This window comes from Astyanax mexicanus, chromosome 18 (genome assembly GCF_023375975.1).
Source record: "Astyanax mexicanus isolate ESR-SI-001 chromosome 18, AstMex3_surface, whole genome shotgun sequence".
Taxonomy (NCBI): domain Eukaryota; kingdom Metazoa; phylum Chordata; class Actinopteri; order Characiformes; family Acestrorhamphidae; genus Astyanax; species Astyanax mexicanus.
Window position 1 is genome coordinate 35,291,921 of NC_064425.1, and position 1,137,423 is coordinate 36,429,343.

Consider the following 1,137,423-nt stretch of genomic DNA (forward strand, 5'->3'; position numbering starts at 1 on the left):
AGGAAATACAGAAATTACAGCTCATGAGGAAAATAAATATAACCTAACTTTATACTTGCCTGTTGCATCACTGGCCCATTTAATACAAGACTTAAGAACAACTCACTTATGAAAAATTAAATTTATTTAAAAGAAAAAGAAATACTCTCAAGGTTTTCATCAAATCTTAGCAAATCAGATCTGCTTTTCATGGCGGGGGTGCAGATTTAGGCACTACTATGGTGGACGTAACCCCCTCCCCCCAGGAAAAGCACCCCCTATCAGGAGAGGCTGCAGGTGACATTTGTTTATTCCTAATTTCTTGTGAATCAGTGTAGATTAGAACAGCATCTTGGGTGTTATTCGCTTCCAGGGATTCGGATCTTTAGCTTGACCCTGGGTTTCACTGCTCTGTTAGTGCTTTTTAATGTTTGTATTTGTGAGTCTTATAGTATGTGTGCGTGTCTCTAAGTGTGTCTAAAACGCTTATTGTTGTATTCCACTATAATGAATTTAATCAATACTTTTGCTTCCGTGGCATTACTGTTGATTTGGAAAAAATGCCGGCATTGCAGATACCGGCCGACCTGGGTGAAGCGAGCTTGAGGACTGTACGGCTGTCTAGGATTACATATTCTCAGGATTTACTGCTCTCCGTCAGAAACTTTCAAAACAGTCAAATGTGAGATCTCTCACCACTAAGTTGGAATATGCGCCTGAAATATGAAGAAGATTTTTGTTGCAGACTCATCTGCCTCACAGAAACGTGGCTAACTCAGGATCGGGAGGTGGATTTTGAAGGATAGGCACAAGATAAAATCCCAAAAGTCCATTGGTGGCTGACTGTGCATCTTGGTTGACAAAAGGTGGGTGACACTACACAGTTTTTGAGCAGACATGCACGAAGGACTATGAGATATTAGTGATTTCGTTTCGACCCTTTAATTTACCTCGTGAATTTGGACAGTTAACTATAATTCTGGTATATGTGCCGGGTCCCAATAATAATGAAGCAGCCAAGCGCATATCGGACAGTTATAATAGTGCGCTCCCACAATCAGCTGTGAGAGTGTATATTTTGGGGAATTTTAATACAATATCCATGACAACGCACCTCCCGTCCTTGCAGCAAAATGTTAACTGTCCAACGCGTTTATCTCTCACACTTGATCTGTGTTATGGTAACACCGAGGATGCATACAAGGTAGTACACAGGAAATTTGGCAGTGTTAAATCAACACTGTTAGTGTTAAATTAACACCTATTAGTGTTAAACTTTACACTCTCAGTGTTGATTTAACACTAAAAGTGTTGATTTAACACTGCCAAATGCCCTGTGTATGCAGACCACCCATTGGAAGATCAGATCATAATCCGATTTATTTGTTGCCGAAAGGCGTGAAAAGAGAGGCGCCTATTGTAAAGACTATTTAAGTCTGGAACAAGGAAAGGGAGTAACAGCTGAGGGGTTTTGAAACTATGAATTGGCAGGTGTTTTTTGATGCGTGTGAAAACCCCCATGAACTAACAGACTGTATTACTTCATACATAAAGTTCTGTGAAGAGTCTGTAATTGAGACAAATCAAATCAAATTCTTTCCCAATAATAAGCCCTGGTTCACTAAAGACCTGAAAGGGTGTCCCAATGTCAGAAAACTTTCATCAGGGGGGATACTGAAGAAGTTAAGAACATAAGGAAAGAACCTAAAATGGCTAAAAGGATTTTTTTTTGAGAGACAATTTTTCATTGAGAATCCAAGACTAGTTTGGGAGGGAACACAATTATGGGCAGGACCCAAAAGAGATATAATGATGATATTGCAGCCACTCAGTCTGTCTCGAATGATTGTAATTAGTTTTATGGCAGATTTGATACTGCAGTTTTTAAGTATCAGAGTAATGCCATATGCGCCAAAGTACCCAAGCATTCTACGATTCACGGGTACTTCCCTCTCACATATTGGGTTATACAAAGCACCTGGTCCAGATGGCCCGTGTTCTTAGAGCTATCAAAAAAAAAGTTTTATAAAGGGGCATTTGTTCCCAATGCCATCAAACAATTACACTAAGTTGTACCTGGTTTGTACGTGTCTATTGTTTATAGCATTGTTATTGTTATTTACTGATATGTTGTTTGTTTTGTTTTATGGGTGTGTTTGTTATTGAATTGTTCTTTGTATGTTGAAACCTTACTTAGTTACTACATTTACAGCTCATATGATTAAATGTTTAGTAGTGTATTTGTAAATGTACCTGTATATATGTGTATGTTTAGAGTAATTCCTTGATATTTGTGATACTGTGTTGTTGTATGGTGTAGTTGAGCTGGTTAACAGTGTTGTATGTAGAAATTTCCGGAGTCAGTTGGATTGCAGTGACAGGTCGTTGCCTTTACCTTCTTTGCCCAGAAGGTGGTGCTAACTCCCTATTGTTTAGCTTAGAGTATGCAGTGTGTAGGGAACGCTCTGCAGTGGAATTATACTGTTTTTTCTACTGGAACATTTGTGTTCTAATTGGGCTTATTGTAATATATATTATGTGTTTCTTTTGCTATTGCACACTCATAGTAATACTACTGCTAATTGTCAAATCCATAAAACCATTTAAACCATCTTATGCCTCTCTGTCTTCTATGTCCTGACTGACATATGGGAATGTTTGCTGCTAATCCAAACCGTACTAGCCCTCCTAGTGAGATCTCCCTCACACTTTTAATAAAAGGACAGTATACCTCTGTATTTGCACTATTGTTCTGGTTCTGTTTATACTGGTACTGTCATGTCCTCTGTAATCCCCCATCATACCTAACTGGTACACTCTTATATTGCACTATTGTCTTGTGCCTCTTGTCTGACCTATGTCTATATCTGTGACCTTGTTTAGTGTGCATTTCATTCTTATATCATTTCTAATTTTATTTAGTTGTACTTTAGTCAACTATTGCTTTATGCTTTTTAGCTGTAACTAAGAAAAGTAACACAATTTCAATTCTCTGTATGTTCTGTACATATGCAGTATTGATAAAACTACTTGACCTGACTTGATGACACAAAATCTTTAATATTTTTTCAGTTATGTTTAATAAAAAGGAAATAATTCAAAGCTCGTGAAATTTTCTTTTTACTCTCTAACAAAAAAGTGCCTAAAAAAGCACCAAATTGCCATGGATGCAGTGTTGCTTCTCGTTTAAACACTCACTTTTAAACTGCAAGGATGTGGGTTTGATCACAACCTCTAGTATCTGTGACAATGTGGAACTTCTTTGTGAAAGGAAATTAATAAACTGTTTAGAACTACTAAGAAGTATTTGGACCCTGATAATTGCTGCTTGTGGCTATATCTACATTATACAACAACATCTATAGATATACATCTATAACTGTTAAAACCTTTGCCAGTCAATAAAAAAATAATCTTACCTGCTTTTTAATTTTTTTTCTCGATGAAATACAGAACAACTTCCTTATGGTCTAGAAGCTGGGAGAAGTTTCTTTCTAAATTTCTTCTTCTGGTATTTTACACTCCAGCCCAGTGTTCTTCTTTACTGTCTTATATGAAGTGTCTCATTGTCCCAACACAGTGAAAAAATAAAACATCAATATAATATTTTTGCCGGGTGGTTAACTTTCCTCAGAAGTGTCCCCAGGGGTGATGTTTGTTCTACAGAACACTTTCCACTGCAAATGTTTTGCGACGTTAGGTCTCACCACAACTTCCTCCCAAGTAAAACTGAAATCATTCTCTGAGAAAAACAATACTACAGGTTTCCAAACAACACTACATGTTCCTCTAAGTGTTTCTATAAAATTTGTAACTCTTTCACAAACTGTGTTACATATATATCATTATTAGCCATTCTTCAGCAGCACTTCTGAATATGATCCACTCCACCATGCTAATTAGTGCTAATCACTGCAGTGCTGAGAATAATAATCCACTAACCAAATAATAATAACAGTTGCTCTGTGGTGAGTTTCTCTCCTGTGGGGTTCTGAGTATTAAAGAACAGGGTGAAAAGAGCACAATAATAAAGTATTGTGGCGTGAGGAGGCGGGGGAGTTGTGGGTCCGCCCCACGCCAGAGCGCAAAGCCATGCCTGTCTCAGCTGGCCCGCATGAGGGCTGATTGAGCCGCCAGTTGAGACAGGCATATACACTCAGCCTCCACCATCATTTGAGGACTCTCACTGAGGAGCTGGGGGCTGAGGCTGCGCGGACTCGTATTTAGCCTTTAAAGTAAAAACTAAGTAATTCTACGGACTCTAGAGCCCCATTGGGCGGGCTATGTTTCTTTAAGTTTATTCTGGGTGTGGTGGAGGGCATTTTCAAGCCAATAAAGGTATGATTTGAGTTCATTTAATCCCCGTGTCTGTGTATCTCTGTGAGCTTCCTCCTTTCGGGTCACAGTGGACACGCCCCTAACCCCAGGGGCCTACCACAGTGGTGGAGAATGCGTGACCTGGTTGGAAGGAAGCCGCGGAGTGGAGCACGACACGGGGCTGTGGTGGACTCAAGTCGTGCCTTTGTTTGGCTGCCCGAAGCTAAAAAAAATAAATAAATAAAAAAAAATAAAATAAAATAAAATTGCCTCGCCGGAGGAAAAAAGGGAGCCCCGTCCCCGGCTACTCACCGCTGTTCTGCGAGGACGCCGGGGAATTCCCCTTCGCCTCCCTACTCCTCGAGCCAGAGCCTTCCCCCAGCTTCTCTCCATCGCTCTGCAGCGGTGACGCTGGGGATTTCCCCTTCCCCTCTCTCCTGCCGGAGTGGCTCCGTCAGCGGTGGGACACCGGCCCAGACTTCTGCTGCTGCTGCGTCTTCCCGGAGGAGGAGGACGAGTTCTGCGCCTCTCTGCCCGGGCTAAAGTCCGACTCCGCCCCGCCTCTCCCGCGAAACTCTTCGGCGGCCAAGTCGGAGTCGTGGAGGGGGGAGAACGGCCCTGACAAGAGCGAGGCCAATCCAGCCCCGGCGCTACCGAGAGCCGCCGCTCCACAAGCCCCGGCGCTACCGAGAGCCGCCGCTCCACAAGCCCAGGTGCTACCGAGAGCCGCCGCTCCACAAGCCCCGGCGCTACCGAGAGCCGCCGCTCCACAAGCCCCGGCACTACCGAGAGCCGCCGCTCCACAAGCCGCCGCTCCACAAGCCGCCGCTCCACAAGCCGCCGCTCCACAAGCCCCAGCGCTACCGAGAGCCGCCGCTCCGCAAGCCCCGGCGCTACCGAGAGCCGCCGCTCTGCAAGCCCAGGTGCTACTGAGAGCCGCCGCTCCACCTGTCCCGGTGCCGAGAGCAGCCGCTCCACCTGTCCCGGTGCCGAGAGCAGCCGCTCCACCTGTCCCGGTGCCGAGAGCAGCCGCTCCACCTGTCCCGGTGCTGCCGAGAGCCGCCGCACCTCCCGCCACGGCGCTGCCGAGAGCCGCCACACCTCCCGCCACGGCGCTACCGAGAGCCGCCGCACCTCCCGCCACGGCGCTGCAGAGAGCCGCCGCACCTCCCGCCACGGCACTGTCGAGAGCCGCCGCTGCGCGAGGCTGGGGGACGGAGGCTGGGAGGTGGGCTGCCATCTCCACGGGTCTCTCTCTGGAGGGGAGGGCCCAAGCGAACGAACTGCATCCCCCGCTCTCCTCACCCCGCCTCTCTTCGTTCGCTCCAGTCACCAGGTCACGACTCACCTTCGACCCTGGTGGCTGGAAGCTTAGGGGGAGGGACTGTGGCGTGAGGAGGCGGGGGAGTTGTGGGTCCGCCCCACGCCAGAGCGCAAAGCCATGCCTGTCTCAGCTGGCCCGCATGAGGGCTGATTGAGCCGCCAGTTGAGACAGGCATATATACTCAGCCTCCGCCATCATTTGAGGACTCTCACTGAGGAGCTGGGGGCTGAGGCTGCGCAGACTCGTATTTAGCCTTTAAAGTAAAAACTAAGTAATTCTACGGACTCTAGAGCCCCATTGGGCGGGCTATGTTTCTTTAAGTTTATTCTGGGTGTGGTGGAGGGTATTTTCAAGCCAATAAAGGTATGATTTGAGTTCATTTAATCCCCGTGTCTGTGTATCTCTGTGAGCTTCCTCCTTTCGTGTCACAGTGGTCACGCCCCTAACCCCAGGGGCCTACCACAGTATACAGATAAACAGATACAGAACTACAGTCTGTAACTAGAAAAGGCAAAGTTTGTGAACAAACTTTAAGTTGGCTTGGAAAAGTACGTTAATAACGTTGAAAAGTTAAAATGGTTAAATGGCTAAATGTTAGTCCAAAAAGTTTTTGCTAACATGGTGGAAAGCTAACAATTGTCTTGTAAAGTAAAGTGTTGATAAGTGTTTGCTAAGTGGTTGCTAGGCAGTTGCTAACGCATTCCACATGGTTGTTAAGTGGTTGCTAGGCAGTTTCTAATAATTTCCAGGTGGTTGCTAAGGTGTTGTTAGGCAGTTGCCAACATTTCTAAAGTGGTTGCTAAGTGGTTCCTAGGCAGTTGCTATCATTTCTAAAGTGGTTGCTAAGTGGTTGCTAGGCAGTTGCTAACATATTTTACATGGTTGCTAAATGGTTGCTAGGCAGTTGCTAACGTTTTCCAGGTGGTTGCTAAGGTGTTGCTAACTGGTTGCTAGGCATTTGCCATCATTTCTTAAGTGCTTGCTAAGTGGTTGCTAGGCAGTTGCTAACGTTTTCCAGGTGTTTGCTAAGGTGTAGCTAAGTGGTTGCTAGGCAGTTGCTATCATTTTTAAAGTAGTTGCTAGGCTGTTGCCAACATATTCCACATGGTTGCTAAGTGGTTGCTAGACAGTTGCTATCATTTCTAAAGTGGTTGCTAAGCGGTTGCTAGTCAGTTGCTAACATTTTCCAGGTGGTTGCTAAGGTGTTGCTAACTGGTTGCTAGGCAGTTGCTAACGTTTTCCAGGTGGTTGCTAAGCTGTTGCTATTTGGTTGCTAGGCAGTTGCTATCATTTCTAGAGTGGTTGCTAAGCAGTTGCTAACGTTTTCCAAGTGGTTGCTAAGGTGTAGCTAACTGGTTGCTAGGCAGTTGCTATCATTTTTAAAGTAGTTGCTTGGCAGTTGCCAACACATTCCACATGGTTGCTAAGTGGTTGCTAGACAGTTTGCTATAATTTCTAAAGTGGTTGCTAAATGGTTGCTAGGCAGTTGCTAACATTTTCCAGGTGGTTGCTAAGGTGTAGCTAACTGGTTGCTAGGCAGTTGCTATTATTTTTAAAGTAGTTGCTAGGCAGTTGCTAACAAATTCCACATGGTTGCTAAGTGGTTGCTAGACAGTTGCTATCATTTCTAAAGTGGTTGCTAAGTGGTTGCTAGGCAGTTGCTAACGTTTTCCAGGTGGTTGCTAAGGTGTAGCTAACTGGTTGCTAGGCAGTTGCTAACGTACTCTACATGGTTGCTAAATAGTTGCTAAGTGGTTGCTAGGCAGTTGCTAACGTTTTCCAGGTGGTTGCTAAGGTTTTGCTAACTCGTTGCTAGGCATTTGCCATCATTTCTAAAGTGGTTGCTAAATTGTTGCTAGGCAGTTGCTAACAATTTCCAGGTGGTTGCTAAGGTGTTGCTAACTGGTTGCTAGGCAGTTTCTATTATTTTTAAAGTAGTTGCTAGGCAGTTGCTAACGTATTCCACATGGTTGCTAAGTGGTTGCTAGACAGTTGCTATCATTCCTAAAGTGGTTGCTAAATGGTTGCTAGGCAGTTGCTAACATTTTCCAGGTGGTTGCTAAGGTGTTGCTAACTGGTTGCTAGGCAGTTGCTATTATTTTTAAAGTGGTTGCTAGCCAGTTGCTAACGTATTCCACATGGTTGCTTAGTGGTTGCTAGACAGTTGCTATCATTTCTAAAGTGGTTGCTAGGCAGTTGCTAACGTTTTCCAGGTGGTTGCTAAGGTATAGCTAACTGGTTGCTAGGCAGTTGCTATCATTTCTAAAGTGGTTGCTAAGCAGATGCTAGGCAGTTGCTAACGTTTTCCAGGTGGTTGCTAAGGTGTTGCTAACTGGTTGCTAGGCAGTTGCTAACGTATTCCACATGGTTGCTACGTGGTTGCTAGGCAGTTTCTAATATTTTCCAGGTGGTTGCTAAGGTGTTGCTAGGCAGTTGCCATCATTTCTAAAGTGGGTGCTAAGTGGTTGCTAGGCAGTTGCTAACGTTTTCCAGGTGGTTGCTAAGGTGGTTGCTAAGCAGTTAATAGGTGGTTGCAAAGCCCTGGCTGGGGTGCCGGGGTGTCCAAACTTTTGACTGATAGCTGCTCCATACAGCAGCTCCTCCATACACACACAGTACTGGAGGAGCAGGGGAGAGAAGGGGTTCCGTGCGCAGAGCTGCTGGTCTGTGAGTTAGAACTCTGGGCCCCCCATTAATTTCTATGGGGCAAATTCGTACGTTAGCTAATGCTAGTGGGAGGGTAACAGAACTGAGCAGGGTTAGCTAATGCTAGCAGGAGGGTAACAGAACTGAGCAGGGTTAGCTAATGTTAGCGGGAGGATAATAAAACTGAGCTGAGTTAGCTAATTCCTAGTGGGAGGGTAACAGAACTGAGTAGAGTTAGCTAATGCTAGTGGGAGGGTAACAGAACTTGAGCAGAGTTAGCTAATGCTAGCAGAAGGGTAACAGAACGGAGTAGAGTTAGCTAATGCTAGAAGGAGGGTAATAAAACTGAGCTGGGTTAGCTAATGCTAGTGGGAGGGTAATAAAACTGAGCTGGGTTAGCTAATGCTAGTGGGAGGGTATAGGAACTGAGTAGAGTTAACTAATGGTAGTGGGAGGGTAACAGAACTGAGCTGGGTTAGCTAATGCTAGCAAAGGGGTAACAGAACTGAGCAGGGTTAGCTTATGCTAGTGGGAGGGTGATAAAACTGAGCTGGGTTAGCTAATGCTAGTGGGAGGGTAACAGAACTGAGCAGGGTTAGCTAATGATAGCAAAAGGGTAACAGAACTGAGCAGGGTTAGCTAATGCTAGTGGGAGGGTATAGGAACTGAGTAGAGCTAACTAATGCTAGTGGGAGGGTAACAGAACTGAGCTGGGTTAGCTAATGCTAGAAAATGGGTAACAGAACTGAGCAGGGTTAGCTAATGCTAGTGGGAGGGTAATAAAAGAGCTAATGCTAGTGGGAGGGTAACAGAACTGAGCTGGATTAGCTAATGCTAGCAAAAGTGTAACAGAACTGAGCAGGGTTAGCTTATGCTAGTGGGAGGGTAATAAAACTGAGCTGGGTTAGGTCATGCTAGTGGGAGGGTAACAGAACTGAGCAGGGTTAGCAAATGCTAGTGGGAGGGTAACAGAACTGAGCAGGTTTAACTAATGCTAGTGGAAGGGTAACAGAAATGAGCAGAGTTAGCTAATGCTAGTGGGAGGGTAATAAAACTGAGCTGGGTTAGCTAATGCTAGTGGAAGGGTAACAGAACTGAGCAGGGTTAGCTAATGCTAGTGGGAGGGTATAGGAACTGAGTAGAGCTAACTAATGCTAGTGGGAGGGTAACAGAACTGAGCTGGGTTAGCTATTGCTAGTGGGAGGGTAATAAAACTGAGCTGGGTTAGGTCATGCTAGTGGGAGGGTAACAGAACTGAGCAGGGTTAGCAAATGCTAGTGGGAGGGTAACAGAACTGAGCTGGGTTAGCTATTGCTAGTGGGAGGGTAATAAAACTGAGCTGGGTTAACTAATGCTAGTGGAAGTGTAACACAAATGAGCAGAGTTAGCTAACGCTAGTGGGAGGGTAATAAAACTGAGCTGGGTTAACTAATGCTAGTGGAAGTGTAACAGTAATGAGCAGAGTTAGCTAACGCTAGTGGGAGGGTAATAAAACTGTGCTGGGATAGCTAATGTTAGGCGGAGGCTAACAGAACTGAGCTGAGTTAGCTATTGCTAGTGGGAGGGTAATAAAACTGAGCTGGGTTAACTAATGCTAGTGGAAGTGTAACAGAAATGAGCAGAGTTAGCTAACGCTAGTGGGAGGGTAATAAAACTGAGCTGGGTTAGCTAATGCTAGTGGGAGGGTATAGGAACTGAGTAGAGCTAACTAATGCTAGTGGGAGGGTAACAGAACTGAGCTGGGTTGGCTAATGCTAGAAAATGGGTAACAGAACTGAGCAGGGTTAGCTAATGCTAGTGGGAGGGTAATAAAAGAGCTAATGCTAGTAGGAGGGTAACAGAACTGAACTGGATTAGCTAATGCTACCAAAAGTGTAACAGAACTGAGCAGGGTTAGCTTATGCTAGTGGGAGGGTAATAAAACTGAGCTGGGTTAGGTCATGCTAGTGGGAGGGTAACAGAACTGAGCAGGGTTAGCAAATGCTAGTGGGAGGGTAACAGAACTGAGCAGGTTTAGCTAATGATAGCGGGAGGGTAATAAAACTGAGCTGTGTTAGCTAATGCTAGTGGAAGGGTAACAGAAATGAGCAGAGTTAGCTAATGCTAGTGGGAGGGTAACAGAAATGAGCTAGGTTAGCTATTGGTCTAGAACAGAACTGAGTAGAGTTAGCTAATGCTAGAAGGAGGGTAATAAAACTGAGCTGGGTTAGCTAATGCTAGTGGAAGGGTAACAGAACTGAGCAGGGTTAGCTAATGCTAGTGGGAGGGTAAGAGAACTGAGCAGGTTTAGCAAATGCTTGTGGGAGGGGAACAGAACTGAGCTGGGTTAGCTAATGCTAGCAGAAGGGTAACAGAACTGAGTAGAGTTAGCTAATGCTAGAAGGAGGGTAATAAAACTGAGCTGGGTTAGCTAATGCTAGTGGGAGGGTAATGGAACTGAGTAGAGTTAGCTAATGCTAGTGGGAGAGTAACAGAACTGAGCAGGGTTAGCTAATGCCAGCAAAAGGGTAACAGAACTAAGCAGGGTTAGCTAATGCTACTGGGAAGGTAACAGAACTTAGCAGGGTTAGCTGATGCTAGTGGAAGGGTAACAGAACTGCGCAGGTTTAGCTAATGCTAGTGGGAGGGTAACAGAACTGAGCTGGGTTAGCTAATGCTAGTGGGAGGGTAATAAAACTGAACAGGGTTAGCTAATGCTACTGGGAGGGTAATAAAACTGAGCAGGGTTAGCTAATGCTAATGGGAGGGTAACAGACCTGAGCTGGGTTAGCTAATGCTACCGGGAGGGTAATAAAACTGAGCAGGGTTAGCTAATGCTAACAAAAGGGTAACAGACCTGAGCAGGGTTAGCTAATGCTAGTGCGAGGGTAGAAAAACTGAGCAGGGTTAGCTAATGCTAGTGGGAGGGTAACAGAACTGAGCAGGGTTAGCTAATGCTACTGGGAGGGTAATAAAACTGAGCTGGGTTAGCTAATGCTACTGGGAGGGTAATAAAACTGAGAAGGGTTAGCTAATGCTAGTGGGAGGGTAACAGACCTGAGCTGGGTTAGCTAATGCTACCGGGAGGGTAATGGAACTGAGTAGAGTTAGCAAATGCTAGTGGGAGAGTAACAGAGCTGAGCAGGTTTAGCTAATGCTAGCGGGAGAGTAATAAAACTGAGCTGGGTTAACTAATGCTAGTGGAAGGAGAACAGAAATGAGCAGAGTTATCTAATGCTAGTGGGAGGGTAACAGAAATGAGCTAGGTTAGCTAATGCTAGAACAGAACTGAGTAGACTTAGCTAATGCTAGAAGGAGGGTAATAAAACTGGACAGGGTTAGCTAATGCTAGTGGGAGTGTAACAGAACTGCACTAGGTTAGCTAATGCTAGTGGGAGGGTAAGAGAACTGAGTAGAGTTCAGTTAGTGGAAGGGTAACAGAAATGAGCAGAGTTAGCTAATGCTATTGGGAGGGTAACAGAACTGAGCAGGGTTAGCTAATGCTAACAAAAGGGTAACAGACCTGAGCAGGGTTAGCTAATGCTAGTGCGAGGGTAGAAAAACTGAGCAGGGTTAGCTAATGCTAGTGGGAGGGTAACAGAACTGAGCAGGGTTAGCTAATGCTACTGGGAGGGTAATAAAACTGAGCTGGGTTAGCTAATGCTACTGGGAGGATAATAAAACTGAGCAGGGTTAGCTAATGCTAGTGGGAGGGTAACAGACCTGAGCTGGGTTAGCTAATGCTACCGGGAGGGTAATAAAACTGAGCAGGGTTAGCTAATGCTAGTGGGAGGGTAACAGAACTGAGCTGGGTTAGCTAATGCTAACAATAGGGTAACAGACCTGAGCAGGGTTAACTAATGCTAGTGGAAGGGGAACGGAAATGAGCAGAGTTATCTAATGCTAGTGGGAGGGTAACAGAAATGAGCTAGGTTAGCTAATGCTAGAACAGAACTGAGTAGATTTAGCTAATGCTAGAAGGAGGGTAATAAAACTGGACAGGGTTAGCTAATGCTAGTGGGAGTGTAACAGAACTGCACTAGGTTAGCTAATGCTAGTGGGAGGGTAAGAGAATTGAGTAGAGTTAGCTAATGCTAGCAAAAGGGTAACAGTACTGAGCAGGGTTAGCTTATGCTAGTGGGAGGGTAATAAAACTGAGCTGGGTTAGCTAATGCTAGTGGGAGGATAACAGAACTGAGCAGGGTTAGCAAATGCTAGTGGGAGGGTAACAGAGCTGAGCAGGTTTAGCTAATGCTAGCGGGAGAGTAATAAAACTGAGCTGGGTTAACTAATGCTAGTGGAAGGAGAACAGATATGAGCAGAGTTATCTAATGCTAGTGGTAGGGTAACAGAAATGAGCTAGGTTAGCTAATGCTAGAACAGAACTGAGTAGACTTAGCTAATGCTAGAAGGAGGGTAATAAAACTGGACAGGTTTAGCTAATGCTAGTGGGAGTGTAACAGAACTGCACTAGGTTAGCTAATGCTAGTGGGAGGGTAAGAGAACTGAGTAGAGTTCAGTTAGTGGAAGGGTAACAGAAATGAGCAGAGTTAGCTAATGCTATTGGGAGGGTAACAGAACTGAGCTAGGTTAGCTAATGCTAGAAGGAGGGTAATAAAACTGAGGTGGGTTAGCTAATGTTCGTGGGAGGGTAAACAGAACTGAGCAGGGTTAGCTAATGCTAGTGGGAGGGTAATAAAACTGAGGTGGGTTAGCTAATGTTCGTGGGAGGGTAAACAGAACTGAGCAGGGTTAGCTAATGCTAGCAGGAGGATAATAAAATTGAGCAGGGTTAGCTAATGCTAGTGGGAGGGTAACAGAACTGAGCAGGGTTAGCTAATGCTAGGGGGAGGGTAACAGAACTGAGCGGAGTTAGCTGTTACATTACATTACATTTGGCAGACGCTTTTGTCCAAAGCGACTTACAATAGTCAAGTACAATGTAAAATAAGTTTAAAGGGTAACAGAACTGAGCTGGGTTAGCTAATGCTAGTGGGAGGGTAACAGAACTGAGCAGGGTTAGCTAATGCTAGCAGGAGGATAATAAAACTGAGCAGGGTTAGCTAATGCTAGTGGGAGGGTAACAGAAATGAGCTGGGTTAGCTAATGCTAGTGGGAGGGTAACAGAACTGAGCAGGGTTAGCAAATGCTAGTGGGAGGGTAACAGAACTGAGCAGGGTTAGCTAATACTAGCTGGAGAGAAGTAAAACTGAGCAGGGTTAGCTGATGCTAGTGGGAGTGTAACAGAACTGAGCAGGGTTAGCTAATGCTAAGGGGAGGGTAACAGAACTGAGCTGAGTTAGCTATTGCTAGTGGGAGGTTAACAGAAGTGAGCAGGGTTAGCTAATGCTAGTGGGAAGGTAACAGAACTTATGCTAGTGGAAGGATAACAGAACTGAGCAAGGTTAGCTAATGCTAGTGGGAGGGTAACTGAACTGAGCTGGGTTAGCGAATGCTAGCAAAGGGGTAACAGAACTGAGCAGGGTTAGCTAATGCTAGTGGGAGGGTAATAAAACTAAACAGGGTTAGCTAATGCTAGTGGCAGGTTAATAAATCTCAGCTGGGTTATCTAATGCTAGTGGGAGGGTAATAAAACTAAACAGGGTTAGCTAATGCTAGTGGCAGGGTAATAAATCTGATCTGGGTTAGCTAATGCTAGTGGAAGGGTAACAGAAATGAGCTGAGTTAGCTATTGCTAGTGGGAGGTTAACAGAACTGAGCAGGGTTAGCTAATTCTAGTGGGAAGGTAACAGAACTTAGCAGTGTTAGCTAATGCTAGTGGAAGGGTAACAGAACTGAGCAGGGTTAGCTAATGCTAGTGGGAGGGTAACAAACTGAGTAGAGTTAGCTAATCCTAGTGGAAGGGTAACAGAACTGAGCTGGGTTAGCTAATGCTAGGGGGAGGGTAACAGAACTGAGCTGAGTTAGCTATTACATTACATTACATTACATTTGGCAGACGCTTTTGTCCAAAGCGACTTACAATAGTCAAGTACAATGTAAAATAAGTTTAAAGGGTAACAGAACTGAGCTGGGTTAGCTAATGCTAGTGGGAGGGTAACAGAACTGAGCAGGGTTAGCTAATGCTAGCGGGAGGATAATAAAACTGAGCAGGGTTAGCTAATGCTAGTGGGATGGTAACAGAACTGAGCAGGGTTAGCTAATGCTAGGGGGAGGGTAACAGAACTGAGCTGAGTTAGCTATTGCTAGTGGGAGGTTAACAGAACTGAGCAGGGTTACCTAATGCTAGTGGGAAGGTAACAGAACTTAGCAGTGTTAGCTAATGCTAGTGGAAGGGTAACAGAACTGAGCAGGGTTAGCTAATGCTAGTGGAAGGGTAACAGAACTGAGCAGGGTTAGCTAATGCTAGTGGGAGGGTAACGGAACTGAGTAGAATTAGCTAATGCTAGTGGGAGGTTAACAGAACTGAGCTAGGTTAGCTAATGCTAGAAGGAGGATAATAAAACTGAGCTGGGATAGCTAATGTTCGTGGGAGGGTAACAGAACTGAGCAGGGTTAGCTAATGCTAGTGGGAGGGTAACAGAACTGAGCAGGGTTAGCTAATGCTAGCGGGAGGATAATAAAACTGAGCAGGGTTAGCTAATGCTAGAGGGAGGGTAACAGAACTGAGCAGGGTTAGCTAATGCTAGGGGCAGGGTAACAGAACTGAGCTGAGTTAGCTTTTGCTAGTGTGAGGTTAACAGAACTGAGCAGGGTTACCTAATGCTAGTGGGAAGGTAACAGAACTTAGCAATGTTAGCTAGTGCTAGTGGGAGGGTAACAGAACTGAGCTGGGTTAGCTAATGCTAGCAAAGGGGTAACAGAACTGAACAGGGTTAGCTAATGCTAGTGGGAGGGTAATAAATCTGAGCTGCGTTAGCTATTGCTAGTGGGAAGGTAACAGAACTTAGCAGGGTTAGCTAATGCTAGTGGAAGGGTAACAGAACTGAGCTGGGTTCGCTAATGCTAACAAGAGGGTAACAGAGGGAACTGATTAGAGTTAGCTAATGCTAGTGGGAGGGTAACAGAACTGAGCTGGGTTAGCTAATGCTAGCAAAGGGGTAACAGAACTGAGCAGGGTTAGCTAATGCTAGTGGGAGTGTAATAAAACTAAACAGGGTTAGCTAATGCTAGTGGCAGCATAATAAATCTGAGCTGGGTTAGCTAATGCTAGTGGAAGGGTAACAGAACTGAGCAGGGTTAGCTAATGCTAGTGGCAGGGTAACAGAACCGAGCAGGGTTAGCTAATGCTAGTGGGAGGGTAATAAAACTGAACAAGGTTAGCTGAAGCTAGTGGGAGGGTAATAAATCTGAGCTGGGTTAGCTAATGCTAGTGGAAGGGTAACAGAAATGAGCAGGGTTAGCTAATGCTAGGGAGGGTAACAGAACTGAGCAGGGTTAGCTAATGCTAGTGGGAGGGTAACAGACCTGAGCAGAGTTAGCTAATGCTAGTGGGAGGGTAACAGAACTGAGCAGGGTTAGCTAATGCTAGTGGGAGGGTAATAGAACTAAGTAGAGTTAGCTAATGCTATTGGGAAGGTAACAGAACGGAGCAGGGTTAGCTAATGCTAGTGGAAGGGTAACAGAACTGAGCTGGGTTAGCTAATGCTAACAAGAGGGTAACAGAACTGAGCAGGATTAGCTAATGCTAGTGGGAGGGTAACAGAACTGAGCACGGTTAGCTAATTCTAAGGGGAGGGTAACAGAACTGAGCTGAGTTAGCTATTGCTAGTGGGAGATTAACAGAACTGAGCAGGGTTAGCTAATGCTAGTGGGAAAGTAACAGAACTTAGCAGTGTTAGCTAATGCTAGTGGAAGGGTAACAGAACTGAGCAGGGTTAGCTAATGCTAGCTGGAGGGAACTAAAACTGAGCTGGGTTAACTAATGCTAGTGGAAGGGGAACGGAAATGAGCAGAGTTATCTAATGCTAGTGGGAGGGTAACAGAAATGAGCTAGGTTAGCTAATGCTAGAACAGAACTGAGTAGACTTAGCTAATGCTAGAAGGAGGGTAATAAAACTGGACAGGGTTAGCTAATGCTAGTGGGAGTGTAACAGAACTGCACTAGGTTAGCTAATGCTAGTGGGAGGGTAAGAGAATTGAGTAGAGTTAGCTAATGCTAGCAAAAGGGTAACAGTACTGAGCAGGGTTAGCTTATGCTAGTGGGAGGGTAATAAAACTGAGCTGGGTTAGCTAATGCTAGTGGGAGGATAACAGAACTGAGCAGGGTTAGCAAATGCTAGTGGGAGGGTAACAGCGCTGAGCAGGTTTAGCTAATGCTAGCGGGAGAGTAATAAAACTGAGCTGGGTTAACTAATGCTAGTGGAAGGAGAACAGATATGAGCAGAGTTATCTAATGCTAGTCGGAGGGTAACAGAAATGAGCTAGGTTAGCTAATGCTAGAACAGAACTGAGTAGACTTAGCTAATGCTAGAAGGAGGGTAATAAAACTGGACAGGGTTAGCTAATGCTAGTGGGAGTGTAATAGAACTGCACTAGGTTAGCTAATGCTAGTGGGAGGGTAAGAGAACTGAGTAGAGTTCAGTTAGTGGAAGGGTAACAGAAATGAGCAGAGTTAGCTAATGCTATTGGGAGGGTAACAGAACTGAGCTAGGTTAGCTAATGCTAGAAGGAGCGTAATAAAACTGAGGTGGGTTAGCTAATGTTTGTGGGAGGGTAAACAGAACTGAGCAGGGTTAGCTAATGCTAGTGGGAGGGTAACAGAACTGAGCAGGGTTAGCTAATGCTAGCGGGAGGATAATAAAACTGAGCAGGGTTAGCTAATGCTAGTGGGAGGGTAACAGAACTGAGCAGGGTTAGCTAATGCTAGGGGGAGGGTAACAGAACTGAGCGGAGTTAGCTATTACATTACATTACATTTGGCAGACGCTTTTGTCCAAAGCGACTTACAATAGTCAAGTACAATGTAAAATAAGTTTAAAGGGTAACAGAACTGAGCTGGGTTAGCTAATGCTAGCAAAGGGGTAACAGAACTGAACAGGGTTAGCTAATGCTAGTGGGAGGGTAACAGAACTGAGCAGGGTTAGCTAATGCTAGGGGGAGGGTAATAGAACTGAGCTGAGTTAGCTATTGCTAGTGGGAGGTTAACAGAACTGAGCAGGGTTACCTAATGCTAGTGGGAAGGTAACAGAACTTAGCAGTGTTAGCTAATGTTCGTGGGAGGGTAACAGAACTGAGCAGGGTTAGCTAATGCTAGTGGGAGGGTAACAGAACTGAGCAGGGTTAGCTAATGCTAGCGGGAGGATAATAAAACTGAGCAGGGTTAACTAATGCTAGAGGGAGGGTAACAGAACTGAGCAGGGTTAGCTAATGCTAGGGGGAGGGTAACAGAACTGAGCTGAGTTAGCTTTTGCTAGTGTGAGGTTAACAGAACTGAGCAGGGTTACCTAATGCTAGTGGGAGGGTAACAGAACTTAGCAATGTTAGCTAGTGCTAGTGGGAGGGTAACAGAACTGAGCTGGGTTAGCTAATACTAGCAAAGGGGTAACAGAACTGAACAGGGTTAGCTAATGCTAGTGGGAGGGTAATAAATCTGAGCTGCGTTAGCTATTGCTAGTGGGAAGGTAACAGAACTTAGCAGGGTTAGCTAATGCTAGTGGAAGGGTAACAGAACTGAGCTGGGTTCGCTAATGCTAACAAGAGGGTAACAGAACTGAGCAGGATTAGCTAATGCTAGTGGGAGGGTAGAAAAACTGAGCTGGGTTAGCTAATGCTTGTGGGAGGGTAACAGAACTGAGCAGGGTTAGCAAATGCTAGTGGGAGGGTTTCAAAACTGAGCAGGGTTAGCTAATGCTAGTGGGAGGGTAACAGAACTGAGCAGGGTTAGCTAATGCTAGGGGGAGGGTAACGGAACTGATTAGAGTTAGCTAATGCTAGTGGGAGGGTAACAGAACTGAGCTGGGTTAGCTAATGCTAGCAAAGGGGTAACAGAACTGAGCAGGGTTAGCTAATGCTAGTGGGAGGGTAATAAAACTAAACAGGGTTAGCTAATGCTAGTGGCAGCGTAATAAATCTGAGCTGGGTTAGCTAATGCTAGTGGAAGGGTAACAGAACTGAGCAGGGTTAGCTAATGCTAGTGGGAGGGTAACAGAACCGAGCAAGGTTAGCTAATGCTAGTGGGAGGGTAATAAAACTGAACAAGGTTAGCTGAATCTAGTGGGAGGGTAATAAATCTGAGCTGGGTTAGCTAATGCTAGTGGAAGGGTAACAGAAATGAGCAGGGTTAGCTAATGCTAGGGAGGGTAACAGAACTGAGCAGGGTTAGCTAATGCTAGTGGGAGGGTAACAGACCTGAGCAGAGTTAGCTAATGCTAGTGGGAGGGTAACAGAACTGAGCAGGGTTAGCTAATGCTAGTGGGAGGGTAATAGAACTAAGTAGAGTTAGCTAATGCTAGTGGGAAGGTAACAGAACGGAGCAGGGTTAGCTAATGCTAGTGGAAGGGTAACAGAACTGAGCTGGGTTAGCTAATGCTAACAAGAGGGTAACAGAACTGAGCAGGATTAGCTAATGCTAGTGGGAGGGTAACAGAACTGAGCACGGTTAGCTAATTCTAGGGGGAGGGTAACAGAACTGAGCTGAGTTAGCTATTGCTAGTGGGAGATTAACAGAACTGAGCAGGGTTAGCAAATGCTAGTGGGAAGGTAACAGAACTTAGCAGTGTTAGCTTATGCTAGTGGAAGGGTAACAGAACTGAGCAGGGTTAGCTAATGCTAGCTGGAGGGAACTAAAACTGAGCAGGGTTAGCTAATGCTAGTGGGAGGGTAACAGAACTGAGCAGGGTTAGCTAATTCTAGGGGGAGGGTAACAGAACTGAGCTGAGTTAGCTATTGCTAGTGGGAGGTTAACAGAACTGAGCAGGGTTAGCTAATGCTAGTGGGAAGGTAACAGAACTTAGCAGTGTTCGCTAATGCTAGTGGAAGGGTAACAGAAGTGAGCAGGGTTAGCTAATGCTAGTGGGAGGGTAACAGAACTGAGCTGAGTTAGCTATTACATTACATTACATTACATTTGGCAGACGCTTTTGTCCAAAGCGACTTACAATAGTCAAGTACAATGTAAAATAAGTTTAAAGGGTAACAGAACTGAGCTGGGTTAGCTAATGCTAGCAAAGGGGTAACAGAACTGAACAGGGTTAGCTAATGCTAGTGGGAGGGTAACAGAACTGAGCAGGGTTAGCTAATGCTAGGGGGAGGGTAATAGAACTGAGCTGAGTTAGCTATTGCTAGTGGGAGGTTAACAGAACTGAGCAGGGTTACCTAATGCTAGTAGGAAGGTAACAGAACTTAGCAGTGTTAGCTAATGCTAGTGGAAGGGTAACAGAACTGAGCAGGGTTAGCTAATGCTAGTGGAAGGGTAACAGAACTGAGCAGGGTTAGCTAATGCTAGTGGGAGGGTAACGGAACTGAGTAGAATTAGCTAATGCTAGTGGGAGGTTAACAGAACTGAGCTAGGTTAGCTAATGCTAGAAGGAGGATAATAAAACTGAGCTGGGATAGCTAATGTTCGTGGGAGGGTAACAGAACTGAGCAGGGTTAGCTAATGCTAGTGGGAGGGTAACAGAACTGAGCAGGGTTAGCTAATGCTAGCGGGAGGATAATAAAACTGAGCAGGGTTAGCTAATGCTAGAGGGAGGGTAACAGAACTGAGCAGGGTTAGCTAATGCTAGGGGGAGGGTAACAGAACTGAGCTGAGTTAGCTTTTGCTAGTGTGAGGTTAACAGAACTGAGCAGGGTTACCTAATGCTAGTGGGAGGGTAACAGAACTTAGCAATGTTAGCTAGTGCTAGTGGGAGGGTAACAGAACTGAGCTGGGTTAGCTAATACTAGCAAAGGGGTAACAGAACTGAACAGGGTTAGCTAATGCTAGTGGGAGGGTAATAAATCTGAGCTGCGTTAGCTATTGCTAGTGGGAAGGTAACAGAACTTAGCAGGGTTAGCTAATGCTAGTGGAAGGGTAACAGAACTGAGCTGGGTTCGCTAATGCTAACAAGAGGGTAACAGAACTGAGCAGGATTAGCTAATGCTAGTGGGAGGGCAGAAAAACTGAGCTGGGTTAGCTAATGCTTGTGGGAGGGTAACAGAACTGAGCAGGGTTAGCAAATGCTAGTGGGAGGGTTTCAAAACTGAGCAGGGTTAGCTAATGCTAGTGGGAGGGTAACAGAACTGAGCAGGGTTAGCTAATGCTAGGGGGAGGGTAACGGAACTGATTAGAGTTAGCTAATGCTAGTGGGAGGGTAACAGAACTGAGCTGGGTTAGCTAATGCTAGCAAAGGGGTAACAGAACTGAGCAGGGTTAGCTAATGCTAGTGGGAGGGTAATAAAACTAAACAGGGTTAGCTAATGCTAGTGGCAGCGTAATAAATCTGAGCTGGGTTAGCTAATGCTAGTGGAAGGGTAACAGAACTGAGCAGGGTTAGCTAATGCTAGTGGGAGGGTAACAGAACCGAGCAGGGTTAGCTAATGCTAGTGGGAGGGTAATAAAACTGAACAAGGTTAGCTGAAGCTAGTGGGAGGGTAATAAATCTGAGCTGGGTTAGCTAATGCTAGTGGAAGGGTAACAGAAATGAGCAGGGTTAGCTAATGCTAGGGAGGGTAACAGAACTGAGCAGGGTTAGCTAATGCTAGTGGGAGGGTAACAGACCTGAGCAGAGTTAGCTAATGCTAGTGGGAGGGTAACAGAACTGAGCAGGGTTAGCTAATGCTAGTGGGAGGGTAATAGAACTAAGTAGAGTTAGCTAATGCTAGTGGGAAGGTAACAGAACGGAGCAGGGTTAGCTAATGCTAGTGGAAGGGTAACAGAACTGAGCTGGGTTAGCTAATGCTAACAAGAGGGTAACAGAACTGAGCAGGATTAGCTAATGCTAGTGGGAGGGTAACAGAACTGAGCACGGTTAGCTAATTCTAGGGGGAGGGTAACAGAACTGAGCTGAGTTAGCTATTGCTAGTGGGAGATTAACAGAACTGAGCAGGGTTAGCAAAGGCTAGTGGGAAGGTAACAGAACTTAGCAGTGTTAGCTTATGCTAGTGGAAGGGTAACAGAACTGAGCAGGGTTAGCTAATGCTAGCTGGAGGGAACTAAAACTGAGCAGGGTTAGCTAATGCTAGTGGGAGGGTAACAGAACTGAGCAGGGTTAGCTAATTCTAGGGGGAGGGTAACAGAACTGAGCTGAGTTAGCTATTGCTAGTGGGAGGTTAACAGAACTGAGCAGGGTTAGCTAATGCTAGTGGGAAGGTAACAGAACTTAGCAGTGTTCGCTAATGCTAGTGGAAGGGTAACAGAAGTGAGCAGGGTTAGCTAATGCTAGTGGGAGGGTAACGGAACTGATTAGAGTTAGCTAATGCTAGTGGGAGGGTAACAGAACTGAGCTGGGTTAGCTAATGCTAGCAAAGGGGTAACAGAACTGAGCAGGGTTAGCTAATGCTAGTGGGAGGGTAATAAAACTAAACAGGGTTAGCTAATGCTAGTGGCAGGGTAATAAATCTGAGCTGGGTTAGCTAATGCTAGTGGACGGGTAACAGAAATGAACAGAGTTAGCTAATGCTATTGGGAGGGTAACAGAACTGAGCCAGGTTAGCTAATGCTAGAAGGAGGGTAATAAAACTGAGGTGGGTTAGCTAATGTTCGTGGGAGGGTAACAGAACTGAGCAGGGTTAGCTAATGCTAGTGGGAGGGTAACAGAACTGAGCAGGGTTAGCTAATGCTAGCGGGAGGATAATAAAACTGAGCAGGGTTAGCTAATGCTAGTGGGAGGGTAACAGAACTGAGCAGGGTTAGCTAATGCTAGGGGGAGGGTAACAGAACTGAGCTGAGTTAGCTATTACATTACATTACATTTGGCAGACGCTTTTGTCCAAAGCGACTTACAATAGTCAAGTACAATGTAAAATAAGTTTAAAGGGTAACAGAACTGAGCTGGGTTAGCTAATGCTAGTGGGAGGGTAACAGAACTGAGCTGGGTTCGCTAATGCTAACAAGAGGGTAACAGAACTGAGCAGGATTAGCTAATGCTAGTGGGAGGGCAGAAAAACTGAGCTGGGTTAGCTAATGCTTGTGGGAGGGTAACAGAACTGAGCAGGGTTAGCAAATGCTAGTGGGAGGGTTTCAAAACTGAGCAGGGTTAGCTAATGCTAGTGGGAGGGTAACAGAACTGAGCAGGGTTAGCTAATGCTAGGGGGAGGGTAACGGAACTGATTAGAGTTAGCTAATGCTAGTGGGAGGGTAACAGAACTGAGCTGGGTTAGCTAATGCTAGCAAAGGGGTAACAGAACTGAGCAGGGTTAGCTAATGCTAGTGGGAGGGTAATAAAACTAAACAGGGTTAGCTAATGCTAGTGGCAGCGTAATAAATCTGAGCTGGGTTAGCTAATGCTAGTGGAAGGGTAACAGAACTGAGCAGGGTTAGCTAATGCTAGTGGGAGGGTAACAGAACCGAGCAGGGTTAGCTAATGCTAGTGGGAGGGTAATAAAACTGAACAAGGTTAGCTGAAGCTAGTGGGAGGGTAATAAATCTGAGCTGGGTTAGCTAATGCTAGTGGAAGGGTAACAGAAATGAGCAGGGTTAGCTAATGCTAGGGAGGGTAACAGAACTGAGCAGGGTTAGCTAATGCTAGTGGGAGGGTAACAGACCTGAGCAGAGTTAGCTAATGCTAGTGGGAGGGTAACAGAACTGAGCAGGGTTAGCTAATGCTAGTGGGAGGGTAATAGAACTAAGTAGAGTTAGCTAATGCTAGTGGGAAGGTAACAGAACGGAGCAGGGTTAGCTAATGCTAGTGGAAGGGTAACAGAACTGAGCTGGGTTAGCTAATGCTAACAAGAGGGTAACAGAACTGAGCAGGATTAGCTAATGCTAGTGGGAGGGTAACAGAACTGAGCACGGTTAGCTAATTCTAGGGGGAGGGTAACAGAACTGAGCTGAGTTAGCTATTGCTAGTGGGAGATTAACAGAACTGAGCAGGGTTAGCAAATGCTAGTGGGAAGGTAACAGAACTTAGCAGTGTTAGCTTATGCTAGTGGAAGGGTAACAGAACTGAGCAGGGTTAGCTAATGCTAGCTGGAGGGAACTAAAACTGAGCAGGGTTAGCTAATGCTAGTGGGAGGGTAACAGAACTGAGCAGGGTTAGCTAATTCTAGGGGGAGGGTAACAGAACTGAGCTGAGTTAGCTATTGCTAGTGGGAGGTTAACAGAACTGAGCAGGGTTAGCTAATGCTAGTGGGAAGGTAACAGAACTTAGCAGTGTTCGCTAATGCTAGTGGAAGGGTAACAGAAGTGAGCAGGGTTAGCTAATGCTAGTGGGAGGGTAACGGAACTGAGCTGGGTTAGCTAATGCTAGCAAAGGGGTAACAGAACTGAGCAGGGTTAGCTAATGCTAGTGGGAGGGTAACAGAACTGAGCTGGGTTAGCTAATGCTAGCAAAGGGGTAACAGAACTGAGCAGGGTTAGCTAATGCTAGTGGGAGGGTAATAAAACTAAACAGGGTTAGCTAATGCTAGTGGCAGGGTAATAAATCTGAGCTGGGTTAGCTAATGCTAGTGGACGGGTAACAGAAATGAACAGAGTTAGCTAATGCTATTGGGAGGGTAACAGAACTGAGCCAGGTTAGCTAATGCTAGAAGGAGGGTAATAAAACTGAGGTGGGTTAGCTAATGTTCGTGGGAGGGTAACAGAACTGAGCAGGGTTAGCTAATGCTAGTGGGAGGGTAACAGAACTGAGCAGGGTTAGCTAATGCTAGCGGGAGGATAATAAAACTGAGCAGGGTTAGCTAATGCTAGTGGGAGGGTAACAGAACTGAGCAGGGTTAGCTAATGCTAGGGGGAGGGTAACAGAACTGAGCTGAGTTAGCTATTACATTACATTACATTTGGCAGACGCTTTTGTCCAAAGCGACTTACAATAGTCAAGTACAATGTAAAATAAGTTTAAAGGGTAACAGAACTGAGCTGGGTTAGCTAATGCTAGTGGGAGGGTAACAGAACTGAGCAGGGTTAGCTAATGCTAGCGGGAGGATAATACAACTGAGCAGGGTTAGCTAATGCTAGCTGGAGGGAAGTAAAACTGAGCAGGGTTAGCTAATGCTAGTGGGACTGTAACAGAACTGAGCAGGGTTAGCTAATGCTAGGGGGAGGGTAACAGAACTGAGCTGAGTTAGCTATTGCTAGTGGGAGGTTAACAGAAGTGAGCAGGGTTAGCTAATGCTAGTGGGAAGGTAACAGAACTTATGCTAGTGGAAGGATAACAGAACTGAGCAGGGTTAGCTAATGCTAGTGGGAGGGTAACTGAACTGAGCTGGGTTAGCGAACGCTAGCAAAGGGGTAACAGAACTGAGCAGGGTTAGCTAATGCTAGTGGGAGGGTAATAAAACTAAAGAGGGTTAGCTAATGCTAGTGGCAGGTTAATAAATCTGAGCTCGGTTAGCTAATGCTAGTGGGAGGGTAATAAAACTAAACAGGGTTAGCTAATGCTAGTAGCAGGGTAATAAATCTGAGCTGGGTTAGCTAATGCTAGTGGAAGGGTAACAGAAATGAGCTGAGTAAGCTATTACATTACATTACATTTGGCAGACGCTTTTGTCCAAAGCGACTTACAATAGTCAAGTACAATGTAAAATAAGTTTAAAGGGTAACAGAACTGAGCTGGGTTAGCTAATGCTAGTGGGAGGGTAACAGAACTGAGCAGGGTTAGCTAATGCTAGCGGGAGGATAATAAAACTGAGCAGGGTTAGCTAATGCTAGTGGGAGGGTAACAGAAATGAGCTGGGTTAGCTAATGCTAGTGGGAGGGTAACAGAACTGAGCAGGGTTAGCAAATGCTAGTGGGAGGGTAACAGAACTGAGCAGGGTTAGCTAATGCTAGCTGGAGAGAAGTAAAACTGAGCAGGGTTAGCTAATGCTAGTGGGAGTGTAACAGAACTGAGCAGGGTTAGCTAATGCTAGGGGGAGGGTAACAGAACTGAGCTGAGTTAGCTATTGCTAGTGGGAGGTTAACAGAAGTGCGCAGGGTTAGCTAATGCTAGTGGGAAGGTAACAGAACTTATGCTAGTGGAAGGATAACAGAACTGAGCAGGGTTAGCTAATGCTAGTGGGAGGGTAACTGAACTGAGCTGGGTTAGCGAATGCTAGCAAAGGGGTAACAGAACTGAGGAGGGTTAGCTAATGCTAGCAAAGGGGTAACAGAACTGAGCAGGGTTAGCTAATGCTAGTGGGAGGGTAATAAAACTAAACAGGGTTAGCTAATGCTAGTGGCAGGTTAATAAATCTGAGCTCGGTTAGCTAATGCTAGTGGGAGGGTAATAAAACTAAACAGGGTTAGCTAATGCTAGTGGCAGGGTAATAAATCTGAGCTGGGTTAGCTAATGCTAGTGGAAGGGTAACAGAAATGAGCTGAGTTAGCTATTGCTAATGGGAGGTTAACAGAACTGAGCAGGGTTAGCTAATTCTAGTGGGAAGGTAACAGAACTTAGCAGTGTTAGCTAATGCTAGTGGAAGGGTAACAGAACTGAGCAGGGTTAGCTAATGCTAGTGGGAGGGTAACGGAACTGAGTAGAGTTAGCTAATCCTAGTGGGAGGGTAACAGAACTGAGTTGGGTTAACTAATGATAGCAAAGGGGTAACAGAACTGAACAGGGTTAGCTAATGCTATTGGGAGGGTAACAGAACTTAGCAGGGTTAGCTAATGCTAGTGGAAGGGTAACAGAACTGAGCTGGGTTAGCTAATGCTAGGGGGAGGGTAAAAGAACTGAGCTGAGTTAGCTATTACATTACATTACATTACATTTGGCAGACGCTTTTGTCCAAAGCGACTTACAATAGTCAAGTACAATGTAAAATAAGTTTAAAGGGTAACAGAACTAAGCTGGGTTAGCTAATGCTAGCAAAGGGGTAACAGAACTGAACAGGGTTAGCTAATGCTAGTGGGAGGGTAACAGAACTGAGCAGGGTTAGCTAATGCTAGGGGGAGGGTAACAGAACTGAGCTGAGTTAGCTATTGCTAGTGGGAGGGTAACGGAACTTAGCAGTGTTAGCTAATGCTAGTGGAAGGGTAACAGAACTGAGCAGGGTTAGCTAATGCTAGTGGAAGGGTAACAGAACTGAGCAGGGTTAGCTAATGCTAGTGGGAGGGTAACGGAACTGAGTAGAATTAGCTAATGCTAGTGGGAGGTTAACAGAACTGAGCTAGGTTAGCTAATGCTAGAAGGAGGATAATAAAACTGAGCTGGGTTAGCTAATGTTCGTGGGAGGGTAACAGAACTGAGCAGGGTTAGCTAATGCTAGTGGGAGGGTAACAGAACTGAGCAGGGTTAGCTAATGCTAGCGGGAGGATAATAAAACTGAGCAGGGTTAGCTAATGCTAGAGGGAGGGTAACAGAACTGAGCAGGGTTAGCTAATGCTAGGGGGAGGGTAACAGAACTGAGCTGAGTTAGCTTTTGCTAGTGTGAGGTTAACAGAACTGAGCAGGGTTACCTAATGCTAGTGGGAAGGTAACAGAACTTAGCAATGTTAGCTAGTGCTAGTGGGAGGGTAACAGAACTGAGCTGGGTTAGCTAATGCTAGCAAAGGGGTAACAGAACAGAACAGGGTTAGCTAATGCTAGTGGGAGGGTAATAAATCTGAGCTGCGTTATCTATTGCTAGTGGGAAGGTAACAGAACTTAGCAGGGTTAGCTAATGCTAGTGGAAGGGTAATAGAACTGAGCTGGGTTAGCTAATGCTAAGAAGAGGGTAACAGAACTGAGCAGGGTTAGCTAATGCTAGGGAGGGTAACAGAACTGAGCAGGGTTAGCTAATGCTAGTGGGAGGGCAACAGACCTGAGCAGAGTTAGCTAATGCTAGTGGGAGGGTAACAGAACTGAGCAGGGTTAGCTAATGCTAGTGGGAGGGTAATAGAACTAAGTAGAGTTAGCTAATGCTAGTGGGAAGGTAACAGAACGGAGCAGGGTTAGCTAATGCTAGTGGAAGGGTAACAGAACTGAGCTGGGTTAGCTAATGCTAACAAGAGGGTAACAGAACTGAGCAGGATTAGCTAATGCTAGTGGGAGGGTAACAGAACTGAGCACGGTTAGCTAATTCTAGGGGGAGGGTAACAGAACTGAGTGTAAGGGGCCGCCCGCGCCGTGGTCTTCCCACCACTAGAGGGAGGCCACGCTCTAAGCCAAGTGGTAATCAGCGCGATTAACAACAGCTGGTGTCACTACCTTATAAGGGCTTCCTTCCGGTTCCTCGGCGCAGAGTCTTGAGTATTCCTGTCAGAAAGCAAGACCACGCCGGTTTTCCTAGCGATCTCCTTAGAGTGGCCAAGTGGCTCTCTTTTTCTCTTCACCTCTATGAGAACAGTGTATACTGGGCTCAGTTCACAGAGGTTCTCTTTATTCCTTCTTTTTCTCTTCACCTCTATGGGAACAGTGTATACTGGGCTCAGTTCACAGAGGTTCTCTTTATTTCTTTCGGAGCTACCTGCTTCGCTTTAATCACTCCACCTCGTTGGTCGTGTCACCACGAGGCTGTCTTTCTTCTTTTCTTTCTCTCACTTTCGTCACAAAAAAAAAAAAAAAAAAAAAACTTTCTGTCGTTTCTAGCGACCAGAGGGGGAAACCTTTTCCCTTCTAACTTCGCTTACCTTTTTATCTAGCCTTTATTGGTTGGTTCTCACAGTTTACAAATCATTAATCCTGCTATAATTATTATTATTATTTTTTTTCACTTCGTTTACTTTGCTCGCGCTCCGCTTGCCGCGAGTCATTTAGTTCTTTCCAGCGCTGACGTCATCGGCTCGTCCCCGGTGGCGCAGTGTGTAGGCCGGGGTCTCTGCGCCTCAGAGCCCATTCTCGCGGGTGTTCAAACCCCGCTCTCCGCGATTTTTATTTTAACTTTTTCAAACCTTATACTGTCGCTTTGTATCTTCATTTCGCCACAGTAAAACAGTTCTTTCTACTCTTACACTTTAGTTTGTTTAATTATTCGGTGTTCTATACCCTGCCCCCAGTGTTAAAGCACCTACAGTCACTAATCACTCATATCCCTCTATAGTGTTGTGGTTTACTCATTGGCCCTTCGCACAAACGGTCTGGGTTCAAACCCAGCTCAATGCAATTCTCCCATATTTGCTTTTGAGTTCATCCTGGTGCTATATTTCACCAGGTTAAATACAATCTGAGACAGCTATCTGGATCTTACCTTTAGGGTAGCTGTCTCATTACACTGAGCAGGGTTAGCTAATGCTAGTGGAAGGGTAACAGAACTGAGCAGGGTTAGCTAATGCTAGTGGGAGGGTAACGGAACTGAGTAGAATTAGCTAATGCTAGTGGGAGGTTAACAGAACTGAGCTAGGTTAGCTAATGCTAGAAGGAGGATAATAAAACTGAGCTGGGTTAGCTAATGTTCGTGGTAGGGTAACAGAACTGAGCAGGGTTAGCTAATGCTAGTGGGAGGGTAACAGAACTGAGCAGGGTTAGCTAATGCTAGCGGGAGGATAATAAAACTGAGGGTAACAGAACTGGGAGGTTAACAGAACTGAGCAGGGTTACCTAATGCTAGTGGGAAGGTAACAGAACTTAGCAATGTTAGCTAATGCTAGAGGGAGGGTAACAGAACTGAGCAGGGTTAGCTAATGCTAGGGGGAGGGTAACAGAACTGAGCTGAGTTAGCTTTTGCTAGTGGGAGGTTAACAGAACTGAGCAGGGTTACCTAATGCTAGTGGGAAGGTAACAGAACTTAGCAATGTTAGCTAATGCTAGTGGGAGGGTAACAGAACTGAGCTGGGTTAGCTAATGCTAGCAAAGGGGTAACAGAACTGAACAGGGTTAACTAATGCTAGTGGGAGGGTAATAAATCTGAGCTGTGTTAGCTATTGCTAGTGGGAAGGTAACAGAACTTAGCATGGTTAGCTAATGCTAGTGGAAGGGTAACAGAACTGAGCTGGGTTAGCTAATGCTAACAAGAGGGTAACAGAACTGAGCAGGATTAGCTAATGCTAGTGGGAGGGTAGAAAAACTGAGCTGGGTTAGCTAATGCTTGTGGGAGGGTAACAGAACTGAGCAGGGTTAGCAAATGCTAGTGGGAGGGTTTCAAAACTGAGCAGGGTTAGCTAATGCTAGTGGGAGGGTAACAGAACTGAGCAGGGTTAGCTAATGCTAGTGGGAGGGTAACGGAACTGATTAGAGTTAGCTAATGCTAGTGGGAGGGTAACAGAACTGAGCTGGGTTAGCTAATGCTAGCAAAGGGGTAACAGAACTGAGCAGGGTTAGCTAATGCTAGTGGGAGGGTAATAAAACTAAACAGGGTTAGCTAATGCTAGTGGCAGGGTAATAAATCTGAGCTGGGTTAGCTAATGCTAGTGGAAGGGTAACAGAACTGAGCAGGGTTAGCTAATGCTAGTGGGAGGGTAACAGAACTGAGCAGGGTTAGCTAATGCTAGTGGGAGGGTAACAGAACCGAGCAGGGTTAGCTAATGCTAGTGGGAGGGTAATAAAACTGAACAAGGTTAGCTGAAGCTATTGGGAGGGTAATAAATCTGAGCTGGGTTAGCTAATGCTAGTGGAAGGGTAACAGAACTGAGCAGGGTTAGCTAATGCTAGTGGGAGGGTAATAAAACTGAGCAGGGTTAGCTAGTGCTAGTGGGAGGGTAACAGAACTGAGCTGGGTTAGCTAATGCTAGTAAAAGGGTAACATAACTGAGCTAGGTTAGCTAATGCTAGTAGGAGGGTAACGGAACTGAGTAGAGTTAGCTAATGCTAGCAAAAGGGTAACAGTACTGAGCAGGGTTAGCTTATGCTAGTGGGAAGGTAACAGAACTTAGCAAGGTTAGCTAATGCTAGTGGAAGGGTAACAGAACTGAGCAGGGTTAGCTAATGCTAGTGGAAGGGTAACAGAACTGAGCAGGGTTAGCTAATGCTAGTGGGAGGGTAACAGAACTGAGCTGGGTTAGCTAATGCCATCAAAAGGGTAACAGAACTGAGCAGGGTTAGCTAATGCTAGTGGGAGGGTAATAAAACTGAACAGGGTTAGCTAATGCTACCGGGAGGGTAATAAAACTGAGCAGGGTTAGCTAGTGCTAGTGGGAGGGTAACAGAACTGAGCAGGGTTAGCTAATGCTAGTGGGAGGGTAACAGACCTGAGCTGGGTTAGCTAATGCTACCGGGAGGGTAATAAAACTGAGAAGGGTTAGCTAATGTTAACAAAAGGGTAACAGACCTGAGCAGGGTTAGCTAATGCTAGTGCGAGGGTAGAAAAACTGAGCAGGGTTAGCTAATGCTAGTGGGAGGGTAACAGAACTGAGCAGGGTTAGCTAATGCTACTGGGAGGGTAATAAAACTGAGCTGGGTTAGCTAATGCTACTGGGAGGGTAATAAAACTGAGCAGGGTTAGCTAATGCTAGTGGGAGGGTAACAGACCTGAGCTGGGTTAGCTAATGCTACCGGGAGGGTAATAAAACTGAGCAGGGTTAGCTAATGCTACTGGGAGGGTAATAAAACTGAGCAGGGTTAGCTAATGCTACCGGGAGGGTAATAAAACTGAGCAGGGTTAGCTAATGCTACTGGGAGGGTAATAAAACTGAGCTGGGTTAACTAATGCTAGTGGAAGGGGAACAGAAATGAGCAGAGTTATCTAATCCTAGTGGGAGGGTAACAGAAATGAGCTAGGTTAGCTAATGCTAGAACAGAACTGAGTAGACTTAGCTAATGCTAGAAGGAGGGTAATAAAACTGGACAGGGTTAGCTAATGCTAGTGGGAGTGTAACAGAACTGCACTAGGTTAGCTAATGCTAGTGGGAGGGTAAGAGAACTGAGTAGAGTTCAGTTAGTGGAAGGGTAACAGAAATGAGCAGAGTTAGCTAATGCTATTGGGAGGGTAACAGAACTGAGCTAGGTTAGCTAATGCTAGAAGGAGGGTAATAAAACTGAGGTGGGTTAGCTAATGTTCGTGGGAGGGTAAACAGAACTGAGCAGGGTTAGCTAATGCTAGTGGGAGGGTAACAGAACTGAGCAGGGTTAGCTAATGCTAGCGGGAAGATAATAAAACTGAGCAGGGTTAGCTAATGCTAGTGGGAGGGTAACAGAACTGAGCAGGGTTAGCTAATGCTAGGGGGAGGGTAAAAGAACTGAGCTGAGTTAGCTATTACATTACATTACATTTGGCAGACGCTTTTGTCCAAAGCGACTTACAATAGTCAAGTACAAAGTAAAATAAGTTTAAAGGGTAACAGAACTGAGCTGGGTTAGCTAATGCTAGTGGGAGGGTAACAGAAATGAGCTGGGTTAGCTAATGCTAGTGGGAGGGTAACAGAACTGAGCAGGGTTAGCAAATGCTAGTGGGAGGGTAACAGAACTGAGCAGGGTTAGCTAATGCTAGGGGGAGGGTAACAGAACTGAGCTGAGTTAGCTATTGCTAGTGGGAGGTTAACAGAAGTGAGCATGGTTAGCTAATGCTAGTGGGAAGGTAACAGAACTTATGCTAGTGGAAGGATAACAGAACTGAGCAGGGTTAGCTAATGCTAGTGGGAGGGTAATAAATCTAAACAGGGTTAGCTTATGCTAGTGGCAGGTTAATAAATCTGAGCTGGGTTAGCTAATGCTAGTGGGAGGGTAATAAAACTAAACAGGGTTAGCTAATGCTAGTGGCAGGGTAATAAATCTGAGCTGGGTTAGCTAATGCTAGTGGGAGGTTAACAGAACTGAGCAGGGTTAGCTAATTCTAGTGGGAAGGTAACAGAACTTAGCAGTGTTAGCTAATGCTAGTGGAAGGGTAACAGAACTGAGCAGGGTTAGCTAATGCTAGTGGGAGGGTAACGGAACTGAGTAGAGTTAGCTAATGCTAGCAAAAGGGTAACAGTACTGAGCAGGGTTAGCTTATGCTAGTGGGAGGGTAATAAAACTGAGCTGGGTTAGCTAATGCTAGTGGGAGGATAACAGAACTGAGCAGGGTTAGCAAATGCTAGTGGGAGGGTAACAGAGCTGAGCAGGTTTAGCTAATGCTATCGGGAGAGTAATAAAACTGAGCAGGGTTAGCTAGTGCTAGTGGGAGGGTAACAGAACTGAGCTGGGTTAGCTAATGCTAGTAAAAGGGTAACATAACTGAGCTAGGTTAGCTAATGCTAGTAGGAGGGTAACAGAACTGAGTAGAGTTAGCTAATGCTAGCGGGAGGGTAATAAAACTGAACAGGTTTAGCTAATGCTATTGGGAGGGAAATAAATCTGAGCTGGGTTAGCTATTGCTAGTGGGAAGGTAACAGAACTTAGCAAGGTTAGCTAATGCTAGTGGAAGGGTAACAGAACTGAGCAGGGTTAGCTAATGCTAGTGGGAGGGTAACAGAACTGAGCTGGGTTAGCTAATGCCATCAAAAGGGTAACAGAACTGAGCAGGGTTAGCTAATGCTAGCTGGAGAGAAGTAAAACTGAGCAGGGTTAGCTGATGCTAGTGGGAGTGTAAGAGAACTGAGCAGGGTTAGCTAATGCTAGGGGGAGGGTAACAGAACTGAGCTGAGTTAGCTATTGCTAGTGGGAGGTTAACAGAAGTGAGCAGGGTTAGCTAATGCTAGTGGGAAGGTAACAGAACTTATGCTAGTGGAAGGATAACAGAACTGAGCAGGGTTAGCTAATGCTAGTGGGAGGGTAATAAATCTAAACAGGGTTAGCTTATGCTAGTGGCAGGTTAATAAATCTGAGCTGGGTTAGCTAATGCTAGTGGGAGGGTAATAAATCTGAGCTGGGTTAGCTAATGCTAGTGGGAGGTTAACAGAACTGAGCAGGGTTAGCTAATTCTAGTGGGAAGGTAACAGAACTTAGCAGTGTTAGCTAATGCTAGTGGAAGGGTAACAGAACTGAGCAGGGTTAGCTAATGCTAGTGGGAGGGTAACGGAACTGAGTAGAGTTAGCTAATGCTAGCAAAAGGGTAACAGTACTGAGCAGGGTTAGCTTATGCTAGTGGGAGGGTAATAAAACTGAGCTGGGTTAGCTAATGCTAGTGGGAGGATAACAGAACTGAGCAGGGTTAGCAAATGCTAGTGGGAGGGTAACAGAGCTGAGCAGGTTTAGCTAATGCTATCGGGAGAGTAATAAAACTGAGCTGGGTTAACTAATGCTAGTGGAAGGAGAACAGAAATGAGCAGAGTTATCTAATGCTAGTGGGAGGGTAACAGAAATGAGCTAGGTTAGCTAATGCTAGAACAGAACTGAGTAGACTTAGCTAATGCTAGAAGGAGGGTAATAAAACTGGACAGGGTTAGCTAATGCTAGTGGGAGTGTAACAGAACTGCACTAGGTTAGCTAATGCTAGTGGGAGGGTAAGAGAACTGAGTAGAGTTCAGTTAGTGGAAGGGTAACAGAAATGAGCAGAGTTAGCTAATGCTATTGGGAGGGTAACAGAACTGAGTTAGGTTAGCTAATGCTAGAAGGAGGGTAATAAAACAGAGGTGGGTTAGCTAATGTTCGTGGGAGGGTAAACAGAACTGAGCAGGGTTAGCTAATGCTAGTGGGAGGGTAACAGAACTGAGCAGGGTTAGCTAATGCTAGCGGGAGGATAATAAAACTGAGCAGGGTTAGCTAATGCTAGTGGGAGGGTAACAGAACTGAGCAGGGTTAGCTAATGCAAGGGGGAGGGTAACAGAACTGAGCTGAGTTAGCTATTACATTACATTACATTTGGCAGACGCTTTTGTCCAAAGCGACTTACAATAGTCAAGTACAATGTAAAATAAGTTTAAAGGGTAACAGAACTGAGCTGGGTTAGCTAATGCTAGTGGGAGGGTAACAGAACTGAGCAGGGTTAGCTAATGCTAGCGGGAGGATAATAAAACTGAGCAGGGTTAGCTAATGCTAGTGGGAGGGTAACAGAAATGAGCTGGGTTAGCTAATGCTAGTGGGAGGGTAACAGAACTGAGCAGGGTTAGCAAATGCTAGTGGGAGGGTAACAGAACTGAGCAGGGTTAGCTAATGCTAGCTGGAGAGAAGTAAAACTGAGCAGGGTTAGCTGATGCTAGTGGGAGTGTAACAGAACTGAGCAGGGTTAGCTAATGCTAGGGGGAGGGTAACAGAACTGAGCTGAGTTAGCTATTGCTAGTGGGAGGTTAACAGAAGTGAGCAGGGTTAGCTAATGCTAGTGGGAAGGTAACAGAACTTATGCTAGTGGAAGGATAACAGAACTGAGCAGGGTTAGCTAATGCTAGTGGGAGGGTAATAAAACTAAACAGGGTTAGCTTATGCTAGTGGCAGGTTAATAAATCTGAGCTGGGTTAGCTAATGCTAGTGGGAGGGTAATAAAACTAAACAGGGTTAGCTAATGCTAGTGGCAGGGTAATAAATCTGAGCTGGGTTAGCTAATTCTAGTGGAAGGGTAACAGAAATGAGCTGAGTTAGCTATTGCTAGTGGGAGGTTAACAGAACTGAGCAGGGTTAGCTAATTCTAGTGGGAAGGTAACAGAACTTAGCAGTGTTAGCTAATGCTAGTGGAAGGGTAACAGAACTGAGCAGGGTTAGCTAATGCTAGTGGGAGGGTAACGGAACTGAGTAGAGTTAGCTAATCCTAGTGGGAGGGTAACAGAACTGAGCTGGGTTAGCTAATGCTAGGGGGAGGGTAACAAAACTGAGCTGGGTTAGCTAATGCTAGGGGAAGGGCAACAGAACTGAGCTGAGTTAGCTATTACATTACATTACATTACATTTGGCAGACGCTTTTGTCCAAAGCGACTTACAATAGTCAAGTACAATGTAAAATAAGTTTAAAGGGTAACAGAACTGAGCTGGGTTAGCTAATGCTAGCAAAAGGGTAACAGAACTGAACAGGGTTAGCTAATGCTAATGGGAGGGTAACAGAACTGAGCAGGGTTAGCTAATGCTAGGGGGAGGGTAACAGAACTGAGCTGAGTTAGCTATTGCTAGTGGGAGGTTAACAGAACTGAGCAGGGTTACCTAATGCTAGTGGGAAGGTAACAGAACTTAGCAGTGTTAGCTAATGCTAGTGGAAGGGTAACAGAACTGAGCAGGGTTAGCTAATGCTAGTGGAAGGGTAACAGAACTGAGCAGGGTTAGCTAATGCTAGTGGGAGGGTAACGGAACTGAGTAGAATTAGCTAATGCTAGTGGGAGGTTAACAGAACTGAGCTAGGTTAGCTAATGCTAGAAGGAGGATAATAAAACTGAGCTGGGTTAGCTAATGTTCGTGGGAGGGTAACAGAACTGAGCAGGGTTAGCTAATGCTAGTGGGAGGGTAACAGAACTGAGCAGGGTTAGCTAATGCTAGCGGGAGGATAATAAAACTGAGCAGGGTTAGCTAATGCTAGAGGGAGGGTAACAGAACTGAGCAGGGTTAGCTAATGCTAGGGGGAGGGTAACAGAACTGAGCTGAGTTAGCTTTTGCTAGTGTGAGGTTAACAGAACTGAGCAGGGTTACCTAATGCTAGTGGGAAGGTAACAGAACTTAGCAATGTTAGCTAGTGCTAGTGGGAGGGTAACAGAACTGAGCTGGGTTAGCTAGTGCTAGCAAAGGGGTAACAGAACTGAACAGGGTTAGCTTATGCTAGTGGGAGGGTAATAAATCTGAGCTGCGTTAGCTATTGCTAGTGGGAAGGTAACAGAACTTAGCAGGGTTAGCTAATGCTAGTGGAAGGGTAACAGAACTGAGCTGGGTTAGCTAATGCTAACAAGAGGGTAAAAGAACTGAGCAGGATTAGCTAATGCTAGTGGGAGGGTAGAAAAACTGAGCTGGGTTAGCTAATGCTAGTGGGAGGGTAACAGAACTGAGCTGGGTTAGCTAATGCTAGCAAAGGGGTAACAGAACTGAGCAGGGTTAGCAAATGCTAGTGGGAGGGTTTCAAAACTGAGCAGGGTTAGCTAATGCTATTGGGAGGGTAACAGAACTGAGCAGGGTTAGCTAATGCTATTGGGAGGGTAACAGAACTGAGCTGGGTTAGCTAATCCTAGCAAAGGGGTAACAGAACTGAGCAGGGTTAGCTAATGCTAGTGGGAGGGTAATAAAACTAAACAGGGTTAGCTAATGCTAGTGGCAGGGTAATAAATCTGAGCTGGGTTAACTAATGCTAGTGGAAGGGTAACAGAACTGAGCAGGGTTAGCTAATGCTAGTGGGAGGGTAACAGAACTGAGCAGGGTTAGCTAATGCTAGTGGGAGGGTAACAGAACCGAGCAGGGTTAGCTAATGCTAGTGGGAGGGTAATAAAACTGAACAAGGTTAGCTGAAGCTAGTGGTAGGGTAATAAATCTGAGCTGGATTAGCTAATGCTAGTGGAAGGGTAACAGAACTGAGCAGGGTTAGCTAATGCTAGGGAGGGTAACAGAACTGAGCAGGGTTAGCTAATGCTAGTGGGAGGGTAACAGAACTGAGCAGGGTTAGCTAATGCTAGTGGGAGGGTAATAGAACTAAGTAGAGTTAGCTAATGCTGGTGGGAAGGTAACAGAACGGAGCAGGGTTAGCTAATGCTAACAAGAGGGTAACAGAACTGAGCTGGGTTAGCTAATGCTAACAAGAGGGTAACAGAACTGAGCAGGATTAGCTAATGCTAGTGGGAGGGTAACAGAACTGAGCACGGTTAGCTAATTCTAGGGGGAGGGTAACAGAACTGAGCTGAGTTAGCTATTGCTAGTGGGAGATTAACAGAACTGAGCAGGGTTAGCTAATGCTAGTGGGAAGGTAACAGAACTTAGCAGTGTTAGCTAATGCTAGTGGAAGGGTAACAGAACTGAGCAGGGTTAGCTAATGGTAGTGGAAGGGTAACAGAACTGAGCAGGGTTAGCTAATGCTAGTGGGAGGGTAACGGAACTGAGTAGAATTAGCTAATGCTAGTGGGAGGTTAACAGAACTGAGCTAGGTTAGCTAATGCTAGAAGGAGGATAATAAAACTGAGCTGGGTTAGCTAATGTTCGTGGGAGGGTAACAGAACTGAGCAGGGTTAGCTAATGCTAGTGGGAGGGTAACAGAACTTAGCAATGTTAGCTAGTGCTAGTGGGAGGGTAACAGAACTGAGCTGGGTTAGCTAATGCTAACAAGAGGGTAACAGAACTGAGCAGGATTAGCTAATGCTAGTGGGAGGGTAGAAAAACTGAGCTGGGTTAGCTAATGCTAGTGGGAGGGTAACAGAACTGAGCTGGGTTAGCTAATGCTAGCAAAGGGGTAACAGAACTGAGCAGGGTTAGCAAATGCTAGTGGGAGGGTTTCAAAACTGAGCAGGGTTAGCAAATGCTAGTGGGAGGGTTTCAAAACTGAGCAGGGTTAGCTAATACTAGTGGGAGGGTAACAGAACTGAGCAGGGTTAGCTAATGCTAGTGGGAGGGTAATAAAACTAAACAGGGTTAGCTAATGCTAGTGGCAGGGTAATAAATCTGAGCTGGGTTAACTAATGCTAGTGGAAGGGTAACAGAACTGAGCAGGGTTAGCTAATGCTAGTGGGAGGGTAACAGAACTGAGCAGGGTTAGCTAATGCTAGTGGGAGGGTAACAGAACCGAGCAGGGTTAGCTAATGCTAGTGGTAGGGTAATAAAACTGAACAAGGTTAGCTGAAGCTAGTGGGAGGGTAATAAATCTGAGCTGGGTTAGCTAATGCTAGTGGAAGGGTAACAGAACTGAGCAGGGTTAGCTAATGCTAGGGAGGGTAACAGAACTGAGCAGGATTAGCTAATGCTAACAATAGGGTAACAGAACTGAGCTGGGTTAGCTAATGCTAACAAGAGGGTAACAGAACTGAGCAGGATTAGCTAATGCTAGTGGGAGGGTAACAGAACTGAGCACGGTTAGCTAATTCTAGGGGGAGGGTAACAGAACTGAGCTGAGTTAGCTATTGCTAGTGGGAGATTAACAGAACTGAGCAGGGTTAGCTAATGCTAGTGGGAAGGTAACAGAACTTAGCAGTGTTAGCTAATGCTAGTGGAAGGGTAACAGAACTGAGCAGGGTTAGCTAATGCTAGCTGGAGGGAACTAAAACTGAGCAGGGTTAGCTAATGCTAGTGGGAGGGTAACAGAACTGAGCAGGGTTAGCTAATTCTAGGGGGAGGGTAACAGAACTGAGCTGAGTTAGCTATTGCTAATGGGAGGTTAACAGAACTGAGCAGGGTTAGCTAATGCTAGCGGGAGGATAATAAAACTGAGCAGGGTTAGCTAATGCTAGTGGGAGGGTAACAGAACTGAGCAGGGTTAGCTAATTCTAGGGGGAGGGTAACAGAACTGAGCTGAGTTAGCTATTGCTAATGGGAGGTTAACAGAACTGAGCAGGGTTAGCTAATGCTAGCGGGAGGATAATAAAACTGAGCAGGGTTAGCTAATGCTAGTGGGAGTGTAACAGAACTGAGCAGGGTTAGCTAATGCTAGAGGGAGGGTAACAGAACTGAGCTGAGTTAGCTATTGCTAGTGGGAGGTTAACAGAAGTGAGCATGGTTAGCTAATGCTATTGGGAAGGTAACAGAACTTATGCTAGTGGAAGGATAACAGAACTGAGCAGGGTTAGCTAATGCTAGTGGGAGGGTAACTGAACTGAGCTGGGTTAGCGAATGCTAGCAAAGGGGTAACAGAACTGAGGAGGGTTAGCTAATGCTAGTGGGAGGGTAATAAAACTAAACAGGGTTAGCTAATGCTAGTGGCAGGTTAATAAATCTGAGCTGGGTTAGCTAATGCAAGTGGAAGGGTAACAGAAATGAGCAGAGTTAGCTAATGCTAGTGGGAGGGTAACAGAACTGAGCTAGGTTAGCTAATGCTAGAAGGAGGGTAATAAAACTGAGCTGGGTTAGCTAATGTTCTTGGGAGGGTAACAGAACTGAGCAGGGTTAGCTAATGCTAGTGGGAGGGTAACAGAACTGAGCAGGGTTAGCTAATGCTAGCGGGAGGATAATAAAACTGAGCAGGGTTAGCTAATGCTAGTGGGAGGGTAACAGAAATGAGCTGGGTTAGCTAATGCTAACAAAAGGGTAACAGAACTGAGCAGGGTTAGCTAATGCTAGTGGGAGGGTAATAAAACTGAGATGGGTTAGCTAATGCTATTGGGAGGGTAACAGAACTGAGCTAGGTTAGCTAATGCTAGAAGGAGGGTAATAAAGCTGAGGTGGGTTAGCTAATGTTCATGGGAGGGTAACAGAACTGAGCAGGGTTAGCTAATGCTAGTGGGAGGGTAACAGACCTGAGCAGGGTTAGCTAATGCTAGCGGGAGGATAATAAAACTGAGCAGGGTTAGCTAATGCTAGTGGGAGGGTAACAGAACTGAGCAGGGTTAGCTAATGCTAGAGGGAGGGTAACAGAACTGAGCTGAGTTAGCTATTGCTAGTGGGAGGTTAACAGAACTGAGCAGGGTTAGCTAATTCTAGTGGGAAGGTAACAGAACTTAGCAGTGTTAGCTAATGCTAGTGGAAGGGTAACAGAACTGAGCAGGGTTAGCTAATGCTAGTGGGAGGGTAACGGAACTGAGAGTTAGCTAATCCTAGTGGGAGGGTAACAGAACTGAGTTGGGTTAACTAATGATAGCAAAGGGGTAACAGAACTGAACAGGGTTAGCTAATGCTAGTGGGAGGGTAACAGAACTTAGCAGGGTTAGCTAATGCTAGTGGGAGGGTAAAAGAACTGAGCAGGGTTAGCTAATGCTAGGGGGAGGGTAACAGAACTGAGCTGAGTTAGCTATTACATTACATTACATTACATTACATTTGGCAGACGCTTTTGTCCAAAGCGACTTACAATAGTCAAGTACAATGTAAAATAAGTTTAAAGGGTAACAGAACTGAGCTGGGTTAGCTAATGCTAGCAAAGGGGTAACAACTGAACAGGGTTAGCTAATGCTATTGGGAGGGTAACAGAACTGAGCAGGGTTAGCTAATGCTAGGGGGAGGGTAACAGAACTGAGCAGGGTTAGCTAATGCTAGTGGGAGGGTAACGGAACTGAGTAGAATTAGCTAATGCTAGTGGGAGGTTAACAGAACTGAGCTAGGTTAGCTAATGCTAGAAGGAGGATAATAAAACTGAGCTGGGTTAGCTAATGTTCGTGGGAGGGTCACAGAACTGAGCAGGGTTAGCTAATGCTAGTGGGAGGGTAACAGAACTGAGCAGGGTTAGCTCATGCTAGCAGGAGGATAATAAAACTGAGCAGGGTTAGCTAATGCTAGAGGGAGGGTAACAGAACTGAGCAGGGTTAGCTAATGCTAAGGGGAGGGTAACAGAACTGAGCTGAGTTAGCTTTTGCTAGTGGGAGGTTAACAGAACTGAGCAGGGTTACCTAATGCTAGTGGGAAGGTAACAGAACTTAGCAATGTTAGCTAATGCTAGTGGGAGGGTAACAGAACTGAGCTGGGTTAGCTAATGCTAGCAAAGGGGTAACAGAACTGAACAGGGTTAGCTAATGCTAGTGGAAGGGTAATAAATCTGAGCTGCGTTAGCTATTGCTAGTGGGAAGGTAACAGAACTTAGCAGGGTTAGCTAATGCTAGTGGAAGGGTAACAGAACTGAGCTGGGTTAGCTAATGCTAACAAGAGGGTAACAGAACTGAGCAGGATTAGCTAATGCTAGTGGGAGGGTAGAAAAACTGAGCAGGGTTAGCTAATGCTAGTGGGAGGGTTTCAAAACTGAGCAGGGTTAGCTAATGCTAGTGGGAGGGTAACAGAACTGAGCAGGGTTAGCTAATGCTAGTGGGAGGGTAACGGAACTGATTAGAGTTAGCTAATGCTAGTGGGAGGGTAATAAAACTAAACAGGGTTAGCTAATGCTAGTGGCAGGGTAATAAATCTGAGCTGGGTTAGCTAATGCTAGTGGGAGGGTAATAAAACTAAACAGGGTTAGCTAATGCTAGTGGCAGGGTAATAAATCTGAGCTGGGTTAGCTAATGCTAGTGGAAGGGTAACAGAACTGAGCAGGGTTAGCTAATGCTAGTGGGAGGGTAACAGAACTGAGCAGGGTTAGCTAATGCTAGTGGGAGGGTAACAGAACCAAGCAGGGTTAGCTAATGCTAGTGGGAGGGTAATAAAACTGAACAAGGTTAGCTGAAGCTAGTGGGAGGGTAATAAATCTGAGCTGGGTCAGCTAATGCTAGTGGAAGGGTAACAGAACTGAGCAGGGTTAGCTAATGCTAGGGAGGGTAACAGAACTGAGCAGTTTAAGCTAATGCTAGTGGGAGGGTGACAGAACCGTGCAGGGTTAGCTAATGCTAGTGGGAGGGTAACAGACCTGAGCAGAGTTAGCTAATGCTAGTGGGAGGGTAACAGAACTGAGCAGGGTTAGCTAATGCTAGTGGGAGGGTAATAGAACTAAGTAGAGTTAGCGAATGCTAGTGGGAGGGTAACAGAACGGAGCAGGGTTAGCTAATGCTAGTGGGAGGGTAATAAAACTGAGCTGGGTTAGCTCATGCTAGTAAAAGGGTAACAGAACTGAGCTAGGTTAGCTAATGCTAGTAGGAGGGTAACAGAACTGAGTAGAGTTAGCTAATGCTAGCGGGAGTGTAATAAAACTGAGCTGGGTTCGCTAATGCAAGTGGGAGAGTAACAGAACTGAGCAGGGCTAGCTAATGCTAGTGGGAGGTTAACAGAATTGAGCAGGTTTAGCTAATGCTAGCGGAAGTGTAATAAAACTGAGCTGGGTTAGCTAATGCTAGTGGAAGGGTAACAGAAATGACCAGAGTTAGCTAATGCTAGTGGTAGAGTAACAGAACTGAGCTGGGTTAGCTAATGCCAGCAAAAGGGTAACAGAACTGAGCAGGGTTAGCTAATGCTAGTGGGAGGGTAATACAACTGAACAGGGTTAGCTAATGCTACCGGGAGGGTAATAAAACTGAGCAGGGTTAGCTAGTGCTAGTGGGAGGGTAACAGAACTGAGCTGGGTTAGCTAATGCTAGTAAAAGGGTAACATAACTGAGCTAGGTTAGCTAATGCTAGTAGGAGGGTAACAGAACTGAGTAGAGTTAGCTAATGCTAGCGGCAGGGTAATAAAACTGAACAGGTTTAGCTAATGCTATTGGGAGGGTAATAAATCTGAGCTGGGTTAGCTATTGCTAGTTGGAAGGTAACAGAACTTAGCAGGGTTAGCTAATGCTAGTGGAAGGGTAACAGAACTGAGCAGGGTTAGCTAATGCTAGTGGGAGGGTAATGGAACTGAGTAGAGTTAGCTAATGCTAGTGGGCGAGTAACAGAACTGAGCTGGGTTAGCTAATGCCAGCAAAAGGGTAACAGAACTGAGCAGGGTTAGCTAATGCTAGTGGGAGGGTAATAAAACTGAACAGGGTTAGCTAATGCTACCGGGAGGGTAATAAAACTGAGCAGGGTTAGCTAATGCTAGTGGGAGGGTAACAGAACTGAGCTGGGTTAGCTAATGCTAACAAAAGGGTAACAGAACTGATCAGGATTAGCTAATTCTAGTGGGAGGGTAGAAAAACTGAGCTGGGTTAGCTAATGCTTGTGGAGGGTAACAGAACTGAGCAGGGTTAGCAAATGCTAGTGGGAGGGTAACAAAACTGAGCAGGGTTAGCTAATGCTAGTGGGAGGGTAACAGAACTGAGCAGGGTTAGCAAATGCTAGTGGGAGGGTAACAGAACTGAGCAGGGTTAGCTAATGCCAGCTGGAGGGAGGTAAAACTGAGCAGGGTTAGCTAATGCTAGTGGGAGTGTAACAGAACTGAGCTTGGTTAGCTAATGCTAGAAGGAGGATAATAAAACTGAGCTGGGTTAGCTAATGCTAGTGGATGGGTAACAGAACTGAGCAGGGTTAGCTAATGCTAGTGGGAGGGTAACAGAACCGAGCAGGGTTAGCAAATACTAGTGGGAGGGTAACAGAACTGAGCAGGGTTCACTAATGCTAGTGGGAGGGTAACAGAACTGAGCAGGGCTAGCTAATGCTAGTGGGAGGGTAATAAATCTGAGCTGGGTTAGCTAATGCTAGTGGAAGGGTAACAGAACTGAGCAGGGTTAGCTAATGCTAGGGAGGGTAACAGAACTGAGCAGGGTTAGCTAATGCTAGTGGGAGGGTAACAGAACCAAGCAGGGTTAGCTAATGCTAGTGGGAGGGTAACAGAACTGAGCAGAGTTAGCTAATGCTAGTGGGAGGGTAACAGAACTGAGCAGGGTTAGCTATTGCTAGTGGGAGGGTAACAGAACTGAGCTAGGTTAGCTAATGCTAGTAGGAGGGTAACAGAACTGAGTAGAGTTAGCTAATGCTAGCGGGAGGGTAATAAAACTGAGCTGGGTTCGCTAATGCAAGTGGGAGAGTAACAGAACTGAGCAGGGCTAGCTAATGCTAGTGGCAGGGTAACATAATTGAGCAGGGTTAGCTAATGCTAGTGGGAGAGTAACAGAACTGAGCAGGATTAGCTAATGCTAGTGGGAGGGTAATAGAACTAAGTAGAGTTAGCTAATGCTAGTGGGAGGGTAACAGAACTGAGCAGGGTTAGCTAATGCTAGTGGGAGGGTAATAAATCTGAGCTGGGTTAGCTAATGCTAGTGAAAGGTTAACAGAACTGAGCTAGGTTAGCTAATGCTAGTAGGGGGTAACAGAACTGAGTAGAGTTAGCTAATGCTAGCGGAAGGGTAACAGAACTGAGCAGAGTTAGCTAATGCTAGTGCGAGGGTAACAGAACTGAGCAGAGTTTGCTAATGCTAGTGGAAGTGTAACATAACTGAGCTAGGTTAGCTAATGCTAGTGGGAGGGTAACAGAACTGAGTAGGGCTAGCTAATGCTAGTGGGAGGGTAATAAATCTGAGCTGGGTTAGCTAATGCTAGTGGGAGGGTAACAGAACTGAGTAGAGTTAGCTAATGCTAGTGGGAGGGTAACAGAACTGAGTAGAGTTAGCTAATGCTAGTGGGAGGGTAAACAGCTTTATCAAGTTCACCTATGATACAACCGTGCTGGGTCTCATCACCAAAGGCGACGAGTCAGCATACAGAGAGGAGGTGCAGCAGCTGACAGACTGGTGTATAGTCAACAACCTTCACCTGAATGTGGACAAGACAAAGGAAATGGTTGTTGACTTCAGGAGAGCACAACACACCCACTCTCCACTCAACATCGACGGGTCCTCTGTGGAGATTGTTAAGAGCACCAAGTTCCTTGGTGTCCAGTTAGCAGATAACCTCACCTGGACCCTGAACACCAGCTGTACAGCCAAGAAAGCCCAGCAGCGTCTCTACTTCCTCCGGAAGCTGAGAAAGGCCCGTCTCCCTCCACCCATCCTCACACTCTTCTATAGAGGGACCAGTGAGAGCATCATCAGCAGCTGCATCACTGCCTGGTTTGGGACCTGCACCGTCTCTGACCGCAAGACCCTCCAGCGTATTGTGAGGACAGCTGAGAGGATCATCGGCGTCTCTCTCCCCTGCATCACGGACACTTACACCACCCGCAGCATCCGCAAAGCAACCAGCATTGTGAATGACCCCACCCATCCTTCACACGAACTGTTCTCTCTCCTGCCTTCGGGAAGAAGGTACCGCAGCATCCGGTCCAGCACGACCAGATTCTGCAACAGCTTCTATCCCCAAGCCATCAGACTCCTCAACTGCAGAGACTGAACTGATGGTTTTTCTGTACATGCACACACTGTCACTCTTACCGCACTTACCCCAGAAAATGAAAAGCACTAAAAAACCCTACTACCTCACTGGTCTCTTTTGCACACTGCCTAATTTGCACACTGTCTTGATATTTATTTATTATTCTTTGTCTGTATTGTGTTGTACTGTCTGTCTGCACTTTTGTACTGTTGCACTTTTGTTCTGTCTACACTGTGTTTATGTGCCCCATGGTCCCTGGAGGAACGTTGTTTCGTTTCACTGTGTACTCTGTATATGACTTTGACTTTAATGCTAGCGGGAGGGTAACAGAACTGATCAGAGTTAGCTAATGCTAGTGGGAGGGTAATAAAACTGAGCTGGGTTAGCTAATGCTAGTGGGAGGGTAACAGAACTGAGCAGGGTTAGCTAATGCTAGTGGGAGGGTAACAGAATTGAGCAGGGTTAGGTAATGCTAGGGGGAGGGTAATAAAACTGAGCTGAGTTAGCTAATGCTAGGGGGAGGGTAACAGAACTGAGCAGAGTTAGCTAATGCTAGTGGGAGGGTAACAGAACTGAGCAGGGTTAGCTAATGCTAGCGGGAGGGTAATAAAACTGAGCTGGGTTAGCTAATGCTAGTGGGAGGGTAACAGAACTGAGCTGGGTTAGCTAATGCTAGCAGGAGGGTAACAGAACTGAGCAGGGTTAGCTAATGCTAGCAGGAGGGTAACAGAACTAAGCAGAGTCAGCTAATGCTAGTGGGAGGGTAACAGAACTGAGCAGGGTTAGGTAATGCTAGTGGGACGGTAACAGAACTGAGCAGGGTTAGCTAATGCTAGCGGAAAGGTAATGAAACTGAGCAGGTAATAAAGCAGAGGAATACATTATTTTCTTGTTCTGTTTTGTTTTCTTTATCTAGTTTTAGTTATTAGTTTGTTTCCTTTCATTAGCCTACTTGTTTGTTTATGTTTTCTTATTTCACTCGTTTGATCTGGTTTGTTTATTTGGTCCTTGTTTGTTTATTTGTTATTTATTTAATACATTTCCATCCTTACCTGCTATTATGTCCGCCTTTTCGTCTTCCTGCCTGGCAGTTTGTGACAGACCTTAAAATGGACGTAGCGGGTAATCCGTGGGCTGGGTCCAGGATAGCTATCTGCCGTACCCCCTCTGGGACCAGGGCCCAGGAGTCCCCAAGGCATCAAGGCTGCATGAAGCCTCAGGCTAGGTGCTCTAAGGGGTCCCGCCTGCCAGAAGAGGAGCCCTTTTTGAGGGATGATTTTCTTTGGTGGGGTGTGTGGGGGGGGAGGGGGGGGGGGGAGGGCGCGATAAGGGTTGGCGCAGTGAGCCTCGCTCTTCAAGGACCAGAGCGCGATGCGTGGAACTACTTGGGGTGCGTACCAGAACAGTGTTTGGCCCTAGGCCCCGTCCTACCAAGGCCCCCAAAACTGTGCCCAGGCTGGCCCTATGGACTTCCCCTCAGACTTTTACCAGTTCTGACCACTCATCTGTATTTATACCCGTCTCTCCCTGTCCTGGTTTCTGCCCTGTCACTTTGTTTGTGTCTGTCCCTGTTAATGTTTTGTTCCTGTTCCCATGTCCGGTCCTGCACAGTCTCCGTCTCCTGTCCAGTTCCCCGTCCAGTCTCCATTCTCTGTCCAGTCCCCGTTCCCTGTCCAGTCTCCCGTCCAGGGTCTATTCTCGCCCCATTTCCAGTCTCCTGTCCAGTTCCCTGTCTCTTCCCTTGTTTTTCTTGGCCCCTCCCCGCTGCCAGCCCCCGGGGTTCATTTTTACACGCCTCTGGAGCTACGCATTTAGGGGTGGGCTTCTGTCACATCCTTGCCCTGTTTTCCCTGTGTTTCTGGTCTCCCTGTGGTTTCCCCTGTAATTTTCCAGTCACGTGTGTGTAATTTGTAGCTCCGCCCCCTAGCCCCAGGTGTTTCTACTTCCCATGTGTATTTCCTGTCTATTTATAGCCCTGTGTTTCAGTCTGTATAGCTCAGTTTTTGCACGTTGTTTATCCAGTGGCGGCTGGTGCTAAAAAAACTGAGGGGGGCGCAAACAAACCAATGTAAAAAAAAAAAAAAAAAACATAAAACGGATCTTAAAAAATAGCACTATTTGAACATGAATTTTGCCCTTCTTTCCTTCTGGCCTGCAAATTTCTCAATTACATTCTTATTAAAATCAGTCATCTCTGTGACCAGTGTTTTCTCCATTGACAACATGGCCAATGCATTCAGCCTGTCCTGAGTCATTGAGTTTCTCAGAAAAGTCTTAATTCTTTTCAGAGTCGAAAAGCACCTTTCAGCTTCTGCTGTGGTCATGGGTGTGGTGATGAGTATCTTCAGGAGTGTGACAGTTTCTGAAAAGACTTCTTCTAGGTTATTTTCCATAAACAGCTGGAGTAGGCCCACAGCACCACAACATGCTTTGAACTCTTCCTTGCTGTAGATGAGACTAAGCTCTGTCTTCAGCTTACCTCCATTAAGCACTGGATAGGCTTTTAAAGTGTTGCTCAGTGCATCTTCAGGAAATGCTGTGTTGTATTGTTCAAACCTGTCCCCCTGCAGGAGTGTGGCACTAACAAGGTGGTTTGTGAAGGAAAAGCGCTCCCTGGTGTGTCCCAGTATGATATCACAGACCTTGAGAGAGAAGGATAAACATGAAGATTATAAAGTGATTATACAAAATCATACTTTTCATTCTAAACACGAAATGTTAATGTACAAGTCATACAAAGAACGAACACATTTTATTAATAAACTAACTTTTGATTTTAATCAACTTTACTGCCATTTTTTAAGACTGTGTTATGAAATGTTTACAGCATTTTTGGGGGACACAATTATACAAAATCCAAATGTTGTAAGAATTAGTTTTTTCCCTTCATTACCCATACATTGCAGTACAACGTATATAATAAAATATCTTTGACAGATATTACATCAACATACCCTAATCACTCATGCATAACAACACATAAACAAATTTAATTCTAACTATAAAGCACACCTTCCTACTAGACTAAATACCACTACTATAAACCAGCATAACAGTGATTTTCCACAACAACTCACTTCTGCAGCAATCCTTTCGTGGTCTTCTACACTGAGTGTCCGACGCCTCTTTACTGGCTGACTGCTACCTACACTGCTTTGTCCAACCATAGAGTGAAGAGAATTTCTGCCAAAGAGAAAGACTTAAACTATTATAACAATGAAGAAAAATAAGAAGAGAAAGAAGAAAAAAATAAGAAGAGAAAGAACAAAAAGAATAAACTATTTCAACTATTACCTGATCTTTTGAATGTCCTCTTGGAACTGCTGGATGCTCTTCTGGATACAGACTGAATCTATGACCTTCTTCTGGAGTTTGGCATAGAGGAGGTCCACATGAGGCATGATATGGTGGAAAAGTTGCAGAAAGAACTTAAAATCCTGATCCTCCAGGAGCATGGCAAATGCTCCAGCCTCTCTGACGGTAATGGGGTCAAAGTCACCAGAGTCTTGTATGCATTCAAAACAGCGGATAAGGTCCTCTCTGTGATCAAACACAGTATTGATGACACGGCTGTGAAAGTTCCATCTGATGTTACTGGATGCTGGTAGTCTGTGGGCCACAACTTTATCAAGAACACTTGTGCGCTTGGATGATCTGGAAAAAAAGCTGGTAAATCCATTAAGGTTAGAAAAAAATATTCTTACTTTGGTTATGTGAGAAGTAGCCTGTTGCATTATTAGATTCAGCTGATGTGCATAGCAGTGGATGTAGTGGGCATTTGGGTACACATCTTGTATCTTCTTCTGAACACCTGCAGTGGCACCTCGCATCACGCTGGCTCCATCATATGCCTGGCAGATGAGCTTAGCCTTTTGATCCTCAGGAAGAATAGTTGAAAGACGTTCTTTTAGGGCTGTAGCAATGGAATCAGCTGTAGCCGACTGCAGAGGGACAAATTCAAAAAACCTTTCCTGAACAGTGTTTTTGGCATCGATATAACGTAGTACAAGCACAAGTTGGCACTGCGTGGCAATATCCACTGTCTCGTCTGCCTGGATTGAAAGAAAATCACTGCTCTGGGCTTCTTTGATAATATGCTCCCTCAAAACAGAAAACATACAGTCCAGCAGTTCATTCTGCACGGTTTTCGAAGTTCCCTTAAACACAGTAGCATTCTCAAGGTGTTCTTTTAGCACTCCATCAAGAGAAGCAACAAAATCCACCAACCCACGAAAGATGCCGGGATTATCCGAGCTTTTACTTTCATCATGGCCACGCAAGGCCAGTTCAAATGCTCCACAAAATTTAACACAATCTATTATTCTAGAGAGAATGTGCCGATTTTTTGTCACCTCTTCATTGTGCCTTCTAACAGCAATCCTGTAGCCTTCATCTAGTTGTTGAGCAATGCTAAGTTTCCCCAAAAAACTTAGCTTCATAGCATTGTCTAAGTGGCTGCGGCTGTTTTCGTGCCGTTTGCATTTTTCTGAAAGATGTTTTAAGTCTCTTACTCCAGTAGTTGTCCACAATTCCTCCGTGCCAGAACTTTTAAATAGCAAACACGGAAAGCAGTAAAAGGCATTGCTTACATCACATCCAGCTAGCCAACTCCGCTTGTCGTAGGAAGAGCTGGAAAAAGCCCGGGTGTAGGATCGTCCTCGATCACTTGCCTGTTGCTGAATATGTAAATTGGGACGATCCGGTCCAAGCTCAAAACCGAATTTTCTCTCATGATGCTGCTCCAGCCTGCAAATGTTGTTTAACGTGAATCGAGATAACGAACCGCAGCTGAACTAATGAGTTGATTTGGGAATTATCCAATCACACGATGTTTTAAAAAAATAAGCCAATGCTGACACACTACGCATTAGAATGGGTGTGTCCGGGACGCAGAGCGCTGCGCCCTGTGGAAAACCTAAAATAACCAATTAAAAATCAGCCTCAGATCACCTGCTTGCCAAAAGTTGACGTGCCTACATACACTCTTATTAGACCGGCGCCCTGCACATAGGAAGTGTGCACAATGTGAGCAATTAAATGCAATGATATATTTATTTTTTTAATAAAATCTAACATGTCCATTAGACACACAGTATGAATAAACACATTTATAACTATTTTGCAGTTCATAATTATTTCATTTTAATATCTAAACATTTTTAAGGGGGCGGCGCCCCAGCGCCCCCTATTGGCCAGCCGCCACTGTGTTTATCTCTGTTTATTTCTTGTTTGTCCTTATTTCTTATTTCTAGTTACATTCCTGGTTTGTTTGTTTGTTTCTTGTTTGTTTATTTGTGATGATTTCCATCACAAAATTGTCAGCTTTCGTAATGCATTGCTCTCTGAGGACCCAAAGATCACAACAGACGTGTTTTTTTCATGTCTTGCATGTATATTTCTCCAATCTCCAAATCTGTACGTGGTGACCAATGACACATTAGCAAGAAACGGCAGAGCCAGTCAATGAGCTTGAGGGTGGTCTAAAAGGAAACTGGCTTCCGCTTGAGCGGTCGTTTTCTGCTTGGTCCTAGCGCTTGATCTGTCTCTATTTAATATAGCGTCACATTAGTTTTTAACCATAAAAACTGCATGGGACAAAAACTGGCTTATGAAAAAGTGAAGGTGACATTTCCTCCCTGCCCCGTCCCCAAATTACATCCTTGGACTATTTTTTTTTTATTTAAGCCATTCAGAGGTGGACTTGTTTGTGTTTGCTTTGGATCATTATCCTGCTGCAGAACCAAGGTACACCTGAGCTTGAGTTCATAAACAGATGGCCGGATATTCTTTTTCTTGTGTTAATTTTATGCCAGATGTAACGGAACACACCTTTCAAAAAGCTCCACTTTTGTCATGTCAGTCCAAAGAACATTTACCTAGTCCTGGGAATCATTAAGATGTTTTCTTTTTTGTTCAGCATTGTTTTTTGCTTTGGAACTCTCTTTTTCGACAAGTCTTTAGCTTATTATTTAATTTTTTTAATTTACCTTAACTGAGTCAAGTGAGACCTGCAGTTCTTTAAATGTTGTTCTGGGTTGTTTTGTGACCTCCTGGATGAGTTGTTGATGCCCTTTTGGAATAATTTTGGTCGGCCACTCCTGGGAAGGTTCACCAGTGTTCCATGTTTTCCCCATTTGTGAATAAGAGCCCTCACTGAACTCAGCAAGTGTGATTAGTCGCAGTTAATTTATGGGGGAAAACACTTTTTCACACAGGGCTAGATTGGTTTGGATTGTTTTGCCATTAATAAATAAAATCATCATTTAAAAAGTTCAGATTTACTCAGGTTATCTTTGTTTGAAAATCTGAAAAATGTGTGACAAAAATGCAGAAACAAAAGAAATGTGTAAGGGGACAAATACCTTTTTATGCCACTGTATACTGTATACTCTACTGCATACAACCATATTCTGTTCTTCTGTAGTGCTCTGTTCTCTTCCGCTCTGGCCCAGCAGTTACTGGTCAAACTGATGTGGTTTTAGTGGCAACTTCCTCTTTTCATGAAACCCATCTCCTGGCGCACACACACAGGCATATTATACAGACACTATATTTGTCGGGTTTGTCATGCTGGAGGAAACACGCTTTGATGGGTGGACATAAGTTGCTAGTGCTAAGACTTTGTTCACAAAGTTATCGGGGTAATTGGACTGATCAATCAGACAGAACTAGCCCTGCTAATGAAAACTGGAATGAGGAGTGATGCTGTTATGTATGAGTAGTTACTTTTTTCATTGCTTGTAAATGCAGTTTTTATGTAGTTACATTGCAACACATACGCTACATTGAAAGAAGGATCTGCTGACCCCGCTCAGTTATTTTACGCTGACAGAGTCGCTGTCGTTTCCAGTCTCTTCCACTGTGTTATAATATCACTGACAATTGGCTGTGGAATATTTAGTAGTGAAGAAATTTCACGACTGGACTTGTTGCACAGGTGCTGCATCCTATTACGGTACCCCAGTACTGGAGTTCACTGAGCTCCTGAGAGACACCCATTCTTTCACTAATGGTTGCAGATGCAGTCTGCATGACTAGCTGCTGCTTTTATACACGTGCGATCATGGAAGTGATTAGAACAGCTGAGTTCAGTGATTTGGGTAGGTAAGCAAACACTTGCCAATATAGTAAATATAATACACACATGCAGATAAAAATAATTTAAAACATTTCCTTTCACTAAAACCCACTTTTTGTGAAATACTATAGATCTCTCTGAGTTGTATAAGGGCGTTTTCACACCAGCACTATTTAGTCCGGTTAAAACAAACTCTGGTCCGTTTGTAACTTTAGTGCACACAAACACAAGCCGTCAATTAGTATTCATGGCCTTGCCCACCTTGTTTTGCAACCGCCCACAGGCAGCACTGAAGCATATGACACTGCAAAGACTGTTATAAGGGTTAAAATTTTACATTTTAAAATTTTGTTTCGTCTCACTGCCTCACAGTGCTGTTAGGCGATATGTTTTCATGTATAAATATTCATGAGCAAGAAAACCGAAATCCTATCGTTTCACCCCACCCACTAACGTTCGCGTTCGCATACATGGCATAATGGCTGCTTCACATATTCAGCATCTGTATGATGTGTCCTTTCTTCATTCTGTCCTGTAGTGGAAGGCTCCCTTTACACACGCTGCACAAAGGCTAGTATGTTCTCACAACATATACGCAAACAGCAAGTATGTTTCTACCCTAAACAGTTTGCCATTGTCGCGGAGCAGTGGAGAAAGCAGTGCAGTTACACACTAGGGTTGTGCCGATGGACGATATCATCCAAAAAGCAGACATCATAGGCAGCTTTTCTAAACCACTGTTTATTACATGTGCTGGGACAACATGAACCACATCAGCTTTACTAATGTTAAACATGTGTACAAAATATACTTCATAGCAATAATCAGGTCAAAGTCATGCTTAGTTACATCCCCATCATTACATCCCTTGATGCATCAGGGAGTTTGGCTAGTCTGTTATTTAAAACCCACAGGAAAAACCCAGTTAGGTCACCATTAACAAAACTGTTCAAAAACATTACAGGTGAACAAAATGAATCACTGTATTTTTTCTTCTAATTTTAAATTCAACCCCCCAGTTTGCAACGTCAGGATCTACTTATTTATCCATACGTAAAACTGAGCAAAATTGAGCAAGTGAAGAAATGTAATCTTTTAATAAAATTAAGTGAAAGTTTTCCATGCTCTGACAAAATGCTCACCATCAATATGAAGTGATTAAGAGAGTAATGAATTAAATGAAAGAGTTGACATAATAATAAAAAAAACTGCATGATTTTATCTTTTCTCATATCTTTAAGCGCCATGCATTACTATTAACTGCTGGGTATTATAATTAGGGGTGGGAATCACAGGGCACCTTACAAAATCTCAGACAATTCTCTACGATACTTCACAGCATCTGTGTTACTGAAGAGGATAAAAATAATAGAGAATAATCAAATACCAGGAATTATGGATTCATTGGTGTCAGTTTCACAGAATTTAACAACCAATATTCTTCACCACAGGTTAACCCTATTCATTTGTTTATAGCGCCACCACATGGAGTAATGAATCAGTAACTTTAGTAAGTCTACAGGGGGCGAGTCTTAGGGATTTAAGAGCTTGTTTCAATATGAATATGTTTTAGTAAAAATATCCATATTTTATGCAAGTATTAATAATGTATCGCAAAAAAGACACAATATATCATGCTATTGATATGTTGTCCCACCCTTAATTTTAAACTAAGGAAAGATCAGTCATATAGGAATCTCTTGATATGTAACAATTATCCATTTTATTTCTACCTTTACTGCATTATTCTCTGTCTCTCTCTCATTTTATATGGCAGGGGTGTGATCCTGTCGTCTGTCTTCAGTGACTATATACAGATGTAGAGGGCACTGTTCCAAAATACAACCATACAAAAGCTACACAAAACATTTCCTAAAACAGTTAAGTATCTCCCACCCCACCAACCAAGTCCCCCCTCCTCCTCAGAGGATGCTGACTCGCTCTGTTAAGCCCTGCATTTCCGCTGCCACCTGGTCATCATCGTATGGAGAGAGTGCAGCGCGTAGGTTGGCTGGGTAGGATAACGTGTGCTCTTGAGCAAACATCTGCCAGCGAACATCGTCGCTCTCGTGTGTAATGTACCGTTCCCCGAGCTTAGACTCCAGTTCCCGCAGATCAAGCCAAGTCTGATAGTCCTGAGGAGAAAACACAATAATACATATTAATAAAAGAACACAAATGGAAAATAGAATGACTTGACTACCATACATCCACTAACAAAGTCCTTAGATAAAGCAACTATATGAGCAATGCTGTTTAATATCAGGTCCTAACTATTCTATTCTATTTAAATACTGAAAATACAGAAAATTTTAAAATATAGAAAATATTTTAAAAAACGCACAGTGTTATCAAGTTTAAATATGAAGGTTTAGAACTGTAAAGTAGGACTGTAAAGCTTCTACCAGTAAAGTAAACTGGTGCGTGTCAGTAACTGACTGAACGTAAAGCTTTTCCAAGTTAAGTATACTGGTGCATGTCATTTTTTTTTTTTACTTTTTTGAACGTCAGCTGTTCAACAACAATTTGTTCAATCGCAATTTATTACAGCAAATTAAATGCTTTTTAAAAGATGATTTTTGTAACTGATTGACGGCCGTAGACGTTTTTCATGTTTTTTTTATGTTATTTAATTGCTGGTAATTAAAATGTGCGTGTTTGCATTTAATCAATAATGTCTGTACTAGTCATGTGCATGTGTGTGCTAGTACCTGTAAATATGAATGACTGAGACTTTTGTCCACACTGTAACGTTTTCTCATCTTCACTTGAAGCAAGTTATTAATGAGGTCAGTAGCTGCAGTAAAACAGAAAAATCAGACATTTGTACAGATCAGATGAATAAGAAGATAAAAATAAGAATTTTCATCACAGGGAAATTAATAAGTGCCTTCACAGATTTTAGTGAATCAGAGTGAGGAGATGATACTGTTCTGTGTATATATATATATATATATATATATATATATATATATATATATATATATATATATATATATATACACTGCTCAAAAAAATAAAGGGAACACTCAAATAACACATCCTAGATCTGAATGAATGAAATATTCTCATTGAATACTTTGTTCTGTACAAAGTTGAATGTGCTGACAACAAAATCACACAAAAATCATCAATGGAAATAAAATTTATTAACCAATGGAGGCCTGGATTTGGAGCCACACACAAAATTAAAGTGAAAAAACACACTACAGGCTGATCCAACTTTAATGTAATGTCCTTAAAACAAGTCAAAATGAGGCTCAGTATTGTGTGTGGCCTACACGTGCCTGTATGACCTCCCTACAACGCCTGGGCATGCTCCTGATGAGGTGGCGGATGGTCTCCTGAGGGATCTCCTCCCAGACCTGGACTAAAGCATCCGCCAACTTCTGGACAGGCTGTGGTGCAACGTGACGTTGGTGGATGGAGCGAGACATGATGTCCCAGATGTGCTCAATCGGATTCAGGTCTGGGGAACGGGCGGGCCAGTCCATAGCTTCAATGCCTTCATCTTGCAGGAACTGCTGACACACTCCAGCCACATGAGGTCTAGCATTGTCCTGCATTAGGAGGAACCCAGGGCCAACCGCACCAGCATATGGTCTCACAAGGGGTCTGAGGATCTCATCTCGGTACCTAATGGCAGTCAGGCTACCTCTGGTGAGCACATGGAGGACTGTGCGGCTCTCCAAAGAAATGCCACCCCACACCATTACTGACCCACTGCCAAACCGGTCATGCTGAAGGATGTTGCAGGCAGCAGACCGCTCTCCATGGCGTCTCCAGACTCTGTCACGTCTGTCATGTGCTCAGTGTGAACCTGCTTTCATCTGTGAAGAGCACAAGGCGCCAGTGGCGAATTTGCCAATCCTGGTGTTCTCTGGCAAATGCCAAGCGTCCTGCACGGTGTTGGGCTGTGAGCACAACCCCCATCTGTGGACGTCGGGCCCTCATACCATCCTCATGGAGTCGGTTTCTAACCGTTTGTGCAGACACATGCACATTTGTGGCCTGCTGGAGGTCATTTTGCAGGGCTCTGGCAGTGCTCCTCCTGTTCCTTCTTGCACAAAGGCGGAGGTAGCGGTCCTGCTGCTCGGTTGTTGCCCTCCTACGGCCTCCTCCACGTCTCCTGGTGTACTGGCCTGTCTCCTGGTAGCGCCTCCAGCCTCTAGACACTACGCTGACAGACACAGCAAACCTTCTTGCCACAGCTCGCATTGATGTGCCATCCTGGATGAGCTGAACTACCTGAGCCACTTGTGTGGGTTGTAGAGTCCGTCTCATGCTACCACGAGTGTGAAAGAACCACCAACATTCAAAACTGACCAAAACATCAGCCAGACAGCATAGGTTCTGAGACGTGGTCTGTGGTCCCCACCTGCAGAACCACTCCTTTATTGAGTGTGTCTTGCTAATTGCCAATAATTTCCACCTGTTGTCTATTCCATTTGCACAACAGCAGGTGAAATTGATTGTCAATCAGTGTTGCTTCCTAAGTGGACAGTTTAATTTCACAGAAGTTTGATTTACTTGGAGTTATATTGTGTTATTTGAGTGTTCCCTTTATTTTTTTGAGCAGTGTATATACATACACATACACATAATCATATCCAAACAATCCAATTTATTCCAGCGTCCTGCTGCCCAGGGAATGGATCTGTCTACAGCACAGGACATGGAAACATATATAAAAAGAATAATAATAATAATCCTTCCTTTGCACCCTGTGCTGTAGACAGACAGTCCCCTCACACACAGTGTGTGAAGCACATGTACCATAAAAGCCTCTATTCCTGTATCTCCAGTGTGGAGCATGAGCTTAAACATTCGGAATGGTAATGGTATCAGATACAGGAGTTCACATGGCAATTTTAAGATTATTTAAAGTATTATCCACCTTGCTCAATGTGATAGAAATTGAGTTTTCAGAATGGCCTTAATCCCAGACTACTCCATTTCAAATGAGGTGTGTACATTTACGTATTCAATCCTGATAGAGATATTTGTTAAATAGTATTAGTAGATTATTAACGGATCAGGCTGCATGTAAACTTAGCTCGTGTACCGTCAGGAGAGATCTGTTTCCAGGGGTTGGGTGGGTACATGAAGGCAGCGTTGTGGATCTGGTCATTGATATCTTCATCCTCATTAAAGGGGAAGGTCCCACTCAAACTGACATACATAATGACCCCAACTGACCACATGTCCAAAGAGCGGTTGTAACCCTGATTCAGCAACACCTCTGGAGCCAAGTAGGCTGGCGTGCCCACCACAGAGCGCCGGAATGACTTTTCACCAATAATCCGCGCAAAGCCAAAGTCACACAGCTTCACCTGAATAAATAAAATAAGAAGAAAAAATAATTGATTGTTGTACACATGCTGGCACTATGGATGGGTCTTACAATCTTATAATAATAATAATAATAAACCTGTAGAAAGAAGGCTGCGTCAATAACATTCCACTAACCAATAATATATCCCTTATATTACTATAGATTTCCCCTTTCAGTGTAAACAGAGGTTGCTGTGGTGCAGTTGATACCACCACCATCTGACAGTGAGCTACCATGACTGAACGCACAAATAAGAGTCCAAAGCTCTGCATTGGCCCACCTCTATAATAGAAAGAACCTTGTACGTTGCTCTGGATATAAGTGTCAGCTAAACACCGTAAATGTAAATTTAATGTAAACTCCATGGTGTTGATCTTTAAAGGGCCACTAAACCCCCTGGTTTCAGCTGACTCCACCCCAGCTCAGTTTTGAAAAAAGGGTTGTTGCAGGGAGGGAGAGCCGAGTGGACTGGGCTGCCGTTTTTCAGCTAATGAGGGGCTGTGCTGAGAGTTACCGCAGCAGCAGCCTGTGGGGTTTATATAGCTAGCTTATGCTAGCTAGCTCAGCGCTGTTTACCTACACATATATACACACACACACACACACACACTACAGGGTATATAAACCCCAAAGGCTACTGCTGCTGCGTTAACTCTCAGCACTGCCCCGGTATTTCCCCCGGTAAATAACGCTAACGCTAGCTAGAGAGAGTTACTGCAGCAGCAGCCTGTGGGGTTTATATAGCTAGCTAGCTCAGCGCTGTTCACCGGGAGATATAACGGGGCTGTGCTGAGAGTAACCACAGCAGCAGGAGCCTGTTGGGTTAATATAGCTAGCTAGCTCAAAGATGTTCACTGGGTAAAAATACTAGGGCCGTGCCGAGCTACCGCGTTAGCAGCAGCCTGTGGGGTTTATATAGTTAGCGTTATATAGTCGACTGCTCTGCATATATTATACGAACAAAAGCACGTATTAACATCATCCTCACGCCTATAGCACAGTTGAACCTGTGAGGGTGCTGCAGGAGCAGAAATAACCATTACAAAAGTGTTTTTAAAGGTAATGAAAGGTTTCTAATTTTTAAGCAGGTCTGGCATGTTTTAATACTTCAAAGAAACACATTTCAACTATTAATGGAAAAAATATGGATTAGGGTTTAGTGGCTCTTTAATTTGTTAATTCATTTACCCATTCATCACCTCACCTATAAAAATGACATTATTACAGTTGAAGTGGAGGCTCAGCAGTTATAGCACTGGGCAATAAGGCTGAAAAGATTAGTTGAAATAATCAACAACATTGACTAACAACTGGCCTCCAGAAGCTTAAACTAGCCCAATGCACAGAATACATTTATCCCCAAAACTGTGGGTTCAGGTTAGTGATGGGACGATACACTTTTTTCAGCTCTGATCTGATATCGATATAAAACTGATATGAAACTGCAGATACTGATACAAATACCATTTACAATACTTTTAGCGTATTAATAGTACTATGATTAAGGTTACATAATGAGGCTGAAACAGACCACACAAGCCTTTGAAGAGTATACACAAGTGCATTTAATGTAAAGTTTTTGACATACTTTTTATGCAAATACACAATAATTTCCTTTCAAATTAAATGTTTTCATTTTTATTATTATTATTTTAAATATTAAATTCAGGGCATTTGCAACAGTTGCACAGGAGATTTTATTTAGACAGGTAGAATAACCGGCGGTGCTAACTGTATTTCCGAGCTGAATTAATCACTGTTTCTTAATAACTGATTGATTTCTTAGTGCTGGTTAGGGTTGGTGATATCTGTGGTTTGATATTAGATGTGGATTATGGCTGTAGTTCACTCAAAATAGTTATTTATTACATTCAGAATGCATTTGCTAGCTCGGGTAACAGACTGCAGATCTTAATAGAGATGGCTAACGGCTAACTGGCGATGCTACCTGTATTTCCGAACTGAATAAACGATAAATGTTTTTTAATAACAGATGGGTGTGTTTGTCCTGGTTAGTGTTTGTAGACCCTGTGGTTTTATAGGATATGTGGATTGTGACTATAGTTCACTCCAGTCTGTAGTTAATAACTTTACAACACCAGAATACAGCTGCTGTCAGTTCAGTGTTATCTTGGCTAACATACTGCTGGTGTTAATGTTTACCTCTCGGACGCTGACTTTACCCTTCTGTTGGTCGGCGTTTCCAAAGTTAAAACTCTCCAGATAATTGACTTTTTTTGTAGACAAACAGCTAAAGTTTATTCAGTCAGCTGCAGACTGAAGATGCTGGGGGTTCAGGGTAAACTGTGGAACTGGAATCCGGATCAGTGATGCGTTTTGTGTTAATGTTAACGGCGGGTTTATTGTCCAGCTCAAGCTGTGGACTGGAATATGGATCGGTAAGTGGATTGGCAGCGCTCGCCCGATATCCGATTCGTCCAATTACGTCAATATTGGCCCCGATACCAATATTGTATCGGATCGGTCCCATCTCTAGTTCAGGTATGTGCAAATCAGTCTTGACAGAACATTATGATGTATCTAGAAGTGGAATAAATATTAAAATTTTCATTTGTGATATTTTATCGAAAACTTACTAAAGCTACTGCTTTATTACTCCCCATGGTGGCACTATAATTATATGAATAGTGTAAATCTGCAGTGAAGAATATTGGTTAGTAAATTCTGTAAAACTACACCAATAAATCTATAATTCCTAGTATTTAATTACTTAGGAGTATTTTATCATCCTCAGTAACACAGATGCTGTGAAGCATGGCAGCACTATAGCCGATGAGGCATTTTTACTAATTTTACAGTTTTTAACAGTTGTATCCAAGTTTTATTTTTATAGTGTTTCCTATAAAAAATATATAATAAAATATCTGCAGAAATGTGAGCGGTGTTGTTGGATACTGTATGTGATTTTTATCATGAATACTGTTTCGGGATGGTTTGTGAAATATAAAGATCAAAATCAAATATAAAATGAGAATGTTAAACACAGGCTTTCAATGCAATGGACATTAAAGAAAAAAATATAGAGATTTTATATTAGTGTTTAGTCACTGCGTCACTGCATCCAGCTTCAATCTGCAGTTAATCAGGGTCCTTATATAAGGATATAAGGGGCAACAGGTAGGCATAGCATTGGCCCAGTCATATGGACAGCTTATTTACAGTAAGCTGTAAATTATATGTGATTATATATTTCATTATTATGATTTGTTCACTTTCAGCATATTACATATGCATTTTAATTAGTGGTGTCAATCAATTAAAAAATTGTCAAACAACAGAATTATGATTAATCACGATTAAATCACACTTTCTCTTCTTCTTAAGACTAAGCTTTTACCAGTGGGTTTTTAAATCTAAATTAAAGAATTAGTGTTAGATTGGCTAAATGAAACTATACTTATATTAATGGTATTACTCACATACATATTGTATTATTCACAACCATATTTACAATGATGGCAGTTGTTGCTGTTAATTGTAAACCAACCAATTATTAGGTTTAGCGGTGTTTTTACACAGGCCATGTAGGTTTTTTTTTTTCCCTTAATATTAAAAACCTTTATTTAAAAACTGCATTTTGTCTTTGACTAATATTTTAAATACATATATAAACCCAATACAATAGAGATTTTTTTCCAGCTTGAATTTAAGAACACTGTAAGGTATATTGAAATATAATAAAGATGCCGTTTGGATCTGAAATGTTGCATTTACCTGTGGAAATGGTTCTGCAGAGGCCAGCAGAACGTTTTCAGGTTTCAGGTCACAGTGCACAATGTTCTTAAAGTGCAGATGCCTTAAGGCAGCTAAAATCTGCAGAACAGAGCAGCAGAAAAAAAACAGGAAGAAGAAAAAAAGTTAGTCAGTTAGCATAACCACAAAGCCACATCATCTGGCTGTACTTCATATTTTACCCAGCAGGGTTCATTAGAGAGTTCTGCACGAACAGCATGGCTATAGATCATCCACCCTGAACGTCTGACCTGTGTGATGAGGAACTTGGTGAGTCTCTCAGGGAGCCGGCCCTTCTCACTGGACAGGATCATCTCCAGCATGTCTCCATGCAGCTTCTCCATCACCACAAACACCTTCTCCGGAGTTTCAAACATACACTCCAGATTCACTATGCCCAGGTGGCGCAGACTCTAACATCACACACACACACACACAATATGACACGTACACAGACATGATGAGACTCAAACACAGACACACAAATCCAATGAGAATCACAAACACAGACACAGAGAAACACGCATGCAGAGATGCAGAGACACAGACACAAACCCAGACCGGCACACAGGTACAAACACAAAAAAAAAGACATACACACCAAACATCATTATGAAAACATAATATACTGGCTTTGAGAGAGATTGTGGCTCTCTAGCTCCCCCTGGCTGTGTACCTGCAGTATAGCCACCTCATTCCTAAGCTGACTTTCCTGTTTGGTGGGAAAGCGGAGTTTGTCGATCACTTTCACTGCTACATCCCGTCCAGTTTTCCTGTGTTTACCTAACAGAGAAAAAAATCCATTTTGAAATATGCTCGCATTTGTACACAATATACAACCGCTAATAAAAAAAAAGAGTATACACTTTAAAACCTTCTCACCCCCATACACCACTCCAAACTGGCCAGAACCCAGAACCTCATCAGCAAATATCTGATATACCATGCCTATGTCCTGCAGGAAAGAGCTTCAGTATTACTTATTTCAGTATCCTGCTTTTACAATAGTTGTAATTAAAAGCATCATTCAAGCATTATAAGAAGCATTATTAGTCTACCTATGGTCTCATGTTCAAAATAGAAACAGAACATAAGAATGAATACTTGTATTTTATAGATGAACTGCACTAACCACATTCTCCTGAATCTGACTGTTGGACACAGAGATGCTGACCGATGCCTGTCCTGCAAAATAAAAACATCAAAAACAATCAGTGCAATCCACACTTAACTCACACTTCTAACTTCCAGTCACGCTTCAAAATACAGACAATCAGATTAATAAAAATGAAGCCCAGAATTGTAGTGTAATATTGTTAATGAGAAGTTTAATTGGACGCACTGTGAGGACAGTTTCCTTCAGCTGGTGGATTATCCTGGAAGATCACAGGCATAAGGGCCTGCCGTATAGCGTTCTCCCAGGATTTGGCAACTTCCCAGCCTACTCCACTATTTGGCGCCACACTGTTGGAAGAAACGTTGCCTGGTGTGCCGGATGATTGGAAGGGGAAAGGGTTAAGATTCTCTCCCACAAAGTAGCGCATGGTACCCGTTACCATCTCAAAGCAGTGCGGATTGGCCCCTGTGGGCACCAGCGTGAAATCTTCTGCTGGACGCACTTCTAAAATCTCAGAAAGAGGAATTTCCTGCAGAAGGCAGAAGATGTGGGTTGTCAGCAGCAACTTAACACACACATTTCAAAAGTATCTTAAGTAAAAAATCTATAGTATGTAAAATATATTGCATACTGTCATTTATGAATGTAGCATATTGCATCATATATAATGTACAATGATGCAGTAATTTCATGATTTCATGAGTAATTTTCATGAAAAAAATCCATATGTGAAAATAGCAGACAATGATTTTTTGTGAAGCTTTTTTTTATGCCATTGTTTATGGTTGCAGTTTGTATGCATGCACTAAATCTTTTTATTGTTAAATTAAAATATTTTTGTGTTAAATTATTTATTTTGTTGCATTTAATTATTATTTTATACAAAATCTATATACTAACAAGAATCTTCGTAACCTACATTTGTTTACAAAATTGCCAAAGGATTAAACACTTTTTTCTTCTACTGGATGTTGGAAGATGTATTATATGCTTACAAAATAAAACTTTTTTTAATATGTATTTTGTTACAGTAGTATATTCTTGAAATTAATTAAATATTTTTCAGCGTTTTGTCATATTGCCAAGAATATCGTTACCATAAAAACTACCATGCAATATCGTGATAAAAATGTGTCCATATAAGCCACCCCTACTGTCATCCTTTATTTGTCTTGGTTTTTAGAAAAAAAAAACTATTAATTTTTTTTCTTTTATTTGGACAATTACAGGACAAAAGACCCACCCAAAGGCTCAGAAAACCCCCAATGATTAAAATATTTTATACAAATGTATAAAAAAAGTATTTACCTTGTAGTATTTGTTGGTTGTGTCATTCTGGAATAAGATAATGCACTTGCAGTCCAGACGCCAATAGTGTCGCTTCCTCTGTTGAGGGCAAGAGGTCAGGAGGTCAACAAGTAGTCAGTGTATGGCTTATTGAGGAAAAGAGGAGCACCAGCCCATAAAAGAGGAGGAGCATGGGCTCAAGCTGAAAGAGGACAAGCTGAAAAGACATGGGAAGAGAAAGAAACAGAAGCAAATAGGCAAACAGAAATTCAGAGGGTTTAAGGTTCAATGTTAATCAGAGCATTATTTCAGACAATTACTTAATTACTCTTCCCCACATGATTAACAACATACTGCAGGTTGGCATAAATGTTGACACATTATTCAAACATTTAATAGTCTGTGTATGACCTTATTGTCATATTTTAGATAGTGTTTTCATTTTTGTCTTATGTCTACAGTGTTATTTACGAAAACACAGATCATTTCTATCTTGGTATGGAAACTGGCCATGTTCAATTTTAGCTGTAAAAACGAATACCAGCGTATGCAGTTAGAAATGCAAATGAGAAGGAAGCACTAAGAGGAAGAATACAAGAACTGGAACACTATAAAAAATTAAAATGCAGTGTTTTTTTTGTAAACATGAGGAATGAATATGCACGTCCTTCCCCAAGCCTGACCCGATGACCCAATTAAAACTGAGGAAACTGAGCAAAATCTGTTCAGAATGATGTTGAAGACCTATTATTTAAAAAAATAAATTGTATTAAGAACAGATTTCCAAAAGATTAAAACACCAACAATGAGAAATATGACCCACAAAAATGATGTCTGAATGACCTTCCTCTAATCTAATATAATTTAACATGGTTTAAGAATATAAAATACTTTTTTTTTTATAAACAAAAAAACTTTTTATAAAAATTTTAATATTTAGCATATAGCCGGTCCAAAAACACAAACAAACGGCTATGCCCTGCACACTCATTAAACCAAAATAACAATACCAATAACTTATAATTAATAATTTATTTATGATTAATTAATAATTATTATAATTAATAAATATATAATTAACAATGTTTAAGAATATAAAATATTTTCTGAACAAACTATTTTTTTAAGCATATAGCCTAATTTTATAGCCTTTATTTTAAGCTTATAGCACTCTGCGCTTAACACACTCTACGAAGCCGACACACGTGTTGTTTCTATCAACAATTAACTTGAATTAGCTCCATACCTCTGACTGTGCTTCGCATTGGACCAAATTTAGCTCACCTTATGTAATGTTTCTCCTCACTTCAGAGGGCTCCGATTTGTTGGCTATTTAGCTACACACAGCTCTGCAAGACAAGTGCGTAATGCGGAGTGGAGGAGCGCATGTGTGAGTTGGGGTGGGGAATCGGGTCAGGCTTGTGCTGATAATCTAAACTCTACTGCTGTGGAAGCTCGAATGATGCGCTGAAAATCATTTATTTTTATTTTTGCAAATCCTGAAGACATCGCGAATAGAAAGCCTCCTGCCTGCTGACCGGCAACGGAAAGCGGAGACGCCTCTGTTTACCAGCTGCAACTATAAAATAAAATATACTTAAAATGTGCACAGTAACTATTAGTTCCTAGCTATATTTTTCTGACATTTATAAGGATTTATATTAATGCTTTCTACACGGACTTACTCCTAGATTAACAAAGCAGATGTTTTGCCGTTGAAAGGTTGAAGATGAAAGGACAATTTAAACAAATAGAACATTTGTTTAAAACAATAAACTTAGGTTCCTTACTGTATTTAATCTTTTTGCAACAAAGTGACAGTGCTACAATAATGAATGGCTAATTTCTAGCATGGTTAACTAATCCTGAATTCCCTTCTAAAAGGAAGACATTGTTAAAACTGGAAAACACTCATCAATGTAACACAGCCACAAGGTCAAGAGTGGAACGTTAGATATAATTATGTACAAAAAATTATGCTTTTTAACTGTACCGCGGAGTTCACCTACTGTCGTGCGAAGCTTTATAACTGTAATGTTGAGTTCACCTACTGTCGTGCGAAGCTTTATAACTGTAATGTTGAGTTCACCTACTGTCGCGCGGAGCTTTTTAAGTGTACCGCGGAGTTCACCTACTGTCGCGCGGAGCTTTATAACTGTAATGTTGAGTTCACCTACTGTCGCGCGGAGCTTTTTAACTGTACCGCGGAGCTTTTTAACTGTACCGCGGAGCTCACCTACTGTCGCGCGGAGCTTTATAACTGTAATGCTGAGTTCACCTACTGTCGCGCGGAGCTTTATAACTGTAATGTTGAGTTCACCTACTGTCGCGCGGAGCTTTATAACTGTAATGTTGAGTTCACCTACTGTCGCGCGGAGCTTTTTAACTGTACCGCGGAGTTCATCTACTGTCGCGCGGAGCTTTTTAACTGTACCGCGGAGTTCATCTACTGCCGCGCGGAGCTTTTTAACTGTACTGCGGAACTCACCTACTGTCCCGCGGAGATTTTTAACTGTACCGCGGAGCTCACCTACTGTCGCGCGGAGTTCATCTACTGCCGCGCGGAGCTTTTTAACTGTACTGCGGAACTCACCTACTGTCCCGCGGAGATTTTTAACTGTACCGCGGAGCTCACCTACTGTCGCGCGGAGCTCACCTACTGTCGCGCGGAGCTCACCTACTGTCGCGCGGAGCTCACCTACTGTCGCGCGGAGCTTTTTAACTGTACCGCGGAGCTTTTTTTTTTTTTTTTACAGAGCCACACTACACCGGATATCTGGCGCGGCGCCGGAGCGCTATCACCCCTGAATATTATACATAGTAGAACGCCGCAGTTGTTTAGTAGTCCAGCAGTGCTGTATGACAAGACAAGCTGCTTAATTGTCTCATCTTAGCAATGATTTTATTACTGCACTTCACCTGTCAGACCTCAAATTCTTCTCCTCATTGCTAAAACTGAAACCTAGTGCAACTTAAAGCTGAGCTAAAGGCTGTTGCCATGTGTATCGGCCAGACATGACTCTTCCTGTACCAGTCTTTTTTATTTTCCAAGAGTCTTTTGAAGATGTAGGAACCAGTACTCTATGGGCAGCACAGTGGCTTAGTGGTAAGCACGTTTGTCTCCCAACACAGAGGTTTTGGGTTCAAGCCCCTATCTGGGTGGAGTTTCCCTGTGTTTGTGTGGGTTTTGTTTGTCCGGTTTCCTCAGTCCAAAAAGAGATCAGGAAAATAGGATACTCTACATTGCCCAGAAAACTGTTATACTCTAAATAGATTTGTATTTGTAAATATAGGTATGTGTATTGTATAGGAATGTTTGTGTATAAAATGTATGCCCAGATATGGATTGGCACTCTCTGGTTGAGAATGCGCTGTGTGCTATTGGCTGCCATTTCTCACAGTTGTGTGGTGAGTGCTGTGTGTAAAATGTGTAAATTGTAAAGTGCCTTTGGGTTTCTAGAAAGGTGCTTTATAAGTGTAACTTCCTTTATTTATTCAATCATTTATTAATACTGACCACTCTCTGGATTCACCTGTAATTTATGTAACTTGTACATTGACTAGGCGCAGAGTTCTTTTTGTAGTTATTATGATAAAAGTGTGTGTGTGTGTGTAAATGCTGCAGTAGAGAGTAACAGCAGTAACACCATCTGTTCCAGCACTGCTTTACTACAAACAAAGGACATTCTCTTTTTTTAACATCTATTTCCAAAGCTCAGCTTATTTACATTACTACAAACCAATTAAATGTTTCCTACCAACCCCCCACTCCAAATATACAATATGCCTATTTTTGGTTTACTGTTGTAGCATGTAAGTTCAGCCAGTTCTGTAAGATTATAGGAGATTATAGGACCTGAAGATCTTAAATGTCAAAAATAAGCAGGAAAAATAGGGGTGTTATAAATTTTTAACTCATAGTTTATAGTGATTTTAAGAGAAAATGGATTGTAAGACAATAACTACAGTTATTGCAGAGAAAGCAGGACAAGTGAAGAGTGTACCAGCGTATCCTTGTTGCTGTAATGCACCATCCATCCTTCTTTAATGGCTGTACTGGAGCGGCGTGTGGTCTGCCTCACTGACTGCACCACTCTCATCAGGGGGATATTAGCACTGCAGAAACGTCAGTGAAACACAGGCAATGAGTGTATTTACTATCATGTGCAAAAATTACAACCCCCTGTGAAACATATGTCTAACATACGTAAACATCTGGACTTTTAATCTTCTTTCAAACCATATTCACAGATAGAGGTTATATCTCTAGTATGAGTGAATGCCCTGTGAGACGGTTTTTGTGCTCTTGTTTCAGGCTGTTCTAATTTGGTGGAGAAGTGGGATTTCGGCACTTTTTCATGAATATTCATGACATGTAAACAGGCTTTCCGAAGAGGCTTCCCTTCTCAGACAGTGCCATGCAGACAGAGTTGATGCAGAATGCAGCGTATAGTCTGAGCCCTGCATGCTGACCTCCCACTTCTTCAACCTCTGCAGCAATGCTGACAGTACTCATGTGTGTATTTTTTAAAGCCAACCTCTGTAAATTATGCTGAACACATGGAACTTCTTTTAGGTGGATTCTGGCAAGGATTGTTCTAAGTGGAGTCAGTCCTGGAAAACTACTGTAAAACCTCAGAGCGTTGTCTTGCTATGAGCTGGCATGTTGAATATCTAGTGGCCAGTATAAGCGAATTGAACCCAAAACACTAAATTTAACAGCTCTGCTCCCCATCCAAACCTGAAACCTTGTAACACTAATAATAACTAAAATGACACTGAGGAGGGAAAATGTCTAATTAGACACAATATAGCCATGTTTTCCTTTTGTATCCAGGAGTTTAGACATGAATAGCTCCATGTTACACTGTATCAAAGTGTCATATCACTGAACTAAACACTGATCTATAGAGCAGACACACCCACTCTAACCTGAAGTGACCAATCGGCTCCTTCATACAGGTGTAAGATTAGGCCCAACACCGTTACAACCCAGATTTCTAGAAAATGAAAAAGTAAAACTCAAACTCACTTTTTGTTGACTTATTTAAGCACTTTAGATGCACTTTTCCGTAGAGCACACAGTATTTTTGTGTGCTTTGTTTTTAGGCTTTAATGCTATAAAATGCTGCTAGAACTTAGTGCTGTTATCAAGGAAAATACGGACGATAGGATTCGATAAACTTTATTTTCTATTTCCCGTTTAAGTAGCGCTGTGAACAGGCGCAGCACGAGATCAGGCAGCGCGCTGAACTGCATGCTCAGCCAAACGTCCCCACCCCCAGCCCCTCGCTCTGATCCTCACACAGCTGATCCACACAGTTTACTCCATAAACATCATTTATAGGATAAGTTTAGCTGCTCTACAGTGGAAAACTCAACTCCTAAATATGATGCATGGAGTCTCCTCACCAAGATATTTAGAGAGGTGAGCTTGTTCAGATTTCTGAAGGTAACGCTGCTGCTCTGTTTGCTAGGTTAGGTTAGGTTAGCTTGTCTGATACGTCTCCGGTTCAGAGTTAGCGATGTTTACGGTGTAAAAGAGATCTGTGCAATGTCATCATTAGCTAAGGTTCCTTCACTGCTTTTTACACTCTAATTAACTAGTGGGTAACGCACGTTAGCCATGTTAATCCACTTTCCGTGTAAATTAACGTTAACTTCGGCGTGATTGGTTAGCATATAAACACACAGAGAAGCAGCACTTTCCGTTTTTTCCTAACCCTCACTGTTTCTGTTAGAAAACCCTGAGGGCAGAATTCTCCTCAGTCTCTGTGTTTTTAGTTTTTAACAGATTGAGAGTCTGTTGTTCTGGATATTGTACTAAATACAGTAGATTATATAATCTGTGTAGCTGCATTTGAACGGAGATAAACATTGCTGTTACTGAACTGGATGAGTTTTAAATACACTTTTTAAGTAATGTAAGTCTAGTCTACTGAAAGCCAGTAATGTTAGTATAAATCTGTACTGCAGTAGAATTGTATCATTTCAGAAACTTGACTTTATTTGTCCCATCTCCATTACAGGTCACTTGCTTTAAAATATTTAAATGTTAGCATAATTTAAATGCAACAAAACGTAAAGGCTACTATTTTATTAAACATTAGCAGTAAATAATCTCAAAATAACAACAAATACAAAATAGAAAAACACTAAAACATATGTAATACATACTTCTTATATGACCAAAATGTATTAGACTAAAACTAGACTAAAATGTGACTAAGACTAATAATATCGGATAGACTAAAATGTAACTAAAACTATTATACATTTTAGTCAAAAGACTAAGACTAAACGGTATTAAAATCACCTGTCAAAATGAACACTGTGATATACTCTTGTATTTTGCTTTATGTAGTTGTCTGTGGACCTGTGTGGATGTATAATGACTTTTAAAATTAATTTAAAAGCTGTCTGAGCACCTTGTGCCCACCTGGCAAGTTGTGAACATCCTAGTGTCTGTCCACAAGGCTCTGAGCCTGCTAGAGATTTTGGCCATAACTCCCTTATTCTGTCACTTATGAGTAAAAAGAAACCTTTAAATGTAACAGAAAGTGATTTGATTTATATCGTGATACATATCGATATCGGCTGATATATCTATATCTTGATAAGATTTTTTTTCCATATCGCCCAGCCCTACTAGAACTACTAGGCTACTGTAATATACAGGATATGGCACTGAATGATAAAAGTGCCTGTGTGAAATCTGGAACATGTAATTTTGTCTCAGAAGTGTGTTTCTGTTATTACCTTAATGGATAAAAATAATATCTAGAGATATTTATTGTATATCGCCATTCAGCTAAAAAATAAGATATTAGTTTTTATTCAAATCGCCCAGTCCAACCCAGGAGAGTCCATAACACAACAAGTGTATTACAACATACACATGGTTGTGATTCTCACACACTTTCACACTTCAGTCTCAGAAATGAGATTGAAAAGGTTGGAATTTATTGACACCGGGGAAAAAAAGTCTTATTTTAAAGATCGATCTGGGGGTTAAATAAATCTTTATTAGATCATTTAAATGATGATTGATTTAACTGAAAATCTATTTTTTAAACCCAAACCTAGTAAATGACTAACTGACCTCTGGTCTCCACTGGCTCCATCGGGGCTGTTGTCAGGAGAAAAGGAGCCGGGGATGCTGCAGGTCTCGTCAGAGTCGTCCATCAGCGAGGACTTCTCAGAGTCAGTGTACTCACTGCTGTAGTCCATCGGCACCTCTGGGTCTGCATTTGGACTTAAAACATCTGCTAAAAAATTTAAATCACAGATTACTGCACTTCACCACTCTAATTCTTCTCTTCACTGCTAAAGGTGTAGATACAGTACTCACCGCTCTCTGACTTTACCTGTAATTTCTTTAAAGAAAAGACTTGGTACAGAGTTTTCGGTGTCTTTTTCTAGTTATTATGATGAAAGTGTGAATGTGCTGTTTGTGTGTGTGTGTGTGTAAATGCTGCAGTAGAGAGTAAGAGCAGTAACACCATCTGTTTCAGCGCTGCTTTACTACAGACAAAGGCTTTGTAATTCTACGCAAACTAAAAAAGCACCTGGTCCTGACGGCTTTCCCGGAATTAAAAAAAAAATTTCTTCCTGTTATTACTTAAATAATCTTTCATGAACAAAACAGCTTTATTAAAGGTCGGCACCTGTTTTTTTAATTCCGCACCCTCTTATATACTATTTTTACGGATCATTCCTTCTCTTTTCCGGAAGTGAGAATCTTGTTAGATGCTGAGAAAGCATTTGATTATGTTGAGTGGGGTTATCTATTTGAAGTTTTGCGCATATAAAATTTTTTGGATTCAATTGCTATATTCTTCCCCTATGGCTAGAATTCAAACCAATCAGGTCCGTTCTACATATTTTCCATTGTTACACGGTACGAGGCAGGGGTGCCCGCTGTACCCCTTGCTGTTCGCTCTTGCGATTGAACCCCGCTCCATTGCACTGAAATCTCTTTCATCTTTTTGTGGAATTTCTCGATCTAGTATGGAACTGAAATTCTCTTTGTATGCAGACAACTTACTTACATATGGTACAGAATGGCTCCTAGTGTGAGGAAATCTTTGTTACAGAGATTTAGATTTGATGGAGTTTATTACTGGTCAGCCCACATTCAGAAGACTCATCATCTCATCATTATCTCCTCCCTTCATATCTGGACTCAATTTAGGCACCACTTTAAATTTGTTTGGCCTTCTATATTATTGTCTCTATTAAATAAACTTTTATTTTGACCCGCATTGAGTGACCCTGCTTTTCTTACCTGGCATAGCAGAGGTATTACATTTTTTCACATTTTTTATAAAGATGAGATTTTTTGCAGCTTTGCTCAGTTAACATCTGAATTCAATCTTCCCTCTTCCCTGTTGTTGAGATTTTTAAAATATCAAATAAATACTAAATTTGTGCTGGGTCCCTTTATTTAATTTTATACATTTGTTTTGTCTATTATTCCTGTGCTTTTATACTAGATATTGTTAATGTTATCTTTTTTCACTCATTGGATTTGTCTTCTTTCTCTGCCAGCCTGTTTTCTTTTTGTTTCTAACCTCTTTTCTCACTCCCTCAATAAAAGAATATAAAAAAGTTAGTTAATTTACATTTTTAACATTCATTTATGAAGTTTATTTTCATTTCCACAGATGAGCTGTAAGTTGTTGTTTCTCTGACAGTTTACTGCTAACGTTTGTTAATTTCAAAGCTGAAATGCCAAAAATAAACAAAAAAAAGTATTCTAAACCTTTTGACCAGGAGTGTACATTAAACTATTGTTTTTTTGTATTTAATTTGAAATGGGTTTAAAAAGATAAAAAAGTTCACAAATCTTCCATTACCTCCAATAGTTTCCCCGAGACAGTCATGAGGCACTTTGTACACACAGCGTTTGTGACAGTTGAATTTGCAGTCTGAAGGTGGAAAACACAGAAGAGACCAGTTACTCTTAAAATACAGCATAAAATATCACATGCAGTATGCTGTTGAGGAAAAATACTAAAATAAATGTAACATATATCATATAAAACAATGAATAATCTTAATGACAGGTCAATACATTGCAATAGTATTGCATGATATCTGCAGGTATAGGGAAATTAAATTCAACAATTGTAAGATCTCATTGTGCTAAAATTCTTTTTTCCTGTTCTTTGTGAATTACTATATGTCTCTGAGTTCTATATGCATGCTGCATATGAAACTGTTTCTCAGCCTCCACTGTCTGTAGTAGCTAGTAAAAGAAAAGCTTTAGAAATATGAGTTCATTAAAGAGGCAGCGCTGAACCCAGCCTACAGCATTAGGAGCTATAGCTATGGTGGAGCTTACAGCTCTGTTCAAAGAGCTAATTAACATTAGCTATCTTGTGTAACTGTAGGTTTAATTCATATCTCGGGTTGATTCTACGTTTTACCGTGACCTTAAATATGTACTAGGGAAGCACAGCTTGACAAGGCAGCTCAACTCAACAGCACACTGGTCAAAGCGGGTGCTATTCGGGTCAAAATTTATGATATAGAGGGAACTCTGGGGCTTCGCGTGGAGAAACTGCCCAAGCACCGAATCATAAAGTCTGAGGTAAGAGTTACATTGGCTTTAGATTACTTGCACTGCCATGGGGTAAGTGGCTTCGCTGACATTGGGGTTATTCGCATATTGATATACAGTATTATAATAGTTTATAATGTTTAGAGTGAATAAAGGAACAGTTATAATAAACTGGTGTAGTGTTGTAAGATATATACAGTATTATAATAGTTTATAATGTTTAGAGTGAATAAAGGAGCAGTTATAATAAACTGGTGTAGTGTTGTAAGATATATACAGTATTATAATAGTTTATAATGTTTAGAGTGCATAAAGGAGCAGTTAAAATAAAGTAAAACCTCAATTATTAGTGTTTAGATGAGAATGACTCTGATTGAGTGATTGCTGTTGCTTGGGTTTGGATATGTATTCCACTTGTTAAGCTAGCAATTGCGTAGCTACATCAGTAACAGAAAATCACACAGCACAGCTTCTACTAACTAACAGCTGCACTGCCAACATCAGTGCTGAGGATAAAACTTGTTTCTAAGGAATGATGCTGGAGTGACAGAAGAGCTAAATGTGGTTGGTTCTGCAGTTTTTGGACTTGTAGCTGTCATCCCTAAAACGAATTCCATTACCCCTAAATGCAAAAGCAAAAAGCTGTTTTTGTTGTGTGTTTGAAGTGTCTATAATTACCAAATTAAACAGAATTTGACCCACAAATAATAATCAAATTCCTATCCACTTAGTGTGCACTGTTACTGTCTGATGTTTTCTTACTTTAGTAAGCTAAAGCTGCAGGAGAAGTGCTAGACTAGACTGTTTGTATGTGTATTAGCTAATGAATATTACAGAATTACAAAATATGATGAGACAGGTAATATCCCACTCCCGATACTGGGTTGTTTTTCTAAAGAAACAAAAGTTCAGGTTCAGAGAGAAAAAGGTTAAAGGAAAAAATAATTATGGGATTTCAATGCAGAAAAACTGTTTTTTCTTTTGTAAAATCAATGAAAAAGTAATATGCAAGTAATATTTTTTATCTCAGGTTACAAAGAATTGAATGTTATGTTAAATTTAATTTCCATGGTGCCAAATAAATGTGGAGTAAAAGTGCATGGAGCCACAGCAATTAATACATAAATAAAAACATTTATCAAAAAGAGCCCAACCTTTACACTGCAGGCCCTGGCGGAACAGACCCCGGAGCAGCCGCTTGCAGTACTGGCAGACGGTGGGTCGAGTGTAGGAGTGAACTGCAAATGTGTGCGGCACCTTCACTTTACTCATCAAGATCTTATCCAGGTGAACTGGTCGACCTGTGTAAAATCGGCGTGCTTCACTGGGGGTTCGGGGCTGCAGAGCAAACACAAATTATGGGCAGTTCAGTGAGTCAAGACAGCAGTTAAAAAAGTACAAAATACAAGCATCCTGCTATAAATGAACATGAGGCTGGTAACTGTACCAACCTCATGCATTTACTTAAACCTATTTAAGCAGAGACATTACTTTTAGATGGCTGCTCAGATCTGCTCTCACACTCACACGCAGACACACGCACAACCAGTTTAAAGTTTGACTCTTCTCGTTTAATGTTTTCTTTCCTTTTATGTTTTTTTGTTTTTTTGTGAGCTGCTGAATTATTTCAAGAACAAAAAAAAGTGTTTATACTTTAGATTCTTCTAAGTAACACATTTATCTTTGAGGACAGATCTGCACTCTAGGTATTTTAATCTCAGTGTCTTCAGGAGGGAGAGTTTTCTCGTCATCTTGAAGAAGTTTCTGGAGGTGCTGAACAATAGTTGCTGCTTTTCCTTCATGCTGTAAAGCTCCAGCTCATCCAAAGTTCATCAGGTTTAGATCAGGGGATTGTGGAGGACAAACTCCACAATGTTTAAATGTTACAATGCAGAAAATCAATTAAATTAAGAAATTGAATGAGTATGTCCAAACTTTTCACATTTACTATACACTAGGGATGCAACAGTTCTCGTTCGACCGTTCGGTTCGATACATCCGGATGAACCGCGATATTTCGGTGCACGCATTAACAGAGCGAACAAACGCTCTCCCGCTGTAACTTACATGGTGTTGAATGCCCCCGCATAAACGCTCCCGCAGTGAAGCAGCACATGGTTGGGGGAGGGGCTGCTGAGCGCAACGTGAAGACACTCAGCAGAGCGTTAAAGCAGAGCCCCGCCCGACCACTTTAATTTGAGTTAATTCCCTGTTAAGAAAGCTGTCTCTGTCTGGTTCTGGTCTTTATCTGTCTCGCTGGTGATAAAACTTTGTTTTATTTGTGGTTATTGATTGGACACTGTATTCTGTGGGTGATAGTCAGGACTGCTTAGGATCCGGGGGAGACTTTTTTTATATACTTCTCTCGGCATGTCTCTCCACAACCATGCAGCAACCAATCAAAATTCTTTCTGAATTTTCCAGCAGCAAATCAGCTCTGAAGGCAGAAGCTGAAGATTTGAGTGCAAATTAAACAAAGCTTTCTCAGCTGCGTGATCAGGGCCAGTGAAGGCGCAGTCAGATTATAAATCCTTTGTTAGGGACTATTTTCGCTTCAGCGCTGAGGTAAAAGACAGTCAGCAGCACAGTGTGCGAGCATTTCTTTGCATATTACTGCACTTTATTCAATTTGAAAATCGGACCCAGCTCACCCCATGAACTGTCATTATGAGCCCAATTTATACCCCACGTTGTTTTAGTAAGCAGACTGTAGTTAAAACCGTGTAGTGCAGCACAGAAAAAGCATCAGAATATTATTTAATAAACCCATAGGTGTGGCTAGAGACAGTGTACTCAGGTGACAGTGACAGTATGTTTTAAAAAGGGGGAAATTACTTTTTCACACAGGGTCATGTAGGTTTGGATTTTCTCCCTTAATAATAAACACCTTCATTTAAAAATAGCATTTTGTGTTTAGCTGTGTTGTCTTTGACGAATATTTAAATTGTTTTGATGTTCTGAAACACTTAAGTGTGACAAACATGCAGAAAATCAGGAAATCAGGAAGGGGCAAACACTTTTTTACACCTGTACCTTATTTTTATATGGTAAAAAATCATTTGATTTGTGAAACCAGGATACTTTCTAAGTTTCAAAGAGGTCCTTTCAAATCTGATTGAGCTGGTTATGTCATGCCAACATTTAAAAACAGTGGTTTTATTTTATTAATTATGTGGAATATTTAAACATTTTATATTCCAAAAATAATTTCTGAATTTACTTTTAAATGTTACTTTACTTTTTAAAAAGTTGCAATTGCATTATTTTGCTATCATAAAATAAGAGAGGATAATTTTTTTATCCCACAATGAGGGAATTTGCATACTATTTCACATGGTCACCTTACAAACACAAATGTATTTTATTCAGACTTTATGTGATAATCAAAACAAAGGGGAATTGTGAAGGGGAATGAAAACGATACATGGTTTCAAAATAAAAATCTGCCCCCCTGAAACTCTTAAACGCTAAATATAATCAGTGCAACCAACTGCCTTCAGAAGTAATTTAACTATTTAATAGAGTCCAGTTGTGTGTAATTTACTCTCAATCTAAATACACCTGATTTAAAAAGAGCTCAGTGGTTTGTTAGAGAACACTACTAAACAAAGCATCATGAAGACCAGAAACTCACCAGACAGGTCAGAGATAAAGTTGTTAAGAAGTTTGAGCATCCCAAGGAGCACGGTTTAATACATCATCCAAAAATGGGAAAGTATTTTACACCGGCAAACCTACCAAGACATGGCCGTCCAGCCAAACTGAGAGATCGAGCAAGGGCAGCACTGGTCAGAGAAGCAGCCAAGAGGCCCATGGAGGAGCTGCTTAAATCCACAGCTCAGGTGGGAGAATCAATCCACATTAAATTATAATTTGTGCATTTAACAAATCTGGCCTTTATGTAAGAGCGGCAAGAAAAACATTGTTAAAAGAAAGACATTTGCAGTTTATCACAAGCCATGTGGAAAAAGGTGATATGGTCAGATGAGACCAAAACTGAACTTTTTGCCTAAATGCAAAGCACTATGTGTGGCAGAGACATAATCACCCTGAACACACCATCTGCACTGTAAAACATGGGGGTGGCAGCATCATGCTGTAGAGATGATTGTCTTCAGTAGGGACAGAGAAGCTGGTCAAAGCTGATGAGAGGTTGGATGGAGCTGAATATAGGTCAATACTGGAAGAAAACCTGTTGGAGGCAGCAAAAGACTTCAGGCTGGGAAGGAGATTCAATGCAACAGACAGCCGAACAAACGGAGCGGACGGCGAGCCATCATGGTTTATTCCAACATGATCTTAAATAAAATACCTTACCTTAAATATTACTACGGCAACATTTTAAGCCGCTGGACACTGTTATTTGAGGATTATGATTTCACACAAGGTAACGATCAGAGATTACTCCATGATCATCTTGGAGTTTCACTAACTTTAATTCAGAGCTCAGCTTGTGTGAGTTTTAAACCCTTTTAGTTTAGCCCTTCACATCAAACCAACGCAAGCGCATGTTTATAATGAGGAAATGTCTAACTCGTGTTTCATTACTTAGAGCGCTAAATAGTCTCTCCTTATATAGTGCAACACTAATCAAGAAGTAGGAAGCCATTTCAGTCAGGGCCTCAGACTCTAGATGCACAAAGCCGGTAGAGACAAGACCCAAAAGATTTGCAGCTGTTATTGAAAAGAAAGGTGGCTCTACTAAGTATCGATATATTTGATATTATTATTTAATAAAAAATTTGAAACCCATGCATTACTTGCTCTATCACTTAAAATCTCAATAAAACATACAGTCATGGCCGAAAGTGTTGGCACCCCTGATTTTTTCCAGAAAATAAAGTATTTCCCCCAGAACATTATTGCAATTACACAGGTTTTGTTATACACAGGTTTATATCCTTTGTGTGTATTGGAACATCACAAAAAAACAGAGGAAAAAAAGGCAAATTTGACATAATTTTATACAAAACTCCAAAAATGGACCAGACAAAATTATTGGCACCTTTTCAAAATTGAGGTAAATAATTTTGTTTCAAGCATATGATGTTCATTCAAACTCATCTGTGATATAATAACAGGTGTGGGCAATAAAGAAAATCACACCTGAAACCAGATAAAAAGGAGAGAAGTTGACTCAGTCTTTGCATTGTGTGTCTGTGTGAGCCACACTAAGCATGGAGAACAGAAAGAGGAGAAGAGAACTGTCTGAGGACTTGAGAACCAAAATTGTGGAAACATATCAACAATCTCAAGGTTACAAGTCCATCTCCAGAGATCTTGATGTTCCTTTGTCCACAGTGCGCATTATAATCAAGAAGTTTACAACCCCTAGCTAACCTCCCTGGACGTGGACGGAGGAGAAAATTTGATAAAAGGTTGCAACGCAGGATAGTCCGGATGGTGGATAAGCAGCCCCAATCAAGTTCCAAAGAAATTCAAGCTGTACTGCAGGATCAGGGTGCATCAGTGTCAGCTCCAACTATCCGTCGACATTTGAATGAAATGAAACGCTATGGCAGGAGACCCAGGAGGACCCCACTGCTAAAAAAGCTAGACTATAGTTTGCCAAAATGTATGTAAGTAAGCCAAAATCCTTCTGGAAAAAAATCTTGTGGACAGAGGAGACCAAGATAGAGCTTTTTGGTAAAGCTGTCTACTGTTTACCGAAAACAGAATGAGGCCTACACAGTACACACTACAGTACCTACAGTCAAATATGGTGGAGGTTCAAAGATGTTTTGGGGTTGTTTTGCTGTCTCTGGAACTGGGTGCCTTGATTGTGTTCAGGGCATCATGAAATCTGAAGATTACCAAAAGATTTTGTATGACAATGTAGGTCCCAGTGTCAGAAAGCTGGGTATGCGTCCTAGGTCATGGGGTCAGCAGGACAATGACCCCAAACATACTTCAAAAAGCACCCAGAAATGGATGGAAACAAAGCGCTGGAGAGTTCTAAAGTGGCCAGCATTGAGTCCAGATCTAATTCCCATTGAACACCTGTGGAGAGATCTTTAAATTGCTGTTAGGAGAAGGCACCCTTCAAATATGAGAGACTTGGAGCTGTTTGCAAAAGAAGAGTGGTCCAAAATTCCAGTTGAGAGGTGGAGGAAGCTTGTTGATGGTTATAGGAAGCAACTGATTCCAGTTATTTTTTTAAAAGATGTGCAACCAAATATTACGTTGAGGGTGCCAATAATTCTGTTCGGCCCATTTTTGGAGTTTTTTGTAAAATTATGTCAAATTTCCTCTGTTTTTTTTTTGTTGTGTTGTTCCAATACACACAAAGGAAATACACATGTGTATAACAAAACATGTGTAAATGCAATAATTTTCTGGGAGAAATACTTAATTTTCTGGAAAAAAAAAATCAGGGGTGCCAACACTTTTAGACATAAATGTATTTAGGTTTGTGTTTGTAAGGTGACAAAATCTGGTAAAAGTTAAAGTGGTTGGAATACGTTGGCAAGTCACTATTAATATCACATTTAGACTTTAAATTTACAATAAATGTGTGTAAATAAGTGGGCCCTACCATCTGTGTGTGGGAGCGAATCAGCTGTGTTTCCTCCGAGGTTGTGCTGGAGCTAATAGTACTGAGGGATTCTGAGGTGGACAGGCGAAGAGACTGGCTGCTGGTCAGTGATGTAGTGGACAGTCGTCTCTTTCTGGCCCCGGTGCAGTTATTAGGAATGCTGAAAGCACAGCGCTTGTGATAGTTAAGCCCACAACCTGATGAAAGGAGACAGAGAGCAAAAATAAACACTATACTTACACTAATAAAATCATGCATTGCAATCAGTAAAAATCACTGAGTATTAAGCATTGTCAAATAGTAAGTGATCCACCCCATCAGATTTTCATTAAGTTGAGAAACTAATGGTTATGGATAATGAAACGAAAAGCACACAGCAAAATCCACAGTGTTAAAACCACATTAAAAATGTTTAGATTAAATTATTTAATTAGCAGGCAAAAGATTCTAATTGTCTAATAATGATGAAACATTGTTTATTGCATTCAATTGCATTAAAAACGACTGAACTGGTTCTTTCATTTATATCCAATAATCTTAAAACTGGTCTTAAAGTAACAAATAGAGCATGAATAAAACTGTGTCTACATGTCTTAGATACTTTGCATTTCTATTTTTTTACATCATTTACTTAAACTTTTATCCCATTTTCTTGTTTAATTGGAATATTAATTACTTAATCTCATTTATCCCATTATTAGTAATGTTCCCAACACTAGGAAGATGAGGACAAGCACATACCTCCTTTGACAAATGTGAGACTCTTTTTCAACTGCTGCTGATGCAGCATCAATAGGCATCACTATACACTGGGAAATCCATTGCTTATTGCATTGTTTGAAAAGTTTGATCTCAAAACTGGTTGGAAAGAAGCAAATGGATCATAAGTGGACAAAACAACCAAAAACGCTTTTGGCAAACCCAATCATGCTTCACTTTAATAGATTTAAATGTGACATTAATATACGGCATGTGAAATTGAGTCAAGAAACCCAACCTAAAAAAAAATATGGCCGTGACTAGCCAACCAGTTTTCAGAATTGATTATCATTCTACTCAATGTGCTTGAACCTGCGAATTGCCACTTGCAGCTATTTTTATTTTAATTCAAGGATTCAAGGAGATTTTATTGTCATTCGCATCACATGTGGTGCATAAGGTGGAATGAAATTGTGATCTCACAATCCAGTTTACACCCAAGAGCTGTTATTAAAATAGATATATAGATAAAATAAGATAACAAAATAAAAGAGTACAATAAAAATAGAACATACAAAATAGATACTAGACAGGTAGCAGCAACATGAAGTCCAGAGTGCAAGTGTGTTATAGCAGCATGATATGGAATTAGAGCAGTAACAGATAAAGTGTCTCAGTGCGGTTTGAGGTGACAGTGTTTGTAAACAGTAATTTGTCCTTGTGTGTCAGTGCAGTGTGTTGTTAGGTGGAGTTTAAAAGTCTTACAGCTTCTGGAATGAAGCTGTTTCTCAGTCTGGTTGTTTTGCACTTGATGTTCCGCAGCCTCCGGCCTGAGGGGAGCAGGACAAAAAGTGCGTGTGCTGGGTGGGTGGGATCCTTCCTGATGCAGGTGGCCCTTTTCCTGCATCTGGAGGTGTACATGTCCGTGGTACTAGGGAGGCTGACTCCAACAATCCTCTGTGCAGCGTCACCACCCTCTGCAGAGCTTTCCTGTCTGCAGCAGAGCAGCTTTCATGCCACACGTTGATCCTGGAGCACACGACACTCTCCACCATACATCTGTAGAAGGAGGTGAGGACTACGCTCCAATATTTTGTGTTTTTAATTTCTGTTGTATTTGTGTATGTAATCAGTTTTTTGGATGATCTGTTCAAACTACATGTAATGAAAGTAATGATAACAGTGACAATTAATTTAGTTTCACACAGTAAAAATATACTTAGAAGTATGAAAGATCTACAACAAAACATTTTACATTCATTACAATCTCTACTCATATTAAAAGCTCTGTTTTGCTGTTAGCACTGTGTGAATGTTGCTGCTGTTGGGTTTACTTGTGGAGGAGTGTAAGGACTGGAAGACGGGCTCCACCAACAAGAGAGAGACGAACACATCCGAGGTAAGTGCAAAATCCCAAGTGATTTTATTTCAGTTCTCAGCACGCAGAAAAAAATGTTAAAGAAAAACTGTACAAAAAATGAAAAGAAAGGAGTTTTAAAAGTAATGAGGGCTACCTGACTTCACATCAGCCAGTAAAGGGCCTGGCCTGCTGCACAAAAACCCTACCTCCCTCTAACAATGCCATTTTCAAATACCAAGAGGAGCCTCAAGTTTAGTCACGCCTCCCCTTTTAAGACTGTAGCCCCACCCACCAAACAATTAGCGGTTACCATTACTAGGGGGTGACTAAAACAAACATATAAACATACAGAAACAACACTAATTTATACACACTACTGATATCAGTTATTTACAGTAGGGCTGGGGCGACGCGTCGACATAATCGACGTCATCGATTACGAAAATACATCGATTTGCATAACGCGCGTCGGCGCGTCGTAAACATGGCGGTGCCTGTGGAGAGCATGGACTCCGGAGAGCGATCTCCAGCTACAAAAAAACGCCAGCGGGCATCTAAAGTTTGGGAGCATTTCACGCAAAAGGGCAACAATGTGGTCCTCTGCCATATGTGCAAAATGGGGATGGTCTATCACAGTAGCACAACTGCTATGCAGGAGCACTTGAAGCGCAAACATCCAGGAGCACTATGTCAACAGAGTCACACAGTAAGTTACCGTTTACATCAGGGTCTCCGCGGGTGTCCTTAAAAAGACTTAAGGCTGTCTACCAAAGGTTTTAAACCTGCCACAGGCAGAAATTATACATTTTTGGTTTATATTTGTGCATGGCATTTCGCAGTTTCCAGAAACAGTAGCATTATTCATAAGTTCAGGTGTTTAGCTAAGCTAGCTGCCTTAAGTTATTTTAGCTAGAGCCGTCGGCGCTGCGGTGTTACACCGTTTTCTGTCACCGTCGGAATTTTGTGACCAGTGCTCACGGTTATGAGCGTTCATTGGCAAAACGGAAGCTTTCTATACCTACACCTTACCCTCAGCCCTAAACTTAACTGTTTTGGCCAGTCGGGGTAAACATTAGAAACGAACACGTTTCGAATCGGCCAGTGCACCGGTCTGCTGAGAACTACTTGCCAGTGGTCACAAAATCTAGCGGTCACAGAAAACAACACACGGAGGTGGTGTATGGGAGCTTATCCATTTTTAGCGTAATAGATCTAAACAACGTGTTGTACATGTAAGTGATTATAAGTGTGGGGTTTGGTTTAGTAGGCTTGTGTTGTTGTTGTGGTTGTTGTTATTATATATAAATATAGTAATTTATCGTTTGCTTTAAAACGTAAAATAATAGTTATTTAAATATGTTTCTCAATAAATAGATTAGTCGACTAATCGAAAAAAATAATCGTTAGAATAATCGTTTAAAAAATAATCGTTAGGGACAGCCCTAATTTACAGACATGTCTCATATTCAAAATAATACACTTTACCAGTAAGTATCTACACAACATATAATTACATTTCCCTTTTTCTCCCGCACAGGTTTTACGGAGCAGCAGTCTCACCCCCCTCCCCACTAGTGAAATGAGTGCCCTTCGATCACCCAGGAGAGAGCTGGCAGACCACGAGTCCCCTAAGGAAAGTTATCAGGTAAGTATTACAGGTTACAATCAAATATAAATGCAGTGTTCATACTAAGGTTATAGAAAGTGCTGGTGATGGGTCTAGCCTATTGACATAATCACACACAGTTTTACTGTTGCCACTTTTGAAGCTCTCCAGTTGACTGATATGGGGATCCACCAACCACAATTATTTCCTTTACGGTCTTTCCCCACTATGTCATGTCAAACTTTCTCCTCTTGCGGTGTTACCGGCAAGCTGATTGGCTCCATGTTGAAAGGCAGGACTGTATTCATAAACAGACTATGCTAAGCAATAGGAAAACTCGGTCATATTTCAACCAGCAGACAGTCTACAGCGCATCATTTCTTATTGGCCCCAGGATGGTGTTAGTCTGAAGCCCTGGTGTGAAATTCAACTACTTGAACATTGTGAATTTCACTGTACAAGACTATAGGAATAAGATGAAGACATATCCTCACCATCACATTTCAGCCCTTGTCTCACCAGACCGAACAGCATCTCACCACAGTGGTCACAAAAGGCAGGGGCGCGGTAAGAGTGCACATTTAGAGCATGTGGACGAATCTGGAAATCCTCAACAGTGGCAGCCGCTGTAGAAAACAAGCAGACAATAGTCAAATTCACTTAATTTCCCTTCCCGTATAAGTTTACACAGTGCAACACACTTATATCAACACTGCATGAATAATGCTCTTCAAGCTTGAGCCATAACTAGAGCTGGGTATGGTTTAAAATCTTTGATACTGATAAGCAAATTAAACTTTTTTCGATACCTATTTCTTAATTGTAAAAAAAAAAAAAAAAAAAAAAAAAACACAATAAGCAATAATTATTATTTAAATGTAAATAATAGAATCAGCATTGGATTGGCAAAATAATTTTACTTATTTCTTTAAATTCTGGTAGTTCTCTGTATGTTTGGAAGGCAACAGTAATAATAGTGTAGTGTGGAATAATCGCGGCAAACTAGAGCCTTTTTTTACTGTATTATGATATTCCAGGGTAGAGAGAGAAAGAGAAAGACTTTAGCCCAATTTGAATGAAATGTGTGGATTATTCTTTAGAAGTAGAGTCAGAGTTATACCACTTTGATATGTTTACCTCACTGTGTGTATTTCTGTGTTTCAGAGCACCTCCGCAGTGTTTTTACCTGACTGTGTGCTCTCCAAGTTTTGCCCATTTATGTGTGTTTCATGCACACATCAAGTATTGAAAATAAGTACAGATTTTTAGGTCTTCTTAGGTACTCAGCAATCGATTGATATATCAGCTGGCCGGTTGTATGATAGGTTGATGCATGAAATGATTGACAGTATCCTTGCCCATTCGCCACGCCCATTGGCTGATATCTGGGGACACTGTCACTACCCGATTTGTGGCCCCTGCAAGATTAGTGCTGCGCATGTGCATGCATGCGCACTGCAAAATGAGCAGGCCACAGATTAGGTAGGCAATGCCAAGTTGTGCGTCTGCCCACACTGTCGCAAACAGCTTGTACAACTTGGTGTTAAAATTAATTATTTTAAGTTTTACAGAGCTCTGAAAGAGTACATTCTAAATGGAGCATTCACACTAATCTGCAACAAAAGAATGCGCAAGGAAATGCAGCATGTGTGTGTGTTGGGGTGTGTGTGTGTTGGTGGAGGGTGGGGGTGTGTGTTGAGAGGGATTGGGGGGATGGTTCGCACTCATGCTCTCTCTAAGAATAAAATAAATTACTATTTTGGTAACTGTGTTGTACCTCATTTTTAATGGTTAGTAACATATTGATACAGGACCACATTTAGAGACATGGTATTAGGTTCCCATTTCTATACATGAATCACAGACTAGAGTTTTGGCAAATGTATGAGTTTGCTAATAAAAATGTACCATGCAGAATTAAAGTGAGGAAGTAACTGGTGTTAGTTGTTTGACACATCCAAAACCAGGTCCAGGTAGCTGTTATTTCTGATACTTTGTTAGCTTAAGAAATCCTACAAATGGTCAAAAATCACACTACCACCCCCCTAGGATGAGTATAACACAAACAGGTTTGTTATAATGGTAAACTAAATACATTTCTAAAATGTATCATACAGCCTGTAATATTAAATTGATGTAATACTAAATTTATATATCAACTGCTCAACGACAAAGAAAAAAAATTCTGGTTGATGTTTGTATTTTATCTCCCAGTCTAGATTACAGAAAGATAAACTGCAAGTTAGATAAGGCCTTGGCAAATAAATGTGTTCTGGCTCTATTTATTTATTTATTCATTCATTCATGGTAAGCATTATAAATTGACACTTGAGTATGTAGATGTTAATGTTATCTCTGAAGGTGTAATAAATTGTGAAGTAGTTTACAGACTTGTTTTTTTTCTTAAAAAATAAGGCTTATACATTTTAACAAATTATTTTGTTTGATTTTCGTATTATAATTAGTTTGAACACCCATCAGTCTATCTAGAATTCAGAAAACTAAAGTTAAGCTTGAGCAGCGAACTCACAGTGCCAAAAACTGTTGACGAATGCGCACAACTGCTTGTGTAACAGCCGTGTCTACCCATTCTGTGCCCCTGATCAGTTTGCAGTGCACATGCGCAGCACAAATCGGGCAGGGGGTTCAGGTCGGGTAGTGACACGTACAATGCATGGCTCTGGGCAGTCTTTTGAGTTGTACTGCAGTAAAGCGATTAGAGCTCCCTCTAGTGTCCTTTCCACTATTCCTATTGACACACAGCAGACACAGACACAACTCTTTAGCCTGGAGAGATCAGCTTCATAGACCACTGAAGTCGTGTGTCATTCTGCAGTCCTCGTACGGCTTCCGTGTCTAAGCGTTTTTTCCCCATGAGGAAAATGAATGGGGTTTTCAAAAACCCGCCTCTGTCACATTCTGTGGTAAATAAATCTGTTCAGACGCCTGTATGTTTTATTCTGTGTACATTTTACTCCTGAACATCACTGGATCCTCTGAATTACGAGATTGTTTAAGAGTCGTAAAGACGAAAATTCAAACGTTAAGCTAATGCTACAGCGGAGTGAACTCACCTCCCGGCGCCGCTGCAGAGATTAGCAGGGGACTGTTTTCGGCGCAACACCAGCAAACTCCGGCCATAAGTTAGGAGCTTATTACACACAGCTGGTCCAACTAATAAACTATATGCCCTTACTGAGAAGAGCTGAGAGAGTCACAGCATAAAACAGTAAACACTAAAACAGGTCAGTGATAACCAGCTGTAACACGTTTTTAACATTTACTGTCATTACTCAACTACTCACACAGTCAGCTCTGCGCTAGCTAACACTAACTAGCTACTTTAGCTCAGCTGGACTAACACTAACTCAACTACTCACACAGGCAGCTCTGCGCTAGCTAACATTAATCGGCTATTTAGCTCAGTTCGACTAACGCTAACGCAACTACTCACACGGGCAACTCTGTGTTAGCTAACACTAACCAGCTACTTTAGATCAGCTCAGGAAACGCTAGCTCACCTACTCACGCAGTCAGCTCTTTGCTAGCTAACACTAACCAGCTACTTTAGATCAGCTCAGGAAACGCTAGCTCACCTACTCACGCAGTCAGCTCTTTGCTAGCTAACACTAACCAGCTACTTTAGATCAGCTCAGGAAACGCTAGCTCACCTACTCACGCAGTCAGCTCTTTGCTAGCTAACACTAACCAGCTACTTTAGTTTAGCTTGGCCAACACCATCTTAGCCACTCACACAGGCAACTTTGTGCTAGCTAACCGTAACCAGCTACTTTAGCTCAGCTCGGGTAACGCTAGCTCAACTACTCACGCAGTCAGCTCTTTGCTAGCTAACGCTAACCAGCTACTTTAGCTCAGCTCGGGTAACACTAGCTCAACTACTCACACTTTCAGCTCTTTGCTATCTAACACTAACCGGCTACTTTAGCTCAGCTCGGGTAACGCTAACTCAGGTACAGGAGAACAGCAGCTGTTCTTCAGAAACACTCCTGTTTATGATTTTAAAACTCTAGAACAGAGTTTGCTGGGGGGTTACTAGTTAATAGTTACATTCTGTTTTCATCCCACAACGCTACTGCCATGTTTTTGAAGGCATTGTTAATGTTTTGGTTAGAGTGTAATGTAATGTAATGTGTGTGTCAGGGATTGGTGCTGTAATGAGTAAATGGTAAATTCTGTATTTAGGTAGGTGCTTTGTAATAAGTTAAAGGTCTCATTTCACTAAAATCCATTTTTTCCTGTTGTTTGTGAATTACTATAGGTCTCTATGAGTTGTAGATGTACAGATGAAGAGCATAGGGCGCCAATGGCGAATCTGCCAATCCGGGTGTTCTCTGGCAAATGCCAATCACCCTGCACAGTGTTGGGCTCTAAGAACAAGCCCTACTTGTGGATGTCGGGCCCTCATACCACCCTCATGGAGTCTGTTTCTGTCAGTTTAAACAAAAACATGAATATTAGCGGCCTGCTTGAGGTCAATTTTCACTGCTCCTCCTGTTTCTCCTTGCACAGAGGAGGTAGCAGTCCTGCTGCTGGGTTGCTGCCATCCTACGGCCCCCTTCATGTCTCCTGGTGTACAGGCCTGTCTCCTGGTATCTGCTCCATGCTTTGGACACTGTGCTGACAGACACAGAAAACCTTCTTGCCACAGCTTCTTGACACCGCCTCATGCTATCTCTATGGTAAGAGAACTAAAAAAAAATGCAAAAAAGACAAAAACCTCAGCCAGAAAGGATGAGAACAGAGAAAAGGTCTGTGGTCTCCACCTGCAGAACCACTCCTTTATAGGGGTTGTCTTGCTAATTGCCTCTCATTTCTACCTGCTGCCTGTTCCATTTGCACAACAGCAGGTGAAATTGATTCACAATCAGTGTTTCTTCCTAACTGGACAGGTTGATTTCACAGAAGTGTGGTTGACTTGGAGAGGCATTGAGTTGTTTAAGTGTTCCCTTTATATTTTTGAGCAGTTATTTTTCGCAAAAAACGACTCACATGGCATTCATTCATACTAGAGACCACAACTAGACATTTTAAAATTAATTTAAAAATGATGGAATGAGACCTTTAAACATGATTAAATAATTTATCGTATTTCTATTGTATTATTTATTATCACATTTAACAGCTACACTTTCCTGGACATCAAGATGTACTGTTCAGAGGGTGCCGTGGAAGCTGTCTGAGAAATAGATTGAAATAACTGAAAATAACTTTTTGTGTGAGTATTTTACACATATTCTGTGTTTGTTTTTAATAAAATGTAAAAGATTCTGTTTCCTCTTCTTACACTGCACGCTTTCCAAGTGTAAAGGTGTCAAAAATATTCAATGTTTTGAAATTGAAGTCAGAAGTATATAAAAGTCGCCCTCCTTACCAACAACAAAATAACGTTATATTTGAGGGAATACATGTACTTGTTACTCTTCACTACCGATTACATAGAAGTTTATACAAACAAGGTATTTTCTAAATATTCCATTGCTTGTGTGGCTATCCACCTAAATGTATTAAACCTGTATGAACATTTATAAGTTGTCTGACCAGAGGACCCCCCCCCCCCCCCCTTTTAGGTTTGGTTTTGTATGTTCAATGTTTTGTCTAGAACAAGACTGGTTGTACAAATTAAGTCACTATAAAGTGAGTCTAGATCAGGATAGAAGTTGTTAATAATCCAATACCACAACCAACATGGTTGTGATGGTTATGATATGGGAATGAACAGCTATCAGGCTCTCTGGCTGAAAATGTGTGGGATACTATTGGTCATTCTATTAACACTCCACTCCTACCGCACAATCTGCAGGAACTTTGTGATGTTACTTTGTGACTCCATTAGGAACGTCTACAACTCACTTCGTGCTGAGACATCTGGCATGTTGTAGTCTGGCATGACTCTTTCTGCATGTGTAGCTCAATAAATATTCCCATATCAGTCTAAATTTATAATATTTTTTTGTTCCTGGTAACTTTTATCTTCCTTCGAAATAGCATTACATCCCTAAACTTCCTTCTGGGTGCATCTATTTTAATGATGAGTGTATTTCTAACATTCATTATTACTGTTTATAGAGGTTAAATAAGATGATAATGATTCTTACCAGACAGCACCACTTCCACTAGATCTCCCTCCTGGATATCAGCTGCAGACTTCACCAGTTGTAAGATGTTGTTGGTGCTCGTGTCATGTTTGAAAAGCAGGATTTTGTCATAAATACCATAAAAGCCGCACTCAGGAAACTGCAAGACAGAAAGAGAAAGATTTCCATAGATTAGCATATTATTCTGCATCGCATATACACTTGAGATGGGCCGATCAGCATTTTCGGGGACAAATGAGGGTCCTCTTTCAGCTCAATCTGCTCTATCTGCTTGAAATTTAAGCTGACCCAAAAAGCTACAGAACGTTGAAGCAATATATATTTTTTCAATCACTAATACATTGCGCTGTCACAGTTTCGTGGAAGAAAATAGCCCTTTTCCGTGCTGTACTGTTTATTTACAACATTAAAACAGATTTCGTTCTTTCCAACTATTTGTGAATTTAGTTAAAAGCTCTGTTTTATTGCTGTAATGCTACTTACTAAAAATGTGGAGATTAAATCAGGTCCGCGCTCTTAATGACAGTATATGAGGGCGGGTAGAGGCAGGCTGGATATTTTGCCCAATCTAAGCTCTAGCTGAAGCGTTAGATTAACGTTACTGTTGTTTTTATTAAAATATTGTATTATTTTATAAATATTAACAGTAAATGAGATTTTAAGCAGTAAGCTGACTCCAAAAAAAGGCTGAGGCGGCTGATGTTGGGATACACCTTCCTGTGGTATTGACATATAAATACAAAAAATTCTGGTGTCTAATAAATATTTACACATAACTTATCTCTCTCCTGAAAAGCGTTTATTTTGGTCAGTAACACTCTTTTGTTTATTTTCTATAAGCGTAAATTACCAGTGTTTGCTTAGGCGTGGATGTAATTAAGGTAATCTGTATCAGGTTTGCCTGGCACCTGTGTGGCAGTAATGTGACATTTGGCCCCGGCCATGATCGGTATCGGTGATCGGCCGATCGAGATGAAACACGATCGGCGATCAATATCGGCCCCCAAAACACTGATCGGTCCATACTGATGATAAACTCTCGCTTATGTTATCTGACTTTAAAAGGACACAGGGAGAACACAGGGCTATATTCTGACAGGGATGTCTACAGCACAAGAAACTGTTCTTGGTCCCTTTTCCCATTCCTCTACTCTGCAGACTTCAATTCTTAGAGAACTCTGCTATTGTTGGCCTCATCACAGATGGAGATCAAAGGGAGTACAAAGAACTGACTCAGGACTTTGCTAGAGGAACTGTCTGTAGATCAATGCAGGAACACCTAAAAATCTGGTGGTCAATTTCTGCAGATTCAAACATTCTCCTCTTAGGTGGCCATAAAAATCCAGGGAATGGACACGGAGATAGTGAGGTCCCACAAGTATCTGGGTTTTTACCTCAACAAACTGGACTAGATTGACAACAAACAAAAGGCATAGCAGGTTAAATCTCCTGAAAAGACTCTGGTCCTTTAACGTGCAGGGGGCACTCCTGAGGACATTTTTTGCTCCCGTGGTCACATCAGCCATCTTTTATGAAGTGGTCTGTTGGAGCAGCAGCATCTCCACTGCTGACAGGAAGAGACTGAACAAGATCATAAGAAATCCAGCTCTATAATAATAATACATTTTATTTTTATAGCACTTTTCAGGAAACTCAAAGACGCTTTACATAGCTCTGTCCTGGGGTGTCGTCTTGACCCAGTTATGGTGATGGAGGACAGGGGAAGTTTACATGCTGGAGAACCTGTCCCACCCTCTGCACCACTCTGACAGCACCGGGCAGCTCCTTCTGTGCCTGGCTGCTGCTGTACCTGTGGTGGGTGAAGGAGGTCCTTCCTTCAGACTGCTGTCAGACTGTATAACACACAAATGTCAGTACACAGCAGTTTATACTACTACATGCAATAAAATCATGTGCAATAGCTAAATTTACCATGTGTAGAATAATCTGTTTACTATCACAATGTGCAATATCACGCTTCCTCAATCTTGATCATCTTTTTAATTAGTTATTTGTATTAATTGGGATTAATAAAATCTGAACATGGAACAGATTTGTTAGATGATTATGATTGATTCAAACATTTCACAAACCCATGGCACAGGTAGAACGATGTGCAAACCAGTACAAACCAGCAGAGGTATATTCAGTGTGTTGGGGGGAATTCCAGCAGCAGGGTGTTTCTGTAACTGATACAGTTGAGTGCCCTGGAGTTCAGGCTGACAGCTGTAGGACTGTGCTGGTGTTAAGATACACACGCCTCAGAGTCAACAGAGCAGAACACTGAGAACTTTATACAGCAGGAGTGCAGGACTCTGAGGAGGTCATGCAGCACAACACTGACTACATCACTGGATGCAGCATCACACACCAAGAGCTAAAATATGTTATAAAGAAATATGTTGATGAAACCCTAACCAAGCTGATAGGGACAACAGTCTTAAAAAAGCTGAATGCAACAGCCGGCTTTTGGTAGGGGCCACACATCCCCTTTAAGTCCCATTGACCACATTTAAGCAGCTGACCCAGTTGCTGAGTGGGCCTGAAGTTACCGTGTGCCACACCGACAACATACTTGTCTTGCGTCCACTCGAGAACAACATGACCAACGGCTATACAGATTGTTGGAGAGGAGGGGCTCACTCTCAACAATGAGAAGTGTCAGTTTGCAGTGGAGAAGGTCATGTTCCTGGGCCACATTGTTATTGTACAGGGTATAGAAGCAGACCCAGGAAAAATTATAGCCATTATAGAGATGCCTCTACCTAAAGATGTTGCTGACATAAAAAAGCCACCACGCATTCTGAGATTTAGACTGGGACTCCTTTGCTTCAAGTATAAAGTTGAATATGTTCCAGGAAAGAACTTAATTACTGAAGCCATGCTTTCCCCATCTCCAGTACAGGCGATGTCCACCACAGAGGAAAAGCAGCTGGAAGAGGATGTCTGAGTGTCCATCTACCACACAGTTGGACAGTTGCCAGGACCTGCTGGTTGTGAATGAAGTAATGGTGAAAGGCGAAAGACTAGTAAATCCTGAAACAAGGCAGGATGAATTGCTAAAGGCAATGCTAGAGCCCAACATTCCATATAATGGCCTGGACTTTTCAAACAAATCAAGCTGAATGTAAAAAAAAAAGCATAAGCTGTGCACAGAAGGCTTAAATTGCAACAGAGCCACTGCTGAAAACTAAATTGCAGAACAGGCCACGTCAGCGCATAGCAGCTGATCTGTTCCAATGGAACCGTCACGTGACACTTGTGGTTACTGACTACCTCACACGTTATATAGAATTGGCAAACCTGACCTCCACTACCACAGAGTCAGTAACCGACAAGCTAAAGTCTAGATTTGCCCGCCACGGAGTCCCGAAGACACTACTCATTGACAATGGGCATCAGTTCTCTGCAGCTGAATTCACTGCCAGATACTATGACTTTACTTACATGACCAGCAGCCCCCACTATCCACAAAGTAGTTAGTTGCAAAGCTAAGAGGGCTGTAAGGACTGTGAAATCTCTCTTGAAAAATGGGAAGGGGACACAAAAAGCTCTCATGGTCTACAGAAGTGCCACCTTAGCCAATGGATAATTCCCTGAACAGCTACTAAATGGCTGCAACATCAGGACCCTCTTGCCAAACAGTCAGAAAAAGATTTGGCCAGAATGGCTCGACCTCTGCCATTTTAGGAAGAAGGATCACGATTTAAAAGAGTAACAGGCTTTCTGGTACAACAAAAGACACAAAACAAAGCCAAAACATTGAATAAAAAACAAACCAGCCTCCTATCTGTTTGAATGAGGAGAGACCAAAATACTGAAGGTCTGGTTATCATTTCAACTGAAAATTGTATATTACTATACTATACTATACTATTACTATACTATACTATACTATTACTATTGTATATTAAAATCTGATAAAAACCTCAGGAACAGTTTTTAGTGGTGGCTTCAGAATGCACAAAATACTTTTTTCTGGTTACTGTGCCTACACAGATCTCCTAATTAAGGGGTGTCTTTCACGATATGAGTTCATTGTGATACATTAACCACGATAACCACATGATACTGTGATATTCAACATATTACAAAACTATTCTCTATGACACGCCACAGCATCTGTGTGACTGAAGAGGATAAAATACTCCTACATGATTAAAAACAGAAATTATCAATTTATTGGAGTCAGTTTCACAAAATGTAACAACCGATATTCTTCACTCTATGGTTACCCAGAGATTGTAAAAAAGATGGACGCCATCTCGCCGAACCCATTTATTTAATTAAAATGAAGCCAAAATCTTCCGCCATGTTGGCGATCCTGAAACCCGAGTCTGCGCAGTAGAGACCAGAGGAGGGAGAAAGACTGTGGAGAGACAGCCTACTCATTTAAATAACCCCACCCCTGAGGGCTGCCTCCACAGAGCTCACACAGTCTATGGTCCCACCCATACAGTCATTTGTCCCACCCCGGCTAGGTGTAACCCAGCCCGAATTCTGTGAGGATATGAAATGTAACATTATAAGCAGAGGTTACACTAGCTGTTGAATTTAAATAATGGAGGTAGAATTACAGTATATTGGAAAAAAACGTAGTTGAAAGTTGTCTGTTTTGCCATTGAAACCTATGGGGATGAAACCGAACAGCAGGGGGCGCCCGACCTGTGGGGGCTTCACTTGTGAGAGACAATGCTCTGTCCAGCTATATACAGTCTATAGGTGAGTCCCAAATCAGGGGCTGCATCCTTTAAAGGACTCATTTGAAGGCCGATTACGTCACAGCGGCGCGACTAGACTGTCCCATTTCAAAGACTCCTTCGAATGCAGCCGACGAATGCAGCATTTTTTCCCCGGAAACAAAGGATGCACCGAGTGTATCCTTCACAGCCAACAGTTTCCCAAGATTCATTGCGTTATTTCAGTGCGAAAAGGGCGGAGTCAGCAGAGGAGTCGGCTGTATTATGTAGTATATTTAGTATTATGTAGTTTATAGATATATAAATAGATATATAAAGATTATTTATATATCATTTATATTATTTAGTTATATGTATATATAACTTTATATATATAAGTATAAGTTATATATAGCTGATATACATATAAGTATTATTTAGTTTATATATGTAGTATCATGTTTATCTTCTTTGTTAATAGTTTATAGATAGTATATAAATACTTATATATTTATTAACATAAACTAAATAATATATCTATGTGTGTATGTATTAATGTATAACTTAGTTTATTTATAAGTATTGTTTATATATATATATATATATATATATATATATATATATATATAAACTACATAATACTATATATAAACTAAATAATACTTTATTCTAATTTATTCTCTTTTTTCCAATTTCATTTCAAAAGCCCTTTTATTTGTTTATTCTCAGTTCCACCCGTTCACATTTAAAATATTTAAGTAACTCCACAGTTAATTAACCTGGACTTAATTAATTTGGTATTTTGTGATCTGAAGCAAAACGAGAATCAAAATCTCTGGCTGATTTCTCAGCTCAGACTTTGGTTGTGGTGGGTAGAATCTCAGGAACACAGGAAACAGGAAATACTGCGTAGGGTAGACTGTCCCATTTCAGTACTGCCATCGCAGCCTACCCGTCCTTCAAAGGACACACCTTCGCAGGCCGCATCCTGCAAAGGATGCAACCCCTGAATTGTATGTATTTACTCTATTCATTTAATAATAGTGCCACAATGCGTTAAAGCAGAGCAGGAGGAGCAGTGAGTGTCTTTGCTCCACGAGGCAACACTGTGTATTTTTTTTCTGCCGGTGTGTTTCTCCCTCCCCCGCCCCGCCCAACCACTTTAATTTGAGTTAATTCCCTGTTATGAAAATAAAAAGTTTGAGTTTATCCAGCTGTCTCTGTCTGGTTCTGGTCTTTATCTGTCTCGCTGGTGATAAAACTTTGTTTTATTTGTGGTTATTGATTGGACACTGTATTCTGTGGGTGATAGTCAGGACTGCTTAGGATCCGGGGGAGACTTTTTTTATATACTTCTCTCGGCATGTCTCTCCACAACCATGCAGCAACCAATCAGATTTTTTTCTGAATTTCCCAGCAGCAATTCAGCTCTAAAGGCAGAAGCTGAAGATTTGACTGCGAATTAAACAAAGCTTTCTCAGCTGCGTGATCAGGGCCAGTGAACGCGAAACGGAGAAAAGGACTTTTAAAGAAGCGCAATCAGATTATAAATCCGCTGTTTGGGACTATTTTGGTTTCAGTGTTGAGTTTGATTAACAAGGTAAAGGTCAGCAGCACAGTGTGCAAACGTTTCTTTGCATATTCCTGCACTTTATTTATTTTGGCCTGTTTTTGACTAATGGTAGGAATAAGTGTTTTTTAATAATAATAAATAATAATACATTTTGTGATTTTAATTAATCTGTGCCTTTTTCTATTTAATATTGGCTCTGCAAGTGTGAGTAGGAGCACATTGTTGATTTGAAATAGAAAGGGCTAAAAAACATACTGCATGTTGGAGCTAGATAATATTAATATATCGAAACCGAACTGAAACCGTGGCCCAAGAACCGCAATATGAACCGAACCGTGTCCACACTGCACCAGTTTCTCTCCTCTCTTTCCTTTCCAAAGTCCTTGAACGTGCTGTCTACAACCAACTATCTCTCTTTCTCACTGAGAACAATCGTCAGAACCCAAACCAGTCTGGCTTCAAACCTGCACATTCTACTGAAACTGCCCTCATTGCAGTTACAGAGAAGCTTCATGCAGCAAAAGCTACCAACCTGTCATCTGTCCTGATTCTTCTTGATCTCTCCTCTGCTTTCGACACGGTCAACCACAAGATTTTCCTTTCCATCCTCCCCAGTCTTAGAATCATGGTTTGCATCTTACCTGGAGGACCGTTCCTACCAGGTAACGTGGCAAGGGGCAACATCTGCTCCATGCAGACTCTCCACTGGGGTTCCACAAGGCTCGGTGCTTGGTCCTCTTGTTTTCTCACTCTATACTCGCACTCTGGGTAAAATAATATCTTCTCATGGATTCTCATACCACTGCTATGCTGATGAGACTCAACTAAACCCTGTTCCTCCTTCCGACACTCAGGTTTTATCCCACATCTCAGCATGTCTTAGTGATGTCTCGTCGTGGAGGAGTTCTCATCATCTAAAACTCTACCCCAGCAGAACTGACCTGTTTATCCCAGGAACTACGAGCCTTCATCACAATCTCTCCATCTCTTTCGAGAACTCACTGGTCACTCCATCGACAGAAGCACAAAGCCTTGGTGTAGTGATGGATGACCAGTTATCATCCTCGAACCTTACTGCAAATCTGACTCGGTCATGCAGATTTCTCCTGTACAACATCTGAAGAATTCGACCGTTTCTGTCTCAGGAAGCCACTCAGCTGCTTGTGCCATCTCTCTTGTCATTTCAAAACATGACTACTTCAACACTCTACTGGCCAGTCTTCCACTGCGAGCCACCAAACCAATACAATTAATTCAGAATACAGCAGCATGATTCGTCTTCAATCTTCCGAAGTTCAGTCATGTGACTCCTTTGCTGCGTTCCCTCCACTGGCTTTCTGTTGCCGCCAGCATCCGATTCAAAACCCTAACTCTGGCCTACAAAGCCAAAAATGGATCAGCTCCCTCATACTTGATGGCAATGGTCAAAGCCAGATCTGCACCAAGAGCTCTTAGAGCTTCCAGTACGGCTCGGCTCGAACCTCCATCCCTCAAAACACACAGAGAACAGACATCCAGACTCTTCTCTGTGCTGGCACAGAACAGCAGTCACTCGCCGTCTTCAAGCGTCGACTAAAGACTCATCTTCTCATCCCTGAACTAATCCCAAAAAAAAAGGGTTCCTAGGGTTCTAAACATGATCAAGCTCGGTGTATCTCTTGATCCTAGTCTACAAACTAGCTTTGGATATTTAGTCGCTCTGGATAAGGGCATCTGCTAAATACCTTAAATGTGAATGTAAATGTACCGTTGCATCCCTAGTCTATACCATTATTGACCCCTGTAAATGCTTACCTAAAATGTTCCTGTGCAAGTCTACACTGCAGGCCAACTGCACCCTGGGAAACCATATCTCTGCTTCTGCTGGCTCTGCCAACAGACTGCAGAACATTTCTAAGAGAGCTTTGTATTGCTAAGGATCAGATTTCTCGCTCAGTCTTTCTTGGGCGGCTGCACCTATTATTGCTGTAATGAATTATAGAGGTCTCCCATTGTTTCTTTCTTTTATCTTTTGTTACATTCTCTCTTATCTGACCCAACTTCAGTCTGCTAATAGGTTCACATGCAGAAGCCTACTCTAACAGGCAGAGATGTTAACACAGAATCACACCAACAGTGTCACATATGTTATTATTATTAAATGTTAGTGCTGGGCGAATACAGCCTAAAAAATAATCTTGGATTTTTTCACAAACAATTAGATTTTTGTTTCTAATTCAATAAAAAAAATTTTCCTCTACTAAAAATCTAACTACAGATGACAATGAAAGGGTTAAAAACTAGGTATACCTGCAAAAAAAGTTAAAATAAAATATATGTATTGATTTGGTGTTCAGATGCTTTGGGTTGAATCAACTCAATGGTTCTAAATCAATGATTCAAAACCAGAGGTGGAAAGTAACGAACTACATTTACTTACGTTACTGTAATTGAGTAGATTTTATGAGTAATTTGTCTTTTTTTTTTTTTAATACAGTAATATGAAAAAGTTTGGGCACCCTTATTAATATTAATCATTTTTAGTTCTAAATATTTGGGTGTTTGCAACAGCCATTTCAGTTTGATATATCTAATAACTGATGGACACAGTAATATTTCAGGATTGAAATTAGGTTTATTGTACAGAAAATGTGCAATATGCATTAAACCAAAATTTGACCGGTGCAAAATCAATCATTTTATTGATTTGAATACTCCTAACTACTTTTTACTGACTTACTGAAGCACAACATTGGTTTGGTAACCTCATTGAGCTTTGAACTTCATAGCCAGGTGTATCCAATCATGAGAAAAGGAATTTAAGGTGGCCAATTGCAAGATGGATTTTTAATTTCTAGATCTGGATTACCCACCTTTAGTTACGTGTTAGTTCAGCTCATCCTTAAAGAATCATTCTAGGTTTCAAGCTTAGGTTAGGCAACACTGGCATCAAAGCAAAAGCTTCTACTTTATCGTCTTAACGTGCCCTGGCCCACCCGCGGGCCAGAAAAATGTCATAATTAATATCCGTCTGTGTTTATGAATAATTATAGGCTCAATATATACAATACACAATGTGCCATATATTGAAGCTTAGAATCTCTGGTTTTCAGTTGTCTAGCTTATTTAGCTGTATTTCCTTTCAGAAAATAAACATTTACAGCGAAATATGCCTATTTATTAAAGATATTACTTATAATTTGCATATTTGCTTTTTACCTACATCCGTAGTTGATCCAATGCGGACATGTTATACATCATTCCAACTCCTAGGATTACAGAACTGCTAACCATTTCACTGTTCCTAAATTAGAGCCTAAAGAGTGTGTTAGACTGTTGTATACAGTTTTACAGCAGCTTGTGTAATTAATCCCCCTGCATTACTAGAGGTAAACAGACACACGCACAAACAGCCCCCACCAGCCCTTACCTCTCCCTGCTGCTTCAATATCGCTCCAAATAAGTAAATCCATCAGTCCATTCGCCAATAATCCTCATTTTTGTCAAAGCAGTGCTCATAATATCGAATTTAAGGCCTTACTAATGCACATGCGCAGAATCAACGGAGTCTTTTCTGAAGAAAGACGTGAATCAGCGTTAGGCGGAGACAGAGCTGGGGAGGGGTCTGTAACCCGACACTGTCACTGAGCAGATATATAAAATACAGAAACACATTCTTTACTGCAAAATACGTTTTAAAATTAGTGTTTTTTGTTCTTATAAAGTTTCCAGTCCTTTGGAGAAAGAAAGGAATATCCCAGGAGCAGATCAATATAATATCTATCCAGTGAAAGAGAGCAGTTTATAATTTTACATGGTGAATGTAAACACCTTGTAGCTAAATAAAGAACTGTAAAAACACTTATATAAACACACGTATAAATATTTCTTTTTAAAATTAAAAATAATTTTTCTTTTATTTTGAATATTGCATGTTCAAGTGTATATTTTTTAGTGTTTTCAGTTCAATTTGTAATATTAATTGATAAAACTAAAATTCTCTAAATATTTTAATATTAGTGTAAAAAGCTTTAAAATGTGGGTATGTATTTTCAGGCTGAAATTAGGCTTGGAGCTTAAGAAGTTATAAAAAAAAAAGGTTTTGTTGACTATTTTTATGTTTAGTTTACTGCATAACTCTGTGAATTCATGTAATTGATTTGATAGCTTTAATATTAATCTGCAACACATGTAGAAAAAAAAGAGAATTGAATGTGTCAAAACTTTTGACTGGTACTTTATATTATTACTATATGCAATATTTGTAAGTTCATTGTGCAAAGTTACGGCCTACAGCTGGTTGGTAAAGCATGTAGTAGGAACAGGTATGATGCTGTCAGTGTGAGTCTGTCTGTAAAAGATTTTCATAACATCCCTCAGAATCTCTGAAGACCTTTTTTAGCACCATTTCAGTTCATATAGTCATCTAGTCATTGGGGTTTAGTGCACTATAGGCCCCTGTAGTGCGGCCTAGGCTTCTATTTATAAGGTCATTTTCCCTTTTCATTACTTTTATTCTTATAATTTAAATAGTTTTAAAAGCAGTAATTTTATACTTTTATTTAAGTAAAAGGTTTGACAAAAGGTTCTACAAAAGTATTTTAAACCCCAGTATCTATACTTTTACTTGAGTAATGAACGTGAATACTTTCGACACCCTTGCTACTAACGTGCATTAACCTAAATTAATAGTATATTAAATTCACTGAAAGCTGTATGAAATGCGTCTGTCAGCGCAATTGAGGCAAATATTACCTAAATACATAGTTTACATAGATCCCTTTTAGACATTAAACAACGCTGAACTAAACTGGAGACATATCAAACTGCCAAGGTTAGCTAACAAGTTAGTTAGCTGAGCTGCGCTACGTTACTTTTCTCAGCAATGTTTATTTTGGTTAGTGGGAGACACGCTGTGTAAATCAGCTGTGTAGCCTGGGGTCAGTGTGCGCGGCTTGAGGGAACCGGTGTTCTGTCGAGTTATGCTACCCATCGATATGTGCTTCTTCACGACACTGCGCATGCGTCGACCAACATTCTTTTTTGTATGATTTCATGTTTTTAATGATATTCTGATGAAGTTTTTATTGGGAACATTAAACAATCTGCTTGAATGTTTAAAAAACATGTAAATAGCAGTTAAAGCACAGCAATGGCAAGTAAAAAAAAAAAAATTAACTGTAAATATATAAAAATACGGTTTATAGTCACCTATACATAATTTATGACTTCTTACATCAAAAAATTAAAAGTAACTATGTAACTTTTACTCCAAGTACATTTTAAATTGAGTACTTTTTTACTTTTACTCAAATAGATTTTTAGATGGGTTCTTTTACTTTTACTTGAGTAGAATTTTAGCAAAGTAAAGGTACTTTTACTCAATTACAAATTTTCTGTACTTTTTCCACCTCTGTTCAAAACATTGTTGTCAAGCCCATATCACGCGCAGACCTCGTGTCTATACACAGCCACAGAGTTACTCACACACGAACACTGTTCCACTTCAGAACGCGAGTTTTTGAGTGAAAATTGAGAAACGAGTCACAGAACAAACATTGAAAGAGAGATTATTATTGTTTTCCACAATTAATCACCAGAGAGCCATGAGTCTGCAAAAGGGGTGTCATGATTTCGATATTTAATTGAAATTGATCGAAATTATATCATGGTCTCGAGCCTTTAAGTCAAAAAGAGGATCGAAGATCCCTCCCTCTAAGCTACGCAAGCACGCGCGCACGCTAGGCAAATGGCGCAGCACACTGTAGCTCAAAGAGCAGCCCTTTCTACAGAGAATGTGGGCATTCTCTTCTTCTTAAAGAAAAACTTGAAAATATAAAAGTAACAGTTGTTTTGTCTAGCCTCAAATATGTTAATAGTTTTGGTATATTAAGGAGCATCTTTCTCTCAGATAAAGTTAATAATATATCTTTGTTAAAGAAAAAAACTTGTTATTCTCAGGGACCGAGACTTATTTTTCATGTTTAACTGTTATAGTAGGTTAGAGTTCAGTTTGTTAAAGCTCTAATTGTTCTATTATTTTGTACATGACTGTTCCTGTATTTTTTTATTATTTATTTTGTTATGTTGCACATTGCTATTTTAATAGTGCACACTGCTGCTAAGAAAAAAAGCCACTAGATGGCATTACATATATATCTTAATTAAATTATTTAAATTTGACCATTAGTGCCTAATGTGGTGTATTACAGATCACTTGTATCACTTTGTATCACTTATATTAAGCCCACCTTTTGAAAAAAGATATTGTAAATTTAATTAATCAAAGCAATGACTGACCATAGACTAATCTAAAACTGGCATAGGCCTCTCTGCTGTAAAAAAAAAAAAAAGAAAAAAGAAAATCGGGAATTGAATTGAATTGTGACCCTCAAATCAGGAACAAAATTGAATCGAGGATTTAGAGAATTGTGACACCCCTAGTCTGCAGTTTTTAGAAACAGCTGGATTTATTTCAAGCTAAATATAGGCTTTATCCCACTGGTACCGGTAAACAAGGTAAGATGTATAAACACTTCAGAAATTAGTAGCGTTTTCAGATATTTTAGGTTAAAAAGACAAAATGTCTGTATTTTGACGGCATCCTTGGGGATGCCCTCCACCAACACCCAAATACAACTCAACACAAAACTACTCTGACCCAAGTGGGTACCTTTTGGTCTTCCTCTGACCTGTAGCATCTCTCTGAGTCAAGTCTAAGGCTGAGTATTTATGCCGGTCCCGGCTGACTGCTCAATCAGTCCTGATTCAGACCAGCTGTGACTGGCAGAGGCTGCGTATCACGACTCCTCCGCCTCCAACCGTTAGAGGTTAGATCGGGCCCAAAAATTCCGACCCGACCCAGCCCGAGCCCGTGCACGTTCTGCCCGAGCCCGACTCGACCCGCCCCATAAACTGGCTGTTTTCGGGATGTTTGAATGAGCGAAATATGATCAGAATTATGTTAATTAACACTGTAACATAGAAGCATAGAACTATTATTTAATTAAAATGATTTTTAAGAACAGCTAAACACAGTTCTGCAAGTCAAACGCGGAGGAGTTCACATGCGAGAGAGAGAGAGAGAGAAACACAGAGAGAGAGAGAGAGAGAGAGAGAGAGAGAGAGATTTGTGTGTTCTGGTGTGAGCTACTCACAGGTAAAGGTTCTCTTTTATCTCCTCACGCTCATATTCTAGTCCCATACATAACTCTGCAGCTCCCTCAGTGTTTTCTGTCGTATTTTGCGGCTAGCGCGAGCGCTTACAACTAACACCGCGGACCGCGAGGTGCCGCCGCGCTTGTGCTGAATCCGCTGCTGAATCCGACTCCCTGCTGAATCCGACTCCCGCTTTGCGGACAGAATCGGCACAACACCTCCACACCACCCCCCCCCCATCCAGCCCCCCCCCCCCCCCCCCCCCCCCCGCTGTACAACTGCAGGAGTGAAAACAGCACTTATAAATAAATTAGTTTAGTTTCACTTTCAGTTTTCGTTTAGTTTCGTTATTTTATTTCAAAATAAAAATATAATTAAAAAACAGACGCCTACATCTAAGACTATTTTCTGGAGCCCGACCCGACTCAGCCCGAGGAATGTGGTGGGAAATCTCGGCCCGAACCGTGTCGGGCCTCGGGTCAGGTCGGGTTCGGGCAGAGAATCTAAGCTCTACCAACCGTAACTGTATGTAAAATCGTGATTACTCCATTAAAAAAAATCACTTAAAAAAAAAACTGTAATTGGAATTAATTAAATTTACTTCGAAAATTGCCCAGCACTATTACCTGTAGATTAAATGTGTATTAGATTAGAAATGTAAACTGACAAATATTTGTGGGGCCAACATGGAACTAGGAATGGGAGAAAATAATATATCAGGGTATTCAAGATAGTCCTGTCAATGTTAAAACATGCAATTAATCTGTAAACTTCTGTAAACATGTTTACTTTTAATGCAAATTAATTATATTTATATTATATTTATTAAAAATAAAGTTTGTCCATTTTGGCCCCTACATTTTCATAGAGCTCTGTGACATAAGCAATTCTTTCAGTATTTAGATGTAAACAGGGTGCTGAAGGTAGTTTTTTATTTATAGCGAAATATTGGATTAAATATGGAGTAAATATTGATAATCTTTGCGTTCCCCATTTTCTCTCACACAAACGCACAAACAGACACGGACACGCACACACAGACACAAACACGCAGAGACATGCAGGGTCAATCCCATTATTTCTACTGCAGACTGAAATTATTCGGGTTTTACATTAAAAGATAAAAATGGGACAAAACAATTTAGCTTTTGTTTCCAGGTATATACATGTGGATCTGATATACAGTTCAGAAGATATGAGCAATGATTCTGATTGAATTTATTTTTCACAGCTCTCTGGTTTTCATATTGGTTACTCCTCTAACTATAAATGCACAGTCTGCACAGGCAAAAGCCAACTCTGAAACTGAATGTTATTTATTGTTTGAATAATGAATGTATCAGAACACACCTGGTCAACAAAACACCTGACAATCACATGTTAAATACTTTTGATCACAAGAAAAATGTGTGGGTCCAGACATAAGGTGCTATCTTCTGAACTGTGTCAGATCCAGATGTAAATACTGAAAATAAAAACAGATTGATCTTTTGTCTCATAATCTTTTAATGTCAAGCAGAAATAAAGAGATTGGTCTTACTGTTCCAACACAATTAAAGGGAAACAATCTCTATTTAAAGTTTAAAAGAAACTCTAAATCTAAAAAAAAAAAACTCAGTGATTGTCTTATATTCCTTCTTTGATTTTACATTTAAATATATCCTTTTTTAAAGTTTCAGTGTTAAAAAGAAAAATGTGATTTTTTTTTATCGATCAACAATAAAAATATGGTGTTTACACTGATTGTGCAGAGACTCGTGCCAATCCAGAATAAATTCACAAGGTCACACCCACCCACATGACACACACACACACAGACTAAGGACTTATATTTGACATGTAGGCTATGTGATGTGCTGGACGGAATGTATCAGTATAAAACAGTATATTACACAAAGGACCAGCCATTATTTTTGATTGTTTTAGTTTGTAAAAGAAAAAAAAAAGAAAAAAAAAAAGAAAAATAAATAAATAAAAGCAGTAGTAATAATTTAAGGACTTGATGATTAGATTTGCCTTCCTACAAATGAAATGTTGGCAGTGTCATTCAGATTATATCATTATAATTAACAGCCTAATAATTTGCCATGTTTATAATACAGTAAATGCTTTGAATTCCTTAGACATAGCTGAGCAGTATTTACAGCAGACTGTACAGCAGCAGACGATAGAACTCCTGACCAAGCACACATGAACATTTAGGCATCCTGTTCAACTCAAGTCAATTTTCATCTTAAAAACAAAAAAAAACTGTATTTTTTTAAAATGTACATTGAAAGTCCCATTACATTTAAATGCACAAATGTGAAAAAAATCTTATATTTTTTTGTTTCCTTTACTATTATCATAATGAACATTAATTATTTCAATAACTTTTACATTCACTGAGCTAGGTTATTTAACACTTAAAATGATTAAACCATGCATGTTTAATAAATATGATGAAAACAATCACTGTACACTGGACATGGATTTGGTCTAAATATTTAGTAGGTTTTATTCAATAATAAATATCTGTAATTAAACAGTGGGAAACTAAAAGACATGCAAACTCTTAATTAAAGTGAACAAATCAATCTTTTTGTTTCATAAAAAAAATATTATTTAAAAAATAATTATTAAATGACTTATTCTGTGACACAGAATTAATATTCTTTCTGTGAACTGTAGAGCCTTATATTCATTAGATTTTATGTTAAAGAAATTATACATTAACTGTGTGTGCTTGTGTTGTGGAGCACAGGTAAAATTAAAATATGACCGAGTGGCTAATCGTCTGAAAACTCTGCACTCTGATTTGTACTAATTTTCTACAGTTGCAATTTCTTTGTGAAAAGCTCAACAAAAGGCAGCAGAAAAATGCAGCATCCACACAGATTTCTACAGGCACGTCACACGAATAAAATACGCATAAAATCTAGATAAGCCAAGAATCAGACGTAGGCTGTTGGGTTGGGCGGTATGAAGGTGTTTCGGTATACCACGGTATTTTAAATATGGTGGCGGTATTGTAAAATAGTGACGGTATATTAACCACATGAAGTGACGTGCCAAACCTGAACTTTCATATTCTAATCCCATACAGAATTCTGCAGTTTCCTCCAAATCACTCTGCTGTCAGAATATAAATTGTGTGTGTTTTCCGACAAGACAAACCACTCAAACAGGCAGATGAGCTCTTCAAACCCAATTAAAAAAATCACACAGTGTCTGTCTGGCTTAAAATAATTAGATACAGCTATTACATTAGTAAATCAACTTTTATTGAAAAGACCAGTGAGTAGTTCTGTATGCTAAATAAGATAGAAGGCAGCAACAAGCTAAGAAGCTAATAAGCTAATAACAGCATTTAATAAAAACTGAAAATTAGATATGTAATAGGAAAATAACCAACTAAACTAAGCTCAAAATGCTAAAAGAAATATAATCTATCAAATTCCAAAGATCAAAACGAAATAGTGAACAAAAAATAGTGAAATAGTGGAATAGTGAGAGAAAAAAAACGCAAATATCCCAAAGTAAATAAACTGCGTCTGGGCAACGAAACCAATCAAAGAAATAACAAACAAACAAAAATAAATAAATAAATGAACAAAAACAACAATTCAAGAGCCATTAAAGTTGTCCTAATCTCAAAGCAGTAGTTTAACAGACAGAATATAAAGCTTTACCAGGGCTATGAGACGCAACACCTATGGAACAGAATATTAAACCATCTTGCAACACAAAAATCCATATAGGAACACTCTAGCAACCATTAAGCTAAAAAAAGAAATGAAGCTAGTGAATACTGAGCAGCAGTCTATTTACGTTCTGGTTGAACTACCATTCTGAGCTTTCTTTAAGATGTTATCATCATCATAATCATCATCTAGAGTTGCACGGTGTACCGAAGGTTCGATTCTTTTTCGATACTACGTCATCACAAACGATTCGGTTCTTTAGCGTTCGATGCTTTCGATACTGTATATAGCCCAGTCACTAGCTTCAAATGAGTCAAATTAGTAGGCGCGATTTGATTCAGTTCATAAGAAAACTGATTCACACCGCAGCAGTCGGTGTGGCAGGATTCAAACTTAGTGTTCTGAACAAATGAATCGATTCACGCGCAAGCCAGCAGAGCAGCAGCGAGTGTAGAATGGCGACGGCTAAAATAACAGATGTCTCTCGTCCGCGACTTGTGGACAAAACGGGCGCGGGGAGTGAAGTGTGGGAAAATAGTCTGAGATGTAGGCATCTGTTTTTATTGATATTTTTATTTTTAAATAAAATAACGAAAACTGAAAGTGAAACTAAACTACTTTATTAGCGCTGTTTTCACTCCCGCAGTTGTACAGCGGGGGGTGTTGTGCCGATTCTGTCCGCGAAGCGGGAGTCGGATTCAGTAGCGGATTCGGCACAAGGGCGGCGGCACCTCGCGCTCCGCGGTGTTAGTTGTAAGCGCTCGCGCTAGCCGCAAAATACGACAGAAAACACTGAGGGAGCTGCAGAATTATGTATGGGACTAGAATATGAGCACGAGGAGATCAAAGAGAACCTTTACCTGTGAGTAGCTCACATCAGAACACGCAAATCTCTCTCTCTCTCACTCTCTCTCTCTTTCTCTCTCTCTCTCTGTGTCTCTTTCTCTCTGTCTCTCTTTCTCTCTCTCTCTCTCGCACGTGAACGCCTCCGCGTTTGACCTGCAGCACTGTGTTTAGCTGTTCTTAAAAATCATTTTAATTAAATAATAGTTCTATGCTTCTATGTTACAGTGTTATTTAACATAATTCTGATCATATTTCGCTCATTTAGCAGACAAGCACCCTGATCTCAACAAAGAGCTGAGAAGTCGACAGGTTAGTGGAGTTAGTCAAGATACACTCTGTCTGTAGCTTTACTAAGATTTACTAGCGACTGCTAGTAAATCACGTTAACACGGAGAGGAGTGTGCAGGAGTTTTGTTTTGGACCCGTGGTTTTCTCTATTTCTCCATTATCCCATTGGCTGTGAAACATGAACTCAAGATGTTCACGTTTTCGCGTTTCCATCGCAAATCTGTGGTCAGGCACGTAGCCTGCTTGATCGTTACACTGAACATGGGCTTATTAAAAACGGTAAACGGTTGATTAATAAAACGGAGCAGTGAGTGTTAAAATGAACATAACATTGTAATGTTCTTCTGTCTCTTTATTTTCCTTATTCAGAACTTAACTTCTGCCCGCCCGTCAGGTTCACATAGTCAGGCTACCATTACCTCTGGTTTTAGTTTTAGTTTTTAGGAAGTGTTTAGATAATTATGTTATAGTTAAGGTTATAATAACGAAACTTGTTTTTTGTACAAATGTTTCATTTTAGAATAAAAACGTTTGCACCGATTGTTCAGTGTTCAATCCAGTTCAGTCAAAAATAAACATTTTATGTTCAGATATTTTTATTGTTTTTTTTTCTTCCAAGTATCGTTTTGGTATCGAGAATCGTGATACTACAGTTGGTATCGGTATCGAAGTCAAAATTTTGGTATCGTGACAACCCTATCATCATCATTTCCGTGCTGGACTTTATCCACTTAACACAGCCCACATATATTAACTCCAATTCCACACAAACTCCTAAACTTCCTACCCCAATGTCCCACACTCCTACCCCTCCTCCTCTACTGTTGCCTCCACCTTCCACCTTAGTTGTAAGTCTCATGAGTGTCTGATAACAGCAGTGTTCTCAAAAGCAAAACCACTGAACCTGGATACGGGAGTCTGCAAGCTGTGCCTTAAAAGTCTCTCTCTACTGTGTGTAGGTTTAGCTTTACCTTCTAGACGTGTAATTTCAGCCTCACTTAGCTGCAACATGGCCACACAGATGGAGGTTTAGCAGTTAGCCTGTTAGTGGTTAGCTAATGTTATCAGTACTCAGGTCAGTTAGTCAGAATCAGCTGTACTGAGCTGGCTGATACTCTGTGTCTTTGTATTGGAGGCTAGTTTAGCAAATGAGCTACAGAACCAACACCACAGAAAAAATATCTGTATCTGTCTAGTCACTCTATCAATCTCGTCTGAACATTTATAAGTGGAATTACAACATGTTCAGTGTTCACTTAGTCTGTAAATAAATTGAATTTTGGTTTTGATTACTTTTCAGTTTAAAAATACCCCAGAATTTTATAGTATTGTAGCTATTAAAAAGCAGGACTTTCACAGTTTATGGATATGTTTTCCTTTTCTGCTGTTACAAAACTTTAAAACAGAAAAAAGAAACAATAATAAAGAAAATCCAAATAGAAAAAACGAAGTAAAGCAATTCCATTACAGTCTAAAGGAAATAGAATTTGACTTCTCCCCCTGTGCTGCAGTGTGTAAAGCGAAACAGCAAAGGTTAAAACTTCACTCTGCCAGCGGCTCAGATGGTTGAAGATGTGTTACCAATGCCAACAATGGTGTAAGACGTCAGCGAGTAATGCTCATTAGCACTAAACTGCTCAGCCTGATGTGGGAATTTTCCCCATTTGTGTTTGAGCATGATGGAACAAATGAGCAGCGGGTTATTTATAGCAGGCACGACGTCACGGTGTGGAAGGGAAGAAGAAGATGACAGGCATTCCAAACATTTCTAAGCCCATTTCTCATTTCTAAGAGTTGAGAGCTGAGCCTCACATTCACCATCATATGCTCGGTCAGGGGGCAGGGCTTTAAATACAGATGCAGTTTACATACACATATACAGGTGCAGCTAAAAAAAATCTATCATTTTAGTAATTCAGTTCAAAATGTGAAACTCATTATAAAGATGTACAGTGGTATGAAAAAAGTTTGTGCACCCCTGATCATTTTCCTGATTTCTCTTCATAAATAATTGGTTTTTCAGATCAACAATTTCAGTTAAATATATCATATAGCAGATGATCACAGTGCTATTTGAGAAATAAAATAAAGTTTATAGAATTTACAGAAAGTGTGCAATAATTCTTTACATAAAATTAAGCAGGTGTATAAATGTGGGCACCCTTTTCGAGCCCAAAGGCATATCACAGAAGCGGCATGTCTCCAATAGGCATGCTGAGGCACAGTCCACACAAATAGGCCCAGCGATTCAAACTTATCAGCCACCAATATTAGGTTAAGAGTTGTTATTATTAAAATAAAAGCTAAAGTGTATATATTTTCCAGTAAATATAGGGTATTTTAAGCTGAATGTAAGTTGTCTGAAAATAGGGGACCCTTGTAATTCTGCAGGTTTTGCCGCTGGGGGAGCCAAAGTAAACAAAACTTTATTTCATTAAAAAACATTTTCTTTCAAAGTAAAACGAGTGCTGGACTTTAATTCTACACAGACATTTATTTGGGTTAGTAAAGCTCTTAAGTTTATTTACAGTACGCTTAGATTTCTACCATTTTGACTAAAATGGCCGATAATGCAGAGCTTACAGCGCAGCTACAAACAGAGCAGCTATGAAACTATTTTAACACTCGGAGTGTTTATAACTAAACAGATTTTATTTTCTCGTCCTGTTTAAACAGTGATAATGGAACTGTGGTATAATCACAATAATACACTCGAGGTTCGTGCTATAACGTAATTTCGGCCTGCAGCCTCGTGCCTAAGACTGCATCACAGCAGTCCCAATATTACATGTTATAGCACTCCCTCTCGTGTATTATTGCTTAATTGTACCGTTTTTTATTACAAAATATCAAGATCCTTTTTTTGTACCAGCCAGAGAGCTAAAGAAATGCTTTTGAAAGTTTTTAATGCTGTATTAACCACTCCTTAGGATTAAACCTATTATAAATAAATGAATCTTTTGAAAATAACTCTCTTTTTCTCACTTAACATTATCTATCATGCTGTTGAATCAATCTTTAACATAATTTCAGCTCTCATAGTACTATTATCATTTAACCAGTCTAGTCATAGTGTTTTTTTTTTTTTTTACAGCAGTGTGTGTGGAACTGATCTGATCTAGCTGAATTTATCACATCTCTCTGAGGCAGCAGAGATTATTATTATTTGTATAATGGTCATGTTTAAGGTTAGAACAATAATTCAATATCAATGTTTTTATGACAGAAATATTGCAGTATTATGTTTTATTTTTGTTACCACATTTGCAATATTTCACTACCACTAAAAATCCACCAGCTATCTGTTAACTGTTGTTATTGTGGGTTTCATAATAAAAGTCATTAATATGGGTTCTCAAGCCCTCATATTTATGAAAACATGTATAATAAATCTAATAAATAAATTGTTTTTTAAGTCTCTTTTGAACATGTTTTATTTGCTTTTTAGTAAGCAATTCATTGATCAAAAAGTCCAAATATCTATATTCTTTTCATATTTTATTTAATTTTTAAACAGGGCCGGTATATTTTATTATTACAGTGGTCTCAACGCCGTTAGACTGGAATATCACTGTGCTGTAGGTCCTGTGTGCGAGCAGACTTAAGGTCCAAATACTGTTATATAAAGAGAAAGAGAATTAAACCCTTTAACAAGCACAGACCGATCCGCTAAGTGTAGAGGTGCACTGTTTAAATAGAGCAGAAAAGCTGCTTTTTAGTTGTTGTTGGGCCTTAGAACATGAATACCACAACAATCAATAATTATTCAAATTATTCAGTTTAATATAGAAAAATACATACCATGCTGTTACTGCATACAGATGACTGGGTCAATAGTTCTTGTTCAAAAAATGCCTGGATGGAATATTACTGCTCTCATATTTTAATCTTTACTAGTTAATTGTGCTGTTTTAATTTTAATTTAAAAAATAGATAAAATCAAATCAGAGTACATTCACCCTCTGTACACCATATATTACGAAACACCAGATCAATAAACAACAACAGATATCAGTCCATCACACAACACACACACACAGATTTGACTACAGTGTTTTAAAGCTAAAAAAGGTCAGGGAGGTCAGTCAGATTTCAAGGTATTGATTTGCTTTATAATTTAATTTTGATTGTAAAATTAAGTTTAAATCATCCAACTGTTATCAAACCCCAGAACCTACTAATCTAACCAGCACAGCACCATCCATCTGTTATCAAACCCCAGAACCTACTAATCTAACCAGCACAGCACCATCCATCTGTTATCAAACCCCAGAACCTACTAATCTAACCAGCACAGCACCATCCATCTGTTATCAAACCCCAGAACCTACTAATCTAACCAGCACAGCACCATCCATCTGTTATCAAACCCCAGAACCTACTAATCTAACCAGCACAGCACCATCCATCTGTTATCAAACCCCAGAACCTACTAATCTAACCAACACAGCACCATCCATCTGTTATCAAACCCCAGAACCTACTAATCTAACCAGCACAGCTCCATCCATCTGTTATCAAACCCCATAACCTACTAATCTAACCAGCACAGCGTCATCCATCTGTTATCAAACCCCAGAACCTACTAATCTAACCAGCACAGCACCATCCATCTGTTATCAAACCCCAGAACCTACTAATCTAACCATCACAGCACAATTCATCTGTTATCAAACCCCAGAACCTACTAATCTAACCATCACAGCACAATTCATCTGTTATCAAACCCCAGAACCTACTAATCTAACCAGCACAGCACCATCCATCTGTTATCAAACCCCAGAACCTACTAATCTAACCATCACAGCTCCATCCATCTGTTATCAAACCCCAGAACCTACTAATCTAACCAGCACAGCTCCATCCATCTGTTATCAAACCCCAGAACCTATTAATCTAAACAGCACAGCACCATCCATCTGTTATCAAACCCTACAACCTACTTGTCTAACCAGCACAGCACCATCCATCTGTTATCAACCCCGAGAACCTACTAATCTAAACAGTACAGCGCCATCTATCTGTTATAAAACCCCAGAACCTACTAATCTAACCAGCACAGCACCATCCATCTGTTATCAAACCCCAGAACCTACTAATCTAACCATTACAGCACAATTCATCTGTTATCAAACCCCAGAACCTACTAATCTAACCAGCACAGCACAATTCATCTGTTATCAAACCCCAGAACCTACAAATCTAACCAGCACAGCTCCATCCATCTGTTATCAAACCCCAGAACCTACTAATCTAACCAGCACAGCTCCATCCATCTGTTATCAAACCCCAGAACCTACTAATCTAAACAGCACAGCACCATCCATCTGTTATCAAACCCTACAACCTACTTGTCTAACCAGCACAGCACCATCCATCTGTTATCAACCCCGAGAACCTACTAATCTAAACAGTACAGCGCCATCTATCTGTTATCAAACCCCAGAACCTACTAATCTAACCAGCACAGCACCATCCATCTGTTATCAAACCCCAGAACCTACTAATCTAACCATTACAGCACAATTCATCTGTTATCAAACCCCAGAACCTACTAATCTAACCAGCACAGCACCATCCATCTGTTATCAAACCCCAGAACCTACTAATCTAACCAGTACAGCACCATCCATCTGTTATCAAACCCCAGAACCTACTAATCTAACCAGCACAGCACCATCCATCTGTTATCAAACCCCATAACCTACTTATCTAACCAGCACAGCACCATCCATCTGTTATCAAACCGCATAACCTACTTATCTAACCAGCACAGCACCATCCATCTGTTATCAAACCCCAGAACCTACTTATCTAACAGTACAGCGCCATCCATCTGTTATCAAACCCCAGAACCTACTAATCTAACCAGCACAGCACCATCCATCTGTTATCAAACCCCAGAACCTACTTATCTAACCAGCACAGCACCATCCATCTGTTATCAAACCCCAGAACCTACTAATCTAACCAGCACAGCACCATCCATCTGTTATCAAACCCCAGAACCTACTAATCTAACCAGCACAGCACCATCCATCTGTTATCAAACCCCAGAACCTACTAATCTAACCAGCACAGCACCATCCATCTGTTATCAAACCCCAGAACCTACTAATCTAACCATCACAGCACAATTCATCTGTTATCAAACCCCAGAACCTACAAATCTAACCAGCACAGCTCCATCCATCTGTTATCAAACCCCACAACCTACTAATCTAACCAGCACAGCACCATCCATCTGTTATCAACCCCGAGAACCTACATTTACATTTACATTTATGGTATTTAGCAGACGCCCTTATCCAGAGCGACTTACAACAGTGCTTCAAAGTTACTTAAGATATCCAAAGCTAGTTTGTAGACTAGGATCAAGAGATACATAGAACTTAATCATGTTAAGAACCCTAGGAACCTTTTTTTTTTTTTTTTTTTTTTTTTTTTTAGTTTAGGAACTCTTTGAAAAGATGTGTCTTCAGTCGACGTTTGAAGACCGTGAGTGACTCTGCTGTTCTGACATCCAGTGGAAGTTCATTCCACCACCTTGGTGCCAGCACAGAGAAGAGTCTGGATGCCTGTTTTCTGTGTGTTTTGAGTGATGGAGGTTCGAGCCGAGCCGTACTGGAAGCTCTAAGAGCTCTTGGTGCAGATCTGGCTTTGACCATCGCCATCAGGTATGAAGGTGCTGGTCCGTTTTTTGCCTTGTAGGCCAGCGTCAGGGTTTTGAATCGGATGCGGGCAGCAACAGGAAGCCAGTGGAGGGAACGCATCAAAGGAGTCACATGACTGAACTTCGGAAGATTGAAGACGAGTCGTGCTGCCGCGTTCTGAATTAACTGTAGTGGTTTGATGGCTCGCAGTGGAAGACCAGCCAGTAGAGAGTTGCAGTAGTCAAGTCTTGAGATGACAAGAGACTGCACAAGCACCTGAGTGGCATCCTGAGACAGAAACGGTCGAATTCTTCGGATGTTGTACAGGAGAAATCTGCATGAACCTACTAATCTAAACAGTACAGCGCCATCCATCTGTTATCAAACCCCAGAACCTACTAATCTAACCAGCACAGCACCATCCATCTGTTATCAAACCCCAGAACCTACTAATCTAACCATTACAGCACAATTCATCTGTTATCAAACCCCAGAACCTACTAATCTAACCAGCACAGCACCATCCATCTGTTATCAAACCCCAGAACCTACTAATCTAACCAGTACAGCACCATCCATCTGTTATCAAACCCCAGAACCTACTAATCTAACCAGCACAGCACCATCCATCTGTTATCAAACCCCATAACCTACTTATCTAACCAGCACAGCACCATCCATCTGTTATCAAACCGCATAACCTACTTATCTAACCAGCACAGCACCATCCATCTGTTATCAAACCCCAGAACCTACTTATCTAACAGTACAGCGCCATCCATCTGTTATCAAACCCCAGAACCTACTAATCTAACCAGCACAGCACCATCCATCTGTTATCAAACCCCAGAACCTACTTATCTAACCAGTACAGCACCATCCATCTGTTATCAAACCCCAGAACCTACTAATCTAACCAGCACAGCACCATCCATCTGTTATCAAACCCCAGAACCTACTAATCTAACCAGCACAGCACCATCCATCTGTTATCAAACCCCAGAACCTACTAATCTAACCAGCACAGCACCATCCATCTGTTATCAAACCCCATAACCTACTAATTTCACCAGCACAGCTCCATCCATCTGTTATCAAACCCCAGAACCTACTAATCTAACCAGCACAGCTCCATCCATCTGTTATCAAACCCCAGAACCTACTAATCTAACCAGCACAGCACCATCCATCTGTTATCAAACCCCAGAACCTACTAATCTAACCAACACAGCACCATCCATCTGTTATCAAACCCCAGAACCTACTAATCTAACCAGCACAGCGTCATCCATCTGTTATCAAACCCCAGAACCTACTAATCTAACCAGCACAGCACCATCCATCTGTTATCAAACCCCAGAACCTACTAATCTAACCATCACAGCACAATTCATCTGTTATCAAACCCCAGAACCTACAAATCTAACCAGCACAGCTCCATCCATCTGTTATCAAACCCCAGAACCTACTAATCTAACCAGCACAGCTCCATCCATCTGTTATCAAACCCCAGAACCTATTAATCTAAACAGCACAGCACCATCCATCTGTTATCAACCCCGAGAACCTACTAATCTAAACAGTACAGCGCCATCCATCTGTTATCAAACCCCAGAACCTACTAATCTAACCAGCACAGCACCATCCATCTGTTATCAAACCCCAGAACCTACTAATCTAACCATTACAGCACAATTCATCTGTTATCAAACCCCAGAACCTACTAATCTAACCAGCACAGCACCATCCATCTGTTATCAAACCCCAGAACCTACTAATCTAACCAGTACAGCACCATCCATCTGTTATCAAACCCCAGAACCTACTAATCTAACCAGCACAGCACCATCCATCTGTTATCAAACCCCATAACCTACTTATCTAACCAGCACAGCACCATCCATCTGTTATCAAACCGCATAACCTACTTATCTAACCAGCACAGCACCATCCATCTGTTATCAAACCCCAGAACCTACTTATCTAACAGTACAGCGCCATCCATCTGTTATCAAACCCCAGAACCTACTAATCTAACCAGCACAGCACCACCCATCTGTTATCAAACCCCAGAACCTACTAATCTAACCAGCACAGCACCATCCATCTGTTATCAAACCCCAGAACCTACTAATCTAACCAGCACAGCACCATCCATCTGTTATCAAACCCCAGAACCTACTAATCTAACCATAACAGCTCCATCCATCTGTTATCAAACCCCAGAACCTACTAATCTAACCAGCACAGCTCCATCCATCTGTTATCAAACCACAGAACCTATTAATCTAAACAGCACAGCACCATCCATCTGTTATCAAACCCCAGAACCTATTTGTCTAACCAGCACTGCACCATCCATCTGTTATCCACCCCGAGAACCTACTAATCTAAACAGTACAGCGCCATCCATCTGTTATCAAACCCCAGAACCTACTAATCTAACCAGCACAGCACCATCCATCTGTTATCAAACCCCAGAACCTACTAATCTAACCATTACAGCACAATTCATCTGTTATCAAACCCCAGAACCTACTAATCTAACCAGCACAGCACCATCCATCTGTTATCAAACCCCAGAACCTACTAATCTAACCAGGACAGCACCATCCATCTGTTATCAAACCCCAGAACCTACTAATCTAACCAGCACAGCACCGTCCATCTGTTATCAAACCCCATAACCTACTTATCTAACCAGCACAGCACCATCCATCTGTTATCAAACCGCATAACCTACTTATCTAACCAGCACAGCACCATCCATCTGTTATCAAACCCCAGAACCTACTTATCTAACAGTACAGCGCCATCCATCTGTTATCAAACCCCAGAACCTACTAATCTAACCAGCACAGCACCATCCATCTGTTATCAAACCCCAGAACCTACTTATCTAACCAGTACAGCACCATCCATCTGTTATCAAACCCCAGAACCTACTAATCTAACCAGCACAGCACCATCCATCTGTTATCAAACCCCAGAACCTACTAATCTAACCAGCACAGCACCATCCATCTGTTATCAAACCCCAGAACCTACTAATCTAACCAGCACAGCACCATCCATCTGTTATCAAACCCCATAACCTACTAATTTCACCAGCACAGCTCCATCCATCTGTTATCAAACCCCAGAACCTACTAATCTAACCAGCACAGCTCCATCCATCTGTTATCAAACCCCAGAACCTACTAATCTAACCAGCACAGCACCATCCATCTGTTATCAAACCCCAGAACCTACTAATCTAACCAACACAGCACCATCCATCTGTTATCAAACCCCAGAACCTACTAATCTAACCAGCACAGCTCCATCCATCTGTTATCAAACCCCATAACCTACTAATCTAACCAGCACAGCATCATCCATCTGTTATCAAACCCCAGAACCTACTAATCTAACCAGCACAGCACCATCCATCTGTTATCAAACCCCAGAACCTACTAATCTAACCATCACAGCACAATTCATCTGTTATCAAACCCCAGAACCTACAAATCTAACCAGCACAGCTCCATCCATCTGTTATCAAACCCCAGAACCTACTAATCTAACCAGCACAGCTCCATCCATCTGTTATCAAACCCCAGAACCTATTAATCTAAACAGCACAGCACCATCCATCTGTTATCAAACCCTACAACCTACTTGTCTAACCAGCACAGCACCATCCATCTGTTATCAACCCCGAGAACCTACTAATCTAAACAGTACAGCGCCATCCATCTGTTATCAAACCCCAGGACCTACTATCTAACCAGCACAGCACCATCCATCTGTTATCAAACCCCAGAACCTACTAATCTAACCATTACAGCACAATTCATCTGTTATCAAACCCCAGAACCTACTAATCTAACCAGCACAGCACCATCCATCTGTTATCAAACCCCAGAACCTACTAATCTAACCAGTACAGCACCATCCATCTGTTATCAAACCCCAGAACCTACTAATCTAACCAGCACAGCACCATCCATCTGTTATCAAACCCCATAACCTACTAATCTAACCAGCACAGCACCATCCATCTGTTATCAAACCCCATAACCTACTTATCTAACCAGCACAGCACCATCCATCTGTTATCAAACCGCATAACCTACTTATCTAACCAGCACAGCACCATCCATCTGTTATCAAACCCCAGAACCTACTTATCTAACAGTACAGCGCCATCCATCTGTTATCAAACCCCAGAACCTACTAATCTAACCAGCACAGCACCATCCATCTGTTATCAAACCCCAGAACCTACTTATCTAACCAGTACAGCACCATCCATCTGTTATCAAACCCCAGAACCTACTAATCTAACCAGCACAGCACCATCCATCTGTTATCAAACCCCAGAACCTACTAATCTAACCAGCACAGCACCATCCATCTGTTATCAAACCCCAGAACCTACTAATCTAACCAGCACAGCACCATCCATCTGTTATCAAACCCCATAACCTACTAATTTCACCAGCACAGCTCCATCCATCTGTTATCAAACCCCAGAACCTACTAATCTAACCAGCACAGCTCCATCCATCTGTTATCAAACCCCAGAACCTACTAATCTAACCAGCACAGCACCATCCATCTGTTATCAAACCCCAGAACCTACTAATCTAACCAACACAGCACCATCCATCTGTTATCAAACCCCAGAACCTACTAATCTAACCAGCACAGCTCCATCCATCTGTTATCAAACCCCATAACCTACTAATCTAACCAGCACAGCGTCATCCATCTGTTATCAAACCCCAGAACCTACTAATCTAACCAGCACAGCACCATCCATCTGTTATCAAACCCCAGAACCTACTAATCTAACCAACACAGCACCATCCATCTGTTATCAAACCCCAGAACCTACTAATCTAACCAGCACAGCGTCATCCATCTGTTATCAAACCCCAGAACCTACTAATCTAACCAGCACAGCACCATCCATCTGTTATCAAACCCCAGAACCTACTAATCTAACCATCACAGCACAATTCATCTGTTATCAAACCCCAGAACCTACAAATCTAACCAGCACAGCTCCATCCATCTGTTATCAAACCCCAGAACCTACTAATCTAACCAGCACAGCTCCATCCATCTGTTATCAAACCCCAGAACCTATTAATCTAAACAGCACAGCACCATCCATCTGTTATCAACCCCGAGAACCTACTAATCTAAACAGTACAGCGCCATCCATCTGTTATCAAACCCCAGAACCTACTAATCTAACCAGCACAGCACCATCCATCTGTTATCAAACCCCAGAACCTACTAATCTAACCATTACAGCACAATTCATCTGTTATCAAACCGCAGAACCTACTAATCTAACCAGCACAGCACCATCCATCTGTTATCAAACCCCAGAACCTACTAATCTAACCAGTACAGCACCATCCATCTGTTATCAAACCCCAGAACCTACTAATCTAACCAGCACAGCACCATCCATCTGTTATCAAACCCCATAACCTACTTATCTAACCAGCACAGCACCATCCATCTGTTATCAAACCGCATAACCTACTTATCTAACCAGCACAGCACCATCCATCTGTTATCAAACCCCAGAACCTACTTATCTAACAGTACAGCGCCATCCATCTGTTATCAAACCCCAGAACCTACTAATCTAACCAGCACAGCACCATCCATCTGTTATCAAACCCCAGAACCTACTAATCTAACCAGCACAGCACCATCCATCTGTTATCAAACCCCAGAACCTACTAATCTAACCAGCACAGCACCATCCATCTGTTATCAAACCCCAGAACCTACTAATCTAACCATAACAGCTCCATCCATCTGTTATCAAACCCCAGAACCTACTAATCTAACCAGCACAGCTCCATCCATCTGTTATCAAACCCCAGAACCTATTAATCTAACCAGCACAGCACCATCCATCTGTTATCAAACCCCACAACCTACTTGTCTAACCAGCACTGCACCATCCATCTGTTATCCACCCCGAGAACCTACTAATCTAAACAGTACAGCGCCATCCATCTGTTATCAAACCCCAGAACCTACTAATCTAACCAGCACAGCACCATCCATCTGTTATCAAACCCCAGAACCTACTAATCTAACCAGCACAGCACCGTCCATCTGTTATCAAACCCCATAACCTACTTATCTAACCAGCACAGCACCATCCAGCTGTTATCAAACCGCATAACCTACTTATCTAACCAGCACAGCACCATCCATCTGTTATCAAACCCCAGAACCTACTTATCTAACAGTACAGCGCCATCCATCTGTTATCAAACCCCAGAACCTACTAATCTAACCAGCACAGCACCATCCATCTGTTATCAAACCCCAGAACCTACTTATCTAACCAGTACAGCACCATCCATCTGTTATCAAACCCCAGAACCTACTAATCTAACCAGCACAGCACCATCCATCTGTTATCAAACCCCAGAACCTACTAATCTAACCAGCACAGCACCATACATCTGTTATCAAACCCCAGAACCTACTAATCTAACCAGCACAGCACCATCCATCTGTTATCAAACCCCATAACCTACTAATTTCACCAGCACAGCTCCATCCATCTGTTATCAAACCCCAGAACCTACTAATCTAACCAGCACAGCTCCATCCATCTGTTATCAAACCCCAGAACCTACTAATCTAACCAGCACAGCACCATCCATCTGTTATCAAACCCCAGAACCTACTAATCTAACCAACACAGCACCATCCATCTGTTATCAAACCCCAGAACCTACTAATCTAACCAGCACAGCTCCATCCATCTGTTATCAAACCCCATAACCTACTAATCTAACCAGCACAGCGTCATCCATCTGTTATCAAACCCCAGAACCTACTAATCTAACCAGCACAGCACCATCCATCTGTTATCAAACCCCAGAACCTACTAATCTAACCATCACAGCACAATTCATCTGTTATCAAACCCCAGAACCTACAAATCTAACCAGCACAGCTCCATCCATCTGTTATCAAACCCCAGAACCTACTAATCTAACCAGCACAGCTCCATCCATCTGTTATCAAACCCCAGAACCTATTAATCTAAACAGCACAGCACCATCCATCTGTTATCAAACCCTACAACCTACTTGTCTAACCAGCACAGCACCATCCATCTGTTATCAACCCCGAGAACCTACTAATCTAAACAGTACAGCGCCATCCATCTGTTATCAAACCCCAGAACCTACTAATCTAACCAGCACAGCACCATCCATCTGTTATCAAACCCCAGAACCTACTAATCTAACCATTACAGCACAATTCATCTGTTATCAAACCCCAGAACCTACTAATCTAACCAGCACAGCACCATCCATCTGTTATCAAAGCCCAGAACCTACTAATCTAACCAGTACAGCACCATCCATCTGTTATCAAACCCCAGAACCTACTAATCTAACCAGCACAGCACCATCCATCTGTTATCAAACCCCATAACCTACTAATCTAACCAGCACAGCACCATCCATCTGTTATCAAACCCCATAACCTACTTATCTAACCAGCACAGCACCATCCATCTGTTATCAAACCGCATAACCTACTTATCTAACCAGCACAGCACCATCCATCTGTTATCAAACCCCAGAACCTACTTATCTAACAGTACAGCGCCATCCATCTGTTATCAAACCCCAGAACCTACTAATCTAACCAGCACAGCACCATCCATCTGTTATCAAACCCCAGAACCTACTAATCTAACCATTACAGCACAATTCATCTGTTATCAAACCCCAGAACCTACTAATCTAACCAGCACAGCACCATCCATCTGTTATCAAACCCCAGAACCTACTAATCTAACCAGGACAGCACCATCCATCTGTTATCAAACCCCAGAACCTACTAATCTAACCAGCACAGCACCGTCCATCTGTTATCAAACCCCATAACCTACTTATCTAACCAGCACAGCACCATCCATCTGTTATCAAACCGCATAACCTACTTATCTAACCAGCACAGCACCATCCATCTGTTATCAAACCCCAGAACCTACTTATCTAACAGTACAGCGCCATCCATCTGTTATCAAACCCCAGAACCTACTAATCTAACCAGCACAGCACCATCCATCTGTTATCAAACCCCAGAACCTACTTATCTAACCAGTACAGCACCATCCATCTGTTATCAAACCCCAGAACCTACTAATCTAACCAGCACAGCACCATCCATCTGTTATCAAACCCCAGAACCTACTAATCTAACCAGCACAGCACCATCCATCTGTTATCAAACCCCAGAACCTACTAATCTAACCAGCACAGCACCATCCATCTGTTATCAAACCCCATAACCTACTAATTTCACCAGCACAGCTCCATCCATCTGTTATCAAACCCCAGAACCTACTAATCTAACCAGCACAGCTCCATCCATCTGTTATCATCTGTTATCAAACCCCAGAACCTACTAATCTAACCAACACAGCACCATCCATCTGTTATCAAACCCCAGAACCTACTAATCTAACCAGCACAGCTCCATCCATCTGTTATCAAACCCCATAACCTACTAATCTAACCAGCACAGCGTCATCCATCTGTTATCAAACCCCAGAACCTACTAATCTAACCAGCACAGCACCATCCATCTGTTATCAAACCCCAGAACCTACTAATCTAACCATCACAGCACAATTCATCTGTTATCAAACCCCAGAACCTACAAATCTAACCAGCACAGCTCCATCCATCTGTTATCAAACCCCAGAACCTACTAATCTAACCAGCACAGCTCCATCCATCTGTTATCAAACCCCAGAACCTATTAATCTAAACAGCACAGCACCATCCATCTGTTATCAAACCCTACAACCTACTTGTCTAACCAGCACAGCACCATCCATCTGTAATCACCCCCGAGAACCTACTAATCTAAACAGTACAGCGCCATCCATCTGTTATCAAACCCCAGAACCTACTAATCTAACCAGCACAGCACCATCCATCTGTTATCAAACCCCAGAACCTACTAATCTAACCATTACAGCACAATTCATCTGTTATCAAACCCCAGAACCTACTAATCTAACCAGCACAGCACCATCCATCTGTTATCAAACCCCAGAACCTACTAATCTAACCAGTACAGCACCATCCATCTGTTATCAAACCCCAGAACCTACTAATCTAACCAGCACAGCTCCATCCATCTGTTATCAAACCCCATAACCTACTAATCTAACCAGCACAGCGTCATCCATCTGTTATCAAACCCCAGAACCTACTAATCTAACCAGCACAGCACCATCCATCTGTTATCAAACCCCAGAACCTACTAATCTAACCAACACAGCACCATCCATCTGTTATCAAACCCCAGAACCTACTAATCTAACCAGCACAGCGTCATCCATCTGTTATCAAACCCCAGAACCTACTAATCTAACCAGCACAGCACCATCCATCTGTTATCAAACCCCAGAACCTACTAATCTAACCATCACAGCACAATTCATCTGTTATCAAACCCCAGAACCTACAAATCTAACCAGCACAGCTCCATCCATCTGTTATCAAACCCCAGAACCTACTAATCTAACCAGCACAGCTCCATCCATCTGTTATCAAACCCCAGAACCTATTAATCTAAACAGCACAGCACCATCCATCTGTTATCAACCCCGAGAACCTACTAATCTAAACAGTACAGCGCCATCCATCTGTTATCAAACCCCAGAACCTACTAATCTAACCAGCACAGCACCATCCATCTGTTATCAAACCCCAGAACCTACTAATCTAACCATTACAGCACAATTCATCTGTTATCAAACCCCAGAACCTACTAATCTAACCAGCACAGCACCATCCATCTGTTATCAAACCCCAGAACCTACTAATCTAACCAGTACAGCACCATCCATCTGTTATCAAACCCCAGAACCTACTAATCTAACCAGCACAGCACCATCCATCTGTTATCAAACCCCAGAACCTACTAATCTAACCAGCACAGCACCATACATCTGTTATCAAACCCCAGAACCTACTAATCTAACCAGCACAGCACCATCCATCTGTTATCAAACCCCATAACCTACTAATTTCACCAGCACAGCTCCATCCATCTGTTATCAAACCCCAGAACCTACTTATCTAACCAGTACAGCACCATCCATCTGTTATCAAACCCCAGAACCTACTAATCTAACCAGCACAGCACCATCCATCTGTTATCAAACCCCAGAACCTACTAATCTAACCAGCACAGCACCATCCATCTGTTATCAAACCCCAGAACCTACTAATCTAACCAGCACAGCACCATCCATCTGTTATCAAACCCCATAACCTACTAATTTCACCAGCACAGCTCCATCCATCTGTTATCAAACCCCAGAACCTACTAATCTAACCAGCACAGCTCCATCCATCTGTTATCAAACCCCAGAACCTACTAATCTAACCAGCACAGCACCATCCATCTGTTATCAAACCCCAGAACCTACTAATCTAACCAACACAGCACCATCCATCTGTTATCAAACCCCAGAACCTACTAATCTAACCAGCACAGCGTCATCCATCTGTTATCAAACCCCAGAACCTACTAATCTAACCAGCACAGCACCATCCATCTGTTATCAAACCCCAGAACCTACTAATCTAACCAGCACAGCACCATCCATCTGTTATCAAACCCCAGAACCTACTAATCTAACCATCACAGCACAATTCATCTGTTATCAAACCCCAGAACCTACAAATCTAACCAGCACAGCTCCATCCATCTGTTATCAAACCCCAGAACCTACTAATCTAACCAGCACAGCTCCATCCATCTGTTATCAAACCCCAGAACCTATTAATCTAAACAGCACAGCACCATCCATCTGTTATCAAACCCTACAACCTACTTGTCTAACCAGCACAGCACCATCCATCTGTTATCAACCCCGAGAACCTACTAATCTAAACAGTACAGCGCCATCCATCTGTTATCAAACCCCAGAACCTACTAATCTAACCAGCACAGCACCATCCATCTGTTATCAAACCCCAGAACCTACTAATCTAACCATTACAGCACAATTCATCTGTTATCAAACCCCAGAACCTACTAATCTAACCAGCACAGCACCATCCATCTGTTATCAAACCCCAGAACCTACTAATCTAACCAGTACAGCACCATCCATCTGTTATCAAACCCCAGAACCTACTAATCTAACCAGCACAGCACCATCCATCTGTTATCAAACCCCATAACCTACTTATCTAACCAGCACAGCACCATCCATCTGTTATCAAACCGCATAACCTACTTATCTAACCAGCACAGCACCATCCATCTGTTATCAAACCCCAGAACCTACTAATCTAACCAGCACAGCACCATCCATCTGTTATCAAACCCAAGAACCTACTTATCTAACCAGCACAGCACCATCCATCTGTTATCAAACCCCAGAACCTACTAATCTAACCAGCACAGCACCATCCATCTGTTATCAAACCCCAGAACCTACTAATCTAACCAGCACAGCACCATCCATCTGTTATCAAACCCCAGAACCTACTAATCTAACCATTACAGCACAATTCATCTGTTATCAAACCCCAGAACCTACTAATCTAACCAGCACAGCACCATCCATCTGTTATCAAACCCCAGAACCTACTAATCTAACCAGTACAGCACCATCCATCTGTTATCAAACCCCAGAACCTACTAATCTAACCAGCACAGCACCATCCATCTGTTATCAAACCCCATAACCTACTTATCTAACCAGCACAGCTCCATCCATCTGTTATCAAACCCCAGAACCTACTAATCTAACCAGCACAGCTCCATCCATCTGTTATCAAACCCCAGAACCTACTAATCTAACCAGCACATCACCATCCATCTGTTATCAAACCCCAGAACCTACTAATCTCACCAGCACATCACCATCCATCTGTTATCAAACCCCAGAACCTACTAATCTAACCATCACAGCTCCATCCATCTGTTATCAAACCCCAGAACCTACTAATCTAACCAGCACAGCTCCATCCATCTGTTATCAAACCCCAGAGCCTACTTATCTAACCAGCACAGCACCATCCGCCTGATATCCAACATCAGCTGTTAATTCAGCTCAGAAAACAGTCTGCATCCCCAATTAGCTGTTAGCATAAATTATCAATTACTTTGTTTTCTCATCTGTTTTTGAGTTTCTTCAGATTGGGGCATCATGTGTTGATATTTGAGATCGTTTAGCTGATTCATGTTGTCAGAAAGGTTCTATATTTAAGTGATTTCTTGATTCTACAGGTCTGGCAGTAGTCAGGACAGGTTGTAGTTTTTGGAACTCAGCTTTCCAAAAAGTGTGTGTGTGTATAGATTAGTTTGGATAGCTTTTCCCTTTATAAATCATCATTTAAAAAGTGCTTTTTATATTTACTCAGATTACTGATATTAAAGTTCCCACAAGCTGGAAATGGGTGAATAAGAGTCTTTCTTCAGTTATAGTACACTAGTATTCCTATTTCATTCTGAAAGGAACAACAACTGCTTTACATTTTGAATAAATATTACACAGTATAAAAATATAAAAATTTCTGTACCAATGACCAACTGTCTTTTAAATGCCTTAATACCTAAAATCCAGGACTAGACAGAGATCTGAACTAGTCCTGTGTGTGCTACCTGTGACAAACAAAGAAGCCCATTCTACTGAAGGGAGTGGTAATATGAGAGGAGAGGGAGAAGAGTGGAGAGACTGCAGAGGAGGAAGGAAAAATAAGGGCAGTGAGACGCATTCACTCACTCTACTGAACTGGGCTTTTGTAAGCAGGCCAGCTGAGGCAGGACAACAGGTAAACTGAGAAGAATGATTCAGTTATTCCCAGACCCCACAGGCCTATTCACTACCTCCCTTTATACAGAGAGAGAGAGAGAGAGTTTGAGTTTACAAACCCTTTATTGAAAAATCAGTTAGACAGAGACATGATCACACGCTAGTGTAAAAACTAAAAATTACATCACCAGGAAAAGAACAATTCACCTTCCTCCAGTAACACAAAACCTCCAGTGACACACCATTTTCTCTCAAACTCAGACTCATTTTGAGTATTTTGATAAAACAGATACTCAACCCTTACCCGAGACTCCACCAGAGCTTTAAACAGTGTAACAACATTAAAATCCTTCCCATCTACTTTCAGTCTGAAAGATTTCCAAATGGCCAGTTTAGCCTGTCCCAGCAAAAAGTTCACAAAAGTACATTTAAAACTGAGAGATTTTGTGTATTTGCACCCAAATATGAAAAGGACCTTAGAGAAAATCAACCCCATCTCCCGGAGGACCATGCTTAGCAAATCAATAAGTGGTGCTAGTCTGGAACATTCAGTAAAGATTTTGTGTATTTGCACCCAAATATGAAAAGGACCTTAGAGAAAATCAACCCCATCTCCCGGAGGACCATGCTTAGCAAATCAATAAGTGGTGCTAGTCTGGAACATTCAGTAAAGGAATGAAACACAGTGTCAGGGGACTGACAAAATAAACAGAGTGGAGACACAGCTGGAGTCATTTTGGACACACACACATTGGTAGGTAAAATACAATGCAAAATTCGCCACTGAAGGTCTCCAGAGCGCTTAGGCAGAGGGGCCTTGTACAGGAGCCGCCATGATGGTCTCAGATCATCAGGGACTGATAGATGGGTTCTCCATTTGGAGTCCACCCTCCCCTGCAGCTCAGTATAAAAATCAGATTTAACACAGCTCTGGTACAGGACCCTCTTATCAGCACTAGAAAGAGACACATTCAGCACACCATCAGTAGACAGAAGACTACCCTCCCCAGTCTCTACACCCCTAAAAACATTTGGCGTAATGTCCAACTCTGGAAAACCCTGGTGGTCAGGCTCACCAGACAAGGCAGAAGATATGAAAGCTCGGTACGGTTGAGAAAACGAGGCTCTTATTGTAGTCAATAAAAAATAAACCATACGTTCAGATTTCAACCCCACTTTAGCTTTAATTTCAGTGGCAGAAAGCCAATGCCCTGCAGCCAGATCAACAATATCTGCAACCTTTACTACTTTTGCTCGGATAAAAGCAGCAACAGTAGAGCTCAGGCAATTTAAATTACAGTCAAAATATGGGTTAGAGAATAGAGGCTCATCTAACCCAAAATGAGCCTCGTCTTCCCTTTCTGCTGTAAACGAGCCCCATGCACTGAGCACAGACCCATAAAAACCTGACACAGATAACCGTTTCACATCATCATACGACATCAAAAACAGCTGCTTATCAAGACCCAGCCCACCAATGGTCCTAAGTAATGCCAGACCAAAACGAACCCATGGGGTAGATTCATCTTGGTACAGTAGTTTCTTAACAGTGTATAGTCTCATGGCCTTTACTTTATCCAAAATCTGAATAAACCCCTGACCTCCCTCATTCAGAGGCAGATACAGAACTCCAGGTGAAAGCCAGTGAAAACCGTTCCAAAAGAAGTCAGTACAGGCTTTCTGGATGCTCTGCACCAGGGCACGAGGAGGATTCAACACTGTCAAACGGTGCCACAGCATGGAAGCTATGAGGTTGTTAATCACTAACACCCTTCCCCGGTAGGACAGCTCAGAAAGCACCCACTTCCAGCGCTGTAGCCTACCTACAGCTTTGTCTTCCAGTCCATCCCAGTTTTTTTCCATAAAGGTCTCCGTTCCAAAGTAAATTCCCAGTAGTTTTAAACCATCTGAGCGCCACGAACACTGCTTTGGAAGGGAAGGAACGTCCTGCTCCCTCCACCGGCCCACAAGAAGCGCAGAGGTTTTAGACCAGTTTATTCTTGCCGACGCAGCGGCTTGGAAAAGTTGAAGGCAATGCTCCATACTAGTAATATCCTCATTGGATTTTACAAACACAGTGACATCGTCCGCGTAAGCACTAAGTTTCACTGTTGCTGCATCTGTGTTACTGGGTACCTGAGATGCTATTCCACTGAGCTGCTTCCTCAAAGCCACCAGCAGAGGTTCAATTGCCAGTGAGTATAGCAGGCCAGACAGCCCACAACCCTGTCGAATACCGCGCTTAACACTGAATGGCCGTGTAAGACGACCGTTTATTTTCAGCAGACTATAAACATCAGTATAAAGCAGTCTAATCCATGAAATAAAATTTGGGCCGAACCCAAAAGCCTCAAGGGTGTCTAAAAGATAGGAATGATCCACTCTATCGAACGCTTTTTCTTGGTCAAGCGATATTGCTCCAAGACTCAGCTCCTCCACCTCAGCGTATTTAAACAAGTCTCTTAATAAAAACAGATTGTCAAAAATAGAGCGGTCAGGAATACAGTACGACTGGTCCTTATGGACAATTGTTCCGATACAGGACTTGAGTCTGTTAGTTAAAGCTTTAGATAGAATCTTATAATCAAGTCCAAGTAAAGAGACAGGACGCCAGTTTTTCAGACAGCTGAGATCTCCCTTCTTGGGCAGCAGTGTCACTACAGCCCTCCGACAGCTGAGCGGAAGAAAACCCAAATCCATGCTTTCCAGAAAAACAGAGTGCAGGTCCGGACCTAACAAAGGCCAGAAAGCTTCATAAAACTCCGCGGTTAGGCCATCTAGTCCAGGAGCCCTGCCCTCAGACTGCCCATATACAGAGGCAGTAAGCTCAGCAAAAGACAGCAAACCTTCCAGAGATGAGCTGTGATGACTAGATAGACGAGTCAGGTCACTCAGCAAAGAGTCCCTAGCTGCCTGGTCACAGGGCTCAGTGGTGTAGAGGTCCTGATAAAACAGCAATGCATGTCTCATTATTTGTTGTTTATCCACAGTCACTCTCCCATCTGGCAAACGTAGCGAAGTGAGGGCCCTTTTCTCTACAGCTTTTTTCTCCAGACTGAAGAAGAAGGTGGTCGGAGCATCCATGTGATTGAGCTTTATGAAACGCGCCCGCACCAGGGCCCCGCGGCCTCTCTCCTCTAGCAGGTTTCTCAGCAACACCTTCTTTTGCTCAATGTATTGAGCATCACCCGGATCAATCAGGCCATCCACTCCACAACTGGACTTCTGAATTTCCCGTTCAAGAAGTTCCACCTTGCACTTGAGACGACTTGTACTGTGGGCAGTATATTGTTGGCAAAAACTTTTTATTTGGGATTTGCCAATGTCCCACCATTGACCAAGAGATGAAAACTGACTTTTTTTCTCTCTCCACACCTCCCAGAAAAAAGTGAAAGAGTGCACAAACAACTGGTCTTGAATTAAACTGTTATTAAAATGCCAGTAAGATCGTTGTTCTGTTATAGAGGAAAGAGATACAGTAACCGAAATGAAGTGATGATCAGAAAGTGGGAAAGGAAGAATAGAAGAACAAGAAAATCTGCCTCTATCATTTTTACGCACATAAATCCGATCCAGCCGGGCCCCAGAGATCACATTCATATTTACCCGTAACCAAGAATACTGTCTGGCCATTGGAAAAGCCTCCCTCCAGATATCTATTAGGTCATGAAAGTCAACCACAGTCTTAAGGGCAGCTGCTGAACGTGGATGCGGTTCACTGTGATTTCTGTCTAGATCAGGAGTAAGAGTGCAATTAAAATCACCAGCAACCACTGTAATTCTCTCCTCAGAAACAGCCTTAACAGACTCAAGGAGTGTTCCAAAAAACTGAACACGGTCTACACCTACATTAGGTGCATAAACATTAAAAAATGTGAAAGGGAGCCCTTTAATAACCACATCCAATCTCAGCAACCTGCCAGCAATAACCTCAAGCATAGTGGCACCGAGTACCTGAACAGCAGCTGTAATTAAAATACCTACACCAGCACTATTGTAGGATCCATGACTAAAAAAAGCCTGACCTTTCCACTCATTTATCCACTGTGGGTGATTTACATGATCAGAGTGTGTTTCTTGTAAAAAGAGAACGCCCACTTTCTTTAATACTGCATATTCAAACAGAGTAGCTCTTTTCTCAGCATCACGGCAGCCATTAATATTTAAAGAGCCAAGTTTAAAACAAGCCATGGTGCTAAGGAAACAACAAGAAATGCAGAAAAGCCAGAAGCTATAAACAAACCCATAAACATGATTATCTATTGCGGGGCAGTTTTCCCCTAACATTGCTCATGATTTTCTTCAGCCTATATCGTTTTGGCTGATCCAATTCATCCAAAGTTGCCTTTCTCATAGCAACAGCGCAAGAAGCCAAAAACAAAGGTAAGTCCGGAAAAAAGTGTTCAATTTTCGGTTTACGATGGCCTTTAGTGTTATCTAAAAACTGGTTGATCTGGGAAAGTGAATACAGTGCAGTCCGAGAATTAGGAGTAAATTCTACTGAAACCTGAGAATCAGCCCCATCACATTCGTCTGCTACACTATCTAACTCCTCACAGTCCATATCAGATTCATCAACTACTGACCTGACGTCCGGGTCGGCGGGAGGTACAGCGTACTGATCCAGCTCTGGTCCTTCTCCGCGGGCAACACTCTCCTGTGTCCCCTCCATCCGATCAGTGGCAAAAGCACCGAGACCACTCTCAGCTCCACCGGCCCGTACCTGATCCTCTGCAGGCCGCCCAACACTGCGCGCGCCACGGACAGGCCCCACTCCAGCCCCGCTCTCGCGCACCTGAGCAGCCGGAGCAGCGCGCTCAGTTCCCGGTTCAGTGTGCACTCCGCCCGCTGATACGGGCTCTGCCGGCCCGACTACAGCCTCGCTCTCGCGCACCTGAGCAACCGGAGCAGCGTGCTCGGTGCGCGCGCCGCCCCCTGACACGGGCTCAGCCGGCCCGGCTTCAGCCCCGCTCTCGCGCACCTGAGCAGCCGGAGCAGCGCGCTCAGTTCCCGGTTCAGTGTGCGCGCCGCCCGCTGATACGGGCTCTGCCGGCCCGGCTTCAGCCTCGCTCGCGCGCACCTGCAGAGCCGGAGCAGCGCGCTCAGTTTCCAAATCAATGCGCGCGCCGCCCGCTGACACGGGCTCCGCCGGCCTGGCTCTAGCCCCGCTCTCGCGCACCTGAGCAGCCAAAGCAGCGCGCCCAGTGCCGGGCTCGGCCTGCGCCTCGGCAGCAGCGTCGGCATCTCCCCCCGCGCCGGTCACCCCCGGATCGCCCGGCCGAGCTTCAGAATCATGATTAGCATTGCGAGGACACATCTGTCTAATATGACCGAATTCACCACACGAAAAACAGCGCATAGATTCAGAGCTAATAAAAATAGTGCAGCTCCTTCCCTCCACTGTCACAGCCACCGAAACATTTAAAGGGTCAGAGCGCGCGTTTAATATCATAGACGCCTGGCGTCTAAACGACGTGACATGTCTAAATTCCGCGGTCTTACAACCGAGAGGAATCATTTTAACAGATCCAATCACTTTTCCATATCTCTCAAGTATGTTTCTTAAAAGCTCATCAGAAGCGACGGGTGGGACATTAGACATTACAACACGTTTGGATGGACTGGATAAAGCCAAAACCTGGACAAACTCGTCTTTAATAACGAGACCTTTCTCAACCAGTTTATCCACCATTTCAACTTCTGACAGAAACACCACAATTGCTTTATTCATTCTGGAAGCCGATTTTATATTTTTAGCTCCCACTTCCTTACTGACAGCAATTAAACAGTCCTCTACTGATACAGAGGGGTCCGGGAAACATTTACAACCGTGTCTAAAAGTCAGGCGAGGAGGTCCACCCCCGGCCGACGCCATAACGGCGCTAACACTAACACACACTACCCGAATAACAGCCCTAACAGTGAGATCAGTGAATAAAGAAACGATGGAAAGGTTAGAAAACTCACTCAACCGGCAAACAGCCCGCTACTCGCTCACACACTCCGCAGCCACTCACACACTCACTTCCGCTCACGTGAGAGAGAGAGAGAGAGAGAGAGAGAGAGAGAGAGAGAGAAAGAGAGAGAGAGAGAAAGAGAGAGAGACAGAGAGAAAGAGAGAGAGAAAGAGAGAGAGACAGAGAGAAAGAGAAAGAGAGAGACAGAGAGAAATAGAAAGAAAGAGAGAGAGAGAAAGAGAGACAAAGAGAGAGAGAGAGACAGAGACAAAGAGAGAGAGAGAGAAAGAGAGAGACCTCGAAGCATGTGTGTTACTGAAGGGAATTAAATAAAATTTCAGAAATTACAGATTTATTTGTGTCAGTTTCACAGAATTTCATAACAGTATGCTTCACTGCAGGTTTTCTTTCCCTATTAATTTCATTATAGCGCCACCAAGTCTAATTGGGGTGCGAGTCTAAGGGAGTGTAGAACACCTATGTTTCAAGAGATAATAATATTTGATGTCAACCATCAATAATGTATTACAAGCAAAAATTATATCAATAACAAAAACATTAAACTGAGTGAAAAGAAGGAGAGAGAAGTTGTTCACAATCCAAAACATAGCATTTTAAACATGGTGGAGATATTGCTTTAAATGGAAATGTATGGTCACCAGTAAAACCAGTTCACTGATATATACTGATTATATGACTGTAACAGAAGAAGCAAGAGGCATAACATGTATAAAATGTAACTCTCTGATGATATTTAGTCAAATGCTGCCGAATTAACAGGATGTAGCTTCACACTGGAAATGAATAATGACGCAAACATTCAACGAAAGCAACTAAAGAGCATCTTAAAGTAACAAAATCCTCACCGGACCTAATCCCAACTTGCCATTGTTTCCAATACAGATCAAAAAACTCTTACAGATATACTTATAGGTTCCTTTGTAGGGCTGTCCCTAACGATTATTTTTTAAACGATTATTCTAACGATTATTTTTTTCGATTAGTCGACTAATCTATTCATTGAGAAACATATTTAAATAATTATTTTACGTTTTAAAGCAAACGATAAATTACTATATTTATATATAATAACAACAACAACAACAACAACACAAGCCTACTAAACCAAACCCCACACTTATAATCACTTACATGTACAGCACGTTGTTTAGATCTATAACGCTAAAAATGGATAAGCTCCCATACACCACAACCGTGTGTTGCACTGTTTTCTGTGACCGCTAGATTTTGTGACCACTGGCAAGTAGTTCTCAGCAGACCGGTGCACTGGCCGATTCGAAACGTGTTCGTTTCTAATGTTTACCCCGACTGGGTAAAACGTTTCAGTTTAGGGCTGAGGGTAAGGTGTAGGTATAGAAAGCTTCCGTTTTGCCAATGAACGCTCATAACCGTGAGCACTGGTCACAAAATTCCGACGGTGACAGAAAACGGTGTGACACCGCAGCGCCGACGGCGCTAGCTAAAATAACTTAAGGCAGCTAGCTTAGCTAAACACCTGAACTTATGAATAATGCTACTGTTTCTGGAAACTGCGAAATGCCATGCACAAATATAAACCAAAAATGTATAATTTCTGCCTGTGGCAGGTTTAAAACCTTTGGTAGACAGCCTTAAGTCTTTTTAAGGACACCCGCGGAGACCCTGATGTAAACGGTAACTTACTGTGTGACTCTGTTGACATAGTGCTCCTGGATGTTTGCGCTTCAAGTGCTCCTTTTGCACGTATGCAAAAGAACTGTGTTTAGCTGTTCTTAAAAATCATTTTAATTAAATAATTGTTCTATGCTTCTATGTTACCGTGTTAATTAACATAATTCTGATCATATTTCGCTCATTAAAACAGCCCGAAAACAGCCAGTTGGAATTTTTGGGCCCGATCTAACCTCTAATGCTCTCCACAGGCGCCGCCATGTTTACGACGCGCCGACGCACGTTATGCAAATCGATGTATTTTTGTAATCGATGACGTCGATTATGTCGACGCGTCGCCCCAGCCCTATTCCTTTGTCTAATTAACACTGAGACTACATAACAAATGGCAGTATTTCTACACCTCATTCACAACATAATCTAAATCACAATAATAGACAAACACAGTCTCTGTTTAGCTTCAGTTGGGGGACAGATGATCTTAAGTGTTCCTGCAAAAAATCGTTGTTACTTTTGGAATTGTTTTTTCCGTTGATGTTCCGTTTGACCCTGAGGCAGCAAAGCAGCCCCAAACCATGATGCCCCCCTCCTCCATGTTTCACAGTTGGCATGAGGTTTTGATGATGGTGTGCTGTGCCTTTTTTCTCCACACAGTGTTGTGTGTTCCTTCCAAAACAACTCAATTTTGGTTTTATCTATGCACAGTATATTTAGCCAGTACTGCTGTGGAACATACAGGTGCTCTTTTGCAAATTTCAAACATGCAGAAATGTTTTTTTTGGACAGCAGTGGCTTCCTCCGTGGTGTCCTCCCATGAACACTTGTCTACAAAAATGTTAGCATGTGCCAGAGATTTCTGTAGCTTTTCTTTAGCTGACACTAAAGGATTCTTCCTCACCTCATTGATCATTCTGCGCTGTACTCTTTCAGTCATCTTCACAGGACAACCACACCTAGGGAGAGTACCAACAGTGCTGAACTTTCTCCATTTGTAGACCTTCTGTCTTACTGTGCACACATGAAAATTTATGCACACACACAGCGGTCTAAGCGGTCACAGCGGTCTAAAACGTTGCCACTTTGATCAGTGGTTCGAATTCCAGTCATGTAGCTTGCCATCGGCTACCGGAACCCTGAGGGAGCCCAACTCTCTGGGTGGGTAGATGGTACTCTCTCCTCACATCACTTTAAAGGGTGAAGTCAATCAGCACGAGGCATCTGTGAGCTGATGTATCAGAACAGAGTCGCTACGCTTTCCTCCAAGCGCGCTGTGATGCTACTCGGCGATGCTGCATCAGCAGCAGTTCAAAAAGAGGCGGTGGCTGACTTCACGTGTATCGTAGGAGGCATGTGCTAGTCTTCTCCCTCCTGGTGTTGGGGCATTATTAGTGATAGGGGGAGTCCTAATGAGTGGTTGCATAATTGGTCGTGTAAACTGAGGAGAAAATGAGATAAAAAAAAAAAATATCACCCAGCCCTACTTTAAAATTCTGTTTAAATCTTTCCACTATTGTAGCATAAACAATTATAATCCCAACACAACGTCATCCATTTCTATTAAAATCATAACATTCTTTTTACTGCTCTCGAGCCACACAAACAGATTTCCTTATCTGCAGTTCTGCACACTGCTCTGTATCACAATTAAAAACCATGCATGAGTGGCCATTCTGAACAGTCAGCAGTTATTCCAGTAGTCAAATAGAGTAGCGATTTAACCGGAAATCTGCTTCAGACATGCAAAGTGCATTGTACACATGCAAATGAGGAAGAGCTAAAGTGTGCTTCACTAAAACACGGACAGTGAGCTGCAACGTTACTGCGCCTAACTCTCTCTGCTATCAGACCGCAACCACACACAAACTATACAGCAGCATCCTTTAAAATCCTGAATCCAATTTTAATGAGTCCAATCATTTACATGAATTGAATTCATGGTTTAGACCTGAAGGCCGAAGTTATACTGTATAAGCAGCATATTTGTGATTATCTGCATCACTGTGCTGTTGCTGTTCCAGCACTGTAGATGTCAATTCAAAAATCATATATTTAAACTACAGTCACTTAAAAAAAAATCAAGAATATCCCACTGAAAATAAAATTGTTACATTTTATTTGGCAATTATTGCATATGATATGATACTAAAAATGAACTTTATATATCCAGGATTGAAGTAAAATAAATAATACTGGACAGATATAGACTCTGTCTAGTAGATTTTTAAAGACAGCAAACAGCAACAGCAAAAAAAATGCTATACCCCGACGGCTGTAAGATGATATCACCATATTTCATGGTATTTTGGCGATAACGATATTCAACGATATGCAGCTGGTTCAAATTCCGGTCATGCAGCTTGCCATCAGCTGCCAGAGCCCGGTGAAAGCACAACTGAGATAGAGAGAGAGAGAGAGAGGGTGAGGGAGGGAGAGAAATAGGGAGAGGGAGAGAGAGGGAGGGAGGGAGGGAGAGAGAGAGAGAGAGAGAGAGAGAGATAGGGTGAGGGAGGGAGAGAAATAGGGAGAGGGAGAGAGGGAGGGAGGGAGAGAGAGAGAGAGATAGGGTGAGGGAGGGAGAGAAATAGGGAGAGGGAGAGAGAGGGAGGGAGGGAGAGAGAGAGATAGGGTGAGGGAGGGAGAGAAATAGGGAGAGGGAGAGAGAGGGAGGGAGGGAGAGAGAGAGAGAGATAGGGTGAGGGAGGGAGAGAAATAGGGAGAGGGAGAGAGAGGGAGGGAGAGAGAGAGAGAGAGAGAGATAGGGTGAGGGAGGGAGAGAAATAGGGAGAGGGAGAGAGAGGGAGGGAGGGAGAGAGAGGGAGGGAGGGAGGGAGGGGGAGAGAGAGAGAGAGAGAGAGAGAGAGAGGGAGGGAGGGAGATACCTAACCCACAAATCTTGCAGTCTAGACTGAAGTCCACTGTAAAAAGAATACAATGGCAGGTTTGTATTGACCATTAAATCCAAATCATGCTAGACGTTAGCCAAAGCACACAAACAAACAAGTTTATATTTAAGCCATTTCTGCCAGGTTGGTCAATAACCCTGGATAACATGATGTTGAGTGTAGATTTGGATTAGTTGGTATGTCTAAATATAAGTCTAAATATGCTGTGCCCGCCAAATAATTAAACATAGCCGTTAATGTCATCTAAACCGCAGGAAACAAAAGTAGGTACACCCTTAAGTGAAAATTGCCAAAATGCAAAGTGTCTATCTGTTGTGTGACTATCATTATTGTCCAGCACTTTAAAGGGATAGTTCGGTATTTTTGACATGAGTCTGTATGGCATCATCATAACCAGTGTCGTGCATCCACACTGACTTACCCCCCACAGCGTCCTGTGAGCCGAGTTCTTGTCCAGTTTAGGTCAAAGCGAAAGTAGTCCGGCATGTTTGCTGGGGTCAGGAAAATAACTCCTTTTTCTTCCCAAAGCAGTACGTGTTCAAAAGAGTGATTTATTTACATCACAAAAAACTAACCCTGCAAAAGTCACGCCTCGTAAATCACTTGGGTCCTACTTTCTCTCATTTCGTATCAGTGCGCGTCATTCTGACAGCGAGCTGCGCACGCGTCCACTTGTTCTGTGTTTTGGCAGTGCTTAGCAGCTGTGTTCAGACTAGCAACGCAAACGAGCTAACTTTAGGGAGAAGTCTATTGGCTTTTATAAGCTTTGTAAACACACATATATATATATAGCTAGGTGTGTGTGTGTGTGTGTGTGTGTTAAAATGGTGCGGACTTGTGACTATCCAGGCTGTAACAACAAAGATGTGGCTGATTCTCCACAGAGTTTTCATCCTTTTCCTGTGACTGATGTTGCTCTGAGGAAACTTTGGGTACTAGCGCTGGGCATCCATGTGGACACAAAAGTGGAAAAAATAAAAAAGCTTCGTGTTTGCAGTGCGCACTTCAGCGATGATGACTTTTTATCCACATGTCCTGGACAACGACAGATGAAGAAACGGATTCTGAAGAAATCTGCTGTCCCTGCACCCCAGGTAAATAAAACTGTAGCCTACCAATGTTCTCTACAGCATTCGCTCATAGCGTAAAAAAAGTTCTCAACACACCAGCATTCAGGAGTGCAGGGAAGTCACTGTTGTTTGTGATGCAAGCAGCTGCCCCGCTGACATCCTCATCAATGGATAGGTCTTGCATCTCGGGCATAACTAAGTCCCACTCGTGGCAACAGTAGCATTCCACCTCGGTCTGCATTATTTCGCACTTGAAACAAGTGCACCAGGATTTGTCGGCCACCCTGGGTATCGCAGCAGCAGCAGTGGCTCCAGTTTCATCTTCCACCACTTCTCTGTCCACCCTCTCTCTTTCTGCCCGATCTAATTCCATTTGGCGAAGTTCAACATCTGTATACTCGGGTTCATAAAGATATCCCCGTGGCTCTGAGCGGTGATCAATGTTTTCCTCGTCACTCTCGTAGTCAGACATGTTCTCGAGGCGAGAAGTAAACAAAGCGACCCAAACACGTAGGCTAGCTGTCAGGTTGCAGCGCTGCGCGCATTGATATGGAACGAGAGAAAGTAGGACCCAAGTGATTTACGAGGCGTGACTTTTGCAGGGTTAGTTTTTTGTGATGTAAATAAATCACTCTTTTGAACACGTACTGCTTTGGGAAGAAAAAGGAGTTATTTTCCTGACCCCAGCAAACATGCCGGACTACTTTCGCTTTGACCTAAACTGGACAAGAACTCGGCTCACAGGACGCTGTGGGGGGTAAGTCAGTGTGGATGCACGACACTGGTTATGATGATGCCATACAGACTCATGTCAAAAATACCGAACTATCCCTTTAACTCACACCTTAACTCTCTTGGGCATGGGCTTACTAGAGTTTCACAGGTTGCCACTGGAATCCTCTTCTTCTCCTCCATGACAAGATTACAGAGCTGGTGGATGTTAGAGACCTAGCAAACAAGTTTATCTTGATCTTGTTAGACCACAGGACATGGATCCAGTGACCCATGCTCTTGAGCTGCTCGTCTTCGACAAACTGTTTCAGGCTGTCTTGTGCACCAGCCTCAGAAGAGGCTCCCTCCTTGAAGACTGCCAAGCAGACAGAGCTGATGAAGTGTGTGGCATATGGTCAGAGCTCTGCAGGATGATCTCCCAATTCTTTAAGATCTGGAAATTTCGCTAAACACATACACTCAACTTCTTTGGTGTACCCTGGGGAGGCCTGTTCTGAGAGGAACCCATCTTGGAAAACTGTAGTATGATTTTGGTCATCATGCTGTATCTCAGTTTTAGTTTGCTGGCAGACTATCTTTGTGAAGAGCGACTATTCTGTTTCTTCCATCTAGTTGTCTTCCCATGAAGTGGTAAATATAATGAATATGTAGTTAGCAGTGCGAGACAATTGTACCTAAATCACCAAATTTAACAGCCATGCAACCCATTCACCCCTGAGGCCTTATAACACTAACGAGTCACATGCAGTTTAGACATAAATGGCGAGTTAAGTTACTGTAAGTTGGTTTGGTGGATGTGATCTTAAAAAGCAGAAATAAATGTAATGTTATGTAAATTTAAAAATTTATAAATTCATATCTAGTCATTACAGTCGAATTCGAATCACTTTTATTATAGTTTTCTCTGTGTTGAGATGAAGTTAAACCATCCTATAATATTTCATTGGTAAAAAAACTGCTCAGCAAGAAAAAAATGTGTGTTGTTTCGGCTACAGTCCTAATATTAAAGTACTAGTAGCATTAAATATCAGTCGCTCACCAATGTTTTTTGTTGTTTGGACTAAAATGTTTTAACCAATTTGACTATTGACTACGGCAAGCAGTAGAATGGATCTGCTGCATCAGCAAACTGCTATGGTGCTGGGAAAACAACCGAACGCAATGGGGTTCAAAATACAGAAATTCTGCTACTGTAAGCGGAGTTTAGAATGTTTCAATTAAAATATCTATATTTGATGCCACATTCAATCAATAATATATCATAGGGTATCACAATATCGATACTTTGTCCCACCCCTAATTTAGACTAGTATGTTGTTACATTTATATGCATTTAGAGTTAAATCCATGGGATTTAATAACAACTTTATATTATTAATCCATTATCATGGACATCGGGGTACTGATCCAGTGATCTGACAGATCTCAGGATCTGAGAGGTGCAGATGGATTGAGCTTCCGTACTGATATCACAAGCACAGCTAACAGGAGCACAGCTAACAGGTGTGGCTGTACCTTCAGCACAGACTATAGCAAGACATTATACGAGTGCAAGCAAAACCCTTCATGCACAAGCACTCATTATTTCATTACGTCTGACAGTCTGATATGTGATGAACCCCTATCATCATATAAAACGCACTACTGCTGCAATATCTGCTCATACACACCCAATTCTACCAAAATTAATACACTGTTATAATTTACATAATGAACTAAAACAGTTATGTTTTTTATTCACATTCAAATGGACAGAATAAAATAAGGCTTGCTGAGCTTCATTCTGGAGGAGAGAAAAGGCGTCAGGTTCCCCCTTCAGTCACACATTGTGCAATTCAGATTAAACTACTTACCATCACTGTTGACAGTACCCACTAATAAAAGTCTAAATAAATGCTGAATTAATTAATGCCGATGTTGAGTTTAGGCTTTTAATCACTGTTCTCATTTTTATCTGATTCAAAGTGAACGCAGGGTTGATCGGTGGGTCACTCCGGTTTAGTTTCACTCTGGTTTCATTATTTCCTTGTAAAAAAAGCGTAATAAGCGGAGGTTTTCAGCTGGAGTTAAAGTTTAGGAACTAGCAGTAGCCTCAGCCATAGATTAGGACACACAGTTGTTATTTTTTGTAATAAAAATGAACGTGTGTTCTTGTCCATGTCCTTTAGTCAACAGTTAGGCTACTAATCAAAAATCCTAGTTTATGGATTAGTGAACAGGGTCCCACGAGCTCTGATGCTCTGCACAAAGAAGCTGCTGTAATACAGGCTTGTACTGGGCTTGTTCATTTCGTTGTATGCTGATGTTGTACATTTACATCCACAAAATGCACCAGAATCTACCATTTTAAGAAATGTTTGATAATAATGATCATCAGGGTTATACACAGGTTGTTTATGTATCTGTTATAAAAGGTGTGTCGAATACATGGCACCCTATCCCTGCCCACCTGCCCGGCATGGAAAAAGTTTCGGCTAAGGAATTTTCCTAATTTAGCTAAATTTAGGTTTTTATTATCAGAACCTGAGCAGACTGACTTTTCTTTAGGTTTGAACTCACCTTTTGGTCCACAATGGAGCAGGCCACCTGTTTGACATAGGCCAGGTCAGCGGTCTGGGGGAGCAGCACGGACTCTCTGGTCAGCCCGATCTGGATGATGAAGGAAACCCCGCCTGGAGTCGGGGGCACCGCGGGCACACTGGCAGCGCCGCCGGGACCCTGGTGCAGCCCTATCTCCGCCGTCGAGGAGCCCGGGATATGAGCCGCTGGCAGTGAGACAGAGGCAGCATGCTGGATCAGAACAGCCCCGGGGAGGACAGACCCACCCGGTGGGAAGAAAACCTGGGACAGGGGTCCTGGGGGCATATCAGGGCTACCATTGGCCATCCTGGGCACCTACAGCCAGTTACACCCAGTAAATCCCAGCACTCCCAGTCCCCCGCGGAGCTGCTGCTGTTGTTCTGTAGGAGAACAGGAAAAACGCTCCCTCTCCAGGAAGTGCTACTTCTCTCCTCTTCCGCTCTCTAAACTAAACACACCGCGGAGCGCCTTTTAGTTCAGAGAGCCGCCCGTCCACTACTGTTACCCCTAACACTACTACACTATGGTACTACTACCATATTACATATTACATATTACCATATTACTGCTATACTATAGCTTCAGCAACCCTCCAGCTCCGCAACCTTCCTCCTCCGAACTTCAGGAGGAATCCCTCCGCCGAGAGAACCGGCCGGGCGCGCGGGTACAGGGGACGACGAGCAGCACGCGGCCGGCGAGATAAGGAAGGTGAAGATGATGGTGCTGATGATGAAGGTGAAGATGAAGGATGGGTTCTGATCGGTTTGCGAGTGGAACGATGTTTGGTGATCGAGTCGAATTGAGCTGACATGGGTGTGCTTTGCCACAGTGACTTAAAGCCACGCCCTCTCGCCCTGTCCCCACCCTAAAACTTTCTAAACCTACCAAAGCACAGACGGAAGTGACGTAAAGCAAAGACCCCTCAGCCAATCAGATGGAGGAGGAGGCAGGCCTACCATCTCCTCCCGCACACTGTAGACGCGTTTTCCATGTTTTCTTTCTCCTCCTACCCTAAACCACGCAATGCTCCATAGAGCGACACAGAGCTGCACAATAATCCTTAAATCTACACAAAGTTTCACAGTGCTACACTAAGGGTAGAGCTACAAATATGTAAAAAGAGCTACAATATGCTCCAAATGCCTACACAATGTTACACAGAGCTAAACAGTACTACATTGAAGTACACAAAGCTACAAAGAGGTAAACAGTGCTACACAGTGCTCCGATGAGTTACACTATTCTACACAGGGCTTCACAGCGCTAAACACTGATCCTTAAATCTACCGAATGCTACACAGTGTTTCACAGTACTCTACATAGCTGTACAATGCTACACAGAGGTACACAGAGCTACACTGTGGTACACATAGCCATTGGTGTAGAAACTGGGGATGTCCCACCAATATCAGAAACTGGTGGATTTTTCCACCAAAAAAATGATACCGCAGAACTGGGGCGTCGCCAGGAGCGAATTGTTTAGCTCAACTCAGCTGTGCTATTAATAAGGAGGCAGACCATGGACCTCTATGTGAATGGGATATATATAGCCGGTTCAGGGAGAATGTCTCCCTCTCAGGAGAAACAGCCAATCAGCTTGCTGGTTTTGCAGAGAGTGGAGGAGAGTGGGGAGGCCCTCTTCCCTCCTGTGGAGTTTTGTTTTGTTTTGTTTAAGATTTAGCAGCGAGGTGCAGCGATCTGACATTAAAAAATATTTGGATATACGGCGATTTTTCTAAAAGAAAGGTTATGGAGCTAACCATGCAAACTGTGATGAGATTATTACTGACAGCTGGTTAAAAATACACAAATCAAAACCCACAGATCAAACCAACTGTGAGCTTAATAAATCACAACTTGTGATAGTCACTGTGACTTGTAGACTAGGATTGCAGAATTACTGTAAACTATAATGAAAGAAAATTCTTTTAGCTATCTTAACTAGTTAGCTAGAAGCTGGATGTAGTGGATCGCCAGAATTTAGTACAGTACTTTATGTTGGTAGTTTAAAGCAGTTTCTTAACCCTGATCACTGCCCTAAAATTGTGTGTTTTAACCGGATCCAGTTGATCAGCTAATAAACAATCCTTTATTGGGTTTACCTGTTAAAATACCTTAGATTTACTGATGGAATATATCTGGTCCTTTAGTAAAAGCTTGTCATACTAACAGACTCGGAGGGTTTGGGTTATCTAACGTTTATATTAACTTCTGCCAAAAATCTCTATGAAACATAAGGTTACATTCATTTACGTAAAAGACCACCATCATAAGAAGTACTTTTAGTCGAAAAAATAAAAAAGAGTGGTGTAAATGTAAATATACAAATATACAACAGAATTGACATGCCAATATATAATAATAATAATAATCATCATCACATCTGTTATATTATTTTAAACAGTTGTTTTTCATATATATGTATATAATTCAGACATTGCACGCAAACATTTTTTTTACAACAGTAAATGTAAAGTGGAGTAACATGTTTAGGTTTTAAAGTGACCTTTACTTGGATGAAACTTTATTTGTGATTTAAAAGTAATTCCACAAATGTTGCTCTAATTCACTTTAGGGTGGGCTATGATTCATATTAGCAGATGTGCAATTTTTTTGGTGACACAGTGGCAAGAAAAAACTCCCTTCAAGAGGAAGAAAACTTGGAAGGAACCAAGACTCAGTCAGAGGAACCCATCCTACTCGGGTTGACCCACTCAGTACAATCAAATAACAAACAAATAACAGAACAAAACAACAGAACAGAGAATTAATGTCAGCTATTAATTATAACGTAACAGGTACTAAATTGTGAATATAAAAATGTGATGGGCACAAACTATAGAACTATGGCTAATATAGAAACAGATACTGAGTGTGTTAACGTTGATCAGTGCAGGGTTGCAGAGCGGGAGTAAAACACAGCGGGCAGTGGAGAGCCAGGCTGGGAACAACCGGAATAGCATCTCCATACATGTAGAAGAGATAGATGGAGAAAACAGAAAGAAAAGAAAAAGAAAAAATCAGGCGTTAGAAAGGTTGTGTAATAATTCTGATGATTAGAAGGACAGGGCTGATTCCAGAAAGCTGGAACCACAAATGGACACATCCAGGCAGACCGGCCAGGCATCTCAGCACATGTGAGAGAGATAGAGAGAGAGAGAGAGGTTAGAATGGTTTTATAAAACTCTGCTGGAGTGGGACGGCACTTGGAGGCAGCAGCTCAGGACATGGGGAGATAAAGAGAAAGCAGATGATTAGGACTGTGTTTATATTTGCTGGATAAGCTTTAAGAGGAATAGTTAAAAGGGCAACAGTAAGAGAAAAATTACAGAAACTGTGATGAGACATTATTCAAAAGCTTGAGCAAAAAGAAACGTGTTGAGTCTAGATTTAAAGATTAAGAGTGTGTCTAAGTCCCGTATATTAATAGGGAGGTTGTTCCAAAGTTGGGGAGCTTTATAAAAGAAAGCTCTTCCTCCTTCATAGTTTTTTCTAATACGTGGAACCAGTAGCAGGCCAGCGGCTTGGGAGCGGAGGGAGCATGGCGGATTGTAAGGTGTAAGAAGTTCCTCTAGATAATGCGGGGCCAGACCATTAAGGGATTTATACGTCAGGAGAAGTATTTTATAATCTATAAGAAATTTAACAGGTAGCCAGTGTAGGGATGAAAGAATAGATGAAATGTGATCAAACGTTCTATCTCTAGTAAGAACTCCCGCGGCTGCATTCTGAACTAGCTGGAGTTTATGGAGTAATTTATGTGGACTTCAAACAAGGCATTGCAGTAGTTCAGCCTCGAGGTAATGAATGCATGTACCTGCTTCTCAGTATCTTCCAGAGGAGGTATACTGCGGATTTTAGCTATATTTCTTAAATGAAAAAATGCAGTTTTGACTATGCTACATATGTGAGCATCAAACGAGAGAACTGGGTCAAAGATGACCCCAAGGTTTCTCACAGTTTTACCAGGTATAATTAAGTGACCGTCTATGTCTACAGTACTATTTTTTTTATCAATATTAGGACCTAATAGAAGGATCTCAGTTTTATCAGAACTAAGTAAGAGAGTGTTGTGTGTCATCCAATTTGTAATCTCTTTAATACAGTCTGTTATTTAATTTATACAGAGCTCCTCGTTGGGTTTGGCAGATATGTAAAGTTGCGTGTCATCAGCATAGCAGTGAAAGTTAATACCATGCCTACGGATAATTTTACCCAGAGGTAACATATAAAGAGTAAAGAGTAATTGACCTAGTATTGATCCTTGAGGGACACCATATTTTACTCTAGACTGATAAGAGCATTCATTATTTAAATAAACACACTGGAATTGATCTCTCAGATAAGATCTGAACCAGGTAGGGCAGATTCTTTAATTCCTATAAGATTTTCTAACCTATAAAGCAGAATAGCGTGATCTATGGTGTCGAAGGCAGCACTAAGATCCAGCAGTACAAGGATGGCAGTACTGCCCCCATCAAGAGCTGAAAGTAAATCATTAGTTACTCTAAGTAAAGCAGTTTCAGTGCTATGGTTTTGCCTAAACCCAGATTGAAAAAACTCATGAATACTATTCCTTTGTAGATACATGCGCAGCTGCTTAAACACAATTTTTTCTAGAATTTTGGCTACAAAGGGAAGATTAGAAATTGGTCTATAATTAGCAAGCTCGCAGGGGTCCAGATTTGGCTTTTTGATAATGGGCTTAATGAACGCCAATTTAAGAGAACTGGGTACGTAGCCAATGCTAAGGGATGAATTGACTATATTAAGTAATGATTTACCCACCTTTAGCAGTGCTGGTTTAAGTAATTGTGTGGGTACTGGATCTAATATACATGATGTTGATTTTTTTAATCCCTACTTTGTTTTATTTTTGTCTGTGCTATGCGGTCCAGGTTAGAGCGGAGCACAGTTTGTAGATTTTCTGTTATGTGCTCAAGATCATGTTCATGGGACGGAAGGGAGATAGTTAAGTCAGGAAGGTTATTTATAAATGCATTAGCAATTGAGGTTGTTATTTTACACTTGCTGATATAGTGGGGCTGGAGGAGGATATTTTGATTAAGAACTATTTCAAACATAATTAAATATTGAGTCATGTTGAGAAAGAGTTACTGTATTCTGTATACCAGTCCCACAGCCAGCAGTGGAGGCGGCTGAACGGCTGGCTCCCATGGCGGTAGGTGGGCATTGGACCAGAGATGAGGAGGCAGGCGCGGGTCAGCCTGCTAGTGGTGTCTAAAAGTGTGCGGAAGTGCTTCTTCATTGTTTCTGCTTCCGAAGTATGTGCCACTCATCAAACTTGGGAAAACATCAACAAAGACTGTTAAGGTGTGGCCAGAGGGGGCCATTTCTTTACTACAGCGTCAGTTTGAGAACACTGACTGGAGTATGTTCTCCTCTCAAGCCACCACTGAGGGGACATGTCATTGGTACCCACATGCAGGACGACAGTGCCGGGGTCCCCGCGATGCCGAAGCACCGCAGGAAGACGGCGGGTGACGTCCAGGACCCGAGCTCCTGGAAAACATGACACTGCTGCATTACCCTTAGCTTTAGACACCTTTAAATGCCTGACAATAGAATACCGAACAATGAGGGTACTGCCCTTATCTGTTTTCCTCAGGGCTGGGGGAGGTAAAGGAGGCGACAACAATGCACTGAGGACCTAAAACCATTTTGCGGACGCAAAATCCAGCTAAGAAGGTAGGGGGGAAACCCGCTTTCCTCAATCGTGCTGGCGCTCCCAGGCCTTCTGCCGGTGGAGCTCCGACTGCCTCTTGAGCAGGTGCTGGATCTGCCGAGTTCCTTGCTGAGCGTCTGGAAAGCACGGTCCGCCACGGTCGCCATTACCTTGAGGTAGGCACAAAACACAAAAACAGCAGCAAAAGAGTAATAACACGAATGGAATAGCTACCTAAGGGATTTTATAGGTTTGGAAAGGTTGTAAAGAGTAAATAGTATAAAACGTAAATAAACGGCTAACTGGTTACACCATTGTACAAAGTGCTTCACAGAATTACACCATTCTACACAGCACTCCACAGAGCAAAACAGTGATCCACAAAGCTACACAATGCTACAAAGTGCTCCATAGAGGTACACAATTCTACAAAAGGGTAAACAGTGATATAAAGAGGTACACAGAGCTACACAGTGCTTCAAATACCTACACAGTGCTACACATAGCTGCACAATGCTACACACAGTGTTGGGCACGTTACTTTGAAAAAGTAATTAGTTATAGTTACTCGTTACTTCTCCAAAAAAGTAACTGAGTTACTAACGGAGTTACTCCACTATAAAAGTAACTAGTTACCAGTAAAAGTAACTATTGCGTTACTTTTATTATTCGCCCTAAAAAAAGGAAATCAATTATGTAATAACTATTATTATTAGAAAAATAACAAACGAAAATAAACTCAAAATGTTGACAAAAATATAATCTAACGAATTTCAAAAATAAAAAAACGAAATTCTCCACACAAGCAAAGAAAATTACTAAAACTTGTAATACTGAAAAAAACGAAAAAAAACGGAAAAACGCGTCTGGGGATGAAATTAAACAAACCAAGCCACACTCAAAGGAAATATGTATATATAAACAAAACAAAAGAATGGACAAAAACAACAATCTAATGTTCGTTAAAATGGTATTAATATAACAGCTTCACCAAAAGAGAATAGAGCTTAGATCGTGCCCAAAAAATCCGACCCGACCCAGCCGAGCCCATGCACGTTCTGCCCGAGCCCGACCAAACCCGAACCATAAACTGTCTGTTTTCGGGCTGATTGAATGAGAGAAATATAATCAGAATTATGTTTATTAACACTGTAACATAGAAGCATAGAACTATTATTTAATTAACATGATTTTTAAGAACAGCTACACACAGCGCTGAAAGTCAAACGAGGAGGCATTCACGTGCGCCCAGAGCTACGTGATTACATTTTTCATTTTTATTATAGTTTAATTTTATTTTGTTTTACTTTTTTCTGTTCAGTAAGTTTTTAGGGTGGGCTTGCTAGTTTTTATTATTCACACATCTCATCAGAGAGATCAATCTAATAAACGTGAGAGAGAGAGAGAGAGAGAGAGAGAGAGAGAGAGAAAGAGAAAGAGAAAGAGAGAGAGAAAGAGAGAGAGAGAGAGAGAAAGAGAAAGAGAGAGAGAGAGAAAGAGAGAGAGAAAGAGAGAGAGATTTGAGTTACTCACAGGTAAATGTTCTCACACACTGAATCTCCTGTTTCTCTTTCATCTGCCTCGTGCTCATATTGTAATCCCATACATAGTTCTGCAGTTTCTCAGTGTTTTCTGTCGTATTTTGCGGGTTAACCAGGGCAAAGCGAAGTTAAAACAAAAAAAAATCGGCTAAAGTAACGTGCAGTAAGGGGGTGTCGGAAATGGTAATGGCGTTATAGTTACAGTCAGAGTAATTAGTTAGATTACTCCTTACTGAAAAAAATAACGCCGTTAGTTTTAACGCCGTTACTCCCAACACTGGCTACACAGTACTACACAAAGACACATAGAGGTACACAGTGCTACACAAAGGTTCACATTGCTCCACTATCCTACACAGAGCTACACAATGCTCCACAGTGCTCCACAGAGCGAAACAGTGATCTGCAAAGCTACACAATGCTCCACAGTGCTCCACAGTACTTAACACAGATACAAAGTGCTCCGCATACAGTGGGTACGTAAAGTATTCAGACCTTTTTAAATGTCACTCTTTGTTTCATTGCAGCCATTTGATAAAATGAAAAAAGTTCATTTTATTTCTCATTAATGTACACTCAGCACCGTATCTTGACAGAAAAAAACAAAACAAAAATGTAGACTTTTGCAAATTTATAAAAAAAATAAATAAAAACTGAAATATCACATGGTCATAAGAATTCAGACCCTTCACAGTATTGGGAAGCACACTTTTGAGCGAGTAAAGCCAAGTCTTCTTGGGAATGATGCAACACCTTTTTCACACCTGGATCTGTTATTTTAGCTGTGTGCTTAGGGTCATTTTCTACTTGGAAGGTCCAGAGCACTCTGAAATGGGTTTCTTCCAGGATATCTCTGTACTTAATAATCAATGGCAAATAATAATATTAATCAATGGCAAAAGATGGCGACGTGTGCTCAATGCGAGGCTCAGTGTCTCCGTGTCTCAGTGTCTCTCTTTCGCTTTTTAGTAGTTCTTAGTCTACTGGGTTTCCATGTTTTTTATTACAAACTGCCAGGCGAGCATCTCATACAGCCGGCAGTTTCTGTTGGACATTGGTCCTACCTACATTAATAGAATTTTAACAATCTGGAGCTCCCTCCAGAAATCGCGAGAGTACCGTGGACTACTAAATGTGACTAAACGGACTGCATTGAAACTGGACGTCAGTGCTCTATTAATCTGGAGTATCTGATGATCAAGCTACGTTCATTTTATTTCCAGAGAGAGTACTTAGCTGTTATTGTTACCGCTGTTTACATCCCTCCTGATGCTAAAGCTAAGTTAGCTATAAAGGAGCTGAGTTTGGCAATTAGAAATCAGCAAACTGCACACCCAGATGGACTATTTATTGTGGCGGGGGACTTTAATCACTCCAGTTTGAGATCTGTGCTGCCAAAATTTAATCAGAATGTTTCCTGTTCAAAATTTTGGATCATGTTTACACAAACACTGTAGATGCATATGAGGCTGTACCCCTTTCACATCTGGGACAGTCTGATCATCTTTCATTGTTTCTGCTCCCAAAGTATGTGCCACTCATCAAACATGGGAAAACATCAACAAAGACTGTTAAGGTGTGGCCAGAGGGGGCCATTTCTTTACTACAGCGTCAGTTTGAGAACACTGACTGGAGAATGTTCTCCTCTCAAGCCACCACAGACGCACATGCAGATTGGACACATGCACCTCAGCCGTCATGAGTTACATCAACTCATGTATTGACAATGTCACTTTTGTCAGGTGTCTGAAGAGCTTTCCTAATCAGAAACTGTGGATGAATGCAGAGTTTTGCCTACTGCTAAAGGCACGTGACACTGCTTTCAGAAGTGGTGATGCTGAGGTCTACAGCCTAACCAGGGCAAACCTGAAAAAAGATATTAGGAAAGCCAAACACACCTACAAACTGTCTGTTGAAGAGCACTTTTACAACTCTGAACCTCGTCGCATGTGGAAGGGCATTCAGACAATCAAGGACCTCCCCCCCTGACCCCCCCTAGCCAGCAGTGTTTCTTTACCCGAGGAGCTTAACCAGTTCTGTGCTTGTTTTGACCAGAGGAAAGGCCAACACGGCACATGGAGAGGACTTCCTCACAACGGAAGCCCCCTCACACTCTCCTTAGCAGATGTTTGTGCAGTACTGAGCAAAGTACATGCACACAGAGCAGCTGGCCCAGATGGTGTACCGGAGCATGTCCTTAGGGCATGTGCTGGTCAGTTAGCACAGATCTTCACTGACCTCTTCAATCAGTCACTGGCCCAGGCTACTGTTCCCGCATGCTGGAAGGAATCCACAATCATACCGGTGCCAAAGCGCTCATTTGCAGCATGTCTGACTTCCGCCCCGTCGCACTTACCCCTATTGTGATGAAGTGTTTTGAGAAACTGGTTCTCATTCACCTAAAGGCTGTGCTCCCACCATCTCTAGACCCCCACCAGTTGGCCTACTGCGCAAACAGGTCGACTGAGGATGCTATTTCCACTGCTCTTCACACTGACCTTACTCACCTGGATGAAAGGAACACCTACATCCGCATGCTGTTCACTGACAGTCATCCCTTCTAGGCTGGTCACCAAGCTCAGTGAACTGGGAAACAGCACCCCCATGTGCAACTGGGTCTTGGACTTCCTGACCGACAGAACCCAGTCCTTGAGATGGGGCAATCATATGTCTGCCACCATCACCCTGAACACTGGTGTGCCGCAGGGCTGCGTGCTGAGCCCTCTGCTCTTCTCCCTGTTAACCCATGACTGTGTTCCTTTGCACACATGCAACACCATTATCAAGTTTGCGGATGACACCACAGTGGTCGGCCATATCAGAAACAACAATGAATCGGCCTACAGGGAGGAGATCCAGCACCTGGATATTTTACTAGGTCTTTAACTAGAACTGTGCCTTTGATCTTCCATTTCCTCACTCTGTTCCCAAAGTGGAAACTGCAGCTTAAATCTCTGAGCTTTTTGTATTCTTCCCCTAAACCATGATCTTGAACAATCTTTGTTTTCAGGTTGTTTGAGAGTTGTGTGTTTTGAAGCTCTTATGTTGCCACTCTTCAGAGAAGATGCAAAGAGGAGAAAAATGTACAATTGTCCACCTTAACCCTTTCTCATAATTGGATTTACCTGTGTATGTAGGTGAAGGGTCAATGAGCTTACCAAACGAATTTTGTGTTCCAGCAATTAGTGCTAAACGTATTTAAATAAAAAAATGACAAGGGCGCCCAAATTTATACACCTGGCTTATGTTGTTTAAAGAATTATTGCCCTCTTTCTGTAAATCCTGTTATATGATATATTTAACTGGAATTGCTGAACTGAACAACCAATGATTTATAAAGAAAAACCTGAAAATGATCAGGGTGCCCAAACTGGCCTTTAAGGTCCAAGAATTACTTCATTTTAAAATATCTTTATCACTTCCATAAAAAACAGTATATACATTGCACACTTACAGAGATACCAAAATACTTTTTGGAAGTGTGTGTTTTCCTAAGATTTACGGCTGTCCCTGGTAACGTTTTGGGTTTATTTTGTCCTGGTGAAAGTGCTCGCCTTTCTCCTCTAAATAAGATCCCATGTGCTCTGTGAATTTATCAGAGTACCTTTTTTGCTCTTGTCTTTGTAGCCACAGATGTCTGCAACCTCTTAATGCCATCTAAATGAACTTTAGCTGTGTACACATGCTAACTTACTCCGCAAAACATGAAAATAATGGTTAGTCTGATATACTGTTATCATTATTAGAAAGGCCAGATTAGACTTTACCAATAAACATGTACAGAATTCTGTCCAGTTCTGTAAGTGTGTTCTTTGGACAGATGAAACTAAGATCGGCCTGTACTGGAATGATGGGAAGAAGGAAGTATGGAGAAGGTTTGAAACGGATCAAAACAATGCTCACCACAGCCTCTGTTAAACATGGTGGTGGACAAGCATTGAATTGAATATATCTACTTTTTTTGTTCAACCCTTTGAATTAAACCTGTAAATCTATCAGTCTATCCGGTGTGATCGCATGCAAAGCCCAAATCATAAAGATTGTGTAAATGTCCAAATATTTATGGGTCTAAGGTAATTTGCATTTATACTGCCATGTGCACTTCTGGACAGTCCCAGAAAGTTCTATACAATTTTTACAAAACTTCTTTGTACCTCTTACAGTTCCAGAAGCTTCTCAAAGTCTATACTCAAAGTCAAAGTGTTTTTTATTGTCATTTCAGCTATACACAGAGTACACAGTGAAACGAAACAACGTTCCTCCAGGGACCATGGTGCACATAAACACAGTGTAGACAGAACAATAGTGCAACAGTACAAAAGTGCAGACAGACAATACAACACAATACAGACAAAGAATAATAAATAACAAGACAGTGTGCAAATTTTGTAGTGTGCAAAAAAGACCAGTGAGTTAGTAATTACCTCTATTACACAGTGTGCAATAGAGTCCAGTGAGGTAGTAGGGTTTTTAGTGCTTTCCATTTTCTGGGGTAAGTGGGGTAAGAGTGTGTGTGCATGTACAGAAAAACCATCAGTTCAGTCTCTGCAGTTGAGGAGTCTGATGGCTTGGGGGTAGAAGCTGTTGCAGAATCTGGTCGTGCTGGACCGGATGCTGCGGTACCTTCTTCCCGAAGGCAGGAGGGAGAACAGTTCGTGTGAGGGATGGGTGGTGTAGCGCCCCCTGGGGGTCGGCTGCAGGTATAAATTTAATCCCAAAGGATATAGAGAGAAAATGGACCAGTCTAGGTTCGCTCGTGAAGCAGAAAGGATAAAGACACACAATCTGACTTTAGAAATTTTCAGTAAATGTATTGACACTGTTAAAATAGAGGCAACTGATGTAGAAAGGTAAATAAAACAGTAGATAAAACAAAACAGAAAAATAGAAGCAAGGTTTACAAATAAACAAATCAGGTAGTTACTCCCAAAAGTAAACAATCAGTATATAAAACAATATATTCACAAAAATATAATTGGTTTTCCCTTTGTGGTATGTCTCAAGCTCTATTATATTCTAAAGGTTTCCTATTTTATAACTCAGTCCTGTGGAATAATTTTAGTACTTTAAGGATTACTATTATTTTAGGTTTAGTATTATTTAGTTACTATTAATGGTTATCTTTCTTTTAGGTTTTGGTTTGACAATTAAGGTAAGTATAATTATTACGGTAAGTATAATTATTACGGTAAGTATAATTATTAAGGTAAGTATAATTATTAATTAGGGAATTAGGATAAGTATAATTATTAGAGTAAGTATAATTATTGATTAGAGGATTAAGGTAAGTATTCACTTGTCTATTTCAATTGGTTAAGAGGTGAGTATTGAACCTGTAGGTATAATTCTGGAATGTCACACACCAAGGTACCTTTTCTCCCAACACAATATAAAACCCAATAATTCACAAATTCCCCGAAAAATAAAATAAAATAACAAAACAGTGCAAAATTCAGTATCAGCTTATTAGAATTAAACCCACAGTATTTACGATGTAAATCAATTCAGTTCAATTCACATTAGATGTGACTGGACGAAGCAAAGTCTGTTCTTTAAGTGTTTCAGTCCGTCCAAGAATCAGTTTATCGGTTTCTGTTCCTTATGCAGGTAACGCAGTGTAACTCACTTGGAACGAGGAGGAAAGAAAAAAAAAGGTCCAACCGTAAAAAAACAGAAGGGATACTCAAGATTTAAGGCTCAGGTACGAAGTTCCTCTGGGCTGAGGCTCGCCATCGCGTCTCCTACTCAACTGGGCTCTCGTGACCAGGCGGCAGATTCTTATCAGCAGTGTATCCCAATCAAAACTGGCCTGTTCATATAAAACAGGGCTTTTAGTACTTAATATTTTACATTTTCTTAACTATTTACATTACCCTAAGGTTCACATTACTATAATTACAAATATAACATTCACAGATTCTGGATAAATACAATCTCATATTACACCAGTACAACGTTACATCACAGTGGTAAACTCTCATCTAAACAGCAATTTAATACACTCAAAATAATCAGAACTAACTTAACCCACTGTTATCTTATTAGCTAAGCAATTATACCTTTAGTTACTAATATAATTTTAGTTAATACACCAGTTTTTGGCAACCAGCGGCGAAAACTCGGTTCCGCGCATGAGATGACTCCAAAAGTCCAATCCACTCGGCAGATTGGCAAGGCTAAACTAGCGTATTAGTTTCCCAGCTTTAACAAAAGCGGCTAATAGCTCCTGATCTGCGATATTCACTTGTTAGATCCAAAATTCTAAACGGCTCGCTCCGTCTCCTGGCTCAACCGCTGCGCCGCGATCCGGCTGGCTCAGCTTCCAACTCGTAAGTGCGAGCGATCTTTGTCACGTAGCTCTGGACTAATCTGCTTACTAACTTGTGATTGGTTGTATTTTTCCGCAGTGGGTGGCTCTGGACTAACTTACTTGATAACTTTTTAATTGGTCATATTTTTCCGCAGTGGGTGGTTAACTTGCTTTTTACTGGTGAGGTTGTGGCGTAGTGGGCGGTTCTTTGTACCGTCGCTGCCTTTCTAATAATACCATTATTTTATATTATATATATATTTTCTTTTTACGTTTCCTTATTTTTATTAGGTTATTTTCAGAGATAAGAACTTTTTTCTTTTTTTGAAATATCTAATTTTATTATTTCTATAATAATTCATTATCTTATGTTTAACTTATTAAATTCTTATAATCAGTGGTAATTATTAGGAATACTTTAACCTGGGTTACATCCTCCCGCCTTAAACGGTATGCACGTCCCTGTGCATGCAAAGGGCATTTCTAGAAGGTGAGAATGAATTTACATAGGGGGCATCTGTGAGAGATTCAGTAAGGGCAGTGCTTAAGCCTTGGAATAGAGATTGCACTATGGAGACCAGGGGGTTTCCTAGTTCGGGGTATGTTAGCCTCTTAGCCTTTTCTCTGTGTCTTGTGGAATGCCTTACTGGGACCTCAACTTCATCATCTTCAGATGCATACTGGGACTGTGAATCTTGAATCTGAACATTCTCTTCCATGTTTCCTACAGGTTCAAGTGTTTCCTGTTTGGCAGTTGGGGTTACTACAGGTTCTGCAGGTGAGTAGATAGCATCTTGGGATCTTCCAGGTAAGTTTTTCTTTTCAGGGGATTCTTCAGAGGAGTTGTCTTTCTTAGGAGTTCTCTCAGGTAAGTTTTCAGGACTTTTCTCAGGTGAGTATTCCGCAGCTTTCTCAGGTGTGTTTTCAGGAAATTTTTCAGGTAAGTCTTTAGCAGTTTTCTCATGTAAGTTCTTGGCAGTCATCTCAGGTGAATTTTCAGGAAATTTCTCAGGTAAGTCTTTAGCAGTTTTCTCATGTAAGTTCTCGGCAGTCATCTCAGGTGAATTTTCAGGAAATTTCTCAGGTAAGTCTGCAACAGTCGGCTGACTCGGTATCAGTTTAGACTGGAGTTCAGGTGTAGGTATAGTTACCAGGTTCCTGCTTTCGTGGAAACGAATGACTTCCACTGGTTCAGATACTAAGGGACCTTTGTAGTAGTGAACAGGATATTCGTCCAAATCCGAACAGGGCTCTGATTCACTTCCTTGCAAAACTGTGCGTGTTTTGGGCCTCCTTGCTTTGGCTTTAGGGGGTTCTTCATCAGGTATTGACAGAAAGTTGCAGGGTCGTAGTAAATCCCTGTGTAGTGTACGCAATGGGCCCTCTTTGTTTTCTGGCTTGACCTTGTACACAGGAAGCTCTCCAGCGCGTTCTACAATAACATGGACAGTGGACTCCCATCTGTCTGCCAGTTTGTGTTTACCTCTCAACTTCACATTTCTGACTAGTACTCGGTCATCTTTTTCTAGGATAGATTCAGTTACCCTTCGATCAAACCTGGTCTTGTTTCTCCCAGCCAACTTTGCTGCATTTTCCATAGCTAACTTGTAGCTTTCTTCTAGCTGTGTCTTTAAATGGTGTACATACTGAGAGTGGGATTTTCCTTGTCGTTGGCCTGAGGTAACATCAAATGCAAGGTCAATTGGCAATCGAGGCTTCCTTCCAAACATGAGCTCATAGGGGGTAAATCCTGTGCTGTCATGCTTTGTGCAGTTATAGGCGTGCACTAAAGGTTTCACAAAGTCATGCCAATGTGACTTCTGTTCCTCTCTCAGGGTTCCGATCATGCTCAGCAAAGTCCTATTGAAGCGTTCCACAGGGTTTCCCCTTGGGTGATACGGTGTGGTACGAACTTTCCGTGTGCCTATAACATCACACAGCTCTTTGATGGTCTTCGACTCAAAGTCAGGGCCTTGGTCACTGTGTAGTCTTTCTGGGATTCCATAATGAACTATAAAGTTCTCCCATAGACATTTGGCAACTGTTCTAGCTTTCTGGTTGGGAGTCGGTACAGCCACTGCGTACTTAGTAAAGTAATCAGTGATGACTAAGACATCTTTAGTGTTACTCCGATCAGGCTCAATGGATAGAAAGTCCATGCAGACCAACTCTAAAGGTCTGGTGGCCTGAATATTTACTAAGGGGGCTGCTCTCTCTAATGGTGCTTTGCGGAGGACACAGCGACGACAGGTTCGGATCTTGTTTTCGATGTCATTTGCCATTCTTGGCCAATAGAACCGTGACCTTACTAGATCGAGGGTGCGTTCTACACCTAAGTGACCCATGTCATCGTGTAGACTTGTCATGACCATTTCTCTCCAATCTTCTGGAAGAACTAGCTGGTGCTGTACCTCATGTCCTTCTTGTCGTTTCCTGTACAGTATTCCGTTTCTCAGAAGCAATTTGTTCCATTCTCTGCACATAAGATGTAGTTGTGGCATCTCCTTCTTGGCAGAAGGAGAGGGTACCCCTCCCCCTTCTAGAGAGGAGATCACTTCCCGAATAACAGAATCAGATTTCTGTTTTTCACGTACTTCTATCTCAGACAATTTTGAAATGACGTGGAATCCTTTGAAATATTCCCCTTGTACAAAACCATCAGGCAGGGAATCTGGATGTGATGCCAGGGATTCCACCAATGGAACACTGGAAATTTGGGATGCAGAGTCAGATGGCTGGCGCACAAGACGGGCTTCACAAATGGCTTGAACTACTTCAGGGCCAACTTTGGTGTGATGAGCAAACTCAGGTAAGTGCTGCAATGTGAATTGGCGGATCCTGTCTTGCTCTTTTTGTGAGGCAGGGTCGTCTATACCAGTGTCATGAGGAAGTCGTGAAAGAGCATCTGCGTCCAGGTTGTGCTTTCCCAGGCGGTACTGGAGTTTGAATGAAAAGGTGGATAAGGCTGATAACCATCTATAGCTTGTGGCATCTAGTTTTGCTCAGGTAAGGATATATGTTAGGGGGTTACTGTCAGTGATGACTGTAAATGAGTTGCCATAAAGATAATCACTGAATTTTTCAGTTACTGCCCACTTAAGAGCTAAAAATTCAAGTTTATGGGCAGGGTAACGGGATTCGCTATGGGAAAGTCCACGGCTGGCGAAAGCAATTGCTCTTATCTGACCATTCTGCTCTTGGTAAAGTGCAGCTCCAAGACCTGTGGTGCTTGCATCAGTGTGCAAAATGTATGGGAGCTTAGGGTTAGCATAGGCCAGGACAGGGGCAGAAGTAAGCTTGTTGATGATGGTGTCGAATGCTTCTTGGCAGCTCTCTGTCCAGCGGCTTCCAAATGGCTCTTTAGGCTTGAAATAATGAGTCTTTACATCGTGAGCTTTGCACTTCTTCCTGGTAGGGCCGTACCCAGCGGTTAAGTCATTCAGGGGCTTTACGATCTTTGAAAAATCTTGAATAAATCTTCTATAGTACCCCGCAAATCCTAAAAATGAACGGAGCTCTTTAAGATTCTTTGGATTTGGCCAGTTTTTGAGGGCTTCAATCTTTTCTGGGTCAGTTTCAACACCATTCCTAGACACAATATGTCCGAGATATCTGACTGACGTCTGAAAGAACCTGCACTTCTCTGGGGACAGCTTCAATCCGTATTCTTTCAATCGCTGGAGGACTCTCAGCAGGCGATGTTCATGCTCCTCCAGCGTTTCAGAGAATACTATGAGGTCATCCAGAAAGACAATGACTTCCTTCAGGTTTAGGTCAGACATGCACTTTTCCATTAATCTTTGGAACGTGCTAGGAGCATTTGTGATCCCTTGCGGGAGTTTGTTAAATTCCCAGAATCCTAAGGGGCACACAAAGGCAGTCTTGTGTTTGTCTGCTTCATTTAGTTCAATTTGGTAATAACCGGATTTTAGGTCAAGTACTGAAAACCACTGTGATCCAGTCAGCACTGAGAATGTTTCCTCAAGGTTGGGTAGGGCATAAGCATCCTTTACTGTTTGTAAATTCAGCTTGCGGTAGTCAACACAAAGCCTTACGTCGCCATTCTTCTTACGGACCACAACAATTGGCGATGAGAAGGAAGACTCAGATTCCCTAATTACTCCAGCTTCTAGCAACTCTTCCAAATGCCGCCGCACAGCATTGATGTCCTGTGGGTGTATAGGACGGGCTCTTTGCTTAAAAGGAGTCTCATCACTCAGCCTAATGTGGTGACTCACTTTGCAGGAGTGACCAAAATCAAGGTCGTGTTGGGCAAACACTTCAGGTATGGCGTTAAGTTTACTGGTTATTCTTTCCTTCCATTCTGCAGGGATAGGGGAATCAGCGAAATCAAATTGCACTCCTGACATTGGAACTGGTGATGGTGGATTTGAGGCTGAACTTCTTGTGGAAGGAGCACTGGTAAGTATCTGTTGCACAGCATGCAGTTCGGCTATGACTCTCTTAGGAGTGAGTATTATGTCATGATCCGATTCGTTTTTTAGCAGCACTGGTAATTTTGTTTGGAGTTTGTTGGGCAAATTATGTAGACTACTGGTGACTATAAGACCTCCAGGAAGGGATGTTGTGGGTTGCTGTAAAACAAACAGCTTTTCTGGGCCTCTTGAGGTCACTAAGCCATCCAACACCAAGCTTTGACGTGCTAAGATGACTTGCGGTTCATCACTGTAGAGTCTTACGTTGCTCACCTTGCTGTCTTCAGTCTGCTTGTGTCTAACTTCAAGGGTTCTCTGCACCATCTTGTACCCATGATGCTGTGGTTGGTACTTTGCTGAACTCCCTTCACAGTAGCTGTCATAGAGAGCATCTAATGTGTTGGTGCCTATTAACAAGGGGGACTGAGTTGATCCACATGTGTCAGAAACCACTAGTGCTAAAGTGGGGACTTCAATAGAAGTGCCTAGGAAATCTTTAGGAAAAGTGATATTTAACTCAATGTAGCCAGAATAAGGCACAGGTTGTCCGTTGGCAGCTTCCACCTCCAGTAGGTCGTTAAGAGGTTTACAGTCTACGTGCGGCAAGTGGGTTTCATAAAATGACTGAGGGATGGTGGTTACCTGGGACCCTGTGTCAAGAAGACAGTTGTAACTTTGGCCATCGATAGTCACATGGGAGGTACATTTCGTTCCCACTAATCTATGCGGCAGTTGTTCATGGCATGTAGCATGGGCAGCTTTGTTGTTGATCTGCATCTTGTTGGAGTAGGGACTTCTTCTTGGTCCAGTCTCTGTCCGTCCCTTAACGGAGACTGAGGTCAGTTTAAAGGAGGTTGGGAGTCATGCTCAAGTTCCCAAGCTTGCTGCTTGTCTCGCAGTTGCTTTCTTTTAACAGCCACCAAGGATGGGTTTGGATCAGCATTGCACGAAGTAGCGATATGCCCATCTTCACCGCAACAAAAGCAGTACCAGGGCCTTGGCTTTCCACTGAGTGGTTTGGAGGAACTAGCCTGAGTTTCACGTGACACAGCTTTGGAAACCTGTTTGGTCTTTTCTCCAGAGTTCACCACCTTTGACCTTTGTGAGTGTGAAGCTTGCAGATGGGTGATTTGACTTTGAAGCTGAACAATTTGTTTCTTTAAATCAGATGCATCTTCTGGTGGATCAGGACTCTTTTGGGACTTTAAGGTTTTGATTTGCCCCTGAAGTTCACCCATTTGTTTCTTTAACCTTTTCACCATAGCTGTCAACGAGCCTTCTTTTTCTTCTGCATCACGAATTTCAGCCTGAATTGCATGAGAACCAACACGATGCCTGACGTTACCTAGGTGCTTCTTCATTCGTTGTTCTTTTGCTGTGTGCTTTTCTTCTTCAATGCGAAGTAGAAGTAGCAATTCTGGGAATGCTGGGGGTCTGTTTTTCTTCTGTTCTAACTGAAGATCTGCTAATAATCCGTTGTCCCAACAACCACGACAGAATTGACGCAGCAGGTGCTTGTCAGTCTCAGTAGCAGGTATGACTCCTTGTTTTGTGACTCTACTCATCACAGCATGCAGCCTCTGCAAATACTCAGAGGGCCTCTCACTAGCATCTTGCAAGGTGTTCAGAAACTTGGCAAAAAGTTCATCACCCTCCTCCACTGTAGCAAAAGCAGAATCTAACAGGTCAAGATAGGCCTTTGGAGTAGCCAAAGGGCCTAAGTGTTTCACCAGGTTTGCAGCTGGGGGCAGAAGACTGTCAAGGATCTTGCGAGATCTGTGTAGATCGGACAGAGAGGGATCTTTTAACAAAAGCTCAACGTTGTTGCGCCAAGTGTCATAATCTACCTCGCTATTGTGATGTGGAGTCTTTCCTGAGAATGTTCGAAGCCTTGCTGATGCATGTGCGTGTGATGCGGCTTCTTCACTTCTGACAATGTGCTCAACAACAACACGTTGCACTGCAGGCGGGTTTACGTCACTCAACGAGATGACTGGATCAGTTGTGGGAAACCTTCTGGAATCAGCCATTGTGGCACTTGGGTGAGTCTGAGAAGGGTGTGCCTGACTGAATGCTGGAACATCGCTGACGCTTGTGGTCTCAACATCTCCCTGACTGGTGTGATCACTTGCTTCGTTGGCAAGAATGGACTCGTGGCACAAGGAAAGATGTTCTTGTAGAAGCTCAGAGAATGATTTGTTGCTCTGTGCAGCAAGTCTTCGGAGTTCGTCTAAGAAACTGTGTGTGGCACTTCCAGCGGCTGGGGGCACATATACTTTTGCTAGGGCCTTCAAGTGATAAACATCTCTACTTGGGCTCGTATGAGTATATGGAAGGAGTGGCCTAAGTGTGTCCATTGCAAAGGAACTCTTGAATTCAACGATCACATGTTTGTGGAATGTTGAATTATCAATACGAAGAACCCTGCTAATAGGACCATGTTGCTCTAGGTAGTTGGTCAGATCTGAATCTGCTTCAGTTTCAGTTAAACCGCTAACGAGGACTGAGTTAGCTATGTTAACTGTTTCACGCTCTACTATTTCCATGTTGACGGTTTCTGTTTTATCAGCTTAATTGACAAAGTACTCTAATTTGAATAATTATAGTAAGTTGGGTGGAAGCTTTTATTTAAGTGTCTTTTAGTGTTAACTGCTCCTGGCTGGCTCGCCAAGTTCTGTAGCGCCCCCTGGGGGTCGGCTGCAGGTATAAATTTAATCCCAAAGGATATAGAGAGAAAATGGACCAGACTAGGTTCGCTCGTGAAGCAGAAAGGATAAAGACACACAATCTGACTTTAGAAATTTTCAGTAAATGTATTGACACTGTTAAAATAGAGGCAACTGATGTAGAAAGGTAAATAAAAGAGTAGATAAAACAAAACAGAAAAATAGAAGCAAGGTTTACAAATAAACAAATCAGGTAGTTACTCCCAAAAGTAAACAATCAGTATATAAAACAATATATTCACAAATATATAATTGGTTTTCCCTTTGTGGTATGTCTCAAGCTCTATTATATTCTAAAGGTTTCCAACCGTAAAAAAACAGAAGGGATACTCAAGATTTAAGGCTCAGGTACGAAGTTCCTCTGGGCTGAGGCTCGCCATCGCGTCTCCTACTCAACTGGGCTCTCGTGACCAGGCGGCAGATTCTTATCAGCAGTGTATCCCAATCAAAACTGGCCTGTTCATATAAAACAGGGCTTTTAGTACTTAATATTTTACATTTTCTTAACTATTTACATTACCCTAAGGTTCACATTACTATAATTACAAATATAACATTCACAGATTCTGGATAAATACAATCTCATATTACACCAGTACAACGTTACATCACAGTGGTAAACTCTCATCTAAACAGCAATTTAATACACTCAAAATAATCAGAACTAACTTAACCCACTGTTATCTTATTAGCTAAGCAATTATACATTTAGTTACTAATATAATTTTAGTTAATACACCAGTTTTTAAAACAAAACTCACCAAATCCGATCCGGAATCGTTTAGTTTCAGACTATCTGGCAACCAGCGGCGAAAACTCGGTTCCGCGCATGAGATGACTCCAAAAGTCCAATCCACTCGGCAGATTGGCAAGGCTAAACTAGCGTATTAGTTTCCCAGCTTTAACAAAAGCGGCTAATAGCTCCTGATCTGCGATATTCACTTGTTAGATCCAAAATTCTAAACGGCTCGCTCCGTCTCCTGGCTCAACCGCTGCGCCGCGATCCGGCTGGCTCAGCTTCCAACTCGTAAGTGCGAGCGATCTTTGTCACGTAGCTCTGGACTAATCTGCTTACTAACTTGTGATTGGTTGTATTTTTCCGCAGTGGGTGGCTCTGGACTAACTTACTTGATAACTTTTTAATTGGTCATATTTTTCCGCAGTGGGTGGTTAACTTGCTTTTTACTGGTGAGGTTGTGGCGTAGTGGGCGGTTCTTTGTACCGTCGCTGCCTTTCTAATAATACCATTATTTTATATTATATATATATTTTCTTTTTACGTTTCCTTATTTTTATTAGGTTATTTTCAGAGATAAGAACTTTTTTCTTTTTTTGAAATATCTAATTTTATTATTTCTATAATAATTCATTATCTTATGTTTAACTTATTAAATTCTTATAATCAGTGGTAATTATTAGGAATACTTTAACCTGGGTTACAGTGGGGTCATTCACAATGCTGGTTGCTTTGCGGATGCTGTGGGTGGTGTAAATGTCCGTGATGGAGGGGAGAGAGACGCCGATGATCCTCTCAGCTGTCCTCACAATACGCTGGAGGGTCTTGCGGTCAGAGACGGTGCAGGTCCCAAACCAGGCAGTGATGCAGCTGCTCAGGATGCTCTCAATGGTCCCTCTATAGAAGAGTGTGAGGATGGGTGGAGGGAGACTGGCCTTTCTCAGCTTCCGGAGGAAGTAGAGACGCTGCTGGGCTTTCTTGGCTGTAGAGCTGGTGTTCAGGGTCCAGGTGAGGTTATCTGCTAAGTGGACACCAAGGAACTTGGTGCTCTTAACAATCTCCACAGAGGACCCGTCGATGTTGAGTGGAGAGTGGGTGTGTTGTGCTCTCCTGAAGTCAACAACCATTTCCTTTGTCTTGTCCACATTGACTTGTCCACATGACTCGTCGCCTTTGGTGATGAGACCCAGCACGGTTGTATCATCGGCGAACTTGATAAAGCTGTTAGAACTGTGTTTTGCAGCACAGTCATGAGTCAGCAGGGTGAACAGCAGAGGACTCAGGACACTGCCCTGGGGGGCCCCAGTGTTCAGTGTGATGGTGCTGCCCCCGAACCGGACTGACTGGGGTCTCCCCGTCAGAAAGTCCAGGATCCAGTTGCAGAGGGGGGTGTTGAGGCCGAGCGAGCTTAGCTTCCTGATGAGGTTCTGTGGGATGATGGTGTTGAATGCTGAACTGAAGTCTATAAACAGCATTCTGACGTAAGTGTCCTTCTTCTCCAGGTGGGTGAGGGAGAGATGAAGGGTGGTGGTGATTTCATCGTCCGTGGAGCGATTGGGACGATACGCAAACTGCAGGGGGTCCAGTGAAGAGGGCAGTTGTGTCTTGATGTTCCTCATCAGTGTTGGGCACGTTACTTTGAAAAAGTAATTAGTTATAGTTACTCGTTACTTCTCCAAAAAAGTAACTGAGTTACTAACGGAGTTACTCCACTATAAAAGTAATTAGTTACCAGTAAAAGTAACTATCGCGTGAAAATCAATTATGCATTTACTATTATTATTAGAAAAATAACAAACGAAAATTAACCCAAAATGTTGACAAAAATATAGTCTAACGAATTTCAAAAAAACAAAACGAAATTCTCCACAGAACCAAAGAAAATTACTAAAACTTGTAATACTGAAAAACATGAAAAACGCATCTGGGGATGAAATTAAACAAACCAAGCCACACTCAAAGGAAATATGTATATATAAACAAAACAAAATAATGGACAAAAACAACAATTTAATGCCCGTTAAAATGGTATTAATATAACAGCTTCACCAAAAGGGAATAGAGCTTAGATCGGGCGCAAAAAATCCGACCCGACCCAGCCGGAGCCCGTGCACGTTCTGCCCGAGCCTGAACCATGAACTGTCATTATGAGCCGGACCCGATCCGCCCCATAAACTGTCTGTTTTCGGGCTGATTGAATGAGCGAAATATAATCAGAATTATGTTAATTTACACTGTAACATAAAAGCATAGAACTATTATTTAATTTAAATGTTTTTTTAAGAACAGCTACACACAATGCTGCAAGTCAAACGCGGAGGCGTTCACGTGCGCCCAGAGCTACGTGATTACATTTTTCATTATTATTATAGTTTAATTTTATTTTGTTTTTAATTTTTCTGTTCAGTAAGTTTTTAGGGTGGGCTTGCTAGCGCGAGCGCTTTACACAAGAACTAAAGGACCACGAGGTGCCGCGCGCTCGGCACAACACCCCGCTGTACAACTCCGCTGTACAACAGCGCTTATAAATAAATTAAACACGAAAATGAGGATATTCTATCTGTAATTTCAGTTCGTTTTAGTTAGTTTTATAAACACAAAATACAGTTCAAGATAGTTATGTTTTTTCCTTTTAATTACCGTTTTTATTAGATTCAGTTAACACAAATGTTTTTTTCACTTTCAGTTTTCGCTATTTCGTTCGCTGTAGTGAACAATAATAATTGGTTACTTAGCAACATTGTGATTATCACATCAGAGCTTTATATAAAATAAAAAATAGGAGCTAATAGGAGCTTTCTCTAAAAGAGGAAGCAGCAGCACCACAAAAACCGGAGCAGCTAAAAAGAGTTTAACGTCCTTAATTCAGAACTTGGGCTGTCCACGGCAATCACTGAATTAATTAGAGCAGCAAATCGTCACAATTGTGCCTCACTTCACCACGCCAAATCACAGGCACAGCGGCCAGAAGCTCAAGTTCACCGGACAGAGGATCGGTTAACCAGGGCAAAGCGAAGTAAAAAAAAGTGCGGCCAAAGTAACGTGCAGTAACGGGGTGTCGGAAATGGTAACGGCGTTATAGTTACAGTCAGAGTAATTAGTTAGATTACTCGTTACTGAAAAAAGTAACGGCGTTAGTAACGCCGTTAGTTTTAACGCCGTTACTCCCAACACTGTTCCTCATGACTAGCCTCTCGAAGCACTTCATGATGATGGGTGTAAGTACAACGGGACGGTAGTCATTGAGGCAGGACACTGTGGACTTCTTCGGCACGGGAACGAAGGTGGTGGACTTGAGGCACGTTGGGACAGTGGCGCTGCACAGGGAGATGTTGAAGATGTCCGTGAGAACATCTGTCAGCTGGTCTGCGCACTCCCTGAGCACTCTGCCGGGGATGTTGTCTGGTCCTGCAGCTTTTCGTGGGTTGACTCTGCGCAGAGTGTTCCTCACATCCACTGCAGTCAGGCACAACACCTGCTCGTCCGGCTTGGGCATGGTCTTTCTCGCCATCGTGTTGTTTTGTGCCTCAAACCGAGCATAAAAGTTGTTCAGGGCTTCAGGGAGGGAGGCATCATGTTCACAGGACGGTGGCATTGTCCTGTAGTTGGTGATTGCCTGGATGCCCTGCCACATACGCCGCGTGTCACCCGTGTCCTTGAAGTGGCTGTGGATTCTCTGGGCGTGTGCGCGCTTTGCCTCTCTGATGGCTCTTGACAGGTCGGCTCTCGCTTTCCTCAGGGCCTCCTTGTCACCCACTCTGAAGGCGGAGTCGCGGGTCCTCAGCAGCGCACGTACCTCAGCAGTCATCCAAGGCTTCTGGTTTGGGCGTGTAGTGATGGTCTTGGAGACAGTGACATCATCAATACACTTGCTGATGTAGCCAGTGACTGATGCTGCATACTCCTCCAAATCAACAGAATCGCCTTCAGTAGCAGCCTCCCTAAACATGTCCCATGCAGTGCACTCAAAACAGTCCTGAAGGGCAGAGATGGAGCCTGCCGGCCAGGTTTTCACCTGCTTCTGAACTGGTCTGGAGCGTCTGATGAGTGGTGTGTATGTTGGAGTCAGCCAAACACACATGTGGTCCGAGAAAGCAAGGTGGGGGCGGGGCTCCGCCCGGTACGCGCTGGGGATGTTTGTGTAAACAAGATCCAGCGCACTCGCTCCTCTCGTTGCAAAGTCCACATGTTGATGGAATTTAGGGAGCACTGACTTGAGATTTGCGTGGTTGAAATCTCCGGCGATAATAAACAGTCCGTCTGGGTGTTTGTTCTGCAGATCGCTGATAGTCCGATAGAGTTCACACAGAGCCTCTTTAGCATTAGCACCAATGCTAGTGCTGGGTGGGATGTAGACAGCAGCTATTAGCACGGCGGAGAACTCCCGTACTAAATAAAAAGGTCTGCACTTGACTATCAGGAACTCCACCGGCGGAGAGCAGTGTTTGGCGACAGTCACAGCGTTGTTACACCATTCCGTGTTGATGTAAACACACACGCCTCCACCGCGGGTCTTGCCGGATAGAGCCGCGCTCCTATCCGCTCTGAACGCGGTTAGCCCGGCTAGCTGAATGGCGCTGTCCGGAATGTTGTCGTTCAGCCACGATTCCACAAAATGGCACTTCCGCTGGGCTCCGGTGTCAGGAAACACCGCAGGCTGGCGGCCTGGGTCTCTTAGCAGGCTAGGCTCAAGTAGCGTCTGCAGAACCTCATCTGGTAGCGTGTTTTCTGGCTGATTTCTCCACTGTAGCAGGGTCTGGCGGTGGTAGAACATGTGCACGGGTGTTCCAATGCACATATTTGCAGGAAATAAACGGAAAAAACGAAAATAGTAACACAAAAGCACAATTTAACGGACCCGGAGCGGCCGCTGCGTGTTAACGCGCCGCCATCTTGGGTGGGATCAGCACTGAATATTTCACAAATATTTGTATGAATACATTACAAATATGTGCTGCTCAAAAGCTTTATGGGGAATAATAACCCTTTTTATTCATTTAAATTGGGAAAACACACTTAATACATGGGAACAAAAAAGTATATGTAAAAGTGTTACTTAGTATTATCGACAGCCAGAGATTGCTTAAAGAACCATCATGTCTATGTTACCTTTTGTTTCTCATTTTGTTGCTAGAGGAAGATCAGCACTTACTGAAATTTCGATTCCAGAAAAAAGCTTTGAATATGTTTTATTGTAATAATAAAGTGACGCACCACATTTACCTGACATAACATTTTGACCAATATTTACTTTCACACTCTCTATACACAACATCTCTATCAGCTTCAGTCAGGATCTTCACAAAGCCATTAATTTGGTTTCTTTTCAGGAATAGATTTGCTTCCTGATATTGATAATATATTGTTTATTGATTATATATACTAGGGTGACCAAACATCCGTATTTCCCGCGACATGTCCATATTTCACATCCTGTCCCGGGCGTCCCGGGTTTTTTTCAGAAAGTGAGGAAATGTCCTGGTTTTTAAATTACCTTCATCATTGGACCAGAGAGCAGTAGACAGCGTGACTATCAGCGTGGAGTCTCTCTCCCTCCCCACCCTTCCGGTGCAGTCTCACAGTAAGAGCACCCCCCCCCCCCCAACCCCCCCAGCAGGTACAAATGAGAGGCAATTAGCAAGACAACCCCTATAAAGGAGTGGTTCTGCAGGTGGAGACCACAGACCTTTTCTCTGTTCGCATCCTTTCTGGCTGAGGTTTTGGTCACTTTTGCATTTAGTTAGTTCTCTCACCATAGAGGTAGCATGAGGTGGTATCTACAACCCATAGAAGTGTTTAGGTAGTGCAGCTTATCCAGAGCATGGAGCAGATACCAGGAGACAGGCCTGTACACCAGGAGACATGAAGGGGGCCGTAGGATGGCAACAACCCAGCAGCAGGACTGCTACCTCCTCTGTGCAAGGAGGAACAGGAGGAGCAGAGCAAACTGACCTCAAGCAAGCCGCTAATATTCATGTTTTTGTTCAATTTGACAGAAACAGAGTCCATGAGGGTGGTATGAGGGCCCGACCTCCACAAGTGGGGCTTGTTCTTACAGCCCAACACTGTGCAGGGTGATGAAAACTAAATTTGGCAGATTTGCCATTGGCGGCCTGTGCTCTTCACAGATGAGAGCAGGCTTACACTGAGCACATGTGACGGAGTCAAGAGACGCCATGGAGAACATTCTGCTGCTGCAACATCCTACAGCATGACTGGTTTGGTAGTGGGTCAGTAATGGTGTGGGGAGGCATTTCTTTAGAGGGCGGCACAGACCTCCATGTGCTCGCCAGAGGTACCCAGACTGCCATTAGGTACCGGGATGAGACACTCAGACCCATTGTGAGACCATATGCTGCTGCAGTGAGCCCTGGGTTCCTTATGATGCAGGACAATGCTAGGCCTCATGTGGCTGAATTGTGTCACAGTTCCTGCAGGATGAAGGCTATGCTATGGATACTATGGACCGGCCCGCCCGTTCCCCAGATCTGGTGTTGTAGGGAGGTCATACAGGCACGTGAAGGCCACACACACTACTGGGCCTCATTTTAACTTATCTTGAGGAATTTCCACTGAAGTTGGATCAGCCTGTCATTTGCAGTTTGAGTCTGAGTATTATTCCAAATCCAGATCTCCATGGGATAATAATTTTGATTTACATTGATAATTTTATATTATTTTGTTCTCAACACATTCCACAATGTAATATATATATAGAGAAATAAGGAATATTTTATTCATAGGATTTTAGGATGTGTTATTTTAGTGTTCCCTTTATTTTTTGAGCAGTGTATATACATATGATATGATATATGATAGGATTATAGGATATATTGGAGAAACCTGCCTTTGATGCTCTCCTGAAACTGATGTCCTTAATTTTTGGCAGGCCAGTTGCTCTTATTTGTTCCTTCCCATAATAGGGCAATTACTTTTGCAAAGTTTAATTGCTGGGTTATTCTGTGAAAGAATAAATACTTTTCTCTATGGTTCCCTTTAACATCTAGTTTATTTAGACAAATAAGCCCAAATATTGACCTTTTCAGCAAATATGCTTAAAATCTGTAAAAATCTAATAACAAAGGACACATCATCGTTCTGCATAATATGTACAAAATCTTTATTTTTTTCTCCAAATAACAAAACACCTGCACACAAATGAAAATTAAAGAACAGTAAATGTATGTAAATTTAATTTTAATTTAAAGCTAGAATGCAGTTTAAAAATGTGTAACAAAACAAAATAAATAAAAGGCAGGTCTTGGAGTTAGAGCATAATGTTTAAATGCAGTTTAATATGATTTACAATATATCACACAGTGATAAATTGCGATTAAGAAAACTCAGGAATAATCAGTCCTTTTACCATGACTTTTTCATATCAAACAACCAGTTTATTCAACAGTCCCCTCCCCCAAACAAGCAGCTCCTAAGCCTAGAAAATGATAATTTATGACACTATTGTATACGTACACTTCAATCATTGGAATCACAATAACGAAAACTTTTGGAGAAAAATTCAAGAGCTGTGGCAGCTTTTCTTTATTTATCAAATAATTTCCCCATAGTATGCAGTGTTGTTACTTTGATATTAAATGTCAGTATGAGTTTCAAATGTGAAATTTCCCACAGACTCGTGCCATCTGGGGTCTGCTAGAGATAATCTAGATAATTAGTTTAATTGGAAACTAAATAATCCTTTTTAGGTTCAGGTGTAGTGTAGAATGATGCTAATCATTAGCGTGCATTGAAGTTTCTCCCAGTAAAGCCAGTTCATGTGTTGATTTATTGAGCAGCTAACTCATCATTTAGCACAAATGGCATCAGGTCAGATTCATCCTGATGCTAACCACGAGTAAAACGTGTGGCACAATAATAAAATTTAAGTCACACTGCAGGGTTTTACCCTCACCATCTAATGACCAGGGGGGTATTCCAGAAAGCTGGTTCAACAAACTCCAAACCTAACCCTGAACTCCGAGTTGACTTACCTCACCGCGTCATACTCCGAGTTTTCAGTCCACAGCAGCTGATCAGAGTTAGGTTACTCAACTCTGATTAGGTTAACCCCAGCTGAAGCGCGTTCAAGGGAGTCAGTTTGGGCAAAAATAGCTGACAGAGTCAACTAGTCAAACATAGTCCACAGTGGTCTGACTTGTACACAACTACCTAACATTGTTACTTTTATCAAGCTTAGTTGCCCTACAGTTGATTGTGGTTTTGTAGCTAATAGGAAAAAGGCTGAGGTAAGAAAAACAGGAGGGATGACACCATCGCCACCTTTTACCCAGGCAGAGGAGCTGGCACTTTCACAGAACAGTGGAGGCCCATCACTCATGGAATCATTAATGGAGGAGAAAATAAGTTTGTGTAATGTGTTAAATATTAGTCCCTTTTTTTAAGTAGTAAATTTATGATCAGTACTTGTATATTAATGCTGTGGAAGCATTTTGTGTTTACATAATCCCCTTCATTTAAGGCAGGTGCTTTAATTGGAACGTGGGTTCCATCCATGCATCCAATGACTCTTGGAAATCCTAAAATATTATTTTAATAATATAATTATTTATTTATTTAATAAATATAATTTTGCAGAGCTACTTATCTTCCACTTCCCATTTTTCTGATAATTTTGTAATTTTTGTTATAAAGACAACCCTGCAATTCTGTGGAATTCCTCTTTAATGTTCATTAAAGGCTTATGCCCAGGAACACCACAAAACTGGACAACAACTGTTTTAAAGTTAGGCATACTTTAAAAGGCTGATCCACGATGTGGGATATTTTAAATGTTTGGCTTTAAAATATTGTTTAGGTATAACATTGACTGCGAGGAAAAACGGTAACGTTCAAGGAGAAACTAAAAAACACGTCTAATCTGGGTCTAATTACTCGTTCAGGACGGAGAGCTCTGTGAATAATTTGCGCTTCAATATCAACTGGATCCGTTTGCATGAGAAAAGTGGCCGTAACCCTGAGTTCGGAGTAAGCTAACCTGCCAGCGAGCAGGTTAGCTTCAGAGCGTAAGTTGCTATAGTAACTGACTCAGGTTCTCTCTAAGCTTGGTTTCTGGAACGGAAAACTCTGAGTTTCCGTTAACTCTGAGTTTACTTACCCGGTTTTGTCACTTAACCTGCTTTCTGGAATACCCCCCAGCACTGAGCACCTGTCTGAGTGCCAAACAGAGTGAAATCCTTACAGGCCGAGCAATAGTATTAGAGCAGTAACATGAAAAAAGCCGAAGCACTGTTTGGTAAAATACAGCAACAAACAGTGACAAAAATAAATATACATGTTTGGTAAATAATAAAAGTATCATATGGTCTCCAATCTAAAAACAGTCACTTTGACAAGAAGAACAATGTAGGCAAAACATCCCCATAAAAATGGAATGAAAATTTTTAAACATTTAAAACAAACTGCATGTTTACTCTGAGTTTAAGCTTATTTTTTATTCTAACAGAGTAAAAGAATAGCATCTCTTTAATCTAATTTATTGTGATGAACCGTGCAGAGTTTGCTTGCTGTAAAATCATTCTGGAGTAAAACAATTTGTTTCAACTCTTATTTGTGATGTCGGTCTTGCAGTGTTTACTCCACAGATTTAACTAACATTAATAAGGTTTTATTGCGTGTACAGCATGGAGAGTAGACAGTAAATCTTTACAAACACTGAAAAAACATTTACAGCTGGGTTCACCTGTTATCTTCATTAATAAAAGAGTACACTGAGGTGATGTCTACTGTTAACATTGTGATAAATCTGACAGTGTGCTTTATGAATCTGGCCATACCATCCATGGTCAACTTTATGTTTAGTTTTTTTTTTTTTTGTCTGGGAAAGGTACAGTACCAACCTGAATCCTTTAGCTAACTTCACATCAAAAGGATCTACTTTTTCAACCTTGGCTGAGTTAAAATATTGGGAATGCGCTCATCAGTCACACTGGTCAATAACTCGTGCATTGGAGTGTTTAATCATAAACAGCTAACTGTTAAAATTAGAGTGCTGAAAATAGATAATAAATCCATTCTGAGGAAAATGCCTTACCCTGTTCCATTACCAATATGCATTTGGCACTTCCCTTACAGTTTGGTTTCCTCCCTCAAACTGATCTTCAAACATAATAAAAATCAAAATACTTCTTACATCACTTTTGAAATTTCACTCGATCGGCTATCGTTCTGAAGTCATAGGAAACTGTCTACTGGATGGTACAACTTAGCAACGGCAGGCTAAGGCCAGGAACGAATACTTTTCACCCGCTTACACCAACAGTTCCCTGATTCAGAAGAGCTTAGCACCAAGATTTGGGAGACAGTGGGTTATGTACAGGGCATACTGGGATAGTGTCACATTATTTACAAAACACATTTCTTGCACTAACCCAGCCAACAACAGTCTGCAATATAACGTTCCTTACATATACTTACTGAAAAAAGACAGTGATTCATCCGCCAACAGACCACTGCCTGTAAATGTGACCAGTGTGAATATGAATCATTCATAGCATACACTCAACAGACATAGCTAACACAAAACTTACAGAACTGTACAGAGAACGCTGGAATTCTAAGGCTTTCTGTGTGCAGATGTGAGGCCAAAGTTAAAGCTATGAGATTTGCTGTACTGCTGACAAAGTGGCAACTGAAGACTGTAGAAAGTCCTTCACAGCAGTCTTTGGAATGAAATGCATCATTTGCCCACAGCACTGGACAAGACAGCTGTCTTTGTCATTTGTGGAAATATAAAGATCTTCAAAATGTACACTGACTGAAGTACGAGCTGAGAGTGGAGTCTGGGTGGTAGTTCCAACCCCCACCCCAAAAAAAACAAAACAAAACACTGAAATAGTTGTGTGTTGGTGTGAGGGTGTCTTCATCCATCAGCAGAATGGAAGTCCCTCTATACACACAGAATGTGAACTAGTGCTTGTGCGGATAAGTAAGTAGCAAAACTTCTGCATTAATAACTGCTTCTACCAGCAGAGGACAATTCCTACAGCAGTGTGTGAGGCATTAAAAGAAAGAAAATGAATAGGAGCAATGGAGTGCCATGTTTATCGCACAGGCAGAGTTGTGCTGTATTTTCTGTGCATGCGTGTGTGTGTGTGTTATAGATGTGTGTGGGATTATAAGCATGTTTCACACTTTAAGCCCAAATGTAGAACAGAAGGTGTGTCCCCTGAAAAAGAGAACAGGAAGAGAAAGAGAGAAAAATGAGGAATTGGATATGAAGGTGGGAGAAGGTAATGAAATAAGCAATAAAGGCTGATGTAGAACTCTGACTGTACTCTGGGCTCATTTCCCAGATCTAGATTAAACCTAGTATACAAAGAAAAGTAATTTCTTAGACATGCAAACTAACTCTGTTTACAATCCATGCAGTTCATTTCAAAACATATTCTTCTTAAGAATTTGGGTAATTTAGGTATTACTATGTTTGTGTTAACACAGTCAGACAATAAACAGCTAACTTTTTTATTTATTGGTTTATTTATTATTGCTTTATTTATTTAGGTTTATTTATTATATAGTGAATGTTACTACCACTTGTTAAAGCAGTTGAATTTAACGTGTGAATGGAGGGCTGGAGGTGGACTTTACCACCAAGATAGAGACATATATATCCAAGGTAAGTGCCAAATCCCCAGTGTTCTTTATTAAATGCTCACAGCATCCATAAACATAGATAAATACTCTACAAAACAAAAAATAAAAAAAATAAAGGTAGTGAGGTCTTTCTGACTTGACAGCAGTGAGTGAAAGGTTACAGCTGCCCTGCTGTCAAAAACGTAACCTCCCTCTACACAGCCATTAGCAAAGAAAAAAAGGCACAGGACTCTTTATTCCTCCCAGCTGTCAGGCCTACATACATCAAAAACATGTTTTTTAAATTCATAATCTAGTTTTTTTTAGTACATACACAGTGCATCCGAAAAGTTTTCACAGCGCTTCACTTTTTCCACATTTAGTTATGTTACAGCCTTATTCCAAATTGTATTATATTAATCACTTTCCTCAGAAATCTACACAAAATAAAACTCTTGAGAGTTCTAAAAATGTATTAAAAACAATTAAAAAAAGAAAAAAAAAAGAAATTACATTTACACAAGTATTCACCATGAAGCTCAAAATTGAGCTCAGGTACATCCTGTTTCCACTGATCATCCTTGAGATGTTTCTACAGCTTAAATGGAATCCACCTGTGGTAAATCCAGTAAATTGGAAAGGCACACACCTGTCTATATAAGGTCCTACAGTTGACTGCATGTCTGAGTGCAAAAACAAAGCATGAAATCAAAGGAATTGTCTGTAGACCTCAGAGACTAAATTGTCTCGAGGCACAAATCTGGGGAAGGATACAGAAAAAATGCTGCTTTGAAGGTCCCAGTGGCGTCCATCATTTGCAAATGGAAGAAGTTTGGAACCACCAGGACTCTTCCTAGAGCCGACCGACAGTCTAAATTGAGCGATTGGGGGAGAATTGAACATCTCTGGAGAGATCTGAAAATGGCTGTGCACAGACATCTCCCATCCAACCTGATGGAGCTTCAGAGGTACTGCAAAGAAGAACGGGGAAAACTGACTAAAGAGAGGTGTGCCAAGCTGTGGCGTCATATTAAAAAAGACTTGAGGCTGCTGCCAAGGGTGGTTCTACAAAGTATTAAACAAAGGCTGTGAATAATAATGTAAATATGATTTCTTTGTTTTTTTTATTTTAATACATTTTCAGAACTCAAGAAAACTTTTTTCACATGGTCATAATTGGGTATTTTGTGTAGAATAAAAAAAGAGATTAATATAATGCAATTTGGAATAAGGCTGTAACGTAACAAAATGTGGAAAAAGTGAAGCGCTGTGAATACTTTTTGGATGCACAGTATGTAATTAAATGTTGAGTTTTCACTTGTTAATTTTTTTACTGTTTGAGGTATACTCCGTTTAAAGATCCAACATTATACAAAGTTTACTTTATGCCTAAATCCAAAGAAAAAACAAACCAAAAAATGGAGGTTTTAGATCTGACGGTGGAGGTTTTAGTTCTGAAGGTGAAGGTTTTGATCTGAAGATGGAGGTTTTAGTTCTGACGGTGGAGGTTTTAGTTCTGACATTGGAGACTTTAGATCTGACGGTGGAGGTTATAGATCTGACGGTGGAGACTTTAGTTCTGACGGTGGAGGTTTTAGTTCTGACGTTGGAGGTTTTAGTTCTGACGTTGGAGGTTTTAGATCTGACGGTGGAGACTTTAGATGTGACAGTGGACGTTTTAGATCTGACGATGGAGGTTTTACATTTGATAGTGAAGATTTTAGATCTGACGGGGGAGGTTTTAGATCTGACGGTGGAAATTTTAGATCCAACGATGAAGGTTTTAGATCTGACGGTGGAGGTTTTAGATCTGATAGTGGAGATTTTAGATCTGACGGTAGAGATTTTAGATCTGACGGTAGAGACTTTAGTTCTGACGGTGGAGATTTTAGATCTGACGGTGGAGACTTTAGTTCTGACGGTGGAGACTTTAGATCTGACGATGGAAATTTTAGATCTGACGATGGAAATTTTAGATCTGACGGTGGAGGTTTTAGATCTGACGGTGGAGGTTTTAGATCTGACGGTGGAGGTTTTAGATCTGACGGTGGAGGTTTTAGATCTGACGAAGGAGGTTTTAGATCTGACGAAGGAGGTTTTAGATCTGACGGTGGAGACTTTAGATCTGACGATAGAGATTTTAGATCTGACGGTGGAGATTTTAGATCTGACGGTGGAGGTTTTAGAACTGACGGTGCAGATTTTAGATCTGACGGTGGAGACTTTAGATCTGACGGTGGAGGTTTTAGATCTGACAGTGGAGGTTTTAGATCTGACTGTGGAGATTTTAGATCTGACGGTGGAGACTTTAGATCTGACGGTGGAGGTTTTAGATCTGACAGTGGAGGTTTTAGATCTGACTGTGGAGGTTTTAGATCTGACGGTGGAGGTTTTAGATCTGACGATGGAGGTTTTAGATCTTATAGTGAAGATTTTAGATCTGACGGTGGAGGTTTTAGATCTGACGATGGAGGTTTTAGATCTGACGATGGAGGTTTTAGATCTGACAGTGGAGGTTTTAGATCTGACAGTGGAGGTTTTAGATCTGACGGTGGAGGTTTTAGATTTGATAGTGAAGATTTTAGATCTGACGGTGGAGGTTTTAGATCTGACGGTGGAAATTTTAGATCCGACGATGGAGGTTTTAGATCTGACGGTGGAGGTTTTAGATCTGATGGTGGAAATTTTAGATCCGACGATGGAGGTTTTAGATCTGACTGTGGAGATTTTAGATCTGACGGTGGAGATTTTAGATCTGACGGTGGAGGTTTTAGGTCTGACGATGGAGGTTTTAGATCTGACGATGGAAATTTTAGATCTGACGGTGGAGACTTTGGATCTGATGGTGGAGGTTTTAGATCTGACAGTGGACGTTTTAGATCTGACGATGGAGGTTTTAGATTTGATAGTGAAGATTTTAGATCTGACGGTGGAGGTTTTAGATCTGACGGTGGAAATTTTAGATCCGACGATGGAGGTTTTAGATCTGACGGTGGAGGTTTTAGATCTGATAGTGGAGATTTTAGATCTGATGGTAGAGACTTTAGTTCTGACGGTGGAGATTTTAGATCTGACAGTGGAGACTTTAGTTCTGACGGTGGAGACTTTAGATCTGACGGTGGAGACATTAGATCTGACGATGGAAATTTTAGATCTGACGGTGGAGGTTTTAGATCTGATGGTGGAGGTTTTAGTTCTGACGGTGGAGACTTTAGATCTGACGGTGGAGACATTAGATCTGACGATGGAAATTTTAGATCTGACGGTGGAGGTTTTAGATCTGACGGTGGAGGTTTTAGATCTGACGGTGGAGGTTTTAGATCTGACGGTGGAGGTTTTAGATCTGACGATGGAAATTTTAGATCTGACGGTGGAGGTTTTAGATCTGACGATGGAGGTTTTAGATTTGATAGTGAAGATTTTAGATCTGACGGTGGAGGTTTTAGATCTGACGGTGGAAATTTTAGATCCGACGATGGAGGTTTTAGATCTGACGGTGGAGGTTTTAGATCTGATAGTGGAGATTTTAGATCTGATGGTAGAGACTTTAGTTCTGACGGTGGAGATTTTAGATCTGACAGTGGAGACTTTAGTTCTGACGGTGGAGACTTTAGATCTGACGGTGGAGACATTAGATCTGACGATGGAAATTTTAGATCTGACGGTGGAGGTTTTAGATCTGACGGTGGAGGTTTTAGTTCTGACGGTGGAGACTTTAGATCTGACGGTGGAGACATTAGATCTGACGATGGAAATTTTAGATCTGACGGTGGAGGTTTTAGATCTGACGGTGGAGGTTTTAGATCTGACGGTGGAGGTTTTAGATCTGACGGTGGAGGTTTTAGATCTGACGATGGAAATTTTAGATCTGACGGTGGAGGTTTTAGATCTGACGATGGAGGTTTTACATTTGATAGTGAAGATTTTAGATCTGACGGGGGAGGTTTTAGATCTGACGGTGGAAATTTTAGATCCAACGATGAAGGTTTTAGATCTGACGGTGGAGGTTTTAGATCTGATAGTGGAGATTTTAGATCTGACGGTAGAGATTTTAGATCTGACGGTAGAGACTTTAGTTCTGACGGTGGAGATTTTAGATCTGACGGTGGAGACTTTAGTTCTGACGGTGGAGACTTTAGATCTGACGATGGAAATTTTAGATCTGACGATGGAAATTTTAGATCTGACGGTGGAGGTTTTAGATCTGACGGTGGAGGTTTTAGATCTGACGGTGGAGGTTTTAGATCTGACGGTGGAGGTTTTAGATCTGATGAAGGAGGTTTTAGATCTGACGAAGGAGGTTTTAGATCTGACGGTGGAGACTTTAGATCTGACGATAGAGATTTTAGATCTGACGGTGGAGATTTTAGATCTGACGGTGGAGGTTTTAGAACTGACGGTGCAGATTTTAGATCTGACGGTGGAGACTTTAGATCTGACGGTGGAGGTTTTAGATCTGACAGTGGAGGTTTTAGATCTGACTGTGGAGATTTTAGATCTGACGGTGGAGACTTTAGATCTGACGGTGGAGGTTTTAGATCTGACAGTGGAGGTTTTAGATCTGACTGTGGAGGTTTTAGATCTGACGGTGGAGGTTTTAGATCTGACGATGGAGGTTTTAGATCTTATAGTGAAGATTTTAGATCTGACGGTGGAGGTTTTAGATCTGACGATGGAGGTTTTAGATCTGACGATGGAGGTTTTAGATCTGACAGTGGAGGTTTTAGATCTGACAGTGGAGGTTTTAGATCTGACGGTGGAGGTTTTAGATTTGATAGTTAAGTTTTTAGATCTGACGGTGGAGGTTTTAGATCTGATGGTGGAAATTTTAGATCCGACGATGGAGGTTTTAGATCTGACTGTGGAGATTTTAGATCTGACGGTGGAGATTTTAGATCTGACGGTGGAGGTTTTAGGTCTGACGATGGAGGTTTTAGATCTGACGATGGAAATTTTAGATCTGACGGTGGAGACTTTGGATCTGATGGTGGAGGTTTTAGATCTGACGATGGAGGTTTTAGATCTGACGGTGGAGACTTTAGATGTGACAGTGGACGTTTTAGATCTGACGATGGAGGTTTTAGATTTGATAGTGAAGATTTTAGATCTGACGGTGGAGGTTTTAGATCTGACGGTGGAAATTTTAGATCCGACGATGGAGGTTTTAGATCTGACGGTGGAGGTTTTAGATCTGATAGTGGAGATTTTAGATCTGACGGTAGAGACTTTAGTTCTGACGGTGGAGATTTTAGATCTGACGGTGGAGACTTTAGTTCTGACTGTGGAGACTTTAGATCTGACGGTGGAGACTTTAGATCTGACGATGGAAATTTTAGATCTGACGGTGGAGGTTTTAGATCTGACGGTGGAGGTTTTAGTTCTGACGGTGGAGACTTTAGATCTGACGGTGGAGACATTAGATCTGACGATGGAAATTTTAGATCTGACGGTGGAGGTTTTAGATCTGACGGTGGAGGTTTTAGATCTGACGGTGGAGGTTTTAGATCTGACAGTGGAGGTTTTAGATCTGACGGTGGAGGTTTTAGATCTGACGATGGAAATTTTAGATCTGACGGTGGAGGTTTTAGATCTGACGGTGGAGGTTTTAGATCTGACGGTGGAGGTTTTAGATCTGACGGTGGAGGTTTTAGATCTGATGGTGGAGGTTTTAGATCTGATGGTGGAGACTTTAGATCTGACGGTGGAGGTTTTAGATCTGACGAAGGAGGTTTTAGATCCGATAGTGAAGATTTTAGATCTGACGGTGGAGACTTTAGATCTGACGATGGAGGTTTTAGATCTGACGATGGAAATTTTAGATCTGACGGTGGAGGTTTTAGATCTGACGGTGGAGGTTTTAGATCTGACGGTGGAGGTTTTAGATCTGACGGTGGAGGTTTTAGATCTGATGGTGGAGACTTTAGATCTGACGGTGGAGATTTTAGATCTGACGGTGGAGACGTTAGATCTGACGGTGGAGACGTTAGATCTGACGGTGGAGACGTTAGATCTGACTGTGGAGGTTTTAGATCTGAAGGTGGAGGTTTTAGATCTGACGATGGAAATTTTAGATCTGACGGTGGAGGTTTTAGATCTGACGGTGGAGGTTTTAGATCTGACGGTGGAGGTTTTAGATCTGATGGTGGAGACTTTAGATCTGACGGTGGAGATTTTAGATCTGACGGTGGAGACGTTAGATCTGACGGTGGAGACGTTAGATCTGACGGTGGAGACGTTAGATCTGACGGTGGAGACGTTAGATCTGACTGTGGAGGTTTTAGATCTGAAGGTGGAGGTTTTAGATTTGACGATGGAGGTTTTACATCTGACGATGGAGGTCTTAGATCCGATAGTGAAGATTTTAGATCTGACGGTGGAGGTTTTAGATCTGACGATGGAGGTTTTAGATCTGACGATGGAGGTTTTAGATTTGATAGTGAAGATTTTAGATCTGACGGTGGAGGTTTTACATCTGACGATGGAGGTTTTAGATCTGACAGTGGAGGTTTTAGATCTGACGATGGAGGTTTTAGATCTGACAGTGGAGGTTTTAGATCTGACAGTGGAGGTTTTAGATCTGACAGTGGAGGTTTTAGATCTGACAGTGGAGGTTTTAGATCTGACTGTGGAGGTTTTAGATCTGACAGTGGAGGTTTTAGATCTGACAGTGGAGGTTTTAGATCTGACAGTGGAGGTTTTAGATCTGACAGTGGAGGTTTTAGATCTGACTGTGGAGGTTTTAGATCTGACTGTGGAGGTTTTAGATCTGACGGTGGAGGTTTTAGATCTGACGGTGGAGGTTTTGGAACTGACGGTGCAGATTTTAGATCTGACGGTGGAGACTTTAGATCTGACGGTGGAGACTTTAGATCTGACGGTGGAGACTTTAGATCTGACGGTGGAGGTTTTAGATCTGACGATGGAAATTTTAGATCTGACGATGGAGGTTTTAGATCTGACGGTGGAGATTTTAGATCTGACGGTGGAGACTTTAGTTCTGACGGTGGAGGTTTTAGATCTGACGGTGGAGGTTTTAGATCTGACGATGGAAATTTTAGATCTGACGGTGGAGGTTTTAGATCTGACGGTGGAGGTTTTAGATCTGACGGTGGAGGTTTTAGATCTGACGGTGGAGGTTTTAGATCTGACGAAGGAGGTTTTAGATCCGATAGTGAAGATTTTAGATCCGACGGTGGAGGTTTTAGATCTGACGATGGAGGTTTTACATCTGACGATGGAGGTCTTAGATCCGATGGTGAAGATTTTAGATCTGACGGTGGAGGTTTTAGATCTGACGATGGAGGTTTTAGATCTGACGATGGAAATTTTAGATCTGACGATGGAAATTTTAGATCTGACGATGGAAATTTTAGATCTGACGATGGAGGTTTTAGATCTGACGGTGGAGATTTTAGATCTGACGGTGGAGACTTTAGTTCTGACGGTGGAGGTTTTAGATCTGACGGTGGAGGTTTTAGATCTGACGATGGAAATTTTAGATCTGACGGTGGAGGTTTTAGATCTGACGGTGGAGGTTTTAGATCTGACGGTGGAGGTTTTAGATCTGACGGTGGAGGTTTTAGATTTGATAGTGAAGATTTTAGATCTGACGGTGGAGGTTTTAGATCTGAAGGTGGAGGTTTTAGATCTGACGATGGAGGTCTTAGATCAAATAGTGAAGATTTTAGATCCGATAGTGAAGATTTTAGATCTGACTGTGGAGGTTTTAGATCTGACGGTGGAGGTTTTAGATCTGACGGTGGAGGTTTTAGATCTGACGATGGAAATTTTAGAGCTGACGATGGAGGTTTTAGATATGACAGTGGAGGTTTTAGATCTGACGGTGGAGGTTTTAGATCTGACGGTGGAGGTTTTAGATCTGACGGTGGAGGTTTTAGAACTGACGGTGCAGATTTTAGATCTGACGGTGGAGACTTTAGATCTGACGGTGGAGACTTTAGATCTGACGCTGGAGACTTTAGATCTGACGATGGAAATTTTAGATCTGACGATGGAGGTTTTAGATCTGACGATGGAGGTTTTAGATCCGATAGTGAAGATTTTAGATCTGACGGTGGAGACTTTAGATCTGACGATGGAGGTTTTAGATCTGATAGTGAAGATGTTAGATCTGACGGTGGAGATTTTAGATCGGACGGTGGAGACTTTAGATCTGACGGTGGAGACTTTAGATCTGACGGTGGAGACTTTAGATCTGACGGTGGAAATTTTAGATCTGACAATGGAGATTTTAGATCTGACGATGGAAATTTTAGATCTGACGGTGGAAATTTTAGATCTGACGGTGGAAATTTTAGATCTGACGGTGGAGGTTTTATATCTGACGGTGGAGGTTTTAGATCTGACGGTGGAGACTTTAGATCTGACGGTGGAGGTTTTAGATCTGACGGTGAAGATTTTAGATCTGAGGGTGGAGGTTTTAGATCTGACCGTGGAGACGTTAGATCTGACCGTGGAGGTTTTAGATCTGATGGTGGAGGTTTTTGATCTGACGATGGAGGTTTTAGATCTGATAGTGAAGATTTTGGATCTGAGGGTGGAGGTTTTAGATCTGACGGTGGAGACTTTAGATCTGACGGTGGAGACTTTAGATCTGACGGTGGAAATTTTAGATCTGGCGATGAAAATTTTAGATCTGACGGTGGAGGTTTTAGATCTGACGGTGGAGGTTTTAGATCTGACGATGGAGGTTTTAGATCTGACGGTGGAGGTTTTAGATCTGACGATGGGGGTTTTAGATTTGATAGTGAAGATTTTAGATCTGACGGTGGAGGTTTTAGATCTGACGGTGGAAATTTTAGATCCGACGATGGAGGTTTTAGATCTGACGATGGAGGTTTTAGATCTGACGGTGGAGGTTTTAGATCTGACGATGGAGGTTTTAGATCTGACGATGGAGGTTTTAAATCTGATGGTGGAGGTTTTAGATCTGACGATGGAGGTTTTAGATGTGACGATGGAGGTTTTAAATCTGACGGTGGAGGTTTTAGATCTGACGGTGGAAATTTTAGATCTGGCGATGAAAATTTTAGATCTGACGGTGGAGGTTTTAGATCTGACGGTGGAGGTTTTAGATCTGACGGTGGAGGTTTTAGATCTGACGGTGGAGGTTTAAGATCTGACGATGGGGGTTTTAGATTTGATAGTGAAGATTTTAGATCTGACGGTGGAGGTTTTAGATCTGACGGTGGAAATTTTAGATCCGACGATGGAGGTTTTAGATCTGACGGTGGAGGTTTTAGATCTGACGGTGGAGATTTTAGATCTGACGGTGGAGACTTTAGATCTGACGGTGGAGACTTTAGATCTGACGGTGGAGACTTTAGATCTGACGGTGGAGACTTTAGATCTGACGATGGAAATTTTAGATCTGACGGTGGAGACTTTAGATCTGACGGTGGAGACTTTAGATCTGACGGTGGAGACTTTAGATCTGACGATGGAAATTTTAGATCTGACGGTGGAGGGTTTAGATCTGACGGTGGAGGGTTTAGATCCGATAGTGAAGATTTTAGATCTGACGGTGGAGATTTTAGATCTGACGATGGAGGTTTTAGATCTGACGGTGGAGGTTTTAGATCTGACGATGGAGGTTTTAGATCTGACGATGGAGGTTTTAAATCTGATGGTGGAGGTTTTAGATCTGACGATGGAGGTTTTAGATGTGACGATGGAGGTTTTAAATCTGACGGTGGAGGTTTTAGATCTGACGGTGGAGATTTTAGATCTGACGATGGAGGTTTTAGAACTGACGGTGCAGATTTTAGATCTGACGGTGGAGACTTTAGATCTGACGGTGGAGGTTTTAGATCTGACAGTGGAGGTTTTAGATCTGACTGTGGAGATTTTAGATCTGACAGTGGAGACTTTAGATCTGACGGTGGAGGTTTTAGATCTGACAGTGGAGGTTTTAGATCTGACTGTGGAGGTTTTAGATCTGACGGTGGAGGTTTTAGATCTGACGATGGAGGTTTTAGATCTTATAGTGAAGATTTTAGATCTGACGGTGGAGGTTTTAGATCTGACGATGGAGGTTTTAGATCTGACGATGGAGGTTTTAGATCTGACGGTGGAGGTTTTAGATCTGACGATGGAGGTTTTAGATCTGACGATGGAGGTTTTAAATCTGATGGTGGAGGTTTTAGATCTGACGATGGAGGTTTTAGATGTGACGATGGAGGTTTTAAATCTGACGGTGGAGGTTTTAGATCTGACGGTGGAGATTTTAGATCTGACGATGGAGGTTTTAGAACTGACGGTGCAGATTTTAGATCTGACGGTGGAGACTTTAGATCTGACGGTGGAGGTTTTAGATCTGACAGTGGAGGTTTTAGATCTGACTGTGGAGATTTTAGATCTGACAGTGGAGACTTTAGATCTGACGGTGGAGGTTTTAGATCTGACAGTGGAGGTTTTAGATCTGACTGTGGAGGTTTTAGATCTGACGGTGGAGGTTTTAGATCTGACGATGGAGGTTTTAGATCTTATAGTGAAGATTTTAGATCTGACGGTGGAGGTTTTAGATCTGACGATGGAGGTTTTAGATCTGACGATGGAGGTTTTAGATCTGACAGTGGAGGTTTTAGATCTGACAGTGGAGGTTTTAGATCTGACGGTGGAGGTTTTAGATTTGATAGTTAAGTTTTTAGATCTGACGGTGGAGGTTTTAGATCTGATGGTGGAAATTTTAGATCCGACGATGGAGGTTTTAGATCTGACTGTGGAGATTTTAGATCTGACGGTGGAGATTTTAGATCTGACGGTGGAGGTTTTAGGTCTGACGATGGAGGTTTTAGATCTGACGATGGAAATTTTAGATCTGACGGTGGAGACTTTGGATCTGATGGTGGAGGTTTTAGATCTGACGATGGAGGTTTTAGATCTGACGGTGGAGACATTAGATGTGACAGTGGACGTTTTAGATCTGACGATGGAGGTTTTAGATTTGATAGTGAAGATTTTAGATCTGACGGTGGAGGTTTTAGATCTGACGGTGGAAATTTTAGATCCGACGATGGAGGTTTTAGATCTGACGGTGGAGGTTTTAGATCTGATAGTGGAGATTTTAGATCTGACGGTAGAGACTTTAGTTCTGACGGTGGAGATTTTAGATCTGACGGTGGAGACTTTAGTTCTGACGGTGGAGACTTTAGATCTGACGGTGGAGACATTAGATCTGACGATGGAAATTTTAGATCTGACGGTGGAGGTTTTAGATCTGACGGTGGAGGTTTTAGTTCTGACGGTGGAGACTTTAGATCTGACGGTGGAGACATTAGATCTGACGATGGAAATTTTAGATCTGACGGTGGAGGTTTTAGATCTGACGGTGGAGGTTTTAGATCTGACGGTGGAGGTTTTAGATCTGACGGTGGAGGTTTTAGATCTGACGGTGGAGGTTTTAGATCTGACGATGGAAATTTTAGATCTGACGGTGGAGGTTTTAGATCTGACGGTGGAGGTTTTAGATCTGACGGTGGAGGTTTTAGATCTGATGGTGGAGGTTTTAGATCTGATGGTGGAGACTTTAGATCTGACGGTGGAGGTTTTAGATCTGACGAAGGAGGTTTTAGATCCGATAGTGAAGATTTTAGATCTGACGGTGGAGACTTTAGATCTGACGATGGAGGTTTTAGATCTGACGATGGAAATTTTAGATCTGACGGTGGAGGTTTTAGATCTGACGGTGGAGGTTTTAGATCTGACGGTGGAGGTTTTAGATCTGACGGTGGAGGTTTTAGATCTGATGGTGGAGACTTTAGATCTGACGGTGGAGACGTTAGATCTGACGGTGGAGACGTTAGATCTGACGGTGGAGACGTTAGATCTGACTGTGGAGGTTTTAGATCTGAAGGTGGAGGTTTTAGATCTGACGATGGAAATTTTAGATCTGACGGTGGAGGTTTTAGATCTGACGGTGGAGGTTTTAGATCTGACGGTGGAGGTTTTAGATCTGATGGTGGAGGTTTTAGATCTGATGGTGGAGACTTTAGATCTGACGGTGGAGATTTTAGATCTGACGGTGGAGACGTTAGATCTGACGGTGGAGACGTTAGATCTGACGGTGGAGACGTTAGATCTGACTGTGGAGGTTTTAGATCTGAAGGTGGAGGTTTTAGATTTGGCGATGGAGGTTTTACATCTGACGATGGAGGTCTTAGATCCGATAGTGAAGATTTTAGATCTGACGGTGGAGGTTTTAGATCTGACAGTGGAGGTTTTAGATCTGACGATGGAGGTTTTAGATCTGACAGTGGAGGTTTTAGATCTGACAGTGGAGGTTTTAGATCTGACAGTGGAGGTTTTAGATCTGACAGTGGAGGTTTTAGATCTGACTGTGGAGGTTTTAGATCTGACTGTGGAGGTTTTAGATCTGACGGTGGAGGTTTTAGATCTGACGGTGGAGGTTTTGGAACTGACGGTGCAGATTTTAGATCTGACGGTGGAGACTTTAGATCTGACGGTGGAGACTTTAGATCTGACGGTGGAGGTTTTAGATCTGACGATGGAAATTTTAGATCTGACGATGGAGGTTTTAGATCTGACGGTGGAGATTTTAGATCTGACGGTGGAGATTTTAGATCTGACGGTGGAGATTTTAGATCTGACGGTGGAGACTTTAGTTCTGACGGTGGAGGTTTTAGATCTGACGGTGGAGGTTTTAGATCTGACGATGGAAATTTTAGATCTGACGGTGGAGGTTTTAGATCTGACGGTGGAGGTTTTAGATCTGACGGTGGAGGTTTTAGATCTGACGGTGGAGGTTTTAGATCTGACGAAGGAGGTTTTAGATCCGATAGTGAAGATTTTAGATCCGACGGTGGAGGTTTTAGATCTGACGGTGGAGGTTTTAGATCTGACGGTGGAGGTTTTAGATCTGACGATGGAAATTTTAGATCTGACGATGGAGGTTTTAGATCTGACGGTGGAGGTTTTAGATCTGACGGTGGAGGTTTTAGATCTGACGGTGGAGACTTTAGATCTGACGGTGGAGACGTTAGATCTGACGGAGACTTTGGATCTGACGGTGGAGGTTTTAGATCTGACGGTGGAGGTTTTAGATCTGACGATGGAAATTTTAGATCTGACGATGGAGGTTTTAGATCTGACGGTGGAGATTTTAGATCTGACGGTGGAGACTTTAGTTCTGACGGTGGAGGTTTTAGATCTGACGGTGGAGGTTTTAGATCTGACGATGGAAATTTTAGATCTGACGGTGGAGGTTTTAGATCTGTCGGTGGAGGTTTTAGATCTGACGGTGGAGGTTTTAGATCTGACGGTGGAGGTTTTAAATCTGACGGTGGAGGTTTTAGATCTGACGATGGAGGTTTTAGATCTGACGATGGAGGTTTTAGATCCGATAGTGAAGATTTTAGATCTGACGGTGGAGGTTTTAGATCTGACGGTGGAGGTTTTAGATCTGACGATGGAGGTTTTAGATCTGACGATGGAAATTTTAGATCTGACGATGGAGGTTTTAGATCTGACGGTGGAGGTTTTAGATCTGACGGTGGAGACTTTAGATCTGACGGTGGAGACGTTAGATCTGACGGTGGAGACGTTAGATCTGACGGTGGAGACGTTAGATCTGACTGTGGAGGTTTTAGATCTGAAGGTGGAGGTTTTAGATCTGACGATGGAGGTTTTACATCTGACGATGGAGGTCTTAGATCCGATGGTGAAGATTTTAGATCTGACGGTGGAGGTTTTAGATCTGACGATGGAGGTTTTAGATCTGACGATGGAAATTTTAGATCTGACGATGGAAATTTTAGATCTGACGATGGAAATTTTAGATCTGACGATGGAGGTTTTAGATCTGACGGTGGAGATTTTAGATCTGACGGTGGAGACTTTAGTTCTGACGGTGGAGGTTTTAGATCTGACGGTGGAGGTTTTAGATCTGACGATGGAAATTTTAGATCTGACGGTGGAGGTTTTAGATCTGACGGTGGAGGTTTTAGATCTGACGGTGGAGGTTTTAGATCTGACGGTGGAGGTTTTATATTTGATAGTGAAGATTTTAGATCTGACGGTGGAGGTTTTAGATCTGAAGGTGGAGGTTTTAGATCTGACGATGGAGGTCTTAGATCCGATAGTGAAGATTTTAGATCCGATAGTGAAGATTTTAGATCTGACTGTGGAGGTTTTAGATCTGACGGTGGAGGTTTTAGATCTGACGGTGGAGGTTTTAGATCTGACGATGGAAATTTTAGAGCTGACGATGGAGGTTTTAGACATGACAGTGGAGGTTTTAGATCTGACGGTGAAGGTTTTAGATCTGACGGTGGAGGTTTTAGATCTGACGGTGGAGGTTTTAGAACTGACGGTGCAGATTTTAGATCTGACGGTGGAGACTTTAGATCTGACGGTGGAGACTTTAGATCTGACGCTGGAGACTTTAGATCTGACGATGGAAATTTTAGATCTGACGATGGAGGTTTTAGATCTGACGATGGAGGTTTTAGATCCGATAGTGAAGATTTTAGATCTGACGGTGGAGACTTTAGATCTGACGATGGAGGTTTTAGATCTGATAGTGAAGATGTTAGATCTGACGGTGGAGATTTTAGATCGGACGGTGGAGACTTTAGATCTGACGGTGGAGACTTTAGATCTGACGGTGGAGACTTTAGATCTGACGGTGGAAATTTTAGATCTGACAATGGAGATTTTAGATCTGACGATGGAAATTTTAGATCTGACGGTGGAAATTTTAGATCTGACGGTGGAAATTTTAGATCTGACGGTGGAGGTTTTAGATCTGACGGTGGAGGTTTTAGATCTGACGGTGGAGGTTTTAGATCTGACGGTGGAGGTTTTAGATCTGACAGTGGAGACTTTAGATCTGACGGTGGAGGTTTTAGATCTGACGGTGAAGATTTTAGATCTGAGGGTGGAGGTTTTAGATCTGACCGTGGAGACGTTAGATCTGACCGTGGAGGTTTTAGATCTGATGGTGGAGGTTTTTGATCTGACGATGGAGGTTTTAGATCTGATGGTGAAGATTTTGGATCTGAGGGTGGAGGTTTTAGATCTGACGGTGGAGACTTTAGATCTGACGGTGGAGACTTTAGATCTGACGGTGGAAATTTTAGATCTGGCGATGAAAATTTTAGATCTGACGGTGGAGGTTTTAGATCTGACGGTGGAGGTTTTAGATCTGACGATGGAGGTTTTAGATCTGACGGTGGAGGTTTTAGATCTGACGATTGGGGTTTTAGATTTGATAGTGAAGATTTTAGATCTGACGGTGGAGGTTTTAGATCTGACGGTGGAAATTTTAGATCCGACGATGGAGGTTTTAGATCTGACGATGGAGGTTTTAGATCTGACGGTGGAGGTTTTAGATCTGACGATGGAGGTTTTAGATCTTACGATGGAGGTTTTAAATCTGATGGTGGAGGTTTTAGATCTGACGATGGAGGTTTTAGATGTGACGATGGAGGTTTTAAATCTGACGGTGGAGGTTTTAGATCTGACGGTGGAGACTTTAGATCTGACGGTGGAGACTTTAGATCTGACGGTGGAGACTTTAGATCTGACGGTGGAGACTTTAGATCTGACGGTGGAGACTTTAGATCTGACGATGGAAATTTTAGATCTGACGGTGGAGGGTTTAGATCTGACGGTGGAGGGTTTAGATCCGATAGTGAAGATTTTAGATCTGACGGTGGAGATTTTAGATCTGACGATGGAGGTTTTAGATCTGACGGTGGAGGTTTTAGATCTGACGATGGAGGTTTTAGATCTGACGATGGAGGTTTTAAATCTGATGGTGGAGGTTTTAGATCTGACGATGGAGGTTTTAGATGTGACGATGGAGGTTTTAAATCTGACGGTGGAGGTTTTAGATCTGACGGTGGAGATTTTAGATCTGACGATGGAGGTTTTAGATCCGATAGTGAAGATTTTAGATCTGACGATGGAGGTTTTAGATCCGATAGTGAAGATTTTAGATCTGACGGTGGAGATTTTAGATCTGACGGTGGAGATTTTAGATCTGACAGTGGAGATTTTAGATCTGACGGTGGAGATTTTAGATCTGACGGTGGAGACTTTGGATCTGATGGTGGAGGTTTTAGATCTGACGATGGAGGTTTTAGATCTGACGGTGGAGGTTTTAGATCTGACGATGGAGGTTTTAGATCTGACGGTGGAGGTTTTAGATCTGATAGTGAAGATTTCAGATCTGACGGTGGAGGTTTTATATCTGACGATGGAGGTTTTAGATCCGATAGTGAAGATTTTAGATCTGACGGTGGAGATTTTAGATCTGACGGTGGAGGTTTTAGATCTGACGGTGGAGGTTTTAGATCTGACGATGGAGGTTTTAAATCAGACGATGGTGGTTTTAGATCCGATAGTGAAGATTTCAGATCTGACAGTGGAGGTTTTAGATCTGACGGTGGAGATTTTAGATCTGACAATGGAGGTTTTAGATCCGATAGTGAAGATTTTAGATCTGACGATGGAGGTTTTAGATCCGATAGTGAAGATTTTAGATCTGACGGTGAAGGTTTTAGATCCGATAGTGAAGATTTTAGATCTGACGATGGAGGTTTTAGATCCGATAGTGAAGATTTTAGATCTGACGGTGGAGATTTTAGATCTGACGGTGGAGATTTTAGATCTGACGGTGGAGACTTTGGATCTGACGGTGGAGGTTTTAGATCTGACGATGGAGGTTTTAGATCTGACGGTGGAGGTTTTAGATCTGACGATGGAGGTTTTAGATCCGATAGTGAAGATTTCAGATCTGACGATGGAGGTTTTAGATCCGATAGTGAAGATTTTAGATCTGACGATGGAGGTTTTAGATCCAATAGTGGAGATTTTAGATCTGACGATGGAGGTTTTAGATCCGATAGTGAAGATTTTAGATCTGATGATGGAGGTTTTAGATCCGATAGTGAAGATTTTAGATCTGACGGTGGAGGTTTTAGATCTGACGGTGGAGACTTTGGATCTGACGGTGGAGGTTTTAGATCTGACGGTGGAGACTTTGGATCTGTCGGTGGAGGTTTTAGATCTGACGATGCAGGTTTTAGATCTGACGGTGGAGGTTTTAGATGTGACAGTGGAGGTTTTATATCTGACGATGGAGGTTTTAGATCCGATAGTGAAGATTTCAGATCTGACGGTGGAGGTTTTAGATCTGACGGTGGAGATTTTAGATCTGACGATGGAGGTTTTAGATCCGATAGTGAAGATTTCAGATCTGACGGTGGAGACGTTAGATCTGACGGTGGAGACGTTAGATCTGACTGTGGAGGTTTTAGATCTGAAGGTGGAGGTTTTAGATCTGAAGGTGGAGGTTTTAGATCTGACGATGGAAATTTTAGATCTGACGGTGGCGGTTTTAGAACTGACGGTGCAGATTTTAGATCTGACGGTGGAGACTTTAGATCTGACGCTGGAGACTTTAGATCTGAAGATGGAGGTTTTAGATCTGACGATGGAAATTTTAGATCTGACGATGGAGGTTTTAGATCTGACGATGGAGGTTTTAGATCCGATAGTGAAGATTTTAGATCTGACGGTGGAGACTTTAGATCTGACGATGGAGGTTTTACATCTGATAGTGAAGATTTTAGATCTGACGATGGAGGTTTTAGATCCGATAGTGAAGATTTCAGATCTGACGGTGGAGGTTTTAGATCTGACGGTGGAGATTTTAGATCGGACGTTGGAGACTTTAGATCTGACGGTGGAGACTTTAGATCTGACGGTGGAGACTTTAGATCTGACGGTGGAGACTTTAGATCTGACGGTGGAGACTTTAGATCTGACGGTGGAAATTTTAGATCTGACGATGGAGATTTTAGATCTGACGATGGAGATTTTAGATCTGACGGTGGAAGTTTTAGATCTGACCGTGGAGGTTTTAGATCTGACCGTGGAGATTTTGGATCTGACGGTGGAGATTTTAGATCTGACGGTGGAGACTTTGGATCTGACGGTGGAGGTTTTAGATTTGACGATGGAGGTTTTAGATCTGACGATGGAGGTTTTAGATCTGACGGTGGAGGTTTTAGATCTGACGATGGAGGTTTTAGATCTGACGGTGGAGGTTTTAGATCCGATAGTGAAGATTTCAGATCTGACGGTGGAGGTTTTATATCTGACGATGGAGGTTTTAGATCCGATAGTGAAGATTTCAGAACTGACGGTGGAGGTTTTAGATCTGACGGTGGAGATTTTAGATCTGACGATGGAGGTTTTAGATCCAATAGTGGAGATTTTAGATCTGACGATGGAGGTTTTAGATCCGATAGTGAAGATTTTAGATCTGATGATGGAGGTTTTAGATTCGATAGTGAAGATTTTAGATCTGACGGTGGAGGTTTTAGATCTGACGGTGGAGACTTTGGATCTGACGGTGGAGGTTTTAGATCTGACGATGGAGGTTTTAGATCTGACGGTGGAGGTTTTAGATGTGACAGTGGAGGTTTTATATCTGACGATGGAGGTTTTAGATCCGATAGTGAAGATTTCAGATCTGACGGTGGAGGTTTTAGATCTGACGGTGGAGATTTTAGATCTGTCGATGGAGGTTTTAGATCCGATAGTGAAGATTTCAGATCTGACGGTGGAGATTTTAGATCTGACGGTGGAGACGTTAGATCTGACTGTGGAGGTTTTAGATCTGAAGGTGGAGGTTTTAGATCTGACTGTGGAGACTTTAGTTCTGACGGTGGAGACTTTAGATCTAACGATGGAGGTTTTAGAACTGACGGTGCAGATTTTAGATCTGACGGTGGAGACTTTAGATCTGACGGTGGAGACTTTAGATCTGACGCTGGAGACTTTAGATCTGACGATGGAGGTTTTAGATCTGACGATGGAAATTTTAGATCTGACGATGGAGACTTTAGATCTGACGATGGAGGTTTTAGATCTGATAGTGAAGATTTTAGATCTGACGGTGGAGATTTTAGATCTGACGGTGGAGACTTTGGATCTGACGGTGGAGGTTTTAGATCTGACGATGGAGGTTTTAGATTTGACGATGGAGGTTTTAGATCTGACGATGGAGGTTTTAGATCTGACGGTGGAGGTTTTAGATCTGACGATGGAGGTTGTAGATCTGACGGTGGAGGTTTTAGATCCGATAGTGAAGATTTCAGATCTGACGGTGGAGGTTTTATATCTGACGATGGAGGTTTTAGATCCGATAGTGAAGATTTCAGAACTGACGGTGGAGGTTTTAGATCTGACGGTGGAGATTTTAGATCTGACGATGGAGGTTTTAGATCCAATAGTGGAGATTTTAGATCTGACGATGGAGGTTTTAGATCCGATAGTGAAGATTTTAGATCTGATGATGGAGGTTTTAGATCCGATAGTGAAGATTTTAGATCTGACGGTGGAGGTTTTAGATCTGACGGTGGAGACTTTGGATCTGACGGTGGAGGTTTTAGATCTGACGATGGAGGTTTTAGATCTGACGGTGGAGGTTTTAGATGTGACAGTGGAGGTTTTATATCTGACGATGGAGGTTTTAGATCCGATAGTGAAGATTTCAGATCTGACGGTGGAGGTTTTAGATCTGACGGTGGAGGTTTTAGATCTGACGGTGGAGATTTTAGATCTGACGATGGAGGTTTTAGATCCGATAGTGAAGATTTCAGATCTGACGGTGGAGATTTTAGATCTGACGGTGGAGACGTTAGATCTGACTGTGGAGGTTTTAGATCTGAAGGTGGAGGTTTTAGATCTGACTGTGGAGACTTTAGTTCTGACGGTGGAGACTTTAGTTCTGACGGTGGAGACTTTAGATCTAACGATGGAGGTTTTAGAACTGACGGTGCAGATTTTAGATCTGACGGTGGAGACTTTAGATCTGACGCTGGAGACTTTAGATCTGACGATGGAGGTTTTAGATCTGACGATGGAAATTTTAGATCTGACGATGGAGACTTTAGATCTGACGATGGAGGTTTTAGATCCGATAGTGAAGATTTTAGATCGGACGGTGGAGATTTTAGATCTGACGGTGGAGACTTTAGATCTGACGGTGGAGACTTTAGATCTGACGGTGGAGACTTTAGATCTGACGGTGGAGACTTTAGATCTGACGGTGGAAATTTTAGATCTGACGATGGAGATTTTAGATCTGACGATGGAAATTTTAGATCTGACGGTGGAAATTTTAGATCTGACGGTGGAGGTTTTAGATCTGACCGTGGAGACGTTAGATCTGACTGTGGAGGTTTTAGATCTGATGGTGGAGGTTTTAGATCTGACGATGGAGGTTTTAGATCTGATAGTGAAGATTTTAGATCTGAGGGTGGAGGTTTTAGATCTGACGGTGGAGACTTTAGATCTGATGGTGGAGACTTTAGATCTGACGGTGGAAATTTTAGATCTGACGATGAAAATTTTAGATCTGACGATGAAAATTTTAGATCTGACGGTGGAGGTTTTAGATCTGACGGTGGAGGTTTTAGATCTGACGATGGAGGTTTTAGATCTGACGGTGGAGGTTTTAGATCTGACGGTGGAGGTTTAAGATCTGACGATGGGGGTTTTAGATTTGATAGTGAAGATTTTAGATCTGACGGTGGAGGTTTTAGATCTGACGGTGGAAATTTTTGATCCGACAATGGAGGTTTTAGATCTGATGGTGGAGGTTTTAGATCTGACGGTGGAGAATTTAGATCTGACGGTGGAGACTTTAGATCTGAAGGTGGAGACTTTAGATCTGAAGGTGGAGACTTTAGATCTGACGGTGGAGGTTTTAGATCTGACGATGGAGGTTTTAGATCTGACGATGGAAATTTTAGATCTGACGATGGAAATTTTAGATCTGACGGTGGAGGTTTTAGATCTGACGGTGGAGGTTTTAGATCTGACGGTGGAGACTTTAGATCTGACGGTGGAGACTTTAGATCTGACGGTGGAGACTTTAGATCTGACGGTGGAGACTTTAGATCTGACGGTGGAGACTTTAGATCTGACGGTGGATGTTTTAGATCTGACGGTGGAGGTTTTAGATATGACGATGGAGGTTTTAGATCTGACGGTGGGGGTTTTAGATTTGATAGTGAAGATTTTAGATTTGATAGTGAAGATTTTAGATCTGACGGTGGAGGTTTTAGATCTGACGGTGGAAATTTTAGATCCGACGATGGAGGTTTTAGATCTGATGGTTGAGGTTTTAGATCTGACGGTGGAGATTTTAGATCTGACGGTGGAGACTTTAGATCTGAAGGTGGAGACTTTAGATCTGACGGTGGAGGTTTTAGATCTGACGATGGAGGTTTTAGATCTGACGATGGAAATTTTAGATCTGACGGTGGAGGTTTTAGATCTGACGATAGAGTTTTTAGATCTGACGATGGAGGTTTTAAATCTGACTGTGGAGGTTTTAGATCTGACGATGAAGGTTTTAGATCCGATAGTGAAGATTTTAGATCTGATGGTGGAGATTTTAGATCTAACGGTGGAGATTTTAGATCTGACGATGGAGTTTTTAGATCTGACGATGGAGGTTTTAGATCTGACGGTGGAGGTTTTAGATCTGACGATGGAGGTTTTAGATCTGACGGTGGAGGTTTTAGATCCGATAGTGAAGATTTCAGATCTGACGGTGGAGGTTTTATATCTGACGATAGAGGTTTTAGATCCGATAGTGAAGATTTCAGATCTGACGGTGGAGGTTTTAGATCTGACGGTGGAGATTTTAGATCTGACGATGGAGGTTTTAGATCCGATAGTGAAGATTTTAGATCTGACGATGGAGGTTTTAGATCCGATAGTGAAGATTTTAGATCTGACGATGGAGATTTTAGATCCGATAGTGAAGATTTTAGATCTGACGGTGGAGGTTTTAGATCCGATAGTGAAGATTTTAGATCTGACGATGGAGGTTTTAGATCCGATAGTGAAGATTTTAGGTCTGACGGTGGAGGTTTTAGATCTGACGGTGGAGATTTTAGATCTGACGGTGGAGATTTTAGATCTGACGGTGGAGACTTTGGATCTGACGGTGGAGGTTTTAGATCTGACGGTGGAGGTTTTAGATCTGACGGTGGAGGTTTTAGATCTGACGGTGGAGGTTTTAGATCTGACGGTGGAGGTTTTAGATCCGATATTGAAGATTTCAGATCTGACGGTGGAGGTTTTATATCTGACGATGGAGGTTTTAGATCCGATAGTGAAGATTTCAGATCTGACGGTGGAGGTTTTTTGATCTGACGGTGGAGATTTTAGATCTGACGATGGAGGTTTTAGATCCGATAGTGAAGATTTTAGATCTGACGATGGAGGTTTTAGATCCGATAGTGAAGATTTTAGATCTGACGATGGAGGTTTTAGATCCGATAGTGAAGATTTTAGATCTGACGGTGGAGGTTTTAGATCCGATAGTGAAGATTTTAGATCTGATGATGGAGGTTTTAGATCCGATAGTGAAGATTTTAGATCTGACGGTGGAGGTTTGAGATCTGACGGTGGAGATTTTAGATCTGACGGTGGAGACTTTGGATCTGACGGTGGAGGTTTTAGATCTGACGATGGAGGTTTTAGATCTGACGGTGGAGGTTTTAGATGTGACAGTGGAGGTTTTATATCTGACGATGGAGGTTTTAGATCCGATAGTGAAGATTTCAGATCTGACGGTGGAGGTTTTAGATCTGACGGTGGAGATTTTAGATCTGACGATGGAGGTTTTAGATCCGATAGTGAAGATTTCAGATCTGACGGTGGAGGTTTTAGATCTGATGGTGGAGGTTTTAGATCCGATAGTGAAGATTTTAGATCTGACGTTGGAGATTTTAGATCTGACGGTGGAGGTTTTAGATCTGACGGTGGAGATTTCAGATCTGACGGTGGAGACTTTAGATGTGACAGTGGAGGTTTTATATCTGACGATGGAGGTTTTAGATCCGATATTGAAGATTTTAGATCTGACGGTGGAGGTTTTAGATCTGACGGTGGAGGTTTTAGATCTGACGGTGGAGATTTTAGATCTGACGGTGGAGGTTTTAGATCTGACGGTGGAGGTTTTAGATCTGACGGTGGAGATTTTAGATCTGACGGTGGAGGTTTTAGATCTGACGGTGGAGGTTTTAGATCTGACGGTGGAGATTTTAGATCTGACGGTGGAGGTTTTAGATCTGACGGTGGAGGTTTTAGATCTGACGGTGGAGGTTTTAGATCTGACGGTGGAGACTTTGGATCTGACAGTGAATCTCTTAATAATATCATTATTAAAGTACCCCCCTCACTTAAATATCAAATCATCATAGTAAAGTAGGCATTACTTATAGATTTACATAAATAAAAATATAAAAAATGATTTACCTTTTTACCTTTTAATCAAATTTAAATAATTATCTCATAGCCAAGGACTGATTAGGCCAGCATATAATCATTAAATTAATAGATATTTAAATTAAACCGGTAAAAAAAAATATATTTGGAAAGAACCTACTGACTTTAATCTTGATACTTTTTATTTAATAAAAGGCTATTCATTTAAAAAATAGCACTTTTCTAAGTGGGACATGCTTTATCCACATTCTCAAGAATCAGGGACACACACACAACCCACACACCACACACATATATATAATACCTATGAGAACAATCCATGTCAGACGAAAATCTTGGCGAGTGCATCAGCTCCAGCGCTGGCAATAAAGGGCTGTGAAGGGTGGAACGCAACATCATGGATGGCCTCGTCATGTTTTTTCCTATGAGCCGTTATTTCTTGCACACATGTTCGATTATCCAGCATCCACAAGCGAACTGAACAGTCGTGACCTGAAGGGTGAATAAACATACTGTTTCAACAAAACTGCAGAATAACAGTTACAGTGAGGAAAATAAGTATTTTAACACCCTGCGACTTTGTTCTCCCACTTAGAAATCATGGAGGGGTCTGAATTTTTTATTTTAGGTGCATGTTCACAGTGAGAGTCCTAATCTAAAAAAAATAATCTGGAAATCACAATGATTGATTTTTAAAATAATTTGTGCATAAACTGCTGCAAATAAGTGTTTGAACACCTGCCAATCAACAAGAATTCTGGCCCTCAAAAACCTGTTAGTCTGCCTCTAAAAAGTCTACCTCCTCTCCACTTATACCTCTAAATTAGAAGCACCTGTTTGAGGTTGTTAAGCTGCATAAAATACACCTGTCCACCCAACATAATCAGTAAGACTCCAACTACTGACCTGGCTAAGACCAAAGAGCTGTCCAAAGACACCAGAGACAAAATTGTAGCCCTCCACAAAGCGGGAAAGGGCTACGGGGCAACTGCCAAGCAGCTTAGTGAAAAAAGATCAACTGTTGGAGTAATTGTTAGAAAATGGAAGAAGCTTAACATGACTGTCAATCTCCCTCGGTTACTGTGGGTAATACACTAAGACGACATAGTTTCAAGCTATGCATGGCTCAAATCAGCACACGTCCAGGCCTGTCTTAAGTTTGCCCATGATCATTTTGAAGATCCAGAGGAGTCATGGGAGAAAGTTCTGTGATGACCAAAATAGAACTTTAATAAACAATAAATAAACAACAATAAATCAACCTTTATTTTCACTCGGTAAATACATTGAGGGTAACCCTCATTTTCAATGTAGCCGAGCTTACATAAAGAAACAGGGATTGAGAATTAAGCTTAAATTATTATTTATTTAGGAAAAATTAAAATAATTCGATATAAAAGCATATGCAAACAGGCTAAAATGTAGAGCAATAAAACAAAAAGATAAATACTTAGAATAATAACATTTAAGCACAGAAAAAAATAGTAATAAAACATAAAAAGCAGTAACAAAACAAATAAAAAGCTGAAATTAATAAAATAAATAAAATAAAAGGGCTAAAATGTAAAACATAAAATTAGATAAATAAAAAAACAAAATTATTAAATAAATAATAAGGTAAAAGAAAAACTCAACTAAAACAGTGTCAGGCTGAAGGTGGTTAGAAACTAGGAGTTTAAAATGATTGAGTTTTAGAGTTTCCTGTAGTGAATTCCAGCTCACTGGTGCTCTGTAGCTAAAAGCAGATTTTCCCAGTTCAGTAAAAACTCTAGAAATCTGACAGGTGATCCAGTCACTGAAGCAGGTCTGATAATTACTGGTGTTTATAGAAATCATGGATGAGATATAAGATGGCGTGTGGCCGGAGAGTGAATTATAAATATATATATAAGCCAGTGTGTTTCCCGTCGAGCTGCTAGTGACGACCAACCTACTTTTTGGTACAGTCTGCAGTGGTGAGTAGTGCAAGGGTCACCAGTAATGAACTTTAGAGCAGAATGATAGACTGAGTCCAGAGGTTTCAGGGCACTGGCGGACGCCTGCCTATAAATTACATCAGCATAGTCCAATACTGACAGTAAAGTCGCCTACACCACTCTTTTTCGCGCAAACATAGGCAGACAAGATTTATTGTGATAAAGAAAACCCAGTCTCTGTCTGCACTTGATAACTAATTATTTTTTTTTAAGTTTTAATGAGTTTTAAATGAGAGTTTAAAACTCATTAAAATGAGATACGCTGTGACTCACTCAATGTTGGATCCTGTCAGGGGTCTAATAGTCAAGGTGTTAAAATTAATATTTGGAGATCTGGAGAACAGCATAAACTTATGGTTACTCAGAATCACACATTGTTTTCTATCTAAAAGGTAATTTTGGGCCCTGATAACTGGCAATGGTAAAGGTAATCTTTTTCTAAAAGGTAATCTTTTGCAGGTGTGCCAGAAGAAGACTGTGGTCAACAGTGTCAAAAGCTTTTGTTAAGTTGCAGATATGGTACTGTGCCTTTCTCTAAAACCAGACTGGAAATTAAACAAGATAGAGTTTTCACTTAGAAATTATTTGAGTTGTCTGTTTACTAAAGATTCTAAAATTTTTGCTAAACATGAAAGTTTTGAGATGGGTCTATAATTATTTATATCTGCCACCTCTCCACCTTTATGCAGAGGAATAACATTAGCTGTTTTCCAGATACTGGGAATTCTGCCAGATGAAATAGAAAGGTTAAAAATATACGTAATATGCTCTAAAATAACTGAGGTTGCAAGACGCAAGAAGTAGGGATCCAAACCATCCGCACCCGCCATTTTCCCAGGGTTAATAGTAGCAAGAGCATTAGACACTATACATGGGGAGATGGTTTGGAGTGTGAAAACACCATGGTTCTGGTTAGCAGTAGAGGTAAGGTCACACTCAATCATAGGCATGTTTATGTTTGCATTCTTAAATATATGACCAGCTGTACAAAAAAGTACGTTAAAAACATGACAGAGCTCTTTCTGGTCAGATATTTCGAGGTCATCAACTAGGATTTTGGATGGTATACTGGAAGTATTGTTTTTGAGTGAGTTTACTGTTTTCCAGAATTTTTTGGTGCTGGAGGAGTTAGTAAACAGGCTGAGATAATAATTGGATTTGCCATTTCTAATTGCAGAAGTACATTTATTTCTCAGTTGTTTAAAAGCTAGCCAGTTCTCTTCAGTCTTTGTGCGTCTTTCAACACTGCAAGCTTTATTTCTCTGTTTGAGCAATGAGGAGATTTCACCGGTAAACCAGGGACTCAACCTATCTTTAAACCTCAGCCTTTTATAGGGGGCATGTTCATTTACAACTGCTAAGAATGATTTACAAACGTGATCTAGAGCTATATCTACATCTGAGATACTGAGAGTAAGGTGAATATCACTCATTGCTATATCAGAGAGAAAAACTTGTTCATTAAAGTGTTTAAAATTTCTTCTAACCACCATCCGAGAGCCTGTTTTTTTCTGGAGCAGTTTCTAATGCGTGCGATCGGGCACTGGTCACTAAATCCAAGATCAAAAACTCCTGAGGAAGAAATTTTCTCTATTCTGTTGGATAAAATTAAATCAATCAGACAAGACTCTAGGGGTCTTTTAGGTTAGGGTTGATTTGGTTCAGTGATTAACTGTGTAATGTTAAGATTGCCACATATTTCCTTAAGATGATCGGATGCATTAGAAAGCCAGTTAAGATTAAAATTCCCTAGGACCAGCATTTCTGAATCTGTATATTGTGATGAAAGCTCAGCTATTTCATCAATTGCTGAAACTGGAGCTGAAGGAGGCCTGTAAATCCCAACCAATATAAAAGAGTCATTTTTAGCCAAAGATAGCAGTTCATAGCATTTGTCTTTAGTAACCGCACATAATAATTTTGGTTGGAGATTTACTCTTATAAAAACAGCTACACCACCTCCTCTAGATTTTCTATCAATTCTAAAAAGAGTAAAATGATTTAAAACTACTGTGTGTCATTTATGGTATGCCTAAGCCAAGTTTCTGTTAGGACTACTATGTTAGGATCATACTGTTCAACAAGACCTTTCAGTTGATCCATTTTATTTTCCTGCAGTAAACTTCTAATATTTAAATTAATTAGACCAAGACCATTTCTTTTTTTAAAACTTACAGAATCCTTTATATATTCTGTAGAAAATTTTGGTTGAGAATAAAAAGGCATAGGTAGAAGATCAATGTTAATTAGATTGTTTTTGTTAATAAAAACACTAAAACTTTCCTCTTTGTTGTTCTGTCTTGTACTTTTACTTAAAAAGCTGGTCCTGGGTCTAAAACCAGTAACTACTGGGATAATTAATAAAAAGTCATCAGTAACACATTCCACTCGCCGTGTTTGGAGGAAGAAGAATAATGAGTACCATCCCAAAAACACCATCCCTACTGTGAAGTATGGGGAAGGAAGCATCATGCTTTGGGGGTGTTTTCTGCACATGCGACAGGATGCTGTACTGTATTAAGGAGAGGATGACCGGGGCCATGTATTGCAAGATTTTGTGGAACAACGTCCTTTCCTCAGTTAGAGCGTTAAAGACGGGTCGTGGATGGGTCTTCCAACATGAAAATGACCCAAAGAACACAGCTAAGATAACCAAGACTGGCTCTGTAAGAAGCATATCAAGGTTATGGAGTGGCTTAGACAGTCTAGAGACCTAAACCCTATACAAAATCTTTGGGAGGGAAAACAAACTCAGCGACAGCCCAGAAGCCAGGCTGATCTGGAGAAGATCTGTGAGGAGGAATTGGCTAAAATCCCAGCTGCGGTGTGTGCAAACCTGGTGAAAAACTAGGTTTGACCTCTGTAATTGCAAACAAAGGATACTGTACCAAATATTAACACTGGTTTTCACAGGTGTTCAAATACTTATTTTCAGAAGTAACACAGTAATAAATTGTTTTAAAAATCATTATGTCTCTCACAGTGGATACATATATATATATATATATATATATATATATATATATATATATATATATATATATATATATATATATATTTTTTTTTTTTTTTTGGTTCCTTGATTGACATTATCATTATCATTATCATTTGGAGTGTTAAAATGCTTTAAAATAAAAACACCATATACAGTGACATTAAAATTATTTGCCACCTTAGATATTTCTTTTTTTTCACTGAGTAAATATAAAAAGCACTTTTTTTAAAGGATGATATTCCCACCCATGAATCTCCCCCATGTGCCAACCAGGCCTGATTACTACCAGACCTGTAGAATAAAGAAATTGTTTAAATAGAACCTGTCTGACAACATGAAGCAGGAAAAAAGATCTCAAAAAGCAACACATGATGCCCCAATCTGAAGAAATTAAAAAACAGATGAGAAAACAAAGTCACTGATCATCTATCTGGTCTGGAAAAGGTTACAAAGTCATTTCTAAGACTCTGGGACCTTAGTTAACCACAGTGAGGGCTCTTATTCACAAATGGAGAAAACATGGAACACTGGTGAACCTTCCCAGTAGTGATCGGCCTACCAAAATTATTCCAAAAGGGCATCCACAACTCATCCAGGAGGTCACAAAAGAACCCAGAACAACATTTAAAGAACTGCAGGTCTCACTTGTCTCAGTTAAGGTCAGTGTTAATGATTTCATAATAAGGAAGAGACTGGGTGAAAATGGTCTCCATGAGTTCCATGGCAAAAAACACTTCTGAACAAAAAGAACACAGTAGGCTGTCTCACATTTGCCAAAAACATCCTAATGATCCCCAGGTAAATATTCTTTGGACTAAAGTAACAAATGTGGAACTTTTTGGAAGGCATGTGTCCTGTTGTATAATTTCTGAAAAATAACATCATACTGAATGTAAAACTGGTGGTAGTGTTGGTAGTGTGATGATTTGGCACTGCTTTGCTGCTTCAGGGTCTGGACAACTTGCTGTAATAGATGATACCGGTCGAAGATGAATAACCGGTCATCTGATCGTGACCTTAAGCTCAGGCGTACCCTCCAATGTGTCTGAATTTAAACAACTCTGTAAAAACGAGTGGGACAGATTTTCCTAGAGATATTCCTACAGAGATGTGAAAGATGCATTGCCAGTTATCAGTAAAGCTTAATTCCAAAAGCTAATGTTCCCAGAAGAATTAAGGAAAGGGCAATAATAATTAACTGTTGTTCCACCTGCCCCTATTTAAGATAATGCTCTCAAGTTAGCTAGTAAACCGGCAGCTTGATTGCTGAACTATTGCGCTCCACTGCTATAACTATACCTGTATCTGTATGAGGTGCTTAAAGTGTTGTCCTATTTAGAGGTGGGAGGATTTCACCCCTTTCCTTATAACTCTGTTTCAAGGTAAAGTGTTACACTCTAAAACAAGGACAGAGAAATGTTATTGGATTGGGCCTAAGGGTCAGTTTAGCTAAATCTTGGACTATACAGCATTGTGAAGTTTGTTTCCATTGAAAGAAAAATATAGTCTACAACTAAGCATATCCCTTAACTGACCCTTAAAACAAACTTTGATAGAGTTATTTGGTTTTGCTGATTTGTTGTGTAGAACAAAAAGAACAAATGACTGCATGGTGTTTTCTGCATTTACTTACTGCCAGAGACGAGATAAGTGCCTTTCGGGTCTGTGGTAAGGCAGGTTACAGCATCCAGATGAGCCACCATGGAATGAACGACTTTCCCTGCAAGAAGAAAACAAGAAAATGAAGAACAAACAAAAGAATGAACAAAATACATTTCCTAAACTTCCTTCAGGTTTAATAAAATAAGTGTGTTTCTGGAACAGGTTTTTATAACACTAATAATACACACACACACACACACACACACACACACGCATGCACGCGCACACAGGCACACACCTGTTTTGTTGTCCATGAAGCGGATGGTGCGGTTCTCGTGGGCAGTGATGGATATTTGTTCAGATGGATGGCTGACCACACGGTTAATCAGCTTGCTGCCTGCAGTGGGCATTAAACACAGACATGATTTATTACTCAGCACAGGAACAAATCATTTGCAGCACAGGACTTTTTATAATATATTATAACATTTGTACATCTACATGCATATTTATTTTAGAAACAATTCCCTAGCAGATCTTCCATGTAGGTGTAGAATTAAACATTATTACATTTACAACCACAATTCCAGAAAAGTTGGGAAACTCAATACTACAGTTCTGTAAACTCTAACACGATGGAGGTAAGCGAAACAGCTAACTAATCTAACCAGCACAGCACCATCCATCTGTTATCAAACCCCAGAACCAACTAATCTAACCAGCACAGCTCCATCCATCTGTTACCAAACCCCAGAACCAACTAATCTAACCAGCACAGCTCCATCCATCTGTTACCAAACCCCAGAACCTACTAATCTAACCAGCACAGCACCATCCATCTGTTATCAAACCCCAGAACCTACTTATCTAACCAGCACAGCACCATCCATCTGTAATCAAACCCCAGAACCTACTAATCTAACCAGTACAGCACCATCCATCTGTTACCAAACCCCAGAACCTACAAATCTAACCAGCACAGCACCATCCATCTGTAATCAAACCCCAGAACCTACTAATCTAACCAGTACAGCACCATCCATCTGTTACCAAACCCCAGAACCTACAAATCTAACCAGCACAGCACCATCCATCTGTTATCAACCCAGAGAACCTACTAATCTAACCAGCACATCACCATCCATCTGTTATCAAACCCCAGAACCTACAAATCTAACCAGCACAGCACCATCCATCTGTTATTAAACCCCAGAACATACAAATCTAACCAGCACAGCACCATCCATCTGTTATCAAACCCCAGAACCTACTAATCTAACCATCACAGCACCATCCATCTGTTATCAAACCCCAGAACCTACTAATCTAACCAGTACAGCACCATCCATCTGTTATCAAACCCCAGAACCTACAAATCTAACCAGCACATCACCATCCATCTGTTATCAACCCCCAGAACCTACAAATCTTACCAGTACAGCGCCATCCATCTGTTATCAAACCCCAGAACCTACTTATCTAACCAGCACAGCTCCATCCATCTGTTATCAAACCCCAGAACCTACTAATCTAACCAGCACAGCTCCATCCATCTGTTATCAAACCCCAGAACCTACTAATCTAACCAGCACAGCTCCATCCATCTGTTATCAAACCCCAGAACCTACAAATCTTACCAGTACAGCGCCATCCATCTGTTATCAAACCCCAGAACCTACAAATCTTACCAGTACAGCGCCATCCATCTGTTATCAACCCCCAGAACCTACAAATCTAACCAGCACAGCACCATCCAGCAGTTATAATAAACTGATGTAGTGTTGTAAGAGATATACAGTATTATAATTGTTTATAATGTTTAGAGTGAATAAAGGAGCAGTTATAATAAACTGTACTGGTGTTGTAAGAGATATACAGTATTTACAGAATCTGTTACTGACTGATGTTCATTGCAGGGAGCTTTTAAATCTGTGCAAGGTATTTTTGTGATGAATAATTAATGTTAATTTATTAAATCACAGAGAATGGAAATAAGTTTATTTTTATTTCATCATTTGACAGCACTAATAAAAAAAATAATTAGCTGTATAAGGAATCTACTAGACTATTCCTGTTGTGCTAGAATCGTACTCTAGCACTTGTATATACAGTGAGTCCAAGAAGTATTTGATCCCTTGCTGATTTTCTTTGTTTGCCCACTAATAAAGACACTATCCTTCTGCACTTTTAATGGTAGATATATTCTAACATGGAGAGACAGAATATCAAGACAAAAATCCAGAATATAATTTTAAAGAATATATTTTAATTAATTTGTATTTCAATGAGGAAAATAAGTATTTGATCCCTCTTGCCAAACACACTCAATACTTAGTGGCAAAGCCTTTGTTTGCAAGCACAGCGGTGAAACGTTTGTTGTAGTTAACCACAAGTTTAGCACACACACCAGGGGGAATTTTGGCCCACTCTTCTTTGCAGATCCTCTCTAAATCATGAAGGTGGGTGGGCTGTCGCTTGGCAACTCTGACCTTCAGCTCCCTCCATAGATTTTCGATCGGATTGAGGTCTGGCGACTGGCTGGGCCACTCCATGACCTTAATGTGATTTTTCTTGAGCCAATCCTTTGCTGTATGTTTAGGGTCGTTATCATGTTGGAAGACCCAACCACGGCCCATTTTCAGATCCCTGGCAGAGGGGAGGAGGTTGTCCCTCAGGATTGTGCGGTACATTGTGCGGCTCCATCCATCTTCCCAGTGATGCGGTGAAGTAGCCCTGTACCCTTGGCAGAGAAACACCCCCAAAACATTATGCTTCCACCTCCATGCTTGACGGTGGGCACAGTGTTCTTGGGGTCATAGGCAGCATTTTTCTTCCTCCACACATGGCGGGTGGAGTTGAGGCCAAAAAGTTCAATTTTGGTCTCGTCTGACCACAAAACCTTCTCCCAATAACTTGGTTCATCTTTCAAATGATCATTGGCATACTTGAGGTGCGCCTCCACATGTGCTCTCTTCAGCAGGGGTACCTTTCGGGCACTGCAGGATGTGAATCCATTGTTGCGCAAAGTGTTGCCAATTGTTTCCTTGCAAACTGTGGTCCCAGCTGCCTTCAGATCATTTGCTAACTCCTGCCGAGTGGTTGCAGGACGATTTCTGACCGTTCTCAGCATCATTGCCACCCCACGAGGCGAAATCTTCTTTGGAGAACCGGGCCGAGGTCTGTTGATTGTCATGTTATACTTTTTAAACTTTCTGATAATTGCACCAATAGTTGTTACTTTCACATCCAACACCTTACTAATCTTTTTGTAGCCCATTCCAGCTTTGTGAAGGTCAACAATTCTGACTCTGAGGTCCTGTGACAGCTCTTTGGTTTTACCCATGTTGGAGACTTGAAATCTGTGTGATCTGTCTGATTCTGTGGACAGGTGTTTTTCACACAAGTGATTAGTGAGAACAGGTGGCTTCAGGTCAGGTAACAAGTTGATTGGGAGTGTCTAACTGGTCTGTAAAAGCCAGAACTGCTAATGAATACTAAGGGATCAAATACTTATTTCACTCCATGAAATACAAATCAATTAATATATATTCCTTAGATTTATTTTCTGGATTTTCTTTTTAATATTCTGTCTCTCCATGTAAGAATACATCTACCATTAAAAGTATAGAATGATCATGTCTTTATTAGTGGGCCAACAAAGAAAATCAACAAGGGATCAAATACTTCTTGGACTCACTGTATGTGCATATAGATGCGTATATATTTGATGTTACAGCATTCTGTCCGTGGTTTTGCTCACCGTCCTTAGTTTGGGTCTCCAGGACCAGGATGCTTTGCTCTGTGTTCAGGTCGTAGAGGACCGTCTCACCTCCATCAAATGACACAACTGCCTGGGACACGTCAGCATTCCCAAAAGCAATGGAGGTGGGAGTGCCATGCTCTGAGACAAAAAAAAGCTTCTTGTTTACAACATGTGGCTACAAAAATATACTCTGTTATTACCTATAATGCTCTAAAATTACTAACTCTCTTTATAAACATGATCAACATGTATTTCTTCTCTTTACTAAGGTTTTGTCTAAACATCTAGTATATAAATTGGCATTTTCTGATTGCTGTAATGAGTTCTGCCAAAAGAAACAAGAATCACCCCAAAACACTCTGCCTGACATGTGCACACGCACGTACTTGCTCACGCAAACGCACACACGCACAAACCCACACGCACACACAAGCGTACGCAGACGGCACACTCGAACGCGCACACATGCATGCACTCACTCACACAAACGTGCAGGCACGCACACACCCACTCACACACCTTTCTCCTTGTTGAAAACAGATATGCAAGGGGAGGAGCTCTGGGGGTCCCAAATGCGCACAGTGCCATCTGCTGAACAGGAGGCCAGGCGTTTCAGAGTGGGTGAATATGCCAGATCCCAGACCGAATCCTCATGTCCCAGTAACACACTGCTCTCAACGCCTGGATCTGTAGAACACACACAAAAAGACAGGGATAAAATACCTAATCACAATTAAAATAATAATCAATTGCATAATACATCTTTATAGTATGGACATCATACCTCTGTCAGGTTCACTAACTTTCTTTCTATATGTGCTTCTTAATGCTCAAAGAAATGTTAAGCTGTGACGTTGAGTTGGAAATGAAGCTCGTTGGCTGCGTTTGTGTGTCGCTTCTGGCAGTCGTGACATTATTTCTATAACCTGGCATGCCTGAGTGTATGTTTTTCAAAGTTGACTTTAGGGTAAACTTTTCATAAGTCTGCTTCATACAAAAATAAATGTAAGCTTTTCCAACATTTGGTATCACATTACTTCAAAATGATAAAGTAATATAATTTGTTATGTATATCATTAATAGTTTGGAATGTGTTCCTCTAGGATTTCATTGTGTCACTGGATAACAGTTTGTTGTTTGCTGTTTTTTTAGGACTCCGAATAGACATTTTTCCTAAGTTTGGTATTCCATTAGTCCAAATTAATGCAGTAATGTCACTTGATACTTATATTACTAATAGTATGTGTTCAATGATTTCATGGTGCTATTTAATGTCTCTTTGATTTATTGGTTTTATATTGGACTCCAAATTTAGTTTACACTATTTTTTATATCCCATTTATCCAAAATGATACCGTAATATATCTTGAAACATCCATCTTGAATACCTGAGAATGGGAGAAATCTTTAAGAATTTAGTGGTGTGATATGATAACCATTTGGTTTTATAGGGATCCACTGTCTTATCTTTCAGTATTTTTACTGGGAACATACAGCACCCTCCATAGTTATTGACACCCCTGGTAAAATGTGTTAAAAGTCTTAAAATAAGTAAATTATTTTTATTGCAGAAGCATAATCTTACTTTAAAATAAATTTAGAAAAAAATGCAACCTACAACTCAAGTGAATAAAAATAAATAAATAAATCCTGACTAAGACATTAATTATTGTTCATAAAATGACCTGTTCCACAATTATTGGTATACTTAACAATTACTTGGAAATAAATGTATTTGAACCAGTTATGTAATTTCAACTGTAATTTATAAAGTGGATCAAAGTATCTAGGAACCTTTAATTAGTAATTCATCACTTCTTGCTGTGACATACAGCTGATCGATATAGCAGAGTTAATCTCCAAGCTGCTCGGAGACCTGCTTCAGCTTTAAGTGGAAAAGTGTCTTCTGGACTGAAGAGTACACATTTCAAATTGTTTTTGGAGATCATCAATGTCGATGGACTGTCTGGATTGTTTTCAGTGCAAAGTTCTATGTATGTGTATATTAGTGCCCATGGCATGGAGAACCTACACTTCTGTAAAGCACTATTAATGCTGAAAGGTACACACAGGTTTCGGAGCAACAAATGCTGCCATCCAAGCAATGTCTTTTTAAGGGACGTCCTGCTAATTTCAGCAAGACAATGTCGAGGCCACATTCAGCATGTGTTGCAGACTGTTGAGCAACTGAGATTTTACATCAAGCAAGGCTTGAAAAGAATTCACCCTACAAAGCTTCAACAACTAGTGCTCAGTTCCCAAATGCTTATTAAGTATCAAAAAGAAAAGATGATGTAACACAGTGGGAAACATGACCCTTTCCTGAATGCTTTGGATTGTGTTGCAGCATTAAATTCAAAATGTCCACAAAAACCAATAAAGTTAGCTCTTTGAGCATTAAATATCTTGCCTTTGTAGTGTATTCTATTGAATATAGATTTGCAAATCACCGTAATCTGTTTTTATTTATGAAGTCCTAACTTCATAGGAATTGGGGTTGTAGTTAGACTTCACTACTTTTAGTCAAGAGCACGCATTTCTCACATGCTGCTCGCCTTGGGCTGCTACTTTACTTTGAAATGAGGGGCTCCATATTCCCTGATTTCTGACAGTCTACAGCAAAATACTAAGTTGCTGATTATTCTATAGTTGTAGTTTTGGAATCTTGCACAAAACTATTTGCTTGCTGCATTATTTTGAAGTACAAGTTTCTGTGTTATGTTCACTATTAACATTTCTTTTAATACCATAGTTACCATGTTCATATGGCAAATGTCCACTGCAGTATTGGAGTTGTCTTGCAAAATATTTAACATTTGGTGTGCTCTCATATGCTATTTGTCAGTGTCACTTGACCCCCGAGTGATAGGTCAAGTTTTTTGTAACACAGCGTGTTTTGCCTTTGATTTAGAAAAGTGCTTTTGGGGTAAAAAGCTGTCTTTCCTTGTATTGCTTAGTGGTTTATTGTGTTTTTGTCAAATATGCAGGAGGCAAAAGTGTTTTATCACTGTAATATTGTCACTTAAAAGTGATAATGGAAAGCCCAATGGCCAAATGTAGGGCCGAATGTAACACTTAATCTGGCTAATTTATATGGTCCCAATTGAGATAACTGCTTTTTTCTGCAAGTTTCTGTTCTCACTGCCAGATTTGGACACAATACTTGATTGCTCTCTTCAACTGCAATTCTATTATTGTAATTATTGTAATCTTCTTGTTAGACACATCTACATTTTATACCTCTTTTTATTTTTATACCGCTTTTTAAAACTCTCCACCTGTCTGATGAGGACTTGTCTGATGTCCATTTCCTGTTAAATCAAACAGATTTTGTTTACTGACACTAGTGTTACACCTGAAGCATCTCCTCTATTCATGGAAAACCATGAAAGCATATTTAAGGGGGGAAATATTTTTTATATGCAAGGCATATAAAAGAAACTCATTGGAGATCTAGATAACAAACATGCATCTTCCCCATCACCAGACTCTTATAAACAACTCCTTGCTCTGAGATATGAGTTTTAATATAGATGTCATTGCTATGATATTGGGGATAAAGCAAATAAAATATTTGCATATTAGCTCCGACAATCAGCGACAACTCATTTTAATCCTGAGAATAAACCAGTAGTAGGGGTGACAACTCACCCACCTAAAATTAATGCAGAGTAAACGTTTTTTTACTCAACACCATATGAACCTGATACAGTCACTGACACGGCTCAGTTAAACTTTTTTTGATACATTACATATACACACTCTTACCACAGAACAACAAGATCTACTGGCGTGCCCATTCAAGGATGAAGAACTTACTACAGCTAGGACTGCCGTGCTGTCTGGTAAATGCCCTGGGCCAGACGGATTTCTAATAGTTTTATAGGAAATTTCCTAGCACGATTATACCTACTATATACACACTTTACAGGCAACCATAACTAGGCCCTAAAACATAAGGACCCCATGTCCTGTAGTTCATACAGCCCCATACCTTTGCTCAATAACAATGTCAAAGTATTAGCAAGTTAGACTCTAATATTCGTTCTCTTATTTGCCCTGACCAGACAGGTTTTGTTAAAAATAGCTATTTTTATTTTTACAACTGAACCACTCGCGCTATCACTACGGATACAGTTTATGGGCATCTTTAGAAGTGGCACAGAGCCCCGGCAGGCAATACTGGCACACACTCATGCATCCTCTGTGAGTGCTAAACATAATGTAAACTATTGCATAGGGTACACTGGACAAAGGCTAGACTGTCTAGAATTTATGGCAATGTAGACAGACCCCAACTGGGACAGAAGCCCAGCCACCAAGCCCAGACAGTTTATATCATATGTTTTGGACCCCCACTAATTTAGTCTTGTCTGTGCAAGTGTGTATGTATGTATGTATTTTGATTGCATAGCCTAAACCAATAAACAAAACAATATATTTTTTTAAATATACTTTTTTAATTAGGAATGATTCTAGAAAACTAGGTACAAAACTACATATTTTGACATTTTCCTTTGTAATTTTGTCCTTTAGGAAAGTGTTCCTAATTAGGCCCTAAAGTTTCCATCTTAGTAACAGAAGAACAGAACAGAAATATGTAAAACGTCATGGCTTTGACAGATAGCGGCTGTCATGATTCTGGTATAAATCTGTCCAGTGCCCAGGACTTTTAGGATACAGAGAACCATTCAGACTCTTAGAAAAATCAATCAAAACAAGGGCAATTGCAAAAATGTTATAAAATTAAAGGGTTGGCAAGACTGTATGTATCCTGGAGACTTGCCGTAATTGTCGTAAGGATCCACATTGAGATCTGGAATTTTCCAACAACGCACGCTTCCATCCAGACCCCCACTGTAGCAGGTCTCTCCATCTTCACCCATAGATAAAGAGAGGACTGCTCCACTGTTCACAGACACACACAGTTCTGTTAATACTCTTAAAAGAAGTTCAGGATTAATTAGTCTCTTATCCTAATGTTTACTCAAATCAAAACCAAATGCTAATCCTCACCTGTGTGCTCGAAACGTGTAAACTGGCTCAACATCCAGCGCTGCGTTTCTGATAAGAAAAAAAAAGATCAAAAGTACAATACCTTAAAAAAGTATATAATGCATTTCAAAAAAGTAAATAATGCATTTCAAGAATTATTGATATGTGGCAGTTATGGAAACAGTTGCTCCATACTCCAAGACTCGCCATTCCCCCACCACCCCCCCAACAATTGGTTACTGCTTAATTACTCCACAAGGTGGCACAATAATGAATATATAAAGTATCATAGAATCACAGTATTGTGATATCATTGTGAGCAACATATTGTAATAATATCTTATTGTGAGATGCCCTCTGATTCCCACCCCTACTATTTTTTTAAATAAACGAATGCGGATTTGGCACATTCAAAAAAGGTTTTCACCTTTCCTGTCCTATGCAGGAAAATCTACTACTACTACATATGGTTTATCCATAACGCTACTGAAATGATGTCTGACATTTTAAACATGTGCATGCCAGAAAAAAATCTGCATTGTTTGGATACAGTGGATACAACTGAAAAAACTGCAGCTTTGTGAAAGCTAGCTGAGGGAAACTCAACACAAACATGCAGTGGGGAAAATAAGTATTTGATACGCTGCCGATTTTGCAAGTATTCCGACCTACAGAGAGTAGAGAGGTCTGAGATTTTTTCGTAGATACACTTAAACTGTGAGAGAAAAAAATCCATAAAATAACATTGTATGATTTTTAAATAATTAATAGGAATTGGATTGCATAAAATATGTATTTGATCACCTAGCAACCAGCAAGAGTTCTGTGCCTCACAGACCTGTTAGTGTTTTTTTCAGAGACTGTAAAAAAGATGAACACCGTGTCGCCATGTTGGTGATCCTGATACCCGAGACTGCGCAGTAGAGACCAAAGGAGGGAGAAAGAATGTGTTGAGATAGCCTACTCATTTAAATAACCCCGCCCCTGAGGGCTGCCTCGAGGTCACAGGCTGCAGAGCGGAGAGGAGCGGAGCTGACGGTCTGTTATTTGTCCCGCACATAACCAGCTCTTTTACAATGACCACACCGGTTTTAAATAGAGCTGAATAATGTTTTAAAAATGTAACAATATAAGCAGAGGTAACACTAGCTGTTGCATTTAAATAAAGGAGGTAGAATTACAGTATATCAGGAAAAAACATGATTGAAAGTTGTCTGTTTTGGTTAGAGCTGTAAGTAAAGCAGTGGTGGTTGATTTTGTTGTGCTGATGATTGCTGTTGTGTCTCCTAGTAAACATAATTCTGGGGATAGAGGGATAGTGATATTCAAGGATGCAGTTAATATTCTGATCATTTCTTGCCAAAAGTTTTGTACGGGTGTGCAGTGCCACATGACGTGGATGTAGTTATCTGTGGTGTTTTGGGTGCAGTGTGAGCGATTTTCAGAATCGGTAAAACCCATTTTAAACATCTTTTGTCCGGTGTAGTGGGTTCTGTGGATAACTTTATATTGTATAAGCTGTAGATTTGCCGTTGTGATTATGTGAAGGTTATTTTTACATATCTGTATCCAGAAATCAGGATCAGGGGTGATGAATAAATCTTCTTCCCATTGTTTAGTTGGGAGTGTTATTTTTGGGTCTGGTTTTGGTATTGATTTATACATTTTAGATAAGCGTTTTTTTGGAGAGGATATGTTAATAATGTCGATTATTGCAGATGGTAATTTTAATTTGTTTTCAGTCTTTGATTTTGGAGCTCAGCAGTAATGTTTACTGGTGAAATTTGAGGAAATGATGGCTTCCTATGCCAAAATTCATGGTGTTGTTGTGGAATATATGTTTAAGATTAGTGATGCCTTTATCGCTCCAGGTAGTGAAGTGGAGTGAAGTGAAGTGTGATTTTGTGAAATTTCCACTAAGCTGTCAGAGTTGTTGCTATTGTTAAAATTTTGAAGCAGGCATGCTTTTTAAGTGTATGCGTGATAAATGGTAAGTCTGCTATGTTGATATTTTTGCTTAGGGTTTGTTCTACGTCCATCCATGTACTGTCAGTCTGGGAAGGGCTTATCCATTTTAATATATATTGTAATTGCGTTGCGAGGAAATTGTTGTAGAAATTTGGAGCTTCTAAGCCTCCCTGGGTTTTGGAATTTTGGAGTATGGTAAGTTTAATTCTTGGTGGTTTATTTTTCCAATAGAATTTAGAAATAGCTGCGTCTAAGGATGTTAGACATTTATTTGGAGGTTCGACAGGGAGCATAGAAAATAGATAATTGACTTTGGGTAATATCGTCATTTTGAATACTGCTATTCTGCCTATAAGGGAAATGGGAAGGTTTGTCCAGCGTTGGAGATCTTCACATACTGTTTTGAGAAGGGGGGGGGGGGGGGGGGGGTAATTAAGGTTGTGTAACTCTGACAGCTGGGGGGAAAACTTTTATGCCCAGATATGTGATAAAGTAGGTGTTCAGTGGGATAGGGTGTGTCTGAATTGGGGTGTTTTATATATATATATATATGTGTATTTAATGGTAGGAAAGTGGATTTAGAACAATTAATGGAGTAATCTGAGATTTTGTTTGATGGTTTTAATGGTTTCTTTTATTGAGAATAAAGGGTTTTACAGGAAAAGTAGAATGTCATCTGCATTTGCATGGCAAATAAGAATTTCCAGTTTACTTTATCAAAAGCCTTTTCCGCATCTAGGGTTATTATTGCTGTTTGTGACTTTTGTTCAGTGGCATATTGTATTATGTTAATTAGTCTATGCATATTGGTGGAGGAGTGTCTGCCTTTAATAAAACCTGTTTGATCGGGGTGGATTAGATATGGAATAACTGTTTCTAGTCTATTTGCTTATGTCTTGCGTATAACTTTAATGTCTGTGTTGATAAGTGAGAGAGTTCTGTAACAGGATGGAATGGTGGGGTCTTTGTTAGGTTTGAGGTGAAGGGAAATTGAAGCCGTATTCATACCAGTGGGCAGTTTCATCCTATGTTTGATCTCTTTTAACTCTCTTCCAAAGAGTGGAGATAGTATTGGCCAAAAGTGTTTGTAAAATTCACCTGGGAAACCGTCCGCACCTGGGGCTTTATTGTTAGGTATTTGGTTTAGTGCTTTATGGGTTTCTTCGAATGAGATTGGTTCATCTAGAGTATATTTTTGTTCTTCTGTTAGTTTGGGTAGTTTTATATTTTCCAAAGAGGTGTTGATATCTTCTAATTTTGGGTCATGGTCTGATGAATATAGATTTGTGAAGTCATTTCGGAATGTGCTGTTGATTTCTTTAGGGTTCTGAGCGAGCAATCCTGTTGGCTCTTTGATTGCTGGAATGGTAGTTTTTTCTTTGTTTCTTTTGATAAGATTTGCTAAGAATTTGTTTGATTTATTACTGTACTCAAAGTTTTCATGTCTTAGTCTTTGTAGTAGAAATTTGGTTCTTTCATTTATCAGATCGTAAGCTGCAGTTTATGCTTTCTTAATTCTTTGTATGCATCTTCTGTGGGGTTGATTATTACTGTATTTTCTATGTCTTTGATTATTTGCTCTAAATTTTATTCTTTTTCTGTATTCTTTTTTTTCTTACATGTAGAATTGGATATTATTTTACCTCTTAAAACTGCCTTAGCAGTTTCCCATAGGATTTTTGACTGAATTTCTGGGGAATCATTTATATCAAGGAAGGATGCCCATTCCTTTTTTCCCACTCCTTTTTTCCAAATTCTGGGTCGTTTAGTATGGATGTATTGAAGCGCCACCTAAAAGTTGGTTTATGTTGTTCTTCTTTCAGTATGATTGAAACGGGGGCATGGCCACTTATTGTAATCGGGTGGATCTGTGTATAAGTGATGTTCTGATTTATTGACTTACTAATTAGAAAGAAGTCTATGCGGGAAAAGGAATGATGAACCGGTGAATGGAATGTAAATTCTTTTGTGTTTGGGTGTGATAATCGCCAACCATCGGCAAGACCAAATTCACTCATGAGCTGTTTTATTGTTTCTGTTGATTATCAATTGCGTGTATTTTTTGAGTTTGTTATTCTTTCTAAATCTGGATCCATGACTGTGTTGAAATCACCGCCAATTGGGGAATCTGAGAGGTTGGAAAGTTGATCTGAGAAGTTTTGGAAGAATGTGGGATTATCAATATTTGGGCCATATATACTTTCAATAGTTAATGTATTATTGGAAATAGAAATATTTATAATAATAATAAATCGTCCTTTAGGGTCTGCAATAGTGGTGTTGTGGGTGAATTAAATGCTTTTGCTTATAAGTATCGCTACGCCTCTTTGTTTGGAGTTATAATTAGCTGTAAATATGTGGTTAAAACAGGATGTTCTTCAGTTTGTGTTGGTCAGTATCTGTTTCTTGAGTTTCTCGTAAAAGTCTTTAGACTTTCGAGGTGATTTTTTATCTTATGTTTTTTTCCTGAGATCCAAGACCACGTATATTCCATGTACCAAATTTCAATTGCGGCATGTTGGGTTATACGATGTTAAATAGTGTGTATTTAAGTAATACTGTCTGTCTGTGTGTGTGTGTGTGTGTGTGTGCATAACAGGTTGCAGGATTTGTGTTTGTATGTTGATCTGATTTGTGTATGTTGGTCGACGCAAAGTATATTATAAATAGGATAATAAGTGAGTAATACAGAGAAGTGGATTTTGTGAAGGTGGGTGTGTGTATGTGGGACAGAGGGAATCCATCAGATAGTTAGATAGAAAGATGATGGATGGATGGATGGATGGATGGATGTGGATGGATGGATGGATGGATGTGGATGGATGTGGATGGATGGATGGATGGATGGATGGAGTAAGGTTTTATTATACTAAGCATTATACATTATATAAGCATTATATAGGTTAGTCAGATATATAGATAGATAGGTTAAGGTAAGGTTATTTATTTATTTATTTATTTTTATTGTTCTTTGTACTTTTATGTTTGGTATAGCCAGGGCGTCTTGTCTTTATCTTTGTATAAATGGATATCTACGTATAATTTATCCACAGACACCACTGCCCTTTTTCCTTCTTTAATTAGCTGCTTCCTGATGGTAAAGAGGTGTTTACGTCTTCCCAGTATTTCTCGGGGTCATTGATGCCATAGTTGGTTCCTTTGAGTTTTTTTCCTTTGCTCATAATGAGCTGTTTATATTTGAAGTGTTCGACTTTTGCAACTATGGGTCTTGGGCTTTTATTTTGAAAGGTTTTCCCTCCAATGCGGTGGACCCGGTAAAATGTGATGTTATTGGCTGTATCAGGGGAAAGTTTTAGATTGTTTATTAGGAATTTATGGATTGTTTCTTCAGGGTCGTCGGATGGATTTTCAGGAATGCCAGAAAAGTCGATGTTGTCTCTCACGCTCCGCGCCTGTAGGTCCAGGATTGTTTCTTTCATTGGTTTGTTTTCTTTTGTTATGGTTGTTATTTGGGGTGTAAGGTTGTTGATGGCGTGGTGTAGCGTTTTGTTTTCCTTCGCTAGCTCCGTGATTTGTTCCTGGCTATACTCCAGGCTGTCTCGGAGTACTTTAAATTCCTTATGGAGAACTTCCACGAGGGAAATTCTCCCGTCAAGGCTGGTTAGTCTGCAGTCGATGGTTTGTAAAATGTCACTGACCTCCGTGTGAAGCGCTGATCTTGCTTGTAGCTCTGGATCTTCAGGTGAGCTGGGCGGACGGGGTCGTTTGCAGGTAAGTGTTGGTGTCATCTTCGGTTTGTTTTTGCCGTCTTCTTTGTCATGGTTCATGGCTGTTATCTGGTTGTAGTACTGGTCGATGTCGTGTTCTTCCAGGTCGTTGAGAGCAGGTAGAGTGTATGATGATTTTAGGGAGAATGTGAGTTTTTGTTTGTTTGTTAGCTTTCTTCTTGACGGGTGTAGGCCAATCTCTTGTTGCCTGCACGCTGTCTCAGGATGGTGTGTGTTACGCAGTCATGTGTCTGCCGGCCAGCAGAGAGGACTTTCCCGACTGCATAATGGATCAGGATTACTCAGACCATCCCCAATACAAATCACTCTAACCTGGGTGTAGTCTTACCAAGTTCCTTGAGGTATTTCCACAGTTAAGAGCAGAAAGATGAGTACAACAAACCAGCAATTATCCACCAGACCTGTCTTCCCAAACCTTCATCCTCCATGAATTTATTTTTTATTTTATTTTTTTTAACAGTTGTACCTGCTAATTTCAGGTCTTTCTGGAGCTCTCCAAGTGGTCCTTGGCTCTTGAACAACTCTTCTGATAATTCTTTTCACTCCTTTGTCACAAATCTTGCGAGGAGCACCTGGTCGTGGTCAGTTTATGGTGGAATGATGTTCTTTCCACTTCAGGATTATGGCCCCAACAGTGCTCACTGGAACATTTAGAAGTTTGGAAATCCTTCTGTAACCGATGCCATCATTATGATTTGCAACAATAATTGTAAAGGTCTTCTTGAGGGAGCTTTTTACTTTTACCCTTAATGAGATGTTTCTCAGGTGATACCAGGCCTTCATTTGGGACTAAACCTTCTGATATTAATTTGCACTGACAGGGGACAGAATTGCTTTCTAATTACTGAGAGAGTTCAGCTGGTCTCTTTGCTTTCCATGCCTTTTTATACCTCCCTTTCTTTACGTGTTCAATAGATTTCATTAATTATATCGATTAATTTGAATTTACAGTTAAGGACGATGTGTTTTTAATCGTTTTTCTCTGAGTTTTAATTTTCACCACCCACACACCCCTGTGAGCTCCTGTACTACAGGCTTAGCCCCGCCCCTCTCTCTCGCGCACATTTTTTTTTTTAAATAGAAGATTTTTTTTTTTTGGGCCATATTGCCCAGCTGGTGAAAATTTCATGTCAATAGCACCTCTAGAAATAGATTTTATATATATATATATATATATATATATATATATATATATATATATATATATATATATATATATATATATATATATATAAACAATTTCTGATTTTTGTGTGACATATAAAACAACCCAAAAAAAAGAAGTTTACCCCTCAGTACTCAGTGTATGTCAGCTTATGATGCATAACCTTTTTTAGATGAATAAACTGTATGGATAATTATTTAAAATGGCAACATTGCATTGTAGTTCACACAATACTAGATAGGGCTGAAGGTGGGTGCTCACTTTTTAGAGTGCATGGCCTTGTTCAGATTCCAAAGCTTCAGAGTGCCATCCTCTGAAGCAGTCAACAGCACAGCTTCACTGGGGTGAAATGTAAGGGCTCGGATAGCATCAAAATGGCTTCGGAGGGTAAAGCGTGGATTCCATGTCTTTTTAAACTCCTCACGACTGTCTTGCAGCTATAAAAGATATAACTAAAAAGCTTATACATAACCCCATTATACACAACCCCATTATACACAACCCCATTATACACAACCCCATGCCAGAAAATGTTGGGATAGTACGGAAAATGCAAACATAAAAAAAGTGTTTCTTACACTCAATTTAAAAGTTTAGATCATTGCAGACTGTGTTGCAATGAAAGTATGTTGCAAGTCTTATGTTTAAGGAAAAAATGTTTTGGCAATGAAGATACAAAGTGCTGAAGTGTTTTAAGTGTTCTTTTGTCCCTTTGTTTCTTCCTGCAAAGAGGTGTGGGGTCACACATTCTCTATTGGGGACTGAAGGCTTTCGCTGCCATGTCTTTATGTCTTTGTGCGCAGCATGTTGTATTACAAGGTCTCATTACTGAGAACAGTCTGGCTGGTCCTTTCCACATTTTGTTCAAAGTATGTGGCATCTATTTCTAACAAAAAAAAAATAAATGCTGATTGGTCTGACCATGGTACAGTGTGTTAGGCTTCTGTTCTGCACAGTAAAGTTGTGAATGTGACTGATGTCACATTTAGTTTTTTGTAATCTCATTCTTAAATTAGCCTGTCCCAACATTGTTTGAAATGGGGGAACTAATGTATATTAATAAATGAAATGAAGATCAGCAGTTGAAACTTGAAAAATCATTATAAAATACATTTTTCCTTCCCATACTGTTCCAATATACATATATATATATATATATATATATAAATATAAATAAATATTAAAATACTTACATCATTAGTGACTTCATTATCATTAGCAACAGTTAGGTCAGCCAGCTCTCCAAGATTTATGTCACCTCCACCGACTGCATCCAATATAAATACATCTGAAGAGAAACCTAGAGTGCCCCCTACAGCAGAGAAACAGCATTTACATGAAAACACATTCATTTTACAGTTTTGCTTTTCACTTTTTACTGTATATTCCAGCATTATTCACTACCAGCCTAAGAGGGGTGAATATTTAGTCAGCATGTTGAATCGCACAAACGTTACCTACCATTAAAACACAGACACTGTACAAGTTTCAATTTTAGGTACAAAGAATAGCATAATTATAATCATTGAGTGGACAGGACTGTGGTAGCTGCGACTGCAGGGGGAGGAGCTTACCTTCCCCAGAGCGGCACTGACCCTGGATGGAAGCCGGTTGTGAGGACTTTGGGGGAAAATCTGACATTATGCCTTGCAACTTGTTCCTGCGGTTCTCTGAGCCAAGAGAAAAACAGACCCATACACACATTCTTACTAATTAATACTCAAACAGCTTCACTCGGCTGAGGCACAATAAGAAGCATGGTGGATAGATGACAGTTTGACAAAACATGAGCTGATTCCATTTAAGAGATTGTTATTAGTTACTTGACTAAAGCATAATTATAACTGGTCAGACAACCTATACTGTAATGAACTGGGCTAGCGGACATCAAATCACCAGCAGAAAAAGAGGAAACAGAAAGGTCACAACATCATAAACACATCAGGAAGTCATCAGGAAATAAACACCCCCATTAACACACTATACAATAACAAGAAAAGACAAAAAAACATGAAGATTATATTAAAATGAACTCATTGCAGCAATACAGCAATTTTGTTTTGTCTGGTTCCACTGTTTTGCAGTCTGTCCTGCATTACGGGTACTCTTGTTCTAACACACCTAGTCAACTGCTCTCTTACAGACGATTTAAACAAAATAAAACTACAGAAACAGAAGCACTGCTCTAGCAAACTGCTTCCAAAACTAAACAATGACTAAGGTTCAAAACTGAAATCTGCTCTAACCCATTTATACTCAAACAATCAGGCACAATTTGGAACTTGACCACTACTAAATTTTTAAGAACCTTCCCAGACTCATCTGATCTGCACCATTCTTTCTCATTACAGTGACCCACTCACTACAACAAATATCAAACCAAATTAATGTCTGAGGTTTAAATCAGATACAGACTCTGCCCGCATCCTCTCCAACCATGCTGTAATCATCTGCAGCTGATTTGCTGCTTCTCATATTTTTGGTATGTTAAATAAATATATGTGAGGGTGTAGAAAACCATAAAAGACCAAAAGGTTCACATACTTTTCTTGCAACTGTAGTTAAGACAAAGAGCAAATGTCCAGGTTTAAATTTATTAAACTATCAATTTTTATGGTGTATACTTCACCCAATATGTTGACAACAATCTTACCTCTACCTTTTTGATATTATTTTGTTTCACATCCAATCTTTGACAGTATCTATCAGAAAATAAGTAAAACTACGCCACTGTTAACAGACTAATAAGCAGTCAACTGGAACTGAGGTCCTGCTTTTCATACCTAACTCACGCCCATCTCCTGAGATCCGTGCCTCTCCAGCCCCCTCGCTCTCCTCTCCCGAGCCCAGGAAATCAAACTCATTAAGAGCATCTTCTGAGTCCTCCTCATCTTCTTCATCCTCAGGGTCCAGAACTGTGGTCAAGGGTTCATCGCCCATCTACACACAGTCAGAAACAATATATCACGCACATAATACCCAAGACACTCTTGAAGAACACATTCCATCTAATTAATGTCATGAGTAATAAAATACATCGCTGTATAATTCTGGAGTAATCGGACACTGAACTTATGAAAAATGTCTATTCGCTTTTGCTTAAACAAGATTTCAGGGTCCAATAAAACCAGCAAATCAAATTGTTATCCAATGACTCAAAGAAAACCTTGAAGAACATACAATGAATGACATGAGTAACAAGTGTTTTTCCTGAATCATTTTGGAGTAATTGGATACCAAACTTGTGCATAAACCACATTTCAAAGTCCAATAAAACCAGCAAATCAAATTGTTATCCAATGCCACTAAAATAGTCTTGAACATGATATTCCATACTATCAATGACGTGAGTAACAAGTGATATTATTGTATCATTTTGGAGTAACTGAATACCAAACTTAGAAAACCTGTCTATTCGGTTGTGCATAAATCAAATTTTAGAGTCCTGTAAAATCAGCAAATCAAATTGTTATCCAATGAAGCCAAGACACTCTTGAAAAACACATTCCATACTATTAATGACATAAGTATCAATGGATATTACTGTATCATTTTGGAGTAATTGAATACCAAACGTAGAAAACATGTCTTTTTTTCTTACCACCATTAAATCATTTCAGTACACATTCTATACTATTACTGATTTAAGTATCAAGCGATAGTACTGTATTATCTTGGAGTTCAGGGATGCCAAGGAAAAGTTTTCATTTGGTTTTGACTAAACCATATTTTGTCCTATTAAGCAAATTAGTTATTAAATGACACCATAAATTTCTTAGAGAACACATAACATAAGTATACATATGAAATTCTTCAACGACATTTTATAGAATAAGTGATAAATATCAAGTGATATTACTGTATCTTTTTGAAGTAATGGGATGTCAAGGTTTCCATGGTGTCATTTAATAAATATTTGATATGCTGGTTTTATAGGACTCCAAAATGTTTTTTTTATGCAGAACTAAAGACATTTGTCCTCAGTTCGGTATCCGATTACTCCAAAATCATACAGTAATATCCTATGGTACTCATGTGAGTAATAGTATGGAATGTGTTCTTCAAGACTGTCTTGTTTTCCTTGGATAACAATTTGATTTGCTGGTTTTATAGGACTTCGAAATATGGTTTATGCACAACCAAATAGACATTTTTTCTAAGTTTGGTATCCAATTACTCAAAAATGATACAGTAATATCACTTGTTACTCCTCCTAGTTCTTCAAGACTGTCTTGGTGGCATTGATTTGATTTGCTGGTTTTACAGGACTCTGAAATCTGGTTTATGCAAAAGTGAATAGACGTTTTTCCTAAAGTTTCGTATTTAATTACTGTAGAATGATACAGTAATATCACTTATTTCTCACGTTATTAATCATATGGGATGTGTTCTTCAAGACAGTCTTAGTGGCATTGGATAACAATTTGATTTGCTGGTTTTATAGGACTCCGAAATCTGGTTTATGCACAACCAAATAGACATTTTTTCCAAGTTTGGTATCCAATTACTCCAAAATGATATCACTTGTTACTCATGTCATTAACAGTATGGAATGTTTTCTTCAAGACTTTCTTGGTGCCATTGGACAACAATTTGATTTGCTGGTTTTATAGGACTTTAAAATCTGGTTTATGCAAAATCGAATAGACATTTTTGGTATCGAATCACTCCAAAATGATACAGACATGTATCATATGTATCAAACATATGTATCAAACATATATTTGGGATAAATGGAAATAAGATCTTTAAGCATTTAGTGCTGTGATATGATAATATGATTTGCTAATTGCTGACACCGGGCAAACAGCCCCGGAGATCGGCTCGCTGCTGCTGCTTTTCTTTCTTTTCTGGGCACTGCTGGGATAAGACCGCTTTATGGTTGTACCGAAGCTACCTTAGTCTACCTCACCTCAGCATCTTCAATAATGCGTTTAATTTTTTTCTCGTTTTTTTGTCAACCTTTTGGCCAGAAGCCCCCCCCCTCGATTCCGGGGGCCCCCAAGCAATTCCATGGTTTGCGTGGTGGTAAAATTTGCCCCTGCTTGCAGCAACTACCAGACAAGATATGAAGTTCAGAACACATTCACAGCATTGCCAACCTTGCCCTGGGACTTCTTGTTCTTTCGTGGCCCATCAATGCAATCTGTAGCAATGCCTTGAAAGTCATCATCTTCATCACTGTCTTCCTCATCATCCTGGCAGCTTCGCAGGAAGGAAATCTTATCCAGGACTGAACTTCCGACTCGCTCTTTAGAATTTTCTTTGCCAGCATTCCTGTAAATTACACAATGAAAACACATACATTTCTGTTTGACTTCTATGTTGTGTCTTTTAAACACCTCTAGATTGTCCCTGTATCTCCTGCTGTATATACAGTGAGTTCACTTTTCAGGTTAGTGTTCAACACTAGGTACCAGCTACAAATGATTAAATATACACAGAGACAGAAACAACAACAACAAAAAAACACTTTATTTACTTACAAACCGTTTCAATGAGGGAAAACAATAACAAAGCTACTGCGCATGTCTGTTCCTTCCACGCTTCAACGTCAAACGCTATCCAACACGTACTCTGCATGGTTTGTAGATAAGAAGGAGGGAGAATTTGTGAGCGGACACTGTAACTGCATGGCAGGTTAGCAGTGTGAACAACGAAAGCACGCGTGTTTACTATGGAGGACCAAAAATGACATAAGTATAAATAAATAAATGCACATATAAATGTATAAATAAATAAATATATACATGTTGAAATAAATATATAAATAAATGCACATATAAATGAATAATTAAATAAATATATAAATAAATAAATACAGATATAAATAATTGTATAGGTAAATAAATAAATGAATAAATATGTGGAAATGTGGAAATAGATCAATAAATAAATGTAGAAATGTTAAAATAAATGAATTAAACAAACTTTAAAAAAAGTCAGTAAATTTAAATAACTTTTATTTACTAATATTAAACAATCTTAGCCAGACTGTAACATTAGCACCTAGGACCTAAAGCTCAGTTTACAGACTATAAGATTGCTTAATTGAAAAGCAGTTAAAGTGAATGAAATCATAACTGATCAGAAGTTCGATGTGCTGTGCCTCACTGAAACCTGGATTAGGCCTAATAAATATTTAGCATTAAATAAAGCCACCCCTACAGACTATAATTATATACACAATCCGAGATTGTCCCTTAGAGGAGGCAGAGTTATATTTTGACAACAAGAACAAGAACAAGATATCTACAGATCGGCAAGGAAAGAATATAGTGATTTTTCTGCAGACATTAGTGTGCACCAATATAACAAATCCAACCTGAATCCGATCTAATCATAGCACTGAGACAGCACTAGTTAAGATCATCTTTGTCTTGCCTTTAATCAATTATTTACTCTGCCACTGGGCAAATTTATTAGAACTTTCATTGTTATGCATTATGTTAAATTCAATTTAAATGTTTAGTTCAAAACGTCTCCAGTATGCTTTAGATCACTGAATTAGTGGTCTCTGAAGAAAGACAGGATTTGGATTGTGCTCATGAATATTCATACATGCAAATAACAGCACTGCAGCAGAGAACACCTTCCTGCCTTCCCCCACAGTCAATTTTACAGCTCTAAAACTCAAGGGACAAAAGTTTACAGAGATACAGCCTTAGTCATAAAGATTTTTAGGTGAGATTTTTCAGACTCGAGCTCCCCCGCAACCGAGAAATGTTATCAATGCCGCGTTGCAAGCAGAGACCGCCCGCCGTGACGCCGCTCTCCACGCGGCTGAGAAATGTTATTAAAGCCACGATGCGAACAGAGACTGCCCGTCGCAACCACAGCCGTGCAAATCTACACTATAATTTGTTTTTTTGAGTAGTTTCTTTTACTAGCTACTGCAGGCAATGGAGGCTGAAAAACAGTTTCTTGTGCAGCATCATATACAACTCAGAGAGACCAATTGTATTTCACAAAGAACAAGAAAATGTGGATTTTAGCAGAAGGAGACCTTTAAAGAACAACTTGCTTCTTCTGAATAGTGACAGTGATTCTTTTAGATCTAAAGTAAAAGTAATAAAGCATCAGTCTTGCGTTCAGCAGCTAAAAAAATATATTAAATTCAGATCTAGCATTTGATAAACACATAACTAATATGATTGGGCCCATAGTTTGCACAAAAGATCATATTTTCAGTACATATACGTGTCTGTCCTGATAGTATTAATGGTTTCTGAATACTGTCAATTTAGTTTTGAAAATATGAAGCCTGTAGTACTGTAGCATCTCCCAAAGGCTGATCTGTTTCAAACTTTGCAGAAACATGATATTTTCCTTAGACATGGGTGTGTATATTTCTAGAAATAAAGATTCAAAGATCAATTAGATCGATTAGAACATATCTTATAGATGGAGCATGCCATATTTCAGCTTGATTGGATATACAGTTGTTTAACATTGGCTGTTTTTCACTCAGTTACTGATTGAGGGCGGGGCCAGACGCCACATTACAATATTTCATTGCAAACCTGGTAATGTGTTTTCATACAAAGCAATAAAATTTAGAGTGAAATAAGCTTGATTGGGGATGTTTTTTAAGCTCTTGTTAAGGAAGAAAGTTTCCAAACCAATAATCCATTTCTGTAGTACTGAATGTGTTAATTTTGATTTTGTGGTTTCACAACTAGGGCTTAGCAAAACATTTTTTTTACTTCATTGAAGAAAATAAACCTTTTTATAGCTGAGCTGTGATAATTTAATTACTGTGCCAAATAACTTTTTTTTAGAATCAACCACACTTAAAACACTGCAACTCCAGCTGAACTGCAGCTGAGAGTCTGTGAATCTGTGAAGCTACAAAACTGCACTGTGTAGTAGAAACAGTGAGTATTGCATTGCAGTATTGCAGTGAGTTAAGTATTGCATTCCAATAAAACAGAAGCATTGCTGCACCACTAAAAACCTTCATTAAATGCAGATATTAGCTGTTTGGCTTATATCTAAATGAGAGAAATACAGGCTGATCTCCAATCGGATATTCTCTTCTGAAGTATAATCCACCACAAGGCTCTGTAAATATGATAAGATCATTAATTAGCAAAAAAAAAAAAAAAAAAAATGCAACGCACTAATTGTCTACATGGTCGGACTTTTGTTAGAATATTCACTACAATTTGTTCGGTATATGACTGTATAAGTGACAAAAAAAATAATAATTTTATTTGGCTATGCAGAAAGTGGTTCGAGATCTAAAGAGGGCAAAAAAAAAAAAGTCATTTTTAAAATTTACATAAATTGTTAACAAAAAATACGCAGATCATTTAAAGGGGCTTCCCTTTTAGGTTAAACCTAAATTAAACAATATGGTTACTGTACTAAATTTTAAAAAAGCAAAGAAAAATACTGAACCTTTTGATCTGTTCCTCTATCTGCCGTACAAGAAGCGATTCTCCCCTAGCATGGCTTTCAGGTTCTGAAGGAACTTCACAGGGTGGTCCATTCACCTCTGGGCTACTGCGACCCAACAGAGACCTCACTCGCTTTGAACGCATGTCGAGAATAGTGTCAGAGTATCCCACCTCTTCGAGGTACCTATAAAACAAACACAAACATAGAACCATATTAATTAATAAAACAGGTGTAATAATTTTGTTTTAAATATTGAGTAACAAAGATGACAAACTTGCGCAACAACTGCCGTCCCTCCTTCCATGTCATCTGATTGGATGGCTCAATATCCAAATCTGCTGGACCATTCAGAACTGCTGGACAAGAACAGTGTAAATTGCCTTGATAATAATAATCCAGTGGATCATTACCCAATTATCAAACATTACATGCATCGTATTACAATTTTTAAAAGACATCTGTATTTCTGACACAATTTGGAATAAAACTGCAGTGTGTTACTTGTTTCATTTTCTGTATCGGGCCTCTTCTCCCCTGGGCTCTGATCAGTGCCCGTCTTAAGCTTCTGGTATTTGGCTCTAAAGATTCAAAACAAAGACACAGGACAATAATGCTGTTTTCTTTAATCTGTCAGACGTGTGTGTGCTGGGTGATCTGCTAAGTTAAGATATATTTTATTAAATTGCATTGTATTTTCTTTTTAAGACTTTTTAAGAATCATTGTTCTACCTATACCATCTCAACATTAAGACCACCTCCTTGTTTCTACACCCAGCTACTCTCTCTGAATTTATTTTATATAGAAGGTGGAGCAGCTATGTAGCAGTGTGTAGTGAAGATTATAGTAAGTGAACCGTTTTCCAGTAAAACCTAAAAAACGGGTATAAAATAACAGGAAATAGCCCCTGAAATGGTTGATAAATTGAAAGATGGTGAATTTTGTGGAAATAAACATTCAGACATAATATAAACAAGCCCAGTATAAGCCTGTATTATAGCAGCATCTTTGTGCAGAGCACCAGAACTCTTGAGATTCGGTTCACTAATCCATCCTGATTTTAACTAATCACTTAAATAAGCAATATGTAGGCAGACTAACTTGCTTGTATAACATACTGAGTACTTGTATGGTATACAGAAACTCCATATCAAGAAAGGTCGGTAAGTGGCAATTATAGAACTCCGAATTAATCTAGGATTTGAGCTTATTGACTAAAGGACACAAACACACAAGCACACACACACACAAATACTGTGCATGTGCACATTGCAGTGACTATGCTTAAACGTATACAGTGGTGTAAAAAAATGTTTGGCACCTTCCTGAGTTTTGCATGTTTGTCACACTTAAATGTTTCAGAACCAATCAAACCAATTTAAATATTAGTCAAAGACAACACAGGTAAACACAAAATGCTATTTTTAAATAAAGGTGTTTATTATTAATGGAGAAAAAATATCCAAACCTGCATGGCCCTGTGTGAAAAAGTGATTGCCCTCTAAACCTAATAGCTGGTCGGGCCACCCTTAGCAGCAACAACTGCAACCGAGCGTTTGCTCCACTCATCTTTGCAGAATTGTTGTAATTCAGTCACATTGGAGGGTTTTCGAGCATGACCGGCCATGCCACAGCATACCACAGCATCTCAATCGGATTCAGGTCAGGACTTTGACTAGGCCACTCCAAAGTCTTCATTTTGTTTTTCTTCAGCCATTCAGAGGTGGACTTGCTGGTGTGTTTTGGATTATTGTCCTGCTGCAGAACCCAAGTTCGTTTCAGCTTGAGATCACGAACAAATGGTCGGACATTCTCCTTTAGGATCTTTAGGTAGACAGCAGAATTCATAGTTCCATTTATTACAGCAAGTCTTCCAGGCCCTGACACAGCAAAACAGACCCAGACCATCACACTACCACCACCATGTTTTATTGTTGGAATAATGTTCTTTTTCAGGAATGGAGTGTTTCTTTTACGTCAGATGTACTGGGACACACACCTTCCAAAGAGTTAAACTTTTGTCTCATCGGTCCACAGAATGTTTACCCAAAAGTCTTGGGAATCATCAAGATGTGTTCTGAAAAATTGAGACGAGCTTTAATGTTCTTTTTGCTCAGCAGTGGTTCTCGTCTTGGCACTCTGCCATGTAGCCCATTTTTGCCCAGTCTCTTTCTGATAGTGGAGGCAAGTACACTAACCTTAACTGAGGCAAATGAGGCCTGCAGTTCTTTGGATGTTGTTGTGGGGTCTTTTGTGATCTCTTGGATGAGTCGTCGCCACACTCTTGCGGTAATTTTGGGCGGCAGGCCACTCCTGGGAAGGTTCACCAGTGTTCCATGTCTTTTTTTTTGTGGACAATGACTCTTACTGTGGTTCACTGGATTCCCAAAGCTTTGAAAATGGCTTTATAACCCTTTCCAGACTGATAGATCTCAATTACCTTCTTTCTCAATTGTTCCTGAATTTCTTTGTATCTCTGCATGATCTGTAGCTTTTAAGGATCTTTTGATGCACTTCACTTTGTCAGGCAGGTCCTATTTAAGTGATGTCTTGATTTAGGACAGGTGTGGCAATAGTCAGGCCTGGGTATGGCTAGAGACAGTGTACTCAGGTGTCAGAAAACCACAGTGACGGTATGTTTTAACAAGGGGGCAATCACTTTTTCACACAGGTTTGGATTTTTTTCTCCCTTAAAAATAAACACCTTGGGCCCTATTTTAGCGATTTATAGTGTACTAGATAACTGCACTTTGCGCAGCTAGTTTTAGGGGCGTGTCCTGTGTCTTTGGTATCGTGAGGGTGCGAAAAATACGCCTTGCACAGCTCCAACGGTGCGAAAGGCGTGTTTTAACTCTCTTAATTATTTATGGCTGTGTTTTGGGCTTACTGTGAAATAAACCAAGCAGTGTGTCATTCCCACAAGGTGCTTCTGTTCATTCCAATCTTAAGGGTGCATAAATTGACTGCAGGTCACGTTGTGAAGACACACCAGCAGCTCATTTAATGGAAGAGTAAAGTTATTTTATTCTTTATTCTGTTTATTGTTTATGTAAAAACTGGGTTTGCAACACTGAATATTTATCAAGCAATCTATTATTTACACTGAGGGGTAGCCTCATTTACAATGCCGCTGAGCATTTACAGTGTAAAAGGGATTAAAAATATAAAATAAATTTTATATTTTAATAAAATATAAAAAAACTGACATTTACTAAAGTCGAATAAAATATATACGTAAAAAAGGAAAAATAGGACATTTTAAAAATATCATACAAATGAACATAAAAACTAAAGAATTTATATCTAATGAAGAAAATAATAATAGTAGTGAAAGTAAAAAAATTATAAGAATGATAATAAATTATCAAATTTATACCAATAGAACATGAACAAAAAAAAAAAAAATATATATATATATATATATATATATATATATATATATATATATATGAACTTACAGGTAACTGAACTGAGAGAGAGAGAGAGAGAAAGAAGGAAAGAGGCGCAGCGCATTTTGCCTGATTTCTCTTGATTAATTATCAGTAAATATGTAGCTATAGTACGTTTAATAACATTAATTTTAATACACTTGTCCGACCTTATTTATTCAAAGTTTTTTTTTAGAAGACAGAGGTTTTTCTGCGCGCAATGCCGCGCACGCTGCACCAAGTTCTAATTTGCGTGCCTGCAACATTTTAGATTTTGATTTAAGATTTAAATAATAAATTAATATAATTAATATTTTAATAAATTTGCCCTGGTGATAAGAAATGAATACAGCTTTATATTTATGTGTATTTTAAATGTTTTTTAGTTTTATATAATTGACGGGCAGCACCAGACGCTGACAATGTGCTTTATTTTCTAGAAATAAAAGTGAATTTCAGTTAAATAATAGTGAAATAAAATAAATTTACGTTCAGTCAAAGTTCTTTTCTCTTTTAATTTTTCATTTCTAAAACTCCAGCATTTGGGTGAGAATAAGCATCTGTTAAAATTCTTAAACAGCAAAATGCCTGTGTCTGCTATATTAAGCTACAGTTATTTAGTCTGTGTACTGAACACAAATATAAATCCTTTTAACTGACAGAAATAAATATAACTAATAATAATTTATAGTTACTGTGCAGATTTTTAAGTATATTTTATTTTTACAGTTGATTGCTGAAGGCTGTGGATGAGGTGTATTTTTCTGTGGTAAGGAAGTGATGGTATGGGGTATTTTGTGGTAAGGAAGTGATGGTATGGGGTATTTTGTGGTAAGGAAGTGATGGTATGGGGTATTTTGTGGTAAGGAAGTGATGGTATGGGGTATTTTGTGGTAAGGAGGTGATGGTATGGGGTATTTTGTGGTAAGGAAGTGATGGTATGGGGTATTTTGTGGTAAGGAGGAGATGGTATGGGGTATTTTGTGGTAAGGAGGAGATGGTATGGGGTATTTTGTGGTAAGGAAGTGATGGTATGGGGTATTTTGTGGTAAGGAAGTGATGGTATGGGGTATTTTGTGGTAAGGAAGTGATGGTATGGGGTATTTTGTGGTAAGGAGGTGATGGTATGGGGTATTTTGTGGTAAGGAGGTGATGGTATGGGGTATTTTGTGGTAAGGAAGTGATGGTATGGGGTATTTTGTGGTAAGGAGGAGATGGTATGGGGTATTTTGTGGTAAGGAAGTGATGGTATGGGGTATTTTGTGGTAAGGAAGTGATGGTATGGGGTATTTTGTGGTAAGGAGGTGATGGTATGGGGTATTTTGTGGTAAGGAGGTGATGGTATGGGGTATTTTGTGGTAAGGAAGTGATGGTATGGGGTATTTTGTGGTAAGGAAGTGATGGTATGGGGTATTTTGTGGTAAGGAAGTGATGGTATGGGGTATTTTGTGGTAAGGAGGAGATGGTATGGGGTATTTTGTGGTAAGGAGGAGATGGTATGGGGTATTTTGTGGTAAGGAAGTGATGGTATGGGGCATTTTGTGGTAAGGAAGTGATGGTATGGGGTATTTTGTGGTAAGGAGGAGATGGTATGGGGTATTTTGTGGTAAGGAGGAGATGGTATGGGGTATTTTGTGGTAAGGAGGAGATGGTATGGGGTATTTTGTGGTAAGGAAGTGATGGTATGGGGCATTTTGTGGTAAGGAAGTGATGGTATGGGGTATTTTGTGGTAAGGAGGTGATGTATGGGGTATTTTGTGGTAAGGAAGTGATGGTATGGAGTATTTTGTGGTAAGGAGGAGATGGTACGGGGTATTTTGTGGTAAGGAGGAGATGGTATGGGGTATTTTGTGGTAAGGAAGTGATGGTATGGGGTATTTTGTGGTAAGGAGGAGATGGTATGGGGTATTTTGTGGTAAGGAGGAGATGGTATGGGGTATTTTGTGGTAAGGAGGTGATGGTATGGGGTATTTTGTGGTAAGGAAGTGATGGTATGGGGTATTTTGTGGTAAGGAAGTGATGGTATGGGGTATTTTGTGGTAAGGAGGAGATGGTATGGGGTATTTTGTGGTAAGGAGGTGATGGTATGGGGTATTTTGTGGTAAGGAGGTGATGGTATGGGGTATTTTGTGGTAAGGAGGTGATGGTATGGGGTATTTTGTGGTAAGGAAGTGATGGTATGGGGTATTTTGTGGTAAGGAGGTGATGTATGGGGTATTTTGTGGTAAGGAGGTGATGGTATGGGGTATTTTGTGGTAAGGAAGTGATGGTATGGGGTATTTTGTGGTAAGGAGGTGATGGTATGGGGTATTTTGTGGTAAGGAGGTGATGGTATGGGGTATTTTGTGGTAAGGAAGTGATGGTATGGGGTATTTTGTGGTAAGGAGGTGATGGTATGGGGTATTTTGTGGTAAGGAAGTGATGGTATGGGGTATTTTGTGGTAAGGAAGTGATGGTATGGGGTATTTTGTGGTAAGGAGGTGATGGTATGGGGTATTTTGTGGTAAGGAAGTGATGGTATGGGGTATTTTGTGGTAAGGAGGTGATGGTATGGGGTATTTTGTGGTAAGGTGGTGATGTATGGGGTATTTTGTGGTAAGGAAGTGATGGTATGGGGTATTTTGTGGTAAGGAGGTGATGGTATGGGGTATTTTGTGGTAAGGAAGTGATGGTATGGGGTATTTTGTGGTAAGGAGGTGATGGTATGGGGTATTTTGTGGTAAGGAAGTGATGGTATGGGGTATTTTGTGGTAAGGAGGTGATGGTATGGGGTATTTTGTGGTAAGGTGGTGATGTATGGGGTATTTTGTGGTAAGGAAGTGATGGTATGGGGTATTTTGTGGTAAGGAGGTGATGGTATGGGGTATTTTGTGGTAAGGAAGTGATGGTATATGGTATTTTGGAGCGCAGGGTGATCGTGATTCAGCTCTGGGTGCGCCAGTGACGGCTGAATTTAGACGTCCTTTCAGAGGACCAATCGCGCAATTACTTTTTCCGCCGCTAAGAAAATTTACCTGAACACACGTCATTTCCAGACCACCACGCTAATCAGCCTTAATATATTCCAAAAGTCCAACGCTATTTAAAGGGCGCGTGCGCAAGGCGTAAAAATAGACTGAAGACGGGGTGTACGATGGCAACACGCCACGCTACACGCCTTGCGCAGGGTGTACGATAAGGCCTAATCATTTAAAAATAGCATTTTGTGTTTACCTGTGTTGTCTTTGACTAATATTTAAATTGATTTGATGTTCCGAAACATATAAGTTTGACAAACAAGCAAAAAATCAGGAAATCAGGAAAGGGGGCAAACACTTTTTCACACCACTGTACATCATGCAGCCTTAAATATATTTATTAATTCATTCATATATTTTTTATTCCTGAATCAATTTCTTCATCCAGTGTACAGGCCTAAATCCACTTCTACTACAAGATTCTGGATCTGGCTGCAATCATGCGTATAGCACTGGGAATAACTCAAATAAATTTTAAAACGAGCTTTATAAGTATAACAGACGAACGTCATGCACTCAAGAAAAGCTGCAAAAATAAAAAATAAAAAAGTTATTTACGTGCCGCAAGTACTGCGGTTAGCGACTAATGCTAATGCTGCTGCACCAAGCCTTAGTGAAAGTTCACTAAGACTTCACTGAAAACTCACGCTTAGAAATAAAAAAGAAAATCTAAGCTTACTGTAAATAAACGGAAGCTTTTTACTCCCCCAAATGAACAGTTTTCAAGAGAGAATTCTGTGCAGATTAACATCCAGCACTAGTTTGACTTTAAAATATATATATTTATATATATATTTTGAGCCCACTTTAGTTGGTTATTTTCCAATTTCATATCTATTTTTCTGTTATTATTAAATGTTAATAGCTTATTAACTTCTAGCTTGTTGCTAGATTATTTGTCATTTAGCATACAGAACGTCTCCCTGGTCTTTTAAATGAATGTTGATGCGAGGTGCGCAGCGCACCGATTAATTCATGCATTGAGCTTTAAACACGCAGATGAGCTGTAACTGGTGAAACATCACAAAAATCACAGTGTGATTTGTTACATTAAAACACAGACCATTTTCTTACGCTAAAGCTGACAGGGCCCAAAGAAAGCGGTGGAAATTCTTGGCCGGCCTGAGTTCATGCATCGGGTCGGTCAGGCTGAACCAGCACTCGCAGAACAAAATTTGAAAAAGCGCATAGCTTTGCTTATTTGTCCAGATGCAATAATATTGTAATATTATGTTATTGTTCTACTCTTCTGCTGAGTTTTTCATGTATGTAATGCTGCAGGCCGAGCCTCAGTGGGCGTGGCTAAAGGGCGGAGCATGTGTCAATCATTTTCGACTGCAGCCAATCAGATACTACACTTTCGTTGTCAACCTTTTTTTACTAAGCCAATCCTCAGACAGACCAAGCTGTCCATAATTTTTTACTGCAGCCAATCACCTTAACAGATCTGTCAAAAGAAGACGGAAACTGCGGTGCTACCGGTTAAACGTAGCGCAATTTAAGCTTCTGAACAGCACTGAAGCTGAATGTGTTTTACAAAATACTACATTAACAGTTTAAACACTTTCGCGATTTTTTCCTTTATTGCAGTAATTGACTATATATATATATATATATATATATATACACTCGCACACGATTTAATGCAATTACTGGAAAAAAATCACGAAAGTGCCATTCCAGAAAAACGAGTATTTTAAACTTTGATTTAAAAATATCTAAAGTCAGGGCTTTTCTAACGTTCTAACAGGACTAACTACAGTAGCACATAAATGTGTTCAAACTGTTAATATAGTATTTTGTAAAATACTTATACACATTCAGCTTCACCATTGTTCAGAAGTTTAAATCGCGCCACGTTTAACCGCCTTCTTTTGACAGATCTGTTAAGGTGATTGGCTGCAGTAAAAAATGATGGACAGCTTGGTCTGTCTGAGGATTGGCTTGAAAAAAAGTGATTGACAACGAAAGTGTAGTATCTAAATGGCTGCAGTCGAAAATGACTGACACATGCTCCGCCCTTTAGCCATTCCCACTGGGGCTCCGGCCTGCATCATTAGCCTTCTCGAGTTTTTTCGTTTTTGATCTTTTGAAATTCTTATTTGCCTCACGGAGTAATATTTTGACTTTTATTTTGCCAGAAGAGACTTGAGACTTGATTTGGACTTAGCGCGAGATGGAGCTAAGAAAAGGAAAAAAACGAAAATCTGAATACCAAAATTAAAAACCGTATACCTACTCAACGAGCAAATATCCGAATACCCGAATATTCAGGACCAATTTAAATACAGAAAGTTGTATAATTTACCAGTTTGCCAGGGACCTGTGGAAGCTGCAAGCAAGTTTGTAACTCTTTCAAATTTGATAAAAAATGCCCTAACAGCTGGTATGCAGTTGCCACATTTGGATATCATGTGGTATGACCTCAAAAAATAGTGAATATTAAGTTATTTCTACAAATATACATCTTGATTATAAATTGCATTGTGACCTTTTGTGAGAAGTTAGCTTATTTTGTTAAAGTGGCCAATTCTCTGCCTGTAAATTCTGACTGAACTTGAAAACATCACACTCTGCTCTGCACTCTGCTCTGCACAAAAAAAAGATTTCCCACCCTTTTCCCCACCCGATTTTATATTTTGAAATTCGTTAGATTTTATTTCTTTTAACATTTTGAGCTTAGACTAGTTGGTTATTTTCCAATTTCATATTTATTTTTTCCCCCTCGACTGCGGCCTTAGAGCCCTCACAGCGGGGCGAATGGGTAACGTCTCGGCGGCATAGTCGAAAGGCTAAGGCTAATGCTACCGCAAAGGCCACAGCCAGCCCACCTGAACACCACGCTCCCCCAGTTCACGTGTCAAACAGGTTTGCCCCGCTCAGTGAAGCACCAACTGAGGAGCCTGTTAAAGGTACTCTGGTGATAGGAGACTCTATCGTCAGACACGTGAAATTAGCTACTCCTTTAGGGGCACCAACGGCAACAGTTACTTGTTTACCGGGAGTCAGAGCACCGGACATTAGTGGCAACCTCAGGCCGTTAGGGAATAGGAGATATTCGAGGGTAGTAATTCATGTAGGGGCCAATGATATTCGTCTGCGTCAGTCTGAAGTAACTAAGGCTAATATTAAAGAGGTGATTAAACAGGCCCAGACGCTGTCCAAGGAGGTAATCTGCTCTGGCCCCATCCCATTGAGGCGTGGTGATGAAGCTTACAGCAGGCTTTCTTCGCTGAACCGTTGGATGTCCAAGTGGTGTGCAGAAAATCATGTGGGCTTTATAGATAACTGGCTACAGTTCGAGGGCAAGCCTGGTGCTGCCTTACTTTCATGCAGCATAGCAAATAGTCTTTTAGCTTGTCGGCAGAGTAGTATTAGAAGCTGCTGACAATCACAAGCCGGGACCAGGCCGCAGACAGAGAGGCTTAACCAACCATCTGCGAGCTGCAAAGAGATGTTACCAAGATACCAGTGTGTTTCAGACTGTGTCTGTCCCCCGAGTCAAAAAAAAAACTGTCGGAAAACTCAAACAGTCATTCTAAATTACTTAACCCATATTAAAAAAATCATATCCAGATCAATTTCAGATCATTACTTTATTTAATTTAAATTATATCTCAGTCACAATATACGTACATCCCCTAGCTACTCTATGAAATGTTCAATAATGCCTTTTACAGCCCAACAATTTACCGATAAGCTTCCTGATTTATCAACTCGAATGTATTCTCCTGTAGACCCAGTAGAACTAGACAAACTAACCGAAGGTTTAGAAAATACCTTTCGCTCTACCTTAGATGTTGTAGCACCCCTTAAACATAAAGTCTTTAACTTACTTCCACAGCTAGAACTAGAGAAAATTATCTACTCTTCAAACAGCACAACCTGCACACTTGATACAGTTCCCACAAGATGACTAAAACAGGTACTACCAGATATAATTAAACTGCTGTTAATGATAGTAAACTCATCACTCACCCTGGGCCATGTACCCAAAGCCTTTTAAACAGCTGTAATTAAACCTCAAGAAACCAAATCTTGATCCTAGTGTACTGTCTAACTATAGACCTATTTCAAACCGTTTATTTCTAAGATTTTAGAAAAAGCTGTAGCCCAACAAATTTGCTCTTACCTGCAAAGAAACCAGATCTATAAAAAATTTCAATCTGGATTTAGACCTCATCACAGCACTGAGACAGCTTTTGTTAAAATAACAAACGATCTACTTATAGCCACCGACCAAGGCTGTGTTTCCCTACTCGTACTTCTGGATCTGAGCGCAGCCTTTGATACAATAGATCATACTATCCTTTTAGAAAGATTAGAGAACATGGTTGGTGTAACTGGAACTGCTTTATCATGGTTTAAATCATATTTAACCGATCGCTATCAGTTTGTGAGGATAAATTATATGTCTTCCAGTTATACCAAGGTAAGATATGGAATTCCACAAGGCTCTATATTAGGACCGTTATTATTTACATTATATATGCTCCCACTGGGCAAAGTTATTAGAAAACAAGATGTAAATTTCCATTGTTATGCGGATGACACTCAGCTCTTCATATCAGCCAAACCTGATGACAGAGAGATTAAAGAAAATCGAGGATTGTGTAAAAGATGTGAAATTGTGGATGTCGCACAACTTCCTCCTATTAAATAGTGATAAAACAGAAGTTCTCCTATTAGCCCCAAAGCTGCTAGAAATAAATGATCAGACTTAATGCTAAATCTGTCCGACTTCTCACGTCACCCCTGGTTCAGCAGCTAAAAACCTTGGAGTTATTAAAGATTCAAATCTAGTATTCAATAAACACATATCTAATGTTATTAGAAAAGCTTTTCTACACCTTCGTAATATTGCCAAGCTAAGAAATGCCCTATCACTGCATGACGCAGAAAAATTAGTCCATGCCTTCATTACCTCAAGGCTAGATTATTGTAATGCGCTACTGTCTGGATGTTCCTGCAGTAACTTAAATAAACTTCAGCTAGTTCAAAATGCTGCAGCCAGGGTCCTTACTAAAACGAGAAAATTTGACCATATTAGTCCAGTCCTACCAGCACTGCACTGGCTTCCAGTCAAATTCTGCATAGACTATAAAATTCTCCTGTTAATGTATAAAGCCCTACACGGGCTCGCTCCTGAGTATTTACGAGACCTCATCTCCTATTATGAACCACCGCGATTACTCAAGGTCTCAGGGTGCTGGTTTCTTAGTAGTTCCTAAAATTCAGAGGAGCTCTGCAGGAGGAAGAGCTTTCTCTTATAAAGCGCCTCAACTCTGGAATAATCTCCCCCAATATGTTCGGGACTCAGACACAGTCTCAATCTTTAAGTCTAGACTGAAAACTTACTTGTTTAGTTTAGCTTTTGGTAATTAATGTTTTTCTCTTTAGATAAGGTTGCAGATCCAGGTGTTCATGGATATAGGGAATTGTGGTAAACTGAGATGCTGGTGCTGTTGTTCGCTCACTGCACGCGATCACTCAGGTTTGTGAATGGTGGAGTGGGTGGATGCCGGTGTTTCAGGGTGTCTCCGTGTCTATGCTACCTTCTGGCTCTCTACCTTTAGTTAGGCTGTTTTATTCCGATCTGCCGGAGTCATTAGCCACACTCTGAAAATATCTTATATTCTCTGTTTTACATAAATCCAGTCAAAACTAATTCCATCTCTCTGCCTTCCTCCGAGTCACTGAGTGCCCACCTGTCTGACCCCCGATACTGATGGATGTTGGACCCTCAGGCTCTGATGTCCTCTGTCTGGCCAAAGTGGAAGTTTCTGAAGTAAGCTCTTCTCCATCCACCACCCACCACAGAGCAGCTGCTCATCATCCATCTTACTCTATAAGCCATTAGTGGGCTGCTATACTCCTGAATATATAAAACCTATGTGGATGTATGAAAGACTTTTTAAAATTAATTAAAAAGCTGTTTGACCAGTGGTAGGATGGTCCCCCCTTATATGGGGAGTCTTGGTCCTCCCAAGGTTTCTTCCTCCTCCTGCAGCTCTGAGGGAGTTTTCCTTTCCTCCGCGTTCACTGTGGGTTCTGTATTCTGTATTTTCTATGTTTAATATTTTGCCTTATTCTTTGTCCTGTGATCACATTTCTGTAAAGCTGCTTTGTGCCAACACCAGTTATAAAAAGCGCTATACAAATACATTTTATTTGATTTGATTTGATGTGGTGAGACCAAATAACATGTGGTGCGACCATTGCAGAGTGTTTTCCATGATAGATATATGAGCTAGATTGTTACTTTTTGTGCTTTTATCAAGTGAAGTCAAGAGGCTTTTATTGTCATTACATCTGAGTACAGGTACACAGTGTAGTGAAATTACGTTCCTCCGGAACCATGGTGCATCATAGAACAACAAGCAATAGACAACATAAAGTGCAGGAGTGACGACAGTGCAACATAAAATTATAAAATTACAACACTAAATAACAATAAATACAATAAATACAAAAGACAAGACAATTTAAAACAGGACAGTGCAGTACCGATACGGTATAATAGAGTGTTTAGTGAGGATAAGGTGCAGAGGTGTGTAACATACTGTAACATATAGAACATATATAATCACAGCAGTTACTGAGGTAGAGAGTTTATAGTTTTTTTTAGAGTGCAGCAAATATTGCTGAAAGAATAAAGTCATGTCAGTCTCTGTGTGCTGAGTGGGTGTGCGTGTGTGTGGGTGAAGGGGGGGGGGGGGGCGGGTGTACAGTTTAGTTTTTGTGTGAGTGTGTTGGGTGAGTAGTGGGTGGGGTGAGGTTCAGCTCTGTCTCTGTGTGTTGAGAAGTCTGACTGCCTGGTGGATGCTCCTGTATCTTCTGCCGGATGGCATCAGAGCGAAGAGTCCAAGTGAGGGATGGGTGGGGTCGTCCACAATGCTGGTGGCTTTGCGGATGCAGCGTGTGGTGTAGATCTCCGTAATGGAGGGAAGAGGGACTCCGATTATCTTCTCAGCTGTCCGCACTATCCGCTGTAGGGTCTTGCAGTCTGAGCTGTTGCAGTTCCCAAACCAGACGGTAATGCAGGTGCTCAGGATGCTTTCTACAGTCCCTCTGTAGAACATAGTGTGGATAGGAGGTGGGAGATGTGCTTTCCTCAGTCTCCGCAGGAAGTAGAGGCGCTGCTGGGCTTTCTTGGTTATGGAGCTGGTTATGGAGCAATGGGACGGTAGTCATTAAGGCAGGACACTTGAGACTTCTTTGGCACAGGGACGATGGTGGTCGTCTTGAAGCACGTCGGCACGATTGCAGTACTCAGAGAGATGTTGAAAGTCACTGAGTCTGTGTACTCCTCCAGGTTGATGGAGTCATCAGAGGTAGCAGCTTCTCTGAACATGTCCCAGTCAGTGTGCTCAAAACAGTCCTGAAGAGCAGAGATGGCTCCTGGAGGCCAGGTTGTTACTTGCTTCTTCTCTGATTTGGCACGTCTGATGAGCTGTCTGTATGCTGGGATGAGCATGACACAGATATGGTCCGAGTAGCCGTAGTGGGGGCGGGGCTCTGCTCTGTACGCACCGGGAATGTTAGTGTACACACAATCGAGCAGTTTAGCTCCACGCGTTGGAAAATCCACATGCTGGTGAAAGCTGGGCAGCAGAGCCTTCAGGTTACTGTGATTGAAATCACCAGCAACAATAAAGAGTAAACACACACTCCACCTCCACGAACCTTCGTGGTCCGCGCGGTAGCATAGCATGCCGCTCACCTCAATGGCGGAGTGCGGGATGGAGTCAGTTAACCACGTCTCCGTGAAAACGAACACACAGCAGTCTCTGAACTCGCGCTGGGATGTCCGCTGGAGCCGGAGATAGTCGATCTTGTTCGGCAGGGAGCAAACGTTGGAAAGGAGGAGCGATGGAACCGCTGGCCAGCTGGAGTTAGCCATTAGCTTAACGCGGACACCGGCTCTCTTACCGCGCTTCCGGCTCCTCGCGCACTGCTTGCGGGGAGCCCTCTTCCGGCTAGCAGGCTCAGGAAACCCCGCGGATCTTAGCAGGCCTAGCGCGCGTAGCTCCGCTCGTAGACCGTCTGTTCAGTTTTTTGTTGATTTTGCAGGTCTAGCAGAGTCTGTCGGTCGTAAGTTGTTCCCGTAGCGAACTTTTGCATGATTGCGAGTTCAGATCGGATTATTTACACAAAAAAAAAAAAAAAAAAAGCACCGTGTTTTGCTTCCGGAGTAGCCGCTGCGACTGCTCGCGCCGCTGACAGTAAGTGTATATATATTTATAGACTGTTTCAGAGGAATATTCATGAGCGCAGGAAGTGACGTAGCTGTTCCTAGGACACTTCTGTTTTGCGGTAAACAGCGTTCAAAACAGTAGATGTAATTTAATTTAAACCTTGCCTTACACACTGTTCCACAGCCACAAGAACTGCTGCAACATGACTGCAAACTTCACCTAATCTGAGAGTCACAAACACTGAAAATCAGGTCATTACCAGCAGATTCTCAAATTGTTCTTTAACAAGTAAACTATGGAGGACCAAAAATGACAAGTATAAATAAATAAATGCACATATAAATGTAGAAATAAATACATAAATAAATGAATAAATAAATGAATGTTGAAATAAATAAATGCTGAAATAAATAAATATATAAATAAATGTGCATATAAATGAATAAATAAATAAATATATAAATAAATTAAAACATGTATAAATAATTGTATAGGTTAATAAATACATTAATAAATATATTTCTTATTTATATATTTATTTATTCATTTATTTCAACATTCGTTTATTTATTCATTCATTTATTTTAACATTTCTACATTTATTTATTGATTTATTTTCACATATTTATTAATTTATTTTTTTACCTATACAATTATTTATATGTGTATTTATTAATATATTTATTTATTTATTTCAACATTTATATATTTATTAATTTATTTATTTCTACATTTATTGCATTTATTTATTTATACTTATGTTATTTTTGGTCCGCCATAGTAAACAAGCGTGCTTTCGTTTTTCTCACAACGTCTCCCTCCTTCTTATCTACAAATCATGCAGAGTTCGTGTTGGACAGCGTTTGACTTGCTACAACCTCAAAATACACTATAGTGATGCTTCTCTACTACAGGAACAAATATTTCCTACTTTTCCACTGATAAACTAATTATATGCGTCCAAACTGCGGTGCGCTTTCACTGCCTGTCTGCTGTAAACACACTCCGTTTCAAGGAGGTAGTGATACACATCTGGGTGGGTCACCTCTGGCAAGCGTTTTAAATCAGAGGAAAAAACTTCCCTCTTATATCCTTATCAAAAAGATCAGGAGAAGAGGTTTGATCACTTTTCACTAATTTCTGACTATACGTTTTTGCTTTGTATTCGGGAGATTTATGAAATATGCGTTCTTATTTTAACAGCTGTATACTTGAAAATAGCGGCACCGGAAGCGTCGAAGGAACAGACATGCGCAGTAGCTTTGTTATTGTTTTCCTCATTGAAACGGTCTATATTTAGTTAATGACATGTACACATAAAGTACCATATTTTAGTATTTTTTGGGAAAATATTTTAATGCAATTTAAGTCATTGTGAGTCAAAATTACAGATAATGTTTAATCTTTGTAAAATATAATTATAAAAATGCAAAAAAATAAACAAATCAAGCATGTCTTTTAACTTTTATGTATTTCTTTACAACTGTTAATCTATTTTATCAGATGCCGCTGTCAAGCAAAGTAAAAACCACTCGCCATAGGCAGCGTGTTAATTCTAATCCTGCAGCAATTAGACTTGTGTGAGATTCTGGCCAAAAAATCAGAGTCAACTATTACTTACTATTGAGAGCGTTCAGAAATATGATGTAATGATTCCAGGCAAATTAACGATTGTTAGAGGCATCTTAAAGATTCACCAGGTTTTGTCTTCGGATGCTGCACAAATTAGTTATAGGGAGGTGAAGAGCTGGGCAACATGGCCCCAGAAATTTTTTTAAAATTTTAAAAACAAAAAATTAAACTAAAGATGATAAAGAAATGGTTAAAAACAAGTTTTTATTTATTTTGTTTTTACTTAAATTTCCCCTTAATGGTTAAAGTGCAACCATAAACAAGCAAAAAAAACTATTCTAACAATTGAGAACATCTAGTAACTTTTAGAAAGTTTTTTCCAACATAGTTTAGGTACTGACACAATGCACCCTCAAACCTGGTTTATTCAATTCTAAAATTAACTGTTCCTAACAAAGCCATAATATTCGCTGCACTTACAACACATCATAACACTTATGTTTTACACATATTACATTGTGATGAGAATTTTGTTAATCAAAAACAAAAAAAAACTTTATGAAACATTGGTGTTTATGACAAATCTTTGATATTTTAATTGAATCTGCTTTAAATCAGGGCTCAGAGTTGTCCAGCAGGCTAAGCGCTGCCATTATGATCAGGAGATTGCCAGTTCGAATCCCAGTCATGCAGCTTTCCATCAGCTGCTGGAGCCATGAGAGAGTAAAATTGGCCTTGCTCTCTCTGGGTGGGTACAGTAGAGGGTCCTCTTTCCCCTCATCACTCCTAGACTGCGTCTGTGAGCTGATGTATCAGAACTGAGTTGCTGCGCTTTCCTCCGAGCGTTAGCGCTGTGATGCTACTCGGTAATGCTGCATCAGCAGCAGCTCAAAAAGAGGTGGAGTCTGACTTCACATGTGGGGAGGCATGTGCTAGTCTTTACCCTCCTGGTGTTGGGGCATCACTAGTAATAGGGGAAGTCTGAATAAATGAGTTGGGTAATTGGTCATGTAAATTAGGAAGAAATTGGGAAAAAAAAATAGAAAACAATTCTGGTTTTGTATGGAATTCTATTTTTGTATTTATTTATTTTGTTGAATTTATTGTTTATTGATCTCTTTAAATAGTTAAATAGTAATGATACGATACTTTATGTCATTTGGAGCGACCACTCATCATGTGGTGCAACCTATAATAACAGTAACTACTAAATTTTAAATAAAGTATCAATTTTCTGTTGCTGAAATATTAACTATTGATACTCTATGCTGAAGTTAATGGTATTTTAGAAAACATTTTAACAGTTTTATTGGATTAACAGGAAAAATTACCCTATTAACTACATTAAAGCCAGTGATTGTGACACTAAAAAACAAAATTGAGATCCTTATTTACAAAAACTAAAAAATAATGCAAATATTTTATTAATAGACATTTTATATTAGTGGGAATTTGTAAACTAAAAATGAAGTATATTAAGAAAATGTATTAATGTGAACATAAATCACGGTCGCACCACATGACATTTTGTAAGGCCAAGGCCAATTCTTCTAAATGAAAATACACTAAAATAACTCAATCTGTTTGTGTTCACAGCATTTTAAATTTTTGAACAATTGCAACAGATACTCAATTTTTTTGTATTTTAAAATTGGCATGTTGAAAATCCTTATACTTCATTGACCCACATATATATATATATATATCTCACACACACAGTTGATTTGGACTCACCTCTCTTGTTTCAAAGCATATTCCAGCATTTTTATCCGCCTCACCAGATCTTGCTTCATGTTCTCCTGCCCTTTTCTTTCTCCCTGAAGGAATGCCACCTGTGCCTGACATAAGAAAAGAGGAGAAAAAACAGAATAAGAAACCAAATGAAATGATAAAGAAATTAATTTATAAAACACACTATATGTCTATCTATATGCTTAAAAAACAGAATTTTGTTAATAGTAACTAATTGAGCAATTGTTTCTGACTGAATATTAGGGATGCATAGATAGCACTTTTTCCCACAAGTGTGTATATTAAAGTACTTGCCAATACAATACCTACCTAGCATTAAGCAAGCAGGAACATTGTGAAACTGCTTAAAAAGTATTTTGTTAAATACATTTTATGCTTAGAGCAACAATAGAGGTTAGTTTTGATGTATGTTTATTTGGGTTGTAACGGTTCAGACCTCGGTATGGTTGGTGGAGATAATAGAGAGGCTGGGCATTCTGTATAACCTCACGGTTATTTAATTTCATAATAACAATAAATCTTCATTATAGCCATGTTTTGTTTTTGGGGATGGAGCGCGAGCACTTTTATTAAATGCTTGAAAACAGGGTTCTCTCCTTCTGTCATCATAAGAGGCTCCATCTTTGGAATCTTGTTGAAACAAAAACTACACTAATTTTTTCCTAAGCATATTACTGGATACATTTCAGTGATAGAGCTCTTTTTAAGAAATATCAGCATTAGATTGTCAAAATCTAATAAATATATTAGTGGTGTTAGTCACTTAAATTAAAATCATATCAATTTTTTTAATGCTTATTACCTCATTACCTCAGAGAAATCATGTGACTTCAGGACCACATAAGCCAATCAGAAAAGACTTTTGGGGAAAACATGAACATGAAGGGGAAGGGGGTGAGCAGTTTTTTAAAAAGTTACTGCGTGTAGATACTTGCCGATAGGGGTGTGTTTAATCATTTAAATTGATCTTCATTTAAAGCTCCACTAGATTTTTTGGTCGCGGGCTGTAGAGTGTAATAAATGTTTCAGGCGGATTAGTTTCTCTTTCTCGTTTTCTGGCTTTCACAGAAATATTCGGTCTCATTCCAGCTTCTGCCAGAGTGTCTGCATGTTAGTTTGTAAAGAATGAACCAGTAGTCCTTGTAGAACTGTTAGAACCATAGACTGAGTATAGCTGGACAGAGCATCGTCTCTCAAAAGTGAAGCCACCACAGGTCGGGCGCCTCCTGCTGTTCAGTTTCAGAAAGCTGTGTAACCCCACCCATTCCCATAGGTTTCAATGGCAAAACAGACAACTTTCAATCACGTTTTTTTTCTAATATACTGTAATTCTACCTCCGCTCTGCAGCCTGTGACGTGAGGCAGCCCTCAGGGGCGGGGTTATTTAAATGAGTAGGCTGTCTCTCCACAGTCTTTCTCCCTCCTCTGGTCTCTACTGCGCAGACTTGGGTTTCAGGATCGCCAACAGGGTGGAAGATTTTGGCTTCATTTTCATTGAATGAATGGAAACGGCGACACAGTGTTAATCTTTTTTTTACAGTCTCTGGTTAGAACTAAAGGTCGGAAAGCAGGTCGCAGTTCTCACGAGCGTTGGTCGCGGCCGTCTCTGAAAACTTACAGAGTCTGGTTTGAGCTCAGAGGAGCTCCGGCACAGACACAAGAGGACCGCTAATCCTCCTATTCCACCTCAATGGAGCACTGCAGTGAGTTTAGGGTTGGGCGGTATGACGGTATTTCGGTATACCATGGTATTTAAATATGATGATGGTATTGTAAAATAGTGATGGTATTTTAACCACGTGACGTGCCAAATCTGTACTTTGAAAAACGGGACATTTAAGACATTCTGCGCATCCACAATGAAAGAGCAGTAGGAGGGGTAAGCAGTTGGAGCTCACTGATTGGTTATGGGTTGGGGATTGTCACTGAGGAGATCATACAGTAAAAACTCAATAAACTCTACAGGTTTCACTTATTTTCACCGAAATTATCGCCACAAATAGCCACATTTGTGCTGGAGTGGCAATAAAACCCCAACAACCAACCAACCACAGAAATTAGATTTATCAGTTTATCCTGCAGCGTGGGGTGATATCCCTCATCTCCTGTTTCTCTACAAAACAGTTTTTTTTATCTGCTTCGTGCTCATATTCTAATCCCATACAGAATTCCGCAGATTCCTCAGGGTTTTCTGTCGTTATTTCATGGCTAGCTCGAGCGCTGTAAATATAAGTAAGGACCGCGAGGCGCTCTGCGTGCTGCAGCGCGCTGCCGAAATCTGACCCCGCAGAATCCGGCTCCCCTTTGCGAGCAGAAACGCCACAACACCACCCGCTGTTAAACTGCTGTAGTGGAAACAGCACTTATAAATAAATTAACAAACACAAAAATGAGGGTATTCAATATGTAATTTCAGTTCGTTTTAGTTTTTTCTTTTAATTACTGTTTTTATTAGTCTCAGTTAAGGAAAACTTTCACTTTCAGTTTTCGTTATTTTGTTCGTTTTTGTTAACAGTAATACTTTGTTACTTAGGTATATGGTGATTATCAGGCCATAGCTTTATATAAAAAAAAAAATAGTATTAAAAATTAGATGACATCACAGATGACATTTCCTGGAGCCTGGACCTCGGGTCGGGTCCGGGCAGAGAAATAAAAATCAAAGTATCCTGCTATTTAAAAGAATTGAAAATTAATAACAATAATAATATAGTTCTGCCTACTAGAGTTTAGATTGTGTTCCTGAACCCGAGCGTGAACGCGAGCCTGAACGCCTCATACGCGCTTTAAAGCTCCACAGGTGGATTAATGTGTGCGCACTTCACGCTTCTTCTACTGCCTACGGGCTGCATGACCTGCGGTCTCTCAGCCTGCCAGTCAGACCACAGTGTCAGCAGATAAATCGTGTGCGTTTTCCTACAGAACAAACCATTCAAACATGCGGATGAGCTCTCCGAACCTTTAAAAAAATCACACAGTGAGTCTGTCTGGCTTAAAATAGTTAGATACAGCTATTACATTAGTAAATCAACATTCATTGAAAAGACCAGTGAGTAGTTCTGTATGCTAAATAACAAAGAAGACAGCAACAAGCTAGAAGCTAATAAGCTAATAACAGCATTTAATAAAAAAGTAATAGATATGTAATAGGAAAATAATTTACTAAACTAAGCTAAAAATGCTTAAGGAAATATAATTTAACGAATTATAAAATATCAAAATGAAATAGTGTACACACAGGTACAAAAATAAATTAATATAATATACACCACCGTTAGCTTAGCAGATTAGCTAAATCACCGGATAGGCTAATCCCCCTGTAGCCAGATTTCCTAGCACCTCTCGCGGCTTGAGGTTTTATGTACCTAAAAAATGTTCATACAGCATTGTTAAAAACGATGGCTTCTGAAGCCTCATTAATGTTTTAGAACCACGTTATGTTTTACCCACACGTAAACATTTGAGTAAAGTGTTTACCTGTTTACTGTATAGAAATGTGAAGCATGGTGTCGCAAATAACTAAGCTACACTAACTGATATTAAAAAAGAATGTAATTGTTGTGTTATATCTATATAATATAAAACACTAATATTTTAATAATGGAAATTCAAGTGTTCCTTCTATAATTACATTTCATATTCAAACTACAATTTTTTGTAACTAAAATTTCCCTATATTAATCGATTTTGAATCGGAATCGAATCGAACTGCAAAATCACGACAATACCCACTCCTACTTGCTACCTGAGGGTAGCTCTGCAGTTAGGGCTGAGGGTAGCTCTGCAGTTAGGGCTGAGGGTAGCTCTGCAGTTAGGGCTGAGGGTAGCTCTGCAGTTAGGGCTGAGGGTAGCTCTGCAGTTAGGGCTGAGGGTAACTCCGCAGTTAGGGCTGAGGGTAACTCCGCAGTTAGGGCTGAGGGTAGCTCTGCAGTTTGGGCTGAGGGTAGCTCCGCAGTTAGGACTGAGGGTAGCTCCGCAGTTAGGACTGAGGGTAGCTCCGCAGTTAGGACTGAGGGTAGCTCTGCAGTTGGGGCTGAGGGTAGCTCTACAGTTAGGGCTGAGGGTAGCTCTGCAGTTAGGGCTGAGGGTAGCTCCGCAGTTAGGGCTGAGGGTAACTCTGCAGTTAGGGCTGAGGGTAACTCTGCAGTTAGGGCTGAGGGTAACTCTGCAGTTAGGGCTGAGGGTAGCTCCGCAGTTAGGGCTGAGGGTAACTCTACAGTTAGGGCTGAGGGTAACTCCGCAGTTAGGGCTGAGGGTAGCTCTGCAGTTAGGGCTGAGGGTAGCTCTGCAGTTAGGGCTGAGGGTAGCTCTGCAGTTAGGGCTGAGGGTAGCTCTGCAGTTAGGGCTGAGGGTAACTCCGCAGTTAGGGCTGAGGGTAGCTCTGCAGTTAGGGCTGAGGGTAGCTCTGCAGTTAGGGCTGAGGGTAGCTCTGCAGTTAGGGCTGAGGGTAACTCCGCAGTTAGGGCTGAGGGTAGCTCTGCAGTTAGGGCTGAGGGTAGCTCTGCAGTTAGGGCTGAGGGTAGCTCCGCAGTTAGGGCTGAGGGTAGCTCCGCAGTTAGGGCTGAGGGTAGCTCTACAGTTAGGGCTGAGGGTAGCTCTGCAGTTAGGGCTGAGGGTAGCTCTGCAGTTAGGGCTGAGGGTAGCTCTGCAGTTAGGGCTGAGGGTAACTCCGCAGTTAGGGCTGAGGGTAGCTCTGCAGTTAGGGCTGAGGGTAGCTCTGCAGTTAGGGCTGAGGGTAGCTCTACAGTTAGGGCTGAGGGTAACTCCGCAGTTAGGGCTGAGGGTAGCTCTGCAGTTAGGGCTGAGGGTAGCTCTGCAGTTAGGGCTGAGGGTAGCTCCGCAGTTAGGGCTGAGGGTAGCTCTGCAGTTAGGGCTGAGGGTAGCTCTACAGTTAGGGCTGAGGGTAGCTCTGCAGTTAGGGCTGAGGGTAGCTCTGCAGTTAGGGCTGAGGGTAGCTCTACAGTTAGGGCTGAGGGTAACTCCGCAGTTAGGGCTGAGGGTAGCTCTGCAGTTAGGGCTGAGGGTAGCTCCGCAGTTAGGGCTGAGGGTAGCTCCGCAGTTAGGGCTGAGGGTAGCTCCGCAGTTAGGGCTGAGGGTAGCTCCGCAGTTAGGGCTGAGGGTAGCTCTGCAGTTAGGGCTGAGGGTAGCTCTGCAGTTAGGGCTGAGGGTAGCTCTGCAGTTAGGGCTGAGGGTAGCTCTACAGTTAGGGCTGAGGGTAACTCCGCAGTTAGGGCTGAGGGTAGCTCTGCAGTTAGGGCTGAGGGTAGCTCTGCAGTTAGGGCTGAGGGTAGCTCTGCAGTTAGGGCTGAGGGTAGCTCCACAGTTAGGGCTGAGGGTAGCTCCACAGTTAGGGCATTTGAATGCAGATAAACATTGCTGTTACTGAACTGGATGAGTTTTAAATACACTTGTTAAGTAATGTAAGTCTAGTCTACTGAAAGCCAGTAATGTTAGTATAAATCTGTACTGCAGTAGAATTGTATCATTTCAGAAACTTGACTTTATTCGTCCCACCTCCATTACAGGTCACTTGCTTTAAAATATTTAAATGTTAGCATAATTTAAATGCAGCAAAACTTAAAGGCTATTATTTTAATAAACAATAGCAATAAATAATCTCAAAATAACAACAAATACAAAATAGAAAAACACTAAAACATATGTAATACATACTTTATATGACCAAAAGTTATTAGACTAAAACTAGACTAAAATGTAACTAAAACTATTATACATTTTAGTCAAAAGACTAAAACTAAATCAAGATCACCGGTCAAAAGGAACACTGTGATATACTCTTGTATTTTGCTTTAAGTAGCTGCCTGCATTCAGGGAGGGGAATAATCCTTTGATTAAAAATAATTTTATTAAAAATCCAAGTCCTACTGCATTTTTGTTAGTTTATATATTTGTCCCCTTGTACTTGTTTTAAGGGCCATACATGTGTCACTTATGAGTAAAAAGAAATCATTAAGTGTAACAGAAAGTGATTTGATTTATATCTTGATACATATCGATATCGGCTGATATGGAAAACGATATCGTGATAAGATTGTTTTCCATATCGCCCAGCCCTACGTGGGTCTTTTGGACACGACAACAAGTATGACGGAAAGCAGCTCTGCTGTGAAGGAGCTCCTCAGTTTAGTAGTGTGGCAGTGGTTTGGTTACAAAATATCAGATACACAGCAGACCATGGTAATATGTAAGGTATGTTAGAAGCGCATAATATCAAAAGGGGGGGAACACCAGTAACCTGTTCCACCACCTCCGGCAGAAACACCCAGTTTGAGGAAAGTCAAAAAAGCCAGGAAGAGACTGCTGCGGCCAGTATGAGTAACAGTACCCCAAGCAGACAGTCTACGCTGACTCAGCACAACATCGCCACAGCTTTGGAAATATACACTCCGTATGACAGAAAAAGCAAACACGGAAAAGAAATTACCTAAGCTATTGCATTTTGTTTAGCTAAGGATATAATGCCAATTCAAACTATTGATAAGCAAGGCTTTACTCAGCTTATTAAAAAAAAAGAGAGATATAGCATCCCTACAAGGCAGTATTTTTCCAAGACAGCACTCCCGGGCATGTATGAAAAATGCCGCGATCAGCTAGCTGCCTCGCTGACTTGTGCAGACTTCTACGCTTAGATCGCGGACATATGGTCAAACAGGACCACAGAGCCTTATCTTAGACTAACAGTGCACTACATCAACAGCGAGTGGAAGCTGTGCACCTCCTGCCTTGAAACAAGTTACTTTCCAGAGGACCACACAGGGCAGAATATAGCGAACGGTTTGAGGGAGTTTCTTCAGTCGTGGTGTCTCAAAAAGGAGGAGCAAGTGACAAAAGACAGCTGGGCAAACATAGGTATAGCAATCAAACTTAACAACTGGACTAGACTGTCTTGTTTTAATATAATATATTTAATATTAATATAAATTAATAAAGAAATAAAGTTTCTTTATTAATTTATGAGTTTATACCTTGATATATAGTAGTGCAGGGTGATTTTCACGATTAATTCAAATAATTCTAATTAAAGTTTTAATGCGATTTTTTAAATGGTAATCGCGATTTGTTATCTTCAAATACAGACATTTTTTTATCTAAAATATGTGAAAACGCTAGTTAAATCTTAAAGCTCACCTTCCGCGAAAATCCGATTTTTCTTCTTTTTTGTGGAATACAGTAGGTCTCTCCGAGTTGAATGTGTACACCTGCACATTAAACTGTTTTGCAGCCCCCATTGTCTGCAGGAGCTAAGCAAAGAAATCCCCCCTCCCCCCCTCCGAAAAACGGGTGAATTTTGAATTATCTTTCTGCCTACGTAGGCAGAAACTCACAGACCAGCCCACCTTGGCTCGAGAAACTCCCAGAGGCGGAGCTGAAGCGACGCAACATCACCGCTCATCAGTTAGGAGGTGGGAGGCAGTGAGCGGCAGAGCGGTGGAGGGGCGTCGCAGTGCTCCTAGCCAATCAGAGGAGAGATATTTGCATGCTGTTTGCATGTATGAATATTCATGAGCAAAGCTGGAATCCGGTCATTTTGGACACACCCCTAAAACAGTCCATTAAAAAAGAGCTATACAGAGACACCTGAGCACTTTTTTTTTACAAAAACGGCTCACATGTCATTCATTCATACTAGAGACCACAACTAGACATTTTAAAATGAAAGAAAAAACGACGGAAGGTGAGCTTTAAATGTTTTTTCCATCTTACCCTGGTTACCGGCGCCTCCCACAAACAAGCACCCATATTTTCTAAACAAAGCAACATGCCAAACACTCCAAACACAGCCAAAAACTAACAATTAAAGTGTATTGCCTAAAATATTAGAACTACGTTGCTTTTTTCATTCAGATACTGTTTTAAAATGATAAGACGTTTGATTAATTTTACTTATTCACTACTACATATTGAATGATTGCACTGCAGCACATACTTTATCCTGATTTATTTTCTGTTTACCTGTGTTTGTCCATGAGCCCCAGATTAGTTCATTAGCCTTTGTTCCAATTTTCCAGTTTCAGCTGGAGATTGCATTTACAGTCTCATGGGAATATATTAAAGATACACTTTTATAGGAAATAAGAGTCGATAGAGCTGTGGTAATTGGCAAAAAAAATGGTCAGTGCCTTTTCTCACAGTTGGAAGAGGCAGCGAGCACTTTGACATGTTTAGACATGGGCCTACCTCAACACAAACACAAATCACAAAGACTATAAAAAAACTCAGTATTGAATTACCTGAACAGCAATTATGAAGACCCTGAGGTTGAGGAACTGATTAGTTTGGAAACTATTCTTGACCCACTCTTCCACACTCAGTACTTGGGCCCAGAAGAGACCAAGGCTTTAAAAAGCCAGAGCAGTTCAAGAGACTGAATCTTTTTTTTTGTCAAAGCAGAGTGGCACCTCTGACTGAAACACCTCTACAAGCTGTAGACTCTGCAGAAGGCACAATTAACTTTCCTCAGGTTAGTCTTTTAGCAAAAAGTACCTGTGCATCCCAGCTACCAGTGCAGCCTCTGAAAGGCTTTTCAGCACAGGAGGCAATATTGTAACGTGCCAAAGTTCAGCACTGAAACCTACTACAGTGAAAATGCTTGTGCTCTTAACAAAGAATCTCAAACTGTGAAGCACTTTGAAATGAAAGTGCATGTTTAGCACTTATTTGAAGGCAGTCTAGTTTGTATTTGGTTTTCTGTTTCCTCTGAAGCTTTTGAATATTTTTTGTGTAATTGTTTTTTTTTTATTTTATTCAAAACATGTACATTTTCTGCACTTCAGCTTTTTGTAATGCGTTTATTTTGTTACATTATGTTCCATTGTTTTACTGTATACAAAAGCAGTATTTCGGAAAGGCAAAATAGTCTTACGTCTCATCATAACATGCCAAATGTCAGCACTTAAGCCTGTTACAGTGTGTTCCTAACAAAGAATCTCAAACTTGCATGTTTTGCACATTATGCCTTTTTTGAAGGCAGTTTAGTTTATATTTGTTCTTCTGTTGACTGTGAAGCTTTAGAATATTTTGGTATAATGTGTTGCAGGTAAAATTTAAAAACATGCACAAAAACATTGGCACTTTAATTTTTTGAAGGAGTTTGTGATATATTATTTATGTTACATTAGAGTCTTGAAAAGGCAAAAAAAGTTTCATATTAAATGTGAAATGCATTTATACTAAATAAAGCTTAGACAATTATTTTTTTCTGCAATAGTGTTTTCTTGAAATTAATAAAATATATCTTTGTTATATCGTCAAAAATATTGTTATTGCGATAATGCACTAAAATATCATGATTTTATTTTAGGGTCATATCGCCCACCCCTACAAAGCCCTGTGACTGTCCACAGCTTCAGACTGGCTGCTAGCCCTAGGAAGACCTGGGAAACTACTCAAATTCCCTATTCACACTGTGCACACCAGTCTCTGGCCAGATCTGCACATTTTTTCAGATTTAGCAAGACAGGTGATCATGTGGGAGCTGACCGTGCCCTAGAAAGACAACATAGAAGAAGCCAATGAGATAAAGCTGTCCAAATACTGTACTTGTAGTTGGTAGAACAGTGCAGAGCTGGCAAGCTCTTTGTAAGCTGACTGAGGTGGGCTGCTAAGGGTTTGATGGGTGCTCATTAAAAGTCCCAGATGAGCCCAGAATCAGTCTTGAGTGCAGAAACATTTATTAAACACAATATACAAGACTCCCTAAAACACTGGATATGAGGTGCAAAAAACTTCAAGAGCAGTAACTATAGCCCTTTTGAAATTTTACTACTGTAGCTTGAAGGATAATATTAATGCACACTGGAGAACATAGATAAAGAGCTACTTAAACAGTTGAATGCCTCCAATGGCTTCAATTATAACATATTGTAATTTCTATAACATATTGTAGTTTCTATTGTTTTGTTTACTGTTTATTGGTGTAGGGGAGGAGACAACAGGCCTATGCCTTGTCCTCCTAATGCGTATTCCATCTTTCCAGTATTTAGATGAGACCTAGGTGAGATACAAATTTAACCTAATCTGACTCCATTTTATAGATAAATAAATAGCTGGGGAAATTGTAATTCAGGCAAGATTAAGGAGATAAAAGACAAGTTAAATTTTTAATGGAGGTGGGTAATAAACTTTTTAATGTAAATTTAAAAATATTGAAGAGATGAAGATTTTGAGATGATGTTGCACTCCAAATCGGCTGGATGCGACCCATTCTTAAGTTTCTTTTTTTTTTTTTAACCAAGACACACTGAATAGCTTCCAGAGGTTAAAGAGTCTATAGGGGTTAAACATTCGTGAATTTTATTAGGTTTCTCCAGGTACGCCACTATATAAATAGCAATATGAGAGTAATCCACTGCATGCAATCACTCAGGTTTGCTGGCAGTGTAGTGGATGGATGCCAGCGTTTTTGACTGGCTCCATGTCTAGGTTACCTTCTGCTTAAGATCTGCCATCGGTTATTAGCCCTGCTCCGATAATGTTGCATTTTGTCTGTTCTCCATGAATCTAATCAGAAATAATTACATCTTTCTGACTTTTTCCTTTTTACTGACTGCCCACCTGTCCGGCCCGACATTTACGTTTTTGGAAGTCAAGTTTTTCTGTCACCAACTACAGATCAGTTTTTGCCACCTGCTTTAGACAAGTTGTTCAACTCTTCACTACTGATTACATTGAAGTTTATATGAACTCCACCTAGGAAATATCTATCTGCTTCTACAGCTGGAGTTTATTTGTATAGCGCTTTTTACAACTGATTTCTCAAATCAGCTTTACAGAAATGTTATCGCAGGATGGAGAATCAGGCAAAACATACAACACAGAACCTTCAGCAAGCAACAGAGGTAAGGAAACATTTCTTTAGAGCTGGAAGAGAAAAAAACACTCAGAGGAACCAAGGCTTGCATATAAGGGTGGGACCATCCTACCACTGGTCAAACAACTTTAAAGTGAATGTTAAATGTCATTATACATCCACACAGATCTAATATTTCCAGGTGAATAGCCACACCAGCAGTGGAAGCAGTTACAAAAAAAAAAAGAGTTCATACAAACTTGGATGTAATCTGTAGTGGAGAATGAGATGATCTGTGTTGGGTGACAGTCAATAACTCAGAGGAAGCAGAACAATGGAATTTGTTTTGGAATATTCACCTGAATATGGGTCAATGACGCGACGCCTACATTTGGTGTCCAACTAAATTTTTTTTTTATTAAAAAATGGTTTAAAAGCATAAAAAGTTGTTATAGATATGTAGTCTCTCTCCCACATTTGTACTTACTTTTACTTATCAAAAATAATTAGTTAATCACAAAGTTTTGGTTATTTAAAGTGTCAAAATATCATGTGGTGCTTGTCACTTCTTGTGCTTTTATATTTAGTTGATGACATATACACATAAAGTACTATATTTTAGTACTTTTTTGGAAAATATTTTAATGCAATTTAAGTAATTGTGAGTCAAAATTACAGATAATGTTTAATCTTTGTAAAATATAATAAATAAATTATAAAATAAATAAATAAACCAAGCATGTCTTTTAACTTTTATGTATTTCTTTACAACTGTTAATCTATTTTATCAGATGCCGCTGTCAAGCAAGTAAAAACCACTCGCCATAGGCAGCGTGTTAATTCTAATCCTGCAGCAATTAGACTTGTGTGAGATTCTGGCCAAAAAATCAGAGTCAACTATTACTTACTATTGAGAGCGTTCAGAAATATGATGTAATGATTCCAGGCAAATTAACGATTGTTAGAGGCATCTTAAAGATTCACCAGGTTTTGTCTTCGGATGCTGCACAAATTAGTTATAGGGAGGTGAAGAGCTGGGCAACATGGCCCCAGAAATTTTTTTAAAATTTTAAAAACAAAAAATAAAACTACAAATGATAAAGAAATGGTTAAAAACAAGTTTTTATTTATTTTGTTTTTACTTAAATTTCCCCTTAATGGTTAAAGTGCAACCATAAACAAGCAAAAAAAACTATTCTAACAATTGAGAACATCTAGTAACTTTTAGAAAGTTTTTTCCAACATAGTTTAGGTACTGACACAATGCACCCTCAAACCTGGTTTATTCAATTCTAAAATTAACTGTTCCTAACAAAGCCATAATATTCGCTGCACTTACAACACATCATAACACTTATGTTTTACACATATTACAGTGTGATGAGAATTTTGTTAATCAAAAACAAAAAAAAACTTTATGAAACATTGGTGTTTATGACAAATCTTTGATATTTTAATTGAATCTGCTTTAAATCAGGGCTCAGAGTTGTCCAGCGGGCTAAGCGCTGCCATTATGATCAGGAGATTGCCAGTTCGAATCCCAGTCATGCAGCTTGCCATCAGCTGCTGGAGCCATGAGAGAGTAAAATTGGCCTTGCTCTCTCTGGGTGGGTACAGTAGATGGTCCTCTTTCCCCTCATCACTCCTAGACTGCGTCTGTGAGCTGATGTATCAGAACTGAGTCGCTGCGCTTTCCTCCGAGCGTTAGCGCTGTGATGCTCCATCAGCAGCAGCTCAAAAAGAGGTGGAGTCTGACTTCACATGTGAGAAGGCATGTGCTAGTCTTTACCCTCCTGGTGTTGGGGCATCACTAGTAATAGGGGAAGTCTGAATAAATGAGTTGGGTAATTGGTCATGTAAATTAGGGAGAAATTGGGAAAAAAATAGAAAACAATTCTGGTTTTGTATGGAATTCTATTTTTGTATTTATTTATTTTGTTGAATTTATTGTTTATTGATCTCATTAAATAGTTAAATAGTAATGATACGATACTTTATGTCATTTGGAGCGACCACTCATCATGTGGTGCAACCTATAATAACAGTAACTACTAAATTTTAAATAAAGTATCAATTTTCTGTTGCTGAAATATTAACTATTGATACTGTATGCTGAAGTTAATGGTATTTTAGAAAACATTTTAACAGTTTTATTGGATTAACAGAAAATTACCCTATTAACTACATTAAAGCCAGTGATTGTGACACTAAAAAACAAAATTGAGATCCTTATTTACAAAAACTAAAAAATAATGCAAATACTTTATTAATAGACACTTTATATTAGTGGGAATTTGTAAACTAAAAATGAAGTATATTATGGCAATGTATTAATTTTAACATAAATCACGGTCGCACCACATGACATTTTGTAAGGCCAAGGCCAATTCTTCTAAATGAAAATACACTAAAATAACTCAATCTGTTTGTGTTCACAGCATTTTAATTGCAACAGATACAAAATTTTTTTGTATTTTAAAATTGGCATGTTGAAAATCCTTTGACCCATATATTAAACCTGTGTATAATTACTTAATTTTTAAGATTGCTATATGTATTGTAAAAAGCGATATATAAATAAATTTGATTTGACTTTAGTAAAGTGCAATAATATATAATGTGCTGCCCAACCCATCCTGACTTCCTCTGTCTGAGAACTGGGTCAAGGGCAGATAACTCCTATTTCTCCCTCTTTGCCTCCAGAGATATTTCATCAAGTAGAACAGCACACGTCTTAGAGATAGGAAAGAATTTGGGATCACACACCAGGAACAATGCATCTCCTAAATTTTCCAAGTCTTAATGTTTGCCAGTTTAAACATCATGTAAGGACACATGTGCACTGAAATGTCTGTGGTATGGGTTAGGTAATTTACTGAAATGAATGGCTGATGTGAGGGTGTGGTGATACAGTAATATTTTTACAGTATTTAAATATTGGTCTTTTATACATGTGCAAAGTTCTCAGTGTCTCTGTTTAAATGTGGAGCTAGTCTGAGCTTGTTCATAAAAAAAATCCAAATGGATTGGCTAAACGCGATGTATTTGATCATGCTGGAGGTAAAAGTTGGTGGGCTATCTGACAAAAGTTGGTACTTGTTATTATGTTTTACTACCCCACACGTTCAGTTCCCCTTTTAGGAAGAGATTGGACAACAGGTAGCGTTTTTCGTCCAACATGAAACGGCCACCTTCTTCGGGCCCCCAATACTGAACCATTTGGAGCATTTCCACCAAAAAAAATAGGCTCTGGAACCTGAAAAGTTAAGTTTGCAGACGGAACCAAAGAATATTTTCAGCTTAAACCCTGACAAAATATGTGGGCGTATCTACATATGCAGGAGCCATTGTGCAAAGACCTCTGCTGATGAAGTGGTCTGTGACGTATCCTCTCACCCACTAAAACTGGCGCAAACATGGGCTGGTTCACTGAAAAGCACCAAGGCTCTTATAAGCTTAAACAGAACCAGTTATTGTGGTCGAAAAAAAGTGACATTCAGGTGTGCAGAAATCTACAGGTGAGGTAAAGCATGCGTTGGAACAGGAGCCACGCCTACATGAAGAGAGATGGAGGGCATGGCAGGATTAATTGATGTATTAGCCAACTAACAAAATAATCATTAGCTGCAGCTCTAAAACGGGCCTTTGCAAGTCTGCATCGGACGGCTTATATAGATAGGTGCAGTAACTAACTGTGTTCCAAAAAGGGAGCCTGAAAGTGATGAACGTGTTCATCTAAATGTGCCACAGCTCCTTACTCTGGGCGGAGGAGCACAGCCACGGTCCCTGCTTTACTACAGACTCCGCCCACAAACCACATTACGTCATCGCTCTTTTTGCTCGCCCTGGATTTACAACCAGATCTCAAACTGAATCTCAGGAGTGGTTCATCGGTCACGTGGCAGCGCATTTTCTGTTGATATGAGCAGCAAACCAATATACCTTACACGCCTAACACTACACCACTAACAGCACAGTTACTGTAGCACAGGGAGGGAGCGCATGTTACAAAGAAACTCAAACAAAAACACAGTACAGGCCAAACCTTCTCACACACACACCAGACAAATACGCGACACACGAAACAGCATGAACATACAGCTGTACATTATTATACTTTCACTAATACGCCAACAACCCGCAGCACCAGCCCTGGGTTCTGACTCTACTGTTACCGCTGCTCCTCACACATTCCTTCAGTCCTGTTGACTCTTTAAAATAAGAACATAAATTAATGTAAAAGTTACCCTCAGCTCATCTCGCTCCGCTTCCCAGCGGTATTTCTCCGCTTGAAAGCGCCCCCACTCATACTGGATGAAGTGTAAAATCCCGGGCAGCGACAGGCCCGCCTCCCCGTCCTGCTGTTCCCGTGGCTGGGAGGACCCAGGCATGGCCCCGGCCGCCGCTGATGGAGCCGCGGCGGTGGGCGCTGCAGACGGCGGACCGAGCACAGTCTTCGGCCCGTTGGGATTTCGCCCAGCTCCGCTACCCGCAGTATTTTGATTCGTCCCCCCGCCGAATCTTTCCGCCTCCATTACAGCGTGTCGCCAAATCACGGAGAAACTGGAGTGAGAAAAGGCTCGAGGTCCCCGTTCCTCGCGCGCTCAAACGGAGCCGTTTCCTATTTTCCTTCGCGACACGGACAAAACCGAACACACAGCCCGAGCCTGCCAAATACTGATCCCATGCACACCGCCGCGCCCTCCCCCCTCACTCCATTATTCCTTGCTGTGGTTAAGCTCTCGAGCGCACCCTCGGGACGCTTCCTGCTATATTGTGATATCCGCCGAGCTTCCTGCGCTTACTACCCACAAAACACTGAGCACGAGACTCTGCTGGGCCCGCACCCGCACCCGCGCCCCGCACCGCCCGCGCGCTCCGCATGCTGAAACAATGACCGGCGCACCGGTGCAGATTCAGCTCAGAGCCTAAAGCTACTCTGGATTTAGATGTGCACTGTGTGACTGATCGACTGTTGCGGAATACAGAGAATCTGAACGGCCATGTGTGGCCGTGATAGACCTGTAAGATCGAGCTAAATGTTTGGTCTAAAGGATAGACACAGTGACCATTATTTGTGTCAATGTACAACCAGAAACAGGTAAGACAGTGTTCTTTTTTTCAATCGCTACTTGTTTGTTGTTACAGCATATACATTACAATCGGGTTTTTTTGTTTATTTAAAGGGCGATCTAATGCGTTTATGCCTTTCTTTGTGTGTCTTACAGTCTCTGTGGTGCAAAAGATTGGATGAGCAAAGGCAGAGAGATAGGATGTCATAATCCACCACCCGCCTACTCTGAAAACTTTTGTTTCTCTTGTACAACTACCCCGGAGTCAATGGGTCAATTCATTTTTTTGTTTATTATTAATGATATTATGCATCTAAATACAACTCACAAATTCCTCACCACGTTTTTGTTTGTTCCTGACATGTTTAATATGAGAAAAACACTAGCAAAAGACCACTCTGGTCTTCACGTTTGTGTGTACGTCACATAGTATAATTCTAGTTTTCATTGTATATTATATAAGTGTAAAACCTGTATAGTGAAAATGAGAATCAGTTTCTGTCAGGCTCTGCTAACAGGAGCCATTGTGCTGAACTTGTTAATACTGTATTTTGTATCCCGGGCACAGCAGCAGATGATTGAGAAGCGCATGCAGGGAAAAGGCTCAAAGAAAGTCTCTCTATCTGCGTCTGGCCTAGGAGCTGCTGGTGGGCTGGTAGTGGGAAACATAGCAGAAGCCAACAAGGTAGGAGGTGAAGTAGGTCTGCGAAGTCCTCGTATGACCATCCTGCTTCGGGAGTTTGAAGACTTTGAGAATTATGTCGCTGAATCTGCACGCTCCTTCTTGCACCAGAGGCCAGAGCTGCCATTCCTGGTTGTGGCTGACACCCTGCCTTACCCTCCTCTGGCTCTGCCTGAAAATGCCCGTTTGCTGGTGCTGTCTCCGAGTCCAGACCAGCCTCCTCAAGCACACCGTCCAGAATTTTATGTACAGTCAGAATTTGTACTGCTAGTGCCTGACGGTGTGGAGCTGGATCACGGGCGGCAGCTTGAGAGGCTAATTCGAGAGCTGGAGGGTGAGGGAGGTGGGCCAGTACGGCTGATTGCAGCCCCGGTGCTGACTCGTGCTGCGGTCCAGTGTCTTCACCTGCAGGTGAGCCTAAAAGAGTGGACAGCAACATACTCCCTTGGGGCACTGGGGAGTAGTGGCAGTGTGTGTACTGCTTTGCATGGTGATGCTGTAGTCCTCATTCGTACTGAAGACTTTTTTAACCTGTCTGACCCCTTAGCACGCCCCCTGCTATCTTCACTGTTTATACAGACTGCACTGCGAGGCTGGAAGGTAAAGCTGTTGGAGGGTCCATCATTCTCTGCAAGCCACCGGCCTCTTTTCACTTCGGCACACAACCAATGGAAGGCGGACAGCCGGCTTAAAGAGGCTGCCAACCAACTGATGCGGAGCTTCGGTCTTAAACGCTTAGTGTGGCCTGATGGAAGGGAACAGTGGTTCGGCTGTTCAAAGGAGACAGCACGATGTTTCGGCACGGTGCGTGACGACACACCCGCGTATCTTTACCTGGAGCGCTGGACCCCACCTTGTTGCCTGCGTGCTCTCAGAGAAACAACAAAGTATGTCATTAACATCTTAGACAGTTCTGGTGTGCGCTATTGGTTGGAAGGGGGCAGTTTGTTAGGAGCAGCCAGACATCAAGATATCATCCCCTGGGACTATGATGTCGATTTGGGTATCTATCTGGAGGATGTGTCAAATTGTGAGTACCTGAAGAACCTAGACTCAGGGTCACTGGTGGATGCTAACGGGTATGTGTGGGAGCGGGCAGTGGAGGGAGACTTCTACCGCATCCAGTATAGTGAGGCTAACCACTTGCATGTGGATCTTTGGCCTTTTTACCCACGGAATGGAGTCATGACCAAGGACACTTGGACTGATCACAAGCAGGATGTAGAATTCCCTGAGCACTTCTTGCAGCCACTGGTTCCCATGACATTTGTGGGCATTACTGCTTATGGACCCAACAACCACCGTGCCTTCCTGGAGCTAAAGTTTGGGCAGGGGGTCATTGAGAACCCACAGTATCCTAACCCTGCTAAAAAAAGACTGGATAGGAGTCGAATGTGAGGTTGTGATTTATTTGTGGTGTTAAACTTTGAACTAAAGAGAACAGTTTAAAATCTTAAGGTTGTCAAACGTCTGAGTTTATCTGTTTTATACTGTTGTCATGCTTAAGGATTTGAAATACACAAACATTCCCACAAAAAAATCAAAAACGATCTCCAAAATGTTTGTTTTAATATGAAAGTTTAGAAAATCAGTACGTACTATGTGACAGGAGAAGGCTTTGGTTAAATGACGGATTACAAAATACTTGCTTTAGTGGATATAAACATCATATGAGTAGTAAGCTGTGCTCATGCTACTAATTTTAGTTTATTAAGTTATGCTAAAAGTGTCGCACATTTTGTGTTTTTGTAATTAATACATGACCATTGTCTTTTAATAGCTTAATTTTTCAATAGTTCAGTAATTGGTATATTATGAACTTATTTGGGATTTTATAATAGGAAATTATTAAAAGTATTAGATAAAGAGAGCTGACAAATGTATTTCAATTTCAAAAAAGAGCAAACATTTAGTGGGGAAATTGTATTATTTTGACGTGAATAATGTAGATATTGCAATTTATTTGTCTGACCACAAGGTGGTGGCATGCTTCTGTTGTTTTACTGACTGGGGTCAGGGGTACTATAATGTACTGTTATTTTAAACATTAACTTTCTGCAAAATATGCATGCTATATATATATACACACAGAGCTATAGCTTACACCTAACCTGCCATTAACTTGCATTTAATTAAATATCTGTTTACTTCTAATCATAAACCTGGTCCTAACTGTTACTTAACCTCAACCAGAAACAACCTAACCCTTACCCTGCTCCTAAACATAGTCCAGGCTTGAAACCTGACCCTGTTTTGCCAGTTGTGTTATAAATATCTGGATAATAAATATCTTTTTAAAACAATTTTAATGTAAGTAAAAAAAAATGCAAGTTTATTTCATTCAAGTTTATATGCATTTTACCTCTTGGAAGACAAAAGCTAAATTAAGCCCTTTGACATTGGGAGAAGAGTGTTTCACACTCCTCTATGCAGAAATCTTTCAGCTGTGTGCTTTTACCTTCATCTATCTTTTGGCAGATGGTCTCTTACATTTTCCTGAAGCACCCTCTAAAAATAAATCAAATGATCATGGATCCTATGATTGAAAAATATACCAGGTTAAATTAAGTGTATTATATTTTTTATAAGAATGTAATTAGAATGTATACAAGGCTGAAGTGTGCTGTTCAAATGATGTGAGATCAAACTGGAGCTGCAAGTAAATCTTCCTTGCTGGAACTTTAATTAGGATTTGATTCTGTGTCAGATCAGGCAAAAATCATGCCTATAAAAAGACTTCCTAAACATCCTAATTGCTACTGTGTAATAATTTTAGTAATTTTATCACTGTTGGGTTTTCTTTGTAAGTTTGCCGTCATTTTTATAACGCAATGTATCATTCAGTTGTTTACCAAGTGACTTATGATATGGTGGTCTTTGCCTGAAGCCAGTGTCATAGATAAATCTCCAGTAGAGCAATGATACATTCAGACCCACACAGAAATAGTTCACTGAAAATAGAAGCATATTTTGCAATAGCTGTCCTATTCCCTTGACTTACACATCACTGTAAACAGGTCCACTGTGCTGGAAAGGAAACCCTACAAGAAAGGACTGGGGGCAAATGAATGACATTTGTTTTTTTTACATGCAAAAATATTTTTGCCTTACTGAAAGATCCCCAATAAACCCCACAGGTCTGTATAAATGTAAGTAATGTATGTTGTATATAAGTAAGTAATGTATGCTCATATTATAGCTATTAACCTCTTGTGTGAGTGGACCAATCGAGACTTTATCTTTGAATCGCCACATTTATTCTAACCAAAGTCATCCCATAAAGCTTCTGACTATAAAACCAAAAGAAAAGTTAAACTTCTAGTAATTTTCTTTTTTTGTTTAGTTAGGTGAGTTAGATTCTTAAATCCCAGTTAATTATTTTGTTTGTTATTTTGGCTTAGTCCATTCTGACATCTTTTGAGTAATTTTTGAGATACGTGTAAAATGTAAATGCGGACCAAATAGTAAATAAAACAACTTTGATTATTTAAAACATTGCCTTGTTTTTGTTTTGTTTTTTTATGTTATGGTCTTGGTGAACCCCGGACTGTTCATAAAATTGAGCGGCTAATAAAACGAATAGCAGAGCTGAATCCGTCAGAACCAGTTAACAAAGCACATAATTAAATATAAAATACTTTATTTAAACCCAGTAACAAGTACATTCTGCATAGTCTGTAAGATAAATCTCTTTCATTTCAGCCACAACAAAACCATCAGCATTTACATAAATCACTGGCATAATGTTCTCACCACAAAATATTGGAATGATTAGCCTCCAACTGCATAACTCTACTGCAGATATATACACTCTTGACACTTCAGATATTTCCAACTGAGCACAGAAAAGTTGATCATGTATGACACTTCATAAAGGCAAACTAAAGTCAACATAAAAACGTGAAAGACAGACAAATAGACTGAAAGCATACCATACACTCAATATCTTGATATACACTGATTAACTACTGATTAACAACATTAAAACCACATCCTTTTCTAAACTCACTGATCATATATTGCACTTTGTAGTTTTAAAATAACAGATTGTAGTTCTGTATCGGTTCTGTTCTCTGTATACTTTATTATTGTGCTCTTTTCACCCTGTTCTTTAATACTCAGAACCCCACAGGAGAGAAAACCACCACAGAGCAGCTGTTATTATTATTTGGGTGGTGGGTCATTATTCTCAGCACTGCAGTGATTAGCACTGATTAGCATGGTGGTGGTGTATGAGGTGTTAGTGTGTGTTGTTCTGGTACAGTGAGTGGATCAGATACAGCAGTGCTGCTGGAGTTTTTAAACACTGTGTTTAATCTCTCACTCTCCTCCACTCTGTTACACACTCCTACCTACAGCTGCTCCACCCTGTAGATAAAGTAACGTCAGAGACAGAAGCTCTGAATCTGTTGCTGCACAGTTTACAGTGTTCATCAAACTCTAGTTCTTCATCAGTGGTAGGACTACAGTGTGTCATTATATAACTACAGCTTCCTCCTGTATGATCAGAAGAGTTGAAATAAGGGCTAAATCAAAATGAGTTAAATGTTCTGGCTGATCAGTGAACGTAGTTGACTACAGAACATTGTTGGACATATATTTGCTAATACAAATGTATGAAAACAGCACTTCATAATGTATAAATAAACAGAACATGCAGGTTGAATAAATAATCCAGTCAAAACCAAGGTAATATTTTCACTTTGCAATCTGTAATATTATTGAGCCTGATAATACACAGTCTGTGCTAAAGGAGACTTCTTCCTTCCACTTCTGGGCTTATTGCAGCATATTTTTTTTTAGGTTTAAAAAAAAAGTCTGTGTTTATAACAGTAGCACTGAGATATTTCTGACCAAACCTGAGGATATAGTCACTTATAAACATATATAATCACAAATAAGCATGATTAATCACTTCTGAAAAGTAAAGAAAATAGGTTAAATACATTTTAAAACTTACAATTATAAAATAATATAACTGCCTCAAAAGAGGGACAAAGTTTCATAAATATAAAAAAAGGAATATTCTACAGGAGTGATTAAAGCACATACAAATCAATATCATGAAAGCCTTACAACCAGGTTCAGCTTAATTTGAAACAGTTCTAATGTGTGCTTTGATTTGACAAAAGCCATTTTACATCAAAAGATTTACATACTATAGGTCAAACAAAATAGTAATTTCAAACTCATTCTCTGAACGCAAGTTCATACAAAAGGCACAGGGCCAGCTCTTTACTAGAGTTTCCAGAAGAAAAAAATAATCTCGGGAGTATCAGTCACAAATAAAGAAAAACAAATAAAACTAGAAAAGGTAAAGTTCGTGAACGAACTTTAAGTTGGCTTGGAAAAGAACCCTAATAACGTTAAAAAGTTAAAATGGTTGCTAAGCTGTTTCTGTCTGAAGAGTGTGAAGGGTCACTGATATGCTGTTAACCTTTGGCTAAATGCTAAATGCTAAAAATGCTGAAATCTAAAAACATTTGGTTAAACGCTGAAATCTAAAAACGTTTGGTTAAACTTTTGATTGCTAATGTGTTGCTAGGCGGTTGCTATCATTTCTGAAGTGGTTGCTAAGCTGTTGCTAGGCAGTTGCTAATGTTTTACTGGTGGTTGCTAAGCTGTTGCTAACTGGTTGCTAGGCAGCTGCTTTCATTTCTAAAGTGGTTGCTAAGTGGTTGCGAGGCAGTTGCTAACGTTTTCCTAGGGGTTGTTAAGGTGTTGCTAAGTGGTTGCTAGGCAGTTGCTATCGTTTCTAAAGTGGTTGCTAGGCAGTTGCTAACGTTTTCCAGGTGGTTGCTAAGTGGTTCCTAAGCTGTTGCTAGGCAGTTTCTAACGTTTTCCTGGTGGTTGCTAAGGTGTTGCTTACTGGTTGTTAGGCAGTTGCTATAATTTCTAAAGTGGTTGCTAAGTGGTTGCTAGGAAATTGCTAACATATACCAGGTGGTTGCTAAGGTGTTGCTTGGTTGTTGCTAAGGTGTTGCTATGGTATCTGGGATAGTTGCTAAGATGTTGCTAGGTGGTTGCTAACGTGTTGCTAGGTGGTTGCTAAGGTGTTGCTATGGTATCCGGGGTGGTTGCTAGATGGTTGCTAAGGTGTTGCTAGGTGGTTGCTAGGGTGTTGCTATGGTATCCGCGGTGGTTGCTAAGGTGTTGCTAGGCGGTTGCTAAGGTGTTACTATGGTATCCGCTGTGGTTGCTAAGGTGTTGCTAGGTGGTTGCTAGGTGGTTGCTAAGGTGTTGCTATGGTATCCGGGGTGGTTGCTAGGTGGTTGCTAGGGTGTTGATAGGTGGTTGCTAAGGTGTTGCTAGGTGGTTGCTAAGGTGTTGCTATGGTATCCGGGGTGGTTGCTAGGGTGTTGCTAGGTGGTTGCTAAGGTGTTGCTAGGCGGTTGCTAAGGTGTTGCTAGGCGGTTGCTAAGGTGTTGCTATGGTATCCGGGGTGGTTGCAAGGTGGTTGCTAGGGTGTTGCTAGGTGGTTGCTAGGCAGTTGCTAACGTTTTCCTAATGGTTGTTAAGGTGTTGCTAAGTGGTTGCTAGGCAGATGCTATCGTTTCTTAAGTGGTTGCTAGGCAGTTGCTAACATTTTCCAGGTGGTTGCTAAGCTGTTGCTAAGTGGTTGCTAGGCAGTTGCTTTCATTTCTAAAGTGGTTGCTAAGCTGTTGCTAGGCAGTTTCTAACGTTTTCCTGGTGGTTGCTAAGGTGTTGCTAACTGGTTGCTAGGCAGTTGCTATAATTTCTAAAGTGGTTGCTAGGAAGTTGCTAATGTATTCCAGGTGGTTACTAAGTGGTTGCTAGGCAGTTGCTTACGTTTTCCAGGTGGTTGCTAAGGTGGTTGCTAAGCAGTTAATAAGTGGTCGCTTAGCCCTGGCTGGTGTGCTGGGGTGTCCAAACTTTTGACTGATAGCTGCTCCATACAGCAGCTCCTCCATACACTCACAGTACTGGAGGAGCAGGGGAGAGAAGGGGTTCCGTGCGCAGAGCTGCTCGTGTGCGAGATGGAACTCTGGGCCCCCCATTCATTTCTATGGGAAAACTTCGTACGACAATTGTACGAAAACCGTACGTCGTATCACTTTCCAATTATTTCCTATTAATTTAAAGATCTCGATAAGATCTATAAGCTCACCGAATTTGGTGTTCGTATCTCAAAAATTGTGGCGGTTACGGACGTTTAATATTTCGCCCCATTCATTCCTATGGGAAAAAAATGCGTAAGTTTACGAAGTTTTTACGAAAACCGTACGATGTATCGCTTCAAAAAGCACAAGCTACTGATAGCTTGATACTGCAAAGATACTGCAAAATTTCGTGATTCTACGTCAAAAGCTGTGGGAGGAGCTTTTCCAAGCCAACTTAATAATCAGGTCTGTATAACATGCATGTATTGTGCAGTAAAAACTAATAAAATAAAATAAAGAGTAAAAATGAATTTGGAAAAAATGACCTGTTTTAAATTCCTCTCCTGAAAAGTTTGTAAAGATTTTGAACTTTGTTAGAGATAAAATATGGTTAGGCATGAGGAACAATCACAGATGGATTACTTCCCTTGGAGTGAACAATAATTAAAAACTCTACATGATTGACTCTTTTTCACTGGGCCGTGGTCCAGCCACTTCAACTTCAAGGGGTCTTTCCATCAGAGGAGAACGCTCAGGCTTCGACAGGACATCTTCCTCACCTAATCGCACCTCGCTCAACTCTACTCCCTCCTTTTCACTAGTGCGGTCCACAAAATGCTGCAGCAGCCCCGCCCCAAAAGCATCACCCTCCACATTGATAACTGTGCAGGTACGATCCCTGCAGGGAAGGAAAATGTGAAAAGAGATTAAAATCAAACACATTACTTTTAACATTTAGTTCAACACAAATCACAAATACACATTTTGAATACTTTATTCCACTTTAATCTGATCTCATTCTCTCCCTCAAATTCATTCAAAACCCACCCATTATTACCACATTTTACTCACACAAGCCAGTCAACTGCCAAAATGAGAGAGATGTCATGGGTGGGCAATCCGACTGCCTCCAAGATGATGGCCAATGTCAAAACACCTCCAGCAGGGATTCCTGCGGCTCCTACACTGGATGCTGTGGCAGTTACTCTAAAAGATGAAATGGAAAATTCTAAAATTCAGCCTAATTCTGTACTGTAACATTCTGTACTGTGACAGTACAAGTACTGGTAGATGAAGACTGCACTCACAGTATGGTGATGATCTGTACAAAGTTAAGAGGAATTTGATTCAGCTGGGCAATAAAGACAGCAGCCACACACTGGAAACAGGCAGCCCCATCCATGTTGACAGTGGCACCAATGGGTAGGATAAAGCGACTGATATGCTTGGATACCCCGTTGTTCTCCTCCACACACTTCATCATAAGAGGCAATGTTGCAGAACTACATACATGAAAATGTAATGGAACACAAACACCAATATATTACAGTTTCACAATTGTTTATCACTTTTTTCATTTTTAAAAACTGATAAATGTAAATTATTACCTGGAAGATGTTCCAAAAGCTGTGGCCAGAGCAGTAATCAGTCCCAAAAGGAAGGTGTAGGGGTTCTTCCGAGTGATTACAAAGTAGATGAGTGGAAGAATAAGTAAGCCATGCACTGCATGGCCAATCATGCAGCAGGCAATATACTTCCCCAGGCTAGCAAACAGCTCCCCAACATCTTCCATCTCAACAATTTTTGCAGCCACTAAAAACATGATACCCAGTGGAGCATACCTAGAGTACAGGGAATAACACAAATGACTGAATTCATTGCCTAAAATCAGACATAATGTATCTCACAAAACTAAGCACACCCCTCACGTTTTTGTAAATATTTAATTATATCTTTTCATGGGACAACACATAAGATATGATACTTTAATAGAATGTAAATTCAGCATATAGCTACAGTATAACAGTGTAAATTTGCCATGCTCTTAAAATAACTCAACATACAGGCATTAATGTTTAAACTGCTGGCAACAAAAGTGAGTACACCCCTAAATGAAAATGGCCAAATTGTGCTGAAGTGGATTCTTAGTGTTACAAGGTGTGAATAGGAAGCAGGCCTGTTAAATTTGGTGTTTTACGTTCAATTCTCTCATACTGGCCTGCACCCAGTTATGTTATATAAGAGTTATGTTACTACTACTACACATATTTTTCTCTTTTGACGCCAAAGTTAATGGTCAATTACAAAGTGATCTTAGATTAAGAGAGCCAACAGTCTACTGTTAATGATCACATCAGGTTATAATGTTTGTCCTCTGTTTGTCATCTTATTGGTTGGGTTAATTTTTTTAAAGCCACACACAAATACTCATAAAAAATACACAAACAATGGTTTTGTGTGGTGCAAATAAAAAGTAACAGAGCAGTTTATAAGAAAATAAAACAATAGGAATTAACTTTCTTACCACATAATCCAAGACACAAGCACCATGGTGGCTTCATTAAAGGAGTTAAAAAACTTCATGAGAATCTCTCCTTCCTCCCCCAGCTTTCTTAACGCCACACCAAACGCCATGGCAAACACTATCAGGCCCAATATGTTCATACCATCCACATCTTTGCCTGACGGAACCTAAACACACAGACACAGACACACACGCACACACAAATCTCATTTCTGCATTAGGTAATTTTGTTGTTGTATTAAGTTGTTTGAAATATTGTCCACAAATTATTTACCTTTTCCAAAGTAATGTTGGTAGCATTTATTGTTTTATAAAATGTAGCATACTGTAAAGAAGTAGGAGATAACAGTTAAACATGAACATAAACATTGAATAATATTTAATATATAAAACAAATAAATTAATATGTTAAATCCACCGCACTTATGACAATGCCTTAAATAATTATTAAATTACATGATATTAAATGATGTTGTTACCTCTGTTAGTCAATAATTAGTTGAGAAAATACTTTACTAATTAGGGGTGTAATTGTACAGAAAATTCACCGTTCAATTCACACCTTCGTATAAACTCTATGGTTCGGTACGTTTTTGGTATAGTTGGTGGAAAATATAAAGAGAGAGAGGGAGAGAGAGAGACAGTACGAGCGCCTAACCCTGCGATCATTAATTTTCTTATGGCAGGGCGCAATTTCAGTGCTGAGATACGTGCAACGCTCCTGTAAACATTAGTTCCTGCTTGTGTTTAAGTGAAACGAACCCCCATACCATGACGGTTCGCAAAGAATACATGTAGTGTCAACACCCCTATTAACAATTTTTATTGTAATATGTTACTCAATATTCTGCTGACTAACAAAGAAACACCATAACGGGATATATGGAAATTTGTATCTGTGTAATGAAGATTAGATTAGTGTGCTACTTACAGACTGAAATGCAGCAGCCACTAAGTTGGAGGGAAATATGTTTCTGAAACCGAAAAGGAAAGTTATGATAAACCTCTTCATTCTTCCATAACATGTGTACCATATGAGCAAATTCCAACACTATCTTCTTTTTGTTTGTAATTTTACCTTGTTTCAACCAATTTCATCCAAGCAAGTTCTTTGCAGTGCATTATCAAACATTAACTTTTGTTCTCACACTTCCATTCCTCCTCTTAGAAAAGCACACATTTGCTTAGCACCTTCCCCGTGGTAAGAAATTTACCCTAGTTAGCCCAATGCCCCCTAATGAACAAGCAGGAATGACCTCTAGGAGGAAGTTTCCATTCCTATATCTTTGCTGAAAATGTTCTTAATTTTTTTTCTAAATATCCCCTAATTTAATGTTTAACATGGAGTCTCATCATCCAGACCAGGTGATTACAGCAACAAACTGTATATAGAATTTTAGATCTACTGCATAAATCTATACAAAACTATTTTAAAAATCTACAGGGTTCATACACCTTTTACTAGGTAAAGTTCAAGCACTTTCAAGGCCCATTTTCAAGTTTTTTCAGCAGCTTTCAGCTGTGATAAATTAATGATAACGTTGATATATCAAAACTGAGATTGAGCGGTATTCAAAACTCTCCACACTTCACAGCGACTATGCTACTGAGCAAAAAAATACTTCCAAATAAGTAAATAGCAGAAATTATAGATTTATTTGTGTCCGTTTCACACAATTTTTTTTATTCAAAATGTATCACAAAAACAAACTCCAGGTGAAAAAAAAATCCCTGTGAGTTTTAACATTTTGAGTTTAACATTTATCATTTCTTTTTCGCGATTGCAAATGTTAAACTCACAAGCAGCGCTGACACCGGGCAAACAGCCCCGGAGTTTGGCTAGTTCACGGTGCTCAACCCGAGTTTCTCTGACTGAGTCTTGGTTCCTTCCAAAGTTTCTTAAAGGGAATTTTTATTTGCCATTGTATCAACATAAAATCTCTGTGGTGCTGCTCATAAGAGGCGTGGACCTGTTTTTTCTCTGTAAAGCTGCTTTGTGACAACCTAAAATCAGCTGCTTTCTGACGCCGGCCAAACAGCCACCCATACAAACCCTTAATCTATCACAAAATATTTGTATTTGGTATTTTGCTTTGCTGAGACAAAGTGTGTTATTCCTATAGTTGGAGAATGTTTGATTTTGCTGGTGTTTTTACATGTAAAAAAAAAAAAACATTGTTGCACAAATGTTTGAAATTAAAGGACCACAAAAATAAAAAAAAATTCACTGCACAACTTATTAAAAGCATATATAATGATAAGCTTAAGAATAATAATTTAACAGTCATATTTTCACATCAAAATGCACAAATATATACTTACTTTACCCCATCAGAACATGCGTCTCTGAGCCAATCAGAGACTGACCCGCTCCCTGACATTGCTGTTCTGGCTTTGTTTTGCTTGAATTAACTCCTTTTTCACTGGTTTTAATTGCTTAGCCTGAATGTGTCTTTGGTTTAGAAGTCTTGGTCCTCCACACTCTTGATAGGTTGGCCTGTTCTGCTCATATTAGCAGTTGTTTCAATTGTTAATTATTCTAGTCAAATGTTTGTGGGCATTTTTGTTTATGGCTCTCTAACCTGACACTTTAAAGTTTTCTTCTGGTGTGTGCACTGAGGTAGTTGCTTGTTATCGGAGGGAGCATGTGAGAGTGGAGAAACTATACTATAAAATAAACGAGATGAGGAGTAACCGGACCTGTGCTACTTCCACATAGTGCAATGTGTTTCTGTACCACCTCATCCATGGTTATTTTACAACCAAAAATGTATTAAATACAAAGGTGGCCATTAACAAAGTATACAAGCTTTACAACTGTACTCAAGTATTCCTATCATTTTTTTTCTTCTCTCTATATTTTTTCTTCTATATATTTCACACCAAAAATCTGTACTTTTGCCCACTACATTCTAACATTTTTAGTGCAGCTGCCTTATCAGGCGGTTAATTGCACACTGCTGTATGCAAATCTGAATTTTAGTGTAAATAAGGAGCCCTTTTCAGCTGTTTAAGGTAGATCTTTCAAACTGGTTCATCCAGGCTTATTTGCATACTCTTTTATTCAAACTCAGAAAGTCACTAAGTTGAATCCCTCCACTTGTTGTCAGAGCATGACATCGCCAATCACACAGCACCCTTACCTGTGACCATCTTTAATACACATGAAGGAATAAGCTTATTTTGGCTGTGGTAAAACCTTATTTTTATATACTGCAGTATTAACCATTACTGCTACCCCACTACAATTCTTGTTCCTGTGGATTTTTTTTGTATTCTTCAATACAAAAGGCTTTCAGTTCTGTAAAATTACTGTGCTCTCTTGTTTCAAAATGGTACATTGTTGTGTGTGTAACTGAAAGAGGGGTCGGGTTGCTACCAGAGCAGAGAAGTGATGCCTAGAGCAGACAGTAAGGTGCCCAAAAAAGGCTGTTCAGCTCTTTTCTGTGTATATCCTGATATTTGTACATATACACTAATGAACTGCACAGCCATAATATCACTTTATTTGACTGCTTACAACCCTTCTAAAATTTCCTATGATTTCCGCAATGCAGAGAGCATGAATGGAAACACGAAATTGAAAAATAAAAGAATGGTATTTTACTGTGCTAGCTATCTAAGGCTAATCATATTAATATAACCCAAACAGCCAGGGGGGTAAAGTTAGTCAAGCTCTTTAGTGTAGCCTGCTTAGCTAGTTAAAATCTTACCGTGGTTGAAAAGTGTAAATTGAACGATGTGGTGCCCACGTTATTTACCTGGACAGTTCAGTGAAATCAGTAAGGAGGACCGAAGGAGGAGAAACTACAGTACTAGTGTTTTTCTACAGGCACTAATTTTGTTAGTAACTAACTAGCTAACCAACACACAAAGGTTTAATACAGCAAACAAAAACAATTACCTTTCTACCTTCCACATCCTGCACATAACCCTCAATGTTTGTATTCTATTCTTATAGCCCTTACTGTGGTCTTGCAGTATAAAAACAGACATTTACAGTGTGGAAAATAAGTATTTGAACACCCAAGTTCTCCTACTTAAAAATCATGGACGGATCTGAAATTTTCATCTTAGGTGTCCACTGTGAGAGACATAATGATTTTTAAAATAATTTATTTGTGTGTTACTGCTGCAAATAAGTATTTCAACACCTGTGAAAACCAGTGTTAATATTTGGTACAGTATCCTGTTTGCAATTACAGAGGTCAAATGTTTCCAGTAGTTTTTCACCAGGTTTGCACACCCCGCAGCTGGGATTTTGGCCAATTCCTCCTCACAGATCTTCTCCAGATCAGCATTGTCATGTTGGAAGACCCATCCACGACCCGTCTTTAACGCTCTAACCGAGGAAAGGACGTTGTCCCACAAAATCTCGCAATACATGGCCCCGGTCATCCTCTCCTTAATACAGTACAGCATCCTGTCCCATGTGCAGAAAAACACCCCCAAAGCATGATGCTTTCTCCCCCATGCTTCACAGTAGGGATGGTGTTTTTGGGATGGTACTCATTATTCTTCTTCCTCCAAACAAGGCGAGTGGAATTAAGACTAAAAAGTTCTATTTTGGTCTCATCTCATCACAGAACTTTCTCCCATGACTCCTCTGGATCTTCAAAATGATCATGGGCAAACTTAAGACAGGCCTGGACGTGTGCTGATTTGAGCCATGCATAACTTGAGACTAACAGGTTTTTGAGGGCCATTATTTTTGTTGATTGGCAGGTGTTCAAACACTTATTTGCAGCAGTAACGCATAAATAATTTAAAAAAATCATACATAGATGAACATTTTAGACCCCTCCATAATTTCTAAGTGGGAGAACTTGTAAAGTCGCAGGGTGTTCAAATATTATCCTTATATTATTTTCCTCACTGCATATAAAGTAGTAGAGCTTCAACCATTCTAAAACAAATGTTGATTCAATGTCAGTGTTTTAACAGCAATAGAGGTCTATGTGGCAATGTTAAAAAAGGTAAGGTTTTCATACAGGTAATGCTTAAGATTTGCATTCCTCTGAACACATCATTATTTGCAGTAATTTAAATAAATTTAATTCATGGGAATCCTTTCCAACAAACACTGAATCAACATCATTTTAAGGACTTGGAATGGTTGGGGCTCTGAATTAAACTCACAAAGCTTTAAGGTAAAAAGTGTTTCACACAAATAACTCATTTAATCATTATTAAAAACTAAAGGTCGATTTCTACACTACAGAACTACAAGAACATGCTGTAATTATAGAATACAAACAAAATATATATACTTAAAGAAATGTAATACAAACAATACATTTTTAACCATACCGTTTAAACAATGTTGAATCAACGTTTAATCGATGTGCACAAATGCACACATTCTGCTGCTAATACGTTGTTTTAATGCATCAGAGAGGGAAAATGTACACTGATCTAACGTATGTTGTCTGTGCTGTGTTGATATATATACGATATTCGATAATGAGTATTGAGTATCTCGACAGGAATTTTGGAAAGTTCTCAAAAGGGATTCCTTACCAAGAGGTAAAGATACAAACTGATGACAAGATGAGAACGTGTGCTTGCTGGAGTCGTAATTACGACATTCTTCTTGCTTAAAATATTTGCTGTAGAAATGTATCAGTCAATGTGAAACTAAGCTATGGTGACACTGTATCTACTGTACACCTGAACGTGGTAGTGTGTGTGTGTGTGTGTGTGTGTGTGTTGGGATTAGTGAGTTTGTGAACACATGGCCTCAGCTGATGCAACTGCACGCTGCCCTTACAGCACAGCCAGACGACCAACATCCGGACACTTTAACGTTGGGTCACACCCAGGTAATGACATGGACAGTGTCCCAAAACGCACACCACCAAAAACCACGCAAGCTAAAATAAGGCTACCGAGAGCGCACCTCTGTGTTCTGGCAGTGTGCCGGTTTGAACACCGGTGCAGGAACACATGGTACTAAACATGCCAGATACAGTTTCCCAACAGTGTAAGCCTACACACACATCTAATAAAAAAACTGTATAAATTGAAGTAAAGGTGCGCTTGTTCCTGAGCGCACGGTGTTGCGAGTTCTGCCGGTTTAGGGTAAAGCTAGAATAGTAAGTTGGCTTACTTCCGCATTGTTGTCGCGAGACTTCCACGAGTTCTAACCTGAATTTCGTGCAGCATTGTTGGCGGCGCACGCTCGAGTCTAACTCGCTACACTTACCTTATCAGGTCTAAAAACGAGTCCACCACCTCCTTGGCCTCCGGAATGTCGTCCCCCTGCGCGGCGATTTTAGACTGGCCGCTTTCAGAAGATCCGGGCCGGATAATCAAGGCCATGATGACCCCGATAGCAGAGGAGATCAGCGTGGTCACCAAGAAGAACAGCATCGCCCAGCCGCCTAGTTTACCCAGTGCCCTGGGGTCGATGCTGGCAGCCCCCGACACCAAGCTGCACACCACCAGCGGGATGATGATCATCTTCAGCAGGCGAACCAGCAGCTCCCCCGGGAACCCAAAGTAGATGATCTGGGTCTGGTTCAGTTCTGCGGTTCGCACAGCGAGTCCAATTATTACGCCAGTGATGACCGCGGAGACGGTCAGGATCACCAGCAGATTTCCCAGAACTATCCTCTTTATCCTTTGCGCCAGACTCTCCCCTGCGCTCTTCTGGTGGGCGGTCAGTCCATTAGCCAGAGCCGGTTCTTCACGATGAAGCTCTCCGCTGGAATCCTTCCGTTCCCCTCTAGATACCTGCTCATCTGCCATCGCGCGCTCAATATAGATAAAAGTCTTTAATTAAACAGAGGGTGAATGAAACTTTGGTCGGAAGTAAGTCCTTCTTTCCAGAAGGTGGGAGAGAAGCGCGCGTGCCTGTGAGGAGTCTCTGATCTGGACGGAAGAGTGTGCTAGGTCTTACACTGGCACGTTGACTGGTTTCTGAAGGCGTGGCTGTGGCGTCAGAGGGCGGGTCCTAGTGAAAGGCGAATGGCTGATGGGACAGGAAACAACATCTAGAGTTACAATAACTTTATGCCAGTTTTTAAAAGCATTGTGATAAGTATAACAAAATTTAAGTTAATGTGTATTGCAACTATGATGAGCTTATGATAGTAATAATAAAGAATACTATTTTATTAAATTAAGGGTTAAATAAGTCAAATATGATGTCTTTTTTAAGTCAATCACAAATGTCACTCATTTATATTTATTTATGTTTATCAATATTTATTGATCATATTAAATAATATTAAATAATTTCACCATCACCTTCAGTAAAACAAGATGGAAGGACATGTCCTATGATGTTTTCTGTTTCTAAATGTCTGGAAAACTTACTTGGGTGAAGTACTACCATTTTAATAAACGTTAACTAATCAAAAGTTTAGAAAAGAATGTACTTTCAGACATGAAACATGAAGATTAAATGCTAAAACTTGGTAGTTTATCGTTACCATACTGTACAAGTGTTAATTTAACACTTAAATTTACTGTGATCCCATACTGTGATTTTACTAGCTTTACCATATTAATGTTTGGAAAGTTTTTATTTAGTATGTATTTATGCAACAGCTCAACATTGATTATTAAAATATCTTTGCTCTAAACAAAGTTTCATGTCAGTACTAAAATAATGTTCCTTTAAAAATACTTCTGGTACTTCTTATGTAACTACCAAGCTGGAATATGTAAAACTGCTTGCATTCTACTTTATATTAATGATTGAATGATGAAGGTTTTTTTTTCTTCTAATTCTTTAATCATTTGTTTTGCTTTACACACTCTAGTTGGATAAACCAATAGAAATGTCTAGTGCATATCTTCTTGGAAAGGGGTTGTAATTATATATTTGTATGTTAATATATATGACTTAACTTTCCTGAATTGTTCAACTTTACGACCATATGCTTATTCCATTCTTTTTTTTTTTTTTTTGCATTTTCTACACCTTTTTTATGTCTTTTGTTTACTGAAAATGGTCATTTTTTTCTTCATTTAAATATTAAAACCACATTATTACAAATATTATTTATTTTAAAACAGATATTGATAGTAAATCTGAGAACTATTACTATGCAAAATTCTTTTATCTATGTAATGTTTGAAGGATTTCTGCCGCATAGTTTAATTTAAATTTTCCTACAGCACCTCGTTAGGATGAAGATCCAGGCTTTGACTGACCATTCTAGATGTTCCTTGGTGGATTTACTTGCTTCAGCTTTAGTTGGAAATATGATCTCACATTTTTTGTTTGCTCAATGTCTTCTTTTTAAGGGTCTAATTGCTTAACTTTAGATTAATCTGTCATTAGCACATTGTTCTAAATATTGTGGCCTTATCTTTATGTTCTTGAACAAACTTTAGTATTACCCTAATGTTTTTACTGTTTGCATGCCTCCCAAGAAGCTCACTTTTTCACACATTAAAATGCCATGGCATTGGTAACAGACTGATTCAGACTGGATATTTAAGTTAACCAGGCTCATTGCAATTTCCATGTTTACATTACCAAAATGTTTCCTTTAACAAATTCCTGAGAATGGTTTGGTTATTCTGGTAATGTTGGGAATATTTAATTATGCAGGGTTACTGCAGTCCCCATCATTTGCTGCTTGTTTGTGAATTCCCTTTATGCTATGGTTTGGTTTATTGACCCAATCAGGTTTGTAGTATTGCAGAAATCAGTTTGTAGTACTTTATTTATGCCTACTTTGTTTCATAAGTGTGTAGGCTTTTTAGCATCTATTCTGGAGTTTTAAGTTGTTACTAATTGTATGTATGATGATGAAAACAATATGTATTGAAATTCATGAAGGGTTGATTGACTTTTATACACCCAGATCTTTAACATTAGCATGACTGAAATTTTGTGATCATGAGGACATCTCCCCCTCCTGATCAGAGGGCCATCTTTACATTTTTGTTATGTAAATGCATGGCAGAGTGGCAACAGTATTCCAAGCAGAAACAACAGTTTAACTCTAGATCTTTTATCTCCTCAACTGGTCTTCAATTAAGGAACCTGTTATGAAACTGCATATTAGTAAACTGTCAGATTACTTGTGAATGTGTAAAATCAATAAAAATGTCTACAAGCGTCATCCAAACTTCCTAAAGCCGCGGGATCAAATTATTTGACAATTATTTGACCTATCTGAAACAGATGAACATCTTTTCCACAACCACAGTGAGTCCTATGTTGCATCAGTTAGATTTAAATAATTTGTTGACAACTGAACGATAATCATCCATGCAGTGATCCAATAGTTATTAGGTGGTGACCTTTTTTTTTTGGCAAGGCAGTGTATATTGTTGTCTTCATCACTCACTCATCGTCAACCGCTTTATCCGTTAAGGGTCGCGGGGGGCTGGAGCCTATCCCAGCCGGCATTGGGTGGAAGGCAGGATACACCCTGGACAGGCCGCCAATCCATCGCAGGGAAATTGTTGTCTTCATATACATGTTATATTCATAAGAAACGTTCCAGGGCCAATGTTAGCTTATCCTCAAAAAAAGGGCAGTCCTCTTTTTTCTTCAGGCTAAAGATTTTACAGGAATCACTTTCATTTTTACCAGGATGCAGCCTTATTACAAATAGATCAAGCACATTTTAATAAAGGTCTGCTTTTCAGCCCAGAGGATGTTTTCTTCGGGATTACTGTTTCTCTATAGAATTGTCTGGTGCACATTTTAGAGAATGTCAGCATTCCTAAGATATTGTTTGCTCGTCTGAGAGAGGTGAGGCCAGACAAGCTTCTGAAATGGAATGATGAGATTGTTCTGAAAATTGCTCCTTCAGAAAAAAGAGAAAGCTGTAAGAGAAAGCTGAATTGAAAAGGAAGAGCTGGAAGAGAAAGCTGAATTCTGCTCATGTTTGTGGAACAGTTACAAGACTCAGGCCGAAAATGAGTATAAATATCTAGGTGTTTAGAGTCATTAAAATATCACATTTTTCAGTAATATTTTTAAAAGGTAGACGTTTACCATTTAACGTACTTTATATCATATGTTCTACATAAAGCTGGTGTGAATGTGGCATAAAACAGCGCCCCTGGTGGTGTTTGTTTTTCTGCATAGGGTGTTGTAAAATGCAGTAATTGATAGCAATTTCAAAAGAAAATGAATATCAATGTCCAGTGTAAATCAGACCTTCCACCAGAGATGCTCACAAGTCTTTGGGCACAAGTCTCAAGTCAAGTCTCAAGTCTTTGGTCAGGAGTCTGGGTCAAGTCTCAAGTTTCTTCTGGTGAAATTAAAGTCAATGTATTACTCCATGAGGCAAATGCTCTTTAAAATAATGGAAAATGAATAACAAAATTTAATAATCACAGAAAAATAAATATGAAATTGGAAAATAACCAACCAAAACCCAATAAAATCTAATCCAACGAATTTCAAAACGCAAGCCAGAACTCGCAGGAAGCATGAACTCGGGCCGGCCGAGAATTTCCACTGCTTTCTTTGGGCCTTGTCAGGTTCGGCGGAAGAAAATGGTCTGTGTTTAAATTTAACAAATCACACTGTGATTTTTGTGATGTTTCAGACAATGCATAAATCAATCGGTGCGCTGCGCACCTCACGTGCTTGCGGGGGGATTTGTCACATCTATTAAGCAAGATAATGGCCACCTTTTGGGGCAGATATGAAGACGTACAGCAGGTACATCTCAGAGTTTTGTAGTTAAAAGGTCAGTTTTCATGCTTTACTAAATTAATGTGGATTTAAAACGGGCTCAGGCTCGGGGTTAGTCGGGCAGACCGTGTGGGATCAGGTTGGTTCTGGCTGAATTTTTTCTCCCTACTGGTTGCATTTAACCTAAAGTGTCAGCATATAAATCGCGTGCGTTTTCCTACAAGACAAACTATTCAAACGTGCAGATTAACTCATTAAAAATCACACAGTGTCTGTCTGTCTGTTTTTTCTAAGAGACTGGCCCAGACTGGCCCATCTTCAATATAGACAGTGGACTGAACCAATCAGGATATAGGATGAAAGCGGCCCCACCCTTTCTCTGCGTGGTACATTCAGTGTTGAGCGCTTTTGTTAAAGGAGAGGCAGTATGGAAAAACAGAAGTGGAAAAAGGGTTGTTCGGAGAAGATATGCACGAAGAAATTCACTGTAGATGTTACAAAATGTGTAAAATGCAGTTGTCTCCACGTCCTCCGTAGCTGAAGACAGAAGCAGCAGACAGGGAGAGCAGGTTTGTGACGGGAAACCAGGAGACAGACTGAGCAAGAACGTGTAGCATGTAAGCAGGTAAAAGTTATAGTGGGGTTCCATGTATAGGCAATTAGTCATAGTCATTTACCATTGATGCAAAAGTTTCGTTTACACTTGGAAGTTGTTTGTAAGGGTCTATCGAACAATTTTGTCCGAGGGCAAAAACAGTCCGATCAAAAAATTGCCCTCTAGGGGGCATCGTCTCCAAACCCACTATTAGCCTTTATAATGCAACAGATGAGGCCAGAAAAAGTTCACTTAATGATTCAATCATGAAATTTGTCACAAATGTTTATTAAAAATTCATTTTTAAAAGTGCATTGGCCACAGAAAATCCAAGATGGCTGCCATTTTTTCAAGATGGCCGCCCTCTACTCTAATAATGATCTATTATTATATGTTATTGTAAAAAAAGATCTGCTTTTGCATGTAACTACTTAAATAAAAACAATTTCAATTTAGAATATTACTGTATATGCTGTATAACCCTAAAAATTTCTTACATTGTTTATTTAAATTAAAAATATATACATGTATTTTTCAATTTTAATACAACAATGACATTCAAATATACTAAGACATGTACTCTTTATGACAAAACATTGACAAACAATGCACATATAACAGGACTCAGATTGTCTGATTTGAACATTTGAACTATTTATTGACTCAAAATGAAGAGTAGCAATTGACATACTTATCATATTTTTTACCAGTATCACAAAAACAAATATAAAATAAAAGGCCAGGTGAAAGAGGTGTTTATTGTTAAAACCTTTACATTTACACACATTAAGACTTCTGTAATTTACTATCTCACACAATTACACTTGCATAGACGTGTGCAGTTCAGCTTTTCTTTCATACATTTGCAACGAGAACTGGTAAACCTGCTTGAACAAGTATTTTTACAACTGCATTTCACATCAAGATTCCTTACATCTGTGGCGAGGGGCAGCGTTGTCCAAATGGGAAGCAGTTTGCCATCTTCTTCCTTCAATCCATGATCGTTGGGTCACAACCCAACGTTCCAACATCCCTGGATTCTCTGTCAGTCCAATGATGCCACCAACTCCTTTCACTCTTTTGTTGGCCTGCTCATGTGCTTGATCAATTGGCATGGATTAGAAACGACGATTGCTTCGAGTTATTGTCCAGTGTCCCTCCTTAAACTCAGCAAGGATGGTATCTGGGAGCCCTGCCATGTCTCTAATAAAGACTGGAATCCACCTGGCATAATTGTGATGATCAAGAGCAAAGAACAGAGGTACAAGTTTCTGAAGTGTGATGACCATTAACTCAAACTTCCTTTCCCGATGTGCCCGGATGAACATGAAAATAATCTGCTGGTATTTGTGAACAAGCACCCAAACTTGAATGTTGGGCTCTCCTCAGAAACTTCCTCAATCCAGTCCTTAAAGTCTATTTTGGTTCCACTGTCCTCATATGCTCGTTTCAGAAGGCTGTCAAGAACAACAACAGTAACTTGATGGCCATACCTCGATCTCATTACATTGGTTGCCTTCAGAAGTGATGTGCCTGCAGCTTCTGATTTAACTAGCCCAGCTTCCTTCAATGCTTCAGGCCACCCACACCCATGTAGGAGATCTCCCATGGTGCTCCACAAGGCCATTTCAATATGAAGCCCACCTAGCGTCACCACAAAGTTGTCTTCTCCAAAGATTTCAGGGAATGTCCATTGAATTTTCTTTGCCAGGGCATATAGTGGTTGGTCCACAACTAAGAGAGGGACTTGATGGGGGTTTAGGTGCTCTGTTGTCTTTTTTACTAGTTCCATTCCATGCCTAATCATTTCTGGGCTGGCTGCTTTCTCATGGAAAAGGGGAAGGAGGGCGTCAATGCATTTTTCTGGTTGTCCAACAGTATCTGATCGAGTAGCATGAAATGACGACCACATTGCTGGAGTCTCATTTGCAGAATCCGCATATAGGGCATCATGAACCGCCACCATCCATTCTTGTTCATGTTGTTTCTCTGTATCAAATGAACTTGTTGCCATTGGCTGCACAATTTTCATCTTAGGTTGGCAGACTAGATTTTGTCCCACTGGAGGTACAAATGTATATGACAGGGGTAGTATTGGTCCACTGCTGCCTCCTTCTTTTTTCTGAGAGTTTATGTGTATACACTCTTGGTCCATTCCAGGTTTCTGTGTTGTTGGAAACTGAAAAAATGAAATTCCAGTTCCATGGAATGATGAAGTTGCTGTACGTGATGTGGGATTGTGGTCCAGGTTATCCAGAGCTGCAACTGTAAATATGTTCTGACGCAAATTTGTAGGACAGACTATATCTGCGTTCTTCTTTGTTAGATCTCCAATAGCCTTTGCAAAGCTAGCTTCAATGCTGAGAACCTTCTTGTATGACACACTCAGATTGTAGTTGTGTAAGAGTTCAACCAACTTCTTGCTTCTTGTTTGAGAATGCAGTTCAAGGGCCAGGAACACTGCAAGTGGAGGCTCACAATTAAGATTTCGGGAAAAAGATGTCATGTTTAGCATAGCCATCTGACTCATAGAGAGTATCTCTCGAGAATTATCGTCTTCCGAAGTTGATTTTGGTCCTTTTAGGGATGGCGGAAAAAATATTTCAGACGCTGTGGCACAGAGGATTCTTCGCAGTCTTTTGGAAATGATCCGTCAAATATGAATGGAGAGTCATGATTCCAAACTGCTTTTCTGAGAATGGATGCTGCTAATAACAATGTATGAGATTCCTCTTCTTGTGTTTGAGAGGCAGATGATATTATTTCTCTAGCAGTTTTTGAACAAATTAAGAAAACTCTGTCACGACAACCCTTTTCCTCTCTCAAATCTGGAAAGTGTTGGAGGACTGTCTTCTTCAGACGTGTCCGGTTCACTGTCATCTGAATTCCATGCTGTTCTAATTTCTCTGTCAACATATCACACAGGTCATGCAATGCAAAAATGTTGCGACCTCCAACAATTTCCTCTTCAATGAATTGGATCAATTCATTTTTAACTGTGACCTCAAAGTCCTCTCTAGGGGTATCTTGTTTGATTATTGCATTGTAACGACGGTTGAAGCCTGTATAGCAATTGCGATGGTATTTTGCCTCAATAGCCACAAGGTCGCCCTCTGAAAGGAGTGCCACAATCCGATCTTCTCCCAGTGCAACTGCTTTGTCATGTATCTGCTTGGTGAGTTCTACCTTCTGAAAAGAATGATCCGTTTCATTTGTTTCGTCACCACAGAAGATGCATAAATTCCTATTGACAGCTGTACCTGTCCGGTAGGATCTTCTTGTGGGAGAAAGCAAGCCTTTTGAGTAATTTTCTTTTGCATTATCGAGTACTGCTGACTCGTAAAGCTTACGACATGATTTATGCCAGGCAGCATTATTCAAATGCATGGCTTCCTCATCTGGAAGTTGTATATGTGGGTGTGGAGCAGCATCAGTTTCTCTGAACTGATGTGCAAGCCTGATCATTTCTGCATATGCTCCCTGTCTATGACTAACAATTGGATTAGCCAGAGGACAAACAAGTTTTTCCTTTGTTTGTTTTTGGCACAGAATGCACAAATGCCATTTTTTTGTCCCAGCCATTACTGTTACAACTTTTGTTTCCACTTTTCGGTTTGGTTCAGCAGTAGGTTGAAAATATACCTACTTTCTATGTTCATTGTAATTTATAGAGACATGATAATGTGTCTGGTAAGGGGGGGGGGGGTATAGAGAGAGAGAGAGAGAGAGAGAGAGAGAGAGTGTGTGTGTGTGAATGGTGAGTGAGTGAGTGAAAAAGAGGTATTTCTGTAAAATGGCTGTTGTAATTACAGCAACGTCATTCATCTGAAATTCGAAAATTGGGAGCTACAGTAATTTTCTGCCATACCATAGTTTGAACTTCAACTTTTGAGAAATAACCGTTTCCTCATGTACTGCTGCCTAGAAATATCAATATCAATAACAAGAAATATTATTACATTGCAAATGATATGGTCTATATGGTCTATTTCTAAAAAATATATATAATTCCGTTTTTTGCCATTTCAGAAAATGGGCTAAAAAACTATGTTTTTGTTATCTGATCTCTTGGCCCTCAATCCACAATTGTTCTTTAGACCCTCATAGTCAATTTAAAAAAGAAAACAAAACTTTTGCATCAAATTAAATCAGTTCTATTGGTAATGTAAGACAATTTGACCTATTTCAAAAAATACACAATTCCGATTTTGGCTACTTTCAGAAAATGGGCTAAAAAAAATTATTTCCTTGCAATTTGATCTCTTTGCCCTCGGACAAAATTGTTCTAGAGACCCTTATCTTCAATTTCCAAGAGAAAACCAAACTTTTGCATCAGTGGTAAATGACTGAGGGCCTAGGCACTCCACTATTAGTAAAGTTAGGATAATAAAGTAACTTTGAGGTGATGAAGGTAACGTTAGCTCTATTACATGAAAATGATGAGCAATGGCTGATAAAATAACAAATGTTCAAGACTGAGATTTGTTGGATGAGCAGCAAGTGTGTTTTTTGGGCTACATCATAGTATTTTAGATATTTAGGTTAAAGGTGTGTTGAAAGGCTGGATAGTAGTTTAAATGTGTAGCCTGTATGCCAAGGCCGATTTTTGTTCCAGTCCAGCCCTGTATAGAACAGAAGGACCAGCGGCAGCGTGATGGTTCTAGTGAAATAATTAAAATGTAAATGCACAACAGAGCGCGTGTACCACATAAAATCGATCCGTGGAAGCTAGTCCCACATTTCACATTTTCCTTAGTGTTCATACGCCAAAAAAAAGAAAACCTTGTTCATGAGTCTCAAAACATGAATCCGAGTCAAGCCTGAAGTCTTTTGGGCAAGAGTCTGAGTCAAGTCTGAAGTCTCTGTGTGTGCGACTTAAATACGACTCGAGTTACGAGGCTGAAGTTGGTTTGATATTCGCAGCTCCAGATTCGTTTGGCTCGATATTCGCAGCCTCGTATTCCCCGGCTGAAGTTGGTTTGATATTCGCAGCTGCCGCTTCACTGAACCACCGTGAACTAAAGGGAGCGTTCACAAACACCCGCTGTTTATATTAAACACCTCACAGATCAACACTGAAGGAGATAGAATGAAGAAAAGCAGTACATCTGTTTATTAACAATGTAAATATACAATATATTATTAAATATAATTTTGTATATTGTAAAATATTTATTTTAATTACTGAATTTATAATTATATATTACAATAAATAATTAAATATATATTTAATAAAATTATATTTTAAAAGCCATTGCGCTCAAAAAATATGAGGCAGATGTTCAAGTGTGATTTTGAAGAACTTTTTCATGTTGGGCCAGAACAATTACACATGATCTGAAGAGTACTAGTCTTCTACTTTAAGAAAAACCTGGAATTAGCCTGGCCCGAGCTGATTTTATACTTTAAAATGAACTGGCAACATAGCATACCAATCCATAATGCACAATTTTTTTTATGTAAAGCTGATGTTCTAGTGTGATTTTGAAGGACTTTTTCATCTTGGGCCAGACCAAATACACATGATCTAAAGAGTACTAGTCTTCTACTTTAAGGAAAACCTGGAATTAGCCTGGCCCAAGCTGATTTTATACTTTAAAATTAACTGGCAACATGGCCTACCGATCCATAATGCACAAAAAAATTGAATATAAAGCTGATGTTCTAGTGTGATTTTGAAGGACTTTTTCATATTGGGCCAGACCAAATACACATGATCTAAAGAGTACTAGTCTTCTACTTTAGGGAAAGCCTGGAATTAGCCTGGCCCAAGCTGATTTTATACTTTAAAATTAACTGGCAACATGGCATACCGATCCATAAGGCAGAAAAAAGTTTAATTTAAAGCTGATGTTCTAGTGTGATTTTGAAGGACTTTTTAATCTTGGGCCAGACCAAATACACATGATCTGAAGAGAACTAGTCTTCTACTTTAAGGAAAACCTGGAAATAGCTTGGCCCAAGCTGATTTTATACTTTAAAATTAACTGGCAACATGGCATACCGATCCATAAGGCAGAAAAAAGTTTAATTTAAAGCTGATGTTCTAGTGTGATTTTGAAGGACTTTTTAATCTTGGGCCAGACCAAATACACATGATCTGAAGAGTACTAGTCTTCTACTTTAAGAAAAACCTGGAATTAGCCTGGCCCAAGCTGATTTTATACTTTAAAATGAACTGGCAACATGTAATAACGATCCATAATGCACAAAGAAATTGAATATAAAGCTGATGTTCTAGTGTGATTTTGAAGGACTTTTTAATCTTGGGCCAGACCAAATACACATGATCTAAAGAGTACTAGTCTTCTACTTTAGGGAAAGCCTGGAATTAGCCTGGCCCAAGCTGATTTTATACTTTAAAATTAACTGGCAACATGGCCTACCGATCCATAATGCACAAAAAAATTTAATATAAAGCTGATGTTCTAGTGTGATTTTGAAGGACTTTTTCATATTGGGCCAGACCAAATACACATGATCTAAAGAGTACTAGTCTTCTACTTTAAGGAAAACCTGGAATTAGCCTGGCCCGAGCTGATTTTATACTTTAAAATTAACTGGCAACATGGCCTACCGATCCATAATGCACAAAAAAATTGAATATAAAGCTGATGTTCTAGTGTGATTTTGAAGGACTTTTTAATCTTGGGCCAGACCAAATACACATGATCTAAAGAGTACTAGTCTTCTTCTTTAAGGAAAACCTGGAATTAGCTTGGCCCGAGCTGATTTTATACTTTAAAATGAATTGGCAACATAGCATACCGATCCATAATGCACAATTTTTTTTTTATGTATAGCGGATGTTCAAGTGTGATTTTGAAGAACTTTTTCATGTTGGGCCAGACCAAATACACATGATTTGAAGAGTACTAGCCTTCTACTTTAAGGAAAACCTGGAAGTAGCCTGGCCCAAGCTGATTTTATACTTTAAAATGAACTGGCTACATGGTATAACGAGCCATAATGCACAATTTTTTTTATGTAAAGCTGATGTTCTAGTGTGATTTTGAAGGACTTTTTCATCTTGGGCCAGACCAAATACACATGATCTAAAGAGTACTAGTCTTCTACTTTAAGGAAATTTTGGGATTTGCCTGGCCCGAGCTGAGTTTAGACTGCACAATTAATTGGCAACATGGCAGCACAAAAAAAATATTATTTAAAGCTGATATTCCAGTATGATTTTGGACTTTTTTTTTCAGACCAAATACACATCAGATGAAGAGTTCTGGTATTCTCAAAATCAATGCTTTATATTCATTATTTCTGTGCAAAATGGCTTTCATGTCATGTTGCCAATTCATTTTAAAGTATAAAATCAGCTCGGGCCAGGCTATTTCCAGGCTTTCCTTAAAGTAGAAGACTAGTACTCTTTAGATCATGTGTATTTGGTCTGGCCCAAGATGAAAAAGTCTTTCAAAATCACACTAGAACATCAGCTTTACATAAAAAAATGTGCATTATGGGTCGTTATACCATGTTGCCAATTCATTTTAAAGTTTAAAATCAGCTTGGGCCAGGCTAATTCCAGGTTTTCCTTAAAGTAGAAGACTACTACTCTTCAGATCATGTGTATTTGGTCTGGCCCAAGATTAAAAAGTCCTTCAAAATCACACTAGAACATCAGCTTTATATTAAATTTTTTTGTGCATTATGGATCGGTAGGCCATGTTGCCAGTTAATTTAAAAGTATAAAATCAGTTTGGGCCAGGCTAATTCTAGGCTTTCCCTAAAGTAGAAGAGTAGTACTCTTTAGATCATGTGTATTTGGTCTGGCCCAATATGAAAAAGTCCTTCAAAATCACACTGGAACATCAGCTTTACATAAAAAATTGTGCTTTATGGATCGGTATTCCATGTTGCCAGTTCATTTTAAAGTATAAAATCAGCTTGGGCCAGGCTATTTCCAGGTTTTCCTTAAAGTAGAAGACTAGTTCTCTTCAGATCATGTGTATTTGGCCTGGCCCAAGATGAAAAAGTCCTTCAAAATCACACTGGAACATCAGCTTTACATAAAAAATTGTGCTTTATGGATCGGTATTCCATGTTGCCAGTTCATTTTAAAGTATAAAATCAGCTTGGGCCAGGCTATTTCCAGGTTTTCCTTAAAGTAGAAGACTAGTTCTCTTCAGATCATGTGTATTTGTTCTGGCCCAAGATTAAAAAGTCCTTCAAAATCACACTAGAACATCAGCTTTATATTCAATTTTTTTGTGCATTATGGATCGGTATGCTATGTTGCCAGCTCATTTTAAAGTATAAAATCAGCTCGGGCCAGGCTAATTCCAGGTTTTCCTTAAAGTAGAAGACTAGTACTCTTCAGATTATGTGTATTTGGTCTGGCCCAAGATGAAATAGTCTTTCAAAATCACACTAGAACATCAGCTTTACGTAAAAAAACTGTGCATTATGGATCGGTATGCTATGTTGCCAGTTCATTTTAAAGTATACAATCAGCTTGGGCCAGGCTAATTCCAGGTTTTTCTTAAAGTAGAAGACTAGTACTCTTTAGATCATGTGTATTTGGTCTGGCCCAAGATTAAAAAGTCCTTCAAAATCACACTAGAACATCAGCTTTACATAAAAACAATTGTGTGCATTATGGATCGGTATTCCATGTTGCCAGTTCATTTTAAAGTATAAAATCAGCTTGGGCCAGGCTATTTCCAGGTTTTCCTTAAAGTAGAAGACTAGTACTCTTTAGATCATGTGTATTTGGTCTGGCCCAATATGAAAAAGTCCTTCAAAATCACACTGGAACATCAGCTTTACATAAAAAAAATTGTGCATTATGGATCGGTATGCTATGTTGCCAGTTCATTTTAAAGTATAAAATCAGCTCGGGCCAGGCTAATTCCAGGTTTTCCTTAAAGTAGAAGACTAGTTCTCTTCAGATCATGTGTACTTGTTCTGGCCCAAGATTAAAAAGTCCTTCAAAATCACACTAGAACATCAGCTTTATATTCAATTTCTTTGTGCATTATGGATCGTTATTACATGTTGCCAGTTCATTTTAAAGTATAAAATCAGCTTGGGCCAGGCTAATTCCAGGTTTTTCTTAAAGTAGAAGACTAGTACTCTTCAGATCATGTGTATTTGGTCTGGCCCAAGATTAAAAAGTCCTTCAAAATCACACTAGAACATCAGCTTTAAATTAAACTTTTTTCTGCCTTATGGATCGGTATGCCATGTTGCCAGTTAATTTTAAAGTATAAAATCAGCTTGGACCAGGCTAATTCCAGGCTTTCCCTAAAGTAGAAGACTAGTACTCTTTAGATCATGTGTATTTGGTCTGGCACAATATGAAAAAGTCCTTCAAAATCACACTGGAACATCAGCTTTACATAAAAAAATTGTGCATTATGGATCGGTATTCCATGTTGCCAGTTCATTTTGAAGTATAAAATCAGCTTGGGCCAAGCTATTTCCAGGTTTTCCTTAAAGTAGAAGACTAGTACTGTTCAGATCATGTGTATTTGGTCTGGCCCAAGATTAAAAAGTCCTTCAAAATCACACTAGAACATCAGCTTTAAATTAAACTTTTTTCTGCCTTATGGATCGGTATGCCATGTTGCCAGTTAATTTTAAAGTATAAAATCAGCTTGGGCCAGGCTAATTCCAGGCTTTCCCTAAAGTAGAAGACTAGTACTCTTTCGATCATGTGTATTTGGTCTGGCCCAATATGAAAAAGTCCTTCAAAATCACACTAGAACATCAGCTTTATATTCAATTTTTTTGTGCATTATGGATCGGTAGGCCATGTTGCCAGTTAATTTTAAAGTATAAAATCAGCTTGGGCCAGGCTAATTCCAGGTTTTTCTTAAAGTAGAAGACTAGTACTCTTTAGATCATGTGTATTTGGTCTGGCCCAAGATGAAAAAGTCCTTCAAAATTACACTAGAACATCAGCTTTACATAAAAAAAATTGTGCATTATGGATTGGTATGCTATGTTGCCAGTTCATTTTAAAGTATAAAATCAGCTTGGGCCAGGCTAATTCCAGGTTTTCCTCAAAGTGGGAGAGTAGTTCTCTTCATCTGATGTGTATGTGTTCTGGCCCAAGATGAAAAAGTCTTTCAAAGTTTGCCAGTTCATTTTAAAGTATAAAATCAGCTCGGGCCAGGCTAATTCCAGGTTTTTCTTAAAGTAGAAGACTAGTACTCTTCAGATCATGTGTATTTGTTCTGGCCCAACATGAAAAAGTTCTTCAAAATCACACTTGAACATCTGCCTCATATTTTTTGAGCGCAATGGCTTTTAAAATATAATTTTATTAAATATATATTTAATTATTTATTGTAATATATAATTATAAATTCAGTAATTAAAATAAATATTTTACAATATACAAAATTATATTTAATAATATATTGTATATTTACATTGTTAATAAACAGATGTACTGCTTTTCTTCATTCTATCTCAGTGTTGATCTGTGAGGTGTTTAATATAAACAGCGGGTGTTTGTGAACGCTCCCTTTAGTTCACGGTGGTTCAGTGAAGCGGCAGCTGCGAATATCAAACCAACTTCAGCCGGGGAATACGAGGCTGCGAATATCGAGCCAAACGAATCTGGAGCTGCGAATATCAAACCAACTTCAGCCTCGTACTCGAGTTCGAGTCGCCAACTCAAGTCCCCATCTCTGCCTTCCACCACCTTAAAATATTCTTTTAGCTTCAAAAAACACCACAGCAACCTAAAGGAACACTGGAAGGTGAGCACTTTTATTTATATAGATCAGTTAGGAGAGAGTCTAAAACAGGGTCATTAAGTAAACATCTGGACTCAGCCCAGTTAATTATAAAACATATTTAAAATTTTTTACTTCAACCTCAGTTCAAAATCCACCAGAATCCACCAAAATCTGTACTACACCATTTACAATCTATAGACAAAAGTACGCCCGCCCTTGAAAGGTTTCTTCTAAAATCAAGAGTATTAATAGTGTCCACAAACATTTGGAAATACAGTGTATAACAATTATACCAGAGGTGTTTTCATATTTTTGAATAAAAATAAAATAATTAGCTTGCTCGTTTCCTGATAAAAGGATCTATTCTTCAGGAATTCGTAGAATTCTGAATTTAGAGAATGTTGTGAAAGTGTAATTTAATAATTACAGTTATCAAACACTTTTCTTTTCTAATCCTTTGTACTCTAAGTACTGCCAATAGAATAGGACTTTCTCTAGAAAAAACTTAATTGTTTAAAGATTGCTTTTTAAGGAGAATTATTTGTGATTTTACCTATTACCTATTTGATTTACAGATTAACTTTGGCACATACTGTATGTTAAAATAACCACAGCCAACAAACAAGAGAAATGAGCACAAACAGCTATAAGGAGAGCAAAGAAACAATAGTTAAGTTAAGTTAAGTTAACTATTGATTGCAAGCTTTTGCTGTTCGTCCCAAATGGGAGAACCAGACGAAAAAGCTAGCTATGCTTTCTCGCATACAGTTTTTAAATGACAATAAAATTGTATATCGCAATAAATCCTGGGACAATATATAACCCATTAAAAATAGGCCTTTTTAAGACTATCCAGTTTTAAATACAACTGACAATTCTGTGTTCAAACAAGTTGTGGGTTTTCAGTGCATAAACAACTCTTGACATTTTTGACAATAATAGACACTGGCTTATTCTGAACAACTACTTATGGGTACAAACAACACAGTTTTGTGATTCTCCAGTAGTCATGTGATTTTCTCATTGTCATATGTACGTTTGTTGTTTATTCTCATTATCTGCTGATACCTGCACCTCTTGCATATTGTTGGTCCGTGTACATTTTGGGTCCGTGTACATTTTGACAGTTTGATTCTTGAACTGAATAGAGAGCTGAAGAAATGAAAAAACGGTTCGTTTTTTCGTTTTTTGTTTGAACACACAAACGGGAATTCAGTCCGAATATTGGTTTTCTCCTTTGGGTCTACAAAACGAACTTACGGCTCATTATTTTGATTGCGAAATATGGGCGGGCATTAATCGCGCCTCCTACCACATTCTGAGAGATCACGTGTTCGCAGCCGCTACGTTCCGATAGAATAAAAGTCCCGAATTGTCAGGTATCAGTAATTATGACCGCAAGAATATTATCTGTGTCTAGATTTGCGTGCAAAGACTTTCTCCAGTCTGACTGAATTAATTCCGATTACAGAATCTGACTAAAGTGTTTGCACACGCTACTCATCTGAGGAAAAACTATATTTATATGTAACAGGAATGTACGCTGTAAAAGTAATAAAGCCCAAAATGATACACGTGTACTACTGTACTACTGATTTTTCTCTGTACCTGGATATTTTGTTTAAATTCATTATATTATTACATTCATACATTTAAATGTAATATGGTCAAATCATTGTTCATCTTCTGTACTACAAACTCATGAACTAGGTACCAGTCCCACCATGCATGACAAAAATAAAAACCTTTAGATGAAATTTATGGTGCAAGTAAGTCTGCTAAAGAAATCCAGCTCTTTAGCTGACAATAAATATTTTACATTGAGAGGTTATAATTTATAATTATAGTTATTGTTTTTTTTTCATAAACAATGTTTATAATTTATAATATTATTATTTATTATGTTGCAGGGATATCAATCAGACGATAAAAAACATGGAATTTACGTTAAAAAGGTGTCATATGCTATTATTTGCTGTCTGTCCTTCAAGAGAAAAGTGCAGTGTCATTTCCTCCTTTGCGTCAATGATGATATCATAAAATCCAATTTTTAATTTTATAGGGGGTAAATTGACTGGTGTGACAGCACAGCCGGCCCAATGCATACTCAAATTATGCGGAGGCTTAGGGGCCCTAACGCCACCAGGGGGCACACCAAAAACACCAAGACACCATGATAAAAAGTACATGTTTTAAAATAACGTTGAATAATACAAATGAAATGGTACGACGGCGTTAGGGCAATACAAAAATAAAAAATAAAACAGTTCACTTCGAGAATAAAGTAGAGTAATATTACAAGAATAAAATCGTAATGATACAAGTATAAAGACATAATGTTATGAGAAAATAAAGACGTAATATTACGAGAATAAAGACGTACTATTATGAGACTAAAGTCGAAGTATTTTAAGGGAAATGTAGTTCTAACTGCGTGGGTTGCAGTCTAAAAGCGGAGCACTGAAAGGCGCATTTTCCACTAATTATCTGTTACAGGGCTAATCGACATTTATCTATTATTTGTTATTAACATTTATAACCTGCAGATTTTTAATGTAGTGTTACAATTAGATAATACATAGTCCAGATGTTGGCATAGCCGAGCCGGGAGAAGCCTCCCGTGTGGGGAGAGCGTGCGCTGCTGCCCATGCCTTTTAGTTGGGTTTTTGTGACCAAAGGGACAGAAATACAGTAAATTCCAGTCATAAATAAAGGAAACAAACATTTTACTCATGCAGGATGAAACATGATATGCGTTTCAAAGTTATGATCTATGATCTCTACAATGTGGAAATGTGTTTATTAATTTCTCAATAACTATTTAATAATATAGGGCTAACATGTATTAATTAAATAAACACAATTCATATTTAAAATATTCCTAATATTTCCCAGCAGATAGTATACCTTACAAAGCACTTGCTATAACTTTACACCCAACCATGAAATCCTTTTAGACACTAAGTCAGCCTCCAAGGAAATGCGCCCCGTTTTAAACCTGGTTACATAATTAAATGAACACATAATTCAGAAAATATAGCTTCAACACATTTTATGTCTTTTATATGAGGCCTGTGATATGTTTCTTAAGCAGGACACTGTGATGTGACAATATGCAGATCTTCAGTCTATTTTATCAGATATAGAAACAGCTTTATGTTATACATGAAATGCAATTTTGTGTTTCCGTCATTATATACCTATGAAAGGTGACCAAATGGAAAGCTTAAAAACCTTGGTCCGACCGTATCACTAAAATATGCACAAGAAACAGTATATGTGATTACACTGTGTATGTACAGGTTTTTTTCTGAGCTCATTAATCTGCATTATAGTTTTGATTTGTAATGAAGTATCAGAAAATAATATATTTAAATGGTTTAATTTACATTTAATTTGCATTTAAGTGTAATTTATATTAGACATACAAATTAGTTGTATGAACCGGATAACTGTCTTTAGTGTAATTTCTTGTTATTAATGTCTATATCTAAATCTTACAATTACATTTTTAATTACAATTACACTTCTAAAGTACAATCTTAGTTATTGGAATAAATGATCAAATCGGTCCAAATTATATTATAAACTGCCCATTCAAATAAACATCTTAAACATTGTAATATTATTATTTTAAGCCAGCTATTTTAATTTTACAGTGTTACAGATTTAAAGCAGCTCTATATGACCAATTCATAAGTGTCACACACTGCATTGTATAATTTTTTAATATTATCTTTATTTCCTATTTTTTACAGTGTACAGTTAGTCATATAATTGTATATTTGTAAAAAATATAATTCTTTACATTATATTTTTGTTGAAAATAAGAAATTAATAAACAAAATGGTTGAGATAGTTGACGTGCATATCAAGTACACTTCACAGTATATTTGATCTTGATATAGTTTATAACACACAGTCATCCTGCATCAGTAAAATGTTTATTTCCTTTATTCATGACTGAAGTTTCTTTGGTCACAAAAACCCAACTAAAAGGCAGCGCACGCTCTCCCCACACGGGAGGCTTCTCCCGGCAGGGGTGCTGAAGGCTCGGCTATGCCACCATGGGAAAATCTGGACACTGTATTATCTAACTGTAACACTACATTAATAATCTACAGGTTATAAATGTTAATAACCAATAATAGATAAATGGCTATTAGCCCTGTAACAGATAATTATCGGAAAATACGACTTTCTAGTGGCTAATCGGGAGATTCGGGAGGATTCCCGATGGGCCGGCTAGAGTTTGGGCCGGTTGGACGGAAAAAAATAATTTACCCGTCATTTATCTAATCTTATTCTTGAATTAATTTCCATTCAACTACGCATTCAGCCCCTACTTCGCTGTAGATAAGATGGGTTTAACCATCTGAGGGAATACTCCTCTCCCAAATGTTTGTCTTGGTGGCGCCCAAGCGTGGTCTTTTCTGAAGCGATAAAATTAAATATAGCAACAGAATAGCACGAAGCGTCAGTCGGCTCTGATGGAGGGTAAAAAGAGGCAAGGTGGAGCCGACAAGGCCAGATTAAAAAAAGAAAGAAGATGGAAGAAGAAGCTGCCAAATGTTTAAAATGAACAAACTTGTTTTCCAGTGGACAGACTCCAGCTGCAGCCGGTAAACAGAGATATGGAAATAATCTTGAATTGTCAGCCCGCCGGCGGGCCAGAAATATGTCATAGTTAATATCTTGCTGTGTCTATGAATAATTATGGACACCCAATATGCCATTTTAAAGCCTAGAATGTAAGGGGCCGCCCGCGCCGTGGTCTTCCCACCACTAGAGGGAGGCCACGCTCTAAGCCAAGTGGTAATCAGCGCGATTAACAACAGCTGGTGTCACTACCTTATAAGGGCTTCCTTCCGGTTCCTCGGCGCAGAGTCTTGAGTATTCCTGTGAGAAAGCAAGACCACGCCGGTTTTCCTAGCGATCTCCTTAGAGTTGCCAAGTGGCTCTCTTTTTCTCTTCACCTCTATGAGAACAGTGTATACTGGGCTCAGTTCAGAGAGGTTCTCTTTATTCCTTCTTTTTCTCTTCACCTCTATGGGAACAGTGTATACTGGGCTCAGTTCAGAGAGGTTCTCTTTATTCCTTTCGGAGCTACCTGCTTCGCTTTAATCCCTCCACCTCGTTGGTCGTGTCACCACGAGGCTGTCTTTCTTTTTTTTTTCTCTCTCTCACTTTCGTCACAAAAAAAAAAAAAAAAAAAAAAAACAAAAAAAAAAAAAAAAAACTTTCTATCGTTTCTAGCGACCAGAGGGGGAAACCTTTTCCCTTCTAACTTCGCTTATCTTTTTATCTAGCCTTTATTGGTTGGTTCTCACAGTTTACAAATCATTAATCCTGCTATAATTATTATTATTATTTTCTTTCACTTCGTTTACTTTGCTCGCGCTCCCGCTTGCCACGAGTCATTTAGTTCTTTCCAGCGCTGACGTCATCGGCTCGTCCCCGGTGGCGCAGTGTGTAGGCAGCGGTCGCTGCGCCTCAGAACCCATTCTCGCGGGTGTTCAAACCCCGCTCTCCGCGATTTTTATTTTGACTTTTTCAAACCTTATACTGTCGCTTTGTGTCTTCATTTCTTTCATTTCGCCACAGTAAAACAGTTCTTTCTACTCTTACACTTTAGTTTGTTTAATTATTTGGTGTTCTATACCCTGCCCCCAGTGTTAAAGCACCTACAGTCACTAATCACTCATATCCCTCTATAGTGTTGTGGTCTACTCATTGGCCCTTCACACAAACGGTCTGGGTTCAAACCCAGCTCAATGCAATTCTGCCGTATTTGCTTTTGAGTTCATCCTGGTGCTATATTTCACCAGGTTAAATACAATCTGAGACAGCTATCTGGATCTTACCTTTAGGGCAGCTGTCTCATTACAGCAAGACTCTGCCAGAATATGGACTCAGCAGATAAGGCAGCAATGCAACAGGCCATAACCTCTCAGGGTGCTCGTCTGGGCAAGCATGAAGACGCGTTAAATCAGCTAGCTGAGCGTCTGCAGGAGTTAACGGTGGCTGTCCAACAGTTGGCCATTCCACCCAAGGATGAAGCCCCACCTGCTGCTGAGGCTCCGCCTCTCACTGCATCCTCCGCAGACATAGTGCTACCAGCCCCCATGAGATTCAATGGTGAGCCAGGTGGATCTCGGGGCTTTCTGCTCCAGTGCTCTTTGGCTTTTAAGCAAGCCCCTAATCGGTTCCCCACTGAGGAGGCCAAGGTTGCATACATGATTTCCCTCCTTTCTGACCGTGCCTTAGAATGGGCTACAGCCCTTTGGGAGGCCGGTTCTGTAGACTGTACCACCTCTTCTCTATTTGCCGGAGCCATGAGGCGGACATTTGATAGTTCCAGCAGGGGCAGTGATGCTGCCACTGCTCTCCTCAATGTACGCCAGGGTTCTCGGTCTATTGCGGACTATAATATCACTTTCCGTACCCTGGCTGCTGAGAGTGGGTGGGACTGCCTTGCTCTTATGGCTGTTTACCAACAAGGCCTCAGTGAAGAGCTAAGAGATCTCATGTCAGTCCGTGATCCTCCAAATTCTTTGGAGGACCTGTATGACTTGGCTCTTAGGCTTGACAACCGTCTTCGTGAACGTCGCCGGGCCAGCAAGAAGGGGCCTCGCACTCCTCAACCTCAGGAACCTTCTCCTCATTCCCGGCCACAGTCTCGGGCTGATGGGAATGAACCCATGCAACTCGGTCGCACCCACCTCACCCCCCAAGAGGCCGAGACACGTCGCCGTCAGGGCAGATGTATGTATTGTGGAGGGGACGACCACAAGATAGAAAAATGCCCTGTTAGGCCAGTAAAAGGCCAAGCCTACCCCCGGTAGGGGACCCCAGGGTAGGCTCTCTCCTCAGTCCCCAGTCAAGTGGGCTGTTTCTCCCAGTCACTTTGATATGGGGAACACCACCTAAGGAGGGACGCCTGACTGCCTTTATTGACTCCGGTGCAGCAGGCGATTTCATGGACATCTCCACAGCACGCCAACTGGGTTTACCCCTGGAGTCCCTCACCACTCCTCTACCAGTGTCGGCTATAGATGGCTTCCCACTAAGATCAGGGGCAATTAACCAACAGACCAAACCAGTCATTATGAAAGTGGGTCAACATACTGAACGCCTATCTTTCTTTTTGACCCAGGCACCAAATCTACCTGTTATCTTGGGGTATTCTTGGCTGCAAAGGCATAACCCCCATATAGACTGGCTCTCAAAAAGTATTCGTCAGTGGGGTCCCCATTGTAGGGCTTCATGTTTACGCCCTGGCCTCCTGGAGAGTCATGGAACCCCACACCAAAAGCCTGTTGACCTGACTAAGGTACCAGAGGCTTACCATGACCTCGAGGAGGTCTTCAGCAAGCAAAAGACTGAGGTCCTACCACCTCACCGTACCTTCGATTGTGCCATCGAATTAATGCCGGGGACTGTTCCTCCTAGGGGGCGCCTCTTTTCTCTATCAGGGCCTGAGAGAGAGGCTATGGAGGAGTACATCAAAGAAGCACTGGCACAGGGGTTCATCCGTCCTTCAACATCTCCTGCTGGGGCAGGATTTTTCTTTGTAGGCAAGAAGGACGGGGGTCTGCGACCGTGTATTGACTACAGAGGTCTTAACAAAATCACGGTCAAGGACCGCTACCCTTTGCCTTTGATGACAACCGCCTTTGAGGCACTCCAACAGGCCTCCGTTTTCACGAAATTGGACCTTCGGAGTGCCTACAACCTGGTGCGGATCCGGCCTGGGGATGAATGGAAGACAGCATTTGTCACCCCTACAGGCCACTATGAATACCTAGTCATGCCTTTTGGGCTGATGAATGCACCAGCTGTCTTCCAACGGCTTATCCATGAGGTCCTGCACGAGACCCTCGGCCTTTATGCTTTCGTTTACCTGGACGACATCCTCATATTCAGCAAAGACCTGAAGGAGCATGTTGTTCATGTTCGAAGAGTGTTACAGCTACTCCTGGAGAACCATCTCTTTGTAAAACTTGAGAAGTCTGAATTCCATGTTTCTACAGTGCGGTTCCTGGGGTTCGTGGTCTCCAAGGGCAGCTTAGCTATGGATCCTGCCAAACTGAAAGCAGTGGCCGAGTGGCCTCGTCCCACCTCCCTCCGCCTGGTCCAACGTTTTTTGGGCTTCGCCAACTTTTACCGCCGGTTTGTTAGGAACTTTGGCTCGGTTGCTGCACCACTCACTGCTCTGACCCGCAAGCAGCCAGGCCTATTCCAATGGACCGACGAGGCCCAGAAAGCCTTTGAGGAGCTCAAACACCGGTTGACCAGTGCCCCTGTCTTACGCCTCCCAGATCCTGACCTCCCATTTTTGGTGGAGGTGGATGCCTCGGACATTGGGGTTGGTGCTGTCCTGTCCCAGCGCTCAGGGGAGAACAACAAGCTCCATCCCAGTGCTTATTTCTCTCACCGTTTGACTCCCACTGAAAGGAATTATGACGTGGGAGATCGGGAACTCTTGGCCGTTAAGATGGCCCTTGAAGAATGGAGACACTGGCTAGAGGGATCCAAACACCCGTTCTTGGTCTGGACGGATCACAAGAACCTCTCTTACATCCAGAGTGCTAAGCGACTGAACCCTAGACAGGCCCGTTGGGCCCTGTTTTTCAGTCGCTTTGACTTCACTCTGTCTTACCGTCCAGGATCCAAGAACATTAAGCCTGATGCCCTTTCCAGGCAGTGGGAGGAACCCTCTGTACCACAGTTCTCTCCAATTCTTCCCCCCGAACGTATACTTGCTCCTCTGCAGTGGGAGATTGAAGGAGTAGTCCGGACAGCCTTACAAACTGAGCCAGATCCAGGCGGAGGTCCCACCAACAGGCTGTATGTCCCCACCTCTGCTCGGGCTCAGGTTATGCACTGGGGACACACCAGTCCTGTTTCAGGCCATCCAGGGGTTAATCGCACACTGGAATTCCTGAGCAGACGATTCTGGTGGCCTAAGATGGCAAGAGAGGTTCGGCAGTTTGTGGCTTCCTGTGATGTATGTGCACGTAACAAGGAGCCCAGGACTAGGCCCCCTGGACTGCTACATCCTTTACCTGTTCCACATCGCCCATGGTCACATCTGTCCTTGGATTTCATCACCGGATTACCCAAATCCAGGGGCAACACGGTCATTCTGGTGATTGTGGACAGGTTTTCAAAGGCAGCTCGATTTATCGCCCTGCCAAAACTCCCGTCATCTCAGGAGACTGCTCAACTCGTTCTCCACCAAGTCGTGCGGTACCACGGGATCCCTGTAGACCTGGTATCAGATAGGGGCCCCCAGTTTTCAAGTCGGTTCTGGAAAGCTTTTTGTACTTCTCTGGGGGCTTCTGTCAGTCTGTCCTCAGGGTATCACCCCCAGTCTAATGGGCAGACCGAGCGGGTGAACCAAGACCTTGAGCAGTCTCTCCGGTGTCTGACGTCCACTTGCCCTGCCACCTGGACGGATCACTTGTTGTGGGCTGAATACGCTCACAACACCCTGTGGCACTCCTCTCTGGGAATGTCCCCTTTCGAGTGTCAGTTTGGTTATCCGCCTCCCTTGTTTTCAGACCAGGAGGCAGACACAGCTGTTCCCACTGCACTCAGTATGGTGAGGCGTTGCAAGAAGGCGTGGCGACGTGCACGTGCCACTTTGCTGGCACAAACCGCATCACGCAAGGCCGCTGCAGATCGGAGGCGTATGCTGGGGCCATCTCTACGTCCAGGTCAGCGTGTGTGGTTGGCGGCTAAGGACCTTCCGCTTAAAGTGGTCAACAAAAAACTGGCCCCTCGTTACATCGGGCCCTTCAAGGTCATCTGCCGTGTCAACCCTGTGTCATACAGGCTGCAACTCCCACCGTCCCTTAGGATCAATCCCACTTTCCACATTTCGCGTCTCAAGCCGTTCCTGTGTTCAACTGGGGCCAGGCCTGTAGATCCACCACCCCCTCGCATGGTGGCGGGTTCGCCAGCCTATACGGTAAATAAAATACTGGATTCCCGTATGGTGAGGGGCCGAGTCCAGTATCTGGTGGATTGGGAGGGTTATGGTCCCGAAGAGCGCTCTTGGGTTCCAGCTGCCCGGATTCTTGATCCGGATCTCATCCGGGCTTTTCGGCGTGATCAGGCGGCTGGGCTTGGGACTTCTGGAGCCGCCCCTCCGGGAGGGGGTCCTGTAAGGGGCCGCCCGCGCCGTGGTCTTCCCACCACTAGAGGGAGGCCACGCTCTAAGCCAAGTGGTAATCAGCGCGATTAACAACAGCTGGTGTCACTACCTTATAAGGGCTTCCTTCCGGTTCCTCGGCGCAGAGTCTTGAGTATTCCTGTGAGAAAGCAAGACCACGCCGGTTTTCCTAGCGATCTCCTTAGAGTTGCCAAGTGGCTCTCTTTTTCTCTTCACCTCTATGAGAACAGTGTATACTGGGCTCAGTTCAGAGAGGTTCTCTTTATTCCTTCTTTTTCTCTTCACCTCTATGGGAACAGTGTATACTGGGCTCAGTTCAGAGAGGTTCTCTTTATTCCTTTCGGAGCTACCTGCTTCGCTTTAATCCCTCCACCTCGTTGGTCGTGTCACCACGAGGCTGTCTTTCTTTTTTTTTTCTCTCTCTCACTTTCGTCACAAAAAAAAACAAAACAAAAAAAACAAACAAAAAAAAAAAAAACTTTCTATCGTTTCTAGCGACCAGAGGGGGAAACCTTTTCCCTTCTAACTTCGCTTATCTTTTTATCTAGCCTTTATTGGTTGGTTCTCACAGTTTACAAATCATTAATCCTGCTATAATTATTATTATTATTTTCTTTCACTTCGTTTACTTTGCTCGCGCTCCCGCTTGCCACGAGTCATTTAGTTCTTTCCAGCGCTGACGTCATCGGCTCGTCCCCGGTGGCGCAGTGTGTAGGCAGCGGTCGCTGCGCCTCAGAACCCATTCTCGCGGGTGTTCAAACCCCGCTCTCCGCGATTTTTATTTTGACTTTTTCAAACCTTATACTGTCGCTTTGTGTCTTCATTTCTTTCATTTCGCCACAGTAAAACAGTTCTTTCTACTCTTACACTTTAGTTTGTTTAATTATTTGGTGTTCTATACCCTGCCCCCAGTGTTAAAGCACCTACAGTCACTAATCACTCATATCCCTCTATAGTGTTGTGGTCTACTCATTGGCCCTTCACACAAACGGTCTGGGTTCAAACCCAGCTCAATGCAATTCTGCCGTATTTGCTTTTGAGTTCATCCTGGTGCTATATTTCACCAGGTTAAATACAATCTGAGACAGCTATCTGGATCTTACCTTTAGGGCAGCTGTCTCATTACATAGAATCTCTATCTTTTCAGTATCTAGCCTATTTAGCTCTATGTTCTTTCAGGAAATAAACATTTAGGGCGAAATATGCCTTGTTTATTAGAATTATGATTCATAATTTTGAATCTGGTAAAGCTTTATATTCTGTCTTTAAGCTACTGCTTTGAGGATTTACTATTTCGTTTTGATCTTTTAGAATTCGTTAGATTATAATTCTTTTAGCATTTTGAGCTTAGTTTAGCTGGTTATTTTCCTATTTTATATATATTTGTCTGTTTTTATTAATGTTGTTATAAGCTTATTAGCTTCTAGCTTGTTAGCATACAGAACGTCTCCCTGGTCTTTTAAATGAATGTTGATTTATTCATTTAAGCTGTATCTAACTATTTTAAGCCAGACAGACACTGTGTGATTTTTTTTAAATTATCGGGTGCTGAGAGCTCATCCGCATGTTTGAATGGTTTGTCCTGTACAAAAACGCACCTGATTTATATGCTGAAACTGCAGTCTGACTTGCAGGCTGAGAGACTGAACGTCATGCAGCCCCAAAGCAGTAGAATTAGCGCCAGATCCCTGCAAGCCGCACATTCATTAATCCACCTGCTGAGCTTTAAATGCGCGAATGAGCGCATCACTTGCCTCGGCTGGTCGGGCTCCAGGAAATAGTCTGTGATGTATTCATCTGTTTTTTTATTACTATTTTAATTTTATATAAAGCTATAGCTAAATAACCAAGTCTTATTGTTAACGAAACTTCTCCTTAACTGAAACTAATTAAAACGGTAAATAAAAGAAAAACTAAAACGAACTGAAATTACAGATATACCTTCATTTTCGTATTTGTTAATTTATTTATAATTGATTTATATAAATGTGGTATATCATCATATATATCGTTATCGTGATATAAAAAAAACTATTTTCCCATATCGCCCAGCACTACTTCTAAGTAATATTAATTCATAAAATTACAATTTTTTACCTTTTAAATCTTTATCTGATTTAAATTTGAATGAAACATGTTTAAGTGAAGGGTGTTCTGTTAACTTACCAACATATACTTGTACTTATATGCAATAAAAAGGCATTGTAAGAGCTAGCTGCTGTTTTATTTATTCAAATTGCTCCATTGAATATATGGGATGGATTTGGACATGAAACTCCCGGGCTCAAAAAGGGGCCCACTCCGACCCTGAACCCACGCAGTTAGAACTACATTTCCCTTAAAATACTACGACTTTATTCTCGTAATATTACTACTTTATCAATTATAAATAAATTAACAAATACGAAAATGAAGGTATTCAATCTGTAATTTCAGTTCGTTTTAGTTTTTCTTTTAATTAGTTTCAGTTAAGGAGAAGTTTCGTTAACAATAAGACTTGGTTATTTAGCTGTATTGTGATTATCATGCCATAGCTTTATATAAAATTAAAATAGTATTAAAAAACAGATGAATAAATCACAGACTATTTCGCGGGGATCTGGCGCTAATTCTACTGCTTTGGGGCTGCATGACGTTCAGTCTCTCAGCCTGCAAGTCAGACGGCAGTTTCAGCATATAAATCAGGTGCGTTTTTTACAGGACAAACCATTCAAACATGCGGATGAGCTCTCAGCACCCAATAATTTAAAAAATCACACATTGTCTGTCTGGCTTAAAATAGTTAGATACAGCTATTAAAAGAATAAATCAACATTCTTTCCAAAGACTAGGGAGACGTTCTGTATGCTAACAAGCTAGAAGCTAATAAGCTTATAACAACATTTAATAAAAACAGACAAATATATATAAAATAGGAAAATAACCAACTAAACTATAAGCTCAAAATGCTAAAAGAATTATAATCTAACGAATTCTAAAAGATCTAAGAAATAGTTAAAATTTATGAAACTTAATTCTAATAAACAAGGCATATTTCGCCCTAAATGTTTATTTCCTGAAAGAACATAAGGCTAAATAGGCTAGATACTGAAAAGCAGGCTTTAAAATGGCATATTGGGTGTCCATAATTATTAAGAAACACAGCAAGATATTAACTATGACATATTTCTGGCCCGCCGGCGGGCTGACAATTCAATATTATTTCCATATCTCTGTTTACCGGCTGCAGCTGGATTCTGTCCTCTATAAAACAAGTTTGTTCATTTTAAACATTTGGCAGCTTCTTCTTCCATCTTCTTTCTTTTTTAAATATGGTCTTGTCGGCTCCACCTTGCCTCTTTTTACCCTCCATCAGAGCCGACTGACGCTTCGTTTTTTTATCTCTTCAGAAAAGACCACGCTTGGGCGCCACCAAGACAAACATTTGGGAGAGGAGAATTCCCTCAGATGGGTAAACCCATCTTATCTACTGCGAAGTAGGGGCTGAATGCATAGTTGAATGGAAATGAATGCAAGAATAAGATTAGATAAGTGACGGGTAAATTATTTTTTTCCGTCCAACCGGCCCAAACTCGAGCCGGTGTTGTGCCGAAATCCGACTCCCCGCAGAATCCGACTCCCCTTCGCGGGCGCGCGCATGACGTTAACTTGTTGGCGCAACTAAGAGACTCGCGATTTTGGTCACTTCTGTGTGTTAATTACGCTTTATCTTTCATTTTCCTTCACATCAAACAGCACAGTGTAATCAAAAGCCAAACGAGGACTCTCATTGTGATTAGTTTGGGTAAACCAGGTCAGTTTAATATAAGGAATACACAATGTTTCTCGCAGCATGCTTTTTAGTCATAAAGATGAGTTTTACATATTAAACACTGTTTTAAGTCACAACTGTGAAGTGAAAACACAGCCGACGGTGTGTCATTGCACTATACGCAGACTTTTTTTATTCTAGTTCACACTTTACTGCATAACAAAGTCGCCTGAACCTAAAAATGATAGTAGCAGATTTATGTAAATAGATTTGTTTTGAAATGCTAGTAGCTTTCACATTCACTAGGATAACTTGTTAAAATGATGTTCATCTTTTGCATTAACATATGAATGATTCACTTTTGGTGTCTTATCTTTCCTTGTATAGTAAACAATACATACCAAAGGCTTTATTGGGGGTTGTATAATTTTGGCAGTAGAGTATGTCCTGTGATGGATTTTACTCTTCAACAGAGGGGCTTCAAATGGGGGGAGTATAATTTTGGCAGCATAATATTTTTATGCCTGCCGAAATTAACCCTCACCCCCTATGATCTCAGCTCTGCAGGGTTCTAAATGTCATGTAATTTATTTTACATACATGTCCTGGTATGGAGAGTATGTCCTGTGATGGATTTCACTCTATCTTTAACAGGGGGGCTTCTAATGGGGGGGAGTATAATTTTGGCAGCATCATTTTTATGCCTGCCGAAATCATACTCCCCCTATGATCTCAGCAGTGCAAGGTCTGAAGGTCATGTAATTTATTTTACATACATGTCCTTGTGTGTAGAGTATGTCCTGTGATGGATTTCACTCTATCTTTAACGGGGGGCTTCTTAAGGGGGGGAGTATAATTTTGGCAGCATCATTTTTATGCCTGCCGAAATCATACTCCCCCTATGATCTCAGCAATTTAGGGTCTCAATGTCCTGTAATTTATTTTACATACATGTCCTGGTGTGTAGAGTATGTCCTGTGATGCATTTCACTCTATCTTTAACAGGGGGGCTTCCAATGGGGGGAGTATAATTCTGGCAGCATTATTTTTATGCCTGCCGAAATCATACTCCCCCTATGATCTCAGCAATGCAGGGTCTCAATGTCCTGTAATTTATTTTACATACATGTCCTGGTATGGAGAGTATGTCCTGTGATGGATTTCACTCTATCTTTAACGGGGGGCTTCTTAAGGGGGGGAGTATAATTTTGGCAACATCATTTTTATGCCTGCCGAAATCATACTCCCCCTATGATCTCAGCACTGCAAGGTCTCAATGTCCTGTAATTTATTTTACATACATGTCCTGGTGTGTAGAGTATGTCCTGTGATGCATTTCACTCTATCTTTAACAGGGGGGCTTCCAATGGGGGGAGTATAATTTTGGCAGCATCATTTTTATGCCTGCCGAAATCATACTCCCCCTATGATCTCAGCAGTGCAAGGTCTGAAGGTCATGTAATTTATTTTACATACATGTCCTGGTGTGGAGAGTATGTCCTGTGATGGATTTCACTCTATCTTTAACAGGGGGGCTTCTAATGGGGGGAGTATAATTTTGGCAGCATTATTTTTATGCCTGCCGAAATCATACTCCCCCTATGATCTCAGCAATTTAGGGTCTTAATGTCCTGTAATTTATTTTACATACATGTCCTTGTGTGTAGAGTATGTCCTGTGATGGATTTCACTCTATCTTTAACAGGGGGGCTTCCAATGGGGGGAGTATAATTCTGGCAGCATTGTTTTTATGCCTGCCGAAATCATACTCCCCCTATGATCTCAGCAATGCAGGGTCTCAATGTCCTGTAATTTATTTTACATACATGTCCTGGTATGGAGAGTATGTCCTGTGATGGATTTCACTCTATCTTTAACAGGGGGGCTTCCAATGGGGGGAGTATAATTTTGGCAGCATTATTTTTATGCCTGCCGAAATCATACTCCCCCTATGATCTCAGCAATGCAGGGTCTCAATGTCATGTAATTTATTTTACATACATGTCCTTGTGTGTAGAGTATGTCCTGTGATGGATTTCACTCTATCTTTAACGGGGGGCTTCTTAAGGGGGGGAGTATAATTTTGGCAGCATCATTTTTATGCCTGCCGAAATCATACTCCCCCTATGATCTCAGCACTGCAAGGTCTCAATGTCCTGTAATTTATTTTACATACATGTCCTGGTGTGTAGAGTATGTCCTGTGATGCATTTCACTCTATCTTTAACAGGGGGGCTTCTAATGGGGGGGAGTATAATTTTGGCAGCATCATTTTTATGCCTGCCGAAATCATACTCCCCCTATGATCTCAGCAGTGCAAGGTCTGAAGGTCATGTAATTTATTTTACATACATGTCCTGGTGTGGAGAGTATGTCCTGTGATGGATTTCACTCTATCTTTAACAGGGGGGCTTCCAATGGGGGGAGTATAATTCTGGCAGCATTATTTTTATGCCTGCCGAAATCATACTCCCCCTATGATCTCAGCAATGCAGGGTCTCAATGTCCTGTAATTTATTTTACATACATGTCCTGGTATGGAGAGTATGTCCTGTGATGGATTTCACTCTATCTTTAACGGGGGGCTTCTTAAGGGGGGGAGTATAATTTTGGCAGCATCATTTTTATGCCTGCCGAAATCATACTCCCCCTATGATCTCAGCACTGCAAGGTCTCAATGTCCTGTAATTTATTTTACATACATGTCCTGGTGTGTAGAGTATGTCCTGTGATGCATTTCACTCTATCTTTAACAGGGGGGCTTCCAATGGGGGGAGTATAATTTTGGCAGCATCATTTTTATGCCTGCCGAAATCATACTCCCCCTATGATCTCAGCAATGCAAGGTCTCAATGTCCTGTAATTTATTTTACATACATGTCCTGGTATGGAGAGTATGTCCTGTGATGCATTTCACTCTATCTTTAACAGGGGGGCTTTATTTCGAGAATTGCAATTCTTGGAGTATTATTTGATATTCTGTATGTCTGAATAAGTATGTTTTTATAAATAAAGAATAGTATTTATATACTACAATGTAATATTGTGTTTTTTCAATCATGAGTGTCCTTTAATTAATTACTTTGTATTATTATAACTGTTATTAATTCATATTTTACTTTAATATTTATCTTTTGTATTCCATTGATATATTTACTGACAACAATAACAAAGTAAAACAAGTAAAAAAAAAATCTGGCTGCAGTAAGTTTCGTGACGTCAGTTGTTGTGATTGATGGGACAGAGGAGAGTGACAGTTTTCAGTTTGTTCAGCTTTTACTTATTTACCTGCGAAGCTATTTTTGTACAATTTCAACAGCTATTCTTTTGTTCATTTATCCGTAATTCGTCTGTTAGTTTTTCCTTAACTTGGAAAATGGATCCCGTTATTTATAAACAGATCGTCGCATATAAAACACATGGTACTTATCCCGTCGGCCTCACAAAAGTGGAAAGAAACACTTTTAGGAAGAAGGCTCACACATATGATATTGAAGGTAAGATGATATTTGCTTCTTTATGGATTACATTTTGTTCTATATTGGTCTAGAAGGTCTAGAAGGTGATGTGAAGCATCGTCATGTAGGTCCACCATCCTCTTATGATGCGTCTTTCAATATGGCTATGGCTGGGGCCTACAGCTTTATTTTCAGTTTGCCTTTAAAGTGGACCTTACACATTATAGATATTGTATTGACATTATTTTTTAAAACCTTTAAGGGACATGTCTGTCTGGACAGTTGTGTAATACCTTTACCTATATCAGTGGAATCCTCTGGAACAGTTTTCATACATGTTTTATTCTGGAAAATATGGAAATGTGGCTGAACTGACTTTTATATTCCATTTACATCAATTACTTCACAGATGGGGAATTATACTATAGCCGACGCAAAGGGACTTCCTTTGCTTTGAAAACAAAAGTTGTTTGTGGCGCAGAAGAAGCAAACAGCATTTTCAAAGATTTTCATGCTAGCAGCATCGGAGCCCACTGTGGGCAAAGAAAGACCAGAGATGTCATCTCCAGGAGGTTTTACTGGCCTGGCATGTCCTCGGACATCGACACATGGGTGGTTATACTTTGTCTTATTTTAATAGCAAATTACTACAAAACTGTAAGGTTCAACACAAATACACAAAGTTATTATTTGTTATTATATATACACTGATACACCACATTGTTCCTACACTGTAAACGGAGCTACTGTATCTGATCCACTCATACCAGCCCAACACACAATAACACCAGCGTGTCACTGCAATGCTGAGAATGATCTTGACATTTCATACAGTCATCTTCGACATGAAAATGCATTTCATGAAGCCCTTAATTCACAGTTCTGGTGCTGATGTTACATTCAGAGAATGATATAGCTGAGAATAGCATTTAATATTCTATGCATTTCAGCTCTTGGTGCCTTGCTCTCTTATTTGAGTGATCTTCATAGCTGAGTTGTTGCTCTTAGATGCTACACTATAAAGCATACTTACAATTCACTGGGGCAGAGGAACCAAAGCAAAACATTTACTGATATTTTCAGATTTAATGTCACAGGTCTCTTCAGTACAACCCATTCTAGTCCTTGTGTTTGTGTAAACTGTACGAGTAGGTGCTTGATTTTATACACCTTTTAGCAATAGGTGGGCTGAAAAACATTAACTCAATAATAATATGAGTATCCACAATAGTTTAGAGGTGTATCATATTTAATGTATTTCCACACTTTCTTATAGTGGGTATAGCCATATAAACATTGTAATTAAATTATCCATTAGAATTCCATGTCATAGCACTGTTCCATGTAATTTGTGAAAGCCAAGCAATTATAAATACCTATGTTAACATTTGAAATGTCTGTATTTTAAATAAGGTGGCACAGTGTGTTCCATGCCAGGCCAGCCAAATCTCCATAAAGCAGGAAGTGGAGTACACACCTATTGTGGTATGACTAATTTTCTGCATGTCCTATTTCACAGGTGTCAAACCTGTCCTCAAAGGGCCGATGTGGCTGCAGGTTTTTGTTTCAATAAAGAAGGATTTCTATCCTGATTAGTTGTCTATAGAGTTAGGCTGATTGATTAAATTTGGTGTGCTCTCCTTGCTTGAAAAAAAAAAACTGCAGTGCCACTGGCCTATTGCAGACAGGATTGAAACCTATGTCCTGTTCGAATGTCATGTAATGTATTTGTTTTAATAGTAACAACATTAAATACAGATGTTTTACAGTTTTAGAAACTTTCATAAATCACAACAATATAAATTAGACACGGATAAATTATAAAAAAAAATGTATTTACGTGTTTAGCACATTCATATATGGAATAAAATGCAGCATGCTTTACACTGAAAAAATTTTGATATTTGAAATAAGATCAGCAGATATAATGTTAAATAAAAAGAAACAGTGTTTAGATATGGTCAGATTGATAAGAATAATATAATAAAATTTATGATTATGTTGTCATCATCACAAATGCGACAATTTGTTTTCCTGTCTTATTTCTTTAAGGTAAAGCAGCCATTTGAACTAATTGGGATGGATCTTATTGGCAAACTTACACTGACAGACAGTGGCAACCAGTATATCTGTGTCATAGTTGATTATGTCACCAAATGGCCACAAGCGTACCCAATAAAAAACAAATCTGCTAAAGAAGTCACTGACTGCTTGCTGAAATTTGTGCACCAATTCGAGACACCCAAAAGAGTGCTGACTGACCAGGGGAAGGAGTTTGTAAACGAGGTAAGTGTTCACTATGTTTATATTTTCGAATACTACAATAGTTACCTAAAAACTGTCTGTATTCCTATTATACTAGGGCGATCACGATAACAAAACTTCCAGTTGATATATTGTCCCAGAAATTATTGCGATAACCGATAATATTGTATTTCACAGCACCAGGGAGCATTAAGACAATGTACCAAATTAATAATATAGTAGCATAAAAGTACAATTACACAAATATAAAATGAAATGAACATTCACACATTAAGCTTCCAATATAAAAATATTTTAATATCATAAATAAATTAAACATAATAGAAATACAACACATGTAAGTGGACTGTCAGGTTCCGTTGAGAAAATTGCACTAAATATTAAACAGATATTTAAACAAATTCTTTGTTAACAAAAAAGTGCAAAATTATGATATTGTAAGTTTAAGTGGCAACAAATAGAAATAAAGTAACATACAGGCCACGAGAAATGTTTTTATGGACAGAAAAATTGTCCCTTAAAAATGTGCGTAAAATATGTAAAATAAATCCTTATTATTGGTGTGTTAATAATTATTATTTTGTGTGTTTGAATACATATACATACTGTTTATAAATGAAGTCGACATATCAGCTCAGTCACGTTAATGTGATTTCCTCTTACTGACCATAACAAATTCTGGGTTTAGAGTCACAGATCAGATTATATTTACGATATAAATGTCACCAGTCACCTGTGCTGGTAAAGCTGTTTGCTGGAGCGATGAGCTGGGGAGAGGAGTCTGCTTCCCCATGAGGCTCATTCACACAGCCTGATTCAGAAAGGGTAAATAGCTTACTGACTGATCACATATTTTCAGTCTTCTCATGTGTAAAGGTCCAGAAATTTCCTGCATTGCGGCACGGCACATGCAGGAAAGCAACAACAGTTTTTACTTGTGTTGAAACATAAATGATGTCCATGTATCCCTTGATTAAACAGAGCAGAACACGCAAAAATGCACAATGACAAAAAAAGCATTCACTCTAGGCAGTTTATTTGGTACACCATATTCATGACTTATATCCTTTTTGATTTTCAGCTCAACAAACATGTCTGTGAAGTTCTGGACATCAAAAGGAGCCTCTGTGCACCCTATCATCCACAGACCAATGGTTTGGTGGAAAGAATGAATGGAGTAATACAGAGGTATGATAGTATTTTTTTAACTTCACTGATAATGATTATTTTTTTAATGGCACCAAGTTAGGCAGTTTGTAATCACTGTAGATTTTGTGTTGTTGCAGTTCTTCTGTTAACTCTTACACTATTTTTCCCCATATAACACAGAATACGTACAAACAAAATTTAATCCTTTTTTTATTGTTATTATTAGAGCCCTTTCCAAGCTGGTTAGCAAAAAGCCAAAAGAATGGGACAAGCACCTTGATGCCGTAATGTTTGGGCTTAGAACAAAGAAGCAGATGACCACAAAATACTCTCCTTACTTTCTTATGTTTGGGAGAGAGGCCCGCTACCCTTCAGAGGTCCCTGAGCAGTACAAGGTATGGACATGACATTTTTGCCATCAATGTTAAATATAAAAAAAAACAAAAAACGAATACATATTAAAGTTTTACTTTTTTTTAAACTGTTCCTTCATTTAAAACTATTTTTCAGATTGACAGCACAGTTGAGGAAATGGTGGCATGTGAAGAAGTCACAGAGTCTGCATTAAGGCTGAATGACATTCTCACCCAAGCAAAGGCAAACATTGAAAAAACTCAAGAAAAAATTAAGAAAGGCAAGCAAAAGTCACCACTTCCTAAATTCAGTGTGGGGGACAGGGTGTGGAGGCTCAATGTCAGAAGCCAGCAAAGGAAAGGAGGCAAGCTGGAGCCAAACTACTTGGGTCCATACAAAATCACATCAGTTGAGGGAAAAAGTGCTGATCTTGAGGATGACAGAGGTATTATCATACCAAAAATTAATATCGACCATTTGCGGCATCATCGTGAAGAGACTCCACGCATACCCCACAAGCTGCAGAACATGTCAGGGAGCAATGAAAAATCAACCTCCACAGAAGCACCTGCCATTTTAGCCCCTACAGGACCCACACACTCTACAACTCCCAGAGTCTCTACAGTCATTGTAAGCCCTACTGTGTCTCCAGTCGCTGTAAAACCTACGGTCTCTACAGTCATTGTAAGCCCTACTGTGTCTCCAGTCGCTGTAAAACCTACGGTCTCTACAGTCATTGTAAGCCCTACTGTGTCTCCAGTCGCTGTAAAACCTACGGTCTCTACAGTCATTGTAAGCCCTAATGTGTCTGCTCTCACATCATCCTCCGAAACCCCTGCTGTCTCCCTGGCACCTATGAAAGCAGCTGCCCTCTCAGCAGATGATGTTAGCACATCAGCGTCAGAATACATCATTGATAAAGATCAATGTACGTTTTGCTTTGCTAAAACAAAAATAAAAAACATAGGTTTGATATGTATAACAAATATTCTATATCCTTATTGTGTTTTTCATTTAATTTCATTTAATGTTTTATTTACTATAAAGAAAATTATTTATTAATTTGTTTTAATCTATTTACTTTAATTTTCACAGGTCTGAGAGAAGCATGGCAAGGCAAAGATGTGTATGTACTGCTAGCAAAAATAGGACCATACAAAATCTTCTTTGCTGACATACGTCGGACTGCTCCTAATATGGAGTTTGAAAGTGAGGTAAAATATTGATCCACATTGACACCTCAAATTGCAGACTATATAGGTATTTGTTTCTTTTTATAATAAGAATTTGTCACTTCATTGTATTTGACAGTATAACCATTACTAAATTGATTATGTAGCCATTACCATTAAATAATTAAAATAAATTAAAAATAACAGCATTTCATGTTATTTAGTATTTTATTAATGTATTAGTCTATGTGAATCAGCAAATGGGGCAGATTTAAAGAACTGCAACTAGTCCACAGCTGTCAAAGATAGTTATGTTGTAAACAATTTCCATAGAGAAGCTCTGAATTGTCATTGTGGCTGTTACATTAATACCATTGCAACCGAACCTCCTTATTTGTGTCTTTAGGCAACAAATTATGCGTCTTTTTTATTTTTTCCATCAGGTCATGAATGCCTACATGCGCCTCATTGTTGAAGATTATAATAGGCAGTCCCCTGACAAAGTTGTGGCGATAGATACATTTGAAATGGCAAACATCTGGAATCGCAAGCGGGCAAAAGTGAAAGTTAGTGGATTACTTTTTTGTTGTATTTTGTTGTATGTAATAATGAAGTGACTTTATATTTAATGGGTTAATACAATTTTGGATAATCAATAACTATGTTTCACTTTTAGTTGGATCCGTTGATGTACAAATATATCATTGGAATTATCAACCAGAACCACCACTGGACACTGATGGTAACAGTTTCTAAAGCACTCAATGTACAATGTCTAATATTACTTTCTAATGGCCATAGAGTATTTATTGGTTCAATTTAACTATTTCATTTATACATTTTTGACCATTAATAGAATGCTACCAGTAATTAAGTAAGTAAGTGCATTTTTTAAATTTGAAAACATTTAATGTATTATATGTTCAAGGTTGTGATCCCTTCGGAGAAGAGGGTTCTCTACTTAGATCCTTTAGGAGAAAGTAGAAACAACCTCAAAAGGTGTCAGGAGGTTACAAGGTAGGTCTAGATTTCTGTATGAGAAAAGGGAATACATTAGGTTTCTCTACTTATCAGTGTTGTAATTTCTATTATTTCAGATCTTTCATGAGACAGAGAGGGCTGAATGTTTCAAGGTGGGCATGCAACACAGTCCCACATCCACACCAGAAGGACAGCAGCTCCTGTGGGCCCTTTGTGCTGAAAGTAAGTATTACTATACTGGATAGGTCAAGAGCAATACCTGGTATTCTCAGCACTGTTGTAAATTCAGAAAGGGATGGGGTACCTATACTTTCCACTTTTTTAAATAAACAAGATAATTTTAGGTGTTGTAGGGTGACAAACGAAGTACACAGCTAAGAGAAGCACTGAGATATCCATTAATTTCAATCTCATGGTTTTCGGTCATTTGGTTGTGGATGCATCCTTCCATCAATCCCTCTTATATGGCTGTCAATTTCACTGAATAATTTAAGACAAAATATACTGTTCTGATGTGTAGTTATAGCTATTAATGACAACAAATAAAGAACCACTTATCTTTTATGCAACAATTTCCATCATTTAAACTTTTTTATAGACTATTATTACAGTGTGTTGAATTACTTTAATTAACAGTCCTTACTTCATCCTTCATCATTATTGGGGTCTCATGCAGATCAGAGTTTTGCAGTTATCAGACTTTTAGCGAATCAATGGAAAGCAAAAGCCGTATTTTTATAGGCAACAAAAAAAATCACCTATATACTAAATGCATATAATATTTCCATTTTTGCTGGGAATTACTTTCCTGGTGCTTTGTTTTTGTGTATAAATATGTATTTAAAGACATAAAGCTGTAGAACATAAGAGTGTGTACTCAATTTAATGTGTAGGTTTGAATATTGTGCTGTGTGCAGCTACATTTTTAACCCTCCCACTATTTAGATCAATTGGCACCACTGGTTCTAAGTAATAGTTAAATGAACAAAGTAGAAAAATATCATTAAGTACACTTGTATTACAAAAAATGTTTTATGGCAATTTTAAGTTTTATTTATACACGGTTTATTGTTGTCACTCTATCTATTAGATTACATTGGAAAAAATGCATTACTTATGTTTTTACAGTTTGCCGAATGCATCCTGAAGGACAAGCCTATTTCCTTTTCCACAAATGTCAAGGATGTGGAGGACCTAAGAAAGGAAATAGCTATTGTGCTCCTTCAAAGAACTGGTAAGTGTACTTCTATTGCAACTAGTTCAAACTAGTAGCAAGTAGTAATAATTGAAACTACCATTAAAATGTTAAGTCTACAGTTATTCTAAAATTGACTACACACCTCTTTTGTTCAACAACAATAATGTCTGTGTTTAATAATGTTTTATAAGATGCCCTGACTGAGCTGTGCCATTTCTGTGGAGAAATGCAAAATGCCCAAGAAGACACTGACTGGGTAAAAGTTCTTAAATACTTTCTTTACAATCAAACTCAGTTTACATGTGACACATTATTCTGATATAAGGTAGTCACAATGCTAATACCAACAATGCTAATACATATGTCTGTATTCAAAATTTTAGATTGGCTGTGAGCTTTGCCCACGGTGGTTTCATTACAGCTGTGTTAAAAAGCCTGCCGGGGACACGGACTACATCTGTGATGCGTGTAGGACAGATTAAAATGACAAGTTGAAGAAAAGATGTAAATCAACCTGAAAATAGTTGCAATATAGTGTAAATAATGTACATATTTAAGTAGCAATTTGAACTAGTTAAATTATTGTTATAATATTTTAGTTTCTATTCAGAGATATTTATGTTTTATTTGCATTTGACCCTTTTTGTATTTGTGGTGTTCCAATTTTAGATAAATATGTAAATAAAATCTTTTTCTTGTGCTATTTTCTGTCTCTGTACTGCCCTCTTGTCTAATGGTTATTTGAGCATGATTATAGTTCATTTAGAACCCTGCAGTGCTGAGATCACAGGACAAAAATACATCACAGGAGTAAAATACATCACAGGACATACAGGACATACTCTCCACACCAGGACATGTATGTAAAATAAATTACATGACCTTCAGACCTTGCAGTGCTGAGATCATAGGGGGAGTATGATTTCGGCAGGCATAAAAATGATGCTGCCAAAATTATACTCCCCCCCCTTAAGAAGCCCCCCGTTAAAGATAGAGTGAAATCCATCACAGGACATACTCTCCATACCAGGACATGTATGTAAAATAAATTACATGACATTGAGACCCTGCATTGCTGAGATCATAGGGGGAGTATGATTTCGGCAGGCATAAAAATAATGCTGCCAAAATTATACTCCCCCCATTAGAAGCCCCCCTGTTAAACTCAGAGTGAAATCCATCACAGGACATACTCTACACACCAGGACATGTATGTAAAATAAATTACAGGACATTGAGACCTTGCAGTGCTGAGATCATAGGGGGAGTATGATTTCGGCAGGCATAAAAATGATGTTGCCAAAATTATACTCCCCCCCTTAAGAAGCCCCCCGTTAAAGATAGAGTGAAATCCATCACAGGACATACTCTCCATACCAGGACATGTATGTAAAATAAATTACAGGACATTGAGACCCTGCATTGCTGAGATCATAGGGGGAGTATGATTTCGGCAGGCATAAAAACAATGCTGCCAGAATTATACTCCCCCCATTGGAAGCCCCCCTGTTAAAGATAGAGTGAAATCCATCACAGGACATACTCTACACACAAGGACATGTATGTAAAATAAATTACAGGACATTAAGACCCTAAATTGCTGAGATCATAGGGGGAGTATGATTTCGGCAGGCATAAAAATAATGCTGCCAAAATTATACTCCCCCCATTAGAAGCCCCCCTGTTAAAGATAGAGTGAAATCCATCACAGGACATACTCTCCACACCAGGACATGTATGTAAAATAAATTACATGACCTTCAGACCTTGCACTGCTGAGATCATAGGGGGAGTATGATTTCGGCAGGCATAAAAATGATGCTGCCAAAATTATACTCCCCCCATTGGAAGCCCCCCTGTTAAAGATAGAGTGAAATGCATCACAGGACATACTCTACACACCAGGACATGTATGTAAAATAAATTACAGGACATTGAGACCTTGCAGTGCTGAGATCATAGGGGGAGTATGATTTCGGCAGGCATAAAAATGATGTTGCCAAAATTATACTCCCCCCCTTAAGAAGCCCCCCGTTAAAGATAGAGTGAAATCCATCACAGGACATACTCTCCATACCAGGACATGTATGTAAAATAAATTACAGGACATTGAGACCCTGCATTGCTGAGATCATAGGGGGAGTATGATTTCGGCAGGCATAAAAATAATGCTGCCAGAATTATACTCCCCCCATTGGAAGCCCCCCTGTTAAAGATAGAGTGAAATGCATCACAGGACATACTCTACACACCAGGACATGTATGTAAAATAAATTACAGGACATTGAGACCCTAAATTGCTGAGATCATAGGGGGAGTATGATTTCGGCAGGCATAAAAATGATGCTGCCAAAATTATACTCCCCCCCTTAAGAAGCCCCCCGTTAAAGATAGAGTGAAATCCATCACAGGACATACTCTACACACAAGGACATGTATGTAAAATAAATTACATGACCTTCAGACCTTGCACTGCTGAGATCATAGGGGGAGTATGATTTCGGCAGGCATAAAAATGATGCTGCCAAAATTATACTCCCCCCCATTAGAAGCCCCCCTGTTAAAGATAGAGTGAAATCCATCACAGGACATACTCTACACACCAGGACATGTATGTAAAATAAATTACAGGACATTGAGACCTTGCAGTGCTGAGATCATAGGGGGAGTATGATTTCGGCAGGCATAAAAATGATGCTGCCAAAATTATACTCCCCCCATTAGAAGGCCCCCTGTTAAAGATAGAGTGAAATCCATCACAGGACATACTCTCCATACCAGGACATGTATGTAAAATAAATTACATGACATTTAGAACCCTGCAGAGCTGAGATCATAGGGGGTGGGGGTTAATTTCGGCAGGCATAAAAATATTATGCTGCCAAAATTATACTCCCCCCATTTGAAGCCCCTCTGTTGAAGAGTAAAATCCATCACAGGACATACTCTACTGCCAAAATTATACAACCCCCAATAAAGCCTTTGGTATGTATTGTTTACTATACAAGGAAAGATAAGACACCAAAAGTGAATCATTCATATGTTAATGCAAAAGATGAACATCATTTTAACAAGTTATCCTAGTGAATGTGAAAGCTACTAGCATTTCAAAACAAATCTATTTACATAAATCTGCTACTATCATTTTTAGGTTCAGGCGACTTTGTTATGCAGTAAAGTGTGAACTAGAATAAAAAAAGTCTGCGTATAGTGCAATGACACACCGTCGGCTGTGTTTTCACTTCACAGTTGTGACTTAAAACAGTGTTTAATATGTAAAACTCATCTTTATGACTAAAAAGCATGCTGCGAGAAACATTGTGTATTCCTTATATTAAACTGACCTGGTTTACCCAAACTAATCACAATGAGAGTCCTCGTTTGGCTTTTGATTACACTGTGCTGTTTGATGTGAAGGAAAATGAAAGATAAAGCGTAATTAACACACAGAAGTGACCAAAATCGCGAGTCTCTTAGTTGCGCCAACAAGTTAACGTCATGCGCGCGCCCGCGAAGGGGAGTCGGATTCTGCGGGGAGTCGGATTTCGGCACAACACCGGCCCATCGGGAATCCTCCCGAATCTCCCGATTAGCCACTCCGGGCCTGCGTGGGTTGCAATTTTCCGCTAATTATCTGTTACAGGGCTAATCGCCATTTATCATTTGTTACTAACATTTATAACCTGCAGACTATTAATGTAGTGTTACAGTTAGATAATACATATTTTCCCATGGTGGCATAGCCGAGCCTTCAGCACCCCTGCCGGGAGAAGCTTCCCATGTGCTGCTCCTGGCTTTTAGTTGGGTTTTTGTGACCAAAGAAACAGAAATACAGAAATGAATAAAGGAAATAAACATTTTACTGATGCAGGATGACTGTGTGTTATAAACTATATCAAGATCAATACTGTGAAGTGTACATGATATGCACGTCAATTATCTCAACAATTGTGTTTATGAATTTCTTATTTTCAACAAAAATATAATGTAAAGAATTATATATTTTTTTACAAATATACAATTATAAGACTTAGGTCCAACTGCACACTGTAAAAAATAGGAAATAAAGATAATATAAACAATTTTACAATACAGTGTGTGACACTTATGAATTGGTCATATAGATCTGCTTTAAACCTGTAACACTGTAAAATTAAAATAGCTGGCTTAAAATAATAATATTACAATGTTTAAGATGTTTATTTGAATGGGAAGTTTATAATATAAGTTGGATCGATTTGATCATTTATTCCAATAACTAAAAATGTGCTTTAGAAGTGTAATTGTAATTAAAAGTGTAATTGTAAGATGTAGATATAGACAATAATATAAAAAGAAATTACACTAAAGATGTTATGTTATGTTAAAAAAGTTATCCGGTTCACACAACTAATTTGTATGTCTAATATAAATTACACTTAAATGCAAATTAAATGTAAATTAAACCATTTGAATATATTATTTTCTGATACTTCATTACAAATTAAAACTATAATGCAGATTAATGAGCTCAGAAAAAAAATGTACATAAACAATGTAATCACATATACTGTTTCTTGTGCATATTTTAGTGATACGGTCGGACCAAGGTCTTTAAGTTTTCCATTTGTTCACCTTTCACATGTATATAATGATGGAAACACAAAATTGCATTTCATGTATAACATAAAGCTGTTTCTATATCTGATAAAATAGACTGAAGATCTGCATATTGTCACATCACAGTGTCCTGCTTAAGAAACATGTGTCACAGGCCTCATATAAAAGACATAACATTTGTTGAAGCTATATTTTCTGAATTATGTGTTCATTTAATTATGTAACCAGGTTTAAAACGGGGCGCATTTCCTTGGAGGCTGACTTAGTGTCTAATACTAAAAGTATTTCATGGCTGAGTGTAAAGTGCTTTGTAAGGCATACTATCTGCTGGGAAATATTATGAATATTTTAAATATGAATTATGTTTATTTAATTAATACATGTTAGCCCTATATTATTAAATAGTTACTGAGAAATTAATAAACACATTTCCACATTGTAGAGATCATAACTTTGAAACGCATATCATGTTTCATCCTGCATCAGTAAAATGTTTATTTCCTTTATTTATGACTGGAATGTTAATAACAAATAATAGATAAATGGCGATTAGCCCTATAACAGATAATTAGTGGAAAATGCGCCTTTCAGTGCTCCGCTCTTAGACTGCAACCCACGCAGTTAGAACTACATTTCCCTTAAAATACTACGACTTTATTCTCGTAATATTACGACTTTAGTCTCGTAATATTACGTCTCTATTCTCGTAATATTACGTCTTTATTCTCATAACATTATGTCTTTATACTTGTATCGTTACAACTTTATTCTTGTAATATTACTCTACTTTATTCTCGAAGTGAACTGTTTTATTTTTTATTTTTGTATTGCCCTAAAACGACGTCCTACCGTTTCATTTGTATTATTCAACGTTATTTTAAAACATGTACTTTTTATCATGGTGTCTTGGTGTTTTTGGTGTGCCCCCTGGTGGCGTTAGGGCCCCTAAGCATCCGCATAATTTGAGTATGCATTGGGCCGGCTGTGCTGTCACACCAGTCAATTTACCCCCTACAAAATAAAGATTGGATTTTATGATATCATCATTGACGCAAAGGAGGAAATGACACTGCACTTTTCTCTTGAAGGACAGACAGCAAATAATAGCATATGACACCTTTTTAACGTAAATTCCATGTTTTTTATCGTCTGATTGATATAGCTGCAACATAATAAATAATAATATAATAAATTATAAACATTGTTTATGGAAAAAAAACAATAACTATAATTATAAACTATAACTTCTCAATGTAAAATATTTATTGTCAGCTAAAGAGCTGGATTTCTTTAGCAGACTTACTTCCACCATAAATTTCATCTAAAGGTTTTTATTTTTGTCATGCATGGTGGGACTAGTAGCTAGTTCATGAGTTTGTAGTACAGTAGATGAACAATGATTTGACCATATTACATTTGAATGTATGAATGTAATAATATAATGAATTTAAACAAAATATCCAGGTACAGAGAAAAATCAGTAGTACAGTAGTATACGTGTATCATTTTGGGCTTTATTACTTTTACAGCGTACATTCCTGTTACATATAAATATAGTTTTTCCTCAGATGAGTAGCGTGTGCAAACACTTTAGTCAGATTCTGTAATCGGAATTAATTCAGTCAGACTGGAGAAAATCTTTGCACGCAAATCTAGACACAGATAATATTCTTGCAGTCATAATTACTGACACCTGACAATTCGGGACTATTCTATCGGAACGTAGCGGCTGCGAACACGTGATCTCTCAGACTAACCAATGTGGTAGGAGGCGCGATTAATGCCCGCCCATATTTCGCAATCAAAATAATGAGCCGTATGTTCGTTTTGTAGACCCAAAGGAGAAAACCAATATTCGGACTGAATTCCCGTTTCTGTTTTTGTGTGTTCAAACAAAAAACGAAAAAACGAGCCGTTTTTTCATTTCTTCAGCTCTCTATTCAGTTCAAGAATCAAACTGTCAAAATGTACACGGACCATTGTTGTATTCATCACTGCACAATTTTTTTTTGCAAACTCTAAACTGAACAACTCAGCTTACAAATAATAAACTTGAGCGGCCATTCACTCTCGCGCGACTGAAGCTGCAGCCAAGTGTCATAATGCGGACGGAATACAGACACTCGCAGATACAGTTTTTGGGTTTTATTAAAAGTTTGAATCGTACAGGGTTAGTCAAAAACAGGTAGCAGTGTAATACCAGCAAACAGGAACCACGTAGAATAAACCATACCATAAACAGTGAGACAGTCCAGAGTTCATACACGATAGATCCAGTGGTAGAGATAATCCAAAACGGGTAAACGAATAAACAGTCCAGGTCAAACACAGAAAATCCACAATCAGAGGCAAAGACAAAAATCAGTGTCGAAGAAACAAAAAGCAAGGTCATACACCAGAAAAACAATCACAGAGATCATAACGCTTTGTAAAGTGGATGAACCAAATAATACACGGCACACGTGTGTGTGTGGAGTGTCCTTTTATACAGCAGGTAATCAGTATTCATGGCTTCCTGGAGGAAGCAGTGAGTGGGTGTGTGTGTGTGTGATGTCAGCGGGAGGTGCATTCTGGGTAGTATAGTTGTCTAACTGACATCCTCCTAGGAGCTGTGTGTGGGAGGAACAGAAGGGCCTACAGCACCAGACCTGACACCAAGCCAGGGCCGGTTTATGAAGAGCCTGCCCCACCTGTTATAATTACTGTATTAATGGGGGTTTTCATCTAGTCACTTGATCACATCGCATAACGAATTTCTCAATTATTTTATACAAACAGCAAACTAGAGTGCTACTGCAAATGAATTTGCAAAATTGTGTTTTCCAAATTATCAATCGCTTCTTTCCAGTAGCTCACAATATATTATAATTTACTCTTCTCTTATCCAACATGTAGATGTGATGTATAACATTTGACAGAAAGGGAAATGGAGGCAAAGTGAAGGAGCTCTGAAATGAGTATGTACAGTTAAACCCTGCATACATAACTGTACTTTTCAGTAAATATTACATTGTACACTGATCAGTATAACTAGGGTGACCATATTTTTATTTGGGTAAACCAGGACACCTGGCTAAATGACGTTAACACCCAATTTGCATAATACATGTTTTTAAAGCTGTAAAGGATTAAGGTTGTGGGAGTGAAAAAAGTGAGTAAAAAACACCCTAAATATGTTAGAAATTATACAAATGAACAACTTCTGTTGCTTTTTAAATAGGCCGTCACTTTTTTACAGTAACTTCATTTTTACGTGAATTACATAAATGAGTTTTTTGCCATGTTCTTAAATGTTATTATAAGAGCAGCAGTTAGACTGAACTGTTATTCCATCATAGATAAATTGTTCAGTGGTTCAATAGATATGTAGCTTTTTACAAAGAGGCAGACACTGTGGACGAGGTGAGTGACAGGCTGTTTTTTGTGTGGAGCTTTGATTTGGCGCCCCCTCTAGGCTGCATAACCCCCCCTAAAGAAGACGGCTGCACTCACTGAGGCGACTCAGGGAGTATGTCACACGCAGCGCCATGCACAGTGCCCTAGTGCCTGTAAATTTCATTTAATTTAATTTAAATGTAATGAAGGTCATTTAAAAACCAGGACATTTCCTCAGTTTTTGAAAAAAACCCGGGACACCCTGGACAGGACGTGAAATATGGACATGTCCCAGGAAATACGGACGTTTGGTCACCCTAGTATAACATCATGACCACCTCCTTGTTTTTACAAGGAGAATCTGTCATTCTCACCTGAAGATCCTTCGATCTCTGCACGGATATCACAGTGTCTCTCAGACATATCTTAATGGATGAAGGAGCACCACCTCCAGTTAAACCTTTTTAAAGACTAAACTTGTGGTTATACCAGCAAAACTAACTTTTGGTACAAGTATTGGTCATCTCACGCCTCGACTATTGCAATGCCATACTAACTGGCCTCCTGGCCTGTGTAGTAAATCCGCTCCAGATGATTCATTACATTACATTACATTTGGCTTCTCCAAAAAAGTAACTGAGTTACTAACTGAGTTACTCCATTATAAAAGTAACTAGTTACCAGTAAAAGTAACTCTTGCCTTACTTTTGTTACTAACCCGGAAAAAAAAAGAACAAAAAAAAAATGTAATTTCTATTAATATTAGAAAAATAACAAACGAAAAGAAACCCACAATGTTAACAATGGTCACAACGAATTTCAAAACCATAGAAACTAAAAATTATAAAATGGTATTAATATAACAGTTAATATAACAAGATCAAACAGTTATAAGGATTCATATTTATGTTCAGTACACAGACTTAATAACTGTAGCTTAATATAGCAGACACAGGCATTCTGCTGTTGAGAATTTTAACAGATGCTTATTCTCACTCAATAGCTGGAGTTTTTAAAATGAAAAATTAAAATAGAAAATAACTTTGACTGATTTTTTTTTTTATTTCACTTTGCTATTATGTAACTAAATTCTTATTTATTTATTTTTTCATATCTAAAAATAAAGCATCACCCTGGCATCTGATGCTGCACGTCATGTATATAAAACTTAAAATATTTGAAATACACAGAAATATAAAGCTATATGATTTACTGTAAACATCGTCATATGCCAATTAAGGAGACATCGCCCAACCCTATGAGCGGCTCAGAAATGCATGGAGGCAAGAGGCAGAGGTCAAAGGGAAGAAGATATTGGGGCACAGACTACCCACAGAGTTCTTTCTGGTGAGAGATGGACTTCTGTACTATAGAGCCATCAGGAGGGGTGAGTGTATGGAATTGTTGGCACTTCCCCGGTCCAAGATAGATGCTGCCATGTACCTCGCACATGCACACCCCCTAGGTGGGCACCTGGGGTATGAAAATACATTGAAGAAGTTAAAGGACCGGTTTCACAGGTCTTCCATAGAGGCTGAGGTCAGAAAGTTTTGCCAAAAATGTGCTGTCTGTCAGTCTACTTCCCCCAGGAAACCACCACCAGCACCTCTCATCCCCTTGCCCATCATAGGGGTTCCCTTCCCCTACCTGGGGACACAAGTATCTACTTGTCCTCGTCGACTATGCCACCCGCTATCCGTAAGCAGTGGCATTGAGAAAAGCTAAAAAATTGCCAAAGAATTGGTTCTACTTCTCAGTCATGTGGGCCCCCAAAAGAAATACTGAGCGACCAAGGCACTCCTTTTGTGTCCAACCTGATGAAAGAGGTATGTCGTCTTTTGAAAATTAAACACCTGCATTCCTCTATTCACCCACAGACAGACAGGCCTGGTGTAGCGCTATAATCAGGCGTTAAAGAGAATGCTACAACATTTAATAGATGAAGATGGCCGAAACTGGGACCTCCTACTACCCTACATCCTCTTTGCCGTGAGGGAGACACCACAGGCCTCCACAGGTTTCACTCCCTTCTAGTTGCTTTATGGAAGGAGACCTCGGGGACTGTTGGATGTTGCCAAAGAGGCCTGGGAAAGCCACCCCCCACACATCTAGTGCAACATGATATCAAACCCCCCCCTGGATTTGTGGTAAGACAAAGACTCTATCGGCAACCCGAAGCCAGGAAGGAGGCAGTGGAATGCTGTGGAGTGCAGAAAATGCTGGTGATGGGAATCATTGAGCCCTCAGACAGTCCATGGTATAGCCCCATAGTACTGGTGCCCAAGCCAGATGGGAGTTGGAGATTCTGCAATGACTTCCGCCACCTCAATAAGGTATCAGCCTTTGATTCTTATCCTTTTCCCAGCATAGATGACCTCATGGATTGACTAGGTACTGCTAGATTCATCAGTACATTTGATCTCACCAAAGGTTATTGGCAAGTGGCCCTCTCACCACAGGCGAAATCAAAAACTGCCTTCTCCACCCCATCTGGACACGGGCACTACTGGTTTCTCCCGTTTGGCCTCCATGGGGCTCCTGCCACCTTTCAACGGCTCATGGATGTGGTGCTGAGGCCCTGTAAGGCCTTTGCAGCAGCATACCTGGATGACGGGGTAGTGCATTCAATATCCTAGCAAAACACTTGGTACACTTCTCAAAGGTACTGGATATCTTGCTCGAGGCTGGACTCACGGCCAACCAAACTAATTGCCATCTGTGCCTTTCCAAAGCACCAGCTTCAGCTCCTATGGTCAGCACTACGTCTCGAACTTCTGAAACCCCCGTACTACCCGATCCTGAACCCATGGAGGTAGAGAGAACCAGGCTCACCGCGACAGCGCGTGGATTCCACTCCATGCGCTATGGTGGTACGCAACTGTCCCACTGGGTTGACATCTAAATGCTTCTCTCTAAATGTTACTATTACCTGTCCAACTGGTTTGTTCTCTGTCCCCGGGTCGGAAGGCAACTTTATCAGTGCAGACCTGGTCCAAGAGAGAGGCATCCCTACCAAAAGTCTGCGTAACTCCATCTCTATCCGCGCTGTTGATAGAAACACCATACGCTCTAGACCCATCACCCAGCAGACTGTGCCTCTCACCATCCAAACCAGCACACTCCATGTGGAAAAACAACCTCTCTTCGTGCTTCCTCGCACCGAACACCACCTCATTCTGGGTCTTCCATGGTTATGACCCAGACATAGTTTTTTTCTTTGTGAGGCCCTGTATAGATTACCGTGGTCTTAATAATAACATGCGCATATATGCTTATCCACTCCCACTCATTACGGTGGCACTTGAACAGTTAAGGGGGGTGACTTACTTTACTAAACTTGATCTACGCAGCGCCTATAACTTGGTTCGCATAAGGGAGGGTGACGAGTGGAAAATCGCGTTTACTACTACTAGAGGGCATTACGAGTATCTCGTTATGAGTTTCGGTCTTGCTAATGCTCCAGCCATTTTTCAGTCATTCATGAATAGCGAATTCCGTGATATGTTGGGAAAATTTGTAATAATATTTATTGACGATATTTTGATCTACTCCCCAGACTCACATTGCTCAAGTTCGTCTTGTACTCCAGCATTTGTCTGATCACAATTTATATGCCAAAGCTGAGAAATGCGAATTCCACCAGCAAAGAATCGCATTTCTCGAATACGTAATTAGTGCTAACGGCATCCTTATGGATGATAATAAAGTTGAAGCCTTCACAAGTTGGCCCACTCCCCAAAATATGAAAGATCTACAACAAATCCTTGGTTTTGCACATTTTTACAGGCGTAAAATTACATACGTAATTTTAGAAGTATCGCGGCCCCACTCACTGCCCTTACTAAACGTGCTGCTAAAACGTTAAAAGGGTCTACTGAAGCCCCAGCATGCTTTTGATAAGCTTAAAACTGCTTTTGTGTCCGCTCCCATTCTCAAACATCCTAATCCTGACATTCCTTTCACCGTCGAGGTTGACGCTTACCGTCTAGCCCGCTGATCTCTGTTTTTCTCCAGGTTTAATTTCTCTATTTCTTTCCGTCCTAGTCACCGTAAGGCTGACGCGTTGTCCAGGGTCTTCAGCATCCCGGACAGCACACAGGTTAAAACTGAGCCGGAGCGTATTTTCCAGCCCACTGTCAACATCGCGGTCATTCGCTGGGAACTGGATGACCAGATTTCGGAGGTTAATTCTGGTCATCCAGCTCCGGAGGGATGTCCTCCTGATAAATTGTTAGTTCCTACCCAGTTTAGAGATAGATTAATTACATGGGCCCATTCTGCTTTATCCTCGGGTCACCCTGGCGAAACGTGCACATTTCAGCTCCTTTCTGCTCGCTATTGGTGGGAATCTATGAAGGCTGATATTCATGCTTTCCTTTCATCCTGTTCTGTTTGCGCTCAATGCAAGACACCAAGAACCCTTCCAGCCGGTAAGCTTTTGCCTTTACCCGCTCCTGAGCACCCCTGGTTGCAGTAGATTTTGTTACTAATGTACCATTATCTGAAGGTTTTACCACTATCCTCACTGTCGTTGATAGATTCTCTAGAGGGGTTAAATATATCCCATTTCCGTCCCTACCTACTGCATTTCAAACAGCCCAAGATATTTATACCCATTTTATTTAGACACTATGGTATCCCTGAGGACATATTGTATGATCATGGCCCCCAGTTCACCTCGAGAGTGCGGAAGGCATTTTTTGAATATTTAGGGGTCCGCATTAGTCTCACTTCAGGCTTTCATCCTACTAGCAACGGACAGTGTGAACGAGTTAATCAGGAACTGGGCAAATTTCGTCGTGTTTATTGTTACAATCACCCCACTGACTGGTCACACTATCTTATCAGGGCAGAAATTGCTCAAAATTCACTCATCAACTCCACCTCTGGTCTCACTCCCTTTCAGTGCGTTCTGGGTTATCAACCGCCCCTGGCACCATGGACAGCAGTGTCCACTGATGTTCCCACAGTGGACAACTGGATGAGGCGCAGTGAGCAGGTGTGGGAGGATACTCACCAGCAGGTATCCACAGTTCTACGTCACTACAAAGACAAGTCTGACCGGTGCCAGGGTGACACCTCTCAGTACCAACCAGATGATCGAGTATGGCTTTCGACTCAAGATTTCAGGTTTGAGGGGAGTTGCAGGAAGCTCCTACCTAAATTTATTGGTCTATTCCGTGTTTTGTCCCAGATCAATGACTTGACTTATAAGGTGGAGCTTCTGGCCCAGTACAAGGTTCATAATTCATTTAACATCTCTCCTCAAACTGATGATCCCAGGTCCGCTCACTGAGGGGGCTCCGGATGATGTAGTCCTCCCCTCCGCATTGGAGGGGAGGACTCTTCTACTTATGCAGTCCGTGAGGTGCTGGATTCCCGAAGGCGTGGCACCGTTCTGCAATATCTCCTGGACTGGGAGGGCTACAGTCCAGAGGAATGCTCCTGGGTAGCTGCCAAGGATGTGCTGGACCCCGTCCTGCTTGCAGATTTCCACACACGCCATCCTGGTAAGCCAGCGCCCAGGCCCCGTGGTCGTCCTAGACGTTCCCTGTGTAGCACGGCTCCCCTCCACCGGGGTTCCCGCTCCCGCAGTTCACGTCCGTCCAGCACCTCTGCTACTTCTGCCACCACTCCTGCTGGTACTCCCTGTCTGTCGGGTGGGCGTTGCCGTGGTCGCCCACGCACCTCTACCACTCCGGTTGCGTCAGGGGGGTGTTGGGAAAAACAGCACTACCCTCAACTGCTCCAGTGCGTTCCCCTTGATTCTTTTGATGGAAGCCCGAAGTAGAGTTGATAGAGAGACAGGATACTTAGATCTTCAGCAAATTAGCAATTTATTACAACAGAGCTCTGGGAACCCCTTCCACTCAGACAGAGTTTCAGTAGAAGAAGTTCAATGATCCTTACATTTGCAAGACCTTATATCCCCAAAATCCCACCCATACATACTGTGCAAAGGTCAGTTAAGCGGTTCCTCAGCAACTGTTTCTAACTGTTTAAGTTAAATCATTTATTGATTACTACTGTTTTCTATGTGTCCTCCGGCCTCATCTCTGCTGCTTAGGCGCTGACTTCTGCATTACATGCTACATACTGGACATTCAGTTTTGAGGTGTCAGCCTAACTGTCCTTTGCACACTCACCCACATACACAGTTCAGGTCAAATATCCAGAAACAACTCACTAGTTTCAGACACTTGAGTCAGCCCAAACAAGATCACTCACATGACACTTCATTCTCTTAATCATAATCAGGTTTTTGGATTAAATGTCATTTTGTCTGATCAGCTGAAAAATACCTTTAATATTAATATTTACTGTTTCTTAACAATCCCCCTTTTCAGGTGGGACATTTCCCACCTGAACTAAATGTGTTTTACCCTCACATTTTAATCATTGCTGTAGTCAACCTCACAATTAGAGCTCCAATATATGGCATTAGAGACATTATCAAGATCTTCCATTGCCCAAACACGTTCACCATCCAGTGTTCTAAGTGATTATCAATGCCCGAGTGTTACTTTTATAAATGTTGGATGCCTGTCCCGGGTTTGTTCAATGGATCAGAGCTGGTTAGTGAACATTTAGTGAAAAAGATAGACACTATTATATTTGAGACAATGCCTAGTACCAACCTATTGGACCATTTACCCTCGGCAAAATGGACCCATATTGTTAACCTATGGTTGATACCTAATTCCAGAGATGTTTAAATTTCGGCCATACCTGTGGAGGAAATGTTTCTCTTACCCAAATGTGCCACTAAGTTAATGGATGCTGTATGTAAGCTGGAAAAATATAAAAATGTATTTCATACTTGAACATGAATTAGCAGCTAAACCAGTTCTGTGTGCACCTTTTCTCAACTAAGGCTAAGTAGAACCTCTCCCAGCCCTACTGTTTTAATCCCTCCGGTCATCACACTTTTTCTGCATTGATTGAATATAAATTATAAATATCAATTAATAACTAGAAAGGGAAAAGTTTGTGAATGAACTTTAAGTTGGAGCTTATAACATTGGAAAAATGATTGCTAAGTGGTTTCTATCTGAAGAGTGTAAAGAGTTGTTGTTGCTATGCTGCCTTTCAGCTAAATGCTAAAATTCAAAAAGTTTTGGCTAAATTGATGGAATACCAATGCATTTGCAGGCGTTGTTTAGTGCTTGCTAGGTGGTTGCTAAGGTGTTGCTCTGGCATCTGGGTTGGTAGCTATGTAGTTTCTAAGTGGTTACAAGGTGGTTGCTGAAGTGTTGTTAGGTGGTAAATAAGGTGTTGCTATGTTGTCTGTGGTTGTTGCTATGGTGTCTGTGTTGGCTGCTAAGGTGTTGGGAAGGTGTTGCTAGGAGGTTGCCAAGGTGTCGTTATGGTGTCTGTCTTGGCTGCTAAGGTGTTGCTGTGGTGTGTGTAGTGTGTGTGGTGTGTTTTGGTGTGTGTGTAGTGTATGTGTGGTGTGTGTGTAGTGTGTGGTACGTGTAGTGTGGTGTGGTGTGTTTGGTGTGTGTAGTGTGTGGAACGTCTGGAATGTAAGAACCTGTTCTACGTGTTTGTCAATTTTCATGGTTCTACACTGTAAACCCATACGTTGTTTGAACTCAAATAAATTAAATCTGTTTTACTTAAAATTGGAGATTTCTAAACAATACTCAACTATTTTGCGTTAGCTGAACATTTGTGGGAACATATACACTGAGTTTTTTTAGTTGAATCAACTTATAATAACTGGGCTTAGTCTGTTGCCATTAACAACTTCTTTTCCATTGGCTTCTGTCACAATCTATTTGCATACTGGGTGTGTCCAACAGTTTCTGACACTCACCATCAGTGTTTAGTGATTCACCCGGGGCTACCTTAGGTAAACTTGTAGATCACCTATTATGATTAAATGCTTGGTCTCTGTGTTGTAGCTGTAAGAACAAGCATCATTTACTGAGCTGCAGTAACTCTGTGTTCTCACTGTGCTCTCAGTACTTTTAATTCTGTACTGTTTTCTTTCATCTACTTTTCTATGAGTATTTAAAAAATAGTTGAATGAAACCAGAAAGAAGACTAAATACAAGTTCAGGGAAATATTAATATATATATATATATATATATATATATATATATATATATATATATATATATATATATATATATATATATATAATATTTAAATATATGTATATGTATTTGTTAAATTCACTGTACTTAAAAATCATATTACATGAACTTAAATTTTTATTAGGTAATCGGTTACAACAAAAGTTTTGAGTTTAGTCAACTATTGGGTTTTACAGTGTATATAAAAAACTGTAGGAGGAGTAGCGTTGAGAAATATAAACGTAGAATAATAATAATAATAAGAAGAAGAAGAAGAAGAAGAAGAAGAAGAAGAAGAAGAAGAAGAACAGTAAGTTGGCTTTTCCAGCTGAACGCTCTGTATTTTTGACTTTCCTGTTCTTAGGTTGAGTGGAACCCCCTTTCTACTCCTACTGATTTATTCACTTTAAGACATCGAGTTTCCACTAAAACTATTAGAGTAAATACTGCTAGCCATAAAAATTATAACAATAAACCAAAAGAAAATCAAACAATACAGTTGTTCAGAACACATTTCGTCTGCTTCTTTTCTTCTTTCTTCTGTTCTTCAGAGCATGGGAGTAGACTGTCCCAGCTCTATTGCACGTAAGAGGGTTTATTCTGCCTCTGTTTATCAGTGTAGGTTATTTGTTTTGTGAGGTGAGACTATGTGAATGTGTTAGTGAGATGTGTAATGTCTCTGTGTGTGCTGGGTTTTGACGCAACAAATTACTGCTGTGTGTAGTGAGTTCTCTCACTCACTCGCTGTGAGTGAGACCCCTGTGCTGCGGGGAAAGGGTCCCCTTCTTGCTGGTGTTGCTGCTGCTGTGAGGCCCCTGCTGCGGGGGACGTCACCCCTCCCTCCTGCTGCCGGCCTTAAGATGGGTCAGACGCCTTTGCTGCTCTTGCGTCTCTCTCTGCCTCTGACTGTGATCTCTCAGGTGGTGCTGCTGATGTGGTGAACTGGCTCCACTGGTACCAGGTGGACCCTCTGCCCTTCATCCGGACTGTGTGCATTGTTTTCTCTGTCATCCGGAATGGCCAAATCCAGCGAGGCTCATTCTCTTTTCTCTTGTAGTGGCGAAATAAGACCCCCTTTGCTACTGGAATGGTCCAAGCCGTCCTCAGCTTTTTCTCCCACCTGTTGTGTAAAATCTGAAACGAGACTTATTTATATTCATTGAACACATGTTGTTGGGTGTTTCAGGGTTTCTATTCCATTTGAAAGTCTTTTATGTGGTCCTTCATGTCTCCTTCCTGCAAATTAAGTTGGTTAATGGACATTTATCATAATAGACTGGAGCTCCAATTTAACTTTCTAAGGGAAGTAGCTCTAAATTTTGTCTGTGCACAGATTTTAGCCCAATTGTTGTTTTCTCACCTCCTTCAAGTGTCCTGATTCTCAGTTATACGCAATCATGATCTTTACTGTCACAGGTGCTTTCAGATTCCTAACATTTTGCTGTTTCTTTCCATTTAATTGCTACCTCTAATTATCCAAATTATCAATTATTATCCTCCTTTGGCTCACACGCCTTCCCCTGCACACAGTCCCTTTCTTCTAACTACTCCCCATGACTCCAACTAATCACATAGACAGATATATTTTACATTTTCCTGCTTCTGTCCGCATGTCCTGTATCTCGTTCCCACTTTTTCCTCAGTGTGCTATTTACTTGTCTTATGTTATTTTGTCAGAGATTTTATGAAAACCTGATTTCCAGATCTAGTTTGTTTTATTTAGTGTTTTAAGTTTTTTTCCTGTGATAAATAACTACTCTTCATACTCATACTCTACTGACACTTACTTAAACAATTTATTAAACCCACACATTTCCTAAATTTGTAACTATCTTTATTTCTTATTTTAAAATCAGGATTGAGCATATCATGTACTGTTTATATTTTGTATTTAAAATTATGATTGGGTGTGTCTTAAAAGTTTAGTTAAAGTTAGGTTTTGTTTTTTTTTTTGTTTTTTTACCTTTACTGAAAGCAATTGCCCATCTGCATAGTGGTGGTTTCATCAGCCAAAAAGTTTAAAAACTGATAACCTAAAAATTTTCAAAGCTGAAAAAAGCAAAAAGTTTTTGAATTGCCCAAAAAATAATGGTTAAACTAATGGTGGTAAAGGTAACAATGGATCTATTTATATTTCCCCCTTTTTCTGAAACAGAACTTCGTTCTGTTGCAGAAATTTACCACAAATTTGCTCCAATTGTCTGTTGGGCCAGGCCACCAGTGGATCAAAAGTCTCATGATATTCAGGTTTTCTGAGATGCCCTAGTAATCCTGCCAAAACAAATCCAATAAATATGAGAATGTTTGTTGTTATTATTTTTATATAAATATAGTGAATAATGAATACAAAATACAAGTTTAATACAATCAATTTAATCTTCATTTTCTTATACAGGATATTTTCTCCCAGAAAAAGAAAGGATAATAAAAGGTAGGTAATGTTCTCAAAATATTTATTTTGTATCCATGTATTAAATGCAATAATTTCTGAATGATCTTATTTATCTTGTATTCCTCATGGTTCATCCTTCCAAACTGCACAAGCAAAATTAAAGTAAACCCAATTTCATGTCATCTATGCTGTTTTTTTGTTTGTTTTATTGATATGTTCTGTGTATTTGTTGTATGTGTTTCTCTATGTAGCCTCTTTCTATTCTGGCACCAGTATTTAAAGTCATATATTGTCTCATGTGGTTCCTCTTTTCTAATCCCATTATTGTTATTGTACTTACAAATGATCAGAAGCAATGTCTGACTTTGAACGTTAACATTATAGCTTGAGCATCTTCCAGGTAAAATGAGCACATTTTAGATGCACATGATTTTTTTTCATCAGCTGATGGTCAAATATACAGCCCAGCATGTCCTTCCACTTCTAATCTGGCCAAATAATTCTTCATGAAACGGGAAGGGCTAATTCCAATATATGGGCAGATCTTTGTATTCTACAGTTTCTTTTCGCAGAGAACAATCAATGTCTGAAATCCCAAACTTCTCCATCTTCTCTTCAACCTGAAATAAAAACATCAAATTTACTTGTAGCGGCTGCATTTGCACAATGTGATGCATTGTTTCATGGATTACAACATAGGATTCAAATTGATGAACATGACTTGAACATAAATAACAATGTATAAAAGACATTTAAAAAATATTGCACTAATCACAAATCAGATATGCCCAAAAATACACATAACCTAGCAGCTTTTTTTAACGAGAGTCTTAACTGATTATCTGCCTGGTAGGCATATAGAGCTAGTTACCAGCCTAAGAGGCATATAGTAAACCTAATACATCTGATTATTCCCTAGCTTAGTTAGGTTAGCATGGACTATCTGGATGTAATAAATAATTGGAACAGATCACAAACAACAGAGCAAATCCATGATTAAAGTTATGATTTCTGTACCATTTTAGCGATATTATAGTAACATACTGCTGACATAAATCCCTTATTTTCAGCTGAAAGGTTGAAAGGGAGAGGGAGGGAGGAACAACTTTCAAAAACTCACTGCGGTTTCCTCCTCTGACTGGTCAGAAAGCTGTACTGTGATTGGCTAAGAAGTTCGTGGGCGTGGCAATACCGGTGGTGCCTCAGAGGAAGCCCTGCCTGTCAGGCCTTGTCCAGGGAACAAAAGTCCCTTGTGCTCTGAGCACAGTGTCATGCTCATGGACCATCACAGAATTTAAAGAGGCGCTCACACAATTTGTTCCTGCATTTAATTCTTAACCTGTCATTGTCTGGGGGCCCCAGGCCAGCTCGGGGCCCTAAGCAATCATTTGGTTTGCTTGCTCCATTGCCACGAGGCTGCTAGTACCAGTACTCATTAAAAGGCTAATTTTAAGACTAATATTTCTGTGATAGAGGAAGACAGTCCTGCAGCACAGCATGTACAGGATGAGGAAACATGTTCTTTGATAGGCCATGTGTTTGACTCTGATGAAATAAGTGAGGCTAGTGTGCTCAGTCAGCCAGCTATGTCTGTATAGGGCACCCAGTCTAAGAACACTGCAGTAACAGATATTTATTTGATTGATTGTTGGCAGGTAAAGCACCTCACTTTTAACCAGTTAATGTGGGTAAAGATAATAGCAGGTAAAACTAGTGCTACAGGTCTTGATCATTTCTACATTCCAAACTCACACTGTAATAATATTGCTAGTGCCCACGCTGTACCAGTTTTTCTAATCATTGTGCGGTGTAAGAAGAAAATGGGGTGTATGTGGGCATAAATATAGAGAAAGGAGTCAGGTTTATAAGAGCCTTAGGTATGAGGTGTGATGCCCAGCCTCAGAATTCTCAGTTAATAAAATAAATCAGTCTCACATAAAAAATCCAATCATTAATATCACAATATCTAATTTCTAGCAGTATTAATGATTAGAAGGTTCTGAAAGTTTTAATAAATGTGAATTATTTTCTATAGATACCAGTATTCATAAAAATAAACACAGACACTTGGTGGAATTAAATGGATTATTTATTTACACAAACTAATCTAAACACAAATAACACAAACAGCAATCAGTATATTTACAATATGAGAGCTAAATGGTTATGTGTGGGGTGTGTGTGCATGAGAGAGAGAAAAAGATGCACGCACATTATAGAGCTACTAAACCCTATTCCATATTTTTTCCATTAATAGCTGAAATGTGTTCCTTTGTGTCCCCGGTGACTTGCAGCCATGTGTCGTGTATATGTAAGAGAGGAACCCAAAGCTAGAGTGAGAGAGTGTTTTGGTGTAGTTTTGTATGGTTATCTGTGGTAGTCTACGATCTTATTACACTTAGTTTGTTTACTTAGTATTGTTAGTGCTTAGTTATTGCGTTTTTATATATTGTAGGTTTTAGACTTTTAGTGTTAACCAAAGTTAGGTATGGTTAGGTTAGCAGCGTATTAGATTAGTTAAGTTAGCATTAGTTTAGTTAGGTTTGCTCTGTGAGCTGGTTAGCTGGGTTAGGTTAGATTAGGTTAGGTTAGCTAGCTAGATAACATTAGATTGGTGGGTTTGTTTCTTAGTTTAGTATTATATGTATTATTTAGATATATCTATTTTTTTGTTTGAGCAAATCGTCGATTTTTGTTTACTATGGTTGCAAACTGGATTATTTTTGTATCCCACTGATACAGCACTGTGCAGCCAGTGGTTGTCCAGTGGTTGTTGGTCTTCCTCCCAACACTGAGGACAAATTTCATGTTTGCAAGGCACACTTTGCTGAGGGAAGCTTTGCTAACTTAGCTAGCTATATAAACCCCACAGGCTGCTGCTGCCGTGGTAGCTCTGAGCACGGCCCCGGTATTTCCCCCGGTGAACAGTGCTGAGTTTGCTAGCGTTAGCTAGCTATATAAACCCCACAGGCTCCTGCTGCCATGGTAACTCAGCACAGCCCGGTAATAAAAAACTATACAGCATCCTCGCAAAAGTGCTAGTGGACTCAGTATCACTATCCATGTTCTAAATTAACACATTAGCTGTGAAATACGGCAGCCCAGCCCACTCGGCTCTCCCTCCCTGCAACAACCCTAACTGCAAACATCACTGTGGTGCCCCTCCAAAGTACCACTTTAATAAACCACTGAAGTTGTAGTTATCACCATGTTGTTTATGCCCATATTTGGGGTTCCGTGTCTAATCGCTTTAAGTGCATGGGGAATTTGAATGAGCTTTTCAAAAACTTTTCTCTGTCACATTCTGTGTTAAATATGTTCAGAACCCTGTACATTTTATTCTGTGTATATTTATTTATATTTATAAATACCACTGGATGCTCTGAATTTCACGATTGTTTAAGGGTAGTAATTAGAAAAATGCTAGCTTTAAGCTAATGCTTAACTGACGTAACAGCACAGCGGCTGGAAATGACACCAGACTCAATTCTGCAGTACACCAGTTAACTCCAGTCAGATTGTGGTTTGGATTATTATTATTCCTCACAGATAATCATTAAAGCATTTAAACAGGTGAAAACTCTTTCAGTAATGTATGTTGAGCAGTGTAATATTAAGCAGTGTAGTCTGTGCAGGAGTGGAAAAAGTACTGAAAAATTGTAATTAAGTAAAGGTACCTTTACTTTGCAAAAATTCTAATCAAGTAAAAGTAAAAGTATCCATCTAAAAATCTACTCGAGTAAAAGAAAAAAAATACTCAATTTAAAATGTACCTGGAGTAAAAGTTACATAGTTACTTTTAATTATTTTATGTAAAAAACTGCAACAAATCATTCATTAATTATTATTAATTCATATATAAATTATTATTCCACATAATAAGTTATTTGTTCAGACCACCCCATAAAACATTTTCAAGAACAAGTGGCATAGTTGGTCGTATAAGTGACTATAAACTGTATTTTTATAGTTTTACAGTTCATTGCTATGCTTTATCTGCTATACACTAGTCCATTACTGCACAATTACTGCATAATATTTATGTCAATAACTTCCGCATATTATGTAAATTATATATCTATAGCTTTTATAATGTGTTATATTTCATATCATATTTTAATTATTCTTCTTTGCTCTTATTGTAACTGTGCTGCTGTAATAACTGACTGTCCCTCTGGGATTAATAAAGTTCTATCTAATCTAATCTATTTACATGTTTTTTTTTACATTTAAGCAGATTGTTTAATGTTTCCAATAAAAACTTAAGGAAATATCATTAAAAACATGAAATCATGCAAAAAAAAACTGTTGGTTGGCACATCAGTACAAACCACTGAAACTGAGGCAGCCCACTACCACACACTCATTCAGTCTGGACTCCTAAAGCAGAAGAAGCCCTCAGGGACCAGTGTTGGGCACGTTACTTTGAAAAAGTAATTAGTTATAGTTACTTGTTACTTCTTCAAAAATGTAACTGAGTTACTTATGGAGTTACTCCACTATAAAACTAACTAGCTACCAGTAAAAGTAACTATCACGTTACTTTTAATATTCGCCAGTCAAAAAAAAGGAAATCAATTATGTATTTACTATTATTATTAGAAAAATAACAAACGAAAAAAATTAAAAAATGTTGACAAAAAATAATCTAACGAATTAAAAAAAAATTCTCCACACAACCAAAGAAAATTACTAAAACTTGTAATACTGAAAAAAACAGAAAAAACGGAAAAACGCGTCTGGGGATGAAATTAAACAAACCAAGGCACACTCAAAGGAAATATGTATATATAAACAAAACAAAATAATGGACAAAAACAACAATCTAATGACCGTTAAAATTGTATTAATATAACAGCTTCACCAAAAGAGAATAGAGCTTAGATCGGGCCCAAAAAAATCTGACCCGATCGAGCCGAATGAGCGAAATATGATCAGAATTATGATAATTAACACTGAAACATAAAAGCATAGAACTATTATTTAATTAAAATGACTTTTAAGAACTGCGATGGATTGGCGGCCTGTCCAGGGTGTATCCTGCCTTCCGCCCGATGCCTGCTGGGATAGGCTCCAGCCCCCCCCCCCCCCGCGACCCTTCACGGATAAAGCGGTTGACAATGAGATGAGATGAGAGATGAGATTTTTAAGAACAGCTACACACAGTGCTACAAGTCAAATGCGGAGGCGTTCACGTGCGCCCAGAGCTACGTGATTACATTTTTCATTTTTATTATAGTTTAATTTTATATTTTTTTATTTTTTCTGTTCAGTAAGTTTTAATTTGTTTTTATAGTGGGCTTGCTAGTTTTTATTAGTTTTCACACATCTCATCAGAGAGATTAATCTAAGAAACGAGAGAGAGAGAAAGAGAGAGAGAGAGAGAGAGAGAGAGAGAGAGAGAATCCGATTATGCTTCGCAAACAGAATCGGCACAACACCGCCCGCCATACAAGCTCTTATAAATAAATTAAACACGAAAATGAGGGTATTCTATCAGTAATTTCAGTTCCTTTTGGTTAGTTTTATAAACACACAATACAGTTCGAGATAGTTATGTTTTTTCCTTTTAATTACCGTTTTTGTTGGATTAGTTAACACAAATGTTTTTTCACTTTCAGTTTTCGCTATTTCGATTGCTTAAGTGAACAATAATAATTGGTTACTTAGAAACATTGTGATTATCACACCAGAGCTTTATATAAAATAAAAATAGGAGCCCGATTTCGGGTCGGTCCTCGGGTCAGGTCGGGTTCGGGCGGAGAATCTAAGCTCTAAAAGAGAAAGCAGCAGCACCACAAAAACCGGAGCAGCTAAAAAGAGCTTAACATCCTTAAATCGGAACTTGGCGTGTCCACGGCAATCACTGAATTAATTAGAGCACGCAAATCGTCACAATTGTGCCTCAGTTCACCACACCAACCCACAGGCACAGCGGCCAGAAGCTCAAGTTCACCGGAAAGAGGAGGGGTTAACCAGGGCAAAGCGAAGTTAAAAAAAAAAAGTTAATAGAGCGGCTAAAGTAACGTGGAGTAACGGAGTGTCGGAAATGGTAACGGCGTTATAGTTACAGTCAGAGTAATTAGTTAGATTACTCCTTACTGAAAAAAAGGAACGGCGTTACTCCCAACACTGTCAGGGACTGCTATGACACCACTGACTGGTGCGTGCTGCTGCACCCCATGGAGAGGACATTGAGGGGGTGACTCACTGTGTTACAGACTACTTGAATTTCCGTATTGATGTTGCTGTTCCCACAAAGAATGTACGCTGCTTTTCAAACAACAAACCCTGGATTATCAGCACCGTCAAGGACCTCCTCAACCAAAAGAAGAGGGCGTTCAAAGATTGGTAGAGCTGAAGCGCGTACAGGGGGAACTTAAGGTACGTCTTAAAGAGGCCAAGGTGCACAATAACATGGCAACCCAGTAGATGGGGGTGTGGACAGAGCAAACCAGTTTAACAACTTTTAAAACAGGTCCTGCTCCTGCTGCCCCCTCCTCGTAACCTCCTGCAGCTTCACCATCATCACCATCATCTCCACTATCACTCCATCTCCATCTCCATCACCTTCAACTCCACCATCTTCATCTTCATTATCACCACCATTACCCTCACCTCCATCTTCATCACCACCACCACCCTCTCCTCCATTTATCATCTTCATCACCATCACCACCATCACTCCCACCTCAACCATCTTCATCATTACCACCCTCACCCCATCATCATTCACTGTCGACCAAATCAGGACACCAAGCTGAGGAGACTTCACCCCAGGAAAGCAGCTGGCCCAGACAGAGTGTGCCCCAGAATGCTCAAGGCATGTGCTATTCAACTGGGTGAGCCCCTCCAACTTGTGTTTAACCTAAGTCTGCGTCTAGGGAGGATTCCTGCTATGTGAAAGACAACCTGCCTCATTTCAGTTCCCAAGAAGGCACACTTGAAAGAGCTGAATGACTACAGGCCGGTGGCTTTGACATCTCACGTGATGAAGACCTCAGACCTCAGGTCCACCATGCTGAGGACCCACTGCAGTTTGCGCACCAGGAAAAGGTGGCAGTGGAAGATGCCATCCTCTATCTTCTGCACAGAGCTCACTCTCATCTGGACAAGGGGGTGGTGCTGTGAGGGTCATGTTCTTCGACTTCTCCAGTGCCTTCAACACCATCCAGCCCCTACTGCTGAGATAATGGTGATGAGAGGGAATACAGGACCCTGGTTGAGGATTTTGTGGTTTGGTGCAAAACGAACCATCTACAGCTGAACATCTCCAAAACCAAGGAGATGTGCATAGACTTCAGGAGGTGGTCAAATCCTACAGATACCTTGGTGTGCACCTGGACGATAGGCTGGACTGGTCAGTGAACACTGACTCCCTCTACAGGAAGGCACAGAGCATACTGTACTTCCTCAGAAGGCTCGGGTCTTTCAACATCTGCCAGGAACTCCTGCTGATGTTCTACCAGTGTGTGGTAGCCAGCATCCTCTTTTACGCTGTAGTGTGTTGGGGAGGCAGCATCAGCAAGAGGGACGCTGGACGACTGGACAGGCTGGTGATGAAAGCTGGTTCTGTGCTGGGATTAGAGCTGGAGTCCTTAACACCACTGGCAGAGAGGAGAGCCCTCAGCAAGCTGCTGAACATCATGGACAATGTTCACCACCCTCTGCACAGCACCATCACCAGGCAGAGGAGCTCATTCAGCGGCAGACTGCTGTCCCAGTCCTGCTCCACAGACAGACTCCGAAAGTCTTTTGTCCCTCAGGCCATAAGACTGTTCAACTCCTCTAAGCACAGCAAACAGAAGACTCTGTGACTCTTTTTCATTCCGGCAATTCTGGCCACACCATGGACACACCCCCATCTATGGACACACTCTCAGTCTTGCTGAAGCCTATAACACTATTTTTACAGTTCGACCCTATTTTGCACTAGTAGTTCACTCACTAGTTCATTAATCTACTGTTTACATATCTTCTGCACTGCTAAATTTAAATTATTATATAACTATAAAACAAACACCTTTGAAAACAAACACCTTTCGTCTCCATTAGCCTTCACTGTTTTTTAGAAAGCCCTGAAGGCAGAATTCTGTCAAAGAATTTGCTTAGGAATGTCAAAGCACCAAACATGATCGCATCCACTAGACAGCTCCAAATTCGGCACTTGATTAGCATTGCACATATTCTCAATTTATTAGTTAAAAAATCATGTAATCAGATCCCCACACTTACATCAATCAGGCACAAACCTAGGCACATTGTCACATACTTCAGATCAAGCACTACAGCCAAGAAGAAGCTTGCTTAAGTGCAGCAACAGATGGGTCGACCAACCCTGAAACTTTTTAATGAGGTGCCAAAACGCTGGAACAGCACATATGAAACGTGTGAAAAAATGAAACATATGAAAAAAAGGCTGCATGATGAGGGGGAACCAGTGTGGGTATCTTTGGCCTCTCTAAAAACAGATTTCTCTCCACTTACAGCTGATGAGCATACCATCATAGGAGAAACACTTATTGTGCTTGCTCCTTTCCATCAAGCTATAGTGGAGTCTGAAGAGAGGCGAGTGTCAGGCTCAAAGGTCATTCCAATGATGAAAATCTTGCACTAGCGCAATGCTTCAAACCTGCACACACAGGCAGCCATACATCTACATGAACACCTGAAGCGTCGAATCACAGACACTGCTTCCAATCTGGAGTCATTAAGTGTGTAGACCCTAGCAACACTTCTAGACTCCAGATTTAAATCACTCAGCAGTTCCTCCAAGGGCGATGAGGCCATCAGTAGACTGCAGCCCAAATGTGCATCTGTAATCGGATGCACAAATGAGCACCAGCCTGGACCGTCTTCTCAACAGCTGTCTGCATCCACATCAGGAATGCTATTTAGCATTATTTGTTTGTTGTTGTTTGGACATCATGTACTTAAATGTCAATTTGGTGTTTCTAGACAACCTTTGGCACCATCTTGATGTTGAAATAAGCAGACAAACCAAAAGTGCCACTGCTGATGCCATCCAGGAGGTGCAGAAATACCTGGCAGAGGCCAATATTGCCAGGTCTCAGGATCCTATGACATACTGGCAGAACCAAAAGATTATTTATCCAAATCTCTTCCGGCTGTCTTTACAAAATCTTTGCACTCCAGCCTCATCTGTCCTGTGTGAGTGGGTGTTTTCTACAGCTGGAGAAGTTTTAAAAAAAGCGTAACAGACTAAAATTCAAAACTTTTTTTTTTTTTATAAAAATTTGTGAAAATACAAAACCGTCCACAATCATCCTCATTTTAAACACATTGTATCTAAGAATATCAAAGATATTTTAAATGTAACTGAATATATGAAAAAATATAATATACAATAAAATACAATGACTTAAAACATATTTTGTATAGACTAGGTCATCAAATCAGTCTGTCAACTAGGTTGCTGTAGATTTTTAAGGTCCAGTAGGTGTCAGTGTTCAGTGACACAGTATTGACACAGTTTCAACAGTGGCTGCGTCCAGAAACCCCAAAAGTGTCTCTTTTTTCCTACCGATCCTCCACCTCTCCTCCATGACCCGAAAACTGATTTTGTGACGCCATCTTGCAGCCTGTTCAAATATAGTAGGAGATGAAAGAAACGCTTAAAATCCTCCTTAAAGAGGCTTTCAACGGAAGATACATGAGAGCATCCTACTCCGGAAGACTTTTTGTGGCTGCGTCCAGAAACTTTTGCTACTCCTCCTCTCCTAGCCAATCACAATGCTCACTTTCAGCACATGCCGGATACTGCCCAGCTAATCACAGCTTGTGGATAGCGCTCCACATACAAAAATAAAAACGAGAAATCAATAAACACCATTTTCCAAATTCCAAATTCTAGAGATCATAACTTTAACAAGCATATCAAATTTCAAAGTACAGCCTAGTCATTGATGAAGGTTGCATATATAAATATAAAATTATTTTATTAGTGAAATATGATTTCATTAAATGTAATAAAACAAATAAATATTAATAAATAATAAATATTATATTTTGCATACATGTTAAAGTGAAAAAATATTAGTTCAAACAGCATCAATGGAACATTACTATCACACACAGCTAAATATTTAGATATTCCACTAGAATAATGCTTACTCCCAGGCATTTTTGGCCGCATTTCTGAAGCTGGCAGCCACATACATTCAGCTTATCTAAACTAAAAATTATATTACTGCTTAACTGGCTGTTTAATTAGATAAGGAACCTAGTTAATTAATATGTTTAAGACATATATTTGTGCTTTGCCTTCTCTATTTTTGCGTGCTCTGTGGACGTGGATGCAGTGATGTCATTCGAAAATCCTTAAAAGTCTTCCAGAGTAGGATGCTCTCATGTCTCCACCGTTGGAAGAGGAGGATTTTAAGCGGATTCTTTTGTCTTCTACGGTCTTCGGACAGGCGGCAAGATGGCGCCACAAAATCAGTTTATATATATATGTATATATATATACAGAGAGAGAGAGAGAGAGAGAGAGAAAGACCACCTGGAATTATGAATTATGAGTTTCTTTGATTTTACCAAATTGAAAACCTCTGGAATATAATCAAGAATTTGCTGAATTCAGCAGCACCGCCATGAAAAACACTATCTTGGGAGCGTGTATGCACTGTCTTCTTGATAAAGGTACCTCCTCTTATATCTGCTACATTACGGTTACATAATATTAATAATAATAATAATAATAATAATAATAACCTTATTTATATAACATCATTCATACATAGAAATGCAATACAATGCTTCACAATTAACATTAAATAAAAAAATAAAACAGAAAGTAAAATAAAGCAAATAAAACCAACTAAAAAGTAAATATTTTCATTTTCAAAAAAATTTATTTTTAAAAGTAAATAAAATAATAGATTAGATTAAGTATAGACATTAAGTATTAAAATATAATATAGATTAAAATAAACATAATACATATAAAAACAAAATCAAACAAAACATGTAATATAATAAAAAAAAATACATGACACTTGCACGTGTGTTATGTTTGTAATTAAAAGAATTCTTATTTTACAAGCCCTTTACCTATGATGCCGTTTTTGGGTTCTTTTAAAAAAAATTGGCTGTCCGCCACATACACATTTCTGCCGCTCCCACCAGCAATCATAATAGGAATACAATTAATTAAGTTTAGTGCTTAGAATTTACTTATGTATTTATTAAAACAGTAATGTAGCGCTTATTTAGCTGTCCCAATTTAGATCTTTTTTAGATACATTTTAACATTGCAAGCTAAAGAAGCATAGACCTATTATTTAAGAAAAATATTTATTAAGAACCGACCTTTCCTTAAGGTCGGGCATCAGGCAGACAATCCAAACATTAGTCCAAACACATGCCGTCAGGTGAATTGGAGATCCTGAAATATTCCCATCAGTGTGTGTGTGTGTGTCTGTCGGTCCATTATCCTCCTTTGATATTTATCAGTAATATCTTTTTTCGTTTCTTGCATTGGATATTCTGTCTCATTTTTTCCTTGCAGCTTTCCTTGAGTGCCAATTGTGGGTCTGTTATACTCATGACATTTCTTTGAGTTGTTTTCAGTCCTGAATACATTAATCAAAATATAAGCATTGATTGCAGCCAGATCACGAATCTTGTAGTAGATGTGGATTTAGGCCTGTAAACTGGATGAAGGGATTGATTTAGAAATAAAAAAATATATATAATTCAATCAAATAAATAAATATATGCATTCTTCTTCTTATTATTATTATTATTATTATGTAACCCTAATGTAGCCAGATATGAGTTTAATCTGTTAATATTAAGACTTTAATTTTATAAGACTTTAATATTACGACTTTAATCTGGTAATAATGCGACTTTTATCTGGGTAATATTATGACTTCTTGTAAAATAACTGTTTTAATCTGGTAATATAATGACCTCCTCCACCAGTCTTACACGCTGCTTTTGGTGCAAAAAATTAAAGCAGTTCAGTTTGGTTTGATGGCTTGTGATCATCCATCTTCCTCTTGATTGGACAATCTTCATTAACTGCACATTGCACCAGTAAGAGCAGAGTGTGAAGGTTCAATTAGCAGGGTAGGAGCAAAGTTTTGCTCAAAATATTGCAATGCACACAACATTATGGGTGACATACCAGAGTTCAAAAGAGGACAAATTGTTGGTGCACGTCTTGCTGGCGCATCGGTGACCAAGACAGCAAGTCTTACAATCCTGTTTTACAATCCTGTCATTACTTGCCCACAACCACGCTCCGCAAAACCAGCAAGCTGATTGGCTGTTTCTCCGAAAAGGAAATTTATTTGGGGTTTTGATTTGGTGCCCCCTCTATTGCAGCGGCCCTATGCGCCACATGGGCTGCATACCCCCTTTTTGCGCCACTGAATGTTAGCCGCTATGTCGTGTCATGTCAGTCGGATCATACAGTGTGAGCATACGAATAGCAGGCATTGTATGTATGACAAACGATTCAAACGTGCAGTGTGAGTTCTTCACGACGCACTCGAAAAAAAAGTGTCTGTCTGGTTTTACCTGCAGTGTTAAATTTCACATTTATTTTGGAGGTCTTCTTTTACACTTAACCTCACCCTGGAATTAAACCTGAAAACTAATTAAGTCCCATGTATAATAACCTTTAAGGGTTGTGGCACTGGTGGGACACAGCAAATCATCTGAAAGCTTCAATGTTTTGTAAGCACGTAGGAAAAAAACTTTTTGCTCACTTGAAATATAGCGTAGATTAAAAACAATATATGCTAAAATTCTGATTCATGTGGCATCATCTTTTAATTTTAAATGATCAATTTACAGAATTGTTTTTTCAGTTTATTCTATAGATGCTGGATGAACAGATTGAAATCTGGGGTCTTGAACACCATGACATTGACCACTTTGACAGAGTAGAATATCCTGCTGAAAGATGCCTTTGCCATCAAGGAATTTCATTATTATAAAGTGGGTTTCCTGGTCTACAACAATATTTTGGTTGGTGGCACATGTGATGTCAGGGAAATCCACATGAATGCCCAGACTTCTCTCTAACACAATGGCCTTACCCATTAAGCAAACCAGGGGGCTGTTCCATATGGAGGACCAAAACTGCCAAAATTAAAAATAAATAAATAAAATGTTATGTAAAACACTCAATAAAAGTAATTTTTCTAAATTTGTTTATTATTAACATAACTATTTATTTCTGCATTCATTTTTTCCCGTTATTTTATTTCTGTATTTATTTATTTCTCAATGTATTTATTTCTGTATTCATTTCTTTCTGTATTTATTTATTTCTGTTTTTCCTTGTCCTTATATGATAATGAAGGGGCTGTCCAGCAATGATGTCACGGTGTCTCAGCATTCCTATTGGTTGATCGAGGTCAGATACCATATATCGATTGTACATGTTTTGCCCATTTGGCGGTTACTTTGGTAACGTTGGAGATTATATAATAAAGATCATTTAGATCGTAATACAGACTATAATCCATTTCTTTGAGGAGAGCAGCTGCTTCTCTGAGCAGATCCAATACTGAACTTTACCCCGACATTTCAGCTCCTCTCTCTCTGGGCTTGATTGCTAAGCCTGTACGTGAAAAACACGCCCCCTTCATTATCATATAAGGACAAGGAAATAATAATAAAAAAAAAAAAAACGAAATAAATAAATTGGGAAATAAATGAATGCAGAAATAAATAAATCAGGGGAAAAAAATGCAGAAATAAATAGTTATGTAAATAAATAAAAGTAAATCGAAAATAAATGTTAATAAAGAAACCCATTAATAACAAATTATTAGGATATAATTTTTTTTGTATATTTATTTTTATATTAATTATATTTATTCTTTAGCGTTTTTATCACCATATTACTTTTAATGAGTGATTTACTTACGTTTTTATTTATTTATTTATATTTTTAATTTTGGCAGTTTTGGTCCTCCATAGTTCCACGAAGCGAGCTTAAAAAAGCGGCGCTTATTTGAGTAAGCCTCGCTTGAGTTAGCCAAAAAATTCACTTCCAGCTAGTTCCGTTCCACTAACGCAATTCAGACTGAACCTGTTCCCACTAATTCAAGCCAGGCTTTTGTAATCAAGGCTTGTGTTTAAAGAGGTGAAGGAATGCGCTGCTTTTTTTTCTCTCATGCTAAACAGTAGTTACTTATACGTCTATTTGATGATATAAAGACATAATTATAAGAAAAGGAAACATTTCTTGTGTTATTAAAATTAATTATGAAAATTGCAAACCGATTAAATGCGTAAGCATATTGGCATTCCAAAAAGTTATAGTAAATTAAGAAAATTGATAATTATATCCTGATTTAGAAGCAACATGGGGGATTAAACTGAACATGGCAGCAGGTCAAATATAAATATAAAAATATACCAGAATGGTAAATGCAATTCCAATTGGTTAGTCTAATGTGCACGGAAATGTTAGCAACCAGAAAGAAAACAGCTGTTGCTGCTACTGGTGGTGATGTCAATCACGCTCTTTTTATAGCCTACATTTTTGCTAATTTATATCACCTGTATAAGAATATTGGTATAATTGATATAATTATGGGATTACAGATATACTTTAAAGTAACTTCATCTAAAGTACCTGGGCATCATAAATACTAATAAATGTGTTTTTGTGATATAGAGTTTATGCAAATAAATCTTTGTGGAAAACAACTGGATTTCATTTTACACTGGCCTGAATTTGTTAAGATTGAACCAATAAATTGCAATGTGCAGATACATTTCCAATACAGTGCAATACTTAATTAAATGTATAGAAATATTATATGATATGCTGCATCCACTGCAATTTATTGGATAAAACCGTGGCGGAACCTTGTTCCTGGATTTTGTTTCCCACCCGCAAGGCTATGGAGTCGCAAGGCTCATCCAATAGAAGCTCTGCAGCTAAGCTAAGCTTCAACTCTAGCCTGGGACAAAGCAGGTTTGGACAAACGTATATGTTGCTATAGTAACTGGACGAGGCTTAAGTCTAGCCTCTTTTGTGGAACCGAAATTTGAGCAAAATGAGCCAGGCTTGTCTGAATAAGCCTGGCTTACTGAGTTAGCTCGCTTCGTGGAACAGCCCCCAGGTGTCCTTCTTTGCTCCAGAGCCTAGTGTGATACTTGCAAAAGACCAACAGTATTCCAACAGCAATGACAGGTCAGTGATATACACATGTATAAAAAGTTACATAATACATTTATATCTATAACATGTAACAATACAGGCAAGAACTTCAGACAGTAAATTAAACCAAAAGAGGTCTTCTTTTATTGATTCCAAAGGAGCTGGTTTATTGCCAACATGACTGCAAGCCAAGCAGGACAGCAATGAGATTACATGATCCGCAATATAAAGCACCTTAACATTTATCTCATGTTCAAGCTAGTGGAATTTTAACCTTCAGTTTTAAGATGCAAATTAGCCTTACTGATGCTCTCAAATAAAGAACAATCATTATTTGTAATGGGTAAACTGAAATTAAGCAGGTATCAATTAAATTCATGGTATACAGATATTTGTTGTCTGCTGCAGTGGCTGAAGCAGCAGGATAATGATATAAATAAGTTTTATTTATGAACTCACATTTTTGTAAGAGCATTGTTCACTGCCGCATCATGTGATGCAGAAAGTAAACGTCAGGGAGATGAAGCGAATATGGAAGCGCATCATCTGGTAAGTGCATGAGTGGCTGCTGGCTGACTCCGCTCTGGGGGTGTGAAGTCAGAGGGTTTGCGGTTTTCCATATAGCCAAAAAGTTTTCTTAGAGCCACACACGCTGCCTCCTCCTCTGCAGCCAGCAAGGTCTCACCGGGGCCCCGAGCAATCAGCTTTTGATCACTGAGAGAGAGAAAAGAAAGACAGGGAGAAAATGTTTCATTTAAAAGACAACCTCCCACCATTGCCTTTAATTACTAAAACAACCCTTCTCTGTCCTCCACTGCACCCTGCTAATGTGGCCACCTTCCTGTTGGGCGGAGTCAGATAATTCCAAATGATTCTTGTTCTTTATAAAGGTCAATAAGCGTAACAAATTTGGTGCATATTGGCCGAACTTCATCCCGGCCATTGCCAAGGTTTGGGGGGCGCTATGTAGCTTTGCTCTATGGACCTTTTTCATTTTTGCTGGGTTTGAGGCCTATGCCAGTTTGCAGTTTTTGAGTATCAGTATTTTTTACTGAATATGTAGAGGTGGGTTAACTAGGTCCAGAAAGTTAAAATGCAACCCATGGCTTTGTACCTACCCCCTGTGCGTCTCTGCTGCAGATAAAAAACTCTGGGTTGGGTTTTATTTTCTGAACCTGGGTTACCCACCTGTAGTATATTCCTGATAATTTATTTTTTGTCCCGGGTGCATTGTACAATCTGGACTCAGTCATCGTTGGCTTGAGTGTTACAATCGTGTAAAAAAAAAAAAGTGATTAAAAAAAAATGTAATTAAAAAAAATATATAATTTACAGTTACATACATACATAGGGTTAGGGTTGCCCCCTTTCAGAAATTAAAATAAGAGACGCCCACCAAATAAATAGATAATTACAAATATATGTATATATGCATATATATTTATTATTATATCAAATCACTTTGCATACTGGTTCAATAAAGGACGCAACATTTAATTGTCAAATGAAGGATGTCCTGTATTTTACAGGATGGGTGGGGTATCACGGTTTGACAGGGTAGCAGAACTCGACAGAACACCGGCACTGTTAATGCCTCCGATCTCCGGGGCTGTTTGCCTGGATTTAGTGTCTGGAACGAGCAGACCTCCGGGGCTTGTATGGCGACTTAAGTGACTAGAACAAACCGCTTGCCAGCACTAGTAATCCGGCTTTTGGCTTTTAGCATAGCTATCTCCAGCCAGAGATCGGCTCTTTCCACAGCACTGATACGGCTCCAACAGCGGCTCATTGGAGGACAGCGACACCGCATTAACAGTGCCGGGCTGAGTTTAGCCTAATAGTATATTGTACGTATAACCCTGGATTATTACTACTATTATTTAGATAAATCCAAAGCTTGGCTTTTTTTGGCCCTAACCTTATTTCTCTATACGGCAGCTTAGCTAACTTGCCAGTACAGTCAGTATGTTAGCAAGCCTGCCGCTAACCTTCGTTCTCTTCCCGGCAGCTAAGCTAACTTGCTGGTACGGTCAGTATGTTAGCTAGCTCACCGCCAACCTTCGTTCCCTTCCCAGCAGCTTAGCTTACTCGCCGGTAAAGTCAGTATGTTAGCTATCTCGCCACTAACATTAGTTCTCTTCCCAGCAGCTTAGCTAACCTTATTTCTTATCCTGACAGCTTAGCTAACTTGCCAGTAAGGTCATTATGTTAGCTAGCTTGCCGCTAACCTTATTTCTTATCCCGGCAGCTCAGCTAACTTGCTGGTAAGGTCAGTATGCTAGCTAGCTCAGCGCTAATGTTAGCTATCTCAAGGCTAAGCTTAGTTCTCTCCTCTGTAATGTAGCTAGCTCAAGGCATTATACACACTGTCTAAAAATGTAATACCTACAGCAAATTTCCAGTAAATGTACAAGGATTTTATTACCAAGACTTTAATTTAAGATATTAAGACTTTTTAAGGACCCCCGGGGACCCTGACATTCCTCTGCCACACTGCCACTGACCTCACAAACGCATCTTCATCAGAAAAAAAAGTGTAAAACTGTACAGTGACTCATTCTACTGAGCAGCCACCATTAATTAAATAAAAAATCGAGCATGTGCTCAGGAGAGTCTAAGATCAGGTAGACATGCCTCCTGAAAGACACAAAATGCTTCAGAGATGAATGTTTACAGTCCAAAAGGATCGTTTTAATTGCAATAGTGAGTTTATCAAAGCGAGCAAGCTCCTGCTACAGCGTGTCATATATAAATGGTGGTACGTTAGAGATAGTGACTAGTGAAACCTGTTCAAGCAGCTCATTGACTTAAAGACCCTCATCAATAACACAAGTAACAACATTTTCTGTTCTCAGAAAAAAACAACAGCTTTACTGCTGCAGAAAGCAGACTGAATATTCTCATGGCGCACTAGATCTCCCACAGCAAGGAGCACGTCCTGCACTGTGGCGTTCTCCATAGATACTCAGCTAAAACCATTGTGGAGGAATAAAGGTGGCGGCGTCTCCTCCTGAGACACATCCCTGTGCTCCCTACACTACACGTATAGAAAGTTTCATCACACACCACACTTAAACTACCAGCATGGAACATGCACGCAGAAAGAAAGACACAGAGAGGGACACAGACAGAAAGAGAGCGATAGAGAGCTCAGAAAGAGATGAGAGAGAGAGAGAAAGAAAATGAGAGAGGAGACAGAAAGACAGAGAGAAAGAGAAATCAGAGAGACAGAAAGAGAGATAAAAAGATCAGAAAGGACAAAAGACAAGTCATTATTGGACTCATTTAACTAAATTGACAGATAGTCAAACTATAATAGTTTGTCACATTTTTAGTCTTTAGTTATTATTAGTTTTAGTCTGATTTTAGTTAACGAAAACAAACATTTTAGTCTAGTTTTGGTCTAATAAATTTTGGTCATATAAAAAGTATGCACATTATATGGGCATATCACAAAAGCATATACCAAAAGCATAACATTAACAAAAAAAAGCGATAACTAACAAAAATGCTTTTAATCTTTAAAACACCAGGATCCCAATGGGAATCCTAGGACCTCTGTCTCTCCCCAACTCACTCGCCTTACTGCTACCACTGGATTTGGAACTCAATTTAAATAATTTGGATTTTAGAGATGAAGTTCTTTGTTGCAACAGCATTGTGCACTATACACATGGTATCGGATGTTGGTATGGGAGTTTGTGATTGAGTTTAAGTAAATGAGCATATCAGAATTAATATTAAATTAAATAATATGTCTACCTGCAACAAATTGCAAATCATTCATGTAGAATCATGTAGTTGCTCTTTAGCAAGATAAAAATATTTTTATTATAATTTTCTAATAAACAAAAATCAAATAAACAGTTATTTTTAAAATGGCTTGTGTTCTCTTAAGAGGCTTGAATAAACAGGCTAAGGAGGTTAAGCCTGTTTAATTTCAGCAAACCCACATTTTTTTATTTGTAGTTAGTGAAATAATAGAATGAGAATCTCTGAATGGTGCAGAGTAAAAATAGCAGAAGCTGGGTAAAAAGGCCCTTGCTTTTAAGCTTTTACTGCATGATGCACTTTACATAACTGAAATAAGAAAATATAGCACTTTTAGGCATTTTTTTAAATTGTGTTTCTACTCTATTGTTATTCATAATTGATCTTAATCCTAATTCTGTATATTTAATTCTAACTGTACATTTTTTATATTTAATTAAGTAAAGGTAATAAAGCAGTTGGTAATAAAGCTAACTCCTGTCAGCCATCAATGAACATTGTTTATGTTGTTAATGATAATCAGCGATGTGGACACGCCTCTATGAATTTTTGGTCTTGTCCTAAATAACCACATTGGTCAACCACTGAACCCGCATACCTGTAAAGTCCAACAAAATAAAGTGGAAGGACCGTGTTGGTGCCAGTGGCCTGGATGAGTCGTGGTTCAGGGGGAGGCACACCTCTACAGGTCAGCTCCTCCACCAGCAAGCCCATTGGGTTCACCACCCTCCAGATTTCAAACAGATCCTTTCCTATCAGCTGTGTGACCAGGAAGTCCTGCACAAAACATACATTCATACATCCAAATATGTATATTTATATTTGCAATGCCATTTACAGCCTGGCAGCCTGGTTCATTATATTTTAGTATGTTTGAGACACTAAACTGTTTCAGATTATTATACAAAATCTAACAGTTCAGAATAAGTGCCCCTTCTCCCTGAAATCTGGAAATGTTTGACAATGTTTCAGATTTTACAGATTTATTCACAAAGGAACAATGTCAAACCTAATAATTCAACACAGAACTCCACAAACTGACCAGAAGGGATTTTAATCATGCCCTTTAATTTGTACTTAAGGCAAACTACAGTGGTTGGCAAACAGGAAATATAACAGATGACATACTGATTATTATTGTTCATTACTACTGTAATTTTTTATTAATAATAATGAAACCCTATGAGAAACCTATTCACATTCATTGTCATTGGTGAAAATTAAACTTTAACAAATACATATTTGTTAATGTTCTGCCCTTGCAGAAACTATTAGCTTATTCATGAAAGTGAAAAGAGCAGAGACTAGACTTTAGAAGAGTGTTTGTCTGTTTAAGTCAATCTATAGCATCTGATTTGGGCCCTCACATGGCCACTCCAAAAGGTAGATTTAGTTTTTCCATTCTGTTGTGGACTTGTTTTGCTGTTTTGAGTCATTGTCCTGTTGCATCACCCAACTTCTACAGAGCTTCAGTTGAAATACAGACACCCTCACATTATCCTGTAGAACTTTTTGATACACTTGTGATTTATGTACAGAAGACCAAACAAAAGCAATCGTGATGAATTTCCATTTCTTTGATGCAATTTCTTTGGTCACAGACATTGACCCCCAGTTTCACCCATATTTCTTATTTGTTTTTGTTGTGCATGTCCTGTTTTCAAGACATGCTTTAAGTTTTCCATCATGACACTTTGATGTCTTTCTTGGTCTACCTGTATGCCTTACTTTTACAACCATCTCACTTTGTACAGATTCATGATTCATGTTAATTCACTTTTTACATTAGCTCCTCCTGGTGTAAGCACTCTTTTCAAATGAATACTATTTAGCGAATTTAGCTGATGCAGCTGTTTGTTTAAGAACAGCAAATTATTTTTACATTATTTTTTTTGAGCTATTTTATAATTCACCTACCTTTGAGTGATTTCATATTTTTTTATTTCCTTTTTTATATATTCTTAATTCTAGAAGGTTGGAAATGTGAACAAAGATAGTTAGTTTTTGTGTTGTTTTGCAGTGTGTGTTTGTGGGTGTGGGTGATTTTACCCTGACAAAAATGCCCGCCCTCTCAGAACCACTGCTCTGCTCCAGAGCACCAATTACAGCAAAGAACATTCCCTGCAGGACGTCATCAGGAACAGGAAACTCAGCAGCCATTGACAGTTCCTCCACAGCCAGATTCCGTGCCACGTGACACATGACCTCAGACCCAGTAAGATAATTCACAATGGCGGTCACACCTGCCTCAGGTAGACTGGGGAAGTTGCTCTTGCACCAGTCCTTGAGGAAAGCCTGTGGGATTTACCATTTAGATACATTTATTACTGCCTCTTATTATGAATCAACATAAAAATATGAGAAATCTTAAATTTTGTTCATAGCTTAAACAATTTAGCTGTAAAACATGACTTTATTATTATCTTTTTAAATTTAAACAAAAACTAGCATAACAGACCTGTTCCCTGTTCACGATAACAGTCTAGTTATTATTGCTAGTGTGTATAAGTGCAAAAGTCTTGATAATGGGTCTAATATCAATCTCAATGGGCCATATATGATTAGCAGGAACAAAGTAAAAAATCTCTATTTTTCCTTACTAGTGTGAATTGCTGTCCGTGTTCTCTCAACTGAGTATTCTCTCTGATATTAAGGACTGCATCTTCAGTGTTTAGACCCAGTAGTCTGCGCCTCTCCAACTCACTGCGCAGATAGCAGGGGCTCACAAAGGCTGTCTTCAGCAGCTCAGTCGAGAAACGTTCCTTCAGTCGTGCACTGAAAGCTTCCACCTCAGCATGGTAATCCCAGTTAGGCTGCTGATTGCTAGAGACAGGAAGAAGAATAAACATAAAAACATGTGTGAAAAAAGTGTGTGGGCACCAGTGAGTACACGTGTGTGCATACGTATCATAGGTATCATAGGCAACACACAGGGTTCATACACTTTTTAAACAATATATTTTTATGACTTTTCCATACCTTTGCAACTAATTTTCATGACCATTCAATCTTAAAAACATCAGTGCAGACATTGACAATATAACTAAAAATTCCTGTTGAAACTAATTATAGTAGGCCTATAGTAAACAAAAAAAAGTAGTTTATTTATTTAAAAAAAACATTATTAAGTAATGCTGACATACATACGCATACATATAAAATGTAAGTGCTTCATTGTGTAGGTCTAAATTCTGAACTCTGAGCTGACCCCATATGCTGATAAGCACTTTTAACGTTTAATCTGTATACAGTGGCTCATATCATTAGACATAATACAATCTTTATTTTAAAACTTTGAATAGAATACATTTTTAATAAATTAATTTGCAACATATCTGCTGGCAGGGAACATTTTGGCTGGGATTTGTAAGAAGTAAAAATGAATTACAAAAAATTTTATGCATTTTTTTACATGCATTTGTTTAAATGGTGCCTTTTCGCCATCACTACTGGTCATGTACTTGCACATACAGTGGCGTGAAAGTATTTACCCCTTACAGATTTTTTTTTGTTTTTGCATTTGTCATCCTTATATATTTAAGATTATCAAGATTATTGCAGTCTGGTGGTGGGGAAAGCGCTGCAGGATGTTTATTCTGGTGGTGGGGAGAGGGCAGTGCTGCAGGGTGTTCAGTCTGGTGGTGGGAAAGCGCTGCAGGATGTTTAGTCTGGTGACGGGGAAAGCACTGCAGGATGTTTAGTCTGGTGATGGGGAAAGCGCTGCAGGATGTTTGGTGGGGTAGTGGGGAAAAAGCGCTGCAGGATGTTTATTCTGGTGGTGGGGAAAGCGCTGCAGGATGTTTAGTCTGGTCGTGGGGAGAGGGCAGTGCTGCAGGGTGTTTAGTCTGGTGGTGGGAAAATCGCGGCAGGATGTTTATTCTGGTCGTGGGGAAAGCGCTGCAGGGTGTTTAGTCTGGTGGTGTGGAAAGCATTGCAGGATGTTAAGTCTGGTGGTGGAGAACGCGCTGCAGGATGTTTAGTCTGGTGGTGTGGAAAGCATTGCAGGATGTTTAGTCTGGTGGTGGAGAAAGTACTGCAGGATGTTTAGTCAGGTGGTGGGGAAAGCGCTGCAGGATGTTTAATCGGGTGGTGGGGAAAAAGCGCTGCAGGGTCTGGTGGTAGGTACATACATTTGATGAATAGCACAGTGTTCCTGTATATTGAAGACGCTACAATTCTAGCGCTCCATTCAAATGTTTTTATAGCGTTGGATGTGTGTTAAGCACCGATAACTATGGTCTGAGCCTTTTTCAACTTACTTGGACATTTGTTGAAGTTAGGCAATAGGATCTCATACACCCATACCACTGCCCTTACTTCTCTAGCCCAGATGATGTCTCAGTAGTGGCCTTAATTGCTTTGTGTGCACACATTAGTGCCAAAAGACTTTACAAACTTCATGAAAGTTTCCAGCATCAATAGAGGTCAGTTGACCATGGACATACATAACATTATCTCCTGTTGGAGCTCATTGCTGACCTGCCACTATGTAAAGCTGGCTTAAAGCCATATCCATACAGATACCCAACATGGTTTGAGGCATTTCTTGCAACATTGACCTCTCCTACCTACATCAAGCTAGGGGCTATCTTCAATCCCAGGGGCTCTCTCAGTACTGGACAAGATCATGGAGGAAACTTTCATGAAGTTTGTGAAGTCTTCTGGTACTAATGTGTGCACACAAGCAATCAAAGCCACCGTCTCCTTCAAGATAGAGATGAGGAGGTCACCTACCCTAAGGATGCACTCTTCATACTAGATGTCAAGGCTCTTTTCCATATGATGACTTACCTTCAACCAACATGTGGAGAGATTTGTATCCAACTCTTAAACCATTTGATTCTCAAGCAGGACTTAATCTACACAGATTGCTACCAGCCAGACTCTATTAAAGCCCAGGAGAGGGTCAGATGAGGCTCCACTGAGAAAGTCATAATTGGTGGCCCATACACCCACAAATCTTGTGACTTTAAATGCTTTCTTAGCAATGAGGTAAATAAGAAGCAGCTATCTGCTTCTCAAGGTCTGGGGGAGCAATGAGGCAGCATCTGGGCTAGAGAAGTGAGGGCAGTGGTATGGGTATATGAGATCCTATTGCCTAACTTCAACAAATGTCCAAGTAAGATGAAAAAGGCACAGACCATAGTTATCAGTGCTTAACTTTAGCTGTCATCACATATCCAACGCTATAAAAACATTTGAATGGAGCGCTAGAATAGTAGCGTCTTCAATATACAGGTATGTGTTAAAAATTTTACATTTTGTTAAGGGTTCAGGCTTCAGAGATCCACGCCCTGCAGTCAAACCAGGAGGAGACAGACACGCAGGTTGTCCTGTACCTCAACCAAGCTGTAAAGTGGGGGTACAAGTCCAGTGTGATGAGGACCCCGAACACCGACATATTACTGAACCTCCTTAACCATGTCAGCAGTGCCAACCTTACCATGATTCTTGACCACGGAACTGGCTTGCACAGTAAGCTAGTGAATGTCTCTGAGCTAGCTGAATCTCTGGGATCTAAATACTGAAGCACTCTTCTGGGATACTACGCTGCACCAGTGCTCTCAAGAGCAAAGGCAAAGTAGCTCCCTTGAAGAAGCTGCAGCTTTGTACATTGTGGCAGGTCAGCAATGAACTCCAACAGGAGATAATGTGATGTACGTCCATTGGCCAACTGACCTTCATTGATGCTGTGAGAACCAAGATGCTGCAAAAGATTGTGGGTGTTAACAGAGCCCTGGATGCAAGTTTTAAAGTAGACAGAGTAAACTACAGGGTAGCCTGCTAAAAAAAGGACAGATCAGCCAAAATCTGAAAGGCCAAACCATTACGATCAGGGTATAGGTTGGTAGAAGACAATGGAAGAGGGGGTGTTGGAGCCGGTCTGGTCAGTTTGCCCCATCTTCCCTCCTTCTCTTGTTGAAATTTTTGCAAGAGCAGAAGAGACAGAATTGATTGGAGAGGGGACAGATGATCAGGAGGAAGGGACAGAGATTAAAAGGATATATTTTGATGATCTCTTCAATGGTGATAATGAGGATTAAAATTATTAGTACCACACTATACTAATACTTTATTTTTGGTACATTGTTGGATTTTATCATCAATTAGTTCTGCAGCTAATTACATTTTCCATCCTGGTACCTGTACGGATCTAAAAGTAGACTTTCCATAATGTGAATATAATGTATAATGTAAAAAACATACAGGCGACCATAACATTTTCTGCTATTTTTTTTATCTTTTTGTCCCAGAATTGAGTCAAAATGTGTAAAAAAACTTCAAAACAACCATTCTATGGAATTCATTGGCCCAGAATTGTATGGAAAAGTGTGCTCATTTGACTGTATATGTTTTTAACTGAAGGGGCTATGCCAATTTCTTCATATTTTTTTAGGTTCAGATTTGGGATAGGTGTAGTAAAGGGTTAAAAATAAGCCCCACAGGACATTTTTTGTCCTGTTACCTGTCAGAATCTTAAAGTAGACACTTCAAGGATTAAGAAAAATCTCAAGATGTTTTTATTTACTGCACAGGATTTTAGTATAATGTGAAAACATACAGGTGACCGTAATATTTTCTGTTATTTTTTAAAATCTCTTTGTCCCAGAATTAAGTCAAAATGTGTCAAAAACTTAAAAATAGCCATTCTATTGAATTCACTGGCCCATAATTGTATGGAAAAGTGTGTTAATTTGTCTGTATAGGTTTTTAACTGAAGGAGCTATGCCAATTTCTTGATTATTTTTCAGGTTTGTCACTAGGATAGATGTAGTACAAAGTTAAAAATAAGCCCCACAGGACATTTTTTGTCCTGTTACCTGTCAGAATCTTAAAGAAGACACTTTAAGGATTAAGAAAAATCTCAGGATGTTTTTATTTAGTGTGCAGGAATTTAGTATAATGTGAAAACATATCACAATGTTTCAAGGATTTTTGCAATAATATTCTTAGCGATATGACAAAGCATTTTTTTTATTAACTTAAGACTATACTACTGCTAACTAATATATATATATTTTTTAAATAAGTGTTTTGCATTCAGTTCAAACAAAATTCACGTGTCTATTTTGTAACTACAATATATAATAAACAGCTTTTTAGAATTATTGTTATTACGAGTTTTTTTTTTTTTATTGCGTAGTGTAATAAAGCACACAGGCTCTGGAGTTAATCCAGCAGAACTGACCGCATTAAAAACTCTAACAACACTTTCAGTACTTAGCCGAATCAGAGCACAGACTGGATTATTTATACCGAACAATGAGTGATTTATCTCACCGCAGTGATTCCTCTAATCGGAGTTTTTTTTTTTTTTTTTTGCAGTGGCTCAGGCCCACAGTCCATTTACCATTATGTGAAATTAACCAGCTACATTTTTATTATAAACAGAGCTGATAATAGTATATATATACACACACACACACACACACACACACACACACACACACACACACACACAAACACACACACAAACAATTATATATATATATATAAAGTTAACTTATATATATAAACTATGTAAGCAAGGCTGAAGGTCCTTGCTGTTCTCCTTCACGTCGGCTGCAGCAGCGCTGAGCTGCGGGCTCGGACTCACCGTGGTTTCGGCGCTGGTTCTCCCTCAATTCTTCTTTTCCTCTCCGTAATCAGAGTTAAAGCTTTCGCCCAGCGTTTCTTCTCCCGGCTCTGATTCAGCAACACGTTTCTACACATATGCCGATAACCGAACGCTACCGAGCTCAGCTTCAGAAGCGTCCAGCACGCCGCCATTACTGTTTTTCCACTGCTACAGATTCCAACAGCGACCCCAGCGGGCCCAGAGGACTCCACAGCCCTATCGAGCGCCGGGTTTATCAGGTCACAGAGCCTCTACTATGACAAGCCAAATGGGTCAGAATTCGCCTGGGTCTGACGGCGCTTAAAGCGTGCGAAATACTTAAAAAACGCCGTCCAAAACGCCGTGCAGGGCTTACTTTTACGCCTTGGAACAAACGCGAGGCGCCGCCAGGCGTTTAAGAGCGTGTGGCGGCGCCAGGCGCTTACATAACGCCACCACGCGTTTTCATAACGCCTCCAGGCGTTCCATATGCAAAAACGGACAGAATATACATATCCCCTCCTTCTCCAAGCAGTTCAGCCCTCTGACTCTGTCAGGGAACTATATCTCCTGTTAAAATAAAAGCCCCCAAGTGCTTCAAATGTCTGCTGTGTTATTAGATGTGCTAGATTCATGTATTTCTGGCTAAACTGGGCTTTGCAAAATGTAGTCCCTGATTAAAACATAACAAAATGTAATCAAATGTACTTATTTTTTATCAACTCTTTCATTGCTGGCCTATTTAGTAATCATGTTTAATTTGTCTGATGCCGCAAGACCTGAGCCAGCCAACACACACACACACACACACTCTCTCTCGAAGGCATTGGGGATTTTAATAAAACGCGCAATACAGAGACCACCACAGCATACAGAATGAATGCATAAATGGAGAAATTAGGAAATCAACCGGACACACAAAATCCAGCAACACATTTAGCAGATCTGTGTAGAGATTCTATACGTTTTAGGGTCACTCTTAAAAAAAAAACTGTTCACTATGAGATCGTAATATTCCGAATCATTCAGTATTCAAGGTATTCCTTAATTAAATTGTTTTTGATCATGGTACATCCTTATATTATTTTTTGCTTTCTTACTTTTTAAATAAAAGCCCTTTTTGTATCGCTGCCGCTCAAACGGGCAGCGTGGGTCTAAAATGAGCCACATTCATTTTCTATGCTACTTCAAGTATGGCTGTGTGGTTCTATGATATATTTTAGCAACGCATTAATTCCGTCGTTCAGAATTTAATTGACGAATTTATGAATGAGTGTTTCTTTTGCACAAATCTTAATTTTCATTCTCCTTACACAGGTTTACACACACGGGTCAGACACAACGCACATGAATTTACCATTTCACAGCTCAGCACAGCTCCCTCAGTACTGTTTTACGATAACATCACCTTAGAAAATATTTGATGCCACTAGTGAAAGATAACTGTATATAATATTTGATTAGGATTAGGTTACCATTAGAGTGAGAATATTACCTGTCAGAAAGTTACAAGTACGTATTATTAGATGTTGACATATTCTATTTTAGTTAGCTTAATATACTGTAGTACTTTGTAGGCCATTTAGCTACAGGGTGTGTTTATAATAATGTTCTTGGTGACAGTAACTGAAATATTTTATTAATTTAAAGAATAAACATTTTTAATAAAATAAATAGTACAGTCTAATATAGGATAATGGTAATAATAATAATAATAATAATAATAATAATAATAATAATAATAATAATAATAATAATAATAATAATAATAATATTGACATTATTTTGACATATTCTATTTTAGTTAGCATTCTGAATATTTTGTAGATTTTTTTAAAACTGCACACACACACACACTTTTATTATTACTATTAATTCAATTCAATTCAATTCAATTTTATTTATATAGCGCTTTTTACAACAAAGGTTGTCACAAAGCAGCTTTACAGGAAAAACAGGTCCACGCCTCTTATGAGCAGCACCACAGAGATGCCAATTTTATGGTGACACAGTGGCAAGGAAAAACTCCCTTTAAGAGGAAGAAACCTTGGAAGGAACCAAGACTCAGTCCGAGGAACCCATCCTACTCGGGTTGACCCGCTCAGTACAAACAAACAACAAACAAATAACAGAACAAAAACAGTACAGAGAATTAATGTGAACTATGGCTAATATAACAGGTACTAATTTATGAATATAAGAATGTGATGGGCACAAACTATAGAGCTATGGCTAATACAGAAACAGATACTGAGTGTGTTAATGGTAATCAGTGCAGGGTTGCAGAGCCGGAGAACGACACAGCGGGCAGTGGAGAGCCAGGCTGGGAACATCAGGAACAGGGCATCTCCATACATGTAAAAGAGATAGATAGAGAAAACAGAAAGGAAAGGAAGAGAAAAAAAAGCAGAAGTTAGAAGGGCTGTGTAATAATTCTGAGTAGAAGGACAGGGCTGATTCCTGAAAGCTGGAACCACAGACGGACGCATCCAGGAAGACCGGCCGGCCAGGCGTCTCAGCACATGTGAGAAAGACAGAGAGAGAGAACAGAGAGGGGAGGGAAGAAAAAGGGGTTAGAATGGTTTTATAAAACTCTGCTGGAGTGGGATGGGCACTGGTAGCAGCAGCTCAGGACATGGGGAGAGAAAGAGAAAGCAGATGATTAGGACAGGGTTTATATTTGCTGGATAAGCTGTAAGAGGAAGAAAATTGTAATGAGACATTACTCAAAAGCTTGAGCAAATAGAAATGTTTTGAGTCTAGATTTAAAGATTGAGAGTGTGTCTGAGTCCCGTATATTAATAGGGAGGTTATTCCAAAGTTGGGGAGCTTTATAAAAGAACGCTCTTCCTCCTGCATAGTTTTTTCTAATACGCGGGACTAATAACTATTATTATTATTAATATAATTTGATATTATTATTATTATTATTATTATTATTATTATTATTATTATTATTATTATTATTATTATTATTATTATATTGATATAATTATTATTATATTGAATTAATAAATTATTTAAACAAGCCCGGAGTGGCTAATCGGGAGGATTCCCGATGGGCCGGGGCGAGTTTGGGCCGGTTGGACGGAAAAAAATTATTTACCCTCACTTCTCTAATCTTATTCTTGCATTCATTGCCATTCAACTACGTATGCACTCTCTATTCGTCTGACAACACAGCCCCTACGTCGGGTTTAACCATCTGAGGGAATTCTCCTCTCCCAAATGTTTGAGTTGGTTGCGTCCACCAGTGGTCTTTTCTGAAGCGATCAAATTAAATGCAGCAACAGAATAGCACAAAGCGTCAGACGACTGTGATGGAGGGTAAAAAGAGGCCAGGTGGAGCCGAAAAGGCCAGATTAAAAAAAGAAAGAAGATGGAAGAAGAAGCAGCCAAATGTTTAAAATTAACAAACTTGTTTTCCAGAAGACAGACTTCAGCTGCAGCCGGTAAACAGAGATATGGAAATAATCTTGAATCGTCAGCTATTGGGCAACGTTTGCAATGTCGATTTAGCGTAGTTTATTTTGTAGAGCCCAATACACATCATTAACCTCTTAACACGCCCTGGCCCGCCGACGGGCCAGAAATATGTCATAGTTAATATCTTTTTGTGTTTATGAATAATTATTTTTTTAATTTTAAAGCCTAGAATCTCTGCTTTTCAGTATCTAGCCTATTTAGCTGTATGTCCTTTCAGGAAATAAACATTTAGGGCGAAATATGCCTTGTTTATTAGAATTAAGATTTTGAATCTGGTAAAGCTTTATATTCTGTCTTTAAGCTACTGCTTTGAGGATTCACTATTTCATTTTGATCTTTTAGAATTCGTTAGATTATATTTCTTTTAGCATTTTGAGCTTAGTTTAGTTGGTTATTTTCCTATTTTACATCTATTTTTCTGTTTTTATTAAATGTTGTTATTAGCTTATTAGCTTCTAGCTTGTTAGCATACAGAACGTTTCCCTGGTCTTTTAAATGAATATTTATTTATTAATTATAATATAATATAAGCTGTATCTAATTTTAAGCCAGACAGACACTGTGTGATTTTTTTAATCAGGTGCTGAGATCTCATTCGCATGTTTGAATGGTTTGTCCTGTACGAAAACGCACCTGATATATGCTGACACTGTAGTCTGACTGGCAGACTGAGAGACTGAATGTCATGCAGCCCCAAAGCAATAGAATTAGCGCCAGATCCCCGCGAGCCGCGCACATATTAATCCACCTGCAGAGCTTCAAACGCGCAGATGAGCGCATCACTTTCCTCAGCTGGTCGGGCTCCAGGAAATAGTCTGTGATGTCATCTGTTTTTTAATACTATTTTAATTTTATATAAAGCTATTGCATGATAATCACCATATAGCTAAGTAACCAAGTCTTATTGTTAACGAAACTTCTCATTAACTGAAACGAATAAAAACGGTGATTAAAAGAAAAAAAACTAAAACGAACTGAAATTACAGATTAAATACCCTCAGTTTCGTGTTTGTTAATTTATTTATAATTGATTTATATAAATGTGGTATATCATGATATATATCGTTATTGTGATATATATATATATATATATATATATATATATATATATATATATATATATATATATATATATATATATATATATATATATATATATATATATATATATATATATATATATATATATATAATATTTTCCCATATCGCCCAGCACTACTTTTAAGTCAAATTAATTACCTTTTAAAACTTTATTTGATTTAAATTGGAATTAAACGTGTTTAGGTGAAGGGTGTTCTGTTAACTTACCAACATATACTTGTACTTATATGTAATAAAAAGGCATTGTAAGATCTAGCTGCTGTTTTATTTATTCAAATTCCTGCTCCATGGAAAAAATGGGCTGGATTTGGGCACGAAACTCCCGGGCTGAAAAAAGGGCCCACTCCGGCCCTGAATTAAATGTTTTACCGTTTTTTTTTTTTGCGTAACCACCGCGGTAAATAAAGTGCGGGAAAAATTTAGTTTGCGCACTTAAACAAAGCGAAAATATTCTACTCTGCACGCATTATAAATATGTTTTGCATTTTTATTTAGGATTCAGGAAAAATATGATCGCTGTAGGACGCCTGCTCGTAAAAATGGGCACAATTGCTAAAGCGTGTTATTATTATTATTATTATTATTATTATTATTATTATTATTATTATTATTATTATTATTATTACTACTACTATTATTTACAAAATCCAAAAGATTTACAGATGTTTTGTTTGAATGTTCTACATAAAACGTTTATTATTGTTATTATTATTATTATTATTATCATTATCCTATATTAGACTGTACTATTTATTTTATTAAAAATGTTTATTCTTTAAATTAATAAAATATTTCAGTTACTGTCACCAAGAACATTATTATAAACACACCCTGTAGCTAAATGGCCTAACAAAGTACTACAGTATATTAAGCTAACTAAAATAGAATATGTCAACATCTAATAATAAGTACTTGTAACTTTCTGACAGGTAATATTCTCACTCTAATGGTAACCTAATCCTAATCAAATATTATATACAGTTATCTTTCACTAGTGGCATCAAATATTTTCTAAGGTGATGTTATCGTAAAACAGTACTGAGGGAGCTGTGCTGAGCTGTGAAATGGTAAATTCATGTGCGTTGTGTCTGACCCGTGTGTGTAAACCTGTGTAAGGAGAATGAAAATGAAGATTTGTGCAAAAGAAACACTCATTCATAAATTCGTCAATTAAATTCTGAACGACGGAATTAATGCGTTGCTAAAATATATCATAGAACCACACAGCCATACTTGAAGTAGCATAGAAAATGAATGTGGCTCATTTTAGACCCACGCTGCCCGTTTGAGCGGCAGCGATACAAAAAGGGCTTTTATTTAAAAAGTAAGAAAGCAAAAAAGAATATAAGGATGTACCATGATCAAAAACAATTTAATTAAGGAATACCTTGAATACTGAATGATTCGGAATATTACGATCTCATAGTGAACAGTTTTTATTTTTTTAAGAGTGACCCTAAAACGTATAGAATCTCTACACAGATCTGCTAAATGTGTTGCTGGATTTTGTGTGTCCGGTTGATTTCCTAATTTCTCCATTTATGCATTCATTCTGTATGCTGTGGTGGTCTCTGTATTGCGCGTTTTATTAAAATCCCCAATGCCTTCGAGAGAGTGTGTGTGTGTGTGTGTGTGTGTGTGTGTTTGCTGGCTCAGGTCTTGCGGCATCAGACAAATTAAACATGATTACTAAATAGGCCAGCAATGAAAGAGTTGATAAAAAATAAGTACATTTGATTACATTTTGTTATGTTTTAATCAGGGACTACATTTTGCAAAGCCCAGTTTAGCCAGAAATACATGAATCTAGCTCATCTAATAACACAGCAGACATTTGAAGCACTTGGGGGCTTTTATTTTAACAGGAGATATAGTTCCCTGACAGAGTCAGAGGGCTGAACTGCTTGGAGAAGGAGGGGATATGTATATTCTGTCCGTTTTTGCATATGGAACGCCTGGAGGCGTTATGAAAACGCGTGGTGGCGTTATGTAAGCGCCTGGCGCCGCCACACGCTCTTAAACGCCTGGCGGCGCCTCGCGTTTGTTCCAAGGCGTAAAAGTAAGCCCTGCACGGCGTTTTGGACGGCGTTTTTTAAGTATTACGCACGCTTTAAGCGCCGTCAGACCCAGGCGAATTCTGACCCATTTGGCTTGCCATACTATGAAACGCCAAAAGGCCCAAAAAACGCCTGGACCAGACGCCTTTTATCGAAATGAACGTAAAATACGCCGTTCTGTGTGGGTTTTACGCCGTAATATACGCCGTATGATTTCAAGACGCCGTAATATACGCCGTATGATTTCACGACGCCGTTAAAAACGCCGCTAAAAGCACAGAAGACGCCGTTTCCCACGGCGTTTTTCGACCCTTTTGGCGCGTCATACAGAGCGCCGTCTCAGTGCAATGAGACGGCGTAAAAAGCGGCGTTTTAGTGTCTCTCTTGACGCCGTAAAAAGCGGCGTAAAAAGCGGCGTTTAATAATAAGATAATGAGCTCCACCTTCCAGTTTTGAAAGCCAATACATTTAAACTCTGTTCAGCCAATGCTCTTACAGAGAGACTCAGTCTAAAGCAATTCACTGCAAATCCGAGCTCCTGAACCTGAGCTCTTCAGTTTTTTAATTACAAATTTACAATATACCTTCTTCAGACATTCACGCTGGTGCTCATGCCTTTTATTAGTCTAATATTTATGCTGTTCAATGTATTTTAAATAAAATTAATAGTAGTAGGGACGCCCCTTGTGCATGAATTTTATTAATTAATAGTGTGTTTCTTTTTAGGCTACGTTTGGTAAATGGTATCTAATAGGGTCATTTTGCTATATTTCAAGAGTTTCTTGGTTTATTAGCTCTTAAATATTTGGCCAGGTACTGTATCAGTATTTATATTATTTGAAGGATCTAAATAACAGGAGTGTTAGTAATCATAAAATGTAAGGAAACGTAAATGTTTATAAGATATACAGTGATAAACTAAAAAAAAAAAAAACACCCCGACAGCTGAATATTCAAGGAACGGACACGGAGGTGGTGGTAGAGAGAAGGATGGCGGCTAAATTTATACTCCACGAAGAACACTCTTGATCACTGGATAGCTCAACTTACCAATCATTCAATCATTCAATCAATAAACCTTTTTTTACTCTCGGGAATACATCATTTCCAGTGTAGCCGAGCATTTACAATTTAAAAGAAAACAGAAAGTAAGAAAATAGAATTAATAAGAATAAATGAGAAAAATTAAAAATTAAATTAAATATATATATGTATATTTAATTTAATTTTTCATTTTTCTCATATATATATATATATATATATATATATATATATATATATATATATATATATATATATATATATATATATATATATATATATATAATAATCAATGCCAGGCTGCTTTGCCCCTGTTTGTGGCATACAAAAAAAAGCATACAACAACAATGTTAAATTCAAAGAATTTACAGTAAGATTTGAAGGCCTTTTTAGGGCAAATAAATGACAAGACTTGATAAGACATCCGCAAACCGTGAATAGGTGTCTATACACAGGAACGTCGCTATAGCCCCTTTTTAGGGATGTTTTAATTGTTTTTACAGAACTGTCTCTCTAATATGTTAAAAATATTCAAATCTTAAAGTATACCACAATTAAAGAATTTTAGTAACGAAATCAATCTCCCCACGCAGCGCTAAAGATCTGATCCACTTTGTCTCGGAGCCGCGTCAAGAAAAATGCATACACGCACGCAAAATTAAACAACGCTTTTTTAAGCTAATGATCCAGGCTGTCCAGCATTTAGACTGGAGTGAGTTAGGCTAGCTGTGGTGTTGTTGGTCAGTTTGTGTGTTTATAATAAATACAGGAACGGACACGGAGGTGGTGGTAGAGAGAAGGATGGCGGCTAAATTTATACTCCACGAAGAACACTCTTGATCACTGGATAGCTCAACTTACCAATCATTCAATCATTCAATCAATAAACCTTTTTTTACTCTCGGGAATACATCATTTCCAGTGTAGCCGAGCATTTACAATTTAAAAGAAAACAGAAAGTAAGAAAATAGAATTAATAAGAATAAATGAGAAAAATTAAAAATTAAATTAAATATATATATGTATATTTAATTTAATTTTTCATTTTTCTCATATATATATATATATATATATATATATATATATATATATATATATATATATATATATATATATTGTACTGCCTGTATGTGTATCAGCTAATTGATGTTACATAATAATAGAATATGATGAGATAAGTTGACACTCATAATGTGCGTGGGGCTTGCCAATGAGTTTGGATATTGAATAGATTTTCCAAAGTAAAGAGCCAGATTAATAATTTAATGAAGGTTTCTAAGCGACTGAAGTAAATATAATATAATAATAAATATAAATATAATAAATATGTAACTTGTAAGTCTATGTCTGTAAATGACATTACTTGTTTCCTTATGGAAATAGAAAAATTAGTAAATTAAGAATACTTTACTAATAATAATAATAATAATAATAATAATAATAATAATAATAATATAATTATAATATATAATTTTATATAATATATATATATATATATATATATATATATATATATATATATATATATATATATATATTATAATTATACTGTATAATTATAATATTATAATAAGAATAAAAATAAGAAGAATCAGCTTCCTAATATAATTTGTAACTAATTTAATAAATTAATAAATTCATTTATTGAAACCCTGATGTTTTTGCAACAATAGGGTTCTTCATGTGTGATATACTGACAAGGTGATGTGATTTCCGTCTGGATAAAAAAAAAGTGGGGAGCTGCACAGCGTTTGCTTTCACCTAAACCTAGAGTTTATTTTTACATTGATACAGCATAAATATTAGACTAATAAAAGGCATGAGCTCCAGCGGGAATGTCTATAGATGGTATATTGTTAATTGTGTCAAAAAAACTGTGTCTGAAGAGCTCAGGAGCTCGGATCTGCAGTGAATTGCTTTAGACTGAGTCTCTCTGTAAGAGCATTGGCTGAACAGAGTTTAAATGTATTGGCTTTCAAAACTGGAAGGTGGAGCTCATTATCTTATTATTAAACGCCGCTTTTTACGGCGTCAAGAGAGACACTAAAACGCCGCTTTTTACGCCGTCTTATTGCACTGAGACGGCGCTCTGTACGACGCGCCAAAAGGGTCGAAAAACGCCGGGGGAAACGGCGTTTTCTGTGCTTTTAGCGGCGTTTTTAACGCCGTCGTGAAATCATACGGCGTATATTACGGCGTCTTGAAATCATACGGCGTATATTACGGCGTAAAACCCACACAAAAAAAGGCGTCTGGTCCGGGCGTTTTTTGGGCCTTTTGGCTGTTCATAGAACCCTGTGTCGGACCGCGTATCATTTTAAGGAAAACCACGTGATCGATGCAGTTCCTCGCACAGTTGCTTGCAATGACTGTTTAAGTCCAGCAGATGTCGCCATTAAGTGATACAGCATCACAGTTTCAACACAGTGTCGATACAGTTTGGGAAATGTGCCATACACCCAATGAGGCTTCATCTGCCCATCACTACAGAACACCCACTATAGAATAGCCTCCGGTTTTTTTTTAGGCCACAGAGCCTCTACAGAGCAGAACACCCACTATAGAATATCCTCCGGGGTTTTCAGGCCACAGAGCCTCTACAGAGAGCCTCTCTGTTTGCTGCTGCAGTTCTGCTTATGCAAGTTTCAAATCTACGAGAGTTTGGCTAGAGTCGAGTTGCGGTCGCATCATCTCGATCGTTTAAAGCTGTCCATACACCACAAGATTTAACATGTTTATTAAAAATAACACTACACAATAAAACAAAGTAGTGCAAAATAAAATAACTATAAATATAATGACTTTAAAGTGCTGCCTTAAAATACTCTACATATTAAAGTAAGAACCAATAAGACCAATAAAATGTGTTCTTTTTTAAATATTTTGTACGTGAACAGTCACATGAAATATATTCTTGCCTCTTCCGATAGCTCTTTTATTGGTTGTTGACATCGTTCATGTCACTATTTGCGTGAGTCGAGTCTCAGGACTCGATAATATTAAACACGGTGGATTTTATTGGAACACCAGTAAGCAAACCCGAATGACTAAAACTTTCAGTCGTAACCACCTTACACTGAGCGATCCAGATGACGCTACCGCGACTTGACTGCAGCTCGACTGTAGTCAGACTTGTGATTTAATCCCGACTCTGGAAATTTGTCTGCGACAGAGAAATTGCTTGAAATCGTTAGGTATAAGGTCGGTTACAAGGTGGTTAGGATTGAAAGTTTTAGCCAGTCTTGTTCACATCCTGGCATTTAGATAAAATCAACCGTGTTTAATATTATCGCAAGTCTTGAGACTTGGCTTGCGCAAATAGTAACGTTAACAGTGTCAACAACCAATAGAAGAGCTACAGGAAGCCACAAGGCAAGAATATTTTTACGTGACTGATTACAAACTATTTAAAAAAGAACATATTTTGCCGTTAATATGTCTTATATGGTTCTTACTTTGATATGTAGAGTATTTTAAACACATGTAGCACTTATATTTAAGAAGGCATTAAAAAGTCAATATATTTAAAGATATTTTATTTTGGACTATGTCTTATTGTGCAGCGTTATGTTTTGATACAAACAAGTTTAATAAATACACATTTTACAATAATGATGTTCTTTATTGCATTAATTCTATTTAAATCAAAGGCAAATGTATAGCAGTGAAACTAAGATTCGTTGCTATACAAGGTTGTAGCAAAAAGAGGAGGGGGGGGGGGCTTATAGGCAGAGTTGATCACAAAATGTATTCTATAAAAAAAATATCAAGAACTAAAAGTGTGGCCAAAAATAAACTGTTGATAAAGAGTGTCTGATCAGTCTCTGATAAATGTCTGTATTGATATACACATTATTTGTAACTTAATATGTATTGTATGTAAACTCCACCAAAAGCTTAATCTCAGAAATAATCTAGTTGCAGTCTATCATGTCCTGGCCCTGTTCTGTGTCTTGCCTAGTCTTTCTTTGTTGTTTCAGCCCTCCTATCTGTTAATTACCCTTGCACATGCTCTGTGTTTTCCCTGTGTCTCTGTCTGAGTGTTCTCACTTGTGTTCTCCCATGTGACGGTTATCTGTAGCTCCGCACCCTCACCTGTTTCTTCAGGTGTCTTCCATTTCCGTTTCCCTCTTTGTGTATTTTTACCTCAGTGTTTCCTGTGTTCCTGACAGTTTATTGCAATTGATTCAGTTAGTCTAGTTATTCGTTCCATTTGTTTTCATAGTTCCCTAGGGGCTATTCCACAAAGCAAGCTAACTCAGTAAGCCAGGCTTTTTAAGAAGAGTCTGTTTCATTTTGCTCAAATTTCGGTTCCACAAAAGAGGCTAGACTTAAGCCTGTTACTACAGCAACATATACGTTTGTACTCTGTGTTGGTTTGATTGTTTTCTTTAATTGTTCCATTAAATGTAAGTCTGACCCCCTCTCACATCTAAAGAATAGTTACAGACTTTTTACTCACAGAATAGTCACAGGCTTAGATTTAGGAAAGACTGGAGATTACTAACGGCAAGACTGCAACTAGATGCGTCTGGTGAAGTATACATACAATACATATTACATATTAATATAATAATATACATAATGTGTTTATTAAGTGATTAGTTGACAGTGCATGATTAGGTGACTGCAGTGTGATAAGGGGACTGTGCATGATTAGGGGACAAGAGAACTGCAGTATGGTATGGAATTCTGTGCATAAATAGGTGAGTGCAGTATATTAAGGGGACTGTGCAAGATTCGGGCACTGCAGTATGATAAAGGAACAGTGCATGATTAGATGACTGCAGTATGATAAGTGAACTGTGCAAGATAAGCTGACTGCAGTATGATAAAGGAACTGTGCATGATTAAGTGACTGCAGTATGATAAAGGAACTGTGCATGATTAGGTGACTGCAGTATCATTAGAGGAATTTGCATAATTAAGTGACTGCAGTATAATAAGGGGAATGTGCATGACTAGGTGACTGTGCATGATTAGGTGATTCTGCATAATTAGGAGAGTGCAGTATGATAAAGGGAATGTGCATGGTTAGGTGGCTGCAGTATTATTAGGTGACTGTGCGTGATTAGGGGACTGTGCATGATTAGGTGACTGTGCATTATTAGGTGACTGTGCATTATTAGGTGACTGCAGTATGATTAGGTGACTATGCATGATTAGGAGACTGTAGTTTAATAAGCGGACTGTGCATGATTAGAAGACTGTGTATGATTAGGAGACTGTGCAAGATTAGGCTACTAGAGAACTGCAGTATAATAAAGGAATAGTGCATGATTAGGTGACTGCAGTATTATCAAAAAACAGTGCATGATTAGGTGACTGCAGTATGATAAAGGAACTGTGTATACTTAGGGGACAAGAGAACTGCAGTATGATAAGGGGACTGTACATGATTAGGTGAGTGCAGTATATTGAGGGGACTGTGCATGATTAAGTGACTACAGTATGATAAAGGAACTGTGCATGATAAGGAGGCTGTGCTTGATTAGGGGACTTTGCTTGATTTGGTGGACTGCAGTATGATAAGGTGCATTAGGTGACTGCAGTATGATAAGTGAACTGTGCAAGATTAGCTGACTGCAGTATGATAAAGGAACTGTGCATTACTAAGTGACTGCAGTATTATTAGGGGACTGTGCATGATTAGGTGATTGTCTCACCACAGCTCCACCCCCACATCTTACTGGTCGTGGCTTTCCCCGCATACGGCTCACTCACCACGGCTCCTGCGAATGTCATAATAAAAGTCTTCCGTGATTATTATTATTATTATTCTGTTACATAAAATTTAATGTTATATAGAATGTACTATCACATTATATTATATTATATTATATTATATTGTATTATATAAAAGTCTACATTGTGAGACAGGGAGACCTCACTCCCCACAGCTCCATTTATCTGCCGAATGTCACAAAAAAGTCCTTCGAGGCTCATAGATGTCAATAAAAATATTAGTCAACAATTAATGATTATTTATATTACTTAAATGTCAATATAATAAAAGACGTGTTGTATGTATGTATTTATAATATTATTGGCTATGAATAAACAACTACCTTTATTATTTAGATCTTTATATTTTATAATGTAAAAAATCCACAGCATGGCAAATGTTTAAAATGTTTTAAATAAATAAAATGTGGTTGCAATGTTTCAATTTAGACATTTCAATCAAATATATTCCGATTACACCTTTATTGTTTATTATTTACTGTTATATAATAAACCGTACTATATTTATTACAATTAATGTTCACCCCATATGGCCTTTTAAAGTTCTTGTTGCATGTATTCTGGACTTTAAAATCTGTACACACATTCAATTAAAATTTTAAATAAACACATGAAAATTAACAGCTAATTTATTTCTTATTAAAATAAATACTGTACATCATAACTTTTTATTCACTTAAACATTGTAACATGTCAGTAGTAGTTCAAAGGTTTTAAGCTTCTGCTTTTCTGTCTAGTACAAAAACACACACGTTTCCAGCTGACCTACAGTACAGTGAACAGTGTGTCCAGCTTCACCTGAAAAACAATGTTTAAAAGACGATTTAGTTAATATATTTGGTCTCACAAGCTACAGTTAATGAAAATATTAAGCTTCAGTCCTAACCTAAACACATAATCCACATGCATCACTTCTATAATCTGTTAAATAACTGAAATTTACTCTCAATATCACAATCGTTCACAAAACATGTAGAGCTAAAGGAGGTCTCTAAACATTCCTGCGAAACTCCAACACAGATACCAAGTTAACAGATAGAATAGCTAGCAACTTAAAACTAGGCTTTTAAACACTGGGTGGGATTTTACCCCGGCGTTTTAGGGTCATTTAAAAAAACAGTTCCCTTAAAAATTTTAAAGTCCTAATATTACAAGATTAAAGTCGTAATATTTTGAGGGAAATGTAGTTGGGCTGCAGTTCAAAGCCGAGCACTGAGGGAGGGAAACGGGCATTTTCCGCTTATCATCTGTTACAGGGCTGATCACCATCAGTTCTACATTTATAATTATTGCTGATTATTAACGCTCTAGTGTTACAGCTAGATAATACAGTTTACAGATTTTGCTGTGGTAGCATCCCGCTTGCTGAGCGCGCGCTCCTAGCAGAGATTATTTCTGCAGCATTTTACTTCTGCTTTTGCGACCAAAGTAATACAGAATATTCCAGTCATGAATAAAGGAAATAAATCTTTTACTGCAGGATGTCTGTCTGTGTGTTATAAACTATATCAAGATCAAATATACTGTGAAGCATGATATGCGTGTCAAAGTTATGATCAATGTAGAACTGCGTTTATAAATGTCTTATTTTCAACAAAATACAACGTAAAAAGTATGATTTTATAAATACCTTTTTTATAAGTACAGGTCCAACTGTACACTGTAAAAAATAAAGATAATATAAACATTTATACAATGCAGTTTCTGTAATGGGTCATATAGAACTAAAGTCTGTAATACTATATATAAAATTAAAATAGTTGTCTTTAAATAATAATTTTACAAAGTTTAAAGATTTTATTTAAATGGGCAGTTTATATAATAATTTGGATCAATATGATACTTTATTCCAATAGCTAAAATGTGCTTTAGATGTGACCAAATGTAATTGTAGGATATAGGTAGATACAGGTAGATAATACATACAGGTGATATCAATAGGATTAATATCATTAAATGACACTAAAAATAGTTATCCTGTTCATACAACTTATTTTTATGTCTAATCTAAATTACACTTGTATGCAAATTAAATGTAAATTAAACAATTTAAACATTTTCTGATACATCATTACAAATCAAAACTATAGTGCAGATTTATGAGCTCAGAAGCAGTTTAATCACAGACACTGTTTATTGTACATATTTTAGTGAAACCTGGAGGTACAAAGATGTTTAAGCTTCCCATATGGTCACCTTTCTTGAAAATATGAAATTGCATTTCATGTATAACATATGTTGTTTCTATATCTATTAAATTAGACTGAAGATCTGCACATTGTTAAATAACTGCTCAAGAAACATGTCACAAGCCTCACATAAAAAATATACAAACAAAAATACATAAATGTGCTAAAGTTATATAATATATATACACATATAAATATTTTCTGATGTATGTGTTTGTTTAATGATGTAACCAGGTTTAAGAGTGATTCATTTCCTTGAAGGCTGATTGAATGTATAATAATAAAAGTATTCCATGGTTGGGTGTAGAGGTATAGCGGGTAATTTGTAAGGTAGACCATTTGCTGGGAAATATTTGAAATATTTTAATATAAATTATATTTACTTAATTAATACATGTTACTAAATAGTTTACTAAATAGTTATTACGAAATTAATAAACACATTTCCACATTGTTGATCATAACTTTGACACGGATATCATGCTTCACAGTATATCTGATCTTGATATAGTTTACACATAGACAGTCATCCTGCATCAGTAAAAGCTTTATTTCCTTTATCTTTGACTGGAATGATCTGAACATGCAGCGTAAATAATCTCCGCTAGGAGCGTGCGCTCTCCCCACACGGTAGGCTTTGCGGCGGGGATCTGAAAACTCAGCAACCGGGATGCTACCACAGCAAAATCTTCACACTGTATTATCTAGCTGTAACACTAGAGCGTTAATAATCAGCAAGTTATTAATGTAGATAACTAATGTTGATCAGCCCTGTAACAGATGTCTGATCCGGGCTCCATTGCGCTGAAACCAGTATGCCTATGTCTTATTTCAGCACAGTGGAGTCCGGATCAGCCACAAGAGGGATGTTACACCTCAGTGGAGTGGTGCAGTGTTTCTAAACTGTTTTTAAACTTCGTTTAAAACTGATAAATAAACAACAAAGAGCTACCAAATGTCAATTTAAAAGTATAAGATGCACGTGTACATTTATCTCAGTCATTCACGAAAAGACCAAATAATACATGTTCCCAAATAAGCACATTATTCTAGGATTTAAAGTTCAAGGAATATCCTGGCCAAGTGCATATTTAATTTTTTTTATTTGTGTTTTAGGCGTTACGCTCTTTTCCATTCACACCATTGACAGTATATATTAACTGGACCAAGCCATCCCGCTGATTTCAACGGAGCCAGGTGAGGCCAATCGTGTCACTTCCTGATCGGCTTCTCGTGGGGCGTTAACTGGGAAAGTGAGAGATTGCGCAGGCGCCAGCATGACGCGAATCTTCTGTGTGCCGTGCAAACAACCGTAGTGTTTATAGGAGCTGCACAGAACTATTCACTCCACAGTGAGAAAAGCTCCATTCCGTCCCATAATGGGGCTTTTATTGAATAAACAGCAGATAAAAACTAGAATTACTGATATCCAATATTAGTCCATGGATTTACTGAAGAATATTCATAGTTTGTCTATATAACAAGCATTTAGAAACTCAGCAATAAGAATAATAAATGTGTAATATAAATTACAGTTATATCTATACATTATAATTCTCATAGTCATAATCTTACTTCTATTTACTACTATCTTACTATTTGCAATGTATTATAACCATAACTGATAGTAGTAGTATTATATTTTCATAATAAGAGGTTACTTTGACCCTGCTCTAATTCAATCAGCTCTGTACTTTTAAATGAAGAGGAGCAACTTCTCCAAACATTACAGCACGGTATTTTGGGTCGCTGTCTTTTTACGTCATCGTTAGCATAGTTGTATAAAAATGTTATTTTCTAAAGCTATAACCAGATTATTAATCTTATGGATCAAATTGCAGAAAATCCGTTCTTTGTAGAAAAGAACACGGGCCGTGTCATAATCGAAAACGGCTTGGAAATACATTTATTATTGGTTCAAAGACACCCCGAAATGAATGGAAGTGAATGGATAGCTTTGCTCAAATGGTCCTCTCATTCCTCAGCAGCACACTTCCGGTGGCACGTTTTGGAAGGGAAAAGCTGGGGGCCTGATTCACACCCATTCATTGTGGACTTAGTCGCAGGCTCCCTCTAGCGTTGTGCAGTAGCTTAGCTTGATTAACTGAGAGTTTCACTTTATGCAACCAATATTCAACAATGATTGAACATTGTTCCTAACATATGTATTAGTCGAATATACAACAAGTTTCAGAAATGCAAGTACTTATTTTATTTGTGTCAAAATTAATTACATTTATTATTATTAGCAAATGGGGTTTAAAGGTTTTCAAAATGTTTTTGAAATTTTTTGTTAAATAATAAACTCTTTAAAATATATAAAATTGCATATAGCAACAAAAATACATATAATTAAATAATAATAATAATAAATACTCATATACATAAATAAATAGTACAGATATACAAAAAGAAACATCACTAAAGAGATTAATTAAAAAATGTAAAAGTAAGTCAACGGGTCAACACAGTATAATTATAGAATTATATCTCGATAGGTCAAAACGTTCACAAGAGAGAGAGAGAGAAAGAAAGAAAGAAAGAAAGAAAGAAAGAAAGAAAGAAAGAAAGAAAGACCCGACCCAGACTTCATCTTACAAATGATATTCTATGGAAATGACATGTGCTTCAAAGGAACCCAATGCAATATGAGGGAATCTATAAATATGATTACATTAACAGTGTCCAGTTATCAACTTGTTGTCCAGCTCAGAAGACGTGATCAGCTCCAGCCTGTCTGGGCAAGAAGTTCTTATCATGCTGTTGTTCAGCTCTGTGTCTGCTCTGAGCAATCAGCAAAGACATCATCTTAAAGGAATTTTGAAATAAATGGGGCATTGAATCGGAAAGTTACATTTTACATATTTCACTCATCAGTATCATATTACCCTAATCAGTTAGGAGTGGAATATTCTGTGGCATATTATACTCAGAAGTGGAATATTCTGTGGCATATTGCACCCAGGAGTGGCATATTCTGTGGCATATTACACATAGGAGTGCCATATTCTGTGGCATATTAGTGCTGAGTGTAATATGCCACTGAATATTTTAGTTTTTTATGTTTTTATTAGAAAAGCCATGAGTAATTTTTGTGTATATTTTCTACAATTAGCACACTGCGCTTCCCCGTAGCGTTAACCCTCGTCTATTACAAGTCTTAATGCTGCAATTCCGAGTGGAGTTAGCTAACGCTGCGTTCAATAACCAGGTGTACATCAAGGGTTTGTGCCGTTTTACACATTCCAGAAACGTGTAATATATTAAAAATGTAATGTAATGTAAAATATTCAGTCCGCTAAAAGTGGAATACGCACCTCGGAGAAAGCCACATATGCCACAGAAACAGGGTGATGCCATTGGCATGAAAAGTGGCACATTCCACAGAAACTGGATGATCCCAGTGGCATGGAAAACGTTGTTTCCTTTTATGCCAGGGGAAGCATTCGCAGAACTGGCTCGTTCTTTACTCACGTCATTCTTTAGTTTGTTCGTTATCCGCTAAGGTTGATCGTTTTCGGGAAACCCACCCCTGATATTTAGATGCAAAATTTCCAAGACCCTTTCTAAGTTTAAAACTATTAAAATCACTAAAGGGGTCTATGGGGGATTTAATAAGAGGACACAATTGAAGTGGAGCATGCTCTATGTAAATTAAGTTATTTGTATGGATACTGTTAAAATGCTTTGCATTTTTCTTTTTGTGATTATGGAAAGTGCTGGTCCTAGGATTACGCACGGTGACTATTGGTCAAATTAAATGAGTATTCTCATTTTTAGGCAGTCAACTAAGGCTTTATAAATAAAGTTTGAGTTGAGTTGATTTAAGTAGACGATTTAAACTAAGAAAAGCGTTTTGCGCACAGTTTTGAGCTGCTATCTCACTCCTTAGAGAGATAAACTGCTTCAAGTGTTGTTTTAAACTGAAAGCTTCTCTTTCGCTAAAAAAATGAGTTTTTATACCTAAAACACATTATAACTCTGTAAAATGCACTAACATCTTGTTTTCAACATTGCTTAAGTGTTTGGGTTCATTTGTGTGTTGAATGTAGTAAAGTGTGTTTTTAAAAGATTCAGGCTGAGAAAAGCATGTTGCGCACAGTTTTAAGCTCCTCTCTCACTCCTTAGAGCGATAACCTGCTTCAAGTGTTGTGTAGAACTGAAAACTTCTCTTTCGATTAGAAATGACTTTTTAAGAACTAAAACACATTATTACTGTGTTAAATGCTGTGTTTTCATCATTCATTAAGTGTTTGGGTTCATTTATGTGTTGAATGTACTAAAGTCTGTTTTTTTAATGTCTTCAGTCTGTCCTGTTGTATTGTAGTGCTAGATCTTGCAAGGAGGAACCCATTTGAGAATGAACACTTGTTGTTAGTCTTTGTCTTTACTCTCAGTTGACCACTTATTATTATATTATATACTTTCTTCTCATAGGGTATCAGTGTCCACGGTCCACATGTACAAATGGCACATTAATGTTCATCATCTGTTTGCCTCTCTCCTTGTTTCTTCATTTGCTTGGTATGTTTCCATAAGGGCCAGTATTATATGTATTACATCAGGATTAAGAGTCTCTTCTGCTGGCCATGGTTGCTTAATGTTTATGTCACTTCCCATTTAGAATTATATAATATCCATATCGACAAACTAATGAATGGTCCTTAAATTGGCAAATGTCCCTGCGCTAACATATAAACATAGCTAATCACTATTTGTTAACAAAAACTATGAATTAATACAATTGCGAACATCAAGAGTTGGTGGATAAAACACACTGGCCTGATCAGAGTGTCACAGTTTGTCCTCAGCAACTGACCCCCTGGTCAGCTGCTCCTTGGGCTGCCCCTCTTCTTTTCTGCTTTCCCTCAGATTCCACAAACAAAGAAAAAGAAACATAATTGAGTTTTATATCCAAAAGTTCCTAGTGCGAATAAACTATACAACCATTAATATGATTTGCCAGCACTTCAGGTGAATTTCCCAAAGTATTTTAGCTTTTATACATCATAGAACGATTTTGAACGGATTGTCCTCAGCCAAGAAAAAGATTTCTAAACTTAGGACTAAAACACGTCTGAAATCAACAGTCAGCCATACAGCCAGAAATGGGTCACGATCACCCAGAACACTGTACACACACCATCACTTCTTTATCACCTTTACCTTTAGCAAAAACACCTAGCCCAGAGCTTATATCATTCAACTATAAAAATTAAATATACTTAAAAACATGGGGTGGTTTTCCCGAAAACGATCAATCTTAGCGAATATCGAACGAACTAGCGAATGACGTGAGTAAAGAACGAGCCAGTTCTGCGAGTGTTTCCCAAAGAGCTTCGCAAAGTGAAAATTAACGAATGAGGTTAAAGAACGTCTTTATTGGCTCCTCCCCCGATCGATCCACAAATATTGATTCAACACTGCCAATATGCAGTATTTATTCACTATTACACCCTAAAAACGTAGAAATGTGTTGTAATCATCAACATTATACATATTCTGATATTTACTAAAGGTTGTACTTTGGCATTAATAAAATACTCCTAAAGACACATCTAAAGACTAAATAAATACTCGAAAATCTATTTTAAAACATTAAACTTTTTTTTTACTTTTTTAAAACTATTATTGTTATTATATTAATAGATATTATACTAATATTATTAATAGTAATATTGATAGTAATATTAATTTATTATTATTATTATAATTATTAATAATATGTAACTAATATAATTACATTACATTACATTTGGCAGACGCTTTTGTCCAAAGCGACTTACAATAATGAAGTACAAAAGTAATAGAAGTTAAGATAAACCATTATTTAGATAGGGCTTAAAGGAGGTCGAAGGGAAATAAAGGGATAGAGAAGTGAAGGAGGGGAAGAAGGAAATGAGGTTAGAAGTAGTTAGTGTGTTAGAGGTGTTAAGAGAGTAAGTGCTCTTTGAAGAGTTCTGTCTTCAGGAGTTTATTAAAGTTAGCAAGAGATTCTCCTGATCTGGTAGTGGAAGGTAGTTTGTTCCACCATTGGGGAACTCTGTATGAGAACAGTCTGGATTGCTTTGTGTGAGTGTTTGGCAAAGCGAGGCAACGTTCATTGGAGGAGCGCAGCGGCCGGGAGGTGGCATATGTTCCTTTTTTTTTAAACCAACAGGAATATGTTTTATACTTCATGCACTCTGTGAAGCTCCAGCTCATCCTAAATCACCATCTTAGTTGGGTTTAGGTCAGGGGATTGTGAAGGCCATGCACCTTTTTATTTACTAGATAATTCCACATGCTTCAATTAATAGTTTTCATGGTTTTAATATTAATCGACAATGTAAATAAATAAATAAAAACATTGAATGAGACATGTCCCACTTTTGACTGGTACTTATATATTTGCGAGCTGACACACCCCAGAGTTTGCCCAGATGACCTGATTAAGGAATAATATTAAATATTACCTGCACATTCACTGATACCCTTTACAATACGTGTGTGATTAAAGACACCGCAGGCGTCCCCTGAACAGGTTCCCCCTGTTCCCCCTTCACTGCGCATGTCGAAATCATGACGCAGCGCAGCGCCGCTCAGATAGGCTTCATTTGATCGCGATTGCGCTCATTTTTTCTGTTTCTTCCGGTCGGCGACTTTTTACTTCTGTTGTAAAACAGTGTACACGTAATTCTGTACTTTAAAGTATTAAAAAAGTAGTTAGAATAGGTTTAAAGGCTCATTTAAAACATACAATGACTAGATTTCGCTTCGTTTTCCGCTCCGTGCAATTGACTAAGTTCAGCTGATCTAGTGGATTTAACCGTGCCATTTATATAAAGCTACCGTATGCTGTTCAGACATAAGTAAGTATAATTTATTGGGATTCTCTCCACAAATTGGGTAAATACATGTGTAATGTTTTAAATATTTATTGCTGATATAAATAAACTACATTACATGGCACAGCAGTTAGTATTTGGTAGTATTTTAAATTAACTTTGCTACTAAAATTACACCTAGAAAAATGTTCCCCCACCTTTATTAAGGTTCTAGTGCATGTACTTTTCACTTGTGCAGAACTAATGTGGCTTATTTTATAGTTTTTATACATACAGTTGTATACAGCAGAATACTCATAGAACAGAGTTAAACTGTAGTGCGTTTAAAGTACAGTAATAATGCTGATAAAATATATCAAGACTACCATTTCTCTCTGTAACTTTAACACTATCTGCACCACTTTTACACTGAAAACTCAGGGGGGAACATATTTAACCAGAGTCTAGGAAAAGTGGTTCCCCTATAGTTTAATAAAGCTGGAGTGGGTTTAAAGTACAGTAATGATGCTGATAAAATAAATCAAGACTACCATTTCACCCCTCTGTTTATTACAGCTGTAGAGAATTTAAAATACAGTAATCATGCTGTTAAACTATGTTTCTTTTACTATTTCACCCAGTAACATTTAATCTCTCTCTATACCTCTTTAATTTTGAGAACACAGGGGGAACATTTTTAACAAGTACCTAAGAAAAGTGGTTCCCCCTCTGTTTATTACAGCCGAAATCTAGTCATTGTATGTTTTAAATGAGCCTTTAAACCTATTCTAACTACTTTTTTAATACTTTAAAGTATGGAATTACGTGTACACTATTTTACAACAGAAGTAAAAAGTCGCAGACCCGAAGAAACAGAAAAAAACGGAAATGGAGCCTATCTGAGCGGCGCGGCGCGGCGCTGCGCTGCGTCATGATTTCTACATGCGCAGTGAAGGGGGAACAGGGGGAACTTAATTCACTGTAACACCTGACGACCGGAGACATGAGATCCTCAAGGTCCAATTGGTATCGGGTCAGACAGGTGGGCAGTCTGTAACTCTGAGGAAGACAGAAAGATGGAATTAGTTTTGACTGGATACTTCCCCAGTTGAAGTCCCCTGTTGAAGATGAAGGTGAAAAATGCATCACAGGACACACTCCACAGACCATGACATGTATGAAACATAAATTACATGACATTTAGACCTTGCAGTGCTGAGATCATAGGGGGAGTATAATTTCGGCAGGCTTACAAAAAATGTTTCCAAAATGATACTTACTCCAGTTGAAGCCCCCCTGTTGAAGATATAGTAAAATGCATCACAGGACATACTGTACAAACCATGACATGTATGAAACATAAATTGCATGACATATAGGCCTTGCAGTGCTGAAATCATAGGGGGAGTATAATTTCATCAGGCTTAAAAATACTGCTTCCAAAATCATACTCCCCCCATTTGAAGCCCCCTGTTGAAGATCACAGCCCATACTCTACACACCATGACATGTATGTAAAATAAATTACATGGAATTCATACCTTGTAGTGCTGAGGTCATAGGGGGAGTATAATTTTGGCAGGCTTAAAAATAATGCTGCCAAAATTATACTCCCCTATTTGAAGCCCCCTTGCTGAAGATATAGTAAAATGCATCACACAACATACTCTACATACCATTACATATATGGAACATAAATTGCATGACATTTAGACCTTAAAGTGCTGAGATGATAGGGGGAGTATAATATCAGCAGGCTTAAAAATAATGCTGCCAAAATTATACTCCCCCCATTGGAAGCAGCCGTGATGAAGATATAATAAAATGCATCACAGAACATACTCTACATACTCTACACACCATGACATGTATGTGAAATAAATTACATGACATTTAGACCTTGTAGTGCTGAGATCATAGGGGGAGTATAATTTCGGCAGGCTTAAAAAAAATGCTGCCAAAATTATACTTACTCCAGTCAAAGACCCCTGTTGAAGATGTAAGTAAAATGCATCACAAGACACACTCTACAGACAAAATTATACCAATTACCAAAAGCTAGACCAAACAAGTACGTATTTAGTCTAGACTCAAAGATTGAGCCAGTGTCTGTTTCCTGAACATATTCAGGAAGGTTATTTCAGAGTTGGGGTGCTTTATAAGAGAAAGCTCTTCCTCCTGCAGAGCTCCTCTGAATTCTGGGAACTACTTAGAAACCAGCACCTTGTGATCTAAGTAATCGCACTGATTCATAGATTCACAGATTTCAGGATGGAAAATGACATCATCTTAATTCACAAAAATCAGGACTAAGAAAAAACACTATGTGCAAAGACATCTTTCTACACTAGGGGATTATAGATGATCTATAGATGATCTATAGATGATACACCACACGCTGTTAAAACATTGCAAATCTAGGCAGTCAAATACACCATTACAACTAACAGTGTCAAAACAACAGGGAATGTGTTTTTTCAGTTCTTAATACTCCTGCCTGGATATTCATCTTTATAATCTTTTTTTCACAGCACCATGTATGTAGTCAGCCTGTATGCTGTGCTCCAGTCACTATAGCTGCACACTGCACTTGCTAAAATTGATAAGTTGATATGAGATTTTATATTTGGATAAATAAACCTTTATATATATTTAACTGTTTGTTTATTTGAATGTATTTTTCCAAAGGTACACCCAAAGGTACACAAAGCCCTATAATGGGCAGTGTGATGTTTTGACCTGTGCTCTGCTGGTAAAACTTGGGTCCAGTCATTCACATAAATGTTACTTTGACACATACCAGGCTGCAAAAATGTTTTTCTCAAAGTATAACATATTTTCAATGTATACTGCCCCTGCCCTTAGCATGAGGGTGCCAGTGAGAGAGGAGGAGCCTTAAATTGCTGACACAACCTGCTTCAGTTTTTTATACAATATCTGGTAACTTTAAGTAAAAAAAAACAAGAACACGATTAAAGAATTTGTGGGATGTCACATAACTTGTTTTTTTTGTTGAGAGACAAATAATACATACTGTGGTATGTTACATACCTTTAAGTGCTGACACTATGTCCTCAATGAGCACAGATCTCTTTTTCGGAGGCTGCACAAAGCTCTCCTCACTTTCAGCATCTATCAGACTCTTTAACACAACAAACATTTAAATGTTACAATAAACTTAGTAATGAACTATGTTATAACATATTTGCCCTTGCAAGAGTGTGAGCAACCTACCACACCAAATTAAAAAGGTATACAGGAAATCATATTTTTTGTATTGTGTATAGGATAAACAGGTTTAAAAGCAAAAATATACATTGCAAACACAGCAAATTTGCCAGTGTTAAATCAGCAATGTGAGTTTTAAATGTAACTTGATTTACATATTAAATACAGAACCCTATTGAAAAAGGTCAGGGCACAGCATTTACCACAAAGAGCTCTTTTCCACCCACGTGGAACGGGCTTTGTTCGCGTTCGCGCACCAAATGTTGAACTGTTCTGTGCATTTCCACCAAAAAAAATAGGGTTTTAACCCATTGCGTACTTTTGCTTGAAAATAGCCAAAACGGTTAATATATACGTACAGTATATATTTAGAAAACATTAACCTCTTCTAGAAGACCCTGAAGTAAAACTCTGAACATGGAAAATAAAAGTTTCAGTTATGCAGCTCTGTCTTTGCAACCGATAAGCCTTAACAGAATTCTAAGATCTGTTCTCTTTCACCATAAACAAAACTATCGATTTTTTTGGTTAGGACTACATTTTTAGCTACTACTGCTGAAACTCACAATTTCCAGTGACTTATTTATGGTTGTGGATTCCAGGCCAACAACTCTTACGTCTGAGTCTGTATCTGTATCACACAGTGGAGGGGCTGTGTTGGGATCAGGGCGCATTCTCTTTCTGAGATCTTCTTTAAGAGCCTCAATCATGTGCTTTTGTGCCTTTTTTGACAGTGTGTGAGCACAAAATTAAATAAAAAACATAAAAATGTTAAACTCACAATCACAGAAATCGATTGAAAAAAAAAGAGAAAAGTTCTGCTGATGTCACGATCAAGTCAATTAAATTTATGTGCTGAGAATGGTCTATTATCCAAAAACATCTAGTTTACATTGTTTCTGTGGTCTACTAGTAATAAATCTGTGGAGGAATGAGAGTAATAGTCTACAATATGTAATTATACAGCTGATGTATAATGGGGAACCGCAATGTAGGCCTGAGCAAAAAAGGTGATGTAATTGATGATGACCAACAAGTAACCTGATGAAGGTAATAATCATAAATTTGGAAAATTCCCAGAGAACTACAAAGGAAGCAACAAGATGCCATAAACCTAGAGTAATGCAGATGTTTGCAGTATAATTTGATAAATGCCAGGATAACAAGTTTTTGAAAGATGGTGAACACAGTATTATACTATTTATTTATAATATATTTCTATTTCATTTTCTATTGTTTAATTTTAACAGTTAAAAAAAAGCTAAAGTTAAGTTGTATGTTGGTATATGCTGCAAAAATAAGAATAATAAACCACACCACTTTGTTTAAATTGTCCAGGCCTGCATCATAGGTGGGATAATCTAATATAATATAGCATAATATAATAACAAACATAATATTATAGTAATAAATAACATCTGCCTTCATTATGTCTGTGAATCATACAATTGTGCAAGAAATACCTTTCTTGTAGGCAATTCCTTCTGTAAAGCATTCGGTTCAGGTCTCGAGTTCACAATTTCAAGCACCTGAAAAAATACAGATCTAAATAAATACTGATACAAACTAATTATAATGAAACACAATTGTACAATCTTCTTGTTAATAATATAGTTGTAGTGAAAAAAATAGTAGGCTTCTATATTAAAGAAATAATGCTTTGTAGTCAATCTTTGCCTTTTTCTTTGGGTTAACACGAAGTGCAGTAGTTGTGATGTTTGATTCTGAATGTTATGTCTGGGTTCTAAACGGAACCTGTAAACATAAAACAGACTTCAAAGGTCCATGGTGTATAAAAAATCTGGCAAGTTAATGTGCATGCATTTAATTCTCAAAAATTATTTAACAACTGTATGAGGTAAATCAAAATGCTGAAAAAATACCTTTCTTGTAGGCTCTTCTGTATGTTAGTTCTTGCTAAATCACTAGAGCAGAGAAAAAGTGATCTTACAAAAAAACATAAAGGAATAGGATACCTGATGTCTAAGCAGAGCACACAGTATAATATACTTTTACAACACTGCTAGAAGCAGTGTTGCAGTCTTTGGGACACTTGGCTGTAAGTACTGGTCCACTTAGGGTGATTCTCATGAAGACCTTCACATTAACATAAAAAAGTTTTTCACCTCATTGCAGCATATTTTCAAGTTGAGAAGCTTAAATAGAATGTGAATTTTACTATATTGATTATTTTTTCATATAATTTTTGTAAAAATAGAATTTTATTATCATTTGAAGCTTATATGACCCAGAATAATTCTCATCTCCGTTACAGTAAATGACGAAGCTAGATCAACGGTTAAAAACTTTTTTTGATGATTAATTTCATATTTCCACAACATATCCCATCAACTTAACAGCACAGTCCTTGCCAATTACTTTGATCTTGTTTTTTTATTTATTTATAGTTAAGAAACTCTCATTACCGATACAACATTTGTAATATATATTGTATATACATATACATATATACATATATATATATATACATTATATACACAGTAAATCCATCTATCTAATTTATTTATATATATATATATATATATATATATATATATATATATATATATATATATATAAAATGAATTACCATAAATGATCAAATAAACTCTGTTAAATGACTCTTTTAGTAGTCTTACATAAGAATCTCATTACCAGCTTAATGGTTCTCGTTACCGTTATGGCCCTCACAATGCATGGTAATGAGAATATTGAGTAACGGTAATGAGATGCTCTTGGCTAATTTCACAAATAACTTAAAATGCTAACATGCTAACAACCTATAACTTTGCCATATGTCAAAACCTTATATTGTGATAATATTCATGCAATAATTTATTTTTATATTTTTAAAAGTAATGAGTATTAAACCATAACGTTAATGATAATAGACAGTGTAACTGAGGACAGTTTTATCAACATTAACACAAATTTCTCAAAGGGAGAGAAGAGTGACCAACTGACCTTATCTCCTTTTTGAAGCTTGTCTCTGAAGTGATGCACCATGGGATAGCTGATCAATTTAAAGACACAGTGTACTTTTTATAGGGGGGTGAAATCATGAAACGGTAATGAGAAAAAAATTGTTCGGACACAGTTATTTTGTTTAAAATCAAGTACATTTTTTGTTCAACACAAAAAATATTTATATTATGTATAAATGTAGATATTTTAAATGACTTTACCCTATTTTTTTATATGCTTAGTAATTTTTATATGGTTTAACTTAAAATTAGAAAGAAGGGATACGGACACACAACGGTAATGAGAATTTCCATATATTTTTTATTTAATGTATATAAAATATATTTGATATGATGATGAAAACAATTGATCCATACAGTTTTTCCTTATTTGCTTTACACACAATATCAGAGTTTTTATGAATTAAGTATTGATTAAAAAAAAATTGTCCTGGACATGTTCCCTGCAGCTTCATGAGAATCACCACTTACTGCTTATGGCAATCAACAGACACATTTAGACAGCTAGCTAAACCGTATCAAAGCTCAGGTTACGTCACATTCAGATAATCTTGTGACCCTTTTTAATATTCTTCAATATTTTTGGACTACTTCAGCAAATCTGAAACTGAACTGTACACAACAATACCTTTTAACTAGTAATTACAAAACAAATGAACATGTGACTAACCTTTCCTTTCGTTTTGAGGGTTGTTCTACTTTTATTCTTCATGTTCAAAAAGATCTGTTGAAAGATGCTACATTTTATTACAACGTATTGTTACATATATAATTATATTACAATATTAGAAAGTTTTCATTAGCCTCTAATAATGTGATATAAGTGTCACTATTGGGAAAATGTGTATGATTTTATCAGGGTATACTGTTTTCAGGAAATGTACAATATCTTGTTTTGGAGTATACAATATATACACATAAAAATATACATAATCTATCTTGCCATTTTTGTACGTAAACTCTGTGCTACTTATTTACTAGTCCACCATCAGATAACGTTTTCAAAAGTCGTTCACATGCACTCTCTCAGCGCAGCTCCCAGCAGCCTTCAGCTGCTCCGCCTCACCCAGACCGAGGCTGCGCCCTAACTGGCTGATTACATTTTAAACTGCGAGCGCCAAACCTGCAGTCTCTCCTGCCCTGTACAATCCACAGCCAGAGGCACATCGATATGTTTTAATGATGCTGAAAAAAAGACAATACAAGACATTCCTGATGAATGATGATAACTCCCCGTGATACCTGTCCCAAAGTTTTGCTTTCAATTCTGTAGAATAAAAGATCCAAAAATAAACACTATTTCTAAATATAAGCCTATTGTAACATTAATTATATTACACATTTAAAATGCATAAATTAGATGTAACAATTAATTAGGAAAATTCTCATACAAAGATCACAAATTGTCAGAAACCATAGTTTAGTAGCTAAACTGAAGGTACAGTTGGACCTTTCACTTTTGAAGATCAAGAACCTATGTGTAATTCTTAACTAATTAAAATAGTATTATAATATTATTATAATAATAATAATAATATTATATTATATTATATTAAAATTACATTTGCATTTCTGTAATAACTTGTGTTTATAATATTGTGAAAGTAAATAGAAGGTGTATTGCATGCCAGTTTGTATTTGATGCAAATACAAATCTTAAAAATGGCTCATTTGTTTAATGATTCGTTTGTCATGCTAGATTAAAGACATTCTTGAAAACCCCAATTTACATTTATATAGAGAGACAGCAGATAAAGAAGGGGTTCTGAATGACATACAGTGTGGAGCAGAGTACAGAAAATTAAGACAAACTGGCCAACTATGTGAACATGATAGTAGTTTACTCTGGAACCTTGATGAAATTCCAATTTTTAAAAGTACCAGATTTGGCCAGTTCAGGGTCAGGTTATTGAACTACAGCCGAAAGACAGGAAAAGGAACATTTGTATGCCATGTATTTGGTTTGGAGAAAAAAAAATATACATGCACTCTCTCCTTTGTAGATGAACTCTTATCTCTACAAAAGGATGAAAAGGATGGTATCGCATGAAGACATCCACACAGAGAACAGAGGTCCGAGGTGTTTGCACTCATATGTAGCTCAGACTCTGTTGCCCGCCCATTAATTCAGAACACTGAATAATTCAATGGGCTGTATGGGTGTGATTTTTGCTATCACACAGGTGGAGGACCCTATCCGTTCAGAAGACCAAAACCTGTTCTCAGATCTGAGGCAAAACTTTATGACCATGCTATGTCAGTTACTCCAGAACAGCCAGTCATGGGGTGAAAGTCCCATTTGTATTGATGAGGTTAAAAAAACGTTTCAGATGATTGATGTACCAACATAGTGTTTGTCTTGGTGTGACTCGACAGAAGGTAAATATGTGGCTGGATTCAATAAATCACTGCTAAAAATGGTATATATGCAGAAAAACAGAAAAAAATATACATTTTTGAAAGCTTCAGAGTTGAGGTCATTTCTTCTGTTCTATTCATTGCCACTTCTAAAAGGTGCACATGCTTCTTCAAGAAAATGTGAAACTATGTAATGTTAATGCAGCAGAAATGGCACTTAAAAAATTATCATCCAGTTTGAGGTGCTGTATGGCGCTGCAAATGTGTCATTCAACAAACACCTGCTGACAAACATTGCAGCAAGCGTAAGGAAATGGGGTCCCTTGTGGGCAACTTCTACATTTTTTTTTATTCAATGGCACTTGTAAAGAGATTCCTTAGGTGGAATAGTCTATCTAAAAGGGGAGAAAAGTGCATAAAGAATGCAACCAATGACATTAAAGATCTCTTCTCTTAGCTTCAGAACAGCAATTGCTTCAAAACCAAATCAGAATACCTGCGCGGAAATGTAAGGGTGTTTGGTACTGCTTCAAACTGAGTGTCTTTATAACACAACCTAGCCACTAAAGACTTTAATGATGGTCCAGTAACAAAGTCCACGCATTAAAGTCATTTCCTTGGAGATTATGTATATTTCCACTCGGATGATAACAACAGGTTGCAGAAGAGAAATAATTCTATTGAAAAATTACAAGATGGAAAACTGTGCAAAGTCTTGAGTCTTGTTGCTTATGAATTGGTTGATGTAAATTGTGAAGGTGAAAAAAGTGCTGTGTGGTGGTGGAGGAGCTTGTTAGGTTAGGAAGAAAACTAACCTGCGATACCATCCTTTTCATCCTTTTGAAGAGATAAGAGATCATCTACAAAGGAGAGAGTGCATGTATAGTTTCTTTTCTCCAAACCAAATACATGGCATACAAATGTTCCTCTTCCTGACTTTTAAAAATTGGAATTTCATCAAGGTTCCACAGTAAACTAATATCATGTTCACATAGTTGGCCAGTTTGTCTTAATTTTCTGTACTCTGCTCCACACTGTATGTCATTCCGAGCCCCTTCTTTATCTGCTGTCTCTCTAGATAAATGTAAATTGGGGGTTTCAAGAATGTCTTTAATCTGGAATGACAAATGAATCAATAAAAAAATGAGCCATTTTTAAGATTTTTATTTGCATCTTGGGTTTCTTGCATCTTGGGTTTCAAGAATGTCTTTAAACTGGCATGCTTCACATCATGTTGAACTTTTTGCCCTTGTCCCCAAGTGCATAGAACATGAGGAGCAGTGAAAATGATGTTCATAATGAACATACTCTACATAAGCTTTGTTAAACAGGTACACACTTTCTGGCACTAACCCTGGGGCATGTTCATTACAAATCTTGAGGAGATATTCCAGAGCTAAAGAACTTAAATAATTCATCTTCTATTTACTTTCACAATATTATAAACACATTCACTTTAAAGTTATTACAGAAATGCAAATGTAATTTTATTATAATATAATATTATTATTATAATAATATAATAATAATATTTTAATTTGTTAAGAATTACACATAGGTTCTTGATCTTTAAAAGTGAAAGGTACCTGTACCTACTAAACCATCTAGTTACTAGAACAGCTTTTCTACACCTCAACACATTAAAGTATAATTGAAGATGTATTACTTTACAATACATTTTATAGAACTACAAAAAGATATACTTTATGTGTACTTTTCTAAAGTATAGGAAACGGAAAATATACTTTTTTAGTATTCTTGATCTTTTTTATATATACTGTTAGTGCTCTTAAATGTACTTTGTATTCACAAAGGAGTGAGAGAGGAGCTCAGGCTAAGAAATGCCTTATCCCTGCATGAGTGTATGCCTTTGTTTGTCATTGTTATGCGCTAGAAAAAACTAGAAAATTTGATCATATTAATCCAGTCCTATAAGCATTGCACTGGCTTCCAGTTAAATTCCGCATGGACTATAAAGTTCTCATGGATATAGGGAATTGTGGTAAACTGAGATGCTGGGTGTTGTTGTTCGCTCACTGCACGCGATCACTCAGGTTTGTGAATGGTGGTGTTTCAGGGTGCGTCCGTGTCTATGCTACCCTCTGGCTCGCTCACTTTAGTTAGGCTGTTTTATTCAGATCTGCTGGAGTCATTAGCTACACTCTGATAATGTTTTATATTTTCTGTTTTACACAAATCCAGTCAAACCGAATTACATCTCTCTGCCTTCCTCCGAGTCACTGAGTGCCCACCTGTCTGACCCGATACCGAGGGATGCTGGACCCTCAGGCTCTCATGTCCCCTGTCCGGCCAGACTGATGGTGGACGGTCCCCCCTTATATGTGAGTCTAGGTCCTCCCAAAGTTTCTTCCTTCTCCAGCTCTGAGGAAGTTTTTCCTTATCTCTGCGCTCACTGGGGGTTCTGTATTCTGTATTTTCTATGTTTAATGTTTTGCCTGATTCTTTGCCCTTTGACGCTTGATTTGAAGTTTGATATAGAACATGGGGTAGACTTAAATCGCACTTGTCAAGACACCATTCATCACAATTAAAAGGAAAAGAAGTGTTAGCATTTAAATTTCCTCAGGGGCATAGCCTGGCCTGGGCTTCTGGGGCTTTAGCCCCGATTAATTGTTTTAATCTATATTATTAATGAGGAGACAGGCCACTGGCCGTGTGTGAAGGGAAAATCGGTTTGCTGGTTTTGCGGAGCGCAGTGGGCTAGTAGGGAAGCCCCCATAGTATATGATGTCTATGGGAAGCTAATAAACTACACATCATAGTGTTAAACATTATATATCAGGATACGCTGATGACACCCAGCTCTACCTCTCAACCAAACCTAATGTTGCACTTTCACCTTCATCCCTCATTGACTGTCTCGCTAAAATAAAACGTTGGGGCAGTAGTCATTTGGATTCATTTTGGATTCAACACACTTACAACATGAAGAAGAAGAAGTAGAAAAAGAAGAAGTTTGAAAAGTGACTTGATCTGAGAGCTTCTTATTAACATGATGTGCTTGACATACCAGTTTGGTGATTGTGAACATTAACTTTTATTTTAATTTCTGTTTGGTTTCTTGTCAGAATGAATCCTGACTCCACCAAGTGCAGTGAAAAGTTCAAGACAAGCCAGAAAACTGAAAGAACTGTAAAGCGGAAGACATCAGATATGGATCCCTGCGTCGTTTCTTTTATAAGGACCTCAGTCCTGGCAAAAAAAGATTAGATCAAACTGTTGTTCTTCACATATTGAGGAAAAAAATAGTTAATGATAATTGTTTGCTGTGTCTCTGCAGATTTTGTTGAACAATAAAAAATGTCATGCAGTACATGGTATAAAAAAAACGCTTATGTTTAACAGTGATTTAATACTGACTTCAAAATAAAGCAGTAAGTTATCATTCTGTTGTGAAAACACTTATGTAGCTAAAAACACAATGCTTTATTTTTGAAAGTCTGATCAATACAACTATGCACAAAATTACAGTATACACGAAACAATTTTAAAGGTTAATTTACTATTCAGCTGCTGACAGTTTTTTTTTTTTTTTTTTTTCACAGTAAGTTACTTGTCAATTACTGCCAGTTACTTTACTTACTTTAGTTAACTACTTAGTTACTAATTTACTCACTGTACATTTAACAGTACATTTTTACAGTGTAAATGTTCTTTGATTAAATTGGTAATAAATCAGAACTTTTGTTGATTGGTACTAAATCAACAGTAAGTAAATCTCATAACTTCTACATTCCTGTTGATAACTCCTCCATCTCTCCCTTCCCTCAGGTCAAGAGTCTGGGTGTCATTGTCAAAAGCATACTTTCCTTCGGATCCCATGTCAATAGTTGGTCAGCCTACTTCCATCTCCGAAAAATTAATCGTCTTTGTCCTTCTCTTACTGCTCACACTACAACTAATCTGGTCCACAGTCTGGTTACCTTACTGTAACTCTCTTTATTTTGGCCTGCCACAAAAAAACTACATAAATTGCAGTTTGTTTAAAATGCAGCTGCCCGTGTCATTACCCAGACTCCTTTAAAACAGCTTCACTGGCTCCCTATCCCATATCGCAATATTGCATCAACTATAAAATACTCCCCCCCCCAATGTGCCCCTCCTCATCTTTCGTACCTTCTTCACATTGCTACACCTGCTCGTAACCTCAGATCTTCTTATTCTATTTATCTCACTATTCTTACTGCCCGTCTTGGGGTGCAGAGCGAGCATTCAACCGGAATCTGGAATTCACTCCCACCTATTCATCGTAACATAGACTCATTGCCACATTTCAAGTCTAAACTCAAAACTTATCTGTTTAAAGTTGCTTATGATTTGTGATTATTAATCCTATTCTGTACTTTTTTCCCTGTGTATTCTATATTCTGTCTCTATATATGTATTTTATGTTCTGTCAGTTGAATCATGTAAAGTGACAAGAAAGGCGCACACAAGTAAAATCTATTATTGACCCCTTTCACACCTGACACTTGGGTTCAGACCAGACTGAAAAATGAGAATATCTGGACCAAAGGAAGTAGGTGTGAAAGCCCCCTTAATAATAAGTTTAGATGTCACGAGGCCTCTCATATCCAGTGAAGTCTTCACACCATTTCCCAGGATTGCTTGTAAAATTAAATTGCTATCTACCTTAAAACATTACGGTAACTACAGCAACATTGAAACTGAAATATTAACTGTTTTTTTTTTCCTATAAGGATGCTGAAGTTCTGAACAGACAACTTGCTGGGAAGGTTATGAAAAGTATGGTTAACAAAGATGCCCCAGCCAGTGCCACTCGTGATAGGGGGAACAGAAGTGCTGAGGGGACTGGATATACCAAGTTCTTGTGCCTTGCTGATGGGTCTTAATCTCAGCTACCCAAGACAACTGAGGCATACCTTAGAAGTTTTTTAAAAGTTACTCCTCAAACTGGATGGACTGAAAGCTAGTACAAAATAATGTCAACAAAACAACAGCTCGTGAAGTTCACTTGCTAAATAAGAAATAAACAATTTCATTTCTTAGTAGCTGTTATCAGCTGGAATATTTTATTTTGTACTATGCAGATGTCTTTTATTATGCAACAGTTTGTTGTGCCCATTTTTTTACCAATAAAAAAGGTGATGTTTTAAAAAAAAATATTTGCCTGAATATAAAGAAATTCTTACATGGATTAGGTAGGTTCAAATGAATAAATCTTTAACGTTTTTAATAAAATGATGGTGGGAACAAGTCTCTTAGCTTTTTCTCAACAACATTTTAGTTAGAATTGCAAAACGACGTTCTAAAATCCATCATTCTAGTTAGGATTGCAAAACGATGCATGCAAATTGTTACATCATTTTTTTAAGTAGATCCAGTATATTATTTTTTAGAGAGCACAAAAGAACTGTTGAAAACAAGATGTTATTGCATTTTACACAGTTAAAATGTGGTTTAGGTCTTAAACACTCATTTTTGATCGAAAGAGAAGTTTTCAGTACAAAACAACACATGAAGCAGATTTCGCTCTAAGGAGTGAAAAAGGAGCTCAAAACTAAGCGTAAAACGGTTTTCTCAGCGTGAATTCTTTTTCAGCATTCAACATACAAATGAACCCCAACTCTTTATTACATGATGTGGTACATTTTACATAGTTAAAATGCGGTTTGTTGAGTCTAACAGCAGAGTGTTGCTGCTAGCGATGCATTAGGAAGGAGCTGACGACTTCTTTTCATTTTTGCTGATTTATTTTACAGAACGATACAACGTGACCATCTGCCAGTTGGGCTGTACGTAGACTGACTTATACATGTGAAACTCTCCTGCATAAAAGTGTCCAACTACGGGAAGTCCATTGTGCCAACGAAACAACATGAGCTTTTACACATTACTCATATGTTTTGTGTTCTTGCGCCCTCTAGTGTCGCTAAGAGAACATAACACTATTTACAAGTCAAGTAACCTAAGGACATATTTTTTAATACATGTTAACATGGTTTAGGTCTTTAAAACTCATTTCTGATCGAAAGAGAAGTTTCCAGTACAAAACAACACTTGAAGCAGCTTTCGCTCTAAGGAGAGAAAGAGGAGCTCAATACTAAGCGTAAAACGTTTTTATCCAGCGTGAAAAAAGATTTTACAACGTTCAACATACAAATGAACCCAAACACTTAAAGAAAGAATAAAAACGAAATGTTCGTTAATTTTACACAGTTATAATGTGTTTTAGGTCTTTAAAACTCATTTCTGATCGAAAGAAAAGTTTTTAATACAAAACAACACTTGAAGCCGTTTTCGCTATAAGCAGTGAGAGAGGAGCTCAAAACTAAGTGTAAAACGCTTTTCTCAGTTTGAAAAAGATTTTACAACATTCAACATACAAATGAACCGAAATACTAAAGAAACTACAAAAACGAGATGTTAGTGTATTTTACACAGCTACAATGTGTTTTAGGTCTTTAAAACTCATTTCAGACCGAAAGAGACGTTTTCAGTGCAAAACAACACTTGAAGCCGTTTTCGCTCTAAGCAGTGAGAGAGGAGCTCATTCAAAACTCAGAGAGGAGAGAGAGGAGCTAATTTAAAACTCATTTCTGATCGAAAGAAAAGTTTTTAATACAAAACAACACTTGAAGCCGTTTTCGCTCTAAGCAGTGAGAGAGGAGCTCAAAACTAAGCGTAAAACGCTTTTCTCAGCTTGAAAAAGATTTTACAAAATTCCACATACAAATGAACCCAAACACTTAACAAACGACAAAAACAAGATGTTAGTGTATTTTACACAGTTTTAATATGTTTTAGGTCTTAAAAACTCATTTCTGACCGAAAGAGATGTTTTCAGTGCAAAAACAACACTTGAAGCCGTTTTCGCTCTAAGCAGTGAGAGAGGAGCTCAAAACTAAGCGTAAAACGCTCTAAGCAGTGAGAGAGGAGCTCAAAACTAAGCGTAAAACGCTTTTCTCAGCTTGAAAAAGATTTTACTACATTCAACATACAAATGAACCCAAACACTTAATAAATGACAAAATGAGATTTTAGAGCATGTTACACAGTTATAATGTGTTTTAGGTCTTAAAAACTCATTTCCGACCAAAAGAGATGTTGTCAGTGCAAAACAACACTTGAAGCCGTTTTGGCTCTAAGCAGTAAGAGAGGAGCTCAAAACTAAGCGTAAAACGCGTTTCCCAGTGTGAAAAAAGATTTTACAACATTCAACACACAAATGAACCCAAACACTTAAGAAATGACAAAAACAAGATTTTAGTGCATGTTACACAGTTATAATTTGTTTTAGGTCTTAAAAACTCATTTCTGACCGAAGGAGATGTTTTCAGCACAAAACAACACTTGAAGCCGTTTTGGCTCTAAGCAGTGAGAGAGGAGCTCAAAACTAAGCGTAAAACGCTTTTCTCAGCTTGAAAAAGATTTTACAACATTCAACGTACAAATGAACCCAAACACTAAAGAAACGACAAAAACGAGATGTTAGTGTATTTTACACAGTTTTAATATGTTTTAGGTCTTTAAAACTCATTTCTGACCGAAAGAGATGTTTTCAGTGCAAAACAACACTTGAAGCTGTTTTCGCTCTTGTGGTGGAAAATAATGACAGGAAGAAAGAAATTTCAGAGTCTCTGAGTCTTGATCAGAATGAGTAACAAGATTTATTGAGAAGACACACGTATGAATACAGAGTGATCTCCTGCCTTGCAAGAGTGCCACGCTCTCTTTATACCCCACCCTTACTACCTTGCTTCCCAATTATGGGCACAGTGCCACCATTGTGACACGTCAACTTCTTCTGCCATAATGACATAATCCCTTAGTGAGCATATCAGGCTGGTTCTCAAAACACTGCAAGCAGAAAGGAAGATGACCCTGGCGCCAGAACTTGTAGACAGAAGAGCTGTGACGTGCATTCCTTAACACACACACACACACATAGACACACACTGCTGGCGCCAGATAGAGAAAACTCTCACTCAGCATTTCAGAAATGCTCACTGAGGGTAGAATGTTCAGTTCAGTTTACAGTACACATTATCATCGCATAGAACAAAAAAGTAATATCATTAATAGTCGTCATTGTTTATGAATCATCACACGTCATTGATTATGAATCATTTCAATAAACACCTTCCATCACACTCCCCCCTTTGATTCTGAATCAATAATAATTTTTTACAGATAATTTTCTTTACCTTCATCAAACAAACGGTCCAGCCTAAATGCAGTATCTAACTCTATTGTATCTACTGCAACTTGCAGGAACTGGCCTTTCTTCTGCATATGGCGGAACAAAAATTAATAGATATATATTAGAAAAGAGTAAAAGTACATCAACAAATAAAATCTCGATAGATCAACACATTCGCAACCCAGAGAGAGAGAGAGAGAGAGAGAGAGAGAGAGAGAGAGCCAGTCGAGGGCCAGAGAGAACTCCTCATACTTCATCCAAGCAGTTATACATTTTGCAAATGACATGTGATTGTACAGAACTTATCAATATGATTACATCAGCAGAGTCCAGTTAACAGCATGTTGTCCAGTTTTAATGACGTGATTAGCTCCAGCCCGTCTGAGCAACAAGTTCTTATCATGATGTTGTTCAGCACTGTGTCCTTCATGAACACAGCAGACAGTCCTTAAGTGTCCTAAAGTCTGTGAGAAGATGAGACAGAGGAAAAAAGTGGATGGAAAGATCTTCTGGCTATCTGAGGAGAGGTTTCCAGCACTTCACTCAGATAGCTTGTTGTCTCCTAGTTCATATGCACTGGTCCCAGAACAGCAGAACAGCAGTGAAGCTTCTCTGCCACTCTGGGTCACGTTCTCCTCACAGCTCTCATTGTTGATGAAAACACTCTGACCTTCCTGATTCCTGAAAAAGTAAAAACAACCTCCAAAGCCTTGTGTCGCCGTGACAGTTAAAAAGAGAGCAGAGATCATAAGGTTATTAAGTGAATTATAACGTGAACAGTAAAAAATAATAACTGTATATATAAATGTATAAAACATTTAAGAATAAGAGTGTAAAGGTGTGGTTATCTCCAATCACACCCTTCACTCCCCGCTTCTAGACCAAATGGAATCATCCAAGATTCCATGATGGTCTACATAACGCCTAAGAAGCCCCGGGAGTAATGACAAGTGTCCGCATACAGAGTATGAGAACAAGTGCTTCTTCATCTCAGCTGTGGACATGCTGGGGCCTATTGCACACCAGTCCCCACGCCGGACTCTCCCTGCCTCGTTATGCCCACCATGGATCTGAGAAGATTCATAAACAAATTTTTACTACATTAACTTTCTCTTTTTTTTTTTTTTCAGAATTACAACATAAAGTTATAAAAGTGTTAAAATCAAGTCAATGTTTTTTCAACATTGTCACTGTTTTTGCTCTAGACTATAGAATACATAGTCTCAACATTTATTTATCAAATGCCTTCTTATTTTCTTTTAACCTTTCACATTGTCTAATTTAATCTTCAACCATAATAATGTATATATTTTTATACATTAATTAGACATTTTCTTACACTAGATGCTGAGAAGCTGATCTACACCTTTGTTTTGATTAGACTATTGTAATGCATTATTCTCTGGATTACAATTATTATTCTCTACAATTTACAAATTACATCTTGGTCAAAATGCTGCAGCTACAGTTCTAACTCACACACAAAAAAAAGAGAGAAGATTAGATTGGATTTTAATATTCATTTAGTGTAAAAAGTGTAAAAATCTCTTAATGGCTTAGCAGCTAAGTATATATCAGGACTCCTGACAGATCGACAATTCCAGCTCATTTGTTGAGAACATTTAGCGTTGCATTCTGTATTTATGCACCAAAGATTTGTAACTCTCTATCAGTTTATATCCATCAGGGATCACCCAGTTCTTCCTTTGAAGCACATCTAAAACTTATTTGTGCACTTCAGATTAATCTTAGTTTTATTTATTTTAAAATAGTTTGTTATGTGCCAAAATTCTTAATGCCAATCTGTAGACAAACAATCCTCAACTTTACACATACTCAGAAATCCTTAAAGCATTGTTCAGAATATTTAGTCTTATTGGTGCTGTTATTTGAGGGCGAACACACAAGGAGCATAAAACACCGCCTTTTTATTTGTTATTAAGTAGAGAGTTCAGTTCCTTCAAAACTCTGATGAGTATGATGCAGTCAGTGCATTTCCTCTATATACTATGTAAACTTATTTTCCATCTGTTAACCTGAGTCTAAAAACATTTGGCTGATGTTAGAATTTTAATGTGTGTGGAGTTGTGTCCACAAGCTGTTGTAGGGATGGTCCACCTAAATTTAGACTAACTAGTTCCTATGACAGTGATTTTGAAGCTATGAGCTGCAGTGGTCCTGTTAGAAGTCATTGGCCTAATATTTATTTTCCTTGTTCAGTTCCAATATATATTTTTGCGAACTGTGCTACCTGTAAATTAATTGCAAAAATAAAAACATATTTAAGTTTCACTTGTTTGGCATAGTTGCAAGACTGTTAGCTGGTGGTTTAGCAAGCTAGTTATTATATATTGAATTAATTTAGCATTAATATTAATGCACATATAAGAGAAAGATTTCTATCTTACCCTATTTTTTTTTTTTTTTTTTTTTAAAGCTTTTGGAGCAAACAAAACTCTTTTTGTAGTTGATAGTCTACATTGATGTATTAATAAGATTTTAAATGGTTGATTTTTATTTAAGCCAGCATGCTTGGTTACTTTAGCTAGTTACAACTACATCTGAGTTTATATGTATTAATTTTGTCAAAAGCCAGTAAACAACTTCCCTTACATAAGCCTTAATGGAGATGATTGTTATTAAAAATGTTTTATACAAATCATAGTCATTAGGCAACATAAATTACATAATGTAAACCTAAAAAAAACTTTCCAGTGAAAATTGAGGGCCAATGTGTGATAGGCCTCTAATGTATTAATCTGCCCAGCAACCATGTTTGGCTACTGTTTACAATGAAATTAAAGATTTTTTTTTTTCCTGAACTAGATATTATTTTTAATTCATCAAAGTTTTTGATGAGAAACACTATTTAAAAGAGAAACAAAAAAAAACTAAAACCTCCCTTTTTTTTTTTTTTTTTAAAAAGAAAGGTAAAACAGTCATAATTTGAGTCACCACCAGATTTAAAGTTTAACCAAACATTTTCTACATGAGGCATAAACATCAAAAATTAAATAAAATCACTCTCTCACGTCTCTGTTGCTGGCTCAGGCTGAGGGGTGAATCCACTGGGCTGATTGGCTGCTGGGGGTGGGTGGTGTTGATGGTTGAGCAGGTGCTGTCTGAAGCGGTCTCTGATCGCTCAGTTCTTCCAGATCTGAAACCAGTTTCCTGGACCAGTGCTGTAACATTTCAATCACAGCAGGTCCGGTGAAGACGCAGTCCAGCCATCGACCGACAGCTGGACCAAACACAGTCTCTCATCTGAGACGTGCTCTGGTTCAGATGGTGTTCACAGTAACTGTTGCAGAGGACCCTGTCTCCGAGGGTCAAAACTCCTGTGATGAGCACCACCCCTGCCTTCTCAAACACCCAGAAAACAGCACTGAGCAACATTCGGTCAAAAGAGAAAAATCCCTCCAAAAAAAAAACCCCTAAAAGAAAAAATAATAATAAAAAAGAAATCCTGAAAGGAATTCTATAATATGGTTAAAAATTGTTTAGCCTCATGAAATAACTAAAACTAAAAATATTTCCAGCCAAACAATGCTTGATATTTCTAAACTGTATAAACATTAACATTATATTGTTGTGCTCTGATGGGGACTCAAAATATAGCCAAGAATATGCAAGCAAGTTCTTCATTGCCAGACATAGAAAACATATGGAAAGCAAAACAGAAAGCTCCATTTTTTTTTTTTTTTTTTTTTTAAACATCTGATGTCTCCTTGTTAAAAAGTCAGAAAGAGAGACCCAATTCACTGCAGCTCGTAATAGATACAATATTAAGTTTGTCAAATTAGACCTTTCCAAAGAAAGTAAGGTCTTTTCTTACTGGTTTCTAAAATCTACCATCCTCATTAAGAGAATCAAAAGATCAGCATAGACTGAGGTACATGAGAACCACTAGAGAAATTAGATATGTGTATTCTTTAAATCTCATTCAGCTGAGACTGAGCTGAAATCAGTCTCAATAAGAAAAGAATAATAATAGAAAAGGCCTAAACCACATGAAGACAGAAGCTGTGTTCAGAATGGCTCACTCATTAACTCTTTCACTATGTAGCATTTTCTATTTACTAAACGAATTATGGAACAACCAAACAATAAACCATGTTTGTCCTGCTCTGAGGACGTCTGATACAACAGCACTGCATTGCATTATAGTATATTTTGAAATTTCTAAATTTTGTGATGCATTAGGTTTTCCATAGTGAACTATATAGGGAATAGAATGTACTGCTGGGGTTTTAAACAGTACTGCAAAAATGGTTTACACACTATATAGTGCACTATTTCTGGAATAGGGAGCGATTCTGACACAGCCACACACACATTATATTCATCATTAGATTCGCTTATAGAATATCAGAGTTAGACAAATGTTAGAAACATACACACTTTCACACACGCACAGACACACACACGCACACCAAATGTGATAGAAGATAGCAGACAAGAGATGTTTTGTCTATCTCTCTCACTGCTTTACTCAACACACGCAGAAACACACACACACATTGTATCAAAAGCCTGGAATCCTCATCTCTTTTCTGTTTCAATCAGGGATGACTTTCACAATGTGGACATTTGTACATAACTCATCACTACTACTCAAACATGAGGCAGTCTCACATATTCACTAAACTGTCATCCTCAGAATTCTACAGCATTCTCCATAAAGATAATGAAACATGTTACATTGAACAGTACCAGCATGGCTCAATATTCTGCCCTACTTTAATATATGTATATTGGGTTTATATGCTAATGATTCCAAACCTTTGAACAACACTACATAAACACACACACACACAGACATACACATATAGTCTTGGCTCATTTGATTGAAAAGAGCTGCATCATGAATTTTTGGATTAAGTTTCAATTCTTTTAGTTACTTGGGATCCCATTTTGTTCTCTCATTCGATTTTAATGACTCAGAGTAATTTAGCCCCAATAATCACGTCTCACCTTCCTTCTTCTAACCCTGCTTAATACACAATCAGTACCCTGTACTATTAGTATTATTATGCACTCCTCCCCACGGTCCCGGGACCTATTACTCTAATGACACGTCTATCAATAGAGGCCTCACGACCAGGCTAGTCTTCTCTTTAACTTTAAAGATATATTTACATACATCAATAAAGGCCTCACGACCAGGCTAGTCTTGTACACCGTCATGTAACTATACACTGTCCAGGGCGGAGTGCTGAAGGAAGGATGGAGGGGAGTAAATTAATTTAAGAACAAATTTTACATTTAAAATTTCCTTTTTTTTTTTTTTTTTTGGCCCAACCACCACCCCCCCTCTTCGGAGGACAATTAATACTTTATTTTTATTTATTTATTTATTTATTTTATTTTTTATTATTATTATTATTATTATTATTATTATTTTATATATATATATATTTTGTGTGGATATAGTTGTGGGAGTTCAGGGTTGGAAGGATCGGAGTGTGAGGTACAGGAGGGGGGTACAAGAAGAAGAAAAAGAAAAGAGGAAAAAAAAAAAAAAAAACTAAACAAAAAACAAACAAACAAAAAAAAATAATAATAATAAAATAAAATAAACATAAGATAAACAAACATACATATATACACATGCTCACATATCTAACTATACATATGCTTATACATATACACACATACATAAATATACATACATATTAATACATACACATAAATACACACACACACACGCACAGTTACTTCTATTCTATTGTTTTTTGCAAAAATATGTCATGTGTTACGGATTATGTCATGAAATGCCTACCACAATGGAGGCAAGAAACCGCCACCATGCCCCTGCGATCCAGAGGCAGATAGGGAAGAACCCAGTGGACCCAGACCATCCACAGCCCATTAGGAGCCCAGAAGACCCGCGGCCACACATCCCGATGGTAACCATGTGCACACCCCAGATGAGGACGGGGGAGACTCCAGACGAAGCCCCCATGGCAAAGAGCAAGAGTCCAGAGAGCCAAAGGAAGCGAGCAGCCCACCCCCCCGGCAGGCCAGCACCCCCCGCACGAGCCGAGCATGCGGCCCCCGAGATCCCAAGCACCCGGGAACAGCCCGACACCCGGCAGGCCCCCCCTCCCACGCCAAGGGGGCCCAAGCCACCCCCAGGCCACGGCCACCAAGGGGGCGGGCCAGAGACCACATTAGGGCATCCGGCCACGCACCCATGGACCCACGGACGCCCACCCCCCCAGGAACGGCAGTGACGATCGGCGGAGAGCAGCGTGGAGCGGTAGGGAGGGCAAAAACCCGCCCTACGCAACCATGTCCCACAGGTGTCCATGCTCAGTCAGCCCCAAACCCAGACCAACTGTTCACGCACACATGCACATTCACACACCCGTCACACACACATCCGTCACACATACACCCGTCACACACGTGCACATTCACTCACAGACCAGTCACACACACCAGTCACGCACACCAGTCACGCACACCAGTCACACACACCAGTCACGCACACCAGTCACACACACCAGTCACACACACCAGTCACACACACAGAACATACATAGACACCTAATGCGGGCATGCGGGCACCAGTACCGAGCCAGCGGCAACCTAGGGAAGCAGCCAGCCCGGCCCCGAACAGCCACCCGACCCACACCCCAGGCAGGGTGCACGAAACCAGGGTGTGAGAAGACCTGACCCCCCTCCTTCCCCCACCCAGCATGTTGCAGTGATATGAATGTGTATAATGAGAAGAATGAATGAAAGCTACAGTGCTATTAAAATTGGAGGGACAGCTGTAATATGAGAACTGAATAACAGCACCCAACCACACTGCCCCCCCAAAGGCCCTCAATGTCTAAAATGCGAAAATAAAATTGAGGAGCAGGGAGCACCTGCCCCCCAAAACCCTATGTGTAATATGATGTGTGTAAGCTGTATGATGAGTTTGTATGTGTAATGCGATGTTAGACTGAGTAGGAGTCGGGGAAGGGCCAGGAAAGGACCGAGGGGCAGAGGACTACCCCCCGGAGGAAGAGAGCCAACTACTGCTGGCTCACTAGGCACCCAGTTCCATACACCCGACCGCAGTACAGGGAAGGCAAGTCCAGGGTGTAGAGCGGCTACGGCCCCAGGACACCGCCGCTCTGCAAGACAGCGCCCCCATCCCCACACTGCAATACAACATTTAAAATTTCCTTAATGAGTAAATTAGTTAACCTGTCACTCACCACCAATGTTTGTTGATGAGGCCTGGATTTGCGAGTGAGGGGTGAGAGGCCGCACTTACCCCCGCGGTACTTGTCCTTTATTCTGTGGAATTTTCCCTTGCTTCTGGGGCCCAGCTGTTTTGCTGGAGAGCGTCCTCGGCAGGTGCTAGTCTCTCCCCCTCCGCCGCAGACCATGCTCATCCTGTTCCGTGACGCCAAATTGTGGTGGAAAATAATGACAGGAAGAAAGAAATTTCAGAGTCTCTGAGTCTTGATCAGAATGAGTAACAAGATTTATTGAGAAGACACACGTATGAATACAGAGTGATCTCCTGCCTTGCAAGAGTGCCACGCTCTCTTTATACCCCACCCTTACTATCTTGCTTCCCAATTATGGGCACAGTGCCACCATTGTGACACGTCAACTTCTTCTGCCATAATGACATAATCCCTTAGTGAGCATATCAGGCTGGTTCTCAAAACACTGCAAGCAGAAAGGAAGATGACCCTGGCGCCAGAACTTGTAGACAGAAGAGCTGTGACGTGCATTCCTTAACACACACACACACACATAGACACACACTGCTGGCGCCAGATAGAGAAAACTCTCACTCAGCATTTCAGAAATGCTCACTGAGGGTAGAATGTTCAGTTCAGTTTACAGTACACATTATCATCGCATAGAACAAAAAAGTAATATCATTAATAGTCGTCATTGTTTATGAATCATCACACGTCATTGATTATGAATCATTTCAATAAACACCTTCCATCACACTCTAAGGAGAGAAAGAGGAACTCAACACTATGCGTAAACCGCTTTTCTCAGCGTGAAAAAAGATTTTAAAACATTCAACATACAAATGAACCCAAACACTTAAGAAACGACAAAAACGAGATGTTAATGTATTTTACACAGTTTTAATGTGTTTTAAGTCTTTAAAACTCATTTCTGACCGAAAGAGATGTTGTCAGTGCAAAACAACACTTGAAGCCGTTTTCGCTCTAAGCAGTGAGAGAGGAGCGCAAAACTAAGCATAAAACGCTCTAAGCAGTGAGAGAGGACCTCAAAACTAAGCGTAAAACGCTTTTCTCAGCTTGAAAAAGATTTTACAACATTCAACATACAAATGAACCCAAACACTTAATAAATGACAAAAACGAGATTTTAGAGCATGTTACACAGTTATAATGTGTTTCCGGTCTTAACAACTCATTTCTGACCGAAAAAGATGTTTTCAGTGCAAAACAACACTTGAAGCCGTTTTCGCTCTAAGCAGTGAGAGAGGATCTCAAAACTAAGAGTAAAACGCGTTTCCCAGCGTGAAAAAAGATTTTACAACATTCAACAACAAATGAACCCAAACACTTAACAAATGACAAAAACGAGATTTTAGTGCATGTTACATAGTTATAATGTTTTTAGGTCTTAAAAACACATTTCTGACCGAAAGAAAAGTTTTCAGTAAAAAAACAACACTTGAATCAGTTTCGGTCTAAGGAGTGAGGAGCAGCTCAAAACTAAGCGCAAAACATTTTTCTCAGCTGAATAGTTCATAAACAGACTTTACTACATTCAACACACAAATGAACTCAAACACTTAAGAAATGACAAAAACGAGATTTTAGTGGATGTTACACAGTTATAACGTGTTTTAGGGCATAAAAACTCTTTTCTTACCGACAGAGATGTTTTCAGTACAAAAGAACACTTGAAGAAGTTTTCCCTCTAAGAAAAAAGATTTTACAACATTCAACACACAAATGAACCCAAACACTTAAGAAATAACAAAAACGAGATTTTAGTGCATTTTACACAGTTATAATGTTTTTAGTTCTTAAAAATTCATTTCTGACCGAAAGAGAAGTTTTCAGTAAAAAAACAACACTTGAATCAGTTTTCGGTCTAAGGAGTGAGGAGCAGCTCAAAACTAAGCGCAAAACGTTTTTCTCAGCTGAATAGTTCATAAACAGACTTTACTACATTCAACACACAAATGAACACTTAATAAATGACAAAAACGAGATTTTAGTGGATGTTACACAGTTATAACGTGTTTTAGGGCTTAAAAACTCTTTTCTTAGTGAACAGAGATGTTTTCAGTACAAAAGAACACTTGAAGCAGTTTTCCCTCTAAGAAAAAAGATTTTACTACACATTCCACAAACAAATGAACCCAAACACTTAAGAAAGAATGAAAACGAAATGTTCATGCATTTTACACAGTTATACTGTGTTTTAGGTCTTAAAAACTCATTTCTGACCGAAAGAGAAGTTTTCAGTAAAAAACAACACTTGAAGCAGCTGTCGCTTGAAGGAGTGATAGAGGAGCTCAAAACTAAGCGTAAAACGGGTTTCTCAGATTCAACATACAAATTAACCCCAAGTCTTAAGATTTTTTTATTACATGATATGGTACATTTTGCACAGTCATAATGTGTTTTAGGTCTTAAAAACCCATTTCTGATCAAAAGAGAAGTTTCCTCTAAGGAGTGAGAGTGGAGCTCAAAACTATTCTTAAAACGCTTCTGTTAGCCTAAATCGTCGAAAAACAGACTTTACTAATTAATTGATCATACAAATGAACCCAAACACTTAAAAGAAATGTTGAAAACGACAAGTTGGTACATTTTACACAGTTATAACGTGTTTTAGGTCTTATAAACTTAATTCTGATCTAAACAGATGTTTTCAGTTGAAAACAACACTAGAAGCAGTTAATGCTCTATTGAATGAGAGAAACGCATCTCTTAGCCTGAATCGTTCAAAAACAGACTTTAATACATTCAACAAACAAATGAATCCAAACACTTTGGAAATGTTGAAAAGAAGATGTTAGTGCATTTTACACATCTTTTTGAATTTCTGAACAAAATACACTGATACAGTTTCTCTCTCTTGAAAAGACAGGTTTAATATATCCATGTGTATAGAAATATGAGTAATGAAAGCAGTTAGAGTTCATGTAAACTTCAATGAAATTAGTAGTGGAGAGTAAACAGCTAGTGCAAGGCAGGTGAATAAACTGGGTGATGGGCAGCTGAACTGTGGTGAGTGATAGGGAAGGATGACTTCCAGAAATGATTACACTTCCGGCGCCATGCTGAGCGGCAGCCTTTCCAGTAGCTCCGTCTTTTGTGTACGTTTTAGCCTTTTTTCCTTAGTTTTACTTTATTTTAGACGCTTTTATCACTCGTGTAGTGATTACTTGTATGTCCTATGGACATGGAATCCACTTTCGTGAGCGCGCGGGGAACTAACCTTGTTTACACGAGGGAAGAGCTGCTAGCGCTGCGAACAAAGGAACACGCCGGCCAGACGCATCACATCCCGGCGGAGCTCCGCCGACCCTACCGCGGGTGTAGAGCTGGAGCCAAGCTAAAAGCTAAGCGCATGGAGAAACGCTGGAGGTTTAAACCATCTGTTCCTTCCGTGGTGATGGGGAATGTGAACGCTCTGACCAACAAGACGGATGAACTGGCAGCGTTGGTTAGTAACCAGCGGTTGTATCGGGAGTGTAGCATTTTATGCTTCACGGAAACGTGGCTAACTAGCAACATTCCGGATGCTAACGTGGCTATCCCCGGCTTCACCTCCGTGAGAGCGGACAGAGACCCCAAACGGAGCGGCAAAAACAAAGGTGGGGGTCTCATGCTGTTTGTGAACATCAGATGGTGTAACCCAGGACATGTAACTGTGAAGGAGATCATCTGCTGTCGGGATGTTGAACTGTTGGCGGTGAGTCTCTGACCCTATTACATGCCCAGAGAGCTTTCCCACGCCATTGTTGTTTGTGTTTACATCCATCCTCGTGCTGATGCCGAGACCGCGTGTGACGTCATTCATACAACCATCGCGAGACTTCAGACACAGCATCCTGAAGCTTTCATTGCCATCTCGGGGGACTTTAACAACGTCACGCTGGACTCAGTACTCCCTGCTTTTCACCAGTATGTGAACTGTCCCACCAGGAAGAACAGAACTATTGATCTCCTTTACTCCAACGTAAAGGATGCATACACTGCCACACCTCTGCCCCCTCTGGGAAAATCGGATCACAACCTGATCTACCTGCAACCCCAGTACAAGCCCCAGGTCCGTAGACAACCTGCATCTACACACTCCTTCAGGAAATGGTCTCCTGGTGCTGAAGCAGCTCTCAGGGACTGTTTTGAGTCCACTGAATGGAGTGTATTGCAGGAGCCATATGGGGATGACATTGAGGGGACTACACATTGCATGACGGACTACATGAACTTTTGCATGGACATTGTTGTTCCTGTGAAAACTGTGCGTTGCTTTGCTAACAACAAGCCCTGGATAACCAGCAACGTTAAAGGCCTTCTAAACAAAAAGTAGAGGGCCTTTAAAGATAACAACCAGGAGGAGCTTAGGAGCGTACAGAGGGAGCTCAAAGTCCATTTGCGAGAGGCCAAGGAGTCCTACAGGAAGAAGGTGGAGCAGAAGCTGAGGGAAAATGACATGAGGGAGGTATGGAATGGAATGAAGACAATCACTGGCTGTAAGCAGAGGATGGACAGTGCCGCAGATGGTGAAATAGAGAGAGCCAATGAGTTCAACACCTTCTACAACCGGTTTGACTGCCCTGTTCAAGACCCTACAGCTCTGGCAGACACCTCCTCCACACCCCCCCTCATCTCATCAAGCAACTCAGCCCCCGCTCCCCCCTCCTCCCCACACTCAGCTGTCCTGACCACCAGCACCACTGTAGTCCCCCCTCCTCCTCCCCCTCTGCACACCTTCACTGCTGACCAGGTTAGAGGTGAACTAAGGAGACTCCACCCAAGAAAGGCAGCTGGGCCGGACAAAGTGTGTCCCAGACTACTAAAGTCCTGTGCAGCTGAGCTGGGGGCTCCCCTGCAGCACATCTTCAACCTGAGTCTGCGTTTGGGGAGGGTCCCCACGCTGTGGAAGACATCATGCCTGGTTCCAGTACCCAAGAAGACGCACCCCAGTGAGCTCAATGACTTCAGGCCTGTCGCCCTTACATCACATATCATGAAGACCCTGGAACGTCTGCTTCTACACCACCTCAGACCCCAGGTTCAACATGCAATGGACCCCTTGCAATTTGCCTACAGAGAGAAAGTGGGAGTGGATGATGCCATACTGTACTTTCTCCACCGGACCCACTCTCATCTGGACAGAGGAGGCAGCACTGTGAGAGTCATGTTCTTTGATTTTTCCAGTGCTTTCAACACCATTCAGCCTCTCCTACTGAAAGACAAGCTGGTGGGGATGCAGGTGGATTCATATTTGGTCTCCTGGATCACAGACTACCTCACTAACAGACCTCAGTATGTCAGATTGAAGGACTGTACATCAGAGACTGTGGTCTGCAGCACAGGAGCACCACAGGGGACTGTGCTCTCCCCGTTCCTGTTCACACTCTACACCTCAGACTTCCAGTACAACTCTGAGACGTGCCACATGCAGAAGTTTTCAGACGACACTGCCATTGTGGCCTGTATACGGGGAGGAAAGGAGGAGGAGTACAGACACCTGGTGAAAGACTTTGTGGCGTGGTGCAATAGAAACAACCTGCTGTTGAACACCTCCAAGACCAAGGAGATGGTGGTGGACTTCCGCAGGGCCAGGCCACCCATACAGCCAGTATCCATTGTGGGAGTTGATGTGGAGATGGTGAAGACCTACAGGTATCTCGGACTGCATCTGGATGATAAGCTGGACTGGTCAGCCAACACAGACATCCTGTACAAGAAGGGGCAGAGCCGGCTCTACTTCCCGAGGAGGCTGGGGTCTTTTAACATCTGTCGGAAGCTCCTGCTGATGTTTTATCAGACTGTGGTGTCCAGCTGTCTTTTCTATGCTGTGGTGTGCTGGGGAGGAAGCATGAAGAAGAGGGACGAGATGCGTCTGGACAAGCTGGTCAGGCGGGCGGGGTCCGTGGTTGGTGTGGAGCTAGACTCTGTGGTAACGGTGGCAGAGAGGAGGACACTGCAAAAACTACTCTCCATCATGGATGATGATGGTCACCCACTGCATTTCATCATCATGGATCAGAGGAGCAGTTTCAGTGGCAGGCTCTTGTCACAGAGCTGCTCTACGGACAGACTGAGAAGATCGTTCGTTCCGAGAGCCATCAGACTCTTCAACTCCTCCCAGTGGAGCCGGAAGAGAGAGGACAGATGAGGAACGAGTCTCAATATGTGCTTTCTTAAAGGGATAGTTCGGGATTTTTGACATGAATCTGTATGGCATCAACATGACCAGTTTCGTGCATTCTCACTGACTTACCCCCGACCATGTCCGGTGAGCGGAGTTCTTGTCCAGTATTGTCCGAGCCGAAAGTAGTCCGGCATGTTTGCTGGGGTCACGAAACGAAAGCGTTTTTCTTCCCAAAACAGTACGAGTGCAAAAGAGTGATTTATTTGCATAAAAAAAATGGTGTCTGCAAAAGTCACGCCTCATTATCACTGGGGCACTACTTTAATTTTGGATCAGTGCGCGCGATTGCGCAACCTGGCAGCTAGCCTACGGTTTCGATTTCACTGTTTACTGTTCGGGAACATGTCGGACTACGAGAGCGACGAGGAATATATTGATTTCCGCTCAGAGTCAAGGGGGTATCTTTATGAGCCTGAGTATACTGAGGAGGAACTTGCCCAAATCGAATTGGATCGTGCAGAAAGAGAGAGGGTGGACAGAGAAATGATTGAGACCGAAGCTGGAGCCGCCGCTGCTGCTGCTGCGATACCAAGGGTGGCCGACAAATCCTGGTGCACTTGTTTGAAGTGCGAACTAATGCCGACAGAGGTGGAATGTTACTGCTGCCACGAGTGGGATTTAGTTATGCCCGAGATACAGAACCTGTCAATTGATGAGGACGTCGGCGGGCCAGCTGCTGCCTGCATCACAAACAACAGCGGGCATGGAGAAACATAGTCATCCTCGCTGAAGTGCGCACCGCAAACACGAAGCTTCTTCATTTTCACCACTTTGGTGTCCACATGGAAGCCCATTGCAAGTATCCAAAGTTGCCTGAGAGCAATGTCAGTCACGGGGATACGATGGAAATTGTGCGGAGAATCAGCCACATCTTTGTTGCTACAGCCTGGATAATCACAAGTCCGCACCATTTTAACACACACACATACAAATGTATAAATCTGTTTTCAAGAAGCTTATAAAAGCCGATAAACTTCTCTCTAAAGCTTGCTCTTTGCGTTGCTGGTTGAAGCTGAGCGCAGCCAATGATCTGAAAGACTAGTGCGCTGCTCGCAGTTAGAATGACATGCGCACTGATCCAAAATGAAAGTAGTGCCCCAGTGATAATGAGGCGTGACTTTTGCAGACACCGTTTTTTGTTATGCAAATAAATCACTCTTTTGCACTCGTACTGTTTTGGGAAGAAAAACGCTTTCGTTTCGTGACCCCAGCAAACATGCCGGACTACTTTCGGCTCGGACAATACTGGACAAGAACTCCGCTCACCGGACATGGTGGGGGGTAAGTCAGTGAGAATGCACGAAACTGGTCATGTTGATGCCATACAGATTCATGTCAAAAATCCCGAACTATCCCTTTAATCAGCCTTTTTTATCTGTACTGGAAAGCACCCTACACATCTACACATCTACACCCTGGGACTCTTTTGCCTTTTTATTGTATATACTGTTCATTTGCATCCCTGGACACTTGGCACTTTACTGTACACTCTGTACCTTTTCACTCCTGGACACTTTACTGTACATCTTGTACATTTGCACCCCTGGACACTTTGTCACTTTACTGTACATCCTGTACTTTTGCACTCCTGGACACTACACTACGCACCTTACTTAAATACAATACTTGCACAGGTTTATGTTTAATATTGTCATATCTGCTGATACCTTCTATACTTAAATTATTATTTTACTGCACTACCTCATATCTATGACTGATCACTTTCACACTTTGTATAATTTTTGCTTTGTATTTATATATTTATGTATATATTTTTAAGTCTCAGTTTATAATTTTATAGTTTAGAGTCTTATATTCCTCACTGTGCTCTCTTATTTTATTTTACAATACTTATTGTTTGTTTCCACTGTGTACTGTTTGTTTCGACTGTGTTGTGTAACTGCTACTGGCTGCTAAATTTCCTTCGGGATCAATAAAGTATCTATCTATCTATCTATCTATCTAGAAACTTCCAACAACCTGGCCGACAGGAGACATGAGTTCCTGAAGAGCCAATTGGTATCGGGTCAGACAGGTGGGCAGTCTGAGGAAGACAGAAAGATGGAATTAGTTTTGACGGGATACTTCCCCAGTTGAAGCCCCCCTGTTGAAGATAAATGCATCACAGGACATACTCCACACACCATAGCATATATGTAAATGCATTAAATTCATTCCTTGCAGCACTGAGATCATACGGGGGGAATAATTTGGGCAGACTTAAAAATAATGCTGCCAAAATTATACTCCCCCATTTGAAGCACCACTGTTTAAAGATATAAAAAAAGAATCACATGACATACTCTACACACCATGACATGTATGAAACATAAATTGCATGACTTGAGACCTTGCAGTGCTGAGATGATAGGGGGAGAATAATTTCGGCAGGCTTAAAAATAATGCTGCAAAAATTATATTACCCCCATTAGAAGCCCCCCTAATGAAGAAAGAGTAAAATGCATTAAAGGACATAATTTACACACTATGACATGTATGAAACATAAATTGCATGACATTCAGACCTTGCAGTGCAGAGATGATAGGGGGAGTATAATTTCGGCAGGCTTAAAAATAATGCTGCAAAAATAATACTCCCCCCATTAGAAGCCGCCCAGTTGAAGATATAATAAAATGCATCACAGAACATACTGTACACACTATGACATGTATGAAACATAAATTGCATGACATTCAGAGCTTGCAGTGCTGAAATGATAGGGGTAGTATAATTTCGGCATGCTTAAAAATAATGCTGCCAAAATTATACTTGCCCCATTAGAAGCCGCCCTGTTGAAGGTATAAGAAAATGCATCACAGGACATACTGTACACACTATGACATGTATGAAACAAGAATTGCATGACATTCAGAGCTTGCAGTGCTGAGATGATAGGTTTAGTATAATTTCAGCAGGTTTAAAAATAATGTTACCAAAATTATACTCCCCCATTAGAAGCCCCTCTAATGAAGATATAGTAAAATGCATCACAGGACATAATGTACACACTATGACATGTATGAAACATAAATTGCATGACATTAAGACCTTGCAGTGCAGAGATGATAGGGGGAGTATAATTTCGGCAGGCTTAAAAATAATGCTGCCAAAATTATACTCGCCCCATTAGAAGCCGCCCTGTTGAAGGTATAAGAAAATGCATCACAGGACAAACTGTACACACTATGACATGTATGAAACATGAATTGCATGACATTCAGAGCTTGCAGTGCTGAGATGATAGGGGGAGTATAATTTCGGAAGGCTTAAAAATAATGCTGCCAAAATTATACTCCCTCCATTAGAAGGCCCCCTAATGAAGATATAGTAAAAAGCATCTCAGGACAAACTGTACACACTGTGACATGTATGAAACATAAATTGCATGACATTTAGACCTTGCAGTGCTGAGGTCATAAGGGGAGTATAATTTCGGCAAGCTTAAAAACAATGCTGCCAAAATTATACTCCCTCCATTACACAGCCCCCTAATGAAAATATAGTAAAAAGCATCACAGGACATGCTGTGCACACCATCACATGTATGAAACATAAATTGCATGACATTCAGACCTTGCAGTGCTGAGATGATAGGGGGAGTATAATTTCAGCAGGCTTAAAAATAATGCTGCCAAAATTATACTCCCTCCATTAGAAGCCGCCCTGATGAAGATATAAGAAAATGATTTACAGGACATACTGTACACACCATGACATGTATGAAACATAAATTGCATGACATTCAGACCTTGCAGTGCTGAGCTGATAGGGGGAATATAATTTCGGCAGTCCTAAATATAATGCTCCCAAAATTATACTCCCCCCATTAGAAGCCGCCCTGATGAAGATATAATAAAATGATTTACAGGACATACTGTACACACCATGACATGTATGAAACTTAAATTGCATGACGTTTAGAGCTTGCAGTGCTGAAATGATAGGGGGTGTATAATTTCAGCAGTCTTAAAAATAATACTGCCAAAATTATACTCACCCATTTGAAGCCCCACTGATGAAGATATATTAAAATGCATCACAGGACATACTGTACACACCATGACATGTATGAAACATAAATTGCATGACATTCAGACCTTGCAATGCTGAGATGATAGGGGGAGTATAATTTCAACAGGCTTAAAAATAATGCTGCCAAAACTATACTTACTCCAGTCGAAGCCCACCCTGTTGAGCATAGAGTAAAATGCATCACAGGGCATACTCTACATACCATGACATTAATGTGAAATTAATTGCATGACATTCAGACCTTGCAGTGCTGTGACCATAGGGGCACATGAGATCCTGAAGGTCCAACATCCATCGGTATCGAGTCAGACAGGTGGGCAATCAGTAACTCAGTGGAAGGCAGAAAGATGGAATTAATTTTGACTGGATTTATGTAAAACCCATAATATAAAACATTACCAAAGTGTGGCTAATGACTTCAGCAGATCTGAGTCAAACTGCCTAATTAAAGGCAGAAAAACAGAAAGTAACACGAAGGCACCCTGAAACACTGGCATGCACCAACTCCATCGTCCACAAACTTCAGAGACTGAGTACAGTGGGTGAACAACAGCACCAGCATTTAGTGTACCACAATTTCCTATGTCCATGAACCCCTGGTTCTGCAGTCTTATCTAAAGGGAAAAAAATAACCAAAAGCTAGACCAAACAAGTACGTATTTAGTCTAGACTCAAAGATTGAGCCAGTGTCTGTTTCCCGAACATATTCGGGAAGGTTATTTCAGAGTTGGGGTGCTTTATAAGAGAAAGCTCTTCCTCCTGCAGAGCTCCTCTGAATTCTGGGAACTACTTAGAAACCAGCACCTTGTGATCTAAGTAATCACACTGATTCATAGATTCACAGATTTCAGGATGGGAAATGACATCATCTTATCACAAAAATCAGGACTAAGAAAAAAACACTATTTGCAAAGACATCTTTCTACACTAGGGGATTATAGATGATCTAAAGATGATCTATAGATGATCCACCACACGCTGTTAAAACATTGCAAATCTAGGCAGTCAAATACACCATTACAACCAACAGTGTCAAAACAACAGGGAATGTGTTTTTTCAGTTCTTAATACTGAAAAAACTTTAATACTTTATAAAATCTTATAAAGATGGGTATTCATCTTTATAATCTTTTTTTCACAGCACCATGTATGTAGTCAGCCTGTATGCTGTGCTCCAGTCACTATAGCTGCACACTGCACTTGCTAAAATTGATAAGTTGATATGAGATTTTATATTTGGATAAATAAACCTTTATATATATTTAACTGTTTGTTTATTTGAATTTATTTTTCCCCAAAGGTACACAAAGCCCTATAATGGGCAGTGGGATGTTTTGACCTGTGCTCTGCTTGTAAAACTTGGGTCCAGTCATTCACATAAATGTTACTTTGACACATATCAGGCTGCAAAAATGGTTTTCTCAAAGTATAACATATTTTCAATGTATACTGCCCCTGCCCTTAGCATGAGGGTGCCAGTGAGAGAGGAGGAGCCTTAAATTGCTGACACAACCTGCTTCAGTTTTTTCACAATATCTGGTAACTTTAATTAAAAAAAAACAAGAACACGATTAAAGAATTTGTGGGATGTCACATAACTTGTTTTTTTGTTGAGAGACAAATAATACATACTGTGGTATGTTACATACCTTTAAGTGCTGACACTATGTCCTCAATGAGCACAGATCTCTTTTTCGGAGGCTGCACAAAGCTCTCCTCACTTTCAGCATCTATCAGACTCTTTAACACAACAAACATTTAAATGTAACAATAAACTTAGTAATGAACTATGTTATAACATATTTGCCTTTGCAAGAGTGTGAGCAACCTACCACACCAAATTAAAAAGGTATACAGGAAATCATATTTTGCATTGTGTATAGGATAAACAGGTTTAAAAGCAAAAATATACATTGCAAACACAGCAAATTTGCCAGTGTTAAATCAGCAATGTGAGTTTTAAATGTAACTTGATTTACATATTAAATACAGAACCCTATTGAAAAAGGTCAGGGCACAGCATTTACCACAAAGAGCTCTTTTCCACCCACGTGGAACGGGCTTTGTTCGCGTTCGCGCACCAAATGTTGAACTGTTCTGTGCATTTCCACCAACAAAAATAGGGTTTTAACCCATTGCGTACTTTTGCTTGAAAATAGCCAAAACGGTTAATATATACGTACAGTATATATTTAGAAAACATTAACCTCTTCTAGAAGACCCTAAAGTAAAACTCTGAACATGGAAAATAAAAGTTTCAATTATGCAGCTCTGTCTTTGCAACCGATAAGCCTTAACAGAATTCTAAGATCTGTTCTCTTTCACCATAAACAAAACTATTGATTTTTTTGGTTAGGACTACATTTTTAGCTACTACTGCTGAAACTCACAATTTCCAGTGACTTTTTATGGTTGTGGATTCCAGGCCAACAACTCTTACCTCTGAGTCTGTATCTGTATCACACAGTGGAGGGGCTGTGTTGGGATCAGGGCACATTCTCTTTCTGAGATCTTCTTTAAGAGCCTCAACCATGTGCTTTTGTGCCTTTTTTGACAGTGTGTGAGCACAAAATTAAATAAAAAACATAAAAATGTTAAACTCACAATCACAGAAATCAATTGAAAAAAAAGAGAAAAGTTCTGCTGATGTCACGATCAAGTCAATTAAATTTTTGTGCTGAGAATGGTCTATTATCCAAAAACATCTAGTTTACATTGTTTCTGTGGTCTACTAGTAATAAATCTGTGGAGGAATGAGAGTAATAGTCTACAATATGTAATTATACAGCTGATGTATAATGGGGAACCGCAATGTAGGCCTGAGCAAAAAAGGTGATGTAATTGATGATGACCAACAAGTAACCTGATGAAGGTAATAATCATAAATTTGGAAAATTCCCAGAGAACTACAAAGGAAGCAACAAGATGCCATAAACCTAGAGTAATGCAGATGTTTGCAGTATAATTTGATAAATGCCAGGATAACAAGTTTTTGAAAGATGGTGAACACAGTATTAAACTTTTTATTTATAATATATTTCTATTGCATTTTCTATTGTTTTTTTTAACAGTTAAAAAAAGCAAAAGTTAAGTTGTATGTTGGTATATGCTGCAAAAATAAGAATAATAAACCACACCACTTTGTTTAAATTGTCCAGGCCTGCATCATAGGTGGGATAATCTAATATAATATAGCATAATATAATAACAAACATAATATTATAGTAATAAATAACATCTGCCTTCATTATGTCTGTGAATCATACAATTGTGCAAGAAATACCTTTCTTGTAGGCAATTCCTTCTGTAAAGCATTCGGTTCAGGTCTCGAGTTCACAATTTCAAGCACCTGAAAAAATACAGATCTAAATAAATACTGATACAAACTAATTATAATGAAACACAATTGTACAATCTTCTTGTTAATAATATAGTTGTAGTGAAAAAAAAATAGTAGGCTTCTATATTAAAGGAATAATGCTTTGTAGTCAATCTTTGCCTTTTTCTTTGGGTTAACACGAAGTGCAGTAGTTGTGATGTTTGATTCTGAATGTGATGTCTGGGTTGTAAATGGAACCTGTAAACGTAAAACAGACTTCAAAGGTCCATGGTGTATAAAAAAACTGGCAAGTTAATGTGCATGCATTTAATTCTCAAAAATTAATTAACAACTGTATGAGGTAAATCAAAATGTTGCAAAAATACCTTTCTTGTAGGCTCTTCTGTATGTTAGTTCTTGCTAAATCACTAGAACAGAGCACACAGTATAATATACTTTTACAACACTGCTAGAAGCAGTGTTGCAGTCTTTGGGACACTTGGCTGTAAGTACTGGTCCACTTACTGCTCATGGCAATCAACAGACAAATTTAGACAGCTAGCTAAACCGTATCAAAGCTCAGGTTACGTCACATTCAGATAATCTTGTGACCCTTTTTAATATTCTTTAATATTTTTGGACTACTTTACCAAAATCTGAAACTGAACTGTACACAACAATACCTTTTAACTAGTAATTACAAAAAAACTGAACATGTGACTAACCTTTCCTTTCGTTTTGAGGATTGTTCTACTTTTATTCTTCATGTTCAAAAAGACCTGTTGAAAGATGCTACATTTTATTACAACGTATTGTTACATATATAATAATATTACAATATTAGAACGTTTTCATTAGCCTCTAATAATGTGAGATAAGTGTCACATTGGGAAAATGTGTATGATTTTATCAGGGTATACTGTTTTCAGGAAATGTACAATATCTTGTTTTGGAGTATACAATATATACACATAAAAATATACATTATCTATCTTGCCATTTTTGTACGTAAACAGTTCTTTTAAATCATATATTGCACTTTGGAACTGCTATATTCATTACACACTACTTAAAACAAAAAGACACTGAGAATTGAATCTTATGAAGCTTTGCACTGCACTGCACAGCCTCTGCTAGCTTGCTGTCTAGGTTATCTCACTAGCTAGTTAGCTAGTTAGTTAGCAAACTAACGTTCGCAGTGGTTAGCTAGTTAGCTAGTTAACTAACATTCACATTCGTAGCTTAACGTTAAAAAAACTGCGAGCGCGAAGCCTTTAACCAGAGCTCTCCAAACCTGCAGTCTCTCCTGCCCTGTACAATCCACAGCCAGAGGCACATCGACATGTTTTAATGATGCTGAAAAAAAGACAATACAAGACATTCCTCATGAATGATGATAACTCCCCGTGATACCTGTCCCAAAGTTTTGATGTGAAGCATGCCAGTTTGTATTTGATGCAAATACAAATCTTAAAAATGGCTCATTTGTTTAATGATTCTTTGTCATGCCAGATTAAAGACATTCTTGAAAACCCCAATTTACATTTATATAGATAGACAGCAGATAAAGAACAACATTTTAGTTGGAATTGCAAAACGACGTTCTAAAATCCATCATTCTAGTTAGGATTGCAAAACGATTCATGCAAATTGTTACATCATTTTTTAAGTAGATCTAGTATATTATTTTTTAGAGAGCACATAACAACTGTTTGAAAGCAAGAAGTTATTGCATTTTACACAGTTAAAATGTGGTTTAGGTCTTAAACACTCATTTTTGATCGAAAGAGATGTTTTCAGTACAAAACAACACATGAAGCAGATTTCGCTCTAAGGAGTGAAATAGGAGCTCAAAACTAAGCGTAAAACGGTTTTCTCAGCGTGAATTCTTTTTCAGCATTCAACATACAAATGAACCCCAACTCTTTATTACATGATGTGGTACATTTTACATAGTTAATATGTGGTTTGTTGAGTCTAACAGCAGAGTGTTGCTGCTACCGATGCGTTAGGAAGGAGCTGACGACTTCTTTTCATTTTTGCTGATTTATTTTACAGAACGTGACCATCTGCCAGTTGGGCTGTACGTATACATGTGAAACTCTCCTGCATAAAAGTGTCCAACTACGGGAAGTCCATTGTGCCAACGAAACAACATGAGCAACATTACTCATATGTTTTGTGTTCTTGCGTCCTCTAGTGTCGCGAAGAAAACATAACACTATTTACCAGTCAAGTAACCTAAGGACATATTTTTTTAATACATATTAACATGGTTTAGGTCTTAAAAACTCATTTCTGACCGAAATAGATGTTTTCAGTGCAAAACAACACTTGAAGCCGTTTTCGCTCCAAGCAGTGAGAGAGAAGCTCAAAACTAAGCGTAAAACGCGTTTCCCAGTGTGAAAAAAGATTTTACAACATTCAACACACAAATGAAACGAAACACTTAATAAATGACAAAAACGAGATTTTAGAGCATGTTACACAGTTATAATGTGTTTTAGGTCTTAAAAACTCATTTCAGACCGAAAGAGATGTTTTCAGTGCAAAACAACACTTGAAGCCGTTTTCGCTCTAAGCTGTGAGAGAGGAGCACAAAACTAAGTGTAAAACGCTTTTCTCAGCTTGAAAAAGATTTTAGAACACTCAACATACAAATGAACCCAAACACTAAAAAGAAACGACAAAAACGAGATGTTAGTGTATTTTACACAGCTATAATGTGTTTTAGGTCTTTAAAAGTCATTTCTGACCGAAAGCCGTTTTCGCTCTAAGCTGTGAGAGAGGAGCTCAAAACTAAGCGTAAAACGCGTTTCCCAGTGTGAAAAAAGATTTTACAACATTCAACACAAAAATGAAACCAAACACTTAAAAAGAAACGACAAAAACGAGATGTTAGTGTATTTTACACAGTTTTAATATGTTTTAGGTCTTTAAGACTCATTTCAGACCGAAAAAGATGTTTTCAGTGCAAAACAACACTTGAAGCCGTTTTCGCTCTAAGCAGTGAGAGAGGAGCTCAAAACTAAGTGTAAAACGCTTTTCTCAGCTTGAAAAAGATTTTACAACATTCAACATACAAAATGAACCCAAACACTAAAAAGAAGCGACAAAAACGAGATGTTAGTGTATTTTACACAGCTACAATGTGTTTTAGGTCTTTAAAACTCATTTCAGACCGAAAAAGATGTTTTCAGTGCAAAACAACACTTGAAGCCGTTTTTGCTCTAAGCAGTGAGAGAGGAGCTCAAAACTAAGCGTAAAACGCGTTTCCCAGTGTGAAAAAGATTTTAGAACATTCAACATACAAAATGAACCCAAACACTAAAAAGAAGCGACAAAAACGAGATGTTAGTGTATTTTACACAGCTGTAATGTGTTTTAGGTCTTTAAAACTCATTTCAGACCGAAAAAGATGTTTTCAGTGCAAAACAACACTTGAAGCCGTTTTCGCTCTAAGCAGTGAGAGAGGAGCTCAAAACTAAGCGTAAAACGCGTTTCCCAGTGTGAAAAAGATTTTAGAACATTCAACAAACACTAAAAAGAAACGACAAAAACGAGATGTTAGTGTATTTTACACAGCTATAATGTGTTTTAGGTCTTAAAAACTCATTTCTGACCGAAAGGGATGTTTTCAGTGTAAAAACAACACTTGAAGCCGTTTTCGCTCTAAGCTGTGAGAGAGGAGCTCAAAACTAAGCGTAAAACGCGTTTCCCAGTGTGAAAAAAGATTTTATAACATTCAACACACAAATGAAACCAAACACTTAATAAATGACAAAAACGAGATTTTAGAGCATGTTACACAGTTTTAATATGTTTTAGGTCTTAAAAACTCATTTCTGACCGAAAGAGATGTTTTCAGTGCAAAAACAACACTTGAAGCCGTTTTCGCTCTAAGCAGTGAGAGAGGAGCGCAAAACTAAGCATAAAACGCTTTTCTCAGCTTGAAAAAGATTTTACAACATTCAACGTACAAATGAACCCAAACACTAAAGAAACGACAAAAACGAGATGTTAGTCTATTTTACACAGCTACAATGTGTTTTAGGTCTTTAAGACTCATTTCAGACCGAAAAAGATGTTTTCAGTGCAAAACAACACTTGAAGCCGTTTTCGCTCTAAGCAGTGAGAGAGGAGCTCAAAACTAAGCGTAAAACGCGTTTCCCAGTGTGAAAAAGATTTTAGAACATTCAACATACAAATGAACCCAAACACTAAAAAAAAACGACAAAAACGAGATGTTAGTGTATTTTACACAGCTATAATGTGTTTTAGGTCTTTAAAACTCATTTCTGACCTAAAGACATGTTTTCAGTGCAAAACAACACTTGAAGCCGTTTTCGCTCCAAGCAGTGAGAGAGAAGCTCAAAACTAAGCGTTAAACGCGTTTCCCAGTGTGAAAAAAGATTTTACAACATTCAACACACAAATGAAACCAAACACTTAATAAATGACAAAAACGAGATTTTAGAACATGTTACACAGTTATAATGTGTTTTAGGTCTTAAAAACTCATTTCTGACCGAAAGGGATGTTTTCAGTGTAAAAACAACACTTGAAGCCGTTTTCGCTCTAAGCTGTGAGAGAGGAGCTCAAAACTAAGTGTAAAACGCTTTTCTCAGCTTGAAAAAGATTTTAGAACATTCAACATACAAATGAACCCAAACACTAAAAAGAAACGACAAAAACGAGATGTTAGTGTATTTTACACAGTTTTAATATGTTTTAGGTCTTAAAAACTCATTTCTGACCAAAGAGATGTTTTCAGTGCAAAAACAACACTTGAAGCCGTTTTCGCTCTAAGCAGTGAGAGAGGAGCGCAAAACTAAGTGTAAAACGCTTTTCTCAGCTTGAAAAAGATTTTACAACATTCAACGTACAAATGAACCCAAACACTAAAGAAACGACAAAAACGAGATGTTAGTGTATTTTACACAGCTACAATGTGTTTTAGGTCTTTAAGACTCATTTCAGACCGAAAAAGATGTTTTCAGTGCAAAACAACACTTGAAGCAGTTTTCGCTCTAAGAAAAAAGATTTTACTACATTCAACAAACAAATAAACCCAAACACTTAAGAAAGAATGAAACCGAAATGTTCATGCATTTTACACAGTTATAATGTGTTTAAGGTCTTAAAAACTCATTTCTGACCGACAGAGAAGTTTTCATTAAAAAACAACACTTGAAGCAGTTGTCGCTCGAAGGAGTGATAGAGGAGCTCAAAATTAAGCGTAAAACGGTTTTCTCAGATTCAACATAGAAATGAACCCCAAGTCTTAAGATTTTTTTATTATATGATATGGTACATTTTACACAGTCATAATGTGTTTTAGGTCTTAAAAACCCATTTCTGATCAAAAGAGAAGTTTCCTGTACAAAACAACACTTCGCTCTAAGGAGTGAAAGTGGAGCTCAAAACTATTCTTAAAACGCTTCTGTTAGCCTAAATCGTCGAAAAACAGACTTTATTAATTAATTGATCATACAAATGAACCCAAACACTTAAAAGAAATGTTGAAAACGACAAGTTGGTACATTTTACACAGTTATAATGTGTTTTAGGTCTTATAAACTTAATTCTGATCTAAACAGATGTTTTCAGTTGAAAACAACACTAGAAGCAGTTAATGCTCTATTGAATGAGAGAAACGCATCTCTTAGCCTGAATCGTTCAAAAACAGACTTTAATACATTCAACACACAAATGAATCCACACACTTTGGAAATGTTGAAAAGAAGATGTTAGTGCATTTTACACATCTTTTTGAATTTCTGAACAAAATACACTGATACAGTTTCTCTCTCTTGAAACGACAGGTTTAATATATCCATGTGTAATATGAGTAATGAAAGCAGTTAGAGTTCATGTAAACTTCATTGAAATTAGTAGTGGAGAGTAAACAGCTAGTGCAAGGCAGGTGAATAAACTGGGTGATGGGCAGCTGAACTGTGGTGAGTGATAGGGAAGGATGACTTCCAGAAACTTCCAACAACCTGGCCGACAGGAGACATGAGTTCCTGAAGAGCCAATTGGTATCGGGTCAGACAGGTGGGCAGTCTGAGGAAGACAGAAAGATGGAATTAGTTTTGACTGGATACTTCCCCAGTTGAAGCCCCCCTGTTGAAGATAGTGAAAAACGCATCACAGGACATACTCTACACACCATAGCATATATGTAAATGCATTACATTCATTCCTTGCAGTGCTGAGATCATAGGGGTAGTAAAATTTCAGCAGGCTTAAAAATAATGCTGCCAAAATTATATTCGCCCCATTAGAAGCCGCTCTGTTGAAGGTATAAGAAAATGCATCACAGGACAAACTGTACACATTATGACATGTATGAAACATGAATTGCATGACATTCGGAGCTTGCAGTGCTGAGATGATAAGGGGAGTATAATTTCGGCAGACTTAAATATAATGCTGCCAAAATTATGCTTAGCCCATTAGAAGCCACCCTAATGAAGATAGAGTAAAATGCATCAAAGGACATAATGTACACACTATGACAAGTATGAAACATAAATTGCATGACATTCAGACCTTGCAGTGCTGAGATGATAGGGGTAGTATAATTTCGGCAGGCTTAAAAATAATGCTGCCAAAATTATACTCGCCCCATTAGAAGCCGCACTGTTGAAGATATAATAAAATGCATCACAGGACATACTGTACACACTATGACATGTATGAAACATGAATTGCATGACATTCGGAGCTTGCAGTGCTGAGATGATAAGGGGAGTATAATTTCGGCAGACTTAAATATAATGCTGCCAAAATTATGCTTAGCCCATTAGAAGCCGCCCTGTTGAAGGTATAAGAAAATGAATCACAGGACAAACTGTACACACTATGACATGTATGAAACAAGAATTGCATGACATTCGGAGCTTGCAGTCCTGAGACGATAAGGGGAGTATAATTTCGGCAGGCTTAAAAATAATGCTGCCAAAATTATACTCCCCCCATTAGAAGCCCCCCTAATGAAGACAGAGTAAAATGCATCAAAGGTCATAATATACACACTTTGACATGTATGAAACATAAATTGCATGACATTCAGACCTTGCAATGCAGAGATGATAGGGGGAGTATAATTTCGTCAGGCTTAAAAATAATGCTGCCAAAATTATATTCCCCCTATTAGAAGCCCCCCTAATGAAAATAGAGTAAAATGCATCAAAGGTCATAATATACACACTTTGACATGTATGAAACATAAATTGCATGACATTCAGTGCTTGCAGTGCTGAGATGATAAGGGTAGTATAATTTCAGCAGGCTTAAAAATAATGCTGCCAAAATTATACTCGCCCCATTAGAAGCCGCTCTGTTGAAGGTATAAGAAAATGCATCACAGGACAAACTGTACACACTATGACACGTTTGAAACATGAGTTGCATGACATTCAGAGATTGCAGTGCTGAGATGATAGGGGTAGTATAATTTCGGCAGGCTTAAACATAATGTTACCAAAACTATACTCCCCCATTACAAGCCCCTCTAATGAAGATACAGTAAAATGCATCACAGGACATACTCTACACACCATGACATGTATGAAACATAAATTGCATGACATTTAGACCTTGCAGTGCTGAGGTCATAAGGGGAGTATAATTTCGGCAGGCTTAAAAATAATGCTGCCAAAATTATACTCCCTCCATTAGAAGACCCCCTAATGAAGATATAGTAAAAAGCATTACAGGACATACTCTACACACCATGACATATGAAACATAAATTGCATGACATTCAGACCTTGCAGTGCTGAGATGATAGGGGGAGAATAATTTCGGCAGGCTTAAAAATAATGCTGCCAAGATAATACTCCCCCCATTAGAAGCCCCTCTAATGACTGTAACGTGGGGAACAGACGGTAGGCGGATTTAAATGCGGGTAAGAACAAGACTTTAATAAATAACAAATAAACAAATAAACAAACAGGGGAATAACGAATAAATATATATACATAAACAAGCAGGGAAAACAAACAAAGAGTTAAACTAAACAGATAAGTACAAAACAGGGCTAGGGATATATATACAAAGGATAAATACGTAAATATGTACAAAACAAGGAATATAAACAAACAAGAGATATAAACAAATAATACAAACTAAACAAAGAACTAGAAACGTGGAGAAGAGCAAATAGGATACGTGGCAAAACTAAGCTAAGACGTGACGAGACAGACAACGTAGGAAGGTCCGACGGATAAACAAGGACTAAAGTGAGCTATAAATAGTAACATGAAACACTGAACACCTGGGGAAGGGGCGGAGCTACAAATTACACACACGTGATGGAAAAGTACTGGAGAAAGACACTAGAAAACGGGGAAAACACAGGAAAACATAGAGAGGGCGTAACAGAAGCCCCTCCCTAAACGCGCAGCTCCTGAGGCGCGTAAAAACGAACCCCGGGGACTTAACATGGGGCAGAACAGAAGACTGAACTGAAGACTGGACAGGAGACTGGACAAAGAAAGGAGACTGGACCGAGGACGGGACTGTAGACTGGACCTTGGACATAAATGGAGACTGGACATTAGACTGTACACTGGACGAGACACGAGACTGGACGGGGAACTGGAAAGGGGACGATGACTGGACGTGAGACATGACAGGTGACTGGACAGGACTAGACATGGGAACGGGAACAAAATCATTGACAGGAACAGACACGAAAACGGTGACAGGAACAGAAAAACCAGACAAGACAGGAACAGGAACACAGACAGACACGGGGACCAGAACGGGAAGCGAAATGGGGACAAGAAAGACCTGGGGATGCCCAGGACTGGCTAAAGTCAGAGGGGTAGTTCGTGGAGCCAGCCTGGGCAAAGTTCTTGGGCTGGAGTCCGGGGGCCTTGGGGCAGACCTGGGCACACGGGGCTTAGGGCAAAACTTAGTCCTGGGTGCAGGGACTGGCGTGGGTGAGGTGACGGGCCTCGCTAGCGACGCGACGGCTTGGGCAGCAGAAGCTGGAGGCGCGGCAACTCGGGCAGCAGGAGCTGACGGTGCGACATCTCGGGCAGCTGGAGCTGACGGCGCGGCGACTCAGGCAGCAGGAGCTGGCGTTGCGGCGACTCGGGCAGTAGGAACTGGCGGTGCAGCATCTCGAGCAGCTGGAGCTGACGGCGCGGCGACTTGAGCAGCTGGGGCTGGCGGCGTGACGATGAGCATCGCTGGCGTCGGCGCTCGAGCGGTAGGCACCGCTGGCATAGGAGCATGGACGGTGGGCACTGCTGGCATCGGCACATGGGCAGTGGACACCGCTGGCACAGGAACATGGACGGTGGGCACCGCTGGCATCGGCACATGGGCGGTGGGCACCGCTGGCACAGGAACATGAACGGTGTCGGGCACCGCTGGCATCGGCACATGGGCGGTGGGCACAGCTGGCACGGGAACATGGGCGGTGGGCACCGCTGGCACAGGAACATTGGCGGTGGGCATCGCTGGCACAGGAACATAGGCGGTGGGCACCGCTGGTACAGGAACATTGGCGGTGGCGGGCACCGCTGACACAGGAACACTCACGTAAACAGACTTGGACCCTTGGGCAGTAGGTGTCTGCGTGGAGACTCGGGCTGCTGGAGAGAGCACGGAGACTTGGCTTGGATTCACCGCAGCGTATTCAGGTTCCGGGGCGGCAGGAGCAGTAGAGTGTAGCGCCGTAGCCATGGAAACCTTGGAGCGGAGATCTGCTGCCGCCCTCGGAGCCTCGAAAACCCGGACTGGAGCTGCTGATTCCCGGAAGAGTCCAGCGCATCGAAGCGCGGCTGGGCGGCCGCCGAGGAGGCTGGATCTGCCACCGTAGGAGAAGCAGGTGCCGCTGCAGCCGGAGAGGAGAGCGCCGTAGCAGCCAAAGAAACATGAGCCGTGGAGAAGCTTGGAGCTGCAGCCGCCGGAGATGCTAGCTGAGTTAGCCGCGTAGCCTTGGAGAAGCTTGGAGGTGCAGCCGCCGGAGATGCTAGCTGGTTAGCCGCTGAAGCTAGCTAGTGGAGGACAGCCTCCGCAGCCGGCGGCAAGCGGGCTCTCGTCGGGAAGTAGAACTCGTCCTCCGAACTGGACGCGGCTGCGAGGAGGTCCACGTAATCCCAGAAATAGTCCTCACAGCCCGCGTTTCTGCCCGCCTTGCCTACCTCGCGACTTGAGCAGCTGGGGCTGGCGGCGTGACGATGAGCATCGCTGGCGTCGGCGCTGGAGCGCCGATGGCCCCAACCGTTAGCCCCCCCCCAACAAAATCCTCCGCATCTTGGGACCTCTTAGAGCTCCGTGACCGAGGCCTTCTACGTCCTCGAGGCCTCGGATTATCCTGCGCCGAGGTCCCAAAGGGAGCGTAACGGATGGCCAGCTTGCATCCAGCCCAAGGGTGACCCGCAAAATCCATATGGTCGGTCTTTATGTAACGTGGGGAACAGACGGGAGGCGGATTTAAATGCGGGTAAGAACAAGACTTTAATAAATAACAAATAAACAAATAAACAAACAGGGGAATAACGAATAAATATATATACATAAACAAACAGGGAAAACAAACAAAGAGCTAAACTAAACAGCTAAGTACAAAACAGGGCTAGGGATATATATACAAAGGATAAATACGTAAATATGTACAAAACAAGGAATATAAACAAACAAGAGATATGAACAAATAATACAAACTAAACAAAGAACTAGAAACGTGGAGAAGAGCAAATAGGATACGTGGCAAAACTAAGCTAAGACGTGACGAGACAGACAACGTAGGAAGGTGCAAAGACCGACGGATAAACAAGGACTAAAGTGAGCTATAAATAGTAACATGAAACACTGAACACCTGGGGAAGGGGCGGCGCTACAAATTACACACACGTGACTGAAAAGTACTGGAGAAACACACTAGCAAACGGGGAAAACACAGGAAAACATAGCGAGGGCGTAACAAGGACATAATGTACACACTATGACATGTATGAAAAATAAATTGCATGACATTCAGACCTTGCAGTGCTGAGATGATAGGGGTAGTATAATTTCGGCAGGCTTAAAAATAATGCTGCCAAAATTATACTCGCCCCATTAGAAGCCGCCCTGTTGAAGATATAATAAAATGCATCACAGGACATACTGTACACACTATGACATGTATGAAACATAAATTGCATGACATTTAGACCTTGCAGTGCTGAGATGATAGGGGTAGTAAAATTTCAGCAGGCTTAAAAATAATGCTGCCAAAATTATACTCGCCCCATTAGAAGCCGCCCTGTTGAAGGTATAAGAAAATGCATCACAGGACAAACTGTACACACTATGACATGTATGAAACATGAATTGCATGACATTCGGAGCTTGCAGTGCTGAGATGATAAGGGGAGTATAATTTCGGCAGACTTAAATATAATGCTGCCAAAATTATGCTCAGCCCATTAGAAGCCGCCCTGTTGAAGGTATAAGAAAATGCATCACAGGACAAACTGTACACACTATGACATGTATGAAAAAAGTTTGCATGACATTCGGAGTTTACAGTCCTGAGATGATAAGGGGAGTATAATTTCGGCAGACTTAAATATAATGCTGCCAAAATTATGCTCAGCCCATTAGAAGCCGCACTGTTGAAGGTATAAGAAAATGCATCACAGGACAAACTGTACACACTATGACATGTATGAAACAAGAATTGCATGACATTCAGAGCTTGCAGTGCTGAGATGATAGGGGTAGGATAATTTCGGCAGGCTTAAAAATAATGTTACCAAAATTATACTCCCCCATTAGAAGCCCCCCTAATGAAGATAGAGTAAAATGCATCACAGGACAAACTGTACACACTATGACATGTATGAAACATGAATTGCATGACATTCGGAGCTTGCAGTGCTGAGATGATAAGGGGAGTATAATTTCGGCAGACTTAAATATAATGCTGCCAAAATTATGCTCAGCCCATTAGAAGCCGCCCTGTTGAAGGTATAAGAAAATGCATCAAAGGACAAACTTTACACACTATGACATGTATGAAACAAGAATTGCATGACATTCAGAGCTTGCAGTGCTGAGATGATAGGTTTAGTATAATTTCAGCAGGTTTAAAAATAATGTTACCAAAATTATACTCCCCCATTAGAAGCCCCTCTAATGAAGATATAGTAAAATGCATCACAGGACATAATGTACACACTATGACATGTATGAAACATAAATTGCATGAGATTCAGACCTTGCAGTGCAGAGATGATAGGGGGAGTATAATTTCGGCAGGCTTAAAAATAATGCTGCCAAAATAATACTCACCCCATTAGATGCCGGCCAGTTGAAGATATAATAAAATGCATCACAGGACATACTGTACACACTATGACATGTATGAAACATAAATTGCATGACATTCAGAGCTTTCAGTGCTGAGATGATAGGGGTAGTTTTGCCATAATGGATCGCGCCAGACGACGCGGGGGGGCGTGATGTCATGTCCTGTCTGTTCTCTTGTCTGTATGTTCTCATGTGACCCGGCTCCTCTGTGTTTCATTCCCAGTGTTTTTCCACTCACCTGTGTTCATTTGTAGCTCCGCCCCTTCGTCCCAGGTGTTTCCTGTTTCCTGTGTGTGTGCACCTCTATTTAAGGTCCGTGTTCCATTTCCCCGGTGTCGATCCTTGTACGTTTATCGTCTGTCAGTGCTCCATGTTTTCCCGAGTTTCCTCAGTCCTGTTTTCAGTTTATCCTATGTGTATTTTGTATTTGGTTTCGTTAATAAATCCCTTTTTGTTTACATTTGCGTCCGCCTCCGCGTCCTCCCTGCACCCGCACCTGACAGAAGGATCGACCAAAAAATGGAAGCAGCAAACAAGTGGACCGGCTCCAGGTTGGCGATCCGCCATGCACCATGCGGGACCCCGGCGTTGGAATCCCCGAGGCCTAAAGGATGCCACAGGCCTCGGGGTAGACGTTCTAAGGGGTCCCGCCATTTTCTTGGGGGGGCGCTACGGGTTGGTGCGTTGAGCCTCGGGTCTCATCCCGTGTTTGGCAGTAGCCATGAGTACCAGAGGCAAGTGGCACGCAGCCCGTGGGACTACCTGGGATGTGCGCCCAGTAGCTCCGAGGAGGAGGAGGAGCTCTACCCCGCACCAGCCCGTACTCCATTGCTGTTTCCCCCAGGGGCTGTGCTCTACCCGGCTCTCGGCCGCACAGCTCCTAAGGCCGTCTCGACTCCCGTGATGCCTGCGGCTGAATCGCTGCGCCCCGTGAAGCTTGCGGCTGAAACGCCGCGCTCCGAGAAGCTCACGGCTGAGGCTTCGCGCTCCGAGACCCCCGCGGCTCATCTGCGCTCCAAGAAGCTCGCGGCTGAGGCTCCGCGCTCCGAGACCCCCGCGGCTCATCTGCGCTCCTAGAAGCTCGTGGCTGAGGCTCCGAGACCCCCGCGGCTCATCCGCGCTCCGAGAAGCTCGCGGCTGAGGCTCTGCGCTCCGAGACCCCCGCGGCTCATCCGCGCTCCGAGAAGCTCGCGGCTGAGGCTCTGCGCTCCGAGACCCCCGCGGCTCATCCGCGCTCCGAGAAGCTCGCGGCTGAGGCTCCGCGCTCCGAGACCCCCGCGGCTCATCCGCTCCCCGAGACTTCAGCGGTGGCCGCGCTGCTCCCCATTATGGACGTAGCAAGGTGGCAGGCTACGAGGAGGGCGGACCTCGAATATCTCCGGTTCCTCGCCGAGCAAATTCGGGGAGATGAACCGCTCTCAGCACCTCTCCTCGGCTTGGAGCTCGTCAGCCCAGCTCCAGCTAAGCTAGCTAGCCTGCTAGCTCCACCGCGCTCTCAAGCCCGGCCGGCTTCCAGCTCTCAAGCCCGGCCGACTTCCAGCTCTCAAGCCCGGCCGACTTCCAGCTCACAAGCCCGGACGGTTTCCAGCTCTACAGTCCGGCCGGCTCCCAGCTCTCAAGCCCGTCCGGCTCCCAGCTCTCAAGCCCGTCCGGCTCCCAGCTCTCAAGCCCGTCCGGCTCCCAGCTCTCAGCTTTTCGACTCCTGCTCCAGAAGCTAGCTCCGGTCCGGTTTCTACAGCCTCGCCCACTGCTGAATCTGCGGTTCCAGTCCGGATCTTGGCGGCAGCCGCACTCTCAGCTCCCGCTGAAGCGGCTTCTTCGCCAGCGGTGCCAGCCGCTTCCAAGCCCGCGGTGGCAGCCGCCTCCACGTCAGCGGTGCCTGCCGCGCTCACGCCAGCAGGACCAACCGCCTCTGTTTCAGCGCTGCCCGCGGCTCCGGCCGCCTCTGTTTCAGTGCTGCCCGCGGCTCCGGCCGCCTCTGTTTCAGCGCTGCCCGCGGCTCCGGCCGTCTCTGTTTCAGCGCTGCCCGCGGCTCCGGCCGCCTCTGGATCAGCGCTGCCCGCGGCTCCGGCCGCCTCTGACTCTGTGCCCGCGGCTCTGGCCGCCTCTGACTCTGTGCCCGCTGCCACCCCAGTTCACGTGCCTGGGCTGCCCGCCTCTGCTCCTGTGCCTACTCCCAGGTCACGAGCTCCTAGGATCGCCGCGCCTGCTCAAGCTGCACCTGCCGCGCCTGCTCAAGCTGCACCCGCCGCGCCTGCTCAAGCTGCACCCGCCGCCCCAGCTCAAGCACCAGCAGCACCCGCTGCCCCAGCTCAAGCACCAGCAGCACCCGCTGCCCCAGCTCCAGCACCTACAGTGCCTGCCACCCACGTGGTACCCACTGCCTTTGACCCTGTGCCCACGGCTCCGGCCGTCTCTGATCCTGTGCCCACTCCTAGAACTTTGTACACCCCCAAGCCACCTCCCAGAACAATGTTTGGTCCCAAGCCCCGTGTTTCCAGGCCTGTCCCGGGGCCTCCTGACTTTGCCCCCAGTACTGTGCCCAGGCTGTCCCCACAGACTTTTGCTGGTCCTGGGCACCCTCCTGTGTTTTTTGTGCCCCTTTCTCTCCCTGTCATGGTCCCCGTGTCTGTGTTTGTTCCTGTTCCTGTCCCCTGTGGTTTTTCTATTCCTGTCCCTGTCACTGTGTTTGTGTCCGTCCCCGTCAATGTTCTCGTCCCTGTTCCCGTGTCCGGTCCCGTCCATTCTCCGTCCTCTGTCCAGTTTCATGTCCAGTCTCCCGTCCTTTCTCCGTCTCCTGTCCAGTCTCCGTCCCCGGTCCAGTTCCCTGTCCAGTCTCTGTTCCCTGTCCAGTCTCCGGCCCCTGTCCAGTTCCCTGTCCAGTCTCTGTCCCCTGTCCAGTTCCCTGTTCAGTCTCCGTCCCCTGTTCAGTTTTCAAGCCCTGTCCAGTCTCCCGTCCAGTCTCTGTTCTCTGTCCTGTCTCAGTTTCAGTCCCCGGTCTCGGCTCCTGTTTTCCCCGGCCTGTCCCCGCCGCCGGCCCCCGGGGTTCGTTTTTACGCGCCTCGGGAGCTGCGCGTTTAGGGGGAGGTTTCTGTCATGTCCTGTCTGTTCTCTTGTCTGTATGTTTTCATGTGACCCGGCTCCTCTGTGTTTCATTCCCAGTGTTTTTCCACTCACCTGTGTTCATTTGTAGCTCCGCCCCTTCGTCCCACGTGTTTCCTGTTTCCTGTGTGTGTGCACCTCTATTTAAGGTCCGTGTTCCATTTCCCCAGTGTCGATCCTTGTACGTTTATCGTCTGTCAGTGCTCCATGTTTTCCCAAGTTTCCTCAGTCCTGTTTTCAGTTTATCCCATGTGTATTTTGTATTTGGTTTTGTTAATAAATCCCTTTTTGTTTACATTTGCGTCCGCCTCCGCGTCCTCCCTGCACCCGCACCTGACACGTGAACTGTATGAGGTATGCTTGGGCACAGTTCTGTACTGCTTGAGTGGGTCTCAAGCGTAAACCCCCCCCCGCAGCAAGCTGAGAATGCAGATAAGGGAGGTGAAGGGGTGGTGGTGGGCGCGAGGTTGAACGTCACAAAGGTGAGGGGAAACAGGGAGGTATATATATGGCCAAGGGGAGGAGCTTGTAATTGAGGCGCGCTCCATATACCAAAACTCTGTTAATACTTAACAACACTTTGCCATAATGGATCGCGCCAGACGACGCGGGGGGGCGTGAACTGTATGAGGTATGCTTGGGCACAGTTCTGTACTGCTTGAGTGGGTCTCAAGCGTAAACCCCAAAACAATGGAAGAAAGTATGGCAACTAATGGAATTAAGGAAATACAGAAGCTAGAAGTTCGTGGGCAGCGAATAGGTCTCGGGCGTGAGTGCGGATGTAGCTGTGATAGACATGGGAGGACCAGCGGCCGAGGATCTGAATGGTGTGGTCAGGTAAACCTTGGTGAGAAGCTGTAGTGGCTGCTCCGATTCTGAGAGAATGGGCGGAGAAATGTGCGGGGTTGAATCCACTGAGGGAGAGTACGTTCTTGAGGTGATAATGAAACCAATGACTGGTAGCAGGGGAACCGGATTCGCTGATAAACAGGGGGTCACGAGGACGAGCACCTTGGGAGAGACGGAACTGGAGGTAGAGCTGGAGAGGTTCGTAAGAACTGAGAGATGAACGAAGTCTGAATATGTAAACTGGAGTATATATACCAAATTGGTTAGTTTTGCTTCTCTTGATGTTGAAAATGAGGGTGTCGGTGTCCAGGATGGTGATATCAGACAGACAGGGGTGGAGAGAGGGATGATGAGTGGTGGAAGGAGTGGTAAATTCTGAAACTCGGAAAAAACCAAAGAAAGCTAGCAAAAACATAGCTTCTAAGGTTTGAGAAATGTTGGGAGAATATTGTCCGGAACGTAGAGTGGAAATGCAGCAGGAGAGAATGTGAGAGGTTAGGGGAAGACGTTTGTGAGTGAGAGGAGGTTCGCTCCTTTTAATGCCTTTTAAAAGCAGTGTGATCTGAGGATGACTAATGAAAGGATGAGGTGAGCCGTGGAGGAGTTTATAAAAGAAGTTGATAGCTGACAGGTAAACTTTGAGGGAGGATGATCGAATGAAGAGGCGGGAGCTGGTAAAGGTGAGGAAGTTGGCCGTGCTAAATAGATCAAAGGAGGGAAAGGGGATTGAAAGAAAAACGTGGAACCGACGAAAACATTGCCATCCTGTCCAGTAAGTTGAAAGAGTGTTAGGGGAAACGGCGTTAAGAATGAGGTCCTGGGATTGGAGAGTCAAATTGTAGAAGGCGTGTGCAGCGGGAAGATGGTGTCCGAATAAGGTGGAACTGGGGTTGGATGAGGGTCTGAGAGAGGAGCCAAGGTCCTGAATTTCTGAAATTGGAAACGAGACAGAGAATCAGCAATGGGGTTAGATGAACCAGGAATGTGAACAGCTTTGAGAATGAACTGATGCATGATGGAGTGCCACGTGAGCCTCTGGAGCAATGGCATTAAGGACGGGGAATTTGACCGACCCTTGTTGATTGCGTTTACTACGGCTAGATTATCAGAGTGTGTGAAAATGACGCGTCGCGTCCATTCGTGTCCCCATAGCAGGGCAGCGACGATGATGGGGTAAAGTTCACGAAGCGCGGATGAATCACAAAGATCCGAGGGGAGCTGAAAAAATTCGGCAGGCCATTGGGAGGCGAACCATCTGCCGTCGTAGAAACCGCCAAAGCCTGTGGAAGGTGCGGCGTCCGTGAAGAGATGAATATCAACAGGATTAGATACTGCGTCGTTAAAGAAAAACGAAATGCCATTCCAATGAGAGAGGAGTAGGAGCCAGAAACGTATCTCTGCTAGACAAGCCTCATCCAGGGTGACGAACTGAAAGTAGGATGTAGCTGAAGAAGCGAGGAGGAGGAGATGGGAAATGAAAGCGCGACCTTGTGGGATGATGCGCATGGCGAAATTCAGATGCCCGAGAAGCGACAGGAGCTGCTGCTTGGTGCAACGAGGCTGTTGCAGAAACTCTGAGAGAACTTGGGAGATGCGAGTTTGCTTATCGCGGGCAAGAGAAGCCTGTAAGTTGTAAGAGTCCAGCAAAATCCCCAAAAATTTGAGCGATGTAGACGGACCAACGGTCTTATCAGAAAGTGAATGTAAAGAGAAAGTGATGTTAGCTGCTGAACGGCCTGGGGGGGATCAGAGGAAACGGGAACAGGGGGAACAGGGGGGGCTTGGGGAACTCGGGGGGCTTGGGGAACTCGGGGGGCTTGGGGAACTCGGGGAACAGGAGCATGGGGAACAGGTGGGTCGGAGGGAACAATAACGGGGGAAACATGGGGGGCTTGGGGAACTCAAGGAACTTGGTGGACGGGGGGGTTGTGGGCGGGAACGGGAACCAAGGGGGCGGAAACAGAAACGGGGGGGAAAAAGGAAGAAACGAGGCCACTGGCGGGAAGAGCGGAAAACTCAGGAGGGGGCAAAGAGGAGAGAGAAGGAAGAGGAGCAACGAAGGGAGGAGAAAGGCGGGAAAAGACAGAAGAAAGAGTGGTAATGGGCCGGGTGGAAAGGGAGGGGCCCGCCTCACCGGCGGGGGGGATGGAGCGGCTGGAGGGAGTGTGGGCGGGGCGGCCGCGCCGCCTGGGTGAAGTTGAGGTGACGTCATCGCGGCTTCGGGAGATCTTCGGATGGCGCCGTCTGAGGAGAGTAAGAGAGAAAAGAGGGTCCTCTTAGGAGCGGAACGGGCGAAATGGATCCTGCGGTCCCTGAGGACCTTCTGCAAACCAGCGACGGTCCACTCAGACATGGAGCGGGCTGGAGCCGGAGATGGGGAAAGCAGCGCACGGGAGGTGGAGGCCACAGGGGAGCTGCTGCGGCGAGATACACGCTGGGAGCGCCGTGCGGGAGGAGGGGAGGCCTGAGATGAACGGCGGGAACGTCCAGAGCCGGGGTGGGCCACGCCGGAGCGGCTGCGACGGGCCGGGGAGAGATCGCGCTGGGCTGGGGGGCGGCCACGCCGAGCCTGGGAGCGGTGGTATCGGGATGGGGAGCGATCACGTCGGGCTGGAAATAGCAGGGGCATCGGGCATGGAGACGACGGATCGCAGCCTTGAAGTGGGGCGGGATGAAGCAACGGATGAGGAGCCGGAAAACAACTCCGAGTCCGAGGCAACTAGATCCAGATCCATGGTGAGCGAGTGACGGTGAACTTCCAACAGGTAACTTGGCAGTCACGCGAGGTTGAACGTCACAAAGGTGAGGGGAAACAGGGAGGTATATATATGGCCAAGGGGAGGAGCTTGTAATTGAGGCGCGCTCCATATACCAAAACTCTGTTAATACTTAACAACACATAAATTCAACAGGCTTAAAAATAATGCTGCCAAAATTATACTCGCCCCATTAGAAGCCGCCCTGTTGAAGGTATAAGAAAATGCATCACAGGACATACTGTACACACTATGACATGTATGAAACATAAATTGCATGACATTCAGAGCTTGCAGTGCTGAGATGATAGGGGGAGTATAATTTTGGAAGGCTTAAAAATAATGCTGCCAAAATTATACTCCCTCCATTAGAAGGCCCCCTAATGAAGATATAGTAAAAAGCATCACAGGACATACTCTACACACCATGACATGTACGAAACATAAATTGCATGACATTCAGACCTTGCAGTGCTGAGATGATAGGGGGAGTATAATTTCAGCAGGCTTAAAATAATGCTGCCAAAATTACACTCCCCCATTAGAAGCCGCCCTGATGAAGATATAAGAAAATGATTTACAGGACATACTGTACACACCATGACATGTATGAAACATAAATTGCATGACATTCAGACCTTGCAGTGCTGAGATGATAGGGGGAGTATAATTTTGGCAGGCTTAAAAATAATACTGCCAAAATATACTAAGCCTATTAGAAGCCGCCCTGTTGAAAATATAATAAAATGCATCACAGGACATAGTGTACACACTATGACATGTATAAAACCTAAATTGCATGACTTCAGAGCTTGCAGTGCTGAGATGATAGGGGGTGTATAATTTCGGCATGTTTAAAAATAATGCTGCCAAAATAATACTCCCCCAATTAGAAGCATCCCTAATGAAGATAGAGTAAAATGCATCACAGGACATACACTACACACCATGTCATGTATGAAAGATAAATTGCATGACATTCAGACCTTGCAGTGCTGAGATGATAGGGGAGAATAATTTCGGCAGGCTTAAAAATAAAGCTGCCAAAATAATACTCCCCCCATTAAAAACCGCCCTGTTGAAGATATAATAAAATGCATCACAGGACATACTGTACACACTATGACATGTGTGAAACATAAATTGCATGACATTCAGACCTGGCAGTGCTGAGATGATAAGGGGAGTATAATTTTGGCAGTCTTAAAAATAATAATGCCAAAATTATACTGCCCTATTTGAAGCCCCCCTGTTTAAAGATAGAGTAAACTGCATCAAAGGACATAATGTACACACTATGACAGGTATGAAACATGAATTGCATGACATTCGGAGCTTGCCGTGCTGAAATGATAAGGGGAGTATAATTTCGGCAGACTTAAATATAATGCTGCCAAAAATTACACTACGACTATTAGAAGCCGCCCTGTTGAAGATATAATAAAATGCATTACAGGACATACTCTACACACCATGACATGTATGACACATAAATTGCATGACATTCAGACCTTGCAGTGCTGAGAAGATAGGGGGAGTATAATTTCGTCAGTCTTTAAAATAATGCTGCCAAAAATATACTCCTCTATTTAAAGCTCCCCTGTTTAAAGATAGAGTAAAACGCATTACAGCACATACTCTACACACCATGACATTTATGAAACATAAATTGCATCACAGGACATAAACTACACACCATGTCATGTATGAAACATAAATTGCATTACATTCAGAGCTTGCAGTGCTGATATGATAGGGGGAGTATAATTTCGGCAGTCTTAAAAATAATGCTGCCAAAATTATACTCCCCTATTTGAAGCCCCCCTGTTTAAAGATATAATAAAATGCATCTCAGGACAAACTGTACACACTGTGACATGTAGGAAACATGAACTGCATAACATTCAGAGCTTGCAGTGCTGAAATGATAGGGGTAGTATAATTTCGGCAGGCTTAAAAATAATGCTGCCAAAATTATACTCCCCCATTAAAGCCCCTCTAATGAAGATATAGTAAAATGCATCACAGGACATACTCTACACACCATGACATGTATGAAACATAAATTGCATGACATTTAGACCTTGCAGTGCTGAGGTCATAAGGGGAGTATAATTTCGGCAAGCTTAAAAACAATGCTGCCAAAATTATACTCCCTCCATTACACGGCCTCCTAATGAAAATATAGTAAAAAGCATCACAGGACATGCTGTGCACACCATGACATGTATGAAACATAAATTGCATGACATTCAGACCTTGCAGTGCTGAGATGATAGGGGGAGTATAATTTCAGCAGGCTTAAAAATAATGCTGCCAAAATTATACTCCCTACATTAGAAGCCGCCCTGATGAAGATATAAGAAAATGATTTACAGGACATACTGTACACACCATGACATGTATGAAACATAAATTGCATGACATTCAGACCTTGCAGTGCTGAGCTGATAGGGGGAGTATAATTTCGGCAGTCCTAAATATAATGTACAAGTACGTATTTAGTCTAGACTCAAAGATTGAGCCAGTGTCTGTTTCCCGAACATATTCAGGAAGGTTATTTCAGAGTTGGGGTGCTTTATAAGAGAAAGCTCTTCCTCCTGCAGAGCTCCTCTGAATTCTGGGAACTACTTAGAAATCAGCACCTTGTGATCTAAGTAATCACACTAATTCATAGATTCACAGATTTCAGGATGGGAAATGACATCATCTTAATTCACAAAAATCAGGACTAAGAAAAAAACACTATTTGCAAAGACATCTTTCTACACTAGGGGATTATAGATGATCTATAGATGATCCACCACACACTGTTAAAACATTGCAAATCTAGGCAGTCAAATACACCATTACAACCAACAGTGTCAAAACAAAAGGGAATGTGTTTTTTCAGTTCTTAATACTCCTGCCTGGATATTCATCTTTATAATCTTTTTTTCACAGCACCATGTATGTAGTCAGCCTGTATGCTGTGCTCCAGTCACTATAGCTGCACACTGCACTTGCTAAAATTGATAAGTTGATATGAGATTTTATATTTGGATAAATAAACCTTTATATATATTTAACTGTTTGTTTATTTGAATTTATTTTTCCCCAAAGGTACACAAAGCCCTATAATGGGCAGTGTGATGTTTTGACCTGTGCTCTGCTTGTAAAACTTGGGTCCAGTCATTCACATAAATGTTACTTTGACACATACCAGGCTGCAAAAATGTTTTTCTCAAAGTATAACATATTTTCAATGTATACTGCCCCTGCCCTTAGCATGAGGGTGCCAGTGAGAGAGGAGGAGCCTTAAATTGCTGACACAACCTGCTTCAGTTTTTTCACAATATCTGGTAACTTTAATTAAAAAAAAACAAGAACACGATTAAAGAATTTGTGGGATGTCACATAACTTGTTTTTTTGTTGAGAGACAAATAATACATACTGTGGTATGTTACATACCTTTAAGTGCTGACACTATGTCCTCAATGAGCACAGATCTCTTTTTCGGAGGCTGCACAAAGCTCTCCTCACTTTCAGCATCTATCAGACTCTTTAACACAACAAACATTTAAATGTAACAATAAACTTAGTAATGAACTATGTTATAACATATTTGCCTTTGCAAGAGTGTGAGCAACCTACCACACCAAATTAAAAAGGTATACAGGAAATCATATTTTGCATTGTGTATAGGATAAACAGGTTTAAAAGCAAAAATATACATTGCAAACACAGCAAATTTGCCAGTGTTAAATCAGCAATGTGAGTTTTAAATGTAACTTGATTTACATATTAAATACAGAACCCTATTGAAAAAGGTCAGGGCACAGCATTTACCACAAAGAGCTCTTTTCCACCCACGTGGAACGGGCTTTGTTCGCGTTCGCGCACCAAATGTTGAACTGTGCATTTTCTCCAACAAAAATAGGGTTTTAACCCATTGCGTACTTTTGCTTGAAAATAGCCAAAACGGTTAATATATACGTACAGTATATATTTAGAAAACATTAACCTCTTCTAGAAGACCCTAAAGTAAAACTCTGAACATGGAAAATAAAAGTTTCAATTATGCAGCTCTGTCTTTGCAACCGATAAGCCTTAACATCTTATCTGTTCTCTTTCACCATAAACAAAACTATTGATTTTTTTGGTTAGGACTACATTTTTAGCTACTACTGCTGAAACTCACAATTTCCAGTGACTTATTTATGGTTGTGGATTCCAGGCCAACAACTCTTACGTCTGAGTCTGTATCTGTATCACACAGTGGAGGGGCTGTGTTGGGATCAGGGCGCATTCTCTTTCTGAGATCTTCTTTAAGAGCCTCAACCATGTGTGTGAGCACAAAATTAAATAAAAAACATAAAAATGTTAAACTCACAATCACAGAAATCAATTGAAAAAAAAGAGAAAAGTTCTGCTGATGTCACGATCAAGTCAATTAAATTTTTGTGCTGAGAATGGTCTATTATCCAAAAACATCTAGTTAACATTGTTTCTGTGGTCTACTAGTAATAAATCTGTGGAGGAATGAGAGTAATAGTCTACAATATGTAATTATACAGCTGATGTATAATGGGGAACCGCAATGTAGGCCTGAGCAAAAAAGGTGATGTAATTGATGATGACCAACAAGTAACCTGATGAAGGTAATAATCATAAATTTGGAAAATTCCCAGAGAACTACAAAGGAAGCATAAACCTAGAGTAATGCAGCTGTTTGCAGTATAATTTGATAAATGCCAGGATAACAAGTTTTTGAAAGATGGTGAACACAGTATTATACTATTTATTTATAATATTGCATTTTCTATTGTTTTTTTTAACAGTTAAAAAAAGCAAAAGTTAAGTTGTATGTTGGTATATGCTGCAAAAATAAGAATAATAAACCACACCACTTTGTTTAAATTGTCCAGGCCTGCATCATAGGTGGAATAATCTAATATGATATAGCATAATATAATAACAAACATAATATTATAGTAATAAATAACATCTGCCTTCATTATGTCTGTGAATCATACAATTGTGCAAGAAATACCTTTCTTGTAGGCAATTCCTTCTGTAAAGTATTCGGTTCAGGTCTCGAGTTCACAATTTCAAGCACCTGAAAAAATACAGATCTAAATAAATACTGATACAAACTACTTATAATGAAACACAATTGTACAATCTTCTTGTTAATAATATAGTTGTAGTGAAAAAAATAGTAGGCTTCTATATTAAAGGAATAATGCTTTGTAGTCAATCTTTGCCTTTTTCTTTGGGTTAACACGAAGTGCAGTAGTTGTGATGTTTGATTCTGAATGTGATGTCTGGGTTGTAAATGGAACCTGTAAACATAAAACAGACTTCAAAGGTCCATAGTGTATAAAAAAAACTGGCAAGTTAATGTGCATGCATTTAATTCTCAAAAATTAATTAACAACTGTATGAGGTAAATCAAAATGCTGCAAAAATACCTTTCTTGTAGGCTCTTCTGTATGTTAGTTCTTGCTAAATCACTAGAACAGAGAAAAAGTGATATTACAAAAAAACATAAAGGAATTGGACACCTGATGTCTACGCAGAGCACACAGTATAATATACTTTTACAACACTGCTAGAAGCCACTTGTCCACTTACTGCTCATGGCAATCAACAGACACATTTAGACAGCTAGCTAAACCGTATCAAAGCTCAGGTTACGTCACATTCAGATAATCTTGTGACCCTTTTTAATATTCTTTAATATTTTTGGACTACTTTACCAAAATGTGAAACTGAACTGTACACAACAATACCTTTTAACTAGTAATTACAAAAAAACTGAACATGTGACTAACCTTTCCTTTCGTTTTGAGGATTGTTGTACTTTTATTCTTCATGTTCAAAAAGACCTGTTGAAAGATGCTACATTTTATTACAACGTATTGTTACATATATAATAATATTACAATATTAGAACGTTTTCATTAGCCTCTAATAATGTGAGATAAGTGTCACATTGGGAAAATGTGTATGATTTTATCAGGGTATACTGTTTTCAGGAAATGTACAATATCTTGTTTTGGAGTATACAATATATACACATAAAAATATACATTATCTATCTTGCCATTTTTGTACGTAAACAGTTCTTTTAAATCATATATTGCACTTTGGAACTGCTATATTCATTACACACTACTTAAAACAAAAAGACACTGAGAATTGAATCTTATGAAGCTTTGCACTGCACTGCACAGCCTCTGCTAGCTTGCTGTCTAGGTTATCTCACTAGCTAGTTAGCTAGTTAGTTAGCAAACTAACGTTCGCAGTGGTTAGCTAGTTAGCTAGTTAACTAACATTCACATTCGTAGCTTAACGTTAAAAAAACTGCGAGCGCGAAGCCTTTAACCAGAGCTCTCCAAACCTGCAGTCTCTCCTGCCCTGTACAATCCACAGCCAGAGGCACATCGACATGTTTTAATGATGCTGAAAAAAAGACAATACAAGACATTCCTCATGAATGATGATAACTCCCCGTGATACCTGTCCCAAAGTTTTGATGTGAAGCATGCCAGTTTGTATTTGATGCAAATACAAATCTTAAAAATGGCTCATTTGTTTAATGATTCTTTGTCATGCCAGATTAAAGACATTCTTGAAAACCCCAATTTACATTTATATAGATAGACAGCAGATAAAGAAGGGGTTCTGAATGACATACAGTGTGGAGCAGAGTACAGTGGGCCTTTTTTTACATTACATTACATTACTTTTGGCAGACGCTTTTGTCCAAAGCGACTTACAATAGTCAAGTACAAAAGTAATAGGAATTAAGATAAACCATTTTTAGGGCTTAAAGGAGGTTGAAGGGAAATAAAGGGATAAAGAAAGGAAGGAGGGGAACAAGGAAATGAGGAAAATCACACCCATACAGCCCATTGAATTGTTCAGTGTTCTGGGCAGGCAACAGAGTCTGAGCTACATATGAGTGCAAACACCTCGGACCTCTGTTCTCTGTGTGGATGTCTTCATGCGATACCATCCTTTTCATCCTTTTGAAGAGATAAGAGTTCATCTACAAAGGAGAGAGTGCATGTATAGTTTTTTTTTCTCCAAACCAAATACATGGCATACAAATGTTCCTTTTCCTGTCTTTAGGCTGTAAATGTATGCTTCAGTATAGCAGTAAGTTATCATTCTGTTGTGAAAACACTTATGTAGCTAAAAACACAATGCTTTATTTTTGAAAGTCTGATCAATACAACTATGCACAAAATTACAGTATACACGAAACAATTTTAAAGGTTATTTTACTATTCAGCTGCTGACAGTTTTTTTTTTTTTAACAGTGATTTAATTTAACAAAATTTGTTTTTACAATAAATTACTGTTAACTAGTGCCAGTTCGGTACTGTGATTTTATTTCACAGTAGATACTTGTCAATTACTGCCAGTTACTTTACTTAATTTAGTTAACTAATTAGTTACTAATTTACTTACTGTAAATTTAACAGTACATTTTTACAGTGTAAATGTTCTTTGATTAAATTGGCAATAAATCTGAACTTTTGTTGATTGGTACTAAATCAACAGTAAGTAAATCTCATAACTTCTACATTCCTGTTGATAACTCCTCCATCTCTCCCTTCCCTCAGGTCAAGAGTCTGGGTGTCATTGGTCAGCCTACTTCCATCTTCGAAAAATTAATCGTCTTTGTCCTTCTCTTACTGCTCACACTACAACTAATCTGGTCCACAGTCTGGTTACCTTACTGTAACTCTCTTTATTTTGGCCTGCCACAAAAAACCTACATAAATTACAGTTTGTTTAAAATGCAGCTGTCCGTGTCATTACCCAGACAGCTTCACTGGCTCCCTATCCCATATCGCATCAACTGTAAAATACTCCCCCTCACAATTGTGCCCCTCCTTATCTTTCGTATCTTCTTCACATTGCTACACCTGCTCGTACCCTCAGATCTTCTTATTGCCCATCTTGGGGTGCAGAGCGAGCATTCAACCGGAATCTGGAATTCACTCCCACCTATTCATCGTAACATAGATTCATTGCCACATTTCAAGTCTAAACTCAAAACTTATCTGTTGCTTATGATTTGTGATTATTAATCCTATTCTGTACTTTTTTCCCTGTGTATTCTATATTCTGTCTCTACATATGTATTTTATGTTCTGTCAGTTGAATCATGTAAAGTGACAAGAAAGGCGCACACAAGTAAAATCTATTATTGACCCCTTTCACACCTGACACTTGGGTTCAGACCAGACTGAAAAAAGCCCCCTTAATAATAAGTTTAGATGTCACGAGGCCTCTCATATCCAGTGAAGTCTTCACACCATTTCCCAGGATTGCTTGTAAAATTAAATTGCTATCTACCTTAAAACATTACGGTAACTTCTATAAGGATGCTGAAGTTCTGAACAGACACCTTGCTGGGAAGATTATGAAAATTATGGTTAACAAAGCTGCCCCAGCCAGTGCCACTCGTGATAGGAGGAACAGAAGTGCTGAGGGGACTGGATATAACAAGTTCTTGTGCCTTGCTGATGGGTCTTAATCTCAGCTACCCAAGACAACTGGCATACCTTAGAAGTTTTTTAAAAGTTACTCCTCAAACTGGATGGACTATAATGTCAACAAAACAACAGCTCGTAAAGTTCACTTGCTAATTAAGAAATAAACAATTTCATTTCTTAGTAGCTGTTATAATATAATATAATATAATATAATATAATATAGCTGGAATATTTTATTTTGTACTATGCAGATGTCTTTTATTATGCAACAGTTTGTTGTGCCCATTTTTTAACCAATAAAAAAGGTGATTTTTAAAAAAATATATATTTCCTGAATATAAAGAAATTCTTACATGGATTAGGTAGGTTCAAATGCATAAATCTTTAACGTTTTTAATAAAATGATGGTGGGAACAAGTCTCTTAGCTTTTTTCTCAACAACATTTTAGTTGGAATTGCAAAACGACGTTCTAAAATCCATCATTCTAGTTAGGATTGCAAAACGATTCATGCAAATTGTTACATCATTTTTTAAGTAGATCTAGTATATTATTTTTTAGAGAGCACATAAGAACTGTTTGAAAGCAAGAAGTTATTGCATTTTACACAGTTAAAATGTGGTTTAGGTCTTAAACACTCATTTTTGATCGAAAGAGAAGTTTTCAGTACAAAACAACACATGAAGCAGATTTCGCTCTAAGGAGTGAAATAGGAGCTCAAAACTAAGCGTAAAACGGTTTTCTCAGCGTGAATTCTTTTTCAGCATTCAACATACAAATGAACCCCAACTCTTTATTACATGATGTGGTACATTTTACATAGTTAATATGTGGTTTGTTGAGTCTAACAGCAGAGTGTTGCTGCTACCGATGCGTTAGGAAGGAGCTGACGACTTCTTTTCATTTTTGCTGATTTATTTTACAGAACGATACAACGTGACCATCTGCCAGTTGGGCTGTACGTAGACTAACTTATACATGTGAAACTCTCCTGCATAAAAGTGTCCAACTACGGGAAGTCCATTGTGCCAACGAAACAACATGAGCAACATTACTCATATGTTTTGTGTTCTTGCGTCCTCTAGTGTCGCGAAGAAAACATAACACTATTTACCAGTCAAGTAACCTAAGGACATATTTTTTTAATACATATTAACATGGTTTAGGTCTTTAAAACTCATTTCTGATCGAAAGAGAAGTTTCCAGTACAAAACAACACATGAAGCAGCTTTCGCTCTAAGGAGAGAAAGAGGAGCTCAATACTAAGCGTAAAACGTTTTTTTCCAGCGTGAAAAAAATATTTTACAACATTAAACATACAAATGAACCCAAACACTTAAAGAAAGAATAAAACATTTCAGACAGTTTTAATGTTTTAGGTCTTAAAAACTCATTTCTGACCGAAAGAGATGTTTTCAGTGCAAAACAACACTTGAAGCCGTTTTCGCTCTAAGCAGTGAGAGAGAAGCTCAAAACTAAGCGTAAAACGCGTTTCCCAGTGTGAAAAAATATTTTACAACATTCAACACACAAATGAAACCAAACACTTAATGAATGACAAAAACGAGATGTTAGTGTATTTTAAACAGCTACAATGTGTTGTAGGTCTTAAAAACTCATTTCTGACCGAAAGAGATGTTTCAGTGGAAAACAACACTTGAAGCCGTTTTCGCTCTAAGCAGTGAGAGAGGAGCTCAAAACTAAGCGTAAAACGCTTTTCTCAGCTTGAAAAAGATTTTAGAACATTCAACACACAAATGAAACGAACCACTTAATAAACGACAAAAACGAGATTTTAGAGCATGTTACACAGTTATAATGTGTTTTAGGTCTTAAAAACTCATTTCTGACCGAAAGAGATGTTTTCAGTGCAAAAACAACACTTGAAGCCGTTTTCGCTCTAAGCAGTGAGAGAAGACTCAAAAATAAGTGTAAAACGCTTTTCTCAGCTTGAAAAAGATTTTACAACATTCAACGTACAAATCAACCCAAACATTAAAGAAACGACAAAAACGAGATGTTAGTGTATTTTACACAGCTACAATGTGTTTTAGACTCATTTCAGACCGAAAAAGATGTTTTCAGTGCAAAACAACACTTGAACCCGTTTTCGCTCTAAGCAGTGAGAGAGGAGCTCAAAACTAAGCGTAAAACGCATTTCCCAGTGTGAAAAAAGATTTTACAACATTCAACATACAAATGAACCCAAACACTAAAAAGAAACGACAAAAACGAGATGTTAGTGTATTTTACACAGCTATAATGTGTTTTAGGTCTTAAAAACTCATTTCTGACCGAAAGAGATGTTTTCAGTGCAAAACAACACTTGAAGCCGTTTTCGCCTTAAGCAGTGAGAGAGGAGCTCAAAACTAAGTGTAAAACGCTTTTCTCAGCTTGAAAAATATTTTACAACATTCAACAAATGAACCCAAACACTAAAGAAACGACAAAAACGAGATGTTAGTGTAATTTACACAGCTACAATGTGTTTTAGGTCTTTAAGACTCATTTCAGACCGAAAGAGATGTTTTCAGTGCAAAACAACACTTGAAGCCATTTTCGCTCTAAGCAGTGAGAGAGGAGCTCAAAACTAAGTGTAAAACGCTTTTCTCAGCTTGAAAAAGATTTTACAACATTCAACGTACAAATGAACCAAAACACTAAAGAAACGACAAAAACGAGATGTTAGTGTATTTTACACAGCTACAATGTGTTTTAGGTCTTTAAGACTCATTTCAGACCGAAAGAGATGTTTTCAGTGCAAAACAACACTTGAAGCCATTTTCGCTCTAAGCAGTGAGAGAGGAGCTCAAAACTAAGTGTAAAACGCTTTTCTCAGCTTGAAAAAGATTTTACAACATTCAATGTACAAATGAACCAAAACACTAAAGAAACGACAAAAACGAGATGTTAGTGTATTTTACACAGCTACAATGTGTTTTAGGTCTTTAAGACTCATTTCAGACCGAAAAAGATGTTTTCAGTGCAAAACAACACTTGAAGCCGTTTTCGCTCTAAGCAGTGAGAGAGAAGCTCAAAACTAAGCGTAAAACGCGTTTCCCAGTGTGAAAAAAGATTTTACAACATTCAACACACAAATGAAACCAAACACTTAATAAATGTGTTTTATGTCTTAAAAACTCATTTCTGACCGAAAGAGATGTTTTCAGTGCAAAACAACACTTGAAGCCGTTTTTGCTCTAAGCAGTTAGAGAGGAGCTCAAAACTAAGCGTAGAACGCTTTTCTCAGCTTGAAAAAGATTTTAGAACATTCAACATACAAATGAACACAAACAATTAAGAAACGACAAAAACGAGATGTTAATGTATTTTACACAGTTTCAATATGTTTTAGGTCTTAAAAACTCATTTCTGACCGAAAGAGAAATTTTCAGTAAAAAAACAACACTTGAAGTCGTTTTCGCTCTAAGAAAAAAGATTTTACTACGTTCAACAAACAAACAACCAAAAAAACCCATTTCTGATCAAAAGAGAAGTTTCCTGTACAAAACAACACTTCGCTCTAAGGAGTGAGAGTGGAGCTCAAAACTATTCTTAAAACGCTTCTGTTAACCTAAATCGTCGAAAAACAGACTTTATTAATTTATTGATCATACAAATGAACCCAAACACTTAAAAGAAATGTTGAAAACGACAAGTTGGTACATTTTACACAGTTATAATGTGATTTAGGTCTTATAAACTTAATTCTGATCTAAACAGATGTTTTCAGTTGAAAACAACACTAGAAGCAGTTAATGCTCTATTGAATGAGAGAAACGCATCTCTTAGCCTGAATCGTTCAAAAACAGACTTTAATACATTCAACAAACAAATGAATCCAAACACTTTGGAAATGTTGAAAAGAAGATGTTAGTGCATTTTACACATCTTTTTGAATTTCTGAACAAAATACACTGATACAGTTTCTCTCTCTTGAAAAGACAGGTTTAATATATCCATGTGTATAGAAATATGAGTAATGAAAGCAGTTAGAGTTCATGTAAACTTCAATGAAATTAGTAGTGGAGAGTAAACAGCTAGTGCAAGGCAGGTGAATAAACTGGGTGATGGGCAGCTGAACTGTGGTGAGTGATAGGGAAGGATGACTTCCAGAAACTTCCAACAACCTGGCCGACAGGAGACATGAGTTCCTGAAGAGCCAATTGGTATCGGGTCAGACAGGTGGGCAGTCTGAGGAAGACAGAAAGATGGAATTAGTTTTGACTGGATACTTCCTCAGTTGAAGCACCCCCGGTTGAAGACAGGACATACTCTACACACCATAGCATATATGTAAATGCATTACATTCATTCCTTGCAGTGCTGAGATCATAGGGGTAGTATAATTTCGGCAGGCCTAAAAATAATGCTGCCAAAATTATACTCGCCCCATTAGAAGCCGCACTGTTGAAGATATAATAAAATGCATCACAGGACATACTGTACACACTATGACATGTATGAAACATAAATTGCATGACATTTAGACCTTGCAGTGCTGAGATGATAGGGGTAGTAAAATTTCAGCAGGCTTAAAAATAATGCTGCCAAAATTATACTCGCCCCATTAGAAGCCGCCCTGTTGAAGGTATAAGAAAATGCATCACAGGACAAACTGTACACACTATGACATGTATGAAACATGAATTGCATGACATTCGGAGCTTGCAGTGCTGAGATGATAAGGGGAGTATAATTTCGGCAGACTTAAATATAATGCTGCCAAAATTATGCTTAGCCCATTAGAAGCCGCCCTGTTGAAGGTATAAGAAAATGAATCACAGGACAAACTGTACACACTATGACATGTATGAAACAAGAATTGCATGACATTCGGAGCTTGCAGTCCTGACACGATAAGGGGAGTATAATTTCGGCAGGCTTAAAAATAATGCTGCCAAAATTATACTCCCCCCATTAGAAGCAGCCCTGATGAAAATATAATAAAATGCATCACAGGACATACTGTACGGTTGAAGACAGGACATACTCTACACACCATAGCATATATGTAAATGCATTACATTCATTCCTTGCAGTGCTGAGATCATAGGGGTAGTATAATTTCGGCAGGCCTAAAAATAATGCTGCCAAAATTATACTCGCCCCATTAGAAGCCGCACTGTTGAAGATATAATAAAATGCATCACAGGACATACTGTACACACTATGACATGTATGAAACATAAATTGCATGACATTTAGACCTTGCAGTGCTGAGATGATAGGGGTAGTAAAATTTCAGCAGGCTTAAAAATAATGCTGCCAAAATTATACTCGCCCCATTAGAAGCCGCCCTGTTGAAGGTATAAGAAAATGCATCACAGGACAAACTGTACACACTATGACATGTATGAAACATGAATTGCATGACATTCGGAGCTTGCAGTGCTGAGATTAAAAGGGGAGTATAATTTCGGCAGACTTAAATATAATGCTGCCAAAATTATGCTTAGCCCATTAGAAGCCGCCCTGTTGAAGGTATAAGAAAATGAATCACAGGACATACTGTACACACTATGACATGTATGAAACATAAATTGCATGACATTCAGAGCTTGCAGTGCTGAGATGATAGGGGGAGTATAATATTGGCAGGCTTAAAAATAGAGCTGCCAAAATTATATTCCCCCCCCCATTAGAAGCCCCCCTAATGAAGATAGAGTAAAATGCATCACAGGACATACACTACACACCATGTCATGTATGAAACATAAATTGCATGACATTCAGATCTTGCAGTGCTGAGATGATAGGGGTAGTATACTTTCGGCAGGCTTAAAAATAATGCTGCCAAATCTATACTCGCCTCATTAGAAGCCGCACTGTTGAAGATATAATAAAATGCATCCCAGGACATACTGTACACACTATGACATGTATGAAACATAAATTGCATGACATTTAGACCTTGCAGTGCTGAGATGATAGGGGTAGTATACTTTAGGCAGGCTTAAAAATAATGCTGCCAAATCTATACTCGCCTCATTAGAAGCCGCACTGTTGAAGATATAATTAAATGCATCACAGGACATACTGTACACACTATGACATGTATGAAACATAAATTGCATGACATTTAGACCTTGCAGTGCTGAGATGATAGGGGTAGTAAAATTTCAGCGGGCTTAAAAATAATGCTGCCAAAATTATACTCGCCCCATTAGAAGCCGCCCTGTTGAAGGTATAAGAAAATGCATCACAGGACAAACTGTACACACTATGACATGTATGAAACATAAATTGCATGACACTTAGACCTTGCAGTGCTGAGATGATAGGGGTAGTAAAATTTCAGCAGGCTTAAAAATAATGCTGCCAAAATTATACTCGCCCCATTAGAAGCCGCCCTGTTGAAGGTATAAGAAAATGCATCACAGGACAAACTGTACACACTATGACATGTATGAAACATGAATTGCATGACATTCGGAGCTTGCAGTGCTGAGATGATAAGGGGAGTATAATTTCGGCAGACTTAAATATAATGCTGCCAAAATTATGCTTAGCCCATTAGAAGCCGCCCTGTTGAAGGTATAAGAAAATGATTCACAGGACAAACTGTACACACTATGACATGTATGAAACAAGAATTGCATGACATTCGGAGCTTGCAGTCCTGAGACGATAAGGGGAGTATAATTTCGACAGACTTAAATATAATGCTGCCAAAATTATGCTAAGCACATTAGAAGCCGCACTGTTGAAGGGATAAGAAAATGCATCACAGGACAAACTGTACACACTATGACATGTATGAAAAAAGAATTGCATGACATTCAGAGCTTGCAGTGCTGAGATGATAGGGGTAGTATAATTTCGGCAGGCTTAAAAATAATGTTACCAAAATTATACTCCCCCATTACAAGCCCCTCTAATGAAGATACAGTAAAATGCATCACAGGACATACTCTACACACCATGACATGTATGAAACATAAATTGCATGACATGTAGACCTTGCAGTGCTGAGGTCATAAGGGGAGTATAATTTCGGCAGGCTTAAAAATAATGCTGCCAAAATTATACTCCCTCCATTAGAAGACCCCCTAATGAAGATATAGTAAAAAGCATTACAGGACATACTCTACACACCATGACATATGAAACATAAATTGCATGACATTCAGACTGTGACGCCAGATAGAGAGGAGTGACGCGAGCTGAGTTAAAAGTACAAACAGGTTTATTAGCAGGCAAGCTAACAGATACTGCTAACAGGAAAGCCAGGCAAACAGCGGTCTCACCGATACCAGAAGACATAGTCAAAAATACAGTCCGAGTTCGAAACCGAGAAACAGTCCAACCGTACAACAAATCCAATAAGGGCAAAACAAAAGACATAAACCGATAATCCGAAAACAGGGTCGTAACAAGAAAGCAAAAACAGAACATAGGAAAACGCTTAGTATGCAACATGAGTCGACAATACCTCGCGGTGTTTGTTTACAAACGGATGCCTTAAATACAGTAGCTAGACAAGAATGAACCGGAAGTAATTCAGAATACAGGTGAATCAGAGCGTCGGAGCGTAACGCGATTGGGTGAAGGTGAAAGGTTATTATTGATGTCATAACCAGCGGAATTCTGAGAAATGGAGTCCGGTAGTGTGGAAGGAGAACAAGGCTGCGTGACAGTTCCCCCCTCCAAAGAGTCCGAAGATACCGAAGGATGAGGACAACGAAAGGAGACAGCCCCATCACCTCCAGTGGCACTCAGGACAGGCAGTCCAGAAGCGGGAACGGGATGGCCGGAAACCCTAGACCTTGGATGACCCCTTCTGGAGCCGCGGACGGAACTGAGGGAATGAACCGAGCCCGAAGCACGACGTCTACCCCTTCCTGGAATTGGAGATCTTCTCCTGGGGCGACCTCTGGGGCGTGGTGCAGGACGGGACGGATGAGATCGGTGAAAGTCCTCCACCATTAAAGGGTCCAGAACATCAGTTGCCGGCACCCAGCTTCTCTCCTCCGGTCCGTAACCCCTCCAGTCCACGAGATACTGCAGGCCTCCCCTTCTCCGCCTGGAGTCCAGTAGTCGTTCCACCGCATAGACTGGACCACCATCCATAGCCACCGGAGGAGGAGGAGGTGCTCCAAGCGAAGTCTCATCCAACGGACCAGGGATAACCGGCTTTAATAAAGACACGTGGAAAGAAGGGCATACACGATAATGAGAGGGTAAATCGAGACGGTAGGTAACTTCATTAATTCTCTTGATAATCTTAAAAGGGCCAATATACTTAACTGAAAGTTTCTTATGCATATCTGGTTGCCGGAAATCCCTGGTAGCCAAACTCGATCCCCAGGAGAATAGAGGGGGGTCTCGCGGCGTAGGCGATCTGCCTGTTGTTTCTGTCGCTGTAATACAGCCTCAATACGCCTATGAGTCTCCTCCCACACCTCCTCGCTCCGACGCATCCAATCGTCAACAGCAGGAATATCTGAGGGTTCGGCTGACCAGGGCATAATGGGTGGTTGATATCCTAAAAAACATTGAAAAGGGGTCATTTTAGTGGTGGAACTAATAAGAGAGTTCTGAGCTAGTTCGGCCCAAGGAAGGAACTTGGCCCAATCATGAATGTTGTTACTACAGTAAATTCTCAAAAATTTTCCTAGCTCCTGGTTCATTCTTTCACATTGTCCATTGCTTTGAGGGTGATAACCAGAGGATAGACTAACAGATATACTATATAATATATATAATATCTGTTCATAAAGGCAGACCAAACCTGAGAAATAAATTGGGGACCACGATCAGAGACAATATCTTCAGGGATACCAAAAACACGAAACACATGGTTAAATAAAGCTTCAGCAGTTTCTAAGGCAGTAGGCATCTTACTGAAAGAAATGAACCTAACACCGCGAGAGAAACGGTCTATGACTGTCATGATAACTGTCTGACCCATAGATTCAGGGAGATCAGTGACAAAATCAACAGCTAAGTGAGACCAGGGCCGAGCAGGAACAGGCAAAGGTACTAATTTACCAGCAGGTAGAGTGCGGGGAGTCTTACTCTGAGCACACACAGTACAGGAGGATACAAAATGGTGGATGTCGGATCGCATATTTTCCCACCAGAAACGATTCTCTAATAATTGATAAGTGCGGGTTTCGCCAGGATGCCCTGAAGTGAGTGAGGTGTGAGCCCAAGTTATGAGTCTATCTCTGCATTGCTCTGGTACATAAGTTCTGTCTGAGGGGCACTGTACAGGAGGAGGTGAAGTAGAGTTAATTAGATCAATCTCATCCGAGATCTCCCATCGAATAGGGGCTAGAACAATACCTGGTTTTAAAATAGTAGAGGGTTCTGAGCTTTCTGCACTGTCCTCCTCATAAATACGTGAAAGTGCATCTGCTTTAGTGTTTCTGGAACCAGGTCGGTAAGTAATAACAAAATCAAAACGTGCAAAGAAAATTGACCAACGTGCCTGACGTGAGTTCATGCTCTTCATTGATCTTAAGTACTCCAGATTTTTATAGTCAGTAATTACTACAAAAGGGTGTAAAGCTCCCTCTAGCCAGTGTCTCCATTCATCTAAAGCTAATTTTATAGCCAAAAGTTCACGATCACCAATGCCATAATTGCGTTCAGCAGGGGAAAGTTTGTGGGAGAAGTAAGCCACTGGGTGCATTTTGCTGGGAGAGCCAATATTTTGAGACAGTACTGCTCCTACCCCCACACTGGAAGCATCTACCTCTACTATAAAGGGTTCTTCGGGGTCAGGATGTTTCAGAAGAGGGGCCGAAGCGAACGATTCCTTGAGTGAGGAGAAAGCATCTGATGCTTCCTCAGACCAGACCAATTTTCTGGCATTTTGTTTTAACAGGTTCGTGAGTGGAGCGGCTAGAGAGCTGTAATTACGAATAAATCTTCGGTAGAAGTTAGCGAAACCAAGAAATCTTTGTAGTTCCTTAACAGATTTGGGGTGAGGCCAATTAACTACAGCCTGAACCTTCCTATCATCCATGATTATACCCTTGGCACTAATAACATAACCTAAGAAGGAAATGGTAGACAAATTGAATTCACATTTCTCTGCTTTGACGAAAAGCTTATTTTGAAGAAGTCGGGTTAATACAGCACGTACATGTGAGACATGAGTACGCAAATCTGATGAGAAGATAAGAATGTCGTCTATGTAAGCTATGACGAATTTTCCCAGCATGTCACGGAGTACGTCATTAATGAAAGATTGGAAAACGGAAGGGGCATTCTTGAGACCAAACGGCATAACTAAATATTCATAGTGCCCCCTAGTGGTAGAAAAGGCAGTCTTCCACTCATCACCCTCTCTGATCCTCACCAAGTTATAAGCACTGCGGAGGTCTAATTTTGTGAAAATGGAAGCCCCTCGTAGTTGTTCTAGAGCCACAGGTACTAGAGGTAGTGGGTAAGGATAAGTTTTCGTAACTGCATTGAGTTGACGATAGTCAATACATGGACGAAGACCTCCATCCTTCTTCTTGACGAAGAAGAAGGATGCGGCTACTGGAGAGGTAGAATGACGAATATACCCCTGAGCTAAGGCCTCTTGCACATACTCCTCCATAGCACTCTCCTCAGTCTGAGTTAACAGGTAGATGCGTGATTTAGGAGGTATCTGATTATCAGTAAGTTCAATAGCACAGTCATATGAACGGTGTGGGGGGAGTTGAGTAGCACGAGACTTGCTAAATACTTCAGTTAAATCTGAATAATCTGGAGGAATATGTGCAAGTGACTCAACACCAGGACTCTCTACTGTAGTAGATTGGATCAATAATTTAGGGCCAATAATACAGTGATCATGACTGTATGGAGACCAAGAAGTTATTTCACAATTGAACCAAGAAATTTGAGAATTGTGTTTCTTTAACCATGGAAGTCCTAAAATAATCTGATAGTTTGTGTCCCTCATCACAAAAAACCTGATCTCCTCTGAGTGCAAAGCGCTGGCGTTCAGCTTGACTGGTGTGGTGGTGTGGGATACGGCTCCTTGTCCAACTGGGGTACCATCCACCGCTGACAGTCTCATCGGGTTCTCCAGGCATTCAAACGGGATCTGGAGTCGTCTGGCCAGCTGCTCATTAATAAAGTTCCCCTCGGCACCGGAATCAATCAGGGCTGGAAACACAAAGGAAGAGGACTGGCAGAACAGTATAACTGAGATTATAAATGATCTTGAATACATGTCAGAGCTAGGTCGGCTTACCCTCTTAGCGTGTGGAACCCCTTCCACACGCTTTCCCGAGTCAGAAGCAGGTGGCTCATATGGACGGTCCGGGTTGCCATGGTAACCATCGGAGAGCCCACCGTTGGACGAGCCTGAAGAATCTTGTCGCTGACCTCGAGAAGGGCAATACTGACAATTACGTAATACATGTCTAGCGCTTCCACAGTAAAAGCACAATCCAGCTCGTAATCGTCTCATTCTCTCCTCTTGAGATAAACGCATAGCATCGACTTGCATTGGTTCCTCCTCTCTGAATGTGGCCCGTGAAGTAAATCCAGATGCACGAGGTGTAGCAAAACGAGGAGCAGAGACAGCAGCTCTACGACCAGGTACTGAGCCTTGTTTTAACTGATCAAGTCTGATGGCTAAGGAGATAAGTTCCTCCAAGGGTAATCCATCATCCTTGCAAGCTAATTCGGCTAACACATCAGCCCGGAGTCTATTAAGAAACATTACTCGTAACGCTGGTTCATTCCAACCACTACCTGCAGCCATAGTGCGGAATTCCAGAGCATAATCTGAAACAGAACGATTCCCCTGGCGTAACTGAACTAATAACTCCCCCTGAGACTGTCCATGATGCGGATGATCAAATACCAGCTTAAACTCTCTGAGAAAATGCTCATAAGTACTACGCTCAATGCTAGGCCAAATAGCAGTAGCCCAATCCAAAGCCTTGCCGGTAAGGCGAGATACAAAAAACGAAATACGAGCTGCGTCGACACTAACCGGTGAATTAGCAAAGAAAAGTGACATTTGCAAGAGAAAGCCTCTGGAGAACCGTCATATTTATCGGGCTTGCTTACCGGAAAAGTGGCTGCCGAGGGAGCGATAGCAGGAGAGCTAACAGGGGCCTGGTTAGCAGAGGCTAGGCTAGCTGGAGTTGCTACTCTCAGCTGGGCGAGCTGAGTAGCGATATCCTGAAGGCTAGCGGTGATCTGAGCTAGCTGAGAGTGTTGATCTGACTGCTGGGTAGTAAGAGCCGTAACGGTGTTAGCAAGGCTCTCAAAAAGCTGGCTATGCTGTTCGAGAACCCTCCCCTGGTTCCCGACTGCCTGCTGGAGGTCATTAAACTCAGCCATCACCTGCGGCGAGGTATTATGTGACGCCAGGTAGAGAGGAGTGACGCGAGCCGAGTTAAAAGTACAAACAGGTTTATTAGCAGGCAAGCTAACAGATACTGCTAACAGGAAAGCCAGGCAAACAGCGGTCTCACCGATACCAGAAGACATAGTCAAAAATACAGTCCGAGTTCGAAACCGAGAAACAGTCCAGCCGTACAACAAATCCAATAAGGGCAAAACAAAAGACATAAACCGATAATCCGAAAACAGGGTCGTAACAAGAAAGCAAAAACAGAACATAGGAAAACGCTTAGTATGCAACATGAGTCGACAATACCTCGCAGTGTTTGTTTACAAACGGATGCCTTAAATACAGGAGCTAGACAAGAATGAACCGGAAGTAATTCAGAATACAGGTGAATCAGAGCGTCGGAGCGTAACGCGATTGGGTGAAGGTGAAAGGTTATTATTGATGTCATAACCAGAGGAATTCTGAGAAATGGAGTCCTGTAGTGTGGAAGGAGAACAAGGCTGCGTGACACAGACCTTGCAGTGCTGAGATGATAGGGGGAGAATAATTTCGGCAGGCTTAAAAATAGTGCTGCCAAGATAATACTCCCCCCATTAGAAGCCCCTCTAATGACTGTAATGTGGGGAACAGACGGTAGGCGGATAGGATACGTGCCAAAACTAAGCTAAGACGTGACGAGACAGACAACGTAGGAAGGTGCAAAGACCGACGGATAAACAAGGACTAAAGTGAGCTATAAATAGTAACATGAAACACTGAACACCTGGGGAAGGGGCGGAGCTACAAATTACACACACGTGACGGAAAAGTACTGGAGAGAGACACTAGCAAACGGGGAAAACACAGGAAAACATAGAGAGGGCGTAACAGAAGCCCCTCCCTAAACGCGCAGCTCCCGAGGCGCGTAAAAACGAACCCCGGGGGCCTGCGGCGGGGAGAGGCCGGGAAAAACAAGAGACGAGACCGGGGACTTAACATGGGGCAGAACAGAAGACTGAACTGAAGACTGGACAGGAGACTGGACAAAGAAAGGAGACTGGACCGAGGACGGGACTGTAGACTGGACCTTGGACATAAACGGAGACTGGACATTAGACTGTACACTGGACGAGACACGAGACTGGACGGGGAACTGGACAGGGGACGATGACTGGACGTGAGACATGACAGGTGACTGGACAGGACTAGACATGGGAACGGGAACAAAAACATTGACAGGAACAGACACGAAAACGGTGACAGGAACAGGCACAGAAAAACCAGACAAGACAGGAACAGGAACACAGACAGACACGGGGACCAGAACGGGAAGCGAAATGGGGACAAGAAAGACCTGGGGATGCCCAGGACTGGCTAAAGTCAGAGGGGTAGTTCGTGGAGCCAGCCTGGGCAAAGTTCTTGGGCTGGAGTCCGGGGGCCTTGGGGCAGACCTGGGCACACGGGGCTTAGGGCAAAACTTAGTCCTGGGTGCAGGGACTGGCGTGGGTGAGGTGACGGGCCTCGCTAGCGACGCGACGGCTTGGGCAGCAGAAGCTGGAGGCGCGGCAACTCGGGTAGCAGGAGCTGGTGGCGGTGCGGCGTCTGGGGCAGCAGGAGCTGGCTGTGCGGCGACTCGGGCAGCAGGAGCTGACGGCGCGGCGACTCAGGCAGCAGGAGCTGGCGGTGCGGCGACTCGGGCAGTAGGAACTGGCGGTGCAGCATCTCGAGCAGCTGGAGCTGACGGCGCGGCGACTTGAGCAGCTGGGGCTGGCGGCGTGACGATGAGCATCGCTGGCGTCGGCGCTGGAGCGGTAGGCACCGCTGGCATAGGAGCATGGATGGTGGGCACTGCTGGCATCGGCACATGGGCAGTGGACACCGCTGGCACAGGAACATGGACGGTGGGCACCGCTGGCATCGGCACATGGGCGGTGGGCACCGCTGGCACAGGAACATGAACGGTGTCGGGCACCGCTGGCATCGGCACATGGTCGGTGGGCACAGCTGGCACGGGAACATGGGCGGTGGGCACCGCTGGCACAGGAACATTGGTGGTGGGCATCGCTGGCACAGGAACATAGGCGGTGGGCACCGCTGGCACAGGAACATAGGCGGTGGGCACCGCTGGTACAGGAACATTGGCGGTGGCGGGCACCGCTGACACAGGAACACTCACGTAAACAGACTTGGACCCTTGGGCAGTAGGTGTCTGCATGGAGACTCGGGCTGCTGGAGAGAGCACGGAGACTTGGCTTGGATTCACCGCAGCGTATTCAGGTTCCGGGGCGGCAGGAGCAGTAGAGTGTAGCGCCGTAGCCATGGAAACCTTGGAGCGGAGATCTGCTGCCGCCCTCGGAGCCTCGAAAACCCGGACTGGAGCTGCTGATTCCCGGAAGAGTCCAGCGCATCGGAGCGCGGCTGGGCGGCCGCCGAGGAGGCTGGATCTGCCACCGTAGGAGAAGCAGGTGCCGCTGCAGCCGGAGAGGAGAGCACCGTAGCAGCCAAAGAAACATGAGCCGTGGAGAAGCTTGGAGCTGCAGCCGCCGGAGATGCTAGCTGAGTTAGCCGCGTAGCCTTGGAGAAGCTTGGAGCTGCAGCCACCGGAGATGCTAGCTGGTTAGCCGCTGAAGCTAGCTGCGGAGCCGCCGAGGTGGAGCGCGCCCTGGGAGGCGGGTGGAGGACAGCCTCCGCAGCCGGCGGCAAGCGGGCTCTCGTCAGGAAGTAGAACTCGTCCTCCGAACTGGACGCGGCTGCGAGGAGGTCCACGTAATCCCAGAAATAGTCCTCACAGCCCGCGTTTCTGCCCGCCTTGCCTACCTCGCGACTTGAGCAGCTGGGGCTGGCGGCGTGACGATGAGCATCGCTGGCGTCGGCGCTGGGGCGCCGATGGCCCCAACTGTTAGCCCCCCCCCAACAAAATCCTCCGCATCTTGGGACCTCTTAGAGCTCCGTGACCGAGGCCTTCTACGTCCTCGAGGCCTCGGATTATCCTGCGCCGAGGTCCCAAAGGGAGCGTAACGGATGGCCAGCTTGCATCCAGCCCAAGGGTGACCCGCAAAATCCATATGGTCGGTCTTTATGTAACGTGGGGAACAGACGGGAGGCGGATTTAAATGCGGGTAAGAACAAGACTTTAATAAATAACAAATAAACAAATAAACAAACAGGGGAATAACGAATAAATATATATACATAAACAAACAGGGAAAACAAACAAAGAGCTAAACTAAACAGCTAAGTACAAAACAGGGCTAGGGATATATATACAAAGGATAAATACGTAAATATGTACAAAACAAGGAATATAAACAAACAAGAGATATGAACAAATAATACAAACTAAACAAAGAACTAGAAACGTGGAGAAGAGCAAATAGGATACGTGGCAAAACTAAGCTAAGACGTGACGAGACAGACAACGTAGGAAGGTGCAAAGACCGACAGATAAACAAGGACTAAAGTGAGCTATAAATAGTAACATGAAACACTGAACACCTGGGGAAGGGGCGGAGCTACAAATTACACACACGTGACGGAAAAGTACTGGAGAAACACACTAGCAAACGGGGAAAACACAGGAAAACATAGCGAGGGCGTAACAAGGACATAATGTACACACTATGACATGTATGAAACATAAATTGCATGACATTCAGACCTTGCAGTGCTGAGATGATAGGGGTAGTATAATTTCGGCAGGCTTAAAAATAATGCTGCCAAAATTATACTCGCCCCATTAGAAGCCGCCCTGTTGAAGATATAATAAAATGCATCACAGGACATACTGTACACACTATGACATGTATGAAACATAAATTGCATGACATTTAGACCTTGCAGTGCTGAGATGATAGGTTTAGTTTAATTTCAGCAGGTTTAAAAATAATGTTACCAAAATTATACTCCCCCATTAGAAGCCCCTCTAATGAAGATATAGTAAAATGCATCACAGGACATAATGTACACACTATGACATGTATGAAACATAAATTGCATGACATTTTCAGACCTTGCAGTGCTGAGATGATAGGGTAGTACAATTTCGGCAGGCTTAAAAATAATGCTGCCAAAATTATACTCGCCCCATTAGAAGCCGCCCTGTTGAAGGTATAAGAAAATGCATCACAGGACAAACTGTACACACTATGACATGTATGAAACATGAATTGCATGACATTCGGAGCTTGCAGTGCTGAGATGATAAGGGGAGTATAATTTCGGCAGACTTAAATATAATGTTGCCAAAATTATGCTCAGCCCATTAGAAGCCGCCCTGTTGAAGGTATAAGAAAATGCATCACAGGACAAACTGTACACACTATGACATGTATGAAACAAGAATTGCATGACATTCAGAGCTTGCAGTGCTGAGATGATAGGTTTAGTATAATTTCAGCAGGTTTAAAAATGATGTTACCAAAATTATACTCCCCCATTAGAAGCCCCTCTAATGAAGATATGGTAAAATGCATCACAGGACATAATGTACACACTATGACATGTATGAAACATAAATTGCATGACATTTTCAGACCTTGCAGTGCTGAGATGATAGGGGTAGTATAATTTCGGCAGGCTTAAAAATAATGCTGCCAAAATTATACTCGCCCCATTAGAAGCCGCCCTGTTGAAGGTATAAGAAAATGCATCACAGGACAAACTGTACACACTATGACATGTATGAAACAAGAATTGCATGACATTCAGAGCTTGCAGTGCTGAGATGATAGGTTTAGTATAATTTCAGCAGGTTTAAAAATAATGTTACCAAAATTATACTCCCCCATTAGAAGCCCCTCTAATGAAGATATAGTAAAATGCATCACAGGACATAATGTACACACTATGACATGTATGAAACATAAATTGCATGACATTTTCAGACCTTGCAGTGCTGAGATGATAGGGGGAGTACAATTTCGGCAGGCTTAAAAATAATGCTGCCAAAATTATACTCGCCCCATTAGAAGCCGCCCTGTTGAAGGTATAAGAAAATGCATCAAAGAACAAACTTTACACACTATGACATGTATGAAACAAGAATTGCATGACATTCAGAGCTTGCAGTGCTGAGATGATAGGTTTAGTATAATTTCAGCAGGTTTAAAAATAATGTTACCAAAATTATACTCCCCCATTAGAAGCCCCTCTAATGAAGATATAGTAAAATGCATCACAGGACATAATGTACACACTATGACATGTATGAAACATAAATTGCATGACATTCAGAGCTTGCAGTGCAGAGATGATAGGGGGAGTATAATTTCGGCAGGATTAAAAATAATGCTGCCAAAATAATACTCACCCCATTAGATGCCACCCAGTTGAAGATATAATAAAATGCATCACAGGACATACTGTACACACTATGACATGTATGAAACATGAATTGCATGACATTCGGAGCTTGCAGTGCTGAGATGATAAGGGGAGTATAATTTCGGCAGACTTAAATATAATGCTGCCAAAATTATGCTCAGCCCATTAGAAGCCGCCCTGTTGAAGGTATAAGAAAATGCATCACAGGACAAACTGTACACACTATGACATGTATGAAACAAGAATTGCATGACATTCAGAGCTTGCAGTGCTGAGATGATAGGTTTAGTATAATTTCAGCAGGTTTAAAAATGATGTTACCAAAATTATACTCCCCCATTAGAAGCCCCTCTAATGAAGATATGGTAAAATGCATCACAGGACATAATGTACACACTATGACATGTATGAAACATAAATTGCATGACATTTTCAGACCTTGCAGTGCTGAGATGATAGGGGTAGTATAATTTCGGCAGGCTTAAAAATAATGCTGCCAAAATTATACTCGCCCCATTAGTTGAAGGTATAAGAAAATGCATCACAGGACAAACTGTACACACTATGACATGTATGAAACAAGAATTGCATGACATTCAGAGCTTGCAGTGCTGAGATGATAGGTTTAGTATAATTTCAGCAGGTTTAAAAATAATGTTACCAAAATTATACTCCCCCATTAGAAGCCCCTCTAATGAAGATATAGTAAAATGCATCACAGGACATAATGTACACACTATGACATGTATGAAACATAAATTGCATGACATTTTCAGACCTTGCAGTGCTGAGATGATAGGGGGAGTACAATTTCGGCAGGCTTAAAAATAATGCTGCCAAAATTATACTCGCCCCATTAGAAGCCGCCCTGTTGAAGGTATAAGAAAATGCATCAAAGAACAAACTTTACACACTATGACATGTATGAAACAAGAATTGCATGACATTCAGAGCTTGCAGTGCTGAGATGATAGGTTTAGTATAATTTCAGCAGGTTTAAAAATAATGTTACCAAAATTATACTCCCCCATTAGAAGCCCCTCTAATGAAGATATAGTAAAATGCATCACAGGACATAATGTACACACTATGACATGTATGAAACATAAATTGCATGACATTCAGAGCTTGCAGTGCAGAGATGATAGGGGGAGTATAATTTCGGCAGGATTAAAAATAATGCTGCCAAAATAACTCACCCCATTAGATGCCACCCAGTTGAAGATATAATAAAATGCATCACAGGACATACTGTACACACTATGACATGTATGAAACATAAATTGCATGACATTCAGAGCTTTCAGTGCTGAGATGATAGGGGTAGTATAAATTCAGCAGGCTTAAAAATAATGCTGCCAAAATTATACTTGCCCCATTAGAAGCCGTCCTGTTGAAGGTATAAGAAAATTCATCACAGGACATACTGTACACACTATGACATGTATGAAACATAAATTGCATGACATTCAGAGCTTGCAGTGCTGAGATGATAGGGGGAGTATAATTTTGGAAGGCTTAAAAATAATGCTGCCAAAATTATACTCCCTCCATTAGAAGGCCCCCTAATGAAGATATAGTAAAAAGCATCACAGGACATACTCTACACACCATGACATGTACGAAACATAAATTGCATGACATTCAGACCTTGCAGTGCTGAGATGATAGGGAGAGTATAATTTCAGCAGGCTTAAAAATAATGCTGCCAAAATTATACTCCCCCATTAGCAGCCGCCCTGATGAAGATATAAGAAAATGATTTACAGGACATACTGTACACACCATGACATGTATGAAACATAAATTGCATGACATTCAGACCTTGCAGTGCTGAGATGATAGGGGGAGTATAATTTTGGCAGACTTAAAAATAATACTGCCAAAATATACTAAGCCTATTAGAAGCCGCCCTGTTGAAAATATAATAAAATGCATCACAGGACATACTGTACACACTATGACATGTATAAAACCTAAATTGCATGACTTCAGAGCTTGCAGTGCTGAGATGATAGGGGGTGTATAATTTCGGCATGTTTAAAAATAATGCTGCCAAAATAATACTCCCCCCATTAGAAGCATCCCTAATGAAGATAGAGTAAAATGCATCACAGGACATACACTACACACCATGTCATGTATGAAAGATAAATTGCATGACATTCAGACCTTGCAGTGCTGAGATGATAGGGGGAGAATAATTTCGGCAGGCTTAAAAATAAAGCTGCCAAAATAATACTCCCCCCATTAGAAACCGCCCTGTTGAAGATATAATAAAATGCATCACAGGACATACTGTACACACTATGACATGTATGAAACATAAATTGCATGACATTCAGACCTTGCAGTGCTAAGATGATAAGGGGAGTATAATTTTGGCAGTCTTAAAAATAATAATGCCAAAATTATACTGCCCTATTTGAAGCCCCCCTGTTTAAAGATAGAGTAAACTGCATCAAAGGACATAATGTACACACTATGACAGGTATGAAACATGAATTGCATGACATTCGGAGCTTGCCGTGCTGAAATGATAAGGGGAGTATAATTTCGGCAGACTTAAATATAATGCTGCCAAAAATTACACTACGACTATTAGAAGCCGCCCTGTTGAAGATATAATAAAATGCATTACAGGACATACTCTACACACCATGACATGTATGAAACATAAATTGCATGACATTCAGACCTTGCAGTGCTGAGATGATAGGGGGAGTATAATTTCGGCAGTCTTTAAAATAATGCTGCCAAAAATATACTCCCCTATTTAAAGCTCCCCTGTTTAAAGATAGAGTAAAACGCATTACAGCACATACTCTACACACCATGACATTTATGAAACATAAATTGCATCACAGGACATACACTACACACCATGTCATGTATGAAACATAAATTGCATTACATTCAGAGCTTGCAGTGCTGAGATGATAGGGGGAGTATAATTTCGGCAGTCTTAAAAATAATGCTGCCAAAATTATACTCCCCTATTTGAAGCCCCCCTGTTTAAAGATATAATAAAATGCATCTCAGGACAAACTGTACACACTGTGACATGTAGGAAACATGAATTGCATAACATTCAGAGCTTGCAGTGCTGAAATGATAGGGGTAGTATAATTTCGGCAGGTTTAAAAATAATGCTGCCAAAATTATACTCCCCCATTAGAAGCCCCTCTAATGAAGATATAGCAAAATGCATCACAGGACATACTCTACACACCATGACATGTATGAAACATAAATTGCATGACATTCAGACCTTGCAGTGCTGAGATGATAGGGGGAGTATAATTTCGGCAGGCTTAAAAATAATGCTGCCAAAATTATACTCCCCCATTAGAAGCCCCTCTAATGAAGATATAGTAAAATGCATCACAGGACATACTCTACACACCATGACATGTATGAAACATAAATTGCATGACATTCAGACCTTGCAGTGCTGAGCTGATAGGGGGAGAATAATTTCGGCAGTCCTAAATATAATGCTGCCAAAATTATACTCCCCCCATTAGAAGCCCACCCTGTTGAGCATAGAGTAAAATGCATCACAGCACATACTCTACACACCATGACATGTATGTGAAATAAATTACATGACATTTAGACCTTGCAGTGCTGAGATCATAGGGGGAGTATAATTTCAACAGGCTTAAAAATAATGCTGCCAAAATTATACTTACTCCAGTCGAAGCCCCCCCCTGTTGAAGTTAGAGTAAAATGCATCACAAGACACTCTACACACCATGACAAATATGAAACGTAAATTGCATCACATTCAGACCTTGCAGTGCTGAAATTATGGGGGGAGTATAATTTTGGCAAGCTTAAAAATAATGCTGTCAAAATTTAAGCAAAATGCATCACAGGGCATACTCTACATACCATGACATTTATGTGAAATTAATTGCATGACATTCAGACCTTGCAGTGCTGTGACCATAGGGGCACATGAGATCCTGAAGGTCCAACATCCATCGGTATCGAGTCAGACAGGTGGGCAATCAGTAACTCTGTGGAAGGCAGAAAGATGGAATTAATTTTGACTGGATTTATGTAAAACCCATAATATAAAACATTACCAAAGTGTGGCTAATGACTTCAGCAGATCTGAGTCAAACTGCCTAATTAAAGGCAGAAAGACAGAAAGTAACACGAAGGCACCCTGAAACACTGGCATGCACCAACTCCATCGTCCACAAACTTGAGTGACTGAGTACAGTGGGTGAACAACAGCACCAGCATTTAGTGTACCACAATTTCCTATGTCCATGAACCCCTGGATCTGCAGTCTTATCTAAAGGGAAAAAAATTACCAAAAGCTAGACCAAACAAGTACGTATTTAGTCTAGACTCAAAGATTGAGCCAGTGTCTGTTTCCCGAACATATTCGGGAAGGTTATTTCAGAGTTGGGGTGCTTTATAAGAGAAAGCTCTTCCTCCTGCAGAGCTCCTCTGAATTCTGGGAACTACTTAGAAATCAGCACCTTGTGATCTAAGTAATCACACTAATTCATAGATTCACAGATTTCAGGATGGGAAATGACATCATCTTAATTCACAAAAATCAGGACTAAGAAAAAAACACTATTTGCAAAGACATCTTTCTACACTAGGGGATTATAGATGATCTATAGATGATCCACCACACACTGTTAAAACATTGCAAATCTAGGCAGTCAAATACACCATTACAACCAACAGTGTCAAAACAACAGGGAATGTGTTTTTTCAGTTCTTAATACTCCTGCCTGGATATTCATCTTTATAATCTTTTTTTCACAGCAACATGTATGTAGTCAGCCTGTATGCTGTGCTCCAGTCACTATAGCTGCACACTGCACTTGCTAAAATTGATAAGTTGATATGAGATTTTATATTTGGATAAATAAACCTTTATATATATTTAACTGTTTGTTTATTTGAATTTATTTTTCCCCAAAGGTACACAAAGCCCTATAATGGGCAGTGTGATGTTTTGACCTGTGCTCTGCTTGTAAAACTTGGGTCCAGTCATTCACATAAATGTTACTTTGACACATACCAGGCTGCAAAAATGTTTTTCTCAAAGTATAACATATTTTCAATGTATACTGCCCCTGCCCTTAGCATGAGGGTGCCAGTGAGAGAGGAGGAGCCTTAAATTGCTGACACAACCTGCTTCAGTTTTTTCACAATATCTGGTAACTTTAATTAAAAAAAAAACAAGAACACGATTAAAGAATTTGTGGGATGTCACATAACTTGTTTTTTTGTTGAGAGACAAATAATACATACTGTGGTATGTTACATACCTTTAAGTGCTGACACTATGTCCTCAATGAGCACAGATCTCTTTTTCGGAGGCTGCACAAAGCTCTCCTCACTTTCAGCATCTATCAGACTCTTTAACACAACAAACATTTAAATGTAACAATAAACTTAGTAATGAACTATGTTATAACATATTTGCCTTTGCAAGAGTGTGAGCAACCTACCACACCAAATTAAAAAGGTATACAGGAAATCATATTTTGCATTGTGTATAGGATAAACAGGTTTAAAAGCAAAAAATATACATTGCAAACACAGCAAATTTGCCAGTGTTAAATCAGCAATGTGAGTTTTAAATGTAACTTGATTTACATATTAAATACAGAACCCTATTGAAAAAGGTCAGGGCACAGCATTTACCACAAAGAGCTCTTTTCCACCCACGTGGAACGGGCTTTGTTCACGTTCGCGCACCAAATGTTGAACTGTTCTGTGCATTTCCACCAACAAAAATAGGGTTTTAACCCATTGCGTACTTTTGCTTGAAAATAGCCAAAACGGTTAATATATACGTACAGTATATATTTAGAAAACATTAACCTCTTCTAGAAGACCCTGAAGTAAAACTCTGAACATGGAAAATAAAAGTTTCAATTATGCAGCTCTGTCTTTGCAACCGATAAGCCTTAACAGAATTCCAAGATCTGTTCTCTTTCACCATAAACAAAACTATTGATTTTTTTGGTTAGGACTACATTTTTAGCTACTACTGCTGAAACTCACAATTTCCAGTGACTTATTTATGGTTGTGGATTCCAGGCCAACAACTCTTACGTCTGAGTCTGTATCTGTATCACACAGTGGAGGGGCTGTGTTGGGATTAGGGTGACCAGATGTCCCGCTTTGTGCGGGACAGTCACGCAATTTCATTACTTTTCATGCGTCCCGCAAATTGAGACGCTGTCCCGCATTAGTGGCAATCAGACTCCAGTTTTAAAATGCGTGTTTTGTAATCTGGCATTTATTAAACGGCTGTGTGGGGAAAGCAGTGAAGGCTGTCAGCAGGGGGCGTGCTGCCCTGTTTTCTCTCTTTTTTTCCAAAACGCGATAAACGCCAGTCTTGTTTTCCCGCAGAACGCCACATCTCCACTCATCCAATCACAGGGCAGCATTCCACGAGCTATCTTATGTAAACACGGGCGCTGTTGAGCGTGCCGGTATTTCGTGTAGCCTACTTTCAGTTTCGTTTTTCACTCTCAAAGTCCGCGAAAATGAGCGGTTTTGATGGTATAGAGGAGCCTGTTCGTGAAGCAGTTATTGAAAAAAAAGAGAAAGCCATCAAAAGAGTCTCCTGTACGAGAAAAGGTAAAGAAAATGAGGCATTCAGGAGGGGGGAAATGCCCGCTGTCATCTGCAGTTCACACAAACACACACACACACACACACTATACTACATCACACTACACTACACTACACTACACTACAGCACATTAATGTAACGTGATTTTGGGGATTTTATAGTGTTAATGTCTTGTTCATTAATGAAATTTTGCACTTTTTTGAAAAGAAATGTTTTAAAATTTGTGTTTTTAGGCCCAATGGTTAAACTATTATATTCAGATGTACAATTTACTGTTATTTAGTATTGTATTTTGCACATAATTAGTAAAATATATATATATTGATGCCAAAGGATATATAAGACATTTTGAAAAAAAAAACTTGGCATGGATTTATTGCGTTTTGCGAAAAAACGAATTATTTTTCAAAATAAATCTTTAAATATTAAAATCTTGATTTGATTTTTTTGTGTTATTTTAACCTTAGTATGGTATTTGATAGTTTGAAACAGAAAACGGTGGTTTTCAGCCTACCACTTTCTTGCTAAAGAAAACCCTTTTTTACTCAAATTGATAAAAATGGATTTATAGCGTTTTGGAACCAAACTCTTCATATATATATATATATATATATATATATATATATATATATATATATATATATATATATATATTTATATATATATATATATATATATATATATATATATATATATATATATATATATATATATATATACACACATACATACATACATATAGGCTACACACATTTTTTATTTGTTTCGACTGCCTCGATGCATTGGTGTCCCACATTGTCCCACACAAAAATAGTCTTTGTCCCACATCTGTTGAATTGGAATCTGGTCACCCTAGTTGGGATCAGGGCGCATTCTCTTTCTGAGATCTTCTTTAAGAGCCTCAACCATGTGTGTGAGCACAAAATTAAATAAAAAACATAAAAATGTTAAACTCACAATCACAGAAATCAATTGAAAAAAAAGAGAAAAGTTCTGCTGATGTCACGATCAAGTCAATTAAATTTTTGTGCTGAGAATGGTCTATTATCCAAAAACATCTAGTTAACATTGTTTCTGTGGTCTACTAGTAATAAATCTGTGGAGGAATGAGAGTAATAGTCTACAATATGTAATTATACAGCTGATGTATAATGGGGAACCGCAATGTAGGCCTGAGCAAAAAAGGTGATGTAATTGATGATGACCAACAAGTAACCTGATGAAGGTAATAATCATAAATTTGGAAAATTCCCAGAGAACTACAAAGGAAGCAACAAGATGCCATAAACCTAGAGTAATGCAGATGTTTGCAGTATAATTTGATAAATGCCAGGATAACAAGTTTTTGAAAGATGGTGAACACAGTATTAAACTTTTTATTTATAATATATTTCTATTGCATTTTCTATTGTTTTTTTTAACAGTTAAAAAAAGCAAAAGTTAGGTTGTATGTTGGTATATGCTGCAAAAATAAGAATAATAAACCACACCACTTTGTTTAAATTGTCCAGGCCTGCATCATAGGTGGAATAATCTAATATGATATAGCATAATTTAATAACAAACATAATATTATAGTAATAAATAACATCTGCCTTCATTATGTCTGTGAATCATACAATTGTGCAAGAAATACCTTTCTTGTAGGCAATTCCTTCTGTAAAGCATTCGGTTCAGGTCTCGAGTTCACAATTTCAAGCACCTGAAAAAATACAGATCTAAATAAATACTGATACAAACTACTTATAATGAAACACAATTGTACAATCTTCTTGTTAATAATATAGTTGTAGTGAAAAAAATAGTAGGCTTCTATATTAAAGGAATAATGCTTTGTAGTCAATCTTTGCCTTTTTCTTTGGGTTAACACGAAGTGCAGTAGTTGTGATGTTTGATTCTGAATGTGATGTCTGGGTTGTAAATGGAACCTGTAAACATAAAACAGACTTCAAAGGTCCATGGTGTATAAAAAAAACTGGCAAGTTAATGTGCATGCATTTAATTCTCAAAAATTAATTAACAACTGTATGAGGTAAATCAAAATGCTGCAAAAATACCTTTCTTGTAGGCTCTTCTGTATGTTAGTTCTTGCTAAATCACCAGAACAGAGAAAAAGTGATATTACAAAAAAACATAAAGGAATTGGACACCCGATGTCTACGCAGAGCACACAGTATAATATACTTTTACAACACTGCTAGAAGCAGTGTTGCAGTCTTTGGGACACTTGGCTGTAAGTACTGGTCCACTTACTGCTCATGGCAATCAACAGACACATTTAGACAGCTAGCTAAACCGTATCAAAGCTCAGGTTACGTCACATTCAGATAATCTTGTGACCCTTTTTAATATTCTTTAATATTTTTGGACTACTTTACCAAAATCTGAAACTGAACTGTACACAACAATACCTTTTAACTCGTAATTACAAAAAAAACTGAACATGTGACTAACCTTTCCTTTCGTTTTGAGGATTGTTCTACTTTTATTCTTCATGTTCAAAAAGACCTGTTGAAAGATGCTACATTTTATTACAACGTATTGTTACATATATAATAATATTACAATATTAGAACGTTTTCATTAGCCTCTAATAATGTGAGATAAGTGTCACATTGGGAAAATGTGTATGATTTTATCAGGGTATGTACTGTTTTCAGGAAATGTACAATATCTTGTTTTGGAGTATACAATATATACACATAAAAATATACATTATCTATCTTGCCATTTTTGTACGTAAACAGTTCTTTTAAATCATATATTGCACTTTGGAACTGCTATATTCATTACATACTACTTAAAACAAAAAGACACTGAGAATTGAATCTTATGAAGCTTTGCACTGCACTGCACAGCCTCTGCTAGCTTGCTGTCTAGGTTATCTCACTAGCTAGTTAGCTAGTTAGTTAGCAAACTAACGTTCGCAGTGGTTAGCTAGTTAGCTAGTTAACTAACATTCACATTCGTAGCTTAACGTTAAAAAAAACTGCGAGCGCGAAGCCTTTAACCAGAGCTCTCCAAACCTGCAGTCTCTCCTGCCCTGTACAATCCACAGCCAGAGGCACATCGACATGTTTTAATGATGCTGAAAAAAAGACAATACAAGACATTCCTCATGAATGATGATAACTCCCCGTGATACCTGTCCCAGTTTTGATGTGAAGCATGCCAGTTTGTATTTGATGCAAATACAAATCTTAAAAATGGCTCATTTGTTTAATGATTCGTTTGTCATGCCAGATTAAAGACATTCTTGAAAACCCCAATTTACATTTATATAGATAGACAGCAGATAAAGAAGGGGTTCTGAATGACATACAGTGTGGAGCAGAGTACAGTGGGCCTTTTTTTACATTACATTACATTACTTTTGGCAGACGCTTTTGTCCAAAGCGACTTACAATAGTCAAGTACAAAAGTAATAGGAATTAAGATAAACCATTTTTAGGGCTTTTAAAGGAGGTTGAAGGGAAATAAAGGGATAAAGAAAGGAAGGAGGGGAACAAGGAAATGAGGAAAATCACACCCATACAGCCCATTGAATTGTTCAGTGTTCTGGGCAGGCAACAGAGTCTGAGCTACATATGAGTGCAAACACCTCGGACCTCTGTTCTCTGTGTGGATGTCTTCATGCGATACCATCCTTTTCATCCTTTTGAAGAGATAAGAGTTCATCTACAAAGGAGAGAGTGCATGTATAGTTTTTTTTTCTCCAAACCAAATACATGGCATACAAATGTTCCTTTTTTTTAGGCTGTCTTTAGGCTGTCTTTAGGCTGTAGTTCAATAACCTGACCCTGAACTGGCCAAATCTGGTACTTTTAAACATTGGAATTTCATCAAGGTTCCACAGTAAACTAATATCTTGTTCACATAGTTGGCCAGTTTGTCTTAATTTTCTGTACTCTGCTCCACACTGTATGTCATTCCGAGCCCCTTCTTTATCTGCTGTCTCTCTAGATAAATGTAAATTGGGGGTTTCAAGAATGTCTTTAATCTGGAATGACAAACGAATCATTAAAAAAATTAAAAAAATGATTTGCATCTTGGTTTTCTTGGGCATCTTGGGTTTCAAGAATGTCTTTAAACTGGCATGTTTCACATCGTGTTGGACTTTTTCCCTTGTCCCCAAGTGCATAGAACATGAGGAGCAGTGAAAATGATGTTCATAATGAACATACACTACATGAGCTTTGTTAAACAGGTCCACACTTTCTGGCACTAACCCTGGGGCATGTTCATTACAAATGTTGAGGAGATATTCCAGAGGTAAAGAACTTAAATACTACACCTTCTATTTACTTTCACAATATTATAAACACATTCACTTTAAAGTTATTACAGAAATGCAAATGTAATTTTATTATAATATAATATTATTATAATAATATAATAATAATATTTTAATTTGTTAAGAATTACACATAGGTTCTTGATCTTTAAAAGTGAAAGGTACCTGTACCTACTAAACCACCTAGTTACTAGAACAGCTTTTCTACACCTCAAGACATTAAAGTATAATTGAAGATGTATTACTTTACAATACATTTTATAGAACTACAAAAAGATATATTTTATGTGTACTTTTCTAAAGTATAGGAAACGGAAAATATACTTTTTTAGTATTCTTGATCTTTTTTATATATACTGTTAGTGCTCTTAAATGTACTTTGTATTCACAAAGGAGTGAGAGAGAAGCTCAGGCTAAGAAATGCCTTATCCCTGCATGAGTGTATGCCTTTGTTTGTCATTGTTATGCGCTAGAAAAAAAACTAGAAAATTTGATCATATTAATCAAGTCCATTAGTCAAGCATTGCACTGGCTTCCAGTTAAATTCCAGTTAAATTCTCATGGATATAGGGAATTGTGGTAAACTGAGATGCTGGGTGCTGTTCTTCGCTCACTGCACGCGATCACTCAGGTTTGTGAATGGTGGTGTTTCAGGGTGCGTCCGTGTCTATGCTACCCTCTGGCTCGCTCACTTTAGTTAGGCTGTTTTATTCAGATCTGCTGGAGTCATTAGCTACACTCTGATAATGTTTTATATTTTCTGTTTTAAACAAATCCAGTCAAACCGAATTACATCTCTCTTCTATCCTCCGAGTCACTGACTGCCCACCTGTCTGACCCGATACCGAGGGATGCTGGACCCTCAGGCTCTCATGTCCCCTGTCCGGCCAGACCGATGGTGGACGGTCCCCCCTTATATGTGAGTCTAGGTCCTCCCAAAGTTTCTTCCTTCTCCAGCTCTGAGGAAGTTTTTCCTTATCTCTGTGCTCACTGGGGGTTCTGTATTCTGTATTTTCTATGTTTAATGTTTTGCCTGATTCTTTGCCCTTTGATCATGTTTCTGCTATACGCTTGATTTGAAGTGTGATATAGAACATGCCTTAAATCGCACTTGTCAAAACACCATTCATCACAATTAAAAGGAAAAGAAGTGTTAGCATTTAAATTTCCTCAGGGGCATAGCCTGGCCTGGGCTTCTGGGGCTTTAGCCCCGATTAATTGTTTTAATCTATATTATTAATGAGGAGACAGGCCACTGGCCGTGTGTGAAGGGAAAATCGGTTTGCTGGTTTTGCGGAGAGCAGTGGGCTAGTAGGGAAGCCCCCATAGTATATGATGTCTATGGGAAGCTTATTAACTACACATCATAGTGTTAAACATTATACGCTGATGACACCCAGCTCTACCTCTCAACCAAACCTAATGTTGCACTTTCACCTTCATCCCTCATTGACTGTCTCGCTAAAATAAAACGTTGGGGCAGTAGTCATTTGGATTCATTTTGGATTCAACACACTTACAACCTGAAGAAGAAGAAGTAGAAAAAGAAGAAGTTTGAAAAGTGACTTGACCTGAGAGCTTCTTATTAACATGATGTGCTTGACATACCAGTTTGGTGATTGTGAACATTAACTTTTATTTTAATTTCTGTTTGGTTTCTTGTCAGAATGAATCCTGACTCCACCAAGTGCAGTGAAAAGTTCAAGACAAGCCAGAAAACTGAAAGAACTGTAAAGCGGAAGACATCAGATATGAATCCCTGCGTCATTTCTTTTATAAGGACCTTAGTCCTGGCAAAACAAGATTAGATTAAACTGTTGTTCTTCACATACTGAGGAAAAAAATAGTTAATGATAATTGTTTGCTGTGTCTCTGCAGATTTTGTTGAACAATAAAAAATGTCATGCACTACATGGTATAAAAAAAACGCTTATGTTTAACAGTGATTTAATACTGACTTCAAAATAAAGCAGTAAGTTATCATTCTGTTGTGAAAACACTTATGTAGCTAAAAACACAATGCTTTATTTTTGAAAGTCTGATCAATACAACTATGCACCTGTAATTTTGTAATCCTGTAATACTGTAATTTTTTACAGTATACACGAAACGATTTTAAAGGTTATTTTACTATTCAGCTGCTGACAGTTTTTTTGTTAAACAGTGATTTAATTTAACAAAATTTGTTTTTACAATAAATTACTGTTAACTACTGCCAGTTCGGTACTGTGATTTTATTTCACAGTAGATACTTGTCAATTACTGCCAGTTACTTTACTTAATTTAGTTAACTACTTAGTTACTAATTTACTTACTGTAAATTTAACAGTACATTTTTACAGTGTAAATGTTCTTTGATTAAATTGGCAATAAATCAGAACTTTTGTTGATTGGTACTAAATCAACAGTAAGTAAATCTCATAACTTCTACATTCCTGTTGATAACTCCTCCATCTCTCCCTTCCCTCAGGTCAAGTGTCTGGGTGTCATTGGTCAGCCTACTTCCATCTTCGAAAAATTAATCGTCTTTGTCCTTCTCTTACTGCTCACACTACAACTAATCTGGTCCACAGTCTGGTTACCTTACTGTAACTCTATTTATTTTGGCCTGCCACAAAAAACATACATAAATTACAGTTTGTTTAAAATGCAGCGTGTCATTACCCAGACAGCTTCACTGGCTCCCTATCCCATATCGCATCAACTGTAAAATACTCCCCCTCACAATTGTGCCCCTCCTTATCTTTCGTACCTTATTACTACGTCTTGGGGTGCAGAGCGAGCATTCAACCGGAATCTGGAATTCACTCCCACCTATTCATCGTAACATAGACTCATTGCCACATTTCAAGTCTAAACTCAAAACTTATCTGTTTAAAGTTGCTTATGATTTGTGATTATTAATCATATTCTGTACTTTTTTCCCTGTGTATTCTATATTCTGTCTCTATATATGTATTTTATGTTCTGTCAGTTGAATCATGTAAAGTGACAAGAAAGGCGCACACAAGTAAAATCTATTATTGACCCCTTTCACACCTGACACTTGGGTTCAGACCAGACTGAAAAATGAGAATATCTGGACCAAAGGAAGTAGGTGTGAAAGCCCCCTTAATAATAAGTTTAGATGTCACGAGGCCTCTCATATCCAGTGAAGTCTTCACACCATTTCCCAGGATTGCTTGTAAAATTAAATTGCAATCTACCTTAAAACATTACGGTAACTTCTATAAGGATGCTGAAGTTCTGAACAGACACCTTGCTGGGAAGATTATGAAAATTATGGTTAACAAAGCTGCCCCAGCCAGTGCCACTCGTGATAGGAAGAACAGAAGTGCTGAATATAACAAGTTCTTGTGCCTTGCTGATGGGTCTTAATCTCAGCTACCCAAGACAACTGAGGCATACCTTAGACGTTTTTTAAAAGTTACTCCTCAAACTGGATGGACTGAAAGCTAGTACAAAATAATGTCAACAAAACAACAGCTCGTAAAGTTCACTTGCTAATTAAGAAATAAACAATTTCATTTCTTAGTAGCTGTTACCAGCTGGAATATTTTATTTTGTACTATGCAGATGTCTTTTATTATGCAACAGTTTGTTGTGCCCATTTTTTAACCAATAAAAAGGGTGATTTAAAAAAAAAAATATTTCCTGAATATAAAGAAATTCTTACATGGATTAGGTAGGTTCAAATGAATAAATAATAAATAAATTAATAAAATGATGGTGGGAACAAGTCTCTTAGCTTTTTCTCAACAACATTTTAGTTGGAATTGCAAAACGACGTTCTAAAATCCATCATTCTAGTTAGGATTGCAAAACGATGCATGCAAATTGTTACATCATTTTTTAAGTAGATCTAGTATATTATTTTTTAGAGAGCACATAAGAACTGTTTGAAAGCAAGAAGTTATTGCATTTTACACAGTTAAAATGTGGTTTAGGTCTTAAACACTCATTTTTGATCGAAAAAGAAGTTTTCAGTACAAAACAACACATGAAGCAGATTTCGCTCTAAGGAGTGAAATAGGAGCTCAAAACTAAGCGTAAAACGGTTTTCTCAGCGTGAATTCTTTTTCATTCAACATACAAATAAACCCCAACTCTTTATTACATGATGTGGTACATTTTACATAGTTAAAATGTGGTTTGTTGAGTCTAACAGCAGAGTGTTGCTGCTAGCGATGCGTTAGGAAGGAGCTGACGACTTCTTTTCATTTTTGCTGATTTATTTTACAGAACGATACAACGTGACCATCTGCCAGTTGGGCTGTACGTAGACTAACTTATACATGTGAAACTCTTCTGCATAAAAGTGTCCAACTACGGGAAGTCCATTGTGCCAACGAAACAACATGAGCTTTTACACATTACTCATATGTTTTGTGTTCTTGCGTCCTCTAGTATCGCGAAGAAAACATAACACTATTTACAAGTCAAGTAACCTAAGGACATATTTTTTTAATACATATTAACATGGTTTAGGTCTTTAAAACTAATTTCTGATCGAAAGATAAGTTTCCAGCACAAAACAACACATGAAGCAGCTTTCGCTCTAAGGAGAGAAAGAGGAGCTCAATACCAAGCGTAAAACGCTTTTTATCCAGCGTGAAAAAAATATTTTACAACATTCAACATACAAATGAACCCAAACAAATGAACCCAAAGAAAGAATAAAACATTTTAGACAGTTTTAATATGTTTTAGGTCTTAAAAACTCATTTCTGACCGAAACAGATGTTTTCAGTGCAAAACAACACTTGAAGCCGTTTTCGCTCAAATCAGTGAGAGACGAGCTCAAAACTAAGCGCAAAACGCTTTTCTCAGCTTGAAAAAGATTTTACAACATTCAACACACAAATGAACCCAAACACTTAAGAAACGACAAAAACGAGATGTTAGTGTATTTTACACAGCTATAATGTGTTTTAGGTCTTTAAAACTAATTTCTGACCGAAAGAGATGTTTTTCAGTGCAAAACAACACTTGAAGCCGTTTTCGCTCTAAGCAGTGAGAGAGAAGCTCAAAACTAAGAGTAAAATGCGTTTCCCAGTGTGAAAAAAGATTTTACAACATTCAACACACAAATGAAACCAAACACTTAATAAATGTGTTTTAGGTCTTAAAAACCCATTTCTGACCGAAAGAGATGTTTTCAATGCAAAACAACACTTGAAGCCGTTTTCGCTCTAAGCAGTGAGAGAGAAGCTCAAAACTAAGAGTAAAACGCGTTTCCCAGCCTGAAAAAAGATTTTACAACATTCAACATACAAATGAACCCAAACACTTAAGAAACGACAAAAACGACATGTTAGTGTATTTTACACAGTTTTAATATGTTTTAGGTCTTTAAAACTCATTTCAGACCGAAAGAGATGTTTTCAGTGCAAAACAACACTTGAAGCCGTTTTCGCTCTAAGCAGTGAGAGACGAGCTCAAAACTAAGCGTAAAACGCGTTTCCCAGTGTGAAAAAAGATTTTACAACATTCAACACACAAATGAAACGAAACACTTAATAAATGACAAAAACGAGATTTTAGAGCATGTTACACAGTTATAATGTGTTTTAGGTCTTTAAGACTAATTTCAGACCGAAAAAGATGTTTTCAGTGCAAAACAACACTTGAAGTCGTTTTCGCTCTAAGGAGAGAAAGAGGAGCTCTATGCGTAAAACGCTTTTCTCAGCGTAAAAAAAGATTTTAAAACATTCAACATACAAATGAACCCAAACACTAAAGAAACGACAAAAACGAGATGTTAGTGTATTTTACACAGCTACAATGTGTTTTAGACTCATTTCAGACCGAAAAAGATGTTTTCAGTGCAAAACAACACTTGAAGCCGTTTTCGCTCTAAGCAGTGAGAGAGGAGCTCAAAACTAAGCGTAAAACGCGTTTCCCAGTGTGAAAAAAGATTTTACAACATTCAACACACAAATGAAAGGAAACACTTAATAAATGACAAAAATTAGAAAATTTTTTTAGAAAAATTTTGAGACCCTAAAAATTTTCGACCCAAAAAAACTTCGAAAAATTTTGGGACCCAAAAAAAACTTTTAAAAAATTTTGGCCCAAAAAAATTTTTACCCAAATAAATTTCGAAAAAATTTAGTACCCAAAATAATTTTGACCCAAAAAAACTTTGAAAAATATTGGGCCCAAAAACATTTTGACCCAAAAAAACTTGAAAATTTTGGGACCTAAAAATTTTGGGACCCAAAAAAAACTTTGAAAAATTTTGGGACCCAAAAAAACTTTGACCTTAAAAAATCTTCGGAAAATTTTGGGACTCAAAAAAATTTGACCTCAAAAAATCTTCGAAAAATTTTGAGACCCAAAAAATTTTGACCCAAATTTTTTTTTTTTAATTTTGGGACCCAAATCCTTTCAGAAGACCAGAACTTCTTCTCAGGCAAAATCTGAGGCATCTGAGACAAAACAGTATGACCACCAGCTACTCCAGATCAGCCAGTCATGAGTGTAAAAGGCCAATCTGTATTGATGAAATTAAAAACGTTTTGGATGATTGATGGCTTTTTTCCAGAGTACCAACAAAGTGTTTGTCTCGACAGTCTGTGATTATATGACTGGATTCACCAAATCACAGCAAAAAGTGATATATAGATAGAAAAATAGACATTTTTGTAGAGTTTACCAGAACACTACGATTATTACATGATTGTACATTCTGGAAAGCTTCAGAGTAGAGGTCAGTTCTTCTTTTCTATTCATTGCCACTTCTAAATGGTGTTCCAATTAAGAAGTACTGGAATCTTTTTTGTAGTACTGGAATAGTTTTTGCTATGCACATGCTTCTTCAAGAAAATATGAAAGTATGTAATGTTAATAGTTTCACATTTTCTTTAAGAAGCATGTGCATAGCAACAACTAAAAGAAAGAAATGATTACAGAACTTCTTCATTAGAAAACCATTTAGAAGTTGCAATGAAAAGAAAAGAAGAAATTACCTCCACTCTAAATTTACAATCATGTAATGATTGTGGTGTTCTGGTGAACTCTACAGGAGGCTGGACTGCGAGCAATTTTTGGCCAACAGTGTTTGTTTTTCTGTCTATATACAAATTTTTGCTGTGATTTGGTGAATCCAGCCATATATTCACTGACTGTCAAGACACATCAAGACAAACACTATGTTGGTACTCTGGAAAAAAAGCCATCAATCATCCAAAACGTTTTAATCTAATCAATACAGATTGGCCTTTTTCACTCATAACTGGCTGTTCTGGAGTAGCTGGTGGTCATACTGGTTTGTCTCAGATGCCTCAGATTTTGCCAGAGAACAAGTTCTGGTCTTCTGAAAGGATAGGGTTTTTCACCTGTGTGATAGCAAAAATCACACCCATACAGCCCATTGAATTGTTCAGTGTTCGGGTATTATTGGTTTAAGTGCAAAAACCTCTGTTGTCTATTCTGAGTTTTTTGTGTCAAAATTGTTTGGGCCTAAAAAATTTTCTAAATTTTTTTGGTCACAAAATTTTTCAAAGTTTTTTTGGGTCCCAAATTTTTCTAAATTTTTTCGGGTCTCAACATTTTTTTGGTCTTAAAATTTTTCTAACTTTTTTTGGGCCCAAAATTTTTCGAACATATTTTGAGGTCAAAATATTTTGGGTCCCAAAATTTTTCGAAGATTTTTTTGGGATCGGAAATTTTACGATGTTTTTTTGTGTCAAAATTTTTTCGGGTCTAAAAATTTTTCGAAGTAATTTTGTGTCAAAATTTTTTGAATTTTTTTTGGGTCAAAATTTTTCAAAGTTTTTTTAGGTCCCAAAATTTTTCTAAATTTTTCGTGTCTCAACATTTTTTTGGTCTTAAAATTTTTCAAAGGTTTTTTGGGTCCCAAAATTTTTCAAAGTTTTTTTGGGTCCCAAAATTTTTTGAAGTTTTTTTGGGTCAAACTTTTTTTGGGCCCAAAATTTTTCAAAGTTATTTTGAGGTCAAAATTATTTTAGGTCAAAATTTTTTTGGGTCCCAAAATTTTTCGAAGATTTTTTTGGTACCCGAAATTTTTCGTTGTTTTTTTGTGTTAAAATTTTTTCGGGTCTAACAATTTTTTCGAAGTACTTTTGTGTCAAAATTTTTTGGGTCAAACTTTTTTGGGGTCCCAAAATATTTGGATGTTTTTTTGGGTACAAAATTTTTTGGGTCAAACTTTTTTGGGTCCCAAAATATTTCGATGTTTTTTTGGGTACAAAATTTTTTCAAGTTTTTTTGGGACAAATTTTTTTAACGCTGAGAGAGGCTGAGAGAGGAGATGTTTGATATCATTGTTTGCATTCTTTATGCACTTTTCTCCCCTTTTATATAGACTTTTCCACCTAAGAATGTCTTTACAATCTGGACAGGCACATGTGTAGTTCCACTGAAGTACTTCACAAGAGTGCCACTTAATAACTCAGAAGAAAAGGTGGAAGTTGCCCACAAAGGACCCCATTTCCTAAGACTAACCGCAATTTGTGTCAGCAGGTGTACATTAAAAGACACTTTTGCAGTGTCATACAGCACCTCAAACTGGATAACAAATTTCCTAAAAGCCATATCCGCTGCATTAACATAAATATTTTCTTTAAGAAGCACGTGCACAATTTTTTTTTTCTGTCTATATACCACTTTTTGCTGTGATTTGGTGAATCCAGCCATATAATCACCGACTGTCTAGTCACATCAAGACAAATACTATGTTGGTACTCTGGAAAAAAGCCATCAATTATCTAAAACGTTTTTAATCTCATCAATACAGATTGGCCTTTTACACCCATGACTGGCTGTTCTGGAGCAGCTGGTGGACATACTGTTTTGTTTCAGATGCCTCAGATTTTGCCTGAGAACAAATTCTGTTCTTCACCTATGTGATAGCAAAAATCACACCTATACAGCCCATTGAATTGATAAGTGTTCTGGAATTATTGGCATTAGTGCAAACGCCTCTATTGTCTATTCTGAGTTTTTTTTTCGAAAATTTTTTGATATCAAATTTTTTTTAGGTCAAAAGTTTTTTGTGTCCCAAAATTTTTCTAAGATATTATTGGGTCCCAAAATTTTCCAAGTTTTTCTGGGTCAAAATATTTTTGGGCCTAAAATTGTTCAAAGTTTTTTTGCTTCAAAATATTTAAATTTCTGTTCTAAAGCTGAGAGAAGAGCTCTTTGATATCATTGTTTGCATTTTTTATGCACTTTTCTCACCTAAGAATGTCTTTACAATCTGGACAGGCACATGTGTAGTTCCATTAAAGTACTTCACAAAAGTGCCATTTAATGACTCAGAAGAAAAAAAAGATGCTTTCAGTTCCTAACACTTGAAGCAGTTTATCGCTGTAAGAAGTAAAATGGGAGCTCAAAACTGTACTCAGTTTAAACCGTCTGAAAACACACGTAAAGTTCAACACAAGATTGAACCAAAACACTTCACAAACGTTTATTACACGATGTTAGAGCATATTACACAGCTTAAACGTGTTTTCCTTCGTAAAAACTCATTTCTGATCGATAAAGATGTTTTCAGTTCAAAACAACACTTGAAGCATTTTATCGCTGTTAGGAGTGAGAGAGGAGCTCAAATCTATACCGTCTGAAAACACACTTTACTACATTCAACACACAGGTGAACCAAAACAACTAAGAAAAGTTTATTACACGATGGTAGTGCATTTTACACAGCTAAAATGTGTTTTCCTTCGTAAAAACTAATTTCTGATCGAAAAAGATGTTTTCAGTTCAAAACAACACTTGAAGCAGTTTATCGCTGTTAGGAGTGAGAGAGGAGCTCAAAACTATACGCAAACGGCTTTTCTCAGCTTAAACCATCTGAAAACACACTTTACTACATTCAACACACAGGTGAACCAAAACAACTAAGAAAAGTTTATTACACGATGGTAGTGCATTTTACACAGCTAAAATGTGTTTTCCTTAGTAAAAACTAATTTCTGATCGAAAAAGATGTTTTCAGTTCAAAACAACACTTGAAGCAGTTTATCGCTGTTAGGAGTGAGAGAGGAGCTCAAAACTATACGCAAACGGCTTTTCTCAGCTTAAACCATCTGAAAACACACTTTACTACATTCAACACACAGGTGAACCAAAACAACTAAGAAAAGTTTATTACACGATGGTAGTGCATTTTACACAGCTAAAATGTGTTTTCCTTAGTAAAAACTAATTTCTGATCGAAAAAGATGTTTTCAGTTCAAAACTATACGCAAACGAATTTTCTCAGTTTAAACCGTCTGAAAACACACTTTACTACATTTAACACACAGGTGAACCAAAACAACTAAGAAAAGTTTATTACACGATGGTAGTGCATTTTACACAGCGAAAATGTGTTTTCCTTCGTAAAAACTAACTTCTGATCGAAAAAGATGTTTTCAGTTCAAAACAACACTTGAAGCAGTTTATCGCTGTTAGGAGTGAGAGAGGAGCTCAAAACTATACGCAAACGGCTTTTCTCAGCTTAAACCGTCTGAAAACACACTTTACTACATTTAACACACAGGTGAACCAAACCAACTAAGAAAAGTTTATTACACGATGGTAGTGCATTTTACACAGCTAAAATGTGTTTTCCTTCGTAAAAACTCATTTCTGATCGAAAAAGATGTTTTCAGTTCAAAACTATACGCAAACGAATTTTCTCAGCTTAAACCGTCTGAAAACACACTTTACTACATTCAACACAGGTGAACCAAAAAAACTAAGAAAAGTTTATTACACGATGGTAGTGCATTTTACACAGCTAAAATGTGTTTTCCTTCGCAAAAACTAATTTTTGATCGAAAAAGATGTTTTCAGTTCAAAACAACACTTGAAGCAGTTTATCGCTGTTAGGAGTGAGAGAGGAGCTCAAAACTATACGCAAACGGCTTTTCTCAGCTTAAACCGTCTGAAAACACACTTAACACACGGGTGAACCTAACCACTTCAGAAACGATGTTAGTGCATTTTACACAGCTAAAATGTGTTTTCCTTCGTAAAAACTAATTTCTGATCGAAAAAGATGTTTTCAGTTCAAAACTATACGCAAACGAATTTTCTCAGTTTAAACCGTCTGAAAACACACTTTACTACATTTAACACACAGGTGAACCAAAACAACTAAGAAAAGTTTATTACACGATGGTAGTGCATTTTACACAGCTAAAATGTGTTTTCCTTCGTAAAAACTAATTTCTGATCGAAAAAGATGTTTTCAGTTCAAAACTATACGCAAACGAATTTTCTCAGTTTAAACCGTCTGAAAACACACTTTACTACATTTAACACACAGGTGAACCAAAACAACTAAGAAAAGTTTATTACACGATGGTAGTGCATTTTACACAGCTAAAATGTGTTTTCCTTCGTAAAAACTAATTTCTGATCGAAAAAGATGTTTTCAGTTCAAAACAACACTTGAAGCAGTTTATCGCTGTTAGGAGTGAGAGAGGAGCTCAAAACTATACGCAAACGGCTTTTCTCAGCTTAAACCGTCTGAAAACACACTTTACTACATTTACCACACAGGTGAACCAAACCAACTAAGAAAAGTTTATTACACGATGGTAGTGCATTTTACACAGCTAAAATGTGTTTTCCTTCGTAAAAACTCATTTCTGATCCAAAAAGATGTTTTCAGTTCAAAACTATACGCAAACGAATTTTCTCAGCTTAAACCGTCTGAAAACACACTTTACTACATTCAACACACAGGTGAACCAAAAAAACCAAGAAAAGTTTATTACACGATGGTAGTGCATTTTACACAGCTAAAATGTGTTTTCCTTCGTAAAAACTAATTTTTGATCGAAAAAGATGTTTTCAGTTCAAAACAACACTTGAAGCAGTTTATCGCTGTTAGGAGTGAGAGAGGAGCTCAAAACTATACGCAAACGGCTTTTCTCAGCTTAAACCGTCTGAAAACACACTTTACTACATTTAACACACGGGTGAACCTAACCACTTCAGAAACGATGTTAGTGCATTTTACACAGCTAAAAGGTGTTTTTCTTCGTAAAAACTCATTTCTGATCGAAAAAGATGTTTTCAGTTCAAAACAACACTTGAAGCAGTTTTTCGCTGTTAGGAGTGAGAGAGGACCTCAAAACTATACGCAAACGGCTTTTCTCAGCTTAAACCGTCTGAAAACACACTTTACTACATTCAACACACAGGTGAACCAAAAAAACTAAGAAAAGTTTATTACACGATGGTAGTGCATTTTACACAGCTAAAATGTGTTTTCCTTCGTAAAAACTAATTTCTGATCGAAAAAGATGTTTTCAGTTCAAAACTATACGCAAACGAATTTTCTCAGTTTAAACCGTCTGAAAACACACTTTACTACATTTAACACACAGGTGAACCAAAACAACTAAGAAAAGTTTATTACACGATGGTAGTGCATTTTACACAGCTAAAATATGTTTTCCTTCGTAAAAACTAATTTCTGATCGAAAAAGATGTTTTCAGTTCAAAACTGAAGACACACTTTACTACATTTAACACACAGGTGAACCAAAACAACTAAGAAAAGTTTATTACACGATGGTAGTGCATTTTACACAGCTAAAATGTGTTTTCCTTCGTAAAAACTAATTTCTGATCGAAAAAGATGTTTTCAGTTCAAAACTGAAAACACACTTTAAGTTTATTACACGATGGTAGTGCATTTTACACAGCTAAAATGTGTTTTCCTTCGTAAAAACTAATTTCTGATCGAAAAAGATGTTTTCAGTTCAAAACAACACTTGAAGCAGTTTATCGCTGTTAGGAGTGAGAGAGGAGCTCAAAACTATACGCAAACGGCTTTTCTCAGCTTAAACCGTCTGAACACAGCTAAAATGTGTTTCCTTCTTAAAAACTAATTTCTGATCGAAAAAGATGTTTTCAGTTCAAAACTATATGCAAACGAATTTTCTCAGCTTAAACCGTCTGAAAAGACACTTTACTACATTTTACACACGGGTGAACATAATTTCGGGATCCAAAAAACTGTGAATCACTACCAAATCTGAATATCTCAGTGCGTAAGGGTCTTTGGCACTGCTTCTAAACAGAGTGCGATACGCACAACCTTGCCACTGAAAGCCTTTAATGGTGGTCCAGTAACAAAGTGTCTAAACGGGAAGAAAAGTGCATAAAGAATGCAAACAATGATATCAAATATCTATTCTCTCAGCTTCAGAACAGCAATTAAAACATTTTGACCCAAAAAACTTTGAGACCCGAAAAAATTTTGACCCAAAAAATTTCGGGACCCAAAAAAATCTTCAAAAAATTTGGTCTTAAAAAAATTTTGAGACCCGAAAATATTTAGAAAAATATTTAGACCCAAAAAATTTTGACACAAAAAAACTCAGAATACACAACAAAGGTTTTTGCACTAATACCAATAATACCAGAACAGTGATCAATTCAATGGGCTGTGTGGGTGTGATTTTTTTCTATCACACAGGTGAAGGACCCTATCCTTTCAGAAGACCAGAACTTGTTCTCAGGCAAAATCTGAGGCATCTGAGACAAAACAGTATGACCACCAGCTACTCCAGAACAGCCAGTCATGGGTGTAAAAGGCCAATCTGTATTGATGAGATTAAAAACGTTTTAGATGATTGATGGCTTTTTTCCAGAGTACCAACATAGTGTTTGTCTTGATGTGACTCGACAGTTGGTGATTATATGGCTGGATTCACCAAATCACAGCAAAAAGTGGTATATAGACAGAAAAACAAACATTGTTGGGCAAAAAATGCTCGCAGTTCAGCCTCCTGTAGAGTTCACCAGAACACCACAATCATTACATGACCGTAAATGTAGAGTGGAGGTCATTTCTTCTTTTTTATTCATTGCGACTTCTAAATGGTTTTCTAATGAAGAAGTTCTGTAATCATCTCTTTCTTTCAGTTTTTGCTATGCACATGCTTCTTAAAGAAGATGTGAAACTATGTAATGTTAATGCAGCGAAAATGTTTTTTAGGTTTTTTTTTTCATCCGGTTTGTATGACACTGCAAAAGTGTCTTTTAATGTACACCTGCTGACACACATTGCAGTTAGCCTTAGGAAGTGGGGTCCTTTGTGGGCAACTTCCACATTTTCTTCTGAGTCATTAAATGGCACTCTTGTGAAGTACTTCAGTGGAACTACACATGTGGCTGTTTAGATTGTAAAGACATTCTTAGGTGGAAAAGTCTATCTAAAAGGGGAGAAAAGAGCATAAACAATGCAAAGATCTCTTCTCTCAGCTTTAGAACAGCAATTGAAACATTTTCACCCAAAAAAAATGTAGAAAAATTTTGAAACCCTAAAAAATTTTGACCCAAAAAATCTTTGAAAAATTTTGGGACCCCAAAAAAATTGAACATTTTGGAACCCAAAAAATGTTGACCCAAGAAACTGAAAAATTTTGGGACCGAAAAATCACAAACACAAAAAAACTTCGAAAATTTTTGAGACCCGAATAAATTTTGACCCAAAAAAACATTGAACATTTTCGGGGCCCAAAGAAATCTTCGAAAAATGTTGGGACCCAAAAAAACAACAAAAAAAACAATTTTGACCTAAAAAAACTTTGAAAAATTTTGAGATCCGAAAAAATTTTGACCCAAAAACACTTTGAAAAATTTTGGGACCTAAAAAAATTTCGAAAAATTTTGGGATCCAAACAAACTTTGAAAAATTTTTATTTTTAAAAAAATTTGACCCAAAAAAACTTCGAAAAAATTTGGAACCCAAAATAATTTTGACCCAAATAAATTTCAAAAAATTTTGAGCCCAAAAAAATTTTGAGACGCGAAAAAATGTAGAAAAATTTTGAGACCCTAAAAAATTTTGACCCAAAAAAACTTCGAAAAATTTTGGGACCCAAAAAAAACTTTGAAAAAATTTGGGCCCAAAAAAATTTTGACCCAAATAAATTTCGAAAAAATTTAGGACCCAAAATAATTTTGACCCAAAAAAAACTTCGAAAAAATTTTGACCCAAAAAAACTTTGAACAATTTTGGGCCCAAAAACATTTTCACCCAAAATAACTTTGAAAAATTTTGAAATCCGAAAAATTTTTGACCCAAAAAAACTAAAAAAAAAAAACTTCGAAAAAATTTGGAACCAAATATAATTTTGACCCAAATAAACTTCAAAAAATTTTGAGCCAAAAAAAACTTTTGAGAAGCGAAAAATTTTAGAAAAATTTTGAGACCCTAAAAAGCTTTGACCCAAAAAAACTTCAAAAAATATTGGGACCCAAAAAAAACTTTGAAAAAATTTTGGCCCAAAAACATTTTGACCCAAATAAATTTAGAAAAAATTTAGGACCAAAAATAATTTTGACCCAAAAAAACTTTGAAAAAATTTTGACCCAAAAAAACTTTGAAAAATTTTGGGACACAAAAAAACTTTGAAAAATTTTGGGACCCGAAATATTTTTGACCCAAAAAAACTTTGAAAAATTTTGGGACCCAAAAAAACTTCGAAAAGTTTTGGGACCCCAAAAAATTGGAAAAATTTTGCGACCCAAAAAAACTTTGAAAAATTTTGGGACCCAAAAAAACTTTGAAAAATTTTGGGACACAAAAAAACTTTGAAAAATTTTGGGACCCGAAATATTTTTGACCCAAAAAAACTTTGAAAAATTTTGGGACCCAAAAAAACTTCGAAAAGTTTTGGGACCCCAAAAAATTGGAAAAATTTTGCGACCCAAAAAAACTTTGAAAAATTTTGGGACCCAAAAAAAACTTTGAAAAATTTTGGGACCCAAAAAAACTTTGAAAGATTTTGGGACCCAAAAAAACTTTGAAAAATTTTGGGACCCAAAAAAACTTTGAAAAATTTTGGGACCCAAAAAAACGTTGAATATTTTTGGGACCCAAAAAATTTTGACCCAAAAAAACGTAGAAAAATTTTGCGACCCAAAAAAACAAAAAAAAAAAAACAATTTTGATCCAAAAACACTTCGAAAAATTTTGGGACCTAAAAAAACTTCAAAAAATTTTGGGATCCAAACAAACTTTGAAAAAATTTTGTTTGAAAAAAATTTGACCCAAAAAAACTTCGAAAAAATTTGGAACCCAAAATAATTTTGACCCAAATAAACTTCAAAAAATTTTGAGCCCAAAAAATATTTGAGACGCGAAAAAATTTAGAAAAATTTTGAGACCCTAAAAATTTTCGACCCAAAAAAACTTCGAAAAATTTTGGGACCCAAAAAAAACTTTTAAAAAATTTTGGCCCAAAAAAATTTTTACCCAAATAAATTTCGAAAAAATTTAGTACCCAAAATAATTTTGACCCAAAAAAACTTTGAAAAATATTGGGCCCAAAAACATTTTGACCCAAAAAAACTTTGAAAAATTTTGGGACCCAAAAAAACTTTGAAAAATTTTGGGACCCAAAAAAACTTTGAAAAATTTTGGGACCCAAAAAATATTGACCCATGAAACCAAAAAATTTTGAGACCCGATAAAATCTTTGAAAAATTTTGGGACCCAAAAAAAAAAAAAAAAAAACCAATTTTGACCTAAAAAAACTTTGAAAAATTTTGAGATCCGAAAAAATTTTGACCCAAAAACACTTCGAAAAATTTTGGGACCTAAAAAAACTTCAAAAAATTATGGGATCCAAACAAACTTTGAAAAATTTTGGGACCCAAAAAATTTTGACCCAAAAAAACTTCGAAAAATTTTGGGACCCAAAATAATTTTGACCCAAAAAAACTTCAAAAACTTTTGGGACCCAAACAAACTGAACAATTTTTGTTTTAAAAAAAATTTGACCCAAAAAAACTTTGAAAAAATTTGGAACCAAAAATAATTTTGACCCAAAAAAACTTTGAAAAATTTTGGGACCCAAAACAACTTTGAAAAATTTTGGGACCCAAAAAAACTTTGAAAAAATTTTGGCCCAAAAACATTTTGACCCAAATAAATTTCGAAAAAATTTAGGACCCAAAATAATTTTGACCCAAAAAAACTTCGAAAAATTTTTGACCCAAATAAACTTCAAAAAATTTTGACCCAAAAAAACATTGAAAAATTTTGCGACCCAAAAAAACTTTGAAAAAATTTTAGCCCAAAAACATTTTGACCCAAATAAATTTCGAAAAAATTTAGGACCCAAAATAATTTTGACCCAAAAAAACTTCGAAAAAATTTTGGGACCAAAAAAAACTTTGAAAAATTTTGGGACCCAAAAAAACTTTGAAAAATTTTGGGACCCAAAAAAACTTTGAAAAATTTTGGGACCCAAAAAAACTTTGAAAGATCTTGGGACCCAAAAAAACTTTGAAAAATTTTAGGACCCAAAAAAACTTTGAAAAATTTTGGGCCCAAAAAATCGTTGAATAATTTTGGGACCCAAAAAATTTTGACACGAAAAAACTTTGAAAAATTTTGAAACCGGAAAAAATTTTGACCCAAAAAACATCGAAAAATTTCGGGACCCAAAAAAATCTTCAACAAATTTTGGGACCCAAAAAAATTTGACCTCAAAAAATCTTCGAAAAATTTTGAGACCCAAAAAATTTTGACCCAAAAAAATGTAGAAACATTTTGCGACCCAAAAAAACTTTGAAAAATTTTGGGCGCAAAAAAATTTTGGGACCCAAAATAATTTTGACCCAAAAAAACTTAGAAATACTTTGGGACCCAAAAAAACGTAGAAAAATAATGGGCCCAAAAAAAATTTGATTCCCGAAAAATTTCGAAAAATTTTGAGACCCAAAAATCTTTGAAAAGTTTTGGGACCAACAAAAATTTTGACCCAAAAAAACTTCGAAAAATTTTGGGACCCAAAATAATTTTGACCCAGAAAACCTTCGAAAATTTTTGGGACCCAAAAAAATTTTGACCCAAAAAAACTTCAAAAACTTTTGGGACCCAAACAAACTGAACAACTTTTGTTTTAAAAAAAAATTGACCCAAAAAAACTTTGAAAAAATTTGGAACCAAAAATAATTTTGACCCAAAAAAACTTTGAAAAATTTTGGGACCCAAAACAACTTTGAAAAATGTTGGGACCCAAAACAACTTTGAAAAAATTTTGGCCCAAAAATATTTTGACCCAACTAAATTTCGAAAAAATTTAGGACCCTAAACAATTTTGACCTAAAAAAACTTCGAAAAAATTTTGACCCAAAAAAACTTTGAAAAATTTTGGGACCCAAAAAAACTTTGAAAAAATTTTGGCCCAAAAATATTTTGACCCAAATAAATTTCGAAAAAATTTAGGACCCTAAACAATTTTGACCTAAAAAAACTTCGAAATATATTGGGATCCAAAAAAAACTTTGAAAAAATTTTGGCCCAAAAACATTTTGACCCAAATAAATTTCGAAAAAATTTAGGACCCAAAATAATTTTGACCCAAAAACACTTCGAAAAAATTTTGACCCAAAAAAACTTTGAAAAATTTTGGGACCCAAAAAAACTTTGAAAAATTTTGGGACCCAAAAAAACGTTGAAAAATTTTGGGACCCAAAAAAACTTTGAAAAAATTTTGGCCCAAAAACATTTTGACCCAAATAAATTTCGAAAAAATTTAGGACCCAAAATAATTTTGACCCAAAAAAACTTTGAAAAATTTTGGGACCCAAAAAAACTTTGAAAAATTTTGGGACCCAAAAAAACTTTGAAAAATTTTGGGACCCAAAAAAACTTCGAAAAATTTTAAGACCCAAAAAATTTTGACCCAAAAACACTTCGAAAAATTTTGGGACCCAAAAACATTTTGACCCAAACAAACTTGAAAATTTTGGGACCCTAAAAATTTTGGGACCCAAAATAACTTTGAAAAATTTTGAAACCCGAAAATTTTTTGACCCAAAAAAACTTTGAAAAATTTTGGGACCCAAAAAATTTTGACGCAAAAAACTTTGAAAATTTTCGGGACCCAAAAAAATCTTCAACAAATTTTGGGACCCAAAAAAAATTTGACCTTAAAAAATCTTCGGAAAATTTTGGGACCCAAAAAATTTTGGGACCCAAATCCTTTCAGAAGACCAGAACTTCTTCTCAGGCAAAATCTGAGGCATCTGAGACAAAACAGTATGACCACCAGCTACTCCAGATCAGCCAGTCATGAGTGTAAAAGGCCAATCTGTATTGATGAAATTAAAAACGTTTTGGATGATTGATGGCTTTTTTCCAGAGTACCAACAAAGTGTTTGTCTCGACAGTCTGTGATTATATGACTGGATTCACCAAATCACAGCAAAAAGTGATATATAGATAGAAAAAAAGACATTTTTGTAGAGTTTATCAGAACACTACGATTATTACATGATTGTACATTCTGGAAAGCTTCAGAGTAGAGGTCAGTTCTTCTTTTCTATTCATTGCCACTTCTAAATGGTGTTCCAATTAAGAAGTACTGGAATCTTTTTTGTAGTACTGGAATAGTTTTTGCTATGCACATGCTTCTTCAAGAAAATATGAAAGTATGTAATGTTAATAGTTTCACATTTTCTTTAAGAAGCATGTGCATAGCAAAAACTAAAAGAAAGAAATGATTACAGAAATTCTTCATTAGAAAACCATTTAGAAGTTGCAATGAAAAGAAAAGAAGAAATTACCTCCACTCTAAATTTACAATCATGTAATGATTGTGGTGTTCTGGTGAACTCTACAGGAGGCTGGACTGCGAGCAATTTTTGGCCAACAGTGTTTGTTTTTCTGTCTATATACAAATTTTTGCTGTGATTTGGTGAATCCAGCCATATATTCACTGTCAAGACACATCAAGACAAACACTATGTTGGTACTCTGGAAAAAAACCCATCAATCATCCAAAACGTTTTAATCTAATCAATACAGATTGGCCTTTTTCACTCATAACTGGCTGATCTGGAGTAGCTGGTGGTCATACTGGTTTGTCTCAGATGCCTCAGATTTTGCCTGAGAACAAGTTCTGGTCTACTGAAAGGATTGGGTCCTTCACCTGTGTGATAGCAAAAATCACACCCATACAGCCCATTGAATTGTTCAGTGTTCGGGTATTATTGGTATTAGTGCAAAAACCTCTGTTGTCTATTCTGAGAATTTTTGTGTCAAAATTTTTTGGGTCCAAAAATTTTTCAAAGTTTTGTTGGATCCCAAAATTTTTCAAAGTTTTGTTGGGTCCCAAAATTTTTCAAAGTTTTTTTGGGTCCCAAAATTTTTCGAAGTTTTTTTGGGTCCCAAAATTTTTCGAAGATATTTTGAGGTCAAAATTATTTTAGGTCAAATTTTTTTTGAGCCAATAATTTTTCGAAGATATTTTGAGGTCAAAATTATTTTAGGTCAAAATTTTTTTGGGTCCCAAACTTTTTCGAAGATTTTTTTGGGTTCCGAAATTTTTTGAAGTTTTTTTGTGTCAAAATTTTTTCGGGTCTAAAATTTTTCAAAGTGTTTTTGGGTCTCAACATTTTTTGAAGTTTTTTTGGGTCAAACTTTTTTGGGCCCAAAATTTTTCAAAGTTATTTTGGGTCCCAAATTTTTCGAAGATATTTTGAAGTCAAAGTTATTTTAGGTCAAAATTTTTTTGGGTCCCAAAATTTTTCGATGTTTTTTTGTCAAAATTTTTTCGGGTCTAAAAATTTTTCTAACTAATTTCATGTCAAAATTTTTTGGGTCGCAAAATTTTGCAACGTTTTTTTGGGTCCCAAAATTTTTCGAAGATTTTTTTGGGTCCCAAAATATTTCGAGGTTTTTTTGGGTCAAAATTTTTTGGGTACAAAATTCTTTCAAGTTTTTTTGGGACAAAATTTTTTAAAGCTGAGAGAAGCTAAGAGAGGAGATCTTTGATATCATTGTTTGCATTCTTTATGCGCTTTTCTCCCCTTTTATATAGACTTTTCCACCTAAGAATGTCTTTACAATCTGGACAGGCACATGTGTAGTTCCACTGAAGTACTTTACAAGAGTGCCACTTAATAACTCAGAAGAAAAGGTGGAAGTTGCCCACAAAGGACCCCATTTCCTAAGGCTAACTGCAATTTGTGTCAGCAGATGTACATTAAAAGACACTTTTGCAGTGTCATACAGCACCTCAAACTGGATAACAAGTTTCCTAAAAGCCATATCCGCTGCATTAACATTACATAGTTTCACATTTTCTTTAAGAAGCATGTAAATAGCAAAAAAAATTTTTTTTTCTGTCTATATACCACTTTTTGCTGTGATTTGGTGAATCCAGCCATATAATCACCGACTGTCAAGTCACATCAAGACAAACACTATGTTGGTACTCTGGAAAAAAGCCATCAATCATCTAAAACGTTTTTAATCTCATCAATACAGCCTTTTACACCCATGACTGGCTGTTCTGGAGTAGCTGGTGGTCATACTGTTTTGTCTCAGATGCCTCAGATTTTGCCTGAGAACAAGTTCTGGTCTTCTGAAAGGATAGGGTTCTTCACCTGTGTGATAGCAAAAATCACACCCATACAGCCATACAAATTTTTTCTAAATTTTTTCGGGTCTCAACATATTTTTGGTCTTAAAATTTTTCAAAGTGTTTTTGGGTCTCAAAATTTTTTGAAGTTTTTTTGGGTCAAACTTTTTTGGGCCCAAATTTTTCAAAGTTATTTTGGGTCCCAAACTTTTTCGAAGATATTTTGAAGTCAAAGTTATTTTAGGTCAAAATTTTTTTAGGTCCCAAAATTTTTTGATGTTTTTTTGTGTCAAAATTTTTTCGGGTCTAAAAATTTTTCTAACTAATTTTATGTCAAAATTTTTTAGGTCGCAAAATTTTTCAACGTTTTTTCGGGTTCCGAAATTTTCCGGTTTTTTTGTGTCAAAACTTTTTCGGGTCCAAATTTTTTTGGGTCCCAAAATTTTTAGAAGTTTTTTTTGGTCCCAAAATTTTTAGAAGTTTTTTTCTCTGGAAAAAAGCCATCAATCATCTAAAACGTTTTTAATCTCATCAATACAGATTGGCCTTTTACACCCGTGACTGGCTGTTCTGGAGTATTTGGTGGTCATACTGTTTTGTCTCAGATGCCTCAGATTTTGCCTGAGAACAAGTTCTGGTCTTCTGAAAGGATAGGGTTTTTCACCTGTGTGATAGCAAAAATCACACCCATACAGCCCATTGAATTGTTCAGTGTTCGGATATTATTGGTTTAAGTGCAAAAACCTCTGTTGTCTATTCTGAGTTTTTTTGTGTCAAAATTGTTTGGGCCTAAAAAATTTTCTAAATTTTTTTGGTCACAAAATTTTTCAAAGTTTTTTTGGGTCCCAAATTTTTCTAAATTTTTTCGGGTCTCAACATTTTTTTGGTCTTAAAATTTTTCAAACTTTTTTTGGGCCCAAAATTTTTCGAACATATTTTGAGGTCAAAATATTTTGGGTCCCAAAATTTTTCGAAGATTTTTTTGGGATCGGAAATTTTACGATGTTTTTTTGTGTCAAAATTTTTTCGGATCTAAAAATTTTTCGAAGTAATTTTGTGTCAAAATTTTTTGAAGTTTTTATGGGTCAAACTTTTTTTGGGCGCAAAATTTTTCGAAGATATTTTGAGGTCAAAATTATTTTAGGTCAAAAATTTTTTTGATCCCAAAATTTTTTCCGGTCTAAAATTTTTCAAAGTTTTTTTGTGTCCCAAATTTTTTCTAAATTTTTTCGGGTCTCAACATTTTTTTGGTCTTAAAATTTTTCAAAGTGTTTTTGGGTCTCAAAATTTTTAGAAGATTTTGGGTCAAACTGTTTTGGGCCCAAAATTTTTCAACATTCTTTTGGGTCCCAAAATTTTTTGATGTTTTTTTGTGTCAAAATTTGTTCGGGTCTAAAAAATTTTCTAACTAATTTTATGTCAAAATTTTTTAGGTCGCAAAATTTTTCAACGTTTTTTTGGGTCCCAAAATTTTTCGAAGTTTTTTTGGGTTCCGAAATTTTTCGATGTTTTTTTGTGTCAAAACTTTTCGGGTCCAAATTTTTTTGGGTCCCAAAATTTTTAGAAGTTTTTTTGGGTCCCAAAATTTTTCGAAGTTTTTTTCTCTGGAAAAAAGCCATCAATCATCTAAAACGTTTTTAATCTCATCAATACAGATTGGCCTTTTACACCCATGACTGGCTGTTCTGGAGTAGCTGGTGGTCATACTGTTTTGTCTCAGATGCCTCAGATTTTGCCTCAGAACAAGTTCTGGTCTTCTGAAAGGATAGGGTTCTTCACCTGTGAGATAGCAAAAATCACACCCATACAGCCCATTGTATTGTTCAGTGTTCGGGTATTATTGGTTTAAGTGCAAAAACCTCTGTTGTCTATTCTGAGTTTTTTTGTGTCAACATTTTTTGGGTCTATAAATTTTTCTAAATTTTTTTGGGCCCAAAATTTTTCAAAGTTTTTTTAGGTCCCAAATTTTTTCTAAATTTTTCGTGTCTCAACATTTTTTTGGTCTTAAAATTTTTCAAAGTTTTTTTGGGTCCCAAAATTTGTCAAAGTTTTTTTGGGTCCCAAAATTTGTCAAAGTTTTTTTGGGTCAAACTTTTTTTGGGCCCAAAATTTTTCAAAGTTATTTTGAGGTCAAAATTATTTTAGGTCAAAATTTTTTGGGTCCCAAAATTTTTCGAAGATTTTTTTGGTACCCGAAATTTTTCGTTGTTTTTTTGTGTTAAAATTTTTTCGGGTCTAACAATTTTTTCGAAGTACTTTTGTGTCAAAATTTTTTGGGTCAAACTTTTTTTGGGCCCAAAATTTTTCGAAGATATTTTGAGGTCAAAGTTATTTTAGGGTCTAACAATTTTTTGGGTCCCAAAATATTTCGATGTTTTTTTGGGTACAAAATTTTTTCAAGTTTTTTTGGGACAAATTTTTTTAAAGCTGAGAGAGGCTGAGAGAGGAGATCTTTGATATCATTGTTTGCATTCTTTATGCACTTTTCTCCCCTTTTATATAGACTTTTCCACCTAAGAATGTCTTTACAATCTGGACAGGCACATGAAGTACTTCACAAGAGTGCCACTTAATAACTCAGAAGAAAAGGTGGCACACTGAAGTACTTCACAAGAGTGCCACTTAATAACTCAGAAGAAAAGGTGGAAGTTGCCCACAAAGGACCCCATTTCCTAAGGGTAACCGCAATTTGTGTCAGCAGGTGTACATTAAAAGACACTTTTGCAGTGTCATACAGCACCACAAACTGGATAACAAGTTTCCTAAAAGCCATATCCGCTGCATAAACATAAATATTTTCTTTAATTTAGGAAACATTTAGGAGTCCCAAAATTTTTCAAAGTTATTTTGAGGTCAAAATTATTTTAGGTCAAAATTTTTTTGGGTCCTAAAATTTTTCGAAGATTTTTTTGGGATCGAAAATTTTTCGATGTTTTTTGTGTCAAAATTTTTTGGGTTGCAGAATTTTTCAAAGTTTTTTTGGGATCCGAAATTTTTCGATGTATTTTTGTGTCAAAATTCTTTCGGGTGTAAAAATTTTTCGAAGTAATTTTTTGTCAAAATTTTTTGGGTCAAACTTTTTTTGGGCCAAAAATTTTTCAAAGTTATTTTGGGCCCCAAATTTTTTCGAAGATATTTTGAGGTCAAAGTTATTTTAGGTCAAAATTTTTTTGGGTCCCAAAATGTTTCGAAGATTTTTTTGGGATCTGAAATTTTTCGAAGTTTTTTTGGGTTCCGAAATTTTTTGATGTTTTTTTGTGTCAAATTTTTTTCGGGTCTCAAAATTTTTCGAAATTGCTTTGTGTCAAAATTTTATCGGGCCCAAAATTTTTCAAAGTTTTTTTGGGTCCCAAATTTTTTCGACCATTTTTTTGGGTCCCAAAATATTTCGATGTTTTTTTGGGTACAAAATTTTTTCAAGTTTTTATGGGACAAAATTTTTTAAAGCTGAGAGAAGCTGAGAGAGGAGATCTTTGATATCATTGTTTGCATTCTTTATGCACTTTTCTCACCTAAGAATGTCTTTACAATCTGGACAGGCACATGTGTAGTTCCACTGAAGTACTTCACGAGAGTGCCACTTAATAACTCAGAAGAAAAGGTGGAAGTTGCCCACAAAGGACCCCATTTCCTAAGACTAACCGCAATTTTTTTTTAAACCGAAAATTTTTTGATATCAAATTTTTTTTAGGTCAAAAGTTTTTTGTGTCCCAAAATTTTTCTAAGATATTATTGGGTCCCAAAATTTTCCAAGTTTTTCTTTTGTGTAGTTCCATTAAAGTACTTCACAAAAGTGCCATTTAATGACTTAGAAGAAAAAAAAAGATGCTTTCAGTTCCTAACACTTGAAGCAGTTTATCGCTGTAAGAAGTAAAATGGGAGCTCAAAACTGTACTCAGTTTAAACCGTCTGAAAACACACGTAAAGTTCAACACAAGATTGAACCAAAACACTTCACAAACGTTTATTACACGATGTTAGAGCATATTACACAGCTTAAACGTGTTTTCCTTCGTAAAAACTCATTTCTGATCGAAAAAGATGTTTTCAGTTCAAAACTATACGCAAACGAATTTTCTCAGTTTAAACCGTCTGAAAACACACTTTACTACATTTAACACACAGGTGAATCAAAACAACTAAGAAAAGTTTATTACATGATGGTAGTACATTTTACAAAGCTAAAATGTGTTTTCCTACGTAAAAACTAATTTCTGATCGAAAAAGATGTTTTCAGTTCAAAACAACACTTGAAGCAGTTTATCGCTGTTAGGAGTGAGAGAGGAGCTCAAATCTATACGCAAACGGCTTTTCTCAGCTTAAACCGTCTGAAAACACACTTTACTACATTCAACAAACAGGTGAACCAAAACAACTAAGAAAAGTTTATTACACGATGGTAGTGCATTTTACACAGCTAAAATGTGTTTTCCTTCGTAAAAACTCATTTCTGATCGAAAAAGATTTTTTCAGTTCAAAACTATACGCAAACGAATTTTCTCAGTTTAAACCGTCTGAAAACACACTTTACTACATTCAACACACAGGTGAACCAAAAAAACTAAGAAAAGTTTATTACACGATTGTAGTGCATTTTACACAGCTAAAATGTGTTTTCCTTCGTAAAAACTAATTTTTGATCGAAAAAGATGTTTTCAGTTCAAAACAACACTTGAAGCAGTTTATCGCTGTTAGAAGTGAGAGAGGAGCTCAAAACTATACGCAAACGGCTTTTCTCAGCTTAAACCGTCTGAAAACACACTTTACTACATTTAACACACAGGTGAACCTAACCACTTCAGAAACGATGTTAGTGCATTTTACACAGCTAAAACGTGTTTTTCTTCGTAAAAACTCATTTCTGACCGAAAAAGATGTTTTCAGTTCAAAACAACACTTGAAGCAGTTTATCGCTGTTAGGAGTGAGAGAGGAGCTTAAAACTATACGCAAACGAATTTTCTCAGTTTAAAACCGTCTGAAAACACACTTTACTACATTTAACACACAGGTGAACCAAAACAACTAAGAAAAGTTTATTACACGATGGTAGTGCATTTTACACAGCTGAAATGTGTTTTCCTTCGTAAAAACTAATTTTTGATCGAAAAAGATGTTTTCAGTTCAAAACAACACTTGAAGCAGTTTATCGCTGTTAGGAGTGAGAGAGGAGCTCAAAACTATACGCAAACGGCTTTTCTCAGCTTAAACCGTCTGAACACAGCTAAAATGTGTTTCCTTCTTAAAAACTAATTTCTGATCGAAAAAGATGTTTTCAGTTCAAAACTATATGCAAACGAATTTTCTCAGCTTAAACCGTCTGAAAAGACACTTTACTACATTTTACACACGGGTGAACATAATTTCGGGATCCAAAAAACTGTGAATCACTACCAAATCTGAATATCTCAGTGCGTAAGGGTCTTTGGCACTGCTTCTAAACAGAGTGCGATACGCACAACCTTGCCACTGAAAGCCTTTAATGGTGGTCCAGTAACAAAGTGTCTAAACGGGAAGAAAAGTGCATAAAGAATGCAAACAATGATATCAAAGATCTCTTCTCTCAGCTTCAGAACAGCAATTAAAACATTTTGACCCAAAAAACTTTGAGACCCGAAAAAATTTTGACCCAAAAAATTTCGGGACCCAAAAAAATCTTCAAAAAATTTGGTCTTAAAAAAATTTTGAGACCCGAAAATATTTAGAAAAATATTTAGACCCAAAAAATTTTGACACAAAAAAACTCAGAATACACAACAAAGGTTTTTGCACTAATACCAATAATACCAGAACAGTGATCAATTCAATGGGCTGTGTGGGTGTGATTTTTTCTATCACACAGGTGAAGGACCCTATCCTTTCAGAAGACCAGAACTTGTTCTCAGGCAAAATCTGAGGCATCTGAGACAAAACAGTATGACCACCAGCTACTCCAGAACAGCCAGTCATGGGTGTAAAAGGCCAATCTGTATTGATGAGATTAAAAACGTTTTAGATGATTGATGGCTTTTTTCCAGAGTACCAACATAGTGTTTGTCTTGATGTGACTCGACAGTTGGTGATTATATGGCTGGATTCACCAAATCACAGCAAAAAGTGGTATATAGACAGAAAAACAAACATTGTTGGGCAAAAAATGCTCGCAGTTCAGCCTCCTGTAGAGTTCACCAGAACACCACAATCATTACATGACCGTAAATGTAGAGTGGAGGTCATTTCTTCTTTTTTATTCATTGCGACTTCTAAATGGTTTTCTAATTAAGAAGTTCTGTAATCATCTCTTTCTTTCAGTTTTTGCTATGCACATGCTTCTTAAAGAAGATGTGAAACTATGTAATGTTAATGCAGCGAAAATGTTTTTTAGGAAATTTGTCATCCGGTTTGAGGTGCTGTATGACACTGCAAAAGTGTCTTTTAATGTACACCTGCTGACACACATTGCAGTTAGCCTTAGGAAGTGGGGTCCTTTGTGGGCAACTTCCACATTTTCTTCTGAGTCATTAAATGGCACTCTTGTGAAGTACTTCAGTGGAACTACACATGTGGCTGTTTAGATTGTAAAGACATTCTTAGGTGGAAAAGTCTATCTAAAAGGGGAGAAAAGTGCATAAACAATGCAAAGATCTCTTCTCTCAGCTTTAGAACAGCAATTGAAACATTTTCACCCAAAAAAAATGTAGAAAAATTTTGAAACCCTAAAAAATTTTGACCCAAAAAATCTTTGAAAAATTTTGGGACCCCAAAAAAATTGAACATTTTGGAACCCAAAAAATGTTGACCCAAGAAACTGAAAAATTTTGGGACCGAAAAATCACAAACACAAAAAAACTTCGAAAATTTTTGAGACCCGAATAAATTTTGACCCAAAAAAACATTGAACATTTTCGGGGCCCAAAGAAATCTTCGAAAAATGTTGGGACCCAAAAAAACAACAAAAAAAACAATTTTGACCTAAAAAAACTTTGAAAAATTTTGAGATCCGAAAAAATTTTGACCCAAAAACACTTTGAAAAATTTTGGGACCTAAAAAAATTTCGAAAAATTTTGGGATCCAAACAAACTTTGAAAAATTTTTATTTTTAAAAAAATTTGACCCAAAAAAACTTCGAAAAAATTTGGAACCCAAAATAATTTTGACCCAAATAAATTTCAAAAAATTTTGAGCCCAAAAAAATTTTGAGACGCGAAAAAATGTAGAAAAATTTTGAGACCCTAAAAAATTTTGACCCAAAAAAACTTCGAAAAATTTTGGGACCCAAAAAAAACTTTGAAAAAATTTGGGCCCAAAAAAATTTTGACCCAAATAAATTTCGAAAAAATTTAGGACCCAAAATAATTTTGACCCAAAAAAAACTTCGAAAAAATTTTGACCCAAAAAAACTTTGAACAATTTTGGGCCCAAAAACATTTTCACCCAAAATAACTTTGAAAAATTTTGAAATCCGAAAAATTTTTGACCCAAAAAAACTAAAAAAAAAAAACTTCGAAAAAATTTGGAACCAAATATAATTTTGACCCAAATAAACTTCAAAAAATTTTGAGCCAAAAAAAACTTTTGAGAAGCGAAAAATTTTAGAAAAATTTTGAGACCCTAAAAAGCTTTGACCCAAAAAAACTTCAAAAAATTTTGGGACCCAAAAAAACTTTGAAAAATTTTGGGACCCAAAAAAACTTTGAAAAATTTTGGGACCCAAAAAAACTTTGAAAAATTTTGGGACCCAAAAAAACTTTGAAAGATCTTGGGACCCAAAAAAACTTTGAAAAATTTTAGGACCCAAAAAAACTTTGAAAAATTTTGGGCCCAAAAAATCGTTGAATAATTTTGGGACCCAAAAAATTTTGACACGAAAAAACTTTGAAAAATTTTGAAACCGGAAAAAATTTTGACCCAAAAAACATCGAAAAATTTCGGGACCCAAAAAAATCTTCAACAAATTTTGGGACCCAAAAAAATTTTGACCTTAAAAAATCTTCAGAAAATTTTGGGACCCGAAAAAATTTGACCTCAAAAAATCTTCGAAAAATTTTGAGACCCAAAAAATTTTGACCCAAAAAAATGTAGAAACATTTTGCGACCCAAAAAAATTTTGGGACCCAAAATAATTTTGGGCGCAAAAAAATTTTGGGACCCAAAATAATTTTGACCCAAAAAAACTTAGAAATACTTTGGGACCCAAAAAAACGTAGAAAAATAATGGGCCCAAAAAAAATTTGATTCCCGAAAAATTTCGAAAAATTTTGAGACCCAAAAATCTTTGAAAAGTTTTGGGACCAACAAAAATTTTGACCCAAAAAAACTTCGAAAAATTTTGGGACCCAAAATAATTTTGACCCAGAAAACCTTCGAAAATTTTTGGGACCCAAAAAAATTTTGACCCAAAAAAACTTCAAAAACTTTTGGGACCCAAACAAACTGAACAACTTTTGTTTTAAAAAAAAATTGACCCAAAAAAACTTTGAAAAAATTTGGAACCAAAAATAATTTTGACCCAAAAAAACTTTGAAAAATTTTGGGACCCAAAACAACTTTGAAAAATGTTGGGACCCAAAACAACTTTGAAAAAATTTTGGCCCAAAAATATTTTGACCCAACTAAATTTCGAAAAAATTTAGGACCCTAAACAATTTTGACCTAAAAAAACTTCGAAAAAATTTTGACCCAAAAAAACTTTGAAAAATTTTGGGACCCAAAAAAACTTTGAAAAAATTTTGGCCCAAAAATATTTTGACCCAAATAAATTTCGAAAAAATTTAGGACCCTAAACAATTTTGACCTAAAAAAACTTCGAAATATATTGGGATCCAAAAAAAACTTTGAAAAAATTTTGGCCCAAAAACATTTTGACCCAAATAAATTTCGAAAAAATTTAGGACCCAAAATAATTTTGACCCAAAAACACTTCGAAAAAATTTTGACCCAAAAAAACTTTGAAAAATTTTGGGACCCAAAAAAACTTTGAAAAATTTTGGGACCCAAAAAAACGTTGAAAAATTTTGGGACCCAAAAAAACTTTGAAAAAATTTTGGCCCAAAAACATTTTGACCCAAATAAATTTCGAAAAAATTTAGGACCCAAAATAATTTTGACCCAAAAAAACTTTGAAAAATTTTGGGACCCAAAAAAACTTTGAAAAATTTTGGGACCCAAAAAAACTTTGAAAAATTTTGGGACCCAAAAAAACTTCGAAAAATTTTAAGACCCAAAAAATTTTGACCCAAAAACACTTCGAAAAATTTTGGGACCCAAAAACATTTTGACCCAAACAAACTTGAAAATTTTGGGACCCTAAAAATTTTGGGACCCAAAATAACTTTGAAAAATTTTGAAACCCGAAAATTTTTTGACCCAAAAAAACTTTGAAAAATTTTGGGACCCAAAAAATTTTGACGCAAAAAACTTTGAAAATTTTCGGGACCCAAAAAAATCTTCAACAAATTTTGGGACCCAAAAAAAATTTGACCTTAAAAAATCTTCGGAAAATTTTGGGACCCAAAAAATTTTGGGACCCAAATCCTTTCAGAAGACCAGAACTTCTTCTCAGGCAAAATCTGAGGCATCTGAGACAAAACAGTATGACCACCAGCTACTCCAGATCAGCCAGTCATGAGTGTAAAAGGCCAATCTGTATTGATGAAATTAAAAACGTTTTGGATGATTGATGGCTTTTTTCCAGAGTACCAACAAAGTGTTTGTCTCGACAGTCTGTGATTATATGACTGGATTCACCAAATCACAGCAAAAAGTGATATATAGATAGAAAAAAAGACATTTTTGTAGAGTTTATCAGAACACTACGATTATTACATGATTGTACATTCTGGAAAGCTTCAGAGTAGAGGTCAGTTCTTCTTTTCTATTCATTGCCACTTCTAAATGGTGTTCCAATTAAGAAGTACTGGAATCTTTTTTGTAGTACTGGAATAGTTTTTGCTATGCACATGCTTCTTCAAGAAAATATGAAAGTATGTAATGTTAATAGTTTCACATTTTCTTTAAGAAGCATGTGCATAGCAAAAACTAAAAGAAAGAAATGATTACAGAAATTCTTCATTAGAAAATCATTTAGAAGTTGCAATGAAAAGAAAAGAAGAAATTACCTCCACTCTAAATTTACAATCATGTAATGATTGTGGTGTTCTGGTGAACTCTACAGGAGGCTGGACTGCGAGCAATTTTTGGCCAACAGTGTTTGTTTTTCTGTCTATATACAAATTTTTGCTGTGATTTGGTGAATCCAGCCATATATTCACTGTCAAGACACATCAAGACAAACACTATGTTGGTACTCTGGAAAAAAACCCATCAATCATCCAAAACGTTTTAATCTAATCAATACAGATTGGCCTTTTTCACTCATAACTGGCTGATCTGGAGTAGCTGGTGGTCATACTGGTTTGTCTCAGATGCCTCAGATTTTGCCTGAGAACAAGTTCTGGTCTACTGAAAGGATTGGGTCCTTCACCTGTGTGATAGCAAAAATCACACCCATACAGCCCATTGAATTGTTCAGTGTTCGGGTATTATTGGTATTAGTGCAAAAACCTCTGTTGTCTATTCTGAGAATTTTTGTGTCAAAATTTTTTGGGTCCAAAAATTTTTCAAAGTTTTGTTGGATCCCAAAATTTTTCAAAGTTTTGTTGGGTCCCAAAATTTTTCAAAGTTTTTTTGGGTCCCAAAATTTTTCGAAGTTTTTTTGGGTCCCAAAATTTTTCGAAGATATTTTGAGGTCAAAATTATTTTAGGTCAAATTTTTTTTGAGCCAATAATTTTTCGAAGATATTTTGAGGTCAAAATTATTTTAGGTCAAAATTTTTTTGGGTCCCAAACTTTTTCGAAGATTTTTTTGGGTTCCGAAATTTTTTGAAGTTTTTTTGTGTCAAAATTTTTTCGGGTCTAAAATTTTTCAAAGTGTTTTTGGGTCTCAACATTTTTTGAAGTTTTTTTGGGTCAAACTTTTTTGGGCCCAAAATTTTTCAAAGTTATTTTGGGTCCCAAATTTTTCGAAGATATTTTGAAGTCAAAGTTATTTTAGGTCAAAATTTTTTTGGGTCCCAAAATTTTTCGATGTTTTTTTGTCAAAATTTTTTCGGGTCTAAAAATTTTTCTAACTAATTTCATGTCAAAATTTTTTGGGTCGCAAAATTTTGCAACGTTTTTTTGGGTCCCAAAATTTTTCGAAGATTTTTTTGGGTCCCAAAATATTTCGAGGTTTTTTTGGGTCAAAATTTTTTGGGTACAAAATTCTTTCAAGTTTTTTTGGGACAAAATTTTTTAAAGCTGAGAGAAGCTAAGAGAGGAGATCTTTGATATCATTGTTTGCATTCTTTATGCGCTTTTCTCCCCTTTTATATAGACTTTTCCACCTAAGAATGTCTTTACAATCTGGACAGGCACATGTGTAGTTCCACTGAAGTACTTTACAAGAGTGCCACTTAATAACTCAGAAGAAAAGGTGGAAGTTGCCCACAAAGGACCCCATTTCCTAAGGCTAACTGCAATTTGTGTCAGCAGATGTACATTAAAAGACACTTTTGCAGTGTCATACAGCACCTCAAACTGGATAACAAGTTTCCTAAAAGCCATATCCGCTGCATTAACATTACATAGTTTCACATTTTCTTTAAGAAGCATGTAAATAGCAAAAAAAATTTTTTTTTCTGTCTATATACCACTTTTTGCTGTGATTTGGTGAATCCAGCCATATAATCACCGACTGTCAAGTCACATCAAGACAAACACTATGTTGGTACTCTGGAAAAAAGCCATCAATCATCTAAAACGTTTTTAATCTCATCAATACAGCCTTTTACACCCATGACTGGCTGTTCTGGAGTAGCTGGTGGTCATACTGTTTTGTCTCAGATGCCTCAGATTTTGCCTGAGAACAAGTTCTGGTCTTCTGAAAGGATAGGGTTCTTCACCTGTGTGATAGCAAAAATCACACCCATACAGCCATACAAATTTTTTCTAAATTTTTTCGGGTCTCAACATATTTTTGGTCTTAAAATTTTTCAAAGTGTTTTTGGGTCTCAAAATTTTTTGAAGTTTTTTTGGGTCAAACTTTTTTGGGCCCAAATTTTTCAAAGTTATTTTGGGTCCCAAACTTTTTCGAAGATATTTTGAAGTCAAAGTTATTTTAGGTCAAAATTTTTTTAGGTCCCAAAATTTTTTGATGTTTTTTTGTGTCAAAATTTTTTCGGGTCTAAAAATTTTTCTAACTAATTTTATGTCAAAATTTTTTAGGTCGCAAAATTTTTCAACGTTTTTTCGGGTTCCGAAATTTTCCGGTTTTTTTGTGTCAAAACTTTTTCGGGTCCAAATTTTTTTGGGTCCCAAAATTTTTAGAAGTTTTTTTTGGTCCCAAAATTTTTAGAAGTTTTTTTCTCTGGAAAAAAGCCATCAATCATCTAAAACGTTTTTAATCTCATCAATACAGATTGGCCTTTTACACCCGTGACTGGCTGTTCTGGAGTATTTGTTGGTCATACTGTTTTGTCTCAGATGCCTCAGATTTTGCCTGAGAACAAGTTCTGGTCTTCTGAAAGGATAGGGTTTTTCACCTGTGTGATAGCAAAAATCACACCCATACAGCCCATTGAATTGTTCAGTGTTCGGATATTATTGGTTTAAGTGCAAAAACCTCTGTTGTCTATTCTGAGTTTTTTTGTGTCAAAATTGTTTGGGCCTAAAAAATTTTCTAAATTTTTTTGGTCACAAAATTTTTCAAAGTTTTTTTGGGTCCCAAATTTTTCTAAATTTTTTCGGGTCTCAACATTTTTTTGGTCTTAAAATTTTTCAAACTTTTTTTGGGCCCAAAATTTTTCGAACATATTTTGAGGTCAAAATATTTTGGGTCCCAAAATTTTTCGAAGATTTTTTTGGGATCGGAAATTTTACGATGTTTTTTTGTGTCAAAATTTTTTCGGATCTAAAAATTTTTCGAAGTAATTTTGTGTCAAAATTTTTTGAAGTTTTTATGGGTCAAACTTTTTTTGGGCGCAAAATTTTTCGAAGATATTTTGAGGTCAAAATTATTTTAGGTCAAAAATTTTTTTGATCCCAAAATTTTTTCCGGTCTAAAATTTTTCAAAGTTTTTTTGTGTCCCAAATTTTTTCTAAATTTTTTCGGGTCTCAACATTTTTTTGGTCTTAAAATTTTTCAAAGTGTTTTTGGGTCTCAAAATTTTTAGAAGATTTTGGGTCAAACTGTTTTGGGCCCAAAATTTTTCAACATTCTTTTGGGTCCCAAAATTTTTTGATGTTTTTTTGTGTCAAAATTTGTTCGGGTCTAAAAAATTTTCTAACTAATTTTATGTCAAAATTTTTTAGGTCGCAAAATTTTTCAACGTTTTTTTGGGTCCCAAAATTTTTCGAAGTTTTTTTGGGTTCCGAAATTTTTCGATGTTTTTTTGTGTCAAAACTTTTCGGGTCCAAATTTTTTTGGGTCCCAAAATTTTTAGAAGTTTTTTTGGGTCCCAAAATTTTTCGAAGTTTTTTTCTCTGGAAAAAAGCCATCAATCATCTAAAACGTTTTTAATCTCATCAATACAGATTGGCCTTTTACACCCATGACTGGCTGTTCTGGAGTAGCTGGTGGTCATACTGTTTTGTCTCAGATGCCTCAGATTTTGCCTCAGAACAAGTTCTGGTCTTCTGAAAGGATAGGGTTCTTCACCTGTGAGATAGCAAAAATCACACCCATACAGCCCATTGTATTGTTCAGTGTTCGGGTATTATTGGTTTAAGTGCAAAAACCTCTGTTGTCTATTCTGAGTTTTTTTGTGTCAACATTTTTTGGGTCTATAAATTTTTCTAAATTTTTTTGGGCCCAAAATTTTTCAAAGTTTTTTTAGGTCCCAAATTTTTTCTAAATTTTTCGTGTCTCAACATTTTTTTGGTCTTAAAATTTTTCAAAGTTTTTTTGGGTCCCAAAATTTGTCAAAGTTTTTTTGGGTCCCAAAATTTGTCAAAGTTTTTTTGGGTCAAACTTTTTTTGGGCCCAAAATTTTTCAAAGTTATTTTGAGGTCAAAATTATTTTAGGTCAAAATTTTTTGGGTCCCAAAATTTTTCGAAGATTTTTTTGGTACCCGAAATTTTTCGTTGTTTTTTTGTGTTAAAATTTTTTCGGGTCTAACAATTTTTTCGAAGTACTTTTGTGTCAAAATTTTTTGGGTCAAACTTTTTTTGGGCCCAAAATTTTTCGAAGATATTTTGAGGTCAAAGTTATTTTAGGGTCTAACAATTTTTTGGGTCCCAAAATATTTCGATGTTTTTTTGGGTACAAAATTTTTTCAAGTTTTTTTGGGACAAATTTTTTTAAAGCTGAGAGAGGCTGAGAGAGGAGATCTTTGATATCATTGTTTGCATTCTTTATGCACTTTTCTCCCCTTTTATATAGACTTTTCCACCTAAGAATGTCTTTACAATCTGGACAGGCACATGAAGTACTTCACAAGAGTGCCACTTAATAACTCAGAAGAAAAGGTGGCACACTGAAGTACTTCACAAGAGTGCCACTTAATAACTCAGAAGAAAAGGTGGAAGTTGCCCACAAAGGACCCCATTTCCTAAGGGTAACCGCAATTTGTGTCAGCAGGTGTACATTAAAAGACACTTTTGCAGTGTCATACAGCACCACAAACTGGATAACAAGTTTCCTAAAAGCCATATCCGCTGCATAAACATAAATATTTTCTTTAATTTAGGAAACATTTAGGAGTCCCAAAATTTTTCAAAGTTATTTTGAGGTCAAAATTATTTTAGGTCAAAATTTTTTTGGGTCCTAAAATTTTTCGAAGATTTTTTTGGGATCGAAAATTTTTCGATGTTTTTTGTGTCAAAATTTTTTGGGTTGCAGAATTTTTCAAAGTTTTTTTGGGATCCGAAATTTTTCGATGTATTTTTGTGTCAAAATTCTTTCGGGTGTAAAATTTTTTCGAAGTAATTTTTTGTCAAAATTTTTTGGGTCAAACTTTTTTTGGGCCAAAAATTTTTCAAAGTTATTTTGGGCCCCAAATTTTTTCGAAGATATTTTGAGGTCAAAGTTATTTTAGGTCAAAATTTTTTTGGGTCCCAAAATGTTTCGAAGATTTTTTTGGGATCTGAAATTTTTCGAAGTTTTTTTGGGTTCCGAAATTTTTTGATGTTTTTTTGTGTCAAATTTTTTTCGGGTCTCAAAATTTTTCGAAATTGCTTTGTGTCAAAATTTTATCGGGCCCAAAATTTTTCAAAGTTTTTTTGGGTCCCAAATTTTTTCGACCATTTTTTTGGGTCCCAAAATATTTCGATGTTTTTTTGGGTACAAAATTTTTTCAAGTTTTTATGGGACAAAATTTTTTAAAGCTGAGAGAAGCTGAGAGAGGAGATCTTTGATATCATTGTTTGCATTCTTTATGCACTTTTCTCACCTAAGAATGTCTTTACAATCTGGACAGGCACATGTGTAGTTCCACTGAAGTACTTCACGAGAGTGCCACTTAATAACTCAGAAGAAAAGGTGGAAGTTGCCCACAAAGGACCCCATTTCCTAAGACTAACCGCAATTTTTTTTTAAACCGAAAATTTTTTGATATCAAATTTTTTTTAGGTCAAAAGTTTTTTGTGTCCCAAAATTTTTCTAAGATATTATTGGGTCCCAAAATTTTCCAAGTTTTTCTTTTGTGTAGTTCCATTAAAGTACTTCACAAAAGTGCCATTTAATGACTTAGAAGAAAAAAAAAGATGCTTTCAGTTCCTAACACTTGAAGCAGTTTATCGCTGTAAGAAGTAAAATGGGAGCTCAAAACTGTACTCAGTTTAAACCGTCTGAAAACACACGTAAAGTTCAACACAAGATTGAACCAAAACACTTCACAAACGTTTATTACACGATGTTAGAGCATATTACACAGCTTAAACGTGTTTTCCTTCGTAAAAACTCATTTCTGATCGAAAAAGATGTTTTCAGTTCAAAACTATACGCAAACGAATTTTCTCAGTTTAAACCGTCTGAAAACACACTTTACTACATTTAACACACAGGTGAATCAAAACAACTAAGAAAAGTTTATTACATGATGGTAGTACATTTTACAAAGCTAAAATGTGTTTTCCTACGTAAAAACTAATTTCTGATCGAAAAAGATGTTTTCAGTTCAAAACAACACTTGAAGCAGTTTATCGCTGTTAGGAGTGAGAGAGGAGCTCAAATCTATACGCAAACGGCTTTTCTCAGCTTAAACCGTCTGAAAACACACTTTACTACATTCAACAAACAGGTGAACCAAAACAACTAAGAAAAGTTTATTACACGATGGTAGTGCATTTTACACAGCTAAAATGTGTTTTCCTTCGTAAAAACTCATTTCTGATCGAAAAAGATTTTTTCAGTTCAAAACTATACGCAAACGAATTTTCTCAGTTTAAACCGTCTGAAAACACACTTTACTACATTTAACACACAGGTGAACCAAAACAACTAAGAAAAGTTTATTACACGATGGTAGTGCATTTTACACAGCTAAAATGTGTTTTCCTTCGTAAAAACTAATTTCTGATCGAAAAAGATGTTTTCAGTTCAAAACTATACGCAAACGAATTTTCTCAGTTTAAACCGTCTGAAAACACACTTTACTACATTTAACACACAGGTGAACCAAAACAACTAAGAAAAGTTTATTACACGATGGTAGTGCATTTTACACAGCTAAAATGTGTTTTCCTTCGTAAAAACTAATTTCTGATCGAAAAAGATGTTTTCAGTTCAAAACTGAAAACACACTTTAAGTTTATTACACGATGGTAGTGCATTTTACACAGCTAAAATGTGTTTTCCTTCGTAAAAACTAATTTCTGATCCAAAAAGAGGTTTTCAGTTCAAAACTATACGCAAACGAATTTTCTCAGTTTAAACCGTCTGAAAACACACTTTACTACATTTAACACACAGGTGAACCAAAACAACTAAGAAAAGTTTATTACACGATGGTAGTGCATTTTACACAGCTAAAATGTGTTTTCCTTCGTAAAAACTAATTTCTGATCGAAAAAGATGTTTTCAGTTCAAAACAACACTTGAAGCAGTTTATCGCTGTTAGGAGTGAGAGAGGAGCTCAAAACTATACGCAAACGGCTTTTCTCAGCTTAAACCGTCTGAAAACACACTTTACTACATTTAACACACAGGTGAACCAAAACAACTAAGAAAAGTTTATTACACGATGGTAGTGCATTTTACACAGCTAAAATGTGTTTTCCTTCGTAAAAACTAACTTCTGATCGAAAAAGATGTTTTCAGTTCAAAACAACACTTGAAGCAGTTTATCGCTGTTAGGAGTGAGAGAGGAGCTCAAAACTATACGCAAACGGCTTTTCTCAGCTTAAACCGTCTGAAAACACACTTTACTACATTCAACACACAGGTGAACCAAAACAACTAAGAAAAGTTTATTACACGATGGTAGTGCATTTTACACAGCTAAAATGTGTTTTCCTTCGTAAAAACTCATTTCTGATCGAAAAAGATTTTTTCAGTTCAAAACTATACGCAAACGAATTTTCTCAGTTTAAACCGTCTGAAAACACACTTTACTACATTTAACACACAGGTGAACCAAAACAACTAAGAAAAGTTTATTACACGATGGTAGTGCATTTTACACAGCTAAAATGTGTTTTCCTTCGTAAAAACTAATTTCTGATCGAAAAAGATGTTTTCAGTTCAAAACTATACGCAAACGAATTTTCTCAGTTTAAACCGTCTGAAAACACACTTTACTACATTTAACACACAGGTGAACCAAAACAACTAAGAAAAGTTTATTACACGATGGTAGTGCATTTTACACAGCTAAAATGTGTTTTCCTTCGTAAAAACTAATTTCTGATCGAAAAAGATGTTTTCAGTTCAAAACAACACTTGAAGCAGTTTATCGCTGTTAGGAGTGAGAGAGGAGCTCAAAACTATACGCAAACGGCTTTTCTCAGCTTAAACCGTCTGAAAACACACTTTACTACATTTAACACACAGGTGAACCAAACCAACTAAGAAAAGTTTATTACACGATGGTAGTGCATTTTACACAGCTAAAATGTGTTTTCCTTCGTAAAAACTCATTTCTGATCGAAAAAGATGTTTTCAGTTCAAAACTATACGCAAACGAATTTTCTCAGCTTAAACCGTCTGAAAACACACTTTACTACATTCAACACACAGGTGAACCAAAAAAACTAAGAAAAGTTTATTACACGATTGTAGTGCATTTTACACAGCTAAAATGTGTTTTCCTTCGTAAAAACTAATTTTTGATCGAAAAAGATGTTTTCAGTTCAAAACAACACTTGAAGCAGTTTATCGCTGTTAGAAGTGAGAGAGGAGCTCAAAACTATACGCAAACGGCTTTTCTCAGCTTAAACCGTCTGAAAACACACTTTACTACATTTAACACACAGGTGAACCTAACCACTTCAGAAACGATGTTAGTGCATTTTACACAGCTAAAACGTGTTTTTCTTCGTAAAAACTCATTTCTGACCGAAAAAGATGTTTTCAGTTCAAAACAACACTTGAAGCAGTTTATCGCTGTTAGGAGTGAGAGAGGAGCTTAAAACTATACGCAAACGAATTTTCTCAGTTTAAAACCGTCTGAAAACACACTTTACTACATTTAACACACAGGTGAACCAAAACAACTAAGAAAAGTTTATTACACGATGGTAGTGCATTTTACACAGCTGAAATGTGTTTTCCTTCGTAAAAACTAATTTTTGATCGAAAAAGATGTTTTCAGTTCAAAACAACACTTGAAGCAGTTTATCGCTGTTAGGAGTGAGAGAGGAGCTCAAAACTATACGCAAACGGCTTTTCTCAGCTTAAACCGTCTGAACACAGCTAAAATGTGTTTCCTTCTTAAAAACTAATTTCTGATCGAAAAAGATGTTTTCAGTTCAAAACTATATGCAAACGAATTTTCTCAGCTTAAACCGTCTGAAAAGACACTTTACTACATTTTACACACGGGTGAACATAATTTCGGGATCCAAAAAACTGTGAATCACTACCAAATCTGAATATCTCAGTGCGTAAGGGTCTTTGGCACTGCTTCTAAACAGAGTGCGATACGCACAACCTTGCCACTGAAAGCCTTTAATGGTGGTCCAGTAACAAAGTGTCTAAACGGGAAGAAAAGTGCATAAAGAATGCAAACAATGATATCAAAGATCTCTTCTCTCAGCTTCAGAACAGCAATTAAAACATTTTGACCCAAAAAACTTTGAGACCCGAAAAAATTTTGACCCAAAAAATTTCGGGACCCAAAAAAATCTTCAAAAAATTTGGTCTTAAAAAAATTTTGAGACCCGAAAATATTTAGAAAAATATTTAGACCCAAAAAATTTTGACACAAAAAAACTCAGAATACACAACAAAGGTTTTTGCACTAATACCAATAATACCAGAACAGTGATCAATTCAATGGGCTGTGTGGGTGTGATTTTTTCTATCACACAGGTGAAGGACCCTATCCTTTCAGAAGACCAGAACTTGTTCTCAGGCAAAATCTGAGGCATCTGAGACAAAACAGTATGACCACCAGCTACTCCAGAACAGCCAGTCATGGGTGTAAAAGGCCAATCTGTATTGATGAGATTAAAAACGTTTTAGATGATTGATGGCTTTTTTCCAGAGTACCAACATAGTGTTTGTCTTGATGTGACTCGACAGTTGGTGATTATATGGCTGGATTCACCAAATCACAGCAAAAAGTGGTATATAGACAGAAAAACAAACATTGTTGGGCAAAAAATGCTCGCAGTTCAGCCTCCTGTAGAGTTCACCAGAACACCACAATCATTACATGACCGTAAATGTAGAGTGGAGGTCATTTCTTCTTTTTTATTCATTGCGACTTCTAAATGGTTTTCTAATTAAGAAGTTCTGTAATCATCTCTTTCTTTCAGTTTTTGCTATGCACATGCTTCTTAAAGAAGATGTGAAACTATGTAATGTTAATGCAGCGAAAATGTTTTTTAGGAAATTTGTCATCCGGTTTGAGGTGCTGTATGACACTGCAAAAGTGTCTTTTAATGTACACCTGCTGACACACATTGCAGTTAGCCTTAGGAAGTGGGGTCCTTTGTGGGCAACTTCCACATTTTCTTCTGAGTCATTAAATGGCACTCTTGTGAAGTACTTCAGTGGAACTACACATGTGGCTGTTTAGATTGTAAAGACATTCTTAGGTGGAAAAGTCTATCTAAAAGGGGAGAAAAGTGCATAAACAATGCAAAGATCTCTTCTCTCAGCTTTAGAACAGCAATTGAAACATTTTCACCCAAAAAAAATGTAGAAAAATTTTGAAACCCTAAAAAATTTTGACCCAAAAAATCTTTGAAAAATTTTGGGACCCCAAAAAAATTGAACATTTTGGAACCCAAAAAATGTTGACCCAAGAAACTGAAAAATTTTGGGACCGAAAAATCACAAACACAAAAAAACTTCGAAAATTTTTGAGACCCGAATAAATTTTGACCCAAAAAAACATTGAACATTTTCGGGGCCCAAAGAAATCTTCGAAAAATGTTGGGACCCAAAAAAACAACAAAAAAAACAATTTTGACCTAAAAAAACTTTGAAAAATTTTGAGATCCGAAAAAATTTTGACCCAAAAACACTTTGAAAAATTTTGGGACCTAAAAAAATTTCGAAAAATTTTGGGATCCAAACAAACTTTGAAAAATTTTTATTTTTAAAAAAATTTGACCCAAAAAAACTTCGAAAAAATTTGGAACCCAAAATAATTTTGACCCAAATAAATTTCAAAAAATTTTGAGCCCAAAAAAATTTTGAGACGCGAAAAAATGTAGAAAAATTTTGAGACCCTAAAAAATTTTGACCCAAAAAAACTTCGAAAAATTTTGGGACCCAAAAAAAACTTTGAAAAAATTTGGGCCCAAAAAAATTTTGACCCAAATAAATTTCGAAAAAATTTAGGACCCAAAATAATTTTGACCCAAAAAAAACTTCGAAAAAATTTTGACCCAAAAAAACTTTGAACAATTTTGGGCCCAAAAACATTTTCACCCAAAATAACTTTGAAAAATTTTGAAATCCGAAAAATTTTTGACCCAAAAAAACTAAAAAAAAAAAACTTCGAAAAAATTTGGAACCAAATATAATTTTGACCCAAATAAACTTCAAAAAATTTTGAGCCAAAAAAAACTTTTGAGAAGCGAAAAATTTTAGAAAAATTTTGAGACCCTAAAAAGCTTTGACCCAAAAAAACTTCAAAAAATATTGGGACCCAAAAAAAACTTTGAAAAAATTTTGGCCCAAAAACATTTTGACCCAAATAATTTTAGAAAAAATTTAGGACCAAAAATAATTTTGACCCAAAAAAACTTTGAAAAAATTTTGACCCAAAAAAACTTTGAAAAATTTTGGGACACAAAAAAACTTTGAAAAATTTTGGGACCCGAAATATTTTTGACCCAAAAAAACTTTGAAAAATTTTGGGACCCAAAAAAACTTCGAAAAGTTTTGGGACCCCAAAAAATTGGAAAAATTTTGCGACCCAAAAAAACTTTGAAAAATTTTGGGACCCAAAAAAAACTTTGAAAAATTTTGGGACCCAAAAAAACTTTGAAAGATTTTGGGACCCAAAAAAACTTTGAAAAATTTTGGGACCCAAAAAAACTTTGAAAAATTTTGGGACCCAAAAAAACGTTGAATATTTTTGGGACCCAAAAAATTTTGACCCAAAAAAACGTAGAAAAATTTTGCGACCCAAAAAAACAAAAAAAAAAAAACAATTTTGATCCAAAAACACTTCGAAAAATTTTGGGACCTAAAAAAACTTCAAAAAATTTTGGGATCCAAACAAACTTTGAAAAAATTTTGTTTTAAAAAAATTTGACCCAAAAAAACTTCGAAAAAATTTGGAACCCAAAATAATTTTGACCCAAATAAACTTCAAAAAATTTTGAGCCCAAAAAATATTTGAGACGCGAAAAAATTTAGAAAAATTTTGAGACCCTAAAAATTTTCGACCCAAAAAAACTTCGAAAAATTTTGGGACCCAAAAAAAACTTTTAAAAAATTTTGGCCCAAAAAAATTTTTACCCAAATAAATTTCGAAAAAATTTAGTACCCAAAATAATTTTGACCCAAAAAAACTTTGAAAAATATTGGGCCCAAAAACATTTTGACCCAAAAAAACTTTGAAAAATTTTGGGACCCAAAAAAACTTTGAAAAATTTTGGGACCCAAAAAAACTTTGAAAAATTTTGGGACCCAAAAAATATTGACCCATGAAACCAAAAAATTTTGAGACCCGATAAAATCTTTGAAAAATTTTGGGACCCAAAAAAAAAAAAAAAAAACCAATTTTGACCTAAAAAAACTTTGAAAAATTTTGAGATCCGAAAAAATTTTGACCCAAAAACACTTCGAAAAATTTTGGGACCTAAAAAAACTTCAAAAAATTATGGGATCCAAACAAACTTTGAAAAATTTTGGGACCCAAAAAATTTTGACCCAAAAAAACTTCGAAAAATTTTGGGACCCAAAATAATTTTGACCCAAAAAAACTTCAAAAACTTTTGGGACCCAAACAAACTGAACAATTTTTGTTTTAAAAAAAATTTGACCCAAAAAAACTTTGAAAAAATTTGGAACCAAAAATAATTTTGACCCAAAAAAACTTTGAAAAATTTTGGGACCCAAAACAACTTTGAAAAATTTTGGGACCCAAAAAAACTTTGAAAAAATTTTGGCCCAAAAACATTTTGACCCAAATAAATTTCGAAAAAATTTAGGACCCAAAATAATTTTGACCCAAAAAAACTTTGAAAAATTTTTGACCCAAATAAACTTCAAAAAATTTTGACCCAAAAAAACATTGAAAAATTTTGCGACCCAAAAAAACTTTGAAAAAATTTTAGCCCAAAAACATTTTGACCCAAATAAATTTCGAAAAAATTTAGGACCCAAAATAATTTTGACCCAAAAAAACTTCGAAAAAATTTTGGGAACCAAAAAAACTTTGAAAAATTTTGGGACCCAAAAAAACTTTGAAAAATTTTGGGACCCAAAAAAACTTTGAAAAATTTTGGGACCCAAAAAAACTTTGAAAGATCTTGGGACCCAAAAAAACTTTGAAAAATTTTAGGACCCAAAAAAACTTTGAAAAATTTTGGGCCCAAAAAATCGTTGAATAATTTTGGGACCCAAAAAATTTTGACACGAAAAAACTTTGAAAAATTTTGAAACCGGAAAAAATTTTGACCCAAAAAACATCGAAAAATTTCGGGACCCAAAAAAATCTTCAACAAATTTTGGGACCCAAAAAAATTTTGACCTTAAAAAATCTTCAGAAAATTTTGGGACCCGAAAAAATTTGACCTCAAAAAATCTTCGAAAAATTTTGAGACCCAAAAAATTTTGACCCAAAAAAATGTAGAAACATTTTGCGACCCAAAAAAACTTTGAAAAATTTTGGGCGCAAAAAAATTTTGGGACCCAAAATAATTTTGACCCAAAAAAACTTAGAAATACTTTGGGACCCAAAAAAACGTAGAAAAATAATGGGCCCAAAAAAAATTTGATTCCCGAAAAATTTCGAAAAATTTTGAGACCCAAAAATCTTTGAAAAGTTTTGGGACCAACAAAAATTTTGACCCAAAAAAACTTCGAAAAATTTTGGGACCCAAAATAATTTTGACCCAGAAAACCTTCGAAAATTTTTGGGACCCAAAAAAATTTTGACCCAAAAAAACTTCAAAAACTTTTGGGACCCAAACAAACTGAACAACTTTTGTTTTAAAAAAAAATTGACCCAAAAAAACTTTGAAAAAATTTGGAACCAAAAATAATTTTGACCCAAAAAAACTTTGAAAAATGTTGGGACCCAAAACAACTTTGAAAAAATTTTGGCCCAAAAATATTTTGACCCAACTAAATTTCGAAAAAATTTAGGACCCTAAACAATTTTGACCTAAAAAAACTTCGAAAAAATTTTGACCCAAAAAAACTTTGAAAAATTTTGGGACCCAAAAAAACTTTGAAAAAATTTTGGCCCAAAAATATTTTGACCCAAATAAATTTCGAAAAAATTTAGGACCCTAAACAATTTTGACCTAAAAAAACTTCGAAATATATTGGGATCCAAAAAAAACTTTGAAAAAATTTTGGCCCAAAAACATTTTGACCCAAATAAATTTCGAAAAAATTTAGGACCCAAAATAATTTTGACCCAAAAACACTTCGAAAAAATTTTGACCCAAAAAAACTTTGAAAAATTTTGGGACCCAAAAAAACTTTGAAAAATTTTGGGACCCAAAAAAACGTTGAAAAATTTTGGGACCCAAAAAAACTTTGAAAAAATTTTGGCCCAAAAACATTTTGACCCAAATAAATTTCGAAAAAATTTAGGACCCAAAATAATTTTGACCCAAAAAAACTTTGAAAAATTTTGGGACCCAAAAAAACTTTGAAAAATTTTGGGACCCAAAAAAACTTTGAAAAATTTTGGGACCCAAAAAAACTTCGAAAAATTTTAAGACCCAAAAAATTTTGACCCAAAAACACTTCGAAAAATTTTGGGACCCAAAAACATTTTGACCCAAACAAACTTGAAAATTTTGGGACCCTAAAAATTTTGGGACCCAAAATAACTTTGAAAAATTTTGAAACCCGAAAATTTTTTGACCCAAAAAAACTTTGAAAAATTTTGGGACCCAAAAAATTTTGACGCAAAAAACTTTGAAAAATTTCGGGACCCAAAAAAATCTTCAACAAATTTTGGGACCCAAAAAAAATTTGACCTTAAAAAATCTTCGGAAAATTTTGGGACCCAAAAAATTTTGGGACCCAAATCCTTTCAGAAGACCAGAACTTCTTCTCAGGCAAAATCTGAGGCATCTGAGACAAAACAGTATGACCACCAGCTACTCCAGATCAGCCAGTCATGAGTGTAAAAGGCCAATCTGTATTGATGAAATTAAAAACGTTTTGGATGATTGATGGCTTTTTTCCAGAGTACCAACAAAGTGTTTGTCTCGACAGTCTGTGATTATATGACTGGATTCACCAAATCACAGCAAAAAGTGATATATAGATAGAAAAAAAGACATTTTTGTAGAGTTTATCAGAACACTACGATTATTACATGATTGTACATTCTGGAAAGCTTCAGAGTAGAGGTCAGTTCTTCTTTTCTATTCATTGCCACTTCTAAATGGTGTTCCAATTAAGAAGTACTGGAATCTTTTTTGTAGTACTGGAATAGTTTTTGCTATGCACATGCTTCTTCAAGAAAATATGAAAGTATGTAATGTTAATAGTTTCACATTTTCTTTAAGAAGCATGTGCATAGCAAAAACTAAAAGAAAGAAATGATTACAGAAATTCTTCATTAGAAAACCATTTAGAAGTTGCAATGAAAAGAAAAGAAGAAATTACCTCCACTCTAAATTTACAATCATGTAATGATTGTGGTGTTCTGGTGAACTCTACAGGAGGCTGGACTGCGAGCAATTTTTGGCCAACAGTGTTTGTTTTTCTGTCTATATACAAATTTTTGCTGTGATTTGGTGAATCCAGCCATATATTCACTGTCAAGACACATCAAGACAAACACTATGTTGGTACTCTGGAAAAAAACCCATCAATCATCCAAAACGTTTTAATCTAATCAATACAGATTGGCCTTTTTCACTCATAACTGGCTGATCTGGAGTAGCTGGTGGTCATACTGGTTTGTCTCAGATGCCTCAGATTTTGCCTGAGAACAAGTTCTGGTCTACTGAAAGGATTGGGTCCTTCACCTGTGTGATAGCAAAAATCACACCCATACAGCCCATTGAATTGTTCAGTGTTCGGGTATTATTGGTATTAGTGCAAAAACCTCTGTTGTCTATTCTGAGAATTTTTGTGTCAAAATTTTTTGGGTCCAAAAATTTTTCAAAGTTTTGTTGGATCCCAAAATTTTTCAAAGTTTTGTTGGGTCCCAAAATTTTTCAAAGTTTTTTTGGGTCCCAAAATTTTTCGAAGTTTTTTTGGGTCCCAAAATTTTTCGAAGATATTTTGAGGTCAAAATTATTTTAGGTCAAATTTTTTTTGAGCCAATAATTTTTCGAAGATATTTTGAGGTCAAAATTATTTTAGGTCAAAATTTTTTTGGGTCCCAAACTTTTTCGAAGATTTTTTTGGGTTCCGAAATTTTTTGAAGTTTTTTTGTGTCAAAATTTTTTCGGGTCTAAAATTTTTCAAAGTGTTTTTGGGTCTCAACATTTTTTGAAGTTTTTTTGGGTCAAACTTTTTTGGGCCCAAAATTTTTCAAAGTTATTTTGGGTCCCAAATTTTTCGAAGATATTTTGAAGTCAAAGTTATTTTAGGTCAAAATTTTTTTGGGTCCCAAAATTTTTCGATGTTTTTTTGTCAAAATTTTTTCGGGTCTAAAAATTTTTCTAACTAATTTCATGTCAAAATTTTTTGGGTCGCAAAATTTTGCAACGTTTTTTTGGGTCCCAAAATTTTTCGAAGATTTTTTTGGGTCCCAAAATATTTCGAGGTTTTTTTGGGTCAAAATTTTTTGGGTACAAAATTCTTTCAAGTTTTTTTGGGACAAAATTTTTTAAAGCTGAGAGAAGCTAAGAGAGGAGATCTTTGATATCATTGTTTGCATTCTTTATGCGCTTTTCTCCCCTTTTATATAGACTTTTCCACCTAAGAATGTCTTTACAATCTGGACAGGCACATGTGTAGTTCCACTGAAGTACTTTACAAGAGTGCCACTTAATAACTCAGAAGAAAAGGTGGAAGTTGCCCACAAAGGACCCCATTTCCTAAGGCTAACTGCAATTTGTGTCAGCAGATGTACATTAAAAGACACTTTTGCAGTGTCATACAGCACCTCAAACTGGATAACAAGTTTCCTAAAAGCCATATCCGCTGCATTAACATTACATAGTTTCACATTTTCTTTAAGAAGCATGTAAATAGCAAAAAAAAATTTTTTTTCTGTCTATATACCACTTTTTGCTGTGATTTGGTGAATCCAGCCATATAATCACCGACTGTCAAGTCACATCAAGACAAACACTATGTTGGTACTCTGGAAAAAAGCCATCAATCATCTAAAACGTTTTTAATCTCATCAATACAGCCTTTTACACCCATGACTGGCTGTTCTGGAGTAGCTGGTGGTCATACTGTTTTGTCTCAGATGCCTCAGATTTTGCCTGAGAACAAGTTCTGGTCTTCTGAAAGGATAGGGTTCTTCACCTGTGTGATAGCAAAAATCACACCCATACAGCCATACAAATTTTTTCTAAATTTTTTCGGGTCTCAACATATTTTTGGTCTTAAAATTTTTCAAAGTGTTTTTGGGTCTCAAAATTTTTTGAAGTTTTTTTGGGTCAAACTTTTTTGGGCCCAAATTTTTCAAAGTTATTTTGGGTCCCAAACTTTTTCGAAGATATTTTGAAGTCAAAGTTATTTTAGGTCAAAATTTTTTTAGGTCCCAAAATTTTTTGATGTTTTTTTGTGTCAAAATTTTTTCGGGTCTAAAAATTTTTCTAACTAATTTTATGTCAAAATTTTTTAGGTCGCAAAATTTTTCAACGTTTTTTCGGGTTCCGAAATTTTCCGGTTTTTTTGTGTCAAAACTTTTTCGGGTCCAAATTTTTTTGGGTCCCAAAATTTTTAGAAGTTTTTTTTGGTCCCAAAATTTTTAGAAGTTTTTTTCTCTGGAAAAAAGCCATCAATCATCTAAAACGTTTTTAATCTCATCAATACAGATTGGCCTTTTAGACCCGTGACTGGCTGTTCTGGAGTATTTGGTGGTCATACTGTTTTGTCTCAGATGCCTCAGATTTTGCCTGAGAACAAGTTCTGGTCTTCTGAAAGGATAGGGTTTTTCACCTGTGTGATAGCAAAAATCACACCCATACAGCCCATTGAATTGTTCAGTGTTCGGATATTATTGGTTTAAGTGCAAAAACCTCTGTTGTCTATTCTGAGTTTTTTTGTGTCAAAATTGTTTGGGCCTAAAAAATTTTCTAAATTTTTTTGGTCACAAAATTTTTCAAAGTTTTTTTGGGTCCCAAATTTTTCTAAATTTTTTCGGGTCTCAACATTTTTTTGGTCTTAAAATTTTTCAAACTTTTTTTGGGCCCAAAATTTTTCGAACATATTTTGAGGTCAAAATATTTTGGGTCCCAAAATTTTTCGAAGATTTTTTTGGGATCGGAAATTTTACGATGTTTTTTTGTGTCAAAATTTTTTCGGATCTAAAAATTTTTCGAAGTAATTTTGTGTCAAAATTTTTTGAAGTTTTTATGGGTCAAACTTTTTTTGGGCGCAAAATTTTTCGAAGATATTTTGAGGTCAAAATTATTTTAGGTCAAAAATTTTTTTGATCCCAAAATTTTTTCCGGTCTAAAATTTTTCAAAGTTTTTTTGTGTCCCAAATTTTTTCTAAATTTTTTCGGGTCTCAACATTTTTTTGGTCTTAAAATTTTTCAAAGTGTTTTTGGGTCTCAAAATTTTTAGAAGATTTTGGGTCAAACTGTTTTGGGCCCAAAATTTTTCAACATTCTTTTGGGTCCCAAAATTTTTTGATGTTTTTTTGTGTCAAAATTTGTTCGGGTCTAAAAAATTTTCTAACTAATTTTATGTCAAAATTTTTTAGGTCGCAAAATTTTTCAACGTTTTTTTGGGTCCCAAAATTTTTCGAAGTTTTTTTGGGTTCCGAAATTTTTCGATGTTTTTTTGTGTCAAAACTTTTCGGGTCCAAATTTTTTTGGGTCCCAAAATTTTTAGAAGTTTTTTTGGGTCCCAAAATTTTTCGAAGTTTTTTTCTCTGGAAAAAAGCCATCAATCATCTAAAACGTTTTTAATCTCATCAATACAGATTGGCCTTTTACACCCATGACTGGCTGTTCTGGAGTAGCTGGTGGTCATACTGTTTTGTCTCAGATGCCTCAGATTTTGCCTCAGAACAAGTTCTGGTCTTCTGAAAGGATAGGGTTCTTCACCTGTGAGATAGCAAAAATCACACCCATACAGCCCATTGTATTGTTCAGTGTTCGGGTATTATTGGTTTAAGTGCAAAAACCTCTGTTGTCTATTCTGAGTTTTTTTGTGTCAACATTTTTTGGGTCTATAAATTTTTCTAAATTTTTTTGGGCCCAAAATTTTTCAAAGTTTTTTTAGGTCCCAAATTTTTTCTAAATTTTTCGTGTCTCAACATTTTTTTGGTCTTAAAATTTTTCAAAGTTTTTTTGGGTCCCAAAATTTGTCAAAGTTTTTTTGGGTCCCAAAATTTTTTGAAGTTTTTTTGGGTCAAACTTTTTTTGGGCCCAAAATTTTTCAAAGTTATTTTGAGGTCAAAATTATTTTAGGTCAAAATTTTTTGGGTCCCAAAATTTTTCGAAGATTTTTTTGTACCCGAAATTTTTCGTTGTTTTTTTGTGTTAAAATTTTTTCGGGTCTAACAATTTTTTCGAAGTACTTTTGTGTCAAAATTTTTTGGGTCAAACTTTTTTTGGGCCCAAAATTTTTCGAAGATATTTTGAGGTCAAAGTTATTTTAGGGTCTAACAATTTTTTGGGTCCCAAAATATTTCGATGTTTTTTTGGGTACAAAATTTTTTCAAGTTTTTTTGGGACAAATTTTTTTAAAGCTGAGAGAGGCTGAGAGAGGAGATCTTTGATATCATTGTTTGCATTCTTTATGCACTTTTCTCCCCTTTTATATAGACTTTTCCACCTAAGAATGTCTTTACAATCTGGACAGGCACATGAAGTACTTCACAAGAGTGCCACTTAATAACTCAGAAGAAAAGGTGGCACACTGAAGTACTTCACAAGAGTGCCACTTAATAACTCAGAAGAAAAGGTGGAAGTTGCCCACAAAGGACCCCATTTCCTAAGGGTAACCGCAATTTGTGTCAGCAGGTGTACATTAAAAGACACTTTTGCAGTGTCATACAGCACCACAAACTGGATAACAAGTTTCCTAAAAGCCATATCCGCTGCATAAACATAAATATTTTCTTTAATTTAGGAAACATTTTTTTGGTCTTAAAATTTTTCAAAGTTTTTTGAGTCCCAAAATTTTTCAAAGTTATTTTGAGGTCAAAATTATTTTAGGTCAAAATTTTTTTGGGTCCTAAAATTTTTCGAAGATTTTTTTGGGATCGAAAATTTTTCGATGTTTTTTGTGTCAAAATTTTTTGGGTTGCAGAATTTTTCAAAGTTTTTTTGGGATCCGAAATTTTTCGATGTATTTTTGTGTCAAAATTCTTTCGGGTGTAAAATTTTTTCGAAGTAATTTTTTGTCAAAATTTTTTGGGTCAAACTTTTTTTGGGCCAAAAATTTTTCAAAGTTATTTTGGGCCCCAAATTTTTTCGAAGATATTTTGAGGTCAAAGTTATTTTAGGTCAAAATTTTTTTGGGTCCCAAAATGTTTCGAAGATTTTTTTGGGATCTGAAATTTTTCGAAGTTTTTTTGGGTTCCGAAATTTTTTGATGTTTTTTTGTGTCAAATTTTTTTCGGGTCTCAAAATTTTTCGAAATTGCTTTGTGTCAAAATTTTATCGGGCCCAAAATTTTTCAAAGTTTTTTTGGGTCCCAAATTTTTTCGACCATTTTTTTGGGTCCCAAAATATTTCGATGTTTTTTTGGGTACAAAATTTTTTCAAGTTTTTATGGGACAAAATTTTTTAAAGCTGAGAGAAGCTGAGAGAGGAGATCTTTGATATCATTGTTTGCATTCTTTATGCACTTTTCTCACCTAAGAATGTCTTTACAATCTGGACAGGCACATGTGTAGTTCCACTGAAGTACTTCACGAGAGTGCCACTTAATAACTCAGAAGAAAAGGTGGAAGTTGCCCACAAAGGACCCCATTTCCTAAGACTAACCGCAATTTTTTTTTAAACCGAAAATTTTTTGATATCAAATTTTTTTTAGGTCAAAAGTTTTTTGTGTCCCAAAATTTTTCTAAGATATTATTGGGTCCCAAAATTTTCCAAGTTTTTCTTTTGTGTAGTTCCATTAAAGTACTTCACAAAAGTGCCATTTAATGACTTAGAAGAAAAAAAAAGATGCTTTCAGTTCCTAACACTTGAAGCAGTTTATCGCTGTAAGAAGTAAAATGGGAGCTCAAAACTGTACTCAGTTTAAACCGTCTGAAAACACACGTAAAGTTCAACACAAGATTGAACCAAAACACTTCACAAACGTTTATTACACGATGTTAGAGCATATTACACAGCTTAAACGTGTTTTCCTTCGTAAAAACTAATTTCTGATCGAAAAAGATGTTTTCAGTTCAAAACTATACGCAAACGAATTTTCTCAGTTTAAACAGTCTGAAAACACACTTTACTACATTTAACACACAGGTGAACCAAAACAACTAAGAAAAGTTTATTACACGATGGTAGTGCATTTTACACAGCTAAAATGTGTTTTCCTTCGTAAAAACTAATTTCTGATCGAAAAAGATGTTTTCAGTTCAAAACTATACGCAAACGAATTTTCTCAGTTTAAACCGTCTGAAAACACACTTTACTACATTTAACACACAGGTGAACCAAAACAACTAAGAAAAGTTTATTACACGATGGTAGTGCATTTTACACAGCTAAAATGTGTTTTCCTTCGTAAAAACTAACTTCTGATCGAAAAAGATGTTTTCAGTTCAAAACAACACTTGAAGCAGTTTATCGCTGTTAGGAGTGAGAGAGGAGCTCAAAACTATACGCAAACGGCTTTTCTCAGCTTAAACCGTCTGAAAACACACTTTACTACATTCAACACACAGGTGAACCAAAAAAAACTAAGAAAAGTTTATTACACGATGGTAGTGCATTTTACACAGCTAAAATGTGTTTTCCTTCGCAAAAACTAATTTTTGATCGAAAAAGATGTTTTCAGTTCAAAACAACACTTGAAGCAGTTTATCGCTGTTAGGAGTGAGAGAGGAGCTCAAAACTATACGCAAACGGCTTTTCTCAGCTTAAACCGTCTGAAAACACACTTTACTACATTTAACACACAGGTGAACCAAAACAACTAAGAAAAGTTTATTACACGATGGTAGTGCATTTTACACAGCTAAAATGTGTTTTCCTTCGTAAAAACTAATTTCTGATCGAAAAAGATGTTTTCAGTTCAAAACAACACTTGAAGCAGTTTATCGCTGTTAGGAGTGAGAGAGGAGATTAAAACTATACGCAAACGGCTTTTCTCAGTTTAAACCGTCTGAAAACACACTTTACTACATTCAACACACAGGTGAACCAAAACAACTAAGAAAAGTTTATTACACGATGGTAGTGCATTTTACACAGCTAAAATGTGTTTTCCTTCGTAAAAACTAATTTCTGATCGAAAAAGATGTTTTCAGTTCAAAACTGAAAACACACTTTAAGTTTATTACACGATGGTAGTGCATTTTACACAGCTAAAATGTGTTTTCCTTCGTAAAAACTAATTTCTGATCCAAAAAGAGGTTTTCAGTTCAAAACTATACGCAAACGAATTTTCTCAGTTTAAACCGTCTGAAAACACACTTTACTACATTTAACACACAGGTGAACCAAAACAACTAAGAAAAGTTTATTACACGATGGTAGTGCATTTTACACAGCTAAAATGTGTTTTCCTTCGTAAAAACTAATTTCTGATCGAAAAAGATGTTTTCAGTTCAAAACTGAAAACACACTTTAAGTTTATTACACGATGGTAGTGCATTTTACACAGCTAAAATGTGTTTTCCTTCGTAAAAACTAATTTCTGATCGAAAAAGATGTTTTCAGTTCAAAACAACACTTGAAGCAGTTTATCGCTGTTAGGAGTGAGAGAGGAGATTAAAACTATACGCAAACGGCTTTTCTCAGCTTAAACCGTCTGAAAACACACTTTACTACATTCAACACACAGGTGAACCAAAAAAACTAAGAAAAGTTTATTACACGATGGTAGTGCATTTTACACAGCTAAAATGTGTTTTCCTTCGTAAAAACTAATTTCTGATCCAAAAAGATGTTTTCAGTTCAAAACTATACGCAAACGAATTTTCTCAGTTTAAACCGTCTGAAAACACACTTTACTACATTTAACACACAGGTGAACCAAAACAACTAAGAAAAGTTTATTACACGATGGTAGTGCATTTTACACAGCTAAAATGTGTTTTCCTTCGTAAAAACTAATTTCTGATCGAAAAAGATGTTTTCAGTTCAAAACTATACGCAAACGAATTTTCTCAGTTTAAACCGTCTGAAAACACACTTTACTACATTTAACACACAGGTGAACCAAAACAACTAAGAAAAGTTTATTACACGATGGTAGTGCATTTTACACAGCTAAAATGTGTTTTCCTTCGTAAAAACTAATTTCTGATCGAAAAAGATGTTTTCAGTTCAAAACTATATGCAAACGAATTTTCTCAGCTTCAACCGTCTGAAAAGACACTTTACTACATTTTACACACGGGTGAACATAATTTCGGGATCCAAAAAACTGTGAATCACTACCAAATCTGAATATCTCAGTGCGTAACGGTCTTTGGCACTGCTTCTAAACAGAGTGCGATACGCACAACCTTGCCACTGAAAGCCTTTAATGGTGGTCTAGTAACAAAGTGTCTAAACGGGAAGAAAAGTGCATAAAGAATGCAAACAATGATATCAAAGATCTCTTCTCTCAGCTTCAGAACAGCAATTAAAACATTTTGACCCAAAAAACTTTGAGACCCGAAAAAAATTTGACCCAAAAATCAACCAAAAATTTCGGGACCCAAAAAAATCTTCAAAAAATTTGGTCTCAAAAAAATTTTGAGACCCGAAAATATTTAGAAAAATATTTAGACCCAAAAAATTTTGACACAAAAAAACTCAGAATAGACAACAAAGGTTTTTGCACTAATACCAATAATACCAGAACAGTGATCAATTCAATGGGCTGTGTGGGTGTGATTTTTTCTATCACACAGGTGAAGGACCCTATCCTTTCAGAAGACCAGAACTTGTTCTCAGGCAAAATCTGAGACATCTGAGACAAAACAGTATGACCACCAGCTACTCCAGAACAGCCAGTCATGGGTGTAAAAGGCCAATCTGTATTGATGAGATTAAAAACGTTTTAGATGATTGATGGCTTTTTTCCAGAGTACCAACATAGTGTTTGTCTTGATGTGACTCGACAGTTGGTGATTATATGGCTGGATTCACCAAATCACAGCAAAAAGTGGTATATAGACAGAAAAACAAACATTGCTGGGCAAAAAATGCTCGCAGTTCAGCCTCCTTTAGAGTTCACCAGAACACCACAATCATTACATGACCGTAAATGTAGAGTGGAGGTCATTTCTTCTTTTTTATTCATTGCGACTTCTAAATGGTTTTCTAATTAAGAAGTTCTGTAATCATCTCTTTCTTTCAGTTTTTGCTATGCACATGCTTCTTAAAGAAGATGTGAAACTATGTAATGTTAATGCAGCGAAAATGTTTTTTAGGAAATTTGTCATCCGGTTTGAGGTGCTGTATGACACTGCAAAAGTGTCTTTTAATGTACACCTGCTGACACACATTGCAGTTAGCCTTAGGAAATGGGGTCCTTTGTGGGCAACTTCCACATTTTCTTCTGAGTCATTAAATGGCACTCTTGTGAAGTACTTCAGTGGAACTACACATGTGGCTGTTTAGATTGTAAAGACATTCTTAGGTGGAAAAGTCTATCTAAAAGGGGAGAAAAGTGCATAAACAATGCAAAGATCTCTTCTCTCAGCTTTAGAACAGCAATTGAAACATTTTCACCCAAAAAAAATGTAGAAAAATTTTGAAACCCTAAAAAATTTTGACCCAAAAAATCTTTGAAAAATTTTGGGACCCCAAAAAACTTGAACATTTTGGAACCCAAAAAATGTTGACCCAAGAAACTGAAAAATTTTGGGACCGAAAAATCACAAACACAAAAAAACTTCGAAAATTTTTGAGACCCGAATAAATTTTGACCCAAAAAAACATTGAACATTTTCGGGGCCCAAAGAAATCTTCGAAAAATGTTGGGACCCAAAAAAACAACAAAAAAAACAATTTTGACCTAAAAAAACTTTGAAAAATTTTGAGATCCGAAAAAATTTTGACCCAAAAACACTTTGAAAAATTTTGGGACCTAAAAAAATTTCGAAAAATTTTGGGATCCAAACAAACTTTGAAAAATTTTTATTTTTAAAAAAATTTGACCCAAAAAAACTTCGAAAAAATTTGGAACCCAAAATAATTTTGACCCAAATAAATTTCAAAAAATTTTGAGCCCAAAAAAATTTTGAGACGCGAAAAAATGTAGAAAAATTTTGAGACCCTAAAAAATTTTGACCCAAAAAAACTTCGAAAAATTTTGGGACCCAAAAAAAACTTTGAAAAAATTTGGGCCCAAAAAAATTTTGACCCAAATAAATTTCGAAAAAATTTAGGACCCAAAATAATTTTGACCCAAAAAAAACTTCGAAAAAATTTTGACCCAAAAAAACTTTGAACAATTTTGGGCCCAAAAACATTTTCACCCAAAATAACTTTGAAAAATTTTGAAATCCGAAAAATTTTTGACCCAAAAAAACTAAAAAAAAAAAACTTCGAAAAAATTTGGAACCAAATATAATTTTGACCCAAATAAACTTCAAAAAATTTTGAGCCAAAAAAAACTTTTGAGAAGCGAAAAATTTTAGAAAAATTTTGAGACCCTAAAAAGCTTTGACCCAAAAAAACTTCAAAAAATATTGGGACCCAAAAAAAACTTTGAAAAAATTTTGGCCCAAAAACATTTTGACCCAAATAATTTTAGAAAAAATTTAGGACCAAAAATAATTTTGACCCAAAAAAACTTTGAAAAAATTTTGACCCAAAAAAACTTTGAAAAATTTTGGGACACAAAAAAACTTTGAAAAATTTTGGGACCCGAAATATTTTTGACCCAAAAAAACTTTGAAAAATTTTGGGACCCAAAAAAACTTCGAAAAGTTTTGGGACCCCAAAAAATTGGAAAAATTTTGCGACCCAAAAAAACTTTGAAAAATTTTGGGACCCAAAAAAAACTTTGAAAAATTTTGGGACCCAAAAAAACTTTGAAAGATTTTGGGACCCAAAAAAACTTTGAAAAATTTTGGGACCCAAAAAAACTTTGAAAAATTTTGGGACCCAAAAAAACGTTGAATATTTTTGGGACCCAAAAAATTTTGACCCAAAAAAACGTAGAAAAATTTTGCGACCCAAAAAAACAAAAAAAAAAAAACAATTTTGATCCAAAAACACTTCGAAAAATTTTGGGACCTAAAAAAACTTCAAAAAATTTTGGGATCCAAACAAACTTTGAAAAAATTTTGTTTTAAAAAAATTTGACCCAAAAAAACTTCGAAAAAATTTGGAACCCAAAATAATTTTGACCCAAATAAACTTCAAAAAATTTTGAGCCCAAAAAATATTTGAGACGCGAAAAAATTTAGAAAAATTTTGAGACCCTAAAAATTTTCGACCCAAAAAAACTTCGAAAAATTTTGGGACCCAAAAAAAACTTTTAAAAAATTTTGGCCCAAAAAAATTTTTACCCAAATAAATTTCGAAAAAATTTAGTACCCAAAATAATTTTGACCCAAAAAAACTTTGAAAAATATTGGGCCCAAAAACATTTTGACCCAAAAAAACTTTGAAAAATTTTGGGACCCAAAAAAACTTTGAAAAATTTTGGGACCCAAAAAAACTTTGAAAAATTTTGGGACCCAAAAAATATTGACCCATGAAACCAAAAAATTTTGAGACCCGATAAAATCTTTGAAAAATTTTGGGACCCAAAAAAAAAAATAAAAAAACCAATTTTGACCTAAAAAAACTTTGAAAAATTTTGAGATCCGAAAAAATTTTGACCCAAAAACACTTCGAAAAATTTTGGGACCTAAAAAAACTTCAAAAAATTATGGGATCCAAACAAACTTTGAAAAATTTTGGGACCCAAAAAATTTTGACCCAAAAAAACTTCGAAAAATTTTGGGACCCAAAATAATTTTGACCCAAAAAAACTTCAAAAACTTTTGGGACCCAAACAAACTGAACAATTTTTGTTTTAAAAAAAATTTGACCCAAAAAAACTTTGAAAAAATTTGGAACCAAAAATAATTTTGACCCAAAAAAACTTTGAAAAATTTTGGGACCCAAAACAACTTTGAAAAATTTTGGGACCCAAAAAAACTTTGAAAAAATTTTGGCCCAAAAACATTTTGACCCAAATAAATTTCGAAAAAATTTAGGACCCAAAATAATTTTGACCCAAAAAAACTTTGAAAAATTTTTGACCCAAATAAACTTCAAAAAATTTTGACCCAAAAAAACATTGAAAAATTTTGCGACCCAAAAAAACTTTGAAAAAATTTTAGCCCAAAAACATTTTGACCCAAATAAATTTCGAAAAAATTTAGGACCCAAAATAATTTTGACCCAAAAAAACTTCGAAAAAATTTTGGGAACCAAAAAAACTTTGAAAAATTTTGGGACCCAAAAAAACTTTGAAAAATTTTGGGACCCAAAAAAACTTTGAAAAATTTTGGGACCCAAAAAAACTTTGAAAGATCTTGGGACCCAAAAAAACTTTGAAAAATTTTAGGACCCAAAAAAACTTTGAAAAATTTTGGGCCCAAAAAATCGTTGAATAATTTTGGGACCCAAAAAATTTTGACACGAAAAAACTTTGAAAAATTTTGAAACCGGAAAAAATTTTGACCCAAAAAACATCGAAAAATTTCGGGACCCAAAAAAATCTTCAACAAATTTTGGGACCCAAAAAAATTTTGACCTTAAAAAATCTTCAGAAAATTTTGGGACCCGAAAAAATTTGACCTCAAAAAATCTTCGAAAAATTTTGAGACCCAAAAAATTTTGACCCAAAAAAATGTAGAAACATTTTGCGACCCAAAAAAACTTTGAAAAATTTTGGGCGCAAAAAAATTTTGGGACCCAAAATAATTTTGACCCAAAAAAACTTAGAAATACTTTGGGACCCAAAAAAACGTAGAAAAATAATGGGCCCAAAAAAAATTTGATTCCCGAAAAATTTCGAAAAATTTTGAGACCCAAAAATCTTTGAAAAGTTTTGGGACCAACAAAAATTTTGACCCAAAAAAACTTCGAAAAATTTTGGGACCCAAAATAATTTTGACCCAGAAAACCTTCGAAAATTTTTGGGACCCAAAAAAATTTTGACCCAAAAAAACTTCAAAAACTTTTGGGACCCAAACAAACTGAACAACTTTTGTTTTAAAAAAAAATTGACCCAAAAAAACTTTGAAAAAATTTGGAACCAAAAATAATTTTGACCCAAAAAAACTTTGAAAAATGTTGGGACCCAAAACAACTTTGAAAAAATTTTGGCCCAAAAATATTTTGACCCAACTAAATTTCGAAAAAATTTAGGACCCTAAACAATTTTGACCTAAAAAAACTTCGAAAAAATTTTGACCCAAAAAAACTTTGAAAAATTTTGGGACCCAAAAAAACTTTGAAAAAATTTTGGCCCAAAAATATTTTGACCCAAATAAATTTCGAAAAAATTTAGGACCCTAAACAATTTTGACCTAAAAAAACTTCGAAATATATTGGGATCCAAAAAAAACTTTGAAAAAATTTTGGCCCAAAAACATTTTGACCCAAATAAATTTCGAAAAAATTTAGGACCCAAAATAATTTTGACCCAAAAACACTTCGAAAAAATTTTGACCCAAAAAAACTTTGAAAAATTTTGGGACCCAAAAAAACTTTGAAAAATTTTGGGACCCAAAAAAACGTTGAAAAATTTTGGGACCCAAAAAAACTTTGAAAAAATTTTGGCCCAAAAACATTTTGACCCAAATAAATTTCGAAAAAATTTAGGACCCAAAATAATTTTGACCCAAAAAAACTTTGAAAAATTTTGGGACCCAAAAAAACTTTGAAAAATTTTGGGACCCAAAAAAACTTTGAAAAATTTTGGGACCCAAAAAAACTTCGAAAAATTTTAAGACCCAAAAAATTTTGACCCAAAAACACTTCGAAAAATTTTGGGACCCAAAAACATTTTGACCCAAACAAACTTGAAAATTTTGGGACCCTAAAAATTTTGGGACCCAAAATAACTTTGAAAAATTTTGAAACCCGAAAATTTTTTGACCCAAAAAAACTTTGAAAAATTTTGGGACCCAAAAAATTTTGACGCAAAAAACTTTGAAAAATTTCGGGACCCAAAAAAATCTTCAACAAATTTTGGGACCCAAAAAAAATTTGACCTTAAAAAATCTTCGGAAAATTTTGGGACCCAAAAAATTTTGGGACCCAAATCCTTTCAGAAGACCAGAACTTCTTCTCAGGCAAAATCTGAGGCATCTGAGACAAAACAGTATGACCACCAGCTACTCCAGATCAGCCAGTCATGAGTGTAAAAGGCCAATCTGTATTGATGAAATTAAAAACGTTTTGGATGATTGATGGCTTTTTTCCAGAGTACCAACAAAGTGTTTGTCTCGACAGTCTGTGATTATATGACTGGATTCACCAAATCACAGCAAAAAGTGATATATAGATAGAAAAAAAGACATTTTTGTAGAGTTTATCAGAACACTACGATTATTACATGATTGTACATTCTGGAAAGCTTCAGAGTAGAGGTCAGTTCTTCTTTTCTATTCATTGCCACTTCTAAATGGTGTTCCAATTAAGAAGTACTGGAATCTTTTTTGTAGTACTGGAATAGTTTTTGCTATGCACATGCTTCTTCAAGAAAATATGAAAGTATGTAATGTTAATAGTTTCACATTTTCTTTAAGAAGCATGTGCATAGCAAAAACTAAAAGAAAGAAATGATTACAGAAATTCTTCATTAGAAAACCATTTAGAAGTTGCAATGAAAAGAAAAGAAGAAATTACCTCCACTCTAAATTTACAATCATGTAATGATTGTGGTGTTCTGGTGAACTCTACAGGAGGCTGGACTGCGAGCAATTTTTGGCCAACAGTGTTTGTTTTTCTGTCTATATACAAATTTTTGCTGTGATTTGGTGAATCCAGCCATATATTCACTGTCAAGACACATCAAGACAAACACTATGTTGGTACTCTGGAAAAAAACCCATCAATCATCCAAAACGTTTTAATCTAATCAATACAGATTGGCCTTTTTCACTCATAACTGGCTGATCTGGAGTAGCTGGTGGTCATACTGGTTTGTCTCAGATGCCTCAGATTTTGCCTGAGAACAAGTTCTGGTCTACTGAAAGGATTGGGTCCTTCACCTGTGTGATAGCAAAAATCACACCCATACAGCCCATTGAATTGTTCAGTGTTCGGGTATTATTGGTATTAGTGCAAAAACCTCTGTTGTCTATTCTGAGAATTTTTGTGTCAAAATTTTTTGGGTCCAAAAATTTTTCAAAGTTTTGTTGGATCCCAAAATTTTTCAAAGTTTTGTTGGGTCCCAAAATTTTTCAAAGTTTTTTTGGGTCCCAAAATTTTTCGAAGTTTTTTTGGGTCCCAAAATTTTTCGAAGATATTTTGAGGTCAAAATTATTTTAGGTCAAATTTTTTTTGAGCCAATAATTTTTCGAAGATATTTTGAGGTCAAAATTATTTTAGGTCAAAATTTTTTTGGGTCCCAAACTTTTTCGAAGATTTTTTTGGGTTCCGAAATTTTTTGAAGTTTTTTTGTGTCAAAATTTTTTCGGGTCTAAAATTTTTCAAAGTGTTTTTGGGTCTCAACATTTTTTGAAGTTTTTTTGGGTCAAACTTTTTTGGGCCCAAAATTTTTCAAAGTTATTTTGGGTCCCAAATTTTTCGAAGATATTTTGAAGTCAAAGTTATTTTAGGTCAAAATTTTTTTGGGTCCCAAAATTTTTCGATGTTTTTTTGTCAAAATTTTTTCGGGTCTAAAAATTTTTCTAACTAATTTCATGTCAAAATTTTTTGGGTCGCAAAATTTTGCAACGTTTTTTTGGGTCCCAAAATTTTTCGAAGATTTTTTTGGGTCCCAAAATATTTCGAGGTTTTTTTGGGTCAAAATTTTTTGGGTACAAAATTCTTTCAAGTTTTTTTGGGACAAAATTTTTTAAAGCTGAGAGAAGCTAAGAGAGGAGATCTTTGATATCATTGTTTGCATTCTTTATGCGCTTTTCTCCCCTTTTATATAGACTTTTCCACCTAAGAATGTCTTTACAATCTGGACAGGCACATGTGTAGTTCCACTGAAGTACTTTACAAGAGTGCCACTTAATAACTCAGAAGAAAAGGTGGAAGTTGCCCACAAAGGACCCCATTTCCTAAGGCTAACTGCAATTTGTGTCAGCAGATGTACATTAAAAGACACTTTTGCAGTGTCATACAGCACCTCAAACTGGATAACAAGTTTCCTAAAAGCCATATCCGCTGCATTAACATTACATAGTTTCACATTTTCTTTAAGAAGCATGTAAATAGCAAAAAAAAATTTTTTTTCTGTCTATATACCACTTTTTGCTGTGATTTGGTGAATCCAGCCATATAATCACCGACTGTCAAGTCACATCAAGACAAACACTATGTTGGTACTCTGGAAAAAAGCCATCAATCATCTAAAACGTTTTTAATCTCATCAATACAGCCTTTTACACCCATGACTGGCTGTTCTGGAGTAGCTGGTGGTCATACTGTTTTGTCTCAGATGCCTCAGATTTTGCCTGAGAACAAGTTCTGGTCTTCTGAAAGGATAGGGTTCTTCACCTGTGTGATAGCAAAAATCACACCCATACAGCCATACAAATTTTTTCTAAATTTTTTCGGGTCTCAACATATTTTTGGTCTTAAAATTTTTCAAAGTGTTTTTGGGTCTCAAAATTTTTTGAAGTTTTTTTGGGTCAAACTTTTTTGGGCCCAAATTTTTCAAAGTTATTTTGGGTCCCAAACTTTTTCGAAGATATTTTGAAGTCAAAGTTATTTTAGGTCAAAATTTTTTTAGGTCCCAAAATTTTTTGATGTTTTTTTGTGTCAAAATTTTTTCGGGTCTAAAAATTTTTCTAACAAATTTTATGTCAAAATTTTTTAGGTCGCAAAATTTTTCAACGTTTTTTCGGGTTCCGAAATTTTCCGGTTTTTTTGTGTCAAAACTTTTTCAAAATTTTTTTGGGTCCCAAAATTTTTAGAAGTTTTTTTTGGTCCCAAAATTTTTAGAAGTTTTTTTCTCTGGAAAAAAGCCATCAATCATCTAAAACGTTTTTAATCTCATCAATACAGATTGGCCTTTTACACCCGTGACTGGCTGTTCTGGAGTATTTGGTGGTCATACTGTTTTGTCTCAGATGCCTCAGATTTTGCCTGAGAACAAGTTCTGGTCTTCTGAAAGGATAGGGTTTTTCACCTGTGTGATAGCAAAAATCACACCCATACAGCCCATTGAATTGTTCAGTGTTCGGATATTATTGGTTTAAGTGCAAAAACCTCTGTTGTCTATTCTGAGTTTTTTTGTGTCAAAATTGTTTGGGCCTAAAAAATTTTCTAAATTTTTTTGGTCACAAAATTTTTCAAAGTTTTTTTGGGTCCCAAATTTTTCTAAATTTTTTCGGGTCTCAACATTTTTTTGGTCTTAAAATTTTTCAAACTTTTTTTGGGCCCAAAATTTTTCGAACATATTTTGAGGTCAAAATATTTTGGGTCCCAAAATTTTTCGAAGATTTTTTTGGGATCGGAAATTTTACGATGTTTTTTTGTGTCAAAATTTTTTCGGATCTAAAAATTTTTCGAAGTAATTTTGTGTCAAAATTTTTTGAAGTTTTTATGGGTCAAACTTTTTTTGGGCGCAAAATTTTTCGAAGATATTTTGAGGTCAAAATTATTTTAGGTCAAAAATTTTTTTGATCCCAAAATTTTTTCCGGTCTAAAATTTTTCAAAGTTTTTTTGTGTCCCAAATTTTTTCTAAATTTTTTCGGGTCTCAACATTTTTTTGGTCTTAAAATTTTTCAAAGTGTTTTTGGGTCTCAAAATTTTTAGAAGATTTTGGGTCAAACTGTTTTGGGCCCAAAATTTTTCAACATTCTTTTGGGTCCCAAAATTTTTTGATGTTTTTTTGTGTCAAAATTTGTTCGGGTCTAAAAAATTTTCTAACTAATTTTATGTCAAAATTTTTTAGGTCGCAAAATTTTTCAACGTTTTTTTGGGTCCCAAAATTTTTCGAAGTTTTTTTGGGTTCCGAAATTTTTCGATGTTTTTTTGTGTCAAAACTTTTCGGGTCCAAATTTTTTTGGGTCCCAAAATTTTTAGAAGTTTTTTTGGGTCCCAAAATTTTTCGAAGTTTTTTTCTCTGGAAAAAAGCCATCAATCATCTAAAACGTTTTTAATCTCATCAATACAGATTGGCCTTTTACACCCATGACTGGCTGTTCTGGAGTAGCTGGTGGTCATACTGTTTTGTCTCAGATGCCTCAGATTTTGCCTCAGAACAAGTTCTGGTCTTCTGAAAGGATAGGGTTCTTCACCTGTGAGATAGCAAAAATCACACCCATACAGCCCATTGTATTGTTCAGTGTTCGGGTATTATTGGTTTAAGTGCAAAAACCTCTGTTGTCTATTCTGAGTTTTTTTGTGTCAACATTTTTTGGGTCTATAAATTTTTCTAAATTTTTTTGGGCCCAAAATTTTTCAAAGTTTTTTTAGGTCCCAAATTTTTTCTAAATTTTTCGTGTCTCAACATTTTTTTGGTCTTAAAATTTTTCAAAGTTTTTTTGGGTCCCAAAATTTGTCAAAGTTTTTTTGGGTCCCAAAATTTTTTGAAGTTTTTTTGGGTCAAACTTTTTTTGGGCCCAAAATTTTTCAAAGTTATTTTGAGGTCAAAATTATTTTAGGTCAAAATTTTTTGGGTCCCAAAATTTTTCGAAGATTTTTTTGGTACCCGAAATTTTTCGTTGTTTTTTTGTGTTAAAATTTTTTCGGGTCTAACAATTTTTTCGAAGTACTTTTGTGTCAAAATTTTTTGGGTCAAACTTTTTTTGGGCCCAAAATTTTTCGAAGATATTTTGAGGTCAAAGTTATTTTAGGGTCTAACAATTTTTTGGGTCCCAAAATATTTCGATGTTTTTTTGGGTACAAAATTTTTTCAAGTTTTTTTTGGACAAATTTTTTTAAAGCTGAGAGAGGCTGAGAGAGGAGATCTTTGATATCATTGTTTGCATTCTTTATGCACTTTTCTCCCCTTTTATATAGACTTTTCCACCTAAGAATGTCTTTACAATCTGGACAGGCACATGAAGTACTTCACAAGAGTGCCACTTAATAACTCAGAAGAAAAGGTGGCACACTGAAGTACTTCACAAGAGTGCCACTTAATAACTCAGAAGAAAAGGTGGAAGTTGCCCACAAAGGACCCCATTTCCTAAGGGTAACCGCAATTTGTGTCAGCAGGTGTACATTAAAAGACACTTTTGCAGTGTCATACAGCACCACAAACTGGATAACAAGTTTCCTAAAAGCCATATCCGCTGCATAAACATAAATATTTTCTTTAATTTAGGAAACATTTTTTTGGTCTTAAAATTTTTCAAAGTTTTTTGAGTCCCAAAATTTTTCAAAGTTATTTTGAGGTCAAAATTATTTTAGGTCAAAATTTTTTTGGGTCCTAAAATTTTTCGAAGATTTTTTTGGGATCGAAAATTTTTCGATGTTTTTTGTGTCAAAATTTTTTGGGTTGCAGAATTTTTCAAAGTTTTTTTGGGATCCGAAATTTTTCGATGTATTTTTGTGTCAAAATTCTTTCGGGTGTAAAAATTTTTCGAAGTAATTTTTTGTCAAAATTTTTTGGGTCAAACTTTTTTTGGGCCAAAAATTTTTCAAAGTTATTTTGGGCCCCAAATTTTTTCGAAGATATTTTGAGGTCAAAGTTATTTTAGGTCAAAATTTTTTTGGGTCCCAAAATGTTTCGAAGATTTTTTTGGGATCTGAAATTTTTCGAAGTTTTTTTGGGTTCCGAAATTTTTTGATGTTTTTTTGTGTCAAATTTTTTTCGGGTCTCAAAATTTTTCGAAATTGCTTTGTGTCAAAATTTTATCGGGCCCAAAATTTTTCAAAGTTTTTTTGGGTCCCAAATTTTTTCGACCATTTTTTTGGGTCCCAAAATATTTCGATGTTTTTTTGGGTACAAAATTTTTTCAAGTTTTTATGGGACAAAATTTTTTAAAGCTGAGAGAAGCTGAGAGAGGAGATCTTTGATATCATTGTTTGCATTCTTTATGCACTTTTCTCACCTAAGAATGTCTTTACAATCTGGACAGGCACATGTGTAGTTCCACTGAAGTACTTCACGAGAGTGCCACTTAATAACTCAGAAGAAAAGGTGGAAGTTGCCCACAAAGGACCCCATTTCCTAAGACTAACCGCAATTTTTTTTTAAACCGAAAATTTTTTGATATCAAATTTTTTTTAGGTCAAAAGTTTTTTGTGTCCCAAAATTTTTCTAAGATATTATTGGGTCCCAAAATTTTCCAAGTTTTTCTTTTGTGTAGTTCCATTAAAGTACTTCACAAAAGTGCCATTTAATGACTTAGAAGAAAAAAAAAGATGCTTTCAGTTCCTAACACTTGAAGCAGTTTATCGCTGTAAGAAGTAAAATGGGAGCTCAAAACTGTACTCAGTTTAAACCGTCTGAAAACACACGTAAAGTTCAACACAAGATTGAACCAAAACACTTCACAAACGTTTATTACACGATGTTAGAGCATATTACACAGCTTAAACGTGTTTTCCTTCGTAAAAACTAATTTCTGATCGAAAAAGATGTTTTCAGTTCAAAACTATACGCAAACGAATTTTCTCAGTTTAAACAGTCTGAAAACACACTTTACTACATTTAACACACAGGTGAACCAAAACAACTAAGAAAAGTTTATTACACGATGGTAGTGCATTTTACACAGCTAAAATGTGTTTTCCTTCGTAAAAACTAATTTCTGATCGAAAAAGATGTTTTCAGTTCAAAACTATACGCAAACGAATTTTCTCAGTTTAAACCGTCTGAAAACACACTTTACTACATTTAACACACAGGTGAACCAAAACAACTAAGAAAAGTTTATTACACGATGGTAGTGCATTTTACACAGCTAAAATGTGTTTTCCTTCGTAAAAACTAACTTCTGATCGAAAAAGATGTTTTCAGTTCAAAACAACACTTGAAGCAGTTTATCGCTGTTAGGAGTGAGAGAGGAGCTCAAAACTATACGCAAACGGCTTTTCTCAGCTTAAACCGTCTGAAAACACACTTTACTACATTCAACACACAGGTGAACCAAAAAAAACTAAGAAAAGTTTATTACACGATGGTAGTGCATTTTACACAGCTAAAATGTGTTTTCCTTCGCAAAAACTAATTTTTGATCGAAAAAGATGTTTTCAGTTCAAAACAACACTTGAAGCAGTTTATCGCTGTTAGGAGTGAGAGAGGAGCTCAAAACTATACGCAAACGGCTTTTCTCAGCTTAAACCGTCTGAAAACACACTTTACTACATTTAACACACAGGTGAACCAAAACAACTAAGAAAAGTTTATTACACGATGGTAGTGCATTTTACACAGCTAAAATGTGTTTTCCTTCGTAAAAACTAATTTCTGATCGAAAAAGATGTTTTCAGTTCAAAACAACACTTGAAGCAGTTTATCGCTGTTAGGAGTGAGAGAGGAGATTAAAACTATACGCAGGCTTTTCTCAGCTTAAACCGTCTGAAAACACACTTTACTACATTCAACACACAGGTGAACCAAAACAACTAAGAAAAGTTTATTACACGATGGTAGTGCATTTTACACAGCTAAAATGTGTTTTCCTTCGTAAAAACTAATTTCTGATCGAAAAAGATGTTTTCAGTTCAAAACTGAAAACACACTTTAAGTTTATTACACGATGGTAGTGCATTTTACACAGCTAAAATGTGTTTTCCTTCGTAAAAACTAATTTCTGATCCAAAAAGAGGTTTTCAGTTCAAAACTATACGCAAACGAATTTTCTCAGTTTAAACCGTCTGAAAACACACTTTACTACATTTAACACACAGGTGAACCAAAACAACTAAGAAAAGTTTATTACACGATGGTAGTGCATTTTACACAGCTAAAATGTGTTTTCCTTCGTAAAAACTAATTTCTGATCGAAAAAGATGTTTTCAGTTCAAAACTGAAAACACACTTTAAGTTTATTACACGATGGTAGTGCATTTTACACAGCTAAAATGTGTTTTCCTTCGTAAAAACTAATTTCTGATCGAAAAAGATGTTTTCAGTTCAAAACAACACTTGAAGCAGTTTATCGCTGTTAGGAGTGAGAGAGGAGATTAAAACTATACGCAAACGGCTTTTCTCAGCTTAAACCGTCTGAAAACACACTTTACTACATTCAACACACAGGTGAACCAAAAAAACTAAGAAAAGTTTATTACACGATGGTAGTGCATTTTACACAGCTAAAATGTGTTTTCCTTCGTAAAAACTAATTTCTGATCCAAAAAGATGTTTTCAGTTCAAAACTATACGCAAACGAATTTTCTCAGTTTAAACCGTCTGAAAACACACTTTACTACATTTAACACACAGGTGAACCAAAACAACTAAGAAAAGTTTATTACACGATGGTAGTGCATTTTACACAGCTAAAATGTGTTTTCCTTCGTAAAAACTCATTTCTGATCGAAAAAGATGTTTTCAGTTCAAAACTATATGCAAACGAATTTTCTCAGCTTAAACCGTCTGAAAAGACACTTTACTACATTTTACACACGGGTGAACATAATTTCGGGATCCAAAAAACTGTGAATCACTACCAAATCTGAATATCTCAGTGCGTAACGGTCTTTGGCACTGCTTCTAAACAGAGTGCGATACGCACAACCTTGCCACTGAAAGCCTTTAATGGTGGTCTAGTAACAAAGTGTCTAAACGGGAAGAAAAGTGCATAAAGAATGCAAACAATGATATCAAAGATCTCTTCTCTCAGCTTCAGAACAGCAATTAAAACATTTTGACCCAAAAAACTTTGAGACCCGAAAAAAATTTGACCCAAAAATCAACCAAAAATTTCGGGACCCAAAAAAATCTTCAAAAAATTTGGTCTCAAAAAAATTTTGAGACCCGAAAATATTTAGAAAAATATTTAGACCCAAAAAATTTTGACACAAAAAAACTCAGAATAGACAACAAAGGTTTTTGCACTAATACCAATAATACCAGAACAGTGATCAATTCAATGGGCTGTGTGGGTGTGATTTTTTCTATCACACAGGTGAAGGACCCTATCCTTTCAGAAGACCAGAACTTGTTCTCAGGCAAAATCTGAGACATCTGAGACAAAACAGTATGACCACCAGCTACTCCAGAACAGCCAGTCATGGGTGTAAAAGGCCAATCTGTATTGATGAGATTAAAAACGTTTTAGATGATTGATGGCTTTTTTCCAGAGTACCAACATAGTGTTTGTCTTGATGTGACTCGACAGTTGGTGATTATATGGCTGGATTCACCAAATCACAGCAAAAAGTGGTATATAGACAGAAAAACAAACATTGCTGGGCAAAAAATGCTCGCAGTTCAGCCTCCTTTAGAGTTCACCAGAACACCACAATCATTACATGACCGTAAATGTAGAGTGGAGGTCATTTCTTCTTTTTTATTCATTGCGACTTCTAAATGGTTTTCTAATTAAGAAGTTCTGTAATCATCTCTTTCTTTCAGTTTTTGCTATGCACATGCTTCTTAAAGAAGATGTGAAACTATGTAATGTTAATGCAGCGAAAATGTTTTTTAGGAAATTTGTCATCCGGTTTGAGGTGCTGTATGACACTGCAAAAGTGTCTTTTAATGTACACCTGCTGACACACATTGCAGTTAGCCTTAGGAAATGGGGTCCTTTGTGGGCAACTTCCACATTTTCTTCTGAGTCATTAAATGGCACTCTTGTGAAGTACTTCAGTGGAACTACACATGTGGCTGTTTAGATTGTAAAGACATTCTTAGGTGGAAAAGTCTATCTAAAAGGGGAGAAAAGTGCATAAACAATGCAAAGATCTCTTCTCTCAGCTTTAGAACAGCAATTGAAACATTTTCACCCAAAAAAAATTTAGAAAAATTTTGAAACCCTAAAAAATTTTGACCCAAAAAATCTTTTAAAAATTTTGGGACCCCAAAAAACTTGAACATTTTGGAACCCAAAAAATGTTGACCCAAGAAACTGAAAAATTTTGGGACCGAAAAATCACAAACACAAAAAAACTTCGAAAATTTTTGAGACCCGAATAAATTTTGACCCAAAAAAACATTGAACATTTTCGGGGCCCAAAGAAATCTTCGAAAAATGTTGGGACCCAAAAAAACAACAAAAAAAACAATTTTGACCTAAAAAAACTTTTAAAAATTTTGAGATCCGAAAAAATTTTGACCCAAAAAAAACTTCGAAAAAATTTTGACCCAAAAAAACTTTGAACAATTTTGGGCCTAAAAACATTTTCACCCAAAATAACTTTGAAAAATTTTGAAATCCGAAAAATTTTTGACCCAAAAAAACTAAAAAAAAAAAACTTCGAAAAAATTTGGAACCAAATATAATTTTGACCCAAATAAACTTCAAAAAATTTTGAGCCAAAAAAAACTTTTGAGAAGCGAAAAATTTTAGAAAAATTTTGAGACCCTAACAAGTTTTGACCCAAAAAAACTTCAAAAAATATTGGGACCCAAAAAAAACTTTGAAAAAATTTTGGCCCAAAAACATTTTGATCCAAATAAATTTAGAAAAAAATTTAGGACCAAAAATAATTTTGACCCAAAAAAACTTTGAAAAAATTTTGACCCAAAAAAACTTTGAAAAATTTTGGGACACAAAAAAACTTTGAAAAATTTTGGGACCCGAAATATTTTTGACCCAAAAAAACTTTGAAAAATTTTGGGACCCAAAAAAACTTCGAAAAGTTTTGGGACCCCAAAAAATTGGAAAAATTTTGCGACCCAAAAAAACAAAAAAAAAAAACAATTTTGACCCAAAAAAACTTTGAAAAATTTTGAGATCTGAAAAAATTTTGACCCAAAAACACTTCGAAAAATTTTGGGACCTAATAAAACTTGACCCAAAAAAACTTTGGAAAATTTTGCGACCCAAAAAAACTTTGAAAAATTTTGGGACCCAAAAAAACTTCGAAAAAATTTGGAACCCAAAATAATTTTGACCCAAATAAACTTAAAAAAAAATTGAGCCCAAAAAAATTTTGAGACGCGAAAAAATTTAGAAAAATTTTGACCCAAAAAAAACTTTGAAAAAGTTTTGGCCCAAAACAATTTTGACCCAAATAAATTTCGAAAAAATTTAGGACCCAAAATAATTTTGACCCAAAAAAACTTCGAAAAAACTTTGAAAAATTTTGGGACCCAAATAAACTTTGAAAAATTTTGGGACCCAAAAAAACTTTGAAAAATTTTGGGACCCAAAAAATGTTGACCCATGAAACCAAAAAATTTTGAGACCCGATAAAATCTTTGAAAAATTTTGGGACCCAAAAAAACAACAAAAAAAACAATTTTGGGATCCAAACAAACTTTGAAAAATTTTGGGACCCAAAAAATTTTGACCCAAAAAAACTTCGAAAAAATTTGGAACCAAAAATAATTTTGACCCAAATAAACTTCAAAAAATTTTGACCCAAAAAAACTTCGAAAAAACTTTGAAAAATTTTGGGACCCAAATAAACTTTGAAAAATTTTGGGACCCAAAAAAACTTTGAAAAATTTTGGGACCCAAAAAATGTTGACCCATGAAACCAAAAAATTTTGAGACCCGATAAAATCTTTGAAAAATTTTGGGACCCAAAAAAATAACAAAAAAAACAATTTTGGGATCCAAACAAACTTTGAAAAATTTTGGGACCCAAAAAATTTTGACCCAAAAAAACTTCGAAAAAATTTGGAACCAAAAATAATTTTGACCCAAATAAACTTCAAAAAATTTTGACCCAAAAAAACTTTGAAAAATTTTGGGACCCAAAAAAACTTTGAAAAAATTTTGGCCCAAAAACATTTTGACCCAAATAAATTTCGAAAAAATTTAGGACCCAAAATAATTTTGACCCAAAAAAACTTTGAAAAATTTTGACCCAAAAAAACTTTGAAAAATTTTGGGACCCAAAAAAACTTTGAAAAATTTTGGGACCCAAAAAAACTTTGAAAAATTTTGGGACCCAAAAAAACTTTGAAAGATCTTGGGACCCAAAAAAACTTTGAAAAATTTTGGGACCCAAAAAAACTTTGAAAAATTTTGGGCCCAAAAAAACGTTGAATAATTTTGGGACCCAAAAAATTTTGACACGAAAAAACTTCGTAAAAATTTTGAGACCCGAAAAAATTTGACCTCAAAAAATCTTCGAAAAATTTTGAGACCCAAAAAATTTTGACCCAAAAAAACGTAGAAAAATTTTGCGACCCAAAAAAAAAACAAAAAAAAAACAATTTTGACCTAAAAAAACTTTGAAAAATTTTGAGATCCGAAAAAATTTTAACCCAAAAACACTTCAAAAAATTTTGGGACCTAAAAAAACTTCAAAAAATTTTGGGATCCAAACAAACTTTGAAAAAATTTTGTTTTAAAAAAATTTGACCCAAAAAAACTTCGAAAAAATTTGGAACCCAAAATAATTTTGACCCAAATAAACTTCAAAAAATGTTAAGCCCAAAAAATATTTGAGACGCGAAAAAATTTAGAAAAATTTTGAGACCCTAAAAAATTTCGACCCAAAAAAACTTCGAAAAATTTTGGGACCCAAAAAAAACTTTGAAAAAATTTTGGCCCAAAAAAATTTTGACCCAAATAAATTTCGAAAAAATTTAGGACCCAAAATAATTTTGACCTAAAAAAACTTTGAAAAATATTGGGCCCAAAAACATTTTGACCCAAAAAAACTTGAAAATTTTGGGACCTAAAAATTTTGGGACCCAAAAAAAACTTTGAAAAATTTTGGGACCCAAAAAAACTTTGAAAAATTTTGAGACCCAAAAAAACTTTGAAAAATTTTGGGACCCAAAAAATTTTGACATGAAAAAACTTCGAAAAATTTTGAGACCCGAAAAAATTTGACCTCAAAAAATCTTCGAAAAATTTTGAGACCCAAAAAATTTTGACCCAAAAAAACTTTGAAAGATTTTGGGTGCAAAAAAATTTTGGGACCCAAAATAATTTTGACCCAAAAAAAGTTTGGACCCGAAAAAGTTTTGACACAAAAAAACATCGAAAAATTTCGGAACCCAAAAAAACGTTGAAAAATTTTGCGACCCAAATAAAGTTTGGACCCGAAAAAGTTTTGACACAAAAAAACATCGAAAAATTTCGGAACCCAAAAAACTTAGAAAAATTTTGGGACCCAAAAAAACGTTGAAAATTTTTGCGACCCAAAAAATTTGACATAAAATTAGTTAGAAAAATTTTTAGACCCGTAAAAATTTTGACACCAAAAAAATAAACAAATTTTGGGACCCAAAAAAATTTTGACCTAAAATCACTTTGACTTCAAAATATCTTCGAAAAAGTTTGGGACCCAAAATAACTTTGAAAAATTTTGGGCCCAAAAAAGTTTGACCCAAAAAAACTTCAAAAAAATTTGAGACACAAAAACACTTTGAAAAATTTTAAGACCAAAAAATTGTTGAGACCGGAAAAAATTTAGAAAAAATTTGGGACACAAAAAATCTTCGAAAAATTTTAGACCCGAAAAAAGTTTGACACAAAAGAACTTCAAAAAATTTGGGATCTCAAAAAAATATTCGAAAAATTTCGGGACCCAAAAAATTTTTTACCTAAAATAATTTTGACCTCAAAATATCTTCGAAAAATTTTGGGACCCAAAAAAAATTTGACCTAAAGTAATTTTGACCTCAAAATATCTTCGAAAAATTTTCGGCCCAAAAAAAGTTTGACCCAAAAAAACTTCTAAAAATTTTGACACAAAAGAACTTCGAAAAAATTTGGAACCAAAAATAATTTTGACCAAAATAAATTTTAAAAAAATTTTGACCAAAAAAAAATTTTGAGACCCTAAAAAATTTTGAACCAAAAAACTTCGAAAAATATTGGGACCCAAAAAAAACTTTGAAAAAATTTTGGCCCAAAAACATTTTGACCCAAAAAAACTTCGAAAAAATTTTGACCCAAAAAAACTTTGAAAAATTTTGGGACCCAAAAAAACTTTGAAAAATTTTGGGACCCAAAAAAACTTTGAAAAATTTTGGGACCCAATAAATATTGACCCATGAAACCAAAAAAATTTGAGACCCGATAAAATCTTTGAAAAATTTTGAGACCCAAATAAACAAAAAAAAAAAACAATTTTGACCTAAAAAAACTTTGAAAAATTTTGAGATCCGAAAAAATTTTGACCCAAAAACACTTCGAAAAATTTTGGGACCTAAAAAAACTTCAAACAATTTTGGGATCCAAACAAACTTTGAAAAAATTTTGTTTTAAAAAAATTTGACCCAAAAAAACTTCGAAAAAATTTGGAACCCAAAATAATTTTGACCCAAATAAACTTCAAAAAATTTTGAGCCCAAAAAATATTTGAGACGCGAAAAAATTTAGAAAAATTTTGAGACCCTAAAAAATTTCGACCCAAAAAAACTTCGAAAAATTTTGGGACCCAAAAAAAACTTTGAAAAAATTTTGGCCCATAAACATTTTGACCCAAATAAATTTCGAAAAAATTTAGGACCCAAAATAATTTTGACCCAAAAAAACTTTGAAAAATATTGGGCCCAAAAACATTTTGACCCAAAAAAACTTTGAAAATTTTGGGACCTAAAAATTTTGGGACCCAAAAAAAACTTTGAAAAATTTTGGGACCCAAAAAAACTTTGAAAGATCTTGGGACCCAAAAAAACTTCGAAAAATTTTGGGACCCAAAAAAACTTTGAAAAAGTTTGGGCCCAAAAAAACGTTGAATAATTTTGGGACCCAAAAAATTTTGACACGAAAAAACTTCGAAAAATTTTGAGACCGGAAAAAATTTTGACCCAAAAAACATCGAAAAATTTCGGGACCCAAAAAAATCTTCAACAAATTTTGGGACCCAAAAAAATTTGACCTCAAAAAATCTTTGAAAAATTTTGAGACACAAAATAATTTTGACCCAAAAAAACGTAGAAAAATTTTGGGACCCAAAAAAACGTAGAAAAATAATGGGCCCAAAAAAAATTTGATTCCCGAAAAAAATTCGAAAAATTTTGAGACCCAAAAAATTTTTGAAAAGTTTTGGGACCAACAAAAATTTTGACCCAAAAAACCTTCGAAAATTTTTGGGACCCAAAAAAATTTTGACCCAAAAAAACTTCAAAAACTTTTGGGACCCAAACAAACTGAACAATTTTTGTTTTAAAAAAAATTTGACCCAAAAAAACTTTGAAAAAATTTGGAACCAAAAATAATTTTGACCCAAAAAAACTTTGAAAATTTTTGGGACCCAAAACAACTTTGAAAAAATTTTGGCCCAAAAATATTTTGACCCAAATAAATTTCGAAAAAATTTAGGACCCTAAACAATTTTGACCTAAAAAAACTTCGAAAAAATTTTGACCCAAAAAAACTTTGAAAAATTTTGGGACCCAAAAAAACTTTGAAAAAATTTTGGCCCAAAAATATTTTGACCCAAATAAATTTCGAAAAAATTTTGACCCAAAAAAACTTCGAAAAAATTTTGACCAAAAAAACTTTGAAAAATTTTGGGACCCAAAAAATATTGACCCATGAAACCCAAAAAATTTGAGACCCGATAAAATCTTTGAAAAATTTTGGGACCCAAAAAAAAAAAAAAAAAAACTTTGAAAAAATTTTGGCCCAAAAACATTTTGACCAAAATAAATTTCGAAAAAATTTAGGACCCGAAATAATTTTGACCCAAAAAAACTTCGAAAAAATTTTGGGACCCAAAAAAACTTTGAAAAATTTTGGGACCCAAAAAAACTTTGAAAAATTTTGGGACCCAAAAAAACTTTGAAAAATTTTGGGACCCAAAAAATATTGACCCATGAAACCAAAAAATTGTGAGACCCGATAAAATCTTTGAAAAATTTTGGGAAACAAAAAAAAAAACAATTTTGACCAAAAAAAAATGTGAAAAATTTTGAGATCCGAAAAAAATTTGACCCAAAAATACTTCGAAAAATTTTGGGACCTAAAATAACTTTGAAAAATTTTGGGACCCAAAAAATATTGACCCATGAAACCCAAAAAATTTGAGACCCGATAAAATCTTTGAAAAATTTTGGGACCCAAAAAAAAAAAAAAAAAAACTTTGAAAAAATTTTGGCCCAAAAACATTTTGACCAAAATAAATTTCGAAAAAATTTAGGACCCGAAATAATTTTGACCCAAAAAAACTTCGAAAAAATTTTGGGACCCAAAAAAACTTTGAAAAATTTTGGGACCCAAAAAAACTTTGAAAAATTTTGGGACCCAAAAAAACTTTGAAAAATTTTGGGACCCAAAAAAACTTTGAAAAATTTTGGGACCCAAAAAATATTGACCCATGAAACCAAAAAATTGTGAGACCCGATAAAATCTTTGAAAAATTTTGGGAAACAAAAAAAAAAACAATTTTGACCAAAAAAAAATGTGAAAAATTTTGAGATCCGAAAAAAATTTGACCCAAAAATACTTCGAAAAATTTTGGGACCTAAAATAACTTCAAAAAATTTTGGGATCCAAACAAACTTTGAAAAAATTTTTGTTTTAAAAAAATTTGACCCAAAAAAACTTCGAAAAAATTTGGAACCCAAAATAATTTTGACCCAAATAAACTTCAAAAAATTTTGAGCCCAAAAAAATTTTGAGACGCGAAAAAATGTAGAAAAATTTTGAGACCCTAAAAAATTTCGACCCAAAAAAACTTCGAAAAATTTTGGGACTCAAAAAAAAATTTGAAAAAAATTTGGCCCAAAATAATTTTGACCCAAATAAATTTCGAAAAAATTTAGGACCCAAAATAATTTTGACCCAAAAAAAACTTTGAAAAATGTTGGGCCCAAAAACATTTTGACCCAAAAAAACTTGAAAATTTTGGGACCTTAAAAATTTTGGGACCCAAAAAAACTTTGAAAAATTTTGGGACCCAAAAAAACTTTGAAAAATTTTGGGACCCAAAAAAACTTTGAAAAATTTTGGGACCCAAAAAATATTGACCCATGAAACCAAAAAATTGTGAGACCCGATAAAATCTTTGAAAAATTTTGGGACACAAAAAAAAAAACAATTTTGACCTAAAAAAAATGTGAAAAATTTTGAGATCCGAAAAAAATTTGACCCAAAAATACTTCGAAAAATTTTGGGACCTAAAATAACTTCAAAAAATTTTGGGATCCAAACAAACTTTGAAAAACTTTTTGTTTTAAAAAAATTTGACCCAAAAAAACTTCGAAAAAATTTGGAACCCAAAATAATTTTGACCCAAATAAACTTCAAAAACTTTTGAGCCCAAAAAAATTTTGAGACGCGAAAAAATGTAGAAAAATTTTGAGACCCTAAAAAATTTCGACCCAAAAAAACTTCGAAAAATTTTGGGACTCAAAAAAAAATTTGAAAAAAATTTGGCCCAAAATAATTTTGACCCAAATAAATTTCGAAAAAATTTAGGACCCAAAATAATTTTGACCCAAAAAAACTTTGAAAAATGTTGGGCCCAAAAACATTTTGACCCAAAAAAACTTGAAAATTTTGGGACCTTAAAAATTTTGGGACCCAAAAAAACTTTGAAAAATTTTGGGACCCAAAAAAACTTTGAAAAATTTTGGGACCCAAAAAAACTTTGAAAAATTTTGGGACCCAAAAAATTTTGACCCAAAAACACTTCGAAAAATTTTGGGACCCAAAAACATTTTGAAAAATTTTGGGACCCAAAAAAACTTTGAAAAATTTTGGGACCCAAAAAAACGTAGAAAAATAATGGGCCCAAAAAAAATTTGATTCCCGAAAAAAATTCGAAAAATTTTGAGACCCAAAAAATTTTTGAAAAGTTTTGGGACCAACAAAAATTTTGACCCAAAAAACCTTCGAAAATTTTTGGGACCCAAAAAAATTTTGACCCAAAAAAACTTCAAAAACTTTTGGGACCCAAACAAACTGAACAATTTTTGTTTTAAAAAAAATTTGACCCAAAAAAACTTTGAAAAAATTTGGAACCAAAAATAATTTTGACCCAAAAAAACTTTGAAAATTTTTGGGACCCAAAACAACTTTGAAAAAATTTTGGCCCAAAAATATTTTGACCCAAATAAATTTCGAAAAAATTTAGGACCCTAAACAATTTTGACCTAAAAAAACTTCGAAAAAATTTTGACCCAAAAAAACTTTGAAAAATTTTGGGACCCAAAAAAACTTTGAAAAAATTTTGGCCCAAAAATATTTTGACCCAAATAAATTTCGAAAAAATTTTGACCCAAAAAAACTTCGAAAAAATTTTGACCAAAAAAACTTTGAAAAATTTTGGGACCCAAAAAATATTGACCCATGAAACCCAAAAAATTTGAGACCCGATAAAATCTTTGAAAAATTTTGGGACCCAAAAAAAAAAAAAAAAAAACTTTGAAAAAATTTTGGCCCAAAAACATTTTGACCAAAATAAATTTCGAAAAAATTTAGGACCCGAAATAATTTTGACCCAAAAAAACTTCGAAAAAATTTTGGGACCCAAAAAAACTTTGAAAAATTTTGGGACCCAAAAAAACTTTGAAAAATTTTGGGACCCAAAAAAACTTTGAAAAATTTTGGGACCCAAAAAAACTTTGAAAAATTTTGGGACCCAAAAAATATTGACCCATGAAACCAAAAAATTGTGAGACCCGATAAAATCTTTGAAAAATTTTGGGAAACAAAAAAAAAAACAATTTTGACCAAAAAAAAATGTGAAAAATTTTGAGATCCGAAAAAAATTTGACCCAAAAATACTTCGAAAAATTTTGGGACCTAAAATAACTTTGAAAAATTTTGGGACCCAAAAAATATTGACCCATGAAACCCAAAAAATTTGAGACCCGATAAAATCTTTGAAAAATTTTGGGACCCAAAAAAAAAAAAAAAAAAACTTTGAAAAAATTTTGGCCCAAAAACATTTTGACCAAAATAAATTTCGAAAAAATTTAGGACCCGAAATAATTTTGACCCAAAAAAACTTCGAAAAAATTTTGGGACCCAAAAAAACTTTGAAAAATTTTGGGACCCAAAAAAACTTTGAAAAATTTTGGGACCCAAAAAAACTTTGAAAAATTTTGGGACCCAAAAAAACTTTGAAAAATTTTGGGACCCAAAAAATATTGACCCATGAAACCAAAAAATTGTGAGACCCGATAAAATCTTTGAAAAATTTTGGGAAACAAAAAAAAAAACAATTTTGACCAAAAAAAAATGTGAAAAATTTTGAGATCCGAAAAAAATTTGACCCAAAAATACTTCGAAAAATTTTGGGACCTAAAATAACTTCAAAAAATTTTGGGATCCAAACAAACTTTGAAAAAATTTTTGTTTTAAAAAAATTTGACCCAAAAAAACTTCGAAAAAATTTAGGACCCGAAATAATTTTGACCCAAAAAAACTTCGAAAAAATTTTGGGACCCAAAAAAACTTTGAAAAATTTTGGGACCCAAAAAAACTTTGAAAAATTTTGGGACCCAAAAAAACTTTGAAAAATTTTGGGACCCAAAAAAACTTTGAAAAATTTTGGGACCCAAAAAATATTGACCCATGAAACCAAAAAATTGTGAGACCCGATAAAATCTTTGAAAAATTTTGGGAAACAAAAAAAAAAACAATTTTGACCAAAAAAAAATGTGAAAAATTTTGAGATCCGAAAAAAATTTGACCCAAAAATACTTCGAAAAATTTTGGGACCTAAAATAACTTCAAAAAATTTTGGGATCCAAACAAACTTTGAAAAAATTTTTGTTTTAAAAAAATTTGACCCAAAAAAACTTCGAAAAAATTTGGAACCCAAAATAATTTTGACCCAAATAAACTTCAAAAAATTTTGAGCCCAAAAAAATTTTGAGACGCGAAAAAATGTAGAAAAATTTTGAGACCCTAAAAAATTTCGACCCAAAAAAACTTCGAAAAATTTTGGGACTCAAAAAAAAATTTGAAAAAAATTTGGCCCAAAATAATTTTGACCCAAATAAATTTCGAAAAAATTTAGGACCCAAAATAATTTTGACCCAAAAAAAACTTTGAAAAATGTTGGGCCCAAAAACATTTTGACCCAAAAAAACTTGAAAATTTTGGGACCTTAAAAATTTTGGGACCCAAAAAAACTTTGAAAAATTTTGGGACCCAAAAAAACTTTGAAAAATTTTGGGACCCAAAAAAACTTTGAAAAATTTTGGGACCCAAAAAATATTGACCCATGAAACCAAAAAATTGTGAGACCCGATAAAATCTTTGAAAAATTTTGGGACACAAAAAAAAAAACAATTTTGACCTAAAAAAAATGTGAAAAATTTTGAGATCCGAAAAAAATTTGACCCAAAAATACTTCGAAAAATTTTGGGACCTAAAATAACTTCAAAAAATTTTGGGATCCAAACAAACTTTGAAAAACTTTTTGTTTTAAAAAAATTTGACCCAAAAAAACTTCGAAAAAATTTGGAACCCAAAATAATTTTGACCCAAATAAACTTCAAAAACTTTTGAGCCCAAAAAAATTTTGAGACGCGAAAAAATGTAGAAAAATTTTGAGACCCTAAAAAATTTCGACCCAAAAAAACTTCGAAAAATTTTGGGACTCAAAAAAAAATTTGAAAAAAATTTGGCCCAAAATAATTTTGACCCAAATAAATTTCGAAAAAATTTAGGACCCAAAATAATTTTGACCCAAAAAAACTTTGAAAAATGTTGGGCCCAAAAACATTTTGACCCAAAAAAACTTGAAAATTTTGGGACCTTAAAAATTTTGGGACCCAAAAAAACTTTGAAAAATTTTGGGACCCAAAAAAACTTTGAAAAATTTTGGGACCCAAAAAAACTTTGAAAAATTTTGGGACCCAAAAAATTTTGACCCAAAAACACTTCGAAAAATTTTGGGACCCAAAAACATTTTGAAAAATTTTGGGACCCAAAAAAACTTTGAAAAATTTTGGGACCCAAAAAAACTTTGAAAAATTTTGGGACCCAAAAAAACTTCGAAAAATTTTAAGACCCAAAAAATTTTGACCCAAAAACACTTCGAAAAATTTTGGGACCCAAAAACATTTTGACCCAAACAAACTTGAAAATTTTGGGACCCTAAAAATTTTGGGACCCAAAATAACTTTGAAAAATTTTGAAACCCGAAAATTTTTTGACCCAAAAAAACTTTGAAAAAATTTGGGACCCAAAAAAACTTTGAAAAAATTTGGGACCCAAAAAAACTTTGAAAAATTTTGGGACCCAAAAAATTTTGACGCAAAAAACTTTGAAAAATTTCGGGACCCAAAAAAATCTTCAACAAATTTTGGGACCCAAAAAAAATTTGACCTTAAAAAATCTTCGGAAAATTTTGGGACTCAAAAAAAATTGACCTCAAAAAATCTTCGAAAAATTTTGAGACCCAAAAAATTTTGGGACCCAAATCCTTTCAGAAGACCAGAACTTCTTCTCAGGCAAAATCTGAGGCATCTGAGACAAAACAGTATGACCACCAGCTACTCCAGATCAGCCAGTCATGAGTGTAAAAGGCCAATCTGTATTGATGAAATTAAAAACGTTTTGGATGATTGATGGCTTTTTTCTAGAGTACCAACAAAGTGTTTGTCTCGACAGTCTGTGATTATATGACTGGATTCACCAAATCACAGCAAAAAGTGATATATAGATAGAAAAAAAGACATTTTTGTAGAGTTTACCAGAACACTACGATTATTACATGATTGTACATTCTGGAAAGCTTCAGAGTAGAGGTCAGTTCTTCTTTTCTATTCATTGCCACTTCTAAATGGTGTTCCAATTAAGAAGTACTGGAATCTTTTTTGTAGTACTGGAATAGTTTTTGCTATGCACATGCTTCTTCAAGAAAATATGAAAGTATGTAATGTTAATAGTTTCACATTTTCTTTAAGAAGCATGTGCATAGCAAAAACTAAAAGAAAGAAATGATTACAGAAATTCTTCATTAGAAAACCATTTAGAAGTTGCAATGAAAAGAAAAGAAGAAATTACCTCCACTCTAAATTTACAATCATGTAATGATTGTGGTGTTCTGGTGAACTCTACAGGAGGCTGGACTGCGAGCAATTTTTGGCCAACAGTGTTTGTTTTTCTGTCTATATACAAATTTTTGCTGTGATTTGGTGAATCCAGCCATATATTCACTGACTGTCAAGACACATCAAGACAAACACTATGTTGGTACTCTGGAAAAAAACCCATCAATCATCCAAAACGTTTTAATCTAATCAATACAGATTGGCCTTTTTCACTCATAACTGGCTGATCTGGAGTAGCTGGTGGTCATACTGGTTTGTCTCAGATGCCTCAGATTTTGCCTGAGAACAAGTTCTGGTCTACTGAAAGGATTGGGTCCTTCACCTGTGTGATAGCAAAAATCACACCCATACAGCCCATTGAATTGTTCAGTGTTCGGGTATTATTGGTATTAGTGCAAAAACCTCTGTTGTCTATTCTGAGAATTTTTGTGTCAAAATTTTTTGGGTCCAAAAATTTTTCAAAGTTTTGTTGGATCCCAAAATTTTTCAAAGTTTTGTTGGGTCCCAAAATTTTTCAAAGTTTTTTTGGGTCCCAAAATTTTTCGAAGTTTTTTTGGGTCCCAAAATTTTTCGAAGATATTTTGAGGTCAAAATTATTTTAGGTCAAATTTTTTTTGAGCCAATAATTTTTCGAAGATATTTTGAGGTCAAAATTATTTTAGGTCAAAATTTTTTTGGGTCCCAAACTTTTTCGAAGATTTTTTTGGGTTCCGAAATTTTTTGAAGTTTTTTTGTGTCAAAATTTTTTCGGGTCTAAAATTTTTCAAAGTGTTTTTGGGTCTCAACATTTTTTGAAGTTTTTTTGGGTCAAACTTTCTTGGGCCCAAAATTTTTCAAAGTTATTTTGGGTCCCAAATTTTTCGAAGATATTTTGAAGTCAAAGTTATTTTAGGTCAAAATTTTTTTGGGTCCCAAAATTTTTCGATGTTTTTTTGTCTAAATTTTTTCGGGTCTAAAAATTTTTCTAACTAATTTCATGTCAAAATTTTTTGGGTCGCAAAATTTTGCAACGTTTTTTTGGGTCCCAAAATTTTTCGAAGATTTTTTTGGGTCCCAAAATATTTCGAGGTTTTTTTGGGTCAAAATTTTTTGGGTACAAAATTCTTTCAAGTTTTTTTGGGACAAAATTTTTTAAAGCTGAGAGAAGCTAAGAGAGGAGATCTTTGATATCATTGTTTGCATTCTTTATGCACTTTTCTCCCCTTTTATATAGACTTTTCCACCTAAGAATGTCTTTACAATCTGGACAGGCACATGTGTAGTTCCACTGAAGTACTTTACAAGAGTGCCACTTAATAACTCAGAAGAAAAGGTGGAAGTTGCCCACAAAGGACCCCATTTCCTAAGGCTAACTGCAATTTGTGTCAGCAGATGTACATTAAAAGACACTTTTGCAGTGTCATACAGCACCTCAAACTGGATAACAAGTTTCCTAAAAGCCATATCCGCTGCATTAACATTACATAGTTTCACATTTTCTTTAAGAAGCATGTAAATAGCAAAAACAATTTTTTTTTCTGTCTATATACCACTTTTTGCTGTGATTTGGTGAATCCAGCCATATAATCACCGACTGTCAAGTCACATCAAGACAAACACTATGTTGGTACTCTGGAAAAAAGCCATCAATCATCTAAAACGTTTTTAATCTCATCAATACAGATTGGCCTTTTACACCCATGACTGGCTGTTCTGGAGTAGCTGGTGGTCATACTGTTTTGTCTCAGATGCCTCAGATTTTGCCTGAGAACAAGTTCTGGTCTTCTGAAAGGATAGGGTTCTTCACCTGTGTGATAGCAAAAATCACACCCATACAGCCATACAAATTTTTTCTAAATTTTTTCGGGTCTCAACATATTTTTGGTCTTAAAATTTTTCAAAGTGTTTTTGGGTCTCAAAATTTTTTGAAGTTTTTTTGGGTCAAACTTTTTTGGGCCCAAATTTTTCAAAGTTATTTTGGGTCCCAAACTTTTTCGAAGATATTTTGAAGTCAAAGTTATTTTAGGTCAAAATTTTTTTAGGTCCCAAAATTTTTTGATGTTTTTTTGTGTCAAAATTTTTTCGGGTCTAAAAATTTTTCTAACTAATTTTATGTCAAAATTTTTTAGGTCGCAAAATTTTTCAACGTTTTTTCGGGTTCCGAAATTTTCCGGTTTTTTTGTGTCAAAACTTTTTCGGGTCCAAATTTTTTTGGGTCCCAAAATTTTTAGAAGTTTTTTTGTGTCAAAATTTGTTCGGGTCTAAAAATTTTTCTAACTAATTTTATGTCAAAATTTTTTAGGTCGCAAAATTTTTCAACGTTTTTTTGGGTCCCAAAATTTTTCGAAGTTTTTTTGGGTTCCGAAATTTTTCGATGTTTTTTTGTGTCAAAACTTTTCGGGTCCAAATTTTTTTGGGTCCCAAAATTTTTAGAAGTTTTTTTGGGTCCCAAAATTTTTCGAAGTTTTTTTCTCTGGAAAAAAGCCATCAATCATCTAAAACGTTTTTAATCTCATCAATACAGATTGGCCTTTTACACCCATGACTGGCTGTTCTGGAGTAGCTGGTGGTCATACTGTTTTGTCTCAGATGCCTCAGATTTTGCCTCAGAACAAGTTCTGGTCTTCTGAAAGGATAGGGTTCTTCACCTGTGAGATAGCAAAAATCACACCCATACAGCCCATTGTATTGTTCAGTGTTCGGGTATTATTGGTTTAAGTGCAAAAACCTCTGTTGTCTATTCTGAGTTTTTTTGTGTCAACATTTTTTGGGTCTATAAATTTTTCTAAATTTTTTTGGGCCCAAAATTTTTCAAAGTTTTTTTAGGTCCCAAATTTTTTCTAAATTTTTCGTGTCTCAACATTTTTTTGGTCTTAAAAATTTTCAAAGTTTTTTTGGGTCCCAAAATTTGTCAAAGTTTTTTTGGGTCCCAAAAGTTTTTGAAGTTTTTTTGGGTCAAACTTTTTTTGGGCCCAAAATTTTTCAAAGTTATTTTGAGGTCAAAATTATTTTAGGTCAAAATTTTTTGGGTCCCAAAATTTTTCGAAGATTTTTTTGGTACCCGAAATTTTTCGTTGTTTTTTTGTGTTAAAATTTTTTCGGGTCTAACAATTTTTTCGAAGTACTTTTGTGTCAAAATTTTTTGGGTCAAACTTTTTTTGGGCCCAAAATTTTTCGAAGATATTTTGAGGTCAAAGTTATTTTAGGGTCTAACAATTTTTTGGGTCCCAAAATATTTCGATGTTTTTTTGGGTACAAATTTTTTTCAAGTTTTTTTGGGACAAATTTTTTTAAAGCTGAGAGAGGCTGAGAGAGGAGATCTTTGATATCATTGTTTGCATTCTTTATGCACTTTTCTCCCCTTTTATATAGACTTTTCCACCTAAGAATGTCTTTACAATCTGGACAGGCACATGTGTAGTTCCACTGAAGTACTTCACAAGAGTGCCACTTAATAACTCAGAAGAAAAGGTGGAAGTTGCCCACAAAGGACCCCATTTCCTAAGGGTAACCGCAATTTGTGTCAGCAGGTGTACATTAAAAGACACTTTTGCAGTGTCATACAGCACCACAAACTGGATAACAAGTTTCCTAAAAGCCATATCCGCTGCATAAACATAAATATTTTCTTTAATTTAGGAAACATTTTTTTGGTCTTAAAATTTTTCAAAGTTTTTTGAGTCCCAAAATTTTTCAAAGTTATTTTGAGGTCAAAATTATTTTAGGTCAAAATTTTTTTGGGTCCTAAAATTTTTCGAAGATTTTTTTGGGATCGCGAAATTTTACGATGTTTTTTTGTGTCAAAATTTTTTCGGATCTAAAAATTTTTCGAAGTAATTTTGTGTCAAAATTTTTTGAAGTTTTTATGGGTCAAACTTTTTTTGGGCGCAAAATTTTTCGAAGATATTTTGAGGTCAAAATTATTTTAGGTCAAAATTTTTTTTGATCCCAAAATTTTTTCCGGTCTAAAATTTTTCAAAGTTTTTTTGTGTCCCAAATTTTTTCTAAATTTTTTCGGGTCTCAACATTTTTTTGGTCTTAAAATTTTTCAAAGTGTTTTTGGGTCTCAAAATTTTTAGAAGATTTTGGGTCAAACTGTTTTGGGCCCAAAATTTTTCAACATTTTTTTGGGTCCCAAAATTTTTTGATGTTTTTTTGTGTCAAAATTTTTTGGGTTGCAAAATTTTTCAAAGTTTTTTTGGGATCCGAAATTTTTCGATGTATTTTTGTGTCAAAATTCTTTCGGGTGTAAAAATTTTTCGAAGTAATTTTTTGTCAAAATTTTTTGGGTCAAACTTTTTTTGGGCCAAAAATTTTTCAAAGTTATTTTGGGCCCCAAATTTTTTCGAAGATATTTTGAGGTCAAAGTTATTTTAGGTCAAATTTTTTTTGGGTCCCAAAATGTTTCGAAGATTTTTTTGGGATCTGAAATTTTTCGAAGTTTTTTTGGGTTCCGAAATTTTTTTATGTTTTTTTGTGTCAAATTTTTTTCGGGTCTCAAAATTTTTCGAAATTGCTTTGTGTCAAAATTTTATCGGGCCCAAAATTTTTCAAAGTTTTTTTGGGTCCCAAATTTTTTCGACCATTTTTTTGGGTCCCAAAATATTTCGATGTTTTTTTGGGTACAAAATTTTTTCAAGTTTTTATGGGACAAAATTTTTTAAAGCTGAGAGAAGCTGAGAGAGGAGATCTTTGATATCATTGTTTGCATTCTTTATGCACTTTTCTCACCTAAGAATGTCTTTACAATCTGGACAGGCACATGTGTAGTACTTCACGAGAGTGCCACTTAATAACTCAGAAGAAAAGGTGGAAGTTGCCCACAAAGGACCCCATTTCCTAAGACTAACCGCAATTTTTTTTTAAACCGAAAATTTTTTGATATCAAATTTTTTTTAGGTCAAAAGTTTTTTTGTGTCCCAAAATTTTTCTAAGATATTATTGGGTCCCAAAATTTTCCAAGTTTTTCTTTTGTGTAGTTCCATTAAAGTACTTCACAAAAGTGCCATTTAATGACTTAGAAGAAAAAAAAAGATGCTTTCAGTTCCTAACACTTGAAGCAGTTTATCGCTGTAAGAAGTAAAATGGGAGCTCAAAACTGTACTCAGTTTAAACCGTCTGAAAACACACGTAAAGTTCAACACAAGATTGAACCAAAACACTTCACAAACGTTTATTACACGATGTTAGAGCATATTACACAGCTTAAACGTGTTTTCCTTCGTAAAAACTAATTTCTGATCGAAAAAGATGTTTTCAGTTCAAAACTATACGCAAACGAATTTTCTCAGTTTAAACCGTCTGAAAACACACTTTACTACATTTAACACACAGGTGAATCAAAACAACTAAGAAAAGTTTATTACACGATGGTAGTACATTTTACACAGCTAAAATGTGTTTTCCTTCGTAAAAACTAATTTCTGATCGAAAAAGATGTTTTCAGTTCAAAACAACACTTGAAGCAGTTTATCGCTGTTAGGAGTGAGAGAGGAGCTCAAAACTATACGCAAACGGCTTTTCTCAGCTTAAACCGTCTGAAAACACACTTTACTACATTTAACACACAGGTGAACCTAACCACTTCAGAAACGATGTTAGTGCATTTTACACAGCTAAAACGTCTTTTTCTTCGTAAAAACTCATTTCTGATCGATACAGATGTTTTCAGTTCAAAACAACACTTGAAGCAGTCTATCGCTGTTAGGAGTGAGAGAGGAGCTCAAAACTATACGCAAACGGCTTTTCTCAGCTTAAACCGTCTGAAAACACACTTTACTACATTTAACACACGGGTGAACCTAACCACTTCAGAAACGATAATAGTGCATTTTACACAGCTAAAACGTGTTTTTCTTCGTAAAAACTCATTTCTGATCGATAAAGATGTTTTCAGTTCAAAACAACACTTGAAGCAGTTTATCGCTGTTAGGAGTGAGAGAGGAGCTCAAATCTATACGCAAACGGCTTTTCTCAGTTTAAACCGTCTGAAAACACACTTTACTACATTCAACACACAGGTGAACCAAAACAACTAAGAAAAGTTTATTACACGATGGTAGTGCATTTTACACAGCTAAAATGTGTTTTCCTTCGTAAAAACTCATTTCTGATCGAAAAAGATTTTTTCAGTTCAAAACTATACGCAAACGAATTTTCTCAGCTTAAACCGTCTGAAAACACACTTTACTACATTTAACACACAGGTGAACCAAAACAACTAAGAAAAGTTTATTACACGATGGTAGTGCATTTTACACAGCTAAAATGTGTTTTCCTTCGTAAAAACTAATTTCTGATCGAAAAAGATGTTTTCAGTTCAAAACTATACGCAAACGAATTTTCTCAGTTTAAACCGTCTGAAAACACACTTTACTACATTTAACACACAGGTGAACCAAAACAACTAAGAAAAAGTTTATTACACGATGGTAGTGCATTTTATACAGCTAAAATGTGTTTTCCTTCGTAAAAACTAATTTCTGATCGAAAAAGATGTTTTCAGTTCAAAACTATACGCAAACGAATTTTCTCAACACACGGGTTAACCAAAACAACTAAGAAAAGTTTATTACACGATGGTAGTGCATTTTACACAGCTAAAATGTGTTTTCCTTCGTAAAAACTCATTTCTTGATCGAAAAAGATGTTTTCAGTTCAAAACTATACGCAAACGAATTTTCTCAGTTTAAACCGTCTGAAAACACACTTTACTACATTCAACACACAGGTGAACCAAAAAAACTAAGAAAAGTTTATTACACGATGGTAGTGCATTTTACACAGCTAAAATGTGTTTCCTTCTTAAAAACTAATTTTTGATCGAAAAAGATGTTTTCAGTTCAAAACTATATGCAAACGAATTTTCTCAGCTTAAACCGTCTGAAAAGACACTTTACTACATTTTACACACGGGTGAACATAATTTCGGGATCCAAAAAACTGTGAATCACTACCAAATCTGAATATCTCAGTGCGTAAGGGTCTTTGGCACTGCTTCTAAACAGAGTGCGATACGCACAACCTTGCCACTGAAAGCCTTTAATGGTGGTCCAGTAACAAAGTGTCTAAACGGGAAGAAAAGTGCATAAAGAATGCAAACAATGATATCAAATATCTCTTCTCTCAGCTTCAGAACAGCAATTAAAACATTTTGACCCAAAAAACTTTGAGACCCGAAAAAAATTTGACCCAAAAATCAACCAAAAATTTCGGGACCCAAAAAAATCTTCAAAAAATTTGGTCTTAAAAAAATTTTGAGACCCGAAAATATTTAGAAAAATATTTAGACCCAAAAAATTTTGACACAAAAAAACTCAGAATACACAACAAAGGTTTTTGCACTAATACCAATAATACCAGAACAGTGATCAATTCAATGGGCTGTGTGGGTGTGATTTTTTCTATCACACAGGTGAAGGACCCTATCCTTTCAGAAGACCAGAACTTGTTCTCAGGCAAAATCTGAGGCATCTGAGACAAAACAGTATGACCACCAGCTACTCCAGAACAGCCAGTCATGGGTGTAAAAGGCCAATCTGTATTGATGAGATTAAAAACGTTTTAGATGATTGATGGCTTTTTTCCAGAGTACCAACATAGTGTTTGTCTTGATGTGACTCGACAGTTGGTGATTATATGGCTGGATTCACCAAATCACAGCAAAAAGTGGTATATAGACAGAAAAACAAACATTGTTGGGCAAAAAATGCTCGCAGTTCAGCCTCCTGTAGAGTTCACCAGAACACCACAATCATTACATGACCGTAAATGTAGAGTGGAGGTCATTTCTTCTTTTTTATTCATTGCGACTTCTAAATGGTTTTCTAATTAAGAAGTTCTGTAATCATCTCTTTCTTTCAGTTTTTGCTATGCACATGCTTCTTAAAGAAGATGTGAAACTATGTAATGTTAATGCAGCGAAAATGTTTTTTAGGAAATTTGTCATCCGGTTTGAGGTGCTGTATGACACTGCAAAAGTGTCTTTTAATGTACACCTGCTGACACACATTGCAGTTAGCCTTAGGAAGTGGGGTCCTTTGTGGGCAACTTCCACATTTTCTTCTGAGTCATTAAATGGCACTCTTGTGAAGTACTTCAGTGGAACTACACATGTGGCTGTTTAGATTGTAAAGACATTCTTAGGTGGAAAAGTCTATCTAAAAGGGGAGAAAAGTGCATAAACAATGCAAAGATCTCTTCTCTCAGCTTTAGAACAGCAATTGAAACATTTTCACCCAAAAAAAATGTAGAAAAATTTTGAAACCCTAAAAAATTTTGACCCAAAAAATCTTTGAAAAATTTTGGGACCCCAAAAAAATTGAACATTTTGGAACCCAAAAAATGTTGACCCAAGAAACTGAAAAATTTTGGGACCGAAAAATCACAAACACAAAAAAACTTCGAAAATTTTTGAGACCCGAATAAATTTTGACCCAAAAAAACATTGAACATTTTCGGGGCCCAAAGAAATCTTCGAAAAATGTTGGGACCCAAAAAAACAACAAAAAAAACAATTTTGACCTAAAAAAACTTTGAAAAATTTTGAGATCCGAAAAAATTTTGACCCAAAAACACTTTGAAAAATTTTGGGACCTAAAAAAATTTCGAAAAATTTTGGGATCCAAACAAACTTTGAAAAATTTTTATTTTTAAAAAAATTTGACCCAAAAAAACTTCGAAAAAATTTGGAACCCAAAATAATTTTGACCCAAATAAATTTCAAAAAATTTTGAGCCCAAAAAAATTTTGAGACGCGAAAAAATGTAGAAAAATTTTGAGACCCTAAAAAATTTTGACCCAAAAAAACTTCGAAAAATTTTGGGACCCAAAAAAAACTTTGAAAAAATTTGGGCCTAAAAAAATTTTGACCCAAATAAATTTCGAAAAAATTTAGGACCCAAAATAATTTTGACCCAAAAAAAACTTCGAAAAAATTTTGACCCAAAAAAACTTTGAACAATTTTGGGCCCAAAAACATTTTCACCCAAAATAACTTTGAAAAATTTTGAAATCCGAAAAATTTTTGACCCAAAAAAACTAAAAAAAAAAAACTTCGAAAAAATTTGGAACCAAATATAATTTTGACCCAAATAAACTTCAAAAAATTTTGAGCCAAAAAAAACTTTTGAGAAGCAAAAAATTTTAGAAAAATTTTGAGACCCTAAAAAGCTTTGACCCAAAAAAACTTCAAAAAATATTGGGACCCAAAAAAAACTTTGAAAAAATTTTGGCCCAAAAACATTTTGACCCAAATAAATTTAGAAAAAATTTAGGACCAAAAATAATTTTGACCCAAAAAAACTTTGAAAAAATTTTGACCCAAAAAAACTTTGAAAAATTTTGGGACACAAAAAAACTTTGAAAAATTTTGGGACCCGAAATATTTTTGACCCAAAAAAACTTTGAAAAATTTTGGGACCCAAAAAAACTTCGAAAAGTTTTGGGACCCCAAAAAATTGGAAAAATTTTGCGACCCAAAAAAACAAAAAAAAAAAACAATTTTGACCCAAAAAAACTTTGAAAAATTTTGAAATCCGAAAAATTTTTGACCCAAAAAAACTAAAAAAAAAAACTTCGAAAAAATTTGGAACCAAATATAATTTTGACCCAAATAAACTTCAAAAAATTTTGAGCCAAAAAAAACTTTTGAGAAGCGAAAAATTTAGTAAAATTTTGAGACCCTAAAAAGTTTTGACCCAAAAAAACTTCAAAAAATATTGGGACCCAAAAAAAAACTTTGAAAAAATTTTGGCCCAAAAACATTTTGACCCAAATAAATTTAGAAAAAATTTAGGACCAAAAATAATTTTGACCCAAAAAAACTTTGAAAAAATTTTGACCCAAAAAAACTTTGAAAAATTTTGGGACACAAAAAAACTTTGAAAAATTTTGGGACCCGAAATATTTTTGACCCAAAAAAACTTTGAAAAAATTTGGGACCCAAAAAAACTTCGAAAAATTTTGGGACCTAATAAAACTTGACCCAAAAAAACTTTGGAAAATTTTGCGACCCAAAAAAACTTTGAAAAATTTTGGGACCCAAAAAAACTTCGAAAAAATTTGGAACCCAAAATAATTTTGACCCAAATAAACTTCAAAAAAAATTGAGCCCAAAAAAATTTTGAGACGCGAAAAAATTTAGAAAAATTTTGACCCAAAAAAAACTTTGAAAAAGTTTTGGCCCAAAACAATTTTGACCCAAATAAATTTCGAAAAAATTTATGACCCAAAATAATTTTGACCCAAAAATACTTCGAAAAAACTTTGAAAAATTTTGGGACCCAAATAAACTTTGAAAAATTTTGGGACCCAAAAAAACTTTGTAAAATTTTGGGACCCAAAAAATGTTGACCCATGAAACCAAAAAATTTTGAGACCCGATAAAATCTTTGAAAAATTTTGGGACCCAAAAAAACAACAAAAAAAACAATTTTGGGATCCAAACAAACTTTGAAAAATTTTGGGACCCAAAAAATTTTGACCCAAAAGAACTTCAAAAAATTTTGGGACCCAAAATAATTTTGACCCAAAAAAACTTCAAAAACTTTTGGGACCCAAACAAACTGAACAATTTTTGTTTTAAAAAAAATTTGACCCAAAAAAACTTCGAAAGAATTTGGAACCAAAAATAATTTTGACCCAAATAAACTTCAAAAAATTTTGACCCAAAAAAACATTGAACATTTTCGGGGCCCAAAGAAATCTTCGAAAAATGTTGGGACCCAAAAAAACAACAAAAAAAAACAATTTTGACCTAAAAAAACTTTGAAAAATTTTGAGATCCGAAAAAATTTTGACCCAAAAACACTTTGAAAAATTTTGGGACCTAAAAAAATTTCGAAAAATTTTGGGATCCAAACAAACTTTGAAAAATTTTTGTTTTTAAAAAAATTTGACCCAAAAAAACTTCGAAAAAATTTGGAACCCAAAATAATTTTGACCCAAATAAATTTCAAAAAATTTTAAGCCCAAAAAAATTTTGAGACGCGAAAAAATGTAGAAAAATTTTGAGACCCTAAAAAATTTTGACCCAAAAAAACTTCGAAAAATTTTGGGACCCAAAAAAAACTTTGAAAAAATTTGGGCCTAAAAAAATTTTGACCCAAATAAATTTCGAAAAAATTTAGGACCCAAAATAATTTTGACCCAAAAAAAACTTCGAAAAAATTTTGACCCAAAAAAACTTTGAACAATTTTGGGCCCAAAAACATTTTCACCCAAAATAACTTTGAAAAATTTTGAAATCCGAAAAAGTTTTGACCCAAAAAAACTAAAAAAAAAACTTCGAAAAAATTTGGAACCAAATATAATTTTGACCCAAATAAACTTCAAAAAATTTTGAGCCAAAAAAAACTTTTGAGAAGCGAAAAATTTTAGAAAAATTTTGAGACCCTAACAAGTTTTGACCCAAAAAAACTTCAAAAAATATTGGGACCCAAAAAAAACTTTGAAAAAATTTTGGCCCAAAAACATTTTGACCCAAATAAATTTAGAAAAAATTTAGGACCAAAAATAATTTTGACCCAAAAAAACTTTGAAAAAATTTTGACCCAAAAAAACTTTGAAAAATTTTGGGACACAAAAAAACTTTGAAAAATTTTGGGACCCGAAATATTTTTGACCCAAAAAAACTTTGAAAAATTTTGGGACCCAAAAAAACTTCGAAAAGTTTTGGGACCCCAAAAAATTGAAAAATTTTGCGACCCAAAAAAACAAAAAAAAAAAAAACAATTTTGACCCAAAAAAACTTTGAAAAATTTTGAAATCCGAAAAATTTTTGACCCAAAAAAACTAAAAAAAAAAAACTTCGAAAAAATTTGGAACCAAATATAATTTTGACCCAAATAAACTTCAAAAAATTTTGAGCCAAAAAAAACTTTTGAGAAGCGAAAAATTTTAGAAAAATTTTGAGACCCTAAAAAGTTTTGACCCAAAAAAACTTCAAAAAATATTGGGACCCAAAAAAAACTTTGAAAAAATTTTGGCCCAAAAACATTTTGACCCAAATAAATTTAGAAAAAATTTAGGACCAAAAATAATTTTGACCCAAAAAAACTTTGAAAAAATTTTGACCCAAAAAAACTTTGAAAAATTTTGGGACACAAAAAAACTTTGAAAAATTTTGGGACCCGAAATATTTTTGACCCAAAAAAACTTTGAAAAAATTTGGGACCCAAAAAAACTTCGAAAAATTTTGGGACCTAATAAAACTTGACCCAAAAAAACTTTGGAAAATTTTGCGACCCAAAAAAACTTTGAAAAATTTTGGGACCCAAAAAAACTTCGAAAAAATTTGGAACCCAAAATAATTTTGACCCAAATAAACTTCAAAAAAAATTGAGCCCAAAAAAATTTTGAGACGCGAAAAAATTTAGAAAAATTTTGACCCAAAAAAAACTTTGAAAAAGTTTTGGCCCAAAACAATTTTGACCCAAATAAATTTCGAAAAAATTTATGACCCAAAATAATTTTGACCCAAAAATACTTCGAAAAAACTTTGAAAAATTTTGGGACCCAAATAAACTTTGAAAAATTTTGGGACCCAAAAAAACTTTGTAAAATTTTGGGACCCAAAAAATGTTGACCCATGAAACCAAAAAATTTTGAGACCCGATAAAATCTTTGAAAAATTTTGGGACCCAAAAAAACAACAAAAAAAACAATTTTGGGATCCAAACAAACTTTGAAAAATTTTGGGACCCAAAAAATTTTGACCCAAAAGAACTTCAAAAAATTTTGGGACCCAAAATAATTTTGACCCAAAAAAACTTCAAAAACTTTTGGGACCCAAACAAACTGAACAATTTTTGTTTTAAAAAAAATTTGACCCAAAAAAACTTCGAAAGAATTTGGAACCAAAAATAATTTTGACCCAAATAAACTTCAAAAAATTTTGACCCAAAAAAACATTGAACATTTTCGGGGCCCAAAGAAATCTTCGAAAAATGTTGGGACCCAAAAAAACAACAAAAAAAAACAATTTTGACCTAAAAAAACTTTGAAAAATTTTGAGATCCGAAAAAATTTTGACCCAAAAACACTTTGAAAAATTTTGGGACCTAAAAAAATTTCGAAAAATTTTGGGATCCAAACAAACTTTGAAAAATTTTTGTTTTTAAAAAAATTTGACCCAAAAAAACTTCGAAAAAATTTGGAACCCAAAATAATTTTGACCCAAATAAATTTCAAAAAATTTTAAGCCCAAAAAAATTTTGAGACGCGAAAAAATGTAGAAAAATTTTGAGACCCTAAAAAATTTTGACCCAAAAAAACTTCGAAAAATTTTGGGACCCAAAAAAAACTTTGAAAAAATTTGGGCCTAAAAAAATTTTGACCCAAATAAATTTCGAAAACATTTAGGACCCAAAATAATTTTGACCCAAAAAAAACTTCGAAAAAATTTTGACCCAAAAAAACTTTGAACAATTTTGGGCCCAAAAACATTTTCACCCAAAATAACTTTGAAAAATTTTGAAATCCGAAAAAGTTTTGACCCAAAAAAACTAAAAAAAAAACTTCGAAAAAATTTGGAACCAAATATAATTTTGACCCAAATAAACTTCAAAAAATTTTGAGCCAAAAAAAACTTTTGAGAAGCGAAAAATTTTAGAAAAATTTTGAGACCCTAACAAGTTTTGACCCAAAAAAACTTCAAAAAATATTGGGACCCAAAAAAAACTTTGAAAAAATTTTGGCCCAAAAACATTTTGACCCAAATAAATTTAGAAAAAATTTAGGACCAAAAATAATTTTGACCCAAAAAAACTTTGAAAAAATTTTGACCCAAAAAAACTTTGAAAAATTTTGGGACACAAAAAAACTTTGAAAAATTTTGGGACCCGAAATATTTTTGACCCAAAAAAACTTTGAAAAATTTTGGGACCCAAAAAAACTTCGAAAAGTTTTGGGACCCCAAAAAATTGAAAAATTTTGCGACCCAAAAAAACAAAAAAAAAAAAACAATTTTGACCCAAAAAAACTTTGAAAAATTTTGAAATCCGAAAAATTTTTGACCCAAAAAAACTAAAAAAAAAAAACTTCGAAAAAATTTGGAACCAAATATAATTTTGACCCAAATAAACTTCAAAAAATTTTGAGCCAAAAAAAACTTTTGAGAAGCGAAAAATTTTAGAAAAATTTTGAGACCCTAAAAAGTTTTGACCCAAAAAAACTTCAAAAAATATTGGGACCCAAAAAAAACTTTGAAAAAATTTTGGCCCAAAAACATTTTGACCCAAATAAATTTAGAAAAAATTTAGGACCAAAAATAATTTTGACCCAAAAAAACTTTGAAAAAATTTTGACCCAAAAAAACTTTGAAAAAATTTGGGACCCAAAAAAACTTCGAAAAATTTTGGGACCTAATAAAACTTGACCCAAAAAAACTTTGGAAAATTTTGCGACCCAAAAAAACTTTGAAAAATTTTGGGACCCAAAAAAAACTTCGAAAAAATTTGGAACCCAAAATAATTTTGACCCAAATAAACTTAAAAAAAAATTGAGCCCGGAGTCACGTGACGCGACGAGAGTGATGGCCGCGTAGTGGAAAGCTCCGTGAGGCACTTCTCAATTAATCCTGTATTTTCACATAAGCTGTCGCCAGCTCTGGTGGTATTATACTCTGGACTTGTCCCTGACCTTCAAGATGTCCAAACAATCGAAGATTCATGTGTTCAGCGACAGTAAAATGCAACTTCGTTCTCAAGGTTCCGAGGCTAACTCCGGCCAAGATGGCGAAAGTTCCTTCAACCGGGAGCAGCCGAATCTCGCGCAGGATATCTCCAACATTTACGCAGCACTTCAGCAAATTTCAGGAGACATGAGCAGCCTGGCGGAGGTAAAACGCACCACCGCTTCAATTGAAGGGAAGTTATCCTCCCTAATTACAAGAATAAGTGAAGTGGAAAAGCGGGTGGAGTTCCTTGAGGATACGGAGCGCGAGAATAGGGAGAAGGTCACGGCTAACCCGCCTGCAACCAAATCTGAGGTGGATGCTCTCCGGGAGAAAATCGAAGATATGGAAAATCGCAACAGGCGTAATAATGTACGCATTGTGGGAATACCTGAAGGGCAGGAATTAGGAAACATGATACAATTCCTGAATGAGGTAATTCTGAAGATTTTGAACATTGAATCTGATGGAACACGGCTGGAGATTGAGCGCGCGCATAGAGCTCTGGCTCCGCGACCCGCTCCCGAGGGCAGACCGCGAGCTATCCTGGTTCGCTTTCTGAGATCGGGTGACAGAGACTATGTTTTACGGATCGCGCGCGAGAGAAAAGAGCTGCAGTGGGAGGGTAGCCGTGTTCTGTTTTTCCCGGATTTCTCAAGAGCTACACAGCAGAAGCGGGAGCAGTTTAAAGAGTGCAAGAAAGTGCTTCATGAACGGAACGTGCCCTTTGCCATGATATATCCAGCAACTCTGAGAATCCAAACAAAATCCGGATCTAAGCGCTTCGATAGCCCTAAAGAGGCAATGAAATTCATTGCCAAAATGGAGAGTTAAAAGTGAGCTACGGAGCGAGGTGAGGTCTGAGACGGGAGAGTTAATTTCTCTCCCTCGTAGTTAGTGCTGATTTGCCCTTGTCTTGGAAGAGTTTCCTCTCAAGAACTCAACTTGGACAAAGTGAGACATTATTATGTTTCTTTAATACCAGAGTGACTGTAATGCTTTGTTTGAGGGTGCCTGTGGAGCGGATCACTCAGCGGCTTCCCAGTTAGCAAGTCATGGACCGTCAGGGTCTTTTTTTTTTCTTTGTAGTATGTTTAGACATAGTTCAAGTTCAGATCCACGTGTTGGAACGTGTGGTTACGTTGTTTGTCTTTACAGTATTGTCTGTTTTCAATCATGGGGGTAGTGTTTGTATGTTTATGACTCCAACAATTTGGTTTTGTCTTTTGAAATTTACGTATGGTGATTCCTAGTTTGAATAAGTTGTGCTTCACTTCATGGAATGTAAAAGGTTTAGGACATCCGATAAAAAGAAAAAAAGTGTTAGCTACCCTTAAACCTAAAAACTACGACGTTGTGTTTCTGCAAGAAACTCACCTGTTGCCAGACGAATGCAAAAAATTGTGTAAAGACTGGGTGGGTAATGTGTTTTTTAGCGCAGGAAGCAGTAAGAGTAGGGGAGTTATAACATTGGTTAACAAACACCTGCAGTTTAAGTGCTTGAAGGAGACCAAGGACGAGAACGGCAGGTTTAATATAATTTTGGCTGAAATACAAGGGCAGACACTTATTTTAGCAAATATTTATGCTCCTAATGGTGATGACCCAGGATTTTTTGAAAGCATGGAGGATAAAATTCTTAATTTTGGGCAACATCCTAAAATAATCGGAGGGGATTTCAATTTAGTTATGGATGCTGTGCTTGACCGTACTGGTCCTGTTAACTGTAAAACATCTAAAGCGCATCATACTTTGAAGGGTATGTGTTCTGATATGGGTCTAGTAGATATATGGAGAATGCAAAATCCTACAGCACGTGATTATACCTTTTTTTCTTCTTCGCACAGAACATATTCTAGAATAGATTTTTTCCTTATTTCTAAACCCCTTCTTCCTCTTGTTTTGTCTTGTTCAATAGGAAGTATATTAGTATCAGACCATGCTAATGTAACATTGGAATTGATACCCTATAGTGACAAAGTTAGGTCTTCTAGATGGAGATTCAATTCTTCCTTGCTTCAAGATTGTAATTTTAAAGAAGCACTAAGAGCTCATATAAAGTTTTACATAGAAAATAATGTGCCATCAGCGCCATCGGCTGGGGTAGCCTGGGAGGCATTCAAGGCGGTAATAAGGGGTTTTGTTATACAGCATGCTTCATTTAAGAAAAAAGAGAACAACTGTAAACTGGATATGTTGGAAGAAAAAATTAGAAGTATGGAAAAAAGTCTTAAAAGGCAGATGTCGGCAAATGAACTTAGAATATTATCCCAGTTAAAATATGAATATAATTCTGTCCTGTCTGAAAGAATGGAATTTTGTTTACATAGGGCTAGACAGAAATACTTTGAATCTGGTGACAAAGCGGGAAAATTACTGTCAAGATATATAAGCCAGAGACAGCTGGCATCTATCATTCCTGGGGTGCAGACTTCTGATGGTAGCATAGTTACTAAAATATAGACATAAATAAAGCTTTCAAGGATTTTTACGCTATGTTATATTCAACAGAGTCAGTCGTCTATGAAGAAGCAACCATGGCATTTTTGGATAAGCTAAATTTACCTAAGTTGAATACAGATCAGAAAGATTTACTTGATTCTCCTATAACTGAGGAAGAAATTAAAAAAGTGATAAGTGATTTACCCTCTGGTAAATCACCAGGGCCAGATGGTTATACAGCAGAGTTTTTTAAATGTTATGCAGCTGAGGTAGCTCCACTTTTGTATAGCATGTATATTGAGGCGTTAGAGAGGGGACAGTTGCTGCCCACTCTATCACAGGCCCTTATTACCTTAATTTTAAAGAAAGATAAAGACCCTGGTGACTGTAAGAATTATAGGCCAATTTCTTTAATACCTATCGATGTCAAGATATTGTCAAAAATTTTGGCAAATAGACTAGATAGGGTTATCTCTTCATTGATTCATAATGACCAGGTTGGTTTTATTAGGAATAGAAATTCTGCTGATAATATCAGGCGTCTGATCAATATAATGTGGGCAGTATCTGATGCCAGTACTCCCGTGGCTGTGGTCTCTCTTGATGCCGAAAAGGCGTTCGACCGTGTGGAGTGGGGATACTTATTTAAGGTGTTGGAAACTTTTGGATTTGGCGAAACCTTTATTAACTGGATTAAGCTACTTTATAACAAGCCCCAAGCAGCAGTGCAGACTAATGGGTACATCTCAGACTATTTTGAGCTCTCCAGAGGAACTCGTCAGGGTTCGCCACTGTCACCTTCGTTATTTTGTTTGGCACTAGAGCCTCTTGCAGCCGCTATCCGGCATGATAAAAATTTTCCTGGTATTACTGTGGGGGAATCAGTTCATAAATTAATGCTTTATGCAGACGATATTCTTTTATTTGTAACTGATCCAATTAATTCAGTACCTACACTTCTGAGTATTATCGAATCATTTTCTAAGTTTTCTGGCTATAAGGTGAATTGGTCGAAATCCGAGGCCCTTCCTCTAACACAGTATTGTCCAATTTCATTTTTTCAGGCAGGCTCCTTCCAATGGCCAAAACAAGGTATTCAGTACCTGGGTATTCGTATTCCACCTCGGGTCACTGATATTGTAAAAGAAAATTTTGGCCCGGTGCTTCAAAGTATAACAGCTGATATTGGAAGATGGTCCCACCTAAATTTATCTATTTGGGGAAAGGTTAACGTGCTGAAAATGAACTGTGTGCCCAAAATTAATTATTTATTTCAGTCATTACCACTGGAGGTTCCCGTGATATATTTTAAACAATTTGATGCTTTATGTAAGAGGTTTATCTGGAATGGGAAAAGACCCCGTATACATTTGGGAAAATTGCAGCAGCCTGTTGTAACTGGAGGTCTAGGGATGCCAAAGCTTTTATTTTACTACTATGCATTTAGCCTTCGACATCTGGCCCATTGGTTTCTACCACCTGAAAGGGCTCCTCCATGGTATGGAATTGAGAGTTCATCTTGCGCCCCACTCCCACTTTTTCAATGCCTGTCCACAAAATCACCACACTGTGATAGATCAAACCCCATAGTTTCACATTTACAAAAAATATGGATTAGGGTCAGCCATATAATTAAATTTAATCCGTACTTAAATAAATCTTCTAGCATTTGGCAAAATCCCAAGTTATGTATTGCAAAATCCCCGGTTATGTGGAGGAATTGGATTAATTGTGGTATCTTAACTATAGGAGATATGTATGATCATGACTCATTAAAATCATTTGATCAACTGATGCAGGAATTTAACCTGCCCAGTTCACAATTTTGGAGATACCTGCAATTAAATCATATGCTCAAGGGAATTTTTGCACAATATGAAAACAGTCCTCAACAGGCAGAATGGTTATCTGAAATTGTAAATATATATGGAAAGGGACATGAAGTGTCTGCTTACTATGCTTTACTTTTAAAAGAGGCTAATAATAAGGCAACAGTAGGGCTCAAGACAGTTTGGGCAAAGGATTTGAACATATCATCAAATGATGAAAAACTGTGGGATAGGATTTTTCGTAATGTTTCAATTATGTCAAGGGATCTTAGAGTAAGACTTATACAGTTTAAGATTCTGCATCGATTTTATTGGACACCTAGTAGACTACATAAGCTTGGCCTTAAAGAATCATCAGAATGTTGGCGGTGTCAAAGAGAGGAAGGTACATTGGTTCATGCGCTGTGGTCTTGTTCTAAACTCCAACAATTTTGGCTAAGTGTTCATGAGCATTTATCAGAAATAGCAGAAATCACATTCTCCTTCTGTCCCAGACTTTATATTCTTGGTGATCCTACAATCTTAGCTCATTGTCATAAGCCTACAGCTGATTGGATACATACTAGTATTATGATAGGAAAACAAATTGTGCTTAGAGGATGGAAGTCATCATCAGGACCTTCTGTGCAGGAGTGGCTTAGTGAATTGGCAAAAGTTGCAGCATATGAAAAGATGTCCTTTAGAATATTGGGAAAAATTAACAAATATTATGAGAAATGGGGCTTGTATTTGCAGAGGTATATAGAGGATTGAAGTGAAGCGTTTATTACTGTTATCATTTGTATTATTTTATGTATTATTGCTTGTAAGTTGGAGTACCATTATATGTGTATCAATAGTATGAGAAATGTTTACATACTGTAAGCCTGTATACAGCATTACACCCCCATCTCCCCCCCCCCCTGTTTTTGTGTGTGTTTGTTTTTGTGTGTTTGGCTAAATGTGATATTGTTAAACATTGAAAAATTTAATAAAATACAAGTCACAAAAAAAAAAAAAATAAAAATAAAAAAAAAATTGAGCCCAAAAAAATTTTGAGATGCGAAAAAATTTAGAAAAATTTTGACCCAAAAAAAACTTTGAAAAAGTTTTGGCCCAAGACAATTTTGACCCAAATAAATTTCGAAAAAATTTATGACCCAAAATAATTTTGACCCAAAAATACTTCGAAAAAACTTTGAAAAATTTTGGGACCCAAATAAACTTTGAAAAATTTTGGGACCCAAAAAAACTTTGAAAAATTTTGGGACCCAAAAAATGTTGACCCATGAAACCAAAAAATTTTGAGACCCGATAAAATCTTTGAAAAATTTTGGGACCCAAAAAAACAACAAAAAAAACAATTTTGGGATCCAAACAAACTTTGAAAAATTTTGGGACCCAAAAAATTTTGACCCAAAAGAACTTCGAAAAATTTTGGGACCCAAAATAATTTTGACCCAAAAAAACTTCAAAAACTTTTGGGACCCAAACAAACTGAACAATTTTTGTTTTAAAATAATTTTGACCCAAATAAATTTCGAAAAAATTTAGGACCCCAAAAAATTTTGACCCAAAAAAACGTAGAAAAATTTTGCGACCCAAAAAAACTTTGAAAAATTTTGGGCGCAAAAAAATTTTGGGACCCAAAATAATTTTGACCCAAAAAAACTTAGAAAAATTTTGGGACCCAAAAAAACGTAGAAAAATAATGGGCCCAAAAAAAATTTGATTCCCGAAAAAATTTCGAAAAATTTTGAGACCCAAAAAATCTTTGAAAAGTTTTGGGACCAAAAAAATTTTGACCCAAAAAAACTTCGAAAATTTTTGGGACCCAAACAAACTGAAAAATTTTTGTTTTAAAAAAAATTTGACCCAAAAAAACTGTGAAAAATTTTGGGACCCAAAAAAACTTTGAAAAAATTTTGGCCCAAAAATATTTTGACCCAAATAAATTTCGAAAAAATTTAGGACCCTAAACAATTTTGACCTAAAAAAACTTCGAAAAATATTGGGACCCAAAAAAAACTTTGAAAAAATTTTGGCCCAAAAACATTTTGACCCAAATAAATTTCGAAAAAATTTAGGACCCAAAATAATTTTGACCCAAAAAAACTTCGAAAAAATTTTGACCCAAAAAAACTTTGAAAAATTTTGGGACCCAAAAAAACTTTGAAAAATTTTGGGACCCAAAAAAACTTTGAAAAATTTTGGGACCCAAAAAATATTGACCCATGAAACCAAAAAATTTTGAGACCCGATAAAATCTTTGAAAAATTTTGGGACCCAAAAAAAAAAAAAAAAAAAAACCAATTTTGACCTAAAAAAACTTTGAAAAATTTTGAGATCCGAAAAAATTTTGACCCAAAAACACTTCGAAAAATTTTGGGACCTAAAAAAACTTCAAAAAATTATGGGATCCAAACAAACTTTGAAAAATTTTGGGACCCAAAAAATTTTGACCCAAAAAAACTTCGAAAAATTTTGGGACCCAAAATAATTTTGACCCAAAAAAACTTCAAAAACTTTTGGGACCCAAACAAACTGAACAATTTTTGTTTTAAAAAAAATTTGACCCAAAAAAACTTTGAAAAAATTTGGAACCAAAAATAATTTTGACCCAAAAAAACTTTGAAAAATTTTGGGACCCAAAACAACTTTGAAAAATTTTGGGACCCAAAACAACTTTGAAAAAATTTTGGCCCAAAAATATTTTGACCCAACTAAATTTCGAAAAAATTTAGGACCCTAAACAATTTTGACCTAAAAAAACTTCGAAAAAATTTTGACCCAAAAAAACTTAGAAAAATTTTGGGACCCAAAAAAACTTTGAAAAAATTTTGGCCCAAAAACATTTTGACCCAAATAAATTTCGAAAAAATTTAGGACCCAAAATAATTTTGACCCAAAAAAACTTCGAAAAATTTTTGACCCAAATAAACTTCAAAAAATTTTGACCCAAAAAAACATTGAAAAATTTTGCGACCCAAAAAAACTTTGAAAAAATTTTAGCCCAAAAACATTTTGACCCAAATAAATTTCGAAAAAATTTAGGACCCAAAATAATTTTGACCCAAAAAAACTTCGAAAAAATTTTGGGACCCAAAAAAATTTTGAAAAATTTTGGGACCCAAAAAAACTTTGAAAAATTTTGGGACCCAAAAAAACTTTGAAAAATTTTGGGACCCAAAAAAACTTTGAAAGATCTTGGGACCCAAAAAAACTTTGAAAAATTTTAGGACCCAAAAAAACTTTGAAAAATTTTGGGCCCAAAAAATCGTTGAATAATTTTGGGACCCAAAAAATTTTGACACGAAAAAACTTTGAAAAATTTTGAAACCGGAAAAAATTTTGACCCAAAAAACATCGAAAAATTTCGGGACCCAAAAAAATCTTCAACAAATTTTGGGACCCAAAAAAATTTTGACCTTAAAAAATCTTCAGAAAATTTTGGGACCCGAAAAAATTTGACCTCAAAAAATCTTCGAAAAATTTTGAGACCCAAAAAATTTTGACCCAAAAAAACGTAGAAACATTTTGCGACCCAAAAAAACTTTGAAAAATTTTGGGCGCAAAAAAATTTTGGGACCCAAAATAATTTTGACCCAAAAAAACTTAGAAATACTTTGGGACCCAAAAAAACGTAGAAAAATAATGGGCCCAAAAAAAATTTGATTCCCGAAAAATTTCGAAAAATTTTGAGACCCAAAAATCTTTGAAAAGTTTTGGGACCAACAAAAATTTTGACCCAAAAAAACTTCGAAAAATTTTGGGACCCAAAATAATTTTGACCCAGAAAACCTTCGAAAATTTTTGGGACCCAAAAAAATTTTGACCCAAAAAAACTTCAAAAACTTTTGGGACCCAAACAAACTGAACAATTTTTGTTTTAAAAAAAATTTGACCCAAAAAAACTTTGAAAAAATTTGGAACCAAAAATAATTTTGACCCAAAAAAACTTTGAAAAATTTTGGGACCCAAAACAACTTTGAAAAATTTTGGGACCCAAAACAACTTTGAAAAAATTTTGGCCCAAAAATATTTTGACCCAACTAAATTTCGAAAAAATTTAGGACCCTAAACAATTTTGACCTAAAAAAACTTCGAAAAAATTTTGACCCAAAAAAACTTTGAAAAATTTTGGGACCCAAAAAAACTTTGAAAAAATTTTGGCCCAAAAACATTTTGACCCAAATAAATTTCGAAAAAATTTAGGACCCAAAATAATTTTGACCCAAAAAAACTTCGAAAAATTTTTGACCCAAATAAACTTCAAAAAATTTTGACCCAAAAAAACATTGAAAAATTTTGCGACCCAAAAAAACTTTGAAAAAATTTTAGCCCAAAAACATTTTGACCCAAATAAATTTCGAAAAAATTTAGGACCCAAAATAATTTTGACCCAAAAAAACTTCGAAAAAATTTTGGGACCCAAAAAAACTTTGAAAAATTTTGGGACCCAAAAAAACTTTGAAAAATTTTGGGACCCAAAAAAACTTTGAAAAATTTTGGGACCCAAAAAAACTTTGAAAGATCTTGGGACCCAAAAAAACTTTGAAAAATTTTAGGACCCAAAAAAACTTTGAAAAATTTTGGGCCCAAAAAATCGTTGAATAATTTTGGGACCCAAAAAATTTTGACACGAAAAAACTTTGAAAAATTTTGAAACCGGAAAAAATTTTGACCCAAAAAACATCGAAAAATTTCGGGACCCAAAAAAATCTTCAACAAATTTTGGGACCCAAAAAAATTTTGACCTTAAAAAATCTTCAGAAAATTTTGGGACCCGAAAAAATTTGACCTCAAAAAATCTTCGAAAAATTTTGAGACCCAAAAAATTTTGACCCAAAAAAACGTAGAAACATTTTGCGACCCAAAAAAACTTTGAAAAATTTTGGGCGCAAAAAAATTTTGGGACCCAAAATAATTTTGACCCAAAAAAACTTAGAAATACTTTGGGACCCAAAAAAACGTAGAAAAATAATGGGCCCAAAAAAAATTTGATTCCCGAAAAATTTCGAAAAATTTTGAGACCCAAAAATCTTTGAAAAGTTTTGGGACCAACAAAAATTTTGACCCAAAAAAACTTCGAAAAATTTTGGGACCCAAAATAATTTTGACCCAGAAAACCTTCGAAAATTTTTGGGACCCAAAAAAATTTTGACCCAAAAAAACTTCAAAAACTTTTGGGACCCAAACAAACTGAACAATTTTTGTTTTAAAAAAAATTTGACCCAAAAAAACTTTGAAAAAATTTGGAACCAAAAATAATTTTGACCCAAAAAAACTTTGAAAAATTTTGGGACCCAAAACAACTTTGAAAAATTTTGGGACCCAAAACAACTTTGAAAAAATTTTGGCCCAAAAATATTTTGACCCAACTAAATTTCGAAAAAATTTAGGACCCTAAACAATTTTGACCTAAAAAAACTTCGAAAAAATTTTGACCCAAAAAAACTTTGAAAAATTTTGGGACCCAAAAAAACTTTGAAAAAATTTTGGCCCAAAAATATTTTGACCCAAATAAATTTCGAAAAAATTTAGGACCCTAAACAATTTTGACCTAAAAAAACTTCGAAATATATTGGGATCCAAAAAAATCTTTGAAAAAATTTTGGCCCAAAAACATTTTGACCCAAATAAATTTCGAAAAAATTTAGGACCCAAAATAATTTTGACCCAAAAACACTTCGAAAAAATTTTGACCCAAAAAAACTTTGAAAAATTTTGGGACCCAAAAAAACTTTGAAAAATTTTGGGACCCAAAAAAACGTTGAAAAATTTTGGGACCCAAAAAAACTTTGAAAAAATTTTGGCCCAAAAACATTTTGACCCAAATAAATTTCGAAAAAATTTAGGACCCAAAATAATTTTGACCCAAAAAAACTTTGAAAAATTTTGGGACCCAAAAAAACTTTGAAAAATTTTGGGACCCAAAAAAACTTTGAAAAATTTTGGGACCCAAAAAAACTTCGAAAAATTTTAAGACCCAAAAAATTTTGACCCAAAAACACTTCGAAAAATTTTGGGACCCAAAAACATTTTGACCCAAACAAACTTGAAAATTTTGGGACCCTAAAAATTTTGGGACCCAAAATAACTTTGAAAAATTTTGAAACCAAAAATTTTTTGACCCAAAAAAACTTTGAAAAATTTTGGGACCCAAAAAATTTTGACGCAAAAAACTTTGAAAAATTTCGGGACCCAAAAAAATCTTCAACAAATTTTGGGACCCAAAAAAAATTTGACCTTAAAAAATCTTCGGAAAATTTTGGGACCCAAAAAATTTTGGGACCCAAATCCTTTCAGAAGACCAGAACTTCTTCTCAGGCAAAATCTGAGGCATCTGAGACAAAACAGTATGACCACCAGCTACTCCAGATCAGCCAGTCATGAGTGTAAAAGGCCAATCTGTATTGATGAAATTAAAAACGTTTTGGATGATTGATGGCTTTTTTCCAGAGTACCAACAAAGTGTTTGTCTCAACAGTCTGTGATTATATGACTGGATTCACCAAATCACAGCAAAAAGTGATATATAGATAGAAAAAAAGACATTTTTGTAGAGTTTATCAGAACACTACGATTATTACATGATTGTACATTCTGGAAAGCTTCAGAGTAGAGGTCAGTTCTTCTTTTCTATTCATTGCCACTTCTAAATGGTGTTCCAATTAAGAAGTACTGGAATCTTTTTTGTAGTACTGGAATAGTTTTTGCTATGCACATGCTTCTTCAAGAAAATATGAAAGTATGTAATGTTAATAGTTTCACATTTTCTTTAAGAAGCATGTGCATAGCAAAAACTAAAAGAAAGAAATGATTACAGAAATTCTTCATTAGAAAACCATTTAGAAGTTGCAATGAAAAGAAAAGAAGAAATTACCTCCACTCTAAATTTACAATCATGTAATGATTGTGGTGTTCTGGTGAACTCTACAGGAGGCTGGACTGCGAGCAATTTTTGGCCAACAGTGTTTGTTTTTCTGTCTATATACAAATTTTTGCTGTGATTTGGTGAATCCAGCCATATATTCACTGTCAAGACACATCAAGACAAACACTATGTTGGTACTGTAGTGGATTAAACAGAGGATTCCTGCATCGCTTGGACACACACACACACACACACACACACACACACACTACCCCCACTTTATGGTCTATAAGGAACTTCAACCCCCAGAACACTCTAAAAGCCTTGGAGTTATCTTTTTCAAACAGCCTTAAATTTCAAAATGACATTTCCTGACTATTTCTTCACTCAGCCTCGCTCGAGAACCCTAAATGCAAGTCAGGGTAAACATTTTTAAATTCTTTTTTGACATTCCTTCAGACGCTGTCAGTCGTAAATCTGGATTTAGGACCGTTAATGTTTAAACATCTGGAACTGTGCACAATTGTGGTTTTGCCAACAGCACAATCACCAGGACAAGGACGGGACTACGGGACTTGAGAGAGGGTTCAAAACTTAATAAATGCCTTGGAAATTGTAAATTCACCAAATATATTATACCAATTTAGGGGTTTGTGCTTTCTGCAACCACTTAGAAATAAGATTCATGAAGTTAAAATGAATGCTCTTAGCTTGGAAATTACATTCCCAACACCAACTTCACCAACTTCCCCCACGGTCGTAAATTCCGACGACAGCCGCTTATCTAAACACAGCAGAGGGAGAGGAATTTCTCACTGAGAAGATTTTGCTTAAAATACATATATATTGACTATATAAAAAAGGTGTTTTATAGAATGTTTACTAGATAATGGTATATGTGTCTGGTATATGGTATATGTGTTTGGATGTGTCCTGATTAAATTCTCCTACACATTCAAGTCTGAATCAACAAGGTTTAACTAGCATTTGATAATTTAGCTTTATTTGGTTATCAGTGGTTTAACCATGTATTATCTTTTAAGTGATTTAATTGGGTTTAAATAATAACATGACTCTTGATCTCTTTCTGACAGAGTACCATCCATCATTGTATTCCTAAGATTATCTTGAGTATTACAAAACTGTTTGTGGGCAAAATATATATATATTACATTTATTGTGATTCAATTGTAAGATTGTTGTTTCCTGAATTTATCCTCACAAACTGATATGCTGAAAATGTATTTTGATCCACTGTTTAATTGAGTTTTCTTTTGGTTTGATCTATTAGAAAAATTCTGAAGCATGCTGACCATGTGAGCGAGGGGGGGTTTTATGGCCCTTTGTGAATCCCCACCAAAGTTTGAAATTGCTCCTAGACCAATCAAAACACAGACACTTGGGCCACAGAGCCAATCGGAGCTCAAGGGCCAAACAGGCCACAGAGTCTAATAGTTAAACTGGGCAGACACAGTTCAGAGTTTCCAGTTTTCCGGAGTCCAGTAGAGTTTAGTTGAGTTTAGTTCGGAGGAGTTGGAGGAGAAACAGTTGGAGTTAGAGAAGGAGTGGAAGAAGATGAGTTGAGGAAAACAGTTAGAGGAGAGAGGTTAGGGAGCCCAGAGATGGAGAAAGGATAGACTGTTAGTGTAGTCATCTTAAGTTAAGTTTTCTTAGACTAGTGCATTTAATCTTCAAGTATATTAATATTAGCTATCCTAGTTAAATAACTAGGCTATTTTATGATCTACGGAGTTCTCCTGCTTGCCAAGATAGTTAATATAGTTCAGTAAACCAACTAGACCAACCGACGGATCACCGAGAGAGTACGCCAGCCGATCCAGCTCCAGGGAAGGCCTTCCCTGTGCAGAGACTAGAAGCGGGTGTCGTCCAGGTGCGCCGCTGGCCCACAAGAGCACCATCTTTACCCTGCGGATGGGTCCACACCGGACCTTCTAGGGGTGCAGGATGTCAGCCGAACAAGTGGTTTAAACAGCGGACCGAACCGATGGGGACCCCCCTTTGTAGACGTCTCAGAGTAAGGCAGTTTGGGTATTTCTCTCAGTAATTGGTGTTTTGGTTGGTCAAGTCTAGTTTGGTTATTGTTCTTAACTCTCTTCTTAGTATAGATTAATTTTTAGTTATTTGGCGAAAGGGATGATCTTTGTAGGCCGTAAAATATCTTACTTATCTACTTATTTTAGTGTTCTCATTTGATTAGTTTGACCTCATTACATTTAGACCCTTATTTAGAAATATTCACTTAATAGTTCTATTAATCTTTATTCCTTTCATACCAGTATTATAACGTGTTTGTTCTTTTATTTCTCATTTATTATTCTACACTATGATTTGATATCTAATGGCTACATTATGACTTTTTAATGAATTATTTACTCATATCTGTGTGATTTAATAAAATATTTTTATTTTACAAAACCTGTAATTTCAGTGTGTTTTTCTGGATAACTTGGTTATGAAAATTTCTGTCACCTGTAGAAACCACACCCTGAGATGTCTTGTGTTATTAATTAATTTGATTAATTAATTTATTAATTAATCTAATTAAATTAATTTAATAACTGGCGCCCAATTAAAAATATTTCAACATCTCAATTAGCACCAGGTATTAAACCACTGAGCCCGCTACAGTACTCTGGAAAAAAACCCATCAATCATCCAAAACGTTTTAATCTAATCAATACAGATTGGCCTTTTTCACTCATAACTGGCTGATCTGGAGTAGCTGGTGGTCATACTGGTTTGTCTCAGATGCCTCAGATTTTGCCTGAGAACAAGTTCTGGTCTACTGAAAGGATTGGGTCCTTCACCTGTGTGATAGCAAAAATCACACCCATACAGCCCATTGAATTGTTCAGTGTTCGGGTATTATTGGTATTAGTGCAAAAACCTCTGTTGTCTATTCTGAGAATTTTTGTGTCAAAATTTTTTGGGTCCAAAAATTTTTCAAAGTTTTGTTGGATCCCAAAATTTTTCAAAGTTTTGTTGGGTCCCAAAATTTTTCAAAGTTTTTTTGGGTCCCAAAATTTTTCGAAGTTTTTTTGGGTCCCAAAATTTTTCGAAGATATTTTGAGGTCAAAATTATTTTAGGTCAAATTTTTTTTGAGCCAATAATTTTTCGAAGATATTTTGAGGTCAAAATTATTTTAGGTCAAAATTTTTTTGGGTCCCAAACTTTTTCGAAGATTTTTTTGGGTTCCGAAATTTTTTGAAGTTTTTTTGTGTCAAAATTTTTTCGGGTCTAAAATTTTTCAAAGTGTTTTTGGGTCTCAACATTTTTTGAAGTTTTTTTGGGTCAAACTTTTTTGGGCCCAAAATTTTTCAAAGTTATTTTGGGTCCCAAATTTTTCGAAGATATTTTGAAGTCAAAGTTATTTTAGGTCAAAATTTTTTTGGGTCCCAAAATTTTTCGATGTTTTTTTGTCAAAATTTTTTCGGGTCTAAAAATTTTTCGAACTAATTTTATGTCAAAATTTTTTAGGTCGCAAAATTTTTCAACGTTTTTTCGGGTTCCGAAATTTTCCGTTTTTTTTGTGTCAAAACTTTTTCGGGTCCAAATTTTTTTGGGTCCCAAAATTTTTAGAAGTTTTTTTTGGTCCCAAAATTTTTAGAAGTTTTTTTGGGTCCCAAAATTTTTAGAAGTTTTTTTCTCTGGAAAAAAGCCATCAATCATCTAAAACGTTTTTAATCTCATCAATACAGATTGGCCTTTTACACCCGTGACTGGCTGTTCTGGAGTATTTGGTGGTCATACTGTTTTGTCTCAGATGCCTCAGATTTTGCCTGAGAACAAGTTCTGGTCTTCTGAAAGGATAGGGTTTTTCACCTGTGTGATAGCAAAAATCACACCCATACAGCCCATTGAATTGTTCAGTGTTCGGATATTATTGGTTTAAGTGCAAAAACCTCTGTTGTCTATTCTGAGTTTTTTTGTGTCAAAATTGTTTGGGCCTAAAAAATTTTCTAAATTTTTTTGGTCACAAAATTTTTCAAAGTTTTTTTGGGTCCCAAATTTTTCTAAATTTTTTCGGGTCTCAACATTTTTTTGGTCTTAAAATTTTTCAAAGTGTTTTTGGGTCTCAAAATTTTTTGAAGTTTTTTTGGGTCAAACTTTTTTGGGCCCAAATTTTTCAAAGTTATTTTGGGTCCCAAACTTTTTCGAAGATATTTTGAAGTCAAAGTTATTTTAGGTCAAAATTTTTTTAGGTCCCAAAATTTTTTGATGTTTTTTTGTGTCAAAATTTTTTCGGGTCTAAAAATTTTTCTAACTAATTTTATGTCAAAATTTTTTAGGTCGCAAAATTTTTCAACGTTTTTTCGGGTTCCGAAATTTTCCGGTTTTTTTGTGTCAAAACTTTTTCGGGTCCAAATTTTTTTGGGTCCCAAAATTTTTAGAAGTTTTTTTTGGTCCCAAAATTTTTAGAAGTTTTTTTGGGTCCCAAAATTTTTAGAAGTTTTTTTCTCTGGAAAAAAGCCATCAATCATCTAAAACGTTTTTAATCTCATCAATACAGATTGGCCTTTTACACCCGTGACTGGCTGTTCTGGAGTATTTGGTGGTCATACTGTTTTGTCTCAGATGCCTCAGATTTTGCCTGAGAACAAGTTCTGGTCTTCTGAAAGGATAGGGTTTTTCACCTGTGTGATAGCAAAAATCACACCCATACAGCCCATTGAATTGTTCAGTGTTCGGATATTATTGGTTTAAGTGCAAAAACCTCTGTTGTCTATTCTGAGTTTTTTTGTGTCAAAATTGTTTGGGCCTAAAAAATTTTCTAAATTTTTTTGGTCACAAAATTTTTCAAAGTTTTTTTGGGTCCCAAATTTTTCTAAATTTTTTCGGGTCTCAACATTTTTTTGGTCTTAAAATTTTTCAAACTTTTTTTGGGCCCAAAATTTTTCGAACATATTTTGAGGTCAAAATATTTTGGGTCCCAAAATTTTTCGAAGATTTTTTTGGGATCGGAAATTTTACGATGTTTTTTTGTGTCAAAATTTTTTCGGATCTAAAAATTTTTCGAAGTAATTTTGTGTCAAAATTTTTTGAAGTTTTTATGGGTCAAACTTTTTTTGGGCGCAAAATTTTTCGAAGATATTTTGAGGTCAAAATTATTTTAGGTCAAAAATTTTTTTGATCCCAAAATTTTTTCCGGTCTAAAATTTTTCAAAGTTTTTTTGTGTCCCAAATTTTTTCTAAATTTTTTCGGGTCTCAACATTTTTTTGGTCTTAAAATTTTTCAAAGTGTTTTTGGGTCTCAAAATTTTTAGAAGATTTTGGGTCAAACTGTTTTGGGCCCAAAATTTTTCAACATTCTTTTGGGTCCCAAAATTTTTTGATGTTTTTTTGTGTCAAAATTTGTTCGGGTCTAAAAAATTTTCTAACTAATTTTATGTCAAAATTTTTTAGGTCGCAAAATTTTTCAACGTTTTTTTGGGTCCCAAAATTTTTCGAAGTTTTTTTGGGTTCCGAAATTTTTCGATGTTTTTTTGTGTCAAAACTTTTCGGGTCCAAATTTTTTTTTTGGGTCCCAAAATTTTTCGAAGTTTTTTTCTCTGGAAAAAAGCCATCAATCATCTAAAACGTTTTTAATCTCATCAATACAGATTGGCCTTTTACACCCATGACTGGCTGTTCTGGAGTAGCTGGTGGTCATACTGTTTTGTCTCAGATGCCTCAGATTTTGCCTCAGAACAAGTTCTGGTCTTCTGAAAGGATAGGGTTCTTCACCTGTGAGATAGCAAAAATCACACCCATACAGCCCATTGTATTGTTCAGTGTTCGGGTATTATTGGTTTAAGTGCAAAAACCTCTGTTGTCTATTCTGAGTTTTTTTGTGTCAACATTTTTTGGGTCTATAAATTTTTCTAAATTTTTTTGGGTCCCAAAATTTGTCAAAGTTTTTTTGGGTCCCAAAATTTTTTGAAGTTTTTTTGGGTCAAACTTTTTTTGGGCCCAAAATTTTTCAAAGTTATTTTGAGGTCAAAATTATTTTAGGTCAAAATTTTTTGGGTCCCAAAATTTTTCGAAGATTTTTTTGGTACCCGAAATTTTTCGTTGTTTTTTTGTGTTAAAATTTTTTCGGGTCTAACAATTTTTTCGAAGTACTTTTGTGTCAAAATTTTTTGGGTCAAACTTTTTTTGGGCCCAAAATTTTTCGAAGATATTTTGAGGTCAAAGTTATTTTAGGGTCTAACAATTTTTTGGGTCCCAAAATATTTCGATGTTTTTTTGGGTACAAAATTTTTTCAAGTTTTTTTGGGACAAATTTTTTTAAAGCTGAGAGAGGCTGAGAGAGGAGATCTTTGATATCATTGTTTGCATTCTTTATGCACTTTTCTCCCCTTTTATATAGACTTTTCCACCTAAGAATGTCTTTACAATCTGGACAGGCACATGAAGTACTTCACAAGAGTGCCACTTAATAACTCAGAAGAAAAGGTGGCACACTGAAGTACTTCACAAGAGTGCCACTTAATAACTCAGAAGAAAAGGTGGAAGTTGCCCACAAAGGACCCCATTTCCTAAGGGTAACCGCAATTTGTGTCAGCAGGTGTACATTAAAAGACACTTTTGCAGTGTCATACAGCACCACAAACTGGATAACAAGTTTCCTAAAAGCCATATCCGCTGCATAAACATAAATATTTTCTTTAATTTAGGAAACATTTTTTTGGTCTTAAAATTTTTCAAAGTTTTTTGAGTCCCAAAATTTTTCAAAGTTATTTTGAGGTCAAAATTATTTTAGGTCAAAATTTTTTTGGGTCCTAAAATTTTTCGAAGATTTTTTTGGGATCGAAAATTTTTCGATGTTTTTTGTGTCAAAATTTTTTGGGTTGCAGAATTTTTCAAAGTTTTTTTGGGATCCGAAATTTTTCGATGTATTTTTGTGTCAAAATTCTTTCGGGTGTAAAAATTTTTCGAAGTAATTTTTTGTCAAAATTTTTTGGGTCAAACTTTTTTTGGGCCAAAAATTTTTCAAAGTTATTTTGGGCCCCAAATTTTTTCGAAGATATTTTGAGGTCAAAGTTATTTTAGGTCAAAATTTTTTTGGGTCCCAAAATGTTTCGAAGATTTTTTTGGGATCTGAAATTTTTCGAAGTTTTTTTGGGTTCCGAAATTTTTTGATGTTTTTTTGTGTCAAATTTTTTTCGGGTCTCAAAATTTTTCGAAATTGCTTTGTGTCAAAATTTTATCGGGCCCAAAATTTTTCAAAGTTTTTTTGGGTCCCAAATTTTTTCGACCATTTTTTTGGGTCCCAAAATATTTCGATGTTTTTTTGGGTACAAAATTTTTTCAAGTTTTTATGGGACAAAATTTTTTAAAGCTGAGAGAAGCTGAGAGAGGAGATCTTTGATATCATTGTTTGCATTCTTTATGCACTTTTCTCACCTAAGAATGTCTTTACAATCTGGACAGGCACATGTGTAGTTCCACTGAAGTACTTCACGAGAGTGCCACTTAATAACTCAGAAGAAAAGGTGGAAGTTGCCCACAAAGGACCCCATTTCCTAAGACTAACCGCAATTTTTTTTTAAACCGAAAATTTTTTGATATCAAATTTTTTTTAGGTCAAAAGTTTTTTGTGTCCCAAAATTTTTCTAAGATATTATTGGGTCCCAAAATTTTCCAAGTTTTTCTTTTGTGTAGTTCCATTAAAGTACTTCACAAAAGTGCCATTTAATGACTTAGAAGAAAAAAAAAGATGCTTTCAGTTCCTAACACTTGAAGCAGTTTATCGCTGTAAGAAGTAAAATGGGAGCTCAAAACTGTACTCAGTTTAAACCGTCTGAAAACACACGTAAAGTTCAACACAAGATTGAACCAAAACACTTCACAAACGTTTATTACACGATGTTAGAGCATATTACACAGCTTAAACGTGTTTTCCTTCGTAAAAACTAATTTCTGATCGAAAAAGATGTTTTCAGTTCAAAACTATACGCAAACGAATTTTCTCAGTTTAAACCGTCTGAAAACACACTTTACTACATTTAACACACAGGTGAATCAAAACAACTAAGAAAAGTTTATTACATGATGGTAGTACATTTTACACAGCTAAAATGTGTTTTCCTACGTAAAAACTAATTTCTGATCGAAAAAGATGTTTTCAGTTCAAAACAACACTTGAAGCAGTTTATCGCTGTTAGGAGTGAGAGAGGAGCTCAAATCTATACGCAAACGGCTTTTCTCAGCTTAAACCGTCTGAAAACACACTTTACTACATTCAACACACAGGTGAACCAAAACAACTAAGAAAAGTTTATTACACGATGGTAGTGCATTTTACACAGCTAAAATGTGTTTTCCTTCGTAAAAACTCATTTCTGATCGAAAAAGATTTTTTCAGTTCAAAACTATACGCAAACGAATTTTCTCAGTTTAAACCGTCTGAAAACACACTTTACTACATTTAACACACAGGTGAACCAAAACAACTAAGAAAAGTTTATTACACGATGGTAGTGCATTTTACACAGCTAAAATGTGTTTTCCTTCGTAAAAACTAATTTCTGATCGAAAAAGATGTTTTCAGTTCAAAACTATACGCAAACGAATTTTCTCAGTTTAAACCGTCTGAAAACACACTTTACTACATTTAACACACAGGTGAACCAAAACAACTAAGAAAAGTTTATTACACGATGGTAGTGCATTTTACACAGCTAAAATGTGTTTTCCTTCGTAAAAACTAATTTCTGATCGAAAAAGATGTTTTCAGTTCAAAACAACACTTGAAGCAGTTTATCGCTGTTAGGAGTGAGAGAGGAGCTCAAAACTATACGCAAACGGCTTTTCTCAGCTTAAACCGTCTGAAAACACACTTTACTACATTTAACACACAGGTGAACCAAAACAACTAAGAAAAGTTTATTACACGATGGTAGTGCATTTTACACAGCTAAAATGTGTTTTCCTTCGTAAAAACTAACTTCTGATCGAAAAAGATGTTTTCAGTTCAAAACAACACTTGAAGCAGTTTATCGCTGTTAGGAGTGAGAGAGGAGCTCAAAACTATACGCAAACGGCTTTTCTCAGCTTAAACCGTCTGAAAACACACTTTACTACATTCAACACACAGGTGAACCAAAACAACTAAGAAAAGTTTATTACACGATGGTAGTGCATTTTACACAGCTAAAATGTGTTTTCCTTCGTAAAAACTCATTTCTGATCGAAAAAGATTTTTTCAGTGCAAAACTATACGCAAACGAATTTTCTCAGTTTAAACCGTCTGAAAACACACTTTACTACATTTAACACACAGGTGAACCAAAACAACTAAGAAAAGTTTATTACACGATGGTAGTGCATTTTACACAGCTAAAATGTGTTTTCCTTCGTAAAAACTAATTTCTGATCGAAAAAGATGTTTTCAGTTCAAAACAACACTTGAAGCAGTTTATCGCTGTTAGGAGTGAGAGAGGAGCTCAAAACTATACGCAAACGGCTTTTCTCAGCTTAAACCGTCTGAAAACACACTTTACTACACTTAACACACAGGTGAACCAAAACAACTAAGAAAAGTTTATTACACGATGGTAGTGCATTTTACACAGCTAAAATGTGTTTTCCTTCGTAAAAACTAACTTCTGATCGAAAAAGATGTTTTCAGTTCAAAACAACACTTGAAGCAGTTTATCGCTGTTAGGAGTGAGAGAGGAGCTCAAAACTATACGCAAACGGCTTTTCTCAGCTTAAACCGTCTGAAAACACACTTTACTACATTTAACACACAGGTGAACCAAACCAACTAAGAAAAGTTTATTACACGATGGTAGTGCATTTTACACAGCTAAAATGTGTTTTCCTTCGTAAAAACTCATTTCTGATCGAAAAAGATGTTTTCAGTTCAAAACTATACGCAAACGAATTTTCTCAGCTTAAACCGTCTGAAAACACACTTTACTACATTTAACACACAGGTGAACCTAACCACTTCAGAAACGATGTTAGTGCATTTTACACAGCTAAAACGTGTTTTTCTTCGTAAAAACTCATTTCTGACCGAAAAAGATGTTTTCAGTTCAAAACAACACTTGAAGCAGTTTATCGCTGTTAGGAGTGAGAGAGGAGCTTAAAACTATACGCAAACGAATTTTCTCAGTTTAAACCGTCTGAAAACACACTTTACTACATTTAACACACAGGTGAACCAAAACAACTAAGAAAAGTTTATTACACGATGGTAGTGCATTTTACACAGCTGAAATGTGTTTTCCTTCGTAAAAACTAATTTTTGATCGAAAAAGATGTTTTCAGTTCAAAACAACACTTGAAGCAGTTTATCGCTGTTAGGAGTGAGAGAGGAGCTCAAAACTATACGCAAACGGCTTTTCTCAGCTTAAACCGTCTGAACACAGCTAAAATGTGTTTCCTTCTTAAAAACTAATTTCTGATCGAAAAAGATGTTTTCAGTTCAAAACTATATGCAAACGAATTTTCTCAGCTTAAACCGTCTGAAAAGACACTTTACTACATTTTACACACGGGTGAACATAATTTCGGGATCCAAAAAACTGTGAATCACTACCAAATCTGAATATCTCAGTGCGTAAGGGTCTTTGGCACTGCTTCTAAACAGAGTGCGATACGCACAACCTTGCCACTGAAAGCCTTTAATGGTGGTCCAGTAACAAAGTGTCTAAACGGGAAGAAAAGTGCATAAAGAATGCAAACAATGATATCAAATATCTATTCTCTCAGCTTCAGAACAGCAATTAAAACATTTTGACCCAAAAAACTTTGAGACCCGAAAAAATTTTGACCCAAAAAATTTCGGGACCCAAAAAAATCTTCAAAAAATTTGGTCTTAAAAAAATTTTGAGACCCGAAAATATTTAGAAAAATATTTAGACCCAAAAAATTTTGACACAAAAAAACTCAGAATACACAACAAAGGTTTTTGCACTAATACCAATAATACCAGAACAGTGATCAATTCAATGGGCTGTGTGGGTGTGATTTTTTCTATCACACAGGTGAAGGACCCTATCCTTTCAGAAGACCAGAACTTGTTCTCAGGCAAAATCTGAGGCATCTGAGACAAAACAGTATGACCACCAGCTACTCCAGAACAGCCAGTCATGGGTGTAAAAGGCCAATCTGTATTGATGAGATTAAAAACGTTTTAGATGATTGATGGCTTTTTTCCAGAGTACCAACATAGTGTTTGTCTTGATGTGACTCGACAGTTGGTGATTATATGGCTGGATTCACCAAATCACAGCAAAAAGTGGTATATAGACAGAAAAACAAACATTGTTGGGCAAAAAATGCTCGCAGTTCAGCCTCCTGTAGAGTTCACCAGAACACCACAATCATTACATGACCGTAAATGTAGAGTGGAGGTCATTTCTTCTTTTTTATTCATTGCGACTTCTAAATGGTTTTCTAATTAAGAAGTTCTGTAATCATCTCTTTCTTTCAGTTTTTGCTATGCACATGCTTCTTAAAGAAGATGTGAAACTATGTAATGTTAATGCAGCGAAAATGTTTTTTAGGAAATTTGTCATCCGGTTTGAGGTGCTGTATGACACTGCAAAAGTGTCTTTTAATGTACACCTGCTGACACACATTGCAGTTAGCCTTAGGAAGTGGGGTCCTTTGTGGGCAACTTCCACATTTTCTTCTGAGTCATTAAATGGCACTCTTGTGAAGTACTTCAGTGGAACTACACATGTGGCTGTTTAGATTGTAAAGACATTCTTAGGTGGAAAAGTCTATCTAAAAGGGGAGAAAAGTGCATAAACAATGCAAAGATCTCTTCTCTCAGCTTTAGAACAGCAATTAAAACATTTTCACCCAAAAAAAATGTAGAAAAATTTTGAAACCCTAAAAAATTTTGACCCAAAAAATCTTTGAAAAATTTTGGGACCCCAAAAAAATTGAACATTTTGGAACCCAAAAAATGTTGACCCAAGAAACTGAAAAATTTTGGGACCGAAAAATCACAAACACAAAAAAACTTCGAAAATTTTTGAGACCCGAATAAATTTTGACCCAAAAAAACATTGAACATTTTCGGGGCCCAAAGAAATCTTCGAAAAATGTTGGGACCCAAAAAAACAACAAAAAAAACAATTTTGACCTAAAAAAACTTTGAAAAATTTTGAGATCCGAAAAAATTTTGACCCAAAAACACTTTGAAAAATTTTGGGACCTAAAAAAATTTCGAAAAATTTTGGGATCCAAACAAACTTTGAAAAATTTTTATTTTTAAAAAAATTTGACCCAAAAAAACTTCGAAAAAATTTGGAACCCAAAATAATTTTGACCCAAATAAATTTCAAAAAATTTTGAGCCCAAAAAAATTTTGAGACGCGAAAAAATGTAGAAAAATTTTGAGACCCTAAAAAATTTTGACCCAAAAAAACTTCGAAAAATTTTGGGACCCAAAAAAAACTTTGAAAAAATTTGGGCCCAAAAAAATTTTGACCCAAATAAATTTCGAAAAAATTTAGGACCCAAAATAATTTTGACCCAAAAAAAACTTCGAAAAAATTTTGACCCAAAAAAACTTTGAACAATTTTGGGCCCAAAAACATTTTCACCCAAAATAACTTTGAAATATTTTGAAATCCGAAAAATTTTTGACCCAAAAAAACTAAAAAAAAAAAACTTCGAAAAAATTTGGAACCAAATATAATTTTGACCCAAATAAACTTCAAAAAATTTTGAGCCAAAAAAAACTTTTGAGAAGCGAAAAATTTTAGAAAAATTTTGAGACCCTAAAAAGCTTTGACCCAAAAAAACTTCAAAAAATATTGGGACCCAAAAAAAACTTTGAAAAAATTTTGGCCCAAAAACATTTTGACCCAAATAAATTTAGAAAAAATTTAGGACCAAAAATAATTTTGACCCAAAAAAACTTTGAAAAAATTTTGACCCAAAAAAACTTTGAAAAATTTTGGGACACAAAAAAACTTTGAAAAATTTTGGGACCCGAAATATTTTTGACCCAAAAAAACTTTGAAAAATTTTGGGACCCAAAAAAACTTCGAAAAGTTTTGGGACCCCAAAAAATTGGAAAAATTTTGCGACCCAAAAAAACAAAAAAAAAAAAACAATTTTGACCCAAAAAAACTTTGAAAAATTTTGAAATCCGAAAAATTTTTGACCCAAAAAAACTAAAAAAAAAAAAACTTCGAAAAAATTTGGAACCAAATATAATTTTGACCCAAATAAACTTCAAAAAATTTTGAGCCAAAAAAAACTTTTGAGAAGCGAAAAATTTTAGAAAAATTTTGAGACCCTAAAAAGTTTTGACCCAAAAAAACTTCAAAAAATATTGGGACCCAAAAAAAACTTTGAAAAAATTTTGGCCCAAAAACATTTTGACCCAAATAAATTTAGAAAAAATTTAGGACCAAAAATAATTTTGACCCAAAAAAACTTTGAAAAAATTTTGACCCAAAAAAACTTTGAAAAATTTTGGGACACAAAAAAACTTTGAAAAATTTTGGGACCCGAAATATTTTTGACCCAAAAAAACTTTGAAAAAATTTGGGACCCAAAAAAACTTCGAAAAATTTTGGGACCTAATAAAACTTGACCCAAAAAAACTTTGGAAAATTTTGCGACCCAAAAAAACTTTGAAAAATTTTGGGACCCAAAAAAACTTCGAAAAAATTTGGAACCCAAAATAATTTTGACCCAAATAAACTTCAAAAAAAATTGAGCCCAAAAAAATTTTGAGACGCGAAAAAATTTAGAAAAATTTTGACCCAAAAAAAACTTTGAAAAAGTTTTGGCCCAAAACAATTTTGACCCAAATAAATTTCGAAAAAATTTATGACCCAAAATAATTTTGACCCAAAAATACTTCGAAAAAACTTTGAAAAATTTTGGGACCCAAATAAACTTTGAAAAATTTTGGGACCCAAAAATATTTAGAAAAATATTTAGACCCAAAAAATTTTGACACAAAAAAACTCAGAATACACAACAAAGGTTTTTGCACTAATACCAATAATACCAGAACAGTGATCAATTCAATGGGCTGTGTGGGTGTGATTTTTTCTATCACACAGGTGAAGGACCCTATCCTTTCAGAAGACCAGAACTTGTTCTCAGGCAAAATCTGAGGCATCTGAGACAAAACAGTATGACCACCAGCTACTCCAGAACAGCCAGTCATGGGTGTAAAAGGCCAATCTGTATTGATGAGATTAAAAACGTTTTAGATGATTGATGGCTTTTTTCCAGAGTACCAACATAGTGTTTGTCTTGATGTGACTCGACAGTTGGTGATTATATGGCTGGATTCACCAAATCACAGCAAAAAGTGGTATATAGACAGAAAAACAAACATTGTTGGGCAAAAAATGCTCGCAGTTCAGCCTCCTGTAGAGTTCACCAGAACACCACAATCATTACATGACCGTAAATGTAGAGTGGAGGTCATTTCTTCTTTTTTATTCATTGCGACTTCTAAATGGTTTTCTAATTAAGAAGTTCTGTAATCATCTCTTTCTTTCAGTTTTTGCTATGCACATGCTTCTTAAAGAAGATGTGAAACTATGTAATGTTAATGCAGCGAAAATGTTTTTTAGGAAATTTGTCATCCGGTTTGAGGTGCTGTATGACACTGCAAAAGTGTCTTTTAATGTACACCTGCTGACACACATTGCAGTTAGCCTTAGGAAGTGGGGTCCTTTGTGGGCAACTTCCACATTTTCTTCTGAGTCATTAAATGGCACTCTTGTGAAGTACTTCAGTGGAACTACACATGTGGCTGTTTAGATTGTAAAGACATTCTTAGGTGGAAAAGTCTATCTAAAAGGGGAGAAAAGTGCATAAACAATGCAAAGATCTCTTCTCTCAGCTTTAGAACAGCAATTAAAACATTTTCACCCAAAAAAAATGTAGAAAAATTTTGAAACCCTAAAAAATTTTGACCCAAAAAATCTTTGAAAAATTTTGGGACCCCAAAAAAATTGAACATTTTGGAACCCAAAAAATGTTGACCCAAGAAACTGAAAAATTTTGGGACCGAAAAATCACAAACACAAAAAAACTTCGAAAATTTTTGAGACCCGAATAAATTTTGACCCAAAAAAACATTGAACATTTTCGGGGCCCAAAGAAATCTTCGAAAAATGTTGGGACCCAAAAAAACAACAAAAAAAACAATTTTGACCTAAAAAAACTTTGAAAAATTTTGAGATCCGAAAAAATTTTGACCCAAAAACACTTTGAAAAATTTTGGGACCTAAAAAAATTTCGAAAAATTTTGGGATCCAAACAAACTTTGAAAAATTTTTATTTTTAAAAAAATTTGACCCAAAAAAACTTCGAAAAAATTTGGAACCCAAAATAATTTTGACCCAAATAAATTTCAAAAAATTTTGAGCCCAAAAAAATTTTGAGACGCGAAAAAATGTAGAAAAATTTTGAGACCCTAAAAAATTTTGACCCAAAAAAACTTCGAAAAATTTTGGGACCCAAAAAAAACTTTGAAAAAATTTGGGCCCAAAAAAATTTTGACCCAAATAAATTTCGAAAAAATTTAGGACCCAAAATAATTTTGACCCAAAAAAAACTTCGAAAAAATTTTGACCCAAAAAAACTTTGAACAATTTTGGGCCCAAAAACATTTTCACCCAAAATAACTTTGAAATATTTTGAAATCCGAAAAATTTTTGACCCAAAAAAACTAAAAAAAAAAAACTTCGAAAAAATTTGGAACCAAATATAATTTTGACCCAAATAAACTTCAAAAAATTTTGAGCCAAAAAAAACTTTTGAGAAGCGAAAAATTTTAGAAAAATTTTGAGACCCTAAAAAGCTTTGACCCAAAAAAACTTCAAAAAATATTGGGACCCAAAAAAAACTTTGAAAAAATTTTGGCCCAAAAACATTTTGACCCAAATAAATTTAGAAAAAATTTAGGACCAAAAATAATTTTGACCCAAAAAAACTTTGAAAAAATTTTGACCCAAAAAAACTTTGAAAAATTTTGGGACACAAAAAAACTTTGAAAAATTTTGGGACCCGAAATATTTTTGACCCAAAAAAACTTTGAAAAATTTTGGGACCCAAAAAAACTTCGAAAAGTTTTGGGACCCCAAAAAATTGGAAAAATTTTGCGACCCAAAAAAACAAAAAAAAAAAAACAATTTTGACCCAAAAAAACTTTGAAAAATTTTGAAATCCGAAAAATTTTTGACCCAAAAAAACTAAAAAAAAAAAAACTTCGAAAAAATTTGGAACCAAATATAATTTTGACCCAAATAAACTTCAAAAAATTTTGAGCCAAAAAAAACTTTTGAGAAGCGAAAAATTTTAGAAAAATTTTGAGACCCTAAAAAGTTTTGACCCAAAAAAACTTCAAAAAATATTGGGACCCAAAAAAAACTTTGAAAAAATTTTGGCCCAAAAACATTTTGACCCAAATAAATTTAGAAAAAATTTAGGACCAAAAATAATTTTGACCCAAAAAAACTTTGAAAAAATTTTGACCCAAAAAAACTTTGAAAAATTTTGGGACACAAAAAAACTTTGAAAAATTTTGGGACCCGAAATATTTTTGACCCAAAAAAACTTTGAAAAAATTTGGGACCCAAAAAAACTTCGAAAAATTTTGGGACCTAATAAAACTTGACCCAAAAAAACTTTGGAAAATTTTGCGACCCAAAAAAACTTTGAAAAATTTTGGGACCCAAAAAAACTTCGAAAAAATTTGGAACCCAAAATAATTTTGACCCAAATAAACTTCAAAAAAAATTGAGCCCAAAAAAATTTTGAGACGCGAAAAAATTTAGAAAAATTTTGACCCAAAAAAAACTTTGAAAAAGTTTTGGCCCAAAACAATTTTGACCCAAATAAATTTCGAAAAAATTTATGACCCAAAATAATTTTGACCCAAAAATACTTCGAAAAAACTTTGAAAAATTTTGGGACCCAAATAAACTTTGAAAAATTTTGGGACCCAAAAAAACTTTGTAAAATTTTGGGACCCAAAAAATGTTGACCCATGAAACCAAAAAATTTTGAGACCCGATAAAATCTTTGAAAAATTTTGGGACCCAAAAAAACAACAAAAAAAAACAATTTTGGGATCCAAACAAACTTTGAAAAATTTTGGGACCCAAAAAATTTTGACCCAAAAGAACTTCAAAAAATTTTGGGACCCAAAATAATTTTGACCCAAAAAAACTTCAAAAACTTTTGGGACCCAAACAAACTGAACAATTTTTGTTTTAAAAAAAATTTGACCCAAAAAAACTTCGAAAGAATTTGGAACCAAAAATAATTTTGACCCAAATAAACTTCAAAAAATTTTGACCCAAAAAAACATTGAACATTTTCGGGGCCCAAAGAAATCTTCGAAAAATGTTGGGACCCAAAAAAACAACAAAAAAAAACAATTTTGACCTAAAAAAACTTTGAAAAATTTTGAGATCCGAAAAAATTTTGACCCAAAAACACTTTGAAAAATTTTGGGACCTAAAAAAATTTCGAAAAATTTTGGGATCCAAACAAACTTTGAAAAATTTTTGTTTTTAAAAAAATTTGACCCAAAAAAACTTCGAAAAAATTTGGAACCCAAAATAATTTTGACCCAAATAAATTTCAAAAAATTTTAAGCCCAAAAAAATTTTGAGACGCGAAAAAATGTAGAAAAATTTTGAGACCCTAAAAAATTTTGACCCAAAAAAACTTCGAAAAATTTTGGGACCCAAAAAAAACTTTGAAAAATTTTGGGCGCAAAAAAATTTTGGGACCCAAAATAATTTTGACCCAAAAAAACTTAGAAATACTTTGGGACCCAAAAAAACGTAGAAAAATAATGGGCCCAAAAAAAATTCGATTCCCGAAAAATTTCGAAAAATTTTGAGACCCAAAAATCTTTGAAAAGTTTTGGGACCAACAAAAATTTTGACCCAAAAAAACTTCGAAAAATTTTGGGACCCAAAATAATTTTGACCCAGAAAACCTTCGAAAATTTTTGGGACCCAAAAAAATTTTGACCCAAAAAAACTTCAAAAACTTTTGGGACCCAAACAAACTGAACAATTTTTGTTTTAAAAAAAATTTGACCCAAAAAAACTTTGAAAAAATTTGGAACCAAAAATAATTTTGACCCAAAAAAACTTTGAAAAATTTTGGGACCCAAAACAACTTTGAAAAATTTTGGGACCCAAAACAACTTTGAAAAAATTTTGGCCCAAAAATATTTTGACCCAACTAAATTTCGAAAAAATTTAGGACCCTAAACAATTTTGACCTAAAAAAACTTCGAAAAAATTTTGACCCAAAAAAACTTTGAAAAATTTTGGGACCCAAAAAAACTTTGAAAAAATTTTGGCCCAAAAATATTTTGACCCAAATAAATTTCGAAAAAATTTAGGACCCTAAACAATTTTGACCTAAAAAAACTTCGAAATATATTGGGATCCAAAAAAAACTTTGAAAAAATTTTGGCCCAAAAACATTTTGACCCAAATAAATTTCGAAAAAATTTAGGACCCAAAATAATTTTGACCCAAAAACACTTCGAAAAAATTTTGACCCAAAAAAACTTTGAAAAATTTTGGGACCCAAAAAAACTTTGAAAAATTTTGGGACCCAAAAAAACGTTGAAAAATTTTGGGACCCAAAAAAACTTTGAAAAAATTTTGGCCCAAAAACATTTTGACCCAAATAAATTTCGAAAAAATTTAGGACCCAAAATAATTTTGACCCAAAAAAACTTCGAAAAAATTTTGGGACCCAAAAAAATTTTGAAAAATTTTGGGACCCAAAAAAACTTTGAAAAATTTTGGGACCCAAAAAAACTTTGAAAAATTTTGGGACCCAAAAAAACTTTGAAAAATTTTGGGACCCAAAAAAACTTCGAAAAATTTTAAGACCCAAAAAATTTTGACCCAAAAACACTTCGAAAAATTTTGAGACCCAAAAATCTTTGAAAAGTTTTGGGACCAACAAAAATTTTGACCCAAAAAAACTTCGAAAAATTTTGGGACCCAAAATAATTTTGACCCAGAAAACCTTCGAAAATTTTTGGGACCCAAAAAAATTTTGACCCAAAAAAACTTCAAAAACTTTTGGGACCCAAACAAACTGAACAATTTTTGTTTTAAAAAAAATTTGACCCAAAAAAACTTTGAAAAAATTTGGAACCAAAAATAATTTTGACCCAAAAAAACTTTGAAAAATTTTGGGACCCAAAACAACTTTGAAAAATTTTGGGACCCAAAACAACTTTGAAAAAATTTTGGCCCAAAAATATTTTGACCCAACTAAATTTCGAAAAAATTTAGGACCCTAAACAATTTTGACCTAAAAAAACTTCGAAAAAATTTTGACCCAAAAAAACTTTGAAAAATTTTGGGACCCAAAAAAACTTTGAAAAAATTTTGGCCCAAAAATATTTTGACCCAAATAAATTTCGAAAAAATTTAGGACCCTAAACAATTTTGACCTAAAAAAACTTCGAAATATATTGGGATCCAAAAAAAACTTTGAAAAAATTTTGGCCCAAAAACATTTTGACCCAAATAAATTTCGAAAAAATTTAGGACCCAAAATAATTTTGACCCAAAAACACTTCGAAAAAATTTTGACCCAAAAAAACTTTGAAAAATTTTGGGACCCAAAAAAACTTTGAAAAATTTTGGGACCCAAAAAAACGTTGAAAAATTTTGGGACCCAAAAAAACTTTGAAAAAATTTTGGCCCAAAAACATTTTGACCCAAATAAATTTCGAAAAAATTTAGGACCCAAAATAATTTTGACCCAAAAAAACTTCGAAAAAATTTTGGGACCCAAAAAAATTTTGAAAAATTTTGGGACCCAAAAAAACTTTGAAAAATTTTGGGACCCAAAAAAACTTTGAAAAATTTTGGGACCCAAAAAAACTTCGAAAAATTTTAAGACCCAAAAAATTTTGACCCAAAAACACTTCGAAAAATTTTGGGACCCAAAAACATTTTGACCCAAACAAACTTGAAAATTTTGGGACCCTAAAAATTTTGGGACCCAAAATAACTTTGAAAAATTTTGAAACCCGAAAATTTTTTGACCCAAAAAAACTTTGAAAAATTTTGGGACCCAAAAAATTTTGACGCAAAAAACTTTGAAAAATTTCGGGACCCAAAAAAATCTTCAACAAATTTTGGGACCCAAAAAAAATTTGACCTTAAAAAATCTTCGGAAAATTTTGGGACCCAAAAAATTTTGGGACCCAAATCCTTTCAGAAGACCAGAACTTCTTCTCAGGCAAAATCTGAGGCATCTGAGACAAAACAGTATGACCACCAGCTACTCCAGATCAGCCAGTCATGAGTGTAAAAGGCCAATCTGTATTGATGAAATTAAAAACGTTTTGGATGATTGATGGCTTTTTTCCAGAGTACCAACAAAGTGTTTGTCTCGACAGTCTGTGATTATATGACTGGATTCACCAAATCACAGCAAAAAGTGATATATAGATAGAAAAAAAGACATTTTTGTAGAGTTTACCAGAACACTACGATTATTACATGATTGTACATTCTGGAAAGCTTCAGAGTAGAGGTCAGTTCTTCTTTTCTATTCATTGCCACTTCTAAATGGTGTTCCAATTAAGAAGTACTGGAATCTTTTTTGTAGTACTGGAATAGTTTTTGCTATGCACATGCTTCTTCAAGAAAATATGAAAGTATGTAATGTTAATAGTTTCACATTTTCTTTAAGAAGCATGTGCATAGCAAAAACTAAAAGAAAGAAATGATTACAGAAATTCTTCATTAGAAAACCATTTAGAAGTTGCAATGAAAAGAAAAGAAGAAATTACCTCCACTCTAAATTTACAATCATGTAATGATTGTGGTGTTCTGGTGAACTCTACAGGAGGCTGGACTGCGAGCAATTTTTGGCCAACAGTGTTTGTTTTTCTGTCTATATACAAATTTTTGCTGTGATTTGGTGAATCCAGCCATATATTCACTGTCAAGACACATCAAGACAAACACTATGTTGGTACTGTAGTGGATTAAACAGAGGATTCCTGCATCGCTTGGACACACACACACACACACACACACACACACACACTACCCCCACTTTATGGTCTATAAGGAACTTCAACCCCCAGAACACTCTAAAAGCCTTGGAGTTATCTTTTTCAAACAGCCTTAAATTTCAAAATGACATTTCCTGACTATTTCTTCACTCAGCCTCGCTCGAGAACCCTAAATGCAAGTCAGGGTAAACATTTTTAAATTCTTTTTTGACATTCCTTCAGACGCTGTCAGTCGTAAATCTGGATTTAGGACCGTTAATGTTTAAACATCTGGAACTGTGCACAATTGTGGTTTTGCCAACAGCACAATCACCAGGACAAGGACGGGACTACGGGACTTGAGAGAGGGTTCAAAACTTAATAAATGCCTTGGAAATTGTAAATTCACCAAATATATTATACCAATTTAGGGGTTTGTGCTTTCTGCAACCACTTAGAAATAAGATTCATGAAGTTAAAATGAATGCTCTTAGCTTGGAAATTACATTCCCAACACCAACTTCACCAACTTCCCCCACGGTCGTAAATTCCGACGACAGCCGCTTATCTAAACACAGCAGAGGGAGAGGAATTTCTCACTGAGAAGATTTTGCTTAAAATACATATATATTGACTATATAAAAAAGGTGTTTTATAGAATGTTTACTAGATAATGGTATATGTGTCTGGTATATGGTATATGTGTTTGGATGTGTCCTGATTAAATTCTCCTACACATTCAAGTCTGAATCAACAAGGTTTAACTAGCATTTGATAATTTAGCTTTATTTGGTTATCAGTGGTTTAACCATGTATTATCTTTTAAGTGATTTAATTGGGTTTAAATAATAACATGACTCTTGATCTCTTTCTGACAGAGTACCATCCATCATTGTATTCCTAAGATTATCTTGAGTATTACAAAACTGTTTGTGGGCAAAATATATATATATTACATTTATTGTGATTCAATTGTAAGATTGTTGTTTCCTGAATTTATCCTCACAAACTGATATGCTGAAAATGTATTTTGATCCACTGTTTAATTGAGTTTTCTTTTGGTTTGATCTATTAGAAAAATTCTGAAGCATGCTGACCATGTGAGCGAGGGGGGGTTTTATGGCCCTTTGTGAATCCCCACCAAAGTTTGAAATTGCTCCTAGACCAATCAAAACACAGACACTTGGGCCACAGAGCCAATCGGAGCTCAAGGGCCAAACAGGCCACAGAGTCTAATAGTTAAACTGGGCAGACACAGTTCAGAGTTTCCAGTTTTCCGGAGTCCAGTAGAGTTTAGTTGAGTTTAGTTCGGAGGAGTTGGAGGAGAAACAGTTGGAGTTAGAGAAGGAGTGGAAGAAGATGAGTTGAGGAAAACAGTTAGAGGAGAGAGGTTAGGGAGCCCAGAGATGGAGAAAGGATAGACTGTTAGTGTAGTCATCTTAAGTTAAGTTTTCTTAGACTAGTGCATTTAATCTTCAAGTATATTAATATTAGCTATCCTAGTTAAATAACTAGGCTATTTTATGATCTACGGAGTTCTCCTGCTTGCCAAGATAGTTAATATAGTTCAGTAAACCAACTAGACCAACCGACGGATCACCGAGAGAGTACGCCAGCCGATCCAGCTCCAGGGAAGGCCTTCCCTGTGCAGAGACTAGAAGCGGGTGTCGTCCAGGTGCGCCGCTGGCCCACAAGAGCACCATCTTTACCCTGCGGATGGGTCCACACCGGACCTTCTAGGGGTGCAGGATGTCAGCCGAACAAGAGGTTTAAACAGCGGACCGAACCGATGGGGACCCCCCTTTGTAGACGTCTCAGAGTAAGGCAGTTTGGGTATTTCTCTCAGTAATTGGTGTTTTGGTTGGTCAAGTCTAGTTTGGTTATTGTTCTTAACTCTCTTCTTAGTATAGATTAATTTTTAGTTATTTGGCGAAAGGGATGATCTTTGTAGGCCGTAAAATATCTTACTTATCTACTTATTTTAGTGTTCTCATTTGATTAGTTTGACCTCATTACATTTAGACCCTTATTTAGAAATATTCACTTAATAGTTCTATTAATCTTTATTCCTTTCATACCAGTATTATAACGTGTTTGTTCTTTTATTTCTCATTTATTATTCTACACTATGATTTGATATCTAATGGCTACATTATGACTTTTTAATGAATTATTTACTCATATCTGTGTGATTTAATAAAATATTTTTATTTTACAAAACCTGTAATTTCAGTGTGTTTTTCTGGATAACTTGGTTATGAAAATTTCTGTCACCTGTAGAAACCACACCCTGAGATGTCTTGTGTTATTAATTAATTTGATTAATTAATTTATTAATTAATCTAATTAAATTAATTTAATAACTGGCGCCCAATTAAAAATATTTCAACATCTCAATTAGCACCAGGTATTAAACCACTGAGCCCGCTACAGTACTCTGGAAAAAAACCCATCAATCATCCAAAACGTTTTAATCTAATCAATACAGATTGGCCTTTTTCACTCATAACTGGCTGATCTGGAGTAGCTGGTGGTCATACTGGTTTGTCTCAGATGCCTCAGATTTTGCCTGAGAACAAGTTCTGGTCTACTGAAAGGATTGGGTCCTTCACCTGTGTGATAGCAAAAATCACACCCATACAGCCCATTGAATTGTTCAGTGTTCGGGTATTATTGGTATTAGTGCAAAAACCTCTGTTGTCTATTCTGAGAATTTTTGTGTCAAAATTTTTTGGGTCCAAAAATTTTTCAAAGTTTTGTTGGATCCCAAAATTTTTCAAAGTTTTGTTGGGTCCCAAAATTTTTCAAAGTTTTTTTGGGTCCCAAAATTTTTCGAAGTTTTTTTGGGTCCCAAAATTTTTCGAAGATATTTTGAGGTCAAAATTATTTTAGGTCAAATTTTTTTTGAGCCAATAATTTTTCGAAGATATTTTGAGGTCAAAATTATTTTAGGTCAAAATTTTTTTGGGTCCCAAACTTTTTCGAAGATTTTTTTGGGTTCCGAAATTTTTTGAAGTTTTTTTGTGTCAAAATTTTTTCGGGTCTAAAATTTTTCAAAGTGTTTTTGGGTCTCAACATTTTTTGAAGTTTTTTTGGGTCAAACTTTTTTGGGCCCAAAATTTTTCAAAGTTATTTTGGGTCCCAAATTTTTCGAAGATATTTTGAAGTCAAAGTTATTTTAGGTCAAAATTTTTTTGGGTCCCAAAATTTTTCGATGTTTTTTTGTCAAAATTTTTTCGGGTCTAAAAATTTTTCGAACTAATTTTATGTCAAAATTTTTTAGGTCGCAAAATTTTTCAACGTTTTTTCGGGTTCCGAAATTTTCCGTTTTTTTTGTGTCAAAACTTTTTCGGGTCCAAATTTTTTTGGGTCCCAAAATTTTTAGAAGTTTTTTTTGGTCCCAAAATTTTTAGAAGTTTTTTTGGGTCCCAAAATTTTTAGAAGTTTTTTTCTCTGGAAAAAAGCCATCAATCATCTAAAACGTTTTTAATCTCATCAATACAGATTGGCCTTTTACACCCGTGACTGGCTGTTCTGGAGTATTTGGTGGTCATACTGTTTTGTCTCAGATGCCTCAGATTTTGCCTGAGAACAAGTTCTGGTCTTCTGAAAGGATAGGGTTTTTCACCTGTGTGATAGCAAAAATCACACCCATACAGCCCATTGAATTGTTCAGTGTTCGGATATTATTGGTTTAAGTGCAAAAACCTCTGTTGTCTATTCTGAGTTTTTTTGTGTCAAAATTGTTTGGGCCTAAAAAATTTTCTAAATTTTTTTGGTCACAAAATTTTTCAAAGTTTTTTTGGGTCCCAAATTTTTCTAAATTTTTTCGGGTCTCAACATTTTTTTGGTCTTAAAATTTTTCAAAGTGTTTTTGGGTCTCAAAATTTTTTGAAGTTTTTTTGGGTCAAACTTTTTTGGGCCCAAATTTTTCAAAGTTATTTTGGGTCCCAAACTTTTTCGAAGATATTTTGAAGTCAAAGTTATTTTAGGTCAAAATTTTTTTAGGTCCCAAAATTTTTTGATGTTTTTTTGTGTCAAAATTTTTTCGGGTCTAAAAATTTTTCTAACTAATTTTATGTCAAAATTTTTTAGGTCGCAAAATTTTTCAACGTTTTTTCGGGTTCCGAAATTTTCCGGTTTTTTTGTGTCAAAACTTTTTCGGGTCCAAATTTTTTTGGGTCCCAAAATTTTTAGAAGTTTTTTTTGGTCCCAAAATTTTTAGAAGTTTTTTTGGGTCCCAAAATTTTTAGAAGTTTTTTTCTCTGGAAAAAAGCCATCAATCATCTAAAACGTTTTTAATCTCATCAATACAGATTGGCCTTTTACACCCGTGACTGGCTGTTCTGGAGTATTTGGTGGTCATACTGTTTTGTCTCAGATGCCTCAGATTTTGCCTGAGAACAAGTTCTGGTCTTCTGAAAGGATAGGGTTTTTCACCTGTGTGATAGCAAAAATCACACCCATACAGCCCATTGAATTGTTCAGTGTTCGGATATTATTGGTTTAAGTGCAAAAACCTCTGTTGTCTATTCTGAGTTTTTTTGTGTCAAAATTGTTTGGGCCTAAAAAATTTTCTAAATTTTTTTGGTCACAAAATTTTTCAAAGTTTTTTTGGGTCCCAAATTTTTCTAAATTTTTTCGGGTCTCAACATTTTTTTGGTCTTAAAATTTTTCAAACTTTTTTTGGGCCCAAAATTTTTCGAACATATTTTGAGGTCAAAATATTTTGGGTCCCAAAATTTTTCGAAGATTTTTTTGGGATCGGAAATTTTACGATGTTTTTTTGTGTCAAAATTTTTTCGGATCTAAAAATTTTTCGAAGTAATTTTGTGTCAAAATTTTTTGAAGTTTTTATGGGTCAAACTTTTTTTGGGCGCAAAATTTTTCGAAGATATTTTGAGGTCAAAATTATTTTAGGTCAAAAATTTTTTTGATCCCAAAATTTTTTCCGGTCTAAAATTTTTCAAAGTTTTTTTGTGTCCCAAATTTTTTCTAAATTTTTTCGGGTCTCAACATTTTTTTGGTCTTAAAATTTTTCAAAGTGTTTTTGGGTCTCAAAATTTTTAGAAGATTTTGGGTCAAACTGTTTTGGGCCCAAAATTTTTCAACATTCTTTTGGGTCCCAAAATTTTTTGATGTTTTTTTGTGTCAAAATTTGTTCGGGTCTAAAAAATTTTCTAACTAATTTTATGTCAAAATTTTTTAGGTCGCAAAATTTTTCAACGTTTTTTTGGGTCCCAAAATTTTTCGAAGTTTTTTTGGGTTCCGAAATTTTTCGATGTTTTTTTGTGTCAAAACTTTTCGGGTCCAAATTTTTTTTTTGGGTCCCAAAATTTTTCGAAGTTTTTTTCTCTGGAAAAAAGCCATCAATCATCTAAAACGTTTTTAATCTCATCAATACAGATTGGCCTTTTACACCCATGACTGGCTGTTCTGGAGTAGCTGGTGGTCATACTGTTTTGTCTCAGATGCCTCAGATTTTGCCTCAGAACAAGTTCTGGTCTTCTGAAAGGATAGGGTTCTTCACCTGTGAGATAGCAAAAATCACACCCATACAGCCCATTGTATTGTTCAGTGTTCGGGTATTATTGGTTTAAGTGCAAAAACCTCTGTTGTCTATTCTGAGTTTTTTTGTGTCAACATTTTTTGGGTCTATAAATTTTTCTAAATTTTTTTGGGTCCCAAAATTTGTCAAAGTTTTTTTGGGTCCCAAAATTTTTTGAAGTTTTTTTGGGTCAAACTTTTTTTGGGCCCAAAATTTTTCAAAGTTATTTTGAGGTCAAAATTATTTTAGGTCAAAATTTTTTGGGTCCCAAAATTTTTCGAAGATTTTTTTGGTACCCGAAATTTTTCGTTGTTTTTTTGTGTTAAAATTTTTTCGGGTCTAACAATTTTTTCGAAGTACTTTTGTGTCAAAATTTTTTGGGTCAAACTTTTTTTGGGCCCAAAATTTTTCGAAGATATTTTGAGGTCAAAGTTATTTTAGGGTCTAACAATTTTTTGGGTCCCAAAATATTTCGATGTTTTTTTGGGTACAAAATTTTTTCAAGTTTTTTTGGGACAAATTTTTTTAAAGCTGAGAGAGGCTGAGAGAGGAGATCTTTGATATCATTGTTTGCATTCTTTATGCACTTTTCTCCCCTTTTATATAGACTTTTCCACCTAAGAATGTCTTTACAATCTGGACAGGCACATGAAGTACTTCACAAGAGTGCCACTTAATAACTCAGAAGAAAAGGTGGCACACTGAAGTACTTCACAAGAGTGCCACTTAATAACTCAGAAGAAAAGGTGGAAGTTGCCCACAAAGGACCCCATTTCCTAAGGGTAACCGCAATTTGTGTCAGCAGGTGTACATTAAAAGACACTTTTGCAGTGTCATACAGCACCACAAACTGGATAACAAGTTTCCTAAAAGCCATATCCGCTGCATAAACATAAATATTTTCTTTAATTTAGGAAACATTTTTTTGGTCTTAAAATTTTTCAAAGTTTTTTGAGTCCCAAAATTTTTCAAAGTTATTTTGAGGTCAAAATTATTTTAGGTCAAAATTTTTTTGGGTCCTAAAATTTTTCGAAGATTTTTTTGGGATCGAAAATTTTTCGATGTTTTTTGTGTCAAAATTTTTTGGGTTGCAGAATTTTTCAAAGTTTTTTTGGGATCCGAAATTTTTCGATGTATTTTTGTGTCAAAATTCTTTCGGGTGTAAAAATTTTTCGAAGTAATTTTTTGTCAAAATTTTTTGGGTCAAACTTTTTTTGGGCCAAAAATTTTTCAAAGTTATTTTGGGCCCCAAATTTTTTCGAAGATATTTTGAGGTCAAAGTTATTTTAGGTCAAAATTTTTTTGGGTCCCAAAATGTTTCGAAGATTTTTTTGGGATCTGAAATTTTTCGAAGTTTTTTTGGGTTCCGAAATTTTTTGATGTTTTTTTGTGTCAAATTTTTTTCGGGTCTCAAAATTTTTCGAAATTGCTTTGTGTCAAAATTTTATCGGGCCCAAAATTTTTCAAAGTTTTTTTGGGTCCCAAATTTTTTCGACCATTTTTTTGGGTCCCAAAATATTTCGATGTTTTTTTGGGTACAAAATTTTTTCAAGTTTTTATGGGACAAAATTTTTTAAAGCTGAGAGAAGCTGAGAGAGGAGATCTTTGATATCATTGTTTGCATTCTTTATGCACTTTTCTCACCTAAGAATGTCTTTACAATCTGGACAGGCACATGTGTAGTTCCACTGAAGTACTTCACGAGAGTGCCACTTAATAACTCAGAAGAAAAGGTGGAAGTTGCCCACAAAGGACCCCATTTCCTAAGACTAACCGCAATTTTTTTTTAAACCGAAAATTTTTTGATATCAAATTTTTTTTAGGTCAAAAGTTTTTTGTGTCCCAAAATTTTTCTAAGATATTATTGGGTCCCAAAATTTTCCAAGTTTTTCTTTTGTGTAGTTCCATTAAAGTACTTCACAAAAGTGCCATTTAATGACTTAGAAGAAAAAAAAAGATGCTTTCAGTTCCTAACACTTGAAGCAGTTTATCGCTGTAAGAAGTAAAATGGGAGCTCAAAACTGTACTCAGTTTAAACCGTCTGAAAACACACGTAAAGTTCAACACAAGATTGAACCAAAACACTTCACAAACGTTTATTACACGATGTTAGAGCATATTACACAGCTTAAACGTGTTTTCCTTCGTAAAAACTAATTTCTGATCGAAAAAGATGTTTTCAGTTCAAAACTATACGCAAACGAATTTTCTCAGTTTAAACCGTCTGAAAACACACTTTACTACATTTAACACACAGGTGAATCAAAACAACTAAGAAAAGTTTATTACATGATGGTAGTACATTTTACACAGCTAAAATGTGTTTTCCTACGTAAAAACTAATTTCTGATCGAAAAAGATGTTTTCAGTTCAAAACAACACTTGAAGCAGTTTATCGCTGTTAGGAGTGAGAGAGGAGCTCAAATCTATACGCAAACGGCTTTTCTCAGCTTAAACCGTCTGAAAACACACTTTACTACATTCAACACACAGGTGAACCAAAACAACTAAGAAAAGTTTATTACACGATGGTAGTGCATTTTACACAGCTAAAATGTGTTTTCCTTCGTAAAAACTCATTTCTGATCGAAAAAGATTTTTTCAGTTCAAAACTATACGCAAACGAATTTTCTCAGTTTAAACCGTCTGAAAACACACTTTACTACATTTAACACACAGGTGAACCAAAACAACTAAGAAAAGTTTATTACACGATGGTAGTGCATTTTACACAGCTAAAATGTGTTTTCCTTCGTAAAAACTAATTTCTGATCGAAAAAGATGTTTTCAGTTCAAAACTATACGCAAACGAATTTTCTCAGTTTAAACCGTCTGAAAACACACTTTACTACATTTAACACACAGGTGAACCAAAACAACTAAGAAAAGTTTATTACACGATGGTAGTGCATTTTACACAGCTAAAATGTGTTTTCCTTCGTAAAAACTAATTTCTGATCGAAAAAGATGTTTTCAGTTCAAAACAACACTTGAAGCAGTTTATCGCTGTTAGGAGTGAGAGAGGAGCTCAAAACTATACGCAAACGGCTTTTCTCAGCTTAAACCGTCTGAAAACACACTTTACTACATTTAACACACAGGTGAACCAAAACAACTAAGAAAAGTTTATTACACGATGGTAGTGCATTTTACACAGCTAAAATGTGTTTTCCTTCGTAAAAACTAACTTCTGATCGAAAAAGATGTTTTCAGTTCAAAACAACACTTGAAGCAGTTTATCGCTGTTAGGAGTGAGAGAGGAGCTCAAAACTATACGCAAACGGCTTTTCTCAGCTTAAACCGTCTGAAAACACACTTTACTACATTCAACACACAGGTGAACCAAAACAACTAAGAAAAGTTTATTACACGATGGTAGTGCATTTTACACAGCTAAAATGTGTTTTCCTTCGTAAAAACTCATTTCTGATCGAAAAAGATTTTTTCAGTGCAAAACTATACGCAAACGAATTTTCTCAGTTTAAACCGTCTGAAAACACACTTTACTACATTTAACACACAGGTGAACCAAAACAACTAAGAAAAGTTTATTACACGATGGTAGTGCATTTTACACAGCTAAAATGTGTTTTCCTTCGTAAAAACTAATTTCTGATCGAAAAAGATGTTTTCAGTTCAAAACAACACTTGAAGCAGTTTATCGCTGTTAGGAGTGAGAGAGGAGCTCAAAACTATACGCAAACGGCTTTTCTCAGCTTAAACCGTCTGAAAACACACTTTACTACACTTAACACACAGGTGAACCAAAACAACTAAGAAAAGTTTATTACACGATGGTAGTGCATTTTACACAGCTAAAATGTGTTTTCCTTCGTAAAAACTAACTTCTGATCGAAAAAGATGTTTTCAGTTCAAAACAACACTTGAAGCAGTTTATCGCTGTTAGGAGTGAGAGAGGAGCTCAAAACTATACGCAAACGGCTTTTCTCAGCTTAAACCGTCTGAAAACACACTTTACTACATTTAACACACAGGTGAACCAAACCAACTAAGAAAAGTTTATTACACGATGGTAGTGCATTTTACACAGCTAAAATGTGTTTTCCTTCGTAAAAACTCATTTCTGATCGAAAAAGATGTTTTCAGTTCAAAACTATACGCAAACGAATTTTCTCAGCTTAAACCGTCTGAAAACACACTTTACTACATTTAACACACAGGTGAACCTAACCACTTCAGAAACGATGTTAGTGCATTTTACACAGCTAAAACGTGTTTTTCTTCGTAAAAACTCATTTCTGACCGAAAAAGATGTTTTCAGTTCAAAACAACACTTGAAGCAGTTTATCGCTGTTAGGAGTGAGAGAGGAGCTTAAAACTATACGCAAACGAATTTTCTCAGTTTAAACCGTCTGAAAACACACTTTACTACATTTAACACACAGGTGAACCAAAACAACTAAGAAAAGTTTATTACACGATGGTAGTGCATTTTACACAGCTGAAATGTGTTTTCCTTCGTAAAAACTAATTTTTGATCGAAAAAGATGTTTTCAGTTCAAAACAACACTTGAAGCAGTTTATCGCTGTTAGGAGTGAGAGAGGAGCTCAAAACTATACGCAAACGGCTTTTCTCAGCTTAAACCGTCTGAACACAGCTAAAATGTGTTTCCTTCTTAAAAACTAATTTCTGATCGAAAAAGATGTTTTCAGTTCAAAACTATATGCAAACGAATTTTCTCAGCTTAAACCGTCTGAAAAGACACTTTACTACATTTTACACACGGGTGAACATAATTTCGGGATCCAAAAAACTGTGAATCACTACCAAATCTGAATATCTCAGTGCGTAAGGGTCTTTGGCACTGCTTCTAAACAGAGTGCGATACGCACAACCTTGCCACTGAAAGCCTTTAATGGTGGTCCAGTAACAAAGTGTCTAAACGGGAAGAAAAGTGCATAAAGAATGCAAACAATGATATCAAATATCTATTCTCTCAGCTTCAGAACAGCAATTAAAACATTTTGACCCAAAAAACTTTGAGACCCGAAAAAATTTTGACCCAAAAAATTTCGGGACCCAAAAAAATCTTCAAAAAATTTGGTCTTAAAAAAATTTTGAGACCCGAAAATATTTAGAAAAATATTTAGACCCAAAAAATTTTGACACAAAAAAACTCAGAATACACAACAAAGGTTTTTGCACTAATACCAATAATACCAGAACAGTGATCAATTCAATGGGCTGTGTGGGTGTGATTTTTTCTATCACACAGGTGAAGGACCCTATCCTTTCAGAAGACCAGAACTTGTTCTCAGGCAAAATCTGAGGCATCTGAGACAAAACAGTATGACCACCAGCTACTCCAGAACAGCCAGTCATGGGTGTAAAAGGCCAATCTGTATTGATGAGATTAAAAACGTTTTAGATGATTGATGGCTTTTTTCCAGAGTACCAACATAGTGTTTGTCTTGATGTGACTCGACAGTTGGTGATTATATGGCTGGATTCACCAAATCACAGCAAAAAGTGGTATATAGACAGAAAAACAAACATTGTTGGGCAAAAAATGCTCGCAGTTCAGCCTCCTGTAGAGTTCACCAGAACACCACAATCATTACATGACCGTAAATGTAGAGTGGAGGTCATTTCTTCTTTTTTATTCATTGCGACTTCTAAATGGTTTTCTAATTAAGAAGTTCTGTAATCATCTCTTTCTTTCAGTTTTTGCTATGCACATGCTTCTTAAAGAAGATGTGAAACTATGTAATGTTAATGCAGCGAAAATGTTTTTTAGGAAATTTGTCATCCGGTTTGAGGTGCTGTATGACACTGCAAAAGTGTCTTTTAATGTACACCTGCTGACACACATTGCAGTTAGCCTTAGGAAGTGGGGTCCTTTGTGGGCAACTTCCACATTTTCTTCTGAGTCATTAAATGGCACTCTTGTGAAGTACTTCAGTGGAACTACACATGTGGCTGTTTAGATTGTAAAGACATTCTTAGGTGGAAAAGTCTATCTAAAAGGGGAGAAAAGTGCATAAACAATGCAAAGATCTCTTCTCTCAGCTTTAGAACAGCAATTAAAACATTTTCACCCAAAAAAAATGTAGAAAAATTTTGAAACCCTAAAAAATTTTGACCCAAAAAATCTTTGAAAAATTTTGGGACCCCAAAAAAATTGAACATTTTGGAACCCAAAAAATGTTGACCCAAGAAACTGAAAAATTTTGGGACCGAAAAATCACAAACACAAAAAAACTTCGAAAATTTTTGAGACCCGAATAAATTTTGACCCAAAAAAACATTGAACATTTTCGGGGCCCAAAGAAATCTTCGAAAAATGTTGGGACCCAAAAAAACAACAAAAAAAACAATTTTGACCTAAAAAAACTTTGAAAAATTTTGAGATCCGAAAAAATTTTGACCCAAAAACACTTTGAAAAATTTTGGGACCTAAAAAAATTTCGAAAAATTTTGGGATCCAAACAAACTTTGAAAAATTTTTATTTTTAAAAAAATTTGACCCAAAAAAACTTCGAAAAAATTTGGAACCCAAAATAATTTTGACCCAAATAAATTTCAAAAAATTTTGAGCCCAAAAAAATTTTGAGACGCGAAAAAATGTAGAAAAATTTTGAGACCCTAAAAAATTTTGACCCAAAAAAACTTCGAAAAATTTTGGGACCCAAAAAAAACTTTGAAAAAATTTGGGCCCAAAAAAATTTTGACCCAAATAAATTTCGAAAAAATTTAGGACCCAAAATAATTTTGACCCAAAAAAAACTTCGAAAAAATTTTGACCCAAAAAAACTTTGAACAATTTTGGGCCCAAAAACATTTTCACCCAAAATAACTTTGAAATATTTTGAAATCCGAAAAATTTTTGACCCAAAAAAACTAAAAAAAAAAAACTTCGAAAAAATTTGGAACCAAATATAATTTTGACCCAAATAAACTTCAAAAAATTTTGAGCCAAAAAAAACTTTTGAGAAGCGAAAAATTTTAGAAAAATTTTGAGACCCTAAAAAGCTTTGACCCAAAAAAACTTCAAAAAATATTGGGACCCAAAAAAAACTTTGAAAAAATTTTGGCCCAAAAACATTTTGACCCAAATAAATTTAGAAAAAATTTAGGACCAAAAATAATTTTGACCCAAAAAAACTTTGAAAAAATTTTGACCCAAAAAAACTTTGAAAAATTTTGGGACACAAAAAAACTTTGAAAAATTTTGGGACCCGAAATATTTTTGACCCAAAAAAACTTTGAAAAATTTTGGGACCCAAAAAAACTTCGAAAAGTTTTGGGACCCCAAAAAATTGGAAAAATTTTGCGACCCAAAAAAACAAAAAAAAAAAAACAATTTTGACCCAAAAAAACTTTGAAAAATTTTGAAATCCGAAAAATTTTTGACCCAAAAAAACTAAAAAAAAAAAAACTTCGAAAAAATTTGGAACCAAATATAATTTTGACCCAAATAAACTTCAAAAAATTTTGAGCCAAAAAAAACTTTTGAGAAGCGAAAAATTTTAGAAAAATTTTGAGACCCTAAAAAGTTTTGACCCAAAAAAACTTCAAAAAATATTGGGACCCAAAAAAAACTTTGAAAAAATTTTGGCCCAAAAACATTTTGACCCAAATAAATTTAGAAAAAATTTAGGACCAAAAATAATTTTGACCCAAAAAAACTTTGAAAAAATTTTGACCCAAAAAAACTTTGAAAAATTTTGGGACACAAAAAAACTTTGAAAAATTTTGGGACCCGAAATATTTTTGACCCAAAAAAACTTTGAAAAAATTTGGGACCCAAAAAAACTTCGAAAAATTTTGGGACCTAATAAAACTTGACCCAAAAAAACTTTGGAAAATTTTGCGACCCAAAAAAACTTTGAAAAATTTTGGGACCCAAAAAAACTTCGAAAAAATTTGGAACCCAAAATAATTTTGACCCAAATAAACTTCAAAAAAAATTGAGCCCAAAAAAATTTTGAGACGCGAAAAAATTTAGAAAAATTTTGACCCAAAAAAAACTTTGAAAAAGTTTTGGCCCAAAACAATTTTGACCCAAATAAATTTCGAAAAAATTTATGACCCAAAATAATTTTGACCCAAAAATACTTCGAAAAAACTTTGAAAAATTTTGGGACCCAAATAAACTTTGAAAAATTTTGGGACCCAAAAAAACTTTGTAAAATTTTGGGACCCAAAAAATGTTGACCCATGAAACCAAAAAATTTTGAGACCCGATAAAATCTTTGAAAAATTTTGGGACCCAAAAAAACAACAAAAAAAAACAATTTTGGGATCCAAACAAACTTTGAAAAATTTTGGGACCCAAAAAATTTTGACCCAAAAGAACTTCAAAAAATTTTGGGACCCAAAATAATTTTGACCCAAAAAAACTTCAAAAACTTTTGGGACCCAAACAAACTGAACAATTTTTGTTTTAAAAAAAATTTGACCCAAAAAAACTTCGAAAGAATTTGGAACCAAAAATAATTTTGACCCAAATAAACTTCAAAAAATTTTGACCCAAAAAAACATTGAACATTTTCGGGGCCCAAAGAAATCTTCGAAAAATGTTGGGACCCAAAAAAACAACAAAAAAAAACAATTTTGACCTAAAAAAACTTTGAAAAATTTTGAGATCCGAAAAAATTTTGACCCAAAAACACTTTGAAAAATTTTGGGACCTAAAAAAATTTCGAAAAATTTTGGGATCCAAACAAACTTTGAAAAATTTTTGTTTTTAAAAAAATTTGACCCAAAAAAACTTCGAAAAAATTTGGAACCCAAAATAATTTTGACCCAAATAAATTTCAAAAAATTTTAAGCCCAAAAAAATTTTGAGACGCGAAAAAATGTAGAAAAATTTTGAGACCCTAAAAAATTTTGACCCAAAAAAACTTCGAAAAATTTTGGGACCCAAAAAAAACTTTGAAAAATTTTGGGCGCAAAAAAATTTTGGGACCCAAAATAATTTTGACCCAAAAAAACTTAGAAATACTTTGGGACCCAAAAAAACGTAGAAAAATAATGGGCCCAAAAAAAATTCGATTCCCGAAAAATTTCGAAAAATTTTGAGACCCAAAAATCTTTGAAAAGTTTTGGGACCAACAAAAATTTTGACCCAAAAAAACTTCGAAAAATTTTGGGACCCAAAATAATTTTGACCCAGAAAACCTTCGAAAATTTTTGGGACCCAAAAAAATTTTGACCCAAAAAAACTTCAAAAACTTTTGGGACCCAAACAAACTGAACAATTTTTGTTTTAAAAAAAATTTGACCCAAAAAAACTTTGAAAAAATTTGGAACCAAAAATAATTTTGACCCAAAAAAACTTTGAAAAATTTTGGGACCCAAAACAACTTTGAAAAATTTTGGGACCCAAAACAACTTTGAAAAAATTTTGGCCCAAAAATATTTTGACCCAACTAAATTTCGAAAAAATTTAGGACCCTAAACAATTTTGACCTAAAAAAACTTCGAAAAAATTTTGACCCAAAAAAACTTTGAAAAATTTTGGGACCCAAAAAAACTTTGAAAAAATTTTGGCCCAAAAATATTTTGACCCAAATAAATTTCGAAAAAATTTAGGACCCTAAACAATTTTGACCTAAAAAAACTTCGAAATATATTGGGATCCAAAAAAAACTTTGAAAAAATTTTGGCCCAAAAACATTTTGACCCAAATAAATTTCGAAAAAATTTAGGACCCAAAATAATTTTGACCCAAAAACACTTCGAAAAAATTTTGACCCAAAAAAACTTTGAAAAATTTTGGGACCCAAAAAAACTTTGAAAAATTTTGGGACCCAAAAAAACGTTGAAAAATTTTGGGACCCAAAAAAACTTTGAAAAAATTTTGGCCCAAAAACATTTTGACCCAAATAAATTTCGAAAAAATTTAGGACCCAAAATAATTTTGACCCAAAAAAACTTCGAAAAAATTTTGGGACCCAAAAAAATTTTGAAAAATTTTGGGACCCAAAAAAACTTTGAAAAATTTTGGGACCCAAAAAAACTTTGAAAAATTTTGGGACCCAAAAAAACTTTGAAAAATTTTGGGACCCAAAAAAACTTCGAAAAATTTTAAGACCCAAAAAATTTTGACCCAAAAACACTTCGAAAAATTTTGGGACCCAAAAACATTTTGACCCAAACAAACTTGAAAATTTTGGGACCCTAAAAATTTTGGGACCCAAAATAACTTTGAAAAATTTTGAAACCCGAAAATTTTTTGACCCAAAAAAACTTTGAAAAATTTTGGGACCCAAAAAATTTTGACGCAAAAAACTTTGAAAAATTTCGGGACCCAAAAAAATCTTCAACAAATTTTGGGACCCAAAAAAAATTTGACCTTAAAAAATCTTCGGAAAATTTTGGGACCCAAAAAATTTTGGGACCCAAATCCTTTCAGAAGACCAGAACTTCTTCTCAGGCAAAATCTGAGGCATCTGAGACAAAACAGTATGACCACCAGCTACTCCAGATCAGCCAGTCATGAGTGTAAAAGGCCAATCTGTATTGATGAAATTAAAAACGTTTTGGATGATTGATGGCTTTTTTCCAGAGTACCAACAAAGTGTTTGTCTCGACAGTCTGTGATTATATGACTGGATTCACCAAATCACAGCAAAAAGTGATATATAGATAGAAAAAAAGACATTTTTGTAGAGTTTACCAGAACACTACGATTATTACATGATTGTACATTCTGGAAAGCTTCAGAGTAGAGGTCAGTTCTTCTTTTCTATTCATTGCCACTTCTAAATGGTGTTCCAATTAAGAAGTACTGGAATCTTTTTTGTAGTACTGGAATAGTTTTTGCTATGCACATGCTTCTTCAAGAAAATATGAAAGTATGTAATGTTAATAGTTTCACATTTTCTTTAAGAAGCATGTGCATAGCAAAAACTAAAAGAAAGAAATGATTACAGAAATTCTTCATTAGAAAACCATTTAGAAGTTGCAATGAAAAGAAAAGAAGAAATTACCTCCACTCTAAATTTACAATCATGTAATGATTGTGGTGTTCTGGTGAACTCTACAGGAGGCTGGACTGCGAGCAATTTTTGGCCAACAGTGTTTGTTTTTCTGTCTATATACAAATTTTTGCTGTGATTTGGTGAATCCAGCCATATATTCACTGTCAAGACACATCAAGACAAACACTATGTTGGTACTGTAGTGGATTAAACAGAGGATTCCTGCATCGCTTGGACACACACACACACACACACACACACACACACACTACCCCCACTTTATGGTCTATAAGGAACTTCAACCCCCAGAACACTCTAAAAGCCTTGGAGTTATCTTTTTCAAACAGCCTTAAATTTCAAAATGACATTTCCTGACTATTTCTTCACTCAGCCTCGCTCGAGAACCCTAAATGCAAGTCAGGGTAAACATTTTTAAATTCTTTTTTGACATTCCTTCAGACGCTGTCAGTCGTAAATCTGGATTTAGGACCGTTAATGTTTAAACATCTGGAACTGTGCACAATTGTGGTTTTGCCAACAGCACAATCACCAGGACAAGGACGGGACTACGGGACTTGAGAGAGGGTTCAAAACTTAATAAATGCCTTGGAAATTGTAAATTCACCAAATATATTATACCAATTTAGGGGTTTGTGCTTTCTGCAACCACTTAGAAATAAGATTCATGAAGTTAAAATGAATGCTCTTAGCTTGGAAATTACATTCCCAACACCAACTTCACCAACTTCCCCCACGGTCGTAAATTCCGACGACAGCCGCTTATCTAAACACAGCAGAGGGAGAGGAATTTCTCACTGAGAAGATTTTGCTTAAAATACATATATATTGACTATATAAAAAAGGTGTTTTATAGAATGTTTACTAGATAATGGTATATGTGTCTGGTATATGGTATATGTGTTTGGATGTGTCCTGATTAAATTCTCCTACACATTCAAGTCTGAATCAACAAGGTTTAACTAGCATTTGATAATTTAGCTTTATTTGGTTATCAGTGGTTTAACCATGTATTATCTTTTAAGTGATTTAATTGGGTTTAAATAATAACATGACTCTTGATCTCTTTCTGACAGAGTACCATCCATCATTGTATTCCTAAGATTATCTTGAGTATTACAAAACTGTTTGTGGGCAAAATATATATATATTACATTTATTGTGATTCAATTGTAAGATTGTTGTTTCCTGAATTTATCCTCACAAACTGATATGCTGAAAATGTATTTTGATCCACTGTTTAATTGAGTTTTCTTTTGGTTTGATCTATTAGAAAAATTCTGAAGCATGCTGACCATGTGAGCGAGGGGGGGTTTTATGGCCCTTTGTGAATCCCCACCAAAGTTTGAAATTGCTCCTAGACCAATCAAAACACAGACACTTGGGCCACAGAGCCAATCGGAGCTCAAGGGCCAAACAGGCCACAGAGTCTAATAGTTAAACTGGGCAGACACAGTTCAGAGTTTCCAGTTTTCCGGAGTCCAGTAGAGTTTAGTTGAGTTTAGTTCGGAGGAGTTGGAGGAGAAGCAGTTGGAGTTAGAGAAGGAGTGGAAGAAGATGAGTTGAGGAAAACAGTTAGAGGAGAGAGGTTAGGGAGCCCAGAGATGGAGAAAGGATAGACTGTTAGTGTAGTCATCTTAAGTTAAGTTTTCTTAGACTAGTGCATTTAATCTTCAAGTATATTAATATTAGCTATCCTAGTTAAATAACTAGGCTATTTTATGATCTACGGAGTTCTCCTGCTTGCCAAGATAGTTAATATAGTTCAGTAAACCAACTAGACCAACCGACGGATCACCGAGAGAGTACGCCAGCCGATCCAGCTCCAGGGAAGGCCTTCCCTGTGCAGAGACTAGAAGCGGGTGTCGTCCAGGTGCGCCGCTGGCCCACAAGAGCACCATCTTTACCCTGCGGATGGGTCCACACCGGACCTTCTAGGGGTGCAGGATGTCAGCCGAACAAGAGGTTTAAACAGCGGACCGAACCGATGGGGACCCCCCTTTGTAGACGTCTCAGAGTAAGGCAGTTTGGGTATTTCTCTCAGTAATTGGTGTTTTGGTTGGTCAAGTCTAGTTTGGTTATTGTTCTTAACTCTCTTCTTAGTATAGATTAATTTTTAGTTATTTGGCGAAAGGGATGATCTTTGTAGGCCGTAAAATATCTTACTTATCTACTTATTTTAGTGTTCTCATTTGATTAGTTTGACCTCATTACATTTAGACCCTTATTTAGAAATATTCACTTAATAGTTCTATTAATCTTTATTCCTTTCATACCAGTATTATAACGTGTTTGTTCTTTTATTTCTCATTTATTATTCTACACTATGATTTGATATCTAATGGCTACATTATGACTTTTTAATGAATTATTTACTCATATCTGTGTGATTTAATAAAATATTTTTATTTTACAAAACCTGTAATTTCAGTGTGTTTTTCTGGATAACTTGGTTATGAAAATTTCTGTCACCTGTAGAAACCACACCCTGAGATGTCTTGTGTTATTAATTAATTTGATTAATTAATTTATTAATTAATCTAATTAAATTAATTTAATAACTGGCGCCCAATTAAAAATATTTCAACATCTCAATTAGCACCAGGTATTAAACCACTGAGCCCGCTACAGTACTCTGGAAAAAAACCCATCAATCATCCAAAACGTTTTAATCTAATCAATACAGATTGGCCTTTTTCACTCATAACTGGCTGATCTGGAGTAGCTGGTGGTCATACTGGTTTGTCTCAGATGCCTCAGATTTTGCCTGAGAACAAGTTCTGGTCTACTGAAAGGATTGGGTCCTTCACCTGTGTGATAGCAAAAATCACACCCATACAGCCCATTGAATTGTTCAGTGTTCGGGTATTATTGGTATTAGTGCAAAAACCTCTGTTGTCTATTCTGAGAATTTTTGTGTCAAAATTTTTTGGGTCCAAAAATTTTTCAAAGTTTTGTTGGATCCCAAAATTTTTCAAAGTTTTGTTGGGTCCCAAAATTTTTCAAAGTTTTTTTGGGTCCCAAAATTTTTCGAAGTTTTTTTGGGTCCCAAAATTTTTCGAAGATATTTTGAGGTCAAAATTATTTTAGGTCAAATTTTTTTTGAGCCAATAATTTTTCGAAGATATTTTGAGGTCAAAATTATTTTAGGTCAAAATTTTTTTGGGTCCCAAACTTTTTCGAAGATTTTTTTGGGTTCCGAAATTTTTTGAAGTTTTTTTGTGTCAAAATTTTTTCGGGTCTAAAATTTTTCAAAGTGTTTTTGGGTCTCAACATTTTTTGAAGTTTTTTTGGGTCAAACTTTTTTGGGCCCAAAATTTTTCAAAGTTATTTTGGGTCCCAAATTTTTCGAAGATATTTTGAAGTCAAAGTTATTTTAGGTCAAAATTTTTTTGGGTCCCAAAATTTTTCGATGTTTTTTTGTCAAAATTTTTTCGGGTCTAAAAATTTTTCTAACTAATTTTATGTCAAAATTTTTTAGGTCGCAAAATTTTTCAACGTTTTTTCGGGTTCCGAAATTTTCCGTTTTTTTTGTGTCAAAACTTTTTCGGGTCCAAATTTTTTTGGGTCCCAAAATTTTTAGAAGTTTTTTTTGGTCCCAAAATTTTTAGAAGTTTTTTTGGGTCCCAAAATTTTTAGAAGTTTTTTTCTCTGGAAAAAAGCCATCAATCATCTAAAACGTTTTTAATCTCATCAATACAGATTGGCCTTTTACACCCGTGACTGGCTGTTCTGGAGTATTTGGTGGTCATACTGTTTTGTCTCAGATGCCTCAGATTTTGCCTGAGAACAAGTTCTGGTCTTCTGAAAGGATAGGGTTTTTCACCTGTGTGATAGCAAAAATCACACCCATACAGCCCATTGAATTGTTCAGTGTTCGGATATTATTGGTTTAAGTGCAAAAACCTCTGTTGTCTATTCTGAGTTTTTTTGTGTCAAAATTGTTTGGGCCTAAAAAATTTTCTAAATTTTTTTGGTCACAAAATTTTTCAAAGTTTTTTTGGGTCCCAAATTTTTCTAAATTTTTTCGGGTCTCAACATTTTTTTGGTCTTAAAATTTTTCAAACTTTTTTTGGGTCCCAAAATTTTTCGAAGATTTTTTTGGGATCGGAAATTTTACGATGTTTTTTTGTGTCAAAATTTTTTCGGATCTAAAAATTTTTCGAAGTAATTTTGTGTCAAAATTTTTTGAAGTTTTTATGGGTCAAACGTTTTTTGGGCGCAAAATTTTTCGAAGATATTTTGAGGTCAAAATTATTTTAGGTCAAAAATTTTTTTGATCCCAAAATTTTTTCCGGTCTAAAATTTTTCAAAGTTTTTTTGTGTCCCAAATTTTTTCTAAATTTTTTCGGGTCTCAACATTTTTTTGGTCTTAAAATTTTTCAAAGTGTTTTTGGGTCTCAAAATTTTTAGAAGATTTTGGGTCAAACTGTTTTGGGCCCAAAATTTTTCAACATTCTTTTGGGTCCCAAAATGTTTTGATGTTTTTTTGTGTCAAAATTTGTTCGGGTCTAAAAAATTTTCTAACTAATTTTATGTCAAAATTTTTTAGGTCGCAAAATTTTTCAACGTTTTTTTGGGTCCCAAAATTTTTCGAAGTTTTTTTGGGTTCCGAAATTTTTCGATGTTTTTTTGTGTCAAAACTTTTCGGGTCCAAATTTTTTTGGGTCCCAAAATTTTTAGAAGTTTTTTTGGGTCCCAAAATTTTTCGAAGTTTTTTTCTCTGGAAAAAAGCCATCAATCATCTAAAACGTTTTTAATCTCATCAATACAGATTGGCCTTTTACACCCATGACTGGCTGTTCTGGAGTAGCTGGTGGTCATACTGTTTTGTCTCAGATGCCTCAGATTTTGCCTCAGAACAAGTTCTGGTCTTCTGAAAGGATAGGGTTCTTCACCTGTGAGATAGCAAAAATCACACCCATACAGCCCATTGTATTGTTCAGTGTTCGGGTATTATTGGTTTAAGTGCAAAAACCTCTGTTGTCTATTCTGAGTTTTTTTGTGTCAACATTTTTTGGGTCTATAAATTTTTCTAAATTTTTTTGGGCCCAAAATTTTTCAAAGTTTTTTTAGGTCCCAAATTTTTTCTAAATTTTTCGTGTCTCAACATTTTTTTGGTCTTAAAATTTTTCAAAGTTTTTTTGGGTCCCAAAATTTGTCAAAGTTTTTTTGGGTCCCAAAATTTTTTGAAGTTTTTTTGGGTCAAACTTTTTTTGGGCCCAAAATTTTTCAAAGTTATTTTGAGGTCAAAATTATTTTAGGTCAAAATTTTTTGGGTCCCAAAATTTTTCGAAGATTTTTTTGGTACCCGAAATTTTTCGTTGTTTTTTTGTGTTAAAATTTTTTCGGGTCGAACAATTTTTTAGAAGTACTTTTGTGTCAAAAATTTTTGGGTCAAACTTTTTTTGGGCCCAAAATTTTTCGAAGATATTTTGAGGTCAAAGTTATTTTAGGGTCTAACAATTTTTTGGGTCCCAAAATATTTCAATGTTTTTTTGGGTACAAAATTTTTTCAAGTTTTTTTGGGACAAATTTTTTTAAAGCTGAGAGAGGCTGAGAGAGGAGATCTTTGATATCATTGTTTGCATTCTTTATGCACTTTTCTCCCCTTTTATATAGACTTTTCCACCTAAGAATGTCTTTACAATCTGGACAGGCACATGAAGTACTTCACAAGAGTGCCACTTAATAACTCAGAAGAAAAGGTGGAAGTTGCCCACAAAGGACCCCATTTCCTAAGGGTAACCGCAATTTGTGTCAGCAGGTGTACATTAAAAGACACTTTTGCAGTGTCATACAGCACCACAAACTGGATAACAAGTTTCCTAAAAGCCGTATCCGCTGCATAAACATAAATATTTTCTTTAATTTAGGAAACATTTTTTTGGTCTTAAAATTTTTCAAAGTTTTTTGAGTCCCAAAATTTTTCAAAGTTATTTTGAGGTCAAAATTATTTTAGGTCAAAATTTTTTTGGGTCCTAAAATTTTTCGAAGATTTTTTTGGGATCGAAAATTTTTCGATGTTTTTTGTGTCAAAATTTTTTGGGTTGCAAAATTTTTCAACGTTTTTTTGGGATCCGAAATTTTTCGATGTATTTTTGTGTCAAAATTCTTTCGGGTGTAAAAATTTTTCGAAGTAATTTTTTGTCAAAATTTTTTGGGTCAAACTTTTTTTGGGCCAAAAATTTTTCAAAGTTATTTTGGGCCCCAAATTTTTTTGAAGATATTTTGAGGTCAAAGTTATTTTAGGTCAAAATTTTTTTGGGTCCCAAAATGTTTCGAAGATTTTTTTGGGATCTGAAATTTTTCGAAGTTTTTTTGGGTTCCGAAATTTTTTGATGTTTTTTTGTGTCAAATTTTTTTCGGGTCTCAAAATTTTTCGAAATTGCTTTGTGTCAAAATTTTATCGGGCCCAAAATTTTTCAAAGTTTTTTTGGGTCCCAAATTTTTTCGACCATGTTTTTGGGTCCCAAAATATTTCGATGTTTTTTTGGGTACAAAATTTTTTCAAGTTTTTATGGGACAAAATTTTTTAAAGCTGAGAGAAGCTGAGAGAGGAGATCTTTGATATCATTGTTTGCATTCTTTATGCACTTTTCTCACCTAAGAATGTCTTTACAATCTGGACAGGCACATGTGTAGTTCCACTGAAGTACTTCACGAGAGTGCCACTTAATAACTCAGAAGAAAAGGTGGAAGTTGCCCACAAAGGACCCCATTTCCTAAGACTAACCGCAATTTTTTTTTAAACCGAAAATTTTTTGATATCAAATTTTTTTTAGGTCAAAAGTTTTTTGTGTCCCAAAATTTTTCTAAGATATTATTGGGTCCCAAAATTTTCCAAGTTTTTCTTTTGTGTAGTTCCATTAAAGTACTTCACAAAAGTGCCATTTAATGACTTAGAAGAAAAAAAAAGATGCTTTCAGTTCCTAACACTTGAAGCAGTTTATCGCTGTAAGAAGTAAAATGGGAGCTCAAAACTGTACTCAGTTTAAACCGTCTGAAAACACACGTAAAGTTCAACACAAGATTGAACCAAAACACTTCACAAACGTTTATTACACGATGTTAGAGCATATTACACAGCTTAAACGTGTTTTCCTTCGTAAAAACTAATTTCTGATCGAAAAAGATGTTTTCAGTTCAAAACTATACGCAAACGAATTTTCTCAGTTTAAACCGTCTGAAAACACACTTTACTACATTTAACACACAGGTGAATCAAAACAACTAAGAAAAGTTTATTACACGATGGTAGTACATTTTACACAGCTAAAATGTGTTTTCCTACGTAAAAACTAATTTCTGATCGAAAAAGATGTTTTCAGTTCAAAACAACACTTGAAGCAGTTTATCGCAGTTAGGAGTGAGAGAGGAGCTCAAATCTATACGCAAACGGCTTTTCTCAGCTTAAACCGTCTGAAAACACACTTTACTACATTCAACACACAGGTGAACCAAAACAACTAAGAAAAGTTTATTACACGATGGTAGTGCATTTTACACAGCTAAAATGTGTTTTCCTTCGTAAAAACTCATTTCTGATCGAAAAAGATTTTTTCAGTTCAAAACTATACGCAAACGAATTTTCCCAGTTTAAACCGTCTGAAAACACACTTTACTACATTTAACACACGGGTGAACCTAACCACTTCAGAAACGATAATAGTGCATTTTACACAGCTAAAACGTGTTTTTCTTCGTAAAAACTCATTTCTGATCGATAAAGATGTTTTCAGTTCAAAACAACACTTGAAGCAGTTTATCGCTGTTAGGAGTGAGAGAGGAGCTCAAATCTATACGCAAACGGCTTTTCTCAGCTTAAACCGTCTGAAAACACACTTTACTACATTCAACACACAGGTGAACCAAAACAACTAAAAAAAGTTTATTACACGATGGTAGTGCATTTTACACAGCTAAAATGTGTTTTCCTTCGTAAAAACTAATTTCTGATCGAAAAGGATGTTTTCAGTTCAAAACAACACTTGAAGCAGTTTATCGCTGTTAGGAGTGAGAGAGGAGCTTAAAACTATACGCAAACGTCTTTTCTCAGCTTAAACCGTCTGAAAACACACTTTACTACATTCAACACACAGGTGAACCAAAAAAACTAAGAAAAGTTTATTACACGATGGTAGTGCATTTTACACAGCTAAAATGTGTTTTCCTTCGTAAAAACTAATTTCTGATCGAAAAAGATGTTTTCAGTTCAAAACTATACGCAAACGAATTTTCTCAGTTTAAACCGTCTGAAAACACACTTTACTACATTTAACACACAGGTGAACCAAAACAACTAAGAAAAGTTTATTACACGATGGTAGTGCATTTTACACAGCTAAAATGTGTTTTCCTTCGTAAAAACTAACTTCTGATCGAAAAAGATGTTTTCAGTTCAAAACAACACTTGAAGCAGTTTATCGCTGTTAGGAGTGAGAGAGGAGCTCAAAACTATACGCAAACGACTTTTCTCAGCTTAAACCGTCTGAAAACACACTTTACTACATTTAACACACAGGTGAACCAAACCAACTAAGAAAAGTTTATTACACAATGGTAGTGCATTTTACACAGCTAAAATGTGTTTTCCTTCGTAAAAACTCATTTCTGATCGAAAAAGATGTTTTCAGTTGAAAACTATACGCAAACGAATTTTCTCAGCTTAAACCGTCTGAAAACACACTTTACTACATTCAACACACAGGTGAACCAAAAAAACTAAGAAAAGTTTATTACACGATGGTAGTGCATTTTACACAGCTAAAATGTGTTTTCCTTCGTAAAAACTAATTTTTGATCGAAAAAGATGTTTTCAGTTCAAAACAACACTTGAAGCAGTTTATCGCTGTTAGAAGTGAGAGAGGAGCTCAAAACTATACGCAAACGGCTTTTCTCAGCTTAAACCGTCTGAAAACACACTTTACTACATTTAACACACAGGTGAACCTAACCACTTCAGAAACGATGTTAGTGCATTTTACACAGCTAAAACGTGTTTTTCTTCGTAAAAACTCATTTCTGACAGAAAAAGATGTTTTCAGTTCAAAACAACACTTGAAGCAGTTTATCGCTGTTAGGAGTGAGAGAGGAGCTTAAAACTATACGCAAACGAATTTTCTCAGTTTAAACCGTCTGAAAACACACTTTACTACATTTAACACACAGGTGAACCAAAACAACTAAGAAAAGTTTATTACACGATGGTAGTGCATTTTACACAGCTGAAATGTGTTTTCCTTCGTAAAAACTAATTTTTGATCGAAAAAGATGTTTTCAGTTCAAAACAACACTTGAAGCAGTTTATCGCTGTTAGGAGTGAGAGAGGAGCTCAAAACTATACGCAAACGGCTTTTCTCAGCTTAAACCGTCTGAACACAGCTAAAATGTGTTTCCTTCTTAAAAACTAATTTCTGATCGAAAAAGATGTTTTCAGTTCAAAACTATATGCAAACGAATTTTCTCAGCTTAAACCGTCTGAAAAGACACTTTACTACATTTTACACACGGGTGAACATAATTTCGGGATCCAAAAAACTGTGAATCACTACCAAATCTGAATATCTCAGTGCGTAAGGGTCTTTGGCACTGCTTCTAAACAGAGTGCGATACACAACCTTGCCACTGAAAGCCTTTAATGGTGGTCCAGTAACAAAGTGTCTAAACGGGAAGAAAAGTGCATAAAGAATGCAAACAATGATATCAAATATCTATTCTCTCAGCTTCAGAACAGCAATTAAAACATTTTGACCCAAAAAACTTTGAGACCCGAAAAAATTTTGACCCAAAAAATTTCGGGACCCAAAAAAATCTTCAAAAAATTTGGTCTTAAAAAATTTTTGAGACCCGAAAATATTTAGAAAAATATTTAGACCCAAAAAATTTTGACACAAAAAAACTCAGAATACACAACAAAGGTTTTTGCACTAATACCAATAATACCAGAACAGTGATCAATTCAATGGGCTGTGTGGGTGTGATTTTTTCTATCACACAGGTGAAGGACCCTATCCTTTCAGAAGACCAGAACTTGTTCTCAGGCAAAATCTGAGGCATCTGAGACAAAACAGTATGACCACCAGCTACTCCAGAACAGCCAGTCATGGGTGTAAAAGGCCAATCTGTATTGATGAGATTAAAAACGTTTTAGATGATTGATGGCTTTTTTCCAGAGTACCAACATAGTGTTTGTCTTGATGTGACTCGACAGTTGGTGATTATATGGCTGGATTCACCAAATCACAGCAAAAAGTGGTATATAGACAGAAAAACAAACATTGTTGGGCAAAAAATGCTCGCAGTTCAGCCTCCTGTAGAGTTCACCAGAACACCACAATCATTACATGACCGTAAATGTAGAGTGGAGGTCATTTCTTCTTTTTTATTCATTGCGACTTCTAAATGGTTTTCTAATTAAGAAGTTCTGTAATCATCTCTTTCTTTCAGTTTTTGCTATGCACATGCTTCTTAAAGAAGATGTGAAACTATGTAATGTTAATGCAGCGAAAATGTTTTTTAGGAAATTTGTCATCCGGTTTGAGGTGCTGTATGACACTGCAAAAGTGTCTTTTAATGTACACCTGCTGACACACATTGCAGTTAGCCTTAGGAAGTGGGGTCCTTTGTGGGCAACTTCCACATTTTCTTCTGAGTCATTAAATGGCACTCTTGTGAAGTACTTCAGTGGAACTACACATGTGGCTGTTTAGATTGTAAAGACATTCTTAGGTGGAAAAGTCTATCTAAAAGGGGAGAAAAGTGCATAAACAATGCAAAGATCTCTTCTCTCAGCTTTAGAACAGCAATTGAAACATTTTCACCCAAAAAAAATGTAGAAAAATTTTGAAACCCTAAAAAATTTTGACCCAAAAAATCTTTGAAAAATTTTGGGACCCCAAAAAAATTGAACATTTTGGAACCCAAAAAATGTTGACCCAAGAAACTGAAAAATTTTGGGACCGAAAAATCACAAACACAAAAAAACTTCGAAAATTTTTGAGACCCGAATAAATTTTGACCCAAAAAAACATTGAACATTTTCGGGGCCCAAAGAAATCTTCGAAAAATGTTGGGACCCAAAAAAACAACAAAAAAAACAATTTTGACCTAAAAAAACTTTGAAAAATTTTGAGATCCGAAAAAATTTTGACCCAAAAACACTTTGAAAAATTTTGGGACCTAAAAAATTTTCGAAAAATTTTGGGATCCAAATAAACTTTGAAAAATTTTTATTTTTAAAAAAATTTGACCCAAAAAAACTTCGAAAAAATTTGGAACCCAAAATAATTTTGACCCAAATAAATTTCAAAAAATTTTGAGCCCAAAAAAATTTTGAGACGCGAAAAAATGTAGAAAAATTTTGAGACCCTAAAAAATTTTGACCCAAAAAAACTTCGAAAAATTTTGGGACCCAAAAAAAACTTTGAAAAAATTTGGGCCCAAAAAAATTTTGACCCAAATAAATTTCGAAAAAATTTAGGACCCAAAATAATTTTGACCCAAAAAAAACTTCGAAAAAATTTTGACCCAAAAAAACTTTGAACAATTTTGGGCCCAAAAACATTTTCACCCAAAATAACTTTGAAAAATTTTGAAATCCGAAAAAGTTTTGACCCAAAAAAACTAAAAAAAAAACTTCGAAAAAATTTGGAACCAAATATAATTTTGACCCAAATAAACTTCAAAAAATTTTGAGCCAAAAAAAACTTTTGAGAAGCGAAAAATTTTAGAAAAATTTTGAGACCCTAACAAGCTTTGACCCAAAAAAACTTCAAAAAATATTGGGACCCAAAAAAAACTTTGAAAAAATTTTGGCCCAAAAACATTTTGACCCAAATAAATTTAGAAAAAATTTAGGACCAAAAATAATTTTGACCCAAAAAAACTTTGAAAAAAATTTGACCCAAAAAAACTTTGAAAAATTTTGGGACACAAAAAAACTTTGAAAAATTTTGGGACCCGAAATATTTTTGACCCAAAAAAACTTTGAAAAATTTTGGGACCCAAAAAAACTTCGAAAAGTTTTGGGACCCCAAAAAATTGGAAAAATTTTGGGACCCAAAAAAACAAAAAAAAAAAAACAATTTTGACCCAAAAAAACTTTGAAAAATTTTGAAATCCGAAAAATTTTTGACCCAAAAAAACTAAAAAAAAAAAACTTCGAAAAAATTTGGAACCAAATATAATTTTGACCCAAATAAACTTCAAAAAATTTTGAGCCAAAAAAAACTTTTGAGAAGCGAAAAATTTTAGAAAAATTTTGAGACCCTAAAAAGTTTTGACCCAAAAAAACTTCAAAAAATATTGGGACCCAAAAAAAACTTTTAAAAAATTTTGGCCCAAAAACATTTTGACCCAAATAAATTTAGAAAAAATTTAGGACCAAAAATAATTTTGACCCAAAAAAACTTTGAAAAAATTTTGACCCAAAAAAACTTTGAAAAATTTTGGGACACAAAAAAACTTTGAAAAATTTTGGGACCCGAAATATTTTTGACCCAAAAAAACTTTGAAAAAATTTGGGACCCAAAAAAACTTCGAAAAATTTTGGGACCTAATAAAACTTGACCCAAAAAAACTTTGGAAAATTTTGCGACCCAAAAAAACTTTGAAAAATTTTGGGACCCAAAAAAACTTCGGAAAAATTTTGAACCCAAAATAAATTTGACCCAAATAAACTTCAAAAAAAATTGAGCCCAAAAAAATTTTGAGACGCGAAAAAATTTAGAAAAATTTTGACCCAAACAAAACTTTGAAAAAGTTTTGGCCCAAAACAATTTTGACCCAAATAAATTTAGAAAAAATTTATGACCCAAAATAATTTTGACCCAAAAATACTTCGAAAAAACTTTGAAAAATTTTGGGACCCAAATAAACTTTGAAAAATTTTGGGACCCAAAAAAACTTTGAAAAATTTTGGGACCCAAAAAATGTTGACCCATGAAACCAAAAAATTTTGAGACCCGATAAAATCTTTGAAAAATTTTGGGACCCAAAAAAACAACAAAAAAAAACAATTTTGGGATCCAAACAAACTTTGAAAAATTTTGGGACCCAAAAAATTTTGACCCAAAAGAACTTCGAAAAATTTTGGGACCCAAACAAACTGAACAATTTTTGTTTTAAAATAATTTTGACCCAAATAAATTTCGAAAAAATTTAGGACCCCAAAAAATTTTGACCCAAAAAAACGTAGAAAAATTTTGCGACCCAAAAAAACTTTGAAAAATTTTGGGCGCAAAAAAATTTTGGGACCCAAAATAATTTTGACCCAAAAAAACTTAGAAAAATTTTGGGACCCAAAAAAACGTAGAAAAATAATGGGCCCAAAAAAAATTTGATTCCCGAAAAAATTTCGAAAAATTTTGGGACTAAAAAAACCTTTGAAAAAATTTTGGCCCAAAAATATTTTGACCCAAATAAATTTCGAAAAAATTTAGGACCCTAAACAATTTTGACCTAAAAAAACTTCGAAAAATATTGGGACCCAAAAAAAACTTTGAAAAAATTTTGGCCCAAAAACATTTTGACCCAAATAAATTTCGAAAAAATTTAGGACCCAAAATAATTTTGACCCAAAAAAACTTCGAAAAAATTTTGACCCAAAAAAACTTTGAAAAATTTTGGGACCCAAAAAAACTTTGAAAAATTTTGGGACCCAAAAAAACTTTGAAAAATTTTGGGACCCAAAAAATATTGACCCATGAAACCAAAAAATTTTGAGACCCGATAAAATCTTTGAAAAATTTTGGGACCCAAAAAAAAAAAAAAAAAAAACAATTTTGACCTAAAAAAACTTTGAAAAATTTTGAGATCCGAAAAAATTTTGACCCAAAAACACTTCGAAAAATTTTGGGACCTAAAAAAACTTCAAAAAATTATGGGATCCAAACAAACTTTGAAAAATTTTGGGACCCAAAAAATTTTGACCCAAAAAAACTTCGAAAAATTTTGGGACCCAAAATAATTTTGACCCAAAAAAACTTCAAAAACTTTTGGGACCCAAACAAACTGAACAATTTTTGTTTTAAAAAAAATTTGACCCAAAAAAACTTTGAAAAAATTTGGAACCAAAAATAATTTTGACCCAAAAAAACTTTGAAAAATTTTGGGACCCAAAACAACTTTGAAAAATTTTGGGACCCAAAACAACTTTGAAAAAATTTTGGCCCAAAAATATTTTGACCCAACTAAATTTCGAAAAAATTTAGGACCCTAAACAATTTTGACCTAAAAAAACTTCGAAAAAATTTTGACCCAAAAAAACTTTGAAAAATTTTGGGACCCAAAAAAACTTTGAAAAAATTTTGGCCCAAAAACATTTTGACCCAAATAAATTTCGAAAAAATTTAGGACCCAAAATAATTTTGACCCAAAAAAACTTCGAAAAATTTTTGACCCAAATAAACTTCAAAAAATTTTGACCCAAAAAAACATTGAAAAATTTTGCGACCCAAAAAAACTTTGAAAAAATTTTAGCCCAAAAACATTTTGACCCAAATAAATTTCGAAAAAATTTAGGACCCAAAATAATTTTGACCCAAAAAAACTTCGAAAAAATTTTGGGACCCAAAAAAACTTTGAAAAATTTTGGGACCCAAAAAAACTTTGAAAAATTTTGGGACCCAAAAAAACTTTGAAAAATTTTGGGACCCAAAAAAACTTTGAAAGATCTTGGGACCCAAAAAAACTTTGAAAAATTTTAGGACCCAAAAAAACTTTGAAAAATTTTGGGCCCAAAAAATCGTTGAATAATTTTGGGACCCAAAAAATTTTGACACGAAAAAACTTTGAAAAATTTTGAAACCGGAAAAAATTTTGACCCAAAAAACATCGAAAAATTTCGGGACCCAAAAAAATCTTCAACAAATTTTGGGACCCAAAAAAATTTTGACCTTAAAAAATCTTCAGAAAATTTTGGGACCCGAAAAAATTTGACCTCAAAAAATCTTCGAAAAATTTTGAGACCCAAAAAATTTTGACCCAAAAAAACGTAGAAACATTTTGCGACCCAAAAAAACTTTGAAAAATTTTGGGCGCAAAAAAATTTTGGGACCCAAAATAATTTTGACCCAAAAAAACTTAGAAATACTTTGGGACCCAAAAAAACGTAGAAAAATAATGGGCCCAAAAAAAATTTGATTCCCGAAAAATTTCGAAAAATTTTGAGACCCAAAAATCTTTGAAAAGTTTTGGGACCAACAAAAATTTTGACCCAAAAAAACTTCGAAAAATTTTGGGACCCAAAATAATTTTGACCCAGAAAACCTTCGAAAATTTTTGGGACCCAAAAAAATTTTGACACAAAAAAACTTCAAAAACTTTTGGGACCCAAACAAACTGAACAATTTTTGTTTTAAAAAAAATTTGACCCAAAAAAACTTTGAAAAATTTTGGGACCCAAAACAACTTTGAAAAATTTTGGGACCCAAAACAACTTTGAAAAAATTTTGGCCCAAAAATATTTTGACCCAACTAAATTTCGAAAAAATTTAGGACCCTAAACAATTTTGACCTAAAAAAACTTCGAAAAAATTTTGACCCAAAAAAACTTTGAAAAACTTTGGGACCCAAAAAAACTTTGAAAAAATTTTGGCCCAAAAACATTTTGACCCAAATAAATTTCGAAAAAATTTAGGACCCAAAATAATTTTGACCCAAAAACACTTCGAAAAAATTTTGACCCAAAAAAACTTTGAAAAATTTTGGGACCCAAAAAAACTTTGAAAAATTTTGGGACCCAAAAAAACGTTGAAAAATTTTGGGACCCAAAAAAACTTTGAAAAAATTTTGGCCCAAAAACATTTTGACCCAAATAAATTTCGAAAAAATTTAGGACCCAAAATAATTTTGACCCAAAAAAACTTCGAAAAAATTTTGGGACCCAAAAAAATTTTGAAAAATTTTGGGACCCAAAAAAACTTTGAAAAATTTTGGGACCCAAAAAAACTTTGAAAAATTTTGGGACCCAAAAAAACTTTGAAAAATTTTGGGACCCAAAAAAACTTCGAAAAATTTTAAGACCCAAAAAATTTTGACCCAAAAACACTTCGAAAAATTTTGGGACCCAAAAACATTTTGACCCAAACAAACTTGAAAATTTTGGGACCCTAAAAATTTTGGGACCCAAAATAACTTTGAAAAATTTTGAAACCCGAAAATTTTTTGACCCAAAAAAACTTTGAAAAATTTTGGGACCCAAAAAATTTTGACGCAAAAAACTTTGAAAAATTTCGGGACCCAAAAAAATCTTCAACAAATTTTGGGACCCAAAAAAAATTTGACCTTAAAAAATCTTCGGAAAATTTTGGGACCCAAAAAATTTTGGGACCCAAATCCTTTCAGAAGACCAGAACTTCTTCTCAGGCAAAATCTGAGGCATCTGAGACAAAACAGTATGACCACCAGCTACTCCAGATCAGCCAGTCATGAGTGTAAAAGGCCAATCTGTATTGATGAAATTAAAAACGTTTTGGATGATTGATGGCTTTTTTCCAGAGTACCAACAAAGTGTTTGTCTCGACAGTCTGTGATTATATGACTGGATTCACCAAATCACAGCAAAAAGTGATATATAGATAGAAAAAAAGACATTTTTGTAGAGTTTACCAGAACACTACGATTATTACATGATTGTACATTCTGGAAAGCTTCAGAGTAGAGGTCAGTTCTTCTTTTCTATTCATTGCCACTTCTAAATGGTGTTCCAATTAAGAAGTACTGGAATCTTTTTTGTAGTACTGGAATAGTTTTTGCTATGCACATGCTTCTTCAAGAAAATATGAAAGTATGTAATGTTAATAGTTTCACATTTTCTTTAAGAAGCATGTGCATAGCAAAAACTAAAAGAAAGAAATGATTACAGAAATTCTTCATTAGAAAACCATTTAGAAGTTGCAATGAAAAGAAAAGAAGAAATTACCTCCACTCTAAATTTACAATCATGTAATGATTGTGGTGTTCTGGTGAACTCTACAGGAGGCTGGACTGCGAGCAATTTTTGGCCAACAGTGTTTGTTTTTCTGTCTATATACAAATTTTTGCCGTGATTTGGTGAATCCAGCCATATATTCACTGTCAAGACACATCAAGACAAACACTATGTTGGTACTGTAGTGGATTAAACAGAGGATTCCTGCATCGCTTGGACACACACACACACACACACACACACACACACACACTACCCCCACTTTATGGTCTATAAGGAACTTCAACCCCCAGAACACTCTAAAAGCCTTGGAGTTATCTTTTTCAAACAGCCTTAAATTTCAAAATGACATTTCCTGACTATTTCTTCACTCAGCCTCGCTCGAGAACCCTAAATGCAAGTCAGGGTAAACATTTTTAAATTCTTTTTTGACATTCCTTCAGACGCTGTCAGTCGTAAATCTGGATTTAGGACCGTTAATGTTTAAACATCTGGAACTGTGCACAATTGTGGTTTTGCCAACAGCACAATCACCAGGACAAGGACGGGACTACGGGACTTGAGAGAGGGTTCAAAACTTAATAAATGCCTTGGAAATTGTAAATTCACCAAATATATTATACCAATTTAGGGGTTTGTGCTTTCTGCAACCACTTAGAAATAAGATTCATGAAGTTAAAATGAATGCTCTTAGCTTGGAAATTACATTCCCAACACCAACTTCACCAACTTCCCCCACGGTCGTAAATTCCGACGACAGCCGCTTATCTAAACACAGCAGAGGGAGAGGAATTTCTCACTGAGAAGATTTTGCTTAAAATACATATATATTGACTATATAAAAAAGGTGTTTTATAGAATGTTTACTAGATAATGGTATATGTGTCTGGTATATGGTATATGTGTTTGGATGTGTCCTGATTAAATTCTCCTACACATTCAAGTCTGAATCAACAAGGTTTAACTAGCATTTGATAATTTAGCTTTATTTGGTTATCAGTGGTTTAACCATGTATTATCTTTTAAGTGATTTAATTGGGTTTAAATAATAACATGACTCTTGATCTCTTTCTGACAGAGTACCATCCATCATTGTATTCCTAAGATTATCTTGAGTATTACAAAACTGTTTGTGGGCAAAATATATATATATTACATTTATTGTGATTCAATTGTAAGATTGTTGTTTCCTGAATTTATCCTCACAAACTGATATGCTGAAAATGTATTTTGATCCACTGTTTAATTGAGTTTTCTTTTGGTTTGATCTATTAGAAAAATTCTGAAGCATGCTGACCATGTGAGCGAGGGGGGGTTTTATGGCCCTTTGTGAATCCCCACCAAAGTTTGAAATTGCTCCTAGACCAATCAAAACACAGACACTTGGGCCACAGAGCCAATCGGAGCTCAAGGGCCAAACAGGCCACAGAGTCTAATAGTTAAACTGGGCAGACACAGTTCAGAGTTTCCAGTTTTCCGGAGTCCAGTAGAGTTTAGTTGAGTTTAGTTCGGAGGAGTTGGAGGAGAAGCAGTTGGAGTTAGAGAAGGAGTGGAAGAAGATGAGTTGAGGAAAACAGTTAGAGGAGAGAGGTTAGGGAGCCCAGAGATGGAGAAAGGATAGACTGTTAGTGTAGTCATCTTAAGTTAAGTTTTCTTAGACTAGTGCATTTAATCTTCAAGTATATTAATATTAGCTATCCTAGTTAAATAACTAGGCTATTTTATGATCTACGGAGTTCTCCTGCTTGCCAAGATAGTTAATATAGTTCAGTAAACCAACTAGACCAACCGACGGATCACCGAGAGAGTACGCCAGCCGATCCAGCTCCAGGGAAGGCCTTCCCTGTGCAGAGACTAGAAGCGGGTGTCGTCCAGGTGCGCCGCTGGCCCACAAGAGCACCATCTTTACCCTGCGGATGGGTCCACACCGGACCTTCTAGGGGTGCAGGATGTCAGCCGAACAAGAGGTTTAAACAGCGGACCGAACCGATGGGGACCCCCCTTTGTAGACGTCTCAGAGTAAGGCAGTTTGGGTATTTCTCTCAGTAATTGGTGTTTTGGTTGGTCAAGTCTAGTTTGGTTATTGTTCTTAACTCTCTTCTTAGTATAGATTAATTTTTAGTTATTTGGCGAAAGGGATGATCTTTGTAGGCCGTAAAATATCTTACTTATCTACTTATTTTAGTGTTCTCATTTGATTAGTTTGACCTCATTACATTTAGACCCTTATTTAGAAATATTCACTTAATAGTTCTATTAATCTTTATTCCTTTCATACCAGTATTATAACGTGTTTGTTCTTTTATTTCTCATTTATTATTCTACACTATGATTTGATATCTAATGGCTACATTATGACTTTTTAATGAATTATTTACTCATATCTGTGTGATTTAATAAAATATTTTTATTTTACAAAACCTGTAATTTCAGTGTGTTTTTCTGGATAACTTGGTTATGAAAATTTCTGTCACCTGTAGAAACCACACCCTGAGATGTCTTGTGTTATTAATTAATTTGATTAATTAATTTATTAATTAATCTAATTAAATTAATTTAATAACTGGCGCCCAATTAAAAATATTTCAACATCTCAATTAGCACCAGGTATTAAACCACTGAGCCCGCTACAGTACTCTGGAAAAAAACCCATCAATCATCCAAAACGTTTTAATCTAATCAATACAGATTGGCCTTTTTCACTCATAACTGGCTGATCTGGAGTAGCTGGTGGTCATACTGGTTTGTCTCAGATGCCTCAGATTTTGCCTGAGAACAAGTTCTGGTCTACTGAAAGGATTGGGTCCTTCACCTGTGTGATAGCAAAAATCACACCCATACAGCCCATTGAATTGTTCAGTGTTCGGGTATTATTGGTATTAGTGCAAAAACCTCTGTTGTCTATTCTGAGAATTTTTGTGTCAAAATTTTTTGGGTCCAAAAATTTTTCAAAGTTTTGTTGGATCCCAAAATTTTTCAAAGTTTTGTTGGGTCCCAAAATTTTTCAAAGTTTTTTTGGGTCCCAAAATTTTTCGAAGTTTTTTTGGGTCCCAAAATTTTTCGAAGATATTTTGAGGTCAAAATTATTTTAGGTCAAATTTTTTTTGAGCCAATAATTTTTCGAAGATATTTTGAGGTCAAAATTATTTTAGGTCAAAATTTTTTTGGGTCCCAAACTTTTTCGAAGATTTTTTTGGGTTCCGAAATTTTTTGAAGTTTTTTTGTGTCAAAATTTTTTCGGGTCTAAAATTTTTCAAAGTGTTTTTGGGTCTCAACATTTTTTGAAGTTTTTTTGGGTCAAACTTTTTTGGGCCCAAAATTTTTCAAAGTTATTTTGGGTCCCAAATTTTTCGAAGATATTTTGAAGTCAAAGTTATTTTAGGTCAAAATTTTTTTGGGTCCCAAAATTTTTCGATGTTTTTTTGTCAAAATTTTTTCGGGTCTAAAAATTTTTCTAACTAATTTTATGTCAAAATTTTTTAGGTCGCAAAATTTTTCAACGTTTTTTCGGGTTCCGAAATTTTCCGTTTTTTTTGTGTCAAAACTTTTTCGGGTCCAAATTTTTTTGGGTCCCAAAATTTTTAGAAGTTTTTTTTGGTCCCAAAATTTTTAGAAGTTTTTTTGGGTCCCAAAATTTTTAGAAGTTTTTTTCTCTGGAAAAAAGCCATCAATCATCTAAAACGTTTTTAATCTCATCAATACAGATTGGCCTTTTACACCCGTGACTGGCTGTTCTGGAGTATTTGGTGGTCATACTGTTTTGTCTCAGATGCCTCAGATTTTGCCTGAGAACAAGTTCTGGTCTTCTGAAAGGATAGGGTTTTTCACCTGTGTGATAGCAAAAATCACACCCATACAGCCCATTGAATTGTTCAGTGTTCGGATATTATTGGTTTAAGTGCAAAAACCTCTGTTGTCTATTCTGAGTTTTTTTGTGTCAAAATTGTTTGGGCCTAAAAAATTTTCTAAATTTTTTTGGTCACAAAATTTTTCAAAGTTTTTTTGGGTCCCAAATTTTTCTAAATTTTTTCGGGTCTCAACATTTTTTTGGTCTTAAAATTTTTCAAACTTTTTTTGGGCCCAAAATTTTTCGAACATATTTTGAGGTCAAAATATTTTGGGTCCCAAAATTTTTCGAAGATTTTTTTGGGATCGGAAATTTTACGATGTTTTTTTGTGTCAAAATTTTTTCGGATCTAAAAATTTTTCGAAGTAATTTTGTGTCAAAATTTTTTGAAGTTTTTATGGGTCAAACGTTTTTTGGGCGCAAAATTTTTCGAAGATATTTTGAGGTCAAAATTATTTTAGGTCAAAAATTTTTTTGATCCCAAAATTTTTTCCGGTCTAAAATTTTTCAAAGTTTTTTTGTGTCCCAAATTTTTTCTAAATTTTTTCGGGTCTCAACATTTTTTTGGTCTTAAAATTTTTCAAAGTGTTTTTGGGTCTCAAAATTTTTAGAAGATTTTGGGTCAAACTGTTTTGGGCCCAAAATTTTTCAACATTCTTTTGGGTCCCAAAATGTTTTGATGTTTTTTTGTGTCAAAATTTGTTCGGGTCTAAAAAATTTTCTAACTAATTTTATGTCAAAATTTTTTAGGTCGCAAAATTTTTCAACGTTTTTTTGGGTCCCAAAATTTTTCGAAGTTTTTTTGGGTTCCGAAATTTTTCGATGTTTTTTTGTGTCAAAACTTTTCGGGTCCAAATTTTTTTGGGTCCCAAAATTTTTAGAAGTTTTTTTGGGTCCCAAAATTTTTCGAAGTTTTTTTCTCTGGAAAAAAGCCATCAATCATCTAAAACGTTTTTAATCTCATCAATACAGATTGGCCTTTTACACCCATGACTGGCTGTTCTGGAGTAGCTGGTGGTCATACTGTTTTGTCTCAGATGCCTCAGATTTTGCCTCAGAACAAGTTCTGGTCTTCTGAAAGGATAGGGTTCTTCACCTGTGAGATAGCAAAAATCACACCCATACAGCCCATTGTATTGTTCAGTGTTCGGGTATTATTGGTTTAAGTGCAAAAACCTCTGTTGTCTATTCTGAGTTTTTTTGTGTCAACATTTTTTGGGTCTATAAATTTTTCTAAATTTTTTTGGGCCCAAAATTTTTCAAAGTTTTTTTAGGTCCCAAATTTTTTCTAAATTTTTCGTGTCTCAACATTTTTTTGGTCTTAAAATTTTTCAAAGTTTTTTTGGGTCCCAAAATTTGTCAAAGTTTTTTTGGGTCCCAAAATTTTTTGAAGTTTTTTTGGGTCAAACTTTTTTTGGGCCCAAAATTTTTCAAAGTTATTTTGAGGTCAAAATTATTTTAGGTCAAAATTTTTTGGGTCCCAAAATTTTTCGAAGATTTTTTTGGTACCCGAAATTTTTCGTTGTTTTTTTGTGTTAAAATTTTTTCGGGTCGAACAATTTTTTAGAAGTACTTTTGTGTCAAAAATTTTTGGGTCAAACTTTTTTTGGGCCCAAAATTTTTCGAAGATATTTTGAGGTCAAAGTTATTTTAGGGTCTAACAATTTTTTGGATCCCAAAATATTTCGATGTTTTTTTGGGTACAAAATTTTTTCAAGTTTTTTTGGGACAAATTTTTTTAAAGCTGAGAGAGGCTGAGAGAGGAGATCTTTGATATCATTGTTTGCATTCTTTATGCACTTTTCTCCCCTTTTATATAGACTTTTCCACCTAAGAATGTCTTTACAATCTGGACAGGCACATGAAGTACTTCACAAGAGTGCCACTTAATAACTCAGAAGAAAAGGTGGAAGTTGCCCACAAAGGACCCCATTTCCTAAGGGTAACCGCAATTTGTGTCAGCAGGTGTACATTAAAAGACACTTTTGCAGTGTCATACAGCACCACAAACTGGATAACAAGTTTCCTAAAAGCCGTATCCGCTGCATAAACATAAATATTTTCTTTAATTTAGGAAACATTTTTTTGGTCTTAAAATTTTTCAAAGTTTTTTGAGTCCCAAAATTTTTCAAAGTTATTTTGAGGTCAAAATTATTTTAGGTCAAAATTTTTTTGGGTCCTAAAATTTTTCGAAGATTTTTTTGGGATCGAAAATTTTTCGATGTTTTTTGTGTCAAAATTTTTTGGGTTGCAGAATTTTTCAAAGTTTTTTTGGGATCCGAAATTTTTCGATGTATTTTTGTGTCAAAATTCTTTCGGGTGTAAAAATTTTTCGAAGTAATTTTTTGTCAAAATTTTTTGGGTCAAACTTTTTTTGGGCCAAAAATTTTTCAAAGTTATTTTGGGCCCCAAATTTTTTCGAAGATATTTTGAGGTCAAAGTTATTTTAGGTCAAAATTTTTTTGGGTCCCAAAATGTTTCGAAGATTTTTTTGGGATCTGAAATTTTTCGAAGTTTTTTTGGGTTCCGAAATTTTTTGATGTTTTTTTGTGTCAAATTTTTTTCGGGTCTCAAAATTTTTCGAAATTGCTTTGTGTCAAAATTTTATCGGGCCCAAAATTTTTCAAAGTTTTTTTGGGTCCCAAATTTTTTCGACCATTTTTTTGGGTCCCAAAATATTTCGATGTTTTTTTGGGTACAAATTTTTTTCAAGTTTTTATGGGACAAAATTTTTTAAAGCTGAGAGAAGCTGAGAGAGGAGATCTTTGATATCATTGTTTGCATTCTTTATGCACTTTTCTCACCTAAGAATGTCTTTACAATCTGGACAGGCACATGTGTAGTTCCACTGAAGTACTTCACGAGAGTGCCACTTAATAACTCAGAAGAAAAGGTGGAAGTTGCCCACAAAGGACCCCATTTCCTAAGACTAACCGCAATTTTTTTTTAAACCGAAAATTTTTTGATATCAAATTTTTTTTAGGTCAAAAGTTTTTTGTGTCCCAAAATTTTTCTAAGATATTATTGGGTCCCAAAATTTTCCAAGTTTTTCTTTTGTGTAGTTCCATTAAAGTACTTCACAAAAGTGCCATTTAATGACTTAGAAGAAAAAAAAAGATGCTTTCAGTTCCTAACACTTGAAGCAGTTTATCGCTGTAAGAAGTAAAATGGGAGCTCAAAACTGTACTCAGTTTAAACCGTCTGAAAACACACGTAAAGTTCAACACAAGATTGAACCAAAACACTTCACAAACGTTTATTACACGATGTTAGAGCATATTACACAGCTTAAACGTGTTTTCCTTCGTAAAAACTAATTTCTGATCGAAAAAGATGTTTTCAGTTCAAAACTATACGCAAACGAATTTTCTCAGTTTAAACCGTCTGAAAACACACTTTACTACATTTAACACACAGGTGAATCAAAACAACTAAGAAAAGTTTATTACATGATGGTAGTACATTTTACACAGCTAAAATGTGTTTTCCTACGTAAAAACTAATTTCTGATCGAAAAAGATGTTTTCAGTTCAAAACAACACTTGAAGCAGTTTATCGCTGTTAGGAGTGAGAGAGGAGCTCAAATCTATACGCAAACGGCTTTTCTCAGCTTAAACCGTCTGAAAACACACTTTACTACATTCAACACACAGGTGAACCAAAACAACTAAGAAAAGTTTATTACACGATGGTAGTGCATTTTACACAGCTAAAATGTGTTTTCCTTCGTAAAAACTCATTTCTGATCGAAAAAGATTTTTTCAGTTCAAAACTATACGCAAACGAATTTTCTCAGTTTAAACCGTCTGAAAACACACTTTACTACATTTAACACACGGGTGAACCTAACCACTTCAGAAACGATAATAGTGCATTTTACACAGCTAAAACGTGTTTTTCTTCGTAAAAACTCATTTCTGATCGATAAAGATGTTTTCAGTTCAAAACAACACTTGAAGCAGTTTATCGCTGTTAGGAGTGAGAGAGGAGCTCAAATCTATACGCAAACGGCTTTTCTCAGCTTAAACCGTCTGAAAACACACTTTACTACATTCAACACACAGGTGAACCAAAACAACTAAGAAAAGTTTATTACACGATGGTAGTGCATTTTACACAGCTAAAATGTGTTTTCCTTCGTAAAAACTAATTTCTGATCGAAAAAGATGTTTTCAGTTCAAAACTATACGCAAACGAATTTTCTCAGTTTAAACCGTCTGAAAACACACTTTACTACATTTAACACACAGGTGAACCAAAACAACTAAGAAAAGTTTATTACACGATGGTAGTGCATTTTACACAGCTAAAATGTGTTTTCCTTCGTAAAAACTAATTTCTGATCGAAAAAGATGTTTTCAGTTCAAAACAACACTTGAAGCAGTTTATCGCTGTTAGGAGTGAGAGAGGAGCTCAAAACTATACGCAAACGGCTTTTCTCAGCTTAAACCGTCTGAAAACACACTTTACTACATTTAACACACAGGTGAACCAAAACAACTAAGAAAAGTTTATTACACGATGGTAGTGCATTTTACACAGCTAAAATGTGTTTTCCTTCGTAAAAACTAACTTCTGATCGAAAAAGATGTTTTCAGTTCAAAACAACACTTGAAGCAGTTTATCGCTGTTAGGAGTGAGAGAGGAGCTCAAAACTATACGCAAACGGCTTTTCTCAGCTTAAACCGTCTGAAAACACACTTTACTACATTTAACACACAGGTGAACCAAACCAACTAAGAAAAGTTTATTACACGATGGTAGTGCATTTTACACAGCTAAAATGTGTTTTCCTTCGTAAAAACTCATTTCTGATCGAAAAAGATGTTTTCAGTTCAAAACTATACGCAAACGAATTTTCTCAGCTTAAACCGTCTGAAAACACACTTTACTACATTCAACACACAGGTGAACCAAAAAAACTAAGAAAAGTTTATTACACGATTGTAGTGCATTTTACACAGCTAAAATGTGTTTTCCTTCGTAAAAACTAATTTTTGATCGAAAAAGATGTTTTCAGTTCAAAACAACACTTGAAGCAGTTTATCGCTGTTAGAAGTGAGAGAGGAGCTCAAAACTATACGCAAACGGCTTTTCTCAGCTTAAACCGTCTGAAAACACACTTTACTACATTTAACACACAGGTGAACCTAACCACTTCAGAAACGATGTTAGTGCATTTTACACAGCTAAAACGTGTTTTTCTTCGTAAAAACTCATTTCTGACCGAAAAAGATGTTTTCAGTTCAAAACAACACTTGAAGCAGTTTATCGCTGTTAGGAGTGAGAGAGGAGCTTAAAACTATACGCAAACGAATTTTCTCAGTTTAAACCGTCTGAAAACACACTTTACTACATTTAACACACAGGTGAACCAAAACAACTAAGAAAAGTTTATTACACGATGGTAGTGCATTTTACACAGCTGAAATGTGTTTTCCTTCGTAAAAACTAATTTTTGATCGAAAAAGATGTTTTCAGTTCAAAACAACACTTGAAGCAGTTTATCGCTGTTAGGAGTGAGAGAGGAGCTCAAAACTATACGCAAACGGCTTTTCTCAGCTTAAACCGTCTGAACACAGCTAAAATGTGTTTCCTTCTTAAAAACTAATTTCTGATCGAAAAAGATGTTTTCAGTTCAAAACTATATGCAAACGAATTTTCTCAGCTTAAACCGTCTGAAAAGACACTTTACTACATTTTACACACGGGTGAACATAATTTCGGGATCCAAAAAACTGTGAATCACTACCAAATCTGAATATCTCAGTGCGTAAGGGTCTTTGGCACTGCTTCTAAACAGAGTGCGATACGCACAACCTTGCCACTGAAAGCCTTTAATGGTGGTCCAGTAACAAAGTGTCTAAACGGGAAGAAAAGTGCATAAAGAATGCAAACAATGATATCAAATATCTATTCTCTCAGCTTCAGAACAGCAATTAAAACATTTTGACCCAAAAAACTTTGAGACCCGAAAAAATTTTGACCCAAAAAATTTCGGGACCCAAAAAAATCTTCAAAAAATTTGGTCTTAAAAAAATTTTGAGACCCGAAAATATTTAGAAAAATATTTAGACCCAAAAAATTTTGACACAAAAAAACTCAGAATACACAACAAAGGTTTTTGCACTAATACCAATAATACCAGAACAGTGATCAATTCAATGGGCTGTGTGGGTGTGATTTTTTCTATCACACAGGTGAAGGACCCTATCCTTTCAGAAGACCAGAACTTGTTCTCAGGCAAAATCTGAGGCATCTGAGACAAAACAGTATGACCACCAGCTACTCCAGAACAGCCAGTCATGGGTGTAAAAGGCCAATCTGTATTGATGAGATTAAAAACGTTTTAGATGATTGATGGCTTTTTTCCAGAGTACCAACATAGTGTTTGTCTTGATGTGACTCGACAGTTGGTGATTATATGGCTGGATTCACCAAATCACTGCAAAAAGTGGTATATAGACAGAAAAACAAACATTGTTGGGCAAAAAATGCTCGCAGTTCAGCCTCCTGTAGAGTTCACCAGAACACCACAATCATTACATGACCGTAAATGTAGAGTGGAGGTCATTTCTTCTTTTTTATTCATTGCGACTTCTAAATGGTTTTCTAATTAAGAAGTTCTGTAATCATCTCTTTCTTTCAGTTTTTGCTATGCACATGCTTCTTAAAGAAGATGTGAAACTATGTAATGTTAATGCAGCGAAAATGTTTTTTAGGAAATTTGTCATCCGGTTTGAGGTGCTGTATGACACTGCAAAAGTGTCTTTTAATGTACACCTGCTGACACACATTGCAGTTAGCCTTAGGAAGTGGGGTCCTTTGTGGGCAACTTCCACATTTTCTTCTGAGTCATTAAATGGCACTCTTGTGAAGTACTTCAGTGGAACTACACATGTGGCTGTTTAGATTGTAAAGACATTCTTAGGTGGAAAAGTCTATCTAAAAGGGGAGAAAAGTGCATAAACAATGCAAAGATCTCTTCTCTCAGCTTTAGAACAGCAATTGAAACATTTTCACCCAAAAAAAATGTAGAAAAATTTTGAAACCCTAAAAAATTTTGACCCAAAAAATCTTTGAAAAATTTTGGGACCCCAAAAAAATTGAACATTTTGGAACCCAAAAAATGTTGACCCAAGAAACTGAAAAATTTTGGGACCGAAAAATCACAAACACAAAAAAACTTCGAAAATTTTTGAGACCCGAATAAATTTTGACCCAAAAAAACATTGAACATTTTCGGGGCCCAAAGAAATCTTCGAAAAATGTTGGGACCCAAAAAAACAACAAAAAAAACAATTTTGACCTAAAAAAACTTTGAAAAATTTTGAGATCCGAAAAAATTTTGACCCAAAAACACTTTGAAAAATTTTGGGACCTAAAAAAATTTCGAAAAATTTTGGGATCCAAACAAACTTTGAAAAATTTTTATTTTTAAAAAAATTTGACCCAAAAAAACTTCGAAAAAATTTGGAACCCAAAATAATTTTGACCCAAATAAATTTCAAAAAATTTTGAGCCCAAAAAAATTTTGAGACGCGAAAAAATGTAGAAAAATTTTGAGACCCTAAAAAATTTTGACCCAAAAAAACTTCGAAAAATTTTGGGACCCAAAAAAAACTTTGAAAAAATTTGGGCCCAAAAAAATTTTGACCCAAATAAATTTCGAAAAAATTTAGGACCCAAAATAATTTTGACCCAAAAAAAACTTCGAAAAAATTTTGACCCAAAAAAACTTTGAACAATTTTGGGCCCAAAAACATTTTCACCCAAAATAACTTTGAAAAATTTTGAAATCCGAAAAATTTTTGACCCAAAAAAACTAAAAAAAAAAAACTTCGAAAAAATTTGGAACCAAATATAATTTTGACCCAAATAAACTTCAAAAAATTTTGAGCCAAAAAAAACTTTTGAGAAGCGAAAAATTTTAGAAAAATTTTGAGACCCTAAAAAGCTTTGACCCAAAAAAACTTCAAAAAATATTGGGACCCAAAAAAAACTTTGAAAAAATTTTGGCCCAAAAACATTTTGACCCAAATAAATTTAGAAAAAATTTAGGACCAAAAATAATTTTGACCCAAAAAAACTTTGAAAAAATTTTGACCCAAAAAAACTTTGAAAAATTTTGGGACACAAAAAAACTTTGAAAAATTTTGGGACCCGAAATATTTTTGACCCAAAAAAACTTTGAAAAAATTTGGGACCCAAAAAAACTTCGAAAAATTTTGGGACCTAATAAAACTTGACCCAAAAAAACTTTGGAAAATTTTGCGACCCAAAAAAACTTTGAAAAATTTTGGGACCCAAAAAAACTTCGAAAAAATTTGGAACCCAAAATAATTTTGACCCAAATAAACTTAAAAAAAAATTGAGCCCAAAAAAATTTTGAGACGCGAAAAAATTTAGAAAAATTTTGACCCAAAAAAAACTTTGAAAAAGTTTTGGCCCAAAACAATTTTGACCCAAATAAATTTCGAAAAAATTTATGACCCAAAATAATTTTGACCCAAAAATACTTCGAAAAAACTTTGAAAAATTTTGGGACCCAAATAAACTTTGAAAAATTTTGGGACCCAAAAAAACTTTGTAAAATTTTGGGACCCAAAAAATGTTGACCCATGAAACCAAAAAATTTTGAGACCCGATAAAATCTTTGAAAAATTTTGGGACCCAAAAAAACAACAAAAAAAACAATTTTGGGATCCAAACAAACTTTGAAAAATTTTGGGACCCAAAAAATTTTGACCCAAAAGAACTTCAAAAAATTTTGGGACCCAAATAAACTTTGAAAAATTTTGGGACCCAAAAAAACTTTGTAAAATTTTGGGACCCAAAAAATGTTGACCCATGAAACCAAAAAATTTTGAGACCCGATAAAATCTTTGAAAAATTTTGGGACCCAAAAAAACAACAAAAAAAACAATTTTGGGATCCAAACAAACTTTGAAAAATTTTGGGACCCAAAAAATTTTGACCCAAAAGAACTTCAAAAAATTTTGGGACCCAAAATAATTTTGACCCAAAAAAACTTCAAAAACTTTTGGGACCCAAACAAACTGAACAATTTTTGTTTTAAAAAAAATTTGACCCAAAAAAACTTCGAAAGAATTTGGAACCAAAAATAATTTTGACCCAAAAAAACATTGAACATTTTCGGGGCCCAAAGAAATCTTCGAAAAATGTTGGGACCCAAAAAAACAACAAAAAAAAACAATTTTGACCTAAAAAAACTTTGAAAAATTTTGAGATCCGAAAAAATTTTGACCCAAAAACACTTTGAAAAATTTTGGGACCTAAAAAAATTTCGAAAAATTTTGGGATCCAAACAAACTTTGAAAAATTTTTGTTTTTAAAAAAATTTGACCCAAAAAAACTTCGAAAAAATTTGGAACCCAAAATAATTTTGACCCAAATAAATTTCAAAAAATTTTAAGCCCAAAAAAATTTTGAGACGCGAAAAAATGTAGAAAAATTTTGAGACCCTAAAAAATTTTGACCCAAAAAAACTTCGAAAAATTTTGGGACCCAAAAAAAACTTTGAAAAAATTTGGGCCTAAAAAAATTTTGACCCAAATAAATTTCGAAAAAATTTAGGACCCAAAATAATTTTGACCCAAAAAAAACTTCGAAAAAATTTTGACCCAAAAAAACTTTGAACAATTTTGGGCCCAAAAACATTTTCACCCAAAATAACTTTGAAAAATTTTGAAATCCGAAAAAGTTTTGACCCAAAAAAACTAAAAAAAAAACTTTGAAAAAATTTGGAACCAAATATAATTTTGACCCAAATAAACTTCAAAAAATTTTGAGCCAAAAAAAACTTTTGAGAAGCGAAAAATTTTAGAAAAATTTTGAGACCCTAAAAAGCTTTGACCCAAAAAAACTTCAAAAAATATTGGGACCCAAAAAAAACTTTGAAAAAATTTTGGCCCAAAAACATTTTGACCCAAATAAATTTAGAAAAAATTTAGGACCAAAAATAATTTTGACCCAAAAAAACTTTGAAAAAATTTTGACCCAAAAAAACTTTGAAAAATTTTGGGACACAAAAAAACTTTGAAAAATTTTGGGACCCGAAATATTTTTGACCCAAAAAAACTTTGAAAAATTTTGGGACCCAAAAAAACTTCGAAAAGTTTTGGGACCCCAAAAAATTGGAAAAATTTTGCGACCCAAAAAAACAAAAAAAAAAAAAACAATTTTGACCCAAAAAAACTTTGAAAAATTTTGAAATCCGAAAAATTTTTGACCCAAAAAAACTAAAAAAAAAAAACTTCGAAAAAATTTGGAACCAAATATAATTTTGACCCAAATAAACTTCAAAAAATTTTGAGCCAAAAAAAACTTTTGAGAAGCGAAAAATTTTAGAAAAATTTTGAGACCCTAAAAAGTTTTGACCCAAAAAAACTTAAAAAAATATTGGGACCCAAAAAAAACTTTGAAAAAATTTTGGCCCAAAAACATTTTGACCCAAATAAATTTAGAAAAAATTTAGGACCAAAAATAATTTTGACCCAAAAAAACTTTGAAAAAATTTTGACCCAAAAAAACTTTGAAAAATTTTGGGACACAAAAAAACTTTGAAAAATTTTGGGACCCGAAATATTTTTGACCCAAAAAAACTTTGAAAAAATTTGGGACCCAAAAAAACTTCGAAAAATTTTGGGACCTAATAAAACTTGACCCAAAAAAACTTTGGAAAATTTTGCGACCCAAAAAAACTTTGAAAAATTTTGGGACCCAAAAAAACTTCGAAAAAATTTGGAACCCAAAATAATTTTGACCCAAATAAACTTCAAAAAAAATTGAGCCCAAAAAAATTTTGAGACGCGAAAAAATTTTGAAAAATTTTGACCCAAAAAAAACTTTGAAAAAGTTTTGGCCCAAAACAATTTTGACCCAAATAAATTTCGAAAAAATTTATGACCCAAAATAATTTTGACCCAAAAATACTTCGAAAAAACTTTGAAAAATTTTGGGACCCAAATAAACTTTGAAAAATTTTGGGACCCAAAAAAACTTTGTAAAATTTTGGGACCCAAAAAATGTTGACCCATGAAACCAAAAAATTTTGAGACCCGATAAAATCTTTGAAAAATTTTGGGACCCAAAAAAACAACAAAAAAAACAATTTTGGGATCCAAACAAACTTTGAAAAATTTTGGGACCCAAAAAATTTTGACCCAAAAGAACTTCAAAAAATTTTGGGACCCAAAATAATTTTGACCCAAAAAAACTTCAAAAACTTTTGGGACCCAAACAAACTGAACAATTTTTGTTTTAAAAAAAATTTGACCCAAAAAAACTTCGAAAGAATTTGGAACCAAAAATAATTTTGACCCAAATAAACTTCAAAAAATTTTGACCCAAAAAAATTTCGAAAAAATTTAGGACCCAAAAAAATTTTGACCCAAAAAAACGTAGAAAAATTTTGCGAGCCAAAAAAACTTTGAAAAATTTTGGGCGCAAAAAAATTTTGGGACCCAAAATAATTTTGACCCAAAAAAACTTAGAAAAATTTTGGGACCCAAAAAAACGTAGAAAAATAATGGGCCCAAAAAAAATTTGATTCCCGAAAAAAATTCGAAAAATTTTGAGACCCAAAAAATCTTTGAAAAGTTTTGGGACCAAAAAAATTTTGACCCAAAAAAACTTCGAAAAATTTTGGGACCCAAAATAATTTTGACCCAAAAAACCTTCGAAAATTTTTGGGACCCAAACAAACTGAAAAAATTTTGTTTTAAAAAAAATTTGACCCAAAAAAACTTTGAAAAAATTTGGAACCAAAAATAATTTTGACCCAAATAAACTTCAAAAAATTTTGACCCAAAAAAACTTTGAAAAATTTTGGGACCCAAAAAAACTTTGAAAAATTTTGCGACCCAAAAAAACTTTGAAAAAATTTTAGCCCAAAAACATTTTGACCCAAATAAATTTCGAAAAAATTTAGGACCCAAAATAATTTTGACCCAAAAAAACTTCGAAAAAATTTTGGGACCCAAAAAAACTTTGAAAAATTTTGGGACACAAAAAAACTTTGAAAAATTTTGGGACCCAAAAAAACTTTGAAAAATTTTGGGACCCAAAAAAACTTTGAAAGATCTTGGGACCCAAAAAAACTTTGAAAAATTTTAGGACCCAAAAAAACTTTGAAAAATTTTGGGCCCAAAAAATCGTTGAATAATTTTGGGACCCAAAACATTTTGACACGAAAAAACTTCGAAAAATTTTGAAACCGGAAAAAATTTTGACCCAAAAAACATCGAAAAATTTCGGGACCCAAAAAAATCTTCAACAAATTTTGGGACCCAAAAAAATTTTGACCTTAAAAAATCTTCAGAAAATTTTGGGACCCGAAAAAATTTGACCTCAAAAAATCTTCGAAAAATTTTGAGACCCAAAAAATTTTGACCCAAAAAAACGTAGAAACATTTTGCGACCCAAAAAAACTTTGAAAAATTTTGGGCGCAAAAAAATTTTGGGACCCAAAATAATTTTGACCCAAAAAAACTTAGAAATACTTTGGGACCCAAAAAAACGTAGAAAAATAATGGGCCCAAAAAAAATTTGATTCCCGAAAAATTTCGAAAAATTTTGAGACCCAAAAATCTTTGAAAAGTTTTGGGACCAACAAAAATTTTGACCCAAAAAAACTTCGAAAAATTTTGGGACCCAAAATAATTTTGACCCAGAAAACCTTCGAAAATTTTTGGGACCCAAAAAAATTTTGACCCAAAAAAACTTCAAAAACTTTTGGGACCCAAACAAACTGAACAATTTTTGTTTTAAAAAAAATTTGACCCAAAAAAACTTTGAAAAAATTTGGAACCAAAAATAATTTTGACCCAAAAAAACTTTGAAAAATTTTGGGACCCAAAACAACTTTGAAAAATTTTGGGACCCAAAACAACTTTGAAAAAATTTTGGCCCAAAAATATTTTGACCCAACTAAATTTCGAAAAAATTTAGGACCCTAAACAATTTTGACCTAAAAAAACTTCGAAAAAATTTTGACCCAAAAAAACTTTGAAAAATTTTGGGACCCAAAAAAACTTTGAAAAAATTTTGGCCCAAAAACATTTTGACCCAAATAAATTTCGAAAAAATTTAGGACCCAAAATAATTTTGACCCAAAAAAACTTCGAAAAATTTTTGACCCAAATAAACTTCAAAAAATTTTGACCCAAAAAAACATTGAAAAATTTTGCGACCCAAAAAAACTTTGAAAAAATTTTAGCCCAAAAACATTTTGACCCAAATAAATTTCGAAAAAATTTAGGACCCAAAATAATTTTGACCCAAAAAAACTTCGAAAAAATTTTGGGACCCAAAAAAACTTTGAAAAATTTTGGGACCCAAAAAAACTTTGAAAAATTTTGGGACCCAAAAAAACTTTGAAAAATTTTGGGACCCAAAAAAACTTTGAAAGATCTTGGGACCCAAAAAAACTTTGAAAAATTTTAGGACCCAAAAAAACTTTGAAAAATTTTGGGCCCAAAAAATCGTTGAATAATTTTGGGACCCAAAAAATTTTGACACGAAAAAACTTTGAAAAATTTTGAAACCGGAAAAAATTTTGACCCAAAAAACATCGAAAAATTTCGGGACCCAAAAAAATCTTCAACAAATTTTGGGACCCAAAAAAATTTTGACCTTAAAAAATCTTCAGAAAATTTTGGGACCCGAAAAAATTTGACCTCAAAAAATCTTCGAAAAATTTTGAGACCCAAAAAATTTTGACCCAAAAAAACGTAGAAACATTTTGCGACCCAAAAAAACTTTGAAAAATTTTGGGCGCAAAAAAATTTTGGGACCCAAAATAATTTTGACCCAAAAAAACTTAGAAATACTTTGGGACCCAAAAAAACGTAGAAAAATAATGGGCCCAAAAAAAATTCGATTCCCGAAAAATTTCGAAAAATTTTGAGACCCAAAAATCTTTGAAAAGTTTTGGGACCAACAAAAATTTTGACCCAAATAAATTTCGAAAAAATTTAGGACCCAAAATAATTTTGACCCAAAAAAACTTCGAAAAAATTTTGGGACCCAAAAAAACTTTGAAAAATTTTGGGACCCAAAAAAACTTTGAAAAATTTTGGGACCCAAAAAAACTTTGAAAAATTTTGGGACCCAAAAAAACTTTGAAAGATCTTGGGACCCAAAAAAACTTTGAAAAATTTTAGGACCCAAAAAAACTTTGAAAAATTTTGGGCCCAAAAAATCGTTGAATAATTTTGGGACCCAAAAAATTTTGACACGAAAAAACTTTGAAAAATTTTGAAACCGGAAAAAATTTTGACCCAAAAAACATCGAAAAATTTCGGGACCCAAAAAAATCTTCAACAAATTTTGGGACCCAAAAAAATTTTGACCTTAAAAAATCTTCAGAAAATTTTGGGACCCGAAAAAATTTGACCTCAAAAAATCTTCGAAAAATTTTGAGACCCAAAAAATTTTGACCCAAAAAAACGTAGAAACATTTTGCGACCCAAAAAAACTTTGAAAAATTTTGGGCGCAAAAAAATTTTGGGACCCAAAATAATTTTGACCCAAAAAAACTTAGAAATACTTTGGGACCCAAAAAAACGTAGAAAAATAATGGGCCCAAAAAAAATTCGATTCCCGAAAAATTTCGAAAAATTTTGAGACCCAAAAATCTTTGAAAAGTTTTGGGACCAACAAAAATTTTGACCCAAAAAAACTTCGAAAAATTTTGGGACCCAAAATTATTTTGACCCAGAAAACCTTCGAAAATTTTTGGGACCCAAAAAAATTTTGGCCCAAAAACATTTTGACCCAAATAAATTTCGAAAAAATTTAGGACCCAAAATAATTTTGACCCAAAAAAACTTCGAAAAAATTTTGGGACCCAAAAAAATTTTGAAAAATTTTGGGACCCAAAAAAACTTTGAAAAATTTTGGGACCCAAAAAAACTTTGAAAAATTTTGGGACCCAAAAAAACTTTGAAAAATTTTGGGACCCAAAAAAACTTCGAAAAATTTTGAGACCCAAAAAATTTTGACCCAAAAAAACGTAGAAACATTTTGCGACCCAAAAAAACTTTGAAAAATTTTGGGCGCAAAAAAATTTTGGGACCCAAAATAATTTTGACCCAAAAAAACTTAGAAATACTTTGGGACCCAAAAAAACGTAGAAAAATAATGGGCCCAAAAAAAATTCGATTCCCGAAAAATTTCGAAAAATTTTGAGACCCAAAAATCTTTGAAAAGTTTTGGGACCAACAAAAATTTTGACCCAAAAAAACTTCGAAAAATTTTGGGACCCAAAATTATTTTGACCCAGAAAACCTTCGAAAATTTTTGGGACCCAAAAAAATTTTGGCCCAAAAACATTTTGACCCAAATAAATTTCGAAAAAATTTAGGACCCAAAATAATTTTGACCCAAAAAAACTTCGAAAAAATTTTGGGACCCAAAAAAATTTTGAAAAATTTTGGGACCCAAAAAAACTTTGAAAAATTTTGGGACCCAAAAAAACTTTGAAAAATTTTGGGACCCAAAAAAACTTTGAAAAATTTTGGGACCCAAAAAAACTTCGAAAAATTTTAAGACCCAAAAAATTTTGACCCAAAAACACTTCGAAAAATTTTGGGACCCAAAAACATTTTGACCCAAACAAACTTGAAAATTTTGGGACCCTAAAAATTTTGGGACCCAAAATAACTTTGAAAAATTTTGAAACCCGAAAATTTTTTGACCCAAAAAAACTTTGAAAAATTTTGGGACCCAAAAAATTTTGACGCAAAAAACTTTGAAAAATTTCGGGACCCAAAAAAATCTTCAACAAATTTTGGGACCCAAAAAAAATTTGACCTTAAAAAATCTTCGGAAAATTTTGGGACCCAAAAAATTTTGGGACCCAAATCCTTTCAGAAGACCAGAACTTCTTCTCAGGCAAAATCTGAGGCATCTGAGACAAAACAGTATGACCACCAGCTACTCCAGATCAGCCAGTCATGAGTGTAAAAGGCCAATCTGTATTGATGAAATTAAAAACGTTTTGGATGATTGATGGCTTTTTTCCAGAGTACCAACAAAGTGTTTGTCTCGACAGTCTGTGATTATATGACTGGATTCACCAAATCACAGCAAAAAGTGATATATAGATAGAAAAAAAGACATTTTTGTAGAGTTTACCAGAACACTACGATTATTACATGATTGTACATTCTGGAAAGCTTCAGAGTAGAGGTCAGTTCTTCTTTTCTATTCATTGCCACTTCTAAATGGTGTTCCAATTAAGAAGTACTGGAATCTTTTTTGTAGTACTGGAATAGTTTTTGCTATGCACATGCTTCTTCAAGAAAATATGAAAGTATGTAATGTTAATAGTTTCACATTTTCTTTAAGAAGCATGTGCATAGCAAAAACTAAAAGAAAGAAATGATTACAGAAATTCTTCATTAGAAAACCATTTAGAAGTTGCAATGAAAAGAAAAGAAGAAATTACCTCCACTCTAAATTTACAATCATGTAATGATTGTGGTGTTCTGGTGAACTCTACAGGAGGCTGGACTGCGAGCAATTTTTGGCCAACAGTGTTTGTTTTTCTGTCTATATACAAATTTTTGCTGTGATTTGGTGAATCCAGCCATATATTCACTGTCAAGACACATCAAGACAAACACTATGTTGGTACTCTGGAAAAAAACCCATCAATCATCCAAAACGTTTTAATCTAATCAATACAGATTGGCCTTTTTCACTCATAACTGGCTGATCTGGAGTAGCTGGTGGTCATACTGGTTTGTCTCAGATGCCTCAGATTTTGCCTGAGAACAAGTTCTGGTCTACTGAAAGGATTGGGTCCTTCACCTGTGTGATAGCAAAAATCACACCCATACAGCCCATTGAATTGTTCAGTGTTCGGGTATTATTGGTATTAGTGCAAAAACCTCTGTTGTCTATTCTGAGAATTTTTGTGTCAAAATTTTTTGGGTCCAAAAATTTTTCAAAGTTTTGTTGGATCCCAAAATTTTTCAAAGTTTTGTTGGGTCCCAAAATTTTTCAAAGTTTTTTTGGGTCCCAAAATTTTTCGAAGTTTTTTTGGGTCCCAAAATTTTTCGAAGATATTTTGAGGTCAAAATTATTTTAGGTCAAATTTTTTTTGAGCCAATAATTTTTCGAAGATATTTTGAGGTCAAAATTATTTTAGGTCAAAATTTTTTTGGGTCCCAAACTTTTTCGAAGATTTTTTTGGGTTCCGAAATTTTTTGAAGTTTTTTTGTGTCAAAATTTTTTCGGGTCTAAAATTTTTCAAAGTGTTTTTGGGTCTCAACATTTTTTGAAGTTTTTTTGTCAAAATTTTTTCGGGTCTAAAAATTTTTCTAACTAATTTTATGTCAAAATTTTTTAGGTCGCAAAATTTTTCAACGTTTTTTCGGGTTCCGAAATTTTCCGGTTTTTTGTGTCAAAACTTTTTCGGGTCCAAATTTTTTTGGGTCCCAAAATTTTTAGAAGTTTTTTTTGGTCCCAAAATTTTTAGAAGTTTTTTTGGGTCCCAAAATTTTTAGAAGTTTTTTTCTCTGGAAAAAAGCCATCAATCATCTAAAACGTTTTTAATCTCATCAATACAGATTGGCCTTTTACACCCGTGACTGGCTGTTCTGGAGTATTTGGTGGTCATACTGTTTTGTCTCAGATGCCTCAGATTTTGCCTGAGAACAAGTTCTGGTCTTCTGAAAGGATAGGGTTTTTCACCTGTGTGATAGCAAAAATCACACCCATACAGCCCATTGAATTGTTCAGTGTTCGGATATTATTGGTTTAAGTGCAAAAACCTCTGTTGTCTATTCTGAGTTTTTTTGTGTCAAAATTGTTTGGGCCTAAAAAATTTTCTAAATTTTTATTCTTTTTATTCTTTTTTGTAATTTTATTACATTAAATTCTTTTAGTTAATGATAATTGTTTGCTGTGTCTCTGCAGATTTTGTTGAACAATAAATATGTCATGCACTACATGGTATAAAAAAAACGCTTATGTTTAACAGTGATTTAATACTGACTTCAAAATAAAGCAGTAAGTTATCATTCTGTTGTGAAAACACTTATGTAGCTAAAAACACAATGCTTTATTTTTGAAAGTCTGATCAATACAACTATGCACCTGTAATTTTGTAATCCTGTAATACTGTAATTTTTTACAGTATACACGAAACGATTTTAAAGGTTATTTTACTATTCAGCTGCTGACAGTTTTTTTGTTAAACAGTGATTTAATTTAACAAAATTTGTTTTTACAATAAATTACTGTTAACTACTGCCAGTTCGGTACTGTGATTTTATTTCACAGTAGATACTTGTCAATTACTGCCAGTTACTTTACTTAATTTAGTTAACTACTTAGTTACTAATTTACTTACTGTAAATTTAACAGTACATTTTTACAGTGTAAATGTTCTTTGATTAAATTGGCAATAAATCAGAACTTTTGTTGATTGGTACTAAATCAACAGTAAGTAAATCTCATAACTTCTACATTCCTGTTGATAACTCCTCCATCTCTCCCTTCCCTCAGGTCAAGTGTCTGGGTGTCATTGGTCAGCCTACTTCCATCTTCGAAAAATTAATCGTCTTTGTCCTTCTCTTACTGCTCACACTACAACTAATCTGGTCCACAGTCTGGTTACCTTACTGTAACTCTATTTATTTTGGCCTGCCACAAAAAACATACATAAATTACAGTTTGTTTAAAATGCAGCGTGTCATTACCCAGACAGCTTCACTGGCTCCCTATCCCATATCGCATCAACTGTAAAATACTCCCCCTCACAATTGTGCCCCTCCTTATCTTTCGTACCTTATTACTACGTCTTGGGGTGCAGAGCGAGCATTCAACCGGAATCTGGAATTCACTCCCACCTATTCATCGTAACATAGACTCATTGCCACATTTCAAGTCTAAACTCAAAACTTATCTGTTGCTTATGATTTGTGATTATTAATCATATTCTGTACTTTTTTCCCTGTGTATTCTATATTCTGTCTCTATGTATGTATTTTATGTTCTGTCAGTTGAATCATGTAAAGTGACAAGAAAGGCGCACACAAGTAAAATCTATTATTGACCCCTTTCACACCTGACACTTGGGTTCAGACCAGACTGAAAAATGAGAATATCTGGACCAAAGGAAGTAGGTGTGAAAGCCCCCTTAATAATAAGTTTAGATGTCACGAGGCCTCTCATATCCAGTGAAGTCTTCACACCATTTCCCAGGATTGCTTGTAAAATTAAATTGCAATCTACCTTAAAACATTACGGTAACTTCTATAAGGATGCTGAAGTTCTGAACAGACACCTTGCTGGGAAGATTATGAAAATTATGGTTAACAAAGCTGCCCCAGCCAGTGCCACTCGTGATAGGAAGAACAGAAGTGCTGAGGGGACTGGATATAACAAGTTCTTGTGCCTTGCTGATGGGTCTTAATCTCAGCTACCCAAGACAACTGAGGCATACCTTAGACGTTTTTTAAAAGTTACTCCTCAAACTGGATGGACTGAAAGCTAGTACAAAATAATGTCAACAAAACAACAGCTCGTAAAGTTCACTTGCTAATTAAGAAATAAACAATTTCATTTCTTAGTAGCTGTTACCAGCTGGAATATTTTATTTTGTACTATGCAGATGTCTTTTATTATGCAACAGTTTGTTGTGCCCATTTTTTAACCAATAAAAAGGGTGATTTAAAAAAAAAAAAATATTTCCTGAATATAAAGAAATTCTTACATGGATTAGGTAGGTTCAAATGAATAAATAATAAATAAATTAATAAAATGATGGTGGGAACAAGTCTCTTAGCTTTTTCTCAACAACATTTTAGTTGGAATTGCAAAACGACGTTCTAAAATCCATCATTCTAGTTAGGATTGCAAAACGATGCATGCAAATTGTTACATCATTTTTTAAGTAGATCTAGTATATTATTTTTTAGAGAGCACATAAGAACTGTTTGAAAGCAAGAAGTTATTGCATTTTACACAGTTAAAATGTGGTTTAGGTCTTAAACACTCATTTTTGATCGAAAAAGAAGTTTTCAGTACAAAACAACACATGAAGCAGATTTCGCTCTAAGGAGTGAAATAGGAGCTCAAAACTAAGCGTAAAACGGTTTTCTCAGCGTGAATTCTTTTTCATTCAACATACAAATAAACCCCAACTCTTTATTACATGATGTGGTACATTTTACATAGTTAAAATGTGGTTTGTTGAGTCTAACAGCAGAGTGTTGCTGCTAGCGATGCGTTAGGAAGGAGCTGACGACTTCTTTTCATTTTTGCTGATTTATTTTACAGAACGATACAACGTGACCATCTGCCAGTTGGGCTGTACGTAGACTAACTTATACATGTGAAACTCTTCTGCATAAAAGTGTCCAACTACGGGAAGTCCATTGTGCCAACGAAACAACATGAGCTTTTACACATTACTCATATGTTTTGTGTTCTTGCGTCCTCTAGTATCGCGAAGAAAACATAACACTATTTACAAGTCAAGTAACCTAAGGACATATTTTTTTAATACATATTAACATGGTTTAGGTCTTTAAAACTAATTTCTGATCGAAAGATAAGTTTCCAGCACAAAACAACACATGAAGCAGCTTTCGCTCTAAGGAGAGAAAGAGGAGCTCAATACCAAGCGTAAAACGCTTTTTATCCAGCGTGAAAAAAATATTTTACAACATTCAACATACAAATGAACCCAAACAAATGAACCCAAAGAAAGAATAAAACATTTTAGACAGTTTTAATATGTTTTAGGTCTTAAAAACTCATTTCTGACCGAAACAGATGTTTTCAGTGCAAAACAACACTTGAAGCCGTTTTCGCTCAAATCAGTGAGAGACGAGCTCAAAACTAAGCGCAAAACGCTTTTCTCAGCTTGAAAAAGATTTTACAACATTCAACACACAAATGAACCCAAACACTTAAGAAACGACAAAAACGAGATGTTAGTGTATTTTACACAGCTATAATGTGTTTTAGGTCTTTAAAACTAATTTCTGACCGAAAGAGATGTTTTTCAGTGCAAAACAACACTTGAAGCCGTTTTCGCTCTAAGCAGTGAGAGAGAAGCTCAAAACTAAGAGTAAAATGCGTTTCCCAGTGTGAAAAAAGATTTTACAACATTCAACACACAAATGAAACCAAACACTTAATAAATGTGTTTTAGGTCTTAAAAACCCATTTCTGACCGAAAGAGATGTTTTCAATGCAAAACAACACTTGAAGCCGTTTTCGCTCTAAGCAGTGAGAGAGAAGCTCAAAACTAAGAGTATAACGCGTTTCCCAGCCTGAAAAAAGATTTTACAACATTCAACACACAAATGAAACGAAACACTAAAGAAACGACAAAAACGAGATGTTAGTGTATTTTACACAGCTACAATGTGTTTTAGACTCATTTCAGACCGAAAAAGATGTTTTCAGTGCAAAACAACACTTGAAGCCGTTTTCGCTCTAAGCAGTGAGAGAGAAGCTCAAATCTAAGAGTAAAACGCGTTTCCCAGCCTGAAAAAAGATTTTACAACATTCAACACACAAATGAAACGAAACACTAAAGAAACGACAAAAACGAGATGTTAGTGAATTTCACACAACTACAATGTGTTTTAGGTCTTTAAGACTCATTTCAGACCGATAAAGATGTTTTCAGTGCAAAACAACACTTGAAGTCGTTTTCGCTCTAAGGAGAGAAAGAGGAGCTCTATGCGTAAAACGCTTTTCTCAGCGTAAAAAAAGATTTTAAAACATTCAACATACAAATGAACCCAAACACTTAAGAAACGACAAAAACGACATGTTAGTGTATTTTACACAGTTTTAATATGTTTTAGGTCTTTAAAACTCATTTCAGACCGAAAGAGATGTTTTCAGTGCAAAACAACACTTGAAGCCGTTTTCGCTCTAAGCAGTGAGAGACGAGCTCAAAACTAAGCGTAAAACGCGTTTCCCAGTGTGAAAAAAGATTTTACAACATTCAACACACAAATGAAACCAAACACTTAATAAATGTGTTTTAGGTCTTAAAAACTCATTTCTGACCGAAAAAGATGTTTTCAGTGCAAAACAACACTTGAAGCCGTTTTCGCTCTAAGCAGTGAGAGAGAAGCTCAAAACTAAGAGTAAAATGGGTTTCCCAGCGTGAAAAAAGATTTTACAACATTCAACACACAAATGAAACGAAACACTTAATAAATGACAAAAACGAGATTTTAGAGCATGTTACACAGTTATAATGTGTTTTAGGTCTTAAAAACTCATTTCTGACCGAAAGAGATGTTTTCAGTGCAAAACAACCTTTGAAGCCGTTTTCGCTCTAAGCAGTGAGAGAGGAGCTCAAAACTAAGTGTAAAACGCTTTTCTCAGCTTGAAAAATATTTTAGAACATTCAACGTACAAATGAACCCAAACACTAAAGAAACGACAAAAACGAGATGTTAGTGTATTTTACACAGTTTTAATATGTTTTAGGTCTTTAAGACTCATTTCAGACCGAAAAAGATGTTTTCAGTGCAAAACAACACTTGAAGTCGTTTTCGCTCTAAGGAGAGAAAGAGGAGCTCTATGCGTAAAACGCTTTTCTCAGCGTAAAAAAAGATTTTACAACATTCAACACACAAATGAAACGAAACACTTAATAAATGACAAAAACGAGATTTTAGAGCATGTTACACAGTTATAATGTGTTTTAGGTCTTTAAAACTCATTTCAGACCGAAAGAGAAGCCGTTTTCACTCTAAGCAGTGAGAGAGAAGCTCAAAACTAAGAGTAAAATGCGTTTCCCAGTGTGAAAAAAGATTTTACAACATTCAACACACAAATGAAACCAAACACTTAATAAATGTGTTTTAGGTCTTAAAAACTCATTTCTGACCGAAAGAGATGTTTTCAGTGCAAAACAACACTTGAAGCCGTTTTCGCTCTAAGCAGTGAGAGAGAAGCTCAAAACTAAGTGTAAAATGGGTTTCCCAGCGTGAAAAAAGATTTTACAACATTCAACACACAAATGAAACGAAACACTTAATAAATGACAAAAACGAAATTTTAGAGCATGTTACACAGTTATAATGTGTTTTAGGTCTTAAAAACTCATTTCTGACCGAAAGAGATGTTTTCAGTGCAAAACAACCTTTGAAGCCGTTTTCGCTCTAAGCAGTGAGAGAGGAGCTCAAAACTAAGCGTAAAACGCGTTTCCCAGTGTGAAAAAAGATTTTACAACATTCAACATACAAATGAAACCAAACACTTAATAAATGACAAAAACGAGATTTTAGAGCATGTTACACAGTTATAATGTGTTTTAGGTCTTAAAAACTCATTTCTGACCGAAAGAGATGTTTTCAGTGCAAAACAACACTTGAAGCCGTTTTCGCTCTAAGCAGTGAGAGAGGAGCTCAAAACTAAGTGTAAAACGCTTTTCTCAGCTTGAAAAAGATTTTACAACATTCAACGTACAAATGAACCCAAACACTAAAGAAACGACAAAAACGAGATGTTAGTGTATTTTACACAGCTACAATGTGTTTTAGACTCATTTCAGACCGAAAAAGATGTTTTCAGTTGCAAAACAACACTTGAAGCCGTTTTCGCTCTAAGCAGTGAGAGAGGAGCTCAAAACTAAGCGTAAAACGCGTTTCCCAGTGTGAAAAAAGATTTTACAACATTCAACACACAAATGAAACGAAACACTTAATAAATGACAAAAACGAGATTTTAGAGCATGTTACACAGTTATAATGTGTTTTAGGTCTTAAAAACTCATTTCTGACCGAAAGAGATGTTTTCAGTGCAAAACAACCTTTGAAGCCGTTTTCGCTCTAAGCAGTGAGAGAGGAGCTCAAAACTAAGAGTAAAATGCGTTTCCCAGTGTGAAAAAAGATTTTACAACATTCAACACACAAATGAAACCAAACACTTAATAAATGTGTTTTAGGTCTTAAAAACTCATTTCTGACCGAAAGAGATGTTTTCAGTGCAAAACAACACTTGAAGCCGTTTTCGCTCTAAGCAGTGAGAGAGAAGCTCAAAACTAAGTGTAAAATGGGTTTCCCAGCGTGAAAAAAGATTTTACAACATTCAACACACAAATGAAAACGAAACACTTAATAAATGACAAAAACTAAATTTTAGAGCATGTTACACAGTTATAATGTGTTTTAGGTCTTAAAAACTCATTTCTGACCGAAAGAGATGTTTTCAGTGTAAAACAACACTTGAAGCCGTTTTCGCTCTAAGCAGTGAGAGAGGAGCTCAAAACTAAGTGTAAAACGCTTTTCTCAGCTTGAAAAAGATTTTACAACATTCAACGTACAAATGAACCCAAACACTAAAGAAACGACAAAAACGAGATGTTAGTGTATTTTACACAGCTACAATGTGTTTTAGACTCATTTCAGACCGAAAAAGATGTTTTCAGTGCAAAACAACACTTGAAGCCGTTTTCGCTCTAAGCAGTGAGAGAGGAGCTCAAAACTAAGCGTGAAACGCTTTTCTCAGCTTGAAAAAGATTTTAGAACATTCAACATACAAATGAACCCAAACACTAAAAAGAAACGACAAAAACGAGATGTTAGTGTATTTTACACAGCTACAATGTGTTTTAGGTCTTTAAGACTCATTTCAGACCGAAAAAGATGTTTTCAGTGCAAAACAACACTTGAAGCCGTTTTCGCTCTAAGCAGTGAGAGAGGAGCTCAAAACTAAGCGTGAAACGCTTTTCTCAGCTTGAAAAAGATTTTACAACATTCAACGTACAAATGAACCCAAACACTAAAGAAACGACAAAAACGAGATGTTAGTGTATTTTACACAGCTACAATGTGTTTTAGACTCATTTCAGACCGAAAAAGATGTTTTCAGTGCAAAACAACACTTGAAGCCGTTTTCGCTCTAAGCAGTGAGAGAGGGGAGCTCAAAACTAAGCGTAAAACGCGTTTCCCAGTGTGAAAAAAGATTTTACAACATTCAACACACAAATGAAACCAAACACTTAATAAATGTGTTTTAGGTCTTAAAAACTCATTTCAGACCGAAAAAGATGTTTTCAGTGCAAAACAACACTTGAAGCCGTTTTCGCTCTAAGCAGTGAGAGAGGATCTCAAAACTAAGCGTAAAACGCGTTTCCCAGTGTGAAAAAAGATTTTACAACATTCAACACACAAATGAAACGAAACACTTAATAAATGACAAAAACGAGATTTTAGAGCATGTTACACAGTTATAATGTGTTTTAGGTCTTAAAAACTCATTTCTGACCGATAGAGATGTTTTCAGTGCAAAACAAGACTTGAAGCCGTTTTCGCTCTAAGCAGTTAGAGAGGAGCTCAAAACTAAGCGTAGAACGCTTTTCTTAGCTTGAAAAAGATTTTAGAACATTCAACACAAAAAATGAACACAATTGAACACAATGAAAACAATTAAGAAACGACAAAAACGAGATGTTAATGTATTTTCTCATTTCTGACCGAAAGAGAAATTTTCAGTAAAAAAACAACACTTGAAGTCGTTTTCGCTCTAAGAAAAAAGATTTTACTACATTCAACAAACAAATAAACCCAAACACTTAAGAAAGAATGAAACCGAAATGTTCATGCATTTTACACAGTTATAATGTGTTTTAGGTCTTAAAAACTCATTTCTGACCGACAGAGAAGTTTTCATTAAAAAACAACACTTGAAGCAGTTGTCGCTCGAAGGAGTGATAGAGGAGCTCAAAATTAAGCGTAAAACGGTTTTCTCAGATTCAACATACAAATGAACCCCAAGTCTTTGGGGTCTTTCAAAAAAAGAGAAAAGTTCTGCTGATGTCACGATCAAGTCAATTAAATTTTTGTGCTGAGAATGGTCTATTATCCAAAAACATCTAGTTAACATTGTTTCTGTGGTCTACTAGTAATAAATCTGTGGAGGAATGAGAGTAATACATCAGCTGTATAATATGTAATTATACAGCTGATGTATAATGGGGAACCGCAATGTAGGCCTGAGCAAAAAAGGTGATGTAATTGATGATGACCAACAAGTAACCTGATGAAGGTAATAATCATAAATTTGGAAAATTCCCAGAGAACTACAAAGTAAGCAACAAGATGCCATAAACCTAGAGTAATGCAGATGTTTGCAGTATAATTTGATAAATGTCAGGATAACAAGTTTTTAAAAGATGGTGAACACAGTACTATACTATTTATTTATAATATATTTCTATTGCATTTTCTATTGTTTTTTTAACAGTTATAAGTATACAAACAGTTTTTAAGTATACAAACTACTTATAATGAAACACAGTTGTACAATCTTCTTGTTAATAATATAGTTGTAGTGAAAAAAATAGTAGGCTTCTATATTAAAGGAATAATGCTTTGTAGTCAACCTTTGCCTTTTTCTTTGGGTTAACACGAAGTGCAGTAGTTGTGATGTTTGATTCTGAATGTGATGTCTGGGTTGTAAATGGAACCTGTAAACATAAAACAGACTTCAAAGGTCCATGGTGTATAAAAAAAACTGGCAAGTTAATGTGCATGCATTTAATTCTCAAAAATTAACAACTGTATGAGGTAAATCAAAATGCTGCAAAAATACCTTTCTTGTAGGCTCTTCTGTATGTTAGTTCTTGCTAAATCACTAGAGCAGAGAAAAAGTGATATTACAAAAAAACATAAAGGAATTGGATACCTGATGTCTAAGCAGAGCACACAGTGTAATATACTTTTACAACACTGCTTTGGGACACTTTGCTGTAAGTACTGGTCCACTTACTGCTCATAGCAATCAACAGACACATTTAGACAGCTAGCTAAACCGTATCAAAGCTCAGGTTACGTCACATTCAGATAATCTTGTGACCCTTTTTAATATTCTTTAATATGTTTGGACTACTTCACCAAAATCTGAAACTGAACTGTACACAACAATACCTTTTAACTAGTAATTACAAAAAAAAACTGAACATGTGACGAACCTTTCCTTTCGTTTTGAGGGTTGTTCTACTTTTATTCTTCATGTTCAAAAAGATCTGTTGAAAGATGCTACGTTTTATTACAACGTATTGTTACATATATAATAATATTACAATTTTAGAATGTGTTCATTAGCCTCTAATAATGTGAGATAAGTGTCACTATTGGGAAAATGTGTATGATTTTATCAGGGTATACTGTTTTCAGGAAATGTACAAATATCTTGTTTTGGAGTATACAATATATACACATAAAAATATACATTATCTATCTTGCCATTTTTGTACGTAAACAGTTCTTTTAAATCATATATTGCACTTTGGAACTGCTATATTCAATACATACTAATTAAAACAAAAAGACACTGAGAATTGAATCTAATGAAGCTTTGCACTGCACTGCACAGCCTCTGCTAGCTTGCTGTCTAGGTTATCTCACTAGCTAGTTAGCTAGTTAGTTAGTAAACTAACGTTCGCAGTGGTTAGCTAGCTAGCTAGTTAACTAACATTCACATTCGTAGCTTAACGTTAAAACTATGGTCTTGTATGGTTTTATCGCCATTTACATTAGGTAAGATAACATTTTCTAAACTTACTAGTAAATTTCTAAATTTACTAGTCCACCATCAGATAACGTTTTCAAAAGTCGTTCACCAGCCCTTACCCAGCCACTGCGCTCTACTAATAAGAGCCCTGCTAATTCAGCGCAGCTCCCCGCAGCCTTCAGCTGCTCCGCCTCACCCGCGAGCGCGAAGCCTTTAACCAGAGCTCTCCAAACCTGCAGTCTCTCCTGCCCTGTACAATCCACAGCCAGAGGCACATCGATATGTTTTAATGATGCTGAAAAAAAAGACAATACAAGACATTGCTGATGAATGATGATAACTCCCCGTGATACCTGTCCCAAAGTTTTGATGTGAAGCATGCCAGTTTGTATTTGATGCAAAAAAGGGCTCATTTGTTTAATGATTCGTTTGTAATGCCAGATTAAAGACATTCTTGAAAACCCCAATTTACATTTATATAAAGAGACAGCAGATAAAGAAGGGGTTCTGAATGACATACAGTGTGGAGCAGAGTACAGTGGGCCTTTTTTTTACATTACATCACATTACTTTTGGCAGACGCTTTTGTCCAAAGCGACTTACAATAGGAATTAAGATAAACCATTTTTAGGGCTTAAAGGAGGTTGAAGGGAAATAAGGGGATAGAGAAGTGAAGGAGGGGAAGAAGGAAATGAGGTTAGAAGTAGTTAGTGTGTTAAGAGAGTTAGTGCTCTTTGAAGAGCTCTGTCTTCAGGAGTCTCTTAAAGATAGCGAGAGATTCTCCTGATCTGGTAGTGGAAGGTAGTTTGTTCCACCATTGGGGAACTCTGTATGAGAACAGTCTGCTTTGTGTGAGTGTTTGGCAAAGCGAGGCGACGTTAATCGGAGGAGCGCAGCGGCCGGGAGGTAGCGTAAGCCTTCAGGAGTGAGTGCAGGTAGGAAGGAGCTTGTTCTGTCATGACCTTGTGGGCGATTGTAAGAGTTTTGAATTTGATGCGAGCATCAACTGGTAGCCAGTGGAGCTCAATGAGCAGTTGGGTGACGTGTCCGTTTTGCCTTTCACCCCATGACTGGCTGTTCTGGAGTAACATCTGGAGGACATAGCATGGTCATGAAGTTTTGCCTCAGATCCGAGAACAGGTTTTGGTCTTCTGAATGGTTACGGTCCTCCACCTGTGTGATAGCAAAAATCACACCCATACAGCCCATTGAATTGTTCAGTGTTCTGGGCAGGCAAGTCATATGAGTCATATGAGTGCAAACACCTCGGACCTCTGTTCTCTATTCTGTGGATGTCTTCATGCGATACCATCCTTTTCATCCTTTTGAAGAGAAAGGAGTTCATCTACAAAGGAGAGAGTGCATGTATAGTTTTTTTTCTCCAAACCAAATACATGGCATACAAATGTTCCTTTTCCTGTCTTTGGGCTGTAGTTCAATAACCTGACCCTGAACTGGCCAAATCTGGTACTTTTAAAAAATGGAATTTCATCAAGGTTCCACAGTAAACTAATATCATGTTCACATAGTTGGCCAGTTTGTCTTAATTTTCTGTACTCTGCTCCAAACTGTATGTCATTCCGAGCCCCTTCTTTATCTGCTGTCTCTCTAGATAAATGTAAATTGGGGGTTTCAAGAATGTCTTTAATCTGGAATGACACATGAATAATTTAAAAAATGAGCCATTTTTAAGATTTTTATTTGCATCTTGGGTTTCTTGGGCATCTTGGGTTTCAAGAATGTCTTTAAACTGGCATGCTTCACGTCGTGTTGGACTTTTTTCCCCAAGTGCATAGAACATGAGGAGCAGTGAAAATGATGTTCATAATGAACATACACTACATGAGCTTTGTTAAACAGGTACACACTTTCTGGCACTAACCCTGGGGCATGTTCATTACAAATCTTGAGGAGATATTCCAGAGGTAAAGAACTTAAATACTACACCTTCTATTTACTTTCACAATATTATAAACACATTCACTTTAAAGTTATTACAGAAATACAAATGTAATTTTATTATAATATATTATTATTATTATTATTATTATTATTATTATATTATAATAATATTTCAATTTGTTAAAAATTACCTACAGTTTAGCTACTGTAACCATCTAGTTACTAGAACAGCTTTTCTACACCTCAACACATTCAAGTATAATTGAAGATGTATTACTTTACAATACATTTTATAGAACTACAAAAAGATATATTTTATGTGTACTTTTCTTTTAGTATAGGAAATGGAAAATATACTTTTTTTAGTATTCTTGACTTTTTTTAAATATACTGTTAGTGCTCTTAAATGTACTCAAATGTACTAATGTATTCACAAAGGAGCTCAGGCTAAGAAATGCCTTATCCCTGCATGAGTGTATGCCTTCATTACCTCCGACTATTGTTATGCGCTAGAAAAAAAACTAGAAAATTTGATCATATTAATCCAGTCCTATAAGCATTGCACTGGCTTCCAGTTAAATTCCGCATGGACTATAAAGTTCTCATGGATATAGGGAATTGTGGTAAACTGAGATGCTGGGTGCTGTTGTTCGCTCACTGCACGCGATCACTCAGGTTTGTGAATGGTGGTGTTTCAGGGTGCGTCCGTGTCTATGCTACCCTCTGGCTCGCTCACTTTAGTTAGGCTGTTTTATTCAGATCTGCTGGAGTCATTAGCTATACTCTGATAATGTTTTATATTTTCTGTTTTACACAAATCCAGTCATACCGAATTACATCTCTCTGCTATCCTCCGAGTCACTGACTGCCCACCTGTCTGACCCGATACCGAGGGATGCTGGACCCTCAGGCTCTCATGTCCCCTGTCCGGCCAGACTGATGGTGGTAAGGTCCCCCCTTATATGCGAGTCTAGGTCCTCCCAAAGTTTCTTCCTTCTCCAGCTCTGAGGAAGTTTTTCCTTATCTCTGCGCTCACTGGGGGTTCTGTATTCTGTATTTTCTATGTTTAATGTTTTGCCTGATTCTTTGCCCTTTGATCATGTTTCTGTAAAGCTGCTTTGAGACAACATCATTTATAACAAGCGCTATACGCTTGATTTGAAGTTTGATATAGAACATGGGGTAGCCTTAAATCGCACTTGTCAAGACACCATTCATCACAATTAAAAGGAAAAGAAGTGTTAGCATTTAAATTTCCTCAGGGGCATCGCCTGGCCTGGGCTTCTGGGGCTTTAGCCCGGATTAATTGTTTTAATCTATGTTATTAATGAGGAGACAGGCCACTGGCCGTGTGTGAAGGGAAAATCAGTTTGCTGGTTTTCCGGAGCGCAGTGGGCTAGTAGGGAAGCCCCCATAGTATATGATGTCTTTGGGAAGCTAATAAACTACACATCATAGTGTTAAACATTATATATCAGGATACACTGATGACACCCAGCTCTACCTCTCAACCAAACCTAATGTTGCACTTTCACCTTCATCCCTCATTGACTGTCTCGCTAAAATAAAACGTTGGGGCAGTAGTCATTTGGATTCATTTTGGATTCAACACACTTACAACCTGAAGAAGAAGAAGTAGAAAAAGAAGAAGTTTGAAAAGTGACTTGACCTGAGAGCTTCTTATTAACATGATGTGCTTGACATACCAGTTTGGTGATTGTGAACATTAACTTTTATTTTAATTTCTGTTTGGTTCCTTGTCAGAATGAATCCTGACTCCACCAAGTGCAGTGAAAAGTTCAAGACAAGCAAGAAAACTGGAAGAACTGTAAAGCGGAAGACATCAGATATGAATCCCTGCGTCATTTCTTTTATAAGGACTTCAGTCCTGGAAAAACAAGATTAGATTAAACTGTTGTTCTTCACATATTGAGGAAAAAAATAGTTTTTGTAATTGTTTGCTGTGTCTCTGCAGATTTTGTTGAACAATAAAAAATGTCATGCAGTACATGGTATAAAAAAGGCTTATGTTTAACTGTTTAACAGTGATTTAGGTATCATTCTGTTGTGAAAACACTTATGTAGATAAAAACACAATGCTTTATTTTTGAAAGTCTGATCAATACAACTATGCACAAAATTACAGTATACACGAAACAATTTTAAAGGTTAATTTACTATTCAGCTGCTGCCATTTGTTTGTTTTTTTAACAGTGATTTAATTTAACAAAATTTGTTTTTACAATAAATTACTGTTAACTACAGTTCGGTACTGTGATTTTATTTCACAGTAAGTTACTTGTCAATTACTGCCAGTTACTTTACTTACTTTAGTTAACTACTTAGTTACTAATTTACTTACTGTAAATTTAACAGTACATTTTTAAAGTGTAAATGTTCTTTGATTAAACTGGCAATAAATCAGAACTTTTGTTGATTGGTACTAAATCAACAGTAAGTAAATCTCATAACTTCTACATTCCTGTTGATAACTCCTCCATCTCTCCCTTCCCTCAGGTCAAGAGTCTGGGTGTCATTGTCAAAAGCATACTTTCCTTCGAATCCCATGTCAATAGTTGGTCAGCCTACTTCCATCTCCGAAAAATTAATCGTCTTTGTCCTTCTCTTACTGCTCACACTACAACTAATCTGGTCCACAGTCTGGTTACCTTACTGTAACTCTCTTTATTTTGGCCTGCCACAAAAAACCTACATAAATTACAGTTTGTTTAAAATGCAGCTGCCCGTGTCATTAACCAGACTCCTTTACAACAGCTTCACTGGCTCCCTATCCCATATCGCAATATCGCATCAACTATAAAATACTCCCCCTCACAGTTGTGCCCCTCCTTATCTTTCGTACCTTCTTCACAATGCTACACCTGCTCGTTCCCCTTAGATCCTCTTATTCTATTTATCTCACTATTCTTACTGCCCGTCTTGGGGTGCAGAGCGAGCATTCAACCGCTCTTCTCCCCGGCTCTGGAATTCACTCCCACTTATTCACCGTAACATTGCCACATTTCAAGTCTAAACTCAAAACTTATCTGTTTAAAGTTGCTTATGATTTGTGATTATTAATCCTATTCTGTACTTTTTTTCCCTGTGTATTCTATATTCTGTTTCTATATATGTATTTTATGTTCTGTCAGTTTTATGTTGAATCATGTAAAGTGACAAGAAAGGCGCACACAAGTAAAATATATTATTGACCCCTTTCACACCTGACACTTGGGTTCAGACCAGACTGAAAAATGAGAATATCTGGACCAAAGGAAGTAGGTGTGAAAGCCCCCTTAATAATAAGTTTAGATGTCACGAGGCCTCTCATATCCAATGAAGTCTTCACACCATTTCCCAGGATTGCTTGTAAAATTAAATTGCTATCTACCTTAAAACATTACGGTAACTACAGCAACATTGAAACTGAAATATTTACTGTTTTTTTTTCTATAAGGATGCTGAAGTTCTGAACAGACAACTTGCTGGGAAGGTTATGACAATTATGGTTAACAAAGATGCCCCAGCCAGTGCCACTCGTGATAGGGGGAACACAAGTTCTTGTGCCTTGCTGATGGGTCTTAATCTCAGCTACCCAAGACAACTGAGACATATCTTAGAAGTTTTTTAAAAGTTACTCCTCAAACTGGATGGACTGAAAGCTAGTACAAAATAATGTCAACAAAACAACAGCTCGTAAAGTTCACTTGCTAATTAAGAAATAAACAATTTCATTTCTTAGTAGCTATGTAAACAGCTGTTCGTTCAGCTGGAATATTTTATTTTGTACTATGCAGATGTCTTTTATTATGCAACAGTTTGTTGTGCCCATTTTTTAACCAATAAAAAAGGTGATGTTTTTTTTTTTTAATATTTGCCTGAATATAAAGAAATTCTTACATGGATTAGGTAGGTTCAAATGAATAAATCTTTAACGTTTTTAATAAAATGATGGTGGGAACAAGTCTCTTAGCTTTTTCTCAACAACATTTTAGTTGGAATTGCAAAACGACGTTCTAAAATCCATCATTCTAGTTAGGATTGCAAAACTATGCATGCAAATTGTTACATCATTTTTTAAAGTAGATCCAGTATATTATTTTTCAGAGAGCACATGAGAACTGTTGAAAACAAGATGTTATTGCATTTTACACAGTTAAAATGTGGTTTAGGTCTTAAACACTCATTTTTGATCGAAAGAGAAGTTTTCAGTACAAAACAACACATGAAGCAGATTTCGCTCTAAGGAGTGAAATAGGAGCTCAAAACTAAGCGTAAAACGGTTTTCTCAGCGTGAATTCTTTTTCAGCATTCAACATACAAATGAACCCCAACTCTTTCTTACATGATGTGGTACATTTTACATAGTTAAAATGTGGTTTGTTGAGTTAGGAAGGAGCTGACGACTTCTTTTTTCATTTTTGCTGATTTATTTTACAGAACGATACAACGTGACCATCTGCCAGTTGGGCTGTACGTAGACTGACTTATACATGTGAAACTCTCCTGCATAAAAGTGTCCAACTACGGGAAGTCCATTGTGCCAACGAAACAACATGAGCTTTTACACATTACTCATATGTTTTGTGTTCTTCCGCCCTCTAGTGTCGCGAAGAGAACATAACACTATTTACAAGTCAAGTAACCTAAGGACATATTAACATGGTTTAGGTATTTAAAACTCATTTCTAAACGAAAGAGAAGTTTCCAGTACAAAACAACACTTGAAGCAGCTTTCGCTCTAAGGAGAGAAAGAGGAGCTCAATACTAAGCGTAAAACGCTTTATCCAGTGTGAAAAAAGATTTTACAACATTCAACATACAAATGAACCCAAACACTTAGAGAAAGAATAAAAACGAAATGTTCGTTCATTTTACACAGTTATAATGTGTTTTAGGGTCCGTGTACATTTTGACAGTTTGATTCTTGAACTGAATAGAGAGCTGAAGAAATGAAAAAACGGGTCGCCTTTTTGTTTTTTGGTTTGAACACACAAAAACAGAAACGGGAATTCAGTCCGAATATTGGTTTTCTCCTTTGGGTCTACAAAACGAACTTACCGCTTATTATTTTGATTGCGAAATATGGGCGGGCATTAATCGCGCCTCCTACCACATTGGTTAGTATGAGAGATCACGTGTTCGCAGCCGCTACGTTCCGATAGAATAAAAGTCCCGAATTGTCAGGTGTCAGTAATTATGACCGCAAGAATATTATCTGTGTCTAGATTTGCGTGCAAAGATTTTCTCCAGTCTGACTGAATTAATTCCGATTACAGAATCTGACTAAAGTGTTTGTACACGATACTCATCTGAGGAAAAACTATATTTATATGTAACAGGAATGTACGCTGTAAAAGTAATAGAGCCCAAAATGATACACGTGTATTACTGTACTACTGATTTTTCTATGTACCTTGAATTCATTATATTATTGCATTCATACATTTAAATGTAATATGGTCAAACCATTGTTCATCTTCTGTACTACACACTCATGAACTAGGTACCAGTCCCACCATGCATGACAAAAAAAAAAAAACCTTTAGATTAAATTTACGGTGGAAGTAAGTCTGCTTAAAAATCCAGCTCTTTACCTGACAATACATATTTTACATTGAGAGGTTATAATTTATAATTATAGTTATTGTTTTTTTTCCATAGACAATTGTTTATAATTTATAATAATATTATTTATTATGTTGCAGCTATATCAATCGGACGATTACAAAAAAAAACATGGAATTTAGGTTAAAAAGGTGACATTTGCTATTATTTGCTTTCTGTCCTTCAAGAAGTGCAGTGTCATTTCCTCCTTTGCCTCAATGATGATATCATAAAAGCCAATTTTTAATTTTATAGGGGGTAAATTGAATGGTGTAACAGCACAGCCGGCCCAATGCATACTCAAATTATGCGGATGCTTAAGGGCCCTAACGCCACCAGGGGGCACACCAAAAACACCAAGACACCATGATAAAAACTACATGTTTTAAAATAACTTTGAATAATACAAATGAAACGGTACGACGGCGTTTTAGAGCCATACAAAAAAACAATTCACTTCGAGAATAAAGACATAATATTACGAGAATAAATCGTGTATAAATGCATAATGTTATGAGAATAAAGAGAATAAAGTCGTAGTATTTTAAGGGAAATGTAGTTCTAACTGCGTGGGTTCAGGGCCGGAGTGCGCCCCTTTTTCAGCCCGGGAGTTTCATGCCCAAATCCAGCCCATATATGCCATGGAGCAGGAATTTGAATAAATAAAACAGCAGCTAGATCTTACAATGCCTTTTTATTGCATATAAGTACAAGTATATGTTGGTAAGTTAAAAGAACACCGTTCACATTCAAATTTAAATCAGATAAAGATTTAAAAGGTAAAAAAAAAAATATTATATGAATTAATATTACTTAGAAGTAGCGCTGGGCGATATGGGAAAAATCGTTTTTTATATCACGATAACGATATATATAATGATATACCACATTTATATAAATCAATTATAAATAAATTAACAAATACGAAAATGAAGGTATTCAATCTGTAATTTCAGTTCGTTTAAGTTTTTCTTTTAATTAGTTTCAGTTAAGGAGAAGTTTCGTTAACAATAAGACTTGGTTATTTAGCTGTATTGTGATTATCATGCCATAGCTTTATATAAAATTAAAATAGTATTAAAAAACAGATGAATACATCACAGACTGTTTCCTGGAGCCCGACCAGCCGAGGCAAGTGATGCGCTCATCCGCGCGTTTAAAGCTCCGCAGGTAGATTAATGAGTGTGCGGCTTGCAGGGATCTGGCGCTAATTCTACTGCTTTGGGGCGGCATGACGTTCTCAGCCTGCAAGTCAGACTGCAGTGTCAGCATATAAATCAGGTGCGTTTTTGTACAGGACAAACCATTCAAACATGCGGATGAGCTCTCAGCACCCGATAATTAAAAAAAATAAGAATAAGAATAAGATTAGATAAGTGACGGGTAAATTATTTTTTTCCGTCCAACCGGCCCAAACTCGAGCCGGCCCATCGGGAATCCTCCCGAATCTCCCGATTAGCCACTCCGGGCCTGCGACAGAACACTAAAAATAAGTGTGTATGATACAGCTAGGTGTCAGGAAACACACACACTCTTTGAAATTTGGATACATTGCCAATTCTACTAATTATTAAATTATATACATTTTAAAATGTAATAGCTTTCAAACCGAATCACACAGAATAATAAAAACAAGTGTGTATGATACAGCTAGGTGTCAGGAAACACACACACTCTTTGAAATTTGGATACATTGCCAATTCTACTAATTATTAAATTATATACATTTTAAAATGTAATAGCTTTCAAACCGAATTACACAGAACAATAAAAACAAGTGTGTATGATACAGTTAGGTGGCAACAAACACACACACGGTTTATATTTATGATACACTGCCAATTCTACGAATTATTAAATTTTATATATTTTAAAATGTAGTAGCTTTCAAACCGAATCACACAGAATAATAAAAACAAGTGTGTATGATACAGCTAGGTGGCAGCAGACACACACCATTTATATTTTGGATACAGTGCCAATTCTAGTGAATATTACATTTTATATATTTAAAAAATCAATAGAATTTAAACCGAATTACACAGAACAATAAAAACAAGTGTGTATGATACAGTTAGGTGGCAACAAACACACACATGCTTTATATTTATGATACAGTGCCAATTCTACATATTATTCAATTATATATATTTTAAAATTCAATAGCTTTTAAACTCAATTACACAGAATAATAAAAACAAGTGTGTATGCTACAGCTAGGTTGCAGCAAACACACACACACACTTTAAAATTTGGATACATTGCCAATACTACTAATTATTAAATTATATACATTTTAAAATTCAATAGCTTTCAAACCGAATCACACAGAATAATAAAAACAAGTGTGTATGATACAGCTAGGTGTCAGGAAACACACACACTCTTTGAAATTTGGATACATTGCCAATTCTACTAATTATTAAATTATATACATTTTAAAATGTAATAGCTTTCAAACCGAATCACACAGAATAATAAAAACAAGTGTGTATGATACAGCTAGGTGGCAGCAGACACACACCATTTATATTTTGGATACAGTGCCAATTCTAGTGAATATTACATTTTATATATTTAAAAAATCAATAGAATTTAAACCGAATTACACAGAACAATAAAAACAAGTGTGTATGATACAGTTAGGTGGCAACAAACACACACATGCTTTATATTTATGATACAGTGCCAATTCTACATATTATTCAATTATATATATTTTAAAATTCAATAGCTTTTAAACTCAATTACACAGAATAATAAAAACAAGTGTGTATGCTACAGCTAGGTTGCAGCAAACACACACACACACTTTAAAATTTGGATACATTGCCAATACTACTAATTATTAAATTATATACATTTTAAAATTCAATAGCTTTCAAACCGAATCACACAGAATAATAAAAACAAGTGTGTATGATACAGCTAGGTGGCAACAAACACACACACTCTTTAAAATTTGGATACATTGCCAATTCTATTAATTATTAAATTTTATATATTTTAAAATGCAATAGCTTTCAAACTGAATTACACAGAACAATAAAAATAAGTGTGTATGATACAGCTAGGTGGCAGCAAACACACACACATATTTATGATACACTGCCAATTCTATGAATTATTAAATTTTATATATTTTAAAATTCAATAGCTTTCAAACCGAATTACACAGAACACTAAAAACAACTGTGTACGCTTTTAGCAACTGCAAGATGCCCACAAACATGTGTGTGTTTGTTGCCACCTAGCTGTATCATACACACTAGTTTTTATTGTCCTGTGTGATTTGGTGTAAAAGCTATTGAATTTTAAAATATATAAAATTAAATAATTAGTAGAATTGGCAATGTATTCAAATTTCAAAGAGTTTGTGTGTTTGCTGCCACCTAGCTGTAGCATACACACTTGTTTTTATTATTCTGTGTAATTGAGTTTAAAAGCTATTGAATTTTAAAATATATAAAATTTAATAATTAGTAGAATTGGCAGTGTATCCGAATTTTAAAGAGTGTGTGTGTTTATTGCCACCTAGCTGTATCATACACACTAGTTTTTATTGTTCTGTGTGATTTGGTGTAAAAGCTATTGAATTTAAAAATATATAACATTTAATAATTCATAGAATTGGCAGTGTATCATAAATATAAAGAGTGAGCGTGTTTGCTGCCACCTAGCTGTATCATACACACTTGTTTTTATTATTCTGTGTGATTCGGTTTGAAAGCTATTACATTTTAAAATATATAAAATTTAATAATTCGTAGAATTGGCAGTGTATCATAAATATAAACCGTGTGTGTGTTTGTTGCCACCTAACTGTATCATACACACTTGTTTTTATTGTTCTGTGTAATTCGGTTTGAAAGCTATTACATTTTAAAATGTATATCATTTAATAATTAGTAGAATTGGCAATGTATCCAAATTTCAAAGAGTGTGTGTTTCCTGACACCTAGCTGTATCATACACACTTGTTTTTATTATTCTGTGTGATTCGGTTTGAAAGCTATTACATTTTAAAATGTATATAATTTAATAATTAGTAGAATTGGCAATGTATCCAAATTTCAAAGAGTGTGTGTGTTTCCTGACACCTAGCTGTATCATACACACTTATTTTTAGTGTTCTGTGTAATTCGGTTTAAACTCTATTGATTTTTTAAATATATAAAATGTAATATTCACTAGAATTGGCACTGTATCCAAAATATAAATGGTGTGCGTGTCTGCTGCCACCTAACTGTGACATACACAGTTGCTGAAATGCTATTGAATTTGTGAATATATAAAATATAATAAAACATTAGAGCATTTTGCATAATAGTAATGGGTGTGCAATTTTCCTCATGACTCAAAGTATACATCCCCGTTATTCTGATGTGTATGAACCCTAAGGATATGGAGCTATTGGTGTTTTTTTTTTCTTAAAGCATCTATTCTTATGTGGGAACATTAATAGGCATTTTTATGCACTGAAGTGATTTGGATGTAAATAAATGAGTGTGTACAGATGTAGAGGTGGTCTAGAAGTACATGCATTTTATTCTGACAGGAAAAGTGCGCTTAGTTTTTCGGTATTAAAGCTAAAAGGGCGTTGCGCAAATTTCACCCAAACAGTAAAAGGAAGGGTGTGCGTCACTCTCTGTGGTCGTACTGTCCTGATTATGTAAGTATCTGCTGGCTACCATCCTCCGTTCAGAAGTTATTAGAGCCGAAAAGTCGAATATCAAAAATGAAACTAATTTTACCGTGGTGATAAAATCATACACATTTTCCCAATAGTGACACTTATCTCACATTATTAGAGGCTAATAAAAACATTCTAATATTGTAATATTATTATATATGTAACAATACGTTGTAATAAAATGTAGCATCTTTCAACAGGTCTTTTTGAACATGAAGAATAAAAGTAGAACAACCCTCAACACGAAAGGAAACTAATTACTAGATAAAAGGTATTGTTGTGTACAGTTCAGTTTCAGATTTTGGTGAAGTAGTCCAAAAATATTGAAGAATATTAAAAAGGGTCACAAGATTATCTGAATGTGACGTAACCTGAGCTTTGATACGGTTTAGCTAGCTGTCTAAATGTGTCTGTTGATTGCCATGAGCAGTAAGTGGACCAGTACTTACAGCCAAGTGTCCCAAAGACTGCAACACTGCTGCAATACTGTGTGCTCTGCTTAGACACCAGGTATCCTTTATATTTTTTTGTAAGATCACTTTTTCTCTGTTCTGGTGATTTAGCAAGAACTAACATACAGAAGAGCCTACAAGAAAGGTATTTTTGCAGCATTTTGATTTACCTCGTACAGTTGTTAATTAATTTTTGAGTATTAAATGCATGCACATTAACTTGCCAGTTTTTTTTATACACCATGGACCTTTGAAGTCTGTTTTATGTTTACAGGTTCCGTTTAGAACCCAGACATCACATTCAGAATCAAACATCACAACTACTGCACCTTGTGTTAACCCAAAGAAAAAGGCAAAGGTTGACTACAAAGCATTATTTCTTTAATATAGAAGACTACTATTTTTTTTTACTACAACTATATTATTAACAAGAAGATTGTACAATTGTGTTTCATTATAAGTAGTTTGTATCAGTATTTATTTAGAACTGTATTTTTTCAGGTACTTGAAATTGTGAACTTGAGACCTGAACCGAATGCTTTACAGAAGGAATTGCCTACAAGAAAGGTATTTCTTGCACAATTGTATGATTCACAGACATAATGAAGGCAGATGTTATTTATTACTATAATATTATGTTTGTTATTGTATTATGCTATAATATATTAGATTATCCCACCTATGATGCAGGCCTGGACAATTTAAACAAAGTGGTGTGGTTTATTATTCTTATTTTTGCAGCATATACCAACATACAACTTAACTTTTGCTTTTTTTAACTGTTAAAAAAACAATAGAAAATGCAATAGAAATATATTATAAATAAATAGTATAATACTGTGTTCACCATCTTTCAAAAACTTGTTATCCTGGCATTTATCAAATTATACTGCAAACATCTGAATTACTTTTATGGCATCTTGTTGCTTCCTTTGTAGTTCTCTGGGAATTTTCCAAATTTATGATTATTACCTTCATCAGGTTACTTGTTGGTCATCATCAATTACATCACCTTTTTTGCTCAGGCCTACATTGCGGTTCCCCATTATACATCAGCTGTGTTGTAGACTATTACTCTCATTCCTCCACAGATTTATTACTAGTAGGTTTCTGACCACAGAAACAATGTTAACTAGATGTTTTTGGATAATAGACCATTCTCAGCACAAAAATTTAATTGACTTGATTTTTATGTTTTTTATTTAATTTTGTGCTCACACACTGTCAAAAAAGGCACAAAAGCACATGGTTGAGGCTCTTAAAGAAGATCTCAGAAAGAGAATGCGCCCTGATCCCAACACAGCCCCTCCATTGTGTGATACAGATACAGACTCAGACGTAAGAGTTGTTGGCCTGGAATCCACAACCATAAATAAGTCACTGGAAATTGTGAGTTTCAGCAGTAGTAGCTAAAAATGTAGTCCTAACCAAAAAAATCAATAGTTTTGTTTATGGTGAAAGAGAACAGATCTTAGAATTCTGTTAAGGCTCATCGGTTGCAAAGACAGAGCTGCATAACTGAAATTTTTATTTTCCATGTTCAGAGTTTTACTTCAGGGTCTTCTAGAAGAGGTTAATGTTTTCTAAATATATACTGTACATATATATTAATCGTTTTGGCTATTTTCAAGCAAAAGTACGCAATGGGTTAAAACCCTATTTTTGTTGGTGGAAATGCACAGAACAGTTCAACATTTGGTGCGCGAACGCGAACAAAGCCCGTTCCACGTTGGTGGAAAAGAGCTCTTTGTGGTAAATGCTGTGCCCTGACCTTTTAGTTACATTTAAAACTCACATTGCTGATTTAACACTGGCAAATGCTGTGTTTGCAATGTATATTTTTGCTTTTAAACCTGTTTATCCTATACACAATGCAAAATATGATTTCCTGTATACCTTTTTAATTTGGTGTGGTAGGTTGCTCACACTCTTGCAAAGGCAAATATGTTATAACATAGTTCATTACTAAGTTTATTGTAACATTTAAATGTTTGTTGTGTTAAAGAGTCTGATAGATGCTGAAAGTGAGGAGAGCTTTGTGCAGCCTCCGAAAAAGAGATCTGTGCTCATTGAGGACATAGTGTCAGCACTTAAAGGTATGTAACATACCACAGTATGTATTATTTGTCTCTCAACAAAAAAACAAGTTATGTGACATCCCACAAATTCTTTAATCGTGTTCTTGTTTTTTTTTACTTAAAGTTACCAGATATTGTGAAAAAACTGAAGCAGGTTGTGTTAGCAATTGAAGGCTCCTCCTCTCTCACTGGCACCCTCATGCTAAGGGCAGGGGCAGTATACATTGAAAATATGTTATACTTTGAGAAAAACATTTTTGCAGCCTGGTATGTGTCAAAGTAACATTTATGTGAATGACTGGACCCAAGTTTTACAAGCAGAGCACAGGTCAAAACATCACACTGCCCATTATAGGGCTTTGTGTACCTTTGGGGAAAAATAAATTCAAATAAACAAACAGTTAAATATATATAAAGGTTTATTTATCCAAATATAAAATCTCATATCAACTTATCAATTTTAACAAGTGCAGTGTGCAGCTATAGTGACTGGAGCACAGCATACAGGCTGACTACATATATGGTGCTGTGAAAAAAAGATTATAAAGATGAATATCCAGGCAGGAGTATTAAGAACTGAAAAAACACATTCCCTGTTGTTTTGACACTGTTGGTTGTAATGGTGTATTTGACTGCCTAGATTTGCAATGTTTTAACATCGTGTGGTGTATCATCTATAGATCATCTATAGATCATCTATAATCCCCTAGTGTAAAAAGATGTCTTTGCAAATAGTGTTTTTTTCTTAGTCCTGTTTTTTGTTAATTAAGATGATGTCATTTCCCATCCTGAAATCTGTGAGTCTATGAATCAGTGTGATTACTTAGATCACAATGTGCTAGTTTCTAAGTAGTTCCCAGAATTCAGAGGAGCTCTGCAGGAGGAAGAGCTTTCTCTTATAAAGCACCCCAACTCTGAAATAACCTTCCTGAATATGTTCAGGAAACAGACACTGGCTCAATCTTTGAGTCTAGACTAAATACTTACTTGTTTGGTCTAGCTTTTGGTAATTGATTTCCCTTTAGATAAGACTGCAGATCCAGGGGTTCATGGACATAGAAAATTGTGGTACACTTGCTAGTGCTGTTGTTCACCCACTGTACTCAGTCACTCAGGTTTGTGGACGATGGAGTTGGTGCATGCCACTGTTTCAGGGTGCCTTCGTGTTACTTTCTGTCTTTCTGCCTTTAATTAGGCAGTTTGACTCAGATCTGCTGAAGTCATTAGCCACACTTTGGTAATGTTTTATATTCTGGGTTTTAAATAAATCCAGTCAAGACTAATTCCATCTTTCTGCCTTCCTTCGAGTTATTGATTGCCCACCTGTCTGACTCGATACCGATGGATGTTGGACCTTCAGGATCTCATTTGCCCCTATGATCTCAGCACTGTAAGGTCTGAATGTCATGCAATTAATTTCACATACATGTCATGGTATGTAGAGTATGCCCTGTGATACATTTTACTCTTCAATTTACTAATCTTCAACAGGGGGGCTTAAATTTGACAGCATTATTTTTAAGCCTGCTGAAATTATACTCCCCCTATCATCTCAGCACTGCAAGCTCTGAATGTCATGCAATATATGTGTCATACATGTCATGGTGTGTAGAGTATGTCCTGTGATGCATTTTTTTATATCTTCAACTGGGCGGCTTCTAATGGGGGGAGTATTATTTTGGCAGCATTATTTTAAAGCCTGCCGAAATTATACTCCCCCTATCATCTCAGCACTGCAAGGTCTGAATGTCATGCAATTTATGTTTCATACATGTCATAGTGTGTACAGTATGTCCTGTGATGCATTTTATTATATCTTCAACTGGGTGGCTTCTAATGGGGGGAGTATTATTTTGGCAGCATTATTTTTAAGCCTGCCAATATTATACTCCCCCTATCATATCAGCACTGCAAGCTCTGAATGTCATGCAATTTATGTTTCATACATGTCAGGGTGTGTACAGTATGTCCTGTAAATCATTTTCTTATACCTTCAACAGGGCGGCTTCTAATGGGCTGAGCATAATTTTGGCAGCATTATATTTAATTCTGCCGAAATTATACTCCCCCTATCATCTCAGCACTGCAAGCTCTGAATGTCATGCAATTCATGTTTCATACATGTCATAGTGTGTACAGTTTGTCCTGTGATGCATTTTCTTATACCTTCAACAGGGCGGCTTGTAATGGGGCGAGTATAATTTTGGCAGCATTATTTTTTAAGCCTGCCGAAATTATACTACCCCTATCATCTCAGCACTGCAAGGTCTGAATGTCATGCAATTTATGTTTCATACATGACATGGTGTGTAGAGTATGTCCTGTGATGCATTTTACTCTATCTTCATTAGGGGTGCTTCTAATGGGGGGAATATTATTTTGGCAGCATTATTTTTAAACCTGCCGAAATTATACTCCCCCTATCATCTCAGCACTGCAAGCTCTGAATGTCATGCAATTTATGCTTTATACATGTCATGGTGTGTACAGTATGTCCTGTAAATCATTTTCTTATATCTTCATCAGGGCGGCTTCTAATGGGGGGAGTATAATTTTGGCAGCATTATTTTTAAGCGTGCTGAAATTATACTCCCCCTATCATCTCAGCACTGCAAGGTCTGAATGTTATGCAATTTATGTTTCATACATGTCATGGTGTGTAGAGTTTGTCCTGTGATGCATTTTACTATATCTTCATTAGAGGGTCTTCTAATGGGGGAGTATAATTTTGGCAGCATTATTTTTAAGCCTGCCGAAATTATACTCCCCTATCATCTCAGCACTGCAAGGTCTGAATGTCATGCAATTTATGTTTCATACATGTCCTAGTGTGTACAGTATGTCCTGTGATGCATTTTATTATATCTTCAACTGGGCGGCTTCTAATGGGGGGAGTATTATTTTGGCAGCATTATTTTTTAAGCCTGCCGAAAATTATACTACCCCTATCATTTCAGCACTGCAAGCTCTGAATGTCATGTAATTTATGTTTCATACATGTCATGGTTTGTACAGTATGTCCTGTAAATCATTTTTTTATATCTTTAAACAGTGGGGCTTCAAATGGGGGAGTATAATTTTGGCAGCATTATTTTTAAGTCTGCCTAAATTATCCCCCCCCCCTATGATCTCAGCACTGCAAGGAATGAATATAATGCATTTACATATATGCTATGGTGTGTAGAGTATGTCCTGTGATGCATTTTTCACTATCTTCAACAGGGGGGCTTTAACTGAGGAAGTATCCAGTCAAAACTAATTCCATCTTTCTGTCTTCCTCAGACTGCCCACCTGTCTGACCCGATACCAATTGGCTCTTCAGGAACTCATGTCTCCGGTCGGCCAGATTGTTGGAAGTTTCTGGAAGTCATCCTTCCCTATCACCCACCACAGTTCAGCTGCCCATCACCCAGTTTATTCACCTGCCTTGCACTAGCTGTTTACTCTCCACTACTAATTTCATTGAAGTTTACATGAACTCTAACTGCTTTCATTACTCATATTTCTATACACATGGATATATTAAACCTGTCTTTTCAAGAGAGAGAAACTCTATCAGTGTATTTTGTTCAGAAATTCAAAAAGATGTGTAAAATGCACAAACATCTTGTTTTCAACATTTCCAAAGTGTTTGGATTCATTTGTGTGTTGGATGTATTAAAGTCTGTTTTTGAACGATTCAGGCTAAGAGATGCGTTTCTCTCATTCAATAGAGCATTAACTGCTTCTAGTGTTGTTTTCAACTGAAAACATCTGTTTAGATCAGAATTAAGTTTATAAGACCTAAAACACGTTATAACTGTGTAAAATGTACCAACTTGTCGTTTTCAACATTTTTTTAAGTGTTTGGGTTCATTTGTATGATCAATTAATTAATAAAGTCTGTTTTTTCAACGATTTAGGCTAACAGAAGCGTTTTAAGAATAGTTTTGAGCTCTTGAGTGTTGTTTAGTACAGGAAACTTCTCTTTTGATCAGAAATGTGTTTTTAAGACCTAAAACACATATACTGACATTAATGAAGTCTTGGATGATAATTCCTGGAATTTAGTATGGAGCAACATAAAATGTTCAACTCCTAGTATGAAGCTAAGATCTATTCAAATGAAAATATTACATAGAATACATTACACTCCTCAGAAATTACATGATTACAGACTTCATGTTTCAAATCTGTGCTGGAGATGTAAAAGAGAAGAAGGGTCACTTATCCATATGTTCTGGTCTTGCCCATGTGTATTACCTTTTTGGAAAAGTATTGTTGAACATTTATCTAAAATCACAAATGTTAATATATCACTTTCTCCAAGACTAATGATTTTAGGTGACACCTCTGTATGTAAACTTAGCAAAGTAGTAGCTAAAATGATTTTATCTTCTGCATTAATAGGCAAAAAAACTATTTTACTTTCATGGAAAGAGCCACAGCCACCTTCTTTAACTATATGGAAAAACTATTTAATGGAAAACATTTTGATGGAACGGGTGTCCTATTCTTTTAACCCAAAATATAAACTATACTATGAAATGTGGGACAAGGCAGCAGAGTATTTAAATTCGATTGACTTATAGCTATGTAACATTTCTTATACTTCTGTATTGATTGCTTTATTTTATAGAATCTTTTTAGTGCTTATAACACTGGTGCTTATTCTTTTTATGTGTGCTATTAGCAAATCTTTTCGTTTGTTTGTTTGTTAGTTTGTTTGTTGTTTGTTGAGATTGATTAATGTGCTATTTTCCTGTACATTGAAATTACTTTAAAACCAATAAAACATTAAATAACAAAAAAAAAAAGACCTAAAACACATTATGACTGGGTAAAATGTACCATATCATGTAATAAAAAAATCTTAAGACTTGGGGTTCATTTGTATGTTGAATCTGAGAAAACCGTTTTACGCTTAGTTTTGACCTCCTCTATCACTCCTTCGAGCGACAACTGCTTCAAGTGTTGTTTTTTACTGAAAACTTCTCTTTCGGTCAGAAATGAGTTTTTAAGACCTAAAACACATTATAACTGTGTAAAATGCATGAACATTTCATTTTCAGTCTTTCTTAAGTGTTTAGGTTAATTTGTTTGTTGAATGTAGTAAAATCTTTTTTCTTAGAGGGAAAACTGCTTCAAGTGTTCTTTTGTACTGAAAACATCTCTGTCGGTAAGAAAAGAGTTTTTAAGCCCTAAAAAAACATAATAACTGTGTAACATTCACTAAAATTTCGTTTTTGTCATTTCTTAAGTGTTTGAGTTCATTTGTGTGTTGAATGTAGTAAAGTCTGTTTATGAACTATTCAGCTGAGAAAAAACGTTTTGCGCTTAGTTTTTAGCTGCTCCTCACCGCTTAGACCGAAAACTGCTTCAAGTGTTGTTTTTTTAACTGAAAACTTGTCTTTCGGTCAGAAATGAGTTTTTAAGACCTAAAACATACTAGGTCCGTGTACATTTGACAGTTTGATTCTTGAACTGAATAGAGAGCTGAAGAAATGAAAAAACGGCTCGTTTTTTCGTTTTTTGTTTGAACACACAAAAACAGAAACGGGAATTCAGTCCGAATATTGGTTTTCTCCTTTGGGTCTACAAAACGAACTTACGGCTCATTATTTTGATTGCGAAATATGGGCGGGCATTAATCGCGCCTCCTACCACATTGGTTAGTCTGAGAGATCACGTGTTCGCAGCCGCTACATTCCGATAGAATAAAAGTCCCGAATTGTCTGGTGTCAGTAATTATGACCGCAAGAATATTATCTGTGTAATATTCTATTATCTGTGTAATTTGCGTGCAAAGACTTTCTCCAGTCTGACTGAATTAATTTCGATTACAGAATCTGACTAAAGTGTTTGTACACGCTACTCAACTGAGGAAAAACTATATTTATATGTAACAGGAATGTACGCTGTAAACGTAATAAAGCCCAAAATGATACACGTGTACTACTGTACTACTGATTTTTCTCTGTACCTGTATATTTTGTTTAAATTCATTATATTATTACATTCATACATTTAAATGTAATATGGTCAAACCATTGTTCATCTTCTGTACTACACACTCATGAACTAGGTACCAGTCCCACCCTGCATGACAAAAAAAAACCTTTAGATGAAATTTATGGTGGAAGTAAGTCTGCTAAAAAAAATCCAGCTCTTTAGTTGACAATAAATATTTTACATTGAGAAGTTATAGTTTATAATTATAGTTATTGTTTTTTTTTCATAAACAATGTTTATAATTTATTATATTATTATTTATTATGTTGCAGCTATATCAATCAGACGATAAAAAAAAAACATGGAATTTAGGTTAATCAAATCAAATCAAATCAAATTTATTTGTATAGCGCTTTTTACAACAGGTGTTTACCAACAGCTTTACAGAAACATGATTACAGGGCAAAGAATCAGGAAAAACATTAAACATAGAAAATACAGAATACAGGTGTCATATGCTATTATTTGCTGTCTGTCCTTCAAGAGAAAAGTGCAGTGTCATTTCCTCCTTTGCGTCAATGATGATATCATAAAATCCAATTTTTAATTTTATAGGGGGTAAATTGACTGGTGTGACAGCACAGCCGGCCCAATGCATACTTAAATTATGCGGATGCTTAGGGGCCCTAACGCCACCAGGGGGCACACCAAAAACACCAAGACACCATGATAAAAACTACTTGTTTTAAAATAACGTTAAATAAAACAAATGAAATGGTACGACGTCATTATTAGGGCAATACAAAAATAAAAAATAAAACAGTTCACTTCGAGAATAAAGTAGAGTAATATTACAAGAATAAAGTCGTAACGATACAAGTATAAAGACATAATGTTATGAGAATAAAGACGAAATATTACGAGAATAGAGACGTAATATTGTGAGACTAAAGTCGTAATATTACGAGAATAAAGTCGTAGTATTTTAAGGGAAATGTAGTTCTAACTGCGTGGGTTGCAGTCTAAGAGCGGAGCACTGAAAGGCGCATTTTCCACTAATTATCTGTTACAGGGCTAATCGCCATTTATCTATTATTTGTTATTAACATTCCAGTCATAAATAAAGGAAATAAACATTTTACTGATGCAGGGTGAAACATGATATGCGTTTCAAAGTTATGATCTCTACAATGTGGAAATTATACAATACATCTGCTGGGAAATATTAGGAATATTTTTGTTTGTTTTGTATGTTTATTTAATTAATACATGTTACCCCTATATTATTAAATACTGAGAAATTAATAATAATTATACAATACAGTGTGTGACACTTATATATATATTATTATTATTAATTTCTCAGTATTTAATAATATAGGGGTAACATGTATTAATTAAATAAACATACAAAACAAACAAAAATATTCCTAATATTTCCCAGCAGATAGTATGCCTTACAAAGCACTTTACACTCAACCATGAAATACTTTTAGTATTAGACACTAAGTCAGCCTCCAAGGAAATGCACCCCGTTTTCAACCTGGTTACATAATTAAATGAACACATAATTCAGAAAATATAGCTTCAACAAATGTTATGTCTTTTATATGAGGCCTGTGACATGTTTCTTAAGCAGGACACTGTGATGTGACAATATGCAGATCTTCAGTCTATTTTATCAGATATAGAAACAGCTTTATGTTATACATGAAATGCAATTTTGTGTTTCCATCATTATATACCTATGAAAGGTGACCAAATGGAAAGCTTAAAGACCTTGGTCCGACCGTATCACTAAAATATGCACAAGAAACAGTATATGTGATTATACTGTTTATGTACATTTTTTTCTGAACTCATTAATCTGCATTATAGTTTTAATTTGTAATGAAGTATCAGAAAATAATATATTTAAATGGTTTAATTTACATTTAATTTGCATTTAAGTGTAATTTATATTAGACATACAAATTAGTTGTATGAACCGGATAACTTTTTTAACATAACATAACATCTTTAGTGTAATTTCTTTTTATATTATTGTCTATATCTACATCTTACAATTACATTTTTAATTACAATTACACTTCTAAAGCACATTTTTAGTTATTGGAATAAATGATCAAATCGATCCAACTTATATAATAAACTTCCCATTCAAATAAACATCTTAAAACATTGTAATATTATTATTTTAAGCCAGCTATTTTAATTTTACAGTGTTACAGGTTTAAAGCAGCTCTATATGACCAATTTATAAGTGTCACACACTGTATTGTATAATTGTTTATATTATCTTTATTTCCTATTTTTTACAGTGTACAGTTGGACCTAAGTCTTATAATTGTATATTTGTAAAAAATATAATTCTTTACATTATATTTTTGTTGAAAATAAGAAATTAATAAACACAATTGTTGAGATAATTGACGTGCATATCATATACACTTCACAGTATTGATCTTGATATAGTTTATAACACACAGTCATCCTGCATCAGTAAAATGTTTATTTCCTTTATTCATGACTGAAATTTCTGTATTTCTGTTTCTTTGGTCACAAAAACCCAACTAAAAGGCAGGAGCACCAGCGCACGCTCACCCCACATGGGAGGCTTCTCCCGGCAGGGGTGCTGAAGGCTCGGCTATGCCACCATAGGAAAATCTGGACACTGTATTATCTAACTGTAACACTACATTAAATGATAGATAAATGGCGATTAGCCATGTAACAGATAATTAGCGGAAAATTGCAACCCACGCAGGCAGGGCCGCTGCTAAGGTTTTGGAGGCCCTAAGCATAACTGGTCAGGGAGGCCCCCCCCCCCCCCCCCCAAAAAAAAAAAAAAAAAAACACACACACACACAAACACAAAAGGTTTACGCAAAATTTTACTATTTATTAAAATTACACATGTAACTGTGAATATTTACAACGTTATAAGTAAGGCCAATAACAGTGAAGAACAGCACAAGAGTACTATTTATAATGTATAAATAATAAATGAAACGATGCATGTCTATTTTAAGCAGTGGACACGTCATTTACACAAGCCAGCCTTAAAGGTTATGAAATTATCGTTTATATTCGTGGTGTATTTATATCAGCCTGTCAAAATCTATAGAGCTGTCTGATCCTGCTGTCATACAGACCATTTGGATAGTGCACTGATGGCATTAGTCAATAGGTAGGCTACTCTGTTTATTAATTTTTTATTAAAGTCACTAAAAATCTTCAAACTACACTACTACTATTTGCAAACGTGCCACGTGCCTTGCAATACCCAGATTAGTTTCTAGTTAAGCGTTTAAAGCTACCAAATCAGCAAAGCCAACGTAACTAGCTCAGGCAACACCACTGAACATGAAGTAATCAAAACTATTTAAACCTTTATCATCGAAGTTACTCACCAGAAAGGGATGCATGGGCCTCATCTTTCTGCTTCTTTTTCTTCTTCTCAGCTCCAGACTCAAACCGTCGCTTCATAGTTGAATTACCATTTAGTAGCAACTTCGCGCGGTGAACTTGTCTCCTGCCAAACTCAAGTAGCGTTGCTACTTTAGTTAGGACTAAGGTTGCCAGATAAGTTACGATTTTTCATCCTATTTGTTTATTTTATTTTAAGTTTTTAACTTACACAAATATTGCACTGGACAAGTTTTTGTATAGAATGGCCACATACACTTTAAAATGGTTAAACATGCGCAAGATTTAGCGCCTCCATGCATTTTTTGATTATTTATTTGACTGGAAAATGTCACATCTGGCAACAACCAACAGAGCAAACCGAGCCGTGCCATTTCAGGCAATAGGGGTGGGGGCATTATATTATGCACAAAAATAATAACGTGCCGCTTTTAAGTAGTAGAGTAGGTGCCCCATGCAATGTTTAAAGACAAAAAAGATGAGCGTATCATAAATAATTCACATTGGGTTTTAAATTTAATAGTCATAATTTCAACACATTTCATTCTCAGTCAATTTGGCTCCCTGCAACTGCAAAATGGTTGAGGCCTAACGCTGGCTGCGTTGTCTGCGTATGCAGAGCGGCGGCCCTGATCAGAAACCATAGTTTAGAAGCTAAACTGTAGGTACAGTTGGACCTTTCACTTTTGAAGAGCAAGAACCTATGTGTAATTCTTAACCAATTAAAATATTATTATAGTATTATTATTATAATAATAATATTATATTATATTAAAATTACATTCGCATTTATTTAATAACTTTAAAGTGAATGTGTTTATAATATTGTGAAAGTAAATAGAAGGTGTATTATTTTAAGTTCATTAGCTCTGGAACATCTCCTCAAGACTTGTAATGAACATGCCCCAGGGTTAGTGCCAGAAAGTGTGTACCTGTTTAACAAAGCTTATGTAGAGTATGGTCATTATGAACATCATTTTCACTGCTCCTCATGTTCTATGCACTTGGGGACAAGGGAAAAAAGTCCAACACGATGTGAAGCATGCCAGTTTGTATTTGATGCAAATACAAATCTTAAAAATGGCTAATTTGTTTAATGATTCGTTTGTCATGCCAGGTTAAAGACATTCTTGAAAACCCCAATTTACATTTATATAGAGAGACAGCAGATAAAGAAGGGGTTCTGAATGACATACAGTGTGGAGCAGAGTACAGTGGGCCTTTTTTTACATTAGATTACATTACATTACTTTTGGCAGATGCTTTTGTCCAAAGCGACTTAGTACAAAAAGTACAAAAGCAATAGGAATTAAGATAAACCATTTTTAGGGCTTAAAGGAGGTCGAAGGGAAATAAAGGGATAGAGAAGTGAAGGAGGGGAAGAAGGAAATGAGGTTAGAAGTAGTTAGTGTGTTAGAGGTGTTAAGAGAGTAAGTGCTCTTTGAAGAGCTCTGTCTTCAGGAGTTTCTTAAAGATAGCGAGAGATTCTCCTGATCTGGTAGTGGAAGGTAGTTAGTTAGAGGTGTTAGGAGAGTAAGTGCTCTTTGAAGAACTCTGTCTTCAGGAGTCTCTTAAAGATAGCGAGAGATTCTCCTGATCTGGTAGTTTGTTCCACCATTGGGGAACTCTGTATGAGAACAGTCTGGATTGCTTTGTGTGAGTGTTTGGCAAACAAGGAAGGTAGGATGGAGCTTGTTCTGTCATCACCTTGTAGGCGAATGTAAGAGTTTTGAATTTGATGCGAGCATCAACTGGTAGCCAGTGGAGCTCAATGAGCAGTGGGGTGACATGTGCCCGTTTTGCCTTTTACCCCATGACTGGCTGTTCTGGAGTAACTGACATAGCATGGTCATAAAGTTTTGCCTCAGATCTGAGAACAGGTTTTGGTCTTATGAATGGATAGGGTCCTCCACCTGTGTGATAGCAAAAATCACACCCATACAGCCCATTGAATTGTTCAGAATTGTTCTGAATTAATGGGCGGGCAACAGAGTCTGAGCTACATATGAGTGCAAACCTCTGTTCTCTATTCTGTGGATGTCATGCGATACCATCCTTTTCATCCTTTTGAAGAGATAAGAGTTTATCTACAAAGGATGTATAGTTTTTTTTCTCCAAACCAAATACATGGCATACAAATGTTCCTTTTCCTGTCTTTAGGCTGTAGTTCAATAACCTGACCCTGAACTGGCCAAATCTGGTACTTTTAAAAATTGGAATTTTCATCAAGTAAACTAATATCTTGTTCACATAGTTGGCCAGTTTGTCTTAATTTTCTGTACTCTGCTCCACACTGTATGTCATTCCGAGCCCCTTCTTTATCTGCTGTCTCTCTAGATAAATGTAAATTGGGGGTTTCAAGAATGTCTTTAATCTGGAATGACAAATGAATCATTAAAAAAATGAGCAATTTTTAAGATTTGTATTTGCATCTTGGGTTTGTTGGGCATCTTGGGTTTCAAGAATGTCTTTAAACTGGCATGCTTCACATCGTGTTGGACTTTTTTCCCTTGTCCCCAAGTGCATAGAACATGAGGAGCAGTGAAAATGTTGTTCATGTAGTGGATTAACCAGAGGATTTCTTCATTGCTTGGACACAAACACACACTACCCCCCATCTTATGGTCTAAAAGGAATGTTCTAACTTCACAATCACCCCACAGAACACTCTAGAAACCTTGGAATAATCTTTTTTCAAACAACCTTAAATTTCAAAATGACATTTCCTGACTATTTCTTCACTCAACCTTGTTCAAGAGCCCTAAATGCGAGTTTAGGGTAAAATTCTGTTTACATTCCTCCAAGTCATAAACCTCGGAGTTAATGTAAACATTGGGAACATTTGCAACACCATCACTAGGACGGGACTGCGGACTTAAGAGAGTGTCAAAACTTAATTAATGCCTTGGAAATTGTTAATTCACCAAATGTTGTACCAATTTAGGGGTTTGTGCCTAGTTATTTCTGCAATCACTTAGAAATGAGATTAATGAAATTAAGAGAAATGTTCTAAGCTTGGGATTCCATTTTTCAACATTGCAGGCTCAAATTCTGTAGGGTGCAGAAAGAACTCCTTCCCCCACGGTCGTAAATTCCGACGCCAGCCGCTTATCTAAACTCAGCAGAGAAGAGGAATTTCTCTGCTAAGAAGATTTTGCTTAAAATACATATAAATTGACTATATAAAAAAAGGTGTTTTATAGAATGCTTACTAAATAATGGTATATGTGTCTGGTATATGGTATATGTGTTTGTATTTGTCCTGATAAAATTTTCCTACACATTCAAGTCTGAATCAACAAGGTTTAACTAGCATTTGATAATTTAGCTTTATTTGGTTATCAGTGGTTTAACCATGTATTATCTTTTAAGTGATTTAATTGGGTTTAAATAATAACATGACTCTTGATCTCTTTCTGATAGAGTACCATCCATCATTGTATTCCTAAGATTATCTTGAGTATTACAAAACTGTTTGTGGGCAAAATATATATATATTACATTTATTGTGATTCAATTGTAAGATTGTTGTTTCCTAATTTTTTCCTCACAAACTGGTATGCTGAAGAATGTATTTTGATCCACAGTTTAGTTGAGTTTTCTTTTGGTTTGGTATATTAGAAAAATAGACCACTAGCTGAAGCATGTTGACCATGTGAGGGGGGGGTTTTATGGCCCTTTGTGCATAAGATCTTCCCTGCCAAAGTTTGAAATTGCTCCTAGACCAATCAAAACACAGACATTTGGGCCACAGGGCCAATCATAGCTCGCGGGCCAAACAGGCCACAGAGTCTAATAGTTAAACTGGGCAGACACAGTTCAGAGTTTCCAGTTTTCCGGAGTCCAGTAGAGTTTAGTTGAGTTTAGTTCGGAGGAGTTGGAGGAGAAGCAGTTGGAGTTAGAGAAGGAGTGGAAGAAGATGAGTTGAGGAAAACAGTTAGAGGAGAGAGGTTAGGGAGCCCAGAGATGGAGAAAGGATAGACTGTTAGTGTAGTCATCTTAAGTTAAGTTTTCTTAGACTAGTGCATTTAATCTTCAAGTATATTAATATTAGCTATCCTAGTTAAATAACTAGGCTATTTTATGATCTACGGAGTTCTCCTGCTTGCCAAGATAGTTAATATAGTTCAGTAAACCAACTAGACCAACCGACGGATCACCGAGAGAGTACGCCAGCCGATCCAGCTCCAGGGAAGGCCTTCCCTGTGCAGAGACTAGAAGCGGGTGTCGTCCAGGTGCGCCGCTGGCCCACAAGAGCACCATCTTTACCCTGCGGATGGGTCCACACCGGACCTTCTAGGGGTGCAGGATGTCAGCCGAACAAGAGGTTTAAACAGCGGACCGAACCGATGGGGACCCCCCTTTGTAGACGTCTCAGAGTAAGGCAGTTTGGGTATTTCTCTCGGTAATTGGTGTTTTGGTTGGTCAAGTCTAGTTTGGTTATTGTTCTTAACTCTCTTCTTAGTATAGATTAATTTTTAGTTATTTGGCGAAAGGGATGATCTTTGTAGGCCGTAAAATATCTTACTTATCTACTTATTTTAGTGTTCTCATTTGATTAGTTTGACCTCATTACATTTAGACCCTTATTTAGAAATATTCACTTAATAGTTCTATTAATCTTTATTCCTTTCATACCAGTATTATAACGTGTTTGTTCTTTTATTTCTCATTTATTATTCTACACTATGATTTGATATCTAATGGCTACATTATGACTTTTTAATGAATTATTTACTCATATCTGTGTGATTTAATAAAATATTTTTATTTTACAAAACCTGTAATTTCAGTGTGTTTTTCTGGATAACTTGGTTATGAAAATTTCTGTCACCTGTAGAAACCACACCCTGAGATGTCTTGTGTTATTAATTAATTTGATTAATTAATTTATTAATTAATCTAATTAAATTAATTTAATAACTGGCGCCCAATTAAAAATATTTCAACATCTCAATTAGCACCAGGTATTAAACCACTGAGCCCGCTACATAATTGGCGCCCAACGTGGGGCAGGATTATATTCTTATTGGTTCTCCGCCGCGAGACCAGAATATATACACATTTCATAACCAGTTCCAGAAAATAGCGCTGTAAGTTGCAGAATAAAGTGTATTTTGTTGTTATTATTAAATGCGTTAGCTGCTGGCTAGCTGGCCTAGCTGGAGTTAACTGCATAAACCCAGCGTGTTAGAAACACACGTGTTTTTGTTTACAATTCAGGACTGGACAGTCCCCTGTCTGTGTCACGCGCACAGTCCCCCGCTGTGTGTGCGTCGCCCGCACGGTCCCCTGTGTGTCTGTATAACGTGTACAGTTGTGTGTGTGGTACGTGAGCGCTCTTGAAAACATTACTCTTATTTGTAAAATAAGCTTGGTTGACACACCGCCGTGTGTGGGCAACCTTAAACCCGGGTGTATATACGTGTATATACGTGTGTACTTACATAAAGTTCGAACTGTTTCCGGTAAAATAGACATATTTTGCCAGTGTTGATCTGATAAGGCCTTCGCGCAGCTTTGAGTCGCGAATTTCCGGCTCATTGACTCCGCGCTCCAGTTAAAACTGCCGGTTTTTGCGCGAAATCCGTAAAATCCTGCAGTACTGGACACTTCCACGTGCGTAAAAGAGTAGCTAACTTTTACGTAACACCACCCTGAGTGGCAGGAAGTCTATTGTGTGCGTGATTAAACTAACCACGCCAGGATGTAAATCCTCTTTGCTCATCTTGTGAAGGGTGTTGCTGCTGTGTTAAACTTTAGGACAGCCGAGTCCTTCTCCTCTGCTATTCACAGTCGACTGAGTCAGTCAAATCTGCTGACCAGGTCCCAGACCCAAGGGGCGGTCCTTAACGTGGCATCATCAGTGGGCGTGACCACTCCCACCAGTCGGCCTCTGCCACCATCTGGTGGACAGACTGACTATTTACACTCAAACTCAAAGCGTGTTTTACTACCCCTCACCACTAGGGGGGGGGTACACTGCCACATCGCCATCTGGTGTTTGATTTGGGTAACTGCATACAGTGCAGAAAGGTGCATTTCATTTGTTTGACCACCAGAGGGAGCCACTTAGCCACATAGCTGTGTCGCCACCTGGTGTTGTACTTGTGTAATTGCTATCATCCCGTAGAGTGCATTTAGAGTTTCTGTCGCCAGAGGGTGCAATTTCAAACAAACTTTTGTTAAGTTAATAAAGGGAATTTGCATTGTGGTTGGGTTAAATGGTTTCTAAATAAGTGAACAAATAACTGCATTCATTTAATTGGTTTATATTAAATAGTTAAATTTAAGTTTCAGGTCTGCTCTCTCAAACATTACTCTTTATGTTACATTGAACCAAGCTAAATAGCTATCTCCATTGAGTAACTAATCACAACATAAATAATTAACTGGTCATTTTAATCAATTTGATTAAGTAAAAGTTAATTAAATTTTTGTTAATTAATTATTTTCAATTTAATTCAACCATCTTCAAATAAATTAAGATTAATTCCTGATCGATTAAGATCAATTATTAATAACTAATTGAAATTAATTAATTAATTAACCATTTAAAAAAAAAAAAAAAAAACTTATCCAGTTATCAGTTACTCAACCATATACCCAGCACACCTGTGCTTAATACATAGTTAAATTCTCCCATCCTGTACATAGTTAATAACTATACTCATATTTAGACATATTGTGTATAGTGCCCTACAGTTATTAAACTGTTCACTAGCACCACTGACAACAAATCTAACTATTCTTTTAAATTAATCTACTAATTGTAACCTTAGGTCACCCACTTTTAACAGATTTTCTTCTTAGCAAAGGCAAAATGCTAATTGACTCGAACATAAAATAAACTTGTTTGTCATCAAAATTGTTTGATTCCACGTGCCTTACGTAAATCAAAATGTGTGCCACCGAAAAAGCTCTTTTAGAGCTTACAGCTGGTTTACCCCCAGGACTTACCATCCCAGTCCAACAAATGGACAGTGGGGGTCTCCATGCACTAATTGCCAAAAGCCTCAATGAGTGTGTATCTAAAATCCTTGAGGGCAAGCAACAAGTGGATCCGATTTCCCTAATACTGTGGAAACAACTGCTGTTGTCACAGGATCAACTTGCTGCTTCCTCCAAAACCATTCAAAATCTCCAAGCAGAGATTGTGACTTTAAATGATAGAGTTGCAGACCTAGAGAACAAAACTGTACAGTCTGAAATGAACCAAAGAGACCTCAAAACCGAAGTGCAGCTGCTTCAAAAGGAAGCCAACATAGCTACCCAACTTGCAGCTCAGTCACAGGAAAAACTAAAACATGCTAATGCAAAACAGGTTGAGCTAGAAACTGAATTAGCACATGCTAACAATGCAGTAAAATTAACTCGGGACCAAACAGAGTTAACATTTGAGCTGATGATGGAGGGAGACTCCCCCATCAATCCAGCTGGTAAATCAGGAACCCCTGGGGTTCCGGATCTTAAGCAACAACCATCCACAAATACATTCCCTCTAGTCTCCCTTAAAGGTGCTGAAGCGCCAGTAGAACCAAGGTTCACTCAGTGTTCCCAGCCATATGGGACCTCTGTGCAACCTCAAGCACCCTCTGATAGAGATTTGGACAAAATTGCGCGTAACATCCCACGCTTTGAACCAGAACCGGACGGTTCTAATGATGTCCACCAGTATCTTCGCGACATTGACTTCTTCTTACGCCGTTTCCCCAAGGCCACGGTAAATGATAAAATCTACCTCATTAAGGTGTCCTCTAGTCGGGAAGTTGGACGTTTCATTGAGCGCCAACCACCCCAGGTTAAGAGAGATTATCCTGCTCTTTGCAAGGCTTTGGAGGATGAGTTCTCCAACCACCTTGCTCAAACCGGCCTTGCTGCAGCTCTTGCAATAAAGCAGAGTCGCCAGGAAACACCCCTACAGTACTATCACCGCCTCAGGCACGCTTATTTCGGCTATAGAAATGAGCCTGGAATGGAGGAAGAGGAAGTTTTCAAAACATTGTTCGTGAGAAACCTCCATCCCTCCACCAGTCACTTTTTTGGAGTCGCAGCCTGCCCCCGTACGCTAACAAGCCGGCAGCTGCGTGATTTGGCTCTCAGAGGATTTGCTATGTTCCAACAAAACATTAATAAAAAATCAGAGTCAAATGACGTTCTGATAATTAATGAGCAGTCCTCCCACGTCAAGCAAAAAGGGGCACACAAGGCTCCAATGCCACCTAAGACCCAGTTAAACCACAAAAACCCGAGAGTGTTCCACTCTTGGCGTCGCTCGTCCCTACATTGGGCCAAGCAAAGTGACCAAAAGCCCTCCTATCGAAGGAAAGGTAGGATAAAACGCAGTTGGAATGGCAAACACTCACAGCACCATGCTCGAGCACAGAGCTCCAGCAAACTTCAATCTCCGCTCAGGAGAAAGAGCCCAAAGCACCACAAACGTTGGTGTCCACCTAAAGGGCACAAGGATGAGACATATCCAACTAACCTGAGCACTAAAGACGGCAGTCTGCTCAGACAATTTCGTAACAAAATACGCAAGCAGGACAATGCTGAATCTGAATTCTTGCCAATTGTCCATGCTCCAGATCAACCTGCTTGGGGGGGTGCGAAATCCATCCACTCCAATGCAGCCTTGGTTGTACAGCCAGACGATGAAGACAACCACACTGAGGAAGCTCCTTCCCTCAGCCTGGAGGATCCACCACCTAAACAATTCTTGGGTTTCTTAACCAAGAAAGGTTCAACACCAAAATTCTACCTAGCCACCTGGCTGGAAGATGTGTTCGGGTATGAAGCTCTTTTGGACACGGGGTCAGACATTTCTTTAATGTCAAATTCACTTTTTGACCAGGTGAGGGCGACAGCCCGCCGAAACAACAAAGAGATACCTCTGAAAAAGTGTGCTCTTCACCTTCAACCATATTCGCACACTGGTATCACTCTGCATTCTGCAGCCCTGGTGCACGTTGCCATCGGTCCAATGAGCCTCACCCATCCAATTCACATTTCTCCATTGGAGAACGTCCCATTGCTCTTTGGCAAAGACCTCCTTGACCGGTTCAAACCATTGATTGACTTTCAGCATCGTAGAATCTGGGCACAGGTTTGCGAACCCCTGCCCTGTCCTAAGGCACAGGATAGAGTTCAATGCTATCATGTTGCTAGCAACATTGAGCCACACAAGCTCATTGAACCTTCAAATTCCACGGGAATCAATGAGAAGCTCACTGTCAGGATTCTGAAACCACCATCTTCAGAGTCCCCTAGCATGACTCTAAAACAAAACACCTGTTCATGGGCATTGACTCCCTCTACGGCTGTAGATGAGTACAACCCAAAAGCTGGAAAGTCATTCACTCTTAACACAATGGTCAACGGTGAAATGTTTGTTCCAGGGGCTGACAAGTCAGCTGTTCACAGACCACCTGCAGGTTCCTTGCCACGGACTAACTGTGATCCTCTGTTCGTGCACCAAAAGGATTGTTCTCTTCTTGTTCCTGCACCAGTGGTTCCAGACAAACACAGTCCCTTGGATTCTTATGAATGTAAAAACATTCCCACCATCTACACAGATGGATGTGCTTTTCGGAATGCTCAAATCAAATGGAAAGTTAACATGACAATTGGTGCATGTGACAACACTTCTTTCAGAACACTGGCATTTCACCTTGATCCACTTGCCACTTACTGTGCGTCTTTCAGGATGCTCAAGGGCCTGTTTGTTTATGCCCCAGATACACACGCTTCATCTTCATTCGTGGTGCCTCAGCGCCATGGGGGGGAGAGCCTAGCCCAGGCCCTCGATCACCCATGGGTGGACCACAAAATGATGGGGGAAACACACCGAGCATTCCCACAATTGACATATCTGCCACTTGTTGGAAAAAGGCTAGTGTGTTTTCAGCCCCAATCTTCAGAAGATCTGTGTGGTATATGGCCAATTCCACAAATGGATTGGGTCGAAAGACTCATGAAATTTGTCCGAAGGAACAAACATCTCATCACTGTGGCAGGTGCATTTGCCAGATGGGGGGGACGTCCCCCAGACCCTATTGAAATGGCTCAGGCCACAACTTTTTCGCTGAACCACACTTTCTCAGGTGTTGGTATATCTCACCGTTCTAGCGGTGAACTGCGGAAACACCCAAAACTGGGAAAAAGCACGCTTGGATACCAACCATTGTGCTACACTGCTGACAAGCTACTGGTGAGGTCCCAGCACAGCACTGGCAAAACAATTCGCGAGCTCAGGTCTCATTGGTTTGGTCCTCAGGCAAAGGCAGACAAACTGCCTCGCATCTGGAACCAAATCCCGCATCGTCAGTGTTTTATTAAACTGATTCTCAAACAAGTTCACTGTAACCCAATTAAACTATGCAAAAGCCCCATGGGACAAGTCGGGACCAATAATGCCCTAGGTTAAATCATAATACTGGGCCAAATACTTAGACACACTGAGTGTTCATTGTCCACCATTTTCTGGCCTGACGCAATTGTTAAATTGAGAACGTACCACACATTCATTGTCTGGAACTCACCTATCCGAGTAGCATAACCCACAACAAATTGGATATTTTGTTAAACCTAGAGTTTGAATCACCATTTCAAACCATTAGCATAGCAGTATAATAAATACGTGGAGAAGGGGGGGTGCCAATTTTTTTTTTTTCTCCTCTCTTCAGGTGCCCAAAACATATTTTGTTTCCCTTCTGACTACGTTTGCTCCGCTATATTGTTCTCAATTGTTGACTAAGTAGTGGCTAATTATTGAAGCATACCTTATGGGTAGGTTGTCTTGATAAAGTTATAAAGGAACAAATAGCTAGCAAACTATTTGTGACCCTTTCATATGCTTGTTGCCACACTATCACATTAAATTAACTATTCTATTCAGAACCAAAAGCCAATAGCTACAACAAAAAAACTGATCATCAGAGAAATCTATTAGACCAAAAACTCTGTCAGCTACCTTGTAGTAGATTGTCTTAAGAAAGCATGACCAACAGGACACCAATTGCATGAAAGATGTACCCTAACATGCTCTGTCTACAGAAATCCACGTTGACATCGACCGATGACCCAACGTCCAGTGGCCCATCGATCGATGGGGGGGGGGAATGTAGTGGATTAACCAGAGGATTTCTTCATTGCTTGGACACAAACACACACTACCCCCCATCTTATGGTCTAAAAGGAATGTTCTAACTTCACAATCACCCCACAGAACACTCTAGAAACCTTGGAATAATCTTTTTTCAAACAACCTTAAATTTCAAAATGACATTTCCTGACTATTTCTTCACTCAACCTTGTTCAAGAGCCCTAAATGCGAGTTTAGGGTAAAATTCAGTTTACATTCCTCCAAGTCATAAACCTCGGAGTTAATGTAAACATTGGGAACATTTGCAACACCATCACTAGGACGGGACTGCGGACTTAAGAGAGTGTCAAAACTTAATTAATGCCTTGGAAATTGTTAATTCACCAAATGTTGTACCAATTTAGGGGTTTGTGCCTAGTTATTTCTGCAATCACTTAGAAATAAGATTAATGAAATTAAGAGAAATGTTCTAAGCTTGGGATTCCATTTTTCAACATTGCAGGCTCAAATTCTGTAGGGTGCAGAAAGAACTCCTTCCCCCACGGTCGTAAATTCCGACGCCAGCCGCTTATCTAAACTCAGCAGAGAAGAGGAATTTCTCTGCTAAGAAGATTTTGCTTAAAATACATATAAATTGACTATATAAAAAAAGGTGTTTTATAGAATGCTTACTAAATAATGGTATATGTGTCTGGTATATGGTATATGTGTTTGTATTTGTCCTGATAAAATTTTCCTACACATTCAAGTCTGAATCAACAAGGTTTAACTAGCATTTGATAATTTAGCTTTATTTGGTTATCAGTGGTTTAACCATGTATTATCTTTTAAGTGATTTAATTGGGTTTAAATAATAACATGACTCTTGATCTCTTTCTGATAGAGTACCATCCATCATTGTATTCCTAAGATTATCTTGAGTATTACAAAACTGTTTGTGGGCAAAATATATATATATTACATTTATTGTGATTCAATTGTAAGATTGTTGTTTCCTAATTTTTTCCTCACAAACTGGTATGCTGAAGAATGTATTTTGATCCACAGTTTAGTTGAGTTTTCTTTTGGTTTGGTATATTAGAAAAATAGACCACTAGCTGAAGCATGTTGACCATGTGAGGGGGGGGTTTTATGGCCCTTTGTGCATAAGATCTTCCCTGCCAAAGTTTGAAATTGCTCCTAGACCAATCAAAACACAGACATTTGGGCCACAGGGCCAATCATAGCTCGCGGGCCAAACAGGCCACAGAGTCTAATAGTTAAACTGGGCAGACACAGTTCAGAGTTTCCAGTTTTCCGGAGTCCAGTAGAGTTTAGTTGAGTTTAGTTCGGAGGAGTTGGAGGAGAAGCAGTTGGAGTTAGAGAAGGAGTGGAAGAAGATGAGTTGAGGAAAACAGTTAGAGGAGAGAGGTTAGGGAGCCCAGAGATGGAGAAAGGATAGACTGTTAGTGTAGTCATCTTAAGTTAAGTTTTCTTAGACTAGTGCATTTAATCTTCAAGTATATTAATATTAGCTATCCTAGTTAAATAACTAGGCTATTTTATGATCTACGGAGTTCTCCTGCTTGCCAAGATAGTTAATATAGTTCAGTAAACCAACTAGACCAACCGACGGATCACCGAGAGAGTACGCCAGCCGATCCAGCTCCAGGGAAGGCCTTCCCTGTGCAGAGACTAGAAGCGGGTGTCGTCCAGGTGCGCCGCTGGCCCACAAGAGCACCATCTTTACCCTGCGGATGGGTCCACACCGGACCTTCTAGGGGTGCAGGATGTCAGCCGAACAAGAGGTTTAAACAGCGGACCGAACCGATGGGGACCCCCCTTTGTAGACGTCTCAGAGTAAGGCAGTTTGGGTATTTCTCTCGGTAATTGGTGTTTTGGTTGGTCAAGTCTAGTTTGGTTATTGTTCTTAACTCTCTTCTTAGTATAGATTAATTTTTAGTTATTTGGCGAAAGGGATGATCTTTGTAGGCCGTAAAATATCTTACTTATCTACTTATTTTAGTGTTCTCATTTGATTAGTTTGACCTCATTACATTTAGACCCTTATTTAGAAATATTCACTTAATAGTTCTATTAATCTTTATTCCTTTCATACCAGTATTATAACGTGTTTGTTCTTTTATTTCTCATTTATTATTCTACACTATGATTTGATATCTAATGGCTACATTATGACTTTTTAATGAATTATTTACTCATATCTGTGTGATTTAATAAAATATTTTTATTTTACAAAACCTGTAATTTCAGTGTGTTTTTCTGGATAACTTGGTTATGAAAATTTCTGTCACCTGTAGAAACCACACCCTGAGATGTCTTGTGTTATTAATTAATTTGATTAATTAATTTGATTAATTAATCTAATTAAATTAATTTAATAACTGGCGCCCAATTAAAAATATTTCAACATCTCAATTAGCACCAGGTATTAAACCACTGAGCCCGCTACATTCATAATGAACATACTCTACATGAGCTTTGTTAAACAGGTACACACTTTCTGGCACTAACCCTGGGGCATGTTCATTATAAATCTTGAGGAGATATTCCAGAGGTAAAGAACTTAAATACTACACCTTCTATTTACTTTCACAATATTATAAACACATTCACTTTAAAGTTATTACAGAAATGCAAATGTAATTTTATTATAATATAATATTATTATTATAATAATATAATAATATTTTAATTTGTTAAGAATTATACATAGGTTCTTGATCTTTAAAAGTGAAAGGTCCAACTGTACCTACAGTACAGCTACTAAACCAGTTACTAGAACAGCTTTTCTACACCTCAACACATTAAAGTATAATTGAAGATGTATTACTAGAAAAAGATATATTTTATGTGTACTTTTCTAAAGTATAGGAAATGGAAAATATACTTTTTTAGTATTCTTGACCTTTTTTAAATATACTGTTAGTGCTCTTAAATGTACTTTGTATTCACAAAGGAGTCAGAGAGGAGCTCAGGCTAAGAAATGCCTTATCCCTGCATGAGTGTATGCCTTTGTTTGTCATTGTTATGCGCCAGTTAAATTCCGCATGGACTATAAAGTTCTCATGGATATAGGGAATTGTGGTAAACTTAGATGCTGGGTGCTGTTGTTCGCTCACTGCACGCGATCACTCAGGTTTGTGAATGGTGGTGTTTCAGGGTGCGTCCGTGTCTATGCTACCCTCTGGCTCGCTCACTTTAGTTAGGCTGTTTTATTCAGATCTGCTGGAGTCATTAGCTACACTCTGATAATGTTTTATATTTTCTGTTTTACACAAATCCAGTCAAACCGAATTACATCTCTCTGCTTTCCTCCGAGTCACCTACTGCCCACCTGTCTGACCCGAGGGATGCTGGACCCTCAGGCTCTAATGTCCCCTGTCCGGCCAGACTGAGACGGTCCCCCCTTATATGTGAGTCTAGGTCCTCCCAAAGTTTCTTCCTTCTCCAGCTCTGAGGAAGTTTTTCCTTATCTCTGCGCTCACTGGGGGTTCTGTATTCTGTATTTTCTATGTTTAATGTTTTGCCTGATTCTTTGCCCTTTGATCATGTTTCTGTAAAGCTGCTTTGTGACAACATCATTTGTAAAAAGCGCTATACGCTTGATTTGAAGTTTGATATAGAACATGGGGTAGCCTTAAATCGCACTTGTCAAGACACCATTCATCACAATTAAATAGAAAAGAAGTGTTAGCATTTAAATTTCCTCAGGGGCATCGCCTGGCCTGGGCTTCTGGGGCTTTAGCCCCGATTAATTGTTTTAATCTGTATTATTAATGAGGAGACAGGCCACTGGCCGTGTGTGAAGGGAAAATCAGTTTGCTGGTTTTCCGGAGCGCAGTGGGCTAGTAGGGAAGCCCCCATAGTATATGATGTCTATGGGAAGCTAATAAACTACACATCATAGTGTTATCACATTATATATCAGGATATGCTGATGACACCCAGCTCTACCTCTCAACAAAACCTAATGTTGCACTTTCACCTTCATCCCTCATTGACTGTCTCGCTAAAATAAAACGTTGGGGCAGTAGTCATTTGGATTCATTTTGGATTCAACACACTTACAACCTGAAGAAGAAGAAGTAGAAAAAGAAGAAGTTTGAAAAGTGACTTGACCTGAGAGCTTCTTATTAACATGATGTGCTTGACATACCAGTTTGGTGATTGTGAACATTAACTTTTATTTTAATTTCTGTTTGGTTCCTTGTCAGAATGAATCCTGACTCCACCAAGTGCAGTGAAAAGTTCAAGACAAGCAAGAAAACTGGAAGAACTGTAAAGCGGAAGACATCAGACATGAATCCCTGCGTCATTTCTTTTATAAGGACCTTAGTCCTGGCAAAACAAGATTAGATTAAACTGTTGTTCTTCACATATTGAGGAAAAAATAGTTAATGATAATTGTTTGCTGTGTCTCTGCAGATTTTGTTGAACAATAAAAAATGTCATGCACTACATGGTATAAAAAAAGGCTTATGTTTAACAGTGATTTAATACTGACTTCAAAATAAAGCAGTAAGGTGTCATTCTGTTGTGAAAAGAAAGAACATTTTCTTTACATAAAGAAAAACTTATGTAGATAAAAACACAATGCTTTATTTTTGAAAGTCTGATCAATACAACTATACACAAAATTACAGTATACACGAAACAATTTTAAAGGTTAATTTACTATTCAGCTGCTGCCAGTTATTTTTTTAACAGTGATTTAATTTGACAAAATTTGTTTTTACAATAAATTACTCTTAACTACTGCCAGTTCGGTACTGTGATTTTATTTCACAGTAAGTTACTTGTCAATTACTGCCAGTTACTTTACTTACTTTAGTTAACTACTTAGTTACTAATTTACTTACTGTAAATTTAACAGTACATTTTTACAGTGTAAATGTTCTTTGATTAAATTGGCAATACATCAGAACTTTTGTTGATTGGTACTAAATCAACAGTAAGTAAATCTCATAACTTCTACATTCCTGTTGATAACTCCTCAATCTCTCCCTTCCCTCAGGTCAAGAGTCTGGGTGTCATTGTCAAAAGCATACTTTCCTTCGGATCCCATGTCACTAGTTGGTCAGCCTACTTCCATCTCCGAAAAATTAATCGTCTTTGTCCTTCTCTTACTGCTCACACTACAACTAATCTGGTCCACAGTCTGGTTACCTCACTGTAACTCTCTTTATTTTGGCCTGCCACAAAAAAACTACATAAATTACAGTTTGTTTAAAATGCAGCTGCCCGTGTCATTACCCAGACTCCCTCAATCCATCATATAACACCTGTTTTACAACAGCTTCACTGGCTCCCTATCCCATATCGCATCAACTATAAAATACTCCCCCTCACAATTGTGCCCCTCCTTATCTTTCGTACCTTCTTCACATTGCTACACCTGCTCGTACCCTCAGATCCTCTTATTCTATTTATCTCACTATTCTTACTGCCCGTCTTGGGGTGCAGAGCGAGCATTCAACCGCTCTTCTCCCCGGCTCTGGAATTCACTCCCACCTATTCATCATAACATAGACTCATTGCCACATTTCAAGTCTAAACTCAAAACTTATCGGTTTAAAGTTGCTTATGGTTTGTGATTATTAATCCTATTCTGTACTTTTTTCCCTGTGTATTCTATATTCTGTCTCTATATGTATTTTATGTTCTGTCAGTTTTATGTTGAATCATGTAAGGTGACAAGAAAGGCGCACACAAGTAAAATCTATAATTGACCCCTTTCACACCTGACACTTGGGTTCAGACCAGACTGAAAAACGAGAATATCTGGACCAAAGGAAGTAGGTGTGAAAGCCCCCTTAATAATAAGTTTAGATGTCACGAGGCCTCTCGTATCCAATGAAGTCTTCACACCATTTCCCAGGATTGCTTTTGTCTGACTATTTTCTGAACCAGTAATTCAAACCTGACTCGTAGTGCAACATAATTTTTTTAATGACCACGTTTAACATTTTATTTGAAAGACGCAGAGGAGTTGCACTCCGTTGCATGGTGGTTTACCTCGGAGATAGGAGATCTCTTTAAGGAATACTTTGTGGGTAAAATGAAATTGCTATCTACCTTAAAACATTATGGTAACTACAGCAACATTGAAACTGAAATATTAACTGTTTTTTTTCTATAAGGATGCTGAAGTTCTGAACAGACAACTTGCTGGGAAGGTTATGAAAATTATGGTTAACAAAGCTGCCCCAGCCAGTGCCACTCGTGATAGGGGGAACAGAAGTCCTGAGGGGACTGGATATACCAAGTTCTTGTGCCTTGCTTATATAAGCCCTTAATCTCAGCTACCCAAGACAACTGAGGCATACCTTAGAAGTTTTTCAAAAGTTACTCCTCAAACTGGATGGACTGAAAGCTAGTACAAAATAATGTCAACAAAACAACAGCTCGTAAAGTTCAGTTGCTAATTAAGAAATAAACAATTTCATTTCTTAGTAGCTGTTATCAGCTGGAATATTTTATATTGTACTATGCAGATGTCTTTTATTATGCAACAGTTTGTTGTGCCCATTTTTAACCAATAAAAAAGGTGATGTTTTTAAAAAATATATATTTGCCTGAATATAAAGAAATTCTTACATGGATTAGGTAGGTTCAAATGAATAAATCTTTAACGTTTTTAATAAAATGATGGTGGGAACAAGTCTCTTAGCTTTTTCTCAACAACCTTTTAGTTGGGATTGCAAAACGACATTCTAAAATCCATGATTCTAGTTAGGATTGCAAAACGATGCATGCCAATTGTTACATCATTTTTTAAGTAGATCCAGTATATTATTTTTAGAGTGCACATAAGAACTGTTGAAAACAAGATGTTATTGCATTTTACACAGTTAAAATGTGGTTTAGGTCTTAAACACTCATTTTTGATCGAAAGAGAAGTTTTCAGTACAAAACAACACATGAAGCAGATTTCGCTCTAAGGAGTGAAATAGGAGCTCAAAACTAAGCGTAAAACAGTTTTCTCAGCGTGAATTCTTTTTCAGCATTCAACATACAAACGAACCCCAACTCTTTATTACATGATGTGGTACATTTTACATAGTTAAAATGTGGTTTGTTGAGTCTAACAGCAGAGTGTTGCTGCTAGCGATGCGTTAGGAAGGAGCTGACGACTTCTTTTCATTTTTGCTGATTTATTTTACAGAACGATACAACGTGACCATCTGCCAGTTGGGCTGTACGTAGACTGACTTATACATGTGAAACTCTCCTGCATAAAAGTGTCCAACTACGGGAAGTCCATTGTGCCAACGAAACAACATGAGCTTTTACACATTACTCATATGTTTTGTGTTCTTGCGCCCTCTAGTGTCGCTAAGAGAACATAACACTATTTACAAGTCAAGTAACCTAAGGACATATTTTTTAATACATGTTAACATGGTTTAGGTCTTTAAAACTCATTTCTGATCGAAAGAGAAGTTTCCAGTACAAAACAACACTTGAAGCAGCTTTCGCTCTAAGGAGAGAAAGAGGAGCTCAATACTAAGTGTAAAACGCTTTATCCAGCAACATTCAACATACAAATGAACCCAAACACTTAAAGAAAGAATGAAAACGAAATGTTCGTTCATTTTACACAACTATAATGTGCTTTAGGTCTTAAAAACTCATTTCCGACCGAAAGAGATGTTTTCAGTACAAAACAACACTTGAAGAAGTTGTCGCTCGAAGGAGTGATAGAGGAGCTTAAAACTAAGCGTACAACGGTTTTCTCTGATTCAACATATAAAAAACTCTTAAGACTTGGGGTTCATTTGTTACATGATATGGTACATTTTACACAGTCATAATGTGTTTTAGGTCTTAAAAAAACATTTCTGATCAAAAGAGAAGTTTCCAGTACAAAACAACACTTCGCTCTAAGGAGTGAGATTGGAGCTCAAAACTATTCTCAAAACGCTTCTGTCAGCCTAAATCGTCGAAAAACAGACTTTATTAATTAATTGATCATACAAATGAACCCAAACACTTAAAATAAAAGTTTTACACAGTTATAACGTGTTTTAGGTCTTATAAACTTAATTCTGATCTAAACAGATGTTTTCAGTTGAAAACAACACTAGAAGCAGTTAATGCTCTACTGAATGAGAGAAACGCATCTCTTAGCCTGAATCGTTCAAAAACAGACTTTAATACATCCAACACACAAATGAATCCAAACACTTTGGAAATGTTGAAAACAAGATGTTAGTGCATTTTACACTTTACACTTTTATCTTAAAATGTAATTTCTAAACAAAATACCCTGATACAGTTTCTCTCTCTTGAAAAGACAGGTTTAATATATCCATGTGTATAGAAATATGAGTAATGAAAGCAATTAGAGTTCATGTAAACTTTAATGAAATTAGTAGTGGAGAGTAAACAGCTAGTGCAAGGCAGGTGAATAAACTGGGTGATGGGCAGCTGAACTGTGGTGGGTGACTTTCAGAAACTTCCAACAATCTGGCCGACCGGAGACATGAGTTCCTGAAGAGCCAATTGGTATCGGGTCAGACAGGTGGGCAGTCTGAGGAAGACAGAAGGATGGAATTAGTTTTGACTGGATACTTCCCTAGTTGAAGCCCCCCTGTTGAAGATAGTGAAAAATGCATCACAGGACATACTCTACACACCATAGCATATATGTAAAATAAATTGCATTACATTCAGTCCTTGCAGTGCTGAGATCATAGGGGGGGAATAATTTAGGCAGACTTAAAAACAATTCTGCCAAAATTATACTCCCCCATTTGAAGCCCCCCTGTTTAAAGATATAATAAAATGATTTACAGGACATACTGTACAAACCATGACGTATGGGAAATAAATTACATGACATTCAGACCTTGCAGTGCTGAGATGATAGGGGGAGAATAATTTCGGCAGGCTTAAAAATAATGCTGCCAAAATTATACTCCCCCATTTGAAGCCCCCCTGTTTAAAGATAGAGTAAAATGCATTACAGCACATACTCTACACACCATGACATGTATGAAACATAAATTGCATGACATTCAGACCTTGCAGTGCTGAGATGATAGGGGGAGTATAATTTCGGCAGGCTTAAAAATAATACTGCCAAAATTATACTCCGCCCATTGAAAGCCGCCCTGTTGAAGGTATAAGAAAATGCATCACAGGACAAACTGTACACACTATGACATGTATGAAACATAAATTGCATGACATTCAGACCTTGCAGTGCTGAGATCATAGGGGGAGTATAATTTCGGCAGGCTTAAAAATAATGCTGCCAAAATTTTACTAGCTCTATTTGAAGCCCCCCTAACGAAGATATAGTAAAAAGCATCACAGGGGGGTTCCGGTTAGCGAGCGGAATGGAGTAGTGGTGTTTTTTTTGGGCTCCTGCCACACAGTTTGTATTTGACCTTCTACTCGCTCAAATTCATTAAGGATTGTGTCAACGACCGTCTGAATGTGTTTTGCATGCACTGTCTACCAAGATGTCATCTAAATCAAGCAAACCAGACAAGAAAAAAGAACAGGTTTCTGCTGCTAGCCCCGCTGTCGACAATGCTAAGCTGATTAGCATGCTAGACAACCTCAAAGCGGACCTGCTAACTAAACCTGACTCTCTCTCTGCAAGATTTGAAAACAAGATCGGTGCCATTAAAACGAAGTTAGACGGAATTCAGTCTACACTGAACAATCATGAACAGCAAATTTCCGATGTGGAATCTGGGCTGAACGATTTGCAGCGCCTAGAAGCGCAGGTGATTTCCATGGCTGAAGATAACGCAAAGCTGAAAGCTAAGCTCCTAGACCTGGAGGGGAGGAGTAGACAGTACAATATTCGTCTCATAGGACTGCCTGAATCGATCGAAGGTATTAGGCCAACTGTGTTTTTTTCCAATCTTTTGGTTGAGATACTTTGGAAAGATGTGCTGCCTTCACCTCCGGAACAAGAGAGAGCTCACCGTGCGCTCAAAGGCAAACCAGCCGGAGGATAAAAGCCCAGGGCAGTGATCATTTGTTTTCACAAGTTTCAAACTAAGGAAGCAGTGATACGTGCAGCAAAAGCGAGGCGAGCTGAGGTACAATGACAAGCCGGTGTACATTTATGAAGACTACTGCCCCGAAATCTTGGAGCAGCGCGCAGAATACAAAGACGTTATGCAACAACTCTACACTCTCCAACTCAAGCCTTCACTGCTGTATCCAGCGCACCTGTTCATCATGTTGGGAAATGGCGAAAAGTGCAGCCGAGCAGTTCCTGGTCACGTACAAGCCTGCTTCAAGTGCAGAAGAGGACTGATTTAAGCCAAGGCCCAGCTAAGTTGATAACTTCCAATGATTTCTTTTTTTTTTTTGTGATATGGTCGAGCCGAACAGTCGGAGTATCTAGTAGGTTAGTAGGTCAGTAGGCTATGTTCTTTTGTCTCAATTCCAGTATACGCCACTGAGTGGCGCAACGTCACAAGCCTGGACCGCTTTTCGTGGCCTATACACAAGAAGACTATGATCCACAGTTACTTATGTATCGCTAGAGTTACTGTTAGTTGTGTTTAATTGTTCATTGAAGACTAATAATCTGTAGACTAAAATATGGTGTGGTAAATTCGATTCTATTTTTTTTATTTTTTAGGCTACTGTCACGGTCTGGGCTGGATTTAATCTGTTCAGTACCATACCGTGTAGAATGGTCAAAATAACTTTTCTATAACACCACTTCTTAATGTTTGTGTGACGGGGCAGAAGAGAGTGGTGTAGGGCCCCGGGAGAAGTTTGCTAAGTGAAGATGGCACGTTTGTGCAGGGGTTACGGGTGTGGGGGGACAGTGGGAGTGGGTTTGTACTGGGGACGGGTGAGGACAGGGTTTTTTTTTTTTGACATGACATGTATGAAACATAAATTGCATGACATTTAGACCTTGCAGTGCTGAGATGATAGGGGGAGTATAATTATGGCAGTCTTAAAAATAATGCTGCCAAAATTATACTCCCTCCATTAGAAGCCCCCCTAAGGAAGATATAGTAAAATGCATCACAAGACATACTCTACACACCATGACATGTATGAAACATAAATTGCATGACATTCAGACCTTGCAGTGCTGAGATGATAGGGGGAGTATAATTTCGGCAGGCTTCAAAATAATGCTGCCAAAATTATACTTTCTCCAGTTGAAGCCCACTGTTTAAGATGTGTAAAATGCATCACAGGGCATACTCTACATACCATGACATGTATGTGAACTTAATTGCATGACATTCAGACCTTGCAGTGCTGAGATCATAGGGGCACATGAGATCCTGAAGGTCCAACATCCATCGGTATCGAGTCAGACAGGTGGGCAATCAATAACTCGAAGGAAGGCAAAATGATGGAATTAGTTTTGACTGGATTTATTTAAAACCCAGAATATAAAACATTACCAAAGTGTGGCTAATGACTTCAGCAGATCTGAGTCAAACTGCCTAATTAAAGGCAGAAAGACAGAAAGTAACACGAAGGCACCCTGAAACACTGGCATGCACCAACTCCATCGTCCACAAACCTGAGTGATTGAGTGCAGTGGGTGAACAACAGCACCAGCATTTAGTGTACCACAATTTCCTATGTCCATGAACCCCTGGATCTGCAGTCTTATCTAAAGGGAAAACAATTACCAAAAGCTAGACCAAAAAAGTAAGTATTTAGTCTAGACTCAAAGATTGAGCCAGTGTCTGTTTCCCTAACATATTCGGGAAGGTTATTTCAGAGTTTGAGTTCTTTATAACACCAACAAAAATAGGGTTTTAACCCATTGCGTACTTTTGCTTGAAAATAGCCAAAACGGTAAATATATATGTACAGTATATATTTAGAAAACATTTTTTGACAGTGTGTGAGCACAAAATTAAATAAAAAAGATAAAAATGTTAAACTTAGAGACACTCACAATCACAGAAATCGAAAGAGTTCTGCTGATGTCACGATCAAGTAAATTTAATTTTTGTGCTGAGAATGGTCTATTATCCAAAAACATCTAGTTAACATTGTTTCTGTGGTCAGAAACCTACTAGTAATAAATCTGTGGAAGAATGAGAGTAATAGTCTACAATATGTAATTATACAGCTGATGTATAATGGGGAACCGCAATGTAGGCCTGAGCAAAAAAGGTGATGTAATTAATGATGACCAACAAGTAACCTGATGAAGGTATAATCAAAAATTTGGAAAATTCCCAGAGAACTACAAAGGAAGCAACAAGATGCCATAAACCTAGAGTAATGCAGATGTTTGCAGTATAATTTGATAAATGCCAGGATAACAAGTTTTTAAAAGATGGTGAACACAGTATTATACTATTTATTTATAATATATTTATATGGCATTTTCTTTAGTTTTTTTTTTTTTAAGTTAAAAAAAGCTAAAGTTAAGATAATGTTGGTATATGCTGCAAAAAAAAAAGAATAATAAACCGCACCACTTTGTTTAAATTGTCCAGGCCTGCATCATAGGTGGGATAATCTAATATAATATAGCATAATATAAAAACAAATATAATATTATAGCCACCCACATTTCCCTCCCCCCTTCCTGGCAGCCCCACCCAGGCGTATCAATATACTTTCTGACATATCCAATAAATAAATAAATAAATAATAATAATAATAATAAAATAAAATAAATTATAACAACTCCAGCAATCAGTCATAACAGTCCACTTTTGAAAGTTCACTTTAGTACAAGAAGCAGCTTCGCATTTTCAAATGCGTCCCGCCACCTTCTCAATGTCCTGGCTTTGGCACCATGTATCCGGGCTGTTGATAGCTCCATAGATATAATGTCCAGTAAGGTTTGAGTCCAAATATTTCTGCACAACTTAAAAGTGGAATCCCAGCGTTTTGCAATAGAAGTTTTGCAGCTGTAAAAGCTGCCAACAGCAAATTCCTCTGCCATGATGACGATGTCTGGGTTCTAAACGGAACCTTTAAACATAAAACAGACTTCAAAGGTCCATGGTGTATAAAAAAAACTGCCAAGTTAATGTGCATGCATTTAATTCTCAACAATTAATTAACAACTGTATGAGGTAAATCAAAATGCTGCAAAAGTACCTTTCTTGTAGGCTCTTCTGTATGTTAGTTCTTGCTAAATCGCTAGAGCACAGAAAAAGTGATCTTACAAAAAAACATAAAAGAATTGGATACCTGATGTCTAAGCAGAGCACACAGTATAATATACTTTTACAACACTGCTAGAAGCAGTGTTGCAGTCTTTGGGACACTTGGCTATAAGTACTGGTCCACTTACTGCTCATAGCAATCAACAGACACATTTAGACTGCTAGCTAAACCGTATCAAAGCTCAGGTTACGTCACATTCAGATAATCTTGTGACCCTTTTAAATATTCTTCAATATCTTTGCACTACTTTAGCAAAACTGAAACTGAACTATACACAACAATACCTTTTAACTAGTAATTACAAATAAACATGTGACTAACCTTTCCTTTCGTTTTGAGGGTTGTTCTGCTTTTATTCTTCATGTTCAAAAATATCTGTTGAAAGATACTACATTTTATTACAACGTATTGTTACATATATAATAATATTACAATATTAGAAAGTTTTCATTAGCCTCTAATAAAGTGAGATAAGTGTCACTATTGGGAAAATGTGTATGATTTCATCATGGTATACTGTTTTCAGAAAATGTACAAATATCTTGTTTTGGAGTATACAATATATACACATAAAAATATACATAATCTATCTTGCCATTTTTGTACGTAAACAGTTCTTTTAAATCATATATTGCACTTTGGAACTGCTATATTCATTACATACTACTTCAAACAAAAAGACACTTGAGAATTGAATCTAATGAAGCTTTGCACTGCACTGCACAGCCTTTGCTAGCTTGCTGTCTAGGTTATCTCACTAGCTAGTTAGCTAGTTAGTTAGCAAACTAACGTTCGCAGTGGTTAGCTAGCTAGCTAGTTAACTAACATTCACATTCGTAGCTTAACGTTAAAACTATGGTCGTATATGGTTTTATCGCCATTTACATTAGGTAAGATTACATTTTCTGAACTCTGTGCTACTTATTTACTAGTCCACCATCAGATAACGTTTTCAAAAGTCGTTCACCAGCCCTTACCCAGCCACTGCGCTCTACTAATGTAACTGTTGTAAATAATTGCTTATGATGTATATAATTTTTTGTGAATAAGAGTGTAACTTTTATTTTTATATATTTGGTTTCGTAATGCAAGCCAACAGTCTCGCGAGAGTATCTCGCATAGGTTTCGTTTTCATGCTGGCTTCAGGCTGGACTCCTCGTGTGCTGCTCAAAAGGTTTTACTGATAGATGTGTTAATGACTGAAGTGAGAAAGCCCTGTTGAGGAATTCCCTTGTACGATGCATGCAGCCAACGAGGTATTTGTTGTTGTATTTTACTTTGTGTTACTGTTGTATTATTGCATGTCAAGTTAATATCGCTAATTTTACGTTAATACTGTGTATGCGTAGTTTTCACGGTGGATTAGGAGAGAAGCTTCAAATAAACCTGTGAGGAGAAAGCCACTTGTGTCTGCCTGTGCGTTGAGGGAGTTACAACTAATAAGAGCCCTGCTAATTCAGCGCAGCTCCGGTCCGTGTACATTTTGATTCTTGAACTGAATAGAGAGCTGAAGAAATGAAAAAACGGCTCGTTTTTTCGTTTTTTGTTTGAACACACAAAAACAGAAACGGGAATTCAGTCCGAATATTGGTTTTCTCCTTTGGGTCTACAAAACGAACTTACGGCTCATTATTTTGATTGCGAAATATGGGCGGGCTTTAATCGCGCCTCCTACCACATTGGTTAGTCTGAGAGATCACGTGTTCGCAGCCGCTACGTTCCGATATAATAAAAGTCCCGAATTGTCAGACGTCAGTAATTATGACCGCAGGAATATTATCAGTGTCTAGATTGGCGTGCAAATACTTTCTCCAGTCTGACTGAATTAATTCCGATTACAGAATCTGACTAAAGTGTTTGTACACGCTACTCATCTGTGGAAAAACGATATTTATATGTAACAGGAATGTACGCTGTATAAGTAATAGAGCCCAAAATTATACACGTGTAGAGTAGGCTACTGCTGATTTTTCTCTGTCCCTGGATATTTTGTTTAAATTCATTATATTATTACATTCATACATTTAAATGTAATATGGTCAAACCATTGTTCATCTTCTGTACTACACACTCATGAACTAGGTACCAGTCCCACCATGCATGACAAAAAAAAAAAAAACCTTTGGATGAAATTTATGGTGGAAGTAAGTCTGCTAATAAATCCAGCTCTTTACCTGACAATACATATTTCACATTGAGAGGTTATTGTTTATAATTATAGTTATTGTTTTTTTTCCATAAACAATTGTTTATAATTTATAATATTATTATTTATTATGTTGCAGCTATATCAATCGGACGATAAAAAAAACATGGAATTTAGGTTAAAAAGGTGACATATGCTATTATTTGCTGTCTGTCATTCAAGAGAAAAGTGCACTGTCATTTCCTCCTTTGCCTCAATGATGATATCATAAAAGCCAATTTTTAATTTAAAGGGGGTAAATTGAATGGTGTGACCGCACAGCCGGCCCAATGCATACTCAAATTATGCGGAGGCTTAGGGGCCCTAACGCCACCAGGGGGCACGCCAAGAGCACCAAGACACCATGATAAAAAATAAATGTTTTAAAATAACGTTGAATAATACAAATGAAACGGTACGACGGCGTTTTAGAGCCATACAAAAAAAACAGATCTAGAACAGAAACAGAAATCTAACGAATTCTAAAAGATCAAAACGAAATAGTGAATCCTCAAAGCAGTAGCTTAAAGACAGAATATAAAGCTTTACCAGATTCAAAATTATGAATCATAATTCTAATAAACAAGGCATATTTCGCCCTAAATGTTTATTTCCTGAAAGAACATACAGCTAAATATGCTAGATACTGAAAAGCAGAGATTCTAGGCTTTAAAATGGCATATTGGGTGTCCATAATTATTCATAAACACAGCAAGATATTAACTATGACATATTTCTGGCCCGCCGGCAGGCCAGGGCGTGTTAAGAGGTGTATTGGGCTCTACAAAAGAAACTACGCTAAATCAACATTGCAAATGTTGCCCAATAGCTGACAATTCAAGATTATTTCCATATCTCTGTTTACCGGCTGCAGCTGGAGTCTGTCCTCTGGAAAACAAGTTTGTTAATTTTAAACATTTGGCAGCTTCTTCTTCTATCTTCTTTCTTTTTTTAATCTGGCCTTTTCGGCTCCACCTTGCTTCTTTTTACCCTCCATCAGAGCGGACTGACGCTTCGTGCTATTCTGTTGCTATATTTAATTTTATCGCTTCAGAAAAGACCACGCTTGGGCGCAACCAAGACAAGCATTTGGGAGAGGAGAATTCCCTCAGATGGTTAAACCCATCTTATCTACTGACGGAAACACAAAATTGCATTTCATGTATAACATAAAGCTGTTTCTATATCTGATAAAATAGACTGAAGATCTGCATATTGTCACATCACAGTGTCTTGCCACAGTGTCACAGGCCTCATATAAAAGACATAAAATATTGTTACCTTTTGCCTGATTTCTGCCCCCAGACCGTGGTCTCGGAGCTCAGGGGAGCTAGCGTTTACTATAGCTCCGTGGGCCAGAACTAGGTGCGTTTTTCTTACCACCCGTTCTGGGGTAATACCCAAACTTGAGGATTCTCCAGCGGAAAGATGAGAGGAAGCTGACTTGCAATGGAGTACTGGCATTTATTGATAGCCTGCTTGCATCGTGAAGCGAGATATAAACCGGGTGGCCGTGCTAAACAAAGAGAACAGAGAGAGAGAGAGCGGAGCCGCATGCTGCTCCCGCTGCTACAACAGGGAGACTACACATACACACTACAACACCCAAAATACCATGCGTCTTTCAGCATTTACCCATTATTTCCCAACACTACCCCCACTCTGGATGGTGATTAAACCTAACACCAATCCAGCACCAATAATCTGTTACAGATATGGACAGTCAAAATAACAGTTGCCCCTTTTTTTTCTTATAAAGCAGTCCATTTTCAGTAGTCCACTAACTCCACTTGACGGAGCAAACAGTCCTTAGACCATGGATTAGGTGTCCATGAGGTGGCGGGTAGCACAGTATTAGGGTTTGGTCCTGAGTAGCAAGAAGAAGGAGGTGAGCTAGTGAGTTCAGTACTTAAACAGTTCAGACAGAGCGTATGTGCTCTTTTCCTTTGAACGTTTTTCTGCTTTTCCTGAAAAAGAAGAGATTAGTGAATTTGGACCTAACACAACTCTCTCTTATTATACTTTAGATAACTTAAACTTACAATATACAGCTCACATCCAGTACATTACTTAACATGTGCATACATATTCAAAACAGTTTTCTTACAAAATAAACACGGCCACCCAACAAGTTTTAAACAACAGTATCACAAATTACTCCATTTTTCTTTTTTTTTTCTCTTTTTTTTTCACAAAACTCTTTTTTTTTTTTCTTTGAACAGTTCAACAGTTTCCCCTTTTTTTTTTAGGGAGATAGCCAGTCCCCGTATCTCTTGGGTGGTTTGATGTTTCTTTTGGGTCTTTTGGGTGTTTGACCCTGAGCAGAATTAGCAACAGTCCTTGTTTGTTCTTGTTGTACTGTGCTACCCCCACTGAACTGAAGTTCATCTGAACCCTCAGAACTAGGAAGGGCAAACAGAGGGGTGGTTGCATTGCTGGTGTCCCCACCACTTTGTTGGTCCATAAACAGGTTGGACAGATTCAGATCAGATGGCACACTCTCATCAAGAGTAGGCGGTGGTACTTCCACTGGCTGCCATGCTTCTGCATGCTTGAGTACCCAGGAGTTGTCCAATGGAATGCGAGAGTGGTAAGGCTTGAGCTTGTCATGATGGACCACCTTTGCTCTGGTTTTTGGATTTTTCTGAATCCGCTTGGTATGCTTGGTGGCTCTGTAAGCCATGACAGCAAACGGGGTCATCAGGTCCCAATCCCAGTGACAGCGTTCGGCAGTAGTGGCCAGAATTTTCTGTAAAGTGGCATTGAATCGTTCGACCTGTCCATCTGATTGTGGTCTGAATGGAGTTGTACGGGTTTTCTCAACACCCAGGAGTTCACACATCTTTTGGAAGACTTCTGATTCGAAATTAGACCCCTGGTCGCTGTGAAGAGTCTGGGGTGCTCCATAACGACACACCCACTCAGAAGTTAGAACTTCAGCCACGGTGACAGCTTGGTCGTTGGGCAACGCATAAGCCTCCACCCACTTCGTGAAATAATCTTGTGCCACTAAGATGTAACGATTATGGCGATCAGTCTCATTCATGGGTCCCATAAGGTCGATAGCGATTCTTTCCATTGGAGCTCCCACACGCACAGTACCCATTGGAGCCTGGGGTGTCTTGGGAGGGCGAGCTTTTGCAGCGCAGCTGGTACAGGTGCGGCACCACAGGGTGATGTCTTCCCTCATTTGGTACCAGTAGTACCGTGTCTGTACTCTTGCCAACGTCCGTTCCACACCAAAATGACCACCCACTGGACCATCATGCATCTGCTGCTGTACATCTTGGCGGAACACACGGGGTAGAATCATCTGTGGATGGAACTCAGTCTCATTGTTGGAGTAAAATCGGCGAACAAGGACACCATCTCGCATGTACAGACGTTTCCACTGGCTCCAATAAGCTTTGATTGCTGGTCCCAAGGGCGACACATCTGCCCAGGTGGGACGCTCACTTCCTTCATCCAGCCAGCGCCAGAGAGGTCCGATATCGGGATCAGCTTTCTGGGCCGCGCGCAAGTCTTCCAGACTCCAGCCCATAAACAGAGTGCTTGCTTGGTCTTTATCTAACTGGGAAACAGTTGTCACGGTCCTCACCCCGGCCTTATGATGTTCCTCTACCCCCACTACTCTGAGCTCCGGGGGAGTAGCTGCAGCACTGTTCTGAGTGATATGGGGTTCAAGATCGCACTGTACTCCTCTGTGGGTAACTTTGCAGGCTACATCAGCAGGATCTGTCATGTTGCATGGGCATGTGGTGCGACATGGACGACGAGACATAACATCTGCATTCTGGTGGTGGTGTCCAGGGCGATGTACTACTTGAAAGTCATATTCAGCGAGCTTCTCAAGCCATCTTGCCAACTGGCCCTCAGGCTCTTTCATGTTGACCAGCCAGCGCAGGCTGCTGTGGTCAGAGCGCACAATGAAAGGTCTTCCTAGAAGATACTGACGGAAATGTCTGGTGAACTCGACCACTGCGAGTAGTTCTCTCCGGGTGGTGCAGTAATTTTGTTCGGTGGAGGACAGTCGCCGGCTCCCATATGCTAGTACTCGTTCGGCACCGTCCTGCACTTGGGATAAAACTGCACCAATTCCAAAATTACTGGCGTCTGTGTCAAGGATGAGATTGCCGTGGTCACGTGGGTAGCCCAGGACAGGTGTACTAGTGAGTGAGCTCTTTAGTTCCTCAAAGGCGGTTTGGCATTCGGGCGTCCACTGGAAGCGAACATGTTTTTTGGTCAGTTCGTGAAGAGGCTTGGCAATAGTAGCGAAATCTTGTACAAATCGGCGATAGTATGCCGCTAGGCCAACAAATTGACGCACTTCAGACACACAAGTAGGCTGTGGCCACTGTTGAACCTTCCGGACTTTCTCTGGGTCCGTGGCAATGCCTTGTGCAGAGACGATGTGGCCCAGATATGACACCTCACGGCGGAACAGGCAGCACTTAGTCGGCTTTAGTTTCAGATTGGCTTGGCGGAACCGGTCGAACACTTGGGCCAGGCGTTGGAGAATTTCTGGTACATCTTTTCCCAAGAGGATGATATCATCCAAGTAAACCAGGCATGTTTCCCACTGCAACCCGGCCAGCACACGATCCATAAGGCGCTGGAATGTTGCCGGCGCATTACACAACCCGAACGGCATAACATTCCAAGTAAATAGCCCTTTACGGCTGCAGAAAGCGACAGCTTTACGTGCCCTAGGTGTAAGTGCAACTTGCCAATAGCCAGAGGCTAAGTCGAGGGTGCTGAACCATTTGGCAGTGGACAGAGTCTCCAGTGTGTCTTGGATGCGGGGGAGCGGATACGCATCCTTTACCGTGCGTGCGTTGAGGGCCCTGTAGTCCACGCACAGGCGGTACGTCTGGTCTTTTTTTCGTACAAGGACTATTGGTGATGCCCAGCTGCTATTGCTTGGAGAAGCCAATCCACTTTCAAGACTCTGTTGGATCTGAGCGTCAGACTCAATTTGTTTTTCAAATGCCATACGCCGTGGTTGTTGCTTCACGGGTGGACCAGGCAAGAGTTGGATGTCGTGCTGGACAAGGCTTGTGCGACCCAGGTCGGTTGGTCCAGTAGAGAATACATCACCATATGTACTGAGCAGTTGGGCCAACTCAAGACGATCGTTAGCACTCAGCACAGCAGCACTGTCTCTATACAGGGTTTGCAGATGTGGAGGAATAACTGGAAAATTTGGGTGGCTCGGCAGGTGGAACACTTGGAGTGAACTGGACAACATCAGCCGCTTGAAGGAAACCAGCGATAGCACCTTTATTGACTTTTACTGGAGTTGTTCCAGGGTTGAAGAGTCAGATTGGAACATGCTCATTTGGCTTGGCGTCGACAACAACTCTCGCTACTAGGAGGCCATGTTTTTCAACAAAACCCTTGGTTGGGTTAAGCATGACTTCACCTCTGACGTGTTCACGAAAGTGTGCATACCCAGGAAGGATGTATTCGCATCCCGATTCAAGGATAGTGGTGCGTGCCACCCGAACGAAATGCACTCTGGGTTTGTTTTCGGGGTTGAAGTAAGGCACTTGTTCTCCAAACAACACAATCTTTTTGCTGCCAAAGTCTAGATGAGCTTTTGCTTGCTCCAGAAAAGGGTGACCAAGGATAGCTTCAGTGTTCTCTGCTATGTCGGCCACAATGAAGTTAACACTTACTGTGCGAGTGCCAATCTGGACTGGGAGGTCGACTTCTCCACTAACATCTACGTTCTCCGAACCGATGCCTTGTAACGACTCCACAGTGGAGAACTGCAAGGGAGGCCTAATATTGTCATCAATCACTTTATAGCATCGCAAGGGTAGCACGTTTCTGCGAGCTCCACTGTCTAACAAAGCACATACTTCCATGTTGTACATCAGCATGTGAATACACATCTCAGGTCCTGTGCTTTTAACATGAAGGACAGCAGGTGTATCCTGACTTTTAGCATTTTTTGGAACTACTTTGGAATAAGCAGGCATTTTTGGTGAAGGACAATTTCGTTTCACGTGTCCAATGCCCTGACAGTTGTGGCACTTAATGTCGCTCCAATTTAAGTTTCTGTTTTCGTTTGGCTTTAGTCTGCGTTGCTTGAAAGTTGATTTTTGGGGCCCTAATACATGCTCTACTGGCCATGCTGTCTGGTTCTCATCTACAGCTTTACTGTCCTCAGCACTTTCTCGCACAGTAGCAGTTCTTACTCTACGCTCTGTTGTCTGCACGCTTGTCTGCATTAGTCGAGTCACACTGGCAGCTGCACGTTTGGTTGTTTCGTACCTGTGAGCAAGCTCATACGCCCGTGCTAGTGTCCGTGGATGCTCCTCCAACAGCCTCTGAACGACCCCAGCCTCACCCAAGGCGTTGGTGAACACCTCCACCCCGATTCTGTCTTGCTCTGCTTCGGGCCAGTCTGCATACACAATAGAAACTTTTTCATATATGTCATCTCTTAGTATATGCAGCGGCTCACCTGGCTTGCGCACTCTTTGTCTCAATTCAATTCCAATAGCTGCAGCATGCTCAGAGGAAGACCCATATGCAGCTTCAATTTCCTCCACTATTCGGGCATAACTCCAGCGTGAGGACCTTGGGTTCTTGTGGATGACCGCCCCTGCAGCTCCTGCCAAACAAAACCTCAACTGGACAGCCATTGTCTTTTCTGACCAATGATTAGCCTCAGCACAGCCTTCAAACCGGTGTAGAAACTCCTTCCACGAGCCTGTACCATCAAATTGACCTGGTCGCAAAGTAGGAATTCTTTCTCTCTTAGCTGTGTTTTCACCCTCACTGTCAGATGATATGTCATAATGTACATGCCTGGGTCGCCTACCAACAGAACTGGACCTTGAACGACTGGAGGTATGTCCACTTTTGGGGTGAACTTTAGTGAGCTTCGAGTCACACTGAGCACACTGTTCTGGTGTCTGAGCATTTATATTTTGCACTGGTGGCATTTTTGGAGTAAAAGGCGAGTCCACTGGTCTTCTATGTGACACTGGATGGTAATTTGCATTTATAGGAGTGCTTTCTGCGTAGCAGCTAGGTTGCACATCACTGAAAGGGTTAATATGCTGCAGATCTGACGTTTCCACTAAAGACTGGGAAAACTGTTCACCTTGAGTGTTTTTGGGACAGCACTGGGTGCAATAAATAGTACAATTCTCATTTTGATTTAGCTGTGACTCTATTCCACTGTCACTGCGCTTTGTACTCTCATCACAAATCTTAAACGGGTTAGTTTCTCTCTTTACTTGGTGTAAATGCAAGCTTGGCTGTGCTGCAGCGCGTGTATTTAGCTCCACCGAGTTACAGCTCTGAACGCTGTTGCCGTTTACATCATTAAACTGACTCATCCAGTCCTCAAATGAGATTTGTGACCGTCTAGTTTCATTCACATTTTCTGGTGATATAAACGGGTTAGAGCAGGCTGTTACGCTCTCAAACTCGTGTGCTGTTCTGTCTCGGGTAGCCGCCATGCTCTCTCTCTCTCTAGCTGCAACTCACTGAACTCGCGGTTAGCTTTAGCCACTTAGCCACTCTTCACCTGCAGCTATTTCAACAGTCCGTTTATTTTTCACTCGTTTCAGCAGTCCAGTATAATTTTAACTTCATACACTCACCAATGCCGGTGGAACAATCCCAGGACGAGCCCCCAGTGTAACCTTTTGCCTGATTTCTGCCCCCAGACCGTGGTCTCGGAGCTCAGGGGAGCTAGCGTTTACTATAGCTCCGTGGGCCAGAACTAGGTGCGTTTTTCTTACCACCCGTTCTGGGGTAATACCCAAACTTGAGGATTCTCCAGCGGAAAGATGAGAGGAAGCTGACTTGCAATGGAGTACTGGCATTTATTGATAGCCTGCTTGCATCGTGAAGCGAGATATAAACCGGGTGGCCGTGCTAAACAAAGAGAACAGAGAGAGAGAGAGCGGAGCCGCGTGCTGCTCCCGCTGCTACAACAGGGAGACTACACATACACACTACAACACCCAGAATACCATGCGTCTTTCAGCATTTACCCATTATTTCCCAACAATATGTTGAAGCTATATTTTCTGAATTATGTGTTCATTTAATTATGTAACCAGGTTTAAAACGGGGCGCATTTCCTTGGAGGCTGACTTAGTGTCTAAAAGTATTTCATGGTTGGGTGTAAAGTTAGCAAGTGCTTTGTAAGGTATACTATCTGCTGGGAAATATTAGGAATATTTCTAATATGAACTATGTTTATTTAATTAATACATGTTAGCCCTATATTATTAAATAGTTATTGAGAAATTAATAAACACATTTCCACATTGTAGAGATCATAGATCATAACTTTGAAACGCATATCATGTTTCATCCTGCATGAGTAAAATGTTTATTTCCTTTATTTATGACTGGAATTTACTGTATTTCTGTCCCTTTGGTCACAAAAACCCAACTAAAAGGCATGAGCAGCAGCGCACGCTCTTCCCACACGGGAGGCTTCTCCCGGCAGGGGTGCTGAAGGCTCGGCTATGCCACCATGGAAAAATCTGGACAATGTACAGGTGCTGGTCAACGAATTAGAATAATTTGAAATAGTGCAATCATGAAATTCTTTGAATGCATTTTTTGTGCAGAAAGCAAATCAGGTGAACTCGTTACCTGGAAAAAAATTTGCTCAGCTGAGCTTTCCAAAAGGCCCATTTAGGCCATTTAACTGTGACACTGTTGTTTTATTTAATTAGAATAATGGAGTAAACGTTTCATTGAATTAGAATAAATGCTCGAATTTTTGTTTTCTGTGAAGAGTGTTCACTGTGCAGTATAAAGTCAGGGTTGAGTAGAATTTCTAAGTTGTAAAATCAATCATGGGTAAGCAGCGCGACCTCTCAACCGGAATAGTGGCTCAAATTCAAGCCCTTCGCCAACAAGGCTTGACCCAAACTAAAATTGCTGAGCAGCTCGGCATCAGCCAGTCTTCCGTCTGCAAAGCTCTCAAGAAAAACTGCAGCAAGCGCACCAACTGTTCCGGCGTCCGAAAAACTTCTGCTCGCGACAACAAGCAGCTGAGAAAGATCGCAGTCAGCAACCGGTTCAAGTCCACTTCCGAACTCACCGACTTGTGGAACAAGCAGACCGGCGCTGACGTCTCCAGATCAACCACTTACCGTCGTCTGCGCGAACTCGGCTTCAAATCTCGCGTTCCAGCAGTAAAACCGATGCTGAACAAGAAACAAATGGAGAAACGGCTGAAGTGGGCCAAAGAACACGGCGAGTGGACTGCTGAAGACTGGCAGAAAGTGGTCTTCAGTGACGAATTACGCTTCTGCATCTCCTTCGGTGACCAAGGTCCTCGTGTCTGGCGTCGTGGTGGCGAAACCTACAACCACGAGTGCGTGAAAAGATCCGTCAAGTTTCCCCAGAGCGTTATGGTCTGGGGATGCATGTCCGCTCGAGGTGTAGGCAAACTCTGATTCCTCAAGAAGACTGTCAATGATGCCGTATATCAAGATGTTCTGGAAACGTTCCTGATTCCGACTGTTGAGGAACAGTTCGGCGAAGAAGACTTCATATTTCAACAGGATCTTGCACCGGCTCATGCGGCAAAGTCGACCAAAGATTGGTTCACTAAAAAACAGCTTGAAGTTTTGGCATGGCCGGCCAACTCGCCTGACCTCAATGTCATTGAAAACCTTTGGGCCATTGTCAAGCGGAAAATTCGCGACAGAAAGCCTACTACGCTGGACCAACTGAAGCAGAACATCGCCACTGCCTGGGAAGCTGTGAGTGCGGAAACTTGCGACAAGCTGGTCAAATCGATGCCGCGGAGACTTCAGGCAGTCATACAAGCCAAGGGGGCAGCCACAAAATACTGAGAAAGTGATGATTGTAATTATAATAAAAATTATTCTAATTCAATGAAACGGTTTCTCCATTATTCTAATTCAATAAAACAAGTGTCACAGTTAAATGGCCTAAATGGGCCTTTTGGAAAGCTCAGCTGAGCAAATTTTTTTCCAGGTAACGAGTTCTGTGATTAGTCTAACGAGTAGGACAGGTGCGGTGAACACCTGATTTGCTTTCTGCACAAAAAATGCATTCAAAGAATTTCATGATTGCACTATTTCAAATTATTCTAATTCGTTGACCAGCACCTGTATTATCTAATTGTAACACTACATTAAAAATCTGCAGGTTATAAATGTTAATAACAAATTATAGATAAATGTCGATTAGCCCTGTAACAGATAATTAGTGGAAAATGCGCCTTTCGGTGCTCCGCTCTTAGACTGCAACCCACGCAGTTAGAACTAAATTTCCCTTAAAATACTACGACTTTAGTCTCGTAATATTACGTGTTTATTCTCGTAATATTACGCCTTTATTCTCATAACATTATGTCTTTAAATTTGTATCATTACGACTTTATTCTTGTAATATTACTAATAATCTACTTTATTCTCGAAGTGAACTGTTTTATTTTTTATTTTTGTATTTCCCTAAACCGCCGTCGTACCATTTCACTTGTATTATTTAACGTTATTTTAAAACATGTATTTTTTATCATGGTGTCTTGGTGTTTTTGGTGTGTCCCCTGGTGGCATTAAGGCCACTAAGCATCCGCATAATTTGAGTATGCATTGGGCCGGCTGTGCGGTCACACCATTTAATTTACCCCCTATAAAATTAAAAATTGGCTTGATATCATCATTGACGCAAAGGAGGAAATGACACTGCACTTTTCTCTATATAGCATATAGCATATGACACCTTTTTAACCTAAATTCCATGTTTTTTTTTTATCGTCTGATTGATATAGCTGCAACATAATAAATAATAATATAATACATTATAAACATTGTTTATGGAAAAAAAACAATAACTATAATTAAAAAAAAACTATAACGTCTCAATGTAAAATATTTATTGTCAGGTAAAGAGCTGGATTTTTTTTAGTAGACTTATTTCCACCATAAATTTCATCTAAAGGTTTTTTTTGTCATGCATGGTGGGACTGGTACCTAGTTCATGAGTGTGTAGTACAGAAGATGAACAATGGTTTGACCATATTACATTTAAGTGTATGAATGTAATAATAAATGAATTCAAGGTACATAGAAAAATCAGTAATACTCTACACGTGTATCATTTTGGGCTCTATTACTTTAACAGCGTACATTCCTGTTACATATAAATATCGTTTTTCCTCAGATGAGTAGCGTGTACAAACACTTTAGTCAGATTCTGTAATCGGAATTAATTCAGTCAGATTGGAGAAAGTGTTTGCACGCAAATCTAGACACTGATAATATTCCTGCGGTTATAATTACTGACGTCTGACAATTCGGGACTTTTATTATATCGGAACGTAGCGGCTGCGAACACGTGATCTCTCAGACTAACCAATGTGGTAGGAGGCGCGATTCAAGCCCGCCCATATTTCGCAATCAAAATAATGAGCCGTAAGTTCGTTTTGTAGACCCAAGGGAGAAAACCAATATTCGGACTGAATTCCCGTTTCTGTTTTTGTATGTTCAAACCAAAAAACGAAAAAACGAGCCGTTTTTTCATTTCTTCAGCTCTCTATTTAGTTCAAGAATCAAACTGTCAAAATGTACACGGACCAGCTCCCCGCAGCCTTCAGCTGCTCAGCCTCACCCAGACCGAGGCTGCGCCCTAACTGGCTGATTACATTTTAAACTGCGAGCGGGAAGCCTTTAACCAGAGCTCTCCAAACCTGCAGTCTCTCCTGCCCTGTACAATCCACAGCCAGAGGCACAGCGATATGTTTTAATGATGCTGAAAAAAAGACAATACAAGACATTCCTGATGAATGATGATAACTCCCCGTGATACCTGTCCCAAAGTTTTGCTTTCAATTCTGTAGAATAAAAGATGCAAAAACAAACACTATTTCTAAATATAAGCCTATTGTAACATTAATTATATTACAAATTTAAAATGCATAAATTAGAGGTAACAATTAATTAGGAAAATTCTCATACAAAGATCACAAATTATCAGAAACCATAGTTTAGTAGCTAAACTGTAGGTACAGTTGGACCATTTTCACTTTTGAAGATCAAGAACCATGTGTTATTCTTAACAAATTAAAATATTATAATAATATTATTATTATTATAATAATAATATTATATTATAATAAAATTATTTCTGTAATAAAAAAACAACTGTAATAACTTTAAAGTAAATGTGTTTATAATATTGTGAAAGTAAATAGAAGATGTATTATTTTAAGTTCTTTAGCTCTGGAACATCTCCTCAAGATTTGTAATGAACATGCCCAAGGGGTAAGTGCCAGAAAGTGTGTACCTGTTTAACAAAGCTCATGTAGAGTACTAATACATGCTCTACTGGCCATGCTGTCTGGTTCTCATCTACAGCTTTACTGTCCTCAGCACTTTCTCGCACAGTAGCAGTTCTTACTCTACGCTCTGTTGTCTGCACGCTTGTCTGCATTAGTCGAGTCACACTGGCAGCTGCACGTTTGGTTGTTTCGTACCTGTGAGCAAGCTCATACGCCCGTGCTAGTGTCCGTGGATGCTCCTCCAACAGCCTCTGAACGACCCCAGCCTCACCCAAGGCGTTGGTGAACACCTCCACCCCGATTCTGTCTTGCTCTGCTTCGGGCCAGTCTGCATACACAATAGAAACTTTTTCATATATGTCATCTCTTAGTATATGCAGCGGCTCACCTGGCTTGCGCACTCTTTGTCTCAATTCAATTCCAATAGCTGCAGCATGCTCAGAGGAAGACCCATATGCAGCTTCAATTTCCTCCACTATTCGGGCATAACTCCAGCGTGAGGACCTTGGGTTCTTGTGGATGACCGCCCCTGCAGCTCCTGCCAAACAAAACCTCAACTGGACAGCCATTGTCTTTTCTGACCAATGATTAGCCTCAGCACAGCCTTCAAACCGGTGTAGAAACTCCTTCCACGAGCCTGTACCATCAAATTGACCTGGTCGCAAAGTAGGAATTCTTTCTCTCTTAGCTGTGTTTTCACCCTCACTGTCAGATGATATGTCATAATGTACATGCCTGGGTCGCCTACCAACAGAACTGGACCTTGAACGACTGGAGGTATGTCCACTTTTGGGGTGAACTTTAGTGAGCTTCGAGTCACACTGAGCACACTGTTCTGGTGTCTGAGCATTTATATTTTGCACTGGTGGCATTTTTGGAGTAAAAGGCGAGTCCACTGGTCTTCTATGTGACACTGGATGGTAATTTGCATTTATAGGAGTGCTTTCTGCGTAGCAGCTAGGTTGCACATCACTGAAAGGGTTAATATGCTGCAGATCTGACGTTTCCACTAAAGACTGGGAAAACTGTTCACCTTGAGTGTTTTTGGGACAGCACTGGGTGCAATAAATAGTACAATTCTCATTTTGATTTAGCTGTGACTCTATTCCACTGTCACTGCGCTTTGTACTCTCATCACAAATCTTAAACGGGTTAGTTTCTCTCTTTACTTGGTGTAAATGCAAGCTTGGCTGTGCTGCAGCGCGTGTATTTAGCTCCACCGAGTTACAGCTCTGAACGCTGTTGCCGTTTACATCATTAAACTGACTCATCCAGTCCTCAAATGAGATTTGTGACCGTCTAGTTTCATTCACATTTTCTGGTGATATAAACGGGTTAGAGCAGGCTGTTCCGCTCTCAAACTCGTGTGCTGTTCTGTCTCGGGTAGCCGCCATGCTCTCTCTCTAGCTGCAACTCACTGAACTCGCGGTTAGCTTTAGCCACTTAGCCACTCTTCACCTGCAGCTATTTCAACAGTCCGTTTATTTTTCACTCGTTTCAGCAGTCCAGTATAATTTTAACTTCATACACTCACCAATGCCGGTGGAACAATCCCAGGACGAGCCCCCAGTGTAACCTTTTGCCTGATTTCTGCCCCCAGACCGTGGTCTCGGAGCTCAGGGGAGCTAGCGTTTACTATAGCTCCGTGGGCCAGAACTAGGTGCGTTTTTCTTACCACCCGTTCTGGGGTAATACCCAAACTTGAGGATTCTCCAGCGGAAAGATGAGAGGAAGCTGACTTGCAATGGAGTACTGGCATTTATTGATAGCCTGCTTGCATCGTGAAGCGAGATATAAACCGGGTGGCCGTGCTAAACAAAGAGAACAGAGAGAGAGAGAGCGGAGCCGCGTGCTGCTCCCGCTGCTACAACAGGGAGACTACACATACACACTACAACACCCAGAATACCATGCGTCTTTCAGCATTTACCCATTATTTCCCAACAATATGTTGAAGCTATATTTTCTGAATTATGTGTTCATTTAATTATGTAACCAGGTTTAAAACGGGGCGCATTTCCTTGGAGGCTGACTTAGTGTCTAAAAGTATTTCATGGTTGGGTGTAAAGTTAGCAAGTGCTTTGTAAGGTATACTATCTGCTGGGAAATATTAGGAATATTTCTAATATGAACTATGTTTATTTAATTAATACATGTTAGCCCTATATTATTAAATAGTTATTGAGAAATTAATAAACACATTTCCACATTGTAGAGATCATAGATCATAACTTTGAAACGCATATCATGTTTCATCCTGCATGAGTAAAATGTTTATTTCCTTTATTTATGACTGGAATTTACTGTATTTCTGTCCCTTTGGTCACAAAAACCCAACTAAAAGGCATGAGCAGCAGCGCACGCTCTTCCCACACGGGAGGCTTCTCCCGGCAGGGGTGCTGAAGGCTCGGCTATGCCACCATGGAAAAATCTGGACAATGTACAGGTGCTGGTCAACGAATTAGAATTAATTTGAAATAGTGCAATCATGAAATTCTTTGAATGCATTTTTTGTGCAGAAAGCAAATCAGGTGAACTCGTTACCTGGAAAAAAATTTGCTCAGCTGAGCTTTCCAAAAGGCCCATTTAGGCCATTTAACTGTGACACTGTTGTTTTATTTAATTAGAATAATGGAGTAAACGTTTCATTGAATTAGAATAAATGCTCGAATTTTTGTTTTCTGTGAAGAGTGTTCACTGTGCAGTATAAAGTCAGGGTTGAGTAGAATTTCTAAGTTGTAAAATCAATCATGGGTAAGCAGCGCGACCTCTCAACCGGAATAGTGGCTCAAATTCAAGCCCTTCGCCAACAAGGCTTGACCCAAACTAAAATTGCTGAGCAGCTCGGCATCAGCCAGTCTTCCGTCTGCAAAGCTCTCAAGAAAAACTGCAGCAAGCGCACCAACTGTTCCGGCGTCCGAAAAACTTCTGCTCGCGACAACAAGCAGCTGAGAAAGATCGCAGTCAGCAACCGGTTCAAGTCCACTTCCGAACTCACCGACTTGTGGAACAAGCAGACCGGCGCTGACGTCTCCAGATCAACCACTTACCGTCGTCTGCGCGAACTCGGCTTCAAATCTCGCGTTCCAGCAGTAAAACCGATGCTGAACAAGAAACAAATGGAGAAACGGCTGAAGTGGGCCAAAGAACACGGCGAGTGGACTGCTGAAGACTGGCAGAAAGTGGTCTTCAGTGACGAATTACGCTTCTGCATCTCCTTCGGTGACCAAGGTCCTCGTGTCTGGCGTCGTGGTGGCGAAACCTACAACCACGAGTGCGTGAAAAGATCCGTCAAGTTTCCCCAGAGCGTTATGGTCTGGGGATGCATGTCCGCTCGAGGTGTAGGCAAACTCTGATTCCTCAAGAAGACTGTCAATGATGCCGTATATCAAGATGTTCTGGAAACGTTCCTGATTCCGACTGTTGAGGAACAGTTCGGCGAAGAAGACTTCATATTTCAACAGGATCTTGCACCGGCTCATGCGGCAAAGTCGACCAAAGATTGGTTCACTAAAAAACAGCTTGAAGTTTTGGCATGGCCGGCCAACTCGCCTGACCTCAATGTCATTGAAAACCTTTGGGCCATTGTCAAGCGGAAAATTCGCGACAGAAAGCCTACTACGCTGGACCAACTGAAGCAGAACATCGCCACTGCCTGGGAAGCTGTGAGTGCGGAAACTTGCGACAAGCTGGTCAAATCGATGCCGCGGAGACTTCAGGCAGTCATACAAGCCAAGGGGGCAGCCACAAAATACTGAGAAAGTGATGATTGTAATTATAATAAAAATTATTCTAATTCAATGAAACGGTTTCTCCATTATTCTAATTCAATAAAACAAGTGTCACAGTTAAATGGCCTAAATGGGCCTTTTGGAAAGCTCAGCTGAGCAAATTTTTTTCCAGGTAACGAGTTCTGTGATTAGTCTAACGAGTAGGACAGGTGCGGTGAACACCTGATTTGCTTTCTGCACAAAAAATGCATTCAAAGAATTTCATGATTGCACTATTTCAAATTATTCTAATTCGTTGACCAGCACCTGTATTATCTAATTGTAACACTACATTAAAAATCTGCAGGTTATAAATGTTAATAACAAATTATAGATAAATGTCGATTAGCCCTGTAACAGATAATTAGTGGAAAATGCGCCTTTCGGTGCTCCGCTCTTAGACTGCAACCCACGCAGTTAGAACTAAATTTCCCTTAAAATACTACGACTTTAGTCTCGTAATATTACGTGTTTATTCTCGTAATATTACGCCTTTATTCTCATAACATTATGTCTTTAAATTTGTATCATTACGACTTTATTCTTGTAATATTACTAATAATCTACTTTATTCTCGAAGTGAACTGTTTTATTTTTTATTTTTGTATTTCCCTAAACCGCCGTCGTACCATTTCACTTGTATTATTTAACGTTATTTTAAAACATGTATTTTTTATCATGGTGTCTTGGTGTTTTTGGTGTGTCCCCTGGTGGCATTAAGGCCACTAAGCATCCGCATAATTTGAGTATGCATTGGGCCGGCTGTGCGGTCACACCATTTAATTTACCCCCTATAAAATTAAAAATTGGCTTGATATCATCATTGACGCAAAGGAGGAAATGACACTGCACTTTTCTCTATATAGCATATAGCATATGACACCTTTTTAACCTAAATTCCATGTTTTTTTTTTATCGTCTGATTGATATAGCTGCAACATAATAAATAATAATATAATACATTATAAACATTGTTTATGGAAAAAAAAACAATAACTATAATTAAAAAAAAACTATAACGTCTCAATGTAAAATATTTATTGTCAGGTAAAGAGCTGGATTTTTTTTAGTAGACTTATTTCCACCATAAATTTCATCTAAAGGTTTTTTTTGTCATGCATGGTGGGACTGGTACCTAGTTCATGAGTGTGTAGTACAGAAGATGAACAATGGTTTGACCATATTACATTTAAGTGTATGAATGTAATAATAAATGAATTCAAGGTACATAGAAAAATCAGTAATACTCTACACGTGTATCATTTTGGGCTCTATTACTTTAACAGCGTACATTCCTGTTACATATAAATATCGTTTTTCCTCAGATGAGTAGCGTGTACAAACACTTTAGTCAGATTCTGTAATCGGAATTAATTCAGTCAGATTGGAGAAAGTGTTTGCACGCAAATCTAGACACTGATAATATTCCTGCGGTTATAATTACTGACGTCTGACAATTCGGGACTTTTATTATATCGGAACGTAGCGGCTGCGAACACGTGATCTCTCCGACTAACCAATGTGGTAGGAGGCGCGATTCAAGCCCGCCCATATTTCGCAATCAAAATAATGAGCCGTAAGTTCGTTTTGTAGACCCAAGGGAGAAAACCAATATTCGGACTGAATTCCCGTTTCTGTTTTTGTATGTTCAAACCAAAAAACGAAAAAACGAGCCGTTTTTTCATTTCTTCAGCTCTCTATTTAGTTCAAGAATCAAACTGTCAAAATGTACACGGACCAGCTCCCCGCAGCCTTCAGCTGCTCAGCCTCACCCAGACCGAGGCTGCGCCCTAACTGGCTGATTACATTTTAAACTGCGAGCGGGAAGCCTTTAACCAGAGCTCTCCAAACCTGCAGTCTCTCCTGCCCTGTACAATCCACAGCCAGAGGCACAGCGATATGTTTTAATGATGCTGAAAAAAAGACAATACAAGACATTCCTGATGAATGATGATAACTCCCCGTGATACCTGTCCCAAAGTTTTGCTTTCAATTCTGTAGAATAAAAGATGCAAAAACAAACACTATTTCTAAATATAAGCCTATTGTAACATTAATTATATTACAAATTTAAAATGCATAAATTAGAGGTAACAATTAATTAGGAAAATTCTCATACAAAGATCACAAATTATCAGAAACCATAGTTTAGTAGCTAAACTGTAGGTACAGTTGGACCACTTTCACTTTTGAAGATCAAGAACCATGTGTTATTCTTAACAAATTAAAATATTATAATAATATTATTATTATTATTATAATAATATTATATTATAATAAAATTATTTCTGTAATAAAAAAACAACTGTAATAACTTTAAAGTAAATGTGTTTATAATATTGTGAAAGTAAATAGAAGATGTATTATTTTAAGTTCTTTAGCTCTGGAACATCTCCTCAAGATTTGTAATGAACATGCCCAAGGGGTAAGTGCCAGAAAGTGTGTACCTGTTTAACAAAGCTCATGTAGAGTATGGTCATTATGAACATCATTTTCACTGCTCCTCATGTTCTATGCACTTGAGGACAAGTGAAATACAAATCTTAAAAATGGCTCATTTTTTAAATGATTCGTTTGTCATGCCAGATTAAAAACATTCGGCTCGCTGGCTCTGTCTGCCCGGGTTAGTGCCTGGAGCGACCAGCTCTCGCCTCGCTTCAAGCACTATACCTGGGCTAATAGCCCCGGAGAGAGCATGCTGTTTGGATGTTAGCATAGCCAGCTAGCTAACTCTCCTGCTTTTCTTCTTTCCTACGCCCTCCTCCGGCTCTCGGATTCGTGTGAATCCGAGAGGAGAAAAATGAAGCTAGAGAGTGATATTCTGTTCAGCGCGCACACGATTCCCATTTTTTTGTTCACGAGTTTAACATTTGTGCTCGCAAAAAGTAATTTTTTTTACCTGTTGTTTTAGCTCCCCCAACTTTTGAGATTGATGTGACGCTCAGTGCTCCAAACAGCCGTGAAGTTGAAAGGACGAGGAACGTGGGTTCACCATATACACTGCAAGAAGGCTCTGACTACACCTGAAGAAACAGCTTAAAGATGATCAGCTCTAAAGGGCTGGTCTGTTTGCTGATCATCATAGGGAAATTATTATATTCTGACTGCTAAACCTAGCTTTGATGGCTCTAATGAGGTTCATGGCAGGCATCTGGGGAAGAATGTTTTTTTACAGTATGCACATTTCATAGTCCATACATCAGGTGTAACTAATACATGGTTTTTTTTTGCTTTAATGCCAAACACTGCAGCTGATACATTTGTTTTTGAAATGCACACAAAAATATATAACATTTTGTTTCGCTGAGTTCAGGAAAGATACCAAACTCGTAACCCAAATTAGTAGACTTTACTGAAAAATTGCGTATAAACCCTTTTGTCTTTAATTACTTAAGTTTTTTCACAAAAAGAAACTAAAGAAGTTAAGTTTACTGCATCCAGTAACTCTAGTCTTTTTTCAAAATCAATAATTGATATGAATTAGATATTTTCTGAAGTTCAAATGAAAATAAATATTTTAAGTATACAAAAATCATAACAAATAACAATTGTTAATTAATACTTAAAACATAATTAAGAAAGATTACTTTTGTAGGTTACAAAAAGTTCTTAAATGGAAAGAACATAGTATTTAAAGTTTAATGTAAATTATTGTCAAAATGTTACAAGGTACCAATACCATTTATAAATTTGTCAGCAAAATTACACATAAAAACAGACATTAAAACTGCTTGAAGTTCCACCACATCTTCACGAGAAAAAAGAGCGGAATGCAACGCAGCACAGTGGCTAAGGTAGGAGCTCTGTGACAGATAATTCGATTACACTAAACAGTAAGACAATAAATGCACTGTTTATTATTTAATACATTAAGCACATTAAACAGCTTCTTCTCATCCACCCCCACATGCTTGTGAGACATTGTAAAGTGAAGTTAGCCTTTCAGTTTCTTTTTATCACAAATCTCTTGTTTAACATATACTATTTAACATAATTACCATTTGAAGTAACGTTGATTTTCAAAATGCAGCACACATGCATCTCCTTTCCCACTCAGAAACTTACTATAATAAGTTATCTTTGTTTAGCATAAGTGCATTGTAAATTTCAGCTCAACATTGCTACCAACTAATTAGATTTAGTAATGGTAATATTTTTTACGAAACATAAAAAATAAGTAATTAGTACTAAAATCTTTTATTTAAATAAGGTCAGGTTTACAGTGTAGCTCCTGTGAATCAACAATACTGAACCTGAAGGATTAAATAAAGAACTGGGCCTGAGATATTTATTTGATGAAAATAATGTATAAAATGTGATTGATTAGAATCAAAGGAGGGAGTTGTGATGAAAACGTATTTATTTGAATTTATGATCAATAAGAAGTTTATTTTATTCCTCAATCATGTATATATTTTTGACTGGGGATACATGACAGGCTGCAGAGATTATAATGTGTGACGTGGCTCACATGAGCATGTGGGACAGGTGACCACATGAACACATCCCTTTGGCATCAACCATAAAAGTTGGCACAAGTTACTGACCAAGCAGCACAATACCGTGTTCTGGAAGGGAAGTGTCACCAAATTGTAGGCTTCACCCTCTGTAGGAATGCACCGGTCGAGTCCGGCCAGGTGATGTGCAAAGATAACGGAATTTCATTACCATAAAAGGCAATATGCCTGAGGAGATATAAAAGATACAAATATGCTGAGATGTTGGAGGGAGAGTGTTAAACGCATGCTTTGTAATGTATACTGTACTTTCTCCAACTAAATAATTGCTACTCACTTGATAAAGGCTCATATTTTCGTGTTTGTTCTGTCACTATTTTTTCACCACACACTCCTTAGAGAGATAAACTGTATAAAGTGTTGTTTTGAATTAAAAATTTCTCTTTAGTTCAGAAAGTAGTTTTCAAGATCTAAAATGTATCATAATGGAAAATTCACTAACATCTTGTTCTCAACATTTCTAAAGTGTTTGGGTTAATTTGTGTTTTGAATGTAATAGGCTATTTTTGGAAGTTTCAGGTAGAGAGAAGCGTTTTGCACATAGTGCTGCGCTCCTCTCTCACTCCTTAGAACGATAAACTGCATCAAGTGTTGTTTTTTTTAATTAAAAAACGTATCTTTCGTTAATTAACAACTAAAACATATTATAACTGTTGAAAAGGCACTAACACCTTGTTTTCTACATTTCTTAAGTGTTTGTGTTCATTTGTGTGTTGAATATGGTACATGCAGTTTTTGGACATTTCAGGCTGAGAGAAACATTTTATACATGGTTTTGTGCTCCTCTCTTACTCCTTAGAGCGATAAACTGCTTTAAGTGTTGTTTTGAACTGAAAACGTTTTTTTTGTTTCGAAATGGCTTTTCAAGACCTAAAATATGCATGTGCAGACGACTACTAATCTGCTTTGTAAGGAGAGAGCACTGCAAAATGACTGACGAAGTAAGTGAAAGGAGCAGCATCCTGTGTCTGACTCTGCACACAATGTACATGATTATTCACATAATTTTGGACTATATTAGAATAAATACAACTATAATAGTAAGTAATTAATTAATCTGTAATGTTCCCGTTTTGTTGACGACTGAGCAACTTATTTTGTTTAGTTCAGTCAGCTTTGGCTGCAGCCTTATTCAGCACAGAATCCCCTACAAACAATTAGCAGTATGGCAGGTCAAAGTGAGCCATAATTAATGTTAGTTATTTTTGCATCTTGTCATTATCTCATAACACTTGTTTAATAGGCTATTATCTCTCCCATGCTCATTTTAGTGTCTACACTCGGTGATAAATACAGTCCACCTCCAGCGATATCATCATCAGCAGCAGCCTCCCCTCCAACCCCCTCAACAGAAGCTGTTCAATGTACCCCATCAGATAAATATAGACTATAGATATAGACCACTTTTGCCCCCTTACACAGATATAAGGTGTGGACAATGATATATGTTGTGATACCATGTTACATTCTTAAGAATTTAATTTGCTTCAAATCAAACATTTATATGTATGTTTCTGCATGGTGTTTTAAATTCATGCTTCATGTGCCCCCTTTTGACTTGCACAAGCCCCTCCAAAGGTCTCTGCACGGCCCTGCAACAAAGACATCTATCCAAATATGGTTCATACCTCATTTTTAATGACAAACAAATGACAAGGAGACAATTTAATTATTAATTTATTTCTTAATTACTGGTAGGCTTCAATGCACATGGAATATTAGTGAATTCAGTTTTTCCTTGGTCTGTAAAAATTAAACAACTCAGTACATGTGTACCCTCAGTCTATGGGACTATAATTATAAAAGCAGTGCACTGATGGGCTTACACTCATTTTTACACTGGAAAGTTGGATAAATAAAGGACCTGGATTTCATACACCCTCTGTGACATTTTCTTAAATACCACAATCCCTGTAATTGTAAAAATAAATATTTTACAAATGCATGTTCAAAGTAAAAAAAAGAAAAAGAAAAAGAGCAAAGGTGTAAATGGCTTTCCTGTACATTAAGTGAAGCTAAAACATAGCAAGATACAATACAAAAAAATAAAATTGGGAAATATTTTTCACTTACAATAAAAGGGACATGCTTTGTTTGTGCTGTTTTAGCGACGGAGCCACACCCAACTGTTTATAAGCCAGAATGCCACTGTAACAGAGTACATAATCATTTCACGCTTGGCCCTCTCTTTATTTTCTTCCTCCAGCAACTGCAGGCGTCGGTTTAGCTTGATGATCTGTCACATCAAAACATACATAAAAATGTGTTTGTTAATCAGAAATAATTAGTAGCAATTTTTTTTTTGCCAAAAACTATTCAGTAATAATATTATTACACTGGTACTTGGTTGCTGTAAATGTATTTACAAACGAGTATATTAACATCAGAAAATGGAAAGTAAATTGATTACTTAAAAATGTATTTCATTTACAATCACATGGAATCAATGTTTTAGTAAGGTCAAAGTCAACAGTATGTTACCTGTCTACGTAAAGATGTAGCATCACCTACAGCCATGTCGTCTGCACCTCCCTCTATAGTTGTGTCCAGTGTGGAAAGGGTATACCTATTAAAAATGCAACATATACTATTTAAAATACAGCAAACATGTAATACTGTTCCAATTGTATGTGGGCTGGTTTTCAGTATTCAAAATCAATTCAAAGAGTTTATTGTCATGTGCACAGTACAATGAAATTCTTTCTTTGCTCCTCATCAAGTATGTTGCATAAAGAGAAAGGTAGAAAATATACAATAAAGCAAGAAATAACTAAATATAGATATTAAATTGGCGTTAAATTTACATCCAGGGTGAAAATATAAACAAGATAACAGTAATTGTGTTATGGATATTATTTACAAGTAAGCACATGATTTTTTACAGCAGTGGAATATGAAAAAAAAGCTAAAAGTTTAGTAGTGCAATTATAACATTTTTGCAGTTAAGTTAACATGTGCCTGTGAGAAATGTCCTTGACATGTAAAAGTGTAGAGAGTAAGGTGCAGGTTATTTCTGAGGTAGGTTCAAGAGTCTGGTAGCAGTGGGGAAGAAGAAGTTCTTTGGCCTGGTGAACTTGCATTTCACACTTTTATTCCTCCGTGTGGAACAGTCTTGCTGGAGGTGGGTAGAGTCTTTAAGGATGGAGGCAGCTCTCCTGAGGACTCTCTGGTGGTAGAAGTTCTGCAGAAAGGGTGGCGTGCTGATGATCTGCTCCACAGTTTTTACCACTCGGTCTGCTGCAGTAGTATTGCCGTACCACACGGTGATACAGCTGGTCAAGATGCTCTCAATGACACAGCTGTAGAAGTTGCAGAGTATCTTGGGAGACATCCTGAACTTCCTCAGCCTCCTCAGGAAGTATAGCCGCTGCTGAGCCTTTTTGACCACCTGCGTGATGTTCAATGTCCATGTAAAGTCCTCACTGATGTGGATGCCCAGGTATTTACAGCTGTTCACCCTCTCCACTTCAAGCTCCTGGAAGAACAGTGGCTGAGGTTGAGGGCGAGGTTGTTGTCCTCACACCACGACACCATTCTTGTCACCTCCCCCCTGTAAGCCGCTTCATCTCCGCCACTGATATGTCCTATCACTGCGGTGTCGTCTTCAGGATGATGTCCTTAAGGGAAGCGACACAGTCGTGGGTGAACAGGGTGTAGAGGATAGGGCTGAGGTCACGTCCCTGTGACGGTGGTGATACTAGTCAAAGTCCTATCTCCAATCCTGACAGACTGAGGCCTGCCAGTCAGGAAGTCCAAAAGCCAGTTGCAAAGGGTGGGGTGCAGCTATGGGCAGTTTGTTTGTGAGTTTGTGGGGAATGATCATATTAAAAGAAGAACAGTAGTCCACAAAGAGCATCCTGATGTAGGAGTCTTGGTTTTCCAGGTGAGAAAGGGAGTAATGGAGGGCAGCAGGTGGACCTGTTGGGACGGAAAGCGTACTATAGGGGGTCCAGGGGATCCGGTATTCTGCACTGGATGTGAGCCAGGACCATTCTCTCAAAGCACTTTATAATGATCAAAGTGAGTGCTACTGGCCTGTAATCTTAAATTACAGGCCAGTAGCACTAAATATGCATCTGAGAACTTCAGCCAGTTCTTTGGCACATGCTCTGAGGGCCCTTCCCGGAATGTTGTTTGGTCCTTGCGGGGGTTGATCTTCCTCAGAGCTCTGCATACCTGGCCTGATGATATTGACGGGGGGGGGGGGGGGGTGCTCTTGGTGGTAATGCTGGAAGTTTCAAAGCAGGTGTAAAAGGTGTTGAGGTCATCTGGTATGGTGTCTGTGGAGCTGAAGGAGCTGGTGGTGTTCCCTTGTCTGTGATGTGTAATCTACAAGTTCTGATGTAGCCGGACACATGCTTAGCATGCTCAGTCCACTATGCAGACAAAGGAGTCCTCTAATGTGGCTGCAGCTTTAAACACATCCCAGTCTGTTGTAGCAAAATAATTTAGCAGGATGCCCTCAGTCTCCAGAGACCACAGTTTAAAGGATTTGGTAACCGGGTTTGCTTCTTTGGGCCTTTGTCTGTAGGTTGGGTACAGGAACACGGAAATGTGGTCTGACTTTTCGAAGTAGGGGTGAGGTGCGGCCCTGTATGCACTGCACACATGGTTCAGGGTGTTCTTGTCGAGTTTGGGAATGTCCACATGTTGGTAGTGTTTGTGGAATACAGTCCGTAAGTTGCACGGGTTAAAATCCCCAGAGGTGCTGAAGACGGCATCAGGGTGAGCCATTTCCAGCATGCTGATGACATCATGAAGTTTGCAGAGCATTACCGTAGAGTTAGCCCTCGGAACAATGTAAAGTAAATTCCTGTGGTAGATAGTAGGGACAGCAGTATGAAATCCACATCTGGGGAACAGTGTTCATAAGCAGTCTGTACGTCTCCACACCACGCATAGTTTACAAACACACACACACACCTCCTCCTTTAACTTTAGCGGAGGCTGCCTTTTGGTCTCCTCTGTGTATGGAGTGAGTCTCTAGCTGAATATCGCTGTCCTGTACTTTATCTGAGAGCCAGGTCTCGGTGAAAATAAGAGCACAGCACTCTCTTAATTCCTACTGTGATGTAATCCTTGCTCTCAGCTTGTCCAGTTTGTTTTCGTGCTTTACCTAGCAGGAGGCTGGGCAGTGGTGGTCGGCTAGTGCGAGCCTTAAGCTTAGCATGTAGCATGTCACCTGGGTCTTCCTGGCGGTGGTGGTGGGAGCGAACAATGGGTTGCAGCTCCGGTGTGTCATGGAAAATGCAATTTATTAATGATGTTTATGCTTTAATAAAACATGTGTGGGATTATAAATGCTACACAAGTGTTGAAAATTTGTGGAAAGAAGACCTGAGAGTAGTGGCAGGAAGCCTAGGCCCTTTTCTTAAGACATTAAAGAAGTGTCAGACACTGTTACTCACTTTGACATACTACTCAGAGGTAAGATTATTTTTTTTCAATCACGAATTTCCACCACAAACTGGCGTCATGAAACAGGATAGATTGGCCGTAACGACGGTTGGAGAACCACTGAAAGCTCGCCAAGGACGCTCTCCAGTGAGACCGGACCCGAAGGAGGAAGTACGACAGCACAAGGCATAGTACCGCGGAGGTGAAGTGTGGTTGGTCTCCTTCCGCCGGTGGCTCAACTATATCTTAAACAAACTTAAAGTTGGTGAGTGATAGAATTATTTGAATTAATAGTATAGTGTGAAATTCCCCTCCACCCTACCCTGAAACACTCCACCCTGGATAAGTTTAGTTGCATGACGGTGTAAAACGTCTATGTGGCAGTTAACGCAAAAATGCATGTAGCATGGCAGTTAGCGATGTATGTGTGGCAGTTAACGGCACCTTGGGGAGGAGTGATCTTTAACCACATCTATAGGATTGCACATAGAGAGCAAGACGGCTGGGTGAGACGAGGTTGTTGGGGCTAAATTCTGAGTCATCGAGTCAAGTGAGAGAACAAAATGGGATCCCAATTAGCTGGATAACTAAAATTTAACTCTAAAATACATAATGCACCTCTATCTAATCCAATGAGTCAGGATTATCGCACTGATAGTGTCATGTATATCCTGATATGTATTAAATATTTTGGATTTCTAACCACTGATAGCCTTAGTGTGAAAAATTGGACTAAATTTAAAGATAAAGTAGGGAGCAATAATTAAATATTGTGCAAAACAAAGAACATTTTACTACTTCTGTTTTAATTTTATAATCTAGTATCTCCCAACTTGATGCTGAAAAACTGGTCCATGCCTTTGTCTCCTCCAGACTGGACTACTGCAATGCCCCCTTTGCTGGGATCCGTAACAGGAGCCTGCAGAAGCTTCAGCAGATCCAGAACTGTACCTTCCAGGATCCTGATGAGGAGAACTAAAATCTTTCTTATTCAAAAAGGCCTACTAGGACATTTTTATTCATATCTCTCATGTGTGTAATTTTTGTTGTTTTTATCCACTTGTTCCTAAATGTTTGTTTCTGATTTTATTTCCGCTGTAGCGCTTTTTTACATTTCTTTGAAATGTAAAGTGCATTACAAATTAAATGTATTATTATTATTATTATTATAGTTGTTTTTATTTTGTGTGTTTTGTTATTGTGTAGTAAGTGTGTAAGTGTAGGATCATTAAAAAAAGGGAATCTAAAAGGGGGGAAGGTCATTTTAATGCAGTGTCTCAGTCACAGCCAGTCCTGACCTCAAAGCTGTCCTGACCACCGAAAAGCAGACAACCAGAAGCGGAAGCCCAGGGGGAAGGAGCAGCAGCAGAATTGGCTGATCAGCCACCACCACTGCAAGCAGATCAGCCACCACTGCAGCCACCCCCTACAATCTGCCAGCGCAGCGCAGTCTCTATGCGGAAGCACAGGATAATTTGGAGGCTGCAGCTGCTGTCCCAGCAGAGACATTCACCTCACCAGTGACTGCTCGCACAAGATCCCATGTGACTGGAATTGAAAAATGAATGAAGCCACATGAATAAAGAGGGAATAGCCCAAGCCATAGGGCAGCACTGGTATGCACCTGGAATCTATAATCTCACTTACATTTTTTCTGGAATCTATAATCTCATTCAAAATTTTTGTTAATCCTGCCTGATTTTGCCCAAAACACACACAGACAGACCAAACCACTGTCTGACACACCAGTGGGACACCCCCCAACCACAGAACCAGTTCACCACTGACAGATTTCGTAGAGCTTACACCAGCTGATAGGAAAAAAGTTTCTCTTGGTCTGCATGTGTATGTTCAGCAAATGGGTGGAAGCAGAAGCCACTACAGAAGCCATAAGTTCCTACAGGAAATTTTCCCGAGATGGGGTCTGCCTCAACAAATCTCAAGCAACAATGGCACACCATTTATATATCTAGGACTAGTAAGCCTGACTAAATACTTGGGAACAGACATGAGGAAGCACTGTAGCTACCATCCAGCTAGTGCTGGAGCAGTAGAGAGAGCCAGTGGCAGCATTAAGAAAGGCCTGGCTAAAATGTCACAACAAACTGGGTTAAATTGGGTTAAAGTGTTACCTCTGGTTTCGTGGTAGAGCAGGAGCAGAATCCAAGCCAGAACAGGCCTGAGCACTCTTAAGATTGTTTTTGGCAGACGGACCTAAGAAGACAAAAACGGGACCACACCAAGTCCTCCTAACTACCCACACAGGTGTAAAGACAGAGGGACGAGGCACTTGGGTTCATCACATACATTGCAAGAAAGCCCCTACCACCCCAACCAACGTAGTATAAAGACCACACCCGCTCAAGGTATTCTCAAGCCTCACAGGTATAGGACGAGTGCGATAGGGCGTGCCCACGCTCCGAGAACCGAAGTGTCAAGAAAAGGCTAAGGTTACCTGCCCCGGGGTGTGGAGACCAGTGAGTCCAGAATGATAGTAAATGTGTTGTTTGTGATTAGCATATAAGGGAAGCCTATAATATTTCTCTGAATGCTGATTCATGTTTGTAAACATAAAAAGGATGCTGGAGGGGGAGGTATAAGAAACTGCTGCTTAGCTCACAAAGCTCAGAGTTGGGTAGGCAGAAAGATTTGTTTGACATCTGTGTACCTTACTCTCAATAAAGCTTGTTCCTCACTTTGACATACGACTCAGAGGTTTGATTTTATTTATTATTTTTATTTATGTCTATCACGAATTTCCACCACAGTTGGAATAAAGCCAGTAAATCCAAAATGACTGTGTGATGCGATGTCCAACAGAGTTTCTCATATACTAGCAGTGCACAAAAAGGAAGATAAAAACAGCATACCGTATTTTTCGGGCTATAAGGCGCACTTAAAATACTTATTTTTTCCCAAAAATCGTCATTGCGCCTTATAATGCAGTGCGCCTTGTGTATGGATTTTGCTTGTGTTTACTGACCTCGATTTTATGTGGTACACGGCGCTCTGTTGTGCAGAATTCCTCACCCACGCCAGAAAAAGATCCCCCTCTTGGGCTAGCGCGCGGTTACCTTTGACTGCCGTACTGCCTCTCGGCTGTGGCTCAGGGTAGCTAGTTTCCACTGTAGCTCCGTGGCCAGAACAAGGTGCCGGTAAACTTTCCTTTCCACCCGTTCTGGGGTAATAGCACAAACTGTTTCTTTTTAGTGCCCACTTCTAAGTAAAGTTAACCTCTTAACACGCGCTGGCCCACCGGCGGGCCAGAAATATTTAATATTTCATAACTGGCTGTGTTTCTGAATAGTTATGGACAGTTACAGGTTCAATATAGACATCCAATATACCATTTTAAAGCTTAGAATCTCTGCTTTTGAGCTATTTAGCCTATTTAGCGGAATATCCTTTCAGAAAATAAACATTTAGGGCGAAATATGCCTTGGTTATGATTTTAATAATTCATAACTCTCATATTTGCATTTATCGTTCGTCCATATTTCATCGAATGCGGTCATGTCATACACCATTCGAACCGTCTGGCTCTCCGGATTCCAGAACTGTGCTTTTACTGTAGGATGTATGTTTCATGAATTAGAGCTGCGTCAGAACGCATGTTTCCAGTAATAAAAGGCTCTCCTTTTGTCCTGGGGTAACCTCCGGTCACTGCCGCCACCCCCCGAACACACACCCGCGCTCAGCCACAGGTCCTACCTTCAAAACGCGTCCAGACTAAAGAGAATCCATCAATCCAGTCTCCTGTAATCCACAGTTATATCCAAACAGCGCTGGAAATCACTTCATCCAGAAATGAAACTTATCCAATCTTTATCTCTGTTTTAAAACCGTTTTATTCACCGAATTCGGCACAACACGCTATTACAGTCAGAAGCCTCGCGGAGTAATACGTACTTGCTGTGCTTCAACATAATATTATGGTCTGTCGGAGCGTTGCGGCTACCGTTGTCAGGAGCGTCGCGGAGTAATACATACTTGCTGTGCTTCAACATAATATTATGGTCTGTCGGAGCGTTGCGGCTACCGTTGTCAGGAGCGTCGCGGAGTAATACATACTTGCTGTGCTTCAACATAATATTATGGTCTGTCGGAGCGTTGCGGCTACTGTTGTCAGGAGCGTCGCGGAGTAATACGTACTTGCTGTGCTTCAACATAATATTTTGGTCTGTCGGAGCGTTGCGGCTAAGTTTAATTTAGTGCGCCTTATAATCCAGTGCGCCTTGTGTATGGACTAACACTAAAAATAGACCGTTCACTCATCGTGCGCCTTATAATACGGTGCGCCTTATAGTCCGAAAAATACGGTACTTGAGCAGAGTGGGAAGAAGATAACTCTCCAAAGTTGGACTGCTCACGCTCATTTTCAACTTATATATTTTTTGGTCCTATTAATAATTACGTTTAATATTATAATTTTGTTAATGCATTACCATAATAATGTATTATAATCCAGTTGGGGGACGATAGCATGTAAAACCAACATTGTTAGTAACCTATTTTCTTCTGAAATACAAATTTAGGACACCCCCACATTTATTACTACTGTAATATTTGTGGTATAAGGCGCACTTAAAATACTTTAATTTTCCCAAAAATTGTCAGTGCACCTTGTAATCCGGTGCGCCTTATAATCTGGTGTGCCTTCTGTTGAAGTGCAGCGTTATACAGGAGTTTCAGTTTAGCTCGAGGCACCGAGGCTGGAGCAGTATTCATAAGCCGCTTACCGCGCTAAGCACTACCTCTTTATTGTTCAGAGACAGGTCTGGACTGGTAATCTGGTGTACCGGGCGTCCTCAGGGCCGATGCTGTCGGATTTTTTTTTCTTCCCTTTTTTTCCTAAGAGACCAGCACACAATATAGAGGGGGTGGCCCATTGGCCCATCTTTAATATAGACAGTGGACCTAACCAATCAGGATATAGGACAAAAGCGGCCCCACCCTCTCTCTGCGTGCGTGGTCCGCTCTTCTCCCACTACGTTCAGTGTTGCGCACGTTAGAAAAGAGGCAGTATAGAGAAAAAGAAGCGGCAAAAAAGCGGGTGCAGAGTCTCACTGTAGCTGCTACAAAATGTGTAAAAATCCCAGACATGTTCGCTGTTTTAGGCTTTAGACAGAGATGCAGGCTTGTGACGGATAAACCGAGGGACTGAGCGGGAGAGTGTAGCACGTAAACAGGTAACATTAGGAAAACACAGGGAATTTGAGGTGATAGAGGTAACGTTAGCTCTATGACATGAGAATGATGAGCAATGGTGATTGATTAGTATCAATATTAATTGGTATTTTCATACAACCCAAAATCTGGCAGCCATGCCCCCTTATTCTGATAAAATAGCAGTCAAGACTAAGAAGTGTTGGATGAGCAGCAAGTGTCCATTTTAGGCAACATCATAGCATTTTAGATATTTAGATTAAAGGTGTGCTGAAAGGCTGCATAAAAAAAGCATTAAAACAAGTGAAATAACTTAAAACTGATAAATGATAAGTAAATGATAAGTAAAAGATTTGCAATTTAAGCATGACTAAAGTAAGTAGAAAAAATAATATTAGCAAAAGGTATGCCCACACTGAATAAGAGTAAAACAGTGTTAAATGCTTTTAAGACATAGTTGCATTGCATGAATTCATGAAGCATCCCTGTCTGTAGCCTGATACAAATACATGTTATAGCTGTTTAAATGAAAAAGCACCTTTAACCTGAAAAAATAGAATTGAGCTGTTGTATCAGAGAAATTCAGAAAATACATATTAGAGGTGATTTCAATAAAAAGGATAAAAAAATCAATTGAACTACACAGAGCAGACAAAAATGTTGGAGTTAATAATAGACACTGGGTGGTATGACCAAAAATACATATCAGAGTATTTTTAAAGATTCTGAGGGTTTCACAGTATATCACTGTATTTTTAGTATTATTGATTTATATATTTTTGCATGACAGGGCTTTTATATAGACTGTGACTTACTCTACTGTTTGAAGTACATATAATATAAAACACTAAGGCTTTAAATTAAGGCTTTGATTAGTATTCGGTTTACTTTCCCCCAAAAATTACACAATATATGATGGAATCAAACTTTATTAGCCAGAAAACAGCTAAAGAATGTAAACAACAGATCTTAAAAAGAGACACACCAGCAACTTTAACATGCTTTCCTTTACAAAACTATATATTTTAATAAATAATTTAAGCCATTAGAACCATTACTGTATTTAAATCAGCCACAATTCCCTTCTATCTCACAGCTGGGAACAGCGAGTCAGAACGACTAGTATTTGAACACCCAGCATGTTTCTTTGGTGGTGCTGTTCTATAGTTCAAAATTGTGCAACAGTATAGCGTATGAACAGGTATACCGCACAGCACTACAGTAAACTTCTTATAATTAATATGTTGAAGATACATTATGCTTCTCTGTAACCCCACATACATAAATTACAAGTCGGTTGTGCTCCGCTAATTAAGTGCTTTACTTACCAAACACAAAACACTTTTTAGGAGAGAAATCTGTGTAGATTTACATCCAGCGCTCTTTAAAAGACATGTTTTTACAGTTTTTACATTTAGTTTTACAGTTTTGTTTACTTAGCTTGGCCTTGCTTTACTTAAAAAAAAATATGGTGACACCCTGTTCCTTACTAGTAGATTAGAACATGTTTAAAAAGGAAGTACCTCTGATATTAGTTTGGTTAGACATTGATTGTTGAAGTGAGTCAGTTTTATCATGATCTTCACATTCATGTCCAGTGTTCGTAACAATTCAGCCACAGTGATTCCTCTAATTCAGCTGTTGTGTGTATATTTGTATGCAGCTGCAATAACATGTACAGGCCAGAAGAGAGCCACACATAATTAGTGAAAGGAAACAAAATTACACAAGCACACAACTCACATTGTTTAAAGCAGCACCACAAAAACAATAACAAGGAAAGAGAGGAAAAAAGTGAAAGAGAACACATTGACCCTTATGCTTCAGTGTAAAAGAACATTAGTAGCAAACATCTGTTTATATCACTGTTCACACAAAACAGTCCTTTTTATTTTTTCCTTCTATATTTAGATATTTGTATTGAATTTCAACTTTACCAACTGTTAAATATGGCAAAGGAATACATGTGTTATTTATGTTGTGAGTGTTTATTTTCTAGTACTCACAAAGAGTCATTTTTGACCAGCTGACTACCATGACGGACAGCCATGTTTTCACTGATAGACCGTTCCCTTCGTGATCTGCTGTGACCTGTGCACTCCTGTGTGTATGGGTAAAAGAGAGAGAGAGAGAGAGAGAGAGAGAGAGAGAGGGAGGGAGGGAATTAAAACTTTTTATTTACACAATTAAAAATATACAAATACACCAAGACCACCACCTAGTTTCAAAAACACATTTTTAAAGCCTGGAGACAAGAAAACTAACAAAAACAACAAAACAAAGACCAAAAACAAACAAAAAACTGTAAGGGTCAACTGCAAATCACCTGCTTCATCAACTGTGCACATAACTGCATCCTTCATCCTTTTGGATGTAAAAAAATAACATATAATCAACATATAATCACATTTCTAGCTGAACTAAATCCATATGCATTCTAACTTTAGGTTTCTGGCATATATTTTCGGTAGAAATCAGATACAACCTCTGATCCTCCGCTGTGACTGAAGTTGTGCACATAAATTCTTGCAAATTACCCACAAAACTGTAATATGCAAAGTCCATCCTAAGTCGCCTAGCCACTAAACCCAGGAACATGGTCACCACATCCACTGACCCCTGGCCTAGCCTTCAGTTGTGGCTTGTTTTCCAAATTGCTAGTTTGGCCGTACCAGAGAGAAAATTCAGCAAAACAAGAGCACAGTATACATTGGCCAAAAAATTAAGAGCTGAGGGGAGAAAACTTTGCTGAGTAACTGAAATCATTCAACTAACAGAGAGAACATAAGCCTAGAACACTGCATAAATAGGTAACATAAGAACTCTAAGAACTAAATCACTAATTCAATAGAGTGTTTACAGGACTCCAAAATCTGGTTTATGCACAACTGAAAAGACATTACTCCAAAATGATACACTAATATTACTTGTATATCTTATATCTTAAATACATAAGAATGAGATCTTTAAGAATTTAGTGGTGTGATTTGATAAACCCTTTGATGTTCATGTTTTATAGGACTCCAAATCTTGTCTTATTATTACATAAGAGAGAAAGAAAAGTCGACAGTGAGTGCCGATCCGTCGCTGTTTTAAAGTAATACAACATCAGCCTCAGCATGCTCAGCTACTGCTTAGAGGTTGGCAGCTAGTTTGGCTCAGCAAAATACCTTTACCCGATAAACTGCCGTCCATGAATCAAGCATGAAGGCAAGTTATTTGTTGACATTTAAATTAGCAAAAACCAGCAAGCCTTTCTCCAAAGGGGAGTTTCTCAAAGAGTGCATGGTGGAGACAGCAGCTATCTTCTGCCCTCGATTCTCTGATTTTGGGAAAATTCACACCAAGTCAGCTGGTGTCATGTCCCCTCACACAAGATCCTGAAACAGCGCCACAGGAGTTGCAGTTGGAACTGATTGATCTCTAATATGACACTGTCCTAAAGGAGAAGTTAAACTCTCTTAAACTGAATGACGTTAGATGGCACAGAGGATGCTGGTGTTGTTTGGCTCTGTGTATGTGTGTGAACAGACATTTAGTGTGATGAACACCAACAAAGCACCCCACAGATCCCAGTTGAGTGATGAACATCTCATATCTGTTCTGAGAATAGCCACAACAAAACTAACACCAGACTTTGATGCAGTGGCAAAAAAGGGTGATCAACAACATTGTTCCCACTGAAAGTGACTAAGTATTCACACTGTAATGCCTTGTTTATTTATGCATCTAATGCAGTCAAATTTTAAAAGTCAATGTGGCCCCTAAGCCAAAAGTTTACCCACCCCTGTCCTAGGGGATTTTAATCTGAACTGTTTTTCTAATGAATCGGATCATTTAAAAGAAGTTTGCAGCAATTGCATCCTCTCACAGCTAATCACTGAGTCAACCCATCCAAACCTAAGTGCGAATAAAAGACAGATCTAGCCCCTATTTCTGAGTAAAAAAAAGATTTAACTGATTGATGGATAATTTGATAACTATTAGATTTGCTTATTTTATAACACTCCAAACATTTCTAAAATGTTACATTGTTTTTTTAAATAGGTAGTTGTGTTTCTGGTGTGTATTGGATTATTAGATCTGTAATTAGTAATTAGTTATCTGTGGGTGCGGTTTAGTAATCCGTGGGTAAGGTTTAGTAATCCGTTGGTATGGTTTAGTAATCCGTGGGTAAGGTTTAGTAATCTGTGGGTAAGGTTTAGTAATCCGTGGGTAAGGTTTAGTAATCCGTTGATACGGTTTAGTAATCCGTGGGTGAGGATTAGTAATCTGTGGGTAAGGTTTAGTAATCCGTGGGTAGGATTTAGTAATCCATTGGTACGGTTTAGTAATCCGTGGGTAAGGATTAGTAATCTGTGGGTAAGGTTTAGTAATCCGTGGGTAAGATTTAGTAATCCGCACGTGCCGTTTACGGATTCTGTGGGTAGGTTTAGTAATCCATAAGTAGAGTTTAATAATTCCTAGGTACGGTTTAGTAATCTGCGGGTATGGTTTAGTAATCCGTGGTTACGGTGTTGTAATCCGTGGGTACGGTTTAGTAATCCGTACGTGCGGTTTAGTAATCCGTGGGTAAGGTTTAGTAATCCGCACGCGCCGTTTACGGATTCTGTGGGTAGGGTTTAGTAATCCATAAATAGAGTTTAATAATTCCTAGGTACGGTTTAGTAATCTGCGGGTACGGTTTAGTAATCCGTGGTTATGGTGTTGTAATCCGTGGGTATGTTTTAGTAATCCGTACGTGCGGTTTAGTAATCCGTGGGTACAGTTTAGTAATATATGGGTACGGTTTAGTAATCTGTGGGTACGGTTTAGTAATCTGAGCCTCCGGTTTAGTAATTCGTGGTTACGGTTTAGTAATCTGTGTGTACGGTTTAGTAATCTGTGCCTCCAGTTTAGTAATCCGTGGTTACGGTTTAGTAAGCCATGGTTACGGTTTAGTAATCTGTGGGTACGGTTTAGTAATCTGTGCGTGCGGTTTAGTAATCTGCGGGTACGGTTTAGTAATCTGTGCCTCTGGTTTAGTAATCCGTGGTTATGGTTTAGTAATCTGTGGGTACGGTTTAGTAATCCGTGGGTACGGTTTAGTAATCTGTGCGTGCGGTTTAGTAATCTGTGGGTATGGTTTAGTAATCCGTGGGTACGGTTCAGTAATCTGTGGGTACGGTTTAGTAATCTGTGCCTCCGGTTTAGTAATACATGGGTACGGTTTAGTAATCTTTGGGTACGGTTTAGTAATCTGTGCCTCCGGTTTAGTAATAAATGGGTACGGTTTAGTAATCTGTGGGTACGGTTTAGTAATCCGTGGTTACGGTTTAGTAATCTGTGCCTGCGGTTTAGTAATCTGCGGGTACGGTTTAGTAATCTGCGGGTACGGTTTAGTAATCTGTGCCTCCGGTTTAGTAATCCGTGGTTATGGTTTAGTAATCTGTGGGTACGGTTTAGTAATCTGTGGGTATGGTTTAGTAATCTGCGGGTATGGTTTAGTAATCCGTGGGTACGGTTTAGTAATCCGTACGTGCGGTTTAGTAATCCGTGGGTAAGGTTTAGTAATCCGCACGCGCCGTTTACGGATTCTGTGGGTAGGGTTTAGTAATCCATAAGTAGAGTTTAATAATTCCTACTTACGGTTTAGTAATCTGTGGGTACGGTTTAGTAATCCGTGGTTACGGTTTAGTAATCTGTGCCTCCGGTTTAGTAATCCGTGGTTATGGTTTAGTAATCTGTGGGTACGGTTTAGTAATCCGTGGGTACGGTTTAGTAATCTGTGGGTACGGTTTAGTAATCTGTGGGTACGGTTTAGTAATCTGTGCATGGGGTTTAGTAATCTGCGCGTACGGTTTAGTAATCTGTGCATATGGATTTTGCTCTTAAATTTTTTTTACAGCCAGTGACCCCTCCAGGGCTCTGTACGAACTGCAGGATTTTTCACTCGCTATACGTCCTGCAACCTGAACTCCTCCAGGAGCTTTGATAAGCATGCAGAAAACTGTATATGAAGCTATGCTAAGGTTGATGTACAGCAAAATCCACAGTTTCAGTCGCCACCAATAACAATAAAACCATCGCCACACTGTGCCAAAGTACTGCGCAGAATAATAAAAAGAGCATTTTGTTTCTGCTCCACATTTGGAGCAGAAATGTAAATACAATAGAACTTTAATTTCAACCTTTACAACAACAACAAAACAACCTTTCACTACCTCTTCTGAATGTGGAGTTATGTGCCATAACTAAGTTTTGGGAGTGAGCCACGCCCTCACTCCTCCCACTTCCATCCCTATTTAAACAGTCACTTCCTCTCAACCTACTCATTGAACAAACCTCGCCAAACCTCGCATGTGGTGTTGCCGACTGCTCCTTACCTGGTACACGATGGTTCTGCACCTGTCTATCTCCTGCGACCAGCTGCTCCCGTCCACCCTGACTCCTCCACTGCCTCTGCTCCAGGCTGCCTTCCCTGGTAGTGGTTTTATCTTGTCTCGGCTGCTGTGGCTGTCGTCTCCTCTACCTGGTCTGGCAGCTCCCGTATGGTCTCCTCGGCCCTTGGGCGGACTCTCTTGCCGCTGAACCCTTCCTCCTGCCCCTGCGGGGCCTCCACGCGTTCTCCGCGTTCTCTCTCTTTCCGCCATCTTTCCAGCGACGCTGCCGCTGTTTATCCTCTCCTGCTGCCACTGCGGGGCCTCCACGCGATCTCCGCGTCCTCGGCGGTCTCTCTCCCTCTCTCTTCGCCGCTGCTGCTTCCTTCACGAGGCCTCCCCGCGACCCTGTCATCCGCGGCGGTCTCTCTCTCTCTCTCTCAGCGCTTCCGCTGAACCACTCCTGCTACACTCGCGGGGCTTCCTCGCGTCTTCGCCGGACTTCTCTTCAACCCTTTTCGGCGCTGCACGCGCCCCTCCGGCGGCTCGCTGCACTGCTTGGAGCCGTCTGTTTTGCATTTCCTCCTACTGCTGCCTCTCTTGGCGATACTCGAGCTTCGAGCGTGGACACGCCTCCTCTCTCTCTCTCTCCCGTGCGAGTGCCGGCGTGCCTTTATATCCGTGGACCGGCGGTATTACTGCACATGTGTTTAGCGCCCTTCTCTTTCTCTCTCTTTCTCTCTCTGCCGCTACCGCGGCCCGCTCCGACCTGCGTTTCTTTTCCACCCAACCCGCTGGCCGGGTATGGCTCCGCCTTCCTGCAGCCTCACTGGGCCGTTCTTGAGCGTAGCCACGCCTCCTCTCTCTCTCTCTGTCGGCGTGCCTTCATAATCCATGGATCAGCGGTATTTCTGCAGATGTGTTCAGCGCCCCTCTCTCGCTCGCTCGCTCGCTCGCTCGCTACCGGCGCCCACGCCGGTGCCGCTACCGCGGCCCGCTCTTCCCTTTTTTTCCCCTTCCGGCCCGTGTTTCTTTTCCGCCCGACCCGCTGGCAGGGTGTGGCTCCGCCTTCCTACAGCCTCACTGGACCGTTCTAGAGCGTAGCCACGCCTCCTCTCTCTCTCTGTCGGCGTGCCTTCATATTCACGGATCAGCGGTATTTCTGCATATGAGTTCAGCGCCCCTCTCTCTCTCTCTCTCTCTCTCTGTCTCTCTCTCAGCATCTTCTTTCTCTCTCTGCCTCCACCGGCGCCCACGCCGTTACCACCGCCGCTCCCGTGGCCCGCCCTTTCCTGTTTCCCCTTCCAGCATGCTTTTCCGCCTGACCCGCTGGCTTGGTGTGGCTCCGCCTCCCTGCAGCCTCACTGGGCGGTACTCGAGCATGGCCACTGTGATATTCCTGCTGCTGATTTGGCGCCGCCTGCTGGTCACGTGCTGCTCGGCCCGGAACTGGCGTTCCTTCGAACGCTGTCCTCGTTTCGGAATTGAAGACAATTATCCAACGTGGTGTCTATCCTTTGAGCTGGACGGAGTGCGTGGGTCGCATGCTCCCTGCTTCCATCATAACCCTCCTCACCATGATCGTAATCATTTTCGCCATCATTATACTTATCTTACTCATCTTTGCCATCAGCATCTTCACCCTTGCAGTCTTTGCCTCCATATCTCTGCCACCATCGCTGCTCTGTCTATTGTATTGTGCCATTGCCGTCACCACGATCCTTGGCACCCTCATCATACTCACCTCCATCATCACCATCGCATGGCCATCTTCACCATCGTCGTCATCACCACCATCTTTGCATCACCATCGTCTCCACCGTAGTCGTCATCTTCGTGGCAGTCTTCACCATCATAATCACCTCCATCTTTGCCCACATCACCATCATCGCCGCAATCTTCTCGCCAGCATCTTTATCACTTTCACCTGCTTCGCCTGCATCATCGCCTTCGTCATTGCCATGGTCTTGGTTGTAATCTCGCTCTCGTCATTGCCCTCTTTATCGCCATCGTCATCACCACCATCTCCGCCTGCATCGCCTTCATCGCCGCCATAGTCTTCATCACCATTGCCATTGTCCCTGCCTACATCACCGCCTTCATCTCCGTTGCCGCCATCTTCTGGCCTGCATATTCGTTGCTTTCACCTTCTTCGCTCTCATCAACGCCATGCTGAGCATCATCTCATCCTCATCGTGGCCATTTTCACCTTAATCGTCTCCGTCTCCTTCTTTGTCTGCATCGCCTTCATCGTCGCTGCCATAGTTTTCGTCGTGGCTATCATCGTCATTGCAGTAGCCATCTTCATCCTCATCATTGCCGCACTCTCTGCCTACATCCCATCAGCGCGATCTTCTCACCTACGTCTTCATCTTCCTCGTCTTCATTGCCATCGTCTTGGGCATCACCTTGCCCTCGCTATGGCCATCTTCGCCACCATGGTCATCATCGCCCCCATCTCTTCCTGCATCACCTTCATCTCTGCCACTGTTGTCATGGCCATCCTCATTGTCTTTGTCTCTGTCATCCCCATCATCGCTGTGATATTCTCGCCTTCATCTCCATCTTCCTCATCTTCATCGCCATCGTCTTGGGCATCACCTTGCCCTCGCTTTGGCCATCTTCGCCACCATGGTCACCATCGCCACCATCTCTACCTGCATCACCTTCATCATCTCTGCCACAGTTGTCATGGCCATCCTCATTGTCGTCGTCTCTGTCTGTCATCGACATCATCATCGCTGCGATCTTCTCGCCTTCGTCTTCATCTTCCTCGTCTTCATCGCCATCGTCTTGGGCATCACCTTGCCCTCGCTATGGCCATCTTCATCACCATGGTCATCATCGCCACCACCTCTGCCTGCATCACCTTCATCACCTCTGCCACAGTTTTCATGGCCGTCCTCATTGTCTCCATCTGTCTGTCATCGCCATCTTCGCTGCGATCTTCTCGCCTTCGTCTTCATCTTCCTCGTCTTCGCCGCCATCGTCTTGGGCATCATCTTGCCCTCACTTTGGCCATCTTCACCAACATCGGCATCATTGCCACCATCTCTGCCCATGTCATCGCCATCATCGCTGCAACTTCATAGCTTGCACCTTCACCACCCGCATAATCGCCACCATCTGGGACGTGATCTCGCCCTCTTCATTCCAATCTTTCGTTGCCGTTGTGACAATCACCCTCACTGTACTAACCTTTGTCACCGCCACCCTCGTCTTCGCCTCCTTACCCATCTTTGCTACACCAGTCGGTCTGTCCTCCCTGCCCATCCTCCATCATCCCAACGCCATTTCATCTGTCCTCCCTGCCCATCCTCCATCATCCCAACGCCATTTCATCTGTCCTCCCTGCCCATCCTCCATCATCCCAACGCCATTTCATCTGTCCTCCCTGCCCATCCTCCATCATCCCAACGCCATTTCATCTGTCCTCCCTGCCCATCCTCAATCATCCCAACGCCATTTCATCTGTCTTCCCTGCCCATCCTCCATCTTCCCACCACCATTCCAACTGTCCTCATTCTGTCTGTCCTCCCTACTCTTTTTTTTTATCTCCCGTTGCTGCCGTCTTCCCACTCCGTCTTCCCACTCCGTCGTCCCGTCTTCCCACTCCATCTTCCCACTACATTGCCCCGTCTTCCACTCCATCGCCTCATCTTCCCACACCGTCTTCCCACTCCATCGCCCCGTCTTCCCACACCGTCTTCCCACTCCGTCGGCCCCCTCCCCCCTCACTTCTGTTGGACCATCAGGAGCACCCCTTCTACCTTACCAGGTCGCTCCTGCTGCGCATGCGGGTCGGTGGCTGCTTTTGGGGCCTTTAAACTACATGTACAACACGTGCATCATTCCATTAAGTCGCTCAACACTACCTTTCTACTTCAACCGATTTCTGCCACCAAGGACCTCATACATTCCTATACTCGAATAGGCTGGCAGCACCTTCAAATACCTTACTTAATTATTCCCTACCTTTCTTTCCTTTGACTTCCACACTGCCTTCCCCATGCATCGGTTCATCCTCTGGCTTTCTCAAAGACTACAAGGTCGGACTTCCAACACTCAGTTGCTTCTTAAATCCTAGCAGTGGTCGAAAGTTCTGATTTAATTTTTGGGGCTTCGGCTTCACGCTTTACAGCGAAGCTGCCCCGAACTCCATCCCAAATACTCTGAGTTCGCTCCCCCTCTTTCTTCTTCTCTGCCCAATCAAGGGCGTGGGTCAATACTAGCAAAGTGGAGTTATGTTCCATAACTAAGTTTTGGGAGTGAGCCACGCCCTCACTCCTCCCACTTCCATCCCTATTTAAACAGTCACTTCCTCTCAACCTACTCATTGAACAAACCTCGCACCCACCTCCTCCCCATCTTCCTCCTTCTTTAATTTTATTCTCTTCTCATGTTTCTTTTCATGAGAGGGGGGGCTTCGGCTTCACGCTTTACAGCGAAGCTGCCCCGAACTCCATCCCAAATACTCTGAGTTCGCTCCCCCTCTTTCTTCTTCTCTGCCCAATCAAGGGCGTGGGTCAATACTAGCAAAATAAAACATTAGTTCCCAAAGAAGGACATAAAAAAAAACTGCTATGCCAGCTGTTAGATTGTTAATGTGAAAAAAGCACCCACTGCTCTTCCCCCCACATAGCCCACTCAGCTTCATTAGCCGCATCAATATGCACTTTTGGAGAAAAATAACATCCAACTACTTTCTGAAATTAAGGCATGTTTATAATTAGCTCCACCTCCATTAATATTAAAATAACCTACTCCTAAACTGTACAAAAGTCCAAGTAAGTTATTTATTTTATTTGTTCATTTTAGTCAGGCAGGTGTTTAGGCACCTGTGTAAATTATTTAAAGCCCCTCTTGGCCCCCTCATTGCCAGTTCAGCAAGAGGCAAATTAAAGCTGAGCAGCAGCAGGCTGATTCCATCTTTAGATAGTGTGGTGTGTGTGCATCAAATGATGTTATTCAGCTATCTCCTATACATTTGCCATTATCTTGTTACTACTGTGTTGTGGGTGTGAAAATTCAATAAATCTCTTTTTTAAATGACATAACTTGTGTTTAAACTGGACACTCAATGGAGGTTGGCTCTGGAAATAAGAAGAAGCATTGCATCATTCATAATCCACATAGACTATATATGTTTAAACAGAAGAGAAGAACAGGAAAAAGGAACAGTATCATAAATAGAAAAAAGACCATGTGATGCAATCAATATCACAAATGACAAGAAGAATTTCTTTGCACCGTTTTACCATTTTTTTGTGCGTGTAATATGCCTTTTCAGTCAAAAGTGTTTTTTTCTTGTTTAAAAGATCCAGTCTTCTGAAGCGATACAACAGACCTTACAATCTTAAAATCAGGGAAAAATCCTTAAAATCCACCTGCTTCCCAAAGTCTTATCCAGAAACATTTATTTTCTACAGACTGTACATAAACTGCCCTGCCCGTATAGCTAACCTCAGAACTCTTAAAGTTCTCCTGTAAACCAGCTTCACCACGATCAGAGAGACTTATCTGTCATAGAGCTACACTCCATAAATCCAGCACATAAAACATACCCAACCTTCAACATTTACAGTATCGAGCACTGACCTGTCAGTCAGCAGTGTAACACCACTCGTACTGGGAACTGCACTGGCTAAACTCTCGCACTCAGCATGCCTCACCTGCCCCTGATCAGCATTTACAACAGCAGCAGCACTCACCTTAAAACCAGCAGGACCGGTCTTATTTACCTGCCTCCTGTGTGGCCATGCTAACTGCTTATGCCCAATATCCCTACCCCTTTAAAGCAGCAGAGGCTGTTGGTACTGGCGTACACAATGTAGCTCTGATTATCATGCTTCACCCGAAAAAAAACATCCAGTGTATTTAAAAACATATAAACCTACCTCCGAAAAGACTTCACATGCTTTAGAGACGGATTTTTACAGCCCAGAAGAACCATTGTAACTGAGCTAGCCATTTTAAGATGGGTAAGGCGGAAGTAATGTTCTCATAACCAACCTGATCCATTGCCAGGTACTCCAGGTACCTTCCTCAGGAGACTTCATCCCCACACTGTGATAAAGCCGCCACCTTGTCCACCTGAGGTCATATGTGGCCACCACCCAGGACATACCCTAGGTAAGAGATCTCTCCATGAGCAAGATGACACTTACTCATAGTCATAGTCATAGTTCCTTTATTTATCTCCCAGAGGAGAAATTTTGCTTGGATTGAGGGCATTCTGCACTACAACAAAAAACAGACAAACATACAATCATGTGACCAAAAACCATATCATTACAATACATTAAGGATTAAAGTGCATTACATTTCATACTTTTACACAACCCCACATCCCCTATACAACAGTAATACAGTCAGACGTCCTTATTATTTAGAATCTTAATTGACAGTGGTACAAAAGAGTGTTTAAACCTATTGTGCCTGCACAAAGGAACCCTGTATCTTCTACCCGAGTTCATGAGCTGGTACTCCTGATGGAGCACATGTGTACTATCACATACAATATACCTAGTCTGCCTAATTATAGTCTGCTGCCACAGCTCCTGCGGGCCACTCGGGTTTGCTGTAAGACCAGCCTCAGCGATCTTACCAAGCACAATTTTCAGACATCTCAGGTGTTACTTCCACGATGAACTGAACACAACAACATCTATGTATGCTGCCAAAAGTCTTCAGTGCCTCTGAGAACTTTGTCCATTGTGATGGAAATGTATTGATTACTTGGTGCAAATAATGAAAAGGGATTATTTTACTGTGATTTGTCCATGTGATTCTCTCTATCAAGGAGGGTCTAAGTTAACAGAGAGCTTTAACTGCTTGCAACAGGATGCGGGGGTTTGGGTGCATTCCACACCTGCAGAGCAAGGGCCTACTCTGCCGAAGATAAGAACACTAAATGATTCACTAAAGCCATGTATGGACTGTTTGTACGGTCTATGTAACTTTGTGATTCCAGGTTGCTTAAGAGGGGTCATATAACATAGCCCAATGAGGACTGTTAACTGAAAACTGCCCAGTAACCAGACTGGCCGGTCCTGCAAGGGTGGGTTGTGCAGCCCTCAAAGGGCGTGGAAACCCCTACATAACACTGTGACTGTTAGTATATCTTAGAGAGAGGATTCTGCATTGTCTGTTGTGCTATCTCCTCCAATAAATGCTGCTAACTTGATCCAGATTTTGTGTAGAACTTCTGTAGCTTGAATTTCCACCACAATTTGGTGTCAGAAGTGGGATGAACAGCGGAGAGGGGAGAGGTGACTATGCATCGAGCGCACACTCCAGCAAGATTGGACCCAAAGGCAGGGGAATTCCCACAGAGAAATACGTGATAGTAAGGCGGGGATGTGCAGTGACAGATCGCCTCTCTGCCTGCAATCCAAGCTTCACCAAAAGAACTAGGTGGTGAGTGACAGAACGTTAAATTCCAATTCGTAGGTTGAAGCAAACATCCCCTTCGCCGGGCTCTTGAGGTTTCTTCCCTGGATATAGAAAGTTGTATGACGATATAACACGAGTGAAGACTAGCCTGGTCATAGAAAGGCCTCTACTTGTAGATGTACTTTTAGAGTTAAAAGGTCCGGACCGTGGGGAAGAACACCAATAAAGTACTCAGGGAGTACAGTGCTCAGGGTAGTACATAGTATAGGTAAACGAAGCGAGACATGGTTGTTGGGGCTAAATTACTCTGAGCAATAAATCAAGTGAGAGAGCAAAACTGGGATCCCAAATATAAGAAAAAAAAAAGGGACTAACATTTTAATCCAAAGATTCACACTGTGGATTAAGCCAGGATTATGGCACTGATAGGGTAATGTATGTCTCACTGTGGATAAAATATTTTGGATTTTCAACTATTGGGAGCCTCAGTGTGAATAATAAAACTGTGTGAGTGCATGACTGTGTGACTGTGTGAGTGTGTAACTGTGTGTGATAATATTTAACTAAGTTTAATGATTACGTTTAAAGATAGTGGGACAAGCACCAGTAGGGTGTTCAAAAGCAGTAATTAAACACTGTGCTAAACATAAAGAACATATACTACAGGCAGTTGGGTTTTGGGAAGAAGAAGTGGTGTGCAGAGAAATGGAGAAAGAAAAAGGGTGGGGGTTAAAACTAAAACAGTATCTCAGTGTTTCTCGGTTGCAGCCGTTCCTGACCTCGATGCCGCCCCACCTAGAAGACCAGAGCCAAGAAATCAACCAGAGCCAGCAGCGGGGGAAAAGCAACCTCAAGCAGTAAGAGAGGAGCAACCACCCCCCACAAGCCACCACCAGACATGCCTGGCTCTTACAGAAAAGCACGTCAGCTGCCACCAGCCACGAGTGGATCCTTTCCCATGCAATAAAATAGCTGCACAAGATGGTTCCATTCTAGTGCACAGGACTAAGAAAGATATGATGGAAGCTGCCTCCATACTGCCCGACCCTTGACAAGCAGGAGGACGAAAGTTTGGAAAAGAATTTGAAGACTTTGGTATGTCTTGTCGACCAACCTTGAACGAAATGAGTTCAGGCTTTCCCTACTTTTGCTACATGAGGAGGATGTAGAGAAAGTGGCAGAGGAAAAGGAAATGGCCGAGGAAGAGGTAGAGGCCGAGGAAGAGGTCGAGGGCACAGAAGAGGCTGGGGAGGATTACATCAGGAGAAGTGACTGGCGGCAGATATATAATAATTTTAACTGTATACAAAGGAAAGGTCTATGGACTCTGGTATAAAGAACCAGTGTGTATGATGGGACTGGAAGCTGGAAAGGAGCTGGTTTTGCCTAGCTCAGCGGCACACCGCATCAACAGCGGGGGAATTTTCAGGGAGGGCCTCTCAGTGATTAGAACTAATGAGCTCCATGATGACACACAAAAATAGAAAAAAGAGGTGTCTGTGGACCTCCAATATGCTTTAGATGGCAAACTTTTTTTCACATTGTTACGTGATATCCTCCATTTGTCCTATAAATTTGCTGGCCAGAGATTCTGATGTATAAATTAGGGTGTATGCAAATCAGCTCCCCTGAGGATATTTAGAACAACCATGCATGGTACAGGTAGCATCAGGAGTTTCGGGGTATGATTATATGTGGCACTGTGTTGATGAGCTGGGAGAACTACCAGACATTTTCTCTAAAATGCACAGAAAATGGTACTAAATCCATTATAATGAAAAGCAGTGATTTGGATTGCACTTCACGCATTAGTCAAGGCTCTGATTATGGATTATGGATTCAAGGAGATTTTATTGTCATTCGCATCACATGTGGTACATGAGGTGGAACGAAATTGTGATCTCACGATCCAGTTTACACCCAAGAGCTGTTGTTAAAATAGAAATATAGATAAAATAAAGAATACAATAAAAATAGAATATACAATATAGATAAGATAAATACCCAAAAAAAGGAAATAAATAAATAGAGAGAGTAGACAGGTAGCAGCAACATGAAGTCCAGAGTGCAAGTTTGCTATAGCAGCATGAAATGGAATTAGAGCAGTAGAAGATAAAGTGTCTCAGTGCGGGTAAAGTGACAGTGTTTGTAAACAGTAATTTGTCCTTGTGTGTCAGTTCAGTGTGTTGTTAGGTGGAGTTTAAAAGTCTTACAGTTTCCGGAATGAAGCTGTTTCTGAGTCTGGTTGTTTTGCACTTGATGTTCCGCAGCCTCCGGCCTGAGGGGAGCGGGAGAAAAAGTGCATGTGCTGGGTGGGTGGGATACTTCCTGATGCAGGTGGCCCTTTTCCTGCATCTGGAGGTGTAGATGTCCGTGGTGCTGGGGAGGCTGACTTCAACAATCCTCTGTGCAGCCTTCACCACCCTCTGCAGAGCTTTCCTGTCTGCAGCGGAGCAGCTTCCATGCCACACGTTGATGCTGAAGCACACAACGCTCTCCACCATACATCTGTAGAAGGAGGTGAGGACTGCACTCCCGAGTCCAGCTCGTCTCAGCCTCCTGAGGAAGTAGAGCTGCTGATGTGCCTTCCTGACCAGAGTGGAAGTGTTGTTGCTCCAGGTGAGGTTGCTGCTCAGGTGCACACCCAAGTACCTGTAGCTGTCGACCACTTCCACCGCAAATCCTCCAATGTGCAGGGGGAGGTGGGCATGCTGGCCCTTCCTGAAGTCCACAATCATCTCCTGTGGGAGATGATGTGGGTCTGAACCAGTCTTTCAAAGCACTTTGTGACTATCGGAGTGAGGGCTACTGACCGGTAGTCATTGACTATGACTAAGAAAAGCAATTTTTCACATTCAAAATTTTTGCCAACAACACTCCTATGGAGTGATAAAATGGCGGCTACTGTAGTTTCATTGACAAAACAGCAGGATGCATGATTTACAGTGGGCAATTTATACCCCCACATCTCCCTGGCCAGATTTAACCACACCCTCCCCTGGCAGGATATCTGGCAGTGGGCTTTGAGGGTGGCCAGGGCCAACAATTGGGCTGATACAGAGCACCCTAATGTGCAATACAGCTCCTCCACAAAAACGTGGAGATGGCCCTTTAAGTACAGCCAGAGAGCGGAGCGAGGACTTTGAGCTTGCTCTACTTCCTCCTCAGCTATAGGTTTTAAATACAGTAAATATGATGTAGGATTATTTAAAGACTGAACCAGTATCCATCACTTTGAAATCTACATACAGGCCTAGACAAGCTCAATATACTTAGAAACCAGAAGCAATATAGGGCATTAGACCCGTATTTCAATCTCTTTTGAAAGCAGCAGTTATAATGCCATGTCAAGACTCACCGGTGAGAACTCCCATTTTCCATTAAAAAAACCCAGCCGGGATGAGTGGAGGTTTGTTCAGGACCTGCAAGAAGTAAATGCTGCAGTCTAAGCTTGAGCACCTGAAATTCCAAACCCCCACACCATTTTCTCTCAAGTTCCAATGGTCCACACCTTTTACACAGTGATAGGTCTAGCAAATGCATAAAGTATTCTAAATTGGTTTAGGGTGGTTCCCAGATTTCTTATAGAAGGTTGAAGATTGGTTAATCATGAAATTCATGATTGTAAGATTATTATTTTCGTATTTACTTGCAAAAGTGAAGTCAGGAAAAAAGCTAATTCAGAGGAAGCATTTATAGGCAGAGAAAAGTACCAGATTTATCTGAAGATCCTAGAACAAGTTCCCAGGGTTTTTCAAGAACCTGAAAATTTTTTGAAGAAAAATAATAATAATACTAAATCTATGTAGATAACAAATAAATAAATGAATGAATGAATGAATAAATAAATAAATAAATAATAGGATATAAAGTAGAAAAATGGAAAGTAAAACAAACAAACGGGAAATGGCCTGCTGTCTGCCGTTCGACTACCATCTCAAATTGCAGTTGTTAAATGCGTAGCACATACTTCAGCAAATGATCCTGTCAGCAAAGGAAATGCCTTCGCAGACTATGTAGCTAAACACACCTCTCGCACCGCACCCGTCACCGCTGTATGACCGCCTGTAACAGACCAGGAAAAAACATCCCTACAAGACAGTCAATCCGCTGTTACTGGAATAGAGCGAGCTCAGTGGTCTAAATCAAGGTGCGTCAAACAAAACAATGCAACAAATAGACCATGAAAGGCTTAATTGTAGTACATTCACCCAAATGTTTTCATGTTAAGCCTGTGGGTCATCCCCCAGTGACAGAGCCATTTTAACATTTGCAGATTGATTTTGTGGAACTTATACTAGCAGAAGGGAAAGAATTTCTCCTGGTCTGTGTATGCATGTTCAGTAAAAGGGTTAAAAGTTTTCTTACAGGTACCCAGGATGATGAAGCAGTGGCAACGACATTAGAAGATCATTAAGAATGGCCATGCAAAAAACAAACAAACAGGAATTAATTGGGTGAGGACTGCACTCCCGAGTCCAGCTCGTCTCAGCCTCCTGAGGAAGTAGAGCTGCTGATGTGCCTTCCTGACCAGAGTGGAAGTGTTGTTGCTCCAGGTGAGGTTGCTGCTCAGGTGCACACCCAAGTACCTGTAGCTGTCGACCACTTCCACCGCAAATCCTCCAATGTGCAGGGGGAGGTGGGCATGCTGGCCCTTCCTGAAGTCCACAATCATCTCCTTCATCTTCTTTATGTTGATGCAGAGGTTGTTATCCCTGCACCAATCCTTCAGGTGTTTCACCTCCTGCCTGTAGCTGGACTCATCTCTGTTCATTATGCATCCAACCACTGCCATGTCGTCCGCAAACTTCATAATATGACAGCCTGGATGGACAGGTGAGCAGTCATATGTGAGCAGTGTGAACAGGAGGGGGCTCAGCACACAGCCCTGAGGGGAGCCAGTGCTGAGGATTATGGTGGGGGAGGAGATGTTGTGAATCCTCACAGACTGCGGCCTGTTGGTCAGGAAGTCTAGGACCAAGTTGCACAGGAAAGAGCTCAGTCCAAGTGAGGAGAGTTTGGTTATCAGGGTCTGAGGAATCATGGTGTTGAAAGCAGATGTGAAGTCCACAAAGAGCATACGTACGTAGGAATCCTTCTGCTCCCGGTGGGTGAAGGCAGTGTGGACCTCGGAGGAAATGGCATCTTCTGTGGATCGGTTCTTCCTGTATGCGTACTGGTGGGGATCCACAGTGACGTTGATGGTGGCTTTGATGTGGGTCTGAACCAGTCTTTCAAATCACTTTGTGACTATCGGAGTGAGGGCTACTGACCGGTAGTCATTGACTATGACTAAGAAAAGCAATTTTTCACATTCAAAATTTTTGCCAACAACACTCCTATGGAGTGATAAAATGGCGGCTACTGTAGTTTCATTGACAAAACAGCAGGATGCATGATTTACAGTGGGCAATTTATACCCCCACATCTCCCTGGCCAGATTTAACCACACCCTCCCCTGGCAGGATATCTGGCAGTGGGCTTTGAGGGTGGCCAGGGCCAACAATTGGGCTGATACAGAGCACCCTAATGTGCAATACAGCTCCTCCACAAAAACGTGGAGATGGCCCTTTAAGTACAGCCAGAGAGCGGAGCGAGGACTTTGAGCTTGCTCTACTTCCTCCTCAGCTATAGGTTTTAAATACAGTAAATATGATGTAGGATTATTTAAAGACTGAACCAGTATCCATCACTTTGAAATCTACATACAGGCCTAGACAAGCTCAATATACTTAGAAACCAGAAGCAATATAGGGCATTAGACCCGTATTTCAATCTCTTTTGAAAGCAGCAGTTATAATGCCATGTCAAGACTCACCGGTGAGAACTCCCATTTTCCATTAAAAAAACCCAGCCGGGATGAGTGGAGGTTTGTTCAGGACCTGCAAGAAGTAAATGCTGCAGTCTAAGCTTGAGCACCTGAAATTCCAAACCCCCACACCATTTTCTCTCAAGTTCCAATGGTCCACACCTTTTACACAGTGATAGGTCTAGCAAATGCATAAAGTATTCTAAATTGGTTTAGGGTGGTTCCCAGATTTCTTATAGAAGGTTGAAGATTGGTTAATCATGAAATTCATGATTGTAAGATTATTATTTTCGTATTTACTTGCAAAAGTGAAGTCAGGAAAAAAGCTAATTCAGAGGAAGCATTTATAGGCAGAGAAAAGTACCAGATTTATCTGAAGATCCTAGAACAAGTTCCCAGGGTTTTTCAAGAACCTGAAAATTTTTTGAAGAAAAATAATAATAATACTAAATCTATGTAGATAACAAATAAATAAATGAATGAATGAATGAATAAATAAATAAATAAATAATAGGATATAAAGTAGAAAAATGGAAAGTAAAACAAACAAACGGGAAATGGCCTGCTGTCTGCCGTTCGACTACCATCTCAAATTGCAGTTGTTAAATGCGTAGCACATACTTCAGCAAATGATCCTGTCAGCAAAGGAAATGCCTTCGCAGACTATGTAGCTAAACACACCTCTCGCACCGCACCCGTCACCGCTGTATGACCGCCTGTAACAGACCAGGAAAAAACATCCCTACAAGACAGTCAATCCGCTGTTACTGGAATAGAGCGAGCTCAGTGGTCTAAATCAAGGTGCGTCAAACAAAACAATGCAACAAATAGACCATGAAAGGCTTAATTGTAGTACATTCACCCAAATGTTTTCATGTTAAGCCTGTGGGTCATCCCCCAGTGACAGAGCCATTTTAACATTTGCAGATTGATTTTGTGGAACTTATACTAGCAGAAGGGAAAGAATTTCTCCTGGTCTGTGTATGCATGTTCAGTAAAAGGGTTAAAAGTTTTCTTACAGGTACCCAGGATGATGAAGCAGTGGCAACGACATTAGAAGATCATTAAGAATGGCCATGCAAAAAACAAACAAACAGGAATTAATTGGGTTAAGTGCTTTTCCCTGGTCCTTTGGCAAAGCAGAACCAGACCACAAAAAAAAATCAGTAATCTTGAGTGTTCGGGAGACCTCCACTCAGGGGATTAGGACACCCTCCACTTGATAATCATTAACTTTATAATTCTCTGACGGAATTGCGTCTCGTTGGATGAGGCGCTACTGCAGGTGAAAGCAGTGCTGCTGTAACCAACTGACCAGCCCTTCCACGACCACAAGCCAGGTGACTGGGTGCTGATAAGGGATCACTGCAGACGAAGGTGCAACCAACCCAAGTGGACTCCTAGTGACCCACACAGCTGTGAAAGTGGAAGGACGAGGAATGTGGGTGCATCATACTCATTGAAAGAAGGCTCCAACTACACCAGAGGAGACAACAAGCTGAAGATGAACAACCACAAAAGGCTTTAAGAGTTCATCATAATAGCTGCAGGATTGAGCTGCCTGCTAGTCATCATGGGAACAGTGTACATTCTCCCTGCCATACATGACTCCAATGACTCTGATTAAACATATTTCAGGGACCCAGGGAAAAATGTTTTTTGGCAAAATATCATAACACCATCATCCTATGGAATGTTGCAGCTGCCCCATGTAATCCAAATAGAATAGTCTGAAAATAGTACAGCCATGTTGGAGTATGGAAAGCAGTTTCTGGAAGACTGAGCAAGTGGAACCTGCCAGTATCCTCAGCATACATCGAGTGTTGACAGCACCTTGGCCTTACCCAGATTCTCAATCAATTCATCCGCTCATGGCATTGGATATGAATTTAACGCCAACACAGCATTCAGCCTTGAGAAATCCACACAGAAACGAAGACCCATCCTACTTGGGAACAACCACAACAGGACTGCACCAGTCACTGTCTAAAGGCTCGATATGCCCATCCGCAGCAGCTCCTCCACGTCTTTTTTAAAATGAGGCACGAGCCGTGCTGGTAACCTGCAAGTGGTCTGTCAAATCTGCTCATGCTGGGAAAGCCTGATGTCATGCTGAATCACTGCTGTTCGTCTAGGTTCCTCTGAGAAAAGCCCTGCAGGAATCACTCCGGGTTAATCATGTTCAGGAACCCTTCCAGGACTTGCTGATCGCGGCCACCAAGCTGCTAGTGCCAGCCTCTCAAACATCACAAAATAGAGCAAAATATTGTCCGTGTCTTTAAGAAGCGGAAGCCTCGGCCACGCTGTCAGCGCTGTCCTTGTGTGCTCCGCCTGCCCCGCTTACCACCTCTGCTACCGCTACGGGTCTGTAGATCCTAGTCCATGCCTCTGCTGTGGCTGTTGTTCTTGTGGCTTGTCGAAAAAAAAAAACCCACTATAGGTAGTTTTGGGCGAATGACCTTGGGTATTGGGTAAAAGTACAAAAAAGCCTCTCATCAGAGGAACAGACTATGAATGACTGCTGACGTGGGAAATTTCATTATCACCAATTTATCACCATTATAACCACCTTGTTATGACAAATGTAATCATTTTATGCATGTTCAGTCACTAGATGTGACCATTTATGATTATTCATTTCACTAGATGTTATATAATTTGTATGCATGTTTCGTTTTATTAGATGTGCTTATTCACACTTATTATTCACAGTGGTAATTCACTCATATTAGTTCATTTGCAAACTTGCTCTTGAGTTAGTGTGACACTTTGTGTATGTGCTGGCTAGCAGAGAAACCTTGTCTGATAACCATTTTGTGTGAGAAGTGGTTATGCTGACATTAGACTCTGTCTGGGAACAGAAGGGAGTTTTGAAGGATGCAGGTGCAGGCTGAAGCCCCATGCCCATGTATGGTTTATGTTTTCAGAATGAGGCAGAGTGAGAATGGATAACACTCTCTGAGAAACTGTTGGTCTCTCAGAGCACCTTCAGAGCGTGATGCTTTCATGACTGATTGTACTCTCAATATTTTGCATTAATAAAACTTGTTACTCATTTGACACGACTCAGAACTTAATATTTGTCTTTATTAATTGTCACAGGTATTTCCACCACAAACTGGCGTCACGAACAGGATCCCAGAGTGATCGACGGACGGAGAAAGGTCCCTCTCATCGAGGACGCTCTCCGGTGAGGCCGGTAAGCCCACAGACAAATGGATAGTACCGTGGGGGAGAAGGGGGGCGGATCTCCATCCGCCGATCTGACGGGATTTAATAAGAACCTTGGTGGTGAGTGATATATTAATTCAGTAGAAATAATTGTTAATCCCCTCCACCTGGCCTAATACACTCCTACCTGTGAAAAGAGTAGTATTAGTATGGCAGTTAGCGGTGTTTGAGCATGGCAGTTAACGGTGCCAATTTTGGTATGGCAGTTAGCGGTGTTTGAGCATGGCAGTTAACGGTACTAATCGTGATATGGCAGTTAGCGGTGTCTGAAAAGGCACGGCAGTTAACGGTATCAGGCACCCAAAGTGGGTCTCTATATATAGACATATTATAGAGTATTAAAAGGTCCGGACCGCTGGAAGGAGTGTAAATATACAACATGTGGCAGATCAGCGGCAGATTACAATCTGTGGCAGTTGACGGCACGTCCAGTATTTAGTGAGGGAAGGCAGGTGAGATCATTTTGTTTGGGGACTAAATTTCTGAGTCAAAGTCAAGTGAGAGAACAACAAAGTGGGATCCCACTTAGCTAAAGAACTAAAATATAACCCAAAAATACACACGGCTCCATTATTTAATGAGATGAGTAGATATTATGGCACAGAGAGTGTAATGTATGTTCTAATTTGGATTAGATACTTTGGATTTCCAGCAAATGGCTGGAAATGTCTTGGTGTTAGATATTTAGGGAAATTTAAGCAGAGAATACAGCAGCCGCCCGTGGGGTGTCCACGAGCAGTAACTAATCATTGGAAAAAGCATAAAGAAAATATGTTAAGAGCAGCAGGGTTTTGGATAGAGGAGGCAGAAAAACGGGAGAAAGAAAGGGAGGGGGGCGCAATTAAACCCATGTCTCAGTGTCTCTCAGCAGTGCTCGATCCTGTCCCCGACGCGCACCACCTAACAACAATCAAGCAGGCGCTCCAGCAGCAGAGGCACCACCACCACCACCACCAGCAGAACCACCAGAACTGAGGGATCAGCTGGACGAGATGATGGCAAACACAAGTTTGGGGACCAACGCCCCAGCAAGTTCCCCGGTGTCAAGCAACACAAGACAAAAGAAGCCAGGGGGGGCAATGCAATCCCCCTCCTGCGAAGCCCCAAAACCCGGAGCGTTTGGACCAGTCAGATGATCTGATTTTCGTAGGACCGATGGTTGAAGTAGCAGGGCATGAAGGGCCAATGCTAGTTCACAGATACTGGACTGAAAAGGACATTTTGGAAGTTTTTACTGGATTACCAGACCCACAACAAGTTGGAGGAAGGAAACTCGGAGATGAATTTGAGAACTTTTGTGTTTCGTGCCGACCCACATCCAATGAGATAAAGCGTGTCCTGATGAGAAAACTCGGATCAAGTTACTGCAAGATCGACAGAGGCTGGCCGCAGTGGGACATTAGACTGAGTGATGTTCAGTGGAAACGAGATCCCGCCGCAAACCCAGATCTGAATTTGGAATACAGAAACATGATAAGAGACTTAAAAGAGCGCCTTGTTGCAGCCTTTCCCCTTCACGTCGATATGGGGAAGATTGCTGAATGCAAACAGAAAGACGGAGAGACTGTACAGGATTATATGGTTCGTCTAACCAGAGTCCACACTGATCACAGTGGACTTGAGGCTCCTGCAGCCAGAGCAGAAAATGCTGATGCGGTTTCTTCATGGGAAGCACTCTTGCGCAATAGCTTCCTACTGGGACTGAAGCCAGAACTGGCCAACACCATCAAGCAACACTGTATCGGATATTATCGACAACCTCTCAGCACTATTGAAGATCATGCCAGACACTATGAGATTCTTTTCAAAAATCAAGAAAAGAAGAAGGAGAAGAAGAAGTCTGAAACAATGGATCAAGCTATGTTAACAATGGTACAGCAGGTAACAGAGCTAACTGCAGGCTCCCAGAGGGGAAAAGGAAGAGCACGAGGAAGAGGTAGAGGACGAGGTGGATTTGCTGGTAACGGACCTGTATTCCGACCACCAGCTCCTCAACAACAGCAACAAGACAGTCAAGCGGACGAAACTGAAGTGGATTGGACAAACAGGTGTTATGCCTGCAGAAGGGAAGGACACTTTGCTAGAGACTGCCCTGGCGAAGTTGACAGCAGTGCGTCAAACAAGTGACTGGCGGCAGAGAGGCAGGACGGCACAGATGAGTCCACTGAGTCATCGGACAGGGAAGTAGATCTTTCTTTTTCTTACCTCAGTTTAGTGCAGCAATTAACCCATAATCCAACAGCAATGCCAATGTTAAATGTTGAAGTGTGTGGAAAGACACTGAAATTTATGGTTGACAGCGGTGCTGGTTATTCTGTAATTAGGGCTGAGGATTTGAAATGTGAAACACAACCAGGAAAACATACAGCATTAATTGGGGTAGGAGGGCAAATAGTTAAAGAAAAAGTGTCTGTGCCTCTCCAATGTTCTTTAAATGACCGATCCTTCTCTCATTCCTTTTTGATCTCCTCAACATGCCCAGTAAACTTGTTGGCTATAGATTTGATGTGTAAATTAGGTTGTAATTTGAGTAGCTCACCAACTGGTTTATCTATAGAATTTGAACAACCATGCATGGTCCAATTTGCACCTGGGGCTCCATGATATGCATATATGTGGCGTTGTGTAGAAGAACAGAGTGAAACAATGAAACATTTTCTGTCAGAAACAAAGAAACTGGTGACAAAGCCTTTGGAGTGGAAACAAACTGATTTGCATTGTACATCCCACATTAGCAGTGGGCCAGACCATGAATACGAATAGTTGTTTTACCACCAGATTTCAGAACCACTGTCTACAACATATTTAATTTGGGACAGTGAAAAAGCAGCAGCTATGGTCTCTTTAACTAAACAGCAGGACACTTTGTTCACAGTAGAAAATTCCTCCCCTCACATCTCCCTGGTCAGAGTTAACCATACCGTGCCATGTAAGAATATTGGTCCATGGGTTTTACGGGTGGCCAGGGCTAAAGATTGGGTGAATACAGAATGCCCCAATGTGCAGTACAGCGCCTCCACCCACACATGGAGATGCCCTTATCAGTATCGTTTGAAAACAGAGCCTACAGTGAAGCTGTTTGGCAGTGCGCCACTGGTGCAGGCGGTTTCACTCACAGAAGAAGAGGAACTGGAGCTTAGCTCACTCCCTCTTCAGCTGTGGGCCAGCAGTAAATATGATGTGGGTTTAATCAAGGCTGTGAACCTGTGTCCATTACACCTAAGTCTTCCTATAGGCCTAGACAAGCTCAATATCCTTTGAAACCTGAAGCAGTTGAAGGCATTAGGCCCGTGTTTCAAGCTCTTCTTGAAAAAGGGGTCATAGTGCCATGTGCAGACTCACCAGTTAGAACACCAATCTTTCCAGTTAAGAAGCCTGGCCGGGATGAGTGGAGATTTGTACAGGATCTGAAAGCAGTAAATGCAGCAGTCCAAGCACGAGCCCCTGAGGTTCCAAATCCCCACACTATTTTGTCTCAGATACCAACGGAACACACCCACTACAGTGTAGTGGATCTGGCTAATGCATGTTTCAGTGTTCCAATTAATCCAGACAGCAGATTCTGGTTTGCATTCTCCTTTGAGGGGAAAGCATATACTTTTACAAGGTTGTGTCGGGGTTATTGTGAGTCACCTACCATCTGCACTCATGCTGCACTGAGAGATAGCCTGGCAAGCTTAGTTCTACCGCAAGGGGTCACTCTCGCGCAGTACATGGATGATCTTCTCATCTCTGCCCCCTCGCAGCAGCTTTGTAAACAAGCAACATTACAGTTGCTGCAACACTTGGCTGAGCAGGGCCACAAGGCCAGCAAAGCAAAATTACAGTACTGTAGGACTGAGGTTACTTTTGTGGGCTATGTCATAAGGGCAGGAGAGAAACGCATGGCAACTGATAGAATTGAGGCTATTTGCCAAATTCCTAAGCCCACAACAAAGAAACAGCTGCTTTCTTTTTTAGGAATGTGTTCATACTGCCGCACTTTCATTTCCTCCTATGCAGAGCAGGAGGGCCCTCTTAGGGGTTAGCACTGCAAAACTGCAGCGGACACAAGAGGCGGAGGAAGCATTTATACAGCTTAAGGTGGCTTTGCAAAATATGCCAGCATTGGGCATACCTGACCCAACTAAACCTTTTGTTCAGATGGTAGATGCAAAAGGCATCTATATGACTTCAGTGCTTACTCAAAAACATGGAGATCAGCTACGCCCTGTTGCTTACTTTTCTAGTAAGCTGGACTCAGTGGCTCAGGGTCTGCCCACCTGCCTTAGAGCAGTGGCAGCAACAGAAAAGGCACTAATAGCTTCAAGAGACATAGTAGCTTACACTCCACTTACATTAAAGGTACCACATGCAGTGCACAACATTCTCCAAGATCAGAGAGTTGCACATTTATCAGCCCAAAGATGGCTGAGATATCACACTGCTTTACTTGACATGCCTAATGTTACAGTACAATGTTGTAGCACGCTCAATCCTGCCTCCCTCCTCCCAACTCCAGAGGACGGGGAGCCGGGCAATTGGCAAAAGGTCAATCATTGAACGTGTACACTGATAGCCGGTACACATGGGGTGTGGCAAATGATTTTGGTTTCATGTGGAAGCAGCGTAACTTCCTGACAAGTTCAGGAACAAAGATCAAACACCATGAGCTGATTAATAACTTGCTTTCTGCTCTTTTGCTTCCCTCACAGATCGCAGTAATAAAGTGTGCCACACACACATCCACAGGAGATCCAGTGAGCAAGGGAAATGCCTTTGCAGACAGCGTTGCTAAGCACACAGCTCACACTGCACACATCACAGCTGCACAAATTTCTACACCAGAGCAGGAGAAACCTTCCTTAATTGACATTCAGTCTATGGCAACACCATCAGAGAAAAAATTGTGGGCTAAAACTGATTGCTACAAAGACAATGGCATTTGGAGACAGAAATCCACCAATAGGCCACACCTACCCAAACAATATGCTAAGGTTTTGATTAAAATTGTCCATGGGAGGAGTCACATGGCCAAGGGAGGGATAGTAGAGCAGATTTCCAGGTATTGGTATGCACCTGGACTCTATACACTTGCCCAAAATTTTTGTTCTTCATGTCTCATCTGTGCTCAGCACACACACAGACATGCTGCACCACTCACACAGCAGCCAGCAGGTCACCCACCTGCCACAGAACCATTTCAACACTGGCAGATAGACTTTGTAGAACTAACCCCAGCAGAAGGGAAAAAGTTTCTCCTGGTCTGTGTTTGCATGTTCAGTAAATGGATTAAAGCTTTTCCAACAGGTAAACAGGATGGAGAAGCAGTGGCTAAAGCATTTCTCAGAGAATTAATCCCTAGATTTGGTCTGCCAAAAAGGGTTTCTAGCGACAATGGCACACCATTTCTACACACAGGGCTCAAAAGTTTGACCAAATATTTGGGTATTGACATGCACAAGCATTGTAGTTACCACCCCGCCTCAGCAGGGGCAGTAGAGAGAACAAATGGCACCATCAAAATCGGTTTGACAAAAATTACACAGCAAACAGGTCTAAATTGGGTCAAATGTCTCCCTCTGGTCCTGTGGCAAAGCAGAACCAGGGTGCAAGCAAAAACAGGCCTAAGTGCGTTTGAGATTGTTTTTGGCAGACCTCCCAATGTAGGAGTGGGACCCCCCCCACTAGAGGATTAACTGTTAGACCACACTCTTGTTGAATACTGTATCTCATTGCATGATTCTCTTTTGTCTGCATCTCGACAGGTAAAAGCTATGCTGCCTCAACCAGCTGACCAACCCTTCCATAACCACAAGCCAGGAGACTGGGTGCTGATCAAGGACCTGCGAAGACGAAGGTGGAACCAGCAGAGGTGGACTGGACCTCATCTTGTGCTCCTGACGACCCACACGGCGCTGAAGGTTGAAGGACGCGGAACCTGGGTTCATCACACACACTGCAAGAAGGCCCACCAAACCTGAAGAAGAAGAAGCTCTGGTTGGTCAGTGAGTGGGTGTCTTTAAGTCTCACGGCTGGTGGGATGAGTGCGATTGGGCGTGCCCGCACTCTGAGCACTAAGGTGTCTACATAGGCTAGGGGCACCCACCCTGATAAACCAGTATCACCATGCTGTGGCTGTTGATGGTGGTAACCCTCCTACCTGGGTCCCATCAGTCCCCTCAGGACCGAGTGGAACAACAGTGTTATGGAAACAAAGCATGTAGCAGCAGCTGACGAGGTGTCTCCCAACAAAGAATGTGTGGTCTGCCATAAGTTTGCTGTCCCCTGGATACCAACTCCTTTACACAATGTGACTGCTGCTACATTGGTGAAGGATCCAGCAGACTGCGCTCTAGACATTCAGATGGTATTCATGCTAAATGTATCAGCCCATTTTGCGGCCACGAAACAGAGCCCCCCATTTGATGGAAATGTGACTGCTATGTCTCAGATGATTCCCCGATGTGACATGACCCACCCCGGACCAAGATATGAGCCAAAATTTGTAAACATGTCTTTCACCACGGTGCCCCCTCTCAATGCATCCACCTGCATGTGTACACCTGGAATAAGAGGAGGGCCTCGTTTAGGGTACACTGATTGTAGCTTGATAGCTTAGGCTTCAACTGTTCAATATCAGATGGCACTCACACTGTGAGACCCAACTACACTGAATGTCACATCATGTCAGGTGCCCGGACTTCGGGACCTGTGAGCTGGGTGTGTGGCCGGACTGCCTACACCAACCTACCACAAAAGAAGAGCCGGACTGGGGTCTGGCTCCACGTATTCCATTGGAGTGGGTGTTGCACTCCAGCCATGGTAGTCCCACATGTGGCAGTTTTCCTTAAGAACTCTCTGACCAGGAAACGACGTGCCGTGGGTTCTACATACAGCGGGTATGTCCTGGCTGACCCTTGGACAACACCTGGAGCATCAGTCGGATGGTCCCTTTTTCTAGGAGGTGGAATGACTGCTGCTTTGAATAAGATCAATGGACTTGCATGGCAAATGTTGGTTATGGCTAATAGCACCACCAAAGCTTTTTTCCTGATTAATTCAGAGATGAGGGCCATTCGTCAGGCTGTACTTCAGAATAGAATGGCTCTTGATCTTTTGCTGTCCCATGAAGGGGGAGTGTGTCAGGTTTTGAAAACCTCTTGTTGTTTTTCAATTCCAGACTATTACGAGAACATCACTGACCTTGTAAGTCACATGAAACAAGCAATCCGTGAACCTCCACCTGTGAATGAGCCATGGCTAGCATGGCTGGAACCTTTCTTTGGGCCATGGGGACGTTGGCTACTGCCTATGGTCCTCCCTATTATTTGCTTGGGACTCCTTATCCTATGTATCGTACCATGTGTTATGAATTGTATCTCAAATATTTTTACCCGTGCATTCAGTCACTACATGATGTTTCAGATCATTCCGGAGGATGAGGACCCTGTTACAGGGCTATCCCAACTGTTTACTGAGAGACCTCAGTCTTGAGAATCCGAGCAATGTGTATGAAATTCTGTTTCTGCTCTCGTTGAAGGCGGTCGCATTTTCTTTCTCTCCCTCTCCTCCCCTTATCTCTCCTGCTTGGCTTCTCCTGTCTCGTCTGGCACTGCTATTCCTTAAGAGACTCTCTTCACACTGCTCTTCAAACTAAAAGAAATGGATTTGATCAAATGGTCTCTCAATGCAATTGACACTATCTTCTCGACGAGAAGCCTGGGTTCGGGGGAACCTGCTTGTCCTGATGGAACGTTTGCAGCTGGCTACACGAGGGACGCGTGGGAGACGTGGCGGACCGTGTGCCTGGCGACTCTTTCTGTGGAGGACATCGAAGACGTCTACCTTTTCGGCAAAATGATCACAGGGTTCTTGTTGATTGGATTAGGCATTGCCCTGGTGTAACGTGAAATTAAAAGTGTGGGGACAGCTGTCAAGGGCCCCCAAAAGCTGCCCGACCTGATTGATGCGGTGGGCAGAGCTGTCAGCACTCTGACTGTGACTTTTAGTGAAGAGAAGCAAACGGCAGAGAAGCAAACGGCTTTGCAAAGGAAGGAGGAGAAAATTGAGACCATGATGGACAATAGAGAGTGACCATGCTAAACTGGAGAGTGGTCACTCGCCTAAACAACTGAAGTCTAATCTGCTTTCGGCTCCCGCACTATCAGCACTCGGCCTTGTGGATGATAGGGAGCATTCCTCCAAAGAACACTGTGACTTTGAATCTCTCCCTGTTTACCTAACGACCCCCGCACCTCCCGTACCCTTTCCCACGCCTTCATTGCTTGGTCTCTTGTGTATATTGTATGTGCCTATGTGCTGAGGTTTTTTGACGTTCCTACACTGTGCTCTTCAGGGCACAGTCTAGGGGTATGTTTTTTTACCCTCTTCTTCCCCCTTGTATCCCTCTAACTGAAGAAATGATTGGCAGCGTGTGCACACGCTGCGGCTTACCCTGTCTTCCTGTCCTGTCCTGTTTCCCCCTTGTATGTTATTGTATGGATGGGTTGATGGCTAATTTCGCTGGTTCACCATGTGACAACAAAGGCAATTCTGATTCTGATTCTGAAATTGCATGAGTTGATTTTTAGAATCAAAAGGGAGGAGTGACGTGGGAAATTTCATTATCACCATTTTATCACCATTATAACCACCTTGTTATGACAAATGTAATCATTTTATGCATGTTCATTCACTAGATGTGACCATTTAGGATTATTCATTTCACTAGATAATATATATAATATATAAATTTCACTAAAAATATAATTTGTATGCATGTTTCGTTTTATTAGATGTGCTTATTCACACTTATTATTCACAGTGGTAATTCACTCATATTAGTTCATTTGCAAACTTGCTCTTGAGTTAGTGTGACACTTTGTGTATGTGCTGGCTAGCAGAGAAACCTTGTCTGATAACCATTTTGTGTGAGAAGTGGTTATGCTGACATTAGACTCTGTCTGGGAACAGAAGGGAGTTTTGAAGGATGCAGGTGCAGGCTGAAGCCCCATGCCCATGTATGGTTTATGTTTCCAGAATGAGGCAGAGTGAGAATGGATAACACTCTCTGAGAAACTGTTGGTCTCTCAGAGCACCTTCAGAGCGTGATGCTTTCATGACTGATTGTACTCTCAATATTTTGCATTAATAAAACTTGTTACTCATTTGACACGACTCAGAACTTAATATTTGTCTTTATTAATCGTCACAGGTATTTCCACCACACTGCAAAGTCAGAAAGTCATGAAGTCTAATTTCTCCTACACACAAAGATAAATCTGGGTGTCAGCCACCTTCTAGGACTTGAGCAAACTACCTGTCCCACCTGAGCTCTCTAACATCTATTTTCAGAAAGTATTTATACTCTTAGCCCATTAAACAGGTAAGTTACAATTAGACTACACAAATGTGGCTTTACTTCACACCAGATCATTGGTAAACAAAATGTTTTTATTGAATGAATTTTTTACTGCACGGAACTTGGATTTTATGCTCCTGACAGAGACTTGGCTTCGGCATGGTGAGTGTACACCGCTGTCTGAACTTCTTCTTCCCGGCTGTCTATTCCTCAGCTCCCCTCGGAGCACCGGCAAAGGTGGCGGTCTGGCTTCGGTGTTTAAATCCAGCTTTCAGTGCCGTCTTATTCCATCTGCCACCTACTCCAGCTTTGAACTCCAAACTTTTGTGCTACAATCTTCCTCCATCTCTGTTATGTTTGCAGTTGTTTATCGCCCTCCAAAATTTAATAAGGATTTTATCTATGATTTTGCAGATTTTTTGTCAGGAGCCTCTGTGAAATATGATCATTTTCTTATTTCTGGAGATTTTAATATACATGTCTGCTGTAGATCAAGACCACTGGTCATTGATTTCTTAAATCTCACTGAATCTTTTAATCTTGTTCAGTGGGTTAAAAACTCAACTCACAAGAAAGGGGACATTTTAGATTTGGTTTTAGTATAATTTATCTGTGAGCGTAATTAAAATCTGTGAATCAGCTGCTATCTCTGACCATCTGCCACTGCTTTTTACTGTATTAATTTCATGTCTGAGTGCAAAAACCTGTGCACAACAAGCCGCTCTGCCTGCCCCGGCGCAACAAGCCGCTCCGCCTGCCCCGGCACAACAAGCCGCTCCGCCTGCCCCGGCACAACAAGCCGCTCCGCCTGCCCCGGCGCAACAAGCCGCTCCGCCTGCCCCGGCGCAACAAGCCGCTCCGCCTGCCCCGGTGCTGCGAAGAGCCGCCGCTCCGTCTGCCCCTGTCGGGTTCGACTAAAGAAAATGTTCTGTGGCTTGACGCAGAACTACGTTAAATGTAGCGCGTTTAAAGCTCCGCAGGTGGATTAATGGGAGCGCGGATAGCGGGGATTTGGCACTTCTTCTACTGCTTTCGGGCTGCATGACGTGCAGTCTCTCAGCCTGCCAGTCAGACAACAGTGTCAGCAAATAAATCGTGTGCATTTTCCTACAGAACAAACCATTCAAACATGCGGATTGGCTCGCCGTACCCAATTAAAAAAACACACTGTGTCTGTCTGGCTTAAAATAGTTAGATACAGCTATTAAATGAATAAATCAACATTTGAAAGACCAGTGAGACGTTCTGTATGCTAAATAACAAAGAAGGCAGCAACAAGCTAGAAGCTACTAAGCTAATGTTAAATGAGATATAAAATGTTAATGTTAAATGAGTTATCTCATGTTAAATGAGATAAAAATAGATATAAACTAAACTAAACTAGACTAAACTAAGCTCAAAATGCTAAAAGAAATATAATCTAACGAATTCTAAAATATCAAAACGAAATAGTGAACACTCAAAACAGTATCTTAAAGACAGAATATAAAGCTTTACCAGCGCTATGAGACGCAACACCTGTAGAACGAAGGGGCAGCGGCAGCGTGAAGGTTCTACTGAAATAATTAAAATGTAAAAATACACAACAGAGCGCCGAGTACCACATAAAATCAGTCCAAGATCCTCACCAAAAACAGAAAACCATGATAGAAACCCAACCCTAACGCCAATACATTTTATCATAGCCTACTTTATATATTTGCATTAATAATTGATGAAATTACTGTAGAAACGATAGGGACGATAGAAGGTAAGTAGCACGATAGATACTTTTCTATCATCCCCGCAATATTTATCGTCATATCGCACAGCACTAATGTCTATTTTTAAAATAAAGACAAATTAAATTGTTAAACTTTTATTATTTTATCTCATATTGCCCCCCTGTTAATATCAAGGCATTATGGTATATAATATTTGTTATAATTTAAAGGGCCGTTATTTATCATATTGTCCTGTCCTTAAGTGAGTGACACCTACAAGGGGTCTACTATTAGGACTGAGTAAAATTGATCTGTGATATAGATTCCTTATAATACAGGTGTAAACCCAGAGTAAAATAATATTTCTGCTATAATGTAAGAGGCATTTATTTAGAATTTACACAACATTATATCCTGTTATTAATGTGTGACACCTACAATGAAGGACTACGTGAAATTGATCTGTGATAACAGGTGATTCCCTTTAGTACCACACTACAGCAGAACTACTTGATATTGAGAAGGAAGGAGCTTTTACTTTAAAATGTGTTCCTCCACACTATATTTGTGTAATATTTAGTATATGCTGGATCTTGGAAACTAATTATTAATTAATAAGTAAATTAATTAAATCTCATTTTAAATATTTATTTATTGTTTTAAGCTATTTTTTTTTCATTTATTTGTATAATATAGTCACAAATAACCCTCCATAAGTTTTAACAACAGCAGCTAGCTTGGGGGGAAAACAGGAACAGGAAATTAAATCATCAGGAAAAGGAAGTAAGAATAATACCGATATAAATATATATATAATGAAAGCTGATATATATACAGTGGTGTAAAGTGTTCCTGCTTTCCTGATTTTTTGCATGTTTGTCACACTTACATGTTTGCTATTTTTAAATAAAGGTGTTTATTATTAAGGGAGATAAAAATCCAAACCTACATGGCCCTGTGTGAAAAAGCGATTTCCCCCTAAACCTAATAGCTGGTCAGGCCACCCTTAGCAGCAACAACTGCAACCGAGCGTTTGCTCCACTCATCTTTGCAGAATTGTTGTAATTCAGTCACATTGGAGGGTTTTCGAGCATGACCGGCCTTTTTAAGGTCATACCACAGCATCTCAATCGGATTCAGGTCAGGACTTTGACTAGCCCACTTCAAAGTCTTATTTTGTTTTTCTTCAGCCATTCAGAGGTGGACTTGCTGGTGTGTTTTGGATCATTGTCCTGCTGCAGAACCCAAGTTCGTTTCAGCTTGAGGTCACGAACAGATGGTCGGGATCTTCAGGATTCAGGATCTTTTGGTAGACAGCAGAATTCATAGTTCCATTTATCACAGCAAGTCGTCCAGGCCCTGACGCAGCAAAACAGCCCCGGACTATCACACTACCACCACCATGTTTTATTGTAGGTGTAATGTTCTTTTTCAGGAATGCAGTGTTTCTTTTACGCCAGATGTACTGGGACACACACTTCCAAAAGAGTAAACTTTTGTCTCATTGGTCCACAGAATGTTTTCCCAAAAGTCTTGGGGATCATCAAGATGTGTTCTGGAAAAGTTGAGAAGAGCTTTAATGTTCTTTTTGCTCAGCAGTGTTTTTTTGTTGGCACTCTGCCATGTAGCCCATTTTTGCCCAGTCTCTTTCTGATGGTGGAGGCAAGAACACTGACCTTAACTGAGGCGAGTGAGGCCTGCAGTTCTTTGGATGTTGTTGTGGGGTCTTTTGTGACCTCTTGGATGAGTTGTCGCTGCACTCTTGCGGTGATTTTGGGCGGCCGGCCACTCCTGGGAAGGTTTACCACTGTTCCATGTCTTTGCCATTTGTGGACAAATGCTCTCACTGTGGTTCACTGGATTCCCAAAGCTTTGGAAATGGCTTTATAACCTCTTCCAGACTGATAGATCTCAATTACCTCCTTTTTTCAATTGTTCCTGAATTTCTCATGATGTGTAGCTTTTAAGGATCTTTTGGTGGACTTCACTTTGTCAGGCAGGTCCTATTTAAGTGAACAGCACGGGGGCATTTCATCCGGCGTGACCGCTTTGGATATATCGCTTTCATTTTATATCATATATTATATTACATTATATATTATAAAAACATAATGAAAACATAATTTTCCTTAGCATATTACTGGATGCATTTCAGAGTTTGAGTTCTTTTTAAGAAATATTGGCATTAGATTGTTAAAATTAAATTATATTAGAGAGAAAGAGAGAGAGACAGACAAACAGACAGTGAGAGAGAGAGAGAGAGAGCGTGCAAGTGAACAAAATACAGTGCTACAGATACACTTTGTGGGTTACATTCATTGGTTCCACAAGTCTCCTACAGACTGAATGTATCATGTATTCTGCGTGTGTTTGCGTAAACCGAACCGTGACCCCTGTACCGTGACGGTTTGTAAAGAATATACGTACACACAGTGGCTTGCAAAAGTATTCATACCCCTTGAACGTTTTCATATTTTGTCAAATTACAACCGCAAATATAAATATATTTATGTTTTAATGTGAAAGACCAACACAAAGTGGTATACAATTGTGAAGTGGAAAGAAAATAATGGGTGATTCAAAACATTTTTTATAAATAAAAAACTAAAAAGTGTTTAGCCATTTTCTCTGAATGCAACCATTTGCATTGAGAATTTGCCTGATGACTAAAAAGAGTCCACCTGTGTGTAATCTAATCTCAGTACAAACACAGCTGCTCCGTGACTGCCTCCGAGGTTGGTTAAGAGAATATTTGGCAGTAAACTACATCATGAAGTCCAAAGAACACACCAGTCATGTGTTTAAGGTGTGTGATCCCCTTTTCGATCCAATGTGGGTAGTTTAATGTTTTTTTATGATAAAGTCCGGGTTAATCCAGATAGGTAAATTACTGGTTGGTGTGAGTACAGAGGTTATCTTGTGAAAATTCCACCAGGTTCCAGAGTTGTTGCCACAGTTGTTTTATTGAAACATGGGTGTTTTTTTAATTGATTGATTAATACATGGTAAATCAGATATCTGGATATCTTTGCATAATATTTGTTCTAAATTACTCCAAGATCTATCTGTACTATCTGTATCTGTTAGGTTTTATCCATTTTAATATGTATTGTAGTTGATTTGCAAGGAAATAATGGTGGAAGTTAGGTACCTCTAGCCTGCCAAGCGATTTTGAGATCTATTTTTCCGGCAAGATTTCAGTAATATTCAGTTATTGTCGTATTTAGAGTTTGATACCAGGTGAATGGGGGCTGAATAGGAATCACTGAAAACAAATAATTCACAAATAGTTTACTCCATCAAAGGCTTTCTGAGTCCCGGGATACAACTGCTGTTGGTACGGTTTGGTGAGAGGTGTAATCTATTATATTCACTAATCTATGCATATTGGTGGATAAATGTCGACCCTTGAGGAATCCAGTTTGATCAGGATGTATTAACTGATAAATTATTGTTTCTATTTTGTTGGCTTAATCCTTGCAGATCATTTTTATGTCTAAATTCATTGGTAATAAGGGTCTGTAGCTGGATGGTAGGGTGGAGTTGTTTGGTTTAAGGTGAAGGGCGATTAAATTCTTCTTATTCTGTAAAACAGTTGAGATAGGGAAAGCGAAAAGTGTTTATAAAACTCAGCAGGGAATCCCAGCAAGTTCCAGGTGTCTTATTGTTAGGCATGTGTTTTAGGGCTTTGTAGATTTCTTCTGGAGAAATTATCTGGAGATAATGGTCCAGGAAGTTATTGATTTCATCTAGGTTAGCTTCGTTCTCTGAGGAGTATACCTTTAAAAAAAAAAACTTTAAAGGTGTCTTTTATTTCATCAGGTGTCTATGGTATTTTTCCTACTGAGTTTTTTATGGTTGGATTTTTTTTCTTTATTAAGCTTAATTAGATTTGCTAAATATTTTCCAGATTTATTTGAGTATTCAATGTTTTCATGTCTCAACCTTTGTAATAGATATTTAGTTTTCTTGTTTGTCAAAAAGTGTGGCTGTTAATGGTGATATTTATGATAATAAATTGTCCATCTGGGTCTGTGGTTGTGAATATATAATTATATTCCACTGTTTTCAGTTTATGTTAATCTAGTTCTTTTAGATGGGTTTCTTGTTTGAGGCATACATCTGCTTTTAAACAGCTGAAATGGTGGAGTATTTTATTTTTTTTCTCTTGGGAGCTGATTTCATGTATGTTTCATGTGACAAGTTTTAATTGTAGCATGTTGGAGTGTTGTTAGGTGTCAAATAGATGATAGTGTGGTTATGTTTATGTTTTTGTTTAGGCAGATGTTATTTATTTTAGACATTGAGAGAGAGAGAGAGAGAGAAAAGTTTATTAAAAGATTATATATAAAAAAGAATTATTTCAGGCATAAACAGGAAAGTAAAGTCATATAGTGTGTCATGAATGTTATTGTGTATTAAATTAAAAATGATAATGTAATAGTCAATTTATCTTGATTATTTATCATTACTATATAAAAGTATAGCATTGTTACGTGCAAATATGTTACCTGCATTTTTTTTCATTATCTACACACATAGCAATATGTTTTAATCGAATTCTTTCAATATACTTAAAATTATTTTGGGAATACCTTGTTATAAAAGTACCAAAATTCTAGTAACCTTTGCTGGCACTATTCACCATATGTCACATTGAAAAGTTTATGATAAATACCCAAAATCCATTTTTTAAAATTGTGAATGTCACACCATATGACAGTGTCACACAACAATCTGTATGCAAAAATCTGTATTAGCTGCATTTAGCAAACAAACAAACTTGGTTTGGCAAGTGAATAAAACTATTTTTAGTTACAGCAGCATCACAAAATTGTTGAAGAACAAGTAATTTTTACTCAACGTAGTAAAGAATGCTTATAAGACATTAACTAATTCACTTACTGTATTCATTATATGTTGTACTTTTTTTTTAATCTGTTAAATGTTAGCTACAGGGATTCTGATCATCTTTAGTAAATTATTAAACATTTTTATATTTAATGCATCATTTCTTTTTGAGACGAGAATCAGCAAAACAATAATTGATCAGAAAGCGGTTGTATCATATAGTGGGAAAACCTGTCACACCGTATGACATTGTTTCACACCATATGACGTTTCATGTATTTAGCATGACATTAATCCGTGTGGCTTCATGTGAGCATCATAAAACCATGCTAACTACTATATAACAGTATAGTTTTAGAGGTAATATTGACTGAAAAGTATTTTAATTTGGGCATATTTGTGTAAAATGTGTCACACCATATGACAGTGCAAAATGGAACTGAAGCAGGAGTGCTAGATATACTTAATCTTTCTGAAAACATAAAGAGCGATAACACACCCTGTAACTGTCAGTGTCCTTCTGAGGAATTGTTTTTCCTCCTGAAAGAAGGAGGACCCCCACTCCCCAAAGGTCTCCACACAATTGCAAAGGAGTTTGGCATCACACTATATGACATACATTTTTGGGACAAAAAATGTTTTAGTTAAGGGTGGCTTCAAAATATTATGCCCTAACTTTTAGCCAAGCAGACTCACAAGTAGACATCTGGGTTATTAGTATACGATCAATTTAACAGAAAATAAATTAACTTGCTTGTTTTTATTAAAAATCTAACTTTGTGAAATGTGATTGGGACAGTCACACCTTATGATCCTTTTCTGGTTTGACTAAAACATGTGAAAAAATTAAATGTTAATCCCATGAATGCTCCGTAAATTAATTGAAAATTCATTTTTGAACATCACGGTAAAAACCGAGTCATGCCCCATAAGTAACGACAGTTCACAGGGGAGTCTGTCGTCCCGGGTTTGTACCTGAGCACGTCTGCGCTGCTGCAGAAGGTACTGACTGGTTGACTACCCCGCTTAGTAGTAGTGATTGGATCTCTTCCTAACTGTTTTGATGTGTATTGATTCGTTTATGTTTTTAATGCTGTTTTTATTTAGTTATTTGTTTTGTTAGCTTTGTTGAGGAAAACTATGACGGAAATTATTCGTCAAAGAAATTAACACTGCTTCCCTTTTAGATGTTTGGTAAAATGAAGCCTATGACATATTGGGAGGGCTTGACCGCAAATCCAGCGTCCTGGATCTGCCCCTTCTGGCCACCACTCAATTCTATACGGTCAGTCCTTCATAGGTTTGGTTGTTCCACCTCACATCTCGCTGGATCCAAATCCACCGGGATGCTGTCTCTGCCTGCCTCATAATATTGCCCACCAGCCACTTCCTGGCCACACCTTCAATTCCCAACTACCCGAGAATTCTCCAGAGTGACTGCCCAGGAAAGCCCTTATTTCTACTGGTAAATCCATCCATTTTTCTGGCTCTCAAGAATGAGGCCTTAATATTTTTTCAGCTTGTTTTCATATGCCTCCTCAATCCTCTCCTCCCAAGGCACTGTCAAATCAGCACCACCTGTTTGGTAACTCTAGACCAGATGACCATATCTGCTTTAAGGCTAGTATGGGCTATTTCTTCTGGGAATTTGAGCTACTTCTTCAGGTCTGCCTGCATCTCCCAGTCATTTGCTGAGGCCAGTATGGCTTTGCTTCTCCTTCCTGTGGCAGCGGTCTCACCTGAAGTTGCTAAAGGGAAAAAAGCTTTTGCCTTTCTTCTTGCCTGCTCTACATCATCTCCCAACTGAGCCAGGATTTTATTATGATGCCACCGGGATTTTCCGTCTGTCAGGCTCGACTGGCAAGATGACAGAGGTACACCTGTCCAACTGCTCATTAATGCAAATGGAGAAGAATTTCCCCTCGGGGATCAATAAAGTATCTATCTATCTATCTATGGTAAATTAGCCAATCACATGGCAGCAACTCAACGCATTTAGGCATGTAGACATGACCAAGACTATCTGCTGCAGTTTAAACCAAGCATCAGAATGTGGAAGATGTGTGAGATTCGCATAATGGATGTGCAGCCGACAAATCTGCAGCAACTGCGTGATGATATCATGCAGTCAATATGGATCAGACTCTCTGAGGAATGCTTCCAGTACCTTGTAGAATCTATGCCATGAAGGATTAAGGCAGTTCTGAAGGCAAAAGGGGGTCCAACCCAGTACTAGCACGGTGTACCTAATAAAGTGGCCAGTAGGTATGTATATATTACTACGAACCATTAGCCAACCCCTTTAGAAGAATGGAATGTCAGTTAACTAGGGTCCCTAGCCCAATGACTATGTGTTGCTGTTAACCAATGGGATGTGTGGTGAATTAGGCTAATGTGAGTGAAAGACAACTGGTGAAGGTTCAGTCTTCTTACCTGGACCTCGTAGAACCCAAGTTTTGACTCGATAGCCGGCCAGCCCAAGCATACAAAGATAATGTTCAAAGAGGTAGGCAACAAACACACATACATTTTTTTTTTTTTAGATTTTTCTCTTTTTGTTAGGAGTCATGTATCCACATCCTCTCACTAATTACAATAAAACCATACATTTATAGAAATTTACCAAAATCAGAGTCTTTGTACATCTTTAAACTTGGTCACCAACCAAAGTCCTATAGAAATCATACTCTTGACAAACTGTCCGCAATTAAATTGTCAATTCCCGACACATGTTCAATCACCAGACTGGGGAGGGGAGGGGATCTGTGTAGACCACCACATCTCCATTGCCACTAGAGTGATATATTTCAAAATGCTGCACAGCTAACACAAGAAAAATCAGGTGCAGATTTGGCCCACAGGACAAAATGGCCTTAACCTGGTCCAAAGCTTTCTGACAGTCACTTGACCATACAAATTTGACATCCTCTCTCAACAAATTTGTGAGAAGTTCAGTGACTGCAGAAAAATTAGAGACAAACTTACAATTCTCATGGAACGTCCTTAAACAACCCAAGATGAGACTGAACCAAAAGTTTAATGTCTGCCTTTTGCTCCACTGAAAGATGACTAAGGAGCGTCTCCAATCGCTGTAAAGTCAGGGAGTTTTCTAGCCTTGAAGTATCTGGTTCGGGGCCTGTCCCAGAGTCCTCATCTGGTTCTGTCTCTACCGGTACAGGCGGAACTGCAGGCACACACCCTACTGGGAGAGCAAGCCCAGACTGATCCTGGTAGGCCTTCATCAAATTAACATGGCAGAGTCTTGTGCCTTTGCGCCAATCAGGGGTACTGACAACAAAATAGCCCTTACCAACCTTACAAAGCACTGAGTACAGGCCACAAAATCGAGTGCCTAATTTGTCTACAAGCACCTTCTCCCCAACTGTCAAAATATTTTTAGCCAGTTCACAAGCAGACCAGGGGCCTCATGTACTAAGACTTGCGTGGACTTTCTACTAAAATGTTCCGTACGCTCAGACCTGAAAAGTTCTGTACACACCAAAAAAATCCGGATTTACCAAACCGTGCGTAGGGAGAATACCAAGTAATTTCTCTTAGTACATCACAATCAACTTGAAAATAAGCGCAAGTGCATGAAAACATCACACCTGCCATGTCTCCTCCCTCACTTACACAGAGTATAATGCTATACTAATAATAACAATAATAATAATAACAATATGCTAGAGTATAATATACAAGTCAAGAAAGAAAAGTGTCGCAAGACGTGTAGCATAATAACTAATAATTACCCACGTTTTAAATGTATTATTCTAAGATGGATTATTAATGCTTTCATTTAAATTCTTTAAATCAGTAGCTTACCAAGAAGCCACCCGTCACGCTCTCTGCTTGTTTTCTTATCCTCTTATGCTCTTGGAAATCTAAAACGGTTTATGAGCCAGTCATCACCATGGGCCAAAAAAACATAATGGTCACGGAAAATTAGCTCTCAATGAATTTGGCCATTAGCAATATTTTCTAATAATGGCAACGCTGCCATCTCCAACAACTCCAGCGCAAACTTTTATGCATGTTTGTATAATCTAGGCTAAGTGGAAACACGTTGAATGATTATTTCTGTAAGCCAATAAAATTGTCTGATTAATTTACTTTATTTTACCCAATCATAGCTTACTACAATGTGTGCATAAAGGATATCTTAATAGTTGTAATTTCAATGCATCACCTCTAAGTGTCGCCAAATGACAAAAACACAATACATACGTACAAAAAAACATGCGTCCACCCAAATTGAAAGTACCGTTCAAGTCAAATTTAGTACATCTGACTGTGAGCATGAAATACGGCGTACGCAATGTTTTTGTGCGTACGCACCTTTATCACATGAGGCCCCAGAAAACCATCTTTGGAAGTGGAAACATACTGGAGCAAGTCACCTTCAGATTGTGGCTGAAGAAAAGTTTCCTTTACCAGTTTTAAAGGACAGCTAACTTCATGACCATACAACAACTTAAAGGGACTAAACCCGGTAGAGTCATTTACACAGACCCGAATGGCAAACAGTAAAAAGGGAATTGTGGTGTCCCAATCCCCTGGACATGTTACACAGTATGTTCTAATCATGCTTTTTAGGGTGTGATAAAACCTCTTAATAGCCCCTTGTGACTCTGGATAGTATGAGGATGAAGTAAGCTGCTTGATGTAAAATATGAACCAGGGTCTGACTGAATCTCATGAAGCCCAAACCGAGAAAAGAACTGAAGCAAACATTCAAGTATAGTTCTTGCCTTAATGTTTCTCATAGGTACAGCCTCTGGAAATCTTTTTTTGCCTAGGGAAATGGTCCAACACAATCTATCATTACTGGAAAATTGCGAAAAATGGCTTTTCCACCACAGGAAGAGGACACATGGTGCAGAAGGCACATTCTGATTTGGCTTTCCTGCTAGCTGACTACATCACAATGCATCTTTGGCCAATACAACTGATGCAAGACTCTTTGTCTATGTCCACATGCCCTGCCATGGGTGCTTAATGGGCTAAGCGCAACACCTCCTACCGAAAACTCTTTGCCAACACAATCGGCTCCACAATACTCTAATCAGCGGTAGCAGGACGATGAGGAAGCCTCCACTTCCGCATAAGCACTCCCTGATGTATATAGAAACCCTCTGTTGACTCTTCTGTCTCCTCACATGAGCAGCCTTACACAATGAGGCCAACTTAGGGTCCTTGATTAAGGTTTCCCTATTAAACTGAGCTGCATCTGATAACACCCCTAGTTTTGCAAAAATGGCGTCTCCAAGCTCAATTCCTGACTCTTCCTGCACTTTCTGTGGAGCCACCCCCTTGTGGCGAGACTGGGCATGGGTGATGACACAGGCTGGAAACACCTCAGGATACTCACTGGCCAGAGCAGACACTTGAACCCCAGCAAGATCATTCCCCAATAGCATAGAGACTCCAGGAACTGATAATGATGGCACTACTGCTACATTAACATAGACATTTACCAGGTAAAAGGTTAGGTACACTTTATGCAATGACATGGCACCAAACATACCTTCCCCACCCTGAATCAGAACTGAAGAAATACCTGGATTAGAAGCAGGCAAATCAATGACTCCTTGTAACAACAAGGACTGAACTGCACCAGTGTCCCTCAAAAATTAAATTTTGGTTTCTGGCTCCCCAGAAACAATGGACACTGTACCCATGGAAACAAACCAATCGTACAGAGGAGGAGTTATTTCAGTCTCAGTGTCCACACAACTTGTAGTCTTCTCTGACCCAACTATACAGATTTCGAAGAGTCAGCATAAGCTACGCTTCTGCACTTCAGGAGAACTGGACAACCAGATTTCATATGGCCAGATTTTCTACAAAAATGGCAGATTATTTTTTTCAAAGAAGAAAAGGTTACAGGTTTTCGAATTTGACTAAGAGGTTTAGTGCAGGATGGCCACTCTCTAAGACTTTTGGTCTCAACTGAATTGACCTTTTAATTTGCCTTTCTCCAACCACCAACCACTGATCTCTCTTTTACTCTCAACTCCTTAAGGGTAAGTTCATAAATTTGAACTATTCCATGAGAACAAGCTTTAAATCTGCAAATGTATAAACGTTGCATGCTTTTAGCCATCGTTCAAACATTGCCTCCTACTGCCGACTTACTTTGGAGAGGACAAAATTTGTGCCTAAGTTTCTGGCACCACTTTATAAGCATTCCTTACTGCTGTTTTAACCGTATCACATACATAGACACAGGGATACATCAAAACAAGTTTCATGTCTATGCTGCTGACTCTCTAACTGTGAAAGTTTATCCTTTTTCAACTGAAACTAAGCTAGCTCTAGATTCTTTAATCTATCTTTCTCCTCTTCTCTCACAATTTCCACCAAGTCCTTTAGAGACACCTGAGCACAAACAGTCAATACAACAATAACCAAATCAGATTGCCTGAGAGCCAAACATACCTAATTACCAAAGGTCTAAACAAAGCACAATCATACAACTCTGCAGTGTCCCATGCACCCTAATCAATAGTCTATCCAAACCCAACAACCAGCACGGCTTATAGCTTAGCAAACATCTAACAGCTTAGCCAACATTCAACCTCAACAAAGCCCAAAATCCTGATTACAATCAAACAGCCAAAAACAAAATCAAAATCAATCTGAGATGAGCCCCCACTTGCTACGAACCCCTAGTTATTTGACCTTCGACTCCCCTAGACAGAGTCTTTGATAAAGAGGTTAGCTAGTGGTTCGTAGCAATATATATATGTGCAAAAGTGTTGTTTGCCTGGGTTCAGCGCCTGGAGTGACCTGCTCTATGGCTCTGTTTTCCCGGGTTCAGGGTGTGAAGCTGTGGTCAATCACAATTCTCTTGCAATAGGACAAGCTGGATGGCAAAAAAGTGCTAGGCATAGCTCAAAACTAATTTAATTAAAAAATAACTATTAACCATGCCAAAAGAGTTGAAGAGTGTAGAAAAGAAGAGCTCAATTCTGGCTTTACTGGCAGAGGAATACAGTTAGCATCATGTTGCTTCCATCCTTAAAATGTCTTAGGTGGCAGTTCATGACAACAATGTCATGTAGCAAATATTGGGGACAAAAAAAGCTACAGACCGGCAGAGGGCAAAGTCGACTCTCCACTTTAATTTAAATGTCAGTCAGTAAGCACAGGATGACATCAAGTGACCTACAAAAAGGAATGGCAAATGGCAGCTGGGGTGAAGTGCACAGGAAGAAAAATTCTTAACATGCTCCTAGAGGCAGGGCTCGGCATGTCATGTAAAGCTAGAAAATTTGCAAAAGTTTGCAAAAGCCCATAAGGATTGGACCATAGAGGTCTGAAGTAAGGTCATCTTCTCCGATGAGACCAAATTTCAGCTTTGTCCAGCACCTGGTTGTCTAATGGTTAGACGGAGACCTGGCGGGGCGTACAAGCCACAGTGTCTTGAACCCACAGTAAATTTTGGTGGAGAATGCTTCAGCAAGGCTGGAATTGGGCAGGTTTATCTTTGCGAATGACATATTAATCAAGCCAAATACAAGGTTATCCTGGAAAAACCCTTGTTCCCCAACTCTTGACTTTTTTTCCAGCAGAACAATAATTTCACACAGCTAGGTCAATCAATGTGTGGATGAAAGACCACCAGATCAAGACCCTGTAGTGGCCAGCCCAATCTCCAGGCCTGAACCCTAACCTCTGAAATGTAATCAAGAGGAAGATGGATGATCACAAGCCATCAATCGAAGCTGAACTGTTTGAATGTTTGCGCTGGAGTGGCATAAGGTCAACCAAAAGCAGTGTGAAAGACTGGTGAAAAGCATGACAAGATGCATGAAAGCTGTGATAAAAATCATGGTTATTCCACCAAATATTGATTTCTAAACTTAATATTAAAACATTAATATTGCTCTTTAAGTTCTGAAAACATTTCTCATTTTCTGTAAATAAATCCTTAATTTTTGTTTGGAATTTTGGAGAAATTGTTGTCAGTTTATAGAATAAAAGACCAATCTTCATTTTACTCAAAAATATAACTATAAGGAGTAAAATCAGAGAAACTATTCATTTAGAAGTGGTCTCTATTTTTTTTTCTAGAGCTGTATATCATAACAGATCCAGGGATCTGAAAACAGCTTACACAACACAGAAAACTGCTTTCAAAATATGAAGAAATCTACTGTATCAAAAAGACAAACTACAGCTTCATGGAGAACACCAGTAAACAGCACTGTACACAGATCTGTACACAGCCCTACAACACCACAAGCACAGCCAGAGCTCACACCTACACTGGCCTGCAGCGACAGGATACTGAATTAAGGACTGTCTGTCCTGGCATAGGAGTTTACTCATGTTAAAGAGAGAGTCCTGTCCTGCCTTCCTCAGGCAAACAACAACAGCCAACCAGCAGGAGAACTTTACACTGTAATTCTGCAGGAGAGGGACGAGATCCAGCTACAGCAGGCTATGAGAGAACTGGAGAAGGATAATTAGGCTCTTTGGACGGCCTTACAGAGTGTAACAGAGGAACTAAACACAATCACACAACTGCTCAACACTCCAGCTTAGATACCCCAACACAGCCAGACAAGCACCATATATAACTGCACCAGCCCCTCTTACATTACCTTTCCCACCCCTTACCCTCACCTACACACCCTACACTACCCCTCCTCCTACCCGACCTAAACCTACCCAACCAATACACACACTCACACCTAACTCCCACAGCACTGAGACACACACACACACAATGCCACACTGTCTGAGAAAAACACAGGATGTAGTATTTCTGTATGATTCTAATAGCAAATACAGTATTTAGACACAAAATATATTTTACCAAAATAAAAATCAACTAAGATCTGAAATCCAACCTTAAAAAAACATAGATCAATTATCAAACCTGAACTAAAAAAGAGTTCAGCACATCATCATTCATAGTGACCAATGATCTTACTCAGAACAGCAGGAACATGCCTGAATCACTGAACAAACAGCCATGACAGCCAGCAAGAGATTCTCTACAGCAACAATTACCATCTCCACTTTTTGTCAGGACTGGACACACCCCAACACACCATCAACATCAACTCAGACATTTACACACTCTGTACCCACATACCCATCACACATGTAGTACTTTATGGGCAGACGACCCAACAGCAGCTGGCAACTGCCACCACAGGTACAGCTCAACCCTTACCCAGAACTACAAATGAGACTATACACAAGCCGAAGTTGCTCAAGGGACCACACCTTTACCCACCCAGCTACACCCCAACTAGCTACAGCACAACCAACCACAGCACAACCAGATACAGCACAACTAGCTACACCACGACCAGCTACACCCCTAACCAGCCACACCCTGTCCAGCTACACCCTGACCAGCTACACCTCCAAGAGCCACAGCACAAACAGCTACAGCTAGCTACACCTTATCTGGTTACAAAACAATTGGCTAAACCCAAACCGGACACATAACAACCAAATACAGCACAACCAATGACAATCCAACTAGCCAAACCAAAATACCATCACTAAAAATCTCAGCAAATTAGAATCAGCTAGCTATAAAAAATAAAGTCCCAATTAGACTACCTTATAACTGTACAGAAATTAAGGAAGAAACTTAAATTACTAAAATACGGAAAAGCCTGCAGAATTAATAATGTAAACAATTAAAACACAGCAGTCTTAAATCACAACTAGCCTTTTAAGATAGTATTTAAATTTGGAATTTTTCCTGTAATCTGGAATAAAGGACTTATTACCCCAATTTATAAAAATGGTAAAAAATTTGACCCAAACAACTACAGGGCTATCTTTGTAAATAGTAATTTTGGCAAAGTCTTCTGCAGTATACTAAACACCAGGCTATTAAAATATATGACTGAACATATTTTGACTCAAAATGTCAAATTGGATTCCTACCTAAGCATTGAACGACAGACCATATTTACACCTTAGATGCACTCATTCAAAAACACATCCATCAAAAAAACAAAGGGAAAACATTTGCTTGTTTTGTAGACTTTATACATAATTTAGTAGAACCTGGGTCCTTATTGCACACTTTCTGTAAATCCTAAAAACCTAATTTCTCTTTTTAAATGTCACTGTGTTCATCTGCTATATGATATATTTAACTAAACATAGCTGATCCAAACAACCAATGATTTATAAAAGAAAATGTATAAAAAAATATATATACAAATGTATAAAATTTATAATTGTGAAAATGATCAGGGCCATCCAAACTTTTTCATACCACTGTAATCTCTATAAGGACTTTTCCACATCAAAATCAAAATTAGCAGTATCTACTTTACCTGTTCATTTGCAAGAACACTGGGTTTTTCAACTTCGAGAAAGTCAAGGGGCCGGTCACTGAGGGTGAGAACACGTGGAGGGGTCTGAAGAGACAGGGTCTCCAGTGGAGTGGACTGGATAAGGTCCAGATCTCTGGGCCTGGAGAACTGGGTATCCTCTCCAGCAGCTTTGAAATAAGGAAGAACAAACAATAAACACCATCAGATTCAATGCATGATATGTTCTGTCGTGGAAATCGACAAAGACAGTCAACGAGCCGGGATGCCAAAAAGAGAAGGTTTTTATTTTGAAGTTGCAAAAAGGAAAAATAAAGCAAAAGCAATGGATGAAGAATGAGAGTAGTCAGGAAAGTCGGAAAAAGCCCCTTTCTGTGTCGACTGGGCATTTTTATACAGTCCCCCCCTGCATACATGAGGCAATCCCCTCGTGATCTGTTTGGAACAGGTCCCTACCAAATATAAAAAGAGGAACAGAAACTGCACGTACCAGAAGATAAGCTTTTTAGGAGAGAATAATTCATGAATCAGAAAGCTCTATTTTACTATGACAAAACAGTTTCCAGGCAAACCTGATTTTCATTCCTTGAGGAGAGAATAATTCATAAATCAGAAAACACCATTTGCTATGACCCGCTAGTCTCCAGGCAGAACTCAATTTTCATCTCTTTAGGCCTCAAATCTGAGCCTGTATGTCCCAGGAGCAGAGAATACACAGTTCACATAAAATCAATGATAACATACTGATTGAATGATTAACAGGATGAATATTGAATGATTAACAGTAATAATCAGTATAATTGATTATGAATACATGAAGTAAATCAGGAATACATGGAATAAATGTTGATTTTCCCCCACATTTCCCCCCTTTTAATCAAAAATTTTCATTTTGATTAAACAATAAGAAAAAAAAATAATAATAATAATAATAATTTTCAACACATAAATGCTGATTACAATGATATCTGTGATGGTCAAATGCACAATGTCCTGCTGTTGTCCTGCTCCCAGAGCAACAAGGAAAAAATACATGAAAATCATCGTCTATAGTGGTTTGGCTTCCTTTTTCTCGTAGACTACCTCAGCCCCACGTACGAAGAGCTTTATTCTGGCTCTTGATGTTGTGTGATAAGACTATGTGTGTTTTTAATGAGATGTGTTTAAGAGTCTCTGTATGTAGTGTACTTTGACGCAAACGAAACGTTGCTGAATGAGTTACTTCCTCAATTTCGCTCCTCGGTCACAGCCAGGCACTGACGCCCCTGCTGTGTGCTGTCTGCTGCTGTGGGCAATTTCAGCTGCCCCTCCTTCCTGCTGCGGCCTTCGTCTGAGTCAGACGATTCAGCTGCTGCTGTCTCGTCTCCTCCCGCTTGCTCTGTGAGCGATCTCTGTTGCTGCACAGCTGTAGAACCCTCGCCTTTCAGTTGATCTGCGTGCGTTGTTCTCTCAGTCACCTGGAAAGGCTCAATCCAGCCATGCTCGTTCCCCTTTCGTGCGCAATGGCGGAGTAACCCTCACTCTGTGTCTGGACTGGTCCACCTTTGCACCACGTTCTCCTTCTCCCCCTGTGTAAACAGATCTGAAACAAGACTTTTGTATTCGTTATAATCATGTTTAAGGTTCTCTATTCATTTTGGAAGTCTGTTAAGGGGTCCTCCGTGTCTCCTTCCTGCAAGTTAAAATACATGGTTAAAATACATTTATCACACTTAACTTGAGCTCTAATTTCCCCTTGGAAGTTAATTATTTCATATTTAAATTTTGTCTGTGCACAGATTTCAGCCCAATTTTGTTTTCTTACCTTCTTCGGTTGTCCTTATTTTCAGTTATACTCAATCATGATCTTTACTGTCAAAAGTGCTTTAAATCCCTAACATTTAGTCATTTTTCAATTTTAAATTGCAACATTTAATTATCAACACCATTAATTACTGTTTTTTTCCTTACTTTTGTTCACATCCCTTTCCCTTTTAGTGTAACTGCTTCCCCATGGCTATAACTAATCTCTTATAGCCAAATTAGCTTTTACAAACACCTAGTTTACCACTAGACACACACTATGTCTCATGCACACACACAAACACACACACAAGTACACATAAACAAACTCAAACACTTGTACTTCCACTCTCACAAACACTAACCAAGCTAAAGATCACACACCTCAATTCTGCACCATCATTGTACAGACCATATTTTACTGCTTCACAGCCCAAAGCTGCTGCTTTAAACGCACCTGCTGTTAAACCTACCACTGAATGCTTCCTGCATATCCTCTTATATTGTATTGATAGTACTACATAGATAATAAATAAGGAACAAACATTTGGAAATATATCTGAATCATGTTTATTATCATTGCTCCATGCAAAGTTTTAATGATCAGCTGCTCTATTCTCCCATTCATCTCCACACTGATTGATATAATATCAGGGCCCAAAGTTTTAAACTCTGCACAAACTACACATAATGTGGCTTTTGTCTCAGGAATGGTTCCATGTTGATGTACTGGGCTTTCTTGGGTTACTTTTGCTTGGACTTTAGAATCACCGCTTGTGGCTATATTATTTTACCTGCCACTTTAATTTTCTGCGGTGTGCTATTTATTAAGAAATCATGATTCTGACTTTATTCAGTTCCCAAGATTTTTATAAAGCCTTGATTTCTAGATTTAGTTGATTTTATTTAGTGCTTTAAGAATTGGGATAAGTGGAACGTGATTATTTTCCTCTGTATCAATCGTTCCATTACAGACAATAATATTATCAATATTAATAAACACAGATGTTATGCTTTGCTTTGTCCACGTTATTATAGCAAGCAAATCCGAACAATGTTTTACATTTACTTTTCAATATTTTCAATATGTATTTATGCATATACAATGCCAAGCAGATTGCTTTTCACAATTATCAACAATACATATATTTCCTTAAACAATTTATCAAATCTCACTTACTGTTTCCCTTGCTCCAAAAGTGGCTCACATGTTGAATAGTGAAAGTTCAATTTTGTGATTTCTAAGTTTCTTATTTCTTCTTTTTAAATTAGGATTGGGTGTGTCTTAAAGTTAAGACTGTTACAATATTGCTGAGAGTAATTGCTCATCTGCATAGAGGTTGTTTTAAAACCAAACTTTAAAAGATAAAACAAGCTAAAAGTTAAAAAAAAAATGCTCTATATCTATAGAATAATTATTGGGCAAATAATGGTGGCAATAATGATCATCTATCTACCTCTCCCCCTTTTTTCTGAAACAGAATTTCTGTTTCAGAGAACTTAACACAAAATTGCTTCACCCTCTTTACTGTCCATTTGGGCTGGTCTACCCTGCCCAGGCCTCCACTGAACACACACCCCATCACGTCATTCATCCACTCACTCCCCCCTGGGCTGCGCTTCCCTTCCACGATGTTTTCTCCGTTTTCTGTTGAAATGCATGTGGTGGTCAGATCGAGACTGTGCCTGTCTTAGGTTGTCCCTGTGTAATATGTTGGGATCTTACCCGTCTTTGGCTAACCAGCCTAGCCCACTGAACCACACACAGCGTAGCAGCACTGTTTCATCAACATTCAGTGCTGTAGTGTTTCTGCAGGGAGCACAAACCCAGGTATGTCACACTGTCACAAACTCACACTCTGGTGTTCGCCGTGAAAGCCTGTGCAAGGCACCGAGTACCCATGGTTTATTATTTGTTATTATTGTATACAGATTTTCCTTATTACCATCAGTATCACCCTTTCTCTCCCACTGAATTTAGCTTAAATTATTTGCTTTGATAACACTGCTCTGGAATAGACCCAAAAGAGTGCATGTCAATGAATAATTATTCAGATTTGGCATCTGTATCTCACAGATGTACCACAAGGTTAAAGTTTGGTCCAGTTTTATTTAATATATATATATAAATTATATTACTGGCTCTGCTTCTTCAGATTGCAAACTTTACCATTATGCAGATGAAACAATTTTATATTGCTTAGCTGATTTTGTTCATGCTACAGCCAGAAAATTATGCATTTGTTTTATAGGTGGCATTGTATAAGCATGAAAACTAAATCTATGCCGTTTTCCAGATCTCTTTCTAGTCTAATTTAATACTGTAAAGCAAAACAGAGAGCTGCATTTTCAAACACATTTTATTTCCCCTTATTTAAAATGAGAAAGACCTTCATTTTCAAATAAATAAGGTCTTTTCTCATTGGTTTCTGAAATCAACTATCCCTCTTATGAGGATCAAAATGTAACATAGAGAAATTAGATATTACATCCGTCTTATATAAGTCTCATTCAGCTAGGACTGAACTGAGATCAGTCTGAATGAGAAACGAATAGTAAGATAATTGACTAAATCACCTGATAAAAAGCTGTGTTTGGAATGGCTCACTCATTAATTCATTCACTATTCACTATGTAGCATTTTCTATTTATTAAACTTATTTATTTAACAATCAAACAAGAAACCATGTTTATTTGTCCTGCTCTGAGGACATCTTACACAGCAGTACTGCATGGCATAGTATATTTTGGAATTTCCAGTTACTTTTATTTTTAATTTGTTTTGCTAACCAACCCCATAATCCCTTTATTAAATTCTATAAATTCTATCCAGTCACATACCTCTCCGACATTATTCAACAACTTAATTATTTATATTAACATTTTTCCCAACCTTGCTTACATTAAAGTACACTGTACTCATGATTGGGTATTCACATTTTCACATTTTTATTTTAGAACTGTCTTATAGCGTATGCATATGTATATTATATTATATTTCTATTTCACATTAGTCACTGTCATAATAGATGTCATTGCACTTTACTCTGTTAATTATTTAATTATTTATGACCATTAGTAACATCTACCGCACTGCTCCGTTTACAGATAGATCTTCACCTTGTATAGTTAGGGTTTTTTATATCCTTATATTTTCTTATATGTATATATATATATATCTACCCATACAAAAGCCTTTTTCCCCTGTTTTCACTGTGTATTATTCTATTTCCCTACTGAACTTATGTTCTATTTTCTATGATATCTCACAAGCGTTAATTCACAATTAAAAATCAACCTCTCAGTCTAAAACCCAATATTCTGGACCAACTCCACCTACTTCACCTTGGACTCCTCCCCTGCAGTGGGACTCATCCATTTCCTATTTCGTTGTCACTCACGACTTCGTACACACACTCTTTAATTCGCTGCCATACACTTTCTCACTCACTGCCACACACACATTCTTTCTCTCCGCCAACACAAGATACACATTTTCTGTTTCTCTCTCAGGAAAACTGGACCCGCACACTTTCACACTCACAGGTACACTTTTAATCCCTTTAACAGACACTCGTACACCCTTTTCTTTTCCTCTCTGTCAGTCGCACTGTCGCACACACTTCTGTTTCACTCACTCTAAACAGGAAAAGACGAGAGGATAAAAACCAGACAGAAAAATTTAGAAGTGAGAAAAAAACGGAAGCGGTGCGGAGCAAAGCCAAAAAAAAATTAGATAGCAAAAAAAATTTATAAGACACTTGTCTTTCGGCATCCCCGTTCATTTCCCCTTAGAAAAATGTACTTTAACAAAGTTTCCCCTCTGGCCCGAAACCCCCCGCTCTCAACACACAGATGAGGGATCGATCCATTTTTCTTTACCAGCAGGTTCGCGACTCTATCGCTGTGCCTATGTGCTCACAGCCCCGTCAGACTGTGCCCTCCGTTTTCTCACAAAAAACCAGGGGAAAAAATCTTTAACCTTTAAATATCGTCATACAAAGGCGGGTTATCCGGCCCCAGGAACCAGTTTCTCTGGGTTATGCCCCAAATCTCGGATTGAGGCAAACACACAGCACCAAAGAATTACAGGTTCCTCCTTTTGCCTCTAACCTCTTCACATCAACTCAGACTGTGTGCCAGGGGGCTCAAACCAGACGAAGAAAGATATAAAAATATACTCACACGTGGTGCGGCTGCAGCGGCCCCGGACACCCCCCCGACCCCCAGAGAAAACGCCTTTTCCTCTAAAAAACAGTTGAGGTTCTAAGGTTGGGTTTCTTTTTTTTTTTTTTTTAACCCAAGAGCGTCCTCCGCTTTTCTTGCAGGGTCTAGAGGTCCCGGTGCACGAGCAGCCCACCGCAGGGACGCCAATTTGTCGTGGAAATCGACAAAGACAGTCAACGAGCCGGGATGCCAAAAAGAGAAGGTTTTTATTTTGAAGTTGCAAAAAGGAAAAATAAAGCAAAAGCAATGGATGAAGAATGAGAGTAGTCAGGAAAGTCGGAAAAAGCCCCTTTCTGTGTCGACTGGGCATTTTTATACAGTCCCCCCCTGCATACATGAGGCAATCCCCTCGTGATCTGTTTGGAACAGGTCCCTACCAAATATAAAAAGAGGAACAGAAACTGCACGTACCAGAAGATAAGCTTTTTAGGAGAGAATAATTCATGAATCAGAAAGCTCTATTTTACTATGACAAAACAGTTTCCAGGCAAACCTGATTTTCATTCCTTGAGGAGAGAATAATTCATAAATCAGAAAACACCATTTGCTATGACCCGCTAGTCTCCAGGCAGAACTCAATTTTCATCTCTTTAGGCCTCAAATCTGAGCCTGTATGTCCCAGGAGCAGAGAATACACAGTTCACATAAAATCAATGATAACATACTGATTGAATGATTAACAGGATGAATATTGAATGATTAACAGTAATAATCAGTATAATTGATTATGAATACATGAAGTAAATCAGGAATACATGGAATAAATGTTGATTTTCCCCCACAGTTCACATTGCAAGCCTCATTTATATACATGTATAAATGTAAGTTACCTGAATCTGCCTGTGAACAAATGTTTTTAAAAATCCTGCAGCCATGGCCACTACTAAAACTAGAATATTATCATAGATTTAGTGGAAGAGTCTAATTTACATATTAGTAGGGCTGGACCCGAATATTCGGGTATTCGGATATTCGTTCGTTGAGTAGGTATTCGGTTTTTAATTTTGGTATTCGGATATTCGTTTTTTTTCTCCTTTCCAGAGTTCCACCTCACTCTAACCACTTCTGTTCTCGCGGGTCCCGTCAGAATATCTTGCGCGCGGGACAGAACTGAACTGTTATTGGCTGGAGCGGGAGTGTAATCCAGACGATGCGGGAGCAAATTAATAAATAGTTAAGAAAACTGTAATAATTGTAAAAAAAAAAAACCTAAAGAAAACTCTCAACGCGCAGGATGGACCGACACACACACGCACACACCGATGGTGTTTGGACTGGGGTAAGGAACGGGACCACACTATTCAGCGCTGCTGTTTTAATAAATATATAAGTAAATTTGAAGCATTAAATGTAGTTTATTTAATTTATATTAGGAACGTGGGGCGGGAGCGGCAGAAATGTGTATGTGGCGGGCGGGCGCGGGATTAAAAGAAGCAATTTTTTTGCGGCGCGGTAACGAGACAGAAACGCGGGAGCGTGGAAGAGTGGGTTTAAAAATCAGTCTCGCGCAGACCTCTATTATACATGATAAAAAAAATGCAGGCTCTTCGAAACTGATTTATATAATAAAACGTAAGGGGTAATGTGGCAACAGTAGGGGCTAAATCGGTTACAAAAGCCTGGCCTACAAAAATGATGTCTGAACGAATTTCCTCTTATCTAATATAATTTAAAATGGTTTAAAAATATAAAATAATTTCTAAGCAAACGAAATATTTAACATTGAGCTTATAGCCCAAGTGCAAAAATACAAAATCAGTAATACGGCTATGCCCTGCACAATCCTTAAACCGAAATAGACCAAGTACAATAACGTCATTAACAATGACTTTCCTCTACTCTAATATAATTTAACATGGTTTAAAAATATAAAATAATTTCTAAGCAAACGAAATATTTAATATTGAGCTTATAGCCCAAGTGCAAAAATACAAAATCAGTAATATGCCCTGCACAATCCTTTAACCGAAATAGACCAAGTACAGTTTACAATGACTGTCCTCTAATATAATCAACAATGTTTAAGAATATAAAATACTTCCTGAACAAACGTTTTTTTTGTTTGTTTTTTTAAGCAAATAGCCTAAGTGTGAAAACACAAACTGGGCTGGCTTGCGCAGCGGAGAAACCGTGCAGCAGCAGCCTCGGAGTGGGGCAGCAGAAATTCCGGGATGAAAACACAAAGAAATCTGGGCTAAAAACACAGAAAAAATATGGGGTGAAAACACAAAAATACGGGACAAAAACACCAAAAATCCGGGGTGAATATGTCTCGTCGGTCAGAGCAAATTGAACATTTTTCAGTGGATTAAAGGGGCCGTGATTTGCTTTTTTTTTTTTTTTTTTTTTTACCTCTTTTTTTAAAAACGAATATTCGAATATTCGCTTCGAATCAGTGCCGAATATCCGGAGCTCAAAAAACGCTATTCGGGCCAGCCCTACATATTAGTGCTGGGCGGTATAACCAAAAATGCACACAGAGTTTTTCAAGATTCTGACGGTTTTACTGTATTTTTTATTATTATTTATTTATATTTTTTCCATGACTGGGCTTAAATATAGGTTTTTGAATTACTGTGTTGTTAGGAGTAAAAACAATATCAAACATTAAGGTTTTAAATCAAGGCTTTGATTACTACTGGGTTTACTTTGTCCCACAAAATTACACAATGTATGAAGAAATCCGACTTCCCTAGCAGAAAAACAGCTGAAGAATGTAAACAATAGGTCTTAAAAAGAGATACACCAACAACTTTAATACGGCTTCCTTTTCAAAACTAGCTAAATGTTTTATTTCCATAAACACTATAAACGGACATAAAATACTCCAAGTTTATTTGAAAGAGATATTTCTCAAATGTTCTATTGCACAAACTAGACACAAGTTTAACATTAAATTACAATATATTATTATTGAAGCCATTTGAGTGTTAAAGTATTTAAGCAATTCCCTTGATTCTCCAGTTAACAAATACCTTTAGTAAAGTGTGCATTAATATTAGCCTATACTCTATACGTATTCATATATTTAAAAGGGCTATAGTTACTCATATTGTAAGCAGCAGCAGCAGAAGCTCCAAGAGATCTTTTCTCATGTTTCTCCAGGCAGGACAGCGTGAGGCTCCACTGAGCTGCATTAGTTTGTTATGTTAACTGTGAGTTCCACAGTGCCTCTACTGGTATGGCCGTATGTGAAAAATGCAGTTCTAAATTCCTCATGCTTGTTAAGTTTAGTTTTTTGTTGGTAATTAAGGTTTCTGCTTAGAGAAAGGCTGCAAACCAGGGGTTAATGGACATACAACCCACAGCACAAGATCATTCAGGTTTGTGGACGGTGGAGTGGGTGGATGCCAGTGTTTCAGGGTGCCGCAAGTCTACATAACTGTCTGACTCGCTACCTTCAGATAGGCTGTCATATTTAAATCAGGTGGATTCATTAGCCATACTCTAACAATAGAACTACATTTTCTGTTCTCCATAAATCTAGTCAGAACTAATTCCATCAATTCATCTTTCTTCAAGTTAATGCCTGCTCACCTGTTCACCCTGACACCCTTTACACAGATTTTTGGGTTAATAGATTCACTTATTTTATTGCTATTTTTTTCTCTACTGAGTTCCTTTCTGTCCTGCTGTCAACACTAGCTATATGTTTTCCACTGTGGGACTAAACAGATGATCTCAATGAGTGATGTCTGTATAGAAACATTAACTTTACAGTGGTGTCTTTTAGAAGCCTGAAAGATTTTATTGGAGATAGTCGCCCCACACGGTTTACACATTGTCTTGTTTTCGTGACGTCAAAGGAGAAATATATGGTTTCTCCACTTTCTCCCTGCTGACCAGAGGTGGTAAAAGTACTGAAAAATTGTAATTGAGTAAAATTACCTTTACTTTGCTAAAATTCTACTCAAGTAAAAGTACCCATCTAAAAATCTACTCGAGTAAAAGTAAAAAGTACTCAATTTAAAATGTACTTTGAGTAAAAGTTACATAGTTTATTTTAATTCATATAGGTGACTATAACCCGTATTTTTATAGTTTTACAGTTCATATTTATTTTTTAACTTGCCATTGCTATGCTTTAACTGCTATTTACGTGTTTTTTTAAACATTTAAGCAGATTGTTTAATGTTTCCAATAAAAACTTAAGGAATTAACATTAAAAACATGAAATTACACCAAAAAGAATGTTGGTCGGCGCAAGCGCAAACTATGTGATAAAATCAGCGGAACATAAACACAGCCGAACATGAGGCATTTCTCTCACCATCAAAACTTTCAGAAAGGTAAACTCAGTTTGTGGACGCAGGTTAAGCACGTAACGTAACGCAGCTCTGTTAACTTGTTAACTAACCTAGGCAGTTTGATATTTCTCCAGTTTAGTTCAGTGTTGTTTAATGTCTAAAAGGGATTTTAAAGCTTTTTACACTAAAAATTAAAATTCTCTGAATAATTTAATATATTAATTAATATTACAAAATTAACTGAAAACACCTAAAATATACAATTGAACATGTAATATTCAAAATATGGTAAAAACAAGAAAAAAAAATACAGGTGCTTTTTTTCCCCCAGCATTTTATTTTTTACTCAGTAACGGGGAGTTTTTCAATGTAGCGACGTAAATTACTTGTGTCAAAATGTAGTTGAGTATTTTAAAAACTACTTAAAAAATTACAAATTACTCATAAAATCTCCTCAATTTCAGTAACGTGAGTAAATATAATTCGTTACTTTCCACCTTTGCTGCTGACACTGTCGAGTTAACTTTGAATCGAGCTCCATAAATAACGACGAAGTTTGCAGGCGTGTTATCGTCTGCCCAGGTCTTGTATCTGACAGTGGCCGTGCTGCTGCAAAAGAGAGGTTCTGATAGGTTGACTACCCCGCTTGTCCTGCCTCTCCACCTAAGCTAAAGTAGTAGTGATTGAATCTCTTCCTCACTGGTCCCTACATTTCACAAAACTAAATCAGCTCTGATTAAATGTCGTCCCTGCCAAACATTTTCATCTCGTTTTTATTTGTTGATGAAAAAGTCAGTTAATTTCGTCATTGTTTTTATTATTTTATGATGTTTCTATTTAGTTATCGTCTCGATTTAGTCTTGAATAAAAGGTTTGTTAACAAAAACTATGATGAAATTAACACTGCAACACACTAGATACCCACTGTCCAGCTACAGCCACCTGCCTGGGGGATAGCTGCCACAACTTTTTGGTAAATTTTCGGTGGAAAAATAATGGAAAAAATAAAGATGCTTTACTTCTTAAATAACAAAGAAACTTCATTATAACCATGTTTTGAGAGAGAGAGAAAGAGAGAGAGAGGGCGAGAGAGAAAGAAAGTGACAGAGAGAGTGAGAGAGAAAGAAAGTGACAGAGAGAGAGAGAAAGAGAGAGAAAGAATGAGAGACTTGACTTTTAAACCTCACTTGATTATCACAATAAGCACAAAACTCCTACAAAAAGTCTCAAATTTGATGCTTAAACCCCACAAAAATAACAAAAAAAAAAGCAAAAATGTTAAAAAGATAAATCCAAAATCTCCTCATTAGGAACACATAAAACCTCATTCTGCCCCCACACTCGATTAAAAGCCAGCATGTTATGTGTCAACTTAAGAAAAGCATGTTCCACCCTGAGCCTGGACTTTACTGCTGTTCTCAGCAGCAGCTCGGGGTCCAGTGTTTCTTCCCCTGGAGTTTACTCTTTCAGGAAAGCCATACTGCAAGTTTGCTCTGAACAATCAAGAAATTAACCAGGCAGATCTTCTCCTTATTGGCAGACACATACTTTAGACCAAACACATAAAGAGTATCTGACCTAGGGATGCAAATTATCGATTAATTAATTAATCATAAGTTGATTGATCTTATCGATCGACTTTCGATTAATTGATAAGCTGCGTTTTTTACCTGAATTTTAGTGTTTCAATAGGGCCTTTAAAATACCAGCTAAATAGTTAAAACACTGAGTTCAAAAAGTATATATTATATTATGATAATTATATTGTATTATATTATATTATATATTCCTCAAGTAATTATGCATTAGGAAAAGAAAGCAGACTTTTTATGGTATAACAGAATACATTCTTTAATTAAAAAAAAAAAGAAATAAATTAAGGACTGGCTCAGTTTTTGCGTTTTTGTAACATTAGAAATTAAAAAAAAAAAAAAAAAAGAATAGAAGAAATTAAATAGAGAGCCAAACAGAATATTATTGAGCCTATAGATTATGAAGAAACTGCATCTAGGCTATTAATTAGGAAATCCTCAACAATCCTCAACGCAAGGAGATCCTGAAACCCTGGACCGTCTACTGTGTTGATTGGTATCAAATCTCTCTGGATCATGCTGCATATCCTCTCTGTAATGCCCTCCGCCCTTCTCCCATCACATGCTCGCGCTCCCAGTGTAGCTGTGATTTTTGGTTGACCAGGTGCACTGGTGTCATGCAGGACAGCTGCATGCACGGTGTTCAAATGATAACAGAGTGAGCTAGTGGAACTGTTGTATTTCAATACCGCATTACACAGAGAACATTTGACTTCTTTGCCTAAATTAACGATGTTGAGATGGTCCCACACCGCACTTCTTTTCGCCCACTTCATTTTATTTTCAACCCTGGTCTCTCGTGAGATGTGTTCACCTCTCGTTCTCACGCTCTGTTCCAGTTACTTCAGTAGCGCCCTCTAGCGATTAATTTCACGAGTAATACATTTTGTTCAAACAACCTCTTGATCGACAATTAATCTAAAGTCGATTAATCATATGCATCCCTAGTCTGACCACAACACGACAAGAGCACTGCACCATACCTTGCTAGCCCTGTTGAGTACACCTTAAAAACAAGTGCTCTACAGTCTCCTCACCGCTGCAGGAGGGACACTGCTCCTCTGTAGTGGGATCAATGTGCGCTATGTGTCTCTTCGTAGCCACGGCCCAATGCACAATCCTCCACTGCAAATCTGCAGTGCGTTTTTCTACTGGAGGTTTGTATAGGGATCTCCAGCAACATCGTGGAGAAGAGCAGTGTTGGGAGTAACGGCGTTAAAATAAACGGCGTTACTAACGCCGTTACTTTTTTCAGTAACGAGTAATCTAACTAATTACTCTGACTGTAACTATAACGCCGTTACCATTTTCGACACTCCGTTACTGCACATTACTTTAGCAGCTGAATGAACTTTTTTTAACTTTGCGCATACAGACAAAGAGCCCTATCATACACCCCGCACAAGGCGTGTAGCGTGGCGCTTTGCCACCCGTCAACAGTCTATTTTTAGGCCTTGCACGCGTCCTTAAAATAGCGTTGGACTTTGGAATATATTAACACCGATGGGCGTGGTGGTCTGGAAATGATGTGTGTTGAGGTAAATTTCTGGCGTGTTTTTATCTTGGCGGCGGAAAAAAGCTTAGCGCGATTGCTCACCCTGCGCTCCAAAATACTCCATACCATCACATCTTTACCACATAAAAATAAACCACACCCAGAGCCTTCAGCAATCAACTATGAAAAAATATATATACTTAAAAATCTGCACTGTAACTATAAATTATTATTAGTTATATTTATTTCTGTCAGTTATAAGGATTTATATTTATGTTTAGTACACAGACTAAATAACTGTAACTAGGCATTCTGCTGTTTAAAAATTTCAACAGATGCTTATTCTCACTCAAATGCTGGAGTTTTGAAATGGAAAATTAAAAGAGAAAATAACTTTGACTGAACATAAATTTATTTTAGTTAACTTTGCTATTATTTAACTGAATTTCACTTTTATATCTGAAAAACAAAGCACATTGTCAATCTGGCGCGTGGTGCTGCCCGTCAATTATATAAAACTTAAAACATTTGAAATACACAGAAATATAACGCTATATGTTAGCATTCGTTTCTTATCACCAGGGCAAATTTATTAAAATATTAAATATATTAATTCATGAATTAAAATCTCGTCCAGCGCACTGAAATGTCAGGCACGCAAAGTGGTGCTTGGCGCAGCGGCGCGGCATTGCGCGCAGAATAACCTCTGTCTTCTAAAAAAAGTTTTTATAAATAAGATCTGACAAGTATACTAAAATTAATGTTATTAAACTTACTAAAGCCAACAAATGTACTGTTAATTAATAAAGAGAAATCAGGCAAAATGCGCTGCGCCTCTCTCTCTCTCTCTCTCTCTCTCTCTTTCGCAGCGCGGAGCTGAATTCAGCGCGAGGCTATAAATAGTTTACAACTCAGTTCAGTTAAATAAAAATAAGTAAGGACCTGTAAGTTAATCAAATATTGTCAAATATAAAGGATAGGTTGAGGTTTTGGTGAGCTGTTTTCATGATTTGAAACTGAAACTAACCGAAACTTTTATTATTCTGCGCAAAAAGCCTGTGATTGTTTTAAATGAGTTTTTTAATGGATTTAAATGAGTTTTTTTAACGGATTGTTGTTTTTGTCCATTCTTTTGTTTTGTTTATATATACATTTATTTCTTTGAGTGTGGTTTGGTTTGTTTAATTTTATCCCCAGACGTGTATTTGTTTTTTCCGTTTTTTTTTCAGTATTACATGTCTTAGTAATTTTCTTTGGTCCTGTGGAGTTTTTCGTTTCTTATTTTTTTTATTCGTTAGACTATATTTTTGTCAACATTTTGGGTTTATTTTTGTTTGTTATTTTTCTAATAATAATAGTAATTACATCATTTATTTTCTTTATTTATTCTTTATTTATTTATTTTTACAGGGCGAAGTAACGCAATAGTTACTTTTACTGGTAACTAGTTACTTTTATAGTGGAGTAACTCCGTTAGTAACTCAGTTACTTTTTTGGAGAAGTAACTAGTAACTATAACTAATTACTTTTTCAAAGTAACGTGCCCAACACTGGAGAAGAGCCTGGTGCCAACAACGCTGACCATTTCGACTCCTTGAGACCAGAGAGACTGTCTTTATGGACAACTTTAACACAAGCTCCATACAAGGCCTTTTTAGACACATCACTAAAATTGTCCAGACATGGCAGTGTAAAAGACAGGAGGGCCCCCTCCTCCTCACATGAGTCCTCTGTATTAAAAACAAGTAGTACAGACTGGTAAAACTGGGTAGCTCCAGACAGGTTTATATTGTTCAGCTGTAGTACGAACAGGTGCCTGTCATAACCAAGGTTTTCCACCCTATGTAAAAGAACACAGGCAGTTGCAGCCCATGCCAACCCCGCTCCATATAAAAATCTCTGTGCTGTCTGCAGTCGAAAAGCTTTTATCCGACTGAACAGGTCGATCAAGCCTTGACCTGCTCTAACTCAGTCACATGTAAAGTCCCTATCCCCATCCTCCTGGAAAATAAGACTGCAAGCCCTGCACTCAGATTAGACCCATGACTAAGAACATACTTAGCATCCCACCACATCCCCCACTCCACCTCATTAGCCTTATCACTATGGGTTTCCTGTAGAAAAATTACATCAGCTTGCTTTTGCTTTATAAATTCAGCTACCATAGCCCTTTTACTCCCTTCCCACCCCCATAAATAATTTATCCAACATAAAAAAGGAGAAAGAGAGAGAAGACAGAAAAGGACATAAAAGAAGAAAGAAATCACCACTAGTGACCTATGTATATCTATTCCTCTTAGCTGGGGCTTTCCCCCGTCGTACTTTGGTCAGCATCTTCTTCAACCGGAATCTCTTCTTTCGACTTAATTCATCTAAATTAGCTGTTTTATGTATCTTTTTTACTAAGGAAATAAACTTTACCAACATGAACAACTGTGCCAAACGTTTTATCCAAAAAAGCATTAATCTCATGTAATGTATAAAACTGCTGATCCTCTCCAGCCTGAGAAGCCAGATCAGAGAAATCCGAAAGGGCATCCTCGCCCCCCCCCCATCCTGACTCATCACGTGTCCAGAATAAACGGGGGAACATTAGAAATCGTTACTCTGGGGAGTCACGTGGGACGGCTGAGCAAGATGGCTGCAAGTTAGAGGAGCTCTGCAAACCCACCAATAAATTAACTTATTTGAGCTAATTTACTTCACATTTTCAAAAGAATATACACTACGGAGTGAGAAATCATTTCCGTGGTCACATTTTCAAGTAGTTTGACTGGCAACATCGATGTCTACGTCGAAGTATTTCAAGCCTACCTCCGCAAGTCGGATGACCACGAGGCAAAGTCCGCCTGGAAACAGCACTTCTCCACAGAGGCAGACAAGCCAAGATCCAAACATAGCAGGTCAGGAACCAAACCTGAGCAACCTACTCGCGGAAATCAGTCAGATTAAAGCTACACTGCGAGGAGTTGCTGCCGATGTGACAACTATAAAAGAAACTACAGCTGAACTAAAGAACTCACTCAGTGCGGTACAAGAACGACTCGACGAGGCTGAGGGCCGTTTGTCCAAGGTGGAGGACGCTACCGCGCAGCTTTCAACTGGATGTGAGCGAAACGACAAACTTCCTGTGGAACCGCGTGGAGGATCTTCAGAACAGGAGCCGGCGGAATAATGTGCGGCTAATTGGACTGAAAGAGGGCTTGGAGGCAGGCGGAATGATCAAGTGTGTGGAAGCTATTCTGTCTGAGGGAATGGGGATCACCCTGGATTCAGAGTTCGCAATAGAGCGAGCACATCGCGCGCTAACACTGCGACCGGCTGAGGACCAACAACCAAGGCTAGTGCTGATTAGATTCTTGCGCTCCGCGGCGAGGGAGAAAGTGCTTAGAGTGTCCAGAGAAAGCAGAGGTATCAAGTGGGGTGGCTGCAAGCTCTCCTTTTTCCCCGATTTGTCGAGAGAGCTAGCCCAAAAGCGCAAGGCAATTTACAGCGGCTCGGAAAATGCTCCAGGAGATGAACGTAAGGTACACACTTTCATATCCTGCGTCGTTGCGATTTTCATGGAAAGGAAAAAACAAAGTCTTTACCGACAGTGCTGATGCAGAGCGCTTCATTAAGGAGCATGGTAACGTTTGAGGCTGAAATGACAAACTACACAGAAAAGTGGAACACTTCGTTCAGGTATGGTGGGTAGGGAAGCTGACCGTGCTAACTGACACCGGCTTAGTAGCTGGCACGGCGACCCACGGACCGAAATGGTCAGTTTTGTGTGTTGTTTGGAGACTGTTTCTCCACCGAACCCCCCTTTTTTCGGGTTTTTTTTTGTTTGATTGTTTTTCTTGTTCTCGATGTTTTTTGCATTGTTTATGTACATTTAAAATGTTTGATTACATGTTGAAATTGAAAGATGGTACATCACGGCATATCACGCACTTACGTTGTTGGTCTAAACTATGCAAGGCAGTTAAGATAAAGCACGCCCGTGCAACTAGTCCAGATTATAAAAATGGCTAAGTTTGTTAAATTTGTATCGTGGAATATAAATGGATGTGGAAATCCAATTAAAAGAAGAAAGATTTTGTCATATCTTAAACAGAAGGGGGCCGATATTGCACATATACAGGAAACACATGTAAAAGATTCTGAAGCTCTTAAATTTAAACGGGGGTGGGTAGGATACGTATTTCACTCATCATTCACAAGCAAACAAAATGGGGTGATGATTCTAGTTAACAAAATATTGAGTTTTATAATGCTTAAAGAATTTAAAGATAATTGGGGAAGGATTGTTTGTGTTGAAGCTCTAATCAACGGAATCAAAGTGATTCTATGTAACATATATGCTCCAAATAAACAAGATCCAGGTTTTATTAATGAAGTTAACAAGATCTTGGGTGACAAGGAGGGACAGATTATATTAGCTGGTGATTTTAACCAAGTAATTGATGCCACTATTGATAAAAGCATGTTCAGGGGTGCTCCAAGGCCCAGGGATCGGGAAGCAATTCATGCCCTAATAGAGGATACCCGATTAGTGGATATATGGCGATTAACAAACCCCCATAATAGAGAATATACTTTTTTTTCTCATTGTCACAAAACCTATTCAAGGATAGACTTTTTTTTTATATCAAACTCATTAACTGAACAAGTAGTGGATTGTAAAATTGATGCCATCGTTTTGTCAGACCACGCATTAGTAGAACTGGATGTGGATTTAAATTCAGAAAAGGCTCGAAGAGGGAGGTGGCGAATGAATACTACGTTATTACAGGATGAAGCATTTAGTGATTTATTGGCCCGGGAGCTGACTTCCTTTTTTGAAATTAACTTAGGGACCACAGAAAAGACATGTTCTGTGTGGGAAGCATCCAAGGCATATATCAGAGGGATATTAATTGCTAAAGCATCTAAAAGAAAAAAGGAGAACTTGATTAGGGTAAATAAATTGGAAATTGAAATTGCAATGTCAGAAAAGGACTTAGCGAGACATTACTCAGACCACTTGTATCAAGAGATCTGTAAACGTAAATTTGAACTGCATGATATATATAATAGGAAAGCGGAGTATGCGCTGTTTAGATTGAGAAGTAGTTTCTATGAAGGAGGGGAAAAGGCTGGGAAAATCCTTGCCCGGCAATTAAAACAACAGGATACCGGTAACATTATTCCAGTCATAAAGAATGGGGACACCTTGGTCTCATCATCGAAAGAAATAAACACTGTCTTCCAAAAGTTTTATGCAAAACTATATACATCGTCATCTAATTCTAACCCAGAGCAACTAAATCAATTTTTCAAAAATATAGAATTGCCAAAAATGACTCCAGAGTCAGTTGCTTGCTTGGATTTGCCAATTACGGAGGAGGAAGTTCGAGCTGCCATAGCTTCTATGAAAGTAGGAAAATCACCAGGTGTGGACGGCTTTCCAATTGAATACTATAAAAAATACACAGATATAATATCCCCTATACTAACAGAGGTTTATTTAGAAGCATTTGAATCTGTCTGTCTACCAACAACATTTGATGGAACATTGATATCATTGATACCCAAAAAAGATAGAGATGTAACGGATCCCTCTAGTTTTAGACCCATTAGCCTTATTAATGTAGATTGCAAAATATTACCTAAAATACTAGCTTCTCGCTTGGAGAAAGTTTTGCCCAGCATAGTAAATAGTGATCAAGTAGGCATTATACGAGGCAGATCTTCAGTCGATAATATGAGAAGATTATTACACCTAACGTGGTTGAACTCCTCAAATGATGCTTCTGTGGTAGCCCTTTCTCTAGACGCCGAAAAGGCCTTTGATAGGGTGGAGTGGAATTTCTTGATCACTGCCCTTTCACATTTTGGTTTTGGCTCCAGTTTTATAACATGGGTTAGATTGTTATACAAGAATCCTAAAGCAGCAGTGATGACAAATGGCATAGTTTCTTCTTTCTTTAAAATATCAAGAGGGACGCGGCAAGGCTGTCCCCTCTCACCCCTGTTATTTACAATATTTTTGGAGCCTTTGGCTGCGTTGATTAGGGCAGAGACACAAATAAAGGGTGTGGAAGGAGGGACTAAAGAACATAAATTAATGTTATATGCGGATGATATATTTTTACTAATTAGTGACCCCCACAGTTCTATACCCCCATTTATGCACATTATACAGTCATACTCCGCTGTATCAGGATATAAAATAAACTGGGACAAATCTGAAGCGATGCCGATATCTCGGGCTTGTCATTCATCCAGTATAACCGGCTTCGGCTTTAGATGGGTTCCAGTTGGGATGAAGTATCTGGGCATAAAACTTAGTAGGAACTTAGAAGAAATAACAGTGTTAAACTATGAGGCCCTGTTACACAAGATAAAACATAACTTGGATAAATGGCAGAAATTGCAGTTGTCTCTTTGGGGTAAAGTAAATGTTAGTAAAATGGTAGTTGCTCCCCAGTTTAATTATGTTTCTATGATGATACCTTTGAATATCCCTGAATCTATCTTTAAGCAATATGACAAAATCATTAAAGAATTTCTATGGAATGGAAAGAGGCCCAGAATAAAAATGAGTAAGATGTGCTCCTCAAGAGCTAGAGGAGGCCTCAATCTACCGGATGTGAGGATGTATAATCTGTCATTCGAAATATCCAAATTGGCAAGTCATTGGTGAAAAGCTGACACTGGGCTAGACTGGGTTTCCATAGAACAAAGTCTCTCTTCACCTTTCTGTCCCCGGGACATCCTCTCGCAATGTACAGAGAAAACCTCAAATCCTATACTATCCCATTCAAGATATGTTTGGACGAAAATATATAAAGTACTTAAACTATCGTGTTTCAAGCAATCATATGCCTCACTTTGGCATAATCCTGAAATTCGCATTGGTAAACATACAGTTTATTGGAAACAATGGCAATCTAAAGGGATAAATACTGTAAGAGACCTTTTTGAAAAAGGGACATTTATGTCTTATAATGATATTGTAAAGAACTATGGTTGTGGAGCTAGTGGGGATTTTTGGAAATACTTACAAATTAGGCACTGTATCAAAGAAAAATGTAACGATGAAGATAGCAATCCCGTAATGGAATATTTCAATATGCAACATGAATCACATAAAGCATCAACATTTTATAGAATAATTAATCAGTTAAACAGTGACACATGCGAAAATCTTAAAATAATATGGCAGAAAGACTTGCGTTGCTCTATTGATGATGATGCATGGGAGGGAATTCTGTCTAGTGTAGGCAGAGACATTAGAGAGGTTAAAGGAAAATTCATTCAGTACAAGATTTTGCATAGGTACTATTGGACCCCATCTAGACTTTTCAGAATGGGTATTGCTGACGATGATTTATGTTGGAAATGCCATAGAGATTGGTACCTTTTTTCATATGATATGGGAATGCCCAGCAACATACCCCTTCTGGGGTAGCATCCTTGAAGTAATGGGAGAATGGCTAGGACTTACACTACCATATCAACCTCGCTTCTGCCTTCTCGGAGATCAAACAGAAATGGTTGGATTAATAACAGCTATGTTTGTACCTGTAATGTATCACTAATAAAAATCTGAATTACAAAAAAAAAAAAAGAAATCGTTACTCTAGCAGTAGAAGACACCAGACGGACAACAGAATAAAACTCTCCACTTACCCTCAGTCCTTCCTCAATCAGCCGGTGAGCCAGAGCCGCCTCCTTCAGAAAAACTATTACTGCTTTATTCAGTCTGCTAGCACACATGATGTTCTTATACCCGATCTGCTCACCTATCCCCAACAATACAGCCTCCACTGAGAGCGCGGGGCTCGATTTACACCTCACCCCGTGACGGAGTGTGAGGGGCCGGCCACCACCGCTCAGGTAAGTCGCCATCCCCGCACCCTACCCGAGCGGCTAACGCGGGGCTACCGGTACACAGAGAAGTAAAACTACGCGAAACAATAGAAAAAATGATAACTAAAGCAAAAAAACACTACAAAATAAAGCAAAGCCCAGAAAAAATAGTTTAGAAACTATAGAAACTGAGAAAAGCCGCTCATTCACTCTCACACACGCTCACTCCCGCACTGCCCACAGCCTGGCGATAGATAGAGGGAGACTGAGAAAACACTGGAGACCCAGAGCAGAGCGAGTGTGTGATCACTGCAGCTCCGGGCAGGTAGAAACAGAGCAGCGCTTTGTCTCCTCCTGCTCTAAATACACCAAGCTCAGACTCCAGTTCCTACAGACACCATCCCGTCACTCACACAGAGATTAATAACACAAAGATATGATCAGACTGTATTTAGGAGAGGTTCCAGAATGTGTTGGAATATCTGCTAAATATGTGCACAACTGCCACACCCTGAGAAACTAGAGCCCCACCCTACACTAAACCACCCTGCTTATATAACAATATATATATATATATATATACGTATATATATATATATATACGTATATATATATATATATATATATATATATATATATATATATATATATATATATATATATATATTATGGCAAGCCAAACAGGAAATATATAATAAAAGCTGATATATATATAATGAAAGTCGATATATATATAATGAAAGTCGATATATATATAATGAACTCTGATATATATATATATAATGAAAGCTGATATATATATAATAAAAGCGATATATATATAATGAAAGCCGATATATATATAATGAACTCCGATATATATATAATGAAAGCTGATATATATATAATGAAAGCCGGTATATATATAATGAAAGCGATATATATATAATGAAAGTGATATATATATAATGAAAGCAATATATATATAATAAAAGCGATATATATATAATGAACTCTGATATATATATAATGAAAGCTGATATATATAATGAACTCCGATATATATATATAATGAAAGCTGATATATATATATATAATGAAAGCCGATATATATATAACGAAAGCCGATATATATATAATGAACTCTGATATATATATAATAAACTCTGATATATATATAATGAAAGCCGGTATATATATAATGAAAGCAATATATATATATAATGAAAGTGATATATATATATAATGAAAGCAATATATATATAATAAAAGATATATATATATATATAATGAACTCTGATATATATATAATAAAAGCTGATATATATATAATGAAAGCTGATATATATATAATAAAAGCTGATATATATATAATGAAAGCTGATATATATATAATGAAAGCTGATATATATATAATGAAAGCTGATATATATATATATATATATATATATATATATATATATATATATATATATAACGAAAGCTGTTAAGACCCTTTAAGAGGTAAACGGGTGGTCCGCACAGTCAGCCTGAGAGACTGAAGGTGGCGTTGTGGTTCAGCCGGCCGCAGCTCCTCGCGCAGGGGAGGCCGACCACCGGCAGGCAGCGCGGCGCATTCTCTCCACGGAGGTGCAGCGCGACCGGCCTCGGACTGGCTTTAAAGTGTCAGGGGGCGAAGGTGGCAAAAAAGCACCGGCCCGCGAGCTGCTTTCACTTTCCCCGAGCCGGGGACGGTCTACCAGCGTTCATTATATATATATATATCAGCTTTCATTATATATATATCAGCTTTCATTATATATATATCAGCTTTCATTATATATATATATATCAGCTTTCATTATATATATATCAGCTTTCATTATATATATATCACTTTCATTATATATATATCGCTTTTATTATATATATATCGCTTTCATTATATATATATCAGCTTTCATTATATATATATCGCTTTTATTATATATATATATATCGCTTTCATTATATATATATCAGAGTTTATTATATATATATCAGCGTTCATTATATATATATCAGAGTTCATTATATATATATCAGTGCTATCCTTACTTCCTTTTCCTGATGATTTAATTTCCTGTTCCTATTTTTCCCCCCAAGCTAGCTGCTGTTGTTAAAAAAACTTATGGAGTGTTATTTGTAACAATATCATATAAATAAATGAATAAAGAAATAATTGCTTAAAATGTTAAATAAATATTTAAAATGAGATTTAATTAATTAAAAATAATTAATAATTAGTTTCCCAAATCCCTATATTTCCCTATATATATATATATATATATACAGAAAAAATAATTAATAATTAGTTTCCCAAATCCCTATATTTCCCTATATATACATATAGGAATTAAAAAATAATTAATAATTAGTTTCCCAAATCCCTATAATTCCCTATATATATACGGAAAAAATAATTAATAATTAGTTTCCCAAATCCCTATATTTCCCTATATATGTATATATAGGGAAATATAGGGATTTGGGAAACTAATTATTAATTATTTTTTCCGTATATATATATAGGGAATTATAGGGATTTGGGAAACTAATTATTAATTATTTTTTAATTAATTAAATCTCATTTTAAATATTTAATTAACATTTTAAGCAATTATTTCTTTATTCATTTATTTATATGATATTGTTACAAATAACACTCCATAAGTTTTTTTAACAACAGCAGCTAGCTTGGGGGGAAAAATAGGAACAGGAAATTAAATCATCAGGAAAAGGAAGTAAGGATAGCACTGATATATATATAATGAACTCTGATATATATATATAATGAACGCTGATATATATATATAATAAACTCTGATATATATATAATGAAAGCGATATATATATATATAATAAAAGCGATATATATATAATGAAAGCTGATATATATATAATGAAAGCTGATATATATATAATGAAAGCGATATATATATAATAAAAGCGATATATATATAATGAAAGCTGATATATATATAATGAAAGCTGATATATATATAATGAAAGCTGATATATATATATATATATATAATGAACGCTGGTAGACCGTCCCCGGCTCGGGGAAAGTGAAAGCAGCTCGCGGGCCGGTGCTTTTTTGCCACCTTCGCCCCCTGACACTTTAAAGCCAGTCCGAGGCCGGTCGCGCTGCACCTCCGTGGAGAGAATGCGCCGCGCTGCCTGCCGGTGGTCGGCCTCCCCTGCGCGAGGAGCTGCGGCCGGCTGAACCACAACGCCACCTTCAGTCTCTCAGGCTGACTGTGCGGACCACCCGTTTACCTCTTAAAGGGTCTTAACAGCTTTCGTTATATATATATATATATATATATATATATATATATATCAGCTTTCATTATATATATATCAGCTTTCATTATATATATATCAGCTTTCATTATATATATATCAGCTTTTATTATATATATATATCAGCTTTCATTATATATATATCAGCTTTTATTATATATATATCAGAGTTCATTATATATATATATCTCTTTTATTATATATATATTGCTTTCATTATATATATATCACTTTCATTATATATATATTGCTTTCATTATATATATACCGGCTTTCATTATATATATATATCAGAGTTCATTATATATATATCAGAGTTCATTATATATATATCGGCTTTCGTTATATATATATCGGCTTTCATTATATATATATATCGGAGTTCATTATATATATATCAGCTTTCATTATATATATATCAGAGTTCATTATATATATATATCGCTTTTATTATATATATATTGCTTTCATTATATATATATCACTTTCATTATATATATATCGCTTTCATTATATATATACCGGCTTTCATTATATATATATCAGCTTTCATTATATATATATCGGAGTTCATTATATATATATCGGCTTTCATTATATATATATCGGCTTTCATTATATATATATATCGCTTTTATTATATATATATCAGCTTTCATTATATATATATCAGCTTTCATTATATATATATCAGAGTTCATTATATATATATCGACTTTCATTATATATATATCAGCTTTTATTATATATTTCCTGTTTGGCTTGCCATAATATATATATATATATATATATATATATATATATATATATATATATATATATATATATATATATATATATATATTGTATTTATTTATTTATTATTCTTCACTTTTGTCATAATTTGATTATTATTTTTGTATTTGTTGAATTGTTTGCTTTGGCAACAGGTGTTATTTGCAATTCATGCCAATAAAGCCATTTGAATCTGAATTTGAATTTGAGAGAGAGAGAGAGAGAGAGAGAGAGAAAGAGAGAGAGAGATGTAACACTCTGACCAAACTCAGGAGTTACTAATAAAATCCAGATCCTAATTTAGTGGGAGAAAAGCTTGAACAAGCAAATACTAATATACATCAGAGCTTGCAAAAGTAGGAAGTTTACTGGTTTCCTAACAGCATCAGCAACAAAGCAAAACCAAAAAATTTACATTAGATAAACATTCACTAAATACAAAAGATCATGAACCTTATGTTTTCAAAGTCCAGGGTACCAGAAAAAAAAATAGTAATAAAAAAAAATCTAAATCACCTTTCAAAAAATACTCAATACAACGACAGTCCAAGACAACAACAGTCCCAAAAAAGGAAAATGCCCAAAAATAGCAACAGTAATCAAAGTATAAAGAGGTTATCCGAAAAAGACACAAACATTTCAACAATTATCCAATCAAAAGGAATATCCAAAAAAAAAAGGTTCAATGCTAATCCAAGCAAAAATAATGTCCAAAAATTCAATGATAATCCAAGCCAAGGGCGTAGGAGTGGGCTTGATATTGGGGGGGACACATTTGCCAATATGAACCCAAACCCACCCTATAGTTTCCTAGAACAACATTTGTGGAAATTACTTTTAATCACAAATAATCATTTTTTCTGTATTTTTTTCGTTCATTATAGCTCACAATAAGTCCTGTACTTCTAAATTAATAAACAATTTGAAAATAAAATAGTTATTAGCTGATTAGGTACAGGGCAAGTTGAACATTACATATATAGTTTATTTTTTTTTCTTTAACCTTGACTCCTAATCTAACTAATTAAGTTAACTCACTAACACAGCTGCAGTTTATTAATCACCGTTGGTTTTTATTAATGTGTTTTGATTCAGAGACGAGTCTTTTTATCCAGCTATCAGAAACATATCATCACAGTTGAAGTGGTTAACCTTTCTTTTAGAAAAATCACCGTATATCCAGATCTGTTTTAAAATCAGCTGAAGCTGCTGCATCCCGATCCCGCTGCTAAATCTCCCCCCCACCAGCACACCGCGCGCCTCAAAACCAGCAAGCTGATTGGATGTTTCTACTGAGAGGCGGGACTTAATACCTGAACCTGCTCCGTGATTGGTCCGGTCTGTCTCCTCATTAATAGTACAGATGATTTGAGCGAAACGATATAATTTTTTGGGGGGGACAAATATTGGGTGGGACATGTCCCACCCATCCCCCCCGGTTCCTACGCCAATGATCCAAGCGAATGGCTAAAAAAACCCTCAATAAAAACAACAAAACACCCAAAATTGTATCCAGGGCCCAACAAGTATCAAACAAGCGAGGCAAAAAAAACAAAAAGGAATAATCTCACTCAGCTCTTTGATGTTTCTCCACCTTGATGTATCTAGAGAACAACTACATTTCCAAAGACAAAGAGGTGACGAATAAAACCAAAGAGAGCCAGTGGCTCATCACCCCAGCTGACAAAAAAGGAAAAACACTCCATCTCCCTCTAATCTTCAAGCTGTACATACACTCCCCACCATTTAATTGAACACCGGAACGACTCAAGAAATCTAGTCCCAAGACCAGGGGAAATACCAATTGGGTATTTGTCATGATGTAAGTCTCTGCCATTACCAAAAGTCCATGCCACTCGTATGACAGCTGAACCTTCCCCTCTTGGTTGTGTACCTTCCCATCAGCCAGAATAAATGACCGATTGGTTCTTTAATCAGGGGCTCTCCTGGTTTGTTCATGGCCTCCCAAAGTTGCTTCTGCATCAAGGTGAAAGTAGAGCCCGTACCCAAAACAGCTTCCATTTGAATGCCCTGTACTGGAAAAGCAACCCTTTAGGAGTGGAGGGGATACAGACTGAACTAGGGCTAAATGGGTGGGCTGAAGATTGGTTTCTTTGGGGCGTTTATTTTTTCCCCCTGTTTTTGTCCTGTGCTTTAAGTTGGTTTACCCGGGCCCAGTAATCTTTCTTTGCATCATGGATGCAACTTTGACCAATTGCTCTACAGTATGAACTGTCCCTTTTAGACTCCCTGCTAAAGCAGGATTGCAGTTATTTAGAATTCTCCTGACAAGTTCTACTTCTGGCAGGTCACTCTTCCATTTAAGGCAAAGGGCAGGGTTGTCATAGGCGAAGTCTCGAATGCATTGGTCTTGGACAGTGGATTTAAGTTGTTCTTCATCCTCAGTCAGGTAGTCAGTGGGGAGAAAAGCTGGATGTAGTCAGTTATGGATTTATTCTTCTCTGCCATCCACCAGCTTCTAGCAGACCCTGTTAAAACAGCATTGAGGGTGGCCATAAGTTCACTATCACTTCTCCATAAAATCCAAAATCCCAACTGCATCTCTCGAATCTCCAAAGATGGGGAATTCCAAATGAATGGGCGGTTTTAAGTACACGGATGCACTATTGACTGAGCATGGACCTTCCGCTGCAGGAGTCACTGGAAAGAAGGATGCCTTGTTCAACGGAGTGCTGGATCTCAACATGTCTCCCTTTTCCACTGTTCATCTCTCCTTTGCATACATTCCACTACCCCTTGTTCAAGCTGGTTTATGGAGCGTTTAAGCAGTTCTTCTAGGACCTCAAACTGCTGATCCATACTTTCTCTCAGTGTGACTCGGTTTTTGTACTTTGACTGGCGGTTAGAAACTCCTTTAAGTTCTTAACTTCAGTTTTCAGGGACTGCACTGAATGGGACGATGATCCTCTCTGTAGGTCTCTGGGAGGTTTGTTCCTCTTCATCACTTTTTCCGGCTTCACTATTTATGTTTAGTTCGCTTAGTAGAGAACTAATTTCTGCTACAGAAACTGGGTTTCTATAAGTGACCCCAGGAACAAAGGAAGGGGACTCTGTGGCAGCACCTCTATCTGTGCTCAGGATCCTAATTTAGTGGGAGAAAAGCTTGAACAAGCAAATACTAATATACATCAGAGCTTGCAAAAGTAGGAAGTTTACTGGTTTCCTAACAGCATCAGCAACAACAAAGTAAAACCAAAAATTTACATTAGATAAATTTTCAATAAATACAAAAAATCATGAACCTTATGTTTTCAAAGTCCAGGGTACCAGAAAAAAATAAATAAATACGAATAAAAAATAAAATAAAATCACCTTTCAAAAAAATACTCAATACAAGCAAGGGCGTAGGAGCGAACTTGATATTGGGGGGGACACATTTGCCAATATGAACCCAAGCCCACTCTAAAAGTAAATTATTATTATAAGGTGATTTAACAACCTAAACATGTTACTCCACGTTACATTTACTGTTGTTAGAAAAAATTATGCATGCAATGTCTGAATAATATACATACGACAAAAATAATCAGTTATCACCTAATATTTAAAATAATATAACAGATTTGTTTATTATTATTATTATTATTATTATTATTATTATGTAAATTCTGTTGTATATTTACATTTTCTCCTGCGCTTTTTTTTTTTTTTTCTACTAAGAGCTCTTCTTAAGATGGTGTCCTTTTATGTAAAAGAATGTAACTAAGTTTCATAGAGATTTTTATAAACATCAGGACATGTGGTCTTACTGTGAACTACAAATGAACAGAAGTCACGTTACAGCAGTGTTTCTCAACCCTGTTCTTACATATTCTACTGCATATTAACACTGTTCTGCATATTTTAGAGCTTCCTCTGCTTTAAAGGCATTTAATAAAGTTAGTGGTGGTATGATGTGTCTAATACACTGCTGGATATACATAATGATTAATTTAGGCTCCATAGGGGGCTAAATTTGCACACTGTCTTGTTATTTATTATTCTTTGTCTGTATTGTGTTGTATTATCTGTCTGCACTTTTGTACTGTTGCACTATTGTTCTGTCTACACTGTGTTTATGTGCACCATGGTCCCTGGAGGAACGTTGTTTCGTTTCACTGTGTACTCTGTATATAGCTGAAATGACAATAAAAAACACTTTGACTTTGACTTAAAAGGATTTTAACAGGTAAACTCAGTAAATTACTGTTTAAAACTGCTTTAAACTACAAACACAAAGTACTGTACTAAATTCTGGCTATCCACTACATGTAGATTCTAGTTAACTAGTTAGCTAAATGAATATTCGTTAATTATAGCTCACAGTAAATCCTGTAATCCTAAATTAATTGAAAATGAAACAGTGATTAGCTGATCAGGTACAGGGCAAGTTGAACATTACATATATAGTTTTTTTTCTTTAACCCTGACTCCCAATCTAGCTCATTCCAAAGTTAAGCTAACTCACTTACACAGCTGCAGTTTATTAATCACAGTGTGTTTAATCTGTGTGCTGATTCAGAGACGTGTATTTTTAACCAGATCTGTTTTAAAATCAGCTGAAGCTGCTGCGTCCCGATCCCGCTGCTAAATCTCACAGTGAGGGGGAGGGGCTTCCAAACAGCAAACTGCCTCTCCTTCACGCGGCGCAAAACCAGCAAGCTGATTGGCTGTTTCTACTGAGAGGCGGGACTTAATACCTGAACCGGCTTCGTGATTGGTCCGGTCTGTCTCCTCATTAATAGTACACCTGATCTGAGCGAAAAGATGTCATTTTTGGGGGGGACAAATCCACCTGTTTCTAATATTGGGTGGGACATGTCCCACCCATCCCCCCGGTTCCTACGCCTATGAATACAAGGACAGTCCAAGACAACAACAGTCCCAAAAAACGGAAAATGGCATCAGTAATCAAAGTATGAAGAGGTTATCCGAAAAAGACACAAAAATTTCAACAATAATCCAAGCAAAAGGAATTTCCAAAAAAAAGGTTCAATGCTAATCCAAGCAAAAATAATGTCCAAAAATTCAATGATAATCCAAGCGAATGTCCAAAAAAAACCCCTCAAAAAACAAGAACACACCCAAAATTGTATACAGGGCCCAACAAATATCAAACAAAATCAAACAAGCGAGGCAAAAAAAAAATCCAGAATAATCTCACCCAGCTCTTTGATGTATCTCCACCTTGATGTATCTAGAGAACAACTACATTTCCAAGGACAAAGAGGTGACGAATAAAACCAAAGAGAGCCAAAAAAAAAAAATTGTGAGGGCTTAAAAGCAGCCTTGCCTTCTCTGGCCTGCCTTGCCCCTGACCTTGGCTGTGTCTCAATTCAGGGGCTGCATCTTTCGAAGGACTCATTTGAAGGCCGATTACGTCACCGCGGTGCGACTAGACTGTCCCATTTCCAAACACAGCCTACTTTTCCTCAAAAACGAAGGATCCACCGGGTGTATCCTTCACAGCCAACAGTATCCCAAGGGTCATTGCAGTCGGCTGTATTATGTAGTTTATTGATATATAAATACTTATAGATATTATAAATATTATTTATATATTATATAATTTATATTATTTAGTTTATATATGTAGTATCATGTTTATTTTGTTGTATGTTTTTAGTTTATAGATATATAAATACATATATTTATTTACATAAACTAAATAATATATATATCTGTGTGTATGTCTTAATGTATCGTTTAGTTTATATATATAGTATTTATATATATATAATATAAACTACATAATACTAATATATATATATATATATATATATATATATATATATATATATATATATATGGAGAGTTTGATTCCAAAACGCGATAAACGCCATTTAAAAAAAAAAATGAGTTAGAGCCAGAATCAGAATGTTATGTGACCACTCTTGAAAAGCCAATATTCAATTTTCATCAAAACGCCACATCTGCCGTGTAATACTGCCCTGTTTTCTCTCTTTCTTTCCAAAATGCGACAAATGCCAGTCTTGATTTTCCGCAGAACGCCACATCTCCACTCATCGAATCACAGTGCAGCATTCCACGAGCTATCTAATTGTAAGAGCAATAAATAACAATTGTAGTAGGTAAAGGTTAAAATGTTCTATCTTGTACATGCTCAGAACTATAGAATCTCTGTAGCCTCTAGAGGGCGAGTTAAGCTGTTTAGGTGTGTGGGTGTGTGTATGTGTGTTAGAGAAGGAGAGTGGAGTCGGAGGAGAGAGCCGTGAGTGTGTGTGTGGTGTACACAGCCTTTCTAACCTGCAGCTAAACGTAGTCTCCCAGTCGTCCCAGTCTGATGATATCCACTATCCAGCCTGCCTCTGTTCTGTTGTGGTTCCGTACCCGCTATTGTTCCATCCACGTTTTACACTGGTAGCAGCGGTGGTTGGCGATTTTTCTTTTTCTCCTGTTAAAACAACGCTCAGTTTTCTATTTTTGAGGTATGGTGGACTCTGTTTTATGAAGTTTTTACGCTTTTTAGTCGACTGGTCGAGTTTTTAAGCTACGTGCTGCGTGTGTAAAGTTTTTTTCCTCTGAATGTGAAATGGCGGATGATGAGCAGCCCTCTCCCTCGCTGCAGCCTCATTCAGCAGCAGCCGCTGCCGAGGCAGTACACGCACGTGTCCCATTTCGCATTGAACTGCCTGCTCCCTTCACTGGTGACTCCCTAGAACCTTTCAGCTCCTGGATTCAGCGTTTTGAAGTTGCTTTAGAGGTATCAACTGCACATTTGGAGAAAGCAAAACTGTTAGCTGCAAGACTCAGTGGCCCTGCATTTGCATATTGGCAAAGTTTGCCTGCTCAGGTGAAGTTTGATTATGATCAGGCTAAAGCAAAGTTGAAAGCAGTTTTTGGACAAACACAATTTTTGGCCACTTTTCAGACACCCTCGCAGACCACAGGAGCCTTTGGAAGTTTACGCTGCTGATCTCAAGAATTTAGTAGCTGATGCTTTTCCCCTGTATGGCACTGAGGCACAGAACTGTGAGGTGTTCCGACGTTTTGTGACTGGTCTTGACCCAGCATTGCAGCTCAAAATCCACGAGCATGGTGCAGTCACCCTAGAAGCTGCATTAAAGGTGGCAACCCAGTGTGAGCGGGCACAGTTAGCTCTGACAGTAGCAGCTCACACACCTGTTATGCCTGTGACTGTAAGTCCACAAGCTGGCGCTACTTCACATCCTGCCTTAGCTGAATTAACAGCTGCTATTGCTGACCTCAGAACAGACCTGCATGCCTTGAAACAAACACATCTACAACATACTGAGAAGAGACTTGACCATCTCACACGACAAGTGTCTGACTTCCAGCATTGCCTGCCAAGCTGTGTTCACACTCCGCACCAATCTTGCAACACAGCTGCATATGCCTGCACAAGTGGATGCCAGCGGGACCGAGCCGACCTTCAGTGGCGTGACTGTGTGGACTGTTGTGTCACATCTTCTCACTACTACCACAGAGGACGTCGACCACACTCAGAGGGATCCCCACCTCCTCGACACCGAGCTCGTTCACCCAGCTGGACTTTTCGTGAGGATGATCAGCGTGTGTCCTCCTATGACACCTACCCTGATACTCCTAGACGACCTCGTCAGTCTCTGCCTCGCTCTCACGAGGCACATCACCGGCAACCTACAAGGGAAGACTGCTCCCCTCCCAGGTTTCGCTGTGACAGGTACTCTGTGCACTCCCCCTCACCAGAAAGCTATCCACACTCATCTTACCACTCCTCTCATACACCACAACGCTCTAAGCCCCACTATGGCCGCTCCCCATCACCTGATTCAAAATATACACACACAAGACCCCCCTCTTCATCCTCTCCACCCCCAACACCACATGACAGGCCACATCGCTCACATCACTATTCCCCTTCATGACGAGTTCATTTTTCCACTTCACAAGGCTCAGATAATGCTCAATCTGTTTATGATCAGGGAAACTAATAGCAGCTGGCATTGTGGACCAAATGTCAGCTTCCAACACCCCCTTGGTCCCCCCTAACATTGCTGAGTCAGGTGTAGATACATCACCAACTCCCTACATTTCAATTACACTTTTTGGCTCAGAACAGCATGCACTTATTGACACTGGCTCTGGTCTTTCTTTGATAACTGATGAGTGCTGTAAAACTATCCCTGCTCTAGCCTCTCAGCCTATTGCTAAGTCATTTGTCCTGGCCTCTTCTGTCACAGCTCAGGTGTTAGATGTGATAGGTTGTATTACCGCCCCTGTACACATTGGTGATATTACTCTGCCCCATGTGTTTCACATTTTATGCTCCTCTAGTCACCCTGTAATTCTGGGTTGGGACTTTCTCAGTCAGCACAATGTGACCTTGTCAATTCCTTGCGCACATATACAACTTTATGACACCATTGTGCCTTTTGCTGCCATGCAACACCTTATTCCAGTGCAATGCGCAGCTATCACTGCCACCCCTGTCACAATACCCCCTTTGTCTGAGATGGAGATAGCTGTCTCCGTTAATGGTAGTACTACTAAGCTGCCCAGTTCTACCTCATATGTGGGTATTGTGGAGCCACAGCCTCCCTCAACTTCCGCATTGGCAGTTGCTAGAACACTGACCACAGTCTGTAATGGACAGGGATTAGTTAGAGTGGGTAATCCTACATCAGATCCTGTTTCACTAGCTGGAGGATGTCCACTTGGTCAGGTGTTTTCTGTATCAGGGCGCTCCCATGACGAATACACACTAGTGTCAGCTGTTAGCACAGATAGCACACCTAGTGGTCCAACACCAAAAGTAGACTTGTCTGAGACATGCCTTGCCCCAGATGAAATACCACACCTTGAGAGTCTGTTGAGAGATTTTGACGACGTTTTCAGTTTGCATCCTTACAATTACGGTCGAACGGACCTTGTCCATCATTGCATCGATACTGGTGCAGGAAAACCGATTAAGCTACGACCTTATCGTGCGTCGCCAGCCACACAAGCAGTGCTAAAAAGGGAAGTCGATAAGCTCCTAGAGCATGGTATTATTGAGGAGTCGCATAGTCCGTGGTCAGCACCGGTGGTGCTCGTCCGGAAAAAAGATGGCACTCATCGCTTTTGCGTAGACTATCGTCGGCTTAACTCTGTGACAGTTAAAGATTCGCACCCACTTCCTCGCGTTGATGACACTCTAGACAGGCTAGCTGGTGCCCAGATATTCAGCACCATTGACCTTACTGCTGGCTACTGGCAAATTCCACTTCACCCCCGTGATAAAGAGAAGACAGCGTTCTCTACTGGTTCTGGCTTATTTCATTTCCGGATGATGCCGATGGGGATTTCAAACGCCCCTCCGAGTTTCCAGCGCTTGATGGAACTTGTTCTTCGCGGTCTTCACTGGGATATCTGTCTAATATACCTTGACGATATTATCATGTACAGTACTGACTTTTCTCAGCATCTTCAGCATTTGAAGGAGGTTTTCCAATGCTTCCGTGCTGCTGGTCTCAAATTAAAGCCATCCAAATGTCACCTAGCTCGCTCCTCTGTCACATTCTTAGGCCATCACATCTCCAGTGCTGGAATCCAACCTGATCCTGCTAACATCGAAAAGGTGTCTTCGTCGCCTGTTCCCCGTTCAGCCACAGAGGTGAGAGCCTTCTTAGGCCTTTGCTCCTACTATAGGCGATTCATTAGACAGTTCTCTCATATCGCTGAACCACTCCATCGTCTTACACACAAAGGTGTTTCCTTTGAATGGTCTTCTGCCGCCAATGATTCTTTTCAGATCCTGAAACAAGCTCTAACATCGCCACCTGTCTTGGCCTTTCCCAATCTGTCAGCTCCTTTTCTGTTACATACAGACGCTTCCCTGCATGCAATTGGAAGTGTGTTGTCCCAGAAGGTGGATGGTAAAGAGCATGCTATTGCTTTTGCTAGTCACACCCTCTCTGCGTCAGAAAGAAAGTGGTCAACATTTGACCGTGAGCTGTTTGCCATAGTCTGGTCTGTGCGTCATTTTCACCACTACTTGGCATTCCATCCTTTTACTATCGTCACAGACCACAAGCCATTGGTGGGTCTCAAGAAGCTTCCCCTTGATCAGGATCACACTGGCAGGCGTGCACGTTGGGCTGTCGAACTAGATCTCCACGACTGGACAATAGTACACCGTGACGGTGCTAAACATCTAAATGCGGATGCCATGTCCCGTCGCCCATCTGAATCACCTTCGGAGCTTTCTTTGGTGCATCCCAAGCCCCTGCAGATTTCAACAGTGACGCAGACGACCCTTGAGTGCGTTAAGCAGACGTTGGCTCATGCTGATGACTGCCAACCTAAGAACAGGAACTCACTGTTCACGTCTACAAACCTGGTCCATATTCAGACAGACTGGGATCTGCCTGCAAAACAACAGAGTGATCCCGACATTGCAACAGTTCTGGACTGGATGGAACGCGGTCAGCGTCCACCAATTTGGAAGCTTAGAAAAGCATCTCCTTTCCTTCACAAACTGTGGTCTCAGTTCCCTCGCCTCACGGTATGTGAGGGTCTTTTGTGCAGACGCACACACCATCCATCGTCTCATTCTGTCACTCAGCAGGTGGTCATTCCTCATTCACTTATTCCCCAAGTACTACACTACATACATGGTCACCCAGCAGCAGGACACTATGGGCCTGCTAAATAACTTGATAGGGCATTACGCTCCTTCTACTGGCCTTATATGTCTTCTGACATACATCAGTATTGTCGCGAGTGTGCTGCTTGTCAGTCACGTCGCTCTCCAGTACCTCGTCCTCGGGCCCCGCTTGTTCCAATTTCACCCAGTAGGCCCTTGGAAATTGTGGCTGCTGACCTTACTGAACTGCCAATGTCAGCCAAAGGTAACCGTTATGTGTTGGTTCTGATGGATCTGTATACCAAATTTGTCAATCTCTATCCATTGAAGACGCAAACAGCAGTTTCGGTGGCCCAGTGCATCTTTGAACAGTTTATCCCTCAGCATGGTGTCCCCGAATCCCTTCACTCTGATCAGGGCAGACAGTTCGAATCTGATCTTATTAAGCACCTTTGCGGTCTAATGGCGATCAGAAAACTGCGGACCTCACCCTATCATGCGCAATGTGATGGAGCTGTTGAACGGTACAATCGCACGCTTAAGGAAGAGCTCTCTAAATACCTGTTTGAGCTAGGACGTGAGTGGGACGATCATCTTCCACAGGTCGCGCTGGCCTACAATACCACAGTCCATGCCAGTACAGGGTTCACACCTTTCTACCTAGCCCATGGACGTAATGCACGTGTTCCGGTAGATACATTGCTTAGCAAATCTGCTTCGACATCTTCCAAACTGTCTGTAACTCCGGCTGCATATGCTGCTTCGTTGTGCGCTAGGCTTAAGGAAGCTTACCAGTCAGCCACAGCTTTTAGGAACAAAGCTCTGGAACGTCAGCGAAAGTACTACGATCGTCATTTAAAATATAGCCCTTACAAACCAGGCGATTTAGTACTGGTGGATGATCCGGCTAATCGCAATAACAAACTTGCTCCACGCTGGATTGGCCCTTTTGTGATTTTGGATGCTATTGCACCAGAGGGTCAATCCTCAGCGGTTGATTTCCGGGTTCGCGTCCGTCCAGGTCTGATGTTTCATCTGGCTCTTTGCTCTGTCCTTTATGGCCTGAAGTGCCTTTAGCAGCCCATTCACCTACCTTAGCAGCTCAGTCACCTGCTTTAGCAGCCCAGTCACCCACGTCAGCTGCAAAAATGCCTCCTTTAGCTGCTCCATTGCCTGCTCCAGCTGCAGTCCCCAATAGTCAGTCTCACCTTTCCCGTCAGGGTACTAGCACACATCAAACATCCCCTGGCCCTCCTTCACACACTTTCCTGACGCCTGTTCTTCCGGCTACCCCTCAACACAAACACTCAGTTCATGTCCCCCCTGAACAACCACAGGACACTTAAAGTTCACACAACACACCCCCCACTTGTGCAACCCCGCCTGGGAATTGGACTGGCCCAAGGTGCCGTACGCACAGAGTGCCTTCGCACCTCAAAGACTATGAACTCTACTGAGTGCACTGAAGTTCATGCACTGTTTGGAACTCTGTTGGGACTCTGTTCTTGCTGATTTTTCATGTCAGTTGGACTTTCAAGTTGTTCTGCTTACACTGTGAATTGCTCTAATTTTATTTTGTTCCCCACTTTTTTTTTTGTTTGTTATTTTTATGGACATATATTTTTTGTTTTCTATGCTCTCTCCCACAGTTTGTTTTGTTGTTTTTCTGCTCTTTGCAGTTGAATCCAGAAATGAGGACATTTCTTGTTGGGCAGGGGAGTATATGTAAGAGCAATAAATAACAATTGTAGTAGGTAAAGGTTAAAATGTTCTATATTGTACATGCTCAGAACTATAGAATCTCTGTAGCCTCTAGAGGGCGAGTTAAGCTGTTTAGGTGTGTGGGTGTGTGTATGTGTGTTAGAGAAGGAGAGTGGAGTCGGAGGAGAGAGCCGTGAGTGTGTGTGTGGTGTACACAGCCTTTCTAACCTGCAGCTAAACGTAGTCTCCCAGTCGTACACAAATAAAAGTGCTTCTGATGATATCCACTATCCAGCCTGCCTCTGTTCTGTTGTGGTTCCGGACCCGCTACCGTTTCGCCGACCGAATGGACTCACAGCCCAAGAGTTGAGTCAGAACTTTCACTCCACATCCACGTTTTACATAATGTAAACATTATAACACGCGCGCTGTTGAGCCGGCCGGCATTTCGTGTAGCCCACTTTCGTTTTTCACTCTCAAAGTCCGCGAAAATGAACGGTTTTGATGGTATAGAGGAGCCTGTTCGTGTAGCAGTTATTGAAAAAAAAGAGAAAGCCATCAAAAAAGTCTCCTGTACGTGAAAAGGTAAAGAAAATGAGGCATTCAGGAGGGGGGGGAATGCCGGCTGTCATCTGCAGTTCACACACACACACACTATACACACTATACTACACTACACTACACTACAGCACATGAATGTAACGTGATTTAGGGGATTTTATAGTGTTAATGTCTTGTTCGTTAATACAATTTTGCACTTTTTCGAAAATAAATGTTTTGAAATTTGTGTTTTTAGGCCCAATGGTCAAACTATTATATTCAGATGTACAATTTACTGTTATTTATTATTGTATTTTGCACATTTTCAGTAAAAAAAAAATATATATATAAGATATATAGGACATTTTGAAATGGATTTATTTCAAAATGGATTTATTGCGTTTTGCGAAAAAACGAATTATTTTTTAAAAATAAATCTTTAAATATTAAAATCTTGATTAGATTTTTTTGTGTTATTTTAACCTTAGTATGGTATTTGATAGTTTGAAACAGAAAACGGTGGTTTTCAGCCTACCACTTTCTCGCTAAAGAAAACCCTTTTTTACTCAAATTGATAAAAATGGATTTATAGCGTTTTGGAACCAAACTCTTCATATATATATATATATATATATATATATATATATATATATATATATATATATATATATATATATATATATATATAAACTAAATAATACTTGATCTAATTTATTCTCTTTTTTCCAACTTCATTGCAAAGGCCCTTTTATTTGTTTATGTTCAGTTCCACCCGTTCACATTTAAAATATTTAAGTAACTGCACAGTTACTTAACCTGGACTTAATTAATTTGGTATTTTGTGGTCTAAAGCAAAACAAGAATCAAAATCTGTGGCTCATTTCTCAGCTCTGACTTTGGTTGTGGCGGGTAGAATCTCAAACAGGAAATACTCCGTAGGTTAGACTGTCCCATTTTAGTAGAGCTGCTGCAGCCTACCCATCCTTTAAAGGACACGCTTTCATAGACCGCGTCCTTTGAAGGATGCAGCCCCTGAATTGAGACACAGCTCTTGACTCTCAAAAAACAAAATGGCTGCCACACTTCCTGTTTCCTGTAGGCTTATATTCAAAATAAGAGTCACCTTTTTTAAAATTAAACTGAAAACAGCTTAAAATATACAATAGGTGGAGGCCAAACACCATATCTTATCTTCCTTGTGAAAAGTCATCGGAAACTAGGAATTCTACTTTCTGTGGAATAACCTAAATAACACTATCTGAAGTATATGATAGTATTAATCAAAAGTAGGTCTTACCACAGGTCCCCTTATGTAGTGGCATCCCAGAGAGAGAGAAAGAGAGAGAGAGAGAGAGAGAGAGACTCCTATAGATTGTACCATGTATTCTGTGTGCATTTACGTGAACTAACCCATGACCCCCATACCGTTTTCAATTTCTTAAAAACACAACATTTGCTGCATGCTTTACACTGGCAGACAATGAGTTTTAAAGGTATGTTCACAGTGGTATGAAAAAGTTTGAGCACCCCTGATCATTTTCATGATTTTTCTTTTTTCCACACTGTCTCCAGCCACATTCCTGCTGCTCTTCTTTACCCATCAAAGCTTTTCTTTTAGAAGTGTGACAAAACCCTAACCAAACATTTCCAGTTAAATTCCCTTAATAATGTAAAATTGAAGTTAAAATTATCCATCTACAAAAGAAAGCTCAGTCTTAATCTGGAATTCTTTCTCCAATTTTGAATTTAGATATGTTGTACAGTACCTTTGAGGTATTTGGTTACACTTGTATATGTTTGAAATAATCTTCCTAGTGTCTTACAGTTTGTAGACATATAAAATCCCAGTTTAAACTGCCCTTTGGCATACTGATCTCTTTTAATACTTTGTTATAATAATCTCTAATTTGTAGAAATCTATAAAAGTATTGCTTATCTGACTTGCTTAGTCAAAAGTCAAGTCAAGTGGTTTTATTGTCAATACTGCATATGTATGGCATACAGAGAACAGGACAACAAAAACAGCAAGATATGAACAGGAAACAACAACAGCAAGATAAAAATATAAATATAAAAAGAAATATAGCCGCAAGCGGCAATTAGCAGGTTCAAGCGCCAACTGGCACAATGGCGCCTAGGATGGTGACTTGTAAGAAGGTCTAATATAATTGGAGATGCCCGGTCACATTTATAGATTATCAAGATTATCACCTGTTATTAATGTTGAGCAGTGGCCGTTGAACATGATCAGTGCTTAAATTCACATACCAATCTATTCAAGTTTGTAGAATATTCATCAAGTGAGTTACAATTAGTCAAAAGGTGTCTACATTATATGATTATTAATCAGATTGACCTTTTTAAAATAAGCTGAAGTTTTAATCAATCAATCAACCTTTATTTTCACTCGGTAAATACATTGAGGGTAACCCTCATTTTCAATGTAGACGAGCTTACATAAAGAAACAGGGATTGAGAATTAAGTTTAAATTATAAAAACAAGCAAACAATGTAAGATTTAATTAAGGAAAAATTAAATAATTAGAAATAAAAGGATATGCAATCAGGCTAAAATGTAGAGCAATAAAACAAAAATATAAATACTTAGAATAATTACATTTAAGCACAGAAAAATATAGTAATAAAACATAAAAAAAATTAAAGGACCACAATTATAAAAATGTAAATGATGGAACTAAAATAAATAATAAAAATAATAATAAGTAAAATATATATTAAGAAAACATAAAAGGGAAGAAAATAAATGAAATAAAATAAAATAAAAACGTAAAGGTCAAAAGTAAAAGCAGTAACAAAACAAATAAAAAGATGAAATTAATAAAATAAATAAAATGAAAGGGCTTAAAGGTAAAACATAAAATTAGATAAATAAAATAAATAAATAAATAAATAATAAGGTAAAAGAAAAACTCAACTAAAACAGTGTCAGGCTGTCTGAAGGTGGTTAGAAACTAGGAGTGTAAATGATTGAGTGACACCAGTGAGCTGAGCAGTGAGTTTCCTGTAGTGTAGTAAAAACTCTAGGAACCTGACAGGTGATCCAGTCACTGGAGCGGGTCTGATAATTACTGGTGTTTATAGAAATCATGGATGAGATATAAGATGGCGTGTGGCTGGAGAGTGAATTATAAATATTTATAAGCCAGTGTGTTTCCCGTCGAGCTGCTAGTGACGACCACCAGTAATGAACCTTAGAGCAGAATGATAGACTGAGTCCAGAGGTTTCAGGGCACTGGCGGACGCCTGCCTATAAATTACATCAGCATAGTCCAATACTGACAGTAAAGTCGCCTCCACCACTCTTTTTCGAGCAAACATAGGCAGACTTAGATTTATTGCGATAAAGAAAACCCAGTCTCTGTCTGCACTTGATAACTAAATTATTTATATGAGTTTTAAATGAGAGTTTTTCATCCAGCCAGATGCCAAGGTATTTATACTCTGTGACTCGTCAGGGATCCTGTCAGGGTTCTAATAGTCAAGGTATTAAAATTAATATTTGGAGATCTGGAGAACAGCATAAACTTAGTTTTCTTAGCATTTAAAACTAATTTGTGATTGTGTAGTCTGTCTGCAAAACATTAAATGAACACTGAAGCTTTTCAATTGCTGCATGAACAGAACTACAGCTGAACAGTATAAAATTGTATCATCTGCATAAAGGTGCACTTTTTTTATATATATATATATGTTAAATAAAACTGGACCCAGGACTGAACCTTGTGGTACTCCTTTGTCAATGGCAGTTAAATTTGATTTATGGTTACCCAGAATCACACATTGTTTTCTATTTAAAATGCTGGTTTGGAGTGTGAAAACACCATGGTTCTGGTTAGCAGTAGAGGTAAGGTCACACTCAATCATAGGCATGTTTATGTTTGCATTCTTAAATATATGACCAGCTGTACAAAAAAGTACGTTAAAAACATGACAGAGCTCTTTCTGGTCAGATATTTCGAGGTCATCAACTAGGATGGTATACTGGAAGTATTGTTTTTGAGTGAGTTTACTGTTTTCCAGAATTTTTTGGTGCTGGAGGAGTTAGTGAACAGACTGAGATAATAATTGGATATGGCATTTCTAATTGCAGAAGTACATTTATTTCTCAGTTGTTTAAAAGCTAGCCAGTTCTCTTCAGTCTTTGTGCATCTTGCAACACTCCAAGCTTTATTTCTCTGTTTGAGCAATGAGGAGATTTCACCGGTAAACCAGGGACTCAACCTATCTTTAAACCTCAGCCTTTTATAGGGGGCATGTTCATTGACAACTGCTAAGAATGATTTACAAACGTGATCTAGAGCTATATCTACATCTGAGATACTGAGAGTAAGGTGAATATCACTCATTGCTATATCAGAGAGAAAAACTTGTTCATTAAAGTGTTTAAAATTTCTTCTAACCACCATCCGAGAGCCTGTTTTTTTCTGGAGCAGTTTCTAATGCGTGCGATCGGGCACTGGTCACTAAATCCAAGATCAAAAACTCCTGAGGAAGAAATTTGATCTATTCTGTTGGATAAAATTAAATCAATCAGACTAGACTCTAGGGGTCTTTTAGGTTAGGGTTGATTTGGTTCAGCGATTAACTGTGTAATGTTAAGATTTCCTTAAGATGTTCGGATGCATTAGAAAGCCAGTTAAGATTAAAATTCCCTAGGACCAGCATTTCTGAATCTGTATATTGTGATAAAAGCTCAGCTATTTCCTCAATTGCTAAAACAAGGGCGTAGGAACGGGTTTGATATTGGGGGGGACACATTTGCTAATATAAATCAAAGCCCACCTTAGAGTTTCTTAGAACAATATTTGTGGAATTACTTTTAATCACAAAAAAAACAAAAACATTTTTTTCTGTACTTCTGTTTATTATTAGTTACATCCAAGTAAAGGTCACTTTACAACCTAAACGTGTTACTCCACTTTACATTTACTGTTGTTAAAAAAGTATATATGCGTGCAACGTCTGAATTAAATACATATATGAAAAAAACTGATGAGGTATCACCTAATGTTTAAAGTAATATAACAGATGTGATTATTATTATTATTATTATTATTATTATTATTATTATGTATTGGCATGTTAATTCTGTTATATATTTCCATTAACACTACTCTTTAAAAAAACTCAGTAGCATTGGATCCTTTGTTTTTTTTGTTTTTTTCCGACTACAAGTACTTATGATGGTGGCCTTTTACGTAAAAAAATTTAACCTTATGTTTCATAGAGATTTTATGGTAGAAGTTAATATAAACGTTAGATAACCCAAACCCTCCTAGTCTATCATGAGCTTTTACTAAAGGACCAGATATATTTCATCAGTAAATCTAAGGGGCTAAGGAATTTTTACAGGGAAACTCAATAAAGGATTGTTTATTAGCTGATCAGATGGATCAGGTGAAAATCACTCGATTTTAATGCATGCTTTAAACTACCAACATAAAGTACTGTAGTAAATTCTGGCAATTCTAATCCTGCAATCCTAGTCTACAAGTCATAATGACTATCACAAGCTGTATTTTATTAAGCTCACAGTGGGTTTGATCTGTGGGTTTTGATACGTGTATTTTTAACCAGCTATCAGAAATAAGCTCCGTTACCTTTCTTTTCGAAAAATCACTGTATATCCAGATATGTTTTAACGTCAGCTCGCTACACCTCGTTGCTAAATAAAAAAAAAAAAAAAAAAAAAACTCCCCAGCGAGGCGGGGTGTGGGGTTCCCTGCGGAACCAGCGAGCTGATTGGCTGTTTCTCCTGAAAGACAGAACTTTCCGCCTGAACAGCTCTGTGATTGGCGCTAAGAGATTTCCCATTTACACAGTGTTCTGTCTACTCATTAATAATACAGCTGAGCTGTGCAAAATGATTCGGTTCTGGCGACAGCCCTTTTCTGCAGTATCATTTTTCGGGGGGACAAATCCACCTGTTTATGATATCCCCCCCGGTTCCTACGCCAATGCCTGTAAATCTCAACCAATATAAAAAAAGAGTCATTTTCCCTAAAGATACTTTCAAATAAAGCAGTTCATAACATTTGTCTTTAGTAACCTGAGAGATTCTGTCAACAACAAATTGTACTTTTATTAAATTTTCAACATTGAGAGTTTGTCAATTACAAATTGTGCTTTCCATAGGTTCTAAACTTACTCACTCCCTTCCCCCCCTATTCCCCTTTACACTGATATCATTGCTGAAGGTAGTTGATGCTCATCTGTCTCAACATTGCCTTCTTTGTTTATAAGTCATTTATATGGTAATTTGAAATCCCAGGTCACGACCATCTGATGACCATCAACTCCCAATGAAGACACCCCCCACATACTCCTACCTAAACCCCTACCTTTCTTCCCCCTGCTGTGTTCAAAGCAGTTTCTACTGTATGTAAAGTCCTACTGAAATGTCTTCGTAGTTCAGTCTCGGTCAATAAGACAGTCAGTCAGATTGTCTTACACAGACAGACAAGTCAGATGGACTAGTCAGACATACACAGAGGGAGCAACAACCAACTAAGCTGTGCCCGTGTAGATTTTCTGTCTGCACGAGAATAAACTCAAATCTCTGAAGCCGTCTCCTGAATCCTGATTCCTGAAGGCAGAATTTCTAACAACTTGGTGCCGTGACCCGGATGGCATATTTCTAACAACTTCTGACTCCTGATTCCTGAAGGCAGAATTTCTAACAAACCGCACATAATAATTTTGGTTGGAGATTTAATCTTATAAAAACAGCTACACCACCTCCTCTAGATTTTCTATCAATTCTAAAAAAGAGTAAAATGATTTAAAACTACATGTGTGTCATTTATGGTATGCCTAAGCCAAGTTTCTGTTAGGACTATTATGTCAGGATCATACTGTTTAACAAGACCTTTCAGTTGATCCATTTTATTTTCCTGCAGTAAACTTCTAATATTTAAATGAAATTAAAAGACCCTTTCTTTTTTTAAAACTTACAGAATCCTTTATATATTTTTTATACACTCTTTATATATATTCTTTATATATTCTGTAGAGCAGGAAGCTGCAGTGTAATGTCCGAGACTTTAGCACCAGAAATGGAATAGACAACAGCAGTGTGGTGTTTAATGTTCCTGATAATAGAGTCACCTACTATCAGAGTGGTCGGCTGAGGGTAGCGGGTCGGTCGTCCAGTGGTGTTCTGGGAGGTCCGAGGCAGTGAACGGTGCGGCAGTATTCCGCGGGGAGGAGCGGCGCTCCTGCTGCCCGGCAGAAATCAGAGGTTGGCTGCTGGGGGCAGGTGGTGCTCTGGCAGAGGCCTGCGGAGGGGAGCAGCATTTCTGCTGCTCGGCCAGTTCCAGGTGAAGTCCGCGGTGGGCTGGCCGTGAGCTTGAGTGACGGGTCCGCTGCTTTGTGGGGTTCCAGGAGGGATCCGGGGTGAAGTGAACCGCCGGAGGAGAGCTCATTCGCTTCCGCAGCTCGGGCGGCTGTATGACCGCCGAGTGTACAGGAGTTGAAGGAGTGGTGGTGGTGTCTTCCAGCTCTTCCAGCACTGAGAATCTGTTACTCAGCTGGATCTTTTGCGAGCGCCTACCACTGCGCAAGCCCCCACCAGCAGCGGACCACGGCTCGGCCAGCCGCAGCGTCGAGCAGCAGACTTCCCGCACTTTGGGTTTAGCCCCCAGTACAGGCCAAGGATCCTCAATCTCGCCTGTTGCAGCAGCCGGACGAGGAATACTGCCATCCAGCCCGGAGGTAATCACTTGCGTTGGCGCCAGCATAGAGTCTATAAGGTCCTCGTCTTCTTTTATTTAATAAAGAGATTCTTCCTTCAAGCTCTAAAATCGTCTGGCTTAGCCCAGACAGCCGTTGCACCCCGTGTGTGAGCTGAGCGGGGGCATAATCAAATTGTGATAAAACTAGAGAGAGCTTAAAAACTTGTAATAAAATAAATAAATAAATAGATTAAGAGAAATAAAGTAAAACCGCTTTGCTCTCTCGCTGTCTGACGCGCTCTCTGTCGCTCGCTGACTGCAGGGTGTCTACAGGTTTGACCAAGTGAAAATTAAGACATTTTAAGACTTTTTAATGCCCTTTTCCAAATAAAATTAGGACCAACTCGCAAGATCATAGACGTTAAAATAAAAAATGATTGATTATTTACGTTTAATCTAGCTGCTTGAAAACTTCAAATGTGAATGCACAAGACAGACAATACAAAAATTCAAACACTGACAACAGCATAATACAATACACGCTCACACGCGCGTGCACACACACAAACACACACTAGGCTATTTTCCTAAGTTTTTCTGATTTACACTCCAGCTCACACTCAACCCCTTTCAGTTCTGATACTTTTTCTCTAAAACGCTTTCTAAGGATGTTTGTTTGATTTTGTGATCAGGCACCCTAGAACAGCTCTGTGATGCATTTGTTTTCATGGTCCAGTAAACATTTTTATTGTAATTAAATACAAAATGCAATATATTATTCGTCTGTTTTAATAAGAACAATTTTTGAATATCTTATACAAATAAGAGTGAATAATAATAATAATAATTATTATTATTACATATATTTAATATATATATATATATATATATATATATATATATATATATATATATATATATATATCAGTGGCGATTGCTCTAAGACTGCAAGGGAAGCTCAGCTTCCCCTAAAATGTAAAAAAATAAGTGATTAAATATATACTGTTGTGTGTACATGTCACTGATTAAATATGCGCTACAACGCGCTGAACTTAGTTCAGAATCAGCTTCCTATCACTGGTAACGCCGCGGCTTTCCTCTCACTCATTCCCGCAGCTTCACAGCGCTGCTTTAAACAGTGCACAGACTTCAATAGCGGAGCAAAGCGCGCGGCGAAACGAGACGAGTCATTGGATAAACGCTGGGCTTTGTCCCGCCCATCGGACACTCAGCGTCTCTGGGGGTCTATGGGGCAGTGGGCTTGCCTCAGCTTCTGCATGATGATTGGATGATCTGTCTGAGGAGGAGTCCCTTTTTGATTGACAGTGAAATGAGCGAATCAGCGATCTCTGGATGTAAACATGCGCGCTGGGAGCATTTTCATTCTGTTCTGAGTTGAACCGGAGACTTTCCTAATCCTTATAGCGGCATTTTCTTTATTAAAAACGACTAGTGACAAATCAAGCTTCTATTTCTGTAGCTGCTTGTGTTTGGAGACTGACATCTACCACTCTTTCTGACTTCTATCACTCTTTTCTATCGCAGTTTCTGTCCAGCGGGTGCTGCGGAGCCCCTCCACCGTCACAAAGCACTCACAGACGGACACACTTCACACTAGCCTAGCCTTGCTCCAGTCCCTAGCTATAGCAAGCTGCACATAATATCAGACAGTTTTAATATTGTCGACCGGATTTTGGCAAACCCATTTGATAGTCTTCCATACGAAGAAAAACTTAGAGTTAAACAGGAGGGCAGATCAACTCTTCAGATTAATTTAGTGCAAAAGGTGGGGAAAAGTAACAGGTATTTTCAGCTGTCCTGGTATGATAAAGTGAGCTGGCTGACTGGAAGTGGTGTAACAAGTAAAATGTACTGATGGCCATTCCTCTTGATGAAACTATCTCAGGACATAAATGAACAGGGGCCAGTATTAAGTATTGTGTTATCATTAAAAATAATTAAAATAATTAAAAATAATAAAGGGATTATTCAAGGAAATTAAAACTGTCCAAAAAGGAAATAAATGTACCTGCATTTTTTTCCTTTACCAACTTTAAAGATTTTGCGTAATGTTTTTTTACTGAACATTTTATGTTTATTCATGTCATAACATCTTTTATGTAATTGTTCAATGTAAAGAATGGGTACCTTTTTGTTGTGTAGTGAAAACATAAAAATAATGCCTTTTGTTTACAAAAAAAAAAACATCTCAGGGAGAGTAGAATTTTTGTATAAATCAAACGACATGTTAAGATTAAGGCATGTTAAGGCCGAAATTGAGCTTCCCCTCCATGAAAGACCAGCATCCGCCGCTGATATATATATATAGTATATTTAGGGTTCAAGCACCGAAGGTGCGTAGAACCCTATTGTTTTTGCTAAGATTTTTCTTCTTCTTATTATTATTATTATTAGGGTTCAAGCACCGAAGGTGCGTAGAACCCTATTGTTTTTGCTAAGATTTTTCTTATTAGGGTTCAAGCACCGAAGGTGCGTAGAACCCTATTGTTTTTGCTAAGATTTTTCTTATTAGGGGTTCGAGCACGTAGTGCTAGAAACCCTATTGTAATTGTTCTGATTATTAGGGGTTCGAGCACGTAGTGCTAGAAACCCTATTGTAATTGTTCTGATTATTATTATTATTAGGGGTTCGAGCACGTAGTGCTAGAAACCCTATTGTAATTGTTCTGATTATTAGGGGTTCGAGCACGTAGTGCTAGAAACCCTATTGTAATTGTTCTGATTATTTAGGGGTTCGAGCACGTAGTGCTAGAAACCCTATTGTAATTGTTCTGATTATTATTATAGTTCTTATTCTTTTTCTGCCATAGAAGTGATTGGGCAGAAGAAACCGTAAGGCCTACAGGGCTGAGACTTGGTCATATGGTAGTACTTCTCACCGCTACTCAGATTCAAAAGATGAGCCCGATCGGCCTCAAGGGGGCGCTATGGCGAAGGTCAACGCGTTTGGCCTCGTAACTCCTACGCCCTGATAGCTAGAGCAAAAATTCTTGCATTATATGATTCCTTGGTTAATGGCAAATCTAAAAGGTCAATAGAACCACTAAGCTCCGCCCACTTAGATTTTTTGCTATTTAGCATAATATGCAAAACCTACTTTTGAGAACTTGTCCTAGGGTCATTGACCAATCCTGTCATATTTGGTGTCAAACAACTCAGCAGAGTCCCAAACTCAATAATTATCGAAAAAATTGAGAAATTTTTAAACAATATGGCCGCCATATGCAAATTAATCTTACCGTGGCACACCCAAATTTACTCTAACAGCTGTAACTTTTGAATGCTTAAACCTACACTAATGCCACTTTAGACCGTTGATGCCAATATGATTCTGAGGTAGCCCGTCAATCTGTGTAGACATACGCCCCCAGGGGGCGGAGCCAAAGCTAAAAATCTGTTTCTCAGGAACCGTACAAGCTATGAAGCTCTCCTTTGGCATGTATCATCTATGGCCTATGTCCTAATGTTTTACAGAAGGAAAATTTGATATGCAAATTTTTGCAATCGTTATTAGCCAATCAGATTCCAGAAAGCTTTTGACAGGCTAAACAATGACCAATTAGGACGATACTTATACCCTACATGTATCTCAGGGCCTTCTATCATCCATTAAAATATGGCGTTGATTGGCCTCAAGGGGGCGCTATAGCAGAAAATCAGTTATATCTAAAGGTACAAGTGGCCTAGGCTTGTTATTCTCTTTTTAGTTGTATACTTTGCTGTAGCCTTTACAACTTTGTAATTACATATGTTTACCAAAAATGCAAAGATTTTCATCAGTGGCCAAAAGAGTAAAAATTGCTCTTTTCGAACTTGTCTTTAAGTCCTTAATCAATCAAAACAAATTTGGTCTTGATGCAATCTTGAGACCCTGTAGGTAAATAATTATCAAAAAAATCTTGACATTTTAACTATTTGAGGCCCATAAACCTTGATCAAACATGTACGTGAAAGCCTTTTCAGAGTTATTTGGCCAAAACTCTGTCAAAGTTTAAAACATGCCAAAACTGTTGAAGCTACTAATTAACAATGACATTTGAAGTACATGTGCCAAGTATGAGCCAAATAAGTCTTCAGTAGGCTCTACAGTGAAAAAATAACTATTTTCAATTTATTCTATTTATCGCTATTTTCCAACCTAAATGGACAGAAGACAGGAACCTTTCACCCTATCAACACACACATTTATACACATATATAGACTGATAATCTGATCTTGATTGCAAATTTTCAGCCAAATCGGACATGTTTTGCCTCTACAACGGCTGGAAAACTACAGCGATTTTGTAGGCCTCAAGCCTGTATTATCGCTTTTTTCAAACCTAAATGGACAGAAGTCAGGAACCTTTGACCCTATTGACACAGAAATTGACATACATATATAGACTGATATTGTGATCTTGATTGCAAATTCTGAGCCAAATCAGATATTTTTTGCCTCTAATATGGCCAAAGAGCAACAGCCATTTTGTAGGCCATAAGCCTGTATTATCGCTTTTTTCAAGCCTAAATGGACAGAAGTCAGGAACCTTTGACCCTATCAACACACAAATTTACACACGTATATATACAGACCACTTGATCATGAGAACCAATTTTGAGCCCAATCGGACTTTTCCTCTCTTTGTAATAAATAGAAACACACTGATAGGGAATGTTCTGTCTTACTTATAGAGTGACAGATTTCCAGCAGGTTATATGTGGTCTCTTGCTGCGCTCTGGTGGTCATTTGGTGAAACAGCTACAGGTGAATTATTCTAAATTAAAGCTCTGCTGAACTTATTTAATCTTGCTTGTCTTGCTTAATTGAACATATTTATCCTTCTTGGTCATGCTACTCAGCCACCTGGGTCATTCTTGTTTATGTTCCACCCACTTAATTTTTTTTTTATTTGCATAATATGCAAAACTTACTTTTGAGATCTTGTCCTTGGATCCTTGACCAATCATGACATGTTTGGTGTCAAACAGTTCAGCAGAGCTTACTCCTCAATAATTATTAAAAAAATCTTTACATTTATAAACAATATGGCCGCCATATGCAAATGAGTTCTACCATGGTGCAGTAAAATGTCTTTAACACTTATAACTTTTGAATGCTTAACCTAACACTAATACCACTTCAGTCCTTTGATCATTACATGATTCTCAGATACCCTGTCAGTTTAAGTAGACATACACCCCCCCCAGGGGGCGGGGCCAATGCTCGATAGCTGTTTCTCTAGAACCATACAAGCTATCAAGGTCATCCTAGCCAATTATCATCTATGGCCCATGCACTAATGGTACACCAAATGAAAATTTGATATGGACACTTTTGTGGTCACTATTAGCCAATCACATTCCAGCAAGCTTTTAACAGGCGGAATGTTAATCAGGTCAAAACTTATATACTATATACGGGTTATTTATATGCCCTTTTTATGCCTTGTGTTTTTTCAATTTAAGAACTGAATTTGTTTCACCAAATGCGCACTAGAGTGCAGTAAGACACCACATAAAACCTGATGAACACTACAGCTCAATTTATCAATGCTTTTCAACTAGTGTACTCACACCACTCATCTAGCATTGCCATTATGGTCTTTATGGTCACGCTGGTCACCCAGCTTGGTTATGCTGGCCATCCAGCTTGGTCATGCTGGCCATTCACATTGGTCATTATGGTCCTGCTGGTCATTCAGCTTTGTCCTCATAGTAATGGTGGTCTTCCAGCTTGGTCATACTGGCCAACCACCTTTGCCATGCTGGTCATCCAGTTTGGTCATTATGGTCTTCCAGCTTGGTCAATATGGTCAACAAGTTTGTCATCCAGATTAGTCATGCTGGTAATCTAGCTTGGTCTTCACGGTCATGCTGGTCATCCTCATCCAGTTTGGCGATGCCGGTCAACCGGCAACATGTTTTAAGCCTAACTGGCCTCCAGGGGTCTCTTTGCCTGTAACGCTCGAACCCCGTAAATCGCCGCTTGCGGCTATATTATTATTATAGTTCTTATTCTTTTTCTGCCATAGAAGTGATTGGGCAGAAGAAACCGTAAGGCCTACAGGGCTGAGACTTGGTCATATGGTAGTACTTCTCACCGCTACTCAGATTCAAAAGATGAGCCCGATCGGCCTCAAGGGGGCGCTATGGCGAAGGTCAACGCGTTTGGCCTCGTAACTCCTACGCCCTGATAGCTAGAGCAAAAATTCTTGCATTATATGATTCCTTGGTTAATGGCAAATCAAAAAGGTCAATAGAACCACTAAGCTCCGCCCACTTAGATTTTTTGCTATTTAGCATAATATGCAAAACCTACTTTTGAGAACTTGTCCTAAACTCATTGACCAATCCTGACATGTTTGGTGTCAAACAACTCAGCAGAGTCCCAACCTCAATAATTATCGAAAAAATTGTGAAATTTGTAAACAATATGGCCGCCATATGCAAATTAATCTTACCGTGGCACACCCAAATTTACTCTAACAGCTGTAACTTTTGAATGCTTAAACCTACACTAATGCCACTTTACAACTTTGATGCCAACATGATTCTGAGGTAGCCCGTCAATCTGTGTAGACATACGCCCCCAGGGGGCGGAGCCAAAGCTAAAAATCTGCTTCTCAGGAACCGTACAAGCTATGAAGCTCTCCTTTGGCATGTATCATCTATGGCCTATGTCCTAATGTTTTACAGAAGGAAAATTTGATATGCAAATTTTTGCAATCGTTATTAGCCAATCAGATTCCAGCAAGCTTTTGACAGGCTAAACAATGACCAATCAGGACGATACTTATACCCTACATGTATCTCAGGGCCTTCTATCATCCATTAAAATATGGCGTTGATTGGCCTCAAGGGGGCGCTATAGCAGAAAATCAGTTATATCTAAAGGTACAAGTGGCCTAGGCTTGTTATTCTTTTTTAGTTGTATACTTTGCTGTAGCCTTTACAACTTTGTAATTACATATGTTTACCAAAAATGCAAAGATTTTCATCAGTGGCCAAAAGAGTAAAAATTGCTCTTTTCGAACTTGTCTTTAAGTCCTTAATCAATCAAAACAAATTTGGTCTTGATGCAATCTTGAGACCCTGTAGGTAAATAATTATCAAAAAAATCTTGACATTTTAACTATTTGAGGTCCATAAACCTTGATCAAACATGTACGTGAAAGCCTTTTCAGAGTTATTTGGCCAAAACTCTGTCAAAGTTTAAAACGTGCCAAAACTGTTGAAGCTACTAATTAACAATGACATTTGAAGTACATGTGCCAAGTATGAGCCAAATAAGTCTTCAGTAGGCTCTACAGTGAAAAAATAACTATTTTCAATTTATTCTATTTATCGCTATTTTCCAACCTAAATGGACAGAAGACAGGAACCTTTCACCCTATCAACACACAAATTTATACACATATATAGACTGATAATCTGATCTTGATTGCAAATTTTCAGCCAAATCGGACATGTTTTCCCTCTACAACAGCTGGAAAACTACAGCGATTTTGTAGGCCTCAAGCCTGTATTATCGCTTTTTTCAAACCTAAATGGACAGAAGTCAGGAACCTTTGACCCTATCGACACAGAAATTTACATACATATATAGACTCATATTGTGATCGTGATTGCAAATTTTGAGCCAAATCAGATAATTTTTGCCTCTAATATGGCCAAAGAGCAACAGCCATTTTGTAGGCCATAAGCCTGTATTATCGCTTTTTTCAAACCTAAATGGTCAGAAGTCAGGAACCTTTGACCCTATCAACACACAAATTTACACACATATATATATACAGACCACTTGATCATGACTACCAATTTGGAGCCCAATCGGACTTTTCTTCTCTTTTTAATAAATAGAAACACACTAATAGGGAACGTTCTGTCTTACTGATAGAGTGATAAATTCTCAGCAGGTTATATGTGGTCTCTTGCTGCGCTCTGGTGGTCATTTGGTGAAACAACTACAGGTGAATTATTCTAAATAAAGCTCTGCTGAACTTATTTAATCTTGCTTGTCTTGCTTAATTGAACATCTTTATCCTTCTTGGTCATGCTGCTCAGCCACCTGGGTCATTCTTGTTTATGCTCCACCCAATTATTTTATTTTTAATTTGCATAATATGCTAAATCTACTTTTGAGATCTTGTCTTTGCCTCCTTGACCAATCATGACATGTTTGGTGTCAAACAGTTCAGCGGAGCTTACTCCTCAATAATTATTTAAAAAATCTTTACATTTGTAAACAATATGGCCACCATATGCAAATTAGTTTTACCATGGTGCAGTTAAATGTCTTTAACACTTATAACTTTTGAATTCTTAACCTGACACTAATACCACTTGAGTCCTTTGATCATTACATGACTCTCAGATACCCTGTCAGTTTAAGTAGACATACACCCCCAGGGGGCGGAGCCTATGCTCGATAGCTCTTTCTCTAGAACCATACAAGCTATCAAGGTCATCCTTGGCAATTATCATCTACGGCCCATGCACTAATGGTACACCAAATGAAAATTTGATATGGACACTTTTGTGGTCACTATAAGCCAATCACATTCCAGTAAGCTTTTGACAGGATGAATGTTAATCAGGTCAAAACTTATACAATATTATTGATATGATTGGTTATTGATATGTGCCCTTTTATGCCTCACTGCTTGGCTCTCAGCAGGATCAATGTGGTTTGTGTTTTTCAATATAAGAACTGAAGTTGTTTCACCAAATGTCCACTAGAGTGCAGCAAGAGACCACATTAAACCTGATGAACACTACAGCTCAATTTATCAATGCTTTTCAACTAGTTTACTCACACCACTCATCTGGCATTGTCATTACTGTCTTTGTGGTCAGGCTGGTCACCTAGCTTGGTTATGCTGCTCATCCAGCTAGGTCATTCTGTTCATTCACATTGGTCATTATGGTCCTGCTGGTCATTCAGCTTTGTATTCATAGCAATGTTGGTCATCCAGCTTGGTCATACTGGCCAACCACCTTTGCCATGCTGGTCATCCAGTTTGGTCATTATGGTCTTCCAGCTTGGTCAATATGGTCAACAAGTTTGTCATCCAGATTAGTCATGCTGGTAATCTAGCTTGGTCTTCACGGTCATGCTGGTCATCCTCATCCAGTTTGGCGATGCCGGTCAACCGGCAACATGTTTTAAGCCTAACTGGCCTCCAGGGGTCTCTTTGCCTGTAACGCTCGAACCCCGTAAATCGCCGCTTGCGGCTATATTTATTAGGGGTTCGAGCACGTAGTGCTAGAAACCCTATTGTAATTGTTCTGATTATTAGGGGTTCGAGCACGTAGTGCTAGAAACCCTATTGTAATTGTTCTGATTATTATTATTAGGGGTTCGAGCACGTAGTGCTAGAAACCCTATTGTAATTGTTCTGATTATTATTATTATTATTATTATTATTATTATTCTTATTCTTTTTCTGCCATAGAAGTGATCAGGCAGAAGAAACCGTAAGGCCTACAGGGCTGAGACTTGGTCATATGGTAGTACTTCTCACCGCTACTCAGATTCAAAAGATGAGCCAAATCGGCCTCAAGGGGGCGCTATGGCGAAGGTCAACGCGTTAGGCCTCGTAACTGCCACGCCCTGATAGCTAGAGCAAAAATTCTTGCATTATATGATTCCTTGGTTAATGGCAAATCAAAAAGGTCAATAGAACCACTAAGCTCCGCCCACTTAGATTTTTTGCTATTTAGCATAATATGCAAAACCTACTTTTGAGAACTTGTCCTAGGGTCATTGACCAATCCTGTCATATTTGGTGTCAAACAACTCAGCAGAGTCCCAACCTCAATAATTATCAAAAAAATTGTGAAATGTGTAAACAATATGGCCGCCATATGCAAATTAATCTTACCGTGGCACACCCAAATTTACTCTAACAGCTGTAACTTTTGAATGCTTAAACCTACACTAATGCCACTTTACAACTTTGATGCCAACATGATTCTGAGGTAGCCCGTCAATCTGTGTAGACATAGGCCCCCAGGGGGCGGAGCCAAAGCTAAAAATCTGTTTCTCAGGAACCGTACAAGTTATGAAGCTCTCCTTTGGCATGTATCATCTATGGCCTATGTCCTAATGTTTTACAGAAGGAAAATTTGATATGCAAATTTTTGCGATCATTATTAGCCAATCAGTTTCCAGCAAGCTTTTGACATGCTAAACAATGACCAATCAGGACGATACTTATACCCTACATGTATCTCAGGGCCTTCTATCATCCATTAAAATATGGCGTTGATTGGCCTCAAGGGGGCGCTATAGCAGAAAATCAGTTATATCTAAAGTTACAAGTGGCCTAGGCATGTTATTCTTTTTTAGTTTTATACTTTCCTTTAGCCTTTACAACTTTGTAATTACATGTGTTTACCAAAAATGCAAATATTTTCATCAGTGGCCAAAAGAGTAAAAATGGCTCTTTTCGAACTTGTCTTTAAGTCCTTAATCAATCAAAACAAATTTGGTCTTGATGCAATCTTGAGACCCTGTAGGTAAATAATTATCAAAAAAATCTTGACATTTTAACTATTTGAGGCCCATAAACCTTGATCAAACATGTACGTGAAAGCCTTTTCAGAGTTATTTGGCCAAAACTCTGTCAAAGTTTAAAACATGCCAAAACTGTTGAAGCTACTAATTAACAATGACATTTGAAGCACATGTGCCAAGTATGAGCCAAATAAGTCTTCAGTAGGCTCTACAGTGAAAAAATAACTATTTTCAATTTATTCTATTTATCGCTATTTTCCAACCTAAATAGACAGAAGACAGGAACCTTTCACCCTATTGACACACAAATTTATACACATATATAGACTGATAATCTGATCTTGATTGCAAATTTTCAGCCAAATCGGACATGTTTTGCCTCTACAACGGCTGGAAAACTACAGCGATTTTGTAGGCCTTAAGCCTGTATTATCGCTTTTTTCAAATCTAAATGGACAGAAGTCAGGAACCTTTGACCCTATCGACACATAAATTGACATACATATATAGACTGATATTGTGATCTTGATTGCAAATTTTGAGCCAAATCAGATATTTTTTGCCTCTAATATGGCCAAAGAGCAACAGCCATTTTGTAGGCCATAAGCCTGTATTATCGCTTTCTTCAAGCCTAAATGGACAGAAGTCAGGAACCTTTGACCCTATCAACACACAAATTTACATACATGTATATACAGACCACTTGATCATGAGTACCAATTTGGAGCTCAATCGGACTTTTCTTCTCTTTTTAATAAATAGAAACACACTGATAGGGAATGTTCTGTCTTTCTGATAGAGTGATAGATTTCCAGCAGGGTATATGTGGTCTCTTGCTGCGCTCTGGTGGTCATTTGGTGAAACAGCTACAGGTGAATTATTTTAAATTAAAGCTCTGCTGAACTTATTCAATCTTGCTTGTCTTGCTTTATTGAACATATTTATCCTTCTTGTTCATGATGGTCAGCCGCCTGGGTCATTCTTGTTTATGCTCCACCCACTTAATTTTTTTTTTAATTTGCATAATATGCAAAACCTACTTTTGAGATCTTGTCCTTGGATCCTTGACCAATCATGACATGTTTGGTGTCAAACAGTTCAGCAGAGCTTACTCCTCAATAATTATTAAAAAAAATCTTTACATTTATAAACAATATGGCCGCCATATGCAAATGAGTTCTACCATGGTGCAGTAAAATGTCTTTAACACTTATAACTTTTGAATGCTTAACCTGACACTAATACCACTTCAGTCCTTTGATCATTACATGATTCTCAGATACCCTGTCAGTTTAAGTAGACATACACCCCCCCAGGGGGCGGGGCCAATGCTCGATAGCTGTTTCTCTAGAACCATACAAGCTATCAAGGTCATCCTAGCCAATTATCATCAATGGCCCATGCACTAATGGTACACCAAATGAAAATTTGATATGGACACTTTTGTGGTCACTATTAGCCAATCACATTCCAGCAAGCTTTTAACAGGCGGAATGTTAATCAGGTCAAAACTTATATACTATATACGGGTTATTTATATGCCCTTTTTATGCCTTGTGTTTTTTGAATTTAAGAACTGAAGTTGTTTCACCAAATGCCCACTAGAGTGCAGCAAGACACCACATAAAACCTGATGAACACTACAGCTCAATTTATCAATGCTTTTCAACTACTTTACTCACATCACTCATCTAGCATTGCCATTATGGTCTTTATGGTCACGCTGGTCACCCAGCTTGGTTATGCTGGCCATCCAGCTTGGTCATGCTGGCCATTCACATTGGTCATTATGGTCCTGCTGGTCATTCAGCTTTGTCCTCATAGTAATGGTGGTCTTCCAGCTTGGTCATACTGGCCAACCACCTTTGCCATGCTGGTCATCCAGTTTGGTCATTATGGTCTTCCAGCTTGGTCAATATGGTCAACAAGTTTGTCATCCAGATTAGTCATGCTAGTAATCTAGCTTGGTCTTCACGGTCATGCTGGTCATCCTCATCCAGTTTGGCGATGCCGGTCAACCGGCAACATGTTTTAAGCCTAACTGGCCTCCAGGGGTCTCTTTGCCTGTAATGCTCGAACCCCGTAAATCGCCGCTTGCGGCTATATTTATTATTATTATTATAGTTCTTATTCTTTTTCTGCCATAGAAGTGATTGGGCAGAAGAAACCGTAAGGCCTACAGGGCTGAGACTTGGTCATATGGTAGTACTTCTCACCGCTACTCAGATTCAAAAGATGAGCCCGATCGGCCTCAAGGGGGCGCTATGGCGTAGGTCAACGCATTTGGCCTCGTAACTCCTACGCCCTGATAGGTAGAGCAAAAATTCTTGCATTATATGATTCCTTGGTTAATGGCAAATCAAAAAGGTCAATAGAACCACTAAGCTCCGCCCACTTAGATTTTTTGCTATTTAGCATAATATGCAAAACCTACTTTTGAGAACTTGTCCTAGGGTCATTGACCAATCCTGTCATATTTGGTGTCAAACAACTCAGCAGAGTCCCAAGCTCAATAATTATCGAAAAAATTGTGAAATTTGTAAACAATATGGCCGCCATATGCAAATTAATCTTACCGTGGCACACCAAAATTTACTCTTATAGCTGTAACTTTTGAATGCTTAAACCTACACTAATGCCACTTTAGAACTTTGATGCCAACATGATTCTGAGGTAGCCCGTCAATCTGTGTAGACATACGCCCCCAGGGGGCGGAGCCAAAGCTAAAAATCTGTTTCTCAGGAACCTTACAAGCTATGAAGCTCTCCTTTTGCATGTATCATCTATGGCCTATGTCCTAATGTTTTACATAAGGAAAATTTGATATGCAAATTTTTGCGATCGTTATTAGCCAATCAGATTCCAGCAAGCTTTTGACAGGCTAAACAATGACCAATCAGGACGATACTTATACCCTACATGTATCTCAGGGCCTTCTATCATCCAATAAAATATGGCGTTGATTGGCCTCAAGGGGGCGCTATAGCAGAAAATCAGTTATATCTAAAGGTACAAGTGGCCTAGGTTTGTTATTCTTTTTTAGTTGTGTACTTTGCTGTAGCCTTTACAACTTTGTAATTACATGTGTTTACCAAAAATGCAAAGATTTTCATCAGTGGCCAAAAGGGTAAAAATTGCTCTTTTCGAACTTGTCTTTAAGTCCTTAATAAATCAAAACAAATTTGGTCTTGATGCAATCTTGAGACCCTGTAGGTAAATAATTATCAAAAAAATCTTGACATTTTAACTATTTGAGGCCCATAAACCTTGATCAAACATGTACGTGAAAGCCTTTTCAGAGTTATTTGGCCAAAACTCTGTCAAAGTTTAAAACATGCCAAAACTGTTGAATCTACTAATTAACAATGACATTTGAAGCACATGTGCCAAGTATGAGCCAAATAAGTCGTCAGTAGGCTCTACAGTGAAAAAATAACTATTTTCAATTTATTCTATTTATCGCTATTTTCCAACCTAAATGGACAGAAGACAGGAACCTTTCACCCTATCAACACACAAATTTATACACATATATAGACTGATAATCTGATCTTGATTGCAAATTTTCAGCCAAATCGGACATGTTTTGCCTCTACAACGGCTGGAAAACTACAGCGATTTTGTAGGCCTCAAGCCTGTATTATCGCTTTTTTCAAATCTAAATGGACAGAAGTCAGGAACCTTTGACCCTATTGACACAGAAATTGACATACATATATAGACTGAAATTGTGATCTTGATTGCAAATTTTGAGCCAAATCAGATATTTTTTGCCTCTAATATGGCCAAAGAGCAACAGCCATTTTGTAGGCCATAAGCCTGTATTATCACTTTTTTCAAACCTAAATGGTCAGAAGTCAGGAACCTTTGACCCTATCAACACACAAATTTTCATACATGTATATACAGACCACTTGATCATGATTGCAAATTTTGAGCCAAATCAGATATTTTTTGCCTCTAATATGGCCAAAGAGCAACAGCCATTTTGTAGGCCATAAGCCTGTATTATCACTTTTTTCAAACCTAAATGGTCAGAAGTCAGGAACCTTTGACCCTATCAACACACAAATTTACATACATGTATATACAGACCACTTGATCATGAGTACCAATTTGGAGCCCAATCAGACTTTTCTTCTCTTTTTAATAAATAGAAACACACTGATAGGGAATGTTCTGTCTTTCTGATAGAGTGATAGATTTCCAGCAGGTTATATGTGGTCTCTTGCTGCGCTCTGGTGGTCATTTGGTGAAACAGCTACAGGTGAATTATTCTAAATTAAAGCTCTGCTGAACTTATTCAATCTTGCTTGTCTTGCTTAATTGAACATATTTATCCTTCTTGTTCATGATGGTCAGCCACCTGGGTCATTCTTGTTTATGCTCCACCCACTTAATTTTTTTTTTAATTTGCATAATATGCAAAACCTACTTTTGAGATCTTGTCCTTGGATCCTTGACCAATCATGACATGTTTGGTGTCAAACAGTTCAGCAGAGCTTACTCCTCAATAATTATTAAAAAAATCTTTACATTTATAAACAATATGGCCGCCATATGCAAATGAGTTCTACCATGGTGCAGTAAAATCTCTTTAACACTTATAACTTTTGAATGCTTAACCTGACACTAATACCACTTCAGTCCTTTGATCATTACATGATTCTCAGATACCCTGTCAGTTTAAGTAGACATACACCCCCAGGGGGCGGGGCCAATGCTCGATAGCTGTTTCTCTAGAACCATACAAGCTATCAAGGTCATCCTAGCCAATTATCATCTATGGCCCATGCATACACCATAATGGTACACCAAATGAAAATTTGATATGGACACTTTTGTGGTCACTATTAGCCAATCACATTCCAGCAAGCTTTTAACAGGCGGAATGTTAATCAGGTCAAAACTTATATACTATATACGGGTTATTTATATGCCCTTTTTATGCCTTGTGTTTTTTCAATTTAAGAACTGAATTTGTTTCACCAAATGCCCACTAGAGATCAGTAAGACACCACATAAAACCTGATGAACACTACAGCTCAATTTATCAATGCTTTTCAACTAGTTTACTCACACCACTCATCTAGCATTGCCATTATGGTCTTTATGGTCACGCTGGTCACCCAGCTTGGTTATGCTCGCCATCCAGCTTGGTCATGCTGGCCATTCACATTGGTCATTATGGTCCTGCTGGTCATTCAGCTTTGTCCTCATAGTAATGGTGGTCTTCCAGCTTGGTCATACTGGCCAACCACCTTTGCCATGCTGGTCATCCAGTTTGGTCATTATGGTCTTCCAGCTTGGTCAATATGGTCAACAAGTTTGTCATCCAGATTAGTCATGCTGGTAATCTAGCTTGGTCTTCACGGTCATGCTGGTCATCCTCATCCAGTTTGGCGATGCCGGTCAACCGGCAACATGTTTTAAGCCTAACTGGCCTCCAGGGGTCTCTTTGCCTGTAACGCTCGAACCCCGTAAATCGCCGCTTGCGGCTATATTTATTATTATTATTATTATTATTATTATTATTATTCTTATTCTTTTTCTGCCATAGAAGTGATCGGGCAGAAGAAACCGTAAGGCTTACAGGGCTGAGACTTGGTCATATGGTAGTACTTCTCACCGCTACTCAGATTCAAAAGATGAGCCCGATCGGCCTCAAGGGGGCGCTATGGCGAAGGTCAACGCGTTAGGCCTCGTAACTGCCACGCCCTGATAGCTAGAGCAAAAATTCTTGCACTATACGATTCCTTGGTTAATGGCAAATCAAAAAGGTCAATAGAACCACTAAGCTCCGCCCACTTAGATTTTTTGCTATTTAGCATAATATGCAAAACCTACTTTTGAGAACTTGTCCTAGGGTCATTGACCAATCCTGTCATATTTGGTGTCAAACAACTCAGCAGAGTCCCAACCTCAATAATTATCAAAAAAATTGTGAAATTTGTAAACAATATGGCCGCCATATGCAAATTAATCTTACCGTGGCACACTCAAATTTACTCTAACAGCTGTAACTTTTGAATGCTTAAACCTACACTAATGCCACTTTAGACCGTTGATGCCAACATGATTCTGAGGTAGCATGTCAATCTGTGTAGACATACGCCCCCAGGGGGCGGAGCCAAAGCTAAAAATCTGTTTCTCAGGAACCGTACAAGCTATGAAGCTCTCCTTTGGCATGTATCATCTATGGCCTATGTCCTAATGTTTTACAGAAGGAAAATTTGATATGCAAATTTTTGCGATCGTTATTAGCCAATCAGTTTCCAGCAAGCTTTTGACATGCTAAACAATGACCAATCAGGACGATACTTATACCCTACATGTATCTCAGGGCCTTCTATCATCCATTAAAATATGGCGTTGATTGGCCTCAAGGGGGCGCTATAGCAGAAAATCAGTTATATCTAAAGGTACAAGTGGCCTAGGCTTGTTATTCTTTTTTAGTTGTATACTTTGCTGTAGCCTTTACAACTTTGTAATTACATGTATTTACCAAAAATGCAAAGATTTTCATCAGTGGCCAAAAGAGTAAAAATTGCTCTTTTCGAACTTGTCTTTAAGTCCTTAATCAATCAAAATAACTTTGGTCTTGATGCAATCTTGAGACCCTGTAGGTAAATAATTATCAAAAAAATCTTGACAATTTAACTACTTGAGGCCCATAAACCTTGATCAAACATGTACGTGAAAGCCTTTTCAGAGTTATTTGGCCAAAACTCTGTCAAAGTTTAAAACGTGCCAAAACTGTTGAAGCTACTAATTAACAATGACATTTGAAGCACATTTGCCAAGTATGAGCCAAATAAGTCTTCAGTAGGCTCTACAGTGAAAAAATAACTATTTTCAATTTATTCTATTTATCGCTATTTTCCAACCTAAATGGACAGAAGACAGGAACCTTTCACCCTATCAACACACAAATTTATACACATATATAGACTGATAATCTGATCTTGATTGCAAATTTTCAGCCAAATCGGACATGTTTTCCCTCTACAACGGCTGGAAAACTACAGCGATTTTGTAGGCCTCAAGCCTGTATTATCGCTTTTTTCAAACCTAAATGGACATAAGTCAGGAACCTTTGACCCTATCAACACAGAAATTGACATACATATATAGACTGATATTGTGATCTTGATTGCAAATTTTGAGCCAAATCAGATATTTTTTGCCTCTAATATGGCCAAAGAGCAACAGCCATTTTGTAGGCCATAAGCCTGTATTATCGCTTTTTTCAAACCTAAATGGACAGAAGTCAGGAACCTTTGACCCTATCAACACACAAATTTACACACATATATATGCAGACCACTTGATCATGAGTACCAATTTGGAGCCCAATCGGACTTTTCTTCTCTTTTTAATAAATAGAAACACACTGATAGGGAATGTTCTGTCTTACTTATAGAGTGATAGATTTCCAGCAGGTTATATGTGGTCTCTTGCTGCACTCTGGTGGTCATTTGGTGAAACAGCTACATTTGAATTATTCTAAATTAAAGCTCTGCTGAACTTATTTAATCTTTTTTGTCTTGCTTAATTGAACATATTTATCCTTCTTGGTCATGCTAGTCAGCCACCTGGGTCATTCTTATTTATGCTCCACCCACTTAATTTTTTTTAATTTGCATAATATGCAAAACCTACTTTTGAGATCTTGTCTTTGCCTCCTTGACCAATCATGACATGTTTGGTGTCAAACAGTTCAGCAGAGCTTACTCCTCAATAATTATAAAAAAAAATCTTTACATTTATAAACAATATGGCCGCCATATGCAAATTAGTTTTACCATGGTGCAGTAAAATGTCTTTAACACTTATAACTTTTGAATGCTTAACCTGACACTAATACCACTTCAGTCCTTTGATCATTACATGATTCTCAGATACCCTGTGAGTTTAAGTAGACATACACCCCCAGGGGGCAGAGCCAATGCTCAATAGCTGTTTCTCTACAACCATGCAAGCTATCAAGGTCATCCTTGCCAATTATCATCTATGGCCCATGCACTAATGGTACACCAAATGAAAATTTGATATGGACACTTTTGTGGTCACTATTAGCCAATCACATTCCAGCAAGCTTTTGACAGGCAGAATGTTTATCAGGTCAAAACTTATACACTATATATGGGTTATTTATATGCCCTTTTTATGCCTTGTGTTTTTTGAATTTAAGAACTGAAGTTGTTTCACCAAATGCCCACTAGAGTGCAGCAAGACACCACATAAAACCTGATGAACACTACAGCTCAATTTATCAATGCTTTTCAACTAGTTTACTCACACCACTCATCTAGCATTGTCATTTTGGTCTTTATGGTCACGCTGGTTACCCAGCTTGGTTATCCAGTTTGGTGATGACGGTCAACCAGCAACAGGTTTTAAGCCTAACTGGCCTCCAGGGGCCTCTTTGCCTGTGACGCTCGAACCCCGTAAATCGCCGCTTGCGGCTATATTTATTATTATTCTTATTCTTTTTCTGCCATAGAAGTGATTGGGCAGAAGAAACCGTAAGGCCTACAGGGCTGAGACTTGGTCATATGGTAGTACTTCTCACCGCTACTCAGATTCAAAAGATGAGCCCGATCGGCCTCAAGGGGGCGCTATGGCGAAGGTCAACGCGTTAGGCCTCGTAACTGCCACGCCCTGATAGCTAGAGCAAAAATTCTTGCATTATATGATTCCTTGGTTAATGGCAAATCAAAAAGGTCAATTGAACCACTAAGCTCCGCCCACTTAGATTTTTTGCTATTTAGCATAATATGCAAAACCTACTTTTGAGAACTTGTCCTAGGGTCATTGACCAATCTTGTCATATTTGGTGTTAAACAACTCAGCAGAGTCCCAAGCTCAATAATTATCGAAAAAATTGTGAAATTTGTAAACAATATGGCCGCCATATGCAAATTAATCTTACCGTGGCACACCCAAATTTACTCTAACAGCTGTAACTTTTGAATTCTTAAACCTACACTAATGCCACTTTAGAACTTTGATGCCAACATGATTCTGAGGTAGCCTGTCAATCTGTGTAGACATACGCCCCCAGGGGGCGGAGCCAAAGCTAAAAATCTGTTTCTCAGGAACCATACAAGCTTTGTAGCTCTCCTTTGGCATGTATCATCTATGGCCTATGTCCTAATGTTTTACAGAAGGAAAATTTGATATGCAAATTTTTGCGATCGTTATTAGCCAATCAGCTTCCAGCAAGCTTTTGACATGCTAAACAATGACCAATCAGGACGATACTTATACCCTACATGTATCTCAGGGCCTTCTATCATCCTTTAAAATATGGCGTTGATTGGCCTCAAGGGGGCGCTATAGCAGAAAATCAGTTATATCTAAAGGTACAAGTGGCCTAGGCTTGTTATTCTTTTTGAGTTGTATACTTTGCTGTAGCCTTTACAACTTTGTAATTACATGTGTTTACCAAAAATGCAAAGATTTTCATCAGTGGCCAAAAGAGTAAAAATTGCACTTTTCGAACTTGTCTTTAAGTCCTTAATGAATCAAAACAAATTTGGTCTTGATGCAATCTTGAGACCCTGTAGGTAAATAATTATCAAAAAAATCTCGACATTTTAACTATTTGAGGCCCATAAACCTTGATCAAACATGTACGTGAAAGCCTTTTCAGAGTTATTTGGCCAAAACTCTGTCAAAGTTTTAAACAGGCCAAAACTGTTGAAGCTACTAATTAACAATGACATTTCAAGCACATGTGCCAAGTATGAGCCAAATAAGTCTTCAGTAGGCTCTACAGTGAAAAAATAACTATTTTCAATTTATTCTATTTATCGCTATTTTCCAACCTAAATGGACAGAAGACAGGAACCTTTCACCGTATCAACACACAAATTTACACACATATATAGACTGATAATCTGATCTTGATTGCAAATTGTCAGCCAAATCGGACATGTTTTGCCTCTAGAACGGCTGGAAAACTACAGCGATTTTGTAGGCCTCAAGCCTGTATTATCGCTTTTTTCAAATCTAAATGGACAGAAGTCAGGAATCTTTGATCCTATCAACACAGAAATTGACATACATATAAAGACTGGTATTGTGATCTTGATTGCAAATTTTGAGCCAAATCAGATATTTTTTGCCTCTAATATGGCCAAAGAGCAACAGCCGTTTTGTAGGCCAAAAGCCTGTATTATCGCTTTTTTCAAGCCTAAATGGACAGAAGTCAGGAACCTTTGACCCTATCAACACACAAATTTACACACATATATATACAGACCACTTGATCATGAGTACTAATTTGGAGCCCAATCGGACTTTTCTTCTCTTTTTAATAAATAGAAACACACTGATAGGGAATGTTCTGTCTTACTTATAGAGTGATAGATTTCCAGCAGGTTATATGTGGTCTCTTGCTGCGCTCTGGTGGTCATTTGGTGAAACAGCTACAGGTGAATTATTCTATATTAAAGCTCTGCTGAACTTATTCAATCTTGCTTGTCTTGCTTAATTGAACATATTTATCCTTCTTGTTCATGCTGGTCAGCCACCTGGGTCATTCTTGTTTATGTTCCACCCACTTATTGTTTTTTTTTATTTGCATAATATGCAAAACTTACTTTTGAGATCTTGTCCTTGGCTCCTTGACCAATCATGACATGTTTGGTATCAAACAGTTCAGCAGAGCTTACTCCTCAATAATTATAAAAAAAATATTAACATTTATAAACAATATGGCCGCCATATGCAAATGAGTTCTACCATGGTGCAGTAAAATGTCTTTAACACTTATAACTTTTGAATGCTTAACCTGACACTAATACCACTTCAGTCCTTTGATCATTACATGATTCTCAGATACCCTGTCAGTTTAAGTAGACATACACCCCCAGGGGGCGGGGCCAATGCTCGATAGCTGTTTCTCTAGAACCATACAAGCTATCAAGGTCATCCTAACCAATTATCATCTATGGCCCATTCACTAATGGTACACCAAATGAAAATTTGATATGGACACTTTTGTGGTCACTATTAGCCAATCACATTCCAGCAAGCTTTTAACAGGCGGAATGTTAATCAGGTCAAAACTTATATACTATATACGGGTTATTTATATGCCCTTTTTATGCCTTGTGTTTTTTCAATTTAAGAACTGAATTTGTTTCACCAAATGCCCACTAGAGTGCAGTAAGACACCACATATAACCTGATGAACACTACAGCTCAATTTATCAATGCTTTTCAACTAGTTTACTCACACCACTCATCTAGCATTGCCATTATGGTCTTTATGGTCAATCTGGTCACCCAGCTTGGTTATGCTGGCCATCCAGCTTGGTCATGCTGGCCATTCACATTGGTCATTATGGTCCTGCTGGTCATTCAGCTTTGTCCTCATAGTAATGGTGGTCTTCCAGCTTGGTCATACTGGCCAACCACCTTTGCCATGCTGGTCATCCAGTTTGGTGATGCCGGTCAACCAGCAACATGTTTTAAGCCTAACTGGCCTCCAGGGGCGTCTTTGCCTGTAACGCTCGAACCCCGTAAATCGCCGCTTGCGGCTATATTTATTATTATTATTATTAGGGGTTCGAGCACGTAGTGCTAGAAACCCTATTGTAATTGTTCTGATTATTATTATTATTATTATTATTATTATTATTATTAGGGGTTCGAGCACGTAGTGCTAGAAACCCTATTGTAATTGTTCTGATTATTATTATTAGGGGTTCGAGCACGTAGTGCTAGAAACCCTATTGTAATTGTTCTGATTATTAGGGGTTCGAGCACGTAGTGCTAGAAACCCTATTGTAATTGTTCTGATTATTATTATAGTTCTTATTCTTTTTCTGCCATAGAAGTGATTGGGCAGAAGAAACCGTAAGGCCTACAGGGCTGAGACTTGGTCATATGGTAGTACTTCTCACCGCTACTCAGATTCAAAAGATGAGCCCGATCGGCCTCAAGGGGGCGCTATGGCGAAGGTCAACGCGTTTGGCCTCGTAACTCCTACGCCCTGATAGCTAGAGCAAAAATTCTTGCATTATATGATTCCTTGGTTAATGGCAAATCAAAAAGGTCAATAGAACCACTAAGCTCCGCCCACTTAGATTTTTTGCTATTTAGCATATTATGCAAAACCTACTTTTGAGAACTTGTCCTAGGGTCATTTACCAATCCTGTCATATTTGGTGTCAAACAACTCAGCAGAGTCCCAACATCAATAATTATCGAAAAAATTGTGAAATTTGTAAACAATATGGCCGCCATATGCAAATTAATCTTACCGTGGCACACCCAAATTTACTCTAACAGCTGTAACTTTTGAATGCTTAAACCTACACTAATGCCACTTTACAACTTTGATGCCAACATGATTCTGAGGTAGCCTGTCAATCTGTGTAGACATACGCCCCCAGGGGGCGGAGCCAAAGCTAAAAATCTGTTTCTCAGGAACCGTACAAGCTATGAAGCTCTCCTTTGGCATGTATCATCTATGGCCTATGTCCTAATGTTTTACAAAAGGAAAATTTGATATGCAAATTTTTGCGATTGTTATTAGCCAATCAGATTCCAGCAAGCTTTTGACATGCTAAACAATGACCAATCCGGACGATACTTATACCCTACATGTATCTCAGGGCCTTCTATCATCCATTAAAATATGGCGTTGATTGGCCTCAAGGGGGCGCTATAGCAGAAAATCGGTTATATCTAAAGGTACAAGTGGCCTAGGCTTGTTATTCTTTTTTATTTGTATAATTTGCTGTAGCCTTTACAACTTTGTAATTACATGTGTTTACCAAAAATGCAAAGATTTTCATCAGTGGCCAAAAGAGTAAAAATTGCTCTTTTCGAACTTGTCTTTAAGTCCTTAATCAATCAAAACACATTTGGTCTTGATGCAATCTTGAGACACGGTAGGTAAATAATTATCGAAAAAATCTTGACATTTTAACTATTTGAGGCCCATAAACCTTGATCAAACATGTACGTGAAAGCCTTTTCAGAGTTATTTGGCCAAAACTCTGTCAAAGTTTAAAACATGCCAAAACTGTTGAAGCTACTAATGATCAATGACATTTCAAGCACATGTGCCAAGTATGAGCCAAATAAGTCTTCAGTAGGCTCTACAGTGAAAAAAAAACTATTTTCAATTTATTCGATTTATCGCTATTTTCCAACCTAAATGGACAGAAGACAGGAACCTTTCACCCTATCAACACACAAATTTATACACATATATAGACTGATAATTTGATCTTGATTGCAAATTTTCAGCCAAATCGGACATGTTTTGCCTCTACAACGGCTGGAAAACTACAGCGATTTTGTAGGCCTCAAGCCTGTATTATCGCTTTTTTCAAATCTAAATGGACAGAAGTCAGGAACCTTTGACCCTATTGACACAGAAATTGACATACATATATAGACTGATATTGTGATTCTGATTGCAAATTTTGAGCCAAATCAGATATTTTTTGCCTCTAATATGGCCAAAGAGCAACAGCCATTTTGTAGGCCATAAGCCTGTATTATCGCTTTTTTTCAAGCCTAAATGGACAGAAGTCAGGAACCTTTGACCCTATCAACACACAAATTTACACACATATATATACAGACCACTTGATCATGAGTACCAATTTGGAGCCCAATCGGACTTTTCTTCTCTTTTTAATAAATAGAAACACACTGATAGGGAATGTTCTGTCTTACTTATAGAGTGATAGATTTCCGGCAGGTTATATGTGGTCTCTTGCTGCGCTCTGGTGGTCATTTGGTGAAACAGCTACAGGTGAATTATTGTAAATTAAAGCTCTGCTGAACTTATTCAATCTTGCTTGTCTTGCTTAATTGAACATCTTTATCTTTCTTGTTCATGATGGTCAGCCACCTGGGTCATTCATGTTTATGCTTCACTCACTTAAGTTTTTTTTTTAATTTGCATAATATGCAAAACCTACTTTTGAGATCTTGTCTTTGCCTCCTTGACCAATCATGACATGTTTGGTGTCAAACAATTTAGCAGAGCTTGCTCCTCAATAATTATTTAATAAATCTTTACCTTTGTAAACAATATGGCTGCCATATGCAAATTAGTTCTACCACAGTGCAGTAAAATGTCTTTAACACTTATAACTTTTGAATGCTTAACCTGACACTAATACCACTTCAGTCCTTTAATCAATACATGATTCTCAGATACCCTGTCAGTTTAAGTAGACATACACCCCCAGGGGGTGTGGCCAATGCTCGATAGCTGTTTCTCTAGAACCATACAAGCTATCAAGGTCATCCTTGGCAATTATCATCTACGGCCCATGCACTAATGTTACACCAAATGAAAATTTGATATGGACACTTTTGTGGTCACTATAAGCCAATCGCATTCCAGTAAGCTTTTGACAGGATGAATGTTAATCAGGTCAAAACTTATTCAATATTATTGATATGATTGGTTATTGATATGTGCCCTTTTTATGCCTCACTGCTTGGCTCTCAGCAGGATAAATGTGGCTTGTGTTTTTCAATATAAGAACTGAAGTTGTTTCAGCAAATGTCCACTAGAGTGCAGCAAGAGACCACATTAAACCTGATGAACACTACAGCTCAATTTATCAATGCTTTTCAACTAGTTTACTCACACCACTCATCTGGCATTGTCATTACTGTCTTTGTGGTCAGGCTGGTCACCTAGCTTGGTTATGCTGCTCATCCAGCTAGGTCACTCTGTTCATTCACATTGGTCATTATGGTCCTGCTGGTCATTCAGCTTTGTATTCATAGCAATGTTGGTCATCCAGCTTGGTCATACTGGCCAACCACCTTTGCCATGCTGGTCTTCCAGCTTGGTCAATATGGTCAACAAGTTTGTCATCCAGATTAGTCATGCTGGTAATCTAGCTTGGTCTTTATGGTCATGCTAGTCATCCTCATCCAGTTTGGTGATGCCGGTCAACCGGCAACATGTTTTAAGCCTAACTGGCCTCCAGGGGCCTCTTTGCCTGTAACGCTCGAACCCCGTAAATCGCCGCTTGCGGCTATTTATTATTATTATAGTTCTTATTCTTTTTCTGCCATAGAAGTGATTGGGCAGAAGAAACCGTAAGGCCTACAGGGCTGAGACTTGGTCATATGGTAGTACTTCTCACCGCTACTCAGATTCAAAAGATGAGCCCGATCGGCCTCAAGGGGGCGCTATGGCGAAGGTCAACGCGTTTGGCCCCGTAACTCCTACGCCCTGATAGCTAGAGCAAAAATTCTTGCATTATATGATTCCTTGGTTAATGGCAAATCAAAAAGGTCAATAGAACCACTAAGCTCCGCCCACTTAGATTTTTTGCTATTTAGCATAAAATGCAAAACCTACTTTTGCGAACTAGTCTGTGGATTTTTGACCAATCCTGACAAGTTTGGTGTCAAACAACTCAGCAGAGTCCCAACCTCATTAATTATCGAAAAAATCTTGAAATTTGTAAACAATATGGCCGCCATATGCAAATTAATCTTACCGTGGCACACCAAAATTCACTCTAACAGCTGTAACTTTTGAATGCTTAAACTGACACTAATGCCGCTTTAGACCTTTGGTAATAACATGATTCTGAGGTAGCCTGTCAATCTGTGTAGACGTACGCCCCCAGGGGGCGGAGCCAAAGCTAAAAATCTGTTTCTCAGGAACCGTACAAGCTATCAAGCTCTCGTTTGGCATGTATCCTCTGTGGCCTATGTCCTAATGGTCTACCGAAGGATATTTTGATGTGTGAATTTTTGTGGTCGCTATTAGCCAATCAGATTACAGCAAGCTTTTGACAGGCTAAACAATCACCAATCAGGACGATACTTATATTGTACATGTATATGAGGGCCTTTTATCATCCATTAAAATATGGCGTTGATTGGCCTCTAGGGGGCGCTATAGCAGAAAATCAGCTATATCTAAAGGTACATGTGACCTAGGCTTGTTATTCTTTTTGAGTTGTATGCTTTGCTGTAACCTTTACAACTTTGTAATTACATGTCTTTACCAAAAATGTATTGTTTTGCATCAGTGGCCAGTAGAGTAAAAATTGCACTTTTCGAACTAGTCCCTGGATATTCAACCAATTAAATCAACTTTGGTCTTTTCACAATCTTGAGACCGTGTAGGTAAACAATTATCAAAAAAATGTTGGAATTTTAACTTTTTATGGCCCCAACACCTTGATCAAACATGTACGTGAAAGCCTTTTCAGAGTTATTTGGCCAAAACTCTGTCAAAGTTTAAAACATGCCAAAACTGTTGAAGCTACTAATTAACAATGACATTTGAAGTACATGTGCCAATTATGAGCCAAATAAGTCTTCAGTAGGCTCTACAGTGAAAAAATAACTATTTTCAATTTATTCTATTTATCGCTTTTTTCCAACCTAAATGGACAGAAGACAGGAACCTTTCACCCTATCAACACACAAATTTATACACATATATAGACTGATAATCTGATCTTGATTGCAAATTTTAAGCCAAATCGGACATGTTTTGCCTCTACAACGGCTGGAAAACTACAGCGATTTTGTAGGCCTCAAGCCTGTATAATCGCTTTTTTCAAATCTAAATGGACAGAAGACAGGAACCTTTGACCCTATTGACACAGAAATTGACATACATATATAGATTGATATTGTGATCTTGATTGCAAATTTTGAGCCAAATCAGATATTTTTTTGCCTCTAATATGGCCAAAGAGCAACAGCCATTTTGTAGGCCATAAGCCTGTATTATCACTTTTTTCAAACCTAAATGGTCAGAAGTCAGGAACCTTTGACCCTATCAACACACAAATTTACATTCATGTATATACAGACCACTTGATCATGAGTACCAATTTGGAACCCAATCGGACGTTTCTTCTCTTTTTGATAAATAGAAACACACTGATAGGGAATGTTCTGTCTTTCTGATAGAGTGATAGATTTCCAGCAGGTTATATGTGGTCTCTTGCTGCGCTCTGGTGGTCATTTGGTGAAACAGCTACAGGTGAATTATTCTAAATTAAAGCTCTGCTGAACTTATTCAATCTTGCTTGTCTTGCTTAATTGAACATATTTATCCTTCTTGTTCATGCTGGTCAGCCGCCTGGGTCATTCTTGTTTATGCTCCACCCACTTAATTTTTTTTAAAATTTGCATAATATGCAAAACCTACTTTTGAGATCTTGTCCTTGGATCCTTGACCAATCATGACATGTTTGGTGTCAAACAGTTCAGCAGAGCTTACTCCTCAATAATTATTAAAAAAATCTTTACATTTATAAACAATATGGCCGCCATATGCAAATGAGTTCTACCATGGTGCAGTAAAATGTCTTTAACACTTATAACTTTTGAATGCTTAACCTGACACTAATACCACTTCAGTCCTTTGATCATTACATGATTCTAAGATACCCTGTCAGTTTAAGTAGACATACACCCCCCCAGGGGGCGGGGCCAATGGTCGATAGCTGTTTCTCTAGAACCATACAAGCTATCAAGGTCATCCTTGCCAATTATCATCTATGGCCCATGCACTAATGGTACACCAAATGAAAATTTGATATGGACACTTTTGTGGTCACTATTAGCCAATCACATTCCAGCAAACTTTTAACAGGCGGAATGTTAATCAGGTCAAAACTTATATACTATATACGGGTTATTTATATGCCCTTTTTATGCCTTGTGTTTTTTCAATTTAAGAACTGAATTTGTTTCACCAAATGCCCACTAGAGTGCAGTAAGACACCACATAAAACCTGATGAACACTACAGCTCAATTTACCAATGCTTTTCAACTAGTTTACTCACACCACTCATCTAGCATTGTCATTATGGTCTTTATGGTCACGCTGGTTACCGAGCTTGGTTATCCAGTTTGGTGATGACGGTCAACCAGCAACAGGTTTTAAACCTAATTGGCCTCCAGGGGCCTCTTTGCCTGTGACGCTCGAACCCCGTAAATCGCCGCTTGCGGCTATATTTAGGGGTTCGAGCACGTAGTGCTAGAAACCCTATTGTAATTGTTCTGATTATTATTATTATTATAGTTCTTATTCTTTTTCTGCCATAGAAGTGATTGGGCAGAAGAAACCGTAAGGCCTACAGGGCTGAGACTTGGTCATATGGTAGTACTTCTCACCGCTACTCAGATTCAAAAGATGAGCCCGATCGGCCTCAAGGGGGCGCTATGGCAAAGGTCAACGCGTTTGGCCTCGTAACTCCTACGCCCTGATAGCTAGAGCAAAAATTCTTGCATTATATGATTCCTTGGTTAATGGCAAATCAAAAAGGTCAATAGAACCACTAAGCTCCGCCCACTTAGATTTTTTGCTATTTAGCATAATATGCAAAACCTACTTTTGAGAACTTGTCCTAGGGTCATTGACCAATCCTGTCATATTTGGTGTCAAACAACTCAGCAGAGTCCCAACCTCAATAATTATCGAAAAAATTGAGAAATTTGTAAACAATATGGCCGCCATATGCAAATTTATCTTACCGTGGCACACCCAAATTTACTCTAACAGCTGTAACTTTTGAATGCTTAAACCTACACTAATGCCACTTTACAACTTTGATGCCAACATGATTCTGAGGTAGCCCGTCAATCTGTGTAGACATACGCCCCCAGGGGGCGGAGCCAAAGCTAAAAATCTGTTTCTCAGGAACCGTACAAGCTATGAAGCTCTCCTTTGGCATGTATCATCTATGGCCTTTGTCCTAATGTTTTACAGAAGGAAAATTTGATATGCAAATTTTTGCAATCGTTATTAGCCAATTAGTTTCCAGCAAGCTTTTGCCAGGCTAAACAATGACCAATCAGGACGATACTTATACCCTACATGTATCTCAGGGCCTTCTATCATCCATTAAAATATGGCGTTGATTGGCCTTAAGGGGGCGCTATAGCAGAAAATCAGTTATATCTAAAGGTACAAGTGGCCTAGGCTTGTTATTCTTTTTTAGTTGTATACTTTGCTGTAGCCTTTACAACTTTGTAATTACATATGTTTACCAAAAATGCAAAGATTTTCATCAGTGGCCAAAAGAGTAAAAATTGCTCTTTTCGAACTTGTCTTTAAGTCCTTAATCAATCAAAACAACTTTGGTCTTGATGCAATCTTGAGACCCTGTAGGTAAATAATTATCAAAAAAATCTTGACATTTTAACTATTTGAGGCCCATAAACCTTGATCAAACATGTACGTGAAAGCCTTTTCAGAGTTATTTGGCCAAAACTCTGTCAAAGTTTAAAACATGCCAAAACTGTTGAAGCTACTAATTAACAATGACATTTGAAGTACATGTGCCAAGTATGAGCCAAATAAGTCTTCAGTAGGCTCTACAGTGAAAAAATAACTATTTTCAATTTATTCTATTTATCGCTATTTTCCAACCTAAATGGACAGAAGACAGGAACCTTTCACCCTATCAACACACAAATTTATACACATATATAGACTGATAATCTGATCTTGATTGCAAATTTTCAGCCAAATCGGACATGTTTTGCCTCTACAACGGCTGGAAAACTACAGCGATTTTGTAGGCCTCAAGCCTGTATTATAGCTTTTTTCAAACCTAAATGGACAGAAGTCAGGAACCTTTGACCCTATTGACACAGAAATTGACATACATGTATAGACTGATATTGTGATCTTGATTGCAAATTTTGAGCCAAATCAGATATTTTTTGCCTCTAATATGGCCAAAGAGCAACAGCCATTTTGTAGGCCATAAGCCTGTATTATCGCTTTTTTCAAGCCTAAATGGACAGAAGTCAGGAACCTTTGACCCTATCAACACACAAATTTACATACATGTATATACAGACCACTTGATCATGAGAACCAATTTGGAGCCCAATCGGACTTTTCCTCTCTTTGTAATAAATAGAAACACACTGATAGGGAATGTTCTGTCTTTCTTATAGAGTGATAGATTTCCAGCAGGTTATATGTGGTCTCTTGCTGTGCTCTGGTGGTCATTTGGTGAAACAGCTACAGGTGAATTATTAGGGGTTCGAGCACGTAGTGCTAGAAACCCTATTGTAATTGTTCTGATTATTATTATTATTAGGGGTTCGAGCACGTAGTGCTAGAAACCCTATTGTAATTGTTCTGATTATTATTATTATTATTAGGGGTTCGAGCACGTAGTGCTAGAAACCCTATTGTAATTGTTCTGATTATTATTAGGGGTTCGAGCACGTAGTGCTAGAAACCCTATTGTAATTGTTCTGATTATTATTAGGGGTTCGAGCACGTAGTGCTAGAAACCCTATTGTAATTGTTCTGATTATTATTATTATTATTATTATTATTAGGGGTTCGAGCACGTAGTGCTAGAAACCCTATTGTAATTGTTCTGATTATTATTATTATTATTATTAGGGGTTCGAGCACGTAGTGCTAGAAACCCTATTGTAATTGTTCTGATTATTAGGGTTCAAGCACCGAAGGTGCGTAGAACCCTATTGTTTTTGCTAAGATTTTTCTTATTATTATTATTATTATTATTATTATTATTATTATTCTTTTTCTCCTGAAAAAACAGTTGTGCAGCCTAAACCGTAAGTCATAGAGAAATGAAACTTGGTAGGTAGATGTAGGATCAGTGCATCTCGGTGGACAACAAAAATGGCACCGATTGGTCAAGTGGTGGCGCTATAAACAAGGAAATTCATTTTTCACAATTTTCTCAATAACTCAAAAACCATATGACCTACATTCAAAATTCTTTTTTTGATGGATTCCTTGGGTCAATACCAACAACTTTCCAATTTGGACCATGCACTTCCGTCTATATAGATTTTTTGCTAATTTGCATAATATGCAAAACCTACTTTTGCAAACTAGTCCTAGGAATTTTGACCAATCCTGGCATGTTTGGTATCAAAACACTCGTGAGAGCATGCGCTTCAATATTCATTAAGAAAAAGTTGAAATATGTAAACAATATGGCCGCCATATGCAAATTAGTCCTTCCGGATATATGCCCCATTCACTTCAAGAGGTAAATTTGGAGCACTGTTTCTCAGCAACCGTGCAACCTAGCAAGTTGAAACTTTGCATGCAGAATCTATCATACAGCCTCTAAAGGATGTTCAAAGGGCAACTTAATCAATCAACATGGCTGAACACCATCAGCCAATCAGCATTCAGCAGACATTTTGGCAGGCTGAATGTTGCCCAATCTGGATGATATTTGGCAGTTATGTTCAGGTGGAGACACTGTAGTGACCTGCAAAGTGCTGAAACAATCCGCCCACTGGGGGGCGCTGTTCCAAAAAAACGAGTATATGTCAATCATGCTGTACTATTTTGACATCTAATTGTTTTTGCCATATTTAGTACAGTGGCTCTGACAAATTTCTCAATACAACTATGTTTAAAAAGTGCTTTGTTCATTCATAATTGCTAATTGTTTGAAAATAGCTATATTGAAACTACTCTCTGGATATTTGGCCTATCACCTCCATTTCAGTCTTGCTGCACACTGTCGAGTCTCTAGGTAAATGTTCATTAAAAACATTTGTGAAAATTTCACATACAATACTCTCCAGGCATCAAGCAATCTGTGCGTCCTTGGAATTTCTAACCTAAATTGCTGTAACTCTGCAGTATTTGCTGTAATCTCACAATGTTAAAGACCTCTGTACAATATCACTCTGATGAAGCGCCATTTAATACAGAACTAGATTAAGAATAACTTGACATTACATGTCATATCAGAACATTCACTCCTTTGTGCCTCTTCTCAACATTAATAACAGGTGAAAGACTTTTGATCATTTCTAAATGTGACAGAATGTCTCCAATTGTGTTAGACCTTCTTACACATCACCATCCTATGCTCTAGTAGGCACCATTGTGCTAGTTGGTGCTTGATGAAGCGCCATTTAATTCAGAACTAGATTTATAATAACTTCGTAATTACATGTCATATCAGAACATTCACTCCTTTGTGTTAAGTTAAACTTGTTTGGTCAAACATTTCAGCTTGTTCTGCAAAGGTTCAAAGGTCAATCTGAATACCACTTTGTGAACATTCTGGTTGAAGCCACCTGATCAATACCAATAACATGTAGACACCTTTTGACTAGTTCTAACTCACTTAATGAATATCCTACAAAGTTCACTAGATTTACATGTGAATTTAAGCACTGATCAGGTTGAAAGGCCTCTGCTCAACATTAATAACAGGAGAAAAACTTGATCATTTCTAAATGTGACAGGGCATCTCCAATCATATTAGACCTTCTTACACATCACCATTCAATGCTCCAGTAGGCACCATTGTGCAAGTTGGTGCTTGAACCCGATGATTGCCGCTTGCGGCTATATTTATTATTATTATTATTCTTTTTCTCCTGTAAAAACAGTTGTGCAGCCTAAACCGTAAGTCATAGAGAAATGAAACTTGGTAGGTAGATGTAGGATCAGTGCATCTCGGTGGACAACAAAAATGGCACCGATTGGTCAAGTGGTGGCGCTATAAACAAGGAAATTCATTTTTCACAATTTTCTCAATAACTCAAAAACCATAAGACCTACATTCAAAATTCTTTTTTTGATGGATTCCTTGGGTCAATACCAACAACTTTCCAATTTGGACCATGCACTTCCGTCTATATAGATTTTGTGCTAATTTGCATAATATGCAAAACCTACTTTTGCAAACTAGTCCTAGGAATTTTGACCAATCCTGGCATGTTTGGTATCAAAACACTCGTGAGAGCATGCGCTTCAATATTCATTAAGAAAAAGTTGAAATATGTAAACAATATGGCCGCCATATGCAAATTAGTCCTTCCGGATATATGCCCCATTCACTTCAAGAGGTAAATTTGGAGCACTGTTTCTCAGCAACCGTGCAACCTAGCAAGTTGAAACTTTGCATGCAGAATCTATCATACAGCCTCTAAAGGATGTTCAAAGGGCAACTTAATCAATCAACATGGCTGAACACCATCAGCCAATCAGCATTCAGCAGACATTTTGGCAGGCTGAATGTTGCCCAATCTGGATGATATTTGGCAGTTATGTTCAGGTGGAGACACTGTAGTGACCTGCAAAGTGCTGAAACAATCCGCCCACTGGGGGGCGCTGTTCCAAAAAAACGAGTATATGTCAATCATGCTGTACTATTTTGACATCTAATTGTTTTTGCCATATTTAGTACAGTGGCTCTGACAAATTTCTCAATACAACTATGTTTAAAAAGTGCTTTGTTCATTCATAATTGCTAATTGTTTGAAAATTACGGTGGCCGAGAAAGCCCAACGCAGTGCAAATTGAAAAGCGCTGCAAAAGCACAAAACACATCCATCAAAATTACAACACAGGCGCAGCAAATAGAAAAACGCGCTGCAAATAGAAAAACGCGCTGCAAATAGAAAAACGCGCTGCAAATAGAACCACAACACAACGGAAGTGAGTCACAACACAACGGAATTTTCCCGGGGGACCTTAAAAGATACTGTACCAGCTAAGCTGCGTCTTCAGTAACGTCTCGGACTTCACTATGTGTACAAAGGACAATAAGTGGCAAACAAGGCGTTTTGTGAAGCAGAACTTTTAATAATATGCACACAACCATGGTAATCACAGGTAATAAACATAACTTACTTTTCAGAAGCTTGTTTGCCACTTATTGTCCTTTGTATACAGCTGGTACAGCATCTTTTAAGGTCCCCCGGGAAAATTCCGTTGTGTTGTGACTCACTTCCGTTGTGTTGTGGTTCTATTTGCAGCGCGTTTTTCTATTTGCAGCGCGTTTTTCTTTTTGCAGCGCGTTTTTCTATTTGCTGCGCCTGTGTTTTAATTTTGATGGATGTGTTTTGTGCTTTTGCAGCGCTTTTCAATTTGCACTGCGCTGGGCTTTCTCGGCCACCGTAGAAAATAGCTATATTGAAACTACTCTCTGGATATTTGGCCTATCACCTCCATTTCAGTCTTGCTGCACACTGTAGAGTCTCTAGGTAAATGTTCATTAAAAACATTTGTGAAAATTTCACATACAATACTCTCCAGGCATCAAGCAATCTGTGCGTCCTTGGAACTTCTAACCTAAATTGCTGTAACTCTGCAGTATTTGCTGTAATCTCACAATGTTAAAGACCTCTGTACAATATCACTCTGATGAAGCGCCATTTAATACAGAACTAGATTAAGAATAACTTGACATTACATGTCATATCAGAACATTCACTCCTTTGTGCCTCTTCTCAACATTAATAACAGGTGAAAGACTTTTGATCATTTTAAATGTGACAGAATGTCTCCAATTGTGTTAGACCTTCTTACACATCACCATCCTATGCTCTAGTAGGCACCATTGTGCTAGTTGGTGCTTGATGAAGCGCCATTTAATTCAGAACTAGATTTATAATAACTTCGTAATTACATGTCACATCAGAACATTCACTCCTTTGTGTTAATTTAAACTTGTTTGGTCAAACATTTCAGCTTGTTCTGCAAAGGTTCAAAGGTCAATCTGAATACCACTTTGTGAACATTCTGGTTGAAGCCACCTGATCAATACCAATAACATGTAGACACCTTTTGACTAGTTCTAACTCACTTAATGAATATCCTACAAAGTTCACTAGATTTACATGTGAATTTAAGCACTGATCAGGTTGAAAGGCCTCTGCTCAACATTAATAACAGGTGAAAAACTTGATAATTTCTAAATGTGACAGGGCATCTCCAATCATATTAGACCTTCTTACACATCACCATTCAATGCTCCAGTAGGCACCATTGTGCAAGTTGGTGCTTGAACCCGATGATTGCCGCTTGCGGCTATATTTATTATTATTATTATTATAGTTCTTATTCTTTTTCTGCCATAGAAGTGATTGGGCAGAAGAAACCGTAAGGCCTACAGGGCTGAGACTTGGTCATATGGTAGTACTTCTCACCGCTACTCAGATTCAAAAGATGAGCCCGATCGGCCTCAAGGGGGTGCTATGGGGAAGGTCAACGTGTTTGGCCTCGTAACTCCTACGCCCTGATAGCTAGAGCAAAAATTCTTGCATTATATGATTCCTTGGTTAATGGCAAATCAAAAAGGTCAATAGAACCACTAAGCTCCGCCCACTTAGATTTTTTGCTATTTAGCAGAATATGCAAAACCTACTTTTGAGAACTTGTCCTAGGGTCATTGACCAATCCTGTCATATTTGGTGTCAAACAACTCAGCAGAGTCCCAACCTCAATAATTATCGAAAAAATTGTGAAATTTGTAAACAATATGGCCGCCATATGCAAATTAATCTTACCGTGGCACACCCAAATTTACTCTAACAGCTGTAACTTTTGAATGCTTAAACCTACACTAATGCCACTTTACAACTTTGATGCCAACATGATTCTGAGGTAGCCCGTTAATCTGTGTAGACATACGCCCCCAGGGGGCGGAGCCAAAGCTAAAAATCTGTTTCTCAGGAACCGTACAAGCTATCAAGCTCTCGTTTGGCATGTATCCTCTGTGGCCTATGTCCTAATGGACTACTGAAGGATATTTTGATGTGTGAATTTTTGTGGTCGCTATTAGCCAATCAGATTACAGCAAGCTTTTGACAGGCTAAACAATCACCAATCAGGACGATACTTATATTGTACATGTATATGAGGGCCTTCTATCATCCATTAAAATATGGCGTTGATTGGCCTCTAGGGGGCGCTATAGCAGAAAATCAGTTATATCTAAAGGTACAAGTGGCCTAGGCTTGTTATTCTTTTTGAGTTTTATGCTTTGCTGTAACCTTTACAACTTTGTAATTACATGTCTTTACCAAAAATGTATTGTTTTGCATCAGTGGCCAGTAGAGTAAAAATTGCACTTTTTGAACTAGTCCCTGGATATTCAACCAATTAAATCAACTTTGGTCTTTTCACAATCTTGAGACCGTGTAGGTAAATAATTATCAAAAAAATGTTAGAATTTTAACTTTTTATGGCCCCAACACCTTGATCAAACATGTACGTGAAAGCCTTTTCAGAGTTATTTGGCCAAAACTCTGTCAAAGTTTAAAACATGCCAAAACTGTTGAAGCTACTAATTAACAATGACATTTGAAGCACATGTGCCATGTATGAGCCAAATAAGTCTTCAGTAGGCTCTACAGTGAAAAAATAACTATTTTCAATTTATTCCATTTATCGCTATTTTCCAACCTAAATGGACAGAAGACATGAACCTTTCACCCTATCAACACACAAATTTATACACATATATAGACTGATAATCTGATCTTGATTGCAAATTTTCAGCCAAATCGGACATGTTTTGCCTCTACAACGGCTGGAAAACTACAGCGATTTTGTAGGCCTCAAGCCTGTATTATCGCTTTTTTCAAATCTAAATTGACAGAAGTCAGGAACCTTTGACCCTATTGACACAGAAATTGACATACATATATAGACTGATATTGTGATCATGATTGCAAATTTTGAGCCAAATCAGATATTTTTTGCCTCTAATATGGCCAAAGAGCAACAGCCATTTTGTAGGCCATAAGCCTGTATTATCACTTTTTTCAAACCTAAATGGTCAGAAGTAAGGAACATTTGACCCTATCAACACACAAATTTACATACATGTATATACAGACCAGTTGATCATGACTACCAATTTGGAGCCCAATCGGACTTTTCTTCTCTTTTTAATAAATAGAAACACACTGATAGGGAATGTTCTGTCTTACTTATAGAGTGATAGATTTCCAGCAGGTTATATGTGGTCTCTTGCTGCGCTCTGGTGGTCATTTGGTGAAACAGTTACATTTGAATTATTCTAAATTAAAGCTCTGCTGAACTTATTCAATCTTGCTTGTCTTGCTTAATTGAACATATTTATCCTTCTTGTTCATGATGGTCAGCCACCTGGGTCATTCTTGTTTATGCTCCACACACTTAATTTTTTTTTTAAATTTACATAATATGCAAAACCTACTTTTGAGATCTTGTCCTTGGATCCTTGACCAATAATGACATGTTTGGTGTCAAACAGTTCAGCAGAGCTTACTCCTCAATAATTATTAAAAAAACCTTTACATTTATAAACAATATGGCCGCCATATGCAAATGAGTTCTACCATGGTGCAGTAAAATGTCTTTAACACTTATAACTTTTGAATGCTTAACCTGACACTAATACCACTTCAGTCCTTTGATCATTACATGATTCTCAGATACCCTGTCAGTTTAAGTAGACATACACTCCCAGGGGGCGGGGCCAATGCTCGATAGCTGTTTCTCTAGAACCATACAAGCTATCAAGGTCATCCTAGCCAATTATCATCTATGGCCCATGCACTAATGGTACACCAAATGAAAATTTGATATGGACACTTTTGTGGTCACTATTAGCCAATCACATTCCAGCAAGCTTTTAACAGGCGGAATGTTAATCAGGTCAAAACTTATATACTATATACGGGTTATTTATATGCCCTTTTTATGCCTTGTGTTTTTTCAATTTAAGAACTGAATTTGTTTCACCAAATGCGCACTAGAGTGCAGTAAGACACCACATAAAACCTGATGAACACTACAGCTCAATTTATCAAAGCTTTTCAACTAGTTTACTCACACCACTCATCTAGCATTGCCATTATGGTCTTTATGGTCACGCTGGTCACCCAGCTTGGTTATGCTGGCCATCCAGCTTGGTCATGCTGGCCATTCACATTGGTCATTATGGTCCTGCTGGTCATTCAGCTTTGTCCTCATAGTAATGGTGGTCTTCCAGCTTGGTCATACTGGCCAACCACCTTTGCCATGCTGGTCATCCAGTTTGGTCATTATGGTCTTACAGCTTGGTCAATATGGTCAACAAGTTTGTCATCCAGATTAGTCATGCTGGTAATCTAGCTTGGTCTTCACGGTCATGCTGGTCATCCTCATCCAGTTTGGCGATGCCGGTCAACCGGCAACATGTTTTAAGCCTAACTGGCCTCCAGGGGTCTCTTTGCCTGTAACGCTCGAACCCCGTAAATCGCCGCTTGCGGCTATATTTATTATTCTTTTTCTGCCATAGAAGTGATTGGGCAGAAGAAACCGTAAGGCCTACAGGGCTGAGACTTGGTCATATGGTAGTACTTCTCACCGCTACTCAGATTCAAAAGATGAGCCCGATCGGCCTCAAGGGGGCGCTATGGCGAAGGTCAACGCGTTTGGCCTCGTAACTCCCACGCCCTGATAGCTAGATCAAAAATTCTTGCATTATGTGATTCCTTGGTTAATGGCAAATCAAAAAGGTCAATAGAACCACTAAGCTCCGCCCACTTAGATTTTTTGCTATTTAGCATAATATGCAAAACCTACTTTTGAGAACTTGTCCTAGGGTCATTGACCAATCCTGTCATATTTGGTGTCAAACAACTCAGCAGAGTCCCAACCTCAATAATTATCGAAAAAATTGAGAAATTTTTAAACAATATGGCCGCCATATGCAAATTAATCTTACCGTGGCACACCCAAATTTACTCTAACAGCTGTAACTTTTGAATGCTTAAACCTACACTAATGCCACTTTACATCTTTGATGCCAACATGATTCTGAGGTAGCCCGTCAATCTGTGTAGACATACGCCCCCAGGGGGCGGAGCCAAAGCTAAAAATCTGTTTCTCAGGAACCGTACAAGCTATGAAGCTCTCCTTTGGCATGTATCATCTATGGCCTATGTCCTAATGTTTTACAGAAGGAAAATTTGATATGCAAATTTTTGCGATCGTTATTAGCCAATCAGATTCCAGCAAGCTTTTGACAGGCTAAACAATGACCAATCAGGACGATACTTATACCCTACATGTATCTCAGGGCCTTCTATCATCCATTAAAATATGGCGTTGATTGGCCTCAAGGGGGCGCTATAGCAGAAAATCAGTTATATCTAAAGGTACAAGTGGCCTAAGCTTGTTATTCTTTTTTAGTTGTATACTTTGCTGTAGCTCTTACAACTTTGTAATTACATGTGTTTACCAAAAATGCAAAGATTTTCCTCAGTGGCCAAAAGAGTAAAAATTGCTCTTTTCGAACTTGTCTTTAAGTCCTTAATCAATCAAAACAAATTTGGTCTTGATGCAATCTTGAGACCCTGTAGGTAAATAATTATCAAAAAAATCTTGACATTTTAACTACTTGAGGCCCATAAACCTTGATCAAACATGTACGTGAAAGCCTTTTCAGAGTTATTTGGCCAAAACTCTGTCAAAGTTTAAAACATGCCAAAACTGTTGAAGCTACTAATTAACAATGACATTTGAAGCACATGTGCCAAGTATGAGCCAAATAAGTCGTCAGTAGGCTCTACAGTGAAAAAATAACTATTTTCAATTTATTCTATTTATCGCTATTTTCCAACCTAAATGGACAGAAGACAGGAACCTTTCACCCTATCAACACACAAATTTATACACATATATAGACTGATATTGTGATCTTGATTGCAAATTTTCAGCCAAATCGGACATGTTTTGCCTCTACAACGGCTGGAAAACTACAGCGATTTTGTAGGCCTCAAGCCTGTATTATCGCTTTTTTCAAATCTAAATTGACAGAAGTCAGGAACCTTTGACCCTATTGACACAGAAATTGACATACATATATAGACTGATATTGTGATCTTGATTGCAAATTTTGAGCCAAATCAGATATTTTTTGCCTCTAATATGGCCAAAGAGCAACAGCCATTTTGTAGGCCATAAACCTGTATTATCACTTTTTTCAAACCTAAATGGTCAGAAGTCAGGAACCTTTGACCCTATCAACACACAAATTTACATACATGTATATACAGACCACGTGATCATGAGTACCAATTTGGAGCCCAATCGGACTTTTCTTCTCTTTTTAATAAATAGAAACACACTGATAGGGAATGTTCTGTCTTTCTGATAGAGTGATAGATTTCCAGCAGGTTATATGTGGTCTCTTGCTGCGCTCTGGTGGTCATTTGGTGAAACAGTTACAGTTGAATTATTCTAAATTAAAGCTCTGCTGAACTTATTCAATCTTGCTTGTCTTGCTTAATTGAAGATCTTTATCCTTCTTGGTCATGCTAGTCAGCCGCCTGGGTCATTCTTGTTTATGCTCCACCCACTTAATTTTTTTTTAAATTTGCATAATATGCAAAACCTACTTTTGAGATCTTGTCCTTGGATCCTTGACCAATCATGACATGTTTGGTGTCAAACAGTTCAGCAGAGCTTACTCCTCAATAATTATTTAAAAAATCTTTACATTTATAAACAATATGGCCGCCATATGCAAATGAGTTCTACCATGGTGCAGTAAAATGTCTTTAACACTTATAACTTTTGAATGCTTAACCTGACCCTAATACCACTTCAGTCCTTTGATCATTGCATGATTCTCAGATACCCTGTCAGTTTAAGTAGACATACACCCCCAGGGGGCGGGGCCAATGCTCGATAGCTGTTTCTCTAGAATCATACAAGCTATCAAGGTCATCCTAGCCCATCTATGGCCCATGCACTAATGGTACACCAAATGAAAATTTGATATGGACACTTTTGTGGTCACTATTAGCCAATCACATTCCAGCAAGCTTTTAACAGGCGGAATGTTAATCAGGTCAAAACTTATATACTATATACGGGTTATTTATATGCCCTTTTTATGCCTTGTGTTTTTTCAATTTAAGAACTGAATTTGTTTCACCAAATGCCCACTAGAGTGCAGTAAGACACCACATAAAACCTGATGAACACTACAGCTCAATTTATCAATGCTTTTCAAATAATTTACTCACACCACTCATCTAGCATTGCCATTATGGTCTTTATGGTCACGCTGGTCACCCAGCTTGGTTATGCTGGCCATCCAGCTTGGTCATGCTGGCCATTCACATTGGTCATTATGGTCCTGCTGGTCATTCAGCTTTGTCCTCATAGTAATGGTGGTCTTCCAGCTTGGTCATACTGGCCAACCACCTTTGCCATGCTGGTCATCCAGTTTGGTCATTATGGTCTTCCAGCTTGGTCAATATGGTCAACAAGTTTGTCATCCAGATTAGTCATGCTGGTAATCTAGCTTGGTCTTCACGGTCATGCTGGTCATCCTCATCCAGTTTGGCGATGCCGGTCAACCGGCAACATGTTTTAAGCCTAACTGGCCTCCAGGGGTCTCTTTGCCTGTAACGCTCGAACCCCGTAAATCGCCGCTTGCGGCTATATTTATTATTATAGTTCTTATTCTTTTTCTGCCATAGAAGTGATTGGGCAGAAGAAACCGTAAGGCCTACAGGGCTGAGACTTGGTCATATGGTAGTACTTCTCACCGCTACTCAGATTCAAAAGATGAGCCCGATCGGCCTCAAGGGGGCGCTATGACGAAGGTCAACGCGTTTGGCCTCGTAACTCCTACGCCCTGATAGCTAGAGCAAAAATTCTTGCATTATATGATTCCTTGGTTAATGGCAAATCAAAAAGGTCCACTAAGAACCACTAAGCTCCGCCCACTTAGATTTTTTGCTATTTAGCATAATATGCAAAACCTACTTTTGAGAACTTGTCCTAAACTCATTGACCAATCCTGACATGTTTGGTGTCAAACAACTCAGCAGAGTCCCAACCTCAATAATTATTAAAAAAATCTTGAAATTTGCAAAAAATATGGCCGCCATATGCAAATTAATCTTACCGTGGCACACCCAAATTTACTTTAACAGCTGTAACTTTTGAATGCTTAAACCGACACTAATGCCACTTTAGACCTACGATGCCAACATGATTCTGAGGTAGCATGTCAATCTGTGTAGACATACGCCCCCAGGGGGCGGAGCCAAAGCTAAAAATCTGTTTCTCAGGAACCGTACAAGCTATGAAGCTCTCCTTTGGCAAGTATCATCTATGGCCTATGTCCTAATGTTTTACAGAAGGAAAATTTGATATGCAAATTTTTGCGATCGTTATTAGCCAATCAGATTCCAGCAAGCTTTTGACAGGCTAAACAATGACCAATCAGGACGATACTTATACCCTACATGTATCTCAGGGCCTTCTATCATCCATTAAAATATGGCGTTGATTGGCCTCAAGGGGGCGCTATAGCAGAAAATCAGTTATATCTAAAGGTACAAGTGGCCTAGGCTTGTTATTCTTTTTTATTTGTATACTTTGCTGTAGCCTTTACAACTTTGTAATTACATGTGTTTACCAAAAATGCAAAGATTTTCATCAGTTGGCAAAAGAGTAAAAATTGCTCTTTTCGAACTTGTCTTTAAGTCCTTAATCAATCAAAACAAATTTGATCTTGATGCAATCTTGAGACCCTGTAGGTAAATAATTATCAAAAAAATCTTGACATTTTAACTATTTGAGGCCCATAAACCTTGATCAAACATGTACGTGAAAGCCTTTTCAGAGTTATTTGGCCAAAACTCTGTCAAAGTTTAAAACATGCCAAAACTGTTGAAGCTACTAATTAACAATGACATTTGAAGTACATGTGCCAAGTATGAGCCAAATAAGTCTTCAGTAGGCTCTACAGTGAAAAAATAAATATTTTCAATTTATTCTATTTATCGCTATTTTCCAACCTAAATGGACAGAAGACAGGAACCTTTCACCCTATCAACACACAAATTTATACACATATATAGACTGATAATCTGATCTTGATTGCAAATTTTCAGCCAAATCGGACATGTTTTGCCTCTACAACGGCTGGAAAACTACAGCGATTTTGTAGGCCTCAAGCCTGTATTATCGCTTTTTTCAAATCTAAATGGACAGAAGTCAGGAACCTTTGACCCTATTGACACAGAAATTGACATACATATATAGACTGATATTGTGATCTTGATTGCAAATTTTGAGCCAAATCAGATATTTTTTGCCTCTAATATGGCCAAAGAGCAACAGCCATTTTGTAGGCCATAAGCCTGTATTATCACTTTTTTCAAACCTAAATGGTCAGAAGTCAGGAACCTTTGACCCTATCAACACACAAATTTACATACATGTATATACAGACCACTTGATCATGAATACCAATTTGGAGCCCAATCGGACTTTTCTTCTCTTTTTAATAAATAGAAACACACTGATAGGGAATGTTTTGTCTTTCTGATAGAGTGATAGATTTCCAGCAGGTTATATGTGGTCTCTTGCTGCGCTCTGGTGGTCATTTAGTGAAACAGCTACAGGTGAATTATTCTAAATTAAAGCTCTGCTGAACTTATTCAATCTTGCTTGTCTTGCTTAATTGAACATATTTATCCTTCTTGTTCATGCTGGTCAGCCGCCTGGGTCATTCTTGTTTATGCTCCACCCCCTTATTTTTTTTTTTAAATTTGCATAATATGCAAAACCTACTTTTGAGATCTTGTCCTTGGATCCTTGACCAATCATGACATGTTTGGTATCAAACAGTTCAGCAGAGCTTACTCCTCAATGATTATTAAAAAAATCTTTACATTTATAAACAATATGGCCGCCATATGCAAATGAGTTCTACCATGGTGCAGTGAAATGTCTTTAACACTTATAACTTTTGAATGCTTAACCTGACACTAATACCACTTCAGTCCTTTGATCATTACATGATTCTCAGATACCCTGTCAGTTTAAATAGACATACACCCCCAGGGGGCGAGGCCAATGCTCGATAGCTGTTTCTCTAGAACCATACAAGCTATCAAGGTCATCCTAGCCAATTATCATCTATGGCACTAATGCACTAATGGTACACAAAATGAAAATTTGATATGGACACTTTTGTGGTCACTATTAGCCAATCACATTCCAGCAAGCTTTTAACAGGCGGAATGTTAATCAGGTCAAAACTTATATACTATATACGGGTTATTTATTTGCCCTTTTTATGCCTTGTGTTTTTTCAATTTAAGAACTGAATTTGTTTCACCAAATGCGCACTAGAGTGCAGTAAGACACCACATAAAACCTGATGAACACTACAGCTCAATTTATCAATGCTTTTCAACTAGTTTACTCACACCACTCATCTAGCATTGCCATTATGGTCTTTATGGTCACGCTGGTCACCCAGCTTGGTTATGCTGGCCATCCAGCTTGGTCATGCTGGCCATTCACATTGGTCATTATGGTCCTGCTGGTCATTCAGCTTTGTCCTCATAGTAATGGTGGTCTTCCAGCTTGGTCATACTGGCCAACCACCTTTGCCATGCTGGTCATCCAGTTTGGTCATTATGGTCTTCCAGCTTGGTCAATATGGTCAACAAGTTTGTCATCCAGATTAGTCATGCTGGTAATCTAGCTTGGTCTTCACGGTCATGCTGGTCATCCTCATCCAGTTTGGCGATGGCGGTCAACCGGCAACATGTTTTAAGCCTAACTGGCCTCCAGGGGTCTCTTTGCCTGTAACGCTCGAACCCCGTAAATCGCCGCTTGCGGCTATATTTAGGGGTTCGAGCACGTAGTGCTAGAAACCCTATTGTAATTGTTCTGATTATTATTAGGGTTCAAGCACCGAAGGTGCGTAGAACCCTATTGTTATTGCTAAGATTTTTCTTATTATTATTATTATTCTTTTTCTCCTGTAAAAACAGTTGTGCAGCCTAAACCGTAAGTCATAGAGAAATGAAACTTGGTAGGTAGATGTAGGATCAGTGCATCTCGGTGGACAACAAAAATGGCACCGATTGGTCAAGTGGTGGCGCTATAAACAAGGAAATTCATTTTTCACAATTTTCTCAATAACTCAAAAACCATAAGACCTACATTCAAAATTCTTTGTTTGATGGATTCCTTGGGTCAATACCTACAACTTTCCAATTTGGACCATGCACTTCCGTCTATATAGATTTTTTGCTAATTTGCATAATATGCAAAACATACTTTTGCGAACTAGTCCTAGGCATTTTGATCAATCCTGGCATGTTTGGTATCAAAACACTCGTGAGAGCATGGCCTTCAATATTCATTAAGAAAAAGTTGAAATTTGTAAACAATATGGCCACCATATGCAAATTAGTCCTTCCGGATATATGCCCCATTCACTTCAATTGTTAAATTTGGAACACTGTTTCTCAGCAACCGTGCAACCTAGCAAGCTGAAACTTTGCATGCAGAATCTGTCATACAGCCTCTAAAGGATGTTCAAAGGGCAACTTAATCAATCAACATGGCTGAACACCATCAGCCAATCAGCATTCAGCAGACATTTTGGCAGGCTGAATGTTGCCCAATCTGGATGACACTTGGCAGTTATGTTCAGGTGGAGACGCTGTAGTGACCTGCAAATTGCTGAAACAATCCGACCACTGGGGGGCGCTGTTCCAACAAATCGAATACATGTCAATCATACTATACTATTTTGACATCTAAATGTTTGTGCCATATTTAGTACAGTGGCTCTGACAAATTTGTCAATACAACTATGTTTAAAAAGTGCTTTGTTTATTCAGAACTGCTAATTGTTTGAAAATAGCAATATTGATACTAGTCTCTGGATATTTGGCCTATCACCGCCATTTCAGACTTGTTGCACACTGTAGAGTCTCTAGGTTAAGATTCAATAAAAACATTTGTGAAAATTTCACATACAATAGTGTCCAGGCATCAAGCAGTCTGAGCGTCCTTGAAATTTTCAACCTAAATTGCTGTAACTCTGCAGTATTTGCTGTAATCTCACAATGTCAAAGACCTCTGTACAATATCACTCTGATGAAGCGCCATTTAATACAGAACTAGATTTAGAATATATTTGTAATTACATGTCATATCAGAACATGCACTCCTTTGTGCCTCTTCTCAACATTAATAACAGGTGAAAGACTTTTGATAATTTCTCAATGTGACAGAGTGTCTCCAATTGTGTTACACCTTCTTACACATCACCATCCTATGCTCTAGTAGGCACCATTGTGCCAGTTGCTGTTTGATGAAGCGCCATTTAATTCAGAACTAGATTTAGAATAACTTTGTAATTACATGTCATGTCAGACAATGAACTCATTTGTGTTAATGTAAACTTGTTTGGTAAAACATTTCAGCTTGTTTTGCAAAGGTCAAAAGGTCAATCTGAACACCACTTTGTAAACATTCTGGTTGAAACCACCTGATCAATACCAATAACATGTAGACACATTTTGACTAGATCTAACTCACTTGATGAATATCCTACAAACTTCACTAGATTGACATTACAATTACAATTTACAATTTAAGCACTGATCAGGTTGAAAGGCTTCTGCTCAACATTAATAACAGGTGAAAATTTTTTAATAATCTCTAAATGTGACAGGGCATCTCCAATCATATTAGCCCTTTTTACACATCACCATTCAGTTCTCTAGTATGCACCATTGTGCCAGTTGGTGCTTGAACCCGATGATTGCCGCTTGCGGCTATATTTATTATTAGGGGTTCGAGCACGTAGTGCTAGAAACCCTATTGTAATTGTTCTGATTATTATTATTATTATTATTATTATTATTATTATTAGGGGTTCGAGCACGTAGTGCTAGAAACCCTATTGTAATTGTTCTGATTATTATTATTATTATTATTATTATAGTTCTTATTCTTTTTCTGCCATAGAAGTGATTGGGCAGAAGAAACCGTAAGGCCTACAGGGCTGAGACTTGGTCATATGGTAGTACTTCTCACCGCTACTCAGATTCAAAAGATGAGCCAAATCGGCCTCAAGGGGGCGCTATGGCGAAGGTCAACGCGTTTGGCCCCGTAACTCCTACGCCCTGATAGCTAGAGCAAAAATTCTTGCATTATATGATTCCCTGGTTAATGGCAAATCAAAAAGGTCAATACAACCACTAAGCTCCGCCCACTTAGATTTTTTGCTATTTAGCATAATATGCAAAACCTACTTTTGAGAACTTGTCCTAAACTCATTGACCAATCCTGTCATATTTGGTGTCAAACAACTCAGCAGAGTCCCAAACTCAATAATTATCAAAAAAATTGTGAAATTTGTAAACAATATGGCCGCCATATGAAAATTAATCTTACCGTGGCACACCCAAATTTACTCTAACAGCTGTAACTTTTGAATGCTTAAACCTACACTAATGCCACTTTAGACCTTTGATGCCAACATGATTCTGAGGTAGCCCGTCAATCTGTGTAGACGTACGCCTCCAGGGGGCGGAGCCAAAGCTAAAAATCTGTTTCTCAGGAACCGTACAAGTTATGAAGCTCTCCTTTGGCATGTATCATCTATGGCCGTTTGCAAATTTTTGCGATCGTTATTAGCCAATCAGATTCCAGCAAGCTTTTGACATGCTAAACAATGACCAATCAGGACGATACTTATACCCTACATGTATCTCAGGGCCTTCTATCATCCATTAAAATATGGCGTTGATTGGCCTCAAGGGGGCGCTATAGCAGAAAATCAGTTATATCTAAAGGTACAAGTGGCCTAGGCATGTTATTCTTTTTTAGTTGTATACTTTGCTGTAGCCTTTACAACTTTGTAATTACATGTGTTTACCAAAAATGCAAAGATTTTCATCAGTGGCCAAAAGAGTAAAAATTGCTCTTTTCGAACTTGTCTTTAAGTCCTTAATCAATCAAAACAAATTTGGTCTTGATGCAATCTTGAGACCCTGTAGGTAAATAATTATCAAAAAAATCTTGACATTTTAACTATTTGAGGCCCATAAACCTTGATCAAACATGTACGTGAAAGCCTTTTCAGAGTTATTTGGCCAAAACTCTGTCAAAGTTTAAAACATGCCAAAACTGTTGAAGCTACTAATTAACAATGACATTTGAAGCACATGTGCCAAGTATGAGCCAAATAAGTCTTCAGTAGGCTCTACAGTGAAAAAATAACTATTTTCAATTTATTCTATTTATCGCTATTTTCCAACCTAAATGGACAGAAGACAGGAACCTTTCACCCTATCGACACACAAATTTATACACATATATAGACTGATAATCTGATCTTGATTGCAAATTTTCAGCCAAATCGGACATGTTTTGCCTCTACAACGGCTGGAAAACTACAGCGATTTTGTAGGCCTCAAGCCTGTATTATCGCTTTTTTCAAATCTAAATGGACAGAAGTCAGGAACCTTTGACCCTATCGACACATAAATTGACATACATATATAGACTGATATTGTGATCTTGATTGCAAATTTTGAGCCAAATCAGATATTTTTTGCCTCTAATATGGCCAAAGAGCAACAGCCATTTTGTAGGCCATAAGCCTGTATTATCGCTTTTTTCAAGCCTAAATGGACAGAAGTCAGGAACCTTTGACCCTATCAACACACAAATTTACACACGTATATATATACAGACCACTTGATCATGAGTACTAATTTGGAGCCCAATCGGACTTTTCTTCTCTTTTTAATAAATAGAAACACACTGATAGGGAATGTTCTGTCTTACTTATAGAGTGATAGATTTCCAGCAGGTTATATGTGGTCTCTTGCTGCGCTCTGGTGGTCATTTGGTGAAACAGCTACAGGTGAATTATTCTAAATTAAAGCTCTGCTGAACTTATTCAATCTTGCTTGTCTTGCTTAATTGAACATCTTTATCCTTCTTGTTCATGATGGTCAGCCGCCTGGGTCATTCTTGTTTATGCTCCACCCACTTAATTTTTTTTTAAATTAGCATAATATGCAAAACCTACTTTTGAGATCTTGTCCTTGGATCCTTGACCAATCATGACATGTTTGGTGTCAAACAGTTCAGCAGAGCTTACTCCTCAATAATTATTAAAAAAATCTTTACATTTGTAAACAATATGGCCGCTATATGCAAATTAGTTCTACCACAGTGCAGTAAAATGTCTTTAACACTTATAACTTTTGAATGCTTAACCTGACACTAATACCACTTCAGTCCTTTCATCATTACATGATTCTCAGATACCCTGTCAGTTTAAGTAGACATACACCCCCCCAGGGGGCGCAGCCAATGCTCGATAGCTGTTTCTCTAGAACCATACAAGCTATCAAGGTCATCCTAGCCAATTATCATCTATGGCCCATGCACTAATGGTACACCAAATGAAAATTTGATATGGACACTTTTGTGGTCACTATTAGCCAATCACATTCCAGCAAGCTTTTAACAGGCTGAATGTTAATCAGGTCAAAACTTATATACTATATACGGGTTATTTATATGCCCTTTTTATGCCTTGTGTTTTTTCAATTTAAGAACTGAATTTGTTTCACCAAATGCCCACTAGAGTGCAGTAAGACACCACATAAAACCTGATGAACACTACAGCTCAATTTATCAATGCTTTTCAACTAGTTTACTCACACCACTCATCTAGCATTGCCATTATGGACTTTATGGTCACGCTGGTTACCCAGCTTGGTTATCCAGTTTGGTGATGACGGTCAACCAGCAACAGGTTTTAAGCCTAACTGGCCTCCAGGGGCCTCTTTGCCTGTGACGCTCGAACCCCGTAAATCGCCGCTTGCGGCTATATTTATTATTATTATTCTTATTCTTTTTCTGCCATAGAAGTGATCGGGCAGAAGAAACCGTAAGGCCTACAGGGCTGAGACTTGGTCATATGGTAGTACTTCTCACCGCTACTCAGATTCAAAAGATGAGCCCGATCGGCCTCAAGGGGGCGCTATGGCGAAGGTCAACGCGTTAGGCCTCGTAACTGCCACGCCCTGATAGCTAGAGCAAAAATTCTTGCACTATATGATTCCTTGGTTAATGGCAAATCAAAAAGGTCAATAGAACCACTAAGCTCCGCCCACTTAGATTTTTTGCTATTTAGCATAATATGCAAAACCTACTTTTGAGAACTTGTCCTAGGGTCATTGACCAATCCTGTCATATTTGGTGTCAAACAACTCAGCAGAGTCCCAACCTCAATAATTATCAAAAAAATTGTGAAATTTGTAAACAATATGGCCGCCATATGCAAATTAATCTTACCGTGGCACACCCAAATTTACTCTAACAGCTGTAACTTTTGAATGCTTAAACCTACACTAATGCCACTTTAGACCGTTGATGCCAACATGATTCTGAGGTAGCCCGTCAATCTGTGTAGACATACGCCCCCAGGGGGCGGAGCCAAAGCTAAAAATCTGTTTCTCAGGAACCGTACAAGCTATGAAGCTCTCCTTTGGCATGTATCATCTATGGCCTATGTCCTAATGTTTTACAGAAGGAAAATTTGATATGCAAATTTTTGCGATCGTTATTAGCCAATCAATTTCCAGCAAGCTTTTGACATGCTAAACAATGACCAATCAGGACGATACTTATACCCTACATGTATCTCAGGGCCTTCTATCATCCATTAAAATATGGCGTTGATTGGCCTCAAGGGGGCGCTATAGCAGAAAATCAGTTATATCTAAAGGTACAAGTGGCCTAGGCTTGTTATTCTTTTTTAGTTGTATACTTTGCTGTAGCCTTTACAACTTTGTAATTACATGTATTTACCAAAAATGGAAAGATTTTCATCAGTGGCCAAAAGAGTAAAAATTGCTCTTTTCGAACTTGTCTTTAAGTCCTTAATCAATCAAAATAACTTTGGTCTTGATGCAATCTTGAGACCCTGTAGGTAAATAATTATCAAAAAAATCTTGACATTTTAACTATTTGAGGCCCATAAACCTTGATCAAACATGTACGTGAAAGCCTTTTCAGAGTTATTTGGCCAAAACTCTGTCAAAGTTTAAAACATGCCAAAACTGTTGAAGCTACTAATTAACAATGACATTTGAAGCACATTTGCCAAGTATGAGCCAAATAAGTCTTCAGTAGGCTCTACAGTGAAAAAATAACTATTTTCAATTTATTCTATTTATCGCTATTTTCCAACCTAAATGGACAGAAGACAGGAACCTTTCACCCTATCAACACACAAATTTATACACATATATAGACTGATAATCTGATCTTGATTGCAAATTTTCAGCCAAATCGGACATGTTTTCCCTCTACAACGGCTGGAAAACTACAGCGATTTTGTAGGCCTCAAGCCTGTATTATCGCTTTTTTCAAACCTAAATGGACATAAGTCAGGAACCTTTGACCCTATCGACACAGAAATTGACATACATATATAGACTGATATTGTGATCTTGATTGCAAATTTTGAGCCAAAACAGATATTTTTTGCCTCTAATATGGCCAAAGAGCAATAGCCATTTTGTAGGCCATAAGCCTGTATTATCGCTTTTTTCAAACCTAAATGGACAGAAGTCAGGAACCTTTGACCCTATCAACACACAAATTTACACACATATATATGCAGACCACTTAATCATGAGTACCAATTTGGAGCCCAATCGGACTTTTCTTCTCTTTTTAATAAATAGAAACACACTGATAGGGAATGTTCTGTCTTACTTATAGAGTGATAGATTTCCAGCAGGTTATATATGGTCTCTTGCTGCGCTCTGGTGGTCATTTGGTGAAACAGCTACATTTGAATTATTCTAAATTAAAGCTCGGCTGAACTTATTTAATCATTTTTGTCTTGCTTAATTGAACATATTTATCCTTCTTGGTCATGCTAGTCAGCCACCTGGGTCATTCTTATTTATGCTCCACCCACTTAATTTTTTTTTAATTTGCATAATATGCAAAACCTACTTTTGAGATCTTGTCTTTGCCTCCTTGACCAATCATGACATGTTTGGTGTCAAACAGTTCAGCAGAGCTTACTCCTCAATAATTATAAAAAAAAAATCTTTACATTTATAAACAATATGGCCGCCATATGCAAATTAGTTTTACCATGGTGCAGTAAAATGTCTTTAACACTTATAACTTTTGAATGCTTAACCTGACACTAATACCACTTCAGACCTTTGATCATTACATGATTCTCAGATACCCTGTGAGTTTAAGTAGACATACACCCCCCCAGGGGGCGGGGCCAATGCTCGATAGCTGTTTCTCTACAACCATACAAGCTATCAAGGTCATCCTTGCCAATTATCATCTATGGCCCATGCACTAATGGTACACCAAATGAAAATTTGATATGGACACTTTTGTGGTCACTATTAGCCAATCACATTCCAGCAAGCTTTTGACAGGCAGAATGTTTATCAGGTCAAAACTTATACACTATATATGGGTTATTTATATGCCCTTTTTATGCCTTGTGTTTTTTGAATTTAAGAACTGAAGTTGTTTCACCAAATGCCCACTAGAGTGCAGCAAGACACCACATAAAACCTGATGAACACTACAGCTCAATTTATCAATGCTTTTCAACTAGTTTACTCACACCACTCATCTAGCATTGTCATTTTGGTCTTTATGGTCACGCTGGTTACCCAGCTTGGTTATCCAGTTTGGTGATGACGGTCAACCAGCAACAGGTTTTAAGCCTAACTGGCCTCCAGGGGCCTCTTTGCCTGTGACGCTCGAACCCCGTAAATCGCCGCTTGCGGCTATATTTATAGTTCTTATTCTTTTTCTGCCATAGAAGTGATTGGGCAGAAGAAACCGTAAGGCCTACAGGGCTGAGACTTGGTCATATGGTAGTACTTCTCACCGCTACTCAGATTCAAAAGATGAGCCCGATCGGCCTCAAGGGGGCGCTATGGCGAAGGTCAACGCGTTTGGTCTCGTAACTCCCACGCCCTGATAGCTAGAGCAAAAATTCTTGCATTATATGATTCCTTGGTTAATGGCAAATCAAAAAGGTCAATAGAACCACTAAGCTCCGCCCACTTAGATTTTTTGCTATTTAGCATAAAATGCAAAACCTACTTTTGCGAACTAGTCTGTGGATTTTTGACCAATCCTGACAAGTTTGGTGTCAAACAACTCAGCAGAGTCCCAACCTCAATAATTATCGAAAAAATCTTGAAACTTGTAAACAATATGGCCGCCATATGCAAATTAATCTTACCGTGGCACACCAAAATTCACTCTAACAGCTGTAACTTTTGAATGCTTAAACTGACACTAATGCCGCTTTAGACCTTTGGTAATAACATGATTCTGAGGTAGCCTGTCAATCTGTGTAGACGTACGCCCCCAGGGGGCGGAGCCAAAGCTAAAAATCTGTTTCTCAGGAACCGTACAAGCTATCAAGCTCTCGTTTGGCATGTATCCTCTGTGGCCTATGTCCTAATGGTCTACCGAAGGATATTTTGATGTGTGAATTTTTGTGGTCGCTATTAGCCAATCAGATTACAGCAAGCTTTTGACAGGCTAAACAATCACCAATCAGGACGATACTTATATTGTACATGTATATGAGGGCCTTTTATCATCCATTAAAATATGGCGTTGATTGGCCTCTAGGGGGCGCTATAGCAGAAAATCAGTTATATCTAAAGGTACAAGTGACCTAGGCTTGTTATTCTTTTTGAGTTGTATGCTTTGCTGTAACCTTTACAACTTTGTAATTACATGTCTTTACCAAAAATGTATTGTTTTGCATCAGTGGCCAGTAGAGTAAAAATTGCACTTTTCGAACTAGTCCCTGGATATTCAACCAATTAAATCAACTTTGGTCTTTTCACAATCTTGAGACCGTGTAGGTAAATAATTATCAAAAAAATGTTGGAATTTTAACTTTTTATGGCCCCAACACCTTGATCAAACATGTACGTGAAAGCCTTTTCAGAGTTATTTGGCCAAAACTCTGTCAAAGTTTAAAACATGCCAAAACTGTTGAAGCTACTAATTAACAATGACATTTGAAGTACATGTGCCAATTATGAGCCAAATAAGTCTTCAGTAGGCTCTACAGTGAAAAAATAACTATTTTCAATTTATTCTATTTATCGCTTTTTTCCAACCTAAATGGACAGAAGACAGGAACCTTTCACCCTATCAACACACAAATTTATACACATATATAGACTGATAATCTGATCTTGATTGCAAATTTTAAGCCAAATCGGACATGTTTTGCCTCTACAACGGCTGGAAAACTACAGCGATTTTGTAGGCCTCAAGCCTGTATTATCGCTTTTTTCAAATCTAAATGGACAGAAGACAGGAACCTTTGACCCTATTGACACAGAAATTGACATACATATATAGATTGATATTGTGATCTTGATTGCAAATTTTGAGCCAAATCAGATATTTTTTTGCCTCTAATATGGCCAAAGAGCAACAGCCATTTTGTAGGCCATAAGCCTGTATTATCACTTTTTTCAAACCTAAATGGTCAGAAGTCAGGAACCTTTGACCCTATCAACACACAAATTTACATTCATGTATATACAGACCACTTGATCATGAGTACCAATTTGGAGCCCAATCGGACGTTTCTTCTCTTTTTGATAAATAGAAACACACTGATAGGGAATGTTCTGTCTTTCTGATAGAGTGATAGATTTCCAGCAGGTTATATGTGGTCTCTTGCTGCGCTCTGGTGGTCATTTGGTGAAACAGCTACAGGTGAATTATTCTAAATTAAAGCTCTGCTGAACTTATTCAATCTTGCTTGTCTTGCTTAATTGAACATATTTATCCTTCTTGTTCATGCTGGTCAGCCGCCTGGGTCATTCTTGTTTATGCTCCACCCACTTAATTTTTTTTAAAATTTGCATAATATGCAAAACCTACTTTTGAGATCTTGTCCTTGGATCCTTGACCAATCATGACATGTTTGGTGTCAAACAGTTCAGCAGAGCTTACTCCTCAATAATTATTAAAAAAATCTTTACATTTATAAACAATATGGCCGCCATATGCAAATGAGTTCTACCATGGTGCAGTAAAATGTCTTTAACACTTATAACTTTTGAATGCTTAACCTGACACTAATACCACTTCAGTCCTTTGATCATTACATGATTCTCAGATACCCTGTCAGTTTAAGTAGACATACACCCCCCCAGGGGGCGGGGCCAATGCTCGATAGCTGTTTCTCTAGAACCATACAAGCTATCAAGGTCATCCTAGCCAATTATCATCTATGGCCCATGCACTAATGGTACACCAAATGAAAATTTGATATGGACACTTTTGTGGTCACTATTAGCCAATCACATTCCAGCAAACCTTTAACAGGCGGAATGTTAATCAGGTCAAAACTTATATACTATATACGGGTTATTTATATGCCCTTTTTATGCCTTGTGTTTTTTCAATTTAAGAACTGAATTTGTTTCACCAAATGCCCACTAGAGTGCAGTAAGACACCACATAAAACCTGATGAACACTACAGCTCAATTTACCAATGCTTTTCAACTAGTTTACTCACACCACTCATCTAGCATTGTCATTATGGTCTTTATGGTCACGCTGGTTACCGAGCTTGGTTATCCAGTTTGGTGATGACGGTCAACCAGCAACAGGTTTTAAACCTAATTGGCCTCCAGGGGCCTCTTTGCCTGTGACGCTCGAACCCCGTAAATCGCCGCTTGCGGCTATATTTAGGGGTTCGAGCACGTAGTGCTAGAAACCCTATTGTAATTGTTCTGATTATTATTATTATTATTCTTATTCTTTTTCTGCCATAGAAGTGATCGGGCAGAAGAAACCGTAAGGCCTACAGGGCTGAGACTTGGTCATATGGTAGTACTTCTCACCGCTACTCAGATTCAAAAGATGAGCCAAATCGGCCTCAAGGGGGCGCTATGGCGAAGGTCAACGCGTTAGGCCTCGTAACTGCCACGCCCTGATAGCTAGAGCAAAAATTCTTGCATTATATGATTCCTTGGTTAATGGCAAATCAAAAAGGTCAATAGAACCACTAAGCTCCGCCCACTTAGATTTTTTGCTATTTAGCATAATATGCAAAACCTACTTTTGAGAACTTGTCCTAGGGTCATTGACCAATCCTGTCATATTTGGTGTCAAACAACTCAGCAGATTCCCATCCTCAATAATTATCAAAAAAATTGTGAAATTTGTAAACAATATGGCCGCCATATGCAAATTAATCTTACCGTGGCACACCCAAATTTACTCTAACAGCTGTAACTTTTGAATGCTTAAACCTACACTAATGCCACTTTAGACCTTTGATGCCAACATGATTCTGAGGTAGCCCGTCAATCTGTGTAGACATACGCCTCCAGGGGGCGGAGCCAAAGCTAAAAATCTGTTTCTCAGGAACCGTACAAGCTATGAAGCTCTCCTTTGGCATGTATCATCTATGGCCTATGTCCTAATGTTTTACAGAAGGAAAATTTGATATGCACATTTTTGCGATCGTTATTAGCCAATCAGATTCCAGCAAGCTTTTGACATGCTAAACAATGACCAATCAGGACGATACTTATACCCTACATGTATCTCAGGGCCTTCTATCATCCCTTAAAATATGGCGTTGATTGGCCTCAAGGGGGCGCTATAGCAGAAAATCAGTTATATCTAAAGGTACAAGTGGCCTAGGCTTGTTATTCTTTTGTAGTTGTATACTTTGCTGTAGCCTTTACAACTTTGTAATTACATATGTTTACCAAAAATGCAAAGATTTTCATCAGTGGCCAAAAGAGTAAAAATTGCTCTTTTCGAACTTGTCTTTAAGTCCTTAATCAATCAAAACAAATTTGGTCTTGATGCAATCTTGAGACCCTGTAGGTAAATAATTATCAAAAAAATCTTGACATTTTAACTATTTGAGGCCCATAAACCTTGATCAAACATGTACGTGAAAGCCTTTTCAGAGTTATTTGGCCAAAACTCTGTCAAAGTTTAAAACATGCCAAAACTGTTGAAGCTACTAATTAACAATGACATTTGAAGTACATGTGCCAAGTATGAGCCAAATAAGTCTTCAGTAGGCTCTACAGTGAAAAAATAACTATTTTCAATTTATTCTATTTATCGCTATTTTCCAACCTAAATGGACAGAAGACAGGAAACTTTCACCCTATCGACACACAAATTTATACACATATATAGACTGATATTGTGATCTTGATTGCAAATTTTGAGCCAAATCAGATATTTTTTGCCTCTAATATGGCCAAAGAGCAACAGCCATTTTGTAGGCCATAAGCCTGTATTATCACTTTTTTCAAACCTAAATGGTCAGAAGTCAGGAACCTTTGACCCTATCAACACACAAATTTACATACATGTATATACAGACCACTTGATCATGAGTACCAATTTGGAGCCCAATCGGACTTTTCTTCTCTTTTTAATAAATAGAAACACACTAATAGGGAACGTTCTGTCTTACTGATAGAGTGATAAATTCTCAGCAGGTTATATGTGGTCTCTTGCTGCGCTCTGGTGGTCATTTGGTGAAACAGCTACAGGTGAATTATTCTAAATAAAGCTCTGCTGAACTTATTCAAGCTTGCTTGTCTTGCTTAATTAAACATCTTTATCCTTCTTGGTCATGCTGCTCAGCCACCTGGGTCATTCTTGTTTATGCTCCACCCAATTACATTTTTTTTTATTTGCATAATATGCAAAACCTACTTTTAAAATCTTGTCTTTGCATCCTTGACCAATCATGACATGTTTGGTGTCAAACAGTTCAGCGGAGCTTACTCCTCATTAATTATTTTAAAAATCTTTACATTTGTAAACAATATGGCCGCCATATGCAAATTAGTTTTACCATGGTGCAGTTAAATGTCTTTAACACTTATAACTTTTGAATGCTTAACCTGACACTAATACCACTTCAGTCCTTTGATCATTACATGACTCTCAGATACCCCGTCAGTTTAAGTAGACATACACCCCCAGGGGGCGGAGCCAATGCTCGATAGCTGTTTCTCTAGAACCATACAAGCTATCAAGGTCATCCTTGGCAATTATCATCTACGTCCCATGCACTAATGGTACACCAAATGAAAATTTGATATGGACACTTTTGTGGTCACTATAAGCCAATCGCATTCCAGTAAGCTTTTGACAGGATGAATGTTAATCAGGTCAAAACTTATACAATATTATCGATATGATTGGTTATTGATATGTGCCCTTTCATGCCTCACTGCTTGGCTCTCAACAGGATAAATGTGGCTTGTGTTTTTCAATATAAGAACTGAAGTTGTTTCACCAAATGCGCACTAGAGTGCAGTAAGACACCACATAAAACCTGATGAACACTACAGCTCAATTTATCAATGCTTTTCAACTAGTTTACTCACACCACTCATCTGGCATTGTCATTACTGTCTTTGTGTTCAGGCTGGCCACCTAGCTTGGTTATGCTGCTCATCCAGCTAGGTCATTCTGTTCATTCACATTGGTCATTATGGTCCTGCTGGTCATTCAGCTTTGTATTCATAGCAATGTTGGTCATTCAGCTTGGTCATACTGGTCAACCACCTTTGCCATGCTGGTCATCCAGTTTGGTCATTATGGTCTTCCAGCTTGGTCAATATGGTCAACAAATTTGTCATCCAGATTAGTCATGCTGGTAAACTAGCTTGGTCTTTATGGTCATGCTGGTCATCCTCATCCAGTTTGGTGATGCCGGTCAATAAGCAACATGTTTTAAGCCTAACTGGCCTCCAGGGGCCTCTTTGCCTGTAACGCTCGAACCCCGTAAATCGCCGCTTGCGGCTATATTTATTATTATTATTATAGTTCTTATTCTTTTTCTGCCATAGAAGTGATTGGGCAGAAGAAACCGTAAGGCCTACAGGGCTGAGACTTGGTCATATGGTAGTACTTCTCACCGCTACTCAGATTCAAAAGATGAGCCCGATCGGCCTCAAGGGGGCGCTATGACGAAGGTCAACGCGTTTGGCCTCGTAACTCCTACGCCCTGATAGCTAGAGCAAAAATTCTTGCATTATATGATTCCTTGGTTAATGGCAAATCAAAAAGGTCAATAGAACCACTAAGCTCCGCCCACTTAGATTTTTTGCTATTTAGCATAATATGCAAAACCTACTTTTGAGAACTTGTCCTAAACTCATTGACCAATCCTGACATGTTTGGTGTCAAACAACTCAGCAGAGTCCCAACCTCAATAATTATTAAAAAAATCTTGAAATTTGCAAAAAATATGGCCGCCATATGCAAATTAATCTTACCGTGGCACACCCAAATTTACTTTAACAGCTGTAACTTTTGAATGCTTAAACCGACACTAATGCCACTTTAGACCTACGATGCCAACATGATTCTGAGGTAGCATGTCAATCTGTGTAGACATACGCCCCCAGGGGGCGGAGCCAAAGCTAAAAATCTGTTTCTCAGGAACCGTACAAGCTATGAAGCTCTCCTTTGGCAAGTATCATCTATGGCCTATGTCCTAATGTTTTACAGAAGGAAAATTTGATATGCAAATTTTTGCGATCGTTATTAGCCAATCAGATTCCAGCAAGCTTTTGACAGGCTAAACAATGACCAATCAGGACGATACTTATACACTACATGTATCTCAGGGCCTTCTATCATCCATTAAAATATGGCGTTGATTGGCCTCAAGGGGGCGCTATAGCAGAAAATCAGTTATATCTAAAGGTACAAGTGGCCTAGGCTTGTTATTCTTTTTTATTTGTATACTTTGCTGTAGCCTTTACAACTTTGTAATTACATGTGTTTACCAAAAATGCAAAGATTTTCATCAGTTGGCAAAAGAGTAAAAATTGCTCTTTTCGAACTTGTCTTTAAGTCCTTAATCAATCAAAACAAATTTGATCTTGATGCAATCTTGAGACCCTGTAGGTAAATAATTATCAAAAAAATCTTGACATTTTAACTATTTGAGGCCCATAAACCTTGATCAAACATGTACGTGAAAGCCTTTTCAGAGTTATTTGGCCAAAACTCTGTCAAAGTTTAAAACATGCCAAAACTGTTGAAGCTACTAATTAACAATGACATTTGAAGTACATGTGCCAAGTATGAGCCAAATAAGTCTTCAGTAGGCTCTACAGTGAAAAAATAAATATTTTCAATTTATTCTATTTATCGCTATTTTCCAACCTAAATGGACAGAAGACAGGAACCTTCCACCCTATCAACACACAAATTTATACACATATATAGACTGATAATTTTCAGCCAAATCGGACATGTTTTGCCTCTACAACGGCTGGAAAACTACAGCGATTTTGTAGGCCTCAAGCCTGTATTATCGCTTTTTTCAAATCTAAATGGACAGAAGTCAGGAACCTTTGACCCTATTGACACAGAAATTGACATACATATATAGACTGATATTGTGATCTTGATTGCAAATTTTGAGCCAAATCAGATATTTTTTGCCTCTAATATGGCCAAAGAGCAACAGCCATTTTGTAGGCCATAAGCCTGTATTATCACTTTTTTCAAACCTAAATGGTCAGAAGTCAGGAACCTTTGACCCTATCAACACACAAATTTACATACATGTATATACAGACCACTTGATCATGAATACCAATTTGGAGCCCAATCGGACTTTTCTTCTCTTTTTAATAAATAGAAACACACTGATAGGGAATGTTCTGTCTTACTTATAGAGTGGTAGATTTCCAGCAGGTTATATGTGGTCTCTTGCTGCGCTCTGGTGGTCATTTGGTGAAACAGCTACAGGTGAATTATTCTAAATTAAAGCTCTGCTGAACTTATTCAATCTTGCTTGTCTTGCTTAATTGAACATATTTATCCTTCTTGTTCATGCTGGTCAGCCGCCTGGGTCATTCTTGTTTATGCTCCACCCCCTTATTTTTTTTTTTTAATTTGCATAATATGCAAAACCTACTTTTGAGATCTTGTCCTTGGATCCTTGACCAATCATGACATGTTTGGTATCAAACAGTTCAGCAGAGCTTACTCCTCAATGATTATTAAAAAAATCTTTACATTTATAAACAATATGGCCGCCATATGCAAATGAGTTCTACCATGGTGCAGTGAAATGTCTTTAACACTTATAACTTTTGAATGCTTAACCTGACACTAATACCACTTCAGTCCTTTGATCATTACATGATTCTCAGATACCCTGTCAGTTTAAGTAGACATACACCCCCAGGGGGCGAGGCCAATGCTCGATAGCTGTTTCTCTAGAACCATACAAGCTATCAAGGTCATCCTAGCCAATTATCATCTATGGCACTAATGCACTAATGGTACACAAAATGAAAATTTGATATGGACACTTTTGTGGTCACTATTAGCCAATCACATTCCAGCAAGCTTTTAACAGGCGGAATGTTAATCAGGTCAAAACTTATATACTATATACGGGTTATTTATTTGCCCTTTTTATGCCTTGTGTTTTTTCAATTTAAGAACTGAATTTGTTTCACCAAATGCGCACTAGAGTGCAGTAAGACACCACATAAAACCTGATGAACACTACAGCTCAATTTATCAATGCTTTTCAACTAGTTTACTCACACCACTCATCTAGCATTGCCATTATGGTCTTTATGGTCACGCTGGTCACCCAGCTTGGTTATGCTGGCCATCCAGCTTGGTCATGCTGGCCATTCACATTGGTCATTATGGTTCTGCTGGTCATTCAGCTTTGTCCTCATAGTAATGGTGGTCTTCCAGCTTGGTCATACTGGCCAACCACCTTTGCCATGCTGGTCATCCAGTTTGGTCATTATGGTCTTCCAGCTTGGTCAATATGGTCAACAAGTTTGTCATCCAGATTAGTCATGCTGGTAATCTAGCTTGGTCTTCACGGTCATGCTGGTCATCCTCATCCAGTTTGGCGATGCCGGTCAACCGGCAACATGTTTTAAGCCTAACTGGCCTCCAGGGGTCTCTTTGCCTGTAACGCTCGAACCCCGTAAATCGCCGCTTGCGGCTATATTTATTATTATTAGGGGTTCGAGCACGTAGTGCTAGAAACCCTATTGTAATTGTTCTGATTATTATTATTATTATTATTATTATTATTATTATTATAGTTCTTATTCTTTTTCTGCCATAGAAGTGATTGGGCAGAAGAAACCGTAAGGCCTACAGGGCTGAGACTTGGTCATATGGTAGTACTTCTCACCGCTACTCAGATTCAAAAGATGAGCCCGATCGGCCTCAAGGGGGCGCTATGGCGAAGGTCAACGCGTTTGGCCTCGTAACTCCTACGCCCTGATAGCTAGAGCTAAAATTCTTGCATTATATGATTCCTTGGTTAATGGCAAATCAAAAAGGTCAATAGAACCACTAAGCTCCGCCCACTTAGATTTTTTGCTATTTAGCATAATATGCAAAACCTACTTTTGAGAACTTGTCCTAGGGTCATTGACCAATCCTGTCATATTTGGTGTCAAACAACTCAGCAGAGTCCCAACCTTAATAATTATTAAAAAAATCTTGAAATTTGCAAACAGTATGGCCGCCATATGCAAATTAATCTTACCGTGGCACACCCAAATTTACTTTAACAGCTGTAACTTTTGAATGCTTAAACCTACACTAATGCCACTTTACAACTTTGATGCCAACATGATTCTGAGGTAGCCCGTCAATCTGTGTAGACATACGCCCCCAGGGGGCGGAGCCAAAGCTAAAAATCTGTTTCTCAGGAACCGTACAAGCTATGAAGCTCTCCTTTGGCATGTATCATCTATGGCCTATGTCCTAATGTTTTACAGAAGGAAAATTTGATATGCAAATTTTTGCAATCGTTATTAGCCAATCAGATTCCAGCAAGCTTTTGACAGGCTAAACAATGACCAATCAGGACGATACTTATAACCTACATGTATCTCAGGGCCTTCTATCATCCATTAAAATATGGCGTTGATTGGCCTCAAGGGGGCGCTATAGCAGAAAATCAGTTATATCTAAAGGTACAAGTGGCCTAGGCTTGTTATTCCTTTTTAGTTGTATACTTTGCTGTAGCCTTTACAACTTTGTAATTACATATGTTTACCAAAAATGCAAAGATTTTCATCAGTGGCCAAAAGAGTAAAAATTGCTCTTTTCGAACTTGTCTTTAAGTCCTTAATCAATCAAAACAAATTTGGTCTTGATGCAATCTTGAGACCCTGTAGGTAAATAATTATCAAAAAAATCATGACATTTTAACTATTTGAGGCCCATAAACCTTGATCAAACATGTACGTGAAAGCCTTTTCAGAGTTATTTGGCCAAAACTCTGTCAAAGTTTAAAACATGCCAAAACTGTTGAAGCTACTAATTAACAATGACATTTGAAGTACATGTGCCAAGTATGAGCCAAATAAGTCTTCAGTAGGCTCTACAGTGAAAAAATAACTATTTTCAATTTATTCTATTTATCGCTATTTTCCAACCTAAATGGACAGAAGACAGGAACCTTTCACCCTATCAACACACAAATTTATACACATATATAGACTGATAATCTGATCTTGATTGCAAATTTTCAGCCAAATCGGACATGTTTTGCCTCTACAACGGCTGGAAAACTACAGCGATTTTGTAGGCCTCAAGCCTGTATTATCGCTTTTTTCAAATCTAAATGGACAGAAGTCAGGAACCTTTGACCCTATCGACACAGAAATTGACATACATATATAGACTGATATTGTGATCTTGATTGCAAATTTTGAGCCAAATCAGATATTTTTTGCCTCTAATATGGCCAAAGAGCAACAGCCATTTTGTAGGCCATAAGCCTGTATTATCACTTTTTTCAAACCTAAATGGTCAGAAGTCAGGAACCTTTGACCCTATCAACACACAAATATACATACATGTATATACAGACCACTTGATAATGAGTACCAATTTGGAGCCCAATCGGACTTTTCTTCTCTTTTTAATAAATAGAAACACACTGATAGGGAATGTTCTGTCTTTCTGATAGAGTGATAGATTTCTAGCAGGTTATATGTGGTCTCTTGCTGCGCTCTGGTGGTCATTTGGTGAAACAGCTACAGGTGAATTATTCTAAATTAAAGCTCTGCTGAACTTATTCAATCTTGCTTGTCTTGCTTAATTGAACATATTTATCCTTCTTGTTCATGCTGGTCAGCCGCCTGGGTCATTCTTGTTTATGCTCCACCCACTTAATTTTTTTTTAAATTTGCATAATATGCAAAACCTACTTTTGAGATCTTGTCCTTGGATCCTTGACCAATCATGACATGTTTGGTGTCAAACAGTTCAGCAGAGCTTACTCCTCAATAATTATTAAAAAAATCTTTACATTTATAAACAATATGGCCGCCATATGCAAATGAGTTCTACCATGGTGCAGTAAAATGTCTTTAACACTTATAACTTTTGAATGCTTAACCTGACACTAATACCACTTCAGTCCTTTGATCATTACATGATTCTCAGATACCCTGTCAGTTTAAGTAGACATACACCCCCCCAGGGGGTGGGGCCAATGCTCGATAGCTGTTTCTCTAGAACCATACAAGCTATCAAGGTCATCCTAGCCAATTATCATCTATGGCCCATGCCCTAATGGTACACCAAATGAAAATTTGATATGGACACTTTTGTGGTCACTATTAGCCAATCACATTCCAGCAAGCTTTTAACAGGCGGAATGTTAATTAGGTCAAAACTTATATACTATATACGGGTTATTTATATGCCCTTTTTATGCCTTGTGTTTTTTCAATTTAAGAACTGAATTTGTTTCACCAAATGCGCACTAGAGTGCAGTAAGACACCACATAAAACCTGATGAACACTACAGCTCAATTTATCAATGCTTTTCAACTAGTTTACTCACACCACTCATCTAGCATTGCCATTATGGTCTTTATGGTCACGCTGGTCACCCAGCTTGGTTATGCTGGCCATCCAGCTTGGTCATGCTGGCCATTCACATTGGTCATTATGGTCCTGCTGGTCATTCAGCTTTGTCCTCATAGTAATGGTGGTCTTCCAGCTTGGTCATACTGGCCAACCACCTTTGCCATGCTGGTCATCCAGTTTGGTCATTATGGTCTTCCAGCTTGGTCAATATGGTCAACAAGTTTGTCATCCAGATTAGTCATGCTGGGAATCTAGCTTGGTCTTCACGGTCATGCTGGTCATCCTCATCCAGTTTGGCAATGCCGGTCAACCGGCAACATGTTTTAAGCCTAACTGGCCTCCAGAGGTCTCTTTGCCCGTAACGCTCGAACCCCGTAAATCGCCGCTTGCGGCTATATTTAGGGGTTCGAGCACGTAGTGCTAGAAACCCTATTGTAATTGTTCTGATTATTATTATTATTATTATTATTATTATTATTATTATTATTATTATTATTATTATTATTATAGTTCTTATTCTTTTTCTGCCATAGAAGTGATTGGGCAGAAGAAACCGTAAGGCCTACAGGGCTGAGACTTGGTCATATGGTAGTACTTCTCACCGCTACTCAGATTCAAAAGATGAGCCCGATCGGCCTCAAGGGGGCGCTATGGCGAAGGTCAACGCGTTTGGCCCCGTAACTCCTACGCCCTGATAGCTAGAGCAAAAATTCTTGCATTATATGATTCCTTGGTTAATGGCAAATCAAAAAGGTCAATAGAACCACTAAGCTCCGCCCACTTAGATTTTTTGCTATTTAGCATAATATGCAAAACCTACTTTTGAGAACTTGTCCTAAACTCATTGACCAATCCTGACATGTTTGGTGTCAAACAACTCAGCAGAGTCCCATCCTCAATAATTATTAAAAAAATCTTGAAATTTGCAAAAAGTATGGCCGCCATATGCAAATTGATCTTACCGTGGCACACCCAAATTTACTTTAACAGCTGTAACTTTTGAATGCTTAAACCGACACTAAAGCCACTTTAGTCCAATGATGCCAACATGATTCTGAGGTAGCATGTCAATCTGTGTAGACATACGCCCCCAGGGGGCGGAGCCAAAGCTAAAAATCTGTTTCTCAGGAACCGTACAAACTATGAAGCTCTCCTTTGGCATGTATCATCTATGGCCTATGTCCTAATGTTTTACAAAAGGAAAATTTGATATGCAAATTTTTGCGATCGTTATTAGCCAATCAGTTTCCAGCAAGCTTTTGACAGGCTAAACAATGACCAATCAGGACGATACTTATACCCTACATGTATCTCAGGGCCTTCTATCATCCATTAAAATATGGCGTTGATTGGCCTCAAGGGGGCGCTATAGCAGAAAATCAGTTATATCTAAAGGTACAAGTGGCCTAAGCTTGTTATTCTTTTTCAGTTGTATACATTGCTGTAGCCTTTACAACTTTGTAATTACATATGTTTACCAAAAATGCAAAGATTTTCATCAGTGGCCAAAAGAGTAAAAATTGCTCTTTTCGAACTTGTCTTTAAGTCCTTAATCAATCAAAACAAATTTGGTCTTGATGCAATCTTGAGACCCTGTAGGTAAATAATTATCAAAAAAATCTTGACATTTTAACTATTTGAGGCCCATAAACCTTGATCAAACATGTACGTGAAAGCCTTTTCAGAGTTATTTGGCCAAAACTCTGTCAAAGTTTAAAACATGCCAAAACTGTTGAAGCTACTAATTAACAATGACATTTGAAGCACATTTGCCAAGTATGAGCCAAATAAGTCTTCAGTAGGCTCTACAGTGAAAAAATAACTATTTTCAATTTATTCTATTTATCGCTATTTTCCAACCTAAATGGACAGAAGACAGGAACCTTTCACCCTATCAACACACAAATTTATACACATATATAGACTGATAATCTGATCTTGATTGCAAATTTTCAGCCAAATCGGACATGTTTTCCCTCTACAACGGCTGGAAAACTACAGCGATTTTGTAGGCCATAAGCCTGTATTATCGCTTTTTTCAAACCTAAATGGACAGAAGTCAGGAACCTTTGACCCTATCAACACACAAATTTACACACATATATATGCAGACCACTTGATCATGAGTACCAATTTGGAGCCCAATCGGACTTTTCTTCTCTTTTTAATAAATAGAAACACACTGATAGGGAATGTTCTGTCTTACTTATAGAGTGATAGATTTCCAGCAGGTTATATGTGGTCTCTTGCTGCGCTCTGGTGGTCATTTTGTGAAACAGCTACAGGTGCTGGTCAACGAATTAGAATAATTTGAAATAGTGCAATCATGAAATTCTTTGAATGCATTTTTTGTGCAGAAAGCAAATCAGGTGTTCACCGCACCTGTCCTACTCGTTAGACTAATCACAGAACTCGTTACCTGGAAAAAAATTTGCTCAGCTGAGCTTTCCAAAAGGCCCATTTAGGCCATTTAACTGTGACACTGTTGTTTTATTGAATTAGAATAATGGAGAAACCGTTTCATTGAATTAGAATAATTTTTATTATAATTACAATCATCACTTTCTCAGTATTTTGTGGCTGCCCCCTTGGCTTGTATGACTGCCTGAAGTCTCCGCGGCATCGATTTGACCAGCTTGTCGCAAGTTTCCGCACTCACAGCTTCCCAGGCAGTGGCGATGTTCTGCTTCAGTTGGTCCAGCGTAGTAGGCTTTCTGACGCGAATTTTCCGCTTGACGATGGCCCAAAGGTTTTCAATGACATTGAGGTCAGGCGAGTTGGCCGGCCATGCCAAAACTTCAAGCTGTTTTTTAGTGAACCAATCTTTGGTCGACTTTGCCGCATGAGCCGGTGCAAGATCCTGTTGAAATATGAAGTCTTCTTCGCCGAACTGTTCCTCAACAGTCGGAATCAGGAACGTTTCCAGAACATCTTGATATACGGCAGCATTGACAGTCTTCTTGAGGAAGCAGAGTTTCCCTACACCTTGAGCGGACATGCATCCCCAGACCATAACGCTCTGGGGAAACTTGACGGATCTTTTCACGGACTCGTGGTTGTAGGTTTCGCCACCACGACGCCAGACACGAGGACCTTGGTCACCGAAGGAGATGCAGAAGCGTGATTAGTCACTGAAGACCACTTTCTGCCAGTCTTCAGCAGTCCACTCGCCGTGTTCTTTGGCCCACTTCAGCTGTTTCTCCATTTGTTTCTTGTTCAGCATCGGTTTTACTGCTGCAACGCGAGATTTGAAGCCGAGTTCGCGCAGACGACGGTAAGTGGTTGCTCTGGAGACGTCAGCGCCGGTCTGCTTGTTCCACAAGTCGGTGAGCTCGGAAGTGGACTTGAACCGGTTGCTGACTGCGATCTTTCTCAGCTGCTTGTTGTCGTGAGCAGAAGTTTTTCGGACGCCGGAACAGTTGGTGCGCTTGCTGCAGTTTTTCTTGAGAGCTTTGCAGACAGAAGACTGGCTGATGCCGAGCTGCTCAGCAATTTTAGTTTGGGTCAAGCCTTGTTGGCGAAGGGCTTGAATTTGAGCCACTATTCCGGTTGAGAGGTCGCGCTGCTTACCCATGATTGATTTTACAACTTAGAAATTCTACTCAACCCTGACTTTATACTGCACAGTGAACACTCTTCACAGAAAACAAAAATTCGAGCATTTATTCTAATTCAATGAAACGGTTTCTCCATTATTCTAATTCAATAAAACAACAGTGTCACAGTTAAATGGCCTAAATGGGCCTTTTGGAAAGCTCAGCTGAGCAAATTTTTTTCCAGGTAACGAGTTCTGTGATTAGTCTAATGAGTAGGACAGGTGCGGTGAACACCTGATTTGCTTTCTGCACAAAAAATGCATTCAAAGAATTTCATGAATGCACTATTTCAAATTATTCTAATTCGTTGACCAGCACCTGTACATTTGAATTATTCTAAATTAAAGCTCTGCTGAACTTATTTAATCTTTTTTGTCTTGCTTAATTGAACATATTTATCCTTCTTGGTCATGCTAGTCAGCCACCTGGGTCATTCTTGTTTATGCTCCACCCACTTAATTTTTTTTTAAATTTGCATAATATGCAAAACCTACTTTTGAGATCTTGTCCTTGGATCCTTGACCAATCATGACATGTTTGGTGTCAAACAGTTCAACAGAGCTTACTCCTCAATAATTATTAAAAAAATCTTTACATTTATAAACAATATGGCCGCCATATGCAAATGAGTTCTACCATGGTGCAGTAAAATGTCTTTAACACTTATAACTTTTGAATGCTTAACCTGACATTAATACCACTTCAGTCCTTTGATCATTACATGATTCTCAGATACCCTGTCAGTTTAAGTAGACATACACCCCCCCAGGGGGCGGGGCCAATGCTCGATAGCTGTTTCTCTAGAACCATACAAGCTATCAAGGTCATCCTAGCCAATTATCATCTATGGCCCATGCACTAATGGTACACCAAATGAAAATTTGATATGGACACTTTTGTGGTCACTATTAGCCAATCACATTCCAGCAAGTTTTTAACAGGCGGAATGTTAATCAGGTCAAAACTTATATACTATATACGGGTTATTTATATGCCCTTTTTATGCCTTGTGTTTTTTCAATTTAAGAACTGAATTTGTTTCACCAAATGCCCACTAGAGTGCAGTAAGACACCACATAAAACCTGATGAACACTACAGCTCAATTTATCAATGCTTTTCAACTAGTTTACTCACACCACTCATCTAGCATTGCCATTATGGTCTTTATGGTCACGCTGGTCACCCAGCTTGGTTATGCTGGCCATCCAGCTTGGTCATGCTGGCCATTCACATTGGTCATTATGGTCCTGCTGGTCATTCAGCTTTGTCCTCATAGTAATGGTGGTCTTCCAGCTTGGTCATACTGGCCAACCACCTTTGCCATGCTGGTCATCCAGTTTGGTCATTATGGTCTTCCAGCTTGGTCAATATGGTCAACAAGTTTGTCATCCAGATTAGTCATGCTGGTAATCTAGCTTGGTCTTCACGGTCATGCTGGTCATCCTCATCCAGTTTGGCGATGCCGGTCAACATGATTCTGAGGTAGCATGTCAATCTGTGTAGACATACGCCCCCAGGGGGCGGAGCCAAAGCTAAAAAACTGTTTCTCAGGAACCGTACAAGCTATGAAGCTCTCCTTTGGCATGTATCATCTATGGCCTATGTCCTAATGTTTTACAGAAGGAAAATTTGATATGCAAATTTTTGCGATTGTTATTAGCCAATCAGTTTCCAGCAAGCTTTTGACAGGCTAAACAATGACCAATCAGGACGATACTTATACCCTACATGTATCTCAGGGCCTTCTATCATCCATTAAAATATGGCGTTGATTGGCCTCAAGGGGGCGCTATAGCAGAAAATCAGTTATATCTAAAGGTACAAGTGGCCTAAGCTTGTTATTCTTTTTTAGTTGTATACATTGCTGTAGCCTTTACAACTTTGTAATTACATATGTTTACCAAAAATGCAAAGATTTTCATCAGTGGCCAAAAGAGTAAAAATTGCTCTTTTCGAACTTGTCTTTAAATCCTTAATCAATCAAAACAAATTTGGTCTTGATGCAATCTTGAGACGCTGTAGGTAAATAATTATCAAAAAAATCTTGACATTTTAACTATTTGAGGCCCATAAACCTTGATCAAACATGTACTTGAAAGCCTTTTCAGAGTTATTTGGCCAAAACTCTGTCAAAGTTTAAAACATGCCAAAACTGTTGAAGCTACTAATTAACAATGACATTTGAAGTACATGTGCCAAGTATGAGCCAAATAAGTCTTCAGTAGGCTCTACAGTGAAAAAATAACTATTTTCAATTTATTCTATTTATCGCTATTTTCCAACCTAAAAGGACAGAAGACAGGAACCTTTCACCCTATCAACACACAAATTTATACACATATATAGACTGATAATCTGATCTTGATTGCAAATTTTCAGCCAAATCGGACATGTTTTGCCTCTACAACGGCTGGAAAACTACAGCGATTTTGTAGGCCTCAAGCCTGTATTATCGCTTTTTTCAAATCTAAATGGACAGAAGTCAGGAACCTTTGACCCTATTGACACAGAAATTGACATACATATATAGACTGATATTGTGATCCTGATTGCAAATTTTGAGCCAAATCAGATATTTTTTGCCTCTAATATGGCCAAAGAGCAACAGCCATTTTGTAGGCCATAAGCCTGTATTATCATTTTTTTTAAACCTAAATGGTCAGAAGTCAGGAACCCTATCAACACACAAATTTACATACATGTATATACAGACCACTTGATCATGAGTACCAATTTTGAGCCCAATCGGACTTTTCTTCTCTTTTTAATAAATAGAAACACACTGATAGGGAATGTTCTGTCTTTCTGATAGAGTGATAGATTTCCAGCAGGTTATATGTGGTCTCTTGCTGCGCTCTGGTGGTCATTTGGTGAAACAGCTACAGGTGAATTATTCTAAATTAAAGCTCTGCTGAACTTATTCAATCTTGCTTGTCTTGCTTAATTGAACATATTTATCCTTCTTGTTCATGCTGGTCAGCCGCCTGGGTCATTCTTGTTTATGCTCCACCCACTTAATTTTTTTTTTAATTTGCATAATATGCAAAACCTACTTTTGAGATCTTGTCCTTGGATCCTTGACCAATCATGACATGTTTGGTGTCAAACAGTTCAGCAGAGCTTACTCCTCAATAATTATTAAATAAATCTTTACATTTATAAACAATATGGCCGCCATATGCAAATGAGTTCTACCATGGTGCAGTAAAATGTCTTTAACACTTATAACTTTTGAATGCTTAACCTGACACTAATACCACTTCAGTCCTTTGATCATTACATGATTCTCAGATACCCTGCCAGTATAAGTAGACATACACCCCCCCAGGGGGCGGGGCCAATGCTCGATAGCTGTTTCTCTAGAACCATACAAGCTATCAAGGTCATCCTAGCCAATTATCATCTATGGCCCATGCACTAATGGTACACCAAATGAAAATTTGATATGGATACTTTTGTGGTCACTATTAGCCAATCACATTCCAGCAAGCTTTTAACAGGCGGAATGTTAATCAGGTCAAAACTTATATATTATATACAGGTTATTTATATGCCCTTTTTATGCCTTGTGTTTTTTCAATTTAAGAACTGAATTTGTTTCACCAAATGCCCACTAGAGTGCAGTAAGACACCACATAAAACCTGATGAACACTACAGCTCAATTTATCAATGCTTTTCAACTAGTTTACTCACACCACTCATCTAGCATTGCCATTATGGTCTTTATGGTCACGCTGGTCACCCAGCTTGGTTATGCTGGCCATCCAGCTTGGTCATGCTGGCCATTCACATTGGTCATTATGGTCCTGCTGGTCATTCAGCTTTGTCCTCATAGTAATGGTGGTCTTCCAGCTTGGTCATACTGGCCAACCACCTTTGCCATGCTGGTCATCCAGTTTGGTCATTATGGTCTTCCAGCTTGGTCAATATGGTCAACAAGTTTGTCATCCAGATTAGTCATGCTGGTAATCTAGCTTGGTCTTCACGGTCATGCTGGTCATCCTCATCCAGTTTGGCGATGCCGATCAACCGGCAACATGTTTTAAGCCTAACTGGCCTCCAGGGGTCTCTTTGCCTGTAACGCTCGAACCCCGTAAATCGCCGCTTGCGGCTATATTTAGGGGTTCGAGCACGTAGTGCTAGAAACCCTATTGTAATTGTTCTGATTATTATTATTATTATTATTATTATAGTTCTTATTCTTTTTCTGCCATAGAAGTGATTGGGCAGAAGAAACCGTAAGGCCTACAGGGCTGAGACTTGGTCATATGGTAGTACTTCTCACCGCTACTCAGATTCAAAAGATGAGCCCGATCGGCCTCAAGGGGGCGCTATGGCAAAGGTCAACGCGTTTGGCCTCGTAACTCCCACGCCCTGATAGCTAGAGCAAAAATTCTTACATTATATGATTCCTTGGTTAATGGCAAATCAAAAAGGTCAATAGAACCACTAAGCTCCGCCCACTTAGATTTTTTGCTATTTAGCATAATATGCAAAACCTACTTTTGCGAACTAGTCTGTGGATTTTTGACCAATCCTGACAAGTTTGGTGTCAAACAACTCAGCAGAGTCCCACCCTCAATAATTATCGAAAAAATCTTGAAATTTGTAAACAATATGGCCGCCATATGCAAATTAATCTTACCGTGGCACACCAAAATTCACTCTAACAGCTGTAACTTTTGAATGCTTAAACTGACACTAATGCCGCTTTAGACCTTTGGTACTAACATGATTCTGAGGTAGCCTGTCAATCTGTGTAGACGTACGCCCCCAGGGGGCGGAGCCAAAGCTAAAAATCTGTTTCTCAGGAACCGTACAAGCTATCAAGCTCTCGTTTGGCATGTATCCTCTGTGGCCTATGTCCTAATGGTCTACTGAAGGATATTTTGATGTGTCAATTTTTGTGGTCGCTATTAGCCAATCAGATTACAGCAAGCTTTTGACAGACTAAACAATCACCAATCAGGACGATACTTATATTGTACATGTATATGAGGGCCTTCTATCATCCATTAAAATATGGCGTTGATTGGCCTCTAGGGGGCGCTATAGCAGAAAATCAGTTATATCTAAAGGTACAAGTGGCCTAGGCTTGTTATTCTTTTTGAGTTTTATGCTTTGCTGTAACCTTTACAACTTTGTAATTACATGTCTTTACCAAAAATGTATTGTTTTGCATCAGTGGCCAGTAGAGTAAAAATTGCACTTTTCGAACTAGTCCCTGGATATTCAACCAATTAAATCAACTTTGGTCTTTTCACAATCTTGAGACCGTGTAGGTAAATAATTATCAAAAAAATGTTGGAATTTTAACTTGTTATGGCCCCAACACCTTGATCAAACATGTACGTGAAAGCCTTTTCAGAGTTATTTGGCCAAAACTCTGTAAATGTTTGCGGTATGTCAAAAATATTACAGACACTCATTAATAATGACATTTGAAGCACATTTGCCAAGTATGAGCCAAATACGTCTTCAGTAGGCTCTACAGTGAAAAAAAAACTATTTTCAATTTATTCTATTTATCGCTATTTTCCAACCTAAATGGACAGACGACAGGAACCTTTCACCCTATCAACACACAAATTTATACACATATATACACTGATAATCTGATCTTGATTGCAAATTTTCAGCCAAATCGGACATGTTTTGCCTCTACAACGGCTGGAAAACTACAGCGATTTTGTAGGCCTCAAGCCTGTATTATCGCTTTTTTCAAATCTAAATGGACAGAAGTCAGGAACCTTTGACCCTATTGACACAGAAATTGACATACATATATAGACTGATATTGTGATCTTGATTGCAAATTTTGAGCCAAATCAGATATTTTTTGCCTCTAATATGGCCAAAGAGCAACAGCCATTTTGTAGGCCATAAGCCTGTATTATCACTTTTTTCAAACCTAAATGGTCAGAAGTCAGGAACCTTTGACCCTATCAACACACAAATTTACATACATGTATATACAGACCACTTGATCATGAGTACCAATTTGGAGCCCAATCGGACTTTTCTTCTCTTTTTAATAAATAGAAACACACTGATAGGGAATGTTCTGTCTTTCTGATAGAGTGATAGATTTCCAGCAGGTTATATGTGGTCTCTTGCTGCGCTCTGGTGGTCATTTGGTGAAACAGCTACAGGTGAATTATTCTAAATTAAAGCTCTGGCTGAACTTATTCAATCTTGCTTGTCTTGCTTAATTGAACATCTTTATCCTTCTTGGTCATGCTGCTCAGCCGCCTGGGTCATTCTTGTTTATGCTCCACACACTTAATTTTTTTTTAAATTTGCATAATATGCAAAACCTACTTTTGAGATCTTGTCCTTCGATCCTTGACCAATCATGACATGTTTGGTGTCAAACAGTTCAGCAGAGCTTACTCCTCAATAATTATAAAAAAAAATCTTTACATTTATAAACAATATGGCCGCCATATGCAAATGAGATCTACCATGGTGCAGTAAAATGTCTTTAACACTTATAACTTTTGAATGCTTAACCTGACACTAATACCACTTCAGTCCTTTGATCATTACATGATTCTCAGATACCCTGTCAGTTTAAGTAGACATACGCCCCCAGGGGGCGGGGCCAATGCTCGATAGCTGTTTCTCTAGAACCATACAAGCTATCAAGGTCGTCCTTGCCAATTATCATCTATGGCCCATGCACTAATGGTACACCAAATGAAAATTTGATATGGACACTTTTGTGGTCACTATTAGCCAATCACATTCCAGCAAGCTTTTGACAGGCTGAATGTCAATCAGGTCAAAACTTATGTACTATTATTGATATTATTGGTTATTAATATGTGCCCTTGTCATGCCTCACTGCTAGGCTCTCCGAATGCCCACTAGAGTGCAGCAAGAGACCACATAAAACCTGCTGAACACTACAGCTCAATTTATCAATGCATTTCAACTAGTTTACTCACACCACTCATCTAGCATTGTCATTATGGTCTTTATGGTCACGCTGGTCACCTAGCTTGGTTATGCTGCCCATCCAGCTAAGTCATTCTGGTCATTCACATTGGTCATGATGGTCCTGCTGGTCATTCAGCTTTGTCATCATAGCAATGCTGGTCATCCAGCTTGGCTATACTGGCCAAACACCTTTGCCATGCTGGTCATCCAGTTTGGTGATGCCAGTCAACCAGCAACATGTTTTAAGCCTAACTGGCCTCCAGGGGCCTCTTTGTCTGTAACGCTCGAACCCCGTAAATCGCCGCTTGCGGCTATATTTAGGGGTTCGAGCACGTAGTGCTAGAAACCCTATTGTAATTGTTCTGATTATTATTATTATTATTATTATTATTATTATTATTATTATTATTATTATTATTATAGTTCTTATTCTTTTTCTGCCATAGAAGTGATTGGGCAGAAGAAACCGTAAGGCCTACAGGGCTGAGACTTGGTCATATGGTAGTACTTCTCACCGCTACTCAGATTCAAAAGATGAGCCCGATCGGCCTCAAGGGGGCGCTATGGCGAAGGTCAACGCGTTTGGCCTCGTAACTCCTACGCCCTGATAGCTAGAGCAAAAATTCTTGCATTATATGATTCCTTGGTTAATGGGAAATCAAAAAGGTCAATAGAACTACTAAGCTCCGCCCACTTAGATTTTTTGCTATTTAGCATAATATGCAAAACCTACTTTTGAGAACTTGTCCTAGGGTCATTGACCAATCCTGTCATATTTGGTGTCAAACAACTCAGCAGAGTCCCAACCTCAATAATTATCAAAAAAAATTTGAAATTTGTAAACAATATGGCCGCCATATGCAAATTAATCTTACCGTGGCACACCCAAATTTACTCTAACAGCTGTAACTTTTGAATGCTTAAACCTACACTAATGCCACTTTAGAACTTTGATGCCAACATGATTCGGAGGTAGCCCGTCAATCTGTGTAGACATACGCCCCCAGGGGGCGGAGCCAAAGCTAAAAATCTGTTTCTCAGGAACCGTACAAGCTATGAAGCTCTCCTTTGGCATGTATCATCTATGGCCTATGTCCTAATGTTTTACAGAAGGAAAATTTGATATGCAAATTTTTGCGATCGTTATTAGCCAATCAGTTTCCAGCAAGCTTTTGACAGGCTAAACAATGACCAATCAGGACGATACTTATACCCTACATGTATCTCAGGGCCTTCTATCATCCATTAAAATATGGCGTTGATTGGCCTCAAGGGGGCGCTATAGCAGAAAATCAGTTATATCTGAAGGTACAAGTGGCCTAGGCTTGTTATTCTTTTTTAGTTGTATACTTTGCTGTAGCCTTTACAACTTTGTAATTACATATGTTTACCAAAAATGCAAAGATTTTCATCAGTGGCCAAAAGAGTAAAAATTGCTCTTTTCGAACTTGTCTTTAAGTCCTTAATCAATCAAAACAAATTTGGTCTTGATGCAATCTTGAGACCCTGTAGGTAAATAATTATCAAAAAAATCTTGACATTTAAACTATTTGAGGCCCATAAACCTTGATCAAACATGTACGTGAAAGCCTTTTCAGAGTTATTTGGCCAAAACTCTGTCAAAGTTTAAAACATGCCAAAACTGTTGAACCTACTAATTAACAATGACATTTGAAGTACATGTGCCAAGTATGAGCCAAATAAGTCTTCAGTAGGCTCTACAGTGAAAAAATAACTATTTTCAATTTATTCTATTTATCGCTATTTTCCAACCTAAATGGACAGAAGACAGGAACCTTTCACCCTATCAACACACAAATTTATACACATATATAGACTGATAATCTGATCTTGATTGCAAATTTTCAGCCAAATCGGACATGTTTTGCCTCTACAACGGCTGGAAAACTACAGCGATTTTGTAGGCCTCAAGCCTGTATTATCGCTTTTTTCAAATCTAAATGGACAGAAGTCAGGAACCTTTGACCCTATTGACACAGAAATTGACATACATATATAGACTGATATTGTGATCCTGATTGCAAATTTTGAGCCAAATCAGATATTTTTTGCCTCTAATATGGCCAAAGAGCAACAGTCATTTTGTAGGCCATAAGCCTGTATTATCACTTTTTTCAAACCTAAATGGTCAGAAGTCAGGAACCTTTGACCCTATCAACACACAAATTTACATACATGTATAGACTGATATTGTGATCTTGATTGCAAATTTTGAGCCAAATCAGATATTTTTTGCCTCTAACATGGCCAAAGAGCAACAGCCATTTTGTAGGCCATAAGCCTGTATTATCACTTTTTTCAAACCTAAATGGTCAGAAGTCAGGAACCTTTGACCCTATTGACACAGAAATTGACATACATATATAGACTGATATTGTGATCCTGATTGCAAATTTTGAGCCAAATCAGATATTTTTTGCCTCTAATATGGCCAAAGAGCAACAGCCATTTTGTAGGCCATAAGCCTGTATTATCACTTTTTTCAAACCTAAATGGTCAGAAGTCAGGAACCTTTAACCCTATCAACACACAAATTTACATACATGTATATACAGACCACTTGATCATGAGTACCAATTTGGAGCCCAATCGGACTTTTCTTCTCTTTTTAATAAATAGAAACACACTGATAGGGAATGTTCTGTCTTTCTGATAGAGTGATAGATTTCCAGCAGGTTATATGTGGTCTCTTGCTGCGCTCTGGTGGTCATTTGGTGAAACAGTTACAGTTGAATTATTCTAAATTAAAGCTCTGCTGAACTTATTCAATCTTGCTTGTCTTGCTTAATTGAAGATCTTTATCCTTCTTGGTCATGCTAGTCAGCCGCCTGGGTCATTCTTGTTTATGTTCCACCCACTTAATTTTTTTTTTAATTTGCATAATATGCAAAACCTACTTTTGAGATCTTGTCCTTGGATCCTTGACCAATCATGACATGTTTGGTGTCAAACAGTTCAGCAGAGCTTACTCCTCAATAATTATTAAAAAAATCTTTACATTTATAAACAATATGGCCGCCATATGCAAATGAGTTCTACCATGGTGCAGTAAAATGTCTTTAACACTTATAACTTTTGAATGCTTAACCTGACACTAATACCATATCAGTCCTTTGATCATTACATGATTCTCAGATAACCTGTCAGTTTAAGTAGACATACACCCCCCCAGGGGGTGGGGCCAATGCTCGATAGCTGTTTCTCTAGAACCATACAAGCTATCAAGGTCATCCTAGCCAATTATCATCTATGGCCCATGCACTAATGGTACACCAAATGAAAATTTGATATGGACACTTTTGTGGTCACTATTAGCCAATCACATTCCAGCAAGCTTTTAACAGGCGGAATGTTAATCAAGTCAAAACTTATATACTATACACGGGTTATTTATATGCCCTTTTTATGCCTTGTGTTTTTTCAATTTAAGAACTGAATTTGTTTCACCAAATGCCCACTAGAGTGCAGTAAGACACCACATAAAACCTGATGAACACTACAGCTCAATTTATCAATGCTTTTCAACTAGTTTACTCACACCACTCATCTAGCATTGCCATTATGGTCTTTATGGTCACGCTGGTCACCCAGCTTGGTTATGCTGGCCATCCAGCTTGGTCATGCTGGCCATTCACATTGGTCATTATGGTCCTGCTGGTCATTCAGCTTTGTCCTCATAGTAATGGTGGTCTTCCAGCTTGGTCATACTGGCCAACCACCTTTGCCATGCTGGTCATCCAGTTTGGTCATTATGGTCTTCCAGCTTGGTCAATATGGTCAACAAGTTTGTCATCCAGATTAGTCATGCTGGTAATCTAGCTTGGTCTTCACGGTCATGCTGGTCATCCTCATCCAGTTTGGCGATGCCGGTCAACCGGCAACATGTTTTAAGCCTAACCGGCCTCCAGGGGTCTCTTTGCCTGTAACGCTCGAACCCCGTAAATCGCCGCTTGCGGCTATATTGGTATTTATAATCGCTTCCCCTGCTTTTTCTGACCTAGAAGTGATTGCACAGAACAAACCGTAAGGCCTAGAGAGCTGAGACTTGGTCACATGGTAGAACTTTAGACCCCTACTCAGCCGAATGACATGAGTCCCGATCGGCCTCAAGGGGGCGCTATGGCGAAGGTCAACGCGTTAGGCCCTGTAACTCCCACGCCCTGATAGCTAGAGCAAAAATTCTTGCATTATATGATTCCTTGGTTAATGGCAAATCAAAAAGGTCAATAGAACCACTAAGCTCCGCCCACTTAGATTTTTTGCTATTTAGCATAATATGCAAAACCTACTTTTGAGAACTTGTCCTAGGGACATTGACCAATCCTGTCATATTTGGTGTCAAACAACTCAGCAGAGTCCCAAGCTCAATAATTATCGAAAAAATTGAGAAATTTTTAAACAATATGGCCGCCATATGCAAATTAATCTTACCGTGGCACACCCAAATTTACTCTAACAGCTGTAACTTTTGAATGCTTAAACCTACACTAATGCCACTTTACAACTTTGATGCCAACATGATTCTGAGGTAGCCCGTCAATCTGTGTAGACATACGCCCCCAGGGGGCGGAGCCAAAGCTAAAAATCTGTTTCTCAGGAACCGTACAAGCTATGAAGCTCTCCTTTGGCATGTATCATCAATGGCCTATGTCCTAATGTTTTACAGAAGGAAAATTTGATATGCAAATTTTTGCGATCGTTATTAGCCAATCAGATTCCAGCAAGCTTTTGACATGCTAAACAATGACCAATCAGGACGATACTTATACCCTACATGTATCTCAGGGCCTTCTATCAACCATTAAAATATGGCGTTGATTGGCCTCAAGGGGGCGCTATAGCAGAAAATCAGTTATATCTAAAGGTACTAGTGGCCTAGGCTTGTTATTCTTTTTTATTTGTATACTTTCCTGTAGCCTTTACAACTTTGTAATTACATGTATTTACCAAAAATGCAAAGATTTTCATCAGTGGCCAAAAGAGTAAAAATTGCACTTTTCGAACTTGTCTTTAAGTCCTTAATCAATCAAAACAAATTTGGTCTTGATGCAATCTTGAGACCCTGTAGGTAAATAATTATCAAAAAAATCTTGACATTTTAACTATTTGAGGCACATTAACCTTGATCAAACATGTACGTGAAAGCCTTTTCAGAGTTATTTGGCCAAAACTCTGTCAAAGTTTAAAACATGCCAAAACTGTTGAAGCTACTAATTAACAATGACATTTGAAGCACATGTGCCAAGTATGAGCCAAATAAGTCTTCAGTAGGCTCTACAGTGAAAAAATAACTATTTTCAATTTATTCTATTTATCGCTATTTTCCAACCTAAATGGACAGAAGACAGGAACCTTTCACCCTATCAACACACAAATTTATACACATATATAGACTGATAATCTGATCTTGATTGCAAATTTTCAGCCAAATCGGACATGTTTTGCCTCTACAACGGCTGGAAAACTACAACGATTTTGTAGGCCTCAAGCCTGTATTATCGCTTTTTTCAAATCTAAATGGACAGAAGTCAGGAACCTTTGACCCTATTGACACAGAAATTGACATTCATATATAGACTGATATTGTGATCCTGATTGCAAATTTTGAGCCAAATCAGATATTTTTTGCCTCTAATATGGCCAAAGAGCAGCAGCCATTTTGTAGGCCATAAGCCTGTATTATCACTTTTTTCAAACCTAAATGGTCAGAAGTCAGGAACCTTTGACCCTATCAACACACAAATTTACATACATGTATATACAGACCACTTGATCATGAGTACCAATTTGGAGCCCAATCGGACTTTTCTTCTCTTTTTAATAAATAGAAACACACTGATAGGGAATGTTCTGTCTTTCTGATAGAGTGATAGATTTCCAGCAGGTTATATGTGGTCTCTTGCTGCGCTCTGGTGGTCATTTGGTGAAACAGCTACAGGTGAATTATTCTAAATTAAAGCTCTGCTGAACTTATTCAATCTTGCTTGTCTTGCTTAATTGAACATATTTATCCTTCTTATTCATGCTGGTCAGCCGCCTGGGTCATTCTTGTTTATGCTCCACCCACTTAATTTTTTTTTTAATTTGCATAATATGCAAAACCTACTTTTGAGATCTTGTCCTTGGATCCTTGACCAATCATGACATGTTTGGTGTCAAACAGTTCAGCAGAGCTTACTCCTCAATAATTATTTAAAAAATCTTTACATTTATAAACAATATGGCCGCCATATGCAAATGAGTTCTACCATGGTGCAGTAAAATGTCTTTAACACTTATAACTTTTGAATGCTTAACCTGACACTAATACCACTTCAGTCCTTTGATCATTACATGATTCTCAGATACCCTGTCAGTTTAAGTAGACATACACCCCCCCAGGGGGCGGAGCCAATGCTCGATAGCTGTTTCTCTAGAACCATACAAGCTATCAAGGTCATCCTAGCCAATTATCATCTATGGCCCATGCACTAATGGTACACCAAATGAAAATTTGATATGGACACTTTTGTGGTCACTATTAGCCAATCACATTCCAGCAAGCTTTTAACAGGCGGAATGTTAATCAGGTCAAAACTTATATACTATATACGGGTTATTTATATGCCCTTTTTATGCCTTGTGTTTTTTCAATTTAAGAACTGAATTTGTTTCACCAAATGCCCACTAGAGTGCAGTAAGACACCACATAAAACCTGATGAACACTACAGCTCAATTTATAAATGCTTTTCAACTAGTTTACTCACACCACTCATCTAGCATTGCCATTATGGTCTTTATGGTCACGCTGGTCACCCAGCTTGGTTATGCTGGCCATCCAGCTTGGTCATGCTGGCCATTCACATTGGTCATTATGGTCCTGCTGGTCATTCAGCTTTGTCCTCATAGTAATGGTGGTCTTCCAGCTTGGTCATACTGGCCAACCACCTTTGCCATGCTGGTCATCCAGTTTGGTCATTATGGTCTTCCAGCTTGGTCAATATGGTCAACAAGTTTGTCATCCAGATTAGTCATGCTGGTAATCTAGCTTGGTCTTCACGGTCATGCTGGTCATCCTCATCCAGTTTGGCGATGCCGGTCAACCGGCAACATGTTTTAAGCCTAACTGGCCTCCAGGGTCTCTTTGCCTGTAACGCTCGAACCCCGTAAATCGCCGCTTGCGGCTATATTTATTATTATTATTCTTTTTCTCCTGTAAAAACAGTTGTGCAGCCTAAACCGTAAGTCATAGAGAAATGAAACTTGGTAGGTAGATGTAGGATCAGTGCATCTCGGTGGACAACAAAAATGGCACCGATTGGTCAAGTGGTGGCGCTATAAACAAGGAAATTCATTTTTCACAATTTTCTCAATAACTCAAAAACCATAAGACCTACATTCAAAATTCTTTTTTTGATGGATTCCTTGGGTCAATACCAACAACTTTCCAATTTGGACCATGCACTTCCGTCTATATAGATTTTTTGCTAATTTGCATAATATGCAAAACCTACTTTTGCAAACTAGTCCTAGGAATTTTGACCAATCCTGGCATGTTTGGTATCAAAACACTCGTGAGAGCATGCGCTTCAATATTCATTAAGAAAAAGTTGAAATATGTAAACAATATGGCCGCCATATGCAAATTAGTCCTTCCGGATATATGCCCCATTCACTTCAAGAGGTAAATTTGGAGCACTGTTTCTCAGCAACCGTGCAACCTAGCAAGTTGAAACTTTGCATGCAGAATCTATCATACAGCCTCTAAAGGATGTTCAAAGGGCAACTTAATCAATCAACATGGCTGAACACCATCAGCCAATCAGCATTCAGCAGACATTTTGGCAGGCTGAATGTTGCCCAATCTGGATGATATTTGGCAGTTATGTTCAGGTGGAGACACTGTAGTGACCTGCAAAGTGCTGAAACAATCCGCCCACTGGGGGGCGCTGTTCCAAAAAAACGAGTATATGTCAATCATGCTGTACTATTTTGACATCTAATTGTTTTTGCCATATTTAGTACAGTGGCTCTGACAAATTTCTCAATACAACTATGTTTAAAAAGTGCTTTGTTCATTCATAATTGCTAATTGTTTGAAAATAGCTGTATTGAAACTACTCTCTGGATATTTGGCCTATCACCTCCATTTCAGTCTTGCTGCACACTGTAGAGTCTCTAGGTAAATGTTCATTAAAAACATTTGTGAAAATTTCACATACAATACTCTCCAGGCATCAAGCAATCTGTGCGTCCTTGGAATTTCTAACCTAAATTGCTGTAACTCTGCAGTATTTGCTGTAATCTCACAATGTTAAAGACCTCTGTACAATATCACTCTGATGAAGCGCCATTTAATACAGAACTAGATTAAGAATAACTTGACATTACATGTCATATCAGAACATTCACTCCTTTGTGCCTCTTCTCAACATTAATAACAGGTGAAAGACTTTTGATCATTTCTAAATGTGACAGAATGTCTCCAATTGTGTTAGACCTTCTTACACTTCACCATCCTATGCTCTAGTAGGCACCATTGTGCTAGTTGGTGCTTGATGAAGCGCCATTTAATTCAGAACTAGATTTATAATAACTTCGTAATTACATGTCATATCAGAACATTCACTCCTTTGTGTTAATTTAAACTTGTTTGGTCAAACATTTCAGCTTGTTCTGCAAAGGTTCAAAGGTCAATCTGAATACCACTTTGTGAACATTCTGGTTGAAGCCACCTGATCAATACCAATAACATGTAGACACCTTTTGACTAGTTCTAACTCACTTAATGAATATCCTACAAAGTTCACTAGATTTACATGTGAATTTAAGCACTGATCAGGTTGAAAGGCCTCTGCTCAACATTAATAACAGGTGAAAAACTTGATAATTTCTAAATGTGACAGGGCATCTCCAATCATATTAGACCTTCTTACACATCACCATTCAATGCTCCAGTAGGCACCATTGTGCAAGTTGGTGCTTGAACCCGATGATTGCCGCTTGCGGCTATATTTATTATTATTATTATTCTTTTTCTCCTGAAAAAACAGTTGTGCAGCCTAAACCGTAAGTCATAGAGAAATGAAGCTTGGTAGGTAGATGTAGGATCAGTGCATCTCGGTGGACAACAAAAATGGCACCGATTGGTCAAGTGGTGGCGCTATAAACAAGGAAATTCATTTTTCACAATTTTCTCAATAACTCAAAAACCATAAGACCTACATTCAAAATTCTTTTTTTGATGGATTCCTTGGGTCAATACCAACAACTTTCCAATTTGGACCATGCACTTCCGTCTATATAGATTTTTTGCTAATTTGCATAATATGCAAAACCTACTTTTGCAAACTAGTCCTAGGAATTTTGACCAATCCTGGCATGTTTGGTATCAAAACACTCGTGAGAGCATGCGCTTCAATATTCATTAAGAAAAAGTTGAACTATGTAAACAATATGGCCGCCATATGCAAATTAGTCCTTCCGGATATATGCCCCATTCACTTCAAGAGGTAAATTTGGAGCACTGTTTCTCAGCAACCGTGCAACCTAGCAAGTTGAAACTTTGCATGAAGAATCTATCATACAGCCTCTAAAGGATGTTCAAAGGGCAACTTAATCAATCAACATGGCTGAACACCATCAGCCAATCAGCATTCAGCAGACATTTTGGCAGGCTGAATGTTGCCCAATCTGGATGATATTTGGCAGTTATGTTCAGGTGGAGACACTGTAGTGACCTGCAAAGTGCTGAAACAATCCGCCCACTGGGGGGCGCTGTTCCAAAAAAACGAGTATATGTCAATCATGCTGTACTATTTTGACATCTAATTGTTTTTGCCATATTTAGTACAGTGGCTCTGACAAATTTCTCAATACAACTATGTTTAAAAAGTGCTTTGTTCATTCATAATTGCTAATTGTTTGAAAATAGCTATATTGAAACTACTCTCTGGATATTTGGCCTATAACCTCCATTTCAGTCTTGCTGCACACTGTAGAATCTCTAGGTAAATGTTCATTAAAAACATTTGTGAAAATTTCACATACAATACTCTCCAGGCATCAAGCAATCTGTGCGTCCTTGGAATTTCTAACCTAAATTGCTGTAACTCTGCAGTATTTGCTGTAATCTCACAATGTTAAAGACCTCTGTACAATATCACTCTGATGAAGCGCCATTTAATACAGAACTAGATTAAGAATAACTTGACATTACATGTCATATCAGAACATTCACTCCTTTGTGCCTCTTCTCAACATTAATAACAGGTGAAAGACTTTTGATCATTTCTAAATGTGACAGAATGTCTCCAATTGTGTTAGACCTTCTTACACATCACCATCCTATGCTCTAGTAGGCACCATTGTGCTAGTTGGTGCTTGATGAAGCGCCATTTAATTCAGAACTAGATTTATAATAACTTCGTAATTACATGTCATATCAGAACATTCACTCCTTTGTGTTAATTTAAACTTGTTTGGTCAAACATTTCAGCTTGTTCTGCAAAGGTTCAAAGGTCAATCTGAATACCACTTTGTGAACATTCTGGTTGAAGCCACCTGATCAATACCAATAACATGTAGACACCTTTTGACTAGTTCTAACTCACTTAATGAATATCCTACAAAGTTCACTAGATTTACATGTGAATTTAAGCACTGATCAGGTTGAAAGGCCTCTGCTCAACATTAATAACAGGTGAAAAACTTGATAATTTCTAAATGTGACAGGGCATCTCCAATCATATTAGACCTTCTTACACATCACCATTCAATGCTCCAGTAGGCACCATTGTGCAAGTTGGTGCTTGAACCCGATGATTGCCGCTTGCGGCTATCTTTATTATTAGGGCCCGAGCACCGAAGGCGCAGGCGAAGCCTGCACCGGAGGTGCAAAGCCCTATTGTTTTTGGAATGTTTATTATTATTATTATTATTTTTATTTTTAAACTTTGCGCCCATTTTTGAGGCCTTTCTGATACGCGAAAACTCTTGCATTTTGGCACAGACGTCAAATCCGGTGAAAAATTTTAAATTACATTGTTCACAGGTTTGGGCGTGGATCAGGAGCTCTATAGCGCCCCCAAACGTTGCCAGTGGCCGGGATAAAGTTTGTCCAATGTGCACCAACTTTGGTACGCTCATTGGCCTCATTATACCGATCAAGAATCACTTGGATTTATTTGACTCCGCCTAACAGGAAGTCGACCATTTTGGCAGGAAGTCGCAAAATAAAAAGTTTCCCGTGGTGTTTTGGGTGGGTTACGATGTTCGAAAACTCATAAAATTTCACAGGCCTATTGGGCATAGGCTGTACTTTGATATATCATTGGAATTTTTCATATTCATAATTTATCAGCTCTCTAGCGCCACCTATTTTATATGACATTTATAGAAAGCTCTTAGCCTCTTCTAAATTAGCAGACCCAATAATGCCTTTAAATGATTTCGAGAAATGTAATCATTTTTCTAATGTGGTGCTAAATGACTCTACAGCGCCCCCTATTTGATTTAGGCTAATAAATTAGCGGTAGCTGTCTCAAATTTTCCCCAATGTTCAAAATTTTTGGTAGAAACATAGATATTACGATGCCACACATAATACCCATTGGCATGTATTAGCTCCGCCCAACAGGAAGTCGGCCATTTTGAAAAATGTTAAATTTTTAAACATTTTTCACATACTCATTCGAACTCCTCCTAGAGTCTTTGTCAGATTAAAACTAAATGGTCTGTGGATAGTCTCCAGACATAAGTGGTGCTAAATTGCGAAGGAATAGTCGATAGCTGAAACGATGACGTAATGGCGGGCAATTGATTTAATGGAGACACAACACTAAACCAAATAGAAACATTAGCATGGTCAGAATACAGCTGCTTGGAAATTCATGAAACTTGGCAAAAACATAAAAGACATCATTACACACATTTTCAGTGTTGATATGATTGACTCCGCCCAACAGGAAGTCGGCCATTTTGAAAAACGTGCATTTTACACACATTTTTTGCATACTTTGTCGAACTCCTCCTAGTGAATTTGTTGAATACTCTTGATATTTGTCAGCAATAAACTACTACCATCCGTGATGATAAATTGCGAAGGAATAGTCGATATCTTAAACGAGGACGAAATGGCGGACAGTTGAATTGCTGGAGATACCCCATTAAAATAGGAAGTAAATACATTCTGGTGTTGGTAGGTGTTTGAGGAGGTTAAACAGGTTGAACACTCACGAAACTTTACAGGCCTGCTTGATTTAAGCGGTCCTTTGATTAAAAATTGAAATTTCATATATACATATTTCATTGGCTCTATAGCGCCACCTAGGTTTCAATGCATATTTGACATTACGGAAATGCTCAAAAACTCTTGAAAATTGTCAGATTCCATAAGATCTAAAAACACTTTACAAATATTGTGATAATTTTTTCATGTGTAGCTAGCGGACTCTATAGCGCCCCCTAATTCATTCGTTTAATAAATTAGCTGTGGATGTGTCACAATTTGTCTAATCTTCTCAAATTTTGGTAGGAGTGTAGATACTATGACTCTGCACATATTTGCAATTGGTTTGTATTAGCTCCGCCCAACAGGAAGTCGGCCATATTGGATTTTGTAATTTTTTTACACTTTTTTTCACAAACTCATTTAAACTGCTCCTAAAGTCTTTGTCAGATTACCTCTAAATTAGCTGAGAATGAACATCAGACACAGTTGATGAAAATTGCCAAAGGAATAGTTGATCGCTAAAACGGTGACGCAATGGCGAGCAATTGATTGAATAGAGACGCAACACTAAACCAAAGTGAAACCATGACACAGTCAGAACACAGATGATTAAAAATTCATGAAACTTGGCAAAAACACAAGAGACATCATTAGACACGTTTTCAGTATTGGTAGGACTGACTCCGCCCAACAGGAAGTCGGCCATTTTGAAATATCTGAATTTTGCATAAATTTTTTGCGTATGTTGTCAAACTACTCCTAGAAATTTTGTTGAATTCTCTTGGTATTTGGTAAATATAAACATTGAACATATCTGATGATAAATTGTGAAGAAATAGTCGATATCTTAAACGAGGAGGGAATGGCGGACGGTTGAATGTTTGAGATGCCACATCAAAACTGGAGGTTGACACATAGGTAATGCTAGGAGTTTTGAGGACGTTATAAGAGAGAAAAGCTCACAAACTTTGACCGGCCTGCTTATCTGAGGTTGTTGTTTGATCTAGAATTAGAATTTCAAATATATGTGTTTTAACAGCTCTATAGCGCCACCTGTATTTTAAAAGGGTATTTCACATTTTTGGCAGGATAGAAAACTCTTGAAAATTACCACACTTAATAAGACCTCAAAATTACTTTCACCGGTTTCTCGGTTTGGCCCGGTACGATTTGCGCTGTTGTGCGAGGGCCCTACGTCCCCCTGTGACAGGGGGACAACTCGTTATTATTATTATTCTTTTTCTCCTGAAAAAACAGTTGTGCAGCCTAAACCGTAAGTCATAGAGAAATGAAACTTGGTAGGTAGATGTAGGATCAGTGCATCTCGGTGGACAACAAAAATGGCACCGATTGGTCAAGTGGTGGCGCTATAAACAAGGAAATTCATTTTTCACAATTTTCTCAATAACTCAAAAACCATAAGACCTACATTCAAAATTCTTTTTTTGATGGATTCCTTGGGTCAATACCAACAACTTTCCAATTTGGACCATGCACTTCCGTCTATATAGATTTTTTGCTAATTTGCATAATATGCAAAACCTACTTTTGCAAACTAGTCCTAGGAATTTTGACCAATCCTGGCATGTTTGGTATCAAAACACTCGTGAGAGCATGCGCTTCAATATTCATTAAGAAAAAGTTGAAATATGTAAACAATATGGCCGCCATATGCAAATTAGTCCTTCCGGATATATGCCCCATTCACTTCAAGAGGTAAATTTGGAGCACTGTTTCTCAGCAACCGTGCAACCTAGCAAGTTGAAACTTTGCATGCAGAATCTATCATACAGCCTCTAAAGGATGTTCAAAGGGCAACTTAATCAATCAACATGGCTGAACACCATCAGCCAATCAGCATTCAGCAGACATTTTGGCAGGCTGAATGTTGCCCAATCTGGATGATATTTGGCAGTTATGTTCAGGTGGAGACACTGTAGTGACCTGCAAAGTGCTGAAACAATCCGCCCACTGGGGGGCGCTGTTCCAAAAAAACGAGTATATGTCAATCATGCTGTACTATTTTGACATCTAATTGTTTTTGCCATATTTAGTACAGTGGCTCTGACAAATTTCTCAATACAACTATGTTTAAAAAGTGCTTTGTTCATTCATAATTGCTAATTGTTTGAAAATAGCTATATTGAAACTACTCTCTGGATATTTGGCCTATCACCTCCATTTCAGTCTTGCTGCACACTGTAGAGTCTCTAGGTAAATGTTCATTAAAAACATTTGTGAAAATTTCACATACAATACTCTCCAGGCATCAAGCAATCTGTGCGTCCTTGGAATTTCTAACCTAAATTGCTGTAACTCTGCAGTATTTGCTGTAATCTCACAATGTTAAAGACCTCTGTACAATATCACTCTGATGAAGCGCCATTTAATACAGAACTAGATTAAGAATAACTTGACATTACATGTCATATCAGAACATTCACTCCTTTGTGCCTCTTCTCAACATTAATAACAGGTGAAAGACTTTTGATCATTTCTAAATGTGACAGAATGTCTCCAATTGTGTTAGACCTTCTTACACATCACCATCCTATGCTCTAGTAGGCACCATTGTGCTAGTTGGTGCTTGATGAAGCGCCATTTAATTCAGAACTAGATTTATAATAACTTCGTAATTACATGTCATATCAGAACATTCACTCCTTTGTGTTAAGTTAAACTTGTTTGGTCAAACATTTCAGCTTGTTCTGCAAAGGTTCAAAGGTCAATCTGAATACCACTTTGTGAACATTCTGGTTGAAGCCACCTGATCAATACCAATAACATGTAGACACCTTTTGACTAGTTCTAACTCACTTAATGAATATCCTACAAAGTTCACTAGATTTACATGTGAATTTAAGCACTGATCAGGTTGAAAGGCCTCTGCTCAACATTAATAACAGGAGAAAAACTTGATCATTTCTAAATGTGACAGGGCATCTCCAATCATATTAGACCTTCTTACACATCACCATTCAATGCTCCAGTAGGCACCATTGTGCAAGTTGGTGCTTGAACCCGATGATTGCCGCTTGCGGCTATATTTTTATATTATATTTAATATATATGTATAATTTATTCGCTCTTATCTGTATTAGGTATTTTAAATATGAGAATGAGTAAATAAAATAAAAAATATTATTAAATTTAATTTAAAATGTTGCTTATTAAACAGACAAATAATATCTTGCATTTCGTATTTAATTACAAATGAAAATGTTCACCAGACCGTGAAAACAAATGCATCACAGAGCTGTTCTAGGGTGCCTCTCTTCTAGGGCCCTACATCTGTTACATCCTTGCTTTATGACACCTCCAGAAACATAGCGTGATTTTCACTCCACCAGGTGAGTGAGCCTGAGTGGACACCTGCATAAGTTGAAGTTGTTTAATCACTGTTTAATTAATCTCTCTCTCGCTATGTTACAGGCACGCTCTCTCTCTCGCTCGCTGTGTCCTATTCTCTCTCTTGCTCTTTACATATACTTAATAGCAGCGTAGCATGTGTACGCAGCACTAAAGCGTGTGCAGTACGCATGCCGGTGTTTAGTTTTACGTACCATTACGTACGCATGGGAAATGAGAATGGGTTGGCACTGCATGGCTAACTACCGACTTCCACCCCCGAAGTTCAACACATGGCTGACGGAATTATTCCCCCCTAAATTTAGCTCCGCAAATTTAAGACATTTTGGTTGAAAATTTAAGACAAAATAAGACTTTTCAAGGCCTTATTTGACAAAAATGAAATTTAATACCATTTAAGACTTTTCAAGGACCCACGGCCACCCTGTGACTAACGTAACATGACATGTGATTACAAAGTTGTTCTAAATCTAGTTCTGAATGGAAATTAAAATGGAACTTTAACACAGTGATTTTGTACAGAAGTTTTTTTTTAACATTGTGAGATGATTAGAGCCAATACTGCAGAGTTACAGCAATTTAGGTTAGAAATTCCAAGGACGCACGGACTGCTCGATGCCTGGACACAATTGTCTTTCATGACTAGGTACCTGTAGACTCTACAGTGTGCAACAAGACCAAAATTTAGGTCATATGTCAAATATCCAGAGACTAGTTTGAATAAAGCTATTTTGAAACAATTACCAATTATGAATAAAAAAATAACTTTTTCAACATAGTTGTATTTACAAATTTTTCAGAGCCACTGAACTTTCTCCACCTGAACATTTCATCCTGATTGGACAATGCACAGACTGCCAAAAAGCCTGCTGAATGCTGATTGTCTGATGGTGTTCAGCCATTTTGATTGATGAAGTTGCACTTTTAACATCCTTTAGAGGTTGTATGATAGATTCTGTATGCAAAGTTTCAGCTGGCTAGGTTGCCCGGTTGCTATGAAACATTGTTCCAGATTAAACTGTTGGACTAATTTGCATATGGATGCCATATTGTTTACAAATTTATAAAGAATTAAAAAAATTATGAATATTGAAGTTCATGCTCTCACAAGTATTTTGACACCAAACATGTCAGGATTGGTCTAAATTCAAGGATTTAAGGATATTTTATTGTCATTGTGGAACGAAATTGTGATACCACGATCCAGTTTACACCAAGAGCTGTTGTTAAAATAGATAAATATAGATAAAATGAAATAAAATAAGACAAGAATAAGAACACAATAAAATAGAATAGACAAAATAGACATCAAGATAAATACACAAAAAATAGGGATAGTAGGCAGGTGGCAGCAACATGAAGTCTAGAGCACAAGTTTGCTATAGCAGCATGATATAATGAGCATAAATTGAATATGAATGAAGAGCATAAGGTGTCTCAGTGCGGTTTAAAGTGACAGTGTTTGTAAACAGTAATTTGTCCTTGTGTGTCAGTGCAGTGTGTTGTTTAGGCGGAGTTTAAGAACCTTATAGCTTCTGGAATGAAGCTATTTCAGAGTCTGTGTTTCTTGCACTTGATGCTCCACAGCCTCCGGCTTGAGGGGAGCGGGACAAAAAGTGCGTGTGCTGGGTGGGTGGGATACTTCCTGATGAAGGTGGCCCTTTTCCTGCATCTGGAGGTGTAGATGTCCGTGGTGCTGGGTAGGCTGACTCCAACAATCCTCTGTGCAGCCTTCACCACCCTCTGCAGAGCTTTCCTGTCTGCAGCGGAGCAGCTTCTATGCCACACGTTGATGCTCTCAACCACACATCTGTAGAAGGAGGTGAGGACTGCACTCCCGAGTTCAGCTCGTCTCAGCCTCCTGAGGATGTAGAGCCACTGATGTGCCTTCCTGACCAGAGTGGAAGTGTTGTTGCTCCAGGTGAGGTTGCTGCTCAGGTGCACACCCAAGTACCTGTAGCTGTCGACCACTTCCACCGCAAATCCTCCAATGTGCAGGGGGAGGTGGGCATGCTGGCCCGTCCTGAAGTCCACAATCATCTTCTTTATGTTGATGCACAGGTTGTTATCTCTGCACAAATCCTCCAGGTGTTCCACCTCCTGCCTGTAGCTGAACTCATTTTGATGATGCATCCAACCACTGCCGTGTCGTCCGCAAACTTTACAATATGACAGCCTGGATGGAGAGGTGAGCAGTCATGTGAGCAATGTGAACAGGAGTGGGCTCAAAACAGAGCCCTGAGGGAAGCCAGTGCTGAGGATTATGGTGGGGGAGGAGATGTTGTGAATCCTCACAGACTGCAGCCTGTTGGTCAGGAAATCTAGGATCCAGTTGCACAGGAAAGAGCTCAGTCCAAGTGATGAGAGTTTAGTTATCAGGGTCTGAGGAATCATGGTGTTGAAAGCAGATGTGAAGTCCACAAAGAGCATACGTACGTAGGAATCCTTCTGCTCCCGGTGGGTGAAGGCAGTGTGGACCTCGGAGGAAATGGCATCCTCTGTGTATCGATTCTGTCTGTATGCGTACTGGTGTGGATCCACAGTGACGTTAATGGTGGCTTTGATGTGGGTCTGAACCAGTCTTTCAAAGCACTTTGTGACTATCAGAGTGAGGGCTACTGGCCGGTAGTTATTTAGACCTGTCACTGCAGAGCTCTTGGGGACCAGGATGATAGTGGCAGTCTTCAGGCAAGTGGGGACAGCTGCCTGGATAAGGGAGGCATTGAAGATGTCCGCCAGGAAGTCCAAGAGCTGGTCGGCCCAGTCCCTTAGCACCCGTCCAGGGATGTTGTCCGGGCCAGCAGCTTTCCGGGGGTTGATCCTCCTCATTGTCCTTTTTTCTTCTGCTGGTGTCATGCTGAGAGGCTTCTCTCCTGGTGAAGGTGCGAGTCTGGTGCTGGGTGGGGTGCCAGGATTCTCAAAGCAGGCGTAGAACTTTTTGAGGGCCTCAAGCAGAGATGGGTCTTTGGGGCTGTGTGCAACATTGGATTTGTAGTCCGTGATGCACTTGATGCTCTCCTACGTGCTCTGTGGATCTTGGGAGGAAAAGTGTCCCTTGATTTTCTGAGCATACTGTATGCAGCTTTTGCCCTCTTAACTCCAACAGTCAGCTCTCTTCTAGCCTTCCTGAGTTCATCTGAGTCACCAGACCTAAAGGCAGCAACCCTCACTTTCAGCAGAGAACACACCTCTGTGTTCAGCCAGGGCTTCTGGTTCGGGTAGCAAGTCACAGTCTTGGTGGTAGTGACATCCTCCACACACTTGCTGATGTACCCGAGAACAGCAGATGTGTATTCCTCCAGATCCAGATCCCCCTCACACTCAGCAGCCTCCCTGAAGACCCGCCAGTCTGTGCAGTTGAAGCAGTCCTGCAGCACAGTGTTGCCGTCACTGGGCCATACAGTGATGGTCCTTTGTGTGGATTTGGAGCATCACAGTGGGGGGTGGTATGCAGGGACCAGAATGAAGGAGATGTGGTCGAAGAGCCTGAGGTGGGGGTGGGGGAAGGCTCTGTACGCGTCCCTCACGTTGGTGTTAGCACAGTCCAGCGTTATTACCTCGCGTTGGAATGTTCACGTGTTGGTAAAATAATTGGCAGCGTGTTCTTTAGTTGAAATCCCCCGCTACCACATAGAACGCCTCGGGATGCTTGTTCTGAAGTGATCTGATGTTGTCATAAAGCTCCTTTAGCATGTTGTTAGCATTAGCATCCGGTGCTATGTACATAACAATCATGAACACCGCCGAAAACTCACGAGGCAGATAGTGAGAGCGACACTTCACAGTCAGCTGTTCTGTCATCTCGGAGCAGTGGCTGTTTACCAACACGCAGTTTGTGCACCAACCTTTGTTTATGTAGACGCACAAGCCGTCCCCCTGGCTTTTCCGGAAGAGCTGCTGGCTGGTGAGCTGGACAGCTGAGTCCAGCATGGTCTGGTTCAGCCAGGTTTCTGTGAGACAAATCACAGCACAGTTCCTCATCTCCTCAGAAACACTCATCCTCAGCAGGTCCAGCTTGTTATCCAGAAAGCGGACGTTAGACAGGAAAAGCGACGGAATCAGGGGTTGGTTAGCCTTTAGCCTGGCTAGCACACCGGCGTGCTTCCCCGTCTTCTGGTGCCGCTCGCACCGCCTCCTACTGCCCTTTGTCTGCAGCGAGCCGCTCCCATGTGCCGGAGCCCAGAAAAGCTGTAGTCTTCCCAGCGTAGCTCATGTATTGTTGTCTATAGTTGCTGTTTTACTGACCAAACTGTCCTTAATCCTCAAAAGTTTGGTTCTGCTATAACTTACACGTGTGGGGCGCATGAAGTGCAAAACCGACGTAAAAACAGCTCCATACAGGGTGTTCGATAGGAGCGTGAGAAGCCGCTTCACTACTGCGCGCCGCCATATTGGGTCAATTACGCCTTATGACTAGTTCGCAAAAGTATGTTTTGCATATTATGCAAATTAGTAAAAAATCTAAGTGGGCGGAAGTGCATAGTCCAAATTGGACTTGTTGTAGTCCAATTGTTGTAGGTATTAACCCATGGAATCCAGCAAAAAAAGAATTATGAATGTAGGTCTTAAGGTTCTGGAGTTAATGTGAAAAATATAATTTTCTTGTTTATAGCGCCACCCAGTGACCAATCGGTGCAATATTATGTTGTCCCACAAAATGCACTGATCTTACATCTACCTACCAAGTTTCATGTCTGTACGACTTACGGTTTAGGCTGCACAACTGCTTTTTCAGAGGAAAAAGAATAATAATGTTGACATTTTAGCAAAAACAATAAGAGGCACTAAATGTAGAATACAACAAGGTCACAGATATAGACATACGTGAGAGAAGAGACACAACACAAAGTATGTATAATTCAAATTTCCCTTCTTTAACCATTGTATTTATTGTCAGTTATTGTCTTTTTTACCCACTGTATAAATCTATCTAGTTTACCATCTAGTTTAGCTAGTAATGATCGAACTCTGCCCAACCTATTTTTTTTAGCTGTTAAGTTACCTTTAAATTTTTGACCTCTAAGCCAGGCTGTTAGGGCTAGATTAGTCCATCTATTTAGGTTATCAGTGATATAACTATCCTAATTAGTAGTGCTGGGTGGTATGACCAAACATGTATATCACTGTATTTTTCAAGATTCTGACAGCTTCATAGTATATGACAGGATTATTATTATTATGATTGTGATTATTATTATTATTATTATTATTATTATTATTATTATTATTATTATTGTTGTTATTATTTTAATTATTAAGGTTATTATTACAACTTTGCAATTTGGACTATGCACTTCCGCCCACCTAGATTTTTTGCTAATTTGCATAATATGCAAAACATACTTTTGAATTTTGATCAAAATTGGTATCAAAATAAATAAAAAAGATGAAATTTGTAAACAATATGACCACCATATTAAAAATGAGTCCTTCTGGATATATGCCCCATTCCCTCCAACAGTTAAATCTGGAACACTGTTTTTCAGCAACCGTGCAACCTAGTAAGCTGAAACTTTTCGTACAGAATCTATCATATAAACACTAAAGGATGTTCAAAGGGCAATTTCATCAATCAAAATGGCTGAACACCATCAGCCAATCAGCATTCAGCAGGCATTTTGGCAGGCTGCACTTTGCCCAATTAGGATGAAACTTCGAGAGTCAAGAGGCTTTTATTGTCATTACATCTGAGTACAGGTAGACAATGTAGTGAAATTACGTTCCTCCGGAACCATGGTGCAACATAGAACAACAAGCAATAGATAACAAAAAGTGCAAGAGATGAAAACTATAACACTAAATAACAATAAATACAATAAACTTAAAAGACAAGACAGTGCAGTACTGATACGGAATATTAATGTGCATAGTGAGGATAAGGTGCAAAGATGTGTAACATACTGTAACATATAGAACATTTTAATCACAGCAGTTACTGAGGTAGATAGTTTATAGTTTTTGAGAGTGCAGCAAATATTGCTAATAGGAATTAAGACATTTCAGTCTCTGTGTGCTGAATGAGTGTGTGTGTGAGTAAAGTTCAGTCTTTGTGTGTGTAAAAGGTGGTGGAGGTGATTCAGTTCAGTTCGGTGTAAGTGTGTATGGTGGGTGGGAGGGGTTTAGCTCTTTCTCTGTGCGTTGAGGAGTCTGACTGCCTGGTGGATAAAGCTGTTGCAGAGTCTGGTAGTGGAGGCTCGGATGCTCCTGTATTTTCTGCCGGACGGCATCAGAGCGAAGAGTCCGTGTGAGGGAAGGGTGGGGTCGTCCACAATGCTGGTGGCTTTGCGGATGCAGCGTGTGGTGTAGATCTCTGAGATGGAGGGTAGGAAGATTCTGATGATCTTCTCAGCTGTCCGCACTATCCACTGTAGGGTCTTGCGGTCTGAGGTGTTGCAGTTCCCAAACCAGACGCTAATGCAGGTGCTCAAGATGCTTTCTACAGTCCCTCTGCAGAACATGGTGAGGATTGGGAGGTGGGAGATGTGCTTCCCTCAGTCTCCGCAGGAAGTAGAGGCGCTGCTGAGCTTTTTCTGTTATGGAGCTGGTGTTAAGGGACCAGGTGAGGTTCTCTGCAATGTGAACACAGAGGAAGTTGGTGTTCTTCACAATTTCCACAGCAGAGCCGTTGATGTTCAGCGGGTGGTGAACACCTAAAACTCTCCTGAAGTTAACAACCATCTCTTTGGTTTTATCCACATTTAGGTTGTTGGTTCTGCACCAGTCCGTCAGCTAGAGGTCTGCACTCCCGCGGGAGTCCCGCGGGACCCGCGGGACCCGTCAGAATATGTTGCGGCGCGGGACAAAACTGAATTGTTATTGGCGGGAGCGGTAATTTAATCAATACAGGCCATGCGGGAGCGGGACCACATTAACATGTGGTCCCGCTCCCGCAAATTGATAAATAGTTAAGAAAATTATAATAATCACGCTATGATTCCCATGCAAGCAACAAAAAAACACAAGAAAAATCTCTCGGAGGATGGACACACACACACACATTTTCAGCATCTCCAGCAGGCGTGTGCAGAGGAGGGGGGGGGGGGGGGGGGGGGGGGTGTGTAATTTAAAGGACGACATTTACTATACTGGTGCAAAATAATAATAATAATAATAATAATAATAACAATAATAATAATAACAATAACATTGTTATTGTTATTATTATTGTTATTATTATTATTATTATTATTATTATTATTAATAATAATAATACAAATATTAATTAAACTAATTGAATTTAATTTTATATATTTTTACATTTATTATTTTATATAATATAGATCCACTTCTAATCCACTTCTAGGATTCTTGATGCACCTGATGGCATGTGTTTGGACTGCGAACTGAATTGCTGTTTTAATAAATACATATGTAAATTTGAAGCACTAAATGTAATTAATTCAATTCATATTAGGACTGCGGGACGGGAGCGGCGGGAATGTGTATGTGGCGGGCGGGAGCGGGATTAAAAGAAGTGATTTTTTTGCGGGAGCGGGCGGGAGCGGGACAAAAAGACGCGGGAGCGGGCGGGAGCGGGTTTAAAAAAACAGTCCCGCGCAGACCTCTACCGTCAGCCACTGAACCTCCTCTCTGTATGCGGACTCGTCGTTCTTGCTGATGAGGCCAACAGTTGTGTGATTACAGTTGTGTCATCAGTGAACTTGATGATGTGGTTTGAGCTGTACTTTGCAGTACAGTCATAAGTCAACAGCATTGAACTGAGCACACAGCCTTGGGAGGTGCTCAGTATGGTGGTGCTGGAGGTGTTGTTTCCAATCCTGACTGATTGTGGTCTCTCAGTCAGGAAGTCCAAAACCCAGTTACAGAAGGAGGTGTTCAGGCCCAGAAAGCTCAGTTTTCTGATCAGATGCTGAGGGATGATTGTGTTGAATGCTGAACTGAAGTTGATGAACAGCATTCAAACATAGCAGTCTTTGTTGTCCAGGTGGGTGAGAGCCACGTGGTGTGCAGTTGAGATGGCATTGTCTATTGATCGGTTTGGATGATACACAACCTGCGGTGGGTCCAGTGAGAAGGGGAGCTGGTTTTTGATGTGCCTCATGACCAGCTTCTCAAAGCACTTTATGATGATTGGAGTAAGTGCAATTTGACAGTAGTCATTGAGGCAGGACACTCGAGACTTCTTTGACACAGGGACAATGGTGGTCGTCTTGAAGCACATTGGCACAACCGCAGTGCTCAGAGAAATGTTGAAAATGTCCGTGACAACATCCGTGAGTTGGTCTGCACATCCTCTGAGCACTCTGCCAGGTATGCTGTCTGGTCCTGGGGCTTTCCGCACATCAGCTAAGGACAGGCACAGTACCTGGTCGTTTAGAGGAGGTGTGGTCTTCCTTGCTGTCGTGTAGTTCTGTGCTTCGTACCTTGTGTTGAAGTTGTTCAGTGCATCTACAAGGGAGGCTTTGAAAACAACATGGCAGAACCCGAGCTCCTTTTAAAACTTGTGCTGCTGTCCTTGGTGGACCACTGTTGATATGTTTTTATTCATTTAGCTGCCTTTGCTGCTCTTAGCTGTGAATGGAGGTGAGGTTTGTAAACAACTTTGCCCCGAAGACGATTCAGCGCCCTGCCCCTTGGCCGCTCGTGTCACAGGTTCGCTGGTTCCAGACCAGCAAGATTGTGGGGCCAGAACGGAACCGGCTTTTCTGTCCTAGAACCTGTGATTTTGCGGTGGAAACGCAAAGAACTGTTCGGGAACCTGGCACTGGCACCATGCCGGTGGAAAAGCACCCACAGTGTACAGCTCGTGCAGAGCACCGTTAGCATTAGCTACATACACTGCTATTATGTACATGTTGCTTAGCTCTCTGGGCAGGTAGAATGGCCTGGCTCTGACTATAGCACCACCAGCGGCGAGCAGTAGTTGGAGATCAGCGCAGCGTTGTTACACCATGCTGTGTTGATGTAAACACACAGGCCCCCTCCGTGGATCTTACTGGACAGCTGTGCATTTCGCTACGCAGAAAAGCATATCATGCCGCTCAGCTTAATGACGAGTTCCGGAAAAACAAACACACAGCAGTTCCTGAACTTGCGCTGGGTTGCCACTGGAGCTAGTCTAGCTTATTCTCCAAGGAGCAGACGTTGAAGAGGTGGATGGATGGCACCACTGGCTGGCTGGAGTTAGCCATTAGCTTAACACGGACTCTGGCTCTCTACTGCGCTTCCAGCTCCTTGCACATCTTTTGTGGGGAGCCCTCTTCCGGCTGGCAGGCTCAGGAAATGCCGCGGATCTTAGCAGGTCTAGCGCGCATAGCTCCGCTCGTAGAGCGTCCGTAAGTGCAGTTTTTGGTTGTTTTTGCATGTTTAGGAGGGTCTGCCAGCCATAAATGTGGGTGCCAGTTAGGGTTGGGCGGTATGATGGTATTTCGGTACACCATGGTATTTAAATATGGTGATGGTTTTGTAAAATAGTGACGGTATATTAACCACGTGATGTGCCAAAGCTGAACTTTGAAAAACAGACGTTTAAGACATTCTGCGCATCCACAATGAAAGAGCAGTAGGAGGGGAAAGCAGTTGGAACTCCCTGATTGGTTATGGGGTGGAGATTCTCACTGAGGAGATCATACAGTAAAAACTCAATAAACTCTACAGGTTTCACAAATTTTCACCAAATTATCACCACAAATAGCCACATTTGTGCTGAAGTGGCAATAAAACCCCAACAGCCAACCAACCACCGAAATGATCAGATTTATCAGTTTATCCTGCAGCGTGGGGTGTTCTGGTGAGTTACTCACAGGTAAAGTTACAGCTGCTTCTCAAATATTCCTCATCTCCTGTTTCTCTACAAAACAGTTTTTTTATGTCCCTCATGCTCATATTCTAATCCCATACAAAATTCTGCAGTTTCAGGGTCTCAGGGTTTTCTGTCATTATTTCGCAGCTAGCTCCAGCACTGTAAAAATAAGTAATTCCACGGACTGCGAGGCACTCTGCGTGCTGCCGAAATCTGACCCCGCAGAACCCCGGCTCTCCTTCGCGAGCAAAAACGCTGTTAAACTGCTGTAGTGGATACAGCGCTTATTAATAAATTAACAAACACGAAAATGAGGGTATTCAATCTGTAATTTCAGTTTGTTTTATTTTTTTTCTTTTAATTACCGTTTTTATTAGTCTCAGTTAAGGAGAACTTTCACTTTCAGTTTTCGTTATTTCGTTCATTTTCGTTAACAGTAATACTTTGTTACTTAGGTATATGGTGATTTATCAGGTCATAGCTTTATTTAAAATAAAAATAGCATTAAAAAAACAGATTTCCTGGAGCCTGGACTGACCCGAGATTTTCCATTACTTTCCTCGGACCGGGTCGCGTCCGGGCTGAGAAATAAAAATCAAAGTATCCTGCTATTTAAAAGAATGGAAAATTAATAACAATAATAATATAGTTCTGCATACTAGAGTTTAGATTGTCTGCCTGAACCCGAGACTGAACGGGAGCTCATCCGCGCATTTAAAGCTCTGCAGCATTTAATAAAAACAGAAAAATAGATATGAAATAGGAAAATAACTAACTAAACTTAGCTAAAAAATACTAAAAGAAATATAATCTAACGAATTCTAAAATATCAAAACCGAAATAGAGTACACACAGGTACAAAAATAAAATAATATACATAAAAAAATAATCATCCGCGCGTTTAAAGCTCATTTAATAAAAACTAAAAATATAGATATGAAATAGGAAAGTAACTAACTAAAGCTCAAAATGCTAAAGGAAATATAATCTAACAAATTCTAAAATATCAAAACACACAGGTACAAAAATAAAATAATATACATAAAAAAATAAATACCGTATACCGCCATATAATCTGACGACGGTATGACGGTATGAAAAACTTCAATACTGCCCAACCCTATTGCCAGTTATTCTAATATGTTAAAAAAAATGCTTTATTTATTCAGAATTGCAAATTGTTTTAAAATAGTTTTTTTTCAAACTTGTCTCTGGATATTTGACATATGACCTCAATTTTGGTCTTGTTGCACACTGTAGAGTCTGTAGATAAATACTGGTTAAAAACAATTGTGAAATTTTCACATGCAATAGTGTCCAGGCATCAAGAAATCTGTGCGTCCTTGGAACGTAATTTGCTGTAACTCTGCAGTATTTGCTCTGATCATCTCACAATGTTAAGCACTTCTGTAAAATATAACTGATTATAACAGGAAATTTCCATTCAGGCTCGAATTTTAGGGGGCACTACAGTTTTCAAAAATGTAAAAAGTTGTTAAAAATCTAACTGTAATCATGTTTTTTGCAATATACAGACAGACCACTGGTACCACTTATTTAAGAACTAGATTTAAAATCACTTTGTTGTTACACATAATGTCAGAAAATGCACTCCTTTGTTTTAATTGTTTGGACAAAAAACTTTTTTTTGAAAAGGTCAATCTGAACACAACTTTGTGAACAATTTAGTCTCCAGATCAATAATCATTTCATGTAGACAACTTTTGGCAAATTGTAACTTACTTGATGAATATTTTACAAACTCCAATGGATTTATGGATTATATATGTATTTAGCACTGATCATGTTTCAAGTCTCTGCTCAACAATTATAACAGGTGAAAAGCTTTTGACTCTAAATGTGACAGGGTGTCTCAAATTGTATTAGAGTTTCTTATACATCACCATCTTATACTCTAGTAGGCACCATTGTGCCAGATGGTGCTTGAACCCGCTGGCTGCCGCTTGCGGCTATATTTTTATATATTTTATTTTTTAGCATGACTGGTTCTTTTTTATATAGGTTTGGGCACCCCTTATATTTCAGGATTTACCTTTATAAATCATTGGTTGTTTGGATCAGCAATTTCAGTTAAATATATCATATATCTGACACTAACACTGAGAATTTGAGAAGTAAAGTGTAGAATAATTCTTTAAACAAAAATTTGGCAGGTGCATAAATTGTTTTATTGATTTGAATACCTTTAGCTCTAATTACTGGAACAAAACATTAGTTTGAGAAGCTCACTGACCCTTGACCTACATACCCAGGTAAATCAAAGTGGCAACATGGGAGCCTCAAAACAACATTATGGTTTAGGGGAAGGATACAAAAAGTTTTCTCAGAGATTTCAGCTGTCATTTTCCACTCTGATGAACAAGGTGAGGAAATAAAAGACAAGCACAGTTCTAGTGAAGGCCTGAAATGGCAGGTCAAGAAAGATCTCAGATAAACAGAAGAGAAGGATGGTGAGAACAGTAATAGTCAACCCACAGACCAGCTCCAAAAACCTACAACATCATCTTACTGCAAATGGCGTCACTGTGCATCTTTTAACTATTCAGCGCACTTTACACAAAGAGAGAAATGCAGAAGAAGCCTTTTCTGAGCCACAAAGAGAGTTGCTTGAGGTATGCTAAAGCACATTTGGACGACTTCACTTTGGAATAAGGCTCTGTAGACTGATAAAACTAAAATAGAGTTATTTGGAGGGTGGTATGCATGGCGGAAAAAGAACACAGCATTCCAAAACAAACACTTCCCACAGTAACATTTCTTAAGAACGATGTTTAAGAATCAGTGACAAGGTTGAAGTTGGACTGGGGCTGGATACTTTAACAAGAGAACGACCCTAAACACTGCTCAAAATCTACTAAGGTATTTATGCAGAAGAACAAGTACAATTTTCTGGAATGATCATCTCAGTTCCCAGACCTGAATATTATTGAAAATCTGTGGTGTGATTTAAAGTGAGCTGTTAATAATCAGAAACCATCAAACCTGACTGAACTGGAGATGTTTTATAAAGAAGAATGATCCAAAATACCTTCAACCAGAAGCCAGACTCCCATTAGAAGCTATAGGAAGCATTTAGAGGCTGTTATTCCTGCAAAAGAAGAAACGACTAAATATATTGACGTAATGTTTCTGTTGGGGTGCCCAAATTTATGCACCAGTCTAAATTTGTTTAAATCAATCAACCTTTATTTAAACTCGGAGTACATTGAGGGTGGCCCTCATTTACAATGCAGCCGAGCATTTACATAGGGAAGGGATTGACAGAAACAACAACAACAAAAAAGTAGATAGAATAAAATAAGTAATAAAAATACATAAAAAACAGCATTATAATAAGGTATAAGAATTATTTAAAAAAAAGGATAATATTAAGATATAAAACAAATAAGGTAAAAATAATAATTTAAGAGTAGGAATCATAAAATCAAGGTAAAAAAAAAGGTAATAGAACTAATAAAAAATCAACTTCAGATGAATAAATAAAAAAACTAAATAGTAAAAATAGTAAAATATAAACAAGCAATAACTAATAATAAAAGAAAAAGTAAGAAACTAAAAATAAATATAAAAAACATGCTAAAACAAAACCAACATAAAAAAACGAAAAAGATTAACTAAAAAACAAAAAAAAAATAAATAAAAAATAAATAAACTAAAATGAGCTAAAACAGTGTCAGGCTGTCTGAAGGTGGTTAGAAACTAAGAGTTTAAAATGATTTAGTGACACCAGCAAGCTGAGCTTTAGAGTTTCCTTGTTATACAGGATGCCAACATGATGTTGCCATAATCTCTGTTCAGGTTTAGTATTCAATTGCATTGTCAAGTGTAACCCTTCATGATCTGATAGGTCAGGAACCCCTTTTGAACCATCTATAGTTTCAAACGTTGCGCATACATTATGCCTCACTGAATAATGAGTATACTCCCTTCCAAGAGGTCTTTCATACCCAGTTATTAAAATAAGTTCAAGTTATAGTCTGTGGGTGAGCCTGTGCTTGTGCATAATAAGAGTCTAGTTTTGGCTAACGTAATGTATTCATATCTCCTGTACATATTAACCTAGCTTATACAGTACAGGCCAAAAGTTTGGACACACCTTCTCATTCAATGCGTTTTTTTTTTTTCATGACTATTTACATTGTAGATTCTCACTGAAGGCATCAAAACTATGAATGAACACGTGGAGTTTTATGTACTTAACAAAAAAATTGAAATAACTGAACACATGTTTTATATTCTAGTTTCTTCAAAATAGCCACCCTTTGCTCTGATTACTGCTTTGCACAGTCTTGGCATCAATCTCTCAATGAGCTTCAAGAGGTGGTCACCTGAAATTTTTTTTAAGGTGTACCTTATCAGGGTTAATTAGTGGACTTTCTTGCTTTATCAATGAGGTTGAGACCATCAGTTGTGTTGTGCAGAAGTCAGATTACTACACAGCCGACAGCCCTATTGGAAAACTGTTAAAATTCATAGTATGTCAAATTCAATCAGCTAACTAAAGAAAAAGAAGTGGCCATCATTACTTTAAGAAATGAAGGTCAGTCAATCCGGAAAAGTGCAAAAACTAAATGTGTCCCCAAGTGCAGTTGCAAAAACCATCAAGCGCTAAAACAAAACTGGCACACATGAGGACCGACCCAGGAAAAGAAGACCAAGAGTCACCTCTGCTTCTCAGGACAAGTTAATCCGAGTTACCAGCCTCAGAAATCACAAGTTAACAGCAGCTAAGTTCTAGCAGCATCATCTCTAGAACAACCCTTAAGAGGAGACTGTGCAAATTCATGGTCAAATAGCTGCTAGGAAACCACTGCTAATAAGAGGCAACAAGCAGAAGAGATTTGTTTGGGCCAAGAAACACAAGAAATGGACATTAGACCAGTGGAAATCTGTGCTTTTGTCTGGTGAGCCCAATTTTGAGATCTTTAGTTCTGCAGAAAAGGTGAACAGATGGATTTCACATGCCTGCTTCCCACTGTGAAGCATGGAGGAGGAGCTGTGATGGTGTGGGGGTGTTTCACTGGTGACACTGTTGGGGATTTATTTAAAATTGAAGGCACACTGAACCAGCATGGCTACCACAGCATCCTGCATCGACATGCCATTCCATCTGGTTTGCGTTAGGGATGCAACAATACAGTGTGGCCACGTTCTGGTTCGTATCACGGTTCTTGGGCCACGGATTCGGTTCGGTTTCGATATATCAGTATAGCTCCAACATGCAGCACGTTTTTACCCCTTTCTATTTCAAATCAACAAGGTGCTCCTACTCACTTTAAAAGAGCCGTTATTGCATAAAAAAGGCACAGATAAATTCAAATCACAAAATTTATTATAAAAAAGGAATACTAATTCTTACAATTTGTCAAAAACAGGCAAAATTAAATAAAGTGCAGCAATAGGAAATGTTAACATAAATATTTTTCAATCAACTCAACCAACAAATATTGTCAGCCGGTCATATACTTTAAGAAAATACCAAACGGATATACACACACCACTCAGCACAATGTACAGCGGCAGAGCGTCCATTTCTCTTTTTAGCGCACGCACCGAAATATCGCCTTAATTCTTAGTCTTAGGGTCAACATGAAAATATAGCTTTTCTCCTCCCACTGTAGTCTAAGATTACTGTTGTATCTTGTAGGAATTAATTTTAACCGTAACATTTATTTACTATATGTTCAGTACTACATGTTAAAATATAAGCAGCAGTTTTATTAGCAACTTTAAAAGGCTATAGCTTTTAGTTGCTCTTTTAGAACTTAATATATCTACATTCTTAAAGGGGTCATTTTGCTTAGATTTAAATATATGCCCATCTTCCAATCTCCTTGGAAACTCTGCAGTATAGTTTACTAGATATGTTTAGCCCATGTTTCCACCATGAAATGCAACAAGAATAATCCTAAAATAATATTTACAATAATTTCCACCTTAACTTTTTAGTCAGACAGCTGCTAAAAACAATAAACCAGCAGTCAGCAGCACCGAATGCTATAAACTAGGCCCATTTCAAATCTTTACTATATACTTTAAGATATTTATATTTTAAGATAAGATTATGGAGAAAACTGTATAGAGTGAATTTTGTGCCAAAAGTTTTACACAAAAAAATAAAATCTGCAATCAAAATTTTAAGAATCAAAAGGAAACATTGTATGTTGCAAATTCAAAAGAGAAAAAATGTATAGCATATATATATTATTAAATATACTTGGTTACTTTATCATAATTTGCAGTTATTTGAAAATTTTCAGTTTGGATTTTGCCAGCCATTGCTTTATGAATATTATAAATTAATTAACATTTATTTATGAATGTTTAGCATACCTCGCTAACGTGAGCTTTTTAATGGAGTGAAACACTTGCTTAAAGAATAAATATAACATTAAACATAACATTTGTATGAAATTTAATTGGAAAAAGTATCTGCTGCTGTTGTGTACTGGAACCTGTTCGCTCTCCGTGTTTGGAAGAACACTTGAAGGGTTCAGGGCACCAGCAGTCAGTCCAAAACCATCTGACCAATGGAGATTCAAGGGGAACGCCTTTTTCTAAGCCCTGCCCAACCATGAAAACTGTGCCAAAACTCAGAAGCAAAAAACTAAAGCAGAAGCAAAGGAGAGATTCCAGAATCAAAAGTCTTTAACAGAAAAATCCAAGAAAATTCACACATAAAAGCAATGACTGACAAAATCCAAACTGAACTAGTTTCCAAATAACTGCAATGGATAATAAAGTAACCAAGTATATTTTAAAAATATATATTTAACATATATATTTTCTCTTTTTAATTTGCAACATACACTTTTTCCTTTTGATATTTAAAATTTTGATTATAGATTTTTTACGCAAAAATTCTGGCACAAAATTTCTCTCCATAAAACTGTTTCTCAACCACTAAGAATAAACTCATTTAAAAATAAGACAATAAACAGTTTCAGCATCAACATAACAATGTGTGCATATGCAGTTGCCTGGGCCTGATACTCTTTCTGCACGCACTCAAAAATCTTCAACTGACCTGCAACTACAATCCTGTCTGGAACGTGCATCATGACCGTGTGCAGCACCTCCTGTGCCATGGAGACATCTTGCTCCTGGCCTGCCAATGGAGCTACCTTCAGCATTTCTGGAATGCGCATACGCTGGCTGATGCCCTCTGTGTACTCCAGCTCGTAGTGGATCCGGTTCATCTCTGCCATCTCCATTGTGGGCGATGGGAAAGCCGCTTCGTTCATCTATAGCGGATAGATAGACAGAAAGATAGATATTAAACTAGAACGATGCCTGACAAATCACTGATCGAACTTAGATTTTTCTCATAAACAGAATTAGTAAACTAGGGTTGGGAATCACAAAGCACAATTTGCTCAAGATGACAATGCCATCACGACACCGTGATTCTCTATAATACTTCATAGCATCTGTGTTACTAAAGAAAATAAAACACTCCTATAAAACACCACAACTGATACTGAAAACAAAGGTTCACATACTTTTGCCACTCACAAATATGTAATATTGGATCATTTTCCTCAATAAATAAATGAGTGTAATAAGTGTAATTTTGGTCTAATTTAATCTACATTTAGGACTTATGAAAATCAAATGATTTTTTTAGATCACATTTATGCAGAAATATAGCAAATAAGTTCACAAACTCTCAAGCACCACTGTATATACAGGTCACTTTTACAAAAGTTTGTGTTTGAGTGATGTAATATGTATCCTACAACTTATAGGGTTTTACAGGATCAATCCTGTAATATTAATAATATTTCTGACCTCAGTTCTGCAGTGTGTAGTCACTGACCTCATGAGATCCAGGCTGTTCCACTGTCTCGTGATAATCACATTATGCTATTTTTAATGCAGCTCAGAAACAACTTCAAACATAATCAGGTGTTTTTTTACCATTTCCTCCAATGGCCCAGCCTTTACAAGCACGTATTAAATATGTTACAGCAAATGCACACACCCATCCCTGATTATCCCACCGTCCCAGGGGAAACCACACACCTTAAGTAACTCTTCATCAGCTGTTCTTCAGCTATTCCTCAATTCTTCATCAACTATTTATCAAACATTCGTCAACTCTTCACCAATTATCATCAACTCTTTATAAGATATTATTTAATAATGTATTACTGCAGAGTATTCGCCTTTAATAAAACGATAAACAGAACGATACATGGTTAACTATAGTATTAAGTTGGGTATCTACACAGATATCCGTATAAACACAAGGACCTGAAATCAGAGAGTAATGACCGGAATCTGGACGGATACCAAGCAGGCCGGTACCTTATCCCAACCTGGATCCACCCAAATCCAGAAGCGTTAAAATGACAGTAAGAGCTGCGGGGATCTTCGGGGGTCTGCTGATAGTTACTGAGCTGCAGAAATCAAACACAGCCCAGGACCCTCCACCCGACCACAGCACTTCGAGGCGGATAACCAGAAAGCTCATATTTTTCATAATAAAAGTCCCTTTAGTCTGAGAACTGGAAACCGAGCAGGGCTCAGCAGCAGCGCGCTGATGTAGGTTTAATTTTGACAGGTTGGTTCTGGGAGAGCGGAACTGGAGTTTGATTGGACGCTACAGCGCACGTACAGAGATCTGCAGCAGCTCGTTTGGGGTTTTTTTGCCCTCAGCAGCACCCCGGCCCTATTTCACACATTCCTAAATGTCATTGGTTTGCGCCCAGTCAGCCAAGGTTGGATCTGATTGGTTGTGAGAGTTTCCTTCAAAGTTTTACTACAATTTTAAGTAAAAACGAGGCTGAGTGGAGAGAAAAGCAGATAAAAACGAGGCTGAGTGGAAACACGAGGCTGAAGTTATCTTCTTATTCGCCAGTGTCTTATTCGGATTTTCCGGTCCACCTTAAAAAGTCGAAAACCAATGATTCGCTAGTAGAGAGCAGGGTTGAGCCGAGCAAAACAAGTTTGGCATTTACAGCATAATCCACTGATTTTTCACTGATCCACATATTTCCAGATGCCCTAACTCCAGATTATCAAATAGTCTGTTGAATTCAACACCCCAATATAAAAATAGAACTATTAGACTGTGAATAGCCTAAAGAGCTAAAAATATTACTGCTCAGTTTTTTTATTATGACACTCTGAACTTAGCATTAAGAAATACTGAATAAGAACAAATCGCCTGTTTTGCATGATTTCTGTTGCCCTAAATCCAGATTATCAAATAGTCCGTTGAATTTGAGACAATATTATGAAAATATAACTATTAGACTGTGAATAGCCTAAAGAACTAGAAATATTACTGTACCATTTTTTTTATTATGACCCTCTGAACTTGGCAATTGAGAAGATTAAAGGAGAATAAATTGCCCGCTCTGCATATTTCCAGATGCCCTAAATCCAGATTGTCAAATAGTCTGTTAAATTCGACACCCCATGATGAAAATATACTTACTAGTCTGTGAAAAGCCTAAAGAGAAAAAATATTACTGTACAGTTTATTTATTATGGCCCTTTGAACTTGGCATTTGAGATGATGTCAGGAGAATAAATGGCCTGTTCTGCATATTTCCAGATGCCCTAAATCCAGATTATCAAATACTCTTAAATTTGACACCACAATATGAAAATAGAACTATTAGACTGTGAATAGCCTAAATAACTAAAAATAATACTGTACAGTTCTTTTATTATGACACTTTGAACTTAGCATTTGAGAACATTCATTGATAATGAATAGCCTGTTCTGCATATTTATATTTTTCAAAATATAAATTGTCATTTTTAAATGTTTGAAGTTTGAAAACATTTCACACATTTTAGTGCTATACAGCTAGCATGATGTTTGCCCAAAACTAAATCAAATCAAATCAAATCAAATTTATTTGTATAGCGCTTTTTACAACAGGTGTTGGCACAAAGCAGCTTTACAGAAACATGATTACAGGACAAAGAATCAGGCAAAACATTACACATAGAAAATACAGAATACAGAACCCCCAGTGAGCGCGGAGGCAAGGAAAAACTCCCTCAGAGCTGCAGGAGGAGGAAGAAACCTTGGGAGGACCAAGACTCACATTTGAGGGGGGACCATCCTACCACTGGTCAAACAGCTTTTAAATTAAAATTTAAAAAGTCTTTTATACATCCATATAGGTTTTATGTACTCAGGAGTGTAATAGCGCCACTAATGGCTTGGATGTAATCAGTAGTGGAGAATAAGATGGACGATGAGCAGCTGATCTGTGGTGGTGGTGGAGAAGAGCTGACTTCAGAAACTTCCATCAGTCTGGCCGGACAGGAGACGCGAGAGCCTGAGGGTCCAACATCGGTATCGGGTCAGACAGGTGGGCAGTCAGTAACTCGGAGGAAAGCAGAGAGATGGAATTAGTTTTGACTGGATTTATGCAAAACTGAGAATATTAAAACATTATCAGAGTGTGGCAAATGACTCCGGCAGAACTGAATAAAACAGCCTAACTAAAGGCAGAGAGCCAGAAGGTAACATAGACATGGAGGCTCCCTGAAACACTGGCATCCACCCACTCCACCATCCACAAACCTGAGTGACCGTGTGCAGTGGGAGAACAACAGCACCAGCATCTCAGTTTACCACAATTCCCTCTGTCCATGAACCCCTGGATCTGCAGCCTTATCTAAAGGGAAAAACATTAATTACCAAAAGCTAAACTAAACAAGTAAGTTTTCAGTCTAGACTTAAAGATTGAGACTGTGTCTGAGTCCCGAACATATTCGGGGAGATTATTCCAGAGTTGAGGCGCTTTATAAGAGAAAGCTCTTCCTCCTGCAGAGCTCCTCTGAATTTTAGGAACTACTAATAAACCAGCACCCTGAGATCTAAGTAATCGCGGTGGTTCATAACAGGAGATGATACTCAGGAGCGAGCCCGTGTAGGGCTTTATACGTTAACAGGAGAATTTTATAGTCTATGCGGAATTTGACTGGAAGCCAGTGCAGTGCTGATAGTACTGGACTAATATGGTCAAATTTTCTCGTTTTAGTAAGGACCCTGGCTGCAGCATTTTGAACTAGCTGAAGTTTATTTAAGTTACTGCCGGAACATCCAGACAGTAGCGCATTACAATAATCTAGCCTTGAGGTAATAAAGGCATGTACTAATTTTTCTGCGTCCTGCAGTGATAGGGCATTTCTTAGCTTGGAAATGTTACGGAGGTGTAGAAAAGCTGTTCTAGTAACATTAGATATGTGTTTATCGAATGCTAGATCTGAATCTATGATAACTCCAAGGTTTTTAGCTGCTGAACCAGGTGTGACTGAGAAGTCAGCCAGATTTAGCATTAAGTCTGATAATTTATTTCTAGCAGCTTTGGGGCCTAATAGGAGAACTTCTGTTTTATCACTATTTAATAGGAGGAAGTTGTGCGACATCCATGATTTTACATCTTCTACACAATCCTCGATTTTCTTTAATCTCACTCTGTCATCAGGTTTGGCTGATATGAAGAGCTGCGTGTCATCCGCATAACAATGAAAATTCACATCATGTTTTCTAATAACTTTGCCCAGTGGGAGCATATATAATGTAAATAATAACGGTCCGTGGAATTCCATATCTTACCTTGGTATAACTGGAAGACATTTCATTTAACCTCACAAACTGATAGCGATCGGTTAAGTACGATTTAAACCATGCTAAGGCAGTTCCGGTTACACCGACCATGTTCTCTAGTCTTTCTAAAAGGATAGTATGATCTATTGTATCAAAGGCTGCGCTCAGATCGAGAAGTACCAGTAGGGAAACACAGCCTTGGTCGGCGGCTATAAGTAGATCGTTTGTTATTCTAACTAAAGCTGTCTCAGTGCTATGATAAGGCCTAAATCCAGATTGAAATTTTTCATAGATCTGGTTTCTTTGCAGGTAAGAGCAAAGTTGTTGGGCTACAGCTTTTTCTAAAATCTTAGAAATAAAGGGTAAGTTTGAAATAGGTCTATAGTTAGACAGTACACTAGGATCAAGATTTGGTTTCTTGATCAGAGGTTTAATTACAGCTGTTTTAAAGGCTTTGGGTACATGGCCCAGGGTGAGCGATGAGTTTACTATCATTAACAGAGGTTTAATTATATCTGGCAGTACCTGTTTTAGTAATTTTGTGGGAACAGCATCAAGTGTGCAGGTTGTGCTGTTTGAAGAGGAGATAATTTTCTCTAGTTCTAGCTGTGGAAGTGGGTTAAAGACTTCCAACCTAACTTCAGTAACAGGGTTTTGTTCTAGATCAACCAGACCAGATGACAGAGAGGATGTAATATTCATCTGTTTAATTTTATCCCGAATGTTTTCAATTTTACTATTGAAGAAGTCCATAAAATCGTTGCTGGTGTGAATGGCTGGAATCTGAGGTTCAGTACCTGCCTGGCTTTTAGTTAATTTGGAAATAACAATAAAGAGAACTCTAGGATTATTTTTATTTATCTCGATCTGTGAGGCGAGATATGCTGAGCGGGCTTTATTTAGTTCTTTTCTATATTTAACAAGACTGTCTTTCCACGCAGAGTGAAACACTTCCAGTTTAGTTGATCGATATTTACGCTCTAAATTTCGTACTAACTGCTTTAAGGTACGAGTTTGATCATTGTACCACGGTGCGAGCTTTTTCTGTCTCTCTATTTTGTGTTTAAGGGGTGCTACAACATCTAAGGTAGAGCGAAAGGTATTTTCTAAACCTTCAGTTAGTTTGTCTAGTTCTACTGGGTCTATAGGAGAATATATTAGAGTTGATAAGTCTGGAAGCTTATCTGTAAATTGTTGGGCTGTAAAAGGCGTAATTGAACGTTTTACAGAGTAGCTAGGGGATGTACATATATTATGACTGAGATGTAATTTAAATGAAATAAGGTAATGATCTGAAATTGCGGAGGTTTGAGAACGAATATTCGGGTTATCTATGCTCACAGCCAGGGTCAAAACTAAATCCAGAGTATGATTACAGTAATGAGTAGGTCCTGTTATATTTTGAATAATACCAACTGAGTCTAAAATCGATGTGAATGCCTTTTTTAATGGATCATCCAATTTTTCGAAATGAATGTTGAAGTCTCCAACTATAATCACTTTATCATTACTTACTGCTAAGTCTGTGACAAAATCACTAAATTCTTTTAAAAATTCTAAATAGGGCCCTGGTGGTCTGTAGATTTTAATTAAAGAAAATGCATTCTTTTTTGTAACTGGATTAATTATACTGGTGTAAAGAAGCTCAAAAGAAGTAAAATTTTCATAGTGTTTCTGATTGCTAACTAAGGTACTTTGGAAAAATATGCAGACCCCACCTCCTCTACCGGACAATCTCGGATTGTGTATATAATTATAGCCTGCAGGGGCGGCTTCATTTAATGCTACATATTCATTTGGCCTAATCCAGGTTTCTGTCAGACACAGAACATCGAATTTCTGATCAGTTATCATTTCATTCACTAGAACTGCTTTTGAATTTAGAGATCTAATATTAAGTAAACCAATCTTTAGGCTTGAAATGTTAGTACTACAGTCTGGATATGATTGTTTAATATAAGTTAAGTTATTTAGATTTACTGTTTTAGTTTTTTGATGTTTTTGTTTGACTCGGGGGACAGACACAGTCTGAATACATTGGTATCTAGGTAACGTCTCTTTGCAGCTCGCAGACGGTCGGTTAAGCCTCTCTGTCTGCGGCCTGGTCCCGGCTCTGGATTGTCAGCAGCTTCTAATACTACTCTGCCGACTAGCTAAAAGGCTATGAGCTATGCTGCATGAAAGTAAGGCAGCACCCTCCCGCGTGGGGTGGACACCATCCCTACCTAAAAGACCAGGCTTGCCCTCAAAGTGTAGCCAGTTATCTATAAAGCCCACATGATTTTCTGCACACCACTTAGACATCCAGCGGTTCAGCGAAGAAAGCCTGCTGTAAGCTTCATCACCACGCCTCATTGGGATGGGGCCAGAGCAGATTACCTCCTCGGACAGCGTCTGGGCCTGTTTAATCACCTCTTTAATATTAGCCTTAGTTACTTCAGACTGCCGCAGACGAATATCATTGGCCCCTACATGAATTACTACCCTCGAATATCTCCTATTCCCTAACCTGAGGTTGCCACTAATGTCCGGTGCTCTGGCTCCCGGTAAACAAGTAACTGTTGCCGCTGGTGCCCCTAAAGGAGTAGCTAATTTCACGTGTCGGACGATAGAGTCTCCTATCACCAGAGTACCTTTTACAGGCTCCTCAGTTGGTGCTTCACTGAGCGGGGCAAACCTGTTTGACACGTGAACTGGGGGAGCGTGGTGTTTAGGTGGGCTGGCTGTGGCCTTTGCGGTAGCATTAGCCTTAGCCTTTCGACTATGCCGCCGAGACGTTACCCATTCGCCCCGCTGTGAGGGCTCTAAGGCCGGAGTCGAGGGGGTACTAACTCTCCCTGAGACACCCGGGGCTGCTAACAGTGAATCCTGCTGTCTATCCCTTATTAAACCCCGGACGTGCAGCTCTAACTCTAAAAATATCATCAACTACTGGATGATGATTTTTTTTTTCAAAACAATTACAAATTTCTTTGTAATTGTACATTGTATTCTTACATTTTATCACTAAAACTATGTGACATTCTTAATTTTAGACCAGTTATTTTGAGTATGAACAAAGAAATGACATCGATATCCCTGCCAGCTGGTAATCAGTAATCATTGGCACAATTAATCCCAATGTATTCTCTCCAAAACCAATATAAAATATAAAATCTACACATGCACAAATTTATTTGCAAAGCATGTACAGTGTAATTTATTTGAATAAAAAAATTACAGAAAAAAACAAAACTATACATATATATATATATATATATATATATATATATATATATATATATATATATATATATTAGGGGTGTCACGATCTCGATATTTTATCGAAATCGAATCGAAATGAGGTCACGATCTCGAGTATCGAAGTCAAAAAGAGGATCGACGATCCCTCCCGCGCGCGCTACGCAAATAGCGCAGCGCGCTACGCAAATGGCGCGGCACCAACACAGCGCATCCTATTCATTTAAATAGAGAGCCACTGCATGAGCGCAGTCGGCGGGAGTGTGATCACTGTTTTTATCTGTCCAACGGGGGAGGGGGGGCGGGGGTTGGGCGCGCAGGTTTTGTATCTGTATCTAACGGAGGGGTGGGTGCGCGCAGGTGAGAGCGTGTGAACTCGCTGAAATGCGTGTGTAAGTGTGACTTGAGAACACTGACTATAGATCACAGTGAGGTGGATTAAAAATCTTAAACTTATAATTGACTACACCTGTTGCTTTCCATTTAATTAAAAAAACATCTTTCTCTCAGATAAAGTAAACACAAGCGTGTTTCTGACTAAAATAAAAGCTTTTCAGGAGAGATATAAGTTATGTGTAAATATTTATAAGACAATACCTGACAAAATCTGTTTTAATGACGTTAATAAACATCACTTATCTAACCAGCCTGTACTGATTTCTGCCCCCCAATAATGCTTTCAATAACCTCTAATAGCCTTTAATAGTCTTCAGTAGCCTTTAAAAGACTTACCTGGCGGCCGTTAGCTGCTTGGGCTGAAAGATGAACTGTAGTGAGCTGTATTATCCGGTTAGTGGGGTTAAAACCTTTATTTGTTTACAGAAACAGTAAAAACGGACTGGCTGAGCTCTGTAGCCCGTGGCTGGGCTGTACTGAAGTAGTGACTGAGTGAAGAGAGCGGGGTGCTGCTGCTGCTGCTAGTGGTTGGATGAAGAACTGCAGCTTCATGTAATGAGCAGTTTCACCAGCCATCCACACACAGCTCTGATAAACTGCTTGTTTTAATAGTGCACACTGTTGCTACCAAAAAAAGTCACTAGATGGCATTACCATATATATCTTAATAAATAATAATAATAATAATATTTATAATATTTATAATAATAATAATAATAATAATAATAAATATATTATTTAAATTTTATGAGGCATAAAATAATAACAAGAAAAAAAAACAAGAAAATCGAGAATCGAATCGAATCGTGACCCTCAAATCGAAAATGAAATCGAATCGAGGATTTAGAGAATCGTGACACCCCTAATATATATATATATATATATATATATATATATATATATATACTATGTATATATAGTTGTGTTTTTTTTTCTGTCAGTTTTTTTATTTTCAAATAAATTACACTTTTTCTACTGTACATGCTTTGCAGATAAATTTGTGCATGTGTGATTGTTTTACAGTTACAGTGCCTTGCAAAAGTATTCAGCCCCTTGAACTTTTTAACCTTTTTTTCCACATTTCAGGCTTCAAACATTAAGATATGAAATTGTATTTTTTTTTGTGAAGAATCAACAACAAGTGGGACACAATCGTGAAGTGTAATGAAATTAATTGGATATTTTAAACTTTTTTTAGAAAGAAAAAACTGAAAAGTGGGGTGTGCAATATTATTCTGCTCCCTTGCGTTAATACATTGAGCACCACCTTTTGCTGTGATTACAACTGCATGTCGCTTGGGGTTTGTCTCTATCAGTTTTGCACATCGAGAGACTGAATTTTTGCCCATTCTTCCTTGCAAAACAGCTGGAGATCAGTGAAGTAGGATGGAGAGCGTTTGTGAGCAACAGTTTTCAGCTCTTTCCACAGATTCTCCATTAAAACTTTGACTTGGCCATTCTTTATATATATATATATATATATATATATATATATATATATATATATATATATATATATATAATTTTGTTCTATTTTTTTTCCCATTTTCCCCCAATTTACACGGCCAATTACCCAACCCACTCATTAGGACTCAACCTATCACTAGTAAGTGCCCCAGCCCACCAGGAGGGTGAAGAATAACACATGCTTCCTATGATACATGTGAAGTCAGACTCCACTTCTTTTTTTACGAGCTGCTGCTGATGCAGCATTGCCGAGTAGCATCACAGTGCACTTGGAGGTGCAGTGGACAGTGGAGATGGTGTGTTCAGGGTTATGATCTGTGTCGCTGTTACGCCAAACATAACATTTTGCATTTTGGCCAAAAAATTCCTTTTTTGGTTTCATCTGACCGAGCACCGTTTTACATGTTTGGTGTGTCTACCAGATGGCTTGCGGCAAACTTTAAATGAGACCTTTTATGGACATCTTTTAGAAATGGCCTTCTTCTTGCCATTCTTCTATAAATGCCAGATTGTGCAGTGTACGACTGATTGTTGTCCTATGGAAAGAGTCTCCCATCTCAGCTGTAGATCTCTGCAGTTCATCCAGAGTGATCATGGGCCTATTGGCTGCATTTCTGATCAGTCTTCTCCTTGTTTGAGCTGAAATTTTTAGATTTGCAGTGGTCTGAAACTCCTTCCATTTCAATATAATCGCTTGCACAGTGCTCCTTGAGATGTTTAAAGCTTGGGAAATCTTTTTGGATTCAAATCCAGCTTAAATGTCTCCACACCAGTATCTTGCTCCACTTTTCAGTTATGTATTTCTAAAAAAAAGTTTAAAATATCCAGTAAATTTCATTCCACTTTACGATATGTGTTCCACTTGTTGTTGATTCTTAACAAAAATATTACAATTTCATATTTTTGTTTGAAGCCTGAAATGTGGCAAAAGGTTGAAAAGTTCAAGGTGGGTGAATACTTTTGCAAGGCACTGTATGTGTGAAAAATCACAATGATAAACTAATAATGCAATTTATACTCAAATTTTTAGTTATCAAAACTTGATGCATCATTCCTTCATTCAATAACAGTACAATTATAACAAATTTCCTATATTTAGATGGTAATAGAAAAACAATACTACCAGTTTTGTAATAGGTAAGGATTCAAATATGGCACACACTTGCATGAAATATTGTTATATAGAGGTGAGAAATAAGCATGCATATTAACAGACTGATAATGTGGAGTAAGAGCAACTAGAAGTATGTAGAACAGGCAATTTATTTTACTTCAATATTGTATTAAGTGCTAAGTTCAGAGTGTCATAATAAAAGAAACTGTACAGTAATATTTTTAGCTATTTAGGCTATTCACAGAGCATCTGGAAATTTGCAGAACAGGCAATTTATTCTCCTTTAATCTTCTCAAATGTTCAGTGTCATAATAAAAAAACTGTACAGTAATATTTTTAGCTCTTTAGGCTAGGGGTGCAGGAAAAAACAGTTTCGAGCTCGAATCACGAATCTAACACTGAACGATTCAGAATCGATTCTCATTTTCAAAAAAATCGATTTTTTTTTTGGGTGAAGCTACTGTCGCAGTTAAAAAGCCCCGCGGTACAGTTTAAAAGCTCAGCGGTACAGTTTAAAAGGTCCGCTGTACAGTTAAAAAGCCCCGCGGTACAGTTTAAAAGCTCAGCGGTACAGTTTAAAAGGTCCGCTGTACAGTTAAAAAGCTCCGCGGTACAGTTAAAAAGCTCCGCGGTACAGTTTAAAAGCTCAGCGGTACAGTTTAAAAGGTCCGCTGTACAGTTAAAAAGCTCCGCTGTACAGTTAAAAAGCTCCACAGTACGGTTATAAAGCTCCGCGGTACAGTTAAAAAGCTCCGCGGTACTGTTTAAAAGCTCTGCGGTACAGTTTAACAGCTCCGCGGTACAGTTTAACAGCTCCGCGGTACAGTTAAAAAGCTCCGCAGTACACTTTAAAAGCTCCACGGTACAGTTTAAAAGCTCCGCTGTACAGTTAAAAAGCTCCGCAGTACAGCTTTAAAGCTCCGCGGTACAGTTTAAAAGCTCCGTGGTACAGTTAAAAAGCTCCACGGTACAGTTTAAAAGCTCCGCGGTACAGCTTTAAAGCTCCGCGGTACAGTTTAAAAGGTCCGCGGTACACTTTAAAAGCTCTGCGGTACAGTTAAAAAGCTCCGCGGTACAGTTTCAAAGCTCCATGATACAGTTCAAAAGCTCCGTGGTACAGCTTTAAAGCTCTGCGGTACGGTCTAAAAGCTCCGCGGTACACAGTTTAAAAGTTTAAAAGCTCCGCAGTACAGTTTAAAAGCTCCGCGGTACACTTTAAAAGCTCCGTGCTACAGTTTAAAAGCTCCGCGTTACACTTTAAAAGCTCCGTGCTACAGTTTAAAAGCTCCGCGTTACACTTTAAAAGCTCCGCGGTACAGTTTAAAAAGCTCCGCGGTACAGCTTTAAAGCTCCGCGGTACAGTTTAAAAGCTTCGCGGTACAGTTAAAAAGCGCCACGGTACAGTTTAAAAAGCTCCACGGTACAGTTTTAAAATTTCGCGGTACACTTTAAAAGCTCCGCGGTAAAGTTTAAAAGCTCCCCGGTACAGTTTCAAAGCTCCGCGGTACAGTTAAAAAGCTCCGCGGTACGGTTTAAAAGCTCTGCGGTACAGTTTAAAAGCTCTGCAGTACAGCTTTAAAGCTCCGCGGTACAGTTTGAAAGCTCTGAGGTACAGTTTAAAAGCTCCGCAGTACAGCTTTAAAGCTCCATGCAACGGTTTAAAAGCTCCGTGCTACAGTTTAAAAGCTCCGCGTTACACTTTAAAAGCTCTGCGGTACAGTTTAAAAAGCTCCGCGGTACAGTTTAAAAGCTCCGCGGTACAGTTAAAAAGCGCCATGGTACAGTTTAAAAAGCTCCACGGTACAGTTTTAAAACTTCGCGGTACACTTTAAAAGCTCCGCGGTACAGTTAAAAAGCTCCGCGGTACAGTTAAAAAGCTCCGTGGTACGGTTTAAAAGCTCCGCGGTACAGTTTAAAAGCTCCGCAGTACAGCTTTAAGGCTCCGTGGTACAGTTTGAAAGCTCTGCGGTACAGTTTAAAAGCTCCGCAGTACAGCCTTAAAGCTCCGCGGTACAGTTAAAAAGCTCCGCGGTACAGTTTAAAAGCTTCGCGGCACCGCGGTGCAGTTTAAAAAGCTCTGCGGTAATGTTTAAAAGCTCTACGGTACAGTTTAAAAGCTCCGCGGTACAGTTTAAAAGCTCCACGGTACGGTTTAAAAGCTCCGCTGTATGGTTTCAAAGCTCCGTGGTACAGTTTAAAAGCTCTGCGGTACGGTTTAAAAGCTCTGCGGTACGGTTTAAAAGCTCCGCTGTATGGTTTCAAAGCTCCGTGGTACGGTTTAAAAGCTCCGCGGTACGGTTTAAAAGCTCCGCGGTACGGTTTAAAAGCTCCGCGGTGCGGTTTAAAAGCTACGCGGTACAGCTTTAAAGCTTCGCGGTACAGCTTTAAAGCTCTGCGGTACAGTTTAAAAAGCTCCGCGGTACAGTTTAAAAAGCTCTGCACGTCAGTGCGCGACTGCCTCTCCCTGTTAGGCAACAGAGGGGTGTGCATGCTAAAATCTAGTGTATTTAGTATGTTCTCTGCTTGTTACGTAATTATAGCCTATCTAACTTTCCACTCTTGACCTTGTGGCTGTGTTACATTGATGAGTGTTTTTCCAGTTTTAATAATGTCTTCCTTTTAGAAATGAATTAAGGATTAGTTAACCATGCTAGAAATTAGTCATTCATCATTGTGGCACTGTCACTATGTTGCAAAAAGATTAAATACAGTAAGGAACCTACGTTTATTGTTTCAAATAAATGTTCTATTTGTTTAAATTGTCCTTTCATCTTCTCACATAATTTAAACAAAAGTTATAGGCCATTTGATTTGAAAAATCTTTCCAGAATCAAAAATCGTTTCTGAATCGAATCGTGACCCCAAAAATCCGAATCGAATCGAATCACCAGACACTGAGAGATTCGCACCCCTACTTTAGGCTATTCTCAACCTAATAGTTCTATTTTCATAATGTGGTGTCGAGTTTAACAGACTATTTGACCATCTGGATTTAGGGCATCTGGGAATTTGCAGAACAGGCCATTTATTCTCCTTTAATCTTCTCAAGTGCCAAGTTCAGAGTGTCATAATAAAAAAAACTGTGCAGTAATATTTTTAGCTCTTTAGGCTATTCACAGTCTAAAAGTTCTATTTTTATATTGGGGTGTCGAATTCAACAGACTATTTGATAATCTGGATTTAGGGCATCTGGAAATATGCAGAGCGGGCAATTTATTCTCCTTTAATCTTCTCAAATGCCAAGTTCAGAAGGTCATAATAAAAAAATGGTACAGTAATATTTCTAGTTCTTTAGGCTATTCACAGTCTAATAGTTATATTTTCATAATATTGTCTCAAATTCAACGGACTATTTGATAATCTGGATTTAGGGCAACAGGAATCATGCAAAACAGGCAATTTGTTCTTATTCAGTATTTCTTAATGCTAAGTTCAGAGTGTCATAATAAAAAAACTGTGCAGTAATATTTTTAGCTCTTTAGGCTATTCACAGTCTAATAGTTCTATTTTTATATTGGGGGTGTTGAATTCAACAGACTATTTGATAATCTGACGTTAGGGCATCTGGAAATACCCAGAACAGGCAATATATTCTCAGTGGATATGCTCTAAATGCCAAACTTGTTTTGCTCGGCTCAACCCTGCTCTCTACTGGCGAATCATTGGTATTTCGACTTTTTAAGGTGGACCGGAAAATCCGAATAAGACACTGGCGAATAAGAAGATAACTTCAGCCTCGTAGTGGAAACAAGGTATGTGTTACGTTAAAACAGCGGTTTTATTTTGCACATTGTGAAAGAATGATCAATACACTGCTAAAATAGTCTGCTAGTCTAGTTAGGCTGGCTAGGTGCTAACTAACCATATCAAATCAAATCAAATCAAATTTATTTGTATAGAGCTTTTTACAACTGGTGTTGGCACAAAGCAGCCTTACTTGATACAAGCCATACCTAGCAAACTATCTTACGTGTGGCTTAATTCAGTAAACTTTGCTTGCTAACCAGTTAGCATGCCAGCCAGACAGCTAGCTACCCATTGTAATTATGTCAGATTGCTAGTAGCTAAATTAACCAACACTGTGGCGTTTTATGTGTGGCTTTACTCATGTTTTTGTCTTTGCAGATGTGTCATAGAAAGAATATAAAGAGACCTAGAGTAGAGGTACGGGTGTTGTAGGGCTAAAAAATGCAGATTATTGTGCTGGTTACCTGAAACATTTATCTGAATAAAATTATTGGTTACTGTTTTAGAGGGAGAGAGAGAGAGAGAGAGAGAGAGAGAGAGAGAGAGAGAATGTGTGAATTAAATAATGTATTCTGAAATTCTTAAATACAGATAAAATACATTTCACTCTTTAGGTTAGGGATGCAGCAGTTCTCGGTATTTTATCAAACCGTTCCGTTCGGCCTGTTCGGTTCGATACACCCGGAAGAACCGCAATATTTCTGCCGCAGTACATGGTGCTGAATGCAGCCCGCAGTCAAGCAACTCATGGCCAGGGGGAGGGGCTGCTGAGTAGCATTGTGATCAGGCCCCCAGCTTTTCCCTTCCAAAACGTGCCACCGGAAGTGTGCTGCTGAGGAATGAGAGGACCATTTGAGCAAAGCTATCCATTCACTTCCATTCATTTCGGGGTGTCTTTGAACCAATAATAAATGTATTTCCAAGCCGTTTTCGAGTATGACACAGCCCATGTTCTTTTCTACAAGGAACGGATTTTCTGCCATTTGATCCATAAGATTAATAATCTGGTTATAGCTTTAGAAAATAACATTTTTATACAACTATGCTAACGATGACGTAAAAAGACAACGACCCAAAATACTGTGCTGTAATGTTTGGAGAAGTTGCTCCTCTTATTTAAAAGTACAGAGCTGACTGAATTAGAACAGGGTCAAAGTAACCTTTTATTATGCAAATATAATACTACTACTAACAGTAATAATACATTGTAGATAGTAAGATAGTAGTAAATAGAAGTAAGATAGACTATGAGAATTATAATGTATAGATAGAACTATAATTTATATTACATATTTATTATTATCATTACTGAGTTTCTAAATGCTTGTTATATAGACAAACTATGAATATTCTTCAGTAAATGCGTGGACTAATATTGGCTATCAGTAATTCTAGTTTATATCTGCTGTTCATTCAATAAAAGCCCCATTATGGGACGGGATGAACGGAATGACGGATTCTCACAGTGGAGTAAATAGTTCTGTGCAGCTCATATAAACAGTACGGCTGTTTGCACGGCACGCGGAAGATTCGCGTCATGCTGGCGCCTGCGCAATCTCTCACTTTCCCGGTTAACGCCCCACGAGAAGCCGACCAGGAAGTGACACGATTGGCCTCACCTGGCTCCGTTGAAATCAGCGGGATGGCTTGGTCCAGTTAATATAAGGGCTGCGTCCAGAAACTTTTGCTACTCCTCCTCTCCTACTCCTCCTTTCCTACTCCTCCTCTCCTACCCCGGAAGAAGGTGGAGGAATCGAGGAGAGGAGAGGAGGAGGAGGAATGGAGGGAAGGAGCTGTAATTGGGGAAATGGGACAGCTGATCCCTTTTAGAAAGGATGTTGACTACCGTTGAACTGAGCCAATCACAACGCTCACTTTCAGCACGTTTCAGAACATTACTATCACACACAGCTAAAAATTCAGATATTCCAATAAAATCCTGTTTACTCCCAGCCGCATTTTTGGCCGCATCTCTGACCAGTGACTCTGGCAGCCCTGTCTGACCTCAGCCTTATGAGGGATTCAGTTTCCTCATCAGTCCCTAAGTTAAAATAAATAAGTAAATAAATGAATTAATTAAAATTATATATATATATTATAAATAATATATGTTTTTATATGTATAACATGATACACATAGGGTCATAAATATAGTTTTACTGAGCATACGGTTTATCTAAACTATAAATTATATTACTGCTTTACTGGCTGTTTAATTTGATAAGGAACCTAGTTAATTAATATGTTTATGACGTATATTTGGGCGTTGCCTTCCCCATTTTCGCGTGCTCTGTGAGCGTGGATGCAGTGATGTCATTGGAAAATCCTTAAAAGTCTTCCGGAGTAGGATGCACTGATGTAACCTCCGTTGGAAGCCTACTACAGGTGGATTTTAAGCGGCTTCTTTCGTCTCCTACGTATTCGGACAGGCGGCAAGATGGCGTCACAAAATCAGTTTCCGGGTCACGGAGGAGAGGAGGAGGATCGGTAGGAAAAAGGAGACACTTTTGGGGTTTCTGGACGCAGCCATACTGTCAATGATTGTGATTCTAGCAGCATTTGGCAGGAGTCCAAAACGATTTCCTGTAAAAATAAAAGTCCCCCTAAAATGTAATAAAAATCAGTTTTGAGGCTGTAAATGAAATAGTATGAACTAGTTTAATGATATTTACAGTTTAAAACTAAATTAAAGCTTTTCAAAACTTCTAAACACGTTCAAATAACGTAGATAATAAAACAAAAAGTAAGAAATTTTACTAAAACTAGTGTTGCTGGGTAATACAGTTTTGCACTGGGACTTTATTATTATATTCTGACTCAGGACACATAACTCTTTAATAAAAGTAACATTATAAAGAAAAATATATTTCTTTAAGCCACTGACAGCATGTTTTATACTAGGCGAATAGAAAAATCTGTAGATTTCAGAGGTTTGACTGTACTAAAACTAGTGTTGCTGGGTAATACAGTTTTGCACTGGGACTTTATTATTATATTCTTTATTATTATATTCTATATATACTTAGCACAGTACTACTAAAAATGAATGAGCATCCCTTTATTAAAATGTTTAAACTTCAGAATGATCACTGGATATCTTATGGTGAAACAAATACTTACAACTTGGATGAGATTTGTGAACAAATTTGTCAATGTGATTTCACTTCTGCAGGATACAATTTGGTGGAGAGTGTTCATGTTAAGCATTGTAAACTGATAGAAATTTTCCATTCATGTTCACATTCATGCAGCAAGTCCTTTGAAATGCATATTCCAAGTGATACCATTCTGAAACAAAGTAACATTAAACAGGATTTAATAAATCTCACTAGTCTAGAGGGAAATAATTAATGTCTTAATGTTCTCATAATTGATCAATATATGTCCTTACTAATTAGCAAACACAAAAGTAAGATTTTGGCAGTTCCAGCTACTTTTGTTAGCCAGGAATAAAACAGTTTATATTATTTAAAAGTAGATGCTCTTCTAAGGATACCAAAGTATGAAAGAAACTGGTGGAATTATTTATCTGTTATCATCCCTGTAAATCTGCATTCAAGTCATTGGACACAATTATTCTTAACATGAACTCCATTCCAAACAGCAGTGACATTATTGTGCAAGCCCAGTGTATGGATTCTCTTGAAATCTATGACATAGACTTAGAAAATATTTTACAAAGGCTACAACATTACTTAACAGCTCAGTATTTTACCTATAGAGGAGAAATTCCAAGACTTACTATTAACATTAAACATGCACACAGGTGCACTGCCTTTCCCAAACAAACAGATGGAAGCAGTTGTGGTTTATATGTTTGTCTTTTTGTAAAGAAAGCTTCATTTGGAACTAATCATTTATTTTTAAAATCAAAACAAATGAGAAAATTGTTGGCATTTGAACTTAAAACAAAACAGCTTGTACTTTGGCATGTTTATAGCGTAGGAACTGTACAAGATTTGAAAGCAAGATTTGGTCCAATTTTATATGGTATATTATGGTGTTTGTACTGCACAATTAAAATGTTTTAGAATAAACATTGTGTTTAACTGAGTCTTCCTAGTCAGGATTCTTAGGTGAGTTCATTAGGCAGGGAGTGGTCTATAAGGTAGGCTAAAATGTTATTATTTGTGTTCATGTTAGACCTTGTTTGTAGGTTTACAATCTGTTCAGACAGTTCACTTTAAGTTCATGTTAATTGTTAAAGTTTACAAGGGATGCACCAATATTCTTAGGAATTCTGAGCTACTGCTGCTTTCCAATATTTTGTGTATACACATCTACTGACACATAAACATTTGTAACATGTGTAACTGGAAACTAAATCCAGCAGGATTATCATAACAGAAAAATGTCACATTTATTTCTGTGTGGTAACAAGGCAAGTAAAATTAACAATGTTAGTAGCATTCAAGTATACCCTAGCATCTCTAAACCATTTCGCTTTGCAGGAGTACAAAAGTAACATCACTCAATATATTTAAATGAAATATTGGTCGAACGTAAACCTGTGCCTGGCAGGACTAAATTGGTTTAAATAACATGGTGTATCCCTAGTTGAAATATTTAACATTACAAATTGTGGTTCTTCATGTATTTGTTTAAATTTTACATTTTAAAAATCTAGGTCTGCCTAAATATGGCTGCAACTGTACAGAAAGTGCTTTAAAGAAAAACAGAAAATAAAATCTTGATAGCACTTTACAATAAGGGTACATTAACAGCACTTACAACAGAATGTCTTAACTAATTATTAATTGATGAACTGTCCTCTCGGGATAATGCGACTTGACAGTCACCCATGAAGAAACATACTATGAATTAGGATTTAAAGAAAAGATAAGATAGTAAGATAGTCCAGATGCTCTAAAAATACTTATTTTCTAACTGAATACTATAGCTTAACTCATTATTATATTATTAACCTATTGTAGTATACATATGCAGTGAATTTTGTGTGTACATTTAATCAGATTCTTGGATCTCACCGAGAGCCTGCTCTGGTTGGTACCTTAAGAGCAACTATAACGAAAACGGTAAGTTTTTAAGGACCAATATCAAGATAATATGTTAAACACTAAAAATACTATATATTTTAATATTTAGAGAAAAAATATTTTTCTGTATATATTTACAGATCAAGATACAGCGCCAAGGAGGATGGCAACCTCAGCATTTTCACAACAACAGAAGGGAGTTTTTCCTTGCCACCGTGCTCATTGGGCAGTGATCTGCAAATAACTGTTTGGCTGTTTAAAAATTGCCAATTTTTGTTGAGTTGGTCATGGCTGGCTATGTTAATTGTTTCTAATAAACAATCATTTTTCTATTCACTCAGCTCAGTATCTCTGCTTAGACTGTGTAATGTCATACAACAAGATAATAATAAGAAGTAAAAGATGAAACAACAATACTACTTTTATTAAAGAGTTATGTGTCCTGAATCAGAATATAATAATAAAGTCCCAGCGCAAAACTGTATTACCCAGCAACACTAGTTTTAGTACAGTCAAACCTCTGAAATCCACAGATTTTTCTATTCGCCTAGTATAAAACATGCTGTCAGTGGCTGAAAGAAATATATTTTTCTTTATGATGTTATTTTCATTAAAGAGTTATATGTCCTGAGTCAAAATATATTGATAAAGTCCCAGCGCAAAACTGTATTACCCAGCAACACTAGTTTTAGTACAGTCAAACCTTCTATTCGCCTAGTATAAAACAGGCTGTCAGTGGCTTAAAGAAATATATTTTTTTCATAATGCTTCTTTAATTTAACATTAAATCACGTTGCTAGGCATATCTTTATATGGTAAACAAAATATTTAAAATACTGATAATATTTACAATAAATGTTTAAACATTATTTATCATTAAAGGTCCTTAAACTATAGACTCAGATCATAATTAATTAACAGTATGTACTACATATTTACTTCATAATACCACATATTTCTCAACCAAAATGTTAGTTTCTTCTATTCTCTTTCTTCTCAGTTGTGTCCATTCTTTAAGTATATAATGCTGGTTGTTAAGTTGTTTTTTTTTTTTTTAAACAATGTGACTTCTTATTCTTATTGTCACATTCACGTCTTCATTGCATTGTATAATAATAATAATAATAATAATAATGATAATAATAATTATCATTATTATTATCATTATTATTATTATTATTATTATTATTATTATTACTATCATCATTATTATTATTGTCATTATTTTATTTTTAACAGTGTTTTATTAAACAGAATAGGCACAGACACTTTCATTTGCTAACATGTTTTATTCTGTCTACTAACTCAGATTTGTACATTACAATATGGAGTTTTCTTTTAAATTAGCAAGCCAATCAACGCTATTTAAAACTAACCTGTGTGGCAGAGTGAAATTCCACTTCTTTCCTGTCTTACCTAACCTTCTCGGTAAAATCACTTCAAAAACGAATTATTGGGGGACCACGTGACCGATTTTCCAGGACGGCAGCACGCAGCTAGAGCTCTCGCACTTTCCCCCATTTTCTTTTTTGACATTTTTAATATTTCTACCTGGGATTTTCTACTGGTGACAGGATGGCTGAGATGTCTACTGCAAAATCGAGACCAATTTCCTCTCCAGTCGTCTCTCCAATCAAGAAAAAAACGAAACAAAGTGACTCGCCCGAACTCGCTAAAATGGCGGACCTGCTAGCTGAGTTGCTGGAAAAACAGGCCAACTTATTCCAGTCACAGTTTGAGGTGTTAGCTCTCTATGATCCGGGACGAATTGTCAGCTCAGATGAAACCGGTGCTGGCGCTTATATCAAGGGTGGACTCTGTGTTAGGTGAACAGCGCGAGCAGAAGAGTGTACTGAATGAACACACTTCACTTCTCGAGGCCGTGAAGAAGAAGAAACTGGCTGACCTAGAGGACCGCTCCCGCCGCAACAATGTTCGGAAGGCAGCAACCATACTGGCTTTATTCAAAAGGCCATCAAAGAGTGGTTTCCCACGCTGGCTACCTCCGAGATGGAAGTGGAAAGAGCTCACCGTGTCTATAGAAGTCAGAAAGACACACGCAACTCTCCGCGGGTCTTCATCTTCAAGCTCCTGCGGTACCAGGATAGGCAGCGTCTCCTGAAGGCAAGCAACTAACTCTATCTAAATATCTCTCGAAATTTGATTCTCCGTTAATCATTGGCGCAGATATGAATGCCGTTCCTAATAATTTGCTAGATCGTTCCAACGTTAATTACTCTGATATACAAATTAAAGCCACCTCCGCTCTGAACGAATTAATCTCCGACTTTTCTTTGACCGATGCCTGGCGTGCTCTTAAACCATCTTCTAGAGAATATACCTTTTTCTCTGCCAGACATAAATCATTTTCCAGAATTGATGTTCTTCTGACGTCCTCCTCCTTGCCACAACTGACACATTCAGCTGATATTGTTCCTCTCTCGTTGTCGGATCATCATCCTAACATTGCAAAAATAACATTTCACAAACTGTCACAGCGCGCACCCAGATGGCGTTTTAACACCACATTGTTACAAAATACAACATTTATATCTGATATTTGTTGCTCATTACAGGAATTGGCTGTGGCTGGAGCCTATCCCAGCAAGCATCGGGCGGAAGGCAGGATACACCCCGGACAGGCCGCCAATCCATCGCAGGGCAGACAGACACAGACAGACAAACAGACACATTCACTCACACACTCACACCTAAGGGGCAATTTCAATCAAGTTCCAATTAGTCTGAACGTGCCGTCTTTTGACTGTGGGAGGAAACCGGAGAACCCGGAGGAAACCCACGCAGACACAGGGAGAACGTGCAAACTCCACACAGAAAGACCCGGGTCGCCCCAGTCGGGAATCAAACCCAGGCCGTCTTGCTGTGAGGCGGAAGTGCTCACTGCGCCACCGTGCCGCCCTCTCTCAACAAGACTGTAAAATCTAATTTCAACTATATATTGGGACAAATTAGCAATGATTTAAAAAAAATGGATTAAGATGACTGACACATTACAAACACGCATTTCTGTAATTAAAATGAATATTTTGCCTAGATTTAATTTCATTACCTCCATGATCCCTCTATCCCCGCCAACTAATTTCTGGAAAAAACTTAACTCTATTGTTTCATTTTATTTGTGGAAAGGTAAACGTCCTAGATATAAATATTCAACGTTCCAAAACTGATGGTGGCCTTTCACTTCCGAATTTTAAGTTATGCTACTACTCTTTTGTGTTTTGTGTTTGGCTTAATCCTGACGCAAAGACTTCATGGCGCCCTGTAGAAGAATGTATAATCGCTCCCCATAGACTACAAGATTTCATTTATTCCAATATTTCACTTAAGCAATGTAAAATGAGATATGGACCAATCATCAGCAATTTACTTTCGGTGTGGAGGGACGTAGAAAAAATAACAAAAGTTACCAGCAAATAGCACAAAAACTCCCCTATTTTTCATAACTATAAACTTCTTACTGCCAGTAAACCTTTTTCTTTCCCTACGTGGCAACAAAAAGGTATTAATACTCTAGGTGACATTATTGATGATGCTGGTCTCCGGACATTCCAGGACTTCTACAATTTACCTGGTTATTCCTTTTTTCTTTATTTACGTTTGCGCTCTGCCATGAAAACTTACAGGGTTCCCTGGAATTCACAATTATCTCTTCACCCTCTAAATAGATTTTTCTGTGGCAATATGGAAACGAGAGGCTTGGTTTCAGCCATCTACACTACTTTACTCCAAGCTACATATAAACCATTAGGGATTCTGACAATTTGGGAAAAATAACTTAAACTTCCTGATGATCAAATTGATTGGCAAACAGTTTGGACCAACATTATCTGTTTCTCAAAAAATCCAAATCATTAGTTTATCCATTATAACTTTGTGTTTAAATATTATTTTACACCCTTTAAACGTTATTCCATGCATCTTATCCCTTCTCCTTTATGTACATTTTGTCCTTATGGTGCATACGGTACCTTTTTGCACATGTTCTGGGAGTGTCCCAAGGTGTATAGATTTTGGTCTAAGGTATCTTCTACTCTTTCAGAAATTTTGGGCACTACAATTCCAATGTCAACTCAACTTTTTCTTCTGAACGACGACTCCTGTTGTGATTTGAACAGTACAGAAAAGAAAATCTGGATGGCTGGCACAACCGCAGCCAAAATATTATTAGCTTTGTGTTGGCAACCCCCTCATTCCCTGAGTTGGAGAAAATGGATTCTTTTCAGTATTGACGTTATCAACCTGGAACTTTCTACCGCCTGCATTCATGGCGCTAAGGAAAAGACCCTACTGGCTTGGGAAAATGCTGCTGAGATGTTTATGGCATTGCTCTGAACTTTTAGTTCTATTTTTAAATACTATCACATTGTTTTTGATTAACTGGCCATTGGGGTGGGGTGCCTTGGGGAGGGGTGAGGGAGGGGGTTCGAGGGTGGCACACACAATCATCATTGCTTGTAATGTGGATAAAAATGAAAATAAAAAAATAATTGATCACAAAAAAATTTTAATTTAATATTTTAGAGGCGGACTTTTATTTTGACGGGAAAGTCACATGTCTTTCCAGCAACTGTTGCTCATTTCACGCTGAGTGCGTGCTGCTGAAGGCACGTAAAGATCCTTACTCGCTCCTTGAAATAAGCGACAGTTGCTGTATGGAGTCAAATTGGGGTCTTTAATGCTGACGAGAAAATAAAACTGTCACAAAAAAAATCTCCACGAATTGCAAAAAAAATCTAATTTTGCAAACAAAGAAGAGAACATAAGTTACCTTTTTTCAATTGTAATATATTTTTTAGAATGAATCTTTTGCAAAAACACTTTTTCTTTGCGTTTTGCACTTTGCGTTCCTTTTTTCTCTTTGCAATACTTTCCCTCCTTTGCGTTCCTCCGTTTTGTTTGCGTCTATTTTGACCCCTTTTTGACGTGGGGGCGTGGGGAGAGGAGAGGGGCGTGGCTATGGAGGAACGCATCATCAGCTGGAGCCTCTGCTCAGCCTAGACGCTAACCAGGCTGAACAACAGTTAATTCTAATCATTTATTTTACATATACCTAACTACTGAATTATATAATATTGTTGTTTTCAGTTAAATTAAGCAAAACGCTGAATTTTAGCTTCTTTTTTATCCAGCGTTCTCGCTGCAGTTACACGCGGCCGCCTGTAGATGGTGGATTTTAACAGTGAAAAACGCCATTAAAACACTGGAAAGACATGTGACTTTCCTGTCAAAATAAAAGTCTGCCTCTAAAATATACAATTTAAAAAGAAATAAATTCGTTTTTGAAGTGATTTTACTGAGAAGAAGGTTAGGTAAGAAGTGGAATTTCACTCTGCCACATAGGTTTGTTTTAAATAACTTCGATTGGCTTGCTAATTTAACAGAAAACTCAATATTGTAATTTACAATTCTGTGTTAATACACAGAATAAAACATGTTAGCAAATGAAAGTATCTATGCGTATTCTGTTTAATAAAACACTGTTAAAAATAAAATAATAATAATAATAATAATAATAATTATTATTATTATTATACAATGCAATAAAGATGTGAATGTGACAAAAAGATTAAGAAGTCACATCACACTTTGAGCAATTTGACATTGTTTAAAAAAAATACACAACTTAACAAACAGCATTATATACTTTAAGAATGGAAAAAACTGAGAAGAAAGAGAATAGAAGAAACTAACATTTGGGTTGAGAAATATGTGGTATTTTGAAGTAAAAATGTAGTACATACTGTTCATTAATTATGATCTGAGTCTATAGTTTAAGGAATTTTGATGATAAATAATGTTTAAACATTTGTCATTTAATAACTAGTTGAGGCGTTCATCAACTATTTTACAATGTTTGTAAGTGTTGTAAGCATGGTTAATTGATGTACATTGTAAATGTTATCAGTATTTTAAATATTTTGTTAATATTTTGTTTGGGACTTTATTATTATATTCTGATTCAGGACACATAACTCTTTAATAAAAGTAACATTATAAAGAAAAATATATTTCTTTAAGCCACTGACAGCATGTTTTAAACTAGGCGATTCGAAAAATCAGAGGATTTCAGAGGTTTGACTGTACTAAAACTAGTGTTGCTGGGTAATACAGTTTTGAGCTGGGACTTTATCAATATATTCTGACTCACGACACATAACTCTTTAATAAAAGTGACATAATAAAGAAAAATATATTTCTTTAAGCCACTGACAGCATGTTTTATACTGCGCTGGCAACACTAGTTTTAGTTCAGGCAAACCTCAGAAATCCTCTGATTTTTACTATTCGCCTAATATAAAACATGCTGTCAGTGGCTTAAAGAAATATATTTTTCTTTATAATATTACTTTTATTAAAGAGTTATGTGTCCTGAGTCAGAATATATTGATAAAGTCCCAGCGCAAAACTGTATTACCCAGCAACACTAGTTTTAGTTCAGGCAAACCTCTGAAATCCACTGATTTTTCTATTCGCCTAGTTTAAAAGATGCTGTCAGTGGCTGAAAGAAATATATTTTTCTTTATAATGCTACTTTTATTAAAAGGTATGTGTATTTTATTAATGCTTCCTTAATTTAACATTAAATCACGTTGTTAGACATATATTTATATGTTTAAAAAAATATTTAAAATACTGATAACATTTACAATAAATGTACATCAATTAACCATGCTACAATGTTACAAATATTGTAAAATAGTTCATGAACGCCTCAACTAGTTATTAAATGACAAATGTTTAAACATTATTTATCATCAAAATTCCTTAAACTATAGACTCAGATCATAATTAATTAACAGTATATACTACATTTTTACTTCAAAATACCACATATTTCTCAACCCAAATGTTAGTTTCTTCTGTTCTCTTTCAGTTTTTTCCATTCATTAAGTATATAATGCTGTTTGTTAAGTTGTGTATTTTTTTAAACAATGTCAAATTGCTCAAAGTATGATGTGACTTCTTATTCTTATTCTCACATTCACGTCTTTATTGCATTGTATAATAATAATAATAATAATAATAATAATAATAATAATAATTATTATTATTATTATTATTTTATTTTTTACAGTGTTTTATTAAACAGAATGGGCATAGATATTTTAATTTGCTAACATGTTTTATTCTGTGTATTAACACAGATTTGTACGTGACAATATGGAGTTTTCTGTTAAATTAGCAAGCCAATCGACGCTATTTAAAACAAACCTATGTGGCAGAGTGAAATTCCACTTCTTTTCTGTCTTACCTAACCTTCTTCTCAGTAAAATCACTTCAAAAACGAATTATTTCTTTTTAAAATAGAATATTTTAGAGGTGGACTTTTATTTTGACAGGAAAGTCACGGAGCTAGGAAGTGCTCACAGGGGCAGCGTTCAGGAGCAGACAGGCTTGTGCGGACTAAGGGAAGTTGCATCGAGGAGCAGTATACTAAAAGTATATTTTAATTGACATCACTTATATAATTTACATATAATTGCATTTTACATTCATTCTTTTATTTACATTTAAATATCCACTATAAAAAATTGCTTCTGAAGAAAAACAAATGCGATTAATCGCAGTTAATCACAGAGTTTTGTTCTGATTAATCAGACTTTTTAATCGATTGACACCACTAATCTAAAGTGCATATTCTCATACTAAATGCTACTTTAACATTTTAATACACACACACACACACTGAAAATGTCGGCATATCCTGTGTGTTATTAGTACAACTAGGTGTGTTAAATGGCTTAATTAGCTATAAAGAAGTTTTTAGAATGTTGGTTTTGTAAGTGCCAGTAAAAGAAAAGGAATATATTATGCTTAAGGCGCACATAAGGCTTACCAGTTCACTGTCAAGGTGAAAGAATGTAATGTCTCTTCTGTGTGTTAGTTATATGAACAGTCGTCAGTATGCTCTTGTGTGTTCTCTGTGTCAGGCTCTATTGGCAAGACTAGTGTGTTTGTGTGGAGAGGGAGGACAGTGCCACCCAGTGATGGGAAGGTGTACCTGCACTCTTGGAAGAAAAGGAAAGACCTGTAAACCAGGTGATAAACCACTGACCACTGTGCTGAACTGGAGCCCCCGAAGTAGCATCTATGAGCAAATATTTTCCCTCACACCAATGCTGGAACTTTAAAGTGTCACTGGACTGAAAGCATGGATGGGCTCATCAATTCTTCCACTTGAACATGAAAATGTTCTATACTTAACCCTCCTGTTAAGGGTCAAATTGACCCTTGAAACCTCTTCTGCGTGCCTTAATTAGTTTAAACAACAAATAATCTAAAAATGGTTTATCTCACATATTTGCAATCACCCCCTGCAAAAATAAAAAACTAAAACAAAGTTGCAATGTTATGTTTTAATGTTATGTAAAACTATAGTTTTATGTGTTCATCTTTCAAAAGTAGCAAGGTAGTGTATTTTTTAATGAAAAACAAGTGAATTATCCTAATAAACCTATAAATCACCTGTTAAAGGTAAAGAACAACACTGCACTAAATATTGATAGAATGAGTAGTAATGGAGTTAGTAATATTCACACTGCTTGTTAGTTTTTTCAGACATTTTGGATAATTAAACATGCACCGGGTCAATATGAACCGGGAACACCAAATAAACAAATGACAAATAAACATAATAGGAGGGTTAATTTGTGAGTTTATTCAAATGTAAGTGACTAAAGGCCTCAATTATCGCAGAGAGTAAACAGAGGCTTACCACTGTAAGTTGGCTACATTACAATTTTTGAAATGCCATAGTGGCGTTTTCCTCTTTATTGTACTTTCACCTCCCCTATTAACACTATTTAGTTTAGTTAACATCCGTTAGACATCCGTTCAGCAGAAAAACTGAAGCACAATCAAACTGATTCACTTTATTGTTTCTCTCAGATTAATTACCCACAGAAACATGATTATTCTTTTATTTTACTGCCTGGTGCCATCCTGCTAATGATCTGGAGCTTAAGTAAAATTGAATACGTGCATGTGTGTATACATGCCTGCCTCTACTAGAACAGGGTGTAGCAACTTGGTAATTGCTAGTTTATAATAACATCCATACTGTGGTGGAAATAGAAAGCAGAATTAACTCAAATGTTTTGTTACACTGAGAATTGTAAAGATTTCACATACATAATGATGATTGTAAAGAAAATATTTTTCACATTAAACTGAAACGAGTGTGTACAATGATTGATTATAATAGTTTTTCCTGAATCTGTTCTGCTGAAAACACTATCCTGACATCCTTGTTGTTTAGTGTTACCCAGGGGGCGCTATGGAGCACAGTGCCGTGGTGTATGTTCATGTGTAAATGGAGGTGTCTGTGACAGGGCTGATGGAACCTGTAGATGTGGACTGGGTTGGACCAGGACACACTGTGAGGAAGGTAAACTGTGTGATTATAGTGAGTTTACTGTGGCAGTCTGTAAATAAAAATTGATGTTAGAAATATTGTGTATTAAAATGCTCAATGTACACTGGCATGCCAAAAGTCATTGGACAGGATAACTGTGGGATTTGTGGGTGGGGTCTTTTGCTTTGAGTGGCTGCTTGATTATTATTGGTGTTGATCTTCATCCCCTATTAACTGAAACTAAATCAATAATGTTTTCTCAGTTGTCTTCATTTCTATTGCAGAATGCCCTGCTGGATATTTTGGCTCGCTCTGTTCACAGATGTGTGACAGGGAAATATGTTTGATCATGTGACAGGACAGTGCGCATGTCCTCCAGGTTACAGTGGAGATCGATGTGAAAAGTGTAACCAACTCACTTCTAATTAATATTTATTTCAGTTTTAATACTTTTTAATTTAATTATACATCAACACTTTAAATCTTGTATTAACAGACAATATTCCATGGTTGTCAAAGGTTCTTTGACCAGTGTTTCAGAAAGACTTTTTAGTCAAACAACCGTGAAAAAAGCTGGTACTCTTCAAATCACCACAAGCCACCACAGCAAACAGTGAGGCACTTTAGTCAGTTTGTTTGTATGTAAAAACCTTTCATTAAGATGTATTGTTATAATCGTAACCTGACAGAGAAAGCACACTCATTTGTATTTAGAAATGTGTAATTAAGAATGATGAGAGTGCTGTTGTGATAGGATAGGCTTTACCTACAGAGGTTACTGTCATTCCATGTCAATCCCCATCAATATTGCACTATTGTCTTCCGTCTTACGTATGTCTATTGTGTTCTGTTGTATTGTACATATAGTGTCTCCCATTTTTTTATATTATATATCTTATGTCTATTTATTTCTATTTATATATCTATTTCACCCCCACCACTACTGCACCTTGTTTCTGTCTCATGTATATCTATTCGAACCTGCGACCTCCTGCTCATAGTGGCAGCGCCTTAGACAGCTGGACCACTCGGTGTAAGTGTGTTGATGGGGTCCCTTGTGATCCAGTCACAGGCCAGTGCCCCTGCCCCCGGGGTTGACTGGGGAGTACTGTGATAAAGGTACTTGCACACCAACCGACAGACAGACATACAGTACAGACATAGACATAAAGGCACGTTCTCTTTACAGAGCTCAGCGCGATGGCAAGAACGAAGCAGACCTAAGCAGCCGGTTTTAAAAGATCGAGCATCCCAGACATCTTTTTCTTCACTGAAAGTCTGTGGTTTCTTTTCCATCTACTAAAGCTGTTTTAAAGAGCAATTTTAAAGAAGGAGCCAAGCCAAGCGCGCAGCGCAGCACCGCGAGGTGCCTGCGTGAGCCAAGTAAGAAGATCTAATGGCGTCTGCAGCTCTACGAGTCAAACACTGGGTCAAGCTCAAGTTCATCGGCCATGATGACCCCCCTGAGAGGAACATCGTGGGCCGAATGATTTTAGATTCTCACTGGATTACAGCTCAAGATCTTTTATCCTTCATAGGACTTCCCAACAAGAAGGAGTTTGAAGTTTGTTTTAAAGAACAAAGAGCTTTTTCAACTTTTATTGATAATTTCACAAATAATACTGAGAAATGGAAGGATTTTGAATTTTTTTCTCCAAATGAAGATGAAGTCAAGAATATCGTCGTCAAATTCTGGACAGGAAGAGTTCAAGACGAAGACATCGAAACATATCTGAAAAGATATTGTGAAATCTTGAAACCTGTCATTAAACCAACAGATAATCTTGGATTATGGTATGGAGTAAGAAAATATGTGGTCAAGATGAAGAAAACAAATGGACAAACTATGCGAATTCCTAATTCAGTCTCTCTGGGGCCCTATACTGGCAAAATCAGCTATCCTGGACAAGTCTCTGCATGTTTCATATGCAACTCCACCGAACATCAGGCAAGAGAATGTTCAGAGACAAAGTGTTGGCAATGCGGTAATCTTGGGCACAAATCAAAAGACTGCAGCAGTGTGCCTTTGTGCAGTTTGTGTGGAGAGAAAGGGCATAATTATTTTAATTGCCCAAACTCTTATGCAAATAGATCCCGAATGCCTCATAACACCCAGGAAAGTACATCAAGGGACCCAACAGTGCTTGCAGTTCAAAGATCAAGAACTCAAGAAGAAGCAGCTCTAAGACCAAGTGCTCAAGATCAAACAGCTACAAGACCAAGAATTCAAGAAGAAGCAGCTCCAAGACCAAGAACTCAAGATCAAACAGCTCCAAGACCAAGAATTCAAGAACAAACAGTTCCAAGACCAAGAATTCAAGAACAAACAGCTCCAAGACCAAGAACCCAAGAACAAGCAGTTTCAAGACCAAGAATTCAAGAACAAGTAGTAAATGAAGATTTTCCACCTCTTCCAAGCTCAAGCTTTCCAGTAACTCCTCCAAAGAATAACAGTCACAAAGTCAAGTCTACACATCATGACAAAGAAAAGCAAAAGTCCAAAGCTTCAAGTATTCAATCTGCAACTCCGACCAGCACCCCAAGAACACCATCGAAACAACGCACTCAAAATACTGGGGAGACATCCACAGAAGGCGACTTCAGTTCTGACTCTCTAACACCTCAAGCTTCAAGATGTTTCACTCAACATCCAAGGAAGACTCAGCAAAAGACACTGACCAATGATGAAATAAACGCTTTATGGTCTCTCTCTGTTACGGAGTACAAGCGAAAGAGACATTCGTCAACCGAAACAGATGGTGGAAACTCAACGCTGCAGCCAAGACCCAGTAAACCCATCTCATGAAGATCCAGCTTAACTCTGCACCTTTTGTTGATTTTATTTCCTTTGCGGTATGTCTTTTAATACTCTCTTAATTGCGAGCTGTAATATCAGAAGCATTCAATCAAAGAAGTTTCAATCTACTAAACTAAATAAACTTAAGAGAGAAAAATTAGACATTGTTTTCTTACAAGAAACTCAATTAACATCCTTTACCGATGCGAACGAAGCTCAGATTAGATGGGGTACAAATACTTCTGTTTTCTCTGTCGGACCAGACAGAGCAGATGGAGTTGCTATACTTTTCTATAACAAGGTAAATATAATTAAAAAAAGAGAAATTATTCCAGGTAGACTTTTGTTTATTGATGTATATATTAAAAATATTAAAATTAGATTAATAAATATATATGCTCCACATAAGAGGAGTGAAAAAGTTAGCCTTTTTAGAAAATTAGAAACAATAATAAATGTAAGTTTTCCAATTGTAATTTGTGGAGATTTTAATACAATAACAGATATAAGAGATACTTCAGCAAAATCATGTTTAAATATTACTCGAGATGGTGAAATTCTTAAAGAATGTATGGAAAAAAATAATGTTAATGATGTTTTTAAGTTAGTATATCCTAATAAAATTGATTATACATATTATGGTTATTTAACAAATACAAGAATAGATAGAATATATATTAATAAAAATTTTAAAGCTCTAACATATAAAACTAAAATGATTATAAACTCTGACCATTTAACTATTGTAAGCAAAATTCAATTTGGGAGTCAGCTAAATAAACCACAAGGGTGTTGGAAAATGAATTCACTTATCCTTAAAAATAAGGACATGGTAAAAACATTATACGATCAAATAGAGGGAACTCTTACACTTAAGGATTTTTTAAATTCAGAGGGTGAATTATGGGAATTAATTAAAACACGATTAGCTGACCAAAGTAAACGTTTAAGCGTTGAACTACATAAAGAAAGAAACAAAGTATATAGTTCATTGGTAAGAGATTATATTAATTTAAAAAAGAAAAAATATAAATCTAAATATTTTTTATCTTTATTAAAAAAGATTAAACTTGAAATAGATCAAATTAATGAAAATGAAGCAAAAAAAATATATGTCCCAACATCAGATGATGACAAACAAAATATCGAGCTTGAAAATATATTTTTTAAGTTCTCTCCAAAAAATTCTAACATTACTAAAATCGTAGAAAATGGAAATATTGTCACACAAATCGAAGAAATTAAAGTAACCATTAGAGAGGCATGTAAAGAGATGTATAAAAAGATAGACATAAATAAAACTATTATTGATGAATATTTAAAAAATTTAAAATTACAACAAGTAGGACAAATAAATAATAACATTACAGAGGAAGAGATTTTAAAAGCTATTAATTCTTTAAATGACTGTAAATCCCCTGGGTCCGACGGACTACCAGCTGAATTGTATAAGAAATGTAAATACCAGTTAGTAAAAATTCTTAAGCATGCTTATGATGAAGGAATTAAAAAAGGAAAAATGCATGAGTCCTTTTATAAAGGTATCTTAACTTTAATCCATAAAAAAGGCTCTGAAGAAAATATAAATAATTATAGACACTTAACGTTAATGAATATGGATTATAAGGTATATGCAAAAATCATAGCAAATAAAATAGAAGAACAACTGGGTATTATTGTTGAAAGCGAACAATCATGCGCTATTAAAGGGAGGTATATATGGGATAATTTAAACACTTTAAGGGAGATAATTTGGAATAAACAGGAATCAAACTTTTACATAATTGCACTAGATCAAAAAAAAGCCTTTGATTTTATTTCACGAGAATATATATGGTGTGTTCTTAAAAAATATGTTTTTTGTGAACGTTTTATTAATTTAGTAAAATGTCTATATGTTAAGTCTCTGGTGCAAGTTAATGTGAATGGCCAATTAACAGAAGAGTTTGAGATTTCGAGAGGTGTGAAGCAAGGCTGCCCGCTAAGTGCTGCATTATATATCCTAGCAATCAGTCCTTTAATAAAATGTATCAAAGACGATTCCAGAATACAAGGTGTCAAATTTAATGGCAATAAATATGTTATATCTGCTTATGCGGATGATATCACGGTTTTGGTTAAATCTAAAAAAGATCTTGAATATATATATGAACATTTTAATAACTATGAAAAAGTATCTGGTGCTGAATTAAATAAAGAAAAAAGTGAATGTCTGTGGATAGGAGATACAGGAAGTAAAAGTAAGTTTTCTATAGATATCCAAGAACAAAAACAAATTAAGATTTTAGGTATATATTTTGACAATAAACAGTGTGTTGATCTTAATTGGACTAAGAAAGAGGAAGAGATAGAGAAAGAAATAGAAAAATACTCTAAAATAAAACTTAATTATAAAACAAGAATTAATATTATGAACACTTTTATTTTACCAAAAACATTATTTTTAGCCTGTATCTTTCCGCCCACGCATAAATGGGCTGTTAAAATCAATAAAAAAATGTGTACATTTATATGGGGGAGCTACAGAGAGATAGCTAAGAGAGACTTACTTTTTAAAAACAGGAAAAAAGGCGGTTTAGGTGCTATAAATATTGTTCTTAAACTTAACATCTCTTTCTGCAAAGTAACTGCATGTGCAATAAATAGAGAGACTGCTTGGACAGGAAATAAAGATCAATGGGCAAGAAAACGTGGTAAAAAACGAGTTTCTACTCCTTATTATAAGTTAATTTATATAGACTTTATACATAAATATAAACACCTTAAAATAAATTGGATAACTGAAACAAATAAGAATATATATAAAATGATACAAGAAGCCGATTATGGTGTTATTGCTAGCTATAAAGGTTTAAACAATTTAGAAACTGAAAAAACTGTAAAAAATCTAATGAGTTCTAATCTAACAGAAAATATAAAAGATACTGCTTGGTTAATAGCAAATGAAAGACTTCCTGTTAAAAGACTACTAAAATGGAATTACAATGTAGACAGCCCGACATGTCCCATACCAGATTGCCAGGCAGAAGAATCAATAGACCATTTCATTTTTGAATGCCATAGATCAAAGTTAATCTGGGAATCTTCTGAAAAGATTTTTAAATTTAAAGTTACACTTGATCTAAAAGCAGTTAAATTTGGAATCTTTAATGAAAACCTCTCTAAATCTCAAGTTGACTTTGTGTGGCTATGGATATGCATCATTAAAAATAAAATGTGGAAAACTCGATGTAAAATTGCTATGGACAATTGCGTAATTCCAGGTTTCTGTGTTTTTAAAAAAGCTCTTGTTGATATCAAAAAGAGAAGAAAAGATTTTGAAAAATTTCTTGAATGATGTTGGAAATATATCTGTTTTTATTTTAAAAATGTTTTGAATTTTTGTATATATAGAGAAAAAAAAAACAATGTATGTAATGATGAAACATGACTGAAATACTTTGTATGAGCTGTTTTCTTGTTAAATGTTTTGTAAAAAAACTTTAATAAAATTTATATATATAAAAAAAAATAATAATAATAATAAAAAAAAAAATAAAAAAAATAAAGGCACGTGTATTCTGAGCAATTCCCACAACACTATCTGTATCTCTATCTGTTTCTTGTTCTCTTTTTCTTTCTCTCTCTCTCACTGTATCTCTCTCTCTCTCTGTATCTCTATCTGTTTCTTGTTCTCTTTTTCTTTCTCTCTCTCTCACTGTATCTCTCTCTCTCTCTGTATCTCTATCTGTTTCTTGTTCTCTTTTTCTTTCTCTCTCTCTCACTGTATCTCTCTCTCTGTATCTCTATCTGTTTCTTGTTCTCTTTCTTTCTCTCTCTCTCACTGTATCTCTCTCTCTCTCTGTATCTCTATCTGTTTCTTGTTCTCTTTTTCTTTTTTGTGAGTGAAGCTGGTGTTGGGTTTACGTGGGGATGAGTGTAAGGACTGAAAGGCGGGCTTCTCCAACCAGAGAGAGACCAACACATCCAAGGTAAGTGATAAGTCCCCGTGATTTTTATTTTTCGTTTTCAGCACGCAGCAAAACAACCAAAGAAAAACTGTACAAAAAGAAAGAAATGTAATAAGTTTTAAAAAAAATGATGAGGGCTATCTGACTAAACATCAGCCAGTAAAGGGCTACAGCTGGCTTGCTGCATAAAAACCCGATCTCCCTCTATCAGCACCATTTCCCCCTGCCACGAGGAACCCAAACCAAAAAAAAAAAACCAACCAAACCCTCCCATGTTTAGACACGCCTCCCCTTTTAAGGCCATAGCCCCTCCCACCGAGCAATTGGCTGCCACCATTAATAGGGGTGTCTAAAATATACAAACATACATCTCTATCTGTTTCTTGTTCTTTCTCTTTTTCTTTCTCTCTCTCTCACTGTATCTCTCTCTCTGTATCTCTATCTGTTTCTTGTTCTCTTTCTTTCTCTCTCTCTCACTGTATCTCTCTCTCTCTCTGTATCTCTATCTGTTTCTTGTTCTCTTTTTCTTTCTCTCTCACTGTATCTCTCTCTCTCTGTATCTCTATCTGTTTCTTGTTCTCTTTTTCTTTCTCTCTCTCTCTATCTGTATCTCTCTCTCTCTGTATCTCTATCTGTTTCTTGTTCTCTCTTTCTCTCTCTCTCTCTCTCTCTCTCTCTCTTCATACTGTAGCTGAGTATGAGTGACTGGACCCCTGAACTGTAGATTCTTTTCGGCATATGGAACGGTCTCTTTGACAGTTATGCTAAGTGAACCACAGCAGGGTGTGCTGAGTTTGCTTTGTGCCATGGTGTCTGACCCACCCCCCCACTACTGCTCTATGGTATCACACCATGCTCACCCTGAAATCTTACACATTTGCTTCTCATTTCTGAGCTCCTATATTTCACTATTTAGCATTTCACTGTTCTTCACTGTGCCGCTGTATCCCACCGCCATCTTTACTGCTGTTCTGACGCTCGCTCTCTTTAACATAAACACATTTTTTTTTTTTTACATTTTTACGTTTTACATTCTGCAGCATAACATACTTAGTACCCAAAACAGTGTGCAACAGATAGATTTACTATGATTTTAAGCTAAAGCTCTTCATGAATGTTGATGCAATCCCAAATAAAATCAAAGCTCACACAGTATAAAGAATGTAAATTAAAACCTCGTACTTTAGCAAAACAATAAAAAAAATAGTTAGGTAAAGCATGCCACTTACAACTTTACTGTGCAGAACAGAATCCTTGTGTTTACCTTGTCCAGAAGTTCACTTCTCTACTGGACTCGGCAGAATCTGGAATAATGAACCATCTACAATACAGTAGACATATTCCTGATCTTATTATTTTCCATTAGAATGCAACTTTTGCTGCCTTCAATATCTTTTTCAGAAACACACATTTTCCACAAGGAAAGGCATGTCTGTGGAAGAAAAGGGTGCTGGACTGACCTGTATGCGGTCCTGATCTGTCCACAATAGGGAATGTGTGTAGAATTTTGAGAAAAAAAACAGCCACAAACCCTGTACCGTTAATAGCTTATGACGTGTTTGCAGGACGAATGGGACATAATATTACCTAAAATACTTTACCACTTTTATCCAATTGGTGAATTGGTAACAATATAAACTGGTACATGCCTGGAACATGTAGTAGGGCTGAAATGTAGGAATTGATGTTTATTAATAAATTAAATTAATTTGATCAAAGAAAATATGAAATCTTGGGTTTACAATTCACATGATCTCTCTCTCTCCCTCCTGGTTCATATAAAAACAGTCATCCCAAATGTATATTTAATTCTTTTAATCCTGTGGTGTAATCTCTCTTCATCAGAAGACCCTCAGGGTGTGCTGATCCTTTGCCATAAATCACTTACAGCTGTTATATATGGTTAATTATATTGTTTATTACTATCATCCAGTGAACAAAATACATAATAGCTTATATCACATACGGCAGAAGGGGTCACATTTTTACTAATGATGATAGTGATATGATAATTGATGATAAAAATAGTAAGTGTGGCTGGGTGTGAATTTGGAGTCTGTTATATATTTCCTGTTACATGATTTCTGTGACAGTGCACCCAAAGCTCTGTCAGAAGGATATAAATATCCAGTTACTTCCCCCGTTCCACAGTGCTCCTTGTGTAAATTGTTAAAAGCCAACTGTCGACCTGAATCGCAGTGGAGTAAACGAAAATGAAGATCAGTGATCCACCAAAGCTTACACGCCAAACAATGCTAATCCATACTAATGACCAGCACTCATATTGTAATTTCAACAAAAGACTTCTTTTGCTGTAAAATGAAATGTTTTCCTCTCTGGAATACTGTGCATTCACTTCTGCTTGTGTTAGGTTGTCACAAAACTCAAATAGTGTCTTACTGATCAAACACTGAGTGAAATGGTGCTACAGAGAAGAATATAATAAAGCTTAAAGCTTTAAAAAAGGTTTGTTTTTAGCATGCCCTGTTCTTACAGCTGTTTTATTTGTACACTTCATTCTGATCTACTAAACAGTATGGACCCTACAAATAAGAACTTTAGTAAATGAATTTCAATTACACAAAAATAATTTAAAATCTAAAACACGTCCATTTACTGATGTTCAACGAATCTCATGATTTGTTACTCACGATTAGATGAGTATCACAATTGTTATTTTGTGATACTCAAAATATCACAAGACAATTCTCTATGATATTTTAAAGCATCTGTGTTAGAGGATAGAAAAAAATAAAATACTCCTAAATAGGCAAACAGCAAGAATTATGGATTTATGGGTGTCAGTGTCACAGAATTTAACAACCACTATTCTTCACTGCAGATTTACCCTAGTCATTTAAAAAAAGCACCACAGAGAGAAACCACTTCAGTTTCAGAATCAGTTTTTCTGATTTTGCTATTTATAGGTTTATGTTTGAGTAAAATGAACATTGTTGTTTTATTCTATACACTACGGACATTTCTTCCAAATTCCAAATAAAAATATTGTCATTTAGAGCATTTATTTGCAGAAAATGAGAAATGACTGAAATAACAAAAAAGATGCAGAGCTTTCAGACCTCAAATAATGCAAAAAAAAAAAAAACAAGTTCATATTCATAAAGTTTATAGAGATCAGAAATCAATATTTGTTTTTATTAATTACTGTTTTCATGCATCTTGTCATGTTCTTTTTCACCTGTCTTACACACTGGTTTTGGATCATTTTATGCCACCCCTGATGCAAAAATTCAAGCAGTTTAATTTGATGGCATGTGATTCTAGAGGTTTTCAATTTGGTAAAATCAAAGAAACTCATTTTTAAAAGTCATCCCAGCCAGCCTAAGATTATCATTTAACTTTCCCAATAGTCGCCAGGTAAATGGGACAGTAGTTGTCATATCGTCCATGGCCATCGTAAATGCGCAAATTAAGCACCTTGCCATTATACCTAATTCCAGACGTTGCCAAGACGTAACAAACTAAAGCAAAACTTAATGTCTTCAAAATAGGCTTTAACTAGCCTCATAATCTCAACTGGAACCTGAAAGAATTCAAACACAACAGTGCATGCAGTACCGAACCAAAAGCATTAGCCAAATTTAAAAACACCCCATGTAGATCTCTTTTCTCTGCTCTCACTGTTTAAATCTGTTCTCTATACAACCCAGAAAAACTTGAAAACCCCACCATTTGTGCAATCAACTTATTTCCTTTTAAGTATGTCTACGTGGGACGACTCTAAAGAAGATCTTACCCTCCACATTGAGCAAGCTTATTGGATGAAACTGCTCTATACTCACAGCTAGGGCTGGGGCGACGCGTCGACATAATCGACGTCATCGATTACGAAAATACATCGATTTGCATAACGTGCGTCGGCGCGTCGTAAATATGTTAATTAACACGGTAACATAGAAGCATAGAACTATTATTTAATTAAAATGATTTTTAAGAACAGCTAAACACAGTTCTGCAAGTCAAACGCGGAGGAGTTCACGTGCGCGAGAGAGAGAGAGAGAGAGAGACACACACACAGAGAGAGAGAGAGACACAGAGAGAGAGAGAGAGAGAGAGAGAGAGAGAGAGAGAGAGATTCGCTTATTCTGGTGAGAGCTCATATTCTAGTCCCATACATAATTCTGCAGCTCCCTCAGTGTTTTCTGCCGTATTTTGCGGCTAGCGCGAGCGCTTACAACTGACACCGCGGACCGCGAGGTGCCGCCGCGTTTGTGCCGAATCCGACTCCCTGCTGAATCTGACTCCCGCTTCGCGGACAGAATCGGCACAACACCCCCGCTGTAGAACTGCGGTAGTGAAAACAGCTACAAAAAAACGCCAGCGGGCATCTAAAGTTTGGGAGCATTTCACGCAAAAGGGCAACAATGTGGTCCTCTGCCATATGTGCAAAAGGAGCACTTGAAGCGCAAACATCCAGGAGCACTATGTCAACAGGGTCACACAGTAAGTTACCGTTTACATCAGGGTCTCCGCGGGTGTCCTTAAAAAGACTTAAGGCTGTCTACCAAAGGTTTTAAACCTGCCACAGGCAGAAATTATACAGTTTTGGTTTATATTTGTGCATGGCATTTCGCAGTTTCCAGAAACAGTAGCATTATTCATAAGTTCAGGTGTTTAGCTAAGCTAGCTGCCTTAAGTTATTTTAGCTAGCGCCGTCGGCGCTGCGGTGTTACACCGTTTTCTGTCACCGTCGGAATTTTTTGACCAGTGCTCACGGTTATGAGCGTTCATTGGCAAAACGGAAGCTTTCTATACCTACACCTTACCCTCAGCCCTAAACTGAACCGTTTTGGCCAGTCGGGGTAAACATTAGAAACGAACACGTTTCTAATCGGCCAGTGCACCGGTCTGCTGAGAACTACTTGCCCGTGGTCACAAAATCTAGCGGTCACAGAAAACAGTGCAACACACGGTTGTGGTGTATGGGAGCTTATCCATTTTTAGCGTTATAGATCTAAACAACGTGTTGTACATGTAAGTGATTATAAGTGTGGGGTTTGGTTTAGTAGGCTTGTGTTGCTGTTGTTGTTATTATATATAAATATAGTATTTTATCGTTTGCTTTAAAACGTAAAATAATAATTATTTAAATATGTTTCTCAATAAATAGATTAGTCGACTAATCGAAAAAAATAATCGTTAGAATAATCGTTTAAAAAATAATCGTTAGGGACAGCCCTACTCACAGCCATTCTTTTGGAATAATCCCCTTTTTTCACAATATAGACATTAATTTCTATAGAAACCTCTTTAGTGGCAGATTTTAGGTGCATTACAACATTTTTTTGACACATTTTAGTATTATTTTATACAGAAACAGAATCTTGGTTGGTGTTTACTAAACAATCATTTATAGATTCAGTTTTTTACTATATGTTTTTTATATTTATAATAATATTTATTATAATTTATAATAATAAAAATGAATATCACTGAGAATATTGCCTTTGCCATAATACCCTGAAATATTGAGATATTAGTTTAATGTCTGTTATGGTGGTGAGGCCAGTTTCTAGTGAGGGGTAAGATACAACAGAATGAGGGCAGCTGTCACCTCTTGACAGCTCACCTGAGTGGAACTGTGTGTGTGTCGGTCATGGCCCTGTCCCTAAACCATTTCTCAAGTGCACTGGACCGTATTTGCAGGTAGGGTCCAGGACCAGACCAGGACCACGAGCCCTTGGACTGATGGATGGGGGTCTTCTCCCTCTGTTCCTAGTTGTGACAGCCGACAGATGTTCTCCAACAATGTTTATCAGGCAAAGCCTTCAGCCAAGGATGATACACACCTGTTTCTAGTCAGGCCGGGGCCTCCGAGACCATCCATACACACCCGTCCACACCTGACACCAGTCAAACAGGCCTCTGAGGACTATTCATCCACCCAGCCCTGGGTGGCCACAACGTTACACTCCATGACTTTAATCTGCAAACATGCCCAACACACACACACACACACACACACATACTTTCTGTACAGTGTCCGTCAAACTGCGTCCCCAAAAATAAATCACTAAATCTGGCTGCAGTGAATGTGTTCTCCTCTCGCCGCATTCTTCACATCCTGTGCAGCACAACATGAAACAGCTTTCAGCATACACTTAGCTTTACTGTCCTGACCACGTGCCTCCACTCAGCAATCAGCCTGCACTGTAAAAGGTATATTTAAATGCTGGATTCTGTGCTGGTTTTAGATATGTGTGCTTTTTACAAAAATGTCTCTGTAATTGGGTTTCCACTGCAGACCAGAAGTTAAGCTAAAACTGATTTTGAGGATGATTTGGTCCAACATACTTCATATTAAAGGGCTTACATGCCCCACTGTGGGTCCTCCATAGGGTAGAAGTAATCATAATGGATGTTCCAAAAAATAAGGCATAGTCTAGACTTAGTTTAGATAAATTAATTTGGGGTTACACACACCGTTACACACACCGCTCCACCAACACCGTGCCCACAGCCGCCGCTGACTGACCCCGCCCCGTATTTACAGATCAGGATGTAAATATAACTGTCTTCAGTGTGACACGAAAAAAAATATTCTCACACAGTCTCAGTCAGTCTCTCACCTCATTCACCACGTAGCCTGTCACTCACCTTGTCACATCCTGGTCTCGTCTCGTGTCTCTGTGTGTCTTCCCCACGTGACCTATGCTCCCCTGTGTCTCCCGTCTCAGTACCTTTCCACCACTTGTCTCATTTGTAGCTCCGCCCCTTCCCCAGGTGTTTCCAATTATAGTGCGTTTCCTGTTTCTTTAAATAGCCCTCCTCTGCCACTTTGTCTCCGTCGGTCTTTGCACCTTCCCCTGTTGTTTTGTCTCTCTGTGTTTGACTCCTACCGTGTCTGCAGAAGCTGCTCAAGCCTCCGTGTCTGCAGAAGCTGCTCAAGCCTCCGTCTCTGCTGAAGCTGCTCAAGCCTCCGTCTCTGCTCCAGCTGTTCAAGCCTCCGTGTCTGCTCCAGCTGTTCAAGCCTTCAAGTCTGCTCCAGCAGTTCCAGTCCCCGTACCAGCGCTAGCGGCCCAAGTCCCCGTACCAGAGCCAGCTGCCCAAGTCTCCGTGCCAGTGCCAGCTGCCCAAGTCTCCGTGCCAGTGCCAGCTGCCAGAGTCGCCGCGCTGCCAGCACCAGCTCCCGCTGCCAGAGTAGCCGCGCCGCCAGCACCAGCTCCCGCTGCCAGAGTCGCCGCGCCGCCAGCACCAGCTCCCGCTGCCAGAGTCGCCGCGCCGCCAGCACCAGCTCCCGCTGCCAGAGTCGCCGCGCCGCCAGCACCAGCTCCCGCTGCCAGAGTCGCCGCGCCGCCAGCACCAGCTCCCGCTGCCAGAGTCGCCGTGCCACCAGCATCTGCTCCTGCTGCCAGAGTCGCCGTGCCACCAGCATCTGCTCCCGGAACTTTGTTTCGTCCCAGGTCCCATGTACCCAGGCAGGCACCGAGGTCCCCTGTCTCTGTCTCTGTTCCCGTCCCAGTTACAGTGTTAGTTTCTGTCCCTGTTAATGTCCTCGTCCCTGTTCCCATGTCTAGTCCCGTCCAGTCTCAGTCTCCTGTCCAGTTTCCCGTCCAGTCTGCGTCTTCTGTCCAGTTCTCCGTCCAGTCTCCGTCTCCTGTCCAGTTTCCAGTCCAGTCTCCGTCTTCTGTCCAGTTCTCCGTCCAGTCTCCGTCTCCTGTCCAGTAGCCCTGTCCAGTCTCTCGTCCAGTCTCTGTCCTCTGTCCTGTTTCCGTTTCAGTCCCTGGTCTCGTCTCCTGTTGTTCCCGGCCTCTCCCCGCCGCCAGCCCCCGGGGTTCGTTTTTACGCGCCTCGGGAGCTGCGCGTTTAGGGGGAGGCTTCTGTCACATCCTGGTCTTGTCTCGTGTCTCTGTGTGTCATCCCCACGTGACCTATGCTCCCCTGTGTCTCCCGTCTCAGTACCTTTCCACCACTTGTCTCATTTGTAGCTCCGCCTCTTCCCCAGGTGTTTCCAATTATAGTGCGTTTCCTGTTTCTTTAAATAGCCCTCCTCTGCCACTTTGTCTCCGTCGGTCTTTGCACCTTCCCCTGTTGTTTTGTCTCTCTGTGTTTCTCTGCTTTTCATAGCCCTAGTTCTTGCTCCGTGTTTATTTCTTGTTTAGTTTTCTAGTTTCTTGTTTCTTCCTCGTTTCCCCAGTTCCCTGCTTAGTGTTTAGTTCCTTTCTGCTTAGTTTATTTATTATTGTCTAGCCTAGTTTTTCCCTGTCTAGTATTAGCTTCTTGTTTGTTTTCCCTTGTAAATATATATGCCTGCCCTGTTTAGTTTTGTTTATCTTCTTGGTTATTCTTGGTAGTTTCTAGTTTCTTTGTGTTCTTACCTCGTTTGTTTCTTTGTTTATTTACTCCCTGTTTGTTTATCATAAGTACTTCTTGTTTTGCTTAATTTATGTTCTCTAGTCTTACTGGTTTGTTTTGGTTATTGGTTATTTGTTTATCTAGTTTCATTTATTTGGTTCACTCCCTTGTTCCTTGTATATATCTCCCTGTTCTGTATTTAAGTGTTTACTTGTTTCTTGTTTCTTTGTTACTTGTTATTTATTTATTAAATTATTATTTATTGATTTCACCCTACCTGCACTTGTGTCCGCTTTCCTCGTCACCCTGCCTGGGTATTCCTGACACACCTCCTCCACAGTGTCTGCATCTTTATAAAAAGCTAAATATCTATTCAACCATTGATCAATTTGTCTATGATAGCTTTAAAAATAAAGAAAACTTTAAAAAATAATAAAATAAAACAAACAAAAACCCTAAAAAAAACGTAAATTAACACTTCTGGCTAACTGCTGCTCTTATAATAACATTTAAGAACACAGCAAAAAAAACTCATTTATGTAATTAATGTAAAAATGAAGTTACTGTAAAAAAGTGACGGCCTATTTAAAAAGCAACAGATATTGTTCATTTGTAACATTTCTAACATATTTAGGATGTTTTTTACTCCCACAACCTTAATCCTTTACAGTGTTTTTATGACTTTAATTTAAATGCTATAGATGTGGCATAATTGTGTGTACTTTGCTACACCTACATGAATTCTGATTTGTTACAAGCTATTTTGTGTAGATGACGAAATTTAAAAACAGCGCAAGGATCAAGTTACAAAGTCTCATATCATCAACTTGTGAGCTGATTCAGATAAATATAATGATCTTTGGGGTGTGGCTTATGTTTAGTAAGGAGAAACCTTGAGGAGAAAAACTCATACCTAGTAGTTTTCTTGCAACATCTATTTACCTTGTTTACCTTGTTGACCCTCACAGTGTGTAGTTAATCTCCCCTGGGCTACCTTTTTTCTTTTCTCTCTCTCTCGTTAGTAAACCCTTTCGCTGCTGATGAGAGTGGCTTTATACTGGCTAAAGATGTAGTTATAACTCATAAACTACTGTTATAAAACGTTATTCTATTCGAAAAGTAGAATAATGTTTTCATAATGAAAACATTTGTTAATGTTTTCATTATGAAAAGTCTCACATTGTTAAATATAATCAAATATTCTTAATGTGAATTTGAGTGGTGCCATAGACTTATAGCTTATAAGATTAGAATTAAGTAGTCTTAACTCAAATGTAATTAAAGATTTGTTTAATACAACATACACTTCCTATTCCACGTAGTTTTTTAAAATAAAGTCAACTATTTCAATTGTACTGTTTTACAAAGTCATTACCTATTTCAGGTAGTCCTATCTTCTAAATCTAAGTCTTTGATGTCCACCAAACATTTTTAAGAATACATCTAGCTGGGTTTCAGAACTAGGTTTCCCTAGTCCTGCATGCGTCCAGACGCTGACACAAGAGCATTTTTCTGCCAAAGGGAATCCAAGCCACAGCGGGTGCCTCAGTGGTGCGTAAAGTGTAAGTGAAGCGACTCTATCGCCAGCCACTCTTCATGCCAGGGAGAATTACCTTCTCTCCTCTGGTTTGGCCTGTTCTCCCCAGTCCCCGGGGCCCGCTGTTTGAAGTTGTGCTGTGAAACATGGCAGCAGTGATAACATTAAGAAAAAGCCAGGGAGGAGAAAATCCCTTCAGCAAAGTGTGGAGTAATTTGGGCTGTAGCTGACTCGTACAAACAAACTGCAAATGCTCAGGCTGGAGCAGAGATCGCTATCTGCCAACTCTCCCACATTAGCAGCTCATAGACACACAGGGGAGAGGGGAAAAGCTGTTTGTGTTTGTTATTTAGTTATTTTACTGCATTTTAAGTGTAATCTCTTGGACACATGAGGCAGTCGGGTGTGTGAACATGTTGGAAATCCCCATTTATTGATAAAATCTGATCACATCTTTGACTAGAATGTGTGCTGCTCTCAGTGTTTCAACAACATGAGTTGTCATTTATACTGATTATTCAGGGTCATTTAAGGAACAGTGAAACCTTTTTTCATGTATTTTTTAAAGCATGCTTCTGAACGTGAATCTGCTTCTTAGGATAAATGTGAGAAATGTTATATAACATGCTAAAAATTGTCTTGTGGAGACATCTATTCATAACATTAAATGGAGAAGTAAAAAAGATCCTAAGCAAGATTCATTACATCTAATACAACATACTGTATTTTTTGCATCTTTTTACGACTTGTGCCCAGTCAGGGTTTCTCTGATTTAGATATAAGCCGTACATGATTTCCCTGCATCATTTTTAAAAGCCCACTTTCCTAATAAGCTTCAATCACTTCTTAGAAACAAACACGCAAATAAAAACTTCAGTGCACAAACGTGATTAGAATTCAAATAAAACAGATCACATATCACATATCCACATATCCACATTGTGCACAAAGAATACACATTAACATGATTATTCATACACACACTGTATGCCCAGAAATATGTGAACATTCCTCTGATGCATCTCTGATGCATATGTATATATATTTCCAGAGCTGTATACGTACAGTTGTGTGAAAAAGTGTTTTCCCCCTTCCTGATTTCCTGATTTTTTGCATGTTTGTCACACTTAAATGTTTCGGAACATCAAGCCAATTTAAATATTAGTAGAAGACAACACAGCTAAACACAAAATGCTATTTTAAATGAAGGTGTTTATTATTATTATCCAAACCTACATGGCCCTGTGTGAAAAAGTGATTGTCCCCTTGTTTAAACATACTGTCACTGTCTCTAGCCACACCCAGGCTTGATTACTGCAACACCTGTACTCAATCAAGACTTCACTTAAATAGGACCTGCCTGACAAAGTGAAGTGCACCAAAAGATCCTTAAAAGCTACACATCATGAGAAATTCAGGAACAATTGAGAAAGATGGTAATTGAGATCTATCAGTCTGGAAAGGGTTAAAAAGCCATTTCCAATGCTTTGGGAATCCAGTGAACCACAGTGAGAGCTATCGTCCATAAATGGCGAAGACATGGAACAGTGGTGAACCTTCCCAGGAGTGGCCGGCCGCCCAAAATTACCGCAAGAGCGCAGTGACAACTCATCCAAGAGGTCACAAAAGACCCCACAACAACATCCAAAGAACTGCAGGCCTCACTCGCCTCAGTTATGGTCAGTGTTCTTGCCTCCACCATCAGAAAGAGACTGGGCAAAAATGGGCTACATGGCAGAGTGCCAACAAAAAAACACTGCTGAGCAAAAAGAACATTAAAGCTCTTCTCAACTTTTCCAGAACACATCTTAATGATTCCCAAGACTTTTGGGAAAACATTTTGTGGAGCAATGAGACAAAAGTTTAACTCTTTGGAAGGTGTGTGTCCCAGTACATCTGTTGTAAAAGAAACACTGCATTCCTGAAAAAGAACATTATTCCAACAGTAAAACATGGTGGTGGTAGTGTGATGGTCCGGGGCTGTTTTGCTGCATCAGGGCCTGGAAGACTTGCTGTGATAAATGGAACTATGAATTCTGCTGTCTACCAAAAGATCCTGAATCCTGAAGATCCCGACCATCTGTTCGTGACCTCAAGCTGAAACGAACTTGGGTTCTGCAGCAGGACAATGATCCAAAACACACCAGCAAGTCCACCTCTGAATGGCTGAAGACAAACAAAATAAAGACTTTAAAGTGGGCTAGTCAAAGTCCTGACCTGAATCTGATTGAGATGCTGTGGTATGACCTTAAAAAAGCCGTTCATGCTTGAAAACCCTCAAATGTGGCTAAATTACAACAATTCTGCAAAGAGTGGAGCCAAAATTCCTCCACAAAGCTGTAAAAAACTCATTGCAAGTTGTCACAAACGCTCGGTTGCAGTTGTTGCTGCTAAGGGTGACCTGACCAGCTATTAGATTTAGGGGGCAATCACTTTTCACACAGGGCCATGTAGGTTTGGATTTTTTTTCTCCAAACACCTTTATTTAAAAATAGCATTTTGTGTTTACCTGTGTTGTCTTTGACTAATATTTAAATTGGTGATTGGTGATTGGTGTTTTAAAAGTGTGACAAACATGCAAAAAATCAGGAAATCAGGAAGGGGGAAACTTTTTAACACTTTTTTACACCCCTGTATATGTGTGTAATATTTTATTTTGTTTATTTATATGTGTGTGTCAGAGGCAATTGCTCTAAGACTGCAAGGGAAGCTCAGCTTCCCCTAAAATGTAAAAAAAATAAGTGATCAAATATATATGGTTTTGTGTATATGTCATTGACTAAAAAGCGCTACAGAGTGCTCAACTTTAGTTGAATCAGCTTCTTATCACTGATAACGACGCAGCTTTCCTCTCACTCGTTCCTGCAGCTTCACGGCGCTGCTTTAAACAGTGTGAGCATCCACAGAGCTCAATAGCGAAGCAAAGAGTGCAGCGAAACGAGACGAGTCATTGGATAAATGCTGAATCCCTTTTTGATTGACAGCGAAATAAGCGAATCAGTGATCTTTTAGTGTAAATATCCGTCCTGGGAGCATTTTACTTTCATTCTGCTTGAACCGGAGACTTTCCTAATCCTCATAGCAGCATTTTCTTTGTTAAAAACGCTTCTGTTTCTGATGTTTTTTTTGTAGCTGCTTCTATCTTTTTTTCTATCACTGTCTCTGATTTCTATCGCAGTTTCTGTCCAGTGGGTGCTGCTGAGCCCCTTCACCGTCACAAAGACATACTTCACACTAGCCTCGCCCAGTCTCTAGCTACTGAGCTAGCTAGGTAGCAAGCTGCACATAATGACATTTGAGGCCATTTGATAATCTTCCTTATGAAGAAAAACTTAGTTAAACAGCAGGGCAGCAGATTAATTTGGTGTAAAAGGTGGGGAAAAGTAACAGGTCTTTCCAGCTGTCCTGATATGACACAGTGAGATGGCTGACTGAAAGTGCTGTAACAAATAAAATGTACTATTTTGCCATGCCTCTTGATGAAACCATCTCAGAGAGAGTAGAATTTACATATAAATAAACCGACACATTTTACAATGTAGGCCAAAATTGAGCTGCCCCTCATTGAAAGACCAGCATCCGCCACTGGTGTGTGTAGATGTATATGTGTACATAATGAAAACTTAGTTTTTCTTGTCCTTTTATTTTGTCTTTGTCTTCTACTCTATCGTTTATGTAATAGTCATTATTGTTTATTGGGTCACTGCTTACATTAACTTTTTCTAAATGTCAAAATATTTTGCTGCAGTAAGTGAATTTCCCCATTGTTAAATCAATAGTTAAATCTAATCAAATCTAATCTAACCTAATATAACGATACTATTATTCTTTGATACTTGATACTTTGATAGAGGATATAGAGGATAAAATACACCTAAATAATTAAACACCAGAAATAAGAGATTTATTGGTTTTAGTTTGACAGAATTTCATATCCGATATTTTTCACAGCAGGTTTACCCTATTTATCTGATTAAAGCGCCACCATGTGGAGTAATGAACAGTAACTAGTAAGTTAAACTGGGGGTCGAGTGTGTGTGTTCTGTAGTTACATGACTAAGACTCTTAATGTCGTTTTTTCTAATAATTTAATTTAAAAAATTTTTCTCCCCAATTTACACAGCCAATTACCCAACCCACTCATTAGGACTCCCCCTATCACTATTAATGCCCCAACATACCAGGAGGGTGAAGATTAACACATGCTTCCTCCAATACATGTGAAGTCAGACTCCACTTCTTTGGAGGAAAGCGCAGCGGCTCAGCTCCAGTACATCAGCTCACAGACGCCCTGTGAGTGATGTGGAAAGAGAGCGCCATCTATCCACCTGAAGGGAGCAGGGCCAATTTTGCTCCCTCTGAGCACATGCAGCTTGATGGCACAGCTGCATGAGCGGGGGTTCGAACCTGCGATGTCCTGCTCATAGTGGCAGTGCTTTAGACCGCTGGACCACTCGGTGCCCCTTAATGTCTGTTTTCTAGGATCATTTTTCCTTCAGTCTTTTTCTTCCCTTTCTTTTCCTGCCTTTATTAACTTTAGTAACAAGTATAATAGTAGGCAGAGGAGAAGAGACCAGAGAGTAGGCAAGTCCTGCCGTTAAAACACATCTAGATATACAGTGATTTTTCTAAAAGAAAGGTAACGGGGCTAACCATATAAACTGTGATACGATTGTTTCTGATAGATGGTTAAAAAGACTTGTCTCCTAATCAAAAGACACAGATTAAACCCAGGGTGTGCTTAATAAAATACAGCTTGTGACTCAGTTAGCTTAACTTTAGAATTAGCTAGATAGATGGTCAGGGTTTGAGAAAAATATATATATATAATTTTCAACCTTCCCTGATGTACTAGATCAGCCAATAACTATTTCATTTTCAAATTGTGTTTATTAATTTAGGATTGCAGGATTACTGTAAACTATAATGAACGAAACTTCATTTAGCTAACTAGTTATCTAGAAGATGTTGTGGATATTCAGAATTTAGTACAGTACTTTATGTTTGTTTCTTAACCCTGATCACTGCCATTAACAATTCTTTGTTGAGTTTACCTGTTCAAATCTCTTAGCTCCCTATCGACCATAGATCAGTCATTATGTATATCAGCAGTGTATTAGACACATCATACATCATACTTTATTAAAGTGCCTTTAAGAGAAACACTGATCCAACCTGACTTCTGTTAATTTGTAGTTTAAAGTAAGATCACATATCCTGAGTAAATAAAGGGATTCCAGGCAAATCCAAATGTTTTTTCTGCATTTTTTAACCGTAATTGTATGTTTTGTGCAACTATACAACAACTTATTCAATAGTGTGACAATGTTTAAGCAAGTCTGAGAAAAGTATAAAGAGAAAGAATCTTGCAAAATAAGCGCTAGTTAATTTTTATTTAAATGTTGTGAATGTTGCAAAATTAATTTATTTTAATAGTTCAGGGCTAGTTTTAGGGTTTGTTAGAATTTGTTCAAATCTCAAGTATTGTGGTGTAATTTATTATTTAGAAGGGGTAGAAGAGATGGTTGAGCTGGAGAAAGAGAAAATGTGGAGAGGGCTAAAATGAACTGAACTGATCAGGAGTGAACTGATCAAAAGTAATAAGTATTAACGAAAGATTATTAATTGTGTAGGCCCCTTAGGACTAATATTTACTTATGGAATATATCTGGTCCATGTCCTTTTTGTAAAAGCTCATGACCAACAGTCATTTTGCAGCCTTTGTTCAATTTTAAATCCATAAAATAAAGTAAAATATATATCAGATAAGAGAGTGCATTCCAGACAAAAAAAAGTAAAAACATAATGTAAATATCTAGAAAAGGGTTTTATGTGTAACGCCAGACAGATAGGGGTGACACTTGCCGAGTAAAAGGTAAAGACTGGTTTATTTACAGAACCGTAAACAGGATAACACAGCCAGATAACAGGTTGAACAGAACTCACAGTGTAAACACGAGACATAGTAGTGAAAACAGACCAAGATCCGACCCCAGGGTCAGGAGACCTCCTCCTCCTCTAGGGCATGGTGCTGGACGAGACGGGTGAGAACAGTGGAACTCCTCCACCAATAACGGGTCAAAGACGTCAGCTGCAGTAACACACGATAATTAGAAGGCAGAGCCTCATGACGATGGCGATCAGCCTGCTGTTTGTGTTGTTCTAACATCTGTGAGTCTCCTCCCACACTTCCTCGCTACGGCGCATCCACTGATCCACAGCAGGGATATCAGATGGTTCAGCCGACCACGGCATGAGGGGAGGTTGATAACCTAGGAAACACTGAAAGGGTGTTTAACCTGGTCGAAGAACTAACTAAAGAGTTTTGAGCCAATTCAGCCCAGGGGAGATATTGGGCCCAATCATGAATGTTGTTAGAACAATATATGCGTAGGAATTTACCTAGTTCCTGGTTAATTCTCTCACATTGACCCTTACTCTGGGCATGATAATCGGAAGATAAACTGACAGAGATGCCCAACCTGAGCGCAAACAGTACAGGATGATATAACCTCGTGAATGTCAGGGCGCATTGTTTCCCACCAAAACCACCCCTCCAATAATTGGTAGGTGCCATTCTCACCCGGATGTCCAGAAGTTGGGGAAGTATGAGCCCATGTAATTAATTTATCTCGACACTGAGCAGGTACATAAGTTTTGTCCGATGGACATTCTACAGGAGGGGGTGTGGTTTGATTAATCAGATTGATCTCCTCCGAGATCTCCCATCTGATAGGAGCTAGAACAATCTCTGGTTTAAGAATAGAGGTGGGTTCAGAAATAGCCAAATCATTTTCATCAAAAATACGCGAGAGCGCATCTGCTTTGGTGTTTCGGGATCCTGGATGGTATGTAACAGTGAAATTAAAATGCGCAAAAAACAAAGACCATCGTGCCTGACATGAATTCATGCATTTCATAGATTTCAAAAATTCTAAATTCTTGTTGTCTCTAATAACTACGAAGGAATGTAAAGCACCCTCCCAACAATGCCTCCATTCTTCTAGGGCTAATTTGATGGCTAAGAGTTTGCGGTCCCCAATACCATAATTCTGTTCTGCTGGAGTAAATTTATGGGAGAAACAGGCCACTGGATGTAATTTACTGAGCGAACCAAATCTCTGGGACAGTACAGCACCTACCCCTACGCTGGAAGCGTCAACCTCTACAACAAAGGGTTCTGTAGGATCTGGAGGTTTTAGCAGAGGAGCAGAAGTGAACTTCCCTGTGCTTGTTCTGACCAAACAAAAGTTTTAGAATTATGTCGTAACAGATTTGTGAGTGGAGCCACTACGGAACTATAATTACGTATAAACCGTCTATAAAAGTTGGCAAATCCTAGAAATCTTTGCAGTTCCTTTACAGATTTGGGGAGTGGCCAATCTACTACTGCCTGGACCTTGTTATTGTCCATGGAAACTCCCTTAGAATTAATGACATAACCCAAAAAGGATACAGAAGAGAGATGAAATTCACATTTCTCTGCTTTGATAAAAAGCTGATTCTCCAAAAAGACGGGACAATACAGCACGTACTTGGAGGATGTGTGTGGATATATCGGATGAGTAAATCAGAATGTCATCTATAAATGCTATAACGAATTTTTTCTAACATGTCACGCAGAACATCATTTATAAAAGACTGAAAAACAGATGGTGCATTTTTGATGCCCAACTGCATATCCATGTGTGTTGAATGTGTGCAAGAGACTAAGGCTCTGGACTTTCTTCTGTAGTAGACTGGATATTCATTTTAGGAGTAATGATGCAATTTTCATGACAAAATGGAGACCATAATATTATTTAATTTTTTGACCAGGAGATTAATGGATTATGTTACGGGTGGGGCGAACCTGACAATCCCGGATCATATGACCAGCTTCACAGCAATATAAACACAGGCCGGCCTGTATTCGTTGTAGCCGCTCCTCTCTCGACAGCCGGGTGGGGTCTACTTGCATGGGTTCTTCGTGGGTAGGTGAAGTGGTCACTGGTCGAGGAAAGGTGGAGATCCAGGGAGTAAATACAGAAGCACGGGGAGAAACCCGGTGAGCAGCTGTAGCAGTGTTTTTACGATCCATAGCCGAATTCCGTTTTAGCTGATCCAGTCTAATAGCCAGGGAAATCAAGTCATTCAGAGGAAGGCCATCCTCTTGCAGGCTAACTCAGCTAAAATGTTTGTCTGAAGTCCGTTACGGAACATGACACATAGAGCTGGCTCATTCCATCCGCTACCCGCCGCTAGCGTACGGAATTCCAGCGCATAATCCGCTACAGAACGGTTCCCCTGGTGTAAACGGAACAATGAGTCCCCCTGAGATTGTCCCCGATGGGGGTGATGGAAAACCAGCTGAAGCTCGCCCAGGAACTGTTCATATGTGCCATTCTCCACTGACGGCCAGATAGCAGTAGCCCAATCCAAAGCTTTTCCAGTCAAACGTGAAACAAAAAACGATATGCGTGCTCTGTCGGTGCTAGATGGCATATTAGCAAAATATAACAACAACTGAAGGAGGAATCCTCTACACAGATCAGGGTTTGCTGTCATATTTATCAGGCTTGCTTACAGAGAACATAACAGCTGCCGAGGCTGGATAAGCTAAGCTAGCCATGGTGGATGTGCTAAGATGGGCTAACCGAGTGGAGATACCCTGGAGGCTAGCGGTTATCTGAAGTAGCTGGGAGTGTTGCTCAGTTTGCTGGGCGGTGAGAGCATGAACTGAGTGAGTGAGACCCTCGAACAGCTGGCTATGCTGCCCGAGGATTCTCCTCTGGTTATCTACAACCTGCTGTAGGTCCTTAAACTCGGCCATCAGTATTGTCAGCGAGGTATTATGTAATGCCAGACAGATAGGGGTGACGCTTGCCGAGTAAAAGGTAAAGACTGGTTTATTTACAGAACCGTAAACAGGATAACACAGTCAGATAACAGGTTGAACAGAACTCACAGTGTAAACAGGAGACGTAGTAGTGAAAACAGTCCAAGATCCGAACCCAGAGGGACAGTCCGAAAATACGACAAATCCGATAAGGGCAAAGACGAAAGGCAAAATCCGTAATACAGAAAAATGGGTCATAACGAAAAAGGCAGACAGAAAAGGGTTGGGAAAAACGCTCAGTACGCAACATGAGTCGACAATACCTCGCAAAGAACAGACTGAAACCTATATCTACAAAACTAGAATTACATATAGATGTGACATTATGTAGGCTGTATTATAAGAATTACATATGTAGGAATTTCCACATCATTTCAGTGTCAACAAAGATTCTGATAATCTAATTGTAGTGCGTTAGTGTTTCACAGGTGGTTATTTTAGATTTGTTGTAAACCTGTTTTAAAATTTAAGGGATACTGAACCTCAGTTGGGCTGGTGGGATGGCTCGAAGCGGGCGGCGGAAAATTTCCCTTATTTTTAAATCCAAAACTTGACAGGTTTGGTTGGATCAGGTGTTTTGTAATCAGTATTAACAAGTGACCTTAATTTACGTGACTGTAAAGCCTGAAACAGGGTGTTCCCTCTGCAATTTGTGGATAATATGGATATATGGATAATACAACTAATATGGATATACTGCAGATTTAAAAAAAAGAAGGTAACCATGTAAACTGGAACTAAATAGATAAGTAGTCAAGGTTTGAGAAAAAAAAAATGATTAACTTGCCCTGATGTGCCTGATCAGCCAATAACTATTTTATTTTCAAGCTCATTCATTTAAGATTGCAGGACTTAGCTATAATGAATGCTAATTCATTTAGCTAACTAGTTTGCTAGAAGCTGGATGTAGAGGATAGCTAGAATTGACTACAACACTAGGTAATGTTGGTAGTTTGAAGCAGTTTCTTAACCCTGGTCACTGAACTAAAACTCAGTTTGTAGCCTGATCCAAATTAACTTGAAGAATTGAGCTGTTATATCAGATAAATTCAGAAAATATATTTTAGAGATGATTTCAATAGAAATGATAAAAAACAAATACACATTTAATAAGTTGATAATACATTATGCTTCTCTGTAGCTCCACATACATAAATTACAAGTCGGTTGTGCTCTGCTAATTATGAGGGGCCGGTCTTAGACTGTGAACAGCTGGACAGAGCATCGCCTCTCAAAAGTGAAGCCATAACAGGTCGGGCGCCCCCTGCTGTTCGGTTTCAGAAAGCTGTGTAACCCCACCCACCCCCATAGGTTTCAATGGCAAAACAAACAACTTTCAATCACACTTTTTCCCAATTTAACAATATAAGCAGAGGTTACACTAGCTGCTGCATTTAAATAACGTAACCTCTGCTTATATTGTTACATTTTTATATCCCCACAAAATTTATTTTTTTAAACGTTTTCCAGCTCTATTCAAAAAGGTGTGGTTATTGTAAAAGGGCTGGATTACACCTAGTCGAGGTGGGACCAATGACTGCATGGGTGGGACCATAAAAAAATACACCTTGCGATGCTCCAATGGCATGAAAGGCGTGTTTTAATTCCCTTAATTATTCATGGGTGTGTTTTGGGCATAACCTGGAATAAACCAATCAGTGTGTCAGTATTCATCCCCTTTAAGATGCAGCTGCACTCTGACTTCTGTTCATTCCTATTTACAGAGCGCAAAGGAGACTAACTGCGCGTCACACTGTGAAGATACACCAGCAGCTCATATAATGGAAGAGTAAAGTTATTTTATTCTGTTTATTGTTTATGTAAAAACTGGGTTTGCAACACTGAATATTAATTAAGCAATTAACCATTATTTACACTGGAGGGGTCCCTCATTTACAATGCCGCTGAGCATTTACAGTTTAAAAGAGATAAATAAAAAATTTATAAAAAAATAGAAATAAAAACTGACATTTACTATAGATGAATAGAATATATACATAAAAGAAATAAATAGAACATTTTAAAAAGGGAACCTTTGGTTTATACTCCATTACACAACAGGACAGTGTTTTATACACCCTTACACAACAGGACAGTGGTGCATACACAAATACACCCTACAGAACAGTGTTTTACACACCATTACATAACAGGACAGTGGTTTATACACTAGTACACACTGTGCTGTTCAGTGTGCTGGCGCACACTTCTCTGTTGTGTCTGTGATATGTCTGTGATGGTTCTGTAATGTGTCTGTGATATGTCTGTGATATGTCTGTGATATGTCTGTGATATGTCTGTGATATGTCTGTGATGGTTCTGTAATGTGTCTGTGATATGTCTGTGATATGTCTGTGATGTGCCTGTGATGTGTCTGTGATGTGTATGTGATGTGCCTGTGATATGTCTGTGATATGTCTGTGATGTATCTGTGATGTGCCTGTGATATGTCTGTGATATGTCTGTGATGTATCTGTGATGGGTCTGTGATATGTCTGTGATGTGTCAGTGATGTGTCTGTGATGTGTCAGTGATGGTTCTGTGATGTGTCTGTGATGTATCAGTGATGGGTCTGTAATGTGTATGTGATGTGTCTGTGATGGGTTTGTAATGTGTCTGACCTGTCAGTGATGTGTCTGTGATGTGTCAGTGATGTGCCTGTGATGTGTCTGTGATGTGTCTGTGATGGGTCTGTAATGTGTCTGTGATGTGCCTGTGATATGTCTGTGATATGTCTGTGATGTGTATGTGATGTGCCTGTGATATGTCTGTGATGTATCTGTGATGTGCCTGTGATGTGCCTGTGATATGTCTGTGATATGTCTGTGATGTATCTGTGATGGGTCTGTGATATGTCTGTGATGTGTCAGTGATGTATCAGTGATGGGTCTGTAATGTGTATGTGATGTGTCTGTGATGGGTTTGTAATGTGTCTGACCTGTCAGTGATGTGTCAGTGATGTGTCTGTGATGTGTCAGTGATGGGCAGTGTTGGGCACGTTACTTTGAAAAAGTAATTAGTTATAGTTACTCGTTACTTCTCCAAAAAAGTAACTGAGTTATAAAGAGTAACTGTTTATTATACTTTGGGTTGATTGACAAATATCTTTCAGTTAATTATACTTTGGGTTGATTGACAAATATCTTTCAGTTATGATTACTTATTTTAGTGACATAATCATTGTGTGAAACCTTGTATTCAATATGCATAACCAATACTCACATTGTATCTGATCATTTTTATTACTCAGTGTATTTTACACGCATTTATATAAAAGATTAACCAATAATCACAATATATCCTTTACACATATAGTAAAACATTGTTTGATATGGCATGTGACTAACACAGACTTTATTATATGACAAATTAACCCACATGATACATTTACTAACACATTAACATATAACATATGAGATGTAGCTCAGGCTTGAAGTATTTTGTTTAATACTGCATGACCCTAACTAACGGTCATCAATTCGACTGGTACGGGGCTAAATTGCTACAAAAAAGGCTATTAGATCAAAGCAGCCTTTGGATGAGTGAGTGCCTCCCTAAAAGACCTCTGCTTCAAAGCGGGGGGTGACGCACACACACAGATAGTGCCACGATGTTTCATTCTGGAAGAACACAGTCAAGGCCAAACACTAGTGGTCCGGTCAGACACGTGAAACTTGAGTACTAACACGTGAAATTATGCATATTAACATGAGCTAATCGTTAGTAACGCCTCATCAGCAGGTCTCACGTCATTTTGGGTATAAAACATGGAGTCAGATCAGAGGGGGGTCAGAACTTATGCTGGGACGGCTGTTAGACGGTCTTTCATGTGTGGGTTCTCCTGAATATTCAGTACTTTGTAATAAATACCTGGTTTGCTTTCAACTTCACTCCATCTGTCTGACTCTCTCTATCAAACGAACACGCAGGGGAGTTGTACCCCGGACGAGAGGTGGGAGTAGCCCACCTTTCATTTTCATTTCTACAACAATTTGGTGACCCCGACCTCTGAACGAGTCTGACGAAGGACAGCATCCGGCACTGATCCACTCACGGCCGAACTTAACAAACCAGGTAAGCAGAGCCTGTTTAATCAAATTCTGCATATTGGCTATTTCAAATTTGAGTGGAGCGGCGCTCTGGCTGCTGTCCGGAGGAGAGCAGGAAGCATACCAAGCTATTTATAAAAAAGAGTAGATGCTGTTCCTACTCAAGGGTTTATAAAAAAGAGTAGATGCTGTTCCTACTCAAGGGTTTATAAAAAAGAGTAGATGCTGTTCCTACTCAAGGGTTTATAAAAAAGAGTAGATGCTGTTCCTACTCAAGGGTTTATAAAAAAGAGTAGATGCTGTTCCTACTCAAGGGTTTATAAAAAAGAGTAGATGCTGTTCCTACTCAAGGGTTAAGGATTGGATGCTGGCGTCTCCCCCCGGCTTCTGACGAGAAGTTCGGATAAAGGCCAGGTGTAAGGCTCACCTCGAGATTGATCCGCTCATAAACAAGCCAGAGTAGACGCTGTACCTACTCAACTCTATTTTAATTCGGTTAAAAAGAGCAGAAGTTGTCCCTGCTCGGGTAGACGAAGTACACTACTTCTCTATTTTAATTCGGTTAAAAAGAACAGATGTTGTCCCTGTTCGGGTAGACGTGTACCTACTTCTCTATTTTTATTCGGCTGGAAGAAATAACAAAACAAATAAAACGGGGTATACATGGCAGTATAAACTATAAGTTTGAGGGAAGTGAGTCTGTGGCCAATAAGTGTGAGAGAGTATGCGTGTGTATGTGTGCTTATTCCAGGGACTGAGTGTGTCTGACTTTGTGATTGTGTATGTGCGACTGACAGAGAGAAAAAGAAAAGGGTCTACGAGTGTCTGTTACAGGGATTAAAAGTGTGCATGTCCAGTTTTCCTGTGAGAGAAACAGAAAATGTGTATCTTGTGTGGCAGCGAATTAAAGAGTGTGTGTGAGACAGAGTGCGTGAAACAGAAGTGTGTGCGTATGTGTTGGAGTGTGTGTGAAACTGTGTGTGAGCGGGGCTCCTGCGAGCGATGTGATTGGTTGAGTGTACGAACTCTTGTGTGTCAACGAAATAGGAATGGATGAGTCCCACTGCAGGGGAGGAGTCCAAGGTGAAGTAGGTGGAGTTGGTTCAGCCTATTGGTTTTAGACTGAGAGGTTGGTTATTTGTGAATTAACACTTGTGAGATATCATAGAAAATAGAACATCAGTTCAGTAGGGAAATAGAGTAATACACAGTGAAAATGGGGGACAGAGGTGAACAGGGGGAAAAGGTTTTTGTATGGATAGAAACATATATATATATATATAAGAAAATATAAGGATATGAAAAACCTAACTATACAGGGTAAGGATCTATCTGTAAACGGAGCAGTGCAGTAGATGTTACTAATGGTAATGAATAATTAAATAATTAACAGAGTAAAGTGCAATGACATCTATTATGACAGTGACTAATGTGAAATAGAAATATAATATAATATACATATGCATACGTTATAAGACAGTTCCAAAAATAAATGTGAAAATGTGAATACCCAATCATGAGTACAGTGTACTTTAATGTAAGCAAGGTTGGGGAAGTGTTAATATAAATAATTAAGTTGTTGAATAATGTCAGAGAGGTGTGTGACTGGATAGATAATTAGAGAATTTAGAGAGTTTAATACAGGGATTATGGAGACAGAATTGAGGAAAATAATTAGCTTAATTTTGGGTATTGGACTATATCTTGGGGGCGCTAACCCAACAGGGACATATGTCTAACTCTATATTCTATAAGCAAAGCTAATAATGAAAAAATGACTGTGTGTGGCTGTTTCGGAATCGTCTCCTATTGCAGAAATACTAAGCAATTTGGATTGGCCATTTTTACAATGCTTTGTCGAAACTCAGCAGTATATTTTTCCCCATATAGTTCACTATTAATTACATTATATTATAATAATATTGTACAGAAGATGTATGCTAGAAATTCCAAAATATACTATGCCATGCAGTACTGCTGTGTAAGATGTCCTCAGAGCAGGACAAATAAATATGGTTTCTTGTTTGATTCTTAAATAACCAGTTCAATGAATAGAAAATGCTACATAGTGAATGGTGAATGAATTAATGAGCGAGCCATTCCAAACACAGCTTTTTCTATCAGGTGATTTAGTTAATTATCTTAATATTCGTTTCTTATTCAGACTGATCTCAGTTCAGTCCTAGCATCACCTATCAGACAGATGTAATATCTAATTTCTCTATGATCTCATGTATATCCGTCTATGCTAATATTTTGATTATCTTAAGAGCGATAGTAGATTTCAGAAACCAGTGAGGAAAGACCTTATTTTTATTATTATTATTATTATTTTTTAAGGAAACGCAGTGTTGCATCTATTTCAAGCTACAGGGAATTTGGTATTTTTCTGATAAGGAGACATAATCACATGTATTGAAAAAATGAGCTTTCTATTTTGCTTTCAATATGCTTTACTTTCTGCAATGACGAACTTGCTTTACTTTCTTTCTGTATAGTATTAAATTAGACTAAAACGAGATCTGGAAAACAGCATAAATTTAGTTTTCATGCTTATACAATGCCACCTATAAAACAAATGCATAATTTTCTGGCTGTAGCATGAACAAAATCAGCTGAGCAATATAACATTGTTTCATCTGCATAATGGTAAAATCTGCATAATGGTAAAGTTTGCAATCTGAGAAGCAGAGCAAGCAATATAATTTATGTATATATTAAATAAAACTGGACCAAAACTTAACCTTGTGGTACAGATGCCAAATCTAAATAATTATTCATTGACATGCACTATTTTGGGTCTATTTCAGAGCAGTGGCATAAAAGCAAATGATTTGAGCTAAATTAAGTGGAAGAGAAAAGGTAATAATGATGGTAATAAATGAAATATGTATCAAATAATAACAACTAATAAACCATGGGTACTTGGTGCCTTGCACGGGCTTTCACGGTACACATCAGAGTGTGAGTTTCTGTCAGTATGACATACCTGGGGTTGCGTTCCCTAGCTGTACCCTGAACACTACAGCACTGAATGTTGATAAAACAGTGCTGCTACGCTGTGTGTGGTTCAGTGGGATAGGCTGGTTAGCCAAAGACGGGTAAGATCCCAACGTACTACAACGGGACAACCTAAGGCAGGCACAGTCTCGATCTGACCACCACATGCATTTTAACAGAAAACGGAGAAAACATCGTGGAAGGGAAGCGCAGCCCAGGGGGAGAGTGAGTGGATGAATGGAGTGATGGGGTGTGTGTCAGTGGAGGCTTGTGCAGGGTAGACCAGCCCAGTGGACAGGGGAAAGACAACAGAGGGTGGAGCAATTTTGTGTTAAGTTTTCTGAAACAGAAATTCTGTTTCAAAAAAAAAGGGGGAGATGTAAATAGATCACCAATATTACCACCATTTTTGACCAATCATTATTTTATAGATATAGAGCATTTTTTTTTTTTAAACTTTTAGCTTGTTTATCTTTTTAAAGTATGGTTTTAAAACAACCACTATGCAGCTGAGCAATTACTTTCAGCAATATTGTAACAGTCTTAACTCTAAGACACACTCAATCCTAATTTAAAAAGAAGAAATAAGAAACTTAGAAATCACAAAATTAAACTTTCACTGTTCAACATGTAAGCCATTCTTTTTGAGCAAGGGAAACAGTAAGTGAGATTTGATAAATTGGTTAAGGAAATAGATGTATTGTTGATAATTGTGAAAAGCAATCTGCTTGGCATTGTATATGCATAAATACATATTGAAAATATTTATCAGGAAATGAAAGGCATTGTTCGGATTGTATTTGCTATAATAACAAGAACAAAGCAAAGCATAAAATTGTTTATTGATATTGCTAATATTATTGTCTGTAATGGAACGATTGATACAGAGAAAAATAATCACGTTCCACTTCTCCCAATTCTTAAAGCACTAAATAAAATCAACTAAATATAGAAATCAAGTCTTTATAAAATCTTGGGAATTGAAAAAGTCAGAAACATAATTTCTTAGTAAAATAGCACACTGCAGAAAATTAAAGTGGCAGGTAAAATAATATAGCCACAAGCGGTGATTCTAAAGTCCAAGCAAAAGTAACCCAAGAAAGCCCAATACATTAATATGGAACCATTCCTGAGACAGAAGCCACATTGTGTGTAGTTTGTGCAGAGTTTAAAACTTTGGGCCCTGAAATTCTATTATTAAAGTGGAGATGAAGGGGAGAGTAGAGCAGCTGATCATTAAAACTTTGCATGGAGCTATATATAAAAAAAACATGATTTAGATGTATTTCCAAGTTTTTCTACACTAAAAGGGAGAGGGATGTGATCAAAAGGAAGGTAAAAGCAAGTAATTAATGGTGATGATAATTAAATGTTGCAATTTAAAATTGAAAATTCCTAAAAGTTAGGGATTTAAAGAAATGACTAAATGTTACGGATTGAAAGCACTTTTGACAGTAAAACTCATGAGTGAATATAACTGAAAGACAACTGAAGAAGGTAAGAAAACAAAAATTGGGCTGAAATCTGTGCACAGACAAAATTTAAATATGAAATAATTAACTTCCAAGGGGAAATTAGAGCTCAAGTTAAGTGTGATAAATGTATTTTGACCATGTATTTTAACTTGCAGGAAGGAGACACGGAGGACCCCTAAAAGACTTCCAAAATGAATAGAGAACCTTAAACATGATTATAACGAATACAAAAGTCTCGTTTCAGATCTGTTTACACAGGGGGAGAAGGAGAACGTGGTGCAAAGGTGGACCAGTCCGGACACAGAGTGAGGGTTCCTCCGCCATTGCGCACGAAAGGGGAACGAGCCTGGCTGGATTGGGCCTTTCCAGGTGACTGAGAGAACAACGTATGCAGATCAACTGACAGGCGAGGGTTCTACAGCTGTGCAACAACAGAGTTACTTCACTATAAAAGTAACTAGTTACCAGTAAAAGTAACTATCACGTTACTTTTATTATTTGCCTGTCAAAAAAAAGGAAATCAATTATGTATTTACTATTATTGTGTATGTGTATGAGCTACTCACAGGTAAAGGTTCTCACACACTGCATCTCCTGTTTCTCTTTCATCTGCCGCATGCTCATATTGTAATCCCATACATAGTTCTGCAGTTTCTCAGTGTTTTCTGTTGTATTTTGCGGTTAGCGCGAGCGCTTTAAATAAGAACAAATGCCACGGACTATGAGGTGCCGCGTGCTGCTGCTGCTGTGCCATATCCGACTCCCTGCTGAATCCGACTCCACTTCGCAAATAGAATCGACACAACACCACCCGCTGTACAACAGCGCTTATAAATAAATTAAACACGAAAATTAGGGTATTCTATCAGTAATTTCAGTTCGTTTTAGTTAGTTTAAGAAACACAAAATACAGTTTGAGATAGTTATGTTTTTTCCTTTTAATTATCGTTTTTATTAGATTCAGTTAACACAAATGTTTTTTCACTTTCAGTTTTCGCTATTTCGTTCGCTGTAGTGAACGATAATAATTGGTTACTTAGCAACATTGTGATGATCACACCAGAGCTTTATATAAACAAAAATAGGAGCCCGATTTCGGGTCGGTCCTCGGGTCAGGTCGGGTTCGGGCGGAGAATCTAAGCTCTAAAAGAGAAAGCAGCAGCACCACAAAAACCGGAGCAGCTAAAAAGAGCTTAATGTCCTTAAATCGGAGCTTGGCCTGTCCACCACAATCACTGAATTGATTAGAGCAGCAAATCGTCACAATTGTGCCTCACTTCACCACGCCAAACCACAGGCACAGCGGCCAGAAGCTCAAGTTCACCGGAAAGAGGAGGGGTTAACCAGGGCAAAGCGAAGTTAAAAAAATAAAAAGTTCATAGAGCGGCTAAAGTAACGTGCAGTAACGGGGTGTCGGAAATGGTAACGGTGTTATAGTTACAGTCAGAGTAATTAGTTAGATTACTCCTTACTGAAAAAAAGTTATTTTAACGCCGTTACTCCCAACACTGGTGATGGGTTTTTGATGGGTCTGTGATGTGTCTGCGATGTGTCTGCAATGTGTCTGCGGTGTGTCGTTGATGGGTCTGTGATGTGTCTGCGATATGTCTGTGATGTGTCTGCTATGTGTCAGTGATGAAAGAAAGCTAAGCAACGTGTACATAATAGCAGTGTATGTAGCACCTAGTGCTAATGCTAACGGTGCTCTGCACGAGCAGTACACTGTTATCTCCAAACTCCAGAACTCACACCCCAACGGACTGTTTACTGTTGCTGGTGATTTTAATCACAGTAACCTGAAGTCTCTGTTGCCCAGCTTTCACCAGCATGTGGATTTTCCAACGCGTACATCGGTACCTCCTGGTGCGTACAGACCAGAGCCATGCCAACACTACGGTTACTTGGACCACATCTCTGTGATGCTCATCCCAGCATACAGACAGCTCATGAGATGTGCCAAATCAGAGATAAAGCAAGTGACAACCTGGCCTCCAGGAGCCATCTCTGCTCTTCGGGACTGTTATGAGCACACTGACAGGGACATTTTCAGAGAAGCTGTTACATCTGATGACTCCATAAACCTGGAGGGGTACACAGACTGACTGGCTACATCAGCAAGAGCATTGATGATGTTACTGTATCCAAAACCATCACAACTCGCCCCAACCAGAAGCTGTGGATGAGGTGCGTGTGCTGCTGAGAAACCGAGACAAGGCCTTCAAGTCAGGGGACAAGGCTGGCCTCAGGACAGCTAGAGTTAAGCTCTCCCGGGGGATCAGAGAGGCAAAGTGCACCTACGCAAAGAAAATCCACGGCCACTTTCAGGACATGCCTCCCTTCCAGATATGCTGAACACCTTCTATGCAAGGTTCGAAGCACACAACAGCACGAAAACCACACCTCCTCTAAAAGACCAGGTTCTGTGTCTACTGTGTCTTCAGCGGATGTGCGGAGAACTCTACTCACAGGCAACCAACATAAAGCCCTAGGAACAGACAGCATACCTGGCAGAGTGCTCAGACGATGTGCACACCAACTCATGGATGTTCTCACAGACATTTTCAACATCTCTCTGAGCACTACGGTTGTGCCAGTGTGCTTCATGATGACCTCCAGGTTGATGGTGTTCCTGTACCAAAGAATTCTCGAGTGTCCTGCCTCAGCGACTACTGTCGCATTGCACTTACCCCATCATCATGAAGGGCTTTGAGAAGCTGGTCATGAGGCACATAAAAAACCAGCTCCCCTCCTCAGGTGCAGTGGCTGATGGACTGGTGCAGAGCCAACAACCTATCTCTAAACGTGAATAAAACCAAAGAGATGGTTGTTGACTTCAGGAGCGCTCCAGGTGTACACCACCCGCTGAACATCAACGGATCTGCAGTGGAAATTGTGAAGAACACCAAGTTCTTCTCAGACCAATCTCAATCTCAGACCGCAAAACCCTACAGCGGATAGTGAGGACAGCTGAGGAGATCATCTGAGTCTCTCTACCCTCCATCTCAGAGATCTACACCACACGCTGCATCCGCAAAGCCACCAGCATTGTGGACGACCCCACCCTTCCCTCACACGGATTCTTCGCTCTGATGCCGTCCAGCAGAAAATACAGGAGCACCCGAGCCTCCACTACCAGACTCTCCCAACACCCCCCCCACACACACACACACTCACACAGATTCCAATCAGCAATATTTGCTGCTTCTCCCAAAACTATAAATTCTGTACCTTAGTAACTGCCAAGGATGCAACGATACTCTGTATTTTATCGAACCATTCGGTTCGGCCTGTTCGGAACACTTTAATTTGTGTTTGTTAATTCCCTGTTAAAAAATAAAAAGTTTGAGTTTATCCAGCTGTCTCTGTCTGGTTCTGGTCCTTATTTGTCTTGCTGGTGATTAAACTTTAATGTTTTATTTGTGGTTATTGATTGGACACTGTATTCTGTGGGCGTTAGTCAGGAATGCTTATGACCCGGGAGAGACTTTTTTTTATATACTTCTCTTGGTGTGTCTCTCCACAACCATGCAGCAACCAATCAGATTTTTTTTTCTGACTTTCCCAGGAGCAAATCAGCTCTAAAGGCAGACTGAAGATTTGAGGGCTAATTAAACAAAACTTTCTCAGCTGCATGACCATGAGACTAAACGCGAAAAGGACTATTTGGGACTATTTTGGCTTCAGCGTTGAGTTTGAAAAACAAGGTAAAAGACAGTCAGCAGATAAAGCACAGTGTGCAAGCATTTCTTTGCATATTACTGCACTTGATTTAATTTGGCCTGTTTTTGACTAATGGTAGGACTAAGTTTTCCTGTGTTTATAATACATTTTGTGATTTTATTTAATCTGTGCCATTTTCTATTTAATATTGGCTCTGCAAGTGTGAATATGAGCACATTGTTGATTTGAAATAGAAAGGGCTAAAAACGTACTGCATGTTGGAGCTAGATAATATAAATAAATCGAAACTGAACCAAAACCTTGACCCAAGAATCGCGATAGGAACCGAACCGTGTCCACACTGTACCGTTGCATCCCTAGTAACTGCTGTGATTATATACAGTTAAGGTCAGAATTATTAGCCCCCCTTATGAAATCAAATAAAACCCTAATCCTTTCAATGATATGGGCCATATGATATGGGTCTTTATAGTTTGTCTGTGTCCACAAGAACTAAGACAACACCTGCATAAGGTCAAATGAACATTTTCATTCGTTTGTTTCACAGAAACAAGAAAAAAGAGAAAAATCCAATGGTCAAAATTATTAGCCCTCTGACAACTAATAGTAAATTGTGTAGCCTTTCTGCTTCAAGTTTCTAACCAGGTTGGCACATGTCTCCTGAGGGATTTTAGCCCATTCATCTATCAAATTGTTCAAGATCATGCAAGTTGCTTGGTCTCTGAGCATGGACCCGAACCTTGAGCTCCCTCGACAGATTCTCAATAGGATTGAGATCAGGGCTCTGAGAGGGCCACTCCAGAACATTGATTTTGTTTTTTTTTCAAAAAGTTTTTGACCCACTTTGATGTATTCTTTGGGTCATTGTCTTGTTGGAAGACCCTGCAACGACCTAACCTAGACTGGCAGCAGTCCTGATGTTGTTCTTCAAAATATCCACATAATCCTCTTTTTTATGGTCTCATGCACCCAAACAAGGTTTCCTCTCCCTGAAGCAGCAAAACAGCCCCACAGCATTATGGACAGTATTTTTAGGGTTGAAGGCCTCGCCCTTCCTACACCAAACAAAAGCAGGACACAAATGCTCAAACAGCTCAAGTTTGGTTTCATCAGATCAAAGGACAGACTCCCAAAACTCACCCTTATGTTTCAGATTGTCTCTGGCAACGTTCAGTCAGGCTTTGATGTGCTGTTGTGAGAGCAACAGGATTTTTCTTGGACAATGACCATGAAGTCCACCATGATAAAGAGCCCTCACAACAGTTTTGTGTGAAACATCAAGTCCATCAAGTTCAGCAACAATCATCTTAGCAGAGGTCCAGGAATTACTGTTGACATCTCTGATTATTTTTCCATGCAAAGTATTGGAAATCTTGCGTTTTCTACCACGTCCATGTTCATTTTTAACAGGCTTTGTTTTTTTTTACTTTGCAATGATGCAACGCACAGCTGTTCTAGAAACCATGAAACGCTTGGAAATGGCAGTATATCCTTCCCCCTGAAAATGAAGGTCCACTATCCTCTGTCTGAGGTCCAGACTGATTTCTTTTCTTTTTGGCATGGTGATATTGCTTCATACAAAGATTACAGAGCAGCCCTAGTGTATCACTTTCAGTGGTCAAGTTATACTAACTTTTCTTCTTGGAGTCATTTAAATAAGGTTCAGTGCTAATTGATTGCTCAGGCGTGTTTTCAAATCTAATTGATTGGTAGGTGTGGTTTGAAACCCAGGTAATTGTCTTTGAAAACACAAAATCACATGGGGGCTAATAATTTTGACCATCTCAGTTTTTACCAATTTTTTTATTAAGAAATCTTGAATATTTATTTTATAATCCAAAGTGGACCAAAATTAGAATGTGTACTGGATAATTTACTATGTAAAATGTTATGTAAATTGCAAAGAATTGCTAGTATTTTAGGGAAATAGTCTTTTAGGGAAACTGTATGTTCTATATTTTACAGTATGTTACACATTTCTGCACCTTATCCTGCACTGTCCTGTCTTTTAAATTGTCTTGTCTTTTGTATTTATTGTGTTCATTTTGATGTAATGTAAGGTTTTCTTATGTTGCACTATCAATACACCTTGAACTTTATGTTGTCTATTGTTTGTTGTCCCATACTGCACTGTGGTTCCTGAGGAACGTTATTTCACTATACTGTGTACCTATACCCAGATGTAATTACAATAAAAGCCTCTTGATTTGACTCTTGACTTGATAAATCTGTGATGTGTTTGTGATGGGTTTGTGATGTGTCTGTGATGGGTTTGTGATGGGTTTGTGATGTGTCTGTGATGGGTTTGTGATGGGTTTGTGATGTGTCTGTGATGGGTTTGTGATGGGTTTGTGATGTGTCTGTGATGGGTTTGTGATGTGTCTGTGATGGGTTTGTGATGGGTTTATGATGCGTCTGTGATGGGTTTGTGGTGGGTTTGTGATGGGTTTGTGATGGGTCTGTGATGCGTCTGTGCTGGGTTTGTAATGGGTTTGTGATGCGTCTGTGATGGGTTTGTGGTGGGTTTGTGATGGGTCTGTGATGGGTCTGTGATGTGTCTGTGATGGGTTTGTGATGGGTTTATGATGTGTCTGTGATGGGTTTGTGATGTGTCTGTTATGGGTTTGTGATGTGTCTGTTATGGGTTTGTGATGTGTCTGTGATGGGTTTGTGATATGTCTGTTATGGGTTTGTGATGTGTCTGTGATGGGTTTGTAATGTGTCTGTTATGGGTTTGTGATGTGTCTGTGATGGGTTTGTGATGCGTCTGTGATGTGTCTGTGATGCGACTGTGATGGGTTTATGATGGGTATGTGGTGGGTTTGTGATGGGTTTGTGATGGGTCTGTGATGGGTTTGTGATGGGTTTGTGATGTGTCTGTGATGGGTTTGTGATGTGTCTGTGATGGGTTTGTGATGGGTTTATGATGCGTCTGTGATGGGTTTGTGGTGGGTTTGTGATGGGTTTGTGATGGGTCTGTGATGCGTCTGTGCTGGGTTTGTAATGGGTTTGTGATGCGTCTGTGATGGGTTTGTGGTGGGTTTGTGATGGGTCTGTGATGGGTCTGTGATGTGTCTGTGATGGGTTTGTGATGGGTTTATGATGTGTCTGTGATGGGTTTGTGATGTGTCTGTTATGGGTTTGTGATGTGTCTGTTATGGGTTTGTGATGTGTCTGTGATGGGTTTGTGATATGTCTGTTATGGGTTTGTGATGTGTCTGTGATGGGTTTGTAATGTGTCTGTTATGGGTTTGTGATGTGTCTGTGATGGGTTTGTGATGCGTCTGTGATGTGTCTGTGATGCGACTGTGATGGGTTTATGATGGGTATGTGGTGGGTTTGTGATGGGTTTGTGATGGGTCTGTGATGGGTGTGTGGTGGGTTTGTGATGGGTCTGTGATGGGTTTGTGATGGGTTTGTGATGGGTTTGTGATGTGTCTGTTATGGGTTTGTGATGGGTTTGTGATGTGTCTGTGATGCGTCTGTGATGTGTCTGTGATGGGTTTGTGATGGGATTGTCATGGGTTTGTGATGCGTCTGTGATGCGACTGTGATGGATTTGTGATGGGTATGAGGTGGGTTTGTGGTGGGTTTGTGATGGGTCTGTGATGGATTTGTGATGTGTTTGTGATGGGTTTGTGGTGGGTTTGTGATGGGTCTGTGATGGGTTTGTGATGTGTCTGTAATGGGTCTGTGATGGGTTTGTGATGCGTCTGTGATGGGTTTGTGATGGGATTGTGGTAGGTTTGTGATGGGTTTGTGATGCGTCTGTGATGCGTCTGTGATGGGTTTGTGATGGGTTTGTGATGTGTCTGTGATGCGTCTGTTATGGGTTTGTGATGGGTCTCTGATGCGTCTGTGATGGGTTTGTGATGCGTCTGTGATGGGTTTGTGATGGGTTTGTGATGGGTTTGTGGTGGGTCTGTGATGGGTGTGTGATGGGTTTGTGATGGGTTTGTGGTGGGTCTATGATGCGTTTGTGATGGGTTTGTGATGGGATTGTGATGGGTTTGTGATGCGTCTGTGATGCGTCTGTGATGGGTTTGTGATGGGTTTGTGATGCGTCTGTGATGCGTCTGTGATGGGTTTGTGATGCGTCTGTGATGTGTCTTTTATGGGTTTGTGATGGGTCTCTGATGCGTCTGTGATGGGTTTGTGATGCGTCTGTGATGGGTTTGTGATGCGTCTGTGATGCGTCTGTGATGGGTTTGTGATGCGTCTGTGATGGTTTGTGATGGGTTTGTGACGGGGTTGTGGTGGGTCTGTGATGGGTTTGTGATGGGTTTGTGGTGGGTCTGTGATGCGTCTGTGATGGGTTTGTGATGGGATTGTGATGGGTTTGTGATGCGTCTGTGATGCGTCTGTGATGGGTTTGTGATGCGTCTGTGATGGGTTGGTGATGCATCTGTGATGGGTTTGTGATGGGTTTGTGATGGGTCTGTGATGCGTCTGTGATGCGTCTGTGATGGGTTTGTGATGGGTTTGTGATGGGTTTGTGGTGGGTTTGTGATGTGTCTGTGAAGGGTTTGTGATGCGTCTGTGATGGGTTTGTGATGGGTATGTGGTGGGTTTGTGATGTGTCTGTTATGGGTTTGTGATGTGTCTGTGATGAGTTTGTGATATGTCTGTGACGGGTTTGTGATATGTCTGTTATGGGTTTGTGATGTGTCTGTGATGGGTTTGTGATGGGTTTGTGATGTGTCTATGATGCGTCTGTGATGGGTTTGTGATGGGTTTGTGATGGGTCTGTGATACGTCTGTGATGCGTCTGTGATGGGTTTGTGATGCGTCTGTGGTTGGTTTGTGATGCGTCTGTGATTGTTTGTGATGGGTTTGTGATGCGTCTGTGATGGGTTTGTGATGGGTTTGTGATGCGTCTGTGATGTGTCTGTGATGGGTTTGTGATGTGTCTGTGATGTGTCTGTTATGGGATTGTGATGGGTTTGTGATGTGTCTGTGATGGGTTTGTGATGTGTCTGTTATGAGTTTGTGATGTGTCTGTGATGAGTTTGTGATATGTCTGTGACGGGTTTGTGATATGTCTGTTATGGGTTTGTGATGTGTCTGTGATGGGTATGTGGTGGGTTTGTGGTGGGTTTGTGATGGGTCTGTGATGGGTTTGTGATGGGTTTGTGATGGGTTTGTGATGGGTCTGTGATGGGTTTGTGATGGGTTTGTGGTGGGTTTGTGATGGGTTTGTGATGCGTCTGTGATGCGTCTGTGATGGGTTTGTGATGGGTTTGTGATGGGTGTGTGATGGGTTTGTGATGGTTTTGTGATGTGTCTGTGATGGGTTTGTGATGTGTCTGTTATGGGTTTGTGATGTGTCTGTGATGAGTTTGTGATATGTCTGTGATGGGTTTGTGATATGTCTGTTATGGGTTTGTGATGTGTCTGTGATGGGTTTGTGATGGGTTTGTGATGGGTTTGTGATGTGTCTGTTATGGGTTTGTGATGGGTTTGTGATGTGTCTGTGATGCGTCTGTGATGTGTCTGTGATGGGTTTGTGATGGGATTGTCATGGGTTTGTGATGTGTCTGTGATGCGACTGTGATGGGTTTGTGATGGGTTTGTGATGGGTATGAGGTGGGTTTGTGGTGGGTTTGTGATGGGTCTGTGATGGGTTTGTGATGTGTCTGTAATGGGTCTGTGATGGGTTTGTGATGCGTCTGTGATGGGTTTGTGATGGGTTTGTGGTGGGTTTGTGATGGGTTTGTGATGCGTCTGTGATGCGTCTGTGATGGGTTTGTGATGGGTTTGTGATGTGTCTGTGATGCGTCTGTTATGGGTTTGTGATGGGTCTCTGATGCGTCTGTGATGGGTTTGTGATGCGTCTGTGATGGGTTTGTGATGGGTTTGTGGTGGGTCTGTGATGGGTGTGTGATGGGTTTGTGGTGGGTCTATGATGCGTTTGTGATGGGTTTGTGATGGGATTGTGATGGGTTTGTGATGCGTCTGTGATGCGTCTGTGATGGGTTTGTGATGGGTTTGTGATGCGTCTGTGATGGGTCTGTGATGCGTCTGTGATGCGTCTGTGATGGGTTTGTGATGGGTTTGTGATGGGTTTGTGGTGGGTTTGTGATGCGTCTGTGATGGGTTTGTGATGGGTATGTGGTGGGTTTGTGATGTGTCTGTTATGGGTTTGTGATGTGTCTGTGATGAGTTTGTGATATGTCTGTGACGGGTTTGTGATATGTCTGTTATGGGTTTGTGATGTGTCTGTGATGGGTTTGTGATGGGTTTGTGATGTGTCTATGATGCGTCTGTGATGGGTTTGTGATGGGTTTGTGATGGGTCTGTGATACGTCTGTGATGCGTCTGTGATGGGTTTGTGATGCGTCTGTGGTTGGTTTGTGATGCGTCTGTGATTGTTTGTGATGGGTTTGTGATGCGTCTGTGATGGGTTTGTGATGGGTTTGTGATGCGTCTGTGATGTGTCTGTGATGGGTTTGTGATGTGTCTGTGATGTGTCTGTTATGGGATTGTGATGGGTTTGTGATGTGTCTGTGATGGGTTTGTGATGTGTCTGTTATGAGTTTGTGATGTGTCTGTGATGAGTTTGTGATATGTCTGTGACGGGTTTGTGATATGTCTGTTATGGGTTTGTGATGTGTCTGTGATGGGTATGTGGTGGGTTTGTGGTGGGTTTGTGATGGGTCTGTGATGGGTTTGTGATGGGTTTGTGATGGGTTTGTGATGGGTCTGTGATGGGTTTGTGATGGGTTTGTGGTGGGTTTGTGATGGGTTTGTGATGCGTCTGTGATGCGTCTGTGATGGGTTTGTGATGGGTTTGTGATGGGTGTGTGATGGGTTTGTGATGGTTTTGTGATGTGTCTGTGATGGGTTTGTGATGTGTCTGTTATGGGTTTGTGATGTGTCTGTGATGAGTTTGTGATATGTCTGTGACGGGTTTGTGATATGTCTGTTATGGGTTTGTGATGTGTCTGTGATGGGTTTGTGATGGGTTTGTGATGGGTTTGTGATGTGTCTGTTATGGGTTTGTGATGGGTTTGTGATGTGTCTGTGATGCGTCTGTGATGTGTCTGTGATGGGTTTGTGATGGGATTGTCATGGGTTTGTGATGTGTCTGTGATGCGACTGTGATGGGTTTGTGATGGGTTTGTGATGGGTATGAGGTGGGTTTGTGGTGGGTTTGTGATGGGTCTGTGATGGGTTTGTGATGTGTCTGTAATGGGTCTGTGATGGGTTTGTGATGCGTCTGTGATGGGTTTGTGATGGGTTTGTGGTGGGTTTGTGATGGGTTTGTGATGCGTCTGTGATGCGTCTGTGATGGGTTTGTGATGGGTTTGTGATGTGTCTGTGATGCGTCTGTTATGGGTTTGTGATGGGTCTCTGATGCGTCTGTGATGGGTTTGTGATGCGTCTGTGATGGGTTTGTGATGGGTTTGTGATGGGTTTGTGGTGGGTCTGTGATGGGTGTGTGATGGGTTTGTGGTGGGTCTATGATGCGTTTGTGATGGGTTTGTGATGGGATTGTGATGGGTTTGTGATGCGTCTGTGATGCGTCTGTGATGGGTTTGTGATGGGTTTGTGATGCGTCTGTGATGGGTCTGTGATGCGTCTGTGATGCGTCTGTGATGGGTTTGTGATGGGTTTGTGATGGGTTTGTGGTGGGTTTGTGATGTGTCTGTGATGGGTTTGTGATGCATCTGTGTTGGGTTTGTGATGGGTTTGTGATGTGTCTGTGATGGGTTTGTGATGTGTCTGTGATGGGTTTGTGATGGGTTTGTGATGCGTCTGTGATGGGTTTGTGATGGGTTTGTGATGCGTCTGTGATGGGTTTGTGATGGGTTTGTGATGGGTATGTGGTGGGTTTGTGATGTGTCTGTTATGGGTTTGTGATGTGTCTGTGATGAGTTTGTGATATGTCTGTGACGGGTTTGTGATATGTCTGTTATGGGTTTGTGATGTGTCTATGATGCGTCTGTGATGGGTTTGTGATGGGTTTGTGATGGGTCTGTGATACGTCTGTGATGCATCTGTGATGGGTTTGTGATGCGTCTGTGGTTGGTTTGTGATGCGTCTGTGATTGTTTGTGATGGGTTTGTGATGCGTCTGTGATGGGTTTGTGATGGGTTTGTGATGGGTTTGTGATGCGTATGTGATGTGTCTGTGATGGGTTTGTGATGTGTCTGTGATGTGTCTGTTATGGGATTGTGATGGGTTTGTGATGTGTCTGTGATGGGTTTGTGATGTGTCTGTGATGAGTTTGTGATGTGTCTGTGATGAGTTTGTGATATGTCTGTGATGGGTTTGTGATATGTCTGTTATTGGTTTGTGATGTGTCTGTGATGGGTATGTGGTGGGTTTGTGATGGGTCTGTGATGGGTTTGTGATGGGTTTGTGATGGGTTTGTGATGGGTCTGTGATGGGTTTGTGATGGGTTTGTGGTGGGTTTGTGATGGGTTTGTGATGCGTCTGTGATGCGTCTGTTATGGGTTTGTGATGGGTTTGTGATGGGTGTGTGATGGGTTTGTGATGCATCTGTGATGGGTATGTGGTGGGTTTGTGATGTGTCTGTGATGCGTCTGTGATGTGTCTGTGATGGGTTTGTGATGGGATTGTCATGGGTTTGTGATGTGTCTGTGATGCGACTGTGATGGGTTTGTGATGGGTTTGTGATGGGTATGAGGTGGGTTTGTGGTGGGTTTGTGATGGGTCTGTGATGGGTTTGTGATGTGTTTGTGATGGGTTTGTGGTGGGTTTGTGATGGGTCTGTGATGGGTTTGTGATGTGTCTGTAATGGGTCTGTGATGGGTTTGTGATGCGTCTGTGATGGGTTTGTGATGGGTTTGTGATGGGTTTGTGGTGGGTTTGTGATGGGTTTGTGATGCGTCTGTGATGCGTCTGTGATGGGTTTGTGATGGGTTTGTGATGTGTCTGTGATGCGTCTGTGATGGGTTTGTGATGGGTTTGTGATGTGTCTGTGATGCGTCTGTTATGGGTTTGTGATGGGTCTCTGATGCGTCTGTGATGGGTTTGTGATGCGTCTGTGATGGGTCTGTGATGGGTTTGTGATGGGTTTGTGGTGGGTCTGTGATGGGTGTGTGATGGGTTTGTGATGGGTTTGTGGTGGGTCTATGATGCGTTTGTGATTGGTTTGTGATGGGAGTGTGATGGGTTGTGATGCGTCTGTGATGCATCTGTGATGGGTTTGTGATGGGTTTGTGATGCGTCTGTGATTGGTTGGTGATGCGTCTGTGATGGGTTTGTGATGCGTCTGTGATGTGTCTTTTATGGGTTTGTGATGGGTCTCTGATGCGTCTGTGATGGGTCTGTGATGGGTTTGTGATGCGTCTGTGATGGGTTTGTGATGCGTCTGTGATGCGTCTGTGATGGGTTTGTGATGAGTCTGTGATGGGTTTGTGATGGGTTTGTGACGGGGTTGTGGTGGGTCTGTGATGGGTTTGTGATGGGTTTGTGATGTGTCTGTGATGCGTCTGTGATGTCTGTGATGGGTTTGTGATGGGATTGTCATGGGTTTGTGATGTGTCTGTGATGCGACTGTGATGGGTTTGTGATGGGTTTGTGATAGGTATGAGGTGGGTTTGTGGTGGGTTTGTGATGGGTCTGTGATGGGTTTGTGATGTGTTTGTGATGGGTTTGTGGTGGGTTTGTGATGGGTCTGTGATGGGTTTGTGATGTGTCTGTAATGGGTCTGTGATGGGTTTGTGATGCGTCTGTGATGGGTTTGTGATGGGTTTGTGATGGGTTTGTGGTGGGTTTGTGATGGGTTTGTGATGCGTCTGTGATGCGTCTGTGATGGATTTGTGATGGGTTTGTGATGTGTCTGTGATGCGTCTGTTATGGGTTTGTGATGGGTCTCTGATGCGTCTGTGATGGGTTTGTGATGCGTCTGTGATGGGTCTGTGATGGGTTTGTGATGGGTTTGTGGTGGGTCTGTGATGGGTGTGTGATGGGTTTGTGATGGGTTTGTGGTGGGTCTATGATGCGTTTGTGATGGGTTTGTGATGGGATTGTGATGGGTTTGTGATGCGTCTGTGATGCATCTGTGATGGGTTTGTGATGGGTTTGTGATGCGTCTGTGATGGGTTGGTGATGCGTCTGTGATGGGTTGGTGATGCGTCTGTGATGTGTCTTTTATGGGTTTGTGATGGGTCTCTGATGCGTCTGTGATGGGTCTGTGATGGGTTTGTGATGCGTCTGTGATGGGTTTGTGATGCGTCTGTGATGCGTCTGTGATGGGTTTGTGATGCGTCTGTGATGGGTTTGTGACGGGGTTGTGGTGGGTCTGTGATGGGTTTGTGATGGGTTTGTGGTGGGTCTGTGATGCGTCTGTGATAGGTTTGTGATGGGATTGTGATGCGTCTGTGATGGGTTTGTGATGCGTCTGTGATGGGTTGGTGATGCATCTGTGATGGGTTTGTGATGGGTTTGTGATGGGTTTGTGATGCGTCTGTGGTGGGTTGGTGATGCGTCTGTGATGGGTTTGTGATGGGTTTGTGATGGGTCTGTGATGCGTCTGTGATGCGTCTGTGATGGGTTTGTGATGGGTTTGTGATGGGTTTGTGGTGGGTTTGTGATGTGTCTGTGATGGGTTTGTGATGCATCTGTGTTGGGTTTGTGATGGGTTTGTGATGTGTCTGTGATGGGTTTGTGATGTGTCTGTGATGGGTTTGTGATGGGTTTGTGATGCGTCTGTGATGCGTCTGTGATGGGTTTGTGATGCGTCTGTGATGGGTTTGTGATGGGTTTGTGATGCATCTGTGATGGGTTTGTGATGGGTTTGTGATGCGTCTGTGATGGGTTTGTGATGGGTTTGTGATGGGTATGTGGTGGGTTTGTGATGTGTCTGTTATGGGTTTGTGATGTGTCTGTGATGAGTTTGTGATATGTCTGTGACGGGTTTGTGATATGTCTGTTATGGGTTTGTGATGTGTCTATGATGCGTCTGTGATGGGTTTGTGATGGGTTTGTGATGGGTCTGTGATACGTCTGTGATGCATCTGTGATGGGTTTGTGATGCGTCTGTGGTTGGTTTGTGATGCGTCTGTGATTGTTTGTGATGGGTTTGTGATGCGTCTGTGATGGGTTTGTGATGGGTTTGTGATGCGTCTGTGATGTGTCTGTGATGGGTTTGTGATGTGTCTGTGATGTGTCTGTTATGGGATTGTGATGGGATTGTGATGGGTTTGTGATGTGTCTGTGATGGGTTTGTGATGTGTCTGTTATGAGTTTGTGATGTGTCTGTGATGAGTTTGTGATATGTCTGTGATGGGTTTGTGATATGTCTGTTATGGGTTTGTGATGTGTCTGTGATGGGTATGTGGTGGGTTTGTGATGGGTCTGTGATGGGTTTGTGATGGGTTTGTGATGGGTTTGTGATGGGTCTGTGATGGGTTTGTGATGGGTTTGTGGTGGGTTTGTGATGGGTTTGTGATGCGTCTGTGATGCGTCTGTTATGGGTTTGTGATGGGTTTGTGATGGGTGTGTGATGGGTTTGTGATGGGTGTGTGATGGGTTTGTGATGGTTTTGTGATACGTCTGTGATGGGTTTGTGATGTGTCTGTTATGGGTTTGTGATGTGTCTGTGATGAGTTTGTGATATGTCTGTGACGGGTTTGTGATATGTCTGTTATGGGTTTGTGATGTGTCTGTGATGAGTTTGTGATGGGTTTGTGATGTGTCTGTTATGGGTTTGTGATGGGTTTGTGATGTGTCTGTGATGCGTCTGTGATGTGTCTGTGATGGGTTTGTGATGGGATTGTCATAGGTTTGTGATGTGTCTGTGATGCGACTGTGATGGGTTTGTGATGGGTTTGTGATGGGTATGAGGTGGGTTTGTGGTGGGTTTGTGATGGGTCTGTGATGGGTTTGTGATGTGTTTGTGATGGGTTTGTGGTGGGTTTGTGATGGGTCTGTGATGGGTTTGTGATGTGTCTGTAATGGGTCTGTGATGGGTTTGTGATGCGTCTGTGATGGGTTTGTGATGGGTTTGTGATGGGTTTGTGGTGGGTTTGTGATGGGTTTGTGATGCGTCTGTGATGCGTCTGTGATGGGTTTGTGATGGGTTTGTGATGTGTCTGTGATGCGTCTGTTATGGGTTTGTGATGGGTCTCTGATGCGTCTGTGATGGGTTTGTGATGCGTCTGTGATGGGTCTGTGATGGGTTTGTGATGGGTTTGTGGTGGGTCTGTGATGGGTGTGTGATGGGTTTGTGATGGGTTTGTGGTGGGTCTATGATGCGTTTGTGATGGGTTTGTGATGGGAGTGTGATGGGTTGTGATGCGTCTGTGATGGGTTTGTGATGCGTCTGTGATGGGTTTGTGATGGGTTTGTGACGGGGTTGTGGTGGGTCTGTGATGGGTTTGTGATGGGTTTGTGATGTGTCTGTGATGCGTCTGTGATGTGTCTGTGATGGGTTTGTGATTGGATTGTCATGGGTTTGTGATGTGTCTGTGATGCGACTGTGATGGGTTTGTGATGGGTTTGTGACGGGGTTGTGGTGGGTCTGTGATGGGTTTGTGATGGGTTTGTGATGTGTCTGTGATGCGTCTGTGATGGATTTGTGATGGGTTTGTGATGTGTCTGTGATGCGTCTGTTATGGGTTTGTGATGGGTCTCTGATGCGTCTGTGATGGGTTTGTGATGCGTCTGTGATGGGTCTGTGATGGGTTTGTGATGGGTTTGTGGTGGGTCTGTGATGGGTGTGTGATGGGTTTGTGATGGGTTTGTGGTGGGTCTATGATGCGTTTGTGATGGGTTTGTGATGGGATTGTGATGGGTTTGTGATGCGTCTGTGATGCATCTGTGATGGGTTTGTGATGGGTTTGTGATGCGTCTGTGATGGGTTGGTGATGCGTCTGTGATGGGTTGGTGATGCGTCTGTGATGTGTCTTTTATGGGTTTGTGATGGGTCTCTGATGCGTCTGTGATGGGTCTGTGATGGGTTTGTGATGCGTCTGTGATGGGTTTGTGATGCGTCTGTGATGCGTCTGTGATGGGTTTGTGATGCGTCTGTGATGGGTTTGTGATGGGTTTGTGACGGGGTTGTGGTGGGTCTGTGATGGGTTTGTGATGGGTTTGTGGTGGGTCTGTGATGTGTCTGTGATAGGTTTGTGATGGGATTGTGATGGGTTTGTGATGCGTCTGTGATGCGTCTGTGATGCGTCTGTGATGCGTCTGTGATGGGTTGGTGATGCATCTGTGATGGGTTTGTGATGGGTTTGTGATGGGTCTGTGATGCGTCTGTGATGCGTCTGTGATGGGTTTGTGATGGGTTTGTGATGGGTTTGTGGTGGGTTTGTGATGTGTCTGTGATGGGTTTGTGATGCATCTGTGTTGGGTTTGGGATGGGTTTGTGATGTGTCTGTGATGGGTTTGTGATGTGTCTGTGATGGGTTTGTGATGGGTTTGTGATGCGTCTGTGATGCGTCTGTGATGGGTTTGTGATGCGTCTGTGATGGGTTTGTGATGGGTTTGTGATGCATCTGTGATGGGTTTGTGATGGGTTTGTGATGCGTCTGTGATGGGTTTGTGATGGGTTTGTGATGGGTATGTGGTGGGTTTGTGATGTGTCTGTTATGGGTTTGTGATGTGTCTGTGATGAGTTTGTGATATGTCTGTGACGGGTTTGTGATATGTCTGTTATGGGTTTGTGATGTGTCTGTGATGGGTTTGTGATGGGTTTGTGATGGGTTTGTGATGTGTCTATGATGCGTCTGTGATGGGTTTGTGATGGGTTTGTGATGGGTCTGTGATACGTCTGTGATGCGTCTGTGATGGGTTTGTGATGCGTCTGTGGTTGGTTTGTGATGCGTCTGTGATTGTTTGTGATGGGTTTGTGATGCGTCTGTGATGGGTTTGTGATGGGTTTGTGATGGGTTTGTGATGTGTCTGTGATGTGTCTGTGATGGGTTTGTGATGTGTCTGTGATGTGTCTGTTATGGGATTGTGATGGGTTTGTGATGTGTCTGTGATGGGTTTGTGATGTGTCTGTTATGAGTTTGTGATGTGTCTGTGATGAGTTTGTGATATGTCTGTGACGGGTTTGTGATATGTCTGTTATGGGTTTGTGATGTATCTGTGATGGGTATGTGGTGGGTTTGTGATGGGTCTGTGATGGGTTTGTGATGGGTTTGTGATGGGTTTGTGATGGGTCTGTGATGGGTTTGTGATGGGTTTGTGGTGGGTTTGTGATGGGTTTGTGATGCGTCTGTGATGCTTCTGTGATGGGTTTGTGATGGGTTTGTGATGGGTGTGTGATGGGTTTGTGATGGTTTTGTGATGTGTCTGTGATGGTTTTGTGATGTGTCTGTGATGGGTTTGTGATGTGTCTGTTATGGGTTTGTGATGTGTCTGTGATGAGTTTGTGATATGTCTGTGACGGGTTTGTGATATGTCTGTTATGTGTTTGTGATGTGTCTGTGATGGGTTTGTGATGGGTTTGTGATGTGTCTGTGATGCGTCTGTTATGGGTTTGTGATGGGTCTCTGATGCGTCTGTGATGGGTTTGTGATGCGTCTGTGATGGGTCTGTGATGGGTTTGTGATGGGTTTGTGGTGGGTCTCTGATGCGTTTGTGATGGGTTTGTGATGGGATTGTGATGGGTTTGTGATGCGTCTGTGATGCATCTGTGATGGGTTTGTGATGGGTTTGTGATGCGTCTGTGATGGGTTGGTGATGCGTCTGTGATGGGTTTGTGATGCGTCTGTGATGTGTCTTTTATGGGTTTGTGATGGGATTGTGATGGGTTTGTGATGCGTCTGTGATGGGTTGGTGATGCGTCTGTGATGGGTTTGTGATGGGTTTGTGATGGGTCTGTGATGCGTCTGTGATGCGTCTGTGATGGGTTTGTGATGGGTTTGTGATGGGTTTGTGGTGGGTTTGTGATGTGTCTGTGATGGGTTTGTGATGCATCTGTGTTGGGTTTGTGATGGGTTTGTGATGTGTCTGTGATGTGTCTGTTATGGGATTGTGATGGGATTGTGATGTGTCTGTGATGCGTCTGTGATGCGTCTGTGATGGGTTTGTGATGGGTTTGTGATGGGTTTGTGATGGGTTTGTGGTGGGTTTGTGATGTGTCTGTGATGGGTTTGTGATGCGTCTGTGTTGGGTTTGTGATGTATCTGTGATGGGTTTGTGATGCATCTCTGATGGGTTTGTGATGGGTTTGTGATGCATCTGTGATGGGTTTGTGATGGGTTGTGATGCATCTGTGATGGATTTGTGATGGGTTTGTGATGCATCTGTGATGGGTTTGTGATGGGTTTGTGATGGGTATGTGGTGGGTTTGTGGTGGGTTTGTGATGTGTCTGTGATGGTTTCGTGATGTGTCTGTGATGGGTTTGTGATGGGTTTGTGATGGGTGTGTGATGGGTTTGTGACGGGTTTGTGATGGGTTTGTGATGCGTTTGTGATGGGTTTGTGATGGGTTTGTGATGGGTTTGTGATGGGTCTGTGATACGTCTGTGATGCGTCTGTGATGGGTTTGTGATGGGTTTGTGATGGGTTTGTGATGGGTCTGTGATGCGTCTGTGATAGGTTTGTGAAGGGTTTGTGATGCGTCTGTAATGGGTTTGTGATGTGTCTGTGATGGGTTTGTGATGGGTCTGTGATGCGTCTGTGATGGGTTTGTGATGGGTTTGTGATGGGTTTGTGATGCGTCTGTGATGGGTTGGTGATGCGTCTGTCATTGGTTTGTGATGCGTCTGTGATGTGTCTTTTATGGGTTTGTGATGGGTCTCTGATGCGTCTGTGATGGGTCTGTGATGGGTTTGTGATGCGTCTGTGATGGGTCTCTGATGCGTCTGTGATGGGTCTGTGATGGGTTTGTGATGCGTCTGTGATGGGTTTGTGATGCGTCTGTGATGCATCTGTGATGGGTTTGTGATGCGTCTGTGATGGGTTTGTGATGGGTTTGTGATGGGTTTGTGGTGGGTCTGTGATGGGTTTGTGATGGGTTTGTGGTGGGTCTGTGATGCGTCTGTGATGGGTTTGTGATGGGATTGTGATGGGTTTGTGGTGGGTTTGTGATGTGTCTGTGATGGGTTTGTGATGCATCTGTGTTGGGTTTGTGATGGGTTTGTGATGTGTCTGTGATGTGTCTGTTATGGGATTGTGATGGGATTGTGATGTGTCTGTGATGCGTCTGTGATGCGTCTGTGATGGGTTTGTGATGGGTTTGTGATGTGTCTGTGACGGGTTTGTGATGTGTGTGTGATGGGTTTCTGATGGGTTTGTGATGGGATTGTGATGGGTTTGTGATGCGTCTGTGATGCGTCTGTGATGGGTTTGTGATGGGTCTGTGATACGTCTGTGATGCGTCTGTGATGGGTTTGTGATGCGTCTGTGGTGGGTCTGTGATGGGTTTGTGATGGGTTTGTGGTGGGTCTGTGATGGGTTTGTGATGGGTCTGTGATGCGTCTGTGATGCGTCTGTGATGGGTTTGTGATGGGTTTGTGATGGGTTTGTGATGCATCTGTGATGGGTATGTGGTGGGTTTGTGGTGGGTTTGTGATGTGTCTGTGATGGTATCGTGATGTGTCTGTGATGGGTTTGTGATGGGTTTGTGATGGGTGTGTGATGGGTTTGTGACGGGTTTGTGATGGGTTTGTGATGCATTTGTGATGGGTTTGTGATAGGTTTGTGATGGGTTTGTGATGGGTCTGTGATACGTCTGTGATGCGTCTGTGATGGGTTTGTGATGGGTTTGTGATGGGTTTGTGATGGGTCTGTGATGCGTCTGTGATGGGTTTGTGATGGGTTCGTGATGCGTCTGTAATGGGTTTGTGATGTGTCTGTGATGTGTCTGTGATGGGTTTGTGATGGGTCTGTGATGCGTCTGTGATGGGTTTGTGATGGGTTTGTGATGCGTCTGTAATGGGTTTGTGATGGGTTTGTGATGCGTCTGTAATGGGTCTGTGATACGTCTGTGATGCGTCTGTGATGTGTCTGTAATGGGTTAGTGATGGGTTTGTGATGTGTCTGTGATGTGTCTGTTATGGGTTTGTGATGTGCCTGTGATGTGTCTGTAATGGGTTTGTGATGTGTCTGTGATGTGTCTGTGATGTGTCTGTGATGGGTTTGTGATGTGTCTGTGATGTGTCTGTTATGGGCTTGTGATGGGTTTGTGATGGGTCTGTGATGGGTTTGTGATGGGTTTGTGATGCGTCTGTGATGGGTTTTTGATGTGTCTGTGATTCGTCTGTGATGGGTTTGTGATGCGTCTGTGATGCGTCTGTGATGGGTTTGTGATGCGTCTGTGATGGGTTTGTGATGCGTCTGTGATGCGTCTGTGATGTGTCTGTAATGTGTTAGTGATGGGTTTGTGATGTGTCTGTGATGTGTCTGTTATGGGTTTGTGATTGGTCTGTGATGTGTCTGTAATGGGTTTGTGATGGGTTTGTGATGTGTCTGTGATGTGTCTGTGATGGGTTTGTGATGTGTCTGTGATGTGTATGTTATGGGCTGGTGATGGGTTTGTGATGTGTCTGTGATGGGTTTGTGATGGGTTTGTGATGTGTCTGTGATGGGTTTGTGATGTGTCTGTGATTGGTTTGTGATGGGTTTGTGATGCGTCTGTGATGCCTCTGTGATGGGTTTGTGATGTGTCTGTGATGCGTCTGTGATGGGTTTGTGATGCGTCTGTGATCGGTTTGTGATGGGTTTGTGATGCGTCTGTGATGGGTTTGTGATGGGTTTGTGATGGTTATGTGGTTGGTTTGTGATGTGTCTGTGATGGGTTTGTGATGTGTCTGTGATGGGTTTGTGATGGGTTTGTGATGGGTCTGTGATGGGTTTGTGATGGGTTTGTGATGGATTTGTGATGGGTCTGTGATGCGTTTGTGATGGGTCTGTGATGCGTCTGTGATGGGTTTGTGATGGGTCTGTGATGCGTCTGTGATGGGTTTGTGATGGTTTGTGATGGGTTTGCGATGGGTTTGTGATGGGTTTGTGATGCGTCTGTGATGGGTTTGTGATGCGTCTGTGATGTGTCTGTTATGGGTTTGTGATGTGTCTGTGATGTGTCTGTGATGTGTCTGTGATGGGTTTGTGATGTGTCTGTGATGGGTTTGTGATGGGTTTGTGATGGGTCTGTGATGGGTTTGTGATGGGTTTGTGACGGATTTGTGATGGGTCTGTGATGCGTTTGTGATTGGTCTGTGATGCGTCTGTGATGGGTTTGTGATGGGTCTGTGATGCGTCTGTGATGGGTTTGTGATGGTTTGTGATGGGTTTGCGATGGGTTTGTGATGGGTCTGTGATGCGTTTGTGATGGGTCTGTGATGCGTCTGTGATGGGTTTGTGATGCGTCTGTGATGGGTTTGTGATGTGTCTGTAATGGGTTAGTGATGGGTTTGTGATGTGTCTGTGATGTGTCTGTTATGGGTTTGTGATGTGTCTGTGATGTGTCTGTGATGTGTCTGTGATGGGTTTGTGATGTGTCTGTGATGTGTCTGTTATGGGCTTGTGATGGGTTTGTGATGTGTCTGTGATGGGTTTGTGATGCGTCTGTGATGCGTCTGTGAGGGTTTGTGATGCGTCTGTGATGCGTCTGTGATGGGTTTGTGATGCGTCTGTGTTGGGTATGTGATGGGTTTGCGATGGGTTTGTGATGCGTCTGTGATGCGTCTGTGATGTGTCTGTAATGGGTTAGTGATGGGTTTGTGATGCGTCTGTGATGGGTTTGTGATGCGTCTGTGATGTGTCTGTAATGGGTTAGTGATGCATCTGTGATCGGTTTGTGATGGGTTTGTGATGCGTCTGTGATGGGTTTGTGATGGGTTTGTGATGGGTATGTGGTGGGTTTGTGGTGGGTTTGTGATGTGTCTGTGATGGGTTTGTGATGTGTCTGTGATGGGTTTGTGATGCGTCTGTGATGTGTCTGTGATGAGTTTGCGATGGGTTTGTGATGTGTCTGTGATGTGTCTGTTATGGGTTTGTGGTGGGTTTGTGATGGGTCTGTGATGGGTTTGTGATAGGATTGTGATGGGTTTGTGATGCATCTGTGATGCTTCTGTGATGGGTTTGTGATAGGTATGTGGTGGGTTTGTAGTGGGTTTGTGGTGGGTTAGTGTTGGGTTTGTGATGGGTTTGTGGTGGGTTTGTGATGGGTCTGTGATGCGTCTGTGATGGGTTTGTGATGGGTTTGTGGTGGGTTTGTGAAGGGTTAGTGATGGGCTTGTGGTGGGTTTGTAATGGGTTTGTAATGGGTTTGTGATGCGTCTGTGATGGGTTTGTGATGCGTCTATAATGGGTTTGTGATAAGTATGTGGTGGGTTTGTAGTGGGTTTCTGATGGGTTTTGTGATGGGTCTGTGATGGGTGTGTGATGGGTTTGTTATGGGTTTGTGATGGGTCTGTGATGGGTTTGTGATGCGTCTGTGATGGGTTTGTGATGGGTTTGTGATGGTCTGTGATGCATTTGTGATGGGTTTGTGATGGGTTTGTGATGCGTCTGTGATGGGTTTGTGATGCGTCTGTGTTGGGTTTGTGATGGGTTTGTGGTGGGTTTGTAATGGGTTTGTGATGCGTCTGTGATGGGTTTGTGATGCGTCTGTAATGGGTCTGTGGTGGGTTTGTGATGGGTTTGTGATGGGTCTGTGATGGGTTTGTGATGTGTCTGTGATGGGTTTGTGATGTGTCTGTGATGGGTTTGTGGTTGGTTTTGTGATGTGTCTGTGACGGTTTGTGATGGGTTTGTGATGCGTCTGTAATGGGTTTGTGGTGGGTTTGTGATGGGTTTGTGATGGGTCTGTGATGGGTTTGTGATGTGTCTGTGATGGGTTTGTGATGGGTTTGTGGTTGGTTTTGTGATGTGTCTGTGACGGGTTTGTGATGGGTTTGTGATGCGTCCATGATGCGTCTGTGATGGGTTTGTGATGCGTCTGTAATGGGTTTGTGGTGGGTTTGTGATGGGTTTGTGATGGGTCTGTGATGGGTTTGTGATGTGTCTGTGATGGGTTTGTGATGTGTCTGTGATGGGTTTGTGGTTGGTTTTGTGATGTGTCTGTGACGGGTTTGTGATGGGTTTGTGATGGGTTTGTGACGGGTTTGTGATGCGTCTGTGATCGGTTTGTGATGGGTTTGTGATGCGTCTGTGATGGGTTTGTGATGGGTTTGTGATGGTTATGTGGTTGGTTTGTGATGTGTCTGTGATGGGTTTGTGATGTGTCTGTGATGGGTTTGTGATGGGTCTTTGATGGGTTTGTGATGGGTTTGTGACGGATTTGTGATGGGTCTGTGATGCGTTTGTGATTGTTCTGTGATGCGTCTGTGATGGGTTTGTGATGGGTCTGTGATGCGTCTGTGATGGGTTTGTGATGGTTTGTGATGGGTTTGCGATGGGTTTGTGATGGGTTTGTGATGCGTCTGTGATGGGTTTGTGATGCGTCTGTGATGTGTCTGTAATGGGTTTGTGATGTGTCTGTGATGTGTTTCTGTTATGGGTTTGTGATGGGTTTGTGATGTGTTTGTGATGTGTTTGTGATGTGTTTGTGATGGGTTTGTGATGGGTCTGTGATGCGTCTGTGATGCGTCTGTGTTGGGTTTGTGATGGGTTTGTGATGGGTCTGTGATGCTTCTGTGATGGGTTTGTGATGCGTCTGTGATGCGTCTGTGATGGGTTTGTGATGGGTTTGCGATGGGTTTGTGATGCGTCTGTGATGTGTCTGTGATGTGTCTGTAATGGGTTAGTGATGGGTTTGTGATGGGTTTGTGATGGGTTTGTGATGCGTCTGTGATGCGTCTGTGATGGGTTTGTGATGCGTCTGTGATGGGTTTGTGATGGGTTTGTGATGGGTTTGTGATGCGTCTGTGATGTGTCTGTGATGGGTTTGTGATGCGTCTGTGATTGGTTTGTGATGGGTTTGTGATGGGTTTGTGATGCGTCTGTGATGTGTCTGTGATGCGTCTGTGATGGGTTTGTGATGCGTCTGTGATGTGTCTGTGATGGGTTTGCGATGGGTTTGTGATGTGTTTGTGATGTGTCTGTCATGGGTTTGTGATGGGTTTGTGATGTGTCTGTGATGGGTTTGTGATGCGTCTGTGATGCGTCTGTGATGGGTTTGTGATGCGTCTGTGATGGGTTTGTGATGGGTTTGTGATGGGTTTGTGATGCGTCTGTGATGTGTCTGTGATGGGTTTGTGATGCGTCTGTGATTGGTTTGTGATGGGTTTGTGATGGGTTTGTGATGCGTCTGTGATGTGTCTGTGATGCGTCTGTGATGGGTTTGTGATGCGTCTGTGATGTGTCTGTGATGGGTTTGCGATGGGTTTGTGATGTGTTTGTGATGTGTCTGTTATGGGTTTGTGATGGGTTTGTGATGTGTCTGTGATGGGTTTGTGATGTGTCTGTGATGGGTTTGTGATGGGTTTGTGATGGGTTTGTGATGCGTCTGTGATGCGTCTGTGATGGGTTTGTGATGCGTCTGTGATGGGTTTGTGATGGTTTTGTGATGGGTCTGTGATGCGTCTGTGATGGGTTTGTGATGGGTTTGTGATGCGTCTGTGATGTGTCTGTAATGGGTTAGTGATGGGTTTGTGATGTGTCTGTTATGGGTTTGTGATGTGTCTGTGATGTGTCTGTAATGGGTTTGTGATGGGTTTGTGATGTGTCTGTGATGTGTCTGTTATGGGCTTGTGATGGTTTTGTGATGGGTTTGTGATGGGTTTGTGATGGGTTTGTGATGTGTCTGTGATGGGTTTGTGATGTGTCTGTGATGGGTTTGTGATGCGGCTGTGATGCGCCTGTGATGGGTTTGTGATGCGTCTGTGATGTGTTTGTGATGGGTTTGTGATGCGTCTGTGATGGGTTTGTGATGGGTTTGTGATGGGTTTGTGATGCGTCTGTGATGGGTTTGTGATGGGTTTGTGATGGGTATGTGGTGGGTTTGTGATGTGTCTGTGATGGGTTTGTGATGGGTTTGTGATGGGTTAGTGATGGGTTTGTGATGAGTTTTTTGGTGGGTTTGTGATGGTCTGTGATGGGTTTGTGATGGGTTTGTGATGGGTTTGTGCTGTGTCTGTGATGTGCCTGTGATGTGTCTGTGATGGGTTTGTGATGGGTCTGTGATGGGTTTGATGTGCCTGTGATGGGTCTTGTGGTTCCTTACAAGGTTTTGTGTTTTATGTGATGTTAATTGTTTATCTTATTATTTGTGTGGAGCTGCTTTGTATCGTCAAATGTAAAAAAGTGCCAATAAAGTACAAATGTATTTTGGAATCTAATAAATGTATTCAGCACCAATTGGTGACACATATGTGCAAATACACCTACGCAGCTTGTCTTATATATATATAGGACTCGCGGGAGTAGATAAATGAACAAGAACCGACTGGCACCTTGTCTAATACCAGGTGTGGGATAGAGGGCTATAATATTGATATGTGGAGCAGTGGAACTGTGTTCTCTGTAATGAAGGAGCTCCAGCCCATAAAGACCTAGCAAAATGTATTTTTTAATTATCCAAATGTTTACAAACTGTTTAAATATATTTTATTTAAACAGCTGATAATATGGTCATTTTATATAATGTTGACGTGTAGCGGGTAATGTATTGGCCATGCCCTTTGCTAGCCACAATGGCCTTTCAAACCCATGAACACACAAACACACACAAATACTGTGAACATGGTAGATGTTTGCCCTCGAAAAACACATACACACACAATATACACACCCTCACACCCTCACACCCAGACCCATTGTCACTCCCCAGCTCCACTAAGGCACACACAGAAACAGCCTACACCAGCCGACCTAATCAAATTGGGCCGACCTGCAGTGACCTCATCAGGACTGAATGACCCGTGATGACCTCATCAAAGCTGGATGCCCTGTCGAGCCCACAGACTGAAGGCTTACGTTGACCATCAAGGAAAAAAATCTGACCCATCAATTACCAAAGAAGTGTGACACTGCTTTTACTGCATGACCACAGGCCATACACATACACACATATGCACACATGAATACACCCATAACCTACCCTTACAATCTAGTTTAACTCAATTAACAGCAGGGGATTGCAGTTGGCGTCAGTTTGTGTAATGTTTAGATGAGGGGTGGTCGGCCTGCTTTGTACTGGACCCTCATTTTCAGCCTTAAGCAGAGGCAGTCTGCTAAAAAAGAAAGTAAGACATATTTTGGTGCTTTCTCAATGCATTATTGATCTCTTACCATTTGCCTGCACCTTTTAATCAGTATCTGCCATGACTGATAAGATGGTCCACAGTTATGTCCTTTGTTTAATCTGGAACATGCTCACAATCTTCCTATCATTAGTCATGATTCACCTGACATCTAATCCTCATTTCAGGAGATATTTAGCAGAAATGTCTAATATAAATATATAAAATCTGCTTCTTGACTTGACTTTTTCTTTAACATTTTGTATGTCACTAAATAAAGGCTGGGTAAGGGTGTGGGTGTGTGTGTGTGTGTGTGTGTGTGCTGTAGTGGAGCTGGGGGGTGACAGTGGGTTTTGGAGTTGAGGCTGTGAGGGTGTGTAAATTGTGTGTGTATGTGTTTGCCCCTGTCCTGTTTTAACCCCCAGTTATTTTTAAGTACAATAATCATCTTCTTCATTTTTTCATCATCTGCTTTATAGAGTTACCAGTTCTCAACCAGTTTACAGCATGTTGCTAGCCCCACCATGTTTAATATAAGTGTAATTCCTAAACTTGTCTAATCAATGTTTTGAGCCTTGTTTGTGTGCTTGTTTGAGGTTAACTTTTTGTGTGTTTTGGATCATTGTCCTGCTGAAGAACCTAAGTACGCTTGAGCTTGAGGTCACAAACAGATGGCCGGATATTCTCTTCAGGATTTTCTGGTAAACAGCAGAATTCCTGGTTCCACCTATTACAGCAAGTTGTCCAGACCCTGAAGCATCAAAGCTGCCCCAGACCATCACACTACCAAACCCATGTTTTATGTTCAGAATTTTGATCTTTTCTGAATTTATGTTTTATGCCAGACATAACTGTACACACACCTTCCAAAAGTTCCAATTATGTCACATCACTCACACTAGTCCAAAGAATCATCAAGTTCTGGAGATCATCAAAATGTTTTTTGGCAAATGTGAGATGGGCCTTTGTGTTTCTTTTTGGTCAGCAGTGTTTTTTTTCCCCTTGGAACGCTGCCATGGAGCCCATTTTCATTTTCTTATTATTGAATCATTAACACTGACCTTAACCGAGGCAAGTGAGACCTGCAGTTCTTCAAATGTTGTTGTGTGTTCTTTTGTGACCTCCTGTATGAGTTGTCCATGCCCTTTTGGAATAATTTTGGTTGACCAGCCCCTCCTGGAAGGGTTCACTAGTGTTTCATGTTTTTAATATTTGTGAATAATTAATCACACTGTGACTTTGTTTTCTTGTTTTTTTTTATTTCTTCAGAGCATATTGGCATAATGTGTTGCTTTTTGAGATCTATTTGCTGCTTCATGTTATCAGACAGGTTTAAGTGTATTCCTGATTCTACAGGTTTGGTAGGAATTAGGCTTGGTATATATACATATACACTGCTCAAATAAATAAATGGAACACATCCTAGATCTCAATGAATAAAATTTTCCAGTTAAAAATCTTTATTTATTACACAGTGGAATGCGTTGAGAACAAAATAACAAAAATGATCAATGTTAATCAAAATTATTATCCCATGGAGATCTGGATTTGGAATCATACTCAAAATCAAAGTGGAAAATCAAACTAGAAAAGGAAAGTTCGATAACGAACTTTAAGTTGGCTTGGAAAAGTGTGCTAATAACGTTGAAAAGTTAAAATGGTTGCTAAGCTGTTTCAGTCAGAAGAGTGTGAATAGTAGTTGCTATGCTGTTGACTTTTGGCTTAATGTCTTGGCTAACATGGTGGAATGTTAATAATTGTCTGATATAGTAAGGTGTTGCTAAGTGGTTGCTAATGTTTTCCAGGTGGTTGCTAAGGTGTTGCTTAGTGGTTGCTAGGCATTTGCAACAGACCAATGATGAGAGTAAGAGAAAGCGCTGCAATTAAAAAATAAATACATATTTCATATTATATATTCTGTTTTAATTAAATGCTGGTAGATTTCATTGCACTAAGTATAGAACTGCTCTACCTTGTCTGTACTGCTCTAAGTTTAATCACCTGGTAAGAAACCCACAATTGCAGTGTCATGAGCAAATGTCTACAATGAGCAGTTTCAAAGAACGTATAGTGATTTCTAGCTTGTAGTGTAAAAAAATATTTATTTGAATATCTCACAAAAAAAGTAAAATGAACTGAACTTTGAACTAGTTCAGAATTAAAATTGTGAACTTTGAACGTGAACTGTTTGTTCACTTTGAGCATGTATGAACTGAACCTGAACTAGTTCAGAAAAGCTGTGAACTGGCACAATACTGAACTCATTATATCACTACAGTCACTACATCACTACACTCATTACATCACTGCCCTCATTGCATCACTGCACTCAGTGCATTACTGCACCCATTGGATTCGTACACTCATTACATGACTACACGGTAACGCTTTCTTTTACAGTACCCTAAGTTCTAGGTATTAACCAGGTAATAGTGAGGTACAAACTCGGAAGTACTAAGTAATTATTTTTGGTAACAAGATGGTAAGTACCAGAAAAGTCTTGCCTAATTACACTGAAATGGAACTAGGTAATAAACAGGTACATGGGTGGTACAAAGTCCAAAGTACTAGGTAATTATGTTGGTTAACAAGATGGTAAGAACCAGACAGTTCAATTTAATTACACTGAAATATCTCACAGGTTCTAGGTAATAACCAGTTAAGTGTGAGGTACTAACCCCAGTAACATGATGATAAGTACCAATATAGTCTCCTTACCCTGATATACCTCACAGGTTCTAGCTAATAACCAGGTAAGTGTGAGGTACTAACCCCAGTAACATGATGATAAGTACCAATACAGTCTCCTTACCCTGAAATATCTCGCAGGTTCTAGGTAATAACCAGGTAAGTGTGAGGTACTAACCCCAGTAACATGATGATAAGTACCAATACTGTTCATTTTAATCAGTCTCTATTTATTTGACTGAGAAATCCCTAAAAATGAATTTAAGGTTTATAGAGTGGAATTCTTCACTAGGAAGACAGCACAGGAATGGAATACTTGGCCATATGTTTAAAGACATTAGAGCATGTTACAAGGTTTAAGGGTGAAAAAGTATACCATAAGAATAAAGTGTTGAATATGTGTATTTACCCGCTTTTTAAACATAATTTGTAGAATAAGGTCTTACATGTTAAATATATATATATATCAGGGTTATTAAAACTACCAAATATTGATTTCTGAAATCTTAAAACATTATTATAGTTGTTTCTAAATTAATATTAACTGCTTTTGTTTGCATTATTTGAGATCTGAAAGCACTAAAGCATCTTTTTCATTATTTTGACCATTTCTCATTTTCTGCTCTAAATTACAATATTTTTATTTAGTATTTGGGAGAAATGTTGTCAGTAGTTTATAGAATAAAATAACAGTGTTCATTTTACTCAAACATGTACCTATACATAGTAAGATCAGAGAAATAGAAAATTTGAAGTGGCTTGGAAGGGTCAAGGGGGCGAAGGCAAGCTCCTGCCCGCAAGCTGCTTACCCCAATAAAAGCTGTCCTCAGCTTTCATTGTATATATATAAGTTCAGTAATGCATGCTTGGTTGTGTCAAAAAGAGATAAATAATAAACAGTAAACAGTTCTGTTTTGTTTTGAAGTTGTATGTTGTTCTTTTTGAAGTGCTTATTTGTTGAACTACATGGTAAGAACTGAGTAAAACCAGAGAAATAAGCTCTGCTCTCTTTTACAGTCCTTTTACTCCTTTATTAAGCAGAAAGTTCTGTTAGTTACACAGTGTTTTACATGGTACTTACAGTAGGATGTTCTACAGAGGGTTATTTGTTGAACTACACGGTAAGAACTGAGTAAAACCAGAGAAATAAGCTCTGCTTTCTTTTACAGTCCTTTTACTCCTTTATTAAGCAGAAAGTTCTGTTAGTAACACAGTGTTTTACATGGTACTTACAGTAGGATGTTCTACAGAGGGTTATTTGTTGAACTACACGGTAAGAACTGAGTAAAACCAGAGAAATAAGCTCTGCTTTCTTTTACAGTCCTTTTACTCATTTATTAAGCAGAAAGTTCTGTTAGTTACACAGTGTTTTATATGGTACTTACAGAGGGATTTTCTACAGAGGGTTATTTGTTGAACTAAATGGTAAGAACTCAGTAAAGAGAAATAAGCTATTTCTTCTCTGTTATCAGGTATTGACCTTTTATTTTTAAATCAAATAAATAGAGACTGATTAAAATGAACAGTATTGGTACTTATCATCATGTTACTGGGGTTAGTACCTCACACTTACCTGGTTATTACCTAGAACCTGTGAGACATTTCAGTGTAATTAAATTGAACTGTCCTTGTTCTTACCATCTTGTTAACCAACATAATTACCTAGTACTTTAGAGTTTGTACCACCCATGTACCTGTTTATTACCTAGTTCCATTTCAGTGTAATTAGGCAAGACTTTCCTGGTACTTACCATCTTGTTACCCAAAATAATTACTTAGTACTTCCGAGTTTGTACCTCACTATTACCTGGTTAATACCTAGATATTTCAGTGTAATTAGGCAAGACTTTCCTGGTACTTACCATCTCGTTACCCAAAATAATTACTTAGTACTTCAGAGTTTGTACCTCACTATTACCTGGTTAATACCTAGAACTTAGGGTACTGTAAAAGAAAGCGTTACCGACTACACTCATTACATCACTGCACTCATTACAATACTGCACCCATTGCATTGGTACACATTACATCACTACACTCATTACATCACTGCACTCATTACATTACTGCACCCATTACAATACTGCACCCATTGCATTGGTACACATTACATCACTGCGCTTATTGAATCACTGGACTTATTGCATCACTATGTTCATTGCATCGCTACAATTATTGCATCGCTACAATCATTAAATCATACACACCTTTATTCCATAACTGCCCTCATTGCATAACTGTACTCATTACATCACTGCACTCTTTGAGTGACTATACTCATTGCATCACTACACTTATTGCATTGCTGCATTCATTGCATCATTGCCTCGCAACACTCATTACAATACTACACTCATTACATCACTGCACTCATTGCATCACTGCACTTATTACATTACCTCACTCATTGCATCACTACATTTATTCCATAACTGCACTCATTGCATCACAACACTCATTCCATCACTGCACTCATTGCATTGCTAAACTCTTTGCATCACTGCCCTCATTCACTCATTGCATTATGGCCCTAATTGCATTATTACACTCACTGAATCACGGCACTCATTGCATCACTGCACTCATTGCATCACAGCACTCATTGCATTATTACACTCATTGCATCACGGCACTCATTGCATTATTTCACTTTTTGCATTACTTCACTCATTGCATCACGGCACTCATTGCATCACTGCACTTATTATATTACTTCACTCTTTGCATTGCTACACTTATTACATCACTGCCCTCATTGCATTACTACACTCATTGCACTACAGCACTCATTACATCACTGCCCTCATTGCATTACTGCCCTCATTGCATTACTTCACTCACTGCATCACAGCCATCATTGCATTATTACACTCATTGCATCTCGGCACGCATTGCATCACGGCATTCATTGCATCACTGCCCTCATTGCATTCCTTCACTCATTGCATCACGGCACTCCTGTATTACTTCACTCATTGCATCACGGCACTCATTGCAGTATTTACACTCATTGCATCACGGCACTCATTGCATTATTTGACACATTGCATCACTACAGTCATTGCATCACATCACTCATTGCATCACGGCACTCATTGCATTTTTACACTCATTGCATCACGGCACTCATTGCATCACTACACTCATTGCATCACTGCACTTATTATATTACTTCACTTTTTGCATTGCTACACTTATTACATCGCTGCCCTCATTGCATTACTTCACTCATTGCATCACGGCACTCATTGCATTATTACACTCACTGTATCACGGCACTCATTGCATTACTACAATCATTGCATCATGGCACTCATTGCATTATTTCACTTATTGCATTACTTCACTCATTGCATCACGGCACTCATTGCATTACTACACTCATTGCACCACAGCACTCATTGCATCACTGCCCTCTTTGCATTACTGCCCTCATTGCATTACTTCACTCACTGCATCACAGCCATCCTTGCATTATTATACTCATTACATCACAGCACTCATTGCATCACGGCACTCATTGCATCACTGCCCTCATTTCATTCCTTCACTAATTGCATCACGGCACTCCTTGTATTACTTCACTCATTGCATCACGGCACACATTGCATTATTTCACTCATTGCATTACTTCATTCATTGCATTACGATACTCATTGCAGCACAGCACTCATTGCATCACTGCCCTCATTGCATTACTTCACTCATTGCATCACGGCACTCATTGCAGTATTACACTTATTGCATCATGGCACTCATTGCATCACTGCTTTCATTGCATTCCTTCACTCATTGCATCACGGCACTCATTGCATTATTACACTCATTGCATCACAGCACTCTTTGCATTATTACACTCATTGCATCACTGCCCTCATTGCATTACTTCACTCATTGCATCACGGCACTCATTGCATTCCTTCACTCATTGCATCACTACACTCATTGCATCACTGCACTTATTATATTACTTCACTCTTTGCATTGCTACACTTATTACATCGCTGCCCTCATTGCATTAATTCACTCATTGCATCACGGCATTCATTGCAGTATTTACACTCATTGCATCACAGCACTCATTGCATTACTTCACTCATTGCATTACTTCATTCATTGCATCACGATACTCATTGCATCACAGCACTCATTGCATCACTGCCCTCATTGCATTACTTCACTCATTGCATCACAGCACTCATTGCAGTATTACACTTATTGCATCACGGCACTCATTGCAGTATTACACTTTTTGCATCATGGCACTCATTGCGTCACTGCTTTAATTGCATTCCTTCACTCATTGCATCACGGCACTCATTGCATTATTACACTCATTGCATTACAGCACTCTTTGCATTATTACACTCATTGCATCACTGCCCTCATTGCATTACTTCACGCATTGCATCACTGCCCTCATTGCATTACTTCACGCATTGCATCACAGCACTCATTGCATTACTTCACTCATTGCATCACGGCACTCATTGCATTATTATACTCATTGCATCACAGCACTCATTGCATTATTACACTCATTGCATCACTGCCCTCATTGCATTCCTTCACTCATTGCATCACGGCACTCATAGCATTATTACACTCATTGCATTATTACACTCATTGCATTATTACACTTATTGCATCACTGCCCTCATTGCATTCCTTCACTCATTGCATCACGGCACTCATAGCATTATTACACTCATTGCATTATTACACTCATTGCATTATTACACTTATTGCATCACTGCCCTCATTGCATTCCTTCACTCATTGCATCACGGCACTCATAGCATTATTACACTCATTGCATTATTACACTCATTGCATTATTACACTCATTGCATCACTGCCCTCATTGCATTCCTTCACTCGTTGCATCACTAAACTCATTACATAACTGCACTTATTTATTCACTGCACTCATTACATCGCTTAACTAAGTGACATCACTGCACTTGATTGAGATCATCTCATGATTGATGTGGACATATGACTTGCATTTTTGAACTTTTATGATTTGTTCATTTTCTAAATTAAATGAGTGCACACTCTGTAAGGAGAACACAATTAATTTTCTAGTGTTTTTGTGTCTTTGTGTGAGTCGATGTTATGAGGATGTTGTATGGAGTGAATTTTGTGCCAAAACTTCACGGCACTCATTGCAGTATTTACACTCATTGCATCACGGCACTCATTGCATTATTTGACACATTGCATCACTACAGTCATTGCATCACATCACTCATTGCATTACTACACTCATTGCATCACGGCACTCATTGCATTTTTACACTCATTGCATCACGGCACTCATTGCATCACTACACTCATTGCATCACTGCACTTATTATATTACTTCACTTTTTGCATTGCTACACTTATTACATCGCTGCCCTCATTGCATTACTTCACTCATTGCATCACGGCACTCATTGCATTATTACACTCACTGTATCACGGCACTCATTGCATTACTACAATCATTGCATCATGGCACTCATTGCATTATTTCACTTATTGCATTACTTCACTCATTGCATCACGGCACTCATTGCATTACTACACTCATTGCACCACAGCACTCATTGCATCACTGCCCTCTTTGCATTACTGCCCTCATTGCATTACTTCACTCACTGCATCACAGCCATCCTTGCATTATTATACTCATTACATCACAGCACTCATTGCATCACGGCACTCATTGCATCACTGCCCTCATTTCATTCCTTCACTAATTGCATCACGGCACTCCTTGTATTACTTCACTCATTGCATCACGGCACACATTGCATTATTTCACTCATTGCATTACTTCATTCATTGAATTACGATACTCATTGCAGCACAGCACTCATTGCATCACTGCCCTCATTGCATTACTTCACTCATTGCATCACGGCACTCATTGCAGTATTACACTTATTGCATCATGGCACTCATTGCATCACTGCTTTCATTGCATTCCTTCACTCATTGCATCACGGCACTCATTGCATTATTACACTCATTGCATCACAGCACTCTTTGCATTATTACACTCATTGCATCACTGCCCTCATTGCATTACTTCACTCATTGCATCACGGCACTCATTGCATTCCTTCACTCATTGCATCACTACACTCATTGCATCACTGCACTTATTATATTACTTCACTCTTTGCATTGCTACACTTATTACATCGCTGCCCTCATTGCATTAATTCACTCATTGCATCACGGCATTCATTGCAGTATTTACACTCATTGCATCACAGCACTCATTGCATTACTTCACTCATTGCATTACTTCATTCATTGCATCACGATACTCATTGCATCACAGCACTCATTGCATCACTGCCCTCATTGCATTACTTCACTCATTGCATCACAGCACTCATTGCAGTATTACACTTATTGCATCACGGCACTCATTGCAGTATTACACTTTTTGCATCATGGCACTCATTGCGTCACTGCTTTAATTGCATTCCTTCACTCATTGCATCACGGCACTCATTGCATTATTACACTCATTGCATTACAGCACTCTTTGCATTATTACACTCATTGCATCACTGCCCTCATTGCATTACTTCACGCATTGCATCACTGCCCTCATTGCATTACTTCACGCATTGCATCACAGCACTCATTGCATTACTTCACTCATTGCATCACGGCACTCATTGCATTATTATACTCATTGCATCACAGCACTCATTGCATTATTACACTCATTGCATCACTGCCCTCATTGCATTCCTTCACTCATTGCATCACGGCACTCATAGCATTATTACACTCATTGCATTATTACACTCATTGCATTATTACACTTATTGCATCACTGCCCTCATTGCATTCCTTCACTCATTGCATCACGGCACTCATAGCATTATTACACTCATTGCATTATTACACTCATTGCATTATTACACTTATTGCATCACTGCCCTCATTGCATTCCTTCACTCATTGCATCACGGCACTCATAGCATTATTACACTCATTGCATTATTACACTCATTGCATTATTACACTCATTGCATCACTGCCCTCATTGCATTCCTTCACTCGTTGCATCACTAAACTCATTACATAACTGCACTTATTTATTCACTGCACTCATTACATCGCTTAACTAAGTGCACTGCACTTGATTGAGATCATCTCATGATTGATGTGGACATATGACTTGCATTTTTGAACTTTTATGATTTGTTCATTTTCTAAATTAAATGAGTGCACACTCTGTAAGGAGAACACAATTAATTTTCTAGTGTTTTTGTGTCTTTGTGTTAGTCGATGTTATGAGGATGTTGTATGGAGTGAATTTTGTGCCAAAACTTTTGTGTAAAAAAATTAAATCTGCAATCTAAATTTTAAAAATCAAAAAGAAAAATTATATGTTGCAAATTCAAAAGAAAAAAAATATATAGCAGATATATATTTTTAAATATACTTGGGTAATTTATTATCCTTTGCAGTTATTTGAAAATTATTTTAGTTTGGATTTTGTCAGTCATTGCTTTTATTTGTGTTTTTTTGTGAATTTTCTGTGGATTTTCTTCTACTAAAGACTTTGCTTCTGGAATCTATGGAAGCCCATTCCCGCCACCTAAAAAATAAAAATACTCCAGCAATTTTCTTTTTTATTATTATTAAGTAAATTGCTATCTCAATATTTTGAGATACTATCTCAATATTTTGAGATACTATCTCAATATTTTGAGATACTATCTCAATATTTTGAGATACTATTAACTCAATATTTTGAGATACTAAGTCAATAATTTGAGATACTATCTCAATATTTTGAGATACTAAGTCAATATTTTGAGATACTATCTCAATATTTTGAGATACTAAGTCAATATTTTGAGATACTATCTCAATATTTTGAGATACTAAGTCAATATTTTGAGATACTAAGTCAATATTTTGAGATACTATCTCAATATTTTGAGATACCTTAAATGCTGGCTGAACATACATGCGGCCGCCTGTAGATAATGACCTGGGAATCAGGCCAAAAGTGAGAGCAATAACGTTTTAATTCATATTATCTAATTTTATTTACATTATATTTCACTCAGAGTTAAACTCTGTCCCTCGCATTGTGTTCTCTCCTTTATTCAGAGCGTTTGCACAGCGCTTTGTCTACATGCTGTTTTTTTACTGTTAAAATCTACAGGCAGCCGCATGTATGTTCAGCCAGCATTTAAGGTGGAACGGAAATCTGAATTAGACACTGGCGAATTAGAAGCTAACTTCAGCCTTCTCCAAGATCTGGAGGCTTGTTTTGATATTGTGTGATTCCTCTAAAAGCACCAATATTTCATGATTTGTGAATCCACGTCTGAAGTAGTCCTCAATGATAGTTTCCATTTTGCGTCTTTGTCTCACCTGTTTCTGTCTCTGTACAGCCTACTAGTATCTCAAAATATTGACTTAGTATCTCAAAATATTGACTTCTCAAAATATTGACTTAGTATCTCAAAATATTGACTTAGTATCTCAAAATATTGACTTCTCAAAATATTGACTTAGTATCTCAAAATATTGACTTAGTTTTTTGCTTCTGAGTTTTGGCACAGTTTTCATGGGTGGGCGGGGCTTAGAAGAAGGCCTTGAAAATTCATTGGTCAGCTGTTTTTAGACTAACTGCGGGTTCCCTGAACCCTCTGAGACTGACCACGCCCACCCTGCCAGTTTCAAGCGTTCTTCCAAAAACGGGTAGCGAACAGGTTCCAGTGCACAACAGCAGCAGATTTTTTTACAATAAAATTGTGTACAAACGTTATGTTTAATGTTATATTTATTCACTAACCAAGTGTTTCACTCAATTAAAAAGCTTGTGCTAGCATAGTATAATAGTTGCCTAATAAGTGAACTAGTGAGTTACCTAGTTAGTGAGCTAGTGTGTTAGTTAGTTACCTAGTGTGTTAGTTAGTTACCTAGGCAGTGAGCTAGTGTGTTAGTTAGTTACCTAGGCAGTGAGCTAGTGTGTTAGTTAGTTACCTAGGCAGTGAGCTAGTGTGTTAGTTAGTTACCTAGTGTGTTAGTTAGTTACCTAGGCAGTGAGCTAGTGTGTTAGTTAGTTACCTAGTTAGTGAGCTAGTGTGTTAGTTAGTTACCTAGGCAGTGAGCTAGTGTGTTAGTTAGTTACCTAGGCAGTGAGCTAGTGTGTTAGTTAGTTACCTAGGCAGTGAGCTAGTGTGTTAGTTAGTTACCTAGGCAGTGAGCTAGTGTGTTAGTTAGTTACCTAGTTAGTGAGCTAGTGTGTTAGTTAGTTACCTAGGCAGTGAGCTAGTGTGTTAGTTAGTTACCTAGGCAGTGAGCTAGTGTGTTAGTTAGTTACCTAGTTAGTGAGCTAGTGTGTTAGTTAGTTACCTAGGCAGTGAGCTAGTGTGTTAGTTAGTTACCTAGTTAGTGAGCTAGTGTGTTAGTTAGTTACCTAGGCAGTGAGCTAGTGTGTTAGTTAGTTACCTAGTTAGTGAGCTAGTGTGTTAGTTAGTTACCTAGGCAGTGAGCTAGTGTGTTAGTTAGTTACCTAGGCAGTGAGCTAATGAGTTGCCTAGTTACCTAGGCAGTGAGCTAGTACGTTAGTTAGTTACCTAGTTAGTGAGCTAGTGTGTTAGTTAGTTACCTAGTTAGTGAGCTAGTGTGTTAGTTAGTTAGTTACCTAGGCAGTGAGCTAGTGTGTTAGTTAGTTACCTAGTTAGTGAGCTAGTAAGTTAGCTAGTTACCTAGTTATTGAGCTAGTGTGTTAGTTAGTTACCTAGGCAGTGAGCTAGTGAGTTGCCTAGTTACCTAGTCAATGAATTAGTGTGCTAGCTAGTTAATGAGTTAGTGAGTTACCTAGTCAGTGAGTTAGCTAGTAACCTACTTTGCACATAAATATTTAGCACACCTCGCTATTGTGAGCTTTTAAAAGGAGTGAAACACTTGCTTAGAGAACAAATATAACATTAAACATAATGTTTATGTAACCCGCATGTCAGTTCTAAAACATTGTGATAAGCAATGCACTGAAATTAAGAGAAGGCTGTTTCTGCCTTATTTTGTTAAGTATTGGTCGTCATAGTAACTCGCGCCATTTACGACGGCATGGGCTCATTCATAATGTACAGCGTGAGAGCAGAGAGTCTCAGAATACAACTTTGTGCTTCTCTTATTATGATAGGCAGGTTTTCTGAATATTTAATTTATAATATTCTGTTTATAAAAATGAGCAGATTGATTTTATCAGTGGTTATTTGGTGCTATTGAGCAGTATTTTGGTTCCCTATTACTGGTTTACTGCTTGATTATAGAGTTAGTTTCCATTCTGTTAAAAGGGTATAAAATATGCACTATTTTCAACATGATGTGTGTTTTATTTGCTCTTATGGGCTAACATACGAAGCTGTGTATTTTCATATGCTTCTGTTCTATGCTAAACTGTTAAAAACGTTTTAGAGCAAAAACGTTTTATGAGCTGCAATAACTGTTTAAAATGAAATGTATTTTTGTTTTGTTGTTTTGCATTAAATATTTGGAATATGAATATAGAAAAATAGTCTCAGAATACGACTTTGTGCGACAGAAGCTGGTCGCTAAAAGTTGAGCTCCGAAGCAGCTGCATTTACTAGCAGCTACATATCTTCTTGCTGTACTGAAGCCCTCCACTTGCCTCTCGTACATGCTTAACTTCTCTTATTATGATAGGCTGTGGACTGCACTGAGGAAGGTGCAGGAGGACTGAACCGTGACACGTGCTCTGTGTCTGAGTGAGTTTGGCTATTCTTACTGGACTGCAGGTGGGGCCAGAGATCTCAGAACAGTTTTTTATGGGTACCCATAGTTTTTTTGTTTTTGTGTGCGCTTATTTTTTTCTTGGAGAGACATTTTTTTGAGAGAGACAAATTTTTTTTCTTCTTCTTCTTCTCGAACTAAATGGACAAGCTCCATAAATACTAAAATACATACTCGTTAAAATGTTACTAATTTGATTTTAAATGTGACTGAAGTTTTTTCTGGACCATTTCAATAGAGTGAAGTTCAAGTTTATTAACACTCTAATTCAAGAGAACATTTGTGGTGTATCAAAGATCACATTTATTATATATTTGTTTTCTGTTAATTTTGTTTAATACTAAAGTGAGGTGTATAAGGAAATATATATTTTTCTTATGTTCCAGTTCAAGAAAATGTATATATATATATATATATATATATATATATATATATATATATATATATATATATTTTTTTTTTTACATACGATAGTATACAGCTATCAGAACCATCAAATAAAAATTCCTTCTTTCAAGTATTTCACATTATTTGTATTTCATTACTTGGTAACATTGAAATAAAATGTCATTGTAAACGTATCTGCTGCTGCTGTTGAGCGCTGGAACCTGTTCGCTCTCCCTGTTTGAAAGAATGCCTGAAGCTGGCGGGGTGGGCGTGGTCAGTCTCAGAGGGTTCAGGGCACCTGTCAGTCCAGAACCAGCTGACCAACATTCAAGGGTAACGCTTTCTTCTAAGCCCCGCCCACCCGTGAAAAGTGTGCCAAAACTCAAGCAAAAAACTAAATCAGAAGTAAAGGAGAGATTCCAGAAGCACAAGTCTTTAACAGAAAAAAAAATCCACAGAAAATTCACAAAAACACACAAATAAAAGCAATGGCTGGCAAAATCCAAACTGAAATAATTTTCAAATAAATGCAATTGATAATAAAGTAAAAAAAGTAACCAAGTATATTTAAAAATATAGATTTGCTATATATTTTTCTCTTTTGCATTTGCAACATATAATAGTTTTACATTTTGATTCTCAAAATATTGATTGTGGATTTAAATTTTTGTGTAAAACTTTTGGCACAAAATTCAGTCCATAATGTTGGTTCTCAATAAGAGTTTGAGTGATGAGCTGGGTCATCACATATCTCCACCTCATCCATCACTTGTTCACAACAAACGAGTCAAAGCCCCTCTTTCTTTTTCTCTCATTCTCGTATCTCTTTTCCCATCACTCACACATGTACGACATCTTCACTCACAGACTGTTTACTACGTCTGTGGCCTGTCTCCTCATTAATAACTGCTCTGATCATCTGTAAATTTCTGTGTCTGTATACGGTTAAAGGAAATAAAGATTCTGCATGATAATGGAAACCAGTATCTGAGATATAAATAATGGAAGATGTAGCAAAAGGAAATACAAATTCTTGTTTAAACTGCTGACATAGAAATAATTCACAAAAGTATTGTACTGTGCTTCACAAGAGAAACATATTTACTGTGAAATTCAACCTCCGCTGAATATCAACCACAACGCTTTGTAGATCTTTAGTAACATGCTGTTTACAAGTTCTATAGTAAAAAATAGTTCATTATAGTAATGCTGTTAAACCCACAGGTTAATTTTCTTTGCAGTGAATTAGTTCCAAAAGTTCCTGAAAGAACTCAGTGATGTTTACTAAAGTTTAATCACTACTTTTACCTTTACTTTAGAATTTACTGATCTTGTTGATCTATTCTCTCACCCACACAACATTTTCACCGACACTAGATGCCACACAGCCTCAAATCACAATAGATCCACTCCCATACTTACCACTGGACAAAAGATTATTTTAGTTCAGCTGCTCCACCAGCACTTATATAAACTATGAATTAATCTTATTCATAGTTTTGTTTTATTTATTTCTTCATTTATTGTATTTGCTACATTGTAGATTAATTAAAAAATTAAGGGACACATACGAAATTACGCAGTAAACAGTAAATAAAATCGTTTGCCCTCCACAATCCCCTGATCTAAACCTGATGAACTGAGATGATGATTTGAGTGTGCAGATCTGTTCTCAAAGATAAATGTGGTTTGTTTAACAGTTTTTGTTTACAAAATAATGATGCATGTGTCCCTAGAGCTTTAATATTGTCCTGGATATTTAATTTACAATGTGCAAAATCATAGAAAGAAAGGAAACACATTAAACGAGAAGAGGTGTGTCCAAACATACATTCTAACTGTATGTTAAAATATAAAATAGAATCAATAGGAAATTTTAATTGTATTATGAAGCTGGTTAAAGTGAAATTAATTTCAGTTAAAAATGAACAAAATGTTTCAGTTGGCTAAGGGTGTCCAAAAATCGATGTGTTATATACAGTGCCTTGCAAAAGTATTTGCCCCTCCCTAAACTTTTCAAATTTTTGCCACATTTGAGGCTTCAAACATAAAGATATGAAATTGTAATTTTTGTTTTGAAGAATCAAAAGGTGAAATATTGTGGGGCGTGAAATATTATTCAGCACCTTTACTTTCCGTGCAGCAAACTCACTCCAGAAGTTCAGTGAGGATCTCTGAATTATCCAATGTTGATCTAAATGACTGATGATGATAAATAGAATCCACCTGTCTTTAATCAAGTCTCTGTATAAACGCACCTGCTCTGTGATCAGAGTCTCAGAGTTCTGTTTAAAGCACAGAGAGCATCATGAAGACCAAGGAACACACCAGGCAGGTCTGAGATACTGTTGTGGAGAAGTTTAAAGCCGGATTTGGATACAAAAAGATTTCCTTAGCTTTAAACATCTCAAGGAGCACTGTGCAAGTGATCAAATTAAAATGGAAGGAGTTTCAGACCACTGCAAATCTACCAAGACCCGGCCGTCCCTCTAAACTTTCAGCTCAAACAAGGAGAAGACTGATCAGAGACGCAGCCAAGAGGCCCATGATCACTCTGGATGAACTGCAGTGATCTACAGCTGAGGTGGGAGACTCTGTCTATAGGGCAACAATCAGTAGTACACTGCACAAATCTGGCCTTTATGGAAGAGTGGCAAGAAGATTTTTTTTTTCCATTTCTCAAAGATATCCATAAAAAGTCTTGTTTAAAATTTGCCACAAGACACCTAGAAGACACAAAAATGTGAAAGAACGTGCTCTGGTCTGATGAAACCAAAAATCAAACTTTTTGGCCACAACGCAAAACATTATGTGGCATAAAAGCAACACAATCGAGAATCTGTGGAAAGAGCTGGAAACTGCTGTTCACAAACGCTTTCCAGCCAACCTCGAGCTGTTTTGCAAGAAAGAATGGACAAAAATTCTTTCAGATGTGCAAAACTGATAGAGACATACCCCAAGCGACTTGCAGCTTGGGGTTTGCACTTCTTGATTCTTCACAAAAAAATTACAATGTCATATCTTTATGTTTGGCTTCTGTTTATAAGGTCATTTTTCCCCTTTCATTACTTTTACTTTTATACTTTAAGTAGTTTTAAAAGCAGTAATTGTATACCTTTATTTAAGTAAAAGGTTTGAGTTGATACTTCAAATTCTACAAAAGTATTTTAAACTCCAGAATCTATACTTCTACTTGAGTAATGAATGTGAATACTTTTGACACCCTTGCTACTAACGTGTATTAACATCTAAATTAATAGTGTATTAAATGCACTGAAAGCTGTGTTAAATGCATCTGTCAGCGTGTTGTTAACAGGCGATTGAGGCAAATCTATCCTTAATACCTTAGCTACATTACGTGCTTAACCTACATCTACAAATAGAGTTTACCTTTCTGAAAGTCTTGGTGGTGAGAGAAATGCCTCATAATGTTTGCTGTGTTTATGTTCCGCTGATTTTGTCACACATAGTTTGTGCGTTTTGTGAGTTTTGTTCTCTATTCTCTTTCCTAGCAATGTTTATTATGATTAGTCGGAGAGATGCTGTGTGAATCAGTGTAGCCTGGGGTCAGTGTGGGCGGCTCGGGGGAACCGGTGTTCTGTCGAGTTATGCTACCCATCAATATGTGCTTCTTTACAGCACTGCGCATGCACAGACCAACATTCTTTTTTGTATGTTTTCATGTTTTTAATGATAATTTCTTAAGTTTTTATTGGGAACATTAAACAATCTGCTTGAATGTAAAAAAAAAAACCATGTAAATAGCAGCATAGCAATGGCAAGTTAAAAATAATAATGAACTGTAAAACTTTCAAAACATGGTTTATAGTCACCTATATGACCAACTTTTGAATTTATTCCATCAAATAATGCAAAGTAACTATGTAACTTTTACTCAAAGTACATTTTTAATTGAGTATTTTTTACTTTTACTTTTAGATGGGTACTTTTACTTTTACGTGAGTAGAATTTTAGCAGAGTAAATGTACTTTTACTCAATTACAAATTTTCTGTATTTTTTCCACCTCTGATTTTATGTAAAATACATTTATTTATTTATACCTTTAAATATTTTAACTATAAATCTTTTTTTTCTGTCAGAAGTTGTACCATAGAACAAACACAGTATTAAATTCCCCTTTTCCATTAATAATGCTGCTGTAAACAAAGGAGTAAAAGTTCCATGTAAGAAAGAGACAGGGATTCACAATGAGAGGGAAAAGTGCACAGGTCTACACTGGAGTCCTTTATTTCTTATTTACTCCACCCACATTACTGAATCCAAATGCATTACAGTTACATCATAGAAAGCAAAGTACCTCGACTTGCCAATTACTCTTAAAATGGGATTATAAACAAGGACAGCAAACAGATCCAAACAAAACCAACAGAGGAAAGATTTTCATTCAGTGTGTAAAAATCAATGAACAGAAATCTGTTACTTATTATACATTTGGCACAATGACTCAACAGGGACCCAAACATCAAACAAGCTTTTGCAGACAATCGTAGAAAATGTCAGGTTCGATTCGAAGCCAGACCAATCATGCATTTTTTATGAAGAAATATTCTCAGCTGTTTTTATTCTTTCCTTTTTAACACCATTCCCTCCATTTTTTATATTTTACATTTGAAACAATAATGTCATACAAAAAAACTAAGTAATAACTATAGAAGTATAAGATGGGATGAATTTTTAATACTATCTGGCACGCAGCCATACTGTATTCTACAGACTCCAGCAGAGGAGCCACGCCCCCTTTTCACCAAAACGGGAGCTGAGAGCAGTGCTAGTCAGTAAACAAACTACAGTTTCGCCAAGAAATAAATACACCTTTCAACATATACAGCAATAACATCGACAACACCAACTGAGAATAAACAAGAACCAAAACAGACAAAAAACAAAAACAAAAACGATGAACCCATGATTGTCTAGAAATGAAAGACACACAAGACTAGAATAGCTAGCATCTAGTATACAGGCTATTTAGTGGTATTGTTGGCCAGCTAAAGAAGAATGCCCTTCCACTCAAACTCTACAGATATCTTTTCTGCTAGTTCATTTTCTCAGTTTAAATCAAAGAAGGAAAAAGTATTTTATATTTTTCAAACAAAAACACACATTCCTATAATACAGAAGACATTGTTGCTGCTATCGGACAGCGCAAGGGGCGGGTTTGAGATTAGGCTACAAATGCAGTGCTTTTATTGGATGGAATTGGAGAACAGTCACGCTCTCTTTTTTATAATATGTGTTTTTTTATTGTTACGGTCTCAGTTCAGTAAAACTAACGAAAAAAGGCAAGTTGTCAGTTACAGATTATAACTCTGTAGAACGAATAACAGCAATTACATCAGAAACACTGGATCCCAGACTGAAATATTTAGCGTTTAGAGTCTGGATCTGCGTCTAAACTCTGCATCCAGCATATCATGGATAAACACAGCTGTAGGCAGTAATGCAAGGGGTCCAAGCACTAACAAAGCTAATGGGCCATAATGCACCAGTATATGGCCTTTTTTCACCAACAAAAAAGTGTTGTAGCATGTTTAGAAGTTTATGAAGAGAATAAACTGCTCACCTCAGTATGCTGCGCTGTTACAAAATACCAATAATGTAAACTGCTGGACTTCCTAAAATGACTTTAAGTTATTTTTAAACCTGTTATTTATACAGGTGACATTTTCCATTGTTTGTGTGTTGCAGTGCCCTCTCAATAGCACTACATTTATTTGTTTATATTAATTAATGCATATGGTAATCAAGAATAATACAGTTTTTAATGATCAATTACCTGCACTCGACACATATTTTAATTTCAAAATGCTAAAATTCTAATCTTGATAAGTGCTTTTTTTTACACAACTGACATAAATAAATACATTTTATGAAAAACAGACAGAGTATTTTCGTTTCCTAAATTTCTCTATCAGATTTTATATCCACAATATTTTTGCCTGATTTACTTTAACTATTTATCTTTTAAAACATTTTCACCAGGTTTCATTTAAACAGTTACAGTCATTTTTAGTACAAGACAACTATCCTTAACAACTGCCTGACATGTTTACACGCATCAGTATGTTTTGATAATGTTGAATAATTAGTAGGGTTTTTGCTAATTATTAATGGCCCAATTTTGTGTTTTTGTGAAGTTTTGTTTTGGTAAGATCCAGCAACTAACAGAACCCTGATTAATGTCTATATGCCCCGGTGTCAAAATTATGGAGCAAAATGTTGAACACTGTACTGCAGCGTGTGGTCAGGGCTCTGTGTTAGTATTAGCTGTGAGGAGGTTTTGTTTAAGTCTCTGTAGATCAGAATGAAAGAATAAAGTATGTGAATTTCGGAAAAACTATAGAAATCCAGCACCTTTGATGACATTACAAAAATGTAGTAATAAGATTAATAACTTAACTTAAATGACAGCTGTCATATTGTATTCATGTTTGCCAGTTTGGACCAATCGCAGTTTATCAAACATCAACGTTCATCAAACAGTGGGCCCCAGTTTGCATAAATACATGATCACCCAGAATCCTGTAGCAATGCAGGGGTAATACCTGCACCAAGAGAAACAGCAAAACACAAATAAACCACGAATAAAAGACTGGAGGTCTGTGAGTGTGTGAATGTGTGTGTGTGAGAGATGGACAAAACTGTGTGTGATAGGATGTCTCTGTTGTAACAAAATGCTGTAAATACCAAATTATAACATTTTAACACATCTCAATGTTTCAAAGACTCTGAGTAATTTTAGATCATTTACAACAAACAATTTATGATTTTTTTTCACATGTTGTTGTGTCTGTAATGTTTAGGAAGCGGGGTATTAAATACGCATTTTAGCTCATTCTAAAAACTGAATGTCTAAGGATGTGTTGTCATGATTACCATATCAACCTTTTCTTCCAGTCATCATCAGCTGCCATTGCTGTGCAAAACAGAAACTGGACGGAATAAATACAGCTGTTATTAATACTAACAGCATCACGCTCACTCATCATTACCATATCCGTTATTTGTAAATTACCACCATTACAGTTCATTCATTCAAATAAGATCAACCAGGCAATCAATAATTCATCAGGTTACATGAGAAATAGTGTTTTATACTCTGTGTGTGTCTGTGTGTGTTTGGACCAGCGACCCATACAATTGTGTTTAAAATAAAGAAACACTGCACTCGGTGATGTACAGTGATGTACAGTGACGTAGTTTCTGCGTGTCCCAGTGCAGGCCAGTTTCAGTCCTAGTGCCTGTGGTTGGGGAGGTCACGTCATAGGGAGGAGGACATCATACATGACTGAGAGACTGGATGGCATTAGATTCAGCTGCACGACCGAGTGTGTGCCACACAGAGCCAGCATGAGGAGACGGAGGCAGAGGATCTTTATCAGCCAGAGAGAGCATCATTGCATATGCCTGCAGAGAGGGAGAGAGAGAGAGATAAACCACATTTCACTATTATACTTGACTATTCTAACTACTCCAATTATACTATTATTGTTACTATTATTGTTATTATTATTACTATTATTATTGTTGTTTTTATTGTCATTTTTTTCTTTTTATTGATGTTTCTGTTAATATTTTTAATGATGTCTTACTATATGTTCAGTTTTTGACATTTATGTGCTTTGGCAACATTGTTTTCAAAAACAGTCATGCTAATAAAGACTAGTTGAATAGAATTGACAGGGAGATAAAGAGAAAGAGAGAGAGAGACAGAGTTACACACACACCTTGTTTTGGAGATAAAAACAACATTCCCCCTCACAGTGCACTAAATTCACAACAGTAATCACACTGTGATGACTCTAATTATTACATCAACAATTATTCATAAACTAGTATAGCTACCCTAGCCTAGAAGGTGGCAGCACTACCAGTAACACAATGCAAGCAACACCAGAAGAAGAAAAAGGGGTAACAAAAGCACTGTTCCCACAGGAACTCATCCTCTTTATATTTACACCACCAACAGGTAAACAGCTCAACAGAGAAACAAGAACACCAAGAAAACAAGGTCTCTCCTTTGTTCTACCAATCTCTAGGCCTACTCAAAGTCACCTTTTACTTTAAAGCCAAATGTTTAATCAACATTTCCACACTGCAATTTCTTCAAAGACAAGCTTGCAACTGGAGACACAGCTCAAAAAGTCAAGGAAAGCGGTCAGATCCCTTTTCTTAACTGTGTTCAACTTTTCCTGGATCCAAAAGCCAGAAGGACGAGCCATTCCCAGAAGAGTTACTTGGACGTCGTCAAGAACCTTTCTGCAAGAACGAACAGTGAAAATCCCCTCCAAATCCAGTGAGGATGAAAACTATGGATATTTTCTAAATTTCCATTACATGACTGAACTGAACTGAACTTTAAAATATCTAGGAACAGTTTAGATAAAGAACATTTTTGCATTATATGCATTATAAATGCATTTTTCTTAATGAAATCATGAAAACTGTCCAGCCTGTAAACTAAAATCTGTATGCAAAGCAACAGATCTTTTCTCTGCATGCAAGTCTCTCTTTCTGTTTTCTAACACTGAAATGTAGCTTCTGTATTCCTCATTTCTAAAGCTAGAACACCCTTATTTTAATTTAATTTAATTTAATTTAACGCTTAATTTAAACAGTCAGCTTCAGTCTTTGTTCTGGCTCAACAGAGACCACAGCAAAGACCAGCTGAGCTGAGTTACAGTGGAGAGCCATGCTCCATGTTTAAACTCCGCGTTATTATTCGTTCTCCTTCTGTATCGCCCGCACCTGCGAGAACACATGCACAAACTCTCTGTCTCTATCGTGCGCAAACACGCTATCTCTCTCTTTCTATTTTTCTATCTCTTCTGCACACACACCCTTAGCTAAATAACCATTTAGCCCTCATATTGTAAATATACTGATTGCTGTTTGTGATATTTGTGTTTAGATTAGTTTGTGTTAATAAATGTTCAATTTATTTTCAGCAAGTCGTCTGTGTTGATTTCATAAATGCTGGTTGCTGCCAATATCTGTAGATCTGTATCAACTGACACAGTTATGTCTGCCTGGAACAAACATATCCTATACATTTACATTAATAATTTATTGTACCTCGAGTAAAAAATGGGCAGATTATTAAACCCATAAAAGCCCTTTATTGTGATAAAGAAAGCAGTAGAAAATCCCAATGTAAAACAAATGACACAACAAAAATGTCATATGTATTTCATTATTGCGTTTAAAAAATTGTGTCAGAAGTAGTTATATGGAACATTTGATTAATGGTCCATATGGTTAAAAAGACATTACATTTAATCTCCAGCACTCCTACATTCTGTAAATAAGGTCAGATGAACAAGCACACATTGACACACTGTCCTGTGATGAGGTTCAGTATATGTCATGGGTTAAAGTGAAGGATGGAGTGCTGTAAAGAACTTTGCACAGCTTTTAAAGGGTCTGTGACACACATACTTCACCATGGGCTATACTGGGTTAACCCTTTAACAACCCAAAGCTTATTATCATTGGTGTAGGAACCGGGGTCCCACCCAATATTAGAAAAAGGTGGATTGGTCCCCCCCAAAAATAATCAGCTGTACTATTAATGAGGAGACAGGTGACCGCTGAGTAAATGGGAAATCTCTTAACGCCAATCACGGAGCCGATTCAGGAATTAAGTTCCGCCTCTCAATAGAAACAGCCAATCAGCTTGCTGGTTTTGCGGGTGTGTGCAGGAGAGTGTGCTGGTGGTGGGGAAGTCCCTCCCCCGCTGTGAGATTAAGCAGCGCGATCGGAATGCAGCAGATGATTTTAAACCAGATATGGATATACAGCGATTTTTCTAATAGAAAGGTAACGGTAGGCTAACCATGTTAACCCAGGTAAACTGCTATGTTTCTGATAGCTGGTTAAAAATGCACTAATCAAAACATACCAACTCTGCGCTTAATAAAATACAGCCTGTGACAGTCAGTTAGCTTAGCTTTGGAATTAGCTTAGTTTAAGAAAAACAAAACTATATAATGTTCAGTTTACCCTGTACCTGACTAGCTAATAACTATTTAATTTTCATTCATTTTGATAACTAGTCAGCTAGAAGCTGGATGAAGATAATAGCTAGAATTTAGAATTTAACACTGGGTAATGTTGGTAGTTTAAAGCAGTTTCTTAACCCTCATCACTGCCCTTAAAATTGTGTTTTCCACCAGATCCAACTGATTAGCTAATAAACAGTCCTTTACTGAGTTTACCTGTTAAAATCTCTTAGCCCCCTATGGATCATAAATCAATCATTATGTATGTCCTGCAGTGTATTAGACACATCATACTTACTTTATTATGTGCCTTTAAAGCAGATAAAGCTCTAGAATATGCAGAACAGTGGGAGTATGCAATAGAATATGTAAGAACAGGGTTAAGAAACACTGATCTAATCTGACTTCTGTTCATTTGTAGTTTACAGTAAGAACACATGTCCTGACATCTAACGTTTATATTAACTTCTGACAAAAATCCTTACGAAACGTAAAGTTACATTCTTTTTCATAAAAGGACACCATCATAAGAAGTGCTTTCAGTAGAAACAATTAAACGTGTGGGACACAATGCTAGTCAGTTTGGAGAAAATGTAAATATACAACATACAATACATAATTAATAATAATAAAATCTGTTATATTATTTTAAATATTAGGTGATAACTGATCAGTTTTTGTCATATGACCTTTCACGTATAATGTTTTCTAGCAACAGTAAATATAATGTGGAGTAACATGTTTAGGTTGTAAAATCACCTTTATTTGGATGTAACTAATAATAAACAGAATATAGAAAAAAAATGATTATTTGGGATTAAAAGTAATTCCGCAAATGTTTTTCTAGGAAACTATAGGGTGGGCTTTGGTTCATGTTAGCAAATGTGTCCCCCCCGCCCCCCTCCCCCCCAATATCAAACCCGCTCCTACGCCCTTGCTTATTATACATATGCATGTTACTACAGGCACTTCTGTACAAACTGACTAAGACTGATCTCAGCTGAAAATGGGTGTGGCTCAGCTAATACCTGTGATTTAGACTTCCTGTACAGTGGCTGCTTAATGGTCTCCTGCAGGTGGGTGGAGTCAAAGCCTCCAACATCGACGTCACTGAGCTCTGCTTCATCCATGCTAAAGCGCCGGATGTGATCCAGCGTGGAGAAACCACTGTGTTCTTCATCCTCCTCTTCATCATCAAACCTGAACATGAGCAATCAGTGTGAAATGTTGTACCAACCAATCTTTACATCTACATTCACACACTGCTGAACTGGACAAAACTTGTATTGAATTAATATTCTTTACTTTCTCAAAATGTAATCTGGTAATGAGAAACAAATTCCCCAAATGCCCTAAAATGGGACAAACACTATAGAAATAAAACTTGGATATAACTTGGAGATAAACCGAAAGTAGTCAGTGTGAAGCCTGTATAATAATATAGATTTACTGTCTTCTAAAAAAAACCTTCAACAAACAGCCATTAATGTCTAAATAACTGCAAGTAAGTACACCTCAACAGTGAACATGTCCAAATTGTGCTCAAAGTGTCAATATATTATTTTATTTTTTGGTTGCCACTAGAATCCTCTTTCACTTCTCCATGATGACATCACAGAGCTGGTAAATGTTAGTGACCTTCCACTCCTCCACCTCCACATGCTTATTGAGGTTGAGATCTGAAGACATGCTTATGTTATTGTGAAGCGAAGGGTGTTCTCACTTTTTGGGAGATTCAGTATAATATTATAATAAAGCTACAGGGCTGTGTGTTTGTGTATGTTTTTGAACACACACCTCTGTGGTGAGGATTTGCAGTTCAGGTCCAAATCGGTTGGTCCGTCAAAGTCCAGGTCACCGCTGACATCGTCCTCAATGTTACTGGATGTAGCCTTCTTAGTGGGTTTCCCGGCAGCATCACTATGTTCCACCTCCTCTTCCTCTGTCCCACGCTCCTCCCCTTCCTCCTCATCCTGGTGTGACTTCTGGATGACTGCAGCTTTATCGGCCTCAAAGTGACTGTCGTTTAACCTAAAGATAACAGAAACATCATGTTTTGTTTGTGCTGCAAATTCAGATACAAGTATAACATATATGTAGTACACAGACAACAACCACACATAAACACATAACAATACTATAATCACTTTTTCTTTCATTCTTAGAAGTTGAAGTTGACCCTGATGCCAACACAAGCTAGACTTGTGACATGCCAAAAGTCGTGGGAAACTAATATTAGACATGTTTCGAATCTCTTGGCATGTGTGTGTGTGTGTACACACATGTATAGTGGTGTGAAAAAGTGTTTGCCGCCCTCCTGATTTCCTGATTTTTTGCATGTTTGTCACACTTTTAAAACATCAATCACCAATCACCAATTTAAATATTAGTCAGACAACACAGGTAAACACAAAATGCTATTTTTAAATAAAGGTGTTTATTACTAAAGGAGAAAAAAAATCCAAACCTACATGGCCCTGTGTGAAAAAGTGATTGCCCCCTAAATCTAATAGCTGGTCAGGCCACCCTTAGCAGCAACAACTGCAACCGAGCGTTTGTGACAACTTGCAATGAGTTTTTTACAGCTTTGTGGAGGAATTTTGGCTCCACTCTTTGCAGAATTGTTGTAATTCAGTCACATTGGAGGGTTTTCGAGCACGAATGTCTTTTTAAGGTCATACCACAGCATCTCAATCAGATTCAGGTCAGGACTTTGATTAGCCCACTTTAAAGTCTTTATTTTGTTTTTCTTCAGCCATTCAGAGGTGGACTTGCTGGTGTGTTTTGGATCATTGTCCTGCTGCAGAACCCAAGTTCGTTTCAGCTTGAGGTCACGAACAGATGGTCGGGATCTTCAGGATTCAGGATCTTTTGGTAGACAGCAGAATTCATAGTTCCATTTATCACAGCAAGTCTTCCAGGCCCTGACGCAGCAAAACAGCCCCGGACCATCACACTACCACCACCATGTTTTACTGTTGGAATAATGTTCTTTTTCAGGAATGCAGTGTTTCTTTTACACCAGATGTACTGGGACACACACTTCCAAAAGAGTAAACTTTTGTCTCATTGGTCCACAAAATGTGTTCCCAAAAGTCTTGGGAATCATTAAGATGTGTTCTGGAAAAGTTGAGAAGAGCTTTAATGTTCTTTTTGCTCAGCAGTGTTTTTTTGTTGGCACTCTGCCATGTAGGCCATTTTTGCCTAGTCTCTTTCTGATGGAGGAGGCAAGAACACTGACCTTAACTGAGGCGAGTGAGGCCTGCAGTTCTTTGGATGTTGTTGTGGGGTCTTTTGTGACCTCTTGGATGAGTCGTCGCCACACTCTTGCGGTGATTTTGGGCGGCCGGCCACTCCTGGGAAGGTTTACCACTGTTCCATGTCTTCGCCATTTGTGGGCGATAGCTCTCACTGTGGTTCACTGGATTCCCAAAGCTTTGGAAATGGCTTTATAACCTCTTCCAGACTGATAGATCTCAATTACCTTCTTTCTCAATTGTTTCTGAATTTCTTTGGATCTCAGCATGATGTGCAGTTTTTAAGGATCTTTTGGGGGACTTCACTTTGTCAGGCAGGTCCTATTTAAGTGATGTCTTGATTGAGAACATGTGTGGCAATAATCAGGCCTGGGTGTGGCTAGAGACAAGGGGGCAATCACTTTTCACTTTTTCTCCATTAATAATAAACACCTTCATTTAAAAATAGCAGTTTGTGTTTAGCTGTGTTGTCTTTGACTAATATTTAAATTGGCTTGATGTTCCGAAACATTTAAGTGTGACAAACATGCAAAAAATCAGGAAATCAGGAAGGGGGAAAACACTTTTTCACACCACTGTATATAACTTTTTTCTCTTTTTCTTTCTCCACCTTCCTCTGTCTGTCTGTTCAGATTAGTCCTCATTATTAGTCCAGATTATTTTGCCACTTCCATTATTCAATAAAATAAATACACTTTTTTATATTACTTTTCAAAGAACAAGCAAAACTACAGTTGAAAAGTAGAGTTTGGTATGTTCACTCTCTCAGACAAACTGTGACGCTGCTTTTTTATTAACCATATTCAGCTTAATAATTTTGGTTGCCAAATATTCTACACATCTGTAGACCTCATCACCTGTAATGAGGCAAATAGCTCACATCATCATTACGTGAGACCAGACACACACACACACACACACACACACTCATTCTTTTCTTCTTACAATTTATATTTCATTATTGTACACTTCTACAATTTTTTTTTATTATATACATATTTCATTATGATATTTTTTTTCTTGCTTTGCTTTTTTAAAATCAGATTGTATGTCTATATATATATATATATATATATATATATATATATATATATATATATATAGAGGAAGGGAGGGAGGGAGAGAGAGAGAGAGGGAGAGAGAGGGAAAGAGAGAGAAAGGGAGAGAGAGAGAGGGAGAGAGAGAGAGGGAGAGAGAAAGAGAGAAAGGGAGAGAGGGAGAGAGAGAGGGAGTGAGTAAGAGAGAGAGGGAGAGAGAAAGAGAGAGCGGAAAGGAGGGAGAGAGGGGGAGAGAGATAGGGAGAGACAGAGGAAGAGAGTGAGACCGAAAGAGAGAGAGGGAGGGAGGAATGGCGTGATGATGAAAACAGATTGGATAATTAAAGGCTGAGTTGTGGTAATTTGCAGAGGATAAAGTATCTATCAAGAGCAGTCAGCTTTGACAGGAAACACTTAGTGACCTTCGACCTATACTCTTACACTTACTTCCTATTCACATGTTGGGCCCAGATGTGGGCTGTTATTAACACACACACACACACACACACACACACACACACACACACACACACACACACACACACACACACAAACACACAGACACACACAGACACCACCAGTGATTTAACTTCCAAACGCAGGAATCTCTTAATGATAGAGAAAAAAATCAAACAAATGACCAGAGAGATCAGAATGTGCAAATCTGTCTGACACACACACACACACACACACACACACACACACACACTCCAGTCAAAAGTGTTACATACATGCTCTCGCCAAGCACATCCACCTGGTAATTAAGTTATGTAATTAATATCACACACACACGCGTTTGCACGCACACACACACAGTTGTAAAGGTTAATTAATAAGGTATGAGGGGCTTCGTGTTCACTGATGTTTGTGTATAATTACCTCTCTGTGCAGACTGAAGACTGACAGACTAAAAGACTACAGTCTGTGCATGAGATTTGTGTGTGTGTGTGTGTAGGGGGAGATTAAAAAGTCTCTATACTTTTAGATATTATATATTTTAGATATAATGGATTTTTGTTATGTGGGCTTGAGACTGGGTTTACACGCACTCAACAATTCGTTTGTTCCTGGATTATCGTAATAAGGTGTGTAAAAATATAATGCGATTATTTAGCAATATCAGTTTTAATACAGCATCAATTTTGAAACGTTAGATTGCGATTGTGTGATTATAGCAGATTAGATTAAGAAGAAGCCAATAGTGCAAAATAATTAAAGCGATTCAACTCCCCCTAACCACAGCAAAACAGGGAATCTCACGATACGATATTATCATGATACATTGCCCACAGTAATGATGATATCATGATACTGTGATTCTGCGATACTCAATACATCACAAAACAATTCTCTACGAATTATGGATTCATTAGTGTCAGTTTTACAAAATTTAACAACTAATATTCTTTGCTGCATGTTTACCCTTTTCATAATGTATTAAAAACAAAAGGGATACAATATATAGCAGTACTGATATTTTGTCCCAGTCGTATTTGTGAACAGTAGGCTGAGGTTTATCAGTAGGTTGTTTATTTATTAAACATTTAATTGAATGTGCATACAAAAAAGCTCTTCACAGAATACATGCAACAAGAACATTAAAATGCCATGACATGTGGCGAACATTAAGTGTAATAAATGTAGTACGTTTCATTAGCTAATACAGTTAAATAATAAAAAATAAAGGTGCAGTTAGAAAATATTTTTAATTATCAGACGATATGAAGGAAACATGTCAAAACCACATTTAATTTACTATAAGAGAATTTTAAATGCCATGCTGGTTTAATATTTTTATTGACTTAGACTTTTATGATCAATGATCCTTTTAATGGTGAGAGAGGTGGTGAGACAGCACAGAATATTCAGTGTAAAAAGGAAGATGATGCTCACCCTTCATCAGAGTGCGGAGGTGAGGTGGCAGTCTGGCTGCTGTTGGTGATAAAGTTGCGGATTTCGTTAAAGTAGGAGTCCTCCTTATCGTCCAGGATGGCACTGCTGCTGTCCAGCTCCGACTGTGGTGATGACATCGCTGTGCCTAATCACCACAACACACACCAACATTAACTCACCAAGTTAAATAATGAAAAAAAAAACAGTTCAGTTATCAATAAAACTTTATATTTGAAAATTTATTGAAGTGAATATTTACTATACACATATCTGTATGAGTGTCAGTGTGGAGCTGAACAGGAATAATCAGAGGGGTAATCCAATATTTTTTTTATGGTTATGTATGCAGAGTCATCCATGATGTAAGAATGAAACCTATAATCAGCTAATCAGCTTTTACTGACAAAACCTCCATGAAAAGATAAAATTACTGATTAAATGTTTTTGTTTTTCTTATACTTTTGAAAATATGTGGTTGAGGTTAAAAGATTCTTAGCAAGTTTTGTCTGGTGATTTGAGGAAAGCTGTGTTAGGAGGCATCTACAACAGTATAATAAAAAAGTGTTTTATTTTGGCAAGATATCTTGTGTTTTGTGTTTTACTGAAGCACTAAACCCAAGAAAAGTGTTCCGTTGTTGCTATCAGTAATAAAAGCTATTTTTACCATGTGCTATGTGTTTCGATAACCCTGCAGTAAGTGCTTGTGATTAGTAGTGATATAGGACATGGCAGCTCTAACTTGAGCAAAACCCTTAGCGCTCCCTGGGCGCCGCAGTGATGGTTGCTCACCATCTCTGTATCACTGTGTGTGTGTGTATCTGAGTGTGCTCACTAGTGTATATGTGTGTGCTCAGTGCACGGGTGAGTAAAAGCTGAGGCACAAGTATGGTATATATGCTTGTCTTGAGCAGATTCTCCTGCTAGAAATCCATGTTGTGTTCCAAATTACACACTTCTACACTTTACTCACTGCAGTAATTAAAGCACTTCTGATGATGGTGCACTATTTTAACACACTGTTTAGGATGCCATATTACCATTCTCGTGTTTCTTAAGGTGTCGGTCCAGGTTGGTCTGTTGGCCAAAGCAGCGGTCACACAGGTGGCATTTGAAGGGTTTTTCTTTGTTGTGAATGTTACGGATGTGGCGCTGCAGGTTGGAGGAAATGCTAAACGAGCGATCACAATATTTACACCTGCAGAGGATGCGTACACACACACACACACACACACACACACACACACACACACACACAAAAACAGAGGGCACATTAGGGTACTTTAGCCATGCTTTTTCAACCATTGGGGCACCAAGGGGGAGCAGTTGCCTATCCCTGCCCCCTTCTAGTCCAATAGAGCTCTTGAAGTTTGCACTAGACCAACTAGCATGGTAGAGAACAATTTACAACAAATAAAAGAAAATAAATACTGGGACGCTGTGTAAACCAACTGTTCTCTCATCTTGATCCAGTTCTGTAAAACACCACTAACTCCCTCCTTCTCTATACCCACCAAATCACTCCCTCTATCAGTCTAATTATACATCTCTCTCAGGCTGCAGTAAGTGCAGACTGGTTGTTTAATGCTTTGCCAGCATGTGGAGAGTAGACGAGGTAGACTCTGGCAGACTGCAGCAGCCTACAGTACTGTGTGTGTGTGTTATGAGGATGGGAGAGCTTGCATATCTATCTTCACATAATACTAAATAAGAATTTTACCCTTACTGCTTTAATTGCTCATCAATAACCCTTTTTCTTTTATTAATCTGAATATCAGTAATCGTCACACAGGCTTACAAGTAGCAATCAGAGCTTCAGCATGATAAGGAAACAGGTGAGCTCTACTAAATGTGAGCAGGTACACTGTAGCATCCATCATCCAGACTTTCAGAAATGAGAATAGGTAAGAAATCTACTCTCATAGAAAACTGCAGTGTTGTGTATCAATACAGTATTAATTAGTACAGTAATACAGTATGGCCTGTGGACAGTTCTGTAAAATCAATTTAATCATTTGGGAAATGTATTCATACACAGTATTTACAGTGTTTTACTGTTCGTACAGTTGATTCTTTTCATGTCTGGATTCACCATACTAGAGGATATTTCTCCGCTGCTTGTTCAGGGAAAACAGTGATTGTGATGTGGGTGAGCTGCTGTGGCCGGATTAAAACAGATGCAGCATAGTTTACTGTATACAGTAAATGCTTCTGTTGTTTTGTATGTGGACCACTGTGTATGCAACTGTTTGCAGTGTTCATTTCATTGACAAATAATTTTCTTCAAAGTTTTCATAAACAAAACTTTTTTTCAAGACGAAAATGAGACGATAACAATAAAAACAGCATGAAATAATAAAAACGATGAAGAAAATGTTTGGCAGGAAGGACGTCCAATCAGAACTGACTTGACTTGAAAGTTAGGAGCCAGTTAGGAAAAGATCTAATCACTACTACTACACTACTACTAATCTATTAACCCAGAAGTCTGTGTAAAGTTCCTTACAGCACTTTCTCATAAGTTTCGCACTTTAACTCATGAAGTCTCTCAGTTCATCCTGAGAGCATCTTTACAGGACAGTGAGTGAATGTTTGTTTTGATCTCGTTTATAGACTGTAGCTCCAGTAGGTGTGCTGTAGATAAAACTAGCTCCTTTAAAAGCTCTGCTCAAACTATTTAACTATTCAAATGCTTTAATTAAGGGTTTTACATTACATAATTCATAAATCAATCTAATTATGACTGAAAATTTTACATTTCAAATATTTACAGACACATACCTACAATAATAATATGTTTTAAATCATATGTAAACATAAATATATTTTACATTCAAATATCAATAATATTACACAACTGGTTAATAAACGTTTCATCTCGTATTTTAGTTGACTAAACTGACTGTAGTTTTAGTCATCTGTATTCTTATGATAATTAGTCGGCTAAAAACATTTCAGATTACCAAATTATGACTAAAACTAAATGACATTTTTGTCACAAGACCAAATCAAAATTTGTTGTCAAAATTAACACTGGCTGGTTGGAATGTACACTTCCTACATTACTTTAACTGTGTATTTGTGTGTTCTGAGTATAAAAACAATTTTCTAAAATATTTTGCAAAACAATTATGTGTGTACTGCCTGTATTGAGTCATTATGGTGAAAGGAGAAGAGGTGTTTTACATTGAGCTCATCAGTTATCAACTGGTTTTGTTAAATGTTTATTTATATGATGGGTTGTCTGTGTCATCTGAACACAAAGCACCATTTTGAGAAGAAATAAAATAGTTTTGAATGTAAAGTTTCATTTTGCGGGAGAATTTAGGTGTTTTGTCCATTTTATGATTTTTTTAATTTGTGAGTAGAGATCTGAGAATATGAAGCATTCTTTCAGAAAATGTGTGTAAACAATCCAGAAATCACAGATTGTTCAACTGACACAACTTATATAGATATATTTATACACAATGCAGTGAGAAAACAACTGTGGACTGTTCTGTGTATAACCTACTCTACAGAAATGTGTCTGTGTGTATGTGTTTAGGTCATTAGTGAAAGTTAATGTAATGAGTGTATTTGAGGTCAGTCTCTCTGTATGTGAGTGAGTGTGTGTGTGTGTGTGTGTGTGTGTGTGTAAGTCTCACCTGTACGGCTGTTCTCCTGTGTGTGTTCTGAGATGGCGTGTGAGGTTGGCTGAGCGTGGGAATATTTTTCCACAGTATCTGTAAAGGAAGGAAACTCCTCTTCAGTAACAAATAGCCAGACATAACACATACACACATACACACACACACATACACACACACACACACACTACAATACCATTTCTCAACACAGCCTTTAAGCTCACAAAATAGTACAAATATTTCCTAATAAAAAATACATAACCCCTACACTATTGTTCACTTAGGGCGTTTTCACACCAGCACTATTAAAACAAACTCTGGTTCGTTTGTAACTTTAGTGCGGTTCGATTGAGCAGGTGTGAAAATAGAAATGGCACTCGGGTGTGGATCAAAAGAACCGGACCGAGACCAGCTAGAGACCAACTCTGGAGCGGTTTGCTTTGGTAAGAACGTGATTTGGTCTCAATCCGACCCAGCTATTAAATATAGTCCACATATTTTGCTGATAAGGCGCAGTTTAAACTGATATATTAGTCAGATAAGGCTGATTACCACAGTTATGAACAAACTGTGTCCAATAGGGGTGTGCCATATCATATCGTACGCGATAATATCGCCAACATTTTTAAATATCGTGAACGATATTATACCCTGAAATATTGTGCCATAACACTCTCCCCTAATAATCAAATTAGGGTTCTACTTTTTAGATGTTTTAAGCAAAAGAAAAATTCACACATTTCTCATTCCCTTTTAGATATCTACTAGAGAGAGATTATATCTCTCCAGTATCATTTACTTTACTTTAATCCTGGATATGTGGAGATATTTGGAGTTCTGTTACAAATCTGCTAAAATTCTTGTATTTTTTTTATATCTTTATTTTTGTTGTATCGCCAAGGGTATCGTTATCGCGATAATACCATGAAATATCGTGATATTATTTTAGGGCCATATCGCCCACCCCTAGTGTCCATGCACGCACGGTCTGTGCTGCATTCACAGCTTGCAGCTGTGTGACTCCATTTAATATGTTTACATCTGTGCTGCACGTCCAAACACTGTGTCCAAATGCGCAGTGTTTCAGCGTTCTGTGTTAAAGCACAGATATACGCACTGGAACACAGGATCTTCTCGCTGTATTTATTTCTTTTGTATATGTATATTTACTCCCATGCCAGACAGCTCTGACCAATCAGAGGACACAACCTGCTCACGTGGTTTATTGGTGTGCATTTTGGTGTGTTTAGGTTTATGCCTGTGTGAAACCAGACTAAACAGAGGGAGAAATGCTCCACGTAAACAAACTCATTAACTGATTCAGAGCAGAGAAACGAACTACAGGTGTGAAAACGCCCTTAATAATCTGAATTCTTTACAGGCTTATTATTCAAAAATGGCACTAAAACAGAGTTAATCAGGATCCCCCCTAAATGATTTATTCTTCTTTCAGGCTGACGAAATAATAATTCTCTTAACTAACATCTTACAGCCCACTTACAAGTATTGCATTTACAGCCCAATGAATGAAAAATATATATATTTTACAAATAAATAAAGTAAAATGGAAAATAATAACTCAGACTGAACAGATGTAGATTTTGAGCTTTCATCAGCTATTTTGGTTTATATGTGTGTGTGTGTTTCTGAGAGTGTGTATTTGTGAGTGTGTGAGTAAATGTGTGTTTGTGTGTGTATGTGTGTTTTTTGAGAGAGTGTGTGTGTGTGTGTGTGTTCTTACGGGTGTGTGGTGGGCGTGGTTACCTGCAGGTGTAGCGCTCTTTACCCTTGCGCAGCAGTGTTTCAGGCAGTGTGGTTGGTGGAGCTCGGAAGTCAAACATGGAGGGAACAGATCGCATAATGTCACCAGCATCAGACTTTAACGACCCAAACGATTCCAACTTCTCCGCCATGTTCTCTATAGCTGACATCTGAGAGAGAGAAAAGAGAGAGACAGAGAGAGAGAGACAGAGAGAGAGAGAGAGAGAGGAAGAGAGAGAGAGAGAGAGAGAGAGACAGACAGAGACAGAGAGAAAAGAGAGAGACAGAGAGAGAGAGACAGAGAGAGAGAGAGAGAGAGAGAAAGAGAGAGAGAGACAGACAGAGACAGAGAGAGAGAGACAGAGAGAGAGAGAGAAAGAGAGAGAGAGAGAGAGAGAGAGAGAGTTTTAACAACACTTTATTTCAACCAAATCATGTTATAACATGTAAAAGTCACTTTTTGGCCATCTCAGCCATTAAAATCATTATTTAAAAACAGGACATCATGTCACAAAAGATAGATCAATAAACAACATGACATTAACCCATTTTCACTGGAATTGAGGTGCAAAGCAGAGCTCATCATGTAAAACTGAGCACACTGCATCCTCACAGCACCACACTGCTCTAAAAGTAATCAAATCAGACATACATTTATAATAATTAAAATCAATTTAAACTCACTGCCACTCTCAACATCTCCTCTGGGTCTGTTGCTCCACTTCCCTGCATTTTATTTCTTCTGGAATGCCAAGTAGCCAGTTTACCCTGACCTATCAGAAAGTTTAATAAACACAGCTTTTCTTTCCTCAAAACAACATATTTCTGCCCAAAGACATACAAATGATCTGTCCACTGTACCCCCAGACCACTGCTCCATGTTTTCAGCAGGTTGAACACACTCCTGAGTCTGGCACAGCGCAGAAACAAGTGCTGTAAAGTTTCCTCAGTGCCACAAAAAGGACACTCGCTCAACACAGTGGAGTCAATATAGAACACATGTCTATTAGTGGCTATAGCCCCATGAACAAGCCGCCACTGTAAATCACCTGTACGCTTTTTTTATCAGAGGCTTGTAAAGAAACCTCCAACAGCCTTGAGGGGAAAAGTCTGATACCAAACAACCTGACCACCTAGACTCCTTTAAACCAATCAGAGCACCTCGATTGATGACCTTCACACAGGTTCCATACAGTGCATATTTAGACACATCTGCAAAACTGCCCAACTGTGGAACAGCAAAAGAAAGAAGTGCCCCCTCTTCCTCTTGATACCCTGCAACCCCAAGCGAATTCTTCTAAAAGTCAGCTCTGCAACTGAAATCAAAGGTTATAAAATAAAGGCTTTTCTTCAATAGACACACACACCTGAGCATCAGATCTTTCACACCTAAGTACTAGGGACCAAGACCTTAAAACTGACTGATAAAAAACAGTGGTCATGGAAAAGTCCATTTCCTGTCATTTTAACAGAAACAGCTGTCTGTCATAATTCAGGTTTTCCACCCTACGCAACAGAGCACTCGCTGTAGCAACCCATGCTAGCCCATGACCAAACAAGAACCTTTGAGCTGTTTGTAGCCAGAAAGCAGTTATTCTACTGCACAGGTCAATCAGACCCTGACCTCCCTCAGCCACAGGTAGATATAAAACAGGTGCACGGGTCCAATGCTGACCAGACCAAAATAATCGAACCAGCTTACTCTGAAGCTCTAACCAAGGTGTCAGGCGGCTCCAGCACTGTGAGCCTATGCCACAGCCTGGAGGCAATATGGTGTTGGCTACTAGGACTCTGCCCCGATAAGAGAGCTGAGGCAGGACCCAGGTCCAGCTTGGCACAAGACTTCTCCAATACTCCTACACAGTTTGTTTCCTGGTACTCAGGCATTCCTAGGAACACACCAAGATACTTCAAACCCTGTGTTCGCCAAATCACACCTCCTGGCAACACAGGAAACCCTCTGTTCTGCCACTGTCCCACAATGAAGCCCTCAGACTTTCCTCAATTCTTTTGAGCTGAGGGTGCCCTCTCATAAAGAGGCAAGGCCTGATTTAGACTATGAACATCTCCCTGCTCTTTAATGAACACAGTCACATCATCTGCATAAGCACATAGCACCACTCTATCACTCAGTCCAGGCACTGAGAACCCCTGCAATTTCATTCTTAACCTACAAAGCAGGGGTTCTATTGCAAGACTATATAATTGGCCTGAAAGAGAGCACCCTTGCTTGATTCCCCCTTGCATCATTATTGGGACAGCCCCAGCAGCAGAACCTGCAGACACCACAGCCCCAGCAGCAGAACCAACAGATACCACAGCCCCAGCAGCATAACCTGCAGAACCAGCAGACACCACAGCCCCAGCAGCAGAACCAGCAGACACCACAGCCCCAGCAGCAGAACCTGCAGACACCACAGCCCCAGCAGCAGAACCAACAGATACCACAGCCCCAGCAGCAGAACCTGCAGAACCAGCAGACACCACAGCCCCAGCAGCAGAACCAGCAGACACCACAGCCCCAGCAGCAGAACCTGCAGACACCACAGCCCCAGCAGCAGAACCAGCAGATACCACAGCCCCAGCAGCAGAACCTGCAGAACCAGCAGACACTACAGCCCCAGCAGCAGAACCAGCAGACACCACAGCCCCAGCAGCAGAACCTGCAGACACCACAGCCCCAGCAGCAGAACCAGCAGATACCACAGCCCCAGCAGCAGAACCTGCAGAATCTGCAGACACCACAGCCCCAGCAGCAGAACCTGCAGACACCACAGCCCCAGTAGCAGAACCTGCAGAACCAGCAGACACCACAGCCCCAGTAGCTGAACCTGCAGACACCACAGCCCCAGTCCCAGTCCTCTGATCTTGTTTCTCCTTGTTAGCCATATGGCTATTTTGGCCTGCCCAAACACAAAATTTATTAAACAGCGTTTAAAACGTTGTCCAGCAGTATACCTTGGCCCCAATATAAAAAGACCAAAACTAAACTTCACCCCAAGACTTAAGCAAAACCTTTGTAAAAATTAAAATAATCAATTTAGACATGAATAGTCTGTGAACCTGTGTTGTACAGTCTCAGTTTTTGAGCAGAAGGGACAAAATGTGCAGTGTGAACCCTTGTGGCAATCTATGTATAATTCTCCACTGAAGATCTCCTGACCTTTTAGATAGTGGCAGTTTATATAGAATCCTCCACCAGAATTCAGCAGTGGTCTGGTCTTTAAGCAGTCCTTGCCACTGATGTTCACAAATATCCTCAAATGCTCTTAAGTGCCTCACTTTCACACATGCTGCATACAAGGCCTTACCGCCAGTCTCTTCAAAACTGACCCAGCACACATAACGAAGGGAAACCCACAGCAGAATCCGGTTTATGCAGGTCCTCCCACGCACAGAGTGTTGGTTGTAGACCATCCTCTCGTATGAACCGCAACATACTCCATGCCTTCAAAACAGAGGAATAAAAGCCCTCTAGCCCAGACAGGTCTACTCCATTAACATTCATGAGGAAGAGGTGGTCTAGCCCCATATGGGTCTAGCCCCATATTTCCAGCTTTCTGGAGCAGTTTGTGTGCTATTTCCCTCCAGGACAAATCTGGAAGGTATAGCAGTCTTTGTGCAGCTTTAAGTCTGAACGCAGTTGCTCTGCTCTTCCAGTCCAAGCACATCAGCTTTATCATGCACAAAGACAGACACGTCATCTGCATAAGCTGACACCACTGTACATCTGTAAATGCTCATACCACTGACCTTTTTTTTTATTAGCCTCAAAAGAGGTTCTATAGCAAGGGAAAAGAGTTGTCCTGACATACCACAGCCTTGATGCACTCCTTTCCACAAATCCACAGGTCTGCTTAGGCCCCCACCCACCTTAGGCAAGGCAACACACAAGGCAAGAGTCACCGGTATAAAGCAGCTTCACACACTTTACACCAAAGTTTTTACCAAAACCGAAATTTAACAGAGTAGTAAAAAGGTAATCATGATTTACTCTATCAAACGCTTTCTCCAGGTCTAAGGAAACCAAACCAATATTAAGAGAAGCGCTGTTAGACAAACCAATCACATCCCTTATTAAAAACAAATTGTCAGTTATTGATTGGCCAGGAATACAGTAAGATTGATCTCTGTGTATGATGGTGTCCAAAATGTATTTCTGCCTGTTGGCTAGTGGCTAGAAAACATTTTGTAATCTGTGCACAACAAAGCCAAAGGACGCCAGTTTTTCTGTTCACACAAGTCAACTTTTTTAGGTAGAAGAGTAAGTACTGCTCTCCTGCAGCTTAGAGACAACTCACCACTTAATAAGCATTCCATTAAAACTGAAAATAGGTCCTATCCAATCAGATCCAAAAAAACTCTATAAAATTCAATTGGGAGGCTGTCAATGCCAGGAGAACAGCCTGAAGCCATCTGAAATGCTGCAGTTTCAAGCTTAGTCAGGGACGGTGGGAACTCTAGGGAATTCATATAACCCTCTGCTAATTTAGGCATACCAGCCATACGTATATTTATACACTCTTCACTACAGTTTTCAGCTTTAAATAAGTCAGAATAAAACTCAACAGCCCTCACGTATTTCATTTACATCAAAAGACAGGCGACCATCAGCCATATAAAGAGCATGTATATGTTTATTTTTGCTGTACTTCCTTTCAAAGCCAAAAAAGAAGGAGCTGGGAGCATCCATTTCTCTGAACATCTGGAACCTTGCTCTTACAAGCGCACCTTTTACTGATTTGAACCTTCCCAACATCCCACCATTGTTTTAAAGAATCAAAATCAGCTTTCCTATCTGACCATCTAACCCAGAATTCACGAAAGCTAGAGTAAAAGGTGACGTCTTGTGATAGCTTAACATTAAGCTTCCAGTAAGCCACTCTCCTGTAACAGGCCGAAAAGGAGAAAAACACACTGGCATGACATTGGCACTAACGAGTGTGAGTTAGGGATGTAAAAACGATCGAGAGGAGCAGCACTTGCTCTGCCCTCTGTCATCTTTACCCATGTGAACTGATTAAGAGTAGGGCGCTTTATTCGCCAACAATCAATCACATTAAAATCAGTTGCTCTACTCTGTAAAAGCTTAGTTGAGGGCAGGTACGGCTCTTCTCCTGTCCTATCTACAGCAGCTAGAGTATAGTTCCAATCACCCCAAACACAAAAAATGTCCTGGTTACACTGAGCTAATTCTTGCCTAAGGCAGTTTAAAAAAGTTCCCCTCTCTCTACCTATATTTGGTGAATAGACATTTTCAATAGTACAATCCTTCTCATAAATGTTACCATTTAAAATTTGCATTCTGCCTCTACACACTGTTTTGTGTGAAATCATATTAAAAGACAGTCCAGGTGAAATTAAAATAGCTAAACCAGCACTTACATTGGAGCCATTATTAAAAAACAAAGGCCCCTTCCACCACATTTTCCACAGAAACTCATCATCACCATCAATGTGAGATTCTTGTAGTAACAAAATATCCAGTTTTTTATCCTGAATATACTGTGCAAGCATTTCACGTTTGTAAACATCTCTAGCACATTAATGTTAAGAGAAGTGACCATGAGGAAAGCTATGGAAACCAAAAGCAGGAAAGGACAGTAATGTGCCACCATGGTTTGTGTTAAAGGAGACCTACACATCAGACCAGACTTTCTTTACTTTTATGCACTGCTGTCGTCCGCTTTTTTGTCAAGAAGCTACTCAACGACACATTTCTTTTGCCTTTAGTTGCCTGCAGAAATCTATCAACCTCAGAGAGCGTGTACGTATCACCTGCCTGCTCAGGTAAGGCTGTAGTTATCTCAGGCTGTGGGCCCTGCTCAGACAGAGCTGACTGACTGGGCAAACTAGCTGGTGTTTCTGACAGTCCTGAAAAATCTGATGCCTCACTCATATTATCAGAGTCAAACTCAAGCACTATTTCCTTATCCTGCACATGCTGCACTACAGGACTATCGTCCTCCACCACAGGTTTATTGGTTTTAAAACTAGCTTTACAATGAGAACTGGTACTAGGTTCAGTAAAAGTTTCAGCAGTTATAGCAATAGGCACATTAAGCACATTAACAAAGTCACATTCAGCTGTTCTGTCAGCACCACTGGATCTGCTTTTAACATTAATTCCAGGATGAGGGATATTGCACTAGATACAGTGGGAACAGGAGCAGGCCAGCTCTCTGCCTTGGTGTGCTTAGCAGCGATGCTGCTGCGCTGCTTTATGAGGGCAGCCAAACTGTTTATGCCCAAATTTCAAAACAGCAGAGCCTCTCTGTGCTTGCGAACACAATGTAAGATCCGTCCCCGTGTTTAACTCTAAAACTCACCTCCAGATGTTGATCACGGTTAGTCAGAAACATGTAAATCTGTCTCCGAAAAGACAGGATGTGTTTAACAACAGCATTTTTACAGCCTAAGGGGCTATTTTCATAGCGCTGCTGAATTTATCAAAGCGGGCCAGTTCTTTTATTAGCGCTTCGTTTTTAATGTATGGAGGGACGTTAGATATTACGACGTGGGTCGCAGGAGCGCTCAGCGGGCTAACCTGCACCATCACCCCATTCAACCAAATCCCAGACTCGATCAGCCTGTTCACACAGCTCTCATCGTCTAAAAACACCATCACCGCTATTAGAAAGGACTACACTAACCACACACTAAATGCACACTAACCGTACACTAACAGTGAGAACAAAAAGAAAAGGAAAGGAAAAAGAAAAAATAAAACTTTGTAAAAGTAAAAAAGCAACAAAAGTTAAAAATTGGCAGCACGCCAAAAAACTCTGCACGCCACCCACAGAAAGCACATACGCAGAGAGAGAGAGAGAGAGAGAGAGAGAGAGAGAGACAGACAGAGAGAGGTAGAGAAAGAGAGAGAAATAGAGAGAGACAAAGAGAGAAACAGAGAGAGAGAGAGAGAGAGAGAGAGAGAGAGAGAGAGAGAGAGAAAGAGAAAGGGGGGGTGAATTATGGGAGTTGTAGTGAGGTCTGATAGTGGGTGCAGGTGAATTATGGGAGTTGTAGTGAGGTCTGATAGTGGGTGCAGGTGAATTATGGGAGTTGTAGTGAGGTCTGATAGTGGGTGCAGGTGAATTATGGGAGTTGTAATGAGGTCTGATAGTGGGTGCAGGTGAATTATGGGAGTTGGAGTAAGGTTTGATAGTGGATGCAGGTGAATTATGGGAGTTGTAGTGAGGGCTGATAGTGGGTGCAGGTGAATTATGGGAGTTGTAGTGAGGTCTGATAGTGGGTGCAGGTGAATTATGGGAGTTGGAGTAAGGTTTGATAGTGGATGCAGGTGAATTATGGGAGTTGTAGTGAGGTCTGATAGTGGGTGCAGGTTAATTATGGGAGTTGTAGTGAGGTCTGATAGTGGGTGCAGGTGAATTATGGGAGTTGTAATGAGGTCTGATAGTGGATGCAGGTGAATTATGGGAGTTGGAGTGAGGTCTAAAAGTGGGTGCAGGTGAATTATGGGAGTTGGAGTGAGGGCTGATAGTGGGTGCAGGTGAATTATGGGAGTTGGAGTGAGGTCTGACAGTGGATGCAGGTGAATTATGGGAGTTGTAGTGAGGTCTGATAGTGGGTGCAGGTGAATTATGGAAGTTGTAGTGAGGTCTGATAGTGGGTGCAGGTGAATTATGGGAGTTGTAGTGAGGTCTGATAGTGGGTGCAGGTGAATTATGGGAGTTGGAGTGAGGTCTGATAGTGGGTGCAGGTGAATTATGGGAGTTGTAATGAGGTCTGATAGTGGGTGCAGGTGAATTATGGGAGTTGTAGTGAGGTCTGATAGTGGGTGCAGGTGAATTATGGGAGTTGTAATGAGGTCTGATAGTGGGTGCAGGTGAATTATGGGAGTTGTAGTGAGGTCTGATAGTGGGTGCAGGTGAATTATGGGAGTTGTAATGAGGTCTGATAGTGGGTGCAGGTGAATTATGGGAGTTGTAGTGTGGTCTGATAGTGGGTGCAGGTGAATTATGGGAGTTGTAGTGAGGTCTGATAGTGGGTGCAGGTGAATTATGGGAGTTGTAATGAGGTCTGATAGTGGGTGCAGGTGAATTATGGGAGTTGTAGTGTGGTCTGATAGTGGGTGCAGGTGAATTATGGGAGTTGTAGTGAGGTCTGATAGTGGGTGCAGGTGAATTATGGGAGTTGTAGTGATGTCTGATAGTGGGTGCAGGTGAATTATGGGAGTTGTAGTGAGGTCTGATAGTGGGTGCAGGTGAATTATGGGAGTTGTAGTGAGGTCTGATAGTGGGTGCAGGTGAATTATGGGAGTTGTAGTGAGGTCTGATAGTGGGTGCAGGTGAATTGTAGGAGTTGAGTCTGAAGTTGTGTTTTGGTTTTTAACATTCTTCTATCCACAGTGTATCTGTCTGCCAGGAATACATAATAGAAGCTAATATTACCATCCACAGTGGACAGTGCAGTGGGTGGTAATGACCTGGCTGGAATTATCCATTTGAACAGACAAGTGACTCTAAAATGAATGTTTTAAAATTACTTGGAATCAAATCTTATGTTGACTTCTACTGACAGCTTAGTTCTTTTGGACAAATTATGTTTTTGCAGGACAGGGATGCAATATTTCATTTTTAACAGTTTTCAAAACTACTAAACGAGTTGAACTGTAGAAACATGCTCACACACAGCAAGCCTCTTCCCACACTGATCAGTACACACACACACACACACACACACAGATGGATGTAAAAATGTTCAGGGACTGCAGCCAATTTACTAATGAAGTTAAATGACTGCTTTCATCAGAAGTGGACTAATTCTCAGAGGAGCTACACGACACATAGACATGTCAGCTAGTGTATGAGAACAGTTCACAGCCAGTGCAGATGTGTGTGTGTGTGTGTGTGTGTGTTTGTGTGTGTGAACATTCTGCATTTCTGTTCAGAGTGACGCACAGCCAATGCAGAGTGTGTTTTTACAGACTCATGTCTGTATGTGTTTATCTGTATTTGCATATTTGTACAGGAATGGTTGTATGTGAGTGAGTGTGTATGTGTGTGTGTAGTATGTGTTTGGGAATGAAAGAAAAAGCATAGGTTTGAGTGTAAAGGATTGTGTGTGTGTGTGTGTGTGTGTGTGTGTTTGTGTGCGTGTGGTACAGAGCGGGGGGTGATTCATGTTCTCTGTTGGGCTGTAAAGCATTCGGTGCACAATATGAGCAGACAGCACATTTGTCAATATGAAAGATGTTGACATTACTGATCAGGGCTGAGACAGGGATAATAATGATATTGTCAGGCTATGGCTAAGGGCCGGGACGTGGGGGCCTGAGGGCCCTGTAATGCGGAAGCTCTTTCGTGCTGCTCCAATAATTAGCATTATTTTGTGTGTAAGTGCATCATTTCTTAAATATGTATTTTATATGTTTCACTGTGGGAAACAAGACAGACCTAATGCTAAAGAGGGCTAGAGTGTGATGCTAAAGAGGGATGGAGTGTGATGCTAAAGAGGGATGGAGTGTGATGCTAAAGAGGGCTAGAGTGTGATGCTAAAGAGGGCTAGAGTGTGATGCTAAAGAGGGCTAGCGTGTGATGCTAAAGAGGGATGGAGTGTGATGCTAAAGAGGGATGGAGTGTGATGCTAAAGAGGGCTAGAGTGTGATACTAAAGAGGGCTAGAGTGTGATGCTAAAGAGGGCTAGAGTGTGATGCTAAAGAGGGCTAGCGTGTGATGGTAACAGTGCTAGAGTGTGATGCTAAAGAGGGCTAGAGTGTGATGCTAAAGAGGGCTAGAGTGTGATGCTAAAGAGGGCTAGAGTGTGATGCTAAAGAGGGCTAGAGTGTGATGCTAAAGAGGGCTGGAGTGTGATGCTAAAGAGGGCTGGAGTATGATGCTAAAGAGGGCTAGAGTGTGATGCTAAAGAGGGCTGGAGTGTGATGCTAAAGAGGGCTAGAGTGTGATGCTAAAGAGGGCTAGAGTGTGATGCTAAAGAGGGCTGGAGTGTGATGCTAAAGAGGGCTGGAGTGTGATGCTAAAGAGGGATGGAGTGTGATGCTAAAGAGGGATGGAGTGTGATGCTAAAGAGGGATGGAGTGTGATGCTAAAGAGGCATGGAGTGTGATGCTAAAGAGGGCTAGAGTGTGATGCTAAAGAGGGATGGAGTGTGATGCTAAAGAGGGCTGGAGTGTGATGCTAAAGAGGGCTAGAGTGTGATGGTAAAGAGGGCTAGAGTTTGATGCTAAAGTGGGCTGGAGTGTGATGGTAAAGAGGGCTAGAGTGTGATGGTAAAGAGGGCTAGAGTGTGATGCTAAAGAGGGCTAGAGTGTGATGGTAAAGAGGGCTAGAGTGTGATGGTAAAGATGAGTGGAGTGTGATGGTAAAGAGGGCTAGAGTGTGATGCTAAAGAGGGCTGGAGTGTGATGCTAAAGAGGGCTAGAGTGTGATGCTAAAGAGGGCTAGAGTGTGATGCTAAAGAGGGCTGGAGTGTGATGCTAAAGAGGGCTGGAGTGTGATGCTAAAGAGGGATGGAGTGTGATGCTAAAGAGGGATGGAGTGTGATGCTAAAGAGGGATGGAGTGTGATGCTAAAGAGGCATGGAGTGTGATGCTAAAGAGGGCTAGAGTGTGATGCTAAAGAGGGATGGAGTGTGATGCTAAAGAGGGCTGGAGTGTGATGCTAAAGAGGGCTAGAGTGTGATGGTAAAGAGGGCTAGAGTTTGATGCTAAAGTGGGCTGGAGTGTGATGGTAAAGAGGGCTAGAGTGTGATGGTAAAGAGGGCTAGAGTGTGATGCTAAAGAGGGCTAGAGTGTGATGGTAAAGAGGGCTAGAGTGTGATGGTAAAGATGAGTGGAGTGTGATGGTAAAGAGGGCTAGAGTGTGATGGTAAAGAGGGCTAGAGTGTGATGGTAAAGAGGAGTGGAGTGTGATGGTAAAGAGGGCTAGAGTGTGATGGTAAAGAGGAGTGGAGTGTGATGGTAAAGAGGGCTAGAGTGTGATGGTAAAGAGGAGTGGAGTGTGATGGTAAAGAGGAGTGGAGTGTGATGGTAAAGAGGAGTGGATTGTGATGGTAAAGAGGAGTGGAGTGTGATGATAAAGAGGGCTAGAGTGTGATGGTAAAGAGGGCTAGAGTGTGATGGTAAAGAGGGCTAGAGTGTGATGGTAAAGAGGGCTAGAGTGTGATGGTAAAGAGGAGTGGAGTGTGATGGTAAAGAGGGCTAGAGTGTGATGGTAAAGAGGAGTGTAGTGTGATGGTAAAGAGGAGTGGAGTGTGATGGTAAAGAGGAGTGGAGTGTGATGGTAAAGAGGAGTGGAGTGTGATGGTAAAGAGGAGTGGAGTGTGATGGTAAAGAGGGCTAGAGTGTGATGGTAAAGAGGAGTGCAGTGTGATGGTAAAGAGGGCTAGAGTGTGATGGTAAAGAGGAGTGGAGTGTGATGGTAAAGAGGAGTGGAGTGTGGTGGTAAAGAGGAGTGGAGTGTGATGGTAAAGAGGAGTCGAGTGTGATGGTAAAGAGGAGTGGAGTGTGATGGTAAAGAGGGCTAGAGTGTGATGGTAAAGAGGAGTGGAGTGTGATGGTAAAGAGGGCTAGAGTGTGATGGTAAAGAGGAGTGGAGTGTGATGGTAAAGAGGGCTAGAGTGTGATGGTAAAGAGGAGTGGAGTGTGATGGTAAAGAGGAGTGGAGTGTGATGGTAAAGAGGAGTGGAGTGTGGTGGTAAAGAGGAGTGGAGTGTGATGGTAAAGAGGAGTGGAGTGTGATGGTAAAGAGGAGTGGAGTGTGGTGGTAAAGAGGAGTGGAGTGTGATGGTAAAGAGGAGTGGAGTGTGATGGTAAAGAGGAGTGGAGTGTGGTGGTAAAGAGGAGTGGAGTGTGATGGTAACAGGGCTTTAGAGTGACTGCAGTCAGCTATGACTGACTGAGAGCTGAGCGTTTGTTTATATTTAATATGTGTGTGATACATATATCAACTAATAATCTGAATCACAATATTGGCGTGAGACAAATCGGTACCTAACTTTTCATTCGTCATTTAATAAATTAATCTTATGCACCTGATTTTATTATTATTTAACTGTATCTAATATTTTCTGACGGTATATAAATAAAGAATGCGTCTTCATTGTGTAGCCAATTAAAACAAAATGATCACAAAAAACTTACCCAAGTTCTTTGATCAGGCATGCGGAACTGCGGGCGTGACAAAAGAAAACAGCGAATCAAAATCAGGTCTCACAAAGACGAATAGATATCTGACCCTAAGATGGAATACCAGTGCCTGTTCCTTAGCTCACACAGAAATGACTATGCTTAAACCACATGTCCCATCATGCACCCCCTCCGAAAACATTTATTATCTGATTTAAAGACAGAGGAAGCAGAGAAGCAGTGTTTTGCTGGTGATTTTTAAAATAAGTTTAGAAATGTAAAACAGGTTGGTGTTTAATCAGAATTCGTCTGTCAGTAATGCAGTCGTGTTCTGGGAGTTTGTGTGGTGCTGATAGGTGTGTGTGGTGGGTGTGTAGTAGTAAAATGTAAGCTGATAGGTCACCTCGTTAGGCTGTGTGTGGCAGGCATGTGGATGCTATCAAGCACAGACACTGAGCAGACATGCGGTATAAATCTGCCGGGTCAAACAGCCTGTAAAATAGTGCCTGGAACAGCCCATATAACACTGTAACAGAGGCCAGTGTCTGAGTGTGCAGGTGAGAATAACAGACACTAAAAGTCTGGTAAGCCTGTGCAATTCAATATAGATTCAGTTATTTGAAATAACTTTAGAAGAAACTTTTGCCAGGATATCTCTCTGGTTTTAATTTTAGCTTGTACACTTATGTTGATTTTTTAAACTTGTTCTTGGTTTTATTAGTTTTTTTATACTATTATAAATAATTATGTATTTGTTTTTAATGCTTTTAGTGATTTAGTGTTATGTACTTCATCATTTTATTTTAACCTGAATAAAAGGTTCATATTTTTCGCAATTTTCTGTTTCACAAATTACCCATAATATTCTCCCCAGTGAAAATAAAGCTTTACTAATTACTTTATTGATTTTATTTTAGTCTCTCATCTGTCCTTGAACAGGAGATTTACAGGCAGAAACTGCACCTAAATAATCCTAATCTGTAGACACTGAGGAGCATTATTGTTTCAATGTGGAGTGTGAACTAAAAGAATATTTCTAATATTTGGTGGAATCCAAGTCAATAAGAAATGAGCAAAAGTCGGCCTTACCCAGTATTACAGTGCGGTGTTCCTAATAAAGTTATTGGCGAGTGAAAATGAAATGTATATGATATTATGCTAAAAACACACCTGATTATGAAACTGAAATACTAAAGTGTATAGATTTAGACTACAGTAGGTATTGGAACATGTGTAATTTTATTAGTAAAACACAGTGTGGTTATGGATAACAGATTTTCAGAGCACATGGGAAGAAACAGGACAGTTTCTAGCAGATCTGTCTGACAGAGAAGTAAATATTGAAAAAAAAACTTTCCAGAATCTTACCTGTGGGTGGAAGAGGAAGCCTGGCGCAGGACGCATATATTTTTCCTTCAGCATCTCAAACGGATCACTGGCTTTCCTCTTTTCAACCCTGCTAAAATTGAACTTCCATCAGTTCAGGAGATACAAGATTTCAGACAGCTCTGATGTTCACACTTAATCAAACATTTAAATATACTTTACTTTACAGTGTTGTATTCAAAATAAAACAAATTGCCATTTCACGTTCATTAAGTGAGAAGAGCTATATTAGCATATTTAATAAATGAACATAGACAACTAATATTTGTATACCATGTTCTACAAAAGACAATGCAATATAGTGATTGACAGTACCTGTAGATGGGGTCCATGAAGAAGGGGGTGGGTCTTGCATGCTGGAGGGAGGGGTCTCCTTTAGGAAGCTCTGCCTCAAACCCTTCCCCTCCAAATACATGGTTCTTCCGTGACTCCTTGCCTCTGATGCATGTTCCTCGGCTCCGCCCACCCAGACTCAGGTCCAGTGGCTGGTCCTGATTGGCTGAGCGTACAAGTGACGCCTCAGGCTTTGAGGAAACACATGTTGGAGCCAGGCGTTCCTCTTTGCGCTTGGTGGTGAGGTCAAAGGGTGACTCGGTGGTCCTGCCCTGTGGTCTCTTGGTCTCTACTGGTGAGCTACCTGGCTCCTCCTTGTGGGCTGGAGGTCTCAGTGGCTCTCCCTCATGGAATGCGTAGACTGGTGGTGAGAAAGCAGGAAAGAAAGACAGTGGAAACATGGAAGGGTATGGCAGAGCACCCCCTTTTTTATCATGTAGGTTAGCCAAGCCCGTAGATCCAAAGTATTTCTCTGCAATAGAGGCGATGGCTTTGATAGAGTCGTTGACGGCTCCGGACACTGCAGTGTTTTCATCTAGAGGTGGAGAGAAAAGCCCCTGTGGAGGCATGCTGGCCCCACTACCGTTAGTGGCATTGCTGCTGCTTGAACTGCTGATGAGGCTGGGCCTTTGGTCAATGTTAGAACTGCCAGGCTTCCTCTTGGGCCCTTTCATGTTTTCCTTCACCCTGTCTCGATCACGTTCCCGGTCACTCTCTGCATCGCTGTCCAGTTCTGACCCAGAGGTACTCTCCAGCTCACTTCCACTGGGGGTACTGACATCATCCAGGTCGCTGCTCTCAGACTGGTCACTTATCTTGGGCTTGTGGGCATGACCTTCTCCCTGACGCTCCACCTCTTCTTCTGCTTCACCATTTAAGGAGTGCTTGTGGAAGCTTTTCAGAAACTCATGGGACTCTTGCATTCCAGGTAAGGATAAGGGACTCTTCTGAAGGTCTGCTCCTGGCAGACTCTTTACCGGTGAAGAGGCTGGCATGATTGCGGGCCGATGGTACAGTCCAGATGGAAAGAGTCCTGGAAAACCGAATGGGAACGCTGGTGGGGCAGCCGGAAACGTCAGTCCATTGTGATGCCGGTTGCCTCCAAAATAGTCCGCCAGACCAGCTGATCCGGGTCCAATCCCGGCCAAAGCAGACTTGTCCAGCCCGGGGCCACCAGGCAGAGTAATGGCTGGCCCAAAAAGTCCCCCAGCGGCAGCAAAATGATTTTTCCCCTCGCAGAAACGCCGGTGCTTGTTGAGTGAAGAGGTGGTGCTAAACATCTGGCCACAGTCCTTACACTTGATCTGCGTCCGGCAGTCTGCATGCATGCGTTTGTGCCTGCACAGGTTTGAGAACTGGGTGTAGGACTTGTGGCAAACCTCACCTGTACACAAGGAAACACACACCATAATAATTTAATGAGAGATATGAAAATCACATATCAAACATATTCTCAGTATTCACAGTAATAACGATGCATTCTATGAGTCCTCATAAACTCCAAATTCATGTCTCCAAATTATGACTGCCAGCTGTTTGTCTTTTGGGTTTAATTGGCAATTGCTAAAGCAATGTCACTGTGGACTCCCAAAAGTCATAAACCCAGCCAGCAAGCCCATGTGGAGCTCACATGGGTGGAAAGTGGGATAGGCTCATTCCAGGTGGGCACTGATGGGCTCCGAATTGGTTTGTATTGTATGTGTGGTTATGCTGGGACCCCGTTGGGCTTGCACTTCCACTGGGGGTACTGACATTATCCAGGTTGCTGCTCTCAGACTAGTCACTTATCTTGGGCTTGTGGGCATGACCTTCTCTCTGACGATTCACCTCCTCTTCTGCTTCACCATTTAGGGAGTGCTTGTGGAAGCTTTTCAGAAAGTCACGGGACGCTTGCATTTCAGGTAAGGATAAGGTCTGCTCCCGGCAGACTCTTTACCGGTGAAGAACCTGGCAGGATGGCCTCCGAATTGGTTTGTACTGTATGTGCAAGTTAGGTCCCATCAGAGTGTACAACCCTGATGTGGCCCATCACTGACATCCATTGGGCTGGCTATACAGGTTCCACACAAGCATGTTATCTGGAAACTTGGGTTAGTGTTTCTGAGGACCATTAGAACACACCAGAAGAGGGCAGGCACCATTACATAAACTAACAACTGCATGCCCACATGATAATTCACTCTCTCACACCCACACACACAACGATACGGTGACACAATGACACAGAGTGACAAAGGGACACAGACTGGAGCTTGGAGACAGAGACAGCACAATGCCGCTATTTTCGTCGTGAGAAGGAAACTGAATTGAATGAATCCTATCCTGCAGGTCCGTTCCCATGGACCACACTCACTGACCTGTCTCTCTCTCTCACACACACACACACTTTCCTATGACTGATTCTATACCAAAACACTTTTTTATTACCCAGATTGGTTACAAATATAATGTAGTTTTACAATAATATATTGGAATATTACAATAAAGTAAAGATGATGCAGCAAAAAAATATATTTCCTCAGCAATAGCATCATAAGTTATAAAACTCTGTGGCACTTTGTTTTTTAAGGTGTTGAGCAACAGTAACATAGTAGAACTGGCAATAAAAAATACATTTATTTCTTCTAAAACTAAAAGTAAAAACTTAAAACCTAACTCAAAATAGTAACAGATTAACAGAGTGATGTATCGAAATATCCAATTTTATGTAAAACAGACATTTAAGTTCAGTTGTGGGTTTACCGTGTATGATTAACTCTCTCCATTTACGGTGCAATGGTCAGTTTACTATGGGCACTGAATGTAGGCAGTACTCTAACACATTAGCAAGGTGTAAGGCAATAAAAAAGTCACACAACACCTAACAAAAGGAATTCATCCTTTAAAGCAAAACTCAGTGTAATCCACTGAAAATTATAGAAGGGTTAGATAAACTGTGAGGAAGGAGAAAGTGAGGCATTTCTGTGTGAGTCAGAGTGTGTGTATGTGAGTGTGTGTGTGGTGGGGGGTGTCACTATGAGTGAGGTTAAAGTGATCTGAAGCTCCACTCTTAGCTCTGTTTATGAGTGAGCTCTCTCCTCAGGCCTGGATCAAAAGACCATGTGTAAATATTAGTGTAAAGACTGAGTATACAAGTGTGTGTGTGTGTGCGCGCGTGTGTGGAGTCATCTTATCCTTCCTGTTCAGACACACATGCACATCTGTAACTTACACACACATAGGACGAACAGGTGTGAAGTGTGTGTGTGTTTGTGTGCATGTGTGTGTGTGCACAAGAAGAACGCTTTGCACTTTATGGGTATTTTATCAGCCTGTCATAAACTGAAACTGAATATTATAAACACATTCCACGATGCTGAACATCTTCTGCATTAAATGTGGATGTAATTTTGCCAGAGTTACTTCTCTGTTCACATGGACAATTCTATGCAGAAGCCGCTGGTCACCATCATTACCACCCACTGCACTTTCCACTGTGGGTGGTATTATGTTAATAATTCACCTAAACCCACTATCAGACCTCACTCCAACTCCCATAATTCACCTGCACCCACTATCAGACCTCCCTCCAACTCCCATAATTCACCTGCACCCACTATCAGACCTCCCTCCAACTCCCATAATTCACCTACACCCACTATCAGACCTCCCTACAACTCCCATAATTCACCTACACCCACTATCAGACCTCACTCCAACTCCCATAATTCACCTGCACCCACTATCAGACCTCACTACAACTCCCATAATTCACCTGCACCCACTATCAGACCACACTACAACTCCCATAATTCACCTGCACCCACTATCAGACTTCACTCCAACTCCCATAATTCACCTTACCTTGCCATGAGATAAAACAATATCAATAGTTATCGAGGAAAATATATATCGCGATAACTATGATAAGCCGGGGCGATATAATTCGATAAACTTTATTTTCGATTTCCCGTTCTAGTAGTGCTGTGAACAGGTGCAGCACAAGGTCAGGCAGCACGCTGAACTGCCTCACAATCTGTACTGCAGTAGAAGTGTATCATTTCAGAAACTTGACTTTATTCGTCCCACCTCCATTACAGGTCACTTGCTTTAAAATATTTAAATGTTAGCATAATTTAAATGCAGCAAAACTTAAAGGTTAATATTTTAATAAACATTAGCAATAAATAATCTCAAAATAACAACAAATAGAAAATAGAAAAACAGTAAAACATATGTAATACATACTTTTTATATGACCAACATTTGTTAGACTAAAACTAGACTAAAATATAACTAAAACTATTATACATTTTAGTCAAAAAAGACTAAAACTATATCAAAATCACCTTTCAAAATGAACACTGTGATATACTCTTGTATTTTGCTTTATGTAGTTGCCTGCATTCAGGGAGGGGAATAATCCCTTGATTAAATATAATTATATTAAAAATCCAAGTGCTATTGCAATTTAATTTAAACAGAAAAATAATGTAAAGGGTCTGAATTTTATTTATAGTTTATATATTTGTCCCCTTGCACTTGTTTTAAGGGCCATACATGTGGGGGGTTCCGGACCTGTGTGGACGTATAATGACCTTTTAAAATTTATTTAAAATCTGTCTGAGCACCTTGTGCCCACCTGGCAAGTTGTGAACATCCTAGTATCTGTCCACAAGGCTCTGAGCCTGCTAGTGATTTTGGCCATAACTCCCTTATTCTGTCACTTATGAGTAAAAAGAAACCTTTAAGTGTAACAGAAAGTGATTTGATTTATATTGTGATACATATCGATATCGGCTGATATGGAAAACTATATCGTGATAAGATTTGTTTCCATATCGCCCAGCCCTACCATGAGCACACTGGCCAGAGTTCAACCTCACTCACAAGATAACAGCTCACAACGTATACAGTTATTGGCATTCCGAAGCCATTCCCAGAGGTTTAGATTCATTATCAGTTTACATACTTCTATCCCATGACTTTTGGCAAGCCAGTGTATGATAAATCTGTTTTCTGTTTTTGGAACTCTTTTAAATGTGTCCTTCTGCTAAAATCCACTTTTTTTTGTTCTTTGTGAAATACTATAGGTCTCTCTGAGTTGTATATAGATGCTGCATATGAAACTGTTTCTCAGCCTCCATTGTCTGCAGTAGCTATTAAAAGAAAATCCTCAGAAATACGAGTTCATGGCCTTACAGCTCTGTTTCAAGAGCTAGTTAGCGTTAGCTAGTGTAAGTAACTAGGTTTAAAAAAAAGTTTAAATCGTATCTCCAGTGGATACCGCATTTTACTGAGAACTTAAATATACAGTGTATTACAAAAGTGAGTACACCCCTCACATTTCTGCAGATAATTAAGTATGTCTTTTCATGGGACAACACTGACAAAATGACACTTTGATACAATCAAAAGTTGTCTGTGTGTAGCTTATATAACAATGTAAATTTATTCTCTCCTTAAAATAACTTAATATATAGCTGTTAATGTGTAAACCACTGGCAACAAAAGTGAGTACACCCCTAAGAGATGACACCCTAAATGTCTAAATTGAGCACTGCTTGTCAATTACCCTTCAAAATGTCATGTGATCTGTTAGTGTTACTAGGTCTTAGGTGTGCATAGGGAGCAGGTGTGTTCAATTTTGTAGTACAGCTCATAAATTCTCTCATACTGGTCACTGAAAGTTCCAACATGGCACCTCATGGCAAAGAACTCTCTAAGGATCTTAAGAGATGAATTGTTGTGCTACAAGAAGATTGCCAACACCCTGAGCTGTAGCATAGTGGCCAAGATCATTGCGTTGGTCATCCAAAGAAGCTGAGTGCACGTGCTCAGGCTCATGTCCTATGCTGTCTCTGAAATACAGGCACAGGAGTGCTGTCAGCATTGCTGCAGAGATTGAAGAGGTGGGGGGGTCACCCCAGAAGAAGCCTCTTCTGAATTCTGTACACAAGAAAGCTCGCAAACAGTTCTATGTTCTATGGTTTGATGAGAACAAGATTAATTTGTTTGGATCAGGTGGTCTCAAGCATGTGTGGCAGCAGTCAGGTGAGGAGTACAAAGATAAGTGTGTAATGCCTACATTCAAGCATGGTGGTGGGAATACCATGGTCTGGGGCTACATGAGTGCAGCAGCTGTTGGGGAGTTACAATTTATTGAGGCCGCAGGGCCGTGTTCCAGCATGATAATGACCCCAAACACAGCTCTAAGAGGACCACTGCTTTATTGAAGAGGCTGAGGGTAAAGGTGATAGACTGGATAAGCATGTCTCCAGACCTAAACCCAATAGAACATCTTTAGGGCATCCTCAAATGGAAGGTAGAGGAGCGGAAAGTCTGGATTATCCGCCAGCTCTGTGACATTCGTCATCAAGGAGGAGTGAAAAAGCATTCCAGTGGCAACTTGTAAAGCTCTGGTAAACTCCATGCCCGGGAGAGTTAAGGCAGTTCTGGAAAATAATGGTGGCCACACAAAATATTAACACTTCAGGAACTTTCCCTTAGGGGTGTACTCACTTTTGTTGCCGGTGGTTTAGACATTAATTGGCTGTAATTAATGGCTGTATATTAAGTTATTTTAAGGGAAGAATAAATTTACACTGTTATACAAGCTGCACACAGACTACTTTTCATTGTGTCAAAGTGTCATTTTTTCAGTGTTCTCTCATGAAAATAATATACTCAATCATCTGCAGATATGTGGGGGGTGTACTCACTGTATTAAAATGGGAGTCTGCAGTTATCCAGTAACACTAAACACACACACACACACACACACACACACACATGATGCTGACTGGAGGAACTGGACCATGCGCGCTGCCGTGGTTCATGTATAGTTCAAGTGTAAGTGAAGTGAATTCACATCAAACAAACAAAGCCCCCCACCAATGCAGCTGCTGGCTGGGCTGCTGTGTGTGTGAGTGTGTGTGTCCAGTAACACAGTCATTAGCTGTTGTTAGAGCTGCTTGTTTAAAAGCTGATTGCTGTGTACCGTGTACTGAGCCCAGTGAAGGCATGTGGTAGCATTTTGTCTGGAATGGTCTTCGTCGGCTTGTTACTGTCTGAGTGAGGCGGCGTGGCCAGGCTGAGGTCAGAGTGTGTGGGGTCAGTGCGCTGAGGGTCGAACATCATACACAGGCCACAGGTTTACTTACTACTGACTAGTTTAGAGAAAAATGTACTATAAAGTGAAGAGTGCACGGTCTTTTGTGAGGTCAGACAGTTACTGGGAGCACTGGGCTGTGACTGTAATAAATGCAGTTTATGTTTCAGGACACTGTTAAGTACGTGTCAGAATCTTTAAGTAGATGATATTATGTGCAATTTAAACTCCCACAATGCACTCGTAATTTATACTGAACATCATAACACACTACATGAGCTGAATTTGGGCGTAAAATGCATTGTGCATTCCAGTGTCTAAATAATTTTAATGATGTTTATTTTGATCTTCATATCAGTGGCTTATAATGATCTTAAAAAAAACAATGCAATATCGGCAATATAACAGCCAAACTAATTTATTATTGTGACAGGTCTGTCATAAAGTTAATGTCAGCTGATAATAAACAAGTATGCTTTTAACAGTATATTGCATGCAAGCACACACACACAGACACACACACACAAATAATCTTGTTTTTAAGAAAGAAAGTATTCCTGCTTTGGGAAAAAGGTGTTATCAGCAATGCATGCTCATGCTGTAAATATTTTAATAACAAATGCTACATTAATGTTAACCATTTGTGTAAAAATAGCATAAAAAAGATCAAACTGTAGTGTGCCTGAAACAGGGAAGACTTGCATGTATGATGTCATAACATCATATCATATATAGGAAAGCGCCACCAAGTGGTGAAAATTGAGAGAGGAATATGATGTGATGCATAAATTGGAAATCAGATTAAATTAAAAATTAACATTAATAGAAAACAATGTGGATTAGCATATTTTTGATAATGTTTTTGAATTCATGCAATGAAAAGAACATGGGACTGGAATTATAATTTTGGATTATTTTACAAAATGTTGAGGAAAAATGGACCACAACTAACCATAACATCTATTAAAATGTATTTAATATTAAAATGAGGGGACTTATTGTAGCTCTTTGTTCTTGGAATTCTCCATGTCAGTAGCGATTTAGTTTTAAATGTCTGTATTGGGTATATGGAAAACAGAGGAAAGTTTAAAAAAGAAAAAACAAAAGATTACATTACTTCACCTAAGTAATAAAATTAAAAATACATGTAATGAGGCTTCTGTATAGAAGCTGTGAGGTGAAGAGCATATGGACGGACTTGGTGGAGCTTTGCCGTTTTTCCATTTTATTTGTAAAATCTGATTAATTTGATGAAATTTTTGGCTTCAAAAGTAAAAATACCCTAAACCAGCCATCTGGTGGCTTCATCAGCTGCTTCTCTTATTAAAAACCAATTAGAAGCCAAAGATCCAGTCAGGTAAGTTTGAATATGTTGCCCCTTGTGTGTGTGTGTGTGTGTGTGTGTGTGTGTTGGAGAAGGAAGCGTGCAGACTTACATATGAAGGAGGTGAGAGACTTACATATGAAGGGCTTGACAGAGGAGTGGATGTGTTTGTGCTGTTTGAGGCCGGACGAGGTGGCGAACGTTTTGCCGCAGTCGGGGCAGGCGTGTGCCCGGGCGCCAACGTGCTGGGAACGGATGTGCCTCTGCAAGTTACTGGGGTCTGTAAACACCTGCTGGGGAGAGGCAGAAGAGAGCGGGAGACAGAGTTTATATGCATATACAGTACTGCACACACCGCAGAACAGATTATTTCTGACCATGTTCAGCTGTGCTGATTTAATATACACTGCCTGGTCAAAAAATAAGTCATGGTCAAACACTATAATATTCCGTGGACCGCCTTCACGCATTCACTGTGGCATTGTTTCTGCAGTGTCACAAGATTTATTTCAATCTAGTGTTGCATTCATTTTTCTCCAAGATCTGATGATGGTTGAGTCTGACGCTGCACAAAGTCTTCTCCAGCACATCCCAAAGATTCTCATTGAGGTTAAGATCTGGAGTCTGTGGTGAACAATCCATGTGTGAAAATGATGATCTCATGCTCCCTGAATCACTCTTTCACTATTCCAGCCCCATGAATCCTGACATTGTCATCTTATAATATGGCCGTGTCATCAGGGAAGAAAAATCCATTGATGGAATAACCTAGTCTATATTCAGTATATTCAGGTAGTCAGCTGACCTCATTCTTCCAGCACATACTGTTGCTGAACCTAAACCTGCAGACCAACTGCAGCATCAACCCCACATCATTTACTTACTTAAATCTAGGTAGCGATTTCTTTTTTGCCAGGCAGTGTAGTAACATTGCACTATTGACAAGTATCATGATGTTATCAGATACATTTAGTGTATGTAGCATCTGCAGGTATATAATAGACAGTAATTAAATTCTATATACACTTAGTATAAGTAGTATATTGCTGGTATTTACACTTTGTGATCGTGTCTACACACACAATTTGCAATAATAATTCCAAGTATTAGAAGATTCCAAGTATATGATTTGATATTAGACTAAAACAATCATAAATACTATGTAATAAGTTATACAGACTTGTAAACAAGCTTTTGTGACTTCTGTTGATGAATTACAGTTACCTCCAGTTACAGAAGTCTGATATATGAAATTCTGGCAACAAATTTCTATTGGTGGGCCTTAGTCACATGATTTACTAGGTGGGTTAATGGAAACAACCAGGTTGTTGAGAGTGTGCTATTTTCACATCTTTGGCTCTTTTATTTGTACACTGGGCATATCCTCATGTCCTCACAGTCAGTGTGTAGTCATTTCCACACCTGGCTGCATTCTCTTAGGTTTACATGTCTATCCTATGTAATGGCTGTAATGCTGTAATGTTCCATTGCAGCATTATATATATATAAACCTTATTACAGGCTCTAGGCCCAATAGAAAGACATACAACATATACATAAAAAAAGAAAAAAAATATGCATAAGCATGTACAAACATACTATCAGTCATGACAGCATTTAAAGGCAGCCATACCCATGCTTCCACATATGATTGATATCTGGCAGAGCTGCATCTAGGGCTTGTGAGAATCCTTATAATACAGTTTTGAGACTTATCCAGACGACACATGAACTTAAACATTAGGTTCCTCACAAGAGCCTGTAAAGTATTTAGTCCTGAGTCACAAAATAGTTTATTAGCACTGCAACTCCTATGCATTTTCAGCAATATCCTCAGACAGTCATTATATGCTACTTGAAGTTTACGCAGGGTCTCTTTTTTGTAGCTGACTTATAGTGGGGCTGCATACATAGGAGTTCAGTAGGCACGAAACAGACTTACTTTCACATCATCAGAACATGTTTGCTTGAACACACAACATTCTTCTCTGCCTATACATGTCAGCATCATCTCCCAACTTGTCAGTGATAATGTGCCCAAGATATTTTGTACTGCTTGATACACATACTGATTGCCCTGACATATCAACACAACACTCTTTTTTGCATTGTACTGTACATCAAACTCAGCCCCATACTCAGAGCACACATTGAGGAGCTGCTGAAACCCAACAGTGCTGGGGGACATTATCGTCTGCCAGGTCGTCTGCATACATCAAATGGTTTCAAACAGTATTCCCTGACAAACATGTCCATATTCAGGTTGAACAAAGCTGGAGATAGAAGTCCCCCTTGTCTAACTCCATTGCCTACACAGAAAGGAGTAGATAGACTGTTTCTGTTCACATTGATTAGCATACCAGTAAACCAGAATACGCATGATGCAACCAGGTACAGCCATAAGCATGAGTTTAGTGAAGAGCTTATGGTGGTTCACTTTGTCAAACACCTTAGAGGCTTCAATAAACCGCAGAAATATTGTAGAAGCATGCTTTCTGTAGGATTCAACAGTTTTTTCAAGGCACATATACATAGATCTGTGCTGTGCATAGACTTAAAACCAAATAGATTTTCTGTGGTATAAATGTACGCACACAGTCTATCTAGCAGCATGTTCTCTAATACCATAGAAAGAATGCTGGCTAAGGCAATGGGTCTGTAGTTATCCATACTCCCTATTTTACCTGCCTCATCCTTAATGACTGGCACAAATATAACTGTGAGCATAGTGTCAGGTAGCCCCCCAGAGTGTCATCAGACCAGTGAAGCAAATAGACAACAATGCTGCAATTCTAGGGCTGGCTAACTTAAGATGTAATGCAGTGATGTTAAAATTTTACATCATTCTGTCAGTGTGTGGCATATAGTTAATATACACTCATTAATAAGCACTGCGCATGAATTTAATATTTGGAATCAACATTTAACAATAATCAATGATTCTGAATATTTTTTCTTTGTTTTTTTATTCTACAGGGATAATAACCCTGTTGGTCACCTGACTGGTAGCAAATTTTAGTAGTGGTTTTGTTCCAAAGGTAAAATATGACTTTTACAAAATGCCACTGTGGTCATATATTTTTTCTGTTCTATATTTATATTGTTTTTTTTTTTGCCAATTTCTTCAGTTGTTGTATTGAGAATTAATATACATCTAAAATATATGTTCAACTGATTATAGTAATAAATGGGTAAAGATAAAAAAACAATAAAGTACAGTATTGTGAAATTATTGTTTTCGTGGGCAGCGTATTGTGATAATATATCGGATTGTATCGCCTGGTTATTTCCACCTCTAGTTTAGATGCACATTAACTGGACTCTACCTTTGAGCAGTTTTCACATTCATAATGCTTCCCGCTGTCATGTGACATCTGATGACGAATCAAGTTGGACTTCCAGTTGAAGGCCTTGGGGCACTGGTCACACTTATACTCCCGCTCCTCAGAGTGAGAGAGAGAGTGAGCCTCCAGACTTGATGGGAGGAGAGAGAAAGAAAGAGACAAAACAAAAAAAAGATGACCTTTTAGACAAATGATAAAATTTTCATAATCTCATCATGTCTAGTGTTCAGATTACAGAAAAGCAAAGCATTCCCAGATTTCTCTTCACATCTGTCCTCAGGGGAACCCCTGCCATCATCTTGAAAGGAATTTCCAGTTGTCAAAAGGACAGAGGCTGAGGTAATCTTTACAGATACTGCAATCTTAGCAGATAAGGAAATATGCAATCTATAAAAAAGATAATCACATGACTGCACTAAAATCTTTCACAGACATAGAGGTACTGTTGGGAGGGTATTTTTTAAGGGGTGTAGAGACATAATCAAAAATAAATTGGAGACTTAGAGGGTCTCTAATTGGTTGGTTAAAAAGTACTGGCCTATATTCAAAGAGGCTGCTGGCTTGATATATATAAATTAGCTTTTTGATTTTATCTATTTACACACTGGGCATGTCTTACCCCTCACAATGGGTAAATCAGTGTGTAGTCTTTTTCTCCAGGCAAAAATATTTTTCAAAACATGATTTTTTTGAGTGCACATAAAGAACCTGCACTCCCTACTTAAGTCAATGCTTCATTATTCCACATGGTGACGCTATAATCAAATGAATAAAATAAACCTGCGGTAAAGAATATTGGTTGTTAGATTTTGTGAAACTTTGTATTTGCTTATTTAAGAGTATTTTATCCTCTTCAGTAACATAGATACTGTATCATGGAGAATTGTTTTGTGATTTATTGAGTATCACAGAATCACAGTATTGTAATATCATTGTTACTGTGAGTAATATATCATCATAATATCCTTTGATATCGTTTAATAATATCTGGGTTTTAACCTGTTCACTTCTCCTAAAGTTAGCTAAGCTAAGGACATAAATGTGAAATACAGAACAGCATACATTCATGAGAGTAATACTCATGCAGTGGCTTGCAAAAGTATTCATACCCCTTAAACCTTTCCATATTTTGTCACATTTCAAATACAAAAGTAAATATATACAGGTCAGGAATAAGGTTGTAGAGAAGTTTAAAGCAGGCTTAGTCTATAAAGATTTCCCACGCTTTGAACATCTCCTGGAGCACTGATCAATCCATTATTCAGAAGTGGAAAGAGTATGGCACAACTTTAAACCTACCAAGACAAGGCCGTCCACCTAAACGGCTATGTGTGGCGGAAAATTAACACTGCACATCACTCTGAGCACACCATCCCCACTGTCAAACATGGTGGTGGCAGCATCATGATCTGGTGCTGCTTCTTTTCAGCAGGGACAAGGAAGTTGGTCACAGTTGATGGGAAGATGGATGGAGCCAAATACAGGGCAATCTTAGAAGAAAACCTGTTGGAGTCTGCAAAAGACTTAAGACTGTGACAGAGATTCACCTTCCAGCAGGACAACAACCCTTAAAAAACATAAAGCCAGGGCACCAATTAAATGGTTTAAAATAAAACATATGCATGTGTTAGAATGGCCCATTCAAAGTTCAGACCTAAACCCAATCGAGAACTTGTGGCTACATCTGAAAACTGCTGTTCACAAACATTCTCCTAATCTGACTTTTAAGCTGTTTTGCAAAGAAGAATTTTCAGTCAGTAGATGCGCAAAGCTGGTGGAGACATACCCTAAAAGACTTGTAGCTGTAATTGCAGCAAAGGGTGGTTCCACAAAGTATTGACTCAGGGGGCTGATTTTACTTTAAATTTCAATGAAACATATTTACGTTTGTGGTTGTAATGTGACAAAGTTCAAGGGGTATGAATATTTTTGCAAGCCACTGTATATCCTGCTTCAAGGCAGGAATTGGATTTCCTGGTTAAAAATGATGCAGAAAACAACTACAATCACAATACAAAGACACAATGTTAATAAATATGGTTTATTTTTGCCTGTGAACAGGTATTTACTGTGTACAGAATGTTAACACATAACATCAGCATTTTTAACAAACATAATGGTATTTAATAATATCCTCTTATTACACTGACAACACAACTCCCTCTTATATAAACCACCAATACCTCTGCCTAGTTCATGTAGCTCTGTGTGTGTGTGTGTGTGTATGTGTGTTCTCACCTCTGAGTGTCAGGAAATACTTGCTCACACTCTTTGCACTCCTGTGGGGAGTCTGGCGGGTGCAGCAGGAGTGGGTGAAGCTCTGTGTTTTCTCCGTCACTGAGCGGGACGTCCTGTTCGGGCAGGATGAAGTGTGAGTGGAGCCGGGAGGAACAGGACTCCTTCTGATGCTCTATCAGCTCTGGCCCCGAGGAGAAGTGCTGCTCACAGTCCTCACAGCGAAACTCACGCTCCTCTATACACAGCACGACACAGTCAGAGAGTGTGTGTGTTTATTCCTATGTGTTTATTAGTGTGTTATTATTATATATTAAATAACATACCATGGATATCTGGAGGCATCGTGTCACAGGAAAACTCCTCAGCCTTCATGAAGAGTGTGAGTTCTTCACCAGGATGAACCTCGCGAACCACACTATAAAATATCTACACACGCACACACATACACACACATACAGAGACAGAACATAATGAGTAAATTACGTGTACCAAATAACAACCTCATCAAATCCAGAGTAAGGAAAGTGTGGATGTCCATAAACAGTGCCAAAGGTTATATACTGAGAGTTACCTCATTAACATAGCAACCCATACAGATACCACAACAACGCATACAGATACCACACAACCCATACAGATACCACAACAACCCATACAGATACCACAACAACCCATACAGATACCACACAACCCATACAGATACCACAACAACCCTTACAGATACCACAACAACCCATACAGATACCACAACAACTCATACAGATACCACACAACCCATACAGATACCACACAACCCATACAGATACCACACAACCCATACAGATACCACAACAACCCATACAGATACCACACAACCCATACAGATACCACAACAACCCATACAGATACCACACAACCCATACAGATACCACAACAACCCATACAGATACCACAACAACCCATACAGATACCACACAACCTATACAGATACCACACAACCCATACAGATACCACACAACCCATACAGATACCACAACAACCCTTACAGATACCACACAACCCATACAGATACCACACAACCCATACAGATACCACACAACCCATACAGATATGGTTGTGATGTCCAATCTGATCAATTGCAAATAACGATGCAGATAGTCATCTCAAGAGATCAGATCTGAGTAAAGAAGTCTGAACACAGTTTAAGAGCCTCTTTTAACTGATTTCATACATACAGTCACACACATTTCCCCTGAAAACACAATAGATACAGCAGAAACAATCAGAGATGGCGTTATTTTTGGCAAGTCGTAAAGGATTCATACCATTTACTTCCTTTCCAGCCTGGTGGTAACATTTCAGCATTCTTATTAGATATGTCTCAAACGCACACACAAACACACACACACACACACACACACACACATTCACTTGTTGAAATGACAAAGGTGTGTCTTGGTCAGGGATTCTTGGAAGCCGAGTGTTTGGCAAAATATCGCCGTGGAACACAGTGCTGGACCGGTGGATCAGTGTGTGTGTGTGTTGGTGCAGGACACAGAGGAACAGTTTGCTTGCCTATTGTTTGAGTAGAGAATTCAGGGAACTAAGTTCTTGCTGGTGACAGCATGAGAATGCCTTCTTACACTCACACATACACACACACACACACACACACACACACACACAAACAGACAGAAAGCCAACAGGCATAATAATATTGTGAGTCTGGGACAATAAGAGAGAGCACTTCAAACAGAGTTAGGGATATTCGGTGAGTGACCCTGTCCAGATGGAGGCCAGAGGTATTTTCTGGGCATGATATGAAAGTGTGCTTGTGATTCTCAAGTCTTTTATTAGTTTTAAAATGTTGCATTACTCTAAATCTTTTATCAGCCCAAGTATGACTGTTGGTAAATTAGAAGGGAGGAGTAAATATGTAAGTTGCGATAGCTGCACCGAAAACTCAAGTGCGTGTCTAAGTGTGTAGTGTGCAGAGCGGAGCTGGAGGACCAGAGGCTCACACTTCTCATGCAGAGACTGAAAATAGAACAGAAACTAGTCCTACAGCTAAATTAACACAATTTAACCAGGTCTAATCAAAACATATGCACCAAAAACTCTGTGCAGAAACTCTCAGTGTCAAATTTTAGAAATAAAAAAAAAACATTTTATAGTTCTTGTTTAAAAATTAATCATATAAAATAAGAAAATCAAATGGTTATCAAATGATACCACAAAGGTTCTGAAGAACATTAATTGTATTCATTATGGATTCTTCCAGGGGTTATCGTATCACACCACTAAATTCTTAAAGTTTTCTTTCTCAAATTTTCAAGATATATATCAAATATTTAGCCTGACTTTAATGCACTTGTCCAAGCCTAAAACAGGCTAGATTTCTCGCACTGAACATAAAAAAAACTGAGGTAGAACAAACATTTAGTTTATATTATGAATACATATATTATTACAACCCTATTATTAATATATTATAACAATCTCTCCATGGTCATTTATTTTGTTTTTTATCTCTTTAAAATATGTGTAGACGTATTGACTACTTATGGGATTTTTTTGTTGTTGTGATTTATATGTTATATTTAAATATATTTGAATCACAGGTACCCCTTAACATTGTTCTTAGAGGATAATAAATAAGTGTTGACTAATTAAACAAAATGAGCTTCCCCAAAACAAACAATTGCAACACCACCATATTCTCTCAGTAGCAAGTTCGCTTTACTAAAGGCCTTTGTCTTACTGAATGCATCCTCCTAACATACACTTACGTGACAAAGTCATTGGATTCATAGTTAGTGTGCTCAGTGTAAAGCAATGTGAATTATGGAAGTTCTAGTGAGGGCTGATAGTGGATGCAGGTAAATTATGGGAGTTGTAGTGAGGTCTGATAGTGGGTGTAAGTGAATTATGGGAGTTGTAGTGAGGTCTGATAGGGAGTGCAGGTGAATTTTGGGAGTTGTAGTGAGGTCTGATAGTGGGTGCAGGTGAATTATGGGAGTTGGAGTGAGGTCTGATAGTGGGTGCAGGTGTATTATGGGAGTTGTAGTGAGGTCTGATAGTGGTTTCAGGTGAATTATGGGAGTTGTAGTGAGGTCTGATAGTGGGTGCAGGTGAATTATGGGAGTTGTAGTGAGGTCTGATAGTGGTTTCAGGTGAATTATGGGAGTTGTAGTGAGGTCTGATAGTGGGTGTAGGTGAATTATGGGAGTTGTAGTGAGGTCTGATAGGGAGTGCAGGTGACTTATGGGAGTTGTAGTGAGGTCTGATAGTGGGTGCAGGTGTATTATGGGAGTTGTAATGAGGTCTGAAAGTGGGTGCAGGTCCGTCTCTCTCTCTCTCTCTCTGGTCTTTGATTAATACAGATAAATAGTTTTTTACATTTTAATGTTTCACATTAGATAAGCCTTAAGAATATGATGTATTTAGACTTATAGTTCTTGTTCATGGATGTACTTAAATAAAATAACTTACAATAATGGCAATAATAAGAAAAATTATTTATAATTTATATATAATTTATCCCGCAAGCATGAAATAGTCTATATATGATTATTTGTTTCTATGCATGTAAATGCATGTTAGAGACTGCAAAAATAAAAGCATGATTTGTTAATCCTTGTCATAGTTAGCAAGTAAATATATAATTCAGGAAAGGAAGCTACACATATCTGTCATCTCCTCATCATGTCTGCACTGCATACCCTAAACAGCCAAAATAATAATACCCCCGTCCAGAAATAATGAAGGCTATTCAGATCTGCAGTGTTGAAATGATCTCAGCGAGAGAGAGAGAGAAGCTTCCAAGTGATGCCTACATTACCGTCACCTTTAATAACATTTATTCTACAGAGCTTTCCTGAATTTGGACAATTGGTAAGATGACTGGAGAGATAAGACAGAAAGGACCAGGACCAGTGAAGAAAAGACATTTTTGTTTTCCTTCATGCATCCTCAGCATTCTATTCTATCTGCACACAGACAGTTTCTGTGAGCTGCTCTGAATACCACTCAGAAAAGAGAAGTATGCAGGGTCATTCTCGCTGAATCTTTCCGTCCCTGACGCATTCTTCCTCTCTTCTTCGCATTGTGAGAGTCTCAGTGCGCTTCTTGAAAACATGAGGGTCTCCGGAAGCCATAAAGACTCCTGTAGGCTGGTGTTATGACAAAGTGTCATAAGGAATTTTTAGACGCTGAATGTGATCTCGCTTTTATAAAGAATAAAGAGTAGGAATTCTCCTGCATGCTCTCTGTTGCTGAACTAACAAATAAACATCAGTCATCAGAAACTCTGAATAAATCTATTTTTTTTTATTACTTAATACATACCTGCCTGTGACTTCTCTTACTTAACGGGTTAGTTTCTCAGGCAGTGATTAGGTCTGGTTGTGAAAATTTAAAATGCAGTGCAGTCCAAGACTTCAATTCATCTTTTTAATGTTCAGTTAAAAACAGCAGTTAGCATTTTAAACTATGTGGAACCACTTGACTATTTCTCTTACTGGTATAACTTAGGAACAACCAGTTTATATTTATCTACATATAGTTACCAAACTGCAAGCTTTGAGGTAGACAACAAAATTACATTACAGTACATTACATTACATTTGGCAGACGCTTTTGTCCAAAGCGACTTACAATAGTCAAGTACAAAAGCAATAGAAGTTAAAGTTAAAAACATCTTAAAGGAGGTCGAAGGGAAATAATGGGATAGAGGAGTGAAGGAGGGGAAGAAGGAAATAAGGTTAGAAGTAGTTAGTTAAGCTCCACTCTGAGCTCTGAAGAAATCCATCAGTGTTTATTTCCATCTTTCCAAAACAAAGAACTACACATCCCAGTTCACTAAACCTCTGTGTCAATTAATCTACACTGACATCTACACCTGTATAAGTTGTGAAGTATTATCTGGTGAGTGAGGCTGAACAGCAAGCTTATGACAGGTGGATGGATTGTTGCATTTTTTAAAGGTATGCGGGTATTTAATATTTCTCCATCTCCACTGTGTTGTGTGTACTGTGACCTGAGTGACAGAAATCACATCCATATTCAATACAGGAGCCAACATATCCTGATGGTCAGTGCAGTGCTCTTTATCACCTGTGGGTCATTAGGATCATTAAATGAACTAGATCATTTTACCATTATATAGCTGTTCTGCTGATTAACTATGTTTTTTATTAAATACTTTGAAGCTATACTGAACTCAAGCGCTGAAATTGAAGCACTGAAATGTTTTAATACCTAAACAATGAAAGATTTGTTAGCATAAAAACCTAGTGAAGCTTGTTTCAAACTGTGTGGATTAAAAGAGAGAGTGAGAGAGACAGATTGAATGAATGAAGAGGGTGCATGTCATCACAACAGCACTTTTTTAACAGTGCATTATACGGGCCATGCAGGTGAACTCTGTGTGTGTGTGTGTGTGTGTGTGTGTGTGTGTGTGTGTGTTCCGCGTACCTGCTCATGTATCGGATAGGCTGTGAGGTTGTACTGGTGCGAGGATGGCGATATCTGGACGTGTCTTAGCCAGTTCCTGCTATCACACACACACCCATCAAAACCAGTCTTCTGCAGAGAGTGTGAGAGAGAGAGAGAGAGAGAGAGAGAGAGAGAGAGTTACTCTTTGATCTTTATCTTTCACAGGTTCCTCTGCAGTGTCTAAACCACATACCACCCACCACACCATTACAGTCCAAACACACAAACACACACACATAATTACACCCGCCCTCCTCCCTCCCAAACAATTCTAACCAGAATAAAAATTACATGCACTGTGTAAAGAAGAGTAGAATAGTAGTTGTAACATGGAGACAAACACTATCTCTCTCTCACACACACAAAACCTACTGCCTACATCAAAGCAAAAGCCACCTATCCTGATTATATTGGCCACATACAATTACAATGACAGTAGCAAAAACCATCAATAAATAACTAATCATTTTAATTCAGATAACAGATAACTTTAAACAAAACTTAAGAGTTTTACACATTTCACCCTGTAGTATCAGCTGTATGTGTTTATTTGTATGTGTGTGTGTGTGTGTGTGTGTGTGTGTGTGTATTTTTCAGGCTTATCAAGAAGACAAATCCTTTAATATTTGGTATATTAAAGTTTATGTAAGTTAAATGTGGATATGACATGTTCATTAAATGTTAATTAAATGTAAGATGAGTATATTTAAGTTTATGAAAGTTAATTTTAAGATGAGTTGAGGATCAGACAGAGACAAATAAATAAAATAAGATTTACATTAAAAAAAGGAAAAAGGTGCTCTGGGGTTTGAACACTCTTGCTCTGTCTCTCTCAATCAGTCCCTTTGTCCCTTCAGTAGAGCCTTTAACTTTAAAATAAAGATACTATTAATTTACTATTGAAAAGTATTGGTATTATTTAGAAGTGGTACAGGAGTCATAATAATAATAATAATAATAATAATAATAATAATAATAATAATAATAATAATAATAATAATAATAATAATAATAATAAGAAGAACAATAATAATAATAATAATAATAATAATAATAATAATAATAATAATAATAATAATAATAATAATTATTATTATTATTATTATTATTATTATTGTAACTGCAGTATGGCTGCATGTTTGCTGATATTTTTTATAACTGATAAAAGGAACTCGTTATAATAAATTTTTAATGGATCGAGATTTTATCGTTTATAGTTGAATTTCGTTAAGCTAAAGTATGGTTAAAACTTTAGACACAGGCCGGCACCTGAAAGCGATTTCAGCCAGGAAACACGCTGCTGCTTTTCATTTTCAAGTCATTTAACGTTTCTTTTATTGTTCTGTTTGTTTTGTTTGCTTTTGTTAATACAAAGAAAATTTTATTTCGATAAAGTATAAAATATTGCAGTGTTCTGTATTGTTCTGCAAACACAAATAAGTAAATAATTTGAAAAACACAACAAAAGTCGGAAACATGCTCCATAATATTTAAATAACATAACATGTATTATTATTATTATTATTATTATTATTATTATTATTATTATTATTATTATTATAGTAACGCACTTGTGTTAATAGTTACTGTCAGTTTCACCGTTATTTCACTGTTACTGCGCGCACCGCGGATCAGAAGCTGACGCGGGATAAAGATCTTACCGTGATCGCGCGCTGATGAAGATGCTGAAGGAAGCGTAAAGTAAATAATTTTCTCTGAACAAAAACGAACAAAAACTCCTCCGGGAAGCGCAGGCTCGCGCTGTGTCTATGTGTGTGTTTCTTTCTTTCCTTGGGACTCGCCGAATCGACCAGTTCCCCCGATGATGACAAACTCGGGGTTCCTCAAGGTTCCCGTCCCGTCCAGTCCGATGTGGTCCCGGCTAGTGTGGGTCACTCCCGCCCCTCCCTCTCCTCCTCCCGTGCAGCGCGCGCCCGTGGATTTAAACTTTCCCGTATCTCTCTATTCTCCTCTCGGACAGCGAAGAACGACCCGCGGGAAACACTCCGTGGCTTCACCTTGCGCGTTCATGTGTGTGTGTGTGTGGGTGAGACAAAGATGGAGAGGGGCAGTGTTTTGCAAGCTAGCTCGCGCTGTCCGGCGCCGGGGAGATGAGCAGGGGGAGGAGGGAGGAGGAGGAGGAATGGGGTGTCTCGCGTGTCCAATGTTCGGAAGTTGCGCGAGGGCTCCCCGCGGTTCATTTGAAAGCGACGAGAGCGCGCGAGGTCAGCGTTGGGTCTCGCGCGCTGATAAAGCCGTTCAGCACGGGCATCAGCGGCGCGAGACTGACGAAGAGGGAGGTGATGAAGGTTTATGATAGAGTGTACAGGTTTTAGACAGTGTGGACAGTGTATATACACACTTACACTCACACACACTCTTACACTCTAACACACTTGTAGGCTGAAAAAAAGGCTGAAGGCTAGTGAGCTGAGAAATATGCGCGCGCACACACACAAGAGAGAGCATATGAAGTTTTTGTATTTGTATGTCTAAATATTGGAAACTAATCTTTTAAACTCCTTGATTAAGTAAACTCTAATCAGACCATGACTGTTTATGAAAGTAACATCCAGGTACACCAGTGGCATTTTTACAGTGGAATTTACTATTGGTAATTTGGTCGAATCTGTCCGAGGGTCCTGTCAGGCGCATGTCCTGTTCTGTTAAGGCATGTTGGTGCCGTGACCCCGCGCTAATAGCGCTTGATGGAGATTAATCATTTTCCCTCGGCTATCTGTGGCATTGAACTTGGCCTCGAGATAATGTCCATTGTTTCGCAAGATCGCGCGGGCCAGAAAAGCGGAGGAAGGACAGGGAAAAAATCGCCAGTAAATAAACGTCGCCCTGGCCCAGAGCTTCCCATGTGCGCTCCTTGAGAACCGCAAAGAGACTCCGGTCTGCCGCGCATCGATTTCCTGCCCTGCTGCGCCTTCTCCATTGTTGGAAGTCTTTTTAATTTAGCCATAAATTGGGGAAGGCTCGAGCCACGAGCTATTCTATTTTCTCCCTGTCAGACTGAGGGATTTGTTTTATGATGCATTGTGTATTAAATACAAGTAATCTGGGAAAGTGATTGCCGGGCTCTGAATGGAGGAGGCTGTCTGATAGAGGGGCTCGTGGGTTTTTTTTCTGAAAAAGAGGAACTCGGACTGAACGGGAAAGCCCCGTGGTGTCTGTGGTACCAAAGGGGCTAAAGAATGGGGTAAGAAAGCGCTGACTTGGGACAACGGGTGGCGTTGCCATGTCGTAGTCTGCCGCTAGAGGGCGCCGAGGGATGACTTTAGACAGCGACCAGGGAAAGTCGCTTTCGCGTGTATAGGGGGACTTTCAAGCGCGTGGAAGGACTTTTTATGTGTCCTACGTATGAAGTTTCCTCACCTCTCTATCAGGCAGCCCGTCTTGTATATGTACAACTTTCGCATTATGCGCATACCTGTTATATATTCACTTCCAGGGCGCGCTCTCTCTCTCTCTCTCTCTCTCTCTCTCTCTCTCTCTCTCTCTCTCTCTCTCTCTCTCTCTCTCAATCTCTCTCTTTTTCTCTCTCTCCCTTGTACCGCCTTTAATGGAAACACTGTGTACGAGACACATTCCAGCACATCCTAACGGGAAAAGGAGAGGGGGGAGGAGTTTGGGGGTTGTCTCGTGCAGCAGCTGGACCGTTGAGCGCTGGTCTCCCGCAGTTTAGTGGCGTAAAGCTGCATTAAGCGCGTCCGCACATTAAACAGCGGCTCTAAAGCCCCGTCTAAAAGCGCCCAACTGTCCCAGGAGCGCGCACCCCCCCTCCCCACAGCGGGCTCCTCTCCTACCGGACTGCAGCGCTAAAGAGCGGGTCACTGCCTTTACTCTCTCTTCTCTTCATTCAGCGATCATTCACAAGCAGTTCAAACAAGCGTGCGTTTTCATATTAACCGCTAATAGCGGCGCTGAATAAAATGTGTTCGATGATCTTTTCGTTGCTATCATGTCATTTTTCACAATTTATGTAAACTGTAAATAATTATTTAAAGTGATAATACGAGTGAAAATATTATGTATAAATAAGTTGACTAAAATCAAACAACATGAAAATAATGGAAACGAATAATAAAAACGTGACATAATATAAAATACGGACACGCTCTACAAAAAAACAAACAAACTTTAAATTATTCATTCTTTACCTTTCCACAGCTTACGCGTGCGTTCTTTTGCCGTTTTATTAAACAACATCAGAGTTCAATCAGCCGCTAATAGAGGTTTTTCATACTGGTATTTTCTTATTTGGTGAGCTCATATTTAAATTGTAAAGCACGTTTCAGTAGGTAAATGCTTCATATAATATGCAATTTAATTGTTTAATGTTTTTTTTGTATGTATAATAATTAATCTGTAATATTTATAATCTTATATCTTATATATTAACTATCAATCACGTAGATGTTTATGTTTCCTTGAGTATACATTTATTTAAATTGTTCTAAAGGGATGCGATTTAATGTTTTCTTTTTCTACTGAAGGTGTCAGTAGGTGAATGCTTCACTGTACAGTGGAAATAGGCCACTATTGAGCCACTGCTAAAATCGTAAATTTTAAAGTACAATGGTCATGCTAATGCTAATGTTTTTTTTATTTTGAAACTGGCTGTATGTTATATTTGAAAGCACTCCTATGGCTAAACTGAACATTAATTGGAGATTGGAGGTACAGACAGTGAGGTGTAGATTACTGCTAAAACAATTCATTTATTATTGTGTAGACGTTTGGGCGATTTTTGCTTAAAATAAGGCTTGACCTAATGAAACGACAATAAATGAAATTCCCTTTTGTAGGAACCAAACATACACCCGTTCACACACAGCCAGAGGTACAGGGACAGTGGAATTCTGAAATTTAAGCTTAGATTAATGAGAGGAGGAGGTGGATTAATAAGGGCTCTTTGTGTACTTTGGACTGATGCTTTCAAATCTACCCGAATATCGCAGCGCGAGACTCTCAGGATCCCGTCTAATTGTAATCTAATGTAAATCTTATTGACCCTAAAGTGGTCAATCACAACAATGCTGCATACTGCTCAGATAAAATGAGTTAAGCAACTATTGGGTTATCCTACTGAGGGGCGGGATTAAGCAAAGGGTAACTTTAAAAGTGCATTCCAGTATTAACCTCTCTTCACTGCACTGGGTGGTATTGGCCTCTCTGATGAGTCATAGTGAATCAAACACACTAAATCTAAACGTTTTTGCTCAGTGGAGATGAAGCACTGGACCCGAGTGGGGCTGAAACGGGCAGCATAAGCCTGAAGCACAAAGCAGCGTTCAGACTGAAAGCCAGGACACACGCACACACACACACACACACACACACACACAAACACACACACACACACACACACACACACACCAGCAACTGCTCTCCTCTCTTCTCAGGCCCTTTACACAGCATCTACACTTGTTCTGTAAATAACCCTAATCCTACAATGAACATTAACATTTGATCTGATTTAATAGTTTACATATATTTTCTTTTTAAAGCATTTCAGAATATACATAGATTGAAGAAAGTGTATGCATTTTTTCAACGCTCAACCCACAGTCATTAATATCTAAGCCGCTGGCAACAAAAGTAAGTCCATCCCTAATGAACTGTAGCTCCCCAGACCTGGCAGCACTCATGCATCCCCAAACTATGACACTCTGACCACCATGCTTCACTGTAGGCAAGACACACTCAAGTTTTTTTCCTCACATGGTTGCTGCCACATGCCTGACACCATCTAAACCAAATAAGAAGGGTTTCTCGTGCATCATCACCCACCCACCTCAACCTCTGCAGCAATGCTGGCAGTACTGTTACATCTATTTTCAAAAGACAACCTCTGGATATTACCCTGTGAACACTCAACTCCTTTGGTGGACTCTGGAGAGGCCTGTTTTGAGTGGAATCCATCCTGTTAAACAGGTTTTGGCCACCATGCTCTAGTTTCAGGGTGTCGGCAATGTTCTTATAGCCTAGGCCATCTTTGCGTAAAGCAACAATTCTGTTTCTTAGATCCTCATAGTTCTGTGCAATGAGACGAACGTCCAGTGACCAGTACGAGAGAGAGTGATAAAAACATACTTAACAGCTCTGCTTCCCATTTAAACCTGAAAGCTTGTAACACTGATGAGTCACATGACACTGGAGAGGGAAAATTGCTAATTGGGCACAATTTTTCCATTTTCACTTCAGAGTGTATTAACGTACGTTGCCAATGATTTAGACATTATTTGGCTGTGTATTGAATTATTTGGGGGTCACAGCAAATTAACACTATTATACAAGCTGTACACTTGACTACATTACATTGTATCAAAGCGTCTTATGTTCAGTGTTCTCCCATAAAAAGGTAAAATAAAATGTTTACACAAATGGGAAAGGTGTACTCGCTGTAAGATATTGTATATTCTATGTTTTGGCTCGGCTATTGTAAATGAGGGCCACTCTCACTTTATGTTTAAAAAAGGTTGATTGGTTAACTCGTAAAGGTTTGCTACTGTTGATTGATGGACTGGTGATGCGCTGATTGATGAATTTGTATTTGTATTTAGGATTTATTAGTAATTATTTGGTAATTAAGAGGGTGTGAGGAGAAGGGATTAGCTCTCTGGTGTACTCTGGTGTATATCTACTTGCTCACGGCTGTAGCGAGGCTGTGGTGGAGGTTTACTGTTAGGAGGCTCACAGTAAAATGGAGATCACTCAAAAAGCAATGCTTCATTTTTTTGGTAACAGGCAAATCTTGTTGGTGTAGCACTAGAGTATTATGCAGAAAGAGCAACAATGGCAGTTAAAGAAGTGTAGCTCTCCATGGAGTCAGAGGAACTATATAAGGGTTTATGTGAGTTTTCTATGAGACTATATATCTGTAGCCACTATATCTGAAGGGAGCACCCACTCCATTCAGAACTATATTTTTTATATACTTGACTGCATGTTGGTTTGCATTCTTGTAGCACAAAGTTTTAAAAGTATGCCATTTAAACTACTCCCGAATTAGTTAACATAACTTAAATGCAACAGAGGTATGGATTGTTTTAGTTGATTAAGTCAAACTGAAACCTGAAAAAGGAATAGTTTTTGGCATATTTTGAATTAATGTGAATTTATTCATTTTAGTTGTACTAATTTCAGTAATTATGATATGTTTCAAAGAAATATGGTGACCTTTAGGATGGCCCCCACTTACCATCAATGTGTAGTCACTTTCCAATGCTATTTGTTTACTTTTTGGTTACTCTACATACAGCTGCCTGTCCTCAGTGTTGATGGCTGTAAGAGCAACTTTTTCTGAACAGATTTAAAGATTTAAAGATCACCGTTTGAAATGAAGTAAGTACAGTTCACTTAATTTATTTTACAAGTGTATTGTTCATACTCAGTTCAATTTAAACTTAATTTAAACTCAAATGATTTAAGTAAAATTAGTTTTCTCAGACCATTTAAGTAAATCAACTGTATTGCAATAAATTACATTTTCATGGATCTTCAATCTGTCTGTATCTGAGATGACAGACCATCCAGAGCAGACCATCCACCAAACATTTTTACAAAAGATTGTCTTTAATTACCAGATACTGGACAGTAAAAGTGCAGGACGCGGAGCTTACGACAAAACTAGTGAGAAAAAAAGTGAAAACAAGGAGCAGGACTTAAAGATTCAAGGAATGTACCACTACTCAGTGGGGAGGGGGGTGTTATTGCTGCCTAGAGGCTGTTACAGGCTGCGCTAATCAGTGATAGCTTTCCCCAGCAGACTCTTCTCACACAGGCCACACTGTCTGCAGGCCGTGGGGTGCGATAAAGCCCACTGCCGTGTCAGAGGGAACGTTTTTAAAACATAAATTAGAGGAGAGTTGGAGAGATGGAGGGAGGGAGAGAGGCCAAAACGCAGCGGGGCACAATGGAAACTTCAACAAGTCATCTCGGTCTTCCCTCACTACTCTAATGTAAAGATTTTACCGTCCTCCCTCTGTCCTGATCCTGTGTGGTAGCTGTGTTTTGTAGAGAAGGGAAGCAGTTGAATGCAGAGCAGGACCCTTCATTTATACTTATATAGAACTTTTTAAGGTCTCATATTTCTGAGGATTCAACAGCTGTGATGGAATAAACTCACCAGCGTGTGCTTTTTTTTAAACGTAACACTGAGGATTATTTCACACCTCCAGTACATTTAGTTCTGGTTTCACACTGCAGTTTAGTGATGAGTGATGACACCAAACAACTTAACTGCTTCCTGTCATCATTACCTACATCAACTACAGAGTCTCCCTACATGTTCCACTGATTGGTTGGTGAATGTTGCCTTTCTTGTGTTGTGTTGTGCCAAATTCTGCCTCCTCACCAGAATCTAAGTCCCTTCAATTTTAACAGATTCTCTCAGATTTCTTTTATTTCTGTTTATAAATTGGGTTTACCCAAAGGGCAAAACACTGGTTCCTTTTCTTTTTCTATTGTTTAATGGGTGATGATGGCCTGCATCAACTTCTTGTAACTGGTCTTCTTGTGACAGTCTTTATACACTGCAGACAAACTGGACCATAATTCAGTTAATTTGGACTGAAAAGTTAGAAAGTCCAGACCAAACAATGTGTCATGTTAAGCTAGTAAACAGTGACGGGGTCAATACAGCCAATACAGTCCCTCCTAGTATAATGTAAAGGGAGTATTCACAGTGCGAGCAAGACCCCTCAGCTGCAGCCTTTCTTCCAGACAGGACTTGTGTGTGCTTGGGGTTGAGCTGGTGCGAATTACAGTATACTGTTGGTCCAAGACCTGAGGAAAAATTGCTTCTGACATATTATGAATAATCCTTAAAAAGGTATTTTGTAAAGTCAGTGTACACTACATACCGATAACACCATACACACACATACACGCACGCACACACGCACGCACACGCATGCACACGCATGCACAGAGAGAGAAATTATCTCTCTTTTTCTTTTATGTGCTCAACAAAATCATCACATAAGCCATAACATGTTCATTGGGCTGTTCAGCACATCAGTGTTAGCAGGACCAGACCAAGCTTTACAGAATACAAACACAAATGTCCTCAGAAAACCTTTTATTCATATATTTTCCAGTGAATAAAGAAATCTCATCCTTAGACAAAAGAAAACGATTTTTTACAGTGATCACTACAGTGAGGGCCTCAAAGGGTTAACCCAGGATTTTCTATATGGTGTGGAAACCTAGCATGTGAGCATGTGCAGTACATTAACACAAAGACCATTCACAATGTTTTCATTTTTCATACGGACCAGCGGCCAAAAAATACTCGCAGCTTCTCAACGGAGGTGCATAGTGAAACCTGGCGACAGGTTGAGTCTGCTAAATAACTCAGACATAAAACACAGAGCGGGAAAATTATTCAATAACCTCCACACAATGAAATTTAAATATATTTTAATTCCGCATGAAGTTAATCATGGGAGTTGTAGTGAGGACTGATAGTGGGTGCAGCTGAATTATGGGAGTTGTAGTGAGGACTGATAGTGGGTGCAGGTGAATTATGGGAGTTGTAGTGAGGTCTGATAGTGGGTGCAGTGAATTATGGGAGTTGGAGTGAGGTCTGATAGAGGGTGAAGGTGAATTATGGGAGTTGAAATGAGGTCTGATAGTGGGTGCAGTGAATTATGGGAGTTGTAGTGAGGTCTGATAGTGGGTGCAGGTGAATTATGGGAGTTGTAGTGAGGTCTGATAGTGGGTGCAGGTGAATTATGGGAGTTGTAGTGAGGTCTGATAGTGGTTGCAGGTGAATTATGGGAGTTGAAATGAGGTCTGATAGTGGGTGCAAGTGAATTATGGGAGTTGTAGTGAGGTCTGATAGTGGGTGCAGGTGAATTATGGGAGTTGTAGTGAGGTCTGATAGTGGGTGCAGGTGAATTATGGGAGTTGTAGTGAGGTCTGATAGTGGGTGCAGGTGAATTATGGGAGTTGAAATGAGGTCTGATAGTGGGTGCAAGTGAATTATGGGACTTATGCAGATGGATGGTAATGTGGACAGTGGACAGAGCAGTGTAGAGGAGGGTAATCAATCAACCTTTATTTTAAATTCGGAAGTACATTGAGGGTGACCCTCATTTTCAATGTAGCCGAGCAAATACAATAGTGATTGAAAAAGCAAAATTAAAAGCAATTATTTAATATTTATGAAACAGAAGAATAAAACTGAAACTAAAAAATAAAACTATTTAGTAATAAGAATAAAATAAAAAAAATTAAAAATTAAAAATATATAATAACAGTATTACTGATAAAACATAAAAAAATAAAATATTAAAATATAATATAAATATATATATATAAATTATTATATATATTATATATATAAATATAATATAATAATTATAAGAAAGTAAATACAAAAAACAACAATAATAAAATAAATAAAAATAAATAAATAAATTATATAAAATAAATAAAAGGAATATAAATATATATATTAAAAAAATAAGAGAACTAAAACATGAAGTAAAATAAATAATTAAGATTGTGTAAAACAGGTACGGGCTGTCTGAAGGTGGTTAGATATTAAAAGTTTAAAATGATTGAGTGACACCAGTGAGCTGAGTTTTAGTGTTTCCTGTAGTGAGTTCCAGCTCGCCGGTGCACTGTAGCTAAAAGCAGATTTTCCCAGTTCACTAAAAACTCTCGGTACCTGGCAGCTGATCCAACCACTGGAGCGAGTCTGATAATTACTGTTATTAAAATTAATCAATGAAGTGATGTATTCTGGCATATGACTGGAGAGTGTTTAAAATTAAAATTAAAATTAACCAGTGCATTTCCCTTCGTGCAGCTAATGGAGGCCAACCAACTTTTCTGTACAGATCACAGTGATGAGTTATATAAGGGTCGCCAGTGATGAACCTTAGAGCAGAGTGATATACTGGATCCAATAATTTGAGGGAACTGGCGGAGGCATATTTATAAATGACATCACCATAGTCTAGAACAGATAAAAGGGTTGCCTCAACAATTGTTTTCCTAGCGTGCATGGGGAAACAAGCTTTATTTCTATATAAATAACCCAGCTTCTGTCTACATTTACTGACTAGTTTATTAATGTGAGGTTTAAAAGTGAGTTTCTCATCCAGCCATATGCCAAGATATTTATATTCTGTAACTCTTTCAATGGTGGATCCTGCCAGGGTAGTAAAATTTACACAATTAACATCACTATTAAGAGATCTGGAAAACAGCATTAACTAGTTTTGAAACATTTAAAACTAGTTTGTGATTATTTAGCGCAATCTGTAGAGCATTAAAAGAGTTCTGTAGTTTTATTACTGCAGCATGTATAGAATCAGCTGAGCAATATAAGATTGTGTCATCTGCATAAAGGTGTATTTTGCAATCTAAGGAAGAAACAGAGGCAGCAATCTCATTAACGTATATATTAAATAAATCTGGACCCAGAATGGAACCTTGGGGGACGCCCTTAGAAATAGCTAGGAAATCTGATTTATAATTATTGAATGCTGTGCATTGTTGTCTGTCTGTGAGGTAGTTTTGGGACCATTCAAGAGCTTTTGCATCAAAGACAATCTTTTTTTAAATTTCTTAAAAGAAGAGTGTGATCAACTGTTTCAAAAGCTTTCGTTAAATCAATAAAAACAGCTGCACAGTGTTTCTTCCTGTCTAAGTCTGAATACAGTCATTTAAAACCAGTGTTACAGCCGAGATAGTGCTGTGTCCTTCTCTAAAACCAGACTGATAATTGGATAAAATAGAATTTTCATTAAGAAATTATTTCAGTTGGCTGTTCACTAGAGATTCCAAATTTTTTGCTAGACATGATAATTTTGAAATTGGCCTATAATTGTTCAACTCTGTTGCCTCACCACCTTTATGCAGAGGAATCACATGAGCTGTTTTCCAGACCCTGGGAATTCTGCAAGATAAAACTGAGAGAAAATATATAAAATATAGTCTAAAATAACTGGAGCTGCAAGACGCAGGAAAAAGGGGTCCAGTCCATCTTCTCCAGTAGCTTTTCGTGGATTAATTTTCAGCAGGACATTAGCAACTATGTATGGAGAGAAGGGCTGGAGTGAGAAGAGACCATGGCTTTTAAAAACAATAGGGTTGAGATCAGTTTGATTTAATAATGGATTTGTATTAGTGTTATCAAATATGTGACCAGCTGCAGCAAAGTGAGAGTTAAAAACCTGACAGAGTTCCTTCTGATCTGAGATCAGCTGATCATCCACAAAAGTCCTGGTAGGAAAGGGATTGGAGTTCTTTTTAAAGGAAATTTACATTTTTCCAGAAGTTCTGGGGGTTTGTGGAGTTGGAGATTAAGCTAAGGTAGTATTCTGATTTGGCTTTTCTAACAGCAGAAGTACATTTATTTCTCAATTGTCTAAAGATTAGCCAATGGTCTTTCTCCCCTGTGCGTCTTGCAATTGACCAAGCTCTATTTCTGGACTTAAACAATGAGGAAACATCGCCAGTAATCCAGGGACTTGACCTGTCTTTAGTTCTTGACTTTTTGTGGGGGGCATGTTTGTTAACCACTGTTAAAAAAGAATTTTTAAAATGGTTTAATGCTAGGTCAACATCTGTGATTTCAAGTGTAAGGTGTATGTCACTCATTGCCAAGTCAGAAAAGATTGATCATTAAATTTTTTTTAATTTCTTCTAACCACCATCCGAGAGCCCGTTTTATTCTTACAACTGGTTCTAATGCATACGATTGGGCAGTGATCACTGATGCCAAGTTCGAAAACTCCTGAGGCAGTAATTTTGTCCATTTTATTAGAAAGAATTAAATCTATCAATGTTGATTTGGTTGGATCGTCTTTAATCTGGTGGAGTACAGAGATTCTCCCCTCGAGTTCCGCAATCTTCTGACTCAACCACAAGCAGCTAATGCATCCGGAGGGAGAGCTGAGCGGAGCCATAACTTTAAAATAATCCGGTAGGTTAAAAATAAATAAAACTAAAACGTAAATAATATATGCAAAATAAGGTGAAACTAAAAGTCAATAAAATTAGATAAATAATACTAAAACAGTTTGGCTAGTCAGCCTTGAGTTTGGCTAAGCTAGCTGCTCGCTCGTAATGATAGTGCTCAGCACCTCTGGCTAGAATTGTCCCTACTGACACTAAAGAGACTCTGGCAGAAATCACTGTTCATATATCTCACAATTCAGTGCAGTGTTATTAAGCTTCTATAGGACAAAAGTCATGGGACAACTTGTACAGTCAATGACAGTGTATAGTATTAGTCAAAAACCAATTACAATGACCTAAACTTGATCAACTGAGATGCTGATTTGGGATGAGCTGGAGCTTCACAGCATGAAGGAAAATCATCAACTATTGTTCAGCACCTCCAGTAACTCCTTCAAGATGCTGAGAAAACTCTTCAAGGTGACTCTACCTTATGAAGACATTGAGATTAAAATACCAAGAGTGTGCATATCTGTCCATAAAAGAATCTTTTGCTCTTTTCGGCATGATATTCAGAGTGATTTTTAGTCCTGTACAAAATTGCAAAGCATTTGTAATTTTATTTCCATCGTAATATACAAGCAAAATTTGTCCCATAATCTCCATTTTATAGAATATCATGTGGTGTGACCATCAAGAAACTACTACTTTGGGCCCTTTATGTAAAAAACAATTTAAATACAGGAAGTTGTATCATTTACCAGTTTGCCAGGGACCTGTGAAAGCTGCAAGCAAGTGTGTAACTCTCTCTAAAATTTGACCTCAGTTAAAACCTTTTTAACAGCTGGTATGTAGTTGCCACATTTGGATATCATGCTGTATGACCTCAAAAAAATAATGAATATTAATTTATTTCTAAAAATATATCTTTTGATTATAAATTTCATTGTGACCTTTTGTGGGAAGTTAGCTTATTTTGTTTAGGTGGCTAACTCTCTGCCTGTAAATTCTGACTGAACTTGAAAACATCATTTGGTGCGACCAAATGTCATGTGGTGCGACCGAATGTCATGTGGTGCGACCAATAGCTAAATTGTCACTTTTTGTGCTTTTATATTTAGTTGATGACATGTACACATAAAGTACTATATTTTAGTATGGTTTTGGAAAATATTTTAATGCAATTTGAGTGATTTTGAGTCAAAATTACAGATAATGTTTAATCTTTGTAAAATATAATTATAAAAATGCAAAAAAAAAAAAAAAATCAAGCATGTCTTTTAATTTTCATGTATTCCTTTACAACTGTTAATCTTTTTTACCAGATGCTGCTGTCAAGCAAAGTAAAACCCGCTCGCCATAGGCAGCGTGTTAATTCTAATCCTGCAGCAATTAGACTTGTGTGAGATTCTGGCCAAAAAATCAGAGTCAACTATTACTTGCTATTGAGAGCGTTCAGAAATATGATGTAAGGATTCCAGGCAAATTAACCACTGTTAGAGGCACCTTAAAATTCACCAGGTTTTGTCTTCAGATGCTGCACAAATTAGTTATAGGGAGGTGAAGAGCTGGGCAATATGGTCCCTCCCAAAAAAAATTGATTTAAAAAACTAAAAATTAAACTACAGATGCTAAAGAAATGGTTAAAAACAGTTTTTTTATTTAGTTTTTGCTTAGATTTCCCCTTTGTGGTTAAAGTGCCACCATAAACAATAAAAAAACTATTGTAACAATTAAGAACATGTAGTAACTTTTAGAAAGCTTTCTACAACATAGTTTAGGTACTGACACAATGCACCCTCAAACCTGGTTTATTCAATTCTAGAACTAAGTGTTCTTAACAAAGCCATAATGTTTACTGCACTTACAACACATCATAACGCTTATGTTTTACACATATTAAATTGTGATGAGAATTTTGTAAACAAAAACAAAAAAAACTTAATGAAACATTGGTGTTTATGACATTTTTAATTTAATTTGATATTTTAATTGAATCTGGTTTAAATCAGGGCTCCGAGTTGTCCAGCGGGCTAAGCGCTGCCTTTATGATCAGGAGATCACTAGTTCGAATCCCAATCATGCAGCTTGCCATTAGCTGCTGGAGCCATGAGAGAGTAAAATTGGCCTTGCTCTCTCTGGGTGGGTACAGTAGATGGTGCTCTTTCCCCTCATCACTCCTAGGGTGATGTTGATCAGCACAAGGCTGCGTCTGTGAGCTGATGTATCAGAACCAAGTTGCTGCGCTTTCCTCCGAACGTTAGCGCTGTGATGCTGCTCGGTAATGCTGCATCAGCAACAGTTCAAAAAGAGGCGGAGTCTGACTTCACATGTGTCAGAGGAGGCGTGTGCTAGTCTTCACCCTCCTGGTGTTGAGGCATCACTAGTAATAGGGGAAGTCTGAATGAGTGAGTTGGGTAATTGGTCATGTAAACTGGGGAGAAAATGGGAAAACATTTGAATAAAAATTCTGGTTTAATTCTATTTTTGTATGGAATTGATTGTTTATTGATCTCTTTAAATAGTTAAATAGTAATGATACGATACTTCACGTCATTTGGAGCGACCGTTCATCATGTGGTGCAACCTATGATAACAGTAACTGTATTAAATTTAAAATAAATGATCCATTTTCTGTTGCTGAAATATTAACTATTGATACTGTATGCTGAAGTTAATGGTATTTTAGAAAACATTGTAACAGTTTTATAGGATTGACAAGAAACAATACCCTATTAACTACATTAAAGCCAATGATTGTGACACAAAAAAACTAAATTCAGATCATTATTTACAAAAACTAAAAAATAATGCAAATACTTTATTTATAGACGCTTTATATTAGTGGGAATTTGTAAAATAAAAATAAAGTATATTAAGGAAATGTATTAATTTTAACATAAATCACAGTTGCACCACATGACATGTTTTAAGGCCAATTCTTCTAAATAAAAATAGACTAAAATCACTCAATCAAAAATTTTAACATGAGTTTATGTGTTCACAACATTTTATATTTTTGAACAATTGCAGCAGATACTCTTATTTTTGTATTTTGAAATTGTCCTTATACGTCATTAACCCATTACTTTAATGTCTATTATATTATATTACCTTTACAATATAAAAACTCATAAAAAGAAAGAAGAAACATGGAATGAAAAGTGGTGTATCCAAACTTTAAAACACTAAACACTTCACAGATACAAAGATTAAAACACAGAAATCTAAATTATACCTTACAAATGATTTTACTTAATCTGATAAATTATGAATTATGCTGGAGGTCGGATATGATTTACTATAATTAACAAACTCTTCAGGACAGCAGAAAAAGAAAGTGCTGTGGAGCTCCATATAACTTTTATCCACCACCATCTAAACAAAAAAGAAGCTGCTTCTGTGGGTAAAAAAAAAAAACACTTTACGCCCACATCCACCCAAACGTCCAGAGAAATGCAAATAGGAATGTGTTATATAAGTGCACATATAAAACATGATGCACTTACATTTTCTGTTTCCTTTTTATGTGATGAAAATGGTAGGCCATAAAGCATAAAGGTATTTACCAATTTCCTGAGGTTTTCTTTGATTCAATCTCCACAGCCGTATTTGCATGAGCGCTTTTAAAAGCAGGCCTTTTCCACAAGCTGTGTTTTGGAGTTTATCTAGAGAACATTTTAAGGAAATGGACACCCCAAGCTTAATTGCAAACAGCACTAAGCCAATGCAGCATTTTAAAGGGGAAAAGGAAGACAACTCAAGTCATTAAGCGGCAGCAGAGCGGCCTTGCAAACTCCTATTTAGAGCTTCACTGGTTTTCACTGCTTTCAAAGGGGCTTCAAGTTAGCGTGGGTTTATATTTAACCCACTTTAACAAGGTACTGGTGCTGTGGAGTGTGCCGCATACACACACATGCATTGAATGGATTGAATGACAACAAAAGGACACATTTTCACATGCATTTCTGGAAAGGCTGATAGATACAGAACCAGCATAGATCTAGAATCCAGCATGGGGACTGAGAAGGAAGAGTAATTTAACAGGATTTTACACTAATACACTTCATCAAAGTTACATACTTCAGTTACAGCGTGCCTAACCCAAAGTAGCAACATCAATATGATTATGAAGCTGATACGTTATTGTACAATGCTACATAAAGAAAATACAAATCATTCTTTGATTCCCCGCCCCATGCACACATACATGTCTTTCTTCAAAAGAGCAGGGCGTCTGATTTTCTCATATAAACTGGGCTGTGTGTAATGTGGTAATGAGTTTGTCACCCCTGATCTATATGAAGTGAGTGATCATATACTGTATTAAACTGCACGTGTGAACGAGTTTTAGTGTAGAAATCTGAGAAAAGTTGGAGAATGATATAAAATGCATATAAATATAACAGTATGAGTACCTTGTGAGTCATTTTCAGATGAATGCACTGATATATGAGTCCATCACCTTCCTTACACATCCAGACTCTCTCAACTCCTGAAATAATGCACATCAGTGTATATGTGTGTGTGTGTGTGTGTGTGTGTGTGTGTGTGTGTGCTGGATTCTGATTGACTTGTCAGACATGGGCGTCAATAGAGCAAGCTTATTCAATTCCAGCCCAATCACAGAGGTGTCACAGTGTTTTGGGCCGCAGCTCCAGCAGAGCCTCTGATAAATCTGCTTTTATGAGTCGCACTTATGGCTTTTATGGCCCAGTGTTAGAGAGACTGATTCACAGATCAATCACGTATGTGTGTTATAGACACACACACACACACACACACACACACACACACACAGGTAAAGGTGGATCGATGCGCATCAGGAGGTGGGTTTGATTTAATGCTGTTGAACTATGACCAGATTGTCTTTCCATCTCTCTCTCCATCTCTCCCTTTCTCTCTTTCCCATCTCTCTTTTCATACCTCTATATCATTCTAATATTTCACTCCTTCTGCTCTAAATTTCTCCATCCATCTATCTATTCACTTCAATTTCTCAGAAGATTTCCTCCAATCTCCTCTCCTCTATTACCTCACTGACCATTACACAGCCTCTCAGAGCAGAGTCACATCTGCACACTTTCTCTACTACACCAAATGTAGACCATCATGTACGATATGTTTGAAATATGATAACAAAATCAGCATTGTTCATTTTTTGTACCAGAGCTACAGGGCTAATCATGTACAAACCAACATCAAGAAAACGTTGGTGTGTTTTTTACATTTACATTGACTTTTATTTGACTGCAGAGATTGAGAACCTTAAATTTTACATTTGTTGGTACCCCTTTAAAATAACGCTTCTTTATAAAGGCTGTATGCATAGTTTGTGAAGGAGTATATCAATGGTTATTAATTAGGTTGTAATTACTGTAAAATCAAAAATAAGCAGTTACAACACATAGAAAGAAAGAGAATCTGTGAGCTGCTGTTTGCTAAATAGTGATTGCACATTCATTTATACTGTTAAACCTCAGATATTACTGGATACTGATCTCACTTTTTCTTTTCCATCAGTCAGTATAGACATAATTTTCAAAATATAGAACATTTTATTTAATAATACAAATAATTTAATCTCTTATTATACACAACATTATGATTACTGATTAAATAATTAATTTGGGTAGTTACATGAATAAAGTAGTTAACAAACAAAGCATTCCAGAAATGTTCTGAAAACGTGTGATATAATAATGGTTTGCATCACAAAATTAAACAAAAATTATATAAAAACATTCTAAGAACATCAGGAAAACCTGACAGATTAAATGTTCTAAGAACATTAAGAATATTCCAAAAACGGTCTAAGCCCTTTCTGAGAGAGTAGTTTCCTGAGGGCTGTCAGCAGAAAGACTATGAAACAAAAGCTGTAGGCAGAGAGAAAGACAGGAAATGACTACTGATTACACACACACACACACACACACACACACACACACACACACACACACACACACACACACACACACACACACACACACACACACACACACGCACACACACACACGCACAGAATGAGGAATAGTCCTTTAGCACTTATAGAAACATTATCTACACTTCCAAAGTCAAACCAGCATTTCCTCCTTACTCATTAACTTACATTTCTAATAGACGACCTAGTAGTATTTTATGAAGCTCTACAAGATTTTCATGACAAAAGTCATGAGACTATGTTCCATGAAAGCTAACTGCACTAATCTGTGGGATATGTGGGAGGGGTCTTGTTCATTGAATGTGGACATGATTGGATATGAGTGTTTGCACGGACAATTCCAGCCAGAAGCTGCCGGTCACCATTATTATCACCCACTGCACTGTCCACTGTAAATGGTAATATTAGTTTCTATGGTGTATTCCTAGTACACACATAATACTGTGGATGGAGCAATGTTAAACACACAAAACACAATTTTAGAACAGGAAAATACACCTGCAGCCACTATCAGACCTCACTACAACTCCCATAATTCACCTGCAGCCACTATCAGACCTCACTACAACTCCCATAATTCACCTGAAACCACTATCAGACCTCACTACAACTCCCATAATTCACCTGCACCCACTATCAGACCTCACTACAGCTCCCATAATTCACCTGCACCCACTATCAGACCTCACTACAACTCCCATAATTCACCTGCACCCACTATCAGACCTCACTACAACTCCCATAATTCACCTGAAACCACTATCAGACCTCACTACAACTCCCATAATTCACCTGCAGTCACTATCAGACCTCACTACAACTCCCATAATTCACCTGCATCCACTATCAGCAGTGTTGGGCACGTTACTTTGAAAAAGTAATTAGTTATAGTTACTCGTTACTTCTCCAAAAAAGTAACTGAGTTACTAACGGAGTTACTCCACTGTAAAAGTAATTAGTTACCAGTAAAAGTAACTATTGCGTTACTTTTTATTATTCGCCCGTCAAAAAAAAAAGGAAATCAATTATGCATTTACTATTATTATTAGAAAAATAACAAACGAAAATGAACCCAAAATGTTGACAAAAATATAATCTAACGAATTTAAAAAAAAATAAAACGAAATTCTCCACAGAACCAAAGAAAATTACTAAAACTTGTAATACTGAAAAAAAACGGAAAAAACGGAAAAACGCGTCTGGGGATGAAATTAAACAAACCAAGCCACACTCAAAGGAAATATGTATATATAAACAAAACAAAATAATGGACAAAAACAACAATTTAATGCCCGTTAAAATGGTATTAATATAACAGCTTCACCA

At 38.5% G+C, this 1,137,423-nt stretch overlaps 9 protein-coding genes and 1 long non-coding RNA gene across 56 annotated transcripts in view; 2 read left to right on the forward strand and 8 right to left on the reverse strand.

Annotated features, from left to right (window-relative positions):
• Nucleotides 1–3,657, reverse strand: part of gpr184 (G protein-coupled receptor 184) — an 11,119-nt gene extending 7,462 nt beyond the window's left edge. The window contains exon 1 of the mRNA XM_007237658.4: nt 3,399–3,657. The gene's annotated coding sequence lies outside the window, so the exon portion shown is untranslated. The remainder of the gene's footprint in view (nt 1–3,398) is intronic.
• Nucleotides 3,658–46,810: 43,153 nt separating this feature from the next.
• Nucleotides 46,811–49,415, reverse strand: LOC125782659 (zinc finger MYM-type protein 1-like). The gene is made up of 3 exons (XM_049467398.1): nt 48,004–49,415; nt 47,787–47,892; nt 46,811–47,351 (listed from the first exon to the last, which is right to left on the reverse strand). Exons 1-3 carry the CDS (start codon nt 49,146–49,148, stop codon nt 46,824–46,826), a joined length of 1,779 nt encoding a protein of 592 aa, XP_049323355.1. The 5' UTR covers nt 49,149–49,415; the 3' UTR covers nt 46,811–46,823.
• Nucleotides 49,416–52,508: 3,093 nt separating this feature from the next.
• On the reverse strand, nt 52,509–142,625 carry prkd2 (protein kinase D2). 2 transcript variants are annotated; one of them, XM_007237660.4, is made up of 18 exons: nt 141,750–142,625; nt 89,161–89,299; nt 83,539–83,670; nt 79,380–79,576; nt 73,999–74,182; nt 72,138–72,209; nt 70,382–70,544; nt 67,284–67,395; nt 63,301–63,378; nt 62,218–62,521; nt 62,008–62,060; nt 61,758–61,830; nt 61,552–61,658; nt 61,127–61,288; nt 60,858–60,956; nt 56,853–57,120; nt 54,499–54,584; nt 52,509–53,922 (listed from the first exon to the last, which is right to left on the reverse strand). In XM_007237660.4, exons 1-18 carry the CDS (start codon nt 142,074–142,076, stop codon nt 53,710–53,712), a joined length of 2,769 nt encoding a protein of 922 aa, XP_007237722.2. In that variant the 5' UTR covers nt 142,077–142,625; the 3' UTR covers nt 52,509–53,709. The 2 variants fall into 2 exon arrangements, with proteins under 2 accessions (XP_007237722.2, XP_007237721.2); XM_007237659.4 differs by having other exon boundaries at nt 70,382–70,547; nt 141,750–142,624.
• A 27,686-nt stretch (nt 142,626–170,311) lies between these two features.
• strn4 (striatin, calmodulin binding protein 4) lies at nt 170,312–262,216 on the reverse strand. Of its 4 annotated transcripts, none has more exons than XM_049467397.1 (18): nt 261,737–262,216; nt 246,662–246,765; nt 229,216–229,292; nt 228,989–229,067; nt 228,715–228,897; nt 225,414–225,588; nt 223,095–223,251; nt 221,886–221,981; nt 221,505–221,623; nt 220,573–220,748; nt 213,451–213,498; nt 213,221–213,342; nt 208,954–209,121; nt 208,432–208,572; nt 204,970–205,068; nt 204,703–204,789; nt 198,403–198,590; nt 170,312–174,390 (listed from the first exon to the last, which is right to left on the reverse strand). In XM_049467397.1, exons 1-17 carry the CDS (start codon nt 262,022–262,024, stop codon nt 198,421–198,423), a joined length of 2,289 nt encoding a protein of 762 aa, XP_049323354.1. In that variant the 5' UTR covers nt 262,025–262,216; the 3' UTR covers nt 170,312–174,390; nt 198,403–198,420. The 4 variants fall into 4 exon arrangements, with proteins under 4 accessions (XP_049323354.1, XP_049323351.1, XP_049323353.1 ...); XM_049467394.1 differs by having other exon boundaries at nt 228,989–229,070; XM_049467396.1 differs by having other exon boundaries at nt 198,390–198,590; nt 228,989–229,070.
• An 81-nt stretch (nt 262,217–262,297) lies between these two features.
• Nucleotides 262,298–264,700, forward strand: LOC103033897 (fukutin related protein). 4 transcript variants are annotated; one of them, XM_015603484.3, is made up of 3 exons: nt 262,298–262,590; nt 262,718–262,833; nt 263,200–264,700. In XM_015603484.3, the coding sequence occupies exons 1-3, from the start codon at nt 262,529–262,531 to the stop codon at nt 264,639–264,641; spliced, it is 1,620 nt and encodes a 539-aa protein (XP_015458970.2). In that variant the 5' UTR covers nt 262,298–262,528; the 3' UTR covers nt 264,642–264,700. The 4 variants fall into 4 exon arrangements, with proteins under 4 accessions (XP_015458970.2, XP_015458971.2, XP_022519187.1 ...); XM_022663466.2 differs by lacking the exon at nt 262,298–262,590 and having other exon boundaries at nt 262,744–262,833; nt 263,133–264,700; XM_022663467.2 differs by lacking the exon at nt 262,298–262,590 and having other exon boundaries at nt 262,745–262,833; nt 263,130–264,700.
• Nucleotides 264,701–266,866: 2,166 nt separating this feature from the next.
• Nucleotides 266,867–279,572, reverse strand: slc1a5 (solute carrier family 1 member 5). The gene is made up of 8 exons (XM_007240697.4): nt 278,875–279,572; nt 273,601–273,643; nt 272,944–272,994; nt 272,670–272,836; nt 271,753–271,986; nt 271,453–271,647; nt 271,217–271,351; nt 266,867–271,043 (listed from the first exon to the last, which is right to left on the reverse strand). The coding sequence occupies exons 1-8, from the start codon at nt 279,417–279,419 to the stop codon at nt 270,818–270,820; spliced, it is 1,596 nt and encodes a 531-aa protein (XP_007240759.2). The 5' UTR covers nt 279,420–279,572; the 3' UTR covers nt 266,867–270,817.
• Nucleotides 279,573–352,810: 73,238 nt separating this feature from the next.
• On the reverse strand, nt 352,811–364,286 carry mrpl44 (mitochondrial ribosomal protein L44). The gene is made up of 5 exons (XM_022663207.2): nt 364,058–364,286; nt 359,061–359,283; nt 358,510–358,755; nt 357,059–357,237; nt 352,811–353,403 (listed from the first exon to the last, which is right to left on the reverse strand). The coding sequence occupies exons 1-5, from the start codon at nt 364,228–364,230 to the stop codon at nt 353,232–353,234; spliced, it is 993 nt and encodes a 330-aa protein (XP_022518928.1). The 5' UTR covers nt 364,231–364,286; the 3' UTR covers nt 352,811–353,231.
• A 27,098-nt stretch (nt 364,287–391,384) lies between these two features.
• Nucleotides 391,385–974,935, reverse strand: mffa (mitochondrial fission factor a). Of its 27 annotated transcripts, none has more exons than XR_007425391.1 (8): nt 960,063–960,213; nt 958,780–958,996; nt 804,971–805,137; nt 757,967–758,061; nt 743,780–745,565; nt 722,949–723,002; nt 391,594–391,635; nt 391,428–391,465 (listed from the first exon to the last, which is right to left on the reverse strand). XR_007425391.1 is itself a non-coding variant. In XM_049467407.1 (7 exons), the coding sequence occupies exons 2-6, from the start codon at nt 958,994–958,996 to the stop codon at nt 747,502–747,504; spliced, it is 696 nt and encodes a 231-aa protein (XP_049323364.1). In that variant the 5' UTR covers nt 960,063–960,213; the 3' UTR covers nt 745,475–745,565; nt 747,471–747,501. The 27 variants fall into 27 exon arrangements, 9 of the variants coding, with proteins under 9 accessions (XP_049323360.1, XP_049323364.1, XP_049323368.1 ...); XR_007425390.1 differs by lacking the exon at nt 391,594–391,635 and adding an exon at nt 424,380–424,421 and having other exon boundaries at nt 391,447–391,465; XR_007425389.1 differs by lacking the exon at nt 391,594–391,635 and adding an exon at nt 448,476–448,517 and having other exon boundaries at nt 391,447–391,465.
• Nucleotides 974,936–1,016,225: 41,290 nt separating this feature from the next.
• On the forward strand, nt 1,016,226–1,018,488 carry LOC125782665 (uncharacterized). The gene is made up of 2 exons (XR_007425399.1): nt 1,016,226–1,017,489; nt 1,017,526–1,018,488. It is a non-coding gene; the product is annotated as an uncharacterized LOC125782665 (long non-coding RNA).
• A 48,058-nt stretch (nt 1,018,489–1,066,546) lies between these two features.
• Nucleotides 1,066,547–1,137,423, reverse strand: part of mecom (MDS1 and EVI1 complex locus) — a 295,445-nt gene continuing 224,568 nt past the window's right edge. The window contains exons 1-16 of one of the 14 annotated variants that reach the window (XM_022685937.2): nt 1,118,891–1,119,072; nt 1,117,209–1,117,319; nt 1,112,078–1,112,180; nt 1,111,755–1,111,989; nt 1,109,499–1,109,646; nt 1,106,285–1,106,465; nt 1,097,741–1,099,142; nt 1,097,408–1,097,498; nt 1,096,055–1,096,081; nt 1,083,937–1,084,103; nt 1,082,191–1,082,268; nt 1,079,584–1,079,741; nt 1,078,547–1,078,691; nt 1,074,157–1,074,390; nt 1,073,388–1,073,559; nt 1,066,547–1,069,765 (exon numbers count right to left, since the gene is read on the reverse strand). In XM_022685937.2, the coding sequence (XP_022541658.2) occupies nt 1,069,637–1,069,765; nt 1,073,388–1,073,559; nt 1,074,157–1,074,390; nt 1,078,547–1,078,691; nt 1,079,584–1,079,741; nt 1,082,191–1,082,268; nt 1,083,937–1,084,103; nt 1,096,055–1,096,081; nt 1,097,408–1,097,498; nt 1,097,741–1,099,142; nt 1,106,285–1,106,465; nt 1,109,499–1,109,646; nt 1,111,755–1,111,989; nt 1,112,078–1,112,126 (3,216 nt within the window). In that variant the 5' untranslated portion in view covers nt 1,112,127–1,112,180; nt 1,117,209–1,117,319; nt 1,118,891–1,119,072 and the 3' untranslated portion in view covers nt 1,066,547–1,069,636. Of the gene's footprint in view, nt 1,069,766–1,073,387; nt 1,073,560–1,074,156; nt 1,074,391–1,078,546; nt 1,078,692–1,079,583; nt 1,079,742–1,082,190; nt 1,082,269–1,083,936; nt 1,084,104–1,096,054; nt 1,096,082–1,097,407; nt 1,097,499–1,097,740; nt 1,099,143–1,106,284; nt 1,106,466–1,109,498; nt 1,109,647–1,111,754; nt 1,111,990–1,112,077; nt 1,112,181–1,117,208; nt 1,117,320–1,118,890; nt 1,119,073–1,137,423 lie in introns of those variants that run through there. The other 13 variants (XM_049467387.1, XM_049467386.1, XM_049467382.1 and 10 more) reach the window with 13 other exon arrangements.

What these genes read in the sequence shown, in the direction of transcription:
- LOC125782659 (XM_049467398.1), bottom strand. Translation starts at nt 49,148, where the DNA reads ATGAAGCTAAGTTTTTTGGGGAAACTTAGCATTGCTCAACAACTAGAT. An exon ending in GAGGACATTCAAAAGATCAG is followed by an intron (nt 47,893 to 48,003) that starts GTAATAGTTGAA and finishes TCTCTTTGGCAG; the next exon opens with AAATTCTCTTCACTCTATGG. An exon ending in ACGAAAGGATTGCTGCAGAA is followed by an intron (nt 47,352 to 47,786) that starts GTGAGTTGTTGT and finishes TTCTCTCTCAAG; the next exon opens with GTCTGTGATATCATACTGGG.
- prkd2 (XM_007237659.4), bottom strand. Translation starts at nt 142,076, where the DNA reads ATGGCCAATGGTAGCCCTGATATGCCCCCAGGACCCCTGTCCCAGGTT. An exon ending in CAACCAACAAATACTACAAG is followed by an intron (nt 62,522 to 63,300) that starts GTAAATACTTTT and finishes TGCCTTCTGCAG; the next exon opens with GAAATTCCTCTTTCTGAGAT. An exon ending in GAAACAGATCTCTCCTGACG is followed by an intron (nt 54,585 to 56,852) that starts GTACACGAGCTA and finishes GTTTTACTGCAG; the next exon opens with CTACTGACCTCATTAATAAC.
- strn4 (XM_049467394.1), bottom strand. Translation starts at nt 262,024, where the DNA reads ATGGAGGCGGAAAGATTCGGCGGGGGGACGAATCAAAATACTGCGGGT. An exon ending in CGGAGCGAGATGAGCTGAGG is followed by an intron (nt 246,766 to 261,736) that starts GTAACTTTTACA and finishes TTCTTATGTCAG; the next exon opens with GCACAGGTGGCATTCCTTCA. An exon ending in GGAGACCCAAACTAAGGACG is followed by an intron (nt 205,069 to 208,431) that starts GTGAGCAAAACC and finishes TGCCCACTGCAG; the next exon opens with GCAGCAAGCTGATTAACCGT.
- LOC103033897 (XM_015603484.3), top strand. Translation starts at nt 262,529, where the DNA reads ATGTTTGGTCTAAAGGATAGACACAGTGACCATTATTTGTGTCAATGT. An exon ending in CAATGTACAACCAGAAACAG is followed by an intron (nt 262,591 to 262,717) that starts GTAAGACAGTGT and finishes TGTGTCTTACAG; the next exon opens with TCTCTGTGGTGCAAAAGATT. An exon ending in AACTACCCCGGAGTCAATGG is followed by an intron (nt 262,834 to 263,199) that starts GTCAATTCATTT and finishes CGTCTGGCCTAG; the next exon opens with GAGCTGCTGGTGGGCTGGTA.
- slc1a5 (XM_007240697.4), bottom strand. Translation starts at nt 279,419, where the DNA reads ATGGCAGATGAGCAGGTATCTAGAGGGGAACGGAAGGATTCCAGCGGA. An exon ending in TCGTTTTTAGACCTGATAAG is followed by an intron (nt 273,644 to 278,874) that starts GTAAGTGTAGCG and finishes TTTCGGTTTCAG; the next exon opens with AAACATATTTCCCTCCAACT. An exon ending in GTACAGATCATCACCATACT is followed by an intron (nt 271,352 to 271,452) that starts GTGAGTGCAGTC and finishes TTCATCTTTTAG; the next exon opens with AGTAACTGCCACAGCATCCA.
- mrpl44 (XM_022663207.2), bottom strand. Translation starts at nt 364,230, where the DNA reads ATGGCGGCGTGCTGGACGCTTCTGAAGCTGAGCTCGGTAGCGTTCGGT. An exon ending in ACGGACAGCAATTCACACTA is followed by an intron (nt 358,756 to 359,060) that starts GTAAGGAAAAAT and finishes TAAATCCCACAG; the next exon opens with GCTTTCCTCAAGGACTGGTG. An exon ending in GGGCGGGCATTTTTGTCAGG is followed by an intron (nt 357,238 to 358,509) that starts GTAAAATCACCC and finishes TGTTTTGTGCAG; the next exon opens with GACTTCCTGGTCACACAGCT.
- mffa (XM_049467403.1), bottom strand. Translation starts at nt 732,290, where the DNA reads ATGGCGGCTACCCGAGACAGAACAGCACACGAGTTTGAGAGCGTAACA.